The sequence below is a fragment of the Tamandua tetradactyla genome, chromosome 8 (assembly GCF_023851605.1).
Source record: "Tamandua tetradactyla isolate mTamTet1 chromosome 8, mTamTet1.pri, whole genome shotgun sequence".
Lineage (NCBI taxonomy): Eukaryota > Metazoa > Chordata > Mammalia > Pilosa > Myrmecophagidae > Tamandua > Tamandua tetradactyla.
Genome location: NC_135334.1, coordinates 96,196,867 through 97,350,299, shown reverse-complemented (window position 1 = coordinate 97,350,299; position 1,153,433 = coordinate 96,196,867). Strand labels below are relative to the sequence as shown.

Genomic DNA, 1,153,433 nt, shown 5'->3' with positions numbered 1-1,153,433 from the left:
AAAAATACAAGGATTGAACACTGAAGGTGGCATGAAAAAACTGATGCATGAGGCCAATAATGGAGAGTTACATGCTCTCAGCTCTCATTTGAGACACTTCTCCTCAGGTAGTAAAACAGAGACCGAAATCTTGCCTGAGAGGCATTGGGCCTATTAGAGGTTCCTCTGCTGAGCTTTGCCTTCTTGATTTCAGCAGAAACCACTCACACTATGTCTCAATTTAAGAAACAGCACATTTTTGCTCCTTTTTTTTTTTAAATTTTACCCAGTCAATTTAATACTGGTCTGAAATGACAAGAGTAATATACTGCTTCCTCCAACCCTTTTGGCTTACATCAAGAGCTCAAATGTGACAGTCATATGTCATAGAAAAATTATGTAAATAATACTGAAAAACCCTACCAATAGAAAGATAAGCAAATAACATATGTACACCGTCAAATGCAGAGGATACTGCTCCACTTTCTGAAAACCCTTTTTTTATTCTTCTCATTGTCAGTGGAATCTAATTATGATGCTTTGAATAATAGGCACTCTTGGAAAAAGCATGGGAAATGGTAATAAAAAGCCCACACTGCACTAATGGATGCATTCCATGTTTAACCTCCCCCACACCCACCATTAATTTCCAAATGCCAGATTTCTAGTAAATTATCGTTATTACTCTACACTTTAGTGCTGATTCCTTATGCCATAGCATAGTGCCCCTCCCAACCTCACTTGCCAGGGTGAACACAGTGAGAGGGTTAACAATCCTGAGTTAGCCTGTTAATTTAAATGGGAATGAGTTGCCAATCCTATTAGGGTTTCTACTTAACATAAGAAGCTGAAATTTTCGTGCTAGGAAAAAAATAACAACACTTCATTTGGAAATTCTCATTTTTCAATAGGTTACAGCTTGGAAGAGGCATCAATAAACTTTATTATTTGTAGACAAAAGTCAGAAAATCAGTTGATTTAATGCATGCATTCATATGCCCATGCATTTATACATACAATATCTGTTGAAGAACAGCTTGGCTGAGTGCTGGGGATATATATGGCTAAGATGTGGTTTCTAACATAAAGCATTCTCCATTAAGAGGAGGAAAATTATGTGCCCAAATCATTTAAGCCCAAAATGACAAGAGCTATAAGGCATTTGAGACCATAGGAGTATAACTGATTCAGGTTGGGAAGGGAAGCGAGAGCTATTTTTGTATAGAAGGAACTCAGTGGGAACTCTCTCTGCATGCCATAATAACAGTGGCTCTGGGGGAGTTGAGAACACAGTCCTTTTATGGCTACTGAGGTTCAGTGTACCTTCTGTGTGAAATTGTGACTAGAAGGGACCAGAAAGATGACTGGCATTCATGACTGAGGGTTGAATAAGCAAGTGATGTGAGCTGCTTTTTATCACCCAGATAGCATTGAGAATGGGGAGAAATGTACCCCAAGGGAATAAAAGATGCACCATGTTGCTCTTGGATACTGGTTGTCTTCTCCAGAGGGTGTCACCTGAGTCAACCATGGGCAAATGGGAGATGAGTGAGTAGGCTAGGAAGTAGCATTCATTGAGTTGTTTGAAGAAAATAATAAGAAATAATGAAAATATGAATTTTAGTGCCAGACGGTGAAGCCTATTGGTACACTAAAGAATGACTTGAGTTCATGGAGAGAAGGAGAATGTTAATGGAAATTATGGGACACTCAAACCACTCCAAGTAAACCGTTTAAGTAAAAAACAGGGTGCTCTCTATGCAAGTACCACTTTAGCTGCAGCCTCTGCCTTTTAAATATAAGTCCTTTATATATTAAAGAAAATTTAACAGCAACAGTTTCCAATCCACAGCATGAAATCTCTTAAGCACAGAATAAACACGTGCCTTTCCAGGGTAAAAGACCAAGAGTTTCTTTGTCAGCGCCAGAGAGATTGGCATGCTTAAAACCTCTCCCCATCCTAACCCAAGATGGCTACATATCACTACCCATATACTACCACTGTTACTTACTAATAAATTATAGAGAAAAGGATATACAAAATGAACTTAATGATGATCATAAGGATTACCTAGTCCTGAAAGAGAAGGCATTAAACAGGAAACTTCCTTAAGGTTTTCTTAGACTTAGTAAAATCAGATTGTCCAGCAGGCTAGTTCTAACAAGATATGTGTCTTAAGTTGGGTATCCTAGGACAGCTAGGGATTCTGGTACGAGTGATTATCTTGTGCAAGAGAGTTATTTTTAGGAGAAACCTTTACAAAAGAGAGGGAACCAGCACAGAGCGGGTGAAGAGAATGAGTAAAATACAAGTCGAACTGAAATTTACCTTCCATCTGCCCCCTGGGGAAAACTGAAGCATGAACAGTACCAAAAAGGTGCCCCACTTTGAGGCAAGGGGGTTAAGCTTTTTACCTTCATATCAATTGTTCATTGACTAAGTGCCAACCCCAGTGAGCACAGCTTAATTTCTTAGTATTTAAGGAGGAAGCAGTTCCTACTGACAGTACATAATTTGCCAGAGAATGGCTCAGTTGTAGAGCCATTTACAGCTGGAGGATGGGTGCACTTGTCCAGGAAGGAAGATGTAGGTGGACATCAAGAGTGTCTACTGTAATAGATACATAATAAGCTTCTGATTAGGACTTTGAGCACCCTGGAGTTCTGCAACCACTGTGCCCACTTCCCATCTTAATGGCCTTTGTGAAATTCAGTATGAGCAAGCATGGGATAGTCTCAAAGTTAAAAGGTTTTAGGATTCACTCTGCAGACTGCCTCAGATGGATTGCTTAGTGAAGCTGTGAGTGCTGCCCATAAAGGTATTGTCATTTGCAGAAGGCAAAAGACAACCAAGTTACAGAGCAGAGGAGAATCCTTCCAACCAGGAAGATGGGTGACCAAGATATGCTGAGCTTCCTATGGAATCTGATTGAATCTTAAAAGACATAGAAACTAGAATTTCAGTTGCAGGTCATTTGCAGGAAACCAGTGCAGTCTATTGTAGTAACCAAGAAAACCTGGGTTAAAATTGTTAAAGTATTACAGGAAGACTATCAATTATTCTATAAGGATTTCTAACATTTTAAAGTTTATTTATTACAAATTGATGTGCTGTGCATCTTTGTCGTCTAGTAAATAAAGCAGGGCCATGGTTTTTTGGATAGTTTATATGATTAGTTTGTATACTTTAAAGCACAAAAAATCCTTTAAAATCATTCTCTGGTCTCTAATAATATTGCTACGAAGACACTGTTCAACTGATTATTCAATATCTCTTACGCTAAGGTGGATACAGAAACTCTTTGATTTTAATTCTATCAATGAGCTCACCCATAGAATATTAGAGGAACTTTTCTAATAGCACAGAGAGTTATATTATCCCTTTGCTTTGGTTACCAGGGGTCTCAAAGGTAAATTTTTATTAAAACTCAGTTTAGTCCTTGTCTTTGATATAATTATAATAATGAGCTCATCATTGCATAATTCTTTTAACAGCACCAGTCAATTTCTGTATTTTATTGTCAATCTTATCCAATGTGTTTTTGAGGAATGCAGGATATAAATACTGAAATATATATATATATATATATATATATATATATATATATATATACACACACACCTGTATATATATATATATATATACACACACACATTTACACACATTCACACATATTCTCTAAATATGTATTTTATGTTATATTTTATATACATTTTATAAATACATTTTAATATATTTGTATGCGTAATTATATATTTAAATATATATAACTGTAAAATTAAGTATGTATTTTTCCTAACAAATAATTTATATTAATCAAGTTGATTATAGAAATGTCTGATTTTTTTTTTACTTAAATATGGTATATAAAAGAAAGTTTAAAGCCTCATCCCAAGGAATGCTGTTTTTATGGAATATTAGCAATTTTTGCATGCAAAAATTTTCACTTAACGATCTCAAAAGTACTCATATAACCGTGTTTTCATTAGTGTGCAAAGTAAGGCCAGATAGTCCAAGGTTTTCTACTTGGTAGATTGATACAAAGAAAGATGGATTGGATGGTGCAACAGTGGCTCAGTGTCAGAATTCTCACCTGCCATGCCGAAGACCAGAGTTTGATCCCTGGAGCCTGCCCATAGCGAAAAAAAAAGATGGATGGAGTGCTGAGTGATTGCATATTTCATTCATTTAGTAATACATTCAACAAATATTGAGTGTCTTTGCTAGACTCAGGGAATTTTTTTTTTTATTAATTAACGGAAAAAAAGAAATTAACCCAACATTTAGAAATCATACCATTCTACATATGCAATCAGTAATTCTTAACATCATGACATAGATGCATGATCATCGTTTCTTAATACATTTGCATTGGTTTAGAAGAACTAGCAACACAACAGAAAAAAATATAGAATGTTAATATAGAGAAAAGAAATAAAAGTAATAATAATAGTAAAAAACAAAACAAAACAAACAAACAAAAAAAACCTATAGCTCAGATGCAGCTTCATTCAGTGTTTTAACATGATTACTTTACAATTAGGTATTATTGTGCTGTCCATTTTTGAGTTTTTGTATCTAGTCCTGTTGCACAGTCTGTATCCCTTCAGCTCCAATTACCCATTATCTTACTCTGTTTCTAACTCCTGCTGGACTCTGTTACCTATGATATATTCCAAGTTAATTCTCGAATGTCCGTTCACATCAGTGAGACCATACAGTATTTGTCCTTTAGTTTTTAGCTGGACTCACGCAGCATAATATTCTCTAGGTCCATCCATGTTATTACATGCTTCATAAGTTTATCCTGTCTTAAAGCTGCATAATATTCCATCATATGTATATACCACAGTTTGTTTAGCCATTCTTCTGTTGATGGACATTTTGGCTGTTTCCATCTCTTTGCAATTGTAAATAATGCTGCTATAAACATTGGTGTGCAAATGTCCGTTTGTGTCTTTGCCCTTAAGTCCTTTGAGTAGATACCCAGCAATGGTATTGCTGGGTCGTATGGCAATTCTATATTCAGCTTTTTGAGGAACCGCCAAACTGCCTTCCACAGTGGTTGCACCATTTGACATTCCCACCAACAGTGGATAAGTGTACCTCTTTCTCCGCATCCTCTCCAGCACTTGTCATTTTCTGTTTTGTTGATAATGGCCATTCTGGTGGGTGTGAGATGATATCTCATTGTGGTTTTGATTTGCATTTCTCTAATGGCCAGGGACATTGAGCATCTCTTCATGTGCCTTTTGGCCATTTCTATTTCCTCTTCTGGTAGGGGTCTGTTCAAGTCTTTTTCCCATTTTGTAATTGGGTTGGCTGTCTTTTTGTTGTTGAGTTGAACAATCTCTTTATAAATTCTGATTACTAGACCTTTATCTGATATGTCATTTCCAAATATTATCTCCCATTGTGTAGGCTGTCTTTCTACTTTCTTGATGAAGTTCTTTGATGCACAAAAGTGTTTAATTTTGAGGAGCTCCCATTTATTTATTTCCTTCTTCAGTGCTCTTGCTTTAGGTTTGAGGTCCATAAAACCGCCTCCAATTTTAAGTTTCGTAAGATATCTCCCTACATTTTCCTCTAACTGTTTTATGGTCTTAGACCTAATGTTTAGATCTTTGATCCATTTTGAGTTAACTTTTGTATAAGGTGTGAGATATGGGTCTTCTTTCATTCTTTTGCATATGGATATCCAGTTCTCTAGGCACCATTTATTGAAGAGACTGTTCTGTCCCAGGAGAGTTGGCTTAACTGCCTTATCAAAGATCAAATGTCCATAGATGAGAGGGTCTGTATCTGAGCACTCTATTCGATTCCATTGGTTGATATAATTATCTTTATGAAAATACCATGCTGTTTTGACCACTGTGGCTTCATAATATGCCTTAAAGTCAGGCAGCGTGAGACCTCCAGCTTCATTTTTTTTCCTCAAGATGTTTTTTGCAATTCGGGGCACCCTGCCCTTCCAGATAAATTTGCTTATTGGTTTTTCTATTTCTGAAAAATAAGTTCTTGGGATTTTGATTGGTATTGCATTGAATCTGTAGATCAATTTAGGTAGGATTGACATCTTAATTATATTTAGTCTTCCAATCCATGAACACGGTATGCCCTTCCATCTATTTAGGTCTTCTGTGATTTCTTTTAGCAGTTTTTTGTAGTTTTCTTTATATAGGTTTTTTGTCTCTTTAGTTAAATTTATTCCTAGGTATTTTATTCTTTTAGTTGCAATTGTAAATGGGATTCGTTTCTTGATTTCCCCCTCAGCTTGTTCATTACTAGTGTATAGAAATGCTACAGATTTTTGAATGTTGATCTTGTAACCTGCTACTTTGCTGTACTCATTTATTAGCTCTAGTAGTTTTGTTGTGGATTTTTCTGGGTTTTCAACATATAGTATCATATCGTCTGCAAACAGTGATAGTTTTACTTCTTCCTTTCCAATTTTGATGCCTTGTATTTCTTTTTCTTGTCTAATTGCTCTGGCTAGAAACTCCAACACAATGTTGAATAATAGTGGTGATAGTGGACATCCTTTTCTTGTTCCTGATCTTAGGGGGAAAGTTTTCAATTTTTCCCCATTGAGGATGATATTAGCTGTGGGTTTTTCATATATTCCCTCTATCATTTTAAGGAAGTTCCCTTGTATTCCTATCTTTTGAAGTGTTTTCAACAGCAAAGGATGTTGAATCTTGTCAAATGCCTTCTCTGCATCAATTGAGATGATCATGTGATTTTTTTGCTTTGATTTGTTGATATGGTGTATTACATTAATTGATTTTCTTATGTTGAACCATCCTTGCATACCTGGGATGAATCCTACTTGATCATGATGTATAATTCTTTTAATGTGTTGTTGGATACGATTTGCTAGAATTTTATTGAGGATTTTTGCATCTATGTTCATTAGAGAGATTGGTCTGTAGTTTTCTTTTTTTGTAATATCTTTGCCTGGTTTTGGTATGACGGTGATGTTGGCTTCATAGAATGAATTAGGTAGTTTTCCCTCTGCTTCGATAATGTTGAAGAGTTTGAGGAGAGTTGGTACTAATTCTTTCTGGAATGTTTGATAGAATTCACATGTGAAGCCGTCTGGTCCTGGACTTTTCTTTTTAGGAAGCTTTTGAATGACTGATTCAACTTCTTTACTTGTGATTGGTTTGTTGAGGTCATCTATTTCTTCTTGAGTCAAAGTTGGTTGTTCATGTCTTTCCAGGAACCCGTCCATTTCATCTAAATTGTTGTATTTATTAGCGTAAAGTTGTTCATAGTATCCTGTTATTACGTCCTTTATTTCTGTGAGGTCAGTAGTTATGTCTCCTCTTCCATTTCTGATCTTATTTATTTGCATCCTCTCTCTTCTTCTTTTTGTCAATCTTGATAGGGGCCCATCAATCTTATTGATTTTCTCATAGAACCAACTTCTGGTCTTATTGATTTTCTCTACTGTTTTCATGTTTTCAATTTCATTTATTTCTGCTCTAATCTTTGTTATTTCTTTCCTTTTGCTTGCTTTGGGATTAGTTTGCTGTTCTTTCTCCAGTTCTTCCAAGTGGACAGTTAATTCCTGCATTTTTGCCTTTTCTTCTTTTCTGATATAAGCATTTAGGGCAATAAATTTCCCTCTTAGCACTGCCTTTGCTGCGTCCCATAGGTTTTGATATGTTGTGTTTTCATTTTCATTCGCCTCGAGGTATTTATTAATTTCTCTTGCAATTTCTTCTTTGACCCACTCATTGTTTAAGAGTGTGTTGTTGAGCCTCCACGTATTTGTGAATTTTCTGGCACTCTGCCTATTATTGATTTCCAACTTCATTCCTTTATGATCCGAGAAAGTGTTGTGTATGATTTCAATCTTTTTAAATTTGTTAAGACTTGCTTTGTGACCCAGAATATGGTCTATCTTTGAGAATGATCCATGAGCACTTGAACAAAGGTGTATCCTTCTGTTGTGGGATGTAATGTCCTATAAATGTCGGTTAAGTCTAGCTCATTTATTCAGATTCTCTATTTCTTTATTGATCCTCTGTCTAGATGTTCTGTCCATTGATGAGAGTGGGGAATTGAAGTCTCCAACTATTATGGTATATGTGTCTATTTCCCTTTTCAGTGTCTGCAGTGTATTCCTCACGTATTTTGGGACATTCTGGTTCGGTGCGAAAATATTTATGATTGTTATGTCTTCTTGTTTAATTGTTCCTTTTATTAGTATATTGTGTCCTTCTTTGTCTCTTTTAACTGTTTTACATTTGAAGTCTAACTTGTTGGATATTAGTATAGCCACTCCTGCTCTTTTCTGGTTGTTATTTGCATGAAATATCTTTTCCCAACCTTTCACTTTCAACCTATGTTTATCTTTGGGTCTAAGATGTGTTTCCTGTAGACAGCATATAGAAGGATCCTGTTTTTCAATCCATTCTGCCAGTCTATGTCTTTTGATTGGGGAATTCAGTCCATTAACATTTAGTGTTATTACTGTTTGGATAATATTTTCCTCTACCATTTTGCCTTTTGTATTATATATATCATATCTGACTTTCCTTCTTTCTACACTCTTCTCCATACCTCTCTCTTCTGTCTTTTCGTATCTGACTCTAGTGTTTCCTTTAGTATTTCTTGCAGAGCTGGTCCCTTGGTCACAAATTCTCTCAGTGACTTTTTGTATGAGAATGTTTTAATTTCTCCCTCATTTTTGAAGGATAGTTTTGCTGGATATAGGAGTCTTGGTTGGCAGTTTTTCTCTTTTAGTAATTTAAATATATCATCCCACTGTCTTCTAGCCTCCATGGTTTCTGCTCAGAAATCTACACATAGTCTTATTGGGTTTCCCTTGTATGTGATGGATTGTTTTTCTCTTGCTGCTTTCAAGATCCTCTCTTTCTCTTTGACCTCTGACATTCTAACTAGTAAGTGTCTTGGAGAACGCCTATTTGGGTCTAATCTCTTTGGGGTGTGCTGCACTTCTTGGATCTGTAATTTTAGGTCTTTCATAAGAGTTGGGAAATTTTCAGTGAGAATTTCTTCCATTAGTTTTTCTCCTCCTTTTCCCTTCTCTTCTCCTTCTGGGATACCCACAACACGTATATTTGTGCGCTTCATATTGTCCTTGAGTTCCCTGATACCCTGTTCAAATTTTTCCATTCTTTTCCCTATAGTTTCTGTTTCTCTTTGGAATTCAGATGTTCCATCCTCCAAATCACTAATTCTATCTTCTGTCTCTTTAAATCTATCATTGTAGGTATCCATTGTTTTTTCCATCTTTTCTACTTTATCCTTCACTTCCATAAGCTCTGTGATTTGTTTTTTCAGTTTTTCTATTTCTTCTTTTTGTTCAGCCCATGTCTTCTTCATGTCCTCCCTCAATTTATCGATTTCTTTTTTGATAAGGTTTTCCATTTCTGTTCGTATATTCAGCATTAGTTGTCTCAGCTCCTGTATCTCATTTGAACTATTGGTTTGTTCCTTTGACTGAGTCATATTTTCAATGTTCTGAGCGTGATCCGTTATCTTCTGCTGACATCTGGGCATTTAGTCAGATTTCCCTGGGTATTGGACCCAACAGGTTGAAATATTTTTCTGTGAAATCTCTGGGTTCTGTTTTTCTTATCCTTCCCAGTAGGTGGTGCTCGTGGCACACGTTTGTCTGTGGGTCCCACCAGTAAAAGGTGCTGTGGGTCCTTTAACTTTGGAAAACTCTCGCCGTGGGGGAGGTTCGCCAGCCGAAGCGGCTTGGAAGAGTGCCAGCCGGCCCAGGTGTCCGAACGCGGGGATGGTCACCGGCCACCGCAGCCCAGGGGAGCACCCAACCGAATTTCCTAGGCAGCCCGGGGCACCAAGCGTGGTGGGAGGGCACCAGCCACCGCAGCCCGGGAGAGTGCACCATTCCCACCTGCACCGGGGAGTCACGTGTTTGGAAGGGGCCTCCCCGGTCACCGTTCTCCACAGTCTGGGGATTTCCAATCCAATTCTCTCAGTTGGTCCGGGGGGCCTCGCGTGGTGGGGGCGCCAGCTGCCGTGGTTTGAGGGGACCGCCTGCCCAAATTCTGCCAGCTGGCCTGGGAAGGAGGAAGGGAGGGACTCCGGCCACTTGCCGCCCCGCCCGGGAAAGCCCGCGCCCCTCGGCGATCTCACCGGAGCTGGTTCTCCCAGACAGTCAGCCATTCCAGGATGGGGTACGCTGTCTTTTTGGTCTCTGTCGTGGCTCTGGGAGCTGTTCTGTATTGTTTCTACTCCCCTAGTAGCTGTTCTGGAGGAGGAAAGGTGAGGGTGGCAAGGCTGTCGAGGATGGTGGCGGAGGAGCCGGTGAAGGCGGAAGAGGGCACGGTGGTGGTTGGAGAGCCGTGGGAGCAGGAGGAGAAAGGGAAGGATAAGATGGCGGATGGAGTGGCGCCAGTGGCGAAAGGGGAAGAGGAGGGATGGATGGCGGCGGGAGCGCCGCCGGCGGAGAAAGAGGGAGAGGGGGGCTGGATGATTGACTCAGGGAATTTTAAAATGATAAAATAAGCCTCTGATTTGCCTTTGAGGAGCTTCCAACAGAGTGGGACAGACATAGAAAGAGATAAATTACAATTAATGGTACCAAATTCCGAATGGAAAATGTGTAATGGGAGGACAGAGGATGGAAAATTAATATTAAACAAATAATCTACAACTAGATGCAATAATAATGGCTTCCAATTGATACACTCTTACTATGAATCAAAGTGCTTTATTTTAATTACTCTTCTCTATTGTAATCAGTACAATAATCTTATGGAATTAGCTACTGAATTTAAGCAATTTTAGCAAGGTTAAATAATCAACCTTGCTGGAATTATGGAAGATTCAGTGAAAAGTAGATTTTTTATCCAGATTTAGAAATATAAATAGAAACATTTCTAAATATGAAGTCTGGTTCAAATAGAGAGTGCAAATATATTGTGAGCTTTCTATGTAGAAGTAGCTAAGAGTCAACTAGGTTGTTGTGGCTATTGATGCATTTAGTGTTTTATTTATCTTAAGTCAGTTTTGGTAATTTACATTTTTCTAAGAAATCAACCATTCTGTCACAATTTTAAAATATATTGACTTTAAATTTTTCTTAAAATTCTTTTTAAGGATTAAAAATCCTCACCTACATCCAAAATTACATCCCTTTGTGATAATTTTCTGTCTCTCTTTTAAAATTAATTTTAACTTAAATAGCAATTTTGTCACAGAGTTAGTTAATATGGCATTGATTTTTTTTTTTTTATTTCTTGAGATTTCTTTTTAGACTCATAATTAGGCAGCAATACCTGGTAAATCTTTCAAATGTTCTATAGATACTTGAAAGGTATTTGTATAGATGGTAATATCACCCTTACTAATTTTTGGCTCTTGGTCTATGAATTTCTGAGAGGATCTTATTAAAACTCCTTTGTATGATTATGGTTTCCTTGGTTTCTCCTTGTAAATTTGCCAATCCTTTCTCAATAAATTTTGAGGTCATGATTTTCAGTAGACCCAAGTTCAAGATAATCTCTTCTAACTGGATTTTGTTCAAAAAACATAATAAAATTATAGAGAATGAGTCCCTTTATCTATAATATTTTTTTCCCTTCTAGTCTAGTTTGTCTGATACTGCTATCCTTCATTTGGTCTTAGGATAGGGCTTTTTTTTTTTTCATTCATTTACTTTTACATTTTCTGTATCATTATTTTTTAGTATATATCACCTGTAAACATTTAAAGAACTGAAAGTAAAATTTAATCAAGAATAGCTGAAAAACATCTTGAGAAAGAAAAATGAATTTGGAGTTTTCATACTTCCTGATTTTAATTATACATGAAACAAGGCTACAATGGTCAAAACAGCATGGTACTGGCATAAAAATAGATATGTTGACCAATGGAATAAAATTGAGAGTTCAGAAATAGATGCTCTCATCTACAGACAACTGATTTTTGACAAAATGGCCAAATCATTTTCAACAAATAGTTCTGGGAGAACTGAATATCCATATCTAAAAGAATGAAAGAAAAACCCTATCTGGTGACAAAAATTAACTCAAAATGGATCAGAAAACTAAGCATTAGAGCTAAGGCTATAAAATTCTGAGAAGAAAATGTAGGAAAAAACCTTAAAGATCTTATGGTAGGAGGTGGTTTCCTAGACCTTATAGCCAAAGCACGCACAATGAAAGAAGAAATAGATAAATGGGATCTCCTCAAATTTGAAAACTTCTGTGCATTAAAGGATTTGCCAAGAAAATAAAATGGCAGACAATATTTGGAAACCACTTATCTGATAATGGTTTATTTCCAGTATATATAAAGAGATCCTACAACTTAACAACAAAAAGACAAACAACCCAATTTTAAAATGGTCAAAAGATATGGATAGACACTTTTCCAGAGGAAATACAAATGACTAGAGAGCATATGAAAAGATGCTGAATTTCACTAGTTATTAGGGAAATGCAAAACAAGAACACAATGACATACCATTTCACACCAACGAGAATGATTATTATCAATAACACACACACAAAAGAACTGAAAACTGTAAGTGCTGGAGAAGATGTAGAGAAATAGGTACACTTATTCACTTTTGGTGGGATTGTAGAATAGTACACTGCTCTGGAAGGCAGTTTTGCATTTCCTCAGGAAGTTAAGTGTAAAATTGCCATATGATCTGACAATTCCACTACTAGGTATACACTCAAAATAACTGAAAGCAGGGACATGGATAGACATTTGCACAACAATGTGTATAGCAGCATTATTCATGATTTCCAAGAGATTGAAACAGTCCAAATGCCCATCAACTGACAAGTGCATAAAGAAACTGATATATACATATGATGGAATATTCTGCACCTGTGAATGAAGTCATAATCCATGCAGCGATGTGGATGACACTTGAGGACATTATGTTAAGTGAAACAAGTCAGAAATAAAAGGACAAATACTGTATGGTCTCACTAATATGAACTAACAATAATAAGCAAACTTCTGATAGTTAAATTTGGTATCAGGAGATAGAGAGTAGCAATTGGGCAATTTATGTTTAAAGAGTACGGAATGTTTAATAAAATACTGTGTGATAGTAGCATAGTATTGTAAGTGTAATTAACAAAGATGAGTGTGAATATGGTTGAATGAGGAAGGCTAGGGGCATGTATGACACCAGAAGGAAAGATAGAGGATAAAAACTGGGACGGTAAAACTTAGTGAAATCTAGGGTGAACCATGATGGTAGTTAATTGTAAAATATAAGAAATACATATTTCTTGAGAACAAATGTATGTCACTATTACAAGGTGTTAAAATGTGATGGTATATGGAAAAATACAATTAATGCAAACTAAGAGGTATAGTTAACAGTAACATTGTAATATTTGTTCATTAATTGCAACAAAGGCACCACACCAAGCTAAATGTCAACAAGAGGGTGATATAAGGCAGGAATGTAGGATTTTTTTTCTTCTTTCTTTTTGGAAGGATGGGAATGTTCTCACATAGATTCTGGTGGTGAATGCGTAACTGTGATTATACTAGGAACAATCGATTGTACACTTAGGATGGATTTTATGGTGGGTGAATAAAAGCGTTTTAAAAAATTTTAATAAAAAACTCTTGTCATCTCCAGAGCAGCTAGGAAAGGTACCAAACAACTGCTGGGGAAACATCAGTGACTGGACATACAGCATGCACGAGTCTGGACCAGGTGGAACAGCTGAGATCCCACACAGAGCGGCAAGTCCCCCAAGCCACAGAGCCAGCACCCCTCCCCCACAGGCACAGCAGGCTGGTACCCCAAGGGGAAGGGAAATAGACTTTGCTAGTATCAACCAAGTTCCAGTTGCAGGAGTAATTAACAAATGCTGACTACTGCAAACAGGCCCCCATCACAGATAAGCCTAGAATATGCATTAAAGAAACTAGGAGTATTTGCCCTGGCAGAGAGGGGGTGGGGCTGATGCAAAGTGAAAGAGGCTTTTTGAGTTGGACAGCACAAAATACTAGAAAAGGGCTGGATCTCAAGAAAAGGGGACAAGTTAGCCTGGAGATAAATGGAGCCAAGTACCAACTCAAGTTCTTGATTGACAAACCCAAGGAGTAGGGCTCTGGCTCTGAAAGGCTTTTTTTGCTTTTTTCTTTCCTTCTTAACAAGCTCAGTAGAGAGAACTGCAAGCCCTTTCAGCCTCCAGCACTGCTCCAAGCAAGGGCAGAACTAATCCTTGTTGGAGAGACAAAGTAACTAGTCAGGTGAAAGGGGCTAATTCCTCAAAAAAAAGAGGGTGAGGCTCAGCTCAAGTGGAATTCCTTCTTCAAGGAATTCAGGCTCCAGGGCTGGAAAACAGATACAATCAAAGCAGCACTACTACCTCACCTCTTTTGCAACCATGCCCCTGGCAGGTAGTGTCTGTTGAAATTAAAGGCACTGTATAACTTTAACTTGGTGGAAGCTGCAGGCAGACAAATGCCACATGCTAGGCAGGCAAGAAGCACAGAGTCTAGAGACTTCATAGGAAAGTCTGACAATCTACTGGGTTTTGCCCTTCAAGGAAACTGAGGCTGGCTACTCTTTCCTCCTGAAATGTGGGCCTGTCTGGTCTGGAAAATCTGACTGGGGTTGTTAATATCTGAGAAGACCTCCTCAAAAAAAAGACTCCATATAGGAAGGGCAAGAAAATACAAAAATATAAAAACATTTTTTGCATGGGAAATAACAAATGAATGCCAACACTGTAAGTTGTTGAAAATGGATGGTATACTGGAAAAAGTACAATAAATGTAAGCTAGATCTATAGTCAACAGTAACACTGTAATAAGCTCCACTGAATATAACAAAAGTATTATGCCAAAACTACATGTCAGCAGGCGGGGGGCATGAGGAAAAGGTATGGTTTCTTTGTAGAAGAAAATGAAATGCCTTCATATTGATTATGGTGGCTAAGGCATGTCTATTAGGTTGGATTGTATGATGTACAAATAAAACTTTAAAAATGAACAGAGAGAAACAAGCACTAGAGAAATGCAAAGAACGAGATGTACCTATTTAGTATCAGTAGGGAAACTGAGAGGTGCAGCCCCTTGGAGGGCAGTGTGGTTATCCCACAGGAGGCTAGGGGTGGGGTTGCCATTTGATCCTGCAACCCCATTCCTCAGTATGTACCTGGAGGAACTGAGTATGGGGACACAAATGGACATTGGTGTTTGTAGAGGCAGTGTTCACAATTCAATGGATGGAGGTATCCTAAAGGTACCATGACTGAGAGAAAGAAGGGGGACTACTGAGCGGCCACAAGAAGGTATGAATTTGTAAGGCATGCAACTAGATGCATGAAACTTAAGGACTTTATGTTGAATGAAATGTCAGAAACTAAGACAAATATTATCATGCCTCAATCATATGGAATAACTATAACATACAGACTTTGAGAACTGAAGTCAAGAGCATTGGTTATCAGACTGGAGCCTATTGTAAAGTGTCCTAGAGTGTAAGCTCTTATAACAGTCAGATATATTCAAGAGTTATAACTGTTATTTCTAAATTCTGAGATATTGAGCTGTTTGTATATAACCTAGTCATTCCCAGAAACTTCAGGTACTTATGTGATACCTAGGACTCAGAATTAGAGCTCTGAAGCTATGAAATTCAGCACCACCCCATACAGGAACTGTTTAAAATGTTGAAAAAGGGACCAAACTTTGACTAGAGATATTAATGCAGCTGATCTGGATAGGACTAAGATAGAAGAGAATATAGGATAAAGGATGATATTGTCCATATCTTAAAACTTCGACTTTTGTGTAAGACCAAAGGGTCTTATTTGGTACAAAATTTATATTTAGGCAGCATATTATCTAATGTAACTTGTATTGTCAGTTTAGTTGAACACTACAAAGTATATGGAATCTTAGATAGGGCATGAGAGCTTGGTGTCCAGGTTAGTGTGATGGCCCTATATTTTATAGAGTAATTTGGGCAGTGAATAAAAGAAAGTATTTGCAAAGTTCCCTTGGGGGACGGTGCAGAAAGAAGGAAATATTCAACTTCACTATCTGGAGAATTTCTGATATTCTCGCAAGCACTAGGACAACCAAATCAATAGGTTGAGCCTTCAGTCTTGGAGTTTACCACCATGAAACTTATTCCTGCAAAGGATAGGCTAAGCCTACTTACAACTAGGCCTAAAAGCCACTCCCAGGGAGCTTCTTTTGTTGCTCAGATGTGGCCTCTCTCTCTCCTAAGCAAACTCAGCAGGTGAACTCACTGCCCTCCCCGCTACATGGGACATGACTTCCAAGGGTAAAAATTTCCCTGGCAATGTGGGACAGAACTCCCAGGATGAGCAAGAACCTGGCACCATGGGATTCAGAAAGTCTTCTCCCCACCAAAAAGTGGGAGAGAGAAATGAGACAAAATAAAGTGTCAGTGGCTGAGAGGTTTCAAACAGAGTTGAGGGGTTATCCTGGAGGTTATTCTTGTGCATTATATAGGTATCTCTTTTTGGTTTATGGTGTATTGGAGTGGCTAGAGGGACGTACCTGAAACTGTTGCACTGTGTTCCAGTAGCCTTGATTCTTGAAGGTGATTGTGTAACTATGTAGCTTTTACGGTATGACTGTGTGATTGTGCAAACCTTGTGTCTAATGCTCCTTTTATCCTGGGTATAGACAGATGAGTGAAAAAAAAATGGATAAAAACAAATATATAACAGAAGGGATAAGGGATAAAATTAATTGGGTAGATTAAAATGAGAGGGAGGGGAAGGGATGTGGAATATATGAGTTTTTCCTTTTTATTTCTTTTTCCTAAGTGATGAAAATGTTCTAAAAATGATCATGGTGATGAATACACAGCTATGTGATATCATGAGCCACTGATTGTACACCATGTATGGACTGTATGTATGTGAATATTTGTCAATAAAAATATTTTTAAAAAAGAACTCTTGTCGGGCGGGCCACGGTGGCTCAGCAGGTAAGAATGCTTGCCTGCCAAGCCCGAGTACCCGGGTTCGATTCCCGGTGCCTGCCCATGTAAAAAAAAGAAAAAAAAAGAACTCTTGTCTTTAATTTGTAAGTTTAAGAAGTTTATATTTATTGCGATTGCTGATTTTTAAAAATTTTTACTATCTTATTTTCTACCTTTTAAAAATATTTTATCCCATTTCCTGGTTTTATTTGATCAGTGAATCTTTATTTCTTGTAATTTCTCCTCTCAGCTCAAAGTCAAGAATTGTATTTCTATTTTAATGGCTACTCTAACATTTTAAATACCAGTGCTATATTTAAAAGAGTGCAAAGTTCATCAAATTTCTTTCCTCCATCCCAGAAAAATACACCCTCAGGGAGGATGTCCTTCTAATCTTCCATCTTTCATTTTATGGTTGCCGAGTACTTGTTTAATTTTGTTTTCACCTTACATTTTTATTTCGATATATATTTAATTTTCACTTCTATATTTAAGCTCAGGGCTTCCATATTTATTTATACCTGTTTGTTTTTCATCACCAAACTGCACAAACATTTATCAGTTTACATAACTGCAAAGTGAGATTTATTTCATGTTCATTATGTAGTTAGTAGATATATTTCATTAATATATATTAATGTATCAGGATTCCAAGTTAGATTTTGTGGATTTTTATTTCTATCCATTTTAAATCAATTTTTTCTTCTTTTTTCTTCGCATGGGCAGGCACCGGGAATTGAACATGGGTCTCTGGCATGGCAGGTGAGAACCCTGCCTGCTAAGCCACCGTGGCCCACCCTTAAATCAATTTTTATTTTTTTTTAAATAATACATGCAGATGATTTTAAAAGTTAAATAATACACAAAAAGCTTACAACAAAAATAGCTGTTCCATCATTCTCCTACTTCCCATCTTTGAAAATTTTGCTCCCAATTATTACTTTGGACTGTCTCTTCTCTTTGTTACTTTTCTCAGTGTGAATACACACACACACACTCATCTATATAATTAATGTATTTATTGGCACATTATTATGATATAACAAGATAAAAATGTTTTACCTTACCTATATCTCCCACTCTTCTCCTCCATCCATCGAACATAATTATATTGCAGTTATTATTTAAGTCAGTATTCTGTGTTTTATGTGTTCTGTCAATATTTTTTCTACTACTGAACCAGTTTTCCTTTTTTGAATATCTTTTGATTATTTGCTAGAGTCCATAATTTTTAGTTTTATTATATCTCTTGCAGTGTTTACTCATATCTCCCCACAATTCTGTAAAAAGCATTTCAAAGCAATGTTATATGGAGTCATATGTGTCAGATATTATAGTCACTCACTAGGAATAAACCTGACTGTTCCATCTTTCTGCTTGAGAAATGATTTTTTTCCTACCCACAAACCTGATGGAAATTTGACTGGCCTTAGCATTTTAGGTTGCAAATCATCCTTCTGCTCAAATACGTAATACGTGGCTTTGTTGTCTTGAGATTGCTGTTAAGAAGTCAAACATCGTTCTTATTCCCTGGAGTCCTGGGAGTCTATGGAACGTTGTTCCCGTAGTACAAATTTTATCTTCTTTTCTCCCTAATGCTCTCAGGTGAGGTGACACTGGTGAAGGGGTCACTGCAGAAGACTGGATGAGTCAAGTAGAAAATAAGTTCCCAAAGATTTTAGAATCGACTATAGTAGAAATAAAACTTGAGAAGAAACAGATAAAGGAAAACATAGAACCTTATTTTGGATAAAGGTGAAATTAAAGACTGGGTCTTAGGTATGTAACAATGTATTAAACAGTTGTACATGTCTAGTAATAGGCTGTGCTGGAAAAATAAAGCATCCCTACCCATCTCTACTCTGTAACTTGTGACATGAAGGAACAGATCAAAGGGCAGTGTTCCTGATGGCATCTAATTCCCAAAGAGAAAGGGAAGAGGGAGAGGCTATATCATACATACCTGGATCCTACTAGAAAATATGCATTGAAAAGTCACTTTTCTGCAAGGAATGATTCTATTTGAGGAGTCAGAGAAAAGCATAGCTGGTTAACTGGTATATTAAATGCTGTCCTTCCACATGGGAGAAAAAAAAAACAGGGGAATAAATATTCCTATTTATTATAATTAATGTCTTTCACCCCAATCAAACAATGAGCTCTCTAAGGAAGGGTCCTTGCCTTCTGTTTTTCACAAGTTTTGTTTCATGTATTACTCCTTCGTGGCATATTATCTTTCCATTACTAGGGTTCAGTGTAAACTTTTGGTGGTTAGACTGTTAGGTACTGGAGTGGAGAGGATAATATCTAAGATGAAATAGAAATGACTAGAGTAACTATTAAGAGAAAATTTTAATTCTGAAAGGAGGTATAAGACCTCCTTGGCAGAAAGACACCCACCTTGTCAAGAAAATGTTTTGACAGATGTACTTCAATGTACAAGCTGAGCCTCCTGGTCTGGATGTGGTCCTATCAATGCCTACATTTTAGAGAAGTTAGACAGATTTTTTTCTAAGAGAAGAAAGTAAGCCAGAAGGGAGACATTGGGTCTACATGAAGAAATAATGAGAAGAGAATAAATTTCATAGTGGTGGTGGTAGAGTGCGGTGCTAAAAAAAGACTTCGAGGGAGAAAGAAATGACCAAAGAGAGTTTGCAGTTGTTCCTTGTGAGCTATATGCTGTGAATCCCCTACCTCAAATGCCTAAAGGAATTTCAGTCAAGTCTACATTACCATTAATGGATTAGAGGATAGAAGCTTCTTGTGCAAAATGCAAGGAGATGCTAAGTCTGGGTTCCATATTGGCACAGGGCGAAATTGGAAACTGTTCACTTAGATGCTGGAGCCAGAGGAAATAGAAAAATGGATTCTGAGAAACCAGCAGCCACAAGGTTGAAATTAAAATAACTTGAGTATAAGATAATGGAAACATCCTTGTATAAGAACAAACTAGAAATTTCATTTAAGTGTTCGGGCTATAGATCGTCTATCTATCTATAAAGCAGATGCCTAAGGAAAGCAAAATGAAGATTTTATACCATAGTTTTGGGCAGCATAAAAAGAATTTGTTGCTTGCCTTTTTACAATTTTGTAAAAAACAAAATTGAGGATAAAATGGTAGTTTTTTAAACCAGCTTAGAGTCCACAGTTCATCTTTTTAAAAAGATCCTTGTCAGTAATGTAATGTATGTTGGTGAAGTCCCGCCCCTCTCCACAAACCAATTTTCTATGTTTTCTATGTCTGAACTACCATTATATTTTCATAATCAACAGCAAATTCAATATTCCTGTAAATACCATTATATTTGCTGGTGTTTCAGTTTGCCAGAACTGCCAGGATGCAATATTACAAAAAATGGACTGGTTTTTACAATGGGAATTTATTAGCTTACAAATTCACAGTTCTTAGGCCATGAAAATGTGCAACTGTGAAAGCATCAACAGGATGATGCTTGGACTCTTACGACAGGCAGCTGGCATCTGGGACACTTCTGTCACATAGCAAGGCATACGGTGATGTCTGCTGGTCCTTCTCTCCCTGGTTTCTTTGCTTCCAGCTTCTAGCTTCAGTGGCTTCTTCTCAGCTTCTCTGGGGCTTCTCTGAGCTCCCTGTGCTCTCTCTGTGTGTCCTTTATCCTCTTTATAAAGGATTCCATTAAAGGGAGTAAGAGCCACCTTGAATGAGATGCATCTCACACAACTGAAGTAACTAGCCAAAAGGTCCCACCCACCTGAGGCCTGCACCCACAGAACTGAATTAAAAGAACAAGGCCTTTTCTGGGGTACATAATGGCTTCAAACTACCACAACTGGCAAGCTGAGTTTCTTTCTTACTACAGTAAATTTTTAAAACTTTCTCTTCTCAAATCTCTAAGCTTCCCCAAAATGTCATGCTTAGCAGACACCTTAACCTATTTCACAAGGGAAATCAAAGTCATCAGATAAGAACTCCCTCAATTTCCTGCTAACAAATCCTTGGACTTAACTACTTCAAAACATATTATTTCCTTAGTTTCTCCTATTAAAATAAAGACTGTCTCCTTCCTCTTCCTTTCCAAACTTCTTGGGCACCTATCTCCTCACACATGTTCTGGATATTTACAGTATTAACCAGCCCTTATATTTAACATAATTTTAACTTGTCTCTCTTAATGTTTTCTTCCTGTGGGTATTTAAAAATGCCCAAGTCACTTCTATCAACACAAAACTTAACCCTATTTCTTTTTCTCCCACCTTCTCCAACTCCTCTCCTTAAGAGCCAAATATCTGAGAAGTTATCTGTGTTTGCTATCTCCAAATTATCAGCACTGTCCCGTACCTCAATCCACAGCAAATAGCTTCTGCTCTCATCAGCCCACTGAAAAAGCTATCACTGAAATCACCAAAGGTCTCCAAGTCATTAAATTCAGTGAGTTTATTTTATTTTATTGAACTTTTAGTACTATTCAACCATGTTGACCATCCTCTCCTCTTTGAAACACTCTATTCTGTTGACTTTTTAAATTTTATTTGTAGCTTGTCAAGATTTGACAAATATATATATATGTATCAGTATGAACTCCACCTTAATCAAGATTACAATAAATATACCATCACATAGGAAAGTGTCCTCACACTCATTTGAATCAATCTCCACCCCCCAACTAGAGGTAACCACTGTTTAGATTCCCATCACTATAGGCAATATTTACCTAATCTTGAATTTCCTATAACTGGAAGAAGAAATTCCACACTTTCTTGTGTTTAGCTTTGTTCTCTTGGAATAATGTTTTTGAGATTCATCCATGTTTTTACATGTATCAGGTTTTTTTCCCCCTTTCAATGCTGTGTAGTATTACATTGTATTGATATACTGCGATTTGTTTATGTCTTCTCCTGGTGATTGACATGTGGGTAGTTTCCAGTTTGAGCTATTAAGAATTACATAGCTATTAACATTCTTGAATAAGTCATTGCTGGAACTTCCCATCAACAACCATATATTATGGAAGAAATGCACACATTTTTGATCATCAGCTGACCATCTCTGCTGTACCATACATCCAATTCCACAAACTAGAGACCTAGAAATTAGCTTTGATATTTCCCTTGCTTTTATCCCTCATATTCAATTCATTACCAATTCTTCCCAGTTTTATCTCTGAATATCGATTCACACACTCCCAATGCTGATTCTGGACCAAGATAACATGCTCATCCAAGAAGTCTGCTCCAATAGGCTCCTTATCATCTTGCTCTATTCACTATGAATTCCCCAGCCCATTCAACATCGGTAGTGCCCATGCGCTTTTAAAGGTGCAAATTGCATTATGTTTCTCCCCATTCACCCAACCTCTACCTTTCAACTCTGAAGGTTATTTAAAGTTATTTAAAAGTTTTTGGTGGCTATTGGGATAAATCCAAAATATCTAATACATTCTCCAAGCCTTTGTGTGCTCTAGCCCCTGCCTATCTCTACAGTCTCATCTCTGCCATTTTATCCTTCCCTTTCTGTGCTGTACATGCACTGTGCTTTCTTTTGTTCCTACAGCAGGGATTCTTCACTTTCTGCTAGAAAGTGTTATGGCTGAGATGTTCTCCCCTTGACCTCTTCACTTAATTAACTCCTATTTCTCTTAACAGAGAATTAATTGGAATATAATTTCCCAGAGAAGCTATCTCCTAAACTCCTGACTAGCTGTGCCCCTCCTAGTTTGTGCTCCCACTGCACCACATAATTTTCTTTCATCATTCATATCACAGTTTCATATTATATATGTAGTCATTTGATTTTTTTGTTAAGGTCGGTGTCCACTAAACATATGCTTCATAGGGACAAGAACTGATGGTTGTTTGAGCTCACAAATGTATCATCAGTACCTTGCACATATACGGAGATGCTGACAATCGTTCATGTTATTGGAAATTTAGAGCTTTTTTTATGTCATTTTATGTCACAATTAAGAGTCACAATTTGGTTTATCCTTTGTCTGTTGACAATGCTATTTGAGTGCTGAGTGTGTGCTGAGATCACCTGGCCCACAGAAGAGACTATAGGTTCCAAGGTTCATGGGAAGGAACACAGCATCACGCCCATCGCATTCAGATGTTTTATTTTATGAAGACCTGGTGTTTATGCAGAATTATTCATTCATTTAATCATTTCTTTCAAAAAAATTTTTAGCACTTACTAAGTGCAAAGCACTTTGCCAGGCAATGAATTAAATCTGTCTATTAAAGCATAGATTTGTAAAATCTCTTTGATTTTACAAAGAGATTCCACCATTACCCTTGCTGTACTTTTTTATTAGTCCTGCCTAAAAACAGTACATTAAATGTTCACTCCAAGTTTGCCTTAAAGAACCCCAAATATAAAATTTGGAAAGGCAACAGTGTATTTATGTTTGATTAGTGACTGAGATAACTAATCTCTTATCTCCCCTTTATTTTAAACAACAGAAAAGGAAGTAAATGCTGACTATGAGGCACTAATGTAGAGTATCATTCATAGCTATAATTCTACTCATGAATATTCATAGGTTATGCATTAGTGGTTAATCTCAACAATTTAGAAGGTACCTCAACCAGTGCTATACTCATCTAGGATTAGGAAACAGACAGAAATATTGGAAAGTAATTCAGGAGAAAGTATTGGGCAGAAGCCAAGCGCTCTTGCTTGTGCTCTGTATGGAAATGGTCCCTACGACTTTCGTCAAATAAAATGCAGCTACTGAGCTAAGATTCCAACAGAGGAGTAATAGCAATCTTAAGCAGCAATTTGAAAGAATGCTGATGTTATAGGTATAAAACAACAACATTCAGAAGCTCCATTGCTCAGTGGAGAAGCTCTGGCTTTAGTCAGCCCTGACTTCAAATTCTGCTGCTGTTGCTTTCTAGCCATGTTACTTAAGTCTCTTTCAGCTTCAATATCCTCAATTGCAAATTGGTAATGAAAATGTCAACCTCTTAGCATGTTTATTCAACTTAAAAGAAAAAACATACTTTTAAAATACCAGTACCTACGCATTCAGGTAATATTTATGGAATGAAATCTTAATTAACCATGAGAATGGCATTTCCTCTTTCAATCCATCATGTAAATTTTTTAACATATATACAATTTTTAAAGAATTCACTGAGTCTCAGAACAGTAGACTGTTTTGAGCCTACTTGCACACCTTTTACCTATTACTTTAACAGTAATGCATTCTCTCCCGTCCACTTCATAAGAACCAAAGTCCTCTCTCTCATTCTCTCTATCCCAGATATAGTAGATTATTTTAGGTCCATATTAAGCCTACATCACCCCTTCTTGAGAATTTCCCATAACCCGATGATCTAGCTGGAGCTTTACTCCCATTCTTTTCTCCATTAGATCCTGCCCCAACACATGCGGCAGCTGATTGCCTCAGCAGAGAACACCGCAATGAATGATGGGACTGCACATCACATAGAGCGATAGCTATACAATTAGAAATAGAGAAAGCTCATTTGCAGAGACAGAAAAGTGACACAAATTTTGGAAGTTCAGATGAGAGGCCATGTGGCCACAGAGAGATAGAGTAGCTCAAGTCTCTAACTTACTAATTCTTCAGCTAACTTCCTTCTGAATCCAGACCATATACTTTCTGCTATTACATTTCATGAAAACTTCTGAATCCATAAAGTCCAAAAAATTTCCCTCTTTGCTTAAGCTAGTCTGAAGAAGTTTCTGGCTCTTGGAAGCCATATATTTGTCTCTTTCAACGTGGTTCAGAAGAGCCAGGATGAGAAAATGCCTCTGGTCTGCAACCTGCAACCCTGTGCACTTAATGCTTATAGAAAGCAGCTGTGAAAATTCTGATTATTGAGAATTAGTAAAATCTTCTGTACTCAAATTAGTAAACTTCTAAATATTTTGGTGTTTGAGAGAAAGAGAAAATAATGCATTATTTGAGAAGCTGAATTCAGTTTTCTTCAACAAGCATTACATAGGGACTTCTCTTGAGTTTATCATCAGCTTATGTTTGTGTTAGGGTGAAATTAAACAGATTTCAGCCAAACTAACCTTTCACTGCCTTGTCAAGCTCTTTCCTGCCTCAGGACTTTTAGATGCTTTTCTGTTGGTTTTTTCCTCTATTCTGTGCCTGGCTCATTTCAATTCCTTTTAAGTTAGTTTAAATTTAACTCCCTCAAAATGACCTTCCATGATCCCTAGATTAAATGAGGTTTTCTTCTTAAGCACTTTTAAAACACTCTATTTTCCCTTCATAACCCTTTCATTTGTATATTTCTGTGATTATTTTCTTAATATTGATCTCCACCATTAAACCTTAGGCTGCATGAACATAGGTTTTGTTCTTTGCTATGTCACCATCTCCTAATCCAACGCTTGATATGTGGTAGTCCCTTAAAGAAAGACTAAATGAAAGATTACATTTGAAACTCTATAGGTTCCCGATAGAGCAGTGGAGAATGAGGGCCAAATCAGAGAAGCTTAACCATAAAACTCTAAGAAATAATTATTGTCAATGCCCTTGCTTGTGTGTGTGTTGTATTTTTCTTTGATTGTGTCTTTCCCCCAAGACATATAGATTACTAATGGTTTGTCTTATTTTTCGAGAACGCCACAACAAAGTATCACAAATTACATGGCTTAAAACAACAAATATTTACTGTCTCACAGCTCTGGAGGCTAGAAGTCTGAATCAAGCTGTCATCAGGTCCATTTTCTCTGAGTCTGTAAAATTCTGGCGGTGGCTTGCCAGCAACCCATGATATTCTTTTACTACAGCATAATCCACCTCTGCATCCATAACATCTCTATCTTCTCTGTCTTCTTTTTCCCTCTGCTGATAAGGAAACAAGTCATGTTAGATTTGGGTTCATATGAATACAACTTGATCTCATCTTAACTAATAACATCTTCAAGCATCCTATTTCCAATTAGAATCATATTCATGGAATCAGGGGTTAGAACCTGAATATTCTTTCTTGAGGACACAATTCACTCTATAAAGTGTCTATAGCAATATCAAGAGTATTCACAGAATAGAATATTCTATTGATATTTGCTTTATACTTTTATTTTGAATACAAATAAAACAGTGACTTTGTGCATTGATAGTTATTTTAGTAGCAAAGGATGATGATTAATAGGTAGAAAAATAAATAGAAATATCAATGATAATATTATCTTATATTTTATTCATTACTTTTATATGTATGTATCTTTAGTTATCCATTATTTTCTGGACATCTACTTTTTGTTAAAAATTAGAAGACCAGACTTAAGAACTACTTCCTGTTTTAAAATAGCTTATATCTAATGGCAGAGACAGAAAAATAAGTATATAAAGGTTGGTTCAGAAAAGAATTGCAGTGGTTTGAAACTGTATGTACCCCAGAAAAAAATATGTTCTTAAATTTAATCAGTTCCTGTGGGTGTGAACCCATTGTAAGTAGGATCTTTTGATGAGGTTACTTCAGTTAAGGTATAGCCCATCTCAGTCATGGTAAGTCTTAATCCTATTATTAGAGTCCTTTATAAGTTAAATGAAATCAGACATAGAGAAAATCCACAGTTGAATATCAATGGAACCCAGAAGAGAAGGGAGAGGCCAGGAGAAGCTGCCATGCGCATTGCTGTGTGAGAGAAGAGTCCGGGACCGAGGCCCTCCAGCAGTCAGCCCAGAACACTTTTTTCTTTGGGGAGAAAGCATCACTTTCTTGATGCTTGATTTGGACTTGTTTGGACTTTTTTTCCAACCTGAAAAACATGAGCTATTAAATTTCCATTTTTTTAGCCAACCCCTCATGTGATATTTACTTGAGCTGCCAAGGAAACTAAACAGGAATGATGGAGAAGGTGATGAATACTCTACAGCTCATAGAAATGAAGATTAGCCATCAACTGATGAAATGGATAAATGAAAATGTGGTATACACATACAATGGAATATATTCAACTGTAAAAGAATGACGTTCTGATGCATGGGACAACATGGATGAACTCTGAAGACATGATGTTGAGTCCAATAAACCAAACACAAAAGAGCAAGTATTGTATGATCTCACTGATTTGTAACAATTAGAATAAGCAAACCATAGTGTGCTGGTTTGAAGGGAAGTATGCCCCCTAAGAAAAGCCATGTTTTGATATAAATCCCATTTCATAAAGGTAGAATAATCCCTATTCAATACTGTATATTTGAAACTGTAATGAGATCATCTCCCTGGTTGATGTGATTTAGTCAAGAGTGGATGTTAAACTGGATTAAGGCACGACATGTCTCCACCCATTTGTGTGGGTCTTGATTGGTTTATTGGAGTCCTATAAAAGAGGAAATATTTTAGAGAATGAGAGATTCAGAGAGCGCAACACTACGAAGCAGAGAGTCCACCAGCTAGCGACCTTTGGAGATGAAGAAGGAAAATGCCTCCCGGGGAGCTTCATGAAACCAGAAGCCAGGAGAGAAAGCTAACAGATGACGCAGTATTCGCCATGTGCCCTTCCAGCCAAGAGAGAAGCCCTGACTATATTCACCATGTGCCTTCTCACTTGAGAGAGAAACCCTGAACTTCATCAGCCTTCTTGAACCAAGGTATCTTTCCCTGGATGCCTTTGATTGGACATTTCTATAGACTTGTTGTGATTGGGACATTTCCTCGGCCTTAGAACTGTAAACTAGCAACTCATTAAATTCCCCTTGTTAAAAGCCATTCCGTTTCTGGTATTGCATTCCGGTAGCTAGCAAACTAGAACACATAGAGTCAGAATCTAGAATATAGTTTGCCAGGTGACGGGATTGGGATAGGGAATGGGAAATTAAGGCTTAAAATATCCAGGACGCCTACTGGAAATGATGGAAATGTTTTGGTAATGGATGTTGGTGACGGTAGCACAACACTGTGAATGTAATATATATACATGAATGTGATTAAAAGGGGGAAATGCAGATTGCATATATGGTAACAGAACAAACTTTTTTTAATTCCATGAAACTACACTACACAAACAGCAAGCCCTAAGTTAAACCATGGCCTGTAGTTAATAGGACAGTTATGAAAATGTGCTACTGTCTATTGTAACAAATATTCCACACCAATGTAAATTATTAATAATAGTGTGGCATATAGGAATACCATATTTTATGATTGTTTTATAAACCCACAACTTCTTTAATAAAGAAAATCACTCTAAAAAAAGAGTAAATTAGATAAATAGGAGTAGGAAAGTATTTACAATCTGAGAAAACTGCACTTTCAAACTTCTACATGCATAGGAGTACATACAAGAGTTTGTTAATTGGATATGTTAGAACTACAATGCTTATTGATTTTTTCATTCAACAACATACCTTGGGAGTAGTGAAGGCTAGAGTGGTAAGTAGAAGTTGCATTCCAGCAGGATTACTCAGCTAGAGAAACGGAACATTTTCTTTTTTTTTTTACATGGGCAGGCACTGGGAATTGAACCCGGGTCCTTGGGCATGGCAGGCAAGCACGCTTACCTGCTGAGCCACCATGGCCCGCCTGAGAAAGGGAACATTTTTAAGGAGAAGAGACTTGTGGCAGGGGAGCTGGTTATTTCAATTGGGAAGACAGAATACGATGACTGCCTAAACTAAAATAACGATGTACAAGGAGCAATTGTGTATGCATTGGAGAGTAGATTATAGTATTTTATGGGTAAGATTGACAGGTGTGAGTAATTATTAGTAGTAGGAGAAAGAGAGAGAGGGGCACCGTCTGCCATGATCCCAGAGTTCTAACTTGGATGACAAGGTGGATGTTAGGGCATATGTCTCTTCCTCTCTCTCTCTCTCTCTCTCTCTCTCTCTCTCTCTGTCTCTCTCTCTCACACACACATGTACACACACACCAACCCAGAAAGATAAACTACCTTGAGCAGAGACAAAGAAAAAAACGTAAGAAATGGTAAATTCATTGTAAGACATACTAAAACGAGTAATTTTAGGATATCTTGGAAGAAATGTTCAGTAGGTATATTGTGTATTTAATATAAATGACTGGATGGAGCTGAAGATAGAGGTCTGAACATAAAGGTGTAGATTGGTCATCACTCTCATATACTGGCTGCCGATGTCAGTGTTGTAATAAAAAAACTGTATATAAATTTAAACTTTAATAGTAATTTTTTTTGCATTTTTAGAAAAGAGACTACAATGCTGGAGCATAAGTACATTTCATGCAATATATAATCAATTTATCAATAGAATGTGTAGAGGACTGATTGTTTACCACACTCTTACTCTTCCCTTCTTTCCTTTATGTCTCCTCTGTTATTCCTTTTCCTTTTTAAAATTTTTCTCTTCACATACACTCCACTCCACCCTGCTCCCTTTTTTCTTCTTCTATGGACATCATTAATTATTGGCCACTTCATGTCACCTACTCTTCAAAACAACAATAGATTTTAATAATTTGGGGAAAAGAATAACTTGAATTTGTAAAACCCAAAGGCTTATGGGAAACTCTTAAATGCTTTGACACAATCTCTTTCCCTCCCATTTCTCATGTTAATTAGGCAACATAGACCCCAGCGAAAAACAGAAGAAAGAAGAGAAAAGAGGCACATCCAGATTCTGGGCTTAGAGAAAATGAGTGTTCTATTTTACCAATTCTCTTGGGATAGGACCCACCCCATTAATTTAAACCCTAAGGCTAGATCACGAGTGCAGTGAAACAAATTGCCATGACCTCTTTTATAGGTAAATGTTCAAAATATTTAAAAGCTGCTAATTCTGGATGACTAGGTTATAGAAATTTGAACTCAAATTTCCCTTCCTTTCTCCCGGCCCAAAGCTATTGAAGAAAGACCAAACCGTATTCAAAAGTCACTTTTAATTATACCAAGAACTAGCGGTTGTACACTTCAGATGGATTGTATGTGTATGAATAAAGCATTTTAAAACATTAACAGAAGGAAGCAAGTGCTAGAGAAGATGTAAATAGAGAGATATACCTATTCACTCCTGGAAAGGAAGTAGAATGATGCAGCCATTCTGGAGGGCAGTGTCGTGGCTCCAGAGGAGGCTACGTATGGGCTCACCACATAATCCTGCAACCCAGTTATTAGACAAAGACTTGGAAGAATTGAAAGCAAGGACACAAATAGACATTTGTGCACTCGTATTTATGGTAGCGCTATTCAAGACTTGCAATAGATGGAGTTGGCCTAAGAGTACTTTGACTGATGATTGAAGGGGCAAACTGTAGGGTGTACATATGATGGAATATTGAGCGGCTGCAGGAGGGAATGAAATCATGTGGCAGGCAATTAGCTGAATGAAGCTTGGGAATATTATGCTAAGTGAAATAGGCCAGAAACAAAAGGACAATTGATGTATGGTTTCATTGGTGTGAACTAACTATAATGAGCGAACTCTGAGACTTGAATTTGAGTGCACGGATTGTCATGATGAAGAGTGGGTAAAGATTGGGTGGTTGATGATTAAGAGGTACAGAATGTTCAAGTAGGTCCCACTGTAAGGGTTCCTGGATTCTGGGCTCTTGATTTGGTCCAAAATTTAACTTTTCTATAGCACATTGTCTAATTTAACTTGGCTATTCAGTTTATTTAAACAATCTAATTACATGAAACTTAGAATAGGGAATAAGACATTATCATTCTGTATAGGTTAATGTGATACCCAGATACATTCCAGACTAGTGTGGGCAGAAAATAAAAATATCTTTGCAAAGTCCCCTTAAGGGATAAGGGAGAAATGAGGAACTATTAAATTTCCCCACCTGGGGAATTCCTGATAGTTGCTCAAGCATTAGGGACTCCCAATTTAATAAGCAAAGCCCTGATCTCGAGGCTTGCCCTTATGAAACTTATTTCTGTAATGGCAAATCTAGGCCTACTTGTAATTATGTCTGAGTCACCCCCAGAAAACCTCTTTTGTTGTTCATATGTGTTCTCTCTCTTTAAGCAACTCTGCAAATACTCACTGCCCACACCCCCTACATGGGACATGATTCCAAGGAATGAGTCTAACTCTGGCACTGTGAGATGGAGAATGCTTTCTTGAACAAAAGAGGGAAATGAAATGGATCAAAGTAAAGTTGCAGTGGCCAAGAGATTTCAAATAGAGCCAAGAGGTCATTCTGGAGGTTACTCTTATGCAAGCTTCAGCCAGATATTGGAAACTACCACTCTAAGCCAAGCCCCACTAACAGTATTCCTGAAAATCCCAAGGAGTGCTCTAGACTCTATCTAAGTCTCTAAAAGTTTTTCTTAGTAAGTTTGTTTTTCCCTGAGGATTGAGAGGAAGAGCAAATGAGGGAGAAAGTGAAACTGAGAAATTAGGATGTAATAAATGACTGTGACTACATATTCATTACACAGATACTTCTTTTTAGTATCACACGTTTTAGACTAGCCAAAAGGAAATATTTGAAGTTGTTGAACTGCATTCCAGTAGCACTGGTGTTTGATAATGATTGTAAGAAAAAATTTTGGTTGCCCCTGATTGTGTGGATCTTCTGAACGTTTTGTTCCATTCCACTGTTTTCTCTGTGTGTGTGTGTGTGTGTGTGTGTGTGTGTATTTCTGAAAATACTTCACCGTCTTAGTTAACCTACTTCTATGGTAAGTCTTAAAATTGGGTAAAACCTAATACTAGTATTAACAAGAGTGTGGGGACAAGGATATAGGATGTTTGGGATTTTCTTTTTTTCTTATTTCTTTTTCTGGAGTTATGCAAATGCTATAAAAAGAATCATGGTGCTGAATTCACAACTATGTGATGATACTTAAACCGTGGATTGTATACTTTGGATGGACTGTATGGTTTGTGAATATATCTCAATAAAATTATATTTTAAAGAAAAGTCTCTTTCAATTCCAAAAGGAGTACCCTCAGAGTATCTGATCTCAAAACTTTTCTTCAGGTTATCTGCAGCTTTGTGAAATCAAAGAAGACTTTTAGCATAGGACTATGCACACAGGACTGTGACATTCACATGGGTTGGTTTGGGGCAATTCATGGTTACCCTTGGGCTAGTCCTGTCCCTGAAAATTTTCTTTATCTTACTCTAGAAGGTAAGGAAAGAAAAGGATAGCAGAAAAGGATCAACATTTCATGAACACCTCTATAGACCAGACATTCCTGTGCTTTCATTTTTATATCCATCATCTCATGAAATCTTTATGCCCACCCTGCCAGGGAGGTTGTACTAGCTCTTGTTAAAATGAAGCAACCCAAAGTGTTAAAGAGTTGATGTGACTCATCTGAAGTCACACATCTTGTTATTGACAGAGCCAAAATTCAAATCCAACCAGGAGTGTCTCTGAAGTTTTCTGACTCCCCACAGTCCTGGCTGAACTGACTGATGAAATATTTTACCTAAAGAAACATAATCTTAATCAGTGGTGTTTTAGTTCCCTAGACTTCTCAAAGCAAATTCCTTGAAATGAGTTGGGTTAAACAATGGGAATTTATTTGCTCACAGTTTTGAGGTCAGGAAAATGTCCAAATGAAGGCATCATCAAGACAATGCTTTCTTCCGAAAGACCAGCTGCCAGCCATCCTTAGCTCCTCTGCCACATGGCAAGGCATTTGACAAGGTGCCATATAGTAGCATTTTCTGCTCTCTTTCCTTTCTTCTAGTTTCCGTTGATTTTAGCTTCTTGCTTCCATGGCTTTCTCTCTCAAGTCTGAAGTCATTCCATTTACAAAGGACTTATCCTAATTAAGGTGGGTCACACCTTAACTGAACAGCCTCATCAAAACGTCCTGTTAAAATGGGTTCACATCAGCAGGAATGGATTAAATTTAAGAACATGTTTTTCTGGTACGTATAGCTTCAAACCACCACAGGTGGCTCTGCAATGCCAATAACGCCATTTGGGAGAATTTACTGAAAATATGAGGAATGCAGCAAGAGATGTGTCAACTTAGCTATCACATTATGGTCTCACAGTATTTTTGTGAAATACCAAAGAAGAAAAGATGCTCACATGTTGCAAGAACTTGGTGGACAACAAAAATTACAAATCGTTTGTTATTTATTCTCCCACAGATAACTTTGATGTTAAGGCATTTGAGAATATTTTGGAATTAACTGTTTCAGCCTAGTAACTTTGACTCTCTGTTAAACTTTTTTACTCCTCTGAGAAGTTTATAACTTCCATGAAACTTTATACTCACTGGTATAGCAGTAAATGCTTAATAACTGCCCCACCCCCATGCCCCCAATAAAAGAAGTCTCAATTTGTAGCATTTTCCAATTTCCATGGTAAAATCACTCCCACCATGGTTAATTTCAAGCTACCAACATGACACCACTAAATATGAAATTGGAAAGTTTGTTCACCATTATATAGTATTTCCAATCAAAAGAGTACAGAAAATAGTATAAACTGTAGTAAAAAAACATGAAGTGATGAGTTTTGAGAATTTAATAACTTTGTTATTAATACAATTTATTTAAGTTATATAATTTAATTTTAGTAATGGCTGTGCTTGAATACTAACAAAACTCCTGAAAATTTAGTAATCAGCTCTTGTGTGCTGATATGAGATGCCTCCAATGCACCACTCTGAAAATTTCACTCCACTTCTTTAGCCTCATTGCCTTTAAGTCTTTTCAAACCAGTTCTCCACACCATTGATCTATCTATCAGTCTTGACTCCTATCAAAGTTAGCCTGTGCGGTGTCCCTCTTTTACTCTGATTTATGTTAGTTTGAAAAATGTTTAATGGATTAACTATCCCAAAAGCATTTATAACATTAACACATTCCTAAAAATACTAATTTCTTAATTCAAATGAATAGATGACATATGGTGCCATAGCAGAGCCATGGGTGAATATTTTAGGCTGGTGGCATTTCTCAGTAAACATAAAATTACAAGGACCACTTAATTTTCAATGCATAATACTGGACCTGAATCCAAATATCTTAATGTCGCTGTCATATGATGGTCAAATCATTTAATTTTACTTTTGATATAAAACCAGATCTGGACTTATACCAGTCCAAACTCAACAGTTCTGATGATCTTTCTGGGAATCCTTGAATAGAGTGGTCTTTTAATAGGTATATTATGGCTGAACTTGAACTAATATATTAAGAACATCATCAGGATTTATACAAATGAAAGGTCTAGAAGTGTACAATCTTAGATCTACGAGAGATGTCTGGTTATTGAGATGAGATGAGTAGAGACGTTGCCTTCTTATGACACCACACTTTTATCCTTCCCGACATATGAGGTTGTCTTTCCTTAAAGTCCTCCAGAGGAAAATATTTAACAGCTATTCTTGTTCAAATTAGGGGACAAACTTTTACAATTGTAGGAATCTGTTCCTTCTACCTTACCTTGCTGTACTTTATATTTCATATCCATTTGTCACACAGAATTGATAGGCACTGGCCGCTCACTCTCTTCTGTAGTCATAAAGCAAACCCATCTCTGAAAAATTACTGATTAATCTGCCCCCTACCTTTCTCTTTCCTTGTTTGAACAAATTCAATCCCTTCAACTTTTCCTCAGGAATCTCATTTGCATGTTTTCCTCTGTGCAAACATTTCACTCCCTTTGCAACTAATTACATGGTAGGGATTTACCACACACAGCCCCCACTCACCCCCACCCACCCATATCCATTTTTGTGCCAACTGCAGTAGTATTTTACTTTTGGGATCCCATGAGTGACAGCAACCTGCTGCTATCAAAGAAACTGTGCCACCTTTTGAGCTGATTTATAACTGTATCTCCTCTTTGCTGCCTTTTAAACCTGAAGGTGAAAACTGGAACCCTGGTGTTCCTGTGTGCCAGTCAGGAAACCAATGCAAAAAGAGCTGACTTACAGTCAAATCCAAAAGGAGAGAATAATGAATGTGGTGATAATATCACCTAGGAAATGCTCTAATCCTATTGTTACTATTAATAATGATATTTTTCAATAAGGCAAACTCTTAACTGAATTTAGTGACTTATAAGGAGCTTGTTTAATGGAATGATCCCTGTATTAGAGGTGGAGAAGTGGTTTAATCTTGGCTTTTTCAGTAATTTGTGACAAGACTTAAAAATTCTCATCCATATTATCAAGTTTGTATATTCTGTAAGGTACTAAGATTTTTAAAAAGGGGTTCCTGCCTTCAAAATCCCAGTGATCTAGTGGGGCAAATCAATTAATCTCATTTTCAAGATCTATAAAACTGAAGCTTGAATATAGATTGAATAATCTCTGGAGTCACTCTGACCTTGACATGACCAGTATTCAAGTTGCAAAATCTTGAAAACTTACTATTTAATTTCTTTTGCTTGCTTACGAAGTAATGTGGAAATTCAAGAATCACTTTCACCAGCAATTTTGAAAATGATTAGCTAGCCTAACCTTAAAAATTTTTCTAACATTTCCAAGTCTCAGATCCTTCATTAGCAAAATCAGAATACTGATTTATTTTTCTCAAACATGAAAGGATGAAATGAAATAATTTAAGAAAGCCCTGGCTCATAGTAAATACTCAATAAATTGTAGCTATTATTATGTTAATTAATAGGTTTTTTAGAATAATGAAGTAAGATTATTTAAAGTACTTAGTAGAATGTTGGGCACATAGAAAGCTCTCAAATATGGAAACTAATATTATTGGGTTTTTATTGTTCTTTTTATTATTTTACACCGCACACTATCTCATGAACATTCATTACAAACCCATGAGGGGAACTTTTAGCATATGTCAAAATATTAGACTCATAGAGAAAAGCTACTTTTTCAAGATCATAAGTCTTCTCCTCAAAAAAAAAACCAAAATAAAAGAGAAAATAAAAACAAAATTAGAAAAATCATGAAACAGCAACTGTTATTACAATGTAAAATCAGTTGAGCTAATCAACTTCCAAAAGTCTATAGCACCAGATTTCTGAGTGTAGTCTCAGACAGTAAAAGCATGTGAATATTATTACCTTCTCTCCTTCAGCCAATTCCCGGACACTTCCATAAGCCAAACATTCTGCTGGTGGTGGAGATATAAAATTGGCAGAAATAAAAATAATTATCTACCTCCATAAAGCTGAAAGCCTAATAGAGGAGAAAGACAAATAATTAACACTAAATTAAAACTGGGGTCCAAGAAAAGATATATCTACAAGAGCAAGGGGGATTTGGTCAGCAGGTAGGGAATTTCCCCCTGAGGAAGTGATGATTGAGCCACTAAATTCTAAGGATAGGAATTATTTAGGTGAAGGGAGGAGCAGACTTGGACATTCCAGGCAGTGAGAACCACACTATAGGAGGAAGCATTGTGTAGTCCAACAAGAAGAGGACATGGCTAGAACAAAAGGGCAAAGGGGAGAGTGATGTGAAAAGAAACTGAGAAAGTAAGGAATTTGGGGAAATATATGTTGGAACTCTTTTATATACACAGACAATGTTCTAGGTGATGAGAATTCCTCAGTAAATGAGATAAAGATCTCCTGCTCCATGGAACTTACCACTTCATGAAATTAGGAAGACAATAAACAAAGAGAATAGGGATAAATTTCAGATTATAAGTATGTTTGGATTATGATTAGTGCTATGAAGAAAGATAGCGTTATTCATCCATAAGAGAAAGCTTCAGTCAAAATATAATATTTAACTATAGGAAGCTGGAGGAAGCTAACTGGAGGAAGTATATGTCAAGGAGAGAAACAGCAAATGGAAAGGCTCTGGATTGGAAAAATGTTAAAGGAGCAGCACAAAGACCAGTATGAATGGAGCAGAGTGAGTGAGACAGAATATAGAAGAGTAGGTCAAAGAGGCAATGAGTGTCATGTTGTGTAAAATCTTAGAAGTCATTCTTGGGCCTTCAGACTTTATAACTTAAGTGTGAATCCATGAGAAGCGTTTGAGTAGAGTGGTAGTGTCAAGGTCTGAATTTAATATTATAACACTTACTCTGGCTGCTAGATAGTAAAGAAATAGAAAAAAAAAAGGGTTAAGAGAAAGACAATTAGTTGGAAGGTGATTGTAATAATCCAGGTAAGAGAAATTGGGACTTCAATTAGAGTGCTGGAAATGGAGAGACAAGAAGGGTCAGATTTTGAATATATTTTGCAGGCGAAGCCAAAAGTATTTTCTGAGAAAGTACTTATGGGAGATGAGATAAAGAGAAATGATTCTAAGATTTTATGAGGTTTTAATGAGAAACTAGAAAACTAGAAAAATGGTGTTTTCATACAGAGATGGGGACTATTATGGAAGAACAGTGTCCGGGGGAAAAGCATGAGTTTGGTTGTGGGCATGTAAAGTAACATACATTGGGTCTTGCCAAGAAAAGACCTGTTTCTGTGAAGGACTTTTCCAGAAGACAAAAATGACCTGCAGGGGTTTTCTGAGGAAATGGAATATACCCTACTGGGTTGCTGATAAACAACTCCTGGTGATAAAAATAATTTTGGTCCAGTAGAGACAGCTTATCAGAATGGATAAGCATACTGTACTAGTCAGTGTATATCTGCTGCACACTTTGTAAGACCCCCCCCATGTAAAATGGATATCTAATGTCAGCCAATCAGAATACTTCCTCACTTGCTCCCACCTTCACCTTATATGAGTCTTCCTTCTCCACTCCCTCAAAAGAACTACCTTCTATTTTCTTAACGGGGTTCAGCCCGATTCATGAATCACTCAACAAAGCTATGAGATCCTAAACTGCATGAAAAGTTTTTCTTTTATCAGATATATTAAGTCTGTGTTGCTAATTAGAAATCAACTTGGTAATATCAAGTAGACAATTATGAGCCGAGAGTTCAGAAGAGAAACCAAGATTGGGGATAAGAACTTGTGAACAATCAACCTTGAAACTGTCTGAGATCAGCAAAGGAGTAGGAGATCCTAGGTCTGAGCAGTGAGTCACTTGGTGTCTTGTAATTTGGGAGATGAGGAAGACTGGTTTCCAGTAATGTCGAAGGATAATTGGGGGAGAGTTGTTGCCTGAACTTAAATGGAAAATATGTTTCAAGAAGGAAGGAATAATCAATGTCAAAGATGATAGGTCAAGGAAGATGAGGGCAGAGAATTGACCAACTACTGACTACAGTGAACAACAGAAGGAAAAGCTTTAAAATTTATCTCTCAGATGATTTATCTTTCCAGGGTTTTGTGACCTCAACCACTATGCATCACAAGAATAATTTTATCAACACTTGTATGTTCCCAGAGTCCAAAAAGCATGCATAAAATATGATGGTGGCAGGACATATGAATCATTTGCCCATTTCTTACCTATACCACTAATCAAAATAAGCTATGTAACTGTCTTTAGGCAAGAATGTTCACAGACTTTCTTGTGATAAAGATTCTTCATTATGCATTTTTTAACCTTGTAGTAACAGAAGATGAATATTATGGCTTAAAAAAAAATGCTATTGAGCTTGAGGGAAAAATTATCAGATTCATTGTTCTAATACCAAAAAAAGAGCAGATAGAAAAAGTACTACAAATCCTATACCATTCAAGCTCAAGATCCATCAGAGTTGATTCTGTGTTTGAATAGTCTCTGTTCAAATTAAATAGAAGAGAAAACTATAATAAAATAAAATGGGTAATAAAGATGCCTATTTTTGTGCTTTCAAGTTAGATATCTTAACAACTGAAATAGAGGATGCCAAGAATCTTCCCCATGAGGAAAAGCAGAGTACTTGTATCTACAGTGGGGCCCACTCTCTTCTCTTCTTTGATATTTCATTGCTTTCTATTTCTGGGTCATCACTGCAACTCTTCTGTGGTGGAGGAAGAGGAAGAGCAAGACCTTAAAATATTCAGGATTCAAATAATGGATGAGAACCTCAGGAAGATCTAAGGATGAGCAAAGCACACTCATCTGAAGTGGAGAACTTTTTATGGGTTTGAGTCAAGAAAAATTCAGAAGTCCAGTCAACAGAGTGGCATGGCTTGTCAAAACTGATCTAATCCAAGCATGGTTACATACTGCTGAAGCTGGCAGAGATACTCAATTGAGACTTAATGCACAGTTAAGAAAAAAATGGCTTCAGCAGCCAGGAGAAACACGGCTACAGAAGCTGGATGGAAGTCAACCAGATTTTTCATATGAGTGCAATATATTGTTAATCCATTAGCTTACAGCTAGAAACATCTTTAACTCTGAGCAATTTAACAGATTTCTTGTTCTTGGAATAAATATTCTTTATTTTCAGGACATTTTTATGTATACATAAACCTGTATCTCTGACTATAATTTTAAACTAGTATCAGAAATTTCCCCAGTAAATTATTATGCACATACAATAAGAATATAATAGTAACAATTTTCTATTCATCTGGAGTCTTTTGATGAGCTAAAATATTGTATGCATATTAGATCATTAAATCTGCAACCTATCCTCAAATAAGAGAGTCAAGGTTTTTACCACTCTTCTGTAGCCAGAGTCACAGAGAAATCAACTGTAACATCCAAAGTCATGAAATCAAACTGATTCCAGTTCTGTTATATCTTTCAACAAAAGTTATCTCCAATGGATAGTGCTACTACTATTTAACTGGATTTCATGATTAGTTTCCAAAATGACTACCCTTTGGGAAGATAATTTTTTTCTCAAGTTTATTATGCCAAGATTCATGGCATTGCTGTTGCTTCATAAATAATGCTCTAAAAGCCCAGATGAGTGTGTGTGTGTGTGCATGCATGTGTATAGAAATGCCAGAGAAAGATTTGTGTTATACAAGTGAAAATAGAAAAGTATTTCTGTATTACACATCTCAGATAACTTTATGAGGGTCTCAAAAGTCACTTTCAGTAATGAGAAAGTGAGAACATTAACCCAAATAGATACGTTATCTGGAACGCTAAGGGAACTAGCTTATTGGCAGCAATGGTAGTGTCTGCAGGACCTTGTCAAGGTTGAAAGTGTTGCTCATTTTTTAAAATTTACATCCTGGAATTAATGAGATAAGCATTTAAAAATGAGTTCATAGATAAGGCATTTAATATCTGAAAAGTCTATAGACCTAGCAAGATTGATAGCACATAATCAAATGTAATTTTCAATATATAATTGTGCTATTAAAATCTGGAAAGGTCAATTTCAGAACATTCCAGGAGAAAAGTGAAAAGTTCTTAGGTCAGAGCCTCAACACACAGCACAAGAACACTTTCAGGGCCATTTCAGGTGTTGTCTATGGTTTTAAGCACAGCTTCTGTCTTTCCTTTCTATAAGTTTCTTGGGAACAAAGACTTTTCTTCTTTTTTTCCCCACAGTTCTAGGTCCTGAGCATTTAGCTGAAAGGATCCAGCCTCCTTTTCTGGGTTACCCTGCCCTTAGCAACATCCTGGGGTAGCTTTAAAGCATATAGTAGAACCCAGGTGTTTCCTAAGCCACATGATGTTCAATGTGAAATGAGAATCTGATAGCACAGAATCTGATTTCAGGAGATTCCAGGTTTCCCCAAAGATATATGTCATAATATTAAATATTGATTTCCCAAATGCCCACCAATTCCACCCTTTTCAATGAAAAAGGTGATGGGATTCCAGATTCATGATTACTCATATTACCTTAACAGTAATCATCAATGATATGATTTATCAAGGATTATCTTGTGCCTGGAGTTGAACTGAGCATTTTACATCAAATAGATAACTTAATCCTCACCAATAACTCAAACACGTGTACTATAGTCCCAATTTAATAGCTAAGCAAACGGAGGCTTACAGATGTTAAATAACATGTCCTAGTTTTCCCACTAATAAGAGTCAGAGCTTGGATATAACTCCAAGCACACTGATCTGAAAGTGCATAGTTCTACTGCTGATAATTGTTATTTTATCTATCTAAAAGGTATTAGACTGATACTCTGTGCCAGACACTTTTCTAAGCATTTTATGCATATTAATTTATTTAATACTCCCCCCCAAAAAACATGGTGAGATAAACCTAATACATTTTACAGATAAGGAAACAGAGGCACAAAAGAAAAAAATCACTTTTTAAAGGTCCTACACTTAGTAAGTTAAAGAGGCAGGACCATATTCAGTCTATCTATCCAAAGAGCCCATAGATCAATTAATAATCATCATTAATTATCAACCATAGAGAGCATAGCTGTAGATACATTGTAGGTTGAAGCTCAGCTCATTAAGTTTAAGGCCCAATGAAGTGAAAAATCTCATGGGACAGGGGATCTCAGTTATGCATAGCTCTTAACTCACTGCAGATGAAGACCATCCCTTCTGGCAGGCCTTAGCCACTGACACCAAAGAGTACCCACAAGAACCAGGCATTAAGAGTCATTCACTAAAAAGAGTTCTCACATTCAAAATAACTTATAAGGAATGGGCTACAGAATCAAATAACTGGACTCAAGAAGATATCAATACATCAGAAGTGTATGATTCTTATTGGTATATAGCAAGTACTGTCTAGAACATGATTTTATTTTACAGATGTGAACTTCCACAGAATGACCAGTGACTATGAGGAGTAGTAGGTGCAGAAGGATTCCGTGACGACGTATTAGTTAGGGTTCTCTAGAGAAAAAGAACCAACAGGAGATATCTGTAAACATGAGATTTATAAAAGACTTTCATGCAACCATGGGGACGTAAAAGTTCAAAATCTGTTGGGCAGTCATGAGATGGCAGCTCAATGAAGGTCCTCCACAGACTCCCAGGAGAGGCTGGCTGGCTGAAGTGGAAAGAGAGATTCTTTCTTCTGAATTCCCCTTAAAAGCCTTCAGGTAATTAGATTAAGCATCACTTATTGCAGGAGGCTCTCCCCTTAGCTGACTACAGATGTAATCAGCCATGGATGCAACCAACGTGCTCATGAGTTAAGTCCATGAAATGTCCTCACAGCAACTGATGGGCTGGTGCTTGCTCGACCAGACAACTGGGCACCATTGTCTGGCCATGTTGACACATGAACTGACCATCACAGATGACATCTGAGCTCAGTGGGAAAGTACTACGTGAGATTTGCTCAAGGCATAGTAGGCAGATATGGAAGGGGAATTAGAAGAGTGGTTGTTCTCATGTGTACTGTTTTTAGGGGAAAAGAACTGACAGTAGATATCTGTAAATATTATGATATTTTTAATAAGAATTGTTTCAAACAATTATGGGTATGCACAGGTACAAATTCTGTATGGCAGGCTGCAAGCAGGAAATCCTAGGAGGGTTTTTGATGAATTCTCCAAGAGAAGCTGACTGGCTAAGGTAGAGAAGGAAATTCTTTTGACTGCTGGAATCATCACTTCTTTTAAAGCCTTCAAATAAGTGGATGAGACTTCTCTAATGGTTAAGGCAATCTCCTTAGTTGATTGTAGATGTAAGCAGGCATAGATGCAATCAATGTTCTGATGATTTAAGTCCATGAAGTGTCCTCACAGTAACAATCATGCCAGTGCTTGCTTGACCAAACTGTGCACCAAAACCTGGTCAATTTGACACAAGAATTTAGCCATCACAGTCCATCCCTAATCAATTTGGCAGCATATACATCTCCTTAAAACATACTTTATCTCTAAATAAAAACAATAGCAGTCATATTTTCACCTAACAAAACTCAACTGCCCTATATATAACAGGAAATGCCCTAATTATCCCTAGAATAAGGTGTAAATCTTTGTGTAATATTCACTCTTAGACTTGATATTCTATAACTTAAATACTATGACATAAAACTAATACAATTTATGTCACATGATAAGAGGATAAGATAAGGAAGAAATCAAAGATATTTTAAAGAAATCAAATATACTCATAAAAAAAAGAAGGAAGAAATATTCACAACCGCTGGACAACTAGAAATTTCACTGAGATAGAAGGCCCCTATATTTCTGTTGGATTTAACTCCCATTCCTTGACACACAAATGCCTTACAAGTAAGTTTAGAGTAGTTGCTACTTCTTGCTCACAAGGTCCAATCAACATAATATCATTAATACAATGGATGAGTGTGATGCCTTGTGGGAGGGAGAGATGATCAAGACACCTGCAGACGAAAGTATGACACAGGGCTGGAGAGTTGATACACCCCTGAGGTAGGATGTGAAGGTACACTGCTGGCCTTGCAAGGTGAACACAAACTGTCTCATATGGTCTTTCCTGCAGCAATTGAGAAAAAAACATTTACCAGATCAATCTTTATGTACCAGGTACCAAAGGTTATGTTAATTTGCTCAAGCAGTGATACCACATCTGGAACAGCAGATGCAGTTGAAGTCACCCTGGTTAAATGTATAATAATCCACTTTCATCCTCCTCTATTTTCTGCACAGGCCAAATAGGAAAATTAAATGGGGATGTGTGAGAATCACCACCCCTGTATCCTTTAAGTCCTTGATAGTTGCAATAATCTCTACAACCCCTCCAGGAAACTGGTATTGCTTTTGATTTATTATTTTGCCATTTATGGGCAGTTCTAGTGACTTCCACTTGGCCTTTCTTACCATAATATCCCACATTACACAAATCAGGGAACCAATATGGGAATTCTGCCAGCTGTTGGGTATGTCTATTGTAATTATGCATTCCTGAATTGAGAAAATAACCACAGAATGGGTCAGGGGATTCAAAGGACCCACTAGAGGCAGAGCTGAGCAAAACTTCACTGATCACCTCACCTCTATAAGCACCTACTCTGGCTGCTGGATCACAGTGACATTTTGGGGCTCCAGGAAATAATGTCATGTCCAAGCCATTGTCTAATAGTACCTGCAATGTCTGATCATTTTATTTTCCATAATGCACAAGTTACCCTAATAAAAGGCTGTAGGTCTCTTTAGGGAAGGCTAGGAAGAAGATTGACTATAAATATTTGGCAGTGTAACAGGCTCCTTCCCCCTAGGGACCCAACCTTCCCTTCATTCAAGGGCTTCTAAGTCTGTAAATCGTCTCAAGCAGGGAATTTAATAGAGATCGTATGCTGGTTTGAATCTGTTGTATACTCCAGAAAAGCCATGTCCTTTAATCCTCATTCAATGTTGCTGGGTGGAATATTTTTTATTGTTTCCATAGAGATGTGACCCACCTAATTATGGATAGTAACTTTTGATTAGATGGTTTCCACGGACATGTGTCTCCACCCATTCAAGGTGGGATTGCTAGTGGAGCCCTTTAAGAGGGAACAATTTTGGGAAAAGCACTGAGCCACCAGAACCAGCAGAGCCACAGAAGCCATATGAACCACCAGTCAGAGGCTGTTGGAGCTGTAGAAAAAAGAATGCTTCCAGGGAAGCCATTGGAGAAGCCTGGAGAGAAAGCTAGCAGATGTCACCTTGTGCCTTTCCAGTTGAGAGAGAAACCTGCACATCATCGGCCTGCTTGAAACAAGGTATCTTTTCCTGGATGCCTTAGATTGAATATTTTCATAGCCTTGCTTTAATTTGAACATTTTCATGGCCTTAAAAACTTTAAAATTGCAACCTAATACATTCTCCTTTTTACAAGCCATTCCATTTCTAGTCTATTGCATTCTAGCAGCTTACAAACTAAAACAGGTTGTCACTCTGATTTTTTAATTCTTTAGACTTTCATTGCCTTGACCTAGAACTCTTCTGCTTATAAAGATTGTATTAGTTTGCTAAGGCTGCTGGAATGCAATACACCAGAAATGAGACAGCTTTTATAAAGGGAATTTATTGTTACAACTTTATTGTTCTAAGGCCAGAAAAATGTTCAAACTAAGGCATCCAGGAAAAGATACCTAGGGTTAAGAAAGGCCAATGTCTGTCACATGGGAAGGCACATGGCTGGTGTTTACTGGTCCTTGTGCCCAGCTCTGTTGCTTCCAGGTCCTGATGCCAGTGGTTTCCTCTCTAAGCATCTGTGGGCCTTCACTTAGATCCCCTGGGACACAACCCTGGTTTCTGGCTTACTTAGCACCTCATGGGAAGGCACATGGCAACATCTTCTGGGCTCTGCCCATGTCCAGGCATCTGCTCTCTCAATCATCTCCACATATCCATGTCTGAATGTTCCCCAACTGTCTGCATCTGAGGTTTCTCCAAAATGTTTCTCCTTTAAAAGGACTCTAGTAAAATAATCAAGATCCACCTTGAATGGGCAAAGTCACATCTCCATCTAATAAAAAATCACACTCACAATTTCCACCCTACCATATGGAATCAGGATTAAAGGACATGGCTTATCTGGAATACTCAACAATTTCAAACAAGCATATAGATCAAGTAAGAATTAACTACACTGTTCACCTATTTTACTTCTGGGCATCCCATAACCTACCAGCCAGTGACATAGGTCTCTGTGAGTCAGACTATTTTGATTGCTACTTTAAGTATGCTGTCCATTATGAGAGCCACACTCACCTTATCTTTGGAATTTAAATGCTGCCACGTGGCTTCTGCCAAATGGGGATCCAAATCATCCTCATTGTATTTTAGGTTCCAAGTTCAATGATGACATTCTCAAAGTAATGTCTGACTGGCAGAGAAGAGCAACCATGGAGTTCTTCAGGGAAGATGGAGTTAATCTCACAAATTTATGTCTTGTAGCTCTTTTGGAAGTTGGGTCCTCTGGACATTCCCGGGGTGGGTAAACAGTTCTTACATGATAAATCCACCATAGCATTCCAATCTCTGGAAGCCTTTGGATTCTCTCATCTACATAATACCAAGACAATTCTAACATTTCAACTTCAGGTAATGTTGGCCACCTTTTGATCCATGTTTCAATCAACCACCCAAACAAACTGTTAATGCCCTTTCTAACCCTTGAGCTATAACATTGAATGCAGAATCTGCTTAGTGGCCCATATCAATAAATTCAGCATGCTTGAACTTTAATTCTTTCCACCATTATCCCGTGCCTTTAATATCCATTTCCACACATATTCCCCTGATTTCTGAAAATTGGAAAACTCACACAGTTCTTTTGGAACTGTATATACTATTCTCATTATGGGTGACACTTTGAACTTTACCTTTCGGGGCTTGTTGGGACTTGGGTCTAGTTATAGGTCTGGAGGAAAACAGGAGTTGTGTGGGTGGGTCAGGAGAAGAATTAGAAGTGTCTTGTAAACCAATTACTTCAAGGCATCCCATTTCAGTTTCACTCAGTGAAACAGAATTAATCTCTTCAGACAGAGGTGTGACTGCTAAGAGGAGGTGACTACAGGTTTATCAGGTACCGAAGGGTTAATCTCTTCAGGTCGTGGTTGGATGGCAGATTGCTCAGGGCAAATTGGACAGTGGCTGGTTCCTCAAGGTAGATCATTACAGGTTTCTCTGCCAAAGACTCAGCAGAAGCTAGGGTTTCAATGTCCTCACTGCCATCATTATCATCCTATATGTCCCCATTCTAATTTTCAGGATCCCATTTCTTTCCAATCACTGTCCCCACTTTAAAAACAGACACACTGCAAGGTTGGGAATTTAGTTTACATTGTAATTCAGCCATTCATATAATGAGATTCTTGGTCCAGTTGTCAGAAATCTCAAGTCTACAGTTACACAAAATAAGATTTTCTTTCAGGGCACACATAGAAACTTTCATGCCCTTCATGCAAATCTGGAGTTAAAATTTTGAAGCCTTAAGCTCATCCCTTTCTTTTATAACTGTATCCAGTGTGATTAGGAGTAACCAGTAAATATCATTTTACCTTTTAACTCCACAAAACTCTGTTAAGGTATCAAAAACTCTCTCATTCAGAGGCAAGGCTCTTATAAGCAGTTGGGTAGCCATATGCATATTTCTATTGCATATCTCTATTGCAAAATCCTACCACAGGCTATTGGTTCCATCTAAATTATTGGAAATAGAATTATTAGTGCCTTTGAATCTGGTAAGATTTGATAACCAATTCCAAATACCCCAGAACCAATTCTGAAATTTCATCCCTAAGATTCTGTTTCTCAAGAACCATTCCTGGTAACAAATCTGTATTAGTCAGAGTTCTGTAGGAAAACAGAACGAACAGGAGACATCTGTGAATATTATGAAATTTTTATAAGAATTGTATCACTTGACTGTGCCCATCACACCATGAACTATGTCACCATGTCCTCTCTAAATCTCAAGACTACCAAAATCACAATTATTCTTGAGGGTCTACATGTGGCTGGTGCCATTTAATTCTCTACCCGTTTCTCAAAGGAGTGATTTTATGTATTCCTTTACACTTTCACTAGTCTAGTCCAGAGAAATTCCCTTAATGACTTGGAAATCTTTCAACTGTTTGTAATTTCCATGCCCAAATTTTAGCCCAAAGAACACAAGTTTAATCCTACTATCCTTAAGGTTGAGATGATTGAATCACTAGATTATGTGCTCTGATTTGGTAGAGTTTTCTATAATTACATGGATGATCACTGCATTTCCTTATGGCCACCAGAGTTAGGCCTGGAAACCAACCCATGGAATTATAAGGAACACTCAGTTGTGCTACTCAAGGTGTTGGCCTATGAACATAAAAAGTACTCTGCATAGGCAATGTGAGGGTAGCATGGTACATGTTTTTTTAATGTTAAAAATTAGATAGAGAAAGAATTAATCAATAAGATACTGTAGAGGTAGGGTAGATACAGCATTAGAAGCAGAAAAAAGATAAGAAAGACAACTAATAAAGCATACTCATCATGGTAGAATAAATCTCTTGTATCTCATGTTCAGTGCTCACAGCAACACTGTGAAGTCAGAGATGAAGAATATGATCTAGACAAACTTTCTGGATTTTAATCCTACTTCCAGTAATTACTAGCGCTATGACTTTGAGTATATTAACTAACCTCATTGTGTCTCTGTTTGCCTCTCTGGAAAGTGCCGATAGTGATATTACCTACCTCACAGGGTTATTGAGTACCTGGCATATAATAAGCATTATATGAGTATTAGTTAGCCAAAGATCATATGGCAAGTGGTGCTGAATCTTAATCCAACTCTAAAGAACTAAATCTGTAATGATCAAAGAAATTCATCAAAATGTAATCAACAATTTACATTATACTATCTTATGCTATTCACTGACTATCAATGAACAAAAGGAGACAAAGATTCTTGCCCTTTTGGAGGTGAGATTCTAGCAGTGGTGGTAACAAACACAGACAATAAAAACTAATGATAATAATTTACTCTCATATTGTATTGAAAGGTGACTAATGCTATGGAAAAAAAAAATGGGCAAGATGAGGGAATCCAGAGGAGCAGTTAAGGTGCAGATAGAAATTTTTAGTGTGGACAAGATAAAAACAAAAAAGTGGCCTGTTTTATCTTTATAATTCTGCCTGACAAATAGCAAGTGTCAATTAGTGATTGGTAAACTGAGCTAAATGTTGAAAAAGGGACAATATCTTTCAGCACGGTATAGTAGTTTGGAATAAGAAAAATTCAAATTTGCATACTGGCACCAGAACTTATCTTGTGTGTTGCTTTAGACAAGAATTTGAACCTAGCTTTTCCATACATAAAGGGAAGATAATGGCATCTACATAGCAGAGTCACTAAGAAGATCAAATGAGATAATTTATGTTATGTGATTTTCTTTATGGAGAAAATTTAGAAAAGTTAGAAAGTTGAATGCTTTCTAACTGACCACTGTAACTGATAGCCATTGCTTTGTAAAGGGTATACACTTCAGATTAGCATATTTTCTCGAGAGTTCTAGAGTTCATTGCTTAAGCTCCAGGGTATTGCACATGACAGTATTATTTTCCATTAAACATGGATGAAAAGAAATAATGTGGCTTTAACACCTGGGCAAAGGGTCACAGCATGGAAGCCAGGTTAACATTCCTGAAGAAAGAGCATATTGTCACTATCACCTTAAACTCAAAAGCCTGGCACTTCACAGTATGAATGCAAGACTGGTTCACTGTGAGCTGAGTCCCTCTCCTCAACCATGCATTGACTTGTCCCTGGCACTCACATTTGCATTCCTGAGTTTAGGCTTTGTTTTCAAGTTAAAGACTACCCTATGGGGAACTCATTTTATCGTGCCTACCATATTGCACTAACCTGAGAGAAATAAATGTGTCCTAAATTTTCTGTTGGAAAAAGCACAATCCAATTTCTACAGAGAAAAACAGAATAAATGAATTTTGCTCCTATGAAATCTGAAACGCAAGCCCTGTGTGCTTGTTGTGTGGGAAAAAATTGAGCACTAATGGATTTTCTACTACAAATCCTCTCACGAAAATATAAAGTCCCTCACTCATCTGAGGATATAAACTACAGTGAATAAATAGAATCGAATTGGTTTGAGGGATCTACTCAAGAAAGAGGCAAGTGACAGTCTTCAAATGACCTTGAATGTGTGTTCCCTTTATTACTTAAGTTACAGACTACTTATCTACCAGTTGAAACCGAATATTTGCTGTGAGTAGCATGATCCCATTCACCTGTCAAGTTTCCCTTTGAATTTAGATTTTCATTAGATTTTTTTTTTAGGATACTCTACTTTATCACAGGTATTTGAATCAAATTACATTTCTCTCTTCATTTATTAGTAATAGGTCTTTTAGAGTTTTCTCACTTAAGACACAGTTATTGTAGAATGGTCACAAATAGCTAATGTGTGATATACTTGCTAAACAATGGTGGGGACATCCCCACCCTCAATCATGTGTTAATTTCCTCAATGCAGGGGAAATGCTTATATTTTCTTTATGCTGTCATGTGTCCTTAAAGGTTATATATATTGTAGAAAGGTAGATGGCTCAGAGAGGGGGCAAAGCATTACGTTTGTTAAGCAGCTACCATGCCCCTAGCATTCATTATGCTGGATGCTCTATATATGTTGATTCACTCAATGCTATGAAGTACTGTTGGCCTAGGGTCGAATTTTTGAGGTTAGATGTCAAATTAGAAATGGTTAAATTTTGCCACAGAGTCAGTTATTGTGGGTTTCAACCTAGTTAGACAGGTTCCAAAAAACTCTTCTCTTTGCACCAGACCAGAATAAATCTGGTACTCTTAGATTTGTGTATTTGTTTTTATTTTCTTAAATCAAAATATTGGAACAACCACAATGGGACCCACTTTTTCTTAGATGTGAAAAACCTATGAATTTTGGTGTAATATATTGAGTTAGGAAGGCAACACATAGTGCACACACACCAGATTGTTTGAGAGATCCAGAGGCAGCAGCTTACTACTCATACTAAGTTTAATCATAGTACTACCTTGGTCTTAAATAATTATCAGTTATATGTTGCAGCACTAATGCAACAAACTATTAAGGTGGGGAAGGGACCAGAGTTCTACATTAAATGTACACAGCAATAATAAGGTGTATTCATGTTTTGAAAAGCTTAAAATATGGGAACATGTACACCTTAAAGTTGAAGATGTAGGGTCATTTATTGAAAAATAGTCTCTTTGAGCTTTGGCTCATGTGTTTTATTTTACACAGTTGAATTAGAGATTAGGTTTAATGGTTGTTCTAATACATCTTAATTTTATCAGTTAAATGGTAATGTCTTCATTTTCATGTAAAATAAGGGAAGAAAAATTAGCAAAGAAATGAGCCAGATTTCTGCTTACTTGTCACCCATTAAAGGGCTTTATTAATTCAAGAAAAAGTTAAACGTCTGTTCCAGATGTCAGGAACATGTGATTTAGTCTATTCCTGCAGTGAAACGTAAGCATACATAAAATTAAAATGTATATCCTACTTGTACATGAATGTTCCTAGCAGCATTATTTTTAATATTCCAAAACTGGAAACAATTCAAAGGTGTGTCCACATGTGGATAAACATATTTCGATGCAGCCACACATGTAATACTACTCAGCAATGGAAGGGAACAAGCCATTTGGACGAATCTCAAAATAATTATGCTGAGTGAAAGAAGCCAGACAATAAAGGAGTACATGCTGTATGAGTCCATTTATATATACTCTAGAAAATGCAAACTAATCTGTACTGAAAGGAAGCAGATGAGTGATTATTTGGGAAGATGGGGCAGGGTGATGCAGGAGGCATTACAAACTTCTGGTACTTAGTTGTATTCCTTATCTTGATTATGGGGATAGTTTCACAGGTGTATACATATGTCAAAATTTATCAAATAGTACAGGTTATGTATGGGTAGTTTATTGAATGTCAATTATATCTCAGTAAAGCTGTTAAAATATGAATGTTTTGGTTTGCTAAAGCTGCTAAATTCAATATACCAGAAATGGGTTGGCTTTTTAACAATGGGAATTGATTAGTTTACAACCTTACAATTCTGAGGCCATGAAAATTTCCAGAGCAAGCAAGGCATCGTCAAGACAATACACTACAGGCGACCCTGGTCTCCTGTCACATGGCAAGTCCCGTGGCTGCATCTGCTGGTCTCTCCCAGATTCCGTTGCTTCCAGCTGGCTTAGTGGCTTCCTCTTTGCTTCTGTGACTTTCTCTCTCAATTTCTGTGTCCCTTTCTCTGTATCGTTCTCTGAATTTCATCCTCTTATAAAGGACCCCTGAATGAGGTGGGTCACACCTTAATTTAAAATCCTACTCACAAAAGAGCCTACTTATAACGGGTCCACACCCACAGGAATGGATTAATTTTTTTTTTTTTTAACATGGGCAGGCACCGGGAATCGAACCCAGGTCTTCGGGCATGGCAGACAAGCATTCTTACCTGCTGAGCCACCGTGGCCCACCCAGGAATGGATTAATTTTAAGAACATAATTTTCTGGGGTCCGTAAAGACTCCAAACCATCTTAGTAAGTAAATAAAATAAATGCGTAAAAAATAAATTGAAGTCCCAACTTCATGGCTGCTAATGACCTTCTTCCAGAGAAAACTTACAACAGAATGCTACAATTAGCAAAAAAGTTTATCCAGGGAATGGGGTGGTGGGAGCCACATTTAATATTTTAATAATGGACACCAGCACCCCATCCTATTGGCTAGGTTGAGGAAAACAATTTCAGATATACACGTTTTTCTAGGAGCCGTCGTCAAAAATTCTCATCAATATATATGTGTACTCCATTCTTCCACAAGGATATAAATAAAACAGCAGGACACTTATCTATCTTAATATCATATGCAGATTAAATCTGGCAAGCATACCCAAGCTGGAAATGTTTTATTGCTATGTTACTCTCCGGCAGTTACACACATCAAGACCGGCTAATTCAGAGGTGAGAATTGAAAACTCAACGCTACTTATTCCTGTTCAAGCCAAGCAGTTTGGGGATGCACAAAGTCTATTTAAATACTTTATTAAATAAAGTCTATTTAATATGCACGACAACAGAAAAGTACTGAACACCGCAAGCTAATACTGTGGTATTTTGTTCCTGTTGCCCCATAGGCAAATATGCAGATAATTAGAGGATTTCCTGAGCATAGGACCTCGGGAAGAACACAAAAACATTTATTGAGGATGAAGAGCCTAAACTGAGAATCATGTTGTTTGTGGTACAGAATCCTAGACAACCAGGTTTAATCCAGAATTGGTGATTTTTTTGGACCCCCTTTCCAGGTCCTTTTCACCTAGAAAAATGTATTAACACACATAAGGACATGTCATAATAAGCTTAATAAATTAAAGACATAGGTCTAATCCATTTTAAAAACTTTTGCATCCTACTTGCGTGGATAGGCTGGGACCTATTAATACCTCTTATGAGATCTGCTTCTCACATTAGGAACCCTGGGGTGGCTGCTAGGTCTTAGCTGTTTACAAAAATGCTGTGCGCTGCTAGGGCACGTGTTTGTTTAACTTGAGCACTTTAAAATCACTGTCTTTTGCAGCTCAATTCTCTTTTCAGGATCAGCATTAATTTCCCATTACATAACCTCTCACCCCAATCTCCTTCAACGCTCCCGTCAAACACATCCATACACAATTATCACTTTTTTGCTTCAGGTCTTTCTGAAAATCATTGCCTAATGGGCAGAAGCATTGCAGCATCAATGCCACAATACCTGCTTGTACAACTCCATTCATTGTTCTTTGGGCAACAGTAGCTCAGCAGTTACGACTGAATCACTTCGTGCCTAACATTAGGTGAATTTTGCAAGCCTCAGTGGAAATCGTCACTATATAGTAGAGGTCGGGGTGCTGATTGTGCCCACATGCATCTCTTAGAGTATAATTTTTTCTCAGTGTTGGAGCCAGACCTTCTACTAACTGCTAGAAAGAAAGGGTGCTTCTTCCTCAAATGTGTTTCAAATGGAATTTTTAAAACCCATGTCAGGCAAAAGACATAATGAACAGAAAATATTATCTGAGATTTTCTGATGGCTCTGCCTTTTGATTTCCATTTGCTTTGGTAATTGGGAGGTGGAACAGATGGTGACAATCTCATTGAATATGGTGTGCCCATTATAGTAGCCCATTCTGTCAAACAATTTTTCACAAGCAGAGGCTGTATTAGAAGGGACTGTGGCTTTCAAAAACCGATGTTGAGATCTGTGGGATAGACATTATTCAGGGGGTAGAGTGGGTGGTTTATGACTTGTGGTTTTTGACATCTTTTTCAGTCCACAGAGAAGGAAAATGGAGATATGAAAGTAGAAAACTGGATTTGACTAGATTTTTAGCACTAACTCCAACTTGGAAAATCCCCCAAATGATTCTCCAATGAGTCTAACATCTCCCGAAACAGTGTCCTGTTTCTGGCCCTAAGGACCAAGAAGACCAAATTCAAACAATGTGTAGACTTCATATTTTCAAAGGTCTTAAGGAACAAGTTTCACCACAGGCTGCTTCTGTACAAGATATAAGTGGAGATGTTTTTGTTCTGAGTAATTGGACCACTTTCAGAATCAGGCAACAGGTAGTTGAAATAACCCAGCTTTGCATGTCTACCAACTCATTACAACATTTCTCTAATTATTGTAGCAAATGTTACAAAGAGCAAATTGGAGTGAAATTGGTATAATACAAAAGTGCCACAGGTGAATGAAATCAAAATGCATGTAAATACTATGCCTCTGTACACTTTCCAGTTTTCTGGGAAACTTGTAGAGAGTTAATTTAGCATTCTTGGGTTCTACTTGGTAATGTGGCATTTACTATCAATTTATAAGTTTGAATTTGCAAGACAAGCAATCAAGAGGCTGTTTATTTCTTTCTGAGTATTTTTCACATAATTGGAATAAGCAAAAAGAGAAGAGAGGACGCAGCAAGATTTTGCTGGTCTATGTAAAAAAACAAAAACTAAGAAAATCACACATTTTTTTCCCCATCAAAGGAAATAATATTCTACTCTAAAAAAAAAAAAAATAGCAAGCAAAAAAAAAACACTTTTCTGTTCCCAATTAAATATCTGCTTGAAACTCATTTGTATTGTTTATGTGTCCACGTTAATTTTAAGCTGTGATTCTCAAAAACTTTTTCGATCTGTCTTTTCTTAATGGAATCGCATCTTTGTTTCCATTTTACATCCAAGCTTATCAGAAGTCCCCTTTTAAAAGAAAACCAGGCACATATTTATTTATTTTTTATTACAAGAATAGTGCATGCTTTAGTAAATAAAAATGGGGGCAACAAAAAAAGAAAACAGAAGAGCAAGAATTTGCAGGAATCCATATCAACATTTTGATGTATTTTTCCAGACTTTCAAAAAATTTTTTTTAAATATTTAAAAATCATGATTTAGATATAATTATGTATGCTTTATTTTATGGCTAATAGATAATATATGCTATGTAAATGAATTTTAAAATTATAGAATAATATTGCATTGATTAGATATTATTGGCTTTTTCAAAATAACATGTATTTTTGAACATTCAGGCTGCTTCCCAATGTTTTATTATAAACAATACTCTGAAGGAAAAATTTACATATTAGAGTTCTATATATTTAAATTATCTATTTTCTAGAAAATTCTAATCTAGACTCTGTATTTCCCAGACTGGTGCCATTTTATATCACACTAACAGTTTATGAAAGCTATTCTGGATATTGTATGGTTTTTAAATTTTTATTAATTTGATAAACAAAAATAGTCTTTCATTTACTTTGCATTTCTTTGATTACTAGTGAGGGTGAATATTTTTCCGTTTATTTGTAAATTTAATTTTATTTCCTCTTTTATGATTTGTCTGTTAATGTTGTTTGCATATACTTCTGTTAGAAGCTTTCTCTTTTTTCCCTTAAGTGTTCTCTGTAGTAGAAATGTACTGTCATACTACCGTATTTTTGATTCCTAATTTGTTGCCTTCCTTTTAATTTTGGCTCTTGATTCAGGGTAACGTTTTTAACTTGTATGTAAATAAATGATAGTCTTTTATTTTGTAATTTATTCATTGGCTTTTAAGCTTAGAAAGTCCCTGCTGTTGCCACTAATCAGAAGCTCAATAGTTTTTTTTTAATTATATGGATGAATATTATATATTTAAACCTTTAGTCCATCCAAAATTTATATTTTGGATGTGATGTGATGATCAAAATGGATTAATTCATCCCTATTTTTAGCCAATTATCCCAATACCAGTTACTAAACAATCTTCTTCTTTGTCACTGATTGGAAAGGATTCCATAAAAGAATGACATGCACACATACCCGGATACATTATAAAAATAATTCATTTATGTTCCCTTAACACAGTGAGGTTTATTCTGACATAAAGCATCACTGTCTTCAGATATTATCAGGGCCAGGTCTCCTATCAGATTGTTCTGTCAGCCAAATCAGCCCTGCTCAAAGACACCCACCTGAATTATATCAAAATCCATCACTGTATATTGGATTACTGGCTACCCAACCCCTTGGCCCTGTTCCCTAATGCCACACCATGTTTGTTTGCAATTGTCTTCCCTCAGTTTTCAACAGTTTGCTTCTGAGATGGCAACATAACTTCCAAATAAGCCCCCCCAAGCAAACACGAGGATCCTGTAACTTAGAAACAACCAGTTAAACTGTTCTCCCCAAGGGGGAAAACAAAATAAAACAAAACCCAAGGCTAATTATTTTCCCCTTCTACCATCAAAATCCTTATCTATTTTCCATTCCCTTAGAGTAAAACCACACTCTCTGCTTGCCCAAGTAGTAGCTAATCTTTCAAACCAAATTCCTTTAAGCTAACACTACATATGCTATTAGAGGACATCAGTTTCTTAAAGCTGCTATAACAAATGACCACAATCCTAGTGTCTTAAAACAACTCAGATTTATTATCTTACAATTCTGGATGTCAGGGGTCTGAAATGGATTTCATTGGGCTAAAATTAAGCTGTCAGCAAGGCTGTATTCCTTCGCGAAGCTCTAAGGAAACATTTGTTTCCTTGCCTTTTCCAACTTGCATTCCTTATTTCTGGCCCCTACTTCCATCTCAAAGTCACAGTATAGTGTCTTCAAATCTGTCTCTGACTCTTCTGCCTCTCACTTTCATTTATAAGGACTCTTGTAATAACATTGATTCCACCTGGACAGACCAGACTAATCTCCCTATCTCAAGATCCTTAATTTCATCTCATCTGAAAAGTCTCTTTTGCCATTAAAGGTAATATGTTCACATATTCCTGGGATTGGGATGTGGATATTTGGGTAAGCCATTATTTCACCTAACACAATGGTTTGGGACCAATTAAGCCAAACAATGACCACATAGATGCAGAAATTTCAGATCCAAAATAGGATCAGTGTGGCAATAATTAAGCGTGTGTGTGTGTGTGTGTGCACATACACATGGGGGCATTTGCTGCCCATTTTATTCTTTCATTAATTTTATATTTATCCCTTCAAGAAGAGACAGCATAGAATATTGTTTAACTGGCCAGCATTCCTTTGGACCAAAATGGCTAGTTTCAACCCCTGACTCTGAATCTTACTTGTTAAACATGTTATTTAATCACTGTTTGTCATAGTTTTCTCATTTATAAAATGGTGATCATAATAGTACCTATCTTATAGGATTGTTATGTCCATAAAATGAATTAATATGCATGCAGAGCTTAGAAAAATGCATCATGTATAAGAAGTGCTCAGGAAAAGTTAGCTAATATCATCATCTTCAATCATTCATTCATTTAATAAAATTTGTCTGAGTCTTAGTACTAGGCCCAGTATCAGGGTTTATGTTCATTTCTTTTTCAAAGCTTTCAAAATCTAGAAGAAGACAGATGTGTAAATATGTAACTGACTGGTAAATAGTTTTCTAAACATTAAAACTTTTATTGACACATAGAGAAATGAGTAACTGATTCTTCTGGAAAAAACAGTTTGGAGGTATCAGAGGAAACTCAGTGAGGAGATGCAACCCGAGCATGGCATTAAGTGATCAGCAGGAGTTTGAAGGGTGAAGAATTCAATGTGTCATAAAGTCTTCTCCCTCAGTATAATAAATTTCATTATACTGTGGCTTTCAAAATGCCTATAATTTTAGACCTGATCCTAATAATAAATGTAGTGGAAGAAACGTATAATATATTACAAGATAGAATTATTGTCACCAAGGACCAGGAAGACAAGGCTTACATTTTCAAAGCAATAAAGACATATATTCCTGGATACTTAATTGGAGAATTGTAAAGGAAAAGATGGAGAAATAATATTCATAGAACAATAGAAGGAGTATTTCATATTATCCAGATGAATTCTTCATTCTATGGATCATGAAACTGAGGCCTAGGTTTGTGTAAGCTCATGGTTATTAGACAGAGGACCAGAAATCAAATCCTGGTCTCATGAACATGGTCAAGAACTCTTTGGGCAAGGATAAGGTACCTTAGAGTTGAACAATAGAAGAGCCAGGACCTTGTTTCAAGATAGGTGTGTGCATGCCAAACCTTCTTTCATCGAGGCTCAAGAGAGATTCTGTTCTAAGTAACTATTATCACCATTTTATATAAGAAAAAAAAAAGAGAGACAAAATGTTTAAATAACTTTCAAAAGCTTACATTACTAGGAATTGAGGCAGCCAGGATTTGAATTCATATCTGCCCATATGACAAGGTTTTGACCATATTTTAAGAAGGTGAATTTTGGACTTATTTTCTAACTTATTACTTCTCTAAGGTTGGCTTGGGCACTGAGGATGAGAAAACTACTCACTAAATTTTGTTGCTTCTCTAAAAAAGTAGCCACTTTTTCTCAGCGATAGCCAAGATAAAAGCACTCCTCAGCTAGACATAATTTAGGTCAAGTGAGAGACCAAGAAAAACAATTGTAAATATGCTTTACTTTGGCAAATGCAATCAGTATCTCTGACCAATTTGCTCTCTAAAGAGATAGAGCTGGAGGAAAATGTTACAGACTGGCCTGAAAAGGCCCACGAATAAAAGTCATATTATCAATAATACATCCAACAGTTTCTCAAATGGTTCATCTTTGAGAAATAAGTGAAGTATTACCTGTAAAAAAAAATAGTAATCCCTAGATTTGCCAAAATTCTCATCAAAGACAATGAGTGGGAGTTAAAGCTCACTTCTCTTAAACACCTCAGTAATATTTTCCCAGAAAAAGCACAAATTGCAGCAATATTCATTTTATTTTGTCTATAGTTCATTGTTTTTCTCAAGTCATCTTTTTAATGCTTTCACCATTTGTTCTGTAAAATTATTATTTAAGAATGGCAGTAAGCTCTTGTATTAGTCAAGGTTCTCCAGAGAAACAGAACCTATAGGATATATATTTATGTATAATGTAAAGGTTAATTATTTTATATAACATGTATGCATATTGTATAATATATTATATATAATAAAACGATAACTGGAGGAATTGTTTCATGCACCCTTTGGAATAGGCAAGTCCAAATTCCATAGAGCAGTCTGCAATCTGGAAACTCCAATGAAGGTATTCAGTGAATCCCCCAGGAAAAGGAGGCTGACTGAAGTAGAGACGGAAATTCTCCTTATTGACTGCTGAAATCATAACTTCTCCTTTTAAGGCCTTCAACTGATTGGATGAGTCTTCTCTCCTGGTTGAATGCAATCTCCTCAGTTGATTGTAGGTATAATCAGCCATAGATGCAATCAACTTACTCATGATTTAAATTCATGAAATATCCTCACAGTAACAATCAGGCCAGTGCTTGCTTGACTAAACAACTGGACATCATAACCTGACCAAGCTGACACATGAATTTAATCATCACAGCTCTCTTGAGTTATCAAAACTCTTCTTCTTAGAGAAGGTATAGAATAACATTATTATGTCTCTATAGGTTTGAATATTCTTCACTATAGTTAAGGAAAGACAAAGGAGGGGTTTGGTTGCTCTCTGCTTTCCAACATTTGAAGATCTGTCATAGGAATTGGAAATAGATATACTGTCCCTAGGAGTAGGACCCAACGACTGGAAAAATAGGGTCTGGAGGGAAGCCAGGTAGCCAGAACATGCTATGAGGAAGCAGATTTGAGGTCAAGAAAAGAAAATATTTTTTTCTTTTTTTAAATTTTGATTATATAACGTATATGCAACTCAAACTTCCCCAGTCAAACCACTTTCAAATGTTCAATTCAATGATATTAATTACATTCAAAATATAGTGCTAACATTGCCATCATTGATTACCCAGGAAGGAAGTATTTTCTGACAAGCAGTGCTGTTCTACAATAAAATGGGCTTCCTCATGAAGTTATAAAACTTTCATTATAAGAAGTGTACAGGCAGAAATGGAAAGATTGGCTGTTGTGAATATTGAAAATGATATTCCTGCATTGATAAGATATGAAAACAAATGACAACTAGGGCTCTTTCTAACTCTAAAATTATGAGCATATTTGATAAAATAGTTATAGAAAAAAATGTGTCTAAGATATGGCTAGCATATCCAAGTCTTATTTATAAAATGCTTTGCATTTGGGTGTTAAATAATCCTACTAAATAAAAAATTCTGATTAATGAATAATTGAACAATTGAAGATTCCTTAAATGAGAGTTTATAGAAAGGAAAAATATTGTTAAGACAGCTTTCTTTTTTCTCCTTTTTCTGAGCCAAAGAGTAAGGCAACATATTCAGAAACCTTTTTAAAATCCCATTGTTCACTCCAGGAAACTCCTTTGGAAAGAGTGAAATAGAAGACATGTCTAAATAGTGGCTGAATTTACCAGGTCAGGTTTTCTTGTTTGTGACAGCCAGTTGTAACACATACAAAAGCTTGTAAATTTTAGAGTTGGAAAATGATGCCTCTACCTCAAATTCTTAACACACAATAAATTATCTTCTATTGCCTTCTAACAAAATATCCCAAAAGCTTGCAACTTAAAACAGTATACTTTCATGTGGTCACAATTTGAACTGGGCTCAGCTAAGTGGTTCTCTTGGTGGGATCTGTTAGACTCACTGACTTGGTTAGCTTCCAGTCAGCCAGGTGTCTCTCCTCATAGAAATTTGCTGGCTGTTAACTGGTCATGGGGAAAAGGGAGAGCGCATTCTCCCGCAGACTAGACCAAGCTGTTCTTATGGCAGGGGTGATAGATTTCTAAAGGCAACAGGCGAGAGCAACACCAATGCACAAGGACTTTTCAAACCTCTGCCTCCATTTGCTATTAACTCATTGGCCAAAGCAAGTCTCATACCAATCCCAGAGCCACTGTGGGAAGAAGAAACAAATTGAGGGCCAATCTGCCAACAATATACCACAGCAAATAAAAAGGTAAAACAACAGGTGACCATTCCTTTTTTGTTCAACTACAACTGGGTTTTAACCTCATTTCAGTAATTCCTCTATGTTATTATGCCATCCAATTGGCACATACTTAGGTTCATTTGTTTCATTTTTCTTTTGAATTTTAGGGATCATTTTTAAAAATTTAAGTTTTTTTTAGAATTATGTAAAATATTAACATTGTTCTAAATTCAAATCTATAAAACAAAGTACATTCGTGTATGTTTAACTTTCATGGCTGTTCCCTCTATCTGGGGCAGATTTACTCAATAGCAGCTTGGTAGCACAGAGAAGTCTTTTCCGTCTTCATATCTTCCTTCAGTATAGCCCTCATCACATTGAATTATAATTATTGAACACATTTCTATTTCTTTTCTCATCTGATGAATGCCTCAATGGAAGATATCATGCTTTATATTTCCTTCTGTCCCCTATGCTTAGATAAAAGACTCATTCATTTAATTATCTATAAGTTCAGAAAATTTTTATTGAGTGTCTACATTATGCTAGTAGGCACTAGCATAAGTAGTGATTAGAAGAAGACAGACATAATTCCTATATTTATAGAACTTAAATTATCACAGAAAAGGGCAACTATGATAAAGTGTGGTAAATAATACAGAAGAGGAATAAAGGGCTCCTCTGTAAATGCTTACTCAAATGAATGCTGTATTGTCACAAAAAGATTGCTTGGATTATTCTCATTATTTTACTTCTAGCAGGCTGAGTATGATTTGAAACAGGACTTTGAAATTACTAGTCCAGTTTATTTTTTTTGCATGAAAAATTTCCTAATGATTTCCTCTATCGAAATGGCAAGGACCAATCACACAGTTGTCATGAGAAGTAGAGTGCTGGTCTGGAGCCTGGAAAGCTTCTCAAATGACACTTTCTGCAATATAGCTGCACAAGTCAATCACATGAAAGCAGCAGAAAGAATGTTAGATGGGGCAAGGGGCAAGAGTAATAAACATGGAAATTAACCAAGCTCCAGCACTGTTCAACAGACTGACTGTTTATTTCATACAGGAGGAGCACAGGTATCTTTAGTCACAGGAGTTAAGCAGCAGCAGGAGTGATGCAAGAGTCTTCAATTATTCATGGACACACATCAGTAACAAGCAATTATTGCACTTGGTTATAGGAATGCAGTTGGCATTGAACATGGAACCAGATGTCTTTACAGGAACCTATATAACCTCCAGAAGAAGATAATATCAATGTCTGATTACCAGCCATTGCATCCAATCTGCATCTCCTGACAGTGTAATCCAATTCTAGCTCCACATTAGAAACACCGGAGAAACTAGGAAAAATTTTCACATACCCACCCCTCAGAGATCCTTCTTTAATTGGTCCAGGATGGCAACTGACATCATATTTTTTAGAAGCATTCAATGAGACTTTCTAAGGTGCAACCAGGGTTGAGAATAAGGGGGTAGCCATTGAGATCACTTTTAGATAAAGATTGTGAGTGGGATCTTTTTATTTATTTAATCTCTTTTCCATTTGTATTACAGTGCTAGTAAACCAAAACTCCCACTGGGAGTCACTGCAGGAGTTGGAACTCATGTGTACAAATGTGCCTTTTATTGCTAACCTATTCTGCAACTTTGGGGAAATCATTTTTACCTCTGAGATACTCAATTTCCTCATCTGCAAAAAAAAGGAGGCATTGGTCTAAAACAGAGTTCCAAGAATAAATGCCCACAGGGGTTATAATAATAGCATAATACAAAGAATAACAGTATGGGCTTTGGGTCAATGGGCCTGCATTCAAATGCCTGCCCTGCTGCTATAATCTGTAGGGAACTTGGTCACTTTGCTTAATTTCTTTCCATCATAGAGTCTTCACTTGTATAAGATGGAAATAGGTAAAATACTGCAAAGTATTCTTGTGAAGGTTAAATGAGTTAATATATTGACGTGCTCAGAACAGTGTAGAGCTAGTGCTATTGTCATTATTTGCAAGGTAGGATAGCATAGGGCCTATGCATGTGAGCTGTTGAGCTGTTGTTGCTTCAAGGTTTGACTCTGCCACTTCCTACTGGTGCAAACTGGGGCATTTATCTTTTCTCTCTGTGCCTATTTTGCATTTCTAAACTAGGGATGATAATAGCACCTTCCTACATGAGAAAGATCTAGCTGTTTGCCAAAAATCAATTTCTTCTTCTTCTCAGGCATGTAACTCAATGCCATTTTCCAATCCCCCTTGCACTTGGTTGTGGCCATGTTAGTAGATTCTAGCTAATGTCAGTAAAAGTGATGTGCTATTTCAAGGCCAAAGGTTCTAAGAAATGGGAGTGTCATATCCATGATATCCTTTATCTTCCACTGGCTGGATACAAATAAACACGAGGTGCTTGGGTTATCATAACTACAGGATGGAAGGAGTTGGAGTTTGAATCACCCTCTTAAGGAAGGTCTTTTTCCACTTTCAGAATCTGTCTCAGATTAGGTGAGGGAGAAACAAATTTCTATTGCATCTGAGCCATGGTAAATTATTTATTCCATTTGTTCCCTCAGCCTAATTTACTCTGATTAACAGACTCTTCATAGGATGTTTGTGAGGATTAAATAGTTAATACAGGTAAAGGACTTACAGCATTGGCAAATAAGTGCTCAAGAAATGCCAGCTCTAATATTGTAATTAATTATAGGGCAAAGGAGGTAAATGTTTGAAATGACAGAAGGGTTCCTATGTAATGTAAGATCTGAAGCTCTTTTCCTACTTTTTATCTGAAATCTCTGAACTTATAATATCAGCAAGTTAATGAAAATTTGTAAATACTCATGTTAACTATATATGTTTGGTGTTATCAGTTTTCAACTTCTGGTCTAAATTGTTTGGGGAAACTTTTTCGCTGGAAACACTCGGTTGCCTACACCAAAAATTAAAGCAAAAGGTGTAATTAGACAGCGTTTCTCAAAGTGTAGCACCTGGACCAGCATTATCAGCATCATCTGGGAACATGTTGGAAATGCAAATTCTTGGGTCCATTGACCCCAGACCTACTGAACCAGGATGGGGGTGGGCAGCAGTCTGTTTTAGCAAGCCTTCAAGGAGATTCTGAGAGATGTTTATGTTTGAGAACTGCTGGTATGGTAGAAAGAGCATAAGCTTTGAAAGAGATTCACATCCCAGCTTCATAACACACAAGCCACATGCTACTGGTCAAATTGGGTAAGGTCTTCATAGCTTTTTTTTCTCCTTTAAAACTTGACTACCACACATACTTATTAAGAAGACTAAATATGAATCACCCCTTCCAGTTTGCCCTTTCCTTTTTGTTACCATGAGGAAATGTCTCAATCTTTCTGTTATTCCCGTAATTTTATTATAATAATCCTGTCAATCAAAAAATGGTCACTTTGGGCATTTTAGGCTTCCAATTCCATTGCATTCCATATATACATGAACAAAATATCTCTCAAGTAGAAACTTTACCTTCCATTGCCTCCTGGAAAAGTCCCAAGTCTTCAGAGCAATTAGGGGCAGGTGACTATGCTTAGCTCATCCTAGACCCTTGTTTTAGATTGAATTTTGACATATGGTTAGGTTTCTTAGCTATGGACCCAGGAAGCACTTTTCTTCTTATCTGTTCCTATTTGGGGGACATATTTTACTTTGTTTTCTTTTGTTCTAGTTTAACACAGAAAGTAACAAATAAGTGAACTTATTTAATTGGCAATTTGAACACTTCTTTCTTCTTGCAAAGAAAATAAAGACAAGAAACAACACTAGGCCACAGGGATGATGCAGGAAAAATGGAAGAATTTACTAATGTTCCCCTTCAGCCCTGATTTTACTCAGTCTACTCTACTGGGGAGAGAAGACACAACAATGAATAGAGAGCAAGGAAAGTGACTAGGAATACAATGTTCAGTGTTGCAAAAAATTGTGAAAGTCATCTAGTCCTATCATTCCTAAATATAGGTCTACTATTAGAATAAACTGGAAAGTGTTCTATTAAAAAAAATACAGATACTTTGGGGACGACTCCAGATCTACTAAGTCAAAAACTGTTGAATGAGGCCTTCAGAATCTGATTTTTTTTTTTTTTTTGAGCTCTCATGAAATGGGCCTAGTATTTGTGTGGTGCTGTGTTTATGAGTGTAGGTTCAGAGCCAGAATAAGAGATTTCAATCCTGGCTCTATCATTCACGATAGCTTCATAACCTTGAATGAATTACTATCTCTCTGAGTACCTGAGTGCCTTAGCTGCAAAATGAGACTAATGCTTGTATTAGTAGCTGATCTAATGAGACTAAATGTGTAGAGGATTTAGAATATGCTTGATGCACAGTAAATGTTCTTTAAGTACTAGCAATGATCATAAATATCATTCTCAGTTCCTAATTCAATCTTCCCATATTTGGGTATCTTTGACTCTGAAAATGTCTGCTTTATCATGAATTAAAATAGCTATAAGTTTCACTTATTGGCCCCGTTCAGTCCTTTGGGGTTATTTAGAATTGCCAGCTTGCCTTTTCCAAATGACCAGTCTTTAATAATTTGGAAGCATAGGTCACATTTTTGAAGATCTGACAGCAAACACAGTCCACCTTGGGGGCTCCTTCATCATCTCCCCTGAATGTAAGCTCCTCTAACAATGGAAACACCTCTAAACTTTCCCCCTCTCTTTGTTCATATCCCCATATCTCCCTCCCATCTATAGGAAATATCAGTAAGTTCAGGATGATTTTAAAAGTCTATTGTAATAAGTAAACACTCCATTCAACACTCTACTTATCTAAAAATAAGAAGGCTTCATCCAGGGCAAAATGTCTAAACTTAATTAGGGGAGTAATGATGTAAATTGCCAGAGCCAAAATAGTGCACTTGTTTGAAGAGATTAAAGGGAGATGTTCTGTTCTAATTTGCTAGCTGTCAGAATGTAATATACCAGAAATGGAATGGCTTTTAAAAAGGGGAATTTAACAAGTTGCTAATTTAGAGTTCTAAGGCTGAGAAAATGTCCCAGTTACAACAAGTCTATAGAAATATCCAATCAAAGGCATCCAGGGAAAGACACCTTGGTTTAAAAAGGCCGATGAAGTTCAGGTTTTCTCTCTCAAGTGAGAAGGCACATGGCGAACACAGCCACAGTTTCGCTCTCAGCTGGAAGGGCCCATGGCAAGCACGGTGTCATCCGCTAACTTTCTCTCCTGGCTTCCTGTTTCATAAAGCTCGCAGAAGACGTTTTCCTTCTTCATCTCCAAAGGTCACTGGCTTGTGGACTCTCTGCTTCTCGTTGCTGTGTCGTTCCTCTCTGTGGTCTCTGAATCACCCATTCTCCAAAATGTTTCCTCTTTTATAGGACTCCAGTAAACCAATCAAGACCCACCCAAATGGATGGAGACACGCCTCCCTAATCCAGTTTAACAGCCACTCTTGATTGGATTACATCTCCAGAGAGATTATCTAATTACATACAGTATTGAATAGGGATTATTCTGCCTTTACAAAATGGGATTTTGATTAAAACATGGCTTTTCTAGGGTGCATACATCCTTTCAAACCAGCACATGTTCCCTCTATCTGAACTGATCAGGAGAGAAAGATATAATGCAATGTTACATTGAAAGATTAATTTAACTTGCCTTGAAAGAGAATACAAACAATCAATTCTGGAAAAAAATAAGTTTTTGGAGATTACACCAGACATGTAGTGATTGGAATGAAAACCTACAATCATTATTAATCATAATAAATAATAGATGGATCCTCCCCCGCCCCCCGCAATTATCAAGTAGTAAAACCATTTGGACCAAATGAGTGAGCAGACATCTTCCCAGCATGAGGAAGGTTGAATGTTAGAATTTCCAGACTGGCTCCCATGTCTTAAAAATTGCCACCTAGGAACAGGCTCCTCTACTTTTCAGATGACCCCTTTGAACTTTAGGTCCACCAGAAGTACCAATATCAGGCTGTAACCTCACCCATTCTCAAACCAGTGTTTTCCATTCTATATATCTTTTTCTCTTATTTAATTTCCCTGATGATACTCTTCTAACAGTTAGACTTCAATACCCACCTTACAAAGGGAAACCTAGCAAAGATACTAAGCCAACATTTGTAGAATGAGAGACAGAGAAATAGGGGAGGGGAGAGAGTGGGGATGAGAGTGGAGGCGTTGGAGAGAGAAAGGAACAGAAATACAAAGGAAGAAATTAGCAGAATACTAAAGGAAAGCATGACAAAGATGGAGTAGGGAGAGAGAGAAAGACAGGTATGGGGAAAGGAAGAAGAGAAAAGGGGGGATAAGTCAGAGAAAAAGGAAATGGGAAAAGTTAGAGAGGGAAAGAGAAACAGAAACTCAAATAGTATAACAACTTGTGTCACTTTCATTGAGGTATTAGCTGCCAATAATAATATTTTAACTTTCTTTTATTCTCCTACCAATTGCAAGATATGCACTGGAGTTAAGCAGAGAGAAATCAAAATGTGAACTTTATATTGGCTAAAGCTAAATGACAAAATTAGCTTTATATCTGCATCAAACCTAGAATTGAAATTTCCCATCCAGTCTCAGGAAGGGTTGGAAAACTGCAGTAGCTGATCCCTCATCCACAGTCCCCCAGGGGCAGAATCTGCCCTGCTATGACATTTGCCACACAGCACAGTGTTGGAAAGAAAGCATGCTCTTTGCAGATGGGAAGTTGATTGAGAGAGCCCAGAAGGTTCTCTTCCCTCCCCCACGTGTAGAAATTAGATAAGTCCCAAGGTCTTTCTTGGGAGGAATTTCAGAGTATTCAGTTGTATTGAACATTTGGTTCTCTTTCACTCCTTCTTTTTTTCACTCTTTGGCTTTCTAACATCCAGACACCTTTAATTTCTAAGAGTATATCCCTAAAGGAATGGAATGCAGTGCCTCCTTCCTGTTAGAGGAGCTAACAGAAGTTCAAATTCTTCCTGTGCCCCATTCTCTGGCTGCTAGGGCAAGGACATGTGGCCTAAGCCTGGGTATCACTTAGAGCTGCCCTTGCCTGAGATTTCCAAAGGCAAAAGATGCAGCAACAGTTAGCAGTTTTTCATGATGGTAGCAGCATAGTCTAGGATAGTGTGACAGTGACATCAGTAGTGGTGACTCCAGTAGAGACTTCTAACGGCTGTTTCAGTAACACAACTTTAGCTGTACCTCTTACCTTCTTCCCATTTTGGCACCTCATTTTCCAGCCCTCTCGTGAGCTCCTTGTGTCATCCAAAGTCTTTAATAAATTCCTTTTCAGCTTAAATCGGATAGAACTAAACAGTAAGAATGTCATTTGAAAGCAGTCAGAAAAATTTTTAAATGTTATCAACAAACAGTGCAAACTCAGGATCTCTGGTCTAACTCTTTCTGTTATGATTTAGAAAGAATTTATTTATAAAAATGTTCCCTTGGCAGCAGTCCTCCCATTGGAAAATTGCACACAGGAGGAGTTTTAGAAAGCTTTGTCCAAAATCCTATCACGGAAAATAGTCCTAGTTAAAATGACTCTCTACCAACCACCATTACCATTTCTAAGAAATTTAATTTTGTAAGACAGGCCTCAGATAGTCCCACTACAATTTTCCATCTTGAATTTATGGTACCTGATAGATTGAAACACAACTCGAGACTCCACTGCTTCGAGCAATGAAGGTGAAGATATAGTGAGAAAGCATCTTTTCAGCAAAGATTCAGCTAGGTCTACTAGTTCCTGTGGCAAGTCGGGGTGGGTGTATACAGAATGTCAAAATCAGCACTGTAAAAGCTCATTTTACAGAGCTTTCAAATGCCACAAATACAGGTGTAGACAGAAAATGGTGAAAGAAGAAATATGGTCAGGTTCCCTACAATTAACTCCCCTGCATTCTTAAACAACCTGTGTGAGTATAAAGGAGTGTCAGTATTTACAATCACAGACTAAATTCATAACAATCCAATCATTGAGTGGGGTTGGAAAGTAGGGAGGGGGCAGGGAGAGGTTATTTATCTCCTGAAGCATTAAATGACATAACAAAACAATCTTTCATGCTATCCCTAATTTGTCTCTTCCATAACTAAAAACATAGGCAAGTTTCCTGCACCTTTGTTAATTCCCTTAGTAAACTCAAGGTCATTGCTCAGGCTATGGGAGATATTTATCTTTTTACTGACAATATGGCACGGAATAAATACTTAACTAGACCCTGCTTATATTCTTTGGGAAAAGAGCCTCTCTTTAACATCAAGGCTTGGGGTGTTGAGTCTCATTAAGATACTCAAAAATTGTTCTGGCAGCTCAGGATAACAGTGAGATATGAAGCATCATGAGCCTGGACCCTGCTGCGCTAACAGCAAGCAGGGCCAACTCAGCTCTTCCAAGAACGCCTATTGTAAGATTGAAAATGCAAGAGAAGAACAACCTGGACTTTGAAAACAGAGGTTCAAATAGGGTTAGAAGTTAAAGAACGACAAAGAAGGAAGCTCATTATAAAAATCTATATCCCTTGGGTGATGCTTTTGTATAAATTCATCAGCTGCCTACCATATTTAATTAAATGTGCTCTCTCACCTCTAGCTATTTTTATGCTAAATTAAAACCTCAAAAGTACAGTAAAAAATGTGACATTAATTTAAAATCCCCCATTCAAGGAACTAAGTGTCATGTAAAACCAAGTGCTGGGAAGAAATCACAGCCCAGAAGGGCTTTGTCACGTGAGGCAAATGGTAGGCAGTTCAGGGCTCAGAAGGCTGGGGGTAGGCTGGACTAGGTGAGATGATAGTCTAGAAAATAATCAAGGGATCCATCCCCAGGGTAAGGAGAGGTCTTGAGGACAGATGCAGCTTCCCTTATAGATGAAAGTAGCATTTGTACCCTACCTCTTGCTGCAGGTGACAGATGAAGGGTCATTCCCCACTGGACAATTTTCTACCCACCCTGAGCTAAGTAATGTGTTCTTACTATATACCCCTTCAGCAAACTGTAATTCCCACATAATTCAGGTTTTTCATTATCTTTAATTTTTGTTCTCTCAGCTATGGTATAGTATATCCATTGAAGGCCAGGATCACTTATACTCTGCTTGCTCTTATATTCCTAGTAGTTACCGAAAATCCTGGCCCATAGTAGACACTCAACTAGATAATTATTGGAAAAAAAAGCAAAGTAGAAAGGAAGGGAAGAAGGAAGGGAAAGAGGAAGGCAGATTCTGGACTGTATCTGGAGTCAGCATCAAAAAGAGCCAGAAATCAATGGGTTTTCAAGAGGCAGACAAGAGCCTGGACAAAAGGACCAGATATATGTAGAGACAAAGAGGGGGAGGCAGCCAATGCCAGTGTCATTTGGTTGCAGAGACATGGCCATTGGCTGGGATTTAAAAAGGAGATGCATTCCAGGGTTTGTCAATGATAGAGATTCGATCCACAAAAAGGAGGAAAGAATGGGTGAGACAGTACTTGTGGTTGACATCAGGAATAAGATGGAAGGTAAAATAGTTTAACAAGGACATAGGGACAGAATGCAGAATAGAATGAAGGTCAAGGATTACTTTTTATTTTTACAATATTTTATTTCTTTATAGCCTTTAAATAGCCTCACTACCCCGCCCCTCTTTATTAAGGCACTATTTACGCTATAAAATTCACTAATTTTAATTGTGAATTAGTGAATTCACAATTAGTGAATTAGTTTAGTGAATTTTAAAATAGTATACTAAGTTGAAACTGTCATAATAAAGTTATAGAAGGGTTTTCTCATCCTGAAAAGTTTTCTTTTGCTTCTTTCACTTAAACCCTTCAATCCCTGCACACCTCCCCGGCAACCACTGATCTACTTTCTATCACTATCTTTTTGCCTCTTAGAATTTCATTTAAATGGAATTATTCAATACATGATCTTTTGTTTTGATAACTTTGCCTAGCATGTATTTGAAATTCATACTTGTTTATTCATTCAGCAGTCAATGGACATTTAAGTTGCTTCTTACTTTGATCTATCAAGAATAATAATACTATGAATATTTGTGTACATGTTTTAATTTAGCTTGAGTAAACACCTAGCAACAGAATTTCTAGGTTATATGGTAAATGTACTTTTTGACTACCTTCGTAAGCACTGCCACAGAATTTTTCAGAGTATCTGTAATATATTATATTCCTATTAGCAATAAATGAGAGTTCCAGTTTCCCCAAATTCTCACCAAAATTGGATATTGTCAATCCTCTTAACTTTAGACATCCTATTAAGTTTATGGCAGTATCTCATTTTAGTTTTACTTTGCATATTTCTTATGACTGGTGATAAACAGCATCTTTTCATATGCTTACTGGTCATTCACACACTTTGTTTTATTCTATTCAAATCTTTTGCCCCATTTTCAAATTGGGTTATTTCTCATATTACTATTGAATTGCAAAAGGTTTATCCTTTGCATATAAGCCCTTTTTAGAATATATGTTTTAAAAAATTTTCTCCCAGTCTGTGACTTGCATTTTGTTTTCTAAACTACATCTTTCAAAGTATACACATTTAAATATTTGTAAAATCCATTTTCTAATTATTTCTTTTATATTTGGACATTTGATGTTCTACTTAAGAAATCATTGCCAAAACCAATATTACAAATAATTCTATGTTTTATTCTAGAATTTTAAGAGCCTTAGCTTATATTTATGATTGCAATGCATTTTGAGATAAGTTTTGCCCATGATGTGAGATAAGGGTTAAGGTTCTTTATTTTTTTTCCATATAGATATCCAGTTTTCTGTTATTTAATGGAAAGATTATTTTTACATCACTGAGTTGCCTATGTCAAAATACATAAACATATATATACGTATATAAATATATATATATATATATATATATATATATATATATATATATATATATATATTATATGGCCATATAAGATCAGTCTATTTTTACAGCCTTTATTTTGTCCATTGATCTGTCTATCCTTATGTCATTCTCACAACCACCTTCAGTAATATCGCATTATAGGAAGTTTTGAGATTAGGTAGTAAGGCCTCCACATTTGCTCTTCTTTTTAAAAGTTTTAGCTATTTAAATTTTTTGCCTTTATAGAAATTATATAGTCATCTTGTAAATTTCATCAAGAGGCCTGTTATGATTTATATTTAAATTGCATCGAATCTATAGATCAACCTGGGGAGAACTGCAATCTTAAAAATAGGGTATCTTCCCATTCATGAACACGGTATATCTCTCCTTTTTTTCAGGACTTCTTTAATTTCCTTTTGCAGCATTTCGTACTTTGCATTGTACAGATCTTACACATCTTTTGATAAATTTATTCCTAAGTATATTTGCATTCTATTTGAAATGGAGTTTTTTTCTTTACAAATTTTACTTTAAAATTGTTTGCTGCTAGTATAAAAAACATAATTTGTTTTTGTTTGTAGGACTTGTATTTTCTAAATTCATTTATTAGTTCTTGTAGCATTTGGTGGATCTTTTATGGTTTGCTGCATACACAAATATGTCTTCTGCAGTTATAGACACTTTCACATTGTTTCTAATCTGAAAGTTTTATAATTTTATGCCTTATTGCACTGGCTACTATCTCCATTACAATAATGAATAGAAGTGATGCAAGCATTATTCTTGATTTGTTCCTGAACTTTAATAGAGAATATTGAGTCCTTCACCATTACGTATGATATTAGTTGTACATTTATTATAGATGCCCTTAGTCACAAAAAGAAAATTCCTGGCAATTACTGTAATTGTATTCCGCATGTTTACGAAGCTAAAGAAAAGATAAAGCTATTGAAAGATTTTAAAAGATCAACGTTTAGCTTCTAGAGATGAAAATCACAATGTCAAAGATAAAATCTATACTGTGAATAATAACAGAATTCTCCAAAGACAATGAGTGGATTTGAATATGCAACAATCGAAATTATCCCAAATGAAATGCAAAGGGGAGAAAGACTGAAAAACAGAAATATGAACAGAGCATCAGTGAAGTGTGGGGCAACTTCACATGACATAGCGTGTATGAAATCAACATTTCCCAAGACAGGAAAAAGTAATGTAGACAGAAACAATACTTGAAGAATAATGGCCAAAATTTTTTAATGTGATGAAAACTATGAATCTAAACGAATTAGTTTTCTATTGCTTCATAGCAAATTACCACACAATTTGTGGCTTAAAACAACACTCATTTATATGTTTACAGTCTGTAACTCAAGTCCAGGCATGGTGAAGCTGAGTTCTCCATTCAGGGTCTCGAAGGCTGAAAGTAAGGGATCGGCCAGGCTGTTCTCATTTGGAGCCACTGAGGAAAAATTTCATCCAATCTCATTCTGATTGTTGGCATAATTCAGCTTTTAGTGGCTTTAGGCGTAAGGCTCCCATTTCCAGGCAGGTATCATTTTCAGTGACTAAAGGCCACCTGCATTTCTGACCACTTGCCCCCTTCATCTTCAAAGCCCACCCACGGAGAATTTCTTTCTTGTCAATTCTTTCTCATGTCTCAAATGTCTCTGACTTCTCTTGCTTATGAATTACACAACCAGATATAAAGGGCTCATATGATTATGGTAGGCCCACTTGACAAAATCTTAAAGTCAACTGATTTAGGATCTAAATTAATTTGCAAAAATCCCTTAGCAAAGACAGCAAGATTAGTGTTTTATTGAATAATTTGGGGGTGTGTATATACCAGGGTGGGAATTTTGAGAGTCATCTTAGAAAGCTGCTATCCACATGTATCTCAACACATACCAAGCAGTAGAACTAAGAAAAAAAAGTAACTTCACCAGAATAAAACAAACAAACAACAACAACAAAAAACACCCCTGAATATCCCTATATATGTTAAAGAAATTAAATTGTAATTAAAAACCTTCCCACCTTTGACCACAAGGTCAAAGCCAGGCCCACATGACTTCATTAAGGTATTACATCAAGCGTATAAGGGAGAAATAAGACCAATTCTACACAAATACTTCCAGAAACTTGAAGAGCAGGGATGTCAAGAGATAACATTCCATGAGCTTTTTTGTTGTTGTTCCTGCATGGTCAATGTTTTCTGAACAAAGAGCACTAGCACCTACGTCGAAGGATGATTGCATGGCAAACAATCCTTGAAAGTTAAATATAGAGACTTTCGTAGGTATTTGGAGACATATCCCCCTGGAGATATTTGTTACATTCCAATGATTAATATAAACATAGGGGACTTTCCTTCCACCCTGAAGAGAGGATTTGGGTATATTGCAAAGCAATTCAGTGAAGAAAGGATAGCTCGGTTTTGTTTTTATTTTTAAACAAATGGTGTTTTAAACATGAATACCCATATGCAAAAAAAACCCTTCTATCCATTCCTTGCACCATATTATAACATTAATGAAAAATGGATCACAGATATAAAATTATACAATATCAATTCTTATAAGGAAATGTAAGAGAAAATCTTTGGAAACTAGGGTTGGACAATGAAGAGCAAAATCTATTTAAAAAATTGGTAACATGGATTCCATCAAAATTAAGAATTTCTGTGTTTCAAAATATTCTCTTAAGAAAGTGAAAAAATAAAACCAACCAAGTCAGCATGAAGACATTTCTGAATCACTTACCTACTAAGGGATTTATTTCCATAATATAAAAAGAACTCCCTAAACTCAATGAAAAAAGTAAACAACCCAATTAGAGAAGTGTCCAACACTTGAACACACACTTCCTCAAAGGATGTATCTGAACAGCAAATAATCACATGACAAGGTTCTCACCATCATTAGTCAATGTGGAAATGCCAAGCAAAACCACTAACCATCTATTAGATGCCAAAATACTTGGTATGGTTGTTTGTCATTAAAACAAATAACCACACCAAGTATTGAAAAGAATGTGGAAAAACCAGAAGTCTCACGGAGTGCTGCTGGAAATGTGATATGACGCAAAGTTTTGGAAAACAGTTTGGTAATTTTTTAAAAGTTTAAACATATGATCCAAACTTCCAATCTTAGATATTTATGAAAGTACACATAAATATGCACAGCAGCTTTGTTCGTAATAGTCAAAAACTGCAAACAATGCAAATGCCCTTTAGCAGGTAAATAAATAAATTATAATAAATCTATCCAATGGAATACTATTCATTGATAAAAATATAAACTAGTGATATAGATTATATATATCAACACAGGTAGATCTGAACATAGTTATTCTAAGTAATAAAAGATCAACAATACATAAGATACATGAACTATATGAAACAAGAAAATTCAAGTTCATCTGTAGTAACTTAAAAAAGATCAGTATTTGCCTGGGGATGGGAAAGGTTCAAGAAACAGCCAAAGGGACAGATTAAAAAGAGCATGATGAAATTTGGGGGAATGATCGATATGCTTATTAACTTGACTGCGTTAATGGTTTCATGTGTTTGAAACGTGTTTGAAACGCACATGTGCATGTGAAAACTTATCAGATTGAACCCTTTATATATGTACTCTATTTTATGCCAATTATCCCTCAACAAATGTAAAGCATACAAATTACAAGGAAAAAAATCTTAAGTTATGTTAAGTAACAAGTATATGGTTTTCCACTCTTCTTTAGTGATAGAAGAAGACTATAAACCATTGTCTAACATGTTCAAAAAAATATACTTGCTCAACTATTGCATGCTGCTTTGCTTGTCAGGTATATAATACCCTGGTGAATATTATGTGTTATTTCTAATGCTATTATAATTTCTATTTTTTCTAATTCCAGTCAGTAATGGGTCTATATTTATTTTTAAATTTTTACATTATTTCTCATTTGTTTGTCTTGATATCCTAGTACAGATACATTAAATTCATTTTTGGCTGTAATTGTAAACACAACGTATTCAAGGAAATGGAATCAGATAGGATATGACAAAATGTATTAATTTCCTCTAGACTGTAAAACATGTTCTAGTTGACTGCTTTAAAGGGGTATAGCCTCATTTGTCAACGGTAGTTAAGAGTAGTAAGGAAAAAATACTCAGACTAATAGCATTTAGACAATAAGTATTCGGATGGAGTCTTTAAAGAATAATAGATGGGTGCTGATTTATTCTGAGTAGAAAAGTTATTAGAATTGCAAAATTCTGTAAATTAGGAAACGTGAGAGATAAAATTCCGAAAAGCAAGGACACTTGAATCAACGTAAAGCTGTAAATAGGGCTTTATCTATCTTGCGCATTACTTCTTTAGTCTTTCTTCTCTATTATGTCACTCTCAAGAAGGCAGCAACTTGATTATGGAGTAGGGCAGGCTTATTTTTTGCTGACTTTAGCATGTTCACTTTTTGTTAATTCCTGATCCCTACCATATGTGCCAAAATGACTGAGAAAATTCAAATGTCTTTAATTCCATTGCTACACAAGGAAACGTATAAATTATGTCAGAACAAATGATCAAAAACTGTGGTATCAGATGAGCAGATCAAATGTACAACTACTGCAAGTGCATTAGAGAGCAGCTTGGGCCAAATACATTTGTGAGGTGAAGAGTACAGACTTAAAGATTGCTGCCTGGAATTGAATCCTGACCCCCAAAACATATACCTTAGGAAAATGATTTAACCATTCCATGTCTTCAGTTTTCATTTATAAAATAATGCTAATATATTCCCTCATAATATGTTATGAGGTCTTGCAAAAATTATGTAACATAATTATTGTATTTATTGCTAGGTACTAGACAGTAGTCTAGGTACTTTACCAAAATGAACTCATTTGATTCTGATAGTGTTTTAAAGTACTTAGAATAGTTCATAGTGCAAATCAGATGGTCAATATTACATGTGCATCAATTGTTATCTCTTTAATTTCATTCTTTTAAAAAAAATTTATAACATAAATCTTCCTTTCCCAACCCCTCCTAAGCAAACCATTCAGTAGGATTAATCATATTCACAGCATTCCAGTGCCTTCACCACCACCCATTACCAGGTGGTTCCCTTCCCACCAATAAAAGCCCTACTTCAGTTACCATTAACTTCCCTTCACCCCTTTTAATTGGTACTCTACTTACTATTTCTGTTTGCATATTCTCTGATATTTTATTTTTGGTGACTACGGTGCTTAAATTTAGCATCCCACACCTATAACAATCATGTGTTTTCAATACCATCTTAACTTCAATAGTATACATATTTCAACAGTATACATAATACTATGTTCCAGGATTCTTCAATTCCCCAACTTTATGTGGTTCTTGTCCAAAATTACATTTTCGTACATTGAGTCCAAAACCACTTATTTATCATTACATTTTGTGCATTTGTATTTTACATCTTATAGGAAGTAAAAAGTGGAGTTATAGACTAAAAATACAATAGTACTGTTATTTATATTTACGCATGCCATTACCTTTACTGGAGATCTTTATCGTCACGTGGCTTCAGTCAATTGTCCAGTGTTCTTTCCTTTCACTCTGAAGAATTTCTTTTGGCATTTCTTGTAGGGCCAATCTAGTCTCTCAGCTTTTATCTGGGAATGCCTTAATCCTCCTCTCATTTTTGAAAGGCAATTATTCTGGATACAGATTCTTGGTTGGCAATTTTTAAATTTCGGTACTTAAAACATGTCTTCCTGCTGCCTTCTTGCCTTCTTGATATCTGATGAGAAATCAGTACTTAATTTTATTGCACGTGCAACTTCTCTCTTGAAGCTTTCAGAATTCTCTCTTTACCGTTAGCATTCAACAGTTTGATTATAACATGGCACAGTGTGGCACTATTTAACTTTATCCTGTTTGGAGTTCATAGAGCATCTTGGATGTGCATATTCATATACTTTGTTAAATTTAGGCAATTTGCAGCCATTATTTCCACCTTTTGGGACTCCCACAATACAAATGCCCTTATGCTTGAAAATATCCCACAGGTTCCTCAGTCTGTTTATTTTTCTTCATTCAATCTCCTTTCTGCTCCTCAGACTGGATTTCAATTGTATTTTCCTTCAATTTCAACTGGTTATTTCCTCTGCCAGCTTCAATCATCTATTGAATTCCTCTAGGGACTTTTTCATTTCTGTAATTTGTGACAAGAATGACATAAAGTGGGGGAATTGAAAAGTCTTCAGCTCTGTTTGATTCCTTTTCATAATTTCCATCTCTGTTGATAATCTCCTCATGTCCATCCATTATTTTCCTGATTGCCTTTAGTTCTTTGAGTATCTTTAGGACCATTTTTTAAAAGTCTTTGTCTGGTTTGTCCCAGGACTGATTCTTTTCACTGATGGTTTTTCATCCTTTAATCTTTTCTTTGTCTGGATCATTGTTTCCTCTTTCTCTGTATATTCTGTAATTTTTTGTTGAAATCTGGAATTTAGGCACGGAGGCATCTGTGCCTTAAGCATATACACAGCTAATGCTATGGCAGAGCTTTTCTTGATTGTCAAGCGCTAACCACAAAAAAAAGGAAGAAAAAAAATTGCCTTTCTCAGTCTTTGCATGACCTGTGCAAGTGCTCTCCTTTAGAGCTTATCCATACAAAGAGTTTAGAGAATAGTTGGTCCTTTCTGTGCATGTGTCTTGTCTTGTGCACAGCATTTGGCCTTAGGAACTCCCCCACTTACACCAATAAGAATCTTCCCTCTTCACTAGGGAAGGGTTTCCTCATGGTCTATGGTTCCACAGTCAGCGATTTCTTGCCCAGGCAGCCATTTGTCTACTCTTCCACAGTGTTCTTCTACAGGAGAGCTCTGTAAATCACCTTCTACATGGAGGACAAATACTGGGAAAGTGCATCCTTCAAACCACCTCCAGACAGATTGGGTCAGACACACACACTCCCTGTGCAAGCACAAGGGTTATTCTGCTCTCTCTGGAACCAGCACCAGGGATCTTCATTAGGAATACGGGCTGGCTCTGAACCAAGCTGATGATGGGTGGGGTATATATATATTGTTAGAATATAATTGGTGCAGTATATATATATTGTTAGAATAACTTTTTTTTTTTATGGATAAGCTCTAAAGGAGAGCACTTGTACAGGTCATGTAAAGACTGAGAAAGGCATTTTCTTTTTCTTTCTTTTTTTTGTGGTTAGCTCTTAACAATCAAGAAAAGCTTTGCCATAATTCCTCATTCCCTGCCCTGATTCCAGACCTTGGGTAACCTGTATTCTAGTTTCTGACTCCATGAATTTGCTTATTCTAATTGTTTCATACCAGTGATATCATACCAATAGTTAACCTTTTCTGTCTCGCTTATGTCACTCAAAATTATGTCTTCAAGATGTTATAGCAAATATCAAAACTTCATTTCTTTTTATGACTGAACAATATTCCGTTGTATGGGTATACCATATGTTGTTTATCCATTCATTTGTTAGGGGCCCTTGGGTTTTCATCTTTTCGCAATTTTGAATAATGGTGCTATGAACATTGGCATGCAAATACGTGTTCGAGTCCCTACTTTCAATTATTTGGGGCATGAATCTAGAAATGGCATTGCTGGATCATATGATATTCCTATACTCAGCTTTCTGAGAAAATCTGAAACTGTTTTTTCACATTCCCAACAAGAATGAACAGGTGTTCCTATTTCTCCAAATACCTCCAACACTTCTAATTTTCTGCTTTTTAAATGTAGTCATTCCAGTGGGTGTGATTTGTGGTTGTGACTTTAATTTCCTTAATGGCTAAAGATGTTGAACATCTTTTCATGTGTTTCTTGGTCATTTATACATCTTCTTTTGAGAAATGTCTATTCAAGTCTTGCCATTTTGTAATTGGGTTTTGTTTCATTGTTTTTGCAATGTAAGATTTCTGTATATATTTTGGATATTAATCATTATCAGGTATGCGGTTTCCTAATATTTTCTCCCATTATGTTGTTTTTTTACTCTCATGACAAAGTTTTTTGATATACAAAAGTTTTAAATTTTAATGAAGTCCCACATCTTTTTTTTCTTTGTTACTCTATACTTTGAATGTAATGTATATGTAAGAAACCATTACCTAACACAAAATCCTGAAGGTGCTTCCCTATGTCTTCTTTTAGGGTGTTTTTTACTCTTAGTTCTTATATTTAGGTCTTTGATAAATTTTTAGTTAATTTTTGAATAAGATGTGAAATAGGAGTCCACTGTCATTCTTTTGCATATGGGTATTCAGTTTTACCAGCACTTTTGAAGAGCTAATTCTTTCCCTATTATGTGGACTTGGCAAACTTGTCATGTAACAGTAACTTATCAAAATGTATTTGTTTTGTTTATTTTGATTGGATTTTTATTATCATTATGAACTCATCCTTTCAACACTCAGCTCCACAGGGTTAGAGGTCCTGATCCCCAAAGGGATCACGGGATGCAGAAAGAGCCCCATTACATTATGAGCTAGGGTTACTACCTAGGCACTTTGGGATCCTGGGGCCAGGGAACAGAAGGCAAGGACTATAGTAATTATTTGGTAGGGGTGATTGGCTCTTATCATCAGGAAATGTAGAACCACTGAGAATGAATAGGTGAGGAACTCTAGTGGGCCACTTGGTTGCCTCTTGGTATTTCCTTGACCAATTTTTGATTATAAATGCACAGACACAGGAACCCCAACCTGGAAGGACATGGTAACTGTGGGCTCAGGATAAGGATGAGGATAAGTGACCCAAACCAGTACAGCCACCAGTTGAGGGTGAGAGGTATTCAAACTGGATGCAGGGAGAGAGTAACAAGGAGCAGCAACTGGGGCCTCAAGACCAAGTGCACTGTTGGGGCTATAGTTTATTCTACAAACTTCCATCTTTTTAGTTTCTCCTTAGGAAGAGAGAATCATGGGAATTCTTAAAGAGCTGCTCCTCAAAGGTATGTGTGGAAGTAGATCTGAACAGCATTGAGGGTAGATTGTGGAAGGCTTGGATTTGTGCCATAGAGATCCCCCTTCAAAGAACAAAATGAGGCCCCACTATAGGGAATTTGGTCAGCAGATGGCTTTCACCTGTCAATTCCTTGAGGGTTGACCTCAGCTGCAGAAAACAACTTACCCAAACTCATTCTTTTCCTGGAGCAGCCCACATCTTGTGACTGAAGGAGGCAGGGTTATATAGGCCTGGCTCTTTCTGCCTGCAATGAGCAAAACCTGACAGAACAGATTCAATTGAAGCATCTCACAAGGCTCGCTGAGATTTTGTTGGGCTTGTATTGCAGTTTGACTTGTCCCCTTGCCCAATACTAATTCTGTTCCCTTCATTTCACATGTGTTGATCCATAGTAAACATCTTGCAGCCCTTAAGCAGATCCCAGCATCTGCTTCCAGGGCACCCAACATGCAACACCTTGTGTTGCTAAAGATCTTGTCTTTAGCGACACTATCTTTGTTGTTGTTACTCTAGTAGTTCTGTTTATGTGAGATGATGCACAGAGATTAAAAAAAGCAGTGCTCCTGTCACAATCGCCACCTTTCCTCCTAGACCACCTACTTTAGAATCCTGGTCTTTCATTTGTTTCTTGGCCACACAGATATTACTTCATTTTTCTGATATAGACGGTAAAAGCTAAAAGTGTCTACCACATAGGACCATTGAGTGAAATAAATGAGATTATGCAACTAAACCACTTAGTCTAGTCCTGGTAACTAGTAAGTAATTAATAAATTATCAGTAGTAGTAACTTGACTTTTCTGAGTTCCTGTTATATAACAAGTGTTTCTGGTGCACTATCTCATTAGTTTGCAGAGCAAGCCTGCAAGACTTTTTCTTGGGTTAATTGCCTATGTTTATAGATCTGATTGATAAGTGGACAGAATTTGAAATCAAGTCTTCTGGACTCCAAGTCTAAGTTTTCCCATTATACCAGGAATCAATACTTTTCAGTAAAGGCCAGAAACTATATATTTTAGGCTTTTTGGGTAAGATGATCTCTGTCACAATTATTTAACTCTGTCTTTATAAGAAGAAAGCAAACATACACAACACATAAATGAATGGGCATGTCTGTGTTCAAATAAAACGTGTTTACACAAACAGGCAGCAGCCAGATTTGACTTAACACTATGATTTCTCTCAAGGTACCCAGTGACTATGCTAGGAACTTAGAGTTTTTACAGAGTCAAAAAAGATCACCTCCCAGTGAGGAAGCTTATGATCTGTTAAAGAAGAAACAAAAAGCAATAACATGACAGTAAAAGAATATCCTAGTGTTTCTTAATGGGGGCTGATTCCAAGGGTCATAGGAGTTTTCTGTAATAACTGACCCTTGTAGGAAAAAATCATCACTGATGAGGTGGATTAGCTGAGATTCAGTGTTGTTTGGATTAGAGGAGACAACATGATACAGAGCAGGATTTAATGCCTAAGACTCAGAGAGACATAATTTGAATCCTTGCTCTTCAAGGATCCAGGTTATTACATCTGCTTCAAGTTATCACATCTCTTCAGTAGAACCATTCATAAAGTTTATATAATAACATTTAGCACATAAGGTTATAGTGAAAAAGAGAAAACATTTTAAAGTAACTGGTTTATGGTAGTTTCATTGATAATTCAACATATATAAACTGAATTCTCACTATATGCCATACATTATTGTTAGGTGCTAGAGATATAGTAGAGAGCAAAACAGAAAAATTTCTGCCCTGATGGATCTTATATCTAGGGCCTAACAAATGAAGTTTATGATCAACCCCTCATCATCACACTTGCTATATCTTTAAAATCCAGGTACAAAAGCAGAAATCTACGATGGGAAAACAGTGTAGAACCAGAGAACAAATGCAGAAATAACTAATTTTGTGTAAGAAATCTATAAAAGCTGGGTGAACTCACCAGCTTAAACAGAGTCACCATATACAGCATGTAAGCTATACAACATACACGGAGGTGTACAGCCTTGAGAATTCATTGGAGACATTTGAGAGATAGCATTCCTTTTAGGAAGAGGGGTTAAAATAGAAGTCTTGAACATCACTGCTCAAGGAATTTGGGCTAAAAGTATGAAGGAAACTCAGAGATTACTGAGTGGGGGAATGACATGCTGATAATGGACTTGCAACTCTTGTATGTAGCAGTCTTATCCCGGCTTAGATGTTCCTTAGCATTCTGCTGCAGGTTGCAGCTCCATTCAACCATGAAAAGCAGGAGGGACAAACTGATTTCTGCTCTTATCCCACACCTCTTAAACTCTACATGGTGGCAGTTACTATCCAAATTCAACTAGAGAACACAACCAGAATTAGAATAGCTCTGCCTATGTTGTATGATACATCCAACCAAGTTTCCATTCTTGAGGTAGAGGGCTCCTTAATATATTTACACCAATTATCTTATGGCACACATGAAAGTATCAATGGTTTATGACTAATCAATTGTTCATTCCCTTGTTTAGTCATACATTCATTTAACAACTTCTTATAGCATATTTACTATATACCCAGTGAATTACATTTTTCTCTTTTATACTCTACCTGCCTGTCTGCCTGCTTTCCTTCCCTTCATCGTTTCTCCTTCCTTTCTTCCAACTTTTTTCTTGTCTCTTTATTAAAATCATGTAATTAGCAACAAATGCAAATAAAATAGATGCAATTAGATAGGTATATAAGTAAAACCTTCTGCTTAGTCAGAAGTATAGTCAGGATATAGAAGGACAAAAAAGACTTATGTTTGTGCTAACAAGGATAACACACAAAAATTAAAAATCATACCTTTCTATAGGGTTAGTGAAGAATGGTGGATGCACAGAAGCTTTATGAAATAAATTCCATGAGAAACAAGACTTTCTTCGGTGGGCAGGAAGGTCTGGCAATGTCCATACTGCTAGCAGTGAATACCGAGGCTGGGTACAGTTTGGCAGATAAGTGGCATGCCATTGATGGAGAGACTGAACAATAGATTATATTGTGGACTAGGGGTATGGAGCCACCCAAACATAAAAATTAATCATTCTGCCTAATATCCCTCCCTGCCTCAGCTCCTGCAAAATTTTGCTGTGAAATTTGCAGTGGATAAGTCACTGGAGAGTGGAAATAAATCATGTACTTCAACATATGTTTGTAGCTTTCAGATTCAGGGTCAGTGCGAGGACTAATTCAGAGAGAACTAGAACTATCTGAAGCTGCAGCTAATCTTCATCCTAAACGTTAACAAGATGGGAAGAGCAGCACTGGCTGTACTGTAAGTAGGGGGTTGAGCTAATCATGGGTGGACTCAATGAGATTAAAACTGTGGCCCAGCCCAGTTTAACTCAACTCAAGGAAAAATTGAAATTAGCCTTCTCTCACCCTGACTGCCAGAGAGCAAAGATCTTACACTCATTTTTAAATAAACAAGCAAAACAAAAAAGATTTACTTCTTTCTTTAATAAAATTAAAACTTTTCTTTAATAATCAACATATAGAATACAATAAAAATCATGACACATAGAAAGAAGTAGGGCATTTTGACTTAATAATCAAAATTCTTGCCTGCCATGTGGGAGACCCAGGTTCAATTCTTGGCCTATGCACTTCCCCAAAACAAACAAGCAAACATACAAACAAAAACCAAGCAAACAAAAATTCAACAAATGGTGCTGCAATAACAGGATATTCACATGGAGAATGAATGAAATGTGACCCCACGATACAGCATACAAAAAGAGAAAAAAAGTAAGAAAGAAACATAGTAAATAGAATCAGAAATAGTCCAAATATCCGTCAACACAAGAATAGATAAACACATTGTGACATATTCTTTTTTTGTTTTGTTTTGTTTTGTTTTGTATTTTTTTTAACATGGACAGGCTCCGGGAATCGAGAATTCTGCCACTGAGCCACCATTGCACTGCCCCGTTGTGGTATATTCTTGCAACAGAATATGCATTCACATTAAAAGGAACAAATTAGGGTATGTTCAACAACATTAATATATCTCAAAAACATTACGTTGAGAAAAAGGAGCTAGACACAGAAGAATGCATACTGCATGATTCCATCACATAAAGTTCTGAAATAGGCCAATCTAATTTTTGATGCTGGAAATCAGAATAGTGGTTAACTCTTTGGGTAGGAAGGGTAGATTGACTAGAAAGTAACATGAAGGAACTTTCTGGGGTGATAGAAATATTATATAACCTGCTTTGGACTATGGGTTATGAATGTTATATATTTGTCAATATTCTTTGAACTGTGCACTTAAAAATGCATTTCACTGATTTAAAATTTCATCTGAATTCAAATATGCAAAAACAAACAATATAGACTACAAAAATATTTAAAAATTAAAATAGATTCAGAAGACCAATGGATTACACTGAGGAAGAATTATAATTCCAATATACAAGCCTCAGATTTGGAGGAATTTAGTTAGCAAAGTTGGATAAAAAAAATTATGAAAGCTTCATTTCTAACAATTCCTACCTATAATACTTATATTATATATATTTATAATTTTATTTTTTGTATGATACTTACAATGTTGTCAGTTATAGCTACAGGGAAAGGCAGCACACGTCGGCGTGCCTTTGGTGGGCCACTTCTGTCCATGCTGTGACTGTGGGGAGGCCCATCATGTTCCATGTACACAGAGATGACCGCCCAACTGAATGGACTTTCTCCTGTGTCCTTGCGGACCCTCCATTCACTTTTCCAAGGACGTCTCCATTGTCTTGTACATCATTTGCTTTCTTTTTCCAAAACTTGAGCTATTTTCAGGAAAATTCTATTAAAACGCAAGATAACAACATGAACATTTCACTAGGAATTTGGATATTTTCTTCAGTCTAATTTTTACTGGGGCTTTAAGGGGCAGAGTCCACAGGGTGACTGAAGGGCTTTAACGAAAGCAGATGGGGAACAGAAGAAAAATGTCGTAACCTAATTTTCCTCCAACGGTAGAGGGACGTGTTAACATTTACTAGAAACTTCTGAATATTGATTACTACGCTAATGAATGTTTTCATAATGAAATTGTTTTTGTTCTTAGAGGTAATAGAATTCATTCTGTCCAGATTAAGGGAGAAATAAATTGACTAAAGAATATTAATTTAAATATATATATATAAAAGTACTGGAAGAGTTGAAGAAACAAAGTCTAGTCTTTCAAGAACCATTTGGCAGGATGGGAAAGCTGCTGCCTCCTCTAATTATTCCTGACCCACAATGCATCTGTAAGCTTTCCTGTTCTCCTGTATACAGCCTGTTTTTTCCCATAGCTCACCTCTGAATGAAAATCCTGAATGGGTTTACCTGATTGGCAGAATCTAGGGTCATATGTTTACATTCAAGCTGTGAGTAACCAGGGAAATAGAGTTTTGGTTTTAGTTTATTTTAACTTTAGGATGTGAGAATATATAAAGTGGCAAAGTACTAAATTCTAGAGGGTATGCAAAAGACTGTTGGGAAGTCTTAAATGACAGATAACTACTATAAATACAGCATCTTATTCAGTGCTTGCAGGACTCTGTGGGACCCTATTTTTATCTCCATTTTCCAGAATATAAGGAAATTGTGGCTCTGAAAAATTAAGTAATATGCCCAAGAGCTCACAACTAGAGATAGATAAGGACAATACTTGAACTGTCAGGTCTTGTTATCTCAGAAGACTATGGTTTTTTGTGTGTGTTATTTTCAAGACCATGTATGGCTAAAATTATCTACCAGGAAATGCCCTGAAGAACGTGAATACTTCATTCTGGTCTTAGTAAGGCAAGATAGAATAGGGCATTGAGACTGTGGTCTCTGCTTCCTATCCAGTTTCAAAAGAGTTCATGGACAGCTTCAAACTTCATGGGACAAGAATTTCCCCTAAAGCCCCAAAACCTCCCAAAGGCAGAAAGCTTCTAAACTCATGGGCCTAAAGTAGATACTTAGTTAATGACAGAAAGCATGGGGTCATAAAGACGGTTAAACATCTGCCCAAAACAGATTGTGAGTTTGTGATGGAGTGCCACCAACTTCCTCCTGGAACAAAAATGGCACCTGGTGTTCAAAGGTCAAGATGGAAAATCACTGCTGCAAAACCTCCCTATAAAACAAGCTAGATCCACACTACTCAGGACATACCTCGTTCTTGAGCACATCTGCACTAACCCTTTAGCGTGTATTAATCTTTCAATAAACTTTACTACTTATTGCTACTGGCCCTCTCTCTTGTCCCTGAATTCTTTCCCACAACAAGACACTTGAACCTGGAGCAGGGCTTGGCTGGCTCTGGTGTCAACAGAGTTCTGGGTACATTAGGTAAATGGTGGCATTCTTCTTTTTATCTACTGTTTTGTTTTTTTTTAAGGTGCTTTCTTAATTAAAGAAAGAAACTAGTTAGTTAGAAAATGCTGGGAACTTTTCTGGCATTCCAAGGGTAAGAGTTCTCACAGCTCAGCAGAGCCTAGATGTACCGATTTTCCAGTTCGAGTTAGGGCTCATGGTTCTCAAAAAGGAATGTCTCCATCTTCTCCCTAGAAGCATAGCACACACACAGCACACACAGTCAATCAGTGAAAGGAGATTGATTCTATGGGCACACACTTTAGACTGCTGCCCTTGGGCCTCAATTCCTATTGGCCCCAATGAATATTGTCTTTCTTGCAACATCTGCTGTTACTATCCATCTTCTGAAGCTTTGCACAAATAGTACCTCCTGTCTGATGTCTTCTTTACCAGAGCTGATTTCACTCAATTTGTCTTTGGTGCTCCCATTAATCTCTCTCTTCTCCTTCATTTATCACAGTCTGGCACCCATTACTAATTTGGATATCTCCTTCTCTAGGCTGTGTGATTTAATCAACTGATAAATAACGAGATTGGGACTTGCACTTGCAAGACTCTCAGCTCTCTTCTGGTTCTAAATTGCCATGAGTTCCGTATCCCGCACATTCTCCTAGGAAAAGCAGCTTTTGTCATCATCATAAGCTGTCACAATGCAGTGGTTTTCAGTTGATAATTGTTTTTTTTTTTGTTTTCTGAGCTTTCAGGAGTGGAACAATTTCACACATATATTTTCCCATTTCTGAAAAATGATAATATATAATATATATATATATATAATATACATCCACACATATACCACTTGGCAGTTTGCAAAGCATTTTTACATGCGGTATCTTATTTTATTCATCATGACACTATTTTGCCCATAAACTAAATGAGAGTCAGAAATTCCCGGTGATTATCACAAGACCGCATATCATTAAAATAAGAGAACTCTGTTAGGATGAATGCCTTATGCTACCTTAAGTTCAGGATACTTTCCATTCAAATGCAAGAGAATTAATGAGTCTGTGTTTATAATACTATAATAAGAGAATTAATGAATCATCTCTGTGTTCTGGTCTACTGGACTTTACACTGTGTGTTATTTTACTCAGAGTTATAAAATTGTTAAAAAAAAAAAAAAAGAAAGAAAATGCCAAAGTTTTAGAGCTCTGCTGATGTGCGATCAGCTAGAAGCCAAAGTCATATGCTGTCTCTGTGACCTCTGTTTACTGAGGAATATCTAAGCTGGAGAAAAGCGGAAAGCGGTCTTCAGTTTTCTATGACACATCAAGCATTTCTGACACCGACTATTCTTCTCTGTCAGGAATTTCAAAGTCTTGTGCCTCAGGAATCCAAATTCTTGTCATCCCTGAAGAATCTCCTAGCAGGGCATATTGTTTTCAAGTTAGTAATGATGTGGATGTTTCCTAAAGGGTAAGTGGGTAGCTATGCTGAGTATGTAGAAGAGAAAGAAATGATCTTTTGAGCAATCTTCCATTATATTAGGGTAAGAGTTTGATACTTATAAAGTGATCCCATATCTGTTATACACATTCAATCAAAAAGGAAACTGAGGCCTCAGAGACTAAAGACTCACAAAATAAAATCAGCCATAAAATCAGAAAGGGCAGTCAGAGACATTATACTATGTTTTCTGGTTGCCACACCAATTGATAAAAGAATAATTTATTGCCCATCCCATCCCATCGCAAGACTGAAGAGGAATCATTTCCCACCCTTTGCTCTCTTTTGGGCTTACAACTAATCTTTTCCAAGCAAACACCTTGGCTACTCTGTACCAAAACACAAACAATGTGCAAAAATAAGAAACTTCATGGTTATATAGTGCTTTTGCATAACCTTAACTGCCTTCTTCCACTTTCCTTTTTTTTTTATTTTTTAAACCTTTATTTAGACAAATGCTAGGTACATAGTCATTTGCCTAAATATTGATTTTTAAAATAGATCATGAGAGGGAAGATTGGTGTGACTATAAAGAAGATGTATGAGGGAGTCATCTGGTGATGGAACAGTTCTATATTTTGACTGTGGTGATGGTTACACAAATCCACACATGTGATAAAATTGAATAGAACCACATTTGCATACACACGTACACACAAATAGGTGCATGTAATACTGGTAAACTGTGAATGAGGGCTGTTGATTATACCAGCATCACTTTCCTGATTTATATTATACTATAATTTTGTATGATAGGGAGAAATATGATAAGGGGTGCACATGTTTGCCCTCTACATTTTTTACCACTTCCTCTCAATCTAAATTATTTCAGAATGAAAAAAATCCTTTTTTTTTTTTTTTTAAAGGAAAGACAGAGAGAAGGAAGGAAGGATAGAAGGAAGGAAGGAAGGAAGAAAGGGAAACATTTTTAAACATTTTCTTGTTTTATTGTATTCTGTTTCTCCGTTTTTGTTACATGGGCTGGGGCCGGGAATCGAACCGAGGTCCTCCGGCATAGCAGGCAAGCACTTTGCCCGCTGAGCCACCGCGGCCCGCCCCGAAAAATCCTTTTAAAATATAGATATTGAGGGTCCAATTTAAAAAAGTAAATTGAATTATACTTCAGCAGTGTCTTATTTACATATAACTCTCTGAGAAGTAAACCATGAGAACCTTGGGGATATTTTCCTGCTGTTAAGAGTTGATCTGGGGATGGAGTGTTCTGCTGAAAGTTATACTGAGAGAGCTTCCCATTCTACTGGATAGAACAGAGCTACAGAGCCAAAATGCCTGGTTCCCACCCAGGTTCCGATGTTTACTATCTGTGTAATTTCAGGAAATTTACCTTGCTTCTCTGCATCTCAGCTTCCCTCCATATGAAATGGGGTTACAACTGTGTCTGTCACACAGAGTTGTGTGTGGTATAAATAAGTTGCTATGTGTGAAGTTGTGAACAACTTCAAAGAGTAACTGGATAACAGGTATATATATATAATGTTCAATGGAAGTTAGCCTTCATTATCATTATTTTAACTTTGTTCCCTTAGGTACAGCGAATGTTGTAACATTTTTGTGTTGACTAGAACACTGAAAAAATTATTCTGAGTGTTCAAGGAGTTTTCCTTTAACTTGTCTGAACTATTTCCACTTATAAAGTTTGTCCGATCCCAAGAACAGCTCCTTGGCCTTACATAGTTCTTCCAAGCACTCTAGAGCTAAAATGCACTAGGAGGTAGGGGCCACAGATTGATTTAAGGGGCTTCCAATAACACTTAGATCAGTCTCATGCATTACAATGAGAGTCCTACCTGTTTGATTCCTTTTCTGAGTTAAAATATCCAAGTCCTCTTTAAAAATGAAAGAAGAATATAAGAAAAGGACATCAAGTACATTAAGCACTTTCTTAATTTCCATTGAGATAAAAAATAAGAGTAAGGGGAGGATTGTACAGAGACGGCAGAGAAGGGAACTCCAGGTATCTACTTCCACCCAAACAACCATGAAACAAGCAGAAATTGTCTGAAACAACTATTTTGAAACTCCGGAGGTCAGAAGAACATTACACAGCACCCAGGCAAGAGCAGGATGAAGAGGCTGATAAATTACAGTACAGAACTATACTTACTGTCTCCATGCAGTGGCTACTGGCACTAATTCCCCCCACTTTTATGGCAGGCCACCATGAAATCAAATCCCTGGCTAACTGCTGGTGACAGAAAGAGATGTAAAAATCCTGTTTCCTAAGAACAGAGGCAGGCACAGCTGATAATTTACCATAGCTTTTTTTTTTTTTTTAACTTTTTTTATTGTATAGTATATCATTTATACAAAGAAAAGAAATAAAAAAGCAATAGTTCTCAAAACACTCTTCAACAAGCGGTTACAGGACAGATCCCAGAATTTGTCATGGATTACCATATGATCCTCTCAGATTTTTCCTTCAAGCTGCACCAGAATATAAGAGGCTAGAGGGCTTAAATATTTTTTTTTATCATCACAATCGACTTTTTTCCCTTCCTTTTTTTGTGAAAAATAACATATATACAAAAAAGCTATAAATTTCAAAGCACAGTACCACAGTTAGTTGTTGAACATATTTCAGAGTTTGACATGGGTTACAATATCACAATTTTAGGTTTCTACTTCTAGCTGCTCTGAAATATTGGAGACTACAAGAGATATCAATTTAATGATTCAGCATTCATATTCATTTGTTAAATCCTATCTTCTATCTAAAACTCAACCATCACCTTTGCTCTTTCCATACCTCCCTTCAGGGGTATTTGGGCTATGGCAATTCTAAATTTTTCATATTGGAAGGATCTTTCACTAATATGGGGTAGGGAGATGGAACTATCTGATGTTCTAGAGAGGCTGGGCTAGGTTTCAGGACTTATTTAGACCAGGAACCTATCTGGAAGTTGCAGGTTTCTGGAAAGTTACTCTAGTGCATGGAACTGCTATAGAATTTTATATATTGCCCTAAGTGTTCTTTAGGATTGGCTGGAATGGTCCTGGTTGGGGGTTGGCAGGTTCTGATAGGTAGCAAGGTCTACCTGAAGCTTGTGTAAGAGCAACACCCAGAGTAGCTTTCGATTTTATTTGAACTCTCTCTGCCACTGACACTTTATTATTTACACTTCTTTTCCTCTTTTGTCAGGATAGAATTGTTGATCCCGTGATGCCAGGTCTGGATTCATCCCTGAGAGTTATCCCCCACATCGCCAGGGAGATTTTCACCCCTGGATGTCACGTCCCACATAGTGTGGAAGGCAATGATTTCACTTGCAGAGTTGGGCTTAAAGAAACTGAGGCCACATGTGAGCAACAACAGAGGTCCTCCAGAAGTAACTCTTAGGCATGTCTACAGGTAGTCTAAGCTTCTCCACTACCTACATAAACTTCACAACAGCAAGCTTCAGGATCAAGGGCATGGCCTATTGATTTGGGTGTCCCTAAAGTTTGACACAGTATCAGGGGATTCCCTGACTGTAAGGTTTAACAGTTCCATATTCTTTCTCCCATCCCTCAGGGGATTCTGCCAATACTTTTTGATTATCTACTTATATACTTTAGGATGTTTCCAAGCATTACAATAATCTATACAGGTTTAAAGGACCTCTTTCTTACTTTGTGTTCCCTATGTTTCAATGCTCAAATGAGCTATATAGATAGGTTGAATTAGATTGTGACTACAGAAAATTTCAGTTCCAGATCAAATAAACCTTTCTTCCATTGGTCTCAAAGAGTATGTGTAGTTCTAAAATATAGATACTGTCTTCCTTACCTCTATGTTCTGAATTACGTTAATCCCAACCTATTCAGCTTCATTCTTATCTCTTAATATCAGGTTATATATATATATACATACATATATTATTGTTTATTATTATACATTATTATTGATTATTGTTATATATATATATATAACACAACCTCTCAAAATCCATAAATAATAATCACCACTCCAGACTTAATGTGTCTGCTCTAAAAGCTTACAATCTAGGCCCCTGTTTTCTTATAAGCATTTTTAGGTTGTTCTTTTATTTCTGGCTTATTTTGTCTCATCAAATGTACCCCATGTTCAGTCACATTGTTGCACACCTCACAACTTTGTTCCTTTTTGTAGCAGCACAACTTTCATTTGTAAGTATACACCATCATTCACCAATTTACTTCTCCATCAGTGCATCCTTCAGCCATCTGCATTCATTAGGCATCAAGTCTATATTTAGACTTCCTATCCATGAGTAGAGAATGTCTTTCCACCTATTTAAATTTCCTTTTATTTCTTTTCACCATGTTATGAAGTTTTCTGTGTACAAGTCCTTTACATCCCTAGTTAAGTTCATTCCTAAGTACTTGATTCTTTTAGTTCTATTTTGAATTTTTTCCTTAACTGACTCCTCAGCTAGGTCATTGTTTGTGTATAGAAATGTTACTGATTTTTACACATAAATTTTATATCCTGCCACTTTGCTGAATTTGTTAATTAGCTCAAGTAACATTGCTGTTGATTTCTTAGGATCTTCCAAGTATTGCATCATATCATCTGCAAATAATGAGGATTTTACTTCTTCCTTTCCAATTTGGATGCCTTTTATTTCTTTGCCCTGCCTGATTGCTCTATTTAGAACTTCTAGCACAATGTTGCATAATGGTGGTGACAGTGGGCATCCTTGTTTTGTACCTGATCTTAGGAGGAAAGCTTTCAGTCTCTTTTCATTGAGTATGTGCTGGTTATCGGTTTTTCATATATTCCCTATATTGTATTGAACTAATTACCTTTGATTCCTATCTTTTGGAGTGTTTTTATCAGCATCAATTGAAATGATGATGGGATTTTCCCCTTTCGATTTGTTAATGTGCTATGTTACATTAATTGATTTTCTTGCATGGAACTATCCTTGAATTCCTGGTGTAAACCCCACTTGATCATGGTGTATGACTCTTTTAATGTGCTGTTGGATTCAATTTACTAACATTTTATTGAGAATTTTTGCATCTATGTTCATTAGAGAGATTGGCCTGTAGTTTTCCTTTCCAATGATTTTTATATTTGTGTGCTTTGTTTTGTATATCATTTCCCTGAGTTCTGATTCAATTTTTCCATCTTTTTTGCCATTTGCTGTTTGAGTTTTTGAAGTCAATTATCCTGTCCTCTATATCACTTATTCTTTCTTCTGTCTCTTCAAATCTGGTGTTGTGTGCCTCTAGTATATTTTTTGTTTGGTCAACAGAATCTTTAATCTCTGTGATATCCGCTATTTTTCTATTTATTCTTTCAAATTCCTCTTCATGTTCTTCTACTGTCTTCTTGATCTCCTTTATGTCATTTGCTATCCCACTTATTTTATTAAGTAGAGTTGTATGAACATCTTTGATTAGTTGTTCCAACAGCTGTGTCTCCTCTGTTGTTTTAATTTGGTCATTAGGCAGGGCTATATCTGTCTGCATTGTGCTATGCTTAGTGATCTTCTGCTGTCCTTGTGGCATGCAAATATCTTGATTGATTTACTTTGGGAGTTGATTTCTTTCAGTAGTATAAGGCCTTGTGTTTGTGGGATGGTTGTAGAGCAGAGAGCAGGGCACAGAGTGGGGCACTCAGTGTGGTAACTGGTTACAGGGCAGTTATAGGAACAAGTTCAGGATGTTACTCTGATGCTTTTGAATGTGGGCACCCAGTGGCCAGGGAGCATAGCTGTGCAGGTGCACCATTCTGGGGGGTGTAACCCTGTTGTGCCCTGGTCTAAGGCACGGGGCCCTTTGTGCACAACTGTAGAGCTATGGCAGCAGGTCGTAATTATGCCTTCATGGATTGGACAAGTGCTGCACAAGTCAGCACTTTCTCAGAGCTGGGAAGTGTGGCTGAGGGGGGCTGTACACATGCGCAGTTCTAGGGCTGCAGTAAAGTGTGGTTCCCAGAGCTGAATGAGGGGATTTTGGGTCAGTTCACATGCGTGGGCCTGGGAGTGCTGTAAATGGATGTGCAGAGCTCAGGGCGGGGGGGGGGGGTGAGACTGTTGGACACTATGGGCAGGGGGGCAGGGGTAGTCTAGATATGGAGGTCAATGCCCACAGCCTTTATATGCTGGTAACAGCCTGCAGGGAACAGGGATGGGGAGGTAGTGTTTAGGGGGGGTGCCAGAGAGGTGGGTTGGGCTGCTCTTGGGGTGGGGGTGGGGGATAGGTACATACACTGGGAGTGTGTGGGGTGGGGGCGCCTGGAGCACGGGAAATGGGAGCAGGTGATGGGGTTCAGGTGCATGGAGTATGGGGTGAGTCGCTGGTCAGGGGGCTGCACTGATGAGTGTAGTGCACCCAGGGAACTGGCTTACTTCCCAGTCCCGGACTCCCGTCCATGCACTCCTGCGGACTCCATGGCTCCACACCCCCGCACCAGGATCCAGCTTTCTGCCTCTCAGTTCCTCGGTCTCTGCAACCAGAGCTGCCCCATGTGGTGCAGAAGATTCTCCCAGGTCAGCCGCACTCCCGAATCACCGCCTCAGTCACCCTCCTGACCCTTCTCTAAGTTTTCCATGGAGTAGGGTTAATCTGTAGCTACTCTATTCAGCCATCTTCCCAGAAGTCTTCCTTATCATGGCGTTTGATAAGTGAATTTAGGAGTCTGGCTCTGACAGCAGCTTTTGTTTCAACCCTCTCCACACAAGGGTAGCAGCAGCTGTTGTTTCAACCAGCTCTGAAAAGGACAGTGCAGTGGAAACTTAAGGATGTTGCACTTCCTCAGAGCTGTGAAGGACAGTTAGCTGGAGGGCTGCATTTGCTGGTCAGATCAGGAAAGCTCAACTGTGGGGAGCCATGGAAAAAGCTCTTGAGGCCCTGCCCAATTCCTTCCCCAGGGTATGCTGAAGCCAGTGTGTGCCATCTTTGTGGGACCCTGGACCTGTTTTGGCTACAGACTGACTTGGAAAGTCCTCTACATTATGCACTCCTCCCAGAATTTGCCCTCAAGGTAAAATAGCTTGAGAAAAATAAGGAGTATAAAGCAATATATATTGGCAGACATTTGGGACAAAGGCCTGCCAGCTTCAAACACCCAGAAGTGGGAGATCTCTTAGGAAACAAAGGAAAAGCCAAACTCCTGATAACATGAGAACTCCAAAACAACTAATAAGCAAAATCTCAGGACAAGGCAGAAGCCCAGAAAGATGGGGGAAACCTTGCACACTACATTTGCCTTGGGTAAACCTTCCTAAGAGGAAGGCTGAAGTTCAAGAAAATCCCTGTCATCACCAGCTGGTTACAAAACCAAGAAACAGAGATCCTGCAGAATAAATCCCCGAGTTAATATTTTAAAATATTAAAATGTACAGTGTACAACAAAAGAGTACAAGGCAAACTAAGAAACAGGAAAAGATGGCCCATCCAAAAGAAGAGGACAACAATCCAGAAGGCACCAACAAATAGAATGTGGACCTACCAAAAAAAGGTCTTTAAAAAACGAATCTTAAAAATGCTCATGGAGATGAAGGAAAATACAGAGAAAGAACAAGGGATATCAGGCAAACAAGGAATGAACAGTATAAGAATCTTAGTAAAGAGAGAGAAAATTTTAAAAGGGACCAAACAGAACTAGATTCTACTAGAGTAGATCATAATAAGTGAGTGAAAAATGCCCAGAGGGGTTTCAAGAACTGATTAGAGCTGACAGAAGAAAGACTCAGTGAACTTGAAGAAAAGTCATTCAAAATGAATAAGGCGAGAAAAAAAAAGAAATATTAAAAGTGAAAATAGCTTTAGACACCACCGGGAAACCATCAAGCACACCAATATGCATATTATGGGAGTCCTAGAAGGAGAGCAAAGACAGAAAGGGGAAGATGGAATATTCAAAAAACTGATGACAGAGAACTTCCAAAACTTAGCAAAAGATGTGAGTATGTACATCAAAGAAGCTCAGAAAACACCAAACTGAATAAACATGAAGAAAAATATACCTCATCATATATTAACCACACTTTTGAATGCCAAGGACAAGCAAAGAGTTCCAAAGGCTGTGAGAGAAAAGCAACTTGTTATGTAGAAGGCAGTCCCCATTAGATTGAGGGCTGATTTCTCATAAGAAACCATGGAGATAAGAAGGCAGTCAGTTAAAATTCTTAAAGTCCTTAAAGCAAACACTGCCAGTCAAAATTTTTATATTGTCAAGACTTTCTTTCAAAAATTTGGGAGAATAAAAGACAATTATTAGATAAACAAAAGTTGAGAGAGCCCATCCTCACTAGACCTGCACTACAAGAAGTACTAAAGGGAGGTCTTCAGATTGAAAGGAAAGGACACTAGACATTGGCTCAAAGGATAAAGTAAAAAAGACTGGTGGTAAAGGTAATCATTTGAGTAAATATAAATGCCAGTATTATTGTGCTGTATTGTTTGGTATATAACTTCACTTCTTGAAGATGCTAAAATGAAAACACATGCAAAGTAAAGATAAATCTAGATTTCTTGGCATATGATACACAAAGATATAAGTGGTAAGAAGTACAAAAAATGATGAAGCAGGACAGAGGGGTGTAGGAAAAATATGTACCCATGCTAATGAAGTTAAGTTGGTATCAAACCAAATATGGTTATGTATTTAGTATGTTAAATTTTAACTGCATGGTAATCACAAAGTAAATAGATGCAAAATATATCCAAATAAAAATGAGAAGGCACTCAATATGTTGCCACACAAAAAATTTGAATAAATGTAAAAGCAGGCATTAACAGAAGTAAGGAACAAAAAAAAGTATGACTTACAAAGGCTAACTAACAAAATAGCAGAAGAAAGTTCTGTATTATCAGCAGTGACTTTAAATGTAAATGGATTAAACTCTTCAGTCAAAAAATAATGATTAGTGGAATGGATAAAAAGAATAACCCAACTATATGCTGTCTACAAGAGACACACCTTACATTCAAAGATACAAGTAGGTTGAGGATTAAAGGATGAAAAATATATACCATGCAAGTAGTACCAGATAATCTAATCCCAGATAAAATTTAATCCCAGATAAAAATGTTTAAGTCAAAAACAATCTAAGGGACAATGGCCATTATATACTGATAAAGGGAAAAATTCAACAGGAAGATGTACAATTATAAATATATGCACCTAACAGCATAGCTCCAAAATATATAAAGCAAACATTGACAGATTTGAAGGAAGAAATTGACAGTTCTACATTAGTCAAAGAATTTAGTACATCAATAAATTAGATAACCTAGATGAAACAAATTCTTAGAAACACACAAATTACATATATTAACTCAAGAAGAAATAGAAGATCTCAACAAAACAATTACTAGTAATGAAGTTGAATCAGCAAACAAAAATCTCCCAACAAAGGAAAGCTCAGAGCACATGGCTTCCCAGGGGAATTCTGCCAAATATTCCAAGAAAACTTGACTCCAATTTTGTTTCATCCTTATATCAAAGCTTTATACCAAAGACACCACACAAAAAAGAAATCTACAAAACAATATCTTCTACGAAAATAGATGAAAAAATCTTCAACAAAATACTAGTAACCCAAAATGAACAAAACATGAGCAAACTGAATCCAACAGTGTATTAAAAGAATTACACAGCATGCTTAGGTGGGATTTATCCCTGGTATGCAAAGTTGGTTCAACATAAGAAAATAAATTAATATAATACACCACATTAACAGCAAGAAGGGAAAAATAACACATGATCATCTCAATTGATACAGAAAAGCTATTTGACAAAATCCAGCATGAATTCATGATAAATACATGTAAAACACTAAGGATAGAAAGAAACTTCCTCAACATGATAAAGGGAATATATGACAAACCCCCAGGTAACATACCTACTTAGTGTTGAAAGTCTGAAATTTTCCCTTTAAGATTAGGTTCAAGACAAAGATTCCACTGTCACCACAGTTTTCAACATTGTACTGAAAGTTCATGCCAGAGCAATTCAGTTTTACAGAAAAAGAAATAAAAGTCATCCAAGCTGGAAAGGAAGAAGTGAAACTTTCCTATTTGCAGATGACCTGGTCCTATATACACAGAATCCTGAAAAATCCACAACTCTCCTAGAGCCACTAAATGGATTCAGCAAAGTGGTGGGGTATAAGATCAACACCCCCAAATCAGTAGTGTTTCTACACACAAGCAATAAACAATCAGAAGAAATAACAAAAAGAACTCCATTCACAATAGAAACTAGAAGCATCAAATATCTAGGAATAAATCTAGCTAAGATAAAAGGACTTGTACACAGAAAACTACAAAACATTCCTAAAAGAAATTAAAGAAAATCTAAATAAGTGGAAGGACATTCTATATTCATGGATTGGAAAACTAAATATGTTATTATGCCAATAATACACAAAGTAATTTATAAATTCAATGCAATTCCAATCAAAGTTCCAACATCCCTCTTTGTAGAACTGGAAAAACCAATCATAAAATTCATATTGAAGGTTAAGGGGCCTTGAATAGCTAAAGTCATCTGATAAAGAAGGAAGTTGGAGGACCCACACTTCCCAGTCTTTAAACTTCTTTCAAAATCACAGTTATTAAAATATCATGGTACAGGCACAGGGATTGAAATATAGACCAAGGTAATCAAATTAAGAACTCTGAAATCAATTCTCACATTTATAACCAACTGATTTTTGACAAGGTGGCAAATACGCTTAACTGGGGAAGAACAACTCTCCAACAAATGTGCTAAGAAAACTGGATCTCCATTTGCAAAAAAAAAAATAAAATAGGAAGAAGACCTCTACTCATACCATATACAAAATCCACTCAAAATAGATCAATGATCCAAATATAAGAGCTAGAATTGTTAAACTTCTAGAAGAAAATATAGGGAAGCTTCTTCTGGAACTTGTGTTAAGCAATAATTTCTTAGACTTTATACCGAAAGCACAAGCAACAAAAGGAAAAAAGATGAATGGGACCTCATCACAATTAAACACTTTTGTGCATCAAAGGACTTTATCATGAAAGTAAAATGATAACATACACAACTGGAGAAAATATTTGGATACCTCATATCTGAAAAAGTATAATATACAGACTACATAAAGAAACCCTTCAATTTAAAAACACAAACAAACCAATTAGAAATGGTAAAAAGACTTGAACAGACTTTTCTCAAAGAAGATATACACATGGCCAAAAAGTACATGAAAAGATGCTCAACATCATTTGCAATCAGGAAAATGCAAATCAAAACCACAATGAGATCTTATTTCATGTCCATTAAAATGGCTACTATTCAAATAAAATATAAAAATAGCAAGTGTTGGAGAGAATGTAGAGAAATACTCATTAACTATTGGTGGCAATGCAAAATAATGCAGGTGTTGTGGAAGACAGTTTACTGATTCCTCAAAAAGCTAAGTATAGAGCTATTATATGACCCAGCAATCCCACCACCAGGTATATTTCCAAAATCATTGAAAGCAGGGACTCAAACAGATATTTGCACACCAGTGTTCATAGCAGCATTATTCACAATTGCCAGAAGATGGAACTTGTGTCTATTAACTGATGAATGGATAAGTGAAATGTGGTATATACAATCAATAAAATATTATTCAACCTCAAAAAGGAATGAAATCCTGATACATGTGACCACATGGGTGAACTTTGAAGATGTCATGTTGTGTGAAATATTCCAGACACAAAATGACAAATATCCCACTAATTTGAAACAATTAGAATAATCAAATTCATACAGTTAGAATCTAGAATGTAGGTTACCAGGGGATGGGGTAAGGATAGGAAATGTGAAGTTACAGCTTAAAATGTACAGGTTTCCTGTTTGGAATAAAGGAAATGTTTAGGTAATTGACAGTGGTGATGATAGCACAACAATGTGAATGCAGTTGTAAGCACTGAAATATATATCTGAATATGATAAAAAGAGAAAATGTTAAACTGCATATATGGTAACTGTGCTAGTTTGAAATTGTATGTACCCAAGAACAGCCATGTGCTTTAAATCCCAATCCAGTCTTGTGGGGGCAGCCATGTTCTTTTAATCCTGATCCAATATTGCAGGGTGGGATCTCTTGATTAGGTTGTTTCCGTGGAGATGTGACACACCCAGTACTGGTGTGACCTTTTGATTAGATGGAGATATGATTCCACCCATTCAAATGATGTCCTAATTAGTTTACTAGAGTTTTTAAGAGAGCTCATAGAGAGAAAAAAAGTTCAGAGCTGACACAAAGACGTTTGGAGATTGAGACATAAAAAGCCCAGGTGCTAAGCAAAGACTCACATAAATAGCCAGAATCTGAAGTGAAGAAATCCCCAGCCCCAGGAGATGCTAAGCTAAGAGGTGAAATCCCGAGTTTTGTGCTGGAACAGCTAAGTGAGGGCCCACAGAAGCTTAGAGAGAAAGCCACCAGAATCAGAAGCTGGAAGCAACAGAACCAGGAACAAGGACCAGCACATATCAGCCATGTGCCTTTTCTCCTGCTAGACATCAGCCTTTGTCTGGCGTTAAGGTTATCTTTTTCTTGATGCCTTAGTTTGGACCTTTTTAAGACCTTAGAACTGTAAATTTGTAACTTAATAAATCCCCTTTATAAAAACCAATTCATTTCTTGTGTGTTGCTTTCTGGCAGTGTTAACAAACCGAAACAGCAACAGAATACGATTTTTTTTTTTAAACCATGGTGCTACACTAAATAAACAGTGAACTCTATGGTAAACCATGGACTTTAGTTAATGGTATAATTGTAGAAATGTGCTATCATCAATTGTAGCAAATGGTTTGCACCAATGCAAGATCTTCGTGGTGGGTGGTGTATGGGGATACTATATTTTATGCATGATTGTTCGGCAAATCCACAGCCTCTCTAACTTAAAAAAAAGAAGCTGTGAGTGGTAGTGAAAACAATAAAAATATTCATAAATTAAAAATAAGAATAAACTATGCACAGATTATAAAATTATGCATAAAAAGTATTTTATTACAAAACTTTTTAATGCTTTATCAGAAAATAGTTGTTCCTGATTAACTAATGCCACTAATTAATTTCTCCTTGGAAAGAGATATTGATTGATAAAAAAGGGAAATTGGAATTTGGGGTATTTTCTTGGAAGGTAGATCTGGTGGTAGAGAAAGGTAGAAATACAATGAAGTACTATGGGACATTATTCAGCATCACAAACAGGTTAAGAGACATTATTTGGCATCACAAACAGGTTAAGGAATGCTGACATAAATGTTAGATAGGAGATGTGGAATGTTTGATGGAAGAGCACTGGTCTGGGACTCCAGAAACCTATTTTTAAATCATCTCTGTTACCTCCAAACAACCTTAGATAACGTGACATGGCACCTTTATGCCTCAGCATTTATAATGAAGGTAATAATATTTATCTGAGTTCCCCAGGCTGCTATTACAAATATCACACAACGGGTTGCCTTAAACAACAGAATTTATTGGCCCACGGTTTCGGAGACTAGAAGGCTTGCTTCCTCCTGGCTCAGTAGCATTCTAGCTGACCAGCAAGCCTCATGATTGTTAGCTTCTCTATCACATGCAATGTCTCTTCCTTTCTCTCCCAGTTCCCTCGACTTCTAGCTTTCAGCTCTTCCCCATGGCTTTCTCTATACCTGAATTTCTTCTGCTTAAAAAAGAACTCCAATAATTTCAGTTAAGGTCCACCTTCTTCAAGTTGGGCCACTGCTTAACTAAAATAGCATCTTCAAGAGATACTATTTACAATGCTCACACCCAAAACTGGGTGTGTCACATCTCCATGGAAAAGATCCAAGTTTCCCATCCTAAATGATAGTCTGGCCCCATAAAATTAGATCAGGATTAAAACATGGCTTTTCTGGGGCACATGATATTTTCAAATCAACACAGAGCTTAGAACAGAAAGACAGTTGAAAAACTAGTTTTTAAAAAATTGAATAATGTCTATGTTTTGTTAACAGAAGTATACCAATGATAACTTCCTGGTTTTAATAAGTGAACTATTAATATGTAACAAGTTAACTTTAGGGAATGCTGGGTAAAGGATATATGAGAACTCTCTGTTGTAATTTTACAACTTCTCCCAAGTTTAAAACTATTTCAAATTAAACTTTAAGAACACATTTTAAGGTAATTTTAAAAATAACCAAATAGAATTTTGAGAAATAAAATAGTAGTATATGAAATTAAAAACTTGATGGACCCCAAATCATTTAGTGGTATACATAAAGTGTATATATTTCATTATTTGTAAAATTTATCTCATAACAAAAAATAAAACCCCACAAAGAGATAATCCAATCATTTGGGGCTTTTAAGGAAGAAGAGAGACTCTTTCACTGCTTCTTCAGCTAGGGAGCCTCTCCTGTGAAGTTCGTCAAGACCCATCACTGGGGCTGCCAGCTTCACAGCCTGCCCTGCAGATTTTGGACTCCCCTATGCCCACTGTTGCATGAGACATCTTTATAAATCACATCTTTACAGCTCTCTCCTGTTGCTTCTGTTTCTCTAGAGGACCCTAACTAACACACAGGGTGTTCACTATAAAATTCTTTCAATTTTTGTGGAAGTTTGAAAATTTTTATAATAAAATATTGTGAAAATCAAAGGATAGCTTAAATAAGAAATCAGACACATCTGAAGAGGTGAAAAGATGAAAGATTGATGAATCAAATGGAGGGGAGAGTGAAAACATCTAAAATGCATATATTTGAAATTTTGGAAGAAGTAAAAATTGGAAACAAGCAATATTGGAAGAAATAATGGATGAATATTTTCCAGAATTGTTGACAGAAACCAATCCATAACTCATGAGGCCTAATCTTAAACAGGAATAAGCAAAGAAAGGAAGAAAAGAAAAAAAATCTGCATTATATCTTAGTGAAATTTCAGAAAATCAAAGCAAAATAGCATATCTTAAAAAGTGCCAGAAATAAGAAAGCATCACTTTCAAATAGACTGAGAATTGATTTCTCAAATAGTAAGAATGGAAGGCAGAAAAAAAAGTAAAAAAAAATATTTTCCGTGTGTTAGAGAGAAAACAACTCCCATCACAAATTTGTTTCTCAGTAGAAATGTGTTTCATGAATAAGAGCAAAATGATTTTGAGATAAGGAAAACCTGATGGCATTTGTTTTGGTTAACCATTGCTGCATAACAAGCTACCCCAAACCTTAGTGACGTAAAACAACAATTATATCCCATAGCTTTTGTGGGTCAGGAATAAAATAGAGCCAACTAACTCTTTGGTTCGTCCTGATATATCAAATGCGTTTTTCAGTGGTATTTACCTTTTACTAGGCAGATCTGAAGAGTCCAGATGACTTTTTTTTCACATTCCTGGTGCTTTGGGGAAGTGGGTGCTGGAAAACTGAGCTCAGCCAGCCCACAACCTTTCCATGTACTCCTTGGTGCTCTCCAGCTGGTGTCTCTTGCAGAGTAATCATACTTCATTCAGGCCACCTTAGAACTCCAGAGACCAAGATGGAAATGTCCAGTTCTCCATATGCCCAGAACTAGAATAGCATCACGTCTACCATACTCTTTTGAACAGAGCTGTTATAGGCTAGCCCAAAATAAAGGGAGAAGAATTGACTTCTCCATGGGAGGAAAGTAGAAAGAATTTGCAGCCATATTTCTTCCACCACACACTTCAAGCAGAAGCAACTGGATTCCAGGTGGAAGAACAGAGCTGTGAAAAACAAGCACGAGCAAAGAAACAGATATCTGGGTAAATCTAAATAAACATTCACAATATGAAACAATAATATTGATGTCTTGCAGGCAAAAAAACACAAAAATATACAGTACAAGAGTATGTAAGCAGGGAGAAGAAAATAATTTAAATATTCTGGAGTTCCTTGTATTATTAAAAAGAAGGAGAAGATCATTATTAATCACAAGCTTTATAAGTAAAGTGTGCATGTTAAAATTTTTAGGGTAACCACTAAAATACTAGAAAGATGGGACAAACAGAAAGCAGAAAGTAAGATGGTTGAAATAAATACATAATAAATCAATAATTAAACTGAATGTAAATACAATTATGCTACTTTTTAAAAATCTAATTACACATGGGTTGTAAGAGACACAACTAAAACACATTACAAATGTTTAAATACATAAATAACAATTTCCTCTTCTGTAATAGTAATACACAGAAAGAAAATATACTTACAAAAATAGCACAAACCACATTAATTATAAGTATATGAAGATTTTAGAAATAAACCTAATATAGTATGTGAAAATATTTGTAAGGGGCAACTATAAAATTTTAGCTAAAGACTTTAAAGATGACCTAAATAAATGGATAGCCTCACTATGTTTTTAAAACACAAGCCTCAATATTATAAAGGAGCAATTTTCCCAAATTGATCTATATAGTCAATGCAACCTCAATAAAAATTCCAAGGGATTTACCCTTGTTTGTTTGGTTGATTTATTTCCAAGGTGATCCTAGAATTTAAATGATAGATGCTACAAATTAAATGATAGAAGAACCAGAGAACTCCTGAAGAAGAAAATGGTTACGGTTCAGGAAGCCACTCTCCCAAATGTCACTACTTACTATAACATGTTAGTAATTCCATAATGCTTTCGTTATTATGATGACAAAAATTGGCAAAGCCACTAGTGAGCACAATAGCAGAGGCACATGTGCATAAAAAGTTGACTTGTAATTGGCAGAAATTAGGAGGCAGCAGTAGAGTTCCTTGTGCTGTGGGTTTAAGGGATCTGGGTGCTCAGGATGCAATAGTCCTTCCCAGGCTTCCAAATGACCATTGGCTGACAGAAGATGGGCCAGAGAATTTTGTGTGCTCCCCTAAAGACTCCTTCAACACATGCCCCAAATCTCATACCCTCTGACTCAGTCAGGGACTAGTCAGTAAAACAGAAGCTGTCTTAGACATGGAAGGGATTTAGTATAGGGAACTGTTTACAAAGATGTCAGAAGGAATAGAAGAGTCCAGTTCTGAACCTGTGATCCCCCCTCCCCTAAAACAATAACTACAACCTACGTACCTGTCCTGAAGCCAAAATCCATCACTGCAAATGGCTTCTCATTAACCAGTTGCTCAGGCCCAAATCCTCAGAGTCACCCTCTTCTCTTCTCTTTATTTCAAATCTCACATTAAATCCATTAACAAAAGCCCATTGGCTCTACTTTAAAATTTGTACAGAATCCAACCTATTCTTACCACATCCTGGGCCACACCATGGTCTGAGCCTCTCTCTTCTAATAGACCACTCCCTGTTTCCATTCCTGTGTGCCTACAGTGTGCTCTCAACACAGCAGCCAGAGGGATTGTGGTAGACATTCATGCCACCTACCAGTTCCTTCAGAACCTTCCTTTCCTTCCAACAGGATATTGTTGGAGCCTCCTACAAGCAGACTGCGGCCCACTTATGTGGGCCAATGGGATGAGAATGAAAGTGATGTGTCCACTTTGGGATGACATGTTTGGCCAGTCTCTTTTTTTCTTGCTGTCCTGGGGACCAGTAGCTCTCCAGATGACCACTGCTCTGTTAGACTGGATCCCAGAGTGCAGGGGAGGTACAGCAGGGTCTCCAGCTGATTTGCAATTAACGTGTAACATAGCAAGAATGAAATCTTCATGGTTTTAGACCACTGACATTTTGCAGTTACATATTACTAAATGCAACCAAAACTAATTTTTGCAGTGATTCTATGAAAATTTGATTCAGATCATGTCACACTTGAAAGGCTTCCTCTCTTATAGATTTGACCTCAAGTTCCCTCCCCTAAATCACCTCTTATCTTCTGATAACTCACACCCTCCAGGCAGACTCAAGATTTTGCACATGCTGTTCCCTCTAACCAAAATGTTTTTCCCTCAGGTGGTCACATAGCTAATCTCTTTACTTTGTTCAGATATTTGCTCTAATGCCACCTTCTCAGTAACACCTTTCTGATAATCCTATTAAAAATGCAACCCCAATCCATTTCCTGCTTCCCTTCTCTTTTTATTTTCTTTTTGGCATTGATCATCATCTGACATGCTGTGAAGTTTACTTTGTTTGTTTGTTATTTGCTTTTATCTTTGTACCACAACTAAACCAAAAGAACCATTAGAGTGGAATTTTACTTGATTTTTATTTATTTTTTTCATGCTGGATCCTGTCAGATAATGCTATGAACAAGTTAACCACTCAGCAAATATTAGTTGAATGAATAAATGGCAGAGCTGGCCTAATAACAAGTTTATAACAAGTGATGCTAGAACAAATGATTGTGTATATGAAATAAAAATGAAAATGGACCTGTACTTTATGCCACATACAAATCAGTCCCAAGTAAATAAAAACGTCTTAAATCTGAACAGCAAAATAATTCAGTTTTAGAAGTTAATATCAAATAATGTTTTCATAACTCCTGGAAATATTTCATAAACAATAAAAGAAAAAAACATAAATGTATTATCCAAATATTTAGGTATCACAAAATTAAGAACTACTGCTCATCAAATACCACAGAAAGAATAAAAAGATGAGTAAAAAATAGGATGAAGTGTTTGCATCCTATGTAATGGCAAACTAATAAGAACAAGATAAGTCAACAGAAAAGTAGTAAAAAGCAGGCTCTTCAGAAAAGAAGACAAATGGTCAATGAATGTGAAAATATGCTCCTCTTCATAAGTAATCAGACAAAAGCAAATTGAAGTCAAAACATTATTCCAATTCACATCCTTGAGAAGAATAAAATGTGAAGGTCTGACGATATCAATCATTGGTGAGAGTGTAGGAGAATGAATAGTGAACAACTATTTTACAAAAACAGTTTCACAATAATTAATAAATTTGAAGATGCAAATATCTTGTGGCCCTATAATTCCATATCTATCTATATGTTTATCTATCTATCCATCCCATACAGAAACAATAAATAAGATGTGAATATATTATAGGAATATGAAAATTGAATATATATTTGTAGAAAAATTCTTACATATACAACACATGTACACCAAGAGATACATGTGTGAATGTTTATATATAAAAATATTCAGGGGGGCAGGCCACGGTGGCTCAGCAGGTAAGAGTGCTTGCCTGCCATGCCTGAGGACCCGGGCTCGGTTCCCGGTGCCTGCCCATGTAAAAAAAAAAAAAAAGATAAAAATATTCAGGGCAGAAATGGAAACAATCCCAATGTCCATTGACTAAAATATGATAAATTGTGGCATATTCATATAACAGGAACCATACATAGCAATGAAAATAAATGAATTACAGTTACAAGTATCAACATGGATAAACATTGCAAACATGCTGTAGAGAAAAATAAATAAATCACAAAAAATCCACACAGTATCATTTCATTTATAGTCAAAAGCATTCCAAGCAAACAGTAAATTGTTTAAATCCAAAACTGAGTACAATGGTCACTTCTGATGGACTAGGAAATAGGATGGAAATAGGAAGGAGAAGAAAGGAAATTTCAAAGGAAATGTTTCTTTTTCCTAAATTGGGCTGCTGGAATACAGGTTGTCTTTGGTTGTTATTTCTTACAATTAACATATGTTTTTTTAAAATAAATATTCTTTCATTACTACTCAACACAAAATAAAAAAATTTAAAAATGTCTCTGAGATGAAGCTTTTAGAGAATCCCATATTTGTTTTCCATCATAACAGAAAGCCTTTTGATTATCCAATTGTCTCATATCTCTTTGGGCAGCTTGAAACAGTGCCACTCAGCATTATAAACTGCAAGTAAAGGCCTTTTGAGAAAGGTAACAAATCATTAATGCAAAACACTTTCACTGATTAATTTATAAAAATGTCATTTTCAGCCTACAAGGACCAATGCCAAACAGAATGGTAACTCACAAAGGGCCCATGAGGTTGGAAGTTTGGCGCTTAACCATGGATAACTATTTACCACTCCAAGCCTCCAATTTGAATGATTTCACTCAGGCTGCTTGCCAGGGCACCAACTGAATATAAATTGGCCTTTCTGGGCATCAATAGGCCTCGCTCTGCCAAATGATTTGATAGTTCTTTTATTTTAAAACACTTAAGATGGATTATAGAATGAAAGCACACACTCTGGAACAATTTCGAAAAAATTAATTCAAGCCAAACTTAAGCACAAAGAAAATAACCCATCTATTCTTTCTGATGACATACCTTACTTAATAGGATAGTTCTATGGAGATGCAAATACTTGTACAAGGTAAATTTCAATGGCGATGTGATTGTTAACATATGTATCAGTATCTAATTTTTGCACACTATGAATTTCCATGTCTACCTTAGCAATGCTAACAAAGCATTTTCGGAAGCTCTAACTTGAGAATAGGTCCTCAGAGCCTTGAATAAGTTTTTACAATTTAGGGGTAATTTCTTTGGCTTTTAGAAAGTGACGAAAGTCTTTGGGAATCAAATCTCAGAGAATAAAATGAATCTTTTTTCTTCTTTTTTTCTTTTTCCTGATTTCTTAGAAGTCAATTTTTAAGGGCAGGAAGTTCTGATTTGGCTTAAATACAAGAGGAAGCTCTATGGAGAAATGAGTCTGCTTTCTCCGGATGATTCATGCGCTGCTGCTGCTGATGCTAATTCCTCGTGGCAGGAGAGGTATAGCAGAAAGTCTACTCTTTGGAATCATGTCTCAGTAGGAATCTTGGTTCTGCCACTTACTAGCCCTGGAGTAACAGACAAGTTATCAAACTCCTTTAAATCTCAACTAACCCCCCTGAAAATGAGGATAAGCACAACTAACTCATAATAGTATCCAATACATGGCAGATAAAAGGAAAATAAAAACATAAGTACTAAATCTAGCTCAGCAATCTTGAATTGAGGCAATAGTAATAGCATTTAAGTGCATGAGCGTTGGAATCAGACCCACCTGAATTTAAATCCATTTCCTAGATATGTAATTTTCAGAATATGTTTAATATCTCAAAGACTCCTGGATTGAAACATGAGATAATAATAGTACCTGCTGATTTATTACAATAATAATGTCATATAAATTTAGTATTAAAATGGAATTGGTATTAAATTAAATGAAGTAGAAATTTTTAAAATTTAAGGCTTACCTCCTACATTGCTAGGTGACTCTTTAGGCAGAATGAGCTGGAAGGCTTAGGCATAGACCCATAGGCTTTTCATTTTAGCTTTCCTGGACCTTACAGAGCAGAAATTAAAGAGCATGTATTTTGGATCAAGACTGCCTGAGACTGAATCCCAGTGCTGCCACCTGTGGATTTCCTTACCCTCAACAGTGCATCTAGACTTGGGGGGCTTAATGTTTTCACAATTTTTAAAGTCTCCTTTAAGAAAACAAATGCAAAACTCCAAATATAAAATTAGGTAACCAACTCAGAACTTAAGCTTCCTTAAGCCCAGGGTAAATTTGCCCTTAAAATCATGTACAGTAGTTGAGAAATCTAATGAGTTAATATATATAAAATCTTGGAATAGTCCCTAGCATGTTGATCACCATCTAAGTATTTGTGGTTATTTCTAACATAGCTTTCGACTCTCCATCCCACAAAACAGACAGACTTAAGTAGAAAGAAGGAGATAGATCTTTTCCTCCCTATCAAGGTTATACATTTCAAATTATCATAAAGTACTAAAATGCCTCCTTAAACTCAGTTCAGCACTGAGGTCATCCCTGTGATTAGCCTCTGTCATGGTCAGGTTCATGTGTCAACTTGGCCAACTGGTGGTACATGTTTGACTGGTTGGGCAAGTGCTGGCCTGTTGTGATGAGGACATTTCATAGAATTAAATCATGATCATGTCAGCTACATCCACAGCTGATTCCATTTGTAATCAGCCAAAGGGGAGTGTCTTCTGCAATGAGTAATGGTTAATCTGATCACTGGAAGTCTTTTAAGGAGGATTCAGAAGAGAAAGACTCTTCCTGCTTCAGCTGGTGAGCCTCTCCTGTGGAGTTCATCCAGACCCTCCATCGGAATCACTGGCTTCACAGCCTGCCCTGCGGATTTTGGATTCTGCATTCCCGTGGTCACGTGAGACACTTTTATAAATTTTATATTTGCGAGTGTTCCCTGTTGATTCTGTTTCTCTAGAGAACCCTAACTAATACAGCCTCCAAACTTAAGAGATTATTTTACATATGTGACAAAATAAGTTTTTCCATGAGATTATGATTATCATGTCATGATCTCTTCTATTTGATACATTTTATTTACAATGAGACAACAAAAGATGACTAAGATATAGTGGTCTCCCTGTTGCATGTTTAACAGAAATAAAGAGCTAACTTCTGTCTCGAGGTTTGCTGAAGCCCCTAGGGTCATATGATTGGTCACTTTTATCCAACTAGAAATATTTCTACTACCCTCGTCAGTTTATCTGTTGTGGGGCTGAAAAAATAACATAGAATAATTCAATTTGCCTCTACCAGCTTTCAGCTGCCGAATCTCTGATTGGATGTCTGCACCACCCCCTCCATGTTTTCTTTTTGAGGTTCTCCAGGTTTACTAATATTCCCAGCCGATCAAAAACTGACATCCTTTACTGTCTATAATGCTAGGACTCCAAAGCATAGGACAGGCAGGCTCTAGACCAACTTCCTGAGTAGGCTTTGTAAGCATCATTTCCACATTAGAAGTAAAGACTTAATAGCAGGCTCGTTCTGTCTAATCAAGTGAAATTTACTTTCTAATATGACATTTCTGGCATGGTCATGGTTATAAATTTGATTTATCCAATTAGATATTACTAGAAATGAAGACAGATTCTCACTTTGAAACTTCTGAAAATAGCTGCATTATCATGCAAAATATATATATATATATAAGGGATTTAATAAAGAGCTGGATAGTGTGGAGATAAAGTCAGTCAAAATGTTTATTTTCTACAGAATTACTATTCTGAATTTCTCCTGAGGGTTTATGAGATTATAATATACATTAAAATTTCTAATAGAATATTTTCTGAATTCTGAGAAATTATCTGAAATAAATAACTTTTCAAAGGATTTCATTTTAGTTGCACACGTCTATCCAGTTTTTTATTGAGGCTTAGAGGTAAGTGAAGAAAAAAGAAGAAGTGTTTTCCCGGATGCCCATCAAAACATAAAACAATACAAATAATGCCAAAATATGTATAAAATAGCACAATTAGATTCTTTTACCAGTTTGCCTCAGTTCCACAAAATTGATGCCTAATTTGTGAAGTTACACTAAATTATTATTCTTATCACATATTAAGTTCTCATACTAAATTGAATACTAAAACTCCAAACAAAAATAGCATGAAGATAGAATGGGACAATCAGAGTTAAAGCATTCTTAAATCCTTTTATAGTTAAGAAGTAAACAAAAGATATTGATCCATTTAGATTTCAAAATTAAATACAGGCAATAAAAGGGTATGGTTAGCCACTTAAAAAAAATGAAAGGAAATAGTAAAATGAGGGAAAGTAAGACAATTGAGAATAAAAAAGAAGGTGCAAAAAAAGAGAATAAAAATCCATAATAAAGGCAAGGCAAGAGAAAGAAAAATGCCGAAAAATTGAAACTGAACTAGTAGCTAAGACATGTGGGGACTAGACTAAGAGTACTTAACACAAATCTATGGTAGTTTCAGAAGAAAAGAAAGAAAAATAAGAAAAAGATCCAGATTATGAGGAATGATAATAAATATAATTGCCATAACTTCTCTTGGACAGTGTAGATTTATAGAGCATTTCATCTCAGAAAACACACTGCAGTAGTTTATACAGTGTAATACAATTTATATAAAGTGAGAAGACATACAAACTTAAGCAAAAAGTAGTTTAGTGGCATCAAGGAGGTAATTAATACAAAATTCAGAGGAGCCTTCCTACTTGGTGAGAAGAGAGGAATCACAAAAGGGGATCACATCAGAGAGACACTCCTTGAAATTAATGGCATTTTCTATTTCTTATGCTGCATTGGGTGTGCACAATGTTTCTTATTCTTTGTACCTTATTTGTACCTTGTGAATACTCTTTTATGTGTATAAAATAGTTCATTTCAAAAATATTGTCCCAATTTTTTAGCGATCATGCGTTGAGTTTATCTCCTTTAAATTTGAAGTTGCTATTATTTCCAAATATATGTTATAATTATAATAGTTTAGAGAAATATATGTATTTCTAGAGTTTTTTCCATTGGAATTAAGTGTAGAAATGTATCAAGTGATTTTTAATAATCAATTGGATAGTTTTTCTTTTTACCTCTTTACATGATTCAGATTCCAAAATAATAAACCCATATTTGCAATTCAGTTGTAAACCTACTTTTTTGGTACATTATTCTCTTGAAGCACTGTAGGACTTGATGCACTAGCAATTTGTCTTGAATACTCACAAGTCTCTTTGATCCAAGATTTTCTTTTATGTGCCATTATTTCTAATGTTTCAAAATCAGCTGTACTTGCCTCATGAAGTGAATTGAGCAGGTTTATATCTTTTATATTTTCTGAAAAAAAAAAAGATTTATATAGACTAGTAATTAGCAATTACTTAAAAGTTTACAAGACTCCATAATAAAAACATCTGGCCTGAGAAGACTGTTAGAAATAATTTTCAATATTTTTTACAATATTTCCATGATTTTTCATATATTCATTTTTTCCAACCTTATCATATTTTGTTAATTTATATTAATAAATTTAAAAAGGCCTCATTTTCTTGAATTTTCATATTTTTAAGTACACAAGTATATAATTTTACATCCCTTTTGCATTATTCCCACAGTGATTTCTCCTTTGGTTTATTTGTGCTTGTTTGCTATTTTTTTTTTTTTCTTTTTTAGATTTGCCAGGAGGCAGGAGCATATGCATTTTAATGACTTTTTTCAAAGAGCCAGAGCTTGAATATATTTAACAGTTCAGCTATTTTAGTGTTCAGTTTTGTAATATATTTATTTCAGCTTTTGCCTTTATTATTCTTCATGGAATATTGGCAATTTAGATCAAAACCATGTGGATAATGGGTCCAAGCAGATTTGTGCTTAACCAGTATTTGCAAGTCAAGCTAAAGATGAGAACTCAAACACCAAGCTATATTTGGAAACTGAAAACTGGCACCCTGAAATGGGTGCCAACTACAGGTTTAGGTAGAAGCTGGGGAAACTTAAAGTGGGAGCAAAGGATTGAGGTGGTAACACATGTACCATAAGGTCTCACTGCAGAGCCAAATTCTGGTGTGGATATGGAAATTCAGGAGTCAAGAGGCGTTTGCCCTCTTTCCTGTTTGGGACTCTGAAGGTAGAGGATTTGTGTGAAAATATGGGGGTAACTACTGCAGAATAAAAGGGGCAACCCAAAATGATTGGACAGGTAGAGACGCATTATTCATGCTCTCCATTTGCCCTGTACTCCCATGTGACATAAAACCGTGGTTCTCAAATTCAAATGTGCAGGCAAATCACCCAGGATGTTGTTTAAATGCAGGTAGATTCAGTAGCGGTAAGGTAGTTTTTAAAGTTCTGCATTTCTAACCAGCTCCCAGGCCTGTGATGCTTTGGGTTCAAAAAGTACAAACTGTATAGCAAAGGCATAGATAGCTGTGATCTCAACATTCCTATGCGCCCGTGATTGAAGCCAATAACAGCTTAGAGTCTGGGTGGAGTTGCTCCCAGTTGAGTGGTTGAAACAGTGAGAGTGAAATGAGACAAAGCTGAAGACTACCAAGTGTGACCTTCAGGTTAGGGGTCAAATGGTGTTCGCTGCAAGACCTCAGAGGTCTGGATTGCTCCTCAGGGTGAGAGGAGCTGGATCAGCAAGGAGAGATAGTGGAATATACAAGTAGTGCTTGAGTAAGCAGAGGAAACAGACAACTTTCACTCTGCTGGCTTCAGAAAAGGAATTCAACAGAATATTTAGAACTTGTGTCAAAATGTTAGGAAAAAGGATGGGTTGGGTAAAGCAGTAGGAGGTGAATTTTTCATTAACAGTATTTAAGCAAAAGGGATTTACCTGGAAGAGAAGAAACAATTGATAAATTTACAGTTAAAGTCATTTCACTACTGGTCAGTGGTATGTGTATATGGGGAAGGGGGATTGATCATAAGCTAGATTAGATGATACATTGTAGAAAACAAGAAAGTCAGGACTGACGTATGTATCTATTGGGCACAGAAGGCACAGTGCCTAGAGCCCATAGTACTTTCAGGGTTTCACAAAAATATTTTACTTTCTTTGAAAATTAGAAGAAAAAAAAAAGAACTTTAAATGTCAATAATTAACATTTTATTTTCATACCAGTGCAGTTGTAAAATATAATTTTTGACATTTTTTTATGTTAGAAGAGGCAAAAGTGTCTAGGGCCCACAAAAGTCATTAAGTGGCCCTGAGAGAAATCACATGTTCTTTGCATAACTAAGTTGTAGTATGACAAAATTAAGGGGGAAAAAATGACTCATGTCAATCTCATAATTCCCAAAGGCAAGTATTTTTATTACCCCATTTTGTAGATCATGTTTTGGAGATGCTCACATGCCTACTAAGTGGGCAAAACTGAGGTTTGGTTCTGATGTTCTCCCTCTAAAGCACATGGACATGGTGGTAAGGGTGGAGGGTGTGTCCCTCTCCTGATCCAAAGAAGCTGCTGTCAGGTGTGGGGCAAGGGAACTAATGCAAATTATCCATGCTACTCTGGACATCCATGTCCAAATGCTATAGCTGCTCCAGACCCTGGGCAAACATTCCCAAAGAAGACTTAGTTAAGTGGCTTTTGTGGTTCCTCCATCTGAATCTCCGGCCTGAATCTCTGCTACCAACGTGAACCTAACAGCTGCATTTTGACTTTTAATACTTCAGGTTCTCTACCCATTTGATTAAGTGACTTATCTCATACATTACCAAGGAATGCTTATTTAATTAACTCATTATTATTTATGACGCTGTGGCAGAGAGTTTCTTTCAAACTTCCTTAAAAATGAAAATTCAGTCACTCAACCTATTCATTGGAGAAAACTGAAGCTTAGCGTGAGAAAAATGTTAAAGTTACCAAAATCGCTCACTCCAAACTGCCTGTCTAATCTTCCCACAATCTTTCCCTTAACACATTCACACTGCCAGCATTTAAGGGGCTGGGGTAACACAAATTAAGAAAGAAATCTTGAGAGGAGATTTTATGGGCTCTTTTGCTTCCTCAATTAAGTCGGGTAATGTGACAGACTAAACCTGTGTCAAAGACATTTTCATAAGGATTTTTACAAGTGCTAAAATTGCAGTGAATTTCCATATTAATTTTTGAAGTCAGACATTCCTGTATAGTCAGCCAACCCAAGATATAAAGGTTGGAAACAAGAGTCATTTATTTGGCTCCCAGTGGTGCCAGGCAATTCTGATGTGGCCCAGGCTTGCATATGGGCTCACTCATGCATCTGTGGTCAGCTGGCAGGATGGCTGGGGATTGGCTGTTCCCAAATGCCCTCACTCGCACACCTGACTGTTGATTTTCTCTCAGTTGGCGTGGATGGGTGGACTGGCCACATGTCACGTGTCTTTCATCGTCTAGCCAAGTAGTCTAAGCTTATTTGCCTGGTGGGTTGGGATTCCTACAGCAGCTAAAGTACAAGCCTAAATAGGCAAGCCTTTCAAATCTCTGCTGGCACCTTGTTGTCTGGGTCTAAGCTAGTCACATGCCGAACCTGAGCTAGTATATTAGTGAACTACATGAGGACAGGGGTGTTGACAGGCAGAAACCAACTAGAGGCTATTACAGAAACAACATACTATATTTTCCAATCACCTTCCCCATCCTTCCTTCTACCACCATAACATAGAAACTATCCCCTACATATGAGTAAATTATAACATATCAAAGAGGCTTATAATCTTACACTTTTATGTGGCAAATGGTTCTTCTTCTTAGCTCTGTATGTAAAACCAGAAAAGTCTAAAATTCTAGAATCTATATAGGAAAACATATTCTCTTCACATTTTCAACTCACCCACTGTTCAGTGCCTTTAATTGGGTTTTTTATTTGGACACATGTATGTGTAACAAAAATTTTAAATCAGTGATGCCAAGTGTTTTAATTAGTAAGCTGCCAGAATGTGATATACCATAAATGGAATGGCTTTTAAAAAGCAGAATTTATTAAGAGTTGCAAGTTTACAGTTTTAAGGCAGTGAAAATGTCCAATCAAAGGCATCCAGGAAGAGATACCTTGGTTCAAGAGGGCCGATGACATTCAGGGTTTCTCGCTTAGCTGGAAAGGCATGTGGTGATGTTTGCTAGCTTTCTCTGCAGACCTCTTCAATGGCTTCCCAGGACTCTGTCATTCTGAAGGCTCTGTCTAGTGCTGGTGGCTCTCGAGCTTTTTCCAAAATGGTTGCCTCTTAAAGGGCTCCAGTAGGCGACCCCATCTTGAATGGGTGCAGACACATCTTCATGGAAACCATCTAATCAAAAGTTACCACCTACAATTGGGTGGGTCATATCTCCATGGAAACAATAAAAAAGATACTGTCCAGCAATATTGAATGAGGATTAAAGATCATGGCTTTTCTGGGGTACATAATACTTCAAACTGGCACACCAAGTAAGTATGGTGAATGACCAGAAACACATCCTGTCTTCACCATGTTTAGTGGTAGAAACTTGCTGATATAAGAGCAGATGAAAGGTTTCTGTGCTGTCCAGTGCATTCTGGGGCAGCATTTATGGTTGTAATAGGTCTGCAGGAAGCATCAGCTTCTTTTCTGGCATGACTAAGAACTGCAGCCAAAGGCTTGTGGTTTTAAAAGGAAATGGTGGACCCAGTTTGCTGAGTAACAGAACACCTCAGAACTATACCAGGACTGTGTATCTTAGTCAAGCCATTCACAAATTCTTTGGTCTTTGGACCCCTTTAAACTCTTAAAAATTATTGAAAATTCTGAAATGATTTGCTTCAATGTGTTATATATTACCTATATTGTAAATTATCTTATAACATTATGTATTATAAATTTAAATACATGTATTTAATAACAAATTTTAAAATAATGATAAAACCATTACATGTTAAACATAAACAATAGCACATTTTACAAGACTGACTATATTTCCTGAAGCATAAAAAAAAATAGTATGAAAACTTAGTGGCATTATTTTACATTTTCACAAATCTCTTTAATGTCTGGTTTTTGGATTTTCAGATCTGCTCCTGCATTCATTCTTTTGTGCTAATGCATATAACACAGCCTCTGGAAAACCGCACTAGACAATTGTGAATGAATGAGAATAAAAAAGACAAATAATGTCTGAACACTATTTTGAAAATAATCGCAGACCCCTTGCATGGTTCTTGGAGCCACCAGGGTCCTACAGTCCTCTGAGAATGCAGTTAGTTTTCAAGGAGATTTATAGAATGCTAACTTCTGCTTGGCCAGAAGTCTGACTGGGTTCAGCTCTGGGCAAATTAATCCTATCCACTTAAATGAAAAGAAGAAAGGATGACCAGTACACAGGTGTGTGGCTTTTCAAAGTCAACCACCCCTGAATAATTTAGGTATGCACTGGAGGAGTGTGGCAATTTGCGGGCTAAAAAGTAGTTCATTTCACATTCTAGATAATAAATGATATCCATATATTTATTAGTCTTATAGTTACAAAGTAGTGTCTTGCCCAGAGACCCACAGTGATTTAGTGCTGGGCAGAGTGGGCATCAATTGCTCTTCCCTTTACTCTATTTTGAGCCAATATACATCAAATTCAGGAATTTTTTTGGGCCAGTCCTAATTCTTTTATAAAATCAGGATTGCTTTGCAACCTGAGATTGCTAATGCAGTGTGGAATAGAGGAGGCAGCTTTGAAGATAGCGTGACATAGTTTGTGAGACCTTCATCAAGTCTATCCATTTCCCTGAGCCTCAGATTTTTCATTTAAGAAGAATGTAATAACAGTAAATACATAGGACTGTCTCATATAAGAAGATAATAACAGTAAATACATAGGATTGTTGGGAGGAAAGTACTTGACACAATGTTGACATTCACTGAACATGCTTGAGAAGGGTTATTTTCTATCCTGAAAAACTTCTTGTTGTCATACCAACTAATATGCTGAATTTTTATGGCAAAACTCATTAGTGCAATTTTGTTTCTAGAAGAAATTCTAGCCCTGCTGTGGGTCTGTATAGAAAAAAGGTAAGAAATACCAAGAAAACAAAATTTTGGCAACGTAAGTACGGAACAAAACTCCCAGTAGTGTTGGAAGGAATTCAGAGAAGTGGAAATCTCTATATGAGGGCTTTATGACCTGTTTATGATAGGAATTTACAAGGGATGGTCAGAAATAATTTTGTTTTTTGTTTGAAATTTTGTGAATTCCCTACAAAGTAAACTATCAACTCTCTAAAAGTTCAGAAGAATCCCCTCTCCGCACTCTTTACTTTAACCTAGATTTAGAGTTCAAATTAACGCTAGTCAATTGACTTATAATAATTTTATATTACAATTGGAAGAGCTTCAAAAGAATACTGGAGAGAAAAAGATAAGTAGGCAAGAATGAAGAGAAGGGAACTCATGTTTTATAACACCTACTAAACCCTTTTGAAAAAAGCTATCCAACAAATATTAAGAATTCTCCATTATGGGTATTATTATTCTCATTTTGCAGATGTGAATCTGAAACCCAGAGATGTTAAGTAATTTGCCCAAGGTCAGAAAGCCAGGTCTCTCTGGATCAAATTCTTATGCTTATCCCTTCTTACATCTTTGCTTCTGGACATGGTAGATACTGGCAAATCAGTGGAGGTAGTCACGATGGAAGGAGAAATGTGATTGATTGGTCCTAAGGGATAAAAACAGGTGCATTTAAGTTTCAATTTATTGAGGGTGATATTTCTGCTCAATATAAGGGCAAACTTTCCTATTGAATAGTCAGAAATGGAATGGGACACTTCAGGAGGTAAGCACAAACCACAAAGTGTTCATTTGATAGAACACAATGATTTAGAAGAGAATAAGTGGGTTAAACTGTATAATCTTTCAAACACCTTCCAATCCAGAGATTTTGTTTCTAAAAAGAATTACCCATGAAGCATTTGCTAACTACTCCCAAACTTAATGTCCTCTTTTTATCTGAGTTCTTGGGCAAAGCCAGGAATCACAGTTAAGAAATGGAGATTTAGGTCTAGCTCCAGGCTATGGGTGTCTGAACATAAAGAGATCTGAGCAATTACTTCTGAGAAACAATTTGTCTAGAAGGGTAAAAGCAAGCAACAATGATAAAATCTTTATAGTGTTACTATTTGTGTCAAAGTGGTTAGACTATTCTTTAACAGCTTGTTCAGGCCAAAATTGAATTTGTATAAAGCTCCGGCTGGTGCTGCCGTGAGATCAAAAAACACGCCAGGCAAAGAAGAGAGACATATTTATTAGGACTAAGGAAAGGGAGAGATTCTCTGGTGGCAGCCATCCACAGGGATGGTGCTCCACGAGGGATAGGAGTGTAGGGGGGCAATATGTGTATGATTTTAGAGCAAGGACATTCTAAATAGTAATTAGACATTAAACCTCTAGTATGATTAATAAAGGGGCTGTTTAGGTTTGTTAAAGCTGCCGGAATGCAATATACCAGAAATGGATTGGCTTTTACAGAGGGGATTTATTAGGTTACAAATTTACAGTTCTAAGGTCATGGGAAAGTCTGAATTAAGGCATCAGAGGCAGACACTTTCCCGAGGAAAGGCTGCTGGCATTCAGGTTTCCTCTGCCACGTAGGAAGGCACATGGCAATGTTTGCTGGTCCTTCTCTCCTGGATTTTGGTTTCAAAATGGCTCTCTCAGATCCTGTGGTCCTTCTTGTATTTCCTGGGGTATTTTCTCTGATCTCTCTTCAAAAATGTCCCTGCCTTTTATCCTTTCATAAAGAACTCCAACGAGGGGATTAATATCCACCTTGAATGGGCTGGGTCACATCTCCTTGGAAACAACCTAACCAAAAAGTCCCACCCGACACCAGGTCTGCCCCCACAGGTATGGATTAAAAGAACATAGGCTTTTCTGAGGGACGTAGCAGATTCAAACCAGCACAGGGACTTAAAACCTGATGTTTTACTAAGAATTAATGTTTAAGAGTAAGATACCATCAGTGCCCTTTTACACCCACAATTACATTCTTCTCCCTCTGGGAAGATTGTGTACTTTCTCAATCTTTGGTCAAAGCAGTCTTGCTACATGCTTGGGGTATCATTCAGTTTTAGGAGACATCCTGGGTTCTGGGCGCCACACAGCTTAATTGAGATATAATCCATATACTTTAAAATTCACCCATTTAAAGTTTGCAAATCAATGGCTTTTACTATATCCATAGTCACAATCAATTTTAGTCTTTCTCATTATCTTTAAAAGAAACTCCACAGCCTTAGACATGATCCCCCAATTGCTTCATTCTCCCCCATCACCCAACCTCCATTCCACCCCCAGTCCTAGGCAACAGCTAATCTACTTTCTGTATAGATTTGCCTATTCTGGGATTTCATTTAAAGAAATCATATAATATGTGGTCCTCTGTGACTGACTTCTTTCACTTAGCATATTTTCTAAGTATGTCTGTATTTTAGCATGTATCTGTACTTTTTTTATCACCTAATTCCATTTTACGGATATACCACAATTTATTTTTCCATCCATCTAGCTGATGCATTTGAGGTGTTTCCACTTTTGGCTATTATGAATAAGGTCGCTGTGAACATCCATGCTCAGATTTTTTTTGCAAATGTGTGCTTTCATTTCTCCTGGGCATATTTCTAAGAGTGAAACTGCTGGGGCATGTGGCAATTATATGTTCAACGATTTGAAGAAATGTCAGACTGTTTTCCAAAGCAGTTGTGCCACCTTATATTCCTCCAGCAATGCATTTCCATTTCTCTACATCCTCATCACAACTTGTTGTTATCTGACTTTTTGGTTATAACCATCCTACAGGCTATAAAGTGATATCACATTGGGGTTTTGATTTGAATTTCTTTGATGGCTAATGATGTTGAGACTTTTTCATAGACTTTTTGAACATCCATATATCTTCTTTGGAAAAATGTGTATTCTAATCCTTTGTTCATTTTTAAATAGTGCCATCTTTTTATTATTGAATTATGATAGCTCTTTATATATTCTAAATAAAAGTCCATTATCAAATATACACTTTATTGATGCTATTTTAATATTAATTTTTAATTTTGATGATTTTATTCATCTAAGTTTTCTTTTGATGCTTGTGCTTTGTGTCATATCTAAGAAATCATCGCCTAATACAAGGTCACAAAAGTTTACACCTATGTTTTCTTTAATGGTGATAGCATTAGCTCTTTCATTTAGGTATTTTATCCATTATGAAGTAATTTTTGTATGTGGTGTGGGATGCTGGTAAACTTTATTCTTTTGTAGTTTTGTAGATACTTAGTTATCTCAGCATCAACTATTGGAAAGGCTAATTCTTTTTTTTTTTTTTTTTTTGGTCCACTGAATTGTCTTACCACCCTTGTCAAAAATCAATTGATCCTAAATCTAAGGGTTCTGTTTTGGACTCTCAATTCCATTCCATTGATCTACACGTGCATCGTTTGCCAGTATTACATTGCCTTGATTACTGAAATTTTATAATAAGTTTTGAAATCAGGAAGTTTGAATCCCCCAAATTTGTTATTTTTCAAGACTGTTTTGGTTCTTCTGGGTCCCTTGAATTTCCATATGAATTTTAGAAATAGCTTTTTCATTTCTGTAAAGCCATCAGGTGAAATGTTCAGAGAGATTGCATTGAATTTGTGATCAATATAGGGAGTATTGACATCTTGACAATGTGAAGTCTTTTGACCCATGCACATGGAATTTTGTTCTGTTTACTTATGTCTTTATTTTCTGTCATCAATGTTGTACTTTTTTGTTTATTTATTTCTATGTATTTTATTCTATTTTCTCTTAATTTTATTTCTGTTTGCTCATTTCTAGTCTATGAAAAATTATTTTTTGTATATTGACCTTGTATTCTACAACCCTGCTGAACTTATTTATTCATTATAATCATTTTTTAGTATACTCCTTAGGATTTTCTCTATATAAGACCATGTCATCCGCAAGTAAAATTTCCCTTCTTCCTTTCTAAAGTGGTTTCCTTTCATTTCATTTTCTTGCCTAATTGCCCTGGCTAGGACCTCTTGTACAATGTAAACAGAAGTGGTGAGAATGGACATCTTTGTCTTGCTCTTGATTTTAGTAGGAAACCAGTCAGTCTTTTATTTTAGGCCTGATGCTAGTTATGGTTTTCTTCATGGCATCTTTTATCAGGCTGTGGAGATTCCCTTCTACCACTAGTTCTTTTAGTGCTTTTTATTATGAATGGGTGTTGAATTTGTCAAATACTTTTTCTGTGTCTATTTAGATAATAACAGTTTTTGTCCTTCAAACTGTCGGTATGGTTATTGCCCCACATTCCTGAGATGAATCATACTCTGGCATGTTTATAATCCTTCTTATATATTAATAGAGTTGATTTTCTAGTATTTTGTTGAGTATTTTCATGTGTATATTCATAAGCGTATACTTACTATTAAACATTATGTCATTGAAGAAAATTCTACTTAGAGAACTGCCGTATTAATCTTTGTCATATGGTTTAAAGTGATTCAATTTATACAAATTGAATTCAAATCACTCCTTAAACTCAGTCTTCAAAAATATTTCAAGGGATACCTTTAGCCGAGGCTATAAACTAAATTGCATCCCAGCTCCCTTTTCTATGTTCTAGACTTCACTAGAATTGGCAATTAACCTAAAGACTGATGTGGGCTGCAGCCATCTGGTGATGACAGAGGTAGCAATAGATTATAATTAAAAACATAAACTCTCAAAACATCTAGGTTTGAGTCCTGGAGTTTACAACTGTTAGCTCTGTGACCTTGGGAAATCTACTCAACCTTTCTGCATTCAGCTCCCTCACTTGTAATGCGTGGATAATAATAGAATCCAACAGATAGTTTTGTTGAAAGAATTAAATGTCGCACTTAGAACAGTGTCATATATATTAAGACTTTAATAAATATTATCACTTATTACATCTATACTATAGATAATAATGTATATAGTAAATGGCATAATTCAAGCCACCTAAACTACTCTGATCCATTTAAAAGCCTTTATGATCTGGGAGCTACAGCTGAGAGACATAAACCATAGAAATGCACATGACATCATATGATTTAATATTATTAATCCAGGAAAGGTCCTTACGGAGAGGCAAATTCAATCCCATCATATCAAATGTGGAAACAGGCCTAGAAAGAGGAAATGATACTTTCCAAATTCACATATTTGCATACAGCTGGCATAGTAATTCACAATTTCTGTCTTTAGCAATGCCCCGTTTATAAACATCTTTATATTTGTGGACTCTAACCTTGTATCTTTAAGCCAAACTGATACACCCATCTCAGTATACTTGTTCCCAAGTTAAAATAACCATGATCACCTAGGCAGCAATCTTAGCAATTACCCAGGACTCTTCTAGCTGCTTGAGAGAGAGTTAAAACTACTGAAGAAGAACATATGCTTTTGTAGGACAAAGACCAGATAGAAATCTTAGTTTTGCTACTTCAAAGCTCCATAACCTTTAGTCAAGTTACTTAGCATCTCTAATCCAGATTTCCTCAGCTGCAAATTGATCAACACTAATACGTGACTCATAAATTTCCTCAGAGGATTAAAATGTGCTAATTTAGTTCATTTCCTAGAGCCTGCCCATGCCCCCCCCCCAAAAAGGTAAAGTTAAAAATGTGCTAATTTATATACATATTTAACATAATGACAGGTATGAAAAAATGCTTTTTGTTTTTGTTGCATTTGCTATTTTTAATCTATTTCCAAATTGTTCTGGGTTTTTGTTTCCTAACCCTGTTTTTTACAGTCCCAATCTGCCTTTTAGACTCACCCCTTTTTATTGTTCTCCCCTCTCGACTTTCCTTAAAAGACTTTGGTGCAATTTCAGTGCTCCAGCTGTTTTCACTCTGACACGTCTTCCAACCTCCCTGAGATAATCCACTCCCTGAAACAGCCCTCCAACTAGTGCCTTAACTAAGCCCTCCAATGTCTGGAGAAAATAAGTCCCCAATCACAAGATGAGGCATTTTATTTCCTCATCCACTAACCTATGAAAATCAAGATAATTATAAAGTCGGGTGACCTCTGTGCATGTTATTAATGAGGTGCTTCATCGCAGTGCTTTGGCTTCCATGGCTTCCTGTAAAATTAAATTGAATTTCACTCCTTTTCTTCAATCAATGATAGTGCAGATGGTCTGTTTAATTCCAATTATTTTTTCCCAGGGAGATGCTCTGGTTAGATCTCAGCTGTTTCCCATGTAATTAAAACCATTTCTCCCTTTTTATCACACCTTCCTTTTGGATAACTGTCTTGATCGTGATGAAGTCATTTGGCCTATGTACATCTCTACCTGCACTGTAGAAGGGGATGAGATGATGCAATTTTCAGGCACATAGACCTGATTGCTCAGGGCTTCCTTTTTTGGCTCTGTTTATTGGAGCTGCAGAAGGTGAATATAGCTCATTGAAAAAACAAAACACAAGTTAAGTAATCTCTACATCAGCACCAATGGCTGTTCCATTTCTAGCTGGGTAAACTAACATAGAAAACTTTAAAGATCAGTTGGGATTATTAAAAAACCTTCATTTTACCAAGTCAGGTTTCCCACAAAGTGCTGGATATTAACCTGTATAAAGCAAAGAGAAACATTAATGAGCTAGCCTGAAGCTCACATGCTACTGATTGGAGTGTTCTTGCAGTACATAGCTTAATTGCACACATCTGGCTTGCTACTGGGTCCCAGAAGCCTTTGCAAATTAAATAAAGATGATGGTTTAGTTTAATCACAAATAAATAAATATGCAAATAATTGAGGACATTTTCTGGATGGTGATAGAGTCAAAAATCACCAGAGAAGCAAGGAAAACTGGGTAATAACTGAGTGTTTTAAGAGAATTGAAACTTTAATGAAAATTTAATATTTTGGCCAAATAAAATTTTGGCTGAATATCTCTTCACTGGAGAGATAAAATCTACAAATGATCAGTCCAATGTTAAGGCAAACTCAAGGATATTTTATCTTTGGGATTATTTTGTTCAAAATGAGACTTTGGCTTGGAGAAAGTGCCATAACATACTGGTACCATGGGGCATACTGGAAAGTGTCAGGGCTTTGCCAATCACTAGCCATATAACTGTTGACAAATTACTTGAACCCTCTGATGCTGAATTTTCTCATCTGTAAACTGGGTATAAATAATTTCTAATCTCAGGTGGTTGTTTTGAAAACATGAACAAGTCAGAAAGTGAGTCTTCGGTAAAGGTTTCCTTCCCCTCTCTGTCTCACCCACCTCCTTTGGGACCAATCTTCCCCAAACCATGTTTCTACATGGCAACTTCTTAAGGCCAACTAAGAATATGTGTACCCTTTATTCATGCCCCAAATAATTAGTAAGGGCCTATATTCAGTGCTAATGATTAAAAAATAAAAATAATAAAATTAATAGTTCATGTTTTTAGACGCTCACACGATTGCAGACAGACATGTAGGCAACCACTTTTTATTTAATTTATCATTCATTCAATAAGTATTTCGAGAGCACCTGCAATGTACTTACTGTGTTTTCTAAACATTGGAAATAGGCAGTAATAGAGCAGTAGGCAAAAAGCCCTAAAACCTGTTGTATAGTTAGGCTCAGATGTCAACTTGGCCAGAAGATGGTGCCTAGTGCTGTTGCTGCAGCTTGAATATTAGCATGTGAAATTTATCGATGGCTGAATACACCTGCAGCCGGCTAAGGGGTGTACTTTCCTCAATGAGCGATGTTTAATTTAATTAGCTGATGGCTTAAAAGAGAGAGATCAATGCGGCACGACCCAAGCAGCTCAGCACACCTCATCTCAGGACTCACAGCTCAGCCCAGACATTTGGAGCTGCAGGAAAGAATTGCTCCAGGGAAAGCTGTTAGAACCCAGAAGCCAGGAGAGAAGGCCCCCAGATATCACCCTGGTGCCTTCCTTTGTAAGAGAGAACCTCAGATGAAAGTTAGCTGCCTTTCTGCTGAAGAACTATAAGTTTTTGACTAAATAAATCCCCTTTTATTAAAAGCCAATCCATCTCTGGTATTTTACATTCTGGGAACTTTGGCAGACTAAAACTCCTGCCTTTATGACATTTACATTCTGGCATGGGGACAGAAAAATAATAATAAAATAACTAAGTTTATCATATATTGAGAGTGATAAATGCAAGGAGGGAGGCAAAGCAGTTAGGAGGAATAGTGATTCCAGCATAGGAAGGCTGCAATTTTAAACAGTTACCAAGGGAGGCCTCTTGTTAACTGAGCAAAGACTTGAAGGAGGACAGGGGCAAGTCATGTAGATATGTGAGGAAAACCATTCTGGGTAGAGTGATTGTCCCATCCAAGGTCCTTCAGTTGAAAGAGTCCAGTGTGCCTAGAGCAGGGGAGCAGGGGGAGAATAGTAGAGAAGACCCCTGAAAGGTAAACAGGAGCCAATTTCCTAGGACCTCAAAGACTATCATTGGAGGGTTCGTTGTTACTGTGACTGAAATGGGCAACTATCGAAGGGTTTTGATCAGAGAAATGACCCATTTGGGTTTTAACAGACTCATTCTGGCTACTGTGTGGTAAACAGACTATAAGTAAACAAAGACAAACAAACGGGGAGTAGTTAGGAAATTTTCACTTTTCGTGAAGGCTTAGTTCTGAGTCTCTGTGCTTGAGACTGGGAGAAGGGGGTAGATTTAGCACACATTTTACAGATCAAGCCAAGAGGTCTTCCAAACGGAATGAAGGTAGATAGTGAGAGAAGAATCAAGGGAGAGTCTGAATGTTTTAGTCTGAGAAACTTGAAACATGGGGCTGTCTTTAATTCAGATGAAGACTGGTGGAAAAAACAGATATAGAAGTGGTAAGGACTCTTGAAGAGTTCAGTTTTAGACATTTTAAATTATTGAAATATTACTTAGTGCAGTGCAACAGTGGTTCAATGGCAGAATTCTTGCCTGCCATGCCAGACACCTGGGTTCAATTCCTGGTGCCCTGCCCATGCAAAATAAGTACATTAATTCATAATAATAATATTTAAAAGTGGTAAATCCAAGATGTATGAGAGCACAGAGGAGAAAGTCTTACTTTTGTCTGACAGAAGCAAACTTAAGTTGGGTGGTAGTCCTAGCTAAAGGCTAAGCTAAACAAAGGCCATGTTTAGTTTTGGATTTCACCCAGTGCACTCTTATAATACTCCACCTTTCTGGCCAATGTGACTTCCGCATTTCATTCAAGGTCGTCTGCATAGAACAATCCTAGATCTTTATGTTTTTTGTTTTTCTGAATCCCTATAGAACCGCCCTTTACTTTGTACTTTCAGAACAAGCCAGAATCAATTTTAATCTTCTCTCCTAGTCTTTAGTTTTTCAGAGTCTTCTCTAGTAATTTCATGTACCCAATATTATCCCCTCACTTAAAAAGCATCGAGCGCAAAAGCATGTATCAACATCTTTTCCTCCCTTCTTGGGGCGCCTTGCAGTTCATTTGCCACTGTATTTGCTTTCTACTAGGCCTCTAACAAATGCCAGAAATAAAAAAAGAATCAAATGCTAAGACAACCCACGCACTTTTTCAAATCCTCTTGCCCAGCTTCATGTTTCTCCCTCCCAGGCCCTTAGCTGTTTCTTGGCTGCCCCCGTGACTTGATAGTGGGGGCTGCACATTAGCCATGCTGTTCAGTTGCCTAAGGCCAGACAGCTGCAAACTAGAATCTCAAAATGTTCCAGTGATGCCACACTACAGGGTATAGGGATCTCGCTGCCACTTACCATCTGGCTGGATGAGACAACCCTGAAATGCATGGCAGTTAATTCCCTATGGGCAGAATTTTGACAAATGGGAGGTAGGAAGTGGTAGGAAGCCAGGAAAATAAATCCCCTATTCTTTCTTCTATCATGAACTGTGCTGAGGCATGGTTTCTCAGCACAACTCTCCAGAAGTCATTCTAAGTGATCTGATGGATGCACTAGCCAAGCTACAGAGTTTTTTTAGACTATTAAAATATGATATATTTTAACACATTATAAGCTCTGGGTAATCCTACAACTAGAAGACTTATTTAATTAACCTTATATAACCCCGGCATGTCCAAAACTTATAGGACTGCTGGACCATCGAAAGCTGTCACATAACATCTAATACCATGTCTGAACACACACATTGAGAATTTGTGCTTTAAATTACTCTCAAGCGTCATAGTCTGACAATGTGAGAGGAGCAGTTGGGATCCTCTATCTCTGCAGTGGTCCTTAATTTTGACTCCTCATGTTCCAGCCTACCCCATGGCAGCATTGTTGGAGAAGAGAGGTTGGATGCAGAAGGAAGGGTCAGTCTTAGCCACCGCTGACCATGAGTCTTGCAAAGTCTCTGCTGAAGCAAGTGCTATGAGGCAACATGGCCTGGAAAGACAAAGAGGAGTTTTTAGACCATATTTACATGCTTCTTGCAGACAGTTGCTGTAATACCTCCCAAGAGAAGGGTTTATGACGCCTTTGTCCTTGCTCCTGGTTACCGTCCAGTTATGGATCAGCTTCCACACTGCTGCCCCCACTGTTTGACAATGTGTAGCACAGAAATGTGAACGCAGGGGAACTTCAGCCACAAGGGACGTAGGCGAACCCTTTCTACTCAACCAAAGATCAGCCTGTTGGCCACCACTGTTTTCCACAAGGGCCTGAGTTATTCTGTCATTACCACTTTTTCTCACCTTTAGGGGATTCCCTTCATTAAACATTGGGTTGCTGACTGTCATTAGGATATTTAATTTTAGTTAATTCTGGATTTAGATAAAACATTCAATATTCTTCCTCAGTTCTACATCAGGCACACATTTTTAAGGCATAAATAGTTCTTTAGGACATTTTAAGCCTTCTGACCACAGCATGGCAGCATGTGCATGATTCACAGCATAGGACAGATTATTAATAACAGCCCCACAATGGGATATCTTTAAATTACTGAATAAACCAAACATTTAATTGAAAAAAAAAATCCAGAAATATTCTTAAGGCTCTGTTCACTAGTGGGGAGGGAATAGTAAACAAAACTCTGTGGGCAGCAACCTGAACTGTTAGCCTATCTCATGTTAACACTGTTAGGCTGCTAGCCAGGGTAATGGCTGTTAGCCAGGGTAATAGCTTCTACTGAGAACTTACTCTCCATTATGCACTGACCTAAGAGCTATACAAATATGATCCCTATTTATTTCTTAAAGCAATAATAGTCAGCATTTATTTGGTGCTTGCTTATTGACATTGTCCTAAACATTATACAGTGAGGAATTCATTTAATTCCCATGATAGTCCCTGAGATGTTATAATTGTTGCCATTTGCGAATGAGGAAACTAAGTCACTGAAAGGTTACGGTCACACTAGGAAATGGCAGAGCCAGGATTCAAATCCAGGGGGGTCTGACCCAGAGCCTAAAACCTTACCTACTCAGGCAGTGAGTGACCTCTTCCAAAACACTTGATGTTCAGCAATTCAGACAAATATTATAAAATTAGGCAAGAGCACCATTCTCACCATTTTACATAGGAGGAAAATCAGGTTCAGTATAATTAAATAGCTCCAAATTGCACATGTAATAAGTGATTGAAGCTAGACTCATTCTCTGATCTTCTTGTGTAAAATTCCATTCTTTCCCATAGTGTCATTCGGCCCATAACTTTATAATCCTCGAAGTTATTAAGCCATTGTCGAACAGAAGACTAGTGTTACTATGGACCCTCGCCCCAAGCCCTTTTACAGGGCCACATAAAATCTCTAATGCTTAGCCAATAAAGAAGATTGGAAACCTGCCTCTACCTGGAGAAAAACCTTGAGGTCATCCTGAGATGAAATGGGCATATCTACCTCCAGCAGTAGCTAAAATTCCAGGATACCATATAACCAAACACTGGAGAATAATATGCAGAAAAAATTCATAAAAGGGAAGGTTCTTGTGATCAGAGATGGCAGAGAATGACTTTAGAGAGGAGAGCTGGAATAGCCTGTAAGAAGCATCCTGGATGGTGATGAGGTGGGAAGGGGACACGTTCCACTTGAGGTTTCCCATTTGCCACTGCAGGTTTCCAGGCTGAGAGCACTTGTCCATGTATCTCTCTATAATTCCAATTGGACCGTTCACCCTGGTTCAAATAACCCTGAAACTCCCTGGTCCCCAAGAGTTGAGGTAGTTCTAAATGTAGCTTTAAAAGTGTCAGCTCCACATGAAACAGAAACTAACATTTTGTGTGTGTGTGTCAGGTGAAAGATGATGACATGGGTCTTGGAATCCAGCCCTCATGACAGTACAATAATTAGCTTCTTGATGTTTCACCTGAATAGAACTCTCCTTTCTTGTGTTAAGCATTATTGCATATTCTATTATCAGTGTCTGCATTTGGTGTGATTGTTTCATTATTAATGTAAAGGAGCAATTCAGAATTTCATGATTAATTTTAATGTAGAGATTCCTTCTGTAAATAATTGATGAGAAAGATGATTAGAGCAGTACCAAGTCAGAAGCCTATGCTCTTCCTGTCAACTCTTACCTTCTCAATCACTCACTCGCATTTTCAAATCCCCCTCGAGAAACTTCATTTGGTTCCAGATGTTTTGTATTTCCCAATTTCTTGTGACTTAGTTCTTTGGTTATATAGATACAAATTATGTGATAACTTCATAAAAAATATAAAATACTCTTTTCCCCATTTTTCTCCAGCTGTTTCTAGGAAGAAAACCTGAGGCAGCAGAAATAAAGTTATTTCTATCCTCCTGGGGTGCTGTGACCAGTAGCAAATGAGTTAGGAGAAATCTAAGAAAGGAAAAACAATTTACATCTACACAGCATGTTACCAAGTTCTTTTAAAATTAAAAAACGGAGGTGCCAGAACTCATCTTTCAGTAAATTCTAAAGTATCTCTTTCTTTTCTTGTCTTGGGCCATCCCCCTTCTCTGTTAAATTTGTAGTCACTGGCACGTGTTCTTCCCCTAGAATATCTAGTGCAGGCTCTGGACTTCACTGTGAGAAGTGCTACTTGGTACCACATCCTTCTAATGCATCCTTTTAATTTTTCTGATAGAGGAGTGAAAAGGGTTAGGAGTCTGAAGCCTACTCCTAAGGAGCCAGTAATGGGAATGTCCTAAGATTTATTAAAAAGACGACTGCAAAATACTGGGGCTTCCTGGTATACATATATTTAACACACTTGCTACAGAATCTTTCTGTCTGGTCTGGGCCGCCTTGAGGCTTCCTGGTCCTTCTCCCTGGAAATTAGCCCAACCTACTCATCCATGTCCCCTTGTCCAAATCACAGCAAACCATGAATAAAAGAGAAAAATGAGATGTATGAGAATTTTATAATGAAATTTCTCTGAATAGGAAAAGGAGTTATTGAGTGGGGACAGAACCTCATTTGTTTCTGACTTTAGATCTGTTTGCAACCCTTAATTCCCTCACACTTCCATCCTTGGCTCTTCATTTGCCTGAACCTGCTAATGCTATTTGTGAGGAGTCCAGCACCAGGACAAAGTCCCAAGTATGGTCCTTCAGGCCCAGCCAGAGCAAATACAAGGCTTTGCGACTACCCGTGGGGAAGCTGCTGTCCCCCTACCACCAAACTTGGTGCACAGCCAATGTATTACAGTTTTCTGGAGAGAATTACAGCCAAGGAATCAGCCCCCACCCCTCTCTGTCCAGTAATGCTTATATACATGTCTGTATTCCTAGTCCAGGTGCCTCCAGACCTCTTTTTTCTGGGTCTCACTGAAGTGCTTTGTCCCATTCTGACCCAGAACTTTTCCAATCCTAGCCATTTCCCCTCTCCTTTCCCCTGCTTCCCTCCCAGGTCCTTAAAAAATGTCAGGAGCATTTTGTTCAGGACCCCTCAGCAGTGACATGATTCCTCCCTTCTGTGCTGTAGGTCATCTGACCCCCACCTGCTGCTATTCCATGAAGAAAATTGGAATACTAGGGAGTCCACTGAGAGTTCTTTTGCCTGTCAACTGGACTGTCATTGCATGAATAAAGGCCTGGTTTCTGGGTGCCCTAAATCAACCACCTCAACACCTGGCAGCTCAACCAATTGATGCAGTGTAAACAGGGTGGTCAATTGAGCAAAAGCCCTGAGGGTACTATGGAGTGTTTCACCAATGGGTCTTGGGAAGTGCTAGCAGATTCCACAGGGCACTTTCCTAGCCATATCAAGAAACCTTGGTGAGTGCCAGCAGACAGTTTATGGAAACTTTTTAATTCCAAGATGAACCACTGGTTTTTCTTTTTAGCTCCTTATTCCCCAACTAAGCTTGCTCAATGGCTCAAATTAGAAATTCAGCAGTGGGATTCTCAGAAAGCCAGCTGGGAAAGCAGTTCCCAAGCTATGGCTCATAGTTCTCTTACACTGGAACCAGAGACATTCAAAGGTCACAACCAGAGTGACTCCCAGTAACTATTGTTAACTCTAAGCAGGTCCCTGGAGCCTGTAACTACCCTGCTGACTCCTGCCATCAGTGGAAAGGAGTTCACAATCTTCAGGATCACTTTTCCCTAAAGCCAAGGAGACCTTAGAAATTTGGTTAGTTTGCTTCCATGATAAAGGAGGCAATCTTGTTGAACTTAGTGTGGGAGAGTGGTACCTTGAAAGATCCCCTCTTTCGGAGGGCCCTGACAGCAGCTACCACCAGCCCAACAGGCCTGTGCTGCTTTCACGTGGGTTCCATGGTGCCACAGAGGTGGTTCTTCACTCTCAATACCTCCTGCCTCAAAGACTGACCAGCAGAGTGAGAGCAGCATAAGGGGCGGCAACTGGGCTCCTCAGACTCAATGTTCCTTCTGCAGCAGATCTGGGGAAGGCATCTGAGCTGCTTGGTAGCAGCCTTCCTGGCCCTGCTGCCCTGACAATATGTAAGATACCCCTAATTGGGTCTACTTATATCATCCCTGGGGAGTCCAGCAAGGGAACAGCTACCTGCCTATCCCACTTACATTGTCCATACCCCCACACAAGAAAACTCATGGCTAGATACCAACCCATGGGAGGCCTAATGAAAAGCTTGACTAGGGACTCCATGGTGATGGCCCCTGTGATTAACACAAGTACTATTTCCTATACCTCTCCCAAGGAACCTGGGGAAAAGAGGGAGCAACTTTTACCCAGACCATTGAGCTTTCAAAAGTAAACAAAACTAAGGGTTAGCCCAATGTTTCCTGCCCCTAGGGGACATCAGAGACCCTATGCCAAGGATAGGAGTCAATGAAAAGGTAGGGGAGAATTACACTTTTTAGAAGCAATACCAAGGTGACTATGATCCTTGCAACACTTGCCACCAGGATGAAGGGGAAATAGATAATGCTGTCTGGTTTGGGGGCCTGAGGCTATGTTAACCAGGGGGCCTGGCTATGGGAAAACCCCTTTAGGCTCCTAAAACCTCCATTGTTATGGCCCCCATTACTGAATGTAATATTGGTATAGATATATTATCTATGTGCACTCCTGCTTATCTTCAACCCCAAGACCTGATTAGAATTACTGAAGTTAGGGCTCTTTTAATGGGGCCTATAGAACACTGAGTCTACCTGTCTAATGGGCTGTTGCTAAGGTCCTGGCCCTTTGGTCAGGTCACTAGCAAGCCTCAGACTGGCATATAAAATAAGTCTCCAGTGAGTATAAGACAGTCGGATAAAAATCATCTCTGTTCCTAAAGCACTTTTTGTTATCCATGTGAATGTTCACCAGTAATGTCCCTATGCTGACAAAAGGAAAAAAAATCAATGAGCATACTGTGTATATAAGTTAAATGTGAAAAATGAATTATTTTCCAGAAAGCCGCTGTGCAAGCTATCACCTCCTGGATTTACCAGACTATACAGCCCATAGAAGTTCAGACACCATCCTGGACTGTTCTATATACATGGACTACCATTATTATGATAAGATGCTGAAACAGCATGGAAAAGTTCTTCTGCCTGCCAGATCCTGGCCAAGGCTACAAGTACTGGCCAGGGACAGATCTCTTGAGCCAATGGACCAGGGCATTCTTGGAAGATAGATCACATTGAGCCTCTAGTTCCACCTAGAGGGTTCAGCTGGATCCTGAATACAGTTGACACTTTCTCCAGATTTTGCCTAGTAATCCCTAGGCATGCATGCCACTAATTCAGGCTACACTGTCCAGGCCCAACAAGACCATATTTGTTTCCTGAGCATACTGCATTGGATAATGGTCTGGTTTGAAGCTATTATGTACCCCCAGAAAGTCATGTCCTTTTACCCTCATTCAATATTGCTTGGTGGAACCTTTTTTATGATTTCCATAGAGATATGATCCACCCAGTTGTGGGTGGTAACTTTTGATTAGATGATTTCCATGGAGATGTGTCTCCACCCATTCAAGGTGGGGTTGCTTAGGAGCCCTTTAAGAGGGAACCATTTTAGAAAAAGCTTTAGCATCACCAGAACAGCCAAAGCCAACAGAATGGACAGAACCTTAGGGAAGCTATTGAAGAAGCCTGAGGAGAGAGCTAGCAGACATCACCATGTGCCTTTCTAGCTGAGAGAGAAATCCCAAACATTATCGGCCTACTTGATCCAAGGTATCTTTTCCCAGATGCCTTAATTTGGACATTTTTTTATAGCCTTGCCTTATTTTCGACATTTTCACAGCCTTAGAACTGTAAATTTGCAACTTAATAAATTCCCCTTTATAAAAGCTGTTCCAGTTCTGGTATATCACATTCTGGCAGCTTCTGCAAACTATAACAGATAATGACCCTGAATTTGGAGCGCAAGTCACACATCAGTGAGACCATTCATAGGCACATGATGGGCTTTCCATGCATTTTATAACTTCTGATTCACAGGTGTGGTATAGCATTTAATGGACAATTAAAAGACAGGATTAAGCAGCTGATGGGAAGGGAGAAGGTCATTTCAATCTGGACTAAATATCTCAGGTGAACACTCTGGGGTTTCAAGAGAGAAATTCTCCCAAAGCCTACTTCTCATTTGGCCACATGTTTGACCAGGATTTCTGCCCTTTATCTTCAATTGTATACCTTTCTTTTAGAATTCTGACACTTTGGTCTCCATCAAGGACCTTGCAAGGGCCTTCTGTCCCTTAAAAACAAAATGGCGGCTTAACAGCAAAGGGTGGGAGAAAGTCCAAGCCAGAAGATTTGGATTCACCACATTGAGGGTTGGATCAAGGATATTATCCTTGCCCATATTATAGGGTGAACTGTCCACATTGTAGTCCCTGTAGAGGTGCCTCAGATCCGACCATACACAATGTGAAGGCTTTACCTGGCAGGACTCTGGGCTGGATGAAACTGTCCTCCACACACAAGACTTGCTGCACAGCTAGTACATTACAGTTTTCTGGAGGAAGTTGTAATCAAAGATCCAGGTCCCCACCTACCACCACCCAAGGGTGGTATTGTTCATACACATATCTGCATTTCTTGTCTTCATTCAGAGGTCTCCTTATCAGAAGCCTTAACTGAGGCACTTTTCTCCACTCTGACTCGATACTTTTTACTACTAGACTTTCCCCCTTACCCTCTCCTCTGACTCTGGGTTCATAAAAAGCCAGAAACATTTCCTTTGGGGCTCCTCGGCAGTGAGCTGCTTCCCTCTGTCTGTACTGCATGTCATCTAACATGTCATCATCTGATGCCGTTATGAAAAATGGAACAGTGAAGAACCAATTGCCTCTTGCCTGTAATGCTGCAGTAAGTTTAAAAAGGCTTGTTACTTTCAGTTTGGCTAGTTGTCCAAATTGAACACCTTGACACTTGATTACTTGATAATTTGTTTCTGGTTTACAGCCCTCATCAGTCAAGACAAGCACATAATTTAATTTAAGACGTGAATATCAATAACAATTTATTGAATCAATTTGTATGTACTGAGCAACTATTATGTTCCAGACATTGAAGAATACTGGAACTGTATCTGTGACAAATTACATGTTACCAGAGTAATACAGACAAGGAAAGAGTCAATTATACTCAGAAGCACATGTAATATCTTATCACAAGAACTACAGGGATTCTGCAATAGATACATAATAATGGACCTGAGAGATAAAATGCTTTCCAAAGAAGTTAATATCTGCTTAGAATTAAGAGAGGATTAAGGTGGAGTGGCATGATGAGAAGATGGGGTGAGGTAAATGTTCTATACAGATAGAAAAATGGTCATGAAAAATGACCCATGAATAAAGAAAATGACAATTTATAAATATAAGCATAGATGCACACACGTATACTTGTAGCTTTTTTATAGAACACAAGGGAGAAAGCAGTAAGAAATGGAGAGACAGGTGGGGTCTATTAGGAATCACGAGACTGAAATAAAGATTTCAGTGTGATATTTCAATGCATATTGTCACAGAAAAATCTTGAAAATTAAAGATATTAAATATTTTCAAATATTTTACCTCATTTGATCCTCATGACTCCCCTTTGAGAACGATAGTATAGAGAACCGTGTAACATACTTTTAAAGGAGAGGAAAAATAACATATCCAAGACCATATATGAACTACATGAGCTACCCATAGTCACACATCTAATAAATGCTAATTTCAGAAACACAAGTTCTTTGTAAATAACCAGAAGAGGATAGTGTGCCCTGAAATTGTACAGTACAGCAACTCTGACACGAATGGGTTCACACCTGAATTTTGCAAAACTTTGATATGTTATTTAGAAGCTTTGCTTCAAAATCAGACAGATTTCACCCATACTACCAATTTGACTATACATCAGCTCTTTGGCATTAAAAAAGTCACATTTTAACTGCAACTTTTGTGACTATTTATCCTGTAGTTTTGTTAAGAAAATTAAATGCAGTTATGCAGTTTAAAAACATAGCAGAAACTCTAGTCTATATTCATTATTAAGAATAGAAGTGATTTTATTTTTATTTAATCATTTTTTGGGATTATTTTAATTTTATTAAATCCAACTGGGAATTCTGACAGCAGAATAGGCTAAATACAGAAGGGACTATCTCAGGTTTTGAAACATACACTGTACAATTACTTTGGTGAGACTGTTTTATGAGAATTTAAGCATTAGTTGAATGTGGGGTTGACCAGAGGACTTTGAAGGAACTAGTCAGTCAGTGAAGCACCAACGAGCCCACTGCCACCAGCATCCTCAACTGTTAATGAAATCTGGTGCAAATCCTACGGTCTCCTGAGGTGTCTTTCCCACCTGAATATCAGACAGCTCCACTGGCGGGTGAATAAACTTGACCCATGAGGTAACATCAAGAAAGAGGAGTTATTCATAGGCTTGATCTTGTACTTCTAGTAGAAGTGCAGCCACTACTTAGTGAAGGAGAATGAGCAAGAGTCTTAGCAAATCTGACTCCATTTCTTCCTACATAAAATATGTATGAAAATCCCATAGATTTATTGTAGAAATTCACAAGTAATAATTATTACAGACAAGGAAATGGAGATTTCCGCAGGTTAATTAGTTTTCCATGATTGTAGGGCTGGTAAGAAGACAACATTGTTCATTTAGGAAATACTTTTTGAATACCTGGTATGTGTCAGATGCTGCTAATTTAAAGAAACTAGCAAAATGCCTACGATGTAGCAGTTACTTAATAAAACTTGTTCCTTCACAGTTCTTTGCTGTAACTCTTAAAATTGCAGTAGAGATGTCAGGCCTTTAGTTGTCTTCTGATTCAAAGAACCTTATGGTTGTAAATCAGGTGGAAGATTACTCAGCTGTATGTTTTGGACCTTATTGCTATCAGGGAGTCCTCAGGGTCACCACTAGAAAGAGACTTTTCTTCAGCCATCATTCCTTTAGTTAAAAAAAAAACAAAAAAACGGGGGAAGGTAGCATACATCAGTGTGAATTCTACTTACCAGATGATCCTGTGACATGTTTTTACAGCAACTGTCAGAATTGTTTTATTGAGGTAGATTGTAAAATTTCATAACACCAGAAGATTCTATTCAATAGTCTTTTTTTTTCATTTTTAAAAATGGTATATCTTTAAACAAAGAGTGATAGATCTTTAAAATATTGCACTTCTCACAGTTTTATGCAAAGGAATGTGCATCACATCAGCATTTATAGAGGCAAAATACTGAAATGATTTATTTATATGTCCAACAATAAGGGATTAATTAAATAATGTGATATTGTACTGTGTTCCTCGTACATTCAAGATGCCCAATAAATATTCATTGAAGAAATGCATGAATATGTAAAAGCAGAAAATTTTCTGTTTCTGTCTGAATTTTAATGAAAGACACAACATTACCTAAATTTGGATTTTATTATATAGATAATATGAAGTATTATATAATATTTCTAGAGATAGGTAGGTAGATGCAGATAGTGTGTAATGTAAAAAAATATATATAATACACATAAAAATAATGGAAACATAATTTATACATAATATTAATACTGATTATCTCTGAATAGAAGGATTATTGTTATTGTCTCTATCTTTGTACAATCTAGATTTTCTACAATGAGTATGTATGCTTTCATATTTGAAATAAGGAAATACTCATTTTTAAAAGAAAGCATACCTGCAAAAAAATCTTCAAGTTCACCAAAAGCTCTTGCTAGTTTGGACTATACAACAGTGTTTTAGAGAGCATTTAAAAATAAATTAACTCAAGGGTGCACTGGTAGTTCAGTGGTAGAATGCTCACCTTCCATGTGGGAGATCCCGGTTCAATTCCCAGACGATGCACCCCCCACCTCCCTGCCAAAAAAAGTAAGCTAACTCCACATTATGTATGGCAACGTTGGATCCACTTGGCCACAAACCATATTATACCTCACTACTTTATGCAAGGTGTATTGCCCTCCTTTACTTTATTTTTCTGTCACTTAAAGGCCCAAATGGCCTTTAATAAGGATTCTAAGTTACGAATTTGAATTACAGCATTCAAATTCTGGAATATGCACCTATAGACATGCAGAAGGACTTTACTTCTAGTTTATATAAATGCCATTCAGCTTACATGATCAGGCGTCAAGTGAATGCCTACTATGATCTACGGAGAGAACTACAGGATGTTGCTATAATGGTGAATAAACAAAGACTTCTACTTTTGAAAGAATTATGATCTAAGGGAAGAGATTTAAAGGCAAATGAATAATTTCTATCTAATATGAATGTAATCAGCAGGCACAGATACTATGGAAACACAGCAGAAGCCTAGGGTAGGGTTAGGATTCCAAATAGGCTTCCTGGAGGAGAAGATGCTTGAAAGGTCCTAAATAACCAAGTGAAAGTAATGGGAAAATATTTTGAAACAAACAAGCCTTCAAAATGTATTATTGGACATACACAGCATCTCAAGACAGGAGTATGGTTTACAAAAAAAACTAAATTTTGTGAACCTCTTGACCCATTAATATATTATTCTAATCAAATGTAAAGTACCAGAATCAATCACCCAAGTTCAAGAGGAAGAGAGGTTACAGACAGCCTTTTAGTGCCTGGCAGACTATTTGGGAAAGAAGATGGGGTATTGTCATTTCAAAGCCAGACACCAGGCTTCCCCAGATAGATGTGAGATGAGGCATTAGTTGCTGATACCACTCCTGTCTTCTCTGCCCACTGTTTCCTGAGGTCTTCCCAATCACCAGAGTAGTGTGGGTAAGTATGAAATAAATCTCACATATCTGAGAATAACTCTCTCTGCCAAGTCATGGCCAGTCTGCACACTATCTAGCTATGGGAGAGAAAATTCCACTATAGTAAGAACTCTGACTTAACCACTCTCTCACCCCAGGCCTAAAATAGTGGAATAGTGTGTCACACAAAGTTCTGTGCAGAGTAGTAAATATTTGTTGAATAAATTAGTATAAAATGAATTAAAGGGCTGTAAAATGACTAAGAAATATCCAGCACAATGCTTGTCAGTGGAATGGAATAATAGTTTCAACGGATATTAATCCAAGCTAGCTGCAGGGGGAAAGGGGGGGAACTGGTGTGTGAAGAGAGAAAGCGAGAGAGCACACGAGAGAGAGAGAGAGAGAGAGGAAGAAGAAGAGAAGGAGGAGTAGGAGTAGGAGGAGGAAGAAGGAGGAAGAGGAGATAGAAGAGGGGAGAGAGAAGAAGAAGAGAGAATCTTGGTTCCATGGTTCCATGAATTATCTGGTTTGGGGGGAAATACTAAAATATGCATTACACAGTGCTCTCTAAACATATTAAACCAAATAACCCAAGCAGCTCAAGGGCTACTGTTCTGCAGAATAGTAACTGCTTTATAGGAATGGAGTTTAGTTCTCCAGGTTACCACTTCCAAAGGATCATTGTGCATCTGTCCACTGGGGGCTTTGTCAAAATGGAGGTTCTGGTTCAGCTGGTCTAACAAGTGCCCTAGTGGTGCTAATGTTATCATGCTCAAGAAGTGAGTTTGTCCTCTAGATAGCTTAAAGAGAGGGAAAGAGGAGGATCAAGGATGTCCCCCAGATTTTGGACTGAGTACTTGGTTGAATGCTGGTGTCATTCACTGAGATGGAGAAGGAAAAACCTGGATAGAGAAAATGATGGGAGGAGAAAAACAGTTTTACTTAAAATATATGCTAAAATTGGCAACAGGAGACTTTGTGGTGGTAGTTAGATATATAACTCAGTGAGGCCAGGCCAGGAGATAGGAGGTCAGAAATCAATAGACTTGATATGATAGTAAACAATAGGGCTGAATGATGTCATGTATGAAGAGAGTGTAGGTCAAGAACAAATTTGAAAATTAAGGACTTTGACATTTACAGGGTGAGAACAGGAAGAGGTGGCAGCAATGGAGAATAAGGACAAATGAATGAGATAGAAGGAAAACCAAAACATTGTGGTGACTTGAAATCCAAAAGATGAAGGTGTTTCAGATGAAGAGAAACCAACTGTCTCTAACATTGTTGAGGACAAATGCTCATTGCATTTTGAAAGATGTTGGTGACTGTGTTAGCTATGTATTGCTGCATAACAAATTACCTCAAAGCTCGGTGACTATGAAAAACAAGCACTTAATATTTTGCACAGTTTCTGAGGATCAGGAATCTCAGAGTGGTCCAGCTGGATGGTTCTGGCTCAGGGCTCAGGACGAGGAGTCTGCATTCTGGATGCTGGCTGGGGCTCAGTCATCTCATGACTCTCCAGGGAAGCTCTGATTTCACGCTCACTCTTAGGGCCATTGGCAGGACTCAGTTCCTTGCTGGCTTTTGGCCCAAATCTCCAATTCCTCACCATGTGGGCAGCTAGCCATAGGCTGCCTGAATGTCCTTAAATGTGGCAAGTAAGCCAAGGAAGAAATTGAGAGCGTGTATGACCGAAATGGAAATCTCAGAAGTGACATACCATCACCTCTGTGTGCTGTTAGTCACACAGACTGACACGAATGCAATGTAGGAGGAGACAAGCAGACCACATAATGGCCAGAGGTGGGGACTGCTGGGGGGCTCTTTTGGAAGCTGGCTACCACTGTGATTTTTCCAGACCTATTCAGCGCAGTACTGGGAACAAAAGCCCCATGAGATACGATGCATGGAGAATGAAAGGTGAGGATGAACAGAAAAATAATGTGGGTAAAATTTCTTATGAATTTCTGCAGGAAAGGGGAGCAGCATAACGGGGCAGAAGCTGAAGGAGGATGTGATATCAAAAGAGATTTGTTTTATTTTTGTCTTTCTTTAGCATCCTCCCAGGGATTGATCTTGCAGAGACAGTTTGGGAGATTTTAAGATTGGGGCGAATAGATGTTTCAGAGAGCACTGGACTAGGAGGCAGCAGAGGTGGGCTCTAGTTCTTGGTCTGTCTCTGTGACCTTAGGCAAATGAATTCTTGGCAACTCAGTTAATTGATGAAATGGAAATGAGAATGTATCTACTTCAAAATGCTACCGTAAGTCTCAACTGATATATGTATGTTAAAGTGCTTTGTGAACAGTAAAGAGTTCTTTTAAAGTGAGGGAAACCAGAAGCTATTCATCCAATAGTTTTTATCACATTTCATTTCCTGAAGAGAAATTTGGCTTTGTCCATACATGCTCCCTCTCCACAGAAGATCTGCATGTTTCTGGGCAGGTAGTATCCTTGTGTGCTCATCCTGTTTTAGCAGAGCACATTAACTCGACCCTCAGTAGGATTAACCATTCTAGCCCACATGTCTTTCTTTAATCTATGTTTACTTCATAGGATAAAATTTCAGACGCACCATGGTTCAATTTCTAAAACTTGCCTAAAAAGTACAATGCAGGTGCACCAACCAAAGCTCTTCAGTTCATCCATTCTCCTCAGTCATTGCTGGGGACACACAAGACTTGCCCAAGAAGCTTTTTAAAACCTTTCTGCGCACAGATTATGATTTATTTCATTTGGGATGGCGTACACTTATCAGTACTTCTCAAAATACCTCACATATTCTTAAAGTTCAGACAGGGCAAGAACCCCTAGTCCAGCTCATGCAATATCTATCTCTGATCTGAGTTGAATCCTCAGGACTTCATTCTTTTACTGCATCACAGCACTCAACCCCAAGTTCTCTCTTCCACATTTTCAGTGGTTTAGTGTGCTCACAGTTGGCATGATGGCTGCTAACCTATACTGAGAGGCAGTAGGAGAAGCAGTTCTTTGAAACCCATCCTGTGTTTAGAATAAAGATATTGCTTATTATGTTAAAGGATATTGTCTCTTAAAGGACACGTGGGAGAAATTGTGTCTTCTTTCAATACCACGTAGAAGTGCGCTTTTCTGTAATTACTGGTTCGTTTTCCATTTTTAGGCCACTGTGATTGCTGTTTAGTTTATAAAACTCGGCACCTTTCTTTTTCGTATGAATACAAGATCCATCCTCCAACTTCAGAACTAAATTTTGATATCTTAGGCAGTCCTAAATTTTCAAGTCTCTAGTCACTTTGAAAGCACAGGTATATCACATGGGTATATGGGCCTTGTAGAGCAAAGAGAAAACGTGAGACAGGGGGAGTCAGAGAGACCATCAAAATCTTTCTAACCCTTTGTCTTTCCCCTGTGCCTTTCCCATCTATGTTAATTTTTTAATGCTCTTTTACTTGGTGAAAAGGACAGAATACTGTAAATAAGAAATAAGTTTAATAGAGATCTAAGTCTCCTCTATTTTATGAACACTCAATATATCTGCTGTCACTTTTTGCTCAGAGGAATTTTCTCTCAGAAATGAGTTTTTTTTTTTTTTTATGTGATTCTAATCCAATTCAGTCAGACTATCTGGAATGAAGACTTTGGTTTAAACCTGTTCCATATTAATGTTAAAAAAAAAAAGAGTTCATCCAAGCAAAATAGCCAGTATGGAGAGCACTGGGTTGCTTTAAGATAATTTAATTATAAAACATTGCAAGCATATATATGTGTGTGTGGCGGTGGGAAGTGGGGGACTGGAGAGTAAGGCTTGCTTTTTAAATGTCCTATTAGCATTTTAATACACATCAATGAAATGACCTACATCCCTCCCTGAAAACAAAATGACACTTTAATCCAGGGAGTTTTAACATCTGTGTTAATGTAACACGTCTCTAAGGTATTTTAAGTTAAGGCAGGAGTTTCAGGAAAAGAAAACCACAGCCTGATGCCATAAAAGTCTCACAGAGTGGAGAACAAATTTCTCACCCTGCAGCCTAGCTGAACAGTCGGACTTAGTGAATGAACAAGGAATCTCTTACTATGTATTATCAGACTAGTACCTGCCAAGAAAGCTGTGTTTTCCTTTTCTTACTGCCAATCTTTCCTTGTTTCTCCCTGTTTTTGTGGCTCCCAGCTGTGCCCAGCTGTGTCAATTGCAAGATTCGAAATGTTCTCAACTCCTGTGATAGCTGGTGTAAGATGAACATTTATAAGGGCTGCCAGGGACAGCCTGAGGCTGTCCAGAAGGTGTCAGGAGTTGGTGGGACTGAGAGACAAGGTGATACTCTCACTTGAAAATTCACCCTTTGTCTTGTTAATATAAATCCAGTAGTGGGCGCATTTTTCCCCATATCTAATATTAAAAGGGCATTGGCAATTTCATCTATTTTCCCATACTTGTCCTGTTATGAAGATGGGTAGTTAATTCGAGTGTTCTATGTTAGCCATTTATCATTTTAAAGACCCCCCTCAACTTTGCTTGTCTAAGACCTAATTTTCCATGCTTTGCTCTGTTATTTAATTACTTCTAATTTTTCAATCTACTTTTGAAAGTGCACAATTCTTACAGAATTCTCACCAATGCTAACCCGCACATTGATCTACTCAATAAGCATTCCTAATGTGATCATTTCTGTTTAGAAAAATGACCAGGGGAAAAGAGGTAGACATGTTAAATTGCTAAAGGTCTGATAGGTATGACTGATTTCATAATGACCACTTATTGGCTCCCTGCCCCCCCCAAAAAAAGTATGTTTCTATTTGCATAAAAAATATGTAAGTAAAATAAAAGGACATGTAGGTGAAACTTTGTAGCTGAATTTAGATCATTTGAAGAATTACATACAACTATATAATCCCCTGCTTTTTTTGAAAGATGAATGTGTTTCTATTTCTGTTTTCTCAATTAATAAAAGTAGTACTCAATTATCTAGGCACTGGCCATAATTCCCAGACAGATAGAGTAGCTGTCTGGTCAGGAAAGAATGTTCCAAGAAAGTGATATTTGAGCTACATCCTAAACAATGAGAAGGAGCCAGCCACGCAAAGATCTAACTGAAGGGCATTTCAGGTGGAGGGAATCCTATAGCTACAGCCCTTAGGTGCAACAGCTTCCTCCTCTAAAGGTCAGAAAGAGGATTGGAGTTTTGTGAGCATGGGAGAAATGGGTAGACAGTGTTGGAAAGGGACAGGTACTCTAAAGACTACAGGCAGAAGTTTGATTTTATCTAGTTGCAATGGAAAGCCATAGGTGGGAAAAAGTTCTATCCAAAAACTAAAAGGCAGAATTGTATCATTTAGGGTGCCATCGGGAGGGAGGAATATTCAGTGGGCACACCATGACCATTAAGCACAGGTGGCAATGTGATTAATTGTGAGGCTACTGCATCACTAGTGCCCCATTTTCCTTTGGCAAGAAGCTCAGCTCTGCATTCAGACTGTGCATGTCAGGTGGGCCCATGTTAGTTAGATCCAGTCTTTGTTACCAAGATTACTTAGGACTTGGGGTGGGTTAGCTCTGAGCTGATTGAAGACCCACCATTAATAAACATTAGGGACTGTCTTTAGTGATTACAAGACTCTAAAGTTGAAACACTGGATAGCTGGGTAAAAATGAAGGTTAGTCACAAGGTTTTACAATCACAGTAGCAGAAGATAAGGGCTATACAATCATTATGAGAGATCAAGGCAGCTGGATTACAATTTAGAGATTTCAGAATTTCCCTCTGTCTACTCCAATATACCAGAAAGCAAAAAGGGATATCTATAAAATGATTCAGTAATCAAAATCATCCCTTAATTTTTAGAAAGAATTCCCTTAAACTGATTTCTCAGTTACAGTCTCCCTCCTGGACCCTTACTGGCAGAGCCTAACGAGAAGTCAGCTGGCAAAGCAGAACTGTGATTCACAGAGTCCATACTCTGCCATTGCAGAGAACAGCATAGAAGCTGCCAAAAGGCAGAAACTTAACTGCCCCAGGAGTGCAATGCAGGACAAATCAGTGCAGCATATTAGAGACGTCTGCTGTGGTTCTTTGCTCCACTAAGCAGAACACAGAGATAGGTTACCTTAAATCAATTGGCTACACTCTTTTTAAGCCTCCCAAGGAGGCTTCCCAGTGCCATATGGACCATCCCGTGTAATTCAAATGATTCTCAAAGGTGTTTCCATTTTACAGAGCCTTCTCCCAGTGATATGCACACCAGGTCATCCAGATGAAGAAGTCTGAGCCATGGCAACCCAGAATGACCCTAGGACCAAAGCAGGGCTGACCCCCTCCCCTCCTAATGGCTCTCATTTCCTCTGCTCAGCAGTTTATTACATTAGAGTTGTTGCACTGACTGTTAATCAGCAAACACTTGATTTAGCTTCAGGCAGTTTTTGAGATGATTAGCTCAGGTACCCCACATCTGACTTTCCTTTTTATCTTTGGAGAAGATTCGATAATCCACTTTTCCTTTCAGGAGGCCTGGGGGCTATTGGAAATTTCAGTTCTGACCAAAACTAATTTACATGCTCATGGGTGTTTATATTAACAGCATATTAGCACAACCTGCTCTGTCTTAGGTTTGCATTCAATATCATGGCACATACTTATAGCTACAGGAGCCCTTGCTGCTCTCAACCTAGATTGACTTTGTCTTGATAAGCACAGAGGCTCAGATACAAAAGTATCTTGAAGAAATATCTCAGAGATTCCTGTGGCATTATAAAGCACAAGCCAATTACTATTTCACAAAGCTTGTCTCTCCAGTTTTTTTAAGAGGATAGAGAGAACAAAGATATACTCAGCCTTTACTCTTTGCCAAAACATAAATGCTCACTTTACATATGCTTAAAAAAAAAAAAAGAAGAAACTCTGAGATAGGAAATATTTTTTTCAGATTTATAATGGAAGAATAGGTTAAGTTATCCTTAAGTTCACCCAGAAAAAGAAATGCAGAATCAGGAATTCAAGTCAAACTAGGGAAAAATTCCTTTTTCCCCATATCTTGCCACCTACCCTGCACAGTGTGGTGACAATGGGATTATATTTTGTAAAAGACAGTACGCCACGCATGGTGTCGTATTAGGGTTCTCTAGGGAAGCAGAATCAACAGGCGATATTAATAAATATGAGATTTACAAAGGTGTCTCATGCCATGCTGGGAATGGATGAGTCCAAAATCCACAGGGCAGGCTATGAAGCTGATAGTTCCAATGAAGGGTCTGGATAAACTCCAAAGGAGAGGCTCGCTGTCTGTAAAAGCAGTGAAAGTCTCTCTTCTTCCTTAAAAACCTTCAACTGAATGGATTATCTTCTTGATGGAAGACACACCTTAGTTGATCGCAGACATAATCAGCCACAGCTGCAATCAACTGACTGATGATTTAATACACCAGCCTTCCGGTTTATCCACCAGCCATGAAATCTCCTTGCAGCAACGGTCAGGCCAGTGCTTGCCTGGCTAGACAACTGGGTGTCATCACTTGGCCAAGCTACACCAGAACCCAACCATCACAAGTGTGGACACTTGTTTCAGAGTATTAGTTTTCATCAGACCTCATCAACTCTTTAGGGAAAGAACAGCCCAGATAAAAGTCCCTAGCTATGAGTAATGATTTAATCTTCTACCCATTTCTCTTTTTACTTCCTTAAACTCCACAAAGATTTAAGTGTAAGTGCCTTTCCTCTATGAATACTTTAAAGATGAGTATGATGTTGCTAAATTCTTAATTGGGTCAAGGCATAATCTCATTCTGAATTTCGGTGTGAGCTGCAATTAGAGAAATGCTGGGACTGACAATGAGTGTCACTTGCAATGATGCACCAGTTTTGGTTCATTTTTCATGCTGTTCACTGGTAAAGCTTACATTCAATTTTGCAAGCTTTCTCTCCACTCTGCACTGATAAGGGGGCCTCGTGATTTAATCTAACACAGTAAGCAAAAGGTCTTCAAGCCACAGATCAGAAATACAGCTTCCTTTAAAGAATGGGGAACTGGAAAGATAACCACCCTGAAATCTGTCTCTGCACAAGGTACTGAGGCATAGTGCCAAGACAGGGGCATACTTTAGAGGATTTGCAGAGGTTGGCCAGCCCAAAGCTTTCAGCAGGATGGGAGGCAGAGGTAGACAAGGGACATGACAACAAGCTTACCTTTTCAGATGAACAGCATAAAAATGAGGTGACACAATAATAGCAAGGCTGCATTTTGGTTTGTAGATTACATTTTGCACATTTTTCTTGATTCTTCAAAATTTCCCTGGATAACAGAGACTGTTACAGTTGGTAGCTCAACTACAGAAAAGAAGAGCCCACACTGCTCTCAGAGGGCAGGGTGGGCTAACTGGAAGAGGTCAAGCCTAGGGATCAGAAGTCATGGGTTTTAGTGATTTGTGAATTACAAACACCACCTTCAGATACATCATTTCATTTGATCCTCACAAAAATCTTGGGAACAGTCAGAGAAGAGAGAATTATCTTCACTTATACATGTAAAACACAAGGTTCATAGGTTATTATGAGCAGGTATTAAGCAGCAAAGCTAAACTTGAGTCTAGAACTTCTGATCCTTGACCCATGCTTTTTCCCCTTCATTAAACAACCTGTAGGTGATAAATATTCATCATCTCAACAATATCATCACAACAATAGCTACTAGATACCAAGTTAATGGGCAAAGTATTATTAAAAGGACTTTTCACAAAGCCTCATTTAATCTATACACCCACCACACACAGGGTTACTTGGTGTTCTAGTTTGCTAGCTGCCGGAATGCAACACACCAGAGACGAATTGGCTTTTAATAAAAGGGGATTTATTTTGTTGGTTCTTCAGAGGAAAGGCAGCTTACTTTCCACTGAGGTTCTTTCTTACGTGGAAGGCACAAGATGGTCTCTGCTGGTCTTCTCTCCAGGCCCCTGGGTTCCAACAACTTTCCCAGGGGTAACTTCTTTCTGCATCTCCAAAGGCCTGGGCTGAGCTGCTGGTGCTGAGATGAGGAATGCCGAGCTGCTTGGATGTGCTACGTTGCGATCTCTCATTTAAGCACCAGCCAATTAAGTCAAACGTCACTCATTGCAGCAGACACGCCTCCTAGCCGACTGCAGATGTAATTGGCAACAGATGAGGTTCACGTACCGTTCGTTGGCTTATGTCCGCAGCAACAAGATTAGGTATGCTCACCTGGCCAAGTTGACAACTGAATCTAACTAACACACTTGGTTACAAGGTTCATAAAGTTCTCATGATGATTGTTTTAACTGTAACCTTGTGGAACTGTAACCAGAAAGCTCTTGAGGTTAATAATATTACCCTTACAATAAAACAATGAGTAAGAAATAGAGTTTAGCATCAGATGCACCCAAGTTCAAGTCCCAGTTCAACCAATCATTTAACCAGCTTGAACTTTCCTCTCCTTATCTGTAAAATGGGAAAATGATATTGTGTTGCCCATTATTTCTGTTTGGTATAGGCCAAATATAGATCCCAAGATGCCCTTCTTTGTATGGTTTCAGGTTAGAGTTGGCTAAAAGAGGAACTTGCTCAAGATTAGGAAGGTTAAATGAGGCAGAAGGTATTTCTTCAGGTCAGATATGGTGATGGGTAGATGTGGAAATACCTGGCAGATTCCAGCTGGTTTTCTCTATCCTCCATTCCATGCCCAACTCATCTTAACAGTTGCTGGCTCCAATGACCAACAGTGTCTCCAGACCTTCCACTCGGTGCTTAGCTATGGACTCAAAAACAAAGGCCACATCAAGGCAACAGTTTGCCACACACTACCCCTTCACAGCCCTACTACAATGGCCAGATGTGCTTGACTTCTTGCATTAATGTGCAAGCTTTGATTTGCCCACCAGTGCTTCAGATTGATTAGTTAATGATGGTTTTTCTGATTCTCTCTGATTCTCTCATTCAAGACTTTCCCTTTTTCACCTCCTTTTTTATTTATGTGAGGTCTAATTTCTAAAATAAATGCATTAATCCCTTAATACTTATAGTGATATTCTGTTTTCCCATCTGCACCTTGACTTATACAGGTATCTTTACCTTTGTGATCTTGTAATGCATGAATAAGGTTATATGCAGCAGAACCTGGCATAAAATAATGGTGCAGTAGATGGTACCTATGCTTATTATCACCTAACATATGAACTTCAATTCACAGTATTTCAATTTTTCTTCATGCTTCCATCTATTTTATTCACTCTGTTAGCGTCTTCATAACTTCTGCTTGTTCATGGATTTTAGTGGCATGTGACCAAAATATACTTTGGGAAAAATTCAGCTCTAGCAAACATATGTCTAGGTCTTTGAGTGTAGCCAATTCCAAATTTCTAAGGGAAGCATCTGACTGGTCTAGTGGCTAGACAAGCAACACAAATAATGGTTTACCTGCCTGTGAGTGGCCATGGGGCTAGGAAGATCGCGGTATTTAAAACTAATCCCTTGGATACAAAGTCTAATGTATAATAACATTCCATTTTCTTAGGGAGCAGATAGCAATATAAAGTAACTATTCAGGAGACTGTATACAAAACAATGCAAAAAGGGAAGAGATACACAATACAGCTAAATTGCAACTGCTGCATGTAGGAAAATGGTTCTTAGCTAGACTATCTTGTAAAACTGATAAATTTTTATATTCTAATATTTTATTAAGGTATTATTTGCATACAGTGAAATGTAAAGATCTTCAGAGTACAGTGTGATAAATATTGACATTTGCATGCACAAACATTCAGTAACATGTTGAAACAAGCTCAGACCCAGTTTGTAAGAAACAATTGTTAAATATTCAAAAATTTTATAAGCAAGGTATTAAATCATTGACAGCTTAAAATCAGCCATGATGGGAGTGTTTATACCAGAGAAAGTTTCAAATACTACAAATTAAAGTTTCTTTCCATTTTCCTCTCCTCTCCTATCTCTCTTTCCCCCCAACTCCCCTTCTCCACAACTGAGAACCTCAAGGAGAGGAGGGGAGGTGATGAAAAGAAGATGTGAGCTGTTTGGTAGTTCTGTGATTTTATTCATTTTATGCAGCAGGGTTCCTGTGTCTAATACAGAGCTAAACTGACTCAAGTTAACTGACTGAATGAGTAAAATCATAGAACTACCAAGAGGCTCAGATTCAACTTTATTTTTTATTGTTGGTTTTGTTTGTTTTTATTGTGTTATAATATATAAAATATTGCCAACAGCCCTGAAGTCTTGATCTTATATCTGCATGGATTAATTTTGCTTATTCTTAAATTTTGTGTTAATGACATTTTACAGTGTCTATGGCTTTCTTTCTGGTTTCTTTTCCTCAATTCATAATCTGTGAGATTCATCATGTTTTTGAAGTAACGGTGTTTTTTTTTTTTTTTTTCCTATTATCCATTAAACTGATGGGCATTTGGGTTATTTCCAATTTGGTGCTTTCATGAATAAAACTGTCATGTACATTTTTGTTTAAGTTTTTGAAGGACTTAGTGATTTTTCTGGGGTATACACCTAAGAAGTAGAAATAGAAATGCTGTGTCTTAGGTTAGGTATATGCCATATGCCTTTAAAATATATATATTTTAGCCATTCTGGCTATTGTGTAGTATTATCTCATGGCAGAATCAATTTGTAATTCACTGAAGATTAATAACATCAAAAATCTTTTCAGATACTTAATGGCTATTTGGACATACTCTTTTGTGAAATGCCTATTCAAATGCCCCCCCCTTCATTTTAATTGAGTTTATTTCCTTTTCTGATTAGTTTAAAACATTATATATATATATATATATATATATTCTGGCTGTTGTGATTGAATCATTGTGCTGATTTAAGGCTATTATGTACCCCAGAAAAGGTATGTTCTTTCAATCCTAATCCACACTTGCTGGGATAGACTCATTGTAGAAGCTTTGGTTAAAGTGTTTCCATGAGATGTGACACCCTGGGGAAGCTGTTTGAAACCAGAAGCCAAAGAACCAGCAGTCGCCAGCCACGTGCCTTCCTAGCTGACAGAGGTGTTCCATGCCATCAGCCTTTCTTGAGTCAATGCATCTTTCTCTAGATACCTTAGTTTGGACATTTTTATGGCCTTAGAACTGTAAACTTGTAACTTAGTAAATTCCCTTCATAAAAGAGAACCCATTTCTGGTATATTGCATTTACAGCAGCATTAGCAAACTAAAACAATCACACTCTGCACAAAAGACATGCTCAAGTCCTAATAATCATTCCTGTTTGTGTGAGTCCATTCATGAACAGGACCTTTGAGGATTTAATTATTAGTTACATGGTGGACTCATTTGTTTTGCTTTAAGTTTAAACATTTTGTGATTTTCTTTTAATCTTTTACTATTGATTTCTAGTTTAATTCTGCTACGGTTAGAGAACATTTTGCTTCATGCTTTCATCTTTAGAACTTTTTGAGTCTTCATTGATGTCACATCATTTGGTCTATTTTGGTGAATATTAGTGATAATGATTAATGATACCTAAGATTATAATGGTAAGCTTCAGTATTGCTTTTTGGTGGAGTTCAGAAGATTATTAAGTAGAAGACCAGTAAATATTTTTACAGTAATGACCTACAAAAGGAATGTTTCTACTATAAGTTAGAGCAGGGTTTTTCCCAACCTCAGATAATTCTTTGTGGTGGGTGGCTGGCCTGTGCATTTAGTAGCATCCCTGACCTCTACCCATTAGATGCCAGAAGCAAATCCCTCACTCATTGTGATAACAAAAAATACCTCCAGACATTGCCAAATTTCCTCTTGAGGAGCTGATAACCGTTGAGTTATAAAGAGAAACATGCCTTTATAAATCCAGTGTGCCTGTGCAGATATCTATTTGATTATCAATGAGTTTGAGAATTACTGAAAGAGCATGTGTGAATAACCAACATTAATTACTATTTCTGGCCAATGATATGTACAACAATCTTTGCATGCAGAGTCTGCCAGTTTGAAACGATTATGTACCCCAGAAAAGCCATGTTTTAATCTGATCCAATCTTGTGGGGTCAGCCATTTCTTTTAGTCCTAGATTGAATTAAATTTGTTTTAATCTAATATTTTAGGGTTGAAACTTTTGATTAGATTATCTCCATAGAGATGTGGTGTGACCAATTGTGGATGTGGCTTTTTGATTAGATGGAGGTGTGATTCCACCCATTCTGGGTGAGTCTTGATTAGTTTACTAGAGTCCTTTAAAAGGGGAAACATTTTGGAGAAATCTCAGATGCAGATGCTTGGAGAACAGTTGCTTCAGAGCTGACAGAGGCATGGATGTTTGGAGATACTTGGAGTGCTAACAGATAGGGGATGCCTAGACATGGGCAGAGTCCAGTAGACATCACTATGTGCCTTCCCATGAGATGCTAAGCAAGCCAGAACCCAGAGTTGTGTCCTGGAGGAACTAAGTTAAGACCCACAGATGCTTAGACAGGAAACTACTGGCATACGAAGCTGGAAGCAACAGAACCAGGAACAAGGACCAGCAGATGCCAGCCATGTAACTTCCCAGATTGGCCTTCCTTGAGGGCCTCCTTGCAGCTTTAGCAAACTAATACATTGGGCAAAGTAATAAGCAAACTGAAATGAATTTTAAATAAAACATTTTGCTTCCAATATAAACAAGCTCCAAAATTTAGAACAGGGTAAAAATTTAAGAGTAATACCCATAGATTCCTTCCCCCAAGCAAAAGTGAATAATATAAAATAAGGACCGAGTGAGAGAAGATTTTGTGGAAACCAAACATTAGAACAAAACCAGAATATGCAATGGCTTTCTCTGCTTCAGATTTGTCTGAGGGATTTGGTCCTCTGTCACCAACTGGTGACATTATAGGCAAATTAAAAGTTTGATTATATAAGTAGGCATATATTGAGTTATAAGGAATAGAAGCAATTTCTAAATTACTAAGAAATATTTGCATCACTTTGGTAATATGTCCTATGTTCTCTTTCTGCTGGTCTTACATTAGAAAAGAGAGCATATGATTTCTCTTCAAAATGCTGATCAGATGATATGCCACATGAAAATATTCCAAATATTCCAGCTGTGAAACTTCCTACAAATGAAAGACATTCACATGGGACACACATTTCCTATGCTCAGGCAGATAGCACTATTCAATCTGACACTGCCTTCCTACTAAACCTAGATATGGCCTCAGAATCTTTTTCAACAGAAAAATCTAGGAAGCTACCTCCAACGGATTAGAGAGAGAAAACTCTGTCATCCCTGCATCCCTTTACCTGGTCTTTAGATTCTGCTCTTCATATTCCACTTCAATTCATTTAATCCATTATTATCTTTGAGAGGAATGAAGAAGAAATGGCATCTGTTTACTCTCTCCAATGTCCTGGAGTCTGTAAGGACTATGTTATGAGATTGGTTTGGGAACAGCGGTTCTGAGCCATGATAGGGCTACTGCAGCTGGGGAATCAATCAATTTCAGGATAGAAACCACTCTCCTGGTTAGAGGCTAAGCTGTCTTTCCAAATTAAAAAAACAAACACACAACTTATATTTAGGACAGTTGTGGATGCCACCTGTAGAAACACCTGCTTGTCCTGGCACAAATGGATGGTACAGTCTGGTATCCCATGGAATCATCCAGCTTACAAGTAGAATCAGCAGCAAAATGTATGCAGACTTGTAGCACCGCCAACAGGAAGAGATAAAATGTTGTTGGAGGTGTGAAGCAGAGATGAGTGTCCCTAGGTAGCTTCTCCTGACAATGCCAACTGCATGGAAAGAAGCAGTGGGGAGAAAGCCATGATTAAAAAACAATCAAACAAAAACAAGAGAGAGAGAGACAAAGTAAAAACCCAAGTTTTGCCCTAAATCAGCACGGAGTCTTTATTAACAAATCATTCAAAATATATATATCCCTGTAGTTTGATGCTCCTTTCTATTATTGTGTTTATGAATACTCTTCCTTTCTCAAGAAATACAAACTTGAAAAATAGCTTATAATTTGTCATAGAAATGACAAATTGATAATAGCCTCAGAGTACTTCTTCAATGTTGTGAGGTAAAAAACAATTATGCATTATTTTAAAATAAATAGCAGGAGCTAAAAACTGAGGAAATAATACCCAAATGACTGTGGCAAATAAATAGGGAGAATTGTGAACTTTTTAATGTGGTATTTTCAGCTTGGGCTCAAATTCTAAATACCAGCAAATGTTCTATCATGCTTCACTGCATTCCTCTAGTGCAATTTGTTTAGTGCTTCAAGATATGAGACAGCCATATATTTTATTCCCAGTGCTAGTAGCCAATTTGCAAGAAAGCAAGTAATATAAAAATGGCTATTTACTCTGTTACAAGTGTACAGTCCATTATCACTCTCCACTGATGTCCTTACAAGGATAGCAAATCAATAATCAGCTCTCATTTCCTAACTCGGTAAACCATCTGCTTCCATTATTGTAAACCATGCTCAGTTTGGATGCAACCTTTACTGCCATGCCAACGGCTGATTCACTTGATAAGACCACAAACATTACCACAGGAAAATTATTCCTTAATTACCTTTCCCCCAAATTTAAACGGTTAAGTGCTAGGGAATTTATTTGCAATGGAAGAAACAAAAACTACAATCCTTGTAATGTATCAGCAAAGAGAAAGACTGTGTCTAAATTGTCAAATTACAGAGTCCTTCTTGCATAGTTTTTCTTGAATTGAGACTGCTCAAGTAAACATTTGGCTCTGTGCAGGAAAATGTCAGACTTTCCCTCACAACTTATAAGCCATTACTTCCAGAGAAGGCATTGAGATAAGGTCTACATAATACTGAGCGCTGACCTGAAATGGAAATTGTTGGACACATTATAAGCAAAAAATTTAATGGCTCACATATAAAACATAATTTTCTTTGTTTAAGATAAATGAATGTAATTGCCAAGCTCCCATTCTGCCTGATACAGAAAACGTAAGCTAGTAACTTCAAGTGGATTCGTTAAGATTCTGTTTTCCCAGTCAATTAACATTTCAAACTCTCTTACTACCTCTTCCCAACCCCTATTTTCCTCTTGTTCCTTTCAGGTACTGAGGCTAAGTTCTAAAGGAGCTTATACAAATACTAGAGGAGGGTGTCTATTCCTTAATTTTATCTGTTTCCATTTTATGCTATCATTTTTTGAGATATTACTTATCCCATCTTGTCTAAAGTGTGTTCCCTTTTGGCAGATAATGAACAAATATGGGGATACAGAGGCACAGAGATGGGTCAACCTTTGTTATTTCTAGGGAAGCCCCACCCTCAGGTTCTCGTTCAGGTCTCAGGCTCGCTCTTTAAGCTAACTTCTGTGCCGCTTTCCATAGGCAAGGGGAGAAGGGGCTTTATTTTCCCCTCTTTGGGACTGCAGGGGGGGACCAGAGCATAGCCAACACTTGTAAGGTCTCTATGCGCCCCTGCTTCTATCTCTATTTTCCAAAACTTAGAGAGCACCAATATCTGCTCTGTTTCTTTTCTCACATTCATGTAGTACAAAGGACATTTTTAAGGTTTTTAACTGTTAAGGTTCCATACAGTACCAGAGAGGCAGAGATCCTCAGATTCACAAACTATCTTTGGGACATGGAGACAAACTGACAACTATTATTTGCTTCTCGTCCATTGCGTCTCTATTCCCAGTTTGTGGTATCTTTCTCTGGTTAGAATGTATGGAGTAGAAAAGTGGGCAAAACGTAGGTATTTATGATTGCGTGTCCTTTCTAACATTTCCCAATTGATAAGTGGCTCAAGATTTTTAACCTTAGAAGTCAAAGATTTGGCATATTTATTCTCTGTTTCCTATAATACCAACCCCTATGTAATTGCAATCCTTTTCTAATGACAGGAAAGCCAATAGAAAGTAGAGGAGGCACTGGGTAAATTTGGAATGTGAGAAAGAACAAGCTTTTTAATTCTTCCCTTAGACTCCTGCCTCAGGCATATTTGAGCTGTAATTGTCCTCTTCTATGGACATCTCGGAACAAAGGATAGTCCTATCTGATAGCTTTTATTATAGTCTATAAGAACCAAATAATTGTTCTTTCAACTTTGTCCCTTATCAGATTATAATTATTTCAAGAGCAAGGCTGCATCATTTCCTTTATTTATTTTTGAGTAAGATACAATCATATTTAAAATATAATGCAGATACTGAAAAGATTTGTAGATATATAGTATAATGAATACTTTTAAAATTAACACCTATATAACCTCTATCCAATGAATGTTGGAAGCACTTCAGAAGCCCTGGTATACCCATGTCTTCTCTGTGTCCCCTTTCTGATCAAAACGATTTCTTCCCCTTTAGAAGCATATTATCTTGATTTTAAGGTGGTTTCTTTTTTATGCTCACACACAGAGTAATGTTAGAATTGCATGTTTTAAACTTTTTGTATATAAAATTATTCTATAATGTTTATTTTCAATCTACCTTCTTTTGTTCAAATGTGTGTTTTCAAGCCTAACCATATTATTATTTAGGGTTTATTTAAGATTGAAATTGTTTCTTTCAGACTGTTTGGAGAACTTCCTAGTGAAACCAAGTAGGACTGTTGTTGATTTTTAAGAAGAATTACAAAATAAATTTAATTTTTAAAAGAATATAAAGTATTTAGGTTACCTACTTTTATTAGCTTTGATGAGTAATGCTTTTTTAATGTCTTTATTTCATCTAAAATATTTATTAGTTTATAGATGTTTGTAATATTCTCTCTTTTTTCTGCAACATTTGTCATGATATAACTTTTTAAAAATTTCTGACGATAATTACATGTGCCTTCTTTCTTTTTTCCTCCTTTTCAGAAAACTATTTGCCATGTTGTTCCTTTCCATTAAATGCTTGGTTTTCTTTTCTTTATTGCACTTTTCTTTCTTTTTTTTTCAGCATTCCACATATTTTATTTTTCTATGAAAATGCATTTTTATTTGTATTTTATTTTATTTTATTTTTAGGGCAGGAAGGAGGGAAGAAAAAGAGAAATAGAGAAAGAAGAAAAAAGAGAGGAAAGGAGAAGGGAGAGGGGATGGAGAGAAGGGGAGAGCACCACATTCCCTGTCTGTCTCCAAAATCTTCATTCAATCATACTAAAGCAAACTATCAGAGGAAATTGTCTTGATTTCCTATCTGGGAGCTGATCACTTCTAACCAATTGCTCAGAACAACTCATTTGGCTCACCCGAATATTGTCATCTTTACCAGAGTCATATTGAAATCATACAGTATCTATCTTTTTTGTGTCTGGTTTATTTCACTGAGGATTATGTCCTCAAATTTCAACCATGTTGTCATATGCCTTAGGACCTAATTTCATCTTATTGCTGCATAATACTCCACTGTGTGTTCTATTAGTTTGTTATGCTGCCAGAATGCAATATACAGAAATGGAACAGCTTTTACAAAGGGATTCTAATAAGTTACAAGTTTACAGTTCTTGTGCCAAGAAAATGTCCAGACTAAGTCATCAACAAGAGGTTACCTTCACTCAAAACAGGCTGATGCCATCCAGAACACCTCTGTCATCTGGGAAGACATGTGGCTGGCATCTGCTGGTCCTTTGCTCCCAGGCTCCATTGTTTTCAGCCTCTCTTCCTGTGGGGGTTCCTCACTTTAATTCTCTAGGGCTGGCTTTCATCTCTTGGCTTCCCTTGGCTCTGTCCAGGTTCTGGTTTGCTTAAACCTCTCATGGGATGGCTCATGGCGAAATATGCTGGTTCCAAGCATCTCCAAACATCTGTGTCTCTGTTCTGTAGGCTCTGAAGCAACTGCCCTCCAAGCATCCACATCTGCTGCTCTGTTGGCTCTGCTTTGAGGTTACTTCAAAATGTTTCCCCTTTAAAGGACTCCAGTAAACTAAACCACCTGGAGTGGGTGGAGTCACATCTTCATCTAATCAAGAGGTCGCATGCACCCACAATTGGGCATGCCGCATCTCTGTGGAGATAATCCAATCAAAAGTTTCTGCCCTACAATATTGAATTAGGATGAAAAGAAACAGCTGCCCCCACAGGATCGAATTAGGATTAAAATATGGCTCTTCCATGGTACATAATAGTTTCAAACCAGCACATAGGTTATACCACATTTTGTTTATCCACTTGTCTGTAATGGGCACTTGGATTGCTTCCATCTTTTAGTGATTGTGAATAGTGCAGCTATGAACTTTGGCGTGCAAACGTATGTTCATGTCACTTCTTTCAGCAATTCTGGGTGTATACTGAGTAGCAGTATTGCCAAGTCATAGGGCAATTTGGCTGTTTAGTTTTCTGAGGAACTGCCAAACTGTCTTCCATAGTGGCTGTACTGCTAAACATTCCCACAGCAGTGAATAAGTGTTCCAATGTCTCCACATCATCTCCAACATTTACAGTTTCCTGTTTACTTAATAGCAGCTGTTCTTATAGGTATGAGGTAATATCACATCATAGTTTTAATTTGCATTTCTGTTATAGCTAAAGAAGATGAGCAACTTTTCATGTGCTTTTTAGCCATTTGTATCTGCTCTTCAGAAAAATGCCTATTCATAACTTTTGCCTATTTTATAATTGGGTTGTTTATTCTTTTGTTGTTGAGTTGTATAATTTCTTTATGTACACGGGTATCAAAGCTTTATCTGGTGTATGGTTTCCAAATACTTTCTCCCATTTAATTGGCTGCCTCCTCACCTTTTTGACAAAATCCTTTGAGGTACAGAAGCTTTTAATTCTGAAGAGTTCCGTTTATCTATTTTTACTTTTGTCGCTTTGGATTAAAGTTCAGGAAACTACCATCTATTACTAGGTCTTAAAGATATTTCCCTATGTTTTCTTTCAGGAGTTTTATAGTACTTGCTCTTACATTTAGATCTTTGATACACGTTGAGTTAATTTTTGTACAAGGTATAAGATACGGGTCCTCTTTCATTCTTTAGACTATTGATACCCAGTTTTCCCAAGCCCATTTATTGAAAAGACTATTCTGTCCAAAGTCAATGGATTGGGGTCCTTGTTGAACATCAGTTGACTGTAAATTTGGTGGTCAATCTCCAGACTCTTGATTCAGTTCTACTGACCAATAATTCTATCTTTGTGTCAATACCATGCTGTTTTAATGTTTGAGGTTTCATCCTCCCACCTCACTCTTCTTTTTTACAATATTTTTAGCTATTCAAGGCTTTTTTCCTTTTCAAATGAATTTGATACCTTGCTTTACCAAGTTTTCAAAATAGGTTGTTGGAATTTTGATTGATATTGCATTAAATCTATAGCTCAATTTAGATAGGATTGACATCTTAACAACATTCAACCTTCCTATCCATGAGCATGGACTATCTTTCCATCTCTTTCAATTGTCTTTAAAATTTTTTAAATAATATTTTGTAGTTTTCTGTGTGCAGGGTTAAGCTTATTCCTAGACACTTGATTCTTTTAGGAGCTATTTTGATCAGAATTTTCCCCTTAACTGTCACAAACAGTAACCTAAATTTCTGTTTTTTTACATTAATCTTGTATCCTGCCCCTGAACTAAATGTGTTTATTAACTCAAGTAGCTTTGTTGTTGACTTCTCGAATTTTCCAAGTATGGGATCATGTCATCTGCAAATAATGAAAGTTTTACTTCTTCCTTACCTATTTGGGTGCCTTTTATTTCTTTCTCCTGCCTAATCATTCTGGTAGGACTTCTAGTAGAATGTTGAATAATAGTGGTGACAATGGGCATCCTTGCCTCATTCCCAATCTTAAAGGAAATGCTTTCAATCTCTCACCATTGAGAATTATGCTGGCTATGGGTTTTTCAATATGCCCTTTATTAGGCTGAGGGATTTTCCTACAATTCCGGTCTTTTATGGTGTTTTTACCAGAAAAGGATGCTGAATTTTGTCAAATGCTTTTTCAGCATCATTCAGTATGATCACTGCGATTTTTCCCATTGAATTTATTAATATGCTGTATTACATTAATTGATTTCTTATGTTGAACCACCCTTGCATTTTTGGTATAAATCCCACTTGGTTGTGATGTATAATTCTTTTTATGTATCATTGGATTTGATTTGCTAGTATTTTGTTGAGAATTTTGCATCTATGCTCAGTAGGGAATTGGTCTATAGTTTTCCTTTCTTGTGACATGCCTATCTGGTCTTGGTATTAAAGTGATGTTAGCTTCAAAAAATGAATTAGGTAATGATCCTTTTTTCCTCAATTTTTTTAAAGAGTTTGAACAGAATTGGTGTTAGTTCTTTTTGGAATGTTTGATAAAATTCCCCTGTGAAGCTGTCCAGTCTTGGACTTTTCTTTGTAGCAAGATTTTTGATAACTAGTTGAATCTCTTCACTTGCAATTGGTTTGTTAAGATCTTCTATTTCTTCTCAGACAGTATGTGTAATTCATATGTTTCTAAAAAAATTGTTCATTTCATCTAAGTTGTCTAGTTTGTTGGTGTATAGTTGTTCAGAATATCCTTTTCTAAAAAATTTCTTCAGGATCCATAGTAAAGACTCCTTTCCTCACTTCTAATTTTGTTTAGTTGCACCTTCTCTTTTTTTGTTCTTTGTCAATCTAGCTAGGGGTCCATCAAGTTTATTGATTTTCTCCAAGAACCAACTTTTAGTTTAGTGGATTCTTTCTTTTGCTGCATGTGTTTTTCTTTTCTTTCTTTCTTTCTTTTTTTGTTCTCCAGTTCACTTATTTCTGCTTTAATCTTTGTTATTTCTCTTCTTCTATTTACTTTGGGGTTAGTTTGCTGTTCTTTCTCTAGCTCCTCCAAATGAGCAGTTAGGGCCTCAATTTTTGCTCATTCTTTTTTAACATAGGCATTTAGCTCAATACATTTCCCTCTCAGCCTTGCCTTTGCCACATCCCACAAGTTCTGATATGTTGTATTTTCATTTTCAATCCTCTCCAGATATTACCAATTTCTTCTTTGACCCACTGATTGTTTAAAAGTGTGTTGTTTAATCTCCACACATTTGTCAAAGTTCTGGTTCTTTGATGATTGTTAATTTACCACTTTATTCCATTGTGGTCAGAGAAAGTATTTTGAATAATTTCAGTTATGCTAAATTTATAAAGAACTGATTTGTGTCCCAGCATATGCTGTATCTTGGTGAATGCTCTGTGAGCACTAGAAAAGAATGTGCATTCTAGTATTTTAGGTTGTAATATATATCAACTAGGTATAATTCATTTATCACATTGTTTAAAATCTCTATTTCCTTATTGATCTCTGTCAGGTTGCTCTATCATTAGAGGAAAGTGGTATATTGAAATCTCCCACTATTTTTGTTGAAATGTCAATTGCTCCCTCGAATTTTGCCAGTGTTTGCCTCATGTACTTTGGAGCTTCTTGATTGGGAGCATATACATTTGTGATTTTTATTTCTTCTTGATGAATTGTCCCTTTTATGAACATATAATGTCCTTCCTTATCACTTATGACATATTTACCTTTAAAGTCTATTTTATCTGATATTAATAGAGTTACCCCTGCTTTCTTTTGGTTAGAGCTTTCATAGAACATCTTTTTTCCATTTTTTCACTTTCAATCTATTTATGTCTGTAGGTCTAAGATAAGTCTCTTGCAAGCAACATATAGATGGATCATATTTTTTAATCCATTCTTCCAATCTATATCTTTTAATTAGTGAGTTTAGTCCATTAACAATCAGAGTTATTGCTGTAAAGGCAATTCTTGAATCTACCATCTTGTCCTTTAGTGTTAATTTATCAGATCTATGTATCCTTTTCCCTCTCTTTCATAATCCTTTTAGTCACCCTTCCTGTCACTCTTCAGTTACGTACTCTCCTCCAGACCTCCCTCTCCTGTCTTTTTTTTTTTTTTTTTTTGTCAACAGAACTGCATTTATTCTTTCTTGTAGAGCAGGCATCTTTTTTGGAAAATTCTCTAAACCTGTGTCAGTGAAGATTTTAATCTCACCCTCAATTTGGAAAGACAGCTTGGCAGAATAAAGAATTCTTGGCTGGAAATCATTCCTGTTCAGAATCTTAAATGTATCATACTACTGCCTTCTTGCCACCATGCATAGTCTAACCCCAGTCCTATGTGGCTTCCCTTATATATACTGAATCACTTTTCCTTGCTGCTTTAGTGATTTTTTTGCTTCTTTTCAATATTTGACATTCTGATCAGTATGTGTCTTGGTGTAGGCCTATTTGGATTTATTTTATTTGGAGTTCATTGGACTTCTTTGATTTACGTAGTTATGTCTTTTATAAGGATTGGGAAGTTTTCTCCCATTATCTCTTCAACTAGCCTTCCTATCCCTTTACTCCCCTCTTCTCCTTCTGAAACACCAATGATTCTCAAATCTGTGCACTTTGTGTTAATCTTTCATTACCCTGAAATCCAGTTCCATTTTTTCCATTTTTCTTGCCATTTGTTCTTTTATGTATTCAAGTTCAATTGTCTGATCTTCTAATTTGCTTCTTCTTGCTTCTGCCTATTCAAATCTACTATTCAATAATTCTCTAGTATACTTTTAATTTGTTCTACAATATCTTTCATCTATATGAGATCTGCTGTTATCCTATCTATTCTTTCAAATTCTTCTTTATGCTTTCCTACCATTTTTTGTATCTTTTATATCACTATGAACATCGTTCATTACTTGGTCAAATTCTATGTCCCCCCTGGTAATTGAATTAGCTCATTTGACTGGACCATATCTGCACAAGTCTTAACAGGTTTTATGATTTTCTGTTGCACAGAGGGCATCTAAATGCCTTAATAAGGTTACTCTGCAAGTTAATTTCCTTCACATGTCTATGGTTTTGTATTTAGATTTGCACTGAAAGTCCTCTTTTGGACTTGGTTTGTCAGTCCTGGATCCCATGTAGGTACTGCAGTTCTCCTTAAAGCTCTGTTGAGAGCTAGGCAGCTAGGCAATTTGCCAGACTGCACTTTCCACTTCTTACCAGCAGATGGCACACTTGTGCCACCTCGTCCCCTCAGTCCCGCCTGTCCCTGACTTCAGGTGCCGACTAAATTAATGAGAATGTAATTCTAGCCAGAGCCCACTGCATGTGTGCCCAATGGTTCTGGTAGCCCTCAGACTCACAGATCTTGGGCTGGGGTCTGGGTATTTCAGCTTCCCCTGCCCACAGCCAATCTGGAAATGCCTGATGGGTGGCTGCAGTGCATAGTTCAGTCAGCTTCCTTGGCCTCACCTCTCCATCCACATACACTTGAAGTCTTCTGGCCTCCAGGGGGAAGGGGAGTGATATCAGGACCCAAAACAATTCCTTCTCACTGGTCGGTTATTGGAACCAGCAGCACTATGCATTTCTACCTCCTCCCTGGGGGAAAGCCCTGTCATTTCTGCTGAAATAAACCAGCACCCCACTCCCACCCCCGGAAACTCCGGGCTTGCAGAGCCGTAAGGGAAAGTCTCTTAGCCAGCAGGGGTAGGCGGGAATCATGGCAGAGCTCACTTACCCCATTCTCTCTGTCCTAGTATCTCTGCTCTTCAATTCAGGGTCTCCCTAGGTAGAGATGAAGAACCCCTCTCGTCATTCACACTCTGGAACTGCTGTCCCAGTCATTTTTCAGTCCCTTCTCTCATTGCACGGAGCCGGGGTGAACTCAGCCTCTCCTATTCTGCCATCTTGCCAAGTCACTTTTAATTTCTCCTTGGTTTATTTTTGTTTGTTTTGTTCAGAGCTTATATTATTATTTCCTCCTTTCACTTTTTTTCACAGGCTTATTTTGCTGTTTTTTCTAACTTCTTAATATGATGCTTATATTTTAAATTTAATCTTTCTTATTTCTAATATACACATATGTGGTTATAATTTTCCTTCTAATCACTGTAATTACTACATCCCACAAGTCTTAAGATGTAGTATTTTTATTACAGTCACAATATATTGTAATAACCATTACTGATTCTTATTTCAATCCATATATTATTTAGAAATCTCTCTTAATTTCTAAACACATATGGATGTTTCTTAAATTAATTTTTACCTTAATTACATTTTGTTCAGATAATATACTATGTATAAATTAAATCCTTAAAAATTTGGTTGAGACGTAATTTATGGGCTAGCATATGGTCAATCTTATAAATATTTTGCATGTGCTTAAAAGTAATTTGTATTCTACAGTTTGGGGGAGCAATGGTCTATATACTTCCTTTAAGTTACTTGTTTCATCTGTTTTGAAGGCACTTCCCCTGTATTCCTGAATGTCCAAACTGCCTCGCTACATTAAGGCCTCTGCTTAAAGTTCACCTCCTCAGAGAGATGTTCCCTGACCACGCTATTAAAAAATGTCTTATCTATATGCTGTGTTATTTTCTTTAAAGCACTCGCCTCTATCTTACATGACATTATATATCAATTTGTTTATCATCAATATTCATATCTGCAATGTAAGCACATTGAGGAGACGGGCTTTTCCCATCTTGTTAACAGCTTACACTGGGACCTCAAGTACTTCAGACTTACTAAGAACTCAGTAAGTATGTGTTGAATGATGAAATGAATGTGTTAAAAATACTTAACAGGGAACGCAGCAAACTTTTGTCAGAGGTTTGCTCCATTGTTTTGGAGCAAACGACAGATCGGGCAGTGCCCTTGAAGGCAAACAGAAATCCTCAACCACAGAGAAGATCGGAGCAAGAAATGAAGATGAAGAGGATGTAGATCATAATATTTACCCAAAGCAGGTGCTCATTAAATATTTGCTATAGGAGTTAAAAGAAATTAAGATAAAAAGGAGAATGAAAACAAAGAGGAAACAAAGGAAGAAGAAAAGGTGCAAATTGAACAAGAGGTGATACTGCTGATAGAGAATGTGTTTCTTCACTTCTAATGTTTCCTACCTTGCAGAGGAACCTTCTATTAGAATAGCATATCAGGCTTCCAGCTGTCTATTTACCTGCAACTTCAAATAGAGGAGGCGTTACAGATATGATTAGTCATTTGAAAGAAGTAAGGCACGTGCGAAGCTGAGCCCCTTCCTTTTTCCTTGTATTTCGGCCACCTTCTCCCTGCAGAGAACGTGCATTCTACCCTGCTGCCCGGTGCTTTAAATTTCACAGGGGCAGACCCTACACCTGTGGGAGGAGACTGCGCTTTACCCAGTGCCACATGGATGAATATACTTAATTGGAGGGATCAATTTTATTAAGCCTACAGTTATCGGGCTTCACTGAGTATGTAATAGGAATTTACTAGATCAAATTACTGCTCTTTTGAGTTCTAAGTTGTCAGATATAGCCTATATCCGTAAGTAAGTATGCTATAAGGCCTCTGATCGGTTGGGTTAGAGAGACCTTAGTGAACCTAGAGATACTAGAGATAATGCTGCTTTCTGATGGCTTAGAAAAATGCGATTAGAGTTGTAAGATCCTAAAAGTAAAATGAGAAAGGACAACATCAGGTCATGGTCCAGGGTAATGTGACACTAAGGAGGAAGTTAGGCAGGAGGACAACCCCAAGCAGAGTGTTTGAATCAGGGCCTTCAGTGATAGCAGTGCTATCATTGGCAATCAGAAGTGAAGCTGGTTCAACACCAAGTTGTGCTGAGAGGGGTGGGGGCGATTCCTTTTACTTACTCCTGCCTGGGGCCTCTTAGGTACTCCAGAAGCTATAAAGGAGGTAGCCAATACTATATTTACATGCATCCATGAGCTTTCGATTCTCGTATAGCATATGTTTCTAATTCTCACTCATGCACCATATCTTTTTCTCTTCAGGTATATAACCCATCTGAAATGGTGTGGGGCTTGTCATTTTTTTTTCAATATAACAGCATCTAAATCAATTCCACAATGAATACTGATGCCCATTGGGAGCCCAGTCAGAGAACTAGTTTATAATTATTGGGGGAAAATATATAAAGAAGCAATTGACTCAGAATACCATACTGTGGCATTCAAGTGAGACCCAATTTCCTTTATCTCTTATCTCTTCTTCTTATCTTCCATTTCCCTTATCTCTTTCTAATCTACATCAATGTCACCAGTTACGGCTTGCTTCCAAGGGAAAGGTGATCTTGTTTCTTTCAAAAAGGTGTACATATCTTCATTGTGTTATCAACCTTGTCTGCAAAAATATTCTTGATTCATGGGTAATATCGCGAGAATGCATTCTTGGGCAAACTGCTCAATCAGTCATTTGGGAAGCCAACCATTTGTTGGTTTGTTTCCTTTCCATTCCTTCCCTTGTTTATTATATGTTCCAACCTGCATTTCCCCTCTAGCCTCCAGGTAGGTTGGGTCAAAAAGAGGAACCAGTAAAAGACTGGAAGGTAGGGGGACAGGAGAAGCTAGGTGTTTTCTCTTTCTCTGCTTAGAGTGATGTACTCAGCAGTGACTGTGTTTTCTCCATGGCTCTGGCTCTCACAAGGATCATTGCTCTTTGTGGTCCTAGATTCATCAAGGCAGCTCCCCAGCTGGTTCTAGTTTCTGCCACTTGGCCCTGGTTCTGGCTTGTGACATTTAATAACACCACCCACTCTTGGTATCCCTCCCAAAGCTTCCTGCTGCTAGTACTCTCTGGTTTGGCTCCCTCTGTTTGGCTTTGGAGCTTTCCCATCACATGTGTAACTAATACCCTGTATTAAACTCTCTTTACTGAAAATATTTGAAGTGGTGCCTGTCTTCCTTACTGAACCCAAAATGAAACACTTGAAGATCAAGTAAAAGTAAGGAAGTGAGGTTGGACAAGTTCGTGGAAAAATAATCTAGGTAAGCAGAAGAAACATTGCAAAATTATTTTCTAGTGGAGAAAGAAGAAAAGTCTAGCCATTTCAGGTGAATGTAGGGGTTAAGTCCTCCAGTGGATTCAAATTCCAGTTCTGATGCTTAAAAGCTCTGCAACCTTAGGCAAATTACATAACCTCTCTGCTTCAGTTTTCTCAGCAGTGAAAAGGTGTTAACAGCAGTATCATCGTCACAGGCTTACTGTGAACATGAAGGGACTTAACAGCAGTGCTTAATTCATAGCAAGTCATTAAGAAATACTAGTTAAAATGATTCCTATGCATCTTTAGTGGTAATATTTAGGATTTTATGGGTCATTTGAGGGCTATTAAAGTATAAATAGATTCCAAAATCATCTTACAAAGTAAGGAAGTCTTATTGAATGGATGGTTAGGTAGAGAGATGGGTGAATAAATGAAGCAATGATGAATAGATGAATGCGTAAAACAATGAATGCACAAACAAATGCCTAAAATTGATACTATCAAAACAACATAGATTAACGAATTCCCTACCAGACAGGCATCTCAGGAATACATTCACCCTTGAATTTCAGTCATTTTTCTTCATTCTCAGAATAAAGGCTGTATAAGAGGCTATATGGACACAATTTACTCATACCTCCCTTGGTTATTTAAATTTTTTTCCGCAGTTATTCCCCTTATCCAAAGGCACAGTCTTTTAATCCTACTGACACAAAGCTCACAGAATCTTTACAAGTTTAGAAAACCAAGTACTAAGAACATAAGGACAAAATCCAAGGCAGGAAGAATTTGCTGTTACGGTCTCTGCAACCCGAAAGGCTCCCAGCCAATGAATAATGCGGTACTCATTCTGGGATCACCTATTCTGTGCCCTCCAATGACTGTTGCTATTTCTTCCAGTGTGCTGTGCTTCCTGCTCTGTTGTCTTCTTGGCTCCTTTACTCTAAAAAGATCTGAAACCAAATTCCAGAGTCCTCAGAGCCTCTCTGTCAGGCGCTAATGGGCCAGGGAGTTGTCATTGTCAGGAGGCCGTTACTTGGAAGATCAACATTGAAATGTTTTCCCCTTTTTAATTTCATAATAGAGCTACCTGCTTATATGCTTATAATTATTTAATTGTTCCATATTATTGGCATATGCAAGGCCTTCCAAACTTGGCCCTGTCTCCATCTCCAAAACTTATTTCTTAACCCTTCCCTCTACGTCCTATTTCACAAACTCGCAGTTATACAAAACTATTTATAGCCATCTCTCCATATCACTCTTCAGTGATGTTTCTTATGATAAAACCACATCCCAGAACACTATTTTCTGCAGTCCTCCCCAAGATATTTCCACTTCAACCCAGACGTTGCCACCTCTAGGAAATCCTCCTTGATATCTGTTTTCCCTCCAAAGTCAGTTAGATGCCCTTACTTTCTATTCCCTTAGCATCTTATACTGAAGCCTATCACAACTCTCAGTGCATTGTTTTAAAATTCATGGTCTATGACAGCTTCTCAATGTTAAATGTCTCAAGGGAAAGGGCTTTACTCTTTTCCTTTCATGATTGAAAATCAGCTGGTGCATAATAAATAGTTTCAAGTGAAAACTAAGACGAAACAGTGCCAAAGAATTAGCCCCAGAACTTCAATGTACATTTTTCCCCAATAATTTAAAAATATAATCAACTGTTTTTTCCTCTAAATTATCTAGGTATTTATATCTGGGGAGGATAATTTTATCCCTCCGTGCCTACTGTCTTAATACAGTGTGCATGGCTTTCTCTCTTTAAAACACTGTGATGATGCCTGTAATTTACCTAATTCTATCCTTGATGCTGCCAATCCCAAGGTTTGTAAGAACAATCATTTTGGATGCTTTGCCTTGAGACAATGAGTATTAAAATCTGGGTGGGATAGGACATGTCATTGGGCTGCATTCTGAACACCTGGATTTCATTTTATTACTCTCCTCGTGACATATAGTTCGCACCTTGTAACCCAATAAATACAGACTAATCTGGCTTGATTGGACAACTCCAAAAGAGAACCTTGGCAGTCCTCGTGTGCATGCACACATGGTGAGAACTGGGTGTAGGCTTGGTAAAGCTATGCAAACAGGGAGATTTGAGGCAATCTGCTCAAAATCTTCTCTTTAGTTTGAAAGGTCTGCTTGCCTTTTATTACTTGCAAGTGCCGCAAAGTTTACTATTTCTTCAGAAAATTCTTCCTTTTTAACTGCAGAGGAATAGAGTACTCTGTTTCTTCTCTTGCAGGTTTTCCAAGAGAAATAGTACCAGTATTTTCAGCAGCCCAATATTTATCAGATCAAATGACTTCAAATTACCTGCCTGCTCTTTGGGTCCTTCGGCCTCTAGGTGCTCATTTCTAATCATTATCCACTTACCTGTAATCACATATCAATAATATAGCCCTTTATCACCATTCCACTCCCCTATGCAGCCTGACAGAAGGATCTAAGCGCTGAACAGTTGCAGGATTTATCTGCCTTAATAGCAATTCTTCATCCTTTCAGATGCTCTTTGTCCTCAATGCACCTTCATGTGTTGAAGTTATTCATATCTTGGGGACTATGGTGGGGGTGATGGGGACAAGATAATGTTGTTAATTGAGGGCTTATCAATACAGTCAAGATGTTTTAAACTCTGAAGAAAGGCATGTTCCAATCCCTGGGCAGCTATTATGTAGTTACTGAAGAAGAATAGGGATCCAACTTTCATTTTACACACTTATTACATTAAAATTGTGTAAGACATTCAGTCCAGTGCCAACAAATAGATCTCCATGAATGTCATTTATTTCTTTTCACATTTTCTGTCATTGCTGACCTCAAACTCCTACAAATAAAGTCTGGGCTAGACTGGCTACAACTGCACTCTGAGACTACATTCAGTCATTGCCTCTTATAGTTCTCTCAGAATAGCTCTCAAAGTCTTAGACATAAACGTTAATAAAATGTATGCCTAGTCTTAGAGGTTGGCTTTTCCAGCAATATTTTCTTTATCAGAACAAAGTTATTTATAATACATTCATCTGGAAGTAATATCTCTTCTGAATGCCTGTAACATTTTTTCTGTACCATATGCATGCTTGTGTATGTGTGTGTGTATAATTTCTGAGTGAATAAAAATGTATTTCTTTCCTATTGCTGCTGTTAACAAATTACCACAAACTTCGGTTGCTTAAAAATAACACAGATTCATTATTTAACAGTTCTGGAACTCAGAACTCCAAACTGAGTTTCACTGGGTAAAACTAAAGGTGTTCACAGGACCACAATCCTTTTGGAAACTCCAGGGAGAATCTGTTCCCTTGCCTTTTCCAGCTTCTGGAGGCTTCCCGTATTCCTTGGCTCAGTCGCTTCCATCTTCAAAATTATCAATGGCAGGTCAAGTCTTTCCCACATCCTATCACTCTATCATTGACGTCTCTGCCTCCCTCTTTCACATGCAAGGACATTTATGATAACGCAGCTGATTAACAACCTTAATTCCATCTGCTGCTTTGATTCTTCTTTGCCATGTAATGTAACATAGATGCTGGGGATTAAGTCAAGAACATCTTTGGGAGCAATTATTTTGCCCATCACAAACAATAACACTAACTTCTGTTAAATTAAATACTAGCTTTAGTCTTTATTAGAGCATTTTCCCAACATCATTAACTGCATTATGTTTAATCTTTATAACAACTATGAAGCTTAGAAAGATTTAATAGCTTGACAATGGTTTCACAGCCAGTGTGGCATCTGTATTGTAACTCAAGTTTATCGGTTAACATAACCCGTGGTAGTTTCTTGCCTACAAGTATTTTTCTCCATTATTACTATTCTACTACGTGAACTCCTTGAAAGTTAGATGTCATGCCGTGTTCGTCCCTGTGTCTCCAAACACTGTTGTCCACGTCGGTGTTCAATATAATAATCCTTTCAAATTCTAGCATAAATATTGCTTCAATAAATGACTCAAAGAATAAGCATGAAGCATAGGCAGTTGGTCTATTTACACTGAAGGAGTTCCTTGGCCAAAGTGATATACATGTGCTTTGGGAGAAAGTTCTCAGGACACACACCATAAAACCCACTGCCTTTGGATTTTGTGCCCCTAAACTTAAGCCAAATTCACTGACATTTCATGTTAGCTCTGAACCAACTCACAGTGTCAGTTTCTCTTTTGTCATTTATTGTGCATCATGTAGCTGTTCACAAAAGCCAGTCAGACCTCTTTTCTTGGTCTGAATTCCCCAGCTTCACTCTTAAATTTTGTCTTTTTTACAATATATCATTTTTTTCATGTTCCAACTAGTGGACATTTTTATTAGTTTTGCCTATTGTGGGGTAAGAGCAGTTTCTCATATTTTCCAAGATTGCCACGTAAATGCCCAGGGACTGGGCAGCTGGATGCATTTCACAGCTGGCAGAGCAACCCTACCCCGGAAGAACCTGGGTCTACCGAAAAGCAGCGGCGGGAGAGTGGAGGACAGCTGAGTAGAATTACCAGCTTCTCCCAGAAGCGAAAGTAAAAACTTTTGCTGTTGAATCCTGGGGTGAGAGGGTCCTTCAAACCGGGCCTATACTATTTCATCAAATGTGGCATAGTACAGTTCTACTGAGAATTACAGTAAAAATGGTAGGCCTGCAAGGTGCAGAATGGATCTTAGCCTCTATGCAACCCTGTCCGAACACTTCAGCCTGAAATCAAAGATCTTGTCTAATCTTCACTCATGCTACCATATTTCAGACCTCATACTCTTTGCTGGTCTACTTCTTTCATTTCTTCATCCTTATTTCTGTGTGAGACTTCCTGTTAGTAATCTTTCAAGGCACTCTCCAGTCTCCCTCTTTAAATATTTCCTGGCTACTCTATATAGCTTTTTGCATTTTCTGTCATTGCTAACCTCAAACTCCTACAAATCAAATCTGGGTAAGACTGGTAACAACTGCACTCTGAGACTACAGAGTGGAATTACAGCACCTTTGCTCACAGCCGTTATGTCATAAGAGAAGTTAATTTTCTCATCAGTAAAATGAGGATTATTATTACCAACTTTTAGGGTTGTGTATTCAGTGAGACAACATTTGCAAAAGGGCTTAGTATAGTCTCTGCCAGGTAGTAAATTAGTTCTACATCAGTATTTTCTCCTCATCATCAAGAACGAAGACTCTGCGTCCATTGCCCATTAAACACTGATTTGATGACTGGAGTGGAGTGGTTAGTTCATAGTCTACTTCTGGAGAACAAAAATGTCCATGTCGTCGCTATATCTAGAGATGGGTTCTTTGGAAATATCTTTGAATGAAATGAAGGAAGATCAAGGAAATCTTTATAATGAACTATTATTATAAATTAATGAACTCAATCACACAATCACAAAATGAAAATTAAGACGATGTGATGCCATCAGGTGTTTAGGGAGATGTTTTTCTTATCTCAGGGGACAAAGGGAGATATTTACTACATATACAATCAGGGTTAAGGGAACATCAATCTATAGCACTGTCAAGTGTGAGGGGAAAATGTGGAATTATCTTTCAGAAGAGAATTCATGAAGCTTTATGGATCTGATTGAGATTTCAGGTAAATAACTGACTGGATATCTTTCTGCTGAATAGTGGGAAGTCTTTGTTAAAAAAAGAAAGCAGCAGTTAGCTTGATTCTCCACTCCTGAATTTTTGTACTATGTGAGTAGTTGACGGAGAATGGACACCTGAATACTGAGTGCTATTGACCAAAGTGTCGTGTATGAAAATGAAGCAGCAGTGACTTCATTACTCTCTTCCTAATTCTTATAATTATCTCAATTCCCTAAAAGACTTTAACCCTTCGAGGCCTTAAATTCAAGTTTCTCTAGAAGAAAAGTTTCTGTATGTAGAAGTTCTAGCCAATGGGTCTTTTGTGTACTTTAGATGAAATAACATCCCCTGTTTATGGGATTGAGAATTGCATAGACATGTTGACTACCCTAGTACCTAAATCAGGTTTAAATTATGGAGAAAGGAAAAGCCGCAACTCTCTAATACGAAAGGAGCCAAATCAAGATTATTTCACTTCCTGATTAATCAAGGTGTAGTGGGCTGAATGGTGGCCCCACACAAAATACGTCAATATCCTAATCCCCAGAACCTGGGATGGTTACATTATTTGGGAAAGGGGTATTTGTAGATGTAATTAATTAACAATCTAGAGATGAGGTGATCATCCCCAATCCAATGACAAGTGCCCTTAAGAGACACACAGAGGTTAGACACACAGAGGAGACAATATGATCATAGAGGTAGAGATTGGAGTGATGTGGTCACAGACCAGGTAATGCCTGGAGTCAGCAGAACCAGGAAGAGGAAAAGGAGCAGATATTCCCCTAGAGCCTCTGGAGGGGGTGTGGCCCTGATGATACCTTAATTACAGACTTCTACCCTCCAGAAGAGAATGGATTTCTCCTCTTTTAAGCTGCCAGATTTGCAGTAATTGGTTTCAGCAGCCATAGGAAACTAATGTGAAAGGCTAGTTTTAATTCTGATACTCTTAAAATAACCTGTGAGGTCTCTTTTCACTTTCTTTAATTACAAGATTTTTAGCCCTGATTTATCCATATTTATTCATTGCATTTTTTTCTTACCTGCAGAATAACAAAAAGGAACAACAAATACTCCTTTGTCAGGTGGGCTGTAGCTGCCAAGATTCTCTGTCATTGCTAATGAGAAGGTTTCCTTTCTTCTTCACAGATGGCACCCCTAGCACCTGCTGGCAGGTCATATACTTTCTCTTGTATTTCTTTGGCCAGGAGTTTATCCTCCCTGGGCATCCCTGGTCTGTTATGCTTTGTCTGGCTGTGAATCAGACTAAGGTTAGAACAGGAAGGATCTTGGGTCTCGCTGTATTGTTCCTTCACCAAGTTTCAATATCATTTAATCACCATCAGTATACATGTGCTCTGTGGATTAATCTGTCTGTTGCCTGGGCTTTGAACAGTTTTGATTTAAAAAAAAAGGCATTTCAATCTTCAACCTTCTGCATGAGTACTTTTTAAATATATACCATTTGTTTCAGAAATAGAAGTATTTATGGTTACTCATGATGCCTTCTAAAAGGCAGAATGTTAGTGTTCCACATACTTAAGAAGCAAGTTCACTAATTCTAACAGAATTGAACTAATCAATAGAAATATCAACATTAATGTTTTGAAGAGACAGACCCAGAACATACTGATGATAATCTTGGGTTCATTTACCAATAGCCCATTAATCACATCAGTCCACAGCCATTTTTGTATGGTCTGAATTGAATTTACTTTTCAAACTTAGTTACAAAACAATCCGATTAAAAAAGGCAAAATGTTTGAATAGGCATTTCTCCTAAAAAGATACACAAGTGGCCAAAAAGCACATGAAAAGATGCTCAACATCATTAGCCATTAGGGAAATGCAAATCAAAACCATAATGAGATACCATGCCACACCTACTGGAATGGCTAGTATTCAAAAAATGGAAAATTGTAAGTGTTAGAGAGGATTTGGAGAAATAGAGACACTCATGCATTATTGGGGAGAATGCAAAATGGTGCAGCCACTGTGGAAAATAATTTGGTGGTTCCTCAGCAACTCAAGTATAGAATCCCATTTCTAAGTATAAACCCAAAAGAATTGAAAGCAGGGACTCAAACAGATATTTGCATACTGATGTCCATAGTGGTATTATTCACAATAGCCAAAAGGTAGAAGCAACCGAGGTGTCCATCAATAGATGGCTGGATAAACAAAATGTGATATATACATACAATGGAATATTATTTATCCATAAAAAGGAATGAAGTCCTGATATATGTTACAACATGGATTAATCTTGAATATATCAAGTTGAATGAAATAAGCCAATCATAAAAGGAGAAATATTGTATTATCTCACTGATATGAAATAATTAAAATATGCAAATTCAGAGTCAGAAAACTAGAATATAGGTTACCAGAGGCCAGGGTGGGTTGGGGAATGGGGAGTTAATGCTTAATCAGTATAGAGTTTCTGTTTGGGGTGATGAAAAATATTTGGTCATGAATGGTTGGTGATGGTAGGACAACATTGTGAATGCAATTAATGCCACTGAATTGTATATTTGAAAGTGGTGAAAATGAGAAATTTTAAGTTGAATATATACTATCAGAATAGAAGTTTTAAAAACAAACATAAAGAGTGTACAATACAAAGAGTCAATCTAATGTAAACTATGGTCTATAGTTAATAGTATAATTAAAATAATAATATTGTTTCATTGGTCATAACAAAGGTGCCATACAATGCAGAATATTAATAACAGGGAAAAATATGTGAAGGTGGTATATGGGAACTCTGCACTTTCTGCCTGATTTTTCCATAAATCTACAACTGCTCCAATACAAAAATCGTAAGATCGTACATTAAAGTCAAGTTTCTGACTTCTCTTGAAAAATTAAAAAGTTTGGAAATACTGAATCCATATTCTCAATGAGTAACAACTGGCTCTGCTAACCATTGACAAACATTGCAGCTCCCACCCCTCCCTCAGCATTACTCTGGGTACTTCTTTTAATTATATTTTCCCTTGTAGCAATTAATATTTTAATCCTGCTTAAAGCATTCTATAACTCAAATTTCTAGGTTAGTGACCTAATCTTTAAATAAGTTATGTTCAAATTTCATATATGAAAATACCTAAGAAAAATTTTTCCCTGGGAGTGCATGGCACACAACAAAATCAACTCAGCTGTTTACAAATAGGACTCATATGTTAATTTTAACACTATTACAAGTAGCATCTCAAATTTTTGCTCTATTTTCCTCCAATATTCTTCATGTTTCTCAACTTGCTGACATCTCTGTTTGATCTTTTTGCTCAAAAGAATATTTTGGGGTTTGCATTTTAAAAAGAATTCCCATTTCCCACTCTTCATTTAACTACTTACTTTTTAAAAATAATAGTGCTAAAATATTACAAAAGTGTGTAAATTTTCTTCTACATTTCTTACTAAGAAATGACTGTCTTTTATCATGTGACAGTGCATATTAATTGCAATTACTGTAGGTAAATTTGCATTTTGAGGAATGTAAACATTTCTGATATTTGACTTCCCCATTCCTTAAGTATTGACTTCTCTTCTCAACAACAAATTCCTTTTATATATTTATTTTAAGAACTGCAAGTATTGGAAAATTACTGTCAACTGGGTAAGCATGAACTTGCTGGTAACCTAAATCATCGGCTCCCCACAAAAGCTTTGCGGTACACGCCAGGCACCATCTTGGCGTGTACAATGCTGCATTCCACCTTCCTTATGTGGCAGTGGTGGTGTTCACTACTGCTCTTGGCCATTCTCTGCTTTCTCAGTTCTCTGTTGCTTCTGTTTGAAGCTGTAACATGGAATTGACTCACACGTATGAACCACAGACCTGATTAGGATTCCAGTGGGTAAGAACTGAGAAATCAAATAGGGACACTGGAGAGGCAGCAAAGAGACTTAAAGATCTAATTTTTGATAAGTGTCCCTGGAATTTATTTCTGGACCTGCCATGCTATTTCCTTTTTATTTCTTTGTGATAACTCAACCTTGAATTTAAACCTCGAGTGGAAAAGGTAACGTTGTATTCTGTTATATCCTCTTGGGGTACATAAAAAGGGTTTCATAACGTTTGTTGAATAATAATTAAACATGGATTAATTGGTAACTAAATGAATAACTGATTGCTTAAATATATGAATAGATGAACAGGTGGGCAAATAAATGCTTAATCACTTAATAACTTCCCATTGACCTCGGTGTGATACATGACTCTGGCCTGTAACATCTGGTCCAGCCTACTTCTCCAACCCTGTATCATTTTCCCATTCACTCATTTGTCCTCTGGCTCCAGTTTTCACCCTTTGCTTCCTTCAACATCTTATACCTCTTTTCACATTCTGGTCCTTTACACTTGTTTCTTCTGCCTCGAAAGCTATTCTGACAGCACTCTGCATAAATGGCTTCTTCTGGGTTTCACTTTTCCCATCACCCCTTCAGAGAGGTCCTTCCTCAACGCTCACCCTGCCCAAAGCGGGCTTCTCCAGCTCCTCCCCAGTGTATCCCTTTGCCTTTCTTTCTGTTCTAGAACTAATGTAACCTGTGGTTATACTGCTCAGTTAACTATTTTTCTAGTTTATTTCAATCTCTCCCAAATTAAACTGAAAGAAAACTATGAAGATCAAGAACTATTTTGTCTTGTTCAACTCATTTGTAGAGATGAGCTTAGATATGCTGCCTGGGCGTTTAATAAGAATGGCTTGCAACACACCCATTATCAGAATTTTATAAAGCAAGATCACAATCAGAAGGGACATGGAGTAAGAGGCCATACAGATGCTTCAGTGCCTACATGATTCTCCTGTACTGAAATCTACTTAGCTGGAGTAAGAAAAGCTCGGTTGAAAATGAAATATGGAAAAGCATTTGGAATCATTAGCCGGGTGGCATAGGGATGGGTTGGGAATAGTTCCAGGTTGGGTGACTTTGGGCAAGTTGTTTAACCTCGCTGAATTTTGTTTTCCTCATTTGTAGAACTGAGGGGTGAGAGCAATGGTTTCCAAGCTGTTCTGTGGAAGGCTTTGAGTTGTGGGGGCCGTATGAATGGGTTCTAATTCTCCAACTCTTCCTTCAACCAGAGAAACTCTGTTTTAGCCAATTTTTATACTAGCGTATTGAATATCTTTTGGTTTTTAATCAGATTTTAATGGTTAAGAATATTTAAAAACCACTAGACTTATTTCCAATATCTTATAACTTTGTGATACTATGAAAGATTATGAATTCAATTTTTAAAAATATCATGTGATGGGTGCATGGGTTGTTCACTGGTAGAATGCTCACCTTCCATTGGGAGACCCGGATTCAATTCTTAGACCATGCACCGCCCCCCCCCCCCCACAAAAAAACAATAATTGAAAACCCACTGTGTACAAGGCACTATGCTAGATGCTTAAAGATGAAAAGTGTACACAGAGATAGTTTATAGTCTAGAAAGGTTGGCATACATGTACATTATCAAAATACAAGGAAAACATATCGTAAAGGTCTGGAACAGTGACATAAACATAGAACTATAATGCTGAGAGGGGAAGCTCTAGGAACTTAAAAATATGCATATAATTGGGTAGAAGGGAAGAATAAGAGGAAACTTGTATTTCATAGCTATGTGTTCAGTTAATGTTTAGAATTTTCAACTTCTTTCATAATATACTCCCCCAAACTACAATGTTTTCACACTGTAATTGAAGGGCAGCTACATAATTGAAGGTTATCTATTGATCATTGGTTCTTAGGAACATGTGTTAGCATCTCTACACTTGTGGGGCAGACACTGGGTTTAGTCTGTAGGCAATAATGTTGTTAACCACTGCTTTAGATCATTAAATGGACACCTATTTTACACCTCAAATCATAGCATAAGGCTTAGCAGATTCCATCCAATTTACCACATTTAAAAAATAAATAACTTTTTACAAATTATAGGCCATAGAGGTATTTAAGCCACACATTTATCTCAGTCCTGTAATGTATTCAAAGATCATCAGCAACTTCTCTAGGCCCACATAATGGATAATCTTTAAAGGAAGGACTTATAGTCATCTTTTTCTTTCTCCAGCAGAGTCCTATAGGAGACTACATTATGTAAAAAAACTCAACATAAATATTGAGTATAAATATATATATGTATTTTTTTAATTAAGTGAAGGTCTTCAATTATTTTATAGGAAATAAATCTCTTATTGACAGGAACTGGCAGTCTTTTAAATCATGCTATTAAATAGTAATAATGTTTGGTCATAAAGTTAGCACAGATTCAATTTACTCCACCAGGACCAAAATGAAAAGAAGAAAATATTGAGTTTTATGACTCTAGTTGTAAAATATGGGTATTTCAAGATGAGCCATCAATGCTATTGAGACTGAAATAAAGTACGAAAATATTCACATTCAAATAACACTATTGAAATTTGAAAATTCCTTGAGAAAACCCCCAGAAGTACACATTCTAAAATACAGCGTTCAGTCATCATTTTTACCAGGGGTTGGCAAACTTTTTTTATAGAGGGCCAGATAGTAAGTATTCTTGGCTTTGAGAGCCGAATGGTCACTGTTGGAACTCCTTAACCCTGCCATTGTAGCACAACAGCAGTAGCTATGGTGTAAATCAATGGGTGTGGCAGTGCTCCTGTAACACAGGCAGGGCTGGATTTGGCTAATAAGACCATAGTTTGCCAATTCTTGACCTATAGAGTCACAGATGATTCTTGTAGATGTCTTTGTGGAATTTCTTTTTAATGAAGTTTTCATAAATATTTTCAAAAGAATAATTCTCAAATTCTCCATTTGAAAATTGCATATAAAGAGCTAAAATAGAGATGTGCTCTCACCCCCTGTACTGTAGCAGTAGTTGTCAGATGTAGCATTTAAACTGCTGTGGCCTTAATTTAGCAAATGAAATTGATTTCCAGCAGAGAACATCATCATCACTTAAAAACATTGAGTAACATTGCCATCATCAATGAATAATGGTGATCTGAGTACGTAATTTTTAATTAATAACTGTACTAAAATTTAGGAGTTAAATATGGATTTTAGTATGTGTGACTTAAATTAGGTCTTTTTTTTGATGTTGGGAGAGTGAGCAAAATCCCAAAACCAGCTCGATACAGAATACATAAACTTAAAAAATGAACATGGGAGTCTTAGATATCACCACTAAGACGTGATTTTCCTGAAACTTCTGCGTAAGAGAAAATTTTCAGCTTAGATAAAAATGTCATTTGCACATTTTACTACTTTTATATAACTCAGCAAGTGTCAACTCTTAAAAATAAGGTAGTAGTCCAAATGGAAGCACTGATTTAAATAACTACTGAGCATACAAATGGGTTTTCTTAAAGGTGCCCTCTTTTCTACCATATGAAAGGCAGCACGGTTTAATGGAAAAGAGCACTGGACAGAAATGACAAGACCTCAATACCAGTCCTGACCTTCCAAAGCCAACCAAGTACTTTTTTTCTGTAGCAAAAGGATAGTAATAGTAACCTATGCAATGATGATAACTTGTATTGAGGTATGAAAATGCTTTGCAAGATAAGAAACATTATATAAAACCAATGCAAGGAGACTTCTCTTTCAATATGAAGAAAAGCAGTAGGCATTGTTGCTTATAAATTGTAAGTTAAGATTTTCTTTCATTTTGCCAGAAGAAGGAGAGAGTTCCTTTTAAAAATAATGAATTGTGTTTGTGATCTTTCTCCCCATTAACATATCACAATTGCCTTTAGCCTGCTCAAGCTGAAATGAATGGGTTTCAGTGGGTTCAACAACTCTGACATATAAGTCCGATGCATTGGACACTTCATAAATATTACCATCAGTACCTTAGACAGGGACCTCAGATCTAATTATACAGTAGATGGGACAAAAATCACAACAGGCAACTTTATTTGTAGAATTTGATCCAAAAATCAAGAAAAAATAAATAAAAGGAGTCTCTATTATGTCAGTACACAAAATAAAAACCAAAAAAATACATCAACATTTATACATGAGATCATTTAAATGTATTTGAAAATGATCTGATAAGGGAACGGTGTGATTTACAACACAGGGAACTTCTTTTAACAACCATAGACTTCAATGCACTGCACTGCAGGTCACCTAGACTAGCTTATCAAGAATGAGCACAGGGGTAGGTCTAAAATAGGCCAGCCCCAAACACGTTCCTCAGATGGAGACTTTGGTAATTGTCTGCGGCACAAAACAACAACTCCCACTCCTTATCATGTTTGTCAGTCATTTTGTCCATGTTCTCCCACGATGAATCTGTTTTAAACGTTTCAATTATTATGAAGACACTCCAAATCCACAGAACAGCAGACACTTCCATTCTGTACAACAAAGACACAAGCATTAGCTAGTTGAGGCATTGAATAGAAATCCATTAGAAGTCTGCCATTTTTATACTCAAAATGACCATCTACATCTTGAGACAAACTCCAAGAGTGGTATAGAAAATTTACCAAGAAAATGCTAGAGAAAAAGTAGAAGGGAAGGAAGGGCTTATGAGAGCCCTCCCCAGGGACCTCTTGCTGGGTTCTCCTGGAAGTGCAATTAAATAGCCCTATCTGGGCTTTAGCTGTGTTGGGGACTACTCTTATGTAGGTCCATATTTTTTTTTAACTTTTTTATTTTATAATATAACATATATACAAGGCAAAGAAAGAAAGACGCAAAGCAGTCTTCAGCAAGTAGTTACAGGACAGATCCCAGAGTTTGCCATGTGCTAACATATCATCATCTCAGATTTTTTCTTCTAGCTGCTCCAGAATATTGGAAGCTAGAAGGAATACATATTTTTTATCATCACTTTTTTTCTTTTTTGTGAAATATACCATATATACAAAAAAGCAATACATTTCAAAGCACTGCACAACAATTAATTGTAGAACAGATTTCAGAGTTTGGTATGGGTTACAATTCCACAATTTTAGGTTTTTATTCCTACCTGCTCTAAGATACTGGAGACTAAAAGAAATATCAGTATAATGATTCAGCAATCGTACTCATTTGTTAAACCCTACTTTCTCTATATAACTCCACCATCATCTTTGATCTTTCTCCCACTCTTTAAGGGTATTTGAGCTATGCCCATTCTAACTTTTTCATGTTGGAAGGTCTGTCAGTAATAAGGGGTCAGGTGATGGAACTAGCTGATGTTCTGGAAAGGCTGGCCCCTCTAGGTTTCAGGACTTATCTGGTCCAGGGACCCACCTGGAGGTTGTAGGTTTTGGAATTTACCCTAGTGCATGGAATGGTTGTAGAATCATATATAATGCCCTAGGTATTCTTTAGGATTGGCAGGAATGGTTGTGGTTGGGGTTTGGCAAGTTATGATAGGTAGCAGTGTCTAACTGAAGTTTGCATAAGAGCAACCTCCAGAGTAACCTCTTGACTTTATTTGAACTCTCTAAGCCACTGATACCTTTCCCCTTTTGGTCAGGATGGCATTGTTGATCCCATGGTTCCAGGGGCAGACTCATTCCTGGGAGCTATCTCCCACACCACCAGGGAGACTTTCACCCCTGGATGTCATGTCCCATGTAGGGGGGAGGGCAATGATTTCACTTGCATAGCTGAGCTTAGAGTGAGGCCACATTTGAGCAACAAAAGAGGTCCTCTGGAAGTGATCTTTAGGCACATGTATAGATAGGCTAAGCTTTTCCACTAGATACATAAGATTCACAAGAGTAGGCTTCAAGATCAAGGGCTTGAATGAACAAGCTGAGGCGGAAATCAAGAAACGAATCCCATTTACAATCGCAACTAAAAGAATAAAATACCTAGGAATAAATTTAACCAAAGAGACAAAAAACCTATATAAAGAAAACTACAAAAAACTGTTAAAAGAAATCACAGAAGACCTAAATAGATGGAAGGGCATACCGTGTTCATGGATTGGAAGACTAAATATAGTTAAGATGTCAATCCTACCTAAATTGATTTACAGATTCAATGCAATACCAATCAAAATCCCAACAACTTATTTTTCAGAAATAGAAAAACCAATAAGCAAATTTATCTGGAAGGGCAGGGTACCCCGAATTGCTAAAAGCATCTTGAGGAAAAAAAACGAAGCTGGAGGTCTCGCGCTGCCTGACTTTAAGGCATATTATGAAGCCACAGTGGTCAAAACAGCATGGTATTGGCATAAAGATAGATATATCGACCAATGGAATCGAATAGAGTGCTCAGATATAGACCCTCTCATCTATGGACATCTGATCTTTGATAAGGCAGTCAAGCCAACTCACCTGGGACAGAACAGTCTCTTCAATAAATGGTGCCTAGAGAACTGGATATCCATATGCAAAAGAATGAAAGAAGACCCATCTCTCACACCCTATACAAAAATTAACTCAAAATGGATCAAAGATCTAAACATTGGGTCTAAGACCATAAAACAGTTAGAGGAAAATGTTGGGAGATATCTTATGGATCTTACAACTGGAGGTGGTTTTATGGACCTTAAACCTAAAGCAAGAACACTGAAGAAGGAAATAAATAAATGGGAGCTCCTCAAAATTAAACACTTTTGTGCATCAGAGAACTTCATCAAGAAAGTAGAAAGACAGCCTACACAATGGGAGACAATATTTGGAAACGACATATCAGATAAAGGTCTAGTATCCAGAATTTATAAAGAGATTATTCAACTCAACAACAAAAAGACAGCCAACCCAATTACAAAATGGGAAAAAGACTTAAACAGACACCTACCAGAAGAAGAAATACGGATGGCCAAGAGGCACATGAAGAGATGCTCAATGTCCCTGGCCATTAGAGAAATGCAAATCAAAACCACAATGAGATATCATCTCACACCCACCAGAATGGCCATTATCAACAAAACAGAAAATGACAAGTGCTGGAGAGGATGCGGAGAAAGAGGCACACTTATCCACTGTTGGTGGGAATGTCAAAGGGTGCAACCACTGTGGAAGGCAGTTTGGCGGTTCCTCAAAAAGCTGAATATAGAATTGCCATACGACCCAGCAATACCATTGCTAGGTATCTACTCAAAGGACTTAAGGGCAAAGACACAAACGGACATTTGCACACCAATGTTTATAGCAGCGTTATTTACAATTGCAAAGAGATGGAAACAGCCAAAATCTCCATCAACAGAAGAGTGGCTAAACAAACTGTGGTATATACATACGATGGAATATTATGCAGCTTTAAGACAAGATAAACTTATGAACCATGTAATAACATGGATGGACCTAGAGAATATTATGCTGAGTGAATCCAGCCAAAAACTAAAGGACAAATACTGTATGGTCCCACTGATGTGAACGGACATTCGAGAATAAACTTGAAATATGTCATTGGTAACAGAGTTCAGCAGGAGTTAGAAACAGGGTAAGACAATGGGTAATTGAAGCTGAAGGGATACAGACTGTCCAACAGGACTAGATACAAAAACTCAAAAATGGACAACACAATAATACCTAATTGTAAAGTAATCATGTTAAAATACTGAATGAAGCTGCATCTGAGCTATAGGGTTTTTTTTGTTTTTGTTTGCTTGTTGGTTTGTTTGTTGTTGTTGTTTTTTACTATTACTACTACTTTTATTTCTTTTCTTTATATTAACATTTTATATTTTTTTCTGTTGTCTTGCTAGTTCCTCTAAACCGATGCAAATGTACTAAGAAACAATGATCATGCATCTATGTGATGATGTTAAGAATTACTGAGTGCATATGTAGAATGGTATGATTTCTAAATGTTGTGTTAATTTCTTTTTTTTTCTTTCCGTTAATAAAAAAAAAAATAAAAAAAAAAAAGATCAAGGGCTTGGCCTATTGATTTGGGTGTCCATACTTTGACACAGTGTCAGGGGTTTCCCTGATTGTAAAGTTTAATAGTTCCACATTTTTTCCCCATCCCTCAAGGAACTTTGCCAATACTTTTTGACTGTCTGCTTAATATATTCTGGGATATATCTAGGCATTACCTTAAGCTTATACAGGATTAAAGGCCCTCATTTTTATTTTGGGCTCCCCGTGTTTTGATTGTTTAAAAAAGCTATCTAGACAGGTTGAGTTAGATCATGTGCTACAGAAAATTTAGGTTCTGGACAAAATAAACCTTTCTTCCTTTGTTTTCCAAGAGTAGGTGAGGTTCTGTAGCTTCAAGTTTTTATAAAACTTATTTATTGGATTTATTCCAAAGGATATTTGATTTCTAAAAATAAACCACTGAAACATGATAATTTGAAATAATAAACTAATCAAAAGTGTGACAAGAATTTGAAGGTAACTCTCAGAGGGGTTCTAGAAAGGTTGTATATTAGAGATAAATATAGTCTCCCATGGTAACTATAAAGGATACTATGCATTTTTAGATATGTAAATTCTTAGAAATTCATTAAAGTTAGTTATATATCGTAATGTACATATGCCTTTGTAATTACCCTTCATGAATCTCAAATCTGACATCAAATAAATAATATTAAATAACGCAGGTCTCACATCTCCTGGTCCTTTTGCTTTCTGAGGCTGATGGTAGAGATTGAACCATGGCACTTTTACTATATGAAGTTTGATATCATCCTTTTGTTATTGGGGCTACATCTTAAAATGGTACTTTCCAAGGAAAAGAAAATAATCCATGTTTACAACAGCATAAAATGACAATCTGAGAACCTTCCACTGATGCCTGAAGCTAAGCCAGGGCTTGATGTAACTAAGCAGAATGCTAGCACTTTTTATTTGCTTAATCATGGGAATCTTCAACAGATGTTTTGATAGAGGTTTCCATACTCTGGCTAAGCCTAATGCTTATACAAAGTCTGCTACAATCACAGGTCCTCATGAAGTCTGAAGGAAGGAGGGGGTCAGTTGTTTAATCTTAAAGATGTATCAGGATGTCTCATAGGAACTCCTCCAAAAAGATAGGAAAAGTAGTCATGATTAATTAAATTCTGCAGCAAAAGCTGCATTAGTCGCTGAGATAATTAAATAAAGCAAACAATTCATTGAGCACATTTTCTAACATTTCATGAAAAAAATGCTAAAATTTTCCAGAATGAAAGGAGCTAGATCTTCTCTCTCTCTCTCTCTTTTTCAATATGAAGGTTAAAAAAAAAAAAACAAACAACCTAATCAGAATTGGGCCTAGTGCCAATAGTTAAATATTTGTAGTTTAATGGCAAGAGAGAGGTCTATTTTCTTCCACAATCATTTGTAATTTGCCTTTATACAAGGTGCAGCTATGATCATTCAGACACATTAACCTCCTGTGAGAAGTAAATGCCTGCTGTATTTCCACCATGCTTGAAAGACTCTGTACATTTGGAAACATCAGGAGTAGACCTCCTGCAAGTATTCCCCAGCATCTGTTCAAGGCCTGATTATCCTCAGGACATCCAATTACCTTGCATTTGCAGGTTGTACAGGGAGATCCAACCATTGTCCACACTGAGCCACTGAGCCTTGAAACACCATAGCTGTCCAGACAAGTTTTTCTAATATCATAGGCAATGTTATCAGCCAGGCAGGGGTCACTCACACAGCGGGGGCAGCATTCCCCTTCCAAGATGGCTGAGTACTCACAGCTCAAATTGGGGCAAGTAAGTGGCCAGCAATCTACCTCTCCTTCCTGTGGAAAGAAAGCCAAAAGTACTTTATCATTGTTTCTAAGCACAATTCAATTCCAAAAGTCTCGGAGGGGAAAGGAAGGGTACAGTGACTCCCATCATTTTCCTCACTGAGTGCTCCTACTTAGCCCATTCTGACTTCTCCACATTGATAAGAGGTATTGACAGTAAAGAATAGGAGAATGTAATTAATTGATAATCTTGGAGAGGCTGGTCCCTCTGGGTTTCAGGATTTATCTGACCTAATAACTCTCTAGGAATTATAGCTTCCAGGAAAGCAAACTTAGTGCATGAAACTTTTATAGAGTCTCAGTTCAAACCCTAGGTGTTCTTAAGAGTTAACAGGTGATGTTGGTTAGGGTTCAGCAAACCATGGCAATTAGCACTATCTATCAAAGCTTGCGTAATAGTAACCTTCAGAATAGCCTCTTGGCTCTATTGATCTCTCTTAGCCTCTGATGCCTTATTTTGTTATACTTCTTTTCCCACTTTTGGTCAGTAAGGTGCCAAGATGGCACCCCAGGAGTCACATTCTGTCCTACATTGTCAGGGAGACTTTCACCCCTGAATGTCATGTCCCACATAGGGGACAGGGTAATGATTTTCCTTGCAGAGTTGGGTTTAGAGGGAGAGTGGCCACATTTGAGCAACAAAAGAGGTTTCCTGGAAGCAACTGTTAGGCCTCATTATAGGTAATCTTAGTTTCTCCACTACAGAAATAAGTTTCCTAAGAGCAAGCTTCAAAATCAAGGGCTTGGCCTAATTTCTTCTGAGTCCCCAATTATTGAGAGGGTACCAGGGGTTTCCCAGATGGGAAAGTGTAATAGTACCATATTGGTAGAGTCAAGGGACTCTACTAATACTTTATAATTATCAGCCCACCATGGTTTGAGATGTATCTGGGTATTACATTAAGCTATACAGAATTACAAGGCCTCGTGCTGGTTCTGGGCTCTAGAAGTTTGGGCTGTTTAAATGAGTTACCCAAATAGGTTGATTCAGATTGTGTGTTACAGAAAATTTAGGTTCTAAACATAACAAATCTTTCTGCCTTTGGTTTTATATGGTAGATGTGGGTCTTGAGTACATACCCTATCATCTTTTACCCTGTTTTCTGATTTACCTTAGTCCCAGCCAGGTTGGTTTGTATCTGTCTCTAATTGAGGCCTGATTTCGTTTTTGTTTACTTTAACCATTATTGCATATAACTGTGCTAACTTTCAGGGCTGAAGGACTCTATTTCTGGGTCTTAGGTGTCACAGTTACTCAAATTTCCAGGGAAATACCAGCTGATACACATATAGCTCAATGTCTCAGAGTCTAGGCTGCTGTAAGGGCTTATAATCTGGGCTCCAATTCTCTTGTAAGTATTTTCTGAAAGAGACCTTAGCATATTTGCTCTTTTGTTTCTGGCTTATTTTGCATAATATATTGTCCCCAAGATTTATTCAGTTTGTTGCATGCCTCTCGGCATCTTTCCCTTTTGTAACTGCACCATATTCCATCATAGAAATGTACAAGTTCATCATTCTCCTTCTCAGTCATTGTACCCTTTCGCTCCCTCCATCTGTTGGGCATCATAATAATGTCCAAAATAAACTGTCTTACAGTATCTACACTTTGTTGTAGATCAGCAGCAGTCTCAATTTTATACAATTTTCATTGGCTCATAGAGATAAAGAACCAATAAATAAAGCCTTACCAAATATCAAATCAAAACTACCCCTTATCACATGTTCCTCTCCCCCAATTAGTTGCCCCTGGTAGTGCTGTGGCATTGTTGATGTTTTCCTATCAAATTCTGGCCATAGCATGCAATTGTAGTTTTCCCTCAAACCCATCTACTGTTGATTCTTTGTCTACTATCAAACCTTTTGAAATAGTTCATGTGAGAACTTATTTATAATTGAAGACTTAATCAATGGGATACACGGCACTATATATCCTCCTGCAATCATATTGCTTTTCAATATGGCTATGTTACCTATAACCCCACTAATTTGTTACCATCACTTCTACCTGCCCCTTGAATTTAAGTTCAACCTCATTGGGTAGCCTTTCCCCAAGGATGACTATAAACTTTTGAAATTCTACATATAAAAATTTCATTTATTAAAATTAATACCAATTCTCCTGAGTGCTTGATATTTGCTTTCTTGAAAAAGAAATATAATTTCCTAATATGACTTGAAAACTAATTCTACAGTTGAGTTGGGTTTGTTTCTCTTTTGATGGGGGTTTGAAAAATGCCTATGATTTGAATTTAACTGAGTTATTCTCTTTCATAAATTATCATTTGGAAAGATATATTCTATTAAAATTATCTGCACATTCACTTAGAATTTAGAAAATCTTGCCATATCACTGAATGCTTATTTTCAAAGTCCCATAGACTGGGTCAATTAATTTCAATGACTGTTACACTATGAACTCATGGCTGATAGTTTTCCTTACAAGGTGAAAATGTAGAATGCTCCATATTTGTGACTTTCCAACGTCAGGAAGATCACATTCACTATAACAATGTATCATAAAGTTTTTCCCATCCTTAGAAATACTTGTTTGTGGTATAATTTGAAATAAATAATTAGATAAGAAAATATCCTTTTACTCTAGACTTTATAAAATCTGATGATACCATTAATATTCCTATATTAACATCCAAAACAATCTTCAGCCTTTTCTATATGAAGGGCTATCATCTGAAACAGAATATTCAATGCAGAAAATAATAATAGCAACTATTCCTTAAGCAACTTCTCTGTGTCTTGCATTGTATTTGTCCTTCTCAACTATTCACCAATCTTCATAACAACCCTACAAGACAGGTAGTTTTATATACCTGCTTTATATTTGATGGAAAGAATGATCAGTAAAACGCTAGGACTTGCTCAAGGTCATTACAAAAGAGCTTAGGAGACACAGGATTTCATTCTAGGTCCCTCAGACTCAATTCCTGATATTTCAACAATGTTCCATTGCTTATCATATTGAAACCATTATTGGTTATGATCCCCAAAATAAAAGACTTGCCTCCATAAAACTATAAGTGCCAGTCAAGACAGTGAAAGCTTTCTTTCTAGAAAGGCCTTTTCTTGATCTGGATTTGCTAAAAGTAGTGGCCACAAACTAACATCCCCTGAGCCAAATATGTCCCATAAATGTGTTCTGTTTGTCTGGCATGGTGTTTTAAATAGTGCGATCTGAATAATTTTAGACAGAGCATATGTCCCTCAGTTAGCCATATGTGCCGTCATTCCCTCTACAGGATTACACACAACCAGGAACTGAAGTCTACAGGCAACTGAGTTTGTAACCCCTTCTAGGGTATAAAGAAACCCCCCTCTAATGAAAGCTGACATACCAGACACCGACATTGTTGGCAGCTGTGGGTCCAATTATCTCCACTTCTATAGAGCTTGTGTCCATTTTGATCCAAACATTGACTTGTGACTCTAGTGTCACACTCTGGACAGCAGAAAAGATCAACACTTGGATTCTGGCAATCACAAGCTGTCCGTCGGCAGAATATCTTCCCATCCTGTTTAGGAATGAGGTTAAGGAGATTTCATCAGTAGAGAAACAATGGGGCAGCCCACCAAAAAAAACCAATCCTTTTGATTAGCTTATTATTTCAAATTATCATGTTTCAGTGGTTTATTTTTGGAAATAATAAAACATCCTTTGGAGTAAATCCTTTAAACACTTGACAGAGCTGATAGGAGAGTTATATTTTTTTCTGAACTTTCACAAAATCAAAGACTCTCATGTCATGTATACTTGAATCCTCACTACAGCAACCACATTTGAAAGTCATCAACCTGTTGTTCAGAGTTTTCTGGTCATGGAGAACCCATCTCTATGAAAGGCATTCAAAATAAGTATGTTGGTACATTTCTGAATGTTAAAAATTGACTTGTTACCTTGATTCATTGATCCTAATCACTTCCTTGACACTCAGAAGAAGTGTCAATCTCTTTTGTAATATTTCAACTTACGAGTTATTAGAAGATCACTCTTAAGTTTAAACTGAGTCATCTACTCTCTGGGTTAAATATCTCTAATTTTGCACACAGTCTCTGTAGTTTTTAAGTCTTTCCCTGTCACAGTTGCTTTCTTCTTTAACAAGTTTCAGTACTTCCAAGAATAAAAACAATAATAGTAAGAGTTACCATTAACTGAGCATTTATCTTGTACCACACATATTGAAAAGTCTCATATGTATTATTACATTTAATCCTGATAATTCTGTGGAATAAAAATTTACATCTCCATTTCTTAGACCAGGTGGCTGAGAATTAGAGAATAAACATAATTCTTAGGAATGGTTTGATTAATACAAAGTGAATTAGGACTCATTATTACTTTTTTTAAGCATTATACTTTAAGGTAGCCTGATTTCAATATTTACTTTCTTACTTTGGTTATGTCATAGTGATGACTTATATTGAGCTGAATGAAGACTAAAGCCTCATATAGCCCTAACCCATCTTGTACAGTTGGTTGTTTGGGAGTATCAAGTGTAAAACTTGATGTTTATCTCTGTTCATTTTACCTTTTTAGATTCATTTTATCTCCCCTACCTGTCACAGTGTTTTTTGTTTCTGTCATCAACTATACTTTGCCCTCCTTCATGATTTAATGACATCTGCAAACTTGATGGACCTGCCCTCCGAGTTGTTACTACTTTTTTATAACAATGCTGAACAAGACAGGCCTTGCTGAGAAAAGCCTACTGTTAACTAAAGTGGAAATTCTTAAAAACATTATATTCTTTATGGAGAATGGAAAGAGGACAATCTAGCTAAAAAATAATAACTTAATGCACTGAAACATGTATTCCCCCAAATTGAGGGCACTAGCTCTATCACTGTAAGGAATGGCAAGAAATTATAATATTCCAAAATATCAGGAGAAAGACTTGACATTTGTAAACACACACAAACATATGTGTGTGTGTATGTGTGTGGAGAGAGAGAGAAAGAGAGACTGACTTTAGAGGTAAGAAGGTGAACTGAGTCAGAGGATTTAGCTAGCCTGAACAAAGAAGGGTCCAGATGCTAGGAATCTTCCAACAATAGGCCTTTGGCTTACTGCTCATATATTATTATTTCAACTCATTAATATATTTGCTTGTACAGCCATGAGACACTATGAATCCTTTGGAATTTATTTTAACCAACAAAAGCCAAGAAAAGTAATGACAACTATGGCAAGAAGCCATTTGGTTGACTTGGCTATCAATGACACAATAATATTCTTCCAAGTATAGAGGGAAGGGCCAGGCCTCAGACAGCAACGTGGCCATGTCCGTGACCAGCATCAAAGAAAGGGATAAGTTCTTTCAAAAAAGGACACTGTACTTTGGAGACCCAGAGTGTTAGGTTTCTCCCAAGGTTCTGATTAAAAGAAAGAATAGTCCTACATTTACATATATACTCAGAATTTAAAGCAGGGACTTGAGAACAGATATTTGCACACTGACATTCATAGAGGTATTACCCGCATTGCCAAAGGATGGAAGCAACCCAAGTGTCCATCAGCCGAGAAGTGGATAAACAGAAGATGGTATATACATACACTGGGGTAATATTCAGCTGTAGAAAGGAATGAAGTCCTTACACATGCAACAACATGGATGAACCTTAATGACATCATGTTTGGTGAAACAGGATGCAAAAGAGAAATTATTGTATGATTTCACTCATATAATTAAAATAAGCAAATTCATAGAGTCAGAATCTAGGATATAGGTTACAAGGGGATGGGACAGAAGCAGGGAATAGAGAATTAAGGCTTAAATTGCATGAAATTTCTATATGGGATAATGGAAAAGTTTTGGCAATGAATAGTGGTTATGGCAGCAAAACATTGTGAAAGTAATCAACAATACTAGATTATATATTTGAATATGGTTAAAAGGGGGAAATTGAGGTGTATATAGGTTCTTAGAATAAAAAAATTTTCAAAAAAATCCAGGGAAGTGGATTTAAATCCTAAATTAAACTATGGACTATAGTTAATAGTACAATTATTAAAACGTAATTTCATCAAGGGTAACAAATATACCAACAATACAAGATGTTAATAATAGTGTGATAATCGGGTGGCCCCACAGAATCCTGTATTTTATGCATGATTGTTTGGTAAACCCACAACTTAACTTCTCTAATAAAAAAAGAAGAAAGAATGAATAAAAATAAATGTATAGCCTCCAGGGTTACTGCAAAATAAAGCAATTTCACATCTCATCAATTATGTGAAAATGCCAAGTAGACCCCTCCTAGCTTCTAAAATGTTTCAGAACAATGGTTATGTTCACTTTGGCCTTTGAATTACAGGGTAACTGTCAAGAAAATGATTTTTAATAATGAATATGTCACAGGTAGTTCCATTAATTCAACGAGAATGCCATTTTAAAACATCAGCTCACAGAGCCCACTGGACTACAATCCAAATTTGGCAAGAGAATAGCCCTCATTGTTGATGAGTAATCCTTCTCGTCATAAATTTCTGGGATTATTCCAAGAATTTGACCTGTAGCCCAGCCAACGTGGTCTGAACAATCCCCACTTCAATGCCAAAGATTCACTTTTCCACCCTTCTGCCATTGAAGCTCAATGTTTATGCAATATTATAATGAAAGTTCAGCTATAAACAATTAATAAGTATCACACTAATTCAAATGGCTTCTGAATTTTACAAAGCAGGGACATACATTTTCCTAGCAGCAAAAATGATTTTATTCTTACTACGTGATGAAAAATTATAGGTTTTATATTATAAATTACACAGTTTATTACTGAATAATCAACACATTGATACATTTGCTTCAGATTGTATAATGAAATGTTTTCTTCTATAGAATTTCAAAACTTTTAAATCAAGGAGGTGGATTTAGGTAAGCTTATTTATGTGAGTTGATTAATAACATAAACCAGGGATTGGCAAACTATGGCCCATGGCTCAAATTCTGCCTGCCAATTTTTTTTTTTTTTTTGTAAATTAAGTTTTATTGGTATACAGCCTCTTCTATTCAATTACTTATTGCCTATGGCTGCTGGCACATGATGATGGCAGAGCTGATCAGTTGGAACAGAGGCCTTAAGATCTGCAAAGCCTAAAATAGTTGCCATCTAGCCTTTTATAGGAGATGTTTGCTAACCCCTGATATAAACTGTAAAATTAGAAGTGGTACTCTAGACTTATCTGTTCCACACAGATAAGACCTGCTTTCCACACAATGTTATTGGACTGTTATAGCCAAACTTTCACTTATACAAACAAAGTATTACTTTTGGTTCAGGCTACACTCCATAAACTAGTCCCTTAGCTCTCTGTGATTAGTACTTGGTGTAGAAACACCTTTAGCCACCATTTACCCTGACAACCTTATTTTACTGAAGAGGAAACCAGGTCAAGTGAGAAGAAATGACTTTTTTACACAGCAAGTTACTAGCAGACCAGAACTAAACCCCAATTTGGTCATTTATGCCAATGATTTTCCACTGTGCTACTTCCTTGTATCATAGGAGTCTAGAAAGTAAGACAAAAGATCTCAAAGTGAGATTAGACAGATTCTTGGAGTGATGGTTTTCAAAGTGTAGCCCTCAGACCAGCAACACCCACGTCTCCTGGGAGCTGGTTAGCAATGTAAATGTTTGGGCTCTACCCAGACCTACTGAACCAGAAAGTCTGGAGGTGGGGCCCAGCGATCTGTTTTTACAAACCCCCCAGGTGACTCTGGAACATGCCAAATTTGGGAAGCACTGATGAAGAAATAAGTACCCAGATGCTCAACTCAACAGTTCGTGTGGTCTAAGCCTCAAACTCCTGCAAAGAAAGGGTAGGGTTTAGAACAGCAAAGGAGTTAGGAACTCAGGGGAAGGACAACGGAAGTCAAAGACCTCGTTCCTTGACAGGACCTCTAGAGTCTTGAGACCAGAATAAATCTGCCAATCTTTCCATCCTTCAAAGAAAACAGATAGACCATCTTAGGACGTCAAAAGACAACTCCTGCCATCATAAACCTCCTAGGCAAAGGGAGATATCGATTGTGCTGGTTTGAAAGGAAGTATGCCCCCTAAGAAAAGCCATGTTTTAATATAAATCCCATTTCTTAAAGGTAGAATAATCCCTATTCAATACTGTATATTTGAAACTGTAATGAGATCATTTCCCTGGTTGATGTGATTTAGTTAAGAATGGTTGTTAAACTGGATTAGGGATGACATGTCTCCACCCATTTGAGTGGGTCTTGATTAGTTTCTGAAGTCCTATAAAAGAGGAAACATTTTGGAGAATGAGAGATTCAGAGAGAGCAGAGAATGCTGCAGTACCACGAAGCAGAGTCCACCAGCCAGCGACCTTTGGAGATGAAGAAGGAAAACGCCTCCCAGGGAGCTTCATGAAACAGGAAGCCAGGAGAGAAAGCTAGCAGATGACGGCGCCATGTTCGCCATGTGCCCTTCCAGCTGAGAGAGAAGCCCTGACTGTGTTCACCATGTGCCTTCTCATTTAAGAGAGAGTCCCTGAACTTCATCGGCCTTCTTGAACCAAGGTATCTTTCCCTGGATGCCTTTGATTGGACATTTCCATAGACTTGTTTTAATTGGGACATTTTCTAGGCCTTGGAACTGTAAACTAGCAACTCATTAAATTCCCCCTTTAAAAGCCATTCTGTTTCTTGTATATTGCATTCCAGCAGCTAGCAAACTAGAACATCGATAATGCTGCTGGTTGCATCCAGAGGGTAAAGCAAAGCATTCTTTTATGAGTAAGATACAGGAATCCACAAAGCTAACTTGTAATCTGGTCTCAAACACATGCTGACTCATGCCTAATATGCACCTTGTGAATGACTGCAATTCTTTGGATGGCAGCTCCTTGCAGCTCAGGCTCTTCCCTCCTTGCCAGAAAAAGAATTAGGTCCTTTAGGTGTCCCTACAATGGCCACCTTCCTAAATTTCTGGGCAAATGTTCATATGAGGGCCAGATCAAATAATCAACATTCTAGTCAGTCTTCTAGAAAAGGTCTTCTCCACTTTACCTCACCCTTCTGTGTTCCCACAATAATTTGTTCCTAGGCATGGCAGGTGAGTTGTTCTTTGTGGCATCCATCCATGTTCCTACTCGCTGCTGTAGTCCCCAGAAAACCTCAATACCTTTACAGTATTATACTTGGTTTCAGGATGAATGCTATTCAATTTGGGGGGAGGGAGATTAACTAAAAAAAAACACAGAAGGAAATCTGGCCTTCTTAACTTGTCCTCTTCCTCCCATTGGATTTCCTCCCAGTAACTAGTTATATAATAGTTGTCAGTATCGTCGTAGGTGCAGTAATAGCCATCATTCATTGAGTGCTCACAAGCCCAACTTGTAAACTCTAGAATTTTCTCTTGTCAATAGCACCTGAACTCTTTTTATCTAAGAAAATGGGCAGCTCAATCTCAAAATACTGCTCTGGAGCTGTCACTGACTTGTACCTTCCTTTTTGCTCACAGAATAAAGGCAGACATTGCCCACAGAGGCTCAGAGTTTCTGAATGAAATGATCAGTCATTAGAACTCATCATTGCACTTCTGAGGTCTCCCATGTGACCTTCCCTCTCTATCTCTTTTACAGGTTCTCATCTTTATTCTCTTGAACATTTGCCTCAGCCTAAAGAATTTCCTCCCATTTAGCTTTGATCTTAGGCCATGCATCATACTATTATTACATCTTGATTGGTCCATGCCAATCCCAAACTTAAAATCTCTCATAACCTCTTCTGATCACAGAGTGAAGTCTAAATTTCATGGCATGGCTCTGGTCCCAGTCTTTGCATTCAGGCTCATCAATGGTTATACACTTCCCAATATCTAAGATCATCATTCACTTCACAATTTCCCTAACAAAATATAATTTTAAATTTCTGTACTGTTTTTCTTGCTATTCCCTCAGTTTAGGATTCACTTTTCCCACATCTCTAGTTGGCTACATTAATAATAAGCCCTTTCAATGCCTTATTCAAAGACAAGACTTTACTCATCTCTGTGGTCTGCCCAGATTGCCTACACATCCTCCCCAAATAGAGCACATTTCCCCTTTCCATGTTCCCAGAGCATTATTCATGACACTACTGCAGTATGGCAGGTGTTTGTTTCTGTATCTCTTTCCTTATTCCTTGCCATGATCTCTTACATACACAAAACTATTCATAATAAAATGTTGAATTTCTTGGAAACTAATAAACCCATGGACCTCTCTACCTTCTCACATAGCACAGGTAAAAAATAAAGACATCTTCCTAAGACATTGGGCAAATTTATGAATATAAGTGCCACAGATGGGTATCTATGAAAAGAAGCTGGGTGGTTAACTAAGAGTTAGTGATCAAGCCCAAGGAGATCATTATTTTTCACCCTGACTTTCTATGGTCTGAATAATGCTACAGAAAAAGGCTTCAAGCAGCCCAGCAATCTTACTGTGTCTAATCAGCTAAAGCATCTGAAGGTCCATAACAGCATTGTCACTGCCAAAGAAAAACATGACATCTAAACAAAAGTCCCAATTCATTTGGCCAGCCTTGCTTTACTGATGAACTCCATTTATGTGTGGACATATTCCAAGGCCTCTTTCTCAACTGGCATGAAACACTGGTAGCTAACCTGATGTCATGGGCTCACTTTTTTTGTTGTTTGTCATCTTTCATTTTTTTCAATTTTATCTATCTATCTATCTATCTATCTATCTATCTATCTATCTATCTATCTATCTCATCTATCTATTTATGTGTTACTGATTCCTGAGAGGGAAGTAGGCTTTTAAAAGAACTTTGACTCTGCTTCTGTCAACAGTTCCCTTTGTAGTGTGGTTCGGTTTTATCACCCACTTTGAAATATAAATAATATGATTTAATTACCAATATTTTCTTGAGTTTCCTTTTCAGCTTCCAACGTGATGATATGATAAGCATCATTTCGTCCATTTGGATGATGTGATGCTTATCATGAGATCAACAAAATAAGGTTACAATAATTGCTCATCACCTGTGGCAATTTTAGTCTAATTCTCAGAAGACTTTGGGGACACTTTAGGAGTCAAAGCAGAATAAGTCAATTTAGGCTTCTTGGATTATTAACATAATTAAGGAAACTCTGGGAAAGTTTTAATGATTGGTAAGTTTCCTGCTAAATCAACTAAAATCATCTGCTTACACCAGGGACTGGAGATCCAGAAAACCTAAAAAAGGACTTAGGATCAGGTTGTTATTATCCTTGAAAGTTTGTATGCTGGTTTGAAAGGAAGTATGCCCCCTAAGAAAAACCATGTTTTGATATAAATCCCATTTCTTAAAGGTAGAATAATCCCTATTCAATACTGTATATTTGAAACTGTGATGAGATCATTTCCCTGGCTGATGTGATTAAGTCAAGAATGGTTGTTAAACTGGATTAGGGATGACATGTCTCCACACATTTGAGTGGGTCATGATTGGTTTATTGGAGTCCTATAAAAGAGGAAATATTTTGGAGAATGAGAGATTCAGAGAGAGTGACAATACTAAGCAGAGAGTCCACCAACCAGCGACCTTTGGAGATAAAGAAGGAAGACGCCTCCCAGGGAGCTTCATGAAACAGGAAGCCAGGAGAGAAAGCTAGCAGATGACGGCGCCATGTTCGCCATGTGCCCTTCCAGCAGAGAGAGAAGCCCTGACTGTGTTCGCCATGTGCCTTCTCACTTGAGAGAGAAACCCTGAACTTCATCGGCCTTCTTGAACCAAGGTATCTTTCCCTGGATGCCTTTGATTGGACATGTCTATAGACTTGTTTTAATTGGGACATTTTCTCGGTCTTAGAACAGTAAACCAGCAATGCATTAAATTCTTCCTTTTAAAAGCCATCCCATTTCTGGTATATTGCATTCCAGCAGCGAGCAAACTAGAACAGTTTGGAAAAACAATACTTTTGAAAAGAACTAATAAAAGCATTCATCTTTGTTTTGCTGACTTAATGAAGCCCTTCTCAACTATTCTAACCCACAATGAGCTTTTTCTTCTCTTAATAACCTTTCCTTTCAGTCACTGCCACATGGTTAAATTATTATACTTAATAATTTCAAAACTTTTTGAGAGCATGCCTCATGTGGTCATTAACATAGCACCAGGTTGAGAGTTTGAGCTCAGTCAAGTTGGATTGACAACGATTACCTGACTGATTTTTACATATTATCAAAAACTATTATTTGTACGGTGTTATAGGCCATGTGGCAAGATGGTGAAACTATGAACCTTGGGTGGAGCTCAGTCCCAGCTTAGATTTATATCTTAGGATATTTGTGGCAAGTTACTTAACCCCTAAGAAACTCAGTTCCTAAATTGTAATAAGGATTTTTATAATGCTGTTACAGGGTGCTTAGAACACAGGAAGTATCCCAAAACTAGCAGCAATGTAACTAAGTTTGGGTATGTAATTAGGCTTAAGTGTAATGGGATAAAAACAGGCATTACGGGGTAACTGCTGAAGCACTTAGTATTGTAGTTCGCCTAAATAGGTGCTCCCGGGTCTGTTGAGGTATGGCAGACTTGAAGGCAGGTAGATGAATTGGATGACTTCTCAAGCCTCGTTTCAACTCTGTTCCCAGGGAGCACTTTGGGAATTTGTCAGGAGGCCCAGTTTTCTAAAAGCCTACTAAGCAGGGTGGGTGATGGTGGTGCAGTGGCAGAGTTCTCGCCTGCCATACCAGAGACCGGGGTTCAATTCCCGGTGCCTGCCCAGGCAAAAAAAAAAGCCTACTAAGCAATTAATTTCTCTTGATTCCTAGGCCTATAAAGCCCAAGATTAAACTGTTTCACCATCCTAACAGGCAAAGAAATACAATGCAAAAATTGCAATTAAACAACATCAAAGGGAAATGATTAAGCAAGACCAACAAAAGAAGCACACAGAAATCAAACGCTTTAATAGGCTCATTTTGCAAAGCATAAAGCAAAGCTAGACAATGACAGAATTTTATTTTCATAAGCATTAAACTCCCTTCCAGACAATTTAATGTAAGGAATAGTCTGGCACTGAGAATAACAAAGGTGAGATCAATTACAGGATGCTTCGCACCATCATTCTCATTTGTTCAAATGGAAGTCTACCTGTCTCTAACCACCAGAAGCAAGCTGTGAGCGTTGCCTTCCTGGATGATGTCACCACAGAAGTGAACTTGTTCATGCAGGTGATCATCTCAGGCAAGGAGCAGTTTTTATCAGTAAGTCTGTGTAAGTGTGGGAAGAGGGCTCATTAAAGCTCTCACCCAACCAACCTTGAAGGCACTGCAGACTCTCAGAGGGAGGACAAACACCAGCTTCTCTGCCCAGCTTTTCCCATGCTCTGCAGTCTAGTTTCAACCCCCTACCTCACCTTTCCATCAATTCAAAGCAGATTTGCCTGCCACTCAGCATCATTATTAGCTGTAGCATGGATGAGAACAGGAGAAATCTTTTCAGGAACTACAGGAGACGCATAAGTCAACAGCCTTCAGGAGAGAGGTGGGGAGGGAGGGGAGAGAAGGAGAGAGAGAAATAACAGTTACAATTTCAGCTGTACCAAGTCAGTCTCACCTTGCAAGAACAGACCGAACACCTGTCTTCTTTCAGTGTCCACACTTGCCCATTACGCTTTAGTCCTCCCTCGTGAGGGCAGTCACCAGAGCAAGAGGGTCCAGACGGACAGAGGCAGTCAAAGCCCCCTGCCAGATTGATGCAGACAGAATCATTCCAACAGGTATGAGTCCTTAAGGCACATTCATCGATGTCTGCAATGAAGAAAGAATTCCCAGAGCTTTAGAATTCAGGCAAGGGAACTCAGAAAATAATAATAATTTACAATACAATAGCTAATACTATTGAGCTTCTACCATGTGCCAAGTAGTGTGTCAAGCTGTTCCTTTACATTATCTCATTTACGCTACAAGTCACCTCTATGTGGGAGCATTTGCTCTTATCCCTATTTTGCGAATAATAGATCTGGGGCTCACAAAAGTTAAATAACATGCCCACCCTCATTCGCTAATAAATGGCTGGTTTGAGACCCACAACCACAGCTGTCTGACTCCAACTACTGAAATATTCAGTAGGAGCTATGAACTGGTTTACAGATACTCTCAAGAATCATTCCACGCAGACGCCCAAAATGCTATTAATTCATTAACAGTGTGGATAAACTCCATGGAGATCTGGGTCTTTTAGAAAAGGTGTAAATAGATTAGCCACTGAGCAGGAACAAGTGGTCAATTAGGGGCAGCCTGAGACATTTCGACAGCCCCCAGATCCTGGGGCCAAGTTTGAAAGAAAAGGGCATAATTCTTACTAGGTAGGTAACTTACTAATCAGAGAGTGCCTCACCACCCTACTGACAAGAAGTATTTTTGTTCACCCAAAGAAGAAGCTTAAAGCTACATTAAGGTATGGCATGGATACTGTTGAAAGATACACATATATTATGCTGTTTTTCAATGGCAGCTAAGTATGGAAGGGAATTTTAAATCCAGTCAGCATCTTCTGACATTCAGAGCTTGAGTCACCTAAACAACATCTCAAGCACATAGTTATCCAGCCCTGAATTGAGACCTTTCCCAATGGATAATCTATTATTTCTCAAGGCAATCAACTCCATATTTGAATTACTCTCTTAGAAAAATCTTCCCTAAATTGAGATAAAATATATTACCCAATAACTTTTACTCATTGATACTAGTTCTGGAGCCAATCAAGAAAAGTCTAACTTTCTTTTTATGCCAATCCTTAATGTATTTGAAGACACTGCTTGTGAGTCTATCAGGGTCCTCTACCCCCATGATTCATCCATTGCCATGCTTTCAAGTATCTTTCTGATGACAATACTGATTTCAACAAATTTCTACCAAGAGTCTGCTCTACATGAGATTCTTTGCATACTAGAGATTAATAGGGGTTGACAACGACATATAAGACACTGTCCTCATTGGGTTGATAAGGAGGGACACAGGCATATACACAAATAACACTTGATAGGCTAATAATTGGTAGCTTGACTCCTACAATGAGTAAGAATAAGAACAGTGTAGGTTAACATATTTCACATATTTGCATTACATTTTAAAACATGCACATAGATATAGGCAATTGGTTGAGGATAATGGAACTAAATTGAAGAAAAAATAATCAGTAATGGTATTTCACCCATAAATGCTCAAAGCAATTTTAAAGGCATAATACCAGTTGGATTGCTACTACTTTATATTGCTATCTATTGTTTCACAGATTTTCAGTGCTCTTTTTCATTTAAAACATTTAATAGCAGGGCAGAAATAGCTATTCTCATTTCACAAAAGAGGATACTAAGGTGGGAAGAGAGAGGCTAAGTCGTTTCTTCATGGTGACATAGCTAGCACATTTATGCACATTCTGGCAGCTGCACTAGAGCGCTTTCCCCTATGCTAAGCCAATTCAATGTCTAAAGTTATCTTTAAGCATACTAGAAAGTTAGAAAGTTCTGTGGTTTTATCTACTTTTAACTATTTATGCTTTATACACTGCAAATTATTTTTAAGGATACATTCTTACTTAGATCTTCTTTAGTAATTTTAGTTGAGATTCTGAGGCTGTTATGATACAATTAGCCCATCAGTGTTTGCTAGAATAATGAACTGCTGTGACTTAAAAAAGAATAATAAATAAATGACCTATCTTTTCTTTCTGACTGCATGCAATGAATTGGTATAAAACATTGCTTCACAGCATTGCATTGAAATGGACCAAGTGGCTTAGGAATTCCAGCAATATTTAGAAGCTAATTCTTTCCATGGCCTACTTTTTGTCCTGGTCCCATCAATTTTAGCCTCAGCCAAGCCATTTAGTTAATGATCATTCTTTGAAAACTATGGAAATAACCTTATGATTATTTAATAATCTTATGATTATAATGAAATAATTACAATGCCTGGATTCGAGGTCAACTAAAATCTGGCCTCATAGTTTGGTCATGCCCATGCAATCCTCAATGCATTTGCATAAATGGTGCCCTGCCTAGAAACCTCTCATCTCTCCTTTGTTCTTCCCCTACTCTAGGTTTTTCCCAAATAGCACTGTTTTTGAGAGTCAGATGACCTAGGTTTAAAATCAAGCTCTTCCATTTAACTGAGTACTTCCCAGGTGCTGGTCATTTATACATCACAACTGTATGTCCTTGGGCACATTATTAATTACATCTGACCCTCATTTATTTCCTTTGAAAAGCCATAGCCACCTACTCTATAGTCTTCTGAATATGAAAAAGTTAGATTACATAATGAGGATTCAATAAATATTTGTTTCTTGATTTAATACCTCTCAATATTTAAGACAAAGTTCAAGCCTATGCCTTCAGTTAAGCACCCTCCAAATAGGATGCCAAGTCACAATAATCATTCAAGTCCCTTGAACTCCCATTGCAATGATAGTCTCTGTACCATATGGCTTAGGATCTAGGTATATATTACCTTGGAAATACACTAAAGTGACAAGTTTGCATTATTCTTATCTCTCCAGGTTTTGCTGAAAGCAACTGACTACAAATATTCTGTCTTGTATTTCTCTGAACACTTATATAGCCTAATATGTATCTCTAGGAGACTAAGCTACAGGGCAAATTGATAGAATGATAGCTCAATAGATGCCTCATTATATATGTAATCATAAAAAATAAAATACAGGTTTCTTGAATTGTTTCGGCTCAGACGCTGGTAAAGCCCTTGGATTGGTTCAAAATATGATGAATACAATAAAGTAGGAAATAGGGAAGGCAATGTCTTATTTTTAAATATTACTTTTGTCAAATGCTTGAGAACGAGAGCAGAGAAAGCCCATTAACAAAATCACCTGGAGGCCAATGCAGTCGTTTTCATTTATCTCCCTGATTCCAGCCACTTCTCAGTCTAATCCAGAGATTCTCCACCATGGGCAGGATAGGAACATTTCAGGAGACTTAACAAGCACTGGTGTTCAGGTTCTCCACCACTAGAGATGCTGATTTAACTGTTGTAGAACAGGGTCCTGACATCTAGACTCTGTTCAGCAAGATGAAGGCCATTGCTTTAAGCCATCTTCCATAGGAGAGTAATGTTCTAAAAAAGCAAATCTGACAAATCTGACCACATCACTCCTCTGCTTACCAACTCTCAGTGGTTTCCTAGCATGTCGTACAGGCCCCTAGCTAAAGCTTCAGTTTTTTCTTCTGTTCCTTCCTCTTTCCATTAAAAAACAATGGGAGATTCACAAACAATGCACGTTGTTTCCTATTTTGTGTCTCAAAATATCCCCTTTCTTGTTATGGGAGTGCTCTCCTCCTCTTTCTCAACCTATACGGAATAAGGTGGGCATAAATTTATTAACTGATAAGATAAGCACTTCTCTTTCTGTGCTATCTTCATTCCTATACACTCTTCAAAATCAATATGAAGCATTACCACCATTCCTCATTCTGCAAGACAGTCATTATTGATTTTTTGCTTCCTCTGTACCTTATACACAATTCTATCCTTGCCCTTATTTCTCAGGAATTCATGCTTCCTATGTCAGATGGTAAGCTCATCAAGGACAGGGAAAAATTTCTTTATTCTTTCTCTTCCCGGTGCAGAGTACAGAATACAATGAGGATGTTCAAAGTGCTTCTGAAATGGAACTTACATAAATCCAGGAAAATCACAGACCAATAACATTATAAAGTCTAGTTTGCCAAAATTTGGTCTCCGAGTTCTTCAGGAACCTTGGCATAACCACAATTCTCCCCTCAATCCTCCCCTTCAGGTTAGGTTTTCTCTGGTAAAGCCCTTGGATTAGTTCAAAATGTGATGACTACAATGAAGTAGCAAACAGGGAAGGCAATGTCTTACTTTTAACTTTCACTTTTGTCAAATGCTTGAGAACAAGAGCAGAGCAAGCCTATTAACAAAATCCTCCTGCAATTGCCTGGAAACTCAATTTCAACAGATACACTACTGGTGGCTACAAAAGGTTCTGTAATTTATGGTCTCCTCTAATATAATCTCTAAATTGACAACTAATACCCAATCCTAATAGGATTTTTTTTTTTTTTTAGTATTTAGTTATTTCATGTGAAAAGTTGATTGGCAGTGTTCTCATCCCTAAAATTACGACATCTGAGCATAAAGACACACACACCTAGTTTATGCAATCAAGACATGGTGCAAAATCAGGATTTGCTTTCTCTGCTCCAGAATGGAAGGATTTCACAGTTGAATATAGAACCATATTGCCTACAGAGTTCCATGTAATTGCTTTACTTATGACACAGAAATCAAATTCTGCTTCCATGCAATTTAACAGATTTATGGAAAGCCAGATGTTAGCAATTACGGAAACTGACATTATTCATATTCTTGGTAATACAGACCTGTCTGCTCTGCACAAAGCCAACTTAATCTATTATACATATCCCAAGGCATCCAAAGGCAAGAGGCACCCTATTTACATATTGCAACTGTTGTTCTCTGCTGAGCAAACACAAAGACATTCACCCGTGAGACTTTCCCAAATCATCAGACAGGACTACGAAAACAAAGAGGCAATGAAACGAAAATCAGGCAAAATATACCGTAGTGAAATCTATAATCATTAGCGTGTACTTGCTTTTTCTTATTGTAAATAATGGCTCTCTGTGATTTCCCTGTGTTTCTCCTTACATATTCATTATTTAAATGTGCCATGCTCGGGTGAGAATTTTTTCAATAAAATTTCATAGCTAAGCCTGCATTAAAACTAATTTTCTTGCATTGACATTTTCACAATTTACAAAGTCTGTTATTATTATACTCAGTTTTGCTTTTTAAAAAGGTCCAGTTGTGCCTAGTCAATCTGCTTTCTTCTTTGATTTGAGTTCTCAGGTTACTTGGGCATATAGGAAAATACAATTCAGAGATGTTTATATCAGCTGCAATCAAACCAATTCCAACCTAGCCCCAAACAACTTTCCTACTTTTGAAAAAAATGTCTACACAGAAGTTTTAATAGTATAACAACAGTGATGGCACCTCCAACAGGAGCTTAAACTTCTACAGGTTGATTTCAAAGATCAAGGGAAACATTTTTTATCAGTGGTTTGGTGGCAGCTAGGACAAAGGAGTGACCTTTTTCATCACCCCTTATTCCTGTTTCTTGAATAATGTTCACAACACATTTAGTCTTACTTTCAAACTCAAAACAGGTGATATGTCAGAAAACAAAATTTAACCTGGGGTTTGAATATCCAGCTGGGTGTGTTCTGCCTTGGAAATCATTACCAGACATTAGTGGCTCTTAAACAAAAACAGAGCTTGGGGGTTTATTAATGATAAACAAGATAGAGCACAGATGCCTCTTCCCTATCCAAAACAATATTGGTTCTTTTACAGTGGCAGAGAGGAAATTACAGGGAAAAATATAGAGGCTGCATATCAGCATAGTAAATAATAGAAGAATCTGAGGTCCAACATGGCTTCCAAAATAAAAGGCTGATGTAATTTTAAGCCTAATAGTAAGTTTCTGGTCCAGAATAAGAGAGATGATAATTATGCTCTATTGTGTACTGGTCTATACTTGAATACTATGTTCCCTTCAGAGCATGGAAGAGTGAGGTTGACACACTGGGGCACAACAGAAGAGATTCAACTGTGGGATGAGTGGCTCAAACTCACCTCATTTAAATAGAACAAGAGACATTCAGCCTGAAAAGGCTAAGACTCAAAGAAGTGATAAGTGAACTACAACTTCATCTATCTGAGATGCTGCCATGTATTTCTTAGGAAGAGGTTCCAATGCCCTCCAGTGTTAACTCTTCCATCTTTGTTCCAGCTTTCAGCCTTTGCTGAGTCAGGAGGAAACCTGACTATGGTGTTTTCTATGGTGTTTCTCTTATTTTCAGTGGGCAATTTTGTTACTCTCCATTGAATTCCTCCATTTTTCCTTTAACAGAGAAGATTCTCTCTTTAAACTAAGAAAAGGAACACATCTTTTGGGCTCATTTTCTCATTTATTCTCTAGAACCTGGTCTTACAACAACTAGTTGTTGCCTCTCCTTCCTCATCTTCATTCCCCCTGATTGCTTGCAAGCTTTCCTGTACTCCTGTCTTCTAAGAGTAAATCTTGAAGCTTTCCAGGATCACTAGTTTGAAAAAACATCTTCTTTTAAAAAAACAATATTGTAACAAATATTGTTGTTGATCATCTCAGTCTAGGAGCTCTTTTCTTGACCGTTCTGGGATGTGATATTTTTCTGGTTATCCTCTTACCTCTGCATTCATCCAGTCTCTTATAATCAACCACTAATCCATTAATTCGTCCCACACATACAGAGCGTCTACTCGTGCTAGGGGTTGGGGATCCAATGGGTGGAGAAGACAGATATGTTCCTACAAGTACAGACCTTCTTCTTGCATGTTTTAAGTTATTAAACTTCTCAAGGTTCCACATCTAGTCTTTGCTTCTCTTTCTCCTTGGTGGAAGCAGCACAGCATACCAACTGAAAGCATAAGCTTTGGCATCTAGTAGCTCTGAATCTGAGTTAGGAAGACCAAGCATCCCAGTTTGCCTGGGTCTGAGTGGTTTCCCGAGATAGGAGACTTCTAGTGCCAAATTGAGAATAGTCCCGGCAAACCAGTACAAGTTTGTCACTTTGATCCCAGTCTTATCCCTGCAGCTTACTAGCTGTATAACTCTGGAAAATTTACTTAGCCTCTCTGGGCAAGGGTTCCATCATTTGAAAAATGTGATAAAAATATCCCAACCCTGGTTTTGTTTCCTAAATCATCAGAGTGCAATATAACAGAAATAGACTGCCCTTTAACAATGGGGATTTATTAGCTTACAAATTTACAATTCTGAGGCAGTGAAAATGTCAATCAAGGCATCGATAGGAAGATACCTTCTCTGAAAACCAGTGACCAGTGAGTGTGGTTTCCTCTGTCAGATAGCAAGGCACATTGTGATGTCTGCTGGACCTTTTCTCCCAGGTTTCATTGCTTTCAGTTCCTGGTTTCAGTGGCTTCCTCTCTGAGCTTCTATGGCTCTGTTAGCTTCCCCAGGGCTTTCCTATGAGCTTCTCTCAGTTTCATCTCTTTTTGCCTCTGTATGTGCTTTATCCTCTTATAAAGGACTCCACCAAGAGAACCAAGACCCACCTTTAATGAGGTAGGTCATATCTCAATTGAAATAACCTAATCAAAAGGCCCCACCCTCAATAGGTCTATACCCACAGGAATGGATTAAAAGGACATGGCTTTTTCTTGGGTACACACAAATTCTAACTACCATATAGGAATTACTCAGAAAACATTAGTTGCTATTACTGTTGATCTTGTTCTTATTGTTTCTATAATTGTTGTTTCATAGAGTTCATCTCATTTTATGAATTCTACTATTTCATCACTTTGGGATGCACTCAACTGTGCACCAACAGTCCTGAGACTTATTATATGGAAAACCCACCTCCAATTGTTTTCTGAACATTTCCAATTAAATTCTTAATTCTCACACAAATTCACAAGGTTTTCATCAGTACATTAGCTAGCCAAACCCAGAACTGTTAATACTTTAAGTTCTCCTTGAGCACTAATCAGTAAATCTGTTAATATTAAATGACAAATTAAATGACAAATGCTGAAATATGAGTTTCTGAAACTGCCTTGGTCACAGAGTATATTTTATTTATAGGCTGTACAAATTTAGGCGTTTTATTGCAGATGACAAAAGCAATTCTTTCCAGATAGGGAAAATAAAAGGAGAATAAAACCATGCAGCCTTCTAATTAAGCAAGTGGTTTTACTTTCTGCCATGAACAAGTCATGCTTCTTTAACCAGTGATTAAATTTGTTTAAAATCAATACAGTTCTGACAGGTGGAGAGAATAATAAAAATCTATAAATATTGAAATAGTTGCTATCTAAAGAGAATTTTGCTACACAAAGTGGCTACAATATTGATGCCAATGCCCCTTAGTTGGTTTTTTTTTAATATATATATCTGCTTATGGGTGGAGATGGAAGTGTTATAATTAGTGTTTGTATCACAAAGAAGTGGAACTGATAATTTTTCACTAACTGCTAGATGCCAAACAATGGGTCATACACATTTGTATTATTATACTCTTTGTAATGTTCAATGTCTTTAACAAAATTTCACTTCAGTTGAAAAGATTCATGCCTCCTGTACTTTAATTTTATGTTTCCCATATCTCCTTCATGTTACCATTTATGGTTGACTGGGAACACATTTTTCTATCTTCCTTACCCCTTCAGAACTGTAAGTTCGGTCTTATTTATACTTGAATCTCTCATAGCACCTTATACAGTATCTTTTACCTACTAAGAAATACATAAATACTTGTTAAATTTGAATCTGGTTAAGCTGTGATTAAAAAAAAAAAAGAATCCTTGCCCTTTTGGGGCTTCAGATTTGTCTTCGGTAAAGTATAAGCATTGCATGAAATATTTTTTAACATCTTGTCCATTTACAAATTGATATGATTACTTTCACCTCTGTAGGGCTAAACCTATAATTCCAATGCCTATGAGTGGTGACAGATGGAGAACAGGATAGAGGTAAAGGGAAGAAACCAGCCTCAGGATAACAAATAGATATTTTAGAATTAAACAGCTGTCTGGGACATCCAATATTTATTGAAACCTCTCTTGTCTCCCATAATGAGTATTTGTCAGCAAGCGCCAAAGAGAAGAAGTAATGAGGGGAGAAGCATGGTTTCCCCATCTGTACTGGAGCCTTGGCAATGCAATCCCATAGACAGGGCATCCAGCCAGGGTGAAAACCAAAGCTAACTCCTTATTTTGACAAATGATTCTTCATGCAAGTTGTCAGATGAGAAATAATTTCTTCTCTCTTCTATGCCAAGCAAAGATCTAAGGCACAGAGAGATTACACAGTAATTTCATTTAATACAAGAAGCATCTGGCAACTTACAAGGAAATCGAAGTTCAAAAAAATCATTGTCAATGGTACAATTCCAGAATTATGTCCCAATCGAATTAACAAGAGCATCAGATTACAGCAGCTAAGAATTCAAAGGCCTTTCAGGCCACTATTTATTGTCTCTTCTTTTTTTTTTTTTTTTTTTACTAATTGTGATCTCAAACTTCTAAGGGGCAGCCAAGGCTGTTCCCTAAATTCTGCCCCAGTGGAAGGGGAGTTTAGATCAAGGGCAGAATTTTGGGTACTATACCAAGAAGGACAGTATCTGCTGAGAAGATTCACAAGCTATAAATAAATATGGACTTGACGCCATGTTCTCTTTTCTTGGATGATTTTCTCTCTTTAGAGCTTCTTCCTTCTTCATATTTCCTCAATAGTTCTAATCAATTGGTTTAATAAAGCAGGCTTGGGGAACCCCTCTGTTCTGGAGGAATATTCTCTAGGAAGGCCTAGAGACCTTTTTTGAGATCAAAGTATAGGAAGCTCAGAGTGGGTGCCTTGGACCCCTTCTGCTCTAAGCCTTTGGGAAAGAAATCCTCTTTACCTTGAATTTGTATTTCTGTGCTTCTTTCCCTAAGGAGGTCAAATCTTAAGGGTCAAAACAAAGCTGGTTTCCAAGAATAAAGCAAAGTGGCCTAGTCAGGCTGCCAGAGTCTAGTTGGTAGATCTCCAAAAGACTAACCAATACAGCTTCTACATATATTGACTGATGTCCACTGTATGCAAAAGGTAATAGAATGATGGAAACAAAGTCCTTATAGAAACAAATAAATAATTAATGGCAGCAAACATAAGCCTCACTTTCTATCCCATACTAACCTTTATTCATTATTCCTCTCCATTTCTGCTACCTGTACCTTTTTAAGAGCATCATAACAGTTTTCTTTGCCTAGGGAAACTAGATTAATAATCTGATCCTGCCACTTTCTAGTGATCTTACAGATTTTTTTTTTGCAGGAAACGACCCAGTTTGAATTTGCTCCAACGTAATACATATATAGGAGTTGGGAGAAACTTGTATTTGAATCCATATCTTAATGTATATATGTCTCCAAACTAACCATTTTAGCCGGTCATTTTCATAATTTCTTAGCTGAGAAATTATTACTCATTATGTCAGTGGGAAAATTCAGATCTCTCTGCTCTTCAGTTTCTCCATCTATAAAATGGGGAATTGGACCAACCTTGCAGGGTTGTGAGAATTATAGGACAAAATGCTAGCAGATAGTAGTTGCTTGATAATGATCAAAAGCTGACTACTTCAGGAGCTAGCTAATTCTGAGGAATTCATTTTTTCAGATAAAAGGCCTTCCAAGCAAGAGGATTTTTTTTTTTTTGGCAGGAACAAAAATGCACATTTTAAGCAAACAACATTGAAATACTTATAACAGAGATCTTAATTTTGTGGGAAATGCTACTTATTTATATAGCTATATTTTATGAAAAAACCACCCACTTCCCAAGAAAATATTACACTTTTTCATAACAAATTTCATATTTTCAACAACACTCAGAGACAGATATTATAAAATAGAATTCAAAATGTTCAATTTTTTAGCTTAGAACCCAAGAACCTTCATAATCTGGCCTGCAACTCTGTTTCCAGACTTCTTGCTCATCATTCCCTACCCATTACCCATTCATGTAAATTGGACCTCATCCACAGGGGAAGTATCCTGATCTCTTGAACACAGTTAGATTGCCGACTTGACTTTGTCTCCAGAGTTAAGTTGCTCTCTCTGCCTGAAATACTTCTCTTAATACCTATTTACCTAGGAAAATCACTTCTCATCCTACAGACCAGTGGTTCAATACACCACATAATATAATAAATACCACATAAATAAATAAAAAGGAAAAACAACATGATCATCTCCATTGATGCAGAAAAGGCTTTTGATAAAATTCAATATCCTTTCTTGTTGAAAACATTTTAAAGGTTGGGAATAGAAGGGAACTTCTTCAACATGATAAAGTGAATATATAAAAAACCCACAGCCAACATCATACCCATCGGGGAAAAACTGAATGCTAGTGAAAGTTTTCCAGAATAAGTCTCCTTCTCCCCATGTCCCATCTAAGAAGTTGGTCACTCTTTCCTTAGAGTTTCTTATTTTTTTCTATATATTTATCTACCTGCTCTACAACACAATTGTGGTGGTTAGTTTTAAGTGTCAATTTTGCTAGGCAACAGTACCCAGCTATTTAATCAAACAATGATACAGGTATTACTGTGAAGTTGTTTTGTATTTGTGGTTAATATCTACAATCAATTGTGATTAACATCTACAATCACTTGACTTTAAGAGAAGGAAATTATCCTTAATAATGTAGCTGAGCTTCATGCAATCAGTTAAAGACCTTAAAAGGAAAAGCTGAAATTTCCAAGGGAAGAAAAAATTTTTCCTCATGACCACCACATAAAATCCTTTCTAAGTTCCCAGTCTGACAACCTACCCTACAGGTTTTTAAATCAAAACTGCGTCATCACAACTATATGCTAAAAAAACTAGACAACACAGATGAAATGAACAAATTCCTAGAAAAACATGAACAATCAACATAGACTAGGGAAGAAATAGATGATCTCAAAAAATAATCACAAATAAAGAGATTGAATCAGTCATCAAAACCTCCCAAGAAAGAAAAGTCCAGGACCAGATAGTTTCACATGTGAATTCTACCATTCAAGAAAGAATTAGTATCAATCTTGCTCAAACTTTTAAAAAAGTTTAAGAAGAGAGAAAGATACCTATTTCATTCTATGAAACCAACATCATCCTGATACCAAAGCCAAACAAAGGAACAACAAGAAAAGAAAATTGCAGACCAGTCTCTTTAATGAATATGGATGCAAAAATCCTCAACAAATACTCACAAATAGAATCAACCAGCACATTAAAAGAATTATACACTATGACCAGGTGGGATTTATTACAGGAATGCAAGGCTGGTTCAATACACCACATAATATAATAAATACCACATAAATAAATAAAAAGGAAAAACAACACGATCATCTCCATTGATGCAGAAAAGGCTTTTGATAAAATTCAATATCCTTTCTTGTTGAAAACATTTTAAAGGTTGGGAATAGAAGGGAACTTCTTCAACATGATAAAGTGAATATATGAAAAACCCACAGCCAACATCATACCCATCGGGGAAAAACTGAATGCTTTCCCTGTAAGATCAGGAACAAAACAAAGATGCCAACTGCTACCACTGTTATTAAACATTGTACTGGAAGTTCTAGATAGAACAATTAGGCAAGAGAAGAAATAAAATACATCCAAATTGGAAACAAAGAAGCAAAGCTTTCACTGTTTACAGATGACATGATACTATATGTGAAAAATCTACAGCAAAACTACTAGAGCTAATAAATGAGTACATCAAAGTGGCAGGGTACAAAATCAACAAGATCAGCAAAAATCAGTAGTGTTTCCATATACCAGTAATGGGCAATCTGAGGAGGAAATCAAGAAAAAATTACATTTACAATAGTAACCAAAAGAATAAACTATTTAGGGATAAATTTAACCAAGGCCAGAAAAACCTATACACAGAAAACTACAAGAAATTGCTAAAAGAAATTAAAGAAGAACTAAATTAATGGAAGGACACACTGTGTTCATGGATTGGAAGAATAAATATAGTTAAGATGTCAATTCTTCCCAAACTGATTTATAGATCCAATGTAATATCAAATAAAATCCCAAAAACTTACTTTGAAGAAATAGAAAAACCATTAACCAAATTAATTTGGAGGGACAGGGTGCCCCAAATAGCTAAAAATATCTTGAGAAAGAAGAATGAAGTAGGAGTTCTCATACTACCTGACTTTGAAGCATATTGTAGAGTTGTAGTGGGCCAAACAGCATGAAACTGGCATAAAGGTAGATACACTGACCAGTGAAATTGAGTTGAGTATTCATAATTAGACTCTGTCATCCATGGACAATTGCTGCTTGATGACACAGTAAAGTCAACTCAAGTGGGACAGAGCAGCCTCTTCAATAAATGGTGCATGGAGAACTGGATATCCACATGCAAAGGAATGAAATAGGACCCCTATCTCACAACTTTTTGAAAATTAATTCAAAAGTCAAAGACCTAAAAATTAGAACTAAGAAAATAAAACTTATAGAAAAAAATATAGGGAAATAACTTAAGGATCTTGTGATAGGAGGTGGTTTTCTAGACCTTACACCAAAAGTATGAACAATGAAAGAAAAAATAGATAAATGGTGTCTCCTCAAAACTGAAGACTTTTGTGCATCAATGGACTTTGTCAGGAAAGTAAAAAGGCAGCGTACACAATGAGAAACAGTATTTGGAAACAACAGATCAGACAAAGGTTAATATACAGAATATATAAAGAGATACGACAACTCAACAACAAAAAAGACAAACAACCCAGTTTAAAAATGGGCAAAATACATAGACAGATATGTTTTTTCTGAAGAGGAAATGCAAATGGTTCAAAACATATTAAAAGATGCTCAATTTTATTCTTCATTGTTCATTAGGGAAATACATAACCACAATGGGATATCAACTCATATCTACTAGAATGGTCATAATCAAAAGAAAACAAAAAACTACAATTGCTGGAGAGGATGTTGACAAAGAGGCACATTTATTCAGTGTGGGTGGGATGTAAAATGGTGCAACTATTCTGAAAGGCAGTTTGGCAGTTCCTCAGGAAGCTAAGTATGATCTAGCAATTCCATTACTAGATATACATATATTCGGAGGAACTGAAGGCAAGAATACAAATGGACATTTGCACACTGATGTTTATAGGACAATATTCATGGTTGCCAAGAGATGAAAACAGTCCAAAAGTCCATCAATGGATGAGTGGATAAACAAACTATGGTATATACATACGATGGAATATTACACAGCTGCAACACAGAATAAGGTCATGACACATATAACAATGTGGATGAACCCTGAGAACATTATGTTGAGTTAAATTAGCTAGAAACAAAAGGAAAAATATTGCACAGTCTCACTCGCATGGACTAACATTAATGACTGAAATCTGAGAGTTAAAGTGAGAACACCGGTTATCAGAAGATAGAAAGAGAGTAGAGAGTGGGCATTTGATGCAGAAGGGGTAGAGAATATTCAACAGGATTGATTGTAAAGATCCAGAAATGATTAGCACAATACTCTCTGATGGTAGCACAATATTGTAAGTGCACTGAACAAAGCCGAGTGTGATTATGGTTGAAAGGGTAAATCTGGGGGCAGGTCTGACATGAGAAGGAAAGTCAGAAGCTAATGACTGGGACTGTATAACTTAGTGAAACCTACAGTGGACAATGATGGTGATTAAATGTACAAATATAAGAATGTTTTTGCACGAAGGAGAACAATTGGATATCAACAATGCAAGGTGTGAAAATGGGATGATAAATGGAAAAATGCAATCAATGCAAACTAGGGTCTATAGTTAACGGTAATATTGTAATATGCTGCCATTAAATGTTTAACAAAGGCAATATGCCAAAGCTAAATGTCAATAAACGGGGAGATATAAGGAAGGGATATGAGATTCTTGTGGTGTTGTTGGCCCTCTTTTTTATTTTACTTTACTTTTTGTTCTTCATTTTTTTCCCTCTCTTTTCTCTGTGGAAGAAATGGAAATGTCCTCATATGGAATGTGGTGGTAAATGCATAACTATGTGATTATCCTGGGAATCATTTATTATTTACTTAGGATGGATTGTACAATGTATGAATAAAACTGTTAAAAAATAAACAGAAAGATACAAGTACTGGAGAAAATGTGGAGAGAGAGATGTACCCATTCACTATTGGTAGGGAAATAGAATAGTGCAGCCCCTCTGGAGGGCAGTGGCTGGTTCCACAGGAGGCTAAGCATAGGGCTATAATATAATCCTGCAACCCTGTTATTAGGAACATACTTGGAAGAACTGAAAGCAGGGACAGAAATGGACATTTCCACACTGGTGTTTATGGTGGCAGTATTCATGATTTGCAGTGGATGGAGATGGCCTAAGGGTACATCAGCTGATGAATGGAAGGGCAAATTGTGGTGTATATACACAATGGAGTATTTAGTGGCTACAAGAATGAATGAAGTTGTGAGGCATGCAACTAGGTGAATGAATCTTAAGGACAGAATGTTGAGTGAGATAAGCTAGAAATGAAAAGAAAATACAATATCTCACTAATGTAGACCATAATGTGAAAACCCTGAGAATTGAATTTGAGAGTATAGTTTATCAGGGGAAGGCTTATTGTAGCGCTTCCTTGATTGTAAGCTATTACAGCAGTCACATCTATTCCTGACTCGTAATGGTTATTTTTAAATTCTGAGATGCTGGGCCCTTTGTGTATCTCCTGGTCATTTCTTGTAACTTTGGGTATCTGTGTGACCCCTGGGACTCAGAGCTGTTCTGCAGCGATGAAAGTCAGCATTACTCGTACTGTAACAGTTTAAAAAGCTGAAAAAGAGATAAGACTTCAATTAGAGAAATGAATGAAGGAGATCTGGTTAGGACTAAGGTAAATCAGTCTAAAGGGTAAAGGATGATATTGATTGTGTTTTCAAACTTCAACTTCTGAGTGAGACCAAAGAGATGTTTATTTGGTTCAAAATTTATATTTTCAGTAGCATGCTACTGAATTTAGCTTGTATGGTCAGTTTATTCTAACACAATAATACATGGAACCTTGAATAGGGAGTGAGATCTTGTACTGTACAGGTTAGTGTGATGCCCTGATACATCTCAGCATAATCTGGACAGAAAATAAAAAAGTATTTGCAAAGTCTCCTTGGGGAATGGGGGAAAATGTGGAAATATTAACTTCCCCCACCTGGGGAATTCCTGATATTCTCATAAGCACTGGGTACTACCAATTTAATAGGCTAAGTCCTAGACCTTATAGCTCGCCCCTGTGAAATTATTCCTGCAAAGGAGAAACTAAGCCTACTTATAATTATGTCTAAGAGTCGCCCCCAAAGGATCTCTTCTGTTGTTCAGATGCGTCCTTTCTCTCTGAGCCAACTCTGCAGCTAAACTCACTGCCCTCCTGTTACATGGGACAAGACTCCCAGGGGTATAAATTTTCCCTGGCAGCATGGGACATGACTCCTGGGGATGAGACTGGACCTGGCATAGTGGGACTGAGAAAGCCTTCTTAATCAAAAGGGGGAAGAGAAATGAAACAAAACAAAGTGTCAATGGCTGAGAGATTTCAAATAGAGTCGAGATGTCATTGTGGAGGTTATTCTTAGACATTATGTAGATATCCCCTTTTGGTTTTTAGTGTATTGTAATAGCTAGAAGGAAATACTGAAATTGTTGAACTGTAACCCAGTAGCCTTGATTCTTGAAGATTACTGTATAGCTATACAGCTTTCATGATGAAAACCTTGTGACTGACACTCCCTTTAGCCAGTGTATGGACAGATGAGTAAGAAAATAAAGACAAAGAATTAATAAATAATTGTGGGGGAAAGTTGTATGGGATGTTTGGGTATTCTTTTTATTCTTATTTTTTTGTTGTGATGAAAATGTTCAAAAATTGATTGTGGTGAGGAATGCACAATTATATCATGATACTATGAACCACTGATTGTACACTTTGGATAATTATATGTGTTAATATATCTCATTTAAATTACATAAAAAAAATCAATTGACCATAGTTCTAATGGTTTATTTCTGCTCTCAACTCAGTTCCATTTGTCTATATTGCTGTCCCCATGACAATGTCGTGCAGCTTGGACCAAGGGTTTTAAAATCAGGAAGTGGGCAGCCACGCTGGCTCAGCAGACAGAGCTCTCCCTGAGACCCGGGTGCTTTTCCCGGTGCCTGCCCATGCAAAAAATAAAAAATAAAAAATAAAATCAGGAAAGTGTGAATCTGCCAACTTCGTCATTCTTTTCAAAGAAGTTTTTAGCTATTTGGTGGCCCTTACTATTCCAAATAAATTTGACGATTACCTTTTCCATTACTGCAATAACAAAAACAAGCAAGCCCAAACAAATCCTGTCACATATTCCTACCTAAATTTCCAGCTACTGGCCTGCCGAACTGATCTTGCTCTTAACTTGCCTGGCCACACAACAGCATGAGGCCACACAACAGTATGAGTCATTTTTTTTTTTTCTTTTTGTTGTTTTTTTTGGCATGGGCAGGCTCTGGGAATCGAACCCGGGTCTCCAGTATGGCAGTCGAGAATTCTGCCACTGAGCTGCCTTTGCAGGGCTCAAGCCAACATTTTTAAATAAAATAAAATAGATCTCGTATACACACACACACACACACACACACACACACACACACACACACAAATATATCCTATTGGTTCTGTGTCTCTGGACCTCTTCCCCCCCTTCCCGCCCTCCTCTTCCCATCCTTCTCCAGTCTGGCAAGGACTGTGATTATTCTGTGTATGCACAAGGTTTAGCATAGGGACTAGCACAGAGTAGACTCTCTCAATAAATGTTAGCTGAACAAGTGAATGGTGATTTTATGCTGCTATTGCTTTATTTGCTCTGAGTTTGACATGTAAAATTCACTGCTAATAACCCCACAGAAAAATAGTTCACAGCAGCATGAGGAACCCCGAACTACAACAAACAATTCAATATTCATTACAAAGAAGTTGTAGGTGCTGATCTCCGAATAGATGATCTTTAGCTCTAACACATTCAAACCAGAAGTTTCTGTAATGAAACAATTGCTCCCACTGAGCCTCGGGAGGCAGAAAGCTGACAACTATGTGGAATTCAATACTGAGGAGTGCTTAGAAACTGAGAAAAGAAGGTAGGGGAATTTCCTTCCAAACACCACAAAGTGAATCCCAGGGTCAGACACTGAGAAGTTAACTCAGAGTGCTGACCGGAAATCCTGAGGCTGGAACTTGCTTTTGAACATTGGCTCTTACCTCTTCTGGGCTCACGGTCATCGTGCAATCTCAGTGAAAGCTATGGATACTCCTCCTCTAAAATGGGCACACACTCATATACACACTTTTTAAACTTGAGTGGGCATCAAAATCACCTGAAGGCTTGTAGATACAGAGCACTCTGCCTCACTGCCCGAGTTTCTGATTGAGTAGTTGGGATGGAGAATACGCATTTCTCATCACGTTTCAGGTGGTGCTGATGCTGCTGGCCTGTGGATCACACTTCTAGCACTACTGCCCTCACTTATCTGGAACACTAAGTTCAGAGAATACCCGACTGTCACTCATTCTGCCAGCTATTCAGGAAGAAAGGCAAAAGCAGTTACATAAAACCAATAAAGTAGGGTTTGCATGAAGCAAAGTTCAAGACCCAGTGCAAGTGGAAACCGACGTGCCTCTGTAGCTTTAGCTTTGCAAAATGTCAAATCCACAGTGAGAAGAAGGCCTTAAAGAAACTGTATCACACTGCAAACCACCTGTGGTAGTTAGGCTCAGCTGTCAACTTGGCCAGGTAAAGGCGCCTAGTTCTGTTGCTGTGGACATGAGCCAACGGTACGTGAACCTCATCTGTTGCTGATTACATCCGCAGTCGCCTAGGAGGCGTGCCTGCTGCAATGAATGATGTTTGAGTTTATTGACTAGTGCTTAAATGAGAAAGCGCAAGGTAGCACAGCCCAAGCAGCTCAGCATACCTCATCTCAGCACTCACAGCTCAGCCCAGGCCTTTGGAGATGCAGAAAGGAGTCACCCCGGGGAAAGTTATTGGAGCCCAGAGGCCTGGAGAGAAGGCCAGCAGAGACCATCCTGTGCCTTCCCACGTAAGAAGGAACCTCAGTCGAAAGTCAGCTGCCTTTCCTTTAAAGAACTAATGAAATAAATCCCCTTTTATTAAAAACCAATCCATCTCTGGTGTGTTGCATTCTGGCAGTAGCAAACTAGAACAACACCTTTTAGGGAAAAATATCAATATTTGATGTTGTATATTACCCAACGTTATCCCTCCTGCACCACCCGGTCCAAGTTCTACCCCTTCAATAAAACCTTCCTCACTGCTCCAGTCCCCACTCTCTTCCCTTCGCACAGAACTTCCACAGGTCCTAGTCACACAGTACAAAATTGCCACCAAGTGCCTCTTGAATCCTGCATTATTCCTCTTTATATTTCCAGAGTCTAAATTAGCAACTGACTTCTAGACACTGCTTCTGAGTTGTTGTGGCCTGAACTGAGATCTCCCTCTACGAATTCTTATTTCACCACAGTGGAAAGGAAAGCACTCTTCTAAATATCATTTAGAAATTTGAGGTTAGTCTTATAATATGCAAATATCTCTGCAAATGAGACATAAGCTTGTCAAAAGGCAGTGGCTAGAGACTGCTTAGCTTAGGGACAAACCAGTTAGATCCCAAGAAGCCTTTAGAACATCATGTAATCATGTGACAGTTGAGTTGGACAATTTACATTTTTTAATGACCACAGTAAAAAAGGAAGTAATAGAAAAATAGACATATATTGGAATGGTTTCCTTGTGACAAATTTAAAATAATAGTAAAAAAATTGCTGATACTTAAAGGTCAAAGGAGTGCTTAGCAAATTTTTGCTGCAAGACTAGAGAAAGCTTTTTCTGAAACAGCTCATTATTCAGTGAAACTTATTCTGAATAAATAAGGTTTTCTAGAATTCTTATATTCATTCCTGTGTTTTCAGTTAGCATATTCTGCAGAGTCTTACATCTAGCAAGATGCCCAGGAGAAAAGGGATCTAAAGTAAAAAAAAAATTGGGACGTTCATAATGCAAAGTTAAACGAGCTTAATTATTTTTAATCGACAATTACCCAAATATATTTGCATATAGAATACTTTACTGCAATACATACCAGCATTAGTGTTGTAAGATTGAGACTTTAATAAATGCTTCGTTGGAGACATATCCCCCCAGTGTCTAGTCAGGTTTGAGCTCCTGGCATCAATCATAGAAAGAAGGAAAGACTTCAGTCGCCTTTACTTTGTTGTTGCTCCCTTTATGCCAAGCAAAGGCCAGAGCCCACTCAAAACGATTGAGCCTACAAACAGACATGTGCTTCTCAGTTCAGAGAGGCTGGGACTAGGGAGTAGCAAACCCTACAGGCCTCAGCAGGTGAGCACGTGTGGGGCTGTTGGTTCAACATGTCCTGGCAATAGCTCCAAGTCTGGCTGTGTCTTTGATTCATCAATTTTTGATCCCTGGAACTGAGACTGGGAGTCCCATGGCAATATGAGAAGTCCCACAGCTTTGAGGCCACCTCTCGGCAGAAAACATGTTGATATTCTCAGGTGACCTCTGAGATGGCCCATCCTAGATGTCCCCCCTTTGCTCAGATATGTGAGTCCCCCAGAATACACTAAGATGGAGAAAAGTCTTATTCCCCTTGTACATACACAGAAGACAAACTAAATTTAAAGCATCATCATAGGCTCTGTGCCAGGGGTGTATTTACATACCCACAATGAAGTAGAAAATGAGGCAATTATCAGAATAGAAAAATCAGCACTTAAATTTTATCCATTGAAGAGTTATCTCCAATTAATAAACAACTGTGAGAGGCATTTGGGCTTTGGGTTTGAATTCTGGCTCCAGAGCTAACTAGCATTTGCTTTACATATATAGCCAGGCTACTTGAGTTCTTTAGGCCTGAATTGTCTTATTTGCTTTCTATCTCATAAATGATTTGTGAAGGTTAACTGGCACATTGTGGGTGTTCAATAAATAAAAATATGGCTTTTATATCATCTTTTATGCAAGACCTTAGGAAATAAAGTGATATTCGCACAGCTTAACATTTCCAAACTATTAGACATGTACACACTCAGAAAGGATGTTGATTAAGACTCCCTGGAACAAGGAATCTATCAATTACAAGTTGAATAATATGGGACAATGCAACATCTTTGTGTCTCAGCTTTCAGGTCTATTAAATGAAGATAATAAAAATCCCCACTGATGGAGTTGTTTTGAGGATAAAGAGTTAAGAAGAGTGCCTAGTGAGTGAAGTAATCAATGAATCTTTGCAATTAGTGGCATTTATTTTTATTATTATACCTATAAAATAGCTAAATCATTTCATCCTTCAAGTCCAATCATTTCTATGCAGCCTGGTATGCCTGTTATTTAATACTTTCGGATCACACTCTTCCCAAATTTCCCACATATTTTATACAGCTGACCACATAATTTTACAGGTAATTATAACCTGTTTCAGAATGCTGTCTGTTGGGTCATGTATGTTGATTTTGTCTACTCATTGGTGTTTTAAACTCCCTAATAGAGGAATTCTCTGTACCTCATATATCACCCAGCTTAGTGCTAAGACTGCAACAGGCTTATTTTTAAGGATATAATAATTATCACAACATCACATTGCTTGTGAAGATTATTTTGAAGCAATTTTCTATTTTTCTTCCCCTTTATTATATCCCATATGATCTTCATAGCATCCTGGGGGAGATTTATATATGAGGAAAAGGAGATACAGAAGGGAGAATGTTTTATGCTAGGTCACGAAATAGTGTAACAGGAGCCTGGACAGAGTTAAGATTCCCTGAGTCTCCACCGGTTCTCCCATTCACTGTGAACTGCTTCAAAGTGTGGGCCCAAAGCTGTCATATCCTCTCCATGGCTGGTCACAGCAGCCATTAGGAGGTGTTTAAAGAATAGATCAATTGTCGCTGAAAATATATCAAACAGAGGCAGGGGTTGCTCGCCCACTAGGCCTTAAAGCTTCTTTGAGATCTTGTCAGTGTAACTCCCAGAAATGTTTGGTTTAATTTCATAGTCCAAGTGGAGAATATGCCTGTGTCATCAGCCAGGGTAGGGTGAGGGTGATAAAAAACTTGGGGTTCATATCCTGGGTTTAGTGCAATGCACTCTATTCTGACGTTTCCCTTTTCTCCCTGGCTGCCAGGACTTTCATAACATCATAGCTAATTCTCATGGTTAATATATTTACCTTATTTCTTATTATTTTATTTTAATAACTCTGTGAATACATGTTCTTTGTATATACCAAACTAACTGCTTTTAGGAGGCAGAAGATAAAAAAATGAAAGAATAAAATTAATAAGTTAAAAATTTACCTGCCACCATTTTCTCCTACTCTCTATCCCCCATCCCCTCCTTCCGTTTTTCTACTCTGAAACCATATTGCCAGAAATGCAGAAAAGATAATGAAATAGGGGACAACCATGGGATATTATTGTCAAGACTGAAGTGCTACTGGATTCACCATCAAGAGCCTGACACCTTGTCATCCTGCCCTTAGCCCAGTTGAACAGCCCCAAAACCCAGTTTTGAATCCACTTGATAAAAAAAATCACCAATGCTCATGATGCAGACAGAATATTTCAACTCTACAGCTGTGTCTCACACCTTTTCTCTAATCCTCTCTTTTGCCCTGTCTCATTTATCTCAGCTACTCTGCCAAATGTCCCTTCTACTCATGGCCCATTATTGATCTCCTCTCATACAGACAGCATTGCAGAGTTAAATTTGTTAAAAGCAGAAGCATTAGGATGGAACACACATGGGTAACGGCCACTGTGCCCTCTGGTACAGTTTCTGGTCCATAGTAAGTGCTCAGTTAATGAAAATGGCTAATATTTATTGAGCACTTAAAATTAACTGCTGGATGCCTTTTTCCAATATTAGCTTATTTAATCCTCAAAATTATTCTACAACCACTTATGGGGAGGTGCTTTTGTAAATTGCATGGAACACTGCCTGGCACAGACGAAGCTCTCAATAAATGTTAGCTCTTACTAGGATTGCCATTGTTGTCTTCATTTGGCAGGTGAGAGAACTGAGGTGAAGGGAGGTTAAATGGTAACTACTATGATGGACTACTTGTCAAGATATTTGCATATATTAATACTTAAATTAGCAAAAATTCCATCAGCAAGTATTGTTTTAATCATTGTACACTAAAAAAAAAAGCTAAGTTTCAGAGAGGTTAATATCTTGGCAAGTACTGCTCAGCTAGTAAGTGGCTGAGCTGGGATATGAATCAGGCTTGTGTGTAGCTACACCTGCCTTCATTATTCCATGCTGTCACTGGCTAGGCCTTCACTGTCTTCCCACTCCTTTCAGCAAAGTCTGTCACAGACAGAGGATCTTCAGGTCCCACCCCTTCCTTGTCACCACTTCTATGAGACTGGGCACTGGGCAGTGACAGTGGAAATCAAATCATTCTTAAACCATTCCAATCAGCCTTGACACATCAACAGGCTGAAACTGAAACCTTCCCAAGAGATTCCTGCAGGACCCTTTCTGGTTGTTTTATGTGGCTTTGCATGATGATGAAAGTTGCAGACAAGTGAATCTTCATTTTTCCATTTATAGTGACCAAAAAGCAGACTCTGAAGTCTGGGAACCTGCTTTGACCAACTAACTGTTGTAGAAGGGACACTAATGGGACAGTGAGAGGTGCCATGTCCTAAGAATGGCTAGATGTAATCCCAGTGTCTGCCCTGATCAACAAAATAGGTTTCAAACTTATTTTTATAACAAAAAAATGAATGACCGATACAATTTAATTTAACATAAACCTTTAAAAGGTATCAAATACTTCAAACTGTACTCGAGACGATAAAGAACTGATTAAGGATATAAGCTTAACTCTGATAAATTCTAAAAAAAAAAATTAGATGCAAATAAATGGCTGTGAGGCACATAAGAGGAAGGCATTTTTAAATTATTATTTGAGGAAATCTATGGTAGTATTTTTTATTCTTTCTATTCACTTGGAGACTTAAAAGAATGACTTCAGCATAGGTCACAAAAGAATGACCAGATCAAGTGAATGAGGGTCTCCAGGATGTGGCACCCCATTGTGGGTAATTTTCCAAAGCTATCCAGGTTAACCGAATGTGAGATAGGTCTGAGGATCAGTGGTTTAAGGAGGAAGACGTCATCAGGAATTTTACAAGTAGAAATGAGGTCATGCCATACGCATAGGGATGGTCAGAGAAAAGTACACAAGCCAAGGAGTAGAGGAAAGAGAGTGCAGGGCATGGGGAGAGAGGAACGAGGTAAGTCTGGGTGTCTGTACAGAGCAGGAGGAGGAGCAGAAGCTTCTACAAGGCTTCCTATGTGCAGCCTGATCGCTCTGCAGACAGGATGACATCATGGGGGTGTGTCTCTTATTTCAAACAATGTAAAACACTGCTCAGTATACATGCCATTGTTAGGGATGTAACTGTTCTCATTCCCAAATGGCCCAGATAACTATGCCTAGATAAACAGGCAGGTGCTCAAAACTTCTCTGTTAAAACTAAGAATCACTGACGATGCCTTTGTGTCAAAAGACAGACTGTACCATACCCCACAGAAAGGTGGGATCTTTTTCTGTCAATGTAAGTTTGTAACTTTATGGTCCCTCTCTCCTAGCATTACAAAGATACACAAGCAAATGACAATAAGAAAGAGATAAAGACAGAGACAGAAGAGAAACAGAGAGAGAGAGAGACTAACAATGTTATCAAAAATGATAATTCTACAATATATGGGACTCATTATTTCTTCTATTAAATGCTCTTCTTTAGGAGAAAGAGGCACATTTTAAACATTTTTACTCATAAAATCAAGCTTTGCATGTGTGTGCAGTGTTTTATGATGGCAATGACATTTGATGCTTATGATAACTGATGAAGTCAACAGAGCAGGTGTTATCCTCATCTGACAAAAAGTGGCAAGGAGTGACATGAGATTGTTCATCTAAAAGCCTACAACTGCCGCACTTAGGATTCTATCATATGATAGTCCCTCTATTGTCTGAGGAAGAAACAACATAGCTGAGCACATGTTGCAAACCCAATTAAAAAAAAAAAATTAAAGATCCCTTTAGGTGCTGCTATTTCTTTTAAATACAAGCCTCAGTAGTTGATGTTCTTTAGGGCTTCTATTCTGATATGTTAATTTTCAGTGTCATTAACATATGACTTAGAATCTTTCCTGCCATGAATCCCTCAAGAACAGAGATCTTACCTCATTCATACCCACATTCCCAGAAGGCCTAACAGTGCTGGAGCCATGACTGCTCTCAAGTGAGATTTTTCTGGAATAAAAGACTCACACGGTTTTGGGAGTTTTTTTAACATCTTGCATCAGGCAGCATTCTCTACACAGCTGGTTATGGCAAGCCAAATAGAAAAGGTATCGGACCTGACATGTTTTTGCATGTCTGTCCCTCCCATCATCTGACCTATATGTATTGAGTCCTATGATGTGTCTGTGTTGCTCCAGGATTGGCGGTACAGTGGTAAAAAGACAGACAAGGTCCCTGCTCTCAAGGAACTTGCATACACTGTGGCAGGAGACAGAAAATTACACAGACACATACAGAAAATTAGAGAATAAAAAATGCTATAAAAGATATAAAAGAGAGTGATATAGGGGCCAGCCTGTATCCAGAACATCAGCTAGATCCACCTCCCTACCCCGTATTATCAACAGCCCCTTCCAATATGAAAAAGTTAGAATGGCCAGAGCCCAAATTCCCCTATAGAAGGGGAGAGAAATCAAAGCTGATGGTGGATTTTACAGAGGGTTAGGGTTTAACATATGAGTTTGATTGCTGAATCATTAAATAGATATTTCTTTTAGTCTCCAGTATCTTAGAGCAGCTGGCAGTAAAAACCTAAAATTGTGAAATTGTAACCCATACCAAACTCTGAAAACTGTTCTACAACTAATTGTTACGATGTGCTTTGAAATTTATTGCTTTTTGTATACAAGTTATTTTTCACAACCAAAAAGAAAAGCACAGTCGATTGTAATGATAAAAAAATATTTATTCCTTCTAGTCTCCAGTGTTCTGGAGCAGCTACAAGGAAAAATCTGAAGTGATGGTTTGTAGCCCACGACAAACTCCGAGATCTGACCTGTAACTATTTGTTGAAGAGTGCTTCAAAAATTATTGCTTTTTTTTTCTATGTGTACATGATATATTACACAAGAAAAAAAATTTTTAAAAGAGAGTGATATAATGAAGTGAATCGTTTAGGGCTACTTGAGATAAAATGGATACAGAAGGAGGAACATTTGAGTAAGACCTAAACAATAACAAGGAGACAGCCACACAACAGAACAGGTGTTGCATGCTCTGCACAGACAGAAGAGCAAAAGAAAAGGCGCTGAAACAGGGAGGAGCTCATTGTCATGTTCAGGACATGAAAAGACCCAAAAGCCTAAATACATAAGAGATGAGTCCAAGAAGTAGACAGGGACAGCATCACTTAAAGCCCTGGTTGCCATAGAAAGAAGTTAGTCATTTATTTTACGTTCAATGGTGTTCTAGTTTGCTAGCTGCCAGAATGCAACACACCAGAGATGGATTGGCTTTTAATAAAAGGGGATTTCTTTCGTTAGTTCTTCAGAGGAAAGGCAGCTAACTTTCATCTGAGGTTCTTATGTGGGAAGGCACAGGATGGTCTCTGCTGGCCTTCTCTCCAGGCCTCTGGGCTCCAAAAACTTCCCCCGGGGTGATTCCTTTCTGCACCTCCAAAGGCCTGGGCTGAGCTGCGAGTGCTGAGATGAGGTATGCTGGGATGAGGTATGCTGAGCTGCTTGGGCTGTGCTGCATTGCACTCTCTCATTTATGCACCAGCCAATAAGTCAAACGTCATTCATTGCAGCAGGCACGCCTCCTAGCCGACTGCAGATGTAATGAGCAACAGATGAGGTTCACGTACCATTGGCTCACGTCTACAGCAACAGAACTAGGTCACTTCACCTGGCCAAGTTGACAACTGAATCTAACTACTACGAATGGGAAGGCATTAGAAGATTGTAACAAGAAAGCAACATGATCTGATTAACACATCTGTTTTTCTAAGAAAGAGTCTGAACCAACAGAATGCTCTCAATTACCAAAGAAACATGAAGTGATGGTCAGGTGTCTCTTCACTTTAAGGCCCATTTACAACAAGTTTTCCAAAAGTGTGAGGCTGAATTTAGCAAACGAGCAGAGATTCCTATGAATCAACATGATCAAGGAAAAGAAGGGGTTGATTTTGATTCAGAGATGTGTTCCTTACCATCCAGACGGGACAGCACGTGCAAAGGCACAGACGTGTGTGTCACCCACGACTCAGCTAGGTGAGGCCCTCCCCATTATGGGGGCCTTTGTGGGTTGTTTTTTTTTGTTTGTTTTTTTGGCATGGGCAGGCACCAGGAATCGAACCTGGGTCTCCTGCATGGGAGGTGAGAGCTCTGCCTGCTGAGCCACTGTGGCCCACCCGGGGCCTTTGTTTTTGATGATATCTCAGCCCGAACACTTAATACTCGTCTTGTTGTGTGATGGTAGCACACAGAAGTGCCTGGCAGTATGTAAAGGAAGTATATGAGCACTCAGGGTAAATGCAAACCTTTCCTTGAAGTGACAGATAATTACTTTAACACTAAAAGAAGCACAGATAGAGTATGGGTCAGAATGCTGAGTATGAGGAACACCGAAGATAATAATAGCTAACATCATTTGAACACAGATATTAATTGAATTGATTCTTACAGCAATCATATGCATTGGACATGAATATTTTTTCCATATTAAGGCACAGTCTAGCGGAGAATATGCCCAAAATAATCCAGTTAGAAGTGGCAGAGTAGGAATTTGCCTGCTCGAAATCTGGCTCAAGAGGCTGTGCTTTTAACTTCTAAGTCTCTCAAAACTTCATATTAATGCTGAGATTATGAAGGAAAATTCATTCTAGATGCCTGTTGCTCCCTAATCTATTTTTGCATTAGGGAAACATCAGTGGAGAAGTTGGCAAAATGTTACCTGGGTTGCAGCAGCAACCTTTAGAAAAACAAAAAGGTAAGCAATGAGCAGAGAGAATGAATTTCCAAAGTCAAATTCCCACTTGCAGGACCCCGAGTTCAGAATGCTGTCCTCTAACTCCGTCCCAATCAGCATTAAGAATTCAGCTGAGTACACATGATATGAAATAACCGGGCTAGCCAAGGTTTTCAAGGGAGCAGTCATAGTTTTGATCAGCAGTTTGGATTTCATGAAAGTTGTAAGGTCTTGAAGGTGAGCAAATCCATCTAACTCCCTGTGTTCAGCACTCAACAGAACTACAAAGCAGAACAGTGCTTGAAATGAGACTTTTCAAGAGCTAATGGTGATAATAGCAAGCATAATAAGGTTAATGCAACTATATCGTATTTGTACATCAATTCAAAGTTTATAAATGTGGAACATAGGATATTCAATTTAATTCTAAAATAATATATGGGTATTATTATCCCCAGTTTTACATCTTCACCAGTAAAGTCTCTGAGGGTCTTTTACAGTACAAAAGCTGGGATTTAAACTAAACTCTTTAAGTCCAGTAAGGGTTCCTCCTCTCTGCAGCTGTCGCCCAAACTGTCAAAAATGTCAGCAAGCCATCATAGTTTTTCCTTAGAAAGAACTAAATGCTGTAGCATAGAGATCCAAGCTTTGTTCCTCTGACTGCCCTAGTTTTTGTACAAAATTCATAAAACCCTACGTTGCATAAATCATGGGGTAATCTCTGAACTGCAGAGGGAAAAAATTGAAAAACTGAAGTGCTTAACCTGTGAGTAGCTGGTTTTTAACACTAGGCACTGCACAGAGTACTAAGCAAACTGTCCCATTCAACAAAGATGCAGGTGGACAGAGGGCATGGCTGCAAGCGGCTTACCAACGCAGGACTCCCCGGACAGTGAATAGGTCCCATCGTCATGGAAACCGCTTCTGCACTCACAGTGGTACCACCCTGGCAGGTTAACGCAGCGGGAATGGTTGTGGCACTCAATGATCCCCTCTGTACATTCATCAATATCTGCCTCAGAGAAAAACACAAGCCCACCAGGGCGTTAATTTCTTTTGACACTAACCTTTCAGTTACCACCTAAAAACATGCTTACATTTAACATATCAGTTAAGAGTTGTTAACTCACCTAAAATGAAAGTTACAGGATGAACTAAGTCCCATTTTCCCAGAATCCAAACAAATTGAAAGCTACATTCTTAGATACTTTTTTTGATTTATTGAACAATGAACGAGAAAATATACCTGTGGCCTGCAATAGGCTATATTGCCTTATGGATCATCAGAAACTAAATCGAAGATGTTTTGGGCACAATTTTGGTATTGGGTATATATGAATTTTCTCTGATCTGGTGTTTCCCAAACAGGAATTCCAGATATTACTTAGCGTTCTTTGAAAATGCCTTTGAACAAATAAAGGGGGGACACTCTGGGTTAAATAATGCTAAACCAATGTTTCACTTATTTATTTTTTTAATTTCCATCTCAGAGACTTATTTTTTCTTAAGCAGGTAGAAAATGTGTCAGGTATACACGTAAGAGGGCGCGCGGGCACTCTCGCAAAGACAGAGGTGAGAGAGGCGAGAGGCAGTAGGCAGTGTGGGGTCATTTGCTTTTGTAGATTCGTTTTACTTATTCCTCCTCTCCTTTCCTTGCTCAGGGCTTTTTCTTCTCTTCTTCCGCCTCTCCAGGGCAGTGCCTGGTGGCAGTATATTGGGGTGGGGGTGGGGGAGTTGGGTTGTTTCTACCCTTCTCCTGAGACGATGACTCCTTCAGGTGGGTCATCTGGCTTCACTCTTCCCCATCAATGACTCCCTCAGGTGGGGGTTGTTTGGCTTCAGATGGGTGGGCTGCTGCTGGGTGTTTCCCGTAGTGGGGGGCCCCTGGACAGGGTGTCTGCCAGACACAGCCCCCCTGACCTTGATTAAGGGCCCCTTCATGTTTGTTTGTTTTTTCTCTCCCTCTCTCCTTATTCCAGCCTGTCTCAAATTCCCCCTTAGAGAGTTCTTGCCCCTTAATCTTAAGGGGTGCCGAGGGTTGACTACCTTCTGTGGCTGCTTCTGGCTTGTCATGGTGTGTAGGACCTGCCTGATGGGGCACAGAATTTACTGGCTGTTTCATTTAAGTTGAGAGGGGAGCAGTCTGGAAGGGTGGTTGGAATGGCTGAAAATTTTCACATCAGCAGTGGTTTCGTGCGAAAGGTTTCTAGTTTGAAAGAAATAAACTTGGTGAGATGCTTAAAATTGCAAGAGATGATTAAAAACAAAAGCATAGAAGTAAGTGGGCCTAGGTGAGGTCTTAGTCAAGTGAGACTGGGGAAGAGGGAAGGAAATGAGTATCTTTCAGTGAATCCTAGCTGGGTGGCTGGTTCCTGCTCAATTAGGGAATAGGAGGCTGCATTTGCTAAATCAAGGGATGCAGGAATGAGGCTTAGAAGGGCTTAATTGATTGGGCTGCAGCTTTGGCTGCCATGTTGGCTGGTTTGTCCCCTTGAGAGATGGTAGCATTACTTTGATAGCCAGGGCAATGAATTACCACTTTTTTTTGTTGTTGGTAAGACTGCAGCATTTAAGAAATTTGAGTACCTCTTAGTAGTTTAATTGGTAGAAGGCGTCACTATATTCTACATACCTGCTGTATGAACATGCAGATTAGGAAGGTGTTGGTTCTAGAGCTCAGGTGAGGGTAATTAGTTTTGCTTTCTGCGCTAAAGTCCCTGGGGGCAGGGCATTAGCTTATTAGATTGGGAGCCCTCATTGCTTAAGAGAATAGAAGGAATGCCCCATGTGGGGAAGCTTAATAGTTTTATTTCTTAATTTTTTTTTTTTTTTTAGTTTAAGGAATTGCATATATTAAAATACTCTGTCTCTTTTTGGTCTCACACAGAAGTTAAAGTTTTATAATATAAACAGTATTATATTTATTTTAGACCTAACTAGATCAGCATCATTTATATGTTGCCGTATGGAGTAATGCAGACTTTTAGAGTGTGAGAACTTAAATTTTGAGTTTTGGATGTTACAGATACTTAAAGGCCTAGGGAACTACTAAGCTACACAAAGAGAAAAGCATTTCAGAATTTAGAAATAACAGTTCAAGCTTAAGAGTAAATGTGATTTCTGTAAGAGCTTATACTTTAAACTTTAATTTTTTATAAGCATTTTAAAATGAATTTATTTTCAGAAATAAAAACATTTGATAGCTGTCCTATATTGAAGTCATCAACCACAAACTATAGCATAAATTTCATCCTGTTTACATTTACACATTTACCAGGGTTATGTTAATTAACAGGTAGAACAGAATCTTTATACCTACATTGTTTCTTTTGTTGAAGATGAAGTTTTGACTTACAGTTGACCACCTTACTTTTGGAGAAGTCTTAGAGTAATGTAGTGTAACTAACAAGTAAGTTTGGTTGTTCTCATGATTTGTAACTTTTAACATTATATAGATCAGTAGTAGGATATAACATGGATACTGAGAACATTGTTAAGTTTTTTAGGAATTTCAAATAATTTTTAATATATGAAAAATATGTTACCCATGCAAATTTAGCTAACAGAAGGATAAGAAATTTCTTTTAATTATTGCAATGTCTTAAACAATTTTTCAGAGACTTTTTATATTAAGATGTCCTGCAAAGCTTTGAGAGGAGAAAAATAAAATGCATTGTTTCACAAATTTATTTGGCTGGAGAATGCTTTTCCTTGGCATACCTTTAATATCTTGTGAAACTAGTGTTCTGTACAACAGTTTGGGACCTAGTGTTCTAATTCTTTGAAAAAACGCTCACATGAGCACTTGGTTTCTGATAGTCAATCTGCAGTCACTCTGCAGTCATTCCTAATGAAAGGAACTCTGTGGGCTTTGTTTTTGCTATAGGATTTGGCTTTATAGGACTAGCAAATATCTGGAACAAACATAGATTCTCTAGCCCAGAGCCTGTGGCCTCTGAGCTGAAGGAGGTTGAACCTATTGCACAAAGTCGAGCTGCTCATTTTTACATGAGGGTCAGCTCTTTCTTAGAGAATTTCTCCATGTAATCACTTCTTGGAATATAGCTATTGCTATCCAGGACATCGTTTCCAACTTCTCTTGAGGGACTATCTGAACTATGGTGCTCTTAAATGAATAGAAATTTATTAAATTTAGTATATAATACATAATGAAAAGAACACCCGTGGGGTCTATTTTCAACGTGGCCCTGTTGTAGCCATCAGCTTAGGGCAATCAGCTAGCAGGGATTCTAGCTAGCTGCATCTAACTGTGACAAGCCCTCAGTTAGGTGCTGGGCTGTGAATTTAGTTTAAAACCCGACACTCCCATCTTATTGTCTTCCAGTCAAGTAAAGATAGAAAAGGTACAGTAGATCCTTATACTGTGCAACTCAAGCTATGCCTTTTATTGCCAATTGCCAGCCTCTTCATCTCTAGCTTTTAATATTTAGCACATACAGTCATTTCACCTGCAGCTCCCTTGGACCTCTTCATACAGTTAGTCCTCATGACACAGCGCCTCTCTGACCACCTTCAGCTATTGCAGCCAGGCTATGTGTGTATTATTATGTATTTCCCCAGAAAATAAATTTTCTACAACTATGTGGATTGTCATTTCTGAAAGTTTACAAGTCTGTGGTTCTTTGGAACATACCTTGGAGTACTGAAACTTTCAAATATTGAAATAGAGAGATGGCTGGGGTTGCATGGTAGAGCTAGATGCAGAAAACCTCAGTTTTTAATACTGGCTTAGTCACTGACCTCACTCACTCAAGAAATGAGCATGAAGATTGGAACAAAATTAATGTTTTGAGCTAGAGGTTACTTCTGGGTGGTCATCTTTAATCCCACAGAGAAAGTCTTACCCTTGGTCACAGAGCCAACTCAGTGGTTTCTGAATACCACTAAGAGATGCAAACATAACTAGAAGATGGGTCATCAGTATTGACTTCTCTATGTCAGGCCAAATGACAACTCACCGTAGCAGGGCAACAGCAAAATGTCCCTCAGGACTTTATTTCTAAAGCTCCCAGAAAGGGACCACGGTGCCCTCACACCCTGCCACCTTTAGACTACCAAGTATACTTTAAGTGACAACCATCGAGCCATGACTAGTGTTTCAGGAGATCAAGAAATGCAAAAGCAAATGAATCTCAAATAACCAAAGCAGTCCTATTATCCTGCTTTCCCTGACAATGGCCAATTTTACATCTTTTACTCTGAAAACCATCCCAGTTGGAAGATGTATTATTTGATCATCCCATAAAAAACTTCTCCAGTCTTAAATTCGATGGGTGTGTACATGCGTCTGTGTGCGGATTTCAAAGAAGAACAAAGCGGAGAATGTTGTACAAATACTTTCTCAATTGACAGATTTTTCTAATACCACAATGAAATGATGGGAGAGACCAGGAAAGACTTTCTATGATCTAGCAGGAGAGAAGTTAGCTTGTAGCACACTGGATTATCATAGGAAGTAATACCAATCAGACATTTATATATTCACAACACCCCCAGAGACACTAGGAAATCCCTGGCTTCCACTTAAACTGATATAAGTAGTGAAAATATCCCTTACCTGGGAGCTTGTACTGCCCACAGTAGCTCCAGGGACTCACTGGCAATAACCAAAACTCAAAACACACTGGCACGTGGCAACAAGATTGCACATTTCCACTTTCTGTGCAAGGTCCATAATTAAATACAGAAAATGCATTTGATTTGCAGCCACATTGCACCTGAAAGGCTCTCACATTTTCATCTTGTTCATAAACTTGTTTTTTCTTCACATGCAGTGGTATTAAAAGCAACCACCAACAATCCCAATACAGAAAACACTGGGAGGCTTTTCAGCAACATTTTGGGGACTTTATAAATTATAAATGATGGCTTCTCTCCCAGCTGGGTTGTAGCTTTGTCCTCTGAGATCTGTTTCTCCCATTCAACCTTGCTGTAGGCAAATAAGCAAGATGGATGCTCTGGAAATGGGGTCTCTGAGTTCGCTGCAGAAGCTGAGTCTCTCATTCAAAGAATTCTGATAAATTACATTGAGTGGCACCAAAATAAAAAAGCAAAAAATCATTTTCTTTCCTAACAGTTGCTAGAATTTTATTTAAACCTCATTTAATCCAGTACTGATCTGAGAATTTGGGAGAAGAGACCAGAGATGCTGGGGGATTCTTGAGAGTGAAATATACAGTATTATTTCTGTATCATCAGTGCCAAATATATGTTCCATAATAGCTAACATCATTGCCCAGGTCATACAGCTAACAAATCGTGAAAAAGGTTCAAAACTAGTTAGAACCTTATTTTTAACTACTCAGCATCTCATCTCACTGATGGATCAAGAAAATAAAGAGCTCCACAAAGATAATGCATGCTTCTATTTTCTAAATATTTATTGAGATAAAAATATGTACCAAGGATTACTTTTGTGCTGTGGTGGATGTCGAAGTGAATAAAACATGATTCCTGAAAACCAGGAGCTCACAATTAAGGGACTGAGCTATACGCACTCGAACTTCAAACCCAGTCAGTATCACCTCCTCCCACTCCTTCAGACAGATATGGCCTCCCTCCCCTACTGACATATATGTACACACATCTATTTATGTGCATGCCTTGTACTATAGCAGTTATTTCCCTTTATTTTTCCACCACTCAAATGAAAATTCCCAAGAAGAGGGATAACATTTTACTCAGGTTTACATTTCTAGTGACTAGCAAATGAGTGCCAGGCAATGTGGAGGTGCCCAGTACGAGTTTTATGGGAGAGAATGAATGAAAAAATAAGTAACTAATAGACTGAATGAGTGGATGAAGGAACAAGGGCTGTACTAGATATTCAAAATTTTACAAGATATCCTGCTGTTAGTAAGTCACAACCAACTAAAATGGGGTTAATTTAATCTTCATATAGTATTTACCTCTAAAAACCATCATATCGTATCTATTTAAAACTTTATCTGTAGCTCAATCCTTAGAGATTTTAAAGCAGCATAATAGGCAATAGATAAAAAGACATAATTGTCCTTACCACTTGCCCTCAGTGAAGGGTCCTACCTGTGCCCTGAGCTTTTGTACCCACAATGGGAGACAGATAGATACCCAAAGTTTTTTCATTGGGTGTGTTCTGAGCAACATGTTTAATCCTATTTGGAATATATAGTGAGTTTGCTATCAAAGGCCTTTCACAAACAAACCCTCTTGATTGCTTGTTGGATTCTTGCAAAATCCTACTGTCTTGGGTTAGATGAATCTCATGTTCTCATGGATGAACATGAGCTTTGGAGACAAACATGGATTAAAATTCAAGCCCACCAACTCCCTCATCAATTGCTTAGATTTTCCAAGTCTGTTTTCTCAGCTGTAAGTTGGTCGAGGATGATAATATCATACTTCACAGGATTGCTGAATCCTCTCTTAAGCAAAATCTATTGTTTTTTATATTATTCAGGATATCAACTGCGAACTAAACATTACACCAACAAAACAAAGACAGAATTAAGCAGATTATGCAAATTCAAGAGCTGGTTAGGACTGACAGTTGATTTCTGAAACTTTTAAAAAATGTTCATACAGATTTTGAGACAATAAAAATTGTAAAATTACCAGGGACAGTATATTGTGAATCAAAACTATTTATCACATCAAAACTTGGATTCACAACTCCCCGGCAACCACCACCCAAAAAAAAAAAAAAATTAAACAATGTCAGATGTCAGATGAAATTAAGGAAATGGAATCAGCTATACAGTGCCACAGTATAATAAACCTGATTATTATTATCTGCTTTGTAGATACCAATATTTTACTGGACATTGCATGCATCAGAATTTTTGAGGGACATTAAGAAGACAGTTAGTGAAAGAGACAGACCCTATAGTAGAAACAGGATTCTTCCATCGCCTCTTCTTGCAGTTGCAAGCATATGTCTGGAGCATACCTCCTTGCAGGAAGGTATGCCATGTGATTGAGCTCTAGCTCTGGCAAATGGGTGAAAGCAATGTGTACCACCTACAATCTGGCACATAAAAATGTCTCATGTGATCTTCCATGATATTTTCACATCCCTGTTGGAAGTCAATGCCCAAGAAGACCACATGTCAAAGATGACAGATCTTTTGTTTTCCAGTATGTGTGAGTGATTATGTGGCGCTGAGACCTTCCACAGACCTGGAGCTATCTTGAAATGTTGATATGAGTGAGATATACATTTCTCTCTTACAGAGCAATTGCAGGATATGGGGTCCTTTTCAGTAGCTGCTGGTATTTCCTGTTAGGATAAACCCCTTTCCATATTAAGGGCAAAGACTGTGCACAGGTCAGAACTCAGACACTAAAGAAAGCAGGAGATAAAGAAAATTTCTCGACACCAATCACTGAGTAGGTGTCTAATGAACTGGTTGAAATTTTGTGCTGAGAGTCCAGTTAAGGGAGCAATGTGAAAACTGGCCAGAGCTTTATAGCCAGATACACTTGAATTTGAATTCTGGCTCTGCTACTTCCTAGCTGTGTGACTTTGAGCAAGTTATTTCCCTTCTTTGAGCTTCCATTTCCTTGGCTTTTAAATGAGGATAATATTACTTAGCTCATAGTGTTGCTTTAAGGACTGAATGAGATTCATGTGGAGCTGCTCTACAAAGCCAGGCGGGCATTGATTAACCCTGAAATAATTATCATTCTCTAATTTCTAATACTCACTCTGCCACTGAGGAGTTATGTGTCCATGCCAAGTTAAGTCCTTTTATATGCAATTAAAGGATTGTGATATTGCAAACTTAAGTCCTTCTCGAGGCTTAATACCGTGGTGGCATTTGGGAGATCTGGATATATGCCTTCTTCCACTACTAATGAGCTGAATGATTGCTAGAAAATTCAAATGAGCTGTTTGTATCTCAGGTTCTTCAGCAGTCAAATTGGGATCTTAAAAGAAATACATATTTTGTCTGCCTCACAAGCAAACTTCAATAAACTGTGAACAAGTCCTGGAAGTCAATTCAGTGCTATACAAAATTTTAGTAACATCATTATTACTGTTTCTTCTTTTTAAGTCCTTAGTTGTGACTAGTTTCACCCATTAAACTAAAAGGTGACTGTCATTAATAATAGTGTCAACTGCATTGTTAATATGACTCTTTGCCCTTTGTAAACCACTTTCTACAAGAGAATTAGTATTTTGCTATTTGCACCCTTCTAATTTTGCACCCTCTGAAGGGGATTTATTTTTCTCTCTCTATTCTTCTGCAGAAATCATTCCCCAATTCTTCTGTACACAATTTATCTATCAGTATTTCCACTCTCACCTCTATTCTGGAGGCCCTCTGATCTACAGCTCCCAAATGACCCCTAACACAAGTTCATATACACATTTCTCACTGTCTATGGACTAGGTAATCTCAGAGGTCTCTTCACTTCAAACCCACTATATTCAAAGATGAATATACCATATATCTTTAATCTATCAAATTCATTTCCCATCCCAGAGCTCCTTTCCAGCCCTCATTCCCCATAATCAGTGAATAACTTATAATTATTGTGCTGGCTTGAGTATGTTATAGACTCCAGAAAAGCCTACATTCTTTTAATCAATCTCTGCAGGTGTAGACTTATAGTGGGACATTTTGCTTAGATTGTTTCCATGGAGATGTGATTCAGCCCTTCAAGGTGGGTCTGAATCCCCTTGCTAGAGTCCTTTATGAGAGAATAAAAGGCAGAGACACTTTGGATAGACCTCAGAGAAAGAAAATACCCCAGGAGAGGCAAAAAGGACCCACAGGAGCTGAGAGAGCCATTTTGAAACCAGAATCCAGGAAAGAAGGACCAACAAACATTGCCGTGTGCCTTCCCATGAGACAGAGAAACCATGGACAACATCAATCCTTCCTCAGAGAAGGTATCTCCTCATGATGCCTCAATTTGGACATTTTCATGGCCTTAGAACTGTGAATTTGTAATCTAATAAATTTCCATTGTAAAAGCCAACCCATTTCTGGTATATTGCATTCTGGCAGCTTTAGCAAACTGAAGCAATGATTTACAAAGACTTACAGCATTGGTCTTACCCCTTCGACTTCATCCACCACTCTCCCTCTTGCTTACCTAAGATGCGCCCTAGCTTTGCCTGAAACATACAAAGCAGGCTCTAGCCTTTGCATCTGCTATTCCTTCTGCCTAGAATGTTCTTATCCCTGATAGCTGTATGGCTTAATCTTTCACCAATCGCAGATATTTACTCATGTGTTCATCTTTTCAGGGATGCCTTCTTTGGCCACCCTATCTACAAGTAAAACCTCCGCCGGCTCACCCTAGCCCAAATATTCTCTGATGTCTCTTGTTATATTTTTCTCCTGTGTGCTTATTGTCATCAAATAAACTTTATATTTTGCATGTCTATTTTGTTTTTTTTCTGCTCCCCTCCCCTTATTAAAATATAAGCCCCATGGGACATAAAAGCACCTGGAACTTGGTAGGCATTGAATGAATATTTGCTGAGTGAAGGCAAAGAGGACAGGAAGGAAGATGTGCTGAAAATTATTCCTTTCACATAGTTTTAAAACACATTTGCATTCATTCTCTATACACTGTGGTCCAATGCCTTATTCTCCCAAACCTGAATGAGTGCAATAGCTCCTGGCTAGTCTTTCAATCACTGCCCTCTCTAATCCATATCAATATCAAGTTAATCTTCCTAAGACTAATCACTCAAAGAGATGTGATTAAAATAACACTAGCCTAAAAATCAGTAAAACTTGAATAGCAATGCCATTCTGGCACTTTTATATCAGCTTGGGTAAGTCACTTTCCAACTCAATACAGTAATTTATTATCTGTATAATAAGCAGAGAATAAACCAAACCAACATTTTTCAGTCTTCCACAGAACACTAATTTTCATGGAGATGTTCTTATTAGTCCTAGAAAGTAGAGCTCTAGATGGATCCACCATGAATGACTGTCAGCTACGATTCTATAGTATAACCTTTTACAGTTTCACTGCTATGAATGTTTAAAACTTCATAAACATTTAACTAGATCATAGTCACTCCTAGCTTGAAATTCCTATGATTCTTTGATTTTATTATATCCTGCTGCTTGAGCACTGACACCTGGTCCTTGTTGTAAAACAATCCCCACTAGCACTCAAAACATAAATAATTTGCCCTCACCTTGCCTATCAATTTATCTGTATTTCTCAAAACTTTTCAGTACAATACCTTTCCACTCTGACCTGGTTACCTGAAATATCCATATATGGAATATCCACTTTCATTTATACTTCTTCACCCCCTGCAATATGTGAACTCTACCTAATTGATTTTTTTAATTAAAATACAAACACAAATTTCAATTCCACCCACAATCACCCTTTCTTCTCTGTAATTCCTATAGTGTTTAACAGTTATACTACCTGATTTAACTCTTACACTCATTAGAATATTTTGTATTTCTTTGGTCATTTCTCTCCCCACCAAATAGAAAGCATTGTTAAACTTCCACCTATTAATAATTTATTTTGTGTCAGGCCCTCTGACAAGTGCTTTATGCTCACTACTTCATTTGATCTTCAGAATGCCTATGAGATTATTTGAATTACCCTCACTTTACAGAAATTGAGCCATAGAATTTTAAACAATATGTCCATGGTAATCATCTGCACAGGACGAAAAGAATAGCATTTCAAACCAAAGTTTATCTGATTCCTTAAGTAAATGTTATTATCCATTATAGTATACTTCTTCCTAAACATTTTGAGAAAAGAAGAATCTTCTCTTTTATCAACATCCAAGACTAACTAAGCATCATTCCAGGATTAAAGCTGACAACCCATTGTTATCAATAGATTTCCAGGTATAAGAATTAAGTGGAGATTTCAGCTGATGCTAACATGGAGGAGACAGAATTGGGAGTTCGACGCTAGCCAAGTTTACTGCCTGCCCATGGGGCTGGAATTTGTAAGGTAGGGTTAGCGCCAACATAGGAAGGCTTTAAGACTGTATAAAATTATAAAGGTTAATTTTCAACATGACTTAAGGCAGAATATCCAGATGTAAATTGTAGATAATAAGAACCAGAGGAAACAAAGAATGACAATTCTTCACATCAAAATCAAAGGAGAAGAGAGTTGAGAATGAGAGGAGTCAAGCAACTGACCTTCACACCTGGCCTCCTCTCATTTCGCTCTCGCGGCCTTCCCTCCCCCTGCCCTGCTTGCCGCACAGAACATTGTCCACCACGGCCACCTCAGCAGGTTTCCACCTGAACAAAGGCATCAAGCAGGTCTACAGGGCTCTGCCTCAGGGCGAGAAAGTCCAAGCCATGTATACCTTGATCAATGGCACTGGAGAAGGACTGCGCTGTAAGACCCACACTCTGGACAGTGAACCTAAGTGTACAGAAGTGCTGCCTGGGTGGAATTTTGATGGCTCTAGTACTTTTCAGTTTGAAGGCTCCAACAGTGACATGTATCTCAGCTCTGTTGCCATGTCCCGGGACCCTATCCGCAAGGATCCCAATAAGCTGGCGTTTGGTGAAGTTTTCAAGTACTGAAAGCCTGCAGAGACCAATTTAAGGCATTCTTGTAAATGGATAATGGACATGCTGAGCACCCCTGGTTTGGAATGGAGCAGGAATATACCCTGAAGGGGACAGATGGACACTGCTTTGGCTGGCCTTCCAACAGCTTCCCTGAGCCCTAAGGCCCATATGACTGTGATGTGGGAGCAGACAAAGCCTATAGCAGAGACATTGTGGAGACCCAGTGCTGGGTCTGCTTGTATGCTGGCATCAAGATTATGGGAGCAAACCTGAGGTCATGCCTTCCCTGTGGGAATTCTGAATTCCAGGTAGGACTCTGTGAAGGAATTGACGTGGGAGATCATCTCTGGGAGGCCCGTTTCATCTTGCATCATGTATGTGAAGACTTTGGCGTGAGAGCAACCTTTGATCCTAAGTTCATTCCTGGGAACTGGAACAGTGCAGGCTGCTATCCAACTTAAGCACAGGGTCATGTGAGAAGAGAATGGTCTGTAGTACATTGAGGAGTCTATGCAGAAACTAAGCAAGTGGCACCGGCACCACCTTTGCACCTATGATCTTAAGGGGGGCCTGGACAACGCCTGGTGCCAACTGGATTCCACGAAACCTCCAACATCAATGATTTCTCTGCCTGCCTGGCCAACCATGGTGCCAGCATCTGCATTCCCCAGACTGTTGGCCAGGATAAGAAGGGTTCCTTGGAAGATCACCACCCCTCCACCAACTGTGACCCATTTGTGTTGACAGAAGCCCTCATATGCTTGTGTCTGCTCAACAAGACCTGCAATGAGCCCTTCCAGCACAACAACTAAATGGACTAGACCTCCAGCTGTCAAACCCTCCCATTCTTCATCTCACTCTCACTTTTCCTCTCTCCTAATAGTCCTACTAACTGTAACTCAAAAGGCAGAATATCAAGGTCTTTTTTATTCCTTAAAAAAAACAAAAAACAAAGGAGAAGTCAGGGACAAAGGTTGGAGGAGTAATTATGAACAGTATCTGGGAGAGTTGAAAGCAGATCAGCATTGGCATAAGTACTCAGGTCCGGAATGAGTAACTGAATGATAAGTAGGTACTGAACAAACTTTTGATTTTGAACTCTCAGTTGTAATTTATGGAAATTGAGGTTAACTAAACTTGCTTAATACCCCAAAAGGAACATATTGGCAAAAAAGTTGAAATGCCCTGGGTCTCTAGACTCTGTGGGATCCAGGTAATCAAACAAAATCATTTGGATTTAATCTCCACCCCCCTCCAGCTTTTTGCTCTGCTCTTTATCTTCTTAGCTTGCTGTGAGGCACCCTTTCAACATGGTGGCCCCCAGATGTTCTAGACTAATATTCTTAAAACTTCATTGGTGAGAGAGTCTTACTAACAGCGTTTACAAAAAAACAAAAAACTAAACCAAACCAAAAAAGGATTTGCACATCACTGGTCCCAGGCCCTGAAGTAATTACTGTGGTCATGTTTGAGATGACCTAAGAGATGGAGGTAAAGTCAGCTCTAACTTAGAATCTTGAATTGCAAATTGGGAAGTGATGGTTCTCCAAGAATTATTAGGAAGCTACTACTAAAAGAATAGGGAATGAATTCTGGGGAGCCAAAATGACAGACTTCCATTAGGCCTTCTCTTATATTATACCACAGCATATGACAGGATGAACACATTGGATCAAGAATATTTGCTACTTGGGATAGTCTTCAACTTTCCCTTTAGATGCTCCTCAAACTAAACGGCACCTTCACCTCTCTAGTCTGCTTTTAGTGTCACATCAAAGTTCTTCATATATGTATCCATTCTTATCAAGAAGGTAAAAGAAAAAGATGTCGCTCAGAAAATGAAATATAAAAGACATCTCTTTGCCAGCCACAAAATTCTCTCCTCAAAGATTCTTTTATTTGTTTTAGATATCAGCTTCACAAATGGTGTCTGACACCAAGCTTCTCTCCATGTAGGTTCATTTTTGTCCATAATTAGACATTATTAGAATGTTCCTTGGATTAGTGCTTTTTTAAAATGTGATATGTGGACTCAGAGCCAGGAGAGTTGGGCTCTCATCTATTAATTGTTTGATCTTGGCCAAGTTACTTAAATTCTTTGTGCTACATTGAGATCTGTCTGGATTTCCAGTGTGTTTTCTGTCTCATTGCTATGGTTGTTCTTTGGTGTCTAGGCTGTGAGCATGTCAAAAACTTGCTTCTGGTTATAGGAAAAGAAATAGATGGTTCCATATTAATTGTAAGAGACCTTAGCACACCGTTTTCAATAATATATCTCTAGACAAAAGATCAGTAAAGAAAGACTTGAATGATACATTAAACAAACTAGAGCTAACAGACATATATATTTAATACTTCGCCCAACAACAGTAGAATGTACTTTCTTCTAGAGTGCACATGGATCATTCCTGGGATACACCATTTCTTAGGTTACAAAATAAGACTCAATAAATGTAAAAAATATTGAAATCATGCAATGTTTCTTTTCTGAACACAACAGAATGAAGCTAGAAATCAGTAACAGGCTGAAAAATGGAAAATTCACAGATATCTGGAACTTAACTCTTAAACAATGGATTAAAGAGGAAAACAAGGGAAATTAGGAAATATCTTGGGGCTTATGAAAATGAAAATACAATGTGCTAAAACTTATGGGATGCAGCAAAGGCCGTGCTGAGAGGGAAATTTATGGTTACAAATATTTACATTAAAAAAAGAGAATATTTCAAATCAGAGACATAACCTAAAAACTGAGACCTAGAAAACGAAGAATAAACTAAGCTCAAAGTGAACAGACAGAAGCAAATAAAGAGTGAGAACGAATGGAATAAAGAAGAAACAAGAGAGATAACAAAGTAAAAGTTGGATCATTGAAAAGATGAAAAAGATTGACAAACCTTTACAAGACTGTTAAAAAGAAAAGAGAGAGGACACAATAAAATCAGAAATGAAAAGGGGACTCCCAAAATATAAAGGACTATATGAGGATACCTTGAACAACAATGACCTACCTACACTGACTCAAAAAGAAATAGAAGATCTCAATAAACCAAAAACTAATAGAGAGATTGAATCAATAATGAAAACTTTCAAATAAAGAAAAGCCCAGGTCCAGCTATAAAGAAAAGTCCAGGACCAGATAGCTTCATGGGAATTTTATCAAACATTTCAAGAATAATTAAAACCAATTCTACTCAAACACTTCCAAAACACTGAAGAGGGACACTCCCTAAATCATTGTACAAGGCCAATATCACCCTCATTCCAAAGCCAGATAAAGATACCATGAGAAAAGAAAACTACAGACCAATAGCTATTATCTTCAACAAAATACTAGCAAACCTAATCCAACGGCCCATTAAAAGAATTATACACAATAATCAAGTGGGATTTATACTAGGTAGCAAGGGTTGTTTAACATAAGAAATAAAATGTAATAAACATTACATTATGTACATTAGGGAAGAAATAATAACATGATCATTTCAATTGATACAGAAAACGCATCTGACAAAATCTAGCATTCTTTCTTGATGAAAACTTATAAAACTAGGTAGAACTAGGTAGGACTGGAAAGAAAACTTCCTCAACATGAGAAAGCATATATATATAAAAACCCCATAGTTAGTATCATATTTAGCAGTGAAGGACTGAAAACTTTATATCTAAGATCAGGAACAAGATAATGATACCCACTGTCACCACTATTATTAAACATTGTACTGGAAGTTCTAGCCCAAGAAAAATAAATAAAGTCATCCAAAGTGGAAAGGATTGTATATACAGAAGATCCTGAAAAATTCACAACAAAACCTTAAAGCCAGCAAATGAATTCAGCAAAAGGTGAGGGTGGATGATCAACACCCCCAAATCAGCAGTGTTTCTATACATTAGTAATGAACAAACAGAAGAACAAATCAGGAAAAAAAATTCCATTTACAATAGCAACTAAAAGAATCAGATACTTAGGTATAAATACAACCAGCGATGAAAGGGCTTGTACACAGAAAACCAAACAAACAAACAAACAAACAAACAAAAAAACACCTAAAAAACTAAAATAAATCAAAGAACACCTAATTAAATGAAAGGACATTCCGTGTTCATGGATTGGAATATTAAAATGTCAATTCTACCCAAAGTGATTTACAGGTTCAACACAATCCCACTAAAAATTACAATAACCTTCTTGTCATAATGGAAAAGCCAATCATCAAATTTATATGGAAGTATAAGGGGCAATGAATAGACAAAGCCATGTTGAAAAAGACAAAGGAAGTTGGAGGATTCACACTTCCCAATCTTAAAAGTTATTACAAAGCCACAGTAATAAAAACAGCATGGTACTGGCACAAAAACAGACATATAAGCCAGTAGAATCAAATGGTCAATTGATTTTTGACAAAGGGGTGAAGATCACTTAGTTGGGAAAAAACAGTCTTTTCAATAAATGATGCTGGGAAAACTGGATCTGCATTTGTAAAAGAATATCATAAACCTAATATCATACACAAAAATCAACTCAAAATGGATTAAAGACCTAAATATAAGAGCCAGAATTATAAAACACCTATATGAAAATTCAGAGAATCTGCATGACCTTGCATTATGCAATGGTTTCCTAGACTTTACACCCAAATCACAAGCAACAGAAGAAAAAATAGATAAATGAGACCTCACCAAAATTAAAAACTTTTGCATATCAAAGGACTTAATCAGGAAAGTAAAATGACAATCTACATAATGGGATATCACATATCCAATAAGGGTTTAATATCTAGAATATATAAAGAAATCCTTCAGTTTAACAACAAAAAGACAAACAACCCAATTAAAAACTAGGCAAAGACTTGAATAGACATTTCTTAAAAAAAGATATACAAATTACCAAAAAGCACATGAAAACATGGTCAATATGATTAGCCACTAGGGAAATGTAAATCAAAAAAACAAAGAGATACCATTTTGTACCCACTAGAATGACTACTATTGAGAAAAAAGGGAAAATTATAAGGATTGGAGAGGATGTGGAGAAATAGGAACACTCATTCATTTTTAGTGGGAATGTAAAATGGTTCAGCTGCTGAAGAAGGCAGTTTGGCAATTCCTTAGAAAGTATATTATCACCATATGACACAGCAATACCACTTCTAGGTATAGACCCAAAAGACCTGAAAGCAGGGACTCAATGCTCATAGTAGCATTATTTAAAATTGCCCAAAGATGGCATAATGCAAGAGTCCATCAACTGATAACTAGATACACAAAATGTTATATCCACCCTGTACTGGTTTGAAAGGATTTATGTACCCTAGAAAAGCCATGCTTTAATCCTAACCCCATTTTGTAAAGGCAGCTTCTAATCCTTTTCAGGCACTGTATGTTGGAAACTTTAATTAGATTATCTCTGTGGAAATATGACTTAATCAAGTGTGGGTATTAAGCTTGATTAGGTGGAGACTGTCTCCACCCATTCCTGGTGGGTCTTGATTAGTTTACTGGAACCCTATAAAAGAAGAAGTATTTTGGAGAAAGCTTCAGAACACCACAGAGCCATAAAGCAGAGAGTTCACCAACCAATGATTTTTGGAGATGAAGAAGGAAAATGCTTCCTGGGGAACTTCATGAAACATGAAGCCAGGAGAGAAAGCTAAGTAAGAGACTTCACCATGTGCCCTTTCAGCTGAGAGAGAAACCTTGCACTTCATCAGCCTTCTTAAACCAAGGTATCTTTCCCCAGATGCCTTAATTTGGACATTTTTATAGACTTGCTTTAATTGAGACATTTTCTTGGCCTTAGAACTGTAAACTGGCAACTTGCTAAATTTTCCTTTCTGAAAATGCCATTCCATTTCTGGTATATTGCATTCCGGCAGCTAGTAAACTAGCACACACCCCAATGGTATAGTATCACCTATGAAAAGTGATTAAGTCTGACACATGAGACAACATGGACGCACGTTGAAGCTATGTTGAGTGTAATAAGCCAGACATAAAAGGACAACATTGTGTGATCTCATTGATATGAAATAATTAGAATAAACAAACTCATATAGTCAGCATCTAGAATGTTAGGTTGCCAGGGGACAGGGTAGGGGAAGGGAATAGGGACTTAAGGCTTGAAATGTACAGAATTTCTTTTTAGATGATAGAGAAGTTTAGGTAATGGATAGTGGTAATGGTAGCACAACACTGTGAATGTAATTAACAGCACTGAATTACATATTTGAATGTGGTTAAAAGGAGACATTTTAGGTTAAATATATGCTACTAGAATAAAAATGAAAAACAGGGCGGTGCAACAGTGGCTGAGTGGGAGAATTCTCGCCTGCCATGCTGGAGACCTGGATTCGATTCCTGGAGCCTGCCCATGCCAAAAAATTAAAAATTAAAAACAAAAACAACAACAACAAAGCACAAATCCATGGAACTGTAAAACACTAACAGTGAACCGTAAGTTAAACCATGAACTATAGTTAATAGTACAATTATAAAAATATGATATCATCAATGGGAAGAAATGCACCACAGTAATGCATGGTGTTAATAATTTGGTGGTACAGGGGAATCCTGAATTTTGCACATGATTTTTTCTGTAAATCTACAACTTTTATAATAAAAAAAATCACCCTCAAAGGACAAAGACTCACAATAATCGAGCAATGCAAAAGAGCAGGCTGAAGGCTATAATGAGAGTTTCCAAAAAGTAATTGCCAAATTGTCTTGAGTAATGCCAACACCACTGGTTTAAAGTGAAGAAAAACTGATTGGGCCCCGTACTGATTTGAAAATAAACAATCCAGTGTATTTGACAAAAACTATATTATTTTATAGTTATACTTCATACTCTTATGGATCACATAAGTTACTTAAAGAATGCTTTGGGTAAAGCATCATCTCATTTCATCATCATTATCATCTCCATCATCACTATTATTTGAGCTCTTGTTTCATAACAAACATGGTTAATCACTTAAATATGTTTTTTACATTCTTATGGTAACTACATTATAGCAGGGATTTGTGGCTAATTTACTGTTCACCTTCCAGCTATTCTCCCAGTCATTTGCCAGTCATTTGCCAGTTTGCATTAGGTCCAGCACCTGCCTTTTCTCTGTTGACTCTGTTTATTACATTGTATTTCTTATGCTAAATAACCCTTGAGATCTGGTATAAATCCCACTTAATTATGGTGTATAATTCTCAGTCTTTTCTTCCTACTGGCTTTTTTTCTAATTGTGGCTAATTGGAAGCACAGGTGAGTCTCTGGAAGGTTGGAGGGAGAGAGCAGCTGGGTATTTCTTCCCACTCTCTCTGCCTTGGATCACACCTCTGGCAAAGGTTGTGCCTCTTCAGTACAAGCAGTGGTGGTGGCTCCCTGCCATGCTAATCTCTAGGTTACCTATGCTTCTTCCAATTGGTCATTCTACACTTATCACACCTTTATTAATAATCACTCTACAAATTTACCTATGTTGAGTTACCAAGTTAGGTGTTTGCTTTCCAGTGGGCTCCCAACTGATACACCAGTTTCTATTTCTCCCTGGTAGAAGAAAAAAAGTAGACCCCCCTATCTCAGCCTCAGGAGTTGAATCATTCTTGGTCAAAATCCTCAGACTAGCAGCATTTACACCAATTTAGAACTTATTAGAAATGTAAATTATCAGGTCCCACCCAAGTCTATTGAATCAGAGTATCTAGGGGTTGGGTCCGGCAACTAGTGATTTAACACTCTCTCCAGAATCATCCCAGGAACTATACTTTGAGAACAACAGATCTGTAACAATAATATTATCCCCTTCCCCTGCCCCTTTCCCAGATGTGGGCATGTGGCCAAGTATTGGCCAATGCAAAGTAAGTAGATGTCTTCAGGGTTGAAAATGGAGTCACATTTGTGGTGAAAAGCCAGAATCCCTGGTATTTTCAGTCTATTTAGCAATCTGGAGTGAGGACTTGATGCCTGGAGGTACAGCCACCTTCAGACTATGAGAGAAAATTCAGGAGAATCACAGATACACACAACCAGCCCTCTGATATCAGAGTTATGTTTGTTGGATCAACCCTGGAGCTACATTTCTTGCCATGAGAGATAATGAAATACTTTATTATTTAAGTGATAATTGCTTGAGTTTTCTATTACTTGCAGCCAAAGCAAATTAACCAGTGCAATATCTGGATCCTTATTTTACAGATAAGAAAACCAACTCTGAAAGATATCAAATAACTTACCTAAGGGAATATATATAGTACTTGATGGGAGAAGATTAAAATTTGTTTTTTTTTTTTTTTCTAATTCTAAAACCCTAGTAGGTGACTTTACCTCTCAATAGGTCACACTGTTATTCTCAGCAATCTGCAGGACTGTTGACGACCTAGGAAACACAATGGCTATGATTTTAATTATCTCCTACTGCATTATATCTAATCCAGAGGTTTTGTTTGTCTGTTTGTTTACTTTAATGGATGTAAGTATCCTTGGTTAAGGTAGTAAGAAAGTCTATTCAAATGGTGTTTAATTTTCCTGTGTAAAAGGAAGAATACAAGTTGGTTTTAATATATTCTTGCAGATGTTCGTCTTATATTCTAAGGACAGGTCCACATTTTTTACTTTGAAAGTATTCCAATAGCCTGCATTACTCATAGTAGAACTAGTTAGGAAGACATGATAAATAACATAATTTACCTCCAAATAAAAGAGAGGTTTCAGACCCCAGTGAAAAATGAAGAATTTAAGTAAGTCAGTCCTTTAGAAAGCTTTGCCATATTTTTTGTCAACATGTGATTATACTCTGAGAAAAATTCTTTAATGTTTAATGCTTGTTTGATGGCAGACAAGCAACCATCATACTAAAAAAACTATTTTGGAAAAAAATAAAAGCCTTTATTTTTCATATCCACAGAGTATGGTAATTTGTGTTTTCAAAAGGGAAAAAGAAAACTATCTTTTAAAATTTTTGCTTTTCTATGAGCTAGAGAAGAAATTCAGAAGATGCACACTCCTAAACAGATTGAAACAACTGGGTTTAATATGTTCCTAACTATATGATATCCAGTCCATAAATGGTCTGCTCATACCCCTACAGCATCCTAAATGCACATGCTTTAAAAATGTCTTTGAAAAACTAAGGAAGGAAGCAGAGACAGAGCTGTTCCCATGAGTCAACATGATGACCCTGACTTGCAAAAAGCAGAGGCAGGACAAATAACTACAAATGGATAAAGCAAAATGAGAAAATTGTTGTTTTTTATAATCTCTAACCCACACTTTGAGAAACCACTGAGATATCTAGAAAATGGAAAGTTTAGATTATATTGGGTGAGAATTGCTCAGAAATTATTGACAGGAGAATGTTTTTGCTTGGTCATTTGTCCTATGTTCTCTTTTCAGTACCTATGGAGAAACAACAGCTCCTTTCAGTTGTGTGGATTAACCACTGTAATATTGGTAATAGCTAGGAAAGTTTAAATCCTGTGTGCTAAACCCCACCCCAATCAAGATGGCAGAGGAAGATGCTTCAGGGCTCTGTCCCCCGACAGAAGCATTGAACAACCAGCAAGAACTGGCAGACACATATTTCTCAGCAACACATATTTCTCAGCACTCCAGAAAACAAAGGATTGCAATAACTGGGCAAGTGCCAAATCAAAAAAAAAGTCTTCTGGAAAGTGTTAGGATCTCCTAATGCCATTGCTGGCACCTCCCCCAAATGCTCACCATCTTGGTGAGGAGCTGGTCCACCCTTCCAATATAGATCCTTGGTACTAGTTCCAGATGGAGCAGAGTGGGCCGAGGCACATACTGGGAGCAGGTATGTCTGGCCCAATCTGTCTGGTTGTGGCCTGAAGATCTCCCCCAGAACTTGACCTGCATGTAGTAGGCAGATCCGAGAGCTATCCTACAGAAAGCTAAGGGAGAACAGTCTAGTAGTGCTGCCTGGGACAGAGGATTGCTGGCTGTAGGACATACAGTACAGTGCTTGGGACGTGAGGAAACTATTTCCTGGGAAAGAGGGGGCATCTGTAACTGTGTAAAAGAGAAATTCCTAGGGCCACTCGTGCCTGCCTCAGACAAAGTGAATGCACAGAAAGGATTAGTGAGGCCTACACTTTGGCCCATGTATGGATAAACTCTAAAAGAGAGCACTTGTACAGGTAAGTCTTCAAAAATAAGGAAAAGTATATTTTTTACTTCCTTTTTTTTTTCTTGGTTATTTCCTAGAATTCAAGGAAAACTTAGTCATAATACTAGTTGGGTACAGCTTAAGAAACAGACACCACAACTTCTAAATTTTAGTGATTACATATTAAAATATCAAAATATCAAGATTTCAATAAAACATACAAAGAACAAGAAACAATGGTTCAAGCAAAGGAGAATATTAAAGCATTAGAAATCATTAACAGGGAGAAACAGATCTGTTTATACAGAAAAAAACTTTTAAAAAAATGCTCCTACATGTGCTCCAAGAGAAAAACATAGACAAGAAACTAAGGTAAATTGGGAAAACAATAGATGAACACAAAAAGAATATCAACAGAGAAATGGAAATTATGAAAAGGAACCAAAAAGAGTCGAAGACAATAGTAACAGAAATTAGAAATTCCCTAGAGGTGTTCAACAGCAACTTGAATCTTCCCCCCCACCAAAAAAAATATTAGTGAACTAATTGAAATAATCTAGATTGAGGAAGAGAAGACTGAAAAAAAATGAACAGAGAGCCTGAGGAATATGTGAGACACCATCAAATATACCAGTATAAGTACACTTCTGGGACTGCAGAGTCCCAGAAGAAGAAAAAAGAGAGAAAGGAACAGAGAAAATATTAAAGGAAATAAGGAAATAATGGCTGAAAATATCCCAAATTTAATTAAAGATATGAATATACATATCCAAGATGCTCAATGAACTGCAAAAGGGATAAACTCAAATAGATCCATGCATTGGCATATATTGACTGCCAAAGCAAAGAGAGAATCTTGAAAGCTCCAAGAGAAAAGCAACATGTCGTGTACAAGGGGGCTCAATAAGATCAAATACTGATTTCTCATCTGAAGCCATGGAGGCAAGAAGGCATGAGATAACATATTTAAGGTGCTGAAAGCAAAATCTTGTCACCAAGAATTCTATATCCAGTATGTCTTTCAAAAATGAGGGAGAAGTTGAGACATTCCCAGATAAATAAAAGCTGAAGGAATTCATCACCACTAGAACAGCACTTACAAGAGATAGAAAAGAGAGTTTTGCAGGTTGAAAGGAAAGGACAATAAACAATAGATCGACACTGCATGAATAAATAAAGATCTCTGGTGAGAGTAATGACATTGGTAAATATAAATGCCAGAACTATTATATTTTTGGTTTGTAGTTTCATTTTTTGATTCCTATAGGATCTAAAATGGAAATGCATAAAATGTAATGACAAAATCAGTGGTTTTGCACTCATGTATAACATGTAATTTGTGATAGGAACTACACAGAGGTAGAAGGACAGAGGGATACAGGAACATATGCTGTCCATATCATTGAAGTAAAGTCGGTATCAAAGCAAACAAGATTGTAATAGATTTAGGATGTTAAATTAAAGCCCCAATGTAACTACAAAGAAAATATCAGAGAATATGCAAACTAATAGAAACAGAAATTAGGGGCAGGAAGAATTAGGATTAATGCATAACAGGTGTAGGATTCCTGTTTGGGGAGATGGAAAAGTTTTAGCAATGGAAAATGAGGGTACCACAACATAGTGAAAGAGATTAATCCAATTGAATTGTATGCTTTTGAGTAGCTGAGATGTGTAAGTATGTATATATACACACATATATATTCTTAAACTTTTTTAAAAAAGAGCAACTAATAAGAAAATGACAATTAAATGCAATACATGATCCTGGATGGGATCTAGCAAGAGAGGAGAAAAAGCTCAAAGGGACATATAAAAAAATAGAATACAGACTGTAAGTTTTATATCAATGTTAAATTGCTTAAATTTGATAACTGCACTTCAGCTGGTTACATAAGTGAATATTCTACTTCTTAGAAAATGTATACAGTGATATTGTGTTCAAGTAGCATGATATATACAACCTACACTCAACTATTCATAAAATAGATTGATACACAGATAGATGAAAGAAAGAAAGAGAAAAAGAAAGAAGGAAGGAAGAAAGCAAATATGGCAAAATGTTAAACTTGATCGATACGGGTATTTAGGTAAGGGTATGTTGGGCTTCTTTGTATGGGGTTTGTATTATTTTTGTAACTGACCTGTAAGTTTAAACATACTTCAAAATTAAAATGTTAAAAAACACACATGCTTAGAAATCATCGAATTTTAATAGATGAATGGAATTTTTATATGCTACCTTATTCAAGGTCAGAAAACTCAGAAGATTGGATGATTCAGGCAAAAATCTAAATTGAGTAAAGTAGCCCAAACATTGGTAGACTGGGGAGAATGCATGTCCTGTCCAAAGAGAGCAGCTATTAGCTCCCGGAAATGTTGCAATGTTGAATTGCCAGCAAAGACCACTTCCTCACCCAGCTGAAGATTCACTAATTAAGACTGGCTGTGAGGTTGGCTTTGTTTATTTATTTTAAAAAACATTTTTAGGCCAATATTGTGCAGGGCACACAAAACATGTTTTCACTGAACCTGAGCAGTTGGTCTGCAAACTCTGAGTCGAAAAGCCATCATTTTACACATAGATCAACTGAACCCCAAAGAGAGAAATGATTTACCTAAGGTCTCCTAACTGGGTAGTTGATATACCAATGTATCATGTTAACAGGTGTTCAAAGAGTAGTGACACCAAAGTGCCATGAACATTTGAAAACAGTATAAATATTCTTCATTTGTATGTATAGTAATTTATCACCTACCATGTACACAGGGAATTTTCTTGATTCTGAAATTATAAAGAAGGGACTGCAATGGATGACTATATTTTCAATGCCTAATAAGTGCCCAGGCATTTGTTTTTAGTCCTTATGGCAATCCTGAGGAGTAGGAATTACTTTCCCCATCTTATGAATTAAAATCAGGAGTCCATGTTACTTTCCCAAGGTCACAGGATATTATATGATAGTGCTGGGATTCAAGTTAGGCCTAATGTCAAATACTCCTACAATGTTCCTCCTGTTATGCAGTGTTGCCTCTTCCTTCTGCCTTCCTCTGTGAAATTACATTCAACCACACCTGGTCTCTTCATTTGAGGTGCTAAAGGTCTGTGAAGGGAGAAAGACACATAAGCAAACATCTCTTGGGGGGTAACCCGGTGCCAACTACACTGAGAAATATGACAGAGCTAGGAAGATACCCAGAGCCGGTTTACAGGAAGCTGTTTACTGAGGTCAGGAGAGTTTTACTGCTCCCTCACCCTCCAACAATCAGCCACAAACTAAAGAGAAGGAGCCAACTTGCACCCTCTGGGAAATGTTCTCATTTCAAAATAAAATTCAGATCCTGGAGTTTCTAAGAGAGTCTATTTGATGTGACACACTGTGCCTTATAGGCTTGGCAATAATTTTAATCCCTTAGCACAGAATCCTATACGAGAAGCTAACACATGAGGTGTCTCGCCTGATCCTGACACCTGCAGTGAATTAGGTACTCTAAGCTTCAGATTCCCCCTTCAAAGGTGATGACTTGAGGCTCAGAGCAAAAACTGCCCAAGGTGGATTTCCTATCAAAACTTTATGTGCTGCCTCCTCATTCCTTTTCATTTGGCCAAGCTGCTTGCCCCCAGCACTGAACTTTGGCCTAGTTAATAAACAGCTTTCCATGCCTGGGGCATAAAACTTCTCCAGAACTTAAATCCCCAGAGCTAGTCCCAAATGATAAACTCTCCATTCCTACTCCCCTCAAGTTTCCAGTCCCTTTCCCTTTGCACACGTGTTTGCTTTAAACTAACCAATCCTTGACTTCTGTGGGAAATCTACTAACCTCCACCCCCAGAACATACTAAAAACAGAAGCCTGTAGGTCCTCTTGCTCGGCTCTTGTGCTACCCAACCCCTTATTGTTGAGCCACCCTGGCTGATCACACTTCCTATCCACTCCTCGTAGCACCCCCTCACTCCTTGGTACCTGCAAGTAATAAACTATCTTTTCTCATGCATTATTGCCTCAGTTTCTCATTGTGTTACAACTGACCTCTACCGGGACCCAAATTCAAAATCTAACTCTACTGATTCACAATAATGACGAAGCCCAGATGAAATCCTCTTCCTCCCAGCTCTGTGCTTTTTGTAGCCAAATGTGCTAAGTATAAGGGAAAAAAGCTGAGTGGCAGGAACCTAAAGGAAAGTCCCCAGAGAGAATTCGATGACACGTTGCAATGGGATTTGAGTGCTGCTGGTGATGTTTCTATGAGCTTCCTCCCCATCTGCTGAGCTCTCACTTTTCCTGTCTCTTTTCTGTTGCTGTAATTTTTGATAAGCTACTCCCTCTCGCCCCCTCTCATTCTTTTCTCCTGGCTACCACCATAGACTGAGATTTTCATAAAAAAAAATGCAAAACCAGCAGCCACAGAAGTCCACAGATTGTTTAGGTTGCAGGCAACATGATTAAAAAAAAAGGATGTAAATGTCTAAAGTATTGTTAAAATCAAACAAGAGGGAAATGATGAATAAGTGTCCATACAAGATCACCAAAGAAAAGCAGTAATCCTTGAGAGCATTTGTTTTTCCCTCAGCCCCACTCCATCTTCAAGCTGGAGGAAGCTCTCCTTCTAAGAAGTACTCTATCACTCACTTACCACCATCACAAAGACCATTACTATTCCCTACTCACCCAAGTCCTGCCTTCTCAATAATGATGTTGACAAAGGAACAAATCAGTTGGCAGCCCCTCCTCAACCAAGCAAGGCAGGACTCAATGCCACACACACAAAAAATTAGTTTCCCAGATCCTAATGCAGGGCTTTTCTACCACAAAGAAAACTTCCTGAACTCATGGGCCAGAATGAAGGACCCAAATAGTCAGGCAGCAGTCACCTTGTGTCAGAAAGACCTACACACATTATGTGGCTTTGAGTGGCATATAGAGAATTATATTTAAAAGAATCTGGAGATTATACAGAAATTCTGGATTTATGACACTCTAAAAAAAAAAAAAGGCTAATCTGGCAAACATGGATCCATACTGCCACAAGGCAATGAGTGGCAGGAGGTGAGCGGCGGCTGCTGCCCTTAGGTGGAGTGTGCACAAACCCTTCATTGCAAGTCAGGCCACACCTGCCTTACTTTATTCACGCTTGACACGTTTAGACAACAGTATGTGACACCTGCCAGTGGACCCTGCCCTCATGTTCATCAGGGCAACAAAATCTAAACTTTCTGGATGGTACATCTCTGCTATTATAAATGTTTCTAACCTGCAATACAAAAATAGGCATTTTAATATACCAAACACATATACAAAAGCACAAAGCAAATGCTTTCATTAACAATTTAAATTGGCAATAGCAAATACATTGTCATTTATTAATTTCACAAACCTGTCTTGTTCTCTCTAAAGTAGTTTTTCCATATTTGCAAAATGGAAAATGCTTAGTCAATTATAAAACTTTAGGGTTTAGTCTTGCGTGATTTTACAAACTAGCAGTGATGTTGCCAAGTCAATGAATTTTAAAGATTAGTAAATTTTTATATCCCTATTTCTGAAAGTGAATACCAAATATAAACAGAAGTTGTAATACTTCCGTAGCAATGGACTGGCGCACCCGGTCCTGGTGCCTGCTGCTCCTCTGGAGCTTCAGGCTAACGTGGTGTCCCATCACGGCACCAAACACACTCACGGGGGATGAAGCTGGGGAGTAAGGCACAGGTTCTCGATTCACACCAAACCAAGCCCAAACTCCGGCTACATCCCTTCCTGTGGCAATGTCCTTATATGGCTGTGGAACCAAATGTTTTCTATTTCAGTCCCAGATCTTCATCAGTAAAAGGAGGAAGATGGTGGCTACATCACATGATTTGTTGTGATATTTAAGTGAGATAAGCCTGCAAATTATGGATCTCAGATTTCAGAGTCCATGCTCAATAGCAGGCAATTTTTATTAATCTTATCATTTCAGATCTCTCTTAACAACATCATTATCTCTGACATTCTCCAGGTATCAGCCATCTCTTTGAGAAAGCTTGGTTGTTGTTTTTTTTTTTTTTTTTTTTTGCTTTCCTCTCTTTATATCCTCCACAATCTCATATATTTTGGAACAGATGGCTTTCTGTCATTTGAAGAGTAAAGAATTAAAATTATTGTATGGTCCCACTGATGTGAACGGACATTCGAGAATAAACTTGAAATATGTCATTGGTAACAGAGTTCAGCAGGAGTTAGAAACAGGGTAAGACAATGGGTAATTGAAGCTGAAGGGATACAGACTGTGCAACAGGAGTAGATACAAAAACTCAAAAATGGACAGCACAATAATACCTAATTGTAAAGTAATCATGTTAAAACACTGAATGAAGCTGCATCTGAGCTATAGGTTTTTGTTTTGTTTTGTGTTGTTTTGTTTTGATTTTACTATTATTACTTTTATTTTTTTCTCTATATTAACATTCTATATCTTTTTCGGTTATGTTGCTAGTTCTTCTAAACCAATGCAAATGTACTAAGAAATGATGATCATGCATCTATGTGATGATGTTAAGAATTAATGATTGCATGTGTAGAATGGTATGATCTCTAAATGTTGGGTTAATTTCTTTTTTTCCGTTAATTAAAAAAAAAGAGAAGGGATAATTGGAGATGAAGGCATACAGACTGTACAACGGGACTGGATATAAAAACTCAGAAATGGACAGCACAATACTACCCAATTGTAATGCAATTATGTTAAAACACTGAATGAAGCTGCATGTGAGGTATAGGTTTTTTGTTTTTGTTTTTTTTGTTTTTTTTCTTTCTATTATTGTTTTAATTCTTATTCTGTTGTCTTTTTATTTCTTTTTCTAAATCGATGCAAATGTACTAAGAAATGATGAATATGCAACTATGTGATGTTATTAAGAATTACTGATTGTACATGTAGATTGGAATGATTTCTAATTGTTTTGTTAATCCTTTTTTTAATTAATAAAAAAAAAATCAAAAAAAAAATAACAAAAAATAACAAAAAAAAAAAAAATTATTGTAGGCTATCAAAAATATTTCTTTTGGATTTAGATTCCAAGCTACCAATGCCACCCCCCCCCCCACATATACATACACACATACATTCACAGGGGAATGATTCCCTTGTAAAACAGCAGCTCCTTATTATTCTTGGAAAAAATGAAGACTTCTATTAGAGGTGAACAGTCTACATTTGTCTTCCTTTCCCATTACTCAAGCATTATTTCACAGGCATTATTTTTCTTGACTGAGTAAAATGGTGCTTGAGGGTAGAAAATTACAAATCAGTATGTAATTGAACAGCCTGGATGGGCTGCTTGGCATTGGTGAGTATTTCTTCTGTTTCAGCATCAGTAGTAGCTGCCTGATTCTGTCTGCTTGAGAATAAATTTGGTGCACAGTCACCTGAAAGCTTGCTTTGATTAGATAAATAGGTGTCATTCACCCCACTTACTCCAAAATGACCAAATATGTTTTTCACTTATTATCCATCAATCACCTACTGAGCATCAGCTACATCTCAGGCAGCATTCTAGAAGGCACGGGACCACAGGTTTGGTAGAGTGTAATGTAAATGGACTTTGAAATCAGTCAAACTTGGATTGAACTCATAAGTCTATCCTTTCCTGGCTGGGTGGCTTTGGACTCTTTATCCTTATTTTCTTCATCTTTAAATTGGAAATAATAATTCTTTCCTTGTAGAATTTTTGGGACTATTAAATGAGACAGGTATTGCTATTTGTAGCAGGTGAATACAAATGTGGGTCTCCTTTCCCCCCTTTGTTGCCAGGGTTACAGAGTTGAACAAGACTTGTTCCTGATTCTGAGGAGTTCACATTCCTTGAAGGAGACAAGTTCATATATTTTTAAAATATAAGAAAATACTGGAATAGAGTTATATATACATCAAATGCAGTAAGTACAAAATTGAAACTACACTGTCATCCTCTGATAATAAAATGCACTGTAAAATCCTGGGATGACACAGTCCTTGATAATATGAATTCAAATAAAATGTTAAATCTGAGTGGCAGCTAGCTCTCATTCTCTATCCAGCCCTTACCCTCAACCAGAGGGAGACCGAAGTGCTTATATTTGCGGGAAAGAGGAAGCAGGGGAGAGAAGGCAAGGACAGCAGTAAAGAGGATGTGATCTGTTTCCGGAAGAAGAGTGGGCCTCCATGGGACCAATATCCTCTTAGCACAACATTCCTGGATCATTTCAACCAAATGGGTCCCAACTCATTAGAACATTTGTGGAAAAGCTGTCACGTTCATGCCATGACTCAAGATCCAGAGGCATCCTTAATGTGCCATTGAGGGCTGAGGGACAGCTGCCACCAGGGGGCACCAAATAGCAGTAAGGCCTGGATGGACTTGGATTCTGGAGCTCATTCCCATCACCTTGTAATGATATAACCTTGTATTTCACACAATTGAATATTTTAGGTCCCACACTCTCCAATACATAGTTTCACTGTAATGGTATTTGAGTGGGTGCTTTGACCTACATCACAACTTCCTACAAGATCTGGACCCTCACTTTCAGTCTTTTCATCCCATACCAATCTCCCCTTAGTTCACTGCACTCAAGACTCACTGGCCTCCTCAAATTCACCACCCATCTCCCTCAGAACCTTTGCACTAGCTCTTCCCTCTGCCCAGAATGTTATTTATCCACACAATCAGCTCCTTCTGTTCTTTAGGGCTCAGCTCCAATGCCATCATCTCAAAGAAACCTTCGTTGACCATCATTGTTAAAGTAGCTTCATCTTTCCAGTCTCTCCTGACTTCATCATCCTGTTCTTTTTTTTTTTCCTTTATAGCATTAATCAGTATCTGACACAATCTGGCATACATGCGTGTTTATGATTTCTCTTCTTCCTCTAGAATATAAGCCCGTGAGGGCAGAAAACTTATCTGGCTCATTTACCACCGAGTCCCCACAACATCTAGAGGGCTGTTGGGAAGGGTGACGGGCACAGTGAAGGCTTGTTTGGGTCATTCTCTCGGCACTGCTGGTGCAAATGGAGCCAGTTGAGTAGAAACTCTCCAAAGGCAAAAGACAAATAAAAAAAGTTGTGCATAAAAATGGTGGGATGGAAGAAGTAAGAGATTATTCAAGTGAACATATTTGCACCTTAATAATAATGATGATAATAACTTCAACAACAACCAGTGCACATGGAGTGCTCACTGCGCCAGGCACTATCCTAAGTGCTTTACAGGTATAAGTTCATTTAACCCTCTCAATACCCGATGACAAAGATACTATTATGAGCCCCATTTGACAGAAGAGGAGACAGAGACTCAGAAAGGTTATATAACTTGCCCAAGCCATACAGCTAGAAAGTGTAGGAGGTAATATATATATAAGCCAAGATAGTTTAGCCTCAGGATCTTAACTAAAAAACCACCATTTTGTATCAAGCCAGTAAAATAGAAAGGACACATAAGAGTTGTTTTTAAAAGAAAGAGAGAAAAAAGATAGCCAAAGAAGTCTTAGTAGGCAAGATGGGTACGAGTGATTGGGCAAGAGGAGGAAGAGTCACAAAATAAAGAGAAAGTTCACAAGCAGGGTGGTCAAAAGGACAGCAGAAATAGAGAAAGGGTGGCTGTGCTGGTTTGAAAGGATGTATGTCCCCTAGAAAAGCCATGTTTTAATCTAAATCCCATTTTGTAAAGGCAGAATAACCCTTATTCAATACTGTATGTTTGAATCTGTAATTAGATCATCTCCCTGGAGATGTGATTTAATCAAGAATGGTTGTTAAATTGGATTAGGTGATGACATGTCTCCACCCATTTGGGTGGATCTTGATTAGTTTCTGGAGTCCTATAAGAGAGGAAACATTTTGGAGAATGAGAGATTCAGAGAGAGCAGAGAGTCCACGAACCAGCGACCTTTGGAGATGAGGAAGGAAAATGCCTCCCGGGGAGCTTCATGAAGCCAGAAGCCAGGAGAGAAAGCTAGCAGATGACGCCGTAGAGAAACCCTGACTGTGTTCACCATGGGCTTTCTCACTTGAGAGAGAAACCCTGAACTTCATCAGCCTTCTTGAACCAAGGTATCTTTCCCTGGATCGATGCCTTTGATTGGACATTTCTATAGACTTGTTTTCATTGGGACATTTTCTTGGCCTTAGAACTGTAAATTAGAAACTTAATAAATTCCCCTTTTTCAAAGCCATTCTGTTTCTGGTATATTGCATTCTGGCGGCTAGCAAACTAGAACAGTGGCTAATATAAGGAACTCTGGGAGGGTTCAAGAGCTCAGTTTGCAAACAAAGGGTCACAGCTATAGGAATATCCTTTCCTACAAGTGGATTTCATGCTACAGGTTAAACTATGTTCTGCCAGGCAGTATCATGACATTTTGGCAGATTGGGCAGGAGTAAATACACTGCAATTTGCCCCCTCAAATAGTATCCAGGTTTGGCCTCAATAATTGCTTTATACTTTAGCCAAGGGAAAGACTGACAGCAAGAACAACAACAAAAAACTAGATTGAGCTTTCTTTCATGCTTCCACACAATTTAAGTAACAGGCAGAAATGGAGTACGCCCAGTTATGATTTAAGAAAATGCTTTACAGATTCCATTCAGCACATCCAAATTGCATTTGGATTCTGTGTTCCACTCTGGCATGGTTATTTATGATGTTTATCGAATACAGCCACTATTCCCTGCCTCTCTGCACATTTATAAATCTGATTTTTAAAAGGCATCCATTATGGCTTATGATCTATAATTGGATATAAGATGTGGTCAATCTTGCATTCACCAACATTACAGAATCATGAAAAGTCCCCCTGCCCTATTCCTAGAGGGCTGGGGAGGTCTTTCCAATCAACGAAAGTGCTGGAGATATTAATTATACCTCACTTCCCAGACTTTGCAATGCGACTTTCGGTTCACAGGTTATCACTGTGTACATGCATTCAGTGCCTCTCCTAATAGATAAAACACAAGGATTAACAATATAATCTGTAATAGGAATACCCAAAAGCCCTGTAATTAATTTTATTATCATGTGGGCAAGGATGATTCTAATTATACTTTATTGCTCACCTATAAATATACCAGTATGTTTAATGAAATTTTAGTCATCCCAAACATTGAAAAGATAACACAACAGCACAAATAACCATGCTCCAGGTAAATAAGTAAATCATTACTAATACAGTTGAAGATGGCTCTGTATGCCTACCTGATCACATTTTCTTAGAATTAATCAGTATTCTCATTATAGTGTTATTCTCATGTAATTCTGAGTGTATGATTTCCTAAACAACATATAGTGATAGCTTGCATTATAAAAATATAAGTGACATCAGATTGCACATATATTTTTGCAGCTTCCATTTTTCACTCAATGTTATTTTGTGATAACATCTTGAAATAAATAAGCCTAATTTGTTCATTTTCAGTGCTATTATTTCATGTTATACTTGCTGGAAATTTAGTTCTCAGATTTTTGTAATTAAATCAGTGAGGCTATTCAAATTTGTATACACATATTCTTATGTACTTGTGCAAGAAATTCTCAAATTCACCTCTAGAAGTAGAATTGCTGGATCAAAGAGCATGTTCACAATCACCTTTACCAGATTACAAAAACCATTCACCAATGTCTCTATAAATTTATTCTCCAGATAAAAGTCTGTAAGAGTTCCTGCTTTTCCATATTTTTGTCAAAACTTTATATAGTCAGTTTTCATTTTTACCACCCAAGTGGATGTGAAACAGTATCTCACTGTGATTTTATTTATACTCCCCTGATTATTATTGAGACTTACCTCTTCCCATACGTTTGCTAGATTTTTTGTTTCTTCTGTAAATTGTTTATATCTTTTGCCCACTTCATTTCCCCCTGTCCTAAAGATTTTTTAAGTTATTTATTTATATATTCTAGATAGCATCTTTTGTTGGTTTATCTATTGTACATTTTTTTCTAATTGTGTAGCATATATTTTTAATTTTTGAGATTTCCTTTGATGAATGGAAATTGATGTATGCAAATATAGATTAATATTTAATATTTTCCTTTGTTGTATGTGATTCTGATGGAGTATTTCTAATGATTTATCATTACATTTGATGCTTTCTATAGGTTTTTAGCAGAGGTCCTAAATCCCAGTTTCTCAGAAATTTCCTTTAACAAAATAAATTGAAATTTATCAAATTTATCAAATTTATTTACTTATTTATTGAAATTTATTGAATTTATTTATTTATTCATTGAAATACTTGGCTGTATGCCTACCTGGTTGGGGTATATATGTGTGTGGCTAGATAAATGAAGATTTTAAAATAATTCAATTTTTAATTGCTATATATCTGCTCACATCTTTTATTTCTTCTCAACTCAGTTTTGTTAAACTGTTTCAATAATTTATACATTTCATCTGAGTTTTCACAATTTAAATAATTACTTTATAATTTAAAAAATATTTACCATATATGTACTTAAGTCCCAATTCTTACAGTTAATAATAATTATTTGTGCTTTGCCTTTTTCCTCCTTGCTCAGTGTCACCAGAGTTTTGTTTAAATTATTCATTGTTTTGAAGAACTCGCTTTTACTTTTGTTGATTCTCTAGCATATTTTTGTTTCACATTTTATTTATCTTGCTATCATCTTTATTCTTTTTTTTAAATGTATAAGTTGCATGCTTTGCTAATTAAATTTAGCTTTTCTTCTTTTCTCACATAAGATCTATGTAATCTATAAAAACCACTTGAGCTGTCTTAAACAAAGTTTGATTCCATGTTTTAATTTTTGAAACACTTATAAATGCTTATTTTTAGTTTTAGGATCCAAAAAATTCCATTTAATGAAAGCTGTGAACATATTCTTTTGACTCCCATTTATATTGTCTTGAGAATTTGAATGGAAGGTTTTGTCAATGCGGTTGCATCTGTGGGATTTCAGTGAGAGCTGAGTTAAAGGCGAGTTTCTCCAGGAAGAATATCTTTTGTTTCTGTCAGATGTCCCAGGAGGCTAAAACCCTTAAGTCATTTAAAATTAATTTTTAAAATTGGGCTTCTCCCAGATCACAAAATAATGTGAATTCAAACTTTTACCTTTGAGGGGGAGAGGAGGGATGTGTTTTCTTATACGGAGGGAAGATATCCAAGAGCTAAAAAAATACTGTTTAAAACTAGAAAATATATTTGGTTCAGGATGTCCCAGGCATTGTTATTGAATGGAAAGGATGCAGGCTTGGAGTCAACAGGCCTAAGTTTGAATCCTGCTTCTGCTCCTAGAGTGTGATCTTGAGCAAGATTCTCATATTCTCTGAGCCTCTCAAAATATGTGGAGGGTACATTACATGTATATTTCTGGTCTCTGCTCTGACATGCAAAGAACTCTGAAGTTGTTTTTCTAGCAAGGAAAAAACTTGACAGACGAAAAAAAACATCAGCTCTTCCTAGATCTAGCAGAGAATTGAGGTCACAGGACAAGCCATTGACTCCCCCGGCCCCTCGCCCTTCCACCACCACCAAATGGAGTGAGAGGCGCATACAGGGAATCGCAGTTGAAGTGGAGCAGAAGCCTTTACCTGGAGCAGACGCCCTCACTAGAACCAGTACCAGGAAGAACACTTACACTGAAAGTGATGGATTTCTGGAGGCTTAATATAGTTTTAGTCCACATAGTATAAACTAATGTGGTCGAGAATTAGATTATCAGTTTTAGGGAAGGTCCCACATTTTCATGAGTTTTGATTTCAGGGTCCCAACCAGGTTCTCCGTGAAGACTGGAGGAAAATCCACTCATGGTTTTACCAAGAAGAGGGAAAAATACATCCAGAAAATCCTCTCCTTAGCAAAGGACTGCCATCAAGGGAAGCTACTTTACCAGAGCTTAATCAAAGTGTTTACCAGAGCCTAAACTATATAGGGGGAGGAAAATATCCAGCCTCCTTTAGCCTCCCTGTCTTACTCAAGGAGCAGGGGAGGGAAATCTAAGAATCACTCGCGAAGGTCACAACCCAGGCACACAGGCTCACTAAATGATGAGGCCTAATCATAAGATTATAGAATACTTTATCTCCCTCCCTCTCCACCACCTTATACCACATCAATAAGGCTACTCTATAATTAAAAGGAATTACAATGGAAAGAATAGCAAGGTTAAGACCTTCCTTAAAAAGTCCCCTAGGGAAACCCAAAGACCTCAAAGGAGACAATACAAGGATATTTGTAGAGAAAATTTTAGACCCTGACACCTACAGCCATAGCAGACAGTAAACACACTGAACTCCTAGTCAAATAAATATGAAACCTCACCCTATAGGTCTATTTACCTAACATCCTTTTACTCAGCATTCTATCTGGCTTCCAAGAACAACAACAACAAGAAAATGACAAAGCATAGTAAAAGACCAAAAGGGTCTGAAGAAACAGAGCAAGCATCAGAGACTAATTTGGATATGGTAGATATACTGGAATTCTAACACTGAGATTGAAAGTAACAATGATTAATATTCTAAGGGCTCTACCAGAACAAGTGGACAACATGCAAGAATAGATGAATAATGGAAGAAGAAAGATGGAAACTCTAAGAAAAAATCCAAAAGAAATGTTAGAAATCAAAATGAGTGTAATCGAATCAGATTACACAAAGAGAATGTCTTTGAAGAGCTCATCAGCAAAACAGACAAGGCTGAGGGAAAAATTAGTGAGTCTGACAGTCTATCAATAGAAATAAACATTTTGAAAAACATCCAGAAGATCTAGTTCTATATATCAATAGAAACTTCCCAAATTGTAAATCAAAGAGAAAAAAGAATAATAATTAAAAAGAATAAAAACAAACAGAATATTCAAGAACTTTTGGGAAATTGCAAATGATATAACATACACACAATGGGAAAACCAGAAGAAGAAAAAAGAAAGGAACAGAAAAAAAATAATTAAAGTAATAAAGGCCATGAATGTTTCTCAGTTAGTGACAGACATCAAAACACAGATCCAGGAAGCTCAGGGAACACCAAGCAAGATAAATACCAAAAAATCTACAAATTATATTCAAACTGCAGAAAACAAAGACAAAGAAAAACTCTTGAGAAAAACAGAGGAAAAAAATACCAGACCTATAAAGGAACAAAGATAATTATACTGGACATCTTTTCAGAAACTATGCAAGCAAGAAGAGAGTGGAGTATAATATTTAAAGTGTTGAAAGGAAAACAACCACCACCCTGGCATTCTGTGCCTTTTGCTAGAATAAAAACAAACAAGCATAGAACTGTAGAATGCAGGGAGTAAACTCTAATGTAAACTATGAACTTTGAATAATATAATTATAATAATATTTTTGTCACTTGTAACAAAGGCAACATTGATGCAATGTTAATAATAGGGAAAACTGTATTGTGCAAGTGCACATTTGTGTGGGTGTATACAGGAACTCTGTATTTCTCAGACAAATAAAAATTGAGGGAATTTGTTGCCAATAGATCTACCTTACAAGAACTGTTAAAAGAAGTTCATCAGAGAGAAGAAAAATGATAGAGGCCAGAAACTTGGCTCTACATTAATTTAAAGGAAGTGTTTTCAAAAGGAATAAATGAAGAAAATTTTATTTTTCTTCTTATTAACTGATATAGCAAATAATAGTTGGTTCAAAATAATAATAGCAAGAATGTATTGCATAATTGAATGCTAGCAATGAATGCTGTTCTAGTTTGCTAGCTGCTGGAATGCAACATACTAGAGACGAATTGCCTTTTAAATAAAAGGGGATTTATTTTGTTAGTTCTTCAGAGGAAAGGCAGCTAACTTTCCACTGAGGTTCTTTCTTACGTGGGAAGGCACAGGGTGGTCTCTGCTGGCCTTCTCTCCAGGCCTCTGGGTTCCAACAACTTTCCCCAGGGTGATTCCTTTCTGCACCTCCAAGGCCTGGGCTGAGCTGCAAGTGCTGAGATGAGGAATGCTGAGCTGCTTGGGCTGTGCTACATTACACTCTCTCATTAAAGCACCAGCCAATTAAGTCAAACATCATTCATTGCAGCAGGCACACTTCCTAGCTGACTGAAGACATAATCAGCAACAGATGAGGTTCACGTACCATTGGCTCATGTCCACAGCAACAGAACTACGTGGCTTCACCTGGCCAAGTAGACAACTGAATCTAAATACCACACATGCTAGCAATGTTATAAGGGACCAGAGTAGGAATTTGGCATAGTTTATTACAGGGTACATGCACTACCTGTGATGCAGGAGAATATTATTTGAATGTGTTTAGGTCAGACGTAAATGTATATTGTATTACATAGAGAATTAAATAAACATAGCATGAACCCACCCAGCAGAATTCCTTGGATATAATATATGTTCAGTATGTGATGTGATGAGCCCAGTCCTCCATTTTCCATTTCTTCCTTAGGCAAGGTGGAATGACAGCCCAGCAAATGAAAGGATCCCTAATCTATTGCCTCTCTGGCCAATGACCTTAAAACGAAGGCACTTATTCAATAAGTATTTATTGACTCTTTCTTCCATGCTATGCAGTGCAAGATAGGGTAGAATGCTAGGAAACACTGCTATGGAACATTAGAGTGGATCTAATGTCTACCTGTAGGTGTTGGGAGTTTAATGGAGACAGGTGGGTAGTTGTTTTGAGATAATAATAATCACTATTCTATGAATTTTGTATAAAATCCCCTTACAACCACATAAAATATTCACCCCATTTTCCAGCTGAGATCCTAAAATCACATGCCTATAGCACAGGAATGCTGGATTAAAGTCCAGGCAGTTTTATTCCAGATCCTACTCCGATATTCTTAAAAGGTAGTTTCTACTAAAAAACAAAGTCAGCATTCTGCATTATTTTCTTAAGTGCTTTTGGGGTCTATAATGCCTGAAAGGCATAAATGTATAATTCCAAACTTGATTGCATAGCATGGCTTGGTACTCAACTGTTGGGTGGATTTGCACAGTTACTTTACTGAGCAGAAGCTGACCTGTGATGCTGCAATTCTGGGTAGTCATTATCAGGCTACTGTAAGTGTTTTAAGGATGAGAAGAAATTTATAAATTCAGCAAATACCAGTTGAACTGGTGGTTTTTTGAAAGATGATAATCTAACCCAGAATAAATGCTGATTTTTAAGTCATTTTTTTAATATAGTACACCTAATTTGCCAAAATGTATTTTTAACAAACAAATCAGCATGAGTGCCTTCACACTTTGCAGAGCATCTAATCACAAAATAGGATATTCATATTGTGAGACTCTGACATGCTAATGGCTCTGAGCAAGCCAGGTGGATTTGGGATTCTCGTGTGTATACCCAGGGAAAGTTCAGAAGTCCAACATTTATTTATTCATCAATCATTTATGAACAATAACTAGCAACATAAGATATATATATAATTTTAAAAAGGCCTCCATATCTGAAAATTCATAGTTGAGTGGAGGAGAAATTAACAAATAATTATAGCAATATTCTACGTATTTAAGTAGAGAGGATTGATAAAGCAATGTTCTAAATATTTAAAAGAGAAGAAGTTGTCTGCTATTGGACAAAGATGACAATTAGAGGAAGTTGCATAGTAGAGAGATTTCATCTGAGTCTTGAAAGGTGAGGAGAAATTATAACATAGAAAAAAGAACGTTCCCAGTATAGAAAATACCACATGCGAAAAAAAAAAAAACCTGGATGCAGGATAAAATACAGTGTGTTCAGAAAATGTTAATGTGGTTAGTACAAGGCTTAAGGCAGGTGGCATGGGATAAAGGAGAGATGAGTTTGTAAGGCAGGTTGGACCTACACTATGAAAGGACTTAGATTTATCTACTCTGATAGAGTTTAGTGAATGAGAACCATCTAGAGGCTTTTCAATAGCAGCATAACTTAATTACAGTTCTATTTCGAAGAGATCACCCTGGAGGCATCAGTGAGAGCAGAGGGGGATTTATGGAAATAGGAAAACCATTTAGGAGGCCTTAGAATCAGAGGTGGCCCTCCTACCATGTACTACTGACTTTCCACGGCAGTATGATAAAGAGCCTTTATCTCATTAACCAAACTTGACTTATTGGTAATTAAAAAGCTCTTTATATGAAGCAAAAGTTCTTTACATGAAAACTTTCAAACACGCAGAATTAAATTATTAAAATAATTATCTATAAACATTTCCAAGCTTCAACAATTATAAGTACTGCTCCATCTTTTTACTTTATTTTAAAGCAAATCCAAGATATGACATTTCACCTATAAATACTTCAGCATGAATCAGTAACTAAAAATATGTCTCTCTCTGTTTCTCCTTTTTTTACATATCCACCATGACATTATCACACTAAAATAATTAAGTATCACTCCCTTAAAATGCTCATCTGTTGAATCATTGGTCAAATTTCTGTAAATTTCTCAAATACATATTTTTATACTTCAATTATTCAAATTAAAAATGACACAAGTAAGATGGGGCAAGATGGTGATGTAGGGAGGTATGGAATTCAGTTAATCTTCTAGAGCAGCTAGTAAGTAGCCAAGAACTGACTGCAACAACTGTTTGGGGGAACATCCATGATCAGACACACATTGTGCACCAATCTGGAATGGATGGAAGGGCTGGTACCACAGTAGAGATCTGTAAGTAAAGCCCCCAAACTGTGGAGGCCGACATCCCTTCCCCACTGGCACAGCAGACTCTATTGGAGACACTTCCCAATGGAAAAAAGAAGCAGGCTCTACTAGGAGCAAGGGAAGGTAGCTCAACCAAGCTCTAATTGCATCAGTTTTAATGAACAAATTTGAACTGCTGAATACAAGCTCTGAGGACAGAAAAACCCAGAACAAGCAGGAAAGGAACTCTGAAGTCTCTTTTGGCAGGGAGAAGGCTGGGCTGATGGCAAAACAAGCAAACAAACAAAAGAGGCTTTTGAAGTTGGCCAAGTGCAGAAAACTGGGAAAGCACTGTGCCCCAGGAAAAGGGATGCATAGAGCCTGGTACCAACTCTGGCTCTTCACTCATGAAACTTGGGGGCTGAGGACTGGCTCTGAAAATGGATTTATCTTTTTTCTTTTCTTCTAAGTAGCTCATTAGAGAAAACCTCAGGCATTTCAAACTGTCATTACTGACCCAGGCAAGGGCTAAGTTAAAATACGTCTGAGACAAAGTAAGGATTCAAGTGAAGGAGATAATTCCCTAAAGGGCATATCTTCCTCCAAGAAATTGTTGGAGTTCTCAGCTTCAGTGGAAGCCTTCATTTGGAGAATGCATACATGAGGGGATGGAAAAACAGAAACAGCTTGAGCTCGACTTCTACCTCAGCCTCTGTCTCAACCATGCCCTTGGCAGGGACAGGGTCTGCTGAGGATTAAAGGCACTACACTATTTTATGCTGGTGGGGAGCTGCAGATTGACAAGCACCACCTGCTTGGCAGGCTCGGAAAGGCACAGATTTTAGAGGTCTCAAAGGAAGATCTGACAACCTGCTGCATCTTATCTTCAGGGAAACTTTGATACTGATTACACACTCATCCTGAGACCTTGGCCTGTCTTGTCTGAGAAAACCTGACTGGGGATAACAATATCTGGGAGACCCTCCTCAGAAAAAAAAGATTCCATATAGGGCAGGGCAAGAACCAGAGAAACAAAAGCTGAAATCTATACTAGATGTTTAGAATAAGTTGAATTGAATGCTAAAGAACATATGGAGAACAAAGTCAGCCAACATGAAAACTCTAGGTAAAAGAGTGAAAACCACTTACAGAATAAACTAATCAGGAAAATCAGATGCCTTGAAACCAAAGTAAAATTATGAGTCACACTAGAAAAAATGAAGACATGACCCAGTCAAAGGAACAAACTAACACTTCAAATGAGATACAGAAGTTGAAAAAACAAATTAAAGATGCTCAAACTGACATGATTAATCAAATAAAAAATTAAATCAACTAGTTGAGGGAACATATGACAAAAGAGATGAAGGATATATTCGTTGACCATAAAGAAGAACTCAAAAGTTTGAAAAAACAAATGGCAGAACTTATGGGAATAAAAGGCACAATAAAAGAGATTAACAAAACACAATGGAGACTTACAACATAGATTTGAAAGAGGCAGAAGAAAGGATTGGTGAAGTAGAGGACATGATATCTGAAATCATACGCACAAAAGAACAAAGAGGTAGAAAAATGGAAAAATATGAGCAGGGTCTCAGGGAATTGAATGAAAGCATGAAGCACATGAGTATGCATGTTATGGGAGTCCCAATATGAGAAGAGAAGGGAAAACTGGCAGAGAAAATAATAGAGCAAATAATCACTGAAAATATCCTATCTCTTATGAAATACATAAAATTACAGATCCAAGAGGTGCAGAGTACCCCAAAGAAAATAGATCTGCATAGACCTACTCCAAGATATTTACTAATTAGATTGTCAAATATCAAAAACAAAGAGCAAATCTGAAAGCAGCAAGAGAACAGCTATCCATCACATACAAAAGAAGCTTGATAAAAGTATGTGCAGATTTCTCAGCAGAAACCATGGGGGTGAGAAGGCAGTGGTATGATATATTTAATATAATGAAGAGAAAAACTGCCAACAAAGAATTCTATGCCTGGAAAAAGTGTCTTTCAAAAATGAGGGAGAGTTTAAAATATTTTCAGACAAACAAACAGTGAGAGAGTTTGCGAACAAGAGACCTGCTCTACAAGAAATACTAAAGTGAGAACTACAGGCAAAAAGGAAAAGACAGGAGAGAGAGGTTTGGAAAAGACTTATAAGTAAGTGTAAAGAAAAGAGAGAGAGAGAGAGAAGTAAGATATCACATATGAAATCCACAACACAAAATGATAGAAAAAAGTACTGCCTTTACAGTAATAACATTAAACATTAATGGATTAAAGTCCCCAGTCAAAAGATGTAGATTGACAGAATGGATAAAAAAACAGGACCCATCTAAATGCTGTCTACAAAAGACTCAGTTAAGATGCAAAGGCAAAAATAAGTTGGAAGTGAAAGGCTGGAAAAAGCATTTCATGCAAAAACAAAAACAGACGGAACAGAAGCATGATTCCAGGGATGAGCTGCAACCCAGCATCATGAGATTGAGACAGCCTTCTTGACCAAAGGGGGGAAGAGAGAAATGAGACAAAATAAAGTTTCAGTGGCTGAGAGATTTCAAACAGAGTTGAGAGGTTAGCCTGGTGGCTATTCCTATGCATTATATAGACATCTCTTTTCAGTTTATAGTGTATTGGAGTAGCTAGAAGTTACCTGAAACTGTTGAAATGTATTCCAGTAGCCTTGATTCTTGACTGTATAACTATATAGCTTTTACAATGTAACCATGTATTTGTGAGAAAAAAAAAGAAAGGAGCAGGGGTAGGTACGCTAATATCAGACAAATTAGACTTCAAGTGTAAAACAATTAAAAGAGAAAAAGAAGGACACTATTAATAAAAGGGATAATTCATCAAGAAGACATAACAATGATAAAATCACTGAGCCTGAGTGCCCCCCAAATACATGAGGCACACTCTGACAACACTGAAGGAAGTAGTAGAATTCTCTACAATAATGGTTGGAGACTTCAATACACCAGTCTCATCAATGGATAGAACTTCTAGGCAGAGGATCAGTAAGAACACAGAGATTTTGAATAGTACGAAAAATAATGAAGTAGACTTAAGAGACATTTACAAGTCATTAAACCCTGCAACAGCAGGAAACCCATTTTTCTCAAGTGCTCATGGATCATTCTCCAGGATAGGCCACATGTTGGGCCACAAAGCAAGTCTTGATAAATTTAAAAAGATTAAAATTATATAATTCTCAGATCATAATGGAATGAAGTTACAAATCAATATCAGGCAGAAGACTGGAAAATTCATAAACATATGGAACTATCTTACGTATCTTGTGATAGGAGGTAGTTTTTTAGATCTTACAGCCAAACCACATGCAATGAAAGAAGAAACAGATAAATGAGATCTCTTCAAAACCGAATATATTTATGCATCAAAGGACTTTCTGAGGAAAGGAAAAAGGCAGCTTATGCAATGGGAGACAATATTGGGAAAGCACATTTCAGATAAGGGTTTAATATCCAGAATATATGAAGATCTACATATATTCTATGTATTCTATGATCTACAACTCAAAACAAAAAGACAATCCAATTTAAAAATGGGCAAAAGCCATGGACAAACACTTATCTGAAAGGGATATACAAATTGCTCAAAAATGTATGAAAAGATATTCAACTTCACTGATCATTAGGAAAATACAAATCAAAACCACATGAGAGATCATCTCACACCTACTAGAATGGCCATTATGAAAAAAAAAAAAAACCCAGAAAATTACAAATGTTGGAGAGGTTCTGCAGAAAGAGGCACACTTATTCAGTATTGATGGGAATGTAGAATGTTTCAACCATTTTGAAAAGCAGTTTGGTGGTTTCTGAGGAAGTTAAGTTTCGAATTGCTTTATGATCCACCAATCCCATTACTAGGTATGTAAACAGAAAACTGAAGGCAGGGACATAAATCAGACATTTGCACACCAATGTTTTTAGCAGTATTATTCACGATTGCAAAGAGACAGAAAAAGCCCAAATGTCCATTAATGGAGAGTGGATAAACAAACTGTGGTATACACATATAATGGAATATTACACAGCTCTAAGACAGAATAAAGTCATTAAGTATACAACATTGTGGATGAGCTTTGATGACATTATGTTGAGTGAAATCAGCTAGAAATAAAAGGACAAATACTGTATGGTGTCACTAATATGCACTAACATTAATGAGTGAACTTTGAGAGTTAAAGTTGAGAACACAGTTTATCAGGAGTTAGAAAGAGGGTAGTGATTGGGCATTTGATGCCAAAAGAGTATAGAATGTTCAAAAGGGTTGATTGTAAAGACCCAGAAATGGATGGTACAATACTATCTGATGTTAGCACAATATTGTATGTTCACTTAAAAGAAGTGAATGTGAGTATGTTTGAAAGAAGGAGGCTAGGGTCATGTATGACACCAGAAAGAAAGACAGAATATAAAGACTAGGATTGCATAATTTAGTGAAACACAGACAAACAATGATGGTGATTAAATGTACAAATATAATAAAGTTTGTACATGAGAAAGGAAAAATGAATGTCAACCTTGCAAGGTATTGAAAATGGGATGGTATATGGAAAAAATACAATCAATGCAACTGGAGTCTATAGTTAAGAGTACATTGTGATAGGCTTCCATTAAATGTAATAAAGGCTATATACCAAAGTTAAATGTCAGTAAAAGGGGGATATAAGGGAGGGTTGGGATTCTTAGTGTTATTATTGCTTCTCCTTTTAATTTAATTTTTCTTTTTTTCTTCCTCTTCTTCTTTCTTTGTGGAAGAAATGGAAATGTCCTCATATAGATTGTGGTGGTAAGTGCCTAACTATGTGATTATATTGGGAATCATTGATTGTTTACTTAGGATGGATTGCATGGCATGTGAATAAAATGTTTAAAAAATAAACAGAAAGATACAGGTGTTGGTGATAATGTGGGGAGACAGATGAACCTATGCACTGTTGGTAGGGAAGTAGAATAGTGCAGGGCCTCCGGAGGGCAGTGCAGTGGCTCCACAGGAGGCTAAGATTAGGGTTACCTTATGATCCTGAAACTTGGTTATCAGGCATATATTTGGAAAACTGAAAGCAAGGACAGGAATGAACATTTGCACACCAATGTTTATAGCAGCAGTATTCATGATTTAATGGATGGAGGTGGCCTAAGGGTACATCAACTAATGAATGGAAGGAATGTATACAATGGAATATTGAGTGGCTGCAAGAATGAATGAAGTTATGAGGCATGTAATGAGGTGAATGAAACTTGAGGACAGTATGTTGAGTGAAATAACTCAGAAATGAAAACTTCCCCACCTGGGGAATTCTTGATATTCTCTTAGGCACTGGTAACTACCAATTTATTAGGCCAAGCCCTAAATCTTGGGGCTTGCCCTATGAAAACCACTCCTGAAAAGAGGCAGCTAAACCCACTTATAATTATGTATGTCACCCCCCAGAGGACTTCTTTTGTTGTTCAGATGTGACCTCTCTCTGAGCCAATTCTGCTGGGAAACTCATTGCTCTCCTCACTATGTGGAACATGACTCCCACAGGTATAAATTTCCCAGGAAACATGGGACATGACTTCTGGAGATGAGCCAGGACCTGGCATTGTGGGATTGAGAAAGCCTTCTTGAACAAAAGGGAAGGAAAAATGAAACAAAACAAAGTTTCAGTGACTGAGATATTTCAAATAGAGTCAAGAGGTTATTCTGGAGGTTATCCTAACACATTATGTAGATATCCATTTTTAATTTTTAGTGCATTAGAATAACTAGATGGAAATAACTGAAATTGTTGAACTGTAATCCAGTAGCCTTGATTCTTGAAGATGACTGTATAACTACATAGATTTCATGGTGAAAACCTTGTGACTGACACTCCCTTCACCCAGTATATGAACAGATAAGTAAGAAAATTAAGACAAAAATAAATAAATAATAGGGAATGGGGGATGGGTTGTTATGGGTATTCCTTCTGCTATTATTATTATTTTTAACTTTTTAGTGTGAAAATATAATACATGTATGCCCCAAAAAAGCAATAATTTTCAAAGTATATTTTAACAAGTAGTGACAGAACAGATATCAAATTTTGGTATGGATTACTGTTCTACAACTTCAGGTTTTTCCTTCTAGCTATTCCAAAACACTGGAGACTAAAAAAAAGTCAGTATAATGACTCATCAGTCTTACTCATTTGTTAAATCCTACTTTCTCTGTTATAGCTCATCCTTCTCATTTGAACCTTCTCTCAATCTATAGGGGTCTTTGGGCTATGCCCATTTTAACTTTTTCATGTTGAAAAGGGGTGTCAACAATATAGGGCAGGGGGGTGGAAATAGGTGATGCTCTTGGATAGGCTGGCCCCTCTGGGTTTCAGGACTTATCTGGCCTAGAAACCCCATGGAGATTATAGGTTTCTGAAAAGTAAACTTAGTGCATGAAACTTTTGTAGAGTTTCAGTTAGAGCCCTATGTATTCTTTAGGGTTAACAGGGGTAATGTTTGTTGGGGTTTGGTAAACTAGGTCAATTAGCAATAGCTAAATGGAGCTTGCACTCTATTGCATTCTATTTGCACTCTCTCTGCTACTAATACCTTATTTTGTTATCTTTCTTTTCTTCCTTTTGGTCAGGAAGGCATTGTCCTTGGCCAGGGCCAGGGACATTCCCGGGACACATGTCCCATGTTGTCAGGGAGACTGTCACCTCTGGATGTCACGTCCCACCTAGGGTAGTGATTTTCCTTGGAGAACTGCACATACAGAGAGAGAGGGAGGACACATATGAGCAACAAAAGAGATTTCCTGGAAGCAACTCTTAGGTATAATCATAGGTAGGCTTAGCATCTCTTCTATAGAAATAATTTCATAGGGACAAACCTCAAAACCAAGGGCTTGGCCTATTTACTTGGGAATCCCTGAAGTTTGAGAGAGTATCAGGGGTTTCCCAGGTGGGAAAGTTTAATAGTTCCATATTTTTTCTCTAGTCCCTCAAGGGAATTTACCAATAGTCTTTAATTATCAGCCCACCATAATCTGGAACATATCCAGTTATTACATTAATCTATACAGAATTACAAGTCCTCATTCCTGTTCTGAGCTCCATAGGTTTGGGTTGTTTTAATGAGCTTTGCACACAAGTTGATTTAGATTGTGTCTTACAGAAAATTTAGGTTCTAAACACAACAAGCCTGCCTTTGGTCTCATACATAGGTGAAGTTCTAGAATACATACAATATTGTCTTTTGTCCTGTATTCTGATTTATCTTAGTCCCAACTGGGTGTTCTTTTTTATTTTTACTCTTTTTTTTTGGAGTAATGTAAATGTTCAAAAATTGATTGTGTTTATGAATACACAACTATTTGATTATATTGTGAACCACTGATTGTATACTTTGGATGATTACATGGTGTGTGAATATATCTCATTAAATGTGCATTAAAATAATGAAATAAGGTCCAGACATTGCATTTGGTTGTTGTACATCTTAAGTCTCTTTTATTTTATAATAGTTTACATTTTCTTTCATATAAGGATGCAGGTCATGCAGAGTATCTTCCCCCATTCTGAGTCTGGATGACTTTTTTCTCATGGGGTCACTTAATGAGTTCCTCTATTGCCTATAATTTTGATAAACTGATAGTTCCATGGACTGATTATAATTAGGTTCAATCTTCTAGGCAAGAATACTCCAGGAGGTGATAAGGTTTGCTGAGCCACTGTCTCAGGAACATCTTGAGTCCTAGACAGGTATTAAAAGAATGCCAAAATGGAGTCATGATTATGCTGTGACAGCAGCAGAGCTTGTGTGAAGTGTTACAAAATGCTTTATACCTGACTTTTTGCTAAATTATCTTAACTCTGTGCCCTCCCATATGTAAATAATCAAAGAGGAGCTATCAAGAATGATAGTCACAGACTCTGCCAAAGAAGAGTGGTTTAATAGTGGAATGATTAGGATCTGGTGAACAGCCTGGGTTGGGACAAAGGTGAGAAGCTGAACATAACCTTGGAGGCTCCAGTTCCAGCTAGTGAGTGAATGAGTATCAACTCAAGAAAAGCTCATTGAATTTAAAGCTAGAGAAGTGTGAATTCTCTTTGGAAGCTACAGGAGAGGCAAGCAAATGACTGAACTCGCATGGTTAGAAGAAACGTAGGAAATGAGAGTCAGTGATTTTGAAACCCAAGTTCCCAGAAACCTATTATAGGTCCATTGTGGTAAGCATCAAGTTAATTAAGACAAGAATTACAAAGGCACCCTACCAGTTTATTCAATTGTGGACAAAAATTGAAATCAGATGGGAAGAGAAGCTGTATAAGTAGAAGGTTAATAGGCCTTCTGATCAAAAGACTCGAGTTGTGACTTCTGCTTCACTGTTTACTAACCACTCTGAGTCTCTCTCTCTACCTCCAAAAATGCAAAATAATAATCCCTGCATAGTTTTGATAGGAGGATCAACTAAGATAATGTGAATGCACTTGTAAACTACAAAGCTCTTGACAAATATGAAGTATTATTATGATAGTATTATCACAACAAAAGTTAAATGCACTCAGAAAGAAAGCACCCTAGATTCTAATCGTTCCATTTAGAAATTTATTGGCTGCTCCTGTGCCAGTCTATTGCTGTAATGCACTTGAGTAAAAACAAGGTTCCCTGCTCTTACTGAGCTCTCATGGAGCCTGAATTCTTACTATGAGAGGGAAAAAAAATGTCATAAGTTATTCACCAATTTAATGTGATGCTGGCAAGAGAAAATCCACATTGAGATGTCAGCTCAGTAGTTGCTAGATCCAGCATTAGGCAGGAGAAACAAAAGTTGTTTCCCAAACTGGGATATCACAGTGATCACTGGATCAAGGTCAGAGTCAAGGAACAATCTGGGGGTGAAAAGGATCAAAACGTCAATGACTAGATGCCAGATATTAAAAAAAGAGCCACGTGCTACCTCCATGAAACAGAATCTAAAACTAAGGACTAGGCAAGGCTAGTGAAGTCACCAGTAGATGGAAACTCAGAGAGACTGAGGGAGAGTATGTGTTGGGGATTGAATTATATCATCCACAAAAGGCATGTTCAGGTCCAGACTCCTGGATCTATGGATGTGGACCCATTGTACATAAGATTTCTTGAAGCTGTAACTTCAAGTAAGGTGTGGCCTAACTGAAGCAGGCTGGGCTTTAATAAAGATTAATGGAGTTCTTTGTAAGCAGAATGAAGCTCCAATGGAGAGATAGAGAAGCCACAAGGAGTAGTCAGAAGCTGGAAGTCAACAGAACCCAGAAGAGAAAGAAGACATGGCCTTGAACATTGCCATATGACAGAAATGCCAAGGAAACCTACAGATTGCTGGCCAGCGAGAAGATACCAAGTGTGGGAGGAAGCAGGCCTTCTAACCTCTGAAACCATGACCAATAAATTCCTGTTCTGAAACCAACCCATTTTATGATATTTGGTTTAGAAGCCAGAACACAAACATTTTGACATTATTAGCAGGGACTAGCTCATTGGGAATAGCTTTTATACTGACCTACTCAAGGAGGGAAGCATTTTAATCATTACCTGCTACCTAAGAGCCCCTCAGAAAGGAACAGGGCAGCATAGAGGACTAACCTTAGCCTTGTAAAAAACAAACCTGTGTTTGCCTGGCCAGCCCTATCCCCTAAGTCTCCAGTCAGATGCACAGCCGTCCTTTGGGATGCAAATGTCAACCTTGGTGTCAAGGCATCCTTATGTGCTTCTGAGAGTAGCAGTGTCCAATAGAAATAACGTGTTAGCCAGGAATGCAACTTCTAACTTTCTACAAGCCATATTAAAGTGAAAGGAAAGGATACATTAATTTCAATAACATATTTTCTTTAACTGAAAATGTCTAAAATACAATCATTTCAACATGTAATCAATATAAAAATTTTATTATTGAGATACTAGAAACATTGCAAGTACCCAATACACTACAGCACAAGAGTATAAATGCAATGCAACAAACTGAAATGTAGTCCTAACAAAACTATAAAGTCGCATTAGAGGAACAACATTTATACTGCTTCAGTTTAAAACTTTTACTTACAATAATTAAAATTATAAATTAAAGTTTTCAGTTGCCCTGGCCATATTTCAATTGCTCAATAACCACATGTGGTTAGTGGCTACTATTTCGGACAGCACATGCCTAGAGATTAGGACTATCAGAACTTCAAGGACACTTAAAGTTCATCAGTTCAGTCTCTCCAGTTTACATATGTCATAAGACAGGAGATGGAGGAAATTATACCAGGTATTGTCTCTGCGCTTGGCACATATTATCTCATACTCTGACATAACTCTAAGGAGGGCCATTAGTCCCATTTCACAGGAGGGCTTGCCCAAGACACACAGCAAAAATGTGACAGAACAGGATTCAACACAGAATTCCTGATTCTTTCCCTTGTTGAGAAACACACCTTATTACCATATTTGATTTTTCTTCTGTTTTGACTTAACATTGAAACATACATATACCCTAGATTCTACCTCTAGTCAGGTTGAAATCTGCAGTTTCCACTTACTCTAAGAGAAGATAGCACAGCCCAGATCCTCCAGCCATACCCATGCCAGCCTTCTTCAATTTCCCACTTTGTAAATTCTAGATCAACTGTATGTGCCCATTCTTTGGGACTGAAGCACAGGAAAATAAATATTCTATAAACTTTGTAGATTTCAGTCAGCTCTCCATGGACTCACTTGAGGAGGAAAACTATGTACATTTTCTATATTTGTTTTGTTCCTTACTTGCCTATTCACTATATAGGTATATAGTCAGAGTGGACCACTGTAAAATATCCACTCACAAGAATTCCAAACCTCAAAATTGTTGAAGGAGGACCAAAGTATAAAATCCATGAAGAACAACATACTAAAAAGAAACATATATTTTTGGTACAACTTCCTTCGATATCAAGTTGAAAAAGTTTCTGATGAATCACGCTTCATAAGAAGGAAGTGTACTTAATGTTCCTAAGGCCTGGTGGTAAACGTTCATGCTAATGAGATGCCTGAGTCAGGCAGAAAAAGGGCCAAATGATCAGGGATGGAACAAATCCAACAACCACTTTTTAAAGAAACTTGTAGTTTCTGCAGCATTTGCAATGAAAATTTCATGGGTTTTGGAGCCAGAAGATCTTACTTAATCTTCTACTTCCTTGCCATGTGAACTCTCTAATTCTTCGGTGCCAGTCGATCAATAGAAGTCTCTCAATCAAGGATAGTTACTTATCCAGTCTAATCTTCCACTGTTCTATGCTGATAATTCTTATTCATCTCACTTCAGTCTTTGGAAATTTTTATCATACCATCTCCTATTTCCATTATTAATATTATCAGCAGTGATAATCCAAAGGAATGGCACCTGTAGGAAATGCTAACTATAAATCATTAGAGTCCACTAGCGTCTGTCTCCCAAGCCTTCAACAATTTCATTTCCTGACTGGCACCCCACATGGTAAGGACAGAGTATTCCAAAGCTACTTTATTGTTTGCCAAAGACAAGAGACAGTAGTGTTGATGAGTTTTGTCCAGGGCTGGTGATGAAAGAGATTAAAGCTTTTTGGGATTTGGGGAGAAAAGTACATAATGTATATGTACATATACAACAGGAACTATAAAAGTTAAATACATCGACTGCCAGACATTCTTTGTACAGAAGGATTGCCCTATTTATTCCCTTTACCCCATCACAAACAGCTCACAGCTTCCGTGGATGGTGAACTAAGGCCAGATGGAGGAAAACCCTGACCAGCTTCATAACATCTTCCAACAGATTTAATAAGCTGCACATCTCTTTTTTTATCATTCATCATATATTTGTACTAATTAGAGCTGAAAGGGTAAAACAATTTAAATCCCAATAATGCACATATTATTATCCACAGCTGATTGCACATTTCTCTATCCAGTTCACTGTTAATGACTCAAATAATGGGGTTTTCTCCCACTTTACCTGCCAGCAAAATCAGAGCAGATATGCAGATGAAGCAAAACAATACCTGTCACAAGCCCTACAATATTACTTAATAATGTGAGATCTTAAAAACAGTGTCCAAGAACTAGCCAAACACCAGGACACATGGACAATTATCATAGCAACAATTACCATAGCAATTTCACACATCCTCAGCCTCTTTTTAGATTGAAGAACTAAAAAGACGGGAAATAGAACACATCTGTGTTAAATTGAAAAGTGCAGAAAGCCAAAACATTCTGTCCCATGGTAAATGTCTTTGCACATAATTAGCAGTAACAAAAGTTCACTAAGAAAACAAACATGCATACATGCACCTACACACACACACACACACACACATGCATGCACATGAAGTCTGGGCTGGTTTGAATATACTGTGTACCCCAGAAAAGCCAAGTTCTTTAATTCTCATTCTATAATGCTGGGTGGGAGTTTTTTGATTGTTTCCATGAAGATGTGACCCACCCAATTGAGGGTGGTAACTGTTGATTACATGGTTTCCATGGAGATGTGTCTCCACCCATTCAAGGTGGGGTTGCTTACTGGAGCCCTTTAAGAGGGAACCATTTTGGAAATAGCTTTAGAGCCACCAGAACTGACAAAGCCCCAGTGAAGCTACTGAAGATTCCTGGAGACAAAGCTCAGAGACGTTGCCATGGCCTTTCCAGCTGAGAGACAAACCCTGAACATCATCAGCCTTCTTGAACCAAGGTATCTTTCCTGGATGCCTTAATTAGGCCATTTTCTTGGCCTTGCCTTGATTTGGACATTTTAACAGCCTTGGAACTATAAACTTGAAACTTATTAAATTCACCTTTATAAAAGCCATTCCATTTCTAGTATACTGCATTCCAGTGGTGTTCTAGTTTGCTAGCTGCTGGAATGCAACACACCAGAGACAGATTGGCTTTTAATAAAGGGATTTATTTAGTTAGTTCTTCAGAGGAAAGGCAACCAACTTGCAACTGAGGTTCTTTCTTACTGGGAAGGCACAGGGTGATCTCTGCTGGCCTTCTCTCCAGGCCTCTGGGTTCCAACAACCTTCCCTGGGGTGATTTCTTTATACATCTCCAAAGGCCTGGGCTGAGCTGCGGGTACTGAGATAAGGTATGCTGAGCTGCTTGGGCTGTGCTACATTGAGTCTCTCATTTAAGCACCAGCCAATTAAATCAAACATCATTCATTGCAGCAGTCACGCCTCCTAGCCAACTGCAGATGTAATCAACAACAGATGAGGTTCACATGCCATTGGCTCATGTCCACAGCAATAGAACTAAGCACCTTCACCTGGCCAAGTTGACACCTGACTCTAACTACCATAAGCAGCTAACAAACCAACACAAAGACCTACAAATTAGGCCTGTTGCCAAAGTCATACTTACATTTGCATACTGTTTATGTAAGATATAACTCTATATTCATAGAAGATAAACAGTGAAGGACATTCTCTACCACCATCAAGACAATCACTGGCAATAATTAATTTACTGACAACAATTAAAATACTTACATGCTCTGGATAATAAATCATGGCAAAGGAAAAAAAAATTACTGAAAAAGCATCAGAAAATATGAGTTTGAGTATTGCCTTTGTATTTAATAACTTTAAGTATGATGTTGGACCTCAGTTTCCCCTTATCTAAAAATGAAGAAAATAATACCTTCTTTGCAGGTTAGAATAAAATTCAAATGAAAAAACATATCTGAGAGCACACAGTAAGCACCCTTTTCAAAGAGTCTAAATATAAGCCTCCTAACATGGTAAGAAACTCAGTATTGTGTGCCACTGGTAATAATAAGGACAATAATAAAAGAAAAACCTGGACAAACTTCATGTTAGGTATAGAGCAACGAATCTGTACAATGGAAATAAAAAGAAGGCATAAACGAGTGTCACCAAAAAGTATATATGTTTTTAAAAAATGCAGAATTAGTTGTTTGGAATGGTAGGTCCAATTGATGATAAATATTATGTCAAAATAAAAGTCTTAAGCAATAAATGTCAAATCATAAAGGATGTGTTCCTAAATGCAAGTTAATATATTTCATGAAGTGCAAGTAGGTTGAAGTCACATAATCATTAGATTTCATACATTGCTTTAGCACTTTGGGGAAACTGAGAACTACATTAAGGCTATCTATAAAACTAATCATTATGGGAAGTACTTTGGGCCAAACACTGAAAACCACGGTGGTGTAAGTAGGAACTCTCATGACAGGATTTAGATGAAATCCTAAATCCTATAAAGAGTCAAAAGTGCTAAGTTTTTACTGTGTTTAATCATTTGATGAACTGTATGATATAAAAATCTAGCATAAGCTTTCTACACTATACTGACATTACGTATTTTATTGATTTGTTTTAAATGTTTTTTTCAGGATGATCAAAGTAATAAATGATCATTATATAAAATATGGAATGGAATATTCGCAAAAGATGGAGGCCTAAACATAGCCTTTTATGTTCCTATCTCAACTCCAGTCCAACTACCTATTCCTCTTATGAGGCAAGCAGGGCTTGGTAGGACAACTAATAAGCTATGCTTGGGTTTAGAGTCCAAACTGAAATTGCTGCATAACACCTCTCACACTGGATTTTAAAATGAATTATGCTGATGTTTGATAGCCCTGGAATAAGAATAAGAACATCCCTGGAATAAGAGTGAGAACACATGAAACCAAATCATAGTAATCTTCTTGAGATAGAATATAATACAACAATAAAAATACACTATTAGCTCTACGTGTATCTCTATATATTTATATATAAATAATACATAATAGCATGTGAAAAATCAATTGTAGATAAGTACCTATGCTTTCTTATACATAAAAATGAAAGACAAAACAAAATTACATATATTTTATAACATCTATACGTATATGTACCAAAATAACAAAAATTTGGACAGGAAGATATACAAATGGCCAATAATCACATGAAAAATGTGTTCAGCATCATTAGTTACCAGTGAAATGCAATTCAAAACCACAATGAGATGCCACTTCATGCCTACTAGGATGGCTATCATAAAAAACAAACAAAAAAAATGGGCAATTATTACAAGGGTTAGTCAGGTTGTGGAGAAATTGGAGACATCATAGATCGCTGGTATTGTGTAAAGTTTGTAATCACTTTGGAAAAATCATTTGATGGTTCCTCACAAGGTTAAATATATATATATACATATTTTGTTGTTGTTGTTGTTGCATGAGCAGGCACCAGGAATCGAACCCGGGTCTCCAGCATGGCAGGCAAGAATTTTGCCCCTGAGCCACCGTTGCACCACCCTCACAAGGTTAAATATAGAATTACTATTTGACCCAGAAGTTCCACTACTAGGTATACATTCAAGAGAATTATAAACACGTGTTCAAACAAAACTTGTACATGAATGTTTAAAGCACCGTTATTCATAATAGCCAAAAAATGGAAACAGCCCAATTGTCCATAAACTGATGGATGCATAAAGAAAAATGTGGACTATTATTATGCAATAAAATGGAATAGAGTACTGATATATATTACAACATGGACCCTAGAAAAAATTATGTTAAGCGAAAGAACCCAGATGCAAAAGATGACATATTGTATGATTCCACTTATAAGAAATGTCCATAAATAGGCAAAGCGATAGACACAGAAAGTAGATAAGTGGTTACCAGTGGTTTGGCAAAATGGAGTGTGGGAGTGGTTGTTTTATGGGTATGGGATTTCTTTTTAAGGCGATGAAAATACTAAAATTGGCTAGTAGTGATGGTTACACAGCTCTGGGACTGCAAAAGAAAATTCTGAACTGAATATATTCAATGACTAAATTTTATATAATGTGAATTATATCTCAACAAAGCTGTTAAAACTTTTTAACAAAAGAAAAATATTGAGAGAATAATACATTGTGACCAAGTAGGATTTACTCAAGGCATGAAAAAGATGGTTCAAACTCATTATTTTAAAAAAGGAAAATAATCAACATGTTTCTTGATATTAACACATTATAAGAGAAAAATCAACAGATGCAGCCTTCCATGACTTGCTTTATTTCTATCAAAACTATGTTTCTAAACCAAGCCATTCTATCAGAATTATTTGTTTTCATTTATTTGCAATACTATATAATATTATTTTGTGTAAGCATACTATAATTTATTTGTCTGTACTGTTAATACTTCCATATTATTGTTGTTGTGAATACTACTGTTGATGCATGTTTTATATGGGTCTTCTGATTCACATATTCACAAATATCTCAAGTATGTATCTAGGAGTAGGATAACTATGTTAGAATATGATTGTCATGGTTAGGGACAGGTGTCAACTTGGCCAAGTTGTGGTACCTGTTCATCTGATTGGGCAAGCGCTGGCCTGTCTGTTGCAATGAGGACATTTCATAGGATTAGGTCATGATCACGTCAGCTACATCCACAGCTGATTCCATTTGTAATCAGCCAAAGGGGAGTGTCTTCTGCAATTAGTGATGCTAAATCCAATCATGGGAAGCCTTTTAAGGAGGACTCAGAGGAGACAGGTTCCATTCCTGCTTTGGCTGGTAAGCCTCTCCCGTGGAGTTCATCCAGGCCATCCATCGGAGTCATCAGCTTCGTAGCCTGCCCTGTGGATTTTGGACTCTGCGTTCCTACGGTCACGTGAGACACTTTCATAAATTTTATATTTGCAAGTGTTCCCTGTTGGTTCTGTTTCTCTAGAGAACCCTAACTAATACAATGATATATCCATTTTTGTAAGTGCTGAACCTCTTCCCAATATATATAGTATGATACCATTTTTTTAAATTTTTTTAAATTAAAGAAAAAAAGAAATTAACACAACATTTAGAAATCATTCCATTCTACATATGCAATCAGTAATTCTTAACATCATCACATAGATGCATGATCATCATTTCTTAGTACATTTGCATCGATTTAGGAAAAGAACTAGCAAAACAACAGAAAAAGATATAGAATGTTAATATAGAGAAAAAAATAAAAAAAATAATAATAGTAAAAAAAAAGAAAAGGAAAAAGAAAAAAAAAGACCCAAGCAAACAAACAAACAGACAAAAAAAAAAAAAACCTATAGCTCAGATGCAGCTTCATTCAGTGTTTTAACAGGATTACTTTACAGTTAGGTATTATTGTGCTGTCCATTTTTGAGTTTTTCTATCTAGTCCTGTTGCACAGTCTGTATCCCTTCAGCTCCAATTACCCATTATCTTACCCTGTTTCTAACTCCTGCTGGTCTGTTACCAATGACATATTCCAAGTTTATTCTCGAATGTCGGTTCACATCAGTGGGACCATACAGTATTTGTCCTTTAGTTTTTGGCTAGACTCACTCAGCATAATGTTCTCTAGGTCCATCCATGTTATTACATGCTTCATAAGTTTATCTTGTCTTAAAGCTGCATAATATTCCATCGTATGTATATACCACAGTTTGTTTAGCCACTTGTCTGTTGATGGACATTTTGGCTGTTTCCATCTCTTTGGAATTGTGAATAATGTTGCTATAAATATTGGTGTGCAAATGTCCGTTTGTGTCTTTGCCCTTAAGTCCTTTGAGTAGATACCTAGCAATGGTATTGCTGGGTCGTATGGCAATTCTATATTCAGTTTTTTGAGGAACCGCCAAACTGCCTTCCACAGTGGTTGCACCCTTTGACATTCCCACCAACAGTGGATAAGTGTACCTCTTTCTCCGCATCCTCTCCAGCACTTGTCATTTTCTGTTTTGTTGATAATGGCCATTCTGGTGGGTGTGAGATGATATCTCATTGTGGTTTTGATTTGCATTTCTCTAATGGCCAGGGACATTGAGCATCTCTTCATGTGCCTTTTGGCCATTTGTATTTCCTCTTCTGAGAGGTGTCTGTTCAAGTCTTTTTCCCATTTTGTAATTGGGTTGGCTGTCTTTTTGTTGTTGAGTTGGACAATCTCTTTATAAATTCCGGATACTAGACCTTTATCTGATATGTCGTTTCCAAATATTGTCTCCCATTGTGTAGGCTGTCTTTCTACTTTCTTGATGAAGTTCTTTGATGCACAAAAGTGTTTAATTTTGAGGAGCTCCCATTTATTTATTTCCTTCTTCAGTGCTCTTGCTTTAGGTTTAAGGTCCATAAAACTGCCTCCAATTGTAAGTTTATATTATAAACTTACATATTTATGATTGTTATGTCTTCTTGTTTAATTGTTCCTTTTATTAGTATATAGTGTCCTTCTTTGTCTCTTTTAACTGTTTTACATTTGAAGTCTAATTTGTTGGATATTAGTATAGCCACTCCTGCTCTTTTCTGGTTGTTATTTGCATGAAATATCTTTTCCCAACCTTTCACTTTCAACCTATGTTTATCTTTGGGTCTAAGATGTGTTTCCTGTAGACAGCATATAGAAGGATCCTGTTTTTTAATCCATTCTGCCAGTCTATGTCTTTTGATTGGGGAATTCAGTCCATTAACATTTAATGTTATTACTGTTTGGATAATATTTTCCTCTACCATTTTGCCTTTTGTATTATATATATCATATCTGACTTTCCTTCTTTCTACACTCTTATCCATACCTCTCTCTTCTGTCTTTTCGTATCTGACTCTAGTGCTCCCTTTAGTATTTCTTGCAGAGCTGGTCTCTTGGTCACAATTTCTCTCAGTGACTTTTTGTCTGAGAATGTTTTAATTTCTCCCTCATTTTTGAAGGACAATTTTGCTGGATATAGGAGTCTTGGTTGGCAGTTTTTCTCTTTTAGTAATTTAAATATATCATCCCACTGTCTTCTAGTCTCCATGGTTTCTGCTGAGAAATCTATACATAGTCTTATTGGGCTTCCCTTGTATGTGATGGATTGTTTTTCTCTTGCTGCTTTCAAGATCCTCTCTTTCTCTTTGACCTCTGACATTCTAACTAGTAAGTGTCTTGGAGAATGCCTATTTGGGTCTAATCTCTTTGGGGTGCGCTGCACTTCTTGGATCTGTAATTTTAGGTCTTTCATAAGAGTTGGGAAATTTTCAGTGATAATTTCTTCCATTAGTTTTTCTCCTCCTTTTCCCTTCTCTTCTCCTTCTGGGACACCCACAACATGTATATTTGTGCGGTTCATATTGTCCTTGAGTTCCCTGATACCGTGTTCAAATTTTTCCATTCTTTTCCCAATAGTTTCTGTTTCTTTTTGGAATTCAGATGTTCCATCCTCCAAATCACTAATTCTATCTTCTGTCTCTTTAAATCTATCATTGTAGCTATCCATTATTTTTTCTATGTTTGCTACTTTATCCTTCACTTCCATAAGTTCTGCGATTTGTTTTTTCAGTTTTTCTATTTCTTCTTTATGTTCAGCCCATGTCTTCTTCATGTCCTCCCTCAATTTATCGATTTCGATTTTGAAGAGGTTTTCCATTTCTGTTCGTATATTCAGCATTAGTTGTCTCAGCTCCTGTATCTCATTTGAACTATTGGTTTGTTCCTTTGACTGGGCCATATCTTCAATTTTCTGAGCATGATCCATTATCTTCTGCTGGCGTCTGGGCATTTAATCAGATTTCCCTGGGTGTGGGACCCAGCAGGTTGAAAGATTTTTTCTGTGAAATCTCTGGGCTCTGTTTTTCTTATCCTGCCCAGTAGGTGGCACTCGTGGCACTCATCTGTCTGCGGGTCCCACCAGTAAAAGATGCTGTGGCTCCTTTAACTTTGGAAAACTCTCGCTGTGGGGGGGGGTCGCCAGCCGAAGTGGCTTGGGGGAGTGCCAATCCGAATCTCCCAACCGGCCCGGGGATCCGCACGTGGGGAGGGTCGCCGGCCTCCCCGGCTTGGGGGAGCGCCTGTCCAAATTTCCCAGACGGCCTGGGGTGCCAAGCGTGGAGGGGGGGGCGCCGGCCTCCGCGGTATGGGGGAGCGCCTGTCCAAATTTCCCAGCCGGCCCGGGGCGCCAAGCGTGGCGGGGGGGGCGCCAGTCGCCGCGGCTTGGGAGAGTGCCTATCCACCGTTCCCAGCCGGACCGGGAAGCCACGTGTTTGGAAGGGACCCCGGTCGCCGTTCTCTGTGGCTTGGGGATCTCCGATCCAATTCTCCCAGCTGGTCCGGGGGGCCGCATGTGGGGGGTGGGGCGCCAGCCACCGCGGCTTGAGGGGATCGCCTGTCCAATTCTCCCAGTCGGCCTGGGAAGGAGGGAGGGAGGGACTCCGGCCGCCTGCCGCCCCGGCCCGGGGAAGCCCGTGCCCCTCGGCGATCTCACCGGAGCGGGTTCTCCCAGCCAGTCAGCCATTCCAGAATGGTGTACGCTGTCTTCTTGGTCTCTGTCGTGGCTCTGGGAGCTGTTCTGTATCGTTTCTACTTCCCTAGTAGCTCAACCATTTTTAATCAAGCTCAAAATCAGTAAAATCATTTAACATATTGCTGAAGGATATATATATATGTGTATATATATATGTATGTATGTATATATATATATGTATACTTCAGCAATATGTTAAATGATTTTACTGATTTTGAGCTTGATTAAAAACGGTATCATACTATATACTGTATCATATAGTATATCATATAGTATATAATATAGCATATAGTATATAGTACTATATCATATAGTATATAGTATACTATATGATATAGTATATGAAACATATAATTTCAACATGCATATATATATATATACATGTATATAGTATGATAGTATATTATACTATATGCATGTTGAAATTATATGTTTTTAAATGCAAGAAAAAATAAATACGCGATTCAGTAAAATTTTCTTTCCAGGGGTGAGGGATAAAAGGGGATAGAATCAGGGAGAAGTACTAAGGTAACTTCAGAATTATGGGTAAAGTTTTTATATTTAAGTAGGATGGTTTATTCATCAGTGTTCCTTTTTCTCACATGCCTCTTAATTTGTGTATGTCCTCTTCTTTTAAGTGCACTTTTGTAAGGATTATACATTAAACATTTTAAAAACAAAAGATTGAAGGACATTTTATAAAAGTTTGTAATCATCCCAAATACCTATATAAAGTAAAAATATTAGAAAAGTACTAACTATGGTAAAGCCTACAAAAAAAAAACAAAACACAAACAGCAACAGCAATCTAAATAGATTAGACTAAAGTTAGTCTTTGAAAAATCAAACAGGCCACCATAACTACTATCATTACTTTTAGTCAGCATGGTTGATTTTGACAATTTAGCCCAAAGGAATGAAATTAAAAGTTTTGAGAATGACAGAAAAAATATTAAACTATATCTAGATGACTGATAAAAATCTATACCACAGATCTGGGACTATCTCACATAGATATAAAAGCACTGGTACTTTACAATATATGTACAATGATAATTATTGCAACATTGTTCTGTGAACAATAAGAAAAAATGACTGTCCATCAATGTGGGAAAGGTTCACTAAATTGTGGTTTACCTATACTACAGAATATCATTCAAACCCATTAAAACTAATATGTTGACTTAGACACTGAATCATATGAAATCGACATTTTTCTAAATCAAAAGCAGTCAAACATAAGCAATTTCTTTCGGTCATTAACACTTTATCAATTGGCATATGTATTTGCATACATATATATGTGTATATATATATATATATAATATACATATGAATATATATACCTAAGATATGCAAACATGAATATACAGATAAGTGTGCATATATATACAAACTGCTATATACGTATATATGTATATATAAAACACACACATATATAAATAGTTTTGTGGGTATGTATTTGTAAATATTTATATATTAGGTCATTATATGTAGAGTTGGTAGAATTACACAAAGTAGGAAAAGAAAACGAAGGAGATAAAAAAAAAAGTTGCCTAAAAGCAACATTATAATATGCCGTTTTTAAAAAATACAGACCATGTATATATGAAAAAAGCATGATACATGTGAGAATAGTCACAAAATGGTCAAAATTACAGAAAGCTCTGAAATTTATATAAAATAAGTTAGGGGAAATATCACCCTTAAATTATACTTTCCAAAGACAACTATCATTAATATTAGTATGCATTCTTTTTTACAATTGTGATATATACCATAAAACATTTAATATGGTCCTTTTGTTTCTTAACATTTTATGAAAATATTTTAATCATATAATTTTCCACTACTTGGATATCCTGATTTACTTAGTTATACTCTGTTTTAAACATTTAGGTTACTTCTGCTTGTATATTCTTTTAGCTAGTGATTGACACCACAGTCCACACTTTATGCGTAAATATTTGGGTACATTTTACACTATTTTCCTAGGAAACACTCCTAAAAAATGATTTACTGATTTCAAAGGTGTGAAGATTTTTAAAAATCTTGATACATATTGCAGAATTGCTTTACCAGTAGTTTTACGTTGTAGCTAGAACTGTAGCCTAATTACTGCCAAAATCAGCAATTCTTTCTCCGACACAATAGAAAAATCAATGTACATTTAAATGGGTAACTGTAAATAACCGGGTCCAACAGTTCATTCAGTTAGCTCATTAAAGGTGTACTTTGCAGGAAGCAAATACCGGCAGATGCTTCAAATAAGAATTTTTTCTATCTTTTTTTGCTGGGAGGGAGAGCGGAGGTGGTGGGGATTTGTGCTAAAAATGTTGCCTTTTCCTGGAAGCAGCCATACTCAACAATGTCATGCTAAAGTGATTTGCACTCTGACTAATCAAGGCAGTGCTGGGTGCCTCTGCACTATATCTACTAAGATTACAGAAGCCAAACAGTAACCATAATAGAGTCAACCACTGTTTGTGAAATTAGGTCCATAAATCCAGGAGAATCTTGAAATGAACTTTCTGGTGTTTTAAAGTTCTATGATAATTTTTTCATTTTAATAGTAATCCTTTAAAAACATCATTTTTTAAAGGACTGCTAAAACTGTCTTACAGTGATAAGTTGCAACCAAGCAATATTTTTCAGGGAAGAAGCATTAGATTCTTAAGCAACTGTTCTCAAACTAGTAACTTCATATTCTTGAGGGAACATGGGCATATTCTAAGGAAACCATGAGAACATGGGTGCATGGAAAAAACAACTTTCCATTCCCTTTTCACTGTCAAGGTTTTAATGATTATTTTAAGGCATGATATTTGAATGCCTTGATGCACACAGACTCATTTTTCCCTTTTAATACTACTTTAGCTATTTGTTTTGGACACCTAATATGGGATCCCTTATCTGTTTATGAAATGCTTATTCCCTTTTAAGATTGCCTATATCCTTTGGTTTATAGACTTCAATAGCCCTAGTAGAAATTCAAGTATCTCTCTGGCATGCAAATTTGAATGATATGAAACTCTTCAATGTGAGTTGCTGGTCCTGGCTCTAGAACGTTTGAGAGGGACAGAAAAAGTTTTTGGGTGCCACCGGCCATAAAAACCAAGATGCTACAAAAGATGGACATCAAAAGCCTTCTTTACTTTTACAGATTTGGAAGAAGCAGCTTTTATTATTCATATCATTCAGTGGCAATAAATTAGAGATCAGTTTTAGTCTTCTCATGAACCTGTTCCATGAAAAGTCATAAGCAGAAAATTTTCCAATATACTTTAGAGGGACTATGATTTTCTTTTTTCAAGTTGGCTTTGGAGCTTTCAAGAGCTCATGAATGTTGGAATAAGGTTAATAACACATACTAGCTAGCTGTCTTCCTCTCTTTACCTACTTCTATTCTTGCATTCATTAAAATAAGGATTCACAAGCTGTGTTTCATCTTAGAAACAAATGGCAATATCCAGCTATTATTCCTAGAGATGTGGATTTAAATAGTCTTGTTTGAGACCATGGCTTCAGTATTTCTTAAAAGCTCCCCAGGGCATTCTAATGTATAGCCATGTTTGAGAGCCACTCAGCTAGACCATTGGAGAGTTAGTAACATGTCCTCAAGGAACTCACAGTCTAGTGAAAAATTACTTACTGGGCCAATACTCCTACTTCTCCACCACTAACATAACTATTATTAAGAAAGCCAGCATTTGTCATGGGTTAGTGTATTCATGCACATCAACCCTAAGAGATTATTATTTCCGTTTTGCAAAACAATAGAGTGAAATTCAGTGGATATTTGCCATTCTGACTGACCAGCATCCAAAGACTCTTCATATTTGGAGGCAATTCTATGATCAGTGGATGGTAGGGCACTCTAGATGGTAGGGTGACTTGACCAAGAACATGTAGCCAGAAGCTGTAGAAGAAGCTGTGAGGAAGAGGAAAAAGGCAGCAAGCCACATCTGTAAAAAATCAGTTCAAGAGATATTCCCTCAATCATGCAGCCCACGCTATTTGGTTTGGAAGGAAAATATTAAGGCAAAAATAAAAACGAAGTCTCCTGAGAGGGAACATGACAATTAGCTGTACTGCTTCTTTCTTTCTCCCCAGTGCTACTGAGAAGGTGCGTTTATACACTGATGAGCAAGTCTTGAGGGTGGGGAGAACAGTCTCTTTCTCATAGCACAAAGTGTGCTATAAGAAGCCACGAACAGTAGTTGACTATTATGGTTACCATTTGGCTTCTGTAATCTTAGTAGATATACTGCAAAGGCACCCAGCACTGCCTTAATTAGTCAGAGGGCAAATCATTTTAGCGTGACCTTGTTGAGCATGGCTGCTTCCAGGAAAAGGCAACATTTTTAGAACATTTTTATTGGGAGAGATAATCCCTCTCCCAATACTGTGGCATTTGGAATGTAGGCACATGAGGTTTCCACCCATAATTTTTAGGAAGTGGCATGAAAGCCCACAGTGTAATGGAGATTACTCAGTGCTACCATGGAGGCCATACCCCGACAGAACAGCATGGTAGAACCAGAACTTGATTATTTCTCTTTTAATGCTATGTACTGCCCAATTTCCTTCTGATAAATTCCCTTTCTGCTTAAGTTTAACCAAAGCCTGTTTCTAATTTTCCTCATAACGAGGTCTGACCGGAATAAAAGGCTTGTTCATGATCATCCAGCCAGTAAGTAGTAGAAGCTGCATTCAGGCTCAGAGCCTGACTAATTCCGATTCTGGACAGATCCCATAAGCACAGCCTATCCTGCCTCCAGCCACCATGTCTAAGGCAACACACCTACAAAGGTTAGCTCTGCTGTCTCAGCTGCCTGATACTTGGTGTGTAAATAAGTTCTTTAGAAAACACTTGTCACACTCCACTGAGATTTAGGCCCTGAGATGGGCATCGGAAGCTTATCCCATAAGAAGTGAAATTGTCCATAGACTGACAACACAGTGAAATTACCTACAGTTCACAAGTCCGAGCATGCTCAAAATGCCCAGCTTCCAGCTATGGAGACACTGATTCTGACAAGTACACAGGTGGGGCGGGGGTGGGGGTGGAGTGGTTTCTCTTTGACTCCAGCTTCAAGATCTATTGTCAATAAAAGGAATCTGTTTCATCTGCTTGTGCTCTTAGGAAATATCTAGCACATTTTGGGAGAATGAGAAGGGTGTGCTATCCCTTTAATACAACCCTTCCATTACTCTTTCAATTACTAACATCACTCATGCTTGAAGACTATTATTAACTCATGCTGCAATCTTCACCTGCCCAGATTAAAGAACCAGTCTCCTCCAACCTTTCCTTCAGAGGAATGACCTCAAGGGCCTTTCATCATTTTCACTGCTCTTTTCTGAGCTCTTTTCAATAGTCATTAAGTCTTAAATGAATAAAAATGATGAATAATGTGTATAAGCCCCAAATGAAGCTGTCTTTGTGGGTTTGCCCTATAGGCTGCTTGAATCAGGAATAGGCTTTACCTGTGGGGTCATTCACATTAGAGAGACATGATTTAATATCTTGCACAGTCTGATTCAGATTCAAACAGAATTTATTGAGCTCTTACTATGTGCTGGGAGTATCCCAGGGGCCCTTCACATGTTATCTCCTTGAATATTTACAATGGCCTTTGAAGGATCGTGCTATAAATCCCATTTCACTGAGGAACAAAGTGAGGTTCAGAGATTAACTGGTGATCTGACCAAGACCATGTAGCCAGAAGCTGTAAAAGAAGCTGTGAGGAAGAAGAAAAAGGCAGCAAGCCACATCTGTAAAATCAGTTCAAGAGATATTCCCTCAACCATGCAGACCACGCTATTTGGTTTGGGACGAAAATATTAAGGCAAAAATAAAAACAAAGTCTCCTGAGGGGGACCATTATAATTAGTTGTACTGCTTCTTTCTTTCTCCCCACTGCTACTGAGAGGGTGCATTTATACACTGATGAGCAATTCTTGAGGGTGGGGAGAGCAATCTCTTTCTCATAGCACACAAGGAGGTGCCTTAATCAAGCATTCATTGCAGGGCAGTCCAGTTAGTTTCCTGGTAGTCAGGGAGGTCTGAAAGCTTTTTTAGCTCAAAGAAGGAATTACTGCCCAAGATTTGTTTTTTTTTTGGTCAGAGAAGTATGGCAATTTAGCATGCCTGCAGCTGACACTGCCAAGCCAAATGGACAGTCTAATAGTCTCACAAAAGAATCTGTCAGGTTGTGCGACAGTAGGGTCCTTCCCAGACAGTGAAATCATCCTCCTTCCCTGCCCTCTTTGACCAGGTTCTGCTGCTATAATTTTTCACTTGACTGATTTGCATTTCTGTTTGAATGCGAACAGGAAGGCCATTTGCGGGAAGAGCAGGTCTGATGCCTATCTTGGTAATGGAACAGTTAAAACAAAACTAGCCCATTGCCTTAGGATATCTTAAAGGTTGGCTGAGTCCAAAGCTAATAGGAAAAGTTTCACAAAAACTTCTCAGAATACTTCAGAAAGGGAAGTTTCCAGAGGCATCGGAGAATGATTGTCTGAAGTCTCCTACAATGAATGCCCTCATTAAATTTGGGGGCAAAAAAAATGAGAGGCTTTTATAAAAGTGGTCAGATCAATGAATTAGGTCAGCATCGTCTGGAGAGTTGTGCTCACTTTTGCATTTCTTTTTTTTTTTTTTTTTTTTGCACGGGCAGGCACCGGGAATCAAACCTGGAACTCTGCCACTGAGCCACCGTGGCCCACCTATGAGCTCACTTTTGCACAAGGTGAAGGAGTTTTATAAGAAGACTGGCCAGAGGAAGGAGATGATGGGAAATTCCTAGACATTATAGAATACAAGGAAAAGTTGAATGACTTAGAGATGTTTACGTTGCAGAAGACAAGTATTAAGACTGGGAGAGGAGGTGATAGTTTAAAGTAGAAGGAGGACTAGAATTTTATCATCTTCTTATCAAAGACAACACTCATGATATCATAAATGAAGTTGTTGAAAAGGCTTCACTCTTGAAAAATGTCCTTGAAGGAAATGCTTTTCCCTTCACTCTATCCAGGCTTGCTGTGTTGCCCTGGTAGACCGCCAAAAGGATGGGTACAGATTGAACAGCCCTAAATCACACAGTGTGTTAGTTACGCCTTACTTATTTCTCTTTCCATCTTTCTAGAAATGAGAAGTTCTCAGTTCTCCTATACCTGCTAATAATTCTTTTTAGTAAAGAAAAAAGGCCCATTATATTAGGAATCAATATGACCATTAGAATTGATACCATTGGTTAGTTTTTATAATATATATTTTTTACAGGAAGATCTGTTTATAATAAGTGATGATGGCTTTCCGTTACTTGTAGGTATTGGGCATCCTTGTTAAGTTAATGTATCTAAGTAAAAAAGAAGAGTTTAAAGAGGAATTCCAAGTAATTAACTGCATAGGTTCAACTCAGATGAAGTGCCAATGCAGTATCAGTTTTTTAAGGTATCACTTGAACAATTTAAACATGCTTGACTAGTTGATAAGATAGCATCCTGAGTGGAGATTTTCACGTAGAGGCTTGATGGCTACTAGGGATGATATTCTAGAATAACTCTTCCCTCGGATAGGGACCGTGCTCAGTAATTCTGATGCATCTTCAACCTTCAGATTTTATGTTTCTTTGCTTTACTTTCTTTGACCTTCTATTACTCAGATTTTTCTATGCTAGCAAATCAAATGAAAAATTTTCAATGGTTTACAATACCAGCACCACCCAATCATAACAGCAACGACAACCAAACAAAAAAACACATTAGTTTCTTGCTCACAGTACATGGAAGCTGTCGGTCAGCTGAAGCTCTGCTCCAGGTCCACTATGAATTTACTCCACATGTTTTCTCTTTCCAGACCCCAGTATGAGAAAATAATCCCTATGTACCATAAACTTCTTGCAGCAGGGAGGAATTACATTCAGAACTTCTGCTTGGATGTCACCTACATCACGTTCACTCACATGCTACCGGACAAAGCAAGACATGTGGCCAGACCTGCCAATAGTGCCTACAGGAGGCACTCTAAGTCAAATGACAAAGATGTGGATGCATAATTCTCATAGAGGATGAAGGCAATGGATAGTTACGAACGGTATTACAAATACCACAGAGCCATTCATGCTGAGGACATGTCGATAATAATTAAAATTTAGACATCAGGACTTCCAATTAAAATGATACTGAGATATGGCTCTGTCATATCTTCACATAATTTTAAAAAGCACAGATAAAATAAACAGAAGAGCTCTCAGTGAAGTTGGGTTATGACACACTGTTAACATGAGGCAAAGGGAAAATTTAGGGCATTAAAATAAATTTGACTTGAAGCTTCTTGCTTGTTTTTCTCCTATGTGGGATAAGACTGCTGGATATATCAGAAAGAACATGGAGCCCCACTCCAGGAATACTGATGACACTGAAAGATTCTTTTTCCATCCTCTTTCTCCAAGATGCCTTCCAGCTCTGATATGCATTGAACTGAGGTAAGAAATGTGAAAAAAGAAAAAAAAACTTTGTCAAATAACAAGGAGAGAGACAGAGAGATATATACCATTATTCGTATCAGCTAATATCAATATACTGTGTGCATTAATTAATGCTTACTGTGCACAACAGACTCTCTGCAATTATTCTACAGAAGATGACAACAGAGATTAGGTTTTATTGAAATGGGAAGATAGAAAAGCAAATACATAATTATAGCACAGGCATTGTAGAAGACAAATATCACTTAGGCCACACTCTGCTATGCATTTTGGTGTAGTGGAAATGGCAGATGCTTTCAAGAAAGCTTTAATTCCCATCAGTTCTAGTTATTAACCTAGAGTATATTCCCAATCTCTATTGGCATAATATGCTTCTCTGTAAAATAGGGATAACACAATTTCCTTTGATTTAATAAATATTTATTAAACACCCACTATGTGCAGGGCATCATTTTGGAGCACTGAGAATTTAGCAGTAAGCAAGATAAAAGCTCATGCCCTCTTGAAGTTTACATTCTGGCAGGGAACACAGATATCAGGTGGTCTGAAGTGGAGTGACGGAAAAAAAAATTGGAGGGAAAACAGCCAAGATTAGTGGTAGAAGGAGATCTAAGTCAGGCTAGACAATTAAGGAAGTTCTCTCCAAAAAGAAACACAGAACAAAGGGAAAGCAAGCCTGGAGAATGAGCATTCAGGATGGAAGATACAGAAAGTACAAATACCTTAAGGAAGAAAATGAAGTGGGTTCAATGAAGAAACTCAGGGTAACAAAAGCAATTTAAATAATAGGAAGAGTGGCAGAAAAGAAGGATAAAGAAGTGAGCAGAGGCCAGATTATGCAGAGTCACATAGGCCCTGGTAGTTTACACTTATTGTGAGTGAGATGCTAAACCAGTTTTGAGATGGAGAAACATTGTAGAAAGAATACATGGCACATAACGCTACTTGAAAATCATAACTTTCCTTCTTTCCTTCCCTTATCTTTTGCATGGTAAAGCAGAGCATCCTCTCAGAATATCTGAACAGACAGTTTGAACTATGAAGCTCTTGGAACATGGAGATTTGTGAAAAATTTAAGGGAGCTTTTTTCCCCCCCTCTTTAATATGGAGAGTTAGTTAAAGGGTTTTTGGATCTTTAAGCCTAGTTTGACTAAGATATGTTATAAGATCTTCTATGTAAGCCTTATAAATTCCTCCAAATCAGTTGTCTTTCAGAAAAAAATTGAATTGGCTGTATGCAAATTATCTTGCCCACACTAACATCCCCAAAATGGCTTGATAAAAGAAATTATGATTTACCTGGGGAAGTAGTCAACCCTTAATCTGGGCAGTGTTGAAGACATCCCTCCTTTGACCAGTGCAAAAACAGATGGCTTGATAATCTAATACCATGTGAGTAAAATTAAGCACCTGTCTCAGAAATTCCTGAAATATGAACAGGTAACCTTACATGGACAATGTAATTGGCCATTCATGTTTTAGTGTGAATAAATCAGTTGATTATCCAGTTGGTCATCAAGAAACAACACAGGATAGATGAGTTTGATTTGGACCAAGAAGTGGACAAATGATCTGAGAAGGTTGGGGTTCAAGGTCTAGAGGTCCAGGGGCATGAAAAGGGAACAAGAATTGAAGAAACAAGCGATTTCTCCACTCTCTCTGACTCTGCATTCCTCCACCTGGAATGTTTTTCAGGGTCCCACTCAAAAGCTGTCATAGTCAAGAAGCTTCCCTGATTCCCCAGCAGTGAGAATTTCTTCTCCGAACTTCCATTGGCTTACCTATGCCTCTCTTACAACACTGAGCACTTTCTTCCTTGGATTTTGGATATCTTTTCTCCTACATGACTTGCCTCTTCTTGTATTAGGAAAACAACTTGAGACAAACTATTAATCTTTAGGTCTCTATGCTCTAAATCTGGGAGCTATGAACAGAGCCATACTATAGTTAATATCCAGGAAGTGGTAATCAAATTGATGTTTGAAATGGAAGGAAGGAAGGAAGCAAGGGAGGGAGGGAGGAAGGGAGAAAAGGATAAGTGAGTGAATTAGTAAATTGTTAGGGACATTTCTTATTTGCTTGTTTCTTCCTGGATCCCACAATCATTTCAGCAGATATCAACCAGAGAGATAGCCAGAATGCCCCCAAAACAAAAGCTTTGTCATTTTTCCTAGAAACTGATGCCTGATTATTTGCAAGAATCCAATATTTCAGTATAATAAGATAATAAGACATATAAAGAGTAAAAGAAGGTTTTATTTTCTAAGAAGCATGTCAGAATATACTCTCAATAGTTAACTGCAAAACTGGCAATGGGTAAAGGGCAAAGAGTGATTTATGACTCAACAGCAATTGAAAGAATAATGTGCTTAGTGGCGTGAGTTAAAATAATGTTGTAATGCTCCAGATCTTTAAAGTTCAACAATTTAGGTGAAGAGAAAGCAAGTTGTGTTGATAAGCAGACAGTGTCTCTCGTACCTGGAAATACTATTAAACTAATGGTGAGCTGAGCTAGAGGTAAAGGGAGTTTGTTGAGCAGGGAAGAAAGCAAATTTTTCCAGAGATTAGCGGTATTAGCAGAACAGTGAGCCAGAGCTGGGCAGAGTCATTTTTTTTAAATAAAACAGACAGTGAGCTTTGTGTCTTGCTTCTGGGAACTTAGACAGCTCCAAAGCCATCAGGAAAAAAATGTCACTCTTGTTCCCCATTGACTCTAATGCAAAAGTCACTCCTGAAATTGAACTCAACTGAACTCCGTGGTCTCCAGAAACAGGCTACAATAAATATTTCAAACCTTGTTTCTTTTATATTTGTTGACCAAGTCAGCCTGAGCTTTTAATATAAAGCAAAAAGCTAACTATTTATACATCAATTGCAGATTTATTTGCTCATTTAAAAATCCTAAGTATACTGACTTTTTGCATGCATGTGTACACCTGCGTGCATATGTATGCATCTGTACGCATGTGCATTTGTTCAGCGAAATGATAAGGAGCATGAAATTGGGAGCCACACAGAACTGTTTCTGAGTCTCAGGTTTGCTACCTTAAAGCTATTGATCTTGGACAAGTACTATACTCTCCAAGCCTCAGTTTCTTCATTTCAACAATGGGAATAATCCTGATACCTTCCTGGTTGAATTGTTGTGATTACTGAGAGTAATAAGAAATGTAAACTGCTTATAACATTAAGTAAAACAATACATGCAAGCTATTGCAATTATACTATCAAATCATATTTACTTAATTATGAAATTCTTTTCAGTTTTTTAAAGTCTATACATTAGAAAAAAAAATACCATGTTTCTGACATTCATTTACCAACATTTCTAAATCACAAGCTGGGAAAGGTGGCTCTTTGGATCATGAAGACCCAAGGATAAATCAGCAGGGAACACAGAACCTAAACAGTTTTATTAAAGTGTATTCTACTGGTAACGGTTGAAAAGGTGGCAAGCCTGATAATTTTATCTCGGGCTCAATTTTATTCATAGTCCCAAGGCTACTTTCCTTTAACCTCCTGAATTCATTTCCAATCCTATAATCTTTTCTCAAATACAGAGAAAGATACCATTGCAAAGAGGGCAAAGAAGTGAGTGATGCATAATATGGTCCAAGTATGAGGCCATTACTTCTGGGAGGGAAGGCAAGGGGAGTAATCATTTTCTGACTGCAAGGATTGGCAAACCATAGCAAATGACAAGGAGGTGAAACTGGAAAAAGGTTTGTCTGGAGGATTTTAAAGCTTTAAACATATGTGCTTTTGCCTTAGAAGGTTTGGTATGGATCCTTTCTAAATATGATGATGAGGATAGATGACAATTAACAGTTATCAATGATTATTACATATGAAACTTGCTAAGTACTTTATGTTCATAGTTGTGTTTAATTTTCACAACAATGGTGAATATTCTATTGTTTTTGTCATTTTGCAAATGAGAAAATTGATCCTCAGAGAAGTCAAATCATTTGTTCAAGGTGACATAGCAATAAATGGTGATGTAGGATCTGACCTCAGAACTGCCTAGTTCTAGATTTAGAGCTACTAGGTGCTATATGATAAAACCTCTCCAAGAGGACCACTCAGCCAATGTCTCTCAAGCATCTTCTCTACTGTGCCAGATGTTAGCAATACTGAATAAGATATGGCTTCGGTCTTTGAACTGCTCACAGCGTAGTACAGTGGAGGAACATTTAAGCCCTAGCAGTGAAGCTGCACAGGTTTCCAGGTGAACATGAAGGAAGGGCACCTACATTATTCTGGAGCTAGCAGGTAAATGTCCTAGAAGGGATGATGTTGGAGATAAGTCTGTGAGAATCAGTGACATAAAAATTACATGACAGGCAATTTAAAATAATGAAGACAAAAATGTGCAGAGAGGTGCACTGGGGAATATTTATGGATGGCAAATGAACTTGAAGGCAAGAGAAGGCAAGTGATAAGGCTGGAGAAAATGGCATGACACAGGGGACCGAAGATATACTAAGAACAGTGGGCTTTACCCAGAGTCTACACAAAGGGAACAGTTGAGGCTTTTAATCAGAGAGTGATGTGATTGCATAAGATTGAGGTGAGAATTAAGTGAGTGCATGCACCAAACTACATATACAAGTACCTGGCATAAAGCAAACCCTCAATAAGTATTAGGCATTATTTATTTTTTACGAATGAAGGCTGGAAGGCATTAATCAAGTTCTACTCTTCACTATACCCTTAAGATGAAAACCTGAAGAGGGGAAGAAATGATGATAAGTGTCACCATTGGTAATTTACAAAGAGACCCATTGTGTGTCCCAATCTACTTTAAAAAGAAGAAAAAAATCTAAGAATCTGGAAATATGATATTTAACTGCTTTCTACAAATTTAGTGTACTTATACTTTTATAATGACTTTTGATTCAAGATGCTTTAACTCAACACTCTTCATCCCAATAGAACTTCTTGTATATCTCAAGCACAATGGGTATTCCACTGCATTGGCATCATTTGTCCTTTCCCCTGAATTTTGAGCAATTTGAAGTCAAATTCCTTATCTTTGCATCCCTAAGCCAAGAAAAGTGAGTGGCAAAGAGACCATCTTCAATTCCTGTTAGTCAAATGAATTTAATTAAATGCAAGTGAAGAGGAAGGGTAAAAGAAGGCGATTCTGCCAGGTTCTTGAGCTGGAAACTGCTAAGAGCTATGGCAAAGTAGATTACAAAGAGTAGAATGGGGTATAGGAAACTGACCTCCACTGAAATTACAGAAATAGGAATTCTAGGGCTGGAGAAACCTCAAGAGCCATTTTTCACCAAGCTATATAGGTAAAAGGCACTGGACACTTCTGTAAGATTTTCCCTTGCAAATGGAGATCAGTCCACTCCTTTTCACATACAGGATTCATGCAAAATCTACTGGAAGAATAAAACAATCTGAGAATTGCACAGCATTTTGTTTTTCAGCCATTCTACTTACATGCTGTGTTAACCCAGAAAAGTAAATATAGATTTTGATAAAGCAGGCAGTTTTACCTATAATTTGATTGCTCTGTACTCTCCATTTCTACTAGAGCAGAGATATTTGGCTCTCCCTTTAAGTCCTGCAGATGGCTATTCCTCTTGCTCACAGATGAATGGAATGTGGCTAAAGAAATCCAGAATCCCAACCTGAAAAATGTCTCAAGTATCCGAAAGCAGACAGGTGTTATTTCAGATCCACTTGTCTTTTACCAGCTTGCCAGGCAGAGTTCCTCAGGAGGGCCTTCATTAATCTGTAAATTAGCCTGCCTGTTGTGTTCTGCAGACATGCTTTCTGATGCAAAATAATCACCTCCATTAAATAGTACCTCTCTCCTTGTGGCTATTCATCTTCTCTACCTTTCATACAGTGCCATGGCTCCTGGGTCTTCTCTTTTCCACCTTCAACCCAAGAACCCAGGTGTAATTTTCTGGGCTCTAGAAAGGATTCAGACTTGGTCCTTTTAGGCAGAGCTACAGATTCCACCCAACCCACTTCAGTTTTCTTCTCTTTCTATTAACTTTCAGTTAAATAGTAACTTGTCATTGAACTGACAAAAACTTGCAACTGTAGATGAAGCAAATTGGAGGTTGGGTGATGCTTGCCTATATCCTTTTTAAACAACGAGGTATTGATAAACCACTTTCTAATTGAAATGCAATTATTTTAAAGTCTTCTTATTAACAAATTATTGGTCCAAAATGACACAATTAAAAATAAGCATTGGGCGGGGCCACAGTGGCTCAGTGGCAGCATTCTCCTACTATGCCAGAGACCCAAGTTGGATTCTCAGTGCCTGCCCATGCCAATGAACTAACTAAATAAATAACATAAGCATCATACTTAGGGTTAAACATAAGTCTCACAAGAAACAAAAATGATATTGATGTAGCAAAATTAATAGTGATTTATCATTAAGAATCAAGAAGAGCAGCAATTAAAAACCATAACCAGTGTAAAGAGACACTGATAATATTCAGTTAACAAAGAATCTTTCCCTTAAATTCTAATAATTTCATCTGTGTGAGTTTAGGGGTTTCTCAACATGATTTGGCCTGTGGTGGTAGCCAAATATCTCCGTGGAATAATGAACTGATATCTTTAATAAATTTGAAGAATGGCTAATTTTACAATAGAAATGCCAAATATCAGGAATCCTTAATAAATGTTTGAACATTTTAACTGTTAGTAGCCTTTAGTCTATGCAACTGAGAACAATCCCATTGTTGGGTGGCTCCATTCTCAGTCCACGAGGACACCCTTCTGGGTCCCCAATGGGACGTCTGATATATTTTCAGGTATACTTTAAGACTCTCTGTTGCACAACCTTACTTTAAAACTGTATTAACTGGAGCCCTAACAGTTATAAGGGAGCTTAGAGAAAATCAGGGTGGGCTGGAGAAACATCTTGCTTTTGCTCAGATTTAACAAGAGTAACAGCTTTCATCAGATAGAAACTTGGGGGTTCCAGGTGATTCCCACTCACCTATGGCAGTGGTTCTCCATCTAATCACACCCAACACCCCATTACTAACTAACATTTTGTTGTGCCCTTTTTACTATCATGAAATGAATAAATAATATAAACAGTCTAAACAAACAATACTGAAAAAAATCAACATAAACCCTAAATTTAAGATACTAAAAGACAGTAATTTATAATAAAATAATGCATACTCAATATATAAAAGGCTGGGCATGGCAACACTAGGAAAACAGAATGAAGCTGTTGGATGCTTGCCCATGCTAAGTTTGGATTTAAGCGAAATAGGAGAACATTCAACAGATGTGTTGATAACACTTTTTCTTATAGCTGATATTTTGAAATAAGACGTGAATATGTATATGCATATACATATCACAACCACCAAATGAGAAAACTGCAGCTGAAGAGTGATGCAGGTTTACTGTATTAATGCCACAAAAAAGCACAAGTAGTGTTGGCATCAGTGACATGATTTTCAAGAATAACGTCAGAGCACTTATTTCATGCTAGGCACTGCTCTAAGCACAGTACAGGAATGACTCATTTAATTCTCACAGCATTCTGTGGTAGGTACTCTTACTATCTCCAATTTAGAGCTAAAGAAACTCAGACACAGAGTGGTTAAGCAATTTGCCCAGAGTTGTACACACATAGTTAGTGAGCATAAGGGCTAAGATTCTCACCCCCACAGACTGGCTCCAGAATCCTTGCTTTTAACCACTCTGTACTGTCTTGTGAGCAACTCCTGGGAAATTTCCTAAGAAAACAAAAAGTATACTTTTTCCCCAGTAAGCCCAGTTGTTGCATTCCTGAAAAATGCAGTGTATTTAAAAATTATGTAATACGTTACCAAGGGTCGTTTGAAAAAAAAAAAGGGTTGAACTCCAGGCTCATATATTTAATACTGCTTTTTCATCTACAGGGGTGTCGGGACACATTATCAGGTAGGATATGGGACAAGTTTTCCTTGTCTGGGACCATCTCACGCATTACAGGACAACTGACATCCCTGGTCTTGCCCACTAAACCGGTCAATAGCACCCTCACTGAGAAACTGAGACAACACAAAACATCCCCGACAGACTTCTAAAAGCCCTCCTAGTGGAAAATGCTCTCTCTGCCTAGCATTAATGTTTTATCTCTGTTCCCTGGAGTCTCAGAGGACCTCATATTCCCTTCCCCAATTCAAACAGAGCATTTCAGTTGTGTTCTCTTTTTTTTTTTTCTTTTTTTTTGGTGGGGGGGGCTGCATGGTTCAGAAATCAAACCCAGGTCTCCTGCATGGAAGGCGAGCATTCTACCACTGAGACCACCCATGTACCCTGGTTGTGATCTCTTTTATCTACTGGATACCAGGCAAATTTTTGCCAGGGGTGAAAAAAAGGTTTGGTTCCTTAAAAAAAAAAAAAGAAGTTTTAAACCCATTACTCTAGGCTAGAACTCATTGCTCATCTCTCTTTACGGGGCATAATACAAACACCTGTCTGCAGTCCCTGCCATCTGCTCCCACTTTCTTTCTCTCTGGCTGAGCACACTGCTTAATGCCCCAATCATCTGTCACAACAAAGATTTGGAGTGACTGCTGGCTTGGCCCAGGAACTCAGCAACCAGTGCTGCTTAGTTGTCTCTCTCCTGATTGGTATCTACCAGGTCTGAATATACCCAGGCCCGCGTGTCCCTCATGACCAGCAAATTGTGAGTCCTTTTGGTCCAGTGGAACTCAGGGATCCTCTGGGATGAGCAGATCCTTTCCTACCAGGAATTTCAGCGGCAGGGCCCTGCATTGTGCTGAGAATAAAAATAAGGCTGCTACTGTTGAGAGTCCTGAATAAGGAAAGGGTCAGGAGACACAACTTCTCTGTCATTAATTAGCTGTGTGGCCCTGGGCAAATTACTGCCCCCTTCTCTGAGTTTCAGTCACTTTTTGTGTAAAATGAGAACACTGGACTTCAAGATTCCAAGAGCCCTTTTCATCTCTGACTCTTTATACTTCTCTGATCCCCACACTCGAGTGCAGTTATCAAGGTAGTGTGCACAGCTCCAAAGCAAGGCCACTTTGCACAGCCAACTGAAAATGAGTGAGAGATGCCTTTCTAGGACAATAATTTGAAGTTTTTACATCCAAGTAAGATACCAGGGCTATTTGAACCCTTTTAAAGCATCAGCAGGGCAGCTGAGGGAGTGGATGGAATAGAAAGGACAATAGCAATGATAATAATGCTTTAAGGAGAATGTGTTTTAGCCTGAGTTATTGCCTGGATTTTATTGTCTACTTATCCACCTCATCCTCTTTGCTCTCTTCCTCTTTATATAGCACCAGAAAATAACTTTTCTATGAGGCTGCCCAAAGATTGAAAAAATGTGAGCAAATGAGGCTCGGTGAAGAAGAAGTAAAAACTGGGGCAGGAAGGAAGTTTATAAGGTGATGATTAATATGTCAAGTATTGCTTCTCCGAAAGAAAATGAAAATGCTCTAATAAATGTTGGACTGATGCCAAGTACTGTTGTCAGAAGATGGATGGAATGGCTCTAAAGCAAATTAGGAGCCAGGCTTCCAGCGAGTCATTAGGATGTTGCATATTATTCTGAAATAGCCCACAGGGCTTGGAGTAGGAAGCTCAGATTTGAGCTCCAGCTTAGTCTCCTACTAATTGGGTGACTTTGGGCAAATCACCTAATTGTGTTGGGTCTCAGTATCCTTATCTGAAAACTGATTATTATTTCCGATATTTTCTCTTAGCAGCTGCTAATATTTTGTATCAGTAGAATTCCTCTTCCAAAGTAAATGTTGGTAGGACTCCTAACAGCTGGAACAGATAACAGGGAGCTGCTCTAGGGCCCTGCTCCCTTCATACTCCCTGCTCTCCATGGGTACCACTTTCAATGTCCTGAAAATTATCAGGTTGATTCATTCCTTAGGTCTCCCCATGCTAAAATCTTCTTTCCTTATTCAACATATATTTACTGTGAGCTTCATTTGTGCAGGAGACTCTGCTAGTCACTGGCTATATAAGATAAACAAGACATTGGCCTTGCGTTCCAGGGCTTTGTCCAATACTCACAGAATGGCCTTCTGATTATTACTTGCTTTCCCACCCAGAGCACCTCTAGGGAAAGTCTTTGCAGGCCAGAGGATGGAAGCACTACTATATAATCATTTCTCCTTATAAATTATTAAACTGGTATCTGGTTTATATATTAGTCTCCTGTAACTAATGTCATGTGCTCTCACCACTGAGAAAGTATGCCGACCAATACTAAATTTCAGACATTGCATGTTGTGGAGAAGACAAACTTCAGATCATGGTGAGTCCACAAAAGTAAGTGCCCCCTTTACAAAGTCCCATCACAGCCATCCACAATGCCCATTTTCAATAATTATCTTTTATAACAGGCCCCAGTGGTCTGAATATTTCATGATGGACATTTTCAGAAGCAAAAAAGCAACTGACGAATTTGGAGATAGTTAGAAGTCATCATATCAAGTCCACTGGTGAAGTCAGATGATGAACCCATGGAACATCATTTGGCATCCAAAGAACAAAATGACTACGAATTAATGAGACTGTTATTCTACAGAGCCTCCTAACTGGGCCCTGAGCCATTGTCCTGAGATTTTCATCAGCCATGGAAATAACCACAGAATATGTTTTTAGGTCCGAAGTAAGTTGTGCTAAAAGGACAATGTCTATTTGGAGATGTACTGGGGTGTGTTGAAAAGGTAGTCTCATTATTTTGTGATGCCAGGCTTCACAAAATATGTTACCAAATATGGCAGTTTAAACATATAGCCACAACTTCCTTGACACTTTCCGGCAAAAGTTGGGAGTATATATTTTTTTCTATTAATTCTGGGTAGGCTTTGATTGCTTTGACCTTTTAAGAACAGCAGAGATGAATATATTTGACTTCCAAGGCTAGATTACAAAGGCCATGGAGCTTCCATCTTATTCAATGGAATACTTCAATTTAAAGCCCTACCCACCCTGTAAGGAGTCCACTAGCCTGAGGCCTCCAAGCTGTGAGAAAGCCCAAGTCACATGAAGATGCTCTGTGAAGTTGCTCTGGTTTGTTAACAGTCTCAGCTAAGTCAGACCCACACCAGCTCCAGACATGTGGTGAAGATGCCTTCAGACGATCTCAGTTCTAGACATGTGGTGAAGATGCCTTCAGACGATCTCAGCTCCAGCCATTCAAGTAAGACCCAGTCTTTGGAGTCTTCCCAGTTGAGGCTCCAAACATCATGGAATAGAGACAATCCACCCCTGCTTGGCCTTGTCTGAAATCTTGACCCAAAAAGCCAGGAATATAAATAAAGTAGCATCATTTTTATGCCACTAAATGGTGAAATGATTTGTTATGCAGCAATAGATAACCAGAACACTAAACTGAGTCCCGAATTACATGTCCTCTCAATGACAGATGTACTTCTTATCTCTTAAGTCAGGAATGTGGTGGAGGAATTTTTGAGGGGGAGATTCTGCTAAACTACGGGGGAGAGGACAGATCTGACCTGGAAACAGGAGACCTATGCAAAATTGTCCCCGAGTTAGATATTCTATTCCCTTAGATTGGACAGCATGGCTTTAGGTTTCAACAAGGAATCCAGAGCTGGAAAAGAGAATCAGAAATCCCACAAACATCTGCCGTGTTCTGTAACCCTCACTGATGGGGCAGGCTGATGGGAGGCACTACTGCAATATAGCCAGAAGTTAATTTGCTACAACTCAGTTCATTATGAATCAGACTAATGCTCTAAAAACCATCAAATATCTTAAACGAGGTCTAAGACTGTTCACACTCTTATTTTGCTACAGAGAAGGAGGTGGAAGCCAACCATCACCAAAATGCTAAAATAGGTTTTCCTCATTCGCCACATTTTTAATATATTTTCACTACAGGATAGAGTGCTACTACCATGCTCCCCCACCCCACTTTACTCTACCAGAAGAGCAGGAAAAAAGGAGTTTCCCAGCTTGTTACTCTGTAATGAAATTAAGTTATTTTGATAGGTTTTAGAGAATTATTCAGTACATTTAATCTTAATGAATATTTCAAAGAATCTATTTTGAGTCTACTATATATTCGCAGACATACCTTTTCCTCAGTGGCCCCTTTGCCTCATCCAAAACAGCTTAAGTGGTATTGAAACTTATTTTTGCCCAAGGATGGGTGCTTCTGATATCTCTTGAAACTGCAGAGAATTTTTCCTTTGGTTGTGGGAAAGGAGAAGAGGATCGGCTGGCTACTCAAAATTGTGTCACGTATGAGTCTCTGGGAATACACATTTGCCTGTGTTAGCAAAAGAGGGCAGCCTCTTGGATAGCTGGGGACACAATGGCCCTCCTCGAATCTTAGAAGTCATCACTTTTGACTAAGCCCAGCTTCTGCAGGTACATGCATGACGGAACAGAGCATCAAGGAGAAACGTGTACAATGGAGGTAAATCAGCCCTGGAGAAAGATGGATTCTACAGCACATCTCCTTCATATCAGTGCTGTGCTTCTCGAAAGCATACAACTTCCTCTACACCGTGAATTAAATAAAATCCCAATTATTTTGTCACCGTATGGGTCCCATGTCTCCATAAGGGATCCTTAGGGATCCTTGTTAACCCCGGAGAGAATGCCATATCTTCGAAAAAGTAAAATAAAGCCTATCCATTTAATCATACCCCCCCCACTCTTAAACTCACAAAACCATAAAGCCCTACTAAAATAGGGTATTACACTTAACATCTGTTTGTGCTAAGCTAAAGAGCAAGGACTGCTTATCGGTATCCATCTGATGCAGTCAGTAAATCCATTCATATGAAAGAATTTTTAAATTCTAAATGGATTGCAGCACTATCTGCTACCTTCTTACTTATATTTATTTGACCAAGTATGCACCTCTTTTATTTAATTCTATTTGTATGAAACCACATATTGAATAAAGTTCTATGACCTGATTTAATGAAATTCTCCCATTTTGACCCAAGAGGTCCATTCTATTATTGGTCTTTATTCTCAACAGGCTTACTTATGCCATAAGAGCATGACAGATTAATAAAAGCAAGCCACGGACAGCATCCAGCAATCTAGAGAAATATTCAGGCTTGTGCTTTCGTCTATGCTTCTCTGGTTTCCCAGCTCTATTCTGTGCCTTCTACATGGCTTCTGGCGCTTGGGAATACGCTGCTCCATGGAGCTCCCTATTCAGCTTGTTGGTCTTTACTTTCCACATGGCATCTACTGAACCGTATTAGCTCTTTAAATTCCAAGTTAGCACCTGCATTTACAAGAGCTGGCTGTGGAGCTGGACTGTACAAATCATGTTCCACTACTTCTAAATTTTACCTTAGAGATCGTATGTTATCTCCATTTCCTTATTTTCAAAATGGTACTGATAGCAACACTGACCACCAGAGGTTGTTGTAAGGACTGAGAGTTTACAGGTAAAGTCAATAAGATGGACTCCAGCTCATCGCGAATACTTAATTGCTACTCTGCTGTTATATTTGACCCACTAGCAATGGGCAGAGGACTTGGAATACTCACCTTAGTGTTTCCTCAAGTCTTCTGAGGAACTATGGCTCCTTAATAGGTCAACAGGTTTTATGGGGAGAGAGAAATGGCAAAATATATTTTGGGAAATGCTAGGGTAAATAAAATTAAACCGGTTTCTTAAGTTCAGGACTAGGCAGAGGAGCATTTGTTATGAAGTAGGTTGCCCTTGCTCCTCGACGTAGAAAATTAACATTAACAGAGAGAGAGAGGGAGAGATTGAGAGACTGAATCAGTGCTCTGAGCTGTTATGCAGGCTATGCACTGGGTGGATGGATGGATTTGGGATACCAGCACCCCCTAGGGCTGTTTCAGCGTGACCTTGCAGGAATTGCTGAGAACTGGCCAGTGCTGGGCCTCATGCTTTTTTATTCACATCTATTTTCTCATTTATTTATGTCTCATAATAACCCTGTGAAGATAAGAATTTTTCTTGTTTTATAGATGAGGAAGCTAAGGTTGAGAGAGGACAGATGTCTTCTCCGTGCTAATAAGTGCTGGGTCCAAATTTAAATTTAACGTCCTTGACTCCAAGTTCAGCGAGTGCTCATACACCAGACCACTTGATTTCCCATGCCGCTGAGCTCTTCTACTAACAATCTGAAGTGTTAGTAGAAATCATTCGTGAGCTATGAGTTGCTTCTGTGTTTCAGAAGTGATTGTTATCAATTATGGAATTATTTAACAGCACTTCCCATCTGCCTCCAGTTTCCAGCTAAGGGTGTTAATTAAAACGCAAATCCATCCAAGAATTTGGGAAATTTATGACTGAAGATGTTTACCAATGATTCTGCTGAAAATGCCCAGGATGTATTCAGTAAATAATACAGATATTGATTTCACATTTCACTACATGTCAATAATTCTTCCTTTAGAAAATTATATTACCCTGATGACAAGTTGAGGGAGCTGTGGGTGTTTCCCTCCCCTCAGTGATTCATCTAGTTCATTCATTTGTCTTGGGGGTAATATGTATTATCAGATTTTTATAGGCATCTCACTGACATACAAGCTACAGAAGAGAGGTTGTACCACCTCACAGGCTCTCACCAAATTCCTCGAACAGAATAGAAAAACAGGCTAGTGACAGCCTCACAGGCTCTCATCAAATTGCTCAAGCAGAATATAGAAACAGGCTAATGACAGGACTAGAGATTTTAGGCCTCTAGAAACCAGAGGGCTGCTTTCTACAGCACTGATGACTAAGTTTTGGTGAAAACAACCAAATGCGCCTCTGGCCCTATAAAAAAGAGCTTGATTCAAGGATAATTCCCTTCCAAGCTGCTCTACTATACTTCAGCCTCATAAACAAAAACCCTTTACTCCATAGCTACTTCAAGGTACCATTCCCCTGGGAGTAAAGCAATTTATAGTCCAGCTAATCATCGCTCCAATCGCCAAAGCAGGATTCTCTTTAAACAGCATCATGATGGCTTCTACACATCTTGCTATTTGAGTGCTGAGCACTCAACATTCTAGCATTGCTGGATTTCTCAGACTACTTAGACCTTAGCCTGTTTAGCATTAGGAACCTCAGCACAGGCGGTGTAAGCCATACCATTTTATTCTTACCCTCAGTCCCTGGCCAGAATATTTGTCCTTCCATTTAACCAACCTCTACATGACACTCAACCATCTACTATTCTGTGCATCTTATCATCATATTTTTTTTTTTATCCATTTCAGGTCTTCTTAACAAATACTTTTCATTATGCTCACTGGAACCCCTGTTGCAAGATAAACAACCATTCATTCTACTACATCCTTCACCTCTTCACAGAATTCCTCTATCTCCTGGTACATAACCATCATGTATCAACTTACTCATTTATCTATAAAGTGATAATTCATTGGCATTCAGCATTAATTGTGAATCAAACAATCCTCTAAGCATGGAAATATAACATTTCTTTTCCATGAAAATCCCTCTCCATATACTCCAGTGCTATAAATTCCAGGGACATTCTCCCAGTGCCCCTCTTCTGATCCCAAATTTTTATTTTTATTTTTATCATTGCTCTTCATGCAAAACACTTCATCCTTTGAGGTACCTGCCACCCCACTTTGCCACCTTTTGCTGTACCTCATTGCTATGATCTAAAGATCTTCTGGTCACTCCATGTCATCTATTAAGAACTTTAGAATGCTCAAACTCTTTCTCTCCACTCATGAATTCTGACATCAAAGGGATTTTTGATCCATTCATTTGGATAATTTATCTAACCATATAACTTTAACATCCTCAACCTCCTTAGCAACAACAAATTGTATTAATCTTCTATTCAGCAATCTATAACCTTCACTACCTCAAGTTCTGTAATCCCTCCCTCTACCCTTCACTTTTATCCTATTCCTTTGCTCCCTTGTGAATTCATATTAAGTTTAGATCCCATTCAGCTTCACTCATTGCTAAAACCCAGAAAGTTTTCAAATCCTCCTCTTTTACTTGAATCTCCTCAGTATATCTTAACTTTTGACTAACCCAACCTCCTGCATTCTCCCCACCTACACCAAGGCAGGTTAGTTCATTTGGATAAGATAGCAAATAATTTTGTGGACCAGAGTCATCCCAAATAAGTGCTTTTAAGACCCGTGCTATTATTCCATCATATTTTTCATGGTGTCCCTTGTCAGCTCTTCCCTATTCCCCACGGATGCTATTAAGTAAGTTTTTTAAGTCTCTGCTCAATGTTGCCACACTCCTCTCTCAGCAGCAGGCTTTGGACTAGACTGTGAAAAGAGACAGAAGTGGGTGTGAAAATCCTGGATCCACCATTTCCTAGTGTATGTGACCTTGTGCATGCATTTTCTTATCTTCTCTGTGCCTTGGTTTGCTTATCTTTAACAGTGCCTAGTGTGATGATTCAAACAAAATCTGATAGACAGCAAGCCCTCAATATATGTGATTGCTATTGTGGGATGGTGATGATGACAAAGATATATAATGATGGAGATTATGATGATAATTTCTTTCCCATTTAAGAGGAAAAAAAATTTTAATATCCTTCCCCAAATCTACAAATATCTTTCTATCTTCCACTTAGGTAACTAAACCTAACCCTTAGGTTATTGTTGTTATCAAGTTCCCTTAAATCTGTGCTGAGATACTGTTCAACTTTCTACATTTTTCTGTTAATTTCTATATTTCCTCTTCTAATTTTTTGTTTCGATGTTCAGTGTTTGGACTAATCTCTATAGACAGTTTTTTTTTGATTCTCATTTTTACTTAACATTATATTTCAAGAACATTTTCCCCAATCACTTAAAACCCTTTGGTAATAAGGTTTATCAATAACTGTGTAAAATTCTTTGAATATACCATAATCTATATAACCATGCCTTCTTTGTTGGGTATAAAGACTGTTTTCACTTTTCATTATTATAAGTGATGCTGTGATGATTATCATTGTACACAAATCTTTAGTTGCATCTCTGATTCTATCCACAGGATATAATTCTATAAGTAGATTTACAGGGTCAAAAGCTATATTTTAAGACTTTTTTACACATTATCAAATTGCTTTCCAGAAAGATTATACCAATTTATACACCCACCAGCTGTGTATGAAAGAGATGGTCTCACCATACCCACACTGTCATTAAGAATTTTTCCTGTTAAATTTTCAACCTCTTCTTCTCTGATTCTTACAAGAGAGGCTAAATATATATTTAAGTGTTTTACATCCTAAAAATAATAATTTTCTACTCATTGTCATTTTTCAGATACGATCTCCTTCTTCCCTTCTATGGTGGTTTCGAGCTATATTCCTCAGGAAAAAAAAAAAAAAACATGTCCTTAAATGTAATCCATTTCCTGTGTGTATGCACTTTTGTAAACAGGACCTTTTGATGAGGTTATTTCAATCAACCACTTGAATGGGCCACTTGAATGCGCATGCGTCTTAATTTTATTACTGAAAGCCTTTGAGAGATGGTCACAGAGAAGGAGAAAACTGAGAAGCTGCAAGTCAATGGAACCCAAAAGAGGAGGGAGAAGCAGAGGTTACCATGTGCACTGCCATGGGACAGAAGATCCAAGGACCAAAGATCACTGGCAGCCAGTCCCACAATACCAAAGTCTTCTGGGAGAAAGCATCACCTTGTAAGGCCTTGATTTTGTACTTCTATCTAGCCTCCGACCATGTGCCAATAAATTCCCATTGTTTAAGCCAACCCATTGCCTGGTATTTGCTTTAGAAGCCAGGAACCTGAAACACCTTCAAGCCAGGTTTCCGAGGGAGTGAAGAGTCTTCAGTCTAGGTCTTTATTACCTCATCTTCCTACTGCCATCTCCATTTGTGTCCTCACCTCTTCACTTTGCCAATGTTACCCCTGACCTCCTAAATATCAAAGCCAGAAGATTCTTCATATCATTTTTCACACCTGAAATTTAAGCATGCAACACTGTTAACCCCTTTCTTCTAGAAATTCTGATTCCTCCTTAAAAGTCATTTCTCAGAACTGCATTGTAGGCCATCTTCTAGTCTTCCTCAGGCTTCCTTAGGATTATTTAATCTATACAAATGGCTTTGGCAACAATTTATAACTGATAAATCTTAACACTTTACATGTAGGGCACTTCTTCCATAAACTATAGCTAGAACTTTAGGCTGACATGTCCACTGGATTTTTCTAATTGGTCATTCTTGGAAACTTACAACCTAGTATGTCTAAAATTAAATTCACTTTTTTATTCCCCAAGTGTCCTACTTTTGTATTACCTATTTTGGTAAGGGCACCGCTATTCATGCCTGTATATAAGAAAGACACCTGGAGGTAATGGTTTTCCTTTACTGTTCTTAGCCAATAGTTAACAAACTCTTAAAAAATAATGTTCAGACCTACCCCTTCACTTACCTCTTCAGTCTTATCTCTAACTATACCCACTCATATCCATCACTCCTGGGGCTCTGTATATTTCAAATTTTGTGCAGATTACAGAGTGCAGCAATCTAACTCATGTTCCCATGCTTTTTCCTGGATTGTTTTCCTATAATGTCTCACCCTCACAACACACATTATACCAACCCCCCTGGTCAAGATCCATTCAATTTTAGAAATCAACACCATGGGCAATTCCTCAATCAAAACTTCCTAACTGCTCATCTAGAATTGGCCATTTCTTCTAGGCTTGAAATTAAATATATATATATACTGAGTTATATATATATATATATAAAATCTTCCTATTCAGTCCTAACACAGTTTCATACTTCATTTTTAATTTTGCATATTTTCCTCTGTGAAACTGTTAGCCACTTAAGGAAGGTTCCATTTCTGTTTGTCTTTAGAAACTATAAAAATGAACAAAATTATAAAATAACTGTTTTCACTGCAGTGCTGTGATCCATGAGAGAAGAGAAAAAATGAAGTAAATCATGCAAATTTCCCAGCATGCTGCCAATAGCCAGAACCTACAAATTACCACTACAAATCCTAGAAACCCATCAAATGAATTACCAGAGAATAATACAAAATAATATAAACAATTATATGCCAATAAATTAAACAACTTAGATCAAATGGATTAATTCCTTCAAAGACTACCACTACTAAAGTCATCTGAGAAAAAAGAGATGACTTTCACATCCAACGGGAGTGGAGCCATGGGGATCAGATTTCCCTTTCCACAAGATATAACCCAAACATCAGGCAAAGACATGAAACAATGGTTTTCAACGTAGTGAATGACAGTGAAATTCTGATCTTCTAGTGCTTTGATTAATCTTTCAAATAAAGGAACTTGCTAACTCAGAGATATTGTGATGAGCAAATGAGGTTTGTTTGTTTGTTTGATTGGCATGGGCAGGCTCGGGGAATCGAATGGCAGGCGAGAATTTTGCCACGGAGCCACTGCTGCACCACTCACAAATGAGGTTTTATATGTGAAAATCTCTAGCATAACAACAGATGCGTTGATAAATGTTTCTTTCCTTTCCCTCTCCTTTTTTCCTTCCTGGTGATAATTAACTTCTATATGACAAAATATTTTAAAAGATATTATGTATATTACCCTGTGAAATCTTTCCCCAGAATACTCCAGGTCCAAAACTAGTTCTGAGTGAAATTAAATGCCATTTTTAGACATACACCCCCCCACCCCCACCCCCACCAATACCAGGAAGTCACAATTATAAGGATACTCAGGGTGGCGGCATTGCTTTCTCCCTCCCCCACCCCACTTCTGCCAAGGGCTTTCTGGTTATCTCGCCACAACCGGCCAAACTTGGGTAATTAAGGAACTCCTTAAAAGGATTTTATTTCTGAGGAGAGAAAAAGCAGTCTCCTGAAAGCCTCTGCTGCCTTCAAACATTTTAGCACTTGTCAGGTTGAATTAAAATATGCGTCATTCCCCTTTCAGTCCACCAAATATCATTTCATGTGAAATCCTGCCCTATTTCTCAAGAATCTTTTTCATTTCTTTCTGGGGGCAGAACATGAATGGAATTACCAAGTTTGTCATTTGAATGCAGCCTCTGAAGAAGAGTCTCCTTAAAATCTAAGACTCATAATTATTTCATAAAATCAATATATTTGGATAATTGTCTTCAGAGAAATAGAAAATCTGGAATTAGAAAATAATGAGTCTAAATCCTGGCTTTAAGACTTAACAGTTTTCTGAGTTGCTGAACAAATCTCAACCTCACTCTCAGGATCTGTAAAATGGCATATCAGCTTTGCTGTCAGTTCTAAGGATTAAATCAGAAGATGCAAGTAAAGTACTAAGCTCAAGGCCTGGTAGAAAATTTCTCTGTCTACTCACCACATTTCTTTCTTTAAAAAAAAAAAAAAAATATATATATATATATATAGTTATTTAATAACATGTGATACACTTTAGTAATCAATTTATTTGCTCCCAGTAAAAATCAGGGCAATTATTATAACATGAACGTCAAGAAAGGGATTACTCAAAATATTTTATCAGCTTGGGATTCTTTTTTAAGCATAGGTAGAAGTGACATACATTTCGTAGAGTTCCATCCTTCCTCTTTCTCTGGACAGATTTTGCTTTCTTCCAGATAAATGAGTCTCTATAAAGCCTTTGCTCCAAAATTATACAGATATGAAATGAACATGAGTGGTGATTCAGGATGCAATTTATGTCCCTAGCAACTTTGTGTAACAGTGACATTTTCTACTTTTCAATTGCACTTTAAAAGTTGTTAGGATTTCTAGGACATGATTCCTCATTTCAAATTTCCATCCAGATTGCAATTAGTATTATCATATGACATATCAATTATACCAGCTCATCACTCCAAAACATGAATCATATTTCTATCTACGGCTTTAAATAGCAACACTTAAGCCATGTATGTACTTTTAAAATACATTATAGCAGCCTGAGCCTGGAAGTGTTTTCCTTTTAAATTAGCAATATTTTCTGTTGTTTGTTTTCCCTTTCTTTAAGGTTGTGCAGAAAATTCATTGGAGAGCCCCCAGATTTACCCCCTTGGGTGATTACAATTAAATAATAACAAAAAAGAGAGGGACAAATAAAGTTCAGTTCTTCTTGAGCTGTACTAACAGACCAAAAGAGCCTTTATACTTGTGGATGGACACTTTATTTTTGTTTTTGTTTTTAATTAAATGAACAATATAAAAATGACACAACAAAATTCTTTATTTCCTGACCCACCATGTGTACCGTAGCTAGCCATTCTTATTAGTGTGAACATGTCACCAACAAAAGAAATTGGAAATCTGCTTTGATAGCTTTCAACATAGATGAAACCATTTTGAAAAGAAGAAAAATGATAGTGTGTGTTAACTCTACCTCATTTTAAGACTTATTAGAAAGCTATAATAAAAAATTCATGCTGTGGGTGGTGCGACAGTGGCCCAGTGGCAGAATTCTCACTTGCAATGCCAGAGACCCTGGTTCGATTCCCGGTGCCTGCCCATGAGAAAAAAAATTCATGCTGTGTTGCTTTAAAGACAGACAAATTGATCAAAAGTTAAAAAAAAAAAAAAAAAAGCCCAGAAATAAACTCACATACACATGGAAAACTGATATTTGACAAGGGTATAAAGACAATCCAGTAGAGAAAGTTTAGTCTTTCCAAAAATGGTGCTGGAAAAATGGATATTATATGGAAACAAAAAAACAAAAAACCTTTATCCATACCTTTCCCCATATAAAAAATTAAACTCAAAATGGATCATAGACCCAAATATAAAACCTAAAACTTTAAGATTTCTAGGAGAAAACATGAGAGAAAATCTTTGTGATCTTAGATTAGACAAACATTTCTTAGATACAACACCAAAATCATAATCCATAAAAGAACAAACTGATAAGTTGTACTTCAGCAAAATGAAAAACTTCTGCTCCTCAAAGAAACGGTTAAGAGAACAAAAAGACAAGGCACACATTGGGAGAAAATATTTGGAATATCAGATAGAGGGATTTTATCCACAATAAATAATGATTTCCTAAAACTCAGTAAAAAGAAAACAATGCAATTAAGAACGGATAGTAGAATGGAACAGAAACTTTATAAGGAGCATATGGATGACAAATAAGCACATGAAAAGATGCTCAACATTAGTAATCATTATGAAAATGCATATTATAACCACAAAAACATGTAATACTACTAAACTCTTATTAGAATGGCTAAAATTACGATTGACTGTTCCTGTTGGCATGGGTGTGGAAAAAATGAAACTCATACACCGCTGGTGGCAATGTAAAATGACATAACTTACATTTTGGAAAATAGTTCAGCAGTTCCTTAAAAAGTTAAGTATTCACATGCTCTAGTCATTTAGTCAAGGATTTGGCCTACAGGAAAAAAATTCAGCTGAGAGGGAAAAAATACGTTCAAACAAAGACTTTCCTCTTTACATTCATAACATCTTTATGAGTAACAGACAAAAACTAAAAACAGCAAGTGTCACTGAGGGAAGACCATTTTGTCAAATTATAGTCCTATATCCATACAGTGAAATATGGCCCAGTATACAAAATAATAAACTATTGATACAACAACATACACAGTTGCAAAATAATCATGTACAGTGAAAGAAACCAGGCAAAATAGAGTACATATTATATAATTCTATTTATCTAAACCTCTAGCAAACACACACTCATTTATAATGAGAGAAAGCATATCAGCAGTATTTGGATGGAGAGGAGGTAGAGAATAGCAGTGGATAGATTATAAAAAGGAACAGGAATCTTTTAGGATTGATGGATATTTTCACCATCTTGATTGTGGTGTACAATCGTAGTTGTACACCTACAAAAAACTTATCAACTTGTACACTTAAATCATGTACAGTTTTTTGAACTTTTTTTGTATATACCTCAATAAAGTGTTAAATAAAAATGCATATACATATCTAGGCAAATTATATTATTTTGTGAATACTATCTGCCCTTAAAATAATAATTATAAATAAATTTTAATGACATGGGAAAATTCATAAGATGATTTTAAGAAAGATTAGCAGGATATATAATTGAAAATATTATGCAGATTCACTGGGAGGAATAAAATGTAAGCAAAATGCAAAGGAACTATATTGAATATATAATCAATTCTAGCATCACATTTTCTAATAGCAATAAGGTAGACTATTTTATAATGAGGAAAAATAGTTTTTAACCCATTTTTTTTTTTTTTTTTTTTTTTTAAAGGAAAGACAGAGAGAAGGAAGGAAGGATAGAAGGAAGGAAGGAAGGAAGAAAGGGAAACAACTTTAAACATTTTCTTGTTTTATTGTATTTTGTTTTTCCGTTTTTTGTTACATGGGCTGGGGCCGGGAATCGAACCGAGGTCCTCCGGCATAGCAGGCAAGCACTTTGCCCGCTGAGCCACCGCGGCCCGCCCTAACCCATTTTTAATTGTAATATTGGCAAAGACTCAAAATAAAAACAGTGTTTGTCGGGGTGTGGAAATGGACATTTTCCTACTCAGTTGATGAGAGTAGTCATGAGTATAAATCCTAAGGAGAACAATTCGGCAGTGTGCAATAAAACCTTAAACTTGTGCATACCAGGGAACGATTTCACTACCAAAAATTTCACTTGAAGATGCAGTCAGAAAAATGCACAAAGATGATGCACAGATCTGATCATGGCAGATCTTCTTAAGTAGTAATCAGTCAAATATTCCCTCCATGTCCGCCAGCAAGAAATTGGCCAGTGTAGTGATAATAACAACATAGGACTCTTGTCTAAAAAAATTCAAAATATACTGTCAAGTGAACAAAAATAATTTATTCATAGTATGATCTCATCTTCAACTTAAAAATGTCGTGTCGATTTATAAGCATTGGGAGGGTGTCTGGGGCGGACTGCCTATGTGTGCATACCGAGAGAAAATGTCTGTCATTGTACATATGCGGGTTAGCCTGGGTTATCTCTGATTGGCAGAACAGAGGGCAATTAGAATTTTCCTCTTTATGGTTTTGTAATATGTAAATAGCCTTCAGTGAAACTGCAACATATTTTATAATCAGAAAAAAAATAGCTATTTCCATTTTTAATGAAATGAAAACCAATAAATTTTTTGAATTTCATTTTGAAGAATTAAAAAAACAAAAAAACCCACAGCTTCATGCATATCCTGTGTTTTTCTCACCAGAAACTCTTTCATCTAAACAACTGCACTCATTCAATTATGTGAACACTGAAAATCATTCCTGGAGCATTAGCTACTCGATCATAATAAGTGCATAACAATTAAGCATGCAATGACAAAAAGCCATAATAAAAAGCAAAAGATTGAATATTTCTATTTGCAAGGAAGAGTAAAGCTGAGCATGACCATTTGCCACTTCAGGGTCTTAAATTATTGGTGTCATCATCCATGTCGACTGTGTCTGTATGATGTCATTAAATATGCTATCTGTGTTTATACTGTTGCCCTGGCCCTTTCTTAAGTAAACTCTACAGCATGGGGCCGAGATGTCATTCTCAAGTTGTACCTCAGCAATGCTGGTGGTCCATCAGAGTCCAACTTCTTTCGAACTTGTGGTGAGCACAGCACTTATCCTCCTTTCCTCCATCACTCACAGCTTTTTAGTATGTGCCTTTGAGGACAAGCGATACTTCTCCAGAACCTATCAGAATTTGATGCATGTAATAGATGATCAAGTAATATATATGAAATATCTCTATATGCTTAATATGTGAGGGACTATATCTAAATCTCCCCAAATGTAACTGGAACGTGGTACATAAACTACCCTAAATAACTGGATTACCTTTAATTAAAATAAATTTAGTCCAGCTTCCTCTCTGCTGACCTGTCCTTTATTGCCTTCAACAAGTTTTTTGTAATGTCTCCTCTGGGGTGGTTACAGTGCCAGCTGGTATGGAATCAACTGATGTTGGTGAAAAGAGACTCATGAAATCATGAAGCTTATTCTGCAGCATTAGATAACCAGTAAGTGTTTGGCCAGGGGTAATGCAAGGTTGGTTTATAGGATCCAAGAAGCAGGGCTCTGAATCCCAACCATAGGCAATTGGGAAAACCTGCTCATACTGGATTCATCTAAAATGACACCCGAAGAATGAATAGGCATTAACCAAGTGAACAGGGTGACTGGGCAAATGCTGCACATCATTTTAATATTCAGTCTACTTTTCTTTTTATTTAGGATATGAAACAAAAATAAGTCATTTCCAATGATCTTGGATCAGAATAAAAAACTTGAAGGTGAACTCGTATTATATGGACCTATAGATATTCTTATTTTTGCTAGTGATTTTAATTACATTACTTTATGCATTTTCTTACATTTATCTAGGCATTGATAAAAAGCAACATAGCAGTGTTTCTAGTTAAATACAGATTCCATGAAGTTGGATTATTGTTAATTAATTCTCTTTGTATCCAGCAAAGAAACAAGGTCAAAATAAGTTTATCACAGGGCTATGTGTTTCGCCAAGGGGTTAATGAACTATCTTATTCAAGATGTACTACCTACTGCTGCCAGAGCTTATAAATCAAACTACTGTCAAGGAAAGAGAGTTAATGTTTATAAAGAAACTTAAGTGCCAAAATCTTAATATATTATTTCAAATTTAATTACTGCCCTCAGAAGCAGGTAACTTTATCCCCATTCTAGAGCTGAGCAAACCATGGTTTGAGAGTTAGGATTTAAATCCAGATCCACCCCGTTCAAAAGCTACAATTCCACATGGCCTTTAATGACTGTGAAAAGAGTGTTGGCATAGAATGTGGTGAAAATACAAAGAAGGACAAGCCATGGTCCTTAATCCAGAGGAGTGTGTAATACAGCTGAGATGATAAAAGACAGCTCACTGCATAAAACAGGGTGTCAAGTGACAAGTGAGAGGTAAACACGTGAATACAAGCACTCTCCATCTGCCCCCAGCAACACACACACACACACACACACACACACACACACACACACACACACACACGTGGCCCAAAGGTGGTGAGAGAAGATAAGGCAGGCCAGGAATATCCTGAAAAACATTATAAATAGGAGGGATTTCAAAGATAGGCAATATTTTGAAAGCAGAATAGGGAGGACTTTCAAGACAGAAGAAATAAGGAGAGCCAAGGCCTTGCGTGGAAAAGCAAAAGTGTTCTGGAGAATAGAACCAGTTCAGTGTTGATGTTTGACATGATCCCAGTAGATGATTCATGGGAAGTAAGATGAAAGAGATTTAATAATAAAGGAGTTTCAAACCTATACAAAACCACAGCAGGCTCTGCAGAACTGTGAACTAAGTATAGATAACACCTATAATTCCTATTTTTCATACATTTTACAGATCTTCAACAACTCATTCAGTTAAGTATAGTTATCAGAGGTAAAAGTGTTAAACATAATTTCAGTCTACACATAATAATGAGAGTTTCAGACACTTCTTAGGAAGACTTGCAATCATGGGACCTTACTGTGCTGTAGAAAATACTCTTGCAATGGGCACTAATAGCTTTGGTCTTCCCAAAGCCTGGGGCCTTTTCTTCTTCCTCGTTCTCCTTGACTGTGCAGTACTGGATGCTGCTTGTCACTGTCTCCTTCTTGACACACAAGTTCTTTGTTTTCACCAGTTAATTAATGAACATTTTCACACCTACTATGTTCCAAGCACTAACAATGTTCTTTCCGTGTTCTCTAACCTTCTCTATTGTAGCCATGCCTCCCTTTGGTTGACTGGAAGCTCCTCGATGGAAAATATTATAGCTGACTTTTTTCTTTGTCCCCAAGATGTCTGTCTTTGTGCTTTAAGTGTTGTATCAATCACCACATTGCCTGGCAGCTAAGCAATGTGATATAATAAAAGACTTTGACAAAATCGGTGGAGTTCGTTGCTACAAATGGTCATTAATGAGTGGACTAAGGAAAATTCTAAGAAGAAAACAAGGTCTAGGAAAATGCTTACTTCCTTAAGGAATGGAAAGGATGAAAACTACATGAAAGTCACCCCTAAAAACTTGGAGTTGAAACCTGGCATGAAGTCGGAATATTCCTTTCTTTAGATGAATTCAGGAAGGTAGTATATTAGCAAGAAATGGTACCCACAACCTCAGCCCAGGCTCCAGAAACACAAATTAATTTCGTATGCTTTAATTTAGCTAACATTGATCAAGTGACCACAATGATAGACTATTGCCCTATCCCTGCTTCTCTAAACAGCTCTTCTTTCTCTGCTGGTGCCATCTGACTCCTGTCTATGCACACCATTCCAACCAGTGATCTGAGATCAGCGGGCTTCTCTATAATCACAGGATAGTAAATACTCTTGAAGGGTGGGCCACGGTAGCTCAGTGGCAGAGTTCTTGCCTGCCATGCCGAGACCTGGGTTCGATTGCCAGCACCTGCCCATGGAAAACAAACAAACAAACAAAACTTTTTAAATGTGTAGACCCAACATACCCAGAGCTTAGCTTTGCTTTTCCTTGTCTTCCAGGTGTAGCCTGGATTAAAATTGGTTTTGTTTGTGTAGCTTATTCCTTCCTTTTGCTTTATAGTATCCATGATAGGGATTCTATCTCAAGAACTGAAGACCTGAAGTTTAATTTCTGTCATACCACCTGTCTGAATATCCACTGGCTCTTTTCTTCCCTGTCATGGTGTTTTATTGACTTTTAATGAACTGGCTTCCCTATAGCCTATATTGCCACTTGTGGGCTTTTCTTATGCCCTTGATAACCTACCTTCCACTGTCAATTCAATCTCCTTCCATTATCTGTTGTTCAATCTGCTTCCCACCTCATCCCTTGCCTTCCCTCTCAACTCATAACCCAAGCTTACAAGTCCACAACATGGTAAGACAGGAAATGCTTCTTTGATTTTCATTGGATCCATCCATTATCATTAATGTTACCAACATAAAGTTGAGTAGAAAAAATAAAAAGGAGCATTAACAATTCACGACCAACTCACAGAAGGCACAGAAAGATGGTCGTTCTATTCACTTTAAAGAGAAACATTGGTGCATTGTAAAAGATATATGCCTCATTATGTTTAATTAGGTGAGAAATGGGGAAAAGGGATAACAGAAAGAAATTATGTTTTTAACCACATAACAATAATTATTTGGTGCTGAATAAGTCTATATTTTGACAGCAAGAGTTTAGTGAAATCAGTGAATTAGGAGAAGTTACACATTTGGAGCTTAAATAAAAATAGAATTACTTTACCCAAATACTGGGCAAGAGGTGTTCATTCTTTTATTTCATTCTTTTATTTTATTTAAAAAAAAACTATAAAATACCTAAATTAATTCCTGGAAGTTTGACAGTGAAATAGAAAACAAATTATAGGAGGCAGAGAGGGTTGTAGAAAGCACAAAAGCAGCTCTAAATATCCTTCAGCTGGTAGCTGGTCAGAGTCTCTTAGCCAGGCCATAGTGTTTTCTGTTGAATAAAAATGGGGCAAAAATTAACCAACTGGCCTATGATTACAAATATATTCATTCTTACAGCTGTTATTTTTGGCTACCCACAAATATCAAGTTTTCAATAAAACAAAGCACATTTTTTTTACTGAGTACTATTAACTTGGGTCTTGTAAAAAGGAAAAAAAGAAGATTCTGCCAAATTAGATGTGGGGAAAGAATATAATCAGGGAGCATTGAAGGAGTGTTTTAAACAAGTCTTGGGGAATGATGTTTAAAGCCTTCTTGTTCCAAAATGGTATTGCTGGCAAATACACAGATTTCTTCCAAGGATTTATAACAAACGAATAGGGAACAAAGAATTTTACAAAAAAACAGAGCTGCAGGAAATAGAACATAAGAATAGACATCTTAAAAGAAGATTTAAGCCTCAGCAATTACAAAAAGAGTGTAGGTCAAAATGAGTTAAGCTTTTTTTTAAACTTCCCACAGTTAACAGGAAAAATACCAGGAGGAAGGTGGCTCATTCTCATAGTGACAATAAGCTTTCCTTGCATTCTAACCATTCATTTGTAAAGCATTTCTTGACTGTCCCTTTTATGCTGAGCCCCATGCTGCATGTTCTGAGGAATTTTTTAAAACGTAGAGATTATGTGCACCCTGCCTGTGAGAAATATCATCTGGTTCAGGTAATGAAATAGATATGTCTAAAGTAACCAAAAAGTACATGAAAGTATAGATAGATTTGAGAAAGTATTCTTAAAAGGTTTACTAATCTGGTGGGAATGAGGAGGAAGATGGCAACGGATGGAGTTTGGGTATCCAATGGGCCTCCAGACTTAATCTCAAATGGGTAAGCCACCAATATGACAAGTGGCCAAAGAGATGAGGCAAGCTTTACCTTGATTTCAGGCTAATTTAATAGAAGGGAAAGGGTACTTGATGAGTGAGACATATAAAATATCAGGAATTCTAGAAAGCTGATAATCTATGCCAGATAACAGGTCTATGGTTATGCATGATTGGCATTTCAGAATGGGACCCAAATTAATTCCTGGAAGTTTTTGATGGTGAAATAGAAAAATAAATTATAGGAGGCAGAGAGGGTTGTAGAAAGCACAAAAGCAGCTCTAATATCTTTCAGCTGGTAAGGTCAGTGTCTATTAGCCAGGCCACAGTGTTTTCTGTTGAACATCAGTTTGAACATCAGTTTCACAGAAACAGTTTCACAGAAACTGTTCAACATCAGTTTCACAGACCCTCAACAACAGACGATTAGTCACTCTGATTCTGTAGAACAAGCCCAAAGAAAGAGTCCTTAAACACATCTGCGCATACATAAAAACAAGAATACAGTGGAAACAAACAAAAATGACCAGATATTCTCTTCTCTCGGGTAACAGGAATGACCGCTGCTTCTTTGCCAACCATGGCTGTAGCTCGGCCTATTCCTACTAACTCCTGGATAAAAATTGCTGATACTCCAATCATACATCTACTCCTTCTTCATAAAAGTCACCAATTTAAAATACATCTGCTTCCTGGAAACCTTCTCAAATCACCTACCACAAAACCAAATCTTATAACAAGTCACACCCCGACACTCTATTATTGAGATACCCACTGTTTCCAATAATGTCCAGTATCCCTCCTTGCAGCAAGTTGTAAGGCCAACTTTGTTTGACTACAGGTGTGCCCTAGTACACTCTGGCTAGAGAGCTTTAAGAGTTTTAGGATGTCAATCAAGTGAGGTAAGATTTAGGGCAGAGGATTGGGAAGCTAGCAGCTTTAAGAACCGATAAGGACAAGTATTTTCACTGCAGGCTCCCCAAAGAATTGCTAGTGTAAAAAGAACTAATATTATCAGTGTGCGAAGTTCATTTTGTTTTATATTTTTCTAACTATCTTTAGGGACATTATAAAAGCAATTATCTTTACAGGTGTTAAATAAATCCTAAAACTCTTCTGACAAGCCCAACAATCATTCAGTAAAAGATACAGAAAAAAAATACAAAGCCTGGATGCTCCTTACAGTCAAGAAATTTATCACCCTTTTAAATCAAAACTAAAATACCTTAGTCCTGAGTTTACTATGTGCTGAACATTGTTATAAGTGCTTTATATGAGTTCTTATTTATCCACCCAATAGTCCTAACAAAGAAGATGCAAATATTATCCCGACCTTGTCAATGAGAACATTGGATTTTAAAGAAAATAGCCCGGAGTTACAAATTCATCTAGTAAGGGATGAGTACAAGATAAAAGCCTAAGCAGTTAGAATTAAGGGCCCACCTGTATAACTATTTAACTTTTACTCCTGTTGAGAGACAGCCAACAGCACAAGACAGAATAGAAGTAAGAGAGTAGAGGGCGGTGGAACCAAAAAACACAGGCAGAAGGAAAAAGGAGCAGGAGTGATGACAGACACTCAAAGTACAGGAATCTCCACTGTTGCACAGAAGGAGCTCCTCTCCACTGTAGCAAAACTTCAGCAAATCAGAATGATGGTATATGGGCAAATGTATTTTCTGATAAATAGACCACTTGCTCTTCCAAACTTAACTATCATGAATTATGTAAAATGTCAGTGTCATAATTTCTACCTTAGATAATACAGTATTGTTAATAGAGCTGACTCTCTTTGTTGTTTGAGCATCTTCTATTCAAGCATGATCAACAAGTATTTATTGAGCTCCTACTGTGTGCTGGATCTCACTCAAGGCATTTGGGATATGCCAGTGAACCAAATAAATCAATGACAGACCTGCCCTAGCAAAACTTCACGTAGGAGACAGACTGTAAACAATAATTACAATAAAAATAGTAATTAGGTGATATAGGATTTGGGGAAGTACAAGAACTATGAAAAAATAAAATACAGAAAGGTAAGAGGGGTTGGGAGTGCCAGAGGTGAGGCAGAGGGAAAGGTTGCAGTAGTAAATATCGATGTCAGGGTGAGATATGAGATAGTGAGATATGAGCATGAATTTGAAGGAAATGAGGAAGTCAGCCAAGCAGATATTGGCAGGAATAGAGCCAGTATCTGGAACATCCTTCTGAATCAATAGCATCATTAAATAGTAATGTAAATTGTACCTTAATGTGAAAGAATGAGGTTGGATGTATTTTGAAATGGGAAATCACCAAGAGATTTTTTTCTTAATTTATACAAAGCTTTCCCCTTAATTATTTCTTTCTCTTTCAAAATTTATTGAGTACCTAGCAGATTACAGACCCTAACTGTAAAGGATATAGAAAGGAACAGGGCTTGATACCTGCTTATTCTTGAGTTGCTCACAGACTGCTTGTAGGAAGGGGAGAGCTAATCATAAAAACAAAATCACCTCCCCATAGACAGGATTTGAAAGCAAATAAATAAAGAAATAAAAACCAAATCCTGCAGGGGACTGAAGGATGGCACAACAAATACACTCTTCCTGAAGTTAGGCAGAATTCCTGTTGACTTATGTGGCACTTCCAGATATTTTCTATTTTACCACTTTTGGTAACCCCAAGGGCTGGAAACGTGATGGTGACTCCATATCCCTTGAAAATCAAATTATATGACCCAGAAGGCATTGCACTGTGCATCAGGAGACCCAGCCTATAGTCTGTTTAAGTAGGATTGATAAATGATATCCCCTAAAACCAGGTTGTTTAATGGTCAAATCGCCTAAAATAATTTAAAATTAAACTAAACTGATGAACTAAATTTAAGACGTGGGGTAGAGATTTTTAGATAGAATCACTAAAAGCCCTCAGTTTTCCCATTTTTTAAATATTGAAAAAGATGTTTACAAGGATTTTAAATATTCTCATTATTCATAAAATGCTATGAATTATATATATATAATAAATCACATAGTAAGTATCTTTAGCCAAAATAAAACCTTCAAATATAGTGCACAAAGTATAGTGGAATAGTCAGAGGGAGAAGTTAATAATCAAAAAGGTTAGATTTCAAGTTAGCCATTAATTAAGAAGTTAGGTCAAATGTAATAATGTATTATTTTAATAGGCAGTGCAAGTAGGCTGGCGCTATATTTTCAATATCAGTAGCTTAACATCTTTTATATTCCCTGTTCTTGCTTCATGGATTCATGTTATCTGCCAGTAATGACAAAGAAAGCCTGATACTTGTGGCACTGGATGGAAGAAATGAGCATGTAACAAGTACCTAAGATGTTCAAAGCTCTATATAGAAATTTTGCCTGTCATTTTATTCAATCCTCACCACAGGATTTACTATTCTATAGATCAACAAATCAAAGAATTAAGGTAGATAACACAAATCCTAGGGGCCTTTCCTGTTTCTAAAGAGATGGTACCCTTCTGAGGTTTTAGGTTTCCTGGAAGCAATACTCTGGACTCTTAGAGAACCAACTTCACAAGCAGAACAAGATGGGAGAATTATTCTTATAAAAAAGGGCCTCTCCTGCTCCTGCTTCTTCCAACCAGTAAATATGTAAAGGTTTTGTCATCCAGCCAGCCAGGCAAGGGAAAATGTATCATAATGTATTTTCCTCTTCAAAAATGATTTCCAAATTATCTGGCATTTGAATTTCAAAGCTGATGTAGCTCAGAATGCACGGGCTTGGAATAGCAAACTTGCTTGGAATAGCAAGTCATATTTCTGCCATGAACTGCACTGAAGTCAAGATGCTTACAGCCAAAACAGGATTGAAGCACATACCCAACATAGCTTCCATGCTTTAAATAGAAAAGAGTACAAAATCATACACTGGATTCAATAAAGTCAAAACTGCACCCTTTTCTGTTTGAAAACCTAAATAGAATTCTCAGATTCAAGCTCTTGATTAAAAACTAATGAAAACACTCAATTCATCCTTATTTCCTCCCAACCTGTCAATGTTGCCTTAATATTTAAGTCCATAAGCTTTATATAATTGTCATAAAGAGGTTTTAAAACATTTTTGACTTTTCAGCTTAATCTTAAGCATTTCAAAATCACTATTTCAGTGAACAAAGCAATCAAAGTATTAAACCAATTTTTCTTTCTGCACAAACAAAAACGGTTCCTGAAAATGTAATTGTTGAACTCATATTAGTGCCTTTAAAATGCCATATCATTAGGAAATTTAGGTCCCCAAAATAAAAAGGAACTGATCTGAGGTCTAAAGCATCAAGTGAAAGTTGTTGGCTATGAATTAGACACTGCAATATCGTGGCTTATAAAGGAAATGACCACAAGACATTTAGAAAATATTGGGTCCTACATGCTCAGGTATGGTAATTCATAGATTAGCATAGATAATCACAGCCAAGAAAGTCATTTGATGTTGCTGCCTTCCACAATATCCAGATACCACAATATCCAGGTCAGCTGACAATGCATGCGCTCTCACAGCCTTTGGGCTATATTTTACCATTCATGAATTAGACAGACTTCTCTTCCTTTCTTCCTTCCATGGCACTTTTCCCATGAAGACCACTGTTGGGGATTGAATCATGTCCCTGCCAAGAAGTGTTCAAGTCCAAAGCCCTGGTCCTGTGGGTGTGAACTCATTTCTAAATTGGATCTTCAAAAACCCCATTAAGTTGTGGCCAGTTTGAATAAAGGTGGGGCTTTATCCAATATGACAGTGGCCCTTATAAGCAAAGGAATTAGGGATATGATCTAGATGCCAGAGGAGGAAGCAGAAATCAGATAGCCATGCGACAGAGTGGAGATGGACTGCCAGCAGGCCCCCACCAGCTGGAGAGAAGTGGGAGCAATGAGTGTCCCTGAAGTGTGTGTCCGTCAGCAGCTGAATCTAAATCCTTTGCCCAAGTTTTTAAAATAATAATAATTTCATTGGCACTTCCCCAAATGAATTGATGGCTTAAAGTGTTTAAATTCACAAAGAGTGTCATGAGAAAATCCATCCGTTTCACTCCTTTTAAGAAAGTTATTTGCACTAATGTAGATTAATTTGATTCTTCAAAAAGGACCATGAATCTGACTTTACTAAGGACCCTAAGAAAATGGAGGTTTTCGGATGTGAGCCTGTTGTGCCCCACTCCACCTCAGAATACAATCAATATACATCCATTAAGCCTCCCTTCCTTCCCTCTGAAGTAAACTTAAGCTAGAAAGTTTTTCTGAAGTCAATTGCTCCTGATACCGTATCTATTCTCTGAAAAGCCAGAGCATTTAGTCTTTAGGACCATAGTTACTACTTTTTATTATAGGTACACGTGCTCTTGTCTTTTTTCCCCCAGCATAGTACAAGCTCCTTGAGAACATGAACAAGGAAAAACTCCTCAGTGTCATATTCTCATGGTTAGGTTCATGTGTCAACTTGGCCAGGTGGTGGGACCCTGTTTGTCCAGCTGGGCAAGTTTTGGCCTGTCTTTTGCTATGAGGACATTTCATAGAATTAAATCATGATCACTTCAGCTATACCCACAGCTGATTCCATTTGTAATCAGCCCAGGGGAGTGTCTTCTTTAATGAGTGATACTTAATCTAATCACTGGAAGCCTTTCAAAGAGGATTAAGAAGAGATAGTTTCTCTTCTTGCTTCAGCCAGTGAGCCTCTCCTGTGGAGTTCATCCAGACCCTAGCAGGTCCTAGTTTGTCCTCTGCTCAGTGATCAGTTTGTTTTCTGACAGATGCTCCTACTGAACAATAGGAACATCAGGCCCACCACCAGGTACAATGGCTGTAGACTCACTAGGTGGTAACTATAGGGAGGCAACAGCTTCCCTCACGAACTCTCTAGAGGTTCCCCTTTCACTATCCCACCTATCAGCCTCACGTGCTTGGTGTATCAGATTTTCTTATTAGCTTCAACTTGCCTAACCTACACCAGTGGTACAGATGGACTGGTTAGTGACTCTCTTATCTTCTGACTTCCTTTCTCCAGACCTTCACTGACCTAGCACCTCTCACATTGACGTAAGATCAAATTCCTATAATAAAACCCTTATTGCCATAATGGTTATAATAGCTTTGTTTTCCTAACTGAACACTGATAAATACATAACCCACTGATGGTTTGACCATGTGCTTTCACCAGTGGAAAGGTAGAGACTAAACCACAAGTGGAGGACTTAAATGTTCTTGCATCATTTGAGTTGGTTCTTGTGCTTCTGTCATCACCACGAGAACATGTCTGGTAGCTGAAAGTCCAAGGAGAATAAGTAGATACCTGGAATATACCTAAATCCAACTACCATCTGAAGTTAAGACCCACCAATCTTTGCTGAACCCATCAGAGCCCTAGTCAACATACAGACCTGTGAGTGAGAAAAACAAATGTTTGCTATTTTAAGTCTTTGAGTTTGAGGGTGGTTTGTTATATAACATTATTACAGCAATAGTTGACTAATACATTCATAGAGGTTAACTGACTTTTATGAAGAACGGGTTGGCACCCAAGTATTAAATTCCAAATCCAGTATGCTTTTTACTCTGTCTTAGTATCCATTAATTTGGTAAACCTATCACTAGGGCATGGGAGAAACAGAAACATACTGTACAATTGGTCTAAAAGTCTCTCACTACCAACAACTTGGAAACTGTTGTGAAAATATGTCATAATTGAACACAGAGAAGTCAACTCCCGATTGTTAATGCTATGGTGCATACTGTGTATGGTGATAGAAATTGCCAATTCTATGACTCAGCTATGGAATCAACCTACTCAATAAAGGGAACTTGTAAAAATGCCAGAAATATACAATGAACTTTGAAGCTCTGAAGTTGAAACAATGCATGGGACTACATAGAGATATGCATTTTATGCTAGAAGTATTTCCTCAAGAACTTTACAAATACCCACTTTGCATGAAAATCTTTAAAAGTATATCCTTTCTCATATTAATATGTGATTCATGGTGCTCATAAAAATCATAATAGAGATTATGCATCCATCCATTTTTTTAGCCAGGATTTTATTTACTCAACCACTATATACTGTGTGCCAGGAATTGTACTAAAGCCTGGGATAAAATGATGAAGGAGACACAGAACTCAGCCCAAGTAGATTATATGTCAAATGCATGCTACTGTGTTGGTACTACCAATGCAGAGTTCAGCGAACTAGGGTGGAAACAGTCACATAAACAGATGTTTAACATTATAATGTAAGTAGTCCAAGGAGAAACTTATTTTCAAAGAAGGGTAGGATCACTGAAAAAGTAGAGGTGGAATCTTCCAAGGAACAAAAAAAACTTTCTCCTCTTCACATTGTAGTGCTTTTATGTATCTGTAATACTAAAAAATACGTAATAAGAGTTTAAAAGAGAGAAATCATCCCTATTTTTGACTTCTATTCCTCAAAAGGCAAGTATTTTCTACTATTTTAGTTATATCTTCTATCTTCTGGAATTTATTTTCATATTCACAAACAGTTTGTTTATACTGCTAATTTCTTGATTTTTCTAACATTTTCTATTCACTTCCTTATTTGAAGATGAGAAAACCTTTGGGTTCTCTGCTACTAGCACCTCCCAATATAGTTGGTCACAATTTTTTGGTTATTATTTAGTGAGTACATTATGAATATGTAAACATTGCTTATGGCTGACTCAAACTGCATATTATGATTATATTTCCTGTCCTTTAAAATTTCTCTCCTGTACAGATGTCCTCTTTGAGGAATGTCATGTTTTCTATGGCTCACATCCTCATTTTTGGAGGAGTATATTCTCCAGTAGCTTCCCAAGAAATAAATTATGGAAGAAGTTCTAGGATTGATCTTTGATACCTGGTATTATCTTTATCTTCAAAATTAATTAATATTTGGCTGACTGTACAACTGCAAACTGTAAAAAAAACTTCCCCTCAAAAGTGTCTTTATCCATGTATCACTTTTTATTGCTTCTGTAACAAATTACCACAAAGTTAGTGACTTAAAGCAATACAAATTTATTATCTTATAGTTCCGGAGGTCAGAAGTCTAAGATAAAAATAGACTTCTCAGCCTTGCATTCTTACTGGAGGTTCTAGGGGAGAATTTGTTTCCTTGCATTTTCCATTTTCAAGAGTCTTCCTAATTCCTTAGCTTATTGTCTGCTTCCAGCAAGGATATCACTCAAACCTTTGCTTCTGTGTTCACATCTCCTTTTCTGACTCTGACCTTCCTTGAGATTATATTGGGATTATTCAAATAAACCAGGATAAACTCCCCATCTCAACATTCTTAACTTAATCACATCAGCAAAGTCCCTTTTGCCTTGGAAGGTAGCATACTCATAGATTTGGGGGATTAGGACACAGACATCATTAGGAGCCCATCAGTCCATCTACAAGTTTCATAACTGATTTATATTTGGCTGAGTAGCTCCCAGTACCATTAGTGAAACCTCAAGCTATTCAGTCTATAGCCTTAATATATAATGTTTTCCCTTTTCTTTTTGGAAGTATTTAGAATCTTCCCCCTTTTCTCTGGTGTTTGGAAATTTTACAGTGATATCATTCCCCCCACACTAGATAGTCAGCTTGCTTTTCATATCTGTTAATTCATGCCCTTGCGTTCTGGGAGATTCTATTTATTAAGTCTTTGATAATTTTATTCCAGAGTTCTCTGCTTTCTCCTAGAATTTTCATTATTTGGAATTTACCTTTAGAACTTATCCTCTTACTCTTCCTCCCCCATTTTACATTTTTCTTTCTGTCTTTTTTTTTTTTGTTTTTTTGGAGGAGGGTATTTTAATTTATTGGATATATCCTCAACTTGACCTTCTAAATAGTCTAATGAACTTTTAAAAAATTACTACCAAATTTTATAATTTCCAACACTTATTTCTTATTCTTTTATTGTTGATGCTCTTTTTCACAGCATCATGCAATGTTTCATAGATATGATATATCTTTATCTTTCTGCAAATATTATCGACTTTTCCTTGGCATCTTCTTGTGTCACTATTATCTCTCTTTCATCAGCTTATTTTTTCCATTTTGTTTATTTTGTTTTGTCTTTCATGACTTAGACTTTTCTGCTTTGTTGGAGAAAATGCAAAAGCTAGTACCTAAGAGTCTTTTATTTGGGAGTGGTCAGTTTTCTCAGAGAAGAATCCTCCAATCCCCTTCCTGAGAGTGAATGCCAGACTGTCACGAAGGGGAAGAGAATTGGGGGTGTTGTCATTTTGGAGGTTGGCTTTTACATGCTTCCCCTGAGTTTCCTTATGTCACCTCACCTTTGTCTAAAGGTTCCTGTTCCTGGAGCTTCTCTGGTACAATTTCTCATAAGAGCAGAACTCCAGCATTCTCCTAGGAAGGAAAGATGTAGTTTTCTGTCTGCAAAAAGCAAAGGAAGGAAAATGGGGGCCTACTGGTTTCTTAGCCAAATCTTCACCAGATCCTCTTCTTTCCACCCCTATACTTGAGCTTCATCTTCAGAGGTACATGTGGTGCCAATTCTGAAGCCTAAGTTCCTTTCCAAGTAATTTTTGCAGATACTTGCAATCTGTTGTCAGTAGCTACTTGCCCATATACTTTGCACCTTCAAATATTTCTGTCATTATTAACTCCTTTCCACTTGCTTTCATATTTAAATGCTTATATCCTTTTTATCCCTTTACTGTCATTTATATGTATTTTTTATACCTTATGGGCACTTGGAGATGGAGCAGAAATAAAGGCATGTATTTAATCTAACATGTTCAAACTGAAGTCCCCTCTGATTTAATTTATTATTAACTGGGCAGATCAATATTGCAGGCAATATTACTTTCATTTTACAGAACAGGATGAGGCTCAAAGACCTGTTCAATATTACAGAATTGAGATAAATCTAACATCTACACTGTTACACACATTTCATTCATTCATGCATTCATTTATTCATTCATTTAGCCAACTTATACTTCAGTGTACCAAATTTGCTTATGTTCATAACACATGTACACTCACACACATACAACCTATAATTAAAGTTCCGTTCTCAGTATTGTAACAACATGGCAAAGCTAATGTGGGAACATAAAGGAAGATATGCTTAACACTCCAATTAATGGAAAAGTAGGAATGAATTGTTAAGAAACAGCCATTGTGAACGTTAGTGAAAGTGGAAATTTTAAGTTGTGTATACATTATTAGAATAAAAATTTTAAAAATATTCCTGGAACTGTACCACATAAACAGTGAACTCAGACCATGAATTACAGATAGTACTACAAGTAGAAAAATGTACTTTCAATAATTGTAACAAATATTCCACATGAATATAAGGTGCTACTATTAAGGTGGTATATGGAAATCTTGTATTTTACACATGACTTTTCGGTAAACCCACAACTTCCATAAATTGAAAAATAAATAAATAAATGAAGGAATGGAATGGAATAGAATGGAACACCCGCCCCCCCCCCCAAAGAAAACAAACAGCCAGAAATTCCTGCTATGCATATGCAAAGCTATGGCAGTGAGAAGGAGCTCTATATAAATGTCAGGATTAGGAGACAGAATTTCTTATTTTAATGTGATAATTTCTCATACACTGAATGAATTGGCATCTATATAATATTCTAAAATTATATATTAGAAATTTCCAATATGTACTTTTACTTATATACTTTACTTTTCCTTAAAGTGGTAACCTAGTTTTTTTCCTCAGAGGTTTGGAAAGATTATCTTATGGAGTCATATTATAAATACATACATTAAGCTAATAGCTGCAATGAAAATTGCTCCTCTTTAGGGCCAGCAATAGGGAATATTCAGAGCAGAGTTTCAGGTTCCTGAGAGCCTTTTAGTATGTGCCTTTGATGACAGTGAAGGCTACAAGATTTATGAGAAAATTTGAATTCATGACTGATTGGGATTCTATACCTGTGACCTCCAAAGGTTCTTCTAACTACAACTTAGCAGTTTCACTCTCCAGATGCTCAGGTTAATGTTTAATTGTCTCTGTATTATACAAAAGTGTTGCTTCTATGTCAACTGACAGGAAACAGTTTATAGGATTTTTCTCAATTTAATGTGGCAATTTCAGAACTCCCAAATTTTCCTTAGAAGTATTATAAAATATGATTTTGTGCTTTGTCATCATTGAGATACCTTCCTCTTACTAGCATTATCCCTTGCCAGGATTTGCTGCTTCTGTTTCATATTTTGGGGCATCATCGCCAGCTCTCAATTACAAGGCACTTGGTTAAAGGTAGTATATTTTAGGTGCAGTGTAATCAAGGGACACAGGGCCCACCTGCCCCTCTTCTCTTCATTCATCCAGACTTCCTGCTGTGGCAAACATAAGCAAGGACTATGAAGGGCAGCGTAAATGGGAATACTTGCTCCATGCTTTTGTGAAATGTATCAGTTAGCTTAGGCTAGGTAGCTACAGGAATAAACAACCCCAATATCTCCATTTTCACAATAAAGGTTTAGTTCTCATTCACATTACATGTCCTTGAAGGTTGGCTGGAACTCTGCTCAAATCCTTTTTACTCTGGAAACCATACCAAAGGAACAGCCTCTATTTAGGACATGTCATCCTCATGACAGAGATAAAGAGATAAAGAGATAACTGCAGCATGGAATGGCTCTTAAAGTTTCTAATTAGAAGTGGCACAAGTTATTTCCGTTTATATTTCATTGTCCACAGCAGGTCATATAGCCAAGTATATAGGAAGTACATTCCTTTTGTGGGCAAAAACCTAATAGACAATGGTTCAAAGATTTGGATAGAAAAAAATTTAGGAAGATGAGAAGGCAAAAATTTGAACATATAATACAGTGTACTACAGGCTGCACTGAGTCCTATTTGCTTTTCTGGCATGAGCTGTTAACTTATCTCAAAAGTCACTTGGACTCTATAAGGATAGAAGGGTCCTTGTTCTGGTGCAAAGACACTGCCTGTCTTTAACGAAGATAAAGAAACCTCCATCTTTAATTTCAATAGCAGGACTTAACACAGAGTCTCAAAGCTGTCTGCTTACAATCGATGTCCCTGTCCCAGATTTTGGGAGACAAGCAAGTTATCATATTTTGGGTTTGGAAGCAGCTTAAACAGGAGTTCTGCTTCTTTTTAAATCATGAAATGTCTCTGCTACAAAAATCAAATATATGAAACTACATAAAACAAATGACAATATATGCTATACATATGACACTAGGATCTAGAACACCACATTGTTAAAAGAAGGAGGGGGAGGAGAAGAAGAAACTCAAGTAACGTATACTACCTTCTGACCTCTATTCTAAATCCTAAGCCGTGTCCACTCATTCAGTAGTAAGAGGCAGCGTATCACACTGACTAGGTGCGTGGCCCTGGAGCCATCCTGCCTGGCTTGGGTTCCCACACTGTCACTTACCTGCTGCAGACCCTGAGCAAATCACCTAATCGCTTAGTGCCTCAATTTGCTCAACCACAAAACAGAATAAACATATAATTTTTGTGAGGATTAGATGAGTTAAATAAATCACCAGCATGAAATAAGAGACAGAACACAAATAACGAAACGCACTTAATTCTTGCCCAGACTTGACTAAATATAGAAAGAAAACAAAACGCCTAGAGTTTATTTCAAATGAAGATGAGTCAAGCTGCCCCCAAGTTGTCCCCACAGTCATTCCATGTTCAGGTCACTTGTTGCCAACTCTCCAGCTTAGATGTGTGACTCAAAGTTCCAATCCCTATTAAATGGCTCCTTGTGATTGACCAGTGGTGGGAAGCCCCATATGTAAAGACCATAATGTCAACATCTTCCAGTTTAAAAAGTGAAGGTGAAGTCTTTTCATAGCTTCAACTTTCTTAAAAGAACTCTGGCCTTTGTTACATAAAAGCTGAAAAAGATATTTGTAATCAAAGGTCACTTTCACTCTAATTTTTCTCCTCATTATCCTTTTCAGATGACTAATTAATACAGGGAGCACTGTCATAGGGGCTAAATGAATTTTGAAGCGGAATTGAGTGCCCAAACCTGCCGCCATTTATAAGCCATCCACCTCACTAATTACTAGGGAGGCAATCTCACCCCAAGGTTAAAAGCACTAAATCCTCCCATCCAAGATAACACTCATTCTAGTGTATCATCTAGCTAGGAGTACCTTTTTTTTTTAGCTTTATCTTTTCTTACCTACTCCAAGCCTGAATGAGGTAGATCAACTTCAGTCAAGGGGTAGGCAAGGTAACAGACAAAAGTCTTTGTTCTCAGTGGAGAATCAACATGCACTTGAAGATACCTTATGTGGAGTTTTATTTTCTCTATGAAAAAAGATATTTGTTTCCTGGAGTGTCATAGTAGCAGGGGGTCCAGAAGACCAAGCATTTCATAGCTCAATCCCTGAAAGAGGCAAAATTTCTTTGCATGCACACAGCACCAGAAGTTGGTTTACCAAGAGGCTCCCCTCCCTCCTCTACCACCTCCTCCTGGAGACAAAGAACATACTGAATTTTAAAGACTGAAAACACCAGCCCCTGATGAACAGAATCTAATCAGTGACTACTAAAGTGTCACTTGGCATGGATCTCCAAGTTTTGAACACTTGGCTCCAATATCTGTGATCTAGTGTCAATGTCAGAGAGTGGAAAAGCCCAAACCTTTTCTTTTGCTTAACCTTCTTTTAGTTAACCAAATGGAAGGCAAAAGTGAGGTAATCCTCCTTTACAAAGTGATTGAAAGACCCAGCCTGAATGCTCAGGTTTCACCAAAAGGAGAAGGATCACAGTTAACAGGAACACAACCCTAGGACATTCCTGTGAAAATAGAAATATGGGGGAAATGAAAGAAAAGGAATCAGAAGTCAAACAAACACCAGAAACAGAGATCAACAAGCCAGGCATCATCATGACATTTTCAATTTGCATGAACACGGATTCAACAAAGAGAGAAGGTTGTCGATCAAACTGCTAAAAAAAATGACATGGCCTGATGCTATCCACCTCATACTGAGAACTTAAACCCTTTTTAAGCCTGGGAACAAGGCACTTCCTCCACCCTGCCTATAACACTCGTTTCTCTCCAGGGCAGCTGGCTTCAAGGCAGCCACAGTCTTCTATGCACCTCCGAACATGGCGGACAAGGACGAGCACATTTACCCATTTTTCTCTAATGGCTCTGGCCTTCCCTTCCATAAAATTGCTGAGAGCAAGGGCAAGGGAAGGTGGATGAAATGATGCTCGATTTGTGCTTTCAGGGATAAGAGTTTCTCAGATAAGTTCAGCTCCCTCGGTCAAAGCTCCAACTCCGTCTAGTTTCAGATACTTATAACAGCCCTGAAGGAGTGAAAAGCATTTACTTGGCACTGTTGACAGAGTAATTCAGGAAGTACTTTGGGGATTATCTGGGCCCTCTGGTTTTCTTCATTTTCTGCTTATGCCTTTCTTTTGGGAATCTCTTTATTCTTTAATGCCTTATTCTAAGGTTGGGCAAAGGTAAGAAAGAGAGAAATTGCCAGAGTAAATGTGGCTGGCTGTTAGAAGCTCTGGGGCTTGGGGGAAATGGGAGGAGTTCTGCATTGTAAGGGGTTGAAACTATTCCAGAACTGTCTGTGGGCTTCCTTTATTCATTCTAACCCATATTAATGGATTTGAGAGCTAAAGGACCAGAAGAAACATGTTTAAAAATAGCCCCATTTTCACACCATAAATTGCCCTTCAAAATCCAAAGGAAGTGGTGAAAATTATAATTTACAAGAAGAAAAGAATAGTCTATATGGAACACTATTCAATTTAAAGAAATTATGAGGAGTCTGGAGCTTTGTCATTAAAACAAATAAAAATTTAGGAGATGGGTAGACTTTTCCGTGCATAACTTTTTCGTGCATATTATAGACTGTTATGTGGGTACAGGTCAGTACACTATAGATTCAGTCTGTAAATCATAACTGTATTTCCTTATTTCTATATCAGGGATACATAGGCCATGATCCATAGGTGTCTATGTGTCAATGGATAGATATTTTAGGGTCATTACTGATCTTTCCTCATTCATAAATATTTTGAAAGTATATATATGAATATTTCTAGGATTCATAGCTTTGATCAACCACCCAAAGTGTTATGTGGGTATGTGAATCAAAAATGGAAAAAAAAAACCACAAAACAACTAGCACACAGTAGACCTGTTTTCCATTAGCCCTTTCTTCCTTGACCCCCTTTTCACAGAAATACTCAAACTAGCTTGATTTCCAGAGACCCTTTAACAGACCCAGTGGCACAGAACTCTCATGTATCTTCCACTTGCTTCAGGCTCATTAAACCCATAATTAGTCTCCTTGGACTGTAATCATGGTGGCTCAAGTTCATGAATTTCTTTTACCCTAATCTCTAATTCTAGGTAGGTTTGTGCTGTAAGGCTTCAGAAAGACCAGTCTGTCATTAAATGGAGAGCTGTAAAATTTTACTACCATAGTGAGCAACAAAAAGCCTTTATCATGCTATTATTGCCTCTATAGGAGAAATATAAATGAAAATGCTGTTTACATGTCCCCACCGAGGCCCCCTACCACCTGACAACTGATGAAATATGCCCTGCATTTTACCTCTAGAGGGATTGATTCAAGTTGTGACAAGTCATGGAGGGGGATAAATGTTGATATTCTGCCATAGGCTCAAAAAGTATATTTTTCTGCATCAGAGGAACTGCTTTGCCATTCCATACAGATGACAAACAACAGAGATTTGAGGAGGATGGGTTACAAGGCAATAGAGATAGTTTAGCATGACTAAGAAGACAAAACATGCCAACAGAGGGAAAGGACGTGAAGCCAGATGTAAGAAGGTCTGAGTTTCTACCTTAGTCTCATATTAACCCAGTGTAAAACCTTAGGCAAGATACCTAACCTCTCTGGGGCTCAGGTTTCAGGAAAGTAAACTATCATCTTTCTAAGCAGTCAAACTTTTTCTTCAAATCTAATTTTACATAGCTAATATGTAGAATCATAAAAGTGAAGCTCCCAAGATTGAGAATGGGATAGGTGCTGAAAGCCCATTTCCGAGTCCCATGCCCCATCCCCAGCAACCCCTGAGCATCATTTTTCCATAATATAGTTTCAAAATCACCGCAATCGATGGCTCATTCAGATTTGACATTCTAGGTTATGGTTTACCTTACATCCCATCTCTTAGAAGTCTGGATGACTCAGCAGTCCTGAGCATCTGTCACACAGTGATACTGACATAACAGTGACGGTGAGGCACGCAAGAGTCTGAGATACTCTCTACTTTGGCAATTAAGGGTTTTTATTTAATATAGTTTGTCATGTGACAAATACTGTACACTTTTTCACTAGCCAAAGCACTGGATTACCAGAGTACGACCTTCCATCCCTATGGTGCAGGAGAGAGTGCACCATGATCAGGGGTCAGAATCAATGCCCTGGATGTCTGCAGAACTTGGGCTTTACATCCAGCATGCCATGGTTGGCATAAGGCTTGCAAAGTGAGACTGTGAGAGCAACGTCCAGGCTCATGCAGGTAGATCAAGTGAGACTCAGGAGAGGTCATGAAGCAGACCAGGCCAGTGAGCATCCACATCCTTAATAAAACAAAAAAACTAAAAGCTGAAACCCCCAAGAAAGATGCAGAGGGCCCTGGCTAACTCACCAGGTGCTCTAGAGCTGATACCTTTCTCTCAAATCCCATTTTGCCTTATCCCCACCCTGTAGGATGGGCATAACAAAACTGCCCCAACCCCATTCCCCGTCTCAGTCACATGTCATGCTGGAGAGGCTCAAATTCCAATTACTGGGTTCCTAGATGGTGATTTGGGGTTTCTGTGGTTTTGGAAGCTTCAGTAAGACAGAGCCTCAAGAGCGATAAACATTTCTGAGGTTAATGTAAGTTTTCATCTTGAAGCTTCATTTTCCCTGGGCTTGTTTCTCTCCGAAGAAAATCTAATACCAGTGTCTAAGGTCTGATACTTGCTTCGCTGCACTGGACATGGATATTGGAATCAGGAAGACCTGATCCTGGCTCTGTCACTATTCACTAAGTGTCCTTGGGCAATTCACTTAACTTCTCTGAACTTCAGTTTCTTGACCAGTAAAATGATCTATTGACAGAGCTTATCGAAGGATTAAATCAGATTGACCGGAGAACAGCAGATTCAGTTCCTGACACATAGTAGGCGCTCAAAAATTCTGACTTTTTATTGAACAATAACTGTTAACTTATACTTACTACAGATTTGCCAAATACAACCCAAACAAAATTGTTTCCATGATTCTGTTTTCTAGACTAGGTGAAGCAGAGGAAAAATTTCTCCCATCAGATTTTTTATGACTATAAATTACTAGGTAGAGAAGATACTATTCTATTATTTTTCTATTAATCAGACTGTTTTGACAACATAGAGCAATATTTTCCTCGAATGTGAGAGCGTCTAAACATTTGAAAGTTTACTGCAAACTTACTAACACTTGTACTTAAAAATCACTCATCGTAAGTATCTCTGTCCCCCATGAGGCTAACGGACCTCAAATAAGAAAATCTAGAGTGCACATATGTCCATTACTGAACAAAACAATAGGATAAAAAGGTTCAATATAAAGCTTATGTAATACTGACAGCAAAGTCATCCAGCAAAGTCTATCCAACTGCTTCTCAGTAGGATTCTACCAACCGACGCTGAAATCCTAACCAGACCCTCTCTGATGTGCTTTATGTCTTCACTGGGTTCATTTCTGTACCATGATATGATCCACCTCACATGTCTCACCCTAATCTCAGCCTTGTTGGATCCAGACTTTATTGAAATTTTAATAATTTTTTGATACCTTTTTACATTAATTTTTATTTTTAAAAATACTCCTGATCGTGATTGCTAAGTTTTTTGACACCTTAAATTTTGCACCTGAGACACGTACCTCACTTGCCCTAGTCCCAAGGCTGCAATGGACCCTAAATAATTTTTTAACACAAACCTCCATTAAGTATTTTTATTCTTTCCATTGTGAACTAGATTTTATTTTACTTCATGGGCTAGACGTGTAGATGTAGAAGTATGAAAACTTGAGCCAATGTATAAAAACAAACACTTGCTAAGGTCATGGCGTCAAAAGAGGAAATCCTAAGAACTGTACAACAAAGCAAAGCCCACAAACAAGAGTTTACAATGAAACAAGAAAAGTCTTTTACTTCCTGCCTCTTTCTCCATATATGGCAGGAATCCAACTTTATTTTTTAAGTCCTACTATATAACACATATTATGCTAGAGCACCTTACAACTATCCCATTTTATCCTCTCAACTTTGCATATTAGGTATTATTTTCTTCACTTCCCAATGAAGAAAATGAGGAGCAGAACCTAACTGCTCTGAGGCTAAATGATAATTCAGGAGGGAACCAGGATTTGAACTTGGGTAATTTGAATCCCAAATTGCTGCTGTTTCTACTACATCTGGTATATAAAGAGAAACAAACTGCCCAGGCTATATTATCTTCAGCAGATATTGCCATATGAGCCATCTGTTAGGGGGGAGGAGGGGAATTCTGGGTTTTTATCGTAAGCTGATTTCCTCCACACAACTAAATTGCTGTTTATCAGCCACCAGCTATAGTGTCTCTAGTCCCACAGAACTAGAACAGCCTGTATGCGCCAGTCCAGCATGGGGATCTCACCCCGCACACTACACCTCCAGGACTTCATGGTAGGCAACCTTGTATCAAATATTTTCTTCACTGAGATAAGAAAGATGCAAATCATTTTTGTGATCAAACAGCATGAAGCTTTTAAATAGGCAGAGATTACATATTACATCTCATTGCTAAAATCTCAATAAAGATATCATAAACAGAAATCCACATATATAACAAATAATACTTAACTGTGACTGGTCTCTGATTTATGGTAGATTATAAATTATTGAATCCTGTGAATATGATGTTGGAATGGAGCCCAGACCAGGAAATGCAATAAAGAATCAAAACAGAAAAAAGACAAGGAGAGAATCTCCCCTCTCCTCTCTTCTGCTCTCCTCCCCACCCTCTTCTCTTCATTTTTTCCCTACCTTTCATTCATTCTTTCTTATGTTCTTTGATTCTTTGTGCATTCACTGTCATGTGTATATGGTGTTCATATAGATGAGAAAAAAAAAAAAAACAGAGAGAAAATAAAAGAGGAAGCATAATTTAGGTGAAAGATCATACCTAAACCTGTGTCTGCTCACTTGATAAGGTAAAATCTAAGTGGTGGAATTAGGAATAATGTCATGTCCAAGAAAAGCTTATAATGTATAGATTGGAAATCAATGCTCACATTAAAACTGTGTAATTTCCTCACTTATGGGCTTTTTAGCAGGCTAGTCTTTTTTTAATGATCTAGCATCCAGAACCCTTTAAATAGAGGTACTGGGAGGCCAGCACAAAAGGACTCAAAGCCCTGGGGCATTTGTGTCTTTTCCTTTTTCAATTTAAAACAGTGTCCTTGCCTAATAAAAATGAAGAATCTAGAGCCCAACAGACCTGAGCATAGGTTTTGGGGTGCTCTCTCCATCTGGAAAGGAAGGGCTATGCTGAGTTCTGGGCCAAAGGTCTAAAGAGGAGCAAGAAGTACTAAAATGAAGATGCCAGTTAAGTTTCATTTTGCATAGTGATTCCAGTGGTTGGTAGTGTCTGCCTTTAGTGTTATGTTAGGAAGTACTCTGAGGTATCTGGGAATCCAGTAAAGAGCTGTGATCAACTCCTCTGCCTGCCATGGACATAGTAGCCATATATATACCATGTACTTACTATCCCTATTACTGCAATTAGTAACTATCTATAATGAAAGGAAAAGAAGGGAAATTCCATAAGAACCACGTAAGAAGCATGTTCTAGAGTTTCTAAGGAAAGAAAGATCACATTCAACTGGAAGAATCAGAAATGCCATCAGGAGGTGGCATTTGAAATGGACTATGGGATATTAATTGGTCTTTTCAGGTACAGGGAACTGTAGAAACAAAAGCACATCAGCAGGAATGTTCAAGGACTGTTTGGAGAAATATGAAAATCCTTGTTTGGCAGGAGGGCAAGATAAATCCATGAAAGAGATGAAACATGAGGTAGAAAAAGTAATGTGAGGTATTGACTACCAGTGTAGAAGTTTATTATTGGTATTTGTAGGTAATGATGATCCAGTGAAGAATTTTGAGGAGTAGAATCATATAACCAGAGTTGGGATTTGGAAAGTTGAAAATGGCAAGCAATCCAAAGCATAAATTTGATGGGGATATTATAAACAATAGGGAAAACTGCCACTGCAGCATTGAAAGCAGAACTAATGATAGAAAGAGAATATTGCAAGATAGAGTTCAAATAATTCATTGGATGTCAAGCATGAGAAATAAGTAAATTAGAATAAACATTCAAATACTGACCCTAAGTGATGAAAAGTAGCATTAAAAGAAATGAGGAGATACTTTAGTGAGTTGGTTAGAAGTCTGATTCTAGAGCATAATTTTAAATGATCTTAAACAAGTTGCTTGATTTCTCTATGTGTCATTCCCTCATTTGTACAAAGGGTATAATCCTTATAATGACATAATTGTGAAGTTACTTAAGGTAAGAAACTAAGTAGTATCATGAATGGCAACGGTAATCACTCCATAATCTACTTCTTGTGGTAATTATTATTATTAAAAAATTTGGGAAAAGAATTGCTTCCTGTGGGGATCATTTGGTTGCCAGAGATAATCATCTACTTAAAGAAATTCAAGTAAACGTAATATAATGTAAAAATACACAGAGGAATTTCAATTAACCCAATGATGACAAGTGCTGCTGATTTGCCCAGGGCTAGACAATGGTCAATACATTTACTCTTTCCATGTCTCTTTCTCTCATTGTTTCTTCTCTTCTCCTATTAAAATTTGGCTTCTTTTACAAAGCTCTTATCTCTACTTCTCTACGAGTTTACTTTTTCGTGGTATCAACTCTGCTTGTAACTGTGCATGACCTTACAATTCAAGTAGTGAGTAGAATGTTACTAACTCAATCTCTGCATCCTATTTGAAATCCCTGGAAAAAAGAATCCAGTTGTCCTAGCTTTCATCTGTGTCCATCCTGACCAATAAAGTATCTCCTTGGGTCTCAGGACTTAGTTACGGGTTCACCATCTCTGGCTGTGGCAAATGGCAGGCTTGCAAAGTAAGAGCAGACAGTGAAACAGAAAATAATGGGCATTTCTAGCAGAAGGAATTTATTCAGGAGAAGGAAAGATACCATTGTCCATTTTTTAAAATCAGGCCAAAGGGCTTTCAGCACCTCTAAAAATCAATGTCAAAGCAGCATATGGATCTAGAGCTTAGAAAGGATTAGGTCCAGGAGTATAGATTTGAGAGTAATCTGCTTAACAGGTAATAATTGGTGATGCAGAGGAGCTAATGAAAAACCTAAGAAGGAAGTGCTACATGAAGATGACTGCTTATTTTGGCCGACTTCCTTAAGGTCCAGAATCTGACTCCTCATATTATTTTCCCTGAAAACATCCCCATTGACCTCATTTACCTCAGGAAACAGACCTTCATGTGCTGTTAACACCAAACACAATAACAACTCTCAAATAATAAATAAGGCACAGAAGAGTTTTTCAAGAGTAAAAACAGGGTGGGCAATGGTGGCTCAGTGGCAGAATTCTCAACTGCCATGCCAGAGACCTGGGTTCGATTCCCGGAGCCTGCCCATGTCTAAAAAAAAAAGAAAAAGGAAAAAAATGTAAAAAGAGTAAAAACAAAACAGTTAGGCTTTAGACTAACTAAAGCCATGACTTTCCTATATTCTTTGTGAAATTGAATAAAGCCATGCCCTTTAGTTCTTGTTTGGTTGCTGAACCAGCCACCACTAAAATACGCAGTGGCCATGCCAAGAAGGAGGGATGATGCTGAAGAACTTCTAATGTGTGATTAGAGAGGGCACGGTGGATGCAGGAGGTCTATAAGTGGAAGCACACAGTCACCAGAAGCTACAACGTGAGTGAGCTTAGAGACTGTGGTGGTTAGGGTCATGCGTCAGCATGGCCATAATGGTGCCCAGCTGTCTGGTTTAACTGTTACTGCAAAGACACTTAGTGGTCTTAAATCATTAATAAGTTGGTTGCATTTATTGCTGATTACAGCTGCAATCAACTAAGGAGAGTGTCTTCAGCAATAAGAGACATTTCATCCAATCAACTGAAGGCTTTAAAAGGAGAAGCGATGATTTCAGCGGTCAGGAGAACTTTCATCTCTACTTCAGCCAGACAGTTTCTCCTTGGGAATTCATCAAAAACCTTCATCAGAGTTGCCAGCTTGCAGCCTGCCCTACAGAATTTGGTCATGCATCCCCACACGTGTGAGACACTTTTATATTTACCAATATCTCCTGCTGGTTTTGTTTTCCTAGAGAACCCTGATGAAAACAGAGACCGTGAAGCTCAGTTTTCACTTTTGGTGAAACCGGAAGTTACTTACAGCAAAAAGTTTCTTCAAACATAGTTCACTTGGCATGCTCTTGTTTAAGAGGAAAAAACAGAGCTGCTCAGCTCCCAACCCACTCCAAGTCACTCATAAGAGGACTCTGATGAGACTTTGAAAAACATTGACAGAGTAAAATTCCCTTAGGGACACTAAGGAAAATTTCCTCGGAGAGGGATTCAGGAGGTTTGATACAGATCCTAGCAGTATTGCTGAGCTTCAGATGATGAGCTTTAGAATAAAAAAATAAAAAAAAAAGACCAAAAAATCTAAGTTTAAATCCCAGTGTTTTCTGTACCAGCTACATGTTGGGTGCCCATCATTTCTAATCCACACTATTACTATTTCCATTGTACATGGGGTTATCATTAGTGTTAGATAGGAAAAAGTGTCATTCTGGAGTGCCTGAAATCACAGCATCCATCTTCCGAAAAGGGTAATTTCATGGTCTTTCTTTTTAATAAGTCACAACTTTTTAGGGCTTCAATTTGTTCATAAAATGAGAGATCAGGACGAGATGAATTCAAAGCAAAATTTCTAGGTTTGGAAGCAGGTATTAGAGAAGACAAGCCAGAAAAACATGTCCTACTTTCATTGCTCTTTTATAGGCCACATACTCAAAAGTTCCTTATAAAATCATCAATTTATAGAAATTATATAGAAAATCAACTGATTAAAGAACAGCAATAAATAAAATCTGTCAGCCAGTTCATTCTGAGTATGTGACCTACTATGGACAAGCAAAAGAAGATATGCATATGAAGCAAACATGGTGTGAATCTACATTGAGATACTGTTTCTATTCTCTATTTTGTATTTCCCCCTTCACTCTGTCCAAGGGTAGCCATGTTCTTTCTATATTGCAGGCCTGAAAAACAAAGTTGCTTAAGGTGACAAACCTTTTGTGAAAACTGAAGTTCAACAAAGAGATTAGCTAATGAGCCTGTGGGGAGAGCAGTATAATGCTTGTTTTTTTGTTTGTTTGTTTGTTTTTTTGTATGCTGTATGGCGGGGGTCACCTTTCTTTTTCCATGCAAATATCCCCTTATTGTAGCACCATTTGTTGAATTTTTGTTTGTTTGGTTTTTTGTTTGTTTGTTTGCTTGCTTGTTTGTTTAGGAAGTGCATGGGCCAGGAACTGAACCTGGGTCTCCCGCATGGCAGGCGAGAATTCTACCACTGAACTACCCTTCCACCCCCTACTATAATGCTTTTGACTGCAGAAAGGTGGGTGCAGGAATGAGAGTGGTCCTTTCTGCCACACTGAGAAAAGGATGAAGGAAGATGCATTCCACAGGTAGTGGACGCCTGTGCCTATTCACTCCCAGCCCCAAACAGAAAGAAAGAAATACGATTGAAGAAGTAGCTGGATGATGTGCCTATAAAGCATGACCCTAAAGAGCAGGCTCCAAGCTTTCTGTGCCCAAGTAGACACTGGTTGGTTTTGCATGCAGAACATCTATTCCCCATGCTTCTGGTAATATTCTTGACTTTCCACTGGAGATTTCTCCTTTTCTCAGTCCGTGTGATTCAGACAGAATTGTCTACCATCACTATTTAATCCAGTCAGTGCAATGAGCACCAATAAGGGGCACGTTTGTCAGAAGAACTAATGAGCTCTTTTATATCCATTAGGATAACCAGGGTGTGAGGATGGGTGCCTGGAGGCAAGCAGCCAACCTTCACCATGGGTAAGAACCTTCTGATAGTGAAACTAACCCAGATGAAAGTAAATCTGAGAGATGGATAGATTCATAACACTGAATGTCTCTATCTGGTTGTGCCTGAGACCTGGCTACTCCTTTCTACATTTTAATAATCTGAAAAGGATTTTCCAGTTTTGCTTAAGGTAGGTTGGGTTGAATTTCTGTCAGTGTAAGACATAAAACACTTATAACATGGACCACTGGAGACCATATGACATGTGCAAATGCTCTGGACCTCAGGAGACCCTAAGATCTTCACAGAACCTTGGGAAAAAGGCCCCCCTCCCCCAAAATGACAAATATTAAATTCTCACCAGTCTTTGTAATGGGAACTCAGACTAGGGTTATAATTTGAGTGAATAAAAATAGAGTATGTGACACTCCCTGTTTGCCTGAATCACATCAGCAGCAAAGACCTTCCACAAGAGGTTAGCATTCCCTTACTTGATCCTGTCAGCTTCTCCAAGGCCATTGACAACTGAGTGACTGCTCAATTCCTCAGACATCAGCCAATGTCAATACAGCAGGCCTACTTTCAACTGCTCCTGCCTTTACATTGGTATCCAATTAAGAAAAACAGGGGCAATGCTCAGCCCTATCTCAGGGTGAGTTTAGAAGTGAACAGTGGGGGCTCAGAAACTTCATTAGACTTCTCATACTGCTGATGGAAGACTAAGGAAGACCTTTATTTCACATAGTCTCTTAAATGAAGGAATTATGATTCAAACTACTACTCACATCATGGGAGATAGTAGAGTAGAAGAAATTAAGGTACCAAGAACATCCTCTACATTGAAAGGTGAATTCGAAAAAACAAGTTTAGAGATTCCCACCAAACATTTTTCAGAATAGTTTCAATTTACCTTCCTATCTCTGCCTTTCTCCCCTCACGAGTACAGTTGGAAACTTTGTGATGGAGTAAAGGAGAGTGGCCATGTTAAAGGAATATCTGGACTTTGGGGCCATGGTCAAATTTGCAGTATCGCCTGATATTTCATTATTAGAAACCTAGCATTTCATGCCAGAATTGTCATCTCTAAAGTTCTTGTGCTAAAATGCAAACATTGTGGGTGGGTCTCTAGTCTTAAATCTTCAACACTTTCTAAGGGATCATGGCATAAGTTTACTTTCTTTCCTAAATAGGGAGAGGGTGAGAAAAGGGGGGTGAGCAAAGTATGGAAACGAAACAAAATAAAATTGCTGTAGAATTTAGTTGTCCTGGGTTGATACCAGGAAAGGCAGGTGAGAAATCAAGCTTACAATAGCCACTTAACAACTGGAAGGAGAGAACAGAAGTTGAATTCTCCAAGCCTGCATCTGTCCTTTGAGACGTTAGGTACAAATATTTAAAAACTAGCATCAGATTTGAAGATCCTTCCTAGGATTTAAGTGGCAACTTAACTTCCCCAGTTTAAAAAAAAATCAAAGAGAGGGGGAGATATGGAAACTGCATTTAAAAATATGCCATGTTCAGGGCACAGCTCTGCACCCACATTGCTGCATTTATTCCTCACTACAAATTTATGAAGTATGGGCTATTATCACAATTTATACTTTAGGCTCAGGGAGATCAAATGACTGGGCAAATATTCCATAGCTATTGCCAGGTGGAGACAGGATGCATACCCAAGATGCCTAACTTGAAACTCACACCCCTTCTGCCCCAGTATATTGCCTGCCACTAACTCAAAAATGCTTTCATGTCCAATTTTGGGCTTAAGTCAGAAATACCAAGGACTCTGCATTGCTTTCTCTGACCCTTAAAATATGCTACAACCCTCTTTCTTAAGTTGCACGTATGTACAATTCTCCCTGCCAGAAATAGTCTAGCAGATCTTTGTGTGCAGTTTTGAGGTTATGAGCTAATGTCTGCCTCCAGTATGAACCTGGAAGAATTGTTAGGTCAATTCATACCTTATGTCCAGCGTTAGCAATAGGGAGGCTAGTATAATTGACCCTAAATTTGCTGATGTTGGTAGGATGCAGGGCAAACAGCCGATGTCTGAGTATGACAGCCATTTACAGTCCTCATTGGGCTCTAGCTTTCCAGGCAAGCAATTTGCATTTAAGGATTTGGAGAAAAGATGCCATTTATACTTGTCTAAGTAAAAATAAAGTCTTTCCAATTGTCTCTCTTAATTATCTGTTTCTTACACTGTAACCTGAACAGCTTTATGGTTTCTAGGTGACTTATGTTGCCTAAAATATATTTTTCTTCCCAAGAAGTTCTCGTTAAAGATCTTACATTGTTAATCTGATAAAAAAAAATCTCTTCTGTTTTCATTGAAAAGACATTTTGCATGTTCTATTAAGACTGCTTTATAGTAAGTGGAATTTCAGCTTTAACAGTCAATGTTACAGAAAGGACTGCATAATTTAGTATGAAAGAAAGGAATAAAGACTATATGCAGTTTTTTTTCTTTGCCATATTCTTTCTATAGTTCTGTGATAGTTAAAGACACACTGTGAAGTTTGTCACTGCTGTCATCACCGGCATCTGAAATGTGTTATTTTTGTTAGACTGGCACAGGCTCTTTCAAGGTCCCTCCCTCTCTCTCTCTCTTCCTCTGACTCGACTCTCTGTATCTTTGTCTCTCTCACATTCACTTCCTACCTATGCCTTTTAAAACTAGTGCTTTCCTCTGGCAGTGAAATGAAGATAAGGAACATTATCTTTAAAACAGGTGGACATTCAGAGAAAAGATCTAAAATCAGTAGAAACACATAGGATGGGAGATTCCTAAAGGTGACATAATAATCAAAACTGAACGTTTACATTTTTTTCATTAATTTGTAACACAGACAAGCCATGCTGATTTATCTTCTCTAATGTGGTCTGAACTTGGCAGAGCAAATACAAATGTTTTCCTCAATTCAAGAAATGGATAGAGACACAGAGGACATGGCATATTCATCAACTCTGGAAACAACATAAAGCTACTAGAAAGAATGTGAATGTACAGGATGACAGAATGATTCAAAACCAACTTTACAGCCTGGAGCTGTGGACCAAATTGAAAAGGAAAAGTTAAACAGGAACAAATTAAAGATTTTTCACTTAGCTATTATTGTATTTTACCTGAATACAAGGAAGACCTTAAAATCTTTGATGAAATGAGCAGCTTTAGCAAGAATTATTTCCAGTCACAGAAACACATCCATACACAAAACAGTCTAGACTGAGTTAAGAGAGCAAGCCTTGGGTAGAGAATGGGGGTGAGAAAAAGTGTCTAATAGGAGAAGATTTTATGCTTATTTCCAACACTGAGATTCTAGGAAGGATAGGATTCTGTGACTCAAACTGGAGTTTTATGAAAATTGGCTTTCCTGAAGAAGTGTAAAAATTAAAGGATAAAAGAAACTTAGGCCTACAAGCTATTTTAAATAGTATCCAATCATGGAGTATTTCACCAATAATATGCACAGAAATACTTGTTTATATTTGTATAGATATTCCATCTGGGAAAACTTGAACTGCCTGGTAATACTGCATTGAAGTAGCTAGGAGAAAGAAATCGACGTTCCCAGGCTGAGGCTACTGGTGATGTTCTTTCCTTGAATTAACATCACCATTTCTATCATTTTTCTTCATCAGCATCACCATTACCTTCCATCAGCAGCATCACCATTATTTTCCATCAGCAGCAGCATGGCTTTCACACATGGGAAACAGTACTGTGCAGAGGTTGCTGCTCTGGCTTTCCTGCCCGTACCACAGGGAAGTGGCCTGGCTGGGCGACTGTGACCAGGGCAAGGCTGCCCAGACCTCGCCAACCTCAGCAGATAGAAGGAGCTGGAGGACCTTGTCCAGAAGAAGCAGGCCACCACAGATGCCCAGTCAGCTTCGGGGGCTTCCAAGCCCACCGCCTCAGTTTCCCCCATGAAGTGTCTACCATGTAGCAAGGAAGAGGCCAGAACTACAGAGAGGGAGAAATCCTAGTGACAGCTATGTCTCCCAAGCAGGATGTCCAGTGGCTCTGGGGACAGCCCCCAAAATCCTAGCCCCCTCTATCTTGCAGCACTGGGAAGCTCAGAACATGTCTCCAATGTATTAACCACTCCTTCCTAAACTGAGGTCCCACCCCCAAAGATAACAAATTTCTAACACCTTCCAGGGACCAAGGTTTGAGCTGTCTCTAACTACCCCCAGTTTCTTTCTCTTTTTTTGGCATGGACAGGCACCAGGAATCAAACCCAGGTTTCCAGCATGACAGGGGAGAACTCTGCCTGCTAAGCCACCGTGGCCCACCCTACTCTCAGTTTCTAACCACTCAAAGGGACAAGGATCAATTTCCCTTAATGTCTAACTGTCCCAGGGGGCAGAGGTGCCTCTAAACTTCTAACCGTCCCATGCCAAGGGTCCAAACCCCCCAACCCTATGATGGGGATATGAGCCCGAAGGCCTTCCAAGTCCCTACCTCCAACCTCCAAAGTAAGTGCTAGCCCCTTTTCACTTGGGACCCACTTTCCATGTAGGGAAGAGCAGAAGATGTTCCTTTATTGGTAACAAATTAAAAGAATATCTTCTTTTCAAGTGCAGTGTTTTTAAAATGGAGGCTCTGAAGGCAGATTAACTTTATTCAAACCCTGGGCCTGCCATATTCTACCTTCACAACTTCAAATTACTAAATCTCTGTCTCAGTTCCATGTTCTGTAAAATGGGGATAATGGTGGTATGCATTATGAGGTTTAATTAAACAAATACACGTAAAGAACCTAAATCTGCTCCTGGAGCACAGTTAGACTCAATAAATGCGAGTTTTATTATTCTTACTTTTATTTTAAAATGTTCATCCTAACTTGACAGGTGAAGAAAATAAAACCCAAAGAAGTTTTGAGACTTTCCCAGTGATACACAATGTAAGCGTTGATACCAGGAGTTCAAAGGCTTGTCTATACCTAGTTCCAAGACCCATGCTCAGTATTGTACAAGTTAAGTTCTAACAAATGGTGGTAACTATCTACCATCTAAATGAGATTTTCAACCACAAACACACTTGACAAAACGCCTATTTACTAGTAATGAAACCCAAACCCCCAATATACGCTTTTGTGACACCCATCCATCATGAGGATTATCCACTTGCATATCTATCTACAGTTAACCTGAAGCTGAAAAGTTTCATATCCTGTTACTATATTTCTAACTTTTATTTCCCTTAGGCCTTCATATAAAATTTCAAAAGAAGCCTTTGGAGTCACAGCTAGTTATATCTGCTGAGGTCTCCTAAGTATTTTTTTTTCTTCTTCAGAAAAAAAGTAGATGCCAGTTCCAATTAGTGTTATGAAATTCATTGACTATAAGTATTCCATTTAAAATTTTAGGTACTGGAAGAAAAGAGAAATTGAGAAATGAACACAATAGGCAAGAATGTATAGGAATAGTTATTTTAAATAGGCAAATATTAATATATAAAAGCAAAGCTAGATTTTTTTAAAGCAATATATTAAGAAACAGAATTCAGTTCATTTCAGAGCCATTTATTAAGCATCTACTGTGTGCCAGTTACTTAAAGTCAGGTGATCACTGATTTAAACCGAACCAATCTCTGCCTTAATGAACTCTAGCGCAACTTCCACTTTCCTTCTCACTCTGGATCTCTCTGAGGTTCCACAAACAATCTTTGTTTTTTGCCTGGGGACAGTTTCCTTTGTTCTTCCTGCATATTCCAATTTTTTCAAACATCAATTAGTGGTCCCTCTTAGATCTGATCATCAAGACATGTCTACCCCTGATTTCAAAATCTTTCCATAATGCTGACCATGAGCACATTTATGAATCACTCAAAGTGAGATGAATCACACAAGGCTGTCAGCTTGCTGGAACAGGAGGAGTAATCAGAGATAAGAGCTGGATCAGAGAGTGATGCTTGAATCTAGAGAATAATGCTATATAAAGCCTGCCCATGCAAGTTCCAATAGAGAACACAAAAGCTGACAAGTCTTTTATTATTATTATTACAAATCTCATCCATAAAAAAGAAACAGTGGCTTCTTATTCATTATTAAAATTAAAAAAAAATACAATCTAATATCTATGGTATGGGCTGACTCTTGCTAATTACAAATATATTTTATGTTTTTATAGAATTTGTATTTATCATACAAATATATTTATTTTTAATATCTATAATCCATAGATAATTTTAAATGTACTTCTAAATTACACATGGTCATGTACCTACTTTGTAATTATATAATAATTAGTATAGGCACATATTTAATGATAACATTTAGACATGAGTTTTACATGACTCATAATTACACAATATGAATACTTGTAAAAATTGCAATTAAAAAAATGTGTACATACATAGTTATTCTGGGTGGATGGAAATAGCAATATGATTTCAAGATTATAAGTAATTTCAATTTTCTTCTTTCTGCCTTTCCATTTTTCTCCACTTTTTACAATGACAATGTCACCTTTTTTCTAATCAATGCTTATTTTTTTAATGACAAGAATCAATGGAAACTTTAAGACAAATGAAAAAATGGTAAATCCATTTATGCCTGATGCCAAAACTCATCTTCACATTCTCACACTGATATGTTAATTTTAAAAACCGTAAATCATCCATGCACTATGCACCACAATCTGAGCCCCATATTAAGTTACGGTCTTTAAATCCCCCTTATAGGTGTGTATGTGTGCATACGTATGTACATATTTTCTTTCTTCTCCTCCCCTTCTGTATAAGTCCCAGTGGGCCTTATAAAATAGCATGATCCTGGAATAGAAGAATATTTTTGGTACTTGGAAGTGATACATCAAAAACTCACTGCAAACATTGTAGTTAATGAACAAACTTATGGTACATTACTTTATGATGGGGAACAAGATGAGACTATCTCCATATCTGTCATTATTTAACAACTTTCTAATACATAAACTTCTTAAAATCTACAACTTTCTAATATATAAACTTCTAATGAAGTTTCCATCTTTCCTTGCAGATTTTAAGAATAGACAATTCATAGAAGGGATCTAAAAGGCTAACCAGTACAAGAAGAGATACTCAAACCCATTAGTACTTAAAGAAATTAAAATTAAACACTTATTTATCACTTACATATATCTGATTGGCAAACTCAGAGAGCTAGACAATGCTATATATCAACCTGATTGTGAACACATAATAACCCTCATGCACGACTAGTAGAAGTGAGATCTGTTACAGACACTGTGGAAACAGTCTGGAAGTCCTTAGTCAAATAATGTTTATATATGCATTTTATCCTATCGATCCTGCTCTTGATCTATGTAACAGAGAAATTCTGACACAGGTTCATAAGAGGACAATTAAGAGGCTGTTCATGGTAACATATGCTGTACATGGGGGTAGGGGGAAGCATGGCTGCCTGGATATTATGTCTGGATGAAATGTATGTGAGAAACGAGAAGGAGAAACACTATTAGAATACTGCATCCTGCAGCAGAGAGAGAAAAGGGTCTTTAAGCAAATAGAACAATAAACCTAAACCTTACACTTTAAAAAGATATTGTGCATTGTTTGAAAGGGAAAAAATCAGGATAAAATATACAGCATTGTGCCATTTAAATAAATAGAATATCATACACGCAAAATACAAATGCACATTTAAAGAAACACATATAAAGAAAAATCTCAGATACTTTAGAATAGTTGCCTATGGGATGGGGTGAGAAGTGGGAGTAGGGACCAGTGAGAAATGCAAGGGATTAAATAAACAAATGAGAGGTAACGTGTAAGAACCTATGATAATAACATGACGGCACATAACAACAGGAGTACATAGTATAATAATTAATATAATAATATAAATAATAACAATCCCAACCTACCTTACAAAGTAGATCACTCAGTTTTCCCAGGATACTCCCTGCAACTTCAGGCTGTAAAACTTTGATCATGCCGTTCTCTCTATCTGGAATAACACTCTCCAACTTGTGTTGGAAGTTCCTGAGTCCAAACCACTTCCTAAGTTTCTACCCAAATGCCCCATCATCATAGAATTGATCTTTTAAAACCATGTATTAATAATTATGTGCCTTTCATTTCTCCTGCTAGATCATGAGCTGAATTCATTTAAAATCATTTCTGTTCAAAGCAAGTACTCAGGAACTGTTTATGGGATGAATGAATACAGGCGGATTCTACAGTTCATGACAGGGCTTGCTGCCATTTCTTGGCATTTTTTTTAGTTCTCCCTTTAAACAATCTTCCCTATAACCAGAGGAAAAAAACCAGTTTCTGCTATTTTATCTAATATTCTGAAAGTGTCTGTTATATATTCAAAGAACCACAGATTATTTTATAAACTTTATATATGTGAAAGAATTGAGTACTTTTATAAATGCGCTTAGTTGCTGGCATTGAAAAATTGCTTTAGAGATTACTTGCATCCAACTCTCCCCTCTTATAAGCTTAGTTTCTTGTAGGTTTTCCTCCTGAAGAAAAAGGGAACACTGCAGGTGATGAGTAAGTTCACAGGGTATAACCTACTCAATTACTGATCATTTGATGACAAGCCACTGGGGCAAAAATTTTTTGAGTGATGAAAGAATTTTCACTGCCAGATATGTGCAAGTGTAAACAACCTCTGCCAAAACTTCCAACTAAATTCTACTAGGATTGAAGTAGGTACTGAAAAGACACTTAAAAGTCTGCGTGAATGACCTGGTCTCTCTAGGTTAGTTGTCATCTCGGGTAGTGGTTTTATTTTTTTCCCCTAATCGATAAATTCTCATACTTGGTTGATTTTGAGGATTGATGTCTCTTTTTAAATTATTTTTTCAGGCTCCTTCATCTTTGAGACTTCGACTCAGATGTTATTTCCAGAGAGGCCAATGCAATTTCCACCGATGTCAAAAAGCAGAATTATGTTCTTAATATTTCATGCTTTTCAAGGTTTTATACTCTGTGACATGACCTGTGATATTTCCCTTGTAGTGTTAAATAATGGAGGAATTAATACTACTAGAATAATAGAAGATATTCCACTCTATCCTGAAGAAATTTCTTCACAATCACTAATGCCATTTTAGTGGGTGAAGCAGGCCCTAGAAAGTGAGAGTCACTTAAGTAAAAGAGAGCGAGTAACGTTTCTTACGCCTTTTGCCCAAGGGACCAAAACAAAATTTTCTTTCCATGTGTTTTATTTGGTCACACAAAGATTCAAAAGTTAGAAGGAATGAGTTTGTTACCACTTCTCTAAGATCATTTCATAATCTGCTCGATCTCTCCCAGGAGGGATACTTGACCTTCCTAAATGTGGTGAGGTTTCAATTCTAATTTCATTTTCATTACAAACACAGAATTTGTCTCACCTCTGGATCTCATTCTCTACCAGTTCAAGGAATTCTGACTAGTTTCAATGAGAGGGCAGATACAGAAGATGCTAAAGCAGTCAGTTACCCAGTCTTCTCTTTTCACCACTAACCTTCCAGATGACTGCTCATACCTCCTTCACTTCCAGTAATGCTGCTCAGCTTTAATCTTCCCATTTTTTCTGTTCCTTAATGGCTTTTATCACACTTCTCAGGGGGACTTTTTCTGAGCACTTCTGAGGATAGACCAATCCATACTGTCTTTGTAATGCTAACCATTTCCCACTGGCTAAATCTTTGGTCCATAATAATCACAGAACAAATATATTGAAAAGCACGGTTTCTTTTTTAAATGAATTTATTTCCAGAGTCGTGAAGCTTACTATTTTCTATTCAGCGTTAATTGCTTGTGGTTGAACTCCTTTTCTCATTGAACAAAGCATCTTCAATTGTAATTATCCTACTCAAATTTAATTTTGCTGTTCTGTGCCCATAGCTATCAGAGCTTTTGACCCTCTGGTCTTTCTGTATTATTTCTCAGTTCTCCCTGCTACTTGTAACTTCCACTAAGGACCATCTGCAGATTTAATTAACTTGTTGGATCCTCCTTCTTCCAGATCATTAATGAAGTTGTTAAATAAGTCTAAACCCAGTGCTCATCTCGGTGGTATCTTGATGGTCCTTCAACCCCAATTATGCACTACGTTTCCCTTTACCATTTCCTTTTATTTACATTCCTCAGCCATTTCCCAACCTATTAAAAGGATCACTTCCAAATAATTTCAAATGAAACTTCATGTGAAATAGCTCTTGGTGTTTTTTTTTTTCAACTGGGCTTACATATCTTTAGTAGAATGGTGATTTATAGTCCCAATTTCCCATAATAACTTATAAATTTAAAGGAATAATTTAAGCACTTAACATCTTAACTAATGCTCTACTGGTCTTTGAAATTAGATAGATACTTTATTTCCAAAGGGAATTCTTTATCTTTTCAGAAAGTCTCTTCAAATAAAGTTCTTTTTTAAAATATAACGATTAATTTTCATGGGATACTCATAAAATAATCCCTGCAACTTTCTTTCTATCCACAGGGGAAAACATCTGATATCTTTTGGCTATTTTTATGTTCAGTAATACTACTCTTACTGCAAATAAATTTTCATCTTGACCAGGGTTACTTTCAACTTTTTATCTGTAGGTCAGGAATAATTTTAGAACTGACAGGTTGGCTTCCAAGTAAAGATGGTAGATTGAACATTCACATTTGCCTCTACTTTCTACTCCCCAAACCCTAACAAGATAATATTAAATATAAATGTAAAAGGGCATAAACCCCCAAGAGCAAAGCACACAGGAGAGGAAACAATGGCAGCATAATTTTGGAAGCTAGATGGGAAATAAATTAGTGTTAACTCAGAAAACATGAGAAAAATGACTCACCCTAACGTGGAGAAAGTGGATTTATGCAACAGAACCAGGAATTGGTTCATCTGTCTCTAGAAGTGTAGGACAAGGTAAGTATAAAATGAAAACTGATCAAAAATTAGATTAAGAAGCAGTTAGACTCCCCAGAGCTGTTACTTCTTCCCAGCTAAGCACTTACTTTTCTCCTTACCCAGCAAAAGCCCAGAGGTTTATCCTTGGCAGAGGGTACCACAAGGAATGGAGCACAGTTCAGAGCAGAAATACCATATTAAAAACAGTGAATTACATGAACACATACGTACTGAAATTTGAAACCCTTTGCTTTATTCTCCCCACTAGGCTCTCAGAATGCTAACAGCCAAGTTTGATTACAGATAGGAAACTGGAAGAATCTCCTCGGAATATCTTAAGCAGCTCAAGAGAACCTAAAAACACTGACATGAACATCCCATAGACGTAAACTGAGTTTTCCATCAGCTTTTTAATGTCTTACTCTAAAAAGTAAGTAGATAGCCAAGGACTACAGAATATTTGAGGAAAGACAAAGACAAGAACAAACTATTTAAAAAGAGCAACTTGGAGAAAACAGATTCTATTATAAAAAAATCTTCAAAAAAGACACAAATCTCTTGCTATTATTTTCAGAAATATCAAATACTACAAAGAGAATACTACATACGATCGGGAGAAAATAAAGACATTCAAAAAAAAACTAATGAAACAGGATAGCAGAAACAATCCTTTCGCAAGAAGATAACAACCGAATATCTGTTTTATAAAAACAAAGGTTTACTTTAAAAAAGAAGACAAACAGGAAATCCAACACACACACACAAAGGAGATGAAGTTACAAGGAGGTCCAAAGAAAACAGTTGTGTAGTTGACTAAAGGGCTTCCAGTGTATAATGGAGCTGGTCAGAAATCTCAGGAAAAGTTTTCCTCGTGAAGGTAAAATTTATAAAATATCTGATGTATTTGAAAGTATTAGGAATATATTCCTATTTTAGGAGAACCTCAGGTTGACTTAATGATGAGTGAATGAAACCCTGGGTAAGCAAATAACAACAAAATTACTTAATCATTAAAACCAGAGAAGAAAAATATTTGTGTAATAAAGGAGAAGTAGCAATAGTTAGTTCCCTAGCTAACCTATAAATATTGTTTACTTAGGCATAATTAGGTAAAGACTGAGCACTGATCTAACTACATTTGATGAAGAGGGAAATGGGAAGTGTTTGTATGCATGCAAGCACCTATGTTTGCTGTGGGTGATAAGTTGATTCATCTAGAATACCAGTTCAATGCTTACTAACTCTACGAACTTGGGCAATGCTTTATACCTATATGTTTCCTTGTCTGTAAGATGGAAATACAGTCTAACTCACAGGTTTTTTGAGATGTCCCAAAGGAAAATATCTTTGAACGTGTTTGTGACCATAACAGGCTAGAGAAATGTTAGCTACAATTGATAGTATTGGTCTCAAATACAGAAACCATAGATAGTATGACTCTTTGTTCCCTAATAATTTATTATTACCTACTATTTACTAATTGGTCTTTCCCTAATTCTCAGAACAACACTGGGAGACACTTGAAACTGAGAATTATGTCTCCCCATCAAGGCCAAATGGTGACTAGCAGAGTTCAATTTCAAATTCAGAGTTGTACAACTCGAAAGGCTATATTGTGTCCCAATGTCTGATGCAGCAATGACCTTCAGGGAAAAGGGTGACACAATGGTATCCTTCTGGCATTTTCAATAAACATCCATAATAGTGAATTGGTGGCAAGAGAAATGAACACCTACATGCAAGAGAGGTTGTGAGTGACATGGTATAAGAAAAAAGCATGGAAATTTAAGTCAAAAGACTCTGAATTCAAGTCCCAGTTCCCCCTTATTAGCTTTGCAAATTCCTGCAATTTACTTAACCTCTTAGCCTCAGTCCCATCTGTAAAATCAGTATGGTGATAATAATACATACATACCTCAGGCAGTTATTACAAGATTAGAAGATAGATGACACAGTGTCTGAAAAAAATACAATGGAGACTATAAAAGATCTATACTAATATGAAGGATTGCTATTGTGGAGGTTTGGAGCTTTGTTCTCCAGAAGGAAAAAGAAAAAATATGTTTGGAGCTTAATCTATTCCCTGGGGATGTGGACCCTTGTAAAATTAGGACCTTTGGTGAGGTTACTTCAGATAAGGTATGGCCCAGGATGGGCATTAATCATAGTACTTAAGGTCCTACAGGGAAGGTCATGAGATGGAAAGACACAGACAGAACAGCTGAAGCTGGAAGTCAGCAGAACCCAAAAGAGAAGGGAGAAGCCAGAGGAGGGTGCCATGTGCACTGCCATGTAACTGAGGAGCCCAGGACCAAGGATTACCAGCAGCCAGCCCTACCTAGAACAACAGTCCTCAGGAAGAAAGCATTGCCTTGACGATGCCTCAAAAGCATGAACCATTAAAATTCCCATTGTTTAAGCCAACCCATCACATGGTATTTGCTTTAGCAATGAGGAAACGGAAACAACTACTATATGAATCTCATTCTAAGGTAGAGAGCATTAACTATAAAACAAGGAAAGTCTCTCACTGATGCTGAACATCAGTGCAGCGTCGACAATATGTTGAAAAATCAAAGCAGTGCACTCTGAATTTAGAGTCCATCGAAGAAAAGCAACACAGAGAAGATGACCTCTGCTAATTGCCAACATCTTTTAATCAGCTTTGCGTTTTTGAGAAGGGAAGTAAAGGAAATTCTTCAAAAGCCTAGGTAGAAAGAACTGTTCAAATCACAGCTCTGATACTTCCTAGTCCTGTAAGATCAGGCATCTTATTTTATAGCTCTTAATCTCATTTTTCTCAATAAATTAGGATAACCCCCCATTCATTCACTTGTCTATTTGTCCTTTCATTAATTCAACAAATATTTCTGGAGAGAGCATACTATGTGCCAGGCATCATGCTGGAGGCTGGGGATATACAGTGTCAAATACTGACAAAAACCTTTGCTATCATGGTGGTTGAACTTCCATCAGACACTAAACAAGATAGTAAGTAATACATTCAACATCATGGATGGTGATGAGTGCAATGGAAAAAAATTAGCAGGGAATGGAAATACTATTGTCTGGGCAAAGTTCAGCACTTCCTTTTTAATAGTGTGTTTAGAAAAGGCATTATCATTGAAAAGTGACACTTGAGTAGAGATCTGAAGGAAGTAAAGGGATGAGCCATGAAGGAATCAAACATTTGAGAAGGAGAAAACACCATGAGCCTTATTTGTTGGAAAGCTGACAAGGAAGGATATAGAATTATAGGATGATCTTAGATAGATAATCTGGTGTGGGGCACTTGGATCCATGCCTAGCTTTTGCATTGTAAAGCTTAAATAACACAATATATGTCAAACAGCCTAATAGTGCTTGCCTATAATAAACATCATAGCTATGCAGTTTAAATAGTTTCTTCACCATTCTAACTCAAATCTTAAGAGACTGGAGAAGAATTGCTGCTGCAAGAGCCACTGGGAAAAATGTAGAAAAAGAAAATATAACATCTCCAAAATGCTAGAGCATGGTGTTTATAGCAAAGCACAAGTGACTGAAATATGCTCACATTTCTGGAGACCAAGCATCTGGAGAACTATATTACCATTGTACGCTTTTCATTATTCACTGAGAATACCATGATAATCGCTGGCAGTAAGTCAAAAACTGCAATCCATAGTTCTTTAACAGTTGCAATCAAGGAGTCACCTCCGAAAAGACTACTGGGTATTTTAAAATCAGGGAAGTTCCAAATTTGACCAGTCTTATCCTGATCCAGGATATGCTATTGCAGGGTAAGGCTTGCCTATGGGAGGAAGGAAGGACTTGGTTATCCTCCTGAAATAAGCTGTCTAGTTTAGGTATATCACAGTTTTCTTCAAAGATGTCAATGCTTCTACCATTCACAAACATGTCATGCAAATGTCAGTATGGCCCCGTTTACATTTTCAATAATTAACACCTTGAGGTAGGAAGAGCAGAATCTGCAGGAAAGTGATGAAAGAAAAATGGTTAGGACAAGTGCTAGGTTTGGAGACACCATGCGTTATTAACTGCTATAACAAGTTAACAGTCTTGTGCAGGTATTTTTTGGAGGGGGGAATGAGGATGTTATCTATGCTACAGGACAGGCAGAAGGAAGAAAGGGGAGAGAAATAAACACTCAATTAAATGTGATAAATTTAATGAAAGTGAAAGTCAGGTTAATATAGAGCACATTGGAAAGGGTCTAACTCTGGCTAAGGAGTCTAAAAAATAGTTCTGAAGAAAAACTTAGGTTAAAATCTATGTGAGATAGCAAGGGAAAGTGGAGGCTAGATATAGTAATAGGAGGAAGAAATGTAGAAAAGGAAATCAAAGCGTTCCAGACAGGGTAAGCACCTTGAGCAGTGGCCTGAAGTAGAAAGACTGCTGCTATGAGCAAATCTGGAAGAGTTCAGTGTGGGAGGAGTTTTGATTGCAATGGAATGGGAAAGGAACTCAGAGGAAGTCACAGATAATAATGAAAGGAGGCTGGTATTTATATAGGAAACGATTTAAGGTTTCTTAGCAAGGAAAAACTGCTAAGTTTTATTTTATAGAGATTATTATAAGTTATATTTTATAGAGATTTTTAATCAGGCAAGAACAAGACTGGGAGACCTGGAGACCTTTTTGCTGATATAATTCTAGGCAAAACACATGGTGGTGATCTCATCTAGGTAGTAGGAGGGATGGATTATAGGAGGGATGCATTACTGTGATTAATTGATGGGGATGTGAGAGAGAAGGAGAAATCAAGGATAAGTCTTACTATATATCAGAGATGAAAGTGTGTGATTGACAAAAATAAGTTTTTCATTCTTCCCAAGATGTATCATAACAGTACTGTGGCTTTGGAGATTAATGTAAAGGCTAAAAATTGCTTAATATTTCTTATTACATTTTTACTTATTCAACAAATATTTTGAGCAACTTTTGTGTCAAATACTGTTCTACTCCCTGGAAACACCGTGGCAATAGGACAGACAAAATTTCTGCTTTCATGGAATTTATATTCTAGACATATTTTGAAGGCAGAGCCAAAGGATTTTGATGTGTAGTGCAGAAGAAAGGAGAAATCAAGGATAATTTCAAAATCTCAGCCCTGAGACTACGAAAAAACAGACTTCATCATCAATGTAATGGGGAAGACTACAGGAGGATCATATTTGAGGGGAGAAGATCTAGAAGACCATCAATTACCAATGATTTATTATTTTAAATGAATATGACATATCTATGATCACAGTGTTAATCTGTATAGGTGTTACAGATAGAGAGGACATGATGAACAACAGCTCTGAGATGTGAAACAATAAGGTGCATTTCAGCAATCAGAAGTAGTTTAGAATGGGCTCGAGTTTAGGATTTTTGTGAAGGAGAAATAGGAGATTACACTGGAGAGGTAGGCTGAGTCCCATCATGGAGGTCTTTCTATAACATGTAATGAATTTGGACTTCATCTTGTAAGCACTGAGCAGGACTTAAAAGCATTCTGAGCAAGATATACTGTAATAAAATAAATTTCCAGGATCTTCCCTCACAGACTCAATCTACTTGGCTAAAATTGCTGCTTTCCCCAGATAACTTCAAGGTCTCTGTTAAACTGGAGAATGTTTTAAACTACATTAGCCCACCAAGCCAGAAATGACTTCTCTCTTCAACCACTACCAAAATGAATGCATAGATCCTGCCATTTGATTCATCATATTTTGAACCCAAGCGAGCATTTCCAGGCAACTACCTTTTCTAATCAGTGAATCCTATTAGGAGAGAGCGATGCAAATCGCAAGAGTTATATTCCTTCCTGGCCAGGCTATTGGCTTCAATTAGCCTGTTTCATGATCTACAGTGCAGTACATATTCTTGGATACAAAGACTTCTGCCCAGTTACTAGGGAAAGTTTGTAATTTCTGGGCTCTTATTGGCCATATTTTCACTGAAAGCTGGAATTCTTTTCTGTTTCCCCACTGTGCTTCACATTACAGCAGTGATTGTATTTTCCAGGGCATAGGATTAAAAATGAGTGTATGAACCAAACTCCTGACTTCCACAGTTCAATAGTGTGGATTTGCCTCTTAAGAAGCAAGAACTGCTTGTCATCTAAATTATTTTCTGCATTACTAACTAGAGAAAGTAATTCCTAATAGCCTTCATTTATTTGACAGGGAACGGCAATCTATTTTTAAAAAATGCTCTCTTTACTATTGGCAGAGGTACAAACATGGCTTTATGGGAATGCATGCTGATAAACCTACTGGAAATAAACAAAAGCATTCTTTACTTTTCTTGTTAATGGCATTTCTTTCTCCCCATACTCAATATGATATGCTTTCATTAGGCATATTTTAAATGAGGTTTCAATTTCCAGTTACAACTTATGATCTATAAAATGAAAAGACTGCACCATATGAGATTTAGGGTCTTTGTCTATACTCATCCATTGATTCATTTATCAAATATGTATTAAATTCAAATATAATAGTATATAATAGCATATTAAAATGGGACTTTCCCCATGCCAGGTAGAGAAGAATGTGATAAATGCTAGGGACTCCCACGTCCTAAAGCTGGGTGCTAGACTACCTTTGCAAGACTTGCAAAAATGAGTTGTGCCCACATTAATCATCAACTACTATCAATCAAGTTCTGTAAACAAAGGCCTTGAAATTCGGCAGTGGATGCTGACAAGTCCAAAAGTCAGGCTATTTCAGAGAAAACATTATTTTAAAGAAGGCTGTTTGAAAGAAAGAATCTCTGTACCCCCACCCTAAATTCCTCCAAGGGAGACACTTTACAGGCAGCTAGACATGTCCCCTGGACAGTAAAGGACATACCAACTGGTATTTGACTCATATCTTCAAATTTCTATAGGTCACTTTTAAGCTTTGCCTGGGTCTGGGGCTTTTTTTGACCACATTAAGAGAGTATGGAACTTGGACTGATGGTGGGACAAAAGAGTCACCTTAATCATATGTAAATCTGGCAGGGCAAAGGGGTCACAACAGAGAAATTGTACTTTCATGAGCCCAGCAGCTAAGAAGGAGGTTCATGGCTGCAGTAGGATGAAATGAAAAGAAATTAAGTTGGAGGTCTTAAAAGCCAGAACTGAGGATTTCAGATATGAGAAGAAAAAGTTCTGCCTCATCTTCAGTATTCACTCTTGCTGGAACTTCCATACAGCCTGTTTCCTCAGAAGAAGTTGGACTAAAGACTTCAGCATCACCTTTATTGGAGTTTGCAGCTCATGGCTTGTCCTACGGAGTTTGGACTTGCTGGTCTTCATGGTCATATGAGGCAATTCCTTATAATAAATCATTATCTATTTATCTATCCTCTATCCTGTATGTTTGTCCATCTATCTATCTATCTAACCATCTATCTATCATCTATCCATCTATGCATCTTTCTATCCTGTTGGTTCTGTTTTTCTGGAGAGCTCTAATACAAGTTGGCTCTGCCAATTAGCTGTTGTGTGTCCTTGAGGAATTAGCCTGCTATTTTTGAGCCACACTTTTTTTTATAAAAACATGTTTTATTGTGAAATATAATATATGTGCAAAAAAGTGATAAATTTCAAGCACATGTTAACAAGTAGTTATAGAATAAATTTCAAAATATAGTATTGGTTACAGTTCCACAATTTCAGGTATTTCCTTCTAGCTGCTTCAAGACACTGGAGACAAAAAGAAATATCAGTATAATGTTTCAGCAGTCATACTCATTTACTAAATCCTATCTTCTCTGTTACAACACTTCCTTTTCATTTGATCCTCCTCCCAATCTTTAGGTATATTTGGGCAATGAAAATTCTAACTTCATGTTGAAAAGGGGTGTTGACATTATTGGTTAGGCAGATGCAACCGGTTGATGTTCCTGAAGAGACTGGTGCATCTAGGTTCAGGTCTGAGCCTCACTTTTATCCCATGTAAATGGATATAAAATTAATAGTAGCTACCATTTCTAGATATTTTCTATGAGCCAGGAACTCTACCAAGTGATTTAATTGGATTAGTTCATTAAATCTCACAATACTCTTTTGGAGACAGGTAATATTGATATTCTTTTTTAGTGGGAAGTTGAAGCTTAGAAACATTAAGTGGTATCTGAACCACTGTCACAGATCCTGGAAAGTGGTGAAACTGCAGTTTAAACCAAAATAGGATGATTTCAGAGATTGTGTTCTTAATCACTATTTTGTTTACTTCATTCATATCTTAGGCACAAAAAGATGTTGAAAGAGACACATAAAAGGATGCATATAATCAGGTAGGAAATTATGGCTCACCACACACAGGAGAATGTAATTTACTTGACCTCCCTTATAACCCGTTAGATTGAATTGACCTTGGGTGCATGTAAGGCAATCAAGAGGCAGCAAATAATGATGGAAAGAACAGCAGATTTTGATTCGGTCATCACTGGGCTAGAATCTCAACTCAACTATTGATTGACTAGATGGCACTTACACATATCATCATATATTAGGGATAAAACTACCTGGCTCACAAAAATGCAACAATTGCAAAAGTTTGGACTCATAGCAGATGCATAGTGGACTATCACGAGTTTCCTTCCACAGAGGGTAAATGATTCAGGGCAGCAATTCTACTATCAGAACTTAGGCATCTGTCCTTCAGTCCAGCATTCTTTTCACTACCCCAGATTGCATCTTTAATTTCTAGTCCAAATCCCTGTTTGTGCACAAAAGCTACCTTGGAATGCTGAAAAACCTGCTCTTTTCAAGTAGGTGAGGATGAAAATAGCTTGAAGTATTTTATTGTCCTTAATGTTTGGAACGTGAAATAATGGCATTCCCAGCAGGACCAAGGGCAGGGCTTTTGAGATTGCTCCAAGTAGCTCTGAGACTTAAGTGGTAACATCATTTTGGAGCTATGGGGAAATGTTGGGACCGTAGCACAATTTCTTCCTCACAGCCTAGAAAAGAAGAAAGTTGAATAGGTGAAAATGAGGAGAGGAAGTTGGTACTGAACGAGGGCAAGATTTCTCAGCTGCTCTAAAGATGAATGATTTGAGGGTTTGTGAGTTTTGGGGGGGGCTCTTGTCCTCTAGTCCAGTATCTCTCCTTTGCCATCCTCAGTTTCTGGAAATATCCATTTCAGGGAATTTCTGAACCAAATTCTCACTCATTCCACTTTAATGGAACATAAAACGAGCATGTTTACTGGTGGGTTCAACTGGATGGGTAACTCAGGGAAACCTCAAGACCCCTCTATTTCCCTTTTCCACTGATGCTAAGAAAAGATCTGCTTGTTCTTCTCCCCACATTTATTAGCTGAATAACAACAGTACAGCATTATTATTGAAGCTGCCATTTACTAGGCATGCACTACATGCCAGACAATTTGAGAAAGCTGAGAAATGATAAATAACTCTCCTGACTGCTATGAAGAGGCACTTTTTGACTCATCCTCCTCCCAGATGTCCTCTCCACAGAAGTATATACCCAAAGAGGAGATAGGAGAAATAAAACAGTGTCTCCATCCTCTTCTCTTTTATATGAATGAACTATTTGCCTCCTTCTTAAGGATTCTCAGAATGTCCCCCAGAAGCAGAGAAAGGGAGAACAACTGCAAACAGGCGAATGCTGCTAGGGTCCACTTTAAATTGGGGTAAGATTTAAAATTTTCAAGCATGTAGAAGTCTCTCTTTCTAACTACTATCTGTTAGATGGGTAATATACCCAGGGCAAACTACTACCCTCTGTTTACATATATGCAACTCCCTGAAGCACATGGAAAAGTATTGGATAAATGATCCTGCAAAAGTCATTTCACTTTAGAAAAGGTTAAAAGACTCCCAGTAACTGAGTTCTCACCTACCATGCCAGACACCCGGGTTTTGTTTCCTGGTTCCTGCCCATGCGGAAAAAAAAAAAACGTTCCCAGTAACTGATAAAAAGGAAGTCTTTTTTATACCCCATATATTCTCTTTAAGTTTTTAAAAACATGTATTTCTCATTACAAACATGATTTATATTTCTTGTAAAAATGAGAAAACTTTGGTTAAGGAAAATAACATTACTGACAATCGTATGGATAACTTTGTAAAACTTTTTTTGGCTATTTATTGATTCTCCAGAATATTCTTGACCAGGTAATTAACAGGCTTTGAAAAGGCATGGAGACAGAGAGCTTCAATGGTTATATGAGTTTATTGAATAATAGTTACAGTAAATGAAGCAGCCGTGGGAAAAATTCAGAAGCAACAATGAGAAAAATTCAATTTCCACTACTTTTATAATATCAGCATGTTTCTTTCAATTCTTTTACACTAGCCTATAGTTTGCCTAGTTCTGTCCAAATCTTGCAACCTGATTCACAAGAAACCAAATATGGATATCTCATGTCTGTGCGATTGTATAAAAGGTGGAAAGGCAGTGTAATAAAAAATAATTGCTGACTTGTCTCTAGCACCATAAATAACCATTTGATTTACACGCCAGCCCAAACTCCTAATAAACATGACTGACTAGATAATCTTGATAGAGAGAACATATTTTAGAGCAAATCCCTTTTTAAAGATGTGTGTGTATCTCTATTTTATTCTATGTTGTGGGTGGAATTGTCCCCCTCCCCCCCAAAAACTGTTGACGTCTTAATGCCCAGTACCTCAGAATGTGTACTTATTTGGAAATAGGGTTATTACAGGTAAAATTAAGCAAGATAAAACGAGGTCATGTTGGAGAAGTGTGGACCCTTTATATAATATGTCTGGTGTCCTTATAAGAGGGGAAGAACTACAGACAGAGAGAGACGATGCCATGTAAAGATGGAGGCAGAGACTGAGTTATGCCACAACTCAAGGAATACTAATAATTGCCGTCCATTTCCAGAATGCAGGAGAGGAGCATGGAAGAGATTTTTCAGTACAGACTTCAGAGGTAGCATGGCCCTTCCTATACCTTGATTTTGTACTTCTAGCCTCTAGAACTGTGAGACAATGTATTCATGTTGTTTTAAGCCATCCAGTTTGTGGTACTTTGTTATGTCAACTCTACCAGACTAAGACATACTATGAAAGAAATTATCTTCTCATTTCATACATTTAAATGCTTCTTTTTTTTTAATAAGATAAATGTATTCTCTCTTCCTTCAGGAGAATCTAAGGATTGTAGTCACATTTTCCTTGGGTGGATCTGAAGCATCTTCATGTTTACTTCATTATGGAAGAGAGAGAGGACTTAGAGCAGGCCCAGATTCTGGAAAACTCTGGTTCCTAAGACCATAAGAAGGAGTGTTCCAAATAGCAACCTGATGAACATCAGACAGTCTCTGACGCTAGAAGAGTCAAGGATTTTCTATTATCCTAAGTACTTCTAAAAATGTTCCGGAGATACTTTAAAAATGCTTTGTTGTCTATAAAATGCTTATGATTTTTATGTCAATACATAAAATAATATATCACTGTGATACATTTACCTAAAAAAGAATTTATCTTTTTATGAAAATTTTTTTAAACTGCTATATCTAAATCAGTGGTTCTCAAAGTGCGAGGGATGATTTTGCCTCCCAGCGGATATTTGGCAATGTATGGACACATTTTTTATTGTCAAGACCAGGGCAGGGCGTGTTCTGGCATTTAGTGGTTAGAGGTCAGGGATTTCTGCTAAACATCCTAAAATGCACAGGACTGCCCTCACAACACAGAATTATCTAGTCCAAAACATGACAGCTCAGGCTGAGAAACCCTGATCTAGACATAGCTTGGTACCTTCTATTTAATCTCTACTTGTTCCCACTTGCAAATAACACCAAGTAGAAACCATAGCCTCACTGACTTCTTTACTTTAGAGGATTATTTCTCCTGTTAAATGGTAGGTAATGTTTCTGATTTAGGTAGTTCTTTGATTTTATATTTGAAAAGTCCCTAGGAGGACTTACTATTGTTTGATTGTGTGACTGGCTACTTTATAACATCATATCCTTTTAACTCAGCCAGGTTGAGAAAAGAGCTTCCCGCAGCAGCCCTTATCCACCCTAAGTGTAGCAAAACTAGCCTTCCTGCTGATTATTTACTTATTTCTCACTTTATACCTCACAATGCTAAATGTTGAACCAAATCAAAAGTAAGCACACAGAGAAGGAACAAAGAGAAGAACCAAGAGAATGTGTAGTCCAGAAACTAAGGAAAAATGTTTGCTTAACTTGCATGGGCTATAGAAAGTTTAAATTTACTAAAATCTCACTGATAGAAAATAAATTCAGAGTTGCTCACCTTTGTGTTACATACCAAACATGAGTGGGATGTTTTTAATTCATTATATTCCAGGAAGGCATTTTCTCTAACAAATGATTGAACAAATGACATACTTGAATTCTTAAAAGCTGTCTAGCATAAGCAATGAATAAAACAAATAACGAGGGGGGCCAAGGGAACATGTTTAAGACTAAATATAAATGGATTCTATATAGCTCAAATGGGACCATTTAGTCAGCCCTGAAATTAAAACAAACCAAATTAAGAGATTTAATATAATCATACCATAAGACAGTCACAATGCATTTGCATTTTTCTTTTGGCACCCTAAGTCTCAAGCATCATTATTCAATGGCAAATAGACTTACTAAATGTTTATTGCTAATGATCAACATGACAAACCCATACAGAATAAATATGCCACAGATTTTCAACGAGTTTGTTCTATAATTTATCTAGATCCCTTGCACACAATTGATTGGAAAATATGTACTTCATCCTTTCCAAGAAATATCTCAAGCAATTAGAATATTGACAAATATAATTAGCATGACTACACATGGAGGGGAACATCACATGCTACTTCTGATAACAGTAAAAGGACAAGAAAATGCAACTCTGAATCTAAACATTAATATTTATGGAGGAACCCGTGGCTTTTATTCCTTTGTTCTACTTTTTGGCCTCTGGTCCTCATTTTCTCTTTTATCTATGTTTTCCCTCTTGCATATTATGGACCAGAACAAAGTTACTGAATCAGCCACCCACTTATTGAGCAGAGAATAGGAAAAGGACAACTCAACTGTCATCAGAAACCATAATCAATTTTCTCTCTGCTGCTACACCACAGACCCTGCTCCAAGGTTAACGCTCCTCTCAATTCTTTGTAATGCAGAGCTAACAAGAACTTCTCACTATTGGCTATGGGTAAATATCACAGTAACCCGAGGTGTCTGTTGAAAGCGCAGATCCACGTACCCCACTCCAAATGCTCTCAATCACCAAGTCCGGAGAGGGGGCCCAGAAGGTGTTCGTCTAACAGGAAGAATTATCCTCTGAGAGACACATCCAAGGGTTGATATGCAGACTTTAGGGAATGCAAACTTGAGTTTTATTCTCAATTCTGATATTGGCTCTGTAGCATTGCAGAAGTTATTTGATCTAGTAGAGTTTTAGTTTTACCATCACTAAAATGGGAGTATGATATCTGTCTCTTAATTTGTTCTTAAAATTGAAATATTCATTTAAAAGGTCTGGCACATAATTAGAATATAAGCCAAGATATTTTAGTAGTAGTAGTATCTGTCACCACAACGTTACCGCCACCATTCTATCCCCATTTATTCCTATGTATTAATTTTAGGAAAACATAGTTGTAGAGGAAGTTATGAGAATCCTTTGGATTTCTTTTCATTTTTTGATAATGATTAAAATTTAATGTACTAAAATAAGGGTAAGTTTACAAAATTACATTGCATGGGTTTTTTTTTTTTTTTTGCTTCTGTCAAGAAGTATTCAGCTCCATGTGGCAATACTACCAACTCAGAGGCTGTACTTGGCAATTTTATATGTCTCTTTTAAAGACAAACCACTGAATTATTATTTAATAAATGTGATCTGTTTGTTGGTAACATCACAAAAATATAGGAAAAATAATGCAAATAACATTTGTTGATTTCCTTGTTGAATAATGTATGTAGTTAAATTTCAGCTTGTTTTAAAAAGGATTATAAGTACACATGCAACACAAGGTAATGTGGTCAGGAGATGCATAATAAATGGGTTTATTTTAAATTTATTATCTAGGTTCAGACACCTTTAAACAAGAAAGAAAATAAGCTAGAGATTTATTTAGAACTTTAGTATCAGATGAAGACAGCCCTCATATACTAGTAGGGATAATGACTGCAGCATCCTATTTCTACCATTCTATTCGATGCTGTGAGAAGTATCAGGTATGATATTTTACACTTAGAAAAGCACCAAGACAGTGATTTTTGCCTAATAAAACTCATTCAGATATGTAAACTGAAGCAAATGTATCTACTTTTGCATGCGTTGAAATATACATTGGCATTAAACATCAAATTTCACTCACAAGGAGCTCTTCTCCAAGAAATGAGAAAGCTGAAGTTCACCAAATAGCACCAAGGATAAACATTACATTTGTTGCCAACAAAAAGATGCATATAATGAAATCTTACCAATACTAATTGGCTCCTATTATCAGGTTCGTGAATGATAATGATCCTAATAAAACAATATTAGAATAAAATCCCAAGCATACCAATAAACCTGCCGCTGGAGTTATTTAACGCGCTTTTACGCAAGGAGTATGTGCTGCTAATTTAGATTCTGGCGACGCAGCAGATTGTTATAATTCCAATAGTTGCGTGTGATGCTACCCAATTGGTGATAAGTGGGGCAGGTCAGTTCATCAGGCTTTATCTCTAATTAGCACTAAAAATTCAAACTGAAAACTGTAGCAGAGAAAAGACTTGACCTCGTTAAATTAGACAGATTGGAGAGAAGGCAAATGAAGCTCTGTTTTCAGAGGGAGAATGCCTATTAAGCAGTAATCAAAGGGCACCCAGTTTGGGAGAGTCACATCTACCATCAAAAGACAATGTATCAACTCAACTCCCAGTACTGCACTGCTTCCATTCCCCTCAGTCTCTCTCTCTTTTTCTCTTTCTCTCCCACCTCAGATTGAAAACAAGCGAGGTTATTTTCAATACAGAAAGTCTTTACCTTTCTCGCAATGGCTTCCTGTGAATCCAGATGGACAGGCACATTTGTTAGGAGCCACGCATGTCCCACCGTATCTGCAGCCCTCTTCACAGAATGCTGTTGCAAAAAAAATAAACAAGGGGCTGCTTTTGGTAAAATGGCAAAGGAAATTCATGGTAAGCAGTATGAGCATTGAAACAGTTCATTTTTTTATGTTGAACAGGGAATACACATCCAGGTTGAGGTATCCAAAAATTCTGATAGAAAGAAATGAATTTAATAATACCTATTTCCCTGGTTTATATGAGATCAGCTGAAATGATGGGTGGAAAGCATCTAGATCAGACCCTGGCATGTGCTAAATGGTTGTAAGTATTAGCAGTTATTTACTGTTACTATCTATTAGTAGTAGTAGCAGCAGTATTAATATATCAAAATCAAATGGGATAAATTGAGTAACTAGAAAAGGCAGTGTGCTGGTGTGAAACTGTCATGTTCCCCAGGAAAGCCATGACCCTCTAATCCAGTCTTGTCGGTGCAGGCCTGTTGTTGGGTGGGAACTTTTAATTAGGTTGTTTCCATGGAGATGAAACTCAGCCATTTAAGGTGGGTCTTAACCCGCTTGCTGGAGTCCTCTATGAGAGGATAAAAGACAGATGAAACTGAGAGAGCTCTGAAACCGTTTAGGGAGAGAAAAACAACACCCAGAGACATCCTGGAGAGAGCCCACACAGTGCCCAGAGAGAAAGAGAAATGCCCTGGAGACACTAAAAATGGACCCACAGGACACAGACAGCTCAGAGAGATGTCCCTGGAGGTGGAAGCAGGGACCCACGGAAGCTCAGAGAGGAGGGCACCAGGAACGAAGGATCAGCAGCTGCAACCTACACGCCTTCCCATGTGATAAGGAACCCTGGATGCCATCAGCCTTTCTTCAGAGATGGTATCTCCCTCTTGATGCCTCAATTCAGATATTACATGACCTTAGAACTGTAAATTTGTAACCTTATAAATCCCCTTTGTAAAGCCAATCCATTTCTGGTATATTGCATTCTGGCAGCTTTAGCAAAATGAAACAGGTAGGTTTGGGCAGAAGGCAAAGGTTTTTTAAAAACTATTTTGTAGTGTTCCTCTGTTTCACAAAACATTGTCTAGGGCAACAAATCATTTTTACATTAATTTTTAAATATTTCTGATAGTTCATATAATTTTTGAAAGCATAATAGATATAACTAATCTCTGGTTTCTGACTATTTAAGATGTTTCCAATATTTTGGCAATAAAAACAGTATCTTGTCCTTGTAGCTAAAATGCTGATCACACTCTAAATTAACTCTTTAGAGAAAATGCCTCATTATAGAAATACTAGTGCAAAGAATATGTACTTTGTTAAGCATCTTGATAAGCATTGAGAAGTTATCCCTTCCCCCACCCCACTGCTACTAAGCGAGGCTTCCCAGATCATGTTAGCTCCCCTAATTGTATGCTTGCATAGCATAGCATAACTACCAGCATCTCTCTTTTGCAGTTTTAAATACAATTGTACATTTATATATACTTGATTAACACCTCCTGCTCCTCCACTGTGCAACAAGATCCATAAGGACAAGCAGCTGAATTGCTTTTGTTCACCATTCTATCCTACCCCCAACATCAGAGCACATGGTAAATGCTTGAAAAATATTTATGAATTAATCCACATTCTGCAGGCTTTTCTAACAGGAAAATTCTTATTCTAAAAATTCTGCCATAATAATTTTTTATCAAACCTTATTGGAGAACATTTGATTTAGTGTATTAAACCTGCAAAATTTCTCATTAATGAAGATGATTTCAACTTGTTAACCCAGGGAATTTTATCTGCGTGAAAGCTAAGTGAGCAAATGTTTTCATTATTAATGCAGTTAGTATTACCCTGGAGAAATGTCATGGTTGTATTTTGCCACCATCATATAAATAATATGGCTCTAACTTCAAAGAGCCCATGATGTCTTTAGATAGTTGAATGCTAGTCCAAATACATAGACCATCACACAATATTGTTATTTTCCAAACTGTTTAATATAACCTGGATAATTTATTATTCTGAAGCTTCAGAAATTAATTGGGAGCCCTCTTTTGCCTCTGCCAGAGGGCAGTGTGTACCCTGGAATTCTAATACCATCTCCCATTTCCAGCGCCTTAGTACTCTTAGCCTTGTGCAACAAAGATTTAGACAAAATTTGTCCTGGTACGTTCAACACAAAAACAAAATATATATACACATATATACATATATGTACACAAAATCTCTTGTACCAAAATCAAGCTTTGTGGGCTCTGGCAAATTACATTTCAAATTAAGACATGTAAAGTGTAGCTCTGCATCAATGTTAATCATAAAAGTAAAGGTTTTTTTGCAAGCTAAAAATTACAGAAGGAAACCTGGTAAAAAAAATTTCTCAAGTAGAACCAAAACAATGCAGGGGCTCAGAAACAGGAGGTTTAATTTGGGTGTCTTTTGTGGTGCAATTGAAACAGCTCTAGATCTAAAGGCTGAAGGTCTGGTTAGGAGACGCAGAGTTGCTTCTATAGGTGTATTTACTGACCCTTAAATTAAATGATAATAGGGGAAAAAACATGTCATGAAAAACTTCATTTCTTTTGGGAACTTAAGAAAGTCAGTGTAAATTTTCTTGGATACCTTATAAAACATTAAAACACACTATCATATCCTTTTAAGATTACAGATTAGGTTCAAAGTATGCAATGATACCATAATAAATAAAATGCAATGAGGATAAAATGAGTTAATATTGTTAGGGACTTAAAATAGTATTTCCCAAATAGTATTAATATGTTTTGTTAAATAAAAGTAATTTAAAAATTCTGGTTATCATTGTGAAGCATGGACCAGAAACTACTGACAAATACCAGAAATTATAAACCCATCCAACAAGGTATTCAGCTTCAGCAAGATGGATAAAGGTGTCCTTTGTTATTTTTTCTGAATTTAGTAACTAAGAGTAACATTTGTCCTTATCAATGAAGTATCAGATAGGTGCTATTGTATCCACTTTAAAAATGGAGACAGTGAGGCTCAGAAATCAAATGCCCTGTCACATAGGAACTAGGAACCAATATTCCATCAAAAATCTCTTTGGCTTCAAAAAGTTACCTCCTTTTTGAATGTAATAGTACAGGTTTATCTACAATTTGGTGTTCACATGGGCGGGTTATGCTTTTTTTGAACAATGCCATAAGTGCTAAGAAAATTGAGTAAAGTAAAGGTAAAGAAAACAAATCTGTCCAAATTACACGTTGCATTAAAGAAAGGGATAGGAGCTACTCCTGTTCATGTATACCTATTATCTAACCTCCAATTTTATTTTAGCCTTGTCACACTTTGGCAACATGTAGGCATACACCATTTTTAATGGAATGCATTTGGAATAGACAAGAAGAAATCCATTGCCTTACACTGAACCCTACATAATATGGCAAAGGCAAAGTAAATGTAAAAACATGAAAGGAAAAAAGAACATGTCATACAAAACTGAAATTAGTTTTGGGAAATTAAGAAAGTCAATGTAAGTCTTCTCGAAAACCTCATAAAACATCAAAACACACTGCCATATCCTTTTAAGATTATAGATGGGTTATTTATATCTGGATAGGCTCTTTTTTTTTTTAGTTTTTCATCTAACACATGTATTTTCTCCATAAAGTACATCACAGCTTTAGTGTGCTTAGGAACATGTGACAGCACCTCAGCACAACACTTGGAGGCCATTTTAAACAATGAAATCACCCACAAAAGCATAAACTAAGAAAAATGTGGCATTAAATTACACCATACAAAGGACCCTTGTTTAAAATAGGAAAGCAGAAACAAGAAGGCAGATTGTCACCTTGTTTCACCTCAGCTGGGAATGTGTGTGTTAAGATGACTCACATTTTCCTCAGCGATGCTTAGGCCCGCCAATGGACCACAGAAGCACTGTGAGAACTGATTTGGGGGTTACAAATACATTTTAGCAAGTGGGCGCATTTGCAAATACAAAATCTGCGAACAATGAGGATCATCTGTTCTCTCTAAAAGTACCAGGAACAGAACCAGTTTTCTCAATATTAGTTTGCATTTGGGGTTATTCCAGTTCTACAAGTGACATTGCCTCAAAAAAGGCTAATGGTTGAGGCAGACATGATGCAGGGCTTGGGATAATTTTAATCCGTCACTCTCCAAAAGAGGCCCCTTTGCTGGGGAGAAGCAGACCCCCGCCTCTCAGAGGCAGTCTCCCATTCAGAGTAGGAGGTGGGCCTGCCAACAGCCAGGGGACCGGAAACTAGGCCCCAGGCACCTTCCTTTTCCCCAGCCTCATCCAGGGTCACCATACTGTGACAACACAGCCAGTCCCTGGCGGGCCTTTAAGAAATGGCCACCTGTCACATGTAAACGTCTCTCTTGCCACACGTCTCTCCAGATTTGAGTCTGAGGGAGCAGGAGTTCTGGCTCCTGCAGCCTTGGATTAGGCCAGGCCATTGTCCACTGTTAGACGGCTGAGACCAGCGTCCGTAAATCACAGAATAGAAAACGCAGCAGCACCCCTAGGATATGGCCAGGTCAGTTGATGCACATCAGGAACCCAGTTACTAAATCTGGACTGAGTCTTTAAAAACAAAAATAGCTCAGTTCCCTGCCTGGGGGGACCGACTGAAATGGGGGTGGAAGAGGTGCTGGTTGGCAAAGGAATTGCTAATTTGGGGGCTCCCCCTGTCATTGCACTTATTGCTATCAAGCTACTGGGGACAGCAGTTGTGTTCAAGCTATTAGGGGTCTCACCAGTAGCCTGTATTTTTAAATAGGCCAAATAGAACACTGGCAAAGCAATCACAATTAGAAGCATGAAAAAGCAGCATTCTACCACTGAATTCCGCAGTCTGTACACATGTTGGTGTCTTCTGAGTAGCTGGAAGCAGTGGCTGATTACAGGTCTCTGTGCAATAACTTTCACTTAAGAAGACTCGGACTGCACAGCCTTCTCTATATCCTGGTCCAGCCCCTTAAAACAATCTGCCAGTCGGCTGGATTGGCCCCCATGCCTGTGGCTATTCTTTCTGGGACTGGGAGGTGCATGAAGGTTACTCTGGGTCTCTGAGTATGGGTTGGGGAGTGGATTTAGCTTTCGTGGGTCTCTGTGAGAATCCCACGGTTTTTCACTGGAATCTTAGTAGATTTTAAAGCATATAAGTCTTGTTCTCTGATGAAGTTGCTGACTTCCTTCACATCTGTGACTTTGCAGCCGCACTGAAACGCGAACTTGCGGAGGCTGATTCCCGGCGGCAGCTCCGGCGGCAGCTCCCGCGGCCTCAGCCCCACATCCGCAGCATCTGCCCCACGTCCGCAGCTCCGGGCTGGTGAGGGCGGTGGGCTTCCCCAAAACCATGCCGTGTGACTCTTCCTTGGAGTCCCCCGAGTCCCCGCTGCCATTCTTGAACATGCAAACGAGGCTGGTGGGACTCCTACAGGTCACATCTGGGCCCTGGAAGCTCTCGGTGAACACTTCCTTCTGTCTCATTTTCTTAAATCGAACCCCATGGTGTTCGGCTGACCCCTGACAGCGACGTTGCCCCTCCCGCTGGGGCACGGTCGCCAAGGAGCCCCGGGAAGTGGTGGCTCACCCCCAGAGCGACTCGCGCAGCCAAGCCTGCTGTCCCCTCCCCCACCCCTCCCCCACTGCAGGCCCGGGTACCTACTGGATAGGCTCTTTCTAATCAACTACAAACCCTGCATTTTAAAGAAAAGGGCTCAGAGGACCCATTATTAGCACAATATTACTTCGTTGATGGCAAAACCAGAACAGGAGGCTAGATCACCCTTACTTTCTCTTTCTAGCTTATGAGGAGATGGGATGGAAGAAACGACATGGCGTTAAATCCTTAATCTACCTTTAGTAGCTGTGTGAACTACATAAAATTACAAAAGCCCCCTGGGCCTCGGTTTTCTCATCAGCAAAGCAGTAATGACAAGATACCCATTCTAGGAGGGTTAAATTCAATTATCAACAAAAACCCAGCATGGGGCACTGCGCCTGAAACTGGTCACAAACTGGATGTGACTTTTATTATCACCAGGACTCTGCTTTCCAGATAGCCATCCTATTATGAACTATCCTGTTTTAGATGCTGGAGATGCAGCAGTGAATAAAGAAGAAAAGATCCCTGTGCTGTGGAATTTATGCTTCCACGAGGGCACATTGTCATTCCTTCCCTGATTTGGTGACCTCAGTAGCATCCTGTAATTTGCCATGGAACTTGGAATCATAGCTCACTTGCAAACTCAGAGAAGCTCAGCCAAAATGGATATGTGACTTAATATGTCGCTTCTTTGTCAACCACTTCCCACATTCTGGAGTACGGCATAGACCATAAATATACAATGGCATTACAAATCTGAATATGTCATAATAATGCCATTTATTATGAACAGCCCTGGAGGAGAGGTTGGATTGGAGCAACTCTAAGATGGTAGGGATTCTATATTTAAAAGAGCATTTTTTATTGTTGAAGAAAATCAAATCACAAAGCTCAAAGTCGAGGGAGAGTTAATAAGCAGAAAGTATTATTTTTAACAGAAGAATTCTCTGCATGTGAAATGGAACTTGGGCCATATAGGAAACCAAATGAGAAGGTGGATTTGCAGATGCCCAGTTTACAGAGGCTCAATTTGATAAAAATAGTTTTACACTAATAAAAAGTAATAGGCCTTCGCATGCTAAACATTTTGCATGATCTTTTCAAAGTTGTACTGGCATATATTTCATTCCTGGGGATACCTTAAATTCCTGAAAAAAATGAAGAAAGAGAAGTTTCAGAGCCATCTGTTACAAGGAAGCCCTTTTCCTCCTGATTTCCTTAAGGAAGGATTTTCATTAAATCCATTTCTGGCCTCTCTCCACATCTTTTCTTATTCTACCCTAGGAGAGGGTGGGTGGATGGATTAGAGGTACTTATTTTACTGGTAAATTTGCAAAAAATATGTGTCAGGATGATGCTTATCTCAGGTGGGAAAAGCAGGAGTATGGACCAGGAAACACCATATGGCTCAAGGAAGGTTATAATCACATTTCTAGCTTTTCCTTTGGGTAGTGAGTTAATAGGTATGGGTTACATTATTAAAAATAACCATAAAAATATTAAAATAAACAGAAGTTAAATAGAAGTTGGCCACCACAGACCAGTGATGACAGGGTGTTATGAACCAACAATTATAATTCATCTGATTCTGTGCATCTAAAATCCAAAGGAGTGGGGAAGAATAATTAAAATCTGGGCATCTTTAGAACTGCTCTACACTGGTCCTGCTTCTCTCTTAGAAGTGAGCTGCCTTCGGACAGTATGAGTTTTCCTCGCCAATTGCATAACCCCTTTCTCCAGGGAACTACAGTGGACTAGCTGACCTTAGTCTGTGTTCATTATTGGCAGCCAACTTGGCTTACAGATGGAAAGTCATGTTCTTCCACCAGCTCTGTCAGCAGCAAAGCAGAGATTTTCACCTCCCTGTTTGCTTTATGCCTTTATTCTACACCTTGTTCAGAGCATGCTGTTTATTGGAGATCCCCGTAAATATGTTTGGTTTGTCATACTGGGTGTATGTGCTACTGGCATTTGGTGGGTAGAGGCCAGGAATGCTGGTACACACCCTACAATGCCTAGGAAAATCCCCTACCACAAAGAATTATCTGGCTGGCAATGTCAGTAGTGGTAAGGTTGAGAAACTCCACTCTAACTTTACAAAGCTAAGTCTTTGTAAAGTTCTGTTATTTTACTCCCTTTTTCTACCCCCCCCCCCAAACTCCTACTAAAAAAGATAGTTTAAAATATAGAGGAAAGGTAAGAGCTAAAATCATTCATATGATTAATATAGTAAAATGTACCAAACATCCAAATGTCTGCAATTCTTAACTTTTCATCTAGTCCTTCTAGAATCAAGCACAGAATATATTTCAGAATTTGATATTTAATTATTGACCTCAAAATTGCCTTCACCCCTAACACCTACTATATGAATTTGTATCACCAGCTCCAATAGTCTTTGCTGCTCCTCTTTTCAAAGGTAATAATAATAATAGTACCAATAATAATGATGATAAAAATCGAATTTAGTGAAAACCTATTAAATGCCTTCTGAGTATAATTCAATTCCATCCTTGCAGCAATACTTGTATTAGGCATATTATCCTCTTTGTCAGATGAGAAAGCTGGTTTAGGCAGGTTAAGTGAGATGGCAAAGGTCAGACCTCTACTAAGATGTATCCAGAGTTTTGACCCTAAACTCTTAACCACATCACTACTACACTGGCTCCATTTAGAGTTCTGGCACCTACAGTGTACAAAAAATGAGGAATCTACAGCTAGTTGTTCCTTCCCCCCAAAAAGCTCACAATCAAACAGCAGAGAGCAGCACATATAAAAGCAAGCATAGTAAAATGTGATATATGGTACCCTGGCAGTATGAACAAAATGCTGAAAGTACCTAGAGGGGAATGTAATTAATTTTGCCTGGTGGAAGAGGCAAGGCTTCACCACACAGCTGGTATTTGAGTTGGCTTTAAAAGTATGAATGGGAGTTTTGCCAGGTGGAGAAGAATAGGGAGAGGGACACATCAGGTCAAGGTATTATCCTGATGTAAGGTACTAAACAGGAGAAGAAAATGAACAGGTTTTATAACTCACATCAAGTTGAGAGGCTGAATATTAAAACTGAGTGCAGTGAGCCTTTGAGAATCACCTTCCCATCTCCCATCCACTGCTCAGATTTGTTATTTAAGGAACAATGTCTTGCTGCCCAAACATCTACATAAGGACTTTTCTTTTGTTATCTCCATTATTCTGGATAATTGGCTAAAAGCTGTGCTTTGCTAACTTTTTTTTTTTTTACCATGATAAACAATTAGAAACAAATTTTGTGTCAAAGACTCTCCTTTAAACATATATGTAACTAAAAACATAAAACTTACTCTTAGCATGTATGTTGCATTCTATTATTTCTTATTCTGTTTGATTCTGCTCGATACTGTATTATTTATAAAATGCAGCTGTGATCCTATTACTTGCCTTCATAATCAACTAAATCTTCAGTTTAAAAATGACTTGTTTCAGACATTCTTGCTCATCACCCATATCCTCCTAGCCAATACTGTTTTATGGTGGGAGGGGGAATTGAGTCACTGTTGGTGTCATCTTGAGGTCTTCAAATTGAGATATTGATCTTAGATCTGAAAGACTGATATAATACAATATCTGCACGTGCTGTTTTCCATGGATGCTGAAAGGAATACTTCTTCAGAAATGATGACATCAAAAGTTTTCTTCTTGTAGTACAACAGGGACAGTGTATTTTTGTATATAAACTGTAAGAGACAGGTTAAGTATTGCTCTCAAATATCATGACACTTCCACTTTTATAGGTTACTGATGGACCAGAAAAGGCCAGACAACCAGAGGTCAAGTTTGGACTATAATATTGAGAATATAATAATACTAATTCTACACGCTGAGAATTAGTATTATTCCTGTTGTCAAGAAGAAGTAGTTGAGGGTAAGACGAGTTAAAGTATTTTCCCACTGTCAAAGAACCAAGGAGTGAAGGAGACAGGAATTAAATCCGGGTCCACGTTACTCCAAAGATCCTGCTCTTTTTCTCTTGACTACCTTCGCCCTAGTGTGATACATGAAAGCAGACCATGAGTACAGAGAAAGAGCATAAAGTTCAATAGGAGAACACAAGTGTATTACTAATCAGAAAAATAGAACCATGAAGATACAATAAAAAGAGATTTCTTATAAGGAATGGGCCCATGCCACTATAGGGGCTGGCAAGTCCAAACTCTGTAGGGTAGGCTGCAAACTGGAAACTTTGATAAACGACATGTTGAAATCCTTAGTACAGATTTCCCCAGGGGAATCTGACTAGCTGGAAATTCAGATAAGAACCAATGTTGAAGTTGAGGCAAAAATTCTTCTGACATCTGAAACCTTCAATTCTGCTTTTTAAGACCTCCAACGGATTGGATGACATTACCCACATTGCTGAGGGCAATATCCTTTGTTGATTGTAGCTGTAATCAACTGATTGTAGATGCAAGTTCTATCTATGAACACCCTCACAATAACAAGCATGCTAGTAGTGCTTGACTAAACAACTGGGAACCAGAACCTAGTTGACACTTGAAATTAACCACCACAGAGAGAATGGACAAGAAATAGTGAAAGGAGACACTAGAAAGGCAGGTAGTAAATGCAGGACCTTGAATGCCTGCTTAATTTGGATTTTACCTATGGGCACTGCAGGGAAAGTCCAAGGCTTTTGAATTGGGGGAGGAAGAGTGATACGATCAGATTTATGATATAAAATTATTAATATTATAAAGCAGAAGTTGAAAAATGATAGCCTATTTTTATAAATATAGTTTTATTGAAAAACAGCTATATCAATTCATTTATGTATTATCTGTGACTGCTTTCCCATGTCAGTGACAGAATTGACCATATGGCGTACAAAGCAGGAAGTATTTACTATCTGGGTCTTTATAAAAATGTTTGGTGACCCCCGTAATAGCAAGATGAACAGTTAGGAACATCACAAGTTAAGGAAAGACATAATTTGTCCTTTTGCATGATTTTGGTTTGTGGTAGACCGGTTTATTAACTGTGTATGTTTCTCCAACTGGAATGTGAGATTTTTAAGGACCATGTTTTTTGCATCCTTGCATTCTTCTACATTGCCTTGAACTGGGTGATGAATTATTTAATGGAGCAAATTCAATATATAAAAGGTAAATGTTTTGAGAAGACGCTCCTGTGCATCATAAAATGTGAGATAAACATTTGGCCAATAATATTAGGCAGAAAAACAGGCTTCCTAAACATACTCCAATTAAGGGAGAATTAAGATCACAGACGGAATTGAAGCTGCAAATCAGCTGACTTTAGGAAAAGAGATTATCCTAGATTAACTGACTGGGCCAAGTATCTTTTAAAAACAAGCACAGAGGAAGCGAGAGTTAGAGAGAGTCTAAAGATGCTAAACTCACTACTGACTTTAAAGATGGAAGATGAGACCATGAGCCCAGAATGCCGAGAACTTCTAGAAGCTGGAAAATGCTTCTAGGAAACAGATTCTTCTCTAGATCCTTCTGAATGAACACAGCCTTGATTTTAGCCCATTGTGACACATTTAGTGCTTCTGACATCCAATATAACAAATTCATGTTGTTTTAAGTCACTGAGTTGTGGTGACTTGTTGCAGCAGTAGGAAACTAATACAGATTCAAAAGGTATCATCACGTGAGACCAATCCAATTCAAAAAGGTACCAAATACCTTCTGTGTGCTAGACACTAGATACGATATTGTCCCAGTTTTCTAGGCTCTAGATCCCTAATACAGTGATTTTTATTTGGCCTCCGAGGGGATGTCTGGCAATGTCTGGAGATTTTTAAAATTTTTACAATGGGTGAAAAATGCTACTGGCATCTAATGGGTAGAGACAAGGGATGCTGCTAAATGTCCTACAATGCACAGGACAAGCCCCCCACAACAAAGAATTATCTGGTTCAAAATGTCAACAGTCCTGAGGTTGAGAAAAGATGTGCAGCCCTTACTATAATCATTCAACAAACACTTATTGAGCATCCTCTGTACCAGGGGTTATTCTAAGAACCAGGCCTCCAATACTCAATATAACAGACAAAAATGCTTTCCCTTATGGTTTGCATTCTAGTATTAAAAGACATAGCCTAAACAAAATAAATATGCAACCTACCTAGTATGTTAGATGATGACAAGTGATATGGAGATAAATAAAGCAGAGAAGTGGAAGGAGGATACGCAATTGGAAAAGGGTTGCAATTAAATAGCATGATGAGGGAAAGCTTCCCTGAGGAGGTAGCATCTGAGTAAATACACAGAGTGAAATGACTAAGCAATGCATTTATTAAAAGGAAAGAATGTTCCAGGCAGAACATTATAGGAAGTTGCAAAGGCCCTGAGATACTATCAAGGTCACCAATGACCACTATGTTAAATGGAGAGGTCAATTCTCAGTTTACCACCCAGATGACATGTGATTCCGTCTATCACTTTCTCCTCTTTAAAATGCATTTTCTTTATTGACTTCAAAGCATCACACCATCCTCTTTTTTTCTTATGTTTCCAGTTATTTTTCAGCATTCTTTGTTTCCTTCCTCCCCATCGTGCCAATCCTTAAACCTAGGAGCACCCCCTGGGCTCAGTACTTGGAACTTTCCCCTTCTATAGCTACCCTTACTCTCTTGATGACCTCATTTCATCTGATGTTTAAAACAACATCAATTTTAGTCAAATATTTCCAAGTTGATTTCTTCAGTCAGACATCTACACTGAACTTCACACTCATATCCAAATGCCTGCCAGACATCATCACAGACATTTCAGATGCAACATGGCCAAAGTGAGCTTCTGCTCTATCCCCCAAAACTGTTCCACCCTTAAGCATTCCCCATTTCAGGCAATGGCAACTTCATCTTATTGATCACTCAGGGCAGAAAACCTTCAAGTCATTCTTGACTGCTCTTCCTCTCAAGCTGAAATCCAGTCTATCAGGAAATCCTGTGGTTCCACCTCCAAATTCTACCCAGAACCTGACTGCCCTTAGCCGCCCCCACACAGGCTATCATTTCTCCTCCTCCACCATCTCACTTAGATTATTGTTATAGCCTCTAAATTAGATGTTCTGCTCTACTTTCATCACAACCTCCTTTGGTCTATTCTCAGAATGGTAATCAGAGCAACACAGGTACTACATAAGTCATATTATGCCACTCCTCTCCCCCTAACTCCCCAGTGGCTCCTTCTATCACTTGGCATGAAAACCAAAATCTGTACAGTGGCCCACAGGGCCCTACACCATCCACCCAACATTCTTCTGATAATATTTCCTCCTCCTGTACTGTGGCTCACTCTGTACCAGCTACCAGGCCGCCTGCTGAACTTTGAATATTACAGTCATGTTTCTGCCTCAGTGCCTTTACACTGCTTATCCCTTTGTGTTGAAACCTATTTTCCAGAGAGCTTGCATGACTCTCCCCATCACCTCTTTCACATCTCTGTACAAATGTGCCTCCTAAGTAAAGCCTTCCCTGGGTCACTATCAAAAATTGTAACCCACAGACAATTCTTACTTCTCTTTCTTGCCTTATTTTCTTCCTAAACACTTAGCAGTATAAGCATATCACATCTTTTACTTAAATCATTTGTTCTCTATTGTTCTGCCAGGAAGGTCAAGAAAGGTATCACAAAAGAACCTGAGCTGAATCCAAAAACATAAATAATCAACACCAGGCAGACTGGAGCCTGGTGTTCAAGCAGGGAACAGAACAGTGTGTCAGGTAGAACCACAGGTGACTCCAGGTTACTGGAACATTAAGCTGTGAGGAAGGCGGAGAAGTGACTATAATTTTTTTTAGAAACCTAGGCTTTGGGTGATTTCACTCAATGGCCCCTTTTGCTCTGCCTTTCTCCCCAAGAATCTGCTGGTCTTATGAAGGATTTGGGGTGGCTATTATTGTCTTATTTCCAGGCAATGTTAACTTTATCCAGACATTGGAAAGGTAGAGTCAAATGTGGAATTTGAATACGTTTTTATGAGTTTAGAATCTCTGAGATGTAGAAATGGAAGAACCATAGAAGGAAGAGCAATTCAACAAGGAAATTGCTAAGGAATATTCCACCCTGACCCTTGTGTGGGGGCGGGGGAGGTATCAATCATGGACACATTACCCAACAACCCAGAGCCTGGATTATTTTTCCTTAGAGCCCCTGGCTTGGTTAGCACTTAAAAATATGTATGGACTCTGGAGACAGAGTCTGGGTTCCAGTCCTGTTTCCATTTCTTACAAGATGATTGATTGTGACAAGTTGCTCAATCTCCTTGAGCATCAATTTCCTTATCTGTGAAATCAGGACAAAAAAAGAGAAACTATGCCATACTAGTATTGCAGTATGATTAAATAAGATAGTGCATGGACAGCACTTGCCGAGCTTCCACACACAGTAAATGCTCAATAAAAGTTAATTCTTAAATCCATGCATCTCTTACGCTCTAGGCTAATTAATAAAACGCAACATTTTCTCCCCAAAGATCAAAGCTCTCTGCAGTCAAGCTTTCACTAATTGGGCACAAATAAATCAATGCCAGGGATTTAGAACTTGTTGCAAGGCAAGTTGCAGCAAAGAAAATGATCCGGTATAAAGACAGAAACTTAAGAAGAGTAACAGAATAAAAGATAGTGTTTGAACTTCAAAAAAATACAAAATCAGGAGGTAAATTCAGGACTCCCTACAATGTAAAAACTAAAGCAACAGTCAGATTATATATTTTGCACCAAACTCTGAATTCATTTCAAAATTTGGAGTTCCATATTTACAGAAGAGCTAAGAAATGGAAGCCTGGAAGTGCTATCTAGGAAAGACAGGTAAGGAGAAAGCCTGGGTGAGCAGGTCAGGAGGGCTCCTGCTGCGCTGCCATTTTGGAGCCAATGCATTTATTACCCCTGAAGGGCACAGTCTAGAGACTTTTAAAGAAATAAATTCCAGCAAGCTTTCTCGGGTGAAAGTATTCTGTGATTTTTATATAACCGCATGGAATTAGATGTGAAATCTTGAATGCGATATGAATACAGCTGCAGTGATAGTAGCTGGGTAATTTGGCTGGACCAGAGTTCTCAGGAGGGCTTTTTCATTTCCTACATCCAGCTTGAAACCTTCACAATTCCTCTGACAAAGCATTCCATGCTTTTGTTTAAAAAGTTGTTCACAACAGTCCTAAAACCTAATTTGTAATGGTATCTTCTTTCTGTACATGGGGGAACTGAGAGGGGAACAGTTTAATGACTTGCCCAAGAGAAAGTTAACTGTGAGACTGAAACTAAGAATTCTTAGCTCCAGGATTCTGGCCACATTCAGAATTCAGCACATGGTGTCAGGTGCCTAAGAAGCCATGCTGACTTCACCTAACGGGAGGAAACTGGTTTGGGTTTTAAAAAGTAGGGAGAAAGGGAGAGAAAGGTAGAAATAAGGGAGAAGGAAACATGAAAGGAGAAACATATACAGAGGAAAATAAATAAAATGACCATAGCAACAAATCCGGGAGCAATCACTACTTCCTACCCCCATCCCCTTCAAATAGTGAACATATACAGAGACTGAGACCTTCAGATCACAGGCTCGTGGAGTGGGGCAGCCTGGGAGCAAATCCCAGGTCTGTCATTTTCTAGCCACGTATGATGGGGCGAACCTAGAAACATCTCTAAGCTCTATTTTCCTCATGGACAAAATAGGAACTAAAAGCAGCACCTTCTTTATATGGTGGTTATAAGGATTAAATGTTACACAGGTCAAGTGTTCAGTTCCAAGTGCCCAAAAGATACGAATTATTGTTGATCTTTTTGCAGTCGCATTCATCATCATCATCATCATAAAGCACATACTTACATTCCTGGTGGGAAAACCCAACAGGAGAAAAGCACACTGACATGAGCGACTAAAGGCAAATGAAATCCTAACTTACAGGCTTATCAGGTTGTCATTTATATTTTGTTGAAAATGTAAGATTTTTCAATTGCATGCTTGAAGGGTCCAACCCAGGAGTTCAGTGTTAGAATTACTAATTGCCATGTTGCAGAATGAAAAGCATTCCAGAAAGCTCTGCTTGCTGGAGGATTCAAAGAACATCTATTTGACCTTTCTTTGGCTTCCTTCAAAGTCAAAACCCAGGGTCCTCTTAAGTGAGCGTGTCTGATTAATGGTCACTTTCATGCTGCATACACCCGCTGGGCCTCAAGCATTCAGTTATATCTCATCTGCAACATGGGCTGCCCTCATTCTTGTGCTGATGTTAGTTTTGAAAGGTTTAGACTCAAAGTCCTCAAAATTTATTTCTAATTCATAGGCAGCATGATAGATTTAAAAGAGTACAATTCATGGAATCAGACAAATCTGGATTTAATCACGAGCTGCATGACCCTCAGCATGTTACTTAACCTCTCTGAGCTTCATTTTCCCTACTGGAGAAATGAGGACATTACAAGCTATTCTTCAGCTTGGTGTAAGATTAAATGACAGGATAAATAAGAAGGCAAGTCTCACAGTGGGGTACATTGCCTCCCTCTTCACTTGGTCCCATGCTACATCTCATTAGCACCTGCTTCTCACATGCCTTACCCGACCAGGTGCCATTCTCCAAACATGCTGAACTTGCTTCTGTATCTATTAGTGTATCCCATATGCTACTGAGCAGGAAGGGACTGAGCAAGAATATCCTGGCTGGCTATTTCCTGAAGGTACTATAAAGGAGTTTTCATGATGTCCATGCTTCTGCTCTATTGGGGAGCTGTTTAAGAGTCACCCCCAGAGAACCTCAATAATGCCTTTCCCATTCCACAGAGTACAGAGAATGTTTAATCTGATAAGCATACTGAGATTCCAGCAAAGACATAGCAGGCACCTAGCCTCATTCTAGAGTAATAGAAACATGAGGCATCTCACAGCCCCAGCCAACATTTGCAGAGTATATAGGAAAGAAGCAAAACCTTTCACAGGAATCATTTGATAACATTTGGGCCTCAAAGACTGTATTCTTGTCTCCTATAAGAGCAAGAACTATGAAGTAGGGAAAAGGAAGATCAGCTAAGAAAAGTATTTTTCAGTTAAAACTAACCTATGTGAGATAAGAACACCATCAAATAGGATCTACAATATCAAACATATCATTAAACCACAGTGCTTAAGGACCATCCTCAATATTTGTTTATTCATTTGCTTGTTTTCTTTTTTAAAGTGAAGGAATGTGGGATTAATATCAGAATCCACTGCAGACCTTAGCAATCTGTTTTTCTATAATATCGCACTTAAAATATATTTCATTTTTATTATAAAGGATAGGTTCAGTAATTCTCATGAAACATTTCTATTGCCTTTATAAAGGTTTCAGATTAAAAAAATTCCTCTAAGTATATTTTATTCATCCAGTTTAGAATGATTAACTAAAATTTTATTATGTGGCAGGTACACTTCTAGCCACTTAACATAATCCAGTCATCAGAGAAGATAATATCCATGATCTAGTGGAGCTTATCTTCGAGATGGGAGAAAATAATAAGCAAATAAAAATGTACAGGGTGGTGCGATGGTGGCTCAGTGGCAGAATTCTTCCCTGTCATGACAGAGACCCAGGTTTGTTTCCCAGTGTCTGCCCATGCAAAAGAAAAAAAAAAAGAAAAAAAAATGTATGTACGTATATAAATTCAGATGATTGTGTTATGGAGAAAAACAAAACAGAATAAGAGAAATAGGAAGTGTTTAGAGATGGTTTACTATTAATCTAAGGTGGTCATGGAGAATTTCACCTGATAAGTTGGTATTTGAGCAGAAACTTAAAGAAGAGAAGGAGCAGCCCAGGCTGATTACAAGAGGATGAGTGTTTCAAGCAAAGGGAACAGCCAGTGCCAACTTCCTGGAGGCACATTGTAATTAGTGTGTCTACTAACTGCAGAGGCTGGGTGAGCAGAGGTTAGTGATAGGAGATAAGAACAGAAAGCCCATGGGGGGCCAGCTCTCCTAGCATCTGGTAGGCAGTTGTAAGGACTTTGGGTTTTTGCTCTGAATGAAATGAAAAGCCATTGAAAATGTTTGTGCTAATGAATGGCATAATATCACTTAGGTTTTAACAGGATCTCGCTGACTATTGTATTCAGGAAAATAGACTGTGAGGTGGGATGGGCAGTGGTGAAAGCAGATGGACAGATAGAAAGCTATTACAATATTGCAGGTCAGAAAGTGATGGTCCCCTAGACCAGGGTGATAGAAGTGGAGGTAGTGAGAGAAGTCAAAACTCCTCCAATAAGCTGTTATATAGAGATACACAGACCAGGTAGGCCCTAGGCAGTAGAGGCAAGATTCTTTCCCTGAGTAGATAAAGTTGAAAAAAGAATCATGTCCCTTACCTTCTTCTTACAGAATTGGGACTTAGGGAAGCTTTCTTCCTGTCAACAATATGGACTACATTTACTACCTATAATTCCTGCTACCTGGAATTCTTTTCCCAACTGGTTAATTGGTTAACTTCTATTTTGACTCCAGTCCTCCAATCTGAGTTAACACTGCCTCCTCTATCCCTCCACTGAACCTCTGGGTGCACTCCATCACAGTATTTATTTTACATAATATAATTGTCTTCTTATTGATTTGTTTGGCCTAATAGATTTGAGCTGCTCAACCATACAGACCATGTCCTTTTAAATGTATTTTATATTGAGATATCTTCAAGCACCATACAATCTATCCAAGGTATACAGTTAATGGTTCATATTATCATCACTCAGTTGTGTCTTCATTTTTAGAACATTTGCATTACTCCAGAAAAAAAACATGTAAAGAAAAAAGAAAACCCCCATACCACTATCACATCCCTTCCTTCTCCCACTTATTGCACATGAGTATTGCAATCTACCCAATTTTAAGACTTAGAATAGAGGTAGGTTGATTAAGACAATGTAGAATTGACATATATATATATATATATATATATATATATATCAAGGGTCATTTGCAAATACTTTTAAATTTTGTGTCCAAAATACTCTGAGTTGTAGCAGGGTATTACATTAACCTGTATAAAATAACTACACATATATATATATATTTATCAATAGAACATAACAAAGCATCCAGATATAAACCCATACAGACATGGGCAACTGACTTATTTTTTTCTTTGAGATATCGTTATACATCACTATCAAAGATCAGGGCTACTGGATTACAGTTCAACAACTTCAGCTATTTCCTTCTGGCTATTCTAAAACACTAGACTATAAAAAAGAAATGCCTATAAAATGAGTCAGTAGTCACAATCATTTGTTAAATCCTAATTTCTCAGTTACATTTCCTTCTTCTCATTTGATCTTTCATTCACTTTTCAGGGATATCTGGGCAATAACCATTTTAAATTCATTCTTAAAGGGGGATTGACCTTCTGGGGTAGAGGAATGAACTTGGTTGTTCTTGGAAAGACTGGTACCTCTGGGTTTAGGACTTCTCTGGCCTCAGCTCAGTGTGGAGGCCTTAAGTTTCAGGAAGAAAATAAACTTACTAAGAAATATTTTTATACAGATTTAAATAGAGTTCAGGTAACTCCCTAGGGTTTTCAGAAATACTGTTGGTTGGGGTATGGCATACTGTGGTAGCCTGTAATATCTGGCTAAAGCTTGCATAAGAGTGATCACCATTATGACCTTTTGACATTATTTGAAATCTCTTCGCTATTGAAACTTTATTTTGTTTCATTTCTTTTCCCGACTTTGGTCACTCTCAGTCCCATGATGCCAGAGCCAGGCTTATCCCTGGGAGTCATATTCTATGTTGCCAGAGAGACTTACATCCCTGAGAGGTAGGGGAATGGCATTGAGTTTATTTGCAGAGCTGGCTTAAAGAGAGAGGCCACATCTGAGCAACAAAAGAGGTTCTCTGGGGGTGACTCTTAAGCATAATTTTAAGTAGGCTTAGCTTTTCCTCTGCAGAAATAAGTTTCATAACTTATCCATGATCAAGGGCTTGACTTATTAAATTGGGAGTCCCGAATGCTTGTGAGAATATCAGGGACTCCTGACGTGGGATGGTTATTATTAATTGCCATATTTTTCCCCACTCCTCAAGGGGCATTTGCAAATACTTTTTTATTTTGTGTCCAAAATATTCTGAGTTGTAGCAAGGTATTACGTTAACCTGTATAAAATAACAAGATCCCAGTTCCTATTCTAGGTTCCATGTAATTATGTCATTTAAATAAATTGAACATGTAGGTTAAATTAGATAGTGTGCTACAGAAAATATAAATTTTGTACCAAACGAACACCTTTTCCTGTGGTCTCACACAGAAGTTGAAGTTTTAAACTACAGTCAATTTCATCCATTACCCTGCATTCTGATTTACCTTAGTTCTAACCAAGTACATTTCATTCATATTTCTAATTGAAATATGATTTCTGTTTCAGCTTCTTTATCAGTTGCTGTATGGAGTAAAGCTGACTTTCGGAGCTGCAGAACTCTAACTCTGAGTCTCAGGTGTCACACAGATATTCAAAGTTCCAAGGAACTTACCAGTTTATACAAAAAGAGTTCAGCTTCTCAGCATTTAGAATAACAGTTAAAACTCAGGGATAGATGTGACTGCCTTGAGAGTTTACAATCTAGGAACCTTTACAGTAAGCTTATTGAACATTCTGTATGCCTTAATCATTGATCGCCCAATCTTTGCCCACATTCTATTACCCAATAGCTAATGCTCTTGAATTCAATTCTTTGTGTATGCTCATTATAGTTTATATTAGTGAGGCCTTGTGATATCTGTCCTTTCATTTCTGGCTTATTTCACTCAGCATAATGTCTTGAAGGTTCATTCACCCACTTGCATGTCTCACAAGTTCATTCCTTTTTGCAACTGCTGAAGATTCTGTTGTATGTGTACATTACAGTTCACCCTTCAGTTCATCTGTCAACATACCCCTAGGCCATCTCCATCCATTGCAAATCATGAATAATGCCACCATAAACACCAATATGCAAATGTTTATTCATGTCCCTGCTTTCAGTTCTTCCAAGTATATAACAAATAATGAGGTTGCCTGATTATATGGCAACCCTATACTTGGCCTTCTGTGGAGCCACCACACTGCCCTCCAGAGGGGATGCGCTGTTCTATTTCCCTACCCATACTGAATAGCTATATCTCTCCCTCCACATCTTTTCCAGCACTTATATCCTTCTGTTTATTTTTAAAGCAGTTTTATTCATGCACCATACAATCCATCCTAAGTGAAAAATCAATGGCTCCCCATATAATCATACAGTTATGCATTCACCATCATATTCTGTATGAGAACATTTCTATTTCTTCTTCACAGAAAGAAGAGGAAAAAATTTAAAAATAATAATGTAAAAACTAAACAGAAAAAGAAAATAATAAAGAAGGAAAAAGAGAATAAAAGCTAAAAGGAGAAAAAACAACAAGAATCACATACCCTCCCTTAACTCTCTTATTGATATCTAGCTTTGGTATATTGCTTCTGTTATAATTCATGGAAGACTGTTTCAACATTACCATAAACTATAGACCCTAGTTTGCAGTGATTGTATTTTTTTTCCATATACCATCCCATTTTCAACATCTTGCAATGGTGACATTCATTTGTTCTCCCTCATGTAAAAACTTTCTACTTCTTTACATTTAATCATGATCATTGTCCACTCAAGGTTTCCCAAGGTAATTCTTTTCCAGTTTTTATCCTCTGTCTTTCCTTCTGGTGTCATACCTGCCTCTAGCCTTCCTCTTTCGACTATATTCACATTCAGCTTTGTTTGTTATACTTACAATATTGTTCTGCCATCAGATGGCATTGTACTATCCATTTCTGGATGCTTATAATCAATCCTGTTGAACATTTTGTCCTCCTTCACCATCAAATGCCCAATATTTACCTTCTTTCTATCTCCTAATAATCTGTGTTATTAGCATTAAAACTTCGAGTTTGTCCACTGTAGTTGGTTAATTTTAGTGAGACTATAGAGTATTGTCCTGGTTTCTGGCTAATTTTGTTCAATACAAGGTCCTAAATGTCCATAAACATTGTTACATGCATCATGATTTTATTCTGTCTTATAGCTGTGTAATATTCCATCGTATGTATACATGAAATTTGTTTACTGACTCATCCATAGATGTACATTTAGACTGTCTTCATCTCTTGGCAATCATGAGTAATGCTGCTATAAATATGTGTACAAATGTCCATTCATGTCCTTGCATTCAATTCCTCTGAATACATACCTTATAATGGAATTGCTGGATCATACAGAAATTCTATACTTAGCTTCCCGAGGAACAGCTAAAGTGCCTTCCAAAGAGGCTGCACCATTCTACATTCCCACCAGCACTGAGTAAGTGTATCTCTTTTGGCAATCCTTTCCAGCACTTTTAGTTTTCTGGGGTTTTTTTGTTTGTTTTTGTTTTTTTGATAAAGACCATTCTAATAGGTGTGAGATATCTCATTGTGGTTTTGATTTGCATGTTCTTAATCACCGGTGAAGTTGAGCATCTTCTCATATGTTTTTGAGCCATTTGTATTTCCTCTTTAGAAAAGTATCTGTCAGTGTTTTTTGTCCATTTTTAAGTTGGGGTGTTTGTCTTTTTGTTGTTGAGCTGTAGATTCTCTTTATATATTCTGGATATTAAATCTTTTTCTGACATGTGGTTTCCAAATATTATCTCCCATTGCATGGGCTGCCCTTTTACTTTCCTGACAAAATCCTTTGATGCACAAAAGTACTCAATTTTGATGAGATCCCATTTATCCATTCTTTCATTGCCCATGCTTTGAGTGTAAGGTCTAGGAAACCACCTCCTACCAAAAGATTCTTAAGATATTCCCCTACAGTTTCTTCTAAACGTTTTATGGTCTTAATTCTAATGTTTAGGTCTTTGATCCATTTTGAATTAATTTTTATATAAGGTGTGAGACAGGAGTCCTCTTTCATTCTTTTGGATATGGACATCTAGTTCTCCAAGCACCATTTGTTGAAGAGGCTGCTCTATCCCAGCTGAGTTGACTTGACCATGTCATCAAAGATCAACTGGCTATAGATGAGAGGGTCCACCTCTGAACACACAGTTCAATTCCACTGGTCAGTACCTCTATCCTTGTGCCAATACCATGCTGTTTTGACTACTGTAGCTTTGTAATATGCTTTAAAATCAAGACCTCCCACTCCATATTTCTTTTCTTTCTCAAGATATTTTAGCTATTTGGGCTACCCTGCCCTTCCAAATAAATATGATTATTGGTCTTTATTATTTCTGAAAAGTACATTGTTGGGATTTTAATCATTGAATTAAATGGCATTTAATTCAATGCCATTGCATTGAATTTATATCAATTTGGGTAGAATTAACATCTTAACAACTATACATACCATGTCTTTCATCCCTCTGTCAGCAGTTCTCAGCATGGTTTCTGGCACATAATATATCGTCGTGAGTAAGTTCATTAAAAATTACAGAAGAGAAGTATGGAAAAAAATTAGCAGTGTCACTGAGCAGCTCAAACTTCCTATTATCAGAGCAGATGCTCAGGGATTTACATCTAATGTTCAATTTTAGTGGTTTTAAAACTTTTTATAAAAGTCTACCTCAATAGCTAAATCATTTGTTTCTTCTTTCAGGAGCCATTAATGATGCTACCATTTATCAACTTGCTGTTTAATATCAGTAGCCTCCTGCATTCAGAATGATGCTTGATTCAATAGTTATACCCATGAAGTTATAGTAGAAAAGCCATGCCAAAGCAGTGAGCCTGAGAAAAAACATATAAGTAAGTAGATGAAGTGAATGAAATTATCATCCTAAAGTGTATTTTGATTTACTGTATCTCTAGTTAAAAAAAAAAAAAAAGGAATCAATGGCTCTTGGATAAAAAGGCTAAGAACTGAAAAGTTGTAGATAGAAAAGAAAGAGAAGGCAGAAAGGTAGAAATTGCCCTATAGCAACAGAGGCAATATCAGAGATTAGAACTGATAACACCATGAACATAAAGAACATAAGAAGAGCAAATAGAGGAGACGAAAGAAGAGGACACAGTCTCCGAGACTAGCAGTCCCCTGAGCTTATAGTAGTAGCCTACAGGTCATGATTGCAGAGATGGTCCACTATCTATCAGATTTAGACAATCTTCTGGCAATAACGAAAGAACTAAATCTTAACTTATTTCAAAAGCCACACAGAAAATGATACTGAGTACAATTTAACAGTTTGTGAAACATTTGATGAAAGGGCAAATCAATTCTTGTTCCTTCCAGTGGCTTCATAGGGTATTCCCATAACAAGATACAGTCACAATGAGGACACAGTGACGAACCCAGTAACTCAGACTGATGCTCAAATTAAACTGTAATCCATAATGTACTTTCACCTAAGTGCAGTGTTCACACTGCCTTGAACATCAAAGACATTCTAGCATATACATTCCCAAACCCAAAGGATCCCTAACTCTGGCTCACTGCTAAAGATAAAGGGATATACCTGTCTATGCAATAAAAAAGACCGAGTTCTATATACTTTAAAAATGAAAGGCTTCAGCATTCCTGAGTAAGACAAAACATTGTAAATGACAAAAAATAAAATAAAATAAAATAACCACAACACCATGAAATTTCAAAACCACTTTCTGGGGTTTTTAGCAAACACTTCTCTGAAGGTAGTGCATTGCCTGAACAGTTTTTCATGCTGATGAAACTATGGTCAGTGTTGGAAATTATATTAGTTTCTAGATGCTAAAAAAAAAAGTACCTTGCAATGGTTGGTTTAAACAATGGGAATTTATTGACTCAGTTTTGAAGCTAGGGAAAGTCCAAAATCAAGGAGCCTGCAAACCAATGCTTCATTTAGGAAGACTGTGGCATCCTGGGGCTGGCTGCCAGTGATCCTTGGGGCGTTTCTGTTACCAAGATGCTCTCTCTTTTCTTTTCTAGGCTTTTATTGACTTTTGGTGTTTTGCTTTTCCCATGACTTCTCTTCCTGAGTTCAATTTCATTTGCTTATAATTACTGTACTGTCATTTAGTTTGGGCACATCTTAACATCTTCAAAGGTCCTATTTACAAATGGATTCATGCTCAAACAACCAGGGTTTGGGACCTGAACATGCCTTTTGTGGGAGACTTGATTCAATTCCCAGCAGCAATACTTGCCAAGTAGACTCAATCAGGTGCTGAGTAAAGCAGGTGCAACCGTATAGACTATGGATAGGTTGACTATTCTCATGCACTAATTCTGCCACCACCCATAAAATTAGCTCATTGATGAATGGAAAAATTTATCTCCTAGAGTTTTCTAGGCATCACACACTTATCTGCAGCTTTCAGAGAAAAAAAAATGTGTTCTTTGTGTTCTTGTGGCTGTGTTCTATTAACATTCACCCAAGAGTTGTAAGTCTAATACATAATCATGCCCAATCATTCTACTGACACACATGATCATGAGTTATCCCTTTGTCCTCTCCTCTCTACCCTACTGTCACTCTTTCAGACACATATTTCCAAATACTTCATGCCTCTGTCTAAACACCTGTGAAGACACTTCACCATCCTTCTAACCAAGTTTTCCTTGGCATGATACATGAAGCCATTAATAATCTCACCCCAGCCCAATTTACCAAATTTCTCTCAACACTTATCTTACTCTATTAAAAATAAATTTCTCCCCCATAAAACATCATAGTACTTTTCATCATTCACCACCCTAAAAGGCCCTTCCCCTCTTTCTAATTCCTTCTTCAAGACCTAGTTCAAATGTCATCCCATCTATGGCAATTTCCAAAGCCCCACAAATGTAATAAGTCATTTCTTTCTTCTTGCTGCTCCAACCTTTAGCTGTTATCATAGCCCTAGAAAATCACCAAGCATTGCTATGTGCCAGATAGTGCAACTAAGCATTTTAAACTTACAGGAGAGCAAGAGCCCTGACATTCTCATTTTTGCATCTCTCCCAGTGCCTGGCACAGGGCCTGGTACACATTAAGTACAAAGACAACATGTGTTGAATGAAAGGATGACAGAAAGAACACTGTGTTCAAGCTAGTTCTACCATGTCTTTGTATCTTATCTTAGCAATAGTTTTATTTTGTTTTGTTTTGCTTTGCATGGGCAGGCACCAAGAATTGAACCCAGGTCTCCAGCAGGCAGCTGAGCCACCGTGGCCTGCCCTGTATCTTATCTTAAATTCAAAGTCTTAAACCTACTGGAAACAAAACCAAGTTTTGGGAAAAAACTTGTTTATGTTTCTACCTCCTTGTGTTATCTTAATAATAAGGACCTTATTCTAAATAGAAAATATATATATATTGCAAAAGACCTTTCAACTAAGTAGCACAGAAATCCTTTACCCTACCTCTGAACTCCCACTCACTGTAGCTCACTATGATACTCCTTGGTCAACCATATCCCTATGGCCTCTCCCTGTTTAACTTGAAAGCCTTGACCCCCATTGTCTTCCAAGCTCTTAAGATTGGCAATGTCCTTTTGAACCAATTAACCCACTTAAACCAAAGCACTTCTTCAGAGCGCAACTCAATTCGTAGGTCCAATATTACACTACTGGGTATAAAGCAATTGGAAGTTGCTCCCTACCAGGAAGAAAAAAAGAATTTGGCTCAGCTCCAAACTTTCAGGAAGGGAGATTAACTAAATAGAATTTTCTTTGTAATATTAATGCCTCATTGTTCAATATTATATGTGGCTAAAATTCTATTAAAAGTCAAAATTGAAGATCCTGGGGAAAATGGCATCCCTGATAAATGTCTTCTTATGATTCTATTCCTCAAACAAGCCAAATTTGTTTCCACCTTAGTACCTTTACACTTGTTGTTCCCTTTGCCTAGGATGCAATTCAATAGTATGAAATATTATGGGTTAAATAAAACTGAGGTCTGCGGCCAAAAGATATATGTTCATATCCCAGCATCTCCCATACAATACACAAACTGAGTGACCTTAGATTAGTCACTTAACATTTATGAAATGGAGGGGATGGCCCCTGCCCTCCTAACTTCACAGGGTTTCAGAGAAGTCCAAATGAGGTATGGATGTACAAATGCTTTAGAAACTATAAAGCTCTGTGCAAAGTCTCATTATTGTTAATGTCCTCAGGAAATCAGAGTTTTGGAATGATCTCTCATACTCATCTTCTCTGTGATTATGAGCAAGTCATTAAACCCTCTGGGTCTCATCTGACTTCCTTCTAAGAGTGGCCCTTCCAATTACAAAATTTTTTCAGTCCCTCTCTAACTCTGCATCCTTCCTTGGTGTAACAGAGACAATAGCCCAAGTTCACAAAGTGGCTAATGCGAAGGTCCCCAAAAGGCAAATGCTAAGCTACTTCTGAGGCCAGAGCCTCAAGTCCCATAGCTAGCAGCACCTATAGCTACAACACTGATAAAGGAGACAGCATTCCCAGTGTTGATCCTGAATCACAAATGGGTTCAATTTTCATTGCCTTTCCTGAGACTCAGTTCATCCTCTGAAGCTATGAAAGAGAGCAGTATCCCATACAGGAGCTATTTAAAAAGTTGACAAAGTGATTAGACATCAAGTAGAGAAATGAATAAAGCTGATCTGGATAGGACTAAGTATATAAGAAGACTGGGTGAAGGTCTTTTAAATATAGACTATATTTTAAAGCTTCAACTTCTATGTGAGACTGAAGGGAGAGATGTTTATTTGGTGCAAAATTTATATTTTGGGTAGTGCATTTATTTCCTAATTTAACTCATATGGTCAATGTAGTTGAACACCATAAGTACATGGAATCTTGAATATAGCATGAGATTGTGTTGGTTTGTCCAGGTTAGTGTGATGCCTAGACAGTGAATAAAAAAATATTTGCAAAATCCCCTTGGGGAAATGGGGAGAAGGGAGGAAATATTCAACTTCCCCATTTGGAGAATTTCTGATATTATTGCAAGCAGTGGAGACAACCAAATCAATAGGCTGAGCCCTCAATCTTGGGGTTTGCCCCTATAAAACCTATTCCTGCAAAGGATAGGCTAAACCTACTTACAATTAGCCCTAAGAGTCACCCCCAGGGAGCCTCTTTTGTTGCTTAGATGTGGCCTCTCAACAGGTGAACTCACTGCTTCCCCCACCCGCCCATGACTTGGGGCATGACTCCCAGGGATGTAAATCTCCCTGGCAATGTGGGACAGAACTCCTGGATGAGGTGGGACCTAGCATCATGGAATTGAGAAAGCCTTCTTAACCAAAAGGGCAAAGAGAAAAATGAGTCAAGATAAAGTTTCAGTGGTTGATTCAGAGATTTCAAACAGAGATGAGAGGTTATCTTGGAAGTTATTGCTATGCATTATAGAGATATCCCCTTTTTAGTTTATGGTGTATTGAAGCAGCTAGAAGGAAGTACCTGAAACTGTAGAGCTGTGTTCCAGTAGCCTTGTTTCTTGGAGATGATTGTATAGTGATATAGCTTTTACAATGTGACTGTGTAATTGTGAAAACCTTGTGTCTGAAGCTCCTGTTATCTGGGGTATGGACAGATGAGTAAAAAGTATGGATAAAAAGTAAACAAATAATAGGGGGAACAAAAGTTAAAATAAATTGGGTAGATGGAAATACTAGTGGTCAATTAGAGGGAGGGGTAAGGGGTATGGAAGTATGAGTTTTTCTTTTTTTCTTTTCTATTTCTTTTTCTGGGGTGATGCAAGTGTTCAAAAAAATGGTCATGGAATACACAACTATGTGATGAAATTGTGAGTCAATGATTGTACACCATGTATGGAATGTTTTTTTATGTTAAGAGTGTTTGTATATAAGTTTTATCAGTACAAATATTAAAAATTTTCATTGCCTGTCAGTTTAAAAGAGCAGTTACTTTGTTGTATGATCTTTGAGAAAGACTTCCATAAAAATTGTTAAAATTAACGTTCTGGTACTAAATGAATTAAATTACAGGGGAAATTCACTTAGGGTTGACACCTCATTCCCTGGAGAAGCAGGGGTTTTCATAATACAATAATTGTCATTGCCCAGCAGTTTTATAGCAAAACTGCTTTGAAATTCACTGAAATACTATGGTAAGGCAGACAAGTATTATCCCCATTATAATGACAGGGAAACTGATGCTCTGGCTCTTATTGGCCTCACATCGAAAACACAAAGTTAGTAGGTGGCTCAACTGTGATTTGAATTTTGGGTCTTTTGACTTCTACATCTCTTTCTATTAGGCTATGTTCCCTCTTGGGACCAACTGTTCCCAGGTGACAATCAATTGCCACTGTTCTTCCTCTTATGTTATATACATAGAGGGAACTGCTGAGTTTGAACAGTAGAAAAATATAATACTGTTATGAGAGGCCAAGACTTGCCGAGTGTCATTCCAGCAGATTTCAGATGAGTTTTCTGCCTGAGTTTACACAGCCAAATACACATCATGCAATACTATAGCCTTTTACACCAAATTTCAGGCCCAGTGCCCATATGTGTGATTGATGGAACTCAATTAATACTGCATGCTGCTGCCTGATTTCTTCACAACACCAAGTTATCTCAGCATGTGACGGCTGTCCTGAAATCTTTCCACTGGCTCCTGCTACAATTGGGTATTGATTGAAAATTCTATTACTATACTTAGTTACACAGCTTTCAATAAACAGACCCCAGACAGCACTGTGGCAGTTTCAAGGAGAGTTGAAAGACCTAAGGGCAATGGGATACCTGAGAAAATTAGCAAGAAGACTTAGATGCTCAGGAAGAATGCACGGATCTCTGTATTGGAGTGTGACCTTGTAATGTAGTAAGCAGTAGCTTGCTTCTGGTCACCAAATGAGACACAACTGCTGGGGACAAAATCGAAAATGTTTCACAGCAACCTGGTTGTTGCCATTTCTTTGTTCTTCAAGTGAAAGAAAAGTAAGTACCTGGCATGTGATGGTTTGGAGGGACCCACTCCCAGTTCAATTAACATTTTATGAGCTACCCCTCTATCCCAGAACCCCAGCTCGGTACTGAAGATACAGTGAAAGAAAAGACATGGTTGCCATCATCCAAGATGCCCAGACCAAAACCAACAAAGTACATCTGCAGGCCAAATCCAGCATGCCACTTGTGTATGTAAATAAAGATTGAGTCATGTAAGTGTGAGTTATGAATCATGCTCATTCACTTGCATATTGTCTTTGGCTGGTTTTTTGCTTCAATGGCACAGTTGAATAGTTGCAACAGAGTTACAAATATTGAAGATCTAGCTCTTTACAGAAAAAGTTTGCAGATCCTTGAATAGTTGCAACAGAGTTACAAATATTGAAGATCTAGCTCTTTACAGAAAAAGTTTGCAGATCCTTTACAGAAAAAGTTTGTAAATCATCCTTAGGGAACAACAGGCACTAAAGGATGATTTGAATGCAATGTCCTAAATTGCTGATTACGAGTACACAAGGTGATAAGAAACCATTAATAAGGGAACCTAAGCTTTCCATAAGATACTAAAAGGAAATGATACACAGCTGTTTTTGTTTTTTGTTTGTTTTTTTCTCTCGAAGAATGAGGAGAGCTGGCTAGGTGAAGAATGATTAGGAAGGAAAGGGAGGGCCACAAAGCAGAAGAACCTGTACAAGCAAATGTGCAGAGTTGCAGAACAATAAGATTATGCATTTGTAGGGAAGTGCAGCCAACGCTGAAGCAGCTGAGTCACATGAGTTTCAAGAGAGTAGGTGCCTACTCATGGAGAGTCTTCTATGTGATGCTGGAGAATCTGGGCTTTATTCATAGGGAATCACAGGCTATTGAAGAGATTATTATTGTATGGAATGAATCGTCAAATTTGTATGTTGGATACTCTTCTTGGGACAAAGAAGAGTCTGAATTGCATGAGACAAAATTAAAAGCTGTTAGACTTAGGAGGCAATTCAATAGTCCAAATGATGGATATGACAGGTCTAGGCTATGGTTTTGGTGAAATCTTCATTCAATTAATAAAAGAAAGAGATCAAAGAAGAAGATGTGCCTCATTGGAGATTTCCCCCATCAATGATGCTAATCAAAACACAGTCAACTTCTCTAAGAAGCTTCCTCTGCTTCTGATCTAAATAGAGACAGAAAATCACTGTAAAGAATGTTAAGTGGGTAAGAGGTAGGAGAAAAGCAACTGGTTATGTGCTCTGTGCCAGATACTATCCTGTTCTTCAAACCTACACTATTATTTAATCCTTTCTACTGGCTATTTTACTCATTTTAAAGTGAAGGAAATGGTCTTTCTTGACGTTAAATAAAGTGCTTAGCTCACAGGCTGGGATGTGATGAGTGCGCAATAAAGGTTTTGTGTCTTCCCTTATGGCATGCTCTGAGAAAGAACCTTAATGGACCTGACCAGAAGTCAGGACTTTCTCATTCAACAGATATTTTTTGTACATGTCATCTCACCCAACCTTTTTGCAGGCACTCAGGATACAATGGTAGACAACACAGTCAAAGTTCCAGGCTTTAAAGAGGTTAATCCATGATACTGCTCTCAACATCTCACTTAGGTAGTGAGAGGATACTTTGGAAGTTAAGTATGCTTTTGCCTTGGAAACATTCCATATTTAGGAAGCATTCCATATTTTGATGATCTTTATAGATCTAAACAAGTTCACATGCCCTACGAATTAAGAAATATTTTAAAAATCTGAACAACTGAGATCTGAATTGGTTTCTTCCTCAATGAGGTATTATTCAGAATACAACTTGTTTTGTTTGAACCTCAAAATTTCAGCAAAGTATGCTTTCGCTTTCCTCCAAACCTGAGTATATTGCATATATCAAGAGAGTGAGTTCAAAGACCTAGTTGGTTGTCCATTTAGCATATTGTTATGTGCAAACAAGCACTGAATAAATGCCTTTTGATGGGGATAATGGTTTGGTCTGGGGAATAGTTTCAGCTACTGGCCCTGTACACTTAGCTGGAGAAATGATCTCTCTTTACCCTCCAGTATCAATTCACTCCTGATTAATATAATTCATCACATATACTCCAGACTCCTGAAGTCATAAACACTAATTACTTTGTCTGAATTACCAACATGGGGCCTTGCTTACAAATGCCTTAGTTTCCCATTTGTAATAGCACTCCCCTTTGCCTCCCACAAACTCATTTGTAAGAATTACAAAGTAAGTACAGAATCCTGTAAAATACAGGTCCTTGAACCTGGTGTAGCTTCCGTCTGACTTTCTATCAGGGGAATTTTTTGGTCTGATTTCTTGGCCCACATCTTGACTTGACCTCATTCAGTATCCATGAATAAAGCTTCATGAAACAAAAGAGCAGTCAATATCTGTGTACACTGAAGGCTTTGTCTAAGATGAGAAGGGTCAGTTCAGGGAGTGTTGGGGAGAGCACTTTATCTTTTCCATGCCTTTTGAGGTTTTGATCTCTGCATAAAGAGACCGTTCATCTTTATAACATAAAACATTACTGCTTTCTCCAGTTTTCTGTTAATGGTGAAAGAATGGAAGTGTATAAAGTTTTACTGATTTTTGAGAAAAAATATGTACAGAATATGAAGGCAATGAAATCTGGCTTTCTGGCAATGTTAAGAAACCAGAGAGGTAAAGTAGGGTTCCTCATAGTCTGTAGTCTATGTTTCAGTCCTAGAAACTTATTGTATGAACTCGTTCATAATGTATATCATAACACACAACATTCTGTCTTGACTGAATCCTTGTGGTTCTACAAATTAGTCTGGTCTTGCTAAAACCTGTGAGCTGGCCCAAGAGAATGATCTTTTGTATGTTCCCAGATTATTGTGGGGCAGGGGGGTACAATCCCAGAGAAGAAAGAATGTGAGAAAGGGAGAAATGAGGCAGAGGATTACGTAAAACAAATATAACATCATCCTTAGTGAACTTTCCAGGAAAACAACAACAACGATGAGTTCCTGGTTACAAGGGATAGCTCAGAACCTCTGTATCTCAGAACAGTCTGTATAATGGGGGGGGGGGGGAAAGAAGCAGTTAATGAATTGTCTTTTTATGCCTCCTATTTTCCACTAGTCAGTTTGTGTCATGTGTCATTAACAGCCCTGTAATTCTGGGTGGTTTTACTCAGCTCCCCTTAGGAGCTTCTGGGGAAGCTGGAGCTTCTATGGGTCCTGTGGGTCTGGCTATGTTGAACTTGGACACTAGAGCTGAGCAGACGCAGCATGGTGGAGGTAGCTCTAAAGCATATTGCTTGACCTCACAAAAACTGAGAGAATCAGTAAATTATGATTGCTGACTGAAATTTTATGACTTCAGGACTGGCAGGAGCTATGGCTTCCAGCCAGGAAGCAGGGCAAGCAGCCAAAGTCCAGAGGGCAGAGTCCAGAGGACCCAAGGGTATATAAACTTGGTCTGGTACAGACACATAGTGGGCTGAATAGTTTACAACCTCTACTCCCAAAAACTCAGGTCAGAAACTCAGATAGTGAATTATCTTGAAATAGGGTCTTTGTTGATGTAATGAGTTAAGTTAAAACGAGGTCATTTTGGAAGGTGGGCCCTAAATCCAGTGACTGATGTCCTGATAAGAAGAGGATAAGATATACACAGACAAATACAAAGAAGAACGCCATGTGAAGATGGAGGCAGAGATTGGAGTGATACAGCTACAAGCCTAAGGCACACCAAGGATTGCTGGGAATCAGCAGAACCTAGGAGAGAGGCAAGGAACAGACACTCCTTCAGAGCCTCCAGGAGGAACCAATCTTACCAAGAATTCGATTCCATACTTCAGGCCTCCTGAAGTGTGAAAGGATAAATTTCTGTTGTTTTAAGCCACCCAGTTTTTGTTACTTTGTTATGGTAGTCCTATGAACCTAATACAACCTATATTTCAAAAATCAGCAAAATTTAAATATCAGCATTAACACCAATAAGATTTAAGAGACATATTAATGTGGTAGGTGAGTTGTGGGCGAGGAACAAAAGAATGGGATTCTAGAATTGAATTTGAACATGATTAATTGCTTAATCTTAGGCATGTCATTAAATCTCTTCAGTCTAGGATATCCACCTCACTAAAATAAGGTTTGTGGCTCTTAACCCTTTTTAAGTGGACCCTCACCTATAAAAATGCACATAGCCAAATACACACAGAAGTTTCAGGGGCTTTACAGGCCAAGAAGCCCATCCTTGACCCCCTGAGACAGATCTTTCTCCCTATTGATCAACACTTTGCCAGTTACAGTTATACTTTTTCCTCCCATGTTCTAGAAACAGTATACAGAAGTTATATTAGCTTCTCCAAGTTTTGTGGCAAGGACAGCTCTCTTCAGTTATTGACAAAAAAGAAAGGAAATGCTTCTTTCTTCCTTGCAGGACCATCCAGGCCAGGAATCTCAAAGGATGAATTATATTGAATATTTTCTGAGAAGCCAGAGGCCTTTGTCCATATATATCTGAGATAAAGCTTCATGAAACAAAAGAGCAGTCAATATCTGTGTACACTCCAGAAACTCTAGGGTAAATAATCTTCTCTGGAGATTTTATAGAACTCGACTTTGGCCTGTCCTCTGTACCAGATAATAACACTTTTTTAGGCTAACTCATGGAAGCCAGTGTCTAGCCAACAATGTGTGAGAACTTCTGGCATGATACATATACCTATTAAAAATGTCAGTGATCACACGTTTTATGTATTCTCCAATATCATCCATTTGTGTCTGTCCTTCTAAAGCAGGGGAATAACATTTGCTCCACTTCTTTAACACTTGGTCAAATAAAGTGCTCTAACTAACATTTAGCCAATGTTGTTGAGTGAAAAGAATTATCAAATCAACTCCAACAGTACATTGCTTGTGGAAATTGTAGGACACGTGAATTATTTTATATTGCATTGTCATGCTTGCACATCCCATCTTTTTCAGATGACTGTAAGGAATTGGAGGTCAGGTATCCTGTTTGATCTTGTATGTTCCTCCATTAAGAAACTACTGTTCTAGTTTGCTAGCTGCTGGAATGCAACACACCAGAGACGGATTGGCTTTTAATAAAAGGGAATTTATTTTGTTAGTTCTTCAGAGGAAAGGCAGCTAATGTTCCACTGAGGTTCTTTCTTACGTGGAAGGCACAGGATGGTCTCTGCTGGTCTTCTCTCCAGGCCCTGGGTCCCAACAACTTTCCCTGGGGTGAGTTCTTTCTGCATCTCCAAAGGCCTGGGCTGAGCTGCAAGTGTTGAGATGAGGAATGCCAAGCTGCTTAGACTGTGCTACATTGCGCTCTCTCATTTAAGCACCAGCCAATTAAATCAAACGTCACTCATTGCAGCAGACACGCCTCCTAACTGACTGCAGATGTAATTAGCAACAGATGAGGTTCAGATACCATTGGCTTATGGCCGCAGCAACAAAACTAGGTATTCTCACCTGGCCAAGTTGACAACTGAATCTAACTAAAATATCTTGAACAAAGTAGTGGGGAGGGGACAAGGGTGAAGCAAGAGAGGTCTAGGGTTCACATGTTAGGAAAGCACACACTCTTGGGGTCATGCAAGCGCACAGCATAGCGTACTTAGGTAAATAGGGACTGAGTGAAGGGGAAAGAAGGAAAGATCAAGGAAGAACAGCACTGAAAGAAAGATAGGAGGGAAGTGAAGAGAGGAACTCATAGTTAATAGACTGGCAATGTTGTTCACCAAAAAACCATCTGCTTTTCTACAATTCTCAGCCTCTCTCGCAGCTGACTAACCCTAGCCAATTGGCTGTAAGCAAAATGTCATGTACCCCATATGAGCTGGTGAGCTTTGTTCATTCCTCCTTTCTCCTGTTGCATACAGGTTGGAAGCCATGTGCTCCACATGTAGTAATTACAAGATGTAGGACGATGACCCAACTCATTTTAGACTTTATGTGGACAAAAAATAAACTGTATAGTATTAGCTACTGAGATTTTGTGATTTACAGATAGAATGGAGTAACCTTTCCATCCCGATTAACACAATTGCATGTCAAATGTGATGGATGTAGTTACATGAATTTTTTTTCTTCTTATGCTATTTTTATCATGGAAGGAAAAAAAAAACACACAACAGTGCAAAGAACAGCCTTTGTTTATTACTGTAGGAAGTTATATAAACTAATGCTACTGGCCTCCATCATTTCAGGTCCATTTTAAGAAATACTGTATTCTGTTCTCCAAGCCAAGTATTTTGAAAACTGCCATTTCATTGAGAAGACCCTAAGCAGCTGCCTCTTTCCAACCTGCCTGAAGAATCTTTCCCTCACTACAATTTAAAGAGGAGTTTCTTCCTACAACATCACCTGTTCAAATGATTGTATATTGAGTGTAAAATACTTGCTAAATGTTCTCAAATTTGTCTCCACCCAGTTAACTCTTTATTTACTCTCTCCATATCTCGATAAGCTCTTCAAAGGGAATACTTTATATCCTGTGATTTTTTTTGGAATTTAACTTGTTTTTCTTGCCATAACCCTGGAATACAATAACTCCTGCAATTAGACCCTTTAAAGAGTTACCAGAGTACAGCAATAAAAAACAGAAATTAAAACCAAAAAAAAATAGTTTGAGTTCAAAGCACTTTATTCTGATTTTCATTTAATATGTAGTTTATTATTTGTACATGTATGAGAAGCTGTAAATGTAGTGCCCAAAGCAATACAATAGAAGAAAAAAAAATCCCTGAATTCTTGTGCTGTCTCTATCTGTTGTTAATTTGTTACCTTGGGAAAATCACATACACTGTTTGGTTCTTAGGTTTTGAAGAATTTTGAGAGAACCAAGCAAGATTGGAAATTAGGGTGGAAAAATACCTTAAATTCTGAATAAAACAGCCTTGGGTATGAAACTTAGCTTCCTCACTTATTGGCTCTGTAGATTGGGCAAGTCACTTCCTCCACAAATATCAAGTGACACAGTTGTAAAAATGGGGATAAATGAACTTACAATCATATAGTTACCATGAGAATTATTGTTAAGATGATATGATCGTGGTGATGAAAAAATAATGATCATGGTGATGAGTACACAACTATGTGATGATATTATGAGCCAGTGATCGCATGCTTTAGTTGGACTCTACAGCATGTGAAGCTATCTCAATAAAAACATTTAAGAAAATTTATTTATTAAATATTTATATTATATAAATAAAAATTTTTATTAAAAAAGAAAACAGGGGCCTAGATTGTAAGTTTTTATAGCAGACACATTTAGTCTGAAGTGGTGATTATTATTTCTGGATTTAGAGATGTTGTTTATATATATATGAAACACCCGATATTTAGAGGTAAGAATGAAGCTGATCAGGTTGGGGTTAAAGTAATTCAGAACACAGGGATAAAGAAGACAATGTTTATATTTTAGAATCACATGTATCTATGAGACCAAAGGAAGAAAGATTTATTTGTTCTGCAACCTAAATTTTCTGTAGCACATAATCTAACTCAACCTATCTGTATAGCTCATTTGAACAGCTGAAACACAGGGAGCCCAGAATAAGAAAGAGGTCCTTTAATCCTGTATAGATTATTGTAATGCCTGGATACATCTTAAAGTATATCAAGCAAAAGTATTGGTAAAGTCCCTTGAAGGATGGTAGAAAAAATACGGAACTATTAAACTTTACCATCAGGAAATCCCCTGATACTATGTCAAACTTTAGGACACCCAAATCAATAGGCCATGCTCTTGATCTTGAGGCTTACTCCTGTGAAGCTTATGAGGGTAGTGGAGAAACTTAGCCTATCTGTAGGTATGCCTAAGAGTTACTTCCAGAGGACCTCCTTTGTTGCTCAGATTTGGTCTCACTCTCTCTAAGCCCAACTCTGGAAGTGAAATCATTGCCCTCCCCCCTACATGGGACATGACATCCAGGGGTGAAAGTCTCCCTGGCGACATGGGAGTTACTTCCAGTGATGAATCCAGCCCTGGTACCATGGAATCAACAATTGCATTCTGACCAAAAGGGGGAAAAGAAGTGTAACTAATAAAGTATCAGTGGCAGAGAGAGTTCAAATAGAGTCTAGAGGCTACTCTGGAGGTTACTTTTATGCATTTCTACCTATCATAACCTGCCATACCCCAAACAGGACCATTCCAGCCAATCCTAAAGAACACGTAGAGCAATATATAAGATTCCACAAGGGTTCCATGCACTAGTGTAACTTTCCAGAAACCCACAACCTCCAGATGGGTCCCAGGACCAGATAAGTCCTGAAACTTAGAGGGCCCACCCTTTCCAGAACATAAGCTAGTTCCATCTCCCTACCCCATGTTAGTGACAGACCCTTCCAACATGAAGAAGTTAGAATGGCCATAGCCCAAACACCCCTAAAGAGAGGGATGGAAAGATCAAAGGTGATGGTGGAGTTATACAGTGAAGATAGGATTTAACAAATGAATATGAATGCTGAATCTCTTAGTCTCCAGTATCTTAGAGCAGCTGGAAGTAAAAACCTAAAATTGTAGAATTGTTACCCATGTCAAACTTCGAAATATGTTCTACAACTAATTGTGGTGCTATGCTTTAAAACTTATTTCTTTTCTGTATATATGCATTTTTCACAAAAAAGAAAGGAAAAAAGTCAATTGTGGTGATAAAACAATATTTAAGCCTTCTAGCCTCCTATATTCTGGAGCAGCTAGAAAGAAAAATCTGAGAGGATCATATGGCAGCCCATGACAAACTCTTGGGTTCTGTCCTGTAACTACTTGTTAAAGAGTGCTTTGAAAACTATTGCTTTTTATTTCTTTGCTTTGTATATACATTATATTATACAATAAAAAAAAGTTAAAAAAAAAAGAAAATATATGTGAAAGGATAGCATGGTGCCTTTCTAATAGTAAACACAACATAAATGTATTTCTATAAATTCTACACAGATGTAGGATTTAACAATCATCACACAAATATGCATACAAAAGTTCTAGTTAATGTGCTCAGGCAGGTTTATTGTCAGCCTGAGGCAGTTTATAAGAAACCGAGGCTTTGACATCATGATTCCAGTTTTATGTCTTATCTGAAGAAGGTTGAAGATTTTTATATTTATTGAATAAAGTACACCAACCAATGTTATGTAAATGGAAGCTGTTGATTTTGCGTGGGATTAAAACTGAAACAGGCCTGGGCTAAACCATGGTAATGCTTAATATTCACACAGAACTGAAGCAAACTGCTTAAAAATGGAAAGTTAATGCGTGCATCACCTCTGTCTTTGGGCTTGACTCCAATTAGCCATATGATTTGATTCGATTAACTATGTGAAATTGGCCAAAAATTTCAATCTCTTCGAGCCTCAGTTTCCTTATCTGCATTAGCATCGCACAAGGATTATATTAAAAAAAATGCAAAGCGGTAGTAAAGGTACAGCTGTGTCTTGGTGAAGAATGCACACTTTGGAGCCAGACTTCTTGGGTGCTCTTGTTATGCTGCTTAAACTTTCTTTGTGTCTTGCACCATTGTTTAAATGGAGACAATAATAATATCTGCTTCAGAGGGTTGATGTGGGAATTTTAATGTACTAATACATTAAAATGTTGAGAACTGCCTGATTTATGGTCAATAATCAGAATATTGGCTAATACAATTATTAAGAACAAGTTAAATTACTTGGAAAAGAAAGGAAGAAAAGAGCTGTGGATGATATCCCCCCAAAAGAGAAAACAAAACAAAATCAGAAAGTTTACTAACAGTGTGACTTTGGGGTGGTAACTTAAACTCTCTCTTTTGGGCTGGTAACTTAAACACATGTAAGTAAATGATTTAGAGCTTAGAACATAGTAAGAGCACAGGAAATATTAGTTACTGTTATTCCAATCATTGGGGTGTCAGGGAAAGGCTCTTGGTCCACTTTTTTAAACAAATACTTCTTGATGGTAAATAAAAAATGCACACACAAACAATAGCTACATAAAAAAATCAGTCAACTGGTCCTCTCATCTATCAAGATGCATTTGGTATCATGTACAAAATATAATGCCTTGACAAATTTTCACTCTTTACCTGGATATTTTGTAGAAATGGATTCAAGTTTTCAGGGAAGAAAAGGACCCAGCAAGGTCATCAGTTTTGCGTGACTATCTTCAGGCAGGCAACTTCCCAGCTGCCCTGACAGTGGGGAGCCATCATTTCTGAAAGCTCTCCTGGGAAAGGAATGTTTATTCTCCATTGGCAGATAACAAATAAATGGCTTTGGAAATTTCATACCCAGATGAAGGGTGATACTTAATCCAAAGTGATTTATGGCTTAAGTCACATGATTATTATTGACAATTCCTTGATTAGATCTTTGGCATTTTACTCAGCCATAGCTTTTTTCCCAGTCTAAATAAAAAAGGATTAGAAAAAGTCAAGCACTAGGATGATTAAGAGAAAAAGGGGGGGGGGGAGGAGATAACGAGAGGGGGGGTTGCTAGAGGGGGGAAGAAATAAAGTAAATATGTGATAAAGTAAAACTGTGTTTGTATTTTTGGCCCTTTTTTAGTTCATGATGTAATTACAAAATATATTTAGAGGTATCTATAGGACTGTTTGAATTGCTACTTAGGACAGATTTATGATAGAATGAATAAAATTTATAGCACTTTTAAGTATTTCAGGCATTTTAAACAACTTTAAAATTAGGGTTTTATATTTTGCACAATCTTTCATATTCTGGGTTTTAAAAAGTCACATGTACATGTTTTTATTCTGAGTTTGAACTCCTTTTTTAGGGCCTCTCCCTAAACTTAGTGTTTTCAGAGAGGATACTACACCTCTGATTCTACTAAATACAAAAAGCTTTTCTTTTTAACTGTGAAACAATGCATTGTCAAAACTAACACGCCTGCTAATTCTTCTCTGGGCCAGCTAGGTGCTGGAGCTGCTATTTTCTCTTCCCCTGTTTGCTCCTTAGTACCCACCCTCAGTCTCCTTCTCCAGCTCAGCAGATGGATTAACCTGGCTATTGTCAAAATCTGCACAATGACAGCTACTCACTAGTACAACCGCCAGAGTATTGTAAGAAAACTAATTAAATGGTTAAATCCTCTCTCAGAGGAGATAAATAGGTAGCCTAATTAAAATGTCAACTACTGGAAGGCATGAGTGCATACATTTCAGGCATATTATTGACTCTAAAAGGATATCATATAGAGATCAAAAGAGAGAGCTGAAAAGAGAGCTAGGTGGAAACAGAGAGACAGGGAGAGATCTCTCAAGAAGTTTCCTTTAGGAGAATAGTGACCAATACCATTCTCCAGATATGGGCATCACACTTAGCAGACTGGATTATATCTATACCCTTGGTATATATCAGGTGTGGATAGACTAGGATCAGCAGTCTGTTTGTTGTTGTGGTGGTGGTGGTTTTGTATGCTGTATGGTGGGGTACATTTCATTTCTTTCCCATGTGAATATCCCCTTATTGCAGCATCATTTGCTGAATTTTTGTTTGTTTGGTTTTTTCACGTTTGTCTGTTTGGGAAGTGCATGGGCTGGTGAGAATTCTCCCACTGAACTACCCTTGCACCCCTTTGCAGTCTGTTTTTTGCAAGGCCAACATGACTTAAGAATGTTAAATTTTTTAATGTAAAATAGATTATGTTTTGGTGAGAACAATTGCTCAATTTTGCCTCCTGGTCACAAAGTAAAATATTTACTACCTGTCCCGCCCTATAAAGAAAAACTTTGCAGATTCCTGGCCTAAACACATATCATCCATCGCGCCTTCCATTTCTCCTATGTAACAATCATGATACATACAATCCTTTAATTCAGGTCTGTCTATCCCTCTAGACTCTAAGTTGCTTGAAGGCATGGACAGGTCTGTGGTTTTTATACAGCTGTATCACCAGCACCTAACACATATGAAATCATTCAATAAGGATTTGATGAAAAAGTTGAAGAGAATGAACTATGATACACATGCAGGATTTCTCTGACACTGCATATGCATCATATAGTAAGTGATTATATGTCCCAAAAGAAAAGGGGAAATCAAAGTGGAAAAGAGACCTGCTGACATTCACACAAGTCAGCTGTGGCATTAAAGGGATTTCAGTTCAGCTCTCCTGACTCCTATTCTGGTGCTATATACTTACAAGCTTCCTTTGAACAAGGGAGGAAAGGACCAATTGGTCCGGTCTTGTTTACACATGTGTCTATTAGAGAACAGATGAGCCAGGCAGAGCCTTCAGACAGTAGGGTAGGAAATAACATGCAACTACTGTCATCTCAACCTTCTCTCCCCCTCACCCCTGCATTCCATATAATCCTTCGTGAATCACTGCACAAAGACAAGGAAAAGAATTACATGGCAACTCATGGTGATAGTAAGTTGAAAGAGGTGGGTCAAATGGAAGTACCTAGTGATGCTAAACATATAGGCATGTATGCAAGTATGTACACACATTCACACATGCATGCATGCATCACAAAGCAAGCACAGAGGGACACAACCCACCTTATCTATGTATTTTACTATAAAGAGAGCAAAGGCCAGACCACACACCTTCATCTTGCCCACTCACATTACTCAAGCTGCCTCCATTTTTTTAATCTTTCTACTTGTCATTACTACAACCACAACAAAATGATGATTACCATGATAGTGATGTGTCAGGAGCTGGTCAAAGATAGGTTTTCCTGATTTTACCCTATCCAGAATCTTGAAAGAATGGAGTTCAAGTTCACAAAGATAGCAAGTGATAGAGTCAGAATTCAAACTAAGGGATTTCTGACTGCGGGTCTGGCCATTGTAAGCACTGCCTTTAATTAGATCTCCTTCCTCTGGCTTTTGCTTTGCCCTGCACCGTGGCTCCTTTCTGCATGCCTGAGGCTTTATGCTCTCATTTCCATTTTTATTGATTTTAAACAGATTTCGCATTTTAAAAGGAAGAGTGTAATAGGGTCTGTTTTAATCTCATGTTATCCAAGAATGACTCTGGAACCATGACACAGGATTGACAAACATGAACTCTGAAATAACTGATAGTAACAGTCTACCACTTTCCAGTATTGTATAGTTAATTTATTTATTTATAGCTCACCTTTTTCTACAAATTATTTGAAGAGACTTAGAATAAAAACACACAAAAGCATCTTAACAACATACACTAAAATCTCAGATAGAATGAGAATGAGAACAAGTAAAACCAAAAAAAAAAAAAGAAATTCATAAAAGAAAACATAGGAAAATGCTTGACTGATGTTCAGTTGGAAGAAATTACCGAGGAAGGCACCAGGAGATCTAAAACTACATTAAAAAATAAAGTATACATATCATTAAACAGCATAAAATGATTTAAAGGTAAATGGGATAAGGGAGAAATATTACCAAAGTCAAAATTTTGGATGTTTATAGGGTGTCTGTTCTAGTTTGCTAGCTGCCGGAACGCAACACACCAGAGAAGGATTGGCTTTTAATAAAAGGGTATTTATTTCATTACTTCTTCAGAGGAAAGGTAGCTAAGTTTCAACTGAGGTTCTTTCTTACATGGGAAGGCACAGGGCAATCTTTCCTGGCCTTCTCTCCAGGCCTCTGGGTTCCAACAACTTTCCCCGGGGTAACTTCTTTCTGCATCTCCAAAGGCCTGGGCTGGGCTGTGAGTGCTGAGATGAGGTACGCTGAGCTGCTTGGGCTGTGCTACGTTGTGTTCTCTCATTTAAGCACCAGCCAATTAAGTCAAGCATCATTCATTGCAGCAGGCACGCCTCCTAGCCGACTACAGATGTAATCAGCAACAGATGAGGGTCACGTACCATTGGCTCATGTCCACAGCAAGAGAACTAGGTACGTTCACCTGGCCAAGTTGACAACTGAATCTAACTACAACAGTGTCTTTCAATAAATCAGAAAAACACTAATGCCACACACACACAAAAAAAATGGGCAGGACTTCCACTTGGTGCTTTGAGAGCATAACCAGCATAAGAGTAGTTCTCTTCCCATAAGCAACTATAAATTAATAAATATATATGAAACTACCATTTTCAGACATCAGTAATGGGCATTGTTGTATCTGTGAACACCAAACTGTTTATTCCTGGGGTAATACTCCAAGAGCACTGTGGCTTGAACAACTTACTAAAACACAGACAAGGCTAGAAGCTGCTTTATTTAAATTTTCACTAATTAATTTTTGAAACAGTAAGATAATTCTACATGCAGGGTCCAAAGAGACACAAAAATGAGTGAAAAGAAATGCTTTTTTGTCTGAATCCCAATTCTGCCATTTACTAACTAAAAGACTTGGACAAAGCTCTTAGGCTTTTTAGCCTTGGGACCCTCATCTACAAAATAGGTAATAATAACTAACTCGAACGGTTGTCATGAGAACTAAAGAAAATAATGCTAGCAGCTTCCAGCACCATGGCTGGCATATAGGTAGGTAATAAATGTTAATTTCCTAAATAAAATGTTAATCCTTCTCATGAGGAGCTTACTATCTAGCAGATGAGGTGGAAAATTTACATAAGAAATGACCCTCCAAGGCAGAAAATAGTACAAGAACAAGGTCTTTGATAATTAGAGAAAGGAAAGATTATTTTTAGCTTGGAGTCAGGGGAAGGACCATAAACACCTAATATTATTTAACATATTTTTACTAACTCTGGCTCCATCAGGCAGTGTTCTAGCTTCTGAGATACAGTGGGAGCAGGCAGAATCTTCATCAGCCATGGAATTTATATGCTACTGGGAAGTATCATTTAACAAACATGCATCCAAATAAGAAAGAACATTTCAGGAGAAAAGTGACATAAAATAAAAGAGGGTGGTACAGCAGAGAAACTAAGAAGCTACTTCAAGTGAGTTGGTCAGAAAAGGCTTTTTGTGAGGCGATCCTTTAGCTGAGACCTAAGTGAAGAGGGCAGCTATCTTGAAGATACCTCACAGGTAAAATGAGAAGTGCTATCAGAAGTAAATAATCCTGGCTGGAGTACAGAACCCAATCAATCATGCCGTACCACTCATTTTATAGGTGTCTCCTAGCTTACTAAGAGTTGAGGTAAAAATAAAATGGAAATACTGGAGAAGACCAGAAAATAAGTATTCCAATAGGTTTAACTAAATGACCACTTTTTTCTCCCTTTTATCTTATCAGTAAATTCAGAGCAACAAAATAGAGGGCCTGTGAGAGCCAGTGAACTTTAAACACATTTTTTACCTTCATCAGGTGTCCTAGTCACTGTATGAGATTCCCTAGGTCTCTAGGGCGCTCAACCTCAGTTTATAAATCTGTTAAAATACCACAGTGATTTCCCCATCAAGCAAAAGGAAGAATAACCTGATAATAATGAAGTCACTGAGAGTACTTTCTTGGATTATTGTATAACTATAAAATATGGCTGATCATTCTCTCTAGTCAAACCCCCTGCCTTAGAGACTTTTTAAAGAGTCCCCATTCAATGACAGTGTGAAGAAGTTTTATTGCAGGCTGACCTGGCCCATCACTTCTTTATTCTACAAAGGCTTATGCTACTTATCCTAAAGGGGTATTTTTGAGTCATGGTGAAGGATATATGAGGGTTGGGGCATTGTGGAGGCAGAGTAAGAGGGGAGAGAATTGTGTGCCTGGTCAAAAAGAGAGGGATAACCAATGCAGAGGGATATGAAATATTGTTCGGCAATCTGAGGAATAAGATATATATTTTTTGTTGTTAACCATCTAAAGTAAGAAGAATGCAGATAAAGCTTGACCTTGTAGCCTTGTTTCACGGAACCAGGTTCAGTTAGTGGGTTCCAACAAAAATCAATTTATTGGATTACAGCAAACATTTTTAGAAAAAAATGAAAAAGAATGGAGTGGGATATTTCAGAGTGATGAAACAATCGTATTTTTAAGAAACTTGTTTCTTTAAAAATGTATTTCTTATTCTGGGTTACAGTAAAAAAAAAAAAATTAAAGCCACTGTTGTATGGGGACATGCCATTTTGAAAAGGACAGTTATATGCCCTCCAATCACAGAGCATACATTTATTACATTCACAGACTCCAAACCTCAGAGGATCTGGTTTAGAAGGAACATTGGATACCATCTAATCTTGTCACTTTACAGAGGGGAAACGAGTAAAGAAGTGCAATAACTTTCCCAAATGACAAAGCAGTTTTGGGACATCAACCAAGGTCTCTTAATTCACAATCTAATGTTCTTTACATCATATTAGACTTAAAGTCATAGCTTAAAATTGGAAGGTGATTGTTGTGAGGATCAGAGTCATCCATGCATTTTCCTGCCCCTGCAAAACACAGGAGGGGACTTATCCCAGACACTAAGGGCACAGAATCCATCATTCCATGGGATCTTCTTTTCCCACACATCCCTCAGAGAGTGAGTACAGCCTGACCCATTGGCATCCACAATTTCTTTCAATCTCTCATATCTTCCCCCAGACACGGCCTCACGATGCAGCCCCAAGATTGATGTTTGGAAACAACACGGTATAAGAGTTAAGAGCTGAGACTATAGAGACTAACAGATGTGGATTTAAATCTTATAAGCCCCATGAGGGCAAGGCCATGTCCATCATGTTTACTGCTGTTTCCTCAATACCTTATACCACGCATGGAGGATATGTCGGTATCCAACGCATGTCTGTTGAAAGAAGGAAAGGAAAGGAAAACACTCCTAGGTCTGCCACTTAGTGACCTGCAAAAATGACTTCACTTAACTGAGCCTCAGCTTTCTCATCTATAAAATGTAGAAACTCGTAGCGCTATTTTGAAGACCGAATGAGAAAATACAGTTCCTAGCGCTAGCGAGTATCAACCTGTTATTACTCCTAGCTTCCTCCTTTTCTAGATCAGTGGTTTTCAACTTTTAAGTAAGTAGCAGACCTCTTTTCTTAAAATAACATACATATAAGGCATAAAAGCCAAAACTTGCCTGGAATGGGGCCAAGTGTGCTTTGGTTGACCTTTCATTTGCCAGCAACAATGGCCCCTGAATCACCTCTGAGGAATCCCAGGGTTGATCAGAATTCTGCAGGAGAATCACTCCCCTGGGCCATGACCTTTCTCTCTGCCCAGCAGGAATACTGCTGAGGCTGAGATGGATTACTGACTCTGGTAGGAAATGAAGGCCTGCAATGAGCACCTGTCAGAGCCAAGTAATTACAAATCTCCAGGGAGACAGCATTACATTGCTCATGTACTGCACTAACTACACATTTTCAGAGCCAGGGAATTTCAGAGTTGCAGAAAACACCACACTCTGTAAAGGAAGACAATGGATAAAGAAAGAGCTCTAAAACACCCCAGAACCTGAGGAAACTAGTGTCAGATTCATGTGCAATTCTACTAAATTTCTGAAATTTATTCGTTGCCCCTCATCTAACAGTTTCCTCCAGGCACACATTTGCATATGGAAATGTGTGATGCTTTTTATTCATTCTCATTTCTTTCTTAACGTTAAATTAACTGGGCCAATAAACTGCAGGAAGTATTACTTGAAATCTGACTTCAATCACTATTAACATAAAATATTGAAGTATGCATGGAAAGCATATTTCAGTGGGCTCGTCCTGGAGAGCAGCAAATAGAATAAGTCAGAATTTCCTGCCAGGGAAAGGAGGACTTCTAGGCTGTTCTCTAGCTGGCAAATGGGACCGAGTATGAAGACTGCCCACTCTGCTTAGAAGAGCCAGAGACTCTAAGAGAGCAATTGAGAGGTTGGACCCTGCTGGGATAAACTGGGAAGCACGAGTTCTCGCTTTGGTGCAGCCTCACCATCTGTCAAATGGAAATCACACCATCTACTTTTCAGGGACATTGTGAGGACATGATAATATATGAGAAAGTACCCTGAGTTCCGTGGTAGCACAGTCCCATATTCACACGAAGTATTTTCAACCTTTATTCTGATACTTCATCACTCTCAGTGAAGCTGTTAGCACCTTTTGGACTATCAGCATGATATAAATTCACAATGTTCGGTTTTAAGTGTTTTAGTGAAGGATAAAGGGTTTCACTTCTTCCCATACTCTCTGGAGCAGTTTTCTGAAGAGTTTAACAGTAGATTTCCCGATAAGAAATAAAAATAATTATTATAAATAATGCCTACGACAGAGGCTCATATTCTAATATATTTGTTTTTAATAAATATAAGCCAACATTGTGAGCAAATGCATAATTATTATCAGCAAAAGAGAGAAAGAAAGGATGAGCCACGCTGTAGAGGCTTGGCAGTGGGATCTGGCAGGAGGACAGAGATAGGAAAATCAGTGATTTGCTGGACAGTGCTTTTTTAGGGGCCTTTGAGGTACATCCTGAGTCCCTGTTGCTCCCATCAGATGTCATGCATTTGGGTTCTATTCTTTCTGCTTCCTACTGAAATCTCATATGCTATCTCAAACAAGAACTATTCCAAAGTGCCTTGTGGGGCAAGATCTGGGTCTTATGCACCATTGGGTCTTTAGCATGTGTTTGGTATATGCCAACCAGTCAACAAGTATTTTTAAATATCCAGTGTATGACTGGCATTGTATTAATTACTGGGAGTCCAATGAAGAGGGAGGAAGAAAAGACATAATCTCAGCCTTCCTGGTGTTTGCAGTCTAGAGCAGGTCCTAAGCTTGACATTTAACAGTTATTAGCGCTCTAACAAGCTAAACCTTCCCAATTTATCTATATTGATTACATTCAGTAGATAGTGCTGAGAATTCATTATTCACTGAGAACTAAGATTCAAAGTTGAATGTTGAAAGAACTAGTAACATTCTATATACATAATGTTCTAAGTTCATTACAAGAATTATCTCATTTAATCCACAGAAGAGACCAATAGAGTAATTCCATTTTACAGATCAATATACTGGGGCACAGAAACATCAGCCACTTGCCATGGTCAGTCACACAACTGTTAAAAGCAGGCCAAGCCAGAGTCTGAACGTCTACACAGTCTGACTCCCCGGCAGCTACCCGTAACTATTATGTTTCACTTCTCACAGAAACAGACCACAGTAGGAATACAAAGGAAGAAAAAGTTTAATTTTCATTGGGAAAATTAATCCATCACTTATTCCTATAGTCTTTCACCTAACACTGACTACCTCTAGGTGCTGAAAGTTGGGGCTGCAGAGATGAATTAGACACAATTCTTGGTTTTGAAGATGGACAAATAATTAAACAATAAGCTGACCAAATAAACGAAGAGGTTTCACAAGAGATTTCTTCCTGGAAGAGGGACCACTTGAGTGAGTTTTGAAGGATCAAGAGGACATTTATGTGCCAATGGGGTCAACATGGCTTTGTTTCAAAGATGTCACAAAGATTGTAACTTCAGGAAGATGGGCACATCCCTGGGAGTGATTTTCTGAGACTAGGGGAGCTCTCTGTGCCCTACACATACACAGCTTCTGGAGAGAGCTGGCCATGGCTACAGCACTTGCCTCCCTAATTCCAAAAGCAGATGGTGCCTCCTGGATTAAGAAGATGGATTTCATGCTGCACTATCTCTGTGTACCAAACTCAGGAGTAACTTGACAAAGTCAGGAGTAACTTGACTCATATTTCTTTTTATTTTACAAGTCTCCCTACCCTACAAGAGAAAGAACACTCTATGCTACAGAATTCAGTCAAAGTTGCAGACACAAATGAATATCTCTATAGGCTACAGAGAAGAGAAGAAAATTTTAGAATTTAAAATTTTTCACAATTGACACATACCCTGAATCCTCCTTGAATCCTCCAAGGTTATTAGTTATCTCTTGGAAATAATAGCCTTCATTTGGAAGCATATAGAGTCCCTACCTCCTACACCATGGAAAATACATATTTTAGAATTCAAGCAAATATACAGATTTTTGTTTTGGAGGTGTGGAGGATTTTTATTTTGTTTTAACTTACATCATTAGAGAATATTAGAAGTCTAAGGAATCTTATAATCACATAATATAATCTGTAAATTTTATAACCTATAAAGTGGATTACCAGAGAGCCTAAGTGACTTGCCCATGGTTAGAACCCCTTGACAGTCACCCAATCCACAAACCTGTAGTAAGAGCAGACCCTGTGTGCCAAAAAAATCAGCACATTTATTTTTCAATACCTGGGCTTTTGCTAGTGTTTACTCTGCATGATATTCCTTCCATTTCCCTGCTCCTCACTTTCCCCCAGCCAAATTTACTTATATGTTGTCAAATGCCACAAAATAATGCCTAATTCCCTGAAGGGGTTATGAGATTATCCTCCATAAGAGCCAGCAGGGTGCTCTGCACCTAGTGGGCTTAGCATGGGTGCTACAGAGAGAAAGACAAATCCCACAAATCTTTGGTATCTGTGTAAAGTAACATCACTCTAAGTATTAAAAAGCATTCTGGCAATATGTCTCAAAAGCCACCCAGTTGTTTACAAATGTTCAGTCAATAATCCTCTTTGATGAATACAGCTTAAGGAAAAAAATCTAAAATGGCAAAACAATACAAAGGTCTATATAGCAAGATGATCATGAGAACATTATTTATAATTGGAAGGAAAAATAAACTGTGAAAACATTTCTGTATTTTAGTTGGGTAATGGTAAGTTGATTTATTATACAATGAATGAATATTATGCAGCCATTATAATGCTGCTTACAGAGTTTGGGCACTATTGTGTAGTGGCCAAGAGCATGGCTTCTCCTTCCAATCTCAGCTTCATTGACCATCTGTGTGATATTAAGCCAGTTTCAATAAATTCTGTATGTGTTAGTTATCATTTTTCTCAGTTTTATCATATTTATGAAAACCTAGGAAAATGAAATGTTGATATTAGCTGGAATTAATTAACTGAAATAGAGTACTTATATTTACATTATGATCATAATCCTATTTTCATAAAATAAGAAACCATTATATCAAAATAGTAATGTATGCCCCCCATTGCCATCTTTGCGCTTATGAAATGTTTTCCTTACAGCCTGAGGATGCATCCCTTCCCTTGCCCTGTCCCCACCTCTACCTTTAGGAGAAATTGCACCTATAACCAGAGACCCTGAGCCTATAGAGGTAGGTACTCAGGTAACTTTCTCTTTCCTGTCCAGTGAAGACCAGCAAACTAGCACTTTTTCTGAGAACTATCCAGCAAGAATGCCACACATTAGCACCCTGAGACTTTTTCAAGTTGACCCACCTTTTACAGGAACAACTCCCCATTCCATGATTTAGAATACTCTTCAGTCCCCAGGTTTGGAGGGGAAAGCTCTCCACATTTTTAGGGGTTGCAGAGACTAAATAAAAACAGTTTGAGATTTTTCATCAAGACAGGATAGAAATAAGCATGCCACCCTTGTGAGTAACCTCAACCAAGACTGTGGCATTAAATACAGTAAAAAAATAGGAAGGAAAGATACCCATATGCTAGGAGTAGCCAGCTTTCAGTGGTGAGACCGTGCTGTGTGTGATTTTTTTCTTCCCTTTTATTCTTCAATGTTTTCAAAGATTGTTTAACTGACTACATTGTATTCTTAATAATGGTGAAAATCAATAAATTTTTATAATGTATAAACACAGGCCTTCCTCAGGGGCTTGAAAGAAGCTTAGATGGTATGATGTCAAATAAAAATCATAACTTGACATTTTGTTTCATCTCAGAAATCTCCAAAAGAAGCCCCCTGGGTATCAGCAAATATAAAAATCAGGAATTTAGCTGTGGGAACAGAGAGGATTAGAGCTGTAGATGACATGAAGGGAAAAGGAATTTGGCATATTAAGGATATTACTAAAATTCAACATATTTTTGACAAACTGATGTTCAAAACTGTCTCAAATAAGTGCTGAAAACACTATTTCTCTAGAATGGGAAAGAAACTCAATAAACTCATATGGGAAGATGATAAGAATAGGTGAAAAATTGCTTGTATTTGTAACTAAACATTGCCTTTTAAAGCATTCTATAGGGAAAAAGTCCCATATAAAGTAATTCCTTTAACTGGCTTACTGGCCACCAGTTTGAGTACTCTGCAATAAGCTTAGAGAAAAAACAACAATTCACCAATCGAATACAATAGGGAAAATGTTGTTTATTGTATCCAAATTTATTCTATGCCATGAAACATTCTCCAAAAATGTGGCAACCATTCAGAAAGGATTTTCTAAGACCTTTACAGATCTCCAAAATGTATAACACCCTTAAACAAATATAATTGGGCTCACAAAGTTCAGTGACATCTGAGAAATTTAAGTGACTTTTTTCAGAAATTTAATAAGCATTTCCTCGAGTAAAGCCACATGGAGAGGCAGAAGCTGGCTGTTTTTCTCTGTACAAGTATTCTTGACCAAGGTCTATCCATTCTACTACTTAAATACTTCTTGAGTCTATGCCATTATTCTGCATTGCCATTTTCTCCATACTAAAGTCCTCCAAGCTACCATGTGGCTTGCCTGGATCACTGATCTAAGCCAAAAATTGTTCTTGCCGTATCCATTGTGCCCCTCTTCCAATTGTTTTCCATTCATCAACCAATGATTTTTCCAAATATTAATCTAAAAGTGTCACCTCCTTTTCCTAAACCTCTGTGATGGCTTCCCATTGCTTTGAAGATAAAAGACAAATTTTTTTTTTGTCTTTTATCATCTATACAGGTCTGTCCCCACTCCACCTTCATCTCCTACCATTTCCTCTATTTTTGTGCCCCAGTCATGCTGAGTCTTCTTTCAGTTCCTCGTTGGCTGAATGAAGGCAGGGACCATGTCTAGGTTTGTTCATCATTTTATGCCCAGAACCCTATGGAGTATCTGGAAAATGCTATTACTGATAGTTACAGCTAACATTTATTGAGCCCATTATGCCTGAGACATTGTGCTAAAGTGATCTATCTACATTATCTCATTAAACCATCACTACAATCCTATGGCATCAAAAAAATTACCATCCATACTTCACAGATGGGGAACTAAGGTCAGACAAGGCCAAGAAACTTGCCCAAGATTGCAGTGTTAGTAGATGACAGTGGGGATTTGAATATAGAAAAGCTGACTTCAGAATTAGTGTTCTCAGCCACAATGTGAGATATTCCATTAATGTTTGTTGAATGATTAATTGAATAATTGCCTATTTTCAGAGGGCCTAATGACTTATTTTTCAAACACAAGAGATCCAAATCAGTATATCAGCAAAATTGAGAATTATCCCACATTAAAGAGTCTTTGTAGTTGCTTGAAAATAGTTAATGTCAAGAGTTAGAACTACAACACAAACAAACAAAAAAATCTACTCTATTAATAGGACAGAACAAAAATCATCTCTCTGATAGAAGATTGATAGGTCTGGGTTTTTCTATCTTTCTTGTTGTTGTTTGATGCTATTAAGAGAAGGGGGTTGGTCATGCCTCATTCGCCTCTGTGAATCCTGTATAACAAGCCAACAGAGGACCTGTCCCCTTGTACATCCTCAGTACATAGATTCAGTAAGGTCCAATACTTAGGTCTTAAAAACTTGCATGCCGGACCTCATATTTTAATAAAATATAAAATTTTTGTCTTATCCATTCTTGGCTTTTACACCTCTCTATATTTGCACTGCATGCAAAAATGTTTATATTTAAGGCAATTTTACATACTGGTGAGGAGGATAGACTTGCATGTTCCTCAGCCATAATCTATAATCTCACTTTTGCCAGTCCAAGGACATTTCACTTTGTAGTCGTCAGGTTAATGTGTGAACTTGGTCAAGTAATGCTGCCCAGTTGTTGCCCAGATTATCTGCCATTTTAAAACAAGGATCGTCTTCCTACCAGTCTGTAATGACGCACGTCTCATTTCTGTCTAGAGCCTGGTCAGAGGTATCTTTAGAGTCCACATTTCTATCAAGATTCTCTTGAAAACATTCTAGGCCTTCTCTATCAAGCTCCTCACAATTCTTCCAGATTCTTCCCCTTATCCATTTAAAAAGCTGTTCCAACATGTTTAGTATTTGCAAACCACAGCAGCACACTGCTCCCGGTACCAAAATCTGTTCTAGTCTGCTAGCTGCCAGAATGTAATATACCAGGAATGGAATGGCTTTTTAAAAGAGGAATTTAATAAATTGCTAGTTTACAGTTCTAAGGCTGAGAAAATGTCCCAATTAAAACAAGTCTATAGAACTGTCTAATCAAAGGCATCCAGATAAGGATACCTTGGTTCAAAAAAGCCAATGACATTCAGAGTTTCTCTCTCAAGTGAGAAGGCCATGGTGAACATAGTCAGGGTTTTTCTCTCAGCTAGAAGGGCACATAGTTAACATGGCATCATCTGCTAGCTTTCTCTGATGGCTTCGTGCTTCTTGAAGCTCACTGGGAGGCATTTTCCTTCTTCCTTTCCAAAGTTCACTGGCTGGTAGATTCTGCTTCTTGTGGCTATGTCATTCTCTGCTCTCTCAGAGATCTACCATTCTCCAAAATGTTTCCTCTTTTATAGGACTCCAGTAAACCAACCCAAATGGGTGGAAATCCAGTTTAACAACCACTCTTGATTGGGTTACATCTCTAGGGAGATGATCTAACTACAGCATCAAATATACAGTATTGAATAGAGATTATTCTGCCTTCATGAAATGGGATTTTGATTAAAACATGGCTTTTCTAGGGTCCATACATCCTTTCAAACCAGCACAAAGGGTGATGGTCAGGTTCATGTATCAACGTGGCCAAGTAATGGTGCCCAATTTTCTGCTCAAGCAAACACTGGTTTATCTGTTGCTGTAAGGACATTTCATGGACTTCATTAGTATGTTGTTTGTATCCAAGGCTGATTACATCTGCAACTGACTAAGGGAAATGTCTTCTCCAAAGAGTGACACAATCTAATCAGCTTAAGGCTTTTAAGGAGACTTCAGAAGAGAGAATCTCTCCACCTCAGCCAGCCAGCCTCTCCTGGGAGTTTATTGAGGACCGTCATTGGAGCTGCCAGGTTTGGGACTGCCCTTCAGATTTTGGACACTCACGTCACCATGGTTGTGTGCAACACATTTATAAATCTCATATTTACTAATACTTCCTATTGCTTCTGCTTCTCTAGAGAACTCTAATACATAGTACAAACTCTTTTGATGGTTAATTTTATGTGTCAACTTGGCTAGGTTGTGGTGTCCAATTGTTTTGTCAGATACTGACCTAGTTGTTACTATGGAAGTATTCTGTAGATGGAACTAACAGCTACAGTTAAGTGGAATTCAGTAAAGGAGACTGCCCTCCTAATGTGGTTGGGCCTCATCTAATCAGCTGGAGGTCTTACGGCAAGAACAAAGGGTTCCAGGGACCATAAAATTTCGACCTCAAGATTTCAATATCAACTATTCCTGGAATTTCCAACCTGTCAGCTTTCCCTAAGGGATTGATTCCAGACTTTAACAACACCTTGCCTATGTCTACACAATGGAATTCAGACTTGCCATTCCTCACAATCATGTAAACTAATTCCTTGTAATAAATTTCTTTGTGTGTGTGTATGTATCTATACTTATACATAAGCATACATACATTCAAATACCCTGTTGCTACTGTTTCTCTTGAGAACCCTTGCTTATAAAACCCTATCAACTTTTGTACCCTCATCTGTAAAAAGGGAATATTTACACTCCCTCTCATAATATTGAGAATGAAATGAGGAAACATGAAGTATGGATCCTAGCATTGGCCCATAACCATCAGCAGTGCTATCGCTAACTTGTTTTTGTGGAATTGTTAATTACTTTAAGGGAACATGTGTTAATAACAAGCTGGATAAAGTAGCCATCCTAAAAAGAAAGTAAGAAAGGAAATTTCTATCATAAAAGAAAACTTCCTTTCTCAAAGAGCCATCAGATTTTGGCTTTAATTAAAATCATGTACTGGGGGACAATAGGTAAGAGTAAAGTCCCTTCAGAGAGATTACCTAGGTTTGATTCCAAGTTCCATCCCTTACTAACTGTGTGGGCTATGCAAGTAACCTCTCTGTGCCTCAATTTACTCATTTATAAAGTGAGATAATATTAGTACCTACCTTTTAGATTGTGAGGCTTAAATAAGACAATATGTAGAAAGTGTCTGGCCCATAGTAGGTGCTCAGTAAATGCTAAATGTTATTTTTGGGGGCATCAGAAGAGAGTATCCAACCTCTTTTTATGCAAAATTTTAATAAATATGCATTATACAGGTTATGTTCAGAATGCTTTGGGGACAGACCCAACTTTTGCATTGAAAATTAATCTAGGCATTTATATTCATAATTTTAGAGATTCTTAAAACAGGATCCTGACTACCAGTGACATATTATTAATATTTGTATAAAAAGAGATAAAGAGTATCTGATTTTATACCAATATACAAAAAAGCAGTTCCAAAATGCATATGCCCTCAAAACCCTGAATACAGATAAGCAATCCTGAAGGACAGTATGAGTGAAAGCATGTACTTCCTTTCCCAGGCATGGAAAATATACACTTATATAAAAAAGTAATTAAAACCTTCCTATCAATATAGGCTAACAAAATAAACCTCTTAAAGAAATACATTCCTCATGGATTTATGCTGTTTCTTTGCTCCAATACAATTTTATAACATTTAGTTTACAAAAATTGACTAAAGACATATTTAGTATATTGCTTTGCAACGCAGCACTTAATTTTATGGTATGGATAACGCATTTCTTTTTACAAATGTATCAGTTTCTTGATAGCATCAATAAGCTGTATCAGAGTCATTACACACTATGTGATAACCTAGTAAAGCTACAGATTTTGCTACTGAAACACACAGATTAATTTTCAGCCCATAAAACCACTACATGGGTTACTTGCCTGACGTCTTCAGCCCATACACTGATGGTTGAAATGAAAGGTCAGACAACTCAAATGACAGATTATACTCAATTAAAACCTTTCAACTGATTCTCAACGCCCATTGGTTACAGACGAAAATGCCTAACACACACACACACAAGCTCCAGCCAGAGGTACCTCCTCAGCCCCTCCTACTCTAGCACACAAAGCCCTTCCTGCGCCTGGGCCTGCACACAGGCTGCAATAGTCTTTTCTGCTCAGCAGACACCCCTCTATCCTGTGTGAGATTCCTATCCTGTATAATGTGACATCGATCTCACAGAATGGTCAAAAGGAACCACAACTAATTATGATACCCTCTTCTTACCTTCACCCTAACATTATTTCCTCATAATAGCCTTTCTTGGCTGAGATTCTAGGTCAAATTTCCAGTCACACACTCTCATAATATTCTGGATTATTTCACAACCCATATTCACAGCTGTCATTAATTAATTGTTTCAATTTATCTATGTCTTTCCCCTAAACAATAAAGACCAGGAGGGCAGGCGCCTTGTTTGCCTTATACTCAGTTTTGGACCCACTGCCTAGCACAAGGCTGGCATATAAGCAACCACTCAGTAAATATCTGCTGAGTGAAGTTTTTATTGCTGACACTAAACTAAATGTCTGATAATATGGCAATTCTCAGGCTTTATGGACACTAATTCATAATGATAGTTAATAATAGTGATCATTTATTAGAGTAAGTGTAACAGAAACACATACTTCAGATTTAGGAAGATCTGGATTAAAATCTCAGCACAGCCACTTACTACTTTTTCTTTTTCTTTTTTTTAATTAATTTTTAATTTTTTAAAAAATACAACAAACAAACACAAACATTCTTAACATATGATCATTTTGTTCTACATATATAATCAGTAATTCACAATATCACACAGTTGCACATTCATCATCATGATAATTTCTTAGAACATTTGCCTCAATTCAGAAAAAGAAATAAAAGTACTACAGAAAAAAATTCATACATACCATACCCCTTACCCCTCGTTTTCATTGATCACTAGCATTTCAATCTACTGTATTTATTTTAACATTTGTTCCCCCTATTATTTATTTTTATTCTATATGTTTTACTCATGTGTCAATAGGGTAGATAAAAAGAGAATCAGACACAAGGTTTTCACAATCACACAGTCACACTGCGAAAGCTATATCGTTATATAATCATCTTCAAGAAACATGATTACTGGAACACAGCTCTACATTTTCAGGCAGTTCCCTCCAGCCTCTCCATTACATCTTAACTAACAAGATGATATCTATTTAATGCATAAAAATAACCTCCAGGATAACCTCTCGACTCTGTTTGGAATCTCTCAGCCATTGACACTTTATTTTGTCTCATTTCACTCTTTCCCCTTTTGGTCTAGAATGTTTTCTCAATCCCTTGATGTTGAGTCCCAGCTCATTCTATGATTTCTGTCCCATGTTATCAGGAATGTCCACATCCTTGGGAGTCATGTCCTACATAGAGAGGGGGAGGGTGGTGATTTTGCTTGTTGAGTTGGCTGAAGAGAGAGGCCACATCTGAGCAACAAAAGAATTTCTCTTGGGAGTGACTTTTAGGCATAATTTTAAGTAGGCTTAACCTAGCCTTTGCAGGGTTAAGTTTCATATGAACAAACTCCAGGATTGGGGGCTCAGCCTCTAGCTTTGGTTGTCCCCACTGCTTGTGAGAATATCAAGAATTCTCTACTTGGGGAAGTAGAAGTGGAACAGTGAATAAAGAAGTACTCCCACTTAGTACTTTTATATGACTTGAAAAGTAAATAGTTCCTCTGAACCTCACTTTTCTCATCTCTTAAATTAGATTTAATATGTTTTCTTGCATGGTTCTTGTACATTTTTTAAAAATACATTTAATGCATTTAGCATAGCTGCTTACATATTAAGAATAGCAAGTAGCAATTTCTTTAAGAGTAAAAAAGACAGAGTTCCTATCCCTATCCTTTGTGATATAAACCACAGCATTAACACCCTAAACAACATTAGAATAATGATTAGAATGAAGAGGTTAGTTCTTTATAATAATAGAACAAATGTAACATATTTTCTCAAAATTTGCATGTACTTATCCAACGAGGAAAGGCCAAAGATCAATTCTGCTTGAAGAAATATTTGTTTTCAATTAGTTTCTTTTCCTACCACTGAGGTAGAACTTGAGTAACAAAGAGCAAGAAGGTCAAACATTTAAAAAGTCATTGTAAGAAATGATAGTTTCATTCATATTCAGAAAGCCTGTATCTAAAGTCCTTTTTAGGCTTTAAGAAGCACACAGGGTAATGGAGTTTGACCTAGGACCAAAGAGTGGTCATGCCAACTACTTGTTATGTGACCTTGAACACCTTACCTCAAGTTCCTGGACTCAGTTAATTCATCATTAAACTGGGAATAATGCACCTATTGTTGGGGCTTCAATCATGTTTCCCACAAAGACCTGTTTAAGTTGTGACCCCTAGACCTGTGGTGCAAACTCATTTGTAAATAGATTCTTCAAAGATCCTATAAAGATGAGGCCAAATCTAATCAGGGTGGGCCTTAATCCAGTATGATGGAAGTCCTTATAAGCAGAGGAAATTTGGACACAGTGGTAGAAGCCAGAGGAGACAGCAGGAGACGGATCACCATGTGACAGAGGGAGAGACTGAGCCACCACAAGAACGCCGCAGATGTCAGAGAGAACATGGCCTGCTGACACCTTGATCTAGGGCTCCTAGACACCAAGACTGTGAAACAATAAATTCCCACTGTCCACTAGTATGTGGTATTTGTTACAGTAGCCCTGGCAAACTAACATGCCCACTCCAAATATTAAGGTAAACTTCAAATGAAAGTGCATGCCAAGTGCCTTACACAGTGTCTGGCTCATAATAAATGCTCCAAAAACTGGTATCTACTTAAGCCTACATGAACGTTACCTCCAACCAGCAAATTTGCTTCCCTTCAGGGCATTTTTGAGCCTCCTTCCTCCAAAATTCTTTTCTTTTTGCTGAAATTACTACACTGTGATATCAATCCCATGGAATAGATGTGACATAATATCTAGGAAACCTATCGGGGAAATGAAGACAATTACAGGACCAAATCACAGAAATGTACAAAAAGAAAAGAACACAGACCCCTTTTTATGTTTTCTAACCTCAACTCCCATTGTCCCTAAATGTTATTAACTCCTAAGGTCATGATGACAGAGTTGGGAGATATCATCACTGCTAATAAAAAATGTCCACAGAGCCAGGTGGAAAAAAAATTCCCCTCCTTCACCTCAAGAGTACTAGTAACCTTGAACTCGTAATTTCAAATGGTTTCCTATAATCTCCTTGTCTCTTGGTCTGGCATGAATCCAATTGCAGAGAACAACTTATGATAAATGAGAGAAAAAGCTTCCTCATTTATTAAATGAAGTCGATGAGAGTTTCATCTGGCTAAGGGTCACTGAAAGGAGAGAACAGAGACTTAATTTCAAGGGGAAGATTGCTTTCAACATCCAAAAAGAAAGAGGATTAAACCACTGGCATGCTGCAGTTAGTGCAGAACCTCCTAAGATGTATAAAGAGACAGATACATTCTGAACACTCCATCATCATTATTATTATTACACTTCTGAAAGAATTAGGAAGGAGGTGCTTGAGAAGTCATGAACAAGTAATGAATCAGCTTATTTTCAGCTCTACTTCCTGATAATGATTTTTTTGGATTCATCCTTATTCCTTCTGATGTCTCACTAAATTGATCCACTATTTTAGATATCATGTCAGTAGACTGACCAACTGTTCCAATGAACTGATTGTTTCAAATTATTGACAATTTGGCTTGGCTGAACAACCTGGCCTTTATATATGCAAAATTTTGAGTGTGATATCCAAATTAAAAGCACCAGACTCCAAGAGATAAAAGGTCCATGGAGTTTGGACCTTCAGAGAGGAGGAAGCAAATGGCTAATACATATAATTGTAAACTCATTAGTAACAAAGAAAAAAAAAAACACTAAAAAGCACCAATTTTCAACAAATTAGCAGACAGAACTGATGTAATAATAATTCATGTACTTCGACCCAGTAATTCCACTGTAAGTAAGCTCTTTTAGAAGGGTAAATTCTTCATATGGGGAAACAACTTAATGCATGAATATACTTATTACAGTGTTAATTATGATTGTTAAAATTTGGAAATGGAAATATCCAAAAGTAAAACAGATTATGGTAACTGCTTAAAATAGAATAATATGCAGCTATTTAAAAAATAATGCTTATGAAAAGTTCATAATAAATGCAACATACATAAAATATATAGACCGCAAAGTGTATATGATTTGGTAGCACATGTTCACCACATAGTTGTAGCATGAGCCTTTTGCCTTACTGTTTATCATATTTTCCATATATTTTGGAAGCATCCTTTTGATAAACACATTGCTGCATTTAACTTGCTAGAATGGCAATTATGATTAATTTGGATGTGTTTATGCTTGTCACCCATCAGTCATCAAATGATGCTCTAAATACTCCTAGAATTTATGTGCTTCTCAAGTTTTTTACAGTGTAACAATCCTTTAAATAGCAGATTTTTGCTGCTAAATTCAATTTAAAATTCAATTACCACAAATAAGGAATAACACATCTGCATCTGCCTATTTTTCTCACTAAGCTCAGAGAATAATATCACTTCTTATTTCCTTGATGGTGTTTGCCATGCCACAAGAAAGATTGACCATACATTTGAACAAAAAGTTAAATGTTATTTGCAAAAAACAATCAACTTAGAATTAAACATTGCACTGCTGGAATTTTGGTTCCCTAAGAAGTCTTGATGACACAACTTGTCTTCTATCACCTAACAAATAAAATCCAGAATCATTCATATGACATTGAATACTCTCTCCATTGGGCACCCTACCCACACTTCAGCCGTCTTACCTCAATGCTCCCCCACATAAACTCCTTAAAAGAGCAACACATTCAGTTCTTGTCCATGCTGACACCATTTACTCCAACTTGCCTCTTCCTAATTTCCCTGCCCATTTTCCTTTAAGTAAAAATGTCACATATTTATTGAGGGCCTCCTATACACTGGGGTTTATTGGAGGCAATTTGGATACCTGTTTAGACAAACAGACAAAGATCCCTGTTTCCACTGGAGTTTGATTCAAGAGCAGGGGAGACAATAAAGAAAAACTAAGTACATGATATAAAATATTAGGAAGTTATAAATAATATTGAAAAATGAAAATATAGCAGGTTAAGGGAGAGTAGAAGGGCAGAATGTACAAGGTAAGCTCAGAAAAAAATGTAAGTTCTAAATTAGCTAGAAATTTACGCTGCAGACTTCTGGGCTTTTAGAAGAGAAAGCTAAAAAAAAAAATGCAGGCAAGAGAGGTTGATTTGTTCAGTATCCTATAGCTAATTGGTTCAGCCCTGAGGATAAGAAATCAAGTCTCCTGAAGGTCATTCCAATGCCCTTCCCAAGGTAGCACTTCTTTGTCACAGAGTGGTAAAGGGAATGGGCTAAGGAGTTTTAGCTTGCTAAGTTGTTCAAGCAAATACCATGAAATGGGTTGGGTTAAACAATGGGAATTTCTCAGCTTACAGTTTGAGGCAAAAGGAAAACCCAAATCAAGGCCTCAAGGCAATACTTTCTCCCTGGACACTGGCGTGCTGGAGCTGGCTGCTGCTGATCTTTGGTCTTTAGCTTGTCACCTGGCAAGGCACATGGCAACATCTCCTGGGAACTCCCTTCTCTTTACAGGTTCTGCTGATTTTAACTTCTGGCTGTTTCCTCTGCGGCTTTCTCTCTGTCTGAATTTCACTCAGCTTGTAAAGAACTATAGTAACAGGATTAAGACTCACCCTAATTAAGGTGGGGCATGACTTCTTAACTGAAGTAACCTCATGAAAATGTCCTACTTACAATGGGAGCGTACCTGCAGGAATGGATTACACTTAAGAACATGTTTTCCGAGGTATATATAGCTTCAACCACCACAGGAGTCAAAACAGCCAAGGCTCTGTCTTTTGAACATCCTAAATAACTTTCTTAACTAAAATCTATTATGTAGGAAATGGAAATAATTACAGTACTACATTACAAAGATATAAGAAAATAAAAGGAAAATGATGTATAAAAGGAATGTAGACAGTGTCTAGAATATCATAAGCACATGATAAATGCTAGCTTTTGTTTGTTTTTAATCTCATTAGAACACTAAAGAATAATACTAAAATAATGGACAGTAGTTTGTTCCTAGCTCAGAGATTAGTATTATGTTAGCATCTATTATATGAAAATTTTTATATTGCTCGGTGATTGCTCATACATGGTCTGAATAGACTGGGATTTTTCATGCCAGTGACATTTTTTATAGGAAGCTGACTCTTGGATGGTTTCAATGAAACAAATCAATATTGCTTAGTGACCTAAACCAGGCTGAGATCAAGCAAAGCTAGAGGTCATACATAGTAGAAGACAGAAATCTCCTTCTGAAAACACTGAATTGACCCGGACATTAGTTCGTCTTTGAGAAAAAAATGACCTTTCACAAGGCCTTACAAATTTTCTGGCAGAATAAATGCTTCAATTTCTTCCATGGTATGGGAAGGCATAGCAACAAGGAGAAAGATATATTTTTCATGAACATCAAAACCATCTCTCTTTCTAATATTTATCCAGTCTTTCAAGAGCTATTTGGAGTATATCTTAAGTACATATTCTTCCCATGAACATGCACCCATTTTGTTTTAGGTGCCTATTTAGTAGCATAACGTTTTCTTCTAGATTCTAAGCACTTGAAGGAAGGACCAACATCTTTACCACTTTCTTTCAGCCACAGTGCCTAACATAGTGTTTCACTCATAGTAGGAACCCAATAACTGTCTAGGCAACATATAAATTAATAAGCATCCAGTGTCTTTGCTTATCTTGAGTGTCTGAGAAGAGTGCCCAACAAAAGAAAAAAATCCTTCTCATCCATTTCTGTCAAAAGGCATAAAAAACCAAAGTAAGACTTCCGGAGAAGATGGCGGTTTAGTAAGACGTGCGGGTCTTAGTTCCTCCTCCAGAACAGCTACTAGGGAAGTAGAAACGATACAGAACAGCTCCCGGAGCCATGACAGAGATGAAGAAGACAGCGTACCCCATTCTGGAACGGCTGACTGGCTGGGAGAACCTGCTGCGGTGAGATCACCAAGGGGCGCGCGCTTCCCCGGGCCGGGGCGGCAGGCGGCCGATGTCCCTCCCTCCCTCCTTCCCGGGCCGGCTGGGAGAATTGGACAGGCGATCCCCTCAAGCCGTGGCGGCTGGCGCCCACCCCCCACGCGCGGCCCCCTGGACCAGCTGGGAGATTGGATCGGAGATTACCCAAGCCGCGGAGACCAGCGACCGGGGTCCATTCCACACACGTGGCTTCCCAGTCTGGCTGGGAATGGTGGATAGGGACTCCCCCAAGCAGCGGCAGCTGGCGCCCCCCCCCACCATGCTTGGCGCCCCAGGCTGGCTGGGAAATTTGGACAGGTGCTCCCACAAGCCGTGGAGGCTGGCGCCCCCCCAGCACGCTTGGTGCCCCGGGCCGGCTGGGAAATTTGGACAGGCACTCCCCCAAGCCGCGGTGGCCGGTGCCCCCTGCCACGCTTGGCGCCCCGGCCCGGCTGGGAAATTTGGACAGGCGCTCCCCCAAGCTGCGGAGGCTGGCGCCCTCCCACCACGGTTGGCGCCCCGGGCCGGCTGGGAAATCTGGACAGGTACTCCCCCAACCACAGAGGCCGGCGACCCTCCCCATGGCGGGTTCCCAGGCCGACTGGGAGATTTGGATTGGCACTCCCCCAAGCCGCTTCGGCTGGCGACCCTCCCCCACAGCAAGAGTTTTCCAAAGTTAAAGGAGCCACAGCACCTTTTACTGGTGGGACCCGCAGAAAGACGAGGGCTACGAGCACCACCTACTGGACAGGATAAGAAAAACAGAGCCCAGAGATATCACAGAAAAATCTTTCAACCTCCTGGGTCTCACACCCAGGGAAATCTAATTAAATGCCCAGACGCCAGAAGAAAATAACGGATGACGCTCGGAAAATTGAAAATATGGCCCAGTGAAAGGAACAAACCAATAGTTCAAATGAGATACAGGAGCTGAGACAAATAATGCTGAATATACGAAAAGAAATGGAAAACCTCTTCAAAAACCAAATCAATAAGTTGAGGGAGGACATGAAGAAGACATGGGCTGAACAAAAAGAAGAAATAGAAAAACTGAAAAAACAAATCACAGAACTTATGGGAGTGAAGGACAAAGTAGAAAAGATGGAAAAAACAATGGATACATACAATGGTAGATTTAAAGAGACAGAAGATAGAAATAGTGAATTGGAGGATGGAACATCTGAATTCCAAAAAGAAACAGAAACTATAGGGAAAAGATTGAAAAAATTTGAGCAAGGGATCAGGGAACTGAATGACAATATGAAGTGAACAAATACACGTGTTGTGGGTGTCCCAGAAGGAGAAGAAAAGGGAAAAGGAGGAGAAAAACTAATGGAAGAAATTATCACTGAAAATTTCCCAACTCTTATGAAAGACCTAAAATTACAGATCCAAGAAGTGCAGCGCACCCCAAAGAGAATAGACCCAAATAGGCATTCTCCAAGACACTTACTAGTTAGAATGTCAGAGGTCAAAGAGAAAGAGAGGATCTTGAAAGCAGCAAGAGAAAAACAATCCATCACATACAAGGGAAATCCAATAAGACTATGTGTAGATTTCTCAGCAGAAACCATGGAAGCTAGAAGAGAGTGGGATGATATATTTAAATTACTAAAAGAGAAAAACTGCCAACCAAGACTTCTATATCCAGCAAAATTGTCCTTCAAAAATGAGGGAGAAATTAAAACATTTTCAGACAAAAAGTCACTGAGAGAATTTGTGACCAAGAGACCAGCTCTGCAAGAAATACTAAAGGGAGCACTAGAGTCAGATACGAAAAGACAGAAGAGAGAGGTATGGAAAAGAGTGTAGAAAGAAGAAAAATCAGATATGATATACATAATACAAAAGGCAAAATGGTAGAGGAAAATATTATCCAAAGAGTAATAACACTAAATGTTAATGGACTGAATTTCCCAATCAAAAGACATAGACTGGCAGAATGGATTAAAAAACAGGATCCTTCTATATGCTGTCTACAGGAAACACATCTTAGACCCAAAGATAAACATAGGTTGAAAGTGAAAGGTTGGGAAAAGATATTTCATGCAAATAACAACCAGAAAAGAGCAGGAGTGGCTATACTAATATCCAATAAATTAGACTTCAAATGTAAAACAGTTAAAAGAGACAAAGAAGGACACTATCTACTAATAAAAGGAACAATTAAACAAGAAGACAAAACAATCATAAATATTTATGCACCGAACCGGAATGCCTGAAAATACGTGAGGAATGCACTGCAAACACTGAAAAGGGAAATAGACACATATACCATAATAGTTGGAGACTTCAATTCATGACTCTCATCAATGGACAGAACATCTAGACAGAGGATCAATAAAGAAATAGAGAATCTGAATATTACTATAAAGGAGCTAGACTTAACAGACATTTATAGGACATTACATCCCACAACAGCAGGATACACCTTTTTCTCAAGTGCTCATGGATCATTCTCAAAGATAGACCATATGCTGGGTCACAAAGCAAGTTTTAACAAATTTAAAAAGATTGAAATCATACACAACACTTTCTCGGATCATAAAGGAATGAAGTTGGAAATCAATAATAGGCGGAGTGCCAGAAAATTTACAAATACGTGGAGGCTCAACAACACACTCTTAAACAACGAGTGGGTCAAGGAAGAAATTGCAAGAGAAATTAGTAAATATCTCAAGGCGAATGAAAACGAAAACACAACATATCAAAACGCATCGGATGCAGCAAAGGCAGTGCTAAGAGGGAAATTTATTGCCCTAAATGCCTATATCAGAAAAGAAGAAAAGGCAAAAATTCAGGAATTAACTGTCCACTTGGAAGAACTGGAGAAAGAACAGTAAACTAACCCCAAAGAAAGCAAAAGGAAAGAAATAACAAAGATTAGAGCAGAAATAAATGAAATTGAAAACAATAGAGAAAATAAATAAGGCCAGAAGTTGGTTCTATGAGAAAATCAATAAGATTGATGGGCCCTTAGCAAGATTGACAAAAAGAAGAAGAGAGAGGATGCAAATAAATAAGATCAGAAATGGAAGAGGAGACATAACTACTGACCTCACAGAAATAAAGGAGGTAATAACAGGATACTATGAACAACTTTACGCTAATAAATACAACAATTTAGAGGAAATGGACGGGTTCCTGGAAAGACATGAACAACCAACTTTGACTCAAGAAGACATAGATGACCTCAACAAACCAATCACAAGTAAAGAAATAGAATCAGTCATTCAAAAGCTTCCTAAAAAGAAAAGTCCAGGACCAGACGGCTTCACATGTGAATTCTACCAAACATTCCAGAAAGAATTAGTACCAACTCTCCTCAAATTCTTCAAAAAAATCGAAGTGGAGGGAAAGCTACCTAATTCATTCTATGAAGCCAACATCACCCTCATACCAAAACCAGGCAAAGATATTACAAAAAAAGAAAACTACAGACCAATCTCTCTAATGAATATAGATGCAAATATCCTCAACAAAATTCTAGCAAATCGAATCCAACAACACATTAAAAGAATTATACATCATGACCAAGTAGGATTCATCCCAGGTATGCAAGGATGGTTCAACATAAGAAAATCAATTAATGTAATACATCATATCAACAAATCAAAGCAGAAAAATCACATGATCATCTCAATTGATGCAGAGAAGGCATTTGACAAGATTCAACATCCTTTCCTGTTGAAAACACTTCAAAAGATAGGAATACAAGGGAACTTCCTTAAAATGATAGAGGGAATATATGAAAAACCCACAGCTAATATCATCCTCAATGCCGAAAAATTGAAAATTTTCCCCCTAAGATCAGGAACAAGACAAGGATGTCCATTATCACCACTATTATTCAACATCGTGTTGGAGGTTCTAGCCAGAGCAATTAGACAAGAAAAAGAAATACAAGGCATCAAAATTGGAGAGGAAGAAGTAAAACTATCACTGTTTGCAGATGATATGATACTATACGTCGAAAACCCAGAAAAATCCGCAACAAAACTACTAGAGCTAATAAATGAGTACAGCAAAGTAGCAGATTACAAGATCAACATTCAAAAATCTGTAGCATTTCTATACACTAGCAATGAACAAGCTGAGGGGGAAATCAAGAAACGAATTCCATTTACAATTGCAACTAAAAGAATAAAATACCTAGGAATAAATTTAACTAAAGAGATAAAAAACCTATATAAAGAAAACTACAAAAAACTGTTAAAAGAAATCACAGAAGACCTAAATAGATGGAAGGGCATACCGTGTTCATGGATTGGAAGACTAAATATAGTTAAGATGTCAATCCTACCTAAATTGATTTACAGATTCAATGCAATACCAATCAAAATCCCTACAACTTATTTTTCAGAAATAGAAAAACCAATAAGCAAATTTATCTGGAAGGGCAGGGTGCCCCGAATTGCTAAAAACATCTTGAGGAAAAAAAACGAAGCTGGAGGTCTAGCGATGCCAGACTTTAAGGCATATTATGAAGCCACAGTGGTCAAAACAGCATGGTATTGGCATAAAGATAGATATATCAACCAATAGAATCGAATAGAGTGCTCAGATATAGACCCTCTCATCTATGGACATTTGATCTTTGATAAGGCAGTCAAGCCAACTCACCTGGGACAGAACAGTCTCTTCAATAAATGGTGCCTAGAGAACTGGATATCCATATGCAAAAGAATGAAAGAAGACCCATCTCTCACACCCTATACAAAAGTTAACTCAAAATGGATCAAAGATCTAAACATTAGGTCTAAGACCATAAAACAGTTAGAGGAAAATGTTGGGAGATATCTTATGGATCTTACAACTGGAAGCAGTTTTATGGACCTTAAACCTAAAGCAAGAACACTGAAGAAGGAAATAAATAAACGGGAGCTCCTCAAAATTAAACACTTTTGTGCATCAAAGAACTTCATCAAGAAAGTAGAAAGACAGCCTACACAATGGGAGACAATATTTGGAAATGACATATCAGATAAAGGTCTAGTATCCAGAATTTATAAAGAGATTGTTCAACTCAACAACAAAAAGATAGCCAACCCAATTACAAAATGGGAAAAAGACTTGAACAGACACCTCTCAGAAGAGGAAATACAAATGGCCAAAAGGCACATGAAGAGATGCTCAATGTCCCTGGCCATTAGAGAAATGCAAATCAAAACCACAATGAGATATCATCTCACACCCACCAGAATGGCCATTATCAACAAAACAGAAAATGCAAGTGCTGGAGAGGATGCGGAGAAAGAGGCACACTTATCCACTGTTGGTGAGAATGTCAAAGGGTGCAACCACTGTTTAAGGCAGTCTGGCGGTTCCTCAAAAAACTGAATATAGAATTGCCATATGACCCAGCAATACCATTGCTAGGTATCTACTCAAAAGACTTAAGGGCAAAGACACAAACGGACATTTGCACACCAATGTTTATAGCAGCATTATTTACAATTGCAAAGAGATAGAAACAGCCAAAATGTCCATCAACAGACGAGTGGCTAAACAAACTGTGGTATATACATATGATGGAATATTATGCAGCTTTAAGACAGAATAAACTTATGAAGCATGTAATAACATGGATGGACCTAGAGAACATTATGCTGAGTGAGTCTAGTCAAAACTAAAGGACAAATACTGTATGGTCCCACTGATGTGAACCGACATTCGAGAATAAACTTGGAATATGTCATTTGTAACAGAGACCAGCAGGAGTTAGAAACAGGGTAAGATAATGGGTAATTGGAGCTGAAGGGATACAGACTGTGCAACAGGACTAGATACAAAAACTCAGAAATGGACAGCACAATAATACCTAATTGTAATGTAATCATGTTAAAACATTGAATGAAGCTGCATCTGAGCTATATTTTTGTTTGTTTGTTTGTTTGTGTCTTTTGTTTTGTTTTCTTTTTTCTTTTTCCTTTTCTTTTTTTATTATTATTATTTTTTATTTTTTCTCTATGTTAACATTCTATATCTTTTTCTGTTGTTTTGCTAGTTCTTTTCCTAAATTGATGCAAATATACTAAGAAATGATGATCATCCATCTATGTGATGATGTTAAGAATTACTGATTGCATATGTAGAATGGATGATTTCTAAATGTTGTGTTAATTTCTTTTTTTTCTTTAATTAAAAAAAAAAAGGTACAGAGGTTGAGCTCCCAACCTGAACACTGATGCACAGTGCAACCCCAGGCAAATCCTTAACTCTGTGCCTCAGCTCTAAAAAACCAAAGTAAAAAGTAATAGAATGACCAGCAAAGTTGTTGAGAATAACAAGAAATGATGGCATCAGAAATTCTCCAGAAACCAGCATAAGAGTATCATAGATATTGTTGACTCCAAATGAACCCACTTCCCATTTAGAGCCTCTTTCCACTTTAATCTTGGGTCTGGTCATATGACTTGTTTTGTGGTAATGCCATTATCAAGTGTAATATAAGTGAGTTTGATAAGCACTTGCACATGGACTTGTCTTGGAATGCTCCCTTTTAGAAGCCATTTGCCATACACTAGGAAAACCTAATGGTGGGTGAAAGGTAACATGAAAGAGAACGGAGGCAACTCGCACCAACCGCCAGCCATGAGAGTGAGGCCATCATGGAAATTTCAGGTCCTGAGATGCTCTCTTCTGAGTATAGCCTCGTGTCTGACCTCAGCACATGGAACAGAACTACCCAGCCGATCCCAGCCAAACCCAAATCGTGAGATACAATAAATGATTGCTGTTTTAAGCCACTAAGCTTTAGGTTAGTCTGTTATGTAGCCAATAGATCTCTGAAACAGAGAAGAGTGTTCAAGTGAAAATATCACAGGCTTACAAGCCAGATGTGCAGGTTGCTAAAGCTGCCAGAATGCAGCACACAGATGGATTGGCTTTTAATAAGGGGATTTATTTAATTAAACATATATAGTCCTTCAGAAGAAGGGCAGCTAGCTTTCACCTGAGGTTCTCTGTTACATGGGAAGGCACAGAGCGATGACTATTAGGCTTCTCTCCTGGCTTCTGGGTTCCAACGGCTTTCCCAGAGGCAGTTCCTTTCTGCATCTCCAAATGTCTGGGCTGAGCTGCCAGTGCTGAGATGAGGTACGCTGAGCTGCCGAGCTCTCTCTTCTGATCTCTCTCTTTTAAGCCTCCAGCTAATTAAGTTAAACCTCACTCATTGCGGAAGACACTTCCCTTAGCCAACTGCAAATGTAATCAGTCATAGATGAATTTCACATATTATTGATTTAAGTCCACAGAAACAGAATAATGGAGCATCATCACCAAGCCAAGTGGACACCTGAACTTAACTACCATATCAGACAAGCATGTGTCTTATACCCTCTCTGCTACCTTCCATTTATGGGACCTTTAGCCTATTGTGAAACCTGTTTGTGTCTTAATTTCTCCATCTACAAAATGGATAATGATACTTACCAAACAGAAAAGTTGGAAAGATTATATGAAATAATGCTGCATACTGTGCTCCACAAAGAATTAGCTATTATGGGAGTATGACTGAGGTAATGTAAAGGTATTGCAAAGGTAACATGAAATTAATCTGTTGGTTATATCATTGATACAAATCTAAGTCAATAGTCCAACATGAGCAGCATTATGCCAATATTTCTAACTTCCCCCTAATTTATCTATCAGATTGACACATAAGAATAGTGTTAGGAAACTAAACGGAAAAGTCTAATTTGGACCACTGGCTGCTACAACCTCCTGACCGCCACTCTTATTCACCTACCGTAATACATCATTTACACAGCAGTCAAAGTGATCAGTCGAAAGATGTTAACCCTTCAGCTTAAAACCTACCCATGGCCTAGCACTATAATTGGATAAGCCCAAAGCCTTATTCTGACCCAATAGGTCCTACCCAACCTGTTCCTTCCCATTGCATGGCTCTCCTCTTTCCCCTTTGCTTTCTCCTCTCCAGTTGGGTCAATCTTCTTGCTTCTTCAGGTACCCCCAGCTCATCCCCTGCCTCTGTTCTTCCTGCTACTTCCTCAGGACATTCACAGGTCTCCCAGTCATTAGCTTCGCTTTCTTGATTAGCTTCCTTGATAAGCTAAACAGCCCTCAGGCTCAGCCCTTCTACCACCAGTTGTTCTCAGTCATAATGCATATCATTTTTTCCCCTTCTCCTTCCTAGCACTTACAGTGTGAAATAAAATTATTTGTGGGTTACTTTATTCCCTTTGCCTAGAGCAGGGGTTTGCAAATGACGGTCCATGAGTCTGTTTCTGTATGACTGGCAAGCAAAGAATAGATTTTACATTTTAGCAAAGAATGTATTTTAAATTTTAAATGATTGAAAAAATCAAAAGAGTAATATTAAATGATGTGACAATTAAATTTCAGTGTCTCTAAATAACTTTTTTTAGAACACAGCCATACATTACCAACTCCTGGCTGGCCTAGAGCAGTGTCTGACTTATTACAAGTGCCTGATCTACATAAGTACAAGGAATTATTTAAAAAGAAAACAAACCCAATGGTAAAATTTCCCAGGACCAAGGCACAGGCAACATCTGACCAGGAATACTCTGCCCCATGAAAAGCCTACCATGGTACAAGTTTCTGAAGAGACCTCGGAAGTCTTTCAGGTTCCTTACTCTGTTTCAAATGTGCTGTATTTCCTTAAGGAGCAGAATGCAACGTCTGCATTCTTATCAAGCATTCTAATTGATCCACACATGGAGTAAAGCTAAATGAACAGGGCTGGAGATGTCTGGAAAAATTAAACACAGATTTTCTTAATAAAGCTGAAAATAGCTTAATAAAGCTGAAAATAGACTCCTGGCATCCCAATGCGTCTTTATTCCTGTGTAAATAGATTACTTCCCATAGACAGTTATCAGCTCAGCAGGGATCCTGGGTGAGAAGTTCTTTCCTCCTCCTGTGCATTTTAAGTTCTTTTCTGGCAAATTCAGTTGGAGCCGGTAAAAAGCATCTGCTAATCTGGATACTGTAACTATGGTCAAGCAATGCTTGACCTTCAGTTGCCTGCTTCTGGAGTGTTCTAAACGGATATAAATAGCCTCATAGGAGAAGAATGAGACTTTGACAATCCCTCCTGTAGAAAGGTGACTTGTGAAAAGAAGATGAAGACACCAGATGGGCGAGTGACAAGGTCATTCTTAATAAAAATGTTACCATAGTTGCTATATGTTTACTTACCTGAACCCTGGCAGTTTGGAAAGTACTTTGGCCATTTAGTGTCTCTTGCTACTGCTACAGAAAAGGAGCAGCTGGAACTACAATAGACTTTGGGCAGAATTGGCCTACCAGTGACTTCTCAGGGCAATAAGATGGAATAGTTTATGCCTTCCAAAGAAAAAGGAGGGATGATTGAGGAGGGCAATGGGTAAGATTTCAAATGACATTCCAAGGTCATTTCCAAAGAGAGTGAGAGATCAAGATGCAGAGAAGGAAGTTAAGTCTGGAGGTCTGCACTGAGAAAGAGAAGATGAAATCTATTTCAGTATCCAGGATGCATCTGAGAAGAGATAAAGGAAACAAGAAATGTGCTGGACAGAACCAAATGATGAAATGTAATGTGAGGAACTGGCATTGAGAGAAAAACATGAAAAATAATAGAAAGGCTTTGAAGAGACAACCATTGGGCTGAGAAGGAGCTCAAGAAAAATAATAGATCTTCCTAATAGCAGGCATTACAACCAAGCACATGAGATGTCTAATAAGGTTAAATAATCAATGTAATTAGATCATCTTAGCAAAAAAAATTAATAGAAAAACAAGGTGTTCATTTTTGTGAAAGCCTGAAAAATCTCAGTTTTGAGAAAAAAATCTAATCAGGGCAAATTTTGTATGAAGGTGAAATGGCACAATAATAATTATATGGTGAAAATAAGAAATGATGGAGGAAAAAAATTCAAAAAATGAGTGACAATGTCTTTAATAGCAGCATTTCCACCCATCAGTGTCTTGGTACATGCCCTGAATGCCCTCCCCTTCTCTTTCTCTGTGGCTGACTCATGTTTCAAGACTTACTTGAGGCATAACTTACTCTGGAAGAACTTGCTCTGATTTCTTTTCCTCTCTCCTGTACTGTGACAACATCCTACATTTACCTCTATGATAACAATGATCACACTCCATTATGATTGTCAGGCTAGTGCTGATTTCCCCCGACAATTGTGGGCTCTTTGAGTGAAAGGACATGATTCTCAAAGCTGCATCCTCACTGGTTGGCAGGTACCTGCTCAGGTACCCAGGAGAGGACAACAACATTAAGGAACAAGTGAATGAATAAAAGAATGAGTGGATGAAGTTATTGTGTAAACAAGTATCTTCATTTGAGAAGAATAAAATTGGAATCAAAATAATCCAATTCCATCCCAACTTGAATACCTTGTAAAGGGTCAATCACAGAGTTTTTCTTACTCTAGAAAAAACAAGTTTCACTATAAATCAGGGATTCCAACATCTTTTCCTGAAGCTAGGCATAAAGTTGATTTTTGACACAGTATATCTTTTCACAGATATTAAATCCTTTATAAATTTGAAAGATCAAATATAGATGAAGAGCCCTAGATGTGTTCTAACTAGTCTTGAGTAGTTAAACATAATTTCACTTGAAAATCCTTTGCATTTCTTTCTACAATATTACCTATATATCCAGAAATCCAGACTTCTTCTTTTCTATTGCGTATCTTCCTTTCTATTGCATATTTCCACACAATAAATTCAAAATCTCTTTCCCTTTCCAGCAGAATATTCATAAATGCCTAAATAGGACAACCCTAAATATAAGAAGAATGATTCCTTTTTTCTTTTGCATGGGCAGGCACTGGGAATTGAACCCGTGTTTCCAGCATGGCAAGCGAGATCTTCGCCTGCTGAGCCACCATGGCCCATCTGGTGCATGATAAAAAAGAATGATTCATTTTTTATCAATGAAAAGATTTTAAAAAAGGTAAAAGAAAAAAATATTCTGAGTAAGGCTGAATAATTTTGAGGAATGTATTAAATAAATTCATATTCATTTACAGATATGATTTATGGATACCATTACTGTACATAGTTTTATTAAATACATTATTTAATAGCCTATATTAAGTAATAGGGTAATGTAGAAATATTACTTTTTTCTTCACCATAAGATCATGAAATAATTTCCTTTAATCTCTTTCCATGAATTTTTACCTCAATGTTTTCCCCAACTCAGAGCCATATTTCAAGTTCTCTAACATTTTCCAAAATCCATCATCTTTCCACCTGTCAAAGTTGCTTAAGATAAAGCACTTTGTCTGTGTTTGATGCTTTCACTGAAAACTTCAAATCGAACAATAAGAATCTAATTTCAAATTATTAGGACTTCTTTTTTTCCCTTATGAGCTCTACAATGTAACCAAAAACTGGACTCTGTTCCTAAGTGATTTTTAAAGAACATATTTATAATGACATCCAAGTTACAAACGAAGTTCTAACACCACACTCCCAGGAAGAGTTACTAATTCTGCATTGAATTTGGGGTTTATTTGCTTGTTTTTCTGTTTGTTTGTTTGTTTTTTAAACTAATGGTATTAGTTTCCCAGCTGCTAAAACAAATAGAATACAATGGTGTGTTAGTTTGCAAGTTGACAGAATGCCATATAACAGCACTGGAATGTTTTTTTAAAAAGAGGAATTTAATAAGTTACAAGTTTACAGTTCTAAGGCAGTGAAAATGTTCAAATTAAGGCACCAACAAGAGGCAACCTTCACTCAAGAAAGGCCGATAAGTTAGGAACATTCTGTCAGCTGGTTCATCACATGGCTGGCATCTGCTAGTCCTTTGCTCCTGGGCTCCATTGCTTTCAGCCTCTGTTTCTGTGGGTTTTTCTCACTTTGCTTCATTAGGGCTAGCTTTCATCTCTTGGTTTCCCTTGGCTCTCTCCAGGTTCTGGCTTGCTTATCATCTCATGGTAATATCTGCTGGGCTTCAAGCATCTCAAAACATCTATGTCTCTGTTCTCTGAAGTAACTGTTCTCCAAGCATCTACATCTGTTCTCTGTGTTGGCTGTGAGGCTTTTGTCATCTCTCAGGTTTCTCCAAAATGTTTCCTCTTTTAAAAGATTCCAGTAATCTAATCAAGCCCCACCTGGAATGGGTAGTGTAACATTTCCATCCAATCAAAAGTTAACACCCATGATTGGGTGTGTCACATCTCCACAGAGATAATCTAATCAAAAGATTCCAACCTACATTACTGAATCGGGATTAAAAGAGACAGTTGCCCTGACAAGACTGAATCAAAGGTAAAAGATGGATTTCCTAGGGTTCATAATACTTTCAAATTGGCACAAATGGACTGGCTTAAACAACAGGAATTTATTTGCTCATGGTCTTGAGGCTAGGAGATATCCAAAATGAGGCTTCAGCAAAGTGGTGCTTTCTCCCCAAAGACTGTGGTATTCTGAGGCTGGCTGCTGGAGATCCGTGGTCCTTGACTTTGCTGGCACAGGGCCATGCACATGGACATGTCTTTTCCTTTCTCCTCTGTGTTCTGTGGACTTCAGGCTTCTTCCCTTGGTTTTCATTCTCTGGCCTTCTCTATAAGACCTTCAGTAATAGGATTAAGACCCATGCTGATTCACTGGCTACATCTTAACTAAAAATAACATCTTGGAATGGTCTAATAGTTCAGACCCACAGGAATGGATTAAGAACATGTTTTTGCAGGAGTACCAAACTCAATATACGGCACTCATTTTCCAGATAATTTCTATAAAAATCTCAAAACAGCATAACCTAATGTGCTTTTATTTCTCCCAAATAGTTTCTTCTTGCACAAAATCAAAAGAACAAAGAGAGCACCTGGTAACATGAAAGCATGCCTAAGGACTTGAATTTAAGGCAATTATTTTTTTCTGACACATAGAAAAGGGAAAAAATACCTACCTTGTATTTGGGTATATATGGTATTTTCTCTCTCCTTTTTGGCAATATTCATTCATTTACATCTATTTTGCATGAACTAAATCTGGCATTAACTGTAGAACACCAGATGCTTAAGCTGATCAGAACTCAGACTGAAATTTTCATCAGTAGATGCTGTTCTCATTCAGGCTGTATTGATTTTAAAGCATTTGCAAAACCGGTAACAAGACATTCCAATTCTTTAATTGCCTTTGTGAAGTGAGGACTTTTTCCATTTCAAATGTTGCATTTCTATTTTCCTTACTTTTCTTGGACCACACACAAAGGCAATATATATAGTTTCCCACATCAAAACAAAACAAATTCATTTTGATGTGAAGAACCATTTATCACATTCAGTTCTGATGTTATGCAATTTGTTAGGGAAATTCCAATGACCCAGAGTTTCCCTTCAAAAAAATTACTAGCTCTGTAATCAGCTTCCTGCCAAAATTATGCATTTTCCCAACTGAGCCTCTAGTAACACTGTCAGCTTTTTGCAACTATTTTAGTTTATGAATACTTCTGGAAATGCAATATACCAGAAATGGGTTGGGTTTTATAAAAGGAATTTATTAAGTTACAAGTTTACAGGTCTAAGGCCATAAAAATGTCCAAACTAAGGCATCCAGAAAAAGATACCTTGATTCAGGAAAGGTTGATGGTGTTCAGAACACTTCCTTCAGCTGGGAGGGCATGTGGCTGGTATCTGCTGATCCTGTGGCTTCTGGTTTCAAACAGCTTCTCCAGGGGCATTTTTTTCCCTGCATCTCCAAATATTTCTGTGTCAGCTCTGAGCTTTTTTCCAAGATGATTCCCTTTTAAAAGACTCCAGTAGACTGATTAAGACCCACCTTGAGTAGGTGGAGACTCAGCTCCATGGAATCCACCTAATCAAAAGGTCCCACCTTTAACAGGATGGGTCACATCTCCATGCACACAACTTAATAAAAAAAAAATCCCAGCCAAAAATATTGAATTAGGATTAAAGATCATGCCTTTTCTGGGGTACATAAGAGTTCCAAACCAGCACAGCAAACTCTGAATGATCCAGGACTGGTTACATTTCTTTAAATCCTCCTCTTACTTGCAAAATAGTTTTAGCCATTCTTTTGTTTCAATAGTATGTACAGAACTTGTTTTATAATGCTGCTTTTTTGGTCATTCTTTACTCTGAAGAAGTCTTTTTTAAATTTATTTACTGTTTTTAAAATATCATCTCTCTTCAATAGTTGTTGCTTTGTTCAAACACAAAATGACCACATTTACTTGAATTCCATCTTTCTCAACCTGGGCTATACAGGTAACCTGAAATTTTGAGAGGCAACTTTAGTAATAGTAATTAAACACAGGTGACAATGCTGGTTTCTGCTCCTGGCTTCACTACTCAATTATCGGATTGATTCTGAGCAAATCAGTTAATTTTTCAATTCTTCAGTTTCATAATGGGCTCAGGAGTGGATTCAATGAGTTCATATGCATAAATCATTTAGAACAGTGTCTGACACAGGGCACATGTTCAGGAAATGTTAGCAACTATTTTCCAATAGGTTATATCAGGACTCAGCCATGGTATAATGGAAGGAGAACTGAACCAGGAATCAGAAGACTTGAATCCTTATCTTGACTCCTATAGGTACTAGGCTGAGAGACTGAAGCAACTTACTTTGCCTCTCTGGGCTAGAGCTTTTGAAAAAATGAACGGGTTCCTCAATATTTCCTTAATTCTATGAGTCTATGGGGTTATTTTCATGAAAAAATATTGATCCATGGCTGAAACCTAGTCCATTTTCACATGAAGGTATAAGAACAAAATGCATAAGACCTCATGAAAACAGCTTGAGTTTGAACTCTGGCTTCACCTCCTATTAATGGTGTAACTTCAGGTAAATTACTTAAACTCTCTGCACCTAACTTTTCTCATATATAAAATGATGATTATAATGATGACTGTCATAGGATTGATATAAGGGTACAATAAATTCATAAATGCAAAGCACTCTAGAACAAGGCATGGCTGATAATAAACACAATAAATTATAATAACTACTATCATTATTTATTATGTTTAATCCAATTTGGTATGCCTTTAACTAGTACACTTATGTGCAAGGCACTGTGCTGAGTAATACAAGTCCAGGACATTGGCTAAAATATGTTGCCTGTTCTCAAGGAGCATATAATTTATGAGGACTCAAACCAAAAGATGAACAATTAATATGACAGAATGGGAAATGAAGGATTTTAAAAGTCCAATGGTTTGAGGGTTAAGAGAGTAAATGTAGAGAATACATCTGGATGGGTGTAATCAGAAAATTTTTCATGCAAGAGGTAGTGTTTGAAGTAGGCTTAATTAATAAGTAACCTTGTAATAGGCATAGACGAAATTGGGGTTGTTCCTACTGAGCAGAATCTCTTCACATGGAAAGAAAAGAAGAAGGTCATATTTAGGCAAATGAAGTTATCTAGACTGGCTGGAAAATATGGCATATCTAAGAAAATAGAGCTTCTAAGGGTAGAAAGAGAATATGGGTTAAAATTTTGGAGATCCTTAAATGGACTCTAAATTCAGGGAACTTTTGAAGGGGTTTGATCAGAGGAATAGCTACCTAAGCATTGTTTAAAGTTTTATTTGATATAGGTGTTGAAACTTAACTAGAATGAAACGAAAAGAAAGTGATGATGACAGATGCATCTTTTCATTTCTTTATTTGAGATTTAATCGATTTGTATCAAAGCAAAACAGAAAATAGAATTAATACAGCAAAATAAACTAAGACTAAGTAATAAAACAGATGGGAATGATAAAATTGCATGGAGAAAAAAATGGTCAATATGTTATCTGAGCTTCCAGTAGCCAAGGCAAAGAGGCAAGAGCTCAAAGGGCTAATAAAGCCATAATATCAAATTATCTAAAAGAAGAACACAAATTCATCATAAAAACATAGGCTCCCCTAGTCCTCAATTCCAAGAAGAATCTTCCCTGGAAATTTTATAATAATGTTCAATGCTTTCCCCCAAATCCAGAGATGTTCTCTAACAATATTTCTCAAGTTAATCCTCAAGGAAACCTGAGGTAGGAGTGTTAAAGCATCTTTCTATAAAAGTGAATCTCTGAGGATGGTGGTAGAGAAGGGCATGTGCCAGATGATATCCAGCTGTCTATTGGTCATTATTTCTGTAAGAATTTGAGACTAGTTAGACAACATTTTACAGTGTTTGAGAAGCTATGAAAGCAGAAGAAATGAAATGGAATAAAGAGAATCAACATAAGGTGTACTGTGGGGGCAGAATTGGCAGATATTAAAATTAAATAAGCTATAGGAAAGAGGATTCAAGGATACTAATTACAATTAATCAATGCCTATACGGTAAGAGTTTTAAAAGTATTAAATGTGTGGTACATAGGATTTCCAAAACAGTATTTCCCATCCCACACACCTCTTTGCAATGTGGCCTTTCTATCAGTCCATGCAAAAATGGGGTTTATTTACCCTCTCTTTGAATCTGTTCTGAACCTACTGTCTGTTTTGACCAATAGAATATAGTAGAAATGATATTGAGTACTTTCTAAGGCTGGGTGTTAAGAAGTCTACAGACTTTGACTTCCTTTCTTAGAACACTCCTTCTTGGAACCTGGGTGCCATGTTATGAGGAAGGCAAAACAGCCAGGTGGGTTGATCCATGCGGTGCAAAACTGAGGGCCCTGGTTGACAATCACCTGAACCACTTGCCAGCAATGTGACTGAAACCATTTCAGGCATTTGAACTGAGTTTGCACTCCAGCTGATGTAAAGAAGAACCCTTGTCAACCTGAAGAATCAAGACAAATAATTACTTGTTATTTTAGTCCACTAAGTTTTGGTGTAGTTTTTCATGCAGTGATAGACAGCCAAAACAGTCTTGTTTAATTTTCCCAACAATCCTATGAAAATAGTGACTAATCTTTACTTTATGGATGAGCGAACTGCAGATTAATGAGTTTAAGCAACTTTTCCACTGTTACATAATTTCTACTGGCAGAGCTGGGAGAACATAACAACTATGGAACCTGAGTGACTGAGGGATTAGTGGGGACATTAACCAAAATTGAGCCAAAAAGAGGAGTTCTGGACAGAAGAACCAGACAACTTGTTGTTGCTATTCTTTATAATCCTAGGACTGTACACAAAACTCTGGGTAAAGTGATAAAAGTCAAAGATGAGATTGTCAAATAAATGCAGCTCAGAAATTTCAGGAAAGAGAGGCAGTCTGCAACCATCTGTTTTACTGCCTTGAGGGCTTCAATGTACTTTAGAGAGAAGCAATCTTGAAAAAAAAGGTTCATAGACTGAAGCCAGGCAGAAATTTTTACACTAGCAGTCCCCCATTCCTGCTATGAATGCAAGCCACTCTTTCCTTCCTAGCTCCCTCCTCCCTTCCCTTCCTTCCATAAATATTTAGAGTAAATATGAACTAAGGACCTATCTCTGCCCTACGTTCTGATGGTGTAGTGATGAATGACTATCAGTACTGTTGCCTAGGAATGTGATGTATAGTAAAGGCAATGGGAAGGACAAAACAAACAACAACAAAAGCAACCACAACCAGAGAATAAATACTCTGCAGTTTATTCAGCATCTAGAGACACTGGGAGAGTTACACCCTTCAGTGTCTGCAGAGGGATGAGCAGAGGGTTGGTCACGGAAGGCTTCCCAAAGGATGTGATGATTATATTGCATCTTCTAGGACAAGGAGTTATCTCCTGAAGGAGAGAGAACGGGACCATGTGTAAGCCCCTGAACTGGAGAGAGTCGATGACTCCGTAAAAGTTTTCTGGATTGGGATGAGGTCTTTGCACGGGGATGGAGAGGATAGAATGGTGAGCCTGAAGAAGAAAACAGAGGCCAGAACATAAAAGGTCTTTTATGTTATGCTGAGGGGTTGACTTTGTCTTAAGGGCAAAGAGAAGCCATTGTTGAGAGGTTTTAAATAGGGAAATGACAAGATCCTATTCATCTTTCAGAAAGACCACATTGTGTGTGTTGTAGAAAATGGACTGAAATTAGCAAAACTGTACACTGGATGCAATACTGCATTAATAGAATTGGGAAACTGTTAGGAGATTCCATTGATGAGAAAAGTTAAGTCCACCAGTAAGAAAGGTGCTGGAAAGGAAAAAGGAGAGATGGGGCTAGATTGAAGATGAATAACAAGACATGATAAATAAGCAGATATGATATGCTCACATACTTGAAAGTTGATGATAAATTAATAATATATATTGAATAAAATTTATCCAGTTCCCTTGAGAACTAGCCTTTAAAATGGCACATAACGGATAATAATGACTATAATAATTTTCTAAAATACCGAAAGCATTTACTATGTGACAAGCACAGTGCTATAAGCTGTATACTTTCACAGTCTTCTCCAAAACCCTGTGAAGTAGGTACAGTCATTATTTCACGTTACAGATAAGAGGCAGTATCAGACATATCACTGATTGATTAATTAATTCAATAAATGTATTATATATTTTAACTTCTTAAATTATATAATATAACATACATACAAAGCAAAGAAAGAAAAAAAGCAATAGTTTTCAAAGCACTCTTCAACAAGTAGATCCCAGAGTCTGTCATGAGCTACCATATGATCCTCTCATATTTTTCCGTTTAGTTGCTCCTAAATATAAGAGGCTAGAAGGAATAAATATTTTTTTTACATCACAATCGACTTGTTTTTTCTTATATATGAAAAATAACATACATACAAAAAAAGCAATGAATTTCAAAGCACAGCACCTCAATTAGTTGTAGAATGTATTTCAGAGTTTGGCAAGGGTACAATTCCACAATTTACGTTTTTACTTCTAGCTGCTCTAAGATACTGGAGACTAGAAGTGATAGCAATTTAATGATTCAGCAATCAGATTCATTTGTTAAATCCTATCTTCACTGTATAACTACACCATCAACTTTGATCTTTCTATCCCTCTCTTTAGGGGTGTTTGGGCTATGGCCATTCTAACTTTTTCATGTTGGATCATCACTGATGTTCTGCAGAGGCTGCCCCCCCCCCCCCAAGGTTTCAGGACTTTTCTGGTTCAGGGACACATTTGGAGGTTGACAGTTTCTGGAAAGTTACTCCAGTGCACGGAACCTTGTGAAATCTTATATATTTCTCTAGGTGTTCTTTAGGATTGGCTGGAATGGGGTTTGGCAAGTTATGATAGGTAGCAATGTCTAAGTGAAGCTCACATAATAGCAACGTCCAGAATAGCCTCTCAACTCTATTTGAACTCTATCTGCCACTGATACTTTTTATTAGTTACACTTCTTTTCCCTCTTTTGGTCAGGATGGAATTGTTGATTCCACAGTGCCAGGGCTGGACTCATCCCTGGGAGTCATCTCCCAACCACCAGGGAGACTTTCACCCTTGGATGTTATATCCCATGTAGCAGGGAGAGCAATGATTTCACTTGCAGAGTTGGGCTTAGTGAGGCCGCATCTGAGCAACAAAGAGGTTCTCCAGAAGTATCTCTTAGGCTTACCTATAGGTAGACTAAAATTCTCTGCTACCTACAGAAGCTTCAGAAGAGTAAGGCTCAAGAACAAGGGCTTGGCCTATTGAGCTGGGTATCCCTAAAGTTTGACACAGTATCAGGGGATTCCCTGATGGTAAAATTTAATAGTTCCATATTTTTTCTCCCAGCCCTGAAGGGACTTTGCCAATACTTTTTTATTATCTTCTTAATATATTCTAGGATGTATCCAGCATTACATTAAGCTTATTCTGGGCACACTGGTCTCAAGTATTCAAATGAGTTATACAAATAGGTTGAGTTAGATTATGTGCTACAGAAAATTTAGGTTCCAGACCGAATAAACCTTTCTTCCTTTGGTCTCAAAGAATCTGTGTGGTTCCAAAACACAGACAATGTCATAATTGTTCTTTCATTTCTGGTTTAGATTGCCTCACCAAATGTCCCACCTGTTCATTCACATCACTGCATGCCTCACAACTTTGTTCCTTTTTGCAGCAGCACAACAATCGATCATATGTATACACCATTGTTTGCCAATCCATTTCTTAGTCAGTGCATCCTTCAACCACCTGCATTCATCAGGCATCATGTAGAGGGCCCAACTCTTAACTCTTGTACCTCCCCCCATTATTTACCCCTGCTGTTGCCATGGTAGTGCCGGTGTTTACCTGTTAAACATAGCCCATAGCATGCAATAGCAGTTTTCCCCCTGTACACTGGACTGAAACACTCTTTGTACACGAATCATATCTTTGAAGCAGTTCTTGTAAGGACTAATTTATATTTGTAGTGTTAATCAGTGGGACACATAAGTCTATACAACCTCTTTCAATCTTGTTCATCATCAATATTCAATAAATGTACTGTTCATTTTGTATGCACCAACCATTATGTTAGGGGCTACAGGGAACAAGGAGGAAAAATACATGGTATTTCCCTAGAGATGTTAATAGCTAAGTGGTTAAAACTGATATATACATGGAAAATTCCACCCCAGTGTACTAAATATAATCACAGCATTTTGATCTAAGAGATCTGGGAGGATTCTGGGGACGATATGCCTAATGTCCTTTAAAAGGAACTGTCACGGCTATTTTATCATTGACTCTTTTCCTATTTGCCTTGCTCTTCAAGAGGAACTTATATAGGGTTGAAGGTGGACCCTTCACCCTCAGGCTAAAACTTTTCAAACTAACTCTAGTTTTTGGTTTCTCTTAAACCTGGCCCTGATTTTACACAAAATTAGAATAGGTAAGATCAACAAAATTTGAATTAAAGCATCTTAGAAACCACATGAAACTTTTCATGGTCTAAGACAGGTGTCTTTAACTTGTGATCCATGAATTATGACAGGATCCAATGGCTGTGGGTAAGACACAGAGTTTTCTAAAATACTACCACGAATTTACTCTTTTTCTCCATCTCACTTTTAATTGAAGATCTTTTCCACCAATAAGACTCTTAAATGCTTTTATAATCATTGTCTTTCATTTCCTACTCAAGTAACAGTTTTCAAGCACTAATAAAATATACTCCCAACTAAGACCTTAAAAAATACTGTAAATAAAATATTATAATGAAATGAAAATAAGCAATTAAATCAGCTCATTGCTTTTTGTTTCCTTACATATACTCTTTATTTGAAAGAGAGAATGTAAGAAAGTTAACCATGAAATGCTGTAAAGTACTGAGTATGAAGTTTATAGTCCATCGTTATATTTGTATGGCAGAGAATTGGGACCCAGTGCCTGTTAACTGGGGATTTGACCTCTAGATTCTTGATCCCAACTGGAAGGAATCCAAGAACCCCTTTCCAGGACAGCTGCAGTTGTCAAGGTTGTCTAAGTGTGAAAAAGAACAACAGAATAAATTTCTAGCATAAAGGTCATAAGCAAGACCATGGGAAAGAGATGAGACTATATAGGAGGGAGTGGAAGCATTGTGCACTAGCTCAGCTTTATGGTACCTTATTTATTATAACATTTACAATGTATATTTTTTAAGTAAAGTTTATTGCATTAATTAACTCATTAACAACCTCTAGAGAGAAGCCAGACTTATCTGCAGGCTGGTTTGTTGAATTTTAATGACCCAGATAAAGAGAAGATCAGAGTGCCAAGTTCTGGGAAGGCTCCAGTGCTCCACAGATAGATCTGGTATATTCAATGTATCATAACTCATGTCTTCAGTTCATTAAAACACCATAATTTGGGGGTGCTAGGGTAGTTCAGTGGTAGAATTCTCACCTGCCCTATGGGAGACCCAGGTTCAATTCCCGGTCCATGCACTTTCCCCCCAAAGAAACAAATAGTCTGAATAAGTAAGTTAAATGAGCAATGTTTATGGCATTTTAATACAATACGAAAAAAGAACTGTCTTGATTCACTATCCCCCTTTCCAAACGGGGGCAGAAGCTGGGTTTATTCTGGAGTACACACTAGCCAGGCAGCTACGGGGAAGGGAAGGGCAAGCTAGAGAGTGAAACAAGGAGGACTTTTGGGGACAGCATAGCCTCCAAGCCACTGACCATTTTAGACATGGATATTGCTCATGATGTCTTGCATGACCTCCATTGTGGTGCTCTGGCCCCCAATGTCTGGGGTTTGGACATTTTTGTTGCCTATGGATGCCAAGACTGCATTGCGAATTGAGGTAGCATAGGGGTGGAGATTGAGGTAATCCAGCATAAGACAACTCGCCAGTAGCATGGCAGCAGGGTTGGCAACACTCTTATTGGCTAGATTCGTGTCTTTCTGCATTGCAGCTGTCTCAAACACTGCATGGGTATAGCCATAGTTGACTCCAGGTACTAGGCCTGACCCCCCAACCAATCCTGTGCAGATTTTATTGATGATGTTGCCATAAAGATTGGGCATCACCATGACATCAAATTGCTGAGGCCTGGATACAAGCTGCATGGTGGTATTGTCCACAATCATGTTCTCAAAGGTAATATGAGGATAGCGGGACGCCACCTCCCTACAGCACTGGAGAAAGAGGCCATCTCCCAGCTTCATGATGTTGGCTTTGTGCACAGCCGTCACTTTCTTGCGCCCTACCTTCTGGGCCAGCTGGAAAGCGTATTCAGCAATGCGTAAAGAATTGGTCTTAGTAATGATCTTCAGGCTCTCCACCACTCCTCTCACGCTCTCATACTCCAGGTTGCTGTACTCACCCTCAGTGTTTTCCCTAACAATAATGATGTCTATGTCCTTGTGCCGGGTCACCACACCTGGCAGACTCTTACAATGGGTGACATTGGCATAGAGGTCCAGGGCGGTACGAATCATGTTGTTGCGTGATATGTGATACTGTGGCAGGTTATGGTCAGTTTCAAAGCTGCCCTTCAAGGCCACATGATTGCGACGGATGGACATGATGGCATTCTCCCAGTCATCTTCACTAGAAGTGGAGTTCACCTTCACCACCTCAAAGTCCACGGGTGCACATACATAGCTGAACAGAGTCTTGACGTGCACCATAAGTTCAGGCCCAACACCATCTCCAGGAATCATTGTCACCGTGTGCCGCCCACCATATGTGGGTGATGGAAGAACTGCTTGATGAGAAGAGATGCTCCTCAGGGGTGTCTTATGGCCAAACAATACTTCCCAAGGATGGCCGAATATGGGAAATTGGAAAATTGTCTTCATAGAGCCTCTAGCGGCTGGCAGTATCTTTAGTGCCATAGTTATTGTCTGGATTTATTTTAATTTAGGTAAATGTTTGCTCTTCATTTTGCTTTAAACCAGATTCCTTTGGTGGAATGCTAGATTCATAATTCTTTCCTAAGTCACAATTAGAAATTCTCTCTTTTTCCTGGCATTCTCTTTTGGCCAGACATTCTACTGTAGTAAGAGAGACAGCTAGACAGAGGGGAAAGGAGATATAATAAGTATTAAAAAGTAGAAAGTGCATATATTTCCGAGTTGAGTAATACAAATTCATTGGACACTTTTGAAATGCCAACTTCTTGTGAATTGCTTTTTTTTTTTAACATGGGCAGGTACCGGGAATCGAACCTGGGTCTCTGGATGTAAGGTAGATATAATTATTCTCATTTAATTTTTGCATTAATCCTTTGAGGTGAATATCATATTCTCACTTAAATGACAGAACCAAAGTTTTAAGAATTAGAATATAATTTTCTCCAAAGTCACGACACTAATAAATAGGGAGACATCTCCTCTAGACAGTCTTACTCCAAAAATATGTCCTTAATCATTAGGCAATTCTACCTCCCATGTTTAAGTTATTGTTTGATTATTTATTAACTGTGTGATATTAGACATTGAATTAAAACTTTCTTTGACTCAGGTTTCTGAGTTAGTCTGCTGTAAAATGGGAATTATATATATCAGCTTCTTGAAGATTCAATGAGATAAACGCAAGAGCACCAAACAGTTCCTGGCATATAATATTCAATAATATTATTATTTATATACACTATATATATTATGCATACCCAAATGTGTGTATATACACACACATGCCCATATACACACAAATATGCAATATTCAACTTTTCTTCTTCTCTTCATTAAGCCCTCTGGAAACTGGAAACCTTATGATAGTAACACAAATTAAGTTTGTTTAATTTTTAAGGTGGAATTTCAATACCTAGACATCAATAATATGACATTTTTAAGGATTTTTTTTTTAGGAATCATTTTTTATTCTTTTAATGAATTCTATTGAAGCATAATTTACATTTTAAAATTGCCTCCATTTAAATGTATATCTCAATGAGTTTTGAACAATTTACATGCTGTATGACCACAACCATAATCAAGACATAGAATTTTTGCATCATCCCACAATTGTTCCTTGACCCCTTCCTATGCAATGCCCTCCACACTATCAGCCTAGGTAATAGCTGCACTATACTTTCTATCAATATAGATTAAATTGTATCTTTTATGGAATCATTTAATATGTACTCTCTTGTACCTGGCTTCCTCTGCTCAGCATGTTTTCAAGAGTCATCCACATTGTCGTGGTCATCAACAGTCTGTTCTTTTTTATTATTATTAACTTTATAAGAAACAAATGATTTTTCAAAATGATTGTACCATTTTACTTGCCCACTATGTAAGAGAATTACAGCTACTACACATCCTCACTTGGCATTGTCAGTATTTTTAATTTTAGTCATTTTAAGAGGGAGTGTGATGTTATATCATCATGATTTTTATTTGCATTTCCCTTATGACTACGGTTCTAAGCATTTTTTTAATAATTCTCCCAGCTCAGCAGTTACATGCATTATCTGATTTTCTAGAAATGAACAAGTCAACACTCAAAAATAGGAAACCTCTATGTCTCCCAAAGTCATCCCAGTAGTACCATTTAATTGCAAATAAAGTACTTACTTAAATATAAATTACCCATAATCATGTTCTTATTGAACTTTCTAGGCAAGTTCCCTGATACAGGTTAGTGAACAACTTATTTATGAAGTTGTCCAAAAGGCTGCTGTTTAAATTCAAGGAGATGTTAAAACAATAATGGCTGGCATTTTAGAACAGTCACAACACATAAGGTCCTGTGCTGGACACATTCCCTACATCAGCATAATTCAGTAAGGTAGGTATTTTGGTATAGAATGCAACATACCAGAAACAGAATGGCTTTTTAAAAGGGGAATTTAATATACTGTTAATTTACAGCTCTAAGTCTGAGAAAATGTCCCAATTAAAACAAGTCTATAGAAATATCCAATCTAAGGCATCCAGGGAAAGATTCCTTGGTTCAAGAAAGTTGATGAAGTTCAGGGTTTCTCTCTCAAGGCATATGGTGAACATGGTCAGAGTTTCTCGCTCATCTGGAAAGGCATGTGGCAAACTTGGCATCATCTGCTAGCTTTCTCTCCTGGCTTCCTGTTTCATGAAGCTCCCTGGGAGGCATTTTCCTTCTTCATCTCCAAAGGTCACTGGCTGATAGACTCTCTGCTTCTTGTGGCTATGTCATTCTCTGCTCTCTCAAAAATCTCCCTCATTCTCCAAAATGTTTCCTCTTTTATAGGATTCCAGTAAACTAATCAAGACCCACCCAAATGGATGGAGACACACCTCTACCTAATCCCGTTTAACAACCACTCTTGATTAAATCACATCTCTGGGGGGATGATCTAATTATAGTTTCAAACACACAATACTGAATAGGGATTAAAAGAAACAGCTGCCTTTACAAAATGGGATTAGGATTAAAACATGACTTTTCTAGGGTACATTCATCCTTTCAAACCAACACAGTAGGTATTATTTTCTCCATTTCACATATGAAGAAACTGAGGCTATCAGAGATCCTATGAACTCATGCTGTTGTGAATGAACAGGTAAATGACAAAGGCAAGGCGGGCATTTCTAGGTATCTGGAGAAAGAGATTAAGATCCAATCTGACTGGATTGGGCCACACCTTAACTAAAGTAACCTCACGAAAAAGTCCTCCTTACCAGTGGATTCATACCCACAGGAATGGATTAAGTTTAAGAACATATTTTTCTCAGGGTATACACACTACTCCTAAAAACTGAAATCAAAACACTGTAGAATAGGAGCCAGCTGGGTAAGGGGTTGCCACTTAATAGGTCACATGAGGCAGCTGATAGCTTGCTACCTTAAGTGCCAGACACCAGAGAAGATCATGATACCAGGACAGAAAGCAGCAAGAGATGACCCAGACCCAGTCACAAAATTTTGTTTCTACCATCATAAGATTACATAGACACGTCCATCCTTTGCCTAACACTGAAAACAGATAAATTTTTAAGGTATGCATGAAGAAGGAAGGGAGCCCAGAGGGTTGAGATTCAAAACTGAATAATGACTGGGATTTTATTATCCAGATTGACCTATACACATTCCTGGACAATGGAAAAGTTTTTAACCACGATGCAACAAAAATAAGACAGTCCTATGCAGCTCTAAGAATGAGATTGTACCTTTTCCACATATGTGAGTGGAAACAGTTCAGCCAAGCCTGTTGTAAAAGTGATGCTCTCAGTAAGAGGGTTTAAACAAAGGAAAAATACCCTCAAACTTGCATGTTAAAAGTGATCATTTGCAAGCAGACTAGAAGATAAATGATAAGATGGCTGGTCTGGTGGCAGGGAGACCAAATAACAGGCCATAACAGTGGTTCTCAAAAAAATGGTCCTTGGACCAGCAACATCAACATCAGCATCACAGGGAATTGGTTAAAAATGCAAATTCTTAAAGTTATCTCTAGACACACTCAATCAGAAAGGCTGGAGATAGGACCCAACAATCTGTGTTTCAAAAATTCCTCCAGGTGATTCTAATACATCCTGAAAATTGAAACTCTAGGCTATGAAATGGTCCCAGTTAGAAATGATGAACAGCTAAACTAAGGTGAAGGCAATGGGAAAGGAAAGAAATACTTTCAGCGATGTTTAGGACTAAGCTATTGACCTGGAGACACCGAATGTTGTTCTTAATGTTTTCAAGAGGTTGGAGAAATAGTGATGCAAACAATAAGAAGGCACAACAATGATAAAAAGAGTAGGTTGGTCGGATGGGTGAATAAGGTTGAAAATGAGTTCAATTTCAGACATAATGTGTTTTGGAGCATGTAGGACAATACACATAAGATACCCAGGGGGTGGCTTAATAAATGAGATTGCAGCTCAAGAGAAGGAATCAAGGGCAATGATAGAGATTCAGGCATTATCAACATATGGGAGAGAGTTAACAACACAGGAGTATATGAAATAGCCTGGAGTAAATGTTCTCGACCTTTTTTCAGCTATGACAGATGATAAATGACATTCATATGAGGGACACTCCCAGGTGCACATCCAGATTGTGATGAAAACCAAACACACATACAAACAAAAAGAGTTGGCCAAATGAAGTATGAATCTCCTAAACTATTTTTATATGTCATAGTCACAAAAGCATTTTACTATCAAATGATTAGTGATAGCATTTACTTATTGATCTCAAAACATGTGATTTTTTGGGTGATGTGATGGTGGATCTGGCAGAATTCTAGCCTGCCATGACGGAGACCCGGGTTCGATTCCTCATGCCTGCCCAGGCCAAAAAAAAAAAAAAAAAAAAAAAACCATGTAATTTTATAAGGAAAAAATATACATGGCTAAGCTAATAAAAAAATTAATTCCAGATCCCTAGAAGCAATATAATAAATCAAAAAGGTACTAAAAAATTGAGCAAAAATAATTCTTAATTTGTGGTTAAAAGGTATAATATTATTTATTTATATTTATCCATGATGTTACTATAAATAGTACTATTTGCACATGGGATTTGGATTATCATCACATTGCCTTTAATTTGGAAATTGTACCATTACCTTATTCTCATTTCTATGCTATACAGATGTAGATTCATACATATGCTTTTTTCCTTTCTTTTCCTCATTAAAATTGTATCCATGGGTAAAAGCAGGAAAATAAACATAATCATAGATCTACCCTCTAAAGATTATACTATTTGACAATTGCTATACCTACTAATGACACATCAATAACTATAGCTCATGGAGGCTCTCAGCAACTATAAAATAGTCTCTTCATTATGAGTAGTTCACTTCCAGTTAACTCCAATTCTACCTTTCCATTCTCTATTGAAATACAAGCAAATGAGTGTGACTGCCTTATGATGATAGCTTTAAGGTGGCTCTAATTAAATTAAAAAATTAAATATTCACAAGAGCTTGTAACCTAATCTTTAGGAATAAGTATATAATTCTGACCCATGTTATGACTCATTGTGACACTATATTAGGTCATGACACTAAGGTCAAGAAGTATAAAGAGTATTGTAGAGGAATCCCAGAAAAATGCTGAGGACAAAACTGGGGACCACTAACATCTGAAGAGCTGTTAGAGGAAGATGAGCTAAAGAAGAAATGATCTGGGAGGTAGGAGAATGAAGACAGAAAGGTGTCATAGGAGCCAAGAGAAGGGAAATATTCAAGGAATGAGGGGTCAACAGTGTCAATATCCTGCTGAGAAGTTAAGAAAAATTAGAAGCAAAATTAGAAGTTGCAATGATGTGATCATGACCAACCTCCATGAGGTCTGGAGGTTAGTGGTTGAAAGCAAGGGCTCCAGAGTCCAGCTGTCTTCTATGTTTGACACCTGAAACCTTTGGTAAGTTATATGACCTATTTCCAATAGGGGTAGAAAGCAGAAAATAAATAAATAAGCAAGCAGGCACACAAACAATAAACAAATAATTTGCTCTTTCAATGTTAGGAAGGAAAAATCTTACAAAACAAATTAAAAACTAGCTTCCTTCAAGGAAATAATAATATAGGCAGCATTAAAATATTTAGATACAATATGAGCTAGTTGTTGATGCCAAAATGGGTCTTAAGTGACATGAAAATCCAGACATGGACTGACTAGCTGGATGGTTAGGAAAGGGACTTCAGGAGAACTTCAAGGAGGGCTAGGAGCAGATAAGTACAAAAAAAAAGCAGAGATTTCTGAGAGGGAAGCAAAAACTTAAAGGCCACGAAGCATTCCCATTTGGCTGAAAGGAAGGATTTGTGCAGAAAAATAGTGGCAGAGAAATAGGAAAAGTAAGTTGGGGTCAGAAGACAGAGAGCCTTGAATGGCAAACTGATGGCTATAAAGAGACATTTGTTTTGAAATAAAAATCCAAGGCTTTGAAAGACATTACTTACAAAGGGAAACATTCACTTAAAGAAAAATAAAGTTTCAATTCCCAAGAATACTTTATACCAAGGTTTTGCCTTAATGGAAGCAGAAAATTTAACAAAGAAATTTTAACTATTAAAACACACTTAGTTTTTGGCTGAACTCACTCAGCATAATGTTCTCTAGGTCCATCCATGTTATTACATGCTTCATAAGTTTATCCTGTCTTAAAGCTGCATAATATTTTTTTTCCGTTAATTAATAAAAAAATAAAAAAATTAAAAAAATGTGAAAAAAAAAACACACTTAAAGTTGTCCCACAGAACCAACTGATTTGACCATTGTTTTATAAATACTTTTTTCTAAAAAGATCAATGCCCATGGACTGAATTTCTCTTATACTGCCTACTGCAGAATTAAGGCATTCTCTTACCTCACATTCTACTACTAATAATTATAGAAGCACTGACAGATGGCAGAGAATATTGGAGTTTAGGTTTAAAGTAATCTAGAAATGTCCCCCGTGTTTTCCATAGGAAATATACATTTTGCAATACCAAATACTGTTTAAGCCTGTGTTTGAGGAAGAACTATGCCTATTTTTGCACTAATAAGAGCTTCCCAGATAATAGTTTCCATTTAGTAAAGGGAAAAACACCCCCTCCAAAAAATGTATTGAAGTGAAGGTGGGAGTTCACATTATTCATGTATTTTTTGGGTTTTAACTGAAACAGAGGATTTTATAGTCCAGTCATGAAAGTGATGTTTAAACAGCAACATCAGCCTTTCTTGAAAAGAAGACAGGTGAAGACTCAAGATTACAGGTAAATTGAAAACAGCTTATCTTTTATCTCTCCTTCTAAGTAAACTTTACAGCTACATGAACAACTCTATTAAACAATTTTCTGTTATCCAGGTCCTTGGTTATGCCACTCTAAATCCTTTCTCCCTATCTAGAAAGATTGGGCCATCCAAGAACCATCCATAGATGCAATTATGATGTCTTTCTTCAACTGTTCTGTACTTTGATGTCTTTTAGCCAGGATAATTTGAAAGAATTTTTATGCTAATTATAAATAGATGCATGAGCCAATGAAATCCTATTTGTTAAACCTATTTTAGTTTTTAGTTCAACACACACACATGCAAATTTCACAATGGTTGACATCCGCGCACAAAACCACATTCATGAGTCTTCTCAAGAAGTCCAATTTCAACTAGCCCCAAAGCCATAATCCCTATAAAGAATGCTTTAAATTTGTTAAACCAGTGTGCCCCAATTATTAAAGTGGAGTTGTTATAAAAACTGCAGAACCTGGAAGTTAGAGGGGTCTTCCAAAAGCCAACTGGTTTAGCCCAGACAACATTATAAAGTAGGTATAATAATATAAATGACATTTAAAATGCTGAGCAGCCTCCCCATCCCCTGGTACAAATGTTCTCTTTTCATTCAAGAAGGAAAATGGCCTTCTGAGGGTACTGCATTCAAGGCCCTGTTTTGAACAGCACTTTAACTCACTTAATATACAGCCTGCAAATATGAGGTAGGTGTTGTTCTCATCACTCTATAAATAGGAAAAGTGAAGTGCCAAAAGGATTAATAACTCGCGTGAATTCAGCTGAAGATTCAAAGTGCTCTTTTCACTACGCCATGCTGCTTTCCCTCTTCTGTGTGTCATATTTTTTCATGTGCCACTTTTCTCCCCGCCAAAACAGCAAGGTCTCATACAAAAAAGCAAATCACTACGGTAGACATTCAGACATCTAAAAGTTAAGCTGACAATTATATCCATCTAAAAACATCCACAAATGTTTGCATAATGATGGGTCATTAAATGTATACATTGGCTTCTGCTCTTTGAAATTCCATCAAAGGTACATTTCTGCTTTGTTTTGCTCTGTTTTAAAGACAACAGTGATAATCCAGACAACGCAACAAAATTTTGGAAACTGGAAAGCAGAGGAAGGAGTGATGACTGATTTTTCACTCCTGAAAAGGCCAAATCCCAAAAGCAATAAGAGGACACATGGACTCCATGAAGGGAATGCTTCAAATAAACAAACAAAAATCAATGTCCTAAGAGAGAAAGGACACTACATTTATAAAGCAAAAACAGCATGCTTTGAAAAAGAACCTAGAAAAACAGTATTGTTGAAATACAAAAGAGGAGAGGACAAATGAAAAGCTCAACAAAATGGTTGGAAGATACAGTTGAGAAATCCCTAGATATTAGTCAAAAATGACAAATAAATGGAAAATTAGAGAGAAGAAGTAAGAAAATTGGGGAACTAAGAATCCCAGCATGGGCGGGCCGCGGTGGCTCAGCGGGCAAAGTGCTTGCCTGCTATGCCGGAGGACCTCGGTTCGATTCCCGGCCCCAGCCCATGTAACGAAAAACGGAGAAACAAAATACAATAAAACAAGAAAATGTTTAAAAGATGTTTCCCTTTCTTCCTCTCTTCCTTCCTTCTATCCTTCCTTCCTTCTCTCTGTCTTTCCTTAAAAAAAAAAAAAAAAAAAAAAAAAAGAATCCCAGCATGAAAATACCAGGAAAATCAGAAAGACAAAAGGAGATAGGGTTAGAGAGTCTAGAACAAGCCACCAAAGACATGATTTAAGAACATTTACAGAGCTAAAAAAAATAAGAATATCTAGATTGAAAAGGTCCACTGACTGCCCAGCAAAATGAATGAAAGCTATATCATATAGTCATGAAATTTAAAACAGTAGATTCCAAAATAGGGTACAAAATCAGACAGGCACTGAACTTCTAAAAACTTCTTTTGGGAGACTTATTCAAGAACATGAAAGGGTTAATGTGTTTGAGGGTATTTATACAACTGATGACAGTTTGAAGATAAATTATGATAAGTACATTGTAAAGTAGACAATAAGATGAATAAACTAGATGATTATTAATTACAGGGTGAACAAAGAGTTGTGAAAAGGAAATCAAGTATACACCATGATTAACATATTTATTAAGTAAGCACTTAAGTACATAATCATACTATGTACCATGTAACTATTTAATAGACATAGTAACATAAATACAGAATACTGATATGAATAGAAGAGGTGTGAAGATATGTGTAAAAGACAGCTGAATCCCCATCCTATATGGTGAGAAGTCAATAAAAAATACCTGAAATGGAAATATGCAGGAATAGCAAAGAAACATCTATTTAAAGTTAGGGGGGGAAACACCAAAATAATCTATTAAAAGCATTGCAAGTGGTTTCTGACCATCAGGAAATGGGAATTTTCAGGGTTTAATCGTCTTCATAAAGCCTTCTAGAACAGTTTAGCTCTTTAAAAGTATAAAGTTGATAAAAATATAATATTTTAATGTTCAAAAATAGATTTTTCCTTTGAGGCAAACAGATCATAAATGTTAAAGTCAGCAGACTGATTGGGTTCTAATCCTGGATTTTTCATTCATTGCTATTTGACCTTGGGCAAGTTATATAAATTCCATCTGCCTTGGCTTTCTTATGTGCACACAGGGGTAATAGTATCTCCCTCATGGAGTTTTTTGAGGATTAAATGAATTTTAATCCTGGCTCAATGCATGTTTATTATCATTATTATTTGTGCTAATTCATTTTTGAGGTTATTTTAGATCAGTCTAAATAATAAAAGAAACAAATCTATAACAATAGGTAATTTCATTTTGCTACAGTTTTAGCTCAAATTTTTTATTTAAAAAATCCAAAGAACCAACACAGTAACATTCTAAATAGTAACAATTAAGTGACTTTGATAACCAAACACGATTACTTACTATGATCACTTATTGAGTGTCTTTTCAATAAGGTATAGAGGATTCTTTAATATTTCCTCCACTTAGAAAATAGATACAGTCCTTAGTATTCTAACTGTCCTCTACTTAACAATTTGAGAAAGTGATGGAAAGAATATGTTCTACAGGGAAATAAATTAATTTCACTTTACTATTTTCCATTTACCACCAAGAAATCTGTCCATATTTTGTGGACACTGAGTTACTTTTGAATATTTGTAAAGCCAATAATTGGACTATGAATTAAAATTCATCCAATTAAAATACACTAAGAAAAATGGAACGACTCCTCTGTTACCCTTAAGACACTTCCATTCTGTGGATGAGGACTCTACTGCATAGTTCTTTCTGCTGGGCCACCAGCTGGAAGACAGGGACAGTTCTCCAGCAACATAAAAAACTTTTCCTTTCAGAGCTGCAGTTTAGTACAGATGACAAGGGATGAGAATATATACACCTAAATGGTCAAATGAAGATGAGTGTTACATATATATATGTATTTTTATATATTTCCAGAGGCTGTGTTTATTTTAAACACAGGATGTTCCAAGCCACTACTGGGCAGTGTTTGTGTATCCATGATGCCAGCCACATGATCCCAGTCCCTCTTGGCTGCACAAAAGGACCTTAATGGAGACATTTTCATGATACAGAAGCAGCCTCATGGACAGAGAATATTTCTGTTTCCTGAAGCAGCTGGCAATATTGTCCTTCAAATCTAATTACCTGCCGAAAAACAGAAGCAGATCACTTGCATATTACCTTGTTAACATATCCCCAATGAGCCAATATGAAATGAACACAGTAATGTTTTAACCTATTGGAAAAAACCTGGGAGACAAGTCTGTGGTGCTCCTCAAAGTCTGGATGTCAGAAAGAACATTCTATGATAAAACTAATACTAATATATGTACCAGATTTGCTAACATTAAATTCAGTCATAGGTTATAGTGTTTACCATTGTCTGTGGACAACTATAAAAGATATCTTGCAAGGTTTGTCAGCTTTGAGCCTACATGAAGTCGATAAAGGCATGCGAAGTGACAGTTTGTGTATCTGAAAATTAAGAGGAATACTGTATTTCCATACATCACAACTGGAGAAATATTCCTTCCACATTTGCAACATCTAACTCTCCCGTGGCAGTTAGTAAAATCTATCAAGGAAAAAGTTCAACTCATAGTGGAAGAAAGGAAGGGAGGGAGGGAGAGGAAGAAGGAAGGGAAATACTAGGAGATATATCGTTAGAGTAAATGTTGGTTATTCTTTGTTCCATTGCACTTCAGTGAGTGTTTGCCATAAAATGAGAGAATTTTCAATGGAAGATGTGAATCTGTCATTGCCTAAACCAGCCTCCATTCCTTCAGATCTCTCATAGTATTAGTAATTTTCTGAGATTGATTTTAGTTTAAAGACAGTACTTATTTTTAGTTTTCTTCAACATGGCTCTGAAAGACACCTTCATCTGGTGTTTAAGTAAAAGAAGCATCCATTCCTGCAGGAAAATGTGATTGTATTAGACTTATTGTGCCCAATAGATGTTCTTCCTGCCACCTTCCCCATATCAATAACTGTTCCTTTTATCTAATTGATCATACCAAAAGTCTTGGAATTATTACTGTTGACTTCTGTCTGTCTCTCATACTCACATCCAATCCATCACAAATCTTTCTGGTCCTAACTTCAAAATATCACCCAAATCCAACCCCTTTCAAAACCTCCAGTGCTATAAATTATCTCTCAGTATATCTTCCTATCTGTCCTCACACTTCCACTCTTACCTCCTATGGTCTAAAATCTTCACAGCAGTCGGATTAATGCTTTTAGAAATACAAATCAAATCCTTTCTAAAAAAACCCCTGACTTCACTTTAAACATAGACTTAGTTACCCAAATACCCTGGTATATTTCTGCCTCAGATTTACCCTTTGTCCATCTGCCTGGAAAGTCTTCCCAGATACCCAGATAGCTTGTCACATCATTAGTTCAATTCTCTGCTCAGATATTACCTCATCAGAGAGACCTTCCCTCATTGCTTTCTCTCCAAGGCCAGCCTCTCTCTCCATCCTTCATTCTGTATCTTCTTTATCCTGCCTTGTTTTCTTAGAATATATCACTAATTGAAAATAATATTATATAGTTATTTGCTTGTTTTTATTGCCTAATTCCTCAGCATTTGATTAAGAGCTACACCACGGCAGGGACCATCTGTTTGACTTCCTGCTATATCCACCATACCTAGAACAGTGTCTCGCACTCAATAAATATGCATTGACTAAATGAACTGAGAAACTGTATTGAGCTATACTTTAAAAGAGATTTAAAGGATTTGATGTAAGTTTGATTGTACATAAATTGCATCTCAGAATTTGCCACTCACATATGACCCCCACTCTAAAGCATATAATCAGAATAACTCTAACCAAATTCAAATCAAATACACATTTGCCAAGCTAGTTGAATTGTTTCGTGGATATAAGTTGGCTTCCCAAGAGGTGGGCACGCAAAGTCCTGGGAGAGAAACAATTTCTGAGAAAACAAAAATAATGGTCTTTTCACTTCAGTGGTCTAGAGAAACTCCTGCTTGGTATTTAATAGCCTCTTCTTTTTTCTGTGAAACACCAGTGCCATGTCATTCTTTTGCTTTATAGGGACTGAAGCCCAAACTCCTTAGCGAGATAGGCTGCATTTGGTCCAGAGCGAGACCCTTTTGGAAACCCTTTATCTGTCAGACCCTTTTTGGAAACCCCTTCCATCTTCTTTTGCACACTCACCTTGTGGTCTAACAACATCACACTAAACTCTGTTCCCCAAAAAGACCATGGGCAATTGTACCTCCATTTCTCAGGCTATCCCTCTGCCCAAAATTTCTACCCCTCACATCCATGTGGTAATCACCAATAGTCCCTTGAAATTCAGATAACATACCACCACTTCTATTAAGCCTTCTCTGACTCCCCCATCACAGCAATTTCCTTCTGGTATGCTTTATAATGATACCTCCCTTAAGTTACCTATTCTTTTTTTAGGTAGAATTGCATGGTTATCAAGTTTCTGGATCACAATTTACAATGGACGGTGTCTTATTCACCCCTGGACTTCCAAAATCTATGTGTGGTATTTGCAATACAATAGGTACTCAATAACTGTTCATGGATGTTAAATAAGTCTATTTTCTCCCTGCTTCAACAATATGGAGTTCTTTGCCTAAGACTAGTTGACCTTAAGTACAAATTCCTCTTGTCTCAGAACATTCTTCTTTTGTTACTTTTGTTTTAGTTTGCCAGGCATGCTATGAAAAATACCACAGACTAGTCAGCTTAAAGAACAGGAATTTATTATTTCACAGCTTTGGAGATCAGAAGTCTAAAATTAAGGTATCAGCAGGCCATAAATTATCTGAAATCTGTAGCATTCCGGTGGTGGCTTCCTGGAAATCAGTCTCTGCTCCATCACATGGCAATCTGTCTTCTCTTCTCTCTCTCTGTGGCTTCTATTCCTTGTGCTCAGTTGTTCACATCTCTGTTTAGATTTCTTCTCTTTATAAGGACTCCAGTCACACTGCATTAAGGCCCCCACCGAGTCGTCATGGCCTTATCTAAATACGAACTTCAGAGAATATCCTATTTACCAACAAGTTCATGCCCAGGAGTTTGGATTTAAACATTTCTTTGTGAGGGACAGGATTCTGTCTACCACATCCCTGAGAGATGTCCTAAATTTGATCCTGTCTCAATCCTTTATTTCCCAAACTCAGATCAAATCCTTGTTTTCCTGAATGTTTCCATTAGTAATCATTATGGTTACTATCTCATATGCTTCTATGTCCATGCTTCACATATTTTCTCATTTAATATCTTCACAATCTTTGAAGTGACGAAAATGGATTCCTAAGTAACTTTACTAAGGTCACAGGGCCTGTAAGCTATAAAACTAGAATTTCAACCAGTGTCTGTGTCCAAACCACATACCTTAGCAAGCACAACCTATAGAATGATATAATCAGAGAACAACTTTTATTTTGGCCCTGACTCTTGTAAAGAGCTCCCCTTGCCCCTAGATGAAATCTTGGGCAAGTGCCATAAATTTTGCTCACTGAAATATAATAGAAAGTCCTGTGAACAAATACCCAGTCTCAGATATTAATTGAAACTCCAAACTTGCTTCAGTATCTAATCATCTCTTTTTCCTCACTGGTGAGGTCTGCCATAGCTGGGCCCTTACAGTGGGGGAAAAGTACATGACCTTTTGTCTTGCCATATTGTGATACAATTAAATAATGAATCCACAAAGATACCTAAGTCCTAATAGCTGGAACCTATGAATGTTACTTTATGGCAAATGGGACTTTACAGATTTAAGTTAAATCTTAAATCTTGAGATGGGGTGTATTAGTTTGTAAGCTGCTGGAATGCAATATACCAGAAATATAATGGCTTTTATAAAGGGAATTTAATAAGTTGCAAGTTTACAGTTCTAAGCCTATAAAAATGTCCAAACTAAGGCATCCAGAAAAAGATACCTTAATTCAAGGAAGGCTGATGGGTCAGGAACACCACTGTCAGCTGGAAATGCATGCTGGTCCCTTGCTCTTGGGCTCCATTGCTTCCAGGCTCTGTTTCTGTGGGTGTTCCTCACTTCATTTCTCCAGGGCTGGCTTTCATCTCGTGGCTTCCCTTGGCTCTCTCCAGTTCTGGTTTGCTTAACAACTCATGGCAACGTCTGCTGGGCTCCAAGCGTCTCTAAACCTCTGCATCTCTATTCTCCAAGTGTCAGCATCTCTGTCAGCCCTGCTCTGAAGTTTCTGTTTGCTCTGTCATTTCTCTCTGTTGGTTCTGAACTTTCTCCAAAATGTTTTCTCCTTTTAAAGGACTCCAGAAAACTAGTCAAGACCCGCATGGAATGGATGGAGTCACATTTTCATTTACTCAAAAAGTTATACTCACAAGAGGGTATGTCACATCTGCGTGGAGAAAATCTAATCAAATTTTCCAACCTACAATACTGAATTAGCCCAGTGAAAGTGATTTCCAACTTCTGACCTCAAGAATTCTAAGGGAATGTATTTTGTTCAAAAAAAAGTTTATAGAAATTTGTCACAGCAGCCATAGGAAACTAATACACTCATTTTTTAAAAAACATTTTTATTGAGAAATATAGCATATATACAAAAAAAGCAACAATTTTCAAAGTGTGCTTTAACAAGAAGTTCAGAATAGATTTTAAAGTTTGCTATGGGTTACCATTCCACATTTTCAGGTCTTTCCTTCTAGCTGCTCCAAAACACTGGAAGCTAAAAGAAATATCATTATTATCATTATAGTGGCTCCAAAGACACATTCATTTGTTAAATCCCATTTTTTCTGTTACTTCGATCCTACTCCCAATCTATAGGGTCTCTGGGCTATGCCCATTCTAACTTTTTCATGTTGAAAAGGGGTGTCAACAATATTGGAGATGAGGATGGAATTAGTTAATATTCTTGGAAAGGCTCACCTCTCTCGGTTTTAGAACTTATCTGGCCTAGGAACCTTCTGGAGGTTATAGGATTCAGAAAAGTAACCTTAATACACGAAACATTTGTAGAATCCCAGTTAGAGTACTAGGTGTTCTTTCAGGTTAAAGGGAATGGTTTTGGTTGTCATATTGCCAGCCATGGCAACCAGCATATCTAGCTGAAGTATGCATTAGAGTAGCCTCCAAATAGCCTCTCAACTCCATTTGAACTCTCTTAGCCACTGATACCTTATTTTGTTACATTTCTTTTCCCCCTTTTAGACTAGAAGGCATTATTTGGTTTCTCTTCAGATCATATAAATCTTTTACCTTTCATCTACTTGTTTTTTACCCCTTTTCCCAGGTTACTATGTTTTTGGTTTGGCTTTCCTCTTCCAGGATCAAGTCAGGGAGAAGAGAATAGGAGAAGGGACAGCTTACAGAGTAGGTATACTTGTATCTTTGGCTGGGGCTCTCTGGTTGGCAGCTGAAGAGCTGTGGACTCTCATGGGTGCTCGCCTGTTACCACTACCCTAACATGGGCAATGAAACCACTTCAGGTGGCCACTGTAGCCTCAACTCCTGGTTCTCCTTCAATCCACTCACACTCACACTGCCTCACTGGACCTTTAAGGAAACATTCTTGGCACTAATTAAACTGGCTCCAGTATAGGATCTGGGCTATGGGAGACACACCTCCTCTGATGACTTTTCAAAGTCATTCAATTACTTCCCATCATAGTCTCAGTTCACCTTTATTCCCCATCCAAAGTAGTTTACCAGCTTGTCTCTCTCCAGCATTCTTCATTTTCTTCATGGCACTTCAATTCCAGTTCACGGTGTCACCAAATTTCAGAGAACAGATATCTGGCTCTTCAAGATTAAAGTGTCCTTGGCTTGATAAAAGGGTATAGGAACACTTAGAGATGAGAATATAAGGCACATAGGACAGAAAATTCTCCTCTGAATTTTAGATAAAATAGATAAAATCCTAACTCTACTCCTGGGAACTTTTCATATCCTCGAAGTGGGTGAGGAGTTTAAGAGCCATAGAACTGGTCCTCAAATACTGAGAAGTGCCTACCTAGTGATTTGGCACCTGACTTTGAAATTGCAGACTAGTTCTATCTTGGGGTCACACTGGAACAAGACGGGCCCTCTTCTAACATCCTCTTGTTGTAGTATATACCATAGCTCTCCCCCTACCCCTTTGGGCTTTACCATTTCTGCATCTAACAGCCCAACTTCCCCTTGTTAGCATCTGCATCTGTAAGCCCGAGGAGAAGCTGGCAGAAGGCTAGTTCTGGGGAATTAATGTTCCTTGGGAGCATCCATCCACCAGTAACTCAGCTTCTGAGTGGGATAAACCTGGGGCACAGTTTCCCGGCATTCCCCATCAGGCTGAGGTCCAGTTGCCCACAATGGTAACTTATCTCCCTAAAGTGAAGCACCTAACAATGGCCTTCTTCCCCTTTCTGTCTCACTTCCCCATTCTGCTACCAGTGTTTCCCATGTTTCCCTTGTCTACTTCTTGGGAACTCAAACTCAGATACTCTTATAGTTTTGATCATTCTGCTACATGATCATGATTTTGATAAACCAGGTTCTTACCTCCAAGCTTGCACCCTACAGCCTAAGATAAGAGCCTTTAAGAAATGTGGTCACTTGTGAGAACAGCCAAATCTACACTGTGGTGGGGACAGGCTCCACAGCCTCAAAGTGATTGCCATTGGTCACTGGCAGTTTGATAACATGAACACACCTGAACATGGAAGACAGCTTCAAACCAGCTCCATATTTCAGGCTGTCCAAGAAGCCAAAACCCAGTGTTGGCCATAAGTTACTGTGGCCTGAGGCCAAAATAAAGAATTATTTTTTCTTTGAAGGAAAAAATGTTAACTTTAGCATGTCCAAATGCAAACCTTCCTTTCAGATCTTAATTGTCACCACTAGGGGCAACCCAGTAGGATTTGTCTTTTCATGGCTTCAGACTTGAATAGTAGCTCTTCAATTCTGATGGTTACTCGCACAGTGCAGAAGCAAATCTGACAAGTCAGATTCACACCAATTGGTGGACTTTTCACTTGTAAGTCCAGTTGGTGGATAATCACAATTATATAAAGATATCAGAAGAGGAAAAATGACATATCATATGGATATGAAGTAAAGGAACCTTGGAAAAATAAATGCCATAAACATGAGTAAGTGGTATTGGATGTCCAGTTGCTGAGTACCTTTTGTCACAGAGTAAGTGGCAGAACCAAGATTTGACCCAGGACACTGACTTCAAAGCCAATTCTTTTTTGACTGGGCTATAAGGAAGTACAGGATCTAACTAACTAGCACAGACAGCTTGCTAGGCAATGACGAGAGAGATATTCTACTTTTAAAGGAATCACAGCCTAGAAGAGGAGACAACTACATAAAAAAGAAAACGTTATAAATATGGTAAGAGCTGACACACAGGTATAAATTGCTTGCAAAGGAACAGAGAGAAAGGCATATGTTTGAATGCTAAGGAAACTGAAGAAGTCCTCAATGAAAAGGTAAAGCTTGAGTTGATTCTTTTAGGAAGAGGGCAAGTTTACTCAATAGTTAAAAGCTCAAGAAAATTCCAAGCAGAAATGCTAGCATGTACAAAAGCATGAAGATAGGGCATATGTATTTCACATTAGAATTGGAGGTGAGCAGAGCCAAAAATTAATCTGGACAGCTGAACTCATGCTGATAGTAAGACCTTTCTAAAAATTATTGGGTATGTTTTAAATTTTATTTTTTCCAGGATATGTTTGTGGATCAATAAAAATAAAAAGAACATAACCTGAAGTTGGGAGTACAATAATCAGATGTTTCAGAAAATGGAAGGGGAGAGAAAACACAAAATTAATTACTATTCAAATGGGTGAGAATAAACTTCTTGAACAACATATCTACCATTTCTGGTTTTCCTGCTATACTGCAGCTTCTTTTCCCCCCAGATGTTTGCTTAGATATAATCTCATCAAATTGCATTCAATTTCCCACTCAAAAGCTAGTTCAGAACGGACATTTTGCTAAGAAACTTTCTAGTTTAGTTGTTAGCTCTGTAGTAGATGACGCCAATAAAAAAGCTTATTTACCTTACAGTATATCCTGGGGGTTTCCTAAGAAGAGTTTCTCTGTTTCTCAGTCACTAAAAGAGCTGGGGGTCACTCCTGGGAAACAGAAAGTCTGAATAGCTGAAGCTATCAACACACTTAAGAGAGGTGAAGTGTCACATTTAGAAGGATAGGCAAGATTGATTTAGCCATGGTGCGTGAATGTGTTGACACCAAACTGTACTTCCGAAGCAAGTCTACCACTGTTATGCTACTCTCACTTGGCTCATTTAAAAGCCTCAAGACAGCCCATGGGCTACCTGGACTCTGATCTTAATTTGGATACAACATCACCACTGCCCCCAAATTAGCTCACCCCACTCCAGTGTGTCTATCATTTCAGATCATTACCATTCCCTCTGTACCCTCCCTTGGCAGGAAAAAGTGAAATGATGTGCTTCTGGAAAACAATTCAATGAGCCCTTGAGGGCTGTGGGGCTTGCTCAGCAGCTCTCAGACATCCCTGAGCAGCAAGTCCTCACATTGTGTCCCCACTGTGGCCATCTCAGCACAGCTGGGCTCTTTCAGAAATGGCTGTGAAATGTACCATGAAAAGAAGGGATGGTGAAACTCTATTTAATGACAAAGGGGAAGCAAACCAATCAGACAGTGCAGTTCAGCTTGTTGGCCTTCTCATAAATGATCAACTGTATGCCTGCAAGGAGCATGCAATAAAGCCTAGATTGCTGATAATGGTTGATGGACAAAGATAAACTTCCAGGCAGCTAATATGCCTCTCAGCTCCTTTGGGCAGGGGTATGCTCTCCTGATGTCAAAACTCCCTTTTCACCTACCCTCTTTCTTGTGCAAAGTCCCTTTTCTATAAACTGAGCAAAAGATACTTTAACATTAGCTTTACTCAAGATATCTAATTTATGCATTTGTTTGCTGGGCATTGAATTCTCTTAAGCTGTCTATTAATTGATACTGATAGTACAATTTCTGTAATGCAATTTCCTGGGTAGAAAAATGTTTTTTTTCCATCATTACATTTTTTTACAGGTACCATTATGAGTGTTCCATTTAGTCTTGCAATTAGTCTTATATTTAATGAATGCTGACTTCACAGAGACACATTATTTTCATTGGTTAATGCTGTGAAAAGAAATTCTCAGCAAAGATCAGTGGCCTAACATTTCTCAGGCAATTCTGATAGTTGAATGGACAGGCATATGGAGAGGGAGAAATTCCATACACATGTCGTGTTCTTCTTGCAACCGGTCCACACTATGGATTATGATGCGAAAGACTGCAGGTCTTTCTCTCTCTCCCCATACATCTCTCTGCAAATCTCTGCCTTTGCTCATCTCGCTAATATCTACTAACCATCAGATTTCAGCTTAAAAATAATTTGTTTGAACCCTCCCCGGCTCCATCTCCAAGACTGAGGTTGAAGCCTTCCTCTATGTTCCCACTGAAGTCCAGTATTCTATATCAGAGCATTTCCATACTACTGTTTAGTTCCAATGTGATTGCCTCTGTTTGCCTAGATATATCTCTAACAAAATAAGAATCTCTTTCATGTCAGAGGCCATGTTTTTTGTTTGTTTTACAATTACATTGCAAATTTTTAAATATCTGACATATTTTAGGTGGACTAATACAGAGTGAATTATAGGATGATCATATGTTCTATTCCAGCTTGTTTAAGATGGCACTTGTATATGTCTATTTTAGCAGTGAAACCATGAATAGCTCCCCCTTTTCACTTTCAAAAAGTGTTCCAAGTTAGATAATATGGTTAACTTTATGATCAATACATTGGAAGAGAAATATAGTCCGTATTCAAAAAATCTGGACGTGGATCTGAATTTTAATATATATTTACTGTTGTGAACTTGAGGAAGTTATTTCCCCTCATTAGACCTCAGTTTCATCATCTATAAAACAGGGTTGAAGATAATATCAAGAAATAGCATGGTGAAAATTATTTTAAAAAGTCAATTGCTATGTATATCATAGTTCCACTCTATCACAACAGTAGTCCTATACATAGGCAGATTGAAATAGCTGTGAACAAAAAAGTCTAGGAAGATATGGAATTATGAAAAAATTCCAATAATTAGAAATTTGGGTTCTAAACCTCATTCTATCATTAATAGGCTAGAGGCATGTCCTATTCTCAGGACATCTTGACCTATAAATGGAAGAGGCAGTCCCCAAGAATCCTAAACTGCCACAGTGTCTATAAATGAGACATTTGATTTACTTAAAATGATGGTTAAACTTTGTAAATTTACTCAAACATAAATAGTTTTAAGTGAAGTACAGGCTAGGCTACTTCAACTGCTATCAGTTGTACACACCAAGTTCAAGAATTACGCAGTTGGTGACATTATCAATGAAAAGGCATATGCTGAGAGACCACAGAATGCAAAACCATCTTTAAGTGATCAGTTGTTGCCTTCAAAGAGATTAGAACCTAATATTCATGTGTCTTGCATTCCTCTTCCTACTCTATGACTTATTTAAATATACCCTTCTTTTGATACCTATCCTAAAAGATAGATTGTGGCGGGGTGAACCTATATGTATTCCAGAAGAGTATGTTCTTAAAGGTAATCCATTCCTGCGGGTGTGGGACCCACTGTAGGATCTTTCAGTGAGTAGGGTCTTAAGTTTAAGACGTGTCTTACCTCATTCAGGGTGGGTCTTAATTCTCTTACTGGAGTCCTTTATAAGAGAATAAAATTCAGTTATGGGAGGGAAAGGCATGTAAGCAAGAAGCTGAAAACAACAAAATTCGCAGGAGACGGGAGAGACTGGCAGACACCACCATGTGCCTTAATTACCATGTGACACAGAAGTCCAGGATGACCGGCAGCAGGGACTGGAAACCATTCGCTGATGACACTCTGATTTGGATGTTTTTTCAGCCTCAAAACTGTAAACTTGTAAGCCAATAAATTTCCACGATTAAAAGCCAACCTATTTTATGGTATCTGTTTTTGGCAACCTAACAACTAAAATCTAGACTAACCACATCAAAGAAACAACAGCTCAAACTGTACATGTTTGCTCAAGGCATGAGAAACTTCTGTCTCAGCTCCATCTCTGATTAATTCCAAACTGTTAATTTATCCCAAAAGAAGGAGCTGGCTGCTTTTTTACCAAATTTAGTAAAGGATACCAACAAATACCTGGGCTTAATTTGAAATTCAATCAGCTGCCCTGAAAAAAAAATTAGCATGCTACAAAGTTTTCAAATGGAAACCCCTTCTTTCAATTGCATCAGATTTGAAAGAAATTTGAGTACATGATTACAGAGTATATCAGACCCAGCTAGTTCCAGACCTCTGGGCAGCAAATCCTCAGAGCCGGGCTCCTGAATCCCAGATTAATTTATTGCATTGATCAACCCTGACCTGAGGTAGAAGGCATATGTGTCCCTGGACCAGTATTAGAGTACTTCACCTAATTGGGTTCTACAGATCTTATTTAGTCTTTCTCCCTGTTACTAGGGAAAAAACTAAAGTTATTAGTTACCTAAACTCCTTTTACAGACCTGTGAAAAGAGATTGGACTTTGAAGTCTAATAGATCTGAACTCAAATCTTAATTCTGCTTACTATGTGATTATAGGCAGTTACTTAGCCTCTTTTGCTTATTTTGGGGGAATCTGATGAGGATTCATCAAAACAGGGTGTGTAAACATCTGGCACAGAGGCGCACAGTTAAACAGTCCATTTGTGTTCATTAATTTCTGTGTCACTGTGTGCAGACAATATACCGCCCCCACCCCCAAACATGAGGCCCTTTTCTTCTGATTGCTTCTCCATGACTGAAGTTCTGTACCTGAATTTCATCCCAGTGTGGGGACCATGGTACCCACAGAAAAACCATCTTGGTAACAGATGGTGGGCTCACTGAATATTTTCCACTTCAAATGTTACCTCACTGTGATCCATTCTGTCACATTGAACCAACCCCACACCATTGCCAAAATGTACATGGTCTATGACTGTTAATTGTTGATTCCCTTGGACTAGCCTGCTAGAATGAATATACTCTCATGGCACCAACAGCCTCTTTGACTTCCTTACACCCTTATTACTTGTCCCCAAATATCCCTAGCTGGTGGACTGGTGCTGCTCTATGCCATCACAAGTGGTAAGCACTTCCCCTTACTGGGGGATGGCAGGCTATCCTATGTGCTAAAGACTCAGCCATGGAAGGTAAGATAGGCTGATAATTTATGGATTATGGATTTATATGTTATTCTTTTTATGCTACCAAAGGACAAATAGGAGTAGGCTTTAAGTAGCCTCAGTTGTATATTTTCATGATGCTCTTTGTAGATTTACTCTGATGATTTCAAAAGAATCCTCTATTTTATATGAGGAATAGATCATTTCAGCTCTCCCTTTTAGAACAAATTCTCTGAATAATCTTTAACCCAGACCCTCCCACTGTCTATCATATAAAGTCATAACAGATCTCTTTGATAATGTAGTTATACTTTAAAAAAAAAAGAACATCCTTGGCAGTAATTAAATATACCTAAGTAATGAGCTTTTTGTTGGTGCCTGCATGCTTATGTCTCAGTGTAGCTCAGTGCATGCCATAAACTTCCATTTACTAGGTCTGATACTGCTCCAGATATTTAGATATTTATGCATGGAAGAAATGTCAGCTTACCTATTTATGATATAAAACTGAGAATGTCCAAGAATATTTAGTTTAGTGGCTGAGCTAGGACCGAATGCCTGCCCATATGGTTTGCATGTCCCAAAGCACAAAGTTTCCCAATCAGAAATAGGGTAAAGTGTATTGAGATATGGATCCCCTTAATGCAGCCAGCTCACCTTCAGCAATGGGCCTTTCAGTCTACTTACCCCCATGAGACTATCAAATATTATTGTTTTTATATATACTATCATTTTAGTTTCTTTGGCCATTCAAGCAAATACCATGCAATGGCTTGGCTTAAGCAATTGTAAATTATTAGGTCACTGTTTCGACACTAGGAAAAAGTCCAAATCCAGGTGTCAACAAAGCTATGCTTTCTTCTCGCATACTAGCTTTCTGGGGTTGGCTGCCAGAGATTCTTGGTCTTGGGCATCTCTGTCACACAGAAATGCACATGGCAGCCTCACCTGAACTCTCCCTCCTCTTCCAGGTCCCACTGATCTTCAGCTCTTGCTTCCATGGCCTTCTTTCTGTATAACTTTCATTCTGCTCATAAAAAACTCCAGTAATAGGATTAGAAATCATCCTGATTGGTTGAACCACGCCTGAACTGAAGTAACCTCATCAAAAGGTCCGATTTACAATGGATTCACACTTATAGGACTGGATTAAGTTTAAGAACATGTTTTTCTGGAGTATATATCTCCAACCCACCACAACCATGATCTGTGAAAGGTTAGGAGTCACTGTTTTCACTCCTTGTCCCCAATGTTTTCATCTAAAATGTCAAAGAATAGAGTATTTTTTCAAGATAATACAAGTTATGGAATGATCAGAATTAAAATCATTGGTTTAATCTTACCCAAAGGATAATTCTTTTTAGTTTGTTTGTGTTGTAATTCCTACCAGCCAGAAACAAAATATAACTACTTACCCTGCCAATCTGAATGGCTGTGGGCCTTAAATATAGCTGGTAGCTGAGAAGGAATCAAAATAGCACCATTCTAAAGGAGAGGGGAATGATATTTTAATTGCAACAACCAGGAGTAAAGAAGAGCCCTTTAGGTTTTAAGGATTGTCTGATGCATAGTGGTGGCCAGTTTTTGGCCTTAAGCTGAAAGGTCCCTAATGCAGTAGTAGAGAAAAGCTTCTGGAAAGTCCCACATATGCATTCACACAAGTAACATTTTTCATGAACTAAAAAAAAAAATCTCACTCAAGAATATGTCTGTTAATATTGATAATAATTTAGGCATGCCTGAGGGGGAAAAAAAAGCACAAGTTTGTAGTCAAATCTGCTAATTATTCTCCATCTAAAAGACTGCCTTCCCTTTGGCTTAATAATAAGACCTTGACCATGCTGATTCATAGAATTTTTACTCCAATATATTTTATTCTCATAAAAATACAAAGACTTTCCTATTGGAATGCTAAGTATTTTTATCACTTTTCTTCACAAAGAAACTTTGTTAACAAGTCAGCAGTTAGCACTTTGCTAGCAAATGATAGAAAAATTTATTAAATGGGATTAAGCAAAACTAGGGATGGGCCTGTCCTAAGGCATGGCTAGATATAGAAACTCCATATTATCAGGATTTGGTTCAACCTCATCTTGCCATGTGCTGGCTTCATTCTCAGAGAGACTGTCCCCTTTAGTGACATGATGGCAACAACTAATCCTACCCATACATCCAGATTCCCTTCCACAGTAAACATCAAGTCTTTTTATCCAATATTCCCAGAAAAAAAATAATATTTAGATCTGTTTAAGTAATATGTCAACCCCTGCATCAATCTGTGTAGACAGGAAAATGCACTGCTCTAATTGTCTGAGAGGAGTGGCATGGCTTCCAAAGCTTGGAAAACAGGGACTGAACTTGGGGAGGGGTGGTTCCCAGAAGGAAATCAAGGGATAGTTAAAAAAGGGTACAGGATGCTTGGTGGCAAAAACAACAGATGTCCTATTGTCTACTCCAGATGTTTCTATTTTCTCACTACCTCTTCCCAATTCTCTGTAATCCAATTTGGAAGGTTGAGACCAGCTAGTCTAACTCAGGACTCATTATCCAAAATACTAGTCTTTCCATAGCTCCTAGTCTTTTCTTAGGTCTGATGCTTTTTACCCCCTGCTCTAGTACCCTTTTCCCCTAGGATTTTAATTATGACTTCAGGAATTTCAGCTGATGGGGGGAAAAAATTCCCCTAAATCTTCATCCTCTTCAGAGAATGCTTCATCCACAGCCTAGCAATAATTAAGTCCTTGTTCATGCCCAAGAAGTCTCTTCCCATATAATGCTCTCAAGAAACTGTATATATTATCACACACCCAACTGTTTCAGGGAAGTCTTGCCATTTTCCAAGCTCGCTGGTTTGTTGGTATCCATGTACATGACAGCTCCAGTGTTAGGGAAAACCATTTCTTCTCCTCTAACCTCTTCCCTACCCTCGACTACACTGCTGATGGCCTCAATCATCCTTTATAAGCTTCAGTTTCAGGTATGAAATAAGGATAATAAGTCTACCTTCTTCATAGAGAACTGGTAAGACTTAAATGTAAAGCCCTAAGTGCAGTGTCTGATTTAATATGAGCTCAATAAATGCTAGCTGTTATTATCCTTATAGTAATAAATTTGTGGATAAATTTCCATATTTTTGTTTAGAATATTATTTATGTTGCTTCAACATTCTTTGATTAAAAAGAAAACATGCTTTGGAAACCTGGTAGGCCAAACCATTGCAGTCGCTATTCTGGTACCCAAGAACATATTCAAATAGAGCAGGATTCTTATTTATTGACTCCCTTAATTTTCCCCATTACATAAATAACCTAAAGGTAAATTTTAAGGAAAAGGAAATTAGTAATTACAGGAGTTCAGATTATGCGCCAAACACTCGACATTTTTGTTGAGTATTTGGCAGATAAGGTTATTTTGTTTAATCCTCACAAATACTTTAATGAATATTTTCTCAAAAAACATTTATTAAATAACTTCTAAATGTTAAGGGACACAAAGATGACAAGGACATGTTGCCTGCCTTCCCAGGCCAGTAAAAGAAAGAGAGATTAAGTGAATTCATAATTACAGTGCAGTGTGATAAATGCCGAGACAGAGAGGAACGCTCCAGGACACAGAGCGGGGATGGAGGTAGATTATCAAAGGAGGAAGCTTGAGCTTCAAAAAGGAAATACAAATGAGGGAACAGATATTTCATTCAAAGCAAGAATAATAATAATTAAGAACTTATAACATACAAACACTGTTTCAAATGCTTTACTTCACTTAACGTGCATCTAATTCCTATGACCTATAAGAAAATAGATTCAGAGAAGCCTAAATAACTTAAAATGTCACAGAGCAAAAAGCGTAGAGACCAGTTTTGAACCTAGACAGACTCCAAAAATCCCTTCACTTAACCACTGAGCTAGCTCACAGCAGAGAAGACTTGATAAATTATAAAGGGTTCAGTTTGACTGAAGTAAAGTTTTTTTGTGTGTGGGGAAGTGGTAGAAAATGAGGCTAGAAAAATAGGAAAGGACTAGATCAGGATGGGCCTTTTGTGCTATGCTAAGATGTTTAAAAGCAATGGAGAGGCATGGAAAGATTTTAAGCCTGGAGTCACAGGGTAAATAGATACCCAGATACACATTATATGCTAGGCAGTGCTCTAAGCAATTTACACTCCTGAAACAACCCTTGGAGAAAAGCACAATTATCCCCAGTTAATGTTTCCATAAGTGAGACACAGGGAGGTTAAATGACTAGCCCAAGACAACACAGCTAGCTGAGTAGCAGAGTCAGGCTTCCAACCCAGCAGTCTGGCTCTGAAGCCATGCCCTTTATCACTCTGCCATCCTGCCTGTAGGCAAGACATGGAGAAATGCTCTGCCTCCAGTGTGCTGAATGGACTGGAATGCAGCTGAACTGGAAAAGGTAGGGAGGCTAGTACTAATATTTATTCCATATTTTAAGCAAACTCAGAGAGGTTAAGAGACTGCTCTGGATCACAGAGTATGTCTGAGCTGAGATCTGATTTCAAGACTGTGGGATTCAATCTTGTCTTTACAATGTTTATGGCTGTTGTCGCTAATTTGACTTCATAAAAATCATTACAAATTCTAAATAATCTTGTTCCTAAAATAAAGAGGATTTATTCTCTATAAATTCAACATTCAAGTTTCATCCCATTAAGTGATGTGTTTAAGCGTGTCAGAAAATTATCCTCAAACTGCCATGCTTTCCTATCCTGAGAATGCATGGGCTCTCCTCTGGTTAATGGCTGAAACAAGAGACTGCAGAGCATGTCACTATTTAAAGTTGATAGGCATCATCATGATGAACAGGTCATTATGAAAAGCATTATATCAACTCTTTAATGAATTGTTTTTAATGTGAAACTGATCTTGAAATGCAATGAAATTAAATGCCATAGACTTGTTTTCTTTTTTTCCTTCTATTCCCTCTTGTCTTAGTATAATTTGAACTTTGATGGATGCTACTCATTTCTATTCAATATTTGACTTTATGGTGAAATTTTATACTGAGACAGGAAATGTTATACTGTAAAAAGAATTTGATATTCTCAACCTCTGGTACATGGATTCTAGTCATCTGTTTTCCTAGCAAATACAACAGTTTTGCATTCAACTGAAAGCCAGACTTTGGCTGCTTAACATAAGAAAGAAAATCATGGAAATCATCATTCTTCTTTTAAAAGTGCTCTGCCCCTTTCTAGAGACTTCCTCTGAATACTTTAGGGATGCATGTTAAAGGGTGTGCCATATTATTTGATTATTAATTTAAAGTTACCTGAAGGTTTTAGAGCAGCAGCAGGTGACTGACTGTTGAGCACTTGACATATGGCTAGTCTGAATCGAGATATGTCAAATCTGATTATTTTTTCCATTGTTAAAGAGGCTTTTAGAAAATTTGAAATCATGTATGTGACTCATTATTGCTCAATTGGACAGGGCTATTCTAGAACCTTTACCTCTTCTTCGAATTTCAAGCCAAGACTGCATGTGTGTCTCTGTGTGTGTGTGTGCGCGCGCGCACGCGTGAGTGTGTGTGTGTGCATGTGTTGTCTTTTGCTTTGTTTTGCTAAACATAAAGTAACTCCTTTTCCAAGAATTTCATTGCACCTCGCTTTCCATCTACTAAATATCATCTTCAAAGAGATATTCAAGAATGAATTTCTAAGTAAATATTTTAAGTATTCGATTTCTTTGTCTGTAAAACAAAGAGTTTGTCATCAGTCTAGGAGACAGAATCCAACCATTTTCCAATCTCATCTAGTCACATCTCCAAAAACAGGCTAAATTTTAGAGGAATATGAAGAATTTCTCACTCATCTATATAGCCACTTATTGAAGCAAAATATCCATTGTTTGAAAATTAAATATTCTACCAACAGAAAAATATATCTTAAATTATTTCCTTATTCCTAGTGCAACCCTTAAAGTACAGTCAACCTAGATGTGAATCATGATTTCTTAAAAAGTTTTTGCCTTATCTCTTCCTAGTATCTCAGAATGTCACATTGAAAAGTATTACTCTTCTCAAGTGAGTAAGGTGTAATAAGAACACAATGCAAGAGAACATGATTTCACAGTTCCATAGAAGCACATGAAAATGATAAATCCACTGCACTGATTTTTGGAAGAAATGATCACTAACCACAGGAAAGAAATTGTCATATTAACAATGAGAATCAGGTTATTTAGTGACAGAATTATAAGAAGTGCAAGACTCCAGAGGATTGTTATCCTACTGTGTCACCAAGAGTTCCACTCAAGAAATATTTGATGATTTTGAGTTCTTTTCACTACTTTCAAGTGACCCATGAAGCAGTTTCTCAATTTTCCTTAAAACTAATAGAATCAGAAGCTTAGATAAAAAGTGAACCATGTTGAATTTGATTGAAACTAGACAGAAATAATGATGACAAGGTTAAAAGAATGAGTTTTCTCCATTAAAGAAATCTTTAAACCCTGAATACTCCCAGTCTTTCTTATTTGTAGGCCTGTAACTGATCTTCACAGTTAGCCAGCTAGAGCCCATTTCAGAAACATATACAGAAGTTTATTTTTTACAAATAATAACAAAGCCACTTTTATTCACTTAGAATTTTATTTGCATCAGCAGTGCAGCTATAGCAGAGACTGCAACTCCCACCAACAGTTGTGTTCTCCTCTTCTTCCTGCTCACACAGCCATTCTGCCCTATACTTAGTTGTGGCCATTGACCAAGTTTTGGTCAATGCAAAGTGAGCTCATGTACACAAATTCAAGTTTTGACCTATTGAAACCTTCCATGCATGATCCTCACTATCCTCACCCACCTGCTGACAGAGCAATAAGGATTCTGAGAACTAAGAAGAGGTCAGAGACACATGACAGAAGGTGACTGGGTCCCTGAATTACTGTGTGGAACACAATCTGCAAACCCTACCAATTCCTAAAGGGCAAAGGTATGACCAATAAATAAGCATTTATTGTGTTGGACCTACTAAAAATTTGGAATTGATATGCTATGGAAGCTATAATTGTTTCCTTATTTCATACACACAGTTCCAATAAATGTTATCAGTTTTACCCTACCCACTCTCTCATTTAGGAATAGATGGTGAAAAGATACTTTAAAATGTCATTATGTGTGGCCTCCCTTTTTACGCCAATTCTGCAAATAAACCCATGACCCTCCCCTCTACGTAGAACATGACTTCCAGGGATGGTAACTTTCCCAGGCATCATGGGACATGACTCCCAGGGATATTCCTGGCCCTGACATTATGGGATTGAGAAAGACTTTTTTTTTCCGCATGGGCAGGCACTGGGAATCAAACCTGGGTTTCCGGCATGGCAGGCAAGAACTCTGCCTGCTGAGCCACCATGGCCTGCCCTGAGAAAGCCTTTTGACAAAATTTCAGTGGCTAAGAGACTTCACATAGAGTTAAGAGATCATTTTAGAGGTTATTCTTATGAAAACTTTAGCCAGATATTGCAAACCACTACAGTATGTCAAGCCCCAACCAACAGTATTCCTCAAAACCCTAGGGAGTGCCCTGGCTCTATCTAAATCTCTATAAACGTTTTTATTAGTAAGTTTATTTTTTTCAGAAACCTAAAGACCTCCAGAATGATTCTATGTCAGGTAAGCCCTGAAGCCCAGAGGTACCAATCTTTCCAAGAACATCAAAACATCAATCTGTTTCATTCCTCTGCCTCATAAGGTCAACATCCCTTTCTAGCATGAAGAAGTTAAAATGGTCATTGCCCAGATATTCCTGAAGATTGAGAGAAAGAGCAAATGAGAGAGCATAGGTATAACTGAGAAATTAGGATTTCACAAATGATTGTGAGTACTGACTCATTACATAGATATTTCTTTTAAGAGTCTAGTGTTCTAAAATAACAGGTAGGAAATAGCTAAAGTTCTTGAACTGTAATCTAGTAGCCCTGGTCTTTGATAATGATTGCATAACTATACCGCAAAAAAAAAAAAAAAGTCAGTCAATTGCCCGTATTTGTAAAGATCTACATCTAAATGTTTTGATATGTCCCACTGATAGATATAACCTTGTTATAAAATATGGCACCCAACTAAGTATCATAGCTTTTGGTTCTACTTAGGGTAAATGCTCCTTGCTCATGACCTGAACTGATAATTGGCTGGTATATCATGCTACATACATACGTGTGTGTGTGTGTGTGTGTGTGTGTGTGTGTGTCTGACAATACTACGCTTAGTTAACCTACCTCTATTGCAAGTCTTAAAGTTGGATAAATTGCAATACTAGTGGTCAATACTAGTGGTCAATACTAGAGGGAGGAGTATGGTATCTTTGGTGTTTTAATTTTTTTCTTTTTATTTCTTTTCCTGGAGTAATACAAATACCCCCAAAAATGATCATGGTGATGAACGCACAACTATGTGATGATGCTGTGAACCAATAATTGTATACTTTGGATGGATTATATGGTGTGTGAACATATCTCAATAAAATTACATTTAAGAAAATGTCATTGTGTCTATTAAGAAACAAGGAAACAGCAACAAGAGGTCAACTGACAGGTTCATTGTCACAGGACAAGGTATAAGTCAGAAGCCTTGGCAAGCGAACCTCTAAGTGTAAATGAGAAGATTAAAGCCATATAAATAATCTCTGAATTCAGCATGGTTGAGTCAGAAGATAGTTGTATTTTAAGGACTAAACTGTGAATAATTTTCAACTAAGCAAACTCTATCATAAGCATTTCTAATGTTATTTCAGAAACAAACAGATCAGCACATGAGATTGAAATGAAGAAGTACGTAACTGTGTTGAGGATAGGATAAGGAAGAAACACAAAAGCTGTCAGTAGGAATCACAACAACAACAGCAAAAAGTCAGTTGCCCAAGTTTGTGTGGATCTACATCTGGATGTTTTGATCTGTTCCACTGATATATATAACCAGGTTAATCCTCATTAAGTGTTCCACCAAATTTCAGCTAGTACTATTCCCAAACAATACTTACACTTGCACATTATTTGTAAATGTTTTATCAACTTATCCTTTTTGCCTTCATAAAGACCTGAGTCAAGAGAACCCCTAAGGTACTAAGGAGAGCTGAATAAGACAGACCCAGCAACACTACTTGGACTAGAATCTTGACCACTTGTTTCTCATCACACAATAGCAATAAGGGAGAACAGCTCTATTGAAGGTACCCTTGTTATAAAATATGACACCCAACCAAATATTATAGTTTTGGGTTCTACCTAGGGTAAATGCTTCTTGCACATAACCTGAGCCGATGGCTGGCTGGTATGCCACGATATAGACATGTTAATTATCTGTAGCTGGCCGTTATTTATAATAGTACCAGTTGTTAATATCTTGGACAGTTTGAAAATAACTCCCTTGCCAAATCAGATCATAATCCATCTTTCAACAATGTGGCCTAAAGAAAGTCCCCTGGTCCACTGAGAATTATTAGGTAGGAAAGAAAGCTAGTCTTATTTTGATTGCTCAATGGAAAGTCAGTGTTTAGTAGCCTGTTTTCAAATAAAATGGACTGATATATATTTACATAGTTCTGCTAATCTCATGAATCATTTCAGATGTGACAATTACAGATAACAAACATCCATGTAGCTCACCGAAATGCAATCTTGAAATGCACTCAAAAGAATCAGCACTTGTTTACATGTCAAGTTTTTACTCCCTCTGAGCTAGAAGTTAGTTTAACCTGTTTCCCTTAAACCCCTATGGATATAGTTACTGTCTACTGGGCTGCAAACTTTTAAGGCAGGCACTGACTTTGGTAAGTGATGGAAAGTGTTTTAAGAGCATCCAAGAGACTCTTTGGTTCAGTGGAAATGTACTTGACAGAAATGAGTATTAAAGGCCAAGACAAGACTATATCAATGTCTACCTTGTTAAGCCAAAATAACACAACCAATATATTGTAACTCATGCCACAAAATTCATTTATCTTGCTCCAATCTTGTTAATTCATTGTTGCTGGTTTCCAGATTGCCATACAGCTTTTATGCCTGCCTGCATTCCTTTCTCAATTTAATGAACATGAGTATCTTTTGATAAAATAGACTAGACAATCAGTTTAATTTTGTAGTTTCAGAGACATTTTCCAAAGGAGGTATTATTGAAACTTTAAGCATAACAACCTTTCCTGGGCCTAGATATTTTTCCTTCTCTTTGAGTTAAAACAGCATTATAAATTGCAACCCCCACCCTTAGGACTACAACAAATACACCTAAGTCTAAATTTAGTGCCAGTGCTTATTAACAAGCATTTGTGTAACAGTGAATTTGCAAAGTGGTTTGAAGTCATTTTAACACTGTTTAATATTGCAGTTAACACTCATGTTGACGCAACTGCCAACATACTTTGTTGAACACTAATGGTGCACCTAAAATAGGTAAGCCTATCTTGGGGTGGAGCAGAAAGGTTTGGAAGGGAGCATTTATCCTGCTGTCTTCTCCAGCCCTCAGGAGGGAAATGGTATTGGCATGATCATTTAAAGTTTATTTTTTTCTCTATCCAAGTATTAGCTTCTCCCCTTACCAGGAAGGGTATGTATTTGGTGAGTCTAATGAAGCCTGGCAAATGTATGTCAGAGCATGACATAGGTCCTCTTTCTCTTGGACCTCTAGCACTCAGGCACAGCGAGATCCGTGGAACTTCCCATCTCCATGGCTCAGTAGAGCAAACATTGATAAGGTCCTTACATCCACTGCTACAGCTTCTCCTACAACTGAGAGGGTAAGATGGGCCAGCACTGAAGTGGGGCCGTACTGTCCCAGAGGGGCCAGGATAAAGTTAATGCTATGACATTCATACTCTCTAATGATTAGAACCTGGAGGGCTAAAGAGGTGAGTGATGATATCATAAACCCCCAATAAGCAGCGGAAGGTTATATTCCAATTTTATGGGACAAAGTATAACTGAGTTTATCTATGGCTGAGAGTTAAATGATCTACAGAAAAATTAATTTCATGTTGTTTCAGGCCACAAAGCTTAATACTGATATGAGTTTCATGAATATTTCCCATTGTTCACAGGTCAGGACACTGTGACAAGACATGTAGATGAGATACTGTCCTACTCAATAGCACATGCCACACTTAAGTGGCTGACTGAATTTGGCAGTATCTTGGATCAAAAAGGGCAGAGATTCTCATTTTCATTTTCCTCCAACAAATATATATTGAGATGGCCAGATCCAGTGCTAGGCACAATGGGGGATAGAGTGATATATGTACATAGGAAAGTTCTAAAGGTAATTCCAGCACAATCAGTAGATTAAAGAAGAACAGAAATGAAGTATGATGTACAATAACTATTATATATGTACAATGTTTATGTTTAGGAAGTACTACAGAAGTTCTAAATAAGGATATCTAGTCTACCTTGTGAGATCAGGAAAGATATAAAGAAGGAAACTTTCTGTGGAATTTGAATTGTGCTAATAATAATAATAATAACTTACTATGTTTCAGGTTCTATACTAAATGTTACACATGTATTATCCCATTGAATTCCTAGAATCACATGAAGTAAGTATTCTTACAGTCTTCTTTACAGGTAAAGAATTTGAGGGTTAGAGAAATTAAGTTGTTTGTTGAGGTACATGCTCTTATAATCATACTTTTCACAGGCAAAGAAAATTGGGATTTAGAGAAGATCAGTTACTTGCCCAAAGTTACAACTGGCTGATGGAAGTACCAGGATTTGAACCCAATTCTCTATCTCCAAAGTCCATGCACTAAAAAGCTATGATAGAATTCTCTTATCTGAGCAACATCTTACAGGATTCCTTTTACTTTTGCATCTTAGTTGCGACTCAAGAGTCTTCTGTAGCCTACTTGGGCAGGGGCTATATTTTCCTTCATACCATTTGAACTTCATGTAAAGAAGGAGAGTGAATTCTTCTTGGCTTCTCTTTATTATTTCCAGATTATGTCATCAGGCTCCAGCAAGGCTCTTTGCTTCCCTGCAGCTTACACTACCATTTCTTCCAATGCGTCGCTCTACAGGGCACCCCCTTATTTACTGAAGAAGAGTTATTAGAGCACCTATTTTCCTGTCATTTTCTTAAAGATTGCAACATTCAACTCTAACTTACTCACTCCCTCTCACCCTTACTAAATAACCTTACTTTATATTTTATTGAGATAAGTTATATCTTCTCATTTCCTCACCATCAAATCCACAATCTCCACTCCTCTATGTTTGAACTTTTGCTAGTACAATATTTCAGTGGTAAGATGATCACAATTTAAAGTAAGATAGAGTTGTGGAGGGCTTTTTGTGTGTGTGTGAAGGGAGAGTTGACAAAAGGGTTGATATAAAATATGAAAGAGGGAAAACACCTAATTTTTTACCTGAGGAGTATTGTGAATGGCGACCTCATTGCCTAAGATGGGAAAGATAAGAGAAAGGGCAGTCTACTTTGTGAAGGAGTAGGAATCAAGGGTTCTGCTTTGGCTGTGCTAGATTTAAATGCCTGCTAGATATCTAAATGACTATTTCAAGGAGATGATTGTTTACAGACTCTGGAGAAATAAGAAAAGAGGTTGGGCCAAAGGTACAAAATTAGGAGTCTTAGTATATGGATAATATTTAAATTCATCTAATTAGACAGGATTATCTAGAAAGAAAAGAAGAGAGAAAACTTTTGAACAGTCCATTATTTAGTGACCAATGAGAAGAGAAGAATCCATTGAAGAATCAGAGAAGGAGCTACCTGGATAGAAGGAAAATCAGGAGAGTGTGGGAATCTATGAACCAAATGAAGGAAGTGTTTCAAGGATAAGGTAAGGAGCAATGATTTCAATTGCTACTGAGAAGTAGTTACATTTGGATTGAAGAATGACCACGGGACTTCCTTTATCACTTCCCAGTTGGAGAATAGCAACAACTGGATCTGAGTAAGTGCTCAATAAATGTTTATTGAATAATGTCTCTGCTAATTACTTTCATTTATAAACTGGTTTTTAAAAAAACAGGATTATGATAAGCATCCTTAGAAAAGGAAAAAGCTTGAATTATAAAAGTAAAGGAGTAAGGTAAGTGTGGGGAAGAAAGAAGCACTCAGTTAGGTGGAGCTGAGAAATATATTTAGAACATGTTTAGAATGATAATAAAAAGGGCTCTGAATGCCTTGGAATGCAGATCATCCCAAAGCGACTTAATCAGAAAATTGAGTCCCTAAGACATTCTATAAAACTAAAGTAGTCTAAATTACAGAAAATTTATACTTGTTTCTTTTTGTCCTGACAAAATTATTGAAGTATAAGCAGTTGCTCAATTTAAATACACTGGAGAGTATTTTCCATTGATGATCAGTCAATCAGTCCTGAACCTTTCCATCCTGAGGACTTACTCTGGATTCCCATGCAGAAGAAACATGGCTAAGTGCTAGAGCCTAACAGAGTTTAGGAAGAGGAACAAGGAAGCTATGGTGGGGTATTTTGCCATATGTTACTACAAAGCACCCCTCGGGCTTTTCATAAAATTGGACGATGTGAATCATAAATCTGTAAGTCTACAAGTTATGTAGTGGAACTTTGTTTTCACTATGTTTGCCTCAGAAGTCTAACAATGGACAAGTGTGTTTCTCCCAATGAGCTGGTGTGCCTTCTTTTATTTAATAATATGTGGTTAGTAACTTGTCATGTCCCCTTGTTGCCTTGGCAGCCCAACATGTTCAGTGTCTTACAAATCTAAACTTAGTCCATATTTAGACTTCTGAGTAAATAAGTGAATGAGTCTAAAAAGGAGCCATATAAAGATGAATTTGAAATAGTTGTTAGCAAAAAAGGAGCCACACCTGGGTTGCTTATTGCCGTTCATAGTAGCCTAAAGGTTTTGATCATTTCTAGTATAATCATATTCAGTATCTAGAGGACATTTAGTATCTTTAGGAATAACACAAAACATAAGAATAAATGCATTTTTATGTCTACCAGATAGCGTAGATGAGTAGGTTCTGTTGTCAACTTGGCCCGGTGATGGTGCCCAGCTGTCTGGTCAGGCAACACTGGCCTAATCATTAAGTGCAAGAATATTTTGTGACTGGCTGATAAACCAGAAGGCTGGTTTACTAAATCATCAGTCAGTTGATTGCATCCTTTGGATGATTTTATCTAAGATCAGCTAAGGGTACTCCTCCCACCCATGAGATAATCCAATCAGTTTGATGTGAGCCAATCTGTTGGAGACTTTTAAGGGAAAAGAGAGAACTTACACTTTTTCCTTCAGGCAGTGAGCCTCTCTGGTGGAATTTGTCAAGATCCTTCATCAGAGTTGCCAGCCTTGTAGGCTGCCCTATGGATTTTGGACTCTTGCATTCCCATGGTTGCATGAGATGCTTTTATAAATCTCATGCTTACACATATCTCCTATTGGTTCTCTTTCACTAGAGAACCCTGACTAATACAATGTCTTTGAACTTAAATAGCAGGTTCAATGACTATTTTTCTAAATCTTTAAAATAGATACTGCATAAGCATGTACTTTGTGAATTTAATTTTCTTTGATTTTCTTAATAATGATCTAGATTCAATAGCAATTAATGCATCAAGGCCCAAAAGCAAAGCTGATCTGTGTCAAATGAACTGACCAATTCTAATTTTGCATCAATATTTATTTTTTGAACATTCATACAGCACAAGGTTTTACGTCAGTGTGAAAGGCCAATATTTAAATAGCAATATATTTAACAAGGCAGACTACATTAAATATTGCAAGCAGAATTCAGAGAAGAAAACTTATTCTGACTAAAATCAAGAAACAATGGGATTTGAGCTGGACTGTGAAGGATGACTTGAATTTCAACTGGAGGAAGAGGAGGATGGAAAAAGACACTGTGGTACAATAAACAATCCCAAGGAGAAGAAAGTGGACAGGAAAGCATAGGTCCTGGTATTTTGGAAGAACGGTTAGGTAACTCTCAAGTGTGACTGGTAAATTAACAGGGAGAAATGATAATGTCAGAGATAAGGTTCTAAATATTTGGATAGGGCCAGATATTACAGGGTTGTTAGTGCCTTCCTAAAAGAGTTTAGACTTTATTCACCAGAAAATAGCTTTGTTGGGAGAAAATTGTGTGTTGGCTTTTCCATCATTCTCTGGACTACTCCTTGGGTCTATACAAAGGGAAGCATGGCATTATAGCTCTGCATCTTTTTGAAAAGCTATTTCTTAACAGCTTTTGTTAAAATTCATACCCCCATGTTAAGAGCACTTTTTAGTAACTGGCTAAATATATGTGAAAGGGATTTTATCATTCAGACTCACACTGGTCTTGTCTTTATGCTTCTGATTTATGGTCAAACCATCTAATAGTCCTAAAAAAATTGGAAGTGATCTTTCTTACAGTAATCTAACCTGGTCCAATTGCTTCAATATGATCCTCCTGGTCCAATTATTCCAATATGATCTTAAAGAAAATTCTAAACACTACTAAAATAACACTGTCTTTTATGACCCACTATCGGTAGAAAAATGAATGTAATCCTAATTTGCTAGGAGTGTATTCCACATCTGCTGCAGAGATGCTTTATATTGATCAAGTCTGACCCTGAGCCACCTCGAATCCACCTTGCTTTCTGACTTCATAGATCAATCCGTTATGGGGTACTGTTTCAAATCTTTCCTGAAAATGTCATGAAACTGCTCTATAACCGGAGATCTTCACTCTCAGAAATACAATCACAATCCCATCTATTTATCAAATGTGAATATGTTTTTACAAATGAGCCAATCCTTCCTATAATGTCAGTCAGTCTCATCCCTCGTCATTCTAACAATTTTTCAGTGCACCTAAAGGCAGAATGTTAAATCAGTACCTTCCTGAATCCTCCCGCATTACGTTAACCATCTTTCAAAACCAGATACAGAATGCTGTAAGTATTTTTGCCAAAGGCTTTCCTATTTCCCTAGCTATTGTCTTCGAAATCCCCAAATATCATCTTCTCTGATTCATAGCCCAATAACTTACCAATTTTATTATCTTCAGTGATACCTTATTATGTAACAATTTACCTTTCTACTCTTCCTCTCCCCTGACCCCATATTGCCCGAGTCTCTGAAATCATCTCTGAACATGTGAGATACCTGCCTTACTTACTTAATTCAGGATTTCATTTACTTCTTTAGCATAAGCTGTCACTTTAGTCTTTTTGTCTATTTGAAACTCTCTCTGGTTTTCTGCTCTTGGCTTTCTGAGTCTTTTCTTATATACAATTTATCCAGCATCCCATCAAACAGAAATTTCTAGGAAGCAGCACTTTTGCATAGGCACTCACTACAAACATGCACATAATGAATGATTCTAGAGTACTACTAAGAAAAATCATTTGCCTATGTTCCAGGAACTTCTACAGTGAGCTCAATCTTATTGTGTTGGTTTTCTTTGAAAGTCAGTTATCCATTAGCAACCCAGGCTCGACACTGAAGTCGGTTCACATATCTGCCTTTGGGAGCAGCAGATTCCTCAGGCTGCAAGTAAGGCTCTGATGGCACATATACCTCTGTATCACAGGCCGATTTTTACTTCCTTGTCAAATCTTTTAAATACACAAGTGCACGTTCTATTGAGAAGGAATCTTCATATGTTCGCTCATCATGAAACCCTTGAGCACTAAAATATGCACAATTCTGTGCTAAATGCTGGTTAAACTGAGATACCTAAGGTCCAGGCCTTGGCCTACAGGAAACAAGTGAACAAACAACTTCAGCAGACAGTGAAGTTGTCTTGGAAACGCAAAGAAAAGGGATTCCTCACCCAGCCTGAGACACTGGAGAGGGATTCCTCAGTTTTTAAAGGCAAGGAGAAGGTAGTCTATATTGCCATAAACTCAAAAAAGTCATTCGAGAGCTCCCTTGCATGGTCTGAAAATAAATGCTGCACAAGGGAAAATTAATTTATCTACTCTTTAGGTAGGAGAAGGACATTGCGGGGACACTAGGCGTGTGACACCACATATTGTCTCCAGGAATGCAGGAGCATTTTGAGCAAGTGCCTTGTACTAGCTTTAGAATGGCTTCTAGAATGGGTACCCTCACAGTGGAGACAGCTGCATCAGGTAAACAGATACTGAGGCAACAAGCCAATAAATGCTCAGCTAACTCCTTGCCTCACTTAAATTCTTCAGAATTAAAAGCAAAAATGGCTCCCCATATATCTTTCATTTAGGAAAGGTGTGAATACAGACACAAACATTTCAACTCTTTTTAACAGATATTGTTAGCAGGAATATATGTGCGTGAGGTGGTGGTGGGGTACTTCTTCTCCCCTTTCCCTCATTTCCCTAAGGAGTGATTTCCTCTTGGCCTTTGGGGCCACCTGCTCCTCTTTCCCCAATTGGTGAGTGAGGGAGAAGAACTGGACATCCTACACGGAGGTGACTCACAGAGTGCCTGGTCCACTAGCATAAGCTCATCTAACTCCAGGGTTTAGTATTATGGCTATCACTGTTGTCACATAAGTAAGCCATATTCTTCAGTATAACCTTTGCCATGATTCCTGTTGACATTTTGGTCTTTACATGCTTGGTCTCCGAAGCCAAGAGCAGAAAATCTCTTGATTGAGATTTTCCATAATACATTTGTCATCTGTGAGTTTCTTGAGTTTGTGACCTAGTCCCCAAAAGACTATTCTTCTTACCATAATATCAAATTTCTTAAAATTTGATATTAAACAAAGGCTCTGACCTTTAACCACATAGACAAACAAATGAAAAGCCAGCATGCCACAACAGAGAAGTAGAAAGTCAACCCACAGGAAAAGAAGAAATGATACAGAAGGAGCTACAATCCAACTCATGGTACAACCTGTTTGTAAGTAGCAGCCACCTTTCTGCCCTTAAGTTCTATAACACTCCTGGGAAGCCTGATCATAAAACTTCCTTCTATAGCTTTAATTCTAGTAGACAAGGTCAGCTTCATGAATGCGTGACCAGTACAGATGCAGGGGGCCCCATGATAATAAAGGCCCTGTACTCGGGGTTTAATGCTCTGTGGTTACCTTCTTGAAATAATAATCTTCTCTTTGAATTGGTTTTGTTAGTGTGGTCCTATGGGAAGATGGAGCACACGGTGGGGGCCTCTCACTATCTCCCCATCTCTACAGAACCAGGTTTCAGCTTCCTGTTCCCCTGTTCCCTGGCATCCCAGTTCTCTATCAGCCTCCCCCTCCCTGTCTCCACCCACTCACCATTGCCACGTTCTGTGCTCAGCAGGAACCTGGACATGGTCACTGACAAGATAGGGGTTCAGCAACATACACTTGGGGGTGTTTTAGGGAATAGCTGTTAGGGGGTTATTCCAGCCCAGAGCTGGCGGCACAGTGGTGCAACTGAGGCAGTTCGGTCGGGGAGAGCCTCTTGCTCACCCCAGATCCAGGTACCTAGCATGTCCTGGCACACAAGTGCCAGGGGTCACCCATCTGCTATGTGGTGGAGAAATGAGAAAGGAGAGATACCAGGTTCCACTTCCCCTCTCCCAATCTGATCATCTCTGTGGCAGAAGGAGAACCTGGCAGGTGATGGGTTGTACTCACTTGTGGAGTCCTGTGGCAGTCCTTAAAGCACCTAGGTGATGCTGCACTAGCCTCAAGAGAATCCCCATACCCAGGGGAGGGGCGTTAAATTGCAAATGAAAAACACCATGACAGGTTTAGTAGAAAGTCCTCAAAAGAAAGGAGAGGCTTTATATTTTAGTACCTTTAACAGCACTTTTTCCCTGCTTTTTGAACAGGGAGCTGTGGTAGTTAGATTCAGTTGTCAACTTGGCCAGGTGAAGGCACCTAGTTCTGTTGCTGTGGACTTGAGCCAATGGTACGTGAACCTCATCCATTGCTGATTACATCTGCAGTCAGCTAGGAGGCGTGCCTGCTGCAATGAATGATGTTTGACTTAATTGGCTGATGCTCAAATGAGAGAGCACAATGCAGCACAGCCCACCCAAGCAGCTCAGCATACCTCATCTCGCTCAGCTCAGCCCAGGCCTTTGGAGATGCAGAAAGGAATTACCCTGGGAAAAGCTGTTGGAACCCAGAGGCCTGGAGAGAAGGCCAGCAGAGATCATCCTGTGCCTTCCCACGTAAGAAAGAACCTCAGTTGAAAGTTAGCTGCCTTTCCTCTGAAGAACTAGTGAAATAAATCCCCTTTTTATTAAAAGACAATCCATCTCTGGTGTGTTGCATTCCGGCAGCTAGCAAACTAGAACAGGAGCCCTGCATTTTCATTATTCTCTAGGCCCTACAAATTACATAACCAGTCCTGCCAGTAGATTTCTGTTAGCTGCAATCAAAGGAGTCTAATACACATGCCTTGCACATGGCTGTATATTTTGAGTAATTCTTTGTAAGCCTCTTTTGCACAAGATAATGCCATTTTGTAAACTGTTCTACTGGGTTGGAAGTATTTGTTCAAATCTTTCTTCTATACGAGATGAGAAAAGCCCCTCGAGGCCTCGTCTTATTTGCCTTTGCTCTTTTGCTGCCCAGAACTAGCCTCTGGCACAGAATTAGCACTCACTGTGTGTTTATGAAATAAATGTCAGTATCGTCAGTCATTAAGATAAGAATGCTTTCAAGGCTTACATCTTATCCAGCCCTAATGACAGATAAGAGAGAAGGCTTACTCTATCAGCTGCATATTGACAGCTGCCTCCTTAAAACCCACCTTTGATTGCAGCATTGATAAAGGACTGGGAAAGCAGATAAACCGTGCTCTGCAGATAACCTCAACTTCACGCCAGGTTATTCAAATCTAATTTGAAGCAGGTTGTGAGTGTTTTCTCTCTTTTTAACCCCAAATGCCAAATTATTTAATAACAGATGTCACATAGTTTCTGAATGACTTTGGTCGTTTATCAAAAATGTGAGCAAAAAAAAAAAATCATAGATTGTCATTCCACTCTCTGTTTTCTTTTCATTCTCTAATTAGAATGCATTCTCTACTTAGAGATTGTTAAATGAAAAGACAAGGAAGAGGGAGGAAGGGGAAAGGCAAAGGAGGAGAAAGAAGGGGGAAGGGAAGGGAAGAGGAGGGGAGAGAAGGTGGGTAAGGAAGCAGGAGAGGAGCGGGGAGGGGAAAAAGGGGAGGGGAAGGGAAGGGAGTCCCACTAACTGAGTTCTGCCTGATGTTAAACCAAATCCAGCTATGTCTTACTCAAAATGTATCTGTGAAAATGAATAATACTATCAACATCCCAAGATTATGATGGGAACTAAGCAAAATAACATATACGCATGCACCCAGCAAGGTGACTCACACATACTTGATGACTGTTGAAACTGAAATGGTATTTTCCATCCATGTGAAGCTAAAACTCCTTAAATTAAATGGGCATCAGCCACCAGGGAAAGCCATCTGAAAGAATTCATACCAATTAGTATTGTTTTAGAAACTGCTGCCTTGTGATATGCTTGTTCATAGAAGTACCAACAGGGTTTATTTCTATCCAGAAGTCATCAATTCCATGAACTCTGTGTCTAGAAAAGTTTTTAAAAAGTTAAAAGAACTTCATAAAAATAAAAAGAATTATTTGATTGGTTTGGTTACCCTTGCTCAACTCCGTCTGCAAATGTTTCAGTTACAGATGGATAAGATCTACTTTGAAGTATGTGCCATAAAACTGAGGCACAAATTTGGGTACTTCAGGCAGAAGGCTGAGGTTCAGGAAAACCCACGAACTGATTTTTTCTTCTTCTCCCCCTTCCCTTCCTCCTCCCCTTCCCCTCCTTTTCTTCCTCTTCATCATCATCACCAACAACATCATCATCATCATCATAGTAAGACTAACAATAATGTCTTCACTTTTTATAGCATTTTATAGTTTATAATATATCAATATATATTTCTGTGATGGTTAATTTCATGTGTCAACTTCAGTAGGTTATGAGGTCCAGTTGTTTGATCAAGGACTCACTGGCCTGATGGTGCTGTAAGGGTATTTCACAGGTTTAAATCCATTGATGGCATCTATGGCCGATCACATCTACAATCAACAAAAGGAAATTGCCTTCAGCAATGAAAGAAGTATCATCCAATCTGCTGAAAGTCTTCAAGGGAGAACGGATGATTTCAGGAGTCAGAAAGGAGAATGTCTAGCTCTACTTTAGCCAGCCAGCTTCTCCTGGGAAATTCATCAAAACCTTCTTCGGGGTGCCCAACTTGAGCCCTGCCCTACAGAATTGCCAGTCCCCACAGTTATGTAGCCACGTCCTATAGTAAGTCTCATAATACATATCCTGTCCCAGATGAGGTGGAGGTAGAGGGATAGAGGAGTAGAGGGGTCGTGTTAAAAGTAGAGAGATAGAGATATATCCTGTGAGTTCTGTTTTTCTGGAGAACCTGGAATAATACATATTTCCTTAGTAATTCTCTGCAATAACATTGTTGGATAAAGAGGGAAGGTGGGTACTAGCTCAACTCCAGTATGTGAAAATATAAAAATTACAACTCATGAGTAATGAAATAAGGCCTAAACCTCCCAGTTCTCCAAGCTTTCTATCCAATGTTTCTACTATACCACATTGCCTCCCATGCAACACTTACTAAACGCAGGATTCTCCCTATTTTAATAAAGTCAATACAGTTGACCATGAGAATAACTTTACAAAAATCATTTTCCCTAATTCATAACTTTCAAGAAAAAAATTGTTCCCCCTCAGAGGCTGCAGACACCAGGAACACAATTTGAACTCATATTTTTACAGTTGGACTTTCTAATTCTTCCAAGATGGAGCTACCATTCATCACGACAGCATAAGAGGACTTGGTGAACACGAACTCACTGAACAGAGGTAATTAATATGATTTTATGAGGTAACAGAATTCTGAAAAAATGCATTAAAATCAAACCTCTATATACCTCCTCTGATTTCCAGCATTAGCACACAGGTACCAGCGTTAGCGTCGATAATCCTTGGAAATTCATTAATATTTTTGGTTTTTGTTTTGCTTTGGAAATATTCTCAGCCTTCTTTTAAAAGCTTAACACACATTTCTTTACTTGCCCCATGGGACTTAAAAACACACAAATATTATACATATGAATTCCCAGCGCAAGAGGTGTAAAACAGAATTCAGAGCAATAAGTGAATGCTCTTTTTCACACCCACCTACCATAGGTAATAATGTGAACAGTCAGTTTGCATGTTTCCATTTATATAAATATACATACAGACATCTGTAAATAATAAGTTAGATATGTGATGATGCTATATGTATTATCTGGCTGTATGTATATTCTTTCTGTCTGTTGTTTCTCAAAAATATGTGTTGGAGATCTTCTGGTGTAGCTGGGTGTGTGTGTGTGTGTGTGTGAGCAAGCACACGCATGTGCACATGTACGTATATACACATAGGGTTTCAAGCCACTGCCTTCTATTCCATTAAATGAATATGCCAAAATTTAGCATTGCATTACTGCTGGATATTTTGTTTTTTTCTGGTTTTTGGTTCATACAAACAATGCAGCAAAAACATCCTTATATATGCACTTTTTCTTTTTTCTGAGCATACACTTTGTAGAATGCATTTCAAGAAGTAAGATGGATGGATTCAAAAGAGATACCTACTTTAAATGTTAAAAGATTTTTGTCACACTGATATTCAAAAAAGTTCAACAAATTTATTTGCTTGATCTTGTGTGAGACTACCTGTTTAATCAACCTCACCAAAATAGGAGAAAATCAACATGTAAAAATGCTCCATGAAAATGGTAATTTTATTGTTGTAAATTATTTCCCTGTTATCACCATCATACCACAACATCTCTGCAGAAGAGTACTAATAACGGGGCTAGCTATGCATCCTTGGACAAGTTACTTGTGCCTCAGTTTTGTCACTGTAAAATGGGGATTATATTAATGCCTATCTCTTGATGATTGAGATGAAATAAAATGATAGATATAAAGAGCTAGAATGCTGCCCAGCACATTATGTACTATATACAATTCTAAATATTACTGTAGTTGTTGTTAGCTTAAGCATTTCTTTTGAGAATTCCTGCATTTTTGGTACATTTTGCCTCTTTTTCATTGTGATTGTGTCCCCTTTCTTTTTTGGTTGAGTCAGTCAGCTAACAAATATTTCATGAACACCTACAATGTTCTGAAGACTAGAGGGACAGAGAGGAGGGGACAGGATTAGGCGGTCATTCTCATGGAGCTTACATTCTACTGGGGAGGCAGACAATAAAGAGACAAACATGTAAAGGTATAGTGTTTAGTCAGGATGTGTTTGTGAACCTGAGTAGGGATGGTTGGGTGTTAATTTAGATAGGGTGGTCAAAGAAAGTCTCCACGATGAGGGGACATTTAGTAGAGACCTGAAGGAAATGAGCATCATGGGTGAGGGGTCAGTGAGCACCGGGCTCTGAGACAGGAATGGAGTTGGAATGTTTGAGGAACAGCATAGAATCAGTGCAACAGAGCAGAGGGAATGAGGGGGAACAGAGAAAGATGCCAGCTGAGAGGAGTCAGGAACCAGATTCTGAATGTCCACTTAAGCCAGAAGGAAGAATATGAATTTTACTATAAATGCATAGGAAAGTCAGAGCATTGGCTTTTGAATTGCTGAAATCCTCCCTGATACAGTGGGGTATTGAAACTTTATACCTACCTAAGCAGATACCTTAATGTGCCCATGAACAGTGTCACTTCCTCACAGGGCAAAATTCACATGAAATAAAAGTGCACATCAGCAATTAGAACTTCCCTTACCAAATCAGGTCAAGAGGCAAAGCTGAAGAGAACCATCAAATTGTGGAACCATGTCCCTACCTCATGCCCCACCCATCACCATCTCTTTTTTTAACTCGAAAGCTAGACTCAAAGCATTTTTCTTCTCTATTACACAAGACCAGGAACAGAAATCCTGGCCAAGCTCAGTCACTGAATAGTGACAAAGGTCTACTCCATTAGCACAAAGAGCCGAGGCAGGGCTGCAGCTCACAACTCACCCCCAGGGCAGCAAGCCTACCTCTGCAGATGGTCCCGTTCCCCACGTAGCCTGGTTTGCAGGTGCAACTGTGTCCCTGGACAGTGTTGGTGCAGATGGCATTCTTGTCACAGTTGTGCTGCCCACTGCCACATTCATCGTGCTCTGTTTGCAGGGCAAAAGAGAAAGAGAGAGATCTTTTCTTAAGTTGGAATTACTGGTGTTGGAAAAGTTGGTTGGGATTTACCCAATAAGAGTAACAGCAACTACCATGCTTTGGGCATTTGCTCTGTGCCTAATATTTTCTATGTAAAATGATATGGTTGAAATCTCAACAACTCTAAATGATAGATGCTATACCCCACTTTGCAGAAATTGAGTCTCAGAGAAGTCAGGAGATTTACCTCAGTCATACAACTGCTTAGTGTTGCCCTAAAGTCATTGCTTCTTCAGCCTTCTCAAAGGGTCTCCACAGAGGTTCCAGAGGAGTAACTCTCAACCTAGGACCATTTTGCACACCTTCCCCATCTTCCCAGGGGACTTTTGACGATGTTTTAAGATATTCTAGATTGTTATGATTAGGAGGGGAAATGCCATTGGCATCTAGTGGATGGAGGGCAGTGATGCTACTAAACATCTACAAAGCACAGACCAGGACACAGCAAAGAATTAACCAGTCCAAAATGGCAACAGTGCCAAAGTTGGGTAACCCCGAAATAAGACATTTTTTAAAAAAGAAAAGAAACAAATCTATACAAGTAATTCCATGGCATCTTTAGGCCAAAGAAGGCAAAACTAAGGAGGAAGCCCCAGCTATTGTTGCCTTGGCAAAGAAACATTTACCAAACATATTTCCCAAAGTAGTAACTCTGGCCACGGGGAATGCTGTAAACAAAGGGTCACGCTGTGAGTGGAGAGGGGTTTGCTCTCAGGTCTCTGTTTAAGGGCATTCAACAGATTAACTCTCATTTCCCATGAAGCTTGTTATTGTAGGGTTTAGACTTCAATCTCTCACTTGATGTCATATGTGTTGTATTATGGAAATACACAATTAAATAGCCATGGCATCTTTAATCCACAAGATGGGGGTGTTGGTGGTGGTTCTGAAATGGATCTAACATGGCAAAATGTACTAAATGGTTCAAAATTAGAAACCAATAGTTCACAGCTTACTAGGTTTTCCTCAATACTCATAAAGTCTAAAGAGTCATCCAAATGACCATAAATAAATGATAACAGGAAAGTTTATACCTTTTATTCCTTTTAACTTCTGCTATTATAGTTACTTGAAATTTTAAGAAGAATAAAATTTTAAGAAAAAGATGTTTGACATCTTTTTAAATCATAAAAAGATGTCAAACAAGAGTTGAAATCCCAGCTAGAAACCCCAAGAAATCATCCTAATTGCAACAAAAACTAAAGATTCAATATCATTTGTTAACTGAACTGTTAAATCAATGTACCAACTCAACTGAAATATCACCCACTTTCATTAAGGTTTATTTGAAACCTCCTAACAGGGACCCAAAAATGAGAAAGGTTAAATCCTGAAAAATAGAGCTATTTTGGTCATCCCGCCTGTACTTACACTAAAGGTAAAGCACATACATACATCTGACTCTTAATTTAACAGCTTGGATTTTTCCAAAGAAAGTTTTTCTTTAGGTCATCCATCTAATCCAAACTGTTAGCGAAAAATGTGCAAAAGGTAGCACACAGTGAGAAGAGAGGGGAAGATTTATGAGGACATACTTCTAGCCTGTGCTAAGTCATCTCCAATACACCCTAGACATAGTATAACCGCACAGATGTCAATCAAACTCATAGAGCTATCAAGCCCATAGTATGTGTAGGCCCAATGAGAGATGACATTGGGAACAAAAGAAGTCTAAGAATATAGACTTGGATTCCAGGGTGTGTTCCATGTCTTTATTTAAATTCATTTAATAACCCATTATTAGGGCCTGTGCTGGAAATGGGAATGTATAGATAAATAGATAGAATCTTCTCTTGCATAAACATTTCATTAGGGGCCACCAGAGAGCAATATGTCACTAACTTGTACACAGGGGAGAAATAATTCTAAGACGGTAATCCTATATTTTGTCATAAAAACGGGACATATTTTAGAGTGAAAGGGGGTCCCACTAGTAATTATGCTGGGATAACAGGCATGACTCAAAATGACCTAGGCAAATGGACATGTGTAGGCATTTTACATAAAAGTTAAAAAAACGAAATGGGGGGAAGAACTTTCTTCTAAATGAGGAGAAAAAATAATTAAAATAACTATCGTTAGGCTGGCTAATAACTTAGTACTAATCAAGCATTGTCATTAATACTTAATTCTTTCTCCTTCCTTTTCCCTTTCCTTCCATGGAACGTCTCAGAAGGACTCTAACAAATTTGTCTCTGTAATAGTGATGCAGGAATCAATACTCACCAGCAATTAATAAATTGTTTTCCATAATGAACTAATAAGGACCCAAACAAGCTATAAAAATTGTCACTTCAGCTGTGGCTGCAAATACACATGTCTGGGGTCTAGCTGGCTTGTGGCTTTACTTTGTTTACAGTAACCTCTTATGCATCCTAAAACGTTGTTACAATGATCCCACCAGGATATGTCAACTAGGTCTTAACAATCACATTTTACAGAGAAGAAACAAGGGTTTGGAGCACATAAGGAGCTTTTCCAATAAATACAGATATAATAAGCCACATGCCTGGAACTCAAACTCTAACTCTTCATTCCTTCTAGATTCAAAAGGAATTTCTAATAATTTACCGTATTAACAGTGTAGTCAATTTTTTTAACTTTTTATTTTGAATCAATTATAGACTCATAGAAAGTGTCAAAACTAGTACAAAGAGTCACATGTACTTTTCACAGCTTCCCCCAAATGGTGACATCTTATGTAGGTGCAGTACAATATCAAAACCAGAAAACCAACATTGATATATTCCTGCGAGCTAGTCTACAGATCTTAGTCAGTTTTCACTGTTTTTAAATCTGGATTCATTTACGTATATGTGTGCAGTTCTGAGCAATACTATTACATGTATAGGTTTGTGTAACCACCACCACAACCAAGAACATATGGAATTGTTCCATCACCACAATGGCACTCCCTCAAGCCATCTCTTTGCATCTGAATCCACTGGACTCCCCCGCTACACTCCCCCAGCCCCATGCCTGTCCCCTAAAACCACTAATCTCCATCTCTATAGCATTATAATTTTTTAAGTGTTATATAAGTGGAATCATACAGTATGTAACCTTTTTGAGATTGACATTTTTCATTAAGCATCATGCCTTTGAGTTCTATCCAGGATGTTGCATATATCAATAGTTAATCTTGTTTTATTGGTGAGGAACACTCTGCTGCATGGGTGTCCCAGAGTTTGTTCAATCATTCACCCACTGAAAGACATCTGGATTGTTTCTAGTATTTTGCTGTTAAGAATAAAGCTGCAGGGCGAGTGGCTCAGTGGCAGAATTCTCACATGCCATGCTAGAGACCCAGAGTCTGCCCAGTCAAAAAAAAAAGAATAAAGTTGCTATGGACATTTGAGTACAGGTTTTTGTGTGAACATATGCTTTCATTTCTAAGGGACAAATAACCAACAGTGTGATTGTAGAGTCCTGTGGTAAGTATATGCTTATTTTTGTAAGAAACTACAAAACTATTTTCTAGAATTACTTTATTATTTTACATTACCACCAGTGATGTACAAGTAATCCAGTTTCACTGCATCTTCAACAGCATTTGGTGTTATCACTATTTTTTTATTTTAGTTATTCTGATGGGTGTTGAGTGATACCGTACCATGCTTTTATTGTTTATTTCTTTGACAGTTAATGATATTGAACATCTCTTGTTGTGCTTATCTGTTAGGTATTCCTCTTTGGTAAAATATGTTTATGCCTTTTGCCCATTTTATAATTGAATTGATTGTTGTCGGTTTTATCAGGTTTTAAGAATTCTTTATATATTCTCAATAGAAAGTCTTTGTCATGGTGCCAGTTTGAAAGTACTATGTACCTAGAAAAGCCATGTTTTAATCCTGATCCATCTTGTGGAGGTGTCCATTTCTTTTAATCCTTATTCATTACTGTAGGTTGGAAACTTGATTAGAGTATCTCCACAGAGATGTGACACACCCAATTGTGTGTTTTAACCTTGATAGAGGGAGATGTGACTCCACCCATTCCAGATGAGTCATGATTAGTTTACTGGAATCCTTTAAAAGAGGAAACATTTTGGAGAAAGCTTCTGAGCCATGAGAGAGCCCTGAGAACCATAAGAGCCCAAGCAGTCAGAGACCTTTGGAGATAAAGAAGGAAAACGCCCCTGGGGGAGCTTCATGAAACAAGAAGCCTGGAGAGAAAGTTAGCAGATGTCACCATGTTCTCCATGTGCTTTTCCACTTGAGAGAGAAAACCTGAACATCATCAGCCTTCTTGAACCAAGGTATTTTTCCCTGGATGCCTTAGATTGGACATTTCTATAGCCTTGTTTTAATTGGGACATTTTTCACAGTCTTAGAACTGTAAACTTACAACTTAATATATAATTTCCCCTTTTAAAGAGCCATTCCATTTCTGGTATATCACATTCTGGCAGCTAGCAAACTAGAACAGTCATATATATGGCTTGCAAATATTTTCTCTGTCTGTAGCTGGTCTTTTATTTTTCTTTTCAGAATCTTACTCAATGAAAAAGTTTTTAATTTTGATGAGGTACAATTTATCAAACTGTCCTCTTAGGGATCATAATTTTATTGTCATATCTACAGACTCTTTATCTAGTCCTATATACCAAAGTTTTCTTCAATTTTTTTCCCTAACATTTTTATATTTTACATTTAAATCCATGATTCATTTTGAGCTAATGTTTGTGTAAAGGGTGAGGTTTAGGTTGAGGTTCATATTTTTGCCAGTTTATGTCCAATTTCTCCAGCTCTATTTGTTGAAAAGGTTACTCTTCTTCCATTGAATCATTTTGTACCTTTGGGCACATCGGTGTTTGTCTCTTTCTGGGTTCTCTGTTCTGTTCTACTCTGTTGATGTGTCTGTTCCTCTGTCAATACTATGATTTCATGATTACTGTAGCTATATAGTGACCTTATCATCAGGGAGTGACTCCCCTGCTATCTTCTTTCTTTTTGTAATTGTTTGTGATTGTAATTACTAAAGCTATTTAGTAATTCAGCTTTGCTGTATAAATTTTAGAATGAGTTTGTCTATCTCTACAGAAAACACTTCCTGAGATTTTGAGAGGAATTATGTTAACCTTACAGTTCAATTTAAGGAGAATTAACATATATTAAGCAGACTATACTGAGTCTGCTTATGAACACAGAATGTCTCTCCACTATTATAGATCTTCTTTGATTCCTTTCATCATTGCTTTGTACTTTTCAGGATACAAATTCTGCACATGTTTCGTTAGATTTATAACTAGGTATTTCATTTCATTTTGGAGCAACTGTATTTGGTATTGTGTTTTTATTTTCAGTTTCTACATGTTTATTGTTAGTATATAGGAATGTAATTGATTTTTGCATGTTCATTTTGTATACCAAGACCCTGGTGAATTCAATTATTGGTTCTATAATCCTTTTTGTAGATTTCTTGAGATTTTCTACACAGACAACCATGACATCTGCAAATAAGGATGGTTTTATTTCTTTCTTTCCAATCTGTATGCTTTTAACTTCCTTTTGTTGCCTTATGTGGTGGCTAAGGCTTCCAGCTTTATGTTAAACAAGAATCATTGCTTTGTTTTCTATCTTAGGAAGAAAGCATTCAACCTTTCATTATTAAGTATAATGCTAGCCCTAATTCACACCACCTCTTTGATGCTATATGGCAGCTCAGTTCCAGGCTGGGTCTCAGTGACAACAGGATTGAGAGAAAGTTTAGGGCTGATTAGCCAGCCTTGCACTGCCTCATTTAGTCTCTGCTGCCAGGTGGGAGTGGAGGCTTAGCTGCTTATGGAACCACTGATATTACTCCAGGTGGGAAATCAGAGCACAACCGGCTTCTCTCAGGAAGGTGGACAAAAGATCAACTCCATGCCGGGGGCCACTGAACCTTCCAGGGTGGGTAAGGAAGGACGGCAGTTTTCTAGTGGTGGATGGCTGACGTAGGGCAGACGTTGTCCAAAAGCCTTTCCATTTTGTAGGTCACCTTTTTCCTGGTTCTTTGGCAAGAGGAAGCAGGTTTTTCTTGGAGCTTTTTTGTTTGTGACTGTTGGCAGTTCTGCATTGCAGCCTTCTTCATTGCCCTGTCAGGGATATACTGGGACCAAAAACAAAATCTAGGGAACTCTCATCTTGTTGTTCCTCAAGTCCCAAGTTCCCTAAGCAGTCTACCCTCTTCTTTCCACTTTCCAGAGTCTTTCTATGTGTCATTTGTTGTGTTATATCCAGGGGTTTTATTTTTTAGCTGTAAGAGGGAGAACTTGGGAGGAATGGGGAGACTCCATCTTAACCAGAACTGAAGGTTTACAGTGTATTTAATTTTTAAGCATTTATTCACTTCCCCCCATTCTCCTTTCCTAAATAGCACTAATAACTATGATGTTTCATAAGATGACATTTATTAAACACAAGCTACCGGCCAGGTGCTGCTCTAAGAGTGTTATACCATTCACATGAATTAAGTATTGTTATTGCCCCTATTTACAAATAAAGAAACCAGAGCAAAGAGGTTGAATAAGTGACCTAAGGGTGTAGACTGGGAAATGGTAGATTCAAACCAAGGCAGATACAGTCAAACCATGGCAGTAGAAAGAGAGCCATGTAGTTATTAGTCATTCTTAAAAACTTCTTCTCCCTCAATCCCTCATAATCAATCCAACAAGTTCTGTTCATTTTACTTCCTAAGTATCTCTTAAATTCTTTCCCTTATGTCTGTTTCCATTGCCCCTACCCTTATCCAAATTACCATCCTCTCTCCCTTGGACATCCTCATACTCACTGTTGCCCACTTTCAATGTTTAATCCACACAGCACTTCGGAGTGATCATTTAGGAACTCAAATCAGATCATCTTGCCATCTTGCTAAACTACTCTTCAATCACTTCCCATTGTCCTTAAAATGAAGACAAGAATTTTGAACATGACTTACAAGGTTCAACAGCTTCTTGTCCCCAGCTAACCCTTCAGCCCCACTTTGTTTCATTCTCATTCTTGCCTGCTCTGCTTCAACTGCACTGGCTTTCTCTTCTTACTCAAAAGGCCTTTGTTCCTTCTGGTCACAGGGACTGTGATTCTCTTTGCTTTTTGCTTCTCCTTGGGATCTCAAGTCTCATCTTGCCTCATCAGAGAAGCAACTCCTGATTTCCTTGACTAGTGAGGTTTCCCCTGTAACATACTCATATTATACCTAGCATCTCTCTTTCATAATACTAATCCCCAGCTATAATTTATGTGAATTAGTGAAGTTGTTAGTGATATCTGCCTCCTCTGCTAGAGTGCAAATCTCTCGAGAAAAGAAAATGTATTTTTTCTTTTTTTAATCCCTGTCTGTAGCAGAATTTTCTGAAACTTAGTAAGATCCTACTTCTATTTACCTATTTATGAAAGGAAGGAAAGGCAAGAGGTTGGGATTGGGGGGTGGAGAGTAGGAAGAGAGGGAGGAAAGAGGAAGGAAACAGATGAAAGAGAGTATGGTTGTCTTCTACATCAAAATTGCAGTGAGGCCAAAAAGAATGAAAATGAGAAAAGGCCGTTGAATCAGGTTCCTGGAGGAAATTCAGAATAGAATACTTAAAAATTAAACATTTCACCTTCCATGAGGGAGACCTGGGTTTGATTCCCAATTCCCAGACCATGTACCCCCCCCCCCCCAAAATTAAATATAACCAGGTTATGATGTGTTGATATATTTATCACAGTGATTTTGTGGGAGGAGGAGAAAGGATTTACAGGCAGCACTCCTTGAGGCAGCCCATGTCTTTCATAAAGAATTGCTAAAGACACAGTCCACATGCTGGAAGAAAATATTTTGAAAATCATATATCTGGTAAGGGAACATTTACAACTCAATGATAAACAGACAAATAACCCAATCGAAAAATGGGCAAAATATTTAAATAGGCATTTCTCCAAAGAAGATATATAAATGGTTAAGAAGCACCTCATAATTAGGGAAATCCAAAACTCTAGTGAGATACCACCACATACCCACTGGAATGGCTATAACAAAACAGACAGAAAATATATGATGACAAGGATGTGGAGAAATTGAAACCCTCACACTCTGTTAGAGGAATACAAAGTAGTTCAGTCACTTTGGAAAATAGTCTGGCAGCTCCACAAACTGTTAAAATAGAGTTACCAAATGACACAGCAGTTCTCCCAGGTCTCTCCCCAAGAGAGATGAAAGCGTATGTCCAGGCAGAAATTGTCCACCAATGTTCACGACAGCATGATTTATAACTGCCAAAATTTGGAAACAACCCAAATGTCCATTAACTGAAGAATGGATAAAGGAAATGTGGCACATCTGAATGATACAATATTAAAAAGGAAGGAAGTAGTGACATATCATGCTATAACACGGATGAACCTCAAAATCATCATGCTAAGTGAAAGAGGCCAGTCACAAAAGACCACATATTGTATGACCTCATGCATATGAAATGTTCACAATAGGCAAATCTACACAGACAGAAAGTAGATTAGTGATTGCCCAAGAATGAACCAGGGAATGCGTAGGAATGGGAAATAACTGTTAAAGTGTACTAGTTTTCTATTTAGGATGATAAAATGTACTAAAATTGGATTATGATAATGATTGCACAGTTCTATAAATATGCTTAAAAATTGAATTGTATACTGAAAGAGTATGAACTTTATGGCATGTAAATTGCATCTTAATAAAGCTGTTTAACAAAAAGAATTGCTAAGAAGAAAGCTTTTCAAATAAGTTACCATGCTTATCTCTCTCCGTGTATTAAAAAAAAAGGGCAGTAAGATTTCATCAGAGATCATTCTTGGATGAAATGATCTTCCAAGAAAGGGTGGTACTTTGTGAGTTCCTTTTATGTCCCTCCAGAACAAAAGGGTTCCTGAAGATACAGTAGAAACCAAATGGGTTCAAATGATGAATGACAAAAATTCATTCAGAATGTTAATGAGTTTTTGCTGATAGTGTAAGGATATACCATATTTCCTTAATTGAAAAACACTATTTATATAATGTAATAATTTGGGGAAGGTAGGAGAAGTAATTACATATGCAATGTATTCATCAATTACAAGATGATTTCAAATAAATGTGAAAACCTCTGCTTTAAGCTCTAATATACGTGCTCTTTATACTCGAACACAGTTCTCGAATTCAAGAAACTTTTTTTTAGGTCAAAATAAATTAACTCCAAGACCCCTATTTGCCAGAATGGAGAAACTAAATCACATTTTTGGACTCCTTTCTGCCCCATTTTGTATCACCAGGATTCCACCAAGGTGATGGTGTCTTAGACAAAAGCTTTTAGAAGGGATGCCTGACCTTTAGTCTACATTGACCATTACCCTAGCCTATGAAAAGCTCTTGAGAGCTGGAAGCCCTGCTGATTTCTTGCTAAGCACAGACACTGATATCTTTGTCAAGAGCAGAAATCCAAGTATCTGAAACCCAGGTCTTTGAGAGTACCACAAATTTATTCTTCTTGGTGGAAATTCCCCCTGTATGGGGCATACTTATCAAGGATCTGCACGTCTCCATCTTTTTTCTCCTGCATGTAGCTACTTTAGCTTAGGCTACTTCTACCATTCCAAACATCAACCCCCACAACCTTAACTCCTACTGGATAATTCAATCTCTTTAAAAAGATTTATTAACCCCGCCCCAAGAGCAGAGAAACCACGGGTCTCTAGGACTGGAAGCTGTCCTTGACTCAAAGCCCTAGGTTGGGTTATGGGCAGAACAGATATGGCACAAGAGTTGAAGATTGGGAAGTAGGAGGAAGAGTGGAAGGCAACTGGCTTCCATCCTTTCTGATTCTTCTACAACAGTGAGAAACAAAACACAAAATGGTAACTCAATCAAGTGCATTTCTACTTGTTTATATATATATACACACACACATTAAATATGGAAGATTATAATATATCAGTCACATATATAATATTTTACATGCATAGAAAAATCTATAAGATGGTATCTTAAACTATCGTGAGTGACTTTCACTTGGGGGGTATGCCGATTTGAATCTCTTGTGTACCCCAGAAAAGCCATGTCCTTTAATCCTCATTCAATATTGCTGGATGGGAGCTTTTTGTTTGTTCCTATGGAGATGTGACCCACCCAATTGTGGGTGGTAACTTTTGATTAGGTAGTTTCCGTGGAGATGTGTCTCCACCCATTCAAGATGGGGTTGCTTACTGGAGCCCTTTAAGAGGGAATGATTTTGGAAGAAGCCTTAGAGCCCACACAGCCATAGACCTTTGGAGCTGAAGAAGGAAAACATCCCCAGGGGAGCTTCATGAAACAAGAAGCCTGGAGAGAAAGCTAGCAGATGTTGCCATGTTCACCATGTACCTTTCCAGTTGAGAGAGAAATCCTGAACTTCATCGGTCTTTCTTGAGTGAAGGTAACCCCTTGTTGGTGCCTTAATTTGGACATTTTCATAGCCTTGCCTTAATCTGGACATATTCATGGCCTCAGAACTTTACACTTGTAACTTAATAAATTCCCCTTTTGAAAAGCCGATTTGTTTCTGATATAATGGTATAATGCATTCCAGCAGCTTGCAAACTAGAACAGGGGGGTTGAATAGGAAATAAATGAGAGGGTCTTATATTATGTACTTTATTCACTTTGTACCTTTGAATGTTTATAGCCAATATGTTTTTAATAACTAAACAAGAGTTGCTGTTATTATTATTTTAAGAAGAGAGAAAATAATTTCTAGATGCATTCAAGTTTGTATAGAAGGACACAAAGCTTTGGGGACTGATATACCTGGATGCAAACCTCAGCACTGCTGCCTCTGAGAGGTTTGACAAATCTTCTGCACTCTAGTTTTTCTATGTATAAAACAGAGACACTGATACCAGGACTAAAGAGTAGGGTACTGGCCAAGTTGACACATGAACCTGACCATGATGCTTGGCTTAGTGTGTATTTCCTCAGATGCTAAAAGATTTTCTGCAGAAGAGATGCTCAAGATACATTTATATAATGTATGCTACAGGAAATAAACTGTAAAGAATCTAGTACCATTTTTGGCACATAGTTGATGTTCCAAAACTAGAAAAATCCATCACCACCTCTACTACCACCATCATTATCAACATCACATCACCACAGCATAGTGTTGGCCTTTACTTTCCATGAAACCTTCCTCAATAATTCCAGGAGGATTTTACCAGGAGGTTTATTACTCTCTTCTACATTGTCTAGGCTCCTAGAGCTCATGGTATCCTGGAAAAAAGTAAGAAGTGGGTCCAAATCCAGCTTTGTCGCTGGCTTGCTCTATGACCTCAGTAAGTACACGTAATGTCTCTGGACCTTCTGTGTTGTCATCCAAAAACAGGAGCAATAAAACCCATCCCACAAAGCTGTTGGGAAAATTAACTGAGAGAGCATACATAAAGTGTCTAGCAGCATGGAAGGCACATAATACAGATCCAGTAAACACTAGTTGTATACAACAGGAATAGTTCAGAAATTCCTCATTAAACTACAAAATAAATGAAACAAACAGCTGCACTGTGTTCTGATGTTTCTGGCTTTCTTTTAAAACAATGAATGCAACAGGAACATTCCAAACTAGAATAAAAGAAAGAAGCAAAACTGTTGTTTGACTTTGGTTTTATGGAATGGTCACATAAACATCCCCAAAGTGACTCTTTTTTATGAGACCCTTTATCTCTCTCCTATGAAGAAGCTAGCTTATGATTCTTTTGCTTCCACTACTACCCAGAGGAACCCTGAAGAAAAGTGTCTAAAAATGAAACATGGAAATAAGAACAATGCTGTATTAAAGTTTTTATCTCAAAAGTTTGGCTTCTCCTTCAGGGATTCTTGGTATGAATGCATTGTTCTTTCTTCTTCTGAAACAAATTGATAGTGCAGAAAGACAAAAGGAGCTTGGGAGAATGACTGGCAAAGAGGAAAAGTCTCTTTTTCTTCCTTCATGACTTATGAGGTCCCAAAGCAAAAAGAGGATAGAATCAAAAGGAAACAAAGAGCCCTGGAAATTTACTACTCCCATCACTCTGGTTTTCAACACATCCCTTTATTCCTATTGAATTCTTCGTCCATACCCAATTTTATATGCAATATTTTGCACCATAAGGGGCAAGCCCCAATGCCCCTCACCATTCCCCAGAAAAAAAGGCCTTAGAGGATAGAGAGAAAGGGAACTAGAAATACAAGTCTGTAGTGAAATCATTTGATGTGTTTGGGGTTTGGGGAAGGACAACGGTTTTAGAGACAGACATACTGAGTGGAGTTTGAACCACAGCTCCAACACGAGGTACCTATAAGAAATCAGTAAGTCCCTTAACCCCTCTGAGCTTCTGTTTCCTTACCTTTAAGCAGAGATAATGCCACCCATCATGCTGAGGAATTGTGAGAATTAAGAAAAATATAATGTTAAACATTGACACAGGGCCCAATATATACTAGATACTCAATAAATGTTAACTGTTTTCATTAGTTAATCTCAGACTATGAAAACTAAAAAGTATCTACGTATTTTTTTTTCCAGCGTGGCAGTTCCTTTGGTAATTGGCCTGGTGGGGTGTGTATATGTGCGTGTGTGTGTATGTGTGTGCGTGCGTATGTGTAGAGAAAGAGAGAGAGAAGGAGAGGAGATTGAAAGAGGCTTAGAATAGCTTCTGTCTCTTGGCCTCAGTATTCCTGGGGATCTGTATCAACAAGAATATCTCTGAAGCATAGAAAGACACGAGGCTTTCGTAGTTTTCATAGTCTGAGATTAACTCAGCCTTGTGGCCTGGTGGGCACACTTTCTAGGTTGACTACCTGAAAGTCGTTGCCCTCTTTCTTCTCTGTCACTGGCAGAGCCCACCTACCATGGAGAGGATACCATCAGATTACAGCCTAGCTATCCTTATCAACTAGAACTAGCTGGAGGTCCAGGAGATGCAAGGTAAGTGTGCTGGGAGCTTTCTGTAAATTCTATTCTCCATGAATGAAGAGAAAGAAGAAAAAGAAGAAGATAAATAGATCCATGGGAACTTTGACGCCCTCTCATTACTTTTATTGCCTTTCTCCCTCCAGACCAACATGTGAAAAGACTAGATCAAAAAGGCAACTTTTTAAACAGCAGGTGTATACAGAGCACCTGTTAAGTACTAACAATGTGCTTTGCACAGGAGATACTACGACAAAAAAAAAAAATAGACATTGGTTCTGTCCTCATGGAGCTTACAGTCTAGAGACAAAAACAAATCATTCTGATTCCAGGTGATAGGTGGCAAGGAAAGAGGCAGGCAGGATGCCATAATAATATAAGGCAGGGAAACGTAACCCACGCCAGGAATCAAGGAAGACTGCCTGGAGAAAGTGGCATTTTATGAAAGAACTGAATGGGAGTTAGCCAGGCAAAATAGGCAGGAGATACACATTGAAAATAAATGCTGAGTCCATACTCTAAAGCAACACAAAACTTTACATAATAAGTCATTAGATCAAAATGATAGCTCTATGAAAATTGCCCCAATGAACACTAAGATGAGAGTACAAGGCAGAGCAAATAACTCCATTTATACAAATAGCATGGCTTTCCCAAGGAAAACTGAGCAGCCTCATATAAGTCTGGTATATCTGTTTCTCTACTAGTGGTTGAACTCCTGGAATTCACAGGTAGTAATACATATGATTTTTTTCTCTATATCTGTGGTAGATTTTCCAAAGATAACCCATCCCACAAGCTCTTCTGTAATGTAACCTATCCAGCCCCCATCAAGAACCTCAGACTATTTACCCTCCCTTTGAATCTGTGTAGCCTTGTTTGAAAACAACAGAATGTGGCAGAAATTATACTGTGTGACTTTCAAGACTAGGTCAGAAATGTGGCAGTTTCTGAAATGCTCATTCTTCAGATGCTCCATCTCAGGCCATTCCCTGTAAGAACCCATATACGATGCTGTGAGAAGCCAAAGACACATGGAGACCAGTGCATGTGCTCCAGGCAATAGTCTCATCTGAACCCAGCCTACAAGTCATCCCAACTCAGGAATCTAACATGCAAATGAAGGGCCCTTCAGATTATTCCATTTCCTGCCATTTGAGCCCCTCAGTCTATAAACTTGGAGCTCCTATAGACTTGGAGCCTTCCCAGCTGAGGTTCCAGAGATCATGGTAATACAAGTTGTGCCCTATCTTTATTATTGATCCACAGATTTATAAGCATAGTAAAATGGTAGTTGTTTTACACCACCAGTCCTGAGAGAGATCATGACTCAGTTGGTCACTACGAAATAACCAGAACAGCATCCCTGGGTCTGAGCCTAGGGCATGGTGTGAAGCAGGAGCTGGCTCTGCGTTTGGTCCTCTGAGGCAGCCTCCTATCTTCAACGTGAGGCTTGTTAAAGGATGGCTGCCTGATAGTTATCTGACACTGTCTTTACAAAGTGTTCAGTTATCATTTAAGAGTCGACCCTAAAATGAACCCAAAGAGGGGGCAAGTTTGCAGCAATCAAAATAGATTTCAATCAATATCAACAGACTTCCCAGGGAATGTCAATGCATACGTTGATAGTACTGTCATCACTTGTCACCAAATTCTACGTCCAGTAGTTTCTAGCAACGTATTAAAAGAGGAGGATGTAGGAAACCATACCAAGAAAGCTAAAAGTTTTTCTCAGGGCAATTTACAAAATATCAGGAGCATAATAGAGTCAAGGTGTCATTCATTCATTCTCTAGAGGTGGAAAAGCATAACGGTTAGAAGTCTGAGCTCAGAAGACAGACCAACTTGGGTTAAAACTTCAGCTCTACTACACAGTGACTGTGAACTTACACAATTTATATATTAACTCTTATACCTGCTTTTCCTTTACAGAAAAATGGTATAAGGATTAAATGAAATAATGTGGATGTGAAATGTGTATATAATGTATACATCAAATATTTAGCATAAACTTATTACGTATTTGCACTGTTCTAAGCACAAAAAACAAAATGGTGAATAAATGAAATAAAGTCCATACTGTGATGGTGCTTATTCCCTAATAGGGAAGACAAACAATAAATAAATATGCAAAAAATATGTAATGTAATTTCGGATAGTGATAACTAATGGGAAGAAAACAAGCAGATTAAGCGGGTGGAGAAGTGTTAAATGAGATAGGTCTGACAAGGCTTCTCTGAGGACATTTAAACAGAGACCTTAATGAAATGGAGTAAACCGTATAATTGTCCTAGAGAAGGGCTTTTCAGGCAGAGGGAATGCCAAGAAAAAGGCTGGAGGTGAGAAAAGTAGGGTAAGAAGGCCTTGGTGGCAGAAGTGAAGTGAGGAAATGAACAGGATTATGGCAGGAAATCAGGTCTATCAAATAGTCATGGGTCAAATAAGGTAGGTCCTTTTAAGCCACCTGGAGTGTATCTGAGGTGTGGTGTTCTAAGCCATTTGTGGGCTTCCTACCACTGTCTACATGAATCACTTAGCACATGCCTGATAGTTATGGCACAAGCTCAATAAACAGCTGGGCCGTCATGTTATTACGGACTAGGGTCAGGGCAGGTCAGCAAAAACACATTGCTCACCTTCGACACTGAGCCGAACATACACTAGCAGAGCAAGCAGTGCGTTCAGAGAGTGGAGGGCCCGCAAGGTCCAAAGGAGAATGATATTTCAGGTCATACACGTGAGATACAAAAATAAGAAAACAGAGAGGAGACCTAAAGAAATACCAGGCACTCTGTTCTTACACAGGCTACATTACTCTGCTTTTCATGGAAATCCAAGTTGTAAGGTCACACTTTTTGCAAGAAAATATTATCATTTGTTTTTGACGTAGTCATTGACTAAACTGTGAGCTTGTGGAGGGCAGGGCCAGGCCTCATTTCTCTCCAGGACCTGAGAACCAGAGCTGCACTGTCCAGTATGGCAGCCACAAGCCACATGTGGCTCATGAACTTTTCAAATGTGGCTAATTCCAACTGACATGGGCTATAAATGTAAAATACATGCCGGACTTCCTCTCAAGACTTAGTTTCCAAAAGTACAATATAAAATACCTCATCAAAAATTTGAATATTGATTACAGGCTGAAATAACAATATTTGTACATATTGCGTTATTAGAAAGACATTTAAATTACTTCCACATGCTTCTTTTTACTGTTTGTAATGTGACTACTAAAAAATTTTAAATGACATATGCGGCTTGCATTAAATTTCTGTTGGGCACAGATAGAGCAGGTGCTCAGCAAATGTAATAAGGAAGGAAAGGGAGAACAGAAATATCTCTAAGATTTTTTGCATTCCTAATCAGGCATGGCCAATGGGGCTTACCCAGAAAGCCAGGTCTGATTGTTTGGTCGTGGTTTCCTAGAATGGTACATTAGAAAGGAACCAAGGCCAGATCCTAGCTCAGTGGGAAAGCATAGGGGTTATTAAAATATCTGTCACAGGCATGTGAAGTGAACATGGCAACTCACACATTATGCATTCATTACACTTCTATAGGAACAATAAGAATAACAGGCGCAATTTCTTGAGGATACATTTTTGCACTGGGAATGTACCGAATATTTATTCTTTCTGAATGTTTTTCCATTCACAGTTTTATTTGATGTTTCATAACAACCTCAAAAGACAGGAATTACCATGCCCTTTTCTACATGTGAAGAACGAAGTACAGGTAGGTTAGTTTCCAAAGCTAATAAAAAGTCCTGGATTTAAACCGCACACAGCATATTTCCAAACCTCTGTGAGCAGGGCCTGAGTACAGAATCCTGGAAGGCTGGTTGCCATCATGGAGGTCTGCAATCTGCCTGTTCCCCAGTAATTGGCATCTCACCTATTCCTAGACTTGGACCTGTGCTGTCACACCTTTTAGATGTGACTTAGTGCCATCAGTGTAGTGACTCTTCAAGCCCTTTCCTCCCCTTAGAAGGTTACTCTAGATGAGTGGTTTTCAAACATTGGCATTCATAAGAATCTTCCGGAGGGCATACAAAAGCACAAATTTCTGGGCCAAACCCCTAAAGTGTTGGGTTCAGTCAGTCTCAAGTGCAGCTGAAGATCTGGAGTTCCAGTAAGTCCCCAGGTGATGCTGAGAACCACACCTGGAGAACTGCTGGTCTGCATCCATCTCCCAGATCTCCTTGGCCACACATCAGAATCGTTTGGAGGAATTTTTTTAGAGCCAACCCAGTGCCTAGCCCTAGACTGGACCAAACGAGGCCAAATCTCTGTGGCAGGATTCAGGCACATGCTTTTTTAAAACCTCCCTAGGAGAGAAGAGGAAGAGAACCACTGCACTGCCTGATCCATCCCACCTTTCTAGCTGTTCTAAATGACCACATTTGCAAAAAAAAAAAAAAAATAGCCAGCCCTGTTCTGGTCAAGGGGCCGGGCCTTAATGGATTCATTGTGGATGGGTGCAAGCTCAGGGCAGAGTTGCTGGTACTACCAGTCTACAAGTTGGTAGGTGCGTGTCTGGGTGGAGATCAGAGACTCTGGAAGGCACAACAGCAAGACATGAAGACCCTAGAAATGCTATCCAGGAACCTACAGTATGAGAATTCACTGCCCTTTCCCATTGAGATATTTTAAAACTGACTAGAGGCCAATATGTGTTCAGTCCCTGTCATTTGCTTCATAGCTAAAGAATGTTCCCACATGAAGGACACTGATATTGTAACTATCATCTGGCTCAATGGGAATGAAACTTGATGAAATGCAAATGATTCACATCTGTGTGGCTCCCCAGTGCAGCAAGCATCTAATCCTATAAATCTACACAGGAAAGAATTTCAAGGATAAAGATCATGAGTTTTGTTTTTTCATAAAAGTAGGACAAATCCTGGAATCTAAAAATTCGATATCAAGTTCACCCTTTGCAGTGCAAAAAGTGAAAGCAGCAAACAGTCACTACAACATTCCCTTTATCCCTATCACTTAAAAAAATTCAGAAGCACCAAATTAAGTGACTTATCTGTGACGTTTTCTGGTAGTTTGGCATCTTTGCAGAAGCACAACACACAACTACCCAACATCTCATAGCCATAAAGTTCCTCCAAATACAATAAATTTAGATTTATTTGCAGAGGATTTCCTTCCTCAAAAAAAGACACTTTTTCCTCTTTTTAAATGCTCCTTTAATGCCAGCCTGTGACTATGTCAGAGATACTGACTGACTCAATAATGCACATAACTTTTCAAATATTTATTGACTTTATTTTTCAAAGCCCCTGTAAAAATGTGTCTTTTATTTATGCTTTTATTATTTTATTTATCCATGGTCCAAGTCCAAATCTTACCCAGTTCTTGAAAACTTACCCAATTCCCATCCATTTACAGTATCATATCAGGAGGTACTTAGATTCTTTATTTCTGATTGACATGCAATGATCACAACGGCCAAACATTTCAAATTTAAGTTTCTCTATTTCCCAAATTCTTTGGAATGTAACACTACCCTTATTCTACCCAAATAGTAGAATAAATCAACAATTTGCAGCATAAACATTTACCCCATTTAACTAGGTGATCTATATTTTTGGATTTTCATATATTAAATGTCAATCAGATATTTTCCCCGGACCTCACGTTTAGAAGAAGAGGAGAAATGACAAGAAATAAACTGTGAGGATATGCATTAGAGTCACATTCCTTTGAATCTCTTAAATAATACAAATGGCTATTACTCCTCAGTGATAAGTGGTTTTAAAACAATGATTCAAACTCCTGCAGAAACCTCAGTTATAAAAGACTTCAAAATGTCCATCTTGCTCTTTCTCTTTGGGCTGGAAAATAGACAGTACACTTGGAGATTTGCCTGCAACTTCTGTTGACTAGACTATTTGATTATCCAGAAAAGTATGGCCACTTTCCCTCCCTTGGCATTCTGTTTAATTGGAGTCTTTGGTATGAATCTGGTACAGAAGCAAAACAAACCTCAATTTCATAAAATCTCTACAGGAAACATCTATTTGAAAAATCTGCCACTACAAAATGTGCCCTTTAACCACGCTCATGAGTCGACGGAAAAGAACATGAAAAAATACATGTATCACACTGCACATTGCCATATGTTTTTGAAAATGAAAATAGTAATAAGCAATTATAAAAGCAGCCCAATGTTCACTTTTCATTTTATACACATGCACACACACATACAATGCCAGGTGTGCTACTGACTTCAATAAAGGAATACTTTAATAACCAAGCAAAACCAGTAAGTCTCCATTTTATCTGCCTGTATTTACCTATTCAACCATATATTCAATCAAAATATTCAGTATTTGTGAAATACTGAATCATTAGAATACAGTGCAATTATAACTTTGTCATCCCATTCACTGAAAATTAACTCACTTTTAAAGTACTCAAAATGTGTGTCATGGGAGGTATAACAATTATATATTGGACAAATAAGTGATTCTTCCACTTTATCCTCAGTCAAGTTAAATAAACATCACCATGCTTACATTCAGACATTATAAGCAAAGGTTGCAATTAAAAGATAACTCAACACACCTCTGTGGAATTTGGAATAAATAACGATAATTATTACCACATCAATAGGAAATAGAAAATTCTATAAAAGTAAAATATCTTAAGGAGAAACATATCACATAGTACCAATCATTGGAATGAATACCACCTCTTACCCCAACACTACATCCTGTGAACAAATGGTGGTCCGAGTGTTATATTTTGTCTTTTTTCATACATCTTTTATATATTATCTAGTAAGTCCAATTGAAATGTACATGTTAAATTATAACAAGAAGTTACATCATTTCATTTGCTTTTCACAACAATTCTACAAGGAAGGCAGGAAGTTACTATTGTCCTCATTTTTGCCTGATAATAAAACTAAGCTTCAGAAGGATTACAATGACTAATTAACAGATGTAATGGTTAACTTATGTGTTAACTTAGCTAGGTTATGGTGACCTGTTGTTTGGATTCAAACATTAGCCTAGATGTTGCTGAGGAGGTGTTTTATAGATGTGATTAGCAGCTGCAATCAGTTGACTTTAAGTAATGCAGACTGCCCTTGATAATGTGGGTGGGCCTCATGCAGTAAGTTGGAGGCCTTACAAACAAGGAAAGAAAGGAAGAAATTCTACGTCAAGACTATATCATCTGCTCCTCTTTGAATTCACAGCCAGCTGGCCTCTGTACAGATGTCAGACTCAAGACTTCAACATCGACTCTTATTGGAATTTCCATCCTGCCAGATTCTCCTATGGATTTCAAATTCAAGACTGCAACATTACTTTCACAGAAACTCCCAGTTTGCTGGAATGCCCTACAAATCCCACACTTGCCAGCCCCCACAGTCACATGAGACAATTCCTTAAAATAAACCTCTTTACCGGTTGGTTCTGTTTCTCTGGAGAACCCTGACTGATGCAGTAGACCTGATACTATAACCATCTCTGACTTCAAGTCCAAAGATCTTAGCCCTAACACAAATGATAACAATACTTAATGATTAGTGAGCCTAACCAAGTGTAAGCAGAGTGCTCTGTGCAAACATTACATCTCACAACAACCTTAAGAGGAAAGTACTGTTTTAACACTCATTTTGCAGAATAAGGAAACTGAGGCATGGAGAAGTAGAGGTCATGGTATTGGTTTCCTACTGTTGCTGAAACCGATTACCAAAAACTAAGTGACTTCAAACAACACAAATTATTCTTTTTCAATTCTGAACATCGGAAGTCCTAAATGGGTCTTACTGAGCAAAAATCAAGATGTCAGTATGGATGCATTCCTTTCTGGGAGGTCTTGGGGTGAATCCATTTCCTTGTTTTCTTTCCAGCCTCTAGAGGCTGCCTGCATTCCTTGGCTTATAGCCCCATTCCTCCATCTGCAAAGCCAACAATGTCAAGTTGAGACCTCCTCATGCTGTCATCCATCTGGCTCTCTCTCTTTTGCGTCTCTCTTCTACTTATGAGGACGTTTTTGTGATTAAACTTGACCAAATAATCCAAGATAATGTAGCCATCTCAAAGGTAGCTGATTAGCAATCTCAATTCAATTTGTAACCTTAATTCCCTTTTACTTAGTAACCTAATATATTCACAGGTTCTAGGGATTAGGATGTGGACATCTTGAGGTGGGGGGTGGCTTTTTATCTGCCTACCACAGTCACATGAGGCTAGGAAGTGTTATAGCTAGGACTTCAACATGGAATTGCTTGACTCCAAAGCCTACCCATTCTCCCAAACCACTCTATTATATTCTTACCTTACAATATGCCCAATATGATATGTCAAGTCTTCCCCGCCAGGACGCAGAAAGTACAACAGTACTAAGTACTAAGTACTAACTTATCTCCCCCATTCCCTATGTGAAATGCTGAGACTTAGCAAACCAAGACACCCTCACAGGTAAGAGTTAACAACTGAGCTATAAACTCTTCTCCAGCCACTGCAAATGCTTAAAGGAAATGCAACCCTTAGTTTGTACTTCTTGTGATCTCAAGCAAAAAATATAATCATTAGAGATAAATGAGGGTATTACTAGGTTTATCATGTATTGGTTACTGATCCAAGGATGTCCCTGAGCATGATGCATTTAGTTGTCAGAATATATCATCATTTATGCCTGCAGCAGAACTGGGCATGCTTCTCTCAGGTACCAAGAGCCTCTTAAGGTTTTTAAACAGAGGGACTCTAGAATTTGCAGCCTCCTTGTACTGAGGTGACCCATACTGGAGTTAGTTCCCACACCATGCAGCCAAAACAAGTTCCATTCTGTAAGGGATGCAGAAGCTGTGTCTGGATGTCTGAGGCCCCTGTAATGCTATTGGTTGTGCACACTGCAGTCCTCCCTGTAATATATCCTTTCTTAAAGCAAAATAAACTTGCCACTGGGTAAAATTATTATATCTTATGAATTCAACTGACAACACAAACTGGAAACCTAGACCCCTTGTCTTGCACAATCAATGGCTAAACAGCTTTCGACAGTACACAAAGCAGTCATTCCTGACACTCTGGTTTCAATACTGCTAAATTTGACAAGAAAACGTTTTTATTAAACTCAAACAAAAACAAAATAAATATTTTATTGCTATTCTCTTAATAGTTATAGCAGTCTGTGTTACTAAACAATAAGACCAGAGTATTCTTATCATAACCAGTTAAACTTATTAATAATTAAAATATATCTGCACCCCAAGTCATAATTGTTTCATATAATAATAGAAGCATTCTTCATATTGGAAATGAAAGAGGGAAGAAGATACAAGACCAGAAGTTTTCTAGATAATCTGTATCCACTAAACTTAAGAATGGTGTTGGAAGTAAGTGACTACAGTAAACATTGAGCAGACTGACTAGACATTCTTACTATTATGTATACTTGCAATTGTATGTGTACATGCCTTGTCTACAGAATAGGGCTCTTTGAGAGCAGGCAATGTGTCCTCTGACTTTTATATTCACCACAGTGAATTGTCAAAGGGAATGCACAGTATGAGTTGAATGAACAAACAATAAATGTAAGATTCTTAATAGTTGCTTTAGCTACCAAGTAATCATAAAATAAATAAGCCTAGGAATAATCAGTTGGTAGAACTTTGTTAGAAGCAATTCAACAACATTAAGAAAAGTTAAAGATGCACATAGCAGAAGGAGACTAATACCAGTATATTAATTCCAGGATTGTTTGCAATATGAAAAAACAGTCAACAGGAAAAAGGACAAGTTGTGGACTAGTCACACGATGGATTACTATAGAGCGATTGATGTGAATGAAAAGCTACATATGTGAAAAACATATAAATCATAAAAACATTATGTTGAATGACAAAGAAAGCTGAATACATACAGTATGATGTCATTTTTATAATATTAAATATTTGCCAACCAATAGGAAATATTTTATGGACATATAAATACATAGTAATAGTATAAAAACATGCATGGAGATGATAACCAAATTCAAGAAAATGGTTATTTCTGAGGAAGGAAGAGGGAAATGGGATCCAAGAGGGGCAGACAGGCACTCAACTCTATAAAGTTTTTTCTGAAGAAGTTACACGTGGCAAAATGTTAAGATTTGATAGGAATCGGTGGTAGACAAATGGTTATTCATTATTTTATTCTCTAACTTTTTAATGTTTGTAATCATTTGTGAAAATATTACTGAAAGGGACAATCTTATAGCGTCACAGAGAGTTTATGCTGGAAAAGACCCCAGGAATATTCAAGACCATATAATCAGGATCAATCAGCAGAGGCCCTAGAGCAGGTTAAGTGGCAATTGTCAAACTAAAACCCACTTTCTCTAATTTGTACAACTGTTCTCTATCCACAGTGTATTTTTTGTTTTTGTTCATGGTTCTTTTTACTTAAATGAATTTTTAAATTTTTAACTGGAGAAAATAATCCCATTTCTGTTCCTTCACTTTGGGAAAGCAGCCTTTGTAGCCTGAAGGGTTAAAACTTGGAGGATAAGTTGAGAGAAAAAGAACAGCAAAGCCATCTGAAAGTCTTTACATGTCCAATGCTGGAAGGAATCATTTTCACTGAAATTGCCAATACATAAACCTGCTATGGGAGACAAGCACATTTGCAGATTTGTCGAGAAAGGGCTGGGATGTAGTTATTGTTAATGGAGATGACAGCCATCTGTCTCAGCCCTCAAATGTCAGCCTGAATTTCAACCATGAGAAGTGTCCTGGCCCCATGCACAGAGACTAAGGAGGAAATGTTATATGCCCTCTCCCCCCAAATTTTTCTACTGACTGTAGAAAAATAACACGAGCAAAAAACCCTATTCATTTTCCCTTAGATTTCTTCTATAATTTTGTCTTTATCCTTGGTGTGTCTCCCCTAAGGCATGGTAACAGCCCTTTTCTTACATTTCAGAACATGGATCAGTTTCAAATGCAGGGAAAGGGAACTAATATTTATGGAGCTCTTCGGCCAGGTTTTTGACAGGTGTTTCCTGATCTCGGTCTCACAATCACCCCTTGAGTCAGGTATTGTCAACCCTACAATATGGGGAAGAAAATAAGTGTTCTAAAGGTCAGGTCCCATGTCCAAGCTCATGCATACACTAAGTAGAAAGAAATCCACCTAAAATCCATTGTTTTTCTATTACATGATGCTTCCAAACGTCTACAATCTCTGACACTTAATTTCCTCTCTCCGATCTTCAGTTTTTCCATCTGAAAATTGGGTGAATTAGAACAGCCAATCTCGAGCACTCTTTTTCTGAATAAAGTGACTCTGAAGGGCAGAAACAGAAATACAATGTACATAGACAACTTGTTGAGAAAAGATCAGAACAGAGCTCATGACAAAAAAAAAAAAAAAAAGCCAGCACGATTTACTAGAAATAATGCATGAAACTGAAAAACTAGACAAAAATTTGCAAGTGAAGTAGTCATGGCTTAACAGAGCAATCAATCGACTCTTGGAGATAGGTCAGATCGTCGTGGATGAATTCATCATCTTAAATGCTACTTTGATTTTACGCCTCCAGGACTCATAAACTTTCCAAATCAAACCCCACCTCCTTTGCAGGTACCTCACTATCATCTTCCACCCTTTTCTATCCAGCGACTCTTAACCAGAAGGAAAACTGATCTTCTTCTAGTTTCAGATATATTTTCTCCTTCTTTTCACATCTCTCTTCTTCTTTCCAGGAAGTCATGTCTCTCTCCTCCCTCAAAGACCAGTGCTAGAATCACCTATTCCATAAAGTCTTCCCATGACTGACCCCAATAGGATCCAGTGACTTTCAATCATTCCGGTTATCCCTTCCCTTTCGGCACAGGGATTTTTAAGTTCTATTTCTACCATGTGCCAGATACTCTGCCAAAGCCTTAATATAATCACATGAAATCATATTTAATGCTTATGATGACTTGTCAAGCTAAGAATCATTATCACTACTTTGCCAATGATAAAAGTTAAACCTAGCAAGGTTGAAGTGACTTGCCCAGCATCATACATTCAAAAACCAAGAATTGACAACTAAATCAACCTGGATCTAAACTCCAAACTCTTTCACTGCCCACAGAGCTTGGGCATGTAGAAACACTGATCTTTGTTTATTTTTTCCCATCACCCAAATGGTGTCAAACTACTCTATTGGTTATTCCTATCCCTCTGTTTCTCAAATGCTAGGCCTCCCAGTGACAGCGATATAGATTCCCAAGTGATATGAAAGTGAAACCTATTATCCTTCAATAAATGGCATTAATACTGACCAAGAATACTGGACAGAAAAACCAAACATTATTTTCTTCTTGAAACCAAACACACTGCATCAGCATGCAAAACGCTGTGCAGCTCTGGTTGCCACAGCTCAATAAAGACTTAATAAGACTTGGAGAAGGTCCAGGGAAGAGAAATTAAGACATTCCAGGAGATGGAAAGGGGTGCCTTAGGAGAACAAACTAAAATCAATCAAGACTCTCAAGTTTATTAAGATAAAGGCTGAGAACCAATGGTTTCAGAGTCTGCAAATCATATTGGAAATGATAGAGTGAGCATGCAAAGGGTCAGTGCAATTGACTTTTGCTATTTCTTGGCCATCCAGTACCACTTCCTTTTCCTACTGGCATCTCAAGTTCCTTATGGGAATTGCATTTCTTTCTCCAGCAGTGAATGTATTTTGGTGGAAAGATAGAGGCAGGAATTTTCCTCCTACCATAGGATCCAAAGTGATGAAGCTTTCCTTTCAACATTTCCAGGAACTCCATGGGGCAGGCTAGTGACTTAAGCCCAGTCAATCAGACTCTCCCTCTCCTTGAACTTTGATTCTTGAAGGATAGAGATAGAAGAAGGCAGAAGTGATAGTTACGTTAATTCATTCAACAATTCCTGCTATGAGAACATTCTTTCCTTACTGCTCCCTGGTCTCCTTAGACCCTACCTCATCCTACAACAGTTTCACCAACCTGCCATCAGTTCTATCAGCTCCTGATAGCCTTGCAATAAGCCCCCCCTTTTATTTTTCAATTTAGTCACATCCAGGTACTTCTTTCCTAAGAAACCTCACCTATGCACTTAGCAAAGCCCAGAAATGGTGCTAAGAGGTAACCTCTTTGACATAAAAAAAAAAAATAGTAAACAAGAGGCAGGTTGAAAACTAATTAGAGGGGATGAAATTGATACTTGTATGACCCTGCGCTAGATATTTTATACCTGTTATCACATTTAAATCTCACAAAAACCTTCTATATAGAAAATAAGACCTCAGTTTCACAGGTTCAAACTGAGGCTCAGAAAGATAAAAGAATTTGCTCAGGGTTAATGGTAAGAAATGAAGGCACTTGGAAGGAAACATAAGTACATCTTTTGTCAAATTATAAAGATCTCTAATTAGAAACAAGTGATATTTGTTGACAACCTTAAGAAACAAACATCAAGAGAAAAAACATTCTCTTACAACATGCTTGAGAGGGAGGAAGGAAGGACTGAAAAATGACAGACCATTGGTCTGGCTCAAGTGAAGGCAATTTTCTTATGTGATTAGCTGTTAAAGCATCAACAATGTTTCCTACTAATAACAAAACAGAACAAAATGCTAAGTCTGAGGTTGCCATTTCAAGAACTAACATGTATTTACTTTACATTGTATATAAATTTTTTGAACATTATATTTAGAAGAGTGAAGAACTTAGTTTTCTTCGCTAATAAATGGTATAAAACTTTCAGCATCAAAAATTAGAATCTTAGACAAAAATCTTCATTATTTAGAAAATACATGATTTCATTTCAATCAAAACCCACTCATCAATGGGACTGGGAGCCTTCATTTCTCATTTTTAAGTTATTTTGTAGAAAAGCTAGTGCTCTTTTGGTTATTTTGTAGAAAAGCTAACGCTCTTTTTCTCAGAGACACTGGCATAATATCTTGATAAAATGAAGGTCTCTCAACTGACTCATTTGAAACAACACACACACACTGGCATGCCAAGAAAAATTTAAAAAGGGAAAGAGCTGGAGGAATGGAGGAGAGAAATGTGGGATGCTGATTAACACCAACCACTTCATTTTACAAACGCAAAACACTAGAAGCCTGTGAAGTCAAGTGACTCATCCAAGCTCTCACAGCAGCTGCCGGCACAGGTGGCACTCTCACCCAAGCATCCCGGTTTTGGAATGATGCTACTGCCGCTAGACCCCATTGCCATCACTAAATCTGGAAAACATTCTGTGGGTCCACATGGAAGAAAATACAGAAAATTATCCTTTCTACCTGTGATTCTGGAAGAAGTAGAGTTGAAACAGAAATGCAGGCATTTTTACTTTGTTCATTTCAGGCTAAGGGAATTACATCCTCTAACTTCTCTTATGTCCCTGTCTGTTGTTTTTGTTCAAAGATGTGACTGATTTCCTAATCCTGTTCAACGCAGCACCATGCACCTGACTCCAATCACATGATTAAAATGAAAGCAGCACTACTGGGCTGGCGCTGTTCTCATTAATGGCATCCATTATCCTTTGACAGGTGACCTGGGGATCAGGAGGTTTCTGTCCAACTGGGAAACAACCCAGAAATAAGAATGCAAATCTCAACTGGCCTTTTCACAGGCCAGGTCTCTGCTGATGTCACATGCCATCAAATCGATCGATGCCTCCATTTCCTTAATTAATGATCATATCACCATGGGAGAGAGAGAGAGAGAGTGGATATTGTTTCAATCTCTGTAAAGCTTTTCTATAAACATCGAAGCTCTCTTGAGCATTCACAGGGATATAAGATATTAATTCTCAAGTATTATTTGCTAAGTTGCCCCTATGCACAGATGTTTGAAACCTAAAAATATGACTTTTAAAGGGGGAATCTCTAACTTTTGAACAATCATTTATTATTGTATCTGTCATGTGAATTGCACCGGGCCAGCTCTTGAAAAGGTCTCAAACCAAGATTTGTTTGACAGAATCTGTAATTTAATGGGAAAGACAGAAATATTCATGGAAAGTATGTTAATATTTCACTGTATGGGAGTAAACAAGTAAAATCCCCCCACTGCACACATTTTTCCCCTAAATCTGGAGCAGGGTTTCTCTATTTGGAAATTCTGCTTGAAATCCAACCTAACTTTGCTTTGTGGTGCTGTAGCTGAGATTCTGAAAACCACATCTTTGCTTTGCCAGCTCCCGGCTGGGCTCTGCCCATAGGAGTGCTGGCAGAGAATCGGAAGGCTGCCTCTCAGCATCATCCTAACAGTGATTCTTAACCCCAACAGCAGCGATTTCTTCCAGTACCAGCAACTGGTTCCGATTACAGTTTTCCCAATATTTGTGACCCATCCTCATTGTATCCCCCAGATAGCAATACCACCGGGCCAGCACCACGCCACCCCTAGTGCATCAGACATCCAGGTACCAACACTGTGGAACCCCTTTTCTAAGCTTAAAGACCCTAGCACCAGCTAAGCAAGGCCCCTTATACAGAGATCTTGTTTCGGGTTGGTGAAGCCTGTTCTCCAAGCTTCTAAGTATTAATGATTCCAACCTCTTCCTTTAGCTCTCCCAGCCCAATGGGTGGTAGCTGCTCCCTGAAGATGCCCCTTCTGTGATACCTTAATGTCCTCTTTTAACCTTTTCAGTTCTTTAATACACAATTTTATAATTCATTATATTAAATTCAGTCTGTTAAAATAACTGCTGTGGTTTCTGTCTCCTGGGTGGACTCTGACTGATTACAAAATTCACTGTATCCCGAATTTCCTTAACAGTACAGAGCCTGGAGTCAGGTTGCTAGATTTTGAATCTCGGCTCTACCATTTAGTGGTTGTATGATCTTGGGAAGTTAATTCACTACTCTGTGCTTCTGTATCCTCATCTGTTACACTGGGATACTAATAGTACCGACTTCATAAGGGTGTAGTGAGAATTAAATGAGTCAACATATGTAAAGTCTTGGGATAATGCTAGCTCATAGAAGCACTATTAAACTTTTAGCTATTATTCTCACAGTGTGAACCACTCATACTCAAAAACTAGCATCTCTGCCTTGGTATACTAGAAGGGAAGAAATGGCAATGATAATTTAAGGACTTGCATTTTTTATTATTTAAATGAAGATTAGGAGTTTCTGCAATTTCGCTTTGGTCCATTCCAGAAAAATGAGAAAACTTAGCCTTCCATAATCAAGAGAAAACAAAGGAGCAAATGTCAAGGAAAGTAAGTGAAAACATTTTCTATCTTCTTTCCAAGCTTCTTACTGGGTGTGATGGTTTGAAGCTGTTACATAGCCCTGAAAAGATCATGTTCTTTTAATCCATTCCTGTGGGTGTAGACCTACTGTAGGTGGGACCTTTCAATTGAAATGTGAACTGCCTCATTCAAGGTGGGTCTTAATCCTCTTACTAGAGTCCTTTGTAAGAGAATAAAATACTGAAAAAGCCCTAGAGAAGTTTAGATTAAAAGCCTCTGGAGGAGCAGAGAGAAGACACACAGAAAACAGAGGAAGCCACTGAGGCCAGAAGCTGAAAGCAAGGAAGCACAGGCAAGAAGGGCCAGCAGATGCCACCACACGCCTTACCAGGTGTTCTAGTTTGCTAGCTGCCGGAATGCAACACACCAGAGGTGATTGGCTTTTAATAAAAGGGGATTTATTTTGTTAGTTCTTCAGAGGAAAGGCAGCTAACTTTTCACTGAGGTTCTTTCTTTCGTGGGAAGACACAGGATAGTCTCTTCTGGTCTTCTCTCCAGGCCCCTGGGTTCCAACAACTTTCCCCGGGGTGACTTCTTTCTGCATCTCCAAAGGCCTGAGCTGAGCTGCAAGTGCTGAGATGAGGAATGCCGAGCTGCTTAGGCTGTGCTACGTTGAGCTCTCTCATTTAAGCACCAGCCAATTAAGTCAAACATCATTCATTGCAGCAGGCACGCCTCCTAGCCGACTGGAGATGTAATTAGCAACAGATGAGGTTCACGTACCATTGGCTCATGCCCACAGCAACAGAACTAGGTGCCTTCACGTGGCCAAGTTGACAACTGAATCTAACTACCACACCAGGTGACAGAGGTTTCCCGGATGCTGGTAGCCTGTTTTCAGAGTCCAGGTATCATCCTGCTGAAGCCTTGAGTTGGAAATTTTCATGGCCTAAAAGCTACACGCTGGAAGTTAATAAATCCCCATTGTAAAAGCCAACCCATTTCTGGTATATTGCATTTCATCAGCTTTAGCAAACCAGAACACTGAGTATGTAGTTGAGAAACAGGAAAAGAGAGAGAATTAATTTCTCAGGTGTTTCCATAAATCAATATCTACTCTTACTGTGACACATCTGAGTCACAGAGAATGAGCTTTGGAGTTAGAATTGGATTCCAAATCAAGCTCTGCCATCTCCCACCTCTAAGATTGTGACAAGTTACTAACTCCTGAGCTTCAATTTCCTCAGAGCCATGCAGCCTTGACAATTAGTAAGCATTCAATATCAGCAGCTACTTTTCTCCTCTTAATAAATAAATAAATAAAATTTCCTGAATGATTTCACTTGCCTAGTTTCACTTTATGCTATTTCTTCTTTTTTTTCCCCCAACTATAACAAACAATTATTAGTCATTCACACTTATTAGTCAAATGAAAGGCAGCAGAATCTTAATGTCAACTGACCTAATACGCTAGGTTTAAAATGCGCAAAACTGATTCGGCTCTTCCTATTTTGTTAACCTTGGATAGAAGGACTATTTAGCTCAATCCCCCCAAAAAGAAAAATGAACTTGTATAGGGAAGCAGGGACACCCTGCTTTCACAGAAAATTCTGTGACATTATGCCTACTTCACCTACCATATTATTGATGAGATGTGAAAAAAGGGGCTGGGATTCAGGATTCACCTAGAAAGTTCAATTTTCTAAGAAGACAATATTTTTTGAAATATTATGTCCAACTGTTGGGGAAATCCATGGAAGAGGGTTTGTTAGTTTAGAAGCTGCCAGAATGCAATATACCAGAAACAGAATAGCTTTTTACAAAGGGGAATTTAATAAGTCACAAGTTTACAGTTCTAAGCTTATGAAAATGCCCAAATGAAGGCACCATCAAGAGGTTAGCTTTACTTAAGAAAGGCTGATGGGTCTGGAACAGCGCTGTCAGTTGGGCATTCACGTGGCTGGCACGTCTGCTGGTCCCTTGCTCCTGGGCTCCGTTGCTTTCAGACTCTGTTCCTGTGGGGTTTCCTCACTTTACTTCTCTGAAACTGGCCTTCATCTCTCGGATTCTCTTGGCTCTCTCCATGTTTTGGCTTGCTTAACATCTCATAGCAATGTCTGCTGGGCTCCAAGCATCTCCAGACATCCGTGTCTCTGTTCTCCACGGGTCTGCATCTGTGTCAGCTCTGCTGTGAAGTTTCTGTTGGCTCTGAGGCTTCTGTCGTTTCTGGCTCTCTCTCCAAAATGTTTCCTTTTTTAAAGGATTCTAGTAAATTAATCAAAACCCACCTGGAATGGTGGAGTCACATCCCCACCCACAACTGGGCATGCCACATCTGCATGGAGATAATCTAATTAAAAAGTTTCACATCACATATTGAATCAGGATTAAAAGAAACAGCTCCTTCCACAAGAATGGATCAGGATTAAAACATAGCTTTTCTGGGGTACGTAATACTTTCAAACCAGCACAGAGGGTTCCTTACAAAGAGCTGAAGCTTAGACCAAAAGCCTATAGCAGAGCTTTCAGATGTCTTGACCAGGATAGTGATTCCCTAAGTGCTGGCCCACAGCAGGCATGGTGAAACACATCAGACAGAGACTAATAAAAAGCAGTATGGAATTCACAACCAAGGAGCTTCTGGGGCCAAAAATAGAGATAAGACAATGCTGATGTGGAGCTGCTCATCCAGAGACAGAAAAAAAACTCCCTCTAAATTGAACCCTCCCAGCTATAAATAAATAGAAATGGATGATTTATTTCTATATTATTTGCCAACTCATCTCTCTTTTACAGAAAAGAAAATTGTCTATCTTGGTCTTAAAGCATTTTCTGATTGCTCAGAAATCATGTCAGAGGCCCAAAAGAATCTCTATATAAATGCATGAATAAGAACCATGAGTGGTAGCATGCCAAAGAGAATCAGGCACAAGTTAGTAATTCCAGATCAGAACACATTTCGGTCATCTAAAAATGTGTTTTCCAATTATCAATTGCTGATTTGCTCAACAAAAAGGAAACATCTACTATAATCTCAGTTTTGGAAACAACTATAGATTTAATCTTTCTTCTAGATGACAGAAAATAAATCAGAAATGATATAATTCAGGTTAACTCCATTCTATAAGGAAAACAAAGTGACGTTGTCCAATGCATATAACAGCATTGTCACCTAACTCACTAGTCTGCAAACTGTGGCCTGTGGGACAAATCCAGTTCTTGGGGCTAAATCCAGTCTGCTACCTCTTTTTATAGACAGAGTTTTACTAGAATCCAGTCACCTCCATTTGTTTACATATAGTCTATGGCTGTATTCATGCTATAATTGTTGCAAGAGAGACAGTATAGCCCATAAAGTCAAAATATTTACCATCTGACCCTTCATAGGAAAAAATATTGCTAGTCTCTGTCCTAAATTGAACAAATACTTTCATACATTTTGATCACAAAGGTATAAGGGGTGTGACCTCTCTTATCTCAAACAACATGCAAAATATAGTTCCTGGAAGCAAATAAAACTCCATTCATCATTTCCCTGCAACGCGGAACATGACTCCCGGGGATTAGTCTGGCCTTGGCACTGTGGGAGTGGGAAAGTCTTCTGGAGCAAAAGGGGGAAGAGAAATGAAACCAACTCAAGTTTCAGTGGCTGAGAAATTTCAAACAGAATCGAGAAGTCTTTTTGGAGGTTATTCTTATGCATCATATAGATTTCCCTTTTCAGTTTTTGGTGTATCATGATGCTTAATTTAATCACTGGAAGTCTTTTAAGCTACGGGGGGAAACTGTTGAACTGTAATCCAATAGCCTTGATTCTTGAAGATGATTGAATAACTGTAGGGCTATTAAGGTGTGAATATGTGAGTGTGAAAACCTTGTCACTGATACTCCCTTTATCCAGTGTATGGAGAGATGAGTAATTAAAAAAAAAGACAAAACAATAAATAAACAAAGGGGCTACAGGGGTTCTGGGATATTTGGGGTGATCTTTTTAACTTTTATTTTAATTTGATTGCTCTTGAGTAATGAAAATGTTAAAAAGCCAACTGTAATGATGAATGTACAGCTATATGATGATACTATGAACTACTGATTGAACACCTTAGATGATAATATTTTTTAAAAAAAATATTGAAGGTAAAAAAGTCCACTCATTGTGTCTCTAAACCAAGTTCAAGTTTCAGCACATTTTTTATAGGAATTTGGGATGATGGTAAGCATGGATATTAAAGAAATTTACATTACCAAAGCGAAGTAAAAATCTGGTCCTAGAGACATAAAGATTATTTTATTTAACCAAAGCTAGTAATGGAAAATAATAATCAACAAACGTTGTACAAATGTGATAATTCAATGTATTGCAGATAGATATTGAGTTCACATAAATGGATGGTTTTCTTGCATTTCACCTCTAAGTGCGAACTGCAATATTTCTCATGAAAATGTGGGGTGTATTTTACAGAACTGCTAGAAACAGTTCTACATGCTTAATATCTAACACTCACTTATACACAAACATAATTACTTCAAAAATTTCTCAGTATCTTAAGGTAGGATGAGATTCTTTCTTTGTCTTTTTTTTTTTTTGCCAATTTTTAAAAATAGAAAAGTGGGGCAATAGTGAGAAAAAAGCTCAGTATAAATTTATGTTCCTTTTTCAGGGGATGTTGGTCAAATGGTTTCACTATCTAGAACTAAGTAACGTTTAGTAATTAAGATTTTTTTGAACTTTTACATTTTAGAAATTACCCAAATTGCCTTAATTCCTACCCAAAGAAAAAAAATGTTGGAAAATAACACTTTGATCTAAACTGAGCATTCTTTTAGGAAAGATTTTACTCTACTCCATGAAATAGTCACAGATAATACAAAGAAACAAATCTATGAAATATCTACACAAATTGAGTTCAATCAGGGAAATAAAAATATGAATAACTATAAAATATGCCAAAAATAAACTTTCACTAAAACATATGTGGAACCTTGAAGAAGCTGAACAGCATAATTTGAACGAGCAAAAATTCAAAAAAGTAAAACTATCAGTTCCAATAAAATCTTAAATTCAGCTAGATTTGGGGCCTAAGCCCTAACTGTTCCATTCTAGATCTATCTTTACTTCTACATGTTGGTGGAATGACAAAGCCTGAGCAGCAGGGGCCCACCTGTAGGCAAGGGGGCTGAGCATTGAGTGTTTTCTCCAGCAACTGAGCTGAAGAAAGAAGCAGTGGGCTAGACATAAAGAGCAAAATTGCAAAACATACGTGCCAAAAAGAAAGCTAAAGCATACTTCCCAAACCTGCCCTGATAGAAGACTATATTCTGCACTTAATAACAGCACATTTACAAGCAAATGAGCATAGAAACACCAATATATAAGGGCAAGGACTAAGGGAGCTTAAATATTTAGGAGACATAACTGTGAAGGGAGCTTGGAGTATGTGAGAGGTAAGAAAAGGCAGCTAAATTATTACAATAGAAGAAAGCAATTCAGAAGATGGGTATGAGTTTTCTTCTTCCCATCTCTCCTTTCTTTAATATGCTGCTGTCGAATTAATCTTTTCAGTAACACTCTTTTCTTCACATCACTTTTATATTCAAGAATATTAGAATCACTGTCATGGTCAGGTTCATGTGTCAACTTGGCCAAGTGGTGGTACCTGCTTGTCTGGTTGGGCAAGTGCTGGCCTGTCTGTTGCAATGAGGACATTTCATAGAATTAAATCATGATCATGTCAGCTGCATCCACAGCTGATTCCATTTGTAATCAGTCGAAGGGGAGTGTCTTCTGCAATAAGAGATGCTTAATCTAATCACTGGAAGCCTTTTAAGGAGGATTCAGAAGAGACAAGCTCTTCTGTCTCAGCTGGTGAACCTCTCCTGTGGAGTTCGTCCAAACCCTCCATCGGAATCGCCCGCTTCACAGCCTGCCCTGCGGATTTCAGATTCTGTGTTCCCGTGGTCATGTGAGACACTTTTATAAATTTTATATTTGTGCGTGTTCCCTGTTGATTCTGTTTCTCTAGAGAACCCTAACTAGTACAGCCACTGTTATTTTAATCTTGTTAAATCTAAGCTCACTGACTTCAATTCTTTCATCCATTCACCATTCACATTACATTTAATTTCATATATTGTTATTTATTAATTACTTAAAAATTATTATTTAACACCAAGGAATACAGCTATTCATTATCATTCTAATTTTATATCCCCTTACTCCTAAATGTTTAAATCTCTCATAGGTTGCCTTATTGGTCCCAATTCTTCATGCCTCTCTGGATCCACACCCTTTTCCAGGTAACTTTTTAGTTTCTCCGACTAAAGGAAGACTGTGTTTTCCTGCCTTTTGATTTTTTTTAGTGTTTTTTTTGTTTATTTTTCATTAAAGAAATTGTATGCTTACAGAAAAATCATGCAGGAGATACAGTGTTCCCACATATTCCCTCCTTAGACAATAATTTCCCATATCGTTAATATTTTGCTCTGGTGTGGTACCATTTGCTACAACTGATGGAACAAAATGATTATAATTAGACTATTAACTATCGTCCATAGTTTACATTAGGATTTACTGTTTGTGTTACATAGTCTGCCCTTTGATTTTTGTTCTCAGCCACATGATTTGCTTTGGCCAATGGCTGTTAAAAGATAGGACACATGCAGGAGTTTAAATGTGCATTCGTAATTGGGCTTGCTCTCTCTCCAGTTTCCTTTGCTATAAAAATACCATGTTCCTGACCACCTGCTATTCCAAGAAGGCCATGAGACACATGGAGAAAACACGCTAAGCAGACCAGCTACATGAAGCAGAGCCGGCCCCCCCAAACCACAGGTCCTTGATCATAACGGGTTTTTTCCTAAGCCACAGAGTTTTGGGGTGGTTTGATATGTATCATTATTTTGGCACTAGCCAATTAATACACAATCAAACCACTCTCTCACTGCATCTCAAAAACCTCAAATGCATTATTACCTCCATACCTCTATTTCTGCTAGCCCCCTACCTGAGATATCCTTTCCTCACTATTTTATACATTCAAATTCTTTTATGTTTCCAGAACTAGTTCCACCCCACCTTTTCCAGAGACTCCTTCAGCTGTCTAGCAAACAACAAGCAAAACTATCACTGAAATCCTATGGAGGCTAAAGTCCACATATAATAAAGTAATTGTTCAAAATCAATAGTTCCCAGTTTGGGAGATCCTGGATAGTTAGAAAAAGTTCCTCTAGTGTCTGTAACTTATGCCCTTTTCCTTTGCCCAGGCAGAATTTCACAAATCTTAGCCATTCATAATATCTCTGCTATTCTTTTCAAACTCTGAGAACTAATAGAGACCACCTTCCAACTTCTGTTTTACAGCCATAAAAGCTTCTACTATCATTTGCTTAATATTTTTCCTTAACTCAAACCTTTATTAACTTAAATATACCTAATAGGAAAACTTGAGGATTGAAAAGGAAGCAAATTTCTCACTGTTAATCATAGTAATACTATGTAATAATTACAAATGAATAATACTGTGTAATAATATTATAAATACTATGCAATAATAACTATGTTATTCATGGCAAAGTATAGTAATAATATAACTAATGCCTTATAAAAGTGGTCTTATAATAATCTAGTATACCATTTGAACTCTTAGGTGGAAAATGTACTCTGGGTGATTTCACAGTTAATGTTATCTGTTCAACTAAACTGCAAACTCCTTGACGATATGTATTAAGTCTCATTAAATACTCATGATTGATGGCCTCAGGCCGACACAATATGGAAATATTGTGCAATAAAGGAAATGCTTATTAGAAAAATTGGAACATAAAAACTAGTAGTACTTCCCTTATTAAATAAATGATTTTTTAAACTTTTCTTATTGCATAATATAACATATATACAAAGCAAAGAAAGAAAAAAGTAATAATTTTCAAAACACACTTCAACAAGTAGTTACAGAACAGATCCCAGAGTTTGTTATGGGCTACCATTCCTTCATCTCAGATTTTTCCCTCTAGCTGATCCAAAATACTAGAGGCTAGAAGGAATATTAATATAGTGATTCAGCAGCCATGCTCATTTGTAAATCCCGTTTTCTCTCTTTTACCTCCTCCTTCTTCTTTAATCCTTCTCTCAATCTATAGGAACCTTTGGGGAATGCCTGTTCTAACTTTTTCATGTTGAAAAGGGGAGTCCACACTAATGGATAGGGAGGTTGTAATTTATTGATAATCCTGGAGAGGTAGGTCCCTCTGAGTTTCAGGATTTATCTGATCTAGGACCCCTCTGGGAATTACATGTTCCAGGAAGGCAAACCTAGTGCACGAAGCCTTCCAAGTTCAAGCGCTAGGTATTCTTAAGAGTCAAGAGGAATGATGTTGATTGAGGTTCAGCAAACCATGACAATTAGCACTATCTAACTGATGCTTCCATATGAGCAGTTTCTAGAACAGCCTGTTGACTCCATTTGATCTCTCTTGGCCACTGATGCCTTATTTTATTAAACTTCTTTTCCCCCTTTTGGTCAGGAAGGTATTGTCTATCCCACGTTGCCAGGGCCAGACTCATCCCTGGGAGTCAGGCCCCATGTTGTCAGAGAGATTTCCACCCCTGAATGGCTTGTACCTCATAGGGGGTTGGGCTACAATTTTCCTGGCAGAGTTGAGCTTAGAGAGAGGGAGGTCACATCTGAGCAACAAAGAGGTTTCGTGGAAGCAACTCTTAGGCCTCATTATGAGTAGTCTTTGCTTCTCCCCTACAGGAAATGTTTCATAAGAACAAGCCTCAAAATCCAGAGTTTGTCCTATTTTCTTGGGAGTCCTCAATGGTTGGGAGGGTACCTGGGGTTTTCTAGATGGGAGAGTTTAATTAGCTCCATAGATAGGTAGGTAGGTAGGTAGGTAGGTAAGTAGGTAGGTGGATGGATAGATAGATAGGTGGATGGATGGATGGATGGATAGACAGACGGACACAGACAGGTAGACAGAGATAGATGATAGTGAGAGAGAGAGAGAATTTTCCCCTTCAGGTCCTCATGGAACTCTACCAATACTTTTTAATTATCAACCCATAGTCTAAGATGCATCCTGGCACTATACCAAGTCACAGAGAATTACCAGGCCCTGTTCCCATTCTGGACTCCAGGAGTCTAGGCTGTCTAAATGAGCCATCCAGAGAGGGTAATTCAGAATATGTGTTGTAGAAAATGCAGGTTCTATAAATAATAAACCTCTCTGCCTTTGATCTCACACATCAGCTGAAGGTCTTGAGTACATATACTATTATCATTTACCCTGCATTCTAATTTATCTTAGACCCGAGACAAATTGGCTTCCTTTTAAACTCTAATTGAGGCCTGATCTCTTTCTCAGTTACTTCAACTGTGATTATATATAGCTATGCTAACTTTCAGGTGTGCAGCACTTCATTTCTGGAACCCAGGTGTCACAGAGCTACTCAAAGCTCCAGAAAAATACCAGCTGACACACATAAACCTCGGTGTCTCAGAATTCAGAAACACATGAACAACTTCAGACCAAACACAGCTGCTATCATGGCCACGATTCAGGCTCCCATTTTTTTATAAGTATTTTCTAAGAGAGATCTTAGCATATATATTTTTTTCTTCTAGCCCATTCTGCACAGGCCATTGTCCTCAGGGCTTATTCAACTTGCCATGTGCTCCTCTATGTCCCTCCCTTTTGTAGCTGCACCAAATTCCATCATATAAATGTATCACCATTTGCCATTGTGCTTCTCAGTCATTTTATCCTTCAGCTCCGTCCATCAATTGGGCACCATGTATAATGCCCAAAATAAACAAATCATGTCTTACAGTATTTTCATTTGGTTGCACAATCAGCAGCACTCTCAATATTAGACAATTTTCATTGGTCCATAATGACAAAGGACCAGCAAACACAGTACCACCAACTACTGAATCAAAACTACCCCTTATCACTTGTCCCTCCCCGCCTACTTAGTTGCCCCTGGTAGTGCTGTGGTACTTTTTGATGGCTTCCTATTAATAACTGGCCATAGCATGCATTTTTAGTTTTCTCCCCCTATCTCCCTACCATTGATTGACTTCTTGTCCACTATTGAAGCACTGATATAAGTAAGAACTTATTTATGATGATAAATTTAATCACTGGGATACATGGTACTACACATTCCCTTTCAGTCATATTCACCTTCAGTATGGCAATGTTACTTATAAACCCATTAATTAGTTATCATTACTTCTAGCAGTTCCCTTGCATTAAGATTCAACTTCTTTGGGTAGCCTTTCCTACATCTCTACCTTTTGTATATCTCTAGGTCTGCTATAGTCTACAATGTAACCTCTGAGATTACCTTTACCAGAGTCATAATAACGAAATGATGCACTTTCTGTCCTTTTGTGACTGACTTAATGCTTTCACTCAGCATTATGTTAAGATTCATCCACATTGTCATATGTTTTGGGACATCTTTTCTTCTTACTGCTGCATAATATTCCATCGTACGTATACACCACATTTTGTTTATCCACTCATCTGTTGACGGGCACTTGGGTTGTTTCCATCTCTTGGCAACTGTGAATAATGCTGCTATGAATATCAGCATGAAAATGTCTGTTCATATCACTGCACTTGGCTCTTCTGGGTATATACCGAATATTGCTATTGCTGGGTCATATGATAACTCAATATTTAGTTTTCTGAGGAAACACTTAACTGTCTTCCCCAGTGGCTGCACCATTACACATTCCCACCAACAGTGAATAAGTGTTCCTATTTCTCCACATCCTCTCCAACATTTCTAGTTGTCTAAGAGCAGCTATTATTATAGGTGTGAGGTGATATCTCATTGTCATCTTAATTTGCATTTCCCTTATAGCTAATGAAAATGAGCAACTCTTCATGTGCTTTTTAGCCAAATGTATTTGCTTTTCAGAGAAGTGTCTATTCATATTCACTGCCCATTTTATAATTGGGTAGTTTGTCTTCTGTTGTTGAGTTGTATAATTTCCTTATGCACACAGGTTATCGAGCCTTTATTTTATATGTGGTTTCCAAATATTTAATCCCATTGAGTGGGCTGCCCCTTCACCTTTTTAACAAAATCCTTTGAGGTACAGAAGCTCTTGATCTTAAAGAGTTCCCATTTGTCTGTTTTTTCTTTCTTATTTATTCTCTTAGGTTTTTGATCCGTTCTGAATTAGTTTTTGTATAGGGTATAAGGTTGGGGTACTCTTTTATTTTTTTATTATTGATATCCAATTCGCCCATGCCCATTTATTGAAAAGACTAATTTGTCCCAGTTAAGTGGATGTGGAGGCCTTATCAAAGATCAAATATCCATAAATTTGGTGATCTATCTCTGCACTCCTGATTCTATTCCATTGGCCAATCCTTCTATCTTCATGTCAGTATCATGCTGTTTGGACCACTGTAGCTTTATAGTAAGCTTTTAAAGTCAGCAAGTAATAGTCCTCCCACTTTGCTCTTCTTTTTTAGGATATCTTTAGCTATTGGGGTCTCTTTCCCTTCCATATAAATTTGATAACCAGCTTTTCCAAGTCTCCAACGTAGGTTGTGGGGATTTTGTTTGGTTTTGCACTGAATCTGTAGATCAGTTTGGTTAGAACTGATGTCTTAACAACATTCAATCTTCCTATCCATGAGTATGAAATGTCTTTACATCAATTTAGGTCATTTTAAAATTTCTTTTAGCATTTTTTTGTAATTTTCTGTGTATAAGTCCTTAGTATCCCTGGTTAGGCTTATTCTAGGTACCTGATTCTTCTGGTTGCTATTTTGAATGGAATTTTTTCCTTAATTATCACCTCAGATAGGTTATTGCTTCTATATAAAAATATTACTGATTTTTGTACATTAATCTTCTATCCTGTCACTTTATTGAATGTATTAGCTCAAGTGGCTTAGCCATAGATTTCTCAGGGTTTTCTAAGTATAGGATCATATTATCTGCAAATAATAAAAATTTTACTTCTTCCTTTCCTATTTGGATGCCTTTTATTTCTTTCTCCTGTCTAATCACTTCAGCTAGGACTCCTAATACAATGTTGAATAACAGTCATGACAGTGGGCATTCTCATCTCATTCCCAACCTTAGGGGGAATGCTTTCACTTTCTCACTGTTAAGTATGGGGCTGACTATTGGTTTTCAATATATGCCCTTTATGATATTGAGAGACCTTCTTTCAATCCTAACTTTTGATGTGTGTATGTGTGTGTGTGTGTGTGTGTGTGTGTGTGTGTGTTTACTTAGGAAAGGGTGCTAGATTTTGTTGAATGCTTTTTCAACATCAACTGATATGATCATGTGGTTTTTTTCCCTTTTGATTTGTTGATGTCCTGTATTACATTGATTGATTTTCTTCTGTTGAACCACGCTTGCATTCCTAGTATGAATCCCACTTGGTCATGATGTATAATTCTTTTAATGTGTCTCTGCATTTGATTTGCAAGTATTTTGTTAAGAATTTTTACATCTATGTTCATCAGGGAGATTGGTCTGTAGTTTTCCCTTGTTGTAGAGTCTTTATCCGATTTTAGTATTAGAGTGATGTTAGCTTCATAAAATGAGATAGGTAGCTTTCCTTTTTCCTCAATTCCTTGGAAGAGTTTGAGCAAGATTGGTGTTAGTTATTTGGGGAATGTTTGATAAAATTCTCCTGTGAAGCGATCTGGGCCCAGGCTTTTCTTTGTGGGAAGATTTTTAATGAATGACTGAATCTCATTACTTGTAATTGGTTTGTTGAGATCTTCTATTTCTTTTCAAGCCAGTATAAGTAATTCATGTGTTTCTAGGAAATTATCCATTTCATTTAACTCGTCTAGTTTGTTGGCATATAGTTGTTCATAAAATTATCTTATGATTCTTTTTACTTATTTATAATGTGTGCCCCCCCCCATTTCTGATTTCATTTATTTGCATCTTCTCTCTTTCTTTCTTTGTTACTCTAGTTAGGAATGCAGATTTTATTGATTTTCTGAAAGCAGCAACTTTTGGTTTTGTTGATTGTTTGCGCCCCTGATCTTGGGGTTTGCTCCTATGAAGCTTAATCCTAAAGTGAAGCTAAGTCTAATTATTATTATGCCTAAGAGTCATCCCAAGAGAATCTCTTTTGTTTCTCAGAGCCAATTCAGCAGGTGAACTCACTGCCATCCTCTCTACATAAGACATGACTCCCAGGGATGTAAATACCTCTGATAACATGGGACAGAACTCCCTAGATGAGCCAGGACCCAGTATGGTAGGAATGAAAAAGCCTTACTGACCAAAAGGGGGAGGAGAGAAATGAGACCAAATAAAACTCCAGTAGCTGAGAGATTTCAAACAGCATCAAGAGGTTATCCTGTAGTTTATTCCTATTCATATATAGAGATCCCTTTTTAGTTTATGGTGTATTGGAGTGGCTGGAGGGAAGTACCTGAAACTGTTGAGCTGTGTTCCAGTCGCCTTGACTCTTGAAGATGTTTGTATAACACTATAACTTTTACAATGTGATTATATGATTGTGAAAATCTTGTGTCTGATGCTTCTTTTATCCATGGTATGGACAGATGAGTAAAACAATAAGGATAAAATTAAATAAATAGGGGGGATAAAGGGTAAAAAATTGGGTAGATTGAAATACTAGTAGTCAATGAGAAGAAGAGGTAAGGGGTATGGTATGCATGAGTTTTTTGCTTTCATTTCTTATTCTGGACTGATGCAAATGTCCTAAATATGATTACGGTAATGAATACAAACTATGTGATGATATTGTGAGAGCTACTTATTGTATGCCATGCATGGACTGATGTGTGTGAAGATTTCTCAATAAAAATATATTTTAAAAAATTTTCCTCTCCGCATTGCCTTTGCCATATCCCATAATTTTTGATATGTTATATTCTCACTATCATTCATCTCTAGCTATTTACCAATTTCTTGAGCAATTTCTTCCATGACCCACTGATCACTTAAGCGTGTGTTGTTTAATATCCATATATTTGTGAAAACTCTGGTTCTTTGGTGATTATTAATTTCAAATTTTATTCTGTTGTGATCAGAGAATGTGCTTTGGATAATCTCAATCTTATTAAATTTATAAAGACTCAATTTGTGTCCCAGCATGTGACCTATCATGAAGAATGTTCCATATGTGCTAGAGAAGAATCTATATCCTGGTGTTTTTGGGGTATAATGATCTCTATATATCTTTTTAGCCTAATTCATTTGTCCACTTGTTTAGGTTCTCTATTTTCTCATTGATCCTCTGTCTGATTGGTCTACCTATAGTAGAGAGTGGTATATTAAAGTGTCCCACTATTACTGTTAATATGTCTATAACTCCTTTCAGTTTTGCCAATGTTTGCTCCATGTACTTTGAAGCCCCTGGATTGGGAGCGTACATATTTATAACTGTTACTTCTTCTTGATGAGCTGTTCCTTTATTGAATATATAGTGTCCTTCTTTGTCTCTTATGATGTCTTTACATTTAAAGTCTATTTTGTCTGATATTAATATAGCCACTCCTGCTTTCTTTTGGTTACAGCTTACATAGAAGATCTTTTTCCAGCCTTTCACTTTCAATCTAACTGTGTCCTTGAGTCTAAATGCATCTCTTGAAAATAGCCTAAAGATGGAATATGTTTTTTAATCAATTCTGCCAGTCTGTATCTTTTAATCGGTCAGTTTAGTCTGTTAACATTCAAAGTAATTACTGTAAAAGCAGTTCTTGACTCTACCATCTTATCCTTTGGTTTTTTTTTAAACATGGGCAGGCACCGGGAATCAAACCCAAGTCCTCTGGCATGGCAGGCAGGCATTCTTGCCTGTGAGCCACCGTGGCCCACCCTATCCTTCAGTTTTTATTTGTTAAATTTATATATTCTTTTCCTTCTCTCTCTTTTTATCCTTTAAATGACCATTACTCATCTTCAATTCTGTGCTTTCCTCCAGATCTCTCTGGCCTGTCTTTTTTTTTTCCTTCAGCTAACAGGACTCCCTTTAGTATTTCTTATAGGGCAGATCTTTTGTTGACTAGTTCTTTCGATCTTTGCTGTCTTTGAAGATTTGAATCTCTCCTCAATTTTGAAGAATAACTTGGCTGGATAAAAAATTCTTGGCTGAAAGTCTTTATAATTCAGGATCTTATATATATCATGCCACTGCCTTCGTGATTCCATGGTGTCTGTTGAGGAGTCCAAAGTCAGTCTTACATGTTTTCCCTTATATGTAGCAGATTGCTTTTCTCATGCTGCTTTCAGGACTTTCTGTTTCTCTTCAACACCTGACAGTTTGATTAGTATGTGTCTCGGAGTAGGCTTATTTGGATTTATTCTATTTGGAGTTCATTGGGCCTCTTTGAGCTTCATATTTATGTCTAAAGTTCATATTCATGTCTGATTATTCCCTAATTATATCTTCAATGACCTTTCCCAATCCTTTTCTCTTCTCCTTCTCAGACACCAATGATTCTTATATTTGTGCGCCTCTTGTCCATCATTTCCATAATATCCAGTTGCATTTTTTCCATCTTTCTTGCCATTTGTTCTTTTGTGCACCCTAGTACAATCGTTCGGTCTTCCAGCTCAGTTATTCTTCCATCTCTTCTTCAAATCTGCTATCATTTGTTTCTAGTATATTTCTAATTTGGTCTATTGCATCTTTCATTTCTGTGAGATCTGCCATTTTTCTATTTAATCTTCTTAATTCTTCTTTATGCTCTTCTAATGTCTTCCTGATATCCTTTATTTCTTTATAAGTAACTTCAAGTAGTTGTTCCATATACTATGTACTCTCTGGAATTTTGATTTGGTCATCTGACTTGGCCATTTCTGCTTGCATCTTCACATGCTTTGTGATTTTCTGTTGTGTTTGGGCCATTTGATTATGTGGATACAGTTATTTGCAAGTTGATTTCCTTCATTCATCTAAAATTTTGTATTTACTTAATTTTCTCTGAAGGTTTCCTTTGGCACTTGATTTGTGAGTTATTCCCTGCCAAATCAAGGTCTGGATCTCATGTAGGGGATGCAGTTCTACTTGAGGGTCTATTTGAAGCCAGGGTGGGATGTACAGGTACTTCAGTGGCAGAATGGCCACCCACTACACGGAGACCCAGGCTCAACACCTGGCCCATGCACCCACCACCCCCACCTCCACCCCAAAAAAACTAGGCAGATAGGGAGTTAGCCTGCCTACAGTTACCACTTTTCCCCAGCCGTAGCAATCCAGAAGCCCCTCCTCCCCTCAGGTTCTCCCATTCCTTACTATAGCAGCTGGCCAGCACTTACCACTTCCAGCCAGCAGGGGGTGAACCTGAGCCTCCTCCTCCTTCAGGCCCACCCCTCCTGGCCACAGGGGATCAACGACAGCATGCATAGCAGGGGTGAGGGGTTGCGCTGCCCAAGGCAGTCAGGCTACCACTCCTCGCTGGCAGGACTGGGGAGTTGACCAGCGTCCAGGGGATCAGCCAGCCCATAGCACTGGCAGGTCCGCCAGAGACCACACCTGTGGGGCCAGCTATTCCCAGCACCCAGCTGGGCAATCACTCCCAAAGCAGGTGACAATTGGGTCTACCTCCGGCCTCCCCATGGGCATTGTCCACAACAACCAACGTGGGGAGGTCTTCCCAGCCAGCAGCTAGGGCAGGCTGGAGTGGAGGGACAATCAGTTTGCTTCTAATCACACCTCCCCTCATGCAACAACCCACCCTGCTCTTCCCATCCCGGTCCTCACCCCACCTCTCTCTTCCTCCACTTATCCTAGAGACCCTGTTTGATTATTCACACTCCAGGACCAAAGTCCCGGTCATTTTTCCCCATTCCCTATCTTGTTCCACAGAGCAGGAGTGAATTCATTCCACTCCGCTCGACCATCTCCCTGGAAGTCTAAATAACCAATTTTTGATCATTCAAATTAGTGTCTAAGAAAGAAATAAATCTTGACCTGATAACACATTATCATTCCTTAAACCTAGACTCTATTCACATCCATCTCCCAATCGCTTTGTGCGAATAAGGATTAAGATGCAGGACGAGGAAGGTAAATACTCTAATATATTATAAACTGTCTGCAGTAGAAAGGGCATGGACTTTGACATACGGAGGATTTGGTTTGAATCCAGATTCAATGATTCATATTTGAGTGACCTTGGATGAATTCATAACCCCTATGAATTTGTTTTGAGATATGCAAAGCAAAAGTAGAAGTTCCAATTTTGCAGAGTTGTAGTAAGCATTAAATTAATTAAAAACAACCGCATATATACAAACCATAGTAAGAGTCATACCCATAGTATGAGTTCAATAAATATGATAGTCTATCCCAACTCCACAATCATTTAATAAAAAAAAAAAAAAAAAAAAAAAACAGGCAGAGCCTTAAGGGATCTTGGTAGCCACAAAGTCAGAAGGCTTCCAGGAGGTTACGCAACTTGTAAGGGTCACTGAGGAGTTTGAACAAAGGGCATCAAGTAACAGGAGCCTATTCTTTGTACTCCCCACACTGCAATACCAAAACTGTTTTATGATTCTTAGTGTAGTCATTTTCAAATTATGGAACTAAATGTCAAAAACACTAGGAGATCTTTAAAATTCAGATTCCTGAGCCTCACCTGTGGTCTACTAAATCTACTAAATCTCTGGAAAGGAAGCTCCAGAATCAGCATCTGCAACAAGTTCTCTGGCTGCATTTATTATTCAACCTGAAGTTAGCATATCACTGCCATGGTGACCTGTTAGTATTACTCCCAAGAAATCTACAGTCTTTGCCAAAAGATATTACCCACGGTTATGCCTCTTGGCTTTGGGGAAAAAGCTGTGACAGGAAAGAATGTCACCTACAAGAGGTCTCTTAAGATTGCATCTTAAGTCAATAACTCTGCCACTAGGGGAAAAAATATTTAGATTGTTAGGATCAAGAAAAATTAGCTTGGGTAGTACTGTCACCATTATTGACTAAACCAACTTAGGCAAATCATACTTTGTTCCCACCTAGGAGCTCATTATGGTAGGATTTATTGTTAGATTTCTCAATCCTGGGAATTTCTCATCCCTACTACCAATCCTTATCAGAGTTTCTAACCACAGGCAGCAGCAAACAAGAGTCTAAGGATTTTCAATTTGGATCCACATTATCAGAACCTCATATATGTGCCAACATGGAAACTTTCAACTAACAACAAAATGGAGTAGAAAGGGCCCTTGCTTACTTTATATCTATTGGATACAACACAAATGTAGGCAAAGGACGTAAGGATGCTTGCTCACCTTTCCAGCTCTTTAGTAAGGAATTCTTCATTGTATCTCAATTTCGTGAGGGAATTTCAGTGAAATCAAATGTAAAGGCCTAAAAATGATACAGTTACCCTTGTAATTCAATGGCAATTACTAATTGGTTCAAGTCTTCTAGTATGACATCTTGAAAGAAGCTGTCATACAATAATAACAGTGGATTCTCAAACTACAAGTGGATTAGCTTAGTTCATGAGAAGATTTTGAGTCCCCAGGTGACTTAGAAATCTAACAGTTGTCACATTTCCAATATCCCACAAGAGGGAGAGTAGTGGACTCTGAGACAGCTCCTCAATCACCACTATCCCACAGCCTTGGGAATGATCTCATCTCTCCTCATGGGAGAAACAAATTTCATTTCCACAAAAACTAAAGGAAAATGCAAGACAAAGTAAGTATATAGGGATTCTGAGCAGGATGACTCAGAAAGCTCCTGGACACTGAAATGCTTCAACTAAACTGACATATGGCTTATGTAGCATATATATATATATATATATATATATATATATACACACACACACACACACAATATCCTACGTGCTTTACATGTATTTGCTCATTTAATCCTTACAGGAACCCATGAAGATGAAAAACTCAGAAAAATGGGAGGTTAAAATCTCGATGGGCTTCAGAATCTATGTTCTTAACCACTGTAATCTACTCCCTTTCAGGTGGAAATATGTAGACATAGAATTAGCATAAAAGAATTAGTAGGGGGAGAAAAGGGATGACCCCAAAGCTGGAATAAATATGGCAGAGAAGGTAAAGATTGTTTGGTAGAAATACCAATGCAGGAAAACACAGGAGCTCGGGTTAGATAAGCAGAAGGATCAGCAGGCTGGAGAGCTTGAATGCAATCTCAGAAGCCAGAATTAAACTACATCAGGTCTGAATTTTTCCTTTAATTATGACAGTTGTCATCCTGAGAAGGGGATATTTAAAAGCTAGATTCCAGTATTTAAATGTGCTCAAATAAGATAAAACATCATTGTAGAAATAACTGACAATCCCATTGTCCTGATGATTTGAAGCTTCTTCTACATTGAAGCATCAGCGCTACCAAGGTCATTTAATCATTCTATTTGCTGAGAAGCTAAATGTAGAAAGATTGATATCCATCTAGCAGCCCATCCTTTGTCTTAAAGATGATAAATGAATACATTTAAACCCAGAACTGTCACACATTACTACAATGCATTACTTTTCAATTCTATTTTGGATCAATTAAGGACATTTTCCACCTGTTTAAGATTCATCATGAATTCAAATGACAACAAGAAATATTTACAGTGATTAAGTGTGCTTTGTGGAAAATCTCTCGTCACATTAGTTTGTATCAGGATATAATATGTACATTCACAATAAAATTGAGCTCTAACACTGATGAGAGAAAGAGAGAGAGAAACATGTAACTGAAGAAGGTTTAAAAATGAAAATCCAGTCATGCAGAATGTCCCAGAAAGCAAACAAACTAGAAGATATAATCTATAAGTGTTAATAGGGCTACTAGCACATAAAACACCCAAAATGCAGAATTGACAAGAAAGAGCTAAATAAAATAGAATATTTTCTTTAGACACGAAAGAAGGTCAGGGTTACACTGCTTCCTATTTTAGACAGCAACTCAGAAAACTTGAATGTCTTGCAAGATAATCTATTTGTAGCCTGGAGCAGGGTTCTCAAGTGCGGTGCCAGGACATGTTGATTCTGGCATGTTCTTTAAGCATGGGAGATGAACAGCAAATGTTTAGCAACTACTCACAATTAAAATACAGAGATTTGGAAAGATTTACGTCTTGAATGTCAATCATTCCACCTCTAAGGTCCCTCTCATTCACTTGCATTTCAGTTCTGGAGTAAAAGAAGAGGAGTCAGATAATGGGAATTATTAACACACAACCCACTACCTCCCTTTTCTATTCTACGGTCCATGCTGAGAAATCATAAATGATGTGGTGTTACAGTTTGTCATGGTCAGATTCTTGTGTCAACTTGACCAAGCAGTGGTACCTGTTTGTCTGGTTGGGCAAGTGCTGGCCTGTCTGATGCTATGAGGACATTTCATAAAATTAAATCATGAGCATGTCAGCTGCATCCACAGCTGATTCCATTTGTAATCAGCCAAGGGGAGAAGGGGAGTGTCTTCTGCAATTAGATGCTTAATCTAATCCCTGGAAACCTTTTAAAGGAGGATTCAGAAGAGACCAGCTCTCTTCCTGTTTCGGCTGGCAAGCCTCACTTGTGGAGTTCGTCCAGACCCTCCATCGGAATCATCGGCTTCACAGCCTGCCCTGCGGATTTTGGACTCTGCATTCCCATGGTCACGTGAGACATTTTTATAAATTTTATATTTGCAAGTGTTTCCTGTTGATTCTGTTTCTCTAGAGAACCCTAATTAATACACAGCTAATTTGAGTATACCCAGGGAATTTATTCATCATATGAACAATGGCATTAAAAGAGATGATGAACAGTGGGTCTTAAGAACATTCCCAACCAGTCTCTGATAGTCAGGGTGGATAATCACTGCTCATCCCCCTTCTCTTCTCCACCAAGCCCATCCCCAGGCTTCCACGTCCTCTGCCACAACAGTAGCAATTTTTCTTTGCCACAACTGTAGCAACTTTTTCCTTCCTTGTATCCCCATCTTCAGTGCCTCCCTTCTATTATTTGAAACAGAGAATAAATTTAACCAACTCCCTTATATTTTGAAATGATAAATATTGGTCTAAGTATCTAGTTACTTTAATCTGATACCAAGGTCACTATTTTTTGGTTTCTACCATGTTGTACCACACTTACCATTGTATCATGGTACCAAGTACCAGAGGGAATGGGAGAGAATAACTCTGAAGGTTGTAAAACATGCTTCTTGCAAGCTACCATAAATATGTTGTGTGAAATTTAATAACCAGGGACTATTTGATAGAGTGGCTACACATCCCAGTTTGCCAGAGACAGGGTCAGTCTCCATCTGCTTTCTTAGCTTAGTTATGTAATAGCACCACCATCTTCCACTTGCAGGGCTGGCACGATTTGGATGATAAATACAAAGATGGGGGTCTGAGTCAAGCTGCCTAGGTTCAAATCTTGGCTCCCACCCCTTTTGGCCAGGTGATCCTGGATAAGTTTGTTAGCCCCTCAGAGCTCTAGCTGCCTTGCCTATAAAGTAAGGAGAACAATAGCATTTGCTTCATTGGGATTGCCATTAGGATTAAATAAATGAATGTGCAGAGAACACTGAGGAGAGTACCTGGCATATAGTTTTAGCTATAATTATTATTATTATCACTTGTGACACACATCATGTATTACCCAAGAAACCTCCCTATACATGCCCCCATCCCCACCACCACACACCTTCAGACTGGGTCAGTTTCCCTTCCATTATATCCTATAGCAGATACACACCCATGCACACATACATATCAAGCCAATAAATATTTATTGACTGCCTCCAATCCCATAAAAAAAAGTCTTATTATCCGCCTTGCCTAGTACATAGTGTGCTTTCAATTAACTGCTAAACTGAACAGAAGGGAGAAAAGAAGTATATCACTGCCTTTTCGTGGGTAGTAAGGAAAGATTTCATGAAGACAGTGGAAACTTATGTTGGGTATTAGAGAATGGGGAGATTTTGATAGAGGGGGAGAAAGAAAGCATGATTCTCTGTGTGACAAAGTATATGAGCAGTTAAAATGGAAAAATAATGTGTAAGTGATTTGTATACCTTAGAGCACTGGACACACCTAATTAAAAGCAGAGAACTTGGAGTTCAATTGGTCTTCCTACAAAATCTGCTGAAGAGTCTATAATTCTATAATTTGCCCTTTTCTCACTGGCCTCTACCATCAAGCTTGAAATTTACCCCATTTGCCTCCTATCATCAAAAAAACTCGCCTAAACAAGGATGCCTGTCACATACCACAGACTTGTTCTGTACACATTTTTTTTTGAGAAATTGCAGGTAAATCAAATTTTTCAAAATCCAATCAAATTAAAAATCCATGGGGTAGTTAGCTATTCAGGGATATCGCATAGGGAGTAATATTGTAAAGTAAATTTAATAAATTAATAAGCCCTTAATCCCTTTAATTTCTAAAACTGGATTTTGAGAGAGAAAGTTCTGTAAAATCATGGCAGAGTGGCATCAGGCCATACACACAGAAAACATACACCCCTATCAACGAATCAAGCCTTATAAGCCCATGAGGACCCAACATTAAAAAAAGGAAATGAGACCAGAAAAGAAGATTAAATAACAGACCCTGAGAAGGATCCCTCAGAAAAGTTTAACAGTACACATCCAGGAAAAAGATCTATAAACAAAATGATTTGGGGGATAACACTTGAACTAATGACTATTTTCTCAAAGCCAGAAAAGGAGAAGAAGAATTGGACTTGATATTGGGATCAACTTCATGTTCAGAGAGAAGGGCGTGCTATCAAAGGAAAAGCAGCACTGCAAAATCAGCTTTCTGCCAGGTTCCTTGGACCTGGCTGCCTGAACTGTGGTTTTGTCCCCACCACTACCCATACCAGTGTAGGAGTCCAGAAACCATAAAGAAACCACCGTGAACTAACAAGATTGGACTGAAATTTAATAATTCCTTGGCTCGCTGATGTGGTAGTGTCCTGAGGAATTGCCACAGTAAAAATCTAGTAAGAAGGAATCTAGAATTCTAGATTTGGAAGGAACTGAGACTAGACTAGATATTAATGACCCTGCAGATTTGAAAAATAGCCTTTGGGTGACCATTTTAAAACACTCTTCTTGGACTTTCATAGTAGGTGACAATTGAAAACAAATTTGAAATATAATCGTTTGGGCCTTTGAAAACCAAATAACCATAAAGTACATTTTACCAGGTTCAAAGGAAGTTCAGGAACATGCAAAATAATCTCAATTGCAAAAGTTATAAGAAAAATCCTTTATTTTCACTGTAATAAACACATCTGAAAAAAGATCTGTGAAAATGCAATAACAAAGCATTAAGGGGACTGATCTAATTTAGAGGAAAAGTAGGAGAGGAGACTACGGGGAGGCATTGAGAATCCAAATGCACATCCTACTGCCCCAGAAGAGCACTGCAGTGTTGAATTTAATATAAGGAACTTCCATTTGGGACCCTAAAAACTACCTTATAGTAAAGGTAGGTTTCTCAAGGATGATGTTACAGCAGTATACATATCTTGATTTGGAAATTCAAAGGAGCCAGAGCCTCAGAGGCTTTAGACTATAAGGCAGAAGTAAGAGTGAGAACAACACTTGTCCAAAAATAAGAAAATCCATCTGGCATTGAAATGTTAATAACATAGAAATGCTCATATTTTGTTAAGTGAAAAAAATGCAAGGTTTAAAAGTATCTATCACAGTTTTGATAAAAAATATGAAAGCATACACATTTGATGCATAATAAAAAGATAGAAGGTCTATGCTCCAAAAAATTAACAATGGCTATCTCTGGTGGTAGAATAATACATGGGTTTTGCTTTCCTGTTTATACGTACTTATACTGTAAATAAGTTCCATAGTAAATATGGATTTCTTTTATGATCATAAAAAAATAAATGTTAAACAGTAGAGCAAAAAATTGTAGCTTTTGTTAGAAGTTCTACAGGAACTGACATCAAAGTTTAGTAACATCTTTATATTAAAAGAACAAGGAAACATGGAAAGCATGATATTTCACAATATCAGAAAAACATTTTACAGAACAGTCGTATAGTCAAGGCTGGATATGGATTCACTAATGAAAAATAATCTATTTCTGGTTACTAGCTGTGCCCTTCTGGGAAGGTGGTCTCCAAAGAACAGGTGGCGCCCAGCCCCTGCTATGTTTATTATTCTGGTCAATGAGTTAAGTGAGAACTTCTATATTATACCGCTAAGATGTACAGATGAGCAATAACGTACTGGAAAAGAAAAAAATATATAATTTAATTTAAATGGGAAATGATAGTAGCATGCCAAGAAGATGAGGATAAGTATAACAAAATCCAGTTATATTTGGATTCCTGTAAATTTCTTCATGTGTCTTGCCAAGAGAACTGAACATACTGGTAATTTATAGATATCGATCCTCTTTCAACAGGACTTAAGAAACTTACAAAAATTCATATAGCAAAAAAATAGTATTATATATTAGTCACATGCGACAGAAACCCAGCTCCAACTTATTTTGTTTGCCTTGAGCCCCAGTTGAATGCAGATCGCAAATAATGTCTTCAAGATTCTCTCCCTCTACCCACTCCCTCTCTTCCCCTCCCTCCCTCCCCCTCCCTACCCCATCTCTATTCTTTGCTTGTATATGCTTCTATTTGCATATTGGCTTCATTCTCTTGCCCTAGACAAGGTCTCTCCTCATGGAAGGAAATATGCCCACAAGTCTCCCAGGCCCTCATCCTTGACAGTTTATGAACCCAAAGGAAGACAAGTTTTCCCAACATCTCCAGCAGAAATGGGCCAGCTTAGATCACATGACTATCCATGTATCCGGAGAGGCAGACAGGGCCCGTGACCACCTCTGTGCCAAAAGGAGAAAAAGGAACTATGATTGTCTGTCTGTCCTAGTTTACCAGCTGCCATGACAAATACCACACAATGGGCTAGCTTAAACAACAGGTAGTTTTGGCTTACGTTTCTGAGGCTAGAAGACTCGGGGTCAGTTTTATCCTGGCTAGCCACCAGCAGTCCTTGGTGTTCCTTGGCTTGTTTCCCAGCTTCGCCTCACATGCTGACGTCCTGTCCTTCCTTCCATGTTCTGTTGATGTCCAGCTTCTGGCTCCTCCCTGCGTCTTTCTCTGACTATGTCTGAATTTCTTCTGCTTATACAAGACTCCAGTAATATGAGCAAGACCCATCCTCATTCGGTTGGGCCACATCTTAATCAAGAATAACATCTTCAGGTGATCCTATTCACAATGGGCCCACACCCTCAAGCATGTGGATTAAGAATATGGCTATGTTAGGGTACACAATTCGGCCTACCACACTACCCCACCAGAAATACATGGAATAAGGAAAGGAGCTCCCCAAAGATACTCAAAGAAAGGAAATGAAAAAGAGTGCACAGAGAATAAAACTTCAATTTGCACAGCTCATCACATAATAAAAAGATTATGTCAAATCTTATATTTTAATTTTAAAAGGAAAATACAGATCTGAGAATGACCAAACCAACAGCAAGATTAGCAACGGGAATGCACAGCACACAGTCCTGCATATTTATCATGTGTGAGCTAAAATTGTGCTGTAAACTTCCCAACAGTCAAATTAAAGGGAGAAACATAAACAATGACCAGATACACAGCATCATAAAATGAGATCAAGTCATTCTTTCTGAAGAGCCTCAGCTTTGCTTTATACTGAAACTTGGGGGAAAAAAATCTCTCTGGGTTTTTATATTAAGAAAGAGAGAGGAATACTCCATGTAGTTCCCTAAACAGCATGCTTAACAACATCCCTACCGCAGAATCAAAAATAAATTTCACTTGGCTGTTCGCTATTCCATCCCTCATTGGTGGTTACTGGCATAAGCCCAAAATACTGCTTGACAAAAGCGTTTCTATGAGGGTAACAAATAATCACCAAGGTCCCAGCAGATAGCGCTCTGGTGATCTGGCAAGATTAAAAGGTATAATTTTAGAGCATTTAGAATGATGGATGGACTGAATATCCTTCAGGCAATCCTGAATTTTTTATAAGAATTATATAATAGTAATGTCAAGGTTTTATCTCTCATCAGAATTCAGAGAGCAGACATACTGCATCACCAATACAGAACTGAACCGTAAGCTTTGGCAAACATCTGGGAAGATGGCTGCAGTCAAGACCTCTGACAAGATTCAAGAAGTTGACTGGGTTTTAAGACTTCAAATTCCATGTAAGAAGAGGTGCAAAATTTACATTTTCTGTAGCACACTATCTAATTTAACTTGTATGGTCAGTTTATCTGAATACCATAATTACAAGGAACTTTAAATAGGAAGCTAGATCTTGTTGGTTTGTATAGTGCAGTGTGATGCCCTGATACATCCCACTGCAATTTGGGCAGAGAATAAAAAACAGTATTTGCAAAGCCTCCTTGAGGAACTGGGGGGAAATGTGGATATACTGAACTTCCCCAGAATTCCAGATATTCTTGCAAGCATTGAGGATTACCAATTTACTAGGCTTAGCCCTCAATCTTGGGGCTTACTCTTATGAAACTTACTCTTGCAAAGGAGGCTCAGCCTACTTATAATTATGTCTAAGCGTCACTCCCAGAGAACCTTTCTTGTTGCTCAGATGTGGCCTCTCTCTCGAAGCCAATTCAGCAGGTGAACTCACTGCCTTCCTGCCTATGTGAGACATGACTCCCAGGGATAAGCTGGGCCCTGCAATCATGGAGTGAGAAAGCCTTCTTGACCAAAAGGGAGAATAGAAATGAAACAAGATAAAGTTTCAGTGGTTGAGAGATTCCAGATAGAGTGAAGAGGTCATTCTGGAGGTTATTCTTATGCATTATATAAGATACCTCCTTTTAGTTTTTACTGGATTAGAGTAGCTAGAAGGAAATACCTGAAACTGTTGAACTGTATTCCAGTAGCCTGGGTTCTTGAACAAGATTGTGTAACTATATAGCTTTTATAGTCTGACCATGTGATTTTGAAAACCTTGTCACTGACACTTCCTTTAACCAGCGTATGGATAGATGAGTTAAAAAATAAGGACAAGGAGTAAATACATAATAGGAGGGTATAAGGGGCATGGGATGTTTTGGGTGTTCGTTTTCATTTTTATTTTTATTTCTTGTATATATATTTTTGAAGTAAGGAAAATGTTCAAAAATTGATTGTGGTGATAAATGTACAACTATATAATGATGCTGTAAATGACTGTACAGTTTGAATGATTATATGGTATGGGATATATTGCAATAAAATAGCATTAAAAAAAGGCTTAAGGTGTCTAACCAATGCAAGTGCATAAATGGCCATCTGACTTCCTCAAGAAAACCTTCTTAAGAAAACCATTCTGTGCCTGTTTCAACAAATAGAAAGAGGAGTCATTGAAAAATATGCAGAACGTTACAAGTTGATGGCCATGAGGCTTGACAGCAACAGCTGAGGGAAAAACAAGCTAAGGAGTTTTCACTGTTGGTAGGTTCGATCTGAATTAGCACTGTGATATAGCTCAGAGATTTTAGGAGTATTTAAGAGAAATACAGCATCTGGAACAAGGCAGGGAATGTCCCACTTAATGGACAATGAATAATACTGTGTTTATTTCTAAGCATGGTTGGTAATAAACTGGAGGATGTAAGTGGATGCTAAAGGTAAGTCAAAATCTGATTGGATGAGAAATGAATGAAGAAACTAGAGTAATCTAAACTTAAAGGAAAGAAGACAGAGGTAGGGTAGAGGACATGATATCTGTCTTCAACAACTAGATAGAATGTCATACAGAAATTAGGCTCCAAGGAATAAAACTAGCATCAATATATCTAGGTCCCAGTGAGATGATTATTTTTTTAAACTCAATATAAGAAAGTGCCTAATGGCAGGCCGCGGTGGCTCAGCGGGCAAAGTGCTTGCCTGCCATGCCGGAGGACCTCGGTTCGATTCCCGGCCCCAGCCCATGTAAAAAACAAACAAACAAACAAAATACAATAAAACAAGAAAATGTTTAAAGATGTTTCCCTTTCTTCCTTCCTTCCTTCCTTCTCTCTGTCTTTCCTTCCCTTCCTCCCTCTAAAAAAAAAAAAAAAAGAAAGTGCCTAATGATCAGAGAAATTCAAAGGTAAAACAGAATGCCTGGGGAGATGGTAAATTCCCTATCACTACAGTTGTTAAGGCAGAGATTAGATGGCCATTTGTCCGACATGACCATTTAATTTCTTTCCAACACAGAGAGTTTTATGGCTATAAGAGCCCATTCATTTATTTCATTAAAATACTTATTAAACACAAATTCTGTTCTAGATATTTTTATACATTCTAGGTATCTAGCATGGAATAGATTGATATGATCCCATAAGTCTTTAAAATAATGAGGAAATAGACAATAAATAAGTATGCAAGTACATGAGCTAGTCTTTTACAAATTTTAATGAATAGCTAAAGGAAATAAATAGGACAATGGAGAGTAACTAAGGTAGTAAGGTGAGGGTATAGGGGAGGGAACACCATTTAGTCTATTGCAGGAGAATAGTAAAAGGGATACTTTAAGAAGGTGATTTTAAGCTGGGATCTAAAGGATGAGGAGTCAGTTATGCAAAATGATGGAAGAAGAGTTTTCATGGCTAAAGGAACAGCAAATACAAATGCCCTGAAGCAAGAAAGAGCTAAGCATATGAATGAATAAAAAGAAGACCAACCTAACTAGAGAATATTGGGCAAGAGAGAAGCTTGGTATACCATAAGGTCAGAAGCAAGAAAGGATATATATATACACTTTCTGGGGTATATGAAGTGGATATTTGTCAGTCGCAGCCTCACAATCCATTCGTTGCTTCCTGATAAATTATCCATCCTCAGTATTTGGAAAGAATGGACCCAATCTCTACTCTAGGAGTAGGCAATGACTGGATTAAGCCAACCATCATGTTCTATCTCTTTGTCCATGGTTAATTGTGGGAAAAGTACAGGACCAAGTCAGGTCAATCCAGGCCAACAACACTTAATCCTGACACTTTTGTTGGAACTGTTCCAAAAGAAGATTCTCTCTTTCCCATTAGGACTTAAACCTGCAAACATGTGGCAATCACAGCCATCCTTAGACCACAATGGGAGGCTTTTGCCTCAGATTGGAGCAATACTTTAGAAGTTAAGCCAAGAAGGGAAAAAAAAGAAAACTGGTCATGATAACATCATTGATTCACTGGGTCAAGCCTCTCTCAAAGTCAGCATTTTATGTATGGACTTTTCGTGTTTGACTCAATGTATTTCCTTTGTTGTTTAAGCCTACTTGCATTGTTTCCTACTACTTGACACATAAAGATCCCTAATTAATATACAGGTAAGGTGTTTTGACTTTATTCTATGAACAAGGGAAGCCACTGGAGATTTTTAAGCTCAAGACAAAAATGGTCTAATTAACAGTTTTAAACTAAAAAGTTTTTGTCTTTCAATAAGTGAAGTTTGTCTGTTTGCATTCAGTGTCAACTGATATATTTCATTTTTCCCTTCATCACATTATTAATCATTTTTAATTGCCTCATTCTCTTTTTCTCTTTCCATTCCCTTTTACATTTGATCAAAATATTTTACTTCAGCTCATAAATGAATCATGGTGCTATTTTAGAAATATTAGAAAAGATTGGAGAAAATAAATTTTAGGGGAAGCCAAGAGTTCACTTATGAACAAGATAAATCTGAAATTCTTATTAGCTATTTAGGTGAAATTGTCAAGTTGGCTCTTGGATTTAGAAGACTAGATCTTGAAGGAGCGCAGGACTGACAGAGATAATTTTGAAGATATCAGGATATAACAAGTATTCAAAGAGGTTGGAACTCCCTGATATCACCAAGGCTTGGAAATTCCTGCTATTAAACTGAGAAAGGGTGTGGTAGTTTGAAGCTGTTATGTATCCCAGAAAAGGCCTTGTTCTTTTAATCCATTCCTGGGAGTGTAGACTACTATAGATGGGACCTTCTGATTAGGTGATTTCAGTTGAGACAAGACCCACCTCATTTAAGTGTGTCTTAATCCCCTTACTGGAGTCCTTTATAAGAGATGAAATTAAGCTCACAAAGAAAAGCCCCAGAAAACCTAATGGAGGACCTCAAAAGCTCAGAGAGGAAGTCACTGAACCCAGAAGCTGAAAGCAATGAAACTGGGAGTGAAGGACCAGCAGATGCCAGCCATTGTGCCTTCCCATGTGACAGATGTATCCCAGATGCCAGCAGCCTGTTGTCAGAGTCCAGGTATCATCCTACTGATGCCTTGAGTTGGACATTTTCATGGCCTAAGAACTGTAAATCATAAGTTAATAAATCCCCACAGCAAAAGCCAACCCATTTCTGGTATATCACATTTTGGCAGCTTTAACAAATTAAAACAAATGGGTATATCCCAGACCACAGACCTCAGTAGTTTGGAATGAATAACAGCAAACCACAAAACCACCACAGATCTGCCTCCAATAATGGCACCATGAGGACAGTGGTGGAAAATACTGCAATGCTTTCTGAAGTCAATCTTTGAAGATTAGTTAGAACAACTCAACACGAATAGATTTAGATTTGCTTTATCAATGGCATGATGCAAATTAAAAGAACTTCAATATGAAGTCATTTGAAATATCTGACTAGGATTATAAGGGAAGTAATTTCAGTGATAAAATAATTGAGTTGAATGGAATAAAATAAATAAAAAGCCTCCTGTGAGGCATGTTCACAAAACAAATGAAATCCTCTAGAGAAGAACCAAGTGATAAGACCTAAGTATAATTCTACATCTACGATATCTCATGAAGAGAGATTATAAAAGAAATATAAAAGAGTAAATCTCTTTAAAGTGAGACACAAACCAGAAGCTTTTCATCAAACCAGAGATTCTTTCCATCCTCTTGACAAAAATGTATCACCATAGATGATTCTGAGTGCTCTGAAGAAAAACTGTACTTTCTTTGACCTTACTCTATTTTTAAAAGCCAAAATGACTAATAGCATTTTTATAGTACCCATGATTTCTCCTAGAAGCAGGGCCTTGGAGCACCTTGGATAAGAAATAAGAAGTGTGGATATCCAGTGTATGCAGCATAAAGGAAAGGAGAACCAGGAGTTGGCCAGTGCAGGTAACAGAACTAATCAGATCGATGAAGGAACAAACAACCCCTCACAGTTATCTGGGTACCTGAGATGGCATGAAGAGCCTGAGGTTACCTCACTGAAGGTAAATAGAAATATTATGTAGAAAATTCTGAGACTCATACAGCTGTTCTGGTATTCAGTTAACTCTTCTACTTTAGCTATGTTATCCTCTTAAATTTCACAAGGTCACTAAACAACATTTCTCAGGCCTCTTATGAAGTAAGGCAGTGTGGAATAAAAACAGAAAGAGCCCATAAATGCTATACAATTTACATCTATTTGAAATTAGCCACCAAGACCTAAGCTTCTGTCTTCTAAGGAGTACCTGGCAAACCCAGCTTCACTACCACTGATTTACTTTTGACCATCATCATCCTTCATCTGGCTATACCCAAAGCATTTTAAATGACCTATCTTTAGAAAGTCATTCCACTGCATTTGATCCATCCTCAAAAAGACTGCCAAAAGCGCTGTTTTCACAACTCTATTCTAAGGATGAGATTTAGTTCCTAGCACAGCAGGTGAGACCCTTTATGACCTGAGTTCTCCTTTTTTTCCCATCTTCATATCCTGCCACTCCCCTCTGACACTTTATACTTCTCTGAAACTGGCTTAAATGAAATTGCCCCCACATTCCTCATCTGATTCATGTGTTTGGACTACCCTTCCCTATCTCCTAAGTACCTTGTCATTCTTCAAAACTCAGGACCCACCGGCGTTCATGCTGGAAAATATCACTGTCTCCTAGAGAATTTTAATCCTTCCTTTCTAGTGCATCCTCTGTAAATTATACCAATTTCTATTAAGGTGCTTTCACAATATCTCATGTCTCCCTTACTACACTATAAACAACTTCATTTCTCAATTAAATTTTTGAACTGAATTATTTAAAACATGCAATTTTACAGACAAAAGTACATATTGCACAAATTCCTAAATTAATAGCTGCTGTCCACAGTGCTCAAAAAGGAGCAAATATATGAGAGTCTTTGGTCCTGATTAGTCTCTGTAAGAGACCCCCCCACTGGCCCCCCAACACACACAAACACACATACACAATGGCGTAATTGTCAGAACATCTTGAAGGTCATATTCTACTAATTTCATTTAGAAAGTAATCCTGAGCCATATGCACTGTTGGGCACATTGCTTCATCCTTTTTCCCATGACCTAGAATCCACAATCTTAAATGCTGTTTATCTAGAAAAAGGTACAAACATATTATCCTACTCTGAGACAAACCAACCAACCAGTAAGATCAATCTAGCAGGGTTTTATCTCCAAGTATATTAATCTAGTCATCACCAGTGGGTTTCTCACCCCCTCTTTTCTTTCACTTATACCCTGAGAGGCATCTCACCCCTAACCCCTATTCCATCCAGTACCACCCCCTGATTCATCCCACGCCTAAAGATGAAAAACAAAACAAAACGAACCAACAAAAGCGCTGACCTAAGTGTGAGAGGCAGGTTTTGAGAGGGGTTTTTCATTTTTTAGAGCTGCCCTGTCCAATATCACAGCCACTAGTTGAGTGCGAAATGGGACAGGTCTGAAAGGAGACATGCTGCAGATGTGAAATACATACCAGAGTTCAACAACTCAGTGCAAATAGATAAATAAATGTAAAATACTTCACTCATTTATATTGAAATCATATTTCAAGTATGGTGGGTAGGACAAAATTTATTAAAATTAATTTCACACACTTTTTTTTTTAACTTCAACCCCAACCTGATTGGCCATAAATAATTTCACCCATTTATTTTTACTGTTTTAATTTTGCTAATAAAAATTTTAAATTACAATATGTGGTTCTCATTATATTTCCATTGGGCAGTGCTATCCCGTGGTAGAGAGGAGAGATTAAATGGTAACAGTTCTAAACGAGAGAGAGAGAGATGATAAGGAGAAATAAACAATGGCCTAGGTGGAAGGGAAGAGAAGAGGCTCTGCTATCACAGAAGGTCAGGAAGCAGAGTGGAGGGGACTCTGAGATGAGCTATTCATGTTATTATTCCTTAATAACAAAACAGGTGGTTTGTCTTTATTATTCATGGTTAATTTTTAAATTAAAAAATCTATCTGCTAATCTATGACCTACTAATAAAAATTGATATAAGAGTATAAAGGGCGGCAAGATGTTAAAGTCATAGTTAAAATTAGAAATCTGGGAAGAATACACATATTTAAATTGAAGAGGTTATTTAAAATCACAATATTATGGGTAAAAGGACCTTACCTCACAAATAGATTGCAGTAATACATGCAAGATAAAGAAGATGACCTTTCCATTTACAGTAGAGTTAAAACAGAACATAAATTGGATAACAAATACTATATAAACAGTAATGTTTCCTTTGTTTCCATGAAAACACACCATTAATTCTGTTTCTTTTGTCAAAATCAAATATACATTGCTTGGAACTTGCTAAAATATTCATAAATAAATCACTTTTCATGAAAGCTCCATTTGTTTCCTTTAAGCAAAAGAAAAGGAGATTTCAAATTTTATGATTATGCACACAAACATATAAGGGCCAGATGTAGAATACCAGGAAAATACAAATTGCTAATGCATTCTAGGATCTAATGTAGCTGGGCAATTCATATCCCCCTTTAACTATTATGCAGGAATGAAAGGGCACACAATGAAACTAATACACATCACACGCTGAAAAACTATTTAAAATAGAAACTCCTTTCCATTCTGAATAATTAACCTAGAGAACACCACATCAGATGGTATCTTTACAAACAGCAGACATTTCAAACACTACCCAGGTGTTTAACAGCGTCTAAACAAACATTGGCTGAAAAAAAAAAGTTCTTAAACCAAGAATTGAAGATAATCTGCAGCTGAGGACATACTGGTGTTTCCCACATGGTACAATATTGCAGTTGTTGATACTTTAAATTAAGCCCTGATGGACTGGCTGGGAGAACCCGCTCCGGTGAGATCGCTGAGGGTCGGGGGCTTCCCTGGGCCGGGGGGGCAGGCAGCCGGAGTCCCTCCCTCCCTCCTCCCCGGGCCGGCTGGGAGAATTGGACAGGCGGTCCGCTCAAGCCACGGCGGCTGGCGCCCCCTCCACACGCGGCCCCCCGGACCAGTTGGGAGAGTTGGATCGGAGATCCCCAGGCAACGGAGAACGGTGAGGGGGTCCCTTCCAAACACGTGGCTTCTGGTCCGGCTGGGAACGGTGCACTCCCCCGGGCGGCAGCGGCTGGCGCCCTCCTGCCACGCTTCGCACTCCGGGCTGGCTAGGAGATTCGGACGGGCGTTCTCCTGGGCTGTGGCGGCCGGCGACCTTCCCGCATTCGGATCCCCGGGCTGGCTGGGAGATTCGGATTGGCACTCTTCCAAACCGCTTCGGCTGGTGAACCTCCCCCACAGCGAGAGTTTTCCAAAGTTAAAGGACCCACAGCACCTTTCACTGGTGGGACCCGCAGACAAACGAGTGCCACGAGTGCCACCTACTGGGCAGGATAAGAAAAACAGAACCCAGAGATTTCACAGAAAAATCTTGCAACCTGTTGGGTCCAACATCCAGGGAAATCTGACTAAATGCCTAGACGTCAGCAAAAGATAACGGATCACACTCAGAAAATTGAAAATGTGGCCCAGTCAAAGGAACAAGCCAATAGTTCAAATGAGACACAGGAGCTGAGACAACTAATGCTGAATATATAACTGAAATGGAAAACCTCTTCAAAAACGAAATCGATAAATTGAGGGAGGACATGAAGAAGACATGGGCTGAACAAAAAGAAGAAATAGAAAAACTGAAAAAACAAATCACAGACTTATGGAAGTGAAGGACAACGTACAAAAGATGGAAAAAACAATGGATACCTACAATGATAGATTTAAAGAGACAGAAGATAGAATTAGGGATTTGGAGGATGGAACATCTGAATTCCAAAAAGAAACAGAAACTATACAGAAAAGTTTGAACAGGGGATCAGGGAACTGAAGGACAATTTGAACCACACAAATATACGTGTTGTGGGTGTCCCAGAAGGAGAAGAGAAGGGAAAAGGAGGAGAAAAACTAATGGAAGAAATTATCACTGAAAATTTCCCAACTCTTATGAAAGACCTAAAATTACAGATCCAAGAAGTGCAGCGCGCCCCAAAGAGAATAGACCCAAATAGGCATTCTCCAAGACACTTACTAGTTAGAATGTCAGAGGTCAAGGAGAAAGAGAGGATCTTGAAAGCAGCAAGAGAAAAGCAATCTATCACATACAAGGGAAACCCAATAAGACTATGTGCAGATTTCTCAACAGAAACCATGGAAGCTAGAAGACAGTGGGATGATATATATAAATTACTAAAAGAGAAAAACTGCCAACCAAGACTTCTATATCCAGCAAAATTGTCCTTCAAAAATGAGGGAGAAATTAAAACATTCTCAGACAAAAAGTCACTGAGAGAATTTGTGACCAAGAGACCAGCTCTGCAAGAAATACTAAAGGGAGCACTAGAGTCAGATACGAAAAGACAGAAGAGAGAGGTATGGAGAAGAGTGTAGAAAGAAGGAAAATCAGATATGATATACATAATACAAAACGCAAAATGGTAGAGGAAAATATTATCCAAAGAGTAATAACACTAAATGTTAATGGACTGAATTCCCCAATCAAAAGGCATAGACTGGCAGAATGGATTAAAAAACAGGATCCTTCTATATGCTGTCTACAGGAAACACATCTTAGACCCAAAGATAAACATAGGTTGAAAGCGAAAGGTTGGGAAAAGATATTTCATGCAAATAACAACCAGAAAAGAGCAGGAGTGGCTATACTAATATCCAACAAATTAGACTTCAAATGTAAAACAATTAAAAGAGACAAAGAAGGACACTAACTACTAATAAAAGGAACAATTAAACAAGAAGAAATAGCAATCATAAATATTTATGCACCAAACAGGAATGCCCCTAAATACTGAGGAATACACTGCAAACACTGAAAAGGGAAATAGACACATATACCATAATAGTTGGAGACTTCAATTCACCACTCTCATCAATGGACAGAACATCTAGACAGAGGATCAATAAAGAAATAGAGAATCTGAATATTACTATAAATGAGCTTGACTTAACAGACATTTATAGGACATTACATCCCACAACAGCAGGATACACCTTTTTCTCAAGTGCTCATGGATCATTCTCAAAGATAGACCATATGCTGGGTCACAAAGCAAGTCTTAACAAATTTAAAAAGATTGAAATCATACACAACACTTTCTCAGATCATGAAGGAATGAAGTTGGAAATCAATAATAGGCGGAGAGCCAGAAAAGTCACAAATACGTGGAGGCTCAACAACACACTCTTAAACAACAAGTGGGTCAAAGAAGAAATTGCAAGAGAAATTAGTAAATACCTCGAGGCGAATGAAAATGAAAACACAACATATCAAAACCTATGGGACACAGCAAAGGCAGTGCTAAGAGGGAAATTTATTGCCCTAAATGCCTATATCAGAAAAGAAGAAAAGGCAAAAATTCAGGAATTAACTGTCCACTTGGAAGAAGTAGAGAAAAAACAACAAACTAATCCCAAAGCAAGCAAAATGAAAGAAATAACAAAGATTAGAGCAGAAATAAATGAAATTGAAAACATGAAAACAATAGAGAAAATCAATAAGACCAGAAGTTGGTTCTAGGAGAAAATCAATAAGATTGATGGGCCCTTAGCAAGATTGACAAAAAGAAGAAGAGAGAGGATGCAAATAAATAAGATCAGAAATGGAAGAGGAGACATAACTACTGACCTCACAGAAATAAAGGAGGTAATAACAGGATACTATGAACAACTTTACGCTAATAAATACAACAATTTAGATGAAATGGATGGGTTCCTGGAAAGACATGAACAACCAACTTTGACTCAAGAATAAATAGATGACCTCAACAAACCAATCACAAGTAAAGAAATTGAATTAGTCATTCAAAAACTTCCTAAAAAGGAAAGTCCAGGACCAGACGGCTTCACATGTGAATTCTATCAAACATTCCAGAAAGAATTAGTACCAACTCTCCTCAAACTCTTCAACATAATCGAAGTGGAGGGAAAACTACCTAATTCATTCTATGAAGCCAACATCACCCTCATACCAAAACCAGGCAAAGATATTACAAAAAAAGAGAACTACAGACCAATCTCTCTAATGAATATAGATGCAAAAATCCTCAACAAAATTCTAGCACGTGGAATCCAGCAACACATTAAAAGAATTATACATCATGACCAAGTAGGATTCATCCCAGGTATGCAAGGATGGTTCAACATAAGAAAATCAATTAATGGAATACACCATATCAACAAATCAAAGCAGAAAAATCACATGATCATCTCAATTGATGCAGAGAAGGCATTTAACAAGATTCAACATCCTTTCCTGTTGAAAACACTTCAAAAGATAGGAATACAAGGGAACTTCCTTAAAATGATAGAGGGAATATATGAAAAACCCACAGCTAATACCATCCTCAATGGGGAAAAATTGAAAACTTTCCCCCTAAGATCAGGAACAAGACAAGGATGTCCACTATCACCACTATTATTCAACATTGTGTTGGAGGTTCTAGCCAGAGCAATTAGACAAGAAAAAGAAATACAAGGCATCAAAATTGGAAAGGAAGAAGTAAAACTATCACTGTTTGTAGACGATATGATACTATACATCGAAAAACCGGAAAAATCCACAACAAAACTACTAGAGCTAATAAATGAGTACAGCAAAGTAGCAGGTTACAAGATTAACATTCAAAAATCTGTAGCATTTCTATACACAGGCAATGAACAAGCTGAGGGGGAAATCAAGAAACGAATTCCATTTACAACTGCAACTAAAACAATAAAATACCTAGGAATAAATTTAACTAAAGAGACAAAAAACCTATATAAAGAAAACTACAAAAAACTGTTAAAAGAAATCACAGAAGACCTAAATAGATGGAAGGGCATACCGTGTTCATGGATTGGAAGACTAAATATAGTTAAGATGTCAATCCTACCTAAATTGATTTACAGATTCAATGCAATACCAATCAAAATCCCAACAACTTATTTTTCAGAAATAGAAAAACCAATAAGCAAATTTATCTGGAAGGGCAGCGTGCCCCGAATTGCTAAAAACATCTTGAGGAAAAAAAATGAAGCTGGAGGTCTCGCGCTGCCAGACTTTAAGGCATATTATGAAGCCACAGTGGTCAAAACAGCATGGTATTGGCATAAAGATAGATATATCGACCAATGGAATCGAATAGAGTGCTCAGATATAGACCCTCTCATCTATGGACATTTGATCTTTGATAAGGCAGTCAAGCCAACTCATCTGGGACAGAACAGTCTCTTCAATAAATGGTGCCTAGAGAACTGAATATCCATATGCAAAAGAATGAAAGAAGACCCGCATCTCACACCCTATACAAAAGTTAACTCAAAATGGATCAAAGATCTAAACATTAGTTCTAAGACCATAAAACAGTTAGAGGAAAATGTAGGGAGATATCTTATGAAACTTACAATTGGAGGCGGTTTTATGGACCTTAAACCTAAAGCAAGAGCACTGAAGAAAGAAATAAATAAATGGGAGCTCCTCAAAATTAAACACTTTTGTGCATCAAAGAACTTCATCAAGAAAGTAGAAAGACAGCCTACACAATGGGAGACAATATTTGGAAACGACATATCAGATAAAGGTCTAGTATCCAGAATTTATAAAGAGATTGTTCAACTCAACAACAAAAAGACAGCCAACCCAATTACAATATGGGAAAAAGACTTGAACAGACACCTACCAGAATAGGAAATACGGATGGCCAAGAGGCACATGAAGAGATGCTCAATGTCCCTGGCCATTAGAGAAATGCAAATCAAAACCACAATGAGATATCATCTCACACCCACCAGAATGGCCATTATCAACAAAACAGAAAATGACAAGTGCTGGAGAGGATGCGGAGAAAGAGGCACACTTATCCACTGTTGGTGGGAATGTCAAATGGTGCAACCACTGTGGAAGGCAGTCTGGCGGTTCCTCAAAAAGCTGAATATAGAATTGCCATATGACCCAGCAATACCATTGCTAGGTATCTACTCAGAGGACTTAAGGGCAAAGACACAAACGGACATTTGCACACCAATGTTTATAGCAGTGTTATTTACAATTGCAAAGAGATGGAAACAGCCAAAATGTCCATCAACAGACGAGTGGCTAAACAAACTGTAATATACATACGATGGAATATTATGCAGCTTTAAGACAGAATAAACTTATGAAGAATGTAATAACATGGATGGACCTAGAGAACATTATGCTGAGTGAGTCTAGCCAAAAACTAAAGGACAAATACTGTATGGTCCCACTGATGTGAACGGACATTCGATAATAAACTTGGAATATGTCATTGGTAACAGATTCCAGCAGGAGTTAGAAACAGGGTAAGATAATGGGTAATTGGAGCTGAAGGGATACAGACTGTGCAACAGGACTAGACACAAAAACTCAAAAATGGACAGCACAATAATACCTAAATGTAAAGTAATCATGTTAAAACACTGAATGAAGCTATTTTATTTTTGTCTGTCTGTTTTTTTTTTCTTTTTCGTTTTCTTTTTTTATATACTTATTATTATTTTAATTTTTTTTCTCTATATTAACATTCTATATCTTTTTCTGTTGTTTTGCTAGTTCTTTTCCTAAATCGATGCAAATGTACTAAGAAATGATGATCATGCATCTATGTGATGATGTTAAGAATTACTGATTGTATATGTAGAATGAAATGATTTCTAAATGTTGTGTTAATTTCTTTTTTTCTTTAATTAATAAAAAAAAAATTAAGCCCTGATGCTTTCACCTGTCCTCACTTAGAAAATAATTGGCAGACCTACATATGCTTTCTTTGTAGTACTCTTTCAATAGATAATTTGTTATCCTTAATAAAATCCAAGTGCAATTTTCTCTAGTACAAAACAAATATAGTTGTGTGTTCATGCAGGTTAGCTAGTGGGACAAGAGTTACCTGGGGAAACTCACAAAATGTTTAGAAATCACTGGGTTCTGATTGTCAGGTCTTGGGATACCATTTGATTTCAAGAGTTCACCATAGCTAAATAAAGCAAATGAAGAGGGTCTGACTCCTAAAACTGGATACATTTTAGTATGTAGGTCGGGTAGTAAGGATATGGATATTATTACAAGCAATGGGATAACAGATAGTTACTGGTGTGGTTGAATTCTGTTGTTTAACCACCTAACAATGGACTATTCTTTCGATTTGACAATTATCTCAAAATTGGCTGGAGGCAAATCCCTATCTTGCACTATTGATGCCAAAGTAGACAAATACTTCCCCTCCTCACATCCAGATAGCAAGGGTATGAGTGTGTGACCACAAAACAGACAATCAGAGGTTCTTCAGCACCTTTGACTCTTGAGAGAGTGATGCAAAGGCCCTGGTCCATTAGATGTTACCCACTATAGCTGATGTTCAGACGTGAGATTCAGCATGATGCTGAGTGCCCAGAATCAACAAAACTAAACACACAGAGTATTCAAACACAATGATACCACCCATGGCCTCCTAATTAAACCATGCCTAAGATTAGATCTTTGACATGCATTTACTCCCTTGGTCCATACCCTTAGTCAGCTTACCCTCATACTTGTCTTTCTTGCTTAAATTAAGCACAGTTAAGTTTTTTAAGTTAACCCCTGAGCAAGACATATGACTTTCAGATCCAAGTAGGCAGCTTCAGGGAAGGTGGTCAAGAGGCATGAGGGTCCAACCCCTAGGCTACAGTCAAAGAACAGAAGTCCAATAAGTAATTAGTAAGATTAAAATGGGGAGTCAGTTCTAGATGACACAAAGTAATGGATATGCTACCAAAATGCAGAATCCAGTTGCTCTAAAAGAGCTGAGGTAGAGTTAGGATCTTGGTCTCGAGCATAAGAAAGGCACAGAGTTAATGCATGAGATCAAAACCAGATCAGCAGCATTTCCCATGCTATGTTGAGTATAAAAAGAGACCAATCATTTCATGACCTTAGATGAGTGGAGCAATCTCTCAATTTTCCATTTCTTGGCCTGCATAAAATTTTACTGCTATATATCCGAATTTTAATTTGTAGGAAAACATTAAGCTTTCTAGGAAGAAAAAACACCATGATTAAAAGGCAAGATATTATTATTAATAAATAAAATGAATCTAATGCAGGCAAGTGAACAAAAAACTTCTTGCCCACTCAATCTCATCATCCTTATAAGACATTTGAATGAAATGTAGATATGATGTGAAGACTGAAAAAACACTTTCGAAATGCAGACAAAAACTAAGTCATGGGAAGTCCAGCTCACCAGGTGGAAAATTAAGACATCACATGATGACACTAAAAACCAAAAAGCAAATATGCAGAATGCCAAGGTGACAGAATCACCTCTAGCATTCAAATGATTATATATTTAAGCAGAGTATCATTGGAAAATAATAATATGCTACACTCAAATATTGGACTGTCAGGTAATGTTTTAAGTGCTAATTTAATCCTTACATTTAATCTTCATGACTCATTTATACCTATTTAATTCTCATTACTATGCTATGTGGCAGGACTATTGCTATACTAAATTTACCAATAAGAAAACTGAAGGACAGAGAAGTTAAACTAAGTGTCCAAGGTCTCAAAGCTAGTAAGGGGTTACTGGTATGCTGCTGATGTACTCAGGCACCCAGGCTCCAGGCTTTATGCTCTAAATCACTTTGCCATATTGCTTCTCAAAGAAGGAAAAATGTTACTGAAGGGCAAGGACATCAGAAACATGAATTTAAAACTGAACAACCAACTTGTATAATCAATTTAAGATTGCAGTTTTCATTTAAGGCAGAAACAATTTTCTTCTTCATGTCTCTGCAAGATGCACTGTACCAAGAAGTATAAAGACAAGTGCACGCACTGTGCCAGTCCTCAGTGTATAATTCTCAAAAATGCTTAGAAGTTGATGGTAAACATTTTAATTCATTCAGTAAATACTGAATACTTGCTTTTACACACAATGCTTGTTGTGATATTCTGGCATAATTTTCCATTATGAATAAATACATTTAATACCTCATGTTCTATTTATATGAGGAAGAAAATGAAATGCATAGAGATATTCAGATTGAATGAGTCAGCAAGGACAAGAATAATATTGGTCAAAGGCAAATATTTCAAAGAGATTGCGTTCTCATCTTTTTAAAATTTGGGCTATGGCAATAGCTGTCTCAGTGATTTTACAGCAACTCTCAGCATTATCCTAAATGATTTCAATGTCCCTATGGACAACCCACTGAATACTGTATCCTCAAGGTTTTGAGCTCTTCAAATCTAACAATTTCCACTTTCTTTCTGCTTCAGGGTCTTACTCTCACAGTCATCCTTTGGGTACAGATTTCACATCTGGAATCTTAAATTCAGAACATTGATCCCAGATAGCAGCCTTCTCTCCTTCCAGGTCTCCCATTTCCATATTTGTACGATACCTCCTCTTTGCAGTACAGACCCTGGTCCTATCTCTTTTTCCCCTTGCTTTCTGATGACCTCATTTAGCCTAGCTGAGCTCCATAGTCCTCTGCTTAAACTCTGTTTCTCTCTGCCCCTGGCCAGGACTCAGTACTAGAAGAAGACTTTTCTACTCCTGCAATGATACTAAGTGCTGCCAGACAAAGACCACTTCCTCAGATCTCCAATTCCACCTGGGCCTTCAAAGCTTCAAATTAATCTTCTTTTTTCAAAATTTTAAGTTCCTTCTGGGCAGCTCCCTTTCCCATATGTCCAGTCGCATGCTCACTCTCCTCAAAGCTTCACTTCGCTCTAGTCTCAGCAGATATCCTCAGTTCTAATAGGACTCATTAATAAGTGGCCAGTAGCAACAAACTCCCTCAGTGCCCATGTCCCCTGTCTCAACTACAAACTTCCATCTCCTTGAGATACCCTTCATTTCCTCTACATGGGCACATTCCATCAACCTATGTGCTATCAAGTCTGTCCTCTGTCTTCAGTCTCTGGATTGTCATTGCCCTTGCCTAAAAGTATGCTCAAGACCCTCACCTCTCTCCCTCTCTTCCTCCTCCATTCCACTTCCCTCTGTCCCTCCTTCACCCTCCCTTCCTCTATCTTTCTCTACCTCCCTATTTCTCCTATCCCTCTCTTGCCACCATCCATTCTCTCATTTCCTTCTACCCAAGGTCTCTGAAAAATTAGTTTACACTTACTGTCCTCACTTCCTAATCACTCATTCACCAATTCATACATAGATCTCCAGTTTCTGTTCCTGCATTTTCCTGAAATCTGCAGACAAGGGTCACAATACCCACCCTAAAGGCCAAATCAGGGGACAATTTACAGCAATGCTACTTGACCTCTAGATATATGACACCATTTCCTTCCTCTTCCCCTTAAAACTCTTGGATCTTTCATTTCAAGGTCAATGTTTTCCTGGCATTTTTCCTCTTAACTAAACTTTTCAGTTTCCTTAGCTAAATTCTCCATTTCCTCTATAAATTCCTTAAATGCTGATTTTTTCAGGGTTCTGCTCTTTGTTCTCACATATAAGTTCATATATTCCCACATACTTAAATTTCAGTCTTGTCCTAACAGCTCCGTGCCCAGTGCTTCCAATCTCCAGACTTATCTATTTACCTGACTCCTACTCATCTCCATTAGGGCTTCTAAAGCTCTCTTTCCCCAACCTGTCCAAACTGAATAATTGTTCTCTGCCATTGCCATCACCAAACTCCTCTTCCCCTAGTATACCTCTCTTTGTTAGTGTGCATTATCCACATAAATCCCTGTGTCAGAACCTGACAGTTATTCTCTGTTGACTCTTCACTTACATACTCCCAAATCTCAGGAATCTCCAGAAATTGCAACCTCTACTTGGAGCCTCTCAAATCTGTCCTTTTATCAATGGCTATACAGATTCTCTCTCCAGGTGACTAAAACAAAGATAGAAAAATACATAAGTTCCACTTCCCTCTGCCCCATTTATGCATAAACAATATAGAACTCCATCTATTTTCCAAATTTTTTCTTAAAGGCTCCCATTGTACAATCTGTCTCCACTGTTGGAATACCTTCTCACCTGTCTCATGATTGCTTGGCTTATTTCCCATCACTAAAAAAAAAAAAATCTTAGATATCTCCTCCCTCTAGTCATCCTTTATTTGGTTCTTTCTTCTTAAATTAATCTCTCCTTTCTTTTGACTACCTAAGAAACTTGTGGATTTTTATATTTTTGCCTTATTCACCCTGAAGGAGAATCTATATTTTATATGTCTGCCTTCCCCACTAGAATTGTGCTCCTTGAGGGATGAAATTTTGCTTATTCATCTCTATATCATAAGTACTTAGCATAACATCTAGTAGATAATAATCACTCAATAAACATCCACTGGATTGAATTTCACAGTTCAGTTTTGCACTTCAGAGATGGCTGCAGAATTAGATGCTCCCTGCCATGATCAAGTCCAGGACCAGTCATCTTTCAAACCCATCACCAACCCCCAGGGTGAGAAAAGATATCTTATTCTCTAAGATAGCTGCATCTGTTTTTGATCATCAAAGGTTCCAGCAAATCTGCAAATGGGGTCTTGAAAAGAATATATTTCTCCATCAGGAGAGGTAGCAGCTCACTAAACAGCCTTCACGAAAGATCAGCCTTTACTCACAACAGGTCTCAGCTCAATCAACCTTTCAGCACAAGCCACAGAGCCCTATGGCCTATTACTCAGGCAGACTAATGTCAATATGACAGCCCTTTTCATCCTGTACACTAAATGGAAGATAGAAAGGGCCATGGGTTTTGCCATACACGAACTCTTTAATGCAGCCCAGAGCACGGTCCTCAATTCTAGCAAAAATACTTAATAATTCAACGGCTTCCTCCAGAGGTTGGAAGTCGAATTCCCAAGGATAAAAATCCTTTTCTCAATTTCTAAAGAGAAATAGCACAGTGTGGCAGAGAGGATATAGGCTTTGGCGTCAGAGAGGTCTGGGTTCTGGTCCTAGATCCACCTCTGATATTAATTTCTAAGCCTCAATTTCCCTCACTGGTAAAAAAGGAGGATAACATGTATCTTATTGGCTTATAATCTTATTTATAACCATGATCAATAAGATGGCATAATATATGAAGGTGCCTAGCAGAGTATCAGACACATTCTAGGCAATAAATAAGGGCTATTTCCCTTCTTTACATGCTCCCCAAACCCCTATTGCTCATAAGCTATATGAGGGCAGACTGAATGCATCAGTTCTGTTCACTGTTAAATCTCTAATGTCTAATACAGTCCCTGATGCATAATGGGTGCTTAATAACTATTTAATGAAATGAATAAATGAATTTTCTCATATTTCTTCTACATTTTTTGAATGATGAATAATGTTTCCCTGGTTGGTCCTTTAATTGATAGAAGTATTAAATGACCGGGGACGTTTTCCCACCCTCCACCAAAACTAAAAATTTTAGCCTGTTCAGAGAAAACTGATACCATTACACATATGCGCACCTGCATGCATGCACACACACACACGCACTATTCGCTCACACACAAAGCCCCAAATGTGTTTCTCATTTTTAAATGTCTGTCAATCTCAGATAGGTTTAACGAACAGTCCATCTGGTTAAGTCAAAAACATCGACTTAACACACTAGCAATTTTATGATTTGTAAAATACCTGATAAAAACACAATTTCATTTAAAATGCCTGGACTAAAATCCATCTACTCTAAGAAGGTTAAGGGAAACATAAAAAGACCCAACTATCAGTGTGCCATCTGCATCAACAGGAAGGAGGCGTCTCACGAATTTTAGAAAAATAATTTAGAAAGGTCATTCTAAGGTGTTATTCCGCAGTAAGCATAAGAATTGCCATAAATGAAAATTATAGAAAACAAATCTGGAGTAAAATCATAAAAGACTTTCTATGAAAAAAAAGTCTATATATATGCAGAAAGACAGGGAAGCTGCAGAGGCCAAATCACTGAAATCACTCAGGATATAATAAGGTAAATCTCTCTGGGAATAAACAGCTTTTAAAAAAAAGAGTATGAATATATAAAGTAGCTTTTGCCTGAAATGTTACATTCTCATGTTCATTCTTGGAAGGGGGCGGGGGGGACCTATAATTTCTTATTTGCATATTTTTGTTTCATTAAGAAAAACTTCTTTGGACGAATTCTAATTTTAAAGATAATATTCACAGTTTTCAGTCGCACAGACAGAAGCTGAGTTTGAGACTTTGTAGGCTAAAAACGCTAACAACTTTACATCCAAGAAATCTGCAGTATTATCAACTCAGCCAGGTCAGTATTGTTACAAGCCCCAGATTCGTCCTTTCCTTCCTCCAAAAGCCAACATTCCCAAATCTTTCAGATAGGGAAACAAACACAGACTGAATTTTTCAAAAGCATATTTGAAATTATGTCTCTTGGCCAAAATCACCGTCGCCTTTGCTGGTTCAACATTTAATATGCACTTTGTTTTGAGCAATGGAGTTGGCACTCGTATCAATGTCAAGCAAAAACATACCACCTGTCAAATGACTACACTTGGCAAAGATGAGGGGTGGCAAAGGGAGAACTGAGACCAGGAAATAGATTAAAAGTATAAATTCTTTCAATCACACTGATGCTCCCATTGCCGGACAGCACATACATTGCGCAAACAAAAGCCATCCACCCTCCCCTCTCTACCTCCCACCTCCCATTGCTGGAAAACATACAGAACTGTAACGAGGTACAACAGGCCAATAGAAATAGATTTGTCATGTCCTTCAGGACTGATCTAAACACGGCGATATCGGACACATATTAAATCAAGCACAGCCCCTTCAGGGAGCACTGGCATCCGCACCTGCTTTTACATTGTCAGCAGCATTATAGTCAAGATTGGTAAGAGGAAGCAGAGCTCTGTTTGTTTGGAACAAAATACATGGGACAGGCTTTGATGGTTGGAGGAAGATGTTTCAATAAAGTCAGACCTGCAGACATATCTTCAGTTTGTGTAGCACTTTAACTTGGAATGAACGTCTGAAGATACTAACTCATTTTATTTTTGCTCAAACCCTGTTTGTTAGCAACAGTTATTCCCATTTAACAGATACAGAAACAAGGGCTCCAGAAGGTTAAGCAGATTGATCAAGATTGTATCTTCATCATTGTCTTAGTTTGCTGGTATTTGTGTGACAAATACCACACAACAGGCTGGTTTAAACATGGGAATTTATTGGCTCATAGTTTCAAAGGCTGGAAGGCTTGTTTCCTCCAGGGGGAAATAGCATTCTAGCTGGATAGCAAACCTTGGGTTCCAAGGCTTTCCAGTCTCTTGGTGGAGTCCTCTCCTTTCCTTCTGGGTTCCTGCCCACTGCCAGCTTCTGGCTCTTCCTGGTGGTTTTCTCTTAACCTCCGAATTCCTTCTGCTTGTAAAGGACTCCGGTGATCAGATTAATGCTCACTCTCAATCAGCTGGGCCACAACCTAATTACATCAGCATCTTCAATAGCCCATTCACAATGAGTTCATTCCCCCAGGAATGCAGCCTAAGACCAAAAATGTGTTTGGGCAGATAAGTAATTCAACCTACCACAAAGTGTAACTTTTATTGAGTTCTTCACCTGTGCTAGGCACTGTGCTAAAATATTTTATGTATATATACTTTAAAAGAAGCACAGGATTAGAGACACTACTAACATTCCAATTTTTAGGTATGGAAATGAGCTCAGAGAGGTTAAGTAATTTAATGAAGGTCATTACATGTGAATAATCAGTAAGATACACTTCAAATTCATAAAACACATACCACACACATCACTTATACCACACATACCATGTGCAAACACCACGCACACCACAAGACACAAACACACAAAAACACATAACACACACACTCCATATATACATACTGCACATACACACACATTTTTAATATCATACACAATACACATACACGCCACACACATATTCTAAAAACACTATATACATACCATGCATATACACCTACCCTACCCACTCCACACTCACCCACCATACACACACTGAGCACACACACCATACCCGTACCAATACATCACACATGCGCACCATACATTGCATATACACATGCGTCACACACATAGCACATCTCACACACACACAATATGCATGCACTGCACACACACAAATGCATACCCCACACCACTCAACATACACATCATATATGCACACACATGTACACACCTATTTGCTAGTTGCTATCAGAAGACCTTGGGATGCCACCTTTACCCTATGTTCTGAGGTGCAGGGCTTTGTCACTTGGTAAAGAACCTTGGTTCTCAAGCTAAAGATATGAGAGGCAAAATGCATTAGGAAAAAGGGGAAAGGAAGGGAGGGAGGGAGGGAGGACAGTGTATGTCCCCCTAGGCCAGTGGTCACAGCCTAGCTACCCTCCTGGGCAACATGGTATTCAACCTGGATGATTTTACAAATATACTTAAGTCTGACTCTCATTTCAAACCAATGAAATCAGAATCTCTGGGCACGGGATAAGGTTGTGGTCATCAGTCTCAGTCCTTTTAAAATCCACACATTCTGAATGAGTTAAATGTGAACCAAGGTTGAAAGCCACCCCTTTCTGTTCTTCCATTTATACTTTGACCCCAATGGACCACCACCCAGGCCCAAAAGTGAGGCCAATCAACTAATCACTGTGGCAAAGGAAACAGCCAGGGCTTCTTCAACCCACTGCCTCTGTACAGCCCACCCACCACTCCATCTCCTCTTGGCTCTTCCACAGTTAAAGGAAATTACTGAGAACACGGCCAGGGGACATTCTGAGTAACGGAGCCCTGCTAAAACATTGGAGCCCTCTTAAACAAACAAACAAAAAAGAACCAAATCAAGAAAGCTGTTGCAGTTGCTAGATCAGAGATAAAGCTCCCTCTGCTCCCATGTCAGCCTGGGAAGCCTCTTTCTTGGCTGCATTTTGGGTAGCAGATATTGGTCACTCAACAATTCTACAGTCATGGCTAGATGAGAGCAAGGCAAGACCTGAAACTATGAATGTGTGGATCCATCTCTGTTGACCCCAAGTTTTCCTGCTAACAGAAAGAACCCTTTTAGTCCAAAGGGGCTCCAACAGCATCTCTCTGACCTGAGAACCCACCATCAGGCTTCACTATGTTCTAGTGAAACTCATTCCTACCACAGGACCTTTGCAACTGCTAATCTCTACATGAAATGCTCTCTTCCCAGATCAGTGCTTGGCTGGTTGTTTTAACTCTTCAGGTGTCATCTCACAAGCCACTTCTCCAGAGGCCTTTCTGACTACCCAATCTAATGGGCCCTTCCCTTACCCCTCATCACAAACTGTTTTAGTTTCTTCATAGCGCTTATCACTAGCTGATATCACCAAATTCATCATCAGTATTTGCCCTACCTGAAATTGTCAAAAATAGAGTAAACAAGTGAACCTGTTTGCTTGTCTCCTCTCACCATCTAGAACGTATGCTCCATGAGAAAACCAATTCATGCATCTTGTTCACGTCTGTCTCCCTAGAGACAGCACCTGGCACTTAACAGGTACTCAATAAATATTGAATGGAATAAAAAAAATTGAATAAATGAAGAGTGGAACCTTTCCTTTAGCTTTCAGGAAATCCAAACAGGAAATATAAACCCACATGCTACAGTGAGAAGGAAATGGGTATAATGCTAAGATGTGGATGTAAGATTCCTTAGCAGGCAGGCCACCAACAGAGCAGTCAAACACAGGTCCACGGGATGGCCCAGCCTGTGCTCCCAACCACCATATTATGTGGTCATCCTTCATAATAGAACCAAAGTCATAGAGTAAAACTGGACCAAAATTCATAATTTTCCCTGTTGCTCTTTTTCTCTAGGCTGTGGCTGGTATTAGAAAGGGGATAGAAAAAAAAAAAAACTATTAAAGCCAAATAGATATCAATGAGCCTTTATCTTGCTCTATGCAGTATTTATGTTCCATGAGTGGCCCCCAGGCCAGTGTAATGAGTTATGTTGTCATAAAGTTCTATTACACATACAAATTTTTTAAAAAACTAATTTTGCCCAAACTCAGAAACTTGCAGGGCTTCTATTTTGGTACCGCCTCTGCAGAAAGAAAATACCTCAAATAAAATTTACCCTGGTCCCCAATCCAATTTAGTGGCTTTTTATAGATGAATCAGTGTGAAAGGTGTGCAGGGGGCTGCTTCCTCCAATTAACTTCCAGTGGGTGAAAAGTACACTAGCATACCACGGGGAGAAGTTGAGGCCACACTGTTCATCAAAAATATTAATTTTGTTATTTCCCTTATGTATTTGATATCTGATAGTCTTAAATATTACAATTCCAAATTTTTCTATCTCAATTTCTTGGATTAATGCCTTCCCTCTACCCAACTGCCAATTACATTTCAAATGATTATGATACTTGCTATTCATGGTCAAGCTATTAGTATAATTCAGGCACCTAACCACTTTACATGATCAAAGATTAGGGTTCTAGATTTGGTCTGTCTAGGTTTAAAACTCAATTCTGCCATTTATTAGTTGGACAAATTATCTAACCCCTTTATATATCAGTTTTTCCATTTGCAAAATGAAAATAATAATAATCCCTACTCATAGAGTTATGATGAGAATTAAGTTATATAGTCCACAGAAAGCACGGCCCTCCTGCCTGACATATACGAAATGTTTGCCATCAACAAGAACACATATAGCTCTAGAGCACATATTACGCACTTGGTATTGTTCCAAGGACTTTACGTACTAACTCATTTAATCCTCATAATAAAAACCGTATGTGATAGGTATTATTATTGGTATCCTTTAAGTTCTGCGGCTGATGAAACTGAGACACAGAGTGGTTGAGACGCTTTGCCCAAAGTGACATACCAATACCTGATGGAGCAGATATTCCTACTGGCTGGTGTGATCCCAGAACCTGAGATCAAGAGCACCTTGAAATACCATTTTAGGGACTTCCTTTTCATAGGAAACCCTACCTCTCTTCTGGGTTTTAGGGCCCATCAGCCTCTCGCCCTTGTTTTCCAATTTTTGCCATTCAAACTACCAGTCATACTTAGTATCTCTTGAAGACCAATCCTTCCATTCTCTGCCTCTGAATGAGGTTTAAGTTCTTGAAATGGACCTTTGCACTTCCCCCGCGCTGCGACCCCTGCCTTCATTTCCCATCATGGTCCCGAGTCAGTCAAACTAAAAGCAGCAAACTTCTGGAACTCAGATACCAGCTCCTCCTCATCGCCAGGAGTCCTCCCCTGGGGAAAAGGTCCCTGTGGCAGAAGAGGACGAGGAACCACAGCATTAGGGTCAAGGCTCTCCTGCTAACAGACAGATCCTTTAATCCTTTTTTTTTTTTTTTACATTGTCGACAAATTTGAAAACCTAAAGCTTCAAATGTGTTGTTTTATAGAAGTTTATTGACCCAGTTGTCTGCCACACCAAAAGAGATGCAGGGATGTGAGCATGAATGCATTTTTCATATATTTCAAATTATTTGACTCAATCATAATACAATTCCCCTTAGATATAAATATGCAGGAAAACCAATGCTGTACTTCTAATTTCCAATTGGCAGGAGCTTATCTGCACGTGTTCCTGTCATTTTCCATAGCATCTTTTCCTCACTATTATTGCCCACCTAAGGTCCCCTTTTCAGCAAAACAATTAGATTGCTATGTGTTTGTCTTGCTGTTTCCTTTACAGCGGTCCTCATTCCTTAAACTCACACAAATGTCCCCTTAAGATATAAATGCATCAAGTCCCCTTGAGGGACTGGGGAGAAAGGAGGAAATATTTAACTTCCCCATTTGGAGAATTCCTGAGATTCTTACAAGAAGTGGGGACAACCAAATCAATAGACTGAAGCCTTCAATCTTGGGATTCACCCCATGAAACTTATTTCTTAGCAAAGGATAGACCAAGCCTACTTGTAATTATGCTTAAGAGTCACCCCAGAGAACCTCTTTTATTGCTCAGATGTGGCCTATCTCTCTCAGGTGAACTCACTGCCCTCCCCCCTATGTGGGCATGACTCCCAGAGATGTAAATCTCCCTGGCAACATGAGACAGAACTCCCAGGATGAGCTGGGACCCGGCATCATGGGACTGAGAAAGCCTTCTTGTTCAAAAAGGGGAAGAGAGAAATCAGTCAAAATAAAGTTTCAGTGGCTGAAAGATTTCAAACAGAGTTGAGAGATTATCCTGGAGATTATTCTTATGCACTATATAGATAACACTTTTAGTTTATGGTATATTGGAGGGGGTGGAGGGAAGTACCTGAAACTGTTGAGCTGTGTTCCTGTAGCCTTGGTTCTTGAAGATGATTGTATAACAATATAGCTTTTACAATGTGACTGTGTGATTGTGAAACCTTATGTCTGATGCTCCTTTTATCCATGGTATGGACATATGAGTAAAAACATATGGATAATAAATAACATAAATAGGGTAAAATAAATTGGGTTGATTGAATACTGGTGGTCAGTGAGAGTAAGGGGCAAGGGGTATGTGATGTGTGAGTATTTTCTTTTTATTTCTTTTTCTGTAGTGATGCAAATGTTCCAAAAATGATCATGGTAATGAGTACACAACTATATGATGATATCGTGAGCCACTGATTGTATAGCATGTATGGAATGCATGTGTGTGAAGATTTGTCAATAAAAAATTTTTTTTGAAAAAAGGTAAGTATGCATCCAATGCTCCACTGTCTATCACTTTCTTATTTATTATGAGATATTGTTTTGAGATGTTATAAGCAATCTTCCTTATAAACCAGACTTATACTTGGCCCTTTCCTACTGTCCCAAGTCTTTTCCTTAATCTCCCTTTCTTTTCCCCACTGGGGGTTCCATTGTCCATCTCCTTGCTTCTGTTCTTAGACCATTCTTGCCACTACTTCTTCCCTCTGGTCAATACAGCAATTTCTTTATCTTCCCACGTCTCACCTTCTGCTCTATATTGTAACACTGAAAGGTGTTTCAGTCTTATTAGAACTCACAAGGAAGAGCATCTGTATAAACAGAGACCTCTTTAGAACAAAAAGTGAACTAACTGGCAGCTTGGGATTCTCTGACCTTCAGATCAGCCCACACGCCCCTTTCCACAACTGCAGAAGTCGAGGGCTCTGAATAAGAGCCATGTAAATGCCAACAGGTTAGGGAGGAGGCTCATGTTTTGAATGAATTCATTCAGCCCATGGATAATTTTATTCTTTGGGTAATGTTTCCCCCACACCAATAAATAAATTTAGATGTGAAACTCAGCAACTTCCTTAATTTCAGAAAAAATGAAATAAAGAAGAAAACACACACTCACAATGTATATTTGTATGGGCAGATAAATTTTAACTTTTTTTTGGTAGAGGATAAGAGGAAAGCATTACATCCCAGTCATGCAAACAACTGCATATTGAGATACTTCATATGGAGATACTGAGTAATCATAATGTTGTAAGAACATTACAATTACTTTGGTCATACCACCACTAAGGATTCTCACCCAATGTTTCATTCCACATGATGCCCAAACCTCAAACTATCTCACTAGCTACTCTCTCTTCTCCCCTCCCATTTCTCCTACCCCATCACCTCCAAATTCCTGTTTATTTCTATAGCAACATACTCTAACTATCCCTTATTTCCAACAACAAAGCTTATTATTTTCCTAAGCAAGACTCCCTCCCTAAGAGGAATTCTGTTGCAAGTTTCCCTCTCCTACAGAAAGAGCAGTCAAAACTGCCCTATGGCTCCAGGGAATTAGGGCAAAGTGATCTTCGACCTTTGCCCTTGTTGGTAGAATGCAGACTCGAGAAGGCATAAGGAGGTGGCTTGGTCTAGAATCTCACATGCATATAGTCATGTCATAAATCCTTACCTAGATCCTCCTCTTTATGACTCTCACTCAAGATGCCCTCTTGAGAATATTTGTTCATTGATATATATTTCAACATCATTTTACTTACATATAACTTCTGGAGCCCAGAAGGTGCCACACTCCACTCCCAGCTGCCTGGGAACGACTTAAATTACAATATGCTTCTTTTCCATAGGACCAATGTATCAGTTAGGATTAGGCTCAACAACAAGATGCAGAGACCTAACTACAAGGAGTTACATACTCAAATTTCTTTCTCTCTCATATAAAAGAATTAAAAAAAAATAGTCCGAGAATAATATGTTGGCTCCATTATCAATAAGATCCAAGCTTTTCTAGCCTCTCCCACCAATTTTATGGGTAGATTCCATCCTGCAAGTCATTTCATAATCCAAGATTGCTGCTGGAGCTTTACCATTGGTTCTAATTGCAGGTAAGGAGGAAGCAAAAGAAAAAGACTGAAGAAACAGACTCCAGGTTGAGCTGCCAGAAACAGTTCTCTAAACCACACCACAGAAATGGGACAGCAAGGAAGACGTAGCCTCTGACACAATCAGGAGGCTGTCACCACCACAGAATCACCCTACCCATGCCATGATCAGGAAGCTGTCAAATCAGAAAGTCTCTGGAAAAAGCAGGAAGCAGACATCATGCCCCTGCCATGATTTAAGTCAACAAAATGGAAATCTCTATCACTTCCTTTCTTCCTATATGACTCAGTTCCTGATCAAAGCCTAGAAGAAGTCATCTGATTTGTATAATCTAAATCATAATTTGGGACCCTGACAGCAAGAGAATCTGAGAAATGTTTCTAGCATGCTAGCCTCTATAGGACAGAAAGGCATGCCTGTGAGAATTCAAATGGGTTTTGAAACAGTTAATTCACACTGCGTGACATCCCATGACAGCTACCATATAGATTCCATTACCACTCAACTCATTTCACTTGAGAGGAATGGAAAGGCTCATTTAACAAGAGATCTACTGACCAGCAAATATTGTCAGCTGGCAGCATTTCAAGAGCTTGAGGAGAAAGAAAGGAATGGAATCTGGTTTCTAAGTATGTGACTTCTGAGCATGGCTCTACTCAAGAATGATAGGAGAGATAAGGAAAGAGGAAAGAAAAGGGGGCCAAAAAATGGTGTTCTTTTGGGGCATTGTTAGATGCTCGAGGCTTGCCTCTGTTTTCAGCTGCTGCTCTTTCTCCTTAATCTCCTCCCTTATCATTTCTCCTTGGATTTATAAATCTCAAACAGTACCATCCATTTATCTGCACAAATTTCTTACTTAAAATTCACTGAGGCATAATTTATCTTTACCACATCTCTATGTCATAGGGAGGGACTGTTTTTTTATTATCTAAGGCACAGAGAGGTTAACTGGCTCGCACAAGATTACAAGGACGGAAAAAGGATAAATCACCACCAGGAAATGCCAATCTGCCATGGTAGGTGATTCTCAAAAAAAACCCTCCAGCTCTAAATGTTTAGAGAAAACCTGTGGAGCTAAGGGAGAGCAGCCTGCTCTGGACCGTATCTTGGAGGAACAATTTAGCTGTGTTTCAAACATCAAGGACTAGATATTTTCTAGTGAGATTCCTTTTTATGTTTTATTTCTTTTGAGTTTTGAGATCTCACATTTGATTTTTGAGATTACCTCATTTAATCAAGCAAGACTTTCCTCTGCAAATACATTATATGTATGTACAGTGGATGTGTGTGTGGGCACAAGCTGGAATAAAATTTAGTCTCCAGTTTCTCAGAATGATAAAAATCGACCATTTTTCACCTGTGAAAACTAAATCTTCCAAAGCACTTAGTATCTTGCTATCTTGGGACATAGGTACAATACTTGACAGGTCTATAAAAATGGCCATCCGTGTACTTTCTCCAATGTGAATAAAAAAAAACACTGACATGTAACCTGGAAAGAACTCAACCAAAGTCTGATGATTTGGGTTTAAATACCACTTCTGCCACTATCTATGCAAGCTTAGAGCATGTGAATTTCTCTGGGCCCAAATATTTCATTCCTAAATATTATCATCCTAAAATAAGGATGGTATGTAGATGATTACTAATCTCTTTTCTAATGTCTATAATTCAATAGTTACATGGAGGAAAGGTTTTCATCAAAGAGCTGGCAATATATCATTAACCTGAACCTAAATGACTAAAATTCTCATTTCTCTTTCTGTATCATAATGGCCTAGATAGGAAATATATAATTGGATAAATTTCACCATGTAAGAGCTTCATAAAGGGAAGCAAATGCTTTAGGGTTAATTAGCTGTGGAATATCAGCATTATGGTCCAAACCTGGTCTAGAGCTAGCGATGGTCAAGAGAGATTGTGTATCTCTTCATTGTATATTGAAATTATAACAATAAAAACAATTTAATAGCAGTTATTAAAATCTAATATGTCCAACAGTTCCAAGTGCTTTATATTTGTGACCTTAGACCTTAGGCTTTGTGTAACAAGTGATCTTGTCTGTTTTAAAAGGCTGTATAGTTCCTTTTCTATTACCCATTTGCTTTTCTCTTTGTAAGTATCCTGATTATCATTAGGACATCCACATACTACATCTACACACAGCCCAGGGTCTTTGGGGGAAGCCAAGTCCAAGCCAGGCACTTGTGGTGGAGCATGTGGCTATGCCTCAGCCAAGCACTGCAATCCCTAATCATAGTGTTTGATTCAAGAATGGGCATGTCAGCTGGGAGCTTCTGGGAAAGAATATTTTTAGCACTTTCTTTTCTAATTTTACCCATTAATGGAAATATAGGACATCATTACAGTTTAGGTTCACTAAATTACCAACTTGTTGAGTGCTGATGACAAACTTGGCCTGAATTCTGGGAGTACTTTTCCAGCTCAGGGGGTAGCAGAGTGAGTACGTGCAGCACCTTCCTCCAAGGAGATGAGAAGCATGTTGCTCAGTGAGCCACCAAAGACTATGGCTCCTAATGGCTGGAAGGAGTGCCAATTCTGGGAAACCATCAATGACCTTCAGCACAGCAAGTCAGAGCATCCAATTTTTCAAACTTCTTGTAGGTAGAAGAGAAAATAAGTCCAGACTGACATATAAATTGATTTGGATGACTCCTAAAGTACCCTTCATTCACAACTTGGTAAAATTTTCGGTGACTTTTGGAGCAAGTACTCCCAGCTATTATATAGTGCATAGAGGCTGGTAAGTGTTAGTTCTGTTAGACCACCTCATGCTATCCCCTGAAGACCACCTGTACTTTTATACAACATGCCTGTCATGATTCTAGCTGCCACTGTGTTGAGGTCATCTTCTGCACCTCACATCTCAATGCTGATGCCAAATGCATATATAAAGCAAAGCCAGAGTAACTAAAGTATTAGATCAAAGTCCCTCTTGCCTGGTCACTATATTCAAAATCTGTGCATTTCTTGGTTTTAACCAGGCCATGGTTTGTGCTTCCTTCAATCCTAGTCCTGGACCATTCATTGCACCAAATGCAACCCCTTGTCATACAACACCATCCAAAGGTAAAAAAGACGAGTCCAAATCTGCCCTGGGTTTTACCAGCTCCGGTAGATAAAGTAAACTGATCTGTATTCTGCCCAAGACAGTGAGGATGCACATTTAAATAAGGAGACAAACGGGTTCTACCAGTTAGGGGGATGCCAGTGAAATCCACCTACCTGTGATCTGCTTTGCCTACTCTGAAAAAGCCAGCTAAGCCCCTTCTGGTTTTGTTTCACTTTCTCGGGTGTATGTCTGTCCCTCCGCTTACAGCTGCTGCCTCATGCCAGGTCTTCTGCTCTACCTCTGCACCTCAGTAACTGTGGGGAGACCCACATTACCACCACCTTGTTCGTGAGTGTGACCTGCACAACAGTCATACATCTTTCCAGAACTTTTGATAGAGTTTCTAAGAGGCAATCTTCTCTTTGTCTCCCCAGATGTGCAAGATCATGTGATTATGGGCACTCATCCTGGAATCACAATGTGATCCTCAGACTGTTACCATGAAGCTGAAACCATGGAAAGCAGAGCAGAGAGATGAAAAGAAAGGGAAGGAACCTGATCTTTGATGACATGCCTGAATTACTGAATCAAAGCAACCCTAAAAAATTGCTTGTTGAGCTATAGACTTCCAAGTATAAGAGCCAATAAATCTTCTTTATTGATTAGTCTGGCTTGAGTTAGATTTTCTGTTACTATAACTGAATGGTCTAAAATATTTACCACCATGGTCACATTTATTGATCACCTAAAATATGAACAAATATGTATTGTGTACCTACTATGTATCTTCCAGGTACTAGGGATATGGTAATGAATAAAACAGACAAAGATCCCTGACCTCATGGAGCTTACATTCTAGTGGAATAGCCAAACCATAAATAAGACATTAAGTAAAATATATAGTCTGGTAAGTAGTGATTAGTTCTTAAAAGGAAGAATACAACAAAGAAGGGAGAAAGAAGTGTCAGTATGTGTGGAAATTTAGAAAGATGGCTGAGAAGCCTCACTGAGATGGAGACCTCAGTGAAAGACCTGAAGGAAGTAAGGGAGAAAACCAGGCAGATGTCAGGGAAAAGCCCCTTCCAGTCAGAGGGAATAGCAAGTGCAATGGCTCTGAGTCTGGATGAATGAACGAAGAGTGGGGACTGAATTGATTATTTTCTTTTAGGTCTTGATGGTAACACAGCATATTTAGAAAACAAAGACAGCTGAGAGAATGAATATAAAAGGACCAAACTGTTATCTTATTAAGAAAAGTCCTCTTCACTATTTTAGAATAGTATTTTAAGGGGGTGGAAGTGGACCTGTTCTAGTTATAGCTATGCCATCGCTGCATTGCCTAGAAGATCTCACTCACCATGCTTCCATTAGAAACACTTGCTTTCAGTATTTCTTGCTTCTATAATTCTTATAAAATTTTACTCCAATGAGGACATTTCAGGACAAATCTGTATCTTGATTAGTTGAATTAGTTGAAATAGACTCAAATATTTTCTAGAATAAGATGAGCTGACACTTCACTCCATAGTAATCCAAAAGCCTTGAGATGGCCCCAAAAAGAAAAACTTGCACTTATGTATTACTGAGGTGCAGGGCCCTCCATTGGCCATGATTTCAAACAGAAACTATGATATGTTCTAATTAAAATTCAGAACAATCTTGACTTTATTGATGTTTGAATGTGGTTTTAAAAGTTGCTAAAAATTCATTAATAAATCACACCTATTCACAGTTGGATTTCAAATTTCTTATGTTGACATCTCAAACCCAGCATGTCTGAAGCAGCTTACATGCATTATTTTATTTTAAATAATTTCCCAGCAAGGTAGGGGGCAGATTTTGTTTTCAGGGGACATTTTCATATTAGGCTCTGTACCCCAAAAATATTTAAGTCAAAACAAATCATATTTGTTTTTTGTTTATTTGTTTGTTTCCCTATGTGTCTCTGGGTGATAGATGGTCTGCCTCTTTTATGCCCTGGCAGAAAAAGTATAATCTCTTTACAAATGCACAGGCTATTTCCATGGAAATGAACATGGAAATGAAACCAAGTGCTGAGACTATGACATAGCAATAAAATATACATTATAATTCAAAGTTCCCTCCAGGAGATAAACTTTACATTTCTATTTACATAGAGTAGAACTGGCTTTCATCAGTTCTAAAAGATGGAGAAAGGAAAACACATTGTGGACAATGTACTGAATGAAAAGGAGTCAGTGCATTGTTGGGCAAGGGTCCCTCCAAATAACATGGTTTTCACAGTAGACCTCTCTTTCTCTCAACTTTTCATTCAATCCACTTCTTCCACTTGACCTTCACATATTTGGCTTTAAAGTCTGCATGAGGAAGAGAAAATATCTTCCATATGACCCTGATGTCTCCTCCAAGTTTCTGTCCAATTCTACCTCTCTTTTGACTGACCAAATCCTCCAAATTCTACCCATTGTTCAAATTTCTAACAAACTCTCTTTTTCTATCCTGTCATCTGAGATGCAATGATTCTGCTCTCTAGTATATTTCCTATAACCCTCTTCTTGCTAAATCTAATGGAATTTTCTGTGTCTTCATCCTCCTGGTCATGGAATTTTCTGTGTCTTCATCCTCCTGGCCTTTGCATGATCCCCTCACAATACCATTGACCAGCAACTCTTTTCTCCTTTGATTTCTGTATTACACTTTCTTAATTTTTTTGCCACTTTTGTTGCTGCTTCTTCCCCCTCTAGATAACCTAGATAAGTTCTCCTCTACCACCCTGGCCTTTTGAAATTTCTCGATGTAATTTTTCATCCTTGTTAACATTTTTGTATCAGAATGACTCACGTCTCTATCTCAAATACCTAATTCCCCAGTTCTATAATTCCATCTACAAATAAGGTGAATTAGCTTGGAATCTGAAGGAGGAAGGAAAGGGTCTCCACTATTTTCTTTATTCTATGCCTCATTCCTGTCTCCTCTCTAAGAAGAAAGCATACCAACCACATTGAGTCATACTTCAGGACACTAATTGGGCTATATTAATGGCGGGTAGGCTTAGCCAATTTGAGTTTTCTTCTCTCCTTTACTGGTGAGCACTGGGCATTTTAGTCCATTAAGGAAAGTTGAAAATATTATTCAGACTTGACCGGTAAAGATGATAGCTCTACTTAAACTTATGACTAAATTTCCTATCACAGATCATTTTGCATAATAGCATTCTGCTGGAAAAAACAGACACTAACCCAAATAATAATAGCACTTTTAAAAGTTCTAGTCTTTGAGCTTTCATTTGCCATTCCTGAGTCTTCGGGTTAACTACTACCTAATATCATTTCAGTATATTAAATCCCACTGACTAGACATGCCTAAACAAATATTCTATTGTCACCACAAATGTGACCCACGTTTTTCCAATCCAAATTACTTATTTTTCCAATAATACCAGTTCAATTCATGGAAATGCCATCTTTCTAGGCTTTGAAGTTATAAGTATTGAATTTCTTTATATTTCCCTCTCTTAAGCTCCTCTATACAACCTGCCACCAAGGCCCCACATTTATCCAGGTTTTGATGGCCAAGATTATAATGGCAGTAAACAACCAGTCTCTGAGCAATTAATTCCTCTTCTTCCAAAGCATACTACTGTCAAATCAATCATCTAAATACCCAGTTCAGGAATTTATAGTGGCTGCTTATTACCTATTCCTATCTAATCTATTCTGGGAGAATTATATGCCTTCTATACCTGGCTTCTGCAAAACTTTCCAGTCTTTTAAAATTGTCCAACAAACAGGAGGCTTGCCCTGCTTTTAACTTCTTCATACTCAGAGTCATTACCATACATAGTACATGACTTTTAAATTATTCCATGTGTAATACATTTGCCTCCTCATTTAAATATTAAATTTCAGTGGACATAAGTCATTTCCTGTACTTCCTTTCTCTGAACCCACCAGCACCTCTTCAAGCCCTATCCCCAACACTGTGATGGAAATACAGAAAATGCTCCATAAACACATACTGATTGACCAACAGAGTATAACACTGCGCTCATCAATCCTATCTTTTCTATCATTGAATAGACTTTTAATGGCTTCCCATCATATTTAGAATTAAATCTAACCCTCTTATCATGGCCCACATGGCCCTATGTGTCCTAGTCTCTCCTTACGACTCTGGCTTCATCACCTACTTCTTGTGCACCAGGTATGCCATCTGCCCACTGTTCTTCAAAAACATCAGGCTTCATCCTTCATTAGGAACTTAGCACTTGGTTTTCCCTCGGCCTGAAACATTCTCACAGACCTCTCTGCATGGCACAGGCCATCACCTTATTCCTATTTTGATTCAAGACAATTCTTCAATAGATCTTCACCTACCACCCTATATAAAATAGCCCTCTTCACCACACCAATCATTTCCTAACCTCTTATCCTAGTTTGTTGTCCTCTACAGCACTTACAAAAACTGAAATCACAATAGGTTTTCTAAACTATTTCCATATCTAGTATGAAAGCTCCACGATGGCAGAGGCTTGGTCTATCTTGTACCCTGCTGCATATCCAACACTGAGAGCAAAGCCCAGCACATAACAGATACTCAATAAAAATTTATTGAATGAGTAATTGATATAAAGATCATTAAGATCTATTTCTCAACTTCTTAAATTCATCTGACAATGATGCATGAAATGTCTTCACTAGAGGTCATGTGTATAAAAGATAATAGAGGGTGTACAGTGGTAGAATGTTTGCCTTCCATGCCAGAGACCTGGTTCAATTCCTGAGTAATGCACCAAAAAAAAAGACAATAGACATTTGTCCCAAGGGAGTAGTGGGAAGCAGCCATTAGAATCTGAAAACAATCTGCAAGGATTCAGTTACCGAAATGAAACATGAACTTAGGGAACAAACATTTAAAACTACTATTCCTTAAAATGTAAAAACCAGTATCTCAAATATTTTACTTGAAATTTATATAAATTACAGTATATAATGCAATTGAGGGGAAAGAGTACAGCCTAATTTTTATTGAGCAACTATGATGTGCTGGGTATTCTGAGATACATAATTATATGTTTTATTTGTTGATTTCCTGAGTCATGCTTCCAGTAGAAGGTTTACATTTTTTAGCTCATTTGACGTTCATATGATATGTTAAAGTTGCTGCTATTGTTATCAATCCTATTTTACAAATGAGGAAATAGATTCAGAAGGGTTAAAGTGACTTATTATTACCAGACAAAGGCATTGGAGTCTTTTGCCCAATGCGCTCAAATGACCAATTCCTGAGATACCGGGATTTCAGAGACAGAAAAAGTTAATTTCTAGGCACATAGCAGGAAGTCAGATGGCCTATCAGCCCAAAATCTGTCTTCCCCAACTGCAGTAATTCTGATAGTTTTATTAGATGATGTGATTAGAGGTGATCTAATTATTGAGCACGCACAGGTGGATTATATGCTCAGTCACAGAACGTATGTTAGAAAAGGGCGGTCTTCATATGGTGGTGGGGCTGATTTTTAGTATTATAGGAGGTATAGGTGACTTGAAGGTTAATGTCTAAGCTACTGTGCATGTCAGGCAGGCCCATTTTGGTTAGACCCAGTCTCAGTTATCAAGATAACTTTGGACTTGAACTGGGTTAATTCTGGACTGACCTAAGATCCTCCATTAATAAGCATTAGGGGCTGTCTCTGGTGATTTCAAGACTCTAAAGTTGAAACACTGGATAAATGGGTACAAATGAAGGTTAGTCACAAGGTTTTTACAATCACAGGGACAGAAGATAAAGGCTATACAATCATTATCAGAGATCAAGGCAGCTGGATTACAATTTAAAGATTTCAGGTATTTCCCTCTGTCTACTCCAATATACCAGAAAGGGAAAAGGAATATCTATGTAATGACTCAGTAATCAAAATCATCCCCTAAATCCTAACTTCTCAATTACATTATTACAGGTCACAGGAGTGGCAGGGAAAAGATGCAAATTTAGATTTTTCTGGCTCCAGATCTTGAACTCAGCTCTGCACCAGTCATTCTCCATTCAGTTAGTAAATCTGATCAGTATCAATAGTTCCTCTCCTGAATCATCTTCACCAGCTCTCTGAATATCTGGACTGGATGACGCGATTGCATACTTCTCTGCTTCAGTTCTCCACAAGTTAATGCTCATAGGACATGTCAATCAATTTTTAAGAACAATCATTATATATAAGAGGAGATCATTTTCTTTCCTTCCTACCATTCAAGGAAGCTCCAAAGAGTTGTGTTTTCTGTTTTTTTAAAGATATTGTTCATCTGATCTACATCCTCCCAGTAGTATGCAGATGTGATTTTTTGCCCTGTTAAAGAGATTCTGTAATCTCGTATTAAATATTAAGTGAAAAACAACATTAATAAAATAAACTGTGATAATAAAACAGTAACACCTAATATATGCTGAGCATGTATCATATGCCAGGCATAGGTAAAATATTTTCCATTGATTACTTCATTTAAGCTTCAAAATCAGTCCATGAGCTTAATATTAATATTATGAACTTCATATAATTGAAAGGTTAAATTTCAGGGAAGTTATATAATTTGCACAAGTTCAGATAATTAGAAAACTTAGTTCTTGCCAGCTCCAAAATTCTGTTCAATTTTACCTCCAGTACTCATACTTGGGTTCTCCATTTCAAGGCGTACTCTCTTAAATAGCTCATTATTGCCTGCAAATACCCTTTTCTCAAATGGTAGTTTAAACTGTTAAAATGCTTCCTCTGCTCATCTCAGTTCTATAAAGCAGATGTCCTAACAGAGCACAAAGGTCTCTAAAAAAGCTTCTTGTATGAGAGCTGGGACTTTGTCATGTTTACTATTTTATCCTTAGCACCTATAAGAGGATATGGAACACAGTTAACACTCAAAAAATATTTGTTGCTGAATAACTGATTGTCAGGATTGTCAAAACCAAGGAATTTGAAATCAAAGAAGTCAAAGGAGCACAGATGTCATTGGTTAAAAGTGCCTGACCTTTCAAAAGCTCTCTTCCTATGTGGAGTTAAAACACTCTCCATTACCTGATCAGGTCTGGGGCCTTTCTTCCCGCTTACCTTGACTCCTGCCACTCCTTCTGCTGGGGAAGTCCTTCTCATCGTTCCAATAACAACAGCAATAACAAAAGCTATTCCACAGTACCAAAGCTACTAACCTTAAAAAGTTGTCTTTGGTAACCCCAGCCTAAAGTTCCACCTTTCCTCTGACCTCCTTAGTAACTCTTGGCACTTAGAATTATAGACTTTCAGAGACTTTAATGCAGAGACCTCCATTCTCATTTCACCAAAGAAGAAAGGGAACAGCTATGTAAGGCATCCTGTCCAAAGTCATTGAACTAGTAACAGCCAAAGCTGGGACATGAATGCAAGTCTTCTGACATTAGTTCTTACTCTTACCATGACCCCCCTACCCACTCCCCAAGTCAATCATGAGGAAAGCCACAATTGGTACCCATAATCACTTTCACCATAAGCAACTATGTGGGTGCTTTGGCCCTGCAGGCGCTATTTAAATAAAGACCAGGGTGAACACCAGAGGGGTGACACTTGCCAACAAGTGTTCAAAAGCATCTATAAAACTCAACATGGCATGACTTCAAAGGGAAGACCAGCTGTCCATCCTCAACCTGTGACTCCATTTCTCCTTCACAGAAATCTCCTGATGTGCAAAAAGGGAAGGGCCTTTGAACACTTGTATAATAATTCTGACCCGCAAATCAATAGTAGTTAATAAATTATTACAGCCTGAGTCGATAAGCAACAGTTATATGAAATATTCAGTGACATAAACACCACCAAAAAAGAGTATGTAAGAATGATGCTCATATATTCTTTTAAAACGTCTGTTGAAAAGTTTTAAAGACGAAACCAAGAAGTCATCTTTAAAAACAGTTTTACAAATCAAACAAAATTACAAAACTCCAAACTACTACAGAGAGTTGTTTACATCAAATCAGAAAAGGAGAAGGAGAAGGAGAAGGTGGTGCTTGCCAGCATGATGTCAGGCACGGAGGAGTGAGATGAAAAGTCATGGTTTACCTTCAGACAGGTAAAAAGCTTAGTGGGACCTCTGAAAGTCAATTTCTAATCTAATATTCTTCCACTTCAAATGATGAAACTGAGGCCCAAAGAGGTGAAATAACTTACCCAAGGCCATGTAGCATGTTAGCCTGGATTAAAATAAACCTCTAATAACCAGTACTGAAATCTTTCCCCTCTGCCTCATTCCTTTGTCAAATTAATCACCATTCACTGTGAATCAACCCAAATTACTTGTGCAACCTATGGAGAGTGTCTTAGTTTCATGTCTGTTATGATAAATACAACCCAACAGGTTAGTTTAAACCACAAGAATTTATTGTCTCATGGTGTTGGAAGCTAGAAGTCCAGCATCAAGGTACTGGCAAGCCTTGCTTTCTCCCAGAGATTGCAGTGTTCTGGCAATCCTCTTCACTTGGTAATCTCTCTCTCCTTGTGTCTGCTTTGCTGGTTTTCGCTAACTTCTGGCTTCTTCTGACATCTGGTTTCTTCTGACTGATTGCATGCTGTATTAGTTAGGGTTCTCTAGAGAAACAGAATCAACAGGGAACACTTGCAAATATAAAATTTATGAAAGTGTCTCACGTGACCATAGAAACGCAGAGTCCAAAATCCACAGGGCAGGCTGCGAAGCCGATGACTCCAATGGATGGCCTGGACGAACTCCACAGGAGAGGCTCACCAGCCAAAGCAGGAATGCAACCTGTCTCCTCTGAGTCCTCCTTAAAAGGCTTCCCATGATTGGATTTAGCATCACTAATTGCAGAAGACACTCCCCTTTGGCTGATTACAAATGGAATCAGCTGTGGATGTAGCTGACGTGATTATGACCTAATCCTATGAAATGTCCTCATTGCAACAGACAGGCCAGCGCTTGCCCAATCAGATAAACAGGTACCACAACTTGGCCAAGTTGACACCTGTCCCTAACCATGAAACATGCTAATTTCTTTTGCTTATAATGAATCCAGTCATATAGATTGTGGCCAATTCTGATTCAATCTGACCTCATTTAAATTAGATCTTCAAAGATCCTATCCACAAATGAGTCCATTCCTTAACTAACAGAACATCTTCAAAGGTCCTATTTCCAAATAGGATCATAATGCAGATAAAAACTTAAACATATCTTTTGTGGGGTACATGATTCAATAGCCAATAGAGAGTAACACTCATGTTCAAAATGAGTGATAGAATTATATCTGCAGAGGCCAGTTTCTGGCTTTATTATGATTATATTATTAAATTATGTATCTATATAATATACCTTAAATAATATATAACTATGTCATTATCTTATATAAGAAATGATTTACAAGATGTGAATATACAGGCACCATAGTTAAATGAGCATGCATATCCTAGTTGCAGGAGGAAGAGGCTCCAATCTGAGGCACTCTGATATCCCTCCTTGCCCACCAGTGGCCTCTGGTTCCCAGACGCTCAGTGTGGTACTATATAACCCATATTTACCTGGGTTTCTAGATAATTACCTGATATCATCAGGTAATTTTCTTCTGAACCAACTTCACACAGACCTCACCTTTCTCCTAGTTATAAAAACAAAGCCAATTGACTGCAAAGCCCTAATAAACATTCTGCCAACCAGCAGGTACAAAATACTGACCTTCCTGCAAGCCTCTGGGTGTGTGGGGACCAATTACGTAATGTGTTTGTCCCATAAATTAAAAAAACATCAGGACTATAACATTCTTTTCTTTTCTGAATTATTTATCAACAGAAAGGATAGCAGAAAACCACAAATGTAAAAAATAAAGAAAAATCAGGGCTCTTTCAGCTCCCTGGTTGCTTAGAGATATTTTCTGGCCCTGACTCTAGAGTTGTCACTTTCACTCTGCAGAATTCAATGTGAAGGACTTGTTATCAATAGTGGGACATGGATGCTTAACTCCCTACATGCTGTGTGCGAAGTACCCTTTCCTGAACTCTGTTCCTCTCCTACTGTCCTAATAATAGCTGAGGTCACTAAAGCCATGCTTCCTATTTAAAGGAAAAGTATGTTAAAACCCCATTTATTCTGTGGCCCGAATTCTATCATACTCAACTCTTAGGAAGACAGCCATGAATTCAAAATCTATAAAAAGAAACTCTTAGACATAAGAAACCCATAAACATCTTATAATTTTTCCACCAGCAAGTACTAGAGACACTTGTATAACAGAGAAAAACTAACTGAAGTTTAATGATTTAACAAGCCTCCATTTCTAATCCTGAGTCACTGAGAGGATGACTAGAAATCTTACTAAACAAATTGACAAAAAATGGATGCCTGAAATTATTTGGGAATTTCCCTTGTGTAAACCCCTTTACATACCTAAGGAGCTAATGAAATTAGACTCACTTAACCATCATGGTTGTATGTTACTTTCCAGCTTACAAAATATATTTTCTTATCAATTTTCTCATCTTTGTGAAATAATTTGTACACTTATTTTATGAATGAAGAAATCAAAGCTCAAAAAGGCCAAGTGATATGCCTAAAATGGATTAGAACCAGATCTGCTGATTCTAAATTCTTCCATCTATTGTTCCCACAGACTAGAAGACTCATTCCAGACATCTGCAAGACTTGCTCCCTCTCTGCTCTCATGACTTTGCTTGTATATCTTCTTATCAGGGAGATGATTCCAAACCATCTCATATAAAATTACACCTCTCCCGACCCAGCACCTTCATCTCCCTTCTCTCACTTTCTTTTGTCCGTAATTCTTACCATCTTCTGACAAACTATGTATCTGTCTGTTTATTGTTTAACTTCCTTCCCTCCAAGCATAATATAAGCTCTACTGATAACAAGGCTTGGTCCGTTTTATTCATTGATATATTCTTGACATATAGAATAATTTCTGATGTGTAGCAGCTTCTCAATAGATACCTGTTTAATGAATGGATAAATAAAATAATGAATGAATAAATCACTCTCTGAGATAAAATAGAAGCTGATATACCATATGTGTCTATGAAGCAAGAGGAATTATGGCAAATGCTATTTCTAGAGTTGAATTAGTAACAGGAAGGGATATTCTGCGATAGCTTTTTGACCCTCAGCCTCTTATTTAGTCAGTTTCAGCCATAAATAACATACACATTAAAGAAAATTATGAAACAAAATTCAAGGGCAAAAGCTATAACATATCTAAGAGTAGAGGATCAAGAGGAAAAGAGAGATCAGAAAAGAAATGAAATAAAATAAACCAAGTACAAATAGAGGTTGAGTAAATTTAGACTTCGAGCTGGTTTGAGAGGTAAGTATAATAACATTTGAGAACTATTTTATGACTTGACAGTTTTCTAAATCCTAAAAATAGACTGAGGGCACTGCTCTCTGGTCTCACTCATGGATTTGGCTCCAAAGCTGTGAGCTGTTATAGACCTTCCTGAAAAATAAGTATCTGCTTGAGGCCAAGAAAAGTATAATAGGGCACATCTTCACTTGATTCCCTCCCCTCCACTGGAAGCCACTTGGACTGAGTTCCAGGATATGAGATGGGGATTGTCCTCTCATCCCCTACTTATATTGAAGGGCAGGGACAATGGCTGCCACCTCTGATCAATGCCACATTTTTAGCATAATCAGGTCAAATGGACCATTTGCACAGGGGCAAAAATAGCTCCTTAATAAGAAAACAGCCTATGTACTATTCAGTTTAGATAATCTATAAGCAAATGCTCTCTGGCAATAGTTCATCAAAATTCATGTTTTCTGATGTCTTATATATCTCCAAGGCTCTAGCTCTTTGAAACCCGAGAGTTTGTTTCCTCTCTATTCAACTTATCAACCAAAATGGGAAAATTAATGCCAAAGGGGGAAAAATTGCTAGCGATCTAGGAAATACCCTTTGACTTTTAAAAGACAAATAATTCAATAAGAAAATGTAAATATGGGAAACATGCTTCATAAACAAAGGAGGGGCTCAGTAGAGCACCTCCGCCCAGTTACAAAGTGCTTTTGTGTGTAATCATTATGTGGAGTCCATACATTACCAAATTATTCATTAAGATTAGGGTTCTTCAGCACCCTACTTTTTTCTAAAATTTTTCTAAAGGAATAACACCAGAAAAACCACGATTCTTCCCCTTTGCATGAATCCCTGAATGTCTGTATCCTCTGTCTTGGGCTGATCTGAACTTTGCTCCATGACTCACTCTTCATCTAAACTGAGGCAAAACAACAATCATCATCATAATAAAAGAATACTAACCCTTGCAATATAGGAAAACCAAAAGAAGAAAGAAAGGGATTTGAGTGTTTATACTTCTCTCTCATGTAGTAAAAGCTATGGTGATGCAGCCATAAGACAGAATATTTTGTAGCCATAAACAGTTATATTTTAATAATATAGCATATTTAATACTATGGACAATGCTCATGAAATAAGTTAAGTAAGAAAAATCAAAATATTATCTGATAGCTACAGTGTGATCTCCAAAATGTAGAATACAGATGTAGGAAGAAATACTCCAAAGTGTTACTAGAGGTTGTCTTAAAGGGTTAAAATATGGATGATTTTTATTTTCTTCCTATTATTAATGTCTTAATATTACTACAACACGCATGTATTAATTTTATCATTAGAAAAAGTCATTATAATTTTATCAAACTCAACGTTTTCTTTACATATCTCTCTGTGTGTGGCAAATTCCCTCTAAGGGCATTTCCCAACTGCCAAGACCCCATCCTGGTGTCCAATCCAGAAGAAGCTTCTGGCCTTTCATCCATCTCTTGAGAACAATTTGTTCTTTGGCCACCCAAGAGCTCACTGATATCAGCCACTTACGCTGACGAACCCCAAGGGTATCCACAGATTAAGTTTCCTTAATCAGGGAACAAACTTAAAATTTTATAGGGAGCTTCTGGACATATTCCAAAGCTCTTTTCTACATCAACTCACAAATTAATGAATTCAGAAGGTGATATTTTTCTTTTAATAAAGGCATGGATCATCCTTCCTAACCCATCAGGCTAAAGAGTCCAATTGCAAGGAAGTGTTAACAGAGAGTCTGGACACTGATTACATAAACTGGGTTCCTCAAGGCAACTGGCTTTCCAAGTGGTTTTCAAGATGCCTTGATGTCCTTTGAAGTATTTCAAGAGTCATTGGTGAGAATGGGAGAGAAGGAAATTGGATGTACAGGTCTTAGGGCTTAATACATAGGATCCCAAAGCTTGTAAATGGCAGAACCATGGGTTTCATATGGATTCTCTTGGCCCTAAGGACCAAACTCTTTCCATCATTCTAATAATGGTTATCATTTACTGAGCACCTGTATATCCCATTGTATGAGCCCCTTACTACAGGCATCTTCAAAAGTGCTCTGAGGGAGGTGGATATATCTGGAATTAGAGGGCCAATCCCAACTCCATCAGTTTCTAGCCTTGTGGCTTTAGACAAGTTCCTTAAACTACCTGTACTTCAGGTTAGAGTCCTCATCTGTAAAGTAGAGATAGTAAGTACTAACATTTATTGACCATATATTCTGTGCCAATCTCTCTTCCAAGCACTTTACAAATATTCTTTCATTTACTCATTGAAAGATCTATGGAGGAAAGTATATTCATTTCTTAGAAGTCGATTCAAGCTTATGCTGCTAATAAATATCAGAGTTGGAGCAGAACACAAGCCCATTTCACTCACTAAAGCCCTCTTTGTTCTTTCCACTTCTACACAGGTCACCTGCAGGTCACATTGTAGAGAAAAGAATGTACAGATAGATCTATTTCTAAAGCACCAGGCGCTCCCATCATTTCTCAAATCTCCTGTGCCAGCTCCAAAACAACATAAACTCAAACATCTTCTCTCTATAGTAAGTAATGACTTTCTTTCTCAGAGCACTGATGCTCTTTCCCATAACATTTATTGCCTGAACCTCACAACCCAGCACTCAGTTATATGCCCATTAAATTATTCTCCTTAAATGTAAATTGTATATCCCCCAATGAGACTATAATTTCCTAGAGGTCAGGGGCCATATCTTACAGAATCATAGAATTAGAAAATAGTAGTTTTCAAAGTTGTCTTTTATTTGTTTGTTTTTATTTTTTTAAGAAGCTGTATTCTTTGCAGAATACACCTTTTTTGGAATCCCAGGTCCTCCTTGAAGCTGAAGTGAGGTACTGAAGTCCCACTCCTTCAGTTTTACCTGACCCCATATTCTCCCTGCAGATTTAAGATCAATCTTGAGGCTCCTTCTTTGTTTTTTATTAATGCAATTTTATTGGAATATATTATATTCATATACCACATAATCATCTAAATTGTACAGTCAACAGTATCTTCTATAGCTGTGTATTCATCATCACCATCATTTTTTAACATTTCCATTACTCAAAAAAAAAAAAAAAAACTAAAAGTAAAAGTGAAAAAGAACACCCAAATCATCCCATACTCTCTCCCTATTATTTATTTATTTTTTGTCTCTTTCATTTTTACTCACCTGTCCGTGTACTGGATAAAGATAGTATCAGTCACAGGGTTTTCATAATCACAGGATTATACCTTAAAAGCTCTACAGTTATGCAGTCATCTTTAAGAATTAAGGCTGCTGGACTACAGTTCAACAGTTTCAGGTACTTCCCTCTAGCTACTCCAATACACCAAAAACTGAAAGGGAATATCTACATATTGCATAAGAATAACCTCCAGAATGACCTCTCAACTCTACGTGAAATCTCTCAGTCACTGAAACTTATTTTTGTTTCATTTCTCTTTCCCCTTTTGGTCACATTCCCACAATACTAATGCTCCTTCTTCATACTCCATGACTCCACGGGCTTTATGGGTCACAATTTGAAAACTGCTGAGATAGGTAAACCGTAATCTTTCAAGGTTCAAAGGAAAATGTTGACTTGACAAAACTGTTCACTGAGTGAGATGGTGGCAGGGGCAGGGCTAGAATCTATATTGCCTGATTCTCACCCAGTGGTTGCTTTGCTATAGAAATACTGGATTGCTTCTGTCTCCCTTCAATATTTCTTTCTTGGAGCCAGTCCAGAAAAATCTACACCAACTGCCTTGGTTCTGGTAACCCACCAGGAAAGCATATAAAAGATTGGGTATGCAGGACCTGGCTATCAATCACCCTTCAGCATGCCCAAAGAAGGAAAACTGTGTCATAATCTAAAGTGTCCATCAATCAGCATGGTGCCCATTCAAATTCCCAAGGAACTTGATAAACAAAGCCATTGCTTCTAATCTCTGTAGTCCGGACCCATGTTCCATGTTTTTAAGAATGAAAGTGAGTAGCACTACCAAGTCATAAACACTTTTCAAATTATAGTTCAGTGGGATGATACTTAGGTTTGGAAGAATAAAATTCAATGTCACTTTTGTCTAGCATTTTCTGCATTCTAATATTTTAATGATTTTTCTGATATTAAAGCATAATGCAGGTTCATTGCACTGCATTCCATTCCATAGAAAATTTGGAGAACATTTACAAATGTAAAGAAAAAGTATCAAGTATATAATGGGTTGAAAGATGACCTGCAAAAAGATATGCCCACGTCCTAATTTCCAAAAGCTATAAATGTGACCTTATTTGAAAAATGGGTCTTTGCATATGTAATTAAGTTAAGGTTCTTGAAATAAAGAGAATATCCTGGATATCCTGATGGGCCCTAAAGCCAATGATAAGCGTACGTGTAAAGAAAAAGCAGAGGGAGATCTGAGACAGACAGAAGTGAAGGAATCAACATCGACCATGGATGTGGAGATTGGAGTGATGTAGCCATAAGCCAAGAAACATCTGGAGCCATCAGAAGATGGGAGAGGCAAGGAATGGAATCTCCCATAGAGTCTTCAAAGGAAGTGTGGCTCTGCTTACACCTTGGTCTCAGACTTCTGGCCTACAGAACTATGAGAGAATACATATCTGTTGTCTTAAGCTACCCAATACAACGTGTATCATCCACTAATACAACATGTCTCATCCGTTAAGAGATACCCAATCTTTTCTGTTTATTTGAGGGGTAATTCCCTGTCTATGTTTTTATGTATCTGTTTTTGCATATGAGTATGTATATATCATCATAATTTTTACTTATTTATTTATTTTCATTGGAAAAATACTATACATACTGGTTTGAATCTGATCATAATACACAGTGAGAGTTTTCCTTTCACATTGAATAATCTCCCAAATATTTTAATAGTTGTACTGCATTTTACTATACAGTTGTGCTGTAGTCTGTTTAATCAAACTACCATTAGTTCATATTTAAGCTGCTTCCAATTTTTTCTTACAAATAACACACTGAATAAATTGCCACAATAAAAATCTTCTTATTAAATAATTGTGTGTGACTGATTGTTTCCTGGGGATAAACTGCTAGTCATAAATATTTCTAAGCCTCTTGAAGTTCTTTGCTAAATTACACTCAAAAAAAGGTTACACAAATTTATATTCTCATCAAGAATGAATGAATACCTATATCCTGAGCTATCTCCAGAAATGTTTCATTGCCATATATATATATATATATATATATATATATATAAATACATAATGTGTCCTGAGCCTCCATTATGTTTGTGCTGCCTCGACATCCATTTTGCCAGGGCCTCTAGACCTTTCCTTTACCTACACCCTGGCCTTGGTGTATACCAGACACCTCCAGTCAGCCATTCCCACACACACATCCCACACCACTCATATGCCTCATCCAGAACCCACAACTGGTCCCAAATGATAACCTACCCAACCCGAGACCCTCAGACCTCTTGCCTCTTTCCTTTTTCGTGTGAATTTGTGGAAAATCAACCAACCTACTAACCGGACTGCAATAAAGGCACAAGTGCACAGATGATCTTTCTCTCTGTGTGTATGCTTCCCACCTTCTGGTTAAGCCAACTGGACTGACTGTGCTTCTACCCTTCCCTCATGGAGTCCCTCTCCCCCTCTAGGACCTGTGAATAATAAATCACCCTATCTCATGTATTATTGTTTCTGGCTATTTGTGTCACATCTGACCTCCACCCAAACCCAAACCCCAAAATTCTATTTAATAAATTTGAAACATAACATGTATCTCTATGTCTATATACACATGTACATATACATAAATTAGATATAATTTTTATCTAATTATCTTTTTCATTTGAATTTCTTTTGATTGATCCTAACCTTGAAAAAATGTTTTCTAAGCTTTAAAACATACGTTAGGGTAGCCACGGTGGCTCAGCAGGCAGAGTTCTCACCTGCCATGCCAGAGCCCAGGGTTTGATTCCCAGTGCCTGCCCATGCAAAAAATAAAAATAAAACATACCCTAAGACATGCTGCTTAGTGGCCTACATAATTGTGGCTCTCTCTCTCTATACACACACACACACACACACACACACACACACACACACACAGTCAGACGCATAACACAAATAAATGAAAACAAAATTTGTCTACTTGTTAGTGAACTAATTACTGCAAAGGAGGCTGGCATATGCCCCTGACCCAGGGTATAAATCTTGATTCAAGGTAATTCTATTTGCCTTTCCAGGATATAATTTAGGAATAGACATGCTAAACAATTATGGCCAATGAGCCATGAAAACCAATCTCCTAGGATGAGACATCTGATGACGAAGTTATCGTTCACCTTAAAAAGAAACTCGAGTAAGGTGGTTTAGTTTCCTATGCTGAAAGAAGGTACTATGAAACGGGCTGGCTTTTAACAAAGGAAATGCATTAGTTTACAGTTTTAGGCTGTGAGACTGTCCAAATCAAGGTATCATCAAGGAGATGTTTTTGTCCAGCAATCCCCGGCTCCTCTGCTACATGGGAAGGCTCATAGTGGTGCCTGCTGTTCTCTACTTTCTCTTCCAGGTGTCACTGATTTCAGATTCTTGCTTCTAAGTCTCTCTCTGTCTCTGTCTCTTCCTCTCTTCATCCCATTTATAAAGGACTCCAGTATGGAAATTAAGACCCATCCTGGGCCATGCCTTAACTGAAGCATCATGAAAACCTACATACAATAGGTTTACATCTACTAAATGCAACAGCTTTAAGAACATGATTTTCCAAGGTACATACAGTTAATAAAACCACCACATATGGGAATCCTTTATTCTCTTCTCATGTGGGGACATGGTTAAATGCAGATGCGATGTTTGGAGTTGTTTCAGCAATCCTGGGACCAGGAGGGGAGCTAAGCTGAGTATTAAAAATAGCATGCTGTACATTTTAAAAAGTGAAAACTTGACAAGAGTCTGTGTCACTGATAATGTCATTAAGCACTTAAATTAACTAACCCAGGAAACACTATCCTGCTAGATATTTTGTTGTGTGAGAACAGATTTATCATTTAAGCCAGCTGAGTACTTTTTACCTCTTGAAGCTGAAAGCATCTAAGTGATACACAAAATGTCTCACTTTATCCTTTTGACAACTATTTGAGGATGCACAGTGGGTACTGATGAAGATGAAGAGAATTTAAATAGTTTTCTAGTTCATAGAATAGACAAGTGGTATTCCCAAAGCTTGCAAACAGTAGAATTTATACACTAGACTTGAACCATGAGAGTCTGGAGCTTTCATTCTAGCTCAAGAACAAGTAGTATATAGTCTCAATTGTCTTAGAAAAAAGAAACAAGACCCCAAATTTCCTCAATATATTTTATGAAGTTACATAAGTAAATATAATAATCCATTTATCAAATCTTTAAGATGAAAATAAAGAATATATGATAGGACTCTTAAACAACTGATGATTCAAAAAAAAAATCACAAGAGAAACTAGCAATATCTTGAGGTAAATGAAAAAATATATATACCAAAAGTATGACATGCAGCAAAGGCAGTGTTTAGAGGGAAATTTATAGCTCTAAATACATTAAAAAAAGAAGAAAGGTCTCAAATCAGAGACCTAACCTCACAAATGGAGGCTCTAGAAAAGGAAGAGAAAATGAAACCCATAGCAAGCAAAAAGAAGGAAATAACAAATATTAGACAAGATATAAATGAAATGTCAATAAAAACAATAGAGAGAATTTTGTGCCTGGGTAGTTCAGTGATAGAATCCTCACCTTTCACATGGAAGACCCAGGTTCAATTCCCGAACCACCCATCTCCCTCCCAAAAATAAAACAATAGAGAGAATCAATGAAAACAAAAGTTGGTTCTTTAAAAAGATCAATAAAATCGACAAACCTTCACCTAGATTGGCAAAGAAAAATGGAATGCAAATAAGTTAACTCAGAAATGAAAGGGGGACATTACTACTGACCTCACAAAAATAAAAAGAATTATTAGAGAATAATATGAACAATTAGACAACCTAGATGAAACGGACAAGTTCCAATAAACATGCAAAAAACATACACCGACACTAGAAGAAACAGACCTCAACAAACCAATACCAAATAAAGAGATCAAATCAGTAATCAAAAACCTCACAACAAAGAAAAGCTCAACACTAGATAGCATCAATTGTGAATTATACAAACATTCCAAGAACAATTAAAGACAAATCCTGCTCAAATTCTTCCAAAATATTGAAGAGGGGGGAATACTTCCTCATTCATATTATGAAACCAGCATTCCCCTAATACCAAAGCCACATGAAAATATCTACCAGGAAAGAAAATTACAGACCAATATCCCAGATAGAAAGGGGGCTAAATGGTAGGATAGATAGATAGATGTAAAATCCTCAACAAAACACTAGCAAACTGAATCGAACAATCATAGAACATGATTAAGTGATAGTTCTCCTAGGTATGCAAGAGTGGCTCAACATAAGAAAATCAATTAGAATAATATACAATATTCATAGAAAGAAGGAAAAAACACATATTATTCTCAATTGAAGCAGACAAGGCATTTCACAAGATCCAACACCGCTTCTTGATTAAAAAAAAAAAAACTCAGAAAACTAGGACTAGAACTCAACACAGTAAAGGGCATATAAGAAAGGTCACAGCTAACATCATACTCAAAAAGCTTTCCTCTATGATCAGGAACAAGACAAGGAAAGCCCACCATACTGTTAATCAATTGTACTGGAAGTTATGGCAAAAGTAATTAAGCAAGAAACAGAAATACAAGGCATCCAAATTAGAAAGGAAAAATACTACTTTCCCTATTTGCAGAAGACATGATCTCATACTTATAAAATCATGGAAAATCTACAACAAAACTATTAGAGCTAATAAATGAATTCAACAAAGTGAAGAGAAACACGATGAACATGTAAAAATCAATAGTGTTTCTATATACTAGTAATGAACAATCCAAGTAAAATAATAAATTCCACTTACAATGCAACTACAAGAATCAATTGTCTAGGAATAAATTTAACAAGGATTAAAGGACTTGTACATGGAAAGCTATAAAACAATGCTGAAAGAAAACAGAAAAGATCTAAGTAAATGGAAGGATATTCTTCATACATGGATTGGAAGACTAAATATTGTAAATATGCCAATTCTATCCAAAGCAATTTACTGTTTCAACACAATCACAAAGTTCCAATGGCCTTCTTTGCAGAAATGGAATAGACAATCATCAAATTTATATGGAAGGGTAAGGAGTTACAAATAGTCAAAACCACCTTGAAATAAAAGAACAAAGTTGGAGGACTTACACTTCTTAATTTAAAAACGTATTACAAAGCTATGTGATCAAAACAGAGTGATACTGGCACAAGGACAGACATTAAGGCGAATGGAGTCAAATTGAAAGTTCAGTAATAAATGCCTATACCTATGGTCAACTGATTTTTTAAAAGGTGCCAAGTCCCCTCAACAGGGAAAGAATAGTCTATTCTACAAATGCTGGTGGGGAAACTGGATATCCACATGTAAAAGAATAAAGGCGAAAGAAATCCCACCTCACACCATATACAAAACTTAACAATGTGGATTGAAGACCTAAACATAAAATCAAACCTATAAAACGCTTAGAAGAAAACATCAAGAAGCATCTTCAAGGCCTTGGGTTAGGCAACAGTTTACTTGACTTTATACCAAAAGTATGAGCAACAAAAGAAAAAATGGTTCACGGAACTGCCTCAAAATTAAAACCTTTGTGCATCAAAGGGCTTCTCATGAAAGCAAAAAGTCCACCTAAAGTAACAGTAGCACAATATTGTGAATATGAATATATTTAGCATGACTGAATTGTATATTTGAATGTGATTAAAAGTAAAAATTTTACGTTGTATATATGTTACTAGAATAAGAATTCTAAAAGCCATACAAGTATACAACACAGTGAACCCTAATGTAAACCATGGACTATGGTTCATTGTATACTTTTAATAATATTGTTTCACTGGTTGTAATTTCTGCAATCAATTGCAACTAATCCCAAATGTTAAAAATAGGGAAAACTGGGTTTGCATGAGCAGGGGTATATGGGAATTCTGTACTTTCTCCAAGATTTCACAGAAAACCCACAACTTCTCTGATTAAAAAATAATGTTCAAATATATATGTCTAGGACCTGAGTTGTTAGAAAGAAATATCCACTCATTGTGTGACCTGAATATGGCCATAAGTGGGGCTACAAGATGAGTCACGACAATTTTCTAAGTGCTAAAGCATCCTTAATCAAACTCCTTCTATATGTGAAAGCTTAATTGTGATTCTAAATGCACAACTCCAACAAAAGAGTGTTCAGAAATATTAACCAGTCTTTCATGATGAATTTGGGTCAAGGGCAACACAGTACTTTACAGGTGTAAAAAATACCTGGGGGCGAGCTCCATCATTTATCCTGGTTGTATCCTCAACCAATGCAGTTGAGACCATTTACAATGTGCGGAATGAAAAGTAATACCCACTTAAACCCAACAAAAAAGCCAAGCACTGGCCAAGTATTTCAGATTTACTTTCATCCTGAAATCTCAAGGAAAATGCCCTTTGATATCATCCCTAAAACACCTTTGCCGGCTTTAATAAATCTTGGCTTTTGCATTACTATACATGGGAAACTAAAACAGGCACGGAAAACCAAAGCTTCTATGACTCTTCACCCCACAATCCCTATTTAGAGGGGCTCAATTTTTGTGTGTATTTTCCTTTTGTTATCTGCGTTTTTGTTACATGTGATGAGTAGAAAGAGCCAAGTCACAAACTTGGGTGTACAAGTAATATAACTTTATAATTTCTACAATTCGACTTAATGAGTCTGAGCTTCTAATCTTCTGGGAGTAGTGGGGTAAGTGGAAGTGTGGTCTCAGTCATTTCAAGGTTGCCCACTTCCATCAAGCTGTGTCATGGCTCCAAGTGATCAAGACCTTGGCAGAGAGGGGGCAGTCTAGTCCTCAGTCCATGGAACACACTGGTCACCATAGAAATGCCCCATTTATCCTGAGGGCTCCTTCAGACACAATAGCAGACACTGTTCAATTGACGATGGGGATCCCCCTGTGAGGCCCCACCTGCAGAGACACACCACACCCCATTCTTTCTCCACAGTCCATACATTCCAGAAGCCAGCCATGGAGGCGCAGGCACTTCTCCAGGAGCCATTCATGTCTCTGCTTGCCTTACACCCCAACTCCATGTCTCCCGCCACCAGTTCAAGGGAATCCTTTTCTCTTCGACAATAAAGAGGGCAATTCTCCTATCTGATTCCTTTCAAATATTCTCTCCTACTCCAATGTTCTGTTTTACTAAAGCAGTGACTCTCAACCTTGACCGCACAATAGAACCGCCTGGATATTTAAATAACATTAGTGAGCAGGGCCCAAATCCTAGACCAAACAAAAAATCAAAATCTCTAGGGATAGATCCCTAAGCTTTTAAAAATAAATATCCCAAGTGATTATAACCTGAGGTGAGGGTGAACACCTCTGCCCTAAAGGATTAATACTTCAGAATCTTTTGCTTTTGTTACAGTCTCATCTCTCCCCTGAGCCAAAAATAAAATGAAACAAAACAAACCAAACAACTACCTATTTAATTGGGGGATGGAAAACAAAAAGAGAAATACCAACAAAACAAATAAAGGTAAATATCTCATAACTATCATCACAACTTTGAGGTCAGTTTTGAAATATCTAAAGGTATACATCTTATTTTTATTTTTCTTGTTCAAAATATCAATAAATGGTCTCCAGTATCGTCAACAAACACAAAGTAGTTTTGCATTCTAAAACATTCCATATAGTATTTTTCACTAAAATAAAAGTGGTCTAGAGGTCCATGATTGGTATTTCATTATTATAGCTGTATTCACCTCTTCTGAGACTGAGAGCAGAGTAATTGGTAACGTGTCCCTGAATGCTGCCAGCAAGCTGAAAGTAAACAAGGACAAGCATGTCCAAAAGCGAACACCTGCATTTGCTTCTGACACGTGGTTTTCAAAAAATAAGTATGATCAGTGGATAATTTACTACCATCCTCTATGAAGTTCTATTTTAGCTCTATTTTATATGGCTCTGTTCAATGGAAATACATTAGGTATCTCATATTTGAAAATGTTCTGTATTTCATCAACCTTTGGAGGAAGGCATTTTCCAGAGAAATAGTCTAAAAACAGCCAACTTTTACTCTTAAGGCATTTAAATTGTTGCCTAACCTCTTTTCATTATAGGGCACTTAATTTAAACCATTAAATTAATAGACTATTATATCTAACTCTTTAACTAAGCTTGCTTAGAGTATTTCAAATATATACTTCCTTCAAGGTTTCTTCCATGCCAATATTGAGAAAATAAAAATCCTTTTAGCATGGTAATGGAAATCACATGGGACATTTGTTATCTCACTTGCTCTCTTTATTTCTTACCTCGATGGGGAGTTTGTGGCATAAAATGAATGCTTACGCATTACTGTCAATTTCCAGTTTTATTGTGGCGTGCTTTGGTGGTAAATAACAAATATTCTTTAAAACAACCTGCACATCAAATGACAATGTATTATCAAAAGGGCCTTAACATGGGGAGTTTGAAGACGAATGAAAATCAGAGGTCAATAAATTAAGTGAGCTGACCACTCAAAAAATTTTTAAAGTATGAAAAAAAAGTCTCCCCACCTAAAAAAATGCTCTCAATTTTGAAGACTCCTCCATTTCCAAAATTTATAAGAGAATAAGAACCATTCAGGTATCTCTCATAGGAGACAAAGTTTTTTAACTCATATACACATTTCAAAGCCAAAGACTCCCCTAGTGTCAAAGGTCAAATGTTTCAGATTTTACCCTTTCGAAGGTCATGAGAAACTTTCTAGAAAAAATTCAGAGCTTCTTATAGTTGAATGTCAAGGAAACGCTCCTCACCCCCACCCCCAGCAGCTTCTAGCTGTTCCAAGACACTGGAGACTAAAAGAAAAATCAATATAATAATTCAGCAGTCATACCCATTTGTTAAATCCTATCTTCTCTGTTCTAACTCAACCTTCCCCTCTGATCTTTCTCCCAATCTCTAGGGGTATTTGGGCTATACCCATTCAAACTTTTTCATATTGGAAAAAGCTGTCAATAATACAGGATGGGGGAATAGAGCTAATTGATATTCTTGGAAAGGCTGGCCCCTCTGGGTTTCAGGACTTATCTGGCCTAGGAACCCATCTAGAGGTTGCAGGTTTCTGGAAAGCAATCTCAGTATATGAAACTTTAGTAGAATTTCAGATAGAGTCCTAGGTGTTCTTTAGGAGTAACAGAAATGAAATGGTTTTGGTTGGGGGTTGGCAAACCATGGCAATTAGCAATATCTAGCTAAAATTTGCCTAAGAGTAGCCTATATTTGAACTCTCTTAGCCACTGATACCTTATTTTGTTACATTTCTTTTCCCCCTTTTTGGTCAAGAAAGTGTTGTCAACACCAAGGTGGCAGGGCCAGTCTCATCCCTGGGAGTCATCTCCCATACTTCCAGGGAGATTTTCACCCCTGGACGTCATGTCCCATGTAGTGGGGAGGGTAATAATTTTCCTTGCAGAGTTGGGCTCAGAGAGAGGCTACATCTGAGCAACAAAAGAGTTTTTCTGGAAGTGACTGTTAGGCATAGCTATAGGTAGGCTTAGCTTCTTTGCTATATAAATAAGCATCATAAGAGCAAGCCTCAAGATCAAGGGTTTTGGTCTATTGACTTAGGAGTCCCTAATATTTGAGAACATATCAGGGGTTTCCCTGGCTTAAGAGTCCCATAGTTTTTCTCTGTCCCTCAAGGGACTTTGCCAATACTTTTTAATTAACTGCCCAAAATACTCTGGGATGTATAGAGGTATTACCTTAAGTATTGAGAGTTACAAGCCCTCATTCCAATTCTGGGATCAATGCGTTTGAGTTGTTTAAATAAAGTTTTAGCACACTGTTAAGTTCTAGGAAATCATTCTTTATGTTGAACCCTCTAAGGTTTCTTATCTCCTAATATATGTTTTCAATGTTTAACAAGAAGACTTTTGGAGTGGTCTAAAGTTTCTTTTCCTTCTTGAACACACTGCCTTTCTCCTCTAACATCATAGCTTGGCATCCACTGTCTTAAGTTCAGTCTTCTGAAAGGACCCTTCTTGGGAGCAGAAAACCAAGAAAAGCTATTTTAGTTTCCTTCTTAGGTCAAAGAACAACTACTGCATGGGATTAAATACAAAGAATGTATCTAAACTCTACTGAGAATTTGGAAAGCACTGGAACACTTCCAATGATGAAAGAACTCTTGAGTTCTCTCGTTTGAACATATTGCTTTGTTAACCATGATCTCTGTAAGCACAGAAATCATGGTTTCACTCATCTAGGTGGGCATATTTCCTAACACTCATGAGGGACACTAGTTATACACTGGATACATGAATGAGTGAATGAATGAATGACCAGATGAGTCATGTAACAATAAATCAATGAATCATTGAAACTGATATAGCTTCTTTCATTCTAGGCTCATTAATTTTTGGTCAAATGGAATCTTTCAGTATGACTACTGACTTCTAAAAAGTTAATATCAGACTAAATGATGCACTACAGCCAAAGAAAGAAAGAAAAGAAGTGGCCTTGATACATACAGAAAAAAAAAAACTGACCAATGGCAGCTGCTACTAGACTAGAATGATCTTCATAAATAAGGAATGTTGATAATGAGAAATGCTATATCAGGCACTTGGAGCAAACAAAGGATTCCTTTAGACCTGTTAATTTCTCATGGTAAAGTTTCTTCTGAAAAGGAAACATCTGAAAAAACACCTTACCATGACAGACATCTATTGTTTATTACATATGTAAATAATCTCTTGTTGGAATTCTTCTTTGCAAAGAAAAGATTAGAAATAAGAACAGAGTAACTACTATGGCAGAGATTAGAAGTAAGGACTTGCTCTACCTTCAAAAGTAAAGAGCATATTTGGCCTAATAGGCATATTTTCAAGAACCAAAGTAAATGACAGAGTTCTGGAGACTCAGGGCTACTATAAAATGTCCACCAGAGTCCCTGAATCTGGCCTCGAGAACAAATGACCTCTAAAGAATGCTTGCCTCCTAGCTCTTCTCTTTCCAATCCATATTCCTCACTATAAAATTCCAGCGTAATGCAGCCACTGCCATGGTAACATGCCTTAGTAAACTCCAGTAGTTCTTCGGGGCTTGCAGAATACATTCTAAATGCTCCATCCTGGAAATCAAGGACCATTTTTCTTATCACATTTTGCTTGTGATTCTTTCATGGCACTTAGAACAATGTGCTTAATATTATTATTTTTTGTGATACCTTCCCCATCAACAGTGAACTGCTGTTATAAAAAAGATTATCTTAATCAACAGCTCCTAATAACAAAGAAAATTATATTGGCCAAAAGTCTATTATGTATCAGTTCCTATGGTATTCCTTAACACCATTCACCAAATATTTCTGGTTCACTACCCTTCCAGGCATGTAGTAGGGCTGCCTTGCCTTGCCCTCTTGTTGTTGGATGAAATTGCTGACTAGGTATAGTCAATGATTTGTGAGTGGAAATGGTATGTAACACTTCCTGGTCAGAAAATTTAGGGGCTCATGCAAGACCCTCCAGGCTCTCTTTTCCCTATATTGGTGACTAGCAATGCTCAAGGCAGTAACTATTCCATCAGCTTGTATTTCCAAGTATAAATGATGAGTAGAGCACCACTGTCAGTCAATGGCAGGCATACAGCATGAGTGAGAAATAAGACTTTTATTTTAAATCACTCTTGTCATGGTCAGGTTCATATGTCAACTTGGCCAAGTGGTGGTACCTGTTTGGTTGGGCAAGTGCTGGCCTGTCTGTTGCAATGAAGACATTTCATAGAATTAAATCATGATCACTTCAGCTGCATCCACAGCTGATTCCATTTGTAATCAGCCAAGGGGAGTGTCTTCTGCAATGAGTGATGCTTAATCTAACCACTGGAAGCCTTTTAAGGAAGGCTCTCTTCCTGCTTCAGCTAGTGAGTCTCTCCTGTGGAGTTCGTCCAGACCCTCCATCGGAATTGTTGTCTTCACAGCCTGCCCTGCGGATTTTGGACTCTGAGTTCCCATGGTCACCTGAGACACTTTTATAAATTTTATATTTGCGAGTGTCCCCTGTTGATGCTGTTTCTCTGGAGAACCCTAACTAATACAACTCTCATCTGGGTTTATTTGTCATTGCAGAATATCTGGACTGATACAAATGACATGCTAGATATTTTCATGCATATTTTTTGATGTTCACAATAACCTGTAGGCATGGCATACATGAGCAATATTTTATAAGTGAGGTTCAGAAAAGTAATCTGCCCAAAGCCTAACAGTTTTATCCATTCTTTCATCCAACAAATATTACTGAATACTGCTCTGTGCAGGCAATGTACTAAGTAGCAAAACACAGTGGTGAACAAGAGGAAACAGGTCCCTGTTCACAGAGATTACACTCTAGCAGAAAGAGACCAGAAAACAATTACAGATTAAGAAAAATTACAGATAGTTATCATTGATATTCAGAGAATTAATGTCAAGTGGTGACAGAAGAAAATGGGTGGGTATTTACATTAATCAGGAAAACCGGAGTTGATCATTTTAATATTGAGATCTTAGCTGACAAGGAGGAGCCAGCTATGCAAATACCAGAAGGAAATGAATTCCAGGAAAGGGCAAAGTCTTATGCAAAGTTCCTAAGACAGAAACAATCTTTTTGAATGGAGAACAAAACACAGGTCAGGTGGCTACTGCATAATGGGCAAAGAGGAAAATCGTACAAAATGATACAAAATAAAGTCAGAGGAAGAAAGGAGAAAACTCACACATAGGGTTTTATGTCAAAATAAGGAATATGGGCTTGATTTTTTGTGTGTTGAGAAGACACGTGAGAATTTTAAGCAGGTTTGCATGATTTCTGTTTTAAAAAGATTGCTCTGGATGCTATGTGAAAAATAGGTTTGGTGGAGCAACACTGTAAGCAGAAAATTCAGCTCAGTGGACATTGCAGAAGCCCACAATGTGGTCGTAGAGGACATGTTCAGAAGTGGATAGACAGAGTTTAAGGGGTAGAGTCAGCAAAACTGGTTAGCAGACTAAAACTGGACTGAAAGGAAAGGAAAGGAAAGCAAGTCTAACTCCTAGACTTTTTACATGAAAAACTGGATAGATGGTAGGCTTTTGTTTGCTGACATGGGAAAAATTAGAAGAGGAGCTTTACAGAGGTGAAAGGAGGCCAAGAGTTCTGTCTGATACATGCTAAGTATGATTTGCCTGTTAAATATCCATGTGTAGAAGTCAAGTTGAATATATATTCAGAAGCTCAGGAGAAAAATTGGCTCTCAAGATATATTAGGAGGCACTGACATAGAGATCCTGTAAAAGCCACAAGATTAAATGAGGGGTCTACAAGTAATATACATGTAAACAGGGGACCCAGGGCACAGCCCTAAGTGATCCAAACTTCAAATGTCACAATAGGAGGAAGAATAGCTAGGGAAAATAAGCAGAAGGGTCCAGTGAGATAGAAGAAAATGAGGAAATGTGATGTCACAGAGGCAAGAAAAGAAAGCGTTTCAAAGAAGAAGGTGTGGTCATCTCTACTAAATGGTACAGAGAGGTCATATAAGATCAGAAGAGTAGATCTGGCAAAGACCATTGTTGGCCATTACAAATGCAGTCTCAGTGGAATGGAGAGTATGGAAAACTGTTAGAAGGGGTTGAGAAGGGTATGTGAAGTTAGTAAATGAAGATACTAATCATGGATAATTAGAACAGGAAGTTTCTCTGTGAAGAGAAGAAAAGAAATGGGGTAATAAGTAAGAAGAAATCTGGAAACAAGGGAAGTGTTTAAGTGTTTTTAAAGAAAAGATATTACTCTAAATTCTGTGACCTTTGGAAGTCCAAAGCATCGTTAAGATTTCTGCATCCTGCAGGTAATAGTGATGCATGAGTGTATAAAGTGTGTGTGAGGGGTACAGGGGATAGGAATGGTAACTTTCCAATGGTCACCTTGGCCTCTGAGGTCCCAGAGAACCACATGTACCAGGTCTGTTTTCCACCACGTTATCTCTCATTCCATGACAAGGAAGGGTGGGGGCTGCAGTTGCTCCCATGCAGCTTGCAGGATAGGGCTGGCATTGGAGAAGCTCTTAGGGTCATGAGGAGGACTCACTTTGTACACTGTAGAGCAGAGCAAGGAAGGCACCTCACACGAAATGTTCCTAGCCCTCAAAACTGAGTGGTATTCGCTGGCTCTCTGCCCTTCATGGTGTCCACCCTTCTGGTCTCTGACTATTTCCTCTCTTCTCTCCTTGTTTTTTTTTTTTCTTTTGTTCTTTCTAATGTTTCTATTCATTTCAGGCAAAACTCACACATGCACACACGTCCAAAGCAAAACTAAAAGACAGTTCCCTTTCTAAAAGGAATTCTGGAGCCAGTTCTTAAAATTACACATTTTCTACATTGTTCCATATACATATCACCTGGCAGAGCACCTTTCCATAAAGGGCACTCAGGTAGCAGCAGCCCTTGCCTTCCTCAGTGAGGAAAGAAGGCAGCGGCAAGCATTCTGATATAATTTCAATACCATCTTCCACACAGCAGGACTCGATTAAGTTTCACTGAGTGTGATGTGGCTTCACTGTGTTCTACAGGGGAGTCCTAGCTCCTTCTAATCTTAGGGCTAAAATAAGTCAACACCAGGACCTTCTATTAAGAACAGGGTGATAGTCACCCATAACTTCATGGTTTTCTTGGATCATTTCTGTTTACAGATCCAAAAGAGTTTTGTCCCCTTAAAGTATTTAGGTCTCCCCATGCTATGCTTAAGTATTCCCTATCTTGCTTCCCTAGCAATTTTAATACACTGTAGAAAAGATAAATGAACAATATTTGGCCTTTTGTGAATCTGAATCAATCTGAGAATCCCTGCCCCATAGCTGAAGAACAGTAACTTATAAATATCAATGGTAAATGTATTTGGACTTGTTAACGTATTTCCCTAAGCTTTTCAACTACTTGCACTTTCGAAAAGGTCATTCAGAATAAAATACATTAAGAAAAGAGTGGCATCACACCACAATCTGAGTGAAAAATTCAGTTTTTATATGCCAATTACTTTATGGCAAAGAGAAAGATGCAGGAGTCAGGAAAAGATTCAACATGAGTGAGATCTTGAATTCAAGGGGCCTTTTTCTAACCAGGTTTGGAAAATGTCTTCCCTAAAGACATTTGATCCAAGGGAAGAAAGACATCATTTCTACCACACTTACCCAATTTACTACTCATGCCTCCACATACATGTAGGAAGTCTATTGTGACCCCAAACCAAAGGCCCCACAAAGCCAGACACTGACCACAGTCCTGGGAGTCCAAGTTTAGAGCTCATAGTGCAGTGATACAAAGGAGAAGGGGGGAACCAGCATTTAGCAAGTTGCAATCAAAATAGTCTTGACCAACTTCCATATGCTCAATCCTTGTCCATCAGGTACTTCTGCCACCCCCCTTTTAAATTTATCCTGGTCTTTCCCAATGAGAGCAAAGTATCTTTTGTTACCTTCAAAAACATTTCATTGTGTTGGAAGGAAAGTAATCAGAAACTCTTCTATTTTGGGAACTGATCTCTCTAAGTACCTCAGTGTTACTATAGGCAACTGGGATTTCAATTTCAATATACTCAGGCATGCATGCACATGCAGGCAGAAATACTAGGAGTAGGGGAATATTATGTAGATAAAATTTATTTTATTATTATTTTTTCTCAAAAGATGAGAGTGTAATAATGCAAGAGAAAAGCTATTTAGGTAAAACAGTACTTTGTGCTTTATGAACTAAGTGTAATATCACAGATGGAGTGCAAAGGAGGACTGAATTAGAAAAACATTGCTTCTCAATGCTCACCTGTACAAGAGAAGTCATCCACCCGGATGTATCCTGGGACACAGTCACAGCGATATAACCCAGGCAAGTTGACACACACAGTATTGGCATGACAGTAATGCATTTTAGCCGCACACTCATCAACATCTGAAGGGGTGAAAAAAGGAAGCAATGTCACAATTAGTCAAATGATTGAACAACCAGAGTAATGAATGAAATTAGAAAAGGAAAATTCCCATTGAAGCCAGAAAAGCAAGACATGTTGGACACAACAGCTTAAGTATAAATTCAGCTAGTGTATTAGATCCCATCCTGAATGTAAAGTATTTCCAAAAAGATGCAACAGTTGAGAATCCCAGAAATAAGACAACTGGGTCAACTAGGATGGTCTATTTAAATGTCCAAAATCCAGGATTTCTTTGTCTGCTGAATTGATACCAATTAATATTAATTGGATGTCCACTGGACATGGTGCAGCCTTCATCACAGAGATCAAGGAATCCAGCCCCCCTCTGTTTGTGTGCCTTACTAAGACATGCTTTAATCCATCTGTTACAAAATGACAGTACAGCCATTTTCACCCATGTTGTACTGTGAATACAGCAGCTGTTGTCGGATGCAAATTAATGTCTTTCATCCCTTGATCTGGGGATTCATCCCATGTGATAGAATAATGGGGTGAGTCAACAAAAGATACTATTTTGTTTGGAATGGAGGTCAGAGTATCACTTGCCTTTATGATAAGTTTATGATAAGGATTTAATTAATGTACAACTTTAAGTAGAGGGTTTGGTTTCTTCCGGATCTTACATTTGTAAAAATGGCTTTATATTCATTTTACTCACATTGCTTATGTGTGAAGGTTAGGGAGAGGGAGGGAGATAAGCACAGGATGAGAACCCAGGAGAGAAGATATGAGTTTTAATTCTGGTTCTGCTAGTTATTAGCACTGACTTGTTCTAATCACTCTCAGTTCCAGCATCCTCGTCAGTTTGCTATAAGGATCAGTTTTGAATCTAACATTTTATATCTTTATATGCATTAATTTTTTCCTCACATAATTCCATGAGCAAGCTCAATCAGTACCCTCACTTTATAATCCAGGAAATTGAAGCTTAGAGAGGTTATATCATCTACTGCAAAGTGATCCAGTTAGTACCAGCCAGGCTCAGGATTTGAACTAAGAAGTCAATCTCTTATTAGACTATGATTTACTTCATTAAAGCACGTTGACAATGATATTAGTCAAATACAGTGAGATAATCGTTGAAGTATTAATACTTTTACTTACAGAAACCAAACTTAAAAATGGTTATAAGTCATGAGAAATCTCATTTATCTATTTTAAAAGTAACAGTAGTTGGTTTATTTCCTTAAAAAAAAAAAACCAAGAAATATCATGAGATTCTTCATATAGCCAAAGGTCAGTCAGTCTATAAATTATTGTCAGTCTATTAGTTATTTTGGAGTAACTGAAGTTCTAGAATGCAGCCTACAGTTAGCAAAGCTTCCATCACCACTAAATAACAGCAAAACACAGAAATTATGGAAATAACTCAGGCAACCACAAAATATTCTACCCACACAATGCCATGATCCAAGACAGTGTACAATAAAAGCAAATGGAGAACAAGAATATTAGACGTATATGATAAAGGCATGGTTACAGGGAGCTTACTACATTGTACAAGCTGGAAAGCTGGGAGATGGACTCAGAAAATGATATGGCTTAGACTGAGATGTTGGTGTTGATTTAGCAATCAACAAAACTTGGAGGTGATTTAGTTATTATTGATCACAAGGACTCTGGTATGACTATGAGAGAGTGAGATCATTGGAAGTGAGAGGACGGGAACACCAGGAGAAGCCACTTATTGGAGGAGGCTGGTTGACATTATCGCTTTTCATTAATTAGTAGAGCTCCTTCTTCAGGGCACATGGTTGGATTGTACTTCCCATTTGCTTTGTAGTTAAGCATGACTGTATGAATTGAGCATGAAATCTAAGAGGAAGCATATCATTTCGGAGTGGAAACATGAAGAGCCAGCATTCGATGCAACACCTTCTCTTTACCTTGCCTTGGAGATCATGGCAGCATGGAAGTGGAGACTCCACCAGCCTGGCTCTGAGCGAGAAGCAGGCCCAGCAGCCACGTCATGGTGAACATGCTGCAGAAGCTTGGAATACACCTTGGTTATTTCAAGCCATTGAGCCTACCCTGACACGGAGACAGGGTAAGAAATGCATATCAAGGAAGAACACTAAAAGATGAAAGATGCACTGGAATTCACCAGGCAGAGAACAGAAATGGGAGAAGCAGAAGTGAAACCGCAGAGGCTCACCTTTTTACCTTTGTAGAGCCTGGAAGTGGTAGAATCATTCAGTCATGTACATTCAAAGAACATTAACTAGCCCCTTACCAAGCCCTGAGGTAGAACAATGAACAAATGTCATAGTGGCATTTACAGCCTGGCAAGGAACATAGACATTGAACAAAACCTGTGATAAATTCCCCCAGAAATGTGAGACTTTTAATAGAGGGATTTGGTCTAGTTGAGAGGGTCAGAGAAGAACCCTCTATGGAACTGATGTTTCACATGAGATGGGAAATAGAACTGAAACAGGTCAAGAGTGGAGGAATAATACACCAGAGAGAGGAGAATGTTGGAGCAGACGTGGACACAGGAAGGGATTTTGCCTATTTGAAATGAAGCTGGAAAGGTAAGCTAGGGCACACCCTGCTGGGCCTGGTAAACCATGTAAAGGCGTTTGGAATGGAATCAGGAGAGTGACACAATCTGAAATCTGTTTTAAAAATATGACTCTGGCTGAAGTGGAGAGAATGGAATGAGCGGGACAAACTAAAGCTGAAATCGCGTTGGTATTTTACTCACAGAGATGCAGCCACACCGAACTCCATCACACTCTGCTGAGATGCCCAGTCATTCTTTAAGATGAGAAACTGGTCAAGATTTGTCTTAGAAACAATTCAGTCTTCAGCCCCAGGCCAACAGCTGCCAATCAGGCCACTGACTGCAAAGAACGGCTGCCTGTCCTCCCGTCAACTCCCGCCAGAGGGAAATTTCTGGCTCATTTCCCTTAGGCCAGGGGATAACTGCTGAGAAGCCTCCTCCTTTATCTAGATTTGAAGGGGTCAGTTGGCTATAATGAGCCTATTTTGATTCAAACCAGCCAAGTTATTGCCTTGTTTAGTAGAATTACAAGGACCTGCATCAAAATAGTTTCAAAAATCAGACAGAGATGTTTAGAAAACTCCAGAGAGAATTTCTCACGCTGATTTACATAACCCTTGCTCCCTTTGAATCACCCCAGAGCCCAGACCAGAGAGCCAATCATCCCTGCTGCTCTGTTCATGTATCTTTGAGTAGGTTTCCTTTCACAGCATTGGGAATTCTGGCTTCTGCATATATAATAATTTCCTGGCACCACTCCAGAAAAAAAGGCAGCACCAAAATAAAGCTAAAAAGGTGATGTATTTATCAGAAAACTAAACCATCACAACCTCATCTATGTTGCTTATCCTTCATCCTGTAACCACCAGATTTAAAATCTACCTCACTATATAAATGGAACGGGAGAAAGTAAAGCATTTGGAGTCATCCTTCTAGGGATCTTGAGAGAAGACGATGAAAGAAAAGAATTGGCTACTTCCACAGTTTCAGGATGGGGTTGGGGGATGTAATGGTAACATTTGCCAAAAGGAAAATTGCCTCTCCGTTCTCAGTGAAAGGCACAGTCCTGCCGACAGTTTCAAAAAGACTCAAGAGTGCTTCAAAAACAAATCTGATTATAGAAAGAATCAAAACAGAATTAACATTTTCAGAGAGCTGGGATAGCCTGAGAAATAATCTTGAGAAATAGCAAACAACTGAGATTTTTTTTTTAAATGAACCTAGGAGAAATGCTCCTTTTTGTTTACAGACAAAAGGCCCTAAAAGGTAATGAATAATTACTTAAAAAAAAAAAAACATCATTCCCCAATGAATGAATGAACTGAGACACAGAGAGGGAAATTGAGTGGGATCCCCCCAAGCCCTGATGTGGCCTTTGCCCAGTTAATAATGGTGCTCTGCCCAAAGGGGATCTCCCCAGCAATGGTCTCTCAATGAGATATTCATTCAAACACCAAGAGGCCAGAAGAGGCTAAGCCTGAGGCTGAACCTTCAAGGTAGAATTCGAACAAAATCAAGTCCAGCCCAAGCTGAAGGAATTGGTCTAGAAAGCCCTTCTAAGTGAAGGTGAAGGTGAAGAGATCTCCTTGAAGGATGAATGGATGAAACCAACACATCATTAGGCAGAGGGTGATACCATGATGAATAAGAGGTCAATAGTACATACCTCATAGCGAAAAACTAGAACAATCCCCAGCCTTGGAAATTACCCAAAATCTATTTTTTTTCCTACATATCAGATACTATGCTGGGTACTTCACAGGTAGTATCTCATCATCTACTCTATTCCTCCAGACTAACTCTAGATGGTAAGTATCTCCATTTCATGATGAGCAAAGTGAGGCCCAGAGATGCGGTCACTTGCCCAAGGCACAAAGTCAATAAGCATAGAGCCCAGGTTTGAATCCAAGTTGGCAGTCTGATTCCCAAGTTGGCACTCTTTTCACAATGCCAGTTCTAGCATTTAGTAATGCTTTGATCCTGTGACTACATTAGATATACATGCAATGAAACAAATAGATCTCCAAAAATTCAATGCCATTCACAGCATTTATTCTGGTGTTACACTCTGTTAAAATAGCAATGCTGCCTGGTAAAATGCTGCTTCCTTGGCTCTTTTAAATCAAAACCTAACACTTTCACACTTTAGGCTCTAGTGGCTCAGAGCCCCCCCCAAAGGGCAACAGCATTCTGCTCCCAGCAAGAACCCATAGCTTGATATAGCCTCTGGCTCAGGCTGCTTAAGACTATCAAAAACTCCTGTAGGATTAGATACTGGTGACAAAAGGACCTGCATTTTTTATTTAACATAGTTAGAGAAACATCTATAAAGCCCAGTGCTGTATATATCAGCTCGAGAATAATGGGGCTCAAATTGCAATTCATTCATATAGATTTGCTTGTCACCTTTGAAATATTAGAGCTCATCTTCTGGTGGTCTGTTGAAGTGATAAAAATACATGATTTATGTCCCTCCCCAGGATGGTGAAGTAGTTTGTTTTTGTCTTAAAAAGCCATACTTATGGGTTTTAAAATGAAACTTGGCATACTGTAATGATTCTTCACATATCACTAGCCTCCATGTGCATAAGAGTTCAGAGCAACCATGGACCTGAATTTTGGCATCACTGCCATTAGATTAGAGTGCAGGGTCTGGGTAGACAAGGTGGATGCAAATGCAAGAATTATCTAGGGAAAAAAAAAAAGGTGTGATCTCCCCAGACTTTTTTTATTTTTTATTTTTTGTATTTTTGGTGAATAAACAGGTTCCTGGAATTGAACCTAGGTCTCCAGCATGGCAGATGAAAATTCTGCCACTGAGCCCTTCCCAAACTTTTGACATAAGAATTTCTGACAAAGAGGCAATCCAGAGTGGAGGAGGAAATTTATGCCCCAGTCTTTCACTCTAATAAAGATGTACATTTAAATGAGCAGGGAAATTAAATGCATATGCAGGGTGGTGCAATGGTGGCTCAATGGCAGATCTCTTGCCTGCCATGCAAGAGACCCGGGTTCGATTACCAGTGCCTGATCATGCAAAAAAAAAAAAAAAAATGCATGCTTTTTGCTAAGCACTGTGCACTTCATCTCATTACTCTCAAGCACCCTGTGGACTAGTGTATTAGTCAGGGTTCTCTAGAGAAACAGAACCAACAGGAGAGATCTGTAAATATAAAGGTGTTCATGCAACCACGGGAATGGAAGAGTCCAAAATCTCAAGGGCAGGCTGTGAAACTGGCGGCTCCAATGAAGGGTCTGGACGAACTCTATAGGAGAGGCTCATGGCTGAAGAAGCAGAGGAAGAATCTCTCTTCTTCCTTAAAAGCCTTCAACTGACTGGATTATCTTGTTGTGGGAGGCACACCTTAGTTGATCTCAGACGTGATCAGCCACAGATGCAATCAACTGACTGGGGACTTAACACACCAGCCTTCCAGTTTATCCACCAGCCATGAAATAACCCTGGCAGCAATAGCCAGTGCTTGCCTGACCAGACAAGTGGGCATAATCATATGGCCAAGTTGACACCAGAACCTACCTGTCCCAGCTGGCATCAGATGCTATACACAGAGTGTCTAGCATAGTGTCTGATCCATATTTTTTCCTGAAAACTAACCTGCTCAAGGCCACATGGCTAATAGGCTAAAGAACTTAAATTACAGTCCAGATGTGTCTAACTCCAAGAAGTATACTTTTTCCACTCTGACTGTTGGGCCAAGGGAATTAGATTAATAGTCAAGAGTCAAATTCTATTCTTTCTCCTGCTCTTAACTAGCTATGGCACAGAGGAAGTCTCTTTTCTTCTCTAGACCTCAGTTTTCCCATCTGTAAAATGAAGGGGTTGGACCAGAGAGTCTCTGAAGACATGTAATTCTACAGTTCTTGACAAATTCAAGCTTTTCTGTCCACTCATATAAAAGCCCAACTCTGAAGCAGTTTCTCCTAGGCTGCCCCCTCTACCCTTCTTTTAAGAAGCCAGTAGATGGTCCAGATGCCTTGCCCAAGATGCAGGTCCTAGAAAATACCATTAATAACGACCTAAGCCTTCCCACTGTTCCTTAATACCTGAAGTAGCATCTTCCCAGAAAATTAAGAGCAACTAGAATGAGCAGATATATCTGCACAAAGGCACAATTCTGGGCAAGTTCTCTGTGGGCTTGTAAAATTATAACCAGCTTTAATCTCCTGACCTTGCAGAGATCATGAGTTATAAAAGCACAGTGGCAGGCCAGCTGGTTGTTATAGTAGAACTATCATTATTTTCCATCTGTGTACTGGATCTTGAAGTAAGGGCTACATGATCTCTAATTTGAACTCATAAAAACTCAGCGAGGTACACAAGATACAGGTCATTATCCCCTTTTTCAAATAGCAGCTTGGAGAAGAATTTTGACTTATTCAAACATACACCAATAATCACTGAGCTGGAAAAAAGAATCAAGATATTATAAATCTCGAATCAGTGTCTTATCCAATGTTCCATGCATCTTCTCTATAATTATAGTTTCTTCCTAAAGCAAGGGCAGAAAAATCAAATGCCAATAGAAGCTGCAAATATAAACAAAATGCCTTAAAAAGTCAGGAAGAAGATATACATAAAAAATATATCCCTTATCCAAAGAAATAAGCTCTCTCTTATGTGTCTTAAAATATCTCTCTTTATCACTCTTTCTCTCTCTTATTTTCCCTCTTCAGAGAACAAAGAAATGGAAATGGTTCTTTCTTATATGGGAAAAAACGTAGTGCAAGGCAAATGATAAATGGAAATTGACACTGAACCTCTGTGGCATAAAGACAATAGGAACTGTGGACTGTAGAAAACTGGAGCTCCAGCTAAATGTTGCCAGGAGTTTAGATATGAAGTAGTATAAAAATAGGCACCACTTATATAGCACTTACTATGTATCAAGCAGAGTTTTAAGTGCTTTATATGTATGTATTCATTTAATCCTCACAATAACTCATGAGTTATTATATTTATACTTATCTCCACTTTACAGAAGAGGAACTAGAGGCATAGATATGTATAATCAATTGTCCATGGGCACACAGCTAGGAGGCGGGACCACCAGGATCTGAGCTCAAGCTGCGTGGCTGAGGGTCTGTACTCTTCAGCCTGTAGTATCGCCTCTCAGGGAAAGCGGCTGGACCACTGATCTTTCTAGAGAATCTGCAAGTCCTGGCATTCTTTTTTTTTTTTTTTTCTTTTTTATACATGGGCAGGCACCGGGAAACAAACCCGGGTCCTCTGGCATTCCAGGCAAGCATTCTTGCCTGCTGAGCCACCGTGGCCCGCCCCCTGGCATTCTTTTAAAACCAACTTTTAAAAAATGCTGTCTGTATTCTGCAGTTTTTCAAATGTTTTGACACAAGCAAAACATATACCTACCAGATTCAGCACATGGATGTCCCTGCCTTACAGAATGTTAACAGAAGAAGCTTTGTTGCTCTGAAAGGATTGGGGGTAGTGGGAAGGGGGAGGAAGAAGGAAAGAGAGACAAATTGGGGGAAGAGGCAAGACAAGGCAAAAAAATAAAGACAATAAATAAGCAATCTAGGTAGATGTTAGATCTGCTTTAAGTTTCTTAGATGCCTAGTGAAATGAATTTTTGCATCCATGCTCTAAGATATTGTCAAACATAGCTGTTGCCTGCTAAATCAATTATTTGCACATTGAAAATTCAAATGACCTCTTGGTCATCCCATGCGTAGTAAAGAAGTATTCTTAGACAGGGTTAAATACAGCATAAAGTATAAGTCAGATTGTTGGATTCATGACATTTTAGAAGTATTTTCCATATGTAACTATTTCAAATATTTGGAAATCCACGCTAAGATGTTTTTTTCCCTGCTGGGCTCAATTTCAGCATCACACACTGTCATAACGTATCATCTCGCTCTGTACCCTTGGGAATCATAGCATACCAATTACCAGCTGACATTGAAAAAGCATCCTAACACACCACCCTGTGACTTTCTTCCCAGCTTTCTGACCTTTAAGTATACCCCTAAACTAATGCTATGTGTCTGCAAGTAAAGAAACATCCTGAGTGAACGGTGGTTCAGTTTTGGCCTTAGTCTGTGCCCCAACCTATCTGAATCTGTCAGCGTTGGAATTCAACTTCAGCAGATGATACCAGCAAAACCTGTGGGCACTTCCAAAAAGGTTTCCTCAAGAGTAATGAGTCAGTTGGGCTAATCCAAGGACACTTTGGGCATGTAGAAGCTAACAATGGCTTCTTGTCTTCTCTACAATTGGGAAAGGAAATCCAAGAGGTATTGTGAGACTGCGAACTCTGTAGGCGGTAAACATTCCAAAGGTTTGAGGGGCATGGCCACTGTCTTCACAGAACCTACACTAATCTGGCAGACAGACAGACATGAACATGATTGTGTAAGCACAATCCAAGTTCCACTAGAGAAAGAAATGGATAATTTCAATGCAGGTCATTGGAGAAGGATCTGCTGTGAAGATTATATATATTTTTTGGGTCTTGAGAAGGCAAGAAAGACACCTTCATACAATTTTGATGGCCATCTTTTATCATTTAGATTGAATTGGGAAACTAGTCTTTTGCTTTACAAAGATAAAGTAAAATCAGCCAAGAGTGAATGAGACGGAAGACTACAAAAGCACCAGTAAACCATCTATATCACCTTCATGTTTGGTTGCAATCATTCTTTATCAAAATAACTCGCATTTATTGGTCACTACTTTGTGACCAATATAGTGCTAAGCAATACACATATATGAATCAATTTTATCTTCACAAGTACCATGTACTTGAGGTAGGTACTCTTAGTGTTTATATTTTATGGGGGCACAAAGAATGTAACCAACTGGAGTGTGGCTGCAGAATTTGAACCCTGGGCATCCACTCTATCCTGCCTTTCTACAAGGCCACTTTAGCTTCCCCTTTATTGTAAGAGCACCCACCTTCCTCTGATACTCACACAGCAATTTCCTGTAGTCATTACACCAAATTATTCCTTCACCACCTTCCCCAAGCAGTCAAAATAAAGTACACAGGCTCCAGTCTTTTAAAAATAAATGATTTGGTGCCAGAGGTTTAGTCCAATTCACTACAGCATCAAATTAACCAGTGATAAACACCACACTTTGAATTAACCACTGATTATACACCAGACTCTGAATTACACAAACAAACAGGGGCCTTGTGGACCTATGGTCATGTAGTTAATGAAGGAAACCCAGGTCGGATAAAACTATTCCCTGTCTTCCAGCACTGGTATGATGAATAAAGATCAGCTGCATAAACTCAAGAAGGAGAGCTACTGGTTTGTGTGTCCCCATGTAGAGAGATTCCTTAGATAAAATAAGCTTCTTAAACTGAAATCAACATTATTCTAAATACCAAATTCTTACATATCTGATGAAATCCATGTACTTAATGACAACCCTAAAGATTAGACAGTTCCTCATAGATTATTAAATCCAGACATCTATGCAATGTGATTTTTGAGAAAATAAGTAAATGGGTGGGAAGAAAAGAAATAAAAGTAAAACAGAGAAAAATTACTTATACCCATTTTCTTTTGAAAACACAATATTATGATCTATATTTATGAGACCCACCCAAAATGTAGGAAATTGAAGAGAACCTGGAGTCCATACTGTCCAACGGATTTCAGACTTTTTTTTTTTTTGCATGGGCAGGTACCGGGAATCGAACCTGGGTCTCCGGCATGGCAGGTGAGAACTCTGCCACTGAGCCACCATCACACTGCCCTAGACTATTTTTTGAATGGAATAATACTTTACAAAACATTAATAGCTATCATTGGTATAGAACTTCTGAAGTACCAGGTACTGTCCTGCATATATTAACTTTGTAATCCTCACAACAACACTTTGAAGTAATTACTTCATCTCAAGTCTACAGATGCAGAAATTGAGGCATGGAAAGACTAAGGAACTTGCCCAAGGACACACAGTAAGGGGCAGAGCTAGAACTCAAATCCAGGCAGGCCTGACTTTCAAGCCGGTACTTTAAATTCTTACACAATACATTTCAGACCAAAGTGATATTGTGTCCTAGGGGTTAAGATTGGTTTTTAGGAATGCGGAGAGGCAAGAACTCTTAGATATTATAATGGTTTGTGGTTCTCCAAAGGGTCACAGTACCTAAGTGGACATATAGTGTGTCTGTGGTATTACAATTTTATGGGCAAGTGATAACAGGGCAAAATGTTTAAACAGCTAATGATATAAAGGTTAAGAAACATTAGTCTGTACTGAACTCCCTCCCTTTGTAACATCTTCCTTGGAAGCCCAACCTGTAGAAGAGAGGCAAGCAGAGTCACTATGGTAAAGCAGAGGTTCAGGACTTCTACACCTGTCTGGGATGAAGAGAAAAAAGGAAATAATTCCAGGCCAGTATGCATCTCCTTTCTCGAGGGAAAAGAAAACAGGTATGCCCTGGAGTAGCAGAATGTCACATAGCAAGGAAGAAAAAAGAATTTGACTGATCTCAGTTCAAATCTCAGCTTTGCTGCCTATTAGTATTACTCTAGGAAAGTTACCCAACCTTTTTGAACTTGGGTTTCCACATCTGAGAAATACAGACTTGTGAAGATTCAATGCACCAGCATGTATAATGCACATGAAAACACCTTGCATAGTATCTTGGGTCTAAATAAACATCTTTTGCAACTTCTTTCCTTTCTTTGGTTCAAAGACAGCCATTCTTGGCAGGTTGTCAGGCCTGGCTTGCCTCTACAGCCAGCCTTGGGGATCTAAGCAAAAGCCAGCATCTCTTCAAGTTAGTGTCCTTGGCCTTTTCAGTCCTTACCCTATCTCATCCACTGAGCCAGCAGATACCCGTTCATTTGTTCACTCATAAGGTGAGAAGGGAATGTCATTCTCTTACTCCCCATCCTGCAGCTCCACCAGTGACATCAGGGCTGCTACCCCCTTTGAGGCAATTAGGCTTCTCTTTTCCCCTGCCTGCCACCACCTGCTCTTCCTTGCAGTACATGGTGGCATGACAGTTGATTTGTGATTTTTTTTTAAAACACCTTTGCCAAATTAATTGTTAAATAAATTAAAGTCATGAATCAAAAAACTCATAAGTTAAAGAATTCATGCCTTTTGAGCTGCAAAATAAAAGACACTTGAATAAATTAAAGGCTCATAACAAAGATGGATCAGTCTTTCTACCTTAAGAAAATGAAAAGAGTTTAAAAAAATTTTTAAATATTCATTATATAATAATAACAATAATAGCATTTCCTGGAGGTTAAAAAAATGTAGAAATCCTTTCTTATAGATATCTATTAAGGTCTAATTCAGAGACATGATTGTGAGTTGCAAACAAATTTTAGAATTTTAGAATATACACACAAACATACGGAGAAAGGTGGGTAGAGATGATGGAATTAGGAAACTGATTATCAAATGCTTATCTAAAAAATATATATATATTGGGGGGAAAAAAGCTGAAGGAAGACAATAGTGTCAGAACGCAGTCAATGGTAGCCTTTGCTTAATCAGGATCTTACACACTTATGCCCCTGAAGTACCTCTTCAAGGTGAAGATTCTTTTAACAAGCAGTACCATTAGGGACCTCTAAAAAGCCCCATTAAAAATTAGTAACTGGTCATTCCAAGTGTTGCTTCTCTTTTTTGAGTGGGGTGGTACAGGTTTTGTGTAATCACTATGAGTTCTTGAGGGTGAGAGTGCCCTTGGCATCTCATTCTGTTCTCAGGAGCTCCGATGGCCAGGAGCTCTGCTGGGTGACGGGTTGCAGTGATGAGGCTGACTTGGCAACTCCCTGTAGAGTTAATAAGAGGAGACAGTGGCATAATAAAAGAAGGTCACTGAATCATTAAGGCACTTGGAGGAAATGGAGCAGTCACAAAGGAGGAATGAGTAAGTCTATCTAGGAGAGGGGGTGGGCAGGATCTGACACAAGCTGTCATGAAAAATGAGGAAATGTTCACAAGGTTGATAAGAGGTAGGGAATGGGAAGGGAGGGAATCTCTGTAGAAAGGATGACCATCAGAAAGAGGCAGGGTATGAAATAGCCATATCTGTCAAAGTGACTTTAAAGAACTGAATAGGTAGTGTCAGGAACCAGAACTCAGGAGGGAGATGAGTACAGGTCAGATTATGGCCTTAAATGCCAGACTAAAGAGCTTGGACTTCATCCTGAGGATAATGGGGATAGATGCTCTCCATAATACAAGCTGCTTGGGGGTAACAACCTTTTTACTGCTTAGTTCATTGCTGCTTATCTGTAAATGAATGAATGAATGAATATAGTGTGTTATACTAGAGAATGAAAACATCACTGATGCATTTTTAAAAGATCATTCTGCAAGCAAAATGGATCTGACAATCAGGATAGCACTGGTTACCATTTAAGAAAAGTACAAGTGGTATAAGTCTCCCTAGCAACATGAGTCATGACTCCCAGGGATGAGCCAGGCCCTGACATCACGAGATTGAGAATGCTTTCTTGATCAAAAGGGAGAAAAGAAATGGAACAAAATAAAGTTTCAGTGGCTAAGAGAGGTCATTCTGGAGGTTATTCTTATGCATTATATAGATATTCCTTTTTAGTTTCTAGTGTGTTAGAATACCTGGAAGGAAATACCTGAAACTTTTGAACTGCAATCCAGTAGACTTGATTTTTGATGAAGACTGCATAACTATAGTGCTTTTATTGTGTTACTGTGTGATTGTGAAAACCTTGTGACTGGCACTCTCTTTATCCAATGTATGAGCAAATGAGTAATAAAGATAATCCTATATGTTTTGGGGGTTCTTTTTTTCTTTTATTTTTTTGGAGTGATAAAAATGTTCTAAAACTGTGGTGATGAATGCAAAACTATATGATGGTACTGTGAGCTACTGATTGTATACTTCAGATGGATTATATGGCATGTGAATATATCTCAATAAAATTATACTAAAAATAAAATAGATCAGTACAAATAGAATGAGGAAAGAAATTTGGCTTCAGTGGATTGATAAGTAAAGTGAAAGTCTATGAGAGCTAGGGACTGGAAGGTTCTATCAGAGACTGGTATGTTGGAGCTTATGACTAATGGGTAGAACAGTTAAGTGATGACAAGGTCAAAGGCACAGTGAAGTGATACGGGACTTAAAATTATTAGAGTCCTAAAGATAAAAATCTTCAAGGCTGGAATTTTGCCCAGAAAGATGGCATAGCTTAGCATGGGAATGAAGGCTGAGTGGCTGGGTTCCAAAGACCTCAAAGAATGAGGAGGAGTGGCCAGGAGGTTTGTCACTGATGACACCTAGAAGGGGTGACAGGTGTTGTGAGCATATGGCTGGGACATTAAAAGAGAAATGGTTTTGAATGAGGCAGGAAGAAATTTCTCTATAGGCAGTAAAGTTACCTTTGGAGAAGTTGATGCTACCTCTGGGCTCCAAGGTACATGAGATGTTGAAGAAAATGCAACCTCTACTAAGAGAGCTTTGGAAGAGCTGTATCCCAGAGGGGTAGGGTAAGAGTAGGAGGGATATTCTGTGAAGAGTTGATGATGTAAGGGGCATTTGTTTACAAGGCAATAAGGTTTCCAGAGAATATAGTGCAATATGAGGAAAAGAACAATCAACAAGAAGAATCAGCTCAAAGGACAAACCAGATAGAATTATGAATATGGAAAAGGCCTGGCAAGGGATAATTTTAGGCAACATCAAACAGCTGATGAAGCTGTCAGTCTATGTGTCAGTCAACAAGCACAGCCTTGATTGGGAGTCCAAGTGGATGTTAGAGAGAGCTTTTTATGCCAAGGAAGAGGTACAACTAGTGGTGCCTGAATTGTGATATAAGCCAAGAGGACTCCACATAGGTAGTAAAAAGATGGAATTTGTGGGTTATAAGGATGACTAGTAGAGTTTGTCATCTCAAATCTCCAACTGGGGCCCAGCCTTCAGTGATGTGCTGCAACCAGCTCAAATGGCTCAAGAGAGCTGACCAGGCACTTCTCTTCCCATGTCCAGTCAGTGACTATACGTGGTAGCTTGGTGGAACTATTTCCATCGTGGAAATCATGAAACTCTACAAATCAAGCTTCCCATCCCCCCACCCCCCACCTCCTAAACCAGCTGTTAAACATTCACTAGCACATTTATGTCTGCCTTCCCCTTGTATCTATACTTCATTCGAAACAAGTCTGCTGCCCCAGATTAGAATCTGCCTCTTCTTGGCTCTGAACCCTCCAGACAACCCTGAACTGATCTTCTTGCCAGTTCCTAACTTCTTTTTTTATTTTACCTACTCTCACCCTTGACTTGGCCCAGGGCCTCCCAATTCCCAAGAAATGTCACCTGCTACCCATATGTTCTCCAGCTATCAGGTCTCTCCATGATAGGGAAGAGATATTGAATGAGTAGACTTGGATGTAGAGCCTAGTCTACACTTTCCTTCTATATGACCTTGGGGATATTCATTTTGTCCAAAATAGTCATTTTGTAGAAACCCATTCACTGGATTCCTTCTGAAGATTGATTAAATCAACTATGTAAAGCGCCTAGGGTTGTGCCTAAAATGCAGAAAGCCTCCATTTTTTTCCTCTCAGGGAGGCAGATTGAGTGATTGACTGATTGAGTGATTGACCCATTCATTCATTCAATCAATCATTTAAAAAAAGCACTGCATGTTTATTTCAGTAAACATGCAGTGCTTCATATGTGCCAGATATTGTTTACACATATTAACTCATTTAGTTCTCCCTGGAATCTGATACAACACCACCACTATTTGACCCATTTTACAGATAAGTAAAGCTGAACCACAGAGTAGTTAGGTAACTAGCCTAAGATTATACAACTAATACCTGGTAGAGTCAAGATCAGAAGACAGATGGTCAGCTCCAGAGTTCTCACTGCAATTGCTATTCCCTACTCTCTTCCTTCTTACTCAGCATGGATATTTTTAATCTAACTTGCCAGCCTGACCCCACTCACTCCTGACCGAATGCCTGAACTACCAAGTCCAAATGAAGGTCTCAAAGCAAGAGAATTAGAAAGCTATTCAACACCTATTATGTTTTAAATACAAAAATAAATCACATCACCTTGGAACACATAGTGTCATTTCTCATGCTACTCCTTCAACTTAGGGTATTCCAGGCACCTGTCCTTTTAGCAAATATATTTCATCCTTCAGAAACCATCTTAAGCTTCACTCCAGAAAAAAGCCCTTCTTTCCTATCCTCCATTTCTCCACTGGGTTTCCCGTGGCATCCTATACACATGGCCCTGACTTAGCATCCACGTTAATGAAAGAAAGGCAATAGCTTCTTCTCAATTCTCAGGCTTGGCACATAATAATGCTCAATAAACTTCTGTAAAGTTAAATTGTATTTTCATTGTTCATGCATGTGTCTATGCCCCATTGGCCTGGCTTTTTGTGTTTTTTACATGGGCAGGCACTGGGAATCAAACCTGGATCTCAGGCATGGCAGGGGAGAACTCTGCCAGTGAGCCACTGTGGCCCACCCCCCATTGGCCTGTTTTTTTTTCAAATGCAGGGTTGTCCTACATTTCTGCATTCCCATCACCCATCACAGACAGCTTCTTATGTCAAACATGAACTAAAAAAAGAATGTAAACAGGGATGAGTAATTAGATAGACATATAAATGACAAAAACAAAGTGAATCCTTTCCTCATTAAAAACACTTTAAAAGGTAAGAATGGAAGGAAACTTTCTCAATATCATAAACAGCATATATAAAAAACCCATGGTCAGTATCACAATGATGGTGAGAAACTGAAAGCATTCCTCCTAAGATAGGGAATGAGGCAAGGATATCCACTGTCACCACTACTATTCAACATTGTATCAGTAGTCCTAGCTAGAGCAATTAGACAGGAGAAAGAAATGTAGGCATCCAAATAGTGAAAGAAAGAAGTAAAACATTCATTATTTGCAGATGGGATGATCCTATACTTGGAAAATCCTGAGAAATCTATGGCAAAGCTACTTGAGCTAATAAACAAACTCAGCAAAATGGCAGGATACAAGATTAAAATACAAAAATCTGTAATGTTTCTATACACAAGCAATGACCTATCTGAGGTGACAATTAAGGAAAAAATTACATACAAAATAGCAACAAGAAGAATCAGGAATAAGCCTAATAAGCAGGGATGTCAAGGACTTATACACTGAAAATTACAGAAAATTGCTAAAAGAAATTTTAAAATGACCTAAATAGATGGAAAGACATTCCATGTTCATGGATAGGAAGGTTGAATGTCATTAAGATGTCAATTATACCCAAACTGATCTACAGATTCAATGCTAAACAAAACAAAATCCCAACAACCAACTTTGAAGAATTGGAAAAGCTGGTTATCAAATTTATACAGAAGGGAAAGAAACCCCAAATAGCTAAGATATCCTAAAAAAAAAAAAAGAGCAAAGTGGGAGGGCTATCACTTCCTGACTTTAAAGCTTACTATAAAGCCACAGTGGTCAAAACAGCATGGTACTAGCACAAAGATGGAATTATAGACCAATGGAATAGAATCGAGAGTGCAGAGATAGACCACCAAATGAAAGGACATTTGATCTTTGATAAGAACCCAAATCCACTGAACTGGGACAGAACAGACTTTTCAATAAATGAGCATGGGAGAATTGTATATCAATAGCCAAAAGAATGAAAGAGAACCCTTACCTTACACCCTAAACAAAAATTAATCCAAAATGGATTAGAGACCTAAATGTAAGAGCCAGTACCATAAAACTTCTAGAAGAAAATGCAAGGAAACATCTTCACGATCTAGTAATTGGAGGCAGCTTCTTAAACTTTACACCTAAAGCACAAGCAGTGAAAGAAATAACAGACAAATGAGAATTCCTTAGGATCAAGAGCTTCTGTGCCTCAAAGGACTTTGTTAAAAAGGTAAGGAGGCAGCCAACTCAATGGGAGAAAATATTTGGAAACCATATATCGGATAAAGGCTTGATATCCTGTGTACATAAAAAAATTATACAGCTCAGCAACAAAAGAATAAACAATCCAATTATAAAATGGGCAGAGATATGAATAGACACTTTTCTGAAGAGCAAATACAGATGACTAAAAAGCACATGAAAATGAGTATTTTCATTAATAATAAGGGAAATGCAAATTAAGACGACAATGAGATACCACCTCATACCTATAAGAATGGGTGCTATTAAGCAAACAGACAACTAGAAATGTTGGCAAGGCTGTGAAGAAATATAAATATTTATTCACTGTTGGTGGGAATGTATAACAGTGCAGCCACTGTGGAAGACAGTTTAGCGATTCCTCAGAAAACTAAATATTGAGTTGCCATATGACCCAGCAATAACAATACTCAATGTATACCCAGAAAAACTGAGTGCAGTGACATGAACAGACTTTTACACACCAATGTTCATAACAGCACTATTTATAACTGCCAAGAGATGGAAATAATCCAAGTGCCCATCAACAGACAAGTGGATAAAAAAAAAAAGTGGTATATACCTACAATGGAATATTATGCAGCAGTGAGATGAAATGATGTCCTGAAATACATCACAATGTGGATGAAACTTGGAGATATAAGGCTGAATGAAATAAGCCAGTCACAGAAGGGCAGATACTTTATGATTTCATTATTATGACTCTCAGAGGTTATATAGTAGAATATAGTAGACCTACAAGTACACAAAAGCTACAGATAGAGGAAAGGCTACCCAAAAAGGTTGAATCTAAATGCAAGGGAATGGCTAGAAGTGATGATAACTAATTAGTGGGTTTATAAATAACATTGCCATATTGAAGGTGAATATGATTGAAAGATGATGCTTTGTGCCATATATCCCAATGATTAAATTTACAATTATAAGTAAGTTTTCACATGAACCATTTCAATGGTATGATAGTCAATGGTAGAGAGATATAGGGGGAAAACTAAAAATGCATGCGATGGCCAATAGTTAACAGGAAGACATCAATGGTACTACAGCACTACCAGGGCAACTAACAGGGTGCAGTGACGGGGGTGGGGGGGTGGCAACTAATAAGGAGTAGTTCTGATTCATAGTTGGTGACATTATGTTTGCCAGTTCTTTGTCATCATGGACCAATGAAAACTGTCTAAAATTGAGAGTGCTGCTGATTATACGACCAAACAAAGATGCTATAAGACACAACTGGTTTATTTTGGACATTATCAATGATGCCCAATAGAATAGAGGGAGCCAAAGGTTACATGAGAAGTACATGACTGGGAAGTACAATGCTGAACAGTGATATATTTATATGATGGAATTTGGTGTGACTACAAAACAAAATAGACCAAGTTCTGGATTTTGAGGCTTGCTCTTATGAAACTTATTTCTGTAAGGGAGAATCTAAAATTACTCATAATGAGGGCTAAGAGTTGCTTCCAGGAAGGCTCTTTGTTGCTCAGATGTGACCTGCCTTTCTAAGCCCAATTCTGCAAGGAAAACTGCTGCCCTCCCAACTACATGGTACAAGCTATTCAGGGGTGCAAATCTCCATGACAATGTGGGGCATGACTCCCAGGGATGAGTCTGGCCTTGGCACTGTGGGATCGACAATGCCTTCCTGACCAAAAGAGGGAAAAGAAGTTTAATAAAATAAGGCATCCGTGGCCAAGAGAGATCAGAGGCTGTTTTGGAGACTGCTCTTATGCAAGCTTCAATTAGATATTGCTGATTGCCATGGTTTGCCAAACCCTAACCAACACATCTCCTGTTGTCTCTTAAGAACCTAGGGCTTGAACTGAGACTCTATGAAAGTTTCATGTGCTAGGTTTGCCTTCCTGGAACATATTTCCAGAGGGTTCCTAGTCAGATAAATCCTGAAACCCAGAGGGGCCAGCCTCTCCAGCATTACCAATGAATTACATCTTCAATGTGGACACCTCTTCTTAAGAAAAGTCAGAACAGGCATTTCCCAAAGATCCCTATAGATTGGGAGGAGGATTAAAGAGGAAGAGGCATTATAACAGAAAACATGTGATTTAACAAACAAGTATGGTTCCTGGATCACTATATTAATATTCCTCCTAGCCTCCAGTGTTTTGGAGCAGCTAAAAGGAAAAATCTAAGATGATGGAATGGTAGCCCATGATTTTGAGCTTGATACTACTTGTTGAAGTATGCTTACAAAATTATTGCTTTTTCCTTTCTTTGTTTTGTATATATGCTATATTATGCAATAAAAAACATTTTAAAAATCTTAGCCAGTGTTGACCACTGCAAATAAAATCCATTTCTGCAAACCTAAAAAATATAAAAGAACAGAAGTGGATAGGGACTATAATAAAATTTCTACATATTTAAATAAAATTAGAATTAGAAGCTTGAACAGATAGGAGTTAGTCTAATAATGATCACATTCTCGTGATCATTAAATGTCTAGTCCTTTACTTGGAATCCCATAAAAAAAAATTGGTAAACATTTGCCCTCTAAAATTGAAAACGAACCTCTATACATTATCACCTGTTCCTCTCCATGCTCCTATACATTTGCTATCAGCTTCAGAAATAACCTCATTTATTCACTAAGTGCCCTTTCTCACATAACTGGGTTATTTAAACCAGAGTTATATGAAGGTCAGTTTCCAACTAGTGGGTAATTCCTGTAGGTATTCCACATAATGCTAAGAAAATGTTCTGAGACCTTTATCTAAGCTTTTTAAATAGGGAGGTAAAAAGCCTACTGAATAATGTAATATATTTCCCAGGTCCAGGAGAGGTCTTTAGAGAAGGGGATATTTATCAGCATAGGGATATTCAGCCATAAATGAATAAGCCTGACTTGGGCTGAGGCAAAATGTATGTATTATAAAAACAGCTACCATTTATTAAGCACCTATTATATGCCAGGAAGTTGACATTCAGCAGCCTTAATCTACATGATTCTACAAGATATCTATTAATTTTCCATTTACAGAAAAGGAAACTAAGGTGTGGAAAATATAAGTAAGTTTTATAAGATCATATGATGAGCAAGTGGCAGCACCAGGACTGAAATCCCAGTCTATTTTAGTTTGAAGCCTCTGTTCTTACATGACACTCATAAAGAGACTCTACTTATTAATACAGCTGGGAGGTAAGATATTACACCAGTTTTCTTTCCACCAGAATGAATAAATCCTATCTCTGGACACAACACTGCCATTTACATTACAAAAGGAGCTAGAGATTTCTCCTGATGTCCAAATACCATCTAATGGGAAGGATACCCCCATAAAAATGTTTATTAAGATCCTTATGAAGACACTTCTGGGAAAGACGGCAGAGTAGGAAGCTCTAGTCTGTCCTCCAAAACACCTCATAAACAGCCAGAAACAATTATTCTGGAGTTCCAGAGGCCAGGAGAACACTGCACAGCATCCAGGCAAGAGCAAGAAGAAGAGACAGATAAACTTCACTGAAGAACTATGAGTAGCACTATCCACATCAGCGGTGGCTAGTGTCCATCCCCCACTTTTATGACCTCAGAATTCAGTCCCTGGCTGGCTGCTGCTGACAGACAGGGACATAAAAGTCCTCTTACCCCAGAATAGTGGTGGAGGTGGGGGTGGAGGGTACACGGCCAAGCACTGATCATAGTTTTTGAATAGTGAACTCAGATTAGTGGGTCCTAACTCTGAAGGCAGCTATTGCTTCAACCCACCCTGGACAAAAGCAGCAGACAGCCTCTGTTTCTACTTCAATCTCAAAAGGATGAGAGTCAGTAAAGACGTGAAGGTACAGGACCACCTTAGGAAAGTGGAGAACAGTTTGCTGAAGAGCAATATCTACTGGGCAAGTCAGGAAAGTAGAGATTTGGGTAGCTGTCAAAGAGACTGGTAGTTGTCAAAGAGACATTTAGCATCCTTCCTGGTCTCCTCCTCAAGACGCTTTGGAACTGTGGCCATGCCCCATTCATAGGTCCCTGGCCCTCATATGACTTGGAAGTACTGACTTGAGAAAGTCCTCTCTGGGGTGACCCCCCTCCCAGAATTTACCCTCTAGGCAAAAGCAGCTAGAGACAATGAAAGATGTGTCTAAAGCTATAGCATCAAATCAAAAACAAACAGAACAGAGCAACCATCTCTAACAAGGAACAGAGGAAATGAAGCATTCTCCTGGGGGTGAAACAATTGCATAAGTAGTGCAATCTCAAAAATTGTATCATATACCCAGAGCAAAAATCAGATGAAGAAATGCTGAACAAAATCAGACCAGTTAAACACCAGTTATTCTAAAGGTCTAAAACAGTTGAGCCAAATGTCAAATAAGAAACGTAACATAAAGCCAATCAACAATAAAACCACAGACAAGAGAAAGAAACTGATCTCCAGAGTAAACTTATCAAGATAACTACATGCCTAGACATCAGCAAAAAATTATAAGCCATACTAAGGAACAGGGAGATATGGTCCAATCAATGGAATGCATCAAAACTTCAGAGGAGATAGATGTGGAAGAACAAATAAAAGATGCTCAACAAATATCCTAAATCACAAGTAAAAAGATTAAATCAGATATCAAAAACCTCCAAACAAATGAAAAATCAAGGACCAGATGGTTTGACATATGAATTCTACCAATCATTCCAAGGGGAATTATTATCAATCCTGCCCAAACTCTTCCAAAAAATTGAATAAGAGGGAGCATTAACTAACCCAGTCTAAGAGGCCAACATCACCCTAATACCAAAGCCAGATAAAGGTACTACCAGAAAAGAGAATTATAAATCAATTTCTTTAATAAATATAGATGCAAAAATCCCCAACAAAATACTTGCAAATGGAATCCAACAACACATTAAAATAATTATACACCATGATCAAGTGGGTTTTATCACAAACATGCAAGGCAGTTTAACATAAGAAAATCAATTAATGAAATACACCACATTTACAAAATGAAACAGGAAAAAAAAACACGTGATTATTTTCATTGATGTAAAAAAAAGCATTTGACAAAATCCAGCATCCCTTTCTTAATAAAAATACTTCAAAAATAGGAACAGAAAGAAAATTCCTCAACACGATAAAAAGTATATATGAAAACCCACAGTTAACATTGTACTCCATAGTGAAAGCCTGGAAGCTTTCCCTTTAAGTTCTGGGACAAGAAAGGATGCCCATTGTCACCACTGATATTCAACATTGTGCTATAAATTCTAGTCAGAGCAGTTAGGCAAGAAAAAAGAAATAAAAGGCATCAAAATTGGAAATAAAACTTTCACTATTTGCGTATGACATGATCCTATATAGCAAAAGTCCTGAAAAATCTACAACAAAGCTACTAGAGCTTATAAATATATTCAGCAAAGTGACAGGATACAAACTCAACACACAAAATTAGTAGTGTGTCTATACAACAGTAATAAGCAATCCGAGTAGAAAATCAAGGAAAAAAAACTATTTAAAATAGCAACTAAAAGAATCAAATATCTAGGAGTAAATTTAACTATGGATATAAAGGGCTTATTCACACAAAACTACAAAACATTGCTAAAAGACATCAAAGAAGACCTAAATAAATGGAAAGACTTTTCATGTTCATGGATAGGAAGACTAAATATCATAAAGATGTCAATTCTACCCAAAATGATTTACAGATTCAATGTAATCCCAATCAAATTGACAAAAGCCTACTTTACAGAAACGGAAAAGCAAATTATCAAATTTATTTGGAAGGGTAAGAGGCCCCAAAGAGCCAAAACCATCTTGAAAAAAGAAGAATGAAGTTGGGGGGCTTACCCTTCCTGACCTTAAAGCATGTTACAATCAGCATGGTACTGGTATACATACAGATATTGGCCAATAGAATCAAACTGAGAGTTCAGAAGTGGACTGTCACATCTACGACCAAGTGATGTTTGACAAGGCTGCTAAGTACACTCAACCAGGAAAAAGAGTCTCTTCAAAAAACGGTGCTGGTGTAAGACAGAATAAAGTCGTGAAGCATGTAACAACATGGATGGATTTTGAGGACATTATGCTGAGTGAAATCAGCCAGAAGCAAAATGACAAATACCGTATAGCCTCACTGATATGAACTAACCTTAATGAATGAACTTCGAGAATTGAAGTTAAGAAAGTAGGTTATCAGGAGATAGAAATAGGGTAGAGAATAGGTAACTGGTGCTAGAAGAATACAGTTTGTACAACAGGACTGATTGTAAAAATTCAGAAACGGATAGCACAATGCTACCTGATTGTAGCACAGTAATAAAAGTACACTGAATGAAGCTGAATGTAAGTATGATAGAGGGAGAAGGGCTGGAGGCATGTATGAAACCAGAAGGAAAGACAGAGGATAAAGACTGAAATAGTATCATTTCAGAATGCCTAGAGTGTATAATCATGGTGATTAAATGTACAAATTAAAAAATGCTTTTGCATGATGAAGAACAAAGGAATGTCAGTATTGCAGGGTGTTGAAAATAGACAGCATATGGGAAAAAGTACAATCAATGTAAACTAGTCTCTGTGGTCAAAAGTAGCATTGCAACATGCTTCCACTGAATGTAACAAAGGCATTATGCCAAAACTAAATGTCAAAAGTCAGAGGGATTGGGAAAGGGGTATGGACTCTTTGTGGAAGAAAAAGAAATGTCTTCAGATAGAATATGGTGGCAAAGGCATGTCTATACACTGAGGCTGGATTGCATGACGTGTGAATAAAACTACTTACAAATGAAAAAAAAAATTGGTGCTGGGAGAATTAGATATTCTTATGCAAAAGAATGAATAAGGAACCCTCCCTCATACCATATACAAAAATGAACTCAAAATGGATAAAATACCTAAATATAAAAACTAGGACAATAAAATTCCTACAAGAAAATGTAGGGAATAATCTTACATTTACAGCACATCTTACATTCCTTACAGCACAAGGAATGAAAGTAAAAGCAGATAAACGGGACCTCCTCAGAATTAAAAATGTTGTGCATCAAAGGACTTTGTAAAAAAAAATGAAATGACAAACTATTCAATGGGAGAAAATATTTGGAAATCACATATATGATAATGGTTTGATATCCAGACTATATAAAGAAATCTTACAACTCTTCAATGAAAAGACAAACCAATTTTAAAAATGGGCAAAAGATTTGGATAGACATCTCTTCAGAAAGGGAATGCACATGGCTAAAAAGCACATGAAAAGATAATCACTAGCTATGGAAGAAGTGAAGATAAAAAACACAATGAGATATCATTTTACACCTGCTAGAATGGCCACTATTAAAAAAGAGAAAATCACATGCGTTAGAGAGGATGTGGACATATAGGAACAATTATTCATTGCTAGTGGAAAGGTAAAATGTTGCAGCTGCTGTAGAAGACAGCTCCCCAGTTCCTCAGGAGGATGTTTTGAATTACAATATGATCAGGCAATCCTGCTAGTACATTTATGTCCAGAAGAACTGAAAGCAGGGACTTAAACAGATATTTGTACACTGATATTCAGAGCAGCATTTTTCACAATTGCCAAAAGATGGAAATAACCCAACTGTCCATCAACTTATGAGTGGATAAACAAAATGTGGTATATAAAGATGCCGGAATATTATTCAGCTGTAAAAAGGAATGAAGTCCTAACGCATGTGACAACATGGATGAACCTTGAGCACATTATGCTGATAAATAAGCCAGACACAAAAGGACAAATACTGTATGATTTCATTGCTATGAACTAGTTATAATTAGCAAACTCATGGAGTTAGAGTCTAGAATATAGGTTACCAAGAGATAGACTGGGGTTAGGGAATGGGGCATTGATATTTAACTTGTATACATTTTCTATGTAGTCTGATGGTAAATGTTTGGAAATGGATGGTGTCATGGTTAGGTTCATGTGTCAACTTGGCCAAGTGGTGTTGGGCAAGTGCTGGCCTGTCTGTTGCGATGAGGACATTTCATAGAATTGGATCAGGATCACATCAGCTGCATCCACAGCTGATTCCATTTGTAATCAGTCAAAGGGGAGTGTCTTCTGCAATGAGTAATGCTTAATCTGATCACTGGAAGCCTTTTAAGGAGGATTCAGAAGAGACAGGCTCTCCCTGCTTCGGCCAGCGAGCCTCTCCTGTGGAGTTCGTCCAGACCCTCCATCGGAGTCATTTGCTTCACAGCCTGCCCTGCGGATTTTGCACTCTGCGTTCCCGCGGTCACGTGAGACACTTTTATAAATTTTATACTTGCGAGTGTTCCCTGTGGATTCTGTTTCTCTAGAGAACCGTAACTAATACAGATGGTGAGGATGCGAGTAGCAGAACAGTGTGAGGGGGTCAACAGCACTGAACCCTATCGGTGCTGTTAAAGGGGGAAAATTTACCAGAATAAACATTGAAGGATAAAACATAGGACTCTACCACACAGTGAATCCTAATGCAGATGAACTGCTAAAGTTAGTTCTCTCCTGAATTATAAATGTATGATACTTAAACCAAGGTGTTAATAATAGGTAGGCATATGGGGAAAAAATAAACCTAATGCAAAACTATGGATAATTAATAACATTTTAATCTTTCATGAATTGTAACAAAGGTAACTATTGTTAAAAAAAATAGTACAATCATAAAAGAGTGCTAACAAAAATTGTAACAAAAGTTCCACACCAATCAATGCAACTTAGTGGTGGGGGTGGGGTGGGAGTATTGTATTTTATGCATGATTATTCTGCAAACCCACCACTTTTCTAATAAAAAATTTAAAAAAACTTTAAAAGATCCGTATGAAAATAAGTGCATTTCTTTTGCAATTAATCAGACTAAGAAAAACAACATTTAAGCAGATCTTTCTGCACTTGTAGCATTGACCTTATCCCTCTGAATTTGTCCAACACAAAATACCACTCCTTTCCCATCCTGTCTATGATACACACACTCAGTCTGTGAACTCAAAGGCACTCAGCTGGAAAGGGTCAGAGACAAGCTCTGATCTCAGACTCCCTGACCCCAAGGTCACTGCTCTCTTGTCAGGAAGTTGCCGCCACACGATCAACTAAATGCTCTTTACAACAGAGCCAAACTACATCTCTTAGACCTGCAGAGATAAACATTAAACAAGCCAACAGAGAGAACCCCAATGCCTTTTTCTATTATTTATGATCCACATCATAGCTGTATTTTGCTTACTGTTCTAGAGAGGGGTGTTAACCATAATTTTTGGCTAACACCACCACACCATCAACCACAACAAATGATGCCATTGAATACTGGGAAGATGAACTAGCCCTTATAAACCCATCTGAGATCAATGTTTCTAGGCCATTTAACACCCATTCTTTGGCCATTTGTCTTCTTTGTGGACTCTCTTTATTTTCTGTATCATTGTATATCTCAAACTACAGGAACTGGCAGAATGGAAGTTTCACTCCAATAAGAGGTGAAGACAGCTGGATCACAAATACACCATAAGAAGCCATGCCTCCCCCCTCCATGGCAGCCAGGGGAAAAATGAACACTGGGCCACAACCATCACCACCCCCCAGGACAATTATGACAGTCTGCCAACAAAAACAACACCTCCTTGGCTAACAGTGTTCCAAGATATGACTGGCCATAGAAAACTCTCCATCCCTAATATCAAACAATCCATCCTCTTTTGAATTGTGCCCAAATTGCTCACTTGCTGCCTTGACTCATGTTTCTGAGACCAAATAGAAAGCCCCTTCTGCATCGGAAGCTCCCATCTTAATAGAACAGCTTGCCAATCTCAGCCTTTTCTCTTTCTATTCTGTACAACTTAGTCTCCTTTCTGATACCTTGGAAACCCTGCTGAAACAAACGTGACAGCAGATGGGTACCCAAGCCACAGACTTATGAATAAACAGCCTTTGTCAGTTTTGCCTCGGACTTGGTTTTGTCTTTGATAGAATTTATATAGTTAGCCACATTAATATGCATGCCAAATGGTGCGTTATATATAATTCAGTCTCTTGAGCCACAAAAAGAAGTCATTAAACAAGGAATAACAAGGCCCAAAGGTAGGAAGAGATTCATCCACAGTTATTTTTCAATCTAACCTAATTGATAATTTTATTCAATACTATTCATATTTTAGATTAATTTTAAGGGATTCCCACTATGGCTATTTTTACACATGCCTTTCACCCTCCTTAAACATGAGAATGAAAAGTGAGACACATTAATATAATTAAACCATTAAATTTCCATTTGGCTAAATCATATTTTACTTTTGCAACCCATTAGCTTTGATTCTGCTACTGGGCCAGGAGGAACACTGGATTATTGTACTCAAAAATGAATCATTCTTGCCTTAACACTGATAATTGTCCACTGGAAAATTATGTTAAAATAGCCAGCTCTCTCAGCATTTTTATGTTCCCCATCCCCCAATCACTTGGGGGGGGTTTCACTGCTCTCTTTTTATCTCCAATACTCTTACACTAACTGTGTCCTATCTCCGTGCAGTGATATTGACTATCCTACTCTTTAAATTCACAGAGATGCTATCTTTATATGATAAATCTTAGCAGACTACCCATATAATTGATCTCGAATTCCCAGTGTCCCCAACAACCTTTAGCTGTGTCATTTTGAAGGACTTTGCACTTTGTCGAAAAATTAAATACTGATGAAAATTCTTGGGCAAGGGGTTGCACTCTAACTAAAATATGTTGCAAATCTTCCAAGAAGTGTGAACACTGACCTCTGTAGCCATTTTGAAGATAAACTTTTTAAAAAAATTAGACATATGCTATAAATAGCAGTCTGTGGTAAGAAACTAATAGTTCTACTTTGCAGCTAGGAAAAAAATGTATTTATTTGACTTGTACACACAGCACAAGGTAGTGTGGAGTTAAGGAAAAAGGACTTGTTGCTATCAATACAAATCCGTTGAATCTGTCTGGTCTAGATATACAGTTTACCCTACAAAGAGGCAATGTGCACTATAGTAGAAAGGACATAAACGAGATTTGAAGTCCAGCAAATTTAGGTTTGAGTCCAGGCTCACTCATTAACAGCTTTGCTGCTTTAAGCAACTTACTTAACTTCTCTGAGCCTTGGTCTCCTCTGGTAACATCCTAAGTATACCTTGCAGGGTAACTGTAATAATTAATGAGAGAAATATTGTCCAACAAAGATCTAGACACACAGGACACTCTGTTAATATTAGTTTACTTCCATTAAGATGATTTAATTTGCCAAGACTGCTACTGTATATCTTTTGATGCACATACTCTGAGCCATATCCCTTAGGGTATGGTTGCAATCATCTATAAACTCCTACAGTCAGATATATAAAATCTAGAACAGTAGACTGTATTGAAACCACAAAAATTATTCAGCCACATCCACATATTCAGTGTCACCCAGACTCACAGAAAATAAGTCATCAGCATGGAAGACTGACAATTTGCTTTCAGAACTGGAGGTGGCCAACAGTAAAACCTGCATCTAGCACCGAGGTCAGCAAACTTCTTTTCTGTTAAGGGCCACATAATAAAAAGCCTTTGTAAGCTGTGGCTTTGTGGCAACTGCTCACCTCTTCCGCAGTAGCCTGAAAACACGTATACACAACGCATAAACAAATTTGTGTGGTTGTGCTCCAGTAAAACTGTATTTACAAAAACAGGTGCTAGACTAGATTTGGCATCACTCCTGAGCTAAAGGAAAGCAATTTACCTAGAACCACCTTCTTTTGTATTCCTTCCTTCCTACTGGGTTCCAGCTGACCCCAGTATTTAAAGCACCTTCATGTTCAAACGATTTCATGGGACACTACATTTGAAACATTCATAAAAAATATTAGGGCAAGATAGAGAAGTTCTCTTCGGTCTTAAAGGAATCTTTCTCACTCCCACATAATATTAACATTTGCCGGTGTCATAATGAAAAAATACAGAGTAGATATCATGTCCCATGAATTGGCAAACTGCTATAATTTTTAATAATGCTTACTTGAGAATTACTTTCGTTTTTTTTCTTCCCAGATTACAACAGGCACTAAATTCTCTAGACACAACCAAACATGACTCAAATAGAAAAGACTCTTTTTTTTAAGTTCCAGAATATGAACATAAAATTTCTTCTCCCTACCTTGTTCCATACTTGAAGCTTAGTAAAAATTTAATTCTAATTGATGCACTCTTGGCTATGAAATCAAACTAGTGTTTTCATTCTGCTGTCTGCAGTGTCAGCGCCAAGATATATCTTTAGTAAGCCAAGTTTTATCTTTAGTTAAAAATCATCCCAGTAAGGCACAATAGCCCACTTGTTACTCATTCATTTTTCTCTCCTATTTAAGATTTTGTTTCTCATCTTTAAATTTGGAGCTTTCCCCCTGAAAGTCATGCTGAATTTTACCCTATTTTAGCAGGCTTATGCTAAAAGAACCTATTTTAGCATAAAGCCTGATAAAGGATTAATGGATGATTATGAAAGTGAGTGAAAGCTTCTAGAATTTTTGATAATGGGATAAAAATTTTCCAGATGTAATTGGAAATATCATACTCTCTATTCAAACTTAAGTCAATGGTTAAAAGCTGTTAAATGTGAGTAAAGATTCTAGTCTTAACCTCAGCTCAAATTTCATCTGTTAGCTGCTACAAAGATGACTTGAGAAGTTTCCCATTTCTCCTACTCCGTGCTTAAAGATAATATTTAATTAAATGAAAACACTAGTGTTTCTAGCGTCTTGCAAAAGCAAAATCTTCTTAAACTAAAATAAACCATGTGCCGAAATAGAAAATAAAACTGTGAGGTATCATAAAGTTCACTGTTCAAAAATCTAGAGGCTGAGAAAAGGATCCAGGGCACTCTTTCCTTCTTTCTAAATAATTCGTAATTTCTGTGACACTGGGGATGTCCTCTCAGCTCACATTATTGGAACAAAGCAATTGAGCTTGGACAAGTGCTGGGATATGTCATAATCCCTTTCTGCAAAGGGTAGGAGACATGCTGTTTCCTCAAAACAGAACTTGCAGAGGTTCCTGATCTGGTTCATTCTATTTATTCCTGTATTCGACAAGCATTTACCATATGCCTACTCCATTTCAAACACAGGGGATAAAAAGTGAAGCAGCTGCCCTTCAGGAACTCATGGGTATGAATATCTAAACTGCAACAATTCATGGTGTCCCCACTTCAACTACTGTCTCTCAAAGTTCACTTGCCCAACAGCAGCCTGAGCTACCTTTTAAAAATAGAAACCAGATCATATCCCTCTCTTAAAACCCTCCATCACCTTCCCCATTACATTTACAATAAAATTCAAGTTTTTTCCCATGTTTCTTGCATGCCCAAGCTCCTGTCTTTCCCACCAACTCCTCTGTCCCTCCCTCTACTCTCACACCAAGTTTCTGTTCTTTGAACATAACCAGCTCATTCCTGCACTGAGACACTTGTTGTTCTCCCTGCTTGGAACAATCTTCCCCCAAGACTTGTTCCTTTTCATCCTTCAGGTCTTAATTCAAAAATCACCTCCTCAGAGTTGCCTTTTCTGAAGACCACCTTCCCCAGAGACTCTCCATATTTCACATCATCCTGAAATTATGTGGCTCATTTATTTGTTTTCTTGCTTGTTGTCTGTCTCCTCTACCAGCACATAGCTACCACGAGACTGGGGTCTGGTGTGTCTTGTTTACCATTACACCTCTAGCCATTTTAACAATATCTAGCATATGATAGGCATGAAATAAGGGTTTTAACGAGTAACTGAATTATACACATGTGTAATAAAAATAACTAAGACATTTAATTTTACATGCCAGGCATTATTGCAAGCAAAATATAGAAATGATCTCCTTTAAACTCCACACCATAAGAGATTTTTATCCCCAATGTACAGCTGAGAAAACTGAGGGACCGAGTGGTCAAGTTCTAGTCCAAGATCACACAGCTAATAAATGGCAAAGCCTGGATTCAGTAACAAGTAGACTGACTTAGTGTATATGAATTAACCATTGACCTTCTGAGAAGAAAATCCTAGATAGTATGTCGTTAACCTCTCTGGATACACACAAGCACTTAGCATCAAGCCCACCCAACTTACAATATTGGGAGAGAGATGAAAGGCATAAAACACAAATGCATTGTGGTTGTACAATCAGGACAAAGGGAACCAAAGACAGCAGGATGATGGATAATTTTCCCTAATTATAAGCCACTGACTAACCCAACAGAACCTATCTGGAAATAGGGATATGGTGCCTGCAGATCCTTGGCATCACAGCAGAGCTGACCCAGCAAGCCACCACTTCATAAAGGGCCAGAGAAGTCCTTGATCTTAATATGGGAGCTAGACTCTCATTGGTGGCCTACTAAGCCCAGAACTAATTTCACTGATCAAGAAGTCAACTAATCAATACAACAACTAACATCTGTTGAGCAAAGTAGACTGTTTAACATGCATTCATTGCCTTGTTTATCCACACAACAAACACATGCAACAGGTAATGTTCTTATCACTCCCTTATAAATGAAGAAATTGTTGGTTGAGTGACACATTGGTCTATTTTACATCATTGAAGCAGTCAGAAGGACTAGGAAATAGAGGTGACGGATAAATAATTCTTCTTCACTCTAAACTTGACATGTATATACCCAGGACCTTAGAAGTTGCTCAGGACATAGCCCCACGGTTAGCCCCAACCACAGCTTTGAGCAAAAAAGAGAGACAAAGGCACGTCTTTCTCAAGAAGTTTTAATTCCTTCTACCCACAAATCACCATAACACTACAGCTCTACAGTAACTACCATATGAAACACTGTCTCAGGATATGTGCAAAGTGCAACCTGCACATAAGCAATGGTCCTGCCAGGTCATTTCTATTTTTTGAGATTTTAAAGAAAATGAAATTCCAAAGTAGGATTAAAAATTCTAGTAATGTAGATGTTATATAGAATAACATTCAACATAATAGTGCATATTCATTGCATCACTGGCCAGATACTATAGGATTTAATCTTTTAGATGTATATCAATTTATAGTATGACGCAGACATTGAGGTGTGCTCATTGGACCTAAGTTTAAAATTGTATAATAGTTGCTTAATTTCAATGTTGTCAGAATGTCTCTGTCGCTGCGGGTATAACCTGAGAGAGAGATGTCTCTAGTCTAAACCGGAGTTCCTTTATGAAGGGGACGGCCGCTCTGGCTCTTTTAGGTCCTGGGTCCTATCACAATTCAGTGTAACTACCAAAAGAAGTTACAGAGTGCCGTGTACCCCTGGTGATGCTGGGACCATAAGGGATACAACCAGCAGTGCCACCTGCAGCAAGTTACTGTTTCCTCCAAGTCACTTTTTTTTCAAGAGGTCTCCTATAAAAAGAAATTTAGTACCAAGGTTTAGAGATAGTGATCCTTTTCTGGGCAAAACTGCTGCTGTGGCCTCTGACGTCAGGCCTCCTGCTGCTTCAGGCAGTTACCTTCTCCCAGAAATCTATCTGCTACGGATTGTCTGCCACACTCCTGTTCATTTTCCTCCAACATCCACAGTCTTCACCTCTGATATTTCTGGCCCCATCAATGGCCCCATAAAAAAATGTGCCAACTTTATTCCCATGTATGGATTGGCAAGTGACAAGATAGTCACTCTCTCCCGGCAACCTGGTGATTCAGTGATCTCAACCTGCATATCCATTCTCCGGGTCCCAAACCCCCGCTGCCCAGGGAAGCCTCGCTCTCTGCACTCCTGTTAACCCAAACGCATCATCGCTATCTCCCCATTTTTCTGAGCTTGGCTTCTACCAAAAGTCATGCAATAAGAAAAGCAGACAATAAAAGGAAGCAAATACTACTAATAATCTAATATCTGCCTTACACTATGCCAGGTGCCTTCACAGCTTAAATAAGGATTTTTAAATGGAAATGTTGGGGAGTGGGGAGCATTTTAAGTTGAAGAAGCCAAAAGAATAAAGACACAGAGTAAGAAAATATGAGCTTGTTTAGGGAAAACCAATTAATTCACTGTTGATGTACACGAAAGGAATAGGCAGACATAAGTCTTGTCGTGAGGGGGAGCACTGACCCAGATCCTCAAGGGTTGTAAATATCAAAATAAAAGAGCCTGACCTTTGTTCAGCAGATCGTGAGATTTAAACCATGAACTTGCTAGCTGTGGGCTCTATTTTAGAAGAATGAATCTGGCAGCATAGGGAGGATGAATCGGAGGGAAAGAACGAAGGGTGCTTGTTTTCAGGCAGGCTGTCATTTGCAAAATTGTCATTTAATGACAACATTTTCTCTGCATCTTTGATTACTATGATTAACTGATAAAAGGCAAGTGGGTACTCTGCAGTTGCAGAAAGAGTATGTAAATATGTTATTTCCACAGAATCATCTAGGTGTTTTTCCAAATTAATCTGTAAATTCAGAGAAAAAAAGATTTCTGCCATGCTGAGTTCACATAAGCAGCATCATAAACTAGAGTGCACAGGAAAAAACAAAAAACAAAAACAGGAGCCCTCTAGGAGTTCAGGATGAAGCCCCAATAAGCCTGTCCTAATCCAGCTGCCAAAAACAAGAATCCCTTTGACGATGAATGCCAGGAAAGCAAATGCTCACCATAGGAAAGAATTCAGCTATAAGTCTCTAGGTCCCCAGAGGTGATACAGATGAAGAATTAAGCTACAAGCATTCAAGCTGCTGTTAGGAGGAAATGGCACATTTCTGAACGTACTGGTTCAGAATGTGGGCTGAAGAGTCAAACATCCTGGGTGTAAATCTCAGTTCCACCCCCTGCTACCAGTGTGCCTCTGAGCAAGTTACTTAAACGCTCTAAGAATAATAGTACTCACTTCATGAGATAATTTGAAGAATAGATGAGATAATCCATGTAATCACTTGACACATATTTGGTGCATATATGATTTCATTTACATTCTTTACAAAGATCATCCTGGCTGCTCAGTGTAAACTAGATGGAACGGTGCAGACAAGGAAAAGGAAGAGAGCATAAAGGTAGCTGATTCCATAGTCCACAAAAGATGCAACCTGAATGGCATCTTCAGCGATGAAGAGAAGTAGGTAAATTTGAGGTTCATCCTTTAGGGGAACTTGATAAGACCTGCAGAGGTAAACTTACTTGAAGACAAGGATGGCTCCCACGCTCTAGGTTTAGAAGCTGATGGACTGTGGTATACTTGCCAAGACATTCTTAAAGGAGAAAGTCAAGAGTTCCATCTAAGACACATTAATAAGTCAAAATAAAAGTCAATTGGATAGAAACTAAGCACTCACACAAAAGATCTGGACTGGAGATATTGCGATCGCCTAAGGTGAGTTTATAGAAAAAAGTGATGACAAGAAGGATAAGAAAAAAGGAGGAAGAGAAGCAGCAGCAGCGGGAGGAGAAGGGGGAGTGGGGAGGCTTGGCCTAAGGCCTGGAAAACACCAATATTCTGAGTTTGGATAGAGGAGGCGCCCGCAAAGATGATTTTAAAAAGAGTGACCAATGAGGCACGTAGAAAACAGGAGAATGTATTATCACAGAAGAACAGAGAAGAAAATTCCAAGAAGCAGGGAGGTGATTAGTTAAAAAAAAAATCCAACGGTACTCTGCTGGTGAGAGTGTGAAGAAAAATGTGCTATAATATGTTGCTGATAGGATTATAAATTCTTACAAACTCTGTGGAAGGCAATTTGACAATATCCATAGAAATCTGAAATGCATATACCTTTGAATTATACTTCTAAGACTTTTTAAATAGATAAACTCTTGTATGTGCCATGTGTACAAAGAGGTACAAGGATATTCATTGAAACATTTTTCTATAGAGCAAACCTGGAAACAACGGAAATATTCACTAGTAGTGGTCTGGTTAAATAAATCACACCATAGCTACACAAAAGTAAACTCTGCAGACATTTAACAGAATAAGATAATTCTATATGTTATTTACACAGGTCTATATCCAACATACACAGTAAAGTAGAAAAAGGAAGCACTTAATATGTATACTATGCTTACATTTGTGTAAATAAAATGGGTTATACATACAAATATATATGTACATATTTTCCTATGATTATCCTATCCCTAAGAGGACACCCAAGAAAATAGAAACAGAGGTTATTTCTAAGAGGGCTAGGAGAGGTCGAAGATAGGCAAGGAGGATGACTTATATTTCACTGGAAAATCATTTATAACGGTTAAATTTTTCATAATGTACTATATTGCTGTTATGGTTGTTTTTAATGAAACCATTACATTTTATTAAAAGGGGGGGGGGGGACCAAGGCAAATGCTCACTCTTTAGGTATAGGAATATTATGAGAATTAAGTGAGGCAATAATGTTAAAGCATTTAGCAAGTTCCTTACACATACCAAGAACTTAACAGAAACATTCAATGTTCTCCTATTATTATTACCTCATCATATTGCAGTAATGAATCAGAAGTCAGTAAGTTCCTCATCCAAAAACCCTCTTCAAAGTTGCTCCTCTCCTCTTATCATTTAAGAACCTCTAACGTCTCCCTCCTCTTACTTCCATTTATAGCTCTTGAGCAGCTGACAGTTGCCTCCCTCAATTTTTCTCATCTTTACTTTCCGTCACATACCTTCTGCTCCAATCAATCCGATAGGCTACCTTAACTAGAATAATGTAAGCAAATAAAGGTATGAACTTACTTCAAAACAAAGTTTGGACCACATAACCTAAGTTTGGTAGGTAGTACCATGTTTATTCCTACACATTCTAATATATTTTGTTCATATTTTACGTCTTATTTGAATAAATAACTAATTAGGAATACATTCTGAGGAGTTGAGGTTTTCAGGTTTGTGGACATTTCTGTCATTTTTCCAGAGTTTTAATGTGTCACTTGCCAAAAAGCCTGAATAATTTCTGATTTAGGAATTTTACTGCTGTTTTTCTGTTATCATTGTTGGTAATGTTCCATGAACATATGAAAAATAGGTATTCTTAAAGTTTTGAGATGTATCTATTAATTCAATCTTAATAATTAAATTGTCTAATCCCTAATGCTTTTATTTTCATTTTATCTCTCACAGACTGAGAGTGGTGCATTAAAATCTGCCACTGTAATTATGTTTCTGTCAATTTTTTCTTGCTTGTCTAAAAGATTCTGCTTTATGTGTTTTGATGTTTTATTAGAAAACACAGATTCATAGCTACAATGTCTTTATTACAGATTTTACCTTTCATCAACATTGAGTGAGTATTCTTATTCATAATGCTTTTTGCCTTGGATTCTATTTTGATAGATACTAATATTACCTTGCATGCATTCTTTCTGTTTAGATTTGTGAGAAATAACTTGGCCCATCGGTTTTTATTTTTAGCTATACCTCTCTACAGCCTGAATATAGTTGATTTTTTAAATGAGTCCAGCATCTTTGCCTTATATTAGAAAAGCTGAAGCAATTTACGATTAAATTTATACCATATACTCAAGCTCTTATATTTGACTAAATATAAGAAATGCTCCCCTGACATTTCTTTTGTATTTGTTTATTATTATATATATTATATATGTATATACATATATGTACACACATGTATACATGTATATTTGTATGTAAATGTTTTTATATATTATAGTATGTTGACATGTCTTGGAAAATCTTAAAGGTAATTATTAGCAGAATTGTAGACAGAAGGTTAGCCTTTCAAATCACACAGAATGTACAAACAAAATAAGCACAGCCCTATACATATATAAATGCATACATGCATACATACATACATACATAAAAACTGCAAGGAGTCTAAAACATAGAAATTCAAACATAACTTAAGAAAAGGCTGAGTATATGGTATAAATTATAGAGATGGGGGTATGGAGAGAAGGCAGGAGAGGGGAGACTATCTCTTTAGACCCATATATGAAATATGGAATTTAATATACATTCACTCCCCCAAGTTTCTGTATCACCACCTTCCATTTTCTATGAAATATTTTTCCCTTTAGGCTTACATTTTCTTTTTAATATCGTTTACCTTAGCAATTAATTTATGCAGGATGATGATTTGTTTGCTTCTTAGAACACCTGCCTTCAGTATTCATTTCTGCTCTTTTAAACAATTATTTCTCCATTCTTGAGCTCTTTACTTGAAATCACCTACTGGCTATGTGGAGTGATTCTTCCAATATATGTTTTTTGAGCCTTAGATGTCTCCCTGTGGTTCTCCCATACAAAAAACTATTTGGCTGGGTGGTATTTCTGAAATCACATCATTTTCTCCATCAAAATTCCAAAGAATGCTTCTTTTATCTTTTGCTACCTGGTGTTGCAGAGGAAAAGCCTGAGACCAGCCTGATATCTGTTTCTTTGAGGAAAAGTGTTTATTTTCATTTTCATTTCCTTCTCTCTGGGACTTTATGGAATTTTAAAATTCTTTATCCTTGAAATAAAAAAATAAAGTGGCAGGATATATGTGGGTGAAGGCTTTTTTTCTGTTACTATTGCCTGGAATGTTTTGTTCTGTAGATAAATTTATGTTTTAATTTTGGAAACTTGTATTATATTGCTTATTTATCTATCCTATTTTTCCATTTTTCATGTGAGAAGCACTATTATAGTAGTATCCTGTCTACTATCTACAGACTCTTGATTTTTTCCTTTTGTTTTTCCTCTCTGCTTTCTAAGAGAATTTCTCAAGTTTGAAATATGTACAATTAATTCTATTTTCTACCATGTTATTTATTTGTATTACAGTGTAAACATTTTAACTCTGCTCTTGAATTTTCAATATTTTTACAGTGTTTTCTCCTCTCAGTCAATATAGCCATCATCACAATCTACACTTCAGCTTATTGGCTTTTTATAACATTCTGACATAGAACAGATATCTCTATTTCCTATCTTGTGAACAGATAACTCTATTTCCTTTTTTAAGGAATATATCAGATAAAATTGGCTTTGGAGGAGGATCATTTACAACAGTATGCATTCCTTGTAAATGTTTAGAATATTGTCTTATTCTGGATTTTTAATTCAGAATTTTCAAGGCCCCATTTATGTTTCTTGTTATACATCTTAAAATGAACAGACAGAAAGTAAAAAATACTGATTGCCTGGATGTGAACCTTTGGCTTGCCACTTTTATTCTCTTTGGTGCTTATTTGCCATTCCCATATTTAAAATTAGAAAGTGGGTTAATGTGGACAAGCTCTGGTTCAGCTTCTGCTAACAGCCAACAAGTACAGCTTTACTGACCTAAGGGGGATTTTCTCTTACCTCTCCCACCTGGCTCTATGATTCTTTAAAAGTTTTTTATTACCTAAGTTCTGGGTCCACAAAACTTTCATAAAAAAAATACAGGGTTCCCATGCATGGCCCCACCTCCAACACCTTGCACTCGCATGGAACTTACTTGTTAAATTGATAGCATTTGTTTTTATAATTGTACTATTTTTTCCAATAATAGTTACCTTTGTTATAATTGATGAAAATTTATTAAAACAGTATCCTTGACTATCATCGACAGTTTACATTAGGCATATTCTTCCCCTATACCCACTCTAAAAGTATCACCTTGTATTAGTGTTATATATTTCTTATAATTCATGAACGAACATTCTTATATTTTCACTATTAACTATAGCCCATCCTCTACAATAAATAGGGTTCTCTGTGTTATGCAGCCTGTTTACCTTTCAATTTTTATTCAAGTAACATATTGAACCTGAAGTTTCCACTTTTAACCACATTCACATATATAATTCAGTGCTGTTAATTATAATCACAATATTATGCTACCATCACCTTCCATTTCCAAACCTTTATTATCAAACTAAATGGAAATTCTGTACAAATGAAGCATCTACTCTCATTCTCTAACCTCAATCTATAACCTGGTAAACTATATTCTCTTTGAGTTTGCTTATTGTAATTAGTTCATATCGGTAGATCACACACTATTTGTCCATATGCTTCTGATTTATTTCACTCAGCATAATGTCCTCAAGGTTCATCCACATTGCCACAGGCATCATGACTTCACTCCTTTTTATCTATCTAGTAATATTCTATCGTATATATATGGCACATTTTGTTTATCCATTCATTGGTTGATGGACACTTCAGTTGCTTTAATCTTTTGGCAATTGTGAACAATGCTGATATGAACATGAGTGTGAAAATACCTGTTTAAGTCCCTGCTTTCAATTCTTTGGGATATATACCTAGCAGCAGGATTCCAGGTCATATGATAATTCTATTCAATACCTTTCTGAGGACTTTCCAAACTGTCTCACAAAGAACTGTACTGTTTTACATTCCCACCAGCAATGAATAAGTGCTCTTCTGTCTTTACATCCTCACCAACACCTGTAGTTTTCTGTTTGTTTTTTAATGAAAATTACATTGTGGTTTTGATTTGCATTTTCCTAACAGCTGGTGTTGTTGAGCATCTTTTCATGTGCTTTTTCATCATTTGTATTTCCTCTTTGCAGAAATGTCTATTCATGTCTTCTGCTCATTTAATTGAATTGTTTGTCCTTTCATTATGAGTTGCAATATTTCTTTATATATACTGGATATTATCATAAATGTAGTCTCCAAATATTTTCTCCCATTGAGTAGGTTGTCTTTTCATCTTTATGACAAAGCCTTTTGATGAACAATTTTTTTATTTTTAATCTTGAGGCAGACCCATTTATCTACTTTTACTTTCATTGTTTAGGCTTTGGGTGTAAAGTCTAAGAAACCATTGCCAAGCACCAGATTCTGAAGATTCTTCCCTTTATTTTCTTCTATGAGTTTTATAGTACTGGTTCCTATATTTAGGTCTTTGATGCATTTCAAGTGAATTTTTGTATCTGTTGCAAGGTAGGAGTTTTCTTTCATTCTTTTGCATAAGGATTTCTCCCATCACCATTTTTTGAAGAGACTATTCCTTCCTAGTTGAGGGGATTTGGCAACATTTTCAAATTCAATTTCATTGGTCAATGTACCCATCTTCATGCCAAAATCCTGCTGTTTTGACCACTGTAGCTTTGTAATATGGGTTAAAGTCAATAAGTTTAAGTCTTCCAAACTCATTCTTTTTCAAGATGTTTTTAGCTATTTGGGACCCCTTACCATAAAAAATGAATCTGATAATTGGCTTTTTTATTTCTGCAAAGTAGGCTTTTGGAAATTTTATTGGTATTGCATTGAATCTGTACATCCTTTTGGGTAGAACTGACATCTTAACAATATTTAGTCTTCCAATCCATGAACACGGAATGTCCTTCCATTTATTTAGATCTTCTTTGATGTGTTTTAGTTAAGTTTCATAGTCTTGCATGTATAAGTCCTTTACATCTGTGGTTAAATTCACTCCAAGGCATTTGATTCTTTTAGTTGATATTTTAAATGGAGTTTTTTTCTTGATTTTCTCCTCAGATTGCTCATTACTACTGTATCGAAACATTGTATGTTGATCCTATGTTCTGCCATTTTGCTGAACTAGTTTATAAGCTCTAATAGCTTTTTTTTGTAGATTTTTGGGGATTTCTATATATATGATCATGCCATCTGCAAATACGAAAAGTTTTATTTCTTCCTTTTCCATTTTGGGTGCCTTTTATTTCTTTTTCTTGCCTAAGTGCTCTGGCTAGAACTTCTGGAACAATGCTGAATAACAGTGGTGACAGTAGGCCTCCTTGTCTTGTTTCAAATCTTAGCAGGAAAGTTTTCAGTCTTTCACCATTGAATACAACATTAGCTATGGGTTTTTTCATATATGCTCCATATCATGTGTCAGTCAGATACATCACTAAAGATCAATTAAATAGAAAAAGAGGCTGTAATAAAGCAATGAGAGGCAAAAAAGGAAAGATATGAAAAAAGCTTCTAAAACATCTATCACCACTGCATCATTCCCCCACTTTACACCTCCTTTGACTCCCTGTGGCTCTTTCAACAGTGCCCAAGCTTCCTCCCCTCCAAGGCCCTGCATCATTTGCCCCCCTGCACACCCTCCAAACTCATCTCTCACTGAGTCCTGCCCTCCCCACATAGACTAACCTGTCCCCTCCAGGTGCTGACCATACTGGATAGCTGACCTTTGCAGGGGATACTGAAATACCTCATCCATTTCCCTGATTTCTGTTTTTGCCTGTACAGGTCCACAGAAAGGCAGCCCCAGCAGGAAAGAACCTGCTCTCATGTTTATACCCTCAGTGCCCACACTAGGGGCTGGGCCCCAATAAAACCGAATGAGCCAAGGTCACTCATTCCCTTCTCAGTTCTGTTTCTGAATATTTTTAAAATACTTTCTTTTTAATTACCTTGGGGTTTCTATCATACAACTTACATCTGTAACCTACTAATTTGAAAAGATACTAGGTTAGTTTCAATAGCATGCATATTCTCTGCTCCCATGTCCCTCTGTTTCCCATCTTTCTGTTGTTTTTGTCCCACTTTACCACTTTATATTTTGCATTTCCAGCATCAGGAAATATGATTTTTTTCTCTTGTTGAATTGTTTTCTGACTCTCATAGGAATTATGGAGTCATATATTGAGGATACAGTACTGTTGAGTTTTGCATTTACCCTTTTAGAAACCCCTACTGATAATCTTCATTTCTTCACACTATTCCAAGTCACTCTCTCTTGTCATTTTCTTTCAATATGAAGAATTCCCTTTAGTACTTCTTGTAGGGCAGGTATTTTGTTGACAAACTCTCTCAATTTTGTTTACCTGTGAATATTTTCAACTCTCCCTCATTTCTGAAGAGCAGTTTTGTCACATAAAAGAATTTCAGATTAGCAGTTTTTCTTTTTCACTACCTTACATATATCTTACCACTGCCTTCTCGTTTCCATGGTTTCTGATGAGAAATCAACACAGTCTTATTGAGGATCCCCAGCACATAACACATCGCTTTTCTCCTGCTACTTTCAGAATTCTCTATCTTTGGCATTTGACACTCTGATTAGTGAATGTCTCAGAGTAAGTCTAGGTTTAGATCTTTCATAAAAGTTTGGAAATTTCAGGCTATTATTTTGTCAAATACTTTTTCTGCCCCTTTTCTGTCCTTTTCTCCTTTTGGGAAGCTTATGTTTGTGCACTTCGTTCTAATACCCAAATCCCTGAGACACTGCTCAATTTTTTGTAATCTTTTCTCTATCTGTTCCTTTGCCTGTATGCTTTCAATCATCCTGTCTTCTAGTTCATTGATTCTTTCTTCTCCCTGTTCAAATCTACTCTTGTATGCCTTTTAAATCTCCACTATTGTGCCTTTCAACACCATAGTTTCTGTTATGTTTTCTTTTACACTTTCAAATTCTTCTTTATGCTCACACATTGACTTTTTAATATGGTTTATCTCTTTATGATTAGAAGATTTGTATGACCTTCTTTAATTAGTTGTTCCAAATTCTGCATCTCCTCTGAAGTTTTAATTAGTTCCCTTGACTAGCTATATCTTCCTATTTCTTATTATGACTTGTAATTTTTTGTGGATGTCTAGGCAACTGATTATCTTGATGTGGTAACTCTGAAGGTCAGTTTCTCCCCCTTGTCTAGAGTTTTATTTTTTTATTGGCTTTGTGGTAAGGCCCTTCTTTGATACTTGGTCCAATTTATTCTGGACTTTCATAACAGACTAAGTTTAACTTATCAGATTTTCTCAGACCTTCTTCATCTGACTTTTGCCCTGGATATGCAGAACAATTTTTATGATTGCTCTTATGTAATTGTTTCACTGCCAGGAGAAAGCTTCCTTCCTCTGTTCCTTCTCCAGGAAGGTTGATCTGTTCTGTTTCTTTTTGTACAGGATTTTCTCCCTAGCCCTATGATTTGTTTAAATTCTCTCCCTTACTCAGTATTCCCTTCTCCTTATGCTTTTCAGTTCTGGGACCCTCCTATCTTATGGCAGTTCAGTTTAACGGCCCCACCCCCATTTCTTCATTGAGGCGTCTCTGTCCCCAGTTCCTTTCCCATTACAGTAGCTCTTCCCCATTATAGGGACTGGATGGGGTCAATCCAGAAAGGCAGATCACTCCAGAAAAGTCCATCTTGCATTTAGGTCACCCAGCCAACAGCAACCGGATTGAGTGCACTGCTTGGAAGTCACTGTTCAACTGTGGTCTCCCTTAGCCCAGGGTGCCCTTTTACATGCAGCACTCTTCAGCAGCTTTTCTTCTGTCCTAAGTCTCTGTGGACTTGTGTCCCACATGGGGTTCTACCTCACTGCTATTAGTGGCTTTATAGTCTGTGTCTCAGATGGGAGTTGCGATGGATCCAGGCCACTGCCTCTCAGCAACTACCAAGCTGCATGCAAGCAAGTGAGGGGAAAAGAAGAGGGCCAGCAGGACTGGGACACAAGTTTCTTGCCTGATATTTTTTTTCTCATTCTTTGATTCAGAGTTAGTGGTGTCCTTCTCCAGTCGCTACATTCCTTTCTGTTTCTGAACAAGTGGGATTTGTCCTTTTATTCGCTGAATCTCTGGGATGGTTCTTTTCAGGGGATGACTCATGACGTCTATGTTGATGATGTCATTCTTTATAGGATTTTTGTCCTAGGAAACAGAGGTGGTTTGTTGTCCTTCTTTAATACAATCGAGTCTATGAAAAACTATAGTTCTTAACACATGTTAAGTGTTTTCTACAGGTCATTTTCTACATCAGCTTCCGTCTAGGGCACTGTATGTGAAATGACCCGAGATCCCAGGGTTCAGACCTCACCGATAATTACAGTCATAGTTTCTAGTGGATTCCAAAGCAAGTATCCAATGAGGGGCATGTCCCCTGAGAAAGCTTCATCCGTGCCCTACAGGTCCAGCTGCATTTCTTGTTGATGTAGACTGTACATCCACACTAGACACGGATGGTGGGGATGACTGAGGGTGTTTGCAGTCCTTACCCTATTAGCTGTGCTGATCATTTACAGAGTATAAAAAACCATTTCCAAAGCTGCATTTCTCAATCCAACCCATAAGCATCAGAGTTAAAAAAAATTACCTCAGACTTAGGAAAACTGTTTAGACATCATTAGTCAATAGTTAAAGAGTTCACTTTTTAATGTGCTCATAAAATTTTGTTCAGAATCCATAAGAACCCAAGAGAGACATAGTTAGATTCTAATAGATGCCAACTTGTTCTGGAACCCAGCTTGTCTCTTTAACCTCCTCAATAGCCATGTTTCTACTAAACTCTGAGCCACATGACACATTATATGAAAATGAAAGGGTAAGAACACTGCAGAAAATTTATATTTTTATTTCAAGAGTGAAGTGAGACAAAAACTTGAGCTGAGTCAGCAAGGACTGAACTAAGCGTACACCATTTACCACTTGGTTACCTCAAGAATGAAGCTCTGCTCTCTCGTTCATAAAATTATAGTAAAAACAAATATATAAATGAATAGGATCCAAGGGGAGAACAATACACAGACTGGCTGTCAGAAACCACCTTGAGGGAAGGTACAGGGGGGTACATGAAAGGAGTTTGTGCAGAGGATAATAGATAAATAGCAAAGAGGATAAGCCTTAATTACAGATTTAAAAGGTACTGTGTCCATTAGTATTTTTAATAATAATGAGAGGCTCTTTTATATATATATAACCTGGTGTGAAGAGATAAGAATGAAGCTGGCCAGGTTGGGATTAAGGTAATTCAGAACACAGGGGTAAGGAAGACATTGTCTATTTTTAGAACCTCGCCTACTCTTTGGGACCAAAGAAAGAAAGGTTTATTTTATCCAGAAACTAAATTTTCGGTTGCACATAATCTTAAAAAAAATTTTAAAAAGGACTGGCTTCATGTGCTCAGGAACTTCTCGGGTCTGGTATACCTGTTGTCGCTCCTGATGAACTTGGTCATAATGTACATAATGTAAGCATCTAAATAGTTCATATATTCATCTCGTCTCCCTAATCTCTGAACGAAAAGGAACTCTATAAGGAAAGAGGTAGGCATGCCCCCAGGTGTCATTATCCATCTAGTCTGCTTAAAATGAAACTGACATAATCCTAGCTTCCATGAAAAATAATAATCACTAAATCCTTTTAATTAAACCCAGAGAACTCTCTTAAGCCTCCCCTACCTTGCTGCCTCACACATTCACACACAACTCACTTATTGGCACTGTCCAAAATGACCTCCTGCTGGTCTCCTTCCAAGGGCTTCGACCTTGCCTGCACTTTGGAATCATCTGGAAATGTTTTAAAGTACTATAGTTAGGCACACTTTATGTTATGTAGAATATATCTTAATAAGGCTTCTTGAAAAATACTCATTTATAAAGTCTACTCAGACCCATTAAATTCATATCTCTGGAGGTCTGGCCTTGACATTGGGATTTTTAGCACCACAGGGTTCCTAATGGGGAGTTAGGGTTGAGGATAACTGCTATAGTCTCATACATCAGAACCTTCTAGACTTGGATTATCAGGATTGTCTGGGGAATGTTTTGAAATGCAGAAACCTGTATACAATCTTTACAACTCTCCCTCTACCCACAATTTTTAAATTATTAGGTGTGTTGGTTTGAAAGGATATATGTACCCTAGAAAAGCCATGTTTTAATCAAAATTCCATCTCATAAAGGTAGAATAATCCCTATTCAATACTGTATGTTTGAAACTGTAATCAGATCATCTCCCTGGAGATGTGATTTAATCAGGAGTGGTTGTTAAAATGGATTAGCTGGAGGTGTGTCTCTATCCATTTGGGTGGGTCTTGATGTTTCTGAAATCCTATAATAGAAGAAGTATTTTGGAGAATGAAGGAGATTCAGAGAGAGCAGAGAATGCTGCAGCACCATGAAGCAGAGAGTCCACTAGCCAGCGCTTTGGAGATGAAGAAAGAAACCTCCCAGGGAGCTTCATGAGACCAGAAGCCAGGAGAGAAAGCTAATAGGTGATGCTGTGTTCACCATGTACCCTTCTAGCCAAGAGAGAAACCCTGACCATGCTCGCATGTGCCTTCTCACTTGAGAGAGAAACACTGAACTTCATCTGCTTTCTTGAATTGGTATCTTTCCCTGGATGCCTGTGATTGGACATTTCTATAGACTTGTTTTAATTGGGACATTTTCTTGGCCTTAGAACTGTAAACTAGCAACTTATTAAATTCTCCTTTTTAAAAGACATTCATTTTCTGGTAGGTTGCATTCTGGCAGCTAGCAAACTAGTACATTAGGTCTGAGGTACTGCTAAAAATTTCAAAAAAAAAAAAAAATTAAAAGCTTCCCAGGTGATTCTGATGTTCACCAGTAGATACCACTGCATTACCATAAGATGCCCACCTCAGAATGCTGTAGCTTCCCACAGCAATGCTTCTCAAATGTTAAAGTACCTACAGAAGAATTGGGGTCTAGTTAAAATGCAAAATTGGATTCAGTAAGTCTGGGAGGTGTCAAAAATTCTATATTCCTAATAAGCCCCCAGGTGATGATAATGCTTCCAGTCCTAGAGCCACACTTTGATTAGCAAGGTCCTTAATCTCCCAGAAATGTCCTTTCCCATCAAAACTCCCTTCAACTTCAAGAGTTTGGTTTTCCCAGCCTCCCTTTCATTCTCTAGTAAATGAGTCCAAGGATTTTTTTAAAAAAGATTTTTGACTCCTTACATCCAACAGCTATTGGGGAGAAGGAAGCCTCTTTAAAATTACTGCCACTTTCTTTTTATACTTCTCAACAGGCAATGGAAAACATTTATTGGTTCCCTATTCATACCACTTGTATTAATTAATTATACCAAGCTACAGAAACAATTTTTTTTAATGTATTATTAAAATGTGGAGTAATAAAACAACTGAGCTGTTTTTACTGTTTTCCTTTCACTTCCTTCAAATCTCAGCTCAAGAGTTACTTCCCCAACACGTGAGAAACCTTCACAGACGGCCCTTGCTCACTACAAGCCTTGCTTCTTCTATGAGCTAGTGTATTAGCTTCAGACCCCACCAGGTAGCACTTGTTAGCATACTGCCCAGTGATGTCATGCCTGGGTTTTATGCATCTAGGTCTTACCCTATCCACTAAGACTTGGAGAGCCACAGGGCCTGCATCTCCTTTGGTTCAACAATGAACAATTACATAATGACTCAACCTGAAAATCACCAACTCATTCATTACATAAACTGTGACTGCCGCCATCATATATATCCAAGCATAAATCCTGAGATTGTCAAGCTGCAATGCACCAAAAATTTGTTTAAATCTGTACTTTTCCCTTTTCCACTCAGAAAAACACGTCCAAACCATCCTGGAAAAAGCATCCTCTGAGTCTTTCTTTAAAATCTGCAGGCATGGACATTCAAGATCAATCCCAAGTAATCTGTCCAAAGATGGACTGGATGATTGCCAAACACTATTTATAAAATACTAGAGGTGATAAAGTTTTGAATCTGTCTCCAAGGTGATAAGACCAGATAGACACCCCACCTTACTTCCAAATGCTGGGAGGCCCTGCTCCAAGTCATCTTCTACCTTGATTATTGCTCTTCAAATTGGCCATGAACAGAAAGCTAGAATAAAAGGTCATGGCATTCTCACCTGCCATGCTGGTAACCCAGCTTTGATTCCTCGAGCCTGCCCATGCAACACCAAAAAAAGTCAGGGACATGTGTTTGCATGTCGTGTACTCAAACAAGAAGGAGAGCACATGTTAATGAAATGTGGGCTCCAGCTGTATTGCTAACTAAAGATGTACACATATGGCTAATGGTACATATTCTGAATAATCAACAGAAAAATAAATGTTTTGCTTCTGAGACAACAAAATTAGAGCATGCTATTCCTTATAGATGTTGCCCGAGGCAGCCATGTCTCATTATGGTTTTGAAGCATACATTCTTCACTCCTTTTTTTCGGTTCTTCTTTACTGATTTCTCTGGCATGAACAATAGTTCTGTTCCTCTGTATAAATCTTTGCCAAGCTTTATATGCTGGGTTTTGTTACAACTTAACCACCTATCTTTAGTCTGTCATTTTTTATATCTCCCATCTGTATAAATAAAGGATTGCTATTGTGCAATATTCCTCATAGAAAACACCAACAACTTTCAGCCTAAGAATGATCTTGTACAATGAACTATTGATGTTTAAAATGAAGATAGAATTTAAGTCAGCATTCTGCTGCTGGGGAAAAATAACATTCGCTGAGAATTATAAATAAAATCCAGAGATCACCCTGTATAGGACAATAATAGTGAGAAAACTGTGATGTATGTAGTTTCTATATTTCAACTTGTATTGTTCTTCACTTCAAATAACAATGGAGCAATTTATGAGCACTCAGCGTTTCTACTCCTGGCCATTTTACTTGTGCTTTAATAACTCCCACTTTTATTGCCTTGATCATCATGTACCATTTGGCTATTAGCAGTATCAACTATTCAGAAATCAACCTGCCACATTAGAGACTCTAATGACTTCCACTACAATGCTAAACAAGTTATCAGACCAAGCCTTGACAAAGACACCTTAGTTGCTAGTTACATTCATTTTCTCCTATATGTATTGATGACAGGGCATTCTTATTCCCATGATAATGAGAAGATTGTGGCTTCCAATTTTCTTTGCTTCTCATGGGCTCGTACTATCACACTGGACAGTATAATAGAGACCTGATCATTGTGTTGAGACAAATCGAGCCATCAGAAATACAAGAAACCTTAAGCAGATATCAAAGGTGCAAGGCCTGGAAGAGGGCTAAATGCTTTCATTTAAAGATACTCATTCTTTAAAGAAATAAAATGGAAATGTTTTCAGAATTGAACATCTCATTATGTCACCTATTGAGCAAAAGGACTCAAAGAACTTTCCATCTTCTCAAACTCAAGCTTTGATTCCAGATATCTGCTTCCATGAGCCACCCTCAACAGTGTAAAAGAGCATCAAAAAAAGATAGAGAGATGGGAAGTCATGTCATCCTCAAGGTCCAGCCTGATGAAATAACCATTGGCTGAGACACTGTCTAAAGCCATTCTGATGATATAAAAAGGGCTTTGCGCACTAGAAATCTGCTTTAAGAAACACTATTTTAAAAGTACCCAGTCCTCCTCTGAGCTACAAAATATTATATGTACTTCTTTGTTTTGCCAGATGCAGCAACTTAATATGTTGATGACACCATAATTACTATTATTACTACTGATATGCCTACTATTTTTTTTTGTATGCCATATTGCAGGGTCACACTTCATTCGTTTCCCATGTGCGTACCCTGTTATTGTAGCACCATTTGTTGAATTTTTTTGTTTGTCTGTTGTTTGTTTGGGAAGTGCATGGGCCCGGAGTCGAATCTAGGTCTCCTGCATGGCAGGTGAGAATTCTGCCCCTGAACTACCCTTGCACCCTCTGATATGCCTACTATTTATTGAGAGATCATATGCCAGACATTGTACTAAGTGCTTAATATATATTATTTATTAATTGTTTTAAGAAATATTTATTCAGTACCTGCTATGGCATTAGGTTATAGCATTCTTCAAATTATGCAAGTTCTCTGCCTCAAAGGGAGCATACATTCCAATTTATTAATTGAACTTAGGCTTCACAATGAACTCAATAGATAGGTGCTATTTGTTTACATTTTGCAAATGATTAAACTGAGGCTCAAAAATTGCTCAGGATTACACATTAATAAGTTATGGGGAAGTATTTAAAACCAAATCACCCTAATTCCAAAGCCTATACTCAGCCTTTTATTAAACTGATATTGTAAGGCTCCAAGAGAGAAACCTAGACTACATGATGAGGGAAGCTGCAAATAAGGTTAGCTCAGAGCATCTGGTTTTTACATTAGATGGCACATTTTTCTGTTCTTAGGCATGCAGGATAAGAAGGACACTCCCAGCTGTCAAAATGAAAAAAAAGAAAAACATTATTCCTATTATTTTCCATTGGCAAGATGGAGAGTTGGCCTGGCTAAGATTTCTCCTACTTAGAGATGTTGTTTAAGGCATCTCTGTGTTCAGAGATCAGACAATGGCATTCAGATTTCTTCAGATGTAAGGCGTCTTGATGTCATGAGGCTTTTTGTAATGAATTCATCGTGAACTCCTGAGATAATACATTCAAATATAATGTGCTGAATAAGTTTTCAGTCTATAATTGGCTCTAGATGAGATAAAAAATAGCAGTTGCTGAAATTAGGAAGGAGGCATGGAAGCATGCTTTTCAAATACGCTTTCAAATAAACATATTCTGTGCATTGATGTACTTTTATGGAATCTGGAAAAAGATCGCTACTACTCAATTCTAGAAGTAGGAACCTCATGGAGACCATGGAGCAGCAGGAAAGGACTCACTGCTGTTGGTCACCCCCATTGTCTGGTTTCCTAATTTTCTCCAGCTCTAATGGCAGCCTCTGAGAACCCAACTCCACAACATCCCGTGGAGAGAATAAAGATCTTTAGTTTAAAGTTCATCTGGGATCTTTAACCACTAAGTCTACCAATAACAAAACCTTTGTTTCCAAGGTCATTCTAATTTCTAAAATTTACTATCTCCATTCAATGAGGCAACCCTGGACGAAAAAGGGTTTGTTTGGACATTAATACATACCCAGCTTCCTGTGAGTTTTCTTTTCCATTTGGACTTCACACCATGCTACACATTGGAATCATTCTCAATATACCTTTGGTATTAGGTTACTTTAAGGAAACAGTCTCAGAGTGACCAGGTGTGGTAGTTAATTTCATGTGTCAACTTGGCTAGTTTATGCTGGCCGTTGTTTGGTCAAGCAAGCCCTGGCCTGACTGTTACTGTGAAGGTATTTCATAGACGTATTTGCATCTATTGTCAGTTGATTACATCTACAGCTAATTATATCTACAATCAACAAAGGATACTGCCCAGCAATGAAGGTATGTCCTCGTTCAATAAATGGAGGTCTTAAAAGACAGAACTGAGGGTTTCAGAAGTCAGAAAGAAGAATTTCTTCCTCTACCTCAATCAGCCAGTTTCTACTTGGGAAGTCAACTTTCCTTCACTGGAGTTTCCAACTTGTGACCTGCCCTAAGGAATCTGGAGTTGTTGATCCACCCAGCTGCGTGAGCCAATTTCTATGATAAATCTCTTGTTGTCACTGTTTCTCTAGAGAAAGTAAGCTCCTTGGGTTGTGAGATGTACCATTTCAGGCAGAGAAATTATTTAGTTCCCTTCGATTTTATCAGAACCTGTGGTCCCTGACAGCCCCATCATTACCTATAAGCACCTATATAAAAGAAAGAAGGGAAGAAATGAAGAAGTAAATATTTATAGGCACCTACTGCCTGCATCATCTTTATAAAAGATAACAATGACCTGCAAGAGGCTCAGAGAGATTACTGAATTATTTATTCCCAAACAGGGCAACCCAGACAGTTAGTAGAGGAGTTGAGATGAAAACCTGACTTTCTGCCTATAATGTCAAAATTATCTCAAGAAGGATAACAACATTCTCTAATTAATACTTCAAATCAAAAATCAATTTAATGTTTAAAACATGATAATGTAGGGCACATGACACTTTGTGAGAAAGCTTCTAGTTAAATAGAAGAATGAGGACACACAACTTCAGAAAAAAATGGAACTTACTGGACTAAATGTGGAAATTTACTCCCCATGTCTTCTTCTCCTGCCATCTCTAACCTCCAGCATAACATCTTTCCACTAGGTACCAGCAGTAATATTATGAAGGCTTCACTCCTTAAGATCTTCCAGCGGTGTTGGCAACTTCGCGTGCCAGTGTGTAACAATTTCCCAGACAATGAACCATTCAAAGAACTTGAAGACATACACTGTTTTCAACTGCAGAGACTAACAGCCAAATGGAGAGTTTCATCCAAGGAAGAAAATTCAAAAGAAAGGCAGTATCTGGCTCTGTTCTGTTGGATTTAGGCCCCTCAGGACTCCAGCAGAATGAGTGTATATAAGGACCCACGTATATTTAAAGTTAATCCAGTTCTCTGCCATTGCCTTCGTTCAGGGGCTCATCGAGCCCCCAAAGCCTCAGTCATTCAGCAAACATTAAGCACTTTACTAGGCCCTTCAGGCAGACTTAAGGTATTCCAAAGGCGCTCCTGCACAGTCGATCCAGTCTCATGATCTTATTTCTTCAATTCACCTTCAACCAAACTACACAGCTCTGTATTAGTCAGGGTTCTGTAGAGAAACGGAACCATCAGGAAATATCCGTAAATACAAAATTTATAAAAGTGCCTCACATAACCATGGGAACGTAGAAATCCATAGGGCAGGCTGTGAAGCTGATGACACTGATGGAGGGTCTGGACGAACTCCACAGGAGAGACTCGCTGGTGGAGGCAGAAAGAGAGCCTGAATTTTCTGAATCCTCCTTAAAAGGCTTCCAGTGATTAGATTAAGCACCATTCATTGCAGAAGACACTCCCCATGGCTGATTACAAATAGAATCAGCTGTGGATGCAGCCAACATGATTATGATTTAATTCTATGAAACGTCCTCATAGCAACAGACAGGCCAGCACTTGCCCAACCAGACAAACGGATACCAGCACCTGGCCAAGTTGACGCATGAACCTGACTGTGACAAGCTCCAAAAGCATTATCAGAGGTACTTGGACCCCTGAATCTATTGCTCAAAAGCAGGTCAAAAGACTGGTCTTTCCTTTTTTTTCTTCTTGACTTCTCAAAGCTGAGATACTGACTGCACTCTCAGCACTTACACCTGTTTGTTGTACCCATTTACTTTCAGTTGATAAGTAATCAAAGCTCTGAGTAACACGTGTTTGTATAAATGTATGTTTTGTGAGTATGTGCATGTTTTAAAGGACAAAGGACATGAGAATTCAGCAGCAGGTAGAGACTTATGGTTCAATTTATATATTAGTTCTATGCCGACCAATGGACTCTAATCTATGAAATTATCCACTGCTTATTTTACAAAATGGAAAAAAGAAGAATCTAGTGTCAGCTTGCCTTGCTTTAAATCCTGACTCTACTACTTATTAATTCTGTGATTTGGGGCAAGTTATTTAAGCTCTCTATGTCTTTGTTCTAAATAGAGAGCATATCTGCTGTGAGGATTAAATGAGGTAATACATGTAAAAGGTAAAAAAATAGCACACAGTATACGGTGAGCATTCCAGAAAGATTTGCCATGGTTTGCATCATATTCTGTCTGATAGGCAGATTCTTCCTAAACATGAAACTCGCATTCATCCTAGTGAAGGGTCTAGGATATCATCAGTGATCACCAGATACCAGACTGAACACATTCCTTTCTGTGAGAAGGACTTTCGTAAAGCATTGAAAGTGATAAACCTGGGAGGAAAAGAATATAGATTACAAAGTATAGAATTAATTATACTTATTCACGGCATATACCAAGCCAATTGTGCTGGTTTGAAAGGATGTATGTACCCTCGAAAAGCCATGTTTTATTCTAAATCCCATTTCATAAAGGCAGAATAATCCCTATTCAATACAGTGTGTTTGAAACTGTAATCAGATCATCTCTCTGGAGATGTGATTTAATCAAGAGTGGTTGCTAAATTGGATTAGATGACAACATGTCTCCACCCATTTGGGTGGGTATCGACTAGTTTCTCAGGTCCTATAAAAGAGGAAACACTTTGGAGAATGAAGGAGATTCAGAGAAAGTAGATCAGAATGACATAGCCATGAGAAGCAGAGTCCACCAGCCAGGGACCTTTGGAGATGAAGAAGGAAAATGCCTCCCAGGGAGCTTCATGAAACAGGAAGCCAGGAGAAGCTAGCAGATGACATCGTGTTCGCCATGTGCCCTTCCAGATGAGAGCGGAACCCTGACTATGTTCACCACATGCCCTTCCACTTGAGAGAGAGACCCTGAACTTCATCGGCCTTCTTGAACCAAAGTATCTTTCCCTAGATGCCTTTGGTTGGACATTTCTATAGACGTGTTTTAATTGGAACATTTTCTCAGCCTTAGAACTGTGAACTTGCAACTTATTAAATTCCCCTTTTAAAAAGCCATTCCATTCCTGGTAAATTGCGTTCCAGCAGCGAGCAAACTAGAACATCAGTGCTCACTCAAGTATTTTGCATTTGCCTCCAATCAGTTTCCAGACTCTTTTGTGAATGCATTTTTCCTCAATGGGCAGATAATCTCTTCTCTGTGAAATTCACTTGTCAGTTTTTCCCTTGGTCAAAGACATTCCTGAAAATGTACCTCTGAGCATTGGGAACTGTTTTCCTCCCAGTATATGGAAGGTCTGAGCAGAGCAAGCTTTTCCAATTAGAGATGACGTGTTTCATACAAGTCCAGGCCAGGGAGATTGAACATTATTTAAAAATTCAAGACTTTTGGAAAATATCAAGTCTGCCAATTTAGAAGGTTTCAACTCTCTCACGCAGTCAGAATCTAGGACATCTGACAATGTGCTGTCCATAAAGCTCCCTTGATCATTTGCTTGCCTTGTACTTGTGAGCAACTCTCATGTTTAAAATCTATATCTTTCCCACAAATTCCTTTTTAATATTTGAAAAGAAACAGCAGAAATGAAATAATAATTTTAAAAATACACTTTCGCTAAACTAATCCCTGACTGAGAAGAAAGGAGAGGTCAAGAGAAGTAACATTGTATTTAGCAACTATCTTATGTCATAGTGTCTCATGGCCTTTCTCATTTAAAACCTTAACAAAAGGTAAGCTCTAAGAGGGTGGTGTTCTTATTCAGTATTGTATATCCAGTGCCTAGAAAACTCCCTGACATTTAGCTGTTCTCAATAAAAACATGTTAAATGATTGAATGATAGCAACCTTCATTTTACAGATCACTAAGCTGATAAACATAAAGAAAAGTAATTTGTCCAAAGTATTCATAGGAAGGAAAAATGGTAAAGTGGAAATTCTGAATCCGCAGCTCATATTTTTTTCCAGTGTTTCAGTTCATGCTTTTTCATGGCATATATAAAAAAAGGAACATTAGAAAACATCTGTTACCAACTCCACTAATACAATAAGAGAAGAAAGTATAAAACTTGTTATAAACAACATGATATGATAAATGCAATTCCAATTCTGGCTGTTATGGTTTCCTATCAAAATGATAAAGGTGAAGTAGTAAGAGTCAGGAGTCATAATGTCTTTATGAAGAAATTGGCAGCTTGAAGCAAGGTGAAGGGGGGAAAAGATGTCACCATTTGTCATTCAGATATCCTGCCTGAAAAGCCTTTTGTTTCATTTCTAGCAAGGACTCAGAGCAAATATGCATAAGAGAACCATGAAATCTGGTGAACTACATTCATTTAAAAGTGGAATCAGCAAACCCACATAAGAAAAGCCTACAAATCAGATAAACTTTATACACAAAATTATAAATGCATTAGGGATACCTAGGGCAGACAGGAATGAATTTCCCTACAAAGGGAAAAGTATTTATAAATGGTCTAGTGAAAGCATCCTGACAAATGAGAGGAAAATACTTGATCTTTAAAGATTGCTAGTTTGATTTCTTGTTGCTGATATTTTCTACTTCTTCTGTAGCATATAGAGTATCAGAACATTTCATCACAAAAGTACTTATTCAGTTGAATGGGGAAAAGACATTTCTTCCCAGATTGATTGCAAAACCTTTTGCCTATTTTATAATAATTGAAAATGAATATGGCTGAAATAAGCAGTGTCTCCTTAGAATTATCTACTCTGTATTTAATATCTAGCCCCATATAACTAGGACTAAATTTCTCTTTTAATTCAATACGTGCAATCAAATATCAGGTTACCAGGAAAATAAAAAAGGAATCTCTTATCAAGGGTGGTAAAAACAAAATCAAACTTTCACATCTCTTTTGTTGTTGTTTAAAAGCCTACTTATAATTCTCTAGATATCCTTACTGAATCAAGGTAGAAAATATTTCCACAGTGACGTGAACAGACCATATTATAGCAAATTGAGTCAAGGAGCAAAATCCTGAACTCATTCTAGCAAATCCAAGATCACTGTGTCCAAGAAACAAGGTGACTTCTGAAAAATAAATGTGTAAACTATTTAACAGAGGCTAAGACACTACACACACTTGGACTTTCCTAACATCACTTCTCCAGGAAGCCCGTGGGAACCAGGTCATTTTAAAGGCCTCTTTCAGACGAAACAGCTTCCTAAGAGTTTTCCTAATATCCAGGGTGATTTAATCCATTTGGCTTATGAGTCTACAAGCTCTTCAGGAGATATAAAAATCCTGGGGATCTGTAAAAAATCATTTGCTCAAAAACACGCACCAAAAAAAAAAACCATTACACAATCAACATTAGTATGCATTGATTTAGCTACAAATGTGCCATTATTATCAATTGCATCAATTGTTAAATTCTTCATTTGCAAAACATCTTTACATCTGAAAACAATTTGTAGGTTTGATTTTTGCTCTTGACCTGAGTAGGTATAATGATTTCTGAGAAATCAGTCATTTGTGTATTAAATGGGTAGCTCAGTCAAATAATTTCAAAAGCAGAATTATTTAACTCCTTTAAATTTTTACTCCAAAAATTGCTCCTTAATAAAAGACATGGGTGTGTATTATAAAGTGGGTTGGGTCCTCCAACTGTGATTGCTTACCACCTACAAGGAGTTCAAATGTCCCCAGCACCCATTCTTGCCCCTTTTGCCATTCCACAGAGCTTCCAGAGTGATGCTAAGGCAATCAGTCCACTCCCCACCTACTCTCTTACTCTAAGATTGCACTTAGATATTGGATAATGAATGGAGTGATCCAAGGTCATCGGGTACTTTCTAGGTCAGGGTAAGGGGTTCAGATTTTATCCTGAAGAAATTCCACTGTCTCCACCATCAAAAAATATAACGAATCTGACCACTTCTCACCACCTCTTCTGCAATCACCCTGCTCTAAGTTACCCTCATCTCATATCTAGATAATAATAGCAGCCTGAAAACAGGTTCCCTTCTTCTGTTTTTGCCTACTATAATCAATTTCTACCATAGCAGCCAGAAAGAATATATTTTAAAAAAATGTCCATCAACAGACAAGTGGCTAAACAGGCTGTGGTATATACATACAATGGAATATTATGCAGCTGTACAACAGAATATGATTATAAAACATGTAACGATATGGATGGACCTTAAGGACATTAGGCTGAGTGAGGTTAGCCAGAAACAAAAGGACAAATACTGTATGGTCTCACTGATATGAACTAACATTGATGAATGAACTTGGAGAATTTCAGTTAAGAACAGAGGTCATCAGGAAATAGAAATAGGGTAGATATTGGGTGATTGGAACCAAAGGGATATAGATTGTGCAACGGGACTGACTACAAAAATTCAGAAATGGATAGCACAATACTACCTAACTGTAATACAATAATGTTAGAACACTGAATGAAGCTGAATGTGAGAATGATAGAGGAAGGAGGCCTGGAGGCAAAAACGAAAGCAAAAGGAAAGATATATGATAAAGACTAAGATGGTATAATCTAGGAATGCCTAGAAGTATACTGATAATGACTAAATGTACAAATTTAAAAATGTTTTGCATGAGGAAGAACAAAGGAATGTCAATAATGCAGGGTATTGAAAATAGACAGTTATTAATATTTTAAAACTTTAACTCATGTGTGAGACTAAAGTAAAAAATGCTTATTTGGTACAAAATTTATATTTTGACTAGTGCATTTCCTAATATAACTTATATGGACAGACAGCTTAATTGAACATCGTAAGTACATGGGACCTTGAGTAGGCCATGAGATTTTGTAGGTTTGTCCAGAGTGATGCCTCGATAAATCCCAGAAGGATTTGAACAGTGAATAAAAAAGTATTTGCAAAGTCCCCTTCGAGGAATGGTGAGAAAGGGAGAAAATTCAACTTCCCCAAGTGGAGAATTCTTGATATTCTTACAGGCAGAGGGGAGAACAAAAGCAGTAGGCTGAGCCCCCAATCCTGGGGTTTGTCCATATGAAACTTAATCCTGCAAAGGATAGGCTAAGCCTACTTAAAATCAGGCCTAAGAGTCACCCCCAAAAGAACCTCTTTTGTTGCTCAGATGTGGCCTCTCTCTCTCTCAGCCAACACAACAAGCAAAGTCACTGCCCTCCCCCTCTTTAAGTGGGACATGACTCCCAGGAGTGTGGACCTTCCTGGCAACATGGGACAGAAATCCTAGAATGAGCTGGGACTCAGCACCAAGGGATTGAGAAAACCTTCTAGACTGAAAGGGGGAAGAGAAAAATGAAACAAAATAAAGTGTCAATGGCTGAGAGATTCCAAACAGAGCTGAGAGGTTATCCTGGAGGTTATTCTTATGCATTAAATATATATCACTTTTTAGATTAAGGCATCACAGAGAGACTGGAGGGAACTGACTGAAAATGTAGAGCTGTGTTCCCGTAGCCATGTTTCTTGACAATGATTATATAATGATAAAGCTTTCACAATGTGACTGTGATTGTGAAAACCTTGTGTCTGAAGCTTCTTTTATCTGCTTTATGGACAGATGAGTAAAACATATGGGTTAAAGATAAATAAATAACAGGGAGAATAAATGTTAAAATAAATTTAGTAGATTGAAATGCTAGTGATCAATGAAAGGGAGGGATAAGGGGTATGGTATGTATTAATTTTTTTGTTTTCTTTTTATTTCTTTTTCTGAATTGATGCAAATGTTCTAAGAAATGATCATGATGAATATACAACTATGTGATGAAAAAAGAATGCTCATATTGTATGTTGATTGGTTTTATTAATAAAATTTTTAAAAAAGAAAACAAAGGAAGTTAATTCTACTCTTCCTCCTCCGAAATGTTCAGTTCCTCAAACATATTGGACACAAGTGGTCTAAAGCTCTCGCCTTTTAACCTCTGTTGTCTAACTAGCTGAGATAACAGAAAAAGACCATGAGCCAAAGGGTATCAAATTAATACACTTATTAATGACTGGACTGAAGAATATGGTTTAGACATAAGAGTAAATGGGACCTCTGCTCGAATTTCTCCTGGGGATGATTTCACTCAGAATAAAATCCAAAATCCATACAATGGTCTGCAAGGTATGAAATAATCTGACCTTTTGCTGCCTCTACTTCTCTCCTCTCCTACTATTCCTTCCCTTGTTTCTACTGTTCTGGTCACACTGGGCTCCTGGCCATTTCCTGACCAGGCCACGAATAGTCCTGCCCTCAGGCCTTTGCACTGGCTGTTTCCTTAGCCTGGAACATTCATCCCTGAGATTTCTGGAGGGTAAACCACCTCATCTCATTTCCTCACCTCTACCTAAATGTCACTCTCACATAAGACCTGCCCCGACGACCATACTATCAACTGCAACCCACTACGGCCATCCCCATCACACCAGCACTGGAATTCTCTGTTCTTCTTTTGCTCTTTTCAATAGTACCACCTTCTATATCCTCTATAATTTACTGATTTATTCGGTTTTTGTTTACTGTCTCCCTCTGTTAGAATATAAGCTCCGAGAAGGCAAGGATGTTTGAGGTTTGAGGTTTGAGAAAGTATTGCCTTGCTGTACCTCAACTTTGGACTTCTTCTAGCCTCAAAACCATATGTCAATAAAGTCCCAAGGGCCAATAAACATTACTTGAATGATGGATCACTCTCTCTACTCTTCCTCCTCCGAAATGTTCAGTTCCTCAAACATATTGGACACAAGTGGTCTAAAGTTCTCTCCTTCTAACCTCTGTTTTTTAACTAGCTGAGATAACAGAAAAGGATCATTAGCCAAAGGGTATCAAATTAATGTACTTATTAATGTCTGAACTGAAGAATATGGTTTAGACTTAAGAGTGAATGGGACCTCCTACTGTCCTCAGACTTCTAGATAAGTGTTATGCAAAAGAAATATAATGAGAGCCTTAAATCTGAGCTACTTTTATAATTTAGATATTTTTAGTAACTATCTTAAAAAATGAACTGATAACAATTTTAACTAAATATTTCACTTTGCCCAATATATGCAAAATATCATTTCAACATGCACTCAATATAAAAAATTATTAAGATATTTTATGTTTTTTCACACAAAGTTTTGAAATACAGTATGCATTTTACTCTTACAGTACATTTCAATTTGGATAAACACATTTCATGTGTCTTCAATAGCATACATGCCTAGCGGCTACCGCATTGGACTGTGCAGCTCTAGACACTGGAAATTGCCTTTGGGGAGAATAGACCAACTAGTCACAAGTAGAACAGCTAGAGAATGGAATAATATATTTAATTTAATCTTTACAGCTTGGAGTAATGTACACTAGAAAAACATGTTCTTCATCTTAATCCACCTGTAGGTGTGAAACCATTCTAAATAGGCTGTTCTGATGAGGTGTATTTCAGTTAAGGTGTGATCCAACAACTGAATCAGGATGGGCCTTAATCCTAATACTGGAATCCTTATAGAGAAGCCCTCAGAAAGGAGCCACGGGGAGCAGCCAGAAGCTGAAAGTCAATGGAACCCAGAAGGAACATGAGAAGATGCCACAAAGTGTGTGCCATGTGATAGAAAAGCCAAGGACCGAGGAGTGCTGGTGGCCCGCCCCCGAATTCCAGTCTTCAGAGAGAAAGTATTGCCTTGCTGATGCCTCAGTTTTGGACTTCTTCTAGCCTCAAAGCCATATATCAATAAAGTCCCCTTGTTTAAGCTAACCCATTATATGGTATTTGTTTTAGCAGCCAAGAAACAAATATACTTACAGAAACCCCTTTTGCAGATGGGTAGACTTAGGTATACTAAGATTAAATACCTTGTACAAGGGCACATATTAAGAAGTGGATTGGACTTTGGGTCAAAAGTCTAACTTAGTTAAAATTTTACAGCAGAACAGCTTTCCCCTCTTTTCACTTGGCCTGTTCCTGGGTACTCTTCAAAGCTTGTCTGAAATATCACTTTCTCAGTGAAACCTTCCCTTATCTCCTTGATAAAGTAGATCTCCACCTCAGCTCCACCCCAGTCACTCTCTATCATTACTTAGGTTGATTTTTTTACAGCATTTTATCATGACTCAAAATTATTTTATGTCCATACTACCATATAAACATATAAATGAATATACAAACACATAAATGTCTATGTGCAAATACATAGATACATATACATAGTTTTTTTTGGTTACTATCTCCACGAAAATGTAAGCTCCACGACAACCAGGATTTTTGTTTACTGCTGTATATCCAACATTTATATCGGTTGTTTGTAGGTAAAATAGAAAGAAATGATTAATGTATCCCATCAAACAACTTTTTAGGTTTTAGGTTTTGTGACACCAGAGTCTCTTTATGCTTAACAAACACAAAAAATTTCAGTCAAGATAATGGAGGTGGTCCTAGACAATTCAATTGGTATTCAAATATTGTAATTAATAATACAATATTCTACCTGATGTCAGCAAGTATATGAAAACTCAGTTGAAATGTAATAAGAAAACACAAGTGCATGCAAAAGAAGAGCCCTAAAATAAACAATGGCATAGCTAAGTCACTAGTTATGAGAAACCAAAGAATATAACTTATAAGCTAGTAATAACAGCTAACATTTATTGTGCTTATAAGTTCTGAAGGTTTTAACATTAGTATACGATCAATTTAATCCTTACAACAATGCTATAAAGTAAATAACATTATTGTTTCCATGATACATTAAGGAAAATTGAGACTCAAAGAGGTTAAGTGACTGCTCAAGCTTTCAAAGCTACTAAGTGGCAGTGTCGAGATTCAAATCCTGGGGTGTGTGATTATAGAGTCAAAGCTGTGCTAAGAGAGGCTGGAGATAGGGAAATGGCTTCAGGAAATAAATGGTGATGAGAAGCCCTTCACAGCAGAAGCAGAAGATAAAACTAAGAAGCCATTTACCTAGTTAATGTGCCTAGCCCTGTTTGATTCATTAGCAAAAAAAAAAACATTTTTCACTAGTGCCGGTATGCTGGGCCTATGTGGACAGGCTCTTGAACATGGTATAAAATGAACTGATTTTTTAAATTTAAGAGCATATACCAACCTCTAGCCAAGCAATAGCCTACTCCATTTAATTCCACTGGAAGTGACAGTAGAAGCACTAGTGGAAAGCAGACCTATCTATCCAACCCCAAGCTCTGTTAGACTCTGGGTCCCACAGGGCAGAAGGCAGATGACAATTGTCCTCTAGAGTATGGGAATCCACCCAAATTATGTTAATCATTTTCAGACCTTGGTGTATACCAGAAGCAAGACACTCTTAATTTCTCTAAGTTGGTAAAGCACCAATTTTTATTTTACTGGTGACATAAAATATTATATTAGAATAATTAGGAGTTTCTTATTAAGATACTCTTTGGTATCAGTAAGACTAAAAGCCAGAACAACAGGCAATATTTTTCTTGAAGAGTAGGAGTGAAGGGATCATTTGAGAAAGACTCTGTTGGACAGGTTTAGAATGTAGAATGAAAGGGAGGCTAGGAAAATACCCATGATTCCATTCAACAAATGTATGTAGTGAATATTTGTTGAGTATTGATCAGGTACTCAGATAAAACTTTGAATGAAACTTGGTCTATGCCCTCTGAAGATCATAGCATAGATGTAGAGATGGAGAGTTAAGAAGAATTAACTGCCATACAAAGTGAAAAGAATATAAGTAGAGATATGTTTGCAGTTACCACCAGAACACAGATAAGGGAAAGTTGTCCTACCATGGAGAGGGTACTATTTGTGTTGAGCCTTGAAGGACGTTTTCATGTCCTGGGCTTCTCCAGCAAACACCATGGAATGGTTTGGTTTAAAGAATGGGAATTCATTAACTCACTTCATGGTTGGGAGGCTAGGACAAACCCCACATAAAAGCATCATCAAGGTAATGCTTTCTTCCCAATAACTGGCATTCCATGCTGGCTGCAGCTGATCCCTCTGTCAGCATGCCAATACACATGTTGACCTATCCATTCTCTTCCAGGTTCCACTGACCTTCAGCTTCTTGCTTCCTATGGCTTTCTCTCTGTCTGAATTTCATTATGTTTATACAGGACTCCAGTAATAGGATTAAACCCAACATCACTGAATTGGGCCATAGCTTAACTGAAATAACGTTATAGAATGGTCTAACTTAACAATGGGTTCACACCCATAGGAATGAATTAAGTTTAAGACATGTTTTTGCGGGGTACATAGTTCCAAATAGCCATAAAGGATAGGCAGGATTTCACAATTCAACATTTGACTGACATGGTATTAGGTTCTGGGAATGCAACAGCCAACGAGAGGAAACCAGAAAAACTGGTGATTATTAGCTATTCCCCACCAATGGAATTGCATATTCTCCTTGCCAAGAAATCATGAATCTCATTCTGGAAGCTGACATAAAACCAAAGAGATGATACATCAATGAAAGGATGGGGGGGGGGCGGTATAGGGAGAAACACGTAATTAGATCCTGTAAGGCTGTTGGAAGCCTGCATCTAGTACCACTGATGCTTCATTGAAAGACTAAGTATCCTCATCAAAACTAGATGTCCATTTCCATAAGACATTCTAGGGCTTTAAAACCCCATTTACACAAATAATCACTGCCACAGCTCAGATAATTCCCCCAAACAAACACAAAATGCACTTGGCACTATGGATAAAAAGAAAACAAACTCATACTTGATTTAAGAAATCACCTTGCCTTTCCCCAAACAGGATAAACACAAATATCATCACCATTAGGGTTTTTGCAATCAAAGGCTTAAATGTCAACTTGAGAACAGAGTGAAATGCTTAGAGTTACCTCCTAACTTCCCTCCTAAAAACACTCTTGATTCACAGTTCAGTGAAACAAAAAATGACATGGAGTGTTCATACTAATAAAAGCAGAAGAAAACAGCAATTTAATTTAAATAAGCTAATTCAAATATTTGCTTCACTTAAAGCTTGGAAATTGTCATTTCATTAAATCATGCTTTCATTTCAGAAGATGACTGTAAGACCCAAACTATTTTATTATAATAGAAAATAGGAACACATAAAGATAATACATTTTTATATTAAGTAACTCAAAATGTATTTGGATTTTTATTTAGTTTAATTTTTTTAACAAGCTTATGAATGTGTGAGTCTAAATCAGGGAGCAACTTTGTACAAAATTACTTTATATGACATCTGTGGGCCCACACCCACAAAATTGCTTTTCTAACCATGAGCCCATCAGTTGCCTATTATGATAGTTATGCATTTATGCTTTAAAGGAGAACTTATTCAAAACTTCAATAAAATGTAAAATGGAATTCAATAGAGAGAAGAGCTTGCTGAAACAATTGATTTATTGAAAAATAAGTTTTCTGCTCCGCATGAAAATACAAATTGTCTCAAATTCCCATTTAAAAGGTAGACCTCCCAGAATCTCATATTATAATCACAGGCTGTTAAAATATCTGAAAAGTTTCCCAAAGTTTACATAATCCACCCTCATTTTTTTCAGATGACTACATTGAAAGAAGGTGACTAAGAAGTCGCATAAGGAGCTAAAGCAAGAGTCTTGCATATTTCTTCATCTATTTTTGTGTCTTTAAGTCTATGGTTCACTATTACGAATGGAACATGTATTCAGTTATCTTTTCTAATGGATTCTTGGTCCTAGTTAGGAAAGATCTATATCAATGGTTTTACTGTTTAAAGATCTATATTAATGTTTTTATTGTTATCCACCTACTCTCATCCTGAATGGAAGAAATACCACAGAGGGGTTGGTGAACATGGACAAGGTGGGAGCAGTGGGTCAGGGCTGCATCTCACACGAGGAAATACCTGGACTTTGATTTGTTCCCTTTCATCGCATTTTCCTCACAGAGCTCAGCACCATCCTGAACACAACATAGAAACTCAGTAAAACTCTTTCTTAAAAAGTACCTGTTGGTTATTCAGATAATTCTTTTACTTCTGTAAATTGTGAGTTTGGGAAAGGAAGGATAGAGGGAAATATTGCTTTCTACTCTGTATACTATGGATTATTCTATCTCCGTCAATATATTACTAACCACTAATATTTAGTAATGTTATCTGCACAAATCCCACTTTACATTTTATTGAAGTTTAAAATAAATTCTCTATCAAATCCCATTTTACGTTTTACTAAAGTTTAAAATAAATTCTCCTTTAAAGCATGAATGTATAACTAACATGCAACTGATGGACTCATGGATAGAGAAGCATAAACTTTGAAAGTTGATTAAAGAATATGGAAAATGACTTGCAAAAGAGAGAAACACTATGTTCCTGTAAAGATGTCAATAATCTCAAAGTTAAGAACTAAAAATGTATTGCAATTTGAATTTGTGTCTGAAATTTGACACAATTATTAGGAACATTTTCTGGAAAAACCAATCAGGAAGAACATCCAAGACACTTTTTTTAAAAGAAAGAGAAAAATAATGCTAAGGAAGGACTTACAAAACTAGATTATGAGTGCACACTGTCAAGTTACAATAACCAAAATACTGATTTTAGGTATACATACTTGTTTTCATATTATAAAAAGATATTTTAAATTAGCAACAAAATGAGGACTATTAAATAAATAGTTCTGGGACATGTGATAAATGATTTGAGGAGAATAAGATAAATCTAGATATTTACCTCACAAGGTAAACCACAAATGTATAATGAGTTGTTTAAACTTGAACTGTAAAAGAATATAAAAATTAATCCCCCAGTAGGAATACCTAATTATAAAAGCAAAGAAAGAAGTGATAGGATGATTTCACAAATTTTATATAAATAAAAAACTTCTGCCAATCCAGGAACACATGGACAAATGACACTTGGAAAATAACTGAATAAGATTTGTAGCCATAAAAATAAAAAAGATAAAGATGAACACACCAATCAGATAAAGTGCACAAGAATTGGCAACTCATAAAAGAAGATATGCAAATGTCAAAAAATCATAAAAATTGTTTAGCATGTTAGTAAATGAAAACAACATTGAGTTCATTCCTATTTACTTTATCAAATTGGCAAAAAATTTAAAGTTAAATACCAATGAAGGCAATCAAATACGGCAAAAGCAATTACGTATATTATAGGATATGAACTGTTACAAACTTTTTTGAGGACAATTTAGCATTATTTCACAAGACCTTTGAGATGGTACAGGCCATTTTCTGTGGCAGTTTTCCATATATTCTAAGAAAAAACAGATGTGCACAAAAACGTATGTACAAGATCATCACAACAGTTTGCTTAAAAAAATATTCAACAAAAGAGAATTGTAGTAAGCAAAAAAAAAAAAAAAAAAAAATGCAATGCAGGAAACCATTCAATTCCTGGTCTTAAATATTTAAGGTTGAAGAATATATTATTAACTGGAAAAGCATGTTATGAGTGAGTAGAATGTGAAACTATTTTTTTCAAAAGGAGTATGCACATTAGAGAGAGGGAAAGAGAGAGAAAAAGAGAGAGGCAGAAATGGGAAGGATCCATAGCAAAATGTTAACTGTGGTTTGTCTCTGGGTGACAGGATTACAAGGCGATTTTACTTTATCTTTTGAGATTTTCTACATTTCAAGTGTTCTGCAATGAAAATGTATTACTTTTGAAATCAGGGAAAGCAATCATATTTCAAAAGATATATAGGAAGAATCTACAAGATAGTTCATGGAAAAAATCCATCAGATTTTCTATTGCCGTTATTCCTGCTGTTTAGATTTCATATACACAGGAATTGATTTTGAGCGAGAATCTGGTTTATCAGAGGGACACACTCCCTCAAGTAAGGCACCCTGCAGCATGAAGTAGACCTATTGTAAACAGGGACATATATTTACAAAGAAAACCAATTTTGCGAAAAAATTATGTCTTAGGGAAAGCGTCCTGAGTCTGACAATTTCTCCAGCTGTCACTGATTTTGACTGATTGGGACTGTAGAGAGTGACAGAAACGGAGAAAGGCTGATGGATTTTTGCTCAGCTATGCGATGCTCTGTGGTGGTTTTCCCAGCACCGTCTACTGCTTATACACTGACACTGAGCATGTAGCGTTGAACGTATCCCCCAGAACTCCCTGGGGAGGCTCCAGTCCTAAGCTCTTGATGGGTCTGAAAATGGCTCTCAAAGCAAGACTCATTGCATACATTTAAGTTCAGGAAGGGTCATTCAAACACACACCGCTCAGGTGTAAATGATCAATAGCTCCAGCTTCATCTCGCCAGCCAGGTTGAAATAGGAACCCTCCTGCACATAGGCTCAAGACAACTGGCATCTGGCCTCAGGGCTGTGGGCCTAACACAAACGGCCCCTCCACAGAATGCCTTTAACCTACCTTCAGGCTGCCTCAGTGTCTCTGCCCCAACAAGCCTCAGTGATCCAAATTCCCTCTATGATCTACAATCCCCCATCTGATTTGGACCTGCCCACCTTTCCAACTTCCTCTTCTACCCCCACCTCCCACTCCTTCAACTCACCCATTCCCACTGGACTCCTTCCATTTACTCAAAAAGGCCAACCATGTTTCTGGCTTAGGGCCCTTGTATCTGCTCCTGCTCTGCAGTGGAATGCTTTACATGCTTGACATTTGGGTCTTGTTTTAGTAAACAAACTAATTGAACCGGCTCCCTGGTCCATTCATTCTCTACAGTCCAAGGTATGACCCACTTGTGCTTTCTTCAAAATTTCTTGTTCACTACATCTCCATGCCTGGAAGTCAGCCAGGTATATATAGAAGAACACTGAGTAAATATTTATTAATTGATTGACTGGGTTAATAAATGAAACCCCTAATAGTTGGCCATTCCCCCAACATATATGCAGAATGTAATCACTCTCACCACTTCTAGGGCTACCAGCTGTGGTCCAAGCTACGATCATCTCTTCCTGGGTCATTCCAAAACCCTCCAAAGCAGTCTATCTGCCTCCATCCTTAACCCCAACAGTCTATTCTCAGCCACGACAATCCTGCTTGGGTCCAAGTCAGATCATGTGACTCCTCGGTGTCATGCTCATGTTTCAATATTGGTTGTGCCTATTTCATCCAGTGTAAGAGCAAAATTTCTCATGATGACACACAGAGCCTTATAGATCTGACCCACCCTGACCCACTCTGTAACTCACCTCTTACTTCTCCCCATCTCTCTGCACTCAGTCACAATGGCCTCTGGACCATGCTATCAACATTTCTGCCTTGGGACATTTGCATTGGCTGTGTCCTCGGAATGGAGCTCTCTTCCCCAAGATATCTACATCTCACTCATTCTCTTCAAGTCTTTGTTCAATCGCTACCTTCTCATTGAGGAATGCCCTGAGCACCCCATGAAAATTGCACCCTTTCTGCAACCAGCAATCCCCACCTGCCTTACTCTGCTGCATTTTTCTCCATAACACTTAGCATCTTCTAATACATATACAATGTACTTATTAAATATACTCTTGCTAGAATGGAAGGCTCACAGAAACATGGATTTTTGTCAGTTTTGTTCACTTCTATATCCCCCCAGTCCTGAGAAAAATGTCTGGTGCATTGTAGGCTCTCGATAAATATCCATTCAATGAAGGAAAGTATAAGCCACAAGAAAAGAAGTGAACAGATACTTCTTATTTGTGCCATTTGTGCCAAACCTGTGGTAAAAATCACTTTTTCATCCACCTACACATCCTGGCTCTGAAATCTACAAATGAAAAGTGGTATGTCCCATAGAAGGAAGTCAATGGTTAAATGGGTAATAATAAATTTCAACCCCTGGGACTTGAGTTCATAGTCTAGGAAGTCAGAGGTGCTCTTCCAGGAGACTCTACTGAACTCCTTTTCCATTGACCTGACTTAGACCCCAGGAACCAGGACGGCTTGGTGAAGCAACAGGGTGGTGACAAATCGCTAGGAGAATCCCCCTGAAGCTCCAACCTTCAGGGGAAGGTCACTTGGCTGTCTAGAACAGATCCTAGAATCATGGAGCGTCAGAATCAGCCAGTATCTTTACAGTCCCAGAGTCCTACTCCCTCAGTTTACACATGAGAAAACTCAGTCCCTGAGAGGGGAAGTGACACTGAGCTCACCCTGGTACATCCTAATCCTAGGCAGGGAAGAGAAGAACTCATTAGCCTCTAAGTACATTGGAGTAACTTTAAAAAAAAATCATTTTGCTCAGAAAGAAGCTGCTTGCTGACCCCAACTGAAGTCTTTCAGGCCGATCCAGGTCTGCATACTTATGTTTCACAGCAGATTTGGAAATAATTCTCTTGTCTGAGTCAGACAGCACTGCATATTTTAATTCTGCCATTTGTTTCAAAGCCTGTGCTACCCAATATAAACATGATACCTTATCAAATCAACTTTCTAAAAAAAGCCAATTTAAAATACAATCTCAAAAATTACACTTATATAATTTATGAGTTTTAAATAATCTCTATTCAGATTCTAAGAATCTGATTAAAATTATTAGCTTACAGAAAAGAGATTGAGGCAAGCTTTAAAAAAGAAAGCATGGTAAGTTTTTCTTTTTATTTCCCCACCTCCCCCTGATACTGCAATGCTAAATAAAACCTGACATATCATCTCAAGTGATGGAAGCAGGTTGGGCAAGCCAAGTTAATAATGCTTCTGACAAAGGCAAATAATTGTATCTTATTTTTATTTGATGGGCTCTGAAAGTATTCAAAATGTGTCATAGCAACCGCCATTGACTGACATCTACATCTGTTTGCTTGTGGCATCAGTTGTCAAACTAACATTTCCTTAATATATATTTTGTTTCAGTTTAACTTTTAAAGCATTGAATTCAGGCCCTCGACGGGGAGCAGTCATGAATTCCTGATGGGTCATCTAATGACTTAGTTTGTATGCAACTACATAGAGCTGGGATCTTTGTGGGGGATGGATCTGTGTGTTCTAAGAACCACCCAGCTGTGGGGGAACCTTAAAGGGATGTCTGTGAGTAAACCAGCTTTACAGGATTTTTGCTCTTTCCCTATGACACAGCAAGAAAAATACCTAGGAAGCAGGATTGTCTTAAAAAGGCAGCTCCGCTTGTGAACTCCACACAGTTCACAAGAGTGTGGGAAGAGAAAATATGAAGGAACTTGAGGACAAGAAAAGGACCTTGAAATAGGTCCTGGCCTGCCCACTTCCAGAACCTTGGGGGTTTACACCATAATCTAGACAAATGGTGCTCCATGGAGTTGTACAGTAAGCCATCCTTTTTCTCAGTAAGCCTCCATCCATCCTTCCCCTTTTCTACCAGATTCCCATTATCAAGACACTAATAATTCTAAACCAATGGAGTCATGCCTAAAGGGCAAGACCAAAGGCTGTGTGTTATATATAAAAAGCAAATTCTGCCTCTGATCATTAATGCCCTCCATTCACTCATTCAGTAGTACATTCTGCAAACATTCTCCAACAGTTCATGCTTTGCTAAGGCACTGGAGCTTCAAAGAATAAAGTTGAGTTGAGTCAGAGTTCTCTATAAGGAGAAAGAATCCTTATCTAATCTGCAGAACCACCTCAGGCACAAAGGAGTATGAGGATAGACCATCAGGTTTCCTGTTGGCATAAGGAAAAATGGTGAAGGGGACTCATGGACTTAAACTGGTTGCAGTTTGAGACTCTTAAAAAAAGATGGGCAAAATCTGCCGCATTCTCTGAGAATGGTACCAGTAGTAGATTATTGGCAAAAATGACCACAATAATTCTCCTTCCTGTATCCATGCCCTTGGTCACATTATTTGCTTTGGCCAACAAGACAATAGTGGCCATCATGAAAGTAGAAACATGAAAAAGTACTTGTGCGCTGGGTATTACCCTCTCTGGCTACACTTGGAAACTCTGAAAACATCATCATGTGGCCAAGCCTGAGTTAGCCTTCTTCACCATTTAGCCCTAACTGACCCACAAGGTCATAAGAAACTATATGTTTTTGTTGTAACACACTAAGATTTAGGGTTGTTTTTATCCAGCAAAAGATATTGATTCAGTACCTCACTCTAAGGCAGTAGAAACTCAAAAGATACACATCCTATCACAGTAGTGCCTGGTAAGCAACGAATATGTTTACATGCAATCCTAGCCATTTTAATCAATTTCTATCTAGCTCAGACCTTGGGGCAAATGTGCACTATTTCCTTGAATCGTGGACTTTTTAAGCTACTAAAGTTGCTGCCATTATCTAGAAACCAAATCAACTAAGGTTGGCTGAAAGAAATGTAATTTCACTGGGAAAGAGAAAATTGAAAACACTTGCAGCACAGGTGCTGGTCAAGAGAAATTTCAATGATGGAAGCAAAGTTGAAAAAGACAACAGGAAGACTTTTTGTAATGGGCTACATTACTCAGATCACCTGTCCCACCCCAATCCCTTCAGTATGGAAGCACTTATTTCCTCAGTTTCTGGGACAGATGGCAGATGATAATTCTCAGCTAAGGTCTCTCTCTAAGCATTTCTCTTAGCTGGGGAGAGCTGCCTTGCCTAAGATCTCCCCCTTGTTGGGGTCACCTGCAATGACTGTCCCTAGTAGATCACTGCTGACCCTTTTATCTCAATACACGATAACTCTGCAGAGACATTCCAGTTCCAGAGCTCTCCATGGGATTCATTACAACATTCATTATGACTGCATGATAGTTCAACTTCTCCCTTTGCCCAGTCCTGTATCTTTCATTTCTTCACAGGTACTGAACCTGAGAGCACTCCCCAATAAAATTCTTATATGCTAATGTCCAAGTCAGAGAGTACTTCCTGGGGAACCTGTTCTAAGACACTCCTAGAAGCACAATCTCTTTCTTGCCATATGGGAATAAGCCATCACATTATAGATTAATGCCAACACAGGAAATGAGAATCTGCCCATCAGAAACATGAACATTCCATATGTATGAAAAGGAAGGGAGGAAATTGGGAGACTAAGCATCACCAGGAAAAAAAGTAGTTGGTAAATGGTGCTAAATACCCTTATGACTATCTCCCCATGGTCTGTGTCACACTACAAAAGCAAGACTTATATTTGTTCCCAACATGGAAAAGGCCAATCCTAAGTCATAGTTGCCAGAAAATTAAAAGGAGTCAGGAGGTTAAAAACTCCTTCCTGTCAGAGAGAGGAAGAGAAGCAAAAGAACATGATGGTGTTATTCAAGAGAAGACAGGGTTATAAGGTGGGAAGAAGTCAAATGGGCAAAGACACAGATTTGATATTTAGGAATACAAAAGAGAATATAACAAAAGAACTGGAAGATACGAAAAGTGTAAAAGTACTTTGCCTTTTTTTGTCAATGAATACGAAATTTTGAGCAAATTGATTACTTTCTAGGAAACATATGTCCACAAATTGATTTACAAAGTAGTATAAAATTTGCTAGGTCAAAAAGCATGTAAGAAATAAAATGATATCAAATAATCATTTTCAAAAAAATTCTGGACACAGTTTCACCAGTGAGTTTGTTCAGACTTCAAAGTTAGTGATAATGCTAATGCTACACAATATTCCAAGCTAAAGAAAAAGCAGGACATTTCCTGTTGGGCCATCACCAGGTCCATTCTGAGACTGATCAATCACTAAGAAACAGAATGTAGAAGTTCCCAACTGTAGCTGAGCAAGAATAGTCTCATGTAATAAGACAGATCCTTCAAAACCAACATGAGCCTCTCCTCAACCTATCAGTATAAAGTCAAGAGAGCCCTCAGCTCTGAGCTTCTCTAACATTTGTATTCTGCATGGGTTGCATTGATCACCCATCATTTGTGATGCTTTCCTAGAGAACTAGGGAGGTACTAGGGAGCCATATCCTTTTCCCTGCATCCTCAGCTATTGCACATCCTTTAAACTACATATTAGCTGGTTCAATAGATAAACCAAGTAAAAGCAATCTTGAACTGAGTACTGATTGTCATTCTTGAACCTGAGTTCTTGCCAGTCTGGCCAAGTTATCTTCCTAAACCATGTAACAATGCTAGCAAAATTTTGATACTAAAGCCTAAGCAAAACCAACAGAAAACAACCAGAAGTTTCATGATAAAAAGCCAATTTTACAAACGCACAATTGTAAAAAAAAAAAAAAATTAGTTAAAAAGAACTTTAAACCTGAAATATTAGATAAATTTTTACTACTACGAAATAGATGTTAGTCAATGATGCAAGAAGGACTTTAAAAGGATGCCTACTATCATTTTTTTAACATTAAGTTAACATCTGAAAATGCTGGCCAAAGAACCAAAAAGAACAGACATGGTTGGAAATTATTTGCACATAGTATGTTTTTGGTTATTTCTTATCTAGAAGTCCTATATTAGTTTTCTAGGGTTCATGTAACAAATTACCACAAACTTGGTAATTTGAACAACAGATATTTATTATCTCACAGTTCTGAAGGCCAGAAGCCCAAAATCAAGATGCTGCAGGGCTGCACTCCCTAAGGAGGATCTAGGGGAGATTTGCCTCTTCCAGCTTCTGGTGACTGAAAACATTTTGTGATTTGTGGTCTATCACTCCAGTCTCTACCTAGTACCTTCTCCTCTCTGTGTGTCTCTCTTATCTCCCTTGGCCTCTCTTTTATAAGAATACCTGTGATGGCATTTAGTACCCACCCAGATAATTCAAGATGATCTCTCGATCTCATCTCAAGATCGTTAATCACATCTGCAAAGAACCCCCTTTTTTTCTTCTCCAAACTAGGTAACACATATGTGCTGGTTTGAAATGATGCATGTACCCTAGAAAAGCCATGTTTTAATCCTAATCCCATTTTGTAAAGGCAGCCATTTCTGCCTTTCGGCACTGTATGTTTGAAACTATAATTAGATCATCCCCCTGGAGATGTGATTTAATCAAGGTGGTTGTTAAGCTGGATTAGGTAAAGGCGTGTCTCCACCCATTTGGGTGGGTCTTGATTAGTTTCTGAAGTACTACAAAAGAGGAAACATTTTGGGGAATGAAAGAGATTCAGAGAGAGCAGAGAATGCTGCAGCAACACAAAGCAGAGAGTCCATCAGCCAGTGATTTTGGAGATGAAGAAGGAAAATGTCTCTCAGGGAGCTTCATGAAACAGGAAGCCAGGAGAGAAAGCTAGCAGATGATGCCATGTTCACCATGTGCCCTTCCAGCTGAGAGAGAAACCGTGACTGTGTTCGCCATGTGCCTTCTCACTTGAGAGAGAAACCCTGAACTTCATCAGCCTTCTTGAACCAAGGTATCTTTCCCTGAATGGCTTTGATTGGATATTTCTATAGACTTGTTTTCCTTGGGCCATTTTCCCAGCCTTAGAAATGTAAACTAGCAACTTATTAAATTCCCCTTTTTAAAAGCTATTCTGTTTCTGGTATATTGCATTCCGGCAGCTAGCAAACTAGAGTAACATCCAAGTTCCGAAGATTAGGATGTGGCCATACCCTTGGGAGACCATTTTTTCCAATTTACCAATCCTAAGAGCAATACTTCTCCTGTTGGGGCGCCATGGAACCCTAAAAGTTCATTTGTACATTCCCAGTGATCTTTCAGACCTCAACAGTGATTTTATATTTATATTTTTCTGGAAAAAAATATAATCTTTCTATATATCTAAAGTTAATGAAAGGAGGTGTCTGTATCTGGCCCAGGGGTGATAGCTTGCCAACCCTTGAGATGTCTACAATGAAGAGCTCTGTGATTTAGTCACAATTGTCCCAAGTATTACCAATTGTTGAACACTGATAGGAAAGGTACAAAGACAGACATAATGTATAAATTGCACATTTTCAATCAAGCAGTGATATGAATGAGGGGAAGAGGGAAAACCAGAGAGAGAATTGAGCCTTCACAGAAGACATAATAATGGAGCTGTGCTAAATGTGTTGACCCCAGGGTGAAGTAATCAGCACACATTCACAACCCAAGCAGTGGTATGAATTCAGCCAAACAACGTTATTAACTACATATAATGAATGCTGTTAATCTGTGTGTTTGTTTCATGGTTTATAGTTAAGAGATGCAAGAATAAGAATTATGTTCTTAGTTGTAAGTTTCATATTTGAGGAATATTACCCTAATTATCTTCTAGAAATAATTTAAGTCATCGCAGGTTGTCTGAAATATTTATTTCCTTTAAAAATTTTTCTACACCTTACTGGGATATAAGAAACACTATCTTGGAGAATCAATTAAAATGCCATTAACACTAATAAGACACTTCAGTAATAATGTCAGATAGAAACTAAATATACAAAAATCAATAACACCCTTAAACACCAGCAATAAAAAGATATAGAATATAGTGGAAAAAGAGATTCACCGTATTAGCAGCACAACATAAGATAACCGGTAATAACATCAACAAGAAACTTACAGGAAGGGAAAATGTGGTGGTGGGGGGGGACTATAAAACTTTGCCTAGAGACTCAAGAGTACTTGAATAAATTGAAAGGCATTTAAGATCAAACTAAATAATGTTAAAAAGGCAATTATTCTGAAATGTAATTACATGTTTAATTCAACTTAAATTACAACCCACACAGGATTATAACTGAAATGTAATTAGGTTGATCTAGAAGAATAAAATGGTGAGAATAGCCAAAAAAGAGTTTAGAAAAAGAAAAGTCAAAGTAACAAGTGAGAGGTGATCAGAAGAAAATTCCAAGACAAAAGATTTCAACACAGCGGACTAGACAAATCAAACAAGTAACTTTCAGAGCTTTTTGGAGCTGTCCATATGGTAATAGAAATTGTGACTGAGGAAGAGAAACGATAGAGAAGTATGAAGCATTTCCCAAGTGTATTTGAACATGCAGCTCTTCTTTAGAAAACGTTTCCTATACTAATCTCCTGTACATCACTGGAGACTTTTGAGAAATGTTCAAAGTGCTACAAATGAAAGAGATTCCTTGGACTCTCAGTTTCTCTACTTCCTCGCCTTCCACACTCTTCTCCCCGATTCCACTTCAGCCATACCCTCAATTGTTTACATTCAACACCTCATCTTCAGCAGAAACTGCACTACCTCCAACAGCGTTGCCTCTGCCAGAATTCTTCCACCTCTGGAGGCCACAATGCATTCACCTACCATTCACTCTCATTCCTCATCAGCCCCCCTCTGGTCTTCAAACCAGTTGCACCAGGTGTCTGGTATAACTCAGATTCCGTTTCTTGTTTTTTAACTTACTCCCTTAATTTCAACTCTGCTGCCCATTTGTTTCTTTATATACTTGTCTAAAACCCTAAAGTTTATTGAACTAAACTCTGCACTTTTCTATTCCTGAACACAAACAAGTGAAAGTTTCAAAAAACAAATTTGCATATCAGCTTTATGGCATACTAACTGGGCACTAAGAACAGCCTGGCATTCCTACTACGCAGTCCTTTTTAACTTTTTAAGACTAGTCAAACCTTCTCCTCTCACCTCCAGACGACACCTACCTATGTATACTCCCCAAGTCTCATCTGATGACCCCACATCACACTCAGAAAAAACAACAAAGTGCCTAATATAGAAACACTCTCTCATTTTGCCACTATCAAAATGACTCCTAGGCAGGAGTATTTCCTAATAAGAAAGAAGAACTGTCCATTCCCCTACCATTGGGCGGTTTCTGCACTTAGCCTCCAAATAGCACTCCCACTTTCTCCCCATAGGATCCCTTATCTTCTACATCCCTAATTTCTCCTCTATTAAATCTTTCCCATCCATGTATAGAACTGCCCACAAACAACAACAAACTTCAATTTGTCCCCTAATTTGTCTTCTGCTACTAACCCACTTCTCTGCTACCCTTCTAAACTTCTCAAAAGAAGTGCCTGTGCATGCTTTGTTCACACTCTACCCTTTAATTTACCCCTCAACCCAATTCTATCTGGCTGGCTTCCACCACCACCGCCCCCATTAAAACTGTTCTTTGTCACATCACCAATAGTCAACCTCCTACTTAATCAAATCTATATGTTTCTGATTTCCTAACATTTGTCAGCAACATTTAACAGGGTTAACTGCTTACCCTCCTTAAAAATCCTCTTCTATGCTTCTATTTCCTCACAGATAGCACCTCTTCCCTCACTGAGCACAATTTATCAGTCCTCTTTCTGGCTCCTCCATCATCACCCAAACTCTAAATGTTAAAAGTACTAAGGGTTTCATCAGAGCACATATCATTATCTCTTGATGATCTCAACTATGTTATGGTTTTAAATACTATTTATGACTCAGTAACTCCAAAATATATATCTCCAATCCAAACCTCTCTGATATTCTCAACTCATTTGCCCAACCTTCTGCCATTTATCTTCTCTTGACTATTTCATGGAAACAGAACATGCCCCAAGTGAAATTTTTAAATATCTCCCCCTCCCAAAGTGACACCATCATCTATATAATTACCAAAGCCAGAAACCTTAGAGTCAGCCTTGACTCCTCCTTCTCCGTACACCACGGTATTAAATTTAATGGACCAGGTCTTATTCTTAACTTCCATAAATATACCTTGAATTCATCCACTTTTCCCCATCTTCACCACTCCCACCTAATTATCACCCTCTTTCCCCGGAGAAGCCTCTCTGGAGTCCCTGCTTCCAACTCTTGCTTTCTCCAACCCATCCTTTCATGTAAAAATCTAAGTTGTATGTTGCTCCTCTGCTTAAAATGTTTTAGTAGCTTCTTCTTGCATTTAAAAAGTTCCTTATTATGGTCCCTACACTCTTTTTAGTATGCACACTATCAGCCTTCTCAATTTCATGACTTGACTCTTTTCCACTATGTCTCTCAGCAAAAGCTCCAAAACCTAAGACACACCATGCTCTTACCTACCCGAAGGCCTTTACTTCTAGAACTTGTTAAAATCTGTAGCCATTTGATTTATTTTCTCACTAATATCTATGTCTTACACTGTCTCCATGTTCCACAGTGGGATATAACTTTCAAAAGTCCTGGGATGCACACTGCCAGTCGTTTTACTGTTGTAACCCCTGAAATGAGCACAAGTGCCTGTCCACAACTACTTAACAATAAGTAGTTTAAATAAATGAGTGAATAAAAGTTACTCTCCTTTTCCATACATTACTTTCACCTTGAACAGGGCTGTCTAATTTTCCTGCATCTGTCTTTGGTTGTTTGGAAAAGATGACCTTCTCATAGGCATGCCTATTTCTACCACTGAGTTATTAGTAGATCCACAAGCTACTCTCACAGCATGCTTATGACAATGCCAAAAGCTGCTTCAACACGCTGGTTAATAGTTTCTATTCAGTCTGTGCCCTCGATTTACCAAAAGACATATTGATTCACTAAAAATGAAAGAACAGCCATTTCATTGGAATGAAATCTCTTAAAACACACCCAGTAGCACTTAGAAAGGAAATGGAACACTCAGAAAATAGAAAACAGGGTCTCAGCCAGGCATTACAGAAGTTAGGGGTGAGTGCAGCAAGATTAATTCCAGGCCCAGCCATCAGTTGGTACACAGAGGCTTGAGTCTGGGATTACTTAGGACTGAATCTGCATATTAAAATCTTCAAGGCCTGCACTAGTACAGGCTTGGGGAAGGCAATGCCAATACAAGTGGCCCCATTATGTGACTTTCACATTTCGGTGGGTTCTGGCAAATCCCAATCTCCAAATGGATTCAATCCAATCTAATTTTCCAGCAACCCACTGGAGCAGACACAGTTATCCGACTAACTCAATACCCATTCCCTACTCTATTCTCCCTTGTCTACCCTCTATGATAGAGTCTGAAAGAAAAAAAGAAAAAGAAAAGAATTTCCCAATGTCCTTTGCAACCATAGGTGACCAGTTAACCCGACATCCTCCATTGAGTCAGAAAAGACTGCCTCCATTGAGAGGCATAGAGACAAATTCTTTCTTTCCTGATTAAAGGGACACATATGCCTGCTATTTCTTTCCCCTTGCTCTTATGCTGAATGATAATGTGATACCTGGAGATACAGAGGTCATTTTGCAACCATGAAACAAACCTGAGGATGAAAACCAACACACTAAAAGATAGTAGGAAGACAAATAAAAGAGCCTAGATCCTTGACTGCATTACTGAGCTGCCATCCATTCTGCTAAGTGAGAAAAAAACAAGCCCTTACTACAGCAAAAGCACATTTAAAACATTCACTGGTGTAATCAGTTCTATAATTATAGAAATCAATATGTGAAATATTAGAGAATATTTCTAAAATGATTCATGGTGATTAAGAGTCAGCACTGGAGTCAGACTGCCTGGGTTCAAATCCCAGCCTTATTGTTTATGGGCTGTGTGAACATAAGAAGGTTTCTTACTCTCTCTGTTCTTATGTCCTCAACTGAAAATGGAAATATAAAGGTGCCTATGTTATATGACAACTGGTTAAACAAGTAAATAGCTATGAAGCTCTTAGAATAGTATTAGAACATACTCTAAATGTTCAGTGGATGCTAGCAATTATAATGATGGTGCTGATAAAATAAAATTAAGATTCAGAAAATGAGTCATCACTGCTAATTCTTTCCTGTTTTTATTAGAAGGAAATTTGGTCCTCCGCTTCTCTTCCTAGTACAGTAAGTTACCTTTTTTCTTCCCATCCTATATTTTAGAGCCATTTTTCCCAAGACAGCATCTAATTCATATATGCATTTTTAAAAGAAGAGAGACAAAATCTATAATGACTGCTTTTCACAGACTTATCAACTCCAAGATCATCTTTCCAAAAGCAAGCAAAAAATGGAGAAATCAACAAAAGCATTTATAATCTGTTGCCTTACTAGTTGAACCTCATTATTATCTTTTAGGCTTTTTACACAATAACAATAAGGTAATTTGACCTTCACAACATGGACTCGTAGCTCAAATATCAATAATCCAGTGTCTCGATGCAGTAGGGGAATATGATGCCTGCAGCTTGCTCATAAACTAGAAATGTCAAACCGTAACCATAAACAAGCTGCATTTGGTTAAATACGAAGTATCACGTTTGATTTACGCTATTCATGAACTTAATGCTCCATGGAAGGTTCCTATTTATATTCCTGTTCTGTTATTTAACCATCAATAAATTCCTCTCTCCCTGGTGAAGGGGAAAGGCTTCTACCACCTGTCCACAACAAGGATTTTAACAAGTCATAAAAGAATTGAGTGACACCCATATCCAGCAATAGGGTAGAATAAATGCCCTCATTACCACCTGCTACAGAGCAGTTAGTATTGTTGAATGAAATAAAACAAACACTCCTTCAAGTGACTATCTGAATTTGCAAGGATATAGGCGAAATATGCAAAGGTGAAAAAAGAGAAGGGAGTGGAAAACCAGAGGTGCAAGCAAATGCTGACCTAGAGCTGTTTTCTAATCTCTAAGCCCAGGTTTCAACAGCTGTGTAGGGAAGGAGATAAGGATTTAGACTTTCCCATGGTTGGAAATGAAAATCCTTCAACAAATCTGGGACCCTTAAAAAAAACTATGTACGCTTTGGGGAAAATGTGGGCAAGAAAATTATGTGTCCTCCAAAAAGGGAGATGGACAAGGAACATGTCTCCATAACATAGATAAAATTATCCCCCTGAATATGTATAACCACAGGCTTGTACTGACAGTTCCAAGATCAAATTGACTGATCTATGTAGTTTGGAATACCCCAGGCAAAAAAAAAAATAGCAAAAAATGGCCCAAGATTGGTAGCACTCAGGGCACCTGGAGAAAACAAAAACAAATATTCTTTAGACCTGCATTAGTGTTAGCCACTAGACACATCTGATTATTTAATTTTAAATTTTAATCAATTTAAATAAAATTAGGTTAAAATTTACTCATACTAGCCATATTTCAAGTGGCAACCATATTAGACAGCATAGATAACTAGAACATACATCATAGATGTAGAACATTTCCAGCTTTACAGAAGTTTCTATTGTTCAGTATTGCTCTACATAAATATACCTTTAATTCAGGCCTCACATGAGCTCAACAATTAATCCCTGCTAAAAATGAGCTCACAATCTAAAATTACTAGATAAATAAGGAAGCAAGACTCCATGAAGAAAAGTAAGCAAGAAAAAAGAGAGAGCAAACCACGGATTAAAACTCATAATGTTAAATAATGGAATTATCCAATACATATTATAAAATAAATGCTTTAAAAATTAAAGATGAGTAAACCACATAAAGGAACAAGATACTATCAAAAAGTATCAAGCAGATTTGGAGATAAAAAACAAGTATAGCTTCTAGAAATGTGTGTGTATGTGTGTGTGCACGTGCGTGTATAATCATCGAAGTTAAAATTCAATGACTAAAGATACAATTCATTAACAGGCAGATAGAGCTAAATAAGTTACCAAGAATGTGGTACAGAGAGATGGAAAATATGGAAATAAGGGTTGAGAAACAAGGAAGACAGAGTGAGCAAATCTAGAGTTCTAAGAAAGAGAAAATAGAATATGTAAGAAACAATATTTGAAGAGACTAGCTGAGAATTTTCCTGATTTTATGACAGTCACAAACTCTCAAATTTGGGAAATTAATTCCAAGTAGGAATAAAAAATGTACATCTGGATAAATCATCAGGAAATCAAAGAGAACCAAAGAAAAGGAGAAGGTCATATGAGTTGTGTGGTGGTTTGAAACTGTATGCTCCCCAGAAGAGCATGTTTTTAAAGTTAATCCATTCCTGTAGGTACGGATGCATGTAATTTGGACCTTTTGATGAGGCTACTTCTATTAAGGTTTTATTCACCTCACTCAGGATGGGTCTTTATCCTATTACTGGAGTGCTTTATAAACAGAATGAATAGAAAGAGAGAGCAAGAACATTAGAGTGAGAGAGAGAGAGAGAGAGAAAGCAATGGAAGTAGGACAATGAAAGAAAGGAAATCCAGAAGAGAAGGGAAAGATCAGCAGATACCACTATGTGCCTTACCATGTGGCCGCTGTAGTGTAGGATCACCAGCAGCCAGTCTTCAGAAAGAAAGCATCCCTTTGATGATGCCTTAATTTGGACATTATCTTGGCCTCAAACTGTAAACTAATAAATTTCCATTGTTTAAGCCAACCCATTTCATGATATTTGCTTTTAGCAACCTAGAAAACTAAAACAGATTTTGGTACCAGGAGAGTGGGGTGCTGTTATTGTAAATACCAAAAACGTGGAAACAGCTTTGGAATTGGGTAATGGGCAGAGGCTGGAAGAACTGTGCAGTGCTTGATAGAAAAGGCCTACATTGCTATTAAGAGACTGTTGGCAGAAATATGGATTTTTTCTTTTTTCTTTTTTAATAATTAAAAAAATATATATAACAAACACAAACATTCTTAGCATATGATCATTCCATTCTGCATATATAATCAGTAATTCACAATATCATCACATAGTTACATATTCATCATCATGATCATTTCTTAGAACATTTGCATCAATTCAGAAAAAGAAATAAAAAGACAACAGAAAAAAATTCATACATACCATACCCCTTATCCCTCCCTTTCACTGATCACTAGCATTTCAATATAAATTTATTTTAACATTTGTTCCCCTTATTATTTCTTTTTATTCCACATGTTTTACTCAATATGACAAAATTGAGTTATAAAGTTGATGGAAGGCAGAAGAGTGATGAGCTTGGATATTTGGCTGAAGATATTTCCAAGCTGAGTGAGGAAAGTGCAGCCTGGTTTCTCATTGCAGCTTCTATTCCACGTATTTTATCTACCTCTTGATAATGTAGATAAAAGGAGCATCAGAAACAAGGTTTTCAAAATCACACAGTCACATTGTGAAAGCTACATCATTATACAATCATCTTCAAGAAACATGGCTACTGGAACACAGCTCTACATTTTCAGACAGTTCCCTCCAGCCTCTCCATTATTACATCTTGACTAACAAGGTGATATCTATTTAATGCCTAAGAATAACCTCCAGGATAACCTCTTAACTCTGTTTGGAATCTCTCAGCCATTGACACTTTATTTTGTCTCATTTTGCTCTTCCCCCTTTGGTGGAGAAGGTTTTCTCAATCCCTTGATGCTGAATCCCAGCTCATTCTAGGATTTCTATACCATGTTGCCAGAAAGGTCTACACCCCTGGGAGTCATGTCCCATGTAGACAGGGGGAGGTCACTGAGTTTGCTTGGACAGGCCACATCTGAGCAACAAAAGAGGTTCTCTTGGGGGTGACTCTTAGGCCTAATTTTTAGTAGGCTTGACCTATCCTTTGTGGGGTTAAGTTTCATATGAACAAACCCCAAGATTGAGGATTCAGCCTATTGCTTTGGTTGTTCCCATTGCTTGTGAGAATATCAAGAATTCTCCACTTGGGGAAGTTGAATTTTCCCCCTTTCTCACAGTTCCCCCAAGGGGACTTCACAAATACTTTTTCACTCATTGTTCAAATCATTCTAGGATTTACTGGGGCATTGCTGTAGACAAACCTACAAAATCTTATGCCCTACTCAAGGTTCCATGTATTTATGGTGTTCAATTAAGCTGCCCATATAAGTTATATTAGGAACTGCACTAATCAAAATATAAATTTTGTACCAAATAAACATTTTTTGCTTTAGTCTCACACATAAGTTAAAATTTTTAAATATTAATTACCATCTATAGAATTATGGATTTTAAAGGTACTTGCAATGAGGCCTTCAACAGATGGGATGAATGTGTCATTGGAAACTGGAAGAAAAGGTGATCCTTGTCTTAAAGTGGCAAGGAACTTGACAAAATTGAGTTATAAAGTTGATGGAAGGCAGAAGAGTGATGAGCTTGGATATTTGGCTGAAGATATTTCCAAGCTGAGTGAGGAAAGTGCAGCCTGGTTTCTCATTGGAGTTTCTAATAAAATGCAAGAAGAAAGGGATAAACTGAGAACTGAACTCCTGAGCACAAAGAAACCAGAAATTGCTGGTTTCAAAATTTCTGAGCTCCCCAATAGCAAGTTCCCAGAGAAAAGTACTCGGTGTGAGAGTGAACTGAATATGGATCCAGGCAGCCATTCCAGTGCAAGTCAGGATTGGAGGTGCAGTTACCTAGGAAGGATCTGCGGAAAGTCCTACTGTCTGACAGATTGTACCCCTCTGTAATACATGCAAAACCAACAGCTTTTTGTGAGCTCTATATGAATGGAACCACTGCTAGCTTCAACTAAAAGAGACATAAAAGGGACAAACTAAAGGAAAAATCACTTCAAAGGCATGACCATGGAAGCTGAGGACTGGACTGAAAACATCTTCTCAGGCCAAGAGAACAAACCCACCCATATGTGTGGAAAGGACAAGCATGCCCCAGTGCTTGGAGGTGGGAGCCCTTCTGCCCTGTTGTGCAGTAAGAGTGCTGCCATTTCAGTTTTCTCAGATGCCTGGAAGACTAGGGAAAGTTTGGCCACCATTGCAATGTTTGATGAGGGTAGTGCCTAGAGTCTGGCTGCCACCCCGATGCTTAATAAGAATGGATCCTTCACCCCATTGTTTAGAGAGAGCATGACCACTGCAAAAGCACTTTGAAGGGGTGGGTGTGCCACTCCATCAGGCCTGGAAAACAAAACAGTATTCCACAGATGAGTCTCAGGCCCTGAAATCTCATGGAGTATGACCTACAGGGTTTTGGAATTGTTTGGGATACATGATCCCCGGTTCCTTCCTTCTGGAATGGAAATGTTTATCCTTTCTCTGTTCCTCCTTTGTATATTAGAAGCAGATAACTTGTTCTCTAGGTTTCACAAATCCACAGACAGAGGGGATTTGTACCCCAAGACAGACCACACCTGCATCTGATTTTGATTAGACTTTATGCTTAGTATTGTCACTGAAATAACTTAAGGCTTTAGGATGGTGTGATGAAGTGAATATATTTTGTATGTGGAAAGAAAATATGCTTCTGGAGTCCAGAGCGTGGAGTGTGGTGGTTGAAACTATACGTACTCTAGAAAAGCATGTTCTTAAAGTTAATCCACTCCTGTGGTATGGACCCATTCAGAGTAGAACCTTGTGATGAGGCTACTTCAGTTCAAGTGTGACCCACCTCATTCAGGAAGTGAAGGGAGAGACCGTCAGACACAACCATGCGCCTTGCCATCTGGCAGAGAAGCCAAGGATCACCAGCTAGTCTTCAGGAAGGAAATATCACCCTGATAATACCTTGATATGCATTTTCTTTGCCTCAAAGTGTAAGCTAATAAATTCCCATTGTTTAAACCAACTCATTTCATGGTTTCTGCTTTCCAAAGCCTAGGAAACTAAATCAAGTAGGCAGAGCACAAAAAATCACCTACAAAGGAATATCAATGACTCTGACAATAGACTTCTTAACACCAACAAAAAGAAGCCAGAAGATGGTGGGATGATATGTTTAAAATGCTAGAGAAAATAATTGCCAATCTGGAATAAAATATTGAGATAAATAATTATATAACAATAAGAGTGAGATAAGGTAATTCTCAAACAGAAACCAAGAGAATTTTCCACTAATAATTCTCACTGAAAATCTTCTCATTGATACACCTTTACAAAAAGGAACTAAGCTAGAATAAAAGACTAAGCTGTAGAAGAAAAGGCAAGAAAAGATCTTATGGCTAAATCATACCAACAACAATTGTGCAATATATTATAAGTTATAGCTAATGCGGATGGTAACAAATAAAAAATAGAACAGACATTCTGAGAAACAGTACTATGAAAGACAAAGCATTATCTGGACTTAAAGCATTCTAAGGTCTGTTCAGGAGAAGGATAAAAATATTAACATATTTTTTAAGCTAAGTTTGAACGTTAAAAGTTTAAGAAAATACAACCAAAAATATAGAAACATAGGAGGAAAACTTCCAGATAAGTGAAGTTATAAAGCAAAGCTGGGAATAATAAACACTTAATTCTAAATAGTGATTAACTTTTTTGGAGTGAGGATGGAATGAAGTTGGAGTAGGTACATAGAATGCCTCAACTCATGGTATTTAGTACATAAAAATATTTTATTCCTTAAAATAAATAATATATCCAAGTTACAGTATTTAGCCATAAAAAGAAACGAAGTATCGTACATGCTACAACATGTATAAACCCTGAAGATATCATGTTAAGTGAAATAGCCAGACACAAAAGGGCAATACCAGATGATTTCTTTTATATGAATACTTGGAATAAGCCGATTCATAGAGACAGAAAGCAGAATAGTGGTTACGAGGAATAGCGATTGGGATGGGGAAAGGGGGAGTTATTACTAAATGAGTATGAGTTTCAATTTGGGATGATGAAAATTTTCTGGAAATAATGGTGAAAGTTAACAATACTGTCAATGTACTTAATGTCAAAGAATTGCCCACTTATAGTGATTTTTCAGTTATATATTATTTTACCACAATTAAGAAATGTTTGAGAAAAAAAGATGGTAGTCATGCAGATTTTTGTCTGTAATTTTTCTAAAATACTTCATGATAAATTAAAACAAAAAAGTGATATGCCCCACTTGGAAAACACACTTTCTATACAAAGACTTGTTAACAAAAACCTTACACACAGGTTAAGGGCTGTTTTAGTTTGTAAGCTGCCATAATGCAGTAGATCAGAAACAGGTCGGCTTTTAAAAAGGGAATTTTTTAAGTTTACAGTTTTAAGGCCATGAAAATGTCCAAATTGAGACATCCAGATAAAGATTCCTTAACTCCAAAGAAAGACCTGATGTAGTTTAGGATTTCTCTCTCAGCTGGGAGGGTACATGGCGATGTCTGCTAGCTTCCTCTCCTCATTTTATAAGACTTTCTTGGGGCATTTTCCTTCTGCATCTCCAAATGTCTCTGGCTGTGTGGGCTCTGTCAGCACTAAAGCTTTTTCCAAAATGGTTCCAGCAAGAAACCCCAGCTTGAATGGGTGGAGACACATCTCCATGGAAACTATCTAATCAAAAGTTACTACCCACAATTGGTGGGTCACATCTCCATGGAAACAATAAAAAAAGATTCCACCCAGCAACATGGAATGAGGATTGAAGAACATGGCTTTTCTGGGGTACATGACAGTTTCACATTGGCACAAGGGCTTTGAAGTTTACAAGGTACTATTACTTTTCACTGCCTCATTTGGTCCTCAAAAGAACTAGAAAAAGAAGTTAGAAGTTTTGAGTTCCCCATTTTATAAAAGAAGACGGGGAAATAGCCGCGACATTCAACTGCCTTCCTTAAAATCATATAACTAAGAAGTAGCAGAACTCTCCTCAATTTGAGCCTTATCCACATTAGTTCTATTTCCTTCCAGTAAGCAATGCTACCTTCTATCTGTTAACAAACTTAAAAAGTAAATTATAGAATAAGTAACCCCTTCAGAAAGAGCATTTTATCTGAAAAGAACTCTGATCATTTGATGGAAGAACATACTCAGAAGAAATAATCAAAGATTTAAACACAATTTATATGTAAGGAAGCTCAATGAGTCATTTTTTTAAAAGTGAAAAACAAAAATAACTAAATATCTAGCAATAAGGAAATATACCAAATGGCATATCTGTGGAATGCAATATTATACAGCCAGTATAAATAACTTTCTTTAAAAAATTTTTAAATATTTTTCTTTAAAAATATTTAATAGCTTAGGAAAATGATAATGATAAAATATTGAGGAAAAATCTGGTATTAAAAGTATGACACCTATTTTATTCAAATACAGATGTTGATGTAAAAATTGATAATGGTGAAAGATAGATGCATATTAAAAGCCTGGAAGAAACTATGCCAAAACATTAACTGTTATTATATCTGGGGTGGAGGGTTGAAATTATTGGTGATTTTTATCTCCATTATCTAAAATAAACACATATCGCCACTGCAATCACAACTAGAAAAAACTTAAGTTTTGAAAACTTCATTACTTTATAAAAGCACCAGTGACTTTAAAATACCTCTGTTGCCTGGCAAGTTATAAGGAACTTGAAGCTAACACGCTAGAAGGATACTTCTATCAACAGAAAATAAATCAAAGAAAGATAAAACATCTCTGAATTATATGAGGTCATGGCCTGGTTCTCATTATCATTGGGTCCTAATCAAGTAAGTCAACTCAAAACCAAACACAGAAGGACCTAATTCCCCAAGTTTCTGATTTAACAACAGCATTAGCCAAATGTCAAAAGGCCACCCAAGGAAGGCACTACAGGCAAGACATTTCATCTATAATAGTTGCCTGTACAGCTGAAACGTCAAATGATATCTCAAAAAGTGAAAACTATCCAACCACAGAGATATGGCACATCTTCTAAGCATGAGAAGGGTTTAACCTGAACCAGGACAAATCAGGGGCTGTTTCCTGCCATCTGCAGTTCTTAAATCCAGACATGCAAGGGCAGTTACAATTTTCTTATAAAAGATACCCGTTCCACAGAGTCTCTTCTGCCCATCAGAAATACCTAATGAAGACTTCCGGAGTAGATGCGGCTTAGTAAGACGCGCGGGTCTTAGTTCCTCCTCCAGAACAGCTACTAAAGAAATAGACAGCGTACCCCATTCTGGAATGACTGACCGGCTGGGAGAATCCGCTGCGGTGAGATCACCGAGGGGCGCGCGCTTCCCTGGGCTAGGGCGGCTGGCGGCTGGAGTCTCTCCCTCCCTCCTTCCTGGACCGGCTGGGAGAATTGAACAGGCGGCCACCTCAAGCCGTGGTGGCCGGCGCCCACCCCCCAACGCACGGCCCCCTGGACCGGCTGAGAGAATTGAATCGGAGGTTCCCCAAGCCACAGAGACCGGCGAACGGGGTCCCTTCCACACACGTGGCTTCCCGGGCTGGCTGGGAGATTTGGACCGGCACTCCCCCAAGCCGCGGAGGACGGCGCCACCCCACCCCATGCACAGATACCCGGGGCGGCTGGGAGATTTGAAATGGATCTCCCCCAAGCTGCTTCGGCTGGCAACCATCCCTGACAGCGAGAGTTTTCCAAAGTTAAAGGAACCACAGAATCTTTTACTTCTGGGACCCGCAGACAGACGAGTGCCATGAGCGCCACATACTGGGCAGGATAAGAAAAACAGAGCCCAGAGATTTCACAGAAAAATCTTTCAACCTCCTGGGTCTCACACCCAGGGAAATCTAATTAAATGCCCAGACGCCAGAAGAAAATAACGGATCACGCTCGGAAAACTGAAGATATGGCCCAGTAAAAGAACAAACCAATAGTTCAAATGAGATACAGGAGCTGAGACAAATAATTCTGAATATACGAACAGAAATGGAAAACCGCTTCAAAAAACAAATCAATAAATTGAGGGAGGACATGAAGAAGACATGGGCTGAACAAAAAGAAGAATTAGAAAGTCTGAAAAAACAAATCACAGAACTTATGGGAGTGAAGGACAAAGTAGAAAAGATAGAAAAAACAATGGATACCTACAATGGTAGATTTAAAGAGACAGAAGCTAGAATTAGTGAACTGGAGGATGGAACATCTGAATTCCAAAAAGAAACAGAAACTATAGAGAAAAGAATGGAAAAATTTGAGCAGGGGATCAAGGAACTGAATGATAATATGAAACACACAAATATACGTGTTGTGGGTGTTTCAGAAGGAGAAGAGAAGGGAAAAGGAGGAGAAAAACTAATGGAAGAAATTATCACTGAAAATTTCCCAACTCTTATGAAAGACCTAAAATTACAGATCCAAGAAGTGCAGCGCACCCCAAAGAGAATAGGCCCAAATAGGCATTCTCCAAAACACTTACTAGTTAGAATGTCAGAGGTCAAAGAAAAAGAGAGGATCTTGAAAGCAGCAAGAGAAAAACAATCCATCACATACAAGGGAAACCCAATAAGACTATGTGTAGATTTCTCAGCAGAAACCATGGAAGTTAGAAGACAGTGGGATGATATATTTAAATTACTAAAAGAGAAAAACTGCCAACCAAGACTCCTATATCCAGCAAAATTGTCCTTCAAAAATGAGGGAGAAATTAAAACATTCTCAGACAAAAAGTCACTGAGAGAATTTGTGACCAAGAGACCAGCTCTGCAAGAAATACTAAAGGGAGCACTAGAGTCAGAACCGAAAAGACAGAAGAGAGAGGTATGGAGAAGAGTGTAGAAAGAAGGAAAGTCAGATATGATATATATATAATACAAAAGCCAAAATGGTAGAGGAAAATATTATCCAAACAGTAATAACACTAAATGTTAATGGACTGAATTCCCCAATCAAAAGACACAGACTGGCAGAATGGATTAAAAAACAGGATCCTTCTATATGCTGTCTACAGGAAACACATCTTAGACCCAAAGATAAACATAGGTTGAAAGTGAAAGGTTGGGAAAAGATATTTCATGCAAATAACAACCAGAAAAGAGCAGGAGTGGCTATACTAATATCCAACAAATTAGACTTCAAATGTAAAACAGTTAAAAGAGACAAAGAAGGACACTATCTACTAATAAAAGGAACAATTAAACAAGAAGACATAACAATCATAAATATTTATGCACCGAACCAGAATGCCCCCAAATACGTGAGAAATACACTGCAAACACTGAAAAGGGAAATAGACACATATACCATAATAGTTGGAGACTTCAATTCACCACTCTCATCAATGGACAGAACATCTAGACAGAGGATCAATAAAGAAATAGAGAATCTGAATATTACTATAAAGGAGCTAGACTTAACAGACATTTATAGGACATTACATCCCACAACAGCAGGATACACCTTTTTCTCAAGTGCTCATGGATCATTCTCAAAGATAGACCATATGCTGGGTCACAAAGCAAGTCTTAACAAATTTAAAAAGATTGAAATCATACACAACACTTTCTCGGATCATAAAGGAATGAAGTTGGAAATCAATAATAGGCGGAGTGCCAGAAAATTCACAAATACGTGGAGGCTCAACAACACACTCCTAAACAACGAGTGGGTCAAAGAAGAAATTGCAAGAGAAATTAGTAAATACCTCGAGGCGAATGAAAATGAAAACACAACATATCAAAACTTATGGGACGCAGCAAAGGCAGTGCTAAGACGGAAATTTATTGCCCTAAATGCCTTTATCAGAAAAGAAGAAAAGGCAAAAATGCAGGAATTAACTGTCCACTTGGAAGAACTCGAGAAAGAACAGCAAACTAATCCCAAAGCAAGCAAAAGGAAAGAAATAACAAAGATTAGAGCAGAAATAAATGAAATTGAAAACATGAAAACAATAGAGAAAATCAATAAGGCCAGAAGTTGGTTCTATGAGAAAATCAATAAGATTGATGGGCCCTTAGCAAGATTGACAAAAAGAAGAAGAGAGAGGATGCAAATAAATAAGATCAGAAATGGAAGAGAAGACATAACTACTGACCTCACAGAAATAAAGGAGGTAATAACAGGATACTATGAACAACTTTACGCTAATAAATACAACAATTTAGATGAAATGGATGGGGTTCCTGGAAAGGCATGAACAACCAACTTTAACTCAAGAAGAAATAGGTGACCTCAACAAACCAATCACAACTAAAGAAATTGAATCAGTCATTCAAAAGCTACCTAAAAAGAAAAGTCCAGGACCAGATGGCTTCACATGTGAATTCTACCAAACATTCCAGAAAGAATTAGTACCAATTCTCTTCAAACTCTTCAAAAAAATCGAAGTGGAGGGAAAACTACCTAATTCATTCTATGAAGCTAACATCACCCTCATACCAAAACCAGGCAAAGATATTACAAAAAAAGAAAACTACAGACCAATCTCTCTAATGAATACAGATGCAAAAATCCTCAATAAAATTCTAGCAAATCGTATCCAACAACACATTAAAAGAATTATACATCATGACCAAGTAGGATTCATCCCAGGTATGCAAGGATGGTTCAACATAAGAAAATCAATTAATGTAATACACCATATCAACAAATCAAAGCAGAAAAATCACATGATCATCTCAATTGATGCAGAGAAGGCATTTGACAGGATTCAACATCCTTTCCTGTTGAAAACACTTCAAAAGATAGGAATACAAGGGAACTTCCTTAAAATTATAGAGGGAATATATGAAAAACCCACAGCTAATATCATCCTCAATGGGGAAAAACTGAAAACGTTCCCCCTAAGATCAGGAACAAGACAAGGATGTCCATTATCACCACTATTATTCAACATTGTGTTGGAGTTTCTAGCCAGAGCAATTAGACAAGAAAAAGAAATACAAAGCATCAAAATTGGAAAGGAAGAAGTAAAACTATCACTGTTTGCAGACAGTATGATACTATACGTCGAAAACCCAGAAAAATCCACAACAAAACTACTAGAGCTAATAAATGAGTACAGCAATGTAGCAGGTTACAAGATCAGCATTCAAAAATCTGTATCATTTCTATACACTAGTAATGAACAAGCGGAGGGGGAAATCAAGAAACGAATCCCATTTACAATTGCAACTAAAAGAATAAAATACCTAGGAATAAATTTAACTAAAGAGACAAAAAACCTATATAAAGAAAATTACAAAAAACTGTTAAAAGAAATCACAGAAGACCGAAATAGATGGAAGGGCATACCGTGTTCATGGATTGGAAGACTAAATATAGTTAAGATGTCAATTCTACCTAAATTGATCTACAGATTCAATGCAATACCAATCAAAATCCCAACAACTTATTTTTCAGAAATAGAAAAACCAATAAGCAAATTTATCTGGAAAGGCAGGGTGCCCCGAATTGCTAAAAACATCTTGAGGAAAAAAAACGAAACTGGAGGTCTTGCGCTGCCTGACCTTAAGGCATATTATGAAGCCACAGTGGTCAAAACAGCATGGTATTGGCATAAAGATAGATATATCGACCAATGGAATCGAATAGAGTGCTCAGATATAGACCCTCTCATCTATGGACATTTGATCTTTGATAAAGCAGTCTAGCCAACTCACCTGGGACAGAACAGTCTCTTCAATAAATGGTGCCTAGAGAACTGGATATCCATATGCAAAAGAATGAAAGAAGGTCCGTATCTCACACCCACCAGAATGGCCATTATCAACAAAACAGAGAATGACAAGTGCTGGAGAGGATGCGGAGAAAGAGGCACACTTATCCACTGTTGGTGGGAATGTCAAATGGTGCAACCACTGTTTAAGGCAGTTTGGCGGTTCCTCAAAACACTGAATATAGAATTGCCATACGACCCAGCAATATCATTGCTGGGTATCTACTCAAAGGACTTAAGGGCAAAGACACAAACGGACATTTGCACACCAATGTTTATAGCAGCGTTATTTACAATTGCAAAGAGATGGAAACAGCCAAAATGTCCATCAACAGACGAGTGGCTAAACAAACTATGATATATACATACGATGGAATATTATGCAGCTTTAAGACAGAATAAACTTATGAAGCATGTAATAACATGATGGACCTAGAGAACATTATGCTGAGTGAGTCTAGCCAAAAACTAAAGGACAAATACTGTATGGTCCCACTGATGTGAACGGACATTCGAGAATAAACTTGGAATATGTCATTGGTAACAGAGACCAGCAGGAGTTAGAAACAGGGTAAGATAATGGGTAATTGGAGCTGAAGGGATACAGACTGTGCAACAGGACTAGATACAAAAACTCAAAAATGGACAGCACAATACTACCTAATTGTAATTATGTTAAAACACTGAATGAAGCTGCATCTGAGCTATAGTTTTTTTGTTTGTTTGTTTGTTTGTTTGTGTCTTTTGTTTTTTTTTCTTTTTCCTTTTTTTATACATATATTTTTTATTTTTTTATTATTATTTTTATTTTTTTCTCTATATTATCATTCTATATCTTTTTCTTTTTCTGTTGTTTTGCTAGTTCTTTTCCTAAACCGATGCAAATGTACTAAGAAATGATGATCATACATCTATGTGATGATATTAAGAATTACTGATTGCATATGTAGAATGGAATGATTTCTAAATGTTGTGTTAATTTTTTTTTAATTAATAAAAAAAAAAGAAATAGCTAATGTAATTTTAAAGTTCAATTCATAAGCCAACATCCAATAGCACAGATCGTCACTTTCCCAAGCTGGTGCATACCTATCAGCTAACATATCATGATGATCCTCCAATCACTTCATTTAGTTCTATACTGGCAATCTCTCAGGTACCTATTCAGCAGGTCAGTCTAGAAATCTTGCTGAGGCTAGGAAAATTTTAAGATCTTCAATCTTATTCTCAGGTATAATATGACTGCCATCAAAATAAAAGTGGTTAATGTTTTTTTCCATTTCTTTTCCATTAGAGAAATGGATGAAAGGAGAGAGGAATAAAAGCTGGAAGCTAACACAGCAGTTGATTCTTCCCTTTACTTAAATCAAATGTTCCTTCCTGCCCTTTATTCAACCCATCTCTTGTTCCCATCTCCTCTCATTTTCCATCATGGATCTGTGAGCCCAAGTCCAAGACTCGTGGCATGAAGTAGTTCAGGAAAACAGTGTGGAACTCAGAAAATCAAATTAACCTACTTGAAGTCATTAAAATGGATTTGCAGATACAACCCCAGTAGGCCAGGCTCTGGAATAGGGATGCAGATCTCAATTAGGATTCCATGGTGCCTCTGTGTGGTCACAGTGCTGTTGATGGTGATGATGACGGTGGTAGTGATGATGATGATGGTGGTGGGTGATGATGACGGTGGTGATGATGATGGTGATGATGACTGTGGTGGTAATGACGGTGGTGATGATGATGACGAGAATGATGATGGTGATGATGGTGGTGATAATGGAGGTGAAGGGAGGAGGAAGATGAGGAAGGAGTGATATCAGCCCCAAAACTCAGCAAATACAAACCTATGAAACAAAACAAAACAGGTCTGTTATATAAGCACTGAACTGAAAAGAACGTTAAGCCAAAGGAAGCCAGTATACAGCTAATTATGACATGAAATCAAAATTAAGCCTCACTTTATCATTTGTTAAAGATGAAATCCCTGTCTCTTCCTCCTTCACTGAGCGCCAGTTATGGTATAGCAGAACAAGCACAGCCTTGCCATCCAAACAAGACGTTTAGCAAATAGTTCTGTGATTCACTTCACCTCTTCACTTCCAAAACAAGTGAAAAATCTGCAAATATCTTTATTTGGTTTTTGAAATATTCAAAGTCAATAACAAATCTACAATACAGAAGATGGGAAAGAAGCATTAAGTAGCTCAAGGGCTTACAATTCAACTTGTTGTAACTCAGGCCACAAAAAGCAACTATTTCTATTTGGTTCCACCAACCCAATCGACAGGGAAAGAAGAGTTTTGGGTTGCAAACATTTCAGGGGAACCTATAAATAAAAAAATTAATAATTTGACAGTTTTGTTTTGTTTTTTTAATTAAGAGAAATGTAAATTCATTTGCTTTAAAATAAATCACCAGAGACAAACATTTCTTCAATAAACATAGAAACCAACACAAAATAAACTTTATTGCTATGGCCAAGTAGAGAAATGAGAAGAAAAAGATGGGAAAAAAAGTGGAAAAATATAAACCAAAGAAGAAAGATAAGGGAAGAGAGAAAGAGCTAGAGAGAGAATGAGAGGAAATGAACAGGAAGCAGTCTCAGTAGATTCTAGGTAAATATATTAATTCGTTAAACTGGCTTTGGCAATGCAGTTTTCCACATGTCAGTGGACACTGTCTGTTTTCACTGTCCTAATTCACTCTTCAGTCATTAATTTAAAGCTGCTGTGCTTCCTAAATATTTTCTTGGCTATGAATGGGTCAAATTTTCTCTGGCTAAAGCATCACATTAAGTCTGGAGAGGAAATGATTGTCTTAGCACCAAGACCATAGATGCCTAAAGCAGCTGTTCTCAATCCTGGAGGCAGGTTAAAATCACATTTATTTTAAAATAAAACACTGATGCCCTGGCACTACTGACCCTGGGCTAATTAAGTTAGAAGCTCTGTGGAACAGCCCAAAACAAGGAAATCATATGTGGTGGTGAAAAGCATTCTTATATCCCCTCAAAAATGAAGAATGGCTTCTAGAGCTTGGGTACATAAGATTTTTATACAATTACATTTTGATCTCTATTTTTGGCAGGGTTCTACAGAAAACAAATGAGTTAGAAAGAACTGAGTTTGTAGACATGCTCTCACTACATGCTTTTTGTAACATGCATGCAGGAAGACCCAGGCAGCTGAAAAACAAGCTGCAGCAGTGATTCTGTATTAAATGATGCCTGAGGCCTAACTTGGCTTTACTCCTTTCTCCACTGCCAGTCCACCCCAGCAGGGCAACTCCTTATAATGCCTTTTTAACTACACGTTTTTGGCCAACAAATGAACTGTTCCAGAGACAGCATCATGACTTTTTGCTGAAAATCAAAACAAAACAGAAAAGAAAGTCTTTTAGGAACTACATACAAGCAGTAAGAAAATTCTGTTTAAAACAGACCCTCTTCTCTCTGATCCCCGTTGAAGAATCCCAAATCCCAGCGATAGTTATTGTTGAGAAAACCCTATGCAGAGAGAACCAAAACATTATTTGTACCTGTGGTAGTTAGGCTCAGATGTCACCTTGGCCAAGCGATGGTGCCCAGTTCTATTGCTGTGGACTTTAATTATTAGCATGTGAAACTCATCTATGGCTGATTACATCTGTGGTTGGCTAAGGGGAGTGTCTTCTGCAGTGAGTGATGTTTAATTTAATCAGTTGGAGGCTTAAAGAGAGAGGTCAGGTGAGAGCTCCACGCAGCACAGCCCAAGCAGCTCAGCATACCTTATCTCAGCACGCACAGCTCAGTCCAGACATTTGGAGATGCAGAAAGGAATCGCCCCGGGGAAAGCTGCTGGAATCCAGAAGACCAGACAGAAGACATCACTTGTGCCCTCACATGTATGAGAGCCCCTCAGATGAACATTAGCTGCCTTTTCTCTGGAGAACTATAAGTTTTTAACCAAATAAAACCCCTTTTATGAAAAGCCAATCCACCCTTGGTGTGTTGTGGCAGCTCTGGCAGACCAGAATAGAACCCAACCCCAAAAACAACCTTGAGAGTTAACAATACGAGGAGGAAGAGAGTGGGATGAAACCAGCATCAACTCCAGGCCTGGCGTGAAGATTCTCAAAGAAAAGATCTCTCATAATGGACTTCACACAGTCAAGAACTCCTTTATTCTGCCAGTTTGGAATTTTGTTTTGTTTCCTTTCATTAAGAGTCACTAAGTGTATCACTCCCTGCTAATAGAAGACAAGGTCCCAGCCTTGCATGAGCTTGAAACCTAGGGAGGAAAACCAGGAATACAGCTGAAACAGCTACATCAGCCTTTCCTGTAAGTCTCTTTTGAACCTCCAGCAGAGGGTGTCCCGTGAGACCCACTGGCATTCTCAGATGTGGAGAACTATTGGCTTGCAAAAACTAAAACAGTATGTTTATCATTTTCCCTACAAATGTCGTTTAAAATAAATTTTGGTCCTAAACCTTCCTCCCACCCAACCTCTGAATGCTCAGTGGAAGAAAACGAATCACTAGCTCTGACTACTTCCCTCCTCATGCCTGCTAACCCTGCATAGGACACCATTTGGAAACTGTCGCATTACAGACCAACAGAATGAAATATCCCAAGAGAACTACAAAGTGCACATGTTTATAAACAAGGGATGGGCAGGGATCTAGGCTGGCATCTAAAAGCCTACGTGTGTAATGGTATGGAGCAGGGGCTCTGAGGTTGGCAGACCTGGGTTCAAGTACCACATCTACACTTATTAGCTGTGTGACCTTGAGCAAGCTGCTCAATCCCTCCAAGCTCAAGTTCCTCAACTGTGGAGCAGAAACAGTAAGATTACTTAACTCAAAGTATCATGGTGAGTATATTACAATTTCATAATACATGCAAAAAGCACAAATGGAGTTTGTGACAGAGAGCTCACTGGGAGTTGGAATAAAAAGAGAATACTTCATTAATGAGAAGCGAAGAGAAGTTTGAAGTGAATTTCTTCCACTGAATGAACCACAACTAACAAAAACAGGCAAGACTAATAGGAGGCATGGTCTGGATTATATTATTAAAACTATGGCTTTGGAGATTACTGGATAAGATTGGGAATTTAAATAGAGAGAGAGAGGACCCTATTGCCTAACTAAATACTGTTTCAGAGAAGTTTGTTTTATTTCATGTCTGTCATCAGTAGAATGCAAGCCCCACATGAACGATAATAAAAATAAAAGCTTAGAATCATCGAGAGCCTACTTGTCCCAGGTACACTTGTAAGCACTGTGTATGCAGCTATTTCTTGAAGCAATCCTACAAGACAGATGCTAATAATATTCCCACTTGTCAGACCAGGAGGCTGGGACAATGCAATTTTAAACACTGCATCTAGTGGAGCCAGTTCTGTACCTCTACGTCCAGAACTGAGCCCTTAACTATTATACTGCATCCTATAAGAACCATATGAGTCCAGGGGCCAACATACTGATAGATTTCAAAAAGAACCTATTGAGTAAAAAGAGCCACTGAAAAATAGCTAATTTAGTCAAATTAACAACGAAATTATCATTAGTATCATGCACCTAATTTAGCTGATTTTATTTAAACCCACTTAGAAGGTCTTTGCTAAGTTCAGGCTTTTGTGAATGAATGAATGAATGAATGAATGCAGCATATGTCTAAAGTTTTTTAATCTCTGAATGAAGCTACACGTGTCTGTTGCCACACTCTAGAACAGCAAAACAGATCTACAACTTCTCTCATCTATGAAGGATGAGAATTGCTATTATTCTTGAGAGCAGAGGCATCTTTATTAGTAGGAAGGCTTTCTAAAAGCATTAGTATCTGGGTAGAACTGCTTCTTCGATGCAATGCTGCTTCATCTTAGAGCAATGCTTAGTGATTATTAATATACGCACAAAGTAAAAAAATAAAATTTGGTGCACTAAAACCCATGAAAGCAATATGAGCAAAAAGCCACGCATATTTATTTTCCTCAGAGTGATGGACCAGAACAAAGATACCTCACCAGCCACCTGTGCACATTCAGGTGAGAGTTAGACCTTAATGGACAAGTGTCATGCACTGTGTTTATTAGCATATTTCACGGTGCATTATAGCTGCGATAATGGTCCACAGTAGCACACTGCCTACATCCCAAGTACTGTAACTCACAGGAAGTGTTTATCTATGTAGACAGTATTTTCCACCAGCCCATTAAATTCACAAGATTCATACATTACAAAAAAACAAATTAGGAATATTAACTATATTTCAGTTGACAAAATAATCCATGTTCATGACTGAACACTTGGAAAGCACAAATGAACGCAAAGACCTAAATAAAAGTCATCCATTTTGCCACTACACAGAGGAAAGTCCTTAGTTTCAGAGAATTTTGAAATCAAAGTGCAAGTGACAGCAGCCTAAGGGGTTTGGAGGGTGAGAGGCCGCAGATGACTGCACTGTTTCAAGTTCTCCTACATTACTGTGAAGTTGCACTGTGGGTTTTCTTAATGGGACAGAAGATATTAAGGCTTTACTTCCACTTCTTCATTTTACCATGAGAAAACTTGTGGCTCAAAGAGGAAGAATAACTTGCTCAGGATTCTAGAGCTGGTTGTTTGTGGTCAGAACTAGAATGCTGGGTCTTTAGCTCCCGGTTTAACATTACTGCAGTATATTGTCTAAGGTAAAATCCTATCATTCTATGTTCATGCCTTTGAATCCTTATGGTGTTTTATTTTTCAATAGTTCCCTATGTAAATTTAAATACCCTAGAATGTGAGGAAGGGATTATGCTTTAGGTTTTCTTATCACAACTCCTAGGGTCTCCACTACTATCCATTCTTCTCTTGGGGTTAATAACAATCATATTAGCAATTTAGTGAATGCTTAATATATGCCAGGCACCAACCTAACCTATGTTATCTGAGTTAGCCCTTATAACTAACTTGTGTTCAGTTTATTATCTCTGTGTTACAGAGACAGAAACTAAGGAGACACATTCTCAAAGTCACAGAAAAGTAAATGCTGAAATTCACACTTGAATCCAGGGCCATCTAAATTTAAACTCATTTCTCCCTTCTGGACCCTGAGAAAGATGAATTCTTCCAGTTTCTTGCCATCTTAAAAGGGCTGTTCTGGGCGCCCTTATAAGTTAAGAGTTTTACTGTAAAACTGTGGGGACAGCAGACAGACAAAATCAGAGCAATCAATAGGACTTTGGACTTAGTCTTGATTTTGAGGTTCAGCAATCCAATTTAATAGCTGTGTAACATGACCTTGGACAAATCACCTGAATTTCTGAGCTTCAGTTTCTTTTTCTATAATTAGGACGATTTGAGTTTCTTCCCCCAAACTGGGGTTTCCATATAATTTAAATAGGGACATTTTTGAGAGTTAAAGAAAATATTATTAATAATTCTTCTGGGACAACAGGTACAAACCTGGACTGTCCTGAGCAGGAAGTATGGTCCTGTAGAGAGGACCTAGATCAAAGAGCCTTGCCTACTGCCCCGCACATGAATAATGGTCACAGCATATCGGACCTTTCCTTTTCTGAATCAACGAAACATCAAATAGCACAGTATCTCTCAACTGGGGGCAATTTCGCCTCCCAGGGAACATATGGCAATGTCTAGTGACACTTTTGATTGTAACAGCTGGGGAAGGGGAGCCACTGGCATCTAAGGGGTAGAGGCCACGATGCTGTGAAACATCCTGTGATGCACACAATGGATTGTCTGACCCAAAATGGTGCTAATGCTGAGGCTGAGAAACCCTGAAATAGCACTTTTCAGTTGACAGAGAAGTGGTTAGTGAAGGCAAGGGGGACAGAGTTCACTTAGCTTCTTGCCATTTAGTCCAGGGTCAGTCCAAACATGGAGCTAATGAAATCAGTCTTCTTGGGATTTGAGTGAAATGGTACCTTCTTTTGACAGTTTAATTACTATAAGTGAACTTGCAGATGGGCCTATCACCACCCTGAAAGTACCATCTCACATCGCAAAGTCAACTTGCTACGCAGGAAAATAAGAGACCAAGTACCATGTACATAATGCAATCTGCATACATTCAAAGAGCAGCAGTTCACATGTAATCAAACAGGTGCTTCTCTAAAAGTACGAAATTATAATTAGCAATAATAAAGTCTTCATCTGACTTGTCTTCCCTAGGACATGCTCTGATGGGGAAAATTAGTTTAATTTTTAAGTCCTGTGCCTAAAATGAAGCAACTATTTGGGGAACGAAAGTTCTTTGAAAGAGAATGAGCAATTAGCCACAACTGTATGGAACATGATTAATTAATCATTCAGTCACATTTCCACACTCATAGATAAACATTAAAAAGATATTAAAGTTTTAAAAGCTCCGTTTTCTCATATTCACACCCCAACCCACTCCAAGTCCCATCAAGCCAAGCTTCAACATTCGATGTTGCATTCCAAATGTGCAGCTTTGCTCAAGAGACTCACTCGAAGACTGGATATGTAAACTTACATTTATCTCAAGTCTTAGAGCAAATATGGCTCATTAAAATAAAGTTACAAGCAAAACATAATCCCTGCTCTCTGTAGAAAGGACACTTTGAGGTTTGGATACCCTTCTGAAGGTCTAAAAACTCCAGGAAAAAAAGAGATTTTTTTTTTTATGTTCTAAATTTCTCTCTGCTGTATAAATAAATGGCAATCCTTACAAGGAAGGATTTCTGCCTTATCATCACAAGGGTGAGAGAGTTCAAACAGCTCCAGAGATCACTGCTGTTTGGTACCACGTCCAGCTGGTCTACTGCATGGGTTCCCAAAATTAGCGGTCGTTTGTGGGCTTTCTACAGAGGTATCTCTTCCAGGCAGGATTAGAGATGAAAGGAACCTGTTCAGAGGCCCTACCACACAAAGATGTCTTTTCTGGCATGTTAATCTATCAAAACAGAAAAAGTGGAGAGAGATGTGAAGGAGTGATGTCTGTCTTCCTGCTACTGCAGATCAGGGAAATGAATTCAAAGTGATACCTGTCAGGGAGACAGAGCTACTTAGACATGAAAAAGATTTAAAAACATAAATCTTCTTGGATTTGGACAACAGGAAGAATTTTCCACTTGGAAAGCCCTTCTTTCTATTCACTTTGTCATCTTTTAAAGTTTAAAAAAAGAAGAAGAAGTAAAGAACCTTCTTCCCAGATGGCCTCGGATAGATTCAACCACTCCTAACTTGGAGCCACCACGTAGAGCACACATTGTTCCATTACAGTCATTGGACCATGTAACAATAAATGTATTTACATGCCTACAAGTTCCTTTAGGGAATTTTTTATTTCCCCCTGCCCAGCACTGCGCCTCGCACAACGAGGCATGAAATCAAACTTTGACCAACTGAATTTAAGAGATATGAAAACCACACAGTGGTGCTACACTGTCACCTCTATGCTCTGGTTCTGGAGTATAGTTGCGTATATAATGGTTAACGTCTATGGAGCACTTACTAAGTGCTGATTAATTCTAGGTGCTTATTAATTGCCATATAACATCATTACTTGTACATATTAACTTGCCTACCACCATATAAGGGTGGTACTAATATTATCTCCATTTTGCAGGCGAGTAAACTAAGGCACAGAGAGTTGTCTATGGTCAAATAGCTAGAAAGTGGCAGGCCAGGATCTAAAGTAGGCTTTCCAGCTACAAAGTCCAAATTCTTAAATACCAGGTTATAATGATACAAGAGAGTATTCCAGAGCAGACAATGGGCAGAGAAGAATCTAATGTCAGTTTGCATCATAATCAAGCACTGGGCTCATTAGGCTGGAAACCTGGTGTAGAATTTAGGAGATAGATCCAGGATTAAGCCAAGAAATGACCCTCAGGCAGGGCATTTAGAGTGCTTGTCATTGCTTTCAGGTTCTCTGCATCTTGTTGTAGCTCATCTCAGTTAGCCCCAAAGTTCTGATTCAAAGCTAAAGATACACCAGGGTTTCTCAACTGCAGGACTATCGTATTCTGGGTTGGATAATTCTATGTTGCAGGGGGAGATCCTGGGCATTTTAGGATGTTTAGTAGCATCCCTGGCCTCTACCCATTAGATATCCACAGCACCTCTTCTTCCCAGTTGTGGCAATGAAAAGTATTTTCATACACTGTCAAGTGTCTCCTAGAAGGCAAAATCATCTCTAGTTGAGAACCATTGAGGTGCACATAGCACCTACCCAGACAGGAAGGCCCCTTAGACTGTAGAATTGACTCTACTTTCCTTTCAGCCATCAGAGTACACCACTGTCTTCCTGGAATGGTGGGAAACCATAACCCTCAAATCCATTTTGGTCTCTTTCTTCCCCACTGGCTCTTGGCAGTATAGAGGGTGGCGTTTCTCACTCCTCAAGATCTACACTTCCTGTGTAAATGCCCATTCATTTAGGGCAAAAGGTATACTGTTTTTAGTTTTACAGTAGAACTAAAAAGCCCTTAATCATACACTTTAGGGGGAAAGAAGAGCAATTAAAACCATTCCCGTTTAAAAGAGCATGAAAATGGGGCTCAGAAAGGTTAAGTGATTTATCCAAAATTGCAAAGCTAGTTTGTATTAGAGCTAAGACTCAAGAACAGACCTTTTATCTTAAACTTTATTACAACTCACTGCGACCACCCCCAGGGAAGTAAAGTTTTCAAAAGAGCAACAAAGCAAAAAAAGAGAGAGAAAGAGAAAAAAAAAACTTCCTGACTGCATTCTGAGGACTAAATCCTCTTGAGTAGAAAATGGGGCACGTCCAAACATTAGGAATACTTAAAATGAGGCAGAACACAAATGCCAAATAGAAAGCAGCCTGTGCAGATAAGAAATAAATAAGGTTCCTGTCACATTGCATCCATCTCTAACTTGTACCTTTTGGTAAATAATAGATCTAAGCATTCCTGCAGTGAACCAACTCACTAAATATTTCCAAGTGCAGCTGGAAAGTCACTGAAAATATATATCTTATCTTGCACCAGCTTGTGGGGACATAAGAGCATATTATATACTGACCTCATCTTTACAGCAGTAGCAAAGGACTTCTTCTGCTACCAGGAAGTCATGATCTAATATGCTTGCCACAGTGATAGAACTGAAGAAAGCCAGGCTGATGGACAGAAAACAGCATCCCCTGAAGAATTAGATATTCTCCTAATCAGGAAGATCAAAACCAACCATCTGACACTACTGTGGCCATAACAACAGTAACAGTTTGTTCCCGATTGCTCTCAGTTTAACAGATCAGTCATTGTGTCCATGAGCCAAAATATTTCCCATGTTCCAATGGCCTCTAGTCCGCATGGCTGTGAGTACTCCTTTAGAAGTTGTAAGGCCTATGTTAGCATTCATGAGTTTGAACATTCATTCATTAAACATGTATCCTTTGAAACTTATTCTATCCCAGTCACTGGAGTAAAGATACCCAGAGGAATAAGAGAAGATCCTTGACCCAAATATCCTATAGAATTAAGAAGATAAAGCATGCAAATATATAACCTGAATACTCTGAGTTAAGCCTGATAAAATTAAGTTCAAAATGAAACATGAAAAAGGAGAAATAAATGACCACTCAGTACTAGGAGCTCTGAAGGGATGGTTTGAGCTAAGTATTAGGGACAGAGAAGTTAAAGGAGTAGACAAAAGAAGGAAGGATTTCACTGGTAGACAGGATAGCATGTGTGAAAGCAAAGCGATATGAAATACTGGAGAAAGATGTGGGACACTCAAGAAGTTCAGTAGAGCTATAGTACAGGCTATGAGTGGATAAGTGGTCAATCATGGTGGACTTTATTTCTACTCCAAGGAGCTAGCTTCCATTTTACTCCATAAATAATGGGTTCTATTGATGGTAAGTAAAAGAAACACATAATCAAATATGTATTTAGTAATATTCATCTTCCAAAAATATAGAGAGCATATATATTATTCAAGCAAAACTGAAAACAGAGGAACCTACCAATAAGGGTGCATAGAACAGAGTGGAAATCATATTTCAGTGGGGGGTGAGACAGACAAGAACAACAAAAAAATTTAAAATAAATAGGTAATATGGTCAAAGACTTTTAGGTACTTTTTTTTCCAGTTGAGTTCTATGAGGCAAATATTAACATCTGCAGTTAACTGATGAGAATACTGTCTAGGCCAAGATTTTGTTAGAAAAAGAGAAACCACTCTCTACATATCCTAGGTATGAATACACAGAAAAGAGAACTAGAAGCATTCATGACATGTGGAAGTACTGGGGGAGTGAAAGCAGGAAGCAGACACCAGTAATGTCAGCCTACAGCAATAAAATCAGTTATCTCAAGAGATCACCAGGAAGCCACTGAAAGTTTAAAAAAATATCTGGGCCACCGAGTGTCTAAGTCTGCAGCCACAAATGAGGCTCAAGAACTCACAGGGCAATTGTTGTGACTCACATCTACCCATGTGTCTGACTGCAACTGCTTCTGGAGAATAAGAACTCCTCCTTCTTTACTGCCTCCCAATACTTGTGCAAGTTCCTGTCACTGAGGCCTCTAATCCAAAATCATACAGGGAAGGAAATTCTGAGTAATGTTTTCCAGCTTCTCTGAAAAGCAATGCAGAGGATACTTTTAGAAGGGGGTGGTGGTGGTGGTGCTAAGTTGACATCACACAATTCAGTAGAGAAAATGAGGCACAGAAAGTTTAAGTGACTCTATTAGTTAGGGTTCTCTATGGAGATATCTGTAAATATTATAAGATTATATCATAAGAATGGTCTCATATGACTCTGGGATGAGCAAGTCCAAATTTTGTAGCACAGGCTGCAAGTTGAGAACTCCGATGAAGGTCCTTGATGAATTCTTCAGAAGCCGGCTGAAGTATAGATGGAAATTCTCTTTTCTGATTGCTAAAATCATCACTTCTCCTTTTAAAGCCCTTAAATGATTGGATGAGCTTTCTCTCATTGTTGAAGGCAATCTCCTTAGTTGACTGTAGATGTAATCAGTCACAGATGCAATCACTTTGCTATGATCTAAGCCAGTGAAATGTGCTCACAGTAATAATCAAGCCACTGCTTGCTACAGCAAACTAATGGACACTAAAACCTGGTCATGTTGACACATGAACCTAACTATCACAGTGACTTTGACTTTCCCAAGAATACCAAGGAACTGGAACCAGAGAGATTAAGTAATTTGCCGAAGATCACACAGCTCACAACAGAAAGAGCCTGGATTTGGGACCTACAAGCCTGATAACAGGGTTTCACTATTAAACCATATTGTTGATAGGAGAAATGAGGGGAAAAGAAGAGATCAAGAATAACTGGCAGGTTTCAGGTTGGATACCAACTTTAAGTGCTGCTAAACTAAGACTATTTCACCTTGTTCTTCTGCTCAAAGAAGCCATGTGAAACAGAGAAAGAAGAGAAAAATGCTTACAGGCACTTATGCTTTAATAAGACTATAAAAACCTGTTTGTTATTGGTCTCTGGACCTTGACACTTTTTAGCACACTGTGACTCCAGTGGCCTGGAGGGAGTACCAAGACAAACCAATCTGAAAGCTCCCCCAATTGCTCTCCTGGAAGGGCACAGAGGAGATGTGGGATCGGATTCAAGAGGGTCCTTGAAGCTGCTCTACCGAACTTTCACGAAAGATCGCACTATTAGTTCTGAGCTAAAGTGGCTTTGTAATAAGATTTCTATAAATTATTACAAAAAGTAATAGTAATAATATTAATAAATTGAACACACAATATTTCTACCTTTCATAATAATGTGGGTTTTCCAATTAAGAGTCCTTTGCTCAAATCTTTTGGTGATCAAATTGCTAAGGGACATGAATTTTAAACGCCTCAAGCTCAAATGAAAAGGGCCTCAAATAAATGGTTTCAAAATTAATAAAAAGCCTACTAGAATCCATCATAAAATAAGCCAATATCTATCCTCAATAGGGATCCTAACAGCAGCTCATTCATTCATTCATTCATTCACTAATTGCTCAGCACCAGACACTGTGTTGGTGGGCCAAGGTTACAAAAACAATTAAGTCACATTCATAGTCTAGAGATCAAAGATTGGCAAACTTTTTCTTTAAAGGGCCATATGGTAAAAGTGGCTTCATAGGCCACAGAGTCTCCATTGTGACTAATCAACTCTGGCACCGTGTTGTGAATGCAGCTATAGACAAAATGTAAACAAATGGGGATGGCTGTTTCCAACAAACCTCACAAAAACATGTGTTGGGATGGATTTTGGGTCACAGGCTGAAATTTGCTGAGCCCTGACCTATATCACAAGTTTTCAAAAGGTGCACCCTGAACCAGAAACATCAGCATTGCCTGGAAAGTTGTTTGAAATACAAATCCTCAAGCTCCACTTCAGACCTACTGAATTAGAAACTCTCAGGGTGGGCCCAGAGTCTGTTTTAATAATCCATCCGGACAATTCTGATACTAAAGTTTGAGAACCCCTGGTCTAGACCTGCACTATCCAATATAGTAGCAAGTAGCAACATAAATTAATTTCAGTGGAATAAAGTTAAAGATTCAGTTCCTCACTTGCACTAGCCACATTTCCAGTGTTCAACAGCTACATGCAGCTTCTGGTTACCGTGTTAGACAGCACGGACAGAAAATATTTCCTTCTTTGTATAAAGTTCTATTGGACAGCGCTGCGCTACACAGACACATAGACCAAAATTGCCCAGGTACCATGATATGTAGAAATATGTACCAAATATGGGTGTGGCATGAAGGTGGTTGCGATCAATTTTATAGGTGGGGCAAGGGCTAAGGAAGATTTAAAAGGATGGAACATGGGGCAGAATTTTGAATGCAATGAAGCAGTTTATCAGCTGGCACAGCAGAGTGGGAGACTAAGACAGGGAAAGATAACTTGAAGAAGGGGCACAGTTTGTGCAAAGGCATAGGTTTCATTTAAAAGAAACCAACAGGGCATGGTTTATTACAGGAACTTTTACTTCTTCCCTATGACTAGGAAAAATGGGAGCATACAGAAGAGAAGGAAAGAGACTAGAAAGATGGTGGAACCAAACCTCAGGGGTCTTCTTAGGAGTCTGCAGAGCTACTGACTGTTTAAAGCATGATCCAGTTTACATTTTGCAAAGAACACCCAACAAAATGCATCAAATTCCTAAAAGAAAATAAGCAATATGTTTACTTTTCAGGTTTTTCCCCGTGCTTTTCTAGTTAATGTGTTTATTTTCAGCTATTGAAAGGGAGAAAGTGGATGAATTAAGCCAAAGCTGATTTGTCATTTAAAAGAAAGCATGTAATTATACTCACCTTGACCTGAATGGTCCTCTCTGTCCCAACCCACAATGGAAGTAGAAGGGTTAGGCTTCTGATATACTCATTATCTGGCATCCATTCATTAGTGTCCAATAATGCCAATAGCACAACAATGGAAGAGTCTCTTTCCACCGCAGGACCTGCGGGGCACAGTTAGTTTTTGCCAATACCAGTAACACAAAAGGCAAATGCTATAGAAGCCTACAGCTCAGTGTTCAAACACAAAAGCTCTATACATTGTATCCACATAAACCAGGGATACAAAGCCATTATATGTAGCAAAACAGTCACCCAGGAACCAAGCAATGATGATTACCAGGAGGATGGTGGGAATCCAGAATATAATGTGTTGCGACAGGATATTCCTGGCTTAAAAGAGGTCTGTGTCATATTTTACCTAAGAGCTATGTTAACCCCTGTAAAGAAGAACAATTTAGAAGAAAAGCACAGAGGGGGTCTTGGAATCGATCCATGATGGGAGAGGAGGAGAAGGGGCCAGAGATGGGGGAAGGGGTCTAGAAAATGGGCCTCACACTCCACTGCAAATCTAAAGGCATTTCAGAAGCTGCTGACCTTTTCACGACCACATCGATTCTGCAACAGGACAAAAACAATAAAATAAAACCCAACCATGATAAATAAAGTCACCTCAGGGTAGTAGGTTAAAGCAAAGTATAAAAAGAAAAAAGGGGCGGGCCACGGTGGCTCAGCAGGCAAGAATGCTTGCCTGCCATGCCAGAGGACCCAGGTTTGATTCCCAGTGCCTGCGCATGTGAAAAAAAAAAAAAAAAAGAAGAAGAAGAAAGACACTTGACCTTCAAAGGCTAATATATTGTCAGGCCAGCACAACCTGGAAAGGCATTCACCTCCAAAGTCATCCCAAGTAGGAATCACTTTCACTATAGGGAAGAGGATGCTGTTTGAGGAACAAGTCCCGAGAGCAATGGTTTGCTCATATCAAATGATCAAAGAGGTCATTTCAACATCAAGAACGGGACTCTTGGGCGGGCCACGGTGGCTCAGCAGGCAAGAATGCTTGCCTGCCATGCCAGAGGACCCGGGTTCGATTCCTGGTGGCTGCCCATGCAAAAAAAAAAAAAATGAGACTCTTCTCCTCCCTATTGATGACCTTGCTTCATTCACACTTGGGTCTCAAGGCTGCCAGTGTAGAGGCATCCCAGCAATAAAAAGAATGAACGTTTTCATCAACTTCTAGATGTTAAAGTTTGAAGGAAATTGAGCAGTACACCCTCAGAATAAGAAAAAAATGAGGCAACTAGTGAGCAAAAAGAAAATCTATCAAAAGACTTTTACCTTAAAAGAAAGAAAGTTGACGTAACAAGGAAAGTTAAAGAGATCTGACAAAATCAGACAAAGTACGGCAGTGTTAAGTGAACATCAAGAGGAAAAATATCTGATAAATGCAATGGAAGAGTTCAGCTAAGAAAAGCAAGACCCAAAATAAAGGTATTTTTTTTCAAAAATGCTTCAAAAGGTTGATGATTAAATAACCACAACAGAGAAATAAAATAACTATGATGTTCCTTGAACCTTCATTTTACTCTATAAAAGTTGATTGGAAGATGTCAAGTTAATCAAGTTAGATAGCAAATTAATAACTTTTCCTGTGCTGTTTTTCATTCACTTAACTATAATTTTTGAGCCTTTAGCAAAGCAATATGCTAGATGCTGGAGTTACAATTATGTAAAAAAATATAGTCTCTGTTCTCCAGCAGTTCACAGTCCTCTGAGATTAGACCAGTCTGCAAACAAATATTGTAATTACAGAAATATAAGTGCTCAAAACAGGCATTAGGTGTGCATTGAATTATCGGTCCATCGTATCCCTGAATGCAAAATCACATGGTAAATCAGCCTGTCTAGTGCTTGCTTAGAAAAAGGATAGACTTGAAGAGCAGATACAGGACTGAGAGAATGGTATAGTATATGACATTTCTTCATTAATCCATCCTAGGGAGGAACTTTCCCAGTTGTTCAAACAGGATTTACAATGTAAACAGGGAGAAGAAATAAGAAAACAAAGTGGCAAGTTTACCACTACCTCAAGAAGAATTTCCATTTTAGAAGCAAGGAAGTCCTACAGGGGACACGGCCTGACACATTCTGCCAACTAGAAGACTCTAACCACTGGCACATGCAGGCAGAGAATACGCCCTCAGAACTCAGTTGTGGGTTGTATTAAATCCCACTGGAGAGTACTGAGTTAAAATCCCTGGCAGAGTAGCAAACCGAAAGAATTCCCAATGGCCAAAGCTAGAACAGTAGCAGCAAAATAAAGTAGTAAAGGATTATAACCCAAAGTATAAAATAAACATCCAAAAACCCATACTGACATTAATATATGATGGAATAAATAAACAAATGGTGAGGAGACAAATTTCCTGTGCAGAAGAATTCCAAATAATTTCTAGAGATACTATGCTCTTTAAAAAGGGGCGCCTAACTCTCCATTCATTAAGGCTGACTACCTTCCAAAGAGTACAGCATGGAAAGGGAGGGCAGGAGAGCAACTTTACAGGGGGAAAATCTGACAAACACTTTCCCAGCTAGGTAATTGAGCACAATATCAATATCAATAAGTCATGTTGCTAGTATGTTCTGTTGGTCTTTACCTCTTTGGTACTGTAATTCTTTGGTCTGAAACTCCAAAATGCATATCCCCCCTTCCCAGTCTGGTCATAACAAAATCATCCAACAAATCCCAATTAAATGACATGCTACGAAATGCCTAACCAGCACTTCTTAAAAGCCCTCCTCTCTGAACTACATCTCATCAACTGTAAAGTGAAACTGATAACCATTAATTCACAAATTGAGTGTGAAGACTAAGTTAGGAGACAAAAAGCTCTTTACAGTGCATCGCAGCCAACAGGGACCAACCAGGAAATATTAATGGTAAAAATAACTGTATTAGTTGAACTTAAACAGGACTTTTGCTTTAAACACTACCAAACTTGAAGATAAGCACTATGTACCAAATGCTTACTAACTACTAAACTGCTTATTGAATCCTATTATGTGTTAGGTGCTAGGAGTTAATGAGCAAAGCCAGAGATGGCTTCAGATCTCAGGGAGTTCACAGTCTAGTGGGGAAGGCAAACAGCAATCAATTAATTATACACATGAGTGTGTAACTGAGAAATTAAGATGTAAAAGATGATTATGACTGCTGAATCATTATATAGATATTCCTTTTTGCTTTCTGGTATATTGGAGGGCAATACCTTAAGTCTCTAAACAGTAGTCCTGCTGCCTTGATCTCTAATAATATTTGTATAGCCTTTATCTTATAACCCTAATGATTGTAAAAACCTTGTGACTGACCCTCACTTGGAACCACTTTATCCAGTTTTTCGACTTTGGCATCTTGTAATCATTAAAGACAGCCTCTAATGTTTATTAACGAAGGTCTCCGGTCAGCCCAGAGCTAATCCACCCCAGGACCAAAGGTATCTTGATAACCAAAGCTGGATCTAACCAGAATAGGTCTGCCTGACATGTGCAGTAGCTTAAACTTTAACCTCTACGTCACCTATAACTCATTATAATACTAAAAATCATGCCCATCATCATATTAAGGTCCCCATTTTCTTACATGCGCTCTGTGACTAAGCATGTCATCTCTCTACCCATGCTCAGTAATTAGGTCACCTGTAACTACATCACCTGTGGTCAATTGTGCTCACCAACCTAAAACCTGCCCATCTTTTAACACTCTAAAACTATTAGAGTAACTGCAGTTCGGGGAGACAGATTTTTGGGCCAAGAGGCCATCTGCTCTTCTGCTTCATGCCTAGCAATAAACTTTTTCATTCTTTGAAATCCCTGTGTCTCAGAACTTGGTCCGTGGACTGCATCAGGCTGAAAATCCACTGCCTTTGTCTGGTAGCAAGTGTGTTCACTAAGAAACTGAAGAAAGCACTCTGCATATGTGACAGACACAGAGATGCACCACCAAGACCCCCCTTCAAGGAAGAACTTGCTGCCCAGCCGCAAGGAGTGCAGTCAGCAGTTAGGTTCCCTCTGCTAGCTCCTTCATAGTCTAACTCAGCCGCTGAGAAATGTCTTGTCTGAGGTCACCCCTTCCCAGGTTTACCCCAACACAGGATGCAAAATATTGCATCCCTGATGTGCAAAACTTTCTCCAGAGATTTAGTTGTGCCTACATCACAATTCTTCCTCTTCTCCTTCTGTCCAGTTCTGACTTGTCTGTATTATTTTCAAAGGTGTTGTTCCTAATAAACATTTTGTATCCCAAACTCTATCTCAGCATCTACTTCTAGAAAAACCCAGCTTGGAAGAGAAAGAAAGGGGCATGGTCCAGGAAACTGTATGGGAACTGAACCTTGACTAGACTGGGAGATCCAGAAAAGTTTCACTGAAAAGGAATTCTTAAGCTGATTTCTGAAGGATGAAGGATGAAAAGATCTGAAGGATGCAAAGGGGAAATAAGGATGCCTGTAGAGGATTCAACTTGCAAAATTCACATACAATGGCTGTGATTAGATGTCTGGGAAAATAAACCTAGAGCATGTCTGTAAATGCTTGACTGAGAAATTCAGGGCATTGAAAATCCCAATCAAGGTGATTTGGGAGTCATTTCAAAGAATGAGAACTGCAATGTGATCGTAATTTGCTAAGCAGAAGGAAGCCTAATCAATGGCATTGTGCTCTATTTAGAGAAAGACTGTGACCAGGAAGAGGGCTGGGCAGCCAAGGTAGAAAAGTGCTCCATAAGGTGACATGGCTCAAAGCGTGCTTTGCTACGACTTTTTTTTTCCAATCATCGATGTGTGTGGGGCGGGGTGGGGGACCGAGGGTGTCGTTTACCCACCTTAAATATTCTCCAGGCAAAATGTTTACAGTCAAACTTCATGGAGCTGTCATTCTTCAAAAGAGCACTCAAGTCTACCCCTAGTTTTGCCTATTTTTAAGGCATACAGATCTAGGCACTTAACATGCATTATATTACCTTATTTGCCCTCACTCTCTAGAAGGCAACCATTACCACTTCTACTTGGAGGATGATAAAACCAAGGGTTTTAAAGTTTAAATGACATGTTTGCAGTGCAGCTAAGTACTAGCAAAGGGACTTGAACCCCGTCTCTAGGGCCCACTGCCCTGTCAAACCTCACCTGAGGCTTCCAGACATCCCTATTTTTTTAGAATGGTGGGAAGAGGGGAAGTGGGCAGGAGGGAGGGAAGATAGCTAGCATGCAGAATTCTCATTTACTATAAGAGAATGAATAAAATCATATGAGACAGCAATACAAGCACATTATTAGGAAAAAAATGAAAGTAAATAGCAGAAGAAACTTTCCAAGAGTTCAAAGTGTTGCCTCAGGGAAGGAGGGGGAGGGCACTGGCAGGCAGTAGATAGCCGTTTTACATCCTAAATCTTATAATGCTATGTGACTTTAAAATATACAAATGCTTCATTTTGATGAAAGTAAAAGTTAATTTTAAATACAATGCTCTCATAAGGGGGAAAAGAAATTGTGTCTACTCTGAGAGACACGCAGTCAACCCACTCCTTAAAATATTTTAAACCTCCATTCCTGGATTAAGCCTCAACTTCAAAGAGCCACATCCTCAGAGCAGGAAGAGAGGACTGGGAAGATGTCTTCTTGGGAAGAAGGGCTTTGGAGGCCCCGTGAGAGCAGCAGATCCTGGCAGGGGGGATCTGTTTGGTACAGAGGGACAGGACAGCGCACCTGGACCCACTACTATTGAAAGTTTCCTCTGAGCATATGCTCTTTAAGGAAACTTCTAAGAGTTTTTCCTTTCCTTCAAGGTGAGCATAGCCTGGTCTGTCTGAAATATATATCTGACCTGCCTCACTGTTACTGTAAGTTATTGAATTAACATTCTGAGATATATATAATCAAGTTCTACAAGCATGTCAAATATAAGCCTGCCCTGGAGAGAGCTCTTCTCAGAAAACCGGCAAAATCGTATATCTGAGGCAGCAAACGCAGACCCGGGATGTTAGCCATTTCACCAGGGCAATGCCAGCCTGTGTGTGATCTCCAGGCAACTACTCATGCAGCCTTCTGCCCAGGACACCATCTGCTTCGCGGTGAGTCGTACACTTGAAATATGAGATTTTATGGGGTCACATTAAGGCTGTGGTCTTGTTTGATCCTGCCCACCACACCATGAGTCCCTTAAACCCAGGCAATGGATCTTGTAAATTTTATCCTCAGCACTTGGCCAAGAACCAGCAGAAGATCCTCCATAAATGTTAAATGAATGAATAAGGGGGAAAAATGACACTGAATGTCAAGAGACTGCTTAGAAGTTGACGTGAGGCAGCTGAGGAATCAATGCCAAGGACGATGTAGAATCGGGGGAACCAGTGTCCTAAGAATTCTGCTGTAGATAGCTCTGTGGGGAGCCTGTTGCAGATGCTCCGTTGCTTAGTATTGTGAATTGCCTCAGTTGTTTGAGCCTTGAAGTAACAATCTTTTAGGAACTTGATCTTCCCCTCTACTTTCCCTCTCACGTGCCCAAGCTTACTGAGTGGGTGGAAGAGCTAGCACTGCAAATCATAGGAAGTTATCACTGCACAAGGCCACAGAGGAGGCCTGTTGACTCTGCCCGTCTCACAGTCTGGTCCAGGAGCCATGTGGCATGATTATGGCTATCCTGCCAGGCTACTCGTTCTTTCTAAACACTTCTCTTCTCCCACATCTGTCCGTGGTTTTTTTCCTTATTAGGAATTAGGTTGTTACCCACATTTTTCATTCATTTACTCATTTGTCCATTTGTTCAACAAATACTTTTTCAGCACCTCCTTTGTACTAAGTTCTGTAACTCTAAGCATCACTATAACACCGGCCCAGCCCCTAAGGCACTCACAGTTTAAATGCCACATAACAGAGAGAAATCTAAAACATTTAGACATTCTTTTCTAAATTCCTATTATCCTTTTATTTGGAATTATGTGGATAAACTACCTGGATATCCCAATCAATGTATGATTATTAATTGATTCTTTCCACCAAATGATTACCATAAACCTAGCCTTCATGATAGAAAAGCTTTAAGGTACAGATGTTGAACACAACATATTTTCGGTGAAGGATGTTAGACAAGTCTGCACATAAGAAACAATAAGAACCCTAAACCATGTGGTCCAATCTCTAACTATTTGTGGATTCAGATCTATCTACTGCAGGCTTTGAGACAAGGAAGGTGGGAAGAGTTGAATGAGGGCAGGTGAGTTAGACTTCTTCCACCAAGGCACTTGTTCAACATCATGTTAGAGGCTGCTAAGCATAAAAAAAGCTGCTGGAATGCAATATACCAGAAACGGAACAGCTTTTACAAAGGGAATTTATTAAGTTGCGAGTTTACAGTTCTAAGGCTGTGAAAATGTCCAAACTAAGCCATCCAGGAAGAGATACCTAGATTCAAGAAAGGCCAATGGGTCCAGGCACATCTGTCATCTGGGAAGGTACCAGGCAATGTCTGCTAGCTTTCTCTCCTCCTTTCATAAGGCTTCCCCAGGGGCACAGCCCTTCCACATCTCCAAAGATGCTGTGTGGGCTCTGTCGGTTCTAGTGGCTCTACAGCTTTTTCCAAAATGGTTCCCTCTTAAAAGTACTCCAGTAAGCAACCCCACTTTAAATGGCTGGAAACACATCTCCATGGAAACCATCTAATCAAAAGTTACCACCCACAATTCCATAGGTCACATCTCTATGAAAACAATAAAAACGATCCCACTCAGCAATATTGAATAAGAATTAAAGAACTTGGCTTTACTGGGGTACACAAAAGAGTCAGATTGGCACAGCGCTTTAGACAAGTGACTTCACTTCTTTGGTCACCCATTTTCCTACCATAAAATAAGAGGGTGGACTTAAATGTTACTTCCTATTCTGAAACTCCCTAATATGCCTCTACAACTAGTTAGACAAGGCTTTATTTGTGGGCATGAACTTCATTTAAGCCTTTACGAATAAACAAATTGTGGAAATTTCTTTTCATATTTACATCTTTATATATATATAGACAGATAGTATATACATATTATAGAAATTATCTTAGGTAGTAAACCATGCCTTCATAAAAAATAATAAATTGCATATTTTTAAGCAGGCATCTTAAAAATAAGATTTTTTATTTTTAAATAAAATAAAAATAAATATACCATATTATTGTCACTGTTCTTTAATTTGAGAATTGGAAGATGTGATAAAATTACTCACTGTTAAATCATAATTGCACAGCACCTACAAATGATTGTGAATGTGCAGCATCCCTCCCACGCAAACCCAGCCCTGAGACAGAAAGAGGCTAAAATCTGGCTGGCTTATCCCAGGGAGGAAGAGAATGCCAGCAAGGAAGGCTGGCAAGGGTGTAAACTATGCATGTAAAAAGCTCCAAACAAGGTTTGCAGCAGGTACAGTAGCAAGTAGCCCCAGGCTAGTAATAACTTTCACCACAATCATTTCTGCCTGATAGACACACACTGATCGTGAATGCTCCAATCCGATCATCATGCCACATGTTACTGCATCTTCTGAGATTATGCCACTAAGAACTGAAATTTGCAACAAGTTTAAAGGCTCTAGTAATTTCGGAAATGTCTGCGCCACCCCCCACTCCAACTTTGTAAAACAAAATGCAACTATATAACAGGATAAAGGAAAGATGCTAGATGCAGTTAGCTACTTTCTCTTGTTTCTTCAGTTATGGAGCAGGATGAAAGACTAAGTCTGCAAGACAGAAGCATGCAAAGTCCTTCTCTTCTAACCCAAAGGATAGAGCAGGGTTGGCCCACCTTTATCTAGCACTGATGTGTGTTAACTACATCACCAGCTACTCTACCACTAATCAGATATCCATAAAAAATTAACTCAGATCTTAATTCTGTTTTTTGCTCTCCCAGTGATTCATCACGTTAGAGGTTGCTGACCATAATAGTTATTTTGCTCAAAGACTAAGCAGTTTTACTTTGGCCCAGACAGCCCACTGCCTGTGAGGCTGTCAGAGAGAAAGTCATACAAGGGGCAGTGATAAATGGGAAGTTATATACAACAGGTGGCCAAAACTCTACGACAGAGTTATCAGATGAATAGGATGGAGTTGCTGGCCTTGACCCTGAGAGAAAAGGCTTGGGATGTGGCTGACTGCAGAGAAGACTGTGTCACTGAGAACCTGTAAACACAGATTAGAGGAGAGGAGAGGGAGGCCTGAAGACAAGAAATGGGTGAGGCCTCTTCAGGGGCAAGACCTGGCTCACTCACCACAGGGAGGAGACGGGGAGAAGACTGAAAGCCCCACTAGCGGATGGTCCCACCACTAAAGTACACCTGACCCAGTCACATTAGCACTTCCACTTTTGAGAAGGAGCAAAAGGCATCTGAAGAGAGGGTGAAGGCTTTCTCCATCCCCTCTACCCCCATGGATAACGGAGATTCCACTTAGAAAGACTGTAAGGAGGGAGTTGGGAAGTTTCTGATTGTCTCCACATCCTGCCATTCTGATCACGGGCAAAGCACTTGATAAAAAGGAGTTATTTGGGTGCCACAAGGAAGATAACATACAGAACAGATCCCATCCTTGGGATTCTTTTTCTCATTTAATCTTCTCAAAAATCTGTGAAATTAGTATGGTTCCATCTATTTTATAGGTAAAGAAACTAAGGAGGTGAAATGAATTCCCAAGCTACAGTATTGACACAAGTGGAATTCACACCCAGGCCTGTACAGATCCCAAACCTGCCATATTGACACATCGTCACAGGGCGTAAAATTAGATGTCCCTAACGTTATGAAGGACTGTCAGCCAAGAAGCACTGCCGCTTTGGTTTCTATCTTTAAAGCATCCATCGCCATCTAAGTTTGGCTCTACAAATACAAGTCATTTGAACTGTGATGATTCAAGCAAGGGTGCACAGACAATATTAAAAATGAAATGCCACTGTGAGTTAATGAGGCATCAGAAAGCTTTTAAACCTCAGGGCTGCAAAACTATGCTGTTAAGACTAACGATCATAAACACCATCTTTATGGAGAAAAGGGGAGATGGGAAATACAGGCTGCCCATTCGTAAAGACAAGGACTAAGAGGCAGCAAAATGCCAGCGATCGGGCAGCAGCACCCCTGACCCATATGCTCCCAGCTGATTACCAATTAGCCCTCCTTCCCCGGCACATCTCCGCCAGGCTCCAGTTCAATGCAGCCTGAGACCAAATCACACTTACTCTATCGGGAAGCCTTCAGCTCCCAACATCAGCCACTAGGCTGAAAAGGAAGAAAGCTGTGCAGATAGCTTGTTTGTAAACAGAAAAACATAACTGCCCAGAATGCTCTGGAAAATAATAGAATATTAATTTAACATGATGGTTAAAATGTGCTTTAAATCTAAAACAAGTGGAACACTTCATAAAAAAATTTAACCAGCAATAAGCATCAGTAAATACCATAGCAATGAAATGCAAGCTTGTAAGAAGGACCTGACTACAGAACAGTCATTCTGAATATGGGTCCTCACTTTCTAGGGCTGTAGTTAAAGCCAATAAGAGAAATTAGATTTCTGATTTCAGGACATGCCCTAGATCATTTTTGGAGGGATGTTGTCTTAATTAAATTTCTGAGATGAGCTTGTTTACTTGTTTACTGTCTTCTAAAAGACAGGAGCAGAAAAAAAGATGAACTAGTTGAGGAGTTCCACTAAGGGAACCTCGTTTCCAGGCTTTAGGATTTAGCAGACCAGTAAAACTTCACACAATAAATTTTATATTGGAGTTCTTACATATTTTAGCCAGTTCTTTTTGCAGTTATAAAATTTTTAATATACTCCTACTAATAAACTTATTCTTAAAAGGACACTTTCACCCACACTGAAAAATAAAAGATGATCCTTTAAAATTTGGTGTTTTAAAGAACTTCATTTATTACTTTTTGTTCTCTTTAATACAGACATGTAAAAACAATTAAACACGCTCCAGTCCATGTTTGGTATTTGAAGATCTCCCATGAAAAGTAAAGGGCATGCAATCCCAAGCCAGAATTCCTAGACTGGAAACCCAATTTTCCTATTAAATAACACTAAAAAACAATGATGCCTCTGATTCTGTGCCTTCCTTTAAAAATGGGGACAGACTTATCTCCTTCATAAGGTTGATAGCAGAAACAAGTAAGGCAATAAACAATAAAATTTTGTAATCAGAGAAGGTCTGTAATAATGTTTATTGCTACACGTCATTATATAAACTTAGCCTAAGTAATTCTGATTAATTAAATTTTAAATATCTATTGTTTCAACTAATATTTATTGAACATCTATTATGCACCAATATCTGAAACAGGCCTTAGGGACATAGAGATGAGTAACTATTCCCTGCCACTCAAATTCAGCAGAGCTAGGGAGAAAGACACAGAAATGGGTAACCAAATGTCAGTATCACAAGTGCTATAATGGGTATAACAAGGTGTAGAAGAACACAGATGGGGAGTTCTGCAGGTGGGATCATAGAGCATTAGTGAAAGATGGAGGAATAAAAGTTTTCCAGGCAGAGAAGTTGAGGAAGTGATTCTAAGCAGAGGCAATAACAAAAGAATATGGATGGATCCTCTATGGTTCCCTCATCTATCATTTCACAAATCTCTAGGAGAAATATTCACCTTGTATTTTGTACTTAAAGACTCTTCTCACCCAAGCAATTTGAGTCTACAAAGCTTAAAGGGATTTAAATTACCTTAACACATAAAGTAATCTGGTATAAATCTTCATACTTTTTTTCAGGAGTCAGAGACCCTCTGAACTGGGATCCTACATGCAACCAAGCCTGCAGCTTACCCAGTGGCAAAATCTCTTTCAGCATCCCTGAAAGACAAAGTTCACTGGTGTCTGCATCAAAAGCCAGTACAAAGGGAAGAGTGTGATGGAGAAGTCAGAGTTTCAGCTCTTTCAGTTATGGGCTCTATGACCTTAGGCAAGCCACTTACTCTCTCAGAGCTTTGGTCTCTGAGCTATAAAATAGTTCTGGCAAGACGACCTCCAAGGTTTCTACCAGCCTCAACTTTCCAAATTGTCCAATACACAAGATTAATGTGACCTAAAAGAATATAGTGTATTTATTGGTGCCCCATCCCTACCCCACCACACCCCACCCCCCCCCCAAAAAAGACAAATCTACATCCTATTGACTGGAACCTGAGCATGGGACCTTATTTGGAAAAACGGTCTCTGCAGATATTATTTAGGTACAACCTCAAAATGAGAGGATTTTGGATTATCTAGGTGGACCTAAATCCACAGAAAAGTGTCCTTATACAAAGCACAGGAAGGAATGATACAGAGAAAAGAGGGCCCTGTAAGACAGAGGTAGACATTAGAATGTAACAGCCACGAGCCAAAAAACTCCTGGAGCCACCAAGAGCTCGAAGGGTCAAGGAAGGATTCTCTCCTGGATCTTTTGGAGGGCGCATGGCTCTGCCAATACCTTGATTTTGGATTCTAGCCTCTAGAACTGTAAGAGAATAAATGCATATTGCTTTAAGTCACCACATTTGTGGTCACTTGTAACAGCAGCCCTGGTAACTAATACAAAAGACATGGCATTTTAGGAACTATCACATCGCACTGTTCATGCTCAACGGGCTCATTCTTTGCATCGCATATCTTACTGCAGGGGCAGCTAGCCCACCAAATATTGCCTCCCTCTTAGAACTAAGAATCTATCAATCAAGCTAAAAGAAAAAAACCTCTTTTTCTGTAAAAGATAGTTATATGTTTATAGGCATGATTTATAGAAAACCATAAAGACTGAACATTCTGAAGTTGGGGACCTCAACTAAATCCCTTAATTCCCAAAGTTTGCCACAGAATCTGGGACATAAGAGATGCTCAGCATATGCTTGTTCAAGACAATAGATTATACATTTCAAATAAAAAATCCATTAGTGTCATGAAATGATTTAATTTTATAAATTTAATTTAACATTAATTCTATTATTGACTGAAGGTTACAATCATGCTTTTAAGGAAAGGCAAAGGATCTTGAGGGGATTAGGAGAAATTCTAAGCATTTAAGGTGACTCCCAGTAAAGGCTGCAGAAAGATGATCCCTTGCAAGTGAAACTGGCAAGAGACAGCAGGTAACAGCCACAAGTGGAAAAGAAATGGTAGAAGAGCAAGTTTAAGATACTGCCTCACCAAAGGGACTTCAACAAGAAGGAAAGTTTTCCATTGGCTGAGAATCACAAGATTGGGCACATCTTTCATGCAAGCAGCCCCTTCTTCTGCCACAGGGGAAATGTAGGGCACATGCCATACATTTTGAGTGTAGCAGGGGACAGAGATGCTGGGGCAGGAAGGTGGTGGGCGAGGGTGGGAGGCCAGTTAGTGCAGGTCTACACAGGCGTTTCTAGCTGAGAAAGACCCAGATAACATATAGCTAACTCTTGCTCTATAGCATCCTTACTCTATACCTATGAAGATGAAAGGCCTTTTAAATAAAACAGAATGAAGTGAACTGTCCAGACAAACAGGAATAGTTTTCAACTTACCCACTTCTCTCCTTCGCCATTTCCCATTTACTGCCATGGATATGATGTTCATCCAAGCCTGATGGTCAGAATGCCTAAGTATCTTCATAGATTTTCTTTTGGTTTCTCAATTAATGTAGGCAATTCTTATGGAATATTCTTGTTCAACTTTCATATTCCTCTAATCTAAAGCCTTTTATGGCCATGATAGACACCTAGTTCTCCTCTGGATTATCAGAAATGGTTGGGAAACATGTGGTGAAGCAGTCTGCCATTCCTAGCAGCCATAGAGGGGTGCAGCTTGGATCTTCCTTTAGGAAAAACTACAGTGTTCAGATGTAAAAAGCACAGTTAGCCAGTAGCCTTCATCCAAAGCGCCCTCAAGTTCTGCCACCACAGCACTAGAGCTAAAATCAATTCTTCCCAGCTAATTTCCATCTGATGACCAAGTACAGCAGAGACACCATAAGTCTTGGCCATTTCTGCCCAACCTGGGACTCTTCCAACAGGCAATCTTTATTCAGAAGTTCCCCACAGATTGGCCAAGACTTTGTCAGATGGACATGTGGTGTGAAGTTCTAGCTGCCCAATCCTGCTTCCTCCCCCTTCATTTTTCACAGGAATTCCTCTCTCTCCACTAAGCCATTCATCTTCTAATGCTGTTTCAGCTTCTGCTTCCCAGAAAATCCAGTATGATAAACCAGGGATATGCACACCAGTGGAAGTAAAGGTCCTTTCAAACTGAGTCCTGTACCCTACTGCCACAGGACTGCTTCAGCCAGCTCTCACTATTCAGACTTGTAACATGTGAGCCAGATACCAGTCCATTGTCTACCCCTTGTCACCAGGAATGCCCAAGTCTGAGGGATATCCTTGATGCTCTTCTCACTACACTTTAGGGGAGGGGGGGAGGATCCTTTTCTCCCCTTTTCAATGGAAGGAATAGGTGGGGAAGAGCTAAACAACTCTGTCCAAAGAAATTCTCTTTCACTCTTCAATTCCTCTCTAACCTCTCCAACTTCTTTTAGAGGATGAAATTAGGCCATCAAGAGTTCTCAGCTGACTCAGCATCAAGGGATTGAGAAAACCTCGAGAATGAGCTGAGACTCAGCATCAGGGGACTGAGAAAACCTTCTTGACCAAAAGGGGGGGGGGGGGAAGAGTGAAATGAGACGAAATAAAGCATCAGTGGCTGAGGGATTACAAACAGAGTCAAGGTTATTCTTACGCATTAAATAAATATCACCTTGTTAGTCAAGATGTAGTGGAGAGGCTAGAGGAACTGCCTGAAAATGTGGAGCTATGTTCCAGCAGTCATGTTTCTTGAAGATGATTGTATAATGATATAGCTTTCACAATGTGACTGTGTGATTGTGAAAACCTTGTGTCTGATGCTCCTTTTATCTACCTTATCAACAGATGAGTAAAACATATGGAATAAAGATGAATAATAGGAGGAACAAATGTTAAAATAAATTTAGATTAAAATGCTGGTGATCAATGAGGGGGAGAGGTGGGGGGTATGGTATGTATGAATTTTTTTCTGTTGTCTTTTTATTTCCTTTTCTGAACAGATGCAAATGTTCTAAGAAATGATCATGATGATGAATATGCAACTATGTGATGATATTGTAAATTACTGATTATATATGTAGAACAGAATGATCAAAAGTTAGGAATGTTTGTGCTTGTTTGGTGTTTTTTGGTATTTAAAAAAAATTTAATTTAAAAAAATAAAAATAAAATGGAATCTAATTTCTAAAAAAAAAAGAGAGCGCTCAGCTGCCTCCTTTTGCATGTCCTACGTACTATCCAGCACCTCATTTTGGAATGAGGAAATTGTTGCCGCCATTTTTCTGTTCAATGCCTGTAGACCTCCACCAGTGGGACAGAAGGAGTCCTTTATTAACATTCCGTTACAAAAAAGAACATTTTCTCCAGGGATAATGGCTATCAAAAACCTCAGGTTCTGCTGTAGCTTGTAGAAAAGCAATTTCTCTGATCTACATAAATACTGGTCAAATGTGCACTACTGAAATGAGTTTGAAGCATTCCACCTTTTGTCCAACTCCATTCATTTACTCTTGGGGGATATGAGAGACATTATCCATTAACGATGTTATTTAAACAACTCTCTCCTAAGAATCTCTTGACTTCAAGAAGATAACAAGATTCCAAACTTACAAAGAGCTGGTGTTGTCTTTCCTAGTTTTGTTTGTTTTTGCTTTGTTTTATTTTGTTCTGTTTTTAAAAATACATGGCCACAACTTCTAGGTGAAAGGTAATGAGAATCTAACACTTTCAGAGGATCCCGGCTAAGTATCAACAGCCAACAACTCTAAAATTCTCTAGGTCTCTTTCTAAATGAAAGCATAATTCAAATGACTGGATGGTTCAAGAACACATGCTCTCAAGTAGATCAAACTAAAACATTTTACAGTCATCCTGAGTCTCAACACACTTCAGTGATAAAGGAAGCAGGGTTAAGGTTCTGTCTCAAGGTCAAACAACAACTATAAGCATCCGTTGACTAGAAAAGTTTCCCAAGGCCACATCTGCATTTTTCTCTGTGATGTAGTCAGTCACTGCCAACACCTTTTGTCCAACTCCATTTATTTGCACTTTGGGGATCTAAGGGACATCATCCATCAACACTCTAATTTAAACAACACCCCCTTACAGACACACATAGAGCCTTCGTATGACCTTTCAAGCAATCAAATATAATTAGTAAATACACTCTGGAGTATTGCTGTCCTTTACAGAGCAGGTGGCAGATTAGAAACTAAAACTTTCATATCATTACAAACCAAAGGACAACAGAAGCTATCTTATTTGAAGCTGAGGAACATTTCTAGTTAAACAGCTTAAAGCTCAAATTTAGGAAACCCTATGCCCTATAATGTTGGGATTCAAGAAAAATTTAAGGTGAAGTTAGGATTTTTTTATGAAGTTTTCAAATATTTTACACAATGAGATTAAGGTCGAGGTGAGGCATAGCAATAAGTGACATGATGCTTTAAAAAGTCACTTATTTTCAAAGCCAACACCATTGTTGGACTTTTGGTATTCGCTACTAATTTAAACCCCAGGGTAGGAAGTACCAATTTCAGAGGGTGAATTCAAATAGATGCTCTGGCTTCCCTTAAAGGGTTCACACTTTTGCTTTGGAAATAAAAATAGTACCAATGAAAGGAAATCCAAACTGGGGCAAGAATTTTTAGCATGGAAAGTGTGAAAAACCAGCTGACTATCTTGGATCACATATGTTGTTCCCAGTAAAAAGAGAAAAACATGCCAATGTCAGACACCAGATAGAGTGCTACTGGGATCCTAAGAACTAGTATGTACAACAAAAGCAAAACTGAAGACAGAGTGAGGTCAAACTGAGCAGATGCATCAAATCAAAGCTTGATGGAGTCCTAAATTCTAGAAAAGAGCCAAGAGAGATAAGCAAGAAAGCAAAGTATAAACAACAAAGGAACTAAATAGTTAGATGACAGTACATTTTTGTATGTTCAGTGTTCTGCCATGACAGGGCTTCTGCTACTTTTACAGACATGGTACACTAACCCTGGTATTTGACATCCATTATTGACTTGGAGTGGAGACACAGGATCTAATGTGAAATATTGCAAACCACCACACACACCAAATATGAACACTAGAAGACTTTTTGCAAATCCAGGTCTTGTCTAATGTAGAAGAAGACTCTTTCTTAATTTGATCTGTCAAGTTGCATTTGTTGCTTGTCAAGTGATGGTAGAACTCACCCTTTGTCTGGTTCCTAGTGAAAATGTATATTTCATTTTAAGAACAGCTGAGTTCACAGAAAGATGGAGGCAGTTCCATTAAAGTAGCTTTTACAGGAAGGTAAGAAGACATGCAATTTTCATCATCCTTGGCATTACAAAGATTGAATCTAATCCAATCTCTTCTTATACAGAGGCATATAAGAAAATGGCAATTTTTTGTATGGGTGGCAATTTTTTGTATGGATGGCAATTTTCGAGCACACTCATTAGACTGTCGAGTTAATAATGCTGACCAGCAGGAGGATGGAAGACAGCTGAAGTTTTCCTACTGGTCAACATTATTGACCAAGCCAAAGCTGTTAAATTAGCTGCTGCTTCGGCTCAATATCTTGCAGGGTACATTTTGTGTCAAGGTGTTTACACACCTAGGAAAGAAGATTAATTTTGGTAATAACTGGGCTAGAGGTATAGAAAGATGGTAGCAGGCAACATACGAAGTGCTTAATGAAAATTGTTGCAATCATCATTGGGAAAAAAAAGATTGTAAACTGAGAGTGCAAAAATACATCCTTACCAAAAGAAACTTGAGAAGCAATAATAAAATTCATCTGTAGCTAAAAGAAAATGGTGGGGGTGGAGGAAGCTTGTATTATCTAAACTGAATCACTGAAATGCAGATTGGCTTGCAATCTCATGGAGACAACCTATCAAGAGAATGCTGGATGAGGAGCATTTTTTCTTTTTTAATAAATAAATGGCTATTTTTTAAACAGTACATGTAAATAAAGCAATGAAAAAATACTTATATATACAAAGAGAAATAAAAGAGCTTTAACTGCTTAATATTCTTAGAAAAAAATTAAAATATTATTTAAAAATTAAAGGACAGAAAATATTTAAAAGAGAAAAAAAACATAACACTAACAATGAATACAACAGTTAACAGTTTACTTTCTGGCTTTGTCCATAGGTAAAAGTAGTTTTTTTTAAAATAAACGTTCTATTTGGGGATTATTTTAGATTCAGAGGAAAGTTGTAAAGATAGTACAGAAAGTTCCCATTTACCCCATCCAGTTTTCCCTCATTGTTAACATCTTCTATTACCACAGGGAATTTGTCAAAACTCCTGCTGGTAATTAAATTATAATTTTATTTCTCTATCACTACTTAATGCCTTGTTTTCTGTTCCAGAATTCCATCCACAGTATCATGCTACACTAAGCTTCGTTTACTTTTTCAAGCTGGTTTGGAGAGATGGACTCAGAATCTGAACAATTTCCTGGCTTTCAAGATACAGAGGCACCTGGGAGTCCCCATGTCTCATTCTTTAGCATTTTGATGATGTCCATCATTTATTCTTGTCATGTCCTATAGATACTCCTGACCTTGTGACAGAGAACTTGAAATCTTCAGTTCAGAGAAGTCACTACCTTTCATTATCTTACCAAATCATTAACCAGAAAACATATTTTTGGAGGCATTTAGTCATACATTATAATTAAATAAATTTTGTGAAATACTTCTTGATACATGTTTCCTTTTGATAATTTAGTTGTGATAGTGGTGGTTTTTCTTCCCATACAGCTTCTCTCATCACTAAGGATAAATTTTTTTTCCTCAAGCAAAGTGGAAGATATGCTCAAGGAGTAGGGGAAAAAGGAGAATATGATAAAGGAGAAATTCCTAATGGAAAGAAAGAGCAAGTTGAAGCCTTTGCACTGTGGAGGGGATGGGAGTGGGGAGAGATTCAAAGGAAAAACAAGAAGAATGAAGGATTTAAGGACCTAGTACCCTTAGCTCTTCAGCTTTGTGGGGAGAGGGAAGGGGACAGGATCATCAAGAAGATAAAAACTGTAGAGAGAATGCAGAGGACCTTAAAAGAACAAAGGATTCTCTGCTCCAAAATCTGCCGGAAATCTTACAAGGAGCCCCCATGCCAACACAGGGAAGTTGAAATTGAACAGAAATAGTGCTGTGGCATATTTATGCAAAGAGAAGATCAGCAGTTCCTCCAAACCTGGGTATGAGAAGGAAGGGGTCCAGAATTTTCACCAAGGAGGCCCCCCAGGGGTCAGGTGCAGAGTGAATGCATAACAGACTCCCAAGGTGGACTGCCCAAGCAAGTGAGAAAATAGGAGCTGCAATCACATCTTAAAGCATCAGCATCTCCAGTGATAGCTGAGATGGAGGCAGAGTCAGCAAGGAGATGAAAAGTTTCCCAAGATGCACTCATCGTGCATGGGGACCTCACCAGGGTACAGCAAGGACAAAGACCACCACACCACCTACAACTGAGAAGACCAACTCACATCACACACAGGTAGGTCAGAATACAGCAGCAGGTAAGAAGGCTCAGTCACCGGGGCCAGAGGGACACATGACTATCATCCCGAGAAGAAGAAGGGAAAGGCGAGATCTCTGAGAGGTGTGCGGAAGCCTTAAACTTTAAATATGTTGAATATTTAGGCTTACCTAAAGAAGACTGAATTATTCCAAATAACAGTTTTAAACTTAAAGAGATCCAAGGACCTCTAACTGGAAACTTCTCTGCACTCTCCTCCTCTTATCAAGAATAGGGTGGGGGAATAAAACGAGACTGAAGAAAATAAGTTCTTATACAGAGTTGCAGGGTATTTGTTTCAACCCTTATACCCGAAAATTAATATATTAAGTAAAAAATAAATCGTTGCGGGATGCACATAAAATGTTTCTCTTCCATCCTTCAATCCAAATTTCTGCCCACTTTTCAACCCTCATTTTTATTAAACTTCCACCTAGTTCAGCCTTCTGTGAGTGAGTTCTCTGACTTCCTCCTTCACTTAAATTCTGTAGCATTCCAGTAAGTCTGATTAGCTTTAAGAAGGTGATTTACAGGGCACTGATAACCCTGCCTTATTATTCTCTTGACGCCCCACACTGCCCAGAATGAGACAGGGCAGCACATAAATATGTGCTAATTGACTTATTGACTGACACACACTAAGGCAAAGAAAGCTGGTTTAAGGGATAACAGAAACTAACACAAGAAATAAAGCCATTCTGCTCTTCTGGGATATGGAAAGGTGAAACTATTTATGGAAGCTGATTTTTTTTTCCTGACTTAGTTATTCACAGATACTGAAATTAACAGCTATTAATCACAGAAAAAGGATGAGCCAAGTTAATTCCTCTGGACAACCGATACTAACTGTACCTAAAGCAATCAATTTTCTTTGTAGCATTTAGGAGGAAAAAAAATAACATTAAGTCTGTTGGATATCAGCCTCCTTTGTAGAACTTGCAAATTCTAAAATAAAATAACATTATGAAAGTGAGAAGTAAGAAGAAAGAAAAGAAATTCCTATATCAGTAACCTTCTGATAGTTACTTCAAGATTCTGAGGGTGGCGTAGCGGAAATACGGAAATGGCTGAAACCCACGTCTAACATGGATTGTTAAAATAAGATCTGATGATCACAAGGTGGAAACTGTTAGAAACAATAATTATTTATGACACTTTATTGCAACAGCCTTCAAAGCATATGGTTGCCTTATTAGAAATTTAAATTCATTTCCACACAAATCACAGCAAGATAGTACACCAAAATAACTAGAGTAACTCCAGGGGACAATGGATAGTCCTACTTTAGCTTTTCTAAGGCCTGGCACGTGTAATATAAAACTTAAACTAATTCACTGGTAACTACCATGGCAACTTTGGAAAACCTGAACAATCTATTGACTTCAAATATGGACATAAATGTTCTTCATTTGCCACTTCTGGGACATGTATTATTTACATTTTCCCCACAAATTTCCACTGCTTGATTTTACATCTTCCACCTCAAAAAACTTTCTGTTCATTAGCAATGCATTTGTTCTCTTTTCTTACTTTTAATTGCAGAAGTTTAGGAAGCATAGCCGTTAGATGACTGGCTTTCCTGCTCTTTCAACCACAGTGAACAATACATCAGATCATAAAAACAGACATACTATTGTGAGACTGTACAAGCATTAAAGTACGACAGATATTTCTAAGTGCTAGATCTCCCATAGGTTTCATCAAATTTCTCTTCTTGTAGCACTTGGCTGCTCACAGAATTGACATGTTTTTTTCATGACAATGCTCGGTGCTTATTTTCAAAATTGGCCTGCTGAGTTTGTCTCATGATTGTTTTTTCAGGTGTGCTGTATATGGGGAAAATGGGTGTATGTGTCTGCAAACTCAGCATTCAAAATCTCAATGACAATGACTTAACAGCTGTGAAATATGAGGCCCCAAGCCTGCACAGGCAGCAAAATTAATCAAAAGGAAATTAGACTCCTTAAAAGTTGATTAAATTAGACAGGATGTTATTTGTAAGCTAGATAGGGATTATATGATTATCACAGCTGGTTTATCTTTGCATTTTTGTCTTTGAAGATATGGAGGTAAATCACATTTACTTTGTTATCAAATATTATTGAGGATGCAGAAAATGGTGATGCCTGGCCCATACTGATTTCTTTTTTAAAGACGAAGACAATACATTTAAGTATAGTCAGTAAGACTGTTTGCTGACCAACATAATGGGCCCTAGCCAAAAGCAGTCCACTGCCACCATCTCTAAGTAGGAAGCAATGGGAAGTTCCTTTGGTTGCTGCAGAAAAATATTCACCAACATACTTCCACAGCCCAACAGTGTGTACAAGGTCCCTATGTATTTATTTAGTCAATCAACAAACAACTATTAAGCATCAACCCTATGCCAGGTTCAATAGTGTCTGCCCTCAAGGAATTCACAATCTACTGCAGCAAATGATGTGTCACCCAACAATTAAGTCACCATGATTAATATAAGTGGGATTATAATGAGTAGAACATACAAAATGGAAAATCAGTAGAGAGAATAAGTATGCCTGGGAGAGTTAAGGACAGCTTCAGGTAGGTAACATCTAAGTTGAGTGAGGAAGGTTGTGTGGGAGCTTGCTAGGCACAAAAGTAAGGGGGGGGGGTGGTCTTTCTAGGCAGACAGAAACCCCCTTAAGTAAAACTGAAAGTATGGCAAGGCAGTAGTAGTATAATAAAGAAATTGGCTGGTCTCTGTCTTGGGATACATTCTCTAATATTTTGGATTTCCCATGATAGCAGTGTCTTTTGTTGAATACACCCAAATAGTTTATGTTAACAAGATGACTCAAGTTTGGAGGTTTTGAGCCGAATCATATCAGCCCAATCTCCAGGACTTCTTGAAGGTACCTGGAAATGGAGATCTGGAAATTGAGTTCAACTATGAATTCTATTAATCGTGCCCACATAATGAAACTCCATAAAAATTCTAGACACCCAAACCTCAAGAGAACTTCCATGATTGATAATACATATTAATGTGCCAGTGGGGTGACGTGTTCTGATTCCAGGTGGATGGGACACTAAAGCTGTGCGTTTGAGACCATCCTATACCTAACTCTTCTGAAGGCTTCTTCTGATTTGTATCCTTAAGTGCAATAATAAAACTATAATCACATGTATAATGCTTTCCTGCATCCTGTGAAACATTCTAGCAAATTATTAATCCAGAGGGGGTGGATTAATATTCTGTGGGCCAGAATAGCCCTGGGAATCCCCAAGCTTGTGGCTGGTGCCTGAAGGGCCATCTTGTAGAGGACTGCCCTTAACCTGTGAAGCCTGACCTAACTGGATGGATGATGGAGTTAGAATTGCACTGTAGTTAGTGTCGAAAGTAATTGGAATCCATGTACAATAGTGGTGAGCAAAAGGTCTTTAACACAATGCTTCCAGGAAGTGATCAAAATGCTGCTTTTGGCCAAGAGAGCAGAAGTCATTCTGAAACAGCTGCAAGAGTTGTTCTGGACATTGGTCAGAAGACAGATGTTCTTCTTCAGATGGCACCAATTCTGTTCATGAGACCTTGATCTATGGAAGGCCAAAGAAGGGAGGAGACTCTCCCAAGGTCAACAACTTGTGAGTTTCAGAAACCAGAGCAAAAGTCCAGGTTCTTAACTTCTCTGGACCTCCTTTCCTAATCTAGAAAATGAGTAAATTGAAGCAATTAATTTTCAAAGATCTTGCAATTTGAATTTTCAAGGCTAAAATTAAAAACAAAACCAGCAACAACAAAAGCTACCTGTAAGCATTACCACCCTTCTGGCAGACCACAAACTCTAGTGTTCTAGACAGCAATGAAATCCAGTAAAGAATCCAATCTAAAGGAAAGGCCAGAAAGTAAAACCAAGGACTAAGTAAGAAATCCAGTCTTATTCCTTAAGCATGCATACAGTGACTGAAATCACATTTAAATGGAAATTGTCTCCAGCAAAGTCTTCCCCCTTTCCAAAGCCCTGTTTACAGAGCTGCCCCAGGAACTATTCTTACATATTCAGCAGCCTGTAACTCTGAATTAATAACCTTTCATGTAAATACCATTCTCATAAAAATGTTATTGAGTTAAATAAAAATATTTTTGGCATTTTTTTTCCTGCACTCTAAATAGGCTTTGAAGGAACAAAGAGAGGAGAGGGATTGCTATACCCTTCCTGCACAACATGATTCTCAAACGCAACGCTTCTGGGGGAATGGAGAATGAGAAGTTTAATTTCCTTCTGCCAAATCAACTTCCTCTGTGGCCACAAGTACTGCTCATAATGATAGCCTAGAGAATGGGAAACTGGTATGGACTAAAGAGCTTCAAGCTTCGTTCTCAGAGCGGGTCCCAATTCAAGAGCAGCCACTCCTCAGGCCAGGAACTGGGCATTCACACCCTCCCACGAGGTCAATGCTACTGTTAGTGCCAGTTTACACACACAAGCAACCCAATGCAGGTGCCAATGTTTTGGCCAGGCTAGAATGCCTCTAGGGTCATGTCTCCGTTGTGTGAAGAGGTTAGGTCAGAGTGATTCCAAAATCAGACCAATCTGGATTTCTATTCTAGCCTAGGGTCTAACCAAGTTGGGCATGTGGTTTACATTTCTCACAGTCTGACTTTATTCATCCTCAAAATGGTCAAAATAAGATCACCTACTCACAAGGTTGTTGAGAAAATTAGATGAAATCATATTATGAAGTTTAGAAGGCATTTAACAAAGGTTAATTCACTTTGCCTTTCCCTTGATGAAAGATCTGCCATAAAAATGTCAATAGAAGTTAAACAGTAGATTTGTACAATGCGCCCAGCCCACTCATCTGCAGGAACAAAGGCAACGTGTTACAACAAATACAACGTGTTGCCAGAAGTATTGCTATCAGAGACAGAAACAATGAGACACGGAACACTTTCTGGGGCATCTGTTCCCACAGGTAGCAAGACTTCCCTCCTCTTGTGATGGCATGAGGTTCCAGGCTCTCTTGTCAGATCACAGTGGTCATTCCAACCCTCTCTGTATAGTTCCTTAAGACAGTCCCACTCCTACAAGGTGCATCACATCTGAAACAATTGGGCCTGTGGGGCCAACAACAGAGTGAGTTCTCAGGGATTGGGACCAGAACAGGACAATAGCAAGCTGAGGCATCAGGAGTGGAGAGCACCAGAATATAGTTGCAGGACATGGCTAAGGAAGCACCCAGGTGTAGACCCAGAAGAGCTAGTATAGAAAGATGTTGACTAGAAGTCCAACTTATAGCCAGAATTAATCATACAGCTGAGGATGGCATCAAGCATCCCATATTCTAAAGAAAGTTAAAAACAATCAGGTGCCAGACACCGTCTCCAGGTTCTGCTATCCAAATCACTGCAACACCATCTTCTTCACCTGTCTGTCTATAGAAGCAGAAGACTAGGGAGCAAGGGGTCAGGAAACTGGTTCTGAGTCATTAGCCTTGGAGGAGTGCGTTGGTCCCTAAGAAGTGGTTCCAAGACATTGGAGGTGCCAGTGAGGAGAGACTGAGATGTTGTTCTTCAGCTAGATACCGCTTATGAAATGAACCTACTGACCTGCCCTCTGTCTAGCCGAATAGGAGCTGAAGAGCACTAGTGAGAAATGGCAGGGCAGAAAGAGGAGTTGGTACAGGAGTGGACAGTAGCCCTGGTATTGGCATGTCAAGAATGCATATTTATAATGGATCAAGTGGACATCATAAAATCAGACTTGAACCATTTTGCTAAGGTCACATCCAAAAGAGTCAGTTTCCACTTGGATAAGAGATCCCACAGCAAAAGGCCATTGGTGTATATGTTGGGGGACAATTGTTAGAGATAAGAGGCCAGGTCAGAGTGAATCTCAATGTTAAGAAATGTGCAATCGGAAGATCCTACAGAATGTGCCAGATCTTACACACTGACCCATGAAAGGGCCTATATATGGATGCCCAAAGGGAAGCAGAAATGAAAAACACACTGAAATACCTCCCACTGTAATCTCTCAGGCTAAAGCCTGGACAATGGTAAAAGGAAGGAAAAAGAAGAGCACTAAATTGGACATAAGACTGAAGTATCAAACTAAACTGGACTTTTATACAAAGAAGTCACTAGAAAGCTATAAGCTATGGAATCTGCCCAGGATGTTATTAAAAGATGGGAAAGAGAGATTGGACCAACAAAAGCCGAAGGCAGTGATTAGAGAAAAATAAAATTGCTTCTTGTTTTTATCCCACCTGATATCAGGTTGTCCAACTGACTGCTGACAACAAATTCTACTTTAAAGTCTTGGGGTGAGTTAAAAGGCTAGAGAAAAGGTTAAAGTCAAGAAGAGGAGGCAGTAGAACAGAGAGGGCCACAAGAGCAAGGTTGGAGGAACCAAGATGATTAAAAAACAGAGCACTGAAGAAAGAAATAAATAAATGGGAGCTCCTCAAAATTAAACACTTTTGTGCATCAAAGAACTTCATCAAGAAAGTAGAAAGACAGCCTACACAATGGGAAACAATATTTGGAAACGACATATCAGATAAAGGTCTAGTATCCAGAATTTATAAAGAGATTGTTCAACTCAACAACAAAAAGACAGCCAACCCAATTACAAAATGGGAAAAAGACTTGAACAGACACCTCTCAGAAGAGGAAATACAAATGGCCAAAAGGCACACGAAGAGATGCTCAATGTCCCTGGCCATTAGAGAAATGCAAATCAAAACCACAATGAGATATCATCTCACACCCACCAGAATGGCCATTATCAACAAAACAGAAAATGACAAGTGCTGGAGAGGATGTGGAGAAAGAGGCACACTTATCCACTGTTGGTGGGAATGTCAAATGGTGCAACCACTGTGGAAGGCAGTTTGGCGGTTCCTCAAAAAACTAAATATAGAATTGCCATACGACCCAGCAATACCATTGCTAGGTATCTACTCAAAGGACTTAAAGGCAAAGACACAAACGGACATTTGCACACCAATGTTTACAGCAGCATTATTTACAATTGCAAAGAGATGGAAACAGCCAAAATGTCCATCAACAGACGAGTGGCTAAACAAACTGTGGTATATACATACGATGGAATATTATGCAGCTTTAAGACAGAATAAACTTATGAAGCATGTAATAACATGGATGGACCTAGAGAACATTATGCTGAGTGAGACTAGCCAAAAACTAAAGGACAAATACTGTATGGTCCCACTGATGTGAACTGACATTAGAGAATAAACTTGGAATATGTCATTGGTAACAGAGACCAACAGGAGTTAGAAACAGGGTAAGATAATGGGTAATTGGAGCTGAAGGGATACGGACTGTGCAACAGGACTAGATACAAAAACTCAAAAATGGACAGCACAATACTACCTAATTGTAATGTAATTATGTTAAAACACTGAATGAAGCTGCATCTGAGCTATAGTTTTTTGTTGTTGTTGTTTGTTTGTTTGTTTTTATATATATTTTTTGTATTTTTTATTTTTATTTTTTCTCTATATTATCATTTTATTTCTTTTTCTGTTGTCTTACTATTTTTTTCCAAATTTCTAAATGTTGTGTTAGTTAATTTTTTTTAATTAATAAAAAAATAAAATTAAACATCATGAGCCATTCTCATGCATGTGAAATGGTATCTCATTCTGGTAAAAAAAAAAACAAAAAACAGAATTTCAATACCCAGAACTCTATATACATGTAAATAGAAACGCTTCTTGTGATGAGTGAGTGAGCAGGCTGGGTTTTCAAGCACAGAGTTAGGAAGATGCCCTAATCTAGGAATAAGGTCCGTCTGGCTTATTTGCTGCAACCAAACAGCCGGAATGAGAGCTTGTACTCAGAGAGCCTCAGCCGCAGTTATCCCAACAAGGTCCTGGAGCAGACACCAGACACCACTGTCCTCTTCAGAAATTGAAGAAAACAAATAATAGGGAGGATCTGTGTCACACAGACCTTGATTTACACTGGAGCTCTGCCACTTCTTGGCTGTATAAGTGTAAGGACAGTGACTCAACTTGGCTGCACTTCACCATCACCACCAAGGAGCACCACTATTACAGACAGGGAGACAGAGGCTCAAAAACGTTAATCATCTTGGTTAAGGCTAGATAGTTAGCTAGTAGGGGAGTCAAGCAGAAAATTCAGGTCTGTCCAACTCCAAAGCTTTGCTGTAATACCAAGTTGAGAAAATGACAATCCTCTCTAAGGTGCTCTGACAACCCAATCAGAAGATGCTTTGGAAAAAAAACATATCAGCATTATGAGCATAAAATGCTGCCATTATTATCTACAGGCAGATGATAATAGGGCTTGCAGGATTAAATTCACAGCTATTATTTACCATGATAGGACATTCAATTCTGACTCGGATGACTAACGTCTGCTCAGAAGAAGGGATCATAATGCTTAAAGTGCTGTCCATCGCTATGTGAAAGCTAAGTGAAAAGCAAGGAAAAGCAAGGGGAATTTATCAAATCGAGGCAACACTATTTCTTTAAACAACAGGGAATTCCACCTACCAAATAACAGAGTAAAGATATCATATCACATTTATGTTCTTTAATGGAAGCTTTAAGTGCATCACAGTCCAGAGGGCTGAGCTCGGATATAGTTTCTAGCTTTTGTGGGCAGAGGCAAATTCCCGTCTCTTTTTATGCCTCATTTTTCTTTTCTATTAAAACAATTAGATCATGATTTTTAGAATCAACAAAATCACTTTCACAAAATACTCTGTGTTCTGGAGTGGGCAAGAATTTCATTATAATATTAACATATATGCTAAGCATTATCCATGTCCATAATATGTATTATCTCATTTTACCCTCAGAGCTATGGTAAGTACTATTATCACTAATATGCAGATGAGAACAAAAATGAGGCACAAAGAGGTTAAGTAATCTGCTACAGCTAGTAACTAGAAGAAGGGATTTAAATCTGGGCAGTCTGTCTTCAGAGCCTATGATGCTTAGTAGATTTTTATAAACAAAATAAATCTAATCAAGGTCAAATTAATTGAGGAGGATTACTAAGGGACAATAATAAACTAAGCAGGGTGAGTCTAAACTAAAATCCACTGTGGTTAAAATGGCTTCCACCTTTTGTCATTAGAATTAAGCAATATTTCAGCCTTATGGAGTTTCTCACTATTAAAAAAGCCATTTGAATTCCCTACCATATGCCAGGGGTTGTACTAGGCAAATAATGCTTTATATTTTACAGCAGTTTTCTTATGGATTAATTCTTTAAAATATTTAACTCTTCAATCTAGATAAATTATAATAAATATTTTTGGAATTTTTGAAGTTTATTTTCATGGAAAATGTTTTTTATACATTGCTATGTAAGTAAAGAAGTTTATAAAATTGAAGAAAAAAAAGAAGAAGAAGGCCCAGCTGGCAATATTGCATTGCATTCTCTGATTTTCTTAAGGAGTGCTCTACTTCCCCACCCCCGCCCCCTGCCACACTGATATGTAAGCTCTATATAATGTCTGCAGCCTTATGTTCTGTTGATGTGGAGCACGAGAAAGATAAAAAGGTGCCTAAATGTTTACAACAGTCGTTCTCAGAGAGTGATCTTGAACCATCAGCATCATCTGAAGAACATCTCAGAAATAGAAGTTTCTGAGATAATATCAAACTACCAAGCCCCACCCTGATTTACTGAATCAAAAACTCTTTTAATATTATAAAATTAGAACTCATTTGTCCAGTATATACACAATATACACAATACAGCAAAGTTAGTTGAATTCACATAACGTAGAAGGCAGTGGATGATCAGAAATGTTCTTTGTAATGAGAAAGTTGAACTATAGTCACAGGTCACAACTGGCATCTTATGGGTGATATTGGTCTGTAGATGTTTCTACGTAGCTTATAGGGTATACTGGAAATACTGGTTTGAATGCCTTTGGGCAGAAGCTTCAGCCCACTGGTTTGCCACATTCTGCACCACTCCCTGTAAGAGTAGTGGGGCCCCAAGGACAGCAGACCATGTGACACCTCAAGCTAGTTTCAGTGGAGTATATGTTGAATTAGGATGTTTAAGGGTCCCAGGACCCTCCTTTCACAGCATACCACTTCACAATCTTGCCCCAGTTCCAGCTTTCTTCCACCATGTCTGCCCACATTGCAGAATGAAGGCTGAAGGACACAGTACCAGGAAAAATGGCACTTGCTGGTCTTCTATCTTCTCCATGTAAGACCTTGGCAACTATGATCTACAGCATCGAGCAAAGGCCTTGGAGGATGAGGTTTTACCAGGTCAGTGATTCTCGAAGTTCATCTGCATCAGAATTACCTGGATGACGGATGGCTGGTCCCCACACCCAGGAAGGCTGTCTTCTGAAACTGACTTGGAAATTAAATTGTAAAACCATATCTACGCGACATGTGTTCCTGTAACTCATCTGTGCTGGAGAGAAGGAATTAGGAGAAATGAAGGGCTATAGGCCAGAATGTTTCCATTTAGAAGACACTTTCAGATAAAACCATTGTTACATGTTACATGTGTGTAGTTAGTCAACAGAACTGTGTTCGTACAGTGGACAAATTTAAGTCCTTATTTGAAACATATAGTCTTTCTAGATGTTTAGAAGTACAGAGTATGTTAAAAGTAGAAGCAGTAAAAGAACACATTTTATAGATATTATTTTATTAAAATTCATATGAGATATCTTTCGGAAATGGTCAGACCACCTCCAGAGCAGGACATATTCTGTTTGTGCTGTTTCAGGGACGAGAGAGAAGGAAGTGTCAAGGGCTCTATGCCAGTAAGTGTATAATTGGGCAAGATAAACCATCATCCTATATGTTCTGTGTATTTTATTTTATTTTACTGTGTATATAGTGTATATAGTGGGCAAACAAATCTTAATTTTTTATCATCTAGTCTTTCTAGGTGGTAAAGAAGTTGCCAGTGTATGACAGAAGTAGAATTAGCAAACTAATATATTTTATACATTTTGTGTTAAAATTTATAAGGAAGACTGTGTTCTGAAAATGACAGAATTTTACTTGTCGAAGCAAAATTGTAAAAATACCCTCTAAGCACTGCAGATGTAACCACTGGGTTGATAGAGGTGAGAAGGGAAAAGGAGTCCAGTTCCTATTTAGAAAACACTTTCAGATTATATTCTTTGTTGATATCTGTATTCAATACTACTGTGTGTACTGTGGACAAATTTAAGGAGATCCAATGCTACCGTGTGTAATGTGGACAAATTTAAGTTCTTATTTGAAACATCCAGTCTTTCTAGATGCTTAGATTTATACAACATATATTAAAAAGTAGGGAGTGTAAAATAATACTTTAAATATTTTTAATACATGGGAATGGCATAGTTAAACTAGATGTCCTGGAGCAGAACGCTGAGGGGGTGGGGCGGTGTGTTCTAGCTTGCTAGCTGCTGGAATGCAACACCCCAAAGACAGATTGGCTTTTAATAACAGGGGATTTATTTCATTAGTTCTTCAGAGGAAAGGCAGCTAACTTTCAGCTGAGGTTCTTTCTTACGTGGGAAGGCACAGGGTGATCTCTGCTGGCCTTCTCTCCAGGCCTCTGCATTCCAACAACTTTCCCCGGGGTGTTTTCTTTCTGCATCTTCAAAGGCCTGGGCTGAGCTGAGAGTGCTGAGATGAGGTATGCTGAGCTGCTCGGGCTGTGCTACATTCAGTCTCTCATTTAAGCACCACCCAATTAAATCAGACATCATTCATTACAGCAGGCACGCCTCCTAGCTGACCACAGATGTAATAAGCAACAGATGAGGTTCACGTACCATAGGCTCATGGCCACACCAACAGAACCAGGTGCCTTCACCTGGCCGAGTTGACAACTGAATCTAACTACCACATGGTGGATCAGGGAAGAAAGTGCAGAGGGAAGGGTTCTTTGCACAAGTTGTTATACAAATTCAGATTGTCTGACCATTGTTCTATAAAGCATTTTAGTTATTGCTGTGTATTAAAGTGTAAATCTTAATGTCCAAAATATACTAAAATAGAAGTAGAATGACACTCCCTGTAGAAGTGTCCTTGTGCTAATTTATAGGAAGGACCGTCTTCTTTCTGGGAGTGACCTTTGCTAATCCACCTCTTGGAGCTACACATGTTTCTGTACTTAGTCACTGAAATGGTGAACAAGCAAGGGCAAAGGGAAGAGCTCTTTGCTAGCATCTCTACACCTAGAAGACAGTTTTAGATTATAACCCTAGTTCAATGAGCATTTTTTTTGTAAAATACTTGTGTCTACTGCAGATAAGATTCTTTATTTCACAGCATGTAAGCTTTTTAGATATCCTGAGGTGGCAAAGTATGATAAAAAGTAGAACTAGTGAGTTAACGAATTTATACCTTCTTGTTAATAGAATAGCATCATCTTTGACATGGAATTGTTAAACCACCTGTTAGCAATATGCATCAGGACTTGTTCATTAGGTGGCTGCAGAGGGACAGAAGAAAATGTAAGGAGAGGGATGTATGCAGATGTATTCATATTTTATTTATTTATTTTTTTGTATACTAAACAGTGGGTGTCACATTTCATTCTTTTTCCATGTGAATATCCCGTTATCGCAGCAACATTTGTTGAACTCTTTTTTTTTGGCAGGGAGAGGGTAGTGCATGGGCCAGGAATCAAACCCAGGTCTCCCACATGGCGGGCAAGAATTCTACCACTGAACTACCCATGCACTTCTCATAGCTACATCTTAATATAACCAGTGTATGTGCACATCTCTTGGTTGTACCATAGGAAAATGTTAAATAACTCAGTGGAAACATACCTTGCTGTTACTTTGACAGAGATCTGACAAATCATCTTAGATGCATTACAGTTTTTGTAATCTTGCTTTACATCTAATTTTAAACTGAGCATTAAGGAATGCAGTATTTGTAACTGCCAGTATTTATATAGAGGTCTGTTGCCTTTTTGTCTTTTATGAAATTTTTGTTCCCAAGAAAGGCAGGAACACATTTCCCCCCCCAACTGAGTTAGTGTCAAGTATTCTTGTTTATCACAATACTTGTGGCTTTAGGACTTTAAACTGGTAAATATTCATGAAAAAGCATGACATTTTTTTAATGATCTTTTTTTTTTGTATACTGTATGGTGGAGGTCATATTTTCTTCTTTTTCCATGTGACTATCCCGTTATTGCAACACCACTTGTTGAATTTGTTTGTTTGTGTTTGTTTTCTATTTGTTTGTTTGCTTTTTCTTGGGAAGTGCATGGGCCAGGAATCGAACCCAGGTGTCCCTCATGGCAGGCGAGAATTCTACCACTGAACTACCCTTGCACCCCTTCCTGTGTGCTCTTAACCACATAAAAACGTATGCTCAGTTTTAGTTGTATGAAAACAAATCATGGACTAGAAGGATAAGTCAAACTGTAAACTGCTTGCTATTTGGGATTACTTTTGTGTTCTTTGTTTCTTGTGCCTTTTGGTTTTCTATACTGCACAATTAACTTTAAAGTTTTAAAAAAATAAATGTTATTTTTAAATCAAAAAAAAAAAAAAAGAAGATATGAAGGTTAATGCATTAAAGTGCCTTATGGTAGCCTTACAAGACATTGACAGCAGTGGCCTGGCCCTGAATCCAAAGGCTTCTTCTTCTAAGGATGTCATATAACTTTTGTTCATGGACAATACAGATTTTGCACCTCATCCGGTTTCCTCCTTCACACAGCACAAAATTTACAAACCAATTTTAATAACTATATATGGCTTATGGCCAGAAAATACAAGTATAAAATTTTTTCCTGTCTTACCCTTCTGGTCTAGCTGTAATTTCACTGCCTAGTGGAATTTTTGTTTAAAATTCGTTTCTTCTCTTTTAATCTACTTTTATATTCTTGTAAGCCCCCTCAATCTCTTTATGAAAAGTGGCAGGCTATATATAATGAAAAGGCACCTTACTAGACTAAATCATCCTCCCCATGACACATTCATTCTTCTCAGTCACAGGCAGCCAGGGCTACCCAGAGAACTGAAGTAATTCACTCAAAGTCAGATAGCCAGTAACCTGGTGAGTTGACCAGGTAAATCAGACCAAAAACATTAGTTTGATTAGTATTTTTCAGCAAATGGAACTGACTTAATCAACTGGAACCTTGAAGGAAGCAGCATAACTGGGAGAAAACCACTACCATGGTTAGTCTAGCACAGATTTTTTTTCAATTCATGAAAAAATTCATTGAAACCTGGTTCAAAATCAAAGAGGAGCTGAGTAGAGATGCTAATGGGCACTACTGAGAAGAAATTTACTCATCAAGCCTTAGTGACCAAATCGAGTTACTGTACCTTCAAAACTAAGCAAATTATTTCCTTCTCCTTGCAAATGGCCCAGCATCATAAATGTGACTCTGCACAGATCATTGAAAGGCTTTGGATGGTGATGACTTATCACTAATGAACTAAGCAGCATCCAGGGGGAGTCAGGCTGATGCCAAGCCTGGGCTAAAGGAAGAGATGGCTGGAAAGACCAGAAAAATGTTAAAAGAGGACCTATCCAACATTGGTGAATGCAGTCAATCCTATCCTAAGTGGAGACAGCAGGAGAGGAGAAGGAAGGGAAATAACACTGCTTGAGTTTCTACCATGCATCAGGCCCCATACTGGGTAGTTTATCACAGTATCACATCTGATTCTCAGGCCAGCTTATGCAACAGAATTACTAGCCCATTTTGCAGACGAGGGAACTGAAAACCCAGAGAACTGAAATAATTCACTCAAAGTCAGATAGCCAATAAGAAGCAAAGCTAGGATACACAAGGATTTCTCAAACTTGTGCCTTATGTTACAGAAAGGATGGAGCTATCACTCACAGATAGTGGGACTAGCAAAGAAGTGCAGGTATTCAGGGAGAAGTCAATACACTCTGTTTTGGACATGTTGAATTTGAGGTGCTTCTTAGACATCCAGGTAAAGCTGTCAACTTTGCAAACAGCCATAAAGTCTGGAGCTCAAATGAGAGGGGCCTGGGCTGGGGGTCAAGTATAAATGTGTTAGCCTTCCACCTATCACAGCTAAATGAAGAACTGATGTTAATGGAAGGACAAGAGGGAAAACAGAGGGTGAGCGGAGACAAAATGTAGAACCAAGTCTTGAGGCGCTCCATCAAATGGGTGGGAAAAGGGGCATGAGCCAAGAAGTCAAAAGAACTCTATGTGCTATGTCACAGTAGAGTGTGTTTTAAGAAGTGGCAAGTGGGTGGGAATTGAGTGGTTTAGAATGCTGCTGAGAGCAGTGATATACACTACAAAGAATAAAAACCTGCAGGCTCTCAGAGGCTCATTAATCTGCCAGGATTAAAGCTTGCCAGGATTGGAGTCATAATCTTTCTGATACCAGTTAATTCTCTTTACACTACACTAAGCTAAAAATAATGACAATTTGGATTTACAATAACATAAGTAGATGCAGTCCTACTATAAGCAAAGGTGGTACCTGAAAAACCAAAACAAAGAGATTCTAAATGACTAACCATAGAAATCCTTTAACCAGTAAGCTCTGCACTTTTTAAATTATTTGATTAACAAAAATTATACTTACAAGCAATGCTTTTAAAAGTAGAAAATTATGTGAGCATAACTCAAAATTTTCCAGAGTATTTTCACAACTGTTATTAAAATCCTGGTTTTAGTGTAAGGAGACAGAGACTCTACTTCTGATTCTACCTTAATGGACTATATAATGTTGACCAAATTACTTACCCCTCCTCATCTGCAAAATGAAGGGGTTGAATAATCTCTAAGATACCACAGAGGTAATAGCCTCTGAATTATCTCACTGCCTATGTAGCAATCTCTCATAAGACAGTGAATGAGTATTATTTTGCCCAGTAAATAGGTAAGGCAACTAAGGCAACTAGGGACTAGATCACATTGCCAGATAGTGGCAAATGGAGATTAAAACCCAAGTCTCCTCAACCTTTTTCCACAAAATCATATCAACCATATCATCACTTTACAGTTTCCTCATCTGCAAAATTAGAATACAATACTTTAGAGAATAACTATAGTCTTTCACTATCCAGAAACTATCGCCCTACTTCTTCTGATCCAACACCCTGAGTTTCCTTTGAAACCATCTCTCCCCTGCTCTCCATGGGGTTTGAGTCGAGATGACCTCCACCCTTCCTTTCCACGCATGGGATGGTACCCCAGGACCGACTAATCATGTGTTTTAGCTTCCTGTAGACCATGAGTGACTGGTTCAGGGACAAGGACTGGACCAAACTCAGAGTAATGACACTCAATTCCATGACTTCTGCTACAACCTCTAGGATTACTTAGGAAGACAAGAGTGTAGGTTTGATGTATGTATCCTAGAAAAGCCATGTTTTAATCCTAATCCCATTTTGTAAAGGCAGCCATTTCTTCTAATCCCTATTCAGTATTGTATGTTTGAAACTGTAATTAGATCATCTTCCTGGAGATGTAACTCAGTCAAGAGTAGTTGTTAAACTGGATTAGGTGGAGACCTGTCTGCACCCATTTGGGTGGGTCTTGATTAGTTTACTGGAGTCCTATAAAAAAGAAAACATTTTGGAGAAAGAGAGAGATTCAGAGGGAGCAGAGAAGAATGACACAGCCACAAAAAGCAGAGAGTCCACCAGCCAGCAACTTTTGGAGATGAAGAAGGAAAATGCCTCCCAGGGAGCTTCATGAAACAAGAAGTCAGGAGAGAAAGCTAACAGATGATGCTGTGTTTGCCATGTACCTTTCCAGATGAGAAAGAAACCCTGACTGTGTTCACCATGTGCCTTCTAACTTGAGAGAGAAACCCTGAACTTCACTAGGCTTCCTGGTTCAAGTATCTTTCCCTGGATGCCTTGGATTGGACATTTCTATAGACTTGCTTTAACTGGGACATTTTCTCGGCCTTAGAACTGTAAACTTGCAATTTATTAAATTTCCTTTTTAAAAAGTCACTCCATTTCTGGTATATTGCGTTCCAGCAGTTAGCAAACTAGAACACCAAGCTTGAAGCCAGTAGTAGCAGTAGGGAAGAGCTACCTGTGAATGAGACCAACAAAACCCAAAGAAAGAGAGGTGGAAAGAGCTCTAGTGACGTTGTTTGAGCCCTGGATCCAGCCTTACCTGAAAGCTACCCCTGAATTTTTCATTTGAGTCCATAAATTTCATGTGCTTAAGCCAGTATGAATTTGGATTTCTGTCATTTGCACATGAAATAAACCTGATTGATACAATTAGCACACTTACCACCACTGGTTCCTTATTTCTCTGGCTTTCATGGAGGGATTTTCAGGCTAGCAACTCTGAATATGACAACAAGAAGCTGAGAAATAGGAATGGGGCCAAGGCAAATGATGTAGGTTTAAAAGAATTTGTCAAGGATCTACTAATTTTGGAAACTATTCACAAAATTAAGACAATAGCCCTAATGTGGCTTTATTTTGCTCAGAAGATGAAGGCTGACTATGAGGCACTGTTAATAGCCATAAGCTAAAGAACAAACTTTACATCACTTCATCTCCTACCACTCTCCTACATAATTTACGTTTTAGGCATAATGAACTACTCAAACGTATTCTACCATCACACCGTGCCCTGTTCTCCAGCCTGTTTTCTGTCATATGGACGTGCCTTCGATGGGCCTTGAGACCCCAGAAATGAGTACTTCATGGTTCTAACTAAAATTCTTTTCTCAACTTCTACATACTCCTCTACGATCACATTTGGGGTACAAGATTAAGAATTTGATGAATAAGGTTGTCAAAATATATATGCTTTTCCTTCTGTCTAGCATCCTTTTCCCTCCCTGTTTGCCTAGCAAAATAAAACTCAGCCCTTAAAACCCAATTTCAAGTATCATAAGGGCTTGTATAATAAAAAACGGTGGTTTCCACATTAGCTATTAAATCAGTCAGAATAGGCAAGGTTTTGCTATAGTAACAAGCAATCCCAGTATCTCATAAACTTAGAACAACAAAAGTCTTAACTTATTTTAGCATGTTACATGTTCATTACCAATCAGTACAGGGGGCATAATCACTGTAATCCCCAGGAACCTATGTGGACCAAAAAGACCTCACCTCAGATTGCTGGTTGCCATGCCAAAGGGAAGGCATTATAGAAGTTCTTACCAAGCAAGATACATCACATATCATTTCCTCTCATATCTCCTTGGTCAAAATTATAAGAGCCATAGCAAAACACACTATTGTTTAGAAAGGGCCTGAACCAGAAATATTTGGTGGCCAGATCAATAGCTGTGCACCAGCATCACAAGGGCTGGGAAGTGCTAAATTATCTGACAGTCAGCCTATGCGGGTAGGGTATAAGGAAAGCAAGGGAAGAAGAGAGAAGGACAGACAGACACAGAGACAGGGAAGAAAAAAGCTAGAGATAAATTGGCATGTAATGTTTCAGTGATTCAAAATATGTCTACTTTGAATCATCAGGCATTTAGAAGAACACATTCTAACTAATGAATTAAGTATAGTACTCGGAGGTGGAGATACAATAGAGTAAGACTTCATCTCTAACATTAAAGAGATTCCATCTTTCCTTTTCTGTGTTTCATTTCAGGTAGAAAAATCCAAATGATATATAAGACACAAAAATAGGCTCTAAAGCTGGGCCCTCAAGTACACACAACTTGAGGCAAGAAGCCTTACCCTGGCCATACATATCAAAAGTTGTAGTTGAAAAGAGTCTGAGAATGTCTACAATTAGCCTGGTGGCCCCAGGGGAACTCACAGCCACCAAGGAAAAATTCAACAGGGATCACGGCCATGTGCACACTGAGGCCAGAAATGGTGTTCAGAAAGTTGAAGATGATACTTTAACAAAAGAACATATGAGGATTCTAAGATTTTCTCCTCATATAATAAAAAAGCCTGATTAACCACAAGTCATTTTCCAAGTACATCATAAATCAGTTTAAATACATTTCCTATTACTTCCAAATTTAAGGTATCTGATTGTTCTAGCTTGCTAGCTGCTGGAATGCAACACACCAGAGACAGATTGGCTTTTAATAAAAGGGGATTTATTTTGTTAGTTCTTCAGAGGAAAGGCAGCTAACTTTCAACTGAGGTTCTTTCTTACCTGGGAAGGCACAGGGTGATCTCTGCTAGCCTTCTCTCCAGGCCTCTGGGTTCCAACAACTTTCCCTGGGGGTGATTTCTTTCTGTATCTCCAAAGGCCTGGGCTGAGCTGTGAGTGCTGAGATGAGGTATGCTGAGCTGCTTGGGCTGTGCTACATTGCACTCTCTCATTTAAGCACCAGCTAATTAAATCAAACATCAATCATTGCAGCAGTCATGCCTCCTAGCCAACTGCAGATGTAATCAGTAATAGATGAGATCCACGTACCATTGGCTCATGGTCACAGCAACAGAACTAGGTGCCTTCACCTGGCCGAGTTGACAACTGAATCTAACTACCACACTGATTTAAAGCAAATATTGTTTCAAAGCAAAGATTATGTCAGCCCTTTGGGGAACATAGTAAAACATGTTATTTGCATATAAAATAATACAAACAGGACCTGTGGTACGCTTTTTTGTAAGATTATATATGTACATGCAGTCAAAAAGAGTTGGAATTTATAGTTTTAGTAGCCCAGGTTTCCTTTTATAGTAGGGTTTGTTTTTCTTTTTTATTTATTTATTATTTCAGCCCCTTACTAAATGGCGAAAAGGAGACATAAAGAAAATAAACAGAAAAATTTGCAGTTCTTTTCTCAGAGCAGCTAAAAATTATGGAAAAGCTCATTGACCTTTCAAGAGAACAATTTGGTTCAGTGGACCAGAAACTAAGTGCACCTAAGTGATTTCCAATTAATTCTCTAATTTTATCCTTTGCCTTTCTCCAGTAAATATGCTGGAGGCCTGCCCAATCTCATTCACTCCTTTTGAAGTGCAACTACCTGTGGCAATTTCAAACTGTATGTCCCATACCACTAAACACTAAGCATCAATAATGCTGATAATAATTAGAAAATGAGGGAACTGGAGGGCTAGAAACAGGGGGGAAACAGAGAAGACAGCCAAGCTAAAGTAGATGGCTTTGCAGGGTAATTAGTGGAGAAAGAAAAGAAGCTGAGGTCGAGAACTTTAGGGTATTCAAGGGAAGGGAAGGGAAAGGAGACAAGAGTGTGAGTAGACAGAGCGAGGCTGAACTTTCTGCTAGGTTCTGCCATGCAGTTCTCCAGAGGGGAGGAAAACAAGAAGAGGATAAGAAAACAGGTCTCATTCCTTAGTTACACTGATCAAAGATTTACAGAGTTGTCTGAACTGTTTCCAATCTAAAGTATACAAATTATGCTTTATCAAGTCCCATAAGAAGAAGAAATTAGAACATCTTATTAAGCTTCTGCAATATCTACTCTCCATTTTTGTTTTGTTTTCATGGAGACAAATATAGTCTGGGAATAAGAATATGGGCATGCCCTCTGCTAACCATGTAACCTTGGGGAAATCATTTATCCTCTCCAAGTCTTGGTTTTATAAGAACAATACTGGTACCTACCTTGTATAGCGGTGAGAATTAAATGAAATAATACATATAAAATGCTTAGCACAGTGACTGTCATTGAGGAGACGCTCAGGAAATATTAGTTGCTGTCATCGGCATCAGTACCATCATTTGTCTACCATAGGGCTGAACAAAACCTAGAGAAATTATGTGGTTTTCTATAGAGACAGCTGGACTCAGTATAAAAAGAGCCAGGTTTGGTTATAAATTTCAGCCTCAAGTCCCTCTTGCAGTGATGAAAAAACCAGGATTTTAGAATCAGAGTGATCTAGCTTTACTGCTTAACCAGCTGGGTAGACTCTGGCAACTGCTTGACTTCTAGTTTCAGTTTCCTTAGCAGCAAAATGAGAATAGTGATGTTTTTATATGACACAATATGAAAAGGCATGTAAGGCATTTTGATTAGAAATGTATAAAATGTACTTAAATATTAGCAGAAATAATGACTAATTTACTCATCTGTTTATGCACTTATTTTACACATAAATATTCAGCTTCTATGTGCCAGGCAAGGTTTGAGGCTAGAACTTTACCAGTGAAGGAAACAGACAAAACTCCCTGACTTGGTGGAGACTACTCTCCATGCTAATGAGCGTGCCTTGCACACTCTAAGAATCAATAAACATTTGGATATTTTTAAAGATTGGGCAACATGGAAAGGACCTGAAATTTCAACTCAGAGTTGATTTACCTGAGTTTAAGACCTGGCTCTGGATTGTGGGCACACCACTTACTTAACTTCCCTGGGCTTTCGACTGCTCATTTACAAAATATTATAATAATGAGAATATCTACCTTGTGAGAGTTCTTAGGAGATTAAGGGTATAATTTACCTTCATTCTCTGGACAAGTAGCATATACTTTAAGATGCTACAATAAACATGCAAGAAATATTTATGTGACCCCTGGATCTTCAGTGAGAGACATTCAATACTCTGTGAACAGTGGAGAACCACAAAGCTGGGTTGGGATAGAGACGTCAAATGCCCTGGTTTTTCATTCAGTAGATAATTAAAATCTGATGTGCTTTGGCCAATTACAAATTCTCAAATTTATTACAGATTATGTCTGAAAATGAATAAAAACAACTGAGCACCACATATGGAAGGCCATTAACAAGAAAAGTCTATTTTTGGAACTATACCAGAACAAATTATAGAAAAGCACTGGCTTTCAAACGCATCCTCAAAGGAGGCCAGGCTCGTACCTTTGGGTTGGGAAAGGAGAACAGAAACATCCTTAGACATTTTCAAAACCACAAAAAGGAATCCCCTGATTTTTATCACCTACAGAACAGCAAATGGTATAAAATCATTCATTACAATGAGTTTCAATTTATCAAAGACAAGCCAAAAAAAAAAAAAAACCCCATTTTGGAAGTATATTAAGAGACTGGGTATGGTAGAAAAAGTTACCTTTTATCTTTTGAAAAATTGAGCACTTCAAACTTTAAATGAAACAGACTCACTTTGCCTGCCTGTATCCCAGACTACTACAAGGCACTGAGACCTTGATGTTAGAGTTTGCTATGGACTCCCAATAGAAAAGCCCAAGAAGGGAGGGCTGACTAAATATTCTGAGGATCCTGGGAATTGCTATTCATCACTGCTTGACTGTAGTAGATAAAGGAGGCTCTTTTAACCCTGCCCACCATAAAATGCTGAGCTGGTGTGTCAAGAAGACAAATACACCTTCAGAGAAAATATTACTTCCAGGTAAGAAATTTCCCATAGACTAGAAATGAAGAGAATCTAATTGAATGCATCTTGGCAAATAAGAAAGTATAACAGAAATCAACTGGAGTTATTTTTCTTCTGGATCATTTCATAGGACTATGAATTATTTATGGTGTCAGGAGGACCTAAGATTAAATCCTGGTTCTGTCATGTACTAGTTGAACGAGGTTAAACCTCAGTTTCCCTATTGACCAACTGCAGACAGTTAGGTGATCATTAGTGGATCACATTTTTGGCCTGCTTAGCATATTGCTGGTCACAAATGTTTACTTTCCTTAGTTGCCCAGAAAAAATTATCAAGTATTTAGGTGTGTTCCACATCATACCACCAGTCATTCATTTATTTAATAAATCTTTATTGAACACCCACTCTGTACCTGGTACTGTACAAGACACTAGGGATATAACAATGAAATTTAGATTCCGTGCTTATAAAAAGAATGCTCATTTACATCCTTTCCTCCAAATCCTAAAGAAATAAATTCATTCCTTTGTCAATGAAACATAAAACAGAAGTTTGCAGAATGTTGAAAGCATCAGCATTTGAACATGGATCTGACAAACTGTAATTTTCCTCAGCTGGGTTCAGAAAAGTTCCCATTAGACTTTTGAGGAGCCCAAGTGTTAGCATCAAAAGACAAAATTCAGCAGCAGCAGCAGGAAAAATGATAAAGATTTAGAAATGAATGGGGAGAAGTTCCTGAACCTCTGAAGCAGCTCCCAGCTAGCACTGGCTTTTCTGCACACCCTTTCACTACTAAAAGGGGGGAACGCTCTTGTAAAGACGTACAAGCCATTAGCGAATCACATTTCAAGGTGGCTTTTTCCATCTTAAAATTGGGGAAAAAAATTAACAAGATGTCTCAGTGGAAGAATCCACAGAGCACAGACGTTTATTCATGCAAGCATGCTTTTGTTTATCCATCAGATCAGTTCATTCCAAAAGTTTTCCTTGTATTCTATGTTCCAGGACCTGGGCTAGATCTCGGGGATAGAAAGATGAATCAGACACAGCCCTGGCTTTTGAAGAACTCTTTATTTAGAAAATAAGTGAAGAAATAATTAGGACCCTATGAAACAGGCACTCTAATAAAGTGCTATCAGAGTGAGAGGTGGGAACCGCAAAGTCTCTCATTAGACTTGGATGTGATATGGATGAAACAGCCAGAGGATTGATTCAAAATCCACTTTTAATACAATACCCAATTTACACCTCACATCCAATCAGCTAACCCTGCTGATTCTACCTCCTACGCACTTCTCTCCACCTCCACTTCCACCACCACATCTTACCTAATCATTGCAACTGGTGTCCCTGCCTTACTACTACACCCCCTCCTCTGTGCTGCTAAAATGATTTTACAGAACTATAAGCCGGATCTTCTAACCTCCTTTTAAAACACTTCAGCAACTTCCCATTGCTTTTAAGTTAGAGTTCAAACTTCATAAAGCCTACAAGACTTCCTAATTCTACTCGCCTCTGCACTCACCACTCTCCATCTCCCACGTGGGTTCTAAACATACTAAATATTACTTTGCTCTTTTGAACCTCCAGATCTTCAGAGCTGCTGTTTCCAACTCAAAATGATCTCTTTCTCACTCGCCCTTCACCTCATTTTATGGTCCCAGTTTGAGTCGTCCATACAGCACCCCAAACTTCCCCATCAAACATTTATCAGCCTTGGAGGTCCCTGTAGTCCCAATCTTTCACTATCATTGAGAGACTAACTCACAGTAGATGCTGCCTTAGATCATTCTGCTTACCTTAGTTCTTACAGCAACTCTTAAAAGAGCCCACTAATGTAAGTATTAATGCACCAATTTTAAGAAGGAGAGACTCACAAAGATGAAGTTTCTTACTTAAGTTCACAAAATAATTGCAGAGCAAGGCTCTCTAGCCTAGGTGTATCAAATCTATGTCCAATCTTTCCATTATGCCCCTGCTATTCTTCTCTAATTATTTAGAATGTAAAATTCTTGTTTTCCCTAGCAAACTTCACCAAAAAGCAAAAGTTGCAGCAAGTACTGACAACAGCACAATAAAACTTAATGAGTTGAATTCTTCACAATCCAATCTAGGTATTTAGGCATTTTGGAGAGAGTCACTAGGGACTTATTTATTTACTAAATAACCAAAAAATGTTTAAATCTACTGTAATTTCCATTTAGAGCTCTGTACTTGTCCTTGAAACTGAGTAGAAAACCTTTCCTTTTTTTCTAACTCTCCCTTCTTTCTGCTACATAATAAAACTAAGTACTGTACAGAATATAACAGATAAATATAATGTCTTCCAAGTAGACACTGTAAAGTTCTAAAATACTATAAAGTGTGTCAAAAGATATCTCAGTGCAATTTCTTTGGTGACAGTACACTATTGGAAATAATGTAAGCATGTCCAAATGGGCTTGGCCTCTGGTTACCTTCAGGACCCTCTGACAGAATGACCAAAGAACACAGTAAGACAGATTCAGCTGGGAAAATGACAGGTGTCAGATCTCTCAGAGCAAAATAATGATCAACAATCAGATGTAACATTATTATAAAGCACTGGGGAGAGACACCAAGTGAGAAAAGACAGGTTCATTCTGCTGCTCAGAGCCCACAGATACACAGATATTTGGAGATGCTTGGAGTGCCAACAGAGAGAGCAGACGCCTAAGACTCGGATGTTGGGAGATTTAGAGCCAGCAGACGTAACCATGTGCCTTCCCATAAGATGCTAAACAAGCCAGAAGCCAGAAGGACCCACAGGAGCTGAGAGAGTTGTTTGAAACCGGAAGCTGGGAGAAGACACAGACACCTTCCCATGTGACAGACACTGGCCTTTCTTGAGTCAAGGTATCTTTCTCCAGTTGCCTTAGTTTGGACATTTTTATGGCTTTAGAACTGTAAATTTTTAAGTTAATAAATCCCCTTTATAAAAGCCAACCCATTTCTGGTATATTGCATTCAAGCAGCATTAACAAACTAAAACATAAGGCTCTCTTCCTTTTTAGACTGTGAGCGGCTTGAGGATAGGATCTACAGCTTAATCATCCTTGGATTTCCAGAATCTAACAGGGGACCTAGTCATAGTAGGTGCTCAGTCAATGTTTACTCAAAGAATAGGACAAAATACTAGGCTTGACTACTTCCTATATGCCCCTGGTAGGGCAGACTTTACACCGCACAACTCCATTGGGTCCTGTACACTAGACTACTATATGAATGGTGCCCCTGTAGTTATAAAAGAAGCCCCACTTCTATAAATCCCAAAATGACTAAAAGAGGGATCAAACGCAAAACACTGGCTCAATATCTATGTTGGTAGGTAGATATCTACCTCTAGGGATTGATCTCTCTCTCCCTCTCTCTCTCTCTCTCTCTCTCTCTGTCTAAATATATATATATATATATATATATATATATATATATATACACAACACACACACACACACACATACATCTGAAAGTGCTCTACCCTAGAAATCTGAAGACCTGAATGGTAGTACAAGCAACCACCAATGATGAAAATAACATTAATTGTGTTATAACAATGTACAATTATGTAATGGTAATCACAAATAATGTTACAATACATAGGAATACTACTTAAACCATTACAAAGTGCTTTCAAATTTCATATTCTATTTAACCTTTATGACCACTTAGTAAAAATTAAGTACTGCTTAAAAGTCCTATTTTGACCATGGGAAAATCAAGACACAGAAGAACTGAGTGACTTTCCAAGGTCACCCAGCTGACTTGAATCAAGATCTCCTTATCCCTAGTTTAATGTTCTTTCATTACATCACTTTCCTGGGAGTAGTCAAGGGAAAGGAAAAAAAAAAGAGGTAGGGAAAATTCTAGAAAGCAGGAACATCTGAGGCCAGCTGACTAAGCCAAGGAAAACTCCCAGGCAGGGACAAGTCTACTTAGCCCCCTTGCCTAGGAGACCCGTCTTCCACATTCACATTGCTTTAATTTTTCACTTTCTTTTGCTATGCTGCTTGAAATTTTGACAGTTTGGGGATTCTCTTCATTAACAAGTATCTTCTTTTAGAATGCAGTTCCTTCTGGGAATGTTCAGTGGATAGTAATAATTTACAAATGTGCCTGAGTTTATTCCATGAATTGCATTCCTCCTGGCTTAAAGCTCAGAACTCCAGCACATGAGAGGGACTGTGAATTTGGTTTGGAAAAAAATAGGTTACTTTGGGCATAGAGCATATTGGGGTAGTTCAGGTTCAGATGACATGATACAATGGGGGTCACAGGGAAGCCTGGAGATAAGGCAAACAAGAAAGTGGGAGGGAGATGGTTAAGTAGTTAAAGCCCATATAGTTTTAGTACCAATTGCTAAAGCCAGAGGCCCATTTGGTGGGACTCAGGAAATAACCAAAAAATAAAAGACTTAAAATAAATGGGAGAGATTTTCTTCGTTTAGCAGTTAGACTGGACAGCTATTCAACAAAATTGAACTTTTTCCTCTGGGGCATATAGCTAAACTACTTTTATCGGTTCCCATGCAGCTGGACATGGCCAGCATCTGAATTCTGGCCAGTAGAATGTGACTAGCCTTGGCCCAAAAAGCCTTCCCCTCATGCCCTTCCACTCTCTTTTCCTCTACTGTGGCAACCTTAAAGCAAGTTAAATATTGCACATTGCAGAACCAACAAGATAAAAAGAGCCTGGGTCCCTGGATCACTGCTTAAAGGAGAGTCACCTGCCAACCAGGAACATCCATCTGAAAGCTTATGTGAGTGAAACAAAAGCTTCTATTGTGTTAAGCCCAAGAGAATTTGTTTTTCAGTTTGTAGTTGGCCAAACAATAATAAACAAGTTATCCCCCTCTTGCCAAAATTACCGGAGAGCTACAATTTCCCTCTTGCCCTACAGTGATGAAAAAGCATTCTGCAGCAAATAGCAGCAGAGTAGTTTACAGGGAACAAAATGAGTGGGCAGAATTTCAGCACTGCACAGACCCGGGTACTCAGAGAAATGAATAGAAGCCACCCTGGAGATACAGACTCCGCACTTTAAAAAGTTGACATGGAGCAATTATAAGGAGACAAGTCTGACACAGGAAAGTGGTAGCTGGTATAGAAAAGCATGAATATGCTTAGGACTTTCATTCTATTCATTCTTTCTTTCTTTCAATATTCATTAAACAGCTATTTTTGTGTGTCTATAATGTACCATGCACTAGTCTAGATGCTGGAGATACCACAAAGAATAAAATAAAAGTGCTGCCCTCACGCAGCTTTTATTCTAAAGGGGCAAAGTCTAAGTCAGATGATAATTTTTTAAACAGAGGAAAAACACACAATTTTTGGATAATAAGTATTATAAATAAAACTTTTAAATAAAATAAAATGGGATAGAGAGGAGCTGAGGCTAACAACAGAGCTAATTTACTGAGGTGGTTAGGGAAAGATCTTTCTGAAGAGGTCTGAGCTACAACCTGAATGATAAGTAGAAACCAGATGGACAGTGATCCGGGTGAAAAGCATCCCAGGCTGAGGAAAGAACTATTTGCACAGACCTGTTCAAAGAGCCCAAAGAATACAAATGTGGTCAGAGAAAAGTGAACATAGGATAGAGTGGTACAGGATGAAGGCAGGGGTAGAGAGGGACCCATTCCCAAAGGGGCTGACACAGGACCTAGCTTGAATATTATTCTAAGAGGCATGGGGAGTCATTACACAATTTTAAGGAGAGGAATGTCATAACCTGACATATACTTTAAAAAGCTCAGTAGGACATATGTTTGGAGAATGGGCCATAGCCGGCAAGAGCAGAAGCCATTGCGATGCCTAACTAAGAGATAAAGGAGGCTTAGACTAGGGTAGCTGCAGTGAAAATAGCAAGAGGTGGGTGCATTTGTGATTCATTTTGGAAGCAAAGCCAAAAAGGCTTTCTGATGGGGTAAATGTTGGGGGCAACAGAAAGAAAGGAATCAAGGATGACTTGTATATACTGTACAAGGGTATGAGGGGAAGGGTTTTGGGGCCAGGGCTGGTCACATTCTACTGGCTGGAATTCAGAATTCAGATTGTACATATTGTGATCTGAGCAACGGGGTGGAAGGAAGCCCCACTGACTGAGATCGGTGTCCCAGGACTCTGAAATTCAAGAGAACATCTTACTATAATAGTTCAGCTACATGATGAGTTAAATAGTCTTCTGGGGGTGGTATGGAAGCCCACCTAACATTTCTAACATTTGAATCATAGAGAAATATCTAAAAATTCCAAGTACTCTCTTACAGATAAATTTCAAAATGTGGTAAAAAGACAGTGCTACTTCAATCTCCAGCTCTGGGGCACCCAGCTGCTCTGGCAGTGCCTCTCTCCACATAGCATAACAATTAACCCCTTGTGACCCAGACTTGTGCCCCCACAGCCTCCACTACTGACAGTCAAGTGAAATAACCAGGACATGGAGTTTGGCCTCATTGTTCTTATTATTATAATGTAAAGAAAAAAGTTATGGGGAGTTAAGAAGAGGCAAGAGTTTAAGTGAATGGGAGAGCAGGAGCAAACACTTTTGGTAAGCAGCCTTGGAGAATAAATAAGCAGAGGTAGAGGAAAATCAGACCCAGGAACAAGACTCATCTACATCTGCAGCTGGGAGGAAGAGGACATTTGGGTTAGTCTGAATAAAGCAAAGGCTGGAGATCTCCATGGCTTGGGTTGGGGCGGGGAAGGGGGATGATAGATACCTGGGTACCAGAAGTTCTCTTCCTTAGCCATGCAGGCTAAATAGGAAAAAAAAAAGGGGGGGGGGAGAATACCCTGAGATATTCTTATCTCAAGCATTTTGAATCCCTGGAGATACAATGGGAGCAGGACCTAAGAGTTTTGCTAATAATTAATCAGAAGGGCTTCATATCCCTGTGCTGTCGAAGCAGGACTTGAGGAGACTGAAGCCCAGATTTAAACATAATTTGGACAGCATGGATCATGATGCTCACATATTTTGTAAACATTCAAAACAACAAGAGTTAACTGATTAGCCCTTGGGTAATTGGAAATGTAATTAAGTATACTAGCCCATCTTCCCCTGCATTCTATTACCCAGGAATTTACAGGGTGTTGTTTCTACGGATGTGCACCGACAATAGCCTCTGCCTGCAGTAAATATCTACTCCCCTAGCTATGCTGAGCTCCGCTTTTCTGTTTAAACTCTGATCTCTCTGTCCCCTCTCCCAGCCTTCTGACGCTCACACAAACTCTTCATCATCTTCTCCAGGCATGCAAAAGAAGTTACAAATCACCTTGCTAACAAGTTTTGCTGTTTTAGACTTTTCAGTAGTTTTGTTACATGAAATTGTTGAATTCATACCAACAGGTTTCCAAAACATTTTCTTGAATACAGTTGTACCCGTGGTTTCCCAAGGAAAGAATGAGTTTATCATTATGCAATATTACACTTAATGCCCCACTGCTAACAATCTTGCCCTCGCAGAACTGAACTGATAAAACCTGATCCCTCTGTCTCAGAACACTCTTCCATGCTACCTGCTAGTTCTCTCAAAAGATGGAACATGTGAGCCCACACCTCCCGAAAGTATTAGCCTCAATGAGCATACACACTGCTAATTCCAAATAAGCCCCATAAAAATTAATGATATGGTTAATAATAATAAAGGCAATAGCAATGATATTGATGATAATGGTTGTAATTTGTTAAGTGTTTAGTGAATGCTAGACAATTTGTTAAGTTTTTGACTTGCATTATCTCATTATCATGTTAATTGGGAAATACAATTTACCCTGTTGGATTTGGCCATTACAAAATACTAATTTACAAATTGCAGTGTGCAAGAAATCCATTGCCCAGAAGCAGGGTCAAAGCAGACTACTGAGGGGCTACACAATTTGTACTTCTTCTAATAACTCTCAATACTTTATCTATTAATGATTATTTTTCATCTGTGAAGAGGTATCCTTCTGAACCCACAACATTTAGACCATCTAATTCAGGCAAGTAATAGCAGTAGGTTTAGACTAAGTTATGCTAAAGTAACAGATAATCTACCAAAGTTCAGTCGGTTACAAGATGCTAAGTGCTATATGTCTACCACCTGTCAACTTCTGCACTACTCTGTAGTATCTTCAGCCCGGGATCCTAGCTAAAGCAGAAGCCCCTATCTGCAACAATGCTGGTTTTGTATTGGAGAGAAAAGAGAATGTGGTGGAATTCTGCAGCCTCAGAACATCTACTCTGAAATGGCACATATCACTTCCATTTCTATTTCACTGGCCAAAACTTATGTCAGTAGGATCGAGAAAGAAGCAAGTATACGAGCAACACAAAACTGTAAGGGTGAGGAATGGAGTACGGTATGAGTCAGAGCAAAGAGCCCTGGAGTAGATGTCAGTTAAGTGTTATCTGTACTTCATCTCTCTGAGTCCTAGTGCCCACACCTATAAAATGAAGACTATATGGCCAATGTTGCTGCTTTCTTCACAGACTTATTATAAAGATCAAAGTCTATAATATATATAAGAGGAACTTAAAAAATTCAGAACACTCTGCAAGTAGTATTTTTATCATTTAAAGTTAACTGGAGTATTTTCAACATCAGGCAGACCACATGACGCATAGCACATCCCACTGTTCTATATTCTTCTAAATAATATTTTACTATGGGAAAATAAGTTCATGAGACTCTATGTATGTGAGCTTCAAATTCAAGAAGTGAGATCACAAGCAGGACCCAATTGCTATACTTTCCTCAGTCACTACAATTAATTTAAATGAATGTATTGAAAACTAGTCAACAGCAACCCACTGAAAACCTCCTCACAGAGGGAAAAAGCCTCAGCTGACAGCTACCAGATTCTTAAAACACTAAAATTCAACTAAAGGAGTTTTCAAAATGGGAAATTTTCCTGCCTAAGTCAGACGAGGCAAAAAGAATGACCTCCTGTGAATTGTATCATAACTGACAAAGGTTCTTATTATTTCCCATTGATTAGCTAGGAGTCCCGATATTTTCTCTATGGTGGTTTCTACAGCAATCTCCGCAAAGCAGGAGGAGTCCTTAATACAGCATATCTCTACCCTCAGAAGTTAAGAAATTGAAAGTCTTTTGTACTTCTTTTTCCACTGAGAGCCTGAATAGGCTTTTCAAGATAGCCTGGACAGTGTGTATAATATTTTGTTTTAATTTGCAAGCTAGTCTTGTTCATTGTGGTTGTTACAATAAGGGTCATTTTCACTCCATTTACTCAGGGTAAAAAAAATAACTTGCCTGCAGCAGTTCATAAGTTTTTGGTTCTCTCTAGACTACAGTGAGACAATGAACCCAGACCTCAAATGTCCCTGGTACCCAGGTAGACATTCAGCCACCTCTAAGCTTGTCTGTCAGACTAACCCAGAGACTAATTCTTGGACAGAAGTAGAAAATGGTAAAGAGGTAAATTTAACCATGAAAGCATGGGGTAACATAGTTTTTTTGCCCACCCAACACACACACACACACACACACACACACACACACACACACACACACACACACACACCACTTCTTCCTGCTACTACAACCCTATTTGGTTCACATAAGAGCAGTAATCATTTGGTCTCAGTAAAGGCAAACCCCTACTCCCAGTTCCAGGGGATAAACACTTAGCCTAAACCAGTAACAGCCATCTTGTTCCCTTTCCCAGACATCAGATTGGGGAAGTATTTTGGTTTGTCAAATGCTGCTGGAATGCAATAATACCAGAAATAGGTTGGCTTTTATAAAGGGATTTATTAAGTTACAAGTTTAAATTTCTAAGGCCATAAAAATGTCCAAAATAAGGCAACCAGAGAAAGATACCTTGACTCAAGAAAGGCCAATGTCTGTCACGTGGGAAGGCACAGGCTGGCATCTGCTGGTTCTTGTTCCCTATTCCATTGCTTCCAGCTTCTAATGCCAGTAGTTTCCTCTCTAAGCATCTGTGGGCCTTCACTTAGCTCCCCGAGACAAAACTCTGGGTTCTGGCTTGCTTAGCATGTCATGGGAAGGCACATGGCAATGTCTGCTGGGCTCTGCATCACCAAACATCTGTAGCTAGGTGTCTGTTCTCTGTGGGCACTCCAAGCATCTCCAAATGTCTGTGTCTCTGCTGGCTCTGAAGCAACTATATTTTCTCCAAAATGCCTCCCCTTTTAAAGGACTCCAGAAAACTAATCAAGACACAACTTGAATGGGTAGAGTCACATTTCCATCTAATCAGAAGGTCACAATTGGGTCAATGGTAGAAGAAGGCACACCCAATTGTGGCCTTTTGATTAGATGGAAATGTGATTCCATGGAAATGTCTTTTCCATGTGTGTGCCAGAGAAGGAGTTTGAGGGGAGAGAGCTAAGGAAGACAGGGGGTAGAACATCTAAGAAGGACTTTCTTTGAGCAAAAAAGATGGAATCTCTCACAGAGAAAGGTTTTTATTCCTGCCCATTCTTTCCTGCTTGTGATGTCAATGTGAGGACACTATGCCTGGAGCAACCACAGGGATATGACCCCAAGGGCCAAATTCCAGCATGCTGAAGATACAGAGCATAAAGAGAGATAGATATTTGCTTTAAACATTGTTATTCATTCTATTTGGTTCTCATGCCTTCCATCCAACTGTCCATTATTTGGCCCCTATTTTCACCTGAGCTTTGCTCTTATATTCGAGATTGGCTCTAACATTCAGCCATTTCTCCTTAAGTGCTCTGTGCTTCCTTCCATGAAGAAGCTCTGATGTGAAGGCTCCATGATAATAGAGAAAAGACTGAAACCCAAGCATATCGCCTTTACCCAAGATGACATCACAATGTGCAATGCTGACTCAAGGCCAGAAACATACAGTGAGCCAAGCAGTAGTATGTCCAAGAAAACAGTGATTCAGATATAAAAATCACACAACACCATAAAATAAGGCCTTGCACAGATAGGAAGGCTTACTATCACAGAGGGTTCCTCATGGAGCTGAATATATATAATTAAAAATGGTATCAATGAGGAGAGAATCAAAGAGTCCCAAACAGCACTAGAGCAACAATTTTCTTCCAGATTCTGCCAGGTCTCAACAGCTAACAAGGGCCATGCTTGGTGGGTGAACTAATTCTGATGGACAATGTAAAGGCCTGCCAGTGATGGAATCAGGGTTCAAATTGTTTTGAGATTCTTTTTATCTTTTTATAGTTGATGAGATTATATCCTCACATATAGTAGAAGGTAAGGAAGTAAATTTTTTAAACCATCCTCTGAGTTGGCAGGTAAAATTTTTCCATTGTGAATGGAGAGGTTAATGTTTGCATTTAAAGATTTTTTTAAATTATATTTTCTGTTTAAAAAAAAAAAACAACAGAAAATAGGGCAGGCAGAATTCTCTCCTGCCATGTGGAGACTGGGTTTGATTCCTGAAGCTGGTCCATGCTAAAATGAAAAAATTAAAAAAAAAACAGAAAATAGCAGAAGGTAAGATCTAAAAAATAAATATTAATGTAAAATATTGAACTTAATAGTCCTCCTTCACCAAATAGACAAATAACTAAGATGAAAAAGGTTCATCATTAACAGGGAAGTATCATTCTCCTTGGTGGTTTATCACCCTAATCAAGTATAAATCTACCAAGGCAAACAAGAGAAAAAAAGGGGGGGGGGGGAGAGAAAAACTCCTCAGTTTGATTATATTGCTAATGTGAGCCAAGTTAGTAATGGAAAAAAATCTTCCAGAAGAAATGAAGGAAATAGAAGTCACTTACCAGGCACCAATCACTAAAGGCACCTGTCTTTGACAACTGGAGAGGTCATCAGTCAAAGCCAAAAAGTTAACCAGGGATAAATAACAGATAGGGGTAACAATGAAAGAATGCAAAGAAATTTATGAATACTGCCATCAATTAATATTGCCTTTAACTTGGGAACACGTGGCCCACTTGAGAACCAAACTACTTGGAGAAGACTGACTGCTATTTCACAGCATTCATTCTATTCAAGAAAGCTAACTTTCTGACTTTGATGTCAGTTAAGATGTCAGACATAATTATGCAGATGTCATGGCACCACACAGACTAGGATCAGAGCCAAAAGCTCCTAGGAAATGTTAAAGTGCTCTCCACCCATCAAGGTGGAGTGCTGAGTATGGACAGAGGTCTTATAAGAAAGGGAGGTTGTTCTGCTCTATGGATTGGAAATGGGAGTCACTAATACTTGAAACTACCAATCCACTACAATGACATCCACCCATGTGCCAAAATTATGAGTACACCTACCACTCTGTGACTCTAAGTAGAGATTAGGGATGAGCAACCCATTAATTACAGTCATTCAGAAACCCTATTTTAAAAACTTCTGGCCTTGACAGGTGAAGGAGATGACAGCTTGATATAGGTTCTTATCAAAAAAAGACATTCCAAAAGAATCTCTACCATAAGGCACTTAATTGAGTTTCGAGATGACACTCTCTTCAAACAATACAACAGAAAATTATGTGTTTATAGGTTTGCTGGTAATTGTTACAATCAGTATAGAAGAAGCACATGGGACTGATGTGGCCCTGTGACTTTTGTTGTTTTGTTGTGTTTCAGAACTACCTTCAAATGCCTTGTTTTCTCATGCAACTTAGCAGCCTGGATAAACTAGGAGAATAGAAAACCCTAGATGCATTGATATTTATGACTTCTTTAGGCTCTTGTAGGGCCAGAGATGGCCTTCACTGTCCCAGCACATCTACTAGATTCACATTTCTCAGCCAACCGCTATTACAAATAGCCTTCTTACCTTCACAGTAGGCAGAGTCACCCTGGATGGAGATGTAACCATTCTTGCACTCACAAGTAGCTTTTGTATTCCAGTTTTTGCATTCCGAATTTTCACCACATTTAGGCCCTTCTGCACAAAAGTTATGACCTAGAAGCAGCAAATACAATTTTACATTAGAAAAGGAGGGTTAAGACCCCCTAAAATAATAAAACATGAAGCTTGTCCATTGTGTCTCTTATGCATGAAAAAAATACCTTGACAATATGTAAGGAGGAGCTAGGCAAGGGCTGAGAGAATAGAAATAGGAAATTTTGAACCATCTCATGCTTATGAGATTTTTTTTCTCAAACTTGCTAACGTTGTTCCTACCTGAAGGCTTTTGTACATGCTGATCCTGAATCCTCTTCCTACTGCCTTCTTATCATGCATAGAAATATATAAAATGGATATATATGTATGTCTTAAATAATAGTAATACAATGAATAAAACAGAAAATTGTCAGTACTCCTTGATTCCACCTCTCTGACAGCATTCTCTACCCAATGCCAGAGATCACTAAGCTGAATTTTATGTTGCCCTCGTATACCTTTATAGTTTTACCATACATATGTACTTATCTCTAAACATCATACTTTTAATTTGCCCATTTTGAACTTCATATAAATGAAATTGTGCTACATATATCTTCTATGGTGTCCTTTTGTCTATTCATCCTTGTTTATGCCTGTAGCTACAGTTCTTTCATCAAGGCTATATAATATTCCATCTTATAAACACATCAAAATGTATTTTATCCATTATACAACTGAGGGACAGTTGAGTTATTTGCAGATTTTTTATTATAAACAATGCTGAAACAAACTTGAACATGGTTCCTCAGGTATATGGGTATCTTTTTTCTATTTAACCATATTTTAATATTTTCTTTATTCACTATTTCTCCTTCAAATAGTCCTTCCAGTATAATTAATTTTCTTCTTAATGTATCCTTTAGAAGTTCATTTAGTGAGGATCTGACAGTAGTGAGTGTATGCAATTTTAATTTGTCTAAATATGCTTTTATACCACCCTGGTACTTGAAACATAGTTCCAAGTAGTCTTTCAATACTTTGAAGATATAATCCCTTGTTACCTGAAGTCTATTTTTACTGTTAAGAAACCAGCTGTTAATCTAATAGCCATTCCTGTATATGTGTCCTGCTCTTTCTCTGTGGCTGCTTTTAGGATCTTCCTTTTTGTTTTTTGTTTTATTGTTTGGTTGGTTTGATTTGGTTTAGTATTCTTCAGTTTTTCTTCGAGGTATATAGGTATGAATTAATTTTTATTTATTCTTTCTGGAATCTCTTGGGATTCCTGAATCTGTGTCTTTCATCAGTTTGGAAAGCGTCTCTTCAAACACAATTCAATAACTTTTTTCTTTAATGATTTTTCTATTCTTTCTTTCTGGAATTCTAATTAGACAAATGCTATTCCTTCTCCAGTTCTCTTCCATATAACTTAAACTCAGTTTCATATCTTCCATTCTTTTTTCTTTCTATGCTGAATTCTTGATAACTTCAAAATGTACCTTATACTTTACTAATTCTCTCTTTCTTGAGCTGGGTTTTCTAGGCTCTTTAAGTCCTTTATGCCATTTTTAAATTTCACTTATTATATTTTGATTTTCTAAAGTTTAGATTTTTTTTAATCTGTTTGGTCAAAATTGAGTTTCATTCCTTCATCTTTGAATTTCCATTTGTTATTTCTCTAAACATGTTATACATGCATATTTTGAACTGCTAATTCCAATATCTTCAGTTTCTGGGTATTTGATTCTAAAGTTTATTGTTTATACTGAATATCATGCATGGTGGCATTTTCTTGTGTTTTAAGGGATTCTTGTATGTGTGAGCACACAGTTTTTGGAATTTAATCTTTAGGAATTATTCGAGGTTTGAGTTTTGCTTCTGTTGGGTGCCTGAGAGAACTATCAATCCAAGATCAGGTCAAACCACATTTTTGCCTTGGGGCATGGGCACTGAGCCATACAGGTAGAACAAATCTGGTCCTATGTAAACTTGCTGTTAAGAAACTCCATGGAATACGTTTCTCCTCCAGAACTCCATCAAGAGTCAAAACTGACAGGCAAGTATCCTTTTGCTCAGGGGATTGTTCCCTATTTACCAACTGAGGGGTTCGCCCTTAAGGGTCTTGATTTATGCATCTCACACAAGGCTTTGTTTCCTGCCTGCTTACACGGTGTCCATTAAAAACCAGGGGTCAGAAATCGCCTGCAGGCAAAGTACAAATATCAGTAGAATCATACCTTTTCTATATTTCTAATCTCTATTTTTCCCCCTTACTCTATGTTATATGTTATACAGCATTTTTAGGTGAACTAGGAAGAGCAAGTTGTATCTACCACAAAAGTTGTGAAGTTCAAATATGATAAGGTATGTGAAAATGTTTTACCACCTTTAAATCAGTATATTTTGCTTAATAATAATTATACTGCTATGTTACATAATGTGGTTTCATAGAAAATATTTGATCTAGGGAGTCAGGAGATCTAATTTCTAATTCAGAGCCTACAGCAAATAAACACTATAAATCATTTTCCTACCTAGGTATATATACAGGGAATGGACGCCATCAGCCATTTTCAAACTGTGCTCCTTAGAGCCCTGGGCAGAGATGAGTTCTTAGTTAGGGCTAAAGCCCCCCACCCAGCCTTCAAATAGAATGGCTTTGCTTTCATCTTTTTTAAAATGCTGAACACATTATCAACAGCTTCTGGCTTAAAAAAAATAATAGAAAAGTCACCAAATTTGGAAAACTGCAAGTTTAATTTTTCTCAATGATTACATTCTGGAAATTTTTTCTTTGAAATAGTGTTTTAAGCCAAGATATTTAGGCTGTACTTTGCCTAGAAGATAGTAATTGTTATTATATAATAAGAATAATACAATTAAGTACCTATCACCTGCATGGCATTACAGTAGATGTTTTAAGTAGGGACAATAATAGTATATCTTATTAATATGCTGCTGAGACAATTAAATGGGGCACAATGTAATTGGAACAACTCCTCATACATTTGAGAAGAGGTCCGTAAATGGTAGCCACTATGATGATGACAATGACAACTAAAATGCAAAACGTTTCAATACGATTGCTGTTATCCTCAACTTCAAGGTAAGAAAAGAGAAGTTCAAATAAGCTAATAAATGGAGAAGCCAGGCATCTAAATTAGGTCTGGCAAACTCCAATGCCCATGTGCTTTTCACTCCATCACGTATCCACTCAGATAGCAAACCTACCGGTAAAAAGTAAAAGGATATTTTTACTTGGGACACCAGAGTATGGATCCAAAGTCCTAGGTGAGCACAATATCACATCCCACTTCACTACCCATGACCTGTTAACTGGTGACTACCCCAATTAAAATCAGAGCAAGACTTAAATTGTTGGAAACAGGAAACCTCTGCCAGACAAGAACATTTCTACAGGGTTTGAATGGCATACAACAACCATTACAGCTAAAGGTACTTGATGTTTTACTACTAAAAGGACAATTTTTAAGCACTGTAGGGCTCTCTGCCAATGAAAGTGCCTGGACGTCACTCCCCATATGAAAATTACTCAATAATTAAGTCATCACATTTTCTTTCATCATGAAGTTTAGCTCTGTCACATGTGCATCCTTTATTACACATATTCTTTGTCTATGTCTTTTCTCTCTTCCTTTCCAGCAGACCGCAGCTGTCCTTTTCCTTTCACATGTATCTGACAGCCTGGAACACAGCCCCTCAAACACCGACAACTTCTCAATGCATATCACTCTATCAAGCGTGTGCCATGGTAACGCACAATGCAAGGAGTTGGATAAATTGTATTTCAAGGACAAGTAAAAAGGCCTATGGGACAAACTGACCTCAGTGTCAAATTCATTTTAGTTGGATCTGACCGTTGTGCCAAAACGTGATTTTTTAATTAATGAAGGCCTTCACTTAAGAAATATTTATTCAGCACCTGTTTGCCACTCTGCAATGACTATTTTACTCAATATTTATGAAGCATGTTCACCGCTGGCCACCTCACAAGAGTCTGGGGACAATGCAACACTGTAAGATATATTTTCTTCTCACAAGGAAATTACAAACTACGATGGGAGATAAGCTATATACAAGGATAGTCTCAAATACAAGACAATATGTGTGAAATGAGATAAGAGGAGGACAAATTGTCATAGTGTTTCAGAGGAGAGATTACTTCTAGAAGATGCAAAACTTGACCTTGAGTTTATAATACACAGAAACTTATGAAGGGGCAGGACACAGTTTTTAGAAGAAGAAATGGGACTCCAAGCCTTCAGGAAGAAGAAGGCAAACTTGGAGAACCTCACAAAATCTGGCACAGGTATAAAACCAACAATAATACATATTGAACATATTATATGCCAGGTACTCGGCTAAGTGTTTTACGTGCATTATCACATTTAACTCTATTAACAATCCTATAAGACCACTATTACTATCTTCCTTTTACAGATGTGCTTATTAAAACTTGGAGACATTAGTGCACTTGTGGAAAGTACGCAGAGCCAGAACTCAAACCCAAATCTGACTAAAGCCAGAGTTCTCAGTCACTGTGCTCTTCCACTGTTCTCCCAAGAGCAACAAACTCCTCAGCAGTCTACAGCCCAAAAGATAAAGAAAAGATCCCTTTTGCATGTGCAGATTCAAACAGATGACAATTTAACTTTCTTCCCATTCACAAAAAATAAATTTATTTTCTACTAGGTAATCCCAAATCTTCTTAATAAAATATCCCAACTTCAGCCATTTCAACTTCTTGAAATGAGGGTCTCTGTTTGATTCATTTCTCTGAATTGAGGCCTCCCCACAGTGTTTTATGTACCGAGAGCTTATAGATGGATGGACAAATGGACAGGCATTTGTAACTGAATAAATGACTGAATTAATGTGTGACTCAATAGTGGCATGCAATACTTCCTTCTTCACCAACCAGATGGTATAATTAAGACTGGTTTGCTGGTTACCCTTTCTCCTTCTCTAAATAGTTTTGAGGTATAATTCACAGGCAATACAATTAACCTGTGGTAAGCAATACAGTTCAATGATTCTTAGTACATTCACACAGTTGTGCAGCCATCACTACACTTCTGTTCTAGAGCACTTCCATCATCCCAGCTGGACATCAACATTCTTAACAAGCTACCTTGTTGTCTGAGATGGCTGCCAAGTCATAAATCCTCAATTAATTCCCCACATTTCATTGTCTTTTTAAGGGTTCTGTCTATCTTTGGTGTGTCTGAGTAGTATGACATTTAAGACACAGATGCTTCCCTTTCTGGATATTTCTCTTCTGTTACCACCCACAGTCTTCCCTCAAGTCCTCCAGGTAGGTTTTGGCATTGATTTTTCTTTACCTGCTTATCAAATTTATCTGATGCATAAGTCTCAACAGAGTCACCCTCTGTGCTAGTTAGATTCAGTTGTCAACTTGGCCAGGTGAGCATACCTAATCTTGTTGCTGCGGACATAAGCCAACGGTATGTGAACCTCATCTGTTGCCAATTACATCTGCAGTCGGCTAGGAGGCGTGTCTGCTGCAATGAGTGACGTTTGACTTAATTGGCTGGTGCTTAAATGAGAGATTGCAAAGTAGCACAGCCTAGCAGCTTGGCATTCCTCATCTCAGCACTTGCAGCTCAGCCTAGGCCCTTGGAGATGGAGAAAGAAATCACCCCGGGGAAAGTTGTTGGAACCCAGGGGCCTGGAGAGAAGACCAGCAGAGACCATCCTGTGCCTTCCACGTAAGAAAGAACCTCAGTGGAAAGTTAGCTGCCTTTCCTCTGAAGAACCAACAAAATAAATCCCCTTTTATTAAAAGCCAATCCGTCTCTGGTGTGTTGCATTCCGGCAGCTAGCAACCTAGAACACCCTCTTTCTTAAATCGTTTTTTTTTCTTTTTTCAGAGAATTAGAAGCTGTGACCACCACATTGTAGAACACAAGCACACACAAATAAACCTCCCATGTTCAGTTCTTTTCCTTGACTTTTTAATTAGTGACTAGAGTCTCTGGAATCATTCTCCTATATTAGAAGCACACAATGATGTCTTTTAATTACCAATGGCCCAAATACAGAGAGCACTTTAACTATGAAAGCTGCTATTTGTTAGGTTCTCACATGCTAGACACAGTGCTAATCATGTTACGCATATAACCTCATTTAAAATCACAAAAAAAACCCTAAACATGACAATGATTTCCCCCTTTTTACAGATTAGGAAAATATGGATGGAATTTTAAGTAATTTATCCAAGGTAACACAGCCAGTAAGTGGCCAAGTTATGATCTGACTCTAAAGTTCTTGCAACCACTAAGAAAACATTCATTCTGAGATTTAAATATCCAGGGCCATAAACAGCTACTAAGGATTTTTCCTGGTGATATATCTCTGGGTCCCAAAGTTTCCAGGTCCTGTACATTTTTTTTTTAATTTGCTCATTAAGGACAGAATTGTAGGTTCCACCAACCTGATCTTAGCAGAAATTGAGTCCAGTCTAACAATTGTGCCCAATCATTTCTGACCCCTGGTTGAGAAGATCCTTGCCCTCTAAGAGAAGAGGAAACAACACTGCCTGAGTGTCAAGCACATGTCCAACTTTACATATTTTATGTCATTAAAGCAAATGGTCCACTTAACTTTCCATTTGGATGTCCTCGCAGGCATCTCAAATCTCACTTGAACAAAACTGAACTCTTGCTCTTAATTCCCAAATCCATGTTTTCTGAGCTCTCCATATCCACCCAAACCAAAAAACTAGGAGTCTCTCTTTCCCTCACTCTGCAAATGTAGGCCCTCCCCAAGTTTTGTCCATTTCATTTCATAAATATTTCTTGAATCTTATCTATTTCTCTTCTACTCCATGACAACAAGAAAAATCCATCCTACCACAAACAATAATCATCTCTAAAATGAGCATCACCTCATTTGCTTTCCCCCTTTACCTTTTGTATATCTCTAATACATTTTCAACACAAAGGGATCCTTTAAAACACAGATTAAATCATGTCACTCTCCACTGAAAAATCTCCCAGGAGGCTCCCAATGTCCTTCAGAAAAAATACAAAATCCTTAACTTTTACTTGAAGCAACAGACAGGGCCCCACCTTTGTCCCTTATTCTCTGTCCACTAACCACATTGGCCTTTCTTTCAATTCTTCTAGCATGCCAATCTCCTTCCTGATTCGGGATCTGTGCAAACATGCTCCACCTACTTAGAACACTCATCCCCTCCAGGTTAATTTGTACTCTCCCAATTTAAATATCACCTATATAGAGAAGATTCCTTCCCCAGTCTGAATTAAGCCTCCTGTTATTCTCTCTCATACCACCTTTTCTTCTGCTTCGAAGCATTTATTACAACAAATGATCATATGCTTATTTCTGTGTTTATTTGTTGAGTGTCTATATCCCAACTAGAAGCTCAGCTCTACAAGGGAAAGGATTGGGTAAGTTTTTCACTCTGTGTTTAAGACAATATCCAGCACACAAGAGGTACTCAGTATATATTTGTCATCTTAATGGTTAATCCTCACAGCTCTTCTAAAGAAAAGTCAAAAGAGCATTTTAAAGACAAATAAACTTCCCTATGATTACACAGCTAGTAAGTAACAGGTGAAGTATTTATATAAACCCAAGTCTAATTCCAAAACCCAGTATCTCTCCACCACCCCAAACAACTTCCCAGCCATGATTTTAATCATCAAAGGGTATTCAAGAAACAATGACTCCGGCCTAAGGAGACCAGTACGCCATCATCCATTAACTCAAAATTTCTAGGCCATGAAATGACTTGACCCTTGCCAAAAAACAAATCTTGTTTCTTTCTCCCGGAAACACTCTGTGACTATTCACTGATTGAAGACTCGAAGCCAGAAGAAAAATGACTTGTCACACAACAGGAAACCACCCATGGATGAAACACCAAGTAAGACCCCCTTGGATGCATAGTCAAGAAGGAAACATGAACACACACTCCAAGAAAGGCATATCATCTGCTGAACTGGGGCTCCAGGTTTTACTCTGGCCATCTCCTTAATTTTAGTTCCTCGTATAGGTTTTATGCATTCATTTATTCAACAAGTATTTATTAAGAAATATCATGCGCCCAGATAACAGAGGTACAATGAAGAATACCATGAACGGTGTAAACATGAACACTTCCCTCATTCAGCTTACACTCTAGCAGGGATAACTTACTTGAACATAACAAGGGGAAAGGCAAGGTACTCCAGGGATGTATCACAGAGAAGGGTCCAGACATGCGGTATTGAAGAGGAGACTTGAAGGATGAATGAGTTTAGAAAGACAGAGGATAGGAGTTCCAGATAAAGGCAGCAGCATGCGTCCATGTATGTTCAAAGAACTTAATGAAGAAACATAAATATTGAGGTGACACTCTCTCTGCTCTAGTTTGAAGCAGTCTGAAATTTGGACTCCTCAACAGGTGCCCTGTATCCAGAATTTCGTTGCCAGTGAAAGACCAATAACACCAACAAAGACAATTTGCTTTCTTGAAATCCATTTGTCTAATCTGTGCATCATAAAGCCCTGCCTATTACAGTGAGGTCCTCCATACTACTACTCTCCAGATCCCAAACTGCCCCTTTTATAACTAAGCCAGCTACCCATTTCAGCTTTACCTCTGGCTTATGGACAGGCATCTTTATGATTTACCTACGGTGACTTCTTCCAGAACAAAGAGTAAATAGGACACTACTCATGGACAGGACTTAGCTTCTCCAGGATGGAAAAGTTTGACTCCATATAGAGCACTGTTGCTTTCCCGATCTCCTACCCCTCTAACGTAACCCCCGACAGGACAGGCAGGCCGTACCTAAAAATCTGAAAATGCATTCCAGATTCCTTCACCCTAACTCAAATCTCAGAAAGCCAATACCTCTCACATCCACTGCTACTTGTCCTACCTTGAAATAACAGGTAAAGAGCAAAAGAATACTCAGCCCAGCATATTCTACATGCCTCATACGTATAGAGAAAGACAGCTCCATTTATGGACTGGCCAGGAATAAGGCAAAGAGATGCTTCATGAAAACAGAGTGCCCTTATGTACTCTACACCAACACATGCACTTTAAAAGAAGCCTGGGCCCTTGCGATGTTAGGACACTCCTTTGACTGCTTGTGGACAGGGGGCTGGACCAGAGGAGTAGCTGTTAGAGTTTCAGATGCTCACAGGTTGTGTCTGAGAAAGCAATTGGTTTCTTCTGAAATAGTCAACAAAAGAAGGGCCTTTCTGTCCAAGGCAACCTAGTCTTCATTTCAGGTTTTCTCTCTGGGGCAACATGTCTCCTTCTAGGGCCTCCTGGGCCTTGACCCACTGTGGCTCTTTCAGGGCCAGAGACTTCATCTATTCCCTGAGACCGTGCTCTCCCTTCAAATGCCCTTTTCCATCCTTGAATGCTGAAGGTACAACACTGTCTTTCCAGTTCACTTTAGCCCATAGCTGCAGAGACTTATTCTTCTCTGGGTTTGAGTAGATCCCATCTAACAACATGCAAAGGATTTTATGCCTATCTGCAAACTGCCAGTTCTTCGACTTGGGCACTAGCTTACATTCTCACTAAATGCATCTTTTCCAGGCTTCGTTTCATCTTAAATATCCTGAAATCCTCTAAAACCATTTCAATTAAAATCCACCTAATATGGTGAGAAAGACAATACTTTTTGCTAATGCCAGGACTTTTGGGGAGGATTTAACTGAAGGACAAAATCTTAAATAGTACAAATAATCTCAACTAATTTCAGTCCAGGCCAGATGACAAGGCAAGTGAGTAGGAATTAAAATTACTGATAAACATATTAGGAACAGATATCAGAAAGAACATTTTTCCCAGCACCAAAAGTCATAAACATCCAGCAAAACCCTTGAAAGTCATTGACAACACTGAAGATATGATTAGAGTAGATTATGAGAGGAATGAAACCCGAAGAAGTGTGTCAAGAGTTCTTGGATGGACCAAAGGATTGTGAGTTTTCTTGGAGCAGTTCTGAGAATGCAGTCAAGGTTACTGGCTTCCCCGCATCCCCCCTAACTGAGAACATTAGTAATGCACGTGCAGTTTTTTCTGTGGTGGGTACATTGATACTTTTATTACTTTTTTCCAAGCGAGAGTATGGAAGTCACTCTGGTGCTCACTCCCTCTCCTTCACCTCATGGCCTCACATTTCAAGTGGACAAGCCCCTACTACTGCCATTACCTCACGGTAATGTTAAGGGTAAACAAATTTCATGCTACTGAAGCAAATTCTCAGGAGTCAGAGAGAAGCTGCAGCAGTGAGTATTGGGTGCTGCAACTTGGGACTGAGTCCTTTGGCCCCAGCGATTGCAAAGCAACCTCTCCCTGCCAATGTCTAGCACCTCAATTCCTTTGGCATGTGTCTCAATTGTTTGACAGTTCTTTGCTTAGGGCAGCTTGGTTGTACCCGTTGCCATGTGAGTTTAATCATCTGTTTAGCTCCTTACCTCCATTTCTCTTTAAAGGGAAGAGGGAGTAGTTACAACATTTGGCATTATCCAGGATTTGATTAGGCAAAATGTCCCAACCCCTAGTCTCTTTGGATATCAATTCTGTTGATAAAATGAATACTATAAGTCAGTTAGTGCCTGCTAATCTTAACGCTATGGCCTAAAGTTTATTTTGCACAAAGAGAAAAACTCAGTATAGCGTTACAGTCTTCACCTCTCACTTATATAAAAAAACATTTTTATTGACAAATTTTCATACACATACAGTCCATACATGGTGTACAAGCAATGGTTCATAGTATCATCACACAGTTGTGTATTCATCACCATGATCATTTTCTAGAACATTTGCATCACCCCAGAAAAAGAAAAAAAAGAAAAAACTCATACATACCATACATCTTACCCCTCCTTCTCATTGACCACCAGTGTTTCCATCTACCCAATTTATTTTACCCTTTGTCCCCCCTATTATTTATTTTGTTATTTATATTTTTACTCATCTGTCCATACACTGGATATAAGGGGCATCAGACACAAGGTTTTCTCAATCACACAGGCACATTACAAAAGCTGTATCATTATACAATTGTTTTCAAGAATCAAGGCTACTAGAACATAGTTAAACAGTTTCAGGTACCTCCCTCCAGCCACTCCAATGCACCGTAAACTAAAAAGGGGCAACTATATAATGCATAAGAAAAACCTCCAGAAAAATCCTCTTGACTCTGTTTGAAATCTCTCAGCCACTGAAATCACCTTTCACTTTTGGCTAGTCAACTAGGGTAGGGTGTGGAGTTGTGAACAATATAAGAAAAAGGGCATGACAGTGAAAAAAATCAACTTCATATTTAAGTACGAGTCCTACTTGGAGAATCTCAGCAAAATGGGTTTAATGTTATTTTCATATACAAAATATATGGAGCCTATGGACTGATAACTGAAGAAAATCCCATTCCATGTTACTAACATGAGAATGACAGAAACATTCAACGTGATAGGAGCATGTGTCCAACCCTCCCTTGTCTCCTAAATTTAAAAAATCAATTCATAAAATGTGATCCTTAAATCAAACATTAGAAGAAGTAGGAGAAGAGGTGCAAGGGTAGTTCAGTGGTAGAATTCTTGCCAGCCACGTGCAAGGCTCGGTTCTATTCCCGGTCCATGCACTTTCCAAACAAACAAACAAGCAAACAAATGAAAAGCCAACCAAAAACAAACAAACAAAAAAATGCAATGAGTAGTGTGGCAATAAGGGGAGATTCACCCAGAAAAAAGAATGAAATGTGACCCTGGCCATACAGCATACAAAAAAAAAAAAAAAGGCAGGAGCGCTTTACAGATACACAATAAGCTATGTGGGGCCAGAAAGAGAAAAAGCACTCTCTGGCAGCTTTCTCAAACTCCCAGTCTAGATCTTTACGTATAGGGCCACTCATCAGAGTCCTGATCAAAATAAACCTCGGAAAACTTCAAATTCCCCAAGCAGGCATGAGAGAAATTGATTCAACTCAGACTTCTAAGGCATAATATCTTCATTCTCATTGGGTGATTTCCCTCAGACTAACGACCTGATGCTCACATAAGACCGAAAGAGATGACAAATATGCTAATGGAAGGGCCTTTTGTGCTAGTATTGAAAGAGGCTGTAGCCGTTTCAGGCTTTTATAATCAATAACGTGAGAGGCCATCCGGCTGCATCACATCACCGTGCTCATTCCAGAAATACAAATTTCAGCCCATCTAAGTCCAACCTCTCTGCTCACACGCTGCCTGGCAGGCCACAGATACCCTCAATCCCCGAAGCAAACTGTACAGCCTCTCCACATACAGGATGCAAATTACTTTCCATCGAAACTGAGTATTTCTCACCTTTTTCATTACTGTCTGCTTTAGAGAAGGGAAAGGAGGGGCACGGGAGAAGAGCTGTGTTTGCCTTCCAAGAGGCCCACTGGGCTCTCCAACTCTTGTCAGAATAGTAATTGTCAAACTCGCTCCTCATCTTTCAAGTCTCTAGCTCAGAAAACATGAACACAGAGGAAAGGTAAAAGACAAAAAGAAATCAGAGGGGAACACTACTTCCCACAACATTGTGAGAGATTATTATGCTACGTCTAAAGCTTCTCTTGAGAAATAAATTGAAATTAGCAGATATGGAGCAACATTCATAGCGAGCATCGTTCAAGACTATGGACTGCTGAGCTCAACTGGCTTCATTCTTTTGTCACAGAAATTGTAGGTTTTCATGAAAAAGAGAATACCCTACCGCCCAGACAAATAATCTCTTGTTTGCTGACTGTTCGATCTGCAGAGCAGGCCCAGCATGCAGAGACGTGAGCTGGTATTTGGGGCTCCTCTCCACTACAAGTACCAGGCAGCACAGCCAACAGAGTCTAAAGAGAAGGAGGTAATGACAGCAGGTGGTAATAAAATGGGTCATTTCAAAATAATGTTTCCTGCACGCCAGGGTCTGAATTCTGAGATGGGAGTAGGATAGATGAGATAAAGAGACCCCACAGACCCAAATGGTTCAACTTACTCCACCACTCATAGGAACTCCTTCCCCACCATATATTTTCTGAAGACATCCTCTAGTTCCAGACAAAATGCGGAGATGTCAAAAAGCATAAACACTTCTCCATCTCTCTCTTGTAGTTTGCTAGCTGCCAGAATGCAATATACCAGAAACAGAACGGCTTTTAAAAAGGGGGATGTAATAAGTTGCTAGTTTACAGTTCTAAGACCGAGAAAATGTCCGAATTAAAACAAGTCTATAGAAATATCCAATCTAAGGCATCCAAGAGAAAATACCTTGGTTCAAGAAGGCCAATGAAGTTCAGGGTTTCTCTCTCAAGTGAGAAGGCACATGGCAAACACAGTCAGGGCTTCTCTCTCAGCTGGAAGGGCACATGGCAAACACAGCATCATCTGCTAGCTTTCTCTCCTGGCTTCCGATTTCATGAAGCTCCCCCAGAGGTGTTTTACTTCATCTCCAAAGCACTGGCTAGCAGACTCTCTGCTACATGGTGCTGCAGCATTCTCTGAATCTTTCATTCTCCAAAATGTTTCCTCTTTTATAAGACTCCAATAAACCGATCAAGACCTACCCAAATGGGTGGAGACAAATCTCCCCTAATCCAGTTTAACAACCACTCTTGATTGGGTTACATCTCCAGGGAGATGATCTAATTACAGATTCAAACATACAGTATTAAATAGGGATTATTCTGCCTTTACAAAATGGGATTTTGATTAAAACATGGCTTTCCTAGGGGACATACATCCTTTCAAACCAGTACATTCCACCCTCTGGACCCTAAAAAAGACATGTTTTCCCCATATACAAAATACATTTGTTCCATAACAATATCAAAAATCCTTAAACCATTTCAGTAGCAATACAAATGAAATACAAGGTTAAAACCAGTACAAAATCTCTAAATTAGTTACAAGCATGGACTGTCCTAAGGCAAAAGTCCCCTCTATCTCTGGACCTTTGAAAACCCATAACAAGTTATTTGCTGCCAACAAAGGAGGAACAGTCATGGGATACATACACGCATTTCCATAGGGAGGAAGGAACACAGGGGTCACAACACCCAAGCAGTTTTGAAAACCTGCAGGGCAAAGTCCATTAGATTTCAAAGTCTGAGAACCATTTATCTTTGGGACTTCTGAAAGCAACAGTCCCACACTCTCCAAGGGCCTATGTAGTGGCCTGCCTCACAGGCTTGGGTGGGTCTGCTCTCTTGGCCCAAGACTTCTTGACTTCAGACCTCAGCGTCCATGGTTTTGCCTCTGAAGTTATTTTTCCTCCAATGCGTCTCTTCTCTGAATCCCCCAGTCTAGACTGGCAGCAGCTCTGTTTATACAGGTCCCACAGCACTCTCATTGGCTTTCTATGCAGTAGCCTTGGATCATGCCCATCAGACATAAGGAGTTTCCACAAATCCTTCCTGGATAACTCCACGTCCAATCCTGGCTTTCAAGGAAATGGCTGACTGGTTTCACATTTGGCCAAGACCTCATGTGGGACATTATTCTCTGTGATCTCTCTTTCTGGAGGCCCAGGATTTTCCGAAACTTCCATTTCTGGTTTCTTTGTACCCAGGAGTTCAGTTTTCAGCTTATCTCTTCCCTGTTGCATTTCATGATAAGCTGTGAGGAGAAACCAGGCTGCACTTTTCACATTTAATTTGGAGATCTCTTCTGCTAAATATTCAAGTTCATGGCTTTTAAAATCTGCCTTCCAGCCAAAGTCACTAGTCAATTTTGCCAGATTATCTGCTATTTTAGAACAAGGATCACCCTCCTTCCACTCCGTAATGACACACATCTCATTTCTGTCTAGAGCCTGGTCAGAGGTATCTTTAGAGTCCATATTTCTACCAAGATTCTCTTCAAAACATTCTAGGCCTTCTCTGTCAAGCTCCTCACAACTCCTCCAGATTCTTCCCCTTACCCATTTAAAAAGCCGTTCCAACATGTTTGGTATTTGCAAACTGCAGCAGCACCCCACTCTCTGGTACCAAAATCTGTTCTAGTTTGCTAGCTGCCAGAATGCAATATACCAGAAACATAATGGCTTTTAAAAGGGGGAATTTAATGAGTTGCTAGTTTACAGTTCTAAGGCTGAGAAAATGTCCCAATTAAAACAAGTATATAGAAATATCCAATCTAAGGCATCCAGGGAAAGATACCTTGGTTCAAGAAGGCCAATGAAGTTCAGGGCTTCTCTCTCAGCTGGAAGGGCATGTGGCAAACACAGCGTCATCTGCTAGCTTTCTCTCCTGGCTTCGGATTTCATGAAGCTCCCCCAGAGGTGTTTTACTTCATCTCCAAAGCACTGGCTAGCAGACTCTCTGCTTCATGGTGCTGCAGCGTTCTCTACTTTCCCTGAATCTCTCATTCTCCACAATGTTTCCTCTTTTATAAGACTACAATAAACTAATCAAGACCCACCCAAATGGGTGGAGATACATCTTCCCTAATCCAGTTTAACAACCACTCTTGATTGGGCTACATCCAGGGAGATGATCTAATTACCAATTCAAACAAACAATGTTGAATAGGGATTATTCTGCTTTTTCGAAATGGAATTTTGATTAAAACATGGCTTTTCTAGGGGACAGACATCCTTTCAAAGCAGCACACACTCCTTCCCCCTGCCCAGTAGTGCACACACACATTTACACGTGAAAGGCCAACACCCACCATACAAAAGACTGAGTGATTCCCTAGCTGAGAAGGAGGCAGGTATAAAGAGAAAGGAGAGGGTGCATGGGTAGTGGAGAGGTAGAACACTCATCTTTCATACGGGGAAGACCCAGGTTCAATTTCCAGAACATGTACCCAAGGATAAAAAAAAAAAAAAAAAGGAAGGAGAAAACTCTCAATTTCAATCTATTATTGAAATTCCTGCCTCCCACTTTCCCTGCAAATCTGAGTCAACTGCAAGTTACCAGACTGCTAGGAGTGGGAGCCCTCTATGCCTCCACTTTTCAATGAGACGTCACATCATTCAGTCTCTTTACTGCTGAAGAAAGGGATGGATTCTCAAGAAAGACGAACTGAAGCAGTGGCACCTGGTCTATTGTAAATTGGGTCAGAGCAATGAACCTCCTTTTAAATTTCTGTAGGCTAATCAATGATTCTGCTCAGGTCATGAATGAAACCGTAAATCAGAAGAATTTACATAAACTGTCCCAGTTGGCACCTCAACAAATAACAAGTGATGGATTTTGCATTAAATTACAAGACCTACCTAACAAACCTATCAGTTACCAATGATTGCCTTCCTGTGAAATGTCCACTCAACCTTTTAGGCTATTCCAACTGCAAATATGCTTGCTGCCCTGAAAGCAGACAAGTCAGGGCTGATACTCTCATGGTGTGGTTAGCATGTCACTGATTCTAAGAGCCATTCTTAGGTTCTAAGCTTTCCTAGAAATTTTACCAAAATATAGCTCTCTCATGAACAGCTACAGAAAGAATTATTAGCCTAAGGTAGAAATACACCTAGATTAAATATACAACATTTTTAGATATTAAAGGATGCTAAAGCAGAGGTCAGCAAATTATAGGCTGCCACCTATTTTTACTGGGACATGACTACACCCATTCATTGACCTACTACCCAAGCTGCCTTCATGCTACCGCAACAACTTTAAGTCTTTGCAACTAGATCTCCTGGTCCCCAAAGCCTAAAATAATTACTACATGATCCTTCACAGAAAATGTCTGTTATAAAAAAGACAGAAAAAAAGTAATATATGACATTCCCTGAGCTAAACTACTATGGAAGCTTCCAAAGTAAGCCCCCCAAAATCTAACTCTGGTGGTATTTGAAAATGGGAGAAACATTCAACATGGTGATAGTTTTGTGTTAATAGCTATAAGTCAAATCAGATCTATTTTTTAAGTTCTAGGCTCTCATAATCCATCTAATTCTGCTTGGATAAGATATTTTAGAGAGGAAGTGTTATTCAAGCTGGGAATTGAGGAAATAAAAATAAATTTACAGAAAAAGGAAATTCCTGGAAGAGGAAGCACAATTTCTGCCCAAGAATTAATTGACAATTAGGTGCTACTTATTTGAAGCTCCTTTCCTTGCAAGAAATAAAAATAAATGCATATAAATCTAATTTATAGGTAGGAATGCACCATAAGGCATTCTCTATCAGATGTGGGAACTGGCCCAGAGAAGGGGTGGAAAACAATGCTTCCCAAACTGTCTCATGAGAAAAATAGAATAATAACAATAGTGGTTATTAAAAAAAACATTATTATAGGAACTATCACTTTCATTATTATAGTAACTATCATCCAGTGAGCATTTATCAGGCCCTAGGCATGATGCTAAGTGCTTATGCATTATACTATTTAATCCTCACAGCAGTCCTATGAAGTAGCTTAGAATCTTCATTTTACAATTGAGGAAACTATGACCTGAGAAAGGAAAATAGCATATGCAAGTTATAAATGCTAGAACAGAGTTCTGAACCCACGTTTTCATCATCACACTATTCATTAATCCCTCACCCACCCCAAGGCCACCACCGTCACTACCCCAATACACCCAAGCTGCTCACCTCTACAGACGCTGCAGCACTGGTTCTCTGGGAGAATGTGATCTTTTTCTGAGCAGTTCAAAGGAGGGCACGTTTCTGTGATTTTTACTAGAACGCCACTCTGGAAGCCAAACATTTGGGGAACAAAAAGATGTTGGTATTTTAGTCAACCAGTTAAACTTATAATGCTCACTATTAACAACCTGCAGCGATAACAACCTACAATTATTAACAATGCTCCCGGGAATTGTGCTAATAATGACAAAGTTGCAAATTAAATTGATACCACTCCTGGAAGAGAAGGCAAGTTCCCCTTTTTATCTCAAAAGAGTTTCAACTTCAACAAATGGGTTCCAACCACTTTCTATGTAGCAGAAGGATACTAGTAGTGGTATGTTGCTAAATTTTTAGCCATTGACTCTTGGGTAGGAGAGACCTAATTTGTAGCATTTGCTGATTTTTGCTGTTTAAATACTCCCACCATAGGCAATTTTGAGCTACCAACACCGATATAACTGAATAGAAAGATGGGAAGTGTTATGTGCAATAAGCTTTCGTAAACTTCCAGGACAAATCCAGGACACGACTGGTTAACAGACTGTGCCGGTTTGAAATGACGGATGTACCCTAGAAAAGCCATGTTTTAGTCCTAATCCCATTTTGTAAAGGCAGCCATTTCTTCTAATCCCTATTCAGTACTATATGTTTGAAACTGTAATTAGATCATCTCCCTGGAGATGTGAGTTAATCAAAAGTGGTTGTTAAACTGGATTAGGTAGAGGCATGTCTCCACCCATTTGGGTGGGTCTTGATTAGTTTACTGGAATTCTATAAAAGAGAACAACAAGAGAGAAAGCAAAGAGATTCAGAGAGAGCAGAGAATGTTGCAGCACCATGAAGCAGAGAGTCTATCAGCCAGTGCTTTGGAGATGAAGAAGGAAAACGCCTTCCAGGGAGCGTCAAGAAACAGGAAGCCAGGAGAGAAAGCTAGCAGATGACACTGTGCTCACCACGTACCTTTCAGATGAGAGAGAAACCCTAACCGTGTTTGCCATGTGCCCTTCCACTTGAGAGAGAAACTCTGAACTTCATCGGCTTTCTTAAATCAAGATGTCTTTCCCTGTTTGCCTTAGATTGGACATTTCTATAGACTAATTTTAATTGGGACATCTTCTCGGTCTTAGAACTGTAAACTAGCAACTTACTAAATTCCCCCTTTTAAAAGCCATTCTATTTCTGGTATATTGCATTTCGACAGCTAGCAAACTAGAACACAGACATTGTGAATTTAAAAGATAAATAAGAACTTTTCTTTGCCCTTGATAAGCTCGTAGTGTAGATGGACAGATAAAAAACAAACTTTTTAAAATATTTTTATTGACAAGTCTTCACACGCATGCATTCCATACATGGTGTGCAATCAGTGGCTCTCGATATCATCACATAGTTGTGTATTCATCACTAGGATCACTTTGTAGAACATTTGCAACACTTCAGAAGAAATAAAAAGAAAAAACTCATAGGTACCATACCTCTCACCCCATCCTCTCACTGACCACTAGTATTTCCACTTACCTAATTTATTTTACCCCTTATCCTTCCTATTATTTATTGATTTTTTATCCATATTTTTTTTACTCATTTGTCCATACCATGGATAAAGGAGCATCAGACACAAGGTTTTCACAGTCACACTGTAAACATTATATCTTTATATAATCATCTTCAAGAATCAAGGCTACTGGAACACAGCTCAACAGTTTCAGGTACTTCCCTCAAGCCACCCCAATACACCATAAACTAAAAAGGGATATATAAATAATGCATAAGAATAACCTCTTGTCACTGTTTGAAATCTCTCAGCCCCTGAAACTCTATTTTGTCTCATTTCTCTCTTGCCCTTTTTTGGTCAAGAAGGTTTTCTCAATCCCTTGATTCTGGGTTCTGATTCATCCCAGGAGTTCTGCCCCATGTTACCAGAGGGATTTACACCCCTGGGAGTCATGTCCCATGCAGGGGAGACAGCAATGAGTTCACCTTCCAACTTGGCTTAGAGAGAGAAAACACGTCTGAGCAACAAAAGAAGTTCTCTGGAGGTGACTTTAAGGCTAGTATTACTTTGGGATTTATTGGGGCATCACACTAACCTGGACAAACCAACAAGATCTCACACCCTATTCAAGATTCCATGTACATGGAAGAATTTCTGATATTCTTGCAAGCAGTGGGGACGATCAAACCAAACATTTAGCTTCTCTCTTCCATTCTGAAAGAGTTAAGACAATCAAAACACAAGCTTAAGAGGGGTAGTATAATTTAAGGCCAAAATGGTGGCTCTCAATGTAGATGGGAGGATGGGATGGAACTGGACAGCCAAGAGGGATGTAAGGAGATGGAATTTTCCATCTCCAAGAGACACTATCATTCCAGTGGCTCCACAGTTCTCTAGCTCAGCAGGAACTCTGATTATTATGTCAGGTGCATTCATTCTCAAATATCATGAGCATAAACATAAATTTAAATCTCAAATATAGATTAATTTCCAACTACTCATCTTCCGATCACCAGACTTTTCCTTTCTCTCCTTTCTCATAATTTTCAGCTCACAAAATCCAGCCTCTAGCACTCTTCGTCCTGCATTTTCTTCTTCTCTTTGCACTTCATTTTCCAACCTATTCCAAGGTACATAGGCCTCTCACTTTTGCCTGACTATGTCTTAAGCTGGCCCTACTATCTGGGAATTGGTCCTGCTACTCTCTCTTGGTCCCCCTTTTTATCTAGATGCCCTTCTCTCCTCACAATCCAGGATATGCTGGGTGACACCTAATCAGTGCCCCTACCAGACAGATGTGCCTTCGTTTCGGCAACAAGGAATCAAACCAAAGTTAGAAATCAGTGAAAGTTAGGTAACTGACTATCAACAGCATAAACAAAATGCAAAGGAAAACCCAATGTTGAATGATTTATCTTAATTATCTCTACCACTATTCCTCAATATCATTAGATTTATTCATGATCTATGGCTTCCTAGGGTAAATAAGAGTGGTGGTACTGTTGGGTGCCTTTTACTAGTTCTGTGCGCTTAACCCCCTAGCTTCCGCTTGCTTTTCTGCTAACAGCTAGCCCCTGCCATGTTCAGAGGGTTGCCTTTAGACATTAGAGACACCTTGCCCGTGCAGAGAGCTGGAAGTTACCTGGATGTTCTACACCTGCCCCCATGACTCAAAGCCAATGAATGATTAGTGTAGGATGTCCTTGTCTCCAGCAGGGATAGTATCTTGGATATAATTTATAATCTGGAGATTTCAATGGGATCACATTAAGTTTGGACCTTTCACCTAAAATCACACCTTATTCATTTCTTCCCCTAGCCCATCCTACATCCCCCATGAGCTTACTGTTCTCTCCTGGGAACACCATCTTACTAAAATCACTTGTACTGAAATCCATAGTCTCAGGTCTTCTTCTTGGAGAACCCACACTAAAAGGATAAGAAAATTTCACTCGTGCTACCAAACATCAAATTGTTGAAAGGGATTATCTCTAGGGGATGAGATTCTGGAAGGATTTTCATTTTTCTCCTAACACTTTTTCTCTATATACCAAATTCTCTATAATGATTGTAAATTTGTTTTTGAAAAAAAAAAAAACAATATAAAAATGCTAGAAAAGATCTTTTTTAAAAAAAATAATCACTCGTGAAAGGTTCTCTTTTTTAATAAAAAGCACTTGCTCTGACTGCTGATTAAATCAATCAACAATTCTAATCAACCTTTAACATACTTAATGAGTACAATTATAGCTACTAATGTTTAAACACACACTTTTGCATAAATTTGAAAATAATATAAAATGTGATTACAGAGGCATAAGTGCCACCAAATTCATTTAGTCCAGCCACATAATTAGGCACAAAACCCTTTTAAACTTAATTTTGAAAATTGTCTCTAGTAAGAAGCAAACGATGATGAAAATTTTTAAATCCTCCTGATCGTGATATGACATTTTACGACCCACTAGAGCTCTGCATTGGTGGAAAAATACAGTTCTTCTATTCTTTCTCACTTAGAGTGACTATCTTTGTCACTGGGCAAATATAAACAGTTTAAGGTCCTTACAATCACTATGCTTCAACTGAATTTCTAAGAACATTTAAAACCCACATTTTCAAGTCTATTTCAAACCTATTGCCAACCTAAAGAAATGCTGCAGAGCAGCAATAATTGGGCAAAATTAAGCAAGACTTCCAGGAGTTTATTCATCTTGGTTTTTAAAAACCAACAATGTTAACCTCTGGAAACACCTGGTGAAAACATTTGATACAAAATTTTGTTTCTTGTCTAATTACTGTTGCGGAAGCGTTCCAATCATTCCAGGAAAATAAGAATGGACAAGATTCCCCAGGCAACTTTTTGCCAACTGCGGATCCTCATATGAACCACAAAATACAGGAAATTATTTGCATAATTGTTTTCCCAATTCTCCCAAAGATAATGTATACATAGTACCATTTTAAGTGCTTAGGAGAGAAGTTAATTCATTACACGAAACAGATACCAAGGGCGTTACACATAACTCTTGAGAAAGGCTTCTCGGAAGAGACCTGAGTCCTCTCATCCAATATCCAATACTCCCTCTCCTTCCTGACCACATCCATGTGTGCGTCTCAAAGTTCTTCTGTGGTCTTCTATAAACGCTCTCCTTTATCAAAGGAATCAATGGGCCACAGCCCGACCAATTTGGTTTTCTCAGATAGACTAAAAAGTGATCATTCAATTCTTCTGATTATATCCTTGCAAAATTCTGAAATGAAACCTATTACCCAAGCAGTCTAACACTGTCAGGAGTAGCAGCAGGGAGACAGAAAGTGGAGGCTGTGGGTCTGACCACACAGGTTCAGATCCCAGCTCACTCACTTCTTGCTCTGTGCTCTTGACCTTCTGTGCCTCAGTTTCCTCATCTGTAATACTGACATAAATAATAGTATCTACCTCATAGGGTTATTAGGAAGATTAAATGAGATGACATATTTTAAATGCTTTAAATAGTGCCTGAAAATAGTGAGTGCTCAAGAAATGTTAGCTATTATTGTCAACGACTTTTCTCCCCATACACCAAGTAACTATTAACCAAGTAACCGTAGAAACAATGAACAAATGAAAGAACTAATAACTTTTAAAAAGAGAATTAAATTATTCACACACATATACAAATTACTTGTGCAAAAAGAATAACCTGTGTGCCCCAGTTTCTTTCCAAATCATAAAATCAAAAAAAAAAAAAAACAGCAACAGATGAATCTAAGTAAGGATCACCAATGATGTGCCAGTAACAGTGGTGGGTGCTAGTCACAAAGCTGGCATTTAAATCCATATCCATATTCTCTGAAGGTCTCATGGCGTGTTTACCTCAAACCTCTTGGTTAACAGACAACTGAGGCATAATACCCCTGCCAGAGTCACCTGCTGCATCTACTCAAAATGCAAAGGGAGATGCTGGTTGGAAGTAACAGATACACAGCTGGTACAGGGATGATCAGTGGAGGGGGCAAAATAGCCTTTAGTCATCCCAGCTTTCCCTGGGGTCAAAGAAAAAAAGCAAGGGTTTTAGAATCTGAATCCTTCTCCCTCCCCTCGAAGTCAAACTGCTTAGAGAGCATGACATTTGTCTTCAGTTCAATAGGAAGGTGTCTTGTGGCTATGTGGGGCAAGACTAACTACCGTGTATCAAGGATGTACTTTTTGTCAAATACTGCACTAAGTTCTTCATGGTGCTTTGTCTCATTGACTTCTCCCAATAGCCCTCTGAGGGGTGCCAGCCCCACCTTATGGACTATCCCACCTGCTCCCACGTGCCCAGGCCTGAAAGCTTGTCTTGTTGGTTCAAGAAGGTTAAGCCCTCACTGTCACACCACCGTTGCCTCCACCACAAAGGAGCCCCTATGCACGGCACCCACTTGCATAAGGAGACCAGGCAATTGCAACCCACCTGAACCCATGGACACTCTGGCACTCTCAATGTCGACCCAGAGGGAGGGAATGGGTGACACAATCTGGAAGTTTAGGAGAGTTAATCCCTGGGGCAGACTATGGCTGAAGAGAGATAGGAGCCAGGAAGAAGCCTTTCCTCCAGCCGTGGTTTATTCTGAGACATAGTGGTTCATGCAGTCTCTCTGGTGATGTCCCACGAAACCAGCTCTGTTTGGGCATGGAGCCGCAGCTGCTCTGTAATGCACCACCCTGTATTTCTCTCACTCTTTTCCTGCCTCACTTCCCTCTGTCCCTCACTCTTGCCCCCTAAGGACTGTGCTTCCCACTGCCACCACCAAGAAAGAAAGAAATAAAGCATCACCACAAAAGTATCAGGCTCTGTTATTTAGGGAACCTGGATTAGACAGGCAAGCAGCATGATTATTTTGCCCAAATGCTGGGCAGCTAATGTTGGACAGCAGTGAGGTGTTTGGCTAAGCTGCTAAGCACAGAGCACTGGGGCAAACATGCTCGTGTTGCAGTCTGCCTCATCCACTGTTCTTCTAGGAATCATGGTTATGCTGGTTTGAAAGTACCCTAGAAAAGCCATGTTTCAATCCTAATCCTATTTTGTAAAGGCAGCCATTTCTTCTAATCCCTATTCAGTATGTTTGAAACTGTAATTAGATCATCTCCCTGGAGATGTGATTCAATCAAGAGGTGTTGTTAAGGTGGATTGGAGGAAGATATATCTCCACCCATTCGGGTGGGTCTTGGTTAGTTTACTGGAGTCCTATAAAAGATGAAACATTTTGGATAATGAAGAGAGATTCAGAGAGAGCAGAGAAGAACAACGTAGCCACAAGAAGCAGAGTCCACCCAGCCAGCAACCTTTGGAGATGAAGAAGGAAAACCCCTCCTGGGAACTTCATGAAACAGGAAGCCAGGAGAGAAAGCTAGCAGATGATGCCATATTCTCTACATGCCTTTCCAGATGAGAGAGAAACCCTTTGTTCACCATGTGCATTCTCACTTGACAGAGAAACCCTGAACTTCATCAGTCTTCTTGAATCAAGGTATCTTTTACTGGATGCCTTAGATTGGACATTTCTACAGACTCACTTTAATTGGGACATTTCCATGGCCTAAAAACTGTTAACTTGCAACTTATTAAATTCCCCTTTTTAAAAGCCATTCCATTTCTGGTAATATTGCATTCTGGCAGCTAGCAAACTAGAACAACCTCTGATGTCATTCCTTACTTTGCAGTGGGCAAGGTGGGGGAAGAAAAAACATCATGCAAGCAGAAGTAAAAACCCTCACTTTGACTTCCTAATCAACTGATATTCTCCAATTCAGTTCCTTACTGAATCACATGGAGGAAAAGAACACAAGATTCTCTGAACTTGAGTAACAAATGCAGGTCCACCTGACTGCAGATCTTGAGCTTTTAACCACAATGCTTCACTGTAAGAGAAACTGGGTTCACCATCTTCTCCATAGGACAGAAGTAAGGCCACAGGGTGGAAGTTTCAGGGACGCAGATTTTTACCCAATTAAAGGAATTACCTGATTACTAATATTTTCCAGTCATCGAATGAACTCCTTTGGTTTGTAAATTTCCCATCACAGTATGGGAGGAGGAAATGCTGAAGGATGAGGAAATGGTAAAGGATGAGGGTGGTTTGAGGTGGAAAAGTTTAACACAAATACCACTGGTAGTTGGTCTCCAAAGATGCCTCCGTGCCCCTCCAACAGTGCAGGAGAACCATACCTTCTGGTTTTCATGCCTCGGTATCATTCCCCTCTAAGGCTGAATCTGGACTGGCCTATCTAATCAATACAATGTGGACGAAGTGATACTACATGACTTCTAAGACTAGGTTGTAAGAAGGCTTGGAGCAACGACCTTGGCTTCTTGGAGTGCTTACCAGACCCCAGGTAAGAAATCCAACCATACTGAGACCAACATGCTATGAGAAAGTCCAAGCTAGCCATGATGAGAGGGTGAAGAAAAGGGAAGAAAGAGAGAGAGAAAAGGAGAGAGGCACCACTCTTCTAGACATCCTAATGGAGATTCCAGACATGTGAATAAAGAAGCCATTTGCACATCCAGCCCAGGTGAGTCTTCAAAGGATTTAGTTCAAGCAGCCATCAGACTGCACTGCATATTGGGCACCAGGTGAGAACCACCCAACTGAGCCCAGTTAACTCAGACAAGCATGACAGATAATAATTAAATATTGTTTTAAACCCCTGAGTTTTAAGGTGTTTGCTTCACAGTAATTGATCCTTCTCAAATGTTAATGTATCTAAAACTCGCCCTGTTTCCTCTCCATTCTCTCCCCACCCACCAAACTGCTCCTCTTCCTGCATCAGCACAATGCAACATCATTATCTAATAAGAAGAGTAGTTACCACTTCTGGGTGACTCATTATCCAGTTTCCCTTCCTATGAGTAGCACAGTTTCTTTTTCGAGAAAGGTTTCTCCATTGAACGCAATCTTAATGTGATGATAATTCCAAGTGCCTGTCTCACTCTACAGAGGCTAAAGCACCCAAATGCTTCCATTCGCTACCCTTCTCTACCCTGAATAACCATGGGTTGGACACACGACCGAGGTTATGCCAATCATATGACCTCTCCACAGATTTCAAATTTCTTATAACTGACTCAAGGACAGTAGAAATGGTTGGCAGTCCTTCATCACAGCAGAGATGTGTCTGCCAGGCTCTTCTCCCTACTATACCACGGCTTGGCTCCTGCTTCCTAATATCTAGAACTCTCTGGTTCTTGCCTAGTTCTAAGCCTGTCCTCAGGCCCTTCAAGGATTCTGTGAAATCCCAACTATGCTTCCAATAAAACCATTTTTGCCTAAGTTCACCAGAGAAAGTTTCTGTTGCTTACAACCAAAAATACAAACAGGTACTGCTGTCACTACACCAGTAACCTGGACATCATCTGAGCTCCTCCTTCTCATCACAATATCCTCCCCCAAGCCCAATCACTCATCAAGTCCTTCCATTCTGTTTTCTAAATAGTTCTCAAATCTCTTCTATCCACATCCCCACTGTCATTGCCTTATGTCAGGACTTCATAATTTCTTACCTAAATTATTAATATTAACTGCCAGCCTCTCATCCAGTGCTTTTCCAATCATTCCCTTACTGCAATCATAATGATCTTTGAAAATGCAAAGTTGATCATGACTCACACACCCCCACCATGAATGGGTTCCTTCAATGGAACCATCTTCATTAAGATTAAGCCCAAATTATGTCCTATCTCAGCTGTCTTGTCTATCTTTCCAGCTTCATTTCTAACCTTTCCAAAACATACAGTCTTCAACTACACCCAAACCAAATTCTTTACAGTTCTCTAAATAAGACCAGTCTCATATTAATTGTTAGCTTGCTTTCCCCTCGCACCTTTCTGTATAGTTATTTTCAAGGCCAACTGATAGACAGCTGACCACGGAGCTAGCCACACAATAGCAGGAGCTGGATCTTTCCCCCATCCTGGACTCGAGCCCACTAATAAGATTCCTGCTCCTCAAAACCCCACCCACAGAAAGCAACTTGGCTCCAGGCCAATACATCCCACTCAGAAACCCTATCTAATTCCCACATATTTGTTCAGTCCCCAAAAGTAATGTAGGTTATAAGCTTAAAACTTACTCGGCATTCCTGACAGCTCTTGGTTAAAATCCGCCGGCCTTCTGCAAGGACTTTTCCTCCATAGATACATTTTGCTATAATAAAACAGAAAAAATGGATCAAACATCATGATATGGAACAAAATGACATCAGAGGTGCCTTCCACCTCCAGTAGATTTCACAGAAGCATGGATTCTCTGATCATAAATAACATAAAATTTTTCTGCCTAGAGTAAAATATAGGATTAATGTGGGGAATAACTCTTGAATCACCCACTCAAGTTGTCATCTTGATTGTATTCACTATGAGTCCTTCATACCATGGGAATACAATTAATTCAATGCTGCAGTCCCCCAACTAAATTAGAGAATTAACTGGTGTGGTTTGAGTAATGAGTTAAAAAAGAATAGCTGCCATGCAGTACAATTGCAGAAGCTTCAATTCAGATGCACCAGCCATAAAACGAATGGCTATAATAAAAGGGGACTCACATATGTTCCGTTCATCAGAACTACAGCTGCAATGGAAAAAGATCTCGTTTTTCAACTTGGGAACATGGGACCTGAGTAGTCTTAGTCTATATGTACCTGAGAAGCTTAGAGACAACTGAGAAATAAAAGCCAAGTCAGTAAAGCTGTAGATCAATGAGTTCAAGAGACTGCCTTTGGAAAGGGCAGCTTAACAGGCTGAGCGAGTGGAGGTAGACCTTGTAGACAAGTTTAAAGAGAAGCATAAATGCAGCTCTCACTATTCAATTTAGATTCCACTGGAACTCAGTCCTTGACTCAACTTGCTGACCCACTTTTAATCAAGCACTTAAGCATGTCAATTTGAAATGACCCTAATGTGACTCCACCAAATTCTCCAGCCATATCAGCAGGAACAAGTAATCAAAGCTTTGATTGTTTCCTATCCTATCCAGATGAGGACTCTTCTAACCCTAGCTCTCAGGAGAAGCAGAAGTGAAGCTATGCAATCTAAGAGCTCTCAACCACTAACTCACTGTTGCTCTTATGAAAACCACCTCACTTCCTTCATTTCTCAGAGCCTCCATTCCTTTAACCATTAGAAATGTGCTGATTAAATTTGATAGTTTCCTAGTCATACAATATTTAGATTCTAGAGCCTTGGAATGTTCAAATTCATAGGGACCTTAGCAATCAGCTGGTCCAACCCCTTACTTTTAGCCACATCAGAGAAATGCTCAGAGATCCTGGTTTGCTTATTTTCAGACTCCTATACTGGATGCTGTGGTGCACCACCCACATACCCCTCCATGACCAAAGGATGCATTTCTTCAACTGTCGGAAGAGATGGTAACTAACAGCTCTCAGCTGAGCTAACTCTAGGACTTGCCCTTGGCTAAAGAGAGCTGCTTTACCCGAGGTCAATCTGGAGCAGTTCACATTCAGTGATTGATTGATGAAGGGAGTACAAAGTCCTGGCCACTGTGTACCAACTGAGGACAACTCTGAAAAGCTATTTTAGCTCCAGAGCTCGTTGTAGGAATGGCGGAGGTATCTGTCGCAATTGCACTGCAGTTCAACTTTTCCCCTTCCTAGTCCTATTTCCTTCACTGTCCACCCTTCCCAGAGGAATTAATCCTGCATCACTCCCTAATAAAGTGCATGAAACTTTCCCTCTCAGAGACTGCTTGTCCACAGAACTTACAACCCCACATTCCACCGAAACCTGTTCTACTCTAGCACTATCCTTTCAGGGAATGGCCCCAGCATGCACCCAGGCACCCACAGCAAGATACCCTGGCATCTTTCTAACTTCTCCCTCTTATTCAATCCCATGTCACATCCATGCCCAAATCTTATCAATGCTCCTTCTGTAAGTTTCTTTCAAGTCAACCCACTTTTCTCTATCCTCCCTGATCTACTCCACCTGACACTATCTTTGTGCAGGCCATCAACATCCTTTTCCTTTCTTACTGCCAGAACTTCCTAGTTCTAGCCTATATCCTATTTGTAGCCTCAGTCTTCTCCATTACTTCCTTGTACAACAGGCAGACATGTTTTAAGTGCTTAAAATCATTCAGTCTCTTCTACACATAGAACAAAGTCCAAATTCCTTAATTTGGCATGTAAGTCATTCATCTCGTTCCTCCTTATCTCTCAAGCTTCATATCTCACCAATCCCTGAGCTCTCCTTACTCCCAAAATACCTCCACCTGCTTCAGCCAAGCTTTCTCACTCATTTCAAGGATTTGCACATACTATTTTCTTCACAAGAACACTCAGCCCTATCTATCTTCCACTGGCAACGTACCAACCTATATACCCATCAGTTTTCACTTAGGCCTGACTTCCTTCAGGAAGCTGTTCTTGACTTCTAACACTGGCTAGTTGCTTTCACTTGGTTCTTGCTTTGTACTCTGAACCTAGCCCTAACAGAGCATATATCACTTTGCATCTTAATTATCCATTGATTAAAATATCTCCCCTACTAATTATAACTTCCATAAGGGCAGGAAACATGTCTACTTATAATTTTATCTCCAACCCCAAGCCCAGTGCCTTACTATTAGTAAGTAACATTAAATAGTCCTTGAATTAATTAACCTTTGGTAGGTAGCAAAAGCTAGTCAAATTTCCTGATTTTAGAGTTCTTCCTGCTATTCAATGCAATTTCAAATGTTAAAAGCAGTTACAAAGGGTTTCAGAGCAAAAACAAGAAAAACAGTGGAGAGTCAATACAATTTTCTGAGTAGACCCTTTTTCATTGAAAATAAATAAAGAAAACCCTACCCATGATTATGCATTATGCCTCAGTTTTCTAGGTAATTCAGTTGCTCATGACTCGCTGGTCCTAATGATGATGTGGATTCCCCAATTTACTTGCATGGGAAGACCACACCTCCAAGGTCTGGGATTCCTGTGCAATAAACTCCCATATTCCCAAACACAGCTGCTGCCAACTTGGCAAGGCTTGCTCCAGAGTAACAGTGCTGCTAAATGTGCTGCCATCAGATCTGCCATCTGCTCCGTAGCCCAGGCTGGGAAGTAAAAAAAAAAGACATTTCTTTTCCTCCTTTGCCCCCTGCCATCCCCACAATAGTATTAGATACACTTGCTTCCCTATCTTAAGATATTTGCCTGATTCATCTCTTCCTCTGTGGCAGTCTCATCCCAAAACTATCTGGAAAAAAGTCAACTCTTATTATTTACATTCATAACCATACACAGGTATATACCCATCCCTGAAATGCACCAGTCTAGCATAAAAATGAAATGTCCATTGAACTTGCATCCTCATATAGAGGGTACTTTAGGGGCTGGTGAATGATATCAACATGTCACTGCACACTTTGGCCATTTGTAGCTTTGGCAATGGTGCAGAATGTATTTACAATGATGACGTCAAGTGTCAATGAGATTATTTCACGACAGCTTTTGGAATTACGACTGGAGGTGCAAGAATTTTCCCGGCTTTGTCATACACAACCCCTCCTTCTCTGCCACTGCCCTGCACTGTCTAATATCAGTCCTCATTATCCAAACTCTTGACCTACAGCCAGAAGGGTTAGTTTTGATGTCTGAGGAAACTCAAGCATAGAGCCAGTCAGGCTCCAGTGCCTCTGACTGGGGCATCTGGGACCACATTCCAACAGCTTTCCGTGTGCGCAGAAATATAAACGGACACCTGAAGACCTTCATATCATACTAGGGACGTGCAAACCAGAATATTTCACAGTGTCCAACCATGAAATTAAAACCTGGCACCAAATATTCTCCACGATGTCAGAAACTGAAACCTGGCACCAAATATTCTCCATGATGTCAGAAACAAATTGTACTGGGGATTTAGAGAAATAGTTACACGGTTGTATCTTTTCACACCCACAGACATCTGACCCTTCAAATTCCATCCTGACTTCTATAGCACAATGATTAGACACTTTTGTCATTTAGGTGCATACTGAATAAACAATTGGCAGGTTCAGCTTGAGGGCCCTGTCAGATGTGGGCTTAAGGTCACTCTGTCTTTATTTAAATCTTTGCACCCTACACACACCCCAGCATTCCCTTGGCACTCAGCAACTTAGAATATCAAAATCAGCACATGGTATTACATTTTAAAGGAGAGTGGCAGACGGAGCTAGAGACCTGCAGCTATGAAAGTTAGCATTACCCCATAAAGCAACTGTCAAAAAAAGAAAAAAAAAAGCTGAAAAAGATATTCAACTTCAATTAGAGATATGAATGAAGCTGATCTAGTTAGGATTAAGGTAAATCAGACCAAAAGGTAAAAGATGATACTGGATGTGTTTTAAAACTTCTACTTCTGTGTGAAACCAAAGGAAGAGATGTTGTTTTGGTGCAAAATTTATATTTTCTGTAGCACATTATCTAGTTTAACTGGTATGGTCAGTTTATTCAAACACAATAACTACATGGAACATTGAATAGGGAATAAGATCTTGTTGGTTTGTACAGATTGGTGTGATGCCCCTGATATATCCCAGAGTAACCTGGGAAGAAAATTAAAAAGTATTTGTCAAGTCTCTTTGAGGGAGTGGGGGAAAAAAGTGGAAATATTAAATTTCCCCACTTGGGGAATTCCTGATATTCTCACAAGTACTGGGGACTAGATATTAGGGCTTACCTTTATGAAACTTATTCCTGCAAAGGAGAAGCTAAGCCTACTTAAAATCAGACCTAAGAGTCACCCCCCAGAGAACCTTCTTTGTTGCTCAGATGTGACCTCTCTCTCTCAGCCATCTCTCACTTCCCTCCTCCCCTACATGGGACAACTCCCAGGGGTATAAATCTCCCTGGCAATGTGGGACATGCTTCCAGGGATGAGCCTTGACCTGGAACCATGGGATTGAGAAAGCCTTCTTGACCAAAAGGGGGACGAGAAATGAAACAAAATAAAGTTTCAGTGGCTGAGAGATTTCAAATAAAGTAAAGAGGTCATCCTGGAGGTTATTTTCTTATGCATATCATATATATATATATAAGGGATATATATATATCCCTTTTTAGTTTTTAGTATATTAGAATAACTAGAAGGAAATACCTGAAACTGTCAAACTGTAATCCAATAGCCTTGATTCTTGAAGATGACTGCATAATTGTCTAGCTTTCACAGTGTGCCTGTGTGATTGTGAAAACCTTGTGACTGATACTCCCTTTATCCAATGTATGTGCAGATAAGTAAAAAAATAAAGAAAATAAGTAAATAATAGGATGGATAAGGAGTATGGGATGTTTTGGGTGTTCTTTTTTTATTCTTATTCTTATTTTTATTTTTGGAGTAATGAAAATGTTCAAAAATTGATCGTGGTGATGAATGCACGACAGTACGATGATATTGTGAACCACAGATTGTACAATTCGGATGATTATAAGGTACGTGATGATATCTCAATAAAACAGCATTTTCAGAAAAGGAGAGTGGTAGAGAAGAGGAGCTGAACACCCAAGGATTCTTCCTCCCTCAATGAGATAATTCACAGCCTTGGTTTCAGGTACCTCTGGGCAAGACACCTACATTAAAATGGATATCTGCAGCATCTCCAACCCAAACATGCCAGACAGAATGTATCACTCCCCAAACTACCTCCTCCACCTGCCTTATTTCTGTTAATCACACTAGGAGACTTCTAGAGGCTCCAAACCTAACACTCTGCCCCTGATGCATCTGTCTCTTGAAACAAATACTTATGGGGTAATCACCACGCACCAGGTCCTCTGGATATCACTCACACCCATTCCTACCTTTAGCTCTCACCAGGCAGCTTCTGCTTGCAGGCCCCCCCACCTCCACCTGGCACATGCCTAAACCCCCAGACCCAGCCCTTCTGACTCCAACTCTCCTGCCACTGTAGCCTTTCTAAAAGCCTTCTTTGACTATGCCATAACCTTGCTTTAAAGCCTTGCTTTTTGGTGGCAGAACTAATGCTGTGTTTACCTCCACCGTCTTATAAGTTCAATTTCCTCTGGCAATGCATTACCCTGCCCACCTGGGAGACTCCTTGTCATCGGTCAATTCCCTGCTCAGCTGTGACCTCTCGGTGACGTTTTCTTAACACATACACACTCACGTACGCTTGCAAATTTCTGATAAGGTCCATCACTCCCTTCTCTGTGCTACCTCCGTGTGTTTAAAATAGTGTTCATGTTACACAATACACTCCATCATGACCAAGAAGGTTCATTGTGTCTCTCTGCAGAGGACAGAATAGAGAAGTTAACAGTATTGGCTTGATGCCTGACTGCCTGGGTTTTAATTCTGGCTCTGCTAAGTCTGTGCAACTTGGAAAAGTTGCCTCACCTCCTTGTGCCTCAGGTCCCCACCTATAGAATGGGGATTATAATTCCTGGTCCATGCACTTCCCAAACGGACAAGCAAACAAACAAGTGACAAACCAAACCAAACACAAATTCAACAAATGGTGCTGCAATAAGGGGATACCCACATGGAAAGAAAAATGAAATGTGATCCCCGACATACAGCATACACAGAAAAAAAAAATGATCTTAAATTAAAATGGGGATTTCAGTATGGCCTATTTATTTAGGTTGTTGGAAGAATTAAATGAAATAATATAAATACAAGGGCTTAACACAGTGCCTGGCAGATGACAAATGAGCCCTATGTGCCAGCTGTTGTGTCAAGAGCTGGGCACAGAGCTCAGCACAGAGTGGGCCCCCAGTAATGATAACTGAATGAATTAAATTCAAAACGATCTCCATTATACAGCCCTAACCAACCTTTGCAGCTTTATTTCTACTTCTCACCTACACAGATCCTGTGTTAAAATCAAACTATCTCCCTTTCCCTGTGCCGCCTCTATCCCTTTGCAAATGCCATGCTTCACAGCTGAAAGATGCCCTCTCCATGTTCCTCCCTACCTCACATCTCTGGTAGTTAAAAATCTCTAGTTTAAAAAGCTCACCAAGTTTATTTTAATGCACAGGTCGGTATGTTCAACGCCTTGAATACAGCAGATGCCCAAGAGATATCTGAGGAATGAAACATTTCCTGGACCACTTCATGGACCGTCATGCCCACAGATAAGGAATTCTGAAAAACTCTTCTCAGGTTTTCCAGATGCCTCCCAAGAGGACAGATAAGGGAATATCCCAGTATGAGGACCTGTCCCCTCTACTCTGAAATTCCCCGGCTCTTGGAGACAACCTGAGTGTTTCGGCCTTTCGGTCAAAACAGGAGGCCAGAATACTTTTCAGGCAATGAACTGAGACAGGCACATTTAGAAGAAAATATTTCCTGTTTCCAAAAGGATGCCCTGATGTGTATAAGCTGTGGTTCCTGCGGCCAAATAAGTATGTGAACACTTAGTTAGTCAACAGACCAAACTGTTTGCTTTCATGATTGGTTCCTCTTGCCTAAGTGAGATCAATACTTGTCTTCAGAGTACACAGAATTACTGCCCCACACAAGGTCAGAGAGTAACTTGAAGATTTTACCTGAAAGGGTTAGCCAAAGCAAATATTCTCCACTCTTTCTGATGTGAAGATATGTGAAAACTTCTAGAAATCCCACTGACTAGTGTTAGAAGTATGCCTAACTAGTCTCATTTTCCTCAACTCGATCACTCCTCCACCCACCCCTGTCAACTTCTAGAAAGCTAGAAATATTCCCAAGTCTGTCACAATAGCCTTCTCCCATGAGCTGCTCCTGTCTGATGTCATTCCATTTATGATATGGCCCTTGTGAACCTTCTCTTTAACTTGAGAGTAAACATATCTGAAGCAAGGAGGGCTCTTTCATCACTCTTCCAGGCACCTACACTCAGTAACTGACAAATGCATGTGTCTATTAAAAACTAGTAAGAAATGAAAACTCTCTAGGCAGAGGTTCTCAACCTTTTCATACCAAAGCTGCCTTGCATCATTTTTTAAAGTTTTTTTCTTGCATAGTGTTCTTAATAATTTATTCCTTTTCCCATTTTGTTAAACCATAAACACATCCCACTACCAATGAGAGCTGCTGAGAATTATGCCTAGCAAACTGGCATTAATTCCAAACAAAGGCAAAAAACACATAGGTGTTTTTGTTTGCCTGTGCATCAACATCTTGGTAAGAAGTGTATTTAGTAACTTTCTGAAACATTTTTCAAAACCCTCAAACAAATTAGGAAAAGTAAAAATGAGTACCCACACTTTTAGTAAAGGACAATTTAACAATATGTATCAAGGGCCTGAAAATGTCGGCCCTTTGGTCCAGTAATTCCCCTCCAGAGAATTTTATCTTTAGGAAATATAAAATACAAAAATGTGTTTTCCATACAGAACATGTGATTGAAGAGTAATTTATAATATTGAAAAGTGGAAAGCAATCTAGATACTCAAGAATTAGGTAATGGTTAAGTGAGTTATGCAATAGCCAAACAAGAGAACATTATAAAGCCCATTACAGTGAAATGTATAGAGTTTTAATAAGCATGGTATAGCCTTCACAAAATAACCTGAACTATACACAAAATATGAATGAGAAAAAAGATAAATGAAAGCCACTAAAATTGTAAGAGTAATTGTTTCCAAAGTGCCGGTGTTATGGGTAATTTTTCCAACTTTATCTTTACCTTTTTCTGTGATTCATGCAATAAACACATTACTTTTATAATCAGAAAAAAAATCAAAAGGTTAAAACACAAACACAAAACAGCTGAAGGACCCATTTACACCCCTGTCCAAATAACTACCTCCTGTAAGCTGGAGACAACAGATTTTAAAAATCTCATATTTTTAACAATTTCTTGTGTCTAATAGTTTTATTTTTTATAAATCTCATATTTTAAACAAATGTCTAAGAGTATTCCAACTTATTCCTCTGTTGACCTTTATATAGATTATCAAAATCAGAAAAATGACCTGTACCTAAAAACCACTATCTTTCCCTTATGGATCAAACTTTAATCTCAACATCGGGCATTTCAGCTATGTTTATTGTCAGTCATGACTTCCAAAAGCCCTTGGAACAAAAATTGAAAAGTTCCTCTCTTTAAATCAATTTCCCCAGTACACCCTCCAGGGCAATGGATGTACTGCACCAACCATAAAAAGAAAGAACACTCCAAATTCCCTTTGAAAGAGTTCAACAAAGGCCCACACCAGCATGACCAGGCCAGGCAGCCCCACATGCACTGCCTTATGGAGGATGACAAGCTGCTCTTGAAAAAAAGCTTGATCAGAAGGCCTACTGATTTTGGTATATTGCTTTCAGTAAAAGGTGATCTTGAAAATCATCCATAGGATGCCACATTTCACACCTAAACTCTTCTTTTCTATATAAGACTATTTGGTTTAATGAAAAAACAGGCTCTCTGATTAGACAAAACTAGTTTAATAGCTCATGTCTCTGCCAATCACCAGCCTTATGACTTTGGTAAGTTGACCTGGGGCACACCAAACTACATGGGGCTTTGGAGTCACAATTTTACAGATGAACCCCTTCATTTACCAATTGTTGGACCCTAAACAAGTGACTCAATGCCTGTGAACATCAGCCCCTTCCATACATAATGGGAAGAAGATTATTTAGGGGTGATATGAGAATAGCCCAAGGAAAGTATCTACCATTTCACAGATGATCAGTGCATGGCAGTTCATCCTACACATTCATATCCCACATTGTGCTACGCATTGTTAATTCATCATGCATGACATCGACTGTTGGCACTTCACTTCATCAATGCTAATTAGCTGGGGCCTACAAAACAGAGGGAAAAATAAATCCCAAAGCACCCTCAGTCAGCACTTACGTCTGCAGACCTTACAGCACTGGCCGGCCATGTGCACAGGGAGGGAATCCGGGGAACAATTGAGAGGAGGACAGGACATCCTTCGGCATTCCACAGCGCCACTCTGAGAAAGGAAGGTCAGGGAAAGGAATCTCAGAAATGCCCTCGGAAAGCCCCAATGGGGAAGAAGCTCACAGCTCATCCCAGAAACCTCATCAGGGAAACAGAAGCAGTGTGGAAATTCTAGTCCACTCTTGGACACAAGAAAGTATTTTTTCTAGCCTGAATGAACCCGTGCCACCGCAATTACTTTTCTGATATACATCACTGGCTTCATCCCAACTGTCAATGCAGACTAAGTAGATTAGGCAGAAAACAAAAAGTCTATTCTTGCAAGAACATAAATAACACCTTTTGCAGACACTGTCAATCATTGTTGAGACTCTAACAATTCATTTTGTACTTTTGCCAACAAAAAATGGCATTCAGCAGATATTTATCAAGTAATTTCAACTGAACAGGGTTTCCATACTAATTCGGGTGTGGGGGTCTTGCAATTCTATGAATCCAATGATAGATACCCTGAAAAACTGAAAGAAAACGCCTAGAAAAGCAATTAAAACCCCCCATTTTAACTCATTCTAGGGGAGAAATATTCTGAATGAAGGTAACCACTAGTTTGTCTAAAACTCAGAGGAGTTCCTTCCTCCCTCTATACCTCAAACTCCAACTTACAAACAGTAAGTTTCTTAAAAATAATATTAAAATAAATGAGAGTGTGTTGTGATGGGAAGGCAGATTTTAATTTCCAAGTATTGATATAAGAAATGACACTTTTCCAGCATTCCTCCACAATTGGTTAGACTACCAGCAGGCACTTATCATAGGTAATACTTTTTAGAGTTAACAATATATATACAAGAACCAGGAATACACTCTACTAATAAACCTGCCCACTTAAAACAGTGTTTATTTTATTTCCTTATAAAGAGTCTTACTTTGCATGTGCAATTCCTGCAATGGTCACCATCAACCCAGGAGTCCTGGTCTCGATAGAGCAGTCTACCCACTTGACAGGTCTTCTCGCAGTGACAGTTCTCCAACTGACTGAGTCTTGTCTCTGCATAATTCAGCTGCAACAAGAATTACTGAGTGTAATAGCTGTAATTCAATTGTATTGTCTTAACAAAGCTAATAGCAATAATCCAAGCAGGAGGGGAAAAAAATGTTTAGAGCAACTTGCTGATTCTTAGCAGGACTTTTTCTTTTACACCAGGTAGAATCTATCTAAATTGAAGACATATTGCCTCTCATGGTCTAATGAACACCAAATGAGACACTAAATTGCATCTCAGGAACCTCATGAGTGTTCATAAATGTGTGTATTTTCAGCTCAAGCCCACATGGAATCACTCATAATAAATGTTCTCAAGGACTCATTACAATGTTTACAGGAGATCTAATCAGGAGCTCAGATGCACTAACATTTATCTCCCACCATCATCTACTTGTTCTTCATATACTAACCAGAATGTCATGGTTTACAAGCTAGAAAGTCACTGTTTTCTCTGTTATTAAAAATTCTGGGGAGCTAAGCCACAAAAAAGAAAAACTCATAGGAGGATACCATTTCTCCCCAGGTCAAGATCCCCCAAATAGAATGTCCAGGGATCCACTCTGGTGCTCAGATGAAGGTCAGGAGAGGCAATCAAACTCTCAAGTGAGATCAGAATTTTGTAAAAGAACGCTTTTCATTTCTCTAGGCTACTCAACTATTACCACTAATAATCTAATCTTACAGTCTGAATTGAATGGGGATATAAAGCTTGAATGTCCTCACAAGTAACCCCTTCAAGTGATTATCCAGCCTGTTAGCACATCTCCCGTAGTAGAACACATTATCTTCCAAGGACAGCTACATATCTGGTACCTCTAGGTATCTGAAATGTCTTTCTTGGTTTGAACTGCGCATTTTCTTTACCTTTTTCCTACTAGATTTCATTTTGTCTGGTAACCCATCTTGAACAAATCTAATCTCTTTTCAAAGATTTGAGGTTATCACATCATATGCTCTCTCCACCATGCCTGCCTTAGCCTACTCTTGACCAGGTTCAGGACCATCAGGTTCCTTTAATAGCTCTTTATGATCTGGTTCCCATTCTCTCTCCTGATCACTTTGCACACAGCCTATATCAGTGTCCTTTAAAAATACAGTGCAAAAACCTGAACACAGCATTCTTTGCATGATCTACCTATTATTACAGTCACATTAGCAAGAAATTCAACCCAGTAGTGATATTAGTCTTTTTTTCCTTTCTCCTTACTGACATGATTGAAAAGCAAATACTATGTCCTAGAAATTTAACAGTTTCTCTTTTCCCTCTCAATCATACTTATGCCTCCATGTCTTGACTAGTTTCCCCTCCAGGTGATCAACTCTATTGTTGGTCCAGCTAACACTATTTCAACCCAGTTGTTTAGATATAATGGTTGAAGTTGGGGAAGAATGATCCCCACCTTCTTTCTACATTAATTATGTTTCCATTCCATACATGTTCGTATCAATTACTCTAATCAATTACTCTTAATAGTGCTTTAATCTAGGAGGAGGATCCATACATAATTCTGATCTTATTTTGTCATGTATTTCACGTTTTTCCTGCAAGCTTTTAGAATTTCTGAGGAAGAAATAAAACAACGTACCCCTTTCTGCCTTTTGTGGATGGTACTGAGTGGATAGAGAAAAAGGAAATAGGATCTTAAATAAACCACATGCACCATAATCAGCCTCCAAAGAACTGAGAGTTGACTGTGCTGAAAATATTAGCCTATGACTGCTTCTAATAATCATGATCTTCCAAAATTCAGGTTTCTTTTAAAACTCCAGCTTAATGATAGAGTTTCTAGATTCTATGAAAATTATGCTCGTTAGGAATTCTTTAGAAAATAGATAAAATATAATCCTAAAAGTTTATGGAGGTCAAGTGACCAAAAGCATATAATAATTAGATAAAATTATTTCATTTCTATAGTCCCTATAATTTCAATTTTGGATAATAATTATTGTAGGATCTGGACTGAACAAAAAAGCATAGGAACAGATCTGTATCCTTCCTAAAAACAGGTTGGAAATATTTAGGAATAAATTTATCTAAGGATGTAAGGGACTTGTATGCTGAGAATTACAAATTACCACTGAAAGAAACGAAAGGTGTAAGTAAGTGGAAAAATATTCCTGGCTCAACAATTAGAAGACTTAACATCAGTAGGATGATCCAAAAGGATTTATAGATGTAAAACAACACCAATCAAAATTCCAACAGCCTTCTTCTGAGAAATGTAAAAGCTAATCATCCAATTCAGATGGAGGGAAAGAGACCCCAAATAGCCAAAACCATCTTGAAAAAGAGCAAAGTTGGGGAACTTACACTTCCTGAACTCAAAAACTTATTCCAAACCTACAGCAATCAAAATCATGAACTACCGGCACAAGGATAGGCACAGAGACCAGTGGAACAAAATTGAGAGCCCAGAAAACCCACACATCTATCGGCAAGTAATTTTTGACAAGAAAGTCAAGTCCATTCAATGGGGAAAAAAGCAGTCTGATTAACTAACAGTGCTAAAAAGAAAAAACTGGATATCCACATGTAAAATAATGAAAGTGGACCCCTACCTCACAACATATATAAAAATTCAAAATGAATGAACAAAAGAAATATAAGAGCTAAAATCATAAAACTTTTAGAAGAAAACAAAGGGAACTATCAGGACCTTGTATAAGGCAATTTATTCTTAGATTTTACACCAAACACATGAGCAACCAAAGAAAAAATAACCTGAACATCAAAATTAAAAGCTTTAATTCATCTAAAGACATTATCAAGAAAATGAAAAGACAACCAACAGAATGGGCAAAAATACTTGAAAACCATACATCTAATAAGGGCTTAATGTCCAGAATATTTACATATTCTTTATAGAACTCCTATAATTCAACTACAAAATGACAAACAACCCAATCAAAAAGTGGCCAAAGATTCTGAATAGACATTTCTCCAAAGAAGATATGTAAATGGCATAAGCACATGAAAAGATGCTCGATATCATTACCCATTAGGGAAATGCAAATCAAACCCACTGTGAGATACTACTTCCCATCCACTGGAATGGCTATCATACACACACACACACACAAAAACAGAAAATACTAAGTGCTGGCAAGGATGTGGAGAAATAGAAACCCTAGTACATTGTTGGTGGGAATGTAAAATGATGCAACTACTGTGGGAAAGAATTTGGTGGTTTTTCACAGAGTTAAAAAAAAGAACTGTCATATAACTCAACAATCCAACTTCTAGGTATATAAGCAAAAAAATTTAAAGCAGGAATGAGAAAGATATTTGTACACCAATGTTCATAGCAGTGTTATTCACAATAGCCAAAAAGGTGAAAGCAACCCCAATGCCAGCAGTAGATAAATGAAAAAACAAATTGTGGTGCATACACACACACACACACACACACACACACAATGGAATATCAATCAGCCTTAAAAGGGGATGAAGTTCTGATACATGTCATTACACGAGTAAGCCTTGAAGACATCACGTTGCATGAAATAAGTCAGCACACAAAGTGACAGGTATTGTTTGATTCCACTTACATGGGAACAGTTAGAATATGCAAAAATAGAAAGAAAAAGCAGAGTACAGGTTACCAGGGGCAGGGGGCAGGGGGAGTGGGGAGTTAATACATGAGTGAAGGGTTTCTGTTGGGGTGATGGGGAAGCTCTGGTTATGGATGAATGGTGGGGGGAGCACAACAGTGAGTGTGGTTAATCCCACTGAATGCTATGCTTGGGAATGGTTGAGATGGGAAAATCTATGTTGTATACATATTCTGCAATTCAAAAAAGAAAATAAAGAGAAACTAAAGAATCAATGAAAATTAAACACAATACACGAATCTGGATTGCACCTAATAATGGAGGAGAAAAGGCCCAAAAATGATGTTACTGAAAAAAGTAGTATATAGACTATTTGTTTCATATTAATATCAAAGTTCTTGAACTTGATAACTGCAATTAAAGCGGATTTCTTTGTTCTTAGGACCTGTACATGGAAGTATTATGTGTTCAAGGAGCATGATGCATACAACCTACACATATGTTTAGAAAACAGACCAATAGATAAACATGGAGAACAGAGAGATGGGTTAATAGACGGATAGCTAGAATGTAGCACAAATGTTTCAAAATGTTGAAATTAGTGGAACTGGGTATTAGGCAGGTATTATCTGGGAGTTCCTCAGTATGAGTTTTGTATTATTTTTGCAATTGTCTTGTAAGTGAAATTATCTCAAAATAAGAAGCTTGAGGGGGAAAAAAAAGATTTACTACCAAGCAAATTTTTATGATTAATAGAATTTTATATTGTCTAAAATATAACAGCATCTAATTTTGTATTCATATAAAATACATTTGTGATATAATAAAATTCATACTTTTATTGCAATTTTTTTTTTAAGTAGCAGCTTTGGAATGGGGCATCTCTTTTTAAGAGGAAATACAACTGTCTAACTCTGAAAATCTGAACAACTTAGTGTTTGTATCACACCAAGAAGGGGATGTCTTTAAGTCTAAATGATTCAAAAAGGCAGTTCTGTGTCTTCTCAAGTTTCCTAAAAATCCAAGAATTTACCTAAGGGTAATACTGGCAATTGCCAGTAATGCCCAAAAAAGCTGTGCTATGCTCACCTGTGAAACTCAATTCCAAGGAAAGCCTCATTTTTAATATAACAGAAGCTATTCTCAGGGATGATTTGGTTTCCCTTATGAACTTTGTTTTTATTTTTAATTTACTTAGACTTTTCGGACAACACTGGCGAGCTCTCATCTCTGTAATAAATGCATCAGACAGACAGAAAGGCAAAGGAGTATTAAGGCAAAAAGCTAATTTTTCAAATATATCTAATATGTAACTTGCCTTTCTTCCTCTTACCTGCTTTCCCACCACCAGCTAAATTCCGTAACAACAATAAAGCAGAAAAACAACTCTGAATCAGAAAATGAATTCCATTTTCTGCCATTGGTATTAGCATGCTGAATTTATTCAAATTCATTTTCAAATGCTATTTCTACACTATTTATTATTTTCTCCAAGAATGCCTACAGATCCAAAATAGATACCATATCACATCTGCATCTCTTTTCTATCGTACCTCTGTTCAAGCATTTATCTAAGCAATCATGGACCGAATCATTTATTCTTAACTCTACACATTCAAAACAGAGAGCCTTTTTCACAATAAGAGGTCAATGAAAGGATCTGAGTTCATTAGTCACATAGGGAATTGCTTTTTATTCCTTTAAATAATATTTATTTGGCATTTGCTATATTGAAGGGAAAAAACTTGTCTATTGTGTTGAACCTTTAAGCTTAATTGAAAAATCACTCTTGCACTCTTCAAAACAATGAAAGTCTCAAAATTAAATACATTACAAGCTGAAATGCCACTCCAAGTGCAGCTTAATTTGCATAGATGGATTTGTCAAAGATTTAAACAGAGATAATGAAGAATTCCTAGTTTCTAGTATTTCTTCTTCCTGAGATTGGAGACAGAGGTGATTACAGCACAAGGTGGGATAGGCGATCCTACCAGAAAGGAGGGTGGTTTTCTCTATGTCAAGACTACCCAGCATAACTTCCAGAGCAAGCCCGGGGAGGTGGATGCTCATGGGTCACTAAGGGAGGTGGCAGACAGAGGACAAAAAAAGGGGATATTTCTTTAAAGTAGCTTCCCTGTTCCTTCTCTGCTTGAAAAACTGCGGTCATGCCACAAGGCCAGAATTCCTCCAGAGGGCTCTTTACGCTGACCTCCTTCACCTGAAAGTGGTGCGAGCTCCTCCTTCGACCTGTCCTGTATCAAGCCAGAGAACAGTCATTCACAGGCATCCCCCTCCTTGAAAGGAGAAAAGGAAGAGTGAACCCTTTTAGGCAGAGCCTGGGCTGATGTGGAATCAATTTTCCTTTGATTTGACTTTGGTTACAACTCCTGTCCTGCTTGTGTTTGCTTTCTGGTAGGACTCCACAGCTTCACTGTGAACCAACGGTGAGGACTTCCGGCTGCTTTCCAAGACTTCTTGGTACCAATCTCTAGACCAGGGCCCTGACAGCAACTTGCAGCCTCTGCTAGGCTCTACGAGGTCAAGTCTCTGGGGTAAGGTATACATTTTCTTAGGAACCATCTTCCTCTCATAGTTGACTATTTTATGTAGGTTTAACAACATCACTAATAACCACCATTCAGTGGTAGAATGCTCACCTTCCATGCAGGAGACCTGGGTTCAATTCCCAGACCATGCACCCAAAAAAATAATAATAAAAATTTTTTTTTAAATAACAACCACCACCACTGTGGCACACCCATCATGCACCAGGCACCAACTCAGACACCTCACTTGCCTGGTCTAATGGAATAATTATCACCATTTTACAGTTTAGGAGAAACTGAAGTTGAACAAGTCCAGTGTGATCTGTCCAAGGCTACAAACATTCAAGGAAGTGATATAAAGGAGACTCTCAATCAAGTCGGTCTGACTCCAAAGCCCTTTTCCTACATGTGTTCTACATGTTAAACATATTTGCTGAAGCAACTCAAACCAAATCTCTCAAACTTAGCTCAAACCCATCAGCTAAATCTTGCAACCAAAAAAGAAGTTTATTCAATAAAAGGCAAAGCCTGGGTCTAGATGGATTTGATGGTATGAATTTCATTTTATCCAGGAACCATGTTTACTTCTCAGTTTGCCTCACCATCATTAACCCAGAAATGTCTTCCAAGGAAAAATGTGCTGATCTCCAGACTCCTTCCACTCCACTCTGCCAAAAGGGAGACTTATACTTCTGCTTCCACCAGCATGTCAGACTAGATACCATGAAAGACTTCACTGATTGCATCAACCAAAATGCTGGATAAAATCTAAAATCTTATAAAACTCATCGCTGAACTGACATGAAAGGAAATGAAATCCCTAAAGGCCAAAATAAAGTGACAGCAGGGAGGGAGGTGGGCACCAAAGCCAGACCATCCTGAAGGTTTCTGCGGAGGGAAGCTCAGGGTGCAGGAAAGAAGAGTGAAACTCTACGGCCCAATACCAGAGGCCTTAAATAAAGCTCTTGCATAAAGGGGGGGAGCCCAAAAGGCTATACATTCAGTTTAAGAGTGAACAAAAAAGAAACAAAGCCAGCACAAGGCAAAGAAAGAAGACGTTCCTGTTCGGACCTTGGCACTAGGTAAAGGGGGAAATCTTCCTTGAGAATTCACCTGGCCTAACCTAAGTGTGCAGTCTGATTACGAGCAGTCTCTGTGGCCTAAAAATCCTCAAGCAGATAATTTCATTAAAGGCAGTCCTGAGTGGTCCTGGCAGAAGCATATACAACAGCAACCTAGGATTCAAAGAATCCCAATATGTCTCCATGCAAAACAGGCAGCAAATAATCAAAAGAGTGAGTTAAAAATCTTTGGTCTTGCCCTCACTTTCTCCCTTGAAAAGCTACCACAAGCTCTACTATGTTCACAGGTTTCACTTCCAACAGGTACCATCTGAAAACATCAGGTCAACTCAACAAACCGATCAAACATGCCTCTTTTCCTTTCTTTTTATCAGCTTATTCTCCATTCTCGCTGATATCGCCATCCTCCTGCTGGTAGCATCCACCTCCCTCTCTCCACAGTCATTTACTCTTTGTATCTTTTGTCTTTCTTTCCAACATGCTCTTCTCCACCCATAAACTTTCTCAGTCATTACTGAGTATCTGGATCTGAGACTCAGCTCTGCTATCCTACTACCTTGGGGAAAGTTATTTAATTGTCCTGTACCTACATTTTCTCCTCTGTAAAATGGGCTAATAAATCAGGCTTAGCCCATGGGATTGTTGTGATGATTAAAGTGAGAGCAAATATAAAATTTTAAGCATTGTAACTAGCACACATTAAATGCTCAATACATATTACCTAATACTAAAGAGTGACTTTACAGCTTCTTCTAGATGACAGAATAGAAAAACTATGGCTCATGGGCCAAACCCAGCCCATCACCCATTTTTACATGGCCCATGAGCTAAAAATAGTTTTACATTTTTCAATGATTATATTTAAAATCATTTATAAACGATTATACTTAAACGACATAAGTATTTACATAATATCCTCGATTTTGCCTCTGGGCCTACAAGTTCTAAAATTTTCTAGCTGGCCCTTTACAGAAAAAGTTTGCCAATTTCTATTCTAAATTATTGTAGATTCTAAATTACGCAGTGAAAATGGAAGTACTCAGTTTTCAAATCATAATTCTATTCATGGTTTGGAAGAAACATAAATCTGCCAAAGTGCCAGAGTAGGAGTGGGGGGGTTAGAAAGTAGATTAAAACCATTTTCTGCCTGTAATTTCCTATAATTAAGTATCTTGTGTCTCACAAATGCCCATTTTACATAATAATGCTTAGAGGATAGAGCTCAATGTGGCTCCTTGACAATGTATGGCTAAAAAGAGAAAAATGGCATTCCCTGCAATAAGAAAGACTGAAAAAGAAAAGGGCATCCTCAAAGCTGGGGAAAGGAGAACTGCAATCACCAGAGACTGAGTGGCATGTTTCTCGTCCCAGAAATTTGGTAGCAACCTAAAATATAATTAACAGTATCGAGATCATGCTGCTCCAGACAACAGGAAAGAAAAGTCTCTATATGCTGCAAGCTGGGAAGGCAAAAAATTGCCTGCGTCTCACATTTTCACCGCACTCTGAAGTGAAAAGCTAATACTCCAGGTCTCCATTTTCAGCCTCGCTCTTTCTCTTATGTAAATGTTCCATCTCTCCTTTCCAGACTAAAAGGGGACCTGGCCAAAACCCTAGTTTTAAACAGAAGAATTATCTTCAATGACACAACCTATGGGTTTGAAATGCAGCCCTACCTCCCAAACACTAAACCCACCTACCAGTTTTTTTTCCAGGTGCCATGGTTGATGGTAGAAAGTGGAGAACAATCCTAGCTGCAGGTGGAATAAGATTAATGTATCATTTCCACTGTTACTGAAAATCTTCCTTCCTCAGAGCAAAATGTCTCTTAGGCCCAGCCTAATTCTTTCTTCACCCTAGGCTAGAACTCATGTCTACAACTTACCGGCATCATAACAACAGCATCAGCACCATTGTCTACTTATTTAGTGCCTTTCTCTAAAAGGCTCAGGGCTTTTCATTATGAATCTAAACTTTATGAATATATATTAAAGCCCTTAATTGCTTACATCTTTGGCTCTGCTAACTCGGTTATGAGCGTCTCTGCGGTAAAAATCATGGCTTGTTCATCGTTACCCACTTTGTGTCTAACACAATACCTGGCAAACGGCAGGACTTAAAGATGCTTGTGGAGTGGGCGACAAAGAGGAGGAAATAGAATTATAAAACTGAAGGTGACGAAAGGTAAACTTTGTCTCCTTTATGATTTAACTCAGGATCAGTCTGAAAATGAATCATACACTTGAAATGTAATATAATGCCTTCCTGTGATAGTAATCTGCTCCTAACGATAGCTATTCGCCCCTTCTGGTTATTGACAATTATTCTTACATCCAGAATGCATTAGCTTATAAGCAGCAGCGGCTGTGACCATATATCTTCTCACAGTTGTACAAGTTTAACAGCCAATGGATAAATTTCTTTTCCATTCCCAGGGAATCTACAGAGATACATATTGCTTCTTGCTCCCAACATTTTTCAAGTAAACATTGTGACACAGTCTAATAGTATCAAAGACATGAATGGTTATGTGTACCATAGGTAGTCCTATTTCAAGTAAAAATGAACTATTTTTGTAGTAACATATTGTAGATGCCAGGGCTAAAAATGTTTCCATTATAGCATATCATCCTAAATTCCGAATAGGACAGAGAAAGAACTGAAACATCACAAGTGAAATGCAGACACCTACTTTTTCAGTCATCTTGGCCAAAAGCTCTTGTAAATCCATTATTCCTTGCACCAGGCTTAAGAAATCACTGCAGGTTGGGCAAGCTCAATAAAGAAAATAGAAAATATATATTGATACAGTGCTTATATGAGAAAGAAATTTTTAAAACAGTGGTTATCTGGCTCTATAGAAGAGTTTTTGCTGTTTTAGTTAAATACTACTTTGAAATGGATGTGAAATCAGAGGGTTTCAGGTCTGGATCTTTTTCCTTTTTTAATAAGCAAAAAGAAAGGAACAGGAAAAAGCGCTATTAATTAAAAAGAAAGGTAATACAACATTTTTAAATTGAAATTAAACCCTCATTTTTACTGAGAGATGACTGAAAAACATGTGGAGTATCAAAAAAATAAGCTCAGATCTAGGCCAAGATATTTAAATATTTTGAATAGATAGATATTTTGAATAGATAGATAGATAGATCTTTCTGTATTAATTTACAGAACCAGAGCTGCTAATCATCTTCTGTTTTTTTATTTTTTTATACTATATAATTCAAACTCTCTGAAAAAAATTCAGAGGCACAGAAGTATATAGTATAAATTAAATGTCCTCCTTCACAACCCTTACACCATCTCAGAGGTCAACACTGTAAAACATCTACTTCTAGATTTATTTCTCTGGTACTATCAATAGGTATATATAATATTTAAAATTCACAAATGTGTGTTTTAAGGTGTTACTTACTGCGATTTAGGTTCGGACACTGTGTTATATATCCATTTGGCACAAAGCTGATTTTCCCATCTTGGATGATCCCCTGGATAAGAGAGGAGAGAGGTGGCGATCAAGATTATAGCCGTCAGTTCAAATGTGTGCAGCCACACACTCTGTTCAGGTCAGATTATTTTTTAGCAAGACATATTCTCACTCAAAAGGTGAGTTAGCCTTAGCCCATGCTGAACTACTCCAGACCATCCCCTTCTAGAAATCATGGTATGTAAGTTCATCTAGAGAAGGCTACAATCACTTACCCCAGGTTAATGCTAATAAGATCACAGCACCAGTAATGAATCACTGCGAGAACTTACTGACAAAAAAGGTACTGTCAAATTGTCAAAAAAAGGCATCGATGCAACAAAAATTTTCCTCAATCCCTTAGTTATCCTTGAACATTAATATTGCTGAAACCAAAAAGAAAGAGATCATAGAAACACATTAGACTAAAATGTTTCTATCAATCCATTTAGTCAAGGAAATAAAATTAGACATGGGGAAAATTCTATAACCATCTTTGCTCCTCAGCTAATTGAGTGAGTAACTGATAAACTAGTAAGTCTTAAGATCTGCTCAACATCTCACTCTAAGAAAGGGTTGTCTCTTAATTCTGTAGCTCAATCTGGAAGAACAGCCCTAATTTTAAAAAGTCATGAGGGTTGTCACCTCTCAATGAAAATGTTGACTCGGTTTTTGGATCTGTTCAAACTGCATCTCAAGAATCTGTTTTTAGGGGTTTCTTTCCCCCTGATTTGATGGAAGAAATATTAAAGAACAGATGGAAGATGTGGAAGCAGGTTCAGAACATTGAGCCTAATCAATAAATAAAATGCAGGTTTAAGCTATTGCTGCAAGTCTTTCAGAGGGAGTAACATTTAACATTTGTGCACTCATCTTCTTAGCAGCAGAAGTAATCAGCATATCTGTTTTCTGCTTATTATTCAAGGTAAAATAATTGGAAATATTAATAGAAATAATAGTATCACAGCACCTCTTCCTCAGAACTATATACATTCATTAACCTCTTCCTCTTTGAGGATGATGCAGTGTTTGTGATTATGAGAAGAGACCATCTCACCACAGGAAAGAAAGCCCTGCCAGCGCTTCTCAATATTAATTCATAATCGCTTGCAGAGGAATAGCAGGGGGAAATTAATGGAGCACAATCTACATGAATCAGCATCTCCCTGGTACAAAGCTGCTCAGTTTTAAAAACAAATTACCTTTGCTGAAAGGCCGGGGACCTTTCAAGCACATGTGGTAATATGAGAAAAGCATGGAATCGGCAGTCAAGGGAACCTAGGTTCAGGTCTTAGATCCATCTCTAGTTAACTGGTTGAGCTCAGGCAATACGTCAGCCACCTTCTCTGAGCCTAGGATTTTTATCTAGAAGAAGAGGTGCTGGATGCAAAAGCTAAAGATCTTTCAGCACTCAAGTACTGGGATTCAATGTACCAGATAACCAATCGGAAATTTGTCACAATTTAAATTTCTATGTTTTCATTACTTTTCAAAGTGGGAAAGAAAAAAAAAAAAGAACCCAGTAAAAAAGGACAAAGGTATAGATTTCCATCAAAGAATTGACCATCGGTCAGTTATATCTAATGTGATATTCATTAGAAAACATCTGTCGAACTGGATTGACAATGGGTGAATTTAAAATGACCAGCCAGCCAGATTTGTCAAGGGTTTTCAGTGCCAAAAACTAGACAGCCCCAAGCAAACCGAAAGAGTTGGTCTCTGTGACAGAGAAGAGACAAAAGCACAAGAAACATGAAAGGACAAAGTCCACCTATTAGCCATTGTTGGAAGACCCTAAATCATTCCTATTTCTATCAAGCATGGAGAGGGTAGGCACTATAGTTGTATAAAGTTCTATGTATCCCAGAAAAGTCATATTCTTAAATTTAATCCATTCTTGTGGGTATGAACCCATTGTAAGAAGGACCTTTTGATGAGGTGACTTCAGTTAAGGTGTGGCCCACCTCAGTTAGAATGGGTCTTAATCTAATCACTGGAGTTTTTAAGAAAGAATGAAATTCAGGCAGAGAGAGAAAGCCACAGGAAACTAGATGCCCAAACAAAACCTAGAAAAAAAGGAAGAGACTAAGAAATGCCACTATGTGCCTTGTCATGTGACATAATAGCCAAAGATCACCGGCAGCCAAAATACCAGTTTTGGGGGAGAAAGTATTGCCTTGATTTGTACATTTTCCTGGCCTCAAAATTGCAAGCTAATACATTCTCATCATTTAAGCCAATCCATTTCATGGTATTTGCTTCAGCAGCCTAGGAAACTAAAACAGGACTTTGGGGTTTCCCAGGTCATGGAACTTTCAGCATCAAAACCAAGAGTCCCAAGCAAACCAGGACAGTTGGTCACCATAGGTGACACAGAACTGGCAAAAGCACAAGTACCATGGAAGGCAAGGCTCATCCATTACCTGTTTATTGGAAGACCTTAAGTCATTTCTATTTTTAAAGCACAGAAAGGACACTCAGAAACTTGGAGTACATTTGTCATGGTATTAACCACCTTTCCATAAACAAATAGAAAATCCACTTCAAAAGGATGTCCCATCCCACTTATCCTATGGCAACATAATAGAGTACACAGCAGTTTTCCTTTCCCCTTTTCCTTTTTTTAAAGATCCTCTAGTGATTTTGGTAACATTATAAATTACAAATTGCCTCCCCCCATACCTTTCCTCCACCTGCATCCACTTTGCACTTCTGTCTTTCCACATTTAATCTCTTTCACACACGTGTTACACAGATCACAGGTGAAGGTCAATGATGCTGACTTGAACAAAATAAAAAATGAAAGCAGACAGCTTCTCAATGCTCATTAATACAAAAACCCAAAGCAGTTAGTGGTTTTTTTTCTGAGGAAAGGTCATGGGGGTCAGAGGCACGAAAACTTGCTCTTGCCAAATATATCATGACGGGAATGTTAATTCACTTGAATGGATATCAGTCAATGCTACCAATATACTGTAAAAATACCAAATGTAACCAAAAGTATGTATGTATGTATGTATGTGAATACATGCATGTGCAGATGCACACGTGTGCATTCTAGCACCTTCCCTAAAGCAAGAACCAGAGCATCTTGCATCAAATCCCCATAGGAACTATGTTAGTGCCTAGATATATGCCAATAAAAGAAGCATTCATTAAGTATGTAATTTTCTTTAAATAATTACAAAAAAGGAATTTTATAAAGAATAAAACTGCAAACTAGAAAGTAGCTCAAGTAGCCTTCTTCCTCCCAAAAAATCATCTATGAGTATTTCCATAGATAAAAATGTACATTTTTAAGCACTGTAACTTTTCTCAAAGGAGATAAGGAATAAAAAAGGCAAAATTTCTATCCTTTCTCCTCATTTAACTTAAAACAGATTTACACTTAACTGGAAACTGCAACTCTAGCTGGGCCTATATTAACTGAACTCATTGATGTCATTTTTCCAAACCCATGTTCATTTCATCTCATTCCTATCATACCATGTTTTATTTCAACTGTAGCAGTTTCCCGCAAACCTCAAATCTCTTAGAAATCACCTTGAGCATCTGCTTAAAGTTCAGATCCCCGGGGCAATCCCTAGAGATTTCGCTTCAGTAGGGTCGGGATGAGCCCAGATTCTCCCTTATTAAAAAGGCGTCTCAGGTGATTCTGAGGAAAGATCAGAGACCTCTGTTTGAAAACCCTGCTCTATTGTCAATCACTGCTTTTGGGGGGCAAGAAGGTTTACTCACTAAAAGTGCAAAGGAGTTAAAATAACATCCAAATCCTATCTAGGAACAGAGTAAAATCTCATTCATTTGGAACCGAATGGAGCCCAACAGATGTACCATATTATAAACACCATAAGGGCAAGTGTCATATATTGTCATCTCAGTTTCCCCTACAATTCCTACCATAGTATATTTTGCATAGCAGAAATGATAAATATTTTTAAAGTATCAAATTCCTAAAAACTAAGAATTATATTGACCCACATAATTTTGAAAGATGACAGGGTCTGTGAATATCACGTCGGGCATTTGTTTTTAACCTAGGGATACATATTAGAATTTTGGAGGGGGCTAGGGGAAGACAAGGCAGGTTTATTTTGAAAAAGCTTCTGAGGTGATTTTGATACTCCCAAAAAGAATCACTGATCTAGGGCTAGATTACCTGGTCATCTGACCTATGAGAAACCTAAGACTTGAATACTTTAAGTAAAGCTTCCCTGGAGGACACTTTAATCCTAAAACATATACTGTAAGTCTACTAACTCCAAAACCAGTGTTGCACCACTGCAACTTGTGGCAGCCCTGTAGTTACAGAAGCTAACAAGATGTTGCTACAAGGAGGAACTGTTATCAAAATGAAATCTATCCAAATTGCCTTAATGGATAGATACCAATCAACTGTACATAACAAATTACCTGCTAACATTTTGCTAAAACAGCTTTTCAGTGCTGGAAGAGAGGTCTTTTTAGATAGCCTAAAATGCCTCTCTCCCTGCCCCACAAGCTTGTTTACACTATTAATTTGCTAAACAATCTGTTTTCCCGTTGTTAGTTCAATGCTAAATGTCAGATATAAATAAATCCCTCTGTGCAGAGCCCAAAATAATAAGCTTATTAGTATTGATAGAAGGAAGAAGATTTTTTTTCTTTGTCTAATACACCTGTTCCACACTCTACTGAGCCAGCAGACAGCTCACTGTGCAATGAAAAATAAATTTGCAAAAAAAAAAAAAAAATAACAATAAATTTGCACCATGTAGGTTGGACATTTGGGGGAGTTTAATGTTTGGGAAATTAATGTCCATTATTTCCACTGTTGTGAGAACATCTCTCATTTCACAGTAAGGAAAACAAGGAGATGCAATTAAAAAAAAAAAGATTAGAAAACTCTGCTATTAGGACCTGTTATGTATGGAATACCTAAGATTAGGAAAGCCCTTCTAATCCTCAGAACTTGCTGATACAAATGAAAGTAGCTTTACTGTCAAACAAATGCTAATTATTTTTTCAAGCTTTTATATCCCTGCAGAACTCTGTTTACACTGAAGAAAATGGTAGACTTTTTTTTTTTTTTTTTTTATGGCATGCTAAAACACTGAAACAAATTGCTTTGAAAGGGAAAAAGAAGAGGGGTAGGGAGTGTTCCTGCTGGGCATGTAAATATATGGATGAAGATGTGTTCTGCTTATAAACTGGCAAGGACCCAACTTTGGCAACAGGCTAACAAAAAGTAAGACTTGGGAAACTCACAGGAAGGATTTTCAAAATTCAACCAATTATGTGTTTCTCCCCTGAAGACAGTTAATAAAATATTCTGGCTTACATAAAAGCCAAGAGAGACACTTGTCGACTCTCATTATGATCAATAAAAACTGGCAGCTCATTATCATATCATTAGCTGTCCTGCTGTTTCCAAAGTCTTAATGCACAGAAATATTAATTTACAAATGTATAAAATTCCCCAGTTCTGTGACTTTGACTTTCTGCATGAAAGGAAAAACAAGAATTAAACATAGGAGGAATCTGATATAGCTTCTTTTTCTATGTGCCTATAAACATATGTTTACCATCTGTAAAATTATGGAAACCAGCTGAGGTTTAAAAAAAAAAAAAACAGCTGTTGCATAAAAAAATACACTGTAATCAATTTCATTTCCCAGTGACAGTTCAGCAGTTAAATGAGACAGTGATGTCCAGGTAAGGGAAAGGTTTCACACCCAAATTCAACAGAGAATAGAATGAAAGAATGAGAGAGGGAGGGAAGAGGAAGTCTGGGAGAGAAGAAGCGAGAAGACGGAGCAAGCCTGGTCTTACGGGAAGTTTTAGAATGAGAGTTCTCCCTGACATCATAACTATTCAGAAACTATCAAAACACCCAAACCACTGAAGCATCCTATAACTCGCTGCAGTTCACCTAGCTTCTTCATTTCTTTACCCTCCGAAATTGTAACAGCATCATCAGCTTAGAATGAATCAAAGGGAAATTGAGTGAACAGTCAACCATTCTGATAATGGAAAGTGACAATCCTAGGATTCAGATAAGTCTCTCACTAATTGGCCAGCTATTTTCTCAAACAGATGCTGTTTTGATGGAAGGAATCCTGAGCTGTGTTCCCTGCCCCAGGTAGGAATTACTTAGTGTTACAGGTTTATGTGCTGGGCACCAAGCTAATGATTCCATCCTCTATAGCACTTTTATTGCACTATCCACTGGGCCCAGAAATTAGGTTTGACGAGTGAGGAGTTTTTGCTTTTATTTTGCCCATGAAGTGACATATTAATTTTTAAAATAGAATAACGTTATTTCAACCTAAAACACATCATAAGCATTTTTAGTTCTGTAGTAATAAAGTAGGCATGGTTCTTGGACCCAGGAGGCAGCTAGAAGACAAATTTTAAAAGCCCAAAGATATGCCGACTCTCACCTAGAAAGTGGTTACTTCTTTTTTCAGGGAAATTTCACAGCATTGAATTGATCAAGAAGTTATTTCTATAATGAGACACGGACACTTTTCCCCTATCCACCCATCTCACCCAATCATCTCACCTCACTCAAAAAAATCACAGCAGTGTCTAGAATGCCAAGCAGTAAATAGCTTTTGAAAGCTTCCTCTTTTAAAGACCCATCCAATCAGAGCACCCCCACCTGGGAGCAAGGAGACAACACTGCTCCCTGGGGAGACACACGTGTGGAATTGCCATCCATCCCCTCCTGGTGCTGTCCACAGGAACCACCTGCTTTTGGGGGGCTGGAGACCCAGAAGAAGATAACAGGTCCAGCCTCCTCCACGGAACAGGGTAGAATTAGATAAAAATGTTCCACCACTTAACACATGCTAAATCCTTAGTAAATATTTGTCAAATGAATGTTTGAACAAATTAGCAAAAAAAAAAAAAAAACTTTGAAATCAAATAGGCATAGGTTTAAATCCCATGTTCATCTCTCACTGGCTGTGTGTTCCTGTCAAGGTCCTTTAACCTCCCCAGACTCACTGCCTGGTCTACACAAGGGGTCAATACACCTACCGTGTTAAGTTTCTCTAAAAGTGAAATGTAATTAACTGAAGTAATTTCTGGAGGGCTAGACAAGGTATAGAATGTAGGAAGCACTCAAAAAATGTCAGTTCTATTTTCCGCATCCCCTCATTCCACCCCTAAGGCAAAGGAATGGTCTCAGTCTCTGAACACTCCCTGTTCTTTCTTCCTGTATCAGCTATCTGGGCTTTCAAGCGTAAAGTTCCCGTATCTACAGAGAACCACACACTTACCAAGCTAGAATGGGTACTATGACTTTTCTTTCTAATTGCATACTCCCATCTGAAATGGAAGCCTCTAAAAAGAAAAAGAAATTATGCCTATCATTTCTACAGTATAGTCTTAAGCACATAGGAAGCATGAAACACATTAAAAAGGAATGGAGGCGGCGGGTAACAGCGGCTCAGTGGCAGATTTCTTGCCTGCCATGCAGGAGACTTAGGTTTGATCCCAGAGCCTGCCCATGTGGGAAAAAAAAAAAAAGGAATGGAGAGTGAACTTTTAATACATAAGAAAGGAAGGGAGTGGACATCAGTTGTGCACCTAGGATGTGCAAGCAATTTTTGTTGGGTTTTTTTTTAGTCTTCTTCTTTCTCTATTTTTTTTTATTTTTGTTTTTGTTCATTTTCTTTGTGCAAGCTGTTTTTAATACATATTCTTATATAATCTGCATTAACTTCATGAGGAACATCTTTGTAAATGGGGGGAAAAATCATAGCTTGTGCATGCACTCATTTTATAAGTATATTTTCAACCTTTATATACCTAGTTCATTGCTGAAATAAGCACAGTTCTTACCCTGGTAAAGCTTACAATCTAGAAAGAGAGATGAAAAATAAACTAGTAAACACCCACATAGTGTATACTCAGGACCAGTTACATAATTTGCAAAACCTCATTCAAAAATTATTAATACTTTCAAGACAGCAACAGAGCATTAACCTAATCATGGAGCCTTTCTAAGCACAGGCCCCTGTAAGATTGCACAGGTTACCTGCCCATGAAGCCAGCTCTGCCTACGCTTTCAAACTATAAATGTGACAGAGGAATTGGAGGAGTTTCAGGGAGAAAGCATGTGGTAGGTTGACTGCAAAGTGAACTCTCTCCCCATATTCACATACCCTTGCATTGTGATTCTGCAGCTGCTAACATGAAGAGGAGGAGTCTGTTTCCTTACCCCTTGACTGCCAGGCTTATTTTGTGGCTTGTTTTACCCAACAGAACACAGTGGAAGTGATGGAACGGCCAGTTCGAAGCCAAAGCATCGAGAGCCTTGTAGATGTCCACTCTTTCCCTTGAGATACCGCCTAGCACCATGGGCACAAGCCTAAGTTACCCTGCTGGATAATGAGAGACATGGGGTCTAGGCTTGACTCTCCACCAAAAGCAAATCACTAGACATATGAGTGAGACTATCCCAAACCATACAACCCTCAGGTGATCTCACCAGCCAACATATGAGCAAACCTAAAGGGGGTCAAGGAAGCCTGGTCCTTAATAACAGTATCTCCCACTGACCTATGAATTTATTGTTGTAAGGCCAGTTTTGATGGTTAGTGATAGATAACAAATTAATGTATTGGATGATAGGAAAGAACCTAAATAAGTAGGGTCGTCCAGGAAGACATTATTTAAGCCAAGACCTGAAGGATTATGAAGAGTTGACACTGCAAACAGCTGAGTGAAGTCTGTTCTGAATAGAGGCATATGGAAAGTCCCTGGTATGTGCAAGGGACTAAAGGAAGAACCATGTGACTGGGGCACAGTGTACAGAAGAGAACATGACATGCGATAGGATTGAAGAGAAAATCAAGCTCCAATCGAACAGGATCTGGTAGACTCAGGTCAATTAGATTCCAATTGAGATGCAATGGAAAGTCACTAAAAAGAGTCAAGCGAGAAAGCATGTGATTGATTGATTAAAAAAAAAAAAAAACTAACAAGTGCATACCATTATGAAGAAGTAATTCCAGGATAAAAATTCTGACCTATGTGACTTAAAAGCCAATGTCTTTTCTCCTGGCCCATGTGTTATTATGTTTCTATCTAAAGCAGTGGTTCTCCAAGTGTCCCTAATCAGAAACTCTGAGGATGGAACCCAGCTACCCCTGTTTAACAAGCCCTCCAGGGGACTCTGATGCCCTCTAGTTAGAGAACCACTAATATGAAGAGTACCTAAGTAGGAAGCTAATTACAACCAGATCTTATCGTTCGGGGGATCTTTCTAAAGACCATGGAAAAACCCTAATCAGGCCATCTGTTTTAGTTCGCCAAAGCTTCAGGAACACAAAATACCAGAAATGGATCAGGTTTTATAAAGGGGATTTATTGTTACATGTTTACAGTTCTAAGGCCATTAAAAATGTCCAAACCGAGCAGGCCATGGTGGCTTAGCAGGCAGAGTTCTTGCCTCCCATGCCGGAGACCCAGGTTCAATTCCCAGTACCCGCCCATGCAAAAAAAAATGTCCAAACTAAGGTATCCGGAAAAAGATACTATGACTCTGAAGAAAGGCCGAATGGTGTCCAGGATTTGTGTCACATGGGAAGGCATGTGGCTGACATATGCTGGTCCTTCTTCCAGGTTCTGTTGCTACCAGCTTCTGATTCCAGTGGCTTTCTCACTAAGTGTCTCTGGGTCTCACTTAGCTGCTCCAGAGCAAAACTCTGGATTTCATCTCTTAGGCTTAGCATCTAATGGAAGGGTACATGGCAATGTCTGCTGAGCTCTGGTTCCTGTTCAGCTTCTGTCGGTTCTCTCAGCTCCTTATGTCTCCTGGGGCTTCTGCATTTCCAAACATTTTCATCTAAGCTTCCTCCTGTGGGCCCTCCAAGCATCTCCAAATGTTTGCCTCTATCAGCTCTTTTAAGGACTCCAGTAAACTAATCAAGACTCAACTTGAATGGGTAGTATCACATCTCCATCTAATCAAAAGGTAACGCCCACCACTGGATGTGTCATATCTCCATGGAAACAACCTAATCAAAAGATTCTGTCCTACAATATTGACTCAGGATTGAAAGAACATGGCTTTTCTAGGGTATATAACAATTTCAAACCAGTGCACCATCCACATATATGCCTCGTATATCAGTGTATACACATTTGAGCCTTTGAACAAGCTAAACTAAACTTAGTGAGAAAGCCTTTTAAAATATATAGAGAGATTCCTAAAACCTACAGTTCATATTCTCAATGAGTAGATCTATTTGGGCATAGGAATTTGGATTTTTAAAGTCTCCCCAAGTGATTCTGATGTCTATACAGGGTTAGGAACCACTCAGTGCCCTTTGTTATAGACCAAAGGCCCCCAAACTAAGCCCAGATTCAGATTCACCAGCAACAGAACAAGAAACACAGTATCAGATTAAATGTGTCATTCTGGAACTGACACCTGGGCAAATTTCTGTTGATTCTTGGAAACATGGAAAATATATATTCATAAATTATCACGCTGAGAAATTATGTATCATGCATTTCTATTTGGAAATATTTGTGATTCAAAAAGGATTTACAGTAAATTTCAGCAAATACTTGTGAACATACTGTGCAGCTTAAGAAATAAAATATTATCAATATAGACAAAGTCTTCTAGATGTCTGTGTTTAATTAAATTCCCATTCCTTCCTCTCAGAAATAATCAGAATTTTGAATTTTGTTTGTACCATTTCCGTGCATTTATCTTTTTACTTATGTGAATGTTTCAATAGACAATATACAATATAGGATTGTCAATACTGTAATTTTCTTCTAGCTTCTGTTTCACTCATTATGTTTGCAATTCATTCACGTTTATTCAATTTCACTGTTTCATAGTATATCTTAGTATGACTCTACCACATTTCATTTAAACATTTTCGGATTGATGAACCATTAGCTGTTTTGTTTTCCCTAAGCTACTGAAATTAACAAAAAAAATTACTCCTATTACCATGCTTGTACAAATATCTCCTCTGCAATCTGACCAAGAGATTCTGTCATTGTGTTCACCTAGGAATTGGGTTTCTGTGTCATTTGGTAGGCAAATGTTCAATTTTAAACAAAAACTCCTGAATCTCTCCCCAAACTGGTTCTACTGATTTGTTTCCACCACAATGCCTCTTTTCTACAATTAACAATGTCAGAATTTTTATTTTCATTTTTGCATGCTGATGGGTAAGAAATCTTATAGTCATTTTAATTTGCATTTCTCAGGTGGCTGATAAAATTCAATTCCTTTTAATACATGCTTTGGCTATTTATGTTTCTGCTTTGGGGAATTGCTTTTTTCATATGTTTTGCCCATTTTTCTATTGAGTACTTTTCTTACCGATTGACAGCAATTCCTTAACGGATCCTATTTCCTTGCTAATAATCTTGTTGTTAAGATCTTCTCTGATGAACAGAATTTCTTTTTTGTTTTATATAGTGTGATGCTTTGGAAATGAATGTACCCCAGAAAAGCATGTTCTTAAAGTTAATCCATTCCTGTGGGTGTAAGTAGGACCTCTTGATGAGGCTACTTCAGTTAAGTTGTGACCCACCTCAATCAGGATGGGTCTTAATCCTATTACTGGAGAATGAAATTCAGACAAAGAGAGAGAAAGCCACAGGAAGCAAAAAGCTACATCATCAGAACCTAAAAGAAAAGCAAGGGACCAGAAGACACTGTCATGTGTCTTGCCATGTGACAGAAGAGCCAAGGATTGCTGGCAGCCAACCTCAGAATGCACAGTCTTTGGGAAGAAAGCATCATCTGATAATGCCTTGATCTGGACTTTCTTTTAGCCTCAAATCTGTAAGATAATGATTTACCACTGTTTAAGCCAACCCATTTCATGGTATGTGCTGGAGCAGCCTACAAAACTAAAACAAATAGTAAATAGCAATATTTTCCATTCTTTGCCTTTTACTTCTTACCTAAAAAAGTATTTTTTACCCTGAGATCATGAAGATATGCTCCTGTGTCAATTTCTGAAGCTTATAAGTATTTAATTCAATTGTAATTGAGTTTTGTGTACAGTGTCAGGAAACGTTGCAAATATGTGTGTGTGCATGTGAGTGTGTGTGTGAAATGTCTAAACAACTGATTTTCCTAATCACTATTGGTGAGTCCATTCTTTTTTCCTTTGACTGGGAATTCCACTTATTTTATATATCAAGTTTTCATATACAATGAAAAGGTCTGTTTTGGCCTCTCCATTTGTGCTTTTTGGTCAGTGTACTGATTCTTGCACTATCATACTCTATCAACTGCTGTAACTTTTACAATAAGCCTTCATATCTGATATGGCAAGTCCCTCCCCCTCCCCCACCCCTTGCGGTCTTCAGAAATGCCTTGGTTATTTAGTTTTCCATATAAATTTTAGTATCAGCTTGCAGATTCCATAGAAAATAAAATCCTATGAGGAATTTATCAGAAGTTCATTGAATCTAGAGTCACGTTGGGAAGATGTGACATTTTTATTATTGTAAGCCTTCTTTTACGAAAGTATGGTATACCTCTCCCCTTAATGGTTTTCAATAAAATTTTATAATTTTCATTGTAATTGCCATGCACATGTTCTGTGTGATTTTGTCTTAAGCACCATATATGTTTCTGTCTCTTTTTTAATATTCTAAATGAAACCCTCAATTTAGTCACTTTTACTGCTTTTACAGTTGTTGCTGTTGTTAGCAATGCAACTGATTTTGTTTATTGGTCTTATATACAGTGCCCTTTCTGAACTCTATTGGTAATTCTAATAATTTGTGGATTCTATCTACTGTGTAGAAAATTACATAATTCATGCATAATTATATTTTTCTTTTTTTTATAGTCCTTATGATTTTTACTCACTTTGCCGGTAAGGACCTTCAATACGTTGAACAGAAGCAATGAATTCTTATATGATTTATGATTTAATGGGAATTTTCTTAATATTCAACAATAAGTATAGTGTTTTTATATATGTACATTTTATATACTCTGTATCAGCTTAATGAAGTTTCCTTCTATTGCTTGTTTGCTAAGATTTTCATCATGAGTCACTGGTGCTTATTTTGGCCTCTTGAGATGACTGCAAGATTTTTTTCTCCTTTTGGCTATTTAATGTAATGAATTATATTAATAAATTTTTCAATGATACAAGCATGATGGTATTTTGAATAACCAACTTTGTCTTTCTCTCGCTCTTTCTTTCTGTGTCTCTCTCTCATGTGCCCATACCCGTAACTGGATTTAATTTGCTCATAATTTTTAATCTAATCAGTGTTGAACCACAATGTGGATTATATTGTTATTTTCTTAGGCAGTTCTTGTCTAATTTGGGAACCAATGTCACACCATTCTCACAAAATGAGATGAGCGGTGTTCTCACTATTCTCTGGAAGAGTTTAATAGGATTGGAATTATTTGCTTACCTCTGTGATAGGTATTTTCTCTCAACACTTTGAAAACATTTTTTCCAACGTTTTCTGTTGTCTACTTTTACTGTTAAAAACTCAGCAGCTCAATCTAATTGTTATTCGTCCATAGACAATTTGCCTTTTCTCTCTGATTACTTTTAAGTTCTTCTCTGTGTCTTTAAGGTTTTGCTATTCTGCCAATAGGTCTAGGTATGGATGGCTTTTCTATCTTGATTTATCTATCGTGTAACAGATAACTGGTAAAAAAAAAAAAAATTTCTTCCCTTTTTTGCATCCACATCCTTGCAATGTGATATTGCAGTTCAACCTTTCAAGAGATGGTGCTCTTTCATCACCCCTCACTCTGGATTTGGCCATATGGCTGCCTGGGGACAATAAAACATTAGCAAGTGTGATCAAGAAGGCTGAACCTATACACCGAGTACTTGCTCTCTTGTTGCACTTGGAATCCCAAGACTATCATATGAACAAGCCTGAATGAGGCTGCTGGGTAATAAGAGAACATATAGAGGAGAACTGAGGTGCACCAACCAGCAGCCAGCTGCCACCAGAGATTTTAATGAGGCCATCTTCAATCATCCTACTACATGCCAACCTGCCATTTGACCGAAAACACAGGACAAGCCCAGCGGACATGAGATGAGAAGCCACCGCAGGTGAGAAAAACCACACAATACCACCCAGAATTGTAAGCTAACTGAAAGCTATTGCTTTAGGCCTCAATATTATGGAGTGACTTGTTAAACAATAGATAACTGATACACTTTAAGTTCATTATTCCTCCTACAATGAGAATTGATGTCTTTTAACAATTTTTGAAAAGTTTTAGCCATTATACTTCTAATATCGCCAATAACTTCTTTCTCTCTATCATCTTCTGGACTTTCCAATTCGCAATATTTCCAATATAAAATTTTTCATACTATCTTTTCTATATTTTAACCTCTCTCTCCTGTTTTCCTTTCTTTATCTTTGTACTGCAATTGAGCTAATTTCTTCAACAGCAGTTTCCATTTCATAAATTCTCTCCATGCCTGCATATAATACAGAGTTTCATAGGTTCACTGAGAATTTTGGTTTTTTGTTTTTGGGTTGTTTTGTTTACTTTTTTTTTTTCATTTCAATGACTATACTTTTTTATTCTAGAATTTCTCTTTGGTTCCTTTTCAAATTCCCCTGGTCAGATTTACTGTCTCTATTTATCTATTAGTCTATTTATCACTTATTTTTCAATTTATTTTGTTTCTTTAAGTATTTTAAAAATAGTTTTAAAAAATTCTTTATCTGGCCATTCCAATTTCTGCAACCCTTTGAGGATTAATTTGGCAATTTGTTGTTTCTTCCCACTTTCACACATTATGGCTTAAAAATTCATTTGTATGAACTTAATCTGTAATCTTTATTGTCTGCATTATAGATAATGCATTAAAAATAATGTCTTCTCCAGAAATAATCTGCATTTTCTTCATGAGGAATTCCAAAGATTCTACCATCTCAGGACCACTTTAAGATCATTTCTTGAGCTTCACAGGTAAAGCAAATCCAAATTTAAAACCTACATGATGTCAGGGATGTGGTTTCAAATTCTCAGGCGTGTATTATTTTTTCCTGTCTGGAGATGAAAGGGGAAAAAGCTAGTTATCAGACTGCCTCCCTTTTCTAGATAATGGACATTTTCAGCCTACCCTTTCACTGAAAGAGTAGTCTTTGAGAGTCCTGGCTTTATTTCCAAAGATTTAGTTCTAATTCCTATTCTTACCTGGGATCTAAGCCATTTCTCCCTTTTCACACAGACTCTTAGAACTTTCATACTTCATTGATAGGAATGAAAAACAGCACAGCCACTTTGGAAAGCAGGCAATTTCTTATAAAGTTGAATATACACATAACATACAACCCAGTAATCCTGTTTTTAACCAAGTGAAATGAAAACCTTTGTTCACACAAAAACCTGTATGCGAATATTTATAGTGGTTTTATTTATAATTGCCAAAAATTAGGAACAACCCAAATATCCATCAACTGAGGAAATGACAAACAAACTCTAGGACATTTATACAATGGAATCTGAATGCTGCTCAACAATGGAAAAAAAGAACCACTAAGACACAACAACACAGATGAATCTCAAAATTGTTATGCTAAATGAAAGAAGCCAGACTCAAAAGTCTAACATATTATATGATCCCATCTATATGACTGCCTGGAAAAGGCAAAACTATAGGACCAAAAACAGATCAGTTGATTGCTATGGTCTGAGGGTTGAAAAAGGAGCCGAACACAAAGGGGCACAGAGTAATTTGGGGAAGGGATGAATAGTTTTGGTCTTGATTGTGATGGTGGTTACACAACTGAAATATTTGTCAAAACTCACAGAACTGTATGTTTAAAAGGGTGAATTTTACTATATACAAATTGTATCTTAATTTTTAAAAAGGAAAATAAATAAATCTTAACACTCTAAGTTCCTGGTTAGACACCCAAACACACCACTGGTTTTCACTTTTCTCCATATATTTCACCACTAAAGAGGTCCCTTTTTGTTTTGTATTTTATCCAGCATTCATAAGTATTTTGAAGTCCTTTTGACTTTTGAAAATAATCTAATCTTCCATATTGCCAAAAGCAAATCTCTGCCATCATTTGAAGAATGCGACTATCTTAAAACTCCATGTTTTTAACTTTTTCAATTCATTTTACCACTGTATACTCATGTGTCTATGAAGCACAATAATGCAATTATTATATATTACCCTCTTTAAAGATAAGAAAACCAAAGCTCAGGAAAGTTGAGATATATGACATCTTATATATATCTATATATAGACATCTACCACAAATTGAATTAACATTCTGGGACTAGAAACTAATTTGAAGACTATCTTAAATTTCCTAAGTTTAGAAAGTGAATGAAAAACATTTTCAGATTCATTTACATTCTGCGTTATCCATGTCTGGCAAGAGAGTGAGCTGTGTGATCTTGGACAAGTCTCTTAAATCTCTACCTCCTTTCAAGACATCTTACTTCATAGAATTGTGAGAATCAAATTGGTTAATTCATATAAAGTTTGTAGAAAAGTACAAGACATACAGTACATGTACAATAAGCATTTGCTATTACTTTGCCATGCCCTTCCCACTAATATAATTATATACACATCTCCAATAGCATGGGAGATTGAGCATTACCTATAAACTTTACCAAGAAAGTTAGTGCTTACTTTGAATAAGCCATGTTTCTGGTTGCGCTGACCCAGCCATAAATTGCTTCCTGGGGGTAGGTTGGTATCAGGAGGGTCTATCACACGTTCATAAATCCTGTTGGAGCAAAGAACACAGTTACTAATAGAGAGGCTCAAAGCAGAACCAAAAGGTAAACATGCTATTTGAAGTATTCGTGGCATGTGATGGTATGGCAAGATGAAGCCAGTATGTAGTACCCTTGAAACAACATGTCTCAGAACGAACTTACTTAGACATTTGATCCAAGGCTCGTCCTGTCTTTCTATTCCCTCCCTTTGGCAGCAGAGGGAGGAAGGGGGCCTACTCTGAGCAAGGAAGTTTATATAAACTTTGAGAGGAAAGTGGCTTCATCCCATGTCACAGATGAGAAAGCTGAGGTTCAGAGAGGGTGAATGCATCAAGAGAGCCAACAAGAACTCTCAGCTGCCTGACTCCAAAGCCAGTATACTTTGCTTTGCACTCCACTCTTCCCTGGCTTTGGTTTATTTAGCTGCTACTCATTTCTACAGTAACCTGACAGAATCCTTTACACAAGCAAGCAGCAGTTGCCCAGATGGCAATATGCTTGGTCAGCAAAAGCCACTAACAGGAGTCATTATCCAATTGGAAAATATTTACTGAGCACCTGCTATGCTCAAGCACCCCAGGAGAGAGCACAAAAACCAGACATACAAATATCCTGCCCTCAGGAAGCTAAAGGAAGACAAAATTTTGTACATGAAGAAAATCCTCATAAGGTACACAGGGACATATAACTAATTCAGAGGAGGCAACAGCCGAGGTTTTTTAAGGTTCCCACAGAACCAGCAGAACAAATGAGTATCTCAGTTGTATGGCTCTGCCAAGTCCCCAGTTCATCACAAATCATTGCCTTCTTGAGAAACAGCCCCTGCAACCACCAGCTCATCATAAGCCTCCACCTCACCCCTGGCAAGAACCGCTCAGCATGTGCATGCTCAGAAGGGGAAGGAAGATCTTGCCTGAGATCCTTAGATGCTCCTTCTCCTGAGATGTTCAGAAGATTCTGGATGCCATAAGGTAGGGCCATTATCAGTGGACTTCTACTTCCCATGGGTACCTGTCCCCATTCCTTGCATTACACGGCCCTCATCAGAGTAGCTACTGGGAGTCAGGTGTGTCCAGAGGGCTGAACAACTGATCCGTCCTCCCTGTTGTGATGGAGCTGACACCTCCTAACAGAGACTGATAGACTCGGCCAGAGGCTCTCCGAAGAAAAGTTCAGAAGAGCTGAAAAACTGTCTGGCTGTGTCAAGGAAAGTGAATGACTGCAAGCCTGTTGCAATTGGGAGCCATTGTGCTGCGGCTTTATATCTCAGCCACATCGTCCATTACTCTACTAGTCCCCAGAGGAAAGATGCTGCTTCCCACCGATACGTGCAAGGTATTCAGCTGGCAAAGCTCTAAATATATCAGTTCTTCCTTTTCAAGTTATCTTTCCATTATAAATGGAGGCTCAAAACAAGCAAGGAAAAAAAGAAGTTTCCCTAAAAAGACAGGCTGTGCTTCCTCCACAAGAATCTAACCTTTTTTGAATGTCAGAATGAACCATTTTACATAAAATATTTTGTCAAAACTGCTTAACCACAAAATCCTGCAATATACTTCTAAAAAAGCAGCTTTGTTCTAATATAAGTGAAAAACTAGAAATAAGCTAAATTTGCAACAGAGGAGAAATGCATAAGATATAAGAGATCAACTTGATAGAATTTACTACAGTCATTAAGAGCAATAAATATGCAGGCTATGAAACATGGGAAAGCACTGGAGAAAAGTAGAATGAAAAATTATTTATGCACTATGGCGATAATGATGCAAAAATTATGTTCAATGTGGGTAAATATGAGAAGAGGCCAGAGAGAAATGGAAATTGCTATATTTAAGTGAAGAGGTGGAAGCATAATTTTCTATATGGTTGTTCTACTATTAAATTGAAAAAGACGTCAAACTATTTACCTTAACCTGCAGCTTTCAGTTCAAAAGCTTTCTTTTTTGGTTTTCAACATGCTAGAGAGTGAGTTCCAATGAACAGAGGAGGCATCTAATCAATGTTTATTAAATGCAAGAATGAAGGAATGAATGAACGATTAAAAGGATCACACTCCCATCGTGCCTTATTTTTCACAAGCATAACTCCTTGTGCCTTAAAAATCATTCAAGAAGCAAACATCTGAGGCCCACTATAAGCTAAACTACGATGACCCATCCCTGCAGCAAAGGGGCGTGCAGGCTGATTTCCAATGTGACAGCCCCTGCCAAGGCCCCTTCCTGATGCCAAGGAAAGTCTGTCCATTGTTGCCTTCCTGACAGCCCTGACAATCCATTCTAAGAGGCACTACGGAAAGCCATGCTGCAGGCACAATCACCAAACTGATACATACATAACAGCATGAATGTGCTTAAAAACAGAAACAAAACAAACAAACACCAAGGAGATCTAATCAAACCCAAACCTGAAGGACATTCCACAAAATAACTGGCTGTGCTCTTTAAAATCAGTATCATGAAAGATTAAAAAAAAAGCCTAAGGATTAAGAGAGACACCTCACCCCCACCCCACCTCACCCCAAAAAACCTAAATGCAAGGCAGAATCCTGCATTGGATTCTGAAGCAGGAAAAAAAATCCCATTAAGGACATACTGGGAAACTTGGCAAAATTTGAATAAGGTTTGTAGATTATATAATAATACTGTATCAGTATCAGTGTAGATTATATAATAATATTGTATCAGTATTAAATTTCAAAATTTAAGTGAATGTCTTGTTCTTAGGAATATGCACTGAAGTAATAGGGGTCAAGTCTTATGATATCTGCAACTTACTCTCAAAGAGTTCAAAAATAATAATGATGGGCGTGGATATTCCTGGTTTTCTAGTTAACAAGGTTTCTCTCACATCAGCAGCTACCTGATGGCCTACAGTTTTGGGTGTGACACTGTGCCAAGCTATGGGGCAACAGGGACAAAATTAAGACGGCCACATCCTTGCCCTCAGGTCAGATGGCTGAGGCAGACAGATAAGATGCACATGCCCACCTTATAATATGATGCAATCAATGTGCCATTCTTTGGAAGCAGAGAGGAAAGAAAACAACTCTGCCTGCAACTAGTCAGAGAAGACTTTCCAAAGGAGACACTGAATTTTGAATGTAGAATAAAATGGAGTTCACACGAACAGCCAGCCCTGGAAAGGCACGTAATGGGCGCCAAGCATTGTGCTGAGGGCTCCCTATACGCTAACCCACTGAATCCTCACATGGCCATCACTAGGTCGGTGCTCTTAGTTCAACAAAGTCAAATGACTTGTCCAAGGTTAAACAGGTTGTGCACAGCAGAACCAGAAGTTCAACCTGGACCGCAGGGTCTGTGCTTTCAGCCCCCTTGCTATACGGCCTCTCTAGACAAGCAAGGAGGGGCAGCTCCCGTCATGAAAACCCCAGGAGAGCTCAAAGAGTTAAAATACAGGAAAACAGAAACAATAAATACTTGTAGAGCAAATAACGGAGATGGGGGAGGCCACCTGTCAACTAAACACACCCACTGAACAAGTGAGCAAGAAATAAAATTCTGTTACGTAAAGCCAATGAGATGGCGAGGATTCTCTGCAGCAGTGGCTAATAAATACATTAGCCTAATAAATATACCCAGTGAAAAATAGAAAGGTTAGTAACTATCATGTTTCCATGCCCACAAAGCCAAGAGGTAACAGGGAAAACATAGGGTCACAGAGAAAACATGAACTTAGAGCAAACAGATTTGGGTTCAGATTTCAAGTTCTACACCCTACTAACTCTATGACCTTAATCACGTTGTCTAATCTCTCTGAACTTCAGTTTCCTCAGATTTAAAAAAATGGGGATAATAGTGCTGACTGTAAGTGTTGTATTGAGTATTAAATGAAGTATGTTTAAAATACATGGCACACAGTAAGGACTGCCATTCTGTCAAATCGTGTGAGAATGCAGAGCTACACAGTCATGTGGCCCAATCCAGCATATATACTTATATATATGCATATACTTATATATGCGATGTACACTTATCTACAAAGAGCCCAGGTCTCTTACTTTGCCAGGGCTGCCATAACAAAGTACCACAGGCTGGTTGGCTTAAACAAATAGGCATTTATTTTCTCAGATTTGGAGTGTAAAAGTCCAAAATCAAGGAGCCATCAGGATCGTGCTTTCTCCAAAGCTTGTAGCATCCTGCTGGTGGCCTGCCAACATTCCACAACTCAGTCTCTGTCTCTGCCAAATAGCCCTCCCTCCCCATCTGTTTCTTACTGTCTCCTACTACTGTGTCCAAATTCCCTCTACTTAAAAAAGGCTCTGGTCACACTGCATTAAGACCCACCCACCCTGGTTTAGTTCTACCTCACCTTAACTAATAGAATCTTCAAAGATCCTATTTACAAATGAGTCATAGCCACAAGACCTGGAGTTAGGACTTGAAAATGTCTTTGTGGGAAACATGATTCACTCCCTAACACTGTGACTCCCACCAAATGATTTCACTGAGATGGCATTTTCAATGTCTTTAGATCCTTAGGGTATAGAGTTTAAAGAAATGACATCACTGTTACATGGACTACATTTAAGGGCATGAGAATCCAATGCTGAAATACAAGAATTTAGTCTCTAATTGACTGTAAGATTCCACAACCTGTAAAATAAGTCCTAAGTTTCTTTTCATCTTCTAAAAATTTAAAAAGCTAGTAACAAGTGAATATGTAACCAGAAAAAAAACCAAAGGAATTAACAGTATTAATTTCTGTTGCTGTTTAATCTGATGTTATGGAGCAGGCTAATGACCTATTTTGATACTAAATTTTGGATTAAAAAAAGAATTTAGGGACAAGGTATGACACCCTAATGCCATGGTATGTTTATTACTTTAAAGTGTTATTCTTTAGCTTCTTTCGATTCTTTTAAACTCTAAATTACAAACTTTTCCATACAAATTACTCAAAATTCTAAGTAAACATTTTGTTATTTAATTTCTGTACATTCTTCCAAAAATGTAATTCTTTAATATTTACAAATCTTTGTGTTTTTTTTTTTTGAGAGTTCATATGAACTCAGACAAGATGAGAAAAGGGCTCATAAAAAGGAAGAGGTATGAGAATAATTTGTAATTTATTAGACTGTGGTTTGAGACATACAGTTTTATACCGAACCAAAAAATGCATTATACCTAAACATTGATGCTGAGCTTCAATTATATTTTCTTTGAGTAAAATAAGGCAGGACATTATTACTAACACTTTCGCCCAGCCCAGCATTAGATACTTTTCTAGTCTATTTGGGACCATTAACTGGATTTAGCAAATCCACAGAAAAGGTTTCTAGGCAAATAAAAATTTCAGCAGTGTGTCAAGGCTCCCACTCTAAGCTTTTCCTTCAGACTGCCCTTACGCATTTTTTATGTTTTACAAGGTTCTATGGACATTACTACACCTATATAACACATATATGTTTAATGAACATATGTGATTTACAGCTTTCTGGGAGAAAGTTTCATTAAAGCTCATTCTTTTTAACATATCAATTTTTCATAATTCCTGAGTGCTCAATACGTCAGTTCTTTACTGATATTTGAGACTATCTACTCTTGAATGATGTATTTAGATACACATTTTTCCAAGCTTTGGAGCACAGTACTGTATCCTCCCACTATCCTCAGGAATCTAGAAGATTCTGGTCATGGATGTGTCTGCCTTCCAAGCCCTCCATCCCAAGAAAGGAGGAATTGGGCTTTCATAGAACTCCTGGACCCAGCACTGTCACCCTCAAGTTGTGCCTGAACTTCCTAGCTACTACTGCCACTGGTTATCCGCTGGATCTAGGGCAAATGGACCACCCCCACCCCCAACCCCAGCAGCACCCCCGAACCTACTCAGCTGAGTCCTACACTGAGAGAACATCCCCAACCAACCTCTGTAGAGGAGCCCCAAGCCACCTGGTCGCTTTCTATCACTTAGCTGGTTTTACTGTTATCAAAGCAAACAACTCTCCAAAATCATCTTAGCTCTTTGCAGACTGACAGCCTCCTCATACTATAAGCAACCTGAGAGCAGGAACTTGTCTGTCATTTTTGTGTCATTATCTCCAGCATGCAGAAGAGCACCTAGCCAAAGTACATGCTTACCTCATACATGAACCAAATGAACAAATGAATGAGTGCTGCTTTGATACTGCTTCCAGAATGAGAGTGCTATAATCAGAGAGTTATACAAGCCCTAATGTACTACGTATGGCAGAGACTTTATGAAGAGCAATTAGCAAAACTTGGAATAATCCAGACTGAACAATCAGGTGGCCAAATTTAACAATTTACATTATTAAAATAATCCTGACAAAAATGACTCAATAAAAAATGAAATGCAATAATACTTTTCAACCACTGTCCTCTACTATACTCAGTTGAGATTTACACAAAAAGCACAAAAGAGCAAGATGAGCCCCTCTTACTGTTCTTCCACGAGAAGAGAGGCCCAGTTAGAATCTGCCAGGCAGACAACTCACTAGCAGGAAAGTCAGATAGATGTATTTCAGAAAGAGCAAGAAGAAGAATCAGCAATTTGAAAATTAATTAGTCAAGCACAGTCCTTTCTACATGCACATGATTTACTGCTTAAGTTGATGGTACTATAATTAGCCCTAATTTATTACACTCCCAAAGGCTTTCTGATACAAATAATGCATTCGCTCTAAAACCATCTAAAATCTGCCTTTTCTTTTGGCCAATGAAAACCAATTCCCACTCAATCATGTTTCTGAAGCCTTGTGCTTCCTTGAGCCATTAAACAAGGTGCTGCCTATTAAGCTCTGTTGAGAGAATTATATGTTGGGGAATTTCACATGCCATTAGTATCTATCAATATTTTAAAGTGTAAGTATCTCATTTCTGGTACAACACCATGCAAAATTAAACATTCAGTCAAACATTAAAAACTGCTTGAGAGGAATGAACAATACAAAGTGTAACTGATATGTTCCTTGTGAAAGTGAGTCGCTGACTCAAGGGCTCATATTAGGAATTTTTTTCCGCAAGGTATAACCTCTCTTTATTCATGAAGTGGTTAAGAATGCCCTCTCAAGCAAGTGTCCCATCTGCTTAAAATACAAACTAATATTTTATGAAGAACTCGATTTTCCGTTACAGCCCTCAGAGCTCAACACAAAATAATGCAGTGATCTGACAATACTACTTATAAAGAAATATTGAATTTTTATTTACCAGGATGAAGAAAGGCCTCTGAAGGGACTCCACAATACCTTTCCCAATTACACAGAAGAATGAATTTCCAATGCGAACCGTCTGAATCTACATGTATTATACCACCGTTCAGTGAAACAATATGAAGCCAGATGAGACGCTAAATAAGGAAGTTTATCTTGGGCTTTGCCTAGAATTGAAGAAAAGCTCTCCCTCTCTCCCCAAAGAGGAAAGTTGCAATGACCTTAATTTGCTGCTAAAGGCTCATCCTCATTGCCTTTAGCTGGCATTATTGAATATCAAGATTCTTCTCTTCATTGGCCAGAGCAACTAGCACAAATACTGCAAAATGGTTTTAATTTAACAACAAGAATTCATTGGCTCACAGTTTCAAAGCTAAGAGATCAAAAATCAAGATATCAACATCTGCTTTTCCCTGGAATCTGTAGCATTTTTGGTGCTGACTACCAGTGATCCTTGGGATTCCCTGGCTTATATCTCCTTCTCTGGCCACACAGGGATGCCCTCTTCTTTCACTGGCTCTTCCAGTTTCTGCTGCCTTCCAGCTTCTTCCTGTGTGACCTTCCCCTTTAGACTCCCAGTTTCTCTTTCTAAGGCTTCCAGGATTATGGATTAAGACACACATTTCTTCACTTAGGCCACACCTTGACTAAAAATAACAATGTTTAATAGGTCTTATTTACAACGTATCAGAAATCACAGGAATTCTGATTAAGATTAAGAACATGTCTAAATTAGAGTTCAAAATTCATTCTACCATAATGCTCCTTGGAGAAAAGTTTACTATTCAGAACACAAGATATTTCTCATCCAAAATCCCCATCACTATGATATGGTAGGTGACCTTGCACACATGGCCTTATGCTAAAGGGGCATAACAATCTCCCCTGTCTCAGCCTTTCAGGGCAAATGTGAAAATAACTTGAATTTCTTGAACTTCAACGTGAAAAGTGGAAGACATCGATGGTGTCACTAGCTTGATCCTTAGTGCTGAAACATGTTGAGCATTCATTCCATCGGTCACTGTACTCTTCAAAGCAGCTCCTCAAAGCTTGCTTACTGTGTTTTGTCAGCTGTGTACACTGATGAGCTATCTGCTGGATTTCAATGTCAGGCTGCCTGGCTGTTGCTAATTTACCAAAATGGAATATGCCACACAAAGAGCTTGTACCAGAAGTACATGAAAGGAATGCCCCGAAGAGAAATTTTGTAAACACCTCTTACCAATCTGTTTAACAAAGCAAATGACACTTAACAAAATGACAAGATTAAAAAATGTACAGGATAAAACAAACTGTGACTGGGGAGGATTATAGGAATGACCATAGCCTCAAACATGGTCCTCAGCAGAGCTCAGCAGTTTTCCAAACTGTTTATCAACTGGCTGCAGAGTAAATACAAATGAAAACAAAAAAGAGGAGGCAAAGTTGAAATCTGGGAGGAGATGTGTCTTATGATGGTAAATGAGAAGACAGTAGTATTCAAATGAGATTAGAAAACACTGCAGGAAAGACTGCGGAGCAGGGTGCGTACTCCCTCCAAAGAGAACAGACGCCTTGCCAGAGAAAATCAAGCCCAAGTGTGAAAATCCAGCCCCCGTGCTACCCGTTTCATGCACAAAGAAAACAGTCATCAACCCCATGCTTTTCCTTCCCTAGTAACCAAATTTTACTCTTTACCATTTCTTTCCTCACTTGGATCACTAAGTAATACCAGGGGCTGCTTCCATTCGTATCATATTTTATGGCCCTAATATTTCCTTCCACCACGTCTCACTAAGCCTTACTCTGTGCCTAAAGTTCATGATCCAGATATCACTCCAAGATGATGCTGTTTGCAGATCAGGGTCAAATAACCAGATCACAGCATGTCCTATTTAGCATTTTTTCTATGATTTGGCAGTATAATAAGACATGTGCTTATTGAATCTGTAAAAAATATGAAGCTGCTGTGACTGTTCCAATCATAACAGATTTAGGGTAACAACCATCAGGAGTAAAAGAGAAATAATAGGCAGAATTGGGGCCAAACTAAGATGAAATTTAACACAGAAGTGAAAGATCCCATGCATGAGGTAAATATGCGTCTCAAAAACAACGTGAGATTTAAGATTTAATTACAACACATATCAGAAAAAGTACTTGGCTGTTCCATGTGGTAATTATATGTTTAACTTCCTACAGAACTGCAAAACTGTTTTCCACAGCAGTTTCACCATTTTACAGTCTCACCAACAGGGCACAAGGGTTCCGATTTCTCCACATCCTTGACAACACTTACTATTTTCTTTGTTGTTGTTTTCTAAATAGTGGTCATCCAAGTGGGTATGAAGTGGTATTGCAATATGGATTTGATTTGCATTTCCTAATAGCTAATGATGTTGACCAACTTCTCATGTGCTTACTGTCAATTTTAGATTGTCTTCAGAGAAACTGAAGACTATTCAGTTCAAACTATTTGCCCATCTGAATGAATTTATCTTTTGGTTGTTGAGCTATAGAGGTCTTGGTGGTTAGGTTCTGGTGTGAATGATGATGCCCAGTAGTCTGGTTAGGCAAGAACTGGCCTGACCATGGCTGCAAGGATACTTCATGGGTGGCTGATAAATCACAAGGCTGGTGTATTAACTCATCAGTCAGTTGCTTGCATCTCTGGCTGACTGACGCTTGCACCTGTGATTAACTAAGGCGCAGCTCCCACCATGAGATAGTCCAATCAGTTGAAGGCTGATTAGGAAGAAGACTCTCTGCTTCTTCACCCAGTGAGCCCCTCCTGTGGAGTTCAGTCCAGACCTTACATCGGAGCTGCCAGCTTCATAGCCTACCCTACAGATTTTGGACCCTTTCATTCCCACCACTGTGTGAGACACCTTTATAAATCTCATATTTACAGATCTCTCCAGTTGGTTCTATTTCTCTAGAGAATCTTGAATAGCACAGGGTTCACTACATATTCTAGATATTAAACCCTTACCAGATATAAGACCTCCAAATATCTTCTTCCATTGTATAAGTTGTCTTCACTTTCTTAATAATGTCCTCTTGATGCACAAGTTTTTTAATTTTCATTTTAATTTATCCATTTTTTTCTTTTTTGTTTGTGGTTTTCTTTTTTTTTCTTTACTAGAGAAGTTAAAGATTTACAAAACAATCAAGCATAAAATACAGGATCCCCATATGTGGGATATAGGATTCCATATCACTCCACCAGCACCTTGTATTGGGCTGGAACACTGGTTACAATTGGTGACAGCACATTTTTATAATTGCACTATTAATTAAAGTCCATGATTTAAGTTATGGTTCAGTTTTAGTGCAGTACCATGGATATTTTTTAGTTTTTTTATTCTGTTACAATTTAAACCTCTAACATTTCCTCTTTTAATTATATTCAGATATATATTTCAGTGCCGTTAATTTTATTCACAGTGTTGTGCTACCATCATTACTACCCATTACTAAAACTTTCCATCATTCCAAATAGGAACTCTGTACATTTTAAACCCTAACTTATCATTCCCTACCCCACCCCATCCCCTGGTAACCTATACTCTAGAGTCTAACTTGATGAGTTTGCTTATTCTAATTGTTTCAAAACAGTAAGATCATATGCTTTATGTCCTTTTGGGTCTTATTTCACTCAACATGTTTTCCGGATTCACCCATATTGCCACATGATCAGAACTTCATACATTTTTACAGCTGAATAATATTCCATCGTATGTATACACCACATTTTATTTATCCATTCATCAGTTGATGGACACGTAGGTTTATTCCATCTTTTAGCTATTGTGACTAATGCCACTATGAACATTAGTGTGCAAATATCTGTTCGAGTCCCTCCTTTCAATTTTCGGAGGTATATACATAGCAGTGGGATTACCAGGTCATATGGTAGTTCTATCCTTTGTTTTCTGAGGAAACAAACTATCTTCCACAGTGGATATACCATATTACTTTGCTATCACCTGCCAAAAAAAGAGTATTCCTATTTCTCTGCATCCTCTCCAACACTTTTTATTTTCCATTTTTTTAGTAACAGACATTCTAATGAATTGAAATGGTATTACACCATGGTTTTGATTTGCATCTCCCTGATGGCTAATGGTGTTAAGCATCTATCATATGCTTTGTGATCATTTGTATATTTTCTTCGGGGAGATGCTTGTTCAACTCTTCTGTCCATTTTTTAGTTGAGTTGTTTGTCTTCATGCTGTTAAGTTGAAGGATTTCTTTATATACACTAGATATTAATTATTTATCAGACATGTGGTTTCCAAATATTTTCATTCATTGTATAGGTTATCATTTTACTTTCATGATAAAGTGCTTTGAGTAACAAAAGCTCTGTTCTCTTTTTTATTTTGATGAGGTCCCATTTATTTGTTTATTCCTTTGTTGCTTGAATTTTGGGTGTAAATTCTAAGAAACCACTATCTAACACAAGGTCCTGAAGATGATTCCCTATGTTTTCTTGTAGGCATTTGATAGCTACTAAGGTCTTTGATCCATTTGAGTTGATCGAGGTAGAGGTCCTCCCTCCTTATTGTTTTTGTTTGTTTATTCTGTTTTTTTGCAAATGGATGTCCAGTTTTCCTAGCACCATTTGTCAAAGAAACCCCAAATGTCATCAGCCCTTTTTTGACTTGTTATCTTTCCCTGGAAGTCGCAGTTTGGACATTTTTATAGTCTTTGAAGTGTAAACTTGAAAGTTAATAAATTTCCTTTAAAAAAGCAACCCTCCCCCCCTTCAAAAAAAAGCCAACCCATTTCTTGTGTATTGCATTCTGGCAGCTTTAACAAACTAGAACTAAAAGATTTTGGCACCAGGAATGGGCTACTGCAGTTTGCAAATATCAAACATGTTAGACTGTTTTATTTTAATGAATAAAGGGAAGATTCTGGAAGAACTGCGAGGCATTTCATAGAGAAAGCCTAAATTGCTTTGAAGAGACTGTTGGTACAAACATGGACTGTAAGAATGCTTCCATCAAGTCCTTAGAAAGAAATGATGCACATGATATTACAAACTGGAAGAAAGGTGATCCTTGTTTTAAAATGACAGAGAATTTAGTCAAGTTGTGTCCTGATTTTGCATGGAACTTAGAATTTAAAAATGGTAAGCCATGGTACTTAGTTTAAATTTCCAAACTAAATGTGGAAAATGAGCCTGGTTTTTTCCTTGCAGCTTATAATGAAACATGACAGCAAAGAGGTAAGTTAAGAACTGATCTCCTGAGTACAAAGAAACCAGAAATTGATGGTCTGGAAAATCCTGAGCTTCCAGAAAGTGAGACACCAATGAATAGGACCCCACTTGAGGATTTAACCAAACGTGGAACCAGCAGCCATTTCAGGAAAAGCAAAATTGGAGGAGTTATCCAGAAAGGATTTGTGGAAAGTCTTATTGCCTGATGGTTATGATCTCTGCATATTGCAAAGAAAACCAACAAGAGTATTATGAAATCTGTATAAAGGGATCTGTACTAAAAGGGACAGATTGAAGAAAAAATGACTTCAAAGGCAGAACCATGGAAGCAAAGGTCTGAAGCCAAGAAACCTCAGGCCAGATGAGCGGACACACCCAGGCACTTGGAGAGGGTGAGTTTGCCCCAGAGGCAGAGAGAAGGCTGTCTGCCTTGGTGGTCAGGAAGAGTAGTGTCACCTCAGGCCTTGGAGAGGGTAGAGCACATAAATCGGGGATATGGGGGAGCCTGGCTGCCACACCATTGTCTGGAGGGGTTGAGCGTGTGTCGCAGAGATGGTAGAGAGCCAAAGTGCTGCCCCAATGTTTGGAGAGTGAAGCCAAGAAAAAGTTGGCCCCCACAACATGCTCCAGTGTTGCAACTCTCACTCCAGCATTTGGAAAGAATAGTGTCATTACATAGGCCCTTGGAAAGGGTGAAACTGCCACTTTCTTAAGACCAGAGATAAATGACTCTCAGACTTTACAGTCTAAGGTGTTTGCCCTGCCATTTTTAGGAACTGGTTGAGAACTTTGACCCCTATTTTCCTCCCAATATCATGCTACGGAAATGGGAACAAGTATCCTATGATTGTTCCTCCTTTACATATTGACAGCAGATAACTTGTTCTGAGTTTTATAGGTCCAGAGCCAAAGAAGAATTTTGCCTTAGGAAAGACCATGTCTGAAGCTGACTTTGATGAGATTTTGTATTGTTACTGAAATGGTTTAAGGCTTTCTGATGTTGCAATGGAATTAATGTATTTCAAATTTGTAAAGGATACCTATCTTTGGCGTCCAGAGGATGGAATGTGTTGGTTTGAACGTGTTGTGCACTCCAGAAAAGCCATGTTCTTTAATCCTCACTCAATATCATTGAGTGGGATATTTTTTTACTGAGTTGTTTACATGGAGATGTGACTCACTCAATTGTGGGCAGGACCTTTTGATTAGGTGGTTTCTATGGAGATGTGTCCCCACCTATTCAAGGTGGGATCACCTCCTGGAGTCCTTTAAGAGATAACAATTTTGGAGAAAGCTTCAGAACTGACACAGACAAGAGACCTTTGGAAATGGAGAAGAAAATGCCCCCAGGGGAAGCCATTTTGAAATGAGAAGCCAGGAGAGAAAGCTAGCTGACATCACCACGTGCCTTCCCAGCTGACAGAGAAGCTCCTAATGTCATCAGCCCTTTCTTGAGTCAAGGCTTCTTTCCCTGGATGCCTTAGTTTGGACACTTTTATACCCTTAGAACCATAAGTCTGCAATAATATAAAGTTCTTTTATAAAGGCCAGCCCATTTCTGGTATATTGTTTTCTGACAGTTTTAACAGACTAAAACAGGTACTGATTGACATCTTAATGACATTTAGTCTTCCCAGTTATGAACATGGACAATCCTTCCACCAGCTGGTGATAACACAAAGATTTTCTTGATCTTCAGCCCTACTATCAGGAAGATCTATCTACAGCAAATGCAATGTTCTGGGCTTTCTGAGTCTTTGTTTTGTTCTGGGCATGTGTTTTGTCCTGGGCTTTTTTTTTACTTATTAGTTGTTTGGCATTCCCCTGTTTATAGGAGTTGCATTGTCCCCTCTTCCCCAGAAATCAGATCTCCCTCCCTCAGGTATTTGAAGCAGGCCTTTGTCCCAGACTGTCTACCTCTACATATTTTTCTATCCTTTTCATTGTCTCATGCTGCTTTTTCCTGAATGGCAAATTCTGGGAAGAGAGTCACCCCAGAGAGAACTTTTCCAGGTCAGTCTTTCCCAGGCAATACAGGGCCAGGGGCCCACACATGGGTCACCGACCAGCTCCAGATTACCCTGGGGAGAGATTCACGAAGGGTGCCAAAAGCTTCTTGGATGACTCCCCAAAGCTGACCTTTCCTGACTTGCCCAGCAAATGTAGCCCTTCAGCTTGCTGTCTTCTCAGCCCTGAGGAGGTGCTATGTCTTTAAATCTCCACAACCTCTGCCCCTAGTGGAGGAGGGTTGAAACAATGGCTACCATTGCCTTTGCTCAGGCCAGTTGAAATAATAGTTGCCCCCAGAGCCAGGCCCCCAGTAATCCTAAGCAAAAGCTGAGATCAGCAATCTCCTGTGCCCACAATTTGGAAAAGAGGATTTTGATGTTCTTTTCCTGTCACCAGTAGCTAGCCAGGGATTGGGACCCCCTGGCCTGCCATAGGAGTGGGAGATGAGTGCTAGTAGGTGTGATGCAGAGAGCAGTTTACTGATCTTTACATAATTTATCAGCTTCTTCCTCCTGCTCTTCCCTGGATGTTGGACATTATCTTCCATCCTTGGGAATTTAAAAACAGTTGTTTCAGATGGTTGTTTTGGTGGAAGGATTGAGACCTGGAGTTCCCTATTCTGCCATATTCTCTGGAAATGCCTTCCCATTTTTTTCTCTTGTTGCTCACATTTTTGTATCCATTGTCTGATAGAAAATCCTAAAGATATCTCCCTATGTGTTCTTCTAAGAGATTAATAGTTTTAGCTCCTATATTCAGTTTGTACATATATTTTTAATTAATTATTTTTTATGGTGAAAGGTAGGGGTCCAAGTTCATTCTTTTGCATGTGGATTTCCAGTTGTCCCAGCACTACTGAAAAGTTGAAAAGACTATTCTTTCCCATTTAATGGACATGATCTTGTCAAAGATCAACAAACCAGAAGGTATAAGAGCTGATTTCTGGATTCTCAATTCTATTCCATTGGTCTATGCATCTATTCTTACACCAGTACCACCCTATTTTAATTACTGTTGCTTAATAGTAAGCTTTGAAATCAGGAAATTTGAGTCTTCTAAGTTTGTTCATCTTTTTCAAGATTGTTTTGGCTATTCAGGACCCCTTGCAATTCCATGTGAATTTGAAAGATCGGCTTTTTCATTTCCATAAAAACGACTGCTGAGATTTTAATAGAAATTACACTGGATTCACAAACTATTCTAGGTCATATTGACATCTAAATAATATTATATTTTTCAATCCATGAACAATTTTACACTTTAAAATAACTTTCACATTATGTATATTTTATCATAATAAAAAAAACTGGTTACAAGATAAACATCAACACTCTTCAAAATAAAACACTATATTTACATACAAAAAAACATTTTGATGTTTTTGTCCATGTACTAAGATAAGGCTGTTAAAAAAAAAAAAAGATATTGTGATCTTAACCTATACCATGAGAAGAAGGTAATTCTCTCATTCTAATATGAGTTCTCTGGCCAGAGATAACCACATATAATTCTAGGTTCTTCTCAGATAATAAACATACCTCAGAAGGAATCACAAGACCTTGAGGGTCTTGGGAGCCAATCAACTGAAGAGTGGCTGAAGGAACAGAGGATGTTCAGCCTGGAGAAGTAAAAATTAAGGGAAGGCATGATGAGGTCTTCACATATTTGGAGGAATGTCCTATAGAATAAGACTTGGATCTGCTCCATGTAGCTAAAAGAGGTAAAATGCATACCAACAGGTGGCCACAAAGGGAAGCATTTTGGCTCCAGATAAGGAAGAATTTTCTAACTGGCAGAGCTGTGCGTAGAAGGAGGAGGAGGTTTGGCAGGCAGTGAGCCTACGGTCTCCAAAGGGAGGTTCAGTGGATGATGGATGTCTATTTGGGATAGTAAAGCTCACACTCAGAGAGACAGAGAGACACTGCCTTGGAAATTATAAAGGCCGCCTTTGAGTGAGTGTCTACTATATCCAAGAACTTTACAACCCTAAAAGGCAGGCATTGCTACACTCCACGGAACATCAATGACTTGCCTAACGCCATTCAGTAAGTGATGAAGCCATACTGCCTTATAATTGCCTAGAAATCCTACTCTTACAAGGTCAAGTATTCAACCAATGAATTACATAAAAAATATGAGAGAAAGCTCATTGAACTGGAGATACAGAATTCTCCATTTGTGTCCTACCTTCGCTATTAAGCTCAGTGACTTGGGACAATTTACTGAACCTACCTGAATCCTCAGTTTCTTTACCCATCAACCTTTAATAATAACAACACCTATCACGTAGGTTTCCATAAAACAGATAATCTACACAGAAGTATTTTGCAAATTCTGCAATGCTGTGCTGGTTTGAAATGATACATGTATCCTAGAAATGTTTTAATCCTAATCCCCTTTTGTAAAGGCAGCCATTTCTTCTAATTCCTATTCAGTATTGTATGTTTGAAACTGTAACTAGCTCATCTTCTTGGAGATGTGATTTAATCAAGAATGGCCGTTAAACTGGATTAGGTAGAGGCGTGTCTCCACCCATTTGGGTGGGTCTTGATTAGTTTCTGGAGTCCTATAAAAGAGGAAACATTTTGGAGAAAGAAAGAGATTCAGAGAGAGCAGAGAATGCTGTAGCACCATGGAGCAGAGTCCACCAACCAGTGACCTTTGGAGATGAAGGAAAACACCTCCCAGGGAGCTTCATGAAACAAGAAGCCAGGAGAAGAAGCTAGTAGATGATGCCATGTTCACCATGTGCCCTTCCAGATGAGAGAGGAACCCTGACTGTGTTCACCATGTGCTCTTCCAGATGAGAGAGGAACCCTGACTGTGTTCACCATGTGCCTTTCTAAATGAGAGAGAAACTCTGACTGTGTTCGCCATGTGCCCTTTCACTTGAGAAAGAAACCCTGAAATTCACTAGCCTTCTTGAACCAAGGTATCTTTCCCTGGATGCCTTAGATTGGACATTTCTATAGACTTGTTTTAATTGGGACATTTTCTCAGTCTTAGAACTGTAAACTAACAACTTATTAAATTCCCCTTTTTAAAAGCAATTCTGCTTCTGGTATATTGCATTCCAGAAGCCAGCAAACTAGAACAAATGCTTTACAAAAGTGGAACATTATTAATGTTATTAGATAAGATTAGTGTTCTTATCTGTTAGACCTAAAAGATTCTTTAGTTTAAAATATTGAAAAAAAAAAATAATAAATACCAGAAACCTCATTTAAGCCATTTGGCTCAACTAGTTAGAATATGGTACAAAGCGTCAGCTTCACAATTTCTACAAAAGATGATACTAGGTGCAGAGATCTAAAATGAAAAAGAGGTGATTATGAACCTCCTACCATACTCCCTAGCTGTTACCTCTGATGACACAAAGACCACAGTCATTGGTCCCTTCTTTTCCAGAGGTTCAGACAAAATACCCTGCTGTAGAGTTCAGTTAAACCCCAGGCTAGCTGCCTCCAAAATGTCTGCTGATATTCACATAAGGTGTGAAACTTTAGTGCAAACCCATTTTATTATCCATCTATACAAGGATTTAAAAGTTATGCCAAGGGTTATTATTATTTACCATCAGACGTCTGCTGCTCATATAAAACATACATTGGTAGCCAGGACTCTCAGGGTCAGAAGAGACACTGAAGGTCTTGCTATCCAAACTCCATCTGCTACCTGTCATGTTAATATATAAATATCCAAAAGCCATCTGTCAGGCAGTGAGTGCGTGTGACACCCTCTACTAACTTTAAAAGCTTTCCAGATCAAATGGATGTCTCCCCAAAGGCCTGTCGATTGACCATTTCCAAACAACCCATGTGAAATAAATCATGGTCTAGCAACTATGGTAAGAGACAAAGGAAAGATTCTGCTTTCCCTCCATAAATCCTTGGTTAAAGCCACATGACACGTTTTTTTGTCCCCCTGAACACTGGCATCCCCAGGATTCAGACAGAGATCGGTATTCTTTCACCTCTTGACTTTTTCAGGACCCTGGAAAGTAGTAATAAGGTCTCCTCAGCAGCTCCCAATTCTGGCTAGGCATCAGAACAGCCTAGTAAACTTTTCAGAAATACAGATTCTATGGCCCTCTAAAATCAAACTTATAGAACCTGAAGCTCGGAAGAGAGAGTCCAATTAGGTGCCTTCCTTCAGGGCCAGCCTGGCCCCACTGCTGACTGAGTCTCTGCAGGGGGCGTGATTTAGCACTGTCTGCCCTCAAGTGGCAGACTCAGGCTTGATTGGGAGCACCTGCCCCAGCCATTCCACTGACCCCAAGCTAGCTTACAATGCAAGCAGTGGGAACTCTATTAGGGGAGAGCATGGCAGGTATTCTCCCCAGTAGGAACGTTCCTAAAAGTTTTTCTATTTGAAAATGGAAAAATGAAGAAAACAAATAGGAAAGCAGTATAAAGAAAAGAAAAAAAATTCTTCAGCATACCGGCATTTTGTGATGCATATAAAGAAGTGAAAGATTAGATAGATCAACAGAGAGAGAGAGAGAAAGAAAGGCAGAAAAATAATATATAGGCAGGCACATGTAAATTTATATTGATAAAAATAACATATCCCTGCCCTCAGCAATAAACAAACATCTACAATTTCATTTCAAAAGGTGATAAATGCTAAGAAGAAATATAAATCAGGGGTGATCTAGATAATCTCCATTTGGCCCCTCCAGATACACTCTTTGCTTGCTTTGTGCCACAGGAGACTGACCTTTCAGTGTGTTATCAACAGGTTCCCTTTCCCTTTAGGTTCCAGTTGGCTTCAGCCAATGGGAGGTATTGGCAGGAGGGCAGGAAAAGATTGTGGTTCGGATACTAATTAATTAATATTTAAAGGATTTAGCACAGTGCTTGGCACACAGGACAAGCTCAACAATGGTAGCTACTCCCATTATCAACAAAAATACAATGAGAAGGTTCTTGCCAACTAAGTGGGCTTTCATTTTTCCCTCTCTCAGCTGCTCTCAAATGTGTCAATATAAACTTGATTGTTTCTTAATAATGTTTACACAGAGGACAGCTTGTGTGCCTTGACTTCTTTGTAGCAAGTACACCGAATTATTCATTTTAGTTTGGGGCTTTTTCTTTTAAAAAGTAATCATCTTCTTGAAAGAAATTTTTACTTTTTTTCATGCTATCAGTCCTGTCAGACTTTAGAAGTTCACAATCATTGAAGGACAGCAAAGCAATTTAGATAAAATTTCCTGTTCTGAAGGTAGACTTTGTTTATTAAGTATGAGGCATTCAGAGTAACTTCCAGCTGTTTAATCAAAAAGTTACATTTCATTGTGAAGGAAAAATTGGAGTTTTGAAAAACAATGGGACGACAACTCCAAGGCAGAAAGTGTCTGATGAAGTTTCAAATTCTTTCAAATTCTACCTCATCATTTAAACTACTATGGTCTATTTTGATCAGACATCTCACGGATAATAAGAAAATCACCAAGAATGACTGAGATCTACTGGTCTCCTTAATTCCCCCATTTCTTGGCGGCCTCTTCATGTCCAGGTTACATATAAGTTAAAGACAGTTTTCAGAGATGTCTTAAATAGACCTATTATTAACAACACACAAGTGATTCCTTTAATTCTACAACCAAAATGGAACAAAAGAAAAATTAAGAAGGTGGGGGGACTGTGAAAAGGGAAAGGATGTGCATACTACTTAGGGAGGAAGATTTTAAAGAAGACTAATGGGAAAAGAACAGGCCCAAGGGTCAGCGATTTCACTCTAAATTCTGGGACTAATCCCTAAATTTGGGATGTGGCCTTAAACAAATCATTTCGTCTTTCCAGGATTATTTCCTCAGCTGTTATACAAACAAAATGATGCCTGCCCTACTTATCTGTTATTTCAAGGCTCAATGTAGTGCACGTAATTGCATTGAAAAGGGTTGCCTACTGCTAATGTGAAGCAGCAAAAGTCAAGTGGCATTGAACCATCTGAATGCTTTTTGGCTTTCCAGCTCCTTCCAATAACCCAGCTACATCCTTTTCCTTCCATTCCATGAGAAAATCTGGTATCCTTTTAATAACCTTGTCTTTTTTGCTCAAGTCATTCAAGTTGATTTCTGTAACAACCGAAGTGTGTTAACATAAAAGTGTCTAGGAAGATACCCTGAAAGTCACACAACTGTACACTCAAAAGAACTGCAACACATCTTGGGATGCCCACTCACCAGTGCATAATATGCAGATGAAAACTGCAATCTCGCCATACCCAATTATATATTGACACCCTGTAATATAATAAGCAATTTATGAAAGTAGAAACCAGCTCTTATTTGCCTTAGTATCCCAAATGTTGAGACCAGAGCCTGGCACAGAATATATGCTCAAGAACAGTGGTATTCAATTTCATTTATTCTGGCACTTGTGCCCACAACTTTTATCAGTCTGATCAGTTCTTGTACACGGCTATATTTCTGTGATTGTATAATGATTATCCAGTAGATAAAATGGCTCTGTTCTCTCTACCTCGTAAATGGATTCACTATCTACCAGCACTTCCAATACTAGACTGATGGAAGGGATGAAATACACATTTTTTATACTAGGAGGAAGTTAGAAAAACTGGAAAATGAATCAAGAGAATGTCATGTTACATTTCCATGCATAAAAGAAGGTTCACTTACATATAACCCTAGTCTCTATAATCTATCCTTCATCTCTTCACATAGACTTTATAAGCAACTCTCTCAACACATAACTGCCTGGGCACTGCTGAGCACTTAGTATTCATATTTTTAAAATATCAGTTAAATGAATTACTTGATAAAATCTAAGGCCTTAGGAGCCTCCATGATTCACCTTACGTTGACCACAGCAATACAAATAATTATTTACAACTCCTGGAACTTTCATATGCTCTCTTGCTTCCATCCTTTGTACAGTCTGGTCTCTTGGTTCCACACACTTTCCTACTACTTCCCTGGTTATACAATATTCCAAGACTCAACTCAGCTGTCAAATTGGGAAAATACTGCTTTTGTCTTGCTTTGTTGCTGCTGTCAAAATGTCAGATGCCAACCTGAGTTTCTTTTCTTTGTAAGTAATATGGCCTTTTTGCTTGGAAGTCATGATGATTTTTTCTTTTATTTAAAATTTAATCATTTTTCTAGTATATATCTCAGTTGACTTTACAGGTCAATTTTCCCAGATACATGATAGCCCTCTTTTATTTTATCACAGTATAATTTTAAATATTAGTTCTATATATTATTTTGTTTTTCTTCTTCAGGGACTTCAATTATATATAAACGTGGGATGAACTTTACTTTTGTTGTGTATGTTGTATAGTGGGAGTCACATTTCATTCTTTTTCTACGTGTGTCCCCCTTATTGCAGCACCATTTGTTGAATTTTTGTTTATTTTGTTTTTTCATTTGTTTGCTTGCTTGCTTGTTTGTTTGGGAAGTGCATGGGCCAGGAATTAAACCCAGGTCTCCCACATGGCAGGCGAGAATTCTACCACTGAACTACTACTACCTATCTTTTTCACTGACAATTTTCTAATTCATTTTATGTCTTATTCATTCTCTTGGTTATTTTAATGTCCTTCTTCAATGCTCCGTATCATTCATTTAGTTCAATCTCTTCTCCTTTGGGATTTTTGTAATTTAGTCTTCATTTCTAAGATGATTTGTCTTCCTCTTTATTTCCTGTATTTAGTCAACTCATGTTTTACATATTCCCATCTTTTAATACACTTCTGTTCTGAATTTCTGAATTTCTAATTTGGGATGCGTTTTCCTAGGTACAAAGGTTTGTTAAATGATATTTAATTCAGGATAAGAGTACTGCATTACAGCCTTTTTTAACTTTTTGGCTGATATTTTGGAGGAGAATTTGTATTACCTGAAATATTTTTATTCTCATTTTCTGCTTTGTTTTTTTTTTTAGTAGTAGTTTTTGTATCCCTTTTATCACACTGGTAGCACCTACTACACTGATATAGGAATCACTTACCTGTTTATCTACCAGCAATTTCTTGGGCTCAGTAAGAGCTGAGACCTTTTCCTTAGTATAAGTGACTAAGACTTTGCTCTTAGCCAGATCAACTGGCTTTACATCATGACTCTGTCACTTACTAGTAGTAATAGCCTTGGAAAAGTAAGTTATTTTACCTTTTTTTTTTCTAGTTTTCTTATCTGGAAAATGCGGATAAAAACAGTATCTACTTATAAGGTTCTTGTAATAATTAGGAGAGAGAACACACTTAAAGTACTTAGGCCAGTGCTCCACACACAGTATGGAATATTAGTATCTTTAGCATCATCATCTTCTTCTTTAACCCCAGAAACTAGAACAGGACCTGACTCATCAAACATACTCAATAAAAGGTGAACTAATGAACAGCACAGATTTCTTAATATTCAGAATTGTAATAGCACTTAAAATACAGTTGATTATGCAGTTAAGCATTGCATCAGAAACTACTGCATATGACAGTCTACTGGTCAATGTGCTCATTTCATTTTCTATAGAAGTCCACAGATTCTTAGAGTATATTATATGTTTTACTTCTGTATATCCTGCTACATATTCTGGCTCAACAAACACTTTTTTTGAAAAATTTAATAAATAAGTGAATCTTCAGCTAAATATTTAGAGCATGTCTCTGTGTATTAGAATATTAGAATGCAAGATGTGAAAAGAAACCTAGAGCAACTTTTTTTTTTTTTTCCACATGGGCAGGCACCGGGAATCAAACCCGGGTCCTCTGGCATGGCAGGCAAGCATTCTTGCCTGCAGAGCCACCATGGCCCACCCTGCTTTACTTTTTTTTTTTTTTAGAGCAACTTTCTTATACCTCACCTTTCTCTCTCCACCAAGGAGATTTTAGTGCAGCACTGGCCAGCTCTACCTCTTCAGAGCTGGGAGAGTTTGACACATTCACTTAACCCCTCTGAGTATTGTTTCCTCGTCTGTAAAATGAAGAGATGATGCCTCCTAGGTTGTATGTGATGCTGAAATAAAATAATGTTGACTTGGTTCTAGTATCTGATCAAGGGATGGTAGCTATTAGTATTCTTTCTCAACTATGCCCTCCATTCATCCAGTTCACTTCTCCTAACTCCATATCATGGGGCAGATCACGAAGAATCAGGAGTCCCAGCAGGACTGCAAACCGGGCTGGCAGATATCCTGTTAGTTCCTATCCCACAACATTCTTATATATGTCCTTCTGTTACTACAAACCTGCCTGTAAAAGTGGTTCCATCTCTTAGTCATTTGAGGACATTCAGAAAATCAGGGCCATCTGTTTTGTTTCCTGTTTTGGTTTTGTTTGGTTGTGTACCAACTGCATTTATAATCCAAACTGCTCAATAATGAGGGACATAAGCTATAAAGAAAGCAATACAGCATAGTCTTTCATTCTTTTCTCCCACAGATATTTATTGAGTTTCTCCTATGGGTTAGTCATGGTGCTAAGTTATGAAGATATAGATAAGGGGAAAATCACAACCCTCTCGGAACTTTACATTCTAATAAGGGGAGGTGAAGACACATAATAAGCAATAAATATAGGAGGTAATAAACACAAAGAAAATAAAACAGGGTAAGGGGAATGAAGAAAAATATGGCAGGAGAGTTTCTATTTTAGATGGTTCTATAGATAAGACGGTGTTTTCCCACAAAAGACATGCTCAAATCCTAAACCATATCCTGTGGGTGTGAAGCCATATGTGCACTGTATCTCTGTATTTGTTAAGGTAAGTCAGGGCATGAACTCATTTGTGAACGGGAACTTCTAAGAACCTATTTAGATTAGGCCAAATTGAATCAGGGCAGGTCTTAATCTGCATTACCGGAGGTCTTATAAGGAGAGGAAGTTCTGAGGAAGTCCATCAGAGAAAGCCACAGGAGGAGACCGTGTGTTGGAAGCAGAGATGAAAGCCAAGGACCTCAAGGATGGTGGCAAGCCAGCACCAGAGCACTGCGACTTCATGAAGAGAGCATGTCCTTACTGACTCCTTCATTTTGTATTTTTAGCCTCTAAAACCATGAGATAATAAACTTCTGTTGTTAAGTCAACCAGTGTTGGCAAATTAAGACATACAGGCTCTTTGAAAGTAAGTATATGTGCCAGTTTGAAAGTATTATGTAGCCTAGAAAAGCCATGTTTTAATCCTGATTCCATCTTGTGGAGGATTCTTTTGATCCTGATTCAATACTGCAGGTTGGAATCCTTTGATGAGATTATCTCTATGGAGATGTGGCACGCCCAATTGTGGGTGTTAACTTTTGATTAGATAGAGATGTGAGTCTACCTATTTTGGGTAGGTCTTGATTAGTTCACTGGAATCCTTTAAACTATGAAACATTTTGGAAAGAGTCAGAAATGAGAGAAACCTCAGAAATGACAGGAGTCTACAGAAACAACAGAGCCAACAGACAGAGCAGAGACATGGATGTTTGGAGATGCCTGGAGCCCAGCAGACGTTGCTAGAGAAGGAACCCCCATAGGAACAGAGGCTGAAAGCAAGGGAGCCCAGGAGCAAGGGACCAGCAGATGCCAGCCACATGATTACCTAGATGACAGAGGTGTCCCTGGCCCACAGACCATCCTTCAATTAAGGTATCTTTCCCTGGATGCCTTAGTTTCGATATCTTTATAGGCTTAGAACTGTAACTTGTAACATATTAAATTCCCCTGTTTAAGGGCCATTCCAGTTCTGGCATATTACATTCTGGCAGCCTGTAAACTAACACAGTATATATAACAGTGTGTGAGGTGAATTGGGTCATGTAATCATGGAGCTCTGCATTCTCAAGCACCTATGGGAACAGTTTATCACCTGAGTATGAGGAGAGGGGAGTAACTGTTGAGGGTGTGAAGAGATACAATAAGTTGTAGAATACCACCTCACAAAGGAGAAAAGTGTGGTGGCTTTGACTCCAGAATCAAACCTGGATTTCAATTCCAGCTCTTACGTCCTCCTCCCTGTGGGGACCTTAGGCAGGTTAATCTTCCCTATCCTGCCTCCGCATCGGTCAAAGCACAAATGAAGACACTTCAAAAACACCTACTGCCATATCTTACAAGGTTTTTCCGAAGGCTAAATGAAATGCTATTTTAAATACCGTGCTGGTTTGAAAGGACATATGTCCCCTAGAAAAGCGATGTTTTAATCTAAATCCCATTTCATAAAGGCAGAATAATCCCTATTCAATGCTGTACATTTGAAACTGTAATCAGATCATCTCCCTGGAGATGTAATCCAATCAAGGGTGGTTGTTAAGCTGGATTGGGGTAAATGTGTCTCCGCCCATTTGGGTGGGTCTTGATTAGCTTCTGAAGTCCTATAAAAAAGGAAACATTTTAGAGAATGGGAGATTCAGAGAGAGCAGAGCAGAACAACATAGCCAGGAGAAGCAGAGTCCACCAGCCAGTGACCTTTGGAGATGAAGGAGGAAAATGCCTCCCGGGGAGCTTCGTGAAACCGGAAGCCAGGAGAGAAAGCTAGCAGATGATGCCATGTTCACTATGTGCCCTTCCAGCCGAGAGAGAATCCCTGACTGTATTTGCCATGTGCCTTCTCCCTTGAGAGAGAAACCCTGAACTTCATTGGCCTTCTTAAACCAAGGTGTCTTTCCCTGGATGCTTTTGATTAGACATTTCTATAGACTTGTTTTAATTGGGACATTTTCTTGGCCTTAGAACTGTAAACTAGCAACTCATTAAATTCTCCTTTTTAAAAGCCATTCCATTCCTGGTATGTTGCATTTCAGCAGCTAGCAAACTAGAATAAATACCCTGACATGGTAGACATCTGATAAATATTATTCATTCCTTTTCTATTTTCTCTTTCTCATCTTCCACTCTACTCCTATTTCCCTCTTTTTATCTAAAGTATATATGGGTGATAGGGAAATAAATATCTCACTGACAATTTAGAAAGTAAACTGTCTTTTAATACCCTCTCCTCAGACCCTTGGAATTCTTTCCAGCCCTTACACCAAACTAAATCAGTCGACCAACCAACCAATGGATATTTGAGAGTCTCCTCTACCCTCAAAGCTTTGTGAGTTCCAAGGCAAAGGGGATGCAAAAACATGATGTTCTTTTCTTTTAATCAAACAATCATATGGCTAAGCAGAAACAATAAAAATAAAAAGCAAGAAAAATTACTCACACATACATGCACAAATAAACTCCTATACACAAATTCTGTGCCTCCTTCAAGTCCAGCTCTAAGTACATCATTACAGTCTGAGGGCATCCAGAGACCATTAAGTTCAAAGTCCTCATTTTGCAAATGATGCTCAGAGAAAGGGAGTTCTTGCTTTTAGTCATGCTGAGTTGAGCAGCAGAGGCAGAGTTGAATCCATGTCTTCTCAACCACTGGCCAAAACTCCGTGAATTTTTATTTCATTAAACTTCTCCTTCTCCTCTTCCTCCTCCTCCTCTACCTGCTCTTCCTTCTCCTTCTACTCCTACTCCTCCTATTACTAGTAATAATAATAATTAACTAACAGTTATTGAATGATTACTATGTGCCAGATGTAATTCTACATATTTTTTATGCACTGCTTCAAGTAATGCCATGATGTAGGGCCAATTATGATAGGGTACTATAAATGGTAAAACTAAGTCCCAAGTAACTTACACAAGGGGAAACCATTGGAAAATGGAAGATTTGGATATGAATACAGGAATGTGACTCTAATAAAAAGATTTACTTTTCTTTTCTTTCCTTTTTTTTTTTTTTTGGTATACTGTATGGCGGAGGTCACATTTCATTCTTTTCCCATGTGAGTATCCCATTATTGGAGCACCATTTGTTGAATTTTTGTTTGTTTGGTTTTTTGTTTTCTTGTTTTGCTTGTTTTGCTTGTTTGCTTGTTTTTGCGGAAGTGCATGGGCCAAGAATCGAACCTGGGTCTCCTATATGGCAGGCGAGAATTCTATCACTGAACTAGGCGAGAATTCTATCACTGAACTATCCTTGCACCCCCAAAAGCTTTACTTTTAAACCAAATGTTGATTTTACCTCGCCCTCATTCCCATTTGAAGCTGATTCTTTCCTGTTCAATTCCAGTAATAGTTGATTCATCTTTCACTTCTGTTAGGTCTCTAAGCATTTCATGTCTTGGAATTGTGGGTTTATGAACATCTCTTCAATATTTGTGGAAAGAACAGCAGATGTGAGCTCCCTAAGGGCCCAGAATTCTCTCTCATGCCCAACACAGTCACCCATACACAGTATTTTCTTTTGCATTTATTCATTATTTATTAAATATTCATTTATAATTCATTCATTAATTCAACAAATATGGTTAAGTATCTACCCTACCTTCTCTGTCTAATTCTATTTTCACCTTTGATCTTTCTCCCACTCTTTAGGGGTATCTGAGCTATGCCCATTCTAGCTTTTTCATGTTGGAAGGGACTATCAATAATATGGGATGGGGGATGGAACTAGATGATATTCTGGAGAGGCTGGCCCCTCTGCACTTCAGGCCTTATCTGGTCCAGGGGCCCATCTAGAGACGGTAGGCTTCTGGAAAGTTACCCTAGTAGAATCTTTGTAGAATCTTATATAACGTATTTTTTGGCACCATTTTACAATTTACTCCTCTCATACCACATAGCTGCATTTTTCCAAAGTCCATATCATAGAATCCCTCTTAGCAGAGACAAATGTCATCACTAAATAACTTGTCTGTAATTGGAGAATTCCAGACAAGGGAGACCTATGGGCTGAGGTAAATGGAAGAGGAGATCCTGTGGATTTGGCTTTGAATGATAACCTGTGGGTCCCACTCTTCTCTCAGATATGCTTCTCATTGTGCTGAAGGAGTGGGTGAAGATGCAGAGCCCTGTGGAGATCTGCATGCTCCTTCCTCCAAGCCCTCTGCTTTCCCCAATTCAGACACCAAGCTCCCAGCATGACACAGTGGTAACTGGTTTACATGACATTTTCACAGTCTCGGTTTCCTTCTCGTGAGGTAGACAGAAGAAAGGATTATTGCCACTCCCATTTTATTGATGAGAAACCTAAGACTTCAGGAGGTTCATTAATTTGCCCAAGAGCACAATGTCGAGAAGTGCTGAGGCCAGAGAGTGATCCCAGGTTATGTGACCTTGAATTTATAACAGTCAGGGTTCTGGTGGAAAAGTACAGTGAGAACTAAATAATTTTCAAAAATAATTTGAAGAGGGAATAAATTAAAGGAATTACTTACAGAAATATGGACAGGATGTAGCTAAACCACAGAAGATGGTGTGGTACTCCAGAGTTTGTATCAGGGTACAGGGAGTGGGAGAGTGCTTACCTTCCCCAGAATAAAGGGGTAGGGAAAACAGAAGGAGCCACATTAAAGGGCCACTGATCTCCTGCCTATGCTTCCTGCTGATCAAATTCAAAAGGGAGCCAGGGCATGTGGCCTTCATTTGAGGGATACAGCCAGCCTAATGGGCCATATCAATAAGGAGCCAGGGAAATAAATACCCTCTCCCTACCCCTGGTCTCCTGCCTGTTCTTCCTGCTCCTCAAATTCAAAAGGAATTCAGGTAGTAAAGGGGACCACAGATGCAACCTGTGCACGTCAGCCTCCTGGGACACAGAGCAGGGTGGAGAAGGGGAGAAAATGTTTCTGGAGAAGCCAATGAAAGATATCCAGTACAGAATCTAAGATTTTTTCCACCAACCCGCCCTACCTCCTCTCTAATCCATAACAGAGCAGATATCCAAGTGTGCTCTCTTTTGAAGAAGATGACAGCTTGGTTAATCTATGACTGCTCCTCTTATAAATATCAGGTCACCTTTTCCATGTGGCACTTAGCAAGGATGAGCTTTAGGGCAAAGCTCAGCCACATAATCAGTGTGTCTAACAGTTTTGTGGATGCACTTTCCTCTCCACTGAAATCTGGATTCCAGATTTCACAATAATTCTGAGGCAGGCCTTAAACCCATTCTCAGATGTTGATTCCATTGTTGCGTGGCTCTGAACCAGGGAGACAAGCAGCAACCCTACTGTTCTAGTTTGCTAGATGCCGAATGCAATACACTGGAAACAGAATGACTTTTAAAAAGGAGAATTTAATAAGTTGCTAGTTTACAGTTCTAAGGCCAAGAAAATGTCCCAATTAAAACAAGTCTATAGAAATGTCAAATTTAAGGCATCCAGGGAAAGATACCTTGGTTCAAGAAGGCCAACAACATTCAATGATTCTCTCTCAGCTGGAAGGGCACATGGTGAACATGGTGGCATCTGCTGGCTTTCTCATGGTTCTACCAAAAGGGACTCTCTCCAAAAGGTTTCCTCTTTTAAAGGATTCCAATAAGCAACTCCACATTCAGTGGGTGGAGACACACCTCCATGGAAATCATCTAATCAAAAGTTACCACCCACAATTGGGTGGGTCACATCTTCATGGAAACAATCAAAATGCTCCCACCCAGCAACATTGACTGAGGATTAAAGGACATGGCTTTTCTGAGGTTCACCACAGATTCAAACCAGCACACCTACCAAGCCATTCAGGATCCAACTTGTAGTTGAAGTATAGCAGGAAGAGTTTAAAAATCAAGGTCAAGATCAGGGAGATCAGCAAAGAAAAAGTCTGAGTCTCCCTCGAGGACAGGAAAGGGCTATGGAGTGGGGCTGGCAGAGGGAACTGTGAAGCTCTGAGATCAGTAAAGAGAGGAGTCCAAACAAGCTGTTAAACTGAAGAGGTAAAGAAGTAGGCATCAAAAGCGAGGGATGGTGAACCAAGAAGGCAAAGAGTGAGACTATCAGGGAGTGAGTGTCAATGGGAAAGCAGGCCTGGGTGAAAAATGCAAACAGGCACTAGCTTAGATGGGCCCACCATGGCACTTCATATGAAAGGGGAAGCTGTGTTTACAAGACCCGTAAGAGGGTCAGCAGGAGAGGCAAACAGGTAGAGACCAGGTTTCCCAAGGTCAGGGCCTGGAAAGAGCTGCCTGCCAAAAGGGTGACAGACTTGGGGATAGGAGCCATGCTGGCCTTTATGACACACTCAGATTCTTTCACCTTGGGCCTTTTGAAGATGCCCTGAAGGGAGGAACAGCCATGTATAAAACTAATACCTAATTAACCAGATGCTGGTATTACATCATGGGATTTGTCCCACTGTAAATTTCTGCTCTACTCAGATACAGAAGAAGAATCATCATTATCAGATTCAGCATCATCATGACAGCAACTGCTGAATACTTACCAGGCACAGAGCTAAAATATTGACAAGGTGTGGCAGACACTGTTGACAGCTTACCAAATAGCCATTTCCCCTTCTTCCTTGCTCAAAATACCTCAGTTTGTTGAGGCAGCAGTGTATCAGCACAGGGGAAGGAACGATGATTGGTCTAAGTCAATCTTCGCAATCCCTTTCCCTCTTGCTAAGGATTGATTAAGACAAAATGCCAAGGGCAGATGAGTCAAAGGACAAAAAAGGCTTCAGATGTTCATGACATGTCTGAACTACCAAATCATGCTAGGCACTGCCCTCCATCTAAACTTCTCATTTAAGTATACATTCTCTGTCCTTACAGTTTAAGCCACTGTTGGTAGAAGTAGCTGTTATTTGCAGCCAGAAGCAACCTGTCTGATACATGTGCATTGCAGCATTTAATTTCCTCAATCCCATAAGGAAAGCACTCTTATTATCCCTATCTATGGATGAGGAAATAGAGGCTTAGAAAAGTTAATGTGCTAAGGGTCACACAGCTAGCAAGTGGCTGAACTGGAGTAGAACCCAGTTCTATCCAACAACAAATGCTCGTGCTCCTGACACTAAGCTATACTTTCTCTCCTTGTGTCTACCTGATGTCTGACCAATCCACTTCAGTCACACAAAATAAGATGTAGCATCAGAGTATCTGACCCTCTTCTCATACCCATTTCAGCCTTTTTACTCAATGCAGGCTAATGTCATGGTCTCAACTAGCTACAAAGCTGAGACAAGACATGCTGATCCAAGGACAGAGGCATTAGCTCCTTGCTCCGTTTCTAATTATTACTGCTGTGTGTGATGGGCCAGAGGGATGGATTACAGCCCAATGCAGGAGGCTAGAGGCCTGCAAGTAAATCCTGCTCCACACTGTGCCAAGGGACAAAGCTGCCCAGATTAACCTACAAAACACAAAGCAGCCCTCATTTCTCCTGAATATGTTCCCACTGCAGACCAATGGTGCATTAAGCTCAAGTTCTGTTAAAGCAAATTAAAGAGAACAATATGTATAGTGCTGTATCAATATTGAAAAAAAATATGTTTGTATATGTAAAGAAAAAATCTGGTGAATACAAATAAAACAGTTAATATAATCATTTCTGTACAATGGAATTAAGGTCAGGGTACATGGTTTTAAATAATTTGCATCTTTTATAATTTAAAAAATTTAAACAAAAACCATCCACTGATCTTGGGTGGACCATGATGGCTCAATAGGCAGAGTTCTTGCCTGCCATGCCGGAGACCCAGGTTCAATTCCCAGTGCCTGCCCATGTGAAAAAATAAAGCATCCATTGAGCTAACCAAAATAGCAACGGACACTCACAAAACCCTGCCCAAAAGACTTGATTTAATGGGCTTGATAGGAGGGCCCTACAGTGGGACTCAAACATAGTTCTAAGAAACAGACTCATAGAATTCTATGATGTCCATTGTTCAGGCAAAACACATGTACCCAACTGCATACTCTTCAGTAGGGGGAACATATGCTATTTACTTCCATCTGTGATCAGTTTATGTATATACCTATGCCAGTTTGAAGCTATTATGTACCCCAGAAAACCCACATTCTAATCCTGATCCAATAGTGCAGGGCCAGACCTATTGTTAAGGCTTTAAACTTTGATTAGCTTGTTTCTATGGAGATGTGACACACCCAGTTGTGGGTGGATTACTTCCATTAAGATGTGACACACCCAATTGTGGGTGTGACCTTTTGATGGGATGGAGATGTGACCTCACCCATTCAAGGTGGATCTTGATTAGTTTACTAGAGTTCTTTAAAAGGGGAAAACATTTGGAAAAACCTCAGATGCACATGCTTCAAGAATAGTTGCTTCAGAACTGACAGAGACACAGATGTTTGAAGATGCTTGGAGTGCTGGCAGAGAGAGCAGATGCATAAACATGAGCAGAGTCCAGAAGATGTGGCTGTGTGACTTTCCATGAGATGCTAAGCAAGCCAGAATCCAGAATTGTGTCACAGAGGAACTAAGTGAAAGCCCACAGACTCTTAGAGTGGAAACCAAAGGAAACAGAGACTGCAGGCAATGGAGCCCAGGAGTAAGGAACCAGCAGATGCCAACCACATGCTTTCCCAGCTGACAGAGGTGCTCCAGATGGCATGAGCCTTTCTTGAGTGAAGGTAACCTCTTGTTAGTGCCTAAATTTGGACATTTTCATGGCCATAGAACTGTAACTTGCAACTTATTAAATTCCCTTTTTAAAAGCTGTTCTATTTCTGGCATATTGCATTCTGGCAGTTTTAGCAAACCAAAGCAACTAGTAATGAGTAATCTAAGGAGGAAATCAAAAAAAAATTCCATTTACAGTAACAACTAAAAAATCAAATATCTAGGAGTAAATTTAACCAAGGATGTAAACAACTTGTACACAGAAAACTACAAAACATCGCTAAAAGACATCAGAGAAGACCTTATTAAATGGAAGGACCTTCCGTGTTTATGGTTAGGAAAACTGAATATTAAGATGTCAATCCTACCAAAATTAATTTATAATTTTAATGCAATGGTTAGGAAGACTAAATATTAAGATGTCAATCCTACCAAAATTAATTTACAATTTTAATGCAATCTCAATCAAAATTCCAAAGGCCTATTTTATAGAAATTGAAGAGTCAATTTTCAAATTGCAGAACAGAGTCAAGAAAGCTAATATGAGTCCCAGATGTTTGGAGATGAAAAGTCCAGCAGATGTTGCCAGGTGCCTTCCCATGAGATGCTAAGCAAGCCAGAACCTGAAGAGACCCAAAGGAAGCCAAGAGAAGAAACCCAGCCCTTCAGAGGCCAAGTGAGGAATCCCCACAGGAAACAGAGGCTAAAAGCAATGGAGTCCAAAAGCAAAGAACCAGCAGATGCCAGCCAGGTACGTTCCCAGCTGACAGAGGTATTCCAGATGGCATCAGCCTTTCTTGAATGAAGGTAACCTCTTATTGGTGCCTTAGTTTAGACATTTTCACAGCCTTAGAACTGTAAACTTGCAATTAATAAATTTCCTTTTTAAAAAGCTGCTTATTGCATTCAGGCAGCATTAGCAAACTAACACCGTACCCTGTCAGTAAATTACCTTCTCCACTCCTACACACATGCCATAGCTCCTGCTGACACAGGCCACATGCAAATTCCATTCAAGAGTGAGGTACCATTCACCTTGGCTGTGAATCAGAACAGGAAATCAGCACAAGCCTTGTATAGATTAACAGCCTTCCTAAAAAGGAGCACAATCCTCAAAAGCTCAAAACAGAAAATCTAGGATCACTTCCCCTTTACCTTTCCTTGTGCCTGATATTTACAAAGCACATTAAAATGTACTTATTCTCATGTAAGTTCCCATTTAATCCTGACAATAACCCTATAAAAGTAAACAGGATAGAGATTCTGATATCCATTGTGTATAGATGAGGAGACTCAGCTAATGGCACCATCTAAAGGCCAGGGTCATAGGGCAGAAGCCAGGACTACAGACGCCTAGAGCAGAACTCTTTCATTTATTCATTCCTTCAGAAATTCACAAATATCCATTAACTACTGATACAGATTGGTGACACAATAGTAAGCGCTTAGCCTATAACCCAGGGGGTTGCAGACATCAATCAAAGTGGTTCAGAAACCACTCTGGAGGGCAGGCCACAGTGGCTAAGCAGGCAGAGTTCTCACCTGCCATGCCAGAGAGCTGAGTTCGATTCCTGGTGCCTGCCCATGCGAAAAAACCACTCTGGATAAAAATGGTGAAAGTATAAAACACAAGAGGCTTCTTCTACTTGGTTTGAAACTTAAGGATGAGTAGGAGTGTTCTAGTTTGCTAGCTGCCAGAATGCAACACACCAGAGACAGATTGGCTTTTAATAAAAGGGGATTTATTTTGTTGGTTCTTCAGAAGAAAGGCAGCTAACTTTCCACTGAGGTTCTTTCTTACGTGGAAGGCAAAGAATGGTCTCTGCTGGTCTTCTCTCCAGGCCCCTGGGTCCCAACAACTTTCCCCGGGGTGACTTCTTTCTGCATCTCCAAAGGCCTGGGCTGAGCTGCGAGTGCTGAGATGAGGAATGCCGAGCTGCTTAGGCTGTGCTGCATTGCGTTCTCTCATTTAAGCACCAGCCAATTAAGTCAAACATCACTCATTGCAGCAGACATGCCTCCTAGCCGACTGCAGATGTAACTGGCAACAGATGAGGTTCACGTCGGTTGGCTTATGTCCACAGCAACAAGATTAGGTATGCTCACCTGGCCAAGTTGACAACTGAATCTAACTAACACAAGAGCATTCTAGAAACAGCATATACAGAGCTCCTGTGACAAGCGAAAACAGTACACTTATAGAACTAAAAGAACCTGAGGTCAGTGTAAAGAAAAAAACAGTGCAAGATGAAGCTGGAGAAGGAAGCATGGGCCAGATCATTCTAAAAAAAAGTTAAGGGTGGGCCACCGTGGCTCAGCAGGTAGAGTTCTTGCCTGCCATGCTGGAGACTTGGGTTCAATTCCTGGTGCCTGCCTGTCATGGTTAGGGACAGGTGTCAACTTGGCCAAGTTGTGGTACCTGTTCATCTGATTGGGCAAGCGCTGGCCTGTCTGTTGCAATGAGGACATTTCATAGGATTAGGTCATGATCACGTCAGCTACATCCACAGCTGATTCCATTTGTAATCAGCCAAAGGGGAGTGTCTTCTGCAATTAGTGATGCTAAATCCAATCATGGGAAGCCTTTTAAGGAGGACTCAGAGGAGACAGGTTGCATTCCTGCTTTGGCTGGTGAGCCTCTCCTGTGGAGTTCATCCAGGCCATCCATTGGAGTCATCAGCTTCGGAGCCTGCCCTGTGGATTTTGGACTCTGCGTTCCTACGGTCACGTGAGACACTTTCATAAATTTTATATTTGCAAGTGTCCCCTGTTGATTCTGTTTCTCTAGAGAACCCTAACTAATACACTGCCCATGCAAAAAATAAAAAATAAAAATAAAAACATGTTGTTATATTAACGATTGAGACCTTTATCTTAAAACATATAGGAGGCCAGTAGATGGGCTTACACCTGTGTTGGAGTGGGGAGGAAATACGGTGATCAGATTTGAAGTGTGAAGTCAGTCTTGAGGAATCACCCTAATGTCCATGAAAAACTGCCATCTGTGAAAATTACTCAGAATTCAATGTGTTCACCTACTCCTATGCCTTGCTCTCTCATCAGCATGTGCAGGCTCTAGGATGAATATCTCATTAGGCAACAATAAAAGGAGCAATAACAACAAATGCCCTCCTAAATGGGGGACCCCTACTGCCCCTCCCTTTATTTCACCACCAGTAGTTTTTAATAAGACCTTGTGATTGCAAAGTCACCTCAAAGGACACAAGAGAGTTTATCACCTTGAAACAGTGAATATCAAAAAATACAGCAACACCATAAAATCACTGGAAGCTAATGCAATGCATTTATTTCCACATTTGAAGAAATGGCCACATGGCTCATTTGAAGTCAGTCAGGATTTAATTAGGTCCTTGGCCATTACACAACAGCACCAAGGCACATGTGAGGAAAAGAAATCGTAAGATCATGGGGCATTTGAAGGTTTGACATTATATTATCTCTGTGTATTGAAATCAGGAATCCTGACCATCAACATGCCAAATTTCAGGAAATGAGACTAAATTTTACACAATACCGTGCAAGCCTTCTAGCATCTGAAAACCAACTGAGTAGCAATGGTTGGAATTTAACACAAGGCAGGTTTTTGACCCAACAGGGAAGTGGTCTTATGAAGTGACCAGCTCCCCTAGTTGCAGAAAGTAATACATGAAACTAGGCCTTTATTTCTTCTTCGGTTTATAAATGGGATATCTTATACTTCTTCCATTAAAAGCGAGAAGTGTTATCTTGCCAGAGGATGGTGTTAAAAAAAAGAAGAAGAGAAAGAAGTCCCAAGCCCTGAATATTAAGCCTGAGAAAGCTATTTGACTCTTCTTGAATGGGCAAGGGTGGAGGAAGTAGCAGGAATGGGAAAATAAGCAAAAATAAAGAAGGGTCCCTGAGTTCTGGCTCCAGGCTAACAATGACTTACTGAGCACACTTGGACAAGCCACTTCTCTTCTGAGGATCTCAAAAGTTCACCTCACAGGACTATAGTAAGCCTCAAGTGAATAGTGAATATATGAATCATCTCTGAAGATACATAAAACACTAAACTTAAATCATTAATGACTGAGCAAAAAGTGTGAGTTCCCCCAGCAGTGCTGGGTCTCTGGGGCTAAAATGTCAAAGAACTCGAGAAACTTTTATTATGCATTTCCCCAGCTCCTAATTTGCTCATGCTTCAGCCAAAGACAACATCAGACCTGGACAGCCAGTATTAGCAAAATTGCACAGTGACTAAGTTAGTCAAATGCTTTACTGAGGATATAACAGGACTAATCACAGCCTAGAGCTGTTTACCTCCAATAGAAATAAAATCCTATTCTGAGTAATGCAGACATTCTGAGTGTCCCAAAGAAGCCTGCAAATGGACCCAATTCCAAGCCTGTAAGTTATGCTTGTGAAATTTGCTGTCAGAAAAGTGACACCCTCAGACTAATAGATTTTAATGAGTAGGGATGTGGCATGACATTCCTGAGGAAGAGCTGGAAACAGCATCACGTGGGCCCTTTAAGGAGAAGAGAAGCTTTCCACTCTAATTGCCAAAGCAACCCTCAAGTGAGGGCCCAGGCATGTTAACCAGCTGATTTGGTAGCTCTTAAACCCCTACTGAAAGAAACAGTCACAAAAAGTTAAGGAGGATGAGCTGTGGGACAAAATCAACTGAATTTGGAGTAGGGACACGGAAATGAGTCCACAGAAATTTTTGTCTTCCAAGTCTCCTCAACCGCACACAGACCCTATTACATCCCCTAAAAGAAGAACAACAGGACAGATGCAGCTATGAATCTGTTTTCTTGCATCCAGCTGCTCCAGCAGCTATTATTTATAACACTGTTTTAACTAACGTTTCCAGGGATATAGACGAATTTCTTTACAGTAGTGTTAAAAATCAGTAGCCAACTAGAAAACTAATTCAGTATTTGGAATACTTTTTTTTTCCAATTAAAAAGTCCTCATAGCGCATGCATTTTTTATTTACCAGTGCTCTCTTTTCCAACAAGAGAAGTATGGAAGGCACTGAGATCACTAATATACAAATGTATATAATTTTTTCAAATAGAATTCCATCATATATACTGTTCTTGTTTTGACTTTATATTTTCTATTCATACTTTCCTTTTTTAAAAAAAAAACCATGCATATCCATCAGAAGGACAGAACAAAATTATAACAGTAAAAGATGTAAGCATAGATATTTTCCCACAGAAAACATTTATTTCTCTTACAGTCTATTTCCCATTCTATTCATCCTGTATAGACCAATGTCCATGCAATACAATGACAACTCAAGATGTGTACGAAGACATGTAGATAAAACCACTATGAGCTGGAAATGAGGTCTTATTTTCCTCTCTGTACTAATACATATTTGGGCCCCATGACTGCAATAAAATCCCTTCTTGTTACTCTACTGATGGATTAGGTACCGAACAAACTACCATACAAAGGGAAGATTTTATTTTCTTTCTTTTGAGTCCTTTCCATTTGCAACTTTGAAAGCCGCGGAGTACAGGCAGGTAGATGGAAATGCAGGCCACTTTCTCAACACTCATTTCAATGAATCCTTTCACCTCCTACCTCTCTTTGCCATTGAGGCCATGGATAACCAAAGGCATATTTAAACCCACCAACTAACAAGAAGATAAAGGTTCTTGAAAAGACAAAATTAGAAATAGATCTGCTACTGATGTCATTAGAAATCAGGACAAAGTTAAACTTAAAATCCAACTAATGAGGTTGGAATGAATAAGCCAAAGGGTACACACCATAGGATAGAAATGGGTAGGGGGGGTTCAAGCAGAATGAGACATCCAACACTGTGATGTCCGAAACTGTCTCAACAATGAGGCAGTCACTTCTGTTTTGCCAAATAATCTACAATTTTGGAAGTATTATATTGGCCACATAGATCTTTAGATTCACTCTCTCTCTCCTATTATTTAAATTTTTACAGCTTGGCAACATCAAAGGTTTCCCAGCGCCACCACTGCCTTCATATTCAGAGGACATGTTACATCTTTTAACAGCACAGTTATCCATCATCTGCTTGCTACAGCACAATGCCAATCCTGTAAGTCATCAAGAAAGCTACCAAGGGGCCCACGCCCCGCAGCAGCCGAACCGCCCGCCCTCCTTCTCCCCCCTCTTCCCCCTCCTGCTCCGGCGGCTCTCCAACCACCACGGTGCCCTCTTCCCCGCCTTCACCGGCTCCTCTTCCACCAGCCTCGACAGCCTTGCCGCCCTCACCTTTCCTCCTCCAGAACAGCTACTGGGGGAGTGGAGATAATAGAGACCAGCTCCCAGAGCCACGAGGGAGATCAAAGGGACAGCGTACCCCATCCTGGAATGGCTGACTATCTGGGAGAACCAGCTCCGGTGAGATCACCAAGGGGCACGGGCTTTCCTGGGTGGCACGGCAAGCAACCGGAGTCCCTCCCTTCCACCGTCCCAGGCCAGCTGGTAGAATTGGACAGGCGGTCCCCTTAGGCCGCGGCGGCTGGTGCCCCCACCACACGAGGCCCCCTGGACCAACTGAGATAGTTGGGTCAGAAATCCCCAGACTGCGGAGAACAGTGACCGGGGCATCCCTTCCAAACACGTGACTCCCCCGTCCAGCTGGGAACAGTGCACTTTCCTGGGCTGTGACAGCTGGCGCCCTCCCGCCACGCTTGGCGCCCCGGGCCAACTAGCTAATTCGGCCAGACGCTCTCCTGTGCTGCGGCGGCCGGCGACCCTCCCCACATTCGGAACCCCAGGCCGGCTGGCATTCTTCCAAGACGCTTCGGCTGCCGAACCTCCCCTACGGCGAGAATTTTCCAGAGTTAAAGGACCCACAGCAACTTTCACTGGTGGAACCCGTAGACAAACGTGTGCCACGAGCGCCACCTACTGGGCAGGATAAGAAAAACAGAACCCAGAGATTGCACAGAAAAATCTTTCAACCTGTGGGGTCGAACACCCAGGGAAATCTGACTAAATGCCCAGACGCCAGCAGAAGATAACGGATCACGCTCAGAAAATTGAACATATGGCCCAGTCAAACGAAGAAACCAATAGTTCAAATGAGATACAGGAGCTGAAACAACTAATGCTGAATATACGAACAGAAATGGAAAACCTCTTCAAAAACGAAATCGATAAATTGAGGGAGGACATGAAGAAGACATGGGCTGAACATAAAGAAGAAATAGAAAAACTGAAAAAACAAATCACAGAACTTATGGAAGTGAAAGATAAAGTAGAAAAGATAGAAAAAACAATGGATACCTACAATGACAGATTTAAAGAGACAGAAGATAGAATTAGTGATTTGGAGGATGAAACATCTGAATTCCAAAAAGAAACAGAAACTATCCGGAAAAGAATGGAAAAATTTGAACAAGGTATCAGGGAACTCAAGGACAATGTGAACCGTACAAATATACGTGTTGTGGGTGTCCCAGAAGGAGAAGAGAAGGAAAAAGGAGGAGAAAAACTAATGGAAGAAATTATCACTGAAAATTTCCCAACTCTTATGAAAGACCTAAAATTACAGATCCAAGAAGTGCAGTGCACCCCAAAGAGATTAGACACAAATAGGCGTTCCCCAAGACACTTACTAGTTAGAAAGTCAGAGGTCAAAGAGAAAGAGAGGATCTTGAAAGCAGCGAGAGAAAAACAATCTGTCACATACAAGGGAAGCCCAATAAGACTATGTGTAGATTTCTCAGCAGAAACCATGGAAGCTAGAAGACAGTGGGATGATATATTTAAGTTACTAAAAGAGAAAAACTGCCAACCAAGACTCCAATATCCAGCAAAATTGTTCTTCAAAAATGAGGGAGAAATTAAAACATTCTCAGACAAAAAGTCACTGAGAGAATTTGTGACCAAGAGACCAGCTCTGCAAGAAATACTAAAGGAAGCACTAGAGTCAGATACAAAAAGACAGAAGAGAGAGGCATGGAGAAAAGTGTAGAAAGAAGGAAAGTCAGATATGATATATATAATACAAAAGCCAAAATGGTAGAGGAAAATATTATCCAAACAGTAATAACTCTAAATGTTAATGGACTGAATTCCCCAATCAAAAGACATAGACTGGCAGAATGGATTAAAAAACAGGATCCTTCTATATGCTGTCTACAGGAAACACATCTTAGACCCAAAGATAAATATAGGTTGAAAGTGAAAGGTTGGGAAAAGATATTTCATGCAAATAACAACCAGAAAAGAGCAGGAGTGGCTATACTAATATCCAACAAATTAGACTTCAAATGTAAAACAGTTAAAAGAGACAAAGAAGGACACTATATACTATTCAAAGGAACAATTAAGCAAGAAGACATAACAATCATAAATATTTACGCACCGAACCAGAATGCCCCAAAATACGTGAGGAATACACTGCAAACACTGAAAAGGGAAATAGACACATCTACCATAATAGTTGGAGACTTCAATTCACCACTCTCATCAATGGACAGAACATCTAGTCAGAGGATCAATAAAGAAATAGAGAACCTGAATATTACTATAAATGAGCTTGACTTAACAGACATTTATAGGACATTACATCCCACAACAGCAGGATAGACCTTTTTTTCAAGTGCTCATGGATCATTCTCAAAGATAGACCATATGCTGGGTCACAAAGCAAGTCTTAACAAATTTAAAAAGATTGAAATCATACACAACACTTTCTTGGATCATAAAGGAATGAAGTTGGAAATCAATAATAGGCGGAGTGCCAGAAAATTCATAAATACATGGAGGCTCAACAACACACTCTTAAACAACAAGTGGGTCAAAGAAGAAATTGCAAGAGAAATTAGTAAATACCTAGAGGCAAATGAAAATGAAGACACAACATATCAAAACTTATGGGACACAGCAAAGGCAGTGCTAAGAGGGAAATTTATTGCCCTAAATGCCTTTATCAGAAAAGAAGAAAAGGCAAAAATGCAGGAATTAACTGTCCACTTGGAAGAACTGGAGAAAGAACAGCAAACTAATCCCAAAGCAAGCAAAAGGAAAGAAATAACAAAGATTAGAGCAGAAATAAATGAAATTGAAAACATGAAAACAATAGAGAAAATCAATAAGACCAGAAGTTGGTTCTATGAGAAAATCAACAAGATTGATGGGCCCTTAGCAAGATTGACAAAAAGAAGAAGAGAGAGGATGCAAATAAATAAGATTAGAAATGGAAGAGGAGACATAACTACTGACCTCACAGAAAAAAAGGAGGTAATAACAGGATACTATGAACAACTTTACGCTAATAAATACAACAATTTAGATGAAATGGACAGGTTCCTGGAAAGACATGAACAACCAACTTTGACTCAAGAAGAAATAGACGACCTCAACAAACCAATCACAAGTAAAGAGATTGAATTAGTTATTCAAAAGCTCCCTAAAAAGAAAAGTCCAGGACCAGACGGCTTCACATGTGAATTCTATCAAACATTCCAGAAAGAATTAGTACCTACTCTCCTCAAACTCTTCAAAAAAATCGAAGTGGAGGGAAAACTACCTAATACATTCTATGAAGCCAACATCACCCTCATACCAAAACCAGGCAAAGATATTACAAAAAAAGAAAACTACAGACCAATCTCTCTAATGAATACAGATGCAAAAATCCTCAATAAAATTCTAGCAAATTGTATCCAACAACACATTAAAAGAATTATACATCATGACCAAGTAGGATTCATCCCAGGTATGCAAGGATGGTTCAACATAAGAAAATCAGTTAATGTAATACACCATATCAACAAATCAAAGCAGAAAAATCACATGATCATCTCAATTGATGCAGAGAAGGCATTTGACAAGATTCAACATCCTTTCCTGTTGAAAACACTTCAAAAGATAGGAATACAAGGGAACTTCCTTAAAATGATAGAGGGAATATATGAAAAACACAGCTAATATCATCCTCAATGGGGAAAAATTGAAAACTTTCCCCCTAAGATCAGGAACAAGACAAGGATGTCCACTATCACCACTATTATTCAACATTGTGTTGGAAGTTCTAGCCAGAGCAATTAGGCAAGAAAAAGAAATACAAGGCATCAAAATTGGAAAGGAAGAAGTAAAACTATCACTGTTTGCAGACGATATGATACTATAACTAGAAAACCCAGAAAAATCCACAACAAAATTACTAGAGCTAATAAATGAGTACAGCAAAGTAGCAGGCTACAAGATCAACATTCAAAAATCTGCAGCTTTTCTATACACTAGTAATGAACAAGCTGAGGCGGAAATCAAGAAACGAATCCCATTTACAATCGCAACTAAAAGAATAAAATACCTAGGAATAAATTTAACCAAAGAGACAAAAAACCTATATAAAGAAAACTACAAAAAACTGCTAAAAGAAATCACAGAAGACCTAAATAGATGGAAGGGCATACCGTGTTCATGGATTGGAAGACTAAATATAATTAAGATGTCAATCCTACCTAAACTCATCTACAGATTCAATGCAATACCAATCAAAATCCCAACAACTTATTTTTCAGAATTAGAAAAACCAATAAGCAAATTTATCTGGAAGGGCAGGTTGCCCCGAATTGCTAAAAACATCTTGAGGAAAAAAAATGAAGCTGGAGGTCTAGCGATGCCGGACTTTAAGGCATATTATGAAGCCACAGTGGTCAAAACAGCATGGTATTGGCATAAAGATAGATATATCGACCAATGGAATCGAATAGAGTGCTCAGATATAGACCCTCTCATCTATGGACATTTGATCTTTGATAAGGCAGTCAAGCCAACTCACCTGGGACAGAACAGTCTCTTCAATAAATGGTGCCTAGAGAACTGGATATCCATAAGTAAAAGAATGAAAGAAGACCCATATCTCACACCTTATACAAAAATTAACTCAAAATGGATCAAAGATCTAAACATTAGGTCTAAGACCATAAAACAGTTAGAGGAAAATGTAGGGAGATATCTTACGAATCTTACAACTGGAGGCGGTTTTATGGACCTTAAACCTAAAGCAAGAGCACTGAAGAAAGAAAGAAAGAAATGGGAGCTCCTCAAAATTAAACACTTTTGTGCATCAAAGAACTTCATCAAGAAAGTAGAAAGACAGCCTACACAATGGGAGACAATATTTGGAAACGACATATCAGATAAAGGTCTAGTATCCAGAATTTATAAAGAGATTGTTCAACTCAACAACAAAAATACAGCCAACCCAATTACAATATGGGAAAAAGACTTGAACAGACACCTACCAGAAGAAGAAATACGGATGGCCAAGAGGCACATGAAGAGATGCTCAATGTCCCTGGCCATTAGAGAAATGCAAATCAAAACCACAATGAGATATCATCTCACACCCACCAGAATGGCCATTATCAACAAATCAGAAAATGACAAGTGCTGGAGAGGATGCGGAGAAAGAGGCACACTTATCCACTGTTGGTGGGAATGTCAAATGGTGCAACCACTGTGGAAGGCAGTTTGGCGGTTCCTCAAAAAGCTGAATATAGAATTGCCATACGACCCAGCAATACCATTGCTAGGTATCTACTCAAAGGACTTAAGGGCAAAGACACAAACGGACATTTGCACACCAATGTTTATAGCAGCGTTATTTACAATTGCAAAGAGATGGAAACAGCCAAAATCTCCATCAACAGAAGAGTGGCTAAACAAACTGTGGTATATACATACGATGGAATATTATGTAGCTTTAAGACAAGATAAACTTATGAACCATGTAATAACATGGATGGACCTAGAGAATATTATGCTGAGTGAATCCAGCCAAAAACTAAAGGACAAATACTGTATGGTCCCACTGATGTGAATGGACATTCGAGAATAAACTTGAAGTATGTCATTGGTAACAGAGTTCAGCAGGAGTTAGAAACAGGGTAAGACAATGGGTAATTGAAGCTGAAGGGATACAGACTGTGCAACAGGACTAGACACAAAAACTCAAAAATGGACAGCACAATAATACCTAATTGTAAAGTAATCATGTTAAAACACTGAATGAAGCTGCATCTGAGCTATAGGGTTTTTTTTGTTTTTGTTTGCTTGTTTGTTTGTTTGTTGTTGTTGTTTTTTATTATTATTACTACTTTTATTTCTTTTCTTTATATTAACATTTTATATCTTTTTCTGTTGTGTTGCTAGTTCCTCTAAACCGATGCAAATGTACTAAGAAATGATGATCATGCATCTATGTGATGATGTTAAGAATTACTGAGTGCATATGTAGAACGGTATGATTTCTAAATGTTGTGTTAATTTCTTTTTTTTTCTTTCCGTTAATAAAAAAAATAAAAAATAAAAATAAAAAAAATAAAAAAAAAAAAGAAAGCTACCAAGGTCTCCATGGCCAGGGCGACCTGCACTTCCCTCTCACATGCCTGGGAACAACACTCTGGAAGAAAGGGTACCAGAGAGCCAAAAGCCAACATCCCTCATCCAAAAATGAGTATCAACTACTCCAATAGGGGAGAAAGCAAGTGAGAGAAAAGAGTGGTATTGGCAGGTTCCTGGTCTTTGCTCACAGCAGCGTACTGCACTGTCAACCCACCTATCAAGCCAGATGACTGCAAATACCCTTCTGGTCCATTACAGAAGGGAGTCTGAGAAGGAGGCAGGCTGGGTTGCTCTCCAAGGTGCTGAAGAGGAAAAGCCCTGAACTAAGCATTGTGACGAGACAGAATCAGACAGAGATGCCCAGAAGGCCCGAGTTGAAAGGAGACTTAGAAACCATCTACTTCTGTCCCCTCACTGTATACATAAGGAGTTAAGACTCAGAGACAGTGAATTATTTGCCTAGGCTCATACAAGTTCAGGTTTTCAGTCCAGAACACTTTTTGTGCTAAAAGGCCAGATTTTCAATGTAGAAATAAATGACATATATTTTGTTTATTCATGTGGGCTTTTAGGAGATCTAAAAAGTTATAACAAATTATATTATTCAATAAAACTGCACCTGGCTTTACCTCCATTATAAAAGCTGTGACAATTCTGGCTCATGACTGGGAGGGGAGGGTGCATTATCTGAACACACACACACACACACACACACACACACACACCTCAATGAGACTAAGAACTGAAAGAGACCATGCCACATACTCAAGGCTCCCCATATCCCAAGAAAAGGCCTTATCACATAAGGAAGAGGCACTTCCTTCCCCATTCTGCCTCACTTACATATTTTTAAGGGACTCTGCAATTATATATTTTAAAGGAATTTTGTTGATACAAAAACCTTGTGTACACTACAGACCATGGCACTAAAAGACAAAGTATTGAAGTAGCTTGCTTAGGATCTGACAGTCAGGATAACTTTAGGTTCCTGAATGTAACCTCAATCCTTGTGTTGCATCAGGTCCTGAAACCAGGTGACATAGCCACTGTTTTTACACAGTGAAAATTTTACTAAATTGTATTCATTTCCAATATGATAGTTTAAAGTCTTTCTACATGATGGCTCATTTCTACAGTACTTAATGATGTTGTGTGTTCATACAGCACCTTGAAATTTTCAGGGGATTTTGCACACGCTCTTCTTGCTAGATTCCTACAGCAAAGCTATGATGAAAGAGTTACTATTACTTCCATTTTACCAGTGCCAGCACAGTCCTTGACTATGCTGGTTTGAAACTGTTACGTACCCAGAAAAGCCATGTTCTTCTAATCCAATCCTGCGGGGGGCAGACCTTTTGATTAGGTTGTTTCCATGGAGATGTGACCCCACCCATTCCAGGTGGGTCCTAATCCACTTACTGGAGTCCTTTAAGAGGGAGAGATTTTGGAGAAAGCACAGATGCCTGAAGATCCAACACATACAGCAGACACCTGGAGACAGAATGCACTGGGAGATACTAAGGAAGGGCCCACAGGAGCTAAGAGAACTATTTTGAAACCAACCTAGGAGAGAAGGGCCAGTAGATGTTGCCATATACCTTCCCACATGACAGAGGAACCATGGACGCAATCCGCCTTTCTTGAGTGAAGGCATCCTCTAGTTGATGCCTTAATTTGGACATTTTCACAGCTTTAGAATCTTGTAACTTAATAAATCCCCCTTGTAAAAGCCAATCCATTTCTGATATATTGTACTCCAGCAGCTTTAGCAAACCCAAACACCAGCTTCATGAATGAATTGAATGAATGACTCTCAAGATGCTAAATTAATAGCCTGATTTCACACTCTTGCATCACTGCATATGAATCACGTTTGGCAAATGGCACAACCATGGCAAAGGCCCAGAATTCTTTTTAGTCTAGGTTAAACCAGAGTTCATATGCCTAGTCCCATGGAAAACTGAACTTGCTCCCCTTACACACATACACACACACACACTTTTCTGTCTCTCCCTGCAGGTCTTCCATTTCACTGCCAATTCACCCATATATACTCTCTCATCAGCACCACAATTGGCCTTGTAATGCCTAGAAGATGAACCTCATTCCAAGCCTGATTCTTTCAGGCTAACTGGGTACAGAATCTAATCACACAGAGTCAAAACTGTAAAGTTGCAGAAATTGTCATGTATTATCACCTGGTATGAGAAGGAAGTGAGATGCTATCCCATGTCCCCAGGAACACTCCCTTCTCAAATCTCCCAAACCTGACAGTCTCAACCAGGAATCCAATGATCCATCACGTCCTACCTTATATCTCTTGTACTGTTGCCCTGTGTTGTTGCTTAACTCTTCATATGGGAACATCTCACTTCCTAGCTGTCATCTCCTCTTAGTCAGATGATCTGGAACTGACAGATTTGTTGGGCATAAGGTATATGATGACTACCCAGTTTTATTTTAGTTAATTTTGATGATGGGTTGTGCACATTTATTTCTGTTTGTGAAATGAATATATCAATCTGGGAAATGGGACTGAAATTTCAGGCCTGGCTCTCTTGGCAGCTGTGACTTTTGATTCATCATATTTTGCATAAAATCAATGTAGCATATTACACATGTGGCCTAACTACCTTAAGGAATTTGAGATTTAATAAGATTACGTTTGTAAATACTTAAGGGGCTCCTGGAAAGAAGATGTCATATCAACACATTGCATCATGAAAATTCTACAGTTAGAAACAGATGCTCATATTCTGTTATGAAGTTACTCATGTACTGTTATGAAGTTACTGCAAAATATTAGACAGAAATCTTGAATTACTGACTTGATTAGTAATTTATAGTATACTTTCTGATTCTGCATCCTTTTCAAGATCATGAGTTGTCTGAAAAAAACTGGATGTGCTCTACAATGAATAAATAGCATGTTGTAAAAGGAAAATATAAATATGTTTATTGTCTAGATTATAATCACTGAGTTAACTCTGTCATGGTGACAATCAGGCTGCAGCTGTATGTGCACACTTGTACGAGTCTGAACAAACGAAGTGAGAGTTCGGAGCTCTGTATCACAGTGTGATAGACTGCTAAACAGATAAATTTTCCAGCAGTGAGGCAAGACGGGTTGGCTTAGGATTGGGACACCTGTATATTACAAAAAGTACTGGTCAAACGAATGTAGCAATTGAATGAAAAGCACTTTCCAGTCCATTCCTTAGCTGCTGAGAAGCTCAGCTCCACTGTCCATTTAAGAGCAAGATGCTAGGAATGACTATTTTCCATCCTTGCCATTGCTCAGCTGCTATTATGAGTTGTCAAATCAGACTGTTCCCAAGGCTGCAGTCTGAGTGTGAGATCCAGGGGCCAGACTCATCACTGTAGGAGATCCTGGTGGCTTTGCACTGAATTAAAAATTACTGAATGAGCAGACATGAATTTTCTGATGGCAGGACTTGCTTTTTTATTTCTTTGTATCCTCCATGGCCTGGCAGAGATAGTGTATCCACTACACTGATTTGATAGGCCAACTAAGAATGAGAAGTTACCAAGTAAAGAGAAGGAAAGAGAACCTTTTTTGGTGAATGGGAGAGAAAGCTTATGCACGGAATCCTAGATGTTGGCAGAGTCTGTGCTTTGGGTAATGGAGACAGGTTTCCAGGCAAGCTGAGAATGGAACAGGAAAATCTGAGGGAGGATGGGTTCAAGCCTCATTCTCAGCTTTGTTGGCAACTGTTAATATAAAGGCAGCCATAGGAAAAATCCAAGGCAAAAGAGATAAACAGGTGGGCCACTCAACTGAATGGCTCCTTTTATGTTTCTAATTTAAGGTATTCTGCTACCCACAATTGGAAGGTTCCAACTAGCCCAGATAAACAGCTGAAACAGGGAAAACATGTTAAGTCTCTGTAGCAAGGAGAAAGTGTTAAACTATTGAATAAAATAGCAGTCACTTTTTTTGAGACAATTTGGGCAATTAGGTCTGAAAAAGTTCCCTTTCTCCATTCAAACATAAAAAAAAAAGTGGAGAATTCCACACTAAGATTCCTTACAGTGATGAAATTGCCTGGGAAATCTTTTCTCACTGATTTCAAAATTTTTTTATCACTCCTGAACATTCTGTAGCATCTCTCCCATGGGAAGATTTCCCTGGTATGGTTGTGACTTGTCCAAGGCAGCACATTTCATTAGCACTGTAAGGAGTGGTATGGAGGAAGGGGTGAAAAGACAAAGGTTTGGGAGAAGGAACCCAGCTCAAAGTTTCAGCTGTGACCGAGACCTAGTTACTTATCTTCTCTGAGTCTCTCCATCTCTACAAATCTATCCAATGGGTCTAATAAAACTGTTCCCACATATTTAATTAAAATATAATGCCTTCTTGCACATTATCTGTCTGTAGTAGATGTACAGTTAATACAGGTAAGTCCCTTCCCTCCTGCCAACGAAACGGGTTCCACTATGAGACCCTACATCTTACCAATCACTCTAAGGTGATAAGCAACATAAGACAAGTGGGAAGAAAATGGCAGAGAAGAGAAAGCTGTGCATACTGAATCAGATTCTTGGCCTTTCCCTCATGTTTCAAATCCAGTACCAAGGGTCCCCATTGTTGGACAGAAAAGCCTCGTGGTTAGAAGCAAGTACTCAAAAGTCAAACTTGTCTTCAAATGTGGCCATGCCACTGAGTACCAGCAGGATTACCAACAAAAAATGTAAAACAGCTCCCTCATCTTAAAAAGAGAAAAGCAACAGCATGAATACTCACTGAATTAATCTATATTAATTAATAAACATGTATTGAGTCAACACTCAGTACATGTTTTCTATTATCATCTCCATCACCATCTAATCAGCAGAACTCTAGTGGGTGAGAGGTTGAAAAAATTAATAGCATAACTCTAAGGATAAGAGGTATAGAAATACAAGCATCTCAATGTAGCAAGAAGTGCATAGTCAGTAAAATTAGGTTTTGTGAAATTTATTTTCTGTGTGGGTGGCCTAGATAGCAAGTGGCAGACCAGTATCTTGATACATGGTACAGAGCCTCTGATGCCTTAAGCTTTGCTAGTAGCTGCTGAAAGGAAACTTGTGAAGAAGTTCATTTTGCGCATTCAACGTCACCCTTCCCTTAGTCCTTTCCTCCTCCTCCTCGGAGGCCTATTGCAGGCCCCTTGCTATCCAGGGCCCCTTGATTATCTGTTGCCACCCAGCCAGCCTCTTCTCTAGCTTCTTCTATCCAAACCCCAGTGGTATTGAAACACCAGTCAATGTACCAAGGCCAAACACCTTACACAAGAAGTATTATGAGAGAGTTTGTTTAAAATATAGTTTCTCAGGTTCTACCTTCAGGGAATCGGACCCTATGGGTCAGAGATGGGGCCTGGCTATCCATGATTTAATTGTTTTAATAGAGAAGTTGTGGTTCACAAAAAAACATCATGCAGAAAATACAGAGTTGCCATATACCCCCTTCACACACACAGCTTTCCCCACTATCAATTCCTTTGCATCAGAGTGGTACCTATCCTACAACTGATGAAAGGACTTTATAAGTATACTCTTAACTATAGTCCATAGTTTACATTAGGGTTCATTGTGTGCATTGTTCAATCCTGTGATTTTGTTTGGTTTGTTTTACTTTTATTCTGATAACATACATACAACGTAAAATCCCCCTCTAGGAAGCACAAACATACACAATGATGTGCCATACTCACAACGATGTGCCACCGTCACTACCATTCACCACCAAAACTTTTCCATCACCTCAAACAGAAACCGTGCGCCAATTAAGCTCCAACTCCCCACTCTCTACCACCACCCCTGCTCCTGGAAACCTCCATCCTGGTTTCTCACTCTATGAACTTATCCATTCTGGGCAGGTTTGACAGGATTACGTACCCTAGAAAAGCCTTGTGTTAATCCTGATCCATCTTGTGAAAGCAGCCATTTCTTTTCATCCCTATCAGTACCATCGTTTGGAAATTTGATTAGATTACCCCCAATGAGATATGACTTGCCCAGTTGTGGGTATTAACCTTTGATTAGAGGGAGATGTGACTCCACCCATTCCAAGTGGGGTCTCGATTAGCTTACTGGAATCCTTTAAAAGAGGAAACATTTTTTGGAAAGAGGAGCAGAGCCACAAGATCCACGAGAACCACAAGAGCCTGAGAGCCAGGGATCTTTGGAGATGAAGAAGGAAAACACCCCTGGGGGAGCTTCATGAAACAAGAAGCCTGGAGAGAAAGCTAGCTGACATTGTCATGTTCGCCATGGCCTTTCCAGTTGAGAGAGAAACCCTGAATTTCATTGGCCTTTTGGAGCCAAGGTATTTTTCCCTGATGCTTTACATTGGACATTTCTATATCCTTGCTTTAACATTGGACATTTTTATGGGCTGAGAACTGTAAAGCCACAAACTTAATAAATTCCCCCCTTTTAAAAGCCATTTTATTTCTCATATATCACATTCTGGCAGCTGGCAAACTAGAACACATTTTAATTATTTCATATCAGTTAGATTATACATAATTTGTACTTCTGTATCTGGCCTCTACCCTCAATGATGTCCTTGAGGTTTATCCATATTGTTGCATGTATCAGAACTTGATTCCTTTTTATGACTGAAAAACATTCCATTGTGTGTAAAACCACATTCTGTTTACTCATCTGTTGCTAGGCCACTTGGGTTGCCTCCATCCTTCACCAATTGTGAATAATGCTGATATGAACACTGGTAAGCAAATATGTGTCCAAATCCCTGCTTTCAATTCTTTTGGGTACATTCTTAAAAGTGGGATTGTCCAGTCATATGGCAATTCTATACTCAACTTGCCAGAGAAATTCCAAACTATTTTCCACAGTGGCTGCACCATTCCACATTTCCACCAAAAATGAACAACATTCCTATCTCTCCACCCTCCCCAAAACCTACCATTTTGCATTTTTTAATAGTACTCATTCTAGTGAATGTGAAATGGTATCTCACTGTGGTTTTATTTGCATTTCTCTAATGGTTAATGATGGTGAGCTTCTTTTCATGCACTTTCTGACCACTTGTACACCTTCTTTGGAGAAATGCTCAGTCTAGTTTTTTTGCCCATTTTTAAATTGGGCTGTCCATCTTTTTGTCGTTGAGTTGTAGGATGTTTTTATACATTCTAGATATTAATGCTTTATTGGATATATGGTTTCCAAATATTTTCTCCCATTTTCTACGTTGTTCATTAATATCATAATAAAGTATCTTGAGGCACAAAGTTTTCATTTTGATGAAATCCCACTTATCTATTTTTTCTTTTGCTGCTCGTGTTTTTGGAATAAAGTGGAAGAAAATACTGATGAAGGTAAAGTCCTGAAAATACTTACCTATATTCCCTTTTAGGAGTTTTATCATTTTCGTTCTTATATTTAGGTCTATTATCATTTTGAGTTGATTTTTGTATATGGTGTGAAGCAGAGGTTCACCTTCATTTCTTGTATATGGATATCCAGTTCTCCCAGCAATATCCGTTGAAGAGACTATACTTTTCCACATGAGTGGACATGGTACCCTTGTCAAAAATCAATTGGTCAGAGATACTAGTGTTTATTTCTGGACTGTGAATTGAAATTCATTGTTCTATATGTCTGTCCTTGTGTCAGTGCTGTGCAGTTTTAATTACTGTAGCTTTGTAATGAGTTTTAAAATTGGAAGTGTGAGCTCTCCAATTTCATTCTTTTTCAGGATGGCTTTGGCTATGGAGGGGGACCCCTTACCTTTCCGTATAAATTTGATAACTGGCTTTTCCATTTAAAGAACACAGTTAGACTTTTGACAATGAATGTGCTCAATCTGTAAATCACTTTGGGTAGAACTGACACCTTTTGTTTTTATTAGAGAAGTCATGGATTTATAGAACTGTCATAGATATTAAATACAGAATTTCCATGTACCAACCTATTATTAACATGTTGAACTGGTACAGGACATTTGTTAAAACTGATAAAAGCACATTTTTATTATTGTACTATTAACTATAGTCCATGGTTCAGAATTGACACCTTAACAATATTTAGTTTTCTATTCCATAAACATGGATGGTGCTTACATTAATTTAGATCTTCTTTGGTGTGTTTAACAATAATTATAGCTTTCCATGTAGAAGTCCCTTACATTATTGTTCTTAAACTTACTCCCAGATATTTGGATTTTTTTCAGCTGTTATTAAAAATGGAATTCTATATGCCCTTTATCATGTTGAGGAAATTTCCTCCTATTCCTAGTTTTTTAAGTATTTTTATTACAAAAGAATGATGGATTTTATGAAATGCCTTGTTTGTGGCAAATGAGATGAGCATTAGTGGTTTTCTTCATTCACTCTACTGATGTAGTATATTACATCAATCAATTTTCTTATATTGAACCACACTCACATACTTGAGATAAACCTGGAATACTTCTTGGGAAGTATATTCTGCCATTATTTCTTTAAATATTTCCTCTGACCCTTTCTCTCTTTCTTCTCCTTCTGGAACTCCTATAATGTATATATTGGCATGATAAATAGTGTCCCACAAGTCTGTTGGGCTCTGTTTACTTTTTCTTTATTCTTTGTTCTTTCTGATCCTCAGCCTGAATCATCTGACTTGTCTTGTTTTTGAGTTTACTGATTCTTTCTTTCACCAGCTCCATTCTCCTGCTGAATCTCTCTAGGCAATTTTTCATTTTATTTACTGTGGCCTTTAACTCCAGAATTTCTGCTTGGCTCCTTATTAAAATTTCTATCTATTGCAATTCCCATATTATTCCTTAATTGTTTTACTGATAAGCTTTAGTTCTTTCTCTGTGATCTCCTCTAACTCCTTGAGTATACTGAGAATCTTTTTTTATTTTTTTTTAATGGTCTGGTATGTCCAAACTTGATGGTTTCTGGACTTTTTTCTTGCTATTTTGGAAATGACATCATTTCTTACTTCTTTGTTTATCATGTAATTTTTTTCTACACTGTATGTGTAACATTCTAAAGTGTTAACTGTAGGATTTAATCCCTGAGCTGTTTCCTAAGTTTTATTCAGTTAGTGATTTGACAGAGATTTCCTTAAGTGCCAGGAGCTAATAAAAACAAACACTAAAACACAATCTCAGAAAATTGGTTCTGTGTTGGCTGGTGTTCTCCTCCAGAGTTTAGCCTTCCTAGCAAGAAGATCAGCCTGAGGCCATTGTGATGTGCAGTGTCTTCTCCATTTTTTCTTAGCCTGCATATTATCCTGGACCTGTGCTTGGTCTTGGCCTTACTGTGGTACCTCCAGAAGGGGGCTAGTTACCCACATTAGGAGTGCAAACTGACTCCACACTGTGCTGGGGAGGGTGTGGGGAAGGATCCACCAAGGCATCACAAGCTTCTCCTACCATTTTTAAAGCTGTATTTTCTTGATACGACACTTGCCAAGTTACTGCAACCATTTAGCTGTTTTCCAGAGTTTTGAGGAAGGTGTCTCTGCTAGTTTCCAAAGGTTGATCAAAGGTTCTATAGGGGAAAAGCATCCCAGACTACCTTACACCACCATCTTGGTCAACAGAAGATTATATCCATGATTTCTTATAAGTTCCCCAGATACTATTATGTGTAGTCAAATTGGAGAGCCATGTTTCTAGACTTCCTACACCAAAATCAAAATTTTCCTCTCCTGTGGCCAAGTCTTTCAGGGCTTTTCTTTTCCCTGACCTGTCTGAAAAACTGATTTATGTTTAGTTTCCACAAATTATTAAGCCACAACAACTTCATTCATGCTTCGCCTCCAAGATCTTATGTTTATGCCATACATCAAGATGTGACAAATTTCAGGAGAGGGTGAGAATATTTAGAGTCCTTCAGTTCATTCCACGTAAATGGGGCAGACCCTAAAGAATATTGTGGACCCAGATCTCCCATCCTCATTCTACCTTCCATACAAAGACACCTTACTAGTCATGAAGGAGACACAGTGGATGAAAGTTTAGAGACATGATCAAAGAGGCACCATGGAGATACAAAATATAATTATCCTTATCACTATAACAACAACAACAACAAAAAACATGAAATGAGCTCCAACAGTCAAGCACCAACCTAAGTTCTTTACAGGATTAGATCATTTATCATGTGTAATCAATGAGTATTATTATCATTATAAACTGTTCTACAACTGAAGAAATTGAAATGCCCAATATCACACAGCTAACAAGTGACTGACAATGGCAGAAGATAATTTTTCCCAGAGACCAGAGAATTTTTGAAGGTATGAACCCTGATTGGGCAAAGATACATCTTCTCTCCTCTTCATTTTCTTCTCTAAAGAGAAGAATACCAGAAATCAGAGAGTAAAAGTTTTGGAAGAAAAAAAGCAAAAGTGTACAGGTGTAAAGAAACAGTGGTGTCTTCAGGGCTTTTTGGGTTAGGAATTACTAAACGAGGGCTTTGAAGTCTCTTTCTGTCCTGTGGCATATGAGGACACGTAGGACCCTTCCTCTCTCTTCCACTTGGGCATCATGGGGCAGGGATGAGCAGGTGTGCTACCTGCTTTAGAGCCACTTTAACTCTACAAAATTGAAGGTGCCAAAGAGAGTCCTTGAGAGTAAAAACGGAGACAGCAGCTGGGGGTTGGCTTTACCCAGGCTACATAGTTTTGTTTCCGGAACAAAAAAGAGTCAGAGGTTCATGTGGAAATACAGATTTATATCCGGCTATAGCCATGACTCTTCAGAAGTCCAGAAAGCACCCTGAATATATCATAAAGTGGACTAAGACTCATTTCAAAATAGGTGGCCTTCTCTTAAGCCTGGTTTCTGTATCCTGCCCTTCCAGGTCACCTTCTGAAAGAGATCTCAGAGTTGGAACGAGAAGCATATTCAAGTATCTGCTAATCATAAATGTAGTCCAGAGGTGACTGACATTTAACATCCGTCATCTTGCTAAGCTCTGGAGGGAGGCTGCTCCCCACATGTCTGCCTCTAGCCTGGGCCCAAGAGAGCAAGTCCTGAGGCTGAATAGTCATTTTAACCTTGAGGATATCATGAATGAGAAGGCTCAACACATAGGTACTGCTTAGAATGCAACAAATTCTTTGTAATTGGACTCAGGTCACTATACATAGGCTTTTCAGTGGATTCTGGAGAGATCAAACCATTCTCCTTTATCATCACTGCTTTAAGAAACAAAACAAATACCATACAAAGAGTTGACTTAACATCAGGAATTTATTCGCTCTTGGTATTAGAGGCTAGAAAGATTTGCTTCCTCCCAGAGTTAGTATCTTCTGACTGGCCCACAGTTTCTGGCTAGTTGTCAATCTTTGGGGTTTCTTGGCTGTTCCATCTTATGGCCACACACATAGTGGGATCTTCTCATTTCTCATCAGGGCTCCAGCTTCTGGCTGGCTCCACATGGCTTACCTCTGTGCAACCTTCTCTATAAGGTTTCCAGTAATAGGATTAAGATCTACACTGACTCTACAGGGCCACATCTTTACTCAATAACTTCATCAAAAGGTCCTATATGTAATGGGCTCCCATCCACAGGAATTGATTAAGAGTAAGAATGTGCTTTTCTGGGGTACACAACTTCAAGCCATCACAAACATTATCTAGCTGTTCAACCACAAATGACCTATTGGTCTCTAATAGATCTTCTCCTTTCTTCAGCTGTCAGTAAACCTGCCTCCAATGACAGACATGGGGCACAATGTCTTTCCACTCCAACCTAGAGCCTCCTGTTAAATGCCCCAGATCTCACAAACAGTCCTGCTATTCTGTGACAAGCTGAAAAGCTCATTCCTCTGCAGAGAATGAATGATAAAACAACTCCACATTATTCAAAATCCAGTGTCGTAAGCAGTTTCCATTTAGGAAAGATATTTAAGCAAAGCTGTACTTGATAAAATGAAATAGAAGTAGCCACTTCAGTGGCACAGGCTGCTGAGATTCATTCTAAGGTAGACTGGTTTATTCGCTTCCAAGTGGAACGAACTCAACAACAATATATCACAGTTAACTGTGATCACAGCTCCATGGAATTTCAGCCAGAGCCTGGAGTACACTGAGGTGCACTTAATATTCCCCGATCTGTAATCAACCTTTTGTACATTTGTTCCTAATCACAGGATACCATTTCATCTTAATGGACTGTTTTCTTAGCGTATTACAGTTGGTCATTTCAGCAAGCCTAATGGCCCATTCAGTAGGTTAAATTACAATTAGAGTCCCTTGGTTTTTGTTTCTAAGCCAGCCTTGGAGGGGGTTCATTTCTTTTCTCCTTCCATTGCCTGATTTCAAGGGCAGACTCACCAAATATCAAAGGCAAATGCGTACCTGTTGCAGTCAACGTGGAGCAGGAGGTGAGAGGCACTGACGGACAGTGCAACCTTGTGCCACCGTCCATCTGCCATCCGATAGGGAAATGCCTCTGTCCTGGGCTTCCCATTATGTATGTAGTGGTATCGAATCTCATCCCTCAGGCCACTGCTCTCCAGTTCAAAATAGCTGTATATAAAGAAACAAAGACTGGTTTTATTTTACATAGCACAGTCATCATCAATCCCCACCCGCTTACTCCCACATATCTCAGAATCTAAACTTAGCTAAACCATACAGGAAAAGTCATAACCTGAGATCAACTGTATTGTATGGAACCCAGCTAAACTATTGTCTGGGAGCCCTCCTGCCAAACACCTTGAGCCTATGAACTGGAGCTCAATTGATCCACCATAAGGTAACAGGCCATAAGCAAATTAGCAAAGCTTGGTGCAGTCTCTCTTAGAAGTCGGTTCAGAACCCTCCTTCTAATATCTATAAAAAGCCTATTCATGAGGAATGGATTTACTGATGTTTATTTTTAGAACAGCCATTTTATATTTTTTAAAGAATTTCAAGGAAATAGAAGTCATGTTGAACATCAGCAACTGAAAGAAACTGTCTGACTGAGGAGATTAGTAAGGCTTTTTAAAAAATATTTTTCTTCACCCTGGACAAAAAGCTATAACTAGAGAACAATTTCTAGTCATTGAGGAGGAAAAGTTGAAGCTACTCACATCATTTGTTTCAATATTTCAAGTTTTCATGGAATGAAACATACAATTGAGTTTTCTACTTTCCCAAATTTTTACCATATTTTCCAAATCCATGAGAAATTTTTAGCAGCAACAATGCAATCATCATAGACAATTTTGGGACACGCATCAGACCCACAGCAGGACTGGTTCTTCCAAGGGTAAGGGACATATTTAGTCTTCTATGCCTTTCCTCTGGCATGTGTCACCACGTCATCATAAACATCAAGCCTAATTTCGCTGCCAGGCATTGCACTAGGCATTTGACATATATTATCTAATTTCTCACCCACGAAGCCTTACAAAATTGATTTTAGTATCTCATTTGAAGATTCTAAAATTGAGATTCAGAAATTAAATAACATCTCCAAGCCAAGATTTAACTTGGGTCTAAATCTGACAGCCTGTGCACCATCAGTTTGTCTCTACCAGATGATGCCATGATAACAACAGAGTAAGGATAGCCTAAGCTGGCACTGACTCCCAGCAACTCAGGCAGAGAGACAACTCATTAGATACTTGCCTAGACAAGAATCTAGGTTTAATTCCTCAATCCCTCGATTTGGACAGACATGGAGCTTCTCTGATCTGTTGGGTTGGCCTGACACTACTAACCAAAGCGTATTTAATCTAAAATATAAAACGCAACTTCTGTAAGAACTGAAATTAATATATCATGAAACTCAGCCTCTTTGAAAGGGTAAAAATTAGAGATTATCTGGCCATGTATTCATACATTCAACACACTGTTACTGAACACAAAATGAAGGGCTAAAAAAAAAAAAACAATTTAAATATCCTGCTCTTAAGGAGCTTTGAGAGCAGTGAATAAGGGAATAAAATATGTACCCCCTAAAAACATGCAAAGGAAGTTAGAAAATGACCTAAGAGAAAGAACTTGGGAAGCAAAGGAAACTGTCATTGAATGAGTGACCTGCCATGTGCAATAATGTGCCAAGCACTTTCATAAACCTCATCTCATTTTGTTTTTTAAGACAGGTATTATTATACCAGTTTTACAGATGAGTTCAAAGATTATTAGAAAGATTAAATACCTTTCCCAAAACCACACAGCTCCTATAGAAAACAATAGCATAACCTCATAGTTGAGACCTTACCAAGATTCACACATTATAGGGCATCTCTCAACTACTCCATTTTGACCAATGAGCTTCTGTGAAAGGACTACCTTGAAAGTAACTCAATGACAATTACAATGCTCACAGAGATCACCTGATGGATTCATTTTTAAAAGGAGGCAAATACATTTAACCAGATTTCATCTTTATTGTTAGTGTTTGGCCACACAATTTCAAGTGTTCAGTGTATTGTAAAAAGATGTTTTAAAGATCACTTTAAATAGCAGTAAAGGAGTAATGTCATCAACATGGCAATGAAAACAGCTACTAAAAACCTCAACCCAGAAACTCAGTGAAAAAAAGGCTAATTCTCATTTGTTCAAAACTCTGAAGGAAGGTACAGACTGGAGAAAGAGCCCACAAATGCTTGATCAAAGAGAAAAATACCAGGTAGGAAACTTCCATGCTGGACCAGCCAGTCTTCTCCTCACCACCTCACTTGGTCTCACACACCTCGGGAAGTGCACACAGGCAGCAGCTGGGATCCCTCCCAACTCCGACCAGGGACACAGACTACAAAATCTCTCACAGCAGTAAGACAGATCCCCACCTGTATCCAGACACACAAACTCAAATCCACAGGGATCCCTGGCAGGACTTAAGCCACAAGTATGGGCGAAATATAAAAGGGCAATAGGAGGAGTTTCCAAAGTGGAGGATCAGGGAGGCAAAAGCAAAATCTTCCCTAAAAGCAGCAAGTAGACAAGCAGAAACTACTCAAATCAACTGTCTGGCAACCCAGGGGATGGGGGAGGACATTTCAAGGTCCAGGTCAGTGAGGGACGAACAGTCAGAGAAAAAGTGGACAGAGACTGTGTTTGCTGCACCTGGGTCTTGGTGCCCATACCTCACTCTTGAGGAAAACAGCAGCTGGAGATCTGATCCTTACCTGGGAGACAGCTGCAGACTGGAGCAGCTGGAGGAGTCTTCTGCTGCAAGTACAGTGGGGGATACAGCCCCACATTGAGCCAGATCTTGGCCAGCAAAGGAAGGACACAACAACCCCACAGGTCAGAAGCTGCCAGGGCTCCAGAAGGTAAATGGCTTCTAAGGACAAGTAAGTCACCAAAAGGTGCCATCAATTGGCCAGGGAAAATTTGGAAAGTGCAGGGGAACTGCAGAGCTTTTCAGAGCCTCTCCAGACCTGATCCCAGGCCCAGAGGAGCTCCATCTATATCCCCTGCATGGGTACACAGCCCAGTTTGGGTTGAGAAATACAGATGACCCAACTGTCAAAGAAGTGCCGTAATATAAACCCAGGCAACAGAGAGGCATCAACCTTCAAAATTGACCCATTAAAATAACGAGATAACCAGATATCAGCAAAAAAATCACACAGCATACTAAAACTAAAAGTAGAAATGGTGCAGTTAAAGGAACAGATCAAAAAGATCAAAAGAGGAGATACAGAATCTGGAACAATTAATCAAAGATGTGCAAACAAATTTCCAGGATCAATTCAAAGAAAAGAAGGAAAACGTGTATAAAAAGTTAAAGAATATTAAAAAGACACTAGAAGAGCATAAAGAAGAATTTGAGAGAATACACAGATAAATAACAGAATTTATGGAAATAAAAGACACTATAGATGAAATTAAAAATATATTGGAGACACACAACAGGAAATTTGAAGAAGCAGAAGAATCGGCGAGCTTTAGAAGGCAGATCAACAAAATATAAACAGAAAAAAAAACAAACGGAGAAAAAAATGGAAAAATTTGAGCAGGGTCTCAGGGAAATGATAAGCAACAAAGAGTGTGCAAATATGCGCATCATGAGTGTTCCAGAAGATGAGAAGGGAAAGAATCAAGAAGAATATTAGAAGAAATAATGGCTGAAAATTTCCAACCCTTATAAAAGACATAAGATGCAAATCCAAGAAGACCAACGTACTCCAAACAGAAGAAATCCAAATATACCCAGTCCAAAACACACAGCAATCAGACTGTCAAAGGCTGAAGAGAAGGAGAAAATTCTAAAAGCAGCAAGAGAAAAGTGATTCACCACATACAAGGGAAGCCAAGTAAGCCTAAGTGCTGATTTCTCATCAGACACCATGGAGATGAGAAGGCAGTAGTATGATATATTTAAGGTAGTGAAAGAGAAAAATTGTCAGCCAAGAATTCCCTATCCAGCAAAGCTGTCCTTCAAAATTGAGGGAGAGTTTAAAATATTCACAGATAAACAGAAGCTGAGAGAGTTCATTAGTAAGAGACCAGAGCTATGAGAACTACTAAAGGAAGCCCTGCCGGATGAAAAGAAAAGACAGGACAGAGAGGTCTGGAGAAGGGTACAGAATTGATTAATATTAGCAATGATAAAGAATAAAAATTGAGAAAAAATAGATCTGGCAAATAAAAACCAAAGGATAAGATGGTTGAATCAAGACCTGCCTTTACAGAAATAATTTTAAATACTAATAGAGTAAACTTCCAATCAAAATGCACAGATTGACAGAACGGATTAGAAAGTATGATCCTTCTACAAGCTGTTTACAAGAGAGGCATCTTAGGCCCAAAGATGCAAACAGGATGAAAGTGAAGGGATGGAAAAAGATATTTCATGCAAGTAGTATCCAAAAGAAAGCAGATATTAGTAGCTATACTGATGTCAACAAAATAGACTTCAAATGCAAAAATGTTATAAGAGATAAAGAAGGACACTATGTAGTAATAAAAGGGATAATCTGACAAAAGATAAAATAATCACTGGTAAACACTGCCAAAAGTGAAGGGAGTAATAGATGATTCTACCATAATAGTGGGAGACTTCAACATACCACTCTCTCCAATAGATAGAACAAGTAAACAGAAGATCAATAAAGAAACAGAGAACATAATATGATAAATAAATGAGACCTAAAAGACATATAGAACACTGCATCCCAAAACAGCAGGATACACATTCTTCTCAAGTGCTCATGGAACATTCTCAAGGATAGATCATATGCTGGAACACAAAAAGGTCTTAATAAATTTTAAAAGACTGAAATTATGCAAAGGGGGAAGAGTAAAATGAGACAAAGTGTCAATGGCTGAGAGATTCAAAACAGAGTCGAGAGGTTATCCTGAAGGTTATTCTTACACATTAAGTAGATATCACCTTGTTGTTCAAGACGTAGTGGAGAGGCTGGAGGGAACTGCCTGAAAATGTAGTGCTGTGTTCCAGTAGCCATACTGTTGGTGAGAATGTAAAATGATACAGCCACTTGGAGGATGGTCTGACGGCTCCTCAGGAAGCTAAGTATAGAACTACCTTATAACCCAGCAATACCACCAGTCAGAATAAACCTGGAAGATCTAAAAGCAGGGACACAAACAGACATTTGCACATTGATGTACATAGCAGCATTATTCATGATTGCAAAAAGATGGAAAGAACCCAGTGCTCATCAGCAAATGAACAGATAAACAAAACGTGGTACATACATATGGCAGAACATTATTCAGTAGTAAGAAGGAATGAAGTCCTGAAGCATACGACATCATGGATGAACCCTGAGGACATTGTTAAGTGAAATAAGTCAGATACAAAAGGACAAATATTTTATGATCTCACTGATATTAACTAATTATAATATGTAAACTCACGAACATAAAATACAGAATATAGGTTATCAGGATATAGAATGAAGCTAAAGAATGGAGAGCGGTTGCTTAATATGCACAGACTGTTTAATTAAGTTGAACATAAATGTTTCGAAATGGACAGAGGTGATGGTAGCACGTTATTTTGAGAATAATTAACAGTGCTGAATGTTGTGTGAATGCACTGGAAAGGGGAAGTTTAGAATCATGAATGTCACCAGAAGGTAAATTGGAGGTTAAAACATGGGAATGTATAACACTGTGAATCTTGTGGTGGACAATGTCCATGACTAACTGTACAAATGTTAAAAAGTTCTTTCATGAACTAGAGCAGATGTATGACATGATTGTAAGAAGTTAATAATAGAGGAGTATATAGGGGGAAAATGCACCAACTGCAAACTATACATTATAATAACAGTAGATTTTAATATTCTTTCATCAAAAGAAACAAATGCACCACACCAACACTATACGTCAATAATATGGGGAGGATAAGAAGTATGAGAGGGTTAGGGTTTTCTTTTTTACTTTTATTTCTTTTCTGGAACAATGAAAATATTCTAAATTTTATCATGGGGCTGTATGTACAACCATGTGATGCTACTGTAAACTAGTGATTACATATTTCAGATGGTTTCTATGTTGTGTGAACATATCTCAATAAAATTGCATTTTAAAAAATGAATTGAAAATAAAAAAGCAGTAAAGAGCCCATCCTGATCAAGATGGCCGAATGAGATGCTGCAGTGTTTCCTCTTCTGATAGAAGCTTTGAATAAAAATCCAGCATTGTCAGAAACAACATTCTCAAAGCCTCAGAAAATAGTAAAAGATGGCAGAAATAAAGCAAGCACCTAGTCAAGAAAAAGGCAATTTAAAAATGATGGGATCTCCAGGCACTCATGCAGTCCCCTCCACTGTCCTCTCCTCGGCTTGGTGCAGAGCCAGGCATTCAAAACAGGTCCCAGTTTTGGAGAGAGTAAAAACATATGTATACCCAGGTCCCTCGTCTACATATTGGGAGCATATATGTTTGGGTCACTCTGTTTGTTGGTAGCCTGCAAGACTAAACCAGGACAATACTTGTACACTTATCCCAAGACTTGTCCTGCAAGCAAAAGCAGCTCACAGAGCTCTCTTATATAATGCTATAGAAGATTAGTCAAATTGCAAATGCCTGGGATAAAGCGTTGCAAGTACCGGGACAAACAGTGGAGCACTTGGGACCATAAGGAAACCCTGTTTCCTAGAGGGGGCATCATATCCATGTACAAATTCCTAGGGCCATGTGTACAAGGGAAACCCTGTTTCCTAGAGTAGAGGGGGCATTTGTATCCATATATGCATTCCTAGGGCCATGTGTACAAGGGACAAGAAACTTGTACAGAAGTTACAGTGTGGTGGTTTGGAGCTGTATGTGCTCCAGAAAAACATTTACTTAAACCTAATCCATTCCTGTGAGTGTGAATCCACTGTAAGTGTGAATCTTTTGATGAGGTTATTTCAGTTAAGGTGTGTCCAGGATGGGTCTCCATTCCATTATTGGAGTCCTTTATAAGCAGAATTAAATTCAGACAAATAAAAAGAAAGCCACAGGAAACAAAAAGCTGAAGGCCAACAAAATCCAGAAAAGAAGGGAAAGGCCAGGAGAAGCTGCATGTACATTGCCATGTGTCAGAGGACTGACCAAGGATCACCTGCAGCCAGCTCAGAATGCCAGCCTTCAGGAAGAAAGCATTACCTTGATGACACCTTGATTTTTACTTTCTCCTAGCCTTAAAACTGTGAGCTAATAAATTCCCATGATTAAGTCAATCTATTGCATGGCATGTGCTTGAGCAGCCAAGGAAACTAAGATGGGGGATGCCATGCCTCAAGCTAGTCTCCAAACTCACTGTATGGTTAAACACTGAAAGAGAGTATTTGCACAAGCCAGTGTGCAAAGACAGAAAAGGCGTTTTCTTATTTTTCATCCTTTTTTTATTAGGTCCTGCCTTTCAAGAAAAACTGTCATAATATTAGTTGGATATAAGCTCAAGGAACAGACACCTAAGAACAGAAAGTCTAAATTCCAACGATAAAATATCAAATTATCCAGGTTTCAACAAAAGATTACAAAACATACCATGAAACAGAAAACAATGGCTTATGTAAAGAAAACTGTTAAATCATTAGAAACCATCAACAAATAGACCATACCTGGATATACCAGACTAAGACTTTTTTTTTAATGGTCCTAAATATGCTGAAAGAGCTAAGAAAACATGAACAAAGAGCTAAAGGACATTAGGAAAAGATTAGATGAATACAAAGATAATATCAATAAAGAGAAAAATTATGAAAAGGAACCAAACAGAGCTGAAGACCACAGTAATAGAAACTTAAAATTCCCTAGAAAATTCAATAGAAGATTGAAGCTAGAAGAAGAAACAGTGAACCTGAGGATAAGATCACTGAAATCACCCAGTCAAAGGTTCAGAAAAAAAAAAGGGAATGAGGAAAATTAAACAGAGCCTGAAGAACCCATGGGATATCATCAAGCATACCAATAATATATGCATTGTGGGAGTTCCAGAAGGAGAAAAAGGAGCAGAGAGAACATTCACATAAATAATGGATGAAAAGTTCCTAAATTTAATGAAAGATGCGCACATACATATCCAAGATATTCCACAAAATCCAAACAGGATAAATGCCAGCAGACCGACACTACAACAGAATGTAATCAAACTAATACCAAAGATAAAGAGAGCTGCAAGCGAGAAGCAATGTGTCATCTATAGGGGAGCCTCAATAAGATGAAAGTGCCAATTTCTCATCAGAATCTATGAGGCAAGACAGCAGTGAAATGAAATACCTAAAGTGCGTGAAGAAAAAAAAATGGCATCCAAGATCTATCCAGCAAAACTGTCTTCCAAAAGTGAGGGAGAGCTTTCACACAAATGCTATCAGTCAAATCTTTCCCACCTTATACATGGCTGAGTTTTTGAACCTAACCCCAGGGTTAAGTGCTGGGGAGAATCTATGTAGAATGCATATGAATAATTCCCCAAATCCAACCTTTGGGTATTAGATACAATCAGAGTCACATGAACTGAAGTCAGATTTCCCAGGACTATTGAATTCCAAGGCATATTATGAAATAAAGTTCAGGATGAACAACTGCAATACCATAGGAAGATCAACCAAGTTATTTTTATTGAAATGTTTATTATGTCTTCCAAAATCAATACCAAGAGATCCCATTTTGAGATTTTTATATAATAAATTGAAAGGCTATCTATATTCAAAATGTTAAAGTAGTTACTGCTGGATGGATGTAGTGCTACTATATACAATGTAGAAAAAAACAAAAGTTACTTTTAAATGGTATCAAATATAATGCATCAGTAAAATGGAAAAAGTTTCTTTAAAAAAGACTCATTTCTAGCTATTCCACAAGAATACATATTGGCTATTTACTAAAGAGTTTCTGAGTTAGTGCTGTACTTGTTTACATCTCAAAAGTGGTCTCTCTGTGGTCCTGAGCAAGTAAGCACTGCCTGGGCAGTCTGAGTGGGGAGGTCAGATCAAAATGGATTGGGGAAACAAGGCCACACTCCAACCCAGTGCAAATCCCTAGCAGGATTCTCAGAACAGCAAGAAAATCAGGCAGCCCCAGCTATTTTCTCCAAAGGGAAAAAAATCATCACATATAAAGAGAGAATGGGTGGACCATTCCCCCCAAATTCTGAAAAATCCCAAAAGCATTTAAAAAAAAGTTTAAAGAACAATTTCCTAGCATAGGTCTAGCAGTTCGTAGGACCTTAGGAAAGGTTAACTCTATCTTTATGAGTTATAATAATAACAATAATAACAAAACCTACATAGCTCACATTATTCATTTAATAATAACTAACACCTTATTGGCTGCTTACTATTCCCAGGAGCTGCTTTTAGACTTTTTACTTCATATCACTATAATCTCTACCACAACCCGAAGAGATATTTATCTACTTATTATTTGTCTTGACAAACATTCATTTAGCACTAACTATGGACCAGGCACTATTCTACAAATATTTACTTGTTTAATCTTCATACCAATCTTATAAATTACTTACTATAACTATCCCTGTCCTACAGAGGATGCAACTGAGGCACAGAAAGATTAAAAAACTAGCACAAGGCTACACAGCTCGGGAAGAACAGAACCAGGATTCAAACGAGCAATTGAGCTCCAAGGTCCATGCATTTCTGTAGCATCCAGAGTCCATACTTTTAACCACAATGTCATTTTGCAGAGAAGGACTTTAAGATTTGGAGATTTAGAAACTTCCCAGGTTCATAGAGTTGTAGGTGGCAGAACTATGACTTAAACAAGAGTCTGGAAACATCAAGGTGGGTGCCTCAACTTCAAACATCACATGACTTTTTGCTGCGTCAAACACCTTACATATATCATCTCAAATTCTCCCAATAATTTGAAATGATGGCTATTACTATATTCATATTACAGCTGTGAAAACTGAGGCTCAAAATGGCTCAACGTCTTGCCCAAAGTTAAATAACACCTAAGAGTCAAATCTAGGACGGCGTAATTCCAGAACCCATGATCTTCCCAACACTCTGCTCCTCTCTGGGTCCAGTGGCATCATCCTTTCAGGGTCTATGAGGACAAGAGAGTGCAGTTGAACACAAGTTGCTCCTACCCAGCTCCCGCGGTGCCCACTGCCAAGAAATTCCCTGCAGACCCCTCATTCCTGATGCGATGGAAGATGACCATGGAAAAAAACAACACAGCTGTTCATGTAGTTCTCTTCCCTCTCCTGGGCCTTTGCCTAGTGCTGGAAATATGAAGAGAATAAGCCCAGACACATGCAGGCATACTGTGCTCTGCCTCAGAAACTAGTCTCAAGGACTATGTGTACTGAGAAAGAAGCAATGGCACAATTTTTAACGAAGTAGTATGGTAAAGAGCACTGGCCTGGGAATATTGAAACTTGAGTACCAACTTTAAGCCTACTACAGATGAAACATGTCATTTTTGGCAAATCATGTCCCTACTCTGTAGCTCAACTTCTTTTGTCTCTAAAATAAAGGGATTGGATGTGATCCATAAAGTCCTAGAATTTCTTGGAAGAGCCTTAGGGTCTACTAGAGAAGAAATGAGTGGAGGTGCAATCTCTTTTAATCAGAGCAACTTAACTTTCATATGTTATATAAATCGGAATTTGCCAAGGATTTCATTTGGATAAAAGAGATACACTTCCAAAAATAGTTTTAAGCTACTAAACTTAATAGTCTTCAAGGTTTAGCTCAAGTCTAAATTCTTATAATCTGTATAGTACTTTTCAAAGTGGTAAACTTGAAAAGAAACTGAGTGGTTGGTTTATCTGTTAGTTTCATTCCATCCTTGACTTTTCTGCCAATGTTCAAACTCCAAGCTCCTTGGCAGCTTGGAGGAGAGACGCTAGGAAATGGCACATGTCACATACATAGCTAATACCCATGCCCTGTGCACAAACTAGAATACATTTCAGATCTCTTGAATCTAGGTGGGCCATGTGACTAACCATATACTAGCACCAGTGATGTGTATGACTTCCAGGCCAAGACAGTTAAGAGAGAGTTAGTGGATGCTGGGGCAACTAGATGGAATAAACCTGGGTCCTTCAAGGACAGCATGGAGCAGAAACACCATTCCTCACACAGACTAACATTCAACTGAGACATAGCACTAAAACTTGGCTGATAATGATCCACAGAAATTTGGAGGTTATCAGACTGCCTTGACTCATTAAAAAGAGGAACTGGAACATGAAACTGAGTCAAGAGAATAAACTGAGAAGTAACTATAGGCACAAAGCAAATGCTAGTCTTCAAACAGAAAGAAATGGCAGTAGGCATGAATACAGCCACCTATATCCTATTAATGACAGATAATCTGCATTGTATATGGCCTTACACTCTGTTTGACATACTGTATTTCTCAAATATATCCACAACTATATCTTTCATCTCTGCATGCTCTTCAATAGTGTGATTTTTAACTCTCCCCCCACTGAAAAGTGGAATTCACGTCTGTTTCTTGGGAATTTCGGTGGGCTTTTCCGTGCTTTGACATTAAAATAATGCTTTGCAATTTCAAGGCTCAGTTATAAAGGTGGGGTGTTTTCCATCTTGTTTGCCAAAATATGCATGCTTGAAGTCCTAAGTTACCATGTAAGAAGTCCAACTACTCTGAAGCCACCATGCTTGGAGGAAGCCCAGACCCATGGAGAGGCCACATGTAGGTGTTCTGGTAGACAGCCTCAACTGGGATCCCAGTCAACAACCAGGATGGACACCAGACACATTAGTGAAAACATCTCCAGATGATTCCCCAGCTGCCACTCTTCCCAGCTGAAGCCACAAACACTGTGGAGCAGAGAAAACCATTTCTCCAGATCTCTGTTCAAATTCCTGACCCACAAAATCTGAGAACATAGTAAACTTGGGAGTGGTTTTAGGTAGTTTGTTATACACCAACGGAAATTAGAACACTCTAACTTCAGGTATACAAATTTTACCTATAAATCTGGAAATCATAATTAAGGTATGTCTCTACTAACTACCTGGGGTCACTGACCCCAGAAAGTACCAACTTTCTGCTTATAGCATCACACATTCCTAACCATGCATTTTCTTCTTATTTAAAAAAATGGAATTCCACCAAAAAATGTGACTTAATATCAATGAATCATTGTAGCTTTTAAAATGCTTGGTTTTTAGCAGCTACTTAAAGAAATACCCAGGGAATACTTTGTTGTCTTTCTCACTTATCTATACTTTCTTGCATCAAGACCTGATATTATGGAATTAAACTTCATGTTTGTTCAAATACAAGCGGCCACCTCGGTAGTGCTTTTGTAAATCAGGTAAATACTTTGTGGGATCTAGCCCCAAGCACCCTCCCAGCCTACAGAGTTATTTGACTAAGTTGAAGGAAAGTCCTAATTTACAAGGTCAAAGTTCTGGTACTCCCAACCAGCTTCTATTTCCTTTATTCAGAGCAGTAGAGCGTAGTGGAAAGAGAACAAGCACCAGAAAGAAAGTATGTCTGTTATACAAGAGCTTTACAGTCTAGCTATCTCGTGTTCAATCCCTGCCTCTGCCTCTGTTCACTTGTGTGAACTATGGGCAAGACACATGCTTCCCTAAGGTTCATGTTCTCCATCTATTAGAAAATGATAACATTGATTTCACAGGTTCCTTTTTTTTTTGGAATGCTGTATGGCAGGGGTCACATTTCATTCTTTTTTGATGTGATCATCCCATTATTGCAGTACCATTTGTTGAGTTTTTGCTTTTTGTTTGCTTGATTTTTTTTGGTGGGGGGGAAAGTGCATGGGCCAGGAATCGAATGGATCTCCAGCATGGCAGTTAAGTATTCAACCACTGAACAACACTTGCACCCCCTTCACAGGTTCCTTTTAAGGATAAAATGACATAGCAATTGTAAACACCTTTAAAAAGTGCCTAGTGTGCAAAATTGTTATTTCCCTTTTCACATTTCTGTATACCCGGAGATGAACATTCACATAGAGGTATAATGCTGGTAAAAGAGTCTACGTACTGCTTTTTCTCAGAAAGACATGTTTCTCTGCCTCCCCCTTTCATTTTAGACTTGACCCGTGGTCTTATTTGTGGTTGCAAAATTACATATTAGTTCTGTACTCAATCCTCTTAGTAAATATCTAGAAAGAGATTAATAGCGACAGAGTTACAAACTACCTGTTACTGAAAAATAAAACATTCATTGCTTTTTATTTTTCAAATAAATCGATCCAAAACAGTTCCGTTACAGTCTTAGAAACCCATACAGTAGTAGCCAAACTGCTCTTACTGAAGTAAAGACTGGCTTCTAACTTGCCCAGTTACTGAAAACTAGGAGGAAAGACATGAAACCTTGGGAAGGTTAAGATAGGAAAAAAAATTTAATTGGGAGAAGAAATTTAAAATACAAGCAACAAAAGAACTAATTTACTAGGATAAAGAAGAGAGGGGAACATTCATTTTTAATTGCCAAGGTCCCCAAATAAAATAGAATAAAAATACTTATCACCCAACGAAGCTCAGGGCATGGAGCTTAGAATCACACGATTATATCTTATCTTAAGATATCTTATCTTATCTAAGCTTCAGTGCCAGACCACCAGGAGCTCAAAATGAAGACATTTATATGTATCATGAAAATTTAAGAAATAGATGCAGCAGTAGTAATACACAGCACTTTCTATACATTTGCATAAGCTTCACTAAGACTTAAACAGAAGGAATATTACTATTGTACAAACAAGAGGTATGACGTCTTCAGGGATTTTTAGCTTTATTGAATTATTTTTATTTCCATGGGTCAAATGTAAACTCATTAATAAATCTATAAATATACTCAATGAAAAGTTTGCCCCCCATCTTGTACTCCATCTGCCAAGTACCCACTGTCCCCATAGATGACCAATATATTGTGTGCATCCTTACAAAATTTTTAGTAAACTTATTTTAGAATACTTTTAGAATTGCAATTTGAAAAACTGTCAAGAGTATACAAAGAGTTTCCAGTTTCTCTTATTATTAATATCTTGCATTGATGTGTGTTATAGTTATTAATTGAAGTCCAGACTTCAGTCAAATTTGCTTAGTTTTTAACCCGATGCCCTTGTTCTGTCCCAACATCCCATTCACAAAACCACATCACATTTAGTCTTCATGTCTCCTTGGACCCCATGAGGCCGTGGCACTTTCTCAGACGTGCCTTGTTTTTTATGACTTTGACAGTTCTGAGGAGTACTTAGGAATATTTTAGAATTCCCCCCAATGGGGATTTGTCTAATATTTTTCTCATGTTTGGATTAAGGGTACAGATTTTGGAGATGAGCACAGGAATAAAGTGCCACTCTTATCACAGCATATCCTTGCATACCCTATCAACGTGACTTACTGCTGAGGATGTCAATCTACCTGATGTAGTGTGTGTTGGGTTTCTCTCCTATGAAGTTATTTTTTCCTCTCCTCTTTCCAAACTGTACTCTCTGGAAAGAAGTCTCTATGAGCAGCCCACATTTAAGAAGTGGGAAGTTATGATCCACTTCCTTGAGGGTGGATTATTTGCAAAAATTATTTGGAATCCTATTGCATGGGAAATTTTGTCTATTCTCCCCATCTATACAATAATTATTTATATCAGTATGGACTTAATGATATTCATTTTATACTTGGGGTTATAATCCAATATTAATTTTGTTGTTCAAATTATTCCAGCTTTAGTCATTGGGAATTCTTTCATGTCTCTCTGTCATGCTCTCCACACTGTGACTTTTAATTTGGTTTGGATTTTTTAAACACTCCTTTACTTTCTGGTACAACAAGATGCTCTGCAATCACCTCGTAGATTTCCTGCCTCAGTTTATCCAAGGAGACCTGGTTTCTTTAATGGAGAATGGTAGAAATCTGGGCATACGGTGTGCTACTTGCTACTGGGATGCTATTGCTTCTAGGCCCTCTCAGCTATGAGAGCAAGGAAACGTATGTGTACATATCACGTATATCTATAAATATTTCTATATATATCCATTTGTATCTAAATTAAGCTAACCATGAGCTCATACTTATATTTTAAATTCAAATTCATTACCATATGGATGATTTCAGTCTCTACCCCTTGTTTATTTGTACCTCCCACAATCTACGATCATTTACTTCATTGTCCAATTTCAATTTGAATTGTTAACCCATACCCTCATGGAAACATCTTCAATTAAAGTATAGCAGCTATGAAGAGTTGCTTGCCTTCAGGCATAAGAACTCTTCTTATATCCAAAGTTAGTTACATCTGAACCTTTTTCCCATACCTCCTTCACTGAGATCATTTCACACATATGTAATATAACTAGATTGCTTTGTCACATTCTGCACTCCATCCTGGGATCCCCCAAACTCCAAAGATTTTTTTAATTTGCATACACTAAGGTTCACTCTTTGTACTGTGACTTTCTATGAGGCTTGACAAATGCATAGCATCATGTAGCCACCATGACAATATATACACAGTAGTTTCACTGCCTGAAAAATTCCTCTATGCTTCACCTATTTAACCCTCTGTCATCCTCAAAACCCTGGCAAGAACTGACCTATTTATTCTCTATATAGTTTTGCCTTTTCCAGAACACCATATAAATGGAATCATATTGTTCGTTGCCCTTTTAGACTGGGAACTTTCACTTAGCAATGTGCATTTAAAGTTCATTTTTTTATCACTGAGTAATATTCCATTAGATACATGCACCACAGCTTTGAAGGACATCTTTGTTGCTTCCAATTTGGGGCAATTATGAATAATGCAGCTAAATAAACATTTTTGTTCCAGTTTGTTTAGGAACATAATTTTCAAATCAGCTGGGTAAATACCCAGGAGTACAACTGCTGGGTTGTATAGTAAGGCAACATTTAGCGTTATAAGAAACTGTCAACTTGTCTTCCAAAGTGGTCGTACTACATTTCACTTTCACCAGCAATGATGAGAGTTTCTGTTGTTTCGTGTCCTCACCAGCAATCGGTATTGTCACTTGTTATTGTTATTGTTTTGTTTTTTGGGAGTTTAGCCATTCTGTTCAGTGTATTACGGTATCTTGTTGTTTTAATTTGCATTTCCCTAGTGACAAATGATGCCGAAAATCTTCTATATGCTTATTTGCCATTTGTTTATCTTCTTTGGCAAGATGGCTGTTAGGAACTCTTGCCATTTTTTCAATTGGGTCATTTGTTTTTGTTTTTTTCTTGTTTTGTTTTTTTCACATAGGCAGGCACCAGGAATCATACCCAGGTCTCCGGCATGGCAGGGGAGAACTCTGCCTGTGAGCCACCGCGGCCCGCCCTCATTTGTTTTTAAGATAAGTTTTAGATTTCGATAAAAATCAGGCAGAAAATAGCTTCCACATTGCTGAATTTTAAGAGTTATTTTTATATTTTGGATATAAGTCATTAATCAGATAAGTGTTCTGTAAATATTTTCTCCTAGCTTTTGGCTTGTCATTTTATTCTCCTAAATGGTGTTTTTGCTGAGCAGAACGTTTTAGTTTTAACAAAGTCCAACTTAATTTTTCTTTCACAGATTATGCCTTTGATGATACATCTAGAAATCCTTCACCAAACCCAAGGTCATGGAGATTTTCTCTTATGCTTTCTTCCAGAAGTTTTATAATTTTGCATTTTACATTTAATGATCATTTTGAGATAATTTTATGTTAAGCATAAGGTCTGTGTCTAGGTTCATTTTTTGCATGTGGACTTCTAATCGTCCCAACATAATGTGCTGAAAACACTTCGTCAGGGTTTTATGTCATGAAAGCAAATATGAATATATTATTTTTCCCATATTTTTAACACAAATGGTAGCACTCCATCTTCACTTCTCTCTTCACTTAATGCAATGAGAGATCGCTCTTATACACAGAGCTTTCTCTTTCTATTTACCAGTTTTCTGTTTTAGCTAATATACATTCTCCCACTCAAAATTAAAAGCACTTACTCTTTCACAGCACAAGTCCAGATGACTATAACTAGTTAAAGGTCTATTTTCTGAAAGCTAAACCAGGCTTACATATTGTGAAAGACTGAATATCATATGCAAGGGATGCCACTAAGTGCTACAATAAATAAATAGCAAGCACTATGATAGCATCAAAACTTTTAAAATATCTGCCTTCCCTTCAAGAAATTTACATGCCACCTGAGGAAGTAAAGCAAAAGATCACGATAAAATAGACAATACAAGCCTAATGTTTAAAGAAAGAAAAAAAAAAATCCAGTCCAGAATGGTGATCAGGAAAGGAGGTAGATAGAAAAGAACCATTTAGATTTGGAGGGAAAGAGGGCTGAGAAGGGGGCTTCAGGACCAGAAATGGAAGCAAGAACATGGAGGAAGGAATGTGTCTAGCATGTCAGCTAACAGAGAGAGAACAGATACACAGTGAGGGTTTGGATAAGAAGTAGAACAGAGGAACAGCCAAAAGGATAAACTGGGGCTAGAAAAGGAGGACCAAGCTCTGGCATGTGGTCTTTATCCTACAGACTAGTGGTTCTCAAAATATTTTCTGCCAGAACAAATAGACAGATGGCATTCACAGGCATGAAACACTCCCACAGGTGTCACCACTTATGTGAAATTTCTGGTACATTACCTCTGACTCCAATCCCTTCTCTTCCCTACATCAAATCAATGCATAGTGATGTTTTAAGGTATTTTTTACATAAAGCAATCACAAATTTGTATCTCCAGTCCAGACTGGATCCCTCAAACTTAAGAAGATACAGATATAACTCCTGATCTTTCCCCCAAAATCAGGTCCTTATCCATTATAATTTATATCAGGATAAAAGCTAGAAACCCAAGAACTGTCTGACATGTTCTCTCGGCTATGATATAGGCACCCATCAGCAAGTCCCATGGCTTCTATCCTAGGTATCTTCCGTATCCATCCCCTCCACACCTTCTCAATACTACCGTTCTTATCTAAGCCCCCAGCATCTCTACAATCAACTGCATAGCCTCCCAGATGGCCTTCCCCAATCCATTCTGACCTCTGCCAATACATTCTAAGGCAAAATCATCTTCTTAAAACACAAGTTCAATAACATCATAAGCCTTTTCCTATGAACCCCCACTCCCAAACTTAAAATCCATCAATGACTTCTCTTTGCTACTGAGCTTAAGACTAAAATTTTTAGCATTGCCTTGATGATCTCACATTCTCTAGCCCCTGACCATGAGTCCAACTTCAACTTGCTCACTTTCCACTTTGCTCTCTGTACGACATCCTTCGTTCAAATCTTCAAACATACCACGCCCCCTCTCAACACAATGCACCTGCACATTCTGTCACCACTGTCCAGCACAACTTTATGCCCATTCTTTACCTAGCTGACTTCTACTCATCCTTCATATATCACCTTACATGTTACCTCCCAGGAAGCCCTCAGAGACACACACTCCCAGCCTCCACCCAGGCTTTGTCATGATATTATGTTCCCTACCTTCACCGTACTTATCTGTTTCTATTTACACTTTTGTGAGATCGTTTTTTTAATATCTGTCTCTCCCACTGGATTGTAAGCTCTGTGAACACATGGCCCATGTCTGTTTTTTACTCGTCACTGCAGCTTCAGAGATTGGCACAGGGCCAGCATATAATAAAGACTTAATAATATTTTGGAATAAATGAATGAATGAATTTACAAATCTCTGGTGTTTTATTAACAGTAATAAATTCATATGGCACATTTCACAGCTGATTGTGATATATTAAAGTGCTGTGATACTAAACTCGAGAATCACTGTTTATAGAAGATAAAAGTTCCTCATCAAGGAGACAATTCAGTGAAAGTGTCATCTAAATAATGATGATGACGGTGATAACTGTTAACATTTATTAAGCTCTTATCACATACCAGCTATGATAAGTACTTTACATATATGTGCTGGGGTTAGAAAGTATTATGTACCCCAGAAAAACCATATTTTAATCCTGATTCAATCACCCAATCTTGGGTATGATCTTTTTTTAGATGGAGACGTGACTCCACCCATTCCAGGTGGGTTCTGATTAGCTTACTAGAATCCTTTAAAAGGGGAAACATTTTGGAAAAAGTCAGAAATGACAGAAGTGACAGATATGACAAAACCCTCACAAACAGAGAGCTTTGAAGACACATAAAGAAAACACCCCTGGGGAAGCCACTGAAGAAGCCTGGAGCGAACGCTAGCAGATGTTGCCATGTGCCTTTCCAGCTGAGAGAGAAACCCTGAACTTCATCGGCCTTCTTGAGTCAAGGTATTATTCCCTGGATGCCTTCGTTTTGACTTAGTTTTTTATAGCCTTGCCTTAATTTGGACATTTTCATGGTCTTAGAATATAAACTTGTAACTTATCAAACTCCCCTTTTTAAAAGCCATTCCAGTTCTGGTATATCGTATTCTAGCAGCTTGCAAACTAACACAATATTGTATTTCAATAAAATTTTGGAACACTCCTATAAAGGGTACACTATCAGTTTCTTCAAGAAACTAATCTCAAAGAAGTTAAATTACTTGATCAAAGACCCAAAGCTAGGACAATGAAGCCTAAACTAAACTCTCTTAGATTAAAGAACCATGAGAATCAGTACAGACTCATCTGTCCCCTAACAGAAACTGCCACCCACCCATAAGAGCCACTGGGAAGGGTAACATCATGGGCTGAGAGGTCCACTGCAGGAGGCCATAACTGTGAGCTGAAAACAACTAGCACTTGACCAGACATAGTGCAGTGTTGTCCTCTTTCCATGGTGCTAATGGTTACTCATAGTCTCCCCCAGGACTGGAGGCTGAGAGTAAGTGTCCTAGGAAACACAGTCTAGTGAACCCTGAGTGCTTCTTTAGGAAGAATTGAGCTCTTGATAAAACTTAGTGAGATATATTATATGTAAAGTACTGATCCAAACTGTTGTAATTCAATAAATTTGAATTGAATTAAATTTGAAATGTTGTAAAAAAAGTCAACGTATTTTAGCTATTATTAATATCATTACTTGAATGATGTTTTTATGGAATCACTTCCTTGATGAGGAGCTTTTATCTTCTACATTAGTGATTCTCAAATTCAATGTCACAATACTCTGATGTATCACAAGCAGCTGTAAAGTATGTCATGTGTGATTTATTCCTCTTAAAAAATATCAGAGATTTATTAATATTCATTTATTCCAAAATTATTTGTTATGTCTCCACCATATGAAAGGTCCTACGTATCTCTGAAGCTACAAGGATCAGCAAAAACAGACGTGGCCTTTGTATTCATAGAGCTTACAACCCAGAGGAAGAGACAGATACTGACAAAATAATCCCACAAATAAATGCAAAACTAGAAAGTGAGAGATAAGTACCATGAAGAAAGGAAATGTGGTCCCATGACAAAGCCTGAATCAACTTAAGTTAGTCTGGAATAAGGCCACTCAGGTTGATAAGCACGAGCTAAATGTGAGTATCATTAAATATTGCTCATGAATTTGTAATGTCACAGAGAAATATGCTTAGAATGAGCCTGGAAGATGGGGCCCAAATGGGTAACATTTGTTTACTGTCAGCCATTCAAACAAGCGGTAGGCTATTTGGTAAATATCTCAGGAGACCAGGAACAAGACAAGTGGACAAGTTCCCACTCCACTGGCCTTCACAATATGTCCTCCACTGACAATGTCACTTCCAGTGGAAATAATGGCTAAACCTTCCCTGGGGGAGGTTACTGTCACTACCTATCCTGAATTTTGGGTCCTTTTACCATGCATCTTAGCCTGGATCAGTTGACCTCATCTAAAACCAATTTTTCTAAAGTCAAACATACAAGTGAAAATTTGCCCAAAGCAGCTTCATCTAAAATAAATTTGACTAAAACCAATTTACTTTCCTATCACATGTGAAGCATTTTCGAATTTCACAAACGTGAATTTTATGGGCGTGGTTCTATTAAGGGAAATTATCATTAAGTAAACTGGCCATTAGGTACAACTGATTTTAGAATAATTCATTTTGGACAAACCTGAGGCACTTAAGCCCAATCTCCATAAATTCAGAAGATAAATGAGGTGGCTCCAGGCTCCAGTCAATAAAACTTAAGAAAGTTAGTACAACCAGAGTTCTCTCACCCCCTCCACTTTCCAAGGGAACTAGAGGGCTTCAAAATCAATCAGTTTATCCTATGCTGCCAGAATTTCTATCGCAAACTTACTAACATGTTTTTGGAGATTGAAACCATAGCTTAAACTTTCTCTGTGACCAAGCATAAGCTTCCTGGGCAATGGCTTTCAAACACTAAGTCTCCTAGAAAGAAGATGGAGTAACTGCTTTCTATTCCAGGGATTTCACAGCCATATAAAATATATCCCTATCTACCTCGGAAATGCATTTTTAAGAAAAGAGCTCTTTTCTTCCCATCACAGCACACCAGGAGGCCCAGAGAAATATATTTCATGCTAAGAATGTTCTTTAACAGAAGACCTCACAATAAAATATTTTTTTAAAAATCTTGCTCTCCTACTCAAACCCTAAAGAAGTGAGATGAGCCTAATGAAGAAAAAAGTTGGGGGTGGAGAGAACAATGAGGTTAAGATAAAACTAGGTGTTGGGGGTTCGCCATCCCTATTTCTTTCTTCCACAAACAGGCCACAGTAGTGCAGCATCTCACTCTAGTGATTCACAAGCAGGAAAGGAAATGACCATTATAAATTATTCCTACTTTAATCACAAAAGGAAAAATAGCAATCTCCCTATAGTGAAAAAACCTGGCAGACAACACCTTACCAAGTGACAGATGTTAACATCAGTAGTAAAAGGACATTAACCATAGGGGCCCCCTGATAGAATGCATGGAGAAAAACATATCATGTCTAAGGTGTTCTTGCCAAGAACAGATACTTAATCATGAGAAAACATCAGCTAAACTCAAATTAAGGGACGTTTTACAAAATAACTGGCCAGTATTCTTCAAAAGTGTCAAGACTGTAAAAGGCAAGACATGATAAAAGGATTGTCACATCTTGGATATTAAGGAGAAATAACAACAAAATACAGGGTCCTGTAACAGAAAAGAGTGATATTAGTGAAAAAAAAACACCTGGTGTCATTTAAATAAGGTATATAATGTAATTCATAGTATATAGAAATGATAACTTCATGGTTTTGACAATTGCATCATGCGTCAGTAAGATTTTAACAGAGGAAGCTGGGTCAAAGCCATATTGAAACTCTCAGTACCACTTTGTACCTTCCCTCTAAGTTTAAAATTGAACTAAGTCTAAAATTAGTTCAAAAGAAAAAGTTAAAAATGATTCTTTCCTTCCCCCCCAGAGACAAAGCCAGAGTAGCTATTTCAGCGATGGACCTCCCAATGGAAAAGTCTACGATGATTTTTGTACCTGAGGGAAAGGTATTATTGGATCCTCTAGACATCTTCTCTCTAATATGCTTTTTCTTGATAAGACCTGGGCTCATGATTCTTCCTTCTTATCGCTCCCAGGCACTGGATCATTCCAACCAAGAGAAGGCATCAACTCACCCTGTTTTCACTGTGAAATTCACTTTTCACCATCATGAAGGTGCTTTTTGTCTTATTCCCTGATCAGTTCAGGCCATCCAGGAATCTGGGCAGTAGACCCACTCTAAAAACAGTGTTTTTAGAAAGCATTCCTTTAAGAGAAAAGTGAAACTTAAGAAGAACAGCTAGAAATACAGACACTAAAACTGACTGGGAGAGACTGTCTGGGGAAAGAAGACTGATGAGACAAAGATGGCAAGTGAAAGAAATTAACGATACTCGTCCATCATACATGAGATTGACTTGGGTATTCAAGAAACGGGAAGACATGAGGGCATGACAGAAAGCAGAGCAGCTCCATAATTATCATGGTGGTGGTGGTGGTGGAGTGCCTAATAGATACCAGGCATTTTCTCAAATCCTCAGAATAAACTTGTTGGGCAGGTATTATATTCAGTTTACAGATGAAGAAACTGAAGTACAAATATATATTGTGATCTAACCAAGATAATAGGCAGTAAGTGATGGACCTAAGATTTGAACCCAGCTTTACATAATATTAAAGATATTATTTGTGATCTATGGCATGGTGTCTGTAGGAGGTCATGACATAGCTGGCACCAATACAGAGATACTGAGACTGTGAGCACTATGTGGCATGAAGGCAAGAGCTGTTAGCAAAGTCTCCCTTGGGGATTTAGATGTCTTTAAACTCTGCTTAACTGATACCACAGCAGATGGGTGTCATTTAAGCAGAGGTATTCTTTCATTACCTCACCACTCTCCCCACAGAGAAGCTATGTTTTCAAACATAAGAAAGATAGCACATGGAAACTCAGCATGGAAGAGACAGCTAGCTTATCACCAAACCCATTTCCTTTTCTTCCTGGCACACAGCTAGGAACTTCCCATCCTCTCTTGCTGTTAGGTGTAGCTGTTGTTTGAGTCCCAGAGAATGGACTGTAAGCACATGTAATTGATATAAACCACTTCCAGTTCTGGCCCTCAACCTCCCCACATGCAATCCTCCATGCCCCTTCTTCCCCCATTGATTGTTGGAATGAAGACAACCCGAGAGCACCACATGTTGAAGATGGAAGAACAACAAGATAGATGGAGCCTGGGTCTCTGAATCTCCTCTAGAAGAAGAGCTGCTCAGGATGCCTAGCGAGAAATTGAGCATTGGTCAATGAAATGAGAAACAAGCAGGGTAAATTGCCAGCTATAACCGTTAATGAGAAAACATTAAGATAAGCCCCAAGAATTCCTCCCAGCCCCAGAGAAAGCTCCGGTTTCTGCTGCTTCCTTTGATAGCGTAAGAATGAGCACTGACAGTTACCTATAGAGTTTTATAGTTGTCTCATTTGATTTTTAATCATCAAAAGAATGAAAATATAATTTTATTTTGAAATTGGTCACAGACCATGGGACAACATAAGGAGGTCCATGCAATTAGGAATTATATATTAATGCTCATATCTTAACAGGCACCATTATTATCCCCATCTTATAATTGAGGACATTGAGACTGATGAGCCATGCTATGGCTCTTCCTTCTCTCTGTGCCCCCACCCCAAAACAAGGGCTGTTTGTCTGCAATTCCTGCATAATTATCTCAGTGTTAACAGTTAAACCAATGGACAGAAAGCACTAGAGCCAAGTTTCAAATTCATATCTTCTGAATGTATAGCATGGTACCCTATATGGAAAGCATTTTACACGAAAAACAAACCCTCAGCAAATGTTAGTTCCCTTCTCCACTCAATGACAAATACTCTCTCTACTGACTCCCACCCTGTCCCTCTCCTCAATGCAAAGGTCATATCTACAAAGCACAAGCAAATTTAAACTGTATCAGTCAGCCACCTACATGGGCTTCAGCCAAAGCTCTTGCTTGCTTGGAGGGGTTTTATGGTGAAAAATTCTGGGGAGGTCAGCCTCCCCAGCCAGCCTTTGGATAATTTTCCTGATGAGTACCAACCTCCACCAGCTCAGCCAAAACTGTGCAATAAAACTTGAATCTCCAGGAATTCACACTCATATAATAGAGAGAAGAACGAGACTCTCTCAGAAAAGATCACAGAGTATTGGAAGCAGAGACACCATTGTCCCTTGATGTGCATTCTCCCAGAACCTTCAAATTTCAGTACTGCATATGGCCATCCAGAATAAATTCCAAATTCCCCACCTACCTACCTGGCTGCTAGATGTGGCACTGTGATCAAGCTTTGGGCAAGAGGATGTGAGTAAAAGTGATGTGGGCAAGGAGTATGCTCTCCACTTCTGTTCTCCTTCACGCTGGCTGGCTTAAGCTGGATGTGAGGGCGACCCATCTTAAATGCTGGGGCAGAGGGCAACACTCTAGAGAGGACCACAGTGTAAAGGGCATAGTTCCCTAACTCTGTGAAGCTACCCCATAAACTCTGGACTACCTGCATTCAAACTGCTGTATGACGGAGAATTCAACTTTCACCTTAGTTTAAACCACTGTTGTCTGGGCTTCATTTCTGTAGCCAAACCTCTATTCTAAGCACCACCGATTTTGGGGGGCTCCTTCAGGGGGGCTCCTTCAGGGACAGGAACAAAGAGATCTCAGATACTTCCATGAGCCTTAGCTTGTTTTCCAGCTCAGGCTGGATATCTGTGTTTCACTTAAGGCCTTTGCTAGAGAAGGCATAAGGCACTGCTGGAAATGCCCTGCAGTGACTTTCACACACTTGTCACAGAATGCTTGCATTAAAATCACCTAGAAAGTTATTTAAAATTGCAATGCCTGAACCAAATTCCCAGTGATTCAGTTTCAAGAGATTTGTAAAAAGTCCTGAAATCTGTATTTTTTAAGCTCCCCAAGAAATTAAAATATTCAACCAGGTCTTCTGTGGCCTGAAGCCTGTGGAGATGTGGGTGTATGCATGGAAAAGGCATCAATGCTTTCCTGAGGCCCTCTCTGTCTTCTGTCCCTGCTGCTGCTTCCTCTCCCAGACACTGTGCTCTTTGTTCTCCCTTTAGTGTGTATGTTCCTTCACAGTTCTTCTGTGGCTCTTGTTCCTGGGGCAAAGCTGTCCTCCCCGGCTTTCCAGGTCAAGCCCTTAGATGCACCTCCAGGAATTATCCTCCACTCTGCAAACTGGACCTACTTTCAGCATCTTTACTCCCCACTGGCTGCATAACAAGATCTTTCATTCATTCAACAGATGGTGTTGAGGTCATATAACATGTCAGGCACTGTTCACAAGCCCAGGCTCTTTAAGCAAAGCCAAGCACACAAGACTGCTAGTGATCTCACTACTGCTAACCTTCCAGCTTCACCTCCAACCTTTACACATTGTGTCTGCAACCACTGTGCCCTCTGCCTGAAATGCTTTTCCTCTCCTGGGTCCCAGACGACTCATACCCACCCTTCAAGATTCAGCTCCATCATTCACCTGAAGGACTATAAGGATTTTTACTACCCCTCACACTGGTCAAACTCTGTCAAAATCTGCACGAAAATCAACTTCTGTTTCTCATTTTAATCAGATGAATCCAGGAACATCTCCCTGAGGGGGTTCACCTGACCACACCTGCAGGCCCTTGGGAGACCTGCCTTGCGGGTGACTCCTGGTACAGCAAAAGTCTTATTATCTCGAGAAAAAGGGGGAAAAAAGTATTTATCATTTATTCAACCAACAGGTATTGGGCATTAACTATTAAACTACATGTCACAGGAGCTAGGGCCTGAGACAGACAATGAAATTTCCTTATTGCCAATGGCCTCCATCAGTTATGCTGTTTAAATTCTTTGCCTAAAGACTTGATATCTATTACTCTGTATAAATACTGACTACGCTGAGTTACCAAGCCATGCCCTCCCCTTGATCTTTGACATTTCATGTCCCCTGGAATCTTTCTCCCTGGTTTCTACCTACTACTTTATAACAATCCAAATCGTATATGCTTTCTTATGCTCAGTCTAGCCTCTACTGCCAGCTCATCATCTATTCCCACTCATTCCTAGTTTGACGTGTGTGATGATTAATGCTGTGTGTCAATTTGGTGAAGTTATAGTGTCCAGTTGTGCGGTCAGACACTGGCTTAAACGTTGCTGTGGAACTACTTTGTAGAAAGGATTAGCACCTACAATCAGTTGATTTTAAGTAAAGATTGCCCTTGATAATGTGGTGAGCCCCATCCAATCAGTTGGAGGTCTTAAAGCAAAGAACTGAAGGTTTAGGAAAAGAGAAAAATTCTGACTCAAGACTACACATCATCTACTCCTCTTTGAGTATCCAGCCTGCTGGCCTTCCCGCTGCAGATTTTGGACTCAGGACTTCAACATTAACTCTTACCAGAATATCTAGCTTGCCAGCTTCCCTTATGGATTTCGGACTTAAAGGCTGTGGCATCACTCCTGCAGACTATCTAGCCTGCCAACCTACCTCTGGATCATGAACTTCCAGCCCCAACAACCAAGTGAGCCCATTCCTTAAAATAAATCTCTTTCTACACATACATATTATATACTGCAGTTCTGTTTCTGTCAAGAACCTGACTCATACAGCTTTGTTTTCTATCTGACTTGGAACCACTCGTGCACCCAGAATGAGTCTGACTAAAACAGTGGCCTGTTTAAACACTTGTTGCAAGCCTCTTAGAAGAAAGGAGGAAAACAGAAAAGAACAGGGTCTATTACTATTGCCTGCCCAATGGGAACTAGAGGGAAGTCCCAGCTCATCACTTGGAGGGTTTCTCTAAGAGCTTTCTGATGGTTCATCATTTGCTAAGCAAGTGTTCCCTGGTAACATGCAAATGATCAAGAGAGTAGTCAGCTTAAGCAATGATCTCCAGATTACACCACAGTAAATCACTACAGAACCCAGGCTGAGCCTGTTGGTACATAAGTGACTGCTGCCCTTTTTAAAAATTTAATTACAGTGTTTGAACATTACCTCATTTTAAAGATCTAGCTGCTGAGGCTCAATTAAAATTCCAAAGTGTCAGAGTGAGAAAAAAAAGCCCCAAGTGGAGCTCTAACATCATCCTGGGTTTTAAACGTATGAAAACAGTTGGACATTTTACAATCATAACAAGTCCTTCTGGAAATGGACATTAGTAACCTACAATCAATTCACGATGTTTTACAATCCTGCTGCCAGCATGTGAAGCCCCAGTGTACTTCGTATAAGGAGCCGGTTATGAGCTGATAGTACTCACCGCAGAAGAATGGATACATTCACCCCTTCCCCAACCTCATCGTAATCATACTTAAGCTCAATCAGGCACTTGACATATTTTACTGCAGTGTGGGAATCTGAAGACTAATAAACCCTCCCAGAAAAGAGGCTAGCTAATAATTTGTTTTCTAAAAGCATCTGGAGAAGGGAGAAGAAGGGAAGGAAGAAGGGAGCAGAGCACGCAGCTTTGCTTTGGTTGTCATGCTCGGAAAAGCTCTTCCTCCTTCACTCCCTCCACTTAATTTCCCACCCACGTCACCTCCCCACCATCAGTCTCCTAGAAAACTCTTACTCATGCTTTAAAGCCCCGTTTAAAAGCCACCTTCTCAAAAGAAAAAAGAAAAAGAAAAGAAATTTTAAAAAAAGAAAAAGAAAGAATAAAAGCCACCTTCTCTCAGCAGTCCCTTGCTTTCCCTGACAGAGCTAGTGGCTTACTCTCTGTGTTTCCACAGGCATTTTTCCTTATTGATTCATTCAATAAATATTGATTGGGCAGTGACTAGGTGCCAGGCATTGTTCAAGGTGCTCAGGACATAGCAGTGGACAAACAAACAAAGCTTTTGCCCCTGAGGGATTTATCTAACGGGAATAATAAACAAGTAAATATATTGTGTTAGATGATGACAACGTTTATAAAACCTAAAGCTGGTCAATGGAAATAGAGCATGGAAGGGGTAGAAAGGGTGCTGACTCAGTTGCCAGGGAAGGGACCTCAAATAAGGAATGACGATATGAAAAGAGACCTGAATGAAGTGTGGAGTGAGCCTTTTGGAAGTAAGCGTGTTCCCTGAGGGTGTAAATGGGAACAAAGTCTTCAAGGAAGGGGGAGTAGGACAAGTCTGTGGAACAGCAGGGAGGCCAAAGCAGCTGAGCTGAGTGACAATGTATGAGTGGCAAGAGATGAGATTGGATGGACAGGCAGCAGCCAGATTACATAGAAACTTGTAACCATGATCAGACCTTGGCACTTTACCCTGAATCAGTGGGGAAGCAATGGAAGGGTACCAAGAAAAGGAATCACCTGATGAGACTCACCCCTTTTCTAACAATCAACATGGTGGGTGGTCATTGTTGATGGGTCTGCCTCCCCACGGGCACGTCTGGATATCCCAGAGCACCTGGTTTATGAAAGGTGTCTAAGAGTTCTTCAAAGTAGCAAAGAACAGAGCAGATCTGATGGAAGACCTTGAGCGGGAGCTGACCATAGGCACATGGTCACATCTGTCTTCCTCTCACCCTTCTCTGGGAAGAACCAGGCTCATAAGTTCTGGATATAACCATGGTTATCTTACAACAGGATTTACTCAAAAACATCACACTTCTCAATCACAAGACTAAATAATTATTCTGGGTCTTCAAAAACATCAGGGCACCAACCTTTCTGACTAGTGGACGTTTTCACTTGTACACCAGTGAAAAGGGTCACTCAAAATTCCCGTAGTCAAAATGTACAAATTTTAAAAATGTTTTTGCATGAGGAAGAACAAAGGACTGTCATTACTTCAGAATGCTGAAAATAGATGGTAATTAATATTTTTAAATCTCACCTTATGTGTGAGACTAAAGCAAAAAATGTTTATTTGGTACAAAATGTATATTTTGACTAGTGCATTTCCTAATATAACTTATGTAGAGAGTTTGACTGAATACCATAAGTACCTGGAATCTCAGGTAGGACATGAGATTTTGTTGGTTTGTCCACAGTGATGCCCCAATGAATCCCAGAGTGATTCAATCAGTGAGAGGAAAAGTATTTGCAAAATCCCCTTCGGGGAATAGTGAGAATGGGGAGAAATTTCCATTCTTTGGAAATATCAAATTCTTGATATTCTCACAAGCAGTGTGGACAACCAAAGCTATAGGCTGAGCCCCCAGTCTTGGGGTTTGTTCATATGAAACTTAACCCCACAAAGGATAGGTCAAGTCTACTTAAAAATTAGGCCTAAGAGTCACCCCCAAGACAGCCTCTTTTGTTGCTCAGATGTGGCCTCTCTCTCCAGCCAACACAAAAAGCAATCTCACCACCCTTCCCTGTCTAAGTGGGACATGACTCCCAGGGGTGTGGACCTTCCTGGCAACGTCGGAAAGAAATCCTAGAATGAGCTGAGACTCAGCATCAAGGGATTGAGAAAAACTTCTTGACCAAAAGGGGGAAGAGTGAAATGAGACAAAGTGGTAATGGCTGACAGATTCCAAACAGAGTCGAGAGGTTATCCTGAAGGTTATTCTTACACATTAAGTAGGCATCACCTTGTTATTCAAGATGTAATGGAGAGGCTGGAGGGAACTGCCTGATATGTAGAGCTGAGTTCCAGTAGCCATGTTTCTTGAGGATGATTGAATAATGATATAGCTTTCACAATGTGACTGTGTGATTGTGAAAACCTTGTGTCTGATGCTCCTTTTATGTACCTTGTCAACAGATGAGTAGAACATATGGAATAAAAATAAATAATAGGGGGAACAAATGTTGAAATAAATTTAGTATGAAATGATAATGAAAGTGAGGGGTAAGGGGTATGGTATGTATAATCTTTTTTTTCTGTTTTTGTTTTATTTCTTTTTCTGTTGTCTTTTTATTTCTTTTTCTGAATTGATGCAAATGTTCTAAGAAATGATGAATATGCAACTAAGTGATGATATTGTGAATTACTGATAATATATGTTAATGTTTTAGTTCGTTTGTTAAATTTTTTTAAGTAATAAATAAAATTTTTTTTTTAATTCCTGTAGTCAGAACACCTAGGCCATTAATACAGACTTCATTTAGCCATAAAGTATGTCACAGGATCCAAGTTCTAATGTTACTACAGTCTGGATTAAGAACCTCATCTCACCCTCCAATATACCCACAGCAGATATTCCTGAACAGTTTGTCTAGAAGGAGTTCCAGGGATCAAGTGATTATCTATTTGTCTCTAAGGTCCCATACAGCCCTAAAAATAATTCTTAATGTCCCCCCAAGTTACTCTAAAGATGAAATATGAAGCTATTTTGAATCTCTGAACTTGCTGTTCTTGCCATATTTCAGATCCTTTGCAAGAAAAAGAAAGTGAAAGATTCTTATAAATTTTCCTGGCCTTTCTCAAATACAAGGTGTCTGAATTTTAACCTGCCAACCTGCCCATTTCTGGTATCTCACGCAGCCAAAAAGAGGGCTCAATAAAGCCTGCATGTCTTCATTGAACAGAAAGCACAGGAGTGATTATTTATCTCACCCTCATTCAAAAATTTCCAACAAATTAAAAAGTTGCATCTGACCCTATATACCAGAAATGCAGTTCCATAGCCCCTCTTTCTGCCTCTGAACCTTGACAGGTAGAGAGAGCCTAGGAATCTGTCCTTGGTGCTCCAACAGGGGTGGGTGGGCCCTGGACACCTTTGAAGCATTTAAATAGCAGATTTTTTGGCAGGAGTCTCCTCCATGAACTCAGGAAGGCAAAGTGCAAGCACCAGTGAGTAAAGAGACACTGGAACTGGGTTCAACCCCATGAAGCCTCACATGGTCTCTTACTACCAATTCTCTGACCACCTCACTTATTCTGTTGTGTTCAGGGTTCCAACATTTTCCGAGGCTGCCACACTGCTTCTTTCTGGACTGAAATGCCCACTGTGTGGCCTTGAGTCAATGCTGTAAAGTGCAGCATTTCCCAGTAGTTCAACTAAATGATAATAAATAATACTCCCCAAAGCACTGTATGATAAGATTAAGTTTTGGAAATGCTAGAGTATGCAGGTGTAAGAAGCCAATAAAATACATGAGTTAAGAAAATATGCTGAGGAACCAGATGCCTAGACTTGAATCCTAGCTCCACCATATTAGCTGGTGACCCTTAGCAAGCAACTCTATGCTCAGTTTCCTCATCCATAGAGTGAGAATAATAGCACAAGACACTTCATAGTTTTACAAGGATCAGTGCTATGGTGCATTTGAAGTGGTTAGCACAGTCCTTAGTACTTTATTATAAGATTTTTTTCTTTAGTAGATAAGTTGTGGGTTTCCAGAACAATCATGCCTTAAATGCAGGATTCCCATATACCACCCTATTATGAACATCTTGCACTGATAAGGAACATTTGTTACACTGATGAAAAGACATTTTTTTATAACTGTAATGTTAACTATAGTCCATGGTTAACTTAGGGCTCACTGTGTAATGTGCTTCCATGGATTTTCTTTCATTGAATCCTGCAGATATATATTTCGGTACTGTTAATTACACTCACAGTGTCATTCTACCATCACCATCATCCATTACCAAAACAATGCCATCATTCCAAATAGGAACCCTGTACATGCTAAGGCTTAACGTCCCATTCCCTGTCCGCACCCCGTCTCCTGGTAGGCTATACTCTACATTCTGACTCTATGGGTTTGCTTATTGTAATTATTCCAAATCAATGCCATCATATAACATTCGTCTTTTCATGTCTAGTATATTTCACACAACATGATGTCTTCAAGGTTCATTCACGTTGTCAATATGTGTCGGGACTTCATTCCTTTTTAAAGCTGAATAATATTCCACTATAGGTATACACCACATTATGTTTACCCATTCATCAGCTGATGGGAGCTTGAGTTGCTTCAATCTTTTGGTAATTTGGAATAATGCCACTATGAGCATTGGTGCCAAAATCTGTGTAAAAATTCCTTGTCAGGCAATATGTTCCCCAAACTCTGGTTTTAGAAAATATATTCGCCATGGCCGTGGGAAAAAAATGAAATGTTTAAGGGATGATTAGAAAACAACCTAATGCATCTTCAGATATAAATCCTATTTGGAAAGTATGGTTTATGGAATCCACGGAGCTTCTGGGTCTTTTCATATCTTTGCCCCTTTCTCAATTTGAGGAGCACCTGTTCCAAACCATGATTCCCAGGCTGTCCTACTTCTTTATTGAGCAACACAAATGTCACTGTGGTAAAAGTATCCTTTGCACAACCACCAAAAGGCTCCCTCTAAAACAGCCACCTTAGAAGGTCATTCTGCTTTCAAACCACTTCCCCGGCACCCAGTCACCACTGAGAGAGCCTTGAACTCCAGTGGCTGGAAGGACCAGCAGCTCTTACAGAACTGACAGGGACTGGGAGAATGAAGTATTTTTCTTGAAAAAAAAACAGCCCTTTCAGTCTCTTTTTCTCCTTCGTTAGATAAGGATGTAAGACATGGGTACAAGAATTTCACTTTTTTCCTAACTCTACATAAATTCAAAAAAAAAAACAGAAAGTGTTCAGTGACAGGAAGACAATCAGGAAAGTGAGGGACCGTGGCAATCTGAAAAGCATGTGCCCTAGACCCACAAGAAACTGAAAAGCTGAATTCGTAGGCTACATTACCCACGTTTTAAATGTTGGCAACCAATTTGTGATTTTTTTTTTAATTTTTTAATGTGAAAATAGTGTGGGGACCAATACGGTGTGAGCCCAAAAGAGCCTGTCTGAAAGTCAGCTAGGGACCTACAATTTTGACCTTTATCCTATTAACTAAAGCCCCTGCTCACCAACAAAACCAGAATGCTGCCTTTTATCGGGTGCCCACCAATGCCACCAACCCCCCTCTTTGCAGCTTCTGTCCTGCAGCGGGCACTCCTGCCACAAGGAAGCTCAGAGCACCTCATCCCCCACACTACACACCTCCCTACCTCTATGCCATGCTCGTCTTAGCACGGACCCTCCACCGCTCAGGAACTGCCATTACTGCTGGAAGAACCTCGTCCTGGCTGTTTCCAGATGAACTAACAATGGTTCCGATGTCAAACCGCCTATTTCCTCCTATACCAGTTTATGACTGTTGGCAATCAATTTAATCAGCTAAAGGAGGAGGGATTAAATTCTGAGGACAAAAAAATACACTCAGATTCATTTTGTTCTCCAAAAAATTATGTAATCATCATAGTTTCATAAATTGTGAGGTTATTTTGGTTTCCAAGGAGCATAATGGATTGAACATGGTAGATGCTCAATAAGTGATTTTTTTTTACCTGAAATGATGTGGCCTTTTATAAATAATATATTTTATCATTTATGAGGTGCCCTCTCTCACACTGTGAAATCCTTAAGGCAGCGATTACTGTTAACATCTCCTCATCTAGAGCCACTCTCTTTCCTCACCCTCCATTTACTGAGCTCCAAATATACCAGTTCTTGGTCTATCCACTAAACTGGATCCTGCCACAGGATCTTTGCACTGACTGTCTCCTCTACTTAAGACACTTCTCTTTCTGATTTTCTCATAGCTGGCTCCTTCTTTGACTCAGTTCAAATGTCCCATCCTCATAAAACCTTCCAGGGTTCCTCCTCTCCACTGGTCTGTCCATCATCCCCCTGTATTATTTCTTCCCTCACATCTGTTGTTAGATTTAATTTTGCCCTTATTTATCATCTGACTCATCCCACTAGAATGCAAGTTTCCTGACAGGTCTCTTGCATATCTTCTTCACTACTGAAAAATCTGCCAATCCTCCTTAGCACATAGATTAGTGTCTGAAACAGATTAGTATTTGATGAATTACGAATGAATTCCAATTGGACAGATAAGTAAACTGAGGTACTGAGAGTGGCCTGCCCAGAGTTTCATAGGTGTTCAGTGGCACAGCCAGGCCTGGAATCCAAGTCTTCAGACTCCCAGCCGAGCATCTCTGCCACTGCACCACCCTCACAATCTTCTGACAGTCTGCGTCAGAACTTAGAGAGTCAGTGAGTTAAATCTCTCTCATCAGTGGCAAGGCTTATCTGCCCACAATTTACCATACAGAACCAATTTAGTGAATACATTTATCTAGACATGCAAGTGCTTCACAGCTACTAATTCCAAAGAAAGTCAAAGAAGATGACTTTTTTTAATTCTCTAGGAGCATTCTATCGAACTTAAATGATTTTCTGTATAAATATTAATGAAGTTGTGACTTTTGCACTAAAAAAGTAAAGGTTAATGGCTACATTTGCTGTTTTTCCATTTCTCAAACACAAGGCCATCCAAAATCTAATATGCATACATACAAGCATGAGCAACTTGCTCAAAACATTATATTCTATCGCTATGATACTTTTTGTCTTCAATTAAGGTCAAAACATCTTAAACAACTTCATTTCTTATGACAGATTTAAATTTTATTTAATTAAGTGTGTTCTTGAAAAAACTCATTTTCCTGACATGAGATCGTTCCACTCATTTTCATTTCTGCCTGAAAAATTGCTGCTTTCCAGTGGCCACTGCAGCTTAACTATTCATCCTCTTGCTCTTCAAATATACATACTTCAAACTTCGCCTTGGAGTTGTAGCCACACTTTGGTAGGTGTAAAGATAAAAATGATGGAGTGCAGGTGTCTTATTTCAAGCATTGGGAAGCATCTCTAGGTGATATGCATTTCAGCTTTTAGCTGTTTAATATTATCAAGAAGAAGCCTCCACTGAAGTCAGTGATCCCATTTACCAGAGAATATTTACTACCTGCTATTAACCTTTTCATATTTTCTACAGGTTTATTAATTTATTCAACTGAAAACCACTGAATAAGTAAATGCAAGGAACTATGCTATGTGACACACACAAAGCAACGACAGAAAAGACATCCTACCACCCAGCCCTATCTGCTCGGGGCACAGATTCTCCCAGTAGCCCAAACAGATCCCTGGGCATCACCCTTGACTCCTCCCTCTACGCCCAGTCCACCCTATCTCCTAATTATCTCCTAAATTAATCAACTTCTTATCTGCACCACTAGTATCCAATTTAATCCAGGACTCTGTCCTCTTATCCAGAATCTGGACTCTAGATGACTGCAATAGCCTCCAATAGCCTTCTGTCATACCATTCTCACTAAGTAGCCAGGAAGAGCTTTCTAAAATACAAATCTACTCATGCCACACCTCCACTTAAATCCCTTCCATGGCTGCCCATTTCCCTGGTAAAACTGCTATGGCTAACCCCCCATGGCATGGCTTGCAAAGCCATTCACAAATTTGGCCTCTTGTCTGCTTCTCCAAGTTCCCTTCTTGCCACACATCACCTCTTCTTCCCCATCTATTCTCCGATCATGCTAAGTTTCTCTCCAGTTCTTTTAATGCAGCGTGCTCTCGCTCAACTCTCCTCCTATACTAAGGCTGTATCTGGAACCCTCTTCCATTCATCTTTTCCCTCCAGCTGATTTCTATTTATTCTTCTCTGTAGCATATTAAACATCACTCTCTACGGAAAGATTTTCTAACTCCTTTCGGGCAAGGTAAGATGCCCTGTTCTGTTACTCCTTCTACCAGAATACAAACCACACTTTGTGGAGTTTTTTTAGTCGACTGCCTCCACCCCGATATGTCCCGTGATTGAATCCCAGCTCCTAGCACCACTCCTAGCATGTGGTAGGTTTTCATTAATATTTCTTGAAAATTGCTAATGAAGGAGCCTCTCAAATTATAGGCACTCCTTATTTGTTTGGAATGTGGCAACTTGCTTACACACTTCAAGAGGAGCCTGGCTAGAACTGTATTAGGGCAAGATTTTCATTTCAACTTTGTACTCTCCTTTCCCGAATGAAAGCAGTTTAATAATTGAAACTATCTACTTTTATTTCAATGTAAGCTTATGTCGTTCCTCACTGAGGGCAGAATCAACTTTTATTTAAGAGGTTCAATTTTTCCCATGTACCAAGGAAAAAGTTTTTTCTTAGGCTGGCTTCACCAAGCTATGTAACACTCTTCCAGAGAACTTCCTTCACCTCCTACTTTCCATTCTGAGATTCTTCAATACATTATTTGAAAGTGCAAAGTAATTTAAATATTAGCTTAAGTCATCCATAATCAGGAAGATAAAGGTGCTTAAAAATTACAGAATGCATTCCATTTGTATGATCCATTGTTCTGGATTATCAAGTCTCTTGATATGAAGCCCTAATTACTATTTCAAATGGTGGGAAGGTCTCAATATCTACTTCTTCTCCTTCTGAAGAATCTGGAAAGAAACTAGGAAATATCTAAAGCAGTCCTGAGGAGAGGAAGGAAATGATATTGATTGAGTTCCTTCACACAGAGGCATGGAAGGAAATGGTCACCTCGGTGCTCTCATGAATCCTTGCAACAAATCCACGACAAAGAAAATGACACCTTCAACTTCACGTGGAAGAACACAGAGCCTGAAATAAATTAAAAATAATTGCAAAATTTCACACATCTGGAGATTGAACTGAACCCAAATGTGCCTGATATCAAAGTGGAAAATTCTTTCCACTATAAGAACACAGAAAACTACAGAGAATCTTCAAAAATACAAAATGTTCATCAAAGAAATAATACTTTTTTAGGAATCCAAACATGTCCTCCTCTTCAGCTCCTCATATAAGCATTCCTCAGGATGCTTTTTCTTACATGCCTAGCTCTTAGCTTTCTACCTAATTTTGCTTAGATTTAATTTTATCTATAATTTAAGAGTAAAACTGTAAAACAGAAGATTTACCATTATATCTTACAAAGTTACATATACCGGCAGAACATTCAATTAGATTTAATCTATGTTAATTAAGCTTTCTATTTTAACAAAGCTCTGTATTAACACATTTGAATCAGGAAAAATAAACATTAAATCTGCAAAGCCATTACGATAGTTCAGGAAGACAGATTCATTTTTGTTGCTCATCTGATGCGCTCTATTGGTACTATAAAAAAAAATCCATCAAATTAGAAATATAGATTAGAATTAATAACAGAGTACTCATTCCATTACATAAAAGAGCCTATTTCCATTGCTACCTCCAGGTATACTCTCAATGGTTTTCATATTTGAGTTTTCCATTTCATTTTATCTACCACTTATGATATTCATGGGAACTCAATTGGCTCAGTTACCTAGAGAGTCTGCACATATTGCTATGTCAACAAGTTCACTCCTCGTTTGAGGAATCACAGTCTCCCACATGTTCCACGTCTGGCTGCTGGGTCCCCACCAAGTAAGAGAGATGCCTGCCTTTGGCTAGAAGAAAACTCTTCTCCCATTAATTCAATAACAACCTTACCTAAGGGTAGCTGAAAGTCTAGCAGTAATTGAAGCAATGATTTCCAAAGAGCAAATGAAGTTTCTCTGGCCGATGGCTTGGGAAAGGCCGCTGGATGATGACTTCCTATGGTGCACATGATGGCTAGGGAGGGTGCTCAGACCCATGCTGCTGGTCCCCCGCTGTGCAGGGGTGAAGGCACTGGAAATTGAACATTTCCAGGTTTGGGTGATAGATGTCATTATCTTCTAACAACTGAACGTGAAAAGTGATTTTTTTTTAATCTGGCCGCTACTCAGCACCTGTCTGCCTTCAGCATCAATTTTCATCTCAACAATGTCCTCGTGTCAACATCACCATCACTTTTTTAATTGGGTTCCTATTACGTGCCAAGAACTATGCTAGGTGCTTTCCAAACACTTCTCTTGCTCACAAAAATACCAAAATATTTAATTTCAGTCTCCACATACCAAAACCTTTGCTCTTTCCAGTGCTGTGCAGTCTCCCAAAAGGAGCATATCTGGGTAACACTTGTCCCTGGGAGCCAATGTGTTCCAGGTGAACCTTTGAACCTAGCCATGAAATCTGCAGGCAATTCTAACCAGAGATGGAGAAAATGAATCATTTATTCATTCAATATTTATTTACCTAGTGCTCAGTAATTCCTTAAAAGTATACTACTTAAAGAAATCCATGTGTGATACAATCTTCTACCTATGCTCTTTTCAAGTCTTTGGGCACAAGCTAAATGGGAAATATTTAAAAGAATCAAGACAAAGACTGTCTAGTTATTCCAAGATCCATATCCCCTCATCCTTGACACACTTCTAGACAAAATTTCCCAATATGGATTAATTAAACATAGTGCAGGTAAATACATGATATTTCCAGGCCTAACCTTTGAACCCATTCAAGGAGAATGTGGGAAAACTCTAATCAAAGCAGAAGCCACGAGTCTTCCTCTCTCAGAATTTCATAGTTCAAACAGACAATAAATAAATAAGAACACACAGAAGTATTAACTAACACAACTATAATGTGACACATGTAAAGTTCTGTGTGTATCATTTTTAAAGATAGAGTATTGAAGAATACATACATATACATGTACATATATACATATTTTTCTTTTAAAATGTCCCTCCAAAACTTAAAAATACTGAACATGTACAAGATCATCAGAGAAAACAGTCTCTTGAAATCTAGAAATTTTACAGCCCTTTTTAATATCTCAACAATAAAACCAGAAAGTATCCATTAAATATCTCTATAAATTTAATCACTTTGGAATTCTTTAAATATGCCTCTAATTAGGATCAAAGAGTAAATAAAAATTGAAGTTAAAAACTATAGAAAAGTACAGAAAATACAATATCACAAAATTAATGTGCTATATTCAAAGCAACACTCAGAAGAAAACATAAAATTGTCAGTGATTTTTACCTGTAAACAGATACTGAAAACAAACTAAGCATTCAAGCTGCTAAGACAGCCAATAAAGGATCCAAAAGGAGGTAGGGAGAGAAGCAGAGACCAAAGAATTTGAAATGAAAAACAGTAGAATTGATCAATAAAAGTAAATACTGCTTCATTTAATTACAAATTCCATGGTGATCCTGGCCAAGAAAAGAAGATAAACACACACATATCTCACATTAGAAATAAATAAGATAAAATCACAGGTATAAATGAATATAATGCCCAACTATTTGCCCCAAAGATGCAAATCTCAATGAGATAAATGATTTCCTAAAAAATGTAAACTGATCCAAAGAAGAGCTCAAAGTTAATTAAATAGAACAATGCCATAACAGAAATGGAAAATGAATATTTGCAATAATAAAAGCTTTCCCAGCATCACCCAAAACAAATTATCAGCCCATATTACTTTCAGGCTAATTCTATAAAAAAGTATTTACATGAGAAGTATTGCCTATATATTTAAACCATTCCAAACCATGAAAGATTTCAAAAAGCCTGAAATTAAATTACATTCAGAAAAAAACCTATTGTGTCCCACTTTCCTGTGAGTTAAAATGTTTAAGTATTTAAGTTGAGTATAAAGTGATGAACAATGCCTAGCATTTATCAGATAGAAAATAATTTTAGTAACTACCATTATTTTTATTTTTATTGCTGTTGTTATTACTACTGACACAAAAATCATAACTGAAACATCAGTAAATATAAGCTTCTTTGAGGATTTCAGGGATGGTTCAGATTCTATTAATGTAATAAATTATGTTAATAGATGAAAGGAGAAAAATGCATTTATCTCAAAAGGCACCCCAAAGAGGAATTTAATAAAATTTAACAGCTACTCATGACTTTTTAAACTTTCAGTCAATCAAGGAAAAAAATTAAATTTCCTTTACATGTTGAGTATATATATTAGAAACTATTACCAGACAGTATATTAACTAAATTAAAGGCCCTCATTAAAATCAGAAAGAACAGGATTGCTTGCTTTCTTCTTCCTGACTTTAATGAGGACGTTTAATCTGTTTAATTACTATTCAGCACTGTTATGTAAATTCCAGCCAATACCATAACACAAGAAAAAGAAATAGCTGGTAGAAATACTGGAAACTGAGAGACAAAATTCTTAATATTTTTAAATGATAAAGTTCTATACCTAATAGATCAAAGGGATCATCTAAAAATTTAAATGCCTAGTACATGATAAACAATCAGTAAAAAATAGCTTTAAAAGAAAGCTACACCACCAGCTTAAAAATCATCAAGAATCCTAATACAAAACCAAACACAGCAAAAGAAAATCATTAAAGACCAGTATCTAATGAATATACTAGCAAATCAAATCTAGCAATATATAAAAAGGATTATACAACATGACCAAGTGGGATTTATCCTAGAATGCAGGGATAATTTAACACTTGAAAATCCATTTGTGTAATACACCACATCAACAGAACAAAAAGATAAAAACTACACAATCATCACAATAGATGCAGAAAAAGCACTCCACAATACTCAACACCCCTTCATGATAATAAAAGGAAAAACAATGAACAAGCTAGAAATAGAAGGGAACATTCACAACTAGATAAAGAGCATCTATGAAAATCAACAGTTATCATACTTAACAACGTAAGATAGAAAGCTTTTCCCCTAAGTTCAGAAACAAGACAAGAGTATCTATTCTCATTACTTCTATTCATTCAATATTGAACTGCTTGGAAGTTCTAGCGAGGACAATAGGGAAAAAAGCAAAATAAAAGGCATACAGATAAGAAAGAAAGAAAGAAAGAAGTGAAACTATCTATAAATATCTGTAGATGACATGATCTTATATGTAGAAAATCCTAAGGAATCTGCTAAAAAAAACTATTCAGATCAATAAATGTGTTCAGAAAGGTTGAAGAACATAAGAACAGTATGCAAAAATCAATTGCATTTTGGGGCAAAAAACACTCAATTGGGAAATAACACTCTCCTCAACAAATGATGCTGGAAACACTGGATCACCATTTGCCAATAAAAAAGGAGGACCCTACACTGCACCATATAAAAATATCAACTCAAAATGAATCAGACACCTAAATGTAAGAGATAGAACCATCAAACTCCTAGAAGAAAACATAGGGAAGCATCTTCAGCACTTCTGTTAGACAGTGCTGTCTTAGACTTTATACCCAAAGCAAAAGCAATAACAACAAATAGATAAGTGGAATCTCATCCAAATTTAAAACTTTTGCACCTCAAAGGACTTTATCATGAAAGCAAAACAACAACCTACACAATAGGAGAAAATATTTGGAAACCACATATCTGATAAAGGTTTACTATCCAGAATATATTTAAAAATCCTTCAACCCAACAACAAAAAAGACAAACCAATTTAAAAATGGGCAAAAGACTTGAATAGACATTTCCCCAAAGAAGATATTAAAATGACCAGAAAGTACAAGACAAGTTGTTCAATACCATTGGTCATCATGGAAATGCAAATCAAAACCACAATGAGATACATTTCACACCCATTAAAATGGCTGCTATTAAAAAATAGAAGAAAATAAGTATTGGAGAGGAGGCAAAGAAATAGGAACACTCATTCATTGCCGGTGGCAATATAAAATGATGTAGCACTGTGGAAGACAGTTCAAAGGTTCCTAAGAAAGCTAAGCATGGAACTACCATAAGACACAGCAGACACACTACTCAGTACATGCCTAAAAGAATTGAAAGCAGGGACTCAGACATATTTGCACAGCGATGTTCACAGTGGCACTATTCAGAATTGCCAAAAAATGGAAGCAACCCAAGTGTCCATTAATCGACGGCTGGATAAATAAAACATAAATATACAGTGGAATATTATTCAGCCTTAAAAAGGAATGAAGTCCTGACACATATGACAACATGGATGAACCCTGATGACATCATGTTGTGTGAAGTAAGCCAGATACGAAAGGACAACTATTGTATGATCTTACTGATCTGAAACAGTTAGAATAAGCAAGCCCATCGTCAGAATCTAGAACAAAGAAACAGGGAATGGGAAGTTAAGGCTTAAGATGTACGGGTTGCCATTTGGAATGATGGGAATGTTTTCACAATTGATGGCGGTGATGGAAGCACAGCATTGTGAAGGTAATTAACAGCACTGAAATGTATGTGAGGATGTGATTAAAAGGAGAAAATTCTGTTGTATATAGGGTAACAGAATACAATTTTTAAAAAAAATCCATGGAAGTACGCTACATAGTGAATCCTAAGTTAAACCATGGGGTTTAGTTAATAGCATAATTACAAAAATGTGCTATCATCAAATTTAACAAATGCTCCACACCAATGCAAGGTTGTTGTTGGTAGGGTGGTTTATAGGAATCCGATATTTTATGTGAGATTGTTTCTATAAATCCAAAACTTCTCTAATAAAGAAAAAAATCAGTTGTGTTTCTATATAGTAGCAATAAGCAAATAGAAAACAAAATTTTTAAATAATTTCATTAAAATAGCAACCAAAAGAATAAAATTCTTAGGAATAAATTTAGCAAAAGCAGTGTAAAAATTATAGCCTGAGTACTACAAAATATTGCTGAGATAAATTAAAGAAGTCCTAAATAAATGAAAAGACATCCTGTATTCATGGATCAGACAACTCAATATTTTTAATAGGGCAATATTCCCCAAATTAACCTACAGATTCAGCACAATTTCTATCAAAATCCCAGCTGAGTTTTTGAAGAAACTGACAAGCTGATTCTAAAACTTATATGGAAATTCAAAAGGACGACAATAACCAAAACAATCTTGATTAAGAAGAACAAAGTTGAAGGACTTGAATGTCTCGATTACACAATATTCAATAAATAAAAGTAATCAAGATTGGCATAAGGATAAACATATATATCAACGGAATTGAATGGAGACTCCAGAAATAAACTCTCATAATTATGGTCAATTGATTTCTGACAAGGGTGCCAAGACAATTCATTGGGAAAAAACAGTCTTTTCAACAAATGGTGCTAGAACAACTGGATATTCACATGCAAATGAATGAAGGTGGACCCCTGTCATCATACCATATATAAAAATTAACTCAAAATGGGTCAAAAATCTAAATGTAAGAGCTAGAACTACAAAACTCAATGAAGAAATTATAGGAGAAAATTGTCATTGCCTTCTGTTAGGCAATGGTTTCTTAGCTATGACATCAAAAGCACAAGCAAAAAAAAGGAAAAAATAAACTGGACATCATAAAAATTAAAAACTTTCATGTTTCCAAAGTGAAAAGACAGTCCACACAATGTTAAAATATTTTTGCAAGTCATCTATCTGATAAGAGACACATTAAAGAGTCTCTAAAATAAAGAATTATAACAAGTTAACCATAAAAAGACAACCCAATTTTAAATATGAGCAAAGGATCTGACCAGGCATTTCTCCAAAGAAGATAAATAAATGGCATATAAGCACATAAAATGATGCTCAACATTATTAGCCATCAGAGAAATGTAAATCAAGCTAAACTGGGGTACCCACTAGGAGAGCTTCAATCAAAAAGACAGACCAACAGGTCAAGGATATGGTCTTCCATGATTACGAAGCAGAGACTTGTCTTTACATCACCATCCTGGGGCAATGAGAACCTTTCCTCTCCCAGACTATAGACCACCTGTTGACTGTAACCTGTACCTGCTCATAGGCATACACATCACCTCACCTCCTCTGGGCTGGCCCAGCTCATTATGCTGACAACAACCCCACAAAAGGATCAGGGTCCATCCCATCCCTTTGAGGCTGAGAGCAAATGTCTTAGTTCCCCAACTGCTATGACAACTACCACACAATGGGTTGGCTTAAATAACAGGAATTTACTGTCTCACAGTTTTAGAGATTAGAAGGCTTGCTTTCTCCCAGGGTCGGTGGCATTCTGACTGGCAGGCTTTTCTATCATAAGGCCATGTCCTCTCCTTTCTCTTCCAGGTTCCATTGAACTCTGGTTTCCAGCACCCCACTGTGGCTTTTTTTTTCCATGTCCAATTTCTTTTGTTTGTAAGGATTTCAGCCACCCTTGTTCAATTTCGACGCACATTACTAATAACATTTTCAAAGGTTCTATTTCAAATGGGTTCACACCCACAGAACCAAGAATTAGGAACCAAACATGCATTTTGTGGGGGACACAATTCAATCCCTGATAGTCCATGCTCTGGACCCCAAAAAGTCATGTTCTTCCCACAAGCAAAATATATTCATTCCATCACAACATCCAAAAAGCCTTAATCCATTTTAGAACTTTAAATCCAAAGTTTCATCAAAATCCATTATAAGCTTGGTCCATCCTAGGGTAAAATGCTCTGTCTCTCTCTGTGGACCTATGAACCCTGAAAGACAAGTTAAATGCTTCCAAAATGCAATGGTGGGACAGGCATAGGATAGACATCCCCATCCACGAAGAGAAAAACTGGAAGGAAAACAGGGGCCATAGACGGCAAGCAAGTTCAAAACCCAGTCGAGCAAACACCATTAGATTTTAAGGTCTGAGTTATCTGTGAGTTGATACTTGGCTTCTGGACCTGTTGGAATAGCAGCCCCACACTTTCCAAATGCTTGCCCAGTGGACTTACTCTCCCCTAATGCTATGCCCCTCACCTCACTCTCTGAATACTGGACCGGTGGTCTCAGCCTACCTGAAAACTGGGGTGCAGCCCCTACAAACACTGAGGTAGCAACTAAATTTTCCCCAACACATGGGCATATACCTCACCCTCTCCAAACATTGGGATGGCAGCCAAACTCTCTCCAAATATCAGGGTAGGACCCCTCATCCCATCCAGGCCACTCTCGCAGCCTGAAGAGATCTTTTCAGTTTAGGTCTTTGCTTCCATGGTTTTCCCTTGAAGTCACTCTTCCTTCAATTTATCACTTCCCTGTCCCTTTCGGTCCAAGGTGTCAGTGCTTCTGTTTATATAAATTTTGCAAATCCCTTGTCAGCTTTACATGCACTTAAAGGGATCCAGACCATCAGACAAAAGGACCTTTCACAGGTCCTTCCAGGATAACTGCATTTCCGAGCATAACCTCCTTGGAGATGTCTTACTGGATCTATGTCCAGTAATACACTCTTTGGCAAAGGGTTAGTAAGTTGAGTAACTGTTCTCTAGGGATTCACTGCCCAAAGCTCAGGGAGGTCCCTGATACAGCTGTTTCTGACCCGAGTCTCTTATCTATATAGGCTGAGAATTTTCCAAGTCATCAATTTCTGAGTCCTTTGTGCTTAAGAGTTTAATTCTCAGCTTATCCCCCTCCTCTCACATTTTACTATAAGCAACAAGGAGAAACCAGATCAGATATCCTCATCTAGATATCCAAGTTCATCGCTTTCAAGTTCTGCCTTCCGAACAAAATCAGACCACAATTCCCTCAAGTTATCTGTCACTTTTATAACAAGGCTCATCTTTCCTCGAGTTTCCAACAACACATCCATGTTTCTTCTAAGTCTTCACGTGAAGTACCTTTATTGTCCATACTTCTACCAACAATTTCTTCAAAGCAATCTAAGTTTTTCTATCAAGCACCTTGCAATTCTTCTAACCTCTACCCAGTGTCCAATTACAAAGCTACCTCCACATTTTTAGTCATTTGTAACATACCAAAACTTCAGTTTCTCAGCAGCTATGAAAAATACCACTTATGGGCTGAGATAAATGAATTTATTGGTTCATCGTTTCAAAGGATGGAAGGCTTGCTTCCTCCCCAGGTTGGTATCTTCTGGCTGGCTGGCAATCACTGTACTGCCATGGCTTCTCTGTCACATGGGCATGTCCCCTCCTTTCTCTTGCAGGTTCTTTTGACTTTCAGCTTCCAACTCCCTCTGTGACTTCTTTTTCCATGTCCTATATTTTTTGCTTTATAAGAATATCAGCCAGATTGTATGAAAGCCCACTCTCAATCAGTTTGGACACAACTAATAACATCTTTACAACCACAGACCAGGGATTAGGAGGACCTGAGCATGCCTTTTCTGGGAGCCTTGATTAAACCCCAACAGCAAAGTTAAGCCTTCAAAAGAGACAAAACTGTTCATCCTCACAACTCCTTTTGAAAATGTGCATGAAAAGACCCTCTATACTAGACAAATTGGTCTGTCCAATGCTCCCCCACCCCCCAAAAAAAACTTGCATTTCCCTCCATCTCCTCACCTCTGTGACTACCCACAACTGTTTGTCCTGCTTGATGCATCTTTCCTCTTCTCATACCTGCCAAAATTCTACCCATTCAAGAGTCATCTCTCCATGTACTTTTCCCTAACCTACAAACCCAATGTACTAAATTCAGTGCACTTAATGACTTCTACATAATTTTGAAATTAGCCACACACTGTCTTGTTACCCACTCTATCATCTCTTTACTATTCAGCTCTTTTGCATCCTCTAACTTTTCATAGGTCCCACCTTGCCTCTTAATGCCAACCTTCAATGTAAGTTTTGGGAAGATTTTGTTTCTTTGATTTCCCCACAAAACCTGCCATGGTATCTAGAATACAATATACACTTCATAAATATTTTCAACTAATATACAAGAAGTTGGCGTTAAAAATTAATACTGTTAACTACCTAAAAAGCATTACTTTGAACCCCAAAACGAAGAGTGATCTCTTCTAAAATTTAAAACCCTTGCATGCCTCCCCAAAAGGAGAGTACTCCATTTCAGTACTTAACTTAGTAATGCTTTGCCAAAGAGGGTATGACTAGACATGGATCTAGTAAGACATCTCCAAGGAGGTTATGTTTGGAAATGCAGTTATTCTGGAATGACCTGTGAAAGGTCCTTTTGTTTGATGATCTGGATCCCTTTAACTGCACGTAAGCTGACAAGGGTTTTGCAAAATTTGTATAAACAGAAGCACTGACATCCTAGACTGAAAGGGACAGGGAAATGATAAATTGAAGGAAGAGTGACTTCAAGGGCAAATGCCTAAGTACTTCAAGAAGGGACAGAAAATTTCAGTGATCTGGTTCCCACATACTCTAATATCCTAAACCCTCATTGCCCATCTCAAACTCCTAACTTTCCCCACACATACTTTTATGTTCCAAACACTTATCCACTCACCTGTTCCTCCTCAAAATCATGGAAACTTCTTTTTGGACTGTTATTCTCCTCATCCCTTATTCTTTTCCACTCAACCTGTCAAATATCTATTCACTTTTCTCCCTTATATGACCATTCTTCCTACAGCCTGTCTTGGGCACCACCACTCTTAGTTGAATTGACCACTTTTACCTTTGTCTCTAAAAACAGACTTCTAGCATCTCACTTATGACTTTCTGACACTTATTTTTTCCATCTTCCCTACTAGTTTATGTGATTTTTAGGATACAAATTCTGTATGATTCATCTTAATATGCTCAGTATCAATGACAGTACCTGCATAAAGCAGACACGATAAATGCTTGTTGAAGACTGTTGTTAAAATTAAGATAGCTAATTAACTTGCTCAATGATCTAAAAATGATAGCAAAACAAGAATCTGGTTTTCTATGAATAGAAAATAGTTGAGAAAGTGACTCATGCGTGGTCCTTGGAAAGCAAACAAGAAAGCCACTTTTCCAAAAGTAAATTCTTAATCCTAAATACACTAATTAATGCGTTCAACAGAAAAAGGCCTCAGTTGGCTAAATGTCTCCATGGAGCTATGACCCCTAAGTTCCAAGGCATTTTGTAAAGGCCACTGGTTCTAAATAGATTTTCAAACGTAGAAAGAACTTTCTTACCTGTGTTCCAGTTCTCGAATGGACAGTACCACCCCTGAAGTCGATGGCTTCTGCTGGATGGTGGCCAAAAAGGTAAATTCACTCTTGTTCCGGAACAGCTGAATTAATTTCTCACTCACATGGGGGGCTGCATGGATCTCTCTTTCTATACCTAGGAGTCAAGAAGAAGGAAGAGGAGAAATGGGAGGGGAGAAACAAGCGAGGAGAAGAGGAAGAAAGAGGAGAAATAGAGGAAAAGGAAGAAAGGGAACATAAAAAAGAAGAAGGGAAAAGACCTGCTGTTAAAAAAAAGCCATGCCCAAAGGATCCAGATTGCATTTTTTCATTTTCCCCTCTTGTCAATAGTTCTCATTTTCAGAAGCCATCCACCATGCCATACAGCTATATTCATTCAATGCAAAACCCTAAAATGCCATCTCTGTCACCATACCCACTTGTCATTTTGACATGTGCACAATTGGCCATCCAGTGATTTCCTGACAGGAATTTTGACGGGACACTGAGCAATTGGGCCTGCTGCAAACAGATTAACTTGCTGTAAATAAGGTAAGAGGCAGTCAGATAAATGGGATCCTAAATCCAAAGGAGCTTGGGCTTAGCAGGACCCAAATGCCACTTAGCAGGCACCAATTTCACATTTCTCCATGGATTTGGTTTCCTTCTTCCCCACAGTATCTAAAAAAAACCTGCTCCTGCCTTTTACTCAGCAAGGATTTACTAGTACTAATAATGCCAGACAACTCTGCCTTTGCTAAAAGAATAAATAAATGCAAGGCATGCTGGTGATCCATAAGTATGCTTGGAATTCCTCTGCAAATATGCAATGAATGACTTTCCTCATGAACTATTTATTGAAGTTGAGGCCAATCCAGCAGACCTAGAAGACGGGAATCTTTCTTTCTCCAGCATTCCCATAATGAGAGCATCTATCACTTCAAACTCAGTCTCACCCTTGTCATGATAAACTAGGCGTTATCTCATTATTTTACACTACACTTCCTGGCATCAGAAGGGGGGAACTGAGAGAACAGAGGTAGAGAAAACCATTCAGAGGATGATAAATGAACACCAAAGGTATGCGCAGTGGCCTCCTTTCCCACTCTGGCTACCTCTTCTAACTGTATAACTCCTTGGTTATTTCTCCAGAACTGCATGAGGAACCTTTGAAACACAGAACTTCAAAGGCTGCTTTGCCAAAGCAACATCACAGACTTGTATATTGACCTTGAAGAATCTCATCCCAAAAAAGCATGTTACAACAAAAAGCAATCCTTGAAATATTGACCTTGGGCCTCTGTCTTCTCATCTGCAAAAGCAGTGGGTGGACTAGGAGATCTCCAAGGACCTTCCCAGCTTAGCATTCTATAATTGTATAAATTGCAGCTTCAGGTGTGCAAGAGAGGAAAACACCAGTGTTTTTCGGGTGTAAAAATCAAGGCCACAGATGGCACGAAGCAAGAATGGTCCCCTACAATGGAGTTGCTCGGCCCAGGCAGAGCGCTCTACCAACATAAAACTACCCTGGGCAACATTCACTTTTCCGCACAAAGAAAGGCCTTCACTACTACATCACTGTTAAGTGGTATGATGGCAGTTTTTGACAACAGCTGAGATAAAAGATAGTCACTTAAAGAATGCTTCTGTACCTTCCACAAAATCGAAGTCAGAATCTTCCAGGATGATATTCAAACGTCTATTAAATGTATGTAAAATAGCAAATAAAAAAACCAAACAAAAAAAAAAGATTGTATGTAAAATCACTGTGGAAACCAGAGAGCATTTAAAAATGTTGTCACTATTATTTTTATTATCATTGTTGGGCAAAGGTCTTCACAATAAATTCTACCTAGAATTTTGTGTCCAAAAAAGTGTTCATTCCTCAAGATTAACTTATATGCTTACTTTAGCCAAAAAAGACCTATCTTTTTTTAATTCATCAATTGATAGGTAGTGACTGCCTGGAGAAGGTTCTGGGGTTTGGGCTCAGTAACAAAAGGGTTATGATCAATCAGCAATGCTTGCTCTGAATTAAAATAGAGGCAAGGAGTAGGAATATCAATCAGGCATCCTCACCTCTTACTCAATTCTCTCTGGGTGGTATCATCCATCCTCATAGCTGATGACCCCCAAATTTGTATCTCTAATCCCAAACTCTCCCTTAAGCAACAGATTTGTATATTCAATTGCCTGCTTAATATCTCCAGAAGAATGTCTAATAAGCATTTCAAACTATCTATGCTCATAACAGAGCTCTTGTTCTTTCCACAGCCCAATCCTCTATTTTCTCCCAGTGCCAGTCTCAATCCATTCTTCAAGCCAAAAAATTAGCAATTTTTTGATTCCTCCCTTTTCCCCAGTCTCCACAATACAATCCAAGAGCAAGTCATATGAACTCCATGTGTGGAATCCATCCACTTCTTCCCAATTCCACTCTTACAACTGTCATCCAAGCCACCATCATCTCTCCTGACCAGTCTCCCTGCTTCTCCATTTCCCACCTGGAAACCAAAGCGCTGTTTTTAAAGCATAAATTGGAATCATTCCAATTTCCTACTTAAAACCCCGCAACAGCTTTCCACTGCTCCAAAGATAAAATCCAAACTCTTTATAGTATGGCCAGCAAGGTCACACAAAAATTGACTCCTACCTGTGTCTCCCAGCCCATTTCATATTCTTCTCTTTGGTTGCGAGAAGAACATACTAAGCCCACTCCTTGGTCTTTATATCTCCAGACCATATCTTCCAGAGTGCTCTCTTCCCAGGTCTTCACAGGCCTGGCTTCTCCTTATCCTTCAGCTCTCACTTCTCATGCAAGCTTCCTGACCATGCGCTCCATTAATGTCTCCCTAGCACACCACCCTTTTATTTTCTCAGTTTCACTTATCATCACATATATATGTATTTCCTTATATCATTTATCATAATCTTGTCTCATGTTTCTGGTTATTTTCTATCCTAACCCCACTAAACTACAAACTCCATGAAGGCAGGCACAATTGTTTGTTCATTGTATCCACAATCCCTAGTGTCTGGCACAAAAGAGGCATCCAAAATAAATTTACTGAATTAATTAATGTATTTGCCATTTATTTTTCTCATTTATATTGCCACTTCCAACAGCCACAAATGCTAGTCGGAAAACTGTACCATAACTTTCAGAAAACTAGGAGATAAATGTGCACTTCTCAAATGCTAGCGGCTATCAAACAAGAAAAGGATGAGCAGTGCCAGTTCAGTTTGTTCTCTTTCCTGGAAGCCCCGCCTTACAGTCTGATTCAGCCCTACCATACTTCTGCTCACCCAATCCTTCCAGAAAACTGAATGTTTTTTATGCTGGCTTTTTCCATTTCTCTTTACAAACGATTGGCACACTGAAGTAAAGAGACCCCATTAGCACTCACCAGAGTGAAATGTAAGAGACATTTATTTTGATACATTGAGACTTTTTGTGCATTCTCATTTTCAGAAAAGCCCTTGCAAGTAAATGTTTACCATAATTCAGCAACTAAAAGAATGTGAGAAAGTAATCCCGCTTCTTCTTACAATTTAGAGGCAAGAACACTGGATCATATTTCAAGGGACTAAGGACTACTCTGGTTTTTGCCAATCACTAGCTGGTATCCTTAGATAAGAAGCTTTACCTCTCTGAGCCTCACACATCACATCTGAAAACTGAGGAAGCTGAACTACTTGATCTTCAAGTTCTTTCAGAGTTCGACATTTTTGTCTCCACTAATCTCTTAACCCTACTATTAGTCACATAGCAAAAGAGGGCATTGAGAGTGTTTTCCTGCTGTAAAATGCCCTGATTCTGATTTTCCAAATCAGCATAAAACATAAAGGGGTCAATTATAGAAACTAGTGAAATGTCATCTACTTTGCAGTAACCTGCTTTTTTCCCAGAGTTAAAAGACCAATCAATGAAAATCAAGTAATGATAATCTATAGTGAATAATGTAGTTCCATATTCAACAACTACAATGTGTGTTTGCTGTATTATTTGGGAATATTCAATTCTGCTATGAAAAACAAGTCGAATGGATAAAACTTGTAAGAAGTGTTAAACATAGATAGCACGTTAGAAACCTGTGAAATGTTTTAATCACAGATCAAATAAATGGTACATAAATGTGTTGAACACGGAAAAAAATAAGAGTGTTACTTAAAAACAGAATGGGGTGGGAGAAGCAAGTCATAATGTACACATCATGCCATCTTCAGAATGACAACTATGTCATCCCTAAATCCACCACCCATTGTTGACCTCCATTACAATCTGACCCCATTGTGTTCCCTCCCTGAGAAATCTTGATAATATCCTACCCACCAAATTAACTGGTGAACTAAGGGTACAGTTAGGCATACTTGCCCATAAGTCTCCCCAACAGAGCAAGCATGTTTGCTCCAGAAACCTCCCATTTGCTGAACCCCCTTTTGTTCAACCTCAGCTCTGGTCCTTATAATCACACCTTCAACCAGGGAATCTGACATACACAGACAGAGAAAGATAATAAATATAACACATAATCCAGGAATTAGATCTGGTCCTTCTACCCTGCTTGCATGTTACCCTAAGTGTGTTAACCTACGCCATCTCTTCCCCCTGCTTCTTCCTGGAGATTATCCCTTGATTTAATGTCACACGACTCGAGCATCTGAATTTGGTCTGAAAGGTCTTCTGATTTGTGACCTCTAGAAGCATACTTGGAGGCTATTGTTGCATCAAGGTAATTTCTCACATACAACCATTTAAGGTGAATATTTTACATTAAAAAAAAGAAGTAAGAAAGCAGGGATGAGAAGGAGGGAGGACAGGGAAGAGGAAGGGGAGAGAAAGAAAGAAAGGAAGGGAGGGAGGAAAGGAAAAAGGATGTTCTAAATAGTACTCCCAGGTTTTACATGTTAAGAAGTGCTAACTAAGAAGAAAGGGTTAAGTGATTTATTTTTCCTAGGATAGAAGGGCTCTATCCAGTCATTTCTAAAAGAAAGACTAAAGAGCTAATGTGATGTTTAAGCATCAGAAAAAAAAAAAAAAACGTGTTGGGTATAGGAAGGAACCTGCAGAGCAGAGAAGGAAAGAAATTAAATGATGGCATTCACACAGTTCTCTGCCTCGTACAGAAGCAACTTCATTTCCCTTTTCCCTGATTTATAGGGCGAGGATGGTGGTGAATTTCATTGTCAACAAACACATACGGGTGCTCCCTTTGTGCCCAGCACCATGCTGGGCGCTGGGGAAAGAAAAGTAAAAATAGTTTCTGCCTTCAAGGGCAGACACATAAAGACAGATATCTAAGCAAGATAGTTTTCTTGGTGACAACGTGCATACGATAAGACAGTGCACAAAGGAGAAGGGGGCCCGAGGAGGTTGGAAATGACTTCACAGAGAAAGTATCACTGAGTCTAAAAAGATGAGTAAGCGTTTGCCAGGCAGGAGAGGGAGGGAGAAGAAGGCATTCATTACAAGATCGCTGTGAGTATGTGCACACCCACGTGTGTTGCATTATCCTGGCATTCTTCCTTTTCTTTGCGAGCATCTCTCTCACTTCAAGTCCAGCAGGGAACCATCTACTCAAGCTAACACTGGAGGGAATTCTGAGGCCCCTGACGGGCCAAGGAGCACCAGCTGAGAAGAAAGCAGCGCGATGACCAAGACTCCCACTGCTGCTCCCGCTAAGAAGTGGTGAATCAAGGTAGAAGCAGCAGCAGCCAGGACAGGAAACCAAACACACCAGGGCTACCTGCCTCAGCCTCGACTGATGGAGGAAGCTGGCGAAGCTTTGGTTAATTACAGTACATTTACACTGAGAGCCTCCAAACATGGCAGGGGCCTGAGCCAGACAGACACAGCACGTGCTTCTTGCCGAATCCCACTTTAACTCACACGAAGGTTAGCCCCAAAAGGCAAAGCAACACTTGTGGTCCGGAAATGGCAGTGGGCTTTTCATTTCTGAGTGCAGAAGGAACGTGCCAATCCAGAAGTGCCAAACATCCACAGGGCAATTCACGTTGAGGGGAGGGAGGACTGTCAGGTCCTTCTTTGGGGACGTTGGGTGTTATTGATCCAAGCAGCTTTCAAAGAAACAGAAATCACTGGCAGAAAGCAGTTGGGACACCGGGACACTCCCACTTAACGTGTAAGGGATTTCTATCTACTAGCAAGTTCACAATGCCATTCCATGAAACCTCCGCTAACTCCTGAAGCCAAAAGGATAAAAAGCAAACACATGCTACAACTGACTGCGGTGCCAAGTACAAGGCTACAATAACGTCCCACTTACAGGAATAAGCATTACTATTATTTACAGATGAGAAAACTATGGCTTACAAAATGTAACCCATTCACTCAGCTCAGAATTCCTAGTACTTGATTACAACTCAAGCAGGCTAGTTCCACAAGCTACACTCTGAACTGTGCTAGAGCTGCCGTTTGCCAGTGTGTGATCTCAGTGCTTGCTGCACGTGGAAAAGGGACAAATCGCCAGCCTATACCCAGTGCCTTGTATTCACTCAGTAAATATTCGCTGAATAAATAAGTGAACAATCTACCTGTACATCCCCGGTGAGGAAAATATCAACATCCCCATTTTAAGTAAAGAAACTGAAGCACAGAGAAGTTTTCTGGCTTACCTGGGGTCACAGAGCAAGTGAATAGAAGCAGAGTTGACTCTTACCTCTTGCCCCAGCAGAGCTGATCATGACACTCGCAGCACTCACCTGGTACCCCTGCTTACTTCGTCCTCTTCTTTCCCCTCCGCCCTCGTCCTCCTGCACTCCAGCCACAGACCCTTTTCTTTCTTCCCAGGGTCTTGTCCTCCCTACCTCAGTGCACTTTCATCTGCAGCAACCTCTTCTCTTCTTTCCTTCTTCTCTTATCCTTAGGGTACCCTGTCAGCCCAGATTCCTCTGACCTCCCCCAGGCCGGTTTACATTTCCTGTATTTCTTCTTTCATTGCACTTATCCCAGCTGGTGGTCATCAGGGTTTTCTGTATAATCACTGTATTAATGACCATCTTGCCCACTAGATTGTAAATTCTATAAGGAACTGTTTACTGATATATCCCCAGCACCTAACACAGTGCCTGGCTGGCATGTGGTAGGCCCTCAAAAGGTATTTGTTGAATGAATAAATTATATCTTGACTCTGAAGTCTGGAGCACAATATAAGAAAGGTTTACCAGAGATACTCAAATACAACCCCTACTTGTTAAGAATATGTTAAAATAATGAACCACCTAAGGAATAATAAACCCAGCTGGGTATCCCATCAGGGGACTAAGCCTAAGGAATCCTGTGACACGCAGTACTAAAAAATAATTTTTTTGTAATTACTGTGAGTCCCAATCAAAAGAGATTCCAGTGGTCCCATAATTTTACTAATTAGACATTATAAGGTAGCAGAGCTTTTCTTTTCTTAGAAATGTTAGGAAATAGCAGTAAGGAAAATCAATGCATCCTCTCTGTCACTAAGAAATCAGCAAATTGTAACTACTCTTTCTCTTTAGGCTGCCTCCCCACACCACCTCTGTGTGCCGCCAACAATCAAATCCCCCCTCTTCCCCATGCCTGCACCCCCATCTCAGGTGGAAGCCTGGGAATAAAGAGAGAGGTAAAGGATGGATGCCGCCTCGAACCGAATCACACAACGAGAGACCAAACAGAAGAATAGTGAAAAAGATTTTTTAATATGATTAAGACTGCACTGTATAGGAAAAAAAAAAAAACATCCAACTGCAAGGAATGGTTAAGTAAATTATGGTATATGTGCACAACAGAAAATTGGACATGATAACATAATGATTCCAAAAGCATTAAAATAACATAGGAGATACCTAGGCCATAATAAACAGGGACCAAATGGTATATACTGTATAATGTCAAGTATAAAAGAAATGTTTTTAGTGACACATATCAGAAATGGACTTCAATCAAAATGTTTGCCACTTGGAGCTAACCTGAGTAAAATGCTTCTTTTTTCTTCTGCATTTCTGATTTTCCAAATTGTCTCTTAGAATTATTGCAAGGAAAAAACAATTAATTTTTTGCTAAAATAAGAGTGCATCATATAAACAGGGGAGAGGCAGGAAGGACATCCTACAGAAGAAAAGAAATAAAACACCAATCATCTTGTCTTTGGGTCACATGGAGTAAATCTGTAAATCAGCAAGAACAGGAGACGCCCTCCAGCCCACCTCACCCAGGTTTGCCCTCCCACGGACTACCTCCTCCTCAGTGCAGGGGACCAGACAGCTCCCAGAACAGTCTGCTGGGGCGTTTCAACAAAAACAAATTCCAGCTCCCTTTGACCAGACCCTATGACCGCGCACACGACAGCTGAGAACGATGGAATTGAGGTGTGGCTGGCAGTAATTGGCAGTCAAGCTTCCTCAGGGGTCACTTTAATACACAGTCTGTCAAGAGTCTGAGAGGGTGTGGCCACCACACAATATTTGAAATTGCACGCAGAAAAGGCTGGTGCCTGCAAGTGCGGACGTTGTTACCGGCAAGGGATGCTCTCCAGGTTCTTATAGAAGGACACAAGGCCAGTTCTTATCCCTGCTTTCTGGGAACCACCCATGCACTCATTCATTCACTTGCTCATTCACTGTTCACTTTAAAAACTTTTTTTAAGCACTCCTCTGATCCAGGGACAAAAGATACAAAATTGACTAAGATACATCTTCTATCCTCAATCTACTAAATTCTACTAATGAAGACACAAACACAAGCGAATGGGAATGGTTCAGTTGTTCAGTTCAGAGACATAAGAGAACTGGGCATGCTCAGGAGATATCCTGGAACAGGACCAGAGAGCACCTCACCAGGGACTTGTTTTCTCAAATAAGGAACAGCCTAGGGTAGGTTAAGAGCTTAGGTTTTGGACCCTGACTGTTTGGTTCAGATTCCAGCTTCAACTCTTTCTAGCTGTGTGTACTTGTTCAAGTTAATCTGTGCCTCAGTTTCCTCATCTGTAAAATGAGAATAAGACTGCATCCATCCCATAGGGCTAGTATAAAGATTAAGTCCTTAGTACACATTAAGCTCTTAAAACAGCGCCTGCCACATACAAAGCATTTGACAATTGTTAATTCATTGGGAACACTGCTGGAGCAGTGGTTGAGGTTCCAGGGGATGGAACCCTGGGGATGGCTGGGGTTCCAGGCCATGGGAGCCGTGGCGCTGCAGCTGGGGCTGAAGTAAAGCCCAAGCTTATGGCTGGGGGCCAAGGTGGGGGAACAATGGGCAACTGAGCAGGAGTTTCCAGCCATGGCTGGTGGCAAAGTTAGTGGCCAGTTTTAATGGTGTTCTGTGAAGAAGGAGGAAGAGGAGAAATGGGCATAGTCTATGGGACTCCCAGTGATTCTCACCCAGGTCCAGCCAGCCAGCATCTAAGTATTCTCCAGTTTTTACCATTCGCTACATGTAGAGTTACTTTACATATACTACCAAATTTAATACTCACAGCAACCTAACGATGCCAATATGGCGATTTCCATTTTAGAGGTGAAGTACGAGGAGTCAAGGAGCTTTCTACCAAGTAACGCAGCTACAATTCAAACCCAAGTCCATCAAAGCCCAACCACAACGCACCACTGCCTCCCAGCACCACCCATCTGTCTCAGACAAACCAGTGGATGAATCCCAGCTCTGCCAAGTACCAGGTGTGAGACCTCAGATAACTCAGCTTCCCTTCTTCCTCCCTCAGTTGTCTCATCTTTAACTTGGTGGTGATGCCACCACATTCACGGCTGCTATGAGGAGCAATTAGAAATGTACATAGAAATTGCCTAGAACACAACTGGTACCCAAATATTTCCCTTCTCTCTGCCTCTCCTTGGAACATTCTGAGGAGCTCCGCAAAGGCCCAGAAATCTACACAGTAAATCCTGAGCTTTAGCATTTGCCATGTGATCACACTTTATGTTCATAAGAGCCCACTGGGTAAGGATTAATGGCCTTACTTTAAAGATGAGGAAACTGGCTAGAATCTGGAGGGAGGTGACTTGCTTAAAATCCTACTTCTGATAAACAGCAGCCGCTGTGTCTTCTGACTCCAACTTTGCAACTCCTTCTATTTCTTAAGCTTCCCCAATCTCCAGACAAGGAAGAATCATTAAACTTCTCCACTCTCTGTGAATGCCAGGTCTCCCTACTTGAGAGGGACTCCTCTTCCAAGACCCTAAACTGCTCCCGTTCTACTGAAAGTACAAACTCTAGCCTGCTTAAAAAGTCTGGAGCAGAGGGCTCACTTAATCATACTTAGTTGCCATTCCTATGCCGTCATTCTCAGGTATGATGGAGATACTTTAAATGCTGCATTAGCCTTGACTTTGTTGCATTTTCTCTGATTCAATAGTAAACAATAGGGCATCATGTCCAACCACCAAGTTCTCTAATATATGATTATTCATTATAAATCTTCTTTTACATGTTGCTTCAAATGCTGTTTTTTTTTCAAGAATAAACATCTGCCTGCATTGAAATGCACAGTGATTTTAATATGCAAACCTCCTACAGAGATGATGTCTCATTTTAATTATTGTTTCGGTTTAATGGGTTTTCATTAAATTAGAGGATGGAGCAATTACTAGGGTGAACAGCTAATGTCTCAAAGGTAAGCTCCCATGGCTCTGTGGGCAAAAAAGACAGCTGTGGCATAGAGAAACAAAAAGCAACATTCTGGATAAGCTTGTATTCAGCCTGATGGAAAACAGCACTGGCTATTTCTTTAGCCAAATTCAAGACAGAATTACCTCCCTCTCAACTGTGACATGCAAACAGCTCTAAGCATGTTTTTAGCTTGGGACGTCTTAATCACATAATGTCTCAATAAGGAATCCGGCCTCCCGTGCCAGCACACTAAAGAGTGCACTGTAAAGTCCAGAGCTCCCAAAGTGAGACGTCAAACCACGGGAGATGCTCCTGATGAAACTGTCTTCTCTCTCACACACAAGTAATTTAGTTGGTTTAGTGGATTAATGTCTGACTTTCTACCCCTGGGAAATTGGTCCAACTTCAACGCTGGCTGCAATACCAAAATCATATTAATTAGTAAACTGTCAGAAGCTCAATGAGAAATGAGTTGAGGCCTCAGCGATATTTTACCCCATAAACTGCACAGATTTGGCATTCAGAGACATGCAGGGAAGAGTTATAGCAGATGAGTGTTAAGGAATGAATGATAAGTAGGGAATGAGGGGCAGGTGAGAGTCTGTTTTATTGGGGTCCCAGTGGTCAGAGTTGAGGGTCATGACTTAACGCTGGGGTGGGGACCCGGCTTTACAGAAGCCTGCACCCCGGGAAGTGTAGTGGGGCTTGGCATGCTTCAATGTGGGATTTCTTTCTCTCCAAATGAACCAAAGGAGAAAGAGAGAGAGGCTAGAGGAGGTCCTTCCCGAAATGACTGGCCCATTAGATTAGGGCAGGCCTGGTCACCATGTATGCCATGTAAATAGTGCAGCATCCTCTCACCTTGCAATGGGAAAAAGGGGGAAAAGAAAACCCTTTGCACAACAGAGAAGTCATAAGGTAAAATCAGCCCCCAGGAAAACCAGAAGGAACTAAGAGTGATGAATAAGACACCCTCACTTCTCACTCAGCCACCACCCCAAGCCTGTCACTGAGCCTGTTGGGACCCACACTTGCATTCCCATAACCTGTTGCAGCATATTCTTCTCTCTATGACTGCAAGTGTCTGGAATATTTCTGATTGGGATAACTTGGAACTCAATGCAATGCTTTCTTCTCAGTACCTTTATTGCTGCCTTCCTAAAAAGAACCTCATGGGCTCCTAGATCACGTGCATTAATCTAGTCACATGCCTTGTTAGCTAATTTGTTCCAGAGTCACTGCTGGGATGGGCCCCCTCACTATTTATCTATCTTTGTTGGCCAAAGGGTATCTGTGCTTTCAAGTTCTGGGGAAACAGTACAATTTTAGTGTTCTTTCAACCTTGTGTTGAGGAGGAACGATGAGGCTTTCTGGTGAGGGAACAGCTCACCTGAAACCCCAGGCTTTCAAAGGAGCACCACCGAGTGCGTACATCTCTCCACGAAGGGGGCCCAGTTTGAAAACTGACTTACTTTGGGGGGATTTTATTCCAACCCTATTAAATATTTATGTCACCTGAAAAATGAATCTTTGGAAACACTGCTTCCTTCTTGAGCTCAAAACCAATTGCTCTCAGGCTGCTGGATCTTTCACCACCAATTTCCCATCAGAACCTTCACAAAAAAAGAGTCACAACCAAGGGCTAAAATTATAAACCCCTCTCACTGGAGCTTTTTAAAAAAGAAATGAAAATGTCGATTTGGGGGAAAATTGGTCTTTGATCATTGTTGCAAATAATTTGGCTCTTGCATGTCCTGGGGTAGCAACAGTGAGTCAATTTTCTGTAAATTACTCCTTCAGTATATTAAATAGGTCTTCATGATAATTCACTTCAAAGGGTGCCTGACAGCTTCCCAAGGAGTCTCTTCAATTTGGAGATGATCTCATTTAGATAATAGATATTTCTTCAGCTCCCTGAACTACCCATCCTGAGAGTGGTTGTTAGTTCACGCGTGCATCCCCTTCCTGGTGAACATGTGGGCTCTGAGTGCAGGGCAGGGGTAGGGAGGGATGCCTGGAGCAGTGCTGGGCACAGGTGAGGGGCTCTATGATGTGGAACCTCAGTTTTCTCCCACCTGGAGGTCCAGCCATCGTGTCAAGTCTATCCAATGCATGCCCATCTGTCAAGGCCCAATCCAACTCCTCTAAGTCCACAAAGCTCTGGCACCCAAGCTGAGGGTGACTGTCCCTCTCAACCTCAAAATTCATTCATTCCCCCATTCAAACACATATCTGCAGTGCATGTTCTCTGTGTCAGCCTCTGCACTTTGTTGAACAAAACAGACTATCTAGAGAGAACAATCGACCCAGTATTTTTTTTTTTCTTTTTGCATGGGCAAGTACCAGGAAACAAACCTCAACCCGGTATTTTTAAGTACCCTGGTGAGAATTACTCATTCTCACACTTCTTACATCCTACATCAAGCCAAACCCCATGTCCAGTTCTCCATCCTCATCATAATCAACCTCTCAGCAACCTCCACAACAGTTATCTTCACCCTCCTTTTTGAAGCTCTGTCCTCTTGGCACCTCACTCTTCTAATTTTCCTCTTTACTCCCTGGCCACCTTGAGGCTTCTTCATCATGTCCTCCTCTGACGACTCCTCTCTAAGTGCCAGGATACACTGGACCATATCCTTCCATCAGTCACCCCTGAGCTCCCCTCCACCACCACTTCCAACTTCCAATCCTCGCGACTAGATGACTACTGCAATAGCCGCCAACTGCCAACTTGCTTCCATGTATGGTCTTTCCTTCTTTGATCTGCTCTCCTCTCTCTTCCATACGGCAGTCAGAGAATTAGGGCACTCTTTTTCGGACTTAAATCGCATTGCATCAACCACCTCGGTCCCTTATTTCCTCAAATAGCTGCCTGTATTAGTTTCCTATCATTGCTACAACAAATCATCACAGACTGAGTGACTTAACCCGATACAGGTGTATTATTTTACAGTTCTGTAGGGAAGGAGCCAAAAAAGGGTTTATTGGGCAAAAATCAGGCGTTGGCAGGGCCACATTCCCACTGGAGGTTCCAGGGAGATAATCCATTTCCTTACCTTTCCCAACTTCTAGAGCTGCATTACTTGGCTCATGGTTCCTTTTTCCATCTTCAAAGTCATCAGCATGGCATTTTCAAATCTCTCTCTGCTTCCATCTTTACATCATCTCTGTCTGGCCTCCCTACTTCTCTCTCATAATACCCTTGTGATAATGTTAGGTCACCCAGATAATCCAGGAAAATCTCCTCATCTCAAAATCCTTCACTTAAGCTCATCTGCAAAGTCTCTTTTCCCATGTAAGATAACACATTCATAGGTTCCAAGAATTAGGATTGGCCTTTGGGGGAGGGGGGGGGGATGGAGCGGGTGTTGTTATTTAGCCTACCATACTGCCTACTGTCAACTGGAATAAAACCCTTCCTCCTTACCTGGCCTGAAAGGTCCCACATGATCTGGCCCTTGCCAACCCTCTCTGAACTGCTCTGGTACCTTCAGCTATACTAAACTTCCTTGTGCCCCTTGAACTTCTTTGATCCTAAAGAGCCTTTGTTACCAAATGTTCCAAGAATGTGAACTCTGGCACAAAACCACCTAGGTGTTTTGGAGGGAGGAGAGGACCCTGGCCCTGCAACCTTGGCCAAGTATTCAACCAACCTCACTGTGCCTCCCTTTCATATTCTGTAAAACGTGGCTCATAGTACTTATATTCCTGATTGTCATAAGGATTAAATAAGTTAGTGAATATAAAGTATTTAGAAAAGTGCCTGGCACATGACAAGTGTTTGGTAAGTGTGAGCAATCATCTGTAATAATAGCATTACCCTTGCATGGCTGGCTCCTTTATTTAGATTTCAGCTCAGATATCACCCATGCAGAGCAATCTTATCTAAAGTCAACTAACTCCCCAATTCTCTTTCCCTCTCTCTATGGGATTACTATTTTATTTCCATCCAGGCAAAAATCACTATCTAAGGTTACTTATTTATAAGTTTTCTTAGTTATTGTGATTGACCACCCCTGATGGAATGTAAGCCTCACTTTGTCTCTTCTCTGCTGTATCCCTAACACCCAGTGCCTGGCACATGGGCGCACAACAAATATTTGTGAAGAGTAGAACAAATGAATGAGTGCATTATATTGTTGGTTCTCTCTTCTCTGCAAATAAACCAGGGCCCCTCAAGGGCAGGACTTCTTGCAGACTCAGGACCCAACACAGTGAGACTGGCACATAGCAGCTTCTCAGCTAAAGCTTGCTGATTGATCAATATGTAAATGAGCTTAGGTGCTCCTTTAAACAGAGTCTCAGGGAAAAAAAATTTACTTTTCTTAAGCTGGTCATTTAAAGTTAGAGAAACATGGAATTCCAAACTCATATGTTGGGGGGAAAAAAAAAATCCAAACCATGAAGTGAGGAGGGTGTTCTCCCGACCTTGCCCCATCACTACTACACACGCAGAAACACATACCCTTGAACAATTTTTAATTGTAATGAGATCTTTTGTTTAAGTGAAATCCAAAGAAAAAAGGGATGCTGTCACTAGTTTATGCATAAAATATGCAGCTAAAAGCCTGACAGACCCCAGATACCAACCGCCCTGTGTCTCTCCTTTCAAATAAAACCTGCAACTCATAAACGTCTAGCTAGGTGGGCACCTTCCCTTTTGAGCTACCTCCTTGCTTCCTCTCCCTGCGTTGACATGGCCTGCTCCCCAGGGGACACAATCCCTGCTTACATGGGACTGTTTGCTCCTCTCACTCCCACAAAACGCCACACTGGGGCTGCCCAAATTTGCTTTGACAGGAGATGGAGACCAAGGGCTTCCTCCACATCAACCTCAAAGCAGGGAAACGTTTCCCTGCCTTCCTCACTCCCTACAGTAAGTTAAGCGCAGCTTTGCACAGGCTTACAGCACCTGGACACACTTCTGTCACAACACAATCACATAGCCACTTCCTTGCTCAAAACCCTTCAATGGCCCCATGGCCTATAAAATAAAATCCAATCTTCTAATGCGACCAACAAAACCCTGCACGTCGGGATCCTGTCAATCTCATCAGGCCCATCCAGGTCTTCTTCCTTTCCCCACGGCTCCCCACATGTGCTCCGGCTTCTTTAGGTTCCATCCATGAACAAGTTTTACCCGCCTCAGGGCCTCTGGTCTGGAACATGCGTCTCCCCAGTCTGCACCTGGCTACCCCCTGCTTTCCGTGCAGACTTCAGCTGCAGTGTAGTTTCCCTAGATCCCAGCCCCACCTAACGTGCATCGCCTGGTCCACATCCCCAAGGCTTTCTCTTAGTTTAACTGTATCCCAGCAACAGGAAGTCAGCTCCCCACCAGCGCCAGTGCCCAGCCCCACGCGGCACGAGGAGCAGGGACCGAGGAATACTGAGAAATGGATGGATAAATGACTGATTCTAAGTTTTCCTGTGCAACCCATTCTGAACCAGTATGATTTCAGAAATGTAAGCCTTTTGGAAGCTGTCTGTAGTTTAATGCCTGTGATATAGAGTAGGATTAGAATCTGTCCTACATTCACCTCATTTCTATTAAAACAGCTATCCTCAAACCCTGTATACTTGAAGATTCACAAGTACCTACTTTTATCTCTGCATCTTTCAGCAGTTTCAGACTTTTCTTTCCCCACTTAGTGTGTTGTAGAACCAGACTCGAGGCCTCACCTTTTCTTCCTTCCAGCTTTCGACAGCCTAGGGGTTCTCAGCCCTCACTGTGCCACAGAATCACCTGGATAATTTTTTAAAAATACAATGCCTGGTATCACCTCCGGAGACTCATAAAAAATTGGGCTGGATGGGGCCCAAATATCAGTATTTATTTACTTGGTCAAATGATTGTGATGAGCAGTCACCACCACCAATGCAAACCAACAGGACGATGTGTTCAGGATGATGTGCAGGTTATCAAAAATCTCCTGTCAACTTCCACAGCTTCAGCCACCAACAGAAAATACTGCAGTAACTCAATCAATTCAACTCTGACTCTACCCAGAATTGGGCCAGACTCCGCCGCTTAAGGACAGTCCTCTATGAAATTGCTCTTCACGTTATAGTCACAGGTTCAGGGGCCAAAGCCACCTGCACTTTTAACCAACTATCTACAAATGTGGGGATTCATACCCCTCAGGTTCAGTAATTCACTAGAGCAACTCACAAGAACTCACCGAAAGTGCTACACTTAGAGTTATAGTTTCACTGTAGTAAAAGGATACAAATAAAAAGCAACCACAGAAAGGACAAGGTCTGGGAGGGTCTCATAGGCAAACTTCCAAGTCCTCTCCACGTGGGGTCAGAACACGCCACCCTCCTGGCTACAGACACAGTGTACTTTCTCCATCATGGCAGCGCATCGCAGCTTTGCATATCCTGAGTTTATATGGGGTCCCCCTGTGTAGGCATGACCAATACAACCACTGGCCACACAGTGAGCTCAGCCTACAACACACTCCCCTCCCACACACTGGCGAGGTGGGGCTGATACGAGGCGGCTCAAAATCCCAGCCCTCTAATCACAGGGTTGGTCTCTCTGATGGGTCCAGTCCCCACCCTGAGATGGCAGGTACGACTGGCCCCTCCTCCTCATCTCCTCCTCATATGAACTAACAGGTATGGTCCTGAATCCAACACGAAGAGAAAAAGACACTCCATCACAGGAAATTCCAAAACTGCAGAGGTTGCTTCTGCAGCAACTGGGCACAAAGAACAGTCAAGTTTTTCATTATACTGCAGGTGACCTTCTTACTTAAACTCTTCTGTTGCTGTCCCACAACATCTGTGGGTGTAGGCATACTTTTGAAGGGGCTTTTCCTGCCACTATTCCCCCAATTCCCTCCTCCGCCATACCAAACAATTCAGATCCCACGTCTATACAAAAAAAAGACAAATTTAAGGAACAGAAATGCAATACTTTGATCAACCACAGTGTAATAATGTGAGCATGATAAATGCAAAGACAGCTGTCAGCGTTTCTATTTCTGTGTAAGCACTGCTGCAGCCCTCTCCTTACATGTCCTTATTCACGATATGCATGGAGCCTGTCAGTCTGGGGGCCTGGTGTAAGGAGACCAGGAGACCCAGCAAAAATATGTGCCACACACACTCAGGCTTTCCCTGCAACTTTTTCAGATGAATTACTGGAGAGATTTTTTAATTCGTCAAAAATACCACAATAATAACAGTTTTATCTTTTTTATGCCATAATTATGATTTGGAACTTTGCTTTTCTTATTTCATCCACGCACATCACAACTCATGAATAAAATATGGCAGGTTTGATAGCAGCCACTGGAGAGGGTTCATCCGTAGCAGGAGACGTGCTCAGTGTACAAAGCGCTTTTGTATTCCAACAGCCTTTGTTTCTGGGATGGGCTTTTATCTAAAAGAAGGACCACGTGTGTTCTCCCGTTTCCCCAGCCCCCCCCTCCCGCCACCCCACAATTCCTGCCTTCAGCACCACACCTGAATCCGTGATGTTTACTTTCTCTTTTAATGAAGACATTTCTAACAATTAGGGAACAAATCAAAAAACCAAAGTGTACTCTGCTCAATATGAAACTGATTTGAAAAATTACATCTAACAGTTGACTCAAAGACAGAAGCACAACCAGAAGCACAGACGAACACACAAAATTTGCAGTTTTACATCTTAAAATCATTAGCTGATTGCACCACCACCACCACCCCTTGGCAATATTTACCACCCACAAGGTTTCCTCTCAAGAAGTTTCCTTTCCTCAGCAACGGCTGCCAGGCGCCTTCAAAGTTCTGGCACGATTTTCAAAGAAATAAATGGGGAAAGGAAAGTAACGCGTGGCTCTGCAAAACCATCAGCATTTATCAAATGGCCCCCGGGTGTCAGACTTCAAGATTTGAGGTTTAATTTTTTTTTAAGCACACCTATAAGCATCTTGTTCTATCACACATATAAAACCAGCTGGTTTCCAAGTTTCCTTCCAAATACAGATTTTTTTTTTGCAGAGTTTGTTTCAAAACATATGAGAGCAAAAAGACATTTTAAAGTCATTGCTTGCCTAGAACACCGATCTTGAAGCCTGGAAAAGTTAAAATTTAGATCTCCTGGATTGAGCAATTTGCCAAACTTCCAATGTTGTGGGTTTTGTGGAGTTTGACAAACAAATTAAAGATTAGGCTGAGACTACAAAACATTTACAACACTCCTTAAGAAAATTAACCCTGGTATCATCAGGAAAACCAGAATGCAAAAGTTTAAGCATGGGCAGGCCACGGTGGTTCAGCAGGCAAGAATGTTCGCCTGCCATCCCCGAGGACCCGGGTTCAATTCCCGGTGCCTGCACATGTAAAAAAAAAAAAAAAAAAGTTTAAGCATATGCCATTGTTTTCTTTTGTTTACCGTACAGATGTACAACGATAACTATTTTTGGAAATTGCCGGCCTGCACTTTATTGTTTCCATTTCACCCAGGTACTCACTCTGTGGCATAAATAATCTTGAAATTGTCCTCATACAAGTCCAAAGCCCAGGTGCAATGGTGACTCATTGTAGCTGTAGTTTCTCAAGTGGCAAGCTTAGTCATGCTGACTACTGCAATGTCATGTTACAGTAAACTACACCTTGTGCACACTGACACAACATGATACCCTGCAAACAAATCCTGTTTAGGCACATATGAAAAATGAAAGTTTTCCTCCACAACCACTACAAGCCAGGCACGCTTGTAGTTTGGATGGCAGGATGAGTCTGCCTCTTGGCAAATAAATAAGGCAGCAGCTTGAACACTCATGAAAAAAAAGAGCTAATTTTTATGCCCACACAACTGTACACAGTAGCAGCTTTTGGTGCTCTGAAGAGCTGCCCATTTTGAAGGTGCTAAACTGAGCCTTCCTTCTATCAGACGCAGTTTTTTAAAGGGGCCAAATTAGGTTGGGGAATTCGGCAAAAGTTCTTAAATCTTTAACAGACACTGTCAAATGAGATTAGACAACAATCTTCAGGTTTTGTGGCAAAAAAGAAACTAAGTAAAAATATAAAAGATTCCCAAACCAGCTGCATGTAGGGCAATATTGAATGTGCTTGCAATGCTAAGAAAACTTGCTTTTAAGTCAACGGGTCCCAAATAGCAAATTTCACAGATCTTGCTTGACAGATTGGGGAGCTGAATTCTACCACCAGCACCACCATGGGCTGTGACCCCTCTCTCTCCTCTAAAGGCTGAGCATTCTTTTCCATGCTACATTTGCCTTCTCCTTCCGCCTAGACATCCAAGGGTGAAGAAAGTGCACCACGCTTAAAACCATTCAATCCCCAGCAAAAGTCTAGGAACTCATGATCTGGGACATTAGATTGGCCTTCATTTAGGCCAGCATCAGTGTGTTCCCGAGGCTGTCCAATTACAACTCCAGATACTGCTCATCAGTGGCATCTTAGACACAACCTGAAAAGCTTGTGAGAACTGAATCAGCCACACAAGTTAAGTCAACCCAAAGAATGAATTAAACACATTACATGCACTCCAGCCTAAACCTTTCATTGATGGCACAGAAAATGGCATTACAAACCTCCAGCATCAAATCTTCTTTCATTTGTGTTCAGAGGGCACGGTGGGGCTGGCTGAGCTGAGGCCCAGATGCTACAGGGATATGCAACATCCGTGTCCACCCCACACCTCTCACCAGGGGCTATTTATAGCCACTATAGGTTCTGGGGCTTTTGTTTTAAAACAACTAGAGAGCAAGACAAAGAAGTTTCTTTCCTTGGGTATGGTGGCAGCCAGTAGGTAGAGAATGCTGTCTGCTCCCTCCTCCCATAGGACACAGTTTGGGCCTCTACATCTAGAGAGATAAGAGCTCAAGGTGACGGGGTTATTGCCATGAGAGATTTTTGTGGATTCTGGGAAAATCATGGATGTTCAGGGGCCAGGAAACAAAGCGTGCAGCAGTTGGAAGAAAGGGGTCATTCTACTGGCACGCAGAAACATTCTGCTCCCTTCAAGGGGTGGGATTCCAAGCAAAAGTGGGGAGGACAGCTCAGTCTCCAACTGGAGTAGGTGCCTCCTAGGTACCTGAAGGCTGACATCTCTGGGGCGCACCAGGCACAGTGCCCTGGCACGAAAGTTCTATCAGCAGTGGCAATGACAAACTTGCCATTGGAGGAAGTCTGGCCAGAGTAGAGAAAGAGAACTACCTGCCCCACAGGGATTGAAGTTGTCAGACTGACTAGTGACGTACCCTGTAAAGGACCCCAGAAATATTTGGGGGTCTTAAGACTTTGCACAGAAAACTAGAGGTTATGTTTGGGTAGAATGAGGCAACAATAGCTGTTTTGTGGTTATTAGCAGTGGTTCCATTGGCATTCACAGGCTCATGAATCCCAGTGACATGTGAGTCTCACTTAAAAGAAGTCATTAGCAGCATTAAGTAGGAGCATGTGGGTGCTTTGGTATTTCAGTGTCCTTTTCCTCCATGAGGACAATGGATGCTCCAAATCTATAAGGGAGCACTGATCCACAGCTCTGTAGAAAATTACAAAAAGCAAATACTGAAATAGCCTCAAATTCTGAATGTAAGGCTCACTAAAAGAGGTGGTAAACCTAAGAATTGAGTTCAAAGGCAAGGAGAGCCGTGCTTAGGTAAGCGCAGGGGGCTGGGAGGTGAAGAAGTCAAGCTTTGTGCAGCAGGTCCACATTTGGACCCAGGTGTGCTACTTACCAGCTTTATGATGTCTCTGAATCTCAAGCTTCTCATCTGTAAAATATGCGTAAAACTCTTCACCTCACAAAATGTCGTGGCATAGCCTAGGCTCAGGAAACATCAGCTCCTTCCCTGTCCTTCCTTTTCGCCCTCCCAGCCTAAGCAATTTCCAGTGATTGTGAGGTACCCATTACATAGAAAATTAAAGAACAAAATACAACATTCACAGATTCTCACTGGTAGACAGGACATTAAAGCAATGGTTCTCAATCGGGTGAATTTGCTCCCCAGGGAACACGTGACAAGGTGTGGAGACTTTTTGGGTTGTCGTGACTAAGGAAGTGCTTCTGGCACCTACTAAGTAGACAGCAAGACGTTACATATCCTACACTGCACAGGACGGATCCCCACCCCCAAGAGAGAGCTCTCCAGCCCAAATGTCAATAGTGACAAGAATGAGAAACCATGCCTTCACTAACCTCTAACCTAACCTCCCACCGACTCAGGAATTCTCTATAACATCTCTGAGAGGGCTCTTCCGGCTTTCAGTTTGAACACTTCCCATGACAAGCACCCCTGCCTACTGGCAAACACTCTCCTGGTTCATCAGCTCTGACTAAAAAAATCTTCTTCTTTTTTTAAGTTTAAAATCAGGAACTTTCAACTTTTGGTCCTACTTTTGCTCTCCACTTCTCCACAGAATAAATCTAAAACCTTTTGAGCTCATCAAGTAGCTGGTACATCATAGATAATCAAGTGTACACAGCCCTGAGGGCGAACCAAACATGAAGAGAGAGAATCCCAGCCCTTGGGAAGTCTGCATCCTAACAGAGAAGGTAGAGAGACCAACAAACTGCAATATAAGTGTGCTGGTTTGAAAGGAAGTATGCCCCCTAAGGAAAGCCATGTTTTAATATAAATCCCATTTCATAAAGGTAGAATCATCCCTATTCAATACTGTATATTTGAAATTGTAATGAGATCATCTCCCTGGTTGATGTGATTTAGTTAAGAATGGTTGTTAAACTGGATTAGGGGATGACATGCCTCCACCCATTTGAGTGGGTCTTGATTGGTTTATTGGAGTCCTATAAAAGAGGAAACATTTTGGAGATTCAGGGAAATTCAGAGAGAGCAAAACTACAAAGCAGAGAGTCCACCAGCCAACGACCTTTGGAGATGAAGAAGGAAGACGCCTCCCGGGGAGCTTCATGAAATAGGAAGCCAGGAGAGAAGCTAACAGATGACGCCGTATTTGCCATGTGCCCTTCCAGCTGAGAGAAGCCCTGACTGTGTCTGCCATGTGCTATCTCACTTGAGAGAGAAACCCTGAACTTCATCGGCCTTCTTGAGCCAAGGTATCTTTCCCTGGATGCCTCTGATTGGACATTACTATAGACTTGTTGTAATTGGGACATTTTCTCAGCCTTAGAACTGTAAACTTGCAACTTATTAAATTCCCCTTGTTAAAAGCCATTCCGTTTCTGGTATATTGCATTCCAGCAGCTAGCAAACTAAAACAATAAGGCAAAAGGACATGCGGATTAAATAAAATTTTAAGAAATATGCTGCTGCATCCTCCAGAACAAAGAACCTATTTGATTATAACCATAGTCACCAGAGATGCAACAAGTAAAGATGTTAGGTATGTAAGGAAGGAAAATTTAAGACTGAAAATGGAGACAAGAACATTTCTGGAAGACAAGACAGCCGGGAGTAAAAACCGCCATCGTGAAAATGCAACCTACAGTTAGGATGAATGGAGCTTAAAATCAGAAAAGCCAGGTAGTGAGAGAGAACAAACAGATGAGTCGGAGTCAGAATCATGGAAGGTCTCAAGAGTCAGGCCAAGCAGTTTGGATTCTGCATGTCTCCTAAGGGGGGCAACGTCACAATGGGCCCCGAGGGAAGACAACGTTGGCCACTGGCATCCAGTGAGCAGAGGCCAAAGGTGCTGCTTAACATCCTACCAAAAGGAACATACCAAACTTATAAGAAAGAGCCGAGAGAACTCTCAAACAAAATTCTGAAGGTAGGAGATGTGACCACAGGCACAAGTGGAATAGTTAGCTTTAGAAAGGAAGAAGATCTCACAGCCCTCAGAGGCCAAGACTAAAGGAGAAGAACACAGGAAGGAGAAGGAGACAGTAGGGTAGAAATCTGGAGGGAACTGCTTAGGAAGTTCATATGAGATAACCTCAGTTTTTAGTGAAATAAAGGCAAGATTATAGTTTGTATAATGAGAAGATCAGGGGGCAGACCAAATAAGAACAGCAGAATGATTTGGAACAGCGACTGGGTAATATAGGCTAAAAGGCATTTGGGATATATAAGTACTGAGGGGAAACAAGAGCCCAGCTCAGAATGACTAATAGGAACTTCTGAAGAGAGTAAGCAGCCGAGTCTCGTCCTCCCTGCTGAGCATGGATGGTGGGATATACCCAAGCTTCAAGGTAGCCAAGAGAGATCCCTCTGTGCCCAGTGATGATGGAATAAAATTGGACAGATAAAAGATGAAGCCAGAGAAGAGAGAAAGAAAGAAGAATGGCAGAGGGAAAACAAAAAAAAAGTCGGGAGAAAAATGAAAAGGAGAGAAGGAAGATGGATTTAAAACTGAGCCATGCTTCCCCAACACACAGCTCTACCCCACCACTGCCTTCCAGGCTATGCAATCTTAGTTTCTCCAATAGTCTAATGACACGCCTTTCAAACAACTCACCAGCTCCATCCCCTTCTCTGGACTTAATCCAGTTGGTGACATTTTTTCATAAAATGCACATGGTGTATGCAAAGTAGATCGAATATAGTAATTCTCAACTGAGGGCATTCCTGCCCACAGGGTACATTTGGCAATGTCTGGAGATACTTTTGGTTGTCACACCCAGGGGAGCAGTTATGCTACTGGCATCTAGTAGATGGAGGTTAGAGGTGATTACCATCGTACAATGCACAAGACAGCCCCACACAACGAAGTGCCAGTAACCCAGTGCTGTGGAACTACTATCTCCTTACATCGTATACCTTTTAAGGTGGCCTAAGAACAATGGCATAGGCTCTTCCGGCCCGTATATCACCCAGCTGGCTCATACTGAGCTAGAGTCAGTTAAAAAACCCAGGTCTCCCTTACATCACACCATACATAAAAATTAACTCAAAATGGATAAAATACCTAAATACAAGAGCCAGAACTAGAAAACCCCTAGAAGAAAAAACATGGGAAGTATTTTCAAAATCTCAAGTTAGGTAATGGTTTCTTAGACTTTACACCCAAGCAGAAGCAACGAAAGAAAAAATAAATAGAACAACATGAAATTAAAAATTTTGTACATCAAAGGTCATTATCATGAAAGCAAAATGACAACCTAGGCAAGGGGAGAAAATATATGAAAACCACATATCCAACAAGGTTTAATATGCAAAATATATAAAGGAATCTACAACTCATCAATAAAAAGATGAACAATCTACTTAAAATATGGACATCTCTCCAAAGAAGACATACAAATAACCAGAAAGCATATGAAAAGATGCTCAATAACATTAGCCATCATGGAAATGCAAATCAAAACCAAGATAAGACACCATTTCATAACCATTAGTGTGGCTGCTATAAAAAAATAAAAATGGAAAATAGCAAGTGTTGGGGAGGATGTGGAGAAATAGGAACACTCATTCATTGCTGTTGGCAATGTAAAATGGTGGCAATGTAAAATTGGTGATTCCTCAAAAGCTAGGTACAGAACTACCATATGACCCAGCAATCTCACTATTATGTATATACCCAAAAGAAATGAAAGCAGGGACTCAAACAAATATTTGCAAACCAATGTTTATAGCAGTATTATTCACAATTGCCAAAAGATGGAAACAATCCAAGGTGTCCATCAATTGATGAATGGAAACAAATGTGGTATACATACATAATGGAATATTACTCAGCCATGAAAAGAATGAAGTTCTGATACATGCAACAGCATGGATGAAACTTGAAGACATCATGTTGAGTGAAATAAGCCAGACACAAAAGGACAAATATTGTACAATCTCAATGAGATTAAATAATTTCAACAATCAAGCACAGGGTTAGAATTTAACATATAAGTTACTAGAGACAGGATAGGGGAAGGGAATAGGGAGTTAAGGTTTACTGAACAGAGTTTCTATTTGGCATGATAGAAAAGTTTTGGCAACGGATGGTGATGGTATCACAACACTAAGAACATAACAGCACTGATTTATATATTTGAGGAGAAATTTTAGACTGTAGATATGTTCCCAAAATAAAATTTTTTAAAAAATCAATGGAAATGCACAATACAATAGTGAACTCTAAGTTAAAACATAAATCATAGCCAATAGTATAATTATTAAATTGTACTTTCATCAGCTGTAAGAAATATATCCCACCAATGAACAGTATTAACAATAGGGTAATATATGGAATTCTGCATTTTATGCATGATTTTTCTGTAAATCCACAACTACTCTAACTAAAAAAAAAAGAGTTCATCAATCAGAAACAAAACAGACATTTGCAGATGGAATAGAAATGGCCGTATGATGCTGTGCCAGAGGCCAGAGAACAGAAGTCAGGCATATGAGAAGGTGGGGATGAAAAGGGAGCTCTAAGGTGGAGAGTTAAAAACAAACAGCACCAGCTTCCTAATCCTTCTCATGACTGCCCCTCACTATCAGCATTTAACCCAGCTAGGAAATTTATATTAGTGATCATAATTTGCATGAACAACAAAAGAATATAGTGCATGTTCAGAGGTGACCTTTCTCATTCAAAGCAAAATTTACAGCTAGCAATCAAACGAGTGTATTCCTAGGCCTTTAAGATCTTTTTTCCAAACTTTTTTCTATATCTGGGTTTTTTCACAAGAACTGCTCTCAAAGGAGGCTTGCTTTTGTGCAGCTGAGGCTCTGAATATCTAGGAAGAATCTTAAATTAATCTTTAAGAAATACCATCTTTTCTCTTTCGTTTCCTAATCCCGGACCGTGGAAATTCTAAGAACATTAATTCTAACATTGAAGGAAGGAGCTACTGCTCCCAGCTCTACATCAGCTCAAGCAGCAGCTCCCAGTTGGGGGGCTACAAACAAGTGTTGGATTGATGAGTGGAATTTTTGCCACTGCCAGCTTTACTTGGGATGATCAGGGCATTTTGCTGAGGGGCCTAAGTGACAGCAGCACTTCGGGTGGGAGTGTCCCCCCATCATCCTTCCTGCACACCTCACTATCCAGGAATCAAAGCTTATTCCCTGCCATGGGGGGAAAGCAGGCAGGAGAAAGACCTGAGACATGACAGGCCAGAGACATGTGGCAGGGGGCAGGGATGAAAGAGTTGTTTCTCATCTTCTCTTGATATAATGTAAAATATTTGAATTACATTGAATAGCCTAAAAAGTGGTGTTTTTCCATTGTTGTCAGCAGAGCTCTATGGATCAGAACTTTCCACAAATTCTAAAAATAAAGAACATTAACAATGAGACTAGCATTAAACTTCACATTATGATGCACAGTCAAACATAAATCTCCAAAATGACAAACCCATATAGAGAAAATTGCAGAAATTATACTCAATGAAATTGTGAAAATTGAATTTTCATGTCACAATTGTTGGTGTTAAATCCATTACATTATTTTCTTTTAATACTAGTATGAAACAACCAACTGTTCTTGCTTGAGAAGTGCTATCTTACAGTATAAGATCATTCCTTCCTCCTTTTTTCCTATTAAAATACCCTCTCTTAGGAAAATGATGGTGAAATGAATAGATGATAACCAATATACTTATTGGTATATATTTTGCCAATATACTTGGCAAAAATGAAAAGTTGGAGACTCTGAATCATTGCCTTTTTCCCTGGCATTTTACCAGACTGTGAAAGCAAAAATTCTAGAAGCCACCAACCTAAAGGTTTGATAAGTACACCTGTGTTGTGTTCATCCAGGTGAGTGATGAGAAATGCCAGTCCAGACAGAATTATGTTCAAAACCCTACTGCCTGGCCCTGGGGGCCCTTTCACGTCAACATCCATCCATGAATCAACACTCTTGGGTATATTTGTTCCACCAACTACAAATCTTCCTAATCATAATATCCTCACATTTAACACCCTGAGCCTGGGTTAAAGGCACCACTGAAACCGAAGTACACTTGTCTGTGCCATGACAGTGGACAGATTGGTGAAAACTCTGAGGTACTTGGGTTGTTTGTGTGTTTGGCTTGCTCATTATGCACTCCCCCAACTTCTGGAAACTATACCATGGGTTTTCCTTTGGAAAATACCATTCACCCACTTGTAGTCATACAGTTCAGGTGCTCACTACACCCCCAACTCCACGGCTCAACATGTGACACATGTCTGGTCAATCAGCATAATCCATCCTGCTAACTAAAGGTCTGGCTCAAGGATGGTTGCATGACCCTTATCAGGCCAATGAGACACAGTTCCAGATTTCTGTTTGACTCATTAGAAAACAAGGTGGCCTCTATCCACTTGGATTCTTCAGAGAATATAATGTAAGCCCAGAGTCCTAGGGTCGACTTGTACTCCTAGCTTGATCCTCTGCACACATGACCATCAAAAGTCAGAGCAGAGTTGAGCAATGGAGAGAAAGTCTAAGTCCTCACGACATCATGGGAGCAGCTGAGCCCAGGAGGACTGAGTGATATTAAAGAAGACCTAAATTCATGGAGTGACAGATCACATTCATAGATTGGAAAACTCAGTATTTTTAAAATGTGTATTATCTCCAAATTCTTATATAGATTTAACCCAATTCCTATCAAAATCTCAGCTGAATTTTTTAGGAAATTGACAAGCAAAGGATCCAGACTAGTCAAGCAATCCTGGAAAAACAAACAAATTAGAGTGTTCAGACTACCTGGTTTCAAGATTCACTATAAAGTGACAGTAATCAAAAGAGTATAGTGGGGGTCCACGGCGGCTCAGTGGTGGAGTTTGCACCTGCCACGTCGGAGACCTGGGTTTGATTTCCAGAGCCTGCCCATGCAAAAAAAAAAAGTATAGTATTCGCGTAATAGAGATACAGATCAGTGGAACAGAGTGAATAGTACAGATATAGATCCACATAAATGCAGTCAAATGATTTTTCACAAAAGCAAGTCAATAAAATAGAAAGGAAAGCCTTTTAACAAGTAGTGCTGGAACATCTAGACATCTGCATAAAAAATAAATGAGCGCCAACCTTTACCTCACACCACATGTAAAATTTAATCCAGGATACTGCACAGACCTAAACGTAAATGCTGGAACCATAACATTTTTAGCAGATAATATAAACTTTCCTCTTGACTTTAGGGTAGACAAAGATTTCTTTGACAAGAGACATAAAAGAAAAAAATAATAAATTAGACCACATCAACATGTTAAAATTCTGCTCAAGAAAACCACCAGCAAGAATCTAAATACATTAAGTCACAGGCAAGGAGAAAATATTTACCATACATATATGTGATAAAGAAATTGTAGCTAGAATATATAAAGAGCTCCTACAAGTCAATAATTTAAAAATAATAATGGGTTAAGACCTTAATTGAGGGCGGGCCACGGTGGCTCAGCAGGCAAGAATGCTCGCCTGCCATGCCAGAGGACCTGGATTCAATTCCTGGCACCTGCCCATGTAAAAAAAGAAAAGACCTTAATAGACCCTTCACAAAGATATAGGAACGCATTAAGAAAAACACATAACAAATGCTCAACATCAATAATAACCAAGGAAGTGAAAATTAAAACCACAGTGAGATACCACTACGTATACACTAGACTAGATAAAAATCAAGGTACTAAACATATTAAATATTTACAAGAATGTAGAGCAACTGGGACTCTTGTAGCTCACTAACAGGACTGCAAAATGAACAACCACTTGGAGAACTCTTTGGTGATTTCTTACAAAGTTGTATATACACCTAATCGCTGAACCAGCAATTCCACTCTTACGTATGTACCCAAAAGAAATGAAAATATATTCATACAATGGAAGATTAGTCAGCAATAAAAGGAATGAACTGCTGATATATACAGTGAAATGGATAAATCTCAAAAACATTATGTTGAGCCAAAAAGAAGCCAAGTACAAAAGAGTACTTTATGTATGATGATTCTATTTTTCTGAAGTATAAAAGGCAGAAAAAGCTAAACATCTGTGGGGGTGTGGCGGGGAAAATGACGGAAATGCTCTATATCTTGCTTTGAGGTGAAAGTTTTATGGCATATACAACTGTGAAAGTTCATCAGCAAAAACACTTTGGACTGTTCATTTTATTTTATGTTAATTACATCTCAATTTAAGAGAGAGAAAAAAATTAACATAACAGAATTGGATTTTCTTTGCTGTTTTCCAAAAGATGCTAATAATTTCTTGCCTGTCATAGCCCTTCCCTTCTCCTATCCCTGCTCCCGAAGCTAGCTAACCAAAAATTGTTACCCAATCAAGGTCAGACAGCACTGAATAGATGAATCACATAACAGCCTTGGATTATTTGTAATTATTTAATATCTGTTTCTCCCACAAGATTATAAATTTCATGAAAGTAGGGACCACGTCTGTTTGGGTCCCCATTATAGCCCTACTGCCTAGGGCAATTCCTGGGATATAGCAGACCAATAAATACTTGTCAAATAAAAGATGGATGGATGGATGGATGGATGGATGGATGGATGGATGGATGGATGGATGGATAGATGGATTTTAGAACTGGAAGATGCTCAAGAATTTTCTGGTTCAATTATTTCATGACTACATAAAGGAAAGAAACACAGGACAATTAATTAACATAACCAAAGTCACAGCCAATGACAGAGCCAATACTACAATCTCCCAGAACCTTGACCAGTGCTCATTTAGCCTTATGCACCTATGGTAAGGTTTATCCTGAAAATTAGAAAGCTAAGAATTGACTTCCTTGTAATATTTCCTTACTGAAAACAAGAGACATGTTCTCTTCTGCTATTGGATATTATGGTGCCTACATGTGATGCCTGAAAATGTGGCAACTATCTTACCTGCATGAGGACAGTAAAGTCAACATGCTGAGAATGCTAGAACAAAAAGAATAGGCATAAACTTGTTTTTTGTTGATGTCACTGAGTTATTAAGTTAACCAACATGGAGCTTCCCTTCTTTAGGACTTCTTGTTATATACAATAAGTAGATCTCCCTTTCTATTTAAGATAGTTGAGTGTGACTTATCAGTTACTTGCCAGGAAATTATCTAAAACTTACACAAGAAGCAAGAAGAATATTCAAGGAAATGAAAGAACATCAATGTGGTAGAGTGCAAGGAGCAAAGGGGAGGGTACTAAGAGGTAAGACACTGTTGGACACTCTTTAACTTGTAGACAAGGGCCAGACTACAAAACCATGCTAAGGATTATGGTTTTATCCCAACAGCAATGGAAAGTCATTGAAGGAATACTGGATTTGCCAACAGGAGGAAGAAGACTTTAGCCATGGAATGAAGGTTTTGCATGTGGACTAACATACTGGTGCTTCAATTCTTGGGAGAAGCTCAGTCTTTTATGGCTATGGCAAGGTCAGTGAGCACAACCAATGCTTAGCAATCTAACCAATCAGGAAAGCCAATAAAAGCATAAACTCTACCACCAATCAGGCCAGTCTTTCCTTCATGCAGTGATGCCAAAAGACCACAGTTGAAGCCATACACTTTACCAAGATTTTGGTCCCAACCACTTAAGTTAGAGAAACTATACACACTAACCACCTCAAGTTCTAGAGCTCACAGACGTGGGTTCCCTTTGATATCTAGATAACTTTTGCTCCATATGTTCTCATGCATTGTCTTCTGAATCAATGACTTACAAATTTCCTATCTCAGTTCCTTTTCTCTTCCGAATGAATGGATGCCAAACTGAATAGCTCTTTTTTTCATAATGCCTGGACCTCTAGCATCTGGCTGACCAAGACACATTTTCCTTGCTGAAGAAATCAGATTTACTTATTTCAAAGGATCCAAAACTACTTATTTCTACTAATAAAATACATCCTACAAAATATTCCCAAGCATGCATAACCACATAATTACAGGCAGGTACATTTCCTATATAGATTATCTACAATTTCCCGCTATTTTAATACAACTGCCCTCTTGGCCAGCGCTACCCATCACTTTAAGACAGTACTCAATTGTTCTATAATATTATTATTAGTGACAGGTGGTTTATAAGAAGAAAGTTGGGCATGTAATTGTGAACAAGATACATCTTCAAACTCAATGGTAATGGACCAAGAATCAGCAAACTGAAGAGTCACCACTAGAGACTTCTTTAGAGGGCAATGAAAATGAGAGATTTTTATAAACCTGCTTTGGTGTGAGTAGAGTTGACCTCAGTCATGAGTGTGGAATCAAAGGCTTTTCAAGGTTCATTCAGCCTTTAGAGCATTTGAGGTAGAACAAGTACAAACCACCCAGGAAGCTGTATGTCTTAGCCTGGATTTCCACTGGCCTAAACCAGCACAGAGAAATAAATAATGTAAAAAATTCCATCTTCAGTGTCCTTTATCTGAAAGTTACAGGTGACAAATATGTTAGAATCAGAAAAAGGCGATACCACTTTATATAATTAATAAATAAATATTGCTATTTATTAAGTGCCTATTTTGTGCTGTATACTTCTACTCCTTACTGCATCCCTGAAGAAGAAGATATTAATCTCCTCATTTCAAAGATGATGAGTCTGAGATTAGAGTGGTTAAGTTACATGCCCAAGACCACCTAACAACTAGTAAATGGACAACCGGGATTTGAAGCAAAATCTCTCAGATTCCAAAGCACAACTTTCCACTAGTCCATACTATCTTTCCTTTAAACATCTTAAAGTTCTTGAAATTTCTCGGAGACTTTTGTCTAATGACTCAAAGAACTTCAGTCCATGGACCACCACAAGCAGTGAGGCCAAAGGTCCTCCAGTCTGCATGCTTCACCCCCTGCCAACTGGCACTGCCTACAGATACCCTTCACCTACGGCCATAAGTTCCAATGGCCAGAGCAGTCTTCTCTAATGCAGAAGACACAGATTCTAGTTCTGACACTTCCTGGCTCAATGACAGCTAGCCCCTCAATGTCTGTTTCCTTGCTCGTTAAATAAGGTAATATCTGCCCTTGCTTGATTCACAAACACATTTAAGTCAAATAAATAGAGTAAATAGGCTGCAGACATGAAAGAAATTCTTCTTCCTTCTAAAGATGGTTTCACTTTGCAATGAGGTCCACAATGGAAGAACAGAAAGAACCCTGCGTTCAAAATCAGATGACCAGTATAAAAGTTCACAGATGATCCTTCATTATCCATGTGTCCTTGGACAAGTCATTTTCTCGCACTGAGCCTCAAGGTCCTCATCTAGAAAATGATGGCAATGCACAAGGTCAGTATTTCTTCAATTATGCCCAATGCTCAGTGTTAGACTATAGGATTCATTGAACTAAAAAAATAAAGGTCCTGCACTAAGTTTACTTTTCAGAAACCTAAAACCTTCAGTTGGTTCCTAGACCAGATAAGTCCTTGAACCCAGAGGTGCCAGTCTCTCCTATTTGGAATGATGGAAATGTTTTGGTAATAGATGGTGGTGATGGTAGCACAACACTGTGAACACAATTAACAACACTGAAATATATATATTGAATGTAAAATTAAAAAGGAAAATGTAAGATTATATTTATAGTGACAGAATAAATTTTTTTTAAAAAATCCATGAGCTACAATACACAGTTAACTGTAAGTTAAACCATGGACTATAGTTAATAGTACAATTATTAAAATGGACTATCATCAACTATAACAAATGTTCTACACCAATCTAAGTTGTTAACATAGGGTAGAAGTACATGGGAATTCTGCATTTTAAGCATGGTTGTTCTGCAAACCTACAACTTCTCTAACAAAGAAAATTATCAAGAAAAAAATTCAGTGTCTTTAGTACTATGAGCAAATGGCACCCCATTTCAAAGTGTTTTTATGTACTGAGCTAAGGATTACTTACTAGTAACCTATGAAATAGGGGACTGTAATTCATCAGTAAACTAAAATTAGTGTGCTTCTGGTTTATTAAACACTCAAATGCTTAGCAACATTTGAAACTCCTGTGCGTGAACATGCGCAGATGGTTAGACAGCCCACAAATTTCCAGAAAAATACACTGGTATCAACATCATTAGTACTATCTTCAGGTGGCTGTGGCCTTCAATTCTTGTTATTACTGTTTATGAATTAATGTTAATTAAACTTTATGATTATCAGTTTAGATTGCAGTAGGTCATTCTGTTAACCCTACCTTGCATGGTGATGCAACTTCGGATCCACATTGTTAAAAGCCTTCTATTTTCAATATGACATATAACAAACAGATGATTAGTTCAACAACTCTCTATTGAGTAAAAATTATGTGTCACATTCTGTTCTGGAACAATGCTATGAAGAAGACAAGGTTCTGTCCTCCAAAACCCATCATTTTAGTGGAAAACTGCAGAAAAAACATGTGAGTGAGGTAGTTTCAGATATTAATAAAGTGTAATGGAAAAGATAAATAGGGCAATGCTATAGAGAGTAACTAGAGCAATCATTTTAGCCAAAACCAAGAGCCTTCAAAGGCCTCTCTGAGAAGGCAGCATGTAAGTTAAAAACTTAATAGCAAGAGCTGAGCAAAGAGCATTCCAGGCAGCGGGAAAGGAAAGTAAAAGCATTCTGGGGCAGGACTTTCTCCAGCCTGGAAAGAAGTATCCTCTATACCCCCTAAGAGAACCAAGCACGAACCAGGTTGATGCCTAGATAGAAGTCTCCTCTTGGAAAAAGAAGTCATTACTACTGCAAAACCCACCTCAACAGAGGAATGCACTGGGGACTGGGAACAAAGTCCCAGCTAATAATAATAAAAATACTTCTTTGCTGGCTCCTTGTCCTCTAGACTTTTGATTCTTAAAGAAGGTCCATGGATCAGCACCATCAGTATTTCCTGGGTTCCTGTTATAAATGCAGAATCTAAAGCCCCACCTCCGATACTGAATTAAATCCACCAGTTAGCAAGATGCCCAGGTATTCCATAATCACATGCACATTAAAGTTTGGAAGCATGACTCCAGCATGCATTTCCCTTGGGACTTTACATGATGGGGTCAATGGTTGGATACAGAATTATATAATTTTCAGTTCCCTGGCCAAATTCCATCACCCCTGTCCAATCTCTGTGAGCACAAGATACCAGAATTTCAGGAGACAAGAGAGCTTTACTCAAGACTCAAAGGAGTATTCCATGGTAGATACGAGTGGCTTATCCACATTTTCTCTATGATACCCACCACCACCACCAGTCATTCTCTAATGAAGCCTCATTCTCTAGAAAGTTCTTAGGGATTTTAATAGAGATGAACAGAAAGCTCCTTATGATCTCTTGATGGTTTGACATGGATGATTCTAAGATGCCTCTGGCCTTTTTTTTTTTCCTAACCAAGGACGTTAAATAAGTTCTGATTTGATCTGTGAACTTCAGAGACCTGGATGTCAATTTAATCACAATAGGAAGGTGGCGTCATCTGTGAAAAGAATGAGATGAATAGAAACTTCTGCCAGGTGATGTGACATGACAGTTTCTCAAGTTGAGGTAGGAGAAGAGCCTAATGAGAGGAGAACAAACTCCCAGGGAATAGAAAGGAAATGGTAAAGGTCTGTATCTGCAATGGTGGCTTTGATCACCAGATTTGTTTTAAGGCAGAGCAAAAAGCACAGTGAGGGAGCAAGAAACATTTAGGAGTTAATATGTACAAAGACTATTTGGACTTCAGAATGGGAAGGTCAGAGACCCAGGAAGGATTTAAATCAGATTAAAAATTTATTTTGATCTCGAAGTCACAACAGGAAGGGAAGGAAAGAGAGAGAAGAAAAGGAGCGGGGAAAATCTTAGACCCAATAAACAATATTGGGCCTAAAAGTAGTAGAGAAGGAATTTAAAGAAGCAGGTTGCAGCCATTTAAAAAAAACAGTTAAACCTGCAGAAAAGGGGGAGGGAATGCCAGAGGTAACTGAAAATAAAATATTAGAGAAAGCAGATTCAGTTTTCCCTTCTGCAGACTAAGAGGTGCCAGAAAAAGAATATTCTTTATATCACTGAAACAGAAAAGTTACTTAAGGCTACAGAAATCAAATGGTGGGGAGAGACACAGTAGGTTTTGCTGGGACATGAGACACGAGCAACAACAGGAATCTGTTACGGAGGATTTTCCACTGGGCACCAAGGAAGGAAGGATCCTAGAACTAAGGAATTCCAGAGCTAGGGGCAGCCAGGGAAGTTTCCGTGCCCTAATGGAAACTTTTTTCCTTGTGATGCCACAAGGAAAAAAAAAAATCAAGATTCTGTGGGTTTAGAAAAATAACAATAATGAAAGCAAAAGCTGAAACTAGGGGAATGTCAGACTCTACTTACAGAACCACCTGCACAAATGTGGGGTATTCTGCTGCTAGAGATGGCAGGGGCTGCCCAATCTTTCTTCACCCCAGGAGCACCTTCTTTCCCAAACTGTCAAGCAGCAAAGTGCATGGTAAAATCGAGAGCGTGGACTGGGAAGCCAGACTGCCTGGGCCAGCTTCATTACTTCCAAGTTGCACGACCTTGAACAAGTTACCTAACATCTGAAAAATGGAGATAATAATCACGCATGCCTCATAGGGTTGTTCTAAGGACTGCGTGAACCAGAACAGCGCCTGTCATGCAGTGAGCCCTCTACCAGTGTTGGCTATTCTTCCCTCAAAATAAATTCCACGAGGACAGGGATTATTGTCTGTCACTGTTGTAGCTTCAGCACCTAGAATATTACTGTGCTGTTATACTTGCTCAATCAGTATTTGTGGAATGAATGAATGAATGTTCGCTTTCTGAATCTTCCTTGAGGGTCAAAGGCAGTGCTTGAGAGTGACATGCAATGGGTTATAGTTTCTTTGTTTTGTTGTCTAACTCGACAAGTTCTTTAAAATCTGCCTCCTCTAGACCATGTGAACTTTCTGGACCATCTCACAGCTTCCTTTCTCATTCTATCCCCCACTGTACCTCAAACACTCCCTCCTGAGAACCCTTCAGAGAGTGAGGAGAGGTCATTTCCTTTCTCTGTGCCCAGGAAATGGCTGAGGGAGACTTTCATTAACAGGGCCGCCAATTATCCAGCTGAATCCCACCCAAATCCCACTGCCCAGCAGCTGAGCAAGGGGCCCTGCCATCTCTTTCACTTTTCTAGGTTTCTGAAAAGGCATTGTTAAGAGAATGACAGAAATGGCAAAGTGCTTTTAACATGCTGCAGATCCCACCCTCTCTATCTCAACAGAAAATGTAAATACCGGCAGGCAGACAAGCGGCTGGGTTATTGTCAGCTGGGAACATTTAAAGAGCTACAAAGCACAGCAGGAAGCAGAGACAGCATTCATTTCTGTTGAGCATTTGGTTCCCAAGAAGCAACCTGACAACCTGTGTGCCCTGCCCATCCCCAAATAAAGCATGGAGGACACAGTGACATTGACGCTGCATAAGTTCACTTTTACCCAAAAGCTCTCTCCTCTGCAGGCCTCACCGGGCAGTGTCAACGGGGTAGGGAGGGCCCTGCTAAGCCACCGAGATCTTAGCAGATAGATGTGGCAGCCAACAAAACTTTCTGTGATAGCCGAAGGCACTGTGACTATTGAGCACCTAAAATATGGCTAACACAACTGAGGAAGTGAATCTGCAATTTTCTTTCATTTCAATCCATTTAAGTTTAAATAGTCACACGTGGCTTATGGCTACATATGTATTGGACAATGCAGCTCTAAGGTGCTAAAAGAACCCTACTTTCACGCTGTCCCAAATTCTGCTACAGCAATGAGGTCCCCCTCCAACAGAAACTAAAACTTAAGGAAATACACTAATTTAAGCAGAGTCTGGCTCTACTTTCTGAGGTTAAAGACCGCCATCTCCAAACAATAAATAAATAATCCCATCCTTCATATCTCTACAGCTCTTAGCTAGTTTACAAAGGCTGTCCTCAGACATTACTTCAATGGCAACTCACAATAACCCTGGGAAACAGATACTCGTTCTCCCTTTCAGAAGTGGGGAGCAAGGTCCACGGTCAAAACGGAGCAAGGTTCAAGGTCATGAAGCTACTCACAGCCAAGCTGGGACTTGATTCCAGGTCTAAGTCCAGAGCCCAGGGTATTATTCAATTTTACCACGCGAGAATGAAAAAAAAAAGAGGCAACAGCCTCCTTGAAAACATCGAATTTACTTGCATAAATATAAGTAGTAAAGTGACCCAGATTTTGATTCCATAGCAGTTCTGACCATTTTCTCCCAGGATATGTGTCTACGCTGCAGCTCCCCTGCTTGAAACCATCAATGACTCCCCATCACCTCCACTCCCTATGCCCCAGCAAACCTCAGTGCCTTTGCAACTCATTCATTAGTCTGTCACCACTGAACACAACTGAGTATCAGGCTCTCTGTGCAGAATACCCCCTGCCTGCTTCTCTAACTGAAGAAAAGCCACCCACCCAGCAAGACTTAAAGCATCCTCTTCTGGGATGCCTCCTGGAAAATGTACACACATGTGCACACACACACACACGCACACACGCACACACGCACCTCCAACCCTCAACAGAAATATTTGCTGTGGTCTTAAAATCTTTTATCTTACATTTTCTCACACTGCATTTGAGATCATTGTATGAGGTTCTCTCTGCTAGTCAATTAGCCATATTGATTAAACAAGTACTATTTCAGTTACTAAGATACAGCAGCATACACCACAAAGAACCTGGCTTTCTGGAGCTTATATCTAGAACGGAAGAACCACATAGAACAAATTCACATTTAAATCTACACTATAATTCCTGAAGGCTCCTGATGATGCATAGATTATGGCTGCTCTCAGTAAACATTCAGTATTTCCCCACTGAATTTTTACACCTGGAATATGTATCATAGAATCTTGTAGAGTATCCTATAGAAATAATAACAATGATTATGATGATAATTATGGTTAATACTTATTGAACACCATGTGCCAATCACTCGGCTAATCTCACTACAGGAATTAAATTCTTTAATCTTTTCAACAGTCCAATGAGGTAGATACTACCATTATCTCCCAGTATTACAGATGGGGAAACTGAGGCATATTAAGGAAAATGCTCGGGGTCACATTCCTTTTGAGCATTATCATGTATTCATGCATTTCTACTAACAACTTATTTCAAGTGACTGCACCTACGTTGCTTTTTGGTAATTAAATTGTCCCACTTTGGCCAGTGGTTGCCCTTTCACTTTGCCTCTCCACTGTGGTCTGCACTACTCAGATATCTCTGAAAGTATATACACCAGGGCCAGCTCATGGTTCTCTGACACAGATTTTGTAATTAGCTCAGTCCAAGGAGCTCTAGTTCCTTTTAATGGAGCACAGGATTAGAGGCTAAATAGCATGCCGGAAGGCCAGGGCCGAAACCCAACTTTCAGACACTACAGTCTGCAGGAGTCAAGCTTCTCTCTAAGCTAAAATTGTCATAACACCCACCAGGACCAAGGAATGTAGAAGGGCCTTGATAAAAGCTTGTTCCCTTCAAACTAAAAGTAGGAGAATGGAAGTACAGGCAAGGGGAGAGGGGCCCAGAGATTATCCACTTTTGCTTTATACAGCTTAGGATATTTCCCTCCTTATAGAGAAATATGCATTATATAATTTAAAAAGTAAATACAGACTATCCTACAGAGTAAATAAACCGATGCGGTTTGAATCAACAGCCAATAGAGAGCAAGTGTGAGAAGCCCTATGACCCAAGTACACTGCTGTCCTCCCTGGAGAGAGAAAAGCCAGGACGGTTCCAGAACAGAAAGACTGCTCAAAACCACAGTGAGGGGCCCAGCTTCGACCCAGAACTGAATACCCAACATTTCCCCGACTGAGGACTCCTTGGGAATCAATGATTGTGCCACACCTCCCCTCAGTGAGAGGACTTCGTGGGTTTCCTGGGGGTGGGATCAATGTACCCTGGGAAGCTGTGACCCTCTTCTCTGCCCTCTCACCTGCCTACCACGAGGGCGCAGAGAGTCTATGAGGAGGCAAGCTCCATTGCATCACATCATCCCATATTATTTCCTTCTGTTTCATACTTCTCTCACCTCAAACCTCCACTCCACTTTCTTGTTCTTTGCTCATGACCTCACACTTCTTATTTCACTGAGAAAATAGAGAACGACCTCATCTTTGCATCTTCAGATCTACCAGCATATGGACCTGCTTTCATTGTCCTCTGCCTTCCCTCCTGTTGCCAAGGATCAGCTCTCCCTGCTCCTAAGATCCGCACCTCCACTCACATACAGGATTCCAGCCCTCTCACCTATTCAAGGATTTCCCTCCTCCTGTTAGCCCCTCTTTTTACATTATTCCTACCAAACCTCAATTACACTATAAAGTCTCCTACCTTAAAAAAAAATCCCTAGACCTTAAGTCACCTTCCAGCTACTGCTCTATTTCACTGTTCCTCCTTATAACCAAACCATGCCTTCTTGACATCACCTCATGGATATACCTAATAGGGCCCTCAAACCTACCATGACCTAATATGACATACTGTAGCAGTTCCTCTCCCAGTCTTGAAGTAGCCTTGATTCTACCAGGTTCCTCACACCCAACATCCAATCCATCAGAAGTCCTGCTGTCTCTATTTTACTGCTTCTCACCATGCCTCCACGATGATTCTAGTCCAAGCCATCACCTCACCTGACTCCTTCAGAGAGCCACCTGTCCAGCCTCTCTACCTACATGCTGGGCCCCAGACATTCTATCCTCCAAAAAAGCAGCTGGTCATATTTCAAAAATGCAGATATCACTGCCCTGCTCAAATCCTCCAACTGCTTCTCACCTGCAGAGAATAAAATCCAAACCTCTTGCCTTAGCCTCTAAGATCCTATAAAATCTGGCTCCTGCTTTCCCCTCGGACCTTAACTGCTACTATTTTCATTCTCATTCTCCCCTTTTTAGCCACTCTGCTCTTAGAGATTTTCCTTAAACTCACTAAGCTTGCAACCATCTTAGAGCCAACACACTTCCTTTCCCTTCTACTCAGCAGGCTCTCTTGGGCCATGACATGACTTCTTCCATCACTTCATGCACATCTCTGGTCCAGTATCATCTCCTCCTCTAAGCACCTTTTCTAAAGAGCACCCACTACCACCTGCACCCTGTTACCCTCCTTTATTTTTCTTCACAGCATTTGTCACTAATTTGGCTTTATTATATACTTACGTGTCTATTGTTAATTGTGTCTCCATTAGCATACAAGAGCTGCAAGGGTAAAGACTGTCCCCTTCCTTGCTGTATCCCCAGCACCTAGAATAGTAACTGGTACATGTACGGTCTCAAAATTTTGTCAAATAAATAATGGTCTTCATCTCTATATAAGATTATCTTGTCATTCATTTGTTCATGTATTTGATATCTCTCTACTCCAATTCTATATAAGCTCCATGGGGGCAAGGAATCTGTTCTTTTGTTCACTGCTGTATCCTCAGCAGCTGGACAGTGGCAGGCATGAGGCAGACACAACAGTACCCCAGGATTAAACACGAGTTTCTACATAGGCTCTAGCCATGCCCAGCAGGGTCTCCACCTGGACCCAGGTCCTTCTTCTTCTTTTTTTTTATCTTTTCTTATCTTCCATCCAGCACTCCTTAGACTCTGGTCTCCTTTCTCCATCTGTTCCTGCCCCTCCTGGCCTGATCTCTCACTCTTTGTTTTCTCTGCTGATTGTCCAGAGTGGCCGAGAGACCATGCTCCAAATGTGCAGTCATCCTGGAGATGGCTTCGGAGGCTCCTGCAGGTCATTTCTGGCCGCTGGGTAAACTACTTTAATCTGTACCCAGTTTACAGTCACCTCTGGGAGGCAAATACCTGAGGCCAGGTACCTACGGAGACCACTAACTGTAAGTGGCAGCTCCAGAAGCAGTTAAGAAGGTGCTGGTGAGGAAAAGACTCAAAAAGAAAAACAGTATGAAAACTCTGAAAAAAGCCCAGCAGGAAACCAGAGAAATCCTAGGAAAGATGGGCCCCAAGAGACGCTGGAATCAAAGGAACCTCATCTTGGAATGCTTCTCCAGAAAAGACGGTTTAGAAAGTACACCCATAATCACGCATGGGAAAGTCTTAGAGCAAGTCTGCAAAGACAGCTGAGAGACAAAACCAACGCGCGCACACACCCATCCCCAATGTAAACAATAAACTTAACAGCCGCCATCTACTCAACACTTATCAACGCCAGGCACGTGCTTTCATTTTCACCCGTGGCTTTTATTTCAATCCTTGCACTCTCCGGTGAGGTGGTTATTATTATTTTTATTTGACTGTTGAGAAACTGAGATGCAGAGAGGTAAAGAACTATTCCACCCACCAAGATTGTAAGTGGTGGGTCTGGAATTTAAATTCAGGTCCTTACCAGTACACACCCCTACAGCCCCATACCTGGGCACACACCCACACGCACACCCTTGCCCACCTCCACACTCACGCAAACTGTCACATGTGCTCTCACACACACAGCCCACAGAAATCACCCCATACCTATTATCACACACTCACCCTCATCCCCCTGAACGGACCCAGCTCCAGTCCTCTGTTGCAACCACTCTGTTTTGACCATGAGGTCCAGAGGCTCCAAATCTCTCCATCTCTTTCATTCAGACACAGCCGTCAGCCGAGTAAAGCCGACAGCATAATTTTCTCTTGTGTTCTCAACTTGTGCAATAAAATCTCAACGGGACATCTCCAAAGTGCTTAAGCCCATCAAAGCGCTGCAGGCTGTCAAGGTGTGAAGACGCTCACAGAGCACATGAAATCCCAGGGCCTGGGAGAGGAACAGACCACCTCAGGCATCAGTGGGACTACATTTCTCAAGGTGGACAGCAAAGGTAAGTGTGGGTGCCAAGCACCCCTGTCAGGGCTGCAGCTGAAGATGGCCAGAGAACCTGGGACGGGAAATACTAATTAATTCACCACTGACCTCTGGACGTCAGGAGGATAAACTGCATTTGGAACCATGGAGAAAAACTGGGACTGGGGAAGCCTTCAGAGATGTATGTATCTTTCCCCTAACTTTAGGCAAAAGAATGCAAGACAGATTCAAATCTGTCTGCTCGGGGAATTTAATCCTTCCTTCAGGAACCCACACAGGAAGTCAGAAGTTTTCCTAAGGTATAACACATACTCCCTTTGTGGCAAGGCTTTGGTTCTAGCCTCCATGGAGTCAAGGACAGCTGCCGACCACCACCCTCCTCACACCCATTCAGGTACCCAATGGGAGGCGTGTAGCCCTCAGGCCACCGCTGTCCAGGCTGAATGGCCCCAAACCCCACTGGATTTACTCCCTGAAGCTCGGACTTTCTGTTCACACACCATTCCTGGTCATAAATCAGAGCTGGGGGAATGCACCAATCCTGCTTGCCTCAGTTTCTCCTTACCGATGCTGTGGGAGTAAACTATGGCAAAATGGGTCAAGCATAGCATTTGGGGTCAAAGAGATCTCGGTTCAAGTACTGATCCTACCACTGAATCTCTCTGAGTCTTAGTTTTCTCACCTGGAAAACAGAGCTGCTAGGAGGATGAGAGATGGTAACAGCAGTGGTTCTTATGTTGTAATGGACTGCATGCATCTTTAGGAATCTGATGCAAGCATTAGACTATTTCCCAAGAAAAATGCATACCCACTGTTTCGGTTTGCTAAAACTGCCAGAAGGCAATGTACCAGAAATGGGTTAGCGTTTACAATGGGGATTTATTAGTTTACAGATTTACAGTTCTAAGGCCATGAAGATGTCCCAATTAAGGCATCAAGAGGGTGACATCTTCTCTGAAGAAAGAACAGTGGCATCCCGGAATCCACTGTCACATGGAAAGGCACATGACTGGCATCTGCTGATCCTTCTCTCCTGGGTTTCATTACTTCCCGTTTCTGATTCCAGTGGTCTCCTCTCTGAGTGTCTAGCAGCTCTCTCTCCAGCATCTCTCTCTCTGAGCTCTCTCTGTCCTTTATCCTCTCATAAAGGACTCTAGTAAAGAATTAAGGCCCACCTTGAATTAGGAAGCTCAAAACTCAACTGAAACAGCCTAACCAAAAGGCCCACCCACAGCAGGTCTGCCCCCCATAAGAAAGGATTAAGGGAGCATGGCATTTTCTGGAGTACATAAAAGGTGCAAACCAGCACACCCACACAAAACCTGCATGTGATTTCAGGGGGTACACGGGCTTACTAAAACTCATCCATGGACCCCAAGTTAGAGAACTCTGAGTTATCCAGATATCCCAGCCTGGTGCCTAGAACCCAGCAGGATCTTCAGTAAACGACCTTTCCCAGTCTCCCCACGCCACGTGTCAGCAGACAGACTGGAGTCCTCCACACTCCAGACCAAAGCAACTGCTCCCCACTCCTACCCCAAAATTACATCTGTCCCACTGAATGGGCAATACTTACAGATAATACCTGAATTGTTCCTTAAATCTTATTTAATAAAGTTCAGAGACAAGAAATGCAAATCAAGTCAAATGTTTGAGTTCAAACCTCAGCCCTATCGCTTTTTTCAATTCATCTCTTCTGGCCTCAGTTTCCTCATGTAAGCCATTAATATCATTGCATTATTAGTGATCTTTTATATATTTGCATATCTTCCAACTACACTCTCATTTCCTAAAGGACAGGGATCTAACTTGGACCTCCTCGTAATTCACAGTTCCCACATGCCACCTTGCATTTAGTGAGCCATCAGGACTCTCTGATAATGTGATTCAATGGGGAGACTATGTCTAAAGTTCTAAGGGATCCCTGCAAAGCCAGATGTCCTCGTTAGTCATCCATCTTCTCCCTGTATTTTGCAGCAGCTGCCAATACATTAGAGCTCGAGCCAGAGGTGAAACAGCTGCTTTCCCTTCCCCTTGGCCCAGACAACCTCAGTTATTCCATCTATCAAGCATCCTAGTGCATCCAACTTCCTGCCTGTTGGTTTGGCTCCATAGACAGCTTGCCTTCCTACCCACCATGGCAGATAAGGACATAAAGCCAAGCAAAAGAGGCGACTCTTAGTTCTTCTCTCCCAGTGCCCCATTTTCTGGCAAGCCAACACAGATCCTGGCACGAGGAAGGCCCTCAGTAAATGCCAAACACAAAAGTGGAGGGAGGGAGGGGTGGAGATCCATTTAGAATTGATCCAGAAACAAGAAACCTCAGAATTAATTCTTCATAAGACCTGGATTCTAATTTTTATTCTGCAACCAACAAGCTGTGTAACTCTTAATAAATCCTCTCCCTCTCTGAGCATCAGTTTCCTTACCTGTGAAGTGATAAAACTGGGCTTAAGGTGTGCTTTGAGGTCACTATATGAGCTTGGCACAATGCTAAAAGCTTTACATGAACCACTTCAGCTAAAACAACAACCACAACAATTAACATTTATTGAATATCCACTACAGGTCACACACTATGAAGTAGGTACTATTATTATCTCCAGTTTACAGATGAGGAAACTGAAGTACATATAAGTAATGTGCCCAAATTTACACAGTTAACTAAGTAGGAAAGATAAAATACTCAAAACACCTTTGAGAGGTGTGTCAGTTTGCATCTGTTGTGTACACCAAATAAAACCAAGTTCTTTATACCTTATTCAATATTGCTGGGTGGGAGCTTTTTGATTGTTTCCGGGGAGATGTGACCCACCCATTTGTGGGTGGCAACTTTTGATTAGATGGGTTCCATGAAGATGTGTCTCCACCCATTCAAGGTGGGGTTGCTACTGGAGCCTTTTAAGAGGGAACCATTTTGGAAAAAGCTTTAGAACCCATGCAGCCAGAGACCTTTGAAGATGAAGAAGGAAAACGCCCCTGGGGGAGCTTCATGAAACAAGAAGCCTGGAGAGAAAGCTAGCAGATGTCACCATGTTCACCATGTGCCTTTCCAGTTAAGAGAGAAACGCTGAACATCACCGGCATTCTTGAACCAAGGTATCTTTCCGGGGATGCTTTAGATTGGACATTTCTATAGTCTTGCTTTTTTGTCACATGGGCAGGAATCGAAACCGGGCCTCTGGCATGGCAGGTGAGAATTCTGCCACTGAGCCACCATTGCACCACCCTAGCCTTGCTTTTAATTTGGACATTTTCACAGCTTTAGAGCACATAAACTTGCAACTTAATAAACTCCCCTTTTAAAAAGCCATTCTGTTTCTGGTATATCACATTCCGGTAGCTTGCAAACTAGAACAAGAGGTGAGTGATACTGCTCTCCCCTTTGAAAATTAGGAAAACAGACTGAGAGAGGTTAAGTAAGTCGGACAAGGACACACAGCTACTAAATGGCAGAGCTGCAACTTGAAGTTCTAGAGTAAAAGCCTGCACCAACTCTGTCCCCTCTAAGGCTCCTTCCAACCCTGACATGTTAGCCTGTTAGGCCTCTCATAAAGGACATATTCTTCCAGCACTACCTCCTGTTAGATCTTAGTGTGAAGGCCAAAGTTCTTCTCTTCAGCCTCTGCTCTATTTTTCTCACCCATCTAGACCCAAGGCACCAAACTCTGTCTACTATCTCCCTGAACTTTTCTAAAAATATTAAAACAGCCTTGGTAGATTGTAAGAATGCTCACAAATATTTGCTGCTCCTCCTTGTGGGGGGGGGGGGGAGTTGCACTTTCCATCTCCTTTAACCTAAGGGTAAGCTATGTGACTTGCTTTGGCCTGTGAAACTTGAGCAGAAGCGACATGTATCACACAGGAGCAGTAGTTTTAAGAGCCAGTGTCTGCTTTGCCTTCTTTCTTTTCTCTTTGACGCAGCCATGACGAGGCTTCTCAGAGAGATACACCAGAAGGAGGGAAATGTGCAGGGGAGAGGTAGCTGATTTACCATGGGCATGTAACACATATGCAAGAAATAAACCCTTGTTGCTGAAAGCCACTGAGAGTACAGGGGTATTTACTGCAATAACACCTGGCCTTCCTTTCGATATAGAAGTTGGTACATGAAATGGGGTGCTGCCATAATAATAGTAAAAACAAATAAACCAAAAATACATGGCATTGGTTTCTGGGTCCAGCAGTGGCAGAAAGGAAATTGTGTTACTAGAGGCTGGAATGATGGTGATTCCCATTAAACAATGAGGAAACATTTGGTGAAACTGTCACCTGAAATAAACTGGAAGGGGAAAATGTACCTGATGAGCCTGGAAAACAGAAAGAGATTAGAAAACAGAAAGATAGTAGTGTGACTTGATTACCATTGGCTCCATTTGGCAAGTACTATGGGAAAGACATGACAGCAGAAAAAAACCAACTCCCCACCTTACAGACAGGAATGAAGGACCATAGCGAGTGTCAAGAAATTCCCAGTTATAGGGTTAAAAGAGGCAAGCTTTGCCCATCTCCAAACACTAAAAGACAAAACTGAGAAAGACTTTAAGCAGGCCAATTAAAACTCAGTCTTGGGAGGAGACAGAAAGCTGATCTGCAAGGATTTAGAGTTGTGCTAAAAGGACTTTGATTTTTTTTTCTCCCCCTTTAAAAAGCTGGCAATTGACATCACTACAGAAAGCTTGGCCTCGTCCCAAGGGGACCCTGGCAGCTGGGCAGAGCCAGGCAAGATTTGGGGAATCTGTGTGTGTGGGTTTTTTTTCATTGTTGTTGTTTGTTTTCTATCACACACACTCACACATACACACACACAGAGTCCTTTTCTTTCTTGTTTCTCCTTTTTTTTTTTGGTGTGTTTCTTTTTTAAATTCTTGCTGTGTTGGAACTAGTGAGTGGTGGAAGACAAGGAATGTCCAAAGCCTCATCAGTTCATGGGGACTGTCAGGAATAATGGCTTAAGAGGAAGTTCAGCCTGGGGCACTACACCCTGTCATCCAGTTTCCTGCCTCGGAGATAAAGATTCCAGCTACGTGGGCAAACACCTGGATCAGCCACAAGTGTACCCCCACTACACTTACTATAATCTCAACTATCTCCAAACCAAGCAGTTCTGTGCACCAGCTCCCCACCCCACAGCTCCTCCCAGCCCCAGTACAAACAGCAGCAGCAAGCACAGCAGCAGGGAACAGCTGAGTAAAACCAACCTGTACATCCGAGGCTTTCCAAGGGGCACCAGCAACCAGGTCCTAAGCAAGCTGTGCCAACTGTATGGAAACCTTGTATCCACAAAGGCCATTCTCGACAGATACACAAAGCCAGGCAAAGGTTATGGCTCTGTAGATGCTGACAGTCCCGCAGCCGCACAGAAAGCAGCAGCGTCTCTCCAGGCCAATGGCATGCAGGCACAGATAGTCAAGCAAGACCCCACTACACATCTCAACTCTCCCCGTATGTATGGATGAGCAGGAACGTGAGGCTATGCTGAAACCTTTCGGACACGTCATTTCCCACAATCACACTAACAGACGCTAATGGAGTCAGCAGAGGCGTAGGCTTTGCCAGAATGGAGTCTACTGAAAAAAGTGAAGTGGTAATTCAACATTTTAGTGGAAACATATCTGAAAACATCACTGGGCGGCCCAGCCCCTGGTTAGCCTTTAACTGAGCAGATTTGCTGATGGAGGACAAAAGAAGAGACAGAATCAAAGCAAATACATCCAGGGCGAGAAGCCGTGGCCCAGGAAGGAGAGGGGAGTCCTGACAGACAAGTTTTGCTCAGAAATTTGGCAGCAGGCACCCCTGGGAAGGACAGGAAATCTGATTTTGAGGGCCAGGACCCATGGAAAACCAAACGGCTTAAACAGGGCAAATGAGCATATGTATATTAATGTATTTAGGATAAACTTACTTTAGGAGAATTACCAGGACTTCAAAATTGACCTCCGTCCTGAGTTTTACTAAATCTTCCGTCTTTAACCAAACTTGAACCCACAAGTCACCTACTAAAAGATTTAGTCACAAGGAATTGTTACAAAATTGTTATAAAATGAGAGTATAATCTTTAAGAAAATATCAGTGAAATCAACAGTGAGATTTCAACGATTGTATTTTGACATATGCTAATGAAAATTGAGATTTATTTCATTCGACCACTGGGACAAACTGCTTGCACATCTCTGTACATTTATGCATATGCCCACGTATTCATAAACGTGTTGATGTGTGCTTTACTTATACATATGCATATATCGATGAAATATGATGTTTTCTGTTGGTCAAGAAGAAAAAAGAAAAATTGATACACATAGAATTTTGCTTTTCACATAAAGGAGAAGGAAAAGTATTTAATTTTTTTACCCATTTAGCCTCCTAACACAGAACAGTGGAAAAGCAACATTATTGATCCAATGCCACTTGGAAATGGATTCCCTTCGGTTACTTTTTATTGTAAGAAGACAAGGAAAAAGTGCTTGGGCTTCCAGGAAGTCTTTTCACTCTTTGTGATAGGGAATGAAATGGTTTGAATAAATGCCATTTTGTACCAAGGCCATAATTTCAACAAAAGACTTTTATTCAGTATTTCTAGTTAAAGTAGCTACTTCATCCATTTTACATTTAAGAGGCATCCTACTTGATGCAACATTTTATACTTTCAAAACTGAAGGAGCAGTTGTAAGAAAAGAAAGGAAGCTAGAATTTTTCTTACCAAAACCATTAGCCATTTTTCAGCTTCTAAGTCTGTTTGGACTGTTTACAAGCAGGTCTCAGAACCCCTCTTAAAAGTAGCTATGTTCAAATATTATGTAATCTCATTACCTTAAAAGGTGAGAAAGATCAACCTTGAATATCTAAAGCTATGAAAAAAGGCAAGAGTTTCAAGATTTTCAACTGTAGAAAGTTTATATTGTGTTTAGAAAAAAGGGCAAGGGGTGACCCATGCATTTCTAGCATCAGTGAGCAGATCCACTGTTTCCAGAAGACACCTGGTCCTGATTATCACATTATTATGGATTTTTAGCACTCATTATCACATCTATCCCATACCAAGCATCCATGTTCTAGAAAGACTCTTTGACCTCTTAAATTTTGGTTGGGTCCAAAAACCTGTTGATTAAAGATCTCCAGACCATAGATCAGAACCAAAAGCTCCAAGACTCAATTATGCAACTTAGCACTGAGGACTCAAAGTTTAGTTCCTGTCTCCTTGAGAGCCTGCATTATCGTTTTCACACTGTAGATGCCAATTCCAGCAAGACACCTCACTCCAGCAAATATTTCTCAAAGGAAACCAAATCAGTAAACAAAATAAATGTAGAGTTAGGACTTTCATCCTGCCACTGTATACAGAATCTAGGATTTTTGGTTCAGACAATGATAACCATCAAGGGTCCTATGGCATGGAAACATTATAGAGTCACATTTAGGATGCAGAGAACTTTATAATTTAGATGTAGATTTTAAGGGTATAGTTCAAATCTTTGCTTTCCAAAGTTGCTGTTTAAGATCTATAAATTATACTCAACTATGAAAATCAAGAAACCGTAATAAATTTCTCTGTGGCCAATCAAAATATGTTCCAATTGTGTAGACATATTCAGAGGAAAGAAATCAGAAATTTGAAATGGCATAGACCATAAATGCATTATCATATGTTTTGATTTTGGGGTAACAATTTTAATTTGTATACCTTGATTTTGGTCTTAGAAAGAGATACATCAAGAATGTTAGATAAATGTGCATGCCCACTATTATATATGTTTTGCCTCTATGTCTCCTTGCATTGTAGCATTGTACTTAGAATAATTTAAAGTACATTAGCATCATTAATAAAGCATGACAGAATCCAAGGCAATCCTATTCAGGCAATATTTACTTCATTTTTATGTACCAGCCAATTCTGATTACTGTGGGAAAAAAAAAAACTGTCTTGAGGCAAAAATCAAATCAAGTGTTTGAACATAGCATCCACTGCTAAAACTTCTGAACAAATTAAGGTAGGGCACAGAGACTGCTTCAAGTTAGACAAAATGGCCCAGGGAAAAGAGAATAAGGATCTAGCTCTTCCATGAAGGCCTGATGGGATCAAGGTAATCAAAATTAATTGTGAGCCTGGCTCTTGGTACATAAAGATGTCTGGAATCAAATAGATGAGAAAAATGACTAAACCTTACTCTTATTTACAGCCAAAAAAGCTACATCTTCTTAGGAAAGAGACTGTGACTGTTCAGAAAATTAAATATCCCTCAGACCCCAATTTAGATGAGGAGGAAGCAGATCGGCAGAGTTCTACCATGGCTACAGAGGGTAACAGAAGAAGACTTGCAAGAAAGAGAAACTAAGAATTACAGAAAACAACAGACTGGAGATCTATTCCCAGGAAGCCAAAGAACATGCCCAATCCCTGGGGAACGGGCCCTAGTAACAGCTATCCCATTAATTCTCAAAACTGCTATAGAAGTAACTATTACGTATCTTCCATTCTTCCCCTTTCCAAAAGAAGAGGTTTTATTTAAGTTATTCTGGTCCTGTACTAGCATTTTATACTGAATGTATGGGAATCAGATAATTTGCCTTTTTAATTCAAAGATACACAAATAGGGAAAAGACACATACCCAAGGTAAAATCCCACCACAGAATCCTGGGCTTAAGCCTACTGCTATGAGTGGATGGGACTTTTGTATGGTCTTCTCCAAGGGCAGCAGAAAGAGGCAGCATTTTGTGAGTAGAAAGGAGATTCAACTAAATATTTATGTTAAGAAAGGCAGACTATAATAGACTGTATTATTGCTCACATATATCTGCTGTCTTTTCCTGGGGGAAGCTACTTTCCCAGTGTAGCTTGGCCATTGATCTTGCTTTAAGAAAACATGATGCAGTTCCAGGTAGAAGCTTTAAAAGCCAGCTTGCACTGTGCCATGCTCTTTTCCCCCAGCAACATCCAGCTAAATGATGCTCTACAAGAAGCTTGTTCCAGGAGTCCCAGGCATCCCCTGATGAACACATAAAGACAAGTCAGCGTCCGTTGTTAGCCACAGTAAAACTCAGCCTATACTGAGCATTGCAATCATAACTTTCCCCTTCACAGGGTGCAAGCCAATATTTCTTCCTCATAACCACTTGGTTCCTTATTTCTCTCCTCCCATTGGAGCACAACCCTCAAGCTCTAGAGTCTAAAAAGTGGCCAATGCTATAGATGAAGAAATTACTGGATACAGAAGCCTAATTTGATGACAAAAAGAAGATATATTTCGCAAAGAGATAGACCTCATGACTTATCCTGATGAAATGTTGCAGGTTTGACACCATTACACAATAAGTAGGTCAACAGAATGAACTGGATGAACCACCATGTTTCAGGCAGTTAGTCTTTCGTTCTTTGGGAAGGGAACCAGGCCAGAGTATCAAATACAGTACTTTAGAATATGCAGGGAAAGAGGAAGGGAAATCTTGCCACCAAAGTAGAACTTCAGACATGACTCTCTTCAGCTGTTTACCAAAAGGGGTATCTAGTTTCCCCTAGACCAGAGGTTCTTAACTTTGACTGCCAGTAAAGTCACCAGTGGATTTTTCATAAAACTATTAAAGTCTTACATCCCAAATTAGATCAAATACATCATAATTTCTAAAGGTAGGCCTTCAGGATTAGTATCTTAAGTTTACCAAGTGATTCTAATATGCAACCAGGGCTGAGAACCACTGCAACAGATGTAAAACCCCTCAAAGCTGTATTCCCAGATCCTGGTGTTGTGCCTGGCACATAGCTGATGCTCACTAAGAAATGTTAAATAAGTAAAATAACACTGAGTAAATGAATCCTGATCCTGAATTGGCTATCCCCTTCTCTTGTTGATTTTTTCTGATATGTTATTCATGCCATTTCTGGAACTTTGTCTCTAGCACTGTGCTATCCAATATGGTAGCCACTAGCCACATACAGCTACTTAAATTTAGTTTTAAAATAATTTAAACTAAATAAAATTAGAATGTCAAACCCTCAGTCACATTCAGCATAGCTCAAGTACTCCATAGTCACATTTGGTCTTTGGCTTCAGTAATGGACTATCTCCATCATCAAAGGAAGTTCTACTGGACAACACATTTCTGGAATAACCAACTCCATTTACAAGAGCAGCAAGTGATCTTGCTGATCTAATCCAATCCCTACCTTTATAGATGGTAATGAAATTTAATGGTAATGGACATAAGGACATGAACATCGATTCAAAAACTAACTCCACAAGATCAAGAAAGGAAAGCCAGGGTTCTGCTATAGGAAGTGAAACAAAAATCAAACAAAGATAAGCAGGAATAAAGGACTGGGTCAGGGCAATCTTAAGATATTTAAGAAATCAAAAGGTGGCCAATGTGAATGGCGTGATTAAGATAGGGCCAACATTACATTAAACCAAAATTTGTCTTCCTTTAAATTATTTCTAACAGAATGGCCCCAAAATAATATTAGCTGCCTCATGATAATGGTATCTCCATCACTGCGAGTTACCAGGCATAACACTGGACTAATGGATTGCTAGACAATCAAAGATTCCCTTTAAGATGTAATTTAAGAACCTTGGGCCCAAGAATTACCTTTTAGAGAAGGTTCCATGCACATGGACAAGGAGACTTGCATGAAGATGTACAATGCAGCATTCTCATAAACCTGAACCAAACCAAGTGTCCACCAACAGGGAATAGATGAATACATTGTGGTATTATACAGCCATTCAAACTAATGAACTACACCTATCTGTCCTCAAAAGAAAAATGCTTGACAGAAAAATACTGTATGGCATCCAGGAAAGAACAGGAGGAAGAAACTGATAAACTGCGGTGAAGAAATATAAGGACTGCTCTCCACACTGCGGTGGCTATTGTCCATCCCTCACTCTCATGGCAGGATGCCTTAGGATTCAGTACCTAGCTGGCTGCTGCTGTCAGAAAGGGACATAAAAGTTCACTTCCCCAAGAACAGAGCAGGACATGGCTAAGCACTGATCACGGCTTATGACTAGCAACTTCAGATCACTGGGTCCCAGCTCTGAAGAAAACTATTGTCTCAACCTGAGCACACAAAAACAGCCAGTAGCATCTGCTTCAACCCCACCTCCAACAAGGACAGAGTCAGTACAGTACCTTTTTAAGAAATGCAGGGATCAGTTTGCCAAAAAGCACAATGGGCTCAGCACATCAGGAAAGCACAGATTTGGGGAGCCATCAAAGAAACATTTGGCGTCCTTCCTGGTCTCCTCCCCAGGACACTTTGCAACTGGTCTATGACCCCTTCGTGAGTCCCTAACTCTGTTATGACAAGGATACTGACATGTTAACATCTTCTCCTAGATGACCCTCCTCCCAGAATTTGCCCTCCAGGCAAAAACAGCTCGAGACAACCAAGGGAATGAGAAAAAACTATACAGTCAAATCAAAAACAAACTGAACAGATCAACATTCCCAGAAAAGGTACAGAGGAAAAGAAGATTTATCCTGGGAATTAAACAATTGCACAAATAGGGCAATCTTAAAAATTATACCATATACCCAGGGTAAGAATCAGAAGAAGAACTGAAAAAATGTGATCAAACACAGGTTATTCTAAAGTTCTAGAATAGTTGAACCAAGGTCAAAGAAGAGCCTTAACACAAAGCCAATCAATAATTAAACTCTAGGCAAGAAAAAGGAACTGACCTCCAGAGTAAACTCATCAAGATAATCAGATGCTTACACAACAGCAAAAAATTGCAAGTCATATTAAAAGAGGCTTGGAGTAGAATGTAGAAATAAAAATTATCAGTAAGAATAAGAAAAAGCTAAAAAGAGAGAGAAAAAATACATATGACATATTAAAAACCAAAGGAGAAAATGGCTGAAGTACTGCTTTTACCGTAGTAATATTAAACATTAATGGATTAAACTCTCCCATCAAAAGGCATAGATTGGCGGAATGGATAAAAAAGTATGATACAACTATATGCTGTTTACAAAAGGCTCATTTTACACCTAAAGATGCTTATAAGTTGAAAGTGAATGGATGGAAAAAGCTATTCAATGCAAACAGTAATGAAAAAAAGAGTTGGGGAAGCTATACTAATACCAGATAAAACAGAATTTAAATGCCAAACTGTTATAAAAGACCAAAAAAAGATACTATATATTAACTAAAGGGGCAATCCACCAAGAATAAATAATAATTATAAAATATTTATGTTCCTAGCCACGGTGTTCCAAAATACATAAGGCAAACACTAGAAAAACTGAAGAGAGAAACAGGTGTCTCTACAATAAAGGTGGAGACTTCAATGCATCACTCTCATCAATACATAGACCATCTTAGACAGAGGATCAGTAAGTAAATAGATAGCTTGAATAATACAATAAATGAACAGAATCTAACAGATATACAGAACATTGCATCCCAAAGCAGCATCCTTCTCAGGTGCACATGGGTCATTCTCTAAGATAGACCACATGTTGGGTCAAAAACAAGTCTCAATAAATTTAAAAGATGGAAATTAGACAAAGTACATTCTCTGATCATAATGGAATGAAACTGGAAATCAGCAATAGGTAGAGAAATGGAAAATTCACAAATACATGGAAGTAAAAGCAACACACTCAAACAATCAGTGGGTCAAAGAAGAAATTACAAGAGAAATAAGTAAATTTCTTGAGTCAGAGGAAAACAGGAACACAACATATCAAAACTTATGAGATGCAGCTAAGGCAATGCTGAGAGGGAAGTTTATAGCCCTAAACAACTACATTAAAAAACAAGAAAGAGCTAAAACCAGAGACCTAACTGCACACCTTCAAGAACCAGAAAAAGAACAATCAAATAATCCCAAAGCAAACAGAAGGAAAGAAATAACACAAATTAGACCAGAAATAAACTGAGAATAGAGAAACAGAGAGAATTAAGAAAACTGAAAGTTGGTTCTTTGAGAAGATCAATAAAATTGACAAACCCTTAGTTAGACTGACAAAAAAAGGAGAGAGAAAATACAAATAAATAAGATTAAAAAAAATGAGAGGGGGACATTACTACTGACCCTACAGAAATAAAAATGCTCATAGGAAGGTACAATAAACAACGTATACCAACCAATTAGGCAACTTAGACAAAATGGACAAATTCTCAGAAACACATGAACAGCCTATACTTACTCTAGAAAAAACAGAAGTTCTCAACAGACCAATTAAAAGTAAAGAGATTGAATCAGTCATCAAAAACCTCACAACAAAGAAAAGCCCAGGACTAGATGGCTTCACAGGTGAATTCTAACAATCATTCCCAGAAGAATTAATACCAATTCTGCTCAAACTTCAAAAAAAATCAAAGAGGAAGGAATACTACTTAACTCATTCTGTAAGGCCAGAAGTACCCTATAGCCAAAACAAGATAAAGATACTACTAGAAAAGAAAATTTCTTTAATGAATATAGATGCAAAAATTCTCAACACAATACTTGTGAATTGAATCCAACATCACATTAAAAGAATTATATACCATGATCAAGTGGGTTTTATCCCAGTGCACAAGGGTGGATCAACATAAGAAAATCAATTAATGGAATACACCACATTAACAAGCTAAAGGGGGAAAACCACATGATCATTTTGATTGATGCAGAAAAGGCATTTGATAAAATCCAGCATCCTTTTTTGATTAAAAAAAACTTCAAAAAATAAGAATAGATGGAAATTTCCTCAACATGATAAAGGGCATATATGAAAAACCCACAACTAACATTGTACTCAATGATGAAAGACTGAAAGCTTTCCTTCTAAGGTCTGGACAAGATAAGAATGCCCACTGTCACCACTGTTATTCAACACTGTACTAGAAATTCTAGCCAGAGTAGTTAGGCAAGAAAAAGAAATAAAAGGCTTCCAAATTAGAAAGGAAGAAGTTAAACTTGTACTACTTGCAGATGGCATGATCCTATATCTACAAAGTCCCAAAAAATCTACAACAAAAGTACTAGACCTTACAAACCAGTTCAGCAAACTGGCAGGATACAAGATCAACATGCAAAAATCAGTAGTGTTTCTATACACTAGTGTGCTGGTTTGAAACTATTAAGTACATCAGAAAAGCCACGTTTTAATCCTTATATAATCTTGTGTGACCAGACCTATTGTTTAAGGTGGGAAACTTTGATTGAATTGTTTCTATGGAATGTGACACACCTAGTTGTGGTTGTGACCCTTTAGGTTAGATTACGTCCATGGAGATGTGATACACACAATTGTGGGTGTGGCCTTTGGATCAGATGGGAATGTGACACCACCCATTCAAGGTGGGTCTTGATTAGTCTACTAGAGTCCTTTAAAAGGGGAAACCTTTGGAGAAACCTCAAATGCAGATGCTTCAAGAACAGCTGCTTCAGAGCTGACAGAGCCACAGATGTTTGAAGATGCTTGGAGTGCCAACAGAGAAAGCAGATCCTAGACATGGACAGACCCAGAAGACACTGCTGTGTGACTTCCCATGAGATGCTAAACAAGCCAGAATCCAGAATTGTGTCCCAGAGGAACAAAGTGAAAGCCTACCAACTCTTAGAGCAAAAACCACAGGAAACAGAGGCTGAAGGCAATGGAGCCCAGGAGAAAAGGACCAGCAGATTCCAACCACATGCTTTCCCAGCTGACAGAGGTGATCCAGATGGCATCAGCCTTTCTTGAGTGAAGGCAACCACTTCTTGGTGCCTTAATTTGTACATTTTCATGGTCTTAGAATTGTAACTTGCAACATATTAAATTCCCTTCTTAAAAGCTCTTCCAATGACATCCAGGGGTGAAAGTCTCCCTGGCGACATAGGAGATGACTCCCAGGGATGAATCTGGCCCTGGCACCACAAGATCAACAATTCCATCCTGACAAAGAGGGGGAAAATAAGTGTAAGTAATAAAGTATCAGTGGCAGAGAGTTTAAATAGAGTAAGAGGCTACTCTGGAGGTTGCTCTTATGCAAGCTTCAGTGAGACCTTGCTACCTATCATAACCTGCCAAGCCCCAACCAGGACCATTCCAGCCAATCCTAAAGAATGCATAGGGCAATACATAAGATTCCACAAGGGAGCCATGCACTAGAGCAACTTCCCAGAAATCTACAACCTCCAGATGGATCCCTGGTTCAGATAACTCCTGAAACCTCGCCTAGCCTCTCCACAACATCAAATAGTTCCATCTCCCTACCCCATATTAGTGACAGAACCTTTCAATATGAAAAATTTAGAATTGCCATAGTCCAAACACCCCTAAAGAGAGGGATGGAAAGATCAAAGGTGATGGTGGAATTATACAGAAAAGATAGGATTTAACAAACGAATATGAATGCTGAATCATTAAATTGATATCTCTTTAGTCTCCAGTATTCTACACAGCTAGAAGTAAAAACCTAAAATTGTGGAATTATAACCCATGTCAAACTCTGATATATGTTCTATAACTAATCGTGGTGCTGTGCTTTGAAATTTATTACTTTTTGTTATTTTTCACAAAAAAAGAAGGAAAAAAAGTCTATTGTGACGATAAAAAATATTTAAGCCTTCTAGCCTCTTATATTCTGGAGCAGCTAGAAGGGAAAATCTGAGAATATCATATGGTGGCCCATGATCTGTCATGTAACTACTTTTGAAGAGAGTTTTGAAAACTATTGCTTTTTTATTTCTTTGCTTTGTATTTATGTTATACCATACAATAAAAAAGTTACAAAAAAAAAATAAAAAGCTGTTCCACTTCCAACATATTGCATTCTGGCAGCTTTGCAAACCAAAACAACTAGTAATGAGCACTCTGAGGAGGAAATCAAGAAAAAATTCCATTTACAATAACAACTAAAAAATCAAATATCTAGGGGTAAATTTAACCAAGATGTAAACAACTTGTACACAAAAAAACTACAAAACTTTGAAAAAGACATCAAATAAGATGTTAATATATGGAAGGCCCTTCCATGTTTAGGTTAGAAAGACTAAATTCTAAGATGTCAATTCTACCCAAAATAATTTACAAATTCAATGCAATCCCAATCAGATTCCATAAGCCTACTTTACAGAAATGCAAAAGCCAATTACCAAATTTATTTGAAAGAGTAAGGGGTCCTGAACTAGTTAAAAACATCTTGAAAAAGACAAATGAAGTTGGGGGACTTGTATTTCCTAACTTTAAAGCATACTACAAAGCTACAGGGGTTAAGCATTGTTCTAGCATAAGGATAGATATATTGACTAATGGAACTGAATTGAGAGTCCAGAAATAGACCCTCATATCTATGGCCAATTGATATTTACAAGGCAGCTAAGTCTACTCAACTGGGAAAGAATAATCTCTCCAACAAATGGTGCTAGGAGAATTGGATATCCATATGCAAAAGAACAAAAGAGGACCCCTATCTCACCCCATACACAAAAATTAACTCAAAATGGATTAAACACATAAATACAAGACCTGGAACTATAAAAATCCCAGAAGGAAATAAAGGGAAGCATCTTCAAGATCTTGGGTAGGCAATGGTTTCTTAGACTTTGCAACCAAAGTACAAGCAATGGAAGAAAAACTAAATAAATGGGACTGCCTGGTTTGAAAGGATTTATGTGCCCTAGTAAAGCCATGTTTTAATCCTGGTCCAATCTTGTAGGAACAACCATTTCTTTCAATCCCTATTCAGCACTATAGGTTGGGAACTTGATTAGATTATCTCCATAGGGATGTAACTCACCCAACTGTGGGTATTAACTTTGATTAGATGGAGATGTGACTCCACCCATTCCAGGTGGGTCTTGATTAGTTTACTGGAATCCTTTAAAAGAGGAAGCATTTTGGAGAGAACTAGAGAGATGCAAGAGAGCCATGAGAACCACAAGAGCCCATGCAGTCAGAGACCTCTGGAGATGAAAAAGGAATGTGACCCCAGGGGAGCTTCATGAAACAAGGAGCCTGAAGAGAAAGCTAGCAGACATCAGTCATGTTCGCCATGTGCCTTTCCAGTCGAGAGAAACACTGAACTTCATTGGCCCTTATTGGTAAAGTTAACCTATTGATGGTGCCTTAATTTGGTCATTTTTATAGACTTGCTTTAATGTGGACATTTCCACAGGCTTAGAACTGTAAGATTGCAACTTAATAAATTCCCCTTTTAAAAGTGATTCCATTGCTGGTATACCATATCCCAGTAGCTAGCAAACTACCCAAAATCAAAATCTTTTGTGCATCAAAGGACTTCATCAAAAAAGTGAAAAGACATCTTACTAATGGGAGAAGGTATTTCGATACCACCTATCTGATAAGGGTTTAATATCTAAACTATATAAACAAATCCTACAACTCAACAATAAAAAGACAACACAATCAAAAAAAAAAAAAAGGGCAGAAGACTTGAATAGATATTTCTCCAAAGAGGAAATACAAGTAGCTAAAAAACCTATGAAAAGATGCTCAATATCACTAGTTATTAAGGAAATGCAAATCAAAATCACAATGAAATATTTCACACCTACTAGAATGGCCACTACTTATAAAAAAAAACAGAAACTACAAGTGTTGGAGAAGATATAGAAAAATAGGGACACTCATTCATTGTTGGTGGCAATGTAAAATGGTACAGTTGCTGTGGAAGACAGTTTGGCCGTTCCTCAAGAAGTTAAGTATAGAATTACCATATGCTCTGACAATTCAGCTACTAGGTATATACCCAAAAGAAGTAAAAGCAGCAACTCAAACAGATATTTGCACACCAATGTTCATAGTGGCATTATTCATAGTTGCCAAAAGATGGAAGCAACCCAAGTGTCTATCACCTGAAAGATGGATAAACAAAATGTTATATACATATTATGAAATATTATTCAGCTATAAAAGAGAATCAAATCCTGATACATGCAAAACACTGATGAACCTTGAGAACATTATGTTGAGTGAAATTAAAGCCAGACACAATGGGATAAATACTGTATGATTTCATTGTTATGAACTAATTATAAGTGGCAAATTTATGGAGATAGAGCCTAAAATACAATTACCAGGAGATAGATTGGGGTTAGGGAATGGGGAATTGATACTTAACTTACACAGGTTTTCCACATAGGCTGATATTAAAAGTTTGGAAATGGATGACGGTGATAGTACATTACTCTGAGTGTCATTAATAGCACTGAATTGTATAGGTAGATATGTTTAAAAGGGAATCTTTAGGATGTATACAGTACTAGAATAACAACTAAAGGTTAAAACAGGACTATAACGGTACTAGAATAACAACTAAAGGTTAAAACAGGACTATAGACAAAGAATTATAACGAATAGTACAAATATAAGAATGTTTTTTCATGAGAAACATGAAAAACGTACAAGACTTAATTCAAGGTGTTAATAATAGGGAGGTATATGGAACAAACTATATATAAACCTAATATAAACTAAAGCGATAGTTAATAATACCATTTTTTTTTAACATGGGCAGGCATTGGGAATCGAACCCGGGGCTCTGGCGTGGCAGGTGAGAACTCTGCCTGCTGAGCCACCATAGCCTGCCCTAATAGTACTATTTTAATAATCTTTTATCAATCATACAGATGTAACTACTGCTAAAAAAATGGTACTTTTATTTAAAAGTACTATCAACAATTGTAACAAATGCTCCATGCTGGTGTAAGGTGGCAGTGGGGGAGGTGGTATAAGGGAATCCTGAATTTCAAGGAGGACTGTTCTATAAACCCAAAACTTCTCTATTAACATTTTTTATTTAAAAAATAATATAAGACAATACAGAGAACTCCAAAATATCACTCCCACCTCCCTACAGATCCCTAGATCCACCATTTTGACATTTCCCACATTTGCTATATCTTATATCTAGCTATAGCTGTATTTCTTTATCAACCTTCTGAAAATTACAAAGTAAGTTGTATAAATCATACTCCTTGTACACATAATATTTTCATGTATATTTCCTAAGCACAAGGATATTCTCACTTATATAACCACTTTCGGTACAGTTACCAATTTAAGAAACGTATGTAATAGGCTTCTGACTACTGACTTGTAAGATAATATTTTTACATTATAATATAAGACTCTGGCTTAAAGGTTTAAGCCAGTAAATTCATGGTAACCTGTTATCGCAACAATGAAAGCTGAAAAAAAAAAAAGAAGAATGCTGAGTATGTTGCATGAAATAAGTTTCAGCAAGATCAATACTGTTTGGTACCATTTATATAATTTTTAACCACAGAAAACAACAGCTAATATCCACTGAATGCTTACCCTATGCCCATCAATTTTCTCATGCATTGTGAGTCAACTCACCTCACCTACAGAACAAGTCTACGAGACAGATGCTTTATTATCCCCATATTACAAGTGGGTAAAATGGGGCACAGAGATGCTAAGGAACTTGCACAAGGTTGTACAGCTGGTAAGCATTAGAACTGGGATTTGAACTAGGCAGTCTGGCTCCAGAGGCTATATATATATACATATATATACATTTGTTGATTCTGGGGGACAGCCACAGAGTTGTCGCTTATCACCTTTTGGGCTTATCTCTATTTTTGTTTTGAAAAACAATTCCTTGTTAAGCTAAAGATTCCATGACTGTAAAGACCTGCGGGGCAGGGAAGTGAAGTGATAGAAGCAAGGTCAACAGTGAAAGAGCCAAGGCTAGAACCCAGATCCCCAGGCACGTGGTTCCATGCCTGCTCTGCTTACCCCAGGCATCAGGACAGTTTATGTACCTTATATTCTAAGAGACTGTGAGCATCAGGACGGAGCCAGCCTAGCTTGTCAGCACATCTTGGCTCCACTTCATGCACTGGCTGCATCCAGGAAAAGTTGCATTTAAATAAAATATTTGCATATCAGATCGTATTTTCTCCACTAATTTACATTCTAATTTTGGAGATGTGTTCCCACAGCAAAGAATTTAGTCCCAATATGTTAAAATAAATCCCAATTAAGAATCACAGCATTGATGCAAATGTTCTAAGAATGATGATGGCAAAGAATACACAACTATGTGATGATAGTGTGAGCCACTGATTGTATACCAGGTAGGGGCTATATGTGTGTGAAGATATATCAAGAAAAATTTAAAAATTAAAAAAAAAAAAAAGACGAATCACAGCATTCATCAGAGAGCATGTAGTCAATGCAGATTTAATTCGCCCACAATGCTCACTCAGGAAAGCCCTGGTCAAAAGGCCACAAAGTCTGCATTTTAAAGGAATACATTTAAAGGTGTAGTCCATGATTCACTCTGATTTTCTTGAATGTTCTCTTCAAATAGTCAAACAGGTTACAACTATTCATGTCCAGGTATTCTCCTGGCCTGGAAGAATCATGAAAATTCTATTAAATGGAATTTAAACTGACAAGATCACCACCTGTCCTGGTTGATTTCAATAACTACCAATAAGTATTTTGGGAGGCATCCTTGGGTGTGTCTTTAGAGAAGCTTTACCTCTACCACAGTGTACTTATTTATCCTTTCCCATGCTCATGACGTAGGGAGAAGCAACCAGAGGCAAAGTAGTGCAAAGGCACAGACTTTACAGGCGTAGATTCCTGGAGTCAAATCCCTTGTCCATCAACATGCTCATGAGTGATCACAGATGAGTTACTGGAAACTCTCTGGATCTCAGTTTCCACATCTGTGTAATGGATATGAATACAGTGCATGTATCACTGGTGGCAGGATTAAATGGGCAAATAAATTTTAAGTAATAATTATATATATATAATTGCAGGTAATTGCAAATATATGCTCCTTGAAAGAAAATAAAATGGAAAGATTTTCCCAAATTTAAATTCATGAATTTTTAAAAGTTATTTAGACTTACTTTACACTTAAATATTGATTTGCTTATTTTCTGTTTCCCTGTAAGAGTGGGACTTGGTCTAAATTGCTCACTGCTATATTCCTCATGCCGAGTAGAATATCTAAAACATAATAGGCACTTCCTAAATATTTAATTTAAAACATACATTTTATGAACAAATACTTCTAATATCAATTAGCATTTAAATTTCCTTTATCATTTACAATGAATGTATATTATCTAAATTAATCTTTACAAATATCCTGTATTACAGATATTATCATGACTGCCCAAATGCCAAAAGAGTAAACAAACTCAAGAGGTTTAATAATTTGCCCAACTCTCCTATCTCTCTCCTTCTCTGCTTTCCTTAATTATTTGATAGGAAAAGGGACATGAGTGAGAAAACAGATTTTATCACAGATGTCGGAAGTCTGCAGATTTGGGAATAAATACAGTTTATTTGCTCTATGACATACATTTAGACACATAACCACTTAGCAAGTTTTTAGAATAAACCAGCGCCAGGTATTAATTTGTCCCAGAGAGGGTCCTGAAAATCCATGCCACTCCCACAGCTTGCTTAAATTTTTATTTTGGCAAGAACAAAAATACTCATTTCTGGAAGATGCTGGTATGTGAACTGAACCACTCCACTAATTGATTAAATGCAAAGTTACACTAAATCACTCCACTCAAAGTGAGGCTGACTCGTAAATGCTCCCAGAGGTAATTAGCAACTAAACGCATCCAATCAACAGAAAAAACAATTCAGAATTGGGCAACAGTGGGTAGCAGGAAATTGGAAGACAGGCATTAAACAAGCTCTTTGGGGAACTACCCCTTACTCAGATTTGTTAAGTATTTAGAGCTATGGCTCAGACCTCAAGAATGGTTTAGTGAAAATGATTACATATGGACAGTGCTCCTTTGAAAGAGAAACCACATATCTAATTCCTGCCCATCTTTCCAGGTCTGGTTTGGTATCACCTGCCCATGGAGCTTCCCCAGGTCACCATAAGTGAGAAGAAACTTCTCCCTTGAATGCTTCCAGGATTTTATCCACACGGCTCTGAACGGCTCTGTAAGCCTGTTCTCTTCTCACCTGCCTTAGCATTTCCGCGGACACGCTGTGTCTGCTCTTGCAGCCTGTAAACTCACTGGGACCAGGGTCTTTGCTGTATTTGGCCATCTTCAATAGCATCTAGATCAAAGCCCAGAATGCAAATAAGTGCAAAATGCCTGCACCTTCTTCTCAAAGTAGACTGTATTAGACTTTATTCCATCCCGTCACAGAAAACAAGCTACTTAAAAAATACTATCTATCCTTTCTTTAGAAACTCTTCTGAAAGAGAACACGGAATGATGGCACTTTCCTGGTAGAAAGAAAAAGGAAGCAACATATGAAAGAAGTCATGTTCATACATTTTCTAATTCACTGTTATACATGAAATGCTAATGGACACCTCCTCCCACACTTGAACGCTAAGGCACTGTGGTCAGGGAGGACAGTTCCAAACTCTCGAAACTTCTTTGAGTCCCATTAAAACCAATCAGAGGAATCCCAAAATGATTTTTAAAAATCTAATGCTGGTTTCTAGGATGCTTTTCGGCTCACAGAGGATCTATGTCAGTATTATAAGCTATTCACTCCCCTATGCCCAAACCCTAATAAAATATAATTCATTTCAGGCAGGAAGATAATAAAACTCTTACTTATTCGATCCCTTGTCATACGCTCTAAACAAGGATGGCAGTGACGAAAATAACCCTATATGGTTGGTTAGGCCCTAAAATAAATCCTTTTACCCTTTGGAGCTGGTACTAGAGAAGTGTTTCCAATTAAATGAGCTTTATACTTATATTTATCAATATGTCTAATAGGGGAGACCCAGAGAAAGCAGAGAATGCTGCAGCACCATGAAGCAGAGAGTGCACCAGCCAGCGACCTTTGGAGATGAAGAAGGAAAACGCCTCCCGGGGAGCTTCATGAAACAGGAAGCCAGGAGACCAAGCTAGCAGATGACACCGTATTCGCCATGTGCCTGTCCAGCTGAGAGAGAAGCCCTGACTGTGTTCGCCATGTGCCTTCTCACTTGACAGAGAAACCCTGAACTTCATCGGCCTTCTTGAACCATGGTATCTTTCCCTGGATGCCTTTGATTAGACATTTCTATAGACTTGTTTTAATTGGGACATTTTCTCAGCCTTAGAACTGTAAACGAGCAACTTATTAAATTCCCCTTTTGAAAAGTCATTCCATTTCTGGTATATTGCATTCTGGCAGCTAGCAAACTAGAACAGATTTTGGTACCGGAGAGTGGGGTGCTGCTGCTGCAGTTTGCAAATACCAAACATGTTGGAATGGCTTTTTAAATGGATAAAGGGAAGATTTTGGAAGAGTTGTGAGAAGCTTGATAGAGAAGGCCTAGAACGCTTTGGAGAGACTGTTGGTAGAAATGTGGACTCTAAAGATACCTCTGATGAGGCCTTAGAAAGAAATGAGGCACGTGTTATTGAAAACTGGAAGGAAGGTGATCCTTGTTTTAAAATGGCAGATAATCTGGCAAAGTTGACTAATGGTATTGGCTGGAAGGCAGATTTTAAAAGCCATGAACTTGGATATTTAGCAGAAGAGATCTCCAAATTAAATGTCGAAAGTGCAGTCTGGTTTCTCCTTGCAGCTTACAGTGAAATGCGACAGGAAAGAGATAAGCTGAAAACTGAACTCTTGTGTAAAAAGAAACCAGAAATTGAGGTCCCGTAAAATTCTGGGCCTACAGAAAGGGAGACTACAGAGTATAGTGTGGATTTAACCAAATGTGGAATCAGTCAGCCATTTCAGAGAAAGTCAGGATCGGACATGGAGTTATCCAGGAAAGATTTGTGGAAACTCCTTATGTCTGATGGGCATGATCCAAGGCTACTGCATAGAAAGCCAACGAGAGTGCTGTGGGACCTGTATAAACAGAGCCACTGCCAGTCTGGACTGAGGGGTTCAGAGAAGGGACACATTGGAGGAAAAATAACTTTAGAGGCAAAACCGTGGAGGCTGAGGTCTGAAGTTAGGAAGCCTCGGGCCAGGAGAGTGGACCCACCCAAGCCCATGGAGAGGGTGAGTTTGCCCCAAAGGCAGAGAATGGGCCTTCCACCTCATTGCAGTGGAAGAGTCATGCCGCCTCAGGCCTTGGAGAGGGTGAAGCACGTTTCTTGGGGTTGGGGGAGAGCCTGGCTGCCACCACATGGAGGGGCTGAGCGTGTGCCCCAGAGATGGCAGAGAGCCTGGGTGCGGCCCCAATGCTTGGAGAAGGTGGAGCCGAGAGAAAGGTGGTCTCCCCAATATTCCCCAAGGTTGCATTCAGAGAGAGGCAGGTATAGGCATTTGGAAAGGGTGGGACTGCCACTTTCTAAAGCCTTGAGGATAAATGAGTCTCAGACTTTGAAATCTAATGGACTTTGCCCTGCGGGTTTTCGAAACTGTATGGGTCCGGTGACCCCTGTGTTCCTTCCTCCCTATGGAAATGTGTCTATGTATCCTGTGAATGTTCCTCCTTTATATGTTGGCAGCAAATAACTTGCTATGAGTTTTCAAAGGTCCAGAGCAAATGGAGAAAATTTTGCCTTAGGACAGATCATGTCTGTAACTGACTTGATGAGATTTTATACTGTCTCTAATTTTGTACTTCATTGTATTGCTACTGATAGGTTTAAGGATTTCTGATGTTGTTATGAAATTAATGTATTCTGTATATGTTGAAAACATATCTTTTTTAGGGGCCAGAGGGTGGGATGTGCTGGTTTGAAAGGAAGTATGCCCCCTAAGAAAAGCCATGTTTTAATACAAATCTCATTTCTTAAAGGTAGAATAATCCCTATTCAATACTGTATATTTGAAACTGTAATGAGATCATCTCCCTGGTTGATATGATTTAGTTAAGAATGGTTGTTAAACTGGATTAGGGGATGACATGTCTCCACCCATTTGAGTGGGTCTTGATTAGTTTCTGAAGTCCTATAAAAGAGGAAACATTTTGGAGATTCAGAGAGACTCAGAGAGAGAGCAGAGAATGCTGCAGCACCATGAAGCAGAGAGTCCACCAGCCAGCGACCTTTGGAGATGAAGAAGGGAAACGCCTCCCAGGAAGCTTCATGAAACAGGAAGCCAGGAGACCAAGCTAGCAGATGACACCGTATTCGCCATGTGCCTGTCCAGCCGAGAGAGAAGCCCTGACTGTGTTCGCCATGTGCCTTCTCACTTGACAGAGAAACCCTGAACTTCATCGGCCTTCTTGAACCAAGGTATCTTTCCCTGGATGCCTTTGATTAGACATTTCTATAGACTTGTTTTAACTGGGACATTTTCTCAGCCTTAGAACTGTAAACGAGCAACTTATTAAATTCCCCTTTTGAAAAGCCAAAAAAAAAAAAATGTCTAATAGGCTAGAATTGAAATGAAAGTTTTCACTCCTTGAACACACATCAACTCACAGCTGAACTTCGGATGGAGAAATATGAGCAGAAATAAAATAAAGAAAGAATAATGAACTTGTTTATTAGTCATACTTTCCAAAGTGCTCTCCATACATTATGTCATTTAATTGTTACAAACAGTCCGTGTATTCCTCCCATTCCAAAAGAGAAAACTAATACTAGATGACTAGTACTCAATGACACAATTCACCCTGAGACATAATCTTTTGCCACCTTCCCCAATCTGCTGCTTATCCAACTATCCTATCCTATCTCTGCAGGTTAAAATTTGCTATTAACAACACAAAAGCTAGATGATGCACAAATAGGGAAAAAGCCATGGCTACCCAGTTATTACTTTAAGATGTTAAGGCACATTTAATAAGAGCTCACCATGTACTAAGTACAGTTCTAGCACTTTCTTTCTATGAACTTATTTCATGTTCACTAAAATCATATAAGAGAGATAAATAGTATATGGAGTTACTTCAAGGCAGAGAGCTTAAGTAACCTATAGCTACAGCCCATGCACTACCTTAAAAGACAGGATTTTGCCTTTACAGCTTAATGTAATGCCTGGATACATTCCAGAGCATATTAAACTAATAATCAAAAAGTAGTGGCAAAGTCCCTTGAAGGACGGGAGACAAATTATGGAACTATTAAACTTTACTACTGGGGAAACCTCAGACACTGTGTCAAACATTAGGGACACCCAAATCAATAGGCCAAGCCCTTGATCTCAAAGCTTGCTCTTGCGAAGCTTATTATGTAGCCAAGAAGCTTAGCCTACCTATAGGTATGCCTTAAGAGTTACTTCCAGAGGATCTTTTTTGTTGCTCAAATGTAGCTTCTCTCTCTCTAAGCCCAACTCTGCAAGTGAAACCACTGCCCTCCCCATTAAATGGGATATGTCATCTAGGGGTGAAAATCTCCCTAATGGTGTGGGAGACGACTTCCAGGGATGAGCCTGGCCCTGGCACCATGGGATCAATAATGCCATCTCAACCAAAAGGGAGTTAAAGAAATGTAACAAATAAGGTATCAGTGGCTGAGAGAGTTCAAGTAGAGTCAAGAGGCTACTTTGGAGGTCACTCTTACGCATGCTTCAGTTAGACATTGCTACCTCTCATAACTTGCCAAAACCCAACCAAAGCCATTCCTGCAATCCTAAAGAATACCTAAGGCACTATATAAGATTCTACAAAGGTTCCATGCACTAGGGTAACTTTCCAGAAACCTACAACCTCCAGATGGGTCCCTGGACCAGATAAGTCCTGAAATGCAGAGAGGTAAGCCTTTCTAGAATATCAACTAGTACCATTACCCTATCCAATAATATCAACAGCCCCTTCCAACATGAAAAAGTTAGAATGGGCATAATCCAAATACCTATAAAGTATGGGAGAAAGAACAAAGGTGATGGTGGAGTTATACAGAAAAGGTAGGGTTTAACAAACAAGTATGAGTGCTGAATCTTTATGAGTATGAGTATGAATCATTATATTGATATTTCTTTTGGTCTCCGGTGTCTTGGATCCGCTAGAAGAAAAAATGAAAAGTCATGGAACTGTAATCCATACCAAACTTTAAATTCTGTTCTATAACTACTTGTTAAAATGTACTTGAAAATTTACTGCTTTTTTGTATATATATTATATTTCACAATTAAAAAAACGTTAAAAATTTTAAAAAGATAAGATTTTGTGAGTGGGCCACAGTGGCTCAGCAGGAAGAGTTCTTGCCTGCCATGATGGAGACCCAGGTTCAATTCCCGGTGCCTGCTCATGTTAAAAAAAAAAAAAAAGATAGGATTTTATGACTTTCCCATATTAACTGAACTGTGGTGAAATAGAAAAAACCCCTGAGCCTCACTCTCCAGACCTGCGCTGCCCAATAACCATGGCAGCGGACACTTGGAATATAGCTAGTATGACTGAGCAAGTAAATTTTAATTGTATTAATGTTAATTAATTTGAATTTAAAATGAATATTTGATGAAACAGCAGTTTGAGACACTAGACACAAGTCAAGGAAGGTCAATGATCCTTAAGAGATAGGAAACAAAAGAGATGAGCCCCACAATTACCCTAGTTTACTCCCTGAGGGAGTCTCCAGGCTGGGGAAGGGAACTCAGGCAGAACCCAGTGGTCTCCTTTCTTGAGCAGAAGGAGCTGAGAGACTTGAGGGATGAAAGTAGACAAAATATATCAGAGGGGACAGCAGCACAGAGAGGGAAATATGGACCTCCCTCAAGCATTTAGCTAAGAACTCATCCGTGTATGCATATGAGGAAATTATCCAAGACCAAAGAAGAACCACTCAAAAGACAGTAATATCCTGTATTAACACAGGGCTGGGAATAGGGCAATTGCCACCAGTCACACTGGAAAATCTCCTGATTCATGGCCACTGTGTAGTACAGGAAGAGTCTTGCCTTAATAGTTAAAAACAATTAGCTCTTCCTGGCCCATGCACCAAAATTAATTAATTAATTAATTAATTAATTAATGAGCTCTACTCCAGCTGTTAGCAGTAGTATTACTCTGGACCCATCTACCAACTCCTATAAGATCCAAAAGGATCAACTTGTTTCCTAGTAACTTAACAGTGTCCTAAAACAAAACTCAAGAATATTTATAAGAATAAAATCATCCAGCGCACAGCAAATAAATTCAAAATTTCTGGCAAAAAATAAATTAAAAAATTTTAATTAAAAAAAAATGTTTGGCATTCCATCAAAAATCACTAAACACATAAGACAGCAGCAAAATGCCAACCATATTAAGGAGAAAAACTGAAGCTGACTCAGAACTATGGGAAATATCATGTGGGAAATAAATCCTAAACCAACCACTAAATAATAAAACAGAGGTAGAGCTGATAAAAAGGAGATAAAATGGACCCATACAAAAATACCAAATTAATCCAAAAGAGGTCAGAATAAGGAAAAAGAAAATAAACAACAGATAGAAAGGTAGAAAACAAATAGCAAGATTACAGATTTAAATATGACTATGGTGGTGGGAAGAAGGCAGAGCAGGAAGCTCCAGGAATCGGTCCCTCTACCAAGAAAATGATTACACAGGCAGGAACAGTCTGAATCAACTATTTCAAAGCTCCAGGGTCCAATGGAACACTGTGCAGCATCCAGGGAAGAGCAAGAGGAAGAGGCTGGAAAATTGCTGAAAAGACTAGTGATTTGCATTCTCTGCATGGCAGCAATGTCACCTAACCCCCAACCTTGCAGCAGGCACCAGTAAGGTACTGTTGCAGCTTGCTGGTGCTAGAACAGGATTAAAAAAGAACCAAACAGAACTATTGGAGTTAAAGACCACACTAATTGAAACGAAATATGCCCAGGAGGGTGTCAAGAGCAAAATGGAACTAGTAGAAGAAAGAAAACAGGAAAACAAGACAATTGAAATGAGACAGGCTGAGAAGCAAAAATTAAAAGAATTATAAGTGAAAATAGCCTAAGAAACCTGTGGTACACCATCAATATAGGCAATACAGGAGTTCCAGATGAAGAAGAAAGAGAAAAAGAGGCAGAAGAAATAGTTAAAGAAACTATGACAGAAAACTTACCAAATTTAGCAAAAGAAATGAATATGCACATTCAAGAAGCCCAGAGAATACCAAACAGGATAAACATGAGAACCCTACTACATACTAATCACACGGCCGAATGCAAAGGATAAAGCTGCAAAAGAAAAGCAACATGTTAAGTACCAAGGAGTACTAATTAGAGAAGTTCTGATTTCTCATCAGAAACCATGGAAACACAAAAGCACTGGGTTGAAATACTTAACTCACAAAAAACAACTGCCACCAAGAATTTTATACCCTGTAAGACTTTCTTTTAAAAATGAAAGGGATATTAAGACATTATCAGATAATCAAAAACTGAAGGGGATTAATTACAATTAGACCTGCACTACAAACAATGCTAAAGGGAGTTCTTCAGCCTTAAAGGTAAGGACTCTAGACAGTGGTTCAAAGCAGCATAAAGAAAAAGGATTTCCCATACAGGTTAACCAAATGGGTAATTAAAAGGCAAGTACTATTCTATTATATATTTTGGTGTATAACACCATTTCTTACTTCTTACAGGTGCTAAAATACAGATGCATAAAAAGCAATGACAAATACATGGTTTTAGACAATATATAAACATATCATTTGTAAAACATGCAAAAAAGGGAAGATGATGGAGGGGCACAGGAAGTGTACGTGTATGATACTGAAATCAAGTTGGTATTTAATCAAATATAATTGTCATATATTTTGGATGTTAAACTATAACCCCATGATAACTACAAAAAATACATATGAAAAATATATCCAGAAACAAAGGAGAAGGGACTGACTATAATAAACAAAGAAATCAAATAAATATGAAAGTAGACATTAATAGAAAAATTGAGGGACAAAAAAGGTATAAGATTTATGAAGACTAAATAGCAAAATGACAGAAGAAACTCCTACATATCAGTAGTTACTTTAAATATCAATGGATTAAAACCTTCAGTCAAAAGGCAGAGATTGACATGATGGATAAAAAGGATGACCAAACTATATGCTCCTCACAAAAGACTCACCTTAAACACAAAGGCATAAGTAGGTTAAAAGAAAAAGGATGGGAAAAAATGTACCATGCAAGTAGTACACAGAAGAAACTGGGTAGCTATACTATTATCAGATAAAATAGACTTTACATCAAAAACTGTTACAAGGAACAAAGAAGGTCATTACATACTGATAAAGGGGTCAATTCAACAAAAAATATATAATAATTATGAATAGATATGCACCCAACAGCAGAGCCCCAAAATATATGAAATAAATATCAACAGACTTGAAAAGAGGAATAGACAGTTGTACATTGATAGAAGATGTTAATACATCACTTTCAATAATGGATACAACATCTAGTTTGAAGATCAGTAAGAAAAGAGAAGAGTTGAACAATACCCTAAAAGAACTAGACCTAACAGTCATATACAGAACACTTCACCCAATAATAATGGAATACACATTCTTCTCTAGTGCATATGGATCGTTATCCAAGAGAGATCATATCTTACATCACAAAACAAGTCTCAGTAAATCCACAAATATTGAAATCACATAGTGTATCTTCTCTGACCTCAATGGACTAAAGAAAGAAATCAATAAGAGAGGAAGAACTGAAATTCACAAATACTTGGAAATTATCATACTGTTAAACAACCAATGGGTTAAAATGGAAATCACAAGAGAAATTAGGAAATATCTTGAAGTAAATGAAAATGAAAACACAACATGTACAAACTTATGGGATGCAGCAAAGTCAGTGCTCTGAAAGAAATTTATAGCTTTAAATGCTTACATAAAAAAGGTTTAAGATCACAGACCTAACTGCAAAACTAGAGTAACTAGAAAAAGAGGAAACTTAAACCTAAAGTAAGAAGAAGAAAGAAAATGACAAAGATTAGAGCTGAGATAAAAAAAAAAAATAGAAAATGAAAAAAATAGAATCAACAAAACTAAAAGTTGGTTCCTTGAAAGCATCAGTAAAATAACAAAACTTTAGCTAGACTGGCAAAGAAAAAAAGAGAGAACACAAATAGTTAAATTCAGAAATGAAAGGAGGACATTACCAAGCCCACAAAAATAAAAAGATTATAAAAGGATACTATAAACTGTATGCCAACAAATTAAATAATCTATATGAAATGAACAAATTCCTAGAAAAACACAAACTACCTACCCCGGCTCAAGAAAAAATAGAAGACCTCAACAAAACAATAACTAGTAAAGAGAATGAATGAGTAAACAAAAGCCTCCCAACAAAGAAAAGCCCTGGTCTAGATGGCCTCACAGGGGATGTTAGCAAACATTCCAAGAAGAATTAACAAGAACTCTGCTCAAACTCTTCTAAAGATCTGAAGAGGAAAGAACACCCTCCGTGCCCATTTCAAACTGGTGTGCACCCCAGGAAAGCCATGCTCTTTAATCCTCATTCAATACTGCTGGGTGGGATCTTTTTTATTGTTTCCATGGAAATGTGACCCCACCCAACTGTGGGTGCTAACTTTTGATAAGATGGTTTCCATAGAGATGTCTCCACCCATTCAAGGCGGTGTTGCTTACTGGAGCCCTTTAAGAGGGAACCGTTGTGGAAAAAGCTTCAGAGCCAACAGAGCCTACACAGCCAGAGACCTCTGGAGATGAAGAAAGAAAATGCCCTCAGGGAAGATGTTTGAAATAAGAAGCCAGAGACCCCAGCACATGCCAGCCATGAGTCTTCCCAGCTGACAGAGGTGTGCCTGACTCATTGGCCTTTCTTGAACCAAGGTGTCTTTCTCTGGATTGCCTTAATTTGGACATTTTTATAGGCTTAGAAACATAAAATTGCAACTTAGTAAATGCCCTTTTTAAAAACCACTCCATTTCTGATATATTGCATTCTGGCAGCTTACAAACTAAAATACTCCCTAATTCATTCTACAAGGCCAATACGACCCTCATACCAAAGCCAAATAAAGATACCATAAGAAAATTACAGACCATCCTTTTTGAATATAGTTGCAAAAATCCTCAACAAAATAATAGCAAACCAAATCCAACAGCACATTAACAGAATATACACCATGGCCATGCTGGTTTAAATCTATTGTGAACCCCAGAGAAGTCTATGTTCTTTTAGTACAAGCCTATTGTGGGTGGGACATTCAGCTTAGGCTACTTCAACTGAAATGTGGCCCAGCCCATCCCCGGCCCATTCAAGAGAGTCTTAATCCTTCACTGGAGTCCTTTATGAGAGGATAAAAAACAGAGACATTTGGAGAGAGCTCAGAGCCAGAGTTTGGAGAGAAAGGAAATGCCTTAGGAGAAGCCAGAAGAACTCACAGGAGCTAAGAGAGCCATTTTTAAACCAGAAACCAGGAGGGAAGGACCAGCAAACATTACCATGTGCCTACCCACATGACAGAGAAAACCCAGATGCCAGCAGGCTTTCTTCAGAGAAGTTATCTCTGTCTTGATGCCTTAATTTGGACATTTTCATGGCTTTAGAACTGTACATGAATAATCTAATAAATTCCCTTTGTAAAAGCCAATCCATACACCCAAAGTACAAGCAACGAAAGAAAAAACAGAAAAATTGGAACTCCTCAAAATCAAATGCTTTTGTGCCTCAAAAGACTTTGCCAAAAAAGGTAAAGAAGCAGCCAACACAGTGGGAGAAAATATTTGGAGATCATATATCAGATAAAGGTTTGATATTTTGTATACATAAAGAAATCATACAATTCAACAACAAAAGGAACCACCAACCCAATTATAAAATGAGCTAGGGCAGGCCATGGTGGCTCAGCAGGCAGAGTTCTCGCCTGCCATGCCAGAGACCTGGGTTTGATTCCTGGTACCTGCCCAGGCAGAAAAAAAAAAGAACTAAAGATATGAATAGACATTTTTCCAAAGAGCAAATACAGATGGCTAAAAAGCACATGAAGAGATGCTCATTTTCATTAGCTATAAGGATAGTTTATTAGCTACAAGGGAAACTGCCAAAAGATGGAAACAATCCAATTGCCCATCAAAACACAAGTGGATAAACAACATGTGGTATGTACACATGATGGAATACATGCAGCAGTGAGACAAAATGAGATCCTGAAGCATATGAAACATGGATGAACCTTGAGGACATAATGCTGAGTGAAATAAGCCAGACACGAAAGGACAGATATTGTATAATTTTACTTTTATGAGCTTGATAAAGGCAAACTCAGAGATTCATAATATAGAATATAGGGGGCCTAGAAATACACAGAAGCCAGAGATGAGTGAATGGTTAGTTAATGAGGCTGAACTTAAATGTAGGGGAATGGATAAAAGTGAAGGCAGTTCATTAGTGGGCCTAAGTAATATTGCCATATTGAAGGTGAACAAGATTGAAAGGGCTTGTATAGAGCCATGTATCCCACCGATTAATACTACAAATATAAATAAGTTCTTGCATGACCTACTTCAAAGGTATGAATCTTGTACAAAGAGTAAACAATAGAGGGATACAGGAGGGAAATTACTATTGTATGCTATGGGCTATGTTTAACAGGAAGACAGTAATAGTACCACAGCCATACGTGGGGTAAATAATTGGATGGGGAGGACAAAAGTTAAGGGAAGGTTTGGATTTTCTATTTGGTAAGGGTGTATTTATCAGTTATTTTTCTCTTGGGAGCAATGAAAATTGTTAAAATGGAGAGTGCTGATGATTATACAACTAAGTGAGGACAATGTGAGACATGGAATGTTGACTTTGGACATTATTTATGAGGCCCAATGAATGGAGGTGGCTAAAAGATATATTAACCAAGAAGCAGATTGGCAAACTGTGGTGTATATATATATGATTGAATATTGTGCAGCTACAGAAAAGAACAAAGTTGTGAGGCATGCAACAAGATGAATGAACCTAGGGGACATTATGTGATGCAAAATAAGCCAGAAACAAAAGAACAAATATTATATAGTCCTTTTTAGAAAATATTTTTAAGAAAATTAGGGCCTAGGTTGTAAGCCCTTGTAGCAGTCACATTTAGTCTGGAGCTATAATTGTTATTTCTAGATTTTGAGATGCTGTGCCATTTATGCATAACCTGGTATTTCCCAGGAACTTTGGGTAGCTGTGTGACACCTAAGACTATACTATATATACACCAATTTCCCTGGAATTTTGGGTACTCATGTGACACCTAAGACTCAGAGTAGGAGTTCTACAGGCCTGAAAGTCAGAATTGCTACATACAACTCTTAAAGAAACAAAAAAAAAAAAGATCAGGCTTCAATAAGAGATAAGAATGAAGCAGATCAGGTCAGGACTAAGATAAATCAGACTACAGGGGTAAGGAAGACATCGTTTATATTTTAGAACTTCACTTACTGTACGAGACCAAAAGAAGAGAGGTTTATTTTGTCTGAAATCTAAATTTTCTGTAGCACATAATCTAACTCAACCTGTCTGGACAGATCATTTAACAACCCAAACACATGGAGCTCAGGATGGGAATGAGGGCTTGTCATTCTGTATAGATTAAAGTAGTACCTGGATACATCCCAGGGCATGTCGAGCAGATAAATTAAAAATATTGGCAAAGTCCCTTGAGGGACAGGAGAAAAAATATGGAATGATTAAACTTTACCACCAGGGTAACTCATGATACTGTCTCAAACATTATAGACTCCCAAGTTCATAGGCCAAGCCCTTGATCTTGAGGCTTGCTCTAGTGAAGCTTATTCATATAACTGAGAAGCTAAGCCTACCTATAGTTATGCCTGCAAGTTACTTCAAGAGGACTTCTTTGTTGCTTAGATGTGGCCCCTCTCTATTTTAGCCCAACTCTGCAAGGAAAATCATTACCCTCCCCCCTGCATAGGATATGACATCCAGGGGTGAAAGTCTCCCTGGCAACGTGAAACATGAAACCCAGGGATGAGCCTGGCCCTGGCTCCATGGGATTAAAAACACCTTCCTGACCAAAAGGGGGAAAAGAAGGTATCAGTGGCTGAGAGAGTTCAAATCAAGTCAAGAGGCTATTCTAGAGGCTACTCATACAAGCTTCCGGTAGACATTGCTATTTTACCACGGTGTACCAAACCACAACCAAAACCATTCCTTTCAACCCTAAAGAATACCTAGGGATCTATTTGAGGTTCTACTCAAGTTTCATACACTGGAATTACTTTCCAGAAACGTACAACCTCCAGATGGGTTCCTGGACCAGTTGAGTTCTGAAACCCAGAGGAACTAGCTTCTCCAAGAATATCAACTAGTTCCATCCCCCTATCCCATATTGTCAAGAGCCCTTTCCAGCATGAAAAGTTAGAGTGGGCATAGCCCAAATACTCCTAAAGAATGGGAAAAGGATCAAAGATAAAGGAAGAGTTTAACAGAGAAGATAAGATTTTAACAAATGAGTATGAGTGCTGAATCATTATACTGATATTTCTTTTAGTCTCCAGTATCTTGGAGTACCTAGAAGGAGAAAACCTAAAATTGTGGAACTGTAACCCATAACAAATTCTGAAATCTGTTCTATAACTACTTGTTACAATGTACTTTGAAATTCGTTGCTTTTTTACACATTATATTTCACAATAAAAAAATGTTAAAAAAACAAAAGCCAATCCATTTCTGATATATTACATTCCAGCATGCTTTAGCAAATTGAAACAATGATCAAGTAGGATTTATCCCTGATATGTAAGAGTGATTCAACATAAGAAAATCAATTAATATGATACACAACATTAAGAAATTGAAGGGGGAAACCACATGATCATTTCTTTTCAATTGATGCAGAAAAGGAGTTTGACAAATCCAGCACTCCATCTTGAAAAAAACCCTTAGAAAACTAGAAATAAAAGGAAACTTCCTCAACATGATAATGGGTATATATGAAAAAGTCACAGCTAACATTATACCTAATGGCAAAAAACTAAAAACTTTCCCTCTAAGATGAGGAAAAAAACAAGAATGAGCACTGTCACCACTGCTATTCAACACTGTAGTGGAAGCTGTAACCAGAGCAGGCAAAAGAAATAAAAGCATCCAAATTGGAAAGGAAGAAGTAAAACTTTCACTATTTGCAGATGACATGATCCCATATACAGAAAATCCTGAAAAATCCAAAACAGAGCTCCTAGAGCTAATAAATGAATCCAACAAAGTGGCAAGTTACAAAATCAACACCCAAACATCAGTATTGTTTCTATACACTTCTTAAGAACAAACAGAAAAAGAAAACAAAAAAATAAATTCCATTTGCAACAGCAAATAAAAAAATCAAATATCAAGAAATACATCTAACGAGGATGTAATGAATTTGTTCACAGAAAACTATAAAATATTGCTAAAAATAATCAAAAAAGACCTAAATACATGGAAGGACATTCTGTGTTCATGAATTGGCTAAATATTAAGATGTCAATTTTACGCAAAGCAATTTACAAATTCAACACAATCCCAATTAAAATTCTAATATCCTCTTTTGCAGAAACAGAAAAACCAATCATAAATTTATATGGAAGGGTACCGGGGCCCAAATATCTAAAGCCACGTTGAAAAAGAGGAATGAAATTGGAGGACTCACACTTCCTGGTCTTAAAACTTATTACAAAGCCAAAGGAATCAAAACAGCATGGTACTGGCACAAGGACAGACACAGCAACCAATGGAATTGAACTGAGAGTCAGAAGTCAACCTTCACTTTTATAGCCATCTGATCTTTGACAAGAGGTCAAAGACCAGCCAATTGGGAAATAATAGTCTCTTCAACATATGGTGCTGGAAAAACTGAAGGTCCAACTGGAAAAAAATGAAGGTGGACCTCTACATCAGGCCACATACAAAAATCAACTCAAAATGCATCAAAGACATAAATATAAGAGCCAGAACATAAGGAAGCATCTTCAGGACCTTATGTTAGGCAATGGTTCCTTAGATTTTACATCTAAAACACAAGCAACAAAAGAAAAATTAGAAAAATTGGGCCTCATCAAAATTTAAAACTTGTGTGATCAAAAGACTTTATCATGAAAGTAAAATGACAATCTATACAATGGTAGAAAATATTTGGAAACCACACATCTGATAAGGGCTTAATATCCAGAATATATAAAGAAATTCTACAACTCAACTACAAGAACAGAAACAACCCAAATTAAATATGGGCAAAATACTTGAGTAGACATTTAATCAAAGAAGGTGTACAAAGGCCAAAAACCATGTTAAACATTGTCCAATACCATTAGACACTGAGTAAATGCAAATCAAAACCATAGTAAGATACCATTTCACACTGACTAGGATGGCTACTATTAAGAAAACGGGAAATTACAAATGTTGGAAAAGTTATAGAGAAACAGAAACATTCATTGTTGGTGGGAATGTAAAATGTGCAAATGCTGTGAAAGAGTTTGGCAGTTCCTCAGAAAGTTAAGGATATGTTTTAGTCTGTCAAAGCTGCCAGAATGCAATACACCAGAAATGGACTGGTTTTTAATAAAAGGGACTTTATTTAGTTCAAAATGTATAGTTTTTCAGAGGAAAGGCAGCTAACTTTCAACTGAGGTTCTTTCTTACACAAGAAGGTACAGGGTGATCTCTGCTGGCCTTCTCTCCAGGCCTCTGGGTTCCCACAACTTTCCCTGTGGTGATTTCTTTCTGCATCTCCAAAGGTCTGGGCTGAGTTGCTAGTGCTGAGATGTGGTATGCTAAGCTGCTTGGGCTGTGGTCTCTAACTTAAGCATCCAGCCAATTAAATCAAACATCATTCATTGCAGCAGGCATGCCTTCTAACCAACTGCAGATGTAATGAGCAACAGATGAGTTTCATTGCCACTGCCTCATGTCCACAACAGTAGAATTAGGCACCTTCACCTGGCCAAGTTAACACCTGAACCTAACTACCACAGCATAGAATTATCATATGACATAGGCAATCCCACTTCTAGAAATATATCCAAAAGCACTGAAAGCAGGGACTCAAGTATTTGCACACTTATGTTCATAATGACATTTTCACAACTGCCAAAAGACAGACGCAACCCATGTGTCCATCAACTGAAGAATGGATAAACAAAATGTTGTATATACACACAGTGGAATATTATTCTGCCATGAAAAAGAATGGAAGTTCTAACACATACAACAACATGGATAAACCTTGAAGACATTACATTGGGTGAAATAAGCCAGACACAAAAGGACAAATATTAGACACAAAAGGATAAAAAATAATTATAGGAAGCAAAGTCATAGAGTCAGAATCTAAATAATAGGTTGCCAGAGTGCAAAATGGGGGGTAGGGAATAGGGAATCATTTTTTAAATTGTACACATTTCTCTTTGAGATGATGTAAAAGTTTTGGTAACGAATGGTGCTGATGGTAGCACAGCATTGTAAATGTAATTAAAAGCACTGAATTATGTATTTGAATATGGTTAAAAGTAGAAATTTTAGGTTGTATATGTATTACTCAGATAAATTTTTTTAAAAATCCATGGGACTGCACAATGCAAACAATGAACTCTATGGTAAACTATGGACTATAGTTAACAGCACAATTATAAAAATGTACTTTCAACAATTACAGCAAATGTACCATTCTAATGTAAGGTGTTGATAATAAGGTGGTATATGGGAACCCTATATTTTATGTATGATTTTTCTGTAAAGACACAACTTCACCAATAAATAAATTATTATAAAACAATAAAAAATTTAAATGTATAACTATGTCAACAATCATAATGGTTCAAATACTTTGATGAAAAAGCAGGAATTGTCATATTGGATTTAAAAAGTAGGACCCAACTATATTCTACCTAAAAAAAGCACTTCATATGCTACAATATGGACAAATCTCAAATAACAATGATGACTGAAAGAAGACACAACAAAAGAGTGCATATTATATGCTTCTATCTATATAAAATTTAGAAAATGCAAAGTAAGCTTCAGAAAGCAGATCAGTAGTTGCTAGGGTTGGGAATGTTGAGGGGAGAAAGCGGGAGCTATTATAAAAGAAAAAAAGGAAATTTGAGGGGTTAGACATATTCATTATCTTGATTGTGCTGATAGTTTCACAATATATTCACACGCCAAAAATACCAAATTGTACACTTTAAATATGTGGCTTATTATATCAGTTACACTTAAAATTAGGCTGTTTATATTCTTTAATACTTCATTCAGTTATTTTTCAACTTTTACGCATATTTTTAACAACTTTATGAAACTACTTTTTCAGTTTCCCATTTTGTAACATCCAAATACAGATCAAGTATTTCAGTTAAAATTTAGCATCCAATTGAGACACTGTAAGTTTAAAACACATTGTAGATTTTGAAGACTTTGTAAAATAGATGTAAAATATCTCATTGATAATTGTTTATATTGACCATATATTAAAATTTATGATTATTATGATAAAACGTATAATTAAAAAAATTTTTCACCTATTTCTTTTTACTTTTTCAACATGGCTAATAGGAAATTTAAAGTTACAGATGTGGCTTGAATTATATTTCTACTGAGCAGTACTACACTCCAGGAGGGACTGAAATGGAGTGCACCACAAACGTCACAGAGTTCATATTTCTAACCAACAGTGGGTAACCATCCTATGGTAGTCATAAAACACTTCCTGTCCTCCAAGATTTCCACATCCTAATCCCTAGAACTAATAAGTAAATTATCTTACAAGGCCATAGGGGCTTTGCAGGTATGATTAAATTATGGATCTTGATAGGAGGAGGTTATCTGAGATTATCTGGGTGGGTCAGATACAATCACAAGAGTCATTATAAGGTTAGAAGGAAAAGAGGGAGATGGGAGGGTCAGTGTCAGAGAAGACAATACGACAATGGAAGCAGAAGGAGAGAAAGAAATGTGACATCAGAAGCAAAGGTGGGAGTGATACAGCCACAAGCCAAGGAATGGGTAAAATCCAAGGATCTGAGTCTTCTATAGAGCCTCCAGAAGGAACGCAGCTCTGCGGATGATCTGACTATAGCCCTTCGAGGTCCATTTTTTATTTCTGACCTCTAGTGCTGTACAAAAAAAATAAAGGCTTGCATTGTTTTAAGCCACTAAATCTGTGGTAATCTGTTACAGCAGCAACTAAGAAACAAATACAGATGTCAGTTCCTGGAAGTGGGATGCTGCTGTGACAAATACCCAAAAAATATGGAAGTGGCTTTTGGTAACAGGAAGAAGGTGGAATATTTTGAGGATCATGGTAGAAAAAGCCTGGATTGCCTTGAATAAGCTATTAGCAAAAATATGGGTGTTAATTACACTGCGAATTAGGACTAAGAAGGTAATAAAAAGCAAAGTAGTAAAAAAAAAAAACCTTTATTATCTCAGAGAATGCATAAATCATTGTAAACACTGTTAGAAATATGGACATTACCAGCACTGCCAGCAAGGGCTTAGAAGGAAATGAGGAGTGTACTATCGGAAACTGGAGGACAAGGAACCCTTGATATATTATAGAGGCAGAGAGCGTAGATGTTCTGTAATTACGTGGAGAGCGAAACTTCTAAACAATGAACTTGGATATTTAGCCAAGGAGATTTCCAAGCAAAATATTGAAGGTACAGACTGCTTATAGTAAAATGTGACAAGCACGAGACACACTGAGGGAAGAACTGTTAAGCAAAATGGAACCCGCACTTCAGGATTTGGCAAATTCTCAGCCTATTCAGAAGGCAAAAGACAGTAAAATTAGAAGATTCCCTGTCAAGAAAGCACGTTCTGGAGAGAATGCCAAGGGTGTGGCTGGACAACCTTTAGCTAGTGCCTCAGAAAGATTAAAAGTCAGACTATTTAATCACACAGAGGGCCCTTTAAAGAGATTGGGCTGTGATTCATAAATCCCCTCAGCCATCTCAGCAGAAGTCAAGAATAAAGATGGGATTACCCAGGAAAGATCTGTGGAGGAACGTTTTGTCTACTGGACAGGAGACCCTCAAGGTTTTTGAGAATGTCTTATCAGCAGAAACTCTGCCAACGTGGACAGAAGAGAAGAGGAAATGAAAGACTCCCAAAATTCTACAGGCAGGAAACAGGCTGATAAAACTCCTCAGCTGCACACACATGCTATCCTTCATGAAAATGGAAGGATAATTCAAAGGAAGGAGCCTCAAGACCAGAGGGCAGAGCCTTGAATCATAAAGGACTTTGCCCTGCAATATTTTAAAACTGCTTGGATCCAGTGGCCCTGTTTTTCCTTCCATGGTCTTCCTTTTCGAACGGGAATGTCCACACCTGGTATCCTGTATCTGTTGCATCACTGCATTTTGGAAGCACTGTATTTCGGAAACTTGATTTTTAGTTTCACAGGCCCACCCAAAATTCCCCCAGAATGTAACTCGTACTTGATTTAGATAAATTTAATGATGGGATTCAGAATTTGGGGGCTGATATGATTTAGGTGAGATTTAGAACTCTGAGCTGACTCTGTAATGGGCTGAGATTTGGGGGATGTTGGGAGATGATAAATGCACTTTGTGGGACAGACATGAATCAGTGGGGGCCAAAGGGGAAACTGAGGTAGGCAAAATAATGGCTCCCAATGATGTCCATGTCCTAATCCCCAGAATTGTGAATACGTGATCTTACATTACATTACATTACATTACAATAGAGACTTTCCAGATATGATTAAGTTATCCAGTGGGACCAATGTAATCATAAGGGTCCTTATAAGGGAAAGACATCCTCAGCCCAAACTCCCAGAGAAGGCACTCTTCCCACCAAAGGAGCTGAATAGCCCTCCCCATTGGGGGGACACGGCAGACATTTCAGATGCAGCTGCTGGAACAGAGAACACACAGATCAGAGAGCAGAGCCCACACTTGAGGAATAAATGAAAAGTGAATGAAGCAAGCAACCGTTATTTTACAGAAAACAACAGACAGAGGAAAATTTAATTGAACTCAAAAATGTTTATCAATCACCTGCTAATGTGCCATGAGCAATACCTGGAAGTGGGGATTTAGGGTTGATGTGGGCAGACAGGAGCGCACCCCTCAGGAAGCTTACAGATCAACCAAGCCTCGGCAGCAACACTGTCGACAAAGTGTCAGCGAGCAGCCTTGCTCCAGATTAAGAACTGCATGAACACCATAATGACTGAGAAGACCCTGCACAATGCAAAGGTAATCCAGACTATATTCCCTTAACCAAACCCAGTTCCGTGCTTCACCAATGCTGTAGTAAGAAGCAAAGTGGAAACCAACATGTCTGTAGCCTTGTCATATAAGCATTACATAATATCCATAGATTCGTTATATATCATTAACTAGGCTTAAGTTATCTACACATTAAATATGTAAATCTCATCTAAAGTAATCCTTTTGTCATCTCCATAAAAGACTGTTAAAAGAACCCTGCCAGAATTGAGAAAACCTTCTCGACCAAAAGGGGGAAGAGAAAAATGAGACAAAATAAAGTGTCAATGGCTGAGAGATTCCAAACAGAGTCGAGAGGTTATCCTGGAGGTTATTCTTAAGCAATAAATAGATATCACCTTGTTAGTCAAGATGTAGTGGAGAGGCTGGAGGGAACTGCCTGAAAATGTGGAGCTAGTAGCCATGTTTCTTGATGATGATTGTATAATGATATAGCTTTCACAACGTGACTGTGTGATTGTGAAAACCTTGTGTCTTATGCTCCTTTTATCTACCTTATCAACAGACAAGTAAAACATATGGAATAAAGATGAATAATAGGGGGAACAAATGTTAAGATAAATTTAGATTGAAATGCTGGTGATCGATGAGGGGGAGGGGTGGGGGTTATGGTATGGTAGGTATGAATTATGAATTTTTTTCTGTTTTCTTTTTATTTCTTTTTCTGAATAGATGCAAATGTTCCAAGAAATGATCATGATGATGAATATGCAACTACGTGATGATATTGTGAATTACTGATTATATAAGTAGAACAGAATGATCAAAAGTTAGGAATGTTCGCATTTGTTTGGTGTTTTCGTATTTTAAAAAAAAAATTTTTAATTAAAAAAAATAATAAAAATAAATAAATAACAGAACCCTGCCAGCATTTTCATATAGAAATAGCCAGGGTCTCCATGACAAACTCTGGTGTCTGTTATGTAACTTACCTGTTGATGCGTGCTTTGAAAATTATTGCCTTTTCTTTTTTTTACTTTACATATATGTTATATGATACAATTTAAAAAAAAAGAAAAAAGAAATATCCAGATCTCTTACAACTGCTATCTGATTAAGTCACTCTCCTGCTTAAACCTCCACAAAGGCTCCCACTGCTCTGAAAATAAAGTACACATCTATCAACATGGCCTATACGCAGGAGTAAGAGTTCTAACAGTTAACAAGTGCATGGCTTCTTGCCCATCAGAATGGACCCTGGTCATAAACCCCACATACCAGCTGAATTATCAGTGCTGCCTCGAGCTGACCCTACCTCCACCCTGCCTACCTCTCCAGCCACTCACCAGCCTTCAGACACGCTAGAAGGCTTTCTGTTGGTTTCTGCTTTAAGACCTTCATGCATACACTCTTTCCTTTGCATTGAATGCTCTGAGGCCCCCAGCCCATCCTACACCAAGCTTTCTACTCATTTTTCAAGCCTCTTCTGGCATATCACTGTTTCAGGGTAGCCATTCCCTGACACCACCATTCCCCACCCTATTAAATCAGAACTTGTACTAGCCTTGTTTGACGGCCTATTCCCCTTCATTGTAAATACAACAACTGTAATTCAATAGCTACTTGAGTAATGACTCGTTCCCTCCCTATATTTCAGAGCTGGGGCTAGGTCTATCTTACTGTATGTTGCCTGGTACAAGGCACAAGTTCTGTGATTATTGCTAGTATTTAGTGAGCATTTACTATGTATCAGGGTTCTAAGCACTTTAATGGATTCTCTTCTCTAATCCTTAGGCCCATGAAGTAGAGACACTGAGGCACAGTCAAGCTGAGTAATTGCCCAAAGTCTCAAAGCTAATAAGTGGCAGGGGCAGGGCTAGAATTTAAACTCAGGCTATTGCGTTCCCGAACCTGTGCTTTGAAGAATCACATTATACTGGTTTGGTTTAGTTTGGTGCTTAAGGCCTTCTTAATGAATGGGAGTCAAGTTGCTGGAGGGCAGAACCAAGTAATCTGCACCCCTGAGAGAAAGAAGCCCTGTCTTCATGGCCTACCTATTAGATGAAATTTAGCTATAGGCATAGGCATAGATATAGACACAAATAATAGCTGAAGAGATATCCTGTAAACATAATTTGGCCACTAATAGTTTTCAAGGGCTTTGCAAATTCATTTCACTTTAGATCCCCCACCAAATTTCCAGGGAAATATTTCACTTCCAAATCAAATATTCCACCATGATGCTTTCCAGTCCCACCACCACTATCACCCTTCAGAACATCCCCTGCATATCTGAGCACCCTCTGCACTTCTGAACACTCCCCAGGACAACTGCAAAAGATAAATAACCAACACAAGTCAGATGAAAACTCCTCAGACTCGCCCTCCTCCCCAACCACTGTCCCATGCAAAGGGGGAGATTCCTTTACCTTGGAATAAAAATGCTTTGCTGGCATTGTGCAGTCCAGACACCTGAGAGACGCCATGGGTGGCGTTCCTGAGGTCGAGCTCGGTGATAATATCCATCTGAAGGTCAGGGTCCGTTCCCAAGGTCACCACTGCAAAGGAAAAAGGAGCTGTTTGGCTTAAATGCAGATGGCTGGCAGCAATATGGAGCAGAGTTAACAGGGGCAGGGAGCTGGCAGGGAACACAGAGAAGCCTCTGATGAGTGCTTGGAAATTCTCTCTCCCTGGAGGGAAAAGAAAAGCAGCTCTTTGCTTTACCGCCTCACTGATTTTGCTTTCTTTGCACCTTTCCCCACCCCACACTCCCCATTACAGAGCTATAATCTCTTAACCAAAACCCTTGGGGCTAAATATATTCCGGAACGCACAATGTATCATATTTTAGAAAGGTAGCATGGCCTTATGTGCCCCATTTTCTGCAACACCCTCAGTAAAATAACATCACATAATGAAACACATTAATACTTCTGGAGCCAAAAGGATGAGGATTACCTCTAACTGGGAGAAATAAGACTATAAATAGCCTCATAACCATTTAGGTCCGTTTTTGTCACTAAACGAGCTCATCCCAGGATAGATTTTGCTGTCAGGTGAATTACCAAGAAACTCCAGGTTTCTGAGCTCCTTTGGACTTGGGGACTGTGATACAGGATTGTGGCCACATTCTCCTCGCTTCACAGACTGAGACAGTGGCATAATCTGACACCAGTACTACCTGGAAATGCCTCCACGGAGTTCCCAATTAATGAGGCCACAACCACCTGTGATAAAAATGACAGAAATGGAAAATGGACCCTGCCAGAGAAGGTGGGAGAGGGACTAGCCAGGAAGAAGAATCCCTGTATGTTTCCATCCAGAGGGATTCCTGGAGAGAAAGTTAGAGAACTGCGGTTGGAGAACTGCAACACAGAGAAACACTGACCCTGCGAGGCCTCCTACTGCCGTGTCAGAAGAAGGCAAATCCCTAAGGATGGCTCCCACCCAGTGGGTATTCTGCGAAACGATGCACTCGTGATTGCAAGTGATTTCCAACACTATATGTATAATACGGCTACAGAGGATGCTATGGGATTGTGTTGAGACATTCATAAAAGCTGTGTCTACGTACACTTAGCATCTCAATAGTGCAATTCTGATTGCACGGCTGGAAATGTTTTAATCAGCAACAGCTGTCAACTTTCGTCTGACGGTAATGCAGTAGCTAAGGCAGATTGGAGAACCTGCACCCAATTTGTCCCAGAGAGCCTGAGTGAATGTTCACTGGAACATAATGAGCAATCACCACCTCATCTGTCCTCCCACCTTTGCCCCTTACCTCACAGATTTAAGAAGAGAAATCTGCCCTCTCCTTACTCTTTACTTACTAGGAAAAAAGGAACTGCTGCAGCAATCTAGGTTTCTCTCAACAGAAGGGTGGTCAGGGAAGATTCTTTGGAGCTGAAACTTGTCCTTGCCAAGCAGACAGAAGGTTAAAACAGAGTGTATATAAATGAGCTGCTTTCTCAGTTTTTGTCAGGCTTCCCTTTATTTGAAGGTTTTCTCCCTTCAAATAAAGCCAGTTCTGGGACTAGTTTGCCCAAAGATACCTCTTCCTTCCACTTACTTCCATGCTCATTCACTGGGTACTGTTTTCAACAGATATTATTGATTGCTTACTATACACATTGCTAGGCACTGGGGAGGTCTTCATAGAGCTTGCAACCCTGGGGGTAGGGAAGGGGGTAAAATACAAACAAAGATCAATTCAGACGGCAATAAATGCCATGAAGAAGACAAAGCAGTGGAACGGAATAAAAAGTGACCTGGATCCCCACCTTTAAAAAGGGTAGTAGGGAAGGCTTTTTGGAGATGAAACCTGAACGACTCCAAGGGACCAGCTATGGGAAGATTGGGGGAAAAGCTTTCCAGGCGGAGAGAATAGCAAGTGCAAACCAGGAACAAACTTGGAGTTGAAAGGCTAGCACAGCCAGAGTAGAATAGGCGACGCCTCTGGAGAATGGTAGAAATAAGAGGCCAAAAGCTAGGCAGGGGCCAGAGCAAGGACTTCTGAGCCACAAGGCACTTGGCTGTTGCTCTATTTTGCAAGGGGATATCACTGGGTGGGGGGGGGGGGGGTTTAAGATGAAGGTTGGGGGGAAGAGGAGAGAATATGATCTCATTTACATTTTAAATATGGTCTGACTCAGGTTTCCATTCTACCTGCCTGATGCTGTTGATCTCAAGCACATACTCAATTCACAAACCCTGATCAAGTATCTACTCTGCAGCAAAGAAGCACTGAGCTACATGGGCGTCCCTCAACCCAAACCACAGTACCACAGGCCTGTTGTTGAGACTGCTGACGTTTTTCTCCATGTGAGCTGGGATACCAGCAGTTCTGTGATGACCTTGAAAAGACAGGAAAGGAACTAATATTTCAGTCTGATCTATAGTGTTCTACACTTATATGGCAGAAATTAAATCAAAGGTGATCTCAGAGGACCTCCAAGCTAGTCTTTCTCTCAACAGGAATTTGAAAAGGGGTCCGGAAAAATGTGCCATTAGCCGAACAGAAAAGAAAGCATCCTTGCACCTGACTTCCTTTGCACAGGGCCTGACATATTAACTGATTAATTACTGATGAGTGGATCACCATCACTGATTTGGATGCAATGACTTCAGAGCAATATGCATATTGCACACCAAGGATCCTCGTATCCTCACCTCCCAATGAGGGCACAGTGTCCTCAATCTAGAGAGTGATGTGGAAAGAGCACTAAACTAAGAGTCAACTTCAGTCCCATCTCTTACCTCTGCTAACCCTTTGACCTTGGAAAACTCATTTCATTTCTCAGAGCCTCAGTTCCCTGGTTCATAAAACAGGGATGATAACACCTGCCTCCCAAGCTTGTGAAGTTTCACTATAAATATGGGAACACTGCTAGCAGCCCAGGTAGTACCCAACTGGGGTTTGCTCTATCTTTCATAATACCTGCTCTCCAGAAGCTTCCAGCTGCCAGTTCTGAACTCCACTGGAATCATGCAAAAGGTACAGATGCCCCCCCACACACACACTTCCTCCCAACCTTTCCCGGTACCCAGTGACTGAGAAGAGCTTCTCAGCCCGGGTTTGCTTTGTGAAATCTAAATATTAAATCTATATTCTGTGAAAGGAACTCTAAATTAACTTTCAGGCCATGGCTTATAAAATGGTTCCCAGCAAAGGAGGTACAAAGCTGGATGCCCTTCACCAACCCAATCAGACTTCAGGTGAGCACAGCTAGGAGAAAGAGACTTAAAAGCTTGCAAAAAGGGTGGTACGATGGTGGCTCAGTGGCAGAATTCTCATCTGCCATGCTGGAGACCTGGGTTTGATTCCTAGTCCCTGCTCACACAGTAAAAAAAAAAAAAAAGCTTACAAGAAGGGCTTGTAGGAAAAAAAAAGAAAAGCTTAAAAGCAAACCCAAGCTCCAACCAATCCATTTTGAAAAGTTTCCTTTTGCCTCGATATTCCAATAAGCCACCTAGAAAAGAACTCACCTGACAACTGCGATTCACCTCCCTGTTGGTTTGTTGCTTTTATTATAAATTACTATAAATTCCCTATGCTGGGGATGCAAGGGGAGTTCAGTGGTAGAATTCTCACCTACCATGTGGGAAACCCAGTTCAATCCCTGGCCTGAATATTTACCCCTTTCCCCCCCCGCCAAAAAAAAAATCAACAAGTGGTGCTAGAAAAACAGGATAATCACATGTATAAAGAATGAAATGTGACCCCCAGCATACAGCATACAAAAAAAACTCAATGCCCCCCTAACACTTTGGAAAACCTGCTTTTACTTGGGGTTGATCAATTCGGGATTGCTACATGCTTAATAAAGCTCTCTTCTTCCTATTTGGAACAGAAGTTCTTCTAACCATTTTGGCATCAGAAGTGGGACCTGAAGACACTCTCCTTCAGCCTCTGACATCTCTGCAGGACACCAAGGCCTTTATGCTTGCCACCTCTCCCACCCTCTTGGAAGGCCAAAGGTCAATTCTCTCAGATCTGAGCTCCATGACCTTGCACTGCAGCTCTTTGAGCTTTATTTTCAGTTCGTTACTCAAATTTGGATTTTAGGAGATTACCTTTGTTTATTGTCCTGGTAATGGGTGACAGCAGTTCAAAAAAAGTCTTCTGAACTCCCTTCAGGGACTCTGGCCCACGACATGACCAAACACCAAGGTTCTCCTGCACATTTGTTTTTTACTAAACCTATGGCAAAATCTCACCTAGGAAAGTCTTATCTGATGAATGGCCAATTTGGGGATCCTTTTCATTAGATGCATTTGGGTTTTTATAATTCAACTGGAAAATTACAGTTCTAAAATAAGACATTTTAATTGGTAGAGGCCTGAAAACTGGTTCAAGATTCTAAAATCACAGCTCTAAAAGACACTGTTTCTACATTATCTCAAACTAATCTGGAACTAAAATCCCAAATGCATACCCCAAATCCCCCTGAGTCCATACCGTCTGTTCCATCACCTCCTTATCCTCCTTTGTCAGCCGGCCCTCTGAGTCCACCACCTCTTCCTCTTCCTCATTATCTGAACTTCTTTTCCACTCTGAGCCCCCTCTTCAAAAGTCTTTCAAGATAAAACCTGCAGAAAACACCAACTCTGATGGCACTCAGAGTCCTGATCAAATTACCTTCATTCCCTAGTCTAAGCCCAAACTCAAGGCCATAGCTAAAGAATTCCCTAAGCCAAAGGAAGACACTCAAAAATTTACTGAAGAAGCTCACATCTTAATTCAGGCCTATCAGTCCAGCCTGCCTGACCTTTATCAATACATTCACATGGTAGTCGGTACCTAAGAAGCTGAACATTCTATTAGAATGGCAAATTGAAAGGACCCAGAAAAAGATATGACCATTAAAACAGCTCCCCTCACTCAAGATCAAGCAAAAACCATATCTAGACAACTGTTAGATGTCATTTCTAAATCCTTTCCTTGCAAGATTGATTAAGCCAAAGTCCAAGACTGCAAGCAGGGCAAAGACGAAACTATCTTTGATTTTCACAAAAGACTAGCCAAAATATTTGCCCAATATTCCCAGCTACCCCCAGATAATTCCAGTGCTGGAATTGCTTTTAACACTATGTCTGTCAATGGGCTAAAAAGCCCAACCTTGCTACTTTAATAAAGACGCCCAGTGTTGGCTGGGAAACAGTCCCCGTTATCGAGCTAACAAACTTAACTGAATGGCAACGTACACTCTAGAAACCAAAAAGGCCACTAAGCAAGCCAAAAGACCTGCCTTGCAATTACATCAACTGCAGGCCCCTCCTATGCCATCCCACACCCCAAGACCTCCTGGGGTCTTATTATTGCAAAAAACTGGGGCAGCAGAAAAAGGACTACTTTGAATTAAAAAGCAAACAACATGGCAATGCTGTCAATCCACATCCCCCACCACGGAATGCCCCCTGACTGCCCTCCGAGGGTTGCTTCCAGCCCTCACACTTGATCAGCAAGGGAAAACAAAGTCAAAGTTAATGGAGAAACTTGCACTTTCTTAATCAATACTGATGCTACTCTCTCCACTATTAATCCCTCCCTATTGAAGCAGCCCATCCCTCGGAGTAAATATATTGTAGATATTGTGGGGCTCTTTAATCAAGTTCAAACCACCTCCAATTCAGCTCCAATCTCAGTTACCCTAGTACCATTCACAGAAACACATTCTTTCCTACTGTGTGATACCACCCTAGTGAACCTATTAGGTACGAGATAATCCTAAGTAAATGGAAATGTGATACCAAGTTTAATGAAAAGGGAGAAACCATTTTATTTCTATCTGACCCAGAATCCCCTTTAGACCAAGAAGAACTTCTATGTCATCTGCGTACATTGAGACTAGAAGCTAATTGCACACTACAACAATCAATAGGTACTAATCGCCTGTTCTCCATTCCTGAAGAGTATGATCTCAATTCCTCACAAATGCAGGAAAAATTAAAAGCACAGGACCAATTTTAGTCCAAATGCACCCTTCAAACCCTTTCCTAAACTTCCCCAATATCCCCTCAAACCAGAAGCCATTAACTCCCTTTATTCAAATCTTCATACAGAAGGGCTCAGTGATCCCATGCACAAACCCCTGCAAAGTTCCTGTCCTCCCTGTAAGAAAACCCAATGGGAAAGGATGGAGATTTGACCAAGACCTAAGAGCAATAAATAAAATTGTCATTCCTTGCTTCCCCATAGTACCAAATCTTCATAAGCTCCTACCCATTTCACTGTAGTTGACCTCTGCTGTGCATTCTACAGCACACCTGTCCCCCGATAGCCAATACCTATTCACGGTCACATAGAATGAATTACAATATGCCAGGCCTCAGGGATTCTTAGAATCCTCAAGACGCTTTTCTCAAACTCTTAAAAATGATTTACCAGACATAATATTTCCCTCAGGCTCTACTCATACAATTTATTGATGATTTCCTTGTAGGTTCCCCTAACAAACAAATATTTCAGGGTGACTCCCTATATTTACTACAACGTTAGCCTTAAAGGGTCAGATAGCCTGTAGGGACAGACTCCAATTCATGCAGCAAGAAGTCAGATATCCAAAGCACATCCTCTCCAAACAGGAGACTCTATTAGATCCCAAAGAAATCTCTTTTATACAAGACTTTCCCAAGCCCCGACAAGAATGCAACTGAGAGGAGTCTCAGATTCTTGTGAGTATTGCCAGAACTAAATACCAAACTTCTCCTTTCTAGCTCAATCTCTACGTAAACTCCTAAGGCATACTGTACCCAAGTCTTTGAGGTGAAATACAAACCAGACTGATGTCTTCCAAAATCTGAAGGAAGCCCCACAAGCACCCCTGCCCTTGGTCTACCTAACCATGATCCCTCCTGTCAGTTACATGACCACAAAAGAAAGGAAAATGCCTTAGGAGCATAACTCAGGAGCACGGAGCAGGTCAGTGGCTCATTGGATACTACAGTAGGCAGGTAGATCCTGTAGTCTGAGCATTTCCCCTTGTCTCCAATCTGTGGTTGCAGCAGCCAAACTAATTGAAGTTACTGCAGATATGGTTATGCAGAACCAACTTGATCTTTTTGTCCCTCATGCTGTGGAATTCTTGCTTAATTCTTCTTTAACTCAGTATCTCTCTGCTGCACGATACATCTTTTGAACTTGTGCTTCTGTCTCTCTCTAATGCACATTCATAAGAGCTACCCCCTAACCTCTGCCATTCTGCTCCCATTTCCAAACAAAGGCACACCTGACCGTGGCTGCATAATTCTTACCAAACCCCAGTTTCCCCTATGCCCAACCTCAGGGAACCCTGACAGACAGCCCAGATCTAATCCTCTTTACTGACGGTCATACCTAAAAACTGAAGCCCCAGACAGCAGATACCAAGCTGGCTACGCAGTAACTACCGCTGGAGTCCTGGAGAGCAGCCCATTATTAAAGAAACCTCCACTCAACAGGAAGAATGAATAGCTCTTACTCAAGCTTACCAGTTAAGAGCAAATAGTTACACTGATAGCAGCTATGCCTTTCCCGTGGTACATGATTTTAGTATACTATGGAAACAAAGAGGGTTCCTTACCTCCTTTGGAACTGTCACTAGGAACACAGAACAGGTAGCTAACCTTTTAGAGCTCTTTTCTCCCCCAAGGCTATTGTAGTTATCAAAATTAAAGCTCACACCCGTGAACCCCTCAATGCAAACTAAAGCAAGGGAAATGACTTGACTGATCAGGCCGCTAAGGCATCAGCCCAAACTCTCACAAAAATCAATAAGGTTTTGTACACAGGTTCGAGCCTTCCCCTGCAAATATCAAGATTTGATAACTCCCAAAGAGAAGAGCCTGTGGAAGGAATCAGGCTGAACATAAGGGCCTAACTAAAACATTTGGATAGGGCCTAATAGTAGCCCTGTATTAGCAGATGCCCTACAATTGCCAAATTTCAAGTACTTCATTCACTAATACATCCCAGAACAGCCAAAATGATAGAAATAATGGATAAATACTGTTGCTGACGCTTTCACACTATCGCTCACCAGATCTATATCTCTTGTCAAACACGTCAATAATACAACCCAGAAAAGCCTTTAAGGTTCCCGTGGGACATTTGCCTTTACATTCCTGGCCAGTGTTAATCTGACATATGGACTTTATTCACCTTTCTCCTTCTCATGGTTATAAGTATGTGCTAGTAATGATCTGTATGTTCTCTCAATGGGTAGAAGCCTTCCCTTGTAAACAAGATACTGCCCTTTATAGCCAAGAAACTACCTGAAAACATCATTCCAATTTGGGCACCCCTACCAAACTTCCTAGCAATCAAGGCACTCATTTTACAGGATGAATAAAGAACTATGCAGAGTCTTCCCTGTTTATCAGAGGCTGCATTGCACATAGTACTCCCAACCTTCTGGCCTAGTGGAAGGGACCAATGGAATAATCAAACAACCAAATGGCCAAGCTTAGGGGATCTCTGGAATTACCCTGGCCTAAAATCCTTCCACTAGTCCTGCTCAGTCTTCCCTTAATCCCCTTTGGAAATCATGAACACACAACCCATGAAATTATAACTGGAATACCATTACTCCTTCCTCACGTATTATTTACAGGCCCTAATTTTGCCCAACAAGATCGACTTAAATATTCCAAGTAAGTATTACAAAACAAAGTACTCTCAAGCTTATGTCTCACAGATTGAAGAAGACTTCAGAGGAAGAGAACATCACCTGACGCCATCTGACCACAAAAATCTGCAGACTGGAGAGTTTGTATACTGGAAAAGACACCAGTTAAAAAACTGTTTGGAACACCAATTCAAAGGACCTTATTAGGTCCTCCTCACCAACCAACGTCCTGCTAAACTTGCTGGCATGGGTCCTTGGATACACCTATCTCAACTTAAACGAGCACCGCCTAACCACTGAAAAGTACAGCCCCTGCTGACCTCAAACTCACTTTAAAAAGAGTTTCAGATCATCCCAGAATAGATGACATCTGACGTGGACAGCTTTCCCCAAGAGCTACGGATCAAGAAGGATTTTCTTCCTCCTTTCTTTTCCTTCCTGGTCCCTTGCCATCTGCTATCCTTTTTTTTTTTTTTTTTTTTTCCCAGTCATAGAAAGCACTGTCAGCCGGGCAATCTGTCAAATTCCTGGGTCTGCGTTAATTTAGACTCCACAAAAGGGTCCCAGTTATCGGCTGTACCCACAGACATTCAGACACGGATAGACAAAAATGGTAAATTACCCAAAGACCAAGCATGGAACAAAAGGGATGGGCACTCAATAGATCTACATCGGAATGGTCACTCCATTGGACTTAACTTACCCTGGAGGAAAAGGGGCCCTCAAACAAAAATTGCCCAGATGATAACAATTTCTCTCTGTATAAACAATGATAACAGCACCAGACCTCATCTAGATACTATCCCAGCCAACCTCTGCAATCAGACCCTCCGGTACGACCTAAACGAAGGCAAATAGTTTCCTCTGTACAGTGACATGATAATCAAACAGGACTTGATGATGATTTACTTGACACTTACGATTTTGAGCTAAATGAAACAGACCTTTCAACCACTGGAATCATTTCAGCGTGTCGGAATGCCAGTGGTGTCCTTGTCTATAACTCTGATAATCCTATTATCTCTCTAGACCAGTTCTCAGGCCTCACTTGGGCACAAGTCCGTAACAGTAGTTCACTCATTTACAACCAGTCCCAAATGGTTATATCAACTATACCGCAATGTCCATTATTGTTCATACACCACCAGAACCCATAATTTTCCAGACATTGTCTGCAAAGATGCAACCTCCTCCACATACCTGGCAGGTGAGAAAGGCACGAACAAAACTGCTGGATTACAGCAGTACTTTAACTCTCAGTCTGGCTGGCACAGGCTGTTTCCTCCTATGTGGGAAAAAAACGCCTTTATAACCTTACTACCAGCCTAGAATAGGACTTTCTCAGTAACAGCCTTATTCCCTGGTCTAGATTAGAGGGACCGACCAATTAGAAATTAAAAAGGTAGCCAACCTGGGATCTTTCATTCATCAAATCAAAAACCATTTTCTACCTAAGAAAGACACTACAGAATAAAACCTATTGAATTAACTGGCCCGGTAAGGGACAGAACTTCCTGAGAAGTACAGTTTGGTTCCATGGAATTCCTCAACCTGAAAAAGCCATTCAAAACATGACAAAACTATGGAAGGCACCTTTAACGATTCCATCAAGGCACTGGAGAACTTACAATTGGAGGTAGTTAGCCTCGCCAGGGATGTCCTGCAAAACCTAGGGCACTCAACATCCTCATGGTGCAACAAGGAGGGACATGTGTCCTCTTAGGGCAGCAATGCTGCATTTATGTTAATTAATCTGGAAAAACTGAACAAAACATTAAGGATATCAGAGAAACAATTCAAATACTGTGATAACTAGGGACTCCCAGGGCTTGGGATTGATATAGCTGGCTGGATCTTGGCTCTTGGGGAGACTGGATTTGAGACATATTCCAAACGCTGTCAATCTTTCTCCTTCTTATAATTATTACAGTATCTCTAATTCACTGTTTTATTTTCAGAATAGTCACTAGGGTTCAACAATCTTTCCCTTCCAAATCATGCTGGTAAATCGGGCTTTTGATGTCAAGTCCTGCACTTTCAATGCCCTACAAAACAAAACCTCGGATAACCACATTAGCTTACCCCAAAATATGGTTGCTCCCTAATCATATGCCTCCCGGGTCCTTGTGAAACCTTGCTGCTGACCCTTGATGGAATCCATTTCCCCAGAGTTGCCTCAATTGGCCACAGGTCCGGAACATATTTCCTTCTCCGGAGGTACATGGCGGTGGACCTTTCCAGCTACATGGACTCCTAGGACATCCCTCTAGCACCGTGGGAAAGCACAAAAGCAATTAGTGATGCTATCTAAGGAAGATCTTGATGAAAAGGTGACAATATGAAAGGAACTCTAAATTGACTTTAGGAACTCGGCTACAAAATGGCTCCCAGCTAAGTTGGCACCAACCTGATCAGACATCAGGCATGTGCATCTTGGAGAAGGAGACAAAGCTTACAAGAAACAGGATAAGGAAAAAAAAAAAAAAAAAAACCCCAAGCTCTGTCCAATAGCTACGCACAAGTTTTCTGCCTCAATGTTCCAACAAGCCACTAGAAAAGAATTTGCCTAACCATAATTCTTCCCTCCCCTCTCCCTTTTTTCTGGAACTATAAATTCCCAGTGCCCCCTTCCCTCTGAAAACCTTGAAGCACCTACTTTTACTTGGTGTTGCCCAAACCACAAACTGTTATACTGTAAATAAAGCCCTCTTCTTCCTCCTTGCAGTAGCAATTCTTTTGACAATTCTCCTGCCCCACAACCAGTAAGTTAAGGGACCGCCCTGGCGTCAAGTTAACTGTGTGGCTCTTGTTATGAAAACACCCAATAAAAACAGAGCAAGAGAAAAGAAATCAATTAGGCTTCAGTTTTCTTCTTTCGCTTTAATTGGTCCCCTTCAAGATGAAAACGCCTCATGCCAGAAGCGGATGTTGTAAAGGAGGGCACTTTGCACACTGCCCAGGGAATCAGGAAACCTATTAATAAGGCAGCATTTACATGGTCTCTCCTGACCCTTATGTGGTGTGAGAGTATTGGTTCCATAAACAACTTTTTTTTTTTAATTTTAATGTTTCTGCTTCTTGTCCAAGCATGGAGCTCCTGCCCTTTCCAAGGAAACTCTATTAACATTTTTTGCTTTGGACATAGCTGTTCTACAAATGGCTGGAGCTGGGGATTGGAATTAAGTAGGATAAAAGGCTTCCGGGGAACGAAAAAAAAAAAGACCTGGAAGGTAGCAATGTCAGTGTCACAAAGACTCTAGAGGCCTGGCTCTGGGATTCAGAACCTCTGTCCTAATTCCCTAGTTCACCTGCTGCTGTTGCTGCTGCTGGCCCCTCCTCAGCCCTGCCCAGGAGAGCTCAAATCCAAAGCCCACTCAGTCCAACCTCAGGATCCTAGGTCTAAGCTCCCAAGCAAATTCTCCTGGATCTGACCCACTTCAAATCTAATCTGCCTCAATGTTCATGGTGGTAGCTGTTTTCCTCGGGTCGATAGAGAATAAAATGACACTGGAGTGATGCTCCAAGATCTCATTTAATAGCAGGATCTCACAGCCGCTTGATCACATTTGAGACCCTGAGCTTCTGCAAAAGTTCTTACTATCCCAAAAGCAGTTTCCTTGAAGACTATGCTCTATATCTATTCCAAGTTGGCCAATATACATGATCACTGGAAGCTGGGGACTCAATTCACAGCTCCATTGTTCAATTCACAATTAATGAACTGCCTGGGAGGTGCTTCAAAAAGAAAAATCTCTCCTTTCCAGCAGGTGGCAGCAAAATGCATTCACTTGGCACTTGGGGGCTTTGATACTATAGAGACTCCCTTATCTCCTGCCCTGGAAACCAAACTGGAAAGCTCCGGGCGAATACCTGTTAGGTCACACTTCAAAGCCCTAGGAGAAACCGCAGGTATCTAGTGTATTATTACTGCTATTACTGTAGCCTTCAAAAAGTTCATTATTAGTGATGTACCCAGAAATCCCAGAATTATTTTTCACCCAGAAATGATAAGACCTAGAGAACAGCACCTCCTATCTTGCCTCCACATCACACTCTAAAACAAGTTCTCTGAACAATGAGTAATTTAAGCAGCCGCATTTCCTTGTGAAATCTATCATTAGATCTTTTCATATGTAACTACTACTGCACTGCAGTCCTGCTTTAATTAAAATGTGCCTGATATCATCTATTCATTTCCATTAAAAGGCAATGATATCTGAGCAGCTCACTAAATGAAACACATGTTTATTCATCTCGAACTGTTAACAGCCCAGACAACAACTGTCGCACTTGACAAATAAATTTTCCAAATGGGTGCTTGGATCCTGATAAACTAACCGCCAGCCAACCTTTGCTACCTAAGGAGAGGATGGATATACGATGCTTGGACAGTGGTTCCTGGGCAAAACCAAAGGGGTTGCCCCCAGAAAGCTTCTGATCATGCTCCCTTATGCTACAAGGAATTATAAATGAAATAACTGAGTTATAATCCCCCGCTGTCCTTCTGACTTCTGATAATTTTTGTAGAAGAAACATGTGGCCTCAGGTGTTCAAGTAGTGCCAAGGGGTACAAAAAAGAAAAGAAAAAGAAAAAACAAGCCCTAAGCAATAGCCACAACCAGACCCTTTCATGCTTCCCTGCAAATCCTGTTTCTCTGCCTTGCCACTTTGTCCACTGGGAAAATTTCCTATTCAGCCTTCAAGACACAAATCTCAAATGGCACCTCCTAACTAAAACCTTCCCTGACCATCACCACCCCTCCAGAGAATTAACTCCCATGTTAAGGAAACTCTCTGCATTTCCTTAAAACAAACTTCTACTCCAACTTCCCTTCCCCGTCATGCTACATAATAAAAATGCTTTCTAGTTTTTATCAAGATTCTCAGCTAAACTGTAAGTTCCTAAAAGTCAAAGAATTTACCCTGGAAAAGTCATTTGCTCATTGCAGAAGCAATCCTAGCACTCAGCAAGACACTCAACTGTTGAATGAAGGAATAAATGCATGAATGAATCTTCCCTACAACAGCATTTTTACAAGATTTAAAGGGGATGGAGGGTGGGGGTGAGAAGATGTTCTTAAAGGTCTTTTCCACAAGCTAATGGCCCTGCAGACACACTCCACTCCCCGATCCTGGTCTCTTTCGGGGGTAGCTTTTTGAAGGAGTAATAAAACAAAGAACTGGAGCATATTAGGTTGTTATCTGCACTTGGGGGTGTAAAATGACCAAGAACTGCCTCATACCCCATCGTGTTTCTGTCTTCCTTTCTCTATAAGATGCCCACCAAATCCTCTGGGCTCAGGGCAGATAACCCATCCTCTCACCAGCCTTGCCTGTCCTGATCTTTGTGGGGTGATTTTCTTCCATCAAGTTCTTGGTTTTAAAAGGCTAACCCAACTCCATGGGCCCAAATTCAAGAAGCAACTATTCTAGGTGGGCTGAACGAGCCAAGAGGTCTCCGCTGCCTGGGAGACTTGGATGGAAACGCGGAAGGGAAATAGGGTTCCTTTTTTCCCTCAGAGAATTCCACACCCCCGACGCTCCTCAATTAAACAAAGGGAAAGCCCCTGACCTCTCAGTCCTGGGGAAATCGGAGGGGCCAGCCGGAAGCTCCTAGACTTTCAATCTCGGATCCTCAGACGGGCCCACCTACCAAAGAGGGGCGCCAGGGGTGCAAGTGGAGGGAACTTTTGAGCCAAGCATGCACGGCGCCCCTCCCTCCCCAGCCCTCTCCGGATAAACTTATTCCTCAGCCTGGGAAGGAGAGACTGCCTCTACAGAAGGGAAATGCTCGTGGTGAGAGGGGAATAGACAAAGGAAAAGAGAATGACCACACACCGATTCTGGGGTGCAAAGTAGGCAGCGCGTGCGGAGAATTACTGGCGCAGAGGAAAACCCCTCACCACTCCCTGCCTGCGAATCCTCTTTTGACCAGTTTTCTTCTTTCGGCTCCCGCCCCACCCTCCCCGCATCTACTGCCAGCCCTCTGGAAAAGGCAGCTGCGAGCTGGTCTCCGAGTCCCAGGGACCTGGGACGGTGGAAGTGGGAGGCGGAGGAAGGAGATGTGCTTTGAGTGCTCACAACCGCATCTCCGGAGGCAGAACCAAGTGGGGACTGGAGATAATTGCGCCAGTTACACTTGCTTCCCCTTCGCACCCCCATCCAAACCTGCTATTATAGCAAGGGAGAACCGGCTTGGAGCGTGAGAAAATCCATCCGGATTGTATCCACTGCTCCAATTCCCCGAATAAAAATTGTTCTCCCGGCTGCTGGGGGGCGGGAGTCGGGAGGGAGAGAATACTACTGGAGTTCCCCAGGGAAGAATCAGGAGGGGAGGAGAAGAGAGCGAGGAGTCCCCGAGGGTCGCCAGCAGCCCTGTGCCAGCTCGGCGCCCGCCAGAGCCCGGGCCGCGCCCGCCGGCCGGAAGCGCTCAATCTCAGGGTGCGACATCCCGAGCTGCCCCTTCCCCGCCCGTCGGGGCGCGGGGAGAGAGGCTTCCATCGCACCTCTCAAGTTCAAGGGTGCGGGAATCGGGCCTGCCCTGCTGCGGTTTTCGACTCCCAGAGAGTGAGGGGCCGTTAGGAGCAGCACGAGGCTGAGCCCGCTCGGCCGCGCCCCTCACTCCTGCATCCGCCGGGCCGCGTCACCCGTGCTGGGGACACTCACTGGGAACCGCTTCCAGACCCTGAGCCCCGCTTCGAACCGTTTCACCCCGATCGGGCTGTGATTTCCGAGGGAACGATCAACGCTGCACCGCCCTCCCCCGGAGCAGCTCGGAGCTTGGCTCCAGGTCTCCCGACGCCCATGTGAGCTCTGGGCAGGGCGGCAGGGCGGCAGTGCACCCCTTCTTTCCCCGGATCCCCCTCCCACCCCCCTACAACCGCCTCAGCAGTGCTTACCTGTCCTGCCGACGCACACACAGAACCACACAAGTGTAATCACATCCATCGTTATCGCTCCCGGGGGTCCCCGCCAAGCCGGGCGCACCGAAGCCAGGAGCAAAAAAACGCGCCTGGTTGTCGAGGCGCGCCGGGCTCGGAGCCGCCAAACTTGCTAGCGGGCAGCGGGGGAGGTGGCTCGGCAGCGCCGGGTGCCGTGCGCGGGGATCGCGGGGGAAGGCGGCCCTGGCCGCCCCGCCCCCAGTCTGCCCCCCCACCGCGGGCGGCGGCGGCGCTGGACTCCGGCCCGGGCCCCCCTGCTGCGGCGGCGCTGGCCTCTGGGGGCTGGTGCGGGAGCGCCGGGCTGCGCCACCCCGGCAGGTTGCGTCCGGCGCTGGGCAGTGATCGGATTCGTCTCCCTCGCCCGCGGCGCTGCAAGGAGCGGGGCGGCAGACTTGGCAGCAGCTACGGCCGGGAACACCGGAGCCGGAGTCCCGGGACCCGCGGCCGATATGGGAGGAGCCAGAGGCGCGCGGCGCCCCCTCCGCTTCACGCGCTCCGGCTGCGCCGGACTGCCCTGGTCGCGGTCGCGGTGTCTACCTCGGCGCGGCGATGAAAGCCGCCGAAGTTGCCACAGTTCATCCTGGCCGAGTCGAGGAACCCCCTGAGCCCTTGCGGGTGGTTTCTTTACGCGGGGAACCCAGACCCCGGCGGCGCCACCGAGTGCGCCGGCCCCTCCCCGGAAAACGGTTACTCGGGATTCGCCCCGGCAACTCGATGGGGAGGGGCAGGTGCGGACCACAGGGCGACGGTGAATGAGACCCGGCCGCCACCTGTACCTTTTAGCTGTCTCCTCTGGCCTGGTGGGCCCCTTTGATTGGGTCCACGCTTTGGGGGGGCGCAGGGAGACGGCGCTAAGGGAGAGGAGGTGCGCCGAAAAAGGGTCCCCGAGCAGGAGCGAGCTACGTTTGGGATTTGAGGAGGCTAATTGCAAACCCTCCCGTTCTGCAGAGCAAATGCTGCCACATACGGGAAATTTCTAACCATATTTTTCCTTTGCATGACTTTCTTGATGGTTTTGTCAAAAGCATCCCCCACCCCCCTTCTCTTTTCACAGTCATCTTTTGGCCTATCCTGCAGTTGCTTCCACCCCACACCCACCAGTCTCTGGAAAGAAAAACCGGGCGCTGTTCGTGGCCTATGTTCGAAAAGAGGAGGGTTCCTTCTCTCTCTGTGTGACCCCTCCTGGGCCTGGGTCTTACCTATAAAGAACTCCGATTTGAAACCCTTTTCCCACTTCCCAGCTGTCGGACTTTCATCCGGGAATATTATTTATTGTTTATAACTGGGATGCAGAGTCATGAAATCAGAGATGACAGAACCTCTGATTTATACCCAATAAGCCCAACATGATTTAAAGCTCCCCAACTTTCTCTACCTCTCTCTCTCTCTCTCTCTCTTCCTCTCCCTCTCTCTCTCTCTCTCCCTCCCCTCTCTGCCCTCCACTCCCGTTGGTACCCACCACAGGGAGGAGAAACTTCTCCCAACAACCTTCCCTCATTTCCTGGGAACCAGTTCCAAAGTTCCAGAATCTTCTTCACTAGTGTCTGCCCTTCTCACTTCTCACACTCACAATACACACAAGTGGACACACACATAAACACACACACACTTCCCATATCCGTAACAGAATTTTGACCACAGGAACCCTGATGGGGGGGGGGGGGGGGCAAAATTAGCTTAGCTTCTTAACAGAGAAGATTTCCTCTACATGCTCTTCTGTTCTCTTCCCTATTTTTCTGGATATTTCTGCAGCCAAGTCTCGGTCCCAGTTCGCCCTTCGGATTGAGGTCCCCTGGCAGGTTAAAAAAAAAAAAAAGTGAATAAGCAGAGTTATTCCAGCTTCTGACAGCTGAAGTGGAAAAGGCATGTCAACAAAGAACCGAACTACGTGCTCCAGAACTTGAGCTGAAAGATTAAGAGCTGAACTAATGTCAAGACACAACTAATTCTCCAGCTCTGTGGGGATTTGCCTCAGGCCCAGAAGGGATCTGTCTGCCCTGATTCTGTGTTTTCACTACAGAGTCAGGACCTTTTCCTTCTGCCTGGAGCATGTTAGGTGTAAAGCTAATATTGAATCATGCACCTTGCTGAAATGGCCTTCCCCAAGTCTGGTTGGGTGTCGTGGACAAGGGCACCATAAACTGTGTTGTGAAACCCATGTTCCCATCTCTGAAGTTTTCTATACCTCAGCAGAAGCAGCCTTTTATGGGGTTGAATGGTTGTTTCAAGGCCCTTTTACTGATTTTAGAAATCCCAGAATCCCTAGAAGTCATAGTTACCCCAACAAAGGGAAAAGGGTCATCTGGGTGAGACCTTAAAGCGCTCTATCTAAAGTCTCTGTTAATGAGTTGGTCCTATGGGATGGGGCTTTAAATTTGTTCCATTAAAAAGTAAAGACACATGTTTTGCCATAGCTTTGCAGAATCACATCCATTAACAGCAACAAGAGTTAAGCTCAACCAGGTCATAAATCTTTCCAAGATAATGAAGTATTTCAATCTCCTATAAGTGCGTTTCTTGGTTGGGGATTTTGAGTATGTAGGTTTGTAAAGCTAGCTAACCTTTATAGAATAGGCTCGGTAATTTCTGCAGTGGCCAGGGAAGGACCACCTGACTGTGGATGTGCTTGATGGAGCGATATAGCAATGGGGCCCACGTTCAGTGAAAGCAACAGTGAGACTAACTTGCCCAATGCCATATCCCAAGTCTATCCGACCCTTCCAGATGACCTTTATCCAAAAGCTAGGAGTTTCCTTTCATCATCCTCTGCCTCTTCTTCCTGACCCCTAAATTTTGGATAGCTCCAGGGCTCAGACTGCTTCGCTTTCCAAGAAAAGTCCTCAGATTGCTTCTCTTTCTCTTTCTCTTTCTCTTACTCCCTGTGTTTTCTCACCCAGGCTTTAAATGCTTTCTCAACATGGATGACCCTAACTGTGTATCTCCAGCCCTAGCCTCTCTTCTGAACACCAGGGTTCCATTCCCAAATACATATTCAGCATCTTAAAAGCAATAGGGGCTGTTCTAGTTTGCTAGCTGCCGGAATGCAATATACTAGAAACAGGATGGCTTTTAAAAAGGGGATTTCAATAAGTTGCTAGTTTACAGTTCTAAGGCCAAGAAAATGTCCCAGTTAAAATGAGTCTATAGAAATGTCCAATCTAAGGCATCCAGAGAAAGATACCTTGGTTCAAGAAGGCCGACGATGTTCAACGTTTCTCTCTCAGCTGGAAGGGCACATGGTGAACATGGTGGCGTCTGCTGGCTTTCACGTGGCTCTACCAAAAAGGGACTCTCTCCAGAATGTTTCCTCTTTTAAAAGATTCCAGCAAGCAACTCCACCTTCAGTGGGTGGAGACACACCTCCATGGAAATCATCTAATCAGCAATTACCACCCACAATTGGGTGGGTCACATCTTCATGATAAACAATCAAAATGCTCCCACCCAGCAATATTGAATGAGGATCAAAGGGCATGGCTTTTCTGGGGTCCACCACAGATTCACCGGCACAGGGGCACATCATCAAAATTAAAAGCTCTGGTGCTTCAAAAGACACCATCAAGAAAATGAAAAGAAAACCCACAAAATAGGAGAAACTTTTTGCAAATCATACATCTGATAGGGACTTGCATCTAGAACATATAAAGAATTATTACAAATCAATAATAAAAGAAACCCCAATTTACAAAGAAAGACACGAAGGCTCTAAATAGACATTTTTCTGAAAAATGCAAGTGGCCAATATGCACGTGAATATATACTCCACATCACTGACCACTAGAGAAATGCAAATCAAAACCAAAATGAATATTCTACCCCACACCCACCAGGATGGCAATATAATAAAAAATACAGATAATAACAAGGGTTGGTGAGGATGCAAAAAAATTAGAGTCCTCATATGCTGCTGGTGGGAAAGTAAAATCATGTGACTGCTTTTGAAACAAGTATAACAGTTCCTCAAATGGCTAGCATAAAGTCAGCATACGAGACAGAAATTCCACTCTCAGGTATATACGAAAAGAAATGAAAATATATCCATGCAAAAAAAATCGTATAAGAATGTTCTTGGACAGCTCATAATATCCAAAAAGTAGAAATGCCCATCAACTGATGAATGGATAAATAAAATGTGGTATATCCAGACCACGGAATATCACTCACCAATGTAAAGGAGTCCAGCACTAATGTATGCTACAACATGGATGATCCTTGAAAACATTATTGTAAGTGAAAGAAGCTAGTCATAAAGGACCATGCATTGTATGATTTCATTTATTTAAAATGTCCAGAATAGGCAAATCTATAGAGACAGAATGTAGATTAATAATTGCCTAGGTCTGGAGAGATGGCAAAGTTAGTGGGTAACAGCTAAGCAGTATGATGTTTCTTTCTGGGGTAATGAAAATGTTCTAGAATTAATTGTGGTGATGGATACCCAACTCTGTAAATATACTAAAAGTCACTGAATTGTACACTTTAAAAGGATGGATTGTCTAGTACATTAATTATACCTCAATAAGGCCATTTTCAAAAAAAACTTCTTTTTTTTAAGTTCCTTATAAGGAGTACCTTATCCCACTGGCCCACAGAGTTGTTCCATGCCTGGTTCTATGTGGGGTAGCCGGTCCCACAGACAAAGAGCCAGAAGGACTCCTTTTGTAGTATCCAAATGAAATTCATGTGCTAAAGGTGGAGCCAAGCCTGATAAAATCCCCATTTCTTTTACTACCCTCCTAATTCCCCTTCTTATCCCACTCTCCTTTAACTAACAGCCATACATTTATAGACACATAACATTGTTTCTTATAAAACTGAAGAAAAGAGGAGGAGAGTACTAATTTGCTAGACTAGGAAAGTGCAAAAACACTCAAGATTCCTTCACAAACCTAGCAGCCCTAGTGTTCTCTGGAACTGTGCAAGCTTCACTTGGTTGGGTATTCTCATTTCCTAAAACATACATGTAAATCATAGAGAGGAGGTGAATGAATGTATTTGGACACATGCCTTCATTTCTGTATGAATAAAAACGTGTTCTCTACTCCAATTACTATATTCAACTTCAGTGACATCCAAATTAGAAGGACCCATATTTTGCTTAATTAACTATTGTCCTTCTATCTTGTGGCTTCAAATGCTTTTTAGAACAAAGCTAGGTATAAATGTTTAAGAAGACAAATAGAAAAATCTGTAAATAGATATATAGATAAAGGCATCTCATATGTCTTTGGATGAAATACCTCTAATCCATAACATCCGTAAGTGTTGGATGAGTTTCAAGATATGCACATATTCAAGTTTTGTTCTCCACTCCAATGGACCAGGAAAAAGCAGCACACTGCCCTCACACTGGCCCTAGAAGCAGGGCTGGCCCCAACCATGGCCAAAATGATAATCGCTATGTTCATGAAGCATAAATACGTGGAAAGCACTGCACTCGCTGTTTTGCATGGATCAACTCATTTGTTCCTCAAAACAACCCAGTTAGATAGGCGGTATTATTACAACTATTTCACAGACATGGAAATTGAGCCATTCGCCAAATTAGCGGCCGAGCCAATGTTCAAACCCAGGCAGTGTGACAACAGTTTGTGCACTCAAGCTATATTGCTTCTCCCAGGCATGAAGCTTATGAATTCAGACTCCTAGTGGAGGTCTTGTGGGAGACCAATAAAGAGCAGCCCTCTTCCCCATCTGAGTTCTGAACCAGTTGAGAAATAAGACAAAAGAGTCAGTAGGAGACCAAAATATCACCTTTATTAATATAGAGACAACACTAGAAGGATATAACCTGATATGCTAGCCAGAATGGACTGGCCATTTCCAGGCCGGACCTTGGCGTGGCCATCTGCTCCTGCTGATTTGGACGAAGAGAGAAAGAGTGAGCGATATCAATGAGAAATGAGGACCAATGACTGTCACTCCTCTGTGGGGGGTGGGAGGTGGGGTAAAAGGCCAAGAGCGCTGAAGGAGAATCCCCACCATACTTATCAAAAGTGTGGGGAAGAGACAACCTCTTTGATCAGCTTTTAAATCTTCCTCACCAAAGCCCCTTCTCTCCTCTGCTGGCCCTGGGATATTCACAGAGATATCACATAAGTCTTTTTTTCTGGACCTTAACATGATGTTTTATTCCTGTTTAACGTCCCTCAATACTCAATACGGTTACCACAGCCCTGCAGGAAAATTAGGAGGAAGCATCCTTTCAAACTTACACTGAGTTCGGAAACATGCAGTATTCTTCTTTAAAGTATAACTTCTGTAGGCAGGCTTGTCGACCCAAAGCAATGAACATCTAGTGATGAAATTTCAGGTCAGAGGATAGTGCAGTGGGAGAGATATTTTTTAGCAGTAAGAGCCTGCTCTAGTTCCTTTAGGCAGCAACCTATCATACCAATCACATAAAACAGAAATGATGTTCCCAACTTTTACACTGCTTTCCAATCAGAGGCCACAAAAACTCCCCCTTGATCAATGAGGTAACATTAAATTCACCAATATTTCCCGGTGATTCCCAAAAGTCTCCTTCTGATATCCCAGTTCATTTTACTTTACTAGAATCTTTACGTTAGTAAAGATTAGGAAAACTCCCAAATGATAGTAACTAACATAAGATAGAGGTTTAATACTCTCTCAAAGTAAAAGAATTCTATGACTTGGACAGTCCAGGGCTAGTTTGGTGACTCCATGAAATACCCAGTAACCCATGCTCCGTCTTTGTCCTGATGTAGCAAATATAGTTCTTGTCCTCATGGTTTAAACATCCACATTCCAGGCAGCAAAATGTGGAAGGAAATGAAGAGAAGAGCACGTCCAGGAGTCCCACCTATCACTTCCATTTACATTCGGACACAGCTTCATCTCATGGCCACTGCTTACGGACTGTTAGCTACTGCAGAATAGCAAATAACCACACAATTTTAGTGGCATGTAAAACTAAGCACTTATTCTCACACATGTGTATGTTGGTGGGGACTCAGCTAGTCCAGGCTGGCCCCAGCTGGGCAATTCTTCTTTAGGCCACAGTGGCTGAAGTGATTCTACTTCTCATGGCAGGTCTGTGTGTCACTCGAGTGGCTCTGTTCCATGTGTCTTTCGTTTCCTTTGGCGCAATGGGCTTGCCAGGACATGTTCTTCTCATAGCAGTTACACAGGCATGAAAGACCAAGTGGAAATAGTCAAAGCCATTAAGGCCTAGGCTCAGAACTAGCATGCTGTCCCTTTTGCTCACATGCTTTTAGCAAAAGCACAGATGCGTGGCAGAGCCCAAAGTCAAGGGGCAAGAAGTGTAGCCTGTCCATGATGAAGACATGGCAAGAGTATGGATTCAGGATAGGGTAAAGAAGTGGGGCCAGGAGTCAATCTACCATAACCACTGGCAAAGGGAACTGAGAAATGTCACCTTTAGGCTGTGTGGCCAAGTTATTAAAAAAGGGGAGAGCTGAAATGCAGAGGCACTTACCTGTCTCTACCACATTCCCTCACTTTGTACCAGCTTTGTATAATACCAAAACCGGCCTACTGCAGCTCACCACGATTCTCAGGAAATGAGTGCATAGAAGTAGGAAGCACTCACACGAAGGGAAGAAAAGAAGAGGCAGGCACATCAGAACTGTCATGTCCTTCATGTCTGAGAAGGTGGGTCAAAGCCATTGCGCTTTGACATGGTCTGTCTCAAAGCCTCCAGGCAAGTAAGTTCACATCTATCTATGCAACCTTAGAAGGTGGAGCCCAAGCCTCTTTTTCTTTCTCTCTCCTATACACAATCAGGGAGTGCCTCATAGTTGAAATGGCAGACAGCCTGGAGGCAGATCGTGCAAATAACTATCCTTCACAGGTGTCCGTAGAATCCCTTAGCCCCATTTCCTGAATGAGAGAAGGCAGGAGGAAACAAGTTACAGTAAAAAGAAAAATCAGTATCCAGGTGGCTTTGAGACCCCACCCCAACACCCCACCTGCCCTAACACTTCCTTTGGACTCCCAGACTTCTCCATGATACAGTAACTAATGTGATACCCCCTGGCAGGGCAAGAGTCTCCAGGACCCAGCTCCATCCTCACTGCCATGTCTTGGTGTCATCTCCAGGCTGGTGCTGGACATCAGCCCTGATATCCCCATCACACTTAAGTCAGAGAGGAGATTCCCTCCCCAAGGACCCCTATAGTTCTGCATTTGTGACCTGGCATCTTGGAGTTCCCGCCATATGGTTTGGAAAGGCTGGTTTCTTACACAGTCAGACCACTATTCTTGCCTCAAATCTCTTTCTACTCTGATCCGTCCTTGACACTATGACTGGATTAAATTTCCAAACACACACCTGCCTCTAAGAATAAATACCCAGCACTGATGTGGGGTGATACTGCTTAGAGAAGTTTCACCTACATATTTGAATTTGCTCCTGATAACAACTCCATGAAATGGGTGTAATTACTCCAATTTTGCAAATGAGAAACTGAGGCTGTGTTTAATAAGGGATAGAGCTGGCACTTGAATCCAGGACAGTGCTTTGTCTCCCGCACCATTGCCTTTGCCAGGAAATAACCTCTCTATGATTCAGTAGCCTTCAGTGGCTCCCTGTGGTCTGTCAAATAAAAGCCTGAACTCTTTATTTTGGCAGTGAATGCCCTCCACTGCCAAGTCTTAACATTTTCAGCCTGAGTCCTCACTTCCCACCAGCATATATGATACCTTCCAATTGCATCCATCACTCTCTCTTCAAATGCTCCGTCTTATCCCCAGGTCATCACTTACTTGCTTTCGCCCACCAAGAAAATCCATCCTGCTACCCTCCTCATAGTTAAAATCCTGCCCATGTACAAAGGCCCCTGTCTCATGAAGTCCTGACTATCATTTCAGCCAGAAAGAATTTCTCCCTTTGCACCCTTGCAAGATGCTCTTGATCTCATGGCAATGTGTGTACGTGTCTTAAATCCCCACTCGCTCTGAGGAGCCTGGTTCTAGTCTGATTCATGTTTTTCCTGCCCATTCTAACACTGAGCTCTGTTCCCCATAAAGAGTCAATACTCAATATTTGCTTATTTGATTAAAGAATTCATTTATTGGGTATCTACTATGTGCCACAAACTGTTAGGTCCTAAGAACATATAAATAATTAAGATACTGAGTTTAGTGTGGAAATAAGTAAATGAGTGAATGAGTCAATAAATGATAAAAAGTGTGATTTTGTTTCAGTGTCGATCTATACTGTATTACAAATCCTGTAAGTGTCTAGAGAAGTTGCCTGGGTTAGACTAGAAAAGCAAGAAAGGATTGGCTAAAACTGCACATCACCTCTGTTTTGTACAGTAGAATATTGCAGGGAAGTAAATCCAATTTTGTAAAGTCGAACCATTTAAAGGCTCTAGAGGGGTTTTCTGTTGTAAAGGCGCCCATGGTGAATCTTTTACTCATCCAACATGCATTTGCTCTGTAAATCCATTGTCCACAAAACAGACTGTTGTCGAGGGGATCTGTGGATAGATACACTGGAATAAATGACCTTGGATATCCCATGCAGCTGTGAAGTCCTGAATCTCTAGTTCCAGGGGCAACATCTACGGAAAAGGGGGGAAGGAAGCATGAACAAAGGAAACAAAGGGAGTGGGGATAAGCTGGAAAAGAACATAGCAGGAAAGTACAAGGAGAGGAACAGTTGCAGAATAAGTGATGTCAAGATGATAAAGGATCAGATGTGGGGGGAGCAGTTCTCAGAGCGTGCATCAGATTAGCTCCTTCCAGGCAGATCCTTGTACCACCTCTTTCTAATAAACCAGTATAGATTGGTTCTGCTAGAGGTATGTGAACTCTAAGCTTCCCACATTTTGCCCTTGTCCACATTTGGAGAAAGACTACTTATAAAAATACAACAGAGCTTTTGCAAATGAAATTCCACCATACCTGGGATTTGCTTTAAAATATTCCAAAATAACAAAGAAAGCTCAGGGGTGGGGAGAGGGATCATGAAGCAAGCTTGGACATGAGTTGATAATTGTTGAAGCTGAATGATGTGTACGTGGGAGTTCATTGAGGAGGGAGTTTATTCTCGCTACTTTTATATACGCTTGAGAATTTTTCAAAATAAAAAGTTTAAAAAAAACAGACCCAAGGAAAGGAATCTCAGAAAGGAGGTCAAGGGTGATGAGCCAGCACCAAGCTCTGATCCCAGGGAGTGTTCTGCTTCCCTTCCCAGAGCACTGGAATAAATGGCCCTGGATGGAGGTCGCTCATTATTTATTGCCAGGAAGATATTGTACTTGGTCTGGTATTCACTGCTCTGTGCACGTGCTGAAGTGCAGCTTTATGGCCGGTCCCAATTGCGGGCATAAATCTCATTATGATAGATCTTCCCCAGGCTGAAGTTCGACCACAGAATGGACAAGTGTAGTTTTGACATATAAATTTAGGTATCAGCTCGTAAGGATATTTTTCCCCCACTAGTAGTAGCCTGGATCATCTCTACAGCTTCCAACACCGAAGCTGAAGGTGGAGGCAGAGTGTGAGCATGTTACATTTATTGAATAGGACAGGGTCAAGCTTCTGAGTTGAAATGATGAGAAAGGATAGACCAGTCTATGCATAACAGAGGAGCTCAGGTCTCCTTCTCTGGGCAGGGGACTTGGGGTCTCCACCCACTTAAAAGGGGAGCAATGGCATTTATGTACGTATAGTACTCACCCATGCATGCATGTATATGGGTAGTCTTTCTACTAAGCTCTGAGTTCCTTGAGATCTGGGACTGTTTTATTCCATTTTGCCTAGGCCTTAGTTACATAAATGTTTGCTGAATTGAAATAAAGTTGAATTGAAGACTGGAAAAATGATCATTAATACACACCCAACAATTTAACTTTCCCAGTTCCTCTGTTCAGATTCAATCTCTCTTTCTTCCTCTCCCTCTCTCCTCTCAGAGGGGTAATTAATAGTTCAGCAATGTGTATTCTGATGATTAAGAATATAACAACTTAATTGATATTTGCTTCTGCAGCAGCACAATATCTCGGTTTCCCAGGAGGGCAGTTTTCCATTGCTGTTCAAGGTTTCTGACAATAAAATGGCTCAATCCTGTGGATACCTGAAGGTCATTTGTTAAGAAAGAAAGATGAGGGGAATGGGTTTGTAACAGACACAATAGTGTAACATCATGTTTTAAACACTGACATTTATTTAGGGTTTTGTGAACTCATACATTATTATGATAAATTCTAATTTATATCTGTATATAATAGGCAAATATATAATACAATAAATTGCATTTGTACACATAAATACAAAATTTGAGGTAGGGCCTCAATAACATGATGTCTTAAATGAATAATGTACTCTATATAATATGTACTCTATAAGATATATATATATATATATGATGCATCATTTGTAACATAATATAATTTCTTCATGTACAATTAATGAAAAAATATAAGGACCTGGTTAGGGAACATATCTTTATTCATAGGCAACAATATCCACATAAGATGCCTGCATTTCTGACATTAGCCAAGTATGCAATTTCAGAATTAACCTACTCCATGATAGGTCCATTATGAAATGCAAAAAAAAGACCAAAAAAAAAAAAAGATACACGAAACAGTTCCTAGTCAATCACTGAATATCATCCAAAAATAAAATACACCTATAAGGCAAATGGAAGATGTATTTAATCCATGGCAAGCAAATCAAACCACTGCTTGCTTTTCAGAGGCGATGACTACCCTATGGGAAAAGTACTTTGTTTTCGGTGCAAACTGCTCATGGGAACCTGAGCGGAGACCACACATTTAAAAAACACTTGGCCTTTCCAGACAACTGAAGCAAACCCTGGGAAAGATAGGAGACTTCCCCTTCACAAGTCCTTGGGATGCTTTGCAGGGAAATCAGTACCAAGACTAAATCACCCAAACTTTTCCTCCCAGCCTGGAAGTTTCCTGTACAGCACCTGGCGTAAAACAGAGGAAAGGCTCATTCATTGGTCTTTGGTCCCCACAAGGTACCTGAGCTGTAGCACTGCTCACTTGTCATCAGCCTCAGAGAAGTATGCTACAAACCCAAATTCAGGCACGAGTGCAGCAGTGTGATCTTACCATCACATCTATCGTTCAGTGACAGTTATTATGCAAGCCTCAGGAAGAGGATGATGACCGATGGCCGAGGGAAAAAAAAGACAATCAAATATTAATTTTAGGCATGGGAAAGCCACAGGCTGACAAGTGAAGTTGGGACGGGAAGCACTGAGGCACAGGTAGACCACAGCAAGAAATGAAAGGAAGACTCAACTCCAATGAAAGAGAGTAATGACAGCCCACATCTTACCCATTCAAAGGGCCTGGTGTTAAACCCTTCTCCTTAAAGGCTGTTATTCCTCACTGAAATACAACTTGATTACATTTCTTGCACATTAAAAATGCATTTGAAATTTCAAAGAGGTTGAGGTCAGCCAAGATTTTACATTGACCACAGATTCCATGCAATAAATAAACAAAAAGTAACAAACACCCAAAAAAAAAAACAGACCAGAATGTGAAACATTTGTTCATAATAAACACAGCCCTAAAGAGATTAAAAGTTAGTAACTTGCAAGACAAACATTTGCATAAGAAGCCACAACACCAATAGTTAAGAAATATATATATATTTTTTTTCTCCTTTAAGAATTTTACAGGGTTACTGCTTTTCACATATGGCTTTTTCTCTGAATAGGTTTCTGGAATTCGCCGGTGTTACTGAAATAAACTCACAAAGTGGGAAATTCCCCACCGTTCTGCACAATGAACCAATGAAAGTCCATCCTCAGCAACTTGGTTTGTTCTTCAGTCTGAAGGAAACTCAGGTGGCAGTTATGACAATGCTGCTTGTTTTATTTTTATTCATTCGTTTCTCTTCTTCCAGTTGACTCTGTGCATTTTAATAGCTTGGAAACATCCGCCCAACTGGTCACGTGCATCTCAGCTCCTGGCGTCCCAGCCAAGTTCCCAGGAGGTGTGGCATGGGTAAATATGACTAGAAACAGCTTCCCCTGTTTCCCTGAACATATCCATGCCAGGGAAAGCCTGGAAGTTGCACATGGCTATAAAAATGGAGAAACTAAATTTATAAGGTAACAGTTTCCACATAAATTCAGAACCTTTCACCTGAGCATGCCTGTTTAAGCAGCTTTCAAATAAAACTCAGAAGCTGTAGGGAAAAGTAAAAATAAAAGAGCTGCTCAGTGAACAGTTACTGAATCTAAACTGGACAAATTCCTAATTAACTCAACTGTAGCTGCCCCCAACTGCAAAACACTAGGGTCCCCGTTCCCACAATTAAATTAACTTTCAGTTTGGACAGAACAAATCTGGCAGCATCCATGGGTTACCTTCCCTTTTAATCATAACAGCAATAGTTAACAGAAACTGGGTTGGCATCCAGCATCAGACTCGCGTTTTAGCCAAGAGGTGAGAGAAGAAAGCCAAAAACCATTCATTTGTCCTGACACAAACACATCCATCCCACAAGAGAATGCTAATTGATGTAAGCTCTTTTCTTCAACCTTCAAACTGGGGAGGCTGCAGATAATGTTGAGGCCTCAGTTACCCTCCCCACCTCTCCCACCCACCAGATGTCAATTGGAGAGGCTGATTTTTGGTACCATTATGTGACATCTGCTATAGAAACGGGGGCTTTTCATCAATATGGGTTTCTTGGGAAACTAGTATTGATGGCAGACAGGTCACGTGGGAAATGCTGGGATGAGGTCACAGCTCAGCTTTCTGAAGCCAGGTCCTGGAGGAAGCTCAGGGTTCAAGCTCTGATAAATAGGAAGTTCCAGCTTTGGGAGACAGAAGAAAATAAGAACGAGGGAGAGGAAGAACAAATATACATGGCCACGAAAGACATGAAAACCTAAAGTTCAAAACCCATCTTTGTTTCCTTTTCTAAAACTTTCTACAGGCTATTCATGAACACTGGAAGTTCACATCAGCATTGGCAAATGGCAATGATATTTGACCTAGAAAAGGGAGAGCTCAGTACAATGATGTTGAAACTTTTCTTTTTTAACCAGTGAAGTATATTTTTTTGTTACATTGTCTGTTGTTGTGTTTCATTGCTGTTGAACAGGATGAAAATGTCATGTCAATAGGTAAGATTTAAACTGAAATCTTTGCCTGAGACCCCGTAATTTGAAGACAAATAAGAAAATGATTGAAATGGTCTCCCCTAAAGGAAACAATTTTAGGTTTAAACATTATTACTGTAAGGGAAAAAAAACCCAGACTACACTATTCTAAACTCACAATCTCTACAGTGATTCATAAGATATTTATAAGGACAGAAAACACCACTACAAGTACACACTACATGAACACGTATCACATTTTTAAAATTTCATATATGCATGTTCAGGATACAAGAAGATAATAAAGGTTACAGCTTCGCCAATCTCTGCAGACATATGATTCACTCTCATTAGAATGCAGTCACAATGAGTACTGTGAATAGGGGACTCTTAAAATTGAATTGGCTAAATGTAGTCTTAAAAGCTATAGTCTTAATTGGCTCACTTGCTACTTACCTAAAATGCATTTATCAGAAATTTCTGTAAATACAGTGACCTAAAATGTCCTACCAGCACAGTGAAATTATGGTTGCTTTCTATTAAACTCCATTTGTTTGGTTTCTCTATGACCACAGTTGGCATTTACTGTGAACAAAAAAAAGTTAGGAGTAAAAATTGAGATGTCATCTTTTAAGAGTTTGTGTCCTATATATAAATACATAGACAGGACCAGGGTAAGTCTTGTTTTCCCAGAGGTTGAAAGACAAGGTGTCTATAGCTTATGGAAAGACATTTACAAGAAAAGAAACCCAGGCTCATGATGTTGAACCATGATGCTAAATGTCAGACAGAAACCAGAACGGAGCTCTACCAAGAATGTCCAAAACCAGGCACAAATTATATGATGGCTTCTTGTGCAGCGGTGGGGAAAATGACTAAAAGAACTCACAAACATGGTTGTTCACACACACAGTGACAACCAAGGGAAGAGAACTGCCTTCTTGCTCAGACCCACAATGTACAAAGTGAAACATCTGCGTCCGTGCTACACCTAAGACAGTCAGTGCAAATGAAGGAAACAGATCTGCAATTGTGAATGGAAACGTGAACTTAGCCATCTCAGTGGTATCTGAACCCATCGACCTTGTCTTCTATCTAAAGCATCTCCTGACCGCTCCCCACCCTCTTAAATGAACCCTGCCCTGAACCCTTTGTGTCTGGCCATAATCAGCACAGCTCTACAATGCTGACGAGCCTAAAATAACAACCTTGAAATTTTTAACTCTGCCACTCTCTACATGTCTTAGCGGCACCAATGACCACACACAGTGGACCAAACTGCGTATGCATTTTTGTGACGTCACTGGAACAGCTGACCTGGTCCAGACGCCCCCTGCCAGGTAGAGCGCGGGCTTGGGGAACTACGATACCCAAAACGGGCCAAGGTCACAGGCAGACAGAGCTTCCAGCGGCCTGCCTAGCTCATCGCTACGGCATGCGGTACTCTGCCCTATTTTTCTCCGTCACCTCTCTCGTGCATGGATGTGAGCCCAGATGTGGGGAGCAAGGGAAAGAAAAACAGGAGGAAAGCCGGGGAAAACGTTACAAGGAGGCAGAAGGAATAACGGGATCAAGGCTGGAGCATCCCTCGCCATCCGATTAGCACTGGGAACCCAGTTCCAAATCCTTCACTGGCAGTTTGAGTCCCAGGGAGGAGGTCCCCAAGGGGTCGATCATGTCCTTGTAACGCTCCCCACGGTGTTGTGCTAAGAAGGGGCCCCAGTCCGGCTGCGGCGAGCACACCAACTTCAGCCTCTGCAAAGAAGCCAGAGACACACAGGGTCACGGAAGTTATGCCCCTTCGCCCCGAGGCACCACCCACCCCCTCCCGAGACTGCTTACAGTCGTATCTGCCAGAGCCCCTGCATGAGCCGAGAAGCCCCCCCACCCCACACACACCAAGACAAGCAGCTGTGGAGACCAGCTCCATTCATTAACTAGGCTGGGCACAAGAAAGAGGAAACAGTTTTTCACTTGAAAGTATTTGCATCACCCTGCAAGCAATATTACTGTATACAATTGCTGAGTGTTTGCCTTGCCTCAGATTAATAGAGGATAAACAGCCCAGATTCTAATTTTTACATTTTTTCCCCTCCAAATGAAGAGAATCCTTAAGCTTCCCTCTCCACTGCCAAACAGTCTGCACTGAACCTGTGCTCAATTACTTTTGTTCTGGAGTTTTCAACAGTGCGTTGCTACATCAGAATAATTGGATTGTGTTTAGCATATTTCCCAAAAGTATATAAACGACACCCTCCCCCCCCAAACAAAAGCTCAAAGATACACTGCTAAGAGTGAGCAAAGATTTTAACTATCCATTGACAAAAATATATGCTTCTGACTTGGTTCAGCAGTGTGGGTTCTTGCAGGAGAGCTAAAAATAATGGGAATGTCTCTAATCCTTCAACCTGAACTTTTTAGGGAAAACATAATTTGATTGGAACATTTTCTGGAAAAAGGAAGGAAAACATATTTCTGACTGCATAAGAGGGAACAATTATATGTTTATTACCTATTAAAGTGAAGCTGGTTCTTACAGCTGTTGGTTTAATCTCTCCTTAATCATCAGTTTGCAACCTTTGCGTCCCCAATCAACCGTAATAAATCTATATAGAAGACTCAACAGTTTAGAGAATTTCAGCCTAAGACAAGACAGCTGAGACTAATTCCACTCTGTTCAGAGGGAAAGAGACTTCTGGGTCAGCTGGTGGGGAGGTTCACCTGGAGGTGACAGAACCATCCCCAGGGGTCAGTGGGGCCACAGTAATTGACTTCAGTGGGGAGAACAGTTTTCCAAGGATGACAGTTCAATGCTGCTTCAGTTAGAAGACTCCTATACTTCCCTTTTACCAACTCTGTCTCATCTTTAATCCAATGTAAACAAAGGTTACCCCCCTTCATGTGGACCTTTGTGTTAACTAGTTACTCACGCACTTTATTTCCAAACCTCTTCTTCCCTCCTGAGCCTCAGTAAGACTCTCTGGGGGCTGCTTTCTCTTCTCAATCTGGCTGCCTAAGAGGAAGGCCCAGAGACTTGCTCTCCTCTGACCTCTGCAGGCAGGTGTGTCTTTGTCTTGGCCTACCTAGTCCCATGTTCCTCAAACTTGATGTGTGTCAGAATCACCTGGGAATGGGGTCTCGTTAAACTCTAGCTGCCAGAGTCCCACTTCCCAGAAATTCCAATCCGATAGATCCAGGAAGGGACCCAAGAATTTGCATTTCGAACAAGCTCCGAGGTAATGCTGATGCTACCAATCCCTGGACCAAACTCTGAGCAGCACTGGTCTGGTTAAAAAAAATGCCAAAGCCCTGCATCTCCAAGACAGAGGCTGGGCTGACCTATTCCTAGCACACCGAGCAAGTTGCTTCTCACGAATAACAAAAGCCTGACCCTTCACTCGTGGCTCAACAATACCCTTTCCATCCACTCTGGAGTAAGGGCAAGGGACTTTGGGCACTGGAAATGGAGAAATGGGTCCAGCAAGGAATTTATGGACAAAGCAAGATAAGTCTCATCTCATATCAGCCATGCCCTGGATCTCTCTTGCATTCCACAGGAATGGTAACATTCTAATCAGCTTGGACCCCTCAGCTATCACGGACACAAGGCGCAACAGGACACAAGGTTAGTGCTTTTAAATTGAGTTGTGATCCCAGAAAGGGATAGATATTTGGGATGGAGGAAACTCAGAAAGAGAGAGCCATCAGGAAAGAAGGAATCTGATGTGTAGTTAAAAATCAAACACTAAGATTTAAATAGTGGATGAGGGGAGAAGATGGGGAAACTCCAGGGAAAGAGGAGACACTCAGATCATTTATTCCCAAGGGCTGTCACTGCACTGAGGAATAGCATAATAACAGCTGAGCCTGAGGATTGGCGGATCCCTCCATTAGAGGAATAATACATAATAAAAATGGGTTTAATAGAAACGGAGGCAACTGTAACCACTTAATCACCGAGTCTCCCTCTTGAGCAAGTTTGCTGAATCTTTTGTTTTTTAATGCACAGAGCTTTCAGGGGCTCTCCCTTAGGAGGGGTTGGCAGGGAGAAGGAGCTGATAGAATTACCTCAATAAATCTGCCAGGGGCCAGATGCATTTTTATCACAAACATAATTGGGATCCAGATAACAGAACAGGCAAGCATTAGCCATCCAAGCACCATGGACCAATTGGGGTAGCGGTAAGAGCCATAGGTCATAGGTTCCCACTGGTAAAAGCTGAAGCAAAGGATAAACTGGAAAGAAAAGAGAGAAGCACAGGTTAGGAAAATGTTGTAAATTATTCACTCATCCAACAGGCATGAATTGGGTCCCCCTGCTGCTTTCGTATCTATTATTTCAATTTATACTCATAACAACCCTGGAAGGGAGGTATTATTAGTACATTTTCCCAGTGAAGAAACTGAAATGCATAGAAGCAAAGAAGATACTTGCTTTGTCAGCTGCATCTCCTGGGAACTGGACGATGTGGTTACATATATAAAGATATAGGCTAAGAAGACAACCTAAAGGATATATACCAAGGTGATTGATGGATGGAGGCAGGAGGAAAGAGGGCAGATGTCTATAAGGGGTGGGGTGTTGTCTGTATTTTCTATAATGAACAATCAAGATTTCATTATAAGAAAGATATCCATTAAGCTTATATGTTTTCATTCTTTTTTTTAATATATTGTATCTACTTTTCCTTCTCCTTGAATGAAGAATGGCCTACATTCAGGACCTGCCGCTAAGGCTGGCTGAGTTAAGACCAGGGGTGGTAACCCTTTTGTGGCTCAGGAGCATGGTGAGTGGGTGTTCGTGCATTTGCGCGACACGAGCCTCCCTCAAACATTGTTACGACATCAGCACATTACCCGTCTGACCTGAAAAAAAAAAGAACAGCATGGTCCCCAACCAGTGACTGAGGCGGAAGCTTGGTCTTAAAATAAGCCACCGAGGCAGTGGACGGACAACCTCTTCCGGACTGACTCGAGGTGAACAGGCGTCAGCCCTAAAGGGGGTCCCGGGGCCCGGAGCCCAGCAGGCTAATCTCGGCTCTGCCACTAATTAGCTGAGGGCCTTCACGTCCCAGATGTCGCTGCCACAAAAATGATGATTCATTATAGAAAATACAGACAACACCCACCCCTTATAATGTATTTCACATTGTGTAGCTAGTAAAGGGTTTTCTGGGAAAAATACTCTGGGATTGACTCGAGTGCCCCCTCAATTTTGAGGCAAGTCAAGATTTATTTCCACCCGTTATCTCCAATCCCTGCACACTTTGGCTGGCCCCAGCAGGGAAAAGCCTCTGAAGACTCAGAGCAGCTGAGGAGGAACAAGGGACCACGTGTGCTGAAAACAGTGGCATCTAAAGAGACAGAACAGGGATTTGAACCGCTCGAGGCAAGCCTCGGGGGATACTTCCCTGAGAAAGCCGCGTGGCTCCCGGCATTCACCCGGACCGCACAATTTACCCACATAAGTCCCTTCCCTTCCCCCACCTCTCTTGTCCTACTTTAAGCAGTAAAATAACTGCCTGAAAATGACTGGAGGGAATTGCATCAGGAAAGATAATATAAGGAAGTATTTTGGCAAAGCATGAAGCACTATACAACTGTAAGGCATCTATTACAAAAGCCCAGGCTGCTTGGGCAAGTGGTTATTTCAATGCACCAATAATTCAATATATTGACTGTAAGCAACATAAGCCTGAATTCAACTCTTGAAAACTAACGCTCCTCTGGAAAGATATTTACTGTAAGCCCTTTTTTTAAACATTTGCCCCTGGAGTTCTAAACTTTATTAACCAGTCTATTGGTCGTATGGCCTAATGTAATTATGGTAAGTTGCTCCATTTCATTTAGTATATAAATAGCAGTACATCTGCTTATGTTTGTGCATAATTCAGTAACGTGATCTGACTATGTATACAATAATTGCCTGGAGAATATTTATAGCTCTATAAATCCATGAAGGCACATATAAAAATGATCATTTTTATGTCAGGGGCTTCAAAGTAATTTAAGCCATAATCTTAGCCTGTTCCAGCACACCACAAATATTCATTTATAGAAGGGTAAATGGCAAAAGATAAGTGTTAGGCTTGGTCCTTGGGCTTCCATTTCCAGTTGTACAAATATCATATCCAGATAATCTTCACGAATGTGTTCTTGGCAGTAAATTTCCCTCAGCCAAATCAGCTTTGATAAAACCTGGCCCTTGGATGGGCCTGGCAGTGAGAGATGATAATTTAGCCACTGAGTCACACCCATCCTGATCTTTTGCGGATGGCAGTCAAAGAAAGGTCTGGAGAGAGACTCGCGGGTTGGCAATCATGATGGAACTGACTGTCGTTAATCATCCCTAATTCCCAAACAACGGTGAAGGGGAATCTGCTTCCTGTGACCCCTTCACAGGTTTCTGGAGTGAGTTTTATAACCTAAACCAGGTGAAACACAGCATAGTTGAGTAGCTTTCTCAAAAAACACAGCCTGTACTGAGATTTCCTCTTCCCTGACATTCTACTCATGAAGATGAGTAGGGTTATTTTAATCCAAAACTATCCAAACTCCACTTAGAGATGAAAGGACAGGGTTTCTGGACCTGTGTTGGAGCATGGGCTCGAAGCATAGACAGCCCTGAATTCAATTCTTTCTCCACCTGCAAGCTTTGTGGCCTTGGGCAAGTTCCTCCACCTCTCTAAGCCTTAGTGCTCCTGTGGATAAAATGGGGGCAGAGTCACCTACGAGGCCCAGTGGTCATAAACTTTAGAGACAATATTCATAAAGTGCCAGGCTCATAATAGACATCATCACATAGATTACTATGTGATATGTTTCTGTGGGATATAATAAAAGTTTCTGAAGCTTAATCTCTCTTAGGTTGGGAGGAAAAAGAATTTAGAACCTAGAACAGATTCTGGTTTTCACGTCAGCCGAGAAGATGCATAGCAGCAACGTGGGAAAGTATCAAACGGACCAGGAGCGGGAGAGTGTCTGTCAGCAGAGGGTGCTCAGCACATGTTTTCCTCCTCCGATCAGTTAGGTAAGTCCGAGTTCTTTAAACACACACGGCTGTCCTGAATCTAAAAGTCTGAAAGCCTGTCCTAGTCCTCTTCAGCTCCCGCGCCCTGAATCTGGTAGGACTTTTCATGCAAATTATAGACTTTAAAATGTGGGCATCAGGACCAAAGCTGTCCATGTCAGAGTAGGAGATGAACACTGAATGGTTTTTCCATCTAAGCTTCTAGCTTTTCAGAAATAATTTGAAGTGTTTTGATTAAAATTCACTTCTGTGACAGCAAAATAAAGGGAAACATTTTTTCTTTATAGCTGTACTTCCACCCTGTCCTACCCTTTTAGAGGTACCACCCTTTCCTTGTGGTAAAACGAGGATCTTAATCTGGTTTCTACTGCCACCTACTGGGCCTGTTAAGTACTACAGTCAACATCCTGCGGCTCTGCAGAGACAGCACATGCAAGCCTGGGAGGAGCAGGGGGAGAGACAAGGTCTCAATCAACTGTGGTTGGAGAGTGGAGTGGGGCAAAGCTGGCAACCCACACACAGGTGCCAGTATATGAATCTAACTGGTGAGCTACAGATGCATGAAGGGCGCTGGCCTTTCATAAAATGAATGTCAGATGATCCCAAAGCATTGCTTCAAAAGCATTAAAATTAACAAGATAAGTCTAATTAGTTTTATGGTAGTCGTAGAGTGACTATATTGAGCAGTGACTAATAGCGCAGGTTCTGGAGCCAGACCACTTGGGTTTGACTCCAGGCTGTGCTAATTATTAAGTGTGCAAGTTTCATAACCTCTGTGCTCAGTTTCCTCATCTGTAAAATGGAGATAATTATAATGCCAACCTCACAGAGCTGCTGTGGGGGAGAGATGAGGTAATCCACATAAAACCTTTTGAACAGAGCTTGGACCATGACTGGTATATGGTAAATGTTAGCTGTGTCTGTATCTGCCATCAGGACATGAGGCAGTCTTGACATATGTCCTGTAGAGCTGCTCCAAACACATGAGCGTGAATCCCAACTCCACCCCTAAGCAGTTAAGCACCCTTGGTCAAATCACTTCACCTTCCTGTATCTATGTCTCCTCGCATGAAAGGTAAGTATAATGCCCGTCTCTGTCAGCCTCCCAGGCTCACACACAGACGCACACCTTGTTCAAATATAAAGCAGGGGTTATCTGCGTGACAAAGCATGCAATCCTTACAGTTAAAATAGTTGGGGTTACAAATGCCCAGCAGACTTTCCAGAAAATGTTTGGCTGGAATCCAATCATCATCTCTATATCTTCACAGAATCTTTGCAAGCCTGCAAATAGACAAAAAGAGACTGAACATGAGGTGCATTGACAGGAGGTAGGATGGGGGTGAGGGGTTAGAGTCCGTCACTCAAGCACCATTGACTAGGGATGGCCCCAGCCCCATATCAGCCTGACCCTTATTATGCAGGGACCCATCATACAAACGACTCACTGCCAGGAAGATCAGGGCAAATTGAACACTTAAGTACTTATTAAATACTCTCTGCAGGGAGGTTCAGAAATGTCATTCCACAGTGACATCTAAAAAGCTCAGTTCCAGCGCAGCCCAGGCATCTTAGCACTGTCCAAGCCTGGTATATTCACATGTACCTTATGTGCTTAGATCCATCTCTGGCAAAATGAATTAAGATTATGATCAATAAACAGAGTATATTCTGAAAGTCTTGGGATTTACAGCAAGACTCACTGGACAATGGTTTCTGTCCCCCACTCTCCCAATCACACTATTCCACTGAGTCCATTTATCTTTGTTCCATGTAGGATGACACCCATCACAGATCCCAAGTGGCCACTGCCTACTTTTTTGGAATTCAAGGGCTTGCTGATTTCTTGATCCCTGGTCAACTTAACTAAAGTGAAAAGCAGAGGAGACACTTATTCTGACGCTTCTACACAGCCATTATTCCCGACCTGATCTCTTGATTGAGGAAGGTTTTTAAACCATTCCATGAAAAGTAAAACCACTTTTAGTTTTAGAATTGGGCTGAACCGAAACATGGCTTCTCAGAAATGTAGGGTCGTAGAGCTCAAGTGCCTGAAGTGCCTTTGTGGTCAGCAGTCGTGACAAGCAGTCTGAGGTTGAATGTTCATCATTTCTTCACCCTCAGGGTCATTTATGTGAAAAGTGGGTCAAGAGGGACTGAGGCACTCTTCAAGGAAAGGCCCTTCCCTACCTCCCCCCATCAGAGGGAAGACCTGCACACCCACTTTCTCCACCTTGGCCACGTGCTCTTCGGTTCTCTGGCTCTCAGCCTCCTTGGATTTTGGGTCCAGGCTGCTTCCTTGTGTCCAAAGGCAAGAACTGCATTCTGTAAGCAGTTGATCTGATGATCTTTGGATTTTTTGTTTGTTTCCCTTCATATTACCAAACACTATCAAATGAGTGAGCACTAAACACTAGACCTTCTGGACATAAGGGAGGGGAGAGCACTAAAACAGAAGTAAAGCTAAAGTCCACAAAAAACACAGACGCTGAAAGTTGGTTTCAGTACTCAAAACTAAAAGAAAATGATGATTCCAGAAATTTCTGTAATCAGAGTCAATCCTGTTGCCAGAATATTCCCATCCACCAAATGAACCCCAAGAGATGCTGCATGTGGCTTGCCTGAGGAAATTGTGGAAATTGAAGCAACTGAATCAATAGGATGCAAGGTTAGACCTGAGGAAGACATGGTAATAACCTTCTATTGGGTGAGGGGATGTGAAGCTGCTCAGGCTTCCCCAGAGGAGACAAAGAGCTGGACCCAGACTGTAGAAAGGGATGGATGATGGATGCTTAGTTTTCAGCAAGAGGCGGCTTGATGGAGGAGCAGCCCCAGTATTGAGAATGAGAAGGCTTGGGTGTCAGGACCAGCTCTCACCCTAGCAGGTCATCTCCCTCCCTGAGCCTAGGGCTCAGACAGGCTCTGGGTCCTGGGATTTGCTCTGTCTATTCTGCCAACTTGCAGGATGGCCCTGCAGAGGCAGCTTAGGGGCGCCAGCTGGGAGCTGCTAGGCAACCAGCTCCCTCCTGCCCCATGCATACTCTACCATCTGCTCCGCTCCAGCTCCCTTTCAGCCTCAGCCCCCACTATGCCCCAGCTCACACCCAAAATTCTGACCTGAGTCTCCTACTGAGTTATCATCATCTTAGGCCTCTATTTGCATGGCTTCCTCTGCCTGCTCTGTCCTTTCCACTTGACCCCCTTGCCTTCAAGGCCCAACTCATAATAAAAGAGCTGTCTATGGAGCAGAGGGCATGTACCTAGAGAATGACCTGCTGCATGAACTTGAGACTGGAGGGGTCAGACAGCAAGCAGACAGACCCCAGATGGGCCCAAGGAACTGCTTCTCAAAAATGAGTCACAATTAGCAGAAAAGCCGCCTGGTGTCATATTTGTGGCTACCTATTCTAGACTTAAACAGATTTGGGGCTCAGAAATCAGCTCACAGCAAGCTCCATACAACCAACCAATCTGGAACTATAAAGTCAAGAACTGGCTTCACCTGCTCAATGGCTTCCCCGGGACAACCTTGTGGCTTTTCCTTTATAAGCTGTTCCCTTGCCCTTGATCTGCTGTGGTCATCACCGGGGCTGCCCTCCCTCCAGCATAGGCAGGGCATGTGATCTTTGCAACTACACAGGGCCCCAAGCTCAGAAGGGATTAATGCTCCTAATAATTCTGAATTTTTAAGAATAGCTCCTATATTTTCATTTTGCACTGGGCCCTGCTAATAATGGAGCCAGTACTGTGTATACCTCTGTACAAGTAAATCCCCACCGCTATTCACTTACAGCCTCCGAGTTGAATCTGCAAGCCCCGTCCCTCAGAGCCAAGGCCCTCTCTGTGCTGGCTCAGGATTCCCCTGCCTTGGCTGGCAATAAACTCAGCTGAGCACTCACTAGATCTCGGTCTTTTTTTTTCTTTAAAATTCTTTTCTCTCTCAGATGCCACCTTCTCAAGTCTTTCCCGACTACTCTGACCCTCTTTTATCTCTGAGCAGCCAAAGTGCTCACAACCAAGCTGTGGAGCTTAGCAATTTCTTCTCAATTTTTTATGTTCCTTTACTCTTTCTTGGTCACTAGTTTGCAAGTTCCACGAACGTAGGAAACTACCCATCCTTTCTCCCCTTTCCTAAGAGCACTCAGGGCAAACATTAAGTATTTAATAAATACTTCTCCATGGTGTGAGTTATTAATGGACTGAAGTCCTCTCATACTTTCTGTTTATTGAGTCCCAGCAAATGGCGCTGGGGGCGGGGGTGCAGGAGATTCTGCATCCTGTAAAGGGGCGGTGCTCAGTGACGTTTCCGCCAAGCACACACGTGAAAATGGACCGCAGAGAAGAGAATCATGGAGGAAAAACCTTGAACTTGAATTTGTAGCATTTGGGGAGGATCTTTGGTGTGTGTTTTCTTTTAATTGCTTTCTTTATTTTGTACTTCACCTTGGATGTTCAGCCAGCAGAATGGGGAAGAACTGAAAACAGACATATTACAACTTACGAAAACCACTGCTCAGTGTGAATCTAACATCTGTAACAAGGATATGCAGGGAGACAATCTAGGGAGAGGGGAGAGCGCGAAACAAGTAACTGATTGAAGTGGAAAACAGATCAGACAATTTAACACATTGAGACTTGGGGAAATATACAACATGGAGCCAAGCAGTAGCAGACAGGGAGATTTTGTTGTGTCTATTCAGTCGTGTTGTCCCTCCAGCCAGAAGGGCTTACAATGGCTCCTAGTAAAATGCAAAGCGACTCTATGTAGATAAAAGTTTGTTAAAGGGATTGCTTCTACATCAAACTCAGAGATTCTACTTGCATAGTTGGATACCTCGAACCCAACTGTCAGCCTTTGAGAAACATTGACTTGCGAACTTGAATCCGCTATTTCAATTTAATGATACAACTTGACAGCTTTACCCACCATATTCCAAATCTTTGAATGGCATCCTCTGGAATCGAGAGATTATAAAAAGCAAGAAGGAAGCACAAATCTCTCATTCATTTGGTTATATTTTCAATCCTACACCCAGGAAGGAAACATACCAAACAGGCAGGTTCATTTTCATTCTTCACAGGTTCATTTTCAACTGCCTTAAACCAACCTTGGGCTTAACTAGCTTTGGGCTTCATTGCCTCACTGAAGAACACCCTGTCCTCTGCAATGTAATTTATATATTTGTGCAGGCGAATCCGTTCCTTCATCTCTAACCATTATGTTAGCTTATTTCAAATAATTCTTCCTGAGATTCAATTCTTAAAAGTCCTTCCAAGTCCAAATCAGTTCACGCCCACACCATAATATGAGAATAACACGGGGCACTGCAGAAGTCATGTTAACCTAAGCTCGATTCAGAGTCAGCCTGATTCTGGAGGCTGGCCCAGCACCTGTGTCCATAGAGACCAGGGGATTTCCAAGTGATACCCAGGAAAACTGGCAGAGCCCAGGGACTGAGGCACTCGAGAATTATATTTTCTTCAGAATCAAGAAATCTACTGTGAGATTCATGGGAGTGGTATTTACTTCTAAAAATAGAAATGCTAAAAGGATTCTATTTTAATAATGCTTTTAAACCACACTGAACAGCCCTGTTTTGCAGGAAATAATTGTGCAAATGGACCTTTTGTAGCAATTATCAGTAAGAGCACAGATGACAGTGGAGGTAGATGGGACTGCTACCTGAACTTGGGCCAGTGCTGCAAATGAAGTTTCTCTAACTCTGCCAACAGAACATCTGGCAACCTCAGCTTACATTGGACCCATGTGGGGTGGAGTTTTCAAAAGAGGACCTCTGAGGCCTCTTTTTGCTTCTCCACAGCAAGGGCTCTGGCATCTGGGCAGAAAGTTAAGATTCATAGCAGCAGATTTCATTGGGTTTCTGCCGCTCTCGGCTCAAACAGGAAGCACTGTGAAGCCTCGTCCTAACTCCGACAGCAGGTTTTCAATCACAGCATCGCTGCGGGAGCCAGGCTGTCTTATCAGCCAAAAGTGCTGGCAGTTTGGTCTCTGATCCCATCAAGACAGCTGGCATGCCTGTCCACTCCCTTGCCAGAAACTAAACGTCCCTGCAGTAGAGATGTGATTTCTAGCCGGAGACAAACTCCCCTTCTACCAAAACCCAAAAATGACTACAATAGCTTTCTGTTTCTGGGAAACCCAAATTTTAAATAAACTTCCTTTCTACATCTTAATTGCCCCCTCCAATTTTAATGAGTTTTTCAGGAAAGCAAAAACCTACAGTGAACTTTGCTAGGTCCCCACCTTAAAGGACAGGGCTCTGCAGATTCCTCTGGCCTTTTGGCTCCAGAGAATTTATTTGTGCATCACTGTGTTTTGCATTCCAAGTGATGCCCTGAATTTCCTTTCCACTTAGAATATGTTGCTTTTTCTTTTGGGTTTTGAAGTACTATTAGTCTGAAGTGGAGTTTTTACCTTCCTGATATTTGCTTTGGGGCAAATATCTTCCAGGTATAGATACTAGGAAGGCCTTAGTCTCGGGAGGGTGCTGAGCAGATTCCCAGGCACGAAGAAGCCAGTGAGGTCTTGAATCAGACAGGGTTTCTTTGCACTGACTGGCAGTGCGTTCATGGGGCCCAGAAGACCATCCAGCGGAATCCTCAAGTACAAGCCCCTCTGCATGAAGGGCAAGGATGGTTCGCCATGAGGGTTCGCCATTCCTGTTGTTCTTGACTACTGTGGGATGCAGGTTGCCATGGTGGTGGTAGTAAGGACTAAATTATAAAGGAACTGAAAGCTTGTTCCTGTGAAAAGCTTGGATTGAGATGTTGCATCATAGGCTCCCATGATACTAATAAAGTTTTGTAAGAATCTGTGAGCTGGGTGTTCCCTGTTCTCACTGTAGTATCCAGAGATGCTACCACTCACCTCAAGCTACACTGGGACTATAGCTACCAAGACCAAAAAATAATTTCACGCCTGCAGGCAGCCCTCCTCCTCCTTATCTAGCCATTGTCCAAAGGCATTAACTGTTCACATGCCAGACCATACCACAAAGGCAGGTCCTGGTCCCAGGAGATGGAGGATGCAAGCGTTTCTGAGTTTCACCATCAACTTACCTTATGCTTCCCTATTCGATCTGGATCATAATGGCCCTGAGGCAAGCTTTGGAAATAAAGGTGCTGCTCTCTTTAGGTTTCCAACATAGCTGCAATTCAATTGTCTTATTAAATATGGAACACCTGATTGCCATGAACACGTTCTGTCTGAGCTAAAGTTTTACCTCAACAGAAGGCACAGTGATTCCCTTACCGTACACATAGGAGATCCCCACAAGCTCAAAAATGGCAATGATGACAAGGGCATAGGACGCAGCATATGTATCCACAAGCTGGAACATGTAAATTCCACCCTAGCAGGAGAGAGAAACAATCAACATTCAAATGGGCTCTGGAGCTGGGCTATCTCTCTCTCCACTTATAACAGCCCACCCTTTCAGTACTGTGGAGGGTCAGGGACAAACAGGAGTCAAGGACCTCACCCCACCAACCTCCCCCTCCTCTGACAGCAGTTACCTAAATTGGGTTCAATATATCAACTGGAGGCCTTGTCACGGTAACAAGGCACTCCCTGGAAAGACTCCAAGGTAATCAATTGAATGAGCACACAAAAGTGACCTAACATTTTATTCTTAAAAGGCAAGGGTCCACACCTGAAGATGTATATGTGAAAGCAGCCAAACAGCTTCATTTTTGCTCTAAGCAGTAGTTGATCACTTCCATCCACATATCTGCATTAGCCTGACCTTCATATGACCTTTAAGTGTCTCTGGGCAGTCCTCACTCTTCCCCATGTGTCTCTACCCCATTCTCTATCCTTTATAATGGATAAGGCTTAGAAACGACCTCATTCCAAGCCATCATTTTATATACAAAGAAATTAAGGCCCAAAGTGGTGACTTATTCAAGGTCAAAAAGGCAGCAAAAGAGATGGATAGATTGAGTGAGCAATCACCATACAAAGCCACTTGGAAGGAACTCAAGGTTTGCTGCAGACCCTTATATATGACAAGTAATCACCTGGAAATTTATCTGGTCAGTAAATTTGGATTTTCACATACTCCATTTTTTAAAGTAGGACACACCTGTCTTGTTGGCTCAAGAAGGCTACATCTCAATTAGATAGATGCTGGAAACATAGCTAGCAGCCAGGATGACATATTTCCCTCTGAGGTCAGAAGCCCTGATGGCCTGGTGCCGTCTACATGGAAATGGCAGTGATTGGGTTATGGTTATGAGGTCTGAGAGCTAAGGGTAAAAGGATACATTAGACATGGCCTTACCAGCCCACCCCACCCCAGGCCTGTGTCCAGCAGGCAGCTTACCTGAGTGATCATCGGAAAGCCCATGATGAAGAAACAAATGCAGCAGCCCAGAGTAAAGACGGGCTTGTGTGTACGCAGGTACTTGGGGAACTCGTCTGAGATGGAGGTCACAATGGTTTCGATGGTGGCAAACTGGAACAGTGCCGAGAGAGGGGCCTTTGAGACAAACCACCCAACCCAGAAGGCTCCTGAAGACCCTTTTGCCCCCCTACCCTGGAATAGCTGTTGGTATTAGGTTCATTTTTAAGGGCTCCCTTCCCTTCATGGGTCCAAAAGGATGCAAGTTTTAGAAACTGTATTCCCCAGCCCCCAGAGACTGTACTTATATTCATCCACTGGAACATTTTAAGCTTCACTTTGTATTCATGAGATGTAAATTCCCCTCCTCCAGTTTACCTTTCATTTGGTCTTCTACTTGCAGAAAAACCCTCTATGCACCCAACCGCTGAAATCTTAGAGCTTTTCAGCATGATTTGTAGTAGTCTCAGATCCACAGCAATTTCCCTAAAATTGACTTCATATTATATTCCCTTATCCTGCCCCACAGACTTTGCCTTGGCAAAATAATGCCAAGGCAGGAAATGCCCAAGATGAAACTTGGCATGGAGACCAGAGAGAGGGACAGAGAATGGCTCCGTGGCTGCATCACATGAGTCACCCATATGTCTACAAGTACAGGGAAGGTGGTAGCTCAGGTTGTCCTGAGCCCTGGACAGGTAACTTGCCATCCCTGCATCCCTGAGGCGAAGCTTTGAGGTACCCCTAGCCCCATCCCTCCTCTCCAGGCTGGACACAGAAATAGGAGCGGTGGTCTTCAGAAGGAGCCTGGGGCAGGGATGGGTCTGGGAAGGGACTCACCATAGTGTCAAGTCCAAGAGTGAGTAGCATCAGGAAGAAGATGATGGCCCAGAACGGAGAGAGGGGCAGCCTGGTTAAGGCTTCCGGGTAAACGACAAATGCAATGCCTGGCCCTGGAAATAACAAGACAGAGATGATTGCAGACAGGTCTGGCGTCAGGCCCCCTCTTCCTGGAAGCCCACTGGGCCCTCTCTCCGCTGAGCTCCTGAGTCATTCTTATTTTATGCTGCTTCCCACGGCTTATTCTTTTTTTTCACTTATCTCCACCCATGTCCCCAGTTAGATCTTCAGCTTCTTGGAGGAAAGGACCAGGGCACACACCTATAGGAACTCAAAGAGGAAAGGTTAAAAAACAGGGCTGAAGTAGACTCGGGGCCAATTCTATCTAGCTCTAGGCTGTTTCCATGCAAATAATATGAGAAATCCCTTCTACTTATTGGGTGAATTAGAGAAAAATATAATAATTACCTTCTAAAGCAGAGGCCCCCAATGTGTGGTGATTTTTGTGCCTTGCGCCCCACCCCTGTGCCCAGGGGACATCTGGCAGTAACTGGAGATATTTTTGATTGTCACAGTTGGGATGAGAAGAGTTACAGGTATCTGGTGGGTAGAGGTCAGGGATGCTGCTAAACCCCCTACAATGAACAAGACAGCCCCCACAATCAGGTGTAATGGGCTCAAAGGTCAATAGCACTGAGGTCAAGAAACTCTGCTCCGACGGTTAGAGCATGCCCGGAATGATATTATTTCCCTCTTCATCTACCCTTCTGTCTCTCCACTCCCCCTGGAAAAACCATTCCATTAAAACATGAGTCTACCTAATGCTTTTAGGACCCTGCTCAGCAAAGGGGGACCCAGCATCACTGAATGCTGGCCTTGGTAGATATGGGGCTGGATCAGCACAAGGGTCAGGGTGTGGGTGGTGGTGAAGCTGGAAAGGTTAAGAAAGCTTGAGCTGTAAGGGTCAGACAAATCTGAGTCCAAATCCTGACTCCATGGCTGTGCAACACTAGACGAGTTATTTGATTTCTAGAAGCCTCAGTTTTGTCATCTGCAAAATGGAGTAGCAATAGTACCTCGCAGAGTGGTTCTGAGAAACAAATGAGAAAGTACAGGTGAAGCCCTGCGCCCAGTGCCTCCCACACTGTCAGCCTTCAGGGTGGACAACGAACTCCGAATACTGCCTGTGGTCTTGGGTGAGGGGTGTGTGAGCTGCAGTTTTCTCTGCTGTAAGGAAGCCCCCAGTAGCAGATCTGACCTGCTGCCAGCCTCACTGGGAAAATAACTGTAACCAAAGACGGCTAAAGATTCTGAGGTCATGAATTTCCTTGTAAGTGCTAAAGAAAACTAAATGATACTGGGCAGAGATGTGGGAAGGCGGGCGCATGGGTAATCCATAGCCAGAGCACTTCTGGAAACCAGAAAACACAGCACCTGGAGTTTTGATAACTCAAATATAACAGCACTGTTTAAAACCGGAATTTATCAGGTTCTTAGTTCCTATTGTTGCCAAGGGCCTCGGGGTATTTAAAAAATAAAGCCTGGAATGCCTACGACACCCCAGCTTCATGCATTTATTGAACAGACTATACAGCCAGCCTCTAAAAGGCTCCCTATGTGAACAATAAAAGAAATGTCTGTATTAAACCACAGGTCACAATCGGTCCCGGCTGCAGACACCGAGAAGCCAGATCAGCGCTCCGGCAACAGCCAGACCCCATAAAGCCACCAGGAAGATCTCCAAATGGCCACACCAAGGACCTCAGCCACCTGCCTTAATAGGATCCTACCCTTTGGGTCTGACTGCCTTTTTAGGGGGAGAAATGGTCTCCGAATATTAAAACTGGTTCCATTCAGCTGCTTCCCTAAAGTACCCCGGTGAAGGCATCATATTCAAGCTACATTACAGCAAGCTCCGTTTACCCAAGGTGGCAGGGGAGCAGGGTGCTTTTGTGAATAATATTGCTGGGTTTTAAAAACACATTTTTATATTGCTTTGAAGAGTTTAGATTCCTGTGCACAACCTACCCCTCCCCTTCCCACTTCCCCCCTACCACCACTCTACCTAAAATAATGTCTTGCCTGGGCCAGAGCCCAGTTTGCCCCAAAGGATCTCTGGGTCCGTCTGATAAAGCCCTGGCCTGTCTCTCCTCTCCCACTGGGAGGCAGCAGGGCCCAACGGGTGCAGTGAAGGCTCCATCCACAGGGACTGAAACAGCTGCTGTGCCTTTTCCCAGCTGTGTAACCTTGTTCTCTCTGTCTGCAGTTTCCTCATCCACGAAATGGAGATGATAATACTTCCTACCTCCATAGGGTTGCTGTGGGAATTAACTGTGTCCATACGAGCAAAGGGCTTAGAACAATGCCTGGACAGTGTACGAACTCGGGAAACCTAAACCTTCCCATGAGAGGGGGTCAGAGGGACTCCAGATGTCAGCAATTTGGACAGGGTCCCCGAGATCCTCCAGTAAGAGCCTCCCTTATCCACAAAGAGCCACAAAAGATGCAACGAGGGACACAGGTCAATGAAACGGATGACCTCAGCATGCTTTGGGTGGCCGCTCTGCCGTGACAGCTATAACAAAAGAAGTGAGATCTCTGAGGGGAGGCCATCTCAACTTCTGCACCTTCCAGGTGAACAACAGACAGACGGTTGGAGGCGAGGGCTCAGTCTTGGTAGACAGAGTTCATTTTGATCGGCAGAACTATTCGAGGGCAAAGGAACCAAAGCAGCACTTCCTGTGCAGTCTGGTGAGCTGACAGTCACCACCTACACCTGGGGACCCGCAACAAAATATACACATTTATGTTCATCTACTCTGGTCATAGCCAAGTCTTTCTGCTGTTGGGTGAACGTCTTCATGGGATGTCGGATTGGATTCTGAGTGTGTCCTGGCCCCATAGGTCGGCGATGCAGATGGTTGGGAGGGAGGGGCTCTGAAAGGTGGACTACTCTGGAGGATGCTTTGCTGGAGTAGGTCCCGGAGAAGAACGTGCCCCCTTCCCACCGTAAGAGCAGAGGACAGCTGTGTCCCTCCACCAGTCCCAGCCTCAGCCTCCCAAACTTCTCATATGGCAGGGATATGGGGTGATAATTTTGACAGAAATGCTCTCCCCACCCCATGAAAGGAGTAGCAAACTAAACTGAATAGTGTTAGGTCATTAAAGAGAAACTGCTTTTCTTTAATGTCAATACTTAGTTACCAATGTTGGGTCAGCAAAAATGTACTGAATGTCTACATACCAGCGCTGGCCCGCTAGGAAGGAGCGGGACTGGGATTTGAGTCTGAGGCTGACCCCAAATCTCTGTCCTATACTCCATAGAGCCTCTCCATAAATCACATAAAAGAATACATGTGGATTCCAACTGAGGAAGGATCGCTTCTCCAAGATGCTGGGAGATGGCCTCATGGGCCACTTCTCCCCATGACGGTCCCCACGCTGGGAACAACTAAAAACTATCAACTATTAAAACAAAAGGTCAGAACCTATTACAAGTACTCTCTTCTCCCTGTTAAAATCAGAGGCAGGGAGGAAAAAATACTGGAAAGGGGAAGCTTTAGAAGAAAACGCAGGCAATCATCTGCTACTTTGATGAACAGGAAAACCAAAATCTTATTTGAGTTTTTGCAACATGTCCTCCCAAATCCTTTTCCTGGGGCAGGAGGGAACCCAGGACAGTTCATTAATGTGACCCCAGTCTCAAGGATCACTGTCTCTGGGAGCTCAGCCACTGGCTCACAATGAGCTCAGTAATGTCACAAGAATCTGCTAGAAAGTGGGACAGAGCCTACCTGCTACAGCTACTCTGCTGAAGGAAAACGAGGTTACGGGACAGCTGGGGGGTGGCACAGATACCCCTGAAGACAAAATCTTCTCCAGGTGTCCTTCCTCCCTCCCCAGGAAGTTTGAGAATTCTCAACCAAGAGGGGCATTCACTCAGGTCCCGGGGAGCTGGGGGGGCTGTAATTTAGTGCACTGCTCCAGAACCAAACACCCCTCGCGGTGTGAACACCCTCCAGGGAGAGATAATGACAGCCCTGGAACAAGCTGGCTCTTTAACTCTTTGAGGATCTCTCCCCCACCTGCAGTATCAGTTTGCTGAAGCAGAAATTAATTATCCTTGGGGAGTCAGGAGAGATCAGGCAGCCCACCAAAGGGATGACATTTCTAGGGCTTACTTAGTTCTCCCATGCACTCGTATCTGAGCCATTATCTGAAAGCTGCAGTGAGCTCCTTGAATAAAGATAACTGCACAGAGAAACCTCTCGCGGGATTGTCCACGGCTACAATTCATGTCCCCACAGCACCTGTCCTGGTCCTGACACACTGAGGTGTCCCATAAATGTCTGATTGGAGAACGAAATCACAATGACAGGCAATAGCCACAATTAAGTCCCTCAATCACTGAAACTTACAAAACACCCAATTCCTTTATAGCACAAGGCTGGGTGAAAATATAAAGAGTTAAATAAACACATTCCATGCTTTGTAAAATGCTGAGCTGGGGGCGGGCCACGGTGGCTCAGCAGGCAGAGTTCTCGCCTGCCATGACAGAAACCTGGGTTCAATTCCCAGTGCCTGCCCGTGCAAAAAAATGCTGAGCTGGAAATGTAGATTAAATGAGATAGAAATGAAAGCTCTCATAGACCTGCAAGTACCACTCAAATGTTAGCCATGCCACGTTAATAAAGGGATCACTTTGGGTAGAGAGTAAACATGTATCCCACCCCCACCCCCCCCATCCTCACCCCACCCCCAATCATCACCATTCAACCTTTCCACTCACTGGGGGAGAAAACGGCAGTTCTGCTTTGCTAACTAAGCAGAAGTCCCTGTAAGCACATTTGCCCTAACAATCAGGAAGTATTTTGAAAGGAAAAGGTAGCTCTGAAGTCCGTGCTCTTACTAAGCAGCAGTGCTCACTTTGTACAGGACCCTCAGCAAGAGATGCCGTATGGGGATAAACAGTGCCCCCCAAAATTCATGTCCACCCAAAACCTCAGAATGGGACCTGATTTGTAAATAAGTCTTTGCAGATGTAAGTAAAATGAGGCCATGCTGGATTAGGGTGGGTCCTATTCCAATATGACCGGTGTCCTCATAAAAAGAGGGGCATTGGGACACAGGCACAGGTACGGGGTCCACCTGACATGAAGAGACTGGCAGAGAGTAGAACCAAGGAACAATGAGGACAGCCAGAAGCTAGGAGAGAGGCACACAACAGTGTCCCTCAGAGCACTCGGAATAAACCAGCCCTGCTGATGCCCTGATTACGGACTTTCAGTCTCTAGAACTGAAAGAGAAGACATTTCTATTGTTTGAAGCCACCTAATTTGTGGAAACTAACCCAGAAATGCCATCCTGAGCAGGCTGTGCCCACATCAGCTCAAGGTCCACTAGTTCGTCTAAAGAATCCCCTACATGTGCCTAGTCCGTAGTTACTCAGGCTAGAGTTGAATGAAGAAGAGAACAGGAAGAAGAGGGTAGGGAAGCAGGAAAGGGGGCTTTTAGAGCACTCTCCAGTGAAGGGTGGGCCAGCTGTAGCCCAGCGTTGAGCTTCCTACTCCAGCCTACCTTGGTCCTTCTGCAGGAAAGTGGGGCTCTGGAAGGTCAACTTCTCAGCACAGGATAATTCAGAAGATCATGAAGTGAGCCTGGAACCTGCCTGGCTACAGCAGGGGGCACCTACACTTACCTTGGTCGGCCACATTCTCAATGTTGACTTTGCGTTCATTGGCCATGAAGCCGATAACAGAGAAGATGACAAAGCCGGCAAAGATGCTCGTGGCACTGTTGGTGCAAGTTACAATTAGGGTGTCCCTGGAAGGAAGGGACCAAAATTTGTCATTAGGTTTGCCTTGTGAGTGCAAGGGAAAGAACACACACGTGTGCCTGTGTTACTGTGTGCACGCGTATGCATGTGCACAGGTAAACACGCCCAGGTGGGATCAGACAGCCATTTCTAAACGTGTATCCTCTGTAGATTGTGTCTCATTTTCTCTGACTCCTAAGAAAAGAAACAACCAGCCCTGACCATAGACTCCCCTGGGTGGATTTAAAATGTACCAAAAACCTCAAAAAGATCTCCCCTGGGGTGCTGACTCCACAAGCTGTAGAGCTGGGTCTCTCCTCATCTCAGTGGCATGGATGAGTGTCCGGCAGAGCATGTATTGAGGGGATGGGGCCTTTGGGGGCAGGAGATGCCAGAACAGAAGTGGTGTTTGAAGGAAGAGAAGGTAGGGGGACCATGAAATGCCACCAAGGCATGAGGGCAGCCTGGGACTGGACACCCAGACGGTAGAAATCACTGCCTCAGTCCCAGAGCCCTCTGCCGCCAAGAGGGCTAAGGTTTCCCAGCCTGCCCTATCTAGCTCCAGGGAGCTCGGGGCTGCATGCAAATCCTGATTTTCCTACCAGTTAACCAAGTGGTTTTTTGAGCAAGTCACTTCCTTCTGTCTGATTTAAATGGTGGCAAGGATGCTACCTCCTCAGAGGTTGTTGTGAGGACAGAGGGCGATGGTGACTGTACAGCCAGACTGACCCAAAGAAGTCTACCCCTTAGTCTGCAGATGGGGAGAAGGTAAAAGGGCTAATTAACAGTGGGTCAGATTTTGAATCCAGACTTCCTGGCCCTCCGCCTTGGGCTCTTGCCCGCAGGCCATACAACCTCATTCCTAACAAAGCCCAGAGAATGCCTCTCCCCTTGAAGGTGTCGGACTGATCACATCATCTGTTAATGAACAGCTGCGACCCAAGAAGTTCAAAGACCTCACTCTGGTATTCAAGGTTCTCTCCACGCCAGCCTCAACTGATTCTGAGGCCATCTCCAGCCCTGCAAACACATGCATTCTGCTCCAATCCCATTACTCGCCCCCTCCACACACCCCATCTCACTCATTCCCACCTCTGGCTGTTTTTGCCAACCTAGAGTATACATCCTCCTTCTCTGCACCTGCTGAAATTGGACCCTGGATAAATCCTCTGTTGCAGCCATCCCAGCACACAGCTTAATCTTTTCCTCCAGCTCCAGAGATACTCAAAGAATGTTTGAACCTTAATCAAAGTTCTTGTAATATCAAGTAATGGATGTATTCATTGGAGATAAACGAGGGTCCTTTGGCGATCACTACAAGCTGGTTATTAATCCAAGGGTGTCCCAGAGCACATCATATCTGGTTATTAGGACTGCCTAGTGCATGACCTATAACACATGGGCTGCATCTGACCTGAACAGTGAGACCTGGACTGCACTCCTCCAGGTGCCAGATGACCACAAGTATCTAAGCCAAGGGACATTCTAGTTTCAGCATGAAAGCACTCACATCAGCTCTCATCATCCTTTCCTGGGACATGGGAAGCCAACCCTGGGTGCCTGAGGCCTCCATGACACTGTGTGGCTGTGCATGCAGCTGTCCTCGCTGCTCCCTGTCCTTTCTCAAAATCAAGAAAACTTGTGTTTGATAAACCTATGTGTCCCAAGAGCTCAATTGACAATCTGAACCTGAAACCCACACCACTGATCTTGCATCTGTAGACTGTAAGCAATTAGAGGACAGAGACATGTTTTGAATCTCTCTGTATCACTCTTGGTTCACAAAATATCTTATAATGATAATAATGGCACCTGCCATTTACTGAGCACCTACTAGGTGCCAAGTATTGCACTGAAAACTTTGTATACATTGCCTTTTTGTATACATCACCCTCAACAAAATATTACAAGATGCATTTTATAGAAGAGGAAAGGGGGGCGCCGAGAAAAGTAGTATCTTGCCTGTGTCTTGGAGTTTTTGTAAATGGTGAAGTCATCATTCACATTAAAGTCTGTCTGACTTCAGTGAAAATAGTCCTTTCACTGCACCAGGGTGCCTTCCTTACAGGGTCTCCAGAAAAATATTTGTTGAGTGACTAATGACCATACTCCCAAAATGACTACCGTATGGCTATATGAACTGGGCTGTATGAACTGTGCAGGACACAGCTGGCTACACAGAGACCTCCAGAGAGGCTTCAATTCTATCTAATAAACAGTCAATGATCCCCTGCCACCTGTCACAATCAGCAGTGTAAATCAGGGACCCAGGACTCTAGAAGCCAGCTGCTAAGCCTTAGCAGGAGTTTCTCCTTTGCCAGAAGCAAATCTCTGGCTTTACCTCAGGTGAAATGTAAGGGCTGCAGCTGCCCTAAAGATGGCAGGTGTCTGGTACTTGTTTCACTGTTCTGTCCCAGGACACTATTCCACTCCCACCTGCCTCTCAGACTCACACATGATTCCACATACCTGTAGCAGTTGTTGTGAAATTTGTTATAAGATGAGAGAGTGATCAGGCCACCCCATGCAGCAGATAAAGAGAAGAAGATCTGAGTGGCAGCATCTTTCCACACCTGAGAGGCAAAAGAGGGAAAGTCACTATCGCTGAAGGAGACTGGCCCTGCGAAGGGAGGGAGGGTCTCACACATGATGCCACACCATTTCCCCGGAGAAAAGGCAGTCAGGGATAAGATGACCTGGGCACCAGCATAAATGAGAAACACACATCATTTGTACAGGAAGCAGTAAATTACTTGGGAGATTTTAATTCCATCCTGATCAAAGGAAAAGAAGTCCATAAACTGTACTCGCATTTCACCCTTCAATTTCTTTCTATTAACACTGAACAGAAAGGGAGAGCCCTTTCTTTATTGTGATACACTCTCAAAAACCAATTGACAATAGCAAAATGTATACATGGGTACAAAATTAAAACCCCTTTAAATTGAAATTCTATAGATGCAAAGAATAGCTATTGAAAATATGAAATTCTGTATCCCCTCATGCTAGTAAAGCAATGTCTGTGTCACAGCCAAGCAAACTTTATAGTACCACATTCTTCTTAAACTTGCTGGCAACACCCCTTGGTTTTGTTTGGTGATTCCTCTCGATGGTCCTCATAAAACTCCAGAAGGCCATTCAAGAGTTTGAGCTACAGATTCATATGATGGGCCTCCCACCATTTTTATAAATTAAATCCTGTTTTAAAACTGTGCTTAAAAGATGCAAAGAGAAAGTTCAAGTGTGTGCTGGCAAATGCTCTGCCTACCCCAATATCCATTCTCCCATATATCATAGTGACCGGGCCGTGGTTTCATTTAAGGACAACCATACTTCTAGCTAAATAATCATGCCCCACCCAATAGGGGAGGGGATGCTAAGGGAAGATAACTATGATTTAATTTCCGGCCAAGGATGTGAAAATAAAGCGTTATTTGGAACTTCTGGGCTTCTCCTCTTTAAAAGACAGGGAGGGCACCTTTCTCTATCCCCATTCCTACCTGGACATCCTGCTACCTGGACTTCCAATATGATGGCTGGAGCTCTAGCAACTATACAGAAGCTATTCACTGAGGATGGTGAGGCAGAAAGACATTCAGTATTCAAATGTATCGGAGCCCTTTAAATTAGAATTGCTTACGGTTTGCCTAAGCGCTGTTATTTTCCAATCTGCAAAACTCCACTTCCAAAGCACTATAATTAGTAACAGATAAGTGGTATGAGGTGCCCCAAAGCTATTAAGAGGAGTTCATTCTTTATTTCAGCCTCTACCACAGCCCCAGATCTAGGACAGCTATTCCGGGAATCTGAAAAACCCCAGCTGACCATTTCTCATTAAAGATTTCCTGAGTGTGTATGGAACATACCAAGATGATCAGGATGTTGTAAAAGCAAACAGCCAACATCCACTCCCATGAGGTTCCCTGAGAGTGGAGGTCTGACTCCTTTTGCCCAATGGCATCCCAGAGCACAACCCACCTCTTGTGCCATTCCACCCTCCCCCCATGGTGGAACCATAAGTGAAATCATCAGCCCACCGTGGCATCCGTGAGCTTCTCCCACTTTGGTGTGATGAAGTACCAAATCCCAGCTCCAGCTCCAGGCAGGGTAACTCCTCGGATGAGGAGGATCACGAGCACGACATACGGGAAGGTGGCCGTGAAGTACACCACCTAGAAAAATCATCCGACACAGGCACTGGGATGAGAATGCGTTGCAGAATGCGTCCATGCAGAAAGAGCATCAACAGAGACCGATTACAGGGTGTAATCTGCTATCTGAGCACAGCTCTTGAATCTGAGGATATCAGTTGATTTTCTCCAAAGTCCGCCAGGGCTCTGGACACAGGGAGGGCACTGGATCCAAAGGTGAATCAGAGAGAGTCTGGGGGAGCCCAAGGCTGGGGGATGGCTCAGCCTGCAGTGCAGAGGCTGAGGGGAGATGTCACCCCTCCCAGTCACTGAGTGGACAACTGCCTGAGGAAGCTCCCAGGGAAGGAGGCCACCATCTCCTCTCCTCCCTAACTCCTATCCCTATTCCTTGTTTGAAGAACCAAATTCCATCATTAGAGATTAATCATTTTAGCTTAACCCTTCCATTCCCATTTATACAGATATGTGAAATGAGTCAACCTGGCAAGGTGAAAAGACCATGATCTTAGAATTACACACATTGAGGTTTAAATGAAATGGCTCCCCTGGTACTCAGTAGCTGTGTGACCTTGGACAATCTACTTAAAGCTGCTGAACCTCAGTTTCTGCATCTGTAAACTGGGGGCATAAGCAACTTTCTTACAAACAACTGAGGATTAAGTGAGCTAATGTATGTGTAGCAACTAGCATGGTGTCCACTTTATAACAGATGGTCAATAAATGCAGATAAGTTCAACCAGCATTTGTCGAGGATCGGCAATGATCTGGGTACTGTGTTAGGTATTAGAGGCATAAAGACAAAGGGCTTCATGATCTAGAAAACCCAGAGATAATGACTGAATAATGGGCTATGCACTAAGATAATCTTATCCACAGGACACTACGGAAATCCAGGGTAGAACACTGTGCCCAACCTGGGAGTTTGCTAAAAGATTCATGACAATGACACATGAGCTGGAGCTAAGAGGGCAAGTGCAGCCCCAATGAGGTGAGGCAAGGTGGGAAGGCATAGGAAGAGTGTGAACAAGGTAGGAGTGTGAGGACAAAGCACAAATAGCTCACTATTAGGATACCATAGAGTCAAAGCTAAGAGAGGTCAGAGGTGAGGCTGGAGACAGGTGGAGACCATGTCACAAAAAACCTCGAATGCCAATGAAAGGACACTCCTGGATTCTGGAAGAGTGGAAGGGGCTTGAGCCAAGAAGTTTTTGGGAAGTAACGTCGGCAGAACTTGGAGACTGGTTGGATGGAGACGAGTACTTTGCTTTCTTATCTGTCACTGGAAGGAAGGCACTTTGCTTCTTTATCTGTCAATCAAACCTCAGGGCAAGGAAGGGTTTGGGATCAAGATTTCCCAGATGGGGAGAAGAGGAGACAGAGTTAAGGCTCTAAATTCACATGGACCTGAGTTTGAATTTTGACCCATCACTTATGAGCTGTGTCACCTTAGGAAGTGACTTACTCTGAATCTTAGTGTGCACAGCAGTAACTACAGTACATTCCTATGGGGCTGCTGGAAGGGCACAGTGGAAAAATCCGTATGAAGTAGTACAAGTTGGGGGGCACTGGGAGCAGAAGTGTCCACTTTACGATCTTGCCTAGGACCCAGCAGTCCTAAATTTAAAAACACTGACACAACCCTCAGCTCACAAGTGCACTGCATCCCAAAGACACTAGCAAAGAGAAGGTTAAGCCCCCATCTCGACCCACCAAATCCTCTCTGACTCATGGGGCAGACATACACAGCAGAGGGAGCGCTGCTGGGTCAGAGCTGCCTCCATTTCCACCTGCAGTCTTCCTTCCTGGGGCATCTGGAGCAACTGCCCCTGTGGGAAGCAGTCAGAGACCCCACTACCGACACTGGCCACACAACCTCCTGGGCCTGGCAAGGGGGCTCCAGCCTGGCAGTTTTAGGCACTGGGGTTTTAGGGACGAGGACTTGGAAGGTTGGCATTGGGTAAGGTTACAGCTATAGGGTTGAGATTAGGAGAGGGCCTCCAGCTCATATAACTGTTGGAGTCACTTCATTTATTCTAATAAATATATCCATATATGTCACATGCACATACATATTTATAGCACCTAATTTGTGTCAGGTGCGGTTTTAGGCATTTGAAAAGCAACAGCGAATAAAACAAAGACCCCTGGCCTTGAATAACTTATATTCCAGCTGGCGATACGGCCAGCAACAATAACAATCACACAAATATTATTTAGAATATATTAGAAAAACTCAGTCTATTAGAAGGATACATACATTGGGAAAGGAAAAGTAGAGTGGAGTAGGGGATGGGGAGCGCTGGGGAGGACGGCTGGGAAGACAAGATGTTAAGATGGTAGTCAGAGAAGATTTCATCGAGAAATTGGTATTTGGGCAAAAACTTGAAGGAAATGAGAGTCAGCCAGTAGGAGAACACTCTGGACAGCGGGAACAGACAGCGGAATGGCCCTAAGAAAGGACAGGGCCGTGCAGCTGGAGAGGGGAGCGCAGGTAGGAGGGGAAAGTTGGGGGGCTGGGGGCTGGGGCAGACACACAGGGCCTTATGGGGCATTAGCAGGATCTGGCCTTTACTTTGTGGGGAACGGGGAGTGGTTATGGGGACTTGGGCAGAGGATGACCCAACGTTTTAACGGAGTCACCGGGTCGCTGCGCTGTAAGCAGGTGTAAAGGCAGAAGCAGGGACAGCTGTCAGGGGACCATGGAAGCCACCAGGCCCGGGATGCCGATGGCTCAGTAGAGGTGGTGAAAAACAGTGAGACGCCAGATATATTTTGCAAAAAGAATTTCCTGACAGATTTAATGCGGAGTGTGAGAGAAAGAGAGGAGTGATGGATAACTCCCAAGGTTTCTACCCAGCAGGTGAAAGGGTGGAGTTGCTATCCACTGAGATGGAGAAGGCTGCAGGCCAGGGAAAGCTCAGGAGTTACTACTTCCTCTAAATCAGATTATTCCATCAAGGCCACATTCTTTCTCTCTGGCTGCAGACCCAGCCAGAAAGATGGACTGGCATCCTTCCCTCCTTCCCTCTCCACAGCTGCTACCACTTAACGGGGCTTGCCTCTTCCCTGACCACAGGAGACCCCGGCCAAAGTCTCTCCCCTCCTCCTTGCCCTGAAGAACCTGTATTGCTAGGGAAGGGGGGTTAGGGAGGGTCAGTTACCAGCTCCCTCCTATTTCTGCCAAGCTTGCTTCTCTCCTTTCCCTCCATAGGCAGACTTTATGAAGCCCGAGGGCATCTGACATCCCAGGGGATCATCAGTCCAGCCCAGGCCTTCCCAGGCCTTCCTGGTCATTGGATGGGGTGGGGTGAGGAGGCCGTACAAGGAGGTCAAGCATTGCCTGACCAGTCTGACTTCCCCACCCACCAGTGGGTAGAGGGAAGGACCATCTGGGTTGGTGGGAAGGAAGGATGGAAGAAGGAGGCAAGGGAGAGGAGATGGCCTAGGCAACAGGGGCCTACCAGAGGGAAATGCTGAGACTGGCACCAGTCTAACGGGCTGAGACAATGGCTCCCATCTGATGTCAGAAACTGTTCAGATGTGCCCATTTGGGAGCTCCCTGCATAGATCGGGTATTATCAGTCCCATTTTCCAGAGGAGGAAACTGAAGCTCAGGTTAAGCAACTCACAAGCTCACTCAAAGTCTCCCAGAGCCATTGAACCAAGATCCAAACTTGAAGGTTTCTAATTCCAAAGCCTAAGCTCTTTCCACTAATGCAATGCTATAAGTCACATGATCTGAAATATGTACAACAGGGCTGGGGGACACCTTGGACACAAAATTAAGGAGGCACTTACTCTTCAGGTGCAAGGACCTGAGCGTTCGTGCCACCTTAAATGTTGTGTCCTAGGCACCATGCTTGTCTCACCCAGGCCCTGGCCCTGGTGTGAGGATTCACTTTGTAGATGGCAACGGCATGACTTGTCCACAGTTTGGCTTTATAAGTACTGGCAATGCCTCAAATATGAACCAGGTTTACATGGAGGTTTTATGCACCATTAGTCCCCTCACATCGGGATGGGAGGGCTTCAGAATGCACCTGTTTTAGGATGTACTGCCATAGTGAGCAGTAATGAATCACACTTGGCAGGAGTGGCATTGACGAGCTGATCTGAGCCTGCTGGCCTGGCACCTCGCGGCATCCTCCTCACCACAGGAGCCCTGAACAGGTGGTACCGCCCACCAGCCTGTGCCAGGTCATTAGGTTAGCTTTTTATTTTTTTTCTCCTAACTCTCAGGCTGAGCATCCCTGAGGTCAGATGGGCTGGGTTTGACCTTGAGGCTGCCTGCTGGTCGCCCCTGCCTTTGGAATTCTAGCTGCTCAAAGGGCTTGGCCTCAGAGAAAGCAGTCAGCCACTCTTGTCTCACAGGCCTAAACAAGAGGTAACGAGCTCATTCTGCAGCAGGAGGAGGGCACACCGCTGTTAGAAGTGACAGTGTTCACAGAACTTCAATCACAAAGGAGTCTGTGATAATAAGCGCTTCTGTGGTGCATTCACTTTGGCTCCCAAATAATGCTCCATGATTAATGTCTGCAGAGTCCAGGGCAGGGTAATAAATTGTGATTCATTATTTCTGGGGGCATTCTTCATTTACAAAAAAAAATTATCATTGATCCCTGGTTGGAAACCTTTCTCAATGAAGCAGAGAAATAAGCTTTGGCAGATATGACAAAAGAATTTTTACCTGATCATATCTGCTTTAAAATTCCTATTGCAGAAAGGCCATAAAATCTAATCCTAAGGACTGAGGACCAAACCAGCACAAAGAAGTGGATGTAACACCATCCCCAAAATTCAGACTATCGGAGCTAAAAAGGATCATAGAGAATATTTATTCCAGCCCTTGATATTGCAGATGAGGAAACTGAGGTCCAAATGCATCCAATGACGTGCCCAAAATCACACAACTAAAGACAGGAGAGCCCGGTAGGAGTGCAAGGGTCCCATTCACGGGGGGGACCTTTACCCCCACTATATGAAATGATGACTCCATAATCCTGCACTTCCCACCTACTCCTAATATCCCCTCCTCGGGAGAGAATGTGGGATGATGGAAAGAATCTAGGCTTTAAGCCAGACAAATCCATGTTGGAATCTCACCACTGCCACTTAAAAGCTGGTGTGATCTCAGGCAATTTATTCTACTCGGAAGAGCTTTAGTTTCCCTAACAAACGTAATACTTTGCAGCGCTGTTGTGACAATGAATGAACTAATGCATGCAAAGCAGTTAGCAGAGTATCTGGCTCACCGAGAGTGTTCAACAGAGCTTCCTTTCTCTTCCCATTTCCTCACCATCTTCTGTGCTGTTAGAGTGGCAAAATTCCTACTCCACACAATACATCACTCTTATGATAATAAAAACAAAAAGAGCTAATGTTCATTAAGGATTGCCCGTATGCTAGTTTTTTTGCATGCATTATCTCATTTAATCCTCGTAACAACCCTCTGTGGTATGTACTGTTATCCCCAGTTTAGAGGGAGGAAAGTGAGGTTCAAAACATCAAGTAGCTTGTCCAGAGTTACACAACTAGAAAGGGAGGAAGCCAAGGGTTGAACACAGGTAGGTCTGATTCTAGAGCCATCGGCCTTCCTTCTTCATTTCACCAACCCACCCACGTGCTCACCCTCCTCGCCTATCATCTCTTCTCCTACTGATCACACCTTCTAGCCTATCCAGCTAGAGACCTGCCTGACCACTTAGATCATGGCTGAGACTGTTGTGTCTCTATCTCCAGCAGGAAGTGACAGTCCTGCCAGTGAGGTTTTGGTAAAGCAAATGCCTAGCTACTCTTGTTGAGCGATCACTTGGCTGGGCCCTTTGGAGACCACAGAATTCCTATCCCAAGTCCCGGAAGGCAGGATGTCCAGAAAAACCTCAGGACACTCCAGGCACTGTTGTACGGGGCATACTAATTTTTCACCACCTTCCTGCTACTCTCGAAAAACAATCCATCCAGTCTGGTGGAACTCAGAGCCAGCAGAACTGTCAGGGGCCACCCAAACCCAGCTTTCATTTTACAGAAGGATAAAGTGGGGTCAGAGAGGAATAGTGGCTTCCCAGCTCACCCAGAAAATGTTCACAAAGAATAACGTTAGAGCTGGAGGGCCTTAAAAGTCACTCTGTCCAAGTGCCTCCACTAGAGGGCAGAGGGAGTTGAGGGCTCCTGATAAGATAAAGATATGTGATAAGATAAAGAGAATTTTCTTTTCATTTACTGGCACTAAACAAATTTGAGAGCAAATTAGAAACTCAGTTCCAAGGCCCGAGTGGAGATAATCTTATACAGCAAACACCACGAGAAGTCACCAAGACTAGAAGCCCAGCCTCCTCACTCCCAGTCTGGTTCTCTCTAGCTGGCTTGGTTCCCCCCATGCTGTGTGACTTAAAGTGCACCATTTGCCTCAAGCAACACAGACAAACCTTCCACCGTCCACCGTGTGAATGTCTGTGATACTAGATTGCATGGGGAGGGCACGGGAAGGAGCTGTCACCAAAAGGCACCCAGGAGGGTGTCCAGGTGCCCAGGAGGAAGATGGATTGGTCTATGTGGTTAGTGGGTGCCGGGTGTGGGTGCCGGGTGAGGGATGCAAAACACACCTGGGAGGAACGGAGCAGCATGAGACCACGAGACTCCCAAGAGACCTGACCCTTCTGGAATTGTCTGATTATATGTAACCACAGTGAGTTCTGGTTTGAACAACTGGATCAAAATCTCAACTCCACCGTCTACAGTGCAGGATTCCACCATTATATTCTACTTTGGCCATAAAAACACTCAGTTTTCCTTCTAAAAACGGCAAACGCCTTCTGGAGTGATCAAATATTAGTGGGTAGCATTGAAGTGATTGGTTAAACCTTCAGTGGGGGCTGGCCAGGAGCACGTGGGATAGCAGGTGTTACGCTGAGGGCGGAAAGAAGGACCTGAAAAGCAGAGAACATAGCAGTTGGTAGTGAGGAGAAAGGATCCACTTCATATTATTTCCACAATCCTTTTTCAGCTTCTTGGCAGAGGCAAAAACTGACCTGGCAATCCAAGAGGCAAAAAAACAAGCAAAAACAAAATAAAACCCAGCTGTACTAATTCTAGAATTTAGGGAGAGTTCCTGGAGCCTATCAGGCAGGTTCCATCTGCTAGGAGAGGTGGCAGCTCCTGTTAGGCAAAGAAGGAAACTAACATGGTAACTTATGTCAGAAACTCTATATTCATTTCTCTTGTTTAATCCTGAAAACAACCCTCTAAAAATGGTGCTTTGATGCCCCTTTTCCAGGCAGAAGTGAAGTAACTTGCCCAAGGCTCCACAGCTACTCAGAGGCAGAATAAGATTTAGCACCCACGTCCCCTGCCTCCCTTCCCAGTTCTTTTGCGCCTGCTCCACAACACAGCCACCCGCTTTCTCTTAGATAATAAAAGTTCTTACTTTCCCCGAGGTCTTGATTCCTTTGGCCAGGGATGCATACACGATCACCCAAGCCAGGAAGAGACAGAAGGCTAGTGGCCACCTGATCTCACCAGGGTATTCGATCCCTGCAGAAATCTTCAGCACAAAATACCTAAGAGTTGGAAAGAGGAGGGAGAGGGAGGAGAGAGGGAGCTGACAGCCTGCTGGCTTTAATCTCCCAACACAGCCAGAAGCCTTGAACAAAACCCCAGCAAACCCTTCAATATCCCCATCAGAGACACGATCAGCTCAGGTTGTGAAGGATTTGCTGATCTGAGCCGTCCTCGCCTTCAGCTGTCTGCAGAGAGGCCAACTGGATTTACCCTGCCCTTAATTATGCACTCCGAGGCTTCTGCATATAGCAGGGCCCCAACTGAAGACTTGTGTCAGCTCCACTGCCATCTGGAACTACCCCAGTGGTGTGTAGTACAACAAATCCAACAGCGCTAGGGAGCCCGTTACAGCCCCTCAACAAGCAGTGATGAAGCTGATGTGTTCTTAATAGGGTCACCAATAGAAACCATACTGTCAAAAGGGAATTTCTAGTTTTCTTTCTGTTTTGCTCTACTCTTTTATGAGAATGTATTCAGAAATTACTTGCATAATTTAAAATTTATTTAAATTACCACTTAGTACAAAGTGCTTATGCTACATGACTAAAAATGGTGCTCTCATTTTAGTTCAAGTTGTGTTGCACTGGGTATGGTCTGAGGCTGAGATTGGTGAAAATGCATTATCAGGGCTGATTCAAGAAACCCACTCAAAGATAAGATAACCTGCTGCAAACAGAAGGTGGCGCCTGGTCATCAGCCGCAGCTACTGGCAGCCTACGCATGTATGTGCTGAAGAAATCACCACCTCCCTGCCAAGTCCCCCACCAGGCAGGCAGCTTGGAGCCTGGCTGGATGGCGAGTGGGCAGCCTCACTCCTGAGGACAAGAAGCAATGTCAGGGGCAGGGAGTCCCTTCAACTGTATAACACTCCAGCCACACAGCCATCCTGTACCAACTGCTGTGTTTGTACCTCTGGGCTTTGCTATAACTCCAATGACTTTGTGAACCTGAGCAAAGGGCCCGCCAGAATCCAGATGCTCCAGGGCAGCAGAAATGACAGCCTAGAAAGATCTGTCCTGCCAGGAGATCTGAAGGCAGCAGTCTCACTCCTGGTCTAGCTGGGTATGCTCTTCTCCAGCCAGTGAGCAAGTGCCTCCTTGAGAGGCTGCTTTGCAGCACACAAGCACGCTTTTCAGAATCAGGGATATCTCAGTCCTGTGGCGATGGAGTCTCTTTCACTCTCAAGCCCTGGAGCGACCTGGACTCAAAAGTTGAGTAGGAATGACTAAGGGGTGGAACAGAACTGGGCTCTAAGGCAAAACCCTGGGGACCCTATCTCCCAAGCAATGAAAGGGACCTTCCTGTCCTCATTCCCCAACTGAGTAAACCAGTCAGCGATTCCACAGCGCGCTCACCTTCTAACTGCTCCCTGCTTTCATAAAGGTCCTCGGATGAGTCCCAAAAGCTCCTGGAGGACCTTTCCTCTTGGAAGCCGAGACTGGGTCCAGAGTATTAATAAAGACCATAAACCATTTCACAATGTACCTAACCGTACAGATGCATGATCAGATTCCAACTGCCCACCAGATCAGACTCAGTTTCTCGGGGCTCAGACTGAATTCAAGGTCCACCCCCTCCCAACTCCATGGTAACTATCTTTTAAAGAGGATTATTTAATCCTGCAACCTAACTCTCCCTCCCTCTGTTCTGCAGGGGACAACCATGTCCCCCTTCAGTGCCCACAGAAGAGAAAAACTGAAATAGGTATTAATTGCAATTGGGTGAAATATGGGATACTAGTGACAGTTTCTTGCCATCTAAGTAAAGGCTACAAACTGGTGACCAATTCATATATGCATTTTATTTGGCCCCCAGTGTTATATTGAATTAGCATTTAAAATGGGAGTTAGCACATAAAAATCCTGTTTTAATTTCCAACTTCTCTTATAAAATGGCAACTCTGGCAGCACCAGGCCCACATTCCCACCAGACAGTGATCATTGAGAGCCAAACAACAGTGGGCTTCCTTACACGGGACAGGTGTCCACTGTTGTCTGCCGCAGGCCCCACCACTCTCTATTGTATTACTTGTTTGTGCTTCATTCATTAAATTCCCTGCCAGCCTCCCCAGTACATGTAACATTACAACCCTTGACCTAAGGCTTAATTAGAGAATTAACTTTATTTACCTCTGGTGAACTCTGTCTGCGTTTACCTTCATTACAAAATAATTTTGTGAACTTTACTAAATCTTCCTAGGGTAAATGAGGATTTCCTAATATCCCTGAGCCTCAGTTCTCAACATCCAGTAATACAGACATAGAAAATACAAAACTAAGGTAAGATGTAAACTGCAGTGGGGAGAAAAAAAGTTATTACTTTTTTTTTAAACTAAATCTTTGATGTGAACTTGTTTTCTTACTTTTAGCCTCTCTGCCCTGAAAGTCAAATGTAGATGGTGGGAGGAAAAAGACCTGGTTAACTGGAAGTTCTGATTACATCACACTTGCTCAAAGTTTTGCAATGTTTTTGTCATCGATGTGATGAATTACAGAAGCACCAATTTTGTTCCCACCAACCGTCACTCAGCCAGCTCTCCTTTCCAGGCCCAGGAGACACAATGATCTGTAATAATCAAAGCCAAACCAGGAAAGAAAGAAATGTTCCTGCCTGATCACTCTAGCAGATCAGGAAGGTGCAACAGGAGGGAGCCCATCCCTCGAGCCACACACATCGCTGGTCTGCAAATTGGATGTCCATTAAATTCACTGGGTTTCGCTTCAAAAATTATACTTTAAAAAAAAATCCATCTTACTTGAAATACTCTTCACTCCCACTGACAAATGTCTTGTTGGCCTGGCTGGTGAAGTTAACCAGGGTCAGGTTGGGGTAAGCAGTCATGCAGAAAGTCGAGTTCTTGATCTGTATTTTGGGATGGTCGCTGACCACACAGGAATCTGTTCAGGAGAGGATGGAAGGTAAATGTAGGGAAAGCTGCCCAGAAAATACAGCCTCCAGTAGTTTAAAGACAAAAATAGTTGCCAAATATAGGAGAGTAACTTCGGGCAAGTATTATTTGAGATGTGCATGTAGATGAACCACAGAATTTATGTTTTATTCACCTCAGCACCCCCTTGTGCCCACGTTGCCCACGATACATTGCCAAATGTCTCCCAGGGAGCAAAGTCACCCTGGTTGAGAACCACCAGGGGCTAGAGAGGTTAAGTAACTCTACCAAAGCCACACAGCTAAGGGGAAAGAGAGTCAGGATTCAAACCCAGATCCTTATGACTCCAGAGCTGTGCTGTTAATCACACAGACAACAAATGACTTGTAGGAATGAAATAAATTTAATTAAATCAGCAGACCTCTTGCAGCTCCAAAAGGCTTGCTGATAAGATGGCCCAGAACCACAGCCTGGCACCACAGCCAGCACCCTGTAAGTCCTCTAAAGTCACGTACTCCCCGTGCTTTCTGTGCCTGCATGGGCTGGTGGAGTCAGGGACCATGGACCTATCACAGTGGTTCTCAATCAGGGACCATTTGGCACCCTGCTCCCCCCAGGGGATATCTGGTAGTGTCTGGAGACATTTTGGGTTGTCACATCTGAGGGGTGGGGGTAGGGGGCTACTGTGTCTAGGGGACAGAGGCCAGGCATGGCACTAAACATCCCAGGCTGAAAGCGCAGCTTCCCCTGCCCCCCCGCCACACACACGCACACACCAACAACGACAAAGAATATCCAGTCCCAAATGTCCATAGTGCAGAGGTTGAGAAAACCTGAGCTACACTGGCATGGGGAAAGGGACGGGGAAAGGGACTTAGCCATGTGAGCCTTAGAGGGCAGGTATTGTGCTGGGCACTTAATAATTATCTCATGAAATCCTCATAAAACGCTGCAAGTTACACATTATTATCCTCATTTTAAACAGGAAAATGCTGACGCCCTTCTGATCATTTTACAATTCCTCTCCGATAGCTTTACAAATATCAACAGAACAATTAACAAATATTTTAAATAGGATCCATCAGGACTAATCCCAAAAGTCATTATTTCATAAAAAGAGAGAACATAAATAATCAAAATAACAATAAATAATTCTTATATGGTGCTTAGCATGTCTGCAGCACTATTTAGGGGCTTTATATGCATTAACTTGTTTAAGCCTCACAACAACCCTATGGGGTAGGTACTGTTATTATCTCTATGTGACAGAAAAGGAAACTGAGGCACAGAGAGGTTCAGTTGCTTGCCACAGTCATATAGCAGAGCTGGGATGCAAACAGGCAGTCACTCTTCAAAGTTCATGCTCTTAATTGCTTTGCTGTGAAGTGGAAGAGAAGGAATCACAAACTCAAACATATACCGAGGTCAAACCAGTGACATAAATGAGGAAAGCATAAAATGGATGTAATAAGGAGTGGGGGAGTCTGTGGCAAACAAGAGTGTACTCCTGCCAATCAATGCCATGCTTTTCCAGATGTCCTGGCAAAAGATGCAGAAAATCTGGATATTTCCATGAAATCTCTCTATTCTCAAACGTTGGCAAGAAGTTCAAAGTTTTTAAAAATACCATAGACCAAATAAAAAACATCTGCAGCCTAGATCCGGTATGTGAACTCCCAATTTATGCCCCTTATGGAATAGTTAAGTGGGTAAGACTATGGATTCAGGAATTCAACAAGATCTAAGAGCTCAGATGGTTTCTGTTATCTATCCAAGGCTCTGTTTTCTAGTAAGAGTTGTATCTAGTTCACAGGGCTCTTTGAAGGACCAAATTAACTGAGGTCATAATGAAAAAGTTTCACTCAATGCCTGACACACAGCTGGTACTCAATACATTTTAGCTATAACTCAATCATTGTCCTTCTTTTTTATGGGTGGGCATCTCCAGTACTCAACATCATCTCCCATGAGCCTACTTGCCAGTCATAAATTGCATACTGCCTCCCATGCATCCCCTAGAAAATCCCAGAATATTGGATAAAGATGAAAACAACATCAATTAAGACTTCTAGCCCTCTGATAATTCTTTAGGCCAGGATTTTTCAGCAGCTGTACTACTGGCATTTTGGACCAGATAATCCACTGATTTGGGGCTCCATCCTGAGCATTGTAGGATATTTAGCAGCATCTATTGTGTCTACCTACCAGATGCCAGAAACACCCACCCAGTTGTGACGACTAAAAATGTCTCTAAACATTGCCAAATGCTCCTTGGAAAATCACACACATGCCCCTTGAGAACCACTGCATTAGAGTCTTCTAAGTACCGTCCTATCCAATATTGTCTTCTTTGATCTAATCAAAGAGCGGGGAGCTTCAGGGGGATTCCGAACTAATAACTATCAAATATTTACTGAGTAGGCATTTGATTCTCCCAGCAGGGACCCGGATGATAACAAAGCACCCTCCATATCCCCCTCATCTGTAAATCAACACAGGACTTATTTCCCGCCCTCCTGCTTAAAAACACGTCCATCCCCGAAGACTGAAGAGATCACTACCACGTGGGCAAATGCCAAATTGCCTGCTTCCAAAACTGCCGCTGTGAAGCACGCAGGCTGCTTCCCTAGAGAGCGTCTCTGGATGTCTCAGGATCGCTGCTCGCCGCAGTGCAAGGTCACGGTTCCTGCGGCACTGCGGCAGGGCTCCCACGCTGGCTCCGCGCAGCCTCCTGCGTCCTGCAATATCCCTTCCCACCACCAGGCGACAGAAGCACGCTGCCCAGCGCCCAGCGCCCGGGGCCTGCCACGGAAGGAACGTGGGGCTTTCTCGCATCAGAGAGCTCCGCGGCCCAGCAACCCAGAACAAAGAACAGTGATAACGATCGTGCTAAATTGGAAGGCGCTGGAATGGGATTCTCTTTACTCAGGCAATTATTAATAAATGAAAGCACATGATAGACCAGGGAGAAAAGGAATCATTTAATTAAAGTTCTAATGAAAATTAAGCTAGTCCAGAAATAGAAATAGTATTTATGTTGTTCCCATTTAAAGTGACCTCAGCTAGCTTCCATTCTCACAAAACAGTTGCTGGTCTCAGTTGGCCGAGCGCAGATTGGTCGCTTTCCATAACAGATACCTGGAGGGCCCAATTACCCTATCTCTTAAAAGCTGCCCCTTAGAAATCCGGCAAACTCAACCCCTGCACACAGGCTTTTCTCTAGGGGCTGCAGCGGTACGTGGGTGGGTGTCTCGATGTTGAATAGGACTTCCAGGTCCTATGTTAGCAGAAGCACTGAGAAGGTCATGGGACACACATCTTCCCCGCTGTGACTGAAGAGCACAATGGCAGGTGATTTATCCCTTCTCTCCTGGCAATAGTCCTATTGCTAGGCTGTCATATGATATGGGTGCTCATGGGGTCGTGGGGGACAGGGTGAACCTGGAAGGTCATTTGTGAAACCCTGCACTGGGGGGAAGGAGTTTTGTCTTTTCCTGTACAAGCCTCGTTTAGAATGTCCATTTGGGAGAGAGCCTGGAAACATCTGTGCTCTGGACTCCAGACATGTCCGGCAGAACAGTGGGCCTATAAAGCCGCCTGAATATCTGTGAGTCAGGTCACTGTGATCTTTTCTAAGTCACCCCAGAACCCCAAAGGACCAATATGTCCATAAGCGATAGGCTGGCCTCAGTAAGGAACAGGCTCATATGCAGATAACATAGGGAGAAACAGATGGAGAGGCTGAACAAAGAGAAATAGAGATTGACACCTCATTTTTTAACCAAAAAAAAAATTTTTTAGCACTGGCTAAGAATGAGATAAGATCTGCCCAGTCTGTCCATACACTCTCAGGGAATAATCAGAGTGAAAAATGTCCATTATCTCGCTCTACTAGGAGCTTGTGTAATATTTATGGTTGGTACCAGTTCACTAGGAGCTTAACAGTATAATGTGCTTGCTCTGCTTTGTTGTGAGGCATACTGGAAACTCCACAAAGCTAGGGGCAGGGCCTGCCTGTCTTTTGTGCCCCTACCTACATGCCACATGCCTGGCTGAGTCAACATGCTCCACTTGCTTTAAAAAAAATAAACCCAAATAATTAATATGTATATAGATACATATATAAACACACATACACACCTGTGTGTGTATACTTATATTTTTTCTCTGACTGTAAAATAAGTACATGCCCACGATAGAAAAGATAGAAAAGAAGAAATGGCCCCAAATTCGTCACTGTTAACATTTTGTGTATTATCTCCCTATATATTTTCCATCCATAACATACCGCTAATAATGAAAACATTACAGTATCAATTGGAATCCTGCTTTTACACTTAATATAAGATGAGGACTTTCCCATGCTTTATGAATATTCATTGTAGTGGACTAAAAAACTTCATCTTATACATGCACCATAATTTTCTGAACCATAGAATTATTCGATACCTATTTGAATTTTTGCCACACATTTCTAGTGTTTTTCCTATATTTGTAAATACAGCTACAATGAACAATCTTGTCTAGACCTTACCCACATCTCTGCTTTCCCTTCAAGATAGATTCCCAGAAGTGGAATCACTAAGTCAAACTACTGTTCAGATCGGCTTTCTTTTTACCCCGGAGAATTTCAACCACAAACTTCGGGTAGGGAGCACCCAGGTCATCACTGTGCTGGGACTGAACCTGCCAGACAGAGTAGGGGGTGAGGAGGGTGGGGCAGGGCGTCATGAGACCCAATCCCTGGGCTGGTTCTACCTCGCGACGGACAAGGCTTTCTTCCGAGGCCTAACGTCCACTTTATCACTTGCACAACAGTGATCATGTCACCCGCAACCGACAGGGCTGTTGTTCGGAATAAAGGAGATATTGTTTACAAAGCTGCTTTGTTTGGTAGGATGCTGCGCGTTGCTGGATAAGACTGTGGCCTAGGGAGAAAGCACACGTGGGTTCAAATCCCAGTCTACCACAAAGCCCACTCTCTGATCTTGAGCCCCAGTTTTCTGACCTGTGATACTCAAATAATAACAGAACCCACCTATAGGCATGTTGTGCGTCTTAAGATTGGTAATATACAGAAAATGGTTTCACAGGGGGGTTGGCACACAGCTAGTAATGCTAATTATGAGTAAGTATTAAGATGCTGCACAAATATTAACAGGTATAGTTAGTGGGTGAGGATGGAATCATCATCCCAACGGAAGGATGTGTTGCAGGGACACAGATCACTGTGACCCATGTAGTCCCTGAGGGAACTCCCTAATCAGGAGTCCCATAGAGACTGAATCAAGGCAACAGCCCCCTCCAGCGGGCGTTTCCTTGAAAGTGACCTCCCTCCCAGGCATAATCTGGAAAGGACAAGCAGGTGTCTAGGATGACCTATAGCCTTGAGCTATCTCTGCATTCCAGAACCCCCGCACCATGGAAAATGCACTTTGCCTAAATTGGAAACCCCTTTTAGGAAGCCCTTCCAGCAGCCTATTGTTAGTTGTGAATCTGCAAGTAGTTACCATGGGATTTTTCCAGACACCAGCTCTGCAGAACTGGCCGTTGAGGGACTGCAGGAAAAAAGAAGGTGGGCATTCCAGCCCAAGAATGACTGATGGCAGCCTAATTACAGGATGTGGGCGAAGTCCAGCCTAGTGGTTCTCACTCTTGGTTACATCTAGGGAACTTTTAAAAATCACAGCTGCTTTGTCTCCATCCCCAGAGATTCTGATTTAATGGATCTGCAGAGCGCCCTGAGCAAAGTTTTGATTTGTTAGTTTCCCAGGTGATTCTACTGTGCAGCAGCCAGAGTAGAGAACCACTGCTCTAATCTAAGAAATCGTCCACTTGGAGACTGTAGAAATGAGGAAACTGAGGCCCAAAAAGGTTATTCATGGTCACACCACTAGTTAGCCACACACCTGGGAGCCCCCACAGATTCCTGCCTCCCCATTCCTGAGCTCTCCAGCGTTTTAAATTTAATGGATGAAAGTCTCTAGTTTCAGCTCTCCTTCAGTCTTATTCCAAGGCATTCTGGGTAGAAGCTGGGCATGGTGTGTAGGTAGGTGCATGTGCATGAAAAAGTGCTCCACTATGAATTCTTTAGGTTTGTGCATCTCTCTGGGGTGATGGGGGTAGGAGGGAAGAATTCATCTTTCCCTCTCAACACACTCAAAGGGTCCAATAATGCCCTAGCTCTGCAACTTGAAGACTGCAAGGGAAAGAAAGGCTTTAGGGGTCATCACTAAGAACCAAGCATATAGAGATCACAGGATGCTAACCTGAGCACAGACCCAGCATAAAGTAATAAGAGATCTGCCTGGGAAAGAAGTAACTGTTTGCTTATAGTTCCCATAAAAATGCCCAGAACCTTCAAAGATGACAAATACAAGCATTTTCTATTTGTAAAGCTTTAAACTTTTCCACCTGCTAAAATATCCCTCAGTTCATTTTCTCCTTACAGCAACACCATGTGGTAGGTAGGACAAAGAATATTACTATATTCCCATTTTTCAGATGAGGAAAACCAAGGTCCTGAGAGGAGTCCCTTGCCTCAGACACGTACAGTCAGTGGCAGAGGTGTCTTGTAGACCAGAAAGCCTTTGCAACACATCTGCCCTAGTCCTCCTCTCATTCACCCAGGTAACGCTGTCCCTGACCCTTCCTCCTACGTCCTCAAGTTCTGATCAACTTAAATTCTGGGACATTCTTCCAGGAATGCTTTCTGACTTCTCAGGGAGAGTTGACTTGTCGTTTTCTAGGTACCACATGATGCACATTTCCATCAGGTCTTCAGCTGAAGTGTTAGCTCTGGCATTTATCCCCTGCACTGAGCAATATTTTATGAAGCGTAGGCCAAGGTCACTGTGCGCTTGTCTCCTAGACTCTGGGACACAGAGTACAGCTTTTCAAGTTGTACCATGCATATAAGATTTTTTCATCTATGGTGCCAAAAATGCAAATTATCACTCAGAAAGGTAGGGGTAGGGCTTCCCTATCTCTAAGCAGCTAGGTGAGGCTCCTAGTCTGAGAAACACACAACAGAAGATCCGAGAGGGCTTTGTTAAAATGCAAATACCCAGGCTGTGCCTAGAACTTAGACTATCTGGGGCCCTGTGAATCTGTATTTTTGACAACATATTCCTGGGTAAACTAAAGTTGATAATTCCTGTTCTAGGTCATGAGCTCCTTAAATATCAGAACTAAGTACGTCTGGTGGTTTGCTTTCATCTCTGGGCCCCGCTCCCCCCCCACACCACCACCTATAGAGGGCCTGGCATGCATAATAGGAGCTCTATTAATGTTTGCCAAATGAATAATTCAGAACCAAACACACCTAGAGAAGGTATATTCAAACTTACCTAATAAAAGTTTGGTTTTGTCTTTGCATTCTGGTGTATTCCAAGGGTTGTTGCAGGAGCCCCAGGGCAGCACAGACACAAAGGAGGCAAACAGGTAGAAAAGTGTGTAGCAAATAATCACATTGTAGTATATGGCTATCAGGACAGAGATGATCAGCATTGCGATGCCACAACCTGAGAAAACAAAAATTCCAGGGGCTCATTCCATCCTGAACCCTACAGAATTCTTACAAATGGGCACGCCTTGACTTACAAATGGATGCACTAACAGTGGAGTGGACTCTATTTCTACTGGGGACATTGAAACAGTCAGCCAAGAACTGCATGGCACAAGGGGTGACCCTGGGTCATTCTTCAGGGGGCCCCAAAGGTAGAGTTGCTCAAATGAAAGAAAGAAATTATGCATTCCAATGATCAGCAAAGCAGGGCTCCCTCCCTGGGGCTGACCCACATGGTGCCAGAGAGGGCAGAGTGAGGGCTGGAAGAGGCTGGGGGCAGGGCAGGCTCACCTTGCAGAGCTGGGATGGCCTTCCACACAGACACCGGCCCCTGGCTGGCAAACTGGCCCAGCGACACCTCTAGGAAGAAGATGGGCAGCCCAGCCAGAGCCAGCATCATCAGGTAGGGGATGAGGAAAGCACCTTGGGAAGAGAGAGTGGAAGTGAGAGCCCTGGGAGGGGAAGGCAGGGTTCTGGCCACCTTAACCCTGGAACACAATCCCCTAGGGCAGAGGCTGGGCTTCTTTTCAGTACACTAAAAGGGACAACTTAGCTCCTTTTCTGAGGATGCTTTTAAGGTTCTGGCACCCCCCTCCCCCCTCCAGACATTTAGAAGTCCTCCTTTATAAACATGTAAGGGTACCCATGCAAACACGCTCCCTGCCTCAGTTCCCCACAGCTGCTTAGGAGTTCTGTGGTGGTGCGTTATTTCATTTATTTTCTTTTTCTTATTATAGTCCTTTGAATCCCCAAAATTATCCCCTTTCAGAGTTCAAGAAATTCATGCCTTTGACGTACTACCAGAGTCATATTTGGTGGAATCCCCCTTGGCCTCGCAAGGACCTCAAATCTGCTATGCTGGACTGTTGCCCGCACATCTTCTGCCCTGCAGACAATGCCTCTCTGCCTCCCAGCTCTCCCACCGTCACCACCAGCGCCACCACCACTTTTTGTGAAGTTCCGCCCATGCTTCTTCTTCCAGGAAGTCCCCCTCTCTTTCTTCCCACAGTACTTACTGGCACCTTTCCCCAGGGACTGATTGCTTAACAATATTTATTTGGGTGTCTCCTCTAGTCTGTGAACTCCTCCCGAAGTCACCTTTGTTCATCTCTCATTTCTATGTCCCCCAGAGCACCCAGCCTAGGGCGGTACTCTCTGACAGGCCTCCACAGCCTTGCTGAGGGTTTTCTAGAGTTCTCTCCCTTCTAGCCTTCCACGGGATTGTTCCAGAAGGGGTTGGGGAACAGCCACCATCTTTGAAACCAGGAAGCACTCTTCACGGGTCAGAGTCTATTGGGGGACTAGAGATGCAACAGCCCAGAGCACTGTACTTGCTTGGCAGAGGAAACTGGTCTTTCTCTTTCGCGCCCTTTCTGCTCACCCTTCTTTCAACTTCCAGCCTGGGGAGGAGCCTTGCCTGCTCAGAGCTCACCAAACCGCCAAGGCCCAGCAGCAGCCCCAGTGCCGGAAGGGGAGTAAAACTAGGGGACCCTACTTTAGCCCCTCCTGATGGTTTTTAAAAGACGTGGATTGTGCAACCCTTCTCTTAGGTTCCTCAAAGGGGGAGGCCAGCTCTCCACCTCGCGCTGAAGGCTGCGGAGCTGCAGTGCGAAAAAGGATGCCTTCCCTCCGCCCCGCGCCTGGCTGGGTCCTCGACGCAGGCCCCGCTGGCAGGCGCGCTCTGCTCCGCCCTTGGCAGATCCCTGGTGAGCGAATAGGGGGCACCTTCTCCGGCCAAACGCCCTTGGCTGGAGCTCCTTTCCCATCCCGACCCCAGGAACCCACCACTCCTGGGATCCGGGGTGGGGAGGTCCTCTCCGTGCGGTCTCTGGGAGCCTTCTCAGGGCACCTCTGGCCCACTCCCCGTACCCTCCCTCCTCTGGGGACTCCCCGCCGAAAACCAGGCGGAAACTGACGCTGGGGAGCCTAGATTCCCCGGGCCAGCACGTGTTCCTCTGATTCCAGGACAGTCCTGAATGCAAACGCTCTGCTCGGCGGTCCCTATAAGCACTTGTCAAGGTGTCCTAATTTAAGGGTTTGGATAAAAGGAACTCATTTTCCGTTTTGTGGTCGGGTAAGGTTCGCCTGCGCAGCACCTGCCAGTCCCTGTATACCAAATTGCTCCTGGAGAGGAACCAAGAGAAGAAGAAAACATACTAAAACAAAATGGCACTTTAAGCTGCTTGACCCCATGGCTCATGGGGCCAAGGTCCAATTGACCAGCTGTGGGAGGGAGCCCTGGGTGCAAATTCCTATTCCTTGAGTGCTTAGCCCTCGGGGGGCGGGGGGTAGGGGTGAGCTGCGCCTCAACGTCGGGGGGTGGAGGGCAGCCACGGAGACCCTGAGGATGCCTGGTCCCTCCTCGGCGGGTAGAGAAGATGCACAATGGATCCTAGCGGCTGGGCGGTTGGTGCATTCCTAATTAGATCCCTCCCCGACTCTGAAACAGTTTTCCTTCAAAAGCAACTACTTCCACTCAGGACAAACGAAACGAAAATCGTTTCTGCTAAACGATTTTGCAAAAATCAAAATATGCCCTGCTTTTATGCCCAAGAAAATGTGTCTGTGGGTGCTTCTGAGAGGTTTCTATTCACGCCAGAGACCTCAGAGGGCCCGCCCCCAGCGCCCTTCCCAGATCGCACCTCCTGGCTTGCCTGCACCCCGCGTCCCGCTCTACCCGAGCGCTGTTCGCAAAGTTTCCTATGGAGACTCGGATTTCCAGGTTATGCTCTTAAAGTGTCCTTAGTACGGGGCTCCAGGACTGCACAGCTACTGGTTCTAAAGTCCTTTAGGTGCGGGGAGAACGGCCGCTTCCTGAATACTCGTCCCAACTTCCCCGCGTCCGTGTGCGCTTGGTTCAGGACCCAGCCCTGCAAACTGGACCGGGGGTGGGGGTGGGGGGGGGACCGGGGAACCCCATCCCTTCCCTGAGCCCCACCTCCAGGTAGAAGCCTCCGGGATCTAGTGCCCCTAGGTTACAGCCGTCCCTGCACACTGGTTTGGCACTGATGCCTGCCCGGGAGGGAGGATGGAGTGTGAGGAGGCGGCGCTGAGCCTCCCGCCCCGCCCCGCCCCGGGGCTCCGGGTCCCTCCCAGCCCGCAAGCGCCCGCCCCGCCGCGCCGCAGGCGGAAAGAGCGGAAAAGCCGTACCTCCCCCGTTCTGGAAGGCCAGGTAGGGAAACCTCCAGACATTGCCCAGCCCCACTGCGTACCCCACCATGGACAGGATGAAGTCCAGTTTGCTGGACCAGTTCCCTCGGGCCTTATTCTCATCCCCTTGCTCGTCCTCCTGGGGGCGGAAAAGCACATTGTCGGACAACAGCCCCGGGGCGACCGCAGGCAGGCCCCATTCCGTCCCCTCCCCCCTGCTGAGGGTCCTTCCCGCAAGCAGGCCCCCACTTTTCAACCGAGGATGCATTGGCAAGCAGAACCCCAATTCTGAACAGAGGATGCATCTACAAGCAGGGCCCTCACACCCCTTAACCCTGCACTGAGGGTCTTTCAGCAGGCAGGCCCCCGATTCCGATTTGAGGATTCATCTTTAAAAATCCCTGAACCCCTCTTTCCCGAGTCCTGCAGTCAAGGTACACCAGCAAGCAGCTCTTCCCAGACCCTGAACGTGTAAGTTGATTGCAAGCAGGTCCCTCCATCCCCAACCCCTCACCTAGAGTTCATTTGGCAAGCAGCCCCCCAATATCATGCCTAGAGTCCCCAGCAAGCAGGTCCCTAACCAACCCCTCCCCGCAAATAACCCTCACCACACCCCTTCCTCAAGACTTTCTTCCTCTGTAGCCTGTGCCAAGACCAGAAAGAGAGCTGCAATGCCTGAAGCCAGTCAGAGCTCCTGCCTCAGTTTCCCATACAAAGCCTTACAGGAAGAACCTGCCTGATCAACTAATTTTGGGGGGTACCTTTCAGTACTGGGGAAATGCAGAAGAGCAGGAAGGAGGTTTAGGGGTGAAACAAGAAGGGGGATGCAAAAGTTTGATATGGTAAGCGACAGGATATCTAAAACCTAAGATTCTGGTCTAAAGTCTATAACTAACCCGCTGGGTAACCCCAGGCAAACCATTTGCTCTGAGTCTTCATCTTTAAAATGAGGGGCTTAAAATAATTGTCCCCTGGGGCTCCTTCCAGTCCAGCAGTCAATGAATCTTTGAGACTCACTTCTCCAAGCACACTCTAGGGTGCTTTGTTGGGGAAGTACTGGATTCTGGAATGTCTCACCCTAAGCAGGAGGTGGGGGCGAGGCCACCTCCGACAAATTCTCAAGTTGTTCAGGACACCTGAATACTCCACAAAGCCTCCAGGGACTGAGACCACTTCACAGCCTCCACCTCCTCACCACCCTCAACCTATGCCAGCAGCATGGTATGTCCCACACTGTTTTCCAGGCCAAGGAGAATACAGAGGCAGATGTAAGGAGGGGAGGAAGCCTTGGGAAGGGAGAAAGAGAACAGAGGTGTGTCACAGAAAGGTGAGAACCAGAAAGCTGGGCGGGGCTGAAAATAGGCACCTGCAGGCCTTGATCTCTGCTTTCAGTAACCCAGAGGTCAGAGGTAGCCTCTTATTTTTAACATCTTCCCTACACCTCTCCCCCCCTACACACACACCTACTACACCCGATCTCCAATCCTTCCAGGCTGGGAAGGGTGGGCGTTCCAGCTCCTTTTGCCGCAGTGCGGAGGCTAAGCAAGGCACTTATTTTCTACATCTACCTGTGCTCACACTATTGGGTATATGCTCTCAGAGGCAGTTAACACACACGTAGACAGATGTCCCAGAAGTGTACCTCAAAAACAAGGGCAAATGGAAAAACTTAGATTTGTCTTCATTTCTAGCTGGTCTAACAGCTGAGCTCCTGCTATTGGGGCCTGTGGATAAGTGTGAAGGTGTACAAATGTGTGTGTGTGTGTGTGTGTGTTTGCAAACACTGGAATGACTCAGGACAAAAGGGTGATATAAACCCTACATCCTACAAGGGCAGATGTTCTGGACGCATGCTAGCCCCTGAGCCCGGGAGAGGAAATGACAGAAAGGCAAGCAATGGGAAGGGAAGAGCTGAAGTGGGTGAAACAAGGACAGAGGAGAGAGGAGATTTGAGAAGGAGGGGGGAAGATTGGAAAGAAATGGAAGAAGTCAGAGGCCTATATGGGAAAGGAGGCCACCAGCAATACCTAGTGACCCCAGGCAGGGCTTCTTTATCTCTAACCCAGGAAAGATTTGCTTTATGGGGTCTTGTGTGTGTGTGCCTCTGGTTAAGCAGTAAAGGATGGAATGGAGAGGTGGATCCAGGTGTTTAGAACCCGAATCTTATACAACTGAGAGAGGTCCTCTTTAAAAGAAAATCAAATGAAACCAAATAAAAAGTATGACAAAATTAAGTTCCAGGGCTTTGGAAGGGCCTGGGCAAATGATGGAGCCTGAGGTTTCGGCTTCACTAGCCTCTTGCTCAAACCCCTTCCACCAAATGAGTTCTCATGTGATAAACCTGGCATCTGGCAATGCAAAGTCCTACAGGACTGTAAACTACTATTTCTACTACGGTTTTCTCTTTATTTTCTTTTTTAAAATTAATTAATTAGAAAATTAAAGACCCAATTATTACCAAGAAAGGGAGTGGTGCATTCATAAATGGGGGAAATCTATGTACTTCAACTGCTTGATGGGTCTGCACCCCAATTCCTGGGGCGAACTAGCCGGCAGCTCGTGAGATCGCGATCCCTCTGGCAGGGTCACAGAGGCCTTCGCGCCCTCGGCTCAGCCCTGAACTGGCCACCCCAGCGCAGTGCGAGCTTCCGAAGCCCCAAAAGCATCCACCGCCTGGCACTGCCAACCCGTCTCCCCATCAGCACACGTGCACCCGCCGCGGCCCGGCTTCCCTCGCGCGCGGCTGGGGAGCAGGAGTCGCCCCGACCGAGAGCATCCTGCTTACCTGGGTGGCAGCGGTGGCCATGCTGCCCGGGAGCACAGACGTGATCCCATCCGTGCCCAGCACCACGGTGCTCTGGCTCATGTTCACCCAGCCCACCGCCGGAGTATTGTTCCGTTCCAGGGTGCCCTTGCCCACACTCACGTTAGTATCCCCCTCCGGGCCACGTAGAGCCGAAATCTTACAGTGCAGCGCGTTGCGGTTTGCCGCGTCCCCAGCCGAAGTTGCTGCCTGCGCGCCGTGCGCCTCGCTCAAGTCCCGCAGAGCCGCCGAGGCTGCCGGCATTCGCGGGCTACTGAGTTTGCAAGCCCCCATTCCTGGCCGCTCCGCCTCGCAGGCTTGCGCGTCGGGGAGCTGGAAAGTTTGGGCGCCGGTGGAAGCAGACCTGGGTACCCGGGACGGTGGTACATCTGCGCCAGCTGGAAGCTCCCGCTCCGGGCTCGTCCAGAGCGCGCACCGGCCATCGGGGTGACCCGCCGCCGCCGCCTCCAGGTTGTTGGCTGGTTGTTTATTCATTTCCTTGGGAGCACCGCAGTCCTGCAAACATAACATCAAGTTTGTGCAAAAAAAAATAAAGTCTCGGTAGTTTTTAAAAACCTGTATCTACATTTGGAGTCGTTCGCCTCGCAGGTCCAGACACAGTATCTGAGGGGAAGCAAATAGGAATCTGGATTTTTTTTTTTTTCCCCTTTGACAATGAAAGACTGCAATCGGTATTTCTCAATTTGCCCGTCTCATCAATAAGCAGATGACATAAAGAAGCTAATATTCCCTCCCTTGATGGAGGGTGAACTATGAAAAGAGGCAGAAATGTTTTTTTGAAGGGGAGGGTAGAAGGGTGGAAATAGCCCTACAGCCATGAGCTCCGCCGTCCTCTTTGGATTTCACATCACGGCTGTAGAGTGCCCGTGTCCCCATCACCACTGTAGAAAGATTCTTTAATTTTCCGCCCCATTTCCTTTGTCATTCAACAATGCACATTGCCTTTTTTTTTTTTTTTTTTTTCTGTTATAAGCAATAGACAAGCTGCGGCCACAAAGCTGATACCCTGGCACCTGCAAACGCTTGAGGCCAAGTCGTTTGTGCGAACAGGAGCGCTCCAAACCCAACCCCACCCACCAGGTAGCAAAGATAGAGACAAGGATCACTACCAAAATAAAAATCACCACAATAACATAATGTTATTGATGTTATTTTTATCAATGATAAAAAACAGATTGGAAAGGCAGGTGTGCTATCTAAAAGAATCTACATTCATTTCCAGGTTCCCGGAGATGTAAAAGAACACCTAAAGTTTTTGCAGACATAACTATTCCCAGGAGTCTAATACCCTTCACACCCTACGTTTGTCTGGGGACCAAACCTTTGAGTAATTTTCATTTGTTTTCTTCCAGTTGAGTTGCGAATGAACTGCCAGCAGTGGTTCTGGCTTCTGTTCTCCCCTTGCATTCTCTTTCAGGGCTTACCACTAGTAATAATTAAACAGTGAGAATGATCATAGTACTTTCTACTTAATCACTTGCCTCTTATCTAACCGCTCACTCCCTTTCACAAATGTATTGACCGAAATTCCGTAGTTTGCACCAAATTTAAGTGGTACCTGCCTTCTGTCAGCGTTCCTGTTTCAATAGTCTCTAGGGCCTAGAGCGACTCACCTCTGTACTGGCATCTGGCTTTTCAGCACCGAGGACAGTGCCCGGACCATCCAGTGTTGGGAGACACCACCAACCCCAGCTAGAGCCTCACCAAACTCCTTGCGAGCTCAGGTGACGCGCACAAGTACAAATACCTACAGCTTCGTGAACTGTCCTCTCCCCCGTCTTCTAAAATGCACAGAACGTTTCAAAAATGTATACAAAATGAATCTACCTCTCCCACCCTCTCGATCCCACTCTCCCAGAAGAACAAAAGCAAACACTCACCATGTCTGACACAGGCAACAGATTGAACCAGCAAGGAGTGAAACCAGCTGTTGACAAGACTGGGTTTGGTTCCGGCAGGAGACGCTTTCTATATCTCCCTGGGAAAGGCCGGGTTTGCGTCAGTGCAAAGCAAGGTGCCCTTCGTTTGACATTTTCTTGATAATACAAGTTTGATAAATCATTACCCCCTTGGAATCGAGTTTTAAAGGGACAACACCCGAGAATGCGGAGGCCAGTTGTCACTCGGGAGGGAGGGGGCTGCGAGTTCAGCGTGACTCATGTGGGTTTGATTACTAAACCGATGCTGGCGGGAGGGGATGACAGAAGTTTGCCTCCTCCTAATTAAGGGGAACATGGGAGGGACACGTCCCAATGCACCCAAGGCGAGGCGCAGCCGTCAACAGAGCGGATTGTGTTGTGGAGGTGGACGCGGGGGGCTTAAATCAGTCTTGTCTTTCTCTTCCCCTAGATCCCGTTGCTGCATCCCCAAATCTGCCGGCAGCGGATTCTGGAATATTACCCCGAAAGCAATCGAAGGTTTGCATACACCGCCGCGGCTCTGCGATGACTGGTGCGGGCAGTACTGCATTTTCAAGGGTGTACTCCCCCCCCGCCCCCCCCCCCACACCCACCGTATGGTGTACAGCCCTTCCCTCACCCCTTCTCCCAGAAAAACCGGCCCTGGGAGGATCGTAGATTTTAGCTTTAATTTTTAAATATGGTACCTGCTTTCCTATTTGATCTTTGTTAACATAATCAAGAGAAAATCCCGAGTAAAATTATGAGTATTTTCATTATTTTTAAGCACTTCTGGAAATGATTTGGAAAAATAAAAGGAAATTATTTCCAACACTGACCAGGTTCTCAGGTCACTTTCAATGTCAAAGGAGACCCATTCTTTCTTCATTACCAATTCAATAAAAATCCACCCGATTCAGGCCTAATTTGGAAGCGCAGGGTCCTAGAGACCCTCCAAATTACGAGGCCCAGAGATCAGGGGCGGGACTGGCGAACCCGCAAGCCTCTCACTCTACGGTATTCTGGGGAGTTGGGTAGGTGGCTATGGGAAGGAAAAGATAGACTTTCTTTCTTGGTGGTATAAAGCAATGGCTATAATCATAAGAGAGGGGAAACCTCTACAGAGAAGGTAGTTTTGAGACTGCGAGCAGGATTCGATCAGAATACTCCCCCCTCTTTCCTTCCCCTGGCTTGGGGAACCCCTGACCTCGGGGATGGGGAGCTACGATGAGCACGCTGTCCCTTCCCCGCTGCCTGCAGCCTGGCCCACTGCCTTGGGGTCGGCGCGGTCGCACTCGGCTGGCCGTTGGCACGCGGCGGGCCCACAATGCAGGGGAGGCCGCCGGCGGAGGCTGCGGCGGCAGATTGCGGCAGGCGCCCGAGGCACTGCGGCGGCCCCTCCCGCCTCCTCCCGATCTGCCCGAGCGCGCAAGGATGCCTCTGCTTCGCTGGCTGGCCCGCCTGGCCTCTCCGATTGCAGCCGGCTGGGGCCCGCAGTCTGCGCTAACCTGAGGGAAAGATAGGTTCCCCGCGGAGGCCTTTCCCGAGAGCCTTGCGGGTTTCAGACCACTCTTTATTGTAGTTTTGAACTAACATCTACTGAATGGTTCATCAATATCGAACCGATGTGCAAATGCTTTCCGTGAATGATCCCATTTACCCTTGACAACAAACTTTGAGAAACTAAATTTTAAAAGCTGCGGAAACGGACTCAGCCGATTTCGAATCCGGGAGAGTCTGCGCCATTACCCTCCTCCCCTCGGCCTCCCACCGGGCCCTCTCCCTGGTCGGTTTCGGCGGGGCCGCGAATCCCGCAGGGGTGCGTGCTCCGGCCCATCGGAGAAAGGGAGAAGGTGCCCCGAGACTCTGGGAACCACGAGGAAAAGCCGAGGCGGGGGCACTGCCGGGCGCTCCTTCCGAAACAAAGGCCCTTTCCAGGAAGGAGCAGTCCGGGGTACGAGGGCCATAGAGGGGAGGGACTGGCGGCCTCCAGCTTGCTTCAGCGGCCGACCCCGAGGTGAACGCCCAGCCCAGGATGTCACCACTTCCAAAGGCTCGGGCCAGGATAGGCCTCCCCGAGGAGTAGTCACCACTTCCAAAGGCTCGGGCCAGTTTCACAAATTTGTATTTGAGCCGCCTCCGCAGAGCGCCCAGGCGCGCAGTCAATCCCAGACGCCCGACCGTCCTGGCCGAGGCGGGAGGGGGAAGGATGGCGCAGCCGAGGCGGGGTGCTGTGGCCCTTCTCGCCACCCCCGCTGCGGCCCTGGGCACGAGTGACGCCCCGCGTCCGCGCTTGGCCGTCAGGCCTGACATATCGCCCCGCGGGCCCTCCCGGGCCAAGTGCGCACTTGGGTTCCCGCTGCACGTCAGGCCGGGCCAGAGCGGGTGACGCGCGGGCAGGGCTACCGGGGGCGGCGGGAAAGAGGCGCTCCTCCGGCTCCCCACCTCCTCCCACCTCTGATTCTAGAAAGATGCCAACAGGATTCTACAAAGAGGGGCTGCCTGCGGAGTGCAGGGAGGGTCTGGAACGCAAGGCCTAGCTGGGTCGTTCCGGGGCTTCTGTAGGGGTGACATGGGGTGCGGGGGTGGGGGTGGGAAGCACCGGCGGGGCACGAGAGTTAAGAGGCGAGGGCGGGAAAGAGTGAGAGGGCAGGAGACCCAGCCAGAGCCCGAGGCAGTTCGCCGTGCGTACGCGAGCGTGTCTGCGCCCCTGCGGCGCCGAGGCTGGAGCCGCAGCATTGAAAGCAGACAAAACAAAATCCGAGGGGAAAAAAAAAAAAGAAAAGAAGGCGCACCTCCTCCCCACCCAGGCCCCTGCCGCCGCCCTTCGCGCCGGTCTGTTTGGAGTGATAATCGGGCCCGCGCGCCGCCGCCAAGGAGGCAGTAAATCCGCATCCATCACCGCAGCCGCCATTCGGTCGGAATTAGCCAGTGACTACGGCCTTAATTACTTTGTCAAAGATGAAAAATAGTAATTGATTTTGTCCCCGATCACTCTGCCCCTCCCCTCGCCCCGTGGCTCCCTCTTGCAGATAAGCAAATAAATAGTATTTTTGAAGACCCGTGTCCACCCGGCAGTGGAGTGGGGAGCGTAGTGGAAAAGAGGCTGTCTGTGGCAGCCCTCACGCCGGTGTCTGTGCCGAGACAGGCGAGCTGGAATCCAGGTAGGAGAGAGCTCGGAAGGCGACCGTGCGCATCGGAGTCGCTGCCTCCTGTCGCGCTGGGGAAGGAGCTGGGAGGGAAAGGAAATGTAGTTCTCCCGGAGTCTGCTCTGGTGTTAGCTGGGCTCTTGGGGTGTCAGCTTCCTCTGGTCTTCACAGGCTGCCCCAGAAAACGAACCGCCAGCCCCATTTGACAGAAGGGCTCAGAAATGGCCCAAAGTCAGCGGGCAGAGCCAGGCTCTGAGTCCTGGTCCATGTTGACAGGTGCCCACCCCACCGCAAAGGATGAAGTGCGAGGGCCTATGTCTGAGTTCAGGGGAATTTGCCATGGGCGCATAAACTCCTGAAACTTCTATAGATGATGCATGCGAGGACTCTGTGGGTTCAGGTCATACTGCCTACTGACAAGAAACCCTGCAGTATTCTTGTCCCATTTGCCTTCTACTGCCTGGTTCCATTGAGGTGTTATTTGGTGCTAAGAGGGTGGGTTCTGCAGAAATACTGCATCACCTTTTAACTGTGTGACCTTGGAGGAAATTCTCAATCTGTGAAATAATGGTACGAAGAATATTAACTTATCTCAGGGTTGTTAGAGGATTAAATGAGACCATGTAGTGAAGTGCTACCTGGTATACGTTCAATAAACGATTGCTGTTATTATTCGATCTGGAGGAATCATTTGTTTGAAGATTTAACAACTAAAACTGTTCTCTTCCTCATCCTAAAAAGCTTAATGTAGATAGACATGCCCAGAATAGAAAAGCCTTACAAAGTAGATACTCCTTATGCAACATTTCCCACTCCTTCTTCAGTGGTTTGGTCACCCAATGATAAAAAATTTACCTTCATTAAAAGAAAATTAGTAGAAAGTGCTCAAACACAGAGGCAGCTATCAACGTGTTCTGAGGTACCTTTTGTTTAGATCTAGGTAAATTTCACCATGAACTGCAGAAGCCTGGCACTTTGCAATCAGCCACACTCTTTGGTTTTCCTGAGTGTGAGGGAGACATGAACTAATCAGGCAAGCTTTCCTCACCGTAATGTTTCAGAAGAGCCCATAATTGGAAATCAGTGCAGTTCAGCTAAGTGACTAGTCTGTGTTCAAAGTTTGTCCAAAATCTTGAGACTCAGACAGTCAGGACGCATGCTCCTGAGTCAGCAGTAGTGATGATTCTCACGTCACTGCAGCAACATACAGGGCAGTGGGTTCCAGCATGGAGGCAGAACATTTTAGAACACGTTGAAAGGCTTGTTCAAGGTCATCTGTGGTCCCACGTCTCTGCTTTACCAATGAGAAAGCAGAGGGTGGAAAAGTGAGTGCTCAAGGTCACTTAGCAAATTAGAAACAGTCTAGCAGCATCTAATACAAAATACTATATTCTGCTTTGATACAGCAATCACACTCTTAGGAATTTATAGAAATAAATAGAAATAAAACCCAAAGAAATAAAACCACAGTGCAAACATGCTACTGTAATTTTTTATAAAGTGGAAGCCTAAGGAAAAGGAAAATCCATCATAGGCTAATAGTATATCTACAGCATGGAATGGTTTCTAGCTGTTAAAAATAATGAACTAGGGCCATACAGTTGACTTGGAGAGGTTTCATGAGGTATTGAGAAATGCCAGATTCATTGAAATATGTATACTGTGATCTCATTTCTATAACAAAAATATAACTAATCCCCTGTATGTGCATCTGTGTGTTTTCCAGAAAAATGTAGATGAATACACACTGGGTAGCAGCTAGGATTACTGGTGGGCCCTGTGGACATTGATGTGAATGGAGTTGAAAAGAGAGAAGAAGGAAGAGCTAAGCCAAACCAAAAAAGGAAGGGAGAAAAACTGTACTTTAAAAAAATGGTTGAGATACTCATAAATTTATGTGAGATGTGTGTATAAGGAAAAGTTTTCAAAGAAAAAAATTAGCACTGTTTTTTAAACTAGTTTTAATTAGTTAAACACCTTAATTTGTGAGAATATCCAGGAAACAGACTGCTTTCATTAGGAAGTGCTAAATCTACACCCATGTTTCTGTCTTTCCTTGAGGAGTAAGGCTCAGAAAAATGAAATCGGTTAATCAAAAGTCTGAGTTACTAATATTTGGCTAATTCTCCTTCCTAAAGTCCTGGCATTTCTCTCTCTCAGCTCTTAGGGTGGAACCAGGGCCGAAGTAAGATCTTTAGAGGATATAGTGATGGGAAGTATCATGATGCCCTGCTCCCCCCACCCCATCCTGGTAATGCAAAATAAGTTAAGTTAAATTCACACTAAACTGAAACTTTCTGATTTCTAATTTTTCCATAATGACATTGGTGCTTTCCTGGGAAATATCATTTTCACTTTCCTCTACTTCCTTGTCTTATCATTCTTTTGGTAGGCCTGCTTTCCTGGTTGTATACTTAGTAATCTCCTTCAAGAGGTAAGTTGTTTGTGTTTATCCACCTGCTCAAAGTCCTCAAACCCCAAATTGGGAAATATTAGCCTTGTAAGAGAGGGCCAGGTCTTAAATATATTTTATTTTTGGAAATAGGAAAACCCTAAAACCTGGTGTTTTGGTATGCTAAAGCTGCCAAAATGCAATATGCCAGAATTGGGTTGGTGCTTAACAATGGGGATTTATTAAGTGACAATTCTAAGGCCATGGGAATACCCAAATTAAGGTGTCCACAAGAGGACCCCTTCACTGAAGAAAGGCTGATGGCATCTGGGGTTCCTCTGTCACGTGGGAAGGTACATGGCAACATCTGCTAGTCCTTCTCTCCAAAATATCTCTGGGCTTCTGTAGGTCCTAGCTTGTTTCTCCCAGGGCATTTCTATCTAAGCTCTCTCTCTCTCCATGAGCTCTCTTAAAGGACTCAGCAAAGGATTAAGACCTACCTTGAGTTGGGTGGGTCACATTCTCCTTAGAAACAACTTAATCAAAAGGTCCCGCCCACGACAGGTCTGTCTCCACAAGAATGAATTAAAAGAACACAGTTTTTTCTGGGATGCCTAATAGATTCAAACCAGCATACCTGAGGTACACGAGAGTTTATATTTTGTGTCTGTAGCATTGGTAAAGAAGACTCTTTCTTAAATATTTCCTTTTCCTCTGGCCTTCTCTTGCTTTTCCTAGTAGGTGGGGGTGGGGGTGGGAATGAGTTCAACACCATGCAAAACTAGCAGGAATCTCCACAAGCAGAGCAGAACAGATGTTGGGAAGCATAGGTAACTTATGGAGATATCTAAGGCTTTTGAGTTGAATTTGAAGATGATCCAGAAAAACACAATGGTGAAGACAATGGTCCAGAAAGGGGGAATCTTGACAATTTAAGACCCTTTTACACCAGTGGAAACTGCTGGGCAGCATAGATAGACTTCAGGACCTTGTGATTTTTATCCATTGGTTGGTATCCTTATAAATAGGGTCTAGGGGGCCATTGATATTACCACCAAATATGGGACTATTACTTCTAGTAATCAGCATCCAATACAGGATGAGACCAAATCAAATACAGACTGGAAGAGTCCAGCTCAGTCTACCATCTCCCATCTTGAAGAAAGAACCCAGAGTCAGTTCACTATGATGGTAGTTCTCCCCTAAGTTGGAAATGATCCATGAACGATCTTAAAATAATCCATTAGGGATTCTACCCCATCAAGATTAAGAGTGAGATGCTTCAGGACTCTGTCCTCCTTTGGATGGATAGCCAGCAAGAACTAGCAGGAACTTCTTTGCTCAGGACTCCAGAAAACAGTCAAAGGAGTGAAGTAACAGGGCAAGCTCTGAATCAATAAGAAAGGTTCTTTGAAGTGGTAGGATCTTGTGGTCCATTGGCTGCCTGCTTCCCTACCTCTCACCAGCTCAGCATGGAGTTGGCCAGTGAGAATCCCTGATCCTGGTGGAAGAGGGAGCAGAGTGGCTCTCATGGACATGCTGGGAACATGTATATCTGGCCCATCCTGTCTGGTGTGGCTTGCAGAGCTTGCCACTCCAGAATTTGCCCTGCTTGTGGAAGGCAGCTCCCAGAGTTGTCCTGTGCGAGAGCAGGCAAGCCATGCCTGCCTGGGGATTGCTGGCTTAGAAATACAGTGCAGTGCCTCAGATTGTGAGGAAAGTGTTTCCTAGGGAAGAGGAGGTATTCCTATCCTCATAAAAAAGGGGATTTCTAGGGCCACACACACATGCCCCAGACTAGACCCCAGAACTGAAAGGATCAGGGAGGCCCCTAATCTTTGGCCTGGAGTTATTCTTACACAACCCATTCTGTGGACAAGCCCTGGAAGAGAGCTTTGTAGAGGTTGATCTGCAAGGACTGAGAAAGATGTTTTCTTTTTTTTCTGTTAGCCCCTGGCATTCAAGGAAAACTTGATCATAACACTAACTAGATACAAGCCTAAGAAGCAGACACTGCAAAATCTACGTTTCAGTGATAACACATTAAAATATCAAAATGTCCAAATTTCACTAAAAGGTGACAAAACATACAAAGAAGCAGAAAGTGATGCCCAGGCAAAGAAGAAGATTAAAGCATTGGAATCAACAAGGAGGATTAGACGTGGGGCATTGTAGGCTTTCGTATGTATAGAGATACTGTTTTTCTTTTTCTAAAATTGAAGTCATGCTGTTAGCAGTCTTTTGTAATCTGCCTTTTTACACTTACAGTAGATTATTGAAATAGCCTTTTCCCATTGCTGTGAAATCTAAATCATCATTTTTAAGTGCTGCACAGATTTCCATGGTATGGATACTACAATTTAATAACAAATTATATGTATTTGTATTGCTTCCAACATTTTAACAATAAAACTGTACTCTATCTATCTGTCCATGTCTTTGTTCACATCTCCAATTTGGAGTCTTAGCATTGATTCCTAGACATAGAATTACCTTGTAAAGTAAATACATATTTTTGAGAATTAGATCTCTCTTCTCTGTACCATTTTTTAGATGTCTGCCTCAAGACAAACATGGAGCAGTAATGGAGATGGATCAAAGTGCTGAGCAGAGGGTGGCAGAGCTCTTTAGTCTGTTTCCACTTCTCTTTCCAATCATACCTTCCAATCTGTGACTATCCCTCACTCTAAAAAAAAACTATGGGAACAAAAACTCCGGTATGTTTCCATAAAGATTAAGCCCACTTTCTCTTTAGAATAAAGGAATTCTTTTAATGGCACGAATATTACTTGGTGGATGCAAATATTTGTAATTGTCAGCAAGCACAATTTCTATATTTTACAACTATTAGGACCAGACAAATAAGTCCATCTGTTTACAGAGGATTTAATTAAACAGTGTGAGAAATAATACAAACATTGTGGAAATGTGCAGGATTTGTAAATGTCTCCTCTGCAGGAGAAATGCCTGATTCCATGCTCTCTCTGGTTTTGGCAGATTACACGGATGATGACATGTTTTTCCAAGTCATTAACTTGGGCACAGCTTTTGGTCCAAATGAAAAGCTACAACCAAACCATTTGAGGAGTCTGTGTGATTTGTGGAAGCAACAAAGGAAAGATCTTCTGTTATCCAGCACTGTGGGAGCATTTGCAGAGTGTGATTGCCTCTGACTATGCATGGTTCAATGATTCCATTGTTTCATGAAGGCCTGGATTCACTGATTCTAGCAGGAAAAGGTGGACTGTGTCCCCACACAGGCTTTTCAAGGTGACGCTGTCAAAGGCACCACCAAGGCTTTTTATTTTTCTTAAAATTTTATTCTCTCATTTTGGGCATTAAAATATTTTCTGTATTACAATATGAGAAATAATGTAAACAAAAAGAGAAAATAAACATCATCCAATAAAGACTCTTAATTGCAAAGGACAAAAACTCAACTCAAAACGAGCTGATGCTCAGAGTATCCAATGATGGGTGGGTCAAGGTGGAGCTGACTTTGTGGTGGACTGGATCCAGGGCTGCCCACAGCATCAGGATCCTCTCTGTTCTCCTCCTCTGTTGGTCTGTCTGTCACATGCTTTCAGACTCTTATACTGTAATCAGGCTTGTAGATTATAGTCCAAGAGGAAAGAGAGAGCCACATTTCTACCCTCAGTTTGGTAAGTTCTGGGAAAGGACTCTGACAGACTAGACCCAAAGACAAGACCTTCAATGCAGGTAGCTTATTTGAGGCATGGTCCCAGGAGCAAGGAAAGGAACAAGAATTTAATAAAGAGTACATTAATGAGAAGTTTCCACGGAGGGCAATTGGAGCTCAGACCACTGGGATCCCTTGGAGGTACCATGTGGAGCACATGTCAGAATTCTCCCACCAAGAAATGGGTAAACGAGGGTATTTGTCCACAGACTCCCACTCTTTATTGGGTGGGATGGCCCCTGAAGCTGTTAAATCCCCAACATTTGTGGGTTCTCTTCACTTGGGCTGAACAAGTTTCCATAGCACTGGAAAAAGCTCTCAAGTAGGGAAATAGACGCGGCTGCTTGAGATAGAAAGGTATCTGCATGCCAGAAAATGTCCAACACCACTGCAGATAAAGTCAGAAGCGGGCCAAAGCAATGTGGGTGAGGCATCAAAAACAGCTGATATTCTCGGCTTTAGTTCATTGCTCATCCCTTAGACTAATCACACAATGTCTTGATTAGTCCAAGCTTGACCAAATGTCCATCTCTTAGGCATGATAAGGCAGCATTCTGTGAATGGAAGCCCCATTAAAGCCACATGGAGTGGGGGAAGCAGTTTCCCAAAGAAAGGAAGGAGTAGTAAATTATAGCTATAGAATAAGTGCAGGAGGGATGATGAAAAGACAAAATAATAAAAAATAAATGATATTCAATGCCAAATTTTAATCCTATTATAAAATAATTATCACTAAATATTATTGTAAATATTCTTCCAGAGTATATCTAGTCATGCTTTTTTCCTTCAAAACTGGGATCATACTATCCATATATTATTTACCTTCTGTTTTAGTTTGCTAAAGTTGCTGAAATGCAATATACCAGAAATGGGTTGGCTTTTACAATGGGGATTTATTAGCTTACAAGTTTGCAGTTCCAAGGTCGTGAAACTGCCCAAATCAAGGTATCATCAGGATGATACTTGGACTCTGAAGACGGGCTGCTGGTGATGCTCAGCCTGTCTGTCAGATGGTCTCTCCTTCTCTCCCACGTTTCGTGGCTATCAGCTCCTGGTGTCTCTGTGTATGGTTCTCTTCCTCGGTGTTGGTGTCTTTTCTCTCTGTCTTCTGTGTCTCTCAGCTTCTGTGTATTTCTCTGAATTTCACCCTCTTGTAAATGACTGTATAAGAGAGTTAAGACCCACCTGCGGTGTGCCTCAGCTCAAATAACTTGATCAAAAGGTTCCACCTACAATAGATTTATGCTCACAAGAATGAATTAGCATTAAGAATATGATTTTCTGGGGTACACAACAGCTTCATACTACCATGCTTTCATTTTTTTACTTAACAATATTTATTAAACATGTCAATATATTGTGAATACTTTCTGTATAAATATATGAAATGTATCAGTCAATATATTCTATAACATTTTTAAAATATTAAGTGACTTTTTAGTTGGAAGGATGAATGTATGAAATCCCCAGTAATTCTTATACCCAGAGAAAAAATTTAATCATAGGATTTCAACTATCAGAGGAAGCTTTTGACTCTTTAAACTCATAGAACTCAGGGTTTGAATTTGAACTCTCAATACTAGTTATGTGACTCTGGTAGAGAGCCCCAGCAGTGGCTGGCACATTCCACCCTCTGGACCCCCAAAAAGACATGCGCTTTCTATATACAAAATACATTCACTCCATCACAGTATCACAAGCCTTAAACCATTTCAGGAACAATACAAATACCATACAAAGTCAGAAACAGTACAAAATCTCATCAAGGTCAGTCACAGGCATGGCCTGTTCTAAGGTAAAAAATTCTACTCTAGCTATGTACCTGTGAAACTCACAGCAAGTTATCTGCTGCCAATATACAAAAGGGGAACAGTCATATGATACATGCTTCCATTGCCATAGAGAGAAATCAAAAGGTAAACAGGGGTCACTGGACCCAAAGAGTTCCGAAAAACTGCAGGGCGAACACCACTGGATTTCAAATCTGACAGTCGTTCATCCTCGAGGCTTTAGAAAGTGGCAGTCCCACCCTTTCCAAGGGCCTGTGTAGTAGTCCTGCTCTCTCCAAATGCTGGGGTGCAGGTTGCAAGACTGGGGCGCATTGCAGGGAACACTTTTCTCTCGGCTCCACCCTGTCCAAGCTTCAGGGTCACACTTGGGCTCTCTGCTATCTCCGGGGCGCACATTCAATCCCTCCAGAAAAACAGGGTGGCAGCCAGGCTTCCCCCAGCCCCCGGTTATGTGCTTCACCCTCTCTGAGGCCTGGGGTGGCAAAACTCTTCCTGAGCATGGAGGCAGAAGGCCTGCCCTCTACTTCCGGGACAAACTCACTTTCTCTAAGTACAGGCGTGGGTCCGCCCTCCTGGCCTGAGGTTTCTTGGCTTCATTCCTTAGCTTCCATGATTTTGCCTCTAAAGTAATTTTTCCTTCAATTTGCCCCTTTTCTGTTCCTTTTAGTCCAGACTGGCAGTGGTTCCATTTATAGGATCCTGCAGCCCTCTTGTCGGTTTTCTACATAGCATGCAGGTATCATAACCATCAGACAATAGAAACTTTCACAAATCCTTTCCGAATAATTCCATTTTCAATTCTCACTTTCTCTGAAATGATTGACTGCTTCCATGTTTGATTAAATCCTCATATGGGGCCCTATTCACTGGGGTCTCACTTTCTAGAAACCCGAACTTTCCAGACCATCAAGTTCTATTTTCTTTGTACATAAGAGTTCAGTTCTCAACTTATCTCTTTCCTGCTACATTTTTTAAAATTTATTTATTTATTTTTTTTTATTAATTAACAGAAAAAGAAAAAAAAGAAATTAACCCAACATTTAGAAATCATACCATTCTACATATGCAATCAGTAATTCTTAACATCATCACATAGATGCATGATCATCGTTTCTTAGTACATTTGCATCGGTTTAGAAGAACTAGCAACACACCAGACAAAGATATAGAATGTTAATATAGAGAAAAGAAATAAAAGTAATAATAATAGTAAAAAAACAAAAACAAACAAACAAAACCTATAGCTCAGATGCAGCTTCATTCAGTGTTTTAACATGGTTACTTTACAATTAGGTATTATTGTGCTGTCCATTTTTGAGTTTTTGTATCTAGTCCTGTTGCACAGTCTGTATCTCTTCAGCTCCAATCTAAGACCATAAAACAGTTAGAGGAAAATGTAGGGAGATATCTTACGAAACTTAAAATTGGAGGCAGTTTTATGGACCTTAAACCTAAAGCAAGAGCACTGAAGAAGGAAATAAATAAATGGGAGCTCCTCAAAATTAAACATTTTTGTGCATCAAAGAACTTCATCAAGAAAGTAGAAAGACAGCCTACACAATGGGAGATAATATTTGGAAATGACATATCAGATAAAGGTCTAGTATCCAGAATTTATAAAGAGATTGTTCAACTCAACAACAAAAAGACAGCCAACTCAATTACAAAATGGGAAAAAGACTTGAACAGACACCTCTCAGAAGAGGAAATACAAATGGCCAAAAAGCACATGAAGAGATGCTCAATGTCCCTGGCCATTAGAGAAATGCAAATCAAAACCACAATGAGATATCATCTCACACCCACCAGAATGGCCATTATCAACAAAACAGAAAATGACAAGTGCTGGAGAGGATGCGGGGAAAGAGGCACACTTATCCACTCTTGGTGGGAATGTCACTGTGGAAGGCAGTTTGGCGGTTCCTCAAAAAGCTGAATACAGAATTGCCATACGACCCAGCAATACCATTGCTGGGTATCTACTCAAAGGACTTAAGGGCAAAGACACAAACGGACATTTGCACACCAATGTTTATAGCAGCGTTATTTACAATTGCAAAGAGATGGAAACAGCCAAAATGTCCATCAACAGAAGAATGGCTAAACAAACTGTGGTATATACCTACGATGGAATATTATGCAGCTTTAAGACAGGATAAACTTATGAAGCATGTAATAACATGGATGGACCTTGAGAACATTATGCTGAGTGAGTCTAGCCAAAAACTAAAGGACAAATACTGTATGGTCCCACTGATGTGAACAGACATTCGAGAATAAATTTGGAATATGTCATTGGTAACAGAGTCCAGCAGGAGGTAGAAACAGGGTAAGATAATGGGTAATTTGACCGGCTACATTTTACTATAAGCTTCGAGGGGCAGCCAGACTGCATTTTCCACATTTAGTCTGGAAATTTCTTCTGCAAAATATACAAGTTCATCACCTTCAAATTCTACCTTCCATCAACAAACAATGTATTCCTTCCAGTTTGCAATGACATATTCATTATTTCTTTCTAAGGCCTTATCAGAATTATTCTTGGAGTCCACATTTCTACCAACAGTCTCTTCAAAACATCTAAACCTTCTCCATTAAGCTCTTCACAGCTCTTTCAGATTCCTCCCCTTATCCATTTTAAAAGCTGCTCCAACATGCTTGGTATTTGCAAGCTGCAGCAGCACCCCACTTCTCAGGTACCAAATTCTGTTTGGCTTGTTAAAGCTGCTGGAAGGCAATACCAGAAACAGAACAGCTTTTATAAAGGGAATTTATTATGTTACAAATTTACAGTTCTAATGCCATGAAAGTATTCTAATTAAGGCACCAACATGAGGTTACCTTAACTCAAGAAAGGCTGATGCTGTCTGGAATACTTCTTGGCTAGGAAAACATGTGGCTGGTTCCTTGCTCCAGGGCTCCATTGCTTTCAGCCTCTGTTTCCTGTGGTTTCCTCTGTAAGCATCAGTGGGCCTTAAACTTAATTCCTCCAGGACACAATTCTGGGTTCTGGCTTGCTTAGCATCTCATGGGAAGGCACATGGCGACATCTGTTTGACTGTGCCTGTGTCTAGGCATCGGCTCTCTCTGCCGGCACTCCAAGCATCTCCAAAGATCCATGTCTCCATCAGCTCTGAAGCAACTGTTCTCCAAGCATCTACATCCGAGGTTCTTCAAAATGCTTCCCCTTTTAAAGGACTCCAGTAAGCTAATCAAGACCCACCTTGAATGGGTGGAGTCACATCTCCATCTAATCAAAAGGCCACATCCACAATTGGCCATATCACATCTCCATAAGTTTCCAGGTGCAAGCGAAGCTCAGTGTTAGAATTCTTGCCTGCCATGCCGGAGACCCGACATGACTCCCAGAGCCTGCACATGCCAAAAAAATGTGTTCACGGGTGCACGGGTGGTTCAGTGGTAGAATGCTCACTTTCCATGTGGGAGACCTGGGTTTGATTCCCGGACCACACACCCCTCAAAACAAAGTTTCCACCCTACAGTATTGAATCATGGTTAAAAGAAACAGCTGTCCCCACAAGATTGGAAATGGATTAAAACATGGCTTTTCTAGGGTACATGATAGTATCAAATTGGCACATCATGCCATCATAAGAACTTGAATTTCTGCTATTCCACAGTTCACGGACCTGAGGTCTTCAGGTCTGTTTTGAATCATACAGGTGTCAGTATATTATAGGGGTGGAAGGAAGGAGCTTCTTGAAGAAGACCATTATCAAGAAGGGTGACTTTGCACTAGTTATTTTTCAGAAACAAAACATTCAGATGATTCCTAGGCCAGATAAGTCCTGAAACCCAGAGGACTTATCTTGAGGCTATGGAGATCATCCATATTGTTCCATCCCCCATCCCGTATTGTCAACATCCCTTTTCAACATGAAAAACGTTAGAGTGGGCATAACCCAAATATCCCTAAAGGTTGGGAGAAGGAACAAAGGAGAAGGAGGAGTTATAACAGAGAAGTTAGGGTTTAACAAACGGATATGACTGCTGTATCATTATATTGATATTTCTTTTTAGTCTCCACTATCTGAGAGCAGCTAGAAGGAAAAACCTAAAATTGTGGAACTGTAACCCACAACAAACTTTGATATCTCTTCCATAACTGCTTGCTGAAATGTACTTTGAAATTTATTTTTTTTGTATGTATGATATATTTCACAATAAAAAATGTTGAAGAAAAAGAATAGTGACTTACCTAAGGATAGGGCCATTGATAGATCCAGAACAAGACAAAAATCCCATGAACTGGTTGTTACAGTCTGCTAGCTGTATTTCCCACTATATGTTCTCTTCTTCCATAATAATTCAGTTTAGCTGGATGCATGGCAATCCAGTTAAGATGACATATACAAGGCTTCCCTATAGCTAGGTGAACCCTTGTGACTAAGTTCTGGCCAAAGGGATGTGAGCAAAAATGATTCATGCCCTTTAGGATCTTGCCCTTAAAAAGTTGGAGCACATGCTCGCTTTGGACCTGTGTGTAAGAACCCCATATTAAGGATGAAAGGACTGCCTACAAGCCCGGAACATGTTATCTCTTGAGTATGACATGAAAGAAAAAGAAACCCATCTAGATTAGGCTGCTGTCATTGGGGTCTCTTTGTTACAGCAGCTTAGACTTTACCTTAGTTAACACACTGGGCTCTCCATACAACATCAAACTGACCTGCCCCAGGTGAGAACAAGAATTATTTGTCAAGTTGAGACACTGCCCATAAAGCTGACCAAAGTATTCCTTGCTACTCGATTGACTGGAAGACCAATGAGCCATTTTTCTTGAAAGCCATTTCTGGTCAGCCTGGCGTGCTAAGGTCACTTACATGTGGCAGGCAGCATATGCCTCAGATTGAGGGCAGAGATAAGTTTGCTGTGCTGTTGAGCTAGGCTCCCAGAGGCAAAGCCGAGTATGTGTCCATTAGTCATCCACACCCGTAATGATAATGGGTCTTGGCGTACTGCTAGGATCCAGATGCTGAGTTTGGCACATTATCTCCATAGCCTCAAGGTAGTTGACATTTTTCAGACCAACAAATAATCTGAGAGAGAGAGAGAGAAAGTTATCTAAAGCAACATAGTTATCTTAGCTCACCAGGGTTGCTATGATAAATACCATATATTGGTTGGCTTAACAATAAACAGGTATTTACTGTCTCGTAATTTTGAAGGCTAGAAGTCCAAAATCAAGATATCACTAGGCCATGCTTTGTCCCACAATCTGTAGCATCCTGGTTTTGGCTTTTTCCCTGCCTCCATCACATGGCAATATCTGTCTCCTTCTGTAGCTATCACTCCTGGCTTCTACTAACTTCTGCACCGAATTTCCCCTGCTTATAAAGACTTCAGCTATAAAGGATTAAGGCCTACCCTCATTCATTTTGGTCACACCTTAACTAGTAACATCTTTAAAAATCCTATTTAAAAGTGGGTTCAGGGTGGTACAACAGTGGCTCAGTGGCACAATTCTCGCCTGCCATGCTGGAGACCTGGGTTTGATTCCTGGTGCCTGCCATGCAAAAAAAAAAAAAAGTGGGTTCACACCCACAGGGCCTGGAGTTAGGACTTGAGCATGTCTTTGTGGGGCATATGATTCAATCTACTACAATAGCTAATGAGTGGCAGCCCCTAGAGGCAGGTTAGTGTTTGGTATATACTTGGATGTGGAGAATATCTCTGGGAACAGAGCACATACTCTGGTAAAGGCCCCACATCCCAGAAATAAGAATATGTGAGCAAGTGCTTAGGGTATGAGTAAGTCTCCAGAATCAGACATCCCTGGACTTCCATCTCAATTCTACCCAGTACTATCTCATTGACCTTTAGGGTTACTAAGTTCTTTAAGCCTCAATTTCCTCATTCATTCATACCTGCATCCAGCAGATGTTTTCTCTGCCAAGCACTGTTCTAGGCACTGGTAATAGAGCAGTGACAAAACAGAAAAAAAAAATTCCTCCCATCATGGAACTTACATTCTAGAGTAGGAAACAGAGCAATAAAGAAGATAAAAAAAGCAGAAAATAACATGTTAGATAACAAACATTAAGGAGAAAAAAGTAAAGCAGAATGAAGCATAATCAATGTTGTAGGGTGTTGACATTTGAGAGAGGATGACCAAGAGAGAGTCTTTCTGTGAAGGTGACTTTTAATTGAAGGCTTGTCTGGTGGAAGAACATTCCAAGGCAAGGGACCTGAGGTGGGATTAAGCCTGGTGTGTCCCAAGATCAAGAAGGGGGCCAGAGCTATTGGAGCTGAAGGGCGGAGGGAGTAAGGAGTAGAAATTGAGATCTGAGAGGCAATGGGGTCAGCTCATGTAGGGTATTGTGGAATATAGCTAAGTCTTTGGCATTTACTTTCTACTTTGGCTTTTACTCATCTGTAAAATGGAGATAACACCAGTAACACCTCACAGAGTTGCTGTTGGAATTAAATGAGATAACAACTGTGAAGTTCTTAGCACTGTGCCTGGCACCCAGGAAGCACCCATATATGATATCTATTATTTGTTCCTTTCTTCACCTGTAAAATAGAGCTGGGTGAGGTTGAACTGCATCAAAGATGACAAGAAGGTGGTCCATATGACACCACTTCCTCTTCAGCTCCTTGCCAGAGGGGAGAAGGTTTACAGTGAAAGGTAAGCTCTTTTGTGAGGCCTCCAACTTCATTCGTCCAGTGAACACGTGAAATATCTGGATGCTGACTTTGTGCAGGGACCTGGACAGGTAGATGTGGATTCGATACCATTCCTATCCCAAGTTATTCATAGTCCCATGGAGAAACAGGCATGAAGTGTGTTGGGGGTAGGAGCTATTAAGTATAAAAGATTTGTTTTGTTGTAAAACAGAAACTGAGCAGCCTCAGCAGAGAGAGATTTATTTTTCTTGGTAAATCTAGAATATACTCCTGAACTATGTCTCACTTTAGCAACTTTGGACCTGGACCCATATTTGAACCAATTACTGTGATCAGGGACAGGATATGTTGATTGGCCAGGCTGGTGAGGGAAAAGAGATGAGATCAGTCCCATCCAAACTATTTGGCAGAGAGGGAAGAGCAGTGGTTTCCCAAGGAAAAATCTGGATATTTTTTTACAGAAAAAGGGAAATAGTGGCTAACTACCCAGCAACCTCAGGTTTCAATGGAGCAAGAGTGGTTGCAGTGGGAAAAACTGCCCAAGAGACAGGTTGTTTTAGTTTCCTAGCTGCTAAAACAAATTCCATACAGTGGGTTGGCTTAAACAACAGGAATTTGTTGGCTCATGGTTTTGAAGTAGGAGAAGTCCAAAACTGAGGTATCATCTTCTCCTTGAAGACGGGCATTCTGGGTGTGGCTGCAGGCAATCCTTGGTCCTTGGCTTTTCTGCTACATAACAATGCACATGGAAGCATCTTCTTTCTCTTCCAGGTTCTGGGTTCTGTTGACTTCCAGCTTCTGACTGCAACATGTGACTTCTCTCTCTGAGGCCTTCTCTATAAGGACTCCAGTAAAAAGAGTAAGATCCATCTTGATTCACTTGGGTTAACTGAAAGTCCCATTTACAATGCATTCACACCCACAGAAATGGATGGATATTAAGAAATGTTTTTCTGGGGTGCATAACTCCAAACCACCACAGAAGCTCCAGTGATTTTTTAACAGCTTGTTTTCTAGGCATTGGTGTCTTTAAAATGGAAGCCTGGTCTACTCCCTCCCTCTTTACTCCAGCCCCACAGAGTTGTAGACCTGGAAGATTCAGATTCCAGATCACTCACAGAGCCACTTTTCCTAGGGGCATGTTTTCTTCTCTGTCCTGGGAATTGGAGCCATGAAATCCCACTGAAGAGACTGAAAATTCATGTTTGGGCATTCTGAAAAGACATAGTAGGCCAAGAAAGCCTCCATAGCTTAGGAAAAGGGAGCCCTCTGCAGAGACCAGCCTGGCTTATTAGAGTTCTACCTGAATCCCAATTAATAACTTAATGCTTTGCCTTGCTTCCTTGGAACATGTATTTCTCCAAGGAACCTAGGCCAAGGCATGTTCCAAATACTTTGGGATCTTCTGGCAAAGCAGTATGGCAGAAGAATTAAGCACTTAGTATCTCATTAGGTGTAGCCTAGTTTTTCCATCTATTAGTGCTGGAATCTTATTCAAGTTACTTAACCTCTTTGTACCTCGATTTCTTAATCTGCAAAATGGAGATGATATTATTGACCTCAAGCAGTTTTGGAAAACTTGAATGACAGCGTGAGCATGTTGTGTGCCCTTGCACAGTACCATCTTAATAGCATCCCATTCCTTTCTTATCCCTCCTCTTCCAGCCTAGTGCCATGTGAGTCCTCAGATAAAATAATCTTGGAAGAAAAATGCACCTTTCGGACATACTATTAAACACCTGGGTGGAATGAAAGGATGCGTCATTCTCATGGTGGCAGAAAAAGAATTAGGCCAGGTCCACTTTTATTATTCAAAACATTTCTTTAACCTCTCTCTGTGTCAGTTTCTACATCTTGCAAATGGTGTTCTTAATCCTCGTGTGTTTAGGATGGTTTTGGTGAGGAGTAAATGATGGATGAGAGGCACTCAGTCAGCTCCCAAGTTCCCTGTAAATGTAGGGAGTGGTGTCTCCATTATCTGGCAGCTGAAAGAGCCCTGAATCCTAGAAAGCTGTAAAATAGTTCCGTAGGGTCATAATATAGAAAATGTTTTTGAGAAGAATGAAGACCCATGACCTTCACAAGTCCCCACATGGGGGCAGTAGCAGGTCCTGGAGAATAAAAGCCCTTGGCTGAGTTTTCCCACACACCCTCAGCTTTGCTGTGGTTCATCAGCATGTCTCAAAGAGAAGTCAAAGCCCTGCCTGGCCAATTCGTGATGCCATCCTGGCCCAGTGGCCAGCAAATACCCTACCCTAGCCTCTAGCATACTTATTAATCTACTCCACCTTATGATTCTGTAATTCTCAGTAGCCCTTATTGAGGCCTATGCCTTTACATTCTGACTTACTAGAAATACAGCTGGTGCTAGATCAGGAAGTGTATTTTATGCCAGTTTAAGGAGACTGACTTAGATCTAGTGGGCAAATGGGTTCCATGAAATTGTTTTGAGTAAGGGAGTGACAGGTGTCTAAGGGACCTGGAAATTTTCATGTGCTGGAACCTCCAGCACAAGTGCTTGGAATGAGAGGGTATACATGCAAAGAGAAGAGGAAAGAAGGAGATTGATGCCTTGGGCATATTCTGTGCCTTTAGGCAAGTTACTCTGATTTGAAGTTCAGGACCCATGCCTTACCCATCCTTCCAACCATCAAAGCTGGGGACTCTAGGTCCAGAGAACAATGTAATTTAAGTTAGAAACCTTTGACCTGCAAGTTCTTAGGAGATGTTATTGACCATCTGGCCTCCTTAGCACCATTATAACATCCCAGACCAATGACTGCAGGAGGCATTCACAAAGATTTTGTAAATCCTAAGTTATCAGAGCTTTTTAGGTTCCCTTCCACCAATCTCATGCTCCTCTGAACTTACCACATGACCACTTATATGACAAGGATGAGTAGATGCAGTACTCATTCTTTGGTCTGAGAGATTTAACTTTTTTTTTTTTAATTGTATACTATAACCTATACACAAAGCAAAGAATAAAAAAGCAATAGTTTTCAAAGCACTCTTCAAAAAGTGGTTACAGGACAGATCCCAGAGTTTGTCATGGGCTACCACATGATCCTCTCATGTTTTTCCTTCTAGCTGTCCCAGAATATAGGAGACTGGAGGGCTTAAATACTTTTTATCATCACAATCGACTTTTTTCCTTCTTTTTTTTGTGAAAAAATAACATATATACCAAAAAGCTATAAATTTCAAAGCACGGCACCACAATTAGTTGTAGAACATATTTCAGACTTTGACATGAGCTACAATTTCACAATTTTAGGTTTTTGGTTCTAGCTGCTCTAAAATACTGGAGACTAAAAGAGATATCAATTTAATGATTCAGCATTCATATTCATTTGTTAAATCCTATCTTCTATGTATAATTCCATCATCATCTTTGATCTTTCCATGTCTCTCTTTAGGGTTATTTGGGCTATGGCAATTCTAAATTTTTGCTATTGGAAGGTTCTGTTACATACAGGGTAGGAGATGGAACTATCTGATGTTCTGGAGAGGCTAGGCTAGATTTCAGGACTTATCTGGACCAGGGAGCCATCTGGAGGTTGTAGGTTTCTGGAAAATTACTCTAGTACTTGGAACCCTTGTGGAATCTTATATATTGCCCTAGGTATTCTTTAGGATTGGCTGGAAGTGTCCTTGGATTATGATAGGTAGCAAGGTCTACCTGAAGCTTGCATAAGAACAACCTCCAGAGTAGCCTCTCGACTCTATTTGAACTCTCTGTGCCACCGATATTTTATTAGTTATACTCTTTTCCCCATTTTGGTCAGGATGGAATTGTTGATCCCACGGTGCCAGGTCTGGATTCATCCCTGGGAGTCCTCTCCCACGCTGCCAGGGAGATTTTCACTCCTGGATGTCATGTCTCACGTAGTGGGGAGGGCAATGATTTCACTTGCAGAGTTGGGCTTAGAGAGACTGAGGTCACAACTGAGCAACAACAGAGGTCTTCCGGAAGTAACTCTTAGGCATGCCTATGGGTCATCTAAGCTTCTCCACTACCTATATCAGCTTCACAAGCCTCATGATTGAGGGCATGGCCTATTAATTTGGGGATCCCTAAAGTTTGACACAGTATCAGGGGATTCCCTGATAGTAAGGTTTAATAGTTCCATGTTCTTTCTTCCCTCCCTCAGGGGACTTTGCCAATCCTTTTTGATTATCTGCTTAGTATACGGTAGGATGTTTCCAGGCATTACAATAATCTATACAGGATTAAAGGACCTCTTTCTTATTCTGTGCTTCCTGTGTTCCAGTTTTTCAAATGAGCTATACAGATAGATTGAATTAGATTATGCACTACAGAAAATTTCAGTTCCAGATCAAATAAACCTTTCTTCCATTGGTCTCAAA

The 1,153,433-nt window shown here is 39.0% G+C and overlaps 3 protein-coding genes, 2 long non-coding RNA genes, 1 other non-coding gene and 5 pseudogenes across 16 annotated transcripts; 6 read left to right on the top strand and 5 right to left on the bottom strand.

Annotated features, from left to right (window-relative positions):
* Nucleotides 1–180,874: 180,874 nt before the first annotated feature.
* NELL1 (neural EGFL like 1) lies at nucleotides 180,875–1,065,288 on the bottom strand. Its single transcript, XM_077114226.1, has 20 exons — nucleotides 1,065,168–1,065,288; nucleotides 1,049,593–1,049,721; nucleotides 962,942–963,092; nucleotides 914,946–915,116; nucleotides 857,423–857,519; nucleotides 840,732–840,804; nucleotides 840,009–840,091; nucleotides 830,018–830,152; nucleotides 829,041–829,143; nucleotides 819,319–819,392; nucleotides 809,693–809,792; nucleotides 792,057–792,185; nucleotides 628,868–628,993; nucleotides 510,729–510,851; nucleotides 377,508–377,603; nucleotides 229,162–229,302; nucleotides 200,134–200,327; nucleotides 189,907–190,083; nucleotides 186,320–186,544; nucleotides 180,875–181,266 (listed from the first exon to the last, which is right to left on the bottom strand). The coding sequence occupies exons 1-20, from the start codon at nucleotides 1,065,214–1,065,216 to the stop codon at nucleotides 181,216–181,218; spliced, it is 2,427 nt and encodes an 808-aa protein (XP_076970341.1). The 5' UTR covers nucleotides 1,065,217–1,065,288; the 3' UTR covers nucleotides 180,875–181,215.
* On the top strand, nucleotides 240,232–241,641 carry LOC143643944 (glutamine synthetase pseudogene; annotated as a pseudogene).
* Nucleotides 381,957–383,073, bottom strand: LOC143644780 (lysM and putative peptidoglycan-binding domain-containing protein 4 pseudogene; annotated as a pseudogene).
* LOC143643691 (isocitrate dehydrogenase [NAD] subunit gamma, mitochondrial pseudogene) lies at nucleotides 462,178–464,300 on the bottom strand (annotated as a pseudogene). The gene is made up of 2 exons (XR_013156327.1): nucleotides 463,031–464,300; nucleotides 462,178–462,344 (listed from the first exon to the last, which is right to left on the bottom strand). The product of XR_013156327.1 is annotated as an isocitrate dehydrogenase [NAD] subunit gamma, mitochondrial pseudogene (transcript).
* LOC143643943 (mitochondrial import inner membrane translocase subunit Tim23 pseudogene) lies at nucleotides 596,701–604,666 on the bottom strand (annotated as a pseudogene).
* LOC143644782 (uncharacterized) lies at nucleotides 785,681–796,540 on the top strand. Of its 2 annotated transcripts, none has more exons than XR_013156866.1 (3): nucleotides 785,681–785,842; nucleotides 794,403–794,471; nucleotides 795,774–796,540. It is a non-coding gene; the product is annotated as an uncharacterized LOC143644782 (long non-coding RNA). The 2 variants fall into 2 exon arrangements; XR_013156865.1 differs by having other exon boundaries at nucleotides 795,771–796,540.
* On the top strand, nucleotides 909,261–973,318 carry LOC143644781 (uncharacterized). 9 transcript variants are annotated; one of them, XR_013156859.1, is made up of 8 exons: nucleotides 909,285–909,353; nucleotides 931,542–931,587; nucleotides 933,995–934,021; nucleotides 934,124–934,260; nucleotides 935,206–935,444; nucleotides 937,311–937,389; nucleotides 937,480–937,558; nucleotides 945,742–945,897. XR_013156859.1 is itself a non-coding variant. In XM_077114227.1 (5 exons), the coding sequence occupies exons 1-5, from the start codon at nucleotides 909,344–909,346 to the stop codon at nucleotides 972,579–972,581; spliced, it is 351 nt and encodes a 116-aa protein (XP_076970342.1). In that variant the 5' UTR covers nucleotides 909,291–909,343; the 3' UTR covers nucleotides 972,582–973,318. The 9 variants fall into 9 exon arrangements, 2 of the variants coding, with proteins under 2 accessions (XP_076970342.1, XP_076970343.1); XR_013156860.1 differs by lacking the exon at nucleotides 909,285–909,353 and adding an exon at nucleotides 909,935–909,963; XR_013156858.1 differs by having other exon boundaries at nucleotides 933,995–934,260.
* LOC143643942 (RNA-binding motif, single-stranded-interacting protein 3 pseudogene) lies at nucleotides 1,005,128–1,014,138 on the top strand (annotated as a pseudogene).
* A 15,487-nt stretch (nucleotides 1,065,289–1,080,775) lies between the features above and the next one.
* SLC6A5 (solute carrier family 6 member 5) lies at nucleotides 1,080,776–1,129,956 on the bottom strand. Its single transcript, XM_077114224.1, has 15 exons — nucleotides 1,129,444–1,129,956; nucleotides 1,126,659–1,126,797; nucleotides 1,123,800–1,123,931; nucleotides 1,123,291–1,123,464; nucleotides 1,115,810–1,115,951; nucleotides 1,112,921–1,113,053; nucleotides 1,105,384–1,105,518; nucleotides 1,103,816–1,103,919; nucleotides 1,101,230–1,101,354; nucleotides 1,095,532–1,095,644; nucleotides 1,094,674–1,094,805; nucleotides 1,093,602–1,093,701; nucleotides 1,087,512–1,087,612; nucleotides 1,083,367–1,083,534; nucleotides 1,080,776–1,081,053 (listed from the first exon to the last, which is right to left on the bottom strand). The coding sequence occupies exons 1-15, from the start codon at nucleotides 1,129,954–1,129,956 to the stop codon at nucleotides 1,080,898–1,080,900; spliced, it is 2,367 nt and encodes a 788-aa protein (XP_076970339.1). The 3' UTR covers nucleotides 1,080,776–1,080,897.
* LOC143645428 (small nucleolar RNA U13) lies at nucleotides 1,084,062–1,084,165 on the top strand. The gene has a single exon (XR_013157137.1). It is a non-coding gene; the product is annotated as a small nucleolar RNA U13 (small nucleolar RNA).
* On the top strand, nucleotides 1,085,580–1,090,542 carry LOC143644778 (uncharacterized). The gene is made up of 3 exons (XR_013156857.1): nucleotides 1,085,580–1,085,709; nucleotides 1,086,166–1,086,328; nucleotides 1,088,106–1,090,542. It is a non-coding gene; the product is annotated as an uncharacterized LOC143644778 (long non-coding RNA).
* Nucleotides 1,129,957–1,153,433: the final 23,477 nt, after the last annotated feature.

What these genes read in the sequence shown, in the direction of transcription:
- LOC143644781 (XM_077114227.1), top strand. An exon ending in AATCCTTCACCAAACCCAAG is followed by an intron (nt 931,588 to 937,310) that starts GTCATGGAGATT and finishes CTTCCCCCCCAG; the next exon opens with AGACAAAGCCAGAGTAGCTA. An exon ending in TTTTTGTACCTGAGGGAAAG is followed by an intron (nt 937,390 to 937,479) that starts GTATTATTGGAT and finishes TATCGCTCCCAG; the next exon opens with GCACTGGATCATTCCAACCA.
- NELL1 (XM_077114226.1), bottom strand. Translation starts at nt 1,065,216, where the DNA reads ATGGATGTGATTACACTTGTGTGGTTCTGTGTGTGCGTCGGCAGGACA. An exon ending in CAAAGCATTTTTATTCCAAG is followed by an intron (nt 963,093 to 1,049,592) that starts GTAAAGGAATCT and finishes CTTGACTCCTAG; the next exon opens with GTATAGAAAGAGAGATCCAT. An exon ending in ATTCGAGAACTGGAACACAG is followed by an intron (nt 915,117 to 962,941) that starts GTAAGAAAGTTC and finishes CTTTATATACAG; the next exon opens with CTATTTTGAACTGGAGAGCA.
- SLC6A5 (XM_077114224.1), bottom strand. Translation starts at nt 1,129,956, where the DNA reads ATGAATAAACAACCAGCCAACAACCTGGAGGCGGCGGCGGCGGGTCAC. An exon ending in GGCCATCCCAGCTCTGCAAG is followed by an intron (nt 1,123,465 to 1,123,799) that starts GTGAGCCTGCCC and finishes TTGTTTTCTCAG; the next exon opens with GTTGTGGCATCGCAATGCTG. An exon ending in GCTTTCCGATGATCACTCAG is followed by an intron (nt 1,093,702 to 1,094,673) that starts GTAAGCTGCCTG and finishes CTCTCCTGCTAG; the next exon opens with GGTGGAATTTACATGTTCCA.